Source organism: Gorilla gorilla, chromosome 1 (genome assembly GCF_029281585.2).
Source record: "Gorilla gorilla gorilla isolate KB3781 chromosome 1, NHGRI_mGorGor1-v2.1_pri, whole genome shotgun sequence".
Lineage (NCBI taxonomy): Eukaryota > Metazoa > Chordata > Mammalia > Primates > Hominidae > Gorilla > Gorilla gorilla.
The window spans coordinates 74895807-75928368 of NC_073224.2; the positions used below are offsets into that span (position 1 = coordinate 74895807).

Sequence of the window (1032562 nt, forward strand, 5' to 3'; positions counted from 1 at the left end):
GTTTATGGCCCACATGGTGGTATTGTAGAAAAAACTGGGTTCTTGTCACACGACCAGGAAAGATTAGGCACGCAGACACTTTAAAGGGTGAGGGGTTACAGGATTTATTGGGCAGAAAGGAAAAAGACTGTCGGCAAAGCCAGAGAGGTTCCTGTTAACAGGCCGCCATCTCACAGATTGAATTCCAGGTCACCATCCACGAACAGGAGAGGCCAGGCTCCTCCCCACTGCAAATGGCACGAACTTCCCAAGGCCTCACCCCATCCTCCCAGTGTGCCAGCTGGCCAGAGTTTCTCCAGGGGCCCCTTTTAATTACTTGGCTGTCTTGGTGGTGGTGGTGGTGGTGGTTTTCTGTTTTATTGTCGTTGATTTTTAAGAAACAGGGTCTCACTCTGTCACCTAGCCTGGAGTGCAGTGGTGCCATCTCAGCTCACTGTAGCCTCAACTCCTGGCTGGGCTCAAGAGATTTTCCCACCTCAGCCCACCCCACCCTGCCAATCCCACATGGTTGTTGAATTAATCTGTATAAGGTCTTAGCATCATGTCATCCACATAATAAGTACTCAATAAGTGTGAACTGTTGTTATGGTTGCTGGAATGTCAGAAACATATAATCATACTACAGTATAACTGTATTGGGAAACTATGATATGAACTTTACACATGATTACAAATTCTGGAAATTCTCCCACTATTAACATTTTAAAAATGTGCCACGTTCTAGTAGTTTCAATGCCAATGCTTTGTATTCAAGTGTCCTTAATTTTATTTTATTCTAAGAGAAACACCTTAAAGTCTTTACAAGAAAGGCTCTTTTCAGATTAATCAGTCTGTCAATCAACCAGAAGTCCATTGAGTCATACTCTCCAATTTGGCTTCTGTGTTCTATCTTATGAATAAATTTTCACAGGGAGAAAATGTATTATCCACTTTTTTGTAAATAATGTTGAGTGAGTGCATCTATATCTAAGTTTTCACAGAAAACTTTTGCATTAGACATGACAGATTTCTTGTCTCAAAATGTCTCATTAATGAGATCCATGATCTTTACTACCACTGTCACTACACCGACTCCTTATCTCCAGAGAATATCCAAGATCTGAAAAGTATCTGGTGAGAGATGAAATACCCAGATTAAATAATAAGAATACTTTTTTCACAGTCTGTGTTGGTTTCATTAGCAATATCTACACTTATTGAAAACTGGCCAATATTTAGAGCTATTTCTCAATAATGAATGAGTGTAGAGGCAAGACAGTTCTTTTACATTCACATCCAACTATTATCAAGCACCTACTCAATGCAGTATTCCACCACATCTGGTATCTCATTTAATTTACCCTGAGGGCAGAGACCATTCTGTGGGTGGACTGTTTCACACTCAGCACAGTAATAGGATTGAATATACCCCTTGGGCATGCAAATGTTGCAGCTTAGAGGTATTTGGGAAACTCCAGGAAGAAAAGAAAAAAGAAATAGGCCATAGGAGCTACTTTGAGCATCTTTACATAAGCTGGTTACAGCTATCAAGGATCATAAAGCTTGGAATCTCATACCTATTTAGAGAGGCTGGAAGGTAATTAAACACCTTTGCACCAAATCTACTTTCAAAAAAAAGTGGAGAAGCCAAATTGCTCAGCTTGGAGAATCTGGACTGCTCCACCATAAGATTCCAAGAAATTGACAAAATCTGTAAAATAAATATTTAATTATCTCCAAATTATGTGCCATTAATAGAACTAAGAAAGCCATTCAGCCTTTTAAGAAAGCAGACTAAGTCAATTGCTAAAGTCCTGGATCAATCAGCAAATATATTTGAGACCAGTTGCTTTCCATCACTCTCTTAGGCACCCTGTATCTTAGATTAAAAGATAAAAGTAGCACAACTGTAGACATGCAGCATTTATGTCTATACTGAGCCTTTAATAGCTCCTCACTTCACATGTGTAAGGAAGGAAAGACTTTTCCTCTACCCTCTTGGGGTAAACCAAGGGTATATGAGACAGGTCTCAATCAACTTAGAAAGTTTATTTTGCCAAGGTTAAGGACACACCCATGACACAGCCTCAGGAGGTCCTGACAACATGCGCCCAGGGTGGTTGGGACACAGCTTGGTTTCATACATTTTAGGGAGACATCAATATATGTAAGATATACACTGGTTTGGTCCAGAAAGGCAAGATAACTCAAAGCAGGGGCTCCCAGGTCATAGGCAGAAAAAAGACAAAAGGTTGCATTATTTTTAGTTTCTGATTAGCCTTTCTCTGAATACATGATTTATAGGAATAGTCACTTATGCTTTAGTCTGGCTTAGTGAAACAATAGAGCAAAGGAGACAATCAGATATGCATTTGTCTCACGTGAGCAGAGGGATGACTTTGAGTTCTGTTTGTCCTTTGTCCACAAGGAATTTCTTTGTGGGCAAATTGTGAGGGAGGTATGTAGCTTTTTATCTTTGTAGTTATCTTATTTAGGAATAAAATAGGAGGCAGGTTTGCCTGACATAGTTCCCAGCTTGACTTTTCCCTTGGCTTAGTGATTTGGGGGTGCCAAGATTTATTTTCCTTTCACATTAGTTTCTGTTCCTGGGCCTTTGAATTAAACAGACATAAGACACCTCAGCAGGAGAAAAAGCATACAAATTTTATTTGATGTTAATATTTTTATGTGGCATTGGGGATCCATAGAAATAATTTTAAAAACCCAAAGAAGAAGTTATACCTGTGGGCCTATATACATTTTAACAAAGAGTAATAGATTTTGCAGCCATGACAAGAAAAAGGAAAAAGGGACTTGGGCTGGAGGCAGTAAGTTGTAGGAAAGCAACTAGGAAATATATAAGGAAACTAATGGAAGATAAGTGTTATTTTAGTGAGGTTTATTTGTACAGACTCATCTCTGTGTCAACTCCCTGTTTCTAGAGATAGGAATGTTTTCTTCCTGGCACATGAAGGGCCCCTTTCCCAAAGGAAATTTTTGCCCTACCTTTTAAGTAGAAATGGGGAGAGTTGAGAGCCCTTTATCCACTCTTTCTCATTGTCTTCAGCTCAAAGTAATCAATATGGCAAAGCGGCATATCTTGGGGTAGTGTATTCTGATTCCCTTCTAATGGTTTGAAGTTGCAGCATCTTTCTAGTCAATTTCTTCTATCTCCAACTTATCTTTATTACACCCAAAGCCCAGTATCCAGAAGTGACCACAGTATTCCAGGTGTGTGATAACCAATATGGAGTATAGAAAAGCCACCACTTTCTTTTTTTCAAATACCATAGTTCAAGTCAATGCTATCAAAGTTGAATCAGTTCTTTGGCTGACACAGCTCAGAGTACTGACTCATCCTCAGCCTCTTGTCACACAATTCCCAAAGTCTCTGTCACATGTGCTGTTGCTAAGCTCCTTCTCCTCCACCCTTGCTGATGCAGATGCTTTTTTTGGAACAAAGAGCTAACTCTGGGACTTAAATGGGTATTCTTAGGTGTGGCCTCTGTATTGTTCATTCAGGTAAACAATTTGTATGAGTACATTTGCTGGAAGAGAAAACATAGGAAGAAAAGCAGGTGTTTTCTTGGTTTCTTGGGTGAGTTATAAGTTCTATTTTGCACATGATAAGCTTGGATTGGCAACAATGGAGACGTCAAATATACAGTTGAAAATGTTAATGCTAATTTGAAGGGCAGACCCAAGCTAGGATTAGAGATTTGGAAATTATCAGTAGATTGATGGGAAGTGAATAAAAGGGACAGGATGAGAGGTCCAGGGGTAAGAAGAGAAAAGGGTGTAAGAAACTCCACCACATAGGTCTTGGAAGAGAAAGAGGACTCCACAGAGGAAGAAGAAAGGGAGTACCCCAACTTACAGATAGAAAACCAGCAAGGAGGTCTCAAGGATGGAATTGTCAATTGTTTCAAATGCTGCTTAGAGGTCCAGTGTACTTCTTTCATTACAATTCTATTATGCAAACTTCAGGAAGTATGTCACAATATTCATTCAAACAAATTTATATCTACATGCTAGGCATTCTTCTAGGTCCTGGAGCTAAAGCAGGTAATAAAGCAGACTTGCTCTGTGTAAGGCAGATTAAAATAGTTCAATAAGACTGAGGTATGACAGAGTACTCTCTTTCTATAGTTGGAAAATCAGCTTCCTTTTGTTTCAGCTAATTTTGACCATCTTAATAAATAATATCAAGTTTGCATTTTGTTTTCTTCCCCAAAAGGTAACATGAGAGACTTGTCAAATGCTATATTGCAATCTGTGATGGTAATATTGTCAACCTGACTGGATTGAAGGATGCAAAGTGTTGTTTCTGGGTATGTCTGTGAGGGTGTTGCCAGAGGAGATTAACAGTTGAGTCAATGGACTGGGAGAGAGAGACCAACCCTCAATCTGAATGGGTACCATCCAATTGGTTGCTAGGATGGCTAGAAAAAGCAAGCAGAAGGTAGAATGATCTGACCTGCTGAGTCTTCCAGCCTTCATCTTTCTCCCCTACTGGATGCTTCCTGTGCTTGAACATCAGACTCCACGTTCTTCAGATTTTGGACTCTTAGAGTTATACCAGTGGTTTGCCAGGGGCTCTGGGGTCTTCAGCCACAGACTGAAGGCTACACTGTTGGCTTTCCTACTTTTGAGGTTTTGTGACTCAGACTGAGCCACTACTGGCTTCCTTGCTCCTCAACTTGCAGACGGCCTATGGTAGGACTACACCTTGTGATCGTGTGAGTCAATTCTCCTTAATAAACTCCCTTTCATATATACATATATCATATTAGTTTCATACCTCCAGAGAATTCTGACTAATACAAAATCTAAATGTAATAACTGTCTTGTATTTTCCTGATCTCCTGGGGTAGCAGTATCTATGGCTAATTTTTCTACTTTGTGGGGGATGGAATTGTCAGAAAATCAGTTTGAAATTTGTCAGATACTTGAATTTTAGTCAACTAATTCAGCCAACAAGTTATTAAATATTTACTGAATATCCACCTTTTGTCAGGCACTGTTCTAAATACTGGGATACTCTGGTGGACAAAACCAACAGGGACCCCAACTTTTCACAGAAGGTAGGGTAGTACTTAAGAGGATGGATTGGGTTTAAAGCTCTTCTCTGTCACTTACTAGTAAATTATTTCCTCTTTGACCCAATTCTATTATCAATTAGGGCTCAGTTTCATCAAATGTAAAATGGGGATAATGATAGTAAATCTATTACATGGTTATTAAAAGATAAATTTTAAAAAGGGTAAAATGATTCTCATACAAATGTAAAATGTAAAGTGAACATGTATTAAATATTTATATCATAAATGAGGAAACTAGTAAGATGTTACACATAAGTCAAAGAATATGTACACATGTATATATGCACACATACGCTATGCAATATATATATATACATAATCAGAAATGCTAACGTTAATGCTAATTTGAAGGGCAGACCCAAGCTAGGATTAGAGATTTGGAAATTATGAGTAGATTGATGGGAAGTGAATAAAAGATAAGAGGTCCAGGGTAAGAAGAGAAAAGGGTGTAAGAAACTCTCTTGTCTGTAAAAAGACACAGAGCTGCCCAATATCAGCAGGGTGATAATCAATTGCATTTTACTGAACATGAGAAGTGACATCTGAGGCAGGTAGGAATTAACCAGATGATAGTGGAGAGACAGTAGAAGGGGAAAGAGGACTGCTAAGTCTGGAGGTGAGTGTGAGTTTCAAAAATTTGGGGAATCGAAAGCAGCTTAGTCTGATGGAGTACAGAGTTCGGGGTGAAGGGAGAAAATGGTCAGAAATTAAAATAGAAGACCTTAAAGAGCCTTGAGCACCATGTCTAAAAATTTGGGTTTTAAGAGCAAGAAAGAGATATTGAAAGTTTGGTATACAGAATTGGTAGAAAGTGGTGTGCATTTTAACAAGGTCTTACGGTTGAGGTACAAAGAACTGTGTAGAAAGAAACCAGACTGAAGGGAGGAAGACAAATTCTTTTTTTCCCAGTAATCCATGCTAGAGATGGTGATAGCCTCAACCAGGGGCTAAAAGTAAGAATATATAAAAATAGAATCAAAATTATATATGAAGTAGCCCTGACTTAGTGATAGATTGTGATGGGTGAAATGAAGAGAGAAGGAGAAATTCAAACTGCAGCCCATGTTTCTAACTTGGGTACCTGAGGAGATCATGTTGTCATTCTCTAGGATAATAAAAAAAAAGAGGAGACAAGTTTTGGAGGGGAAAATAAACTGAGTTTTGGACATGTAGAGTTTGAACAGCCTATGGGGCATATAAATGGAAATGTTTAGTAAGTATTTCAGATATGAAGTTTAGGGCATTGAGGCAGTTTGGGGTCATTGCGATATAAGAAAGAATTGAAATAACGTTTGGGATAGCTCACCCAAGGAGACTGAGAAGAGAAGACCTAAGAAAAAACCCTGAGGAACATTAATATTCAGAGGATGGTAGAGAAATAGTACCTGCTAAGGAGATGAGAAGCAACACTGGACAGGTCTCTGGAAAGCTGGAGGAGTGCAGAATGGCTGAAAATAGTGTTTCAGGAATGAAGAAGGGAGTGGTCAATAATAATACTAACACTTAGAGAGTGCTTACCCTGTGCCAGGCACCCCTGTGCTAAGTGCTATACACAGAGCTCGTCACATCCTCCCAACAATCCTATAAGGTAAACACCATTACTAACACCCTCATATTCCAGGGAAGAAAACCAAAGCCAAGTGAAGTTAGAGAACTTACTCAAAGGTAATAAAAGGAATAATCAGAGACAGACCGTGGCACTGTGGCTGCAGAGTTCATGCTCTAACCACTATGCTATACTGCATTGTCACACACCACAGAGGCTGAGAAGGTAGGACATGAGATGTGTTCATTAGATTTAGCAAGAGAGTTCCTGTCAACTTTGGTAATAGGAACTTTAATGGCATGAATTGGAAAGACATATTTGAGTAGAAGAGTGAGTGGGAGATAGTTGTGTTATGTGTGTGTTTTAAGAAGTTTAATTGTAAAAGAAAGGTGAGAGGGTAATATCTGGATGGGAAGAAGGGATAAAAGGAGAAGGTGTTATGGCTTTATATGTTGTTTCTGTGTTACAATGGAAGAAAATTAACATCATTTAACAATAAATGGCAAGAAACCAGTAGGGAAGAGGTGGTTTAAGATACAGGGGGAGAAAAGGGTAACCTATAGGTGAAAACTTCTGAGAAAGAGGTCGCATAGGATCCAGAGACCTTTCCCTCTCTAGAAGGAGAAAAGTAGAAAAGAATGACTAAGGGTGCAGGTTCACTTATGGATCTAGGGGCCAGAATTGGAGTGAGGTTACATCTGATGGAAGAGAGAAGTCCAGATATTTTGAAGGGCCAGAAATTGAAAAGAGGTGGAGAAGGTTTGAAACAGCCTTGTGAAGATGGGGAAGTATAGAAGGAACCTACAGAAGAACAACTGGGAGGCGCTGAGAGTCCACTCATGGCTGGAGACTCAGATCAGAAAGTTCAGATCGCAATCGTTACAATAAGGGCTAGTCAGCAGCTTCTCAGACCTTACCTTATCCAAAGCCCTGACCACAGGTTCCTCAGGCCTTCAGCTTTTTGCCCAAGGCCGCCACAAACCCTGAATATGTATTCCTGGGTTTTTCCTGGTTAAATCATCCCTGCAGTTATCAATCACAGGAATGGGAGGCTTTTAGAGTTCGGTAGGTCTCTACAGGATCCTTATCACACCCAAACACACTTCTGGAAGACAGCACGTCCCTCCTACAATATTGTTCATGGAGAACGTTTTGGAGGGCAAATATTAGTCTTAGTATTTTGAAAGAAAAGAAAGACTAAATATCTACCTTGAGCTGGAAAACTTTGTCTTTTTCTGGTTTCCACTGAAAGAATAAACCATTTTCCATCCCTGAAAATTGCAAATCAAGTCTGAAGGGAGAGAATGTATGTATGCCTGTCTTACGGTTTTATAAAATATTTCCCACAAAAACCAAACATTTTGCAGTTTCACAATTCTAAATGTATTCTAGTCTGTTGCAGTAGGTATGTTTAGAGGATAGATGATAGCCAGATAGGTATCTAAGCAACTCTTCTATGACTGACTTAAATTGGGGAGCTGCAAGTGGGATTATAAAGAACACAGAAACATCCTAAAAAATTATCACAAGGTCAAACAGCATTGCCAGTGACTCCTGGCAAGGGACTGCAATTGAGCACCAGAGCTGCACTGGAGATAAGACACCTCAAGGCCTCCACGTGATGTTGTCAAAGTGATCTCAGTTAAACTCTTTAGAGGGGTCATTCTTTCTCCTCTCCTAACCCATCCCCAATTTAAATAAGTGGTATTTCATTGTATGGATGTATCACTTTAACCATTCATCTGTTGATGGACATTTGGGTTTCTTCAAGTTTGAGACTATTCCAAATTGTTTCTATGAAAATTCATATATAAGTCATTATATGGACGTATGCTTTAATTTATCTTGGATAAATGTGTAGGAGTGGAATAGACAAATCACAGTAGTTGTATTTTTTAACTTTTTAAGAAATTGTGAAACTGTTTTCCAAAGTGGTTGTACCATTTTACATTCCCAGCAGCAGTGTATAAAAATCACAGTTCCTCCCCATCCATCTTTCTCAGTAGTTAATATGGTCAGTCTTTTTAATTTGAGCTACACACACACACACACACACACACACACTCTTTAAATTCTGGGATACAAGTGCAGAAACTGCAGGTTTGTTATGTAGGTATACAGGTGCCATGGTGGTTTGTTGCACCCATCAACCCATCATCTTAGGTATTTCTCCTAATGCTATCCCTACCCTAGGCCCCCACCCCCTCAACAGGCCCCAGTGTGTGATGTTCCCCTCCATGTGTCCATGTGTTCTCATTGTTCAACTCCCACTTATGAGTGAGAACATGTGGTGTTTGGTTTTCTCTTCCTGTGTTAGTTTGCTGAGAATGATGGTTTCCAGCTTCATCCTTGTCCCTGCAAAGGACATGAACTCATTCTTTTTTATGGCTGCATAGTATTCCATGGTGTGTATGTGTCACATTTTCTTTATCCAGTCTATCATTGATGGGCATTTGGGTTGGTTCCAAGTTTTTGCTATTTTGAATAGTTCTGTAATAAACATATGTGTGCATGTCTTTATAATAGAATGATTTATAGTCTTTTGGGTATATACTCAGTAATGGGATTGCTGGGTGTCAAGTGGTATTTCTGGTTCTAGATCCTTGAGGAATTGCCACAGGCTTCCACAATGATTGAACTAATTTATACTCTCACCTACAGTGTAAAAGTGTTTCTATCCTCTGCAGCATCTGTTGTTTCCTGACTTTTTAATGATAGCCATTCTAACTGGCGTTAGCTGGTATCTCATTGTGGTTTTGATTTGCATTTCTCTAATGACCAGTGATGATGAGCTTTTTTTCATATGTTTGTTGGCCGCATAAATGTCTTCTTTTGAGAAGTGTCCGTTCATATCCTTCACTCACTTTTTGATGGGGTTATTTTTTTTTTCTTGTAAATTTAAGTTCCTTGTAGATTCTGGATATTAGCCCTTGGTTAGATGGATAGATTGCAAAAACTTTCTCCCATTCTGTAGGTTGCCTTTTCACTCTGATGATAGTCTCTTTTGCTGTGCAGAAGCTCTTTAGTTTAATTAGACCCCATTTGTCAACTTCAGCTTTTGTTGCCATTGTTTTTGGTGTTTTAGTTATGAAGTCTTTGCCCATGCCTATGTACTGAATGGTATTGCCTAGGTTTTCTTCTAGGGTTTTTATGGTTTTAGGTTTTACATTTAGTCTTTACTTCATCTTCAGTTAATTTTTGTATAAGGTGTAAGGGAGGGGTCCAGTTTCAGTTTTCTGCATAGGGCTAACCAGTTTTCCCAGCACCATTTATTAAATAGGGAATCCTTTCCCCATTTCTTGTTTTCATCAGGTTTGTCGAAGATCAGATGGTTGTAAATGTGTGGTGTTATTTCTGAGGTCTCTGTTTTGTTCCTTTGGTCTATATATCTGTTTTGGTACCAGTACCATGCTGTTTTGTCATTCAGGAGCAGGTTGTTCAATTTCCATGTAGTTGTGCAGTTTTGAGTGAGTTTCTTAATCCTGAGTTCTAATTTGATTGCACTGTGGTCTGAAAGACTGTTTGTTATAATTTCCATTCTTTTGCATTTGCAGAGGAGTGTTTTACTTCCAATTATGTGGTTGATTTTAGAATAAATGCTACGTGGTATTGAGAAGAATGTATATTCTGCTGATTTGGGGTGGAGAGTACTGTAGATTTCTATTAGTTCCACCTAGTCCAGAGCTGAGTTCAAGTTCTGAATATCCTTGTTAATTTTCTGTCTCATTGATCTGTCTAGTATTGACAGTGGGGTGTTAAAGTCTCCCACTATTATTGTGAGGGAATCTATGTCTCTTCATAGGTCTCTAAGAATTTTTTTATGATTTTGCATGCTCCTGTATTGGGTGCATATGTATTTAGGATAGTTAGCTCTTCTTGTTGCATTGATCCCTTTACCATTATGTAATGCTCTTGTCTTTTTTGATCTTTGTTGGTTTAAAGTCTGTTTTATCAGAGACTAGGATGGCAACCCCTGCTTCTTTTTGCTTTCCATTTGCTGGGTAAATATTCCTCCATCCCTTTATTTTGAGCCTGTGTGTGTCTTTGCATGTGAGATGGGTCTCCTGAATACAGCACACCAATGGGTCTTGACTCTTTATCAAATTTGCCAGTCTGTGTCTTTTAATTGGGGTATTTAGCTAATTTACATTTAAGATTTATATTGTTATGTGTGAATTTGATCCTATCATCATGATGCTAGATGGTTATTTTGCACATTAGTTGATGCAGTTTCTTCATAGGTCATTGGTCTTTATATTTTGGTGTGTTTTTGCCATGACTGGTACCGGTTTTCTCTTTCCATATTTAGTGCTTCCTTCAGGAGCTCTTATAAGGCAGGCCTGGTGGTGACAAAAATCCCTCAGCATTTGCTTGTCTGTAAAGGATTTTATTTCTCCTTCACTTATGAAGCTTAATTTGGCTGGATATGAAATTCTGTGTTGAAAATTCTTTTCTTTAAGAACGTTGAATATTGGCCTCCACTGTCTTCTGACTTCTAGGGTTTCTGCAGAGAGATCTGTTGTTAGTCCAATGGGCCTCCCTTTGTAGTTAACCTGACCTTTCTCTCTGACTGTCCTTAACATTTTTTTCTTCGTTTCAACCTTGGAAAATTTGACAATTACGTGTCTTGGGGTTGTTGTTCTTGAGGAGTATCTTAGTGGTGTTCTCTGTATTTTCTGAATTTGAATATTGGCCTGTCTTGCTAGGTTGGAGAAATTTTCCTGGATAATATGCTGAAGTGCATTTTCCAACTTGGTTCCATTCTCCCCATCACTTTCAGGTACACCAATCAAATGTAGGTTTGGTCTTTTTACATAGTCCCATATTTCTTGGAGTCTTTGTTTGTTCCTTTTCATTCTTTTTTCTCTAATCTTGTCTTCATGCCTTATTTCAGTGAACTGATCTTCAATCTCTGATATTCTTTCTTCTGCTTGATCAATTCAGCTATTGATACTTGTTTATGCTTCATGAAGTTATCATGCTGTGTTTTTCAACTCCATCAGGTCATTTATGTTCCTCTCTAAACTTGTTATTCTAGTGAGCAGTTCCTGTAACCTTATATCAAGGTTCTTAGCTTCCTTCCATTGGGTTAGAACATGCTTCTTTAGCTCAGAGGAGTTTGTTATTACCCACCTCCTGGAGCCTACTTCTGCGAATTCATCAGTCTCATTCTCTGTCCAGTTTTGTGCCCTTGCTGGAGAGGAGTTGTGACCATTTGGAGAAGAGGCATTCTGGTTTTTGGAATTTTCAGCATTTTTGCACCTTTTTTTTTTTTTCATTTTTGTGGATTTATCTACTTTTGATCTTTGAATCTGATGACCTTTGAATGGGGTTTCTATGTGGGGGTCCCTTTTGTTGATTTTGATGTTGTTGCATTCTGTTTTTTAGTTTTTCTTCTAACAGGCCTCTCTTCTGCAGGTCTGCTGCAGTTTGCTGGAGGTCCACTCCAGATGCCGTTCATCTGGGTATCACCAGCAGAGGCTGCAAAACAGCAAAGATTACTGTCTGCTCCTTCCTCTGGAACACTGACCTGATTCCAGCTGGAGCTCTCCTGTATGAGGTGTCTGTCAACCCCTATTTGGAGATCTCTCCCAGTCAGGAGGCATGGGGGTCAGGGACCCAGGGACCCACTTGAGGAAGCAGTCTGTCCCTTAGCAGAGCTGGTACGCTGTGCTGGGAGAATCCGTCTTGTCAGGATCAGCTGCTCTCTTCAGAGCAGGCAGGTGGGAGAGATTAAATCTGCTGCTGATGTGCCCACAGCCAACCCTTCCCCCACGTGCTCCATCCTAGGGAGACGGAAGTTAATCTATAAGCCCTTGACTGGGGGTGTTACCTTTTCTTCAGAGATGCCCTTCCCAGTGAGGAGGAATCTAGAGAAGCAGTCTGGCCACAGCTGCTTTGCCATGCTATGGTGAATTCTGCCCAGTCCACACCTCCCAGCCTCCTTAGCACTGTCAGGGGAAAACCGCCTACTAAAGCTTCAGTAACGTTGGGTGTCCCTCCCGCTTCCAAGCTGGTTCGTCCCATGTCAACTTCAGACTGCTGTGCTGGCAGTGAGAATTTCAAGGCAGTGGTTCTTAGCTTGCTGAGCTCCATGGGAGTGGGACCCACTGAGCAAGACCACTTGGCTCCCTGGCTTCATCCCCCTTTTCATGGGAGTGAACGGTTCTGTCGCTGGGGTTCCAGGCCCCACTGGGGTACAAAAGAAAAAAAAACTCCTGCAGCTATCTCAGTGTCTGCCCAAACAGCCACCCAGTTTTGTGCTTGAAACCTGGGGCCCTGATGGTGTAGGCACATGAGGAAATCTCCTGATCTACAGATTCCAAAAACCGTGCGAAAAGTATAGTATCTGGGCAGGGTAGCACAGTCCCACATGAATTCTCTTGGTTGGGGGAGGGAGGTCCCCCTGGCTCCTTGCACTTCACCAGGTGAAGTGACGCCCCACTCTGCTGTTGCTCACCCTCCATGGGTTACACCCACGGCCTAACCATTCCCAGTGAGATGAACTGGGTACCTCAGTTGGAAATGCAGAAATCACCTGCCTTCAGTGTTGGTCTCACTAGGAGCTGCAGACTGGAGCTGTTTCTTTTTGCCCATCTTGGACCCAATCCTTTTTTTTTTTTAACTCACTCTGTCTCCCAGACTGGAGTGCAGTGGTGCAATCTCGACTCACTGCAGCCTCTGCCTCCTGGGTTCAAACGATTCTCCTCTTGAGTGAGTTTTTGGTAGTTTGTGTATTTCAAGGAGCTTGTCTATTTCATCTAAGTTATGGAATTTATTGGCATAAAGTTGCTTGTAATATCTTTTTACTATCCTTTTAATATCTGAAGGATCTGTGGTGCTGTATTTTCTCCCATTTTTAATATTGGTGTTTTGAGTGTTTTTCTTTTTTCCTTATCAGTCTTGCTGAAAGCTTATCAATTTTATTAATATCCTCAAAGAGCCAGCTTTTGATTTTGATTTTTCCTTTTTTTGTTTTTGATTTTATTTCTTTATTTTTATTATACTTTAAGTTCTAGGGTACATGTGCACAACGTGCAGGTTTGTTACATAGGTATACGTGGGCCATGTTGGTTTGCTGCACCCATTAACTCATCATTTACATTAGGTATTTCTCCTAATGCTATCCCTCCCCAAGCCCCCCATCCCATGACAGGTCCTGAAGTGTAATGTTCTCCACCCTGTGTCCAAATGTTCTCATTGTTCAATTCCCAACTATGAGTCAGAACATGCAGTGTTTGGTTTTTTGTCCTTGCAATAGTTTGCTGAGAATGATGGTTTCCAGTTTCATCCATGTCCCTACAAAGGACATGAACTCATCATTTTTTATGGCTGCATAGTATTCCATGGTGTATATGTACCACCTTTTCTTAATCCAGTCTATCGTTGTTGGACATTTGGGTTGGTTCCAAGTCTTTGCTATTGTGAATAGTGCCACAATAAACATATGTGTGCATGTGTCTTTATAGCAGCATGATTTATAATCCTTTGGGTATATACCCAGTAATGGGATTGCTGGGTCAAATGGTATTTCTAGTTCTAGATTCCTGAGGAATCGCCACACTGACTTCCACAATGGTTGAACCTAGTTTATAGTCCCACCAACAGTGTAAAAGTGTTCCTATTTCTCCACATCCTCTCCAGCACCTGTTGTTTCCTGACTTTTTAATGATCGCCATTGTAACTGGTGTGAGATGGTATCTCATTGTGGTTTTGATTTGCATTTCTCTGATGGCCAGTGATGATGAGCATTTTTTCATGTGTTTTTTGGTTGCATAAATGTCTTCTTTTGAGAAGTCTCTGTTCATATCCTTCGCCCACTTTTTGATGGGGTTGTTTGTTTCTTGTAAATTTGTTTGAGTTCATTATAGATTCTGGATATTAGCCCTTTGTCAGATGAGTAGGTTGTGAAAATTTTCTCCCATTTTGTATGTTGCCTGTTCACTCTTAAGTCCAGGACCAGATGGATTCACAGCCCAATTCTACCAGAGGTACAAGGAGGAGCTGGTACCATTCCTTCTGAAACTATTCCAATCAATAGAAAAAGAGGGAATCCTCTCTAAATCATTTTATGAGGCCAGCATCATCCTGAAACCAAAGCCTGGCAGAGACACAACCAAAAAAGAGAATTTTAGACCAATATCCTTGATGAACATTGATGCAAAAATCCTCAATAAAATACTGGCAAACCGAATCCAGCAGCACATCAAAAAGCTTATCCACCATGATCAAGTGCCTTCATCCCTGGGATGCAAGGCTGGTTCAACATACACAAATCAATAAATGTAATCCAGCATATAAACAGAACCAAAGACAAAAACCACATGATTATCTCAATAGATGCAGAAAAGGCCTTTGACAAAATTCAACAACCCTTCATGCTAAACACTCTCAATAAATTAGGTATTGATGGGACATATCTCAAAATAATGAGAGCTATCTATGACAAACCCACAGCCAATATCATACTCAATAGGCAAAAACTGGAGGCATTCCCTTTGAAAACTGGCACAAGACAGGGATGCCCTCTCTCACCACTCCTATTCAATATAGTGTTGGAAGTTCTGGCCAGGGCAATTAGGCAGGAGAAGGAAATAAAGGGTATTCAATTAGGAAAAGAGGAAGTCAAATTGTCCCTGTTTGCAGATGACATGATTGTATATCTAGAAAACCCCATTGTCTCAGTCCAAAATCTCCTTAAGCTGATAAGCAACTTCAGCAAACTCTCAGGATACAAAATCAATGTACAAAAATCACAAGCATTCTTGTACGCCAATAACAGACAAACAGAGAGCCAAATCATGAGTGAACTCCCATTCACAATTGCTTCAAAGATAATAAAATACCTAGGAATCCAACTTACAAGGGATGTGAAGGACCTCTTCAAGGAGAACTACAAACCACTGCTCAAGGCAATAAAAGAGGATACAAACAAATGGAAGAACATTCCATGCTCATGGGTAGGAAGAATCAATATCGTGAAAATGGCCATACTGCCCAAGGTAATTTATAGATTCAATGCCATCCCCATCAAGTTACCAATGACTTTCTTCACAGAATTGGAAAAAACTACTTTAAAGTTCATATGGAACCAAAAAAGAGCCCGCATCGCCAAGTCAATCCTAAGCCAAAAGAAGAAAGCCGGAGGCATCACGCTACCTGACTTCAAACTATACTACAAGGCTACAGTAACCAAAACAGCATGGTACTGGTACTAAAACAGAGATATAGATCAATGGAACAGAACAGAGCCCTCAGAAATAATGCCACATATCTACAACCATCTGATCTTTGACAAACCTGACACAAACAAGAAATGGGGAAAGGATTCCCTATTTAATAAATGATGCTGGGAAAACTGGCTAGCCATATGTAGAAAGCTGAAACTGGATCCCTTCCTTACACCTTATACAAAAATTAATTCAAGATGGATTAAAGACTTAAATGTTAGACCTAAAACCATAAAAATCCTAGAAGAAAACCTAGGCAATACCATTCAGGACATAGGCATGGACAAGGACTTCATGTCTAAAACACCAAAAGCAATGGCAACAAAAGCCAAAATTGACAAATGGGATCTAATTAAACTAAAGAGCTTCTGCACAGCAAAAGAAACTACCATCAGAGTGATTTGCATATGTTAATCCAGCCTTGCATCCCAGGGATGAAGTCAACTTGATTGTGGTGGATAAGCTTTTTGATGTGCTGTTGGATTTGGTTTTTTGGTATTTTATTGAGGATTTTCACAATGATGTTCATGAGGGATATTGGTCTAAAATTCTCTTTTTTTGTTATGTCTCTGCCAGGCTTTGGTATCAGGATGATGCTGGCCTTATAAAATGAGTTAGAGAGGATTCCCTCTTTTTCTATTGATTGGAATAGTTTCAGAAGGAATGGTAACAGCTCCTCTTTGTACCTCTGGTAGAATTCAGCTGTGAGTCCATCTGGTCCTGGACTTTTTTTGGTTGATAGGTGATTAAGTATTGCTTCAATTTCAGAGCCTGTTATTGGTCTATTCAGAGATTCAACTTCTTCCTGGTTTAGTCTTGGGTGGGTGTATGTGTCCACGAATTTGTCCATTTCTTCTAGATTTTCTAGTTTATTTGCACAGATGTGTTTATAGTATTCTCTGATGGTAGTTTGTATTTCTGTGGGATCGATGGTGATATCCCCTTTATCATTTTTATTGCATCTATTTGAGTCTTCTCTCTTTTCTTCTTTATTAGTCTTGCTAGGAGTCTATCAATTTTGTTGATCTTTTCAAAAAACCAGCTCCTGGATTCTTTGATTTTTTTGGAGGGTTTTTTTTTTGTGTCTCTATATCCTTCAGTTCTGCTCTGATTTTAGTTATTTCTTGCCTTCTGCTGGCTTTTGAATGTGTTTGCTCTTGGTTCTCTAGTTCTTCTAATTGTGATGTTAGGGTGTCGATTTTAGATCTTTCCTGCTTTCTCTTGTGGGCATTTAGTAGCATAAATTTTCCTCTACACACTGCTTTAAATGTGTCCCAGAGATTCTGGTACATTGTGTCTTTGTTCTCATTGGTTTCAAAGAACATCCTTATTTCTGCCTTCATTTTGTTATTTACCCAGTAGTCATTCAGGAGCAGGTTGTTCAGTTTCCATGTTGTTGTGTGGTTTTGAATGAGTTTCTTAATCTTGAGTTCTAATTCGATTGCACTGTGGTCTGAGAGACAGTTTGTTCTGATTTCTGTTCTTTTACCTTTGCTGAGGAGTGCTTTACTTCCAATTATGTGGTCAGTTTTAGAATAAGTGTGATGTGGTGCTGAGAAGAATGTATATTCTGTTGATTTGGGGTGGAGAGTTCTGTAGATGTCTATTAGGTCTGCTTGTTGCAGAGCTGAGTTCAAGTCCTGAATATCCTTGTTAACCTTCTGTCTTGTTCATCTGTCTAATATTGACAGTGGCATGTTAAAGTCTCCCATTATTATTGTGTGGGAGTCTAAGTCTCTTTGTATGTCTCTAAGGACTTGCTTTATGAATCTGGATGCTCCTGTTTGGGGTGTGTATGTACTTAGGATAGTTAGCTTTTCTTGTTGAATTGATCCCTTTACTGTTATGTAATGGCCTTCTTTGTCTCTTTTGACCTTTGTTGGTTTAAAATCTGTTTTATCAGAGACTAGGATTGTAACCCCTGCTCTTTTTTGCTTTCCATTTGCTTGGTAGATCTTCCTCCATCCTTTATTTTGAGCCTATGTGCATCTTTGCACATGAGATGGATCTCCTGAATACAGCATACTGATGGGTCTTGACTCTTGATCCAATTTGCCAGTCTGTGTCTTTTAACGGGGGCATTTAGCCCATTTACATTTAAGGTTAATATTGTTATGTGTGAATTTGATCCTCTCATTATGATGTTAGCTGATTATTTTGCCCATTAGTTGATGCAGTTTCTTCCTAGCATCAATGGTCTTTACAATTTGGCATGTTTTTGCAGTGGCTGGTACGGGTTTTCCTTTCCATGTTTAGTGCTTCCTTCAGGAGCTCTTGTAAGGCAGGCCTGGTGGTGACAAAATCTCTCAGCATTTGCTTGTCTTTAAAGGATTTTATTTCTCCTTCACTTATGAAGCTTAGTTTGGCTGGATATGAAATTCTACATTGAAAATTCTTTAAGAAGGTTGAATATTGGCCCCCCACTCTCTTCTGGCTTATAGAGTTTCTGCTGAGAGATCAGCTGTTAGTCTGATGGGCTTCCCTTTGTGGGTAACCCGACCTTTCTGTCTGGCTGCCCTTAACATTTTTTCCTTCATTTCAACCTTGGTGAATCTGACAATTATCTGTCTTGGGGTTGCTCTTCTTGAGGAGTATCTTTGTGGTGTTCTCTGTATTTCCTGAATTTGAATGTTGGCCTGCCTTGCTAGGTTGGGGAACTTCTCCTGGATAATATCCTGAAGAGTGTTTTCCAACTTGGTTCCATTCTCCCTGTCACTTTCAGGTACACCAATCAAATGTAGGCTTGGTCTTTTCACATAGTCCCATATTTCTTGGAGGCTTTGCTCATTTCTTTTTACTCTTTTTTCTCTAAATTTCTCTTCTCACTTTATTTCATTAATTTGATCTTCAATCACTGATAACCTTTCTTCCACTTAATCAAATCGGATATTGAAGCTTGTGCACATGTCACAAAGTTCTTGTGCCATGGTTTTCAGCACCATCAAGTCATTTAAGGTCTTCTCTACACTGTTTATTCTAGTTAGCCATTCATCTAATCTTTTTTCAAGGTGTTTAGCTTCCTTGTGATGGGTTTGGGTTTTGAACATCCTTCTGTTTGTTATTACTGACCTTCTGAAACCTACTTCTGCAGCTTGTCAAAGTCATTCTCCATCCAGCTTTGTTCCACTGCTGGCGAGGAGCTGTGATCCTTTGGAGGAGAAGAGGCCCTTTGGTTTTTAGAATTTTCAGCTTTTCTGCTCTGGTTTCTCCCCATCTTTGTGGTTTTATCTACCTTTGGTCTTTGATGTTGGTGACCTATAAATGGGGTTTTGGTGTCGATGTCCTTTTTTTTTATTATTATTACTATACTTTAAGTTTAGGGTACATGTGCACATTGTGCAGGTTAGTTACATATGTATACATGTGCCATGGTGGTGCACTGCACCCACTAACTCGTCATCTAGCATTAGGTATATCTCCCGATGCTATCCCTCCCCCCTCCCCCCACCCCACAACAGTCCCCAGAGTGTGATATTCCCCTTCCTTTTTTTTGATGTTGATGCTATTCCTGTTTGTTAGTTTTCCTTCTAACAGTCAGGCCCCTCAGCTGCAGGTCTGTTGGAGTTTGCTGGAGGTCCACTCCAGACCATGTTTGCCTGGGTATCATCAGCAAAGTCTGCAAAACAGCAAATATTGCAGAACAGCAAATATTGCTGACTGATCCTTCCTCTGGAAGCTTCGTCCCAGAGGGGCACCTGCCTGTATAAGGTGTCAGCCGGCCCCTGCTAGGAAGTATCTCCCAGTTAGGCTACATGAGGGTCAGGGACCCACTTGAGGAGGCAGTCTGTCCGTTCTCCAAGCTCAAACACTGTGCTTGGAGAACCACTGCTCTCTTCAGAGCTGTCAGACAGAAATGTTTAAGTCTGCAGAATTTTCTGCTGCCTTTTGTTCAGCTATGCCCTGCCCCCAGAGGCAGCAGGCCTTGCTGAGCTGTGGTGGGCTCCTCACAGTTTGAGCTTCCCTGGCTGCTTTGTTTACCTATTCAAGCCTCAGCAATGGCAGATGCCCCTCCCCCTGCCAGGCTGCTGCCTCGCAGGTCAATCTCAGACTGCTGCACTAGCAGTGAGCAAGGCTCCATGGGTGTGGGACCCACTGAGCCAGGGACAGGATATAATCTCCTGGTGTGCCATTTGCTAAGACTGTTGGAAAATTGGAAAAGCACAGTATTTGGGTGGGAGTGTCCTGTTTTTCCAGGTACCGTCTGTCATGGCTTCCCTTGGCTAGGAAAGAGAAATTCCCTGACCCCTTGCACTTCCCAGGTGAGGCGATGCCTCACCCTGTTTTGGCTCGCCTTCTGTGGGCTGTATCCACTGTTCATCCAGTCCCAATGAGATGAACCAGGTACCTCAGTTGGAAATGCAGAAATCACCCATCTTCTGCATCAGTCATGCTGGGAGCTGTAGACTGGAGCTGTTACTATTTAGCCATCTTGGAATGGAATCCTGTTTTTTATTTTGTTAATAGCCACTGTAATATTTATTTTTATCTTATGCTTACTTTGGATTTAGTTTGTTCTTTTTCTAGCTTCTTAAGATAGAATCTCAAGTCATCGATGCGAGATAGATCTCAGGTCATTGATGCGAGATCAGCTCATTGATGTGAGGCTTTTCTAATATATGCATTTGATTTTCCCTATTTACTTCTTTAGTAGGATCTTAAATATTTTGATCTGTGATGTTATTTTCATTCAGTACAAAATAATTTCTAATTTCCCTTTAGACATCTTCTTTGTCCCATGGGTTATTTAGAAACTCATTTTTGTTTCCAAATATTTGGACATTTTCCAGGTATCTTTCTGTTCCTGATTTTGTATTTAATTGCAATGTGGTCAGAGAACATGAGAACATGCTTTGTATGATTTTTTTCATTTCAAGTATACTGAGACTTGCTCTATGAGCCAAGGTATAGTCTAGGTAAATATTCCTCATGTACTTGAAGGGAATATTTACTCTGATATTGTCAGCCAGAGTATTCTATACATACAAATTTGTTCGAGTTGGTTGATAGTCAAGTCTTCTATATTCTTACTGATTTTTATGGGTTTGTTTGTTTGTTTGAGATGGGATCTCACTGTGTCACCCAGGCTGCAATCTCAGGTTACTGCAACGTCTCCCTCCCGGGTTCAGGTGATTCTCCTGCCTTGGCCTCCCAGGTAGCTGGGAATACAGGCCCACACCACCACGCCTGGCTAATTTTTTTTGTATTTTTAGTAGAGACAGGATTTCACCATGTTGGCCAGGCTGTTCTTCAGCTCCTGACTTCAAGTGATCTGCCCGCCCTGTCCTCCCAATCTGCTGGGATTAGAGACACGAGCCACCATGCCTGGCCTATGTATTCATATTCTATCAAGTTTTGAGAGAAAGTATTGGAAGCTATTGCTACAATTATGGACTTGTCTTTCTCCTTGAAGTTCGGTCAGTTTTTGTTTTATGTATTTGAATTTGTTATAAGATTTATAAACATTTAGAATTGTTATGTTGAAATGACCCTTTTATTATGTTTAAATGATCTTTTTATTGTTGGCTGCATGTATGTCTTCCTTTTAAAAGTGTCTCTTCATGTTGTTTTTGCACTTTTCAATAGGTTTCTGGGAAAGAGGAGGTGTTTCTTTACATGAACAGGTTCTTTAGTGGTGATTTCTGAGATTTGGGTGCACCTGTAACCTGAGCAGTGTACACTGTACCCAATTTGTAGTCTTTTATCCCTCACCCCCATCCCACCCTTTCCCAAGCTCCCAAAGTCCACTGTATCATTCTTATGCCTTTGTGTCCTCATAGCTTAGCTCCCACTTATGAATGAGAAACAGGTGATCTCTGGTTTTCCGTTCCTGAGTAACTTCACTTAGAATAATGGTCTCAAATTTCACCCAGGTTGCTGTAAATGCCATTGTTTTGTTTCTTTTTATGCCTGACTAGTATTCCATGGTGTGTGTGTCTATATGTAAATATGTGTGTGTGTTTGCAAATATGTTTGTATATATATAGGTGTATATATATATATATATATATATAGACACACACACACATATATATACATACATATATATACACACAAAAACATATATATATACAAACACACACACTTGTTGCTTGATGGGCATTAGGGCTGCTTGCATATTTTTGCATTTGTGAGTTGTACTGCTATAAACATGCATGTGCAGGTATCTTTTTTGTATAATGACTGAGCTCAGACTCTCCTTGGGCAGCGGTTGCTACAGCTGCTATGGCAGATGGGGATGTGGTACCCAGGCCAATGGAGTTATGTTATGGGGAATTATGGTTGTGTCTGCTGTATCACACAGGTCACCAGGGAAGTGGGGAAAAGCCAGCAGCCACAGGCTTCACCTAGTTCCCATGCAGCCTGCCGTGCAAAAGGCCCATCTCACTCCCACCATGTCCCTGCAACAGCACCAAGTTTATTTCCAGGCAGCCAATGAGCAGGGCTGAGAACTTGCCCCAGGCTACAAGCCTCCCAGCTGAGAAACCAAGCAGATTCACAGTTCCTTGGCTGTTCCATGGAGACTGCAGCAGCAGCTCACCTCCTTCAAAGGGTCTGTGGATTTTCTCAGTTTTCCTAGTTATTGGAAAGTAGTTATTGGAGTAAAAGTTCACAATGTGAGTCTTCACATGCTGCTCTGTCCATCTGAGTGGGAGCTGCCCGTTAGTCCTGTCTCCTATCTGCCATTCTCTCCAACCCTTTCCCACTTTTTAATGTTTTTTTTTCTTGTAAATTTAAGTTCCTTATAGATGGTGGATATTAGACCTTTGTCAGATGCATAGTTTACAACATTTTTCTCCCATTCTGTAGGTTGTCTGTTTACTAGGTTGCTAGTTTCCTATGCTGTCCAGAAACTCTTTAGTTTAATTAGATCCTGTATGCCCATTTTTCCTTTTGTTGCGATTTCTTTGGTGTCTTTGTCATGAAATCTTTGCCCATTGTTATGTCTAGGTATTGCCTAGATTGTCTTTGAGGGCATTTATAGTTGTGGGTTTTACATTTAAGTCTTAATGCATCTTGAATTAATTTTTGTATATGGTATAGGGAAGGGGTCTAGTTTCAGTCTTCTACATAAAGCTAGCCAGTTATCCCAGCACTGTTTATTGAATAGGGAATTTTTTTTCCCATTTCTTGTTTTTGTCAGGTTTGTTGAAGGTCAGATAGTTGTAGGCGTGTGGCCTTATTTCTGGATTCTCTATTCTGTTCCTCTGGTCTATGGGTCTGTTTTTGTACCAGTACCATGCTGTTTTGTTTACTGTAGCACTGTAGTATAGTTTGAAGTTAGGAAACATGATGCCTCTAGCTTTGTTCTTTTTGCTTAGGATTTCCTTGGATATTCGGGCTCTTTTTGGTTCCATATACATTTTAAAATATATATATTTTTTAGTTCTGTGAAGAATGTCAATGGTAGTTTAATAGGAATAGCTAACAATCATGAAGAAAAGTTTTTCTTCATATGATTATAAGAATGGCTATTATTAAAAAGTCAAAAAATGACAGATGCCTGTGAGGTTGCAGAGAAAAAGGAATGGTGTACCCTGTTGGTGTGAGTGTAAATTCATTCAACCATTGTTGAAGACAGTGTGGTGATTCCTCAAATATTTAAAAACAGAAATTCCATTCTACCCAGTAATCCCATTACTGGTTATATACCCAAAGGAATATAAATTATTCTATTATAAAGACACATGCACGTGTATGTTCATTGCAGCACTGTTGACAATGGCAAAGACATGGAACCAACCTAAATACCCATCAATGGTAGATGGGATAAAGAAAATATGGTACATATACACCATGGAACACTATGCTGCCAGAAAGAACAAGATCACGTCCTTTTCAGCAACATGGATGGAGCTGAAGGCCATTATTCTAAGCATACTAATGCAGGAACAGAAAACCAAATACCACATGTTTTCACTTTAAGTGGAAGCTAAATGATGAGAATACATAGACACATAGAATGGAACAACAGACACATGGACACATAGAGTGGAACAACAGACACTGGGCCTGAGGGTGGAGTGTGGGAGAAGGGAGAGGATAGAAAACATAAGTAATGGGTGTTAGGCTTAATACTTGGGTGATGAAATAATATGTACAACAAACCCCCATGACACAAGTTTACCTATATAAGAAACTTGCATATATACCCCTGAACTTAAAATTTAAATTTAAAAAGTGATCTGCTTTATCTCTATTAATATTCTTGTTATGATATTGAAACAATCCCTCCAACCTTCTTGTATTTGTTTTTTTTTTCCATAGATTACTGGGGTACAGGTGGAGTTTGATTACATGAGTAAGTTATTTAGTGGTGGTTTGTGAGATTTTGGTGCATCCATCATCCGAGCAGTACACACTGCACCCTATTTGTAGTCTTATCCCTCACCCTCCTCCTACCATTTCCCCCAAGTCTCCAAAGTCCATTGTATGATTCTTATGCCTTTGCATCCCCATAGCTTAGCTCCCACATATCAGTGAGAACATACGATGTTTGGTTTTCCATTCCTGAGTTACTTCACTTAAAATAATAGTCTCCAATCTCATTCAAGTCACTGTGAATGCTGTTAATTCATTTCTTTTTATGGCAGAGTTAATATTCCATCATATATATACACTACAGTTTCTTCATCCACTCATTGATTGCTGGGCATTTGGGTTGGTTCCATGATTTTCAATTGCTAATTGTGCTGCTATAAACATGCATGTGCAAGTACCTTTTTTGTATAATGACTTATTTTCCTCTGAACAGATACCCAGTAGTGGGATTGCTGGATCAAATGGTAGTTCTACTTTTAGCTCTTTAAGGAATCTCCACACTGTTTTTCACAGTGTTTGCACTAGTTTACATTCACACTAGCAGTGTAGAAGTGTTCCTTGATCACTGCATTAACACTAACATCTACCATTTTTTTATTTTTTTATTTTGGCCATTCTTGCAGGAGTAAAGTGGTATCGCATTGTGGTTTTGATTTGCATTTCCCTGATTATTAGTGATGTTGAGCATTTTTTCATGTTTGTTGACAATTTGTATGTCTTCTTTTGAGACTTGTCTATTCTTGCCCTTAGCCCACTTTTCAGTGGGATTGTTTGTTTTTTGTTACTAATTTGAGTTTCTTGTAGATTCTGGATATTAGTCCTTTGTCAGATGTATAGATTGTGAAGATTTTCTCCCACTCTGTGCATTGTCTGTTTACTCTGCTGGCTGTTCCTTTTGCAGTGCAAAAGCTCTTTAGTTTAATTAAGTCCCAGCTATTTATCTTTGTTTTTATTGCATTTGCTTTTGGGTTCTTAATCATGAAATCCTTGCCTAAGCCAATGCCTAGAAGGGTTTTTCCAATGCTATATTCTAGAATTTTTATAGTTCCAGGTCTTAGATTTAAGTCTTTGATCCATCTTGAATTGATTTTTGTATAAGGTGAGAGATGAGGATTCAATTTCATTCTCCTACATGTGGCTAGCCAATTATCCCAGCACCATTTGTTAAAAATGTTGTCCTTTCCCCACTTTATGTTTTTGTTTGCTTTGTCGAAGACCAGTTGGCTGTAAGTATTTGCCTTTATTTCTGGGTTCTCTATTCTGTTCCATTGGTCTATGTGCCTATTTTTATACCAGGGTCATGCTGTTTTGGTGACTATGGCCTTATAGTATAGTTCGAAATCAGGTGGTGTTATGCCTTCAGATTTGTTCTTTTTGCTTAGTCTTGCTTTGGCTATGTGGGCTCCTTTTTGGTTCCATATGAATTTTAGAATTGTTTTTTCCAATTCTGTAAAGAATGGTAGTGGTATTTTGATGGGGATTGGGTTGAATTTGCACATTGCTTTTGGCAGTATGATCATTTTCACAATACTGATTCTACCCATCCATGAGCATGGGATGTATTTCCATTTGTTTCTGTCATCTATGATTTCCTTCAGCAGTGTTTTGTAGTTTTCCTTGTAGAGGTCTTTCACCTCCTTGGTTAGGTATATTCCTAGGTATTTTATTATTTTTGAAACTGTTGTGAAAGGGGTTGAGTTCTTGATTTGATTCTCTACTTGGCCACTGATGGCATATGGAAGAGCTACTGATTTTTGTACGTTAATCTTGTACCTGGAAACTTTGCTGAATTCACGTATCAGTTCTAGGAGCTTTCTTGAGGAGTCTTTAGGGTTTTTAAGGTAAACAATCATATCATCAGCAAACAGGGAGGGACAGTTTGACTTCCTCTTTACCAACTTGGAGGCCCTTTATTTCTTTCTCTTCTCTGATTGCTCTGACTAGGACTTCTAGTACTATGTTGAAGAGGAGTGGTGAGAGTGGGTATCCTTTTCTCGTTCCAGTTCTCAGAGGGAATGCTTTCAACTTTTCCCCATTCAGTATTATGTTGGCTGTGTGGTTTGTCATAGATGGCTTTTATTTCATTGAGGTATGTCCACTGTATGTTGATTTTGCTGAGAGTTTTAATAATAAAATGATGCTGGATTTTTTTGAATGCTTTTTCTACATTTATTGATATAATCATGTGTGTGTTTTTTTGTTTTTAATTCTGTTTATGTTGTATATCACATTTATTGATTTGCATATTTGAAAGCATTCCTGCATCCCTGGTATGAAACCCACTTGATCATGGTGGATTATCTTTTTGATATGCTGTTGGATTCAGTTAGCTAGTATTTTGTTAAGGATTTCAGCATCTATGTTCATCAGGGATATTGGTCTGCAGTTTTCTTTTTTGGTTATGTTCTTTCCTGGTTTGGGTATTAGGGTGATGCTGGCTTCATAGAATGAATTAGGGAGGGTTCCCTCTTTCTCTACCTTGTGGAATAGTGTCAAAAGATTGGTACCAATTATTATTTGAATGTCTGGGAGAATTCTGCTGTGAATCTATCTGGACCTGGACTTTTATTTGTTGGTAATTTTTAAATGACCATTTCAATCTCACTGCTTACTATTGGTCTGTTCAGAGTATCTATTTCTTCCTGATTTAAGCCAGGAGGGTTGTATATTTCCAGGAATTTATTCATCTCTAGGTTTTCTAGTTTATGCATGTAAAGGTGTTCATGGTAGCCTTGAATGATCTTTTGTAATTCTGTGGTATCAGTTGTGATATCTCCCATTTTGTTGCTAATTGAGCTTATTTGGATCTTCTGTCTTCTTTTCTTGGCTAATCTCACTAATGGTCTATCAATTTTTTTTATCTTTTCAAAGAACAAGCTTTTTGTTTCATTTATATTTTGTATTTTTTTGTCTCACGTTTGATTAGTTCCACTCTGATCTTTGTTATTTCCATTTTTCTGCTGGGTTTTGATTTGGTTTATCCTTGTTTCTCTAGTTCCTTGAGCTGTGACCTTAGAATGCCAATTTTTGCTCTTTCAGCCTTTTTGATGTAGGTGTTTATGGCTATGAACTTTCCTCTTAGCACCATCTTTGCTGTATCCCAGAGGTTTTGATAGGTTTTCTCATTATTGGCATTTAGTTTGAAGAATTGTTAAATTTCCACCTTGATTTCATTTTTGGCCCAATGATCATTCAGGAGCAGGTTATTTAATTTCCATGTATTTGCATGGTTTTGAGGGTTCCTTTTGGAGTTGATTTCCAGTTTTATTCCACTGTCATCTGAGAGCATGCTTGATATAATTTCAATTTTCTTAAATTTATTGAGGCTTGTTTTGTGGCCTATTCTATGTTCTGTCTTGGAGAAAGTTCCATGTGCTGTTGAATAGAATGTGTATTCTGTGGTTGTTGGATGAAATGTTCTGTAGGTATCTGTTAAGTCCATTTGTTCCAAGTATAGTTTAAATCCATTGTTTCTTTGTTGACTTTCTGTCTTGATGACCTGTCTAGTGCTGTCAGTGGAGTATTGAAATCCCCCACTATTATTGTGTTGCTGTCTATCTCATTTCTTAGGTCTACTAGTAATTGTTTTATAAATTTGAGAGCTCCAGTGTTAGGTGTATATATGTTTAAGATTGTGATATTTTCCTGTTGGACAAGGACTTTTATCACTGTATAATGTCCCTCTTTGTCTTTTTAAATTTCTGTTGCGTTAAAGTTTGTTTGTCTGATATAAGCATAGCCACCACTGCTTGCTTTTGGTGTCCATTTGCATGAAATGCCTTTTTCCACCCCATTAAATTTATGTGAGTCCTTATGTGTCAGGTGAGTCTCCTGAAGACAGCAGATAGTTGGTTGGTGAGTTCTTATCCATTCTGCTGTTCTGTATCTTTTAAGTGGAGCATTTAAGCCATTTACATTCAATATTAGTGTTGAGATGTGAGGTTCCATTCCAATCATCATGCTGTTTGTTGCCTGTTTACCTTGATATTTTTGTTTTTTGTTTTTGCTTTTTAAATTGTATTTTTGTTTAATAGGTCCTGTGTGCTTTATGCTTTAAAGATGTTCTGTTTTGATATCTTTCCAGGATTTGTTTCATGATTTAGAGCTCCTTTTAGCAATTTTTGTAGTGGTAGGTACAAGAATTCTCTCAGCATTTGTTTGTCTGAAAAAGACTGGATCTTTCCTTCATGTATGATGCTTAGTTTTGCTGGATACAAAATTCTTAGCTGATAATTGTTTTGTTTGAGTAGGCTGAAGATAGGGCCCCAAACCCTTCTATCTTGTAGGGTTTCTGCTGAGAAATCTGCTGTTAATCTGATAGGTTTTCCTTTATGGGTTACCTGGTACTTTTGTCTCACAGCTCTTAAGATTCTTTCCTTCATCTTAACTTTAGATAACCTGATGACTATGTGCCTAGGTGATGATCTTTTGTGATGAATTTCCCAGGTGATCTTCGTGTTTCTTGTATTTGGGTGTCTAGGTCTCTAGCAAGGCTGGGGAAGTTTTCCTCAATTATTCCCCCAAATACATTTTCTAAGCTTTTAGATATCACTTCTTCCTCAGGAACACTGATTATTCTTAGGTTTGGAGGTTTAACACAATCCCAGACTTGGAGGCTTTGTTCATATTTTCTTATTCTTTTTTCTTTGACTTCATTGGATTGGGTTAATTTGAAGACCTTGTCTTTGAGCTCTGAATTTCTTTCTTCTACTTGTTCAATTCTATTACTGAGACTTACAAGGGCATTTTGCATTTCTATAAGTGTGTTCAATGTTTCCTGAAGTTTTGATTGTTTTTTCTTTATGCTATCTATTTCCTTGAATATTTCTCCCTTCACTTCTTGTATTGTTTTTTGGATTTCCTTGCATTGGGCTTTGCTTTTCTCTGGTATCTCCCTGATTAGCTTAATAACCTCCTCAATTCTTTTTCAGGTAAATCAGGGATTTCTTTTGATTTGGATCCATTGCTGGTGAGCTAGTGTGATTGAGGAGGGGGAACGTTAAAGAGCCTTGTTTTGTCATATTACCAGAGTTTGTTTTCTAGTTCCTTCTCATTTGGATAGTCTCTGTCCAAGGGAAGGTCTATGGCTGAAGACTGTTCAGATTCTTTTGTCCCTTGGGGTGTTCCCTTGATATAGTACTCTCCCCCTTTTCCTATGGATGTGGCTTCTTGAGAGCCAAGCTGCAGTGATTGTTACCTCTCTTCTGTTATCTCTCTAGCCACCCACCAAGTCTACCAGGCTCTGAGCTTGTACTGGGGGTTGTCTGCACAAAATCCTGTGATGTGAACCATCTATGGATCTCTCAGCCATGGATATCAGCACCTGTTCCAGTGGAGGTGGCAGGGAGGTGAAATGGACTCTGTGAGCATTCTTAGCTTTGGTGGTTTAATGTTCTGTTTTTGTGCTGGTTGGCCTCCTGCCAAAAGGTGGCACTTTCCAGAGAGCATCAGCTATAATCGTATGGAGAGGAGCTGGTGGTGGGCAGGGCCCTAGAACTCCCAAGAGTATTGCCTTTTGTCTTCGGCTACCAGGGTGAGTAGGGAAGTGCTATCAGATGAGGGCAGGGATAGGTGCGTCTGAGCTCAGACTCTCCTTGGGTGGGACTTGCTGTGGCTGCTGTGGGGGGTGGGGGTGAGGTTCCCAGGCCAATGGAGTTGTGTACCTAGGAGGACTGTGACTGCCTCTGCTGAGTCATGCAGGTTGTTAGGGAAGTGGGGGAAAGCTGGCAATCACAGCCATCACCCAGCTCTCACGCAATCCAAAGGGCTGGTCCCACTCCCACTGTGCCCCCGCCCAACAGCATCAAGTATGTTTCTAGGCAGTGGGCAAGTAGGGCTTGAGAACTTGCCCCAGGCTACCTACCTCTCAGCTGCAAAAGAAAAGGGCTTTGGTTCTTCCCCCACCTATGGCATCTGCATGCTGGATTCATGCCCTTCCCTGAGTTCTGGCCAGGAGGATTCTTGCCCCATTCAAATTGTTACAAAGTTCAGCTGGAGACTTCTTCCTCCCTGTGTCATTTTCCCCATGCCTCTGGCCACCCTCCTGAAGGATCCTTGTGGTGCCAGGAAGGAATGGCCTGCCTGGGGACCCTGTGAGAGTTCCCAGGGCCTTTCCCACTGCTTCCTCTGCCACTGTATTTTTCTCAGCTCTCTAAGTTGACTCAGCTCCAGATAAGGTCAGAAACTTCTCCCACAAACTACACCTTCGGTTTCCCTAGTGGGGATGCACACTGGAGAGTGAAGGATCTCCCTTTCCCACTTTTGCAGTTTGGTCACTCACAGTATTTGGGGTGTCTCCCAGGTCATTCAGGAGCAATCCACTTCCTTCAGAGGGTCTTTGGGTCCTCTTGGGATTCCTGGTTTGTTCTTGCAGTTGTTCAGGAGCTAAAATTCACAATGTGAACCTCCACATGCTGCTCTGTCCATCTGAGTCAGAGCTGCAATCTAGTCCTACTTCCCATCTGCCATGATGATAGATGATTACCACACTCACACTAATCAAAAGAAGGTCAAGTCCCTCTGACCTTCTTTTGATTAGTGTGAGTGTGGTAATCTTTTTCCATCATTTTACTCTTAAGCTATTTGTGTCCTCATATTTGAAGTATATTCCTTGTAGTCAGCATACAGTTGGGTTGTACTTTTTATCCAATGTCATAATCTCTGCCTTCTAGTTAGGGCACTTTGACCACTTATATTTAATGTGATTATTAAGATGGTTAGGTTTGGGTCTATTATATTATTTGTTCTCTATTTGTTCCCTATGCATCCCCCTTCTCCCACCTTTTCCCCCTATATTTGCCACCTTTTGGAATATTTGAATAGATTTTATTATTTCATTTTATCTAATTTTTTGGATTATTAGCTACATCTCTTTTTTATTTTAGTATTTGTTTTAAGGTAAATAGTATACTTTAACTTATCAGAGTCTACTTTCACTTCATATATAATAGAAGAAATTTACGATAGTATATTACTTCCCTTCTGAACTTTATGCTATTTTAGTCATCTATTTTACTTTTACAGATGTTTAAAACTGTAATAAACTAAATATCACAATGTATCATTTGTGTCTAAGCAGCTAATTATTGTTAAAAGTGACTTAAATAATAATATATATATATTTACCTATGTAGTTACAATTTCCATTGTTCTTAATTCTTTTTTACAGATCTGTATTTCCATCTGGTATTACTTTCCTTCTGCCTGAAGGACTTCTTTTAACATTTATTATAGTGCAAATCTGCTGTAAAAAAAAAGCTGCCACATTCTTTTAGTGTGAAAAAATATTTAGCCTTAATTTTTGAAAGATATTTTCACTGATTATAAAATTCTAGGTTGATAGTTTTATTTTTTAGTATTTTGAAGTGTGACATCACTGTCTTCTCAACTTGCATTGTTTCCAATAAGATATCTGTTTTCTTTTTTTTTTTAAGATGGAGTCTTGCTCTGTCGCCTAGGCTGGAGTGCAGTGGTGCAATCTTGGCTCACTGTGAGTTCTGCCTCCCGGGTTCACGCCATTCTCCTGCCTCAGTCTCCAGAGTAGCTGGGACTACAGGCGCCCACCACCACGCCTGGCTAATTTTTTTGTATTTTTAGTAGAGATGGGGTTTCACCACATTAGCCAGGATAGTCTCGATCTCCTGACCTCATGATCCACCCGCCTCGGCCTCCCAAAGTGCTGGGATTACAGGCTTGAGCCACCACGCCTGGCTTGTTTTCTTTTTTATCTTTGTTCCTCAGCCGTTTTATTCCTCTGGTTGCCTTTACGATTCTCTATCATTGGTTTTGAGCAGGTTTATTATTCAATGTGGTGTAATTTTCTTTAATTTTTTGTGCTCGGGTTTGATTGACTTCCTTGGATCTGTGTCTTATTGTATTTCTCAAATTTGGGAACATTTCAGTCATTTTGTTCTGTAAATATTTATTATAACATTTTTTCTTACCACTCCTCCCTCTCTGTCTCTGTCTCTGTCTCTCTCTCTCTGGGTATTCTAGTTTTAAAAATATTAAGCTGCTTGAAGGTATCCCATAGCTCACTACTGTTTTATTTTTAATTCTTTTTTTCCTGTGTGTTTCATTTTGAATAGTTTTTGTTGCTCTGTCTTTATAGTTTACTGATCTTTTCTTTTGCCATCTCTAATCTGCTATTTCCAACTAGTGTGTTTTTATGTTAAACGTTGTCATTTTCTTCTCTAGAAGTTTTCTTTAAGCTTTTTTCATAGAAATATCTCTAGTTAGTTTTTGACTTATATAGAGTACAGCCATAATAACTGGTGGTTCCATGTCCTTGTCTGCTAACTCTAGCATCTGTGTCAATTCTGGGTCATTTTCAATTACTTGACTTATCTCCTCATTATGAGTTATATTTTCTTGCTTCCTTTTATGGCCAGTAATTTATTTTTGTTGTTGAATGCCAAACATTGAGAATTTTATCTTGTTGACTGCTGGGTATTTTTGTATTTCTATAAATACTCTTGGGCTTATATACTCTGGAATATAGTTAAGTTACTTGGAAACAGTTTAATTTTTTTCTGTCTGATTTTAAGTTTTGTTAGGCAGGATTGGAACAGTTATCAGTATAGGACTAATTATTCCATACCACTGAAGCAACAACCTGTTTGACCTACCCATTGACCTTTGAATCTTGAGGTCTTCCATTCTGGGTATTAAGAATAGGTGCTATTTTTGGCCCTATGTGGATGCTGGATGCTGTCACTTCTAGTCCTTTTAGACAGTTCCCCCAACCCAGTCTTAGGTAGTTTTCTTATACATATACATTTTCAATATTCAGTTGAATATTCAAGGGGTATATTTGCACATATCCAAAGTGCTCACACTTTCATTCTCTCTCTTTGTAGCTCTTTCTCTCTGGTATTCTGTCCTTAGAATTCTACCAGCTTAATCTTACCAGACTCTGCTTTCTCCTTCCAGCTCAAGCAGTCCACTAGGCTCCACTCTGCACCAGAGCCTAGAAGCTTTCTCAGGTTTCTCAGGTAGTAAGCTTGGGATAATCAATGCTTACCTAATGTTTTCCCCATGTCTCCAAGATTATTGTCCTTCCTTTTTTTTCTATGTGAAGTGCCCTGTAGAACATTGTTTTATATACTTTGTCCATTTTTGGCTATTTTAAATGGGAGAGTAACATGTTCTGTTATTCCATCTTAGCCAGAAGTGGAGGTCTCAGATATTCTCAGTAAGTGTGGGATTGGGGTCAATGAAATGACTCTGAGGAGCAACCAAACTTGAGAGCCACTGCTTCAGGTAAAGAAGCACCTTAGTAAAAATGATATTTTCATTTCCATAATCAAACAAGCAACACAATATAGGCAAGCTTTATTTTCCTTCCTCGATTATCCAATATTAGAAGCGATTTCCTTTCTCCTGCTATGGCCCTTTGTCTAGTCTAGAGAATAATCAGTCTTATATCCTTCCCCTTCAATGCTAAGATCCCAGGAAGTGCTTCTTTTCATTGCCCACTTTGTTCTCTAAGTTACTGCTTTTCTCCCTCACATATAGTTATGGTAAAAACTCACCATAACTCTTTGAGGAAGATAGGTGTTGGTTATATGTTGCTGTATTTTGCAGACTGAACAACTGATGCCACAGGGTTAGTAAATAGCACAGGTCCTGCTATAGTTTTGATATTTGACCCTCCAAACCTCATGTTGAAATTCAATACTCAATATTAGAAGTGAGCCTAATGGGAAGTGTTTGGGTAATAGGGGCAGATTCCTCATGAATGTCTTGGTGCCATCCTCACAGTAATGAATGAGTTATTGCTCCATTAGTTCTCATGAGAGAGAGTTGTTATAAAGATCCTGACACCCCCCTCCCATCTCTCTTGCCTCCTCTCTCACCATCTGCTCTCTGCACAAGCCAGCTCCCTTTTGTCTTCCACCAGAGTGGAAGCAGCCTGAGGCCCACACCAGAAGCAGATACTGACATTATGCTCCTTGTACAGCCTGCAGAACCATGATCCAAATAAGCCTCTTTTCTTTACAAATCACCCAGCCTCAGGTATTCCTTCATGGCAACAAATGGACTAAGAGGCTGAACCCCAATTAGAGGCAGATATAACAAGGAAATCTCTGGCTTCCCAGGGGAGTTCATAGATTTTATCAGAGGAAGGTATGCAGCCCTTGAGGGAAGACTCACTATAGCCAACTGCACCTTGAGACCTGGAAACTAATGTCCTTTGTAATTTTGCCCAGGTAAGTATTGCTGCAAAAGCTATTCTTATCCTCAGGCTCTAATTTGAGATGAAAGCCCAGTGGTTTTTCTGTCTAGTTCACCACTTTAGCTGTCACTTCCCCATCTGAAATTCCAGTTAGAGATTTTTTTCACCTTGACTGAATTTGTGGGTAAAAAGCATACCCCAAAAGAGCTTCATAATCTCCTCGTTGTCCCACATTCCAGATTCAGGGGATTCCATTGGAGAAGGTGTGACTCATTCAGGCTAATATTTAAATTAAATGTTTATGTAATATATATTAAATGTTTATTAGACCTTTTTTTAATAAATGAGGACACTTAGACCCTGATGAATTATATGGCTATGCCTGTTCAGAGAAAGCTCTATGTTATGCAGAATTAAGTGCTTGCTTAAGACCTTGAAGTTGCAAAACATTAATCTCTGGCTTCACATTAGACTGCAACACAAGGTAAAATAAAAAATACCCCTAAGTGGGTGTTTCAGACACTATTATATAAAACTGCTAGAGGGGTTACCAAACTCCACCCCCTTATGAAAGGAATTCATTAACTGCTGGTCAGATCAAGTGGAGCACAGTCAAGTTAAGCTATACTGAACTCAGCGGTGTATGGAATAATTTCTAATTCTACTAGTCAGAGTTGTTTGTTGTTGTTTTCAAGCTATCAGAACTTTGATAACTAAAATGAATCTAGTTATTTTTATGTATTAAGCACCATATATAATTTTTAAAAACTGAAGTATCTATAAGGTAAACTTAAATAAAAAACAAGCCTATGTTCATCATAAGTATGTCTATAAGTAGAAATGTGCAAAGGGCAGAAAACTTGAATCAAGTTATGCAAAAACACAAAGAAGGAGGCGGTCTTTAGAGGAATGTTTTGCCTCCTGTATGAGTTTTGTCTAGGACTTGACTACTTCAAGTTACCTCTAATATGTGACTAGAAAGTTCAGAACTAGAATTATCAGTTCTTGGTACTTAGTTGGGTGGCTGCCAAATACACACTGAATGAATTAATGAAAGAAGAAAGGAATGAGACTCTTCTGTCTGGTTTCTGCCTGAATCCCTGGACTCCTCACCTGTCTCCTCCACTGTTACCATCCTTTAGATTCCCTGTTCCTCTTGTTTTGTCTGAGTCATGACCACTCATTCTTGCTTTCAGGTCTTTACACAAGCTGTTAGCTTTGGCTAAGCAATTCTTCCCCAGATCTCAGATCAGCTGGAGCACAGTCAAATTTAGCTATACTGAACTCAGCAATATATGGAATAACTTCTAGTTATTCTTTCTTATTGACCTTTCCTAGCTTCCAAATCTAAAATGGTTCATTAGTCACCATATCACATAACTCTCCTGATTTTCACCTTAGTATTTTCACCACCTAGTATTTTTTCTATATATTTCTCTATCTCCTTTACTAAAACACAAGCTCTATAATAACTGATGTTTATATAGACCTTGTAAACTTGCACCATTCTAAGTACTTTACATATTATTTTTTTTCTCAGCTTTTATTTTAGGTTTGGGGGGGTACACGTGCAGGTTTGTTACATGGGTAAGTTGCATGTTGCTGGGGTTTGGTGTACAAATGATTTCATCACCCAGGTAGTGAGCATAGTATCCAATAGGTAGGTTTTTTTTTTTAAATCTTTACCCTCCCCTCACTCAAAGTAGGCCTCAGGGTCTGTTGTTCCCATTTTTATGTCCATATGCACTCAAGGTTTAGCTCCCACTTATAAGTGAGAACATGTGATATTTGGTTTTCTGTTCCTGTGTTAGTTTGCTTAAGATAATGGCCTTCAGCTGCATACATGTTGCTGCAAATAACATGATTTTATTTTTTATGGCTGTATAGTATTCCATGGTGTATACATACCACATTTTCTTTATCCAGTCCATTGTTGGTGGGCATTTAAGTTGATTCCATGTATTTGCTATTGTGGATAGTGTTGTGATGAACATACATGTGCATATGTCTTTTTGGTAGAACGGTTTATATTCCTTTGGATATATACCAAGTAATGGGATTGCTGGGTCAAATGAGAGTTATTTTTTAAATTATTTGAGAACTCTCCAAACTGCTTTCCACAGTTGCTGAACTAATTTACATTTCCAATAGCAGTATATAAACATTCCCTTTTCTCTGAAGCCTCATCAACATCTGTTGTTTTTTGAACTTTTAATAATAGCCAGTCTGACTGGTGTGAGATGGTATCTCATTATGGTTTTGATTTGAATTTATCTAGTGATTAGTGATGTTGAGCATTTTTTCACATGCTCATTGACCATGTGTATATCTTCTTTTGAGAAGGGTTTTTTTCATATCCTTTGTCTTTTTTTTTTTAACGGGGTTGTTTTTTGGTTGTTGGTTTAAGTTCTGTATAGATTCTAGATATTAGGCCTTTGTTGGATGCATAGTTTGTGGATAATTTCTCCCATTCTATAGGTTCTCTTTATTCTGTTTCTTTTGCTATGCAGAAGCTCTTTCATTTAATTATGACTCACTTGTCAATTTTTTGTTGTTGCAATTGCTTTTGGAGACTTCTTGAAATCTTTGCCAAGGCCTATGTCCAGAATGGTATTTCCTAAGTTTTCTTCTAATGTTTTTATAGTTTTAGGTCTTACATTTAAGTCTTTACTCCATTTTGGGTTGATTTTTTTATATGGTGAAAGGAAGGAGTCCAGTTTCAATCTTCTGCATATAGCTAGACAGTTATCCCAGCACCATTTATTGAATAGGGAGTCTTTTCCCTATTGCTTGCTATTGTTGAGTTTGTTGAAGATCAGATGGTTGGTTTTAGGTGTGTGGTTTTGTTTCTGGGGTTGCTAACCTATTCCATTGTTCTATGTATGTGTTTTTGTACCAGAACTATGCTGTTTTGGTTACTATAGACTTGTAGTATAGTTTGAAGTCAGGTAGTGTGATGCCTCCAGCTTTGTTCTTTTTGCTTAGGATTGCTTTGGCTATTCGGGCTCTTTTTTGGTTCCATGTGAATGTTAGAGTAGTTTTTTTAAAAATTCTGTGAAAAAATGACATTGTTATGCTTAATAGGAATAGCATTGAATCTGTAAATTGCTTTGGGCAGTATGACCATCTTAACAATATTGATTCTTCTTGTCTACAAGCATGGAATGTTTTTCCATTTGTTTGTGTTGTCTCTGATTTCTTTCAGCAGTGTTTTGTAAATCTCATGGTATTTAAATATAACAACATGTTTAATCCTAACTACAATGCTATGAGATTAATATACTATTATTATCCTCATTTTACAGATGATGAAACTGAGGCAAAGTTGCTGATGAAATGGAGGCAGGGAGAAATTAGACAGCCTGTTAGTAAATGGCAGGGCAGGGCTTCAAACCAGGCAGTCTGACTCCAGAGCCTGTGCTCTTAACCACTCTCTTTGCCACCTCCTGCACAGAGTTGGGGACTGCTAGTCAGGGCCCTCTAAGAAGCAGACATCAAGATGGGGTTAGAGATGTGATATAGTTTAGATGTCTGTTACCTCCAAATCTCATGTTGAAATGTAATCTCCAATGTTGGAGGTAGGGCCTGGTGGGAGATGTTTGGGTGTGGCTGTGGATCCCTCATGAATGTCTTGGTGCTGTCCTCATGATAGTGAGTGAGTTCTCATGAGACCTGGTTGTTTAAAAGTGTGTAGCACCTCCCCACTTCTCTTGCTCCTGCTCTCACCATGTGAGGTGCCTGCTCCCTTTTTACCTTCTCCCATGATTGTAAGCTTCTTGAGGCCCTCACTGAAGAAAAGATGCTAGAGCCATGCCTATAAAGCCTACAAAACCTTGAGCCAATTAAAAATCTTCTCTTTATAAATTACCCAGCCTCAGGTATTTCTTTATATCAACACAAAAATGGCCTAATACAAGACGCAATAGACATACTGGGGGAAACACCAGTAAGGGAATATGGGGAAGAAACCAGAGAAAGCTGGAAAACAGGTTAGACTATACTGGAGTTCTGACTCTTGTGAAGGAGGGAAAGTAAGAAAGACAGACCATGGATTGCAGTATAATTTTAAGAAAGTTTCTGGAAGGCCAAGGAGTCCCTAAGCCAAAGTCATTCATTATAGGAAGCCTACATCTTTCAGGACCTGGCCTATCCTAGTACCTAAGCCATGTTCAGTTAACAGCTGGAAGCAGATTATGGGAAGTATAGCCTTGGCAGGAATATTGTGACAGATTTCAGAACACAACAGCTGGGGGTGTCAGTGACATTCCCTGAAATAGGAGATCTGAGAGGTGCATTTTCATGGTGGCCACAGGGACATTGTCTTGTTCACTACCATATCTCCAGTGCATATACCAGCATTTTACACATGGCCAGCACTCAAATATTTGTCAACTAAACAAATTTACATATTCCTTGGATTATGCAAAAAGTACTCAATGGTTGACTCTCTGTGAACAAATAAATGAATAAATAAACACAAAAAATAAAAACAAGTCTCTTAACTCCTTCACAATTTTCCCACCACCATTGTTGCTCTGGTGGAAAGTGAGAGTGGGCAAACTAGGCTTAGGATCACAGGAGATAAAGTTTATCTGCTTCACTCTTTCTTCCTGGTGATGCCCCACTTAGGCAGTGATTTACGAAGACAAGTAGCTTCCCCCAAGGAAAAGAATGAGACTTGGCTGTTGTTTGGGCATGTACATTTACAGACACTTCAGACCTGCACATTTCAAGCACTTAATCCACGTGAAATAATGATACTTCACCCTCCTGAATCCATTCCAAGCTGGCTAGATATATCGCTTTGTGTAATGTTTCACAGAAGCTTCAGATTGGGGCTCTAAGGCTCATGAGTTCCTTTTTTTCTTGGCTTAAAACAACAAAAATTTATTTTCACAGTTCTGGAGGCTAGATGTCTGAAATCAAGCTGTCAGCGGGGCTGTGTTCCCCTAGGGCTCTAAAGGAGAATCCCTTCTTGCCTCTCCCCAGCTGCTGGTGGCTGTTAACAGTCCTTGCTTGGCATTCCTGGACTGCATCATTCTAGTCTCTGCCTCTGTTGTCACATGGTGTCTTCTCTGTGTCTTTCATCTCTGTATCCAAATTTCCTCCTTGTTTTCTCTTAAATTTTATTTTTAAATTGCGGACAAAATACTTAGTATAAAATTTACCATTTTAACTATTTTTTTAGTTGAATAGTTCAGTGGCGTTAAGTATATTTACCTTGTTGTACAGCCACCACCATCTATCTCCAGAACATTTTTTCATCTTCTCAAACCGAGACTCTATACGAATTAAACAGTAATTCCTCATTGTCTCCTCTCAGCCCCTAGAAACCACCATTCTACTCTCTGGCTCTATGAGTTTGACTACTTTAAGTATCTCATGTAAGTAGAGTCATTTGCCTGTCATAAGTGGTTGATTTTACTTAATGTAATGTCCTCAAAGTTTATATTTTAGCATGTTGTCAGAATTTCCTTCATTTTTAAGACTAAACAATATTCCATTGTATGTTGTATTAGTCTGCTAGGGCTGCCATAACAAAATGCCACAGACTGGGTGGCTTAAAAAACAGAAATTTATTTTCTCGAAGTTCTGGAGGCTGGAAGTCCTAGATCAAGGTGTTGGCAGGTTTGGTTTCATTTGATGCCTGTCTCGTTGGCTTGAAGATGGCTACTTTCTCACTGTGTCCTCACATGGTCACCCCTTAGTCTGTGTTTTCTGTACCCTAATATCTTCCTATAAGCATACCAATCACATGGCATAGGGGCCCACCCATAGAATCTCACTTTATCTTAATTACCTCTTTAAAGGCTCTATCTCCAAATAGTCACATTCTGAGGTACTGGGGGACTTTAACATATGAATTTTAGGAAGATGCAAATTCAGCCTATTCTATATGGTACAGTTATCAAAATCAGGAAATTAACATCGATACGATTTTATTATGTATTTACCAGACCTTGTTCAAATGTTGCCAATTATCCTATCTCATTTTCCTGATCCAGGATCCAATCTGAGATCACACATTGCATTTAGTGGTTGTCTTGTCTCTTTAGTCTTCTTTAACCAGTTCCTTGATCTTTCTTGTTTTACTTTAACATTTTTCAAGAATACTGTTCAAAATATTATGCAATATTCCTCAATTTATATGATGTTTCCTCATGACTGGATTCAGAAAAGGCATTTTTTTTCAAGAATTCAACAGAAGTGATATCATGTCCTCCTCAGTGTATCATATCAGGAGGCACATAATGTTGACTTGTCTCATTGCTGGTGACATTATCCTTGACAGTTGGTCAACATGGTGTCTGCCAAGCTCTTCCACTGTATTTCCCCTTTTAAATAAGTATCTTATGGTAAGATACTTTGAGACTATGTAAATACCTTTTTTTCTCATCATATTTTGTCTACTAATTATAGTTTTTATTGATGATTCTTGCCTAAATAGCTGTTACTGAGGTATTTGCTGAATGGTGAACTTCTCTTTTCAGCATTCCTTCTACATTTATTAATTGGAGTCTCATAAAAAAAGTGTTTTTCTTTCTTTACCATTTATTATTTATTTATATAAGCATGGACTCACAGATTCTTTTTATTCTATGAGTGATAATTCATCACCATTATTCATTTTGTTGCTCCAATTTTTCTGATCACCAGGAGCTCATTCAATTAGCTCCAGTGTCCTTTTGATATGGCCATATCATTCATTGAGCGCTTTTAGATCTCTGGCACCCCAAGATGGTGGAGGCTTATCTTATACTTTCCCTGTCCTAGCCCTGGAGTGTGCCTTTTCTTCAAGGAGTCCTGGTTTCTTTTACTGACAAATGATATTTTATTGAAAGCATTCCTTTTTTCTAGAGAATAAGTGTTAGGTTCATTCACTGATATGTAGGTATAATTGCTCCTAGTCCTCAGAAGACAGGCCTATGAAATACATGTATGAATATATACACACACACATATTCCTATAACTATTTCTCTATCTAGATGCATTTTCAAACCTTGAGCTAGTACTGATACCTCCCGACAAGGTTTTTTCTAGCCTTCCCCTTTTCTTATTCACAATGCCCTTCCCTAACAAAAACCAACTTATTATTATTATTAATATCATAGGCTGATTCATAGAATACATGCAAAGTAGTTTCAGGATACGTAAGCCTGTGGAAAACAAACCTAACTAAAGTACAATATTTGTGCACAGTTTTTCTTTTGTCTTTGACCTTAAAAATTTATAGTCAAACTGATGTTTTTTAAAGTTAATTGTTTAGTTAGCTACAGGCACCACCCCTTCAGTGTGGTTATATTACAGTCACACACCACAATATGATGTTTCAGTCAACAATGAACCACATACACATCAGTGATCCCATAAGGTTATAATACCATATTCTTACTGTGTCTTTCCTGTGTTTATATATGTTCGGTAGGCTATACCATCTGGGTGTGTGTAAGTACACTCTATGATGTTCATGCAAAGATAACATTACCATTTCTCAGAACATATCCCCATTGTTAAGTGACACGACTGTATTTGTAATGGAGTGTGGCTCATTCTTTTCCATTATATCCTATTTGAGGTCTCCTTCCCCACTTTGTTAATTATTATATTTACTCCAAGTCTGTGAGAAATTACCATAGTTCTAAAAGTCATATATATATATATATATGTATATATATATATATATATTTTTTTTTTTACTAGAGAAGTGTCACTCCCCCAGTCCCTTATACTCCATTCCCCTTCTTTTTCACCTGGTTTCTACCCACAGTATGTAGGTAAACACTCTTATTAGTTTCTGGTTTGCCTTTTCTGTTTCATTTTTTCACAAATGAACAAAGTCATGTGTATTTTCTTATTCCTCCTTTCTTATACTCAAAGTAGCTTACTACTGGCACTTTTGTGTAGGTTGCTTCTATTCAACTAACATTCTATGCTAACAATTACTCTTTATCAGTTCATAGATAACTCATTCTTTTTACAGCTGTATAGTATTGCACTGTGTGGATGTACCATAGTTTATTCATCACTTTGCTATATTTTATTCTTTATTTCAAATACTGAACAATTACAAACAATGCTGCCATAAGTAATATTGTACATGTGTATTTTCATATTGCTGAGGTTATATTTTTAGGGTAAATTCTTAAAACTACTTCTCACAATTGCTTCGACTATTTTGCTGGGCCAAGAGGTAACTGCATATATATATTTTAAATTATGTATTGCCAAATTCTCCTCCAAAAGAATTGTACTAATTTATATTCCCACCATCAATGTAAGAGGGAGCCATTTCCACATGGCATCACCAACAAAATGCCTTTTGTTGTAGTTTTCACCTTTCTGATAAATGAGAAATGTATGTCAGTGTAATATAATTAGTATTAAATTAATTTGCATAAAATCTAATGAGTGAACATTTTTTCATATGTTTGAGGGTCATTTTGTATGTTTTTGTGAGTTGCCTATTCATGCCTTGCCTATCTTTATATCAGGATTTTAGTCTCTCCTCTTAATTTTTATGAGACATTTACATATTAGGGATATTAGCTTTTATCTATGATATATGTTGCAAATATTTTCTCTTGGCTTTTCTCTTTTGACTTCAGTTATGGTGCTTTTTTTGTCATATAGTTTTTGGTTTATATACTAAATTTATCAGGAAGGTAGATTATTTGAAAACTGTACCCTACATGGTAGTTGAAAGAATTTCTAGGAAAGAGCTTGAGATAGAAAGTAATCCCTAATCTTCACTATTTAAATGACTGTCATGTTAAAGGAACAGACTTATTCTGTGTTTCTCCAAGGGAAAGCACTACGTTAAGTGACTTGAAGTTAAAGGAAACACCTTCTGCCATTATGCAAAAAAGGGCTTTCAAGTGACATGTGACCCTTGTATTCACAAATGGCTTGTTCTGTATCACTAGGAGAATTAAGAGTTTCTGTCATGATGTCTGTTATTTAAATGATTAAATATTAGCACTTGGTACAAAGTGAGATGCCGGTTAGCTGGAATAGTCAGCCTAAAATAAATTTTCAAGAGCTGGGGGTGGGGGGGTTATAGGAAATGTGACATTCAATAACAAAGCCAAACTAAGGTAGAAAAACCAAGGAAGTCCAGAGTTACACAAAGCAAGTCAGAATGCATAAATAGAAAGGAGGCTGGACCAGTTCTGGAAATGTGTGTTCATATCCTTTATGATTTACATGGGTTCCTGCTGCATGTCTGTCTAGGTGGGTTGAGTAAACCTAAACCATACCAATAGACACTTTGATTCATTTTCATATTCTATCAATATTTCTTGAGCATCTTTATGGCCCCAACACTGTCAGGGTGTTTGAAACATCGCAGAACAAGAAAACATTTTCTGTTTCACAAGGCATACAGTCTTAGCAACAGTTGCTTACCAGCTGTGAATCTGCCTACTGGAACTTTGTCCTGGGCCAAATTTTTGCACCTAGCACATAACAATATCAGGAAATGTCATTCCATGGAAATTCAGGTGACTTTCCTGGCTGGGCTGACCGGAATTAATTACCATACCTTTCATTCCAAATACTAAGAACATTTTGTATGATGTAATCATCATGACTATCCTAGGAAAAGTGTTTTCAGTATCTCCATGATAGTTTTGAAAGGAGGTGATAAGTTAGAGAGTAATAAACATCCCAGGTTTGGTGTGAGTCAGCAGAGGACCCAAAGCAGGACCAAAGACCTCGTACTCAGAATCTCCACTCAATGGCTATATCACACAGCAGGAAAATTTGGAATCCTTGTGCTTTGTTTCCATGACAACACACAGAGACATCCCTAAAATTCATCGAATAGCGAAAAATTGCTTGAAACATCAGGCTATACTTTATCCTAAACTATACCCTATAGTGTACCTCTAGCTACATTTCTCTCAACCCTCAAATTTAAATTGTGGCCTTCTGGAACATGGAATAATTGAATGTCATACATTCTTTCAACCTCAGAGTTGGAAGGGTTCTTACAGTTCACCCACTCCAGTATCCTGTACTATGATGGCCCAAGGAGGTCTTCCCAAGATCATAGCTGTTTGATGTTATCTCAGGGTCTTCCACATTCTGCTCCTGTGTACCTCCTCTTCTTTGTCTCAGGATATTTTCCTCCTGTTCTCTATGATCTAACTCATCTGAACTTCCTTTAATTCCTCATGTGTGATGTTCTCTTTTGCCGCTAAAACTTCACCACATGTGTTTCCTACTGTTTGGATTACTTTTCCTTTACCTTTCCCTGGATAACTGTCACTTAACTTTCTCATCTTCACTTAACTCTCAGTAAGTAAAAGTCCCTTCATCTATGCCCCCATAGTATCTTTCATATCCCTCTTGGAAATGCTTATATCTGCAATTACATGTTTAGTGCTTATCTCCCCCAATGAATTAGTAAGCTACTTTTGTCTTATTTGCCACTGTATCTCCAGAATCTAACCCAACATTTTTGCACATACTGGTTACTCAATAAATGTTAGATTGAATGGAAACCGGGGCTCAAATTTAGTTTTTCTGTTCCTAGTACGACTTTATTTCCACGCTACAGCCCTGCCTCCTGACTGAACATTCTTTTCTTATGGTTATGTTAAGGGATAATTGACAAGGACTAAGTATTTGCTCTGAGGATCATATGGTTACTTATGGTACTTACTTGACTAAAGAAAGATATTTGAAAGATTAAGATGACTCAAAGTTAGATGGATGTGGCCTCACACAGGATTATAGTGTAAACAGCCATTTTCCAATGTGTAGGGCAAAGATACACATTTAGTTTGGTCAAATCCTGGATTACAGCAAATGTCATCCTGGATTGTCTAGCTAACAAGATCAGTCCATCAGCTCTGTCATTCAATGGTGTAACAGTTTGCCCTTATACCCACGGGTTCTTGTGAATTCATGAATACTTGTAGCAATTCAAGAGTACTTGGGGGAAATTTGAACAAAGTTTCATTTGTTTACGGGCACTAATAAATCAAATATGCTTGTTTAAAACTAAATGTTTAAACAGGACAAAATCTTAGGTAGAATATTAATATATTTTTCTATTTTTTTTTCTTTATATAGAAGTTAAAAATAATGGAAGTTAATGAGATTGGATTGTAGACATTTAGTTCACTCATGCATTTTAGAGTACAGTTAAACAGTGTTCTGAAAAATTAAGTGACTTGCCTATGTCCACATGAATAGTAGTAAAACTGTGCTGTTTTTCTCCTCAATGTGCTACAGTTTGACCATGTTTTTGTGTATAGGAACATGTACAGATTTAGATATGCAAAAAAATCTTAAGGAAGTTGATATCACACTTAGATTTAGGCACATATTCATACATGAAAAATAAACAAATAGACAATACCCATGGCTCCAGACTAACATAGGACATTTGACCTCATCATAATCATCAGAGAGGAAGCTAATGTCACAAATGATGCTTGTTACCTGTGGGATTCTTCTGGAGCAATGTTTAAGAAACCTAATTCTGTTGGATTGGCGGTATGGAAACATTCTGTGAGTCCTATAGGGAAACTTTCAGCCACACAGGCAGCCATTGGCCCTGATCATGATTTAGATAATATTCAATATTTCTGAAAGCACTTTTGCAGGCATCCTGGGACTTTTCATTGATTAGAAATTTGTTTCAACAGGCCCTGAGGTTTACTTTTGATTTACAAACTCTTCCTTCATAGAGAGCAAAATTCAAGTGTGCTAATATGATTTTTGAGGGGATAATCAGTCCAGAAGTCAGGATAGCCCACTGACTTATTTTCATAGAACTTTGTACCTATAAAGCTAAATAAATAGCAAACATTTTTTCACTGTAGAGGAAGATAACATTGTTATTAAAGTAATGACTATTAGTCCCCTTGTCTCCAACTCTCTGCTACAGGCATAAATATGCTTGTTTCATCCACCAGTCACATATTTAATTAGAGGCATTTGTTATCTCTGATTGACACTTGAATATGTCCTAAATTTATCCTAATGAATAGTCACCAGTCTCCCCACTATTTGGGCCTTCCAAGCCTTCATCTCATTTAAGGAGATGCCAAGTTCACTCCCATAGGGCTAGACCAGCACTGTTGAATAGAACCTTCTGTGATGAAGGAAATGCTTTTTATCTGCACCATCCAGTATGAAAGTCACTAGATATGTGGCTGCTGAACACTCAGAATGTAGCTAGTGTCACTAAGAACAAAGTTTTGTTTGTTTATGGGCACCAATCTGTGAGTCAGCAGAAGACCCAAAGCCGGACCAAAGACCTCATACTCAGAATCTCCACTCAGTCTGCTTACCAGAACTTTGTCCTTGGCCATATTTTTGCACCTAGCACATAACAATATCAGGAAATGTCATTCCACTGAAATTCAAGTGACTTTTCTGGCTAGGTTGACCAGAACTAATTACCATACCTTTCATTCCAAATACTAAGAACAATTTTGTATGATGTAATCATCATGACTATCCTAGGAAAAGTATCTTTTAAATTTTTAGTATTTTTTATTTTTATAGAATTAGGGGGTACAAGTGCAATTTGGTTCCATAGATATATTGCATAGTGGTGAAGTCTGGACTTTTAGTGTAACCATCAACTAAATGGTGTACATTGTACCAAAGAGGTGACTTTTCTTTCTTTTTTTTTAATTTATTCTAAAAAAATGTGATACATGTGCAGAACATGCAGATTTGTTCCATAGGTATATGTGTGCCATGGTGGTTTGCTTCACCTATTGACCCATCTTCTAAGTTCCCTCCCCTCACCCCCCAGCCCCCAACAGGCCCTGGTGTGTGTTATTCCCCTCTCTGTATCCATGTGTTCTCAATGTTCAAATCCTACTTAAGAGTGAGAATATGTGGTGTTTGGTTTTCTGTTCCTGTGTTAGTTTGCTGAGGATGATGGCTTCCAGCTTCATCCATGTCCCTGCAAAGGACATGATCTCACTCCTTTTTATGGCTGCATAGTATTTCATGCTGTATATGTATCACATTTTGTTTATCCAGTCTATCATTGATGGGCATTTGGGTTTGCTCCATGTCTTTGCTATTGTAAATAGTGCTGCAATAAACATACATGTGCATGTGTCTTTATAGAAGAATGATTTATATTCCTTTGGATATATACCCAGTAATGGGATTGCTGGATCAAATGGTATTTCTAGTTCTAGATCCTTGAGGAATCCCCATACTGTCTTCCAAAATAGTTGAATGAATTCACATTCCTACCAATAATGTAAAAGCGTTCCTATTTCTCCACACCCTTGCCAGCATCTATTGTTTCCTGAGTTTTCAATAATCATCATTCTGACTGGCATGAGATGGTATCTGATTGTGGTTTTGATTTGCATTTCTCTAATGATCAGTGATGTTAAGCTTTTTTTAATATGTTTTTGGCCATGTAAATGTCTTCATTTGAGAATTGTCTGTTCATGTCTTTTGCCCATTTTTGATGGTTTTTTTTTTCTTGTAAATATGTTTAAGTTCCTTGTAAATTCTGGATATTAGACCTTTGTCAGATGGGTAGATTGCAAAATTTGTCTCCCATTCTTTAGATGGCCCATTCACTCTGATGATAGTTTGCTTTGCTGTGCAGAAGCTCTTTAGTTTAATTAGATCCCATTTGTTAATTTTGGCTTTTGTTGCAATTGCTTTTGGTGTTTTAGTCACGAAGTCTTTGCCTATGCCTATTCCCTGAATGGTATTGTCTAGGTTTTCTTCTAGGGTTTTTATCGTTTTGGTTTTTACACTTAAGTCTTTAATCCATCTTGAGTTAATTTTTGTGTAAGGTGTAAGGAAGGGGTCCGGTTTCAGTTTTCTGCATATGGTTTGCCAGTTTTCCCAGTACTATTTATTGAATAGGAGATCCTTTCCCCATTGCTTGTTTTTGTCAGGTTTGTCCAAGATCAGATGGTTGTAGATATGTGGTGTTATTTCTGAAGTCTCTGTTCTGCCGCATTTGTCTATGTGTCTGTTTTGGTACAAGTACCATGCTGTTTTGGTTACTGTAGCCTTGTAGTATAGTTTGAAGTCAGGTAGTATGATGCCTCCAGCTTTGTTCTTTTTGCTTATACTTCTCTTGGCTATACAGGGTTTTTCTTTGATTCCATATGAAATTTAACAGTGTTTTCTAATTCCATGAAGAATGTCAGTGGTAGTTCGATTGGAATAGCATTGAACCTATAAATTACTTTGAGCAGTATGGCCATTTTCATGATATTGATTCTTTTTATCAATGAGGATGGAATGTTTTTCTATTTGTTTGTGTCCTCTCTTATTTCCTTGAGCAGTGTTTTGTAGTTCTTGAAGAGGTCCTTCACACCCCTTGTTACCTGTATTCCTAGGTATTTTATTCTCTGTAGCAATTCTGAATAGGAGTTCGTTCATGATTTTGCTCTCTGCTTGCCTATTGTTGGTGTAAAGCAATGCTTTTGATTTTTGCACATTGGTTTTGTATCCTGAGACTTTGCTGAAGTTGCTTATCAGCTTAAGGAGTTTTGGGGCTGAGATGATGGGGATTTCTAAATATAGAATCATGTCATCTGCCAACAGAGACAATCTGACTTCCTCTCTTCCTATTCAAATGCCCTTTATTTCTTTCTCTTGCCTAATTGCCCTGGCAAGAACTTCGAATACTATGTTGAATAGGGGTGGTGAAAGAGGGCATCCTTGTCTTGCACTGGATTTCAAAGGGAATGCCTGCAGCTCTTGCCCATTCAATATTTTATTGGCTATGGGTTTGTTACAAATGGCTGTTATTATTTTGAGGTATGTTCCATCAATACCTAGATTATTGAGAGTTTTTAACATGAAGGGGTGTTGAATTTTATCAAAGGCCTTTTCCGCACCTATTGAGATAATCATGAGGAATTTGTCATTGGTTCTGTTTATGTGATGGATTACATTTATGATTTGTATATTTCGAATCAGCCTTGCATCCCAGGGATGAAGCCGACTTGATCATGGTGGATAAGTATTTTTGTGCTGCTGGGTTCGCTTTGCCAGTATTTTATTGAGGATTTTTGCATCGATGTTCATCAAGGATATTATCCTGAAGTTTTCTTTTTTTGTTGTGTCTCTGCCAGGTTTTGGTATCACAATGATGCTGGCTTCATGAAATGTGTTAGGGAGGAGTCCCTCCTTTTCAATTGTTTGGATTAGTTTCAGAAGGAATGGTACCAGCTCCTCTTTGTATTTCTGGTAGAATTCAGCTGTGAATCTGTCTGGTCCTGGGCTTTTTTTGATTTGTAGGCTATTAATTACTGCCTTAATTTCAGAGCTTGTTATTGGTATATTCAGGGATTCAACTTCTTCCTAGTTCAGTCTTAGAAGGGTGTATGTGTCCAGGAATTTATCCATTTCTTCTAGATTTTCCAGTTTATTTGCATAGAGGTGTTTATATTATTCTCTGATGGTAGTTCTTATTTCTCTGGGGTCAGTGGTGATATCCCTTGTATCATTTTTATTGTGTCTATTTGATTCTTCTCTCCCTTCTTTATTAGTCTATCAAGTGGTCTATTTTAATTTTTTCAAAAAAACACCGCCTGAATTCTTTGATTTTTTTGCAGGGTTTTTCATGTCTTTATCTCCTTCAATTCTTCTCTGATCTTAGTTATTTCTTCTCTTCCAGCTTTTGGATTCGTTTTCTCTTGCCTCTCTAGCTCTTTTAATTGTAATGTTAGGGTGTGAATTTGAGATCTTTCTAGCTTTCTGATGTGGGCCTTTAGTGCTATAAATTTCCCTCTAAACACTGCTTTAGCTGTGTCCCAGAGATTCTGATACGTTTTCTTTGTTCTCATTGGTTTCAAAGAACTTCTTCATTTCTGCCTTAATTTTATTATTTGCCCAGGAGTCATTCGGGAATAGGTTGTTCCATTTCTGTGAAATTGTGTGGTTTTGAGTGAATTTCTTAATCCTGAGTTCTAATTTGATTGTACTGTGGTCTGAGAGACTGTTTGTTATGATTTCAGTTCTCTCCCATTTGCTGAGAAGTGTTTTACTTCCAATTATGTGGTCAATTTTAGAATAAGTCCCATGTGGCACTGAGAAGGATGATTATTCTATTGATTTGGGGTAGAGAGTTCTGTAGACATCTACTAGGACCACTTGATCTAGAGCTGAGTTCAAGTCCTAATATCCTTGTTAATTTTCTGTCTCATTGATACTGACAGTGGGGGTTTAAAGCCTCCCACTATTATTGTGTGGGAGTCTAAGTCTCTTTGTCAGTCTCTAAGAACTCATTTTATGAATCTGGGTGCTCCTGTACTGGGTGTATATATATTCAAAATAATTAGCTCTTCTGGTTGAATTGTTTCCTTTACCATTTGGTAATGTGCTTTTTTGTCTTTTTGATCTTCATTGGTTTAAAGTCTGTTTTGTCAGAGACCAGGACTGCAACCCCTGATTTTTTTTTTTTTTTTTTTTTTTTGGTTTCCATCTGCTTGGTAAATTTTCCTCCATCTCTTATTTTGAGCCTATGTGTGTCTTTGCATGTAAGATGGGTCTCCTGAATACAGCACACCAATGGGTCTTGACTCCTTATCCAATTTGCCAATCTGTCCTTTAATTGGGGCATATATCCCATTTACATTTAAAGTTAGTATTGTGTGAATTTGATTCTGTCATTATGAGGCTATTTGGGTATTTTGCACACTAGTTGATGCAGTTTCTTTGTAGTGTCATTTTTCTTTATATTTTGGTGTGTTTCTGCAATGGCTGGTACTGGTTTTCCCTTTCCATAGTTAGTGCTTCTTTCAGGAGTTCTTGCAGGACAGGCCTGGTGGTAATGAAATCCCTTAGCATTTGCTTGTCTGGAAAGGATTTTATTCCTCCTTCACTTATGAAGCTTAGTTTGGCTTGATGTGAAATTCTGGGTTGAAAATTCTTCTCTTTAAGAATGTTCAATATTGGCCCCCAATCTCTTCTGGCTTGTAGAGTTTCTGCTGAGACATCTGGTCTTAGCCTGATGGGCTTTCCTTTGTAGGTGACCTGGCCTTTCTCTCTGGCTGCCCTTAACAGTTTTTCCTTCATTTAGACCTTGGAGAATCTGATAATCATGTGTCTCGGGGTTGATCTTCTTATGGAGTACCTTACTGGTGTTCTCTATATTTCCTGAATTTGCATGTTGGCCTGTCTTGCTAGGTTGGAGAAGTTCTCCTGGATAATATCCTGAAGTGTGTTTTCCAGCTTTTTTCCATTCTCCCTGTCTCCTTCTGGTACTCCAATCAATCATAGGTTTGGTCTTTTATGAAGTCCCATATTTCTTGGAGGCTTTGTTCATTCATTTTCATTCTTTTTTTTCCCTATTCTTGTCTGCATGTCTTATTTCAGTAATGTAGTCTTCAAACTCTGATATCCTTTCTTCTGTTTGGTCGATTTGGCTGTTGATACTTGTATATGCTTCATGAAGTTTTCATGCTGTGTTTTTCAGCTCCATTAGGTCATTTATATTCCTCTCTAAACTGGTTATTCTAGTTAGCAATTCCTCTAACCTTTTGTCAATGATCTTAGCTTCTTTACATTGGGTTAGAACATGTTCCTTTAGCTCATCATAGTTTTTTATTACCCATCTTCTGAAGCCTACTTCTGTCAATTTGTCCATCTCATCCCCCATCCAGTTCTGCACCCTTGATGGAGAGATGTTGTGATCATTTGGAGGAGAAGAAGCGTTCTGGCATTTTGGGTTTTCTGCATTTTTTCATTCATTCTTTCTCATCTTCATGAATTTGTCTACTTTTGGTCTTTGAGGCTGCTGACCCTCGGATGGGGTTTTTGTGGGGGCCCGTTTTGTTCTTGTTTTTGTTGATGGTGTCATTGTCACTTTCTGTTTTTCTGTCGATGGTCAGGTCCCTCTTCTGTAGGACTGCTGCAATTCGCTGGGCATTCACTTCCAGCCCTATTCATCTGATTCGCTCCCATGCCTGGAAATGTCACTCAGGGAGGCTGGAGAGTAGCAAAGATGGATGCCTCCTGCTTCTGGGACCTCTGACCTCAAGGAGCATCAACCTGATGTCAGTAGGATGCTCCTGTGTAGGTTGTCTGACAAACCCTGTTGGAGGGTCTCACCCAGTTTGGTGGCACCAGGATCAGAACCCATTTAACAAAGCACTTTGTTCCTTGGTGGAGATGATGTGTTTCGCTGAGGTGAAACCCACTCATCTGGGCTTCCTGAATTCCTCAGAACTACCAGGAGGAGAGGCTAAGTCTGCTGGTTCACAGAGACTGCGACCACCCCTCCCCTAGGCCTAGGGAGATCCTAATTCTGTCCCTGAGCCTCTGGCTGGAGTTATTGGAGATCCTGCAGGGAAGCCCCACTCACCGAGGAAGGATGGGTCAGGGTTAGAGCCAAAGAGGCACTCTGGCCGCAGACTGCCACAGCCGGTGTGTTAGTTTGTGGAGGCAAGTCTTTGGACCAAGCCATCCAGCCTCCCTGGTTCCAGCAGGGGAAAAGCACAGCCTGGAGCTATAGAAATGGGTGCCACCCTTCACCCACCCAGGGAGCTTAGCACGTTAAGTAGTTGTGCATCCCAGTGCTGGCTGCTGCCTCTCCCCCAAGGAGCTCAAACGACTTAGACAGCTGGTAGCCACAGCCGGTGCTTGTTGCCCCTACACCTGGGAGTTCAGTAGGCTCAAGCAAATTCCAGCTGAGAGGCTGTAAGTATCTGTGCATTCTAGGGTTGGTATGCTAGGCTCCAGTGGTGTGGGTTCACGAGTGGGGTCTTCCAATCCATGGGTTACACAGTAAAGCACAGTTTCCCTGGCTGGGTAGCAAGCTCACTCACTGCCTCCCTTGGCTTGGGGGAGAGGGTTCCCCTTTCCCATGTGGCTGTCACATGGGAAGCTGTATCACACTGCTCTTCCTTCTCTCTCTAAGTCATGCCAGCCTTCTAGTCAATTTTGATGAGAGAACATGGATACCTTGGTTGCCGGTGAAGGATTCACACGCTTATTATGGTTTTTTTTCGATGGGCGCCTTGGAACACCACTGCTTCTAGTGGGCCATCTTGGCCCCACTGACCAGTAGGTAATTTTTCATCCATCATCCCCTCCCACCTTTTGGAGTCTCCAATGTCTGTTATCCCACTCTATATCCATGTATACCCATTCTTTAGCTCCCACATATAAGTAAGAACATGTGGTATTTGATTTTTTTGAGTTGTTGCACTTAGGATAATGGCCTCCAGTTTCATCCATGTTACTGCAAAGGACATAATTTCATTCTTTTTTGTGGCTAAGTAGTATTCCATGGTATATATGTACCACATTTTCTTTATCTAGTCATCTATTGATGGACACTTAGGTTGATTTCATAACTTTGCTATTGTGAATAGTGTTGTGATAAACATACAACTGCAGGTGTCTTTTATATATTATATATGTATATATATAAAGTGATTTTATACATATATAAAATGTGTGTATATATAGACACATGCACACACAACACATATACATATACATATATATATACACACACACACACACATACACACACACACACATAAAATGATTTGTTGTCCTTGGGGTACTCAGCAGGGGGATTGCTGGATCAAATCATAGTTCTATTTTTAGTTCTTTGAGAAATCTCCATACTGTTTTCCTTAGAGGTTTCATTAATTTACATTCCCACCAACAGTGTATAAGTGTTCCCTTTTCTCTGAATCCTTACCAACATCTGTTGTTTTTTGACTTTTTAATAATAGCTATTCTGACTGGTGTAATATGGTATCTCATTGTGGTTTTAAGTTGCATTTTTCTGATAATTAGTGATGTTGAACATGTTTTCATGTTTTTTGGCCACGTGTATGTCTTCTTTTGAAAAAGTGTTCATGTCTTTTACCCACTTTTTAATGGTTTTCTTTTTTCTCGTTTAGCTGTTTGAGTTCTTCATAGATTCTAGATATTTTTCCTTTATCAGATGCATGGTTTGCAAATATTTTCTCTCACTCTCTAAGTTGTCTGTTTACCCTGGTTATTTCTTTTGCTGTGAGGAAGCATTTTAGTTTCAGTCCCATTTGTCTATTTTTGCTTTTTGTTAATTTGCTTTTAAATAGTTACCTGTGGCTAGGGGCCACTTTATTACTTATTGGTAACAGTGAGTATGGATGATCAGTTTTATCCACATCCCACTTGCCAGAATCCATTCTTATTGTTCCAACATAACTGCAAATTATACTGGAAAATGCAGGCTTCTGTGTGCTTAAGAAAAACAGGTTTGGTAGTGGACAGCTAGCAAGCCTCTTCATGAACTGCCCATCTGATCAGAGAAGTCTCTTTCATTCTTGCTTTTATACATAGGACATGATCTCCAAGGGCATCACCAAAACCCCCTCCCTCAAGTCCCTGCATCCGGCTTAAAGTTCAAGAATCCTGATAGTTGTACAGTCATCCTTTCCATCATATCTAAATGTCGCTTTTTTAAGCCTGGCAACTTATGAAATAAAAAAGTTATATTCCCTTCCCCCCAGTATACAATGATGGAACAGAGGTAGGATAACCACAATAAGTACCCTTCAGAAAGGGAAAAAGTAGAGACACTGTTCAGTTACTTGTTTGTAACACTTCTGGAATCCTGTTAGGCAGATGTCATAAGGGTTCCTTAGCTATGCCCTGACTATGGAAATAACTCTCTTGTTCATTATTCTCGATGGCTCCTGATTTCTCTCAGAGGCCTCCTATTATATGTAATTTTTCTTAACCACATATGAAAGTACAGGGAGTTTTGTGACCAAACCTAGAAGTGATGCATATCACTTCCAGACACATCCCATTGGTGAGAATCTGATGGCCTCAATGTAATTCCAGAGGAGGGTGGGAAATGTAGCATTTCTTTGTGCACAAGAAGAAGTTGGATTGATGAGCATCTAGCCTGTCTCTGACCACTGAAGATGTTCCAGGAACTTTATCATTGTTATTCTCACAACAATGCTATGCAGAAGGTGTTAGCCTCATTTTGTGGGTAGGAACTAGAAAGAGCTAACACTCTTAGTCATGCCACCTTTTGTTGCCCAAAATTAAGAGTCTCCATCACAAGGCAAGGTAGCTATCAGGGAAAGTTACCTGATTGCCCTTTAACCAGCTGACTTCACCTAAGTCCGGGTTTTAGCCATCAGTTTTGAACGCCTGAAACCTGTTTTGGTTTTCTGAGAGTGAGTCAGTCTTTCAGGGGTAGCATTACATTAATCTCCCAGGAGTTAATGTACATATTACTTAAATTATTTATGAACTTATGAAAAGAAATATAATTGTCACATGGGTTTTAATTTCATGTAGGTGTGATATACTCTTTTTCTGAAGGCTGGTAATATTCAGAAATGGGTGATGGCATGAATGCCAGGGTCACTGGAGAGGATTTCAGCAAACACATGGCCACTTGCCTTCATCGTGACACACTTGCACCTCCTGGAAAGTTTCCTAGGTGCGGACAACCTCTCTTTGTCATTCTCCAATTGACCACGTTCATTATAAATAGGCATGTTTTTCTGGACAGCTAAATGTTCCAGGATTAGGCAAATAGAACAGTGTATTTCTTTAGATGGGGTCCCACTCTAGCTAAGGTGGCTTGAAACTCTTCAGTGCATTATGAAGGGTCCTTTACCAGTGGGAACTCTCCAGTTTGCAGTCAGACTTTCTTCTGTCCCAGACAGTGCTCGAAGACTCTGCCAACACTGGCCTCTGGCTTTGTATTTTCTACCCCTTTTATGTAGTTGAAGTCATCCCTCTATTTATTTTTTTCTAAGTTTCTCTTGCTGGTCATCCCTATCCTGATTGCCATATGCTTTGTTGGACATCCAAGAAAGGTTATATATAACCTGAATGGACATCCATTCAGGTTATAGTCAAATCTAGCTGTCTTTTAAGATGACTTTACATATCTATGCTGTAACTTATTATGTCCTATAGGCTGGGCATGGTGGCTCATGCCTGTGATCCCAGCACTTTGGGAGGCTGAGGCAGGCAATATAGTGAAACCCCATCTCTACTAAAAATACAAAAATTAGCTGGACCTGGTGGCATCTGCCTGTAGTCCCAGCTACTCGGGAGGCTGAGGCAGGAGAACTGCTTCAACCTAGGATGCAGAGGCTGTGGTGAGCCAAGATTGCACTACTGCACTCCAGCCTGGGCAACACAGCGAAACTCCATCTCAATAATAGTAATAATAATAATAATAATAATAATTCTGCAAGGCAGCTTTACCTCCTCTCCAAATTCTGGATGGTGTCTTATTTTGTCTTCATGACCCCTGTGAACTATAACAGAGAAAGCATGGCATGAAAGAAGTAAACAACTTCCCTCTGCTTTGGGATTTCTTCTCATTTCCTCTAATGCTATGATGATCAATTTTCACACATGGGGAAACCTGAGAGGAATATATTCTTTTAAGTCAAAGATGACAGATTTGTGGTGTTAGCACAGTTACTTGCCTCCCCTGTGTCCATGGCAGGTGGCACTGATGGATCATGGCTGAGTAGTCATCTGTAGTTTGCAGTCAATATAAAACATCCCTCTTTAAGTTTTGTTCATATTTGGAAAAGACATAGATTCTCAGTATATTTTAGGATTATCTGAGTCATAATTTTCTTAAGACATTGGTTAATTAAAGGATAGAGAAACTGAGCTGAAGAGAAAGAAATCAGTGAACTCCAGGGGACATTCAGATTCTTCTCTGGGGGAGAACATGGTCCTGGGTGGGAGGTAAGTCCAGATTAATCCCAGGAACTCTTCTAACCCTGATATTCTAGCAGCTTTATGGTTCTTCTTAGGCTTCTCAGCCACTCTTCCTGAGGGTAAATCTATGTCCAGCAGCAACTCCAGGTTTGTGATTTATTTTTTTCCCCCACTGGACTCCCTGCCCTCTGCTGAGATTCCCTTCCCTCTGAGAGCTGACTCTCACTTGATCTCTGCATACACCATCTTCATAAATGTCCCAGATGAAGCAGCACCCCTGGATTTTAGAAACCATTTTTCATTTTATTTTTATTATTATCTTAGTGTTTCAGTAGAAGATGCTGTTTGTGAGTTGCCTGTGTAAAATGAGTAATGGCTCATGGAATAAAGAGATAATCACTTAAGGCAGCCTGTTGTGCACACTAACCATACCAGCATAGGCAGTTGTAAAGCATCAAGTAAGCCGGAATAGACTTGTTAAAGAACTCCTCACTATGCTCAACTCAGTCATTCCTAGGACTCAGTAGCATACTGGAGCTTGTTGGCATTGGCTTATGCAAGCCAATTGTTCATATCTCTTCCCAAACCCCACATTAAGTAATCATGCTGGTTGCTTGAAATTGAACATAGTGGGAGGATTTATGCTATGAGTAATGGATAATGCTATAAGTCCATGTGTGTTTGTTTCTTCCTTGAAGAGCCACTTGTTAGATATTTAGCAACACACCGTTGTCCAAGGTTATGGTCATGACATTGCTTCAGTTCAGTGATTTCAGAAGAGACTAAGGATAGAGTTCTAGTCACCTATATCTCACAGGGAACCACAAAAAAGATGCTTAATGAAGTCTTGTTGCATTATAAATGTATAATAACTATAGTGTGGATATAAACAATGTATAAATACAACATTGATATCTCATTTTTCTCTATATATTCCTATGATGTATTTTGAAGAATCTTTTTAAAAAATGTTTGAGATTGTATAAACTAACTTATAAAACTCCTCCTTTATTTTTCACAGTCAATTAATGAAATTCAAATTTCATTAGAATTAGTGGATGTTCCGGCTTCCCAATTTCCTAAAATGTGCTGCTATCTTATTTAAATAAAAAGTAATATAAAGGGACATAGCAGTTATTAATATACTGACACCCAGTTTTCATTAGAAAATTGGAAACCATATCTGCAGCAACTAAAATATAATTTTCAAAAGTTACAAAAATTAGTTTGGGAATTTTTTTTTTTTTTTTTTTTTTTTGACACAGTCATACTCTGTCGCCCAGGCTGGTGTGAAGTGGTGTGATCTTGACCCACTGCAACCTCTGCCTCCTGGGTTCAAGCAATTCTTCTGCCTCAGCCTCCCCAGTAGTTGGGATTACAGGCACTTGCCACCACACCCAGCTAATTTTTTGTATTAGTAGAGACAGTGTTTCACCATGTTGCCCAGGCTGATCTTGAACTCCTGAGATCAGGCAATCTGTCCGCCTCTGCTTCCCAAAGTGCTAGGATTACAGGCATGAGCCGCTGTGCCCAGCTAGTTTGGCAATTTCTCAAAGAATTTAGAACTAGCATTCAACCCAGCAATCCCATTATTGAGTGTATACCAAAAGGAATATAAATTATTTCACCATAATGACATATGTATATGTGTATTCATTACAGCACTATTCTCAATAGCAAAGACATGGAATCAACCTAAATGCCCACCAATGGTAGATTGGATACAATGTGGTACGTATATATCATGGGATACTACACAGCCACAAAAAGGAACAATATCGTGTTCTTTGCAGCAACATGAACAGAGCAGGAGGTCATTATTCTAAGTGAACTAACACAGGAACAGAAAATCAAACACCGCAGGACTTAAGAGACAAATTCTTTCTAGAGAAAAGGGGGCTACCACAAACAGACTGTCCTTTCCTTTGCCAGATATTGAAGTGGAATAAGGCAGGAGACTAAAAAGCTAAGCTTAAAACCTCTGAAAGGAATAATAGAAGCACATGCCATCTTTCAGGTGGAAGAAAATGCTCACTAGACTACAAAAAGCCTTGGAGGGCTAATCTTGGGGTATAGGGACATACCAGAGGTAAACTGAGTCACAGTAAATCTTCAAACCAGACACTATTCAGTAGAAAGCCTGACCAGATTGAGATTATTAACCATATACTCAATAAGCCTAACAGACAAAAAGGGAGAACAATAGCTATAGAACTTATCATCTGGTGTCTTTATGGTTTATTTATGAACAATAGGTATATTAAAATTAAAAGTTACTGAAAATGCAAACAGGTTAGAAAATAGCCAAAAACAAGGAAAGAAGAAGAACAAGAAGAGGGAAAGAGGAAGAGAAAGAAGAATAAGGAAAGAAGATCCACAAATGATCCAGATATTGGTGTTAACAGACGACAACTTTAAAGTAACAATGATTTATGGTAAACAACATAAAGACGACCAAATGGAAAAAACATGAAACATTTCATCAGAGAATTGAAAACCAATGAAAGTGTCAGGTGGATACTCCAGAACTAAAAAGTACAAATTAAAAATTCATTGATCTTAAAATGTCATTAGTTTCAACAGTAGACTTAGACACAGAATATAGAATTAGTAAACTGAAGATCAAGAGATAATACTCAAATTGAAATTGAAGCACAGCAGATTAAAAATTTTTAAAAACAAGAGAGTAACAGATGCGTGGAACTCAGTTTAAAAAAAAATTGTAGTTGGACGGGAATGGTGGCTCATGCCTATAATCCCAGGACCTTGAGAGGTCAAGACAGGTGGAGGGCTTGAGCCCAGGAGTTCAAGATCGGCCTGGGCAACCTGGTGTAATTTCACCTCTACAAAAAATACCAAAAAATAGACTGTGGTGACATGTACTTGTAGTCTCGGCTACTTGGGGGGCTGAGGTGGGAGGATCACCTGACCCTAGGGAGGTAGAAGCTGCAGTGAGCCATGATCACACCACTACACTCCAGCCTGGGTGACAGAATGAGACCCCATCTCAAAAAAAAAAAAAAAATTATAGGATTACATATAGGTCCCAGAAGAAGAAGAAAGACAGGTTGGGGCAAAAGTAATAACCAAAGAGGTAATGGATAAGAATTTTTCATTCATCTGTGAATGAAAGTCTTCAATTCTAAGATCAAAGCATTTAGCACATCCCAAACAAGCTAAGTCCAAAGAAAACCAACTATAGCACATACATTCAACCTGCTGAAAACCAAAGACAGAGATAACCTTAAGCATAGCTGGGGGCAGAGCAAAGTGGGAACTGCAGATATCACTTCCAATGTAACAACAAGATTAAGGGCTGACTCTTCAACTAAAGCTCTTTAAGCCAGAGGCACTGAAATGACATCTTTAAAAAAACTACGTCCAGAGAGAATATCCTTCAAAAAATAAAGGTGAAATTAAAAAAACCCCATAAATTCACATTGATACCAATTAATAAATGATTAAGAAGGAAAAGCTGTTTCTGATGCTAGATAGCCAATGAATTTAGAAAGAAGAATGTAATCAAAAAATTATCACGGGGTATGGTGGCTCAAGCCTGTAATCCCAGCACTTTGGGAGGCTGAGGCGGGCGGATTATGAGGTCAGGAGATTGAGACCATCCTGGCCAACATGGTGAAACCCCGTCTCTACTAAAAAAAAAAAAAAAAAAAAAAAAAAAGCAAAAAAACAAAGATTAGCTGGGTGTGGTGACATGCGCCTGTACTCCCAGCTACTCAGGAGGCTGAGGCAGGAGAATGGCTTGAACCAGGCAGTCGGAGGTTGCAGTGAGCCAAGACTGCACCACTGCACTCCAACCTGGCGACAGAGCGAGACTCTGTCTCAAAAAAAAAAACACAAAAAACAAAAAACAAAAACAAGAAGTGGGGTTGGGGGAGAAGACAGAGAGGGAATGATATGATAAATGCAAAGAAGTAATCATTTGAGGAATCTAGGTGAATATAGAAATTCTTTGTATTATGTCACTTTGTATTACTGCTTTGACTTTTTGAACTCTGAAATTCTGTCAAAATAAAAAGTTAAAAGAAAATTACGGTAAAGATTTTTAGACAAATAAAAACAGCATTCACCCCACTGCAAGCAAATAAGCACTAAAAAAACAATAGAGGAGGTTCTTAAGGCTGTATTAAAATAATCCTATTGGAATCAATGAATTATTTGAAAGAATGAAAACAACAGGAGATGGTAACTAAAAATGCTTTTTAAAATGATGATGATATAAAGTCCTATGAATTTTATTACATATGTAGCTAAACTATATATCACAATAGTACAAATGGCAAGAGATTGAAGTTAAATACAGTTAAGCTTTTGTTTGAGAGATTGCAGAAGTATTAACTTAAGATGGATGCTAAATACGTAAAATATGAACGTTGAAACTTGTAAGGTAACCACTACAAGATGTTAGCTATAGGTTTTTCATACATGCCGTTTATGAGATTAAGAAAGCGTCCGTATATTCTTGCTAACAGATTTTGTCAGGAATGGAGGTCAGATTTTGTCATGTGATTTTTCTGCATCAACTGAGCTGATCACAGGGTTTCTCTTTTATAGATTATTAATATGATTAATTACATCGCTTTATTCCAACTTTTTATTTTGGTAAAATACATATAACATAAATTTACCATCTTAACCATTTTGAAGTGTACAGTTCAGTGGTATTGACCATATTGATATTGTTGTGTGACCATAACAACCATCCATTTCCAGTACTCTTCTTATCTTGTAAAATGGAAACTCTATAACCATTAAACCATAATTCCTCATTCCCTCTTATCCCTAGCCCCTGGCAACCACCATTCTATTATCTGCTTCTATGAGTTTGACTATTCTAAATACCTTATATAAGTGGAATTGTGAAATATTTATATTTTTGTTACTGGCTTATTTCACTCAGAATAATGTCCCCAAGGTTCATCCTTGTTGTAGTATTTGTCAGGATTTTATTCCTTTTTAAGGCTGAATAATATTCCACTGTATGTATATACCACGTTTTGATTATTCATCTGTTGATGGACATTTGGGGTTGGTTCCACATTTTAACTATTGTGAATAATGCTGCTATGAGCATGAGTATAACAATAGCTCTTCTAGACCCTGCTTTTAAGTTTTTTGGGCATATGCCCAGAAGTGAAATTGATGGTTCATGTAGTGATTCTATTTTTAATACTTTCAGGAACTGCCCTTTGTTTTCCACAGAGGCTATCCTATTTTACATTCTCACCAATAGTGCAAAAGGATTCTAATTCTTCCACATCCTCACCAACACTTGTTTTTTCCTGTTTTTTTTTTTTTCGACTGTAGATATCCTAATGGGTAAGAGGTGAGATATAAGCACAACTTTTATTCACATTTCTCTGATTATTAGTGAATTTGATCATCTTTTTATGTGCTTGGATATGAGGGTGATCTGGCTGCCGCATCTGTCTCCCCTTTGATTGCCAGTGTTGATTTGGCTGATCTGGCTGGCTAGGCAGCTATGTCCTTCCTCTGTCACTGCTCCATGTGCGTCCCTCTCGAAGCTGCATGCTCAGTCATAGAGGATGACCATCCCCAATAGAGGAAGACAGGACAAGGGTATATGAGTAAGAGTAGCTGCGCTCCCCTGCTAGAACCTCCAAACAAGCTTTCGTGTGCTTATTGGCCATTCATATATCTTCTTTGGAGGAATGTCTGTTCAAGACTTTGACCATTTTTTATTCAGGTTGTTTGATTTTTGTTTATTAGTTGTAGGAATTCTCTATATGTTCTGCATATCAATTCCCTATCAGATATATTATTTGCAAATATTTTCTTCCATTCTGTGGGTTTCCTTTTTACTCTGATAGTGTTTTTTGATGCACATTCAAATTTTTTTATGAAGTCCAATTGTTTTTCTTTTATTGCTGGTTTTTGTGATGTCATATGTCAGAAATCATTGCCAAATCCAGTGGTATTAATATTTTGCCTTATGTTTTCTTCCAAGAGTTTTATAGTTTAGCTCTTATATTTAGGTCTTTGATTCATTTCACGTTAATTTTTGGGTATGGTGTTAGGTAACAGTTTACCTTCACTCTTTTGCATATGGATATTCAGCACCTTTGTTGGAAAGACTTTCCTTTTCCCATTGAATGGTCTTGGCACTATTCAATGTTTATTTCTGGACTCTCTATTCTATTCCATTGGTCTATATGTCTGTATACTAGTACCACACTTTTGATTACTGTAGATTTGTGGTAAGATTTGACATCAGGAAATGTGAGTCCTCCAGCTTTGTTGTTCTTTTTTGGGATTGTTTTGGCTATTCAGAGTCCTTTGGAAATCTATAAATTTTAGAATGAGTTTTTCTATTTCTTCAAAAAATGTCATTGGGACCTTGATAGTGACTGAATTAAATCTGTAAAGCACTTAGGGTAGTATTGACATCTTCATGCTATTGTCTTCCAATTCATGAACATGGGACATGGGATGTTTTTCCATTTATTTACATCTCCTTTAATTTCTTTCAGAAGTGTTTTGTAGTTTTAAAAAATTTTAATTGACAAATAACAATTGTATATATTTATTGGGTACAGTGTGATGTTTTGATACATGTATACATTATATAGTGATCAAATCAGGGTAATTAGTATATTCATCATTCAACCTTTTTTTTGTAATGAGAACATTCAAAATTCTCTCTTCTTGCTATTTTGAAATACACAATACATTATTGTTCACTGCATACTCTTTACTGTATAATAGAACACCAGAACTTCTTCTTCTTCTCTAACTGTAATGTAGCTGTTGACCAGTCTCTCCCCATTCCCACCTTTTCCCTGCATTCTCCCATCCTCTGGTAACCACTGTTCCAATCTCTACTCTTAAGAGGTCAAATATTTCAGATTCAATGTATGAGTGAGATCATGTGGTATGTGACTTTTGCGCCTGGCTTATTTCCCTTAACATAATGTCTTTCAGGTTTATTCATGTTTTTGCAAATGACAGGATTTCATTCTTTTTTATGGCTGAATAGTATTATGTTGTGTACATATATCACACTTTAAAAATCCATTCATCTGTTGACAGACACTTGATTTCATATCTTAGATGTTGTGAATTTTTGCTGCAATAAACATGGGAGTAGAGATATCTTTTTAACATATTGATTTTGTTTCCTGTAGATGTATACCCAGCAGTGGGATTTCTGAATTACATGGTAGTTCTATATTTAATTTTTTAAGGAACTTCCATACTATTGAATATAGTGGCTATACTGACTTATGTTCCCACTAACAGTGTATAAAAGTTCACCTTTCTCCACATCCTTGCTGGTATTTGTTATTTTTTGACTGTTTGATAATGGCTCATCTCTTTAACCAGAGTGAGATGATATCTCATTATGGCTTTGATTTGTGTTTCTCTGATGATTAGTGATGTTGAGCACTTTTTCATGTACTTGTTGGCCATTTATATAATTTATGTGTCTTTTTTTTTTTTTATTGAGGCAAAGTATCACTCTGTTGCCCAGGCTTGAGTGCAGTGGCTTGATCTCGGCTCGCTGCAGCCTCTGTCTCCCGGGTTCAAGTGATTCTCATGCCTCAGCCTCCCAACTAGCTGGGATTACAGGCACATGTCACCACGCCTGGCTAATGTTTTTGTATTTTTAATAGAGACAGGGTTTCATCATGTTGGCCAGGCTGGTCTCAAACTCCTGACCTCAGGTGATCCACCCACCTTGACCTCCCATATTTCTGGGATTATAGGGTGAACCATCATACCTGACCACGTCTTCTTTTCAAAAATGTCTATTCAGGTCTTTTATCCATTTTAAAATCAGATTTTTAAAATTAATTTATTTTTGCTACTGAGTTGTTTAAATTCCTTATATATTGTAGATATTAACCCCTTGTCAGACGTATAGTTTGCAAATATTTTCTCCCCTTCTATAAGATGGCTCTTCACTATGTTGATTGATTACTTTGCTGTGCAGAAACTTTTTAATTTGATATAATTCAATTTGTTTATTTTTGCTGTTGTCTGTGCTTTTGAAAGGTCTTATCCAAAAAATCCTTGCCTAGACCAATGTTATAAAGTGTTTCTCCCTAGGTTTTCTTCAGTAATCTCATAATTTTGGGTCTCCCTTTTAAGTCTTTGATCAATTTTGAGTTGATTTTGTATATGGTGAAAGATAGGAATCTAGTTTTATTCTTCTGCATATCCAGTTTTCCCAGCACCGTTTATTGAAGAGATCATTCTTTCCCCAATGTGCACTCTTGGTACCATTGTCAAGAATCAGTTCACTGATTCTTGCATGGATTTATTTCTGCATTCTCTATTGTGTTTTATTGGTCTATGAGTCTGTTTTATGCCAATACCATGCTATTCCAGTTACTACGGCTTTGTAGTATATTTTGCAGTCAGAAAGTCTGATGCCTCCAGCTTAATAATCAATCTTCTAAATTCTTTTTCTGGCAATCTGGAGATTTCTTCTTGGTTTGTATCCATTGCTTATGAGCTAGTGCGATCTTTAGGGGGAACTAAAAAACCTTGTTTTGTCATATTACCATGACTGTTTTTCTGGTTCCTTCTAATTTGTTGTACTATGTCAGAGGGAATATCTGGGGCTCAGGGGCTGCTGTTCAGATGCTTTTATCCCAAGGGGTGCTCCCTTGATGTAGTGCTCTCCCCCTTTCCTTAGGGATGTGGCTTTCTGAGAGTTAACTGCAGTGATTGTTATTTCTCTTCTGGATCTAGCCACCCAGCAGAGCTACCAGGCCTCGGGCTGGTACTGGGGGTGTCTGCACAGTGTCATGTGGTGTGAACTATCTTCAGGTCTCTTAGCTATGCATATCAGCACCTGCTCTGGTGGAGATGGCAGGGGAGTGAAATGGACTCTGTGAGAGTCTTTAGTTGTAGTTTTGTTGATTGCACTAGTTTTGTGTTGGATGGCCTCCTGCCAGGAGGTGAAGCTTTCAAGAGAGCATCCACTGCTGTAGTATAGGGAAGATCAGGCAGTGGGCGGGGCCCTAGAGTTCTCAAGAGATTATATCCTTTGTCTTCAGCTACCAGGGCAGGTAGAGAAAGACCATCAGTTTGGGGCAGGGTTAGGTGTGTCTGAGCTTAGACTCTCCTTGGGTGGGGCTTGCTGCAGCTACTGGTGGGGATAGCGGTATGGTTCTCAGGCCAATGGAGTTATGTTCCCAGGGGGTTTATGGCTGCCTCTGCTGTCTAATGCAGATCACCAGAGAAGTGAGGGAAAGCCGGCAGTTACAGGCCTTACCCAGCTCCCACACAGCCCAAAAGGCCAGTCTCACTCCCACCCACCCCCTACCTCCCAACAGCACTAAGTTTATTTCCAAGCAGTGAGTGAATAGGGCTGAGAACTTGCCCCAGACAACCAGCCTCCTAGCTGAGAAAACAAGCAGGGCTTCAGGTTTCACACCTCCCAGCCTACAGTGGCTTCTGTGCTGTGTCTGCACTCCCAATGCACCCCCTCCCCCAAGTTCTGTTCAGGAAACTTTGTGTTTGGGTGAAATTGTTACAAAGTTTAGCTGGAAGTTTCCTTCTTCCTCTGGTCTTTTCACAGATCCTTTGGCAGCCCTTCTCAAGGACCTCTGTGAGACAAAATCAGAAATGGCTTCCCTGGGGACCAAGAGAGCCCACAAGGCTCTTCCTGCTGCTTCTTCTACCCCTGTATTTTGTTTGACTCTCTAAATTTGTCTCAGCTCCAGGTAAGATCAAATCCTTCTCCAGTGACCTGGACCTTCGGGTTCCCCAGTGTGGGTATGTGTTCAGGGGTGAATGATTCCCCTGTCACATTTTTATGCTTTGGGCACTCACAGTTTTTTGGCTGTCTCTCATGGCCTGCAAGAGCAATCCACTTCCTTTAAAGGGTCTGTGGATTCTCTCAGCTTTTTTGTTATGTTCCTGCAATAGTTCTTGGACCCAGAGTTCATGATGTGAGTCTCCACACGCTGCTCTGTCCGTCCAAGTGGGAGTTGCAATTTAGTCCTGCCTCCTATCTGCCATTTTTCTTCCCTGCCTTTTTGTTTGTCTTCTTTTGATAAATGTCTATTCAGATCTTGTGCCCATTTTAAAATCAGATTATTAATTTTTTCATAGCTGTTTGATCTCTTTATATATTCTGGTTATTAATCTCTTTATTTCTTTCTCTTGCCTAATTGCTCTGGCTAGGACTTCCAATGCTGTGTTGAACAAAATTGGTGAAAGTGAACATCCTTATCTTTTTCTGAATCATAGAAGAAAAGCTTTCAACTTTTCTTAGTTTAGTATGATGTTAACTGCGGGTACATCATATTTGGACTTTAGTATGTTGAGATATATTTCTTTTATACCTAATCTGTTGAAAGTTTTTTTTTTATGATAAAAGGATGTTAAATTCTACCAAAGCCTTTTCTTCCTTTATTGAGATTGTTATATTATTTTTATCCTTCATTCTGTTAATGTGATGTATCACATTTATTTGTGTATGTTGAACCACGTTTGCATTCCTGGAATGAATCCCACTTGTTTATGGTGAATGAATTTTTTAATGTGCTGTTGAATTTGAATTGCTAGTATCTTGTGGAAGATTTCTGCATCTATGTTCCTCAGGTATATTGTCCTGTAATTTTGTTGTTGCTGAGGTGTCTTCGTCTGGTTTTTGTATCAGGGTAAGCTGGTCTCAAAGAATAAATTGGAAGAATGTCCTCCTCTTAAATTTTTTGTAATAGTTTTAGAAAAATTGGTATTAATTCTTCTTTAAATGTGAGGGAAGCCTTCAGGTCCTGGGCTATTCTTTGAGAAAAAGGTTTTCATTATCGCTTTAACATTAGTACTTTCTGTTGGTCTGATTATGTTTCTATTTCTTTCTGATTCAATGTTGGTAGGTTTTATGTGGTAAGAAATTTATTCATTTCTTCTAGGTTTTCCAATTTGTTGGCATATTTGTTCTTAATAGTCTGTTATGATCCTGTTTATGTGGTATTTGTTGTGGTGTTTCCTTTTTCATCTCTGATTTTGTTTGAGTTCTGTCCCCCCTTTTTTAGTCTAGCTAAAGGTTTATCAATTATATTTATGTTTTCAAAAAGCCAACTCATCATTTCATTAATTTTTTGTATTTTAAAAAATCTCTTCTGCTCTGATTTTTATTATTTCTTTTTTTTCCATTAATCTTCAGTTTAGTTTTTACTTTTCTAGTTCCTCTACATGCAACATTAGACATTTACTTATGGTCTTTGTGTGTCCGGGAATTGGTGGGTTCTTGATCTTACTGACTTTAAGAACCAAGCTGTGGACCCTCGCGGTGAGTGTTACAGTTCTTAAAGGTGGCGTGTCCGGAGTTTGTTCCTTCTGATGTTTGAATGTGTTCGGAGTTTCTTCCTTCTGGTGGGTCTCGCTGGCTTCAGGAGTGAAGCTGCAGACCTTTGCGGTGAGTGTTACAGCTCTTAAGGTGGCGCATCTGGAGTTGTTCATTCCTCCCGTCTGGAGTTGTTCATTCATCCTGGTGGTCTTGTGGTCTCGCTGGCCTCAGAAGTGAAGCTGCAGACCTTCACGGTGAATGTTACAGCTCATGAAGGTGGTGCGGACCCAAAGAGTGAGCAGCAGCAAGATTTGTTGCAAAGGGCGAAAGAACAAAGCTTCCGCAGTGTGGAAGGGGACCCAAGCGGGTTGCCGCTGCTGGCTCGGGCAGTCTGCTTTTATTCCCTTATCTGACCCCCACATCCTGCTGACTGGCATATTTTACAGAGAGCTGATTGGTCCATTTTACAGAGAGTTGATTGGTCTGTTTTGACAGGGTGCTGATTGGTGCATTTACAATCCCTGAGCTAGACACAGAGTGCTGATTGGTATATTTACAATCCTTTAGCTAGACATAAAAGTTCTCCAAGTCCCCACTAGATTAGCTAGACACAGAGCACTGACTGGTGCATTTACAAACCTTGAGCTAGATACAGGGTGCTGATCAGTGTGTTTACAATCCTTTAGCTAGACACAAAAGTTCTCCAAGTCCCCACTAGATTAGCTGGACACAAAGCACTGATTGGTGCATTTTCAAACCTTGAGCTAGACACAGGGTGCTGATTGGTATGTTTACAAACCTTGAGCTAGACACAGAGTGCTGACTGGTGTGTTTACAAACCTTGAGCTAGATACAGAGTGCTGATTGGTATATTTACAATCCTTTAGTTAGACATAAAAGTTCTCCAAGTCCCCACCAGATTAGCTAGATACAGAGTGCTGATTGGTGCATCCACGAACCCTGAGCTAGACACAGAGTGCTGATTGGTGTGTGCATATATAATCCTCCGGCTAGGCATAAAAGTTCTCCAAGTCCCCACCCAACTCAGGAGCCCAGCTGGCTTCACCTAGTGGATCCTGCACCAGGGCAGCAGGAGGAGCTGCCTGCCAGTCCCACACCACGTGCCTGCACTCCTCAGCCCTTGGGCGGTTGATGGGTCCAGGCGCTGCGAAGCAGGGGGCGGCACCCATCAGGGAGGCTCGGGCCATTTGGGAGCCCATCGCCGGGGGGCTCCGGCATGGTGGGCTGCAGGTCCTAAGCCCTGCCCTGCAGGGAGGCGGCTGAAGCCTGGCGAGAATTCAAGCATGGCGCCAGCAGGCTGGCAGTGCTGGGAGACCTGGCGCCCCCTCTGCAGCTGCTGGCCCGGGTGCTAAGCCCCTCACTGCCCGGGGCTGGTGGTGCTGGCCAGCCGCTCCGAATGTGGGGCCCACTGAGCCCATGCCCACCCAGAACTCGCGCTGTCCCGCAAGCGCTGCGCGCAGCCCTGGTTCCCGCCCATGCCTCTCCCTCCACACCTCCCCGCAAGCAGAGGGAGCTGGCTCCAGCCTCAGCCAGCCCAGAGAGGGGCTTCCGCAGTGTAGCAGCAGGCTGAAGGGCTCCTCAAGCATGGCCAGAGCAGACACCAAGGCCAAGGAGGTGCTGAGAGCAAGCGAGGGCTGCCAGCATGTTGTCACCTCTCAATCCCCCCTCTAAACAGGACACCCCAACTGCTGTTGTGAATTTGGCCGATGACTGCTCTAGCTACTTCCTGCTGGATAGGGGCAATGAAGGGGCCCTGCAGTTGTAGGGTCCTCCAGAGGGGAGCTCTCTAGGCCAGTGAAAGTGCCAGTGGGTCAGTCCAGGGGTCCTTGGTAGAAGTTGTTTGTTGAACTCATTTGGGATTCCATTTGTAAGACCATCTGTAGCTTGACGGCCTTGATTCTAGAGGAAACAAGTTTGAAAAGAAGGCTAAAAATACAGGGCCCAAAGGCGAGTAACAGCAAGATGGCTGCCATGGGACCTAGAAAGGGAAGAAGCCATGTTGCCCAACTCCAGAGGTTGGTATAAGAGTTTGAAAGGCATTGTCTGATTTCAGAAGTGTTTTCCTGTAAACACTGGGTGGCATCTCATACTATCCCTGACTGGTTAGTGTAAAAACAACACTCTTCCCCTAAAAAGGTGCAGAGTCCTCCTTTCTCAGCAGTGAGGAGGTCTAGGCCTTGGCGGTTTTGGAGAGTCACGGCTGCCAAAGAGTCTATTTGGGATTGTAAAGTAAGGATAGATTTTGTTATTTCTTGCAAACTGTCTGAGAAATCCTTTGAGAGTGTGTGGTAGTAGGAAAATGAAGTAGATAAACTGTCTATTCCGGTTTCTGTAGCAGTAGCTATTCCTAACTCTGTAAGTAGGGGTATTAGTTGTATGGCTCTGTGCTGACAGACTTGAGCTTTGAGGAGTACTGATAAGGTCTGATTTCCAGGGGCAATGTTAATGTTGGGACTTAGAAAGACTAAGGTGCAGGTGCCTGTCCAGTTAGTGGGGAGGCAGATATAGGTTGATGTTCCACGTAAGAAGAATATACCTTGGCTGGGTAGACAGAACTAGTTATGTATGTTAAACAGGTGTGTGAGTTTGTTGTTTTCATTTTCCCATACTCCTAGAGTACTTGCCAAGGTAGCTCCAGTGAGTGGCTGGAAAGGGGTGTTGGAAGCAAACTGAGTGGCTCCCTGTGTTCTATTTTCCCACTGGAGAAAAGAAGTTTTGTATCCACTAGGAACCATTTGAGAGAATGATTGAAAGAGGGGATAAGAAGGCATTCACTAGTGGTGGGGGCGCTGCTGGAGGGTGGGGTCCAGGGGTGAATGGTCATGCAGGGAGTATGTTTGCCATTAGAAAACCTGGACTGTTTGTTAAGCAGGGAGGAGGTGATTATTTTGGGGGGCTCTGAGAAGCAGACAAGCCATCTGAATGGAGCTGTTTGGGTGACTCAGAAGTTACTATGATCAGTTGGGGCTTGAAGTCGTAGGATGTAATTACACTCATGTGGTAGTAGGTGCCCCAGAGGCAGGCCTGATAACAGGTTGCATTGGATGCATAAAGGGGCTTGGAAAGTTAAGATAGTATTCATGGTTACAGGGCCTTGTATGGGTTTTCATTTCTTGTGTAATAGGTGAGGTTGGAAATGTAAGAACGTAAAATTTGGATTGCACGTCCTGTTAGGGTATTCTTGGTCCATCAGATATGGGGAAGTCAGCTAATGATTGCATATTTAGAAGTCAGAAAGGGTCTTTTTCCTTCATAATGGGGGTGATAGGTTAAGTTGGTAAAGACCCAGTTTTTTGCGGGAATGGGAGTGGCAATGTAGGCAGAGGTTGATAGAGAGATACAAAGCCAAAAGTCATTTGCCAGGGAAGGATTGGACTGGTTTAACAGAGAGCGAGTTAAGTTGAGAGCCTTGTAGAGGTAATTAGGAACTAGTGGAAGGGGAGGGGTGATTGTATGAGGTATCCAAGGAAGCAGGAGGGATACATAGGCAAAGAGCAAATAGGAAGGTAAAGAGGGTACTCTGGAAAATGAGATCATTTTATCTAGTCTGAGTTAGAGGTAGGAGTAAATTGCTGTCAAAAGGAAGGAAGATAGAAAGAAGGTTGATGTGATTAGGATTTTCATCCTGGCAGGAGCTACAGTATATAGTCCTATCACAAAGAGTATGGTTAGTATGCTGTTTTCACTTATCTTTTTTAAAGAGGAAGGGGTCTTTCCTCAGGATCAGTGGTAGGATTCTTTTTAGTCTGGAATGTTTCCTTCTGAAATAGGAGGTGCAAATCCTCTAACTGTTCATAGGTGTATCAAGGCTGGTCTGGCTGATCTTGGGATTCCTGAGCTGATGGTCCTGCAGGTTCCTCAGGGGATGTCCAAAGTTTAACTCGGGTGTGGTGAATCCAAGATTCCACTCCTGCCACCTTAACTGCAGTGGGAGTAGAGAGGATTACCAAGTATGGTCCTTCCCACAAAGAGTCCATAGATGGGGAGGTAGAGGGGAGAGATTTGACCAACACTAGATCTCCTGGTTGAAACAACTCTGTTTTCTTTTCTCTGTGACATCCTTCAGGTAGGTTTTTAAGGTTTTGTTGATATTATGCCAAATGAGTTTTATCTTTGACCAAGTTGGCCATTTCCTGATCAAGTAGGAGGTCATTTGTGAGAAAAGGTGGTCCATACAGCATTTCATATGGAGTGAGCCCTATTTTGTGAGAAGAATTTTGGATTCTCAACAGGGCCATGGGCAAAAGAGTAGGCCATGGGAGATGAGTTTCTTGTGTTAGTTTCCTTAAATGCCTCTTTGAGTGTTTCATTTGCCTTCTCGACCTTCTCTGAGGGAAGATTTCTTAGTTACTTATTTAACTCCTTACTAGTTATAGGTCTATCCAGATTTTCTATTTCTTTGAAGTTTCATCTTGGTAGGTTTTGCATTTCCTCAAATTTGTCTATTTTATGTAGGTTATCCAACTTGGTGGCATCCAGTTGCTCATAGTACTATCTTCTGATTCTTTTTCTTCGTGTGGAATTAACAGTAATGTCTTCACTTTCATTTCCAGTTTCAGTAATTTGAATCTTCTCTCTCTTTTTTCTTAGTTCATCTAGTTAAAGGATTGTCCATTTTACTGATCATTTTGAAGAACTCACTTTTGGTTTTGTTGATATTTTTTCTCTTATTTTTCTGTTCTCTCTCTCTCTTTTTTTCCACTCTATCTCTGCTCTAATGTTAACTATTTACTTTCTTCTGCTAGCTTTGGGTTTAGTTTGTTGTCCTTTCCCTAGGTGCTTACATTGTAAAGATAGATTATTGATTTGAGATATTTCTGGCTTTTTTAATGTAAGCATTTATAGCTATAAATTTTTCCCTTAGCACTGCTTTTGCTGCCTCCTGTAAGTATTGGTATGTTGCAGTCTTATTTTCGTTCATCACTAAGTATTTTCTAATTTCCGTCATGATTTCTTCTTTGATTCATTCATTTTCTAAGTGTGTGTTGTTTAATCTCCATAATGTCAATTTTTGCTTCACATATTTGATGGTCAGTTATTAGGTGCATAAATGTTTATAGTAGATATAATGTTATATCTATTATGAAATATATGTTATATTTTCTTGCTGGATTAAATATTATATACAATATCTTTCCTTATCCTGTCTTTTTTTGATTTAAAGTATATTTTGCCTGATATTAGTATAGCCATCCTTGCTTTCTTTTGGTTACTATTTGCATACAATATTCTTTTCTATTTTATCACTTTCAGCGATATGGATATCCTTATGTGGATAGCATATGGTTGGATTTTTTTTTATTCTGACAATCTCTGTCTTTTTGATTGTATAGTTTAATCTATTTACATTTAAAGTAATTACTGATATGAGGAACTTCTGTCATTTTGCTACTTTTTCTTTATGGCTTATAGCATTTTTGTCCCTAGCTTCCTGCATTACTAGCTTCTTTTGTGTTTAGTTGAATTTTTGTAGTGAAACATTTAAATTATTTCTTATTTTCTTTTTTGTATGTTGTTTAACCATTTTCTTTATGATTGCCATGAGGATTACACTTAAAATCCTAAGGTTGTAATACTTTAATTTTAATTTATACTGGTTTAACTTCAATAGCATATGAAAACTTTTCTTTTTTAACAGCTCTGTTCTCACCCCCAGTTGTTGATTTTATACGATTACATCTTTATACATTGTGTGTTCAGAAACATAAATTAGTCGAATTTTAAATGCATTAGTTTCATAAGTTAGATAATATAAAGTTATAAGCTTAATAATATTAGCTTTTAGACTATTTAAAAATATATATTAGTCTCTTAAATCATGTAGAAAACAAAGAGTAGAGTTACACACCATTGCTTCAATAATACTAGCTTTTATAATTGCCCATGATTTGCCTTTGCTGTGATAGTTATTTCTTTTCATCACTTCAAGTTATTGTGTTGTGTTCTTTCATTTCAGCCTGCAGGATTCCCTTTGGCATTTATCCCAAGGCAAGTCTTGTGATAATGAACTCTCAGCTTTTGTTCATCTGGGAATGTTTTAATTTCTCCTTCACTTTTGATATACAGTTCTGCTGGATATAGAATTCTTGGTTGACAGATTCTTTTTTCCTTTTAGATCTCTGAATATATCAGCCCACTGCCTTCTATCCTCCAAAATTTCTGATGAAAAATCTACTAATAATGTATTGAAGATCTGTTATATGTGATGAGTCACTTCTCTCTTTCTGCTTTCATGGTTCTTTGTCTTTCAGCAGTTTGATTATCATGTGTCTCACCGTAGGGCTTTTTATCTTCATTGTACTTAGAGTTGGTTGAGTTTCTTGGGTGTTTATATCTTTCATCAAGCTTGAAGTTTCACCTACCACTTCAACTATTCTGTATGCCCCTTTGGCTCTTTCTCTCTCTTCTTCCTGGAACTTATTATTAGTAAATTGGTCTGCTTAATGTTGGCCTACAGGTCCCTTAGCCTCTGTTTACTTTCCTTCTGTCTTTTTTGCTTTCCTGTTGCTCAGACTAAGTAATTTCTATTGTTCCAACTTTAGGTTTGCTGATCCTTTTCTCTGCCTGTTCAAATCTGCCTATGGACCTCTTCTAGTAAATTTTTCATTTCAGTTATTGTACTTTTTAGCTCCAGAATTTCCTTTTGGTTTCCTCTTACATTTTCTATCTCTAATATTTCCATTTTGTTCATACATAATTTTATTGATTTAGCTCCAGAATTTCCTTTTGTTTTCTTATGTTTTCTATGTCTAATATTTGCATTTTGTTCATACATAATTTTATTGACTTTCTCTACTTGTCCACATCTTCCTCTAGTTCTTTGAGCATTTTTAAGCTAGCTGTTTTTGCCTACAAAATCCGTCATCAGGTCTTTTGACAGGGACAGTTTCTGTTGATATTTTTTTCCTTTGAAAGGGCTATACTTTCCTATTTCTTTGTATGCCTTGTGATTTTCTGCTGTTGAACACTGAACATTTGAATCTAACAATGTGGTAACTCTGGAAATTTAATTATCTTTCTTTGCCAGTGTTTGCTGTTTTTGTTTTTAGTTATTGTAGGCAGTCTCTGGCCATAGTTCAGCCTGAGGTATAAACTTAAGGCTTTTTTGCTAATCCTTTGGGATATCTGTCTTTGGGAGGCATGGTGACTTTCTACTTATGCCTCATATGTATTGTTGCTTTTGAATGACCTAGTCTTCAATATCTGGGTCCCTGTCAGGGAAAAGAAAAAATAGAGAAGGGGGCACTGCAAATAAAGGATGTGGCAAAGCAAAGCACTAGATCATTAAATACTATGAAAGTCATTTCAGGCAGAGGAGGAGGGTCTTGAAACAATGTAGTGGGGAGGTGTAACAACATTGGCTGTCATCTCTTTGTCTATATCTCTAAGATGAGAACACAGATCTTCACTGTTGGAAGGATATTGTACTTTTGCCCACCTTGGCTCCCACAAACTCTGCAAGCTACTCCAGGAAAACATGCACAGCTGTCTCCTACAGGAATGAAGAGTGGAGAATTAGGAGTAGCTACTAATTTGCTAAGAGCTGAAACTAACTGAAATTAATTGTAATTTATTGTCTAAAGCTTCCTTTGGAAGTTACATGCCTTCAATAGACTTCAGTTTCAACATTTTTACATCAGACAGATTCTACCAGTGTAATTGTTGTCTAGGTGGGGAGACAGATTTCTGGTCATTCCTACTCTGCATCTTCCCATAATTCTATGTTAATTGATTTTTGCATGATGAACTAATCTCACATTCTTGAAAAAATTTCACTTGATCATGATGTATTATTATTTCTACATGCTGATGGATTTAATTTGCTAAACTTTTATTTATAACTTTTGCATTAATATTTATAAGGATAGTAATTGGTAGTTCACTTTTTGTAATGTTTTTACCTGATTTTAACATCAATTTAGTAATAACCTCATAGAATGACTTGGGAAGTAGTCCATCCTTTTCAATTTTCTGGAACAGTTTGTATAGTATTAGTATTACTTAACCAGTGAAGCCATGTGAGCTTGGGGTTTTCTTTATGGGAAGGTTTTTAACTACAAATTTAATCTAAGTTGTCAAATGTATTGAGATAAATTTATTTATAATATTCCCTTATTAGGTTTTTAATATTACTAGACTATGTAGTAATGTCTTCTATCTAATTATTGATACTACTACTTTGTATCTTTTCTCTTTCTTTTCCTAATCTGTCAAGCTTGAGATTTATCACTTCATCTCAAAGAAACAGCTTTTCATTTTATTGATTTTTTTCCTATTTTCTATTTCATTAATTTCTTATCTGAAATTTACTTTCTTCTACTTCCTTCAGATTTAATTTGTTCTTCTTTCTCTAGTTATCTAAGATGGAAGCCAAGGTCATTGATTTGAAGCTTTTCCCCTCTTCTAATGTTGGCATTAATGCTATAAAATTATGGCATCTCACAAATTATATGTAGTCTTTTCATTTTCATTAATCTCAAAATACATTTTAATTTCCCTTTTGATTTATTCTTTGACTTGTGTTATTTAGAAGCATATTATTTAGTTTCCAATTATTTGAGTGATTTTCCATAAATCTTTTTGTTACTGGCTTTTAGTTTCATTTCATTGTAATGAAAGAACATACTTTGTGTTAGCTGAATATTTTTTAATTTCTTGAGGCTTTTTAATGGCCCACAGTATTTTCTATTTTGATAAATATTGCTTGTTCATCTGAAAATATCTCTTCTATTATTGTTTAATCTTCTATGGTCTTCAACTACATCAAATAATGAGGGAGGTATTCAAGTCTGCGATATCCTTACTGACTTCCTGTCAGTTTTATCAACAAATGTGAGAGGAGTATAGAAATATCCAACAATAATTGTGAATACGCTTATTTATTCTTGCAGTTCTATCCATTTTTGTTTTATGTGTTTTGAAGTTCTGTCACATGGTGCATAAACCTCTATGATTATTTCTACTGGATGAAATGACCCCTTTAGCATTATAAATTAACTTCTTTCATTCCTAGTAATCTTTACTTTGCAATCTATTTTCTTTAATATTAGTATTACCACTTCAGCTTTTTAAAAACTATTATCAGCGTTGCGTATTTTTCCTCCTTTTATTTTAAATCTACTTCTGTCTTTATATTTGAAATGTGTTTCTTATAAGCAGCATAAAGTTGAGCCTTAAATTTTATTTTAATCTGACAGTCTCTCCTTTTAATTGGTGTATTTAGACCATTTAATATAATTCTTGAGATGTCTAGTTTTAATGTATCATGTTGCTAGTGTTTTCTGTTTCCCATCTGTTTTTCATTTTCTTCTTTTTTCCGCTGTCCTTTGGATTAAGTTAGTATTTCTACAATTCCATTTAGTTTTTTATTGGTTTATTCGCTATAACTCTTTGCTTTGTTATTGTAGTGGTTGCCTTAGGGTTTGTCATGTATGTCTTTAACTTATTATTTGTCTATTTTCAAGTGATTAACCACTTCTAACAGGATATAAGACACTTATAATACTACACTTTCATTTATCCCCTCATTTCAGGAGGGGAGACTTACAGTAGACTTACACTAGTAAGTCTATTTACTCACAATAGACTTACAGTAGTACACTTTTCATTTCTCCCCTCCTGAAATAAGAAAAGTGTACTACTGTAAGTCTCTTGTCATAAATTTTACTTTTACAGATGTTGTAAAAATACATTATTTCTTTGATTTAAAACTTTATCTTTAACAAATATTTAAATAATAAAAATATTATATATTTACACATGTAGTTATTTCCAGTGCTTTTCATTTTTGTGTGTGTGTAAATTCATATTTCTATCTGGGGTCATTTTCCTTTTGCCTGAAAGACCTCCTTAAACATTTATCTACTGTGTCTTTCAGCTTTTGTACATCTGAAAGAAACTTTACTTAACCATCGTTTAAAAAAAAAGTTTCACATTTTAAAAAATTTAGTACTTTAAAGATGTTAAGCCATCTTCTCTCTTGCAATGCTTCCAATAAGAAATCAGCTGTCATTCTTTTATTTGTTACTTTGTCTATTGACTTTTTATTTGCTGCGGTAACAAATTACAAGAAACTTAGTAGCTTAAAACAGTACAAATTTACTTCCTTTCAGTTCTGGAGGTCAGAAATCTGAAATGGACTCATGAGCTACATTCTTTTCTGGAAGCCCTAGGGGGAAACTTTTTTTTTTTTTTTTTTGCCTTTCCCAGATTGTAGAAACCTTTCACATTTTTGGCTCCTGGTCCCCTCTTTTGCCTTCAAAATCAGCAACATTAGGCCATGTCCTTCTCACACTGCCATCTCTGGTCCTCTCTTTTGCCTCCCTCTTCCACTTCTAAGAACTCTTGTGATTACATTGGGCTCGCTCAAATCAACCCAAATAACCTCTCTATCTTAAAGTTAGCTGATTAGCAAACTTAACTCTCTCTTCTCCCTTGATTCTTTCTTGCCATGAAACCTAACATTTACAGGTTCCAAGGGTTAGGACATGGATATCTTTAGGAATAAATTGTTGTGCACACCACACTCTGTATGTATTATGTCTTCTTTTCTCTAGACGCTTTTGAGATTTTCTTATATCACTGACTTTGAGCAATTATATGCTATGCCTTGGTGTATATTTACTTCTGTTTCTTGTGTTTGTGTGGTTCATTTTCTTGTGTTTGTGGTTCATTTAGCTTCCTGGGTGAGCTTGCAGTTTTTATCAACTTTGGAAACTTTTCAACCATTATTTTAAAAATATTTTTTCTGTCCCTCCACCTTAAAAAATTCAAGTTGCACTTTAGTTTGGCTTCATAAAGTTGGCCCAAAGATCACTGATGCTCTATTTATATTTTTTAATTTTGTTTTTTGCATGTTTTCTATCTACTATGTATGTTTTAAAATCACTAGTCTGTTCTTCTGCAAAATCTAATCTGCTATTAATCTCACCCAGTTTATTTTTCATCTCACACTTTGTAATTTTCATCTCTAGTAGCTCGATTTGGGTAATTTTAATGTTTTCTATGTCTCTTCTTAATGTTTTGAACATACATAACACAGTCATAATAATTGTTTCAGTGTCCTTGTCTGCTAATTCTAACATCTCTGTCAGTTCCAAGTCAGCTTCAATTTTACTAATTTATCTCATGAGATGTATTTCTTGCTTCTTTGCCTCATGAAAATTTTTGATTAGATGTGGGACACTTTACATTTTACTTTGTGGGGCACTGTATATTTTTGTATTTCAATTAATAGCCTTGAATTCTGTTCTGGATTGTTTTTATGTTACCTGGAAATAATTTGATCCTTTAAAGTTTTGTTGTTAAGATTTGTAAGGCAGAATTAGAAATGTTTTCCTAGGACTAATTGTTCCCTATTATGAGTTAAATACCTTCTGGGAAATATACCAAATAACCCATTAATCTGGTTTTTCATTCTAGTTTCTTGCATTGTCTTAGCACCAGACATTGTTACCTGTAATCATTTGAAATGGGTTTCTTCCCAGCTATGGTTAGTTTTTTCATATGCATGGGCTGATCAGTATTCAGTTCAATTCTCAAGGGGAAATCACTACAGAGCTCCAGGGTTCTCTTTGAAGCTCTTTCCTTTCTGGTACTCTATTCTGCCAGTGTGAACTTCCATGGTCTCCCACAACCTCTCCTCTCCTCTCCTCAGCTCAAGGACTTCACTGGGCTCCATATGGGTCCCCTTCTCCCAGCCCTTAAACCATGGCCTGCAAACTTTCTCAAGAAACTGTGCTGGGGCAATCATAGTACTCACTTCATTTGTTTCCTGTGTCTCAAGGATTACTCTTCTTCATTGCCAGATATGCAGTGTCTTACAAACCATTGTTACCTATAGATGGTCCTTTTTTTTTTGGTTGTTTGAAGTTAAACATAGACCCTATTATTCCATCTTGGATGGAAGCAGAAGTTTTTATAGCCTCACTTTTTGGAAGTAGAATTATTTTACATTTAGGGGTAGGGGAGAGGAATGAAATTCTAGAAGTCATATGGGCTGCCCTAGAGGAAAATACTGTTCTCTAGCATTTCTCAGCAGCAGACATTATTTGGCTTCTCTTTTACTAGCAGACTCTGTAGTATCCAGATTGGATCCTCCATCTGCTTTTGTGTAATGCTGCAACTTTCTGGGAATCATGCTTCCTGGTTGTATATTGTGGGTAGAGAGAGCCAGAGTGAGCCTAATATTGATAACTGATGAGATAGCAACACAGCATTTCATTATAAAATATCCTCCAGAAAGAATTTTAGAAAAATCATTCAGAAACATCTCTTTCTGATATATCTGGATTACACAGGCCTGTAGCATAGATGAAGAGCAAAATTATTCAAATAGTATTCTTATAGTCCCCAGTCTTTTCCCCCTGCTCAACAATAGTTTATTCAATAATTGTATTTAAGGGATATGACCAGAGATACTTATTCATCATCCATGTATCCACTAAATAAATATTTATTGAGAACTTACAATGTGGCAGGCAGTAGCTGGCACTTTCACCCTCTCAGGTTGTATATATGTGCCTCTTTCTAGCATTTTAAACCTTATTACTCTTTCCTATGTCCTTGAATTATGTATATGAATGTTAATGTTCTCATCTGATTTGTAAGCTTATTTCATTCAAAGTCCCTTCCTTATTTGACATCTGTGAATCCCTCATAGCCCTTAGCACAGTTCCTAGAATCTAGAAAGGTCTCAATAAATTATTGCCATTTGAAATGAACTTTTTTAAAAAACTTATTTCCATAGGTTTTTGGGGAACAGGTGGTATTTGGTTACATGAGTCAGTTCTTTAGTGGCAATTTGTGAGATTTTAGTGCACTCGTCACCTGAGCAGTATACACTGAACCTAATTTGTTGTCCTTTATTCCTTACCCCCTTTCCACCCTTTCTCCCCAAGTCCGCAAAGTCCATTTTATCATTCTTATGCCTTTGCATCCTCATAGCTTAGCTCTCACTTATGAGTGAGAACATACGATGTTTTGTTTTCCATTCCTGAGTTACTTCACTTAGAATAATGGTCTCCAATCCCATTCAGGTTGCTGTGAATGCCATTAATTCATTCTGTTTTATGGCTGAGTAGTAACGAACTTTTAAATACACATCTGCATTTGTGGTTTTAATGTGTAGATATATACCCTACTTGTATGTGCGTGCATTTCCTACTTACAGCCTTATAGCTTTCGCACAGGAAACAGTTTTAAGGAGATAGTATGGTTCTTTCTAAAAGTCATTCCTTCTAAACAGTAACAGTTGCTGCTCTGCAAGTTTGATCAAAACAAGGCAAGAGTGCCCTAGGAGGCCCTAGTTGGTGAGTTTAAAAGGAAGAGGGTTTTATTTCTTATAAATATGAATACTTGTAAAAAGGAAGTTTTTTTACAAGTATTCATATTTAATACTTGTGCTTGGAAATTATGATGCTAATCATTTACAGTGAAGGACACAGCCATTCCTATGGATACACTACAGCTTTAGGCTGAAAGGTAGCAAGAGGAGTGCAGACATATACAAATATTACCCATTTCCCCCAATACATTTCAGCTCAGACTGAATGATAACAAATGAGAAAACTTTTCAGCAGAGGTTATTTTTACCTTTATTTAGGCCCTATTGACTTCTCCATTTAGTTATTTTATAAATTTTACCAGGGCTGGGAATCAGTTTTTGGTCTCTACCTTTATCTTTTCTGTAATACTCCTCTGCGCACATTCAGGTCTATATCAGTGAATCTCAGGCTCACAGGGAGGGCTGATCATTGTGCAGGATAAAAGGACTTTGGGGAACACCAGGATGGGTTTATTGCTTGAAACTAATTCTAAATCTATAGAGTTAGAGGTGCACATCAAAACCTCTCTCAAGACATGAGGCTGTCATTATTCTTATCCCCAAAATATTACAAGAAAAAAAAACTATAGACCAATATTTCTCATAATCATAAATGTAAAAATCCTTGATAAAATATTAACAGATTTGAACTAAGCAATTTATAAAATTAACCCAACAATATTTGAAAGGATTTAATACAATCCAGATAATAATCATAACAAGCTACTGTTGAGGAAATTGACAAGGTGATTCTACAATTTATGTAAAAATACAAAGCACTAAGAATAGTCAAAACAATTTTGAAAAAGAAAATGTTGGGCTAACACTATTTGATTTCAAGATTTATTATAAAACTATCAAGACAGTATGGTTGGTATAAATATAAACTTATAGAATAATAGAACATTATAAATATTCCAGAAACAGACCCACATGTATATGGTCAGTTGATTTTTGTTTTAACAATCCAATATAATTGAATAAGTTTAGTCTTTTGCTTTTGTTTCTGTTTTAAGGGTGCTAGAACAACTTGATATCCATATGGGGTAAAAAGGAGCTGCAATTCTTAATACCATAAACAAAATATATAAAATGTTTGTCCTATAAGAAAATATAGGAGAAAGTTATCACGGTAGGCCAGCAAACTTTCATCTGTAGTCTCCTCGTGGTAGGCAGAATAATGGCCCTCTGAAGATGTTCACATCTAATTCCTCCAACCTGCATGTTACATTATTACATGGCAAAAAGGAATTAAGGGAGAGGGTGGAATTAGGTTTGCTTATTGGTTTACCTCAAAATAGGGAGATTATCCTGGATTATTTGAGTGGGCCAAATGTAAAACCAAGGGTATTTAAAAGCAGAAAAGGGAGGCAAAAGAGAGAACCAGACAGATAGCAGTATGAGAAGGAAATGGCCAGATGTTGCAGACTTTGAAGACAGAAGAGCAGGCCATGAGCAAAAGAATGTGGGAGGTCTCTAGAAGCTAAAAAAGGAAAGGAAATGCATTCTCCCCTAGAGTTTCTGGAAGGGAATACACCCTGCTTATTTGTTGACCTTTGCCAGGTAAGATCCATGTTGGCTTTCTGCTCTATGGAAGTGTAAGATAACAAAATTTGTGTCACTTTAAGCCACTAAATTTTTAGAAATTTGTTATGACAGCAATAGAAAACTAATATACTCCTGCTGAAGACAAACTATTGAGCAGATTCTAATACAGACATGGCCATGTTCTGCGCCATATGACTCCTAATCCCAATTTAGCTGCAGCTAATTTATGCATGAAAGACATCTCAAATAAAAGCTGCCCATCTATAGTTTGGCCAGTAGCCCATTAGATGTTGCTTGAATTGTGTTAATCAGGGTTTTTTTTTTTACCCCCCCTTGAGCTTTTGAACTCTGCGATATGAGAGAATCAGAATTACATTAAAAAAAGAAGAAAGAAGTGGAAAGACCAGGGGGAATCAGCCATGGGGAGAGTAGCTGAGTCATGCTGATGGTGTGGGCTGGGGACACAGGGTTGCCTTGAATGGATGCCTGCATCTAAGGGATCAGTTGTTAGCCTATCTGCCAGGTCACCAGAATTCTGCAGACTACAAACTTTTTCCAGTCTCAGTGGCATCTGGTCATATGGTCAAGATTACTGCTATTCTTATGTCCAGAGATAGCCATATGAAATTTCCTCCAGTACTAGTGCTAACCTGAGTGGATGTAGCTATTCTTTGCAAGCAATAGAGCTTAAGTAATGCTAGTTTCTAGAATTTCAAAGGCTCTGAATGGTGGGTGATTGTTTGGAATACTTATGCTTTTTTATTTTAGTTAAGGAATGGCCTAAGAAGCTATAACAAAGACCTCAAAGCATAGGAGTTCGAACAAGTTATAGGTTTATATATTTCCTCATTTAACAATCCAAAGTTAGGCAGCCAGTCGTCATAGGTCAGACAGTACTACCTTACCCTACACAATCATCCAAGAACTTTGTTTCCTTCTACCTGGCTGCTTCCCCATCCGTTGGGCATATTTTCCACCCTCACCTGCTCCCATTTGGCTTACCAGCACCATATCTGCCTTCTAGCCCAAATAAAGAAGGGAAGAGGAAAAAGTCGATTGTAAGCATTTCTTTTTAAGAAAGTTGTATGTATCACTTGCACTTTTGTTCCCAGACCAAAATGAGGGTCAGGCTGCTTATTCTCGTGGCCCAATAATGAGATGCAGATGAACTGGGAAAGAAGAGAGTTTATTTCTGTAACCAGGTACAGGGAGAAGGCCTGGAAAATACCGCCAGAAAAACTCAAAAATGACAAAGTTTTCCATAGCTTATATACCTTCTAAGCTATATGTCTATGTGCCAGTGTGCATTTATCTAAAGACATAGTGATTAATTTCTTTTAATCTATAACCAAGATCTGAGTCCTGAAGACCTCCTTCTGGATCGTTAGTAAATTTTCTTAACCTAAATGTGTCCAGGTGCTGGGGTGATTACCCTTATCTTGTCTTCTGCTAAATTATGGAGGTTTGGGGAGTTCCTTCAGACCCCCAGTAAACTTGTTCATGGAAGTCTGGAGAGTTTTTTCAAAACCCCAGTAAAACTCGTTTAATTCTAAATGGGCCCTGTTAAGAATTCCTTCACTGTCTTGTTATCTTAGTTATCCTGTTAAGGCCCAGGAAAGGTGTGGGCAAAACTCTTGGTGGGCTTTTGTTACATTCCAGCCTTTGTGTAAGGGCACTGGCTCTATCAGCTTTTAATATTTAACTTAACCACTCAGGCAGTGCTGAATCAGTTGTTATGGAGGCCTGCATTAGTAAGACCAGGCCTGCCACACTTTGATTCCACTGGTGAAAACTTAATCACTGTCTACATCTAGCTCCAAGGTGGGCTGGGCAATGCTGTCTCTGGTTTGGTAGTCATGTGACCTAAAATGCCAGTGAGAAAATTCTGTTCTTAGAAGAAGAAGGGAGAACAAATATTGGGAACAATAATCAGTTCCTTCCATGGTTTCTAATGTTCCTCTGAAAATATTATTACTGTATGCTAGGTCCGTGTTGTGTCAGAAATAAAAACTGTTGAAACATTAACACAGTCCTTGCCTTTGTGTAGCTTACATTCTAGTAGAATGGATTGACCAATTATAATTTGGTGTGATTCTATAATATGGCGATAACAGGGAAAGTACAAGGTACTATGGGAGTACATAGAAGAAGTGCTCCACCCAGACTTATTTGCCATTGGGGAAGATTTTTCGCCTCAGCTCCTCCTGAAGGTTGAGTAGGAAGCTGGCAAAAGATAGTTGGGAAAGATTTTCAAGGTAAATAAAAATGCATGCCTCAGTCCGGAGGTGAGAGAAAGCATGTTGCAATAAAGAAACTGAAAGGTCAGTTACTCTCTTATATCACTCTAGCATATTCTAAGTGAATCATCCATTTCCTTCAATTAAACATTTTAGTACCTATTATGTACTAAGTACCATTCTGGGCACTGGCAAACTTAAATGACAGAAAACCTTGTTTTTAAGCCAAGAACTGCCATTCGGTAGCTGTGTGAACTTGAGTGAATAAGTTACCTCTCTGAGCTTCTTTTTTGTTTCCTTTTCATTCATTAAATAAGATTAGACTATCTCTATTTTTTCTCCCAGGTAAAACATCCAATCATGAATAATTTCAAAGATATCTCATTCTAACCACATTCTTGATGCATACTGAACTGCTGGCAGAGTATATGTACAAATACAAAATCTCACAGCCTTCATAGTCATGAAGGATTATCCTAGTAGAAGGTCAGAATATATAGGATTACTTTATATACAATAAGATCAGCAAACACTGACTGAGAACCAGCTCTGTCCTAAATATTGTGCATATTAATCTATTTAATCCTTGTAAGAATCATATGAGGTAGGAACAGTGATTGTCTTCATGTTTCACATGGAACTGACTTTCCCAGGGTCAGGAGGTAGTGAAAGCAATATTTGAACCCAGCCAGTTTGGCCCCAGAGTCTTTGCTCTTAGTTGCTATACAAAATTGGCATAGTAATAAATAAATGGCATAAATAAATACATGGCATATTAATATTGTACACCAGGGTCATTTAGTCTCCAAGTAGTAAATCTCCCTCTTTATTCCTCATTCTTTCATATTGAGTTCTTATAATATTTAGTACTCACTGGACAGTCATTACTATACAAAGTAAATGTCCTATAAATGGGTGAAATTAGTAAATAGATTGATTAGGATAATGCTTAAAATTTGATTACGTTTTTGAGGTGATGAAAACATTCTAAGGTTGTCAGTGGTGATAGTTGCACAATTCTATATAATAAAAACCATTAAATTGTAATTATACATGGATGCACTGTGAGATATGTGAATTGTATCTCACTGAAGTTGTTAAAGGACAAAAATGTCAAGACAAAACTCTACAATTCATGAATAGAGAATGTTTTATTGAAAAAAAATGCTTTTCTTTGAAACATGTGCAACCCAGTCTGTAGGAACTGTGGCTCAAGAAGTTGGTTATCATACTCAGCTCCAGCTGTTATAACACATTACCACAGACTGGGTGGCTTAAACAACATTTATTTCTCACTGTTCTGGAAGCTAGGAAGTCCAAGATCAAGGTGCAGCAGATACGGTGTCTGGTGAGGGCCTACTTCCTGGTTTACAGGTGGCCATCTTCTTTTTTTTTTTTTTTTACATTTTTTCAAAGCAGCTTTATTAAGATATAATTTACATACCATAAAACTTACCTATTTTATTTTATTTATTTTTTCTTTTTTTATTATACTTTAAGTTTTAGGGTACATGTGCACAAAGTGCAGGATTGTTACATATATATATATGTGCAATGTTGGTATGCTGCACCCATTAACTCGTCATTTAACATTAGGTATATGTCCTAATGCTATCCCTCCCCCCTCCCCCCACCCCACAACAGGCCCCGGTGTGTGATGTTCCCCTTCCTGTGTCCATGTGTTCTCATTGTTCAGTTCCCACCTATGAGTGAGAACACGCGGTGTTTGGTTTTTTGTCCTTGCAATAGTTTGCTGAAAATGATGATTTCCAGCTTCATCCATGTCCCTACAAAGGACATGAACTCATCACTTTTTATGGCTGCATAGTATTCCATGGTGTATATGTGCCATCTTCTTGTTGTGTTGCTTATGTGGTGGAAAGAGTACTAGCTACCTTTCTGGCCTCTCCTTGTAAGGGTATTACAGTGGTTTGATTGATGGTGCCACTCCAAAATTCATGTTAAAACTTAATCTCCAATACAAAAGTATTAAGAGGCGTGGCCTTTGGCAGGTCACATCTGCCATGAAGTCATGAGGGTGGAGCACTGTTATAAAAGGACTGGAGGTTGAGGGGAGCACTCTCTTGCCCTCCTGCCTTCTGCCATGTGAAGACACAGCTATTAGATGCCATTCTGTAAGAGACAGCAGCCCTTACCAGGCACCAATGCTGGTGCCTTGATCTTGGACTTCACAGCCTCTGCAACTCCAAGAAATAAATCTCTGTTCTTTATAAATCACTCAGTCTATGGCATGTTGTTATAGCAGCACAAGTTGACTAAGATGGATACCCATCCCATTTATGAGGGCTCTACCCTCCAGATCTAATTAGCTCCCGCTGGCCTCACCTCTAAATACCATCACACTGGAGTTAGAGTTTTAACATATGAATTTTGGGGAGACACAAACATTCAGTCCATTGCATCAATCATACCAATGTTTTGAATGGATTGTCTCCACATCTCCACTTGGCTTCAATTTATTGTCACCATTGCTAAAACAATTCCCAGTCCACACCTGGAAGGTAAGAGGAATGGATGCTTTCTCCCTCCGTATTCTGGATGGGGCCCTTTTCACAGGGTGAAAGATTCCACAAAGATTGTGGAAATCTTTGTGCTTTTCTGTGGGTCTGTGGGTCTCCTCCATTCACCTCACCCAGTTCTAATGATAGATGCTGCATGGGAGGAGATGGGGTGGGGATGAGGATCTGGGTTCAGTTCTGGATGATGCACTTTAAAAAGACAGTAATGTTGTAAATCACACCTGGAGGAGAACTAGGAGTTTGGAAAGGGGGCTTGACACCTGAATAAATTACGGATATATAGCCTAGGTAGGTCTTGATAACTTTTTCCAAATATTTGAAGAATTGTCTTCTGGAATAGGAATTAGACTTAGGTAGCTCCAGAGGACAAGTCTATGAGCATTATTAGATAAAAGTCACATGGAGGAAGATTTCTGAAGACTAGCAGTATGCGTTCAGATATAAAAACAAAAAATAAAATGGGAGAAGACAGACACAGAATAAAACAACATGAAATGGGTCGCATCCCAAATTGCCAGCTTTTTAGTTAAAGCCAGCTTAAAATACCACATTAGAAAGCTTACCCTTTGCCCTGAAATTTAAGGACTGATTCTATATGCTATGGAAAAACCAGAGATGAGGCATACTGACATGAAATGCCTTGGGTCCAATTCTATAAACTGCAAATTTGGGAGCCTGAATTCTTTTATTATGTCTAATCTCAGGTACCTTTAAAATTAACATCCCCTGCCCTGGCTGAATCAGTGTGAGGTCTCGGAACCTTGTATACAAAAGCAGACTGGCTCAAAGCAGCTGGTGCTTCTAAGAAACTTCTCAAGAAGGAAAACAAGACATTACAGCTTCTGTTCCTTTGAAGCTGGCATCAGCTACTCACAGAAAAGAAATGCCAAACCCTATAAATATGGCTACATCTAGTGAAGTCTCTATTTTCTTTTTGTCAAATATTTTCTGAAATGATATTTTCGAGAAGGATAACATGATCAGACAGTCGCAAGGAAAAGGGACCATGTAATCCCGAAATGCTATAAATGAAAATAAATTTGAACCAGGAGTGGAGTGCATATTTGAGGTTTTATTTTAGACCAGGTTGCAGTTGTGTATTGTGTGGCTTCAGGCAACATAGACTTCTTGTCCATAAAATGAGCTGTAATTAAATCCCTGCTTTTCAAACATAGGTCCTTGGACCATGTATAATCAGAGTCATCTAGGGTGCTTATAAAATTGCAGAATTTGGGACCCTACCTAAGACATATGGATGGAATCAGATTTTTGGAATAGAACCCAGACATTTACATTTTCAATAAGCAGCCCAGGGGGTTCTGATACACACTGAAGTTTGAGAACTACTGGATCAGGTAGTTACTAATATCCCTTTCATCCTGCACATTTTCTCATTCAATGATTTTTCACCAACTGTGGAGAACCTGGAACATCATTCAAGCCAAAATTTGGCCTTGCATCTTACTCTTTGTGAGGAGAGCAAAGATGACCAATTGTTGGTTTGCAGTGAACTAAGGGGATTCCCAGGTTGTAGGATTTTCAGTTTTAAAACCAGGACAGTCTGGGTAGACTGAAAATGAATCAGTCACACCACGAGGACCCAGTTACGGTGGCTTCTTATTCCAGTGCAGAGACATACCAGTTTACAAAAGTACCAGTAATTCTCTGTCCAGCGTGCATTCAAAACAAGCTGAGGATTATTTTCCCGGACACTCTGTTTAGCAAAAGGTCAAGCTGCCTTTGTTTACCCCCTGGCCTGAAGATCAGGTCAGAAACCATGTTGCTCACTCTACAGTCCATTTGCTCCCAGTGAAGATGGAGGTGGGTGGTCTTCAGTCTCCGAGGAGTTGTCAAGGAGGTTTTAATCGGCCGCTCCCAGCCATCTGTACAGCTCTTAAGATCAGCAAATGTGAGTCATCTCTGCTGCATCCATGCAAACCACCCATGCAGAGTTCGACCTCTGCCTATTTCTAGAGAGGCATTTAACGAAGACTGACCTAATTCAAGCAAAAATAGGTCTTGATTAGTGTGTGACTAACCTGCTTATTTCTCTAATTAAAAAAGAGCCTTTCTTCTATGCTTAGTGACTAGATTGTGATGCTTGATAATGGTAAAGTTGCCAGTTACCATTTTTCTTCTTTTTCTTCTCCTTCCTCTTCCTCTCTTTTCCATATCTTGTTTTCTCTCTCCCTCTCTTAAAAAAAACAAAACAACAACTTATGCTGGTATCCAATTATGCTGCCTGAGAACCTCTGTTATTTCCTCAATCTTGCAGAGCAGCTGCCATTCAGAACTCTAGTTATTGCCCAAGGTTAAAGTCATCTCTTCCCAGTTCAGATCTGAGTGGCAGCTGCTTCTCCCCATAGACACGAATTCAGTGTGCAAAGACCCACCTGGCACCAGGAACTCCTTGTTAGCTCACCTACTCCACTGCTAGCCGAGGGAGCATTACCAATCTCCCCAAGAAGCACTCATGCCCATACAACATGGCTTATTTTAAATTGATTCTAAGAATCAGGGAGTTATTTAAAACTTCTTTGAAACTGTTCACAATTACAGTCTATCTATGGAGACCCTCTCCTTTATTTTTATGATGCACACCACACTGAACAAAAGAAAAGTGATTGAGAAAGATAGTTTCCAAATGCCTGGAAAATAAGAAAGGTGATCTGATAGGTCTGGGGCAGAAATATAACAGGGAAATAGAGTCCCAGGCAAAGGGACTTAATACAAGAGAGGACTTTAAGTAGAACTGGTTAACCAGTTTTACCACAGCCACTAGTTTGCTTCTCCTTAGACAAATATTTGAGGTGAGTTTCACTTTAAGATATGCTCCTGGAAATTGTTCATGCATCAATTTATTAACACAATCCTGTTTTTAAGGGACCATTATTGTGTTTTAATGAAGCAAAGACTGCTTTGATGACATATATCAAGCTTCTATAATTTATCTCAACCACTGGCCATGATTCTATCAGAGGATTTTCTTACTAGAAAATGAGACTGTGGTCTGATTTCTTTTGGTTCTTGGCTCATCCTGTGAGAAATGTTCTGAAGAAGCTGAAGATGTTCATAACAGAGCTGTATGTGCCCTTAAGGGAAACCTGAAAGGTATCATATGGACGGTCCCTTGGGTCTCTCAGGGCAGTGCAGAATCAGCAGGGAATGTCTGAAGGCTTCACTAGGGCTGGTCAAACTCACTGCCTTCCACTGGTGGGTATAGACATGTGGAGCTTATGTTGCTGAAAGAATTAAATGAGACCCTCTGTGGTAGGCTAAAAATGGGGGAGATAATCAGGTCTCCAGAGGGTCTGGTGTGACCCTTACTCATTCATGTTTTCACTGTTAGCTGTGTACCCTCTCATGAAGAATTCAGTGGCCAGAAGCTTGTATCTTGGTCTTGGATAATACAGTTATCTCTGTATTTTGAGTTTCTTCCTTATTCAGGTAAGTAAACCTGGTTTGGTTTTATTGATGTGTTGTCTGTTCCTAGTCTCCCCATGATTTAATATTTGCCATTGCTGTTTGCCAATACAGGGATGGTGTGAAGGCTAAACTCTGAGAAATGGCTTGTAAGCTCTCCCTTCACTCTCCAGCCTGTCCTTTAACAAGCTCTCTCAAAGATCTGCTCTTGAACTAGAGCAAGATACCTCCTCCTGCACCTCTACCTGACATCTTCGCCCCATCCTTATGGCCCAGCCAACCCTTGTTATTCTTTAGGCTTTGTCTCAAATAGCAGTTCTCCCTGGAAGCCATTTCTGACTCCCCAAGTTGCTTTTAGGGGCTTCCATAGTACCCTGAAAATTCCTCACCCTCACAAAGATTACACCATGGTGCAGTGGTTTGTTTTCTTATCTGTAGCTTCCATTAGGCTGTGAACAACTTAAGGACACTGCTTCATCTGGCTTGCTTATTGAAACCCTAGTGCTTGGCACCATAGTAAATGGTTAATAAATACATTCAATGAATGAGTGAACTAATAATAATAGCAGTCATGTTTTATTGCATACCAGCTATGTGATAGACACCATGCTGGGCGCGCGCTCTCTCTCTTTCTCTGTGTGTGTGTGTGTGTATGTGTGTAATCCCTAATCCTAAATACAACTATGCAAGGTTAGTCTTGTTATCCTAATTATACAGTTAAGGAAATCAGGGGTTACAAGCTAAGTAACCTGGCTGGGGTCACTGTTAAATGCATAGCTAGAATTTGTACCCAGGTCTACCTAATGCCTTATGCCAGTGTATTTACTGAGCTATATTTATATAAGTTGCCCTTTTGTCTTCCACCCCACCTCCCAGATAGCCACACTGTATTCCCATCATTGTCAAGCCATCTGATCTGGTCACAGAGGCAAGCAGTATTTCCAACATGCCAGGAAATCAGCCTGGATTCCGTCCTCTATTTCCAGGCCTGAATAGTTTGATCCAGCTGTCATAGCTCGCTCTTTGAATTACTTTGATGAAAATAGCTCATTTATGCCTGGTCTTTCCATGATACCACCTGCTATTGTTTCAGGGGTTATAAACAGGCTCGGGTTGGGACTGGAGGATGTAAACACTCAGATTTTTTGGTACCCTTTTCAAGGGAGAGGATACACAGCTTCCATTAGGTTCCCAAGGGAGTCTTCTGGACACATTAGCAAAAGAAGCCTCCTGGGGTGTGTTTCAGTTATTTTTTCCTTCTTTTTTGGACGGTTGTGCTAGGGTTGCTGAGGCTACCCTCAGGAGCCTAATATGGCAGTCCAGGTTCACAGGATACTTTCTTGGCCTCTGGAAAACCCATTTCAGAGTTTTTCCAAATGTCAGATCCCTCACATATGAAATAGACTCTGGCAGAATCAATACCTAGGCTCTCCCTTAAGCCAACATTCTGGGCTCTATGATTCCTGTGTGTTGTAGAATCATTTAGATCAGCAGATGAAGGCTATGGTTATTATTGTTGATTTTAAACACACACATGATTTTGCCTGCAGAAGCAGAGGATGGGGATCTGGAAGCAGTGCCCCGAGGCATGGGAGCCCTCTTTCTGGATGGATTTACAGTGCTTGGCTTCAGTCTCACATTGTTTTGCCTTCTGGTATCCTGAATATTCCCCTGGCGATCTCCTGGAAAGGGTTTCTCAATTTATTTATGTCCAGAGTTGATGTTTTATGAACTAATCATTCTTTATTGACCACTTAGGAATGGTCTTTAAACAGAATTATTATTATTTTTCCTTTTTTCTAATGGACTAACAGTTAGGCCACTGACCCTAAATGTATGGTTCACTTACATGTGCCGTCAATTTGTGAGTTACTTGATATTTCAAATTGCCTTGAATATTGCCGTGTTTATAGGTGTACAGTATTTTTTTTTTTTTTGAGACGGAGTCTTGCTTTGTCGCCCAGGCTGGAGTGCAGTGGCGCGATCTCGGCTCACTGCAAGCTCCACCTCCCGGGTTCACGCCATTCTCCTGCCTCAGCCTCCCGAGTAGCTGGGACTACAGGCGCCCACTACCACGCCCGGCTAATTTTTTGTATTTTTAGTAGAGACGGGGTTTCACCGTGTTAGCCAGGATGGTCTCGATCTCCTGACCTCGTGATCCGCCCGCCTCGGCCTCCCAAAGTGCTGGGATTACAGGCGTGAGCCACCGCGCCCGGCCTAGGTGTACAGTATTTTTAATGTTGCCATTAACTTTATTGCTACTTTTACAATTACTATCTCCCACTAATGTTTCTCCCATTTTGTTATTAAATGAATATGGAAATGAGAAATGAAGAATAAACAAAATTATGACTTGTTTCTGAGGCAAGAGTGGCGGCATTACTTTAAAATAGCTACATAGTAATGATTTGCTTTTTAAATGTATCCCCCTTTCCTTAGAAACTTGCCTAAGGATCAACTTGTCCTCTGTGTTTCATTAACAGAAGGGGAGCACCCACCAGTGTATTCTCAGCATGTGGCCCTGAAAGATTCAGTTTCTCAGATGTGGTGGGTTTGGGGAATGCACTTGTATGTGGTGCTAATGATGACAACGATGGTGAGACCTGACATTTATCAGATGCCTATTGTGGACAGACACGGGCTATTCTCTTCATACACAATAATTTGTTCACTCTGCCTAACCACCCTATGGGGTTGTTGCTATTATTGTTCCCATTTTAAAGGTGAAGAAAGTGAGTTTTAGGTTAAGTGGCCAACTCAGGGCCACACAGCCATTAACTGGTGGTGCACAGGTTGGACCTCAGTTGGTTCTATTCCAGCGCTTGCATTTGTAGCCTCTATTCTTTTCTTTTTGCTGCAGGTGTTTAAGGAGTTCCTGGGCTATGTGTGCCTGTGACTAGTCCCAATATTTTGTGATTAAATATTTTAAAAACTGAAATCTGGGTCTTTGGTTTGGGAATTTTCCCAGCTCATTAGCAAAGTAATGTGACACACAAGTAAAGACAAGTTTCTAATATCCCAGAGGCAGGATAGAAGATTTAGGAACGTAATGTGTAAAGGTAACCAATAGATGATCAGATCATAGCACAAAAACACTCAAGAGAAACTCAGAACAGTGTCTATTTTTCTTTATATCTGTTTCATAGTGCCATTAGCCTGTGGAAAACTGTGGACCTGAATTCTAGGTTAGAAGAAAACAAGAACAGAAATCATCAATCCACGTAAATGGCTTACAAACCAACCTTTGCCCAAGAAACCAACTTATTATCTCATAAAAGTGTGAAGTTAAAGGTTGTCAGATTCTAACTCCAATGGTGATAGAAGCCACAGGAGAGAAATTATGATTGAAAAATAACATAAAATTTAAAAGTTGTAGAGAATCTTAGAAATTTCTAAAATCCAGCCTGCAAGGACCTAGACCTCCCTGAGAGATGACCACATATCACATTTTTGGATGTTTTTAATCATAAGAAAAATCCTAGCTAATAAAGTCATATATCTTAGGGCTCAAGAAAATATTTTGGCTCAAACTACAAACTTAGGGGACTTATTTTGGAATGCTGGTTTCTATCTAATTGATAAAAGCGTTGCTCAGATTAAAATAATTAGCACTAGGATTAGGTGACGATATCTCCCCAAGCACAATGAAGCAGACAGTTCTCGGAGTGGCAAATGAAATGGAGGCCTGGGCCTGGGGCTTGCTGCTTTCCCTGTGGCAAGGGAGCGATTGCAGTTAAACGGGGAGTGATGTGGACAGGAGGAAGAATGGACAGTATCTCCTAAGAGTCTTGGGAATCAGCTGCTTCCTGAACTTGGCGGCTGAGCTGGTGCCCTATAATCCCCCCACCTTTTTTCAGAGGAGGCTGGTCATAGTTTTTCTGGTCACAGAGCCCTGTTATTCCATAAGGAAGTTCTCTGCCTACCTTGTTAAACTCCTCGCTTGCAGATCAGGACAATGTCCTGATTAGAAAATCTGTTTATCTCTTTCAGGGAATGAGTTTGTATGGAATCTTTAAAAAAAAAAAAATGTTATCCAAGGCAGAGAACATTTTTTTTCCTTTTTTTTTTTTTTTTTTTTTTTAAGAGATGAGGGTTTCACTCTGTCATCCAGGCCAGTCTCGAATTCCCAGCCTCAAGCAATCCTTCTGCCCTAGCTTCCTGAATAGCTGGGGTAACACATACGAGCTACCACACACAGCACAAAGTACATTTTTTAACAAAAGAAAACCTTTCACAGCCAGGATGTCCTTGGGACTTTGAAAGCCTCCTGAATTCCTCCTGACTGGTCTGAGCAGACCCCAACTAAGCGCAGCTGCAGAGCCTGCTGCCAGCTTACCCTGAGGGTCCTGGCAGGCTTCACTCCCATGATTTCCCTTTCTGGCAGCAGCAAAGAAACACATCAAGTGAGGGAAATCAGGCCGATGCATTCTTTACAACAAGGTTTTATTTATTCTTTTCTTTTATCCCCCCCAAAACATTAAAGTTTTTCATCTTTCTTTTATTTTTAATGGTTTTCCTTTTGGATCCAAACGAGCATCTATATTACAGGATATCCACCTGGTCAACATGCAGTGCTGAACTGTGGCTTTAGGAGAGATGCACCGATACTCTGGGTGGGCCAGCATCAGCTGCCATTCAAACACCGTGACTGCAGGGGTGTCAGGCTGGCACACCACAGTGGATGCTGCCCTACCACAGTGGATGCTGCCCTAAGGAGGTGTCTTGTGGGGCATGACTTACACGTTTTAGAATGCAGGTAGCAGCATTTTAACAGCCTGAGGCAGAGCACCCAATTTCCCTCCTGATCTCATCTTACATGCTCATCCTCTAGGAGCAAAACAAAGAGGGAATGGCCTGACCATGGGCCCCGAAGGACAGAGGGTGTGGACCCTGTAGTCCACCTCCTTGCAATGTTGTTATTTGAGGCTAGAACCGGTGCACCCTGCAGAGTCTGAAATCTGTTCCTGATGAAGCTCATTCCCATCCCACTCACTGGCCCTTCTCCCATCCCATGGTATTCTCACCACTAGGAAGTTAACATAATCTCTCCTTTATTGGTGCTACTATGTTGAAGAGTTGCTAAAGTCATAAAGATTGTCTTCGAGCCGCTTTAAAGCAAGAACCTCTTTCTCTCCATCTCCCAGGAGATGGAAGAAAATTTTGGGAATCTATTAATCCTCTGAGGCCTTCAAAGCCACTACCCTAGGTGAGTTTAACAGAAAGAACTTCTCTGAATCCAGTCTTGTGCTAAGAAGTTTACCCATATTCTAAGTGAAAAAGAGGATCCAAGGTTACACATCTCTAAGTCTGTCCTCTTCTGGGAACTTGTTACTTTCTACCTCACTTTGCTTTTGTTCTACAGCTTGTCTTCCTACCCTCTACTCCATTGTCCCAGCCATGAAATGCCAAACACATGTGGTGCATCAGGCTTTTCTCCTCCATTTGTTTTTCTGGATGAATTCAAATCTTGGACTCAGTTTGAGCGGAGTTGGACTGCCCTCTAATATCACGAAGAGGCAAGTTCCTCTGCAATTGCAGCACTTAGGATAGCTTTGTATAAATTTTGACTTGTTCACAAAACAACAGGATAGAAAAACACTGACTAAAGTTCAGCCTGCAGGCTAAGTATATATCCCAATGGGTAGCCATTAAAACTCAATACCTATGTTTTTACTAACTCCACTGGGATCTGCTTAATATTACACAACCCCATATCAAATGTAACTAAGACCATAACTACTGTCTACCTTAACTGGCAGTTATATTACATTGTTTAGCCCTCATTTCATATTACCTTTATTTTTAAAAATTGATTAATGGCACTTTAAAATTTTGGAGTGTGTTTTTCTTGCTCATCCCTTCTAAAAATGTTCAACAGATTTGCTTTAAGTGGTGGTTCTTGTGCCATATAGGCCATTGCCATAAAAAAAAATTAGAGTACTGGAAGGAAAACTATTGAGTCATCAAATAAAGTCAAATTCGGATTTGGTATATTTGACGGTTTCGTTTCCTTTTCCGTTTGGGGGCCATCCTCTGAGTGAAGTGAAGAGGAAGTGGCACAGCCTGGTATAAAGTCTAGGGTCTGGTTGTAGAATGTAGACAGCAATCCATTCTCATCTCTGACAAACTTGTAGGACAAAAAGAGAAAAGATTCGTTCAGATTTCCAATGCTGGGTTGGAGAATATGTCTGGGTGACAATCTATGACTGGTTTAAGTTTGCACAAAGAGAAGGTGACATAAGGAAGCTCAGATCATGAAAACCCAACTTTCTGGATTGAAAAAAAAGTCTAGGTTTTTTTTTTTTTTTAAATTAGAGAGATAACAAGAAGAATAAGGGAAAATGGGAAGAATAGAGTGAAATTAAAGCAAATCCTGGATTCAGATTCCATTAAACAGGAAGTTTCCTTAAAAAAAAAAATCAAATGCTTATAGCAATGCTGAGAATTTCAGAGGTATTTCATGGGATCTAACAAGTGAAGATTTTTCTAAATTGCTTTGTGGAGACTAAGTGCTTTAAATTATGTATTATTAACTTAACAGACACTTTACATCATGAGTTAGCCAAACATTCATGTTTCAATTGACAAGGGAAAGAAATTGAAGAGATGCTTGCTGAAGGCACAAGTTTGAATACAGAAAGCTGGAATATAAAAAACTATTGACTTCCAATAGTTTTCATTTATCAGATTACTACACTATTGTAAAAATTACCTTCTTAAGACATAAATTTTGTATTGGTTAAAGATGTCCTGAAAAAATTCTGTACCTCCTTGGCTTTCACTGAAGTTTTGGGGCAGTTTTTCATTAATTTGGGTTATATTTTAAGTCCTTAGGAAAAGACAGAGGCCAATTTAGACAGAAAGAGAAAGACGACAAAAAGGAGACCAGAGAGAAAAGACAGCTGGTACTAATAACCTCAGATTTTTGACTCAAATATCATATCACTAAATTTGATGGCAGTCACTTCCTAAAGAGAAACAGATTCAGAAACATTGCAGATCACCAAGGTATCCTTCTTTGCTATTCCAGAATAGGTCTGTTACAAGAAACCCAGCCACCAACCAAACAACCCCAAACAAATAAAAATAAACATAAATCCCCACACCTCTTTTGACTTGGTCTACTCAACTCTTTCATACCTCCAAAAATAAAAATGCAAACCTCAATAATGTATTTACAGGTAGCATGGCTTATTATAAAAATCTCCTTTTGCATTTAGAAGTTCAAGATACTAACTCCCCTAACTTACAGCATGGGAGAGAGGGTGGGTGGAAGAAAGCAAAACTACAAAAACAGAAGGGCAGTTTGGGGGTGTCCCAGCCTCAAAAGCCATCAATTGGACTTTGCTGTGAACCCCATTCATACTTCTCAGCGGTCTTGAGTTTTGTTTAGAGAGGATTTTCAGGCCCTTTGGGTAGGCTGGGACAATCTATGAATTTGTTCTCTTTGGCTTGGTGTGACCTCTCTGGGATGCATAAACCTCAGAGGTTTAAAGCAGAGAGGATTCAAGGAAAGAAAAAGATGGCCTCCGGAAAGCAAAGATAGTTCTGTTTGTCCTTTGTCCCTTAAAGCGCTATGTCTATGTACTCTGACTGGGTGGGCTGTAGCACCTAACAGCTGACAAAACACCATAGCTCTGCAGCCGAGCCCTCCCTCCACAGACAGCAGAGAAGCCATCAGCTGCTGCTCTATTTGGGGTAGACCTGGCTATGATGTACAGGGTGGTTCAGGAAAGAAACAACAAAAGACAAAAAGGCAAAGCTGGTGCTACAGGCAGTGCTTATTAATGTAGGATCTCTTTGATCACCTTCTTACAAAGGTTAGGTCACAAGCCCTGAGTTAATTTTGTTTGGATTTTGTTAAAATAAGAGTCTCAGTGTGGAGATATTTTAAAGAGAAGTTATCCAAACCTGAACCTGATTCCGTAGAGACTCTTTCTGGAGTCAAACCATCATTCCCTGTCTGGCCACTTGCAAGGGACCCACTTCTTCCTTCTTTCCTGCATCATAAAGTCCTCTCCTGTACCTCCTGGATGGTGCCCATTGCTCTGGGATCCATGAGGGAAGGACTTGTAGGCTGGGTGAGAGAGCTAGTGGGGAAGAATTCACCCCAAGGCATGCCAACACCTCTCACCAGGATTCTTGGCATACGCTAACCCTAGGCCTCTGAGGATCTCAAAACATAAAACAGACATGAAGCTGATGAACAAAAATAGCAGTAAAAATTCCTTAACCTTCAAGTCTCAAAATCCTTGAAAGGTAGCTATTTGCTCCCCTTCTGCTGTACGTTTGCCCTTTCTTTACATACAACCTCATAATATTTATAAGTGAGCCGAGAAATATCCCTCAACCTGTCCCTGGCCCCACCCACTAAAGAAACACTTCGTCCAAAAAAATGAAACATCCAGAGGGCTGAGAAGTAGGATGTAATGAAAAATTGAGAACTTTTTAAAAATCAAAATTATATGAGATTTTTGTTGCATTATGCCAGGAGACCTCATTTTCCTGCAGTGAGCTTTTATCCAGTAGGTGGGCATTGTGTCCACCCCCACACCCTACACCTTGTGTCAGTTGTCTTGTGAGGAGCACCAGGTGAGTTCCAAACCCTATTTCATTAGAATGCAATATTCCTCCATAGCGGAGAGAGTGGTGGAGTCAGTCAAGCAAGCAAATAAGCTTGGATTGGGTGGAATTAACCATCTCAGGAGCTGGATCAGCACTAACATGCAGCAAAACAGAGGCTGGGATGGGAGAACAGAGGGAAGACGACCCTCATGCTCCCCACATAGGCTCTATGGGGTTGGGAGGAATCTGTGCAAGGAAGGGAGATACTGGCTGGGAGGTGGATTATGGGGCCTTCTCTTTGTGGCCCCAGAGTCAAGAGAGGTCAAAATCTAGAACATTTGGACTTCAGCTTCTGGGTAATGTTCTTGGTGATCTCAGTGCCCTATGGAGACATTGAATAGGGACTACAAGTGAAGCCCAGAAGAAAAACATTCTTCAGCCAGAAGAGCAGCAGAGACCCCCACTGACAATTGTGTTCATGACTCATGTGGAGCCAAGGGGATGCTAGCTGGTGCCAGCCCTTCACGGGGCAGGAAATTCTATGCTGACCCTGGCTCAGGGGCACCTTGGCTGGAGCCCTGCCCCTGTCCAAAGGTCGCTGGCACTCTGTCCTCTAGGAGATGGGGAGACAGACACAGAGAAAGAGACAGCATGCATTCCCTACCTGGAGTCTGTCTGGAGCCTTAAGTGAAATGAGGGGTATCTAAATGCAAACCTACTTAGAACATCTCCCTGCCTTGGTTTCCTTTCCTCCTCCTTTTACCTTCCTCTATCTATCTTGGCTTTGCTCTTGTTTTGAGGAGATGGTGAAGACAAGTCATATATTAGCAAGAGAAACTGAATATATGACTCAAGAGTCTTCTGAGGTGGATCACCAGTGCCCAAATTTGATCTTGTGGTATATCTCAAACACTGGTTGTAGTCTTCTTTTGCATGGAATTTCTCAGATGCTGCTGTAATTAACCAGAGAAAAGAATAGGTGTTGGGATCTACAGGGGCCTCTTTTCAAGGGAGGCAGACTCTGACACCCAGCAAGGGAAGGCTGGCATTCACTTTTGTTCAGAGGCAGCAGAAAACCAAACAAGATGATGAGTTTGTGACTCAACGGAAAATTATTTTATTTTCTGGTCTTAATAGAAGAGTAAGTGCAGGCTGAGGGAAAAGAAACCCAATTTCTTGGTCAAGGGAAGGTGAATAAAAGAAATTCACTGGTAATAGAAAACCCAGGTGGTCAGTCAGGTGACCGCATCTGCAGTGCTTTCCAACACTTTATTCAGGACTCAAATACTTGTATGAGTTCAAGGAGTTCAGGAAGATTTCCTGGCACAGTAAATTTAGTGTTGTTTATACTATTTGCAGGCAAATTCCATTTCTGGGAATTGCTCTGCCAGCCTGCATTTCTCCTCTTGAAATGGCATAAGGTGTCACTAAAATTCCCTTTCTCAAAACACCATGCAATAGACTCGCTGGCTCAGAATGGTCGTCCTGTTGTAGGCCTCCCCCTAGGGAAAGCTGCATTTCCGAGGTGGAAAAAGCAATTTTGTGCACACAAAGCAGCCCATAGCAGCATTTTGGCATGAAATGATGCTGAGCAGAGGAAACTTTAAAAGCAATACAAGGCCGAGAATCAGCGTCTTATGTAATGATCACACCTGTTAGGATCAGGGTGCTGTATATCACATTCCCAGCCACCCTCAAGCACACACGTGCTAAGTGGGAGAGGAAAATGAAGACAAAAGAGGGTCTGAGAGTGGGAGAGCTCTGTCTCTGCCTCACTGGCCTCCTCTGTTGAGACAACTTTGGTTTGGGGGCTGACCATGGGTCATGAAGCTCCATCAGTATCAGAAGAGAAGGCAGGGCCATGACAAATGATTCTCCAGCCATGTGGTTGAATTTGGCTTTTCAGGGCTGATGCAGCTATTATATTTCAATTTAAAAAATAGAGGGAAAAGAGGCTCCTTCTAAGAAAAATAACAACTCTGGATTGCTCCTGCCCAAGAGGAGGAGTGTGTCTGGGCTGGAGGAGTGTTTATCCACTGAGTGCTCAGTGCAGGGCAGATCAGGATCCTGGGTGGCAGGCTCCATCTGTTCCTGGTGGGGGAAGGAGGGCCCCGTCGGGCACCCATTCACCTGCTGTGATGGCACTAAGGAGGAACTTAAGGGAAATGTACATTTCCACCAGATAAAGCCAGTGATGTGTCCCCTCCAACGGAGCTGTATGCCATATACCAAAAGAGCACTGGCTTGGCAAGAAAGGGCTCTCTTGCTCAGTGCTTCTGCGTTTGGGCCATTAGGAATGACAGGGTGGGACTGTCAGCCCCAGCTCTTACTCTGGGGAGGGGTGAAGCCCCATCTTGGCCCAGGGGCATATTCAAGGTGACCAGGGTGCCAGTCTTGTCATCCTGTATGATGAGGCCCCACTGGAGCCTGCTTTGCTAGAAGGAGCAGCCCAAGTCTAAGCTGAGGTATATTTACTAATCACCTTAAAGCATCCTGACAAACTGACCTGAACCCCACACCAGCTGCAGAAGCTGCGGTCCCAACGGTCCCTCCTCAGGGGAGGTCCTCAGTAAATCCAGACTTTCACAGAAGCTTATTTCAATCTATCAGCCTTTCCCATCTTTACAGAAGTCCCTACCCAGTGGTGGGTAGCCTACTTGGATATGTGTGTTCTGCCCTCTCAGAGGAGTGGCAGGGAAGGCTGGGCCTCTGGCACTTGGCCTTACCGGGCTTGGCACAGCACTGGCCTTGCTGCTTCATGGACCAGAGTGTGGGCTGACCTTCAGCCAGGAGGTGCTGGTGTGGCCGTAGCACTGTTACGCATACTTAATTGCTTCCACGCTGGTTGGAAAACAGACTCTGTTTTGAATCTCTTAGGTGGCCCCTGCTACTCTACCCACACCCTCAGGGTTCCCCCATGACTGGCATCTAAAGAGCCAATGCCTGGAATAGCATGGGCTCCGGCACTAGGACCAAACTCCACTTACATTGATGCCATAGCGGTTGTTAAATACTTTTATCTTCACCCTTACCAGAGCCTCAGGCACCTTTGTGGACCCTGGGGGACTTCCTGACCTGTCCTAACTCTCAGCACCTACTGTGTGGGTGACAGGCCTCAAGGATGGGGGGCTATACCCCCCAGCACCACCAGTTCTGTTTCTCTGTCTCCCTCATGGTAGGGGCTGCCGGGCTATGGCTTTTCTTGTTCAGACCAGCCCTTGCTGCTGTTGCCTCAGCACCCTGACCCCTTTCGCTTCGGCTTTCTCCTCCCTCCCTGGCATCCGATGTTCCTGACTTAGCCTGTGCTGCCCTGGGGGAAGCAAGCCACAGGGTTATGCATGAGATGCTGCTGCAGTTGCCCTGGTGGCAGTGGTGCTGGCTGAGGCGTAAGAGCTGGTGACGGAGGAGAGTCCTCTCCTATGGTCTCCACTACTCCCCAGTTAAGAGCCAGAAAGTCTTCCAGGCTTCTCAGGGCACTGAGTGTAGACATAGGCCAGCTAGATCCCTCCACAGCTTTTAGAAAAGTGGGAAGGGGCAAGGGGAAGCAAAGCCATCCTCGTGTCCCTTCTCCTGCAGTAATACCCTCCACGTTCCTGGTTTCTTTCCCCAGCAAAGAGGCAGAACTATGGCAGTGCCCATCTTGCAAAGGGGAGTAAAGCAATTTGGTGGGTTTGACTGGTGTTCTGATTGTCCTTTACTTCCTCTTCTCTGATAATGCATGGTGTCCTTCCATCTTCCTTTTCCCTCTTCCTCCCCCCCGGGCCGCACTGGCTTCCCAATTCTGTCTTGGTTTTCTCCATGTGAGAGAAGAGCATGCATCGGAGGGGGGAGCAGCCTCTAGCATTTGTCATCTTCTTCCGTGTCACTTAGCAGGTTGTTGACAGCCCCACACATCATGCCTGGCCCAGGCCCCCCGCGCCTCCGCCGCCGATAGTGCCCGTTGGGCATCTGCCAGCTATGCCGCAGGGGTGGGGCTGAGCCGATGGTGTTGGAACGGCCCAGGCTAGTAGCCACGGCTGCTTCGAAAGTGAGCGTCTCCTCCTCGCCACAGTCTGAGGCATGGGAGTCTTCGTGCAGGGCCAAGTAGGGCTCGGAGATGTAGCGCTGTGGGGAGGCATGTTGGCTCTGCTGGGGGTGCGGAGAGTTGGAAGACTCGGTCAGGCAAGCATTGTTGCTCTCCAGAGCTTGGGAGGTCAGCGGGGAGCCCTCCTCGCTTCCATCAGCAGGTGGAGAGATGCTACCCGCGTGTCGAATCAGGGAGCTGTAGGAAAGGAGGGGCCGGGGCTTTGGCGGGACGGGTGGGAGCTGCCGACGACTTCTTCTTGGGGTGCTGGTGTCAGAGACAGAGGGGATGGAGCTCTCACTTAGGGAACCTGTGCCCTGTATAGCAGGAGAGACATGGCATGTTAGATTGGGCTTGGCATGATCCCTACTTGCAACTCTGTTAAGAGAGTCCTTGGAATCTGAATTCTGTCAGGGAGAGGCCTGAGCTGGAGCTCCCTGTAGCATTCACATCCACTCAGGGAAAAAGGGATTGAAGAGATTAAGGAGTCAAGAACATTTAGACCAGGACATCTCAGACTTTGTGCATACAAACCTCTGGGGATCTGGTTAAACTGCAGATGCAGGCTCAGAAGATCTGGGGCAAGGCCTGAGATTCTGCATTTCTAACAAGCTTCCAGGTGATGCTAGGGGTGGCAGGTCCGTGGAACAAGCACTTGGACTACTAAGGAAGCTCTACATATGTAACAAGGGGCACACTAAAGGAGAGACTTTAAACTTGAGAAAGACAACTCTGTGGAAGGTGAACAAATGCTGGAGTTGCTTTGTCTGGGAAACCCTTATTCCTGCCCATGTCTTCTGTGGTTTGCTGAACTCAGCTTCTGTACCTGATACACTCAGTTGTTGGCTCAGGCCATACTTGCCCTCACCTATTCCCAAAGGAAACTGAGCCCCGGTTTTGGGAAGTAAACCTCCAGGAGAGCATTTCTTAAGGTATGTGTGACCTATGAACCTCCTGCTGAGACTCCTACAGAGGCATCTTTTCAAAGGCAGACTCCTGGGTCCTTCAGGCACCAGGAATGTGCAGTGCTAGTAACTTCATGGGTTAATGCTGTTCTGCACTAAAATTTGAAAACTATTGTTCTAGAAGGGAAACCTCTCGACTGCTGTGTCTCTAAAGGTTTGCATTAGCAGCCCTGCCTTTTCTCCGCTGATCATTTCTGTTGAGGGGGTCTCCTGTTATGGGTCAAAATGCCATGACTAGAGATAGGGCTGTAGTAAGGAGTAAAACAGTCTATGAATGTTTTCATACAGATCTGATAGTTATTCCTTAGGCACCAAGCTGGTGGTTCAGCAAAAGGCATGATCTTGTTGGGACAGCTGCAAGCTAGGTAAATGAGGATGAACTGCTCTGACTTGTGAATCCTGGGCTGAGAGATGAATCACAATTCTCACAAATACTGAGGATCACAAGATGGTCAAAGGAAACTTTCTGGCTAAAGGACCATCCTCTCCTCCAAAATCTGGCTATCTGTCAACCTATTTATATCTCTGGTTTCTGAAGGCTGGAATGGAATGACCTCTAGACACCATCTTTTTGGGGGAAATCTGGCTTTCTGTGAATTCAGATCATCTCTGAGTACACAAGCATTGAGCAGCTAACCTGTATGCACTATAGGTATAGCTTCCTGTGAAATTTCAGTCTTTGTGGGTACTTGAATGTGTTTGCGAAATGCTCACGACTTGCATCTAATGATACAGCCCACCCTCCCTGTCCTTCTGCTGTAGACTGGCTTCCTCTCTGCGCTCACCTGTCTGTTGGGCGTCTGTGACCTGCCCTCACTGGGTGACCTGGATTGACGGCGCTCTGGGGACTCCCAGTCAGCCTGGGTCCCTCGCTCTTCTGAATTGCAGCGGGAGACATCAGGAGAGAGAAGATGCTTTCGCTCTTTTGATCGTCCCCGCTCCCTGCCCCCTGAGCGGTGAGTGTCAGACTTGTGGCCTGTGAGAGGTGACAAAAGCACTTGGTTATAACTCTGTCCACTCTGACCAATGATGATGAAGGGACTTCTCTCCAAGTATCACATCACAGCCTGGGGTTGGGCCCTCAGAGGAACCATATGTTTGTGTCCCCCCCAAATTCAAATGTTGAGGCCTAACTTGTTCCTGATGGTATGGTATTAGGAGGCAGGGCATGAGGGTGGGGCCTCCGTGATGAGATTAGTGCCCTGATAAGAAGAGGCCTGAGAGTGCTTGCTTCCTGTTTCTCTGCTCTCCATCACGTGAGAATAGACAGAAGACAGGGATCTGCTGGCACCTTGGTCTTGGATTTCCCAGCCTACAGAACCATGACAAATACATGTTATTGAATCCACCCAGTCTGTGGTAATTTGTTGTAGCAGCCTGAACAAAGATAGGCCCCTAAAAGAATCCTGGCTTCTCCAGGTATGTCAAAAGATGATCTGAAAGGGAAGCAGGGGAGAAAGGCAGGCTAGCAAATTACCTATTTTGTAAGCAGGTAAGTTTGCAAGGTGCCACTAGAGACACATATGTCAAACAATGCAATCTATTCTGTTTCTATTTATGCTACACACAATATAGGATCTTGGTTAACAATATGGCTCAGGAACTCTATCATAAATATGGCTGCATAACTTTTTGGGGGGAAGGTGGCACCAGCAGAAGGGAATTAAGAAATTTCTATGAACTAAATAATAACACACCTAACATAATGCCATGGTGAGAAGTCCAGGATTAAAATGAAAGGATACCAATGCTAGTCCCAGTTCTGCCACTTAATGGCCCTATGACATGGGACAAGTCACTGCTTTTTCAACTTTGATTCCTTTATCCAATAAAACAAAATGGTTGAGCCCGACTAACATATATATATATTTTTTAAAGCAAAAAGCTTAAAAGAAATTCAGGCCAGGTGCGGTGGCTCACGCCTGTAATCCCAGCACTTTGGGAGGCCTAGGCAGGCGGATCACGAGGTCAGGAGATTGAGACCATCCTGGCTAACATGGTGAAACCCCGTCTCTACTAAAAATACAAAAAATTAGCCGGGCACGGTGGCGGGCGCCTGTAGTCCCAGCTATTCAGGAGGCTGAGGCAGGAGAATGGTGTGAACCCGGGAGGCGGAGCTTGCAGCAAGCCGAGATCACACCACTGCACTCTAGCCTGGGCCGCAGAGTGAAACTCTGTCTCAAAAAAAAAAAAAAAAAAAAAAAAAAATCAAACACAGGAAATAACTCCAGGTAGCACTGTTTAGGTTGAAGAGGAATTGGTGGTTAAAGTTCAGTCCTCACAGTGGGTCTCTAATACAATCCTAAAAAGCCCCAGTGGTTTTGTAGAAGGCTATTTGAAAAGCTCCCTCAATTCTAATGATTTGTATAGCCCTGCTCCAGAAGCAAGGGATTGCAACAGCCTTTCTGGTGAACACAGAGGAGGGCTTTGGCCTGTTTCAGGATGTAAGTCAGATACAGGAATTCCCTTTGGTAAGGAGCATCCTTCACTTTCTTCAGCCCTTGTCTCTGAATTATTTTCTGGTTATCTACAGTCCTTGGAGAGTAAGTCCATCAGGGCAGGAGCCCACTGCCTGATGAAAGAGCTGGACACTGAAGACCTCCTCACCTGAATCAGAGTTCAGGCGGTGGGCTGACAGCCGCAAGGAGGAGTGGTAACTCCGGCGACGGGACTTGTAGGTATTTTCACTGCTTCGCTCCATGGAGAATTCCTCCAACCACGAGGAATTTGAACGCTTATCCCGAATAGTGGAAAATGAACGTCTCATGGAGCTAGGGTCTGTCACCACCTGGAAATACAAGCCCCCAGAGAAACACAAGGTATGGATTAACGATTGAAAAGATCTAAAAGGACAGAAGCAGCAAGACTGAGACGTTGAGGAAGGCAAATTGTAACCCCTGGAAATGGTAACTTCCCTTGAATCTCTCTTGCTCAAACCTTAGCTGGTGGAAACTGTTCAAGAAAGCATCCTTACATTATGTTAATATAGTCACTGGAAATGGTCCAGGATCTTTTCTTCCTGTAGCTGAGTGTACCAAGGCAAAGCCATGCGGAATGCAGGCAGGAACTGTGCAAGCTCCCATAGAGCCCTCTACCATGGGGCGCAGCCAGGCTGCAGCAAATACTGTGCTGCTTTGAAACATGTGAGGGTAATTGTCTAAGAGGCCACCCCAACCATGAAAGAAGCATGGCTTTGCTTTTTTTTTTTTTTTTTTTTTTTAAACGCCCTTGCCAGAGAAGGCCCTGCCCTGCAGCACTAGAGCCTAGGAGAGCTTGCAATTTAACAAGTGCTAAGAATGTATCACTCTCCCTCTGCTGCCATCAATCCCACCTAGCCCCGTTTTAAATTCTGGCATTTTGATTTGCCACAGATATTAAAACAAATCTACAAAAACTTCTTGTCTCTGTCAAAACCTGATGTAAGACAGACAGACAGGAAAAAGAAGCCAGGAAAACAGACAAAGAAATGAGGTGTGGCCTGCACTGGTTAGGACAGACAGTCCTGACACAGACCTGTGTGTGTAAGTAACTGCATATGTGCTAGAGGAGTCAGGAAACAAAAAAAGGATGAAGTACACAGAGAAAATCCTGGAAAATATTTCTTGCATGGCTGGTTGAATCTTGAGAATGTTTAGCCCGTCCAGAGTGAAGTATGCAATTTTGTTCGCTGGGATGTTGTGGTTAGGGGGTCATTGAAAACACCGGAGAAGCAAGCTCTATTAGAGACGACCCATGAGCCAGGTTTTATTTATAGGGCAGGGGTGCGGGCAAGTCAACGGCTCACCTGCAAATATCAGATATTATTCCATAACCCAGCTAATACAGCCCGGATGCCACTGCATTAATGTAGGTGGTTGCTTTTTACCTGGGGATCCACAGTCAGACGTGGCATAGAAGATGCCCTCCCAGATCCCGCATGCTCCTGGGTGTCCGAAGGAAGGTAGATGCCATGGTTAGAGGGCTGCACGCTTTTTAATTCACTAACCTCTGGCTCCTGGAAATAAACACACAGCCAAGCTTGTGGGACTTGGTTCCATCTCATTGCTTCTCACGTCCAGTGGACAATTCAGCCTCCTCAAGAATGGCTTTCAAGAGAGAGACTTGCAGCTTTAAGGTCTCAGTTGTATGTATATGTGTGTGTGTGTTTATGTGCACCTATGTGCTATATGTTCCAGACAGGAAGCTCTAGCTGGGATTGAGTGCTGAAGGTCACGTATTTTTCTGGTGTAGATTCCTCTTTTTCATCACTAAGCAATGATTCAGATTTTATTGTTTTCTGCAACAAACACTGTTTGGTATAATACTTTTCAGATATGTGAAGTTCACTTTCTAAGAAGTGATAGCATTGGATTTATTCTTTTAATCTGAAGAAGCCTTTTATCAATTAAATAGAAACCAGTTTTCTAAGGGAAGTCAACAATTTCTGATGTCAAATACATCTTCTCAAGCCTTAAGACACGTGACTTTAAGAGTTTTCTTCTGATTGAAACCATCCAAAGATGTGGTGGGTGGCTGTCAGGGATGCCCTGAGTGACACAGTCCCATGGAAGGATGATGCAAGCCACTTGCAGAATTTTAAATGTCCAAGTAACTATGTTGTAAAAGGTGAAATTTAATAACATTTAATTTAGCTGAATATATCCAAATATTAGCATGTCAACATGTAATCAATATAAAAATTAGATAGTTTATATTTTATCTGGACTAGCCACATGTGGCTAAGAGCTATTATTTTGGACTGTGCCAGCCTACAGTGTTATCAGGTTGGACTGGAGATCTCTAAGGTTCTGTCATTCTTGTTTGGCAGTCGTGCATGCGCTATACAGATAGCTAGTATCATTGCATAAAGAGCTGTATGAGAGATGTTTACGTGGGCTACCTAACAAAAAGACCTAAGAACATCTTGGGCAGATGGAGATCGTACCAGAAAAAGCTATTTTATATTTAGGAAATGACACCCTAAAAACATGTAGGGCATTGCCCAAAGGAAAGAGTGTCTGGGACCCCCACCTTAGCCTATGTGACCATTTGGCTGAGTGGTTTCTGGTGTGTATGGCAGGGGTACTTTCCCAAGACATGTGCTATGGTGCACTTGAGGGAGTTATAGTGTTTGTAGTACATGCTTTGTATAGCACACAGTTCTGACTCCAGACAGACGTGGTAACAACACTGCAGTCTACAGGTATCAGAGGTGGTGTGAGACGCACACTCCATATGCACACACACAATCATGGCCACGCCTGGGGACATGGAGCAGCAGCCCCGACGGATGGGCAGAAGTACACAGTGTTGAGTGTGTAGCACAGGCCGACACCTAAATTGAATTACAGACACTGGTACTGACAATGAGATGAACACATATCCAAAAAGTCCTGGCACTACGGCTCAGCCCTGGGGAACCCGCAGAAATGATGTCATAAAGTCTCCCTGTGAAAGAAAGGACACATTATTGCGATTTTTTTCCCACTAGACACATCACCAGGCAGGCAAAATGCTGCGAGGTCTTTTTAAGAATCAAACTATCTATAGTTTATTATTCCACAGGTCTTGGTGCTAAGTTCCTCAGAGGGGAGGGCAGAGAATGACTCTACTAGTTCCTACCTGCCTCATCAAGAACACCCTCAGGCAGCAATTGCTCAGCCCTGGGGGCGTCTGGACTAACTGTCTCCCCCACACAACCATGCACGATTCTCTGTCTCAGCACTCGCAGGAGATAGAAGCACGCATTTGTTTGAGCTACTGAGTGTTTTTCGCCCTCTGTGGGGGTGCCCATTCCATCACACATCATTCAGGGTGGCTCTGAGGTACACAGTAGCAGCGGGGAGGGATCAGGAGAGAAATGAAGGGGAGAGAAGAGGCACAGATGAGCCACAGATGAATCAGAATTTAAATGATATGGAACTCACTTAGTACAAGCTGTCTGTACAGACTTTTGCAATGGTTGGGTTTTGTCTTTTTTTCTCTTCAGTCCAGTGACTGCTTGGGCTTCAATTCTAAGCTAAGGTTGGGGTAGGGGACCTTGAGCTCATGGCTCCTGAACTAGGAATAATGGTAAAGTCAATGATGTTTAGGAACCATATTTTAGCTTTGTATTAGCTAAGCCAAAACTTTAATCTCTCCTCTCTTCTTCAGGCTTTCACTTGACTCAATAGGTCTCTCAGGAATTGCTTTTTTGTTTGTTTTTGAGATGGAGTCTTGCTCTGTCACCCAGGCTGGAGTGCAGCAGCGCGATCTCGGCTCATTGCAAGCTCCGCCTCCCAGGTTCATGCCATTCTCCTGCCTCAGCCTCCTGAGTAGCTGGAACCACAGGTGCCTGCCACCAAGCCTGGATAATTTTTTTTTGTATTTTTAGTAGAGACGGGGTTTCACCATGTTATCCAGGATGGTCTCGATCTCCTGACCTCGTGATCTGCCCACCTTGGCCTCCCAAAGTGCTGGGATTACAGGCGTGAGCCACCGCGCCCAGCCAGGAATTTCACCATTTATGCTAATAAACTCATTTTGGGGTCAGGGAAGTGACTTTAGTGGCCTGTTAGAATGTCTTTGAATTGTGACCAAAAGGGACAATGTGCCTGAACCCACACAGAGCAGAGGTAAGACAGTCTTCTGTGCTTCCTGGCAGGCAGGTTGTCACTGTGGCACATGCTGCTGCTAGGTTCTAGAGGAGGTGGGCATCACTAAGGAATGGCATGGGGCATTTGTGTGTCCCGCAAGCAGTACCTAACTACACTAAGAGGCAGGGTTGGTGGCACTCATTCTCTGGTGATGCATCTTCAAGCTCCCCATCAAAGGCAAGATTTTATAAGTGACTTCCGGTCTTACACTTGATATTCGGGCATAAACTAAGAGGGCTTGGCCTAAAGCAATTTAAGTTCCTGCTGCAGGGAAGGGACCTCTGGGACTGTAAAACCTGAAGAGGGAACATTGTCAGAGCACATGAGAAACTGGGCTAGAAAAGGGCTAAGGCAGGACACCTCCAGGGCAACTGGCTAAACTACCAGAATGGATTTTCCTGACGGACCATGACTATGTATTAAAATTAGTGAGAGGGATCAGGAAACCAAGGAAGTATTTTTGAGGTCATATAACTCATGCATTCACCAGAGACTGCCGTTCTTGGAACTGTCCATCATCGGCGGGGTCCATACAAGCCAACTGGAATATATCCTGGGGAGAGAGTGGACTCATCGAAGGGTATCCACTCCGGCCACTCCTGAAAAGCAATGTCAAATCCAGAGGTAATGAGGGACAGTCATGCCACTAGCAATTCCCACCCCAGGAGGGCAACACCCTTTAGCCTTGACTGGCTTTTGTAAACCTAGTAACTTACATGTGGCTAGTCCTGAAATTAAAAAAAAAAAAAAAAGCACTAGAAGAGACAGAAACTGGTGTTTTCAACCTGCATCCTGCCTTTGGAACCATTCATTATTCTGCCGGGGGCTAGCATGTTTATGACAAATGACATCATTTGTCACATTCAGCCATATGGAAGAGCAACACTAGATTGTAAACCTATTTCTGCTCAGTTTCCCCATTTGGCGGAAAAACACCCTAGTTTATACAGTGAACAGTTTATTTAAATATTAAGCAGCCATGGACTTTTTAAAAATTTTTCCTACTCGCAGTAAGAATATGGTCTTATTTTGCCAACATCCCTGGCCAAACTAAACAATTCAGTCCAATTCCATTGCCATTTATTGAAGGACTACTTTGTACCATATATTAAGTCTGTTGGTTCATGAACTGAGAAGGATTTCAGAGGTGGTGGTGAGGAGTTGAAAACCTCTTGGTTGATGGCAATGTAGGAAGAGGTTTAAATGGTGGTGAGAAAAGAGGATGGAGACAAAGTCTGCCCAGTTTAAGTTGTTTAGAGGCCTCCAAGGGAAAAGAATGCAGAACTGGCACAGTAGGCTTGTTATTAAACCACTGTCTAGTACTTCCAGACACTCTTAACCTGACGGGATCCACTGGGCTTGTTAGGAGAGAAAGCAGCAGCCAAGCTTTCTGGAGAATGTGGTGCCTGTTGCCAAATTATTGGCTGACTGCCACCAGTATGGTAATAGCTACCATCTGACCTGCTCAAGAATGCAGAGTGAGCTTCCAGATTATGGGAGGAAGGACTGGGGTCAGTGGCTGGGCAGCAGCTCTCTTGGTGGCGGAGTTAGGAGGGAGAGATGGGACACCATCTCTTTTAAGTCTACTGCTGATGACTCTGCATCCAATGGAAAACTCAAGGCATGAGCAAGGATTGCCAATTACTTAAAAACAATCCATAGGAATGTTTTTTTAGATTACAGGAGAAGATATGAAGAGCGGAGAATCACCTAAAAACAATCCATAGGAATGTTTTTTTAGATTACAGGAGAAGATATGAAGAGCAGAGAATCACCTAATCTGTCCCCTTGCTTCCAATGAGAGCTTTTGCTGAGTTTTCACAGCTGCTACAGAGTTTTTACAGTATTTAAATGACCTGCCTAAATGTCAGTCATCTTCCCCACTTGTGGCATCTCCTGAGAACCACTGGGAACAAGATTGAGCACAGCTAGTATAAGAATGAGTTCTTGGCTTTGCACTGTGTTTCACACCTGTACTCAGCACTTTGGAAGGCCGAACCGGGAAGATAGCTTGAGCTCAGGAATCTGAGACCAACCTGGGCAACAAAGCAAGACCTGCCTCTACAAAAAAATTAGCCAGCAGTGATAGCACGTGCCTGGGGTGGTCCCAGCTGCACAGGAGGCTGAGGCAGGAGGTTCACTTGAGCCTAGAAAGTCGAGGCTAAAGTGAGCCAGTTGTGCCACTGTACTCCAGCCTGGGCAACAGAATGAGATCATGTCTCAGAAAAAAAGAAATGGGTTCCTTTTTGTCCTACAGAGAGTAAATAATTATAGAATCCTCACTAGAGGGAGAGGACCCTTGGAATCACTTAATAATCTCACAGACTTAAATAACTGGAACCCAGAGTGATCTCCTACTTTGAAAACCTTGTCAAGCTGGGGCATAAAGTCCAGAATTCTGAATACAGCCTCCCTCACAATCTGGTCCCTATGTCACTAGCCTCCTCTTGTACCACTTTCCCCTTTGCTCCCTGAACTCCAGACATGGCGGCCTTTTTTAGTTCATTGGATAGGCTAGGCTTGTTTCTGCCTCGAGATTTTAGTAGAGGCCACTCTAAGAGTGCAGAACACTTCTCTCCAACTCCCCTACCGCTCTGTAAACTCTTTCTAGCACTTATCCGAACTGTAATTAAATCACTGAAAATGCAACTTTTCTTCTTCCAATAATCCTCTGTTTAATGTCTGGTTTTCCATCATATTTGAGGGAGCGACCCTATCTGTTATGTCTACCACTATACCCCTAGATCAACCTCTACTGAACAATGCATGGCTCTAGAAACACAGATGGTTCTGAGGAACCAGCCTGGTGTTCCACCAGTGTCCCCATGTCAGGAAATGTACCAACATGCACCCAAAGGCTTCACCCAGAATCCTTTGCTTCCTCCTTCCCCTTTAGTCCAAGTAGCAAATCAATCACCAAATCCTATCCATTCTTATCTACCAAACATCTCATATCTGACCATCTGTCTCCATCTCTATCCTGCTAGTCCAAGCTACTATCATTGATAATTTACACAGCTGCAGTAACCTACGAAATGGTGTTCCTGCCTCTGGAAATGCTTCCCTCCAATCCATTTAGCCTACACTGAATTCAAGAAAGCACACACTGATCACATGATTCTGATGCATAAAATCCCATTATCCAAAGACAAAATCCAACTTCTTTATCCTGCTTATAATGCCCCCAAAGTACTAGCCCCTGTGTATCTCTCCAAATCCATAACTTAACAAATCCCCTGAGCTCTCCATGCTCCAACCATCATGACAGTTTTTAGGTTCCTTAAACTTACCATACTTTCTCTTACCACTCTTGAAGAGCTTGTCTTCAAGTCTCACTCAAATGTTACTTTCTCAGGAAGGCCTCTCTAAACCCTCAAACTGAGTGAGCTGTTTCCATGACATCACAACAGCCCACCCTTCAGCATTGTTTGCCTGTATTGCTCTTGTAATTTCTTCTTCCAGATTTGTCTCCATGGGGATGTGTTCTCTGCCGTAGCCCCAGTGCCTAAGTCAGCTCTGGGGACATATTGGCTCTTAATAAATATTGGTAAAAATCAATGAGTAAATGGATCAATAAATACATGGAGAAAAGCCAGAGTGATCCTATGGTGGTGGGTTAATTTGTAAAGCAAATTGTAGATAAACAGAGATTGCAATTTAGGGGGTGGTGTCCCCCATTTCTAAGCCAAGGACTGCCAAAACAAAAACAACTCAAGCCTGTAATCCCAGCACTTTGGGAGGCCAAGGCAGGTGGATCATGAGGTCAGGAGATCAAGACCATCTGGCTAACACGGTGAAACCCCGTCTCTATTAAAAATTAGCTGGGCATAGTGGCGGGTGCCGGTAGTCCCAGCTACTCGGGAGGCTGAGGCAGGAGAATGGCATGAACCCGGGAGGCGGAGTTTGCAGTCAGCTGAGATCGTGCCACTGCTCTCCAGCCTGGGCAACAGAGCGAGACTCCGTCTCAAAAAAACAAACAAACAAAAAACAGCGTAAACCCTTCCAGTGAAGAGGTCCCACTCTTCCAATCATACTTCTTTCCCTCTCTCCCTCCCACACAAGCAGAAGATAAACACTGACTTGTTTTCTGTGGACAGGAGAATTCACACCCTGTACTTCATAACATCAAATTATTAAAAAAAAAAAATGACCTTGGTCATGACTCTCATCCTTTTCTTCTCTTCCAAAGATGTTGGACTTTGATCTCTGAAAACAGTGCTTTTCAAAAACAGTCCAGCCCCACAGGCAGAAAGAACTCAATGATCTGAGCAATTCCAAATGACTCCGACAGAAGTCTCATTCCCAAGCCCTAAGTATCACTCTCTTAGTAATTAACATAAGCGATTTGGTGATTCCTGGTTTTGTAAGAACTGGGACTTTGTTAAACCCTATCACAAAAGCTCATTTACATTGAGTAGAAAGACTTGTGTTCTTTAGGTATGCACTAAATGCTTGCTGATGATCAAAATATAATGTTATGAGATACATATGCTATAGTAGATTAATTGGGGCAAAGGCTTATCACTCAGAAGGATGGGAAAATTCCTTAATTTGTGTTTTATTTTCACTCCTATTATAGAAAAAGTAAGTTCCCTTTCTGAATAAGGTCCCTTTTGTTCGTTAAAGAAAACATGGTATAGTGAAAACACTCTGGGGTCAGAAATAAGGAACTTAAATTCCAGTTCCACATTTTACTAGCCAGGACTTTAGGCAACGTAGTTAACCTCAGTTAGTCTCCAGTTTCTTCACGTGTAAAGTGGTGATATTAATATATACCTCCAGGGTATAGTAGGCTGCTAGAGTGGGAATCAAGTGAGATTCTGCAAATAGTGTCTCTAGAAGTGTCAACCTCAGGGAAAGCAGTAACTGCTGGTTCTATTCCCCTCTTACACTCAGCCAGCATGGCACCTGTGAGGGAGGCTCTATCTTCCAGCAGGACACTAGATCCACGGGGAAGCGATAATCAAGAATTAGTTGTAGTTCTGTTGTGAAGAAAAAGAATCTCTATAAGATCCAAGTATATTAAAAGACAAGTCAAACTCCCTTCTTCTATTGTTCATTCACAGTGATCGCCGACGTTGACCACAGTGCTAAGTATGCTTAGTCTGCTTTTCTCTTACTCCTGCTGAAAATCACTTTAAGATATTCAACTTCAGAAAAAGGATCACTCAAGCTCAGAGTATTTGTTCTTGGGCCCTTCTGAGCAGTGAGTTTTGGGGTCTGCACAACAGCATGGGTGATGGATTGCAAGCAGCCATGCCAGGGATGTTTTGGTGCTACTCACAGGCCTGAAACGGGGTCCTGCTGGAGGTAAGGCAGGGCTTTGGCATTAGCAATGATCTCCTGAGGCAGAGATGAAGGCTCCATGCGCTGGAACATGGGGGCATTTTTCTGGGTAAAAAGAGGGAAGAAGAAGAATTCCAATGACTACGGAGTTTGCTGTGGGGAAAATAAAATTAACATGGATAATACAGGCACATAACATCCCTTGTTTGACCATTTTAACCTTCGATCCACTGGGTTTCTAATTCCATGTCACTAGAAAGTTCTTGGGCCCCATACCCATTACTGCTGCTTCTAAGTCCTTGCCGGGCACTATGCCCCAGGGAGGCACAGGCCTATTCCCTCCTGCAACTCCTCATGGCCCACCCACTTAGCATGCTGGCATTGACTTTCACCTGTTCCTCCAGCTGCTGCCTCTGCTTCTTCACCTTACTCTGCTTATAGTAGTCCATGATCATCATTGCTGCATAGATTTTGCCCACAGTCAGGTCAGAGGCTAGAAACACAAATGTGGCAAGACGGTGAACAGGGAGAAGATAATGGAAGAGAGTGAGGAACCTCTAAGCTTTGTTACCCACTCTCTGGAACAGGTCTGCGCTATCAGTCACCCATTCATCCAATGTATATTGAGGGACCCCATGGTGCCAGGATCTGAGGATGCAGAGTGCATAGATCCCCTGATCTGTCCTCAGGGGGCTTGCATGCCCACCTAGTGATGGTGATGATACTGAGGATAAGCAGTACATGAGTAAGCATCACGCCTACCATTCTAAATCTCTATAGCTAAGTGACAACATCCTTTCTCCCATGAGGGTTTGCTGAGCAGTATTATATGGAGGGAGACAGCTATACACCCAGGAAGTCTCATCCACAACCACAGTGACCTATCTTAAAGAACATGTTTTATCCTTAAGTCCCTTTTGTCCTTATTAATTGAAAAGGGCAAACTTTCCTTATCTCTTTGATCACTCTGGGTTCCCCCCAAAGACATAGTCTTCACATGCTGGGCCCACAGTGACAAGGATACCCAGGAGAAGACCCAAACCTTTGGGCATGGGCACAAGCAGATCCAGCATCTTCTGGGATAGGTGAGGCCAGATGGCTAGGGTCTCCTTTTGTAGCTCTGAGTCTAGCTGCTGCCTGTCTGCACCACCTAGAATAAGATAAATTACTAATAAATAGAATAGACCCAGAAAAAACCAGGACTGAGGGAGGAGGTGAAGGTAGGAGCTGAATCAGCAGGGCACCTCATATTTTAAGAGGAAATCTTGGCACTGAGTGACAGTAGATCTTGCAATACCAGGCCTTTCTGCTGAAGAAGCAGAACACATTTTGGCTCCCTTTTTCAGTGACTCAGGGATATCCTGCCAAGAGATCTGAGGCCCTCAGACTAAGAGCAACTTCCTCATTCATTCTAAAAGCCTCCCAGGTGCTCAATACATCAGAGGAGAAAATAAAAATAGCCGCAAGTACGTTCCTCTGCCTTCTTATCCATACATCAATCCCTCCAGCAACCCTAACTCCATAGTCTGAGTGACCTGATTTTAAAAAGGATTTAGACTGCACAAGAGCAGAAAGGCTAAAGGTCCACCTGGAAGTAGTAGTAAGCCTGTTCTCTCCTAAATCAATCATTAGAAATCAAGAGGAATAAAACACTACCATGGCCTCTATGACAGCACCTTCTGCCACAGAAGCCTCTCAAGACTTCAGAGAAAATAAACCATATACAGAAAAAAAGGACAAAATTAACCTCTGGTCAATAAATATTTCTAGAATACCTATTGTGAGCCAGACACTGAAGATCATATACTTTTAAAGCTGAAAGAAGCCCTAGAGATTATCAAACCATTCACTGTACCAGAAGGAAAGGGCAATTATTAGTTATTGAGTCAGATACTTGATGTTCAGATGACTGCACTGTTGTGTCCTTAGCTGGATAGATAACAGTTCAAATATCTCCATCTTGTGCCACCTGCATGAGTTGTTCCAGAATTCCTCCTTCCCACCTCCCTTCCTAAGCTTACCTTTGGCAATTTTAATGTCCAGAGCTGTCCGGATCAGAGCCATAAGTGTGGAGGTGAAGTGGACCGTCATGTCCTCAGCTACTGGCATGTTCATTAGGACCAACCTCTGTGTGAAAGAGAAAAAAGAAACAGCAGGCAAAAAAAAAAAAAAAAAAAAAAAAAAAAAAATTGAAAGACATCTCAGTGAGAAAGGAAGAAAAGGGCAGAGGTCAAAAGCACAGACAAAAAAGAAGGGCAAGGATCCCCATCCCCTGCCCCAGTCCTTCTCTCCCTGCTTCTCACTTAAGGCTCATTTGCTGCTGTTTTGTTGTTGTTGTTGTTGTAGTTTGTTTGTTTTTTTTCTCCACCAAGGGAATGATGCCAAATTCCAAAGGGAAGGGGCTTCCCTAATCATTCAGTAAGGCCCCCCCATGGAGTCCTAAGAATGTCTTTGTTAGGGATGGGAAGTGATTTCTAAAAGAAGTGGCTCAAGGAAAGGAGTCAGCTCGGGGAGGTGGCTCCATTCCCTGTTCAAGGCTGCTCCATATTTCCACTTGTCCCATGAATACCCCCTGAAACTCATATGGAAATACAGTGAGAAATGAGATTTTGCTTTGCTTATCTAACTTGAAAGATGCATCCTGGTGCCCCCTTTTTGAGTCTTTAATAGATGAAATTTGCCCGCACATGATTGAACATGCATAAGTCCAACTTGTCTAAAGGATGAGGTGGAGCAGGATGGACAAGGGGGAGAGTGCAAACAGGCTCTGGGGTAGGAGGATGGGGAGAGCGGAGGAGACAGAACGAGGAAGGGTGGCCCAGGCAGGAGCAGAGTGGGCAGGCCTTGTTCCCCTCACCCAAAGAAAGGGATCACACTGAAATGGCCAAATCCACTTTCCAGAGAGTATTTTGCTTTTGGAGCTCTTTAACTTTTCCTCCAATCCCCGCTCCCCTTCTCCCACCAAGCTTCATCCCAGAAGTACAAATTCAAGGCCACATTCTACCACCTGGTACTTTTGGATGTGGCCATCGTGAGCAAAAAGGATGCCAGCCCCTAAGCTGTGCACGAGGAGCCATGTACTGGGGGGAATGAGGGTCCCTAATGGCCATGTTCCAGTGAGATGCTATCTGGGGCCATACAACGTGAGGTAGCAGCAGGAGAACGTCCTCTGGCAGAACCACCAGCCTGGCAGAGAGGGAAGTACCTCTTCCCAAAGAAGGGTCTCTAATGTTCCATTGCAGCATCCTGCCTAAAGCTGATGCCACATGGTGTCTTAGAGTGGAAAGCCAGTTTCTTGTTTGGATTTGAGTTCCATCTCTCTCCCACTTCTTTAAACATCTAGAGAAGTGGAAACATTCCTATGATGTGTTCCTAGGTGAATGAAAGAGCTCCAGAGTTCTGGGTCAGTCTAAATAGCAAAGGGGAACTAACAGTAACTATTACTAATGGGTGGCAAAACAACTCATGTCCAAAAGCTATGAGCACCCCAAGGGTAAGTGACTCCCAGTGTACAATAATCTCTAAACAGCAAGCCATGGGGGAATCCACCCATAACTCTGGGGCCAGGCCCCATAACTATGTTATGCCAGTAAGTCAAATTTAATGCTGAATACAACTTGTGCCCATTATTTCCCTTCCTTTTGAGTATTTCCAAAAGAATTGGGTAGCTGGGCTAGTGGAATAGAGCTGCATTCCTCAGTCTATCACAGGATGGAAGACAGGTTCCTCTTTTCTTCTTACACCTAGAAGGAACCTATGCCATTCTTCCTATGTCATGGGTGAAAACATTTGTTATGAGTTTTCCTCTCTCCTAAAAATTTCTTGTTTAAAGGAATTTTCCTTTCTCCTAACAATTCCATGTTTAAAGGAATTTCTGCATGATTTCCTTATCTGATTGAAGATATTTCTTTGCATATGAGCACTGATAGCTGTTTTGCTGTAGGCTTCCTTCTTGCCCATATATGCCATCCCACAGGCCACCACTCTGCCTCCTCTAAAAGGAAACACACCACTTAACACTGCTTGTCAGGTAACTCACTCACAAGAAGCCACACAGTTGTAGAAACACAAAATATCACATAAAAAACCATGTTGAACAGTATTAAAAACCATTCCTTGTATTGTCTCATGAGTTCGTCCTCCTGGGAACCTTCCTGACTCTTCAGTCTCATCGTGCCTTTCCTCCTTAGTTCCCTCCTCCGCCTCCCCAGCCTGGCTTCCTCCCCATGTTCTGGCCTCCCCACAACTAGATCCCATTTCCTGTTGGTCTCTAGCCCAGAACAAAGGAAGGGGTGGTCTACCTTATATGCCACTTTGGAGGGACATCTCTTGCCGAGGCCTAGCGGAGGTGACATGAGAGTCAGCATTTCATACATCTCAGTGTAATGGATGCGGCCACTGCTCATGGAGGGTGGTGAGTTGGGATGGGGTGGGTTAGCGGGGCAGTGGGGTGGCAGGGAAAGGAGAAGGAAGTGGGGAGAAGGATGCAGACAGGTAGGAGAGGAGAATAGGCATTCCCAGAGAGCAAAAACGAACAAAATACAGAAAACAGGAGAAGAAAAACAAAACAAAATGGACAAACGGGAAAAGAATAGGAAACCTGTTAATCAAGGCAAATCGTAGACATGACTCCATCCTGGTGCGGTTTATATCACGCCCCACACAGACCCGGGAAAACTGGTGGCAACCTTCAGTCCCTATTGACTCTCCATGGGAATAGTCACGGGGTCTCATTTTCTCCTCGATTAGCATTCCCCTGACTTCCCTGTTCACTTCATCCCTCCCCAATACAACACAGCTTATTTTCAATTCCCAGGGCTGTGTGTGAGCAGTATAAACCGGATAGACGGTGCTCCAGCCATGGGTTGGAGTTTCTGACCCCGGCTGGGGCGCTGGCCTGGAAGTCAGGCTGTTCTCCACTGAACCCACAGGCAGAACGTCGTGTATCCCCCCTCTGGTGTGTGTGTGCAGCAGGAGGCGGCGTCTTGCACTGAAGGTGGTGGGCTGTGCTTGCTGCTCAAAGAGTTGGCCCCGTTGCTTCCACCTGGCTCTGTGGACAAGACTGCTCTTTATTCCCCAGCATGTGCCAGGTCAATGGCATGCTGGGGACAGAAGAAACAAAAACAGGAGGAGGAAGAGCATCTTGCATGCCATGCTACCCTCCCCAGCTCTCCCACATGCGGCTGCGGGTTTCACCAGGGTGGAGTTTAAAGAGTCTCAGCAGAGGCAGCTGTCCAGCCTCCTGAGTATGGAATCACCGTGTCACCACCCCAGGCCAGCTCTATCCCATTGTCCAGGCTGGCATCCTTCCTGAGCCTAGGTCGTCTTCCAGCTGCCTGGGCAGTGCTATGCCCCAGGGAGCCCATGCTTCCCTCCACTTGCACCATGAGAGGGTTCCTTACCTAGCAGGCTTGGCCTTACATAGGGGCTTAGTAGAGCCATTGGGATATAGAGAATTCCCTGGGTATGTCAGATTTGAGCAGGGAGGTCCTACTCACCCCTGAACAATATCCTTGGTGTAACTGACAAGAAGTGACTTGGAAATTATGACAGCCCCCTCAGATCCCTCACAGCAACCCATGGCAGGACCCTAAGGTAGGGACTCTCTCAGTAGTGCTTCATTCACTGTGATCTTCCCAGACTCTCTGAGCTATTACTACCTTCTTCCACACAGCACCAAATCTATGCCTCTTTTACCTACTCTCACCTCTTGCCCTAATTCTTTGTTTCTCACCCCTTCTGTCCTATAGCTTTCATAGTCATTCTGACCAGACCATCCAGGAGCTTGGAGGGTGGGATCACTAGGATCATACTCCATACATTACATATGGGATGATGAGGCTCTTTTGCTAAAATGAGGCTTCTCCATCTCCAGTGAAAAGAAGCCAGAATTCTTTTGCTGGGTTAAAAATATTTCTGCAGTCTATAGAGAAAGGAGAGGTCCCTCTGATTAACTATACAGACTAAGGTGGACCTGTGTGTGTGTACATGTGCATATACACACACACATGAGTGTGTGCATGTGAAGAGAGCGATCACACTGGTCTTCATATGAAGTTCTTAACTCTTCTGCCTTTTCCCCAAAGTATGCCCTTATCTTCATATAACAGCTGCTGGTTCTGGAAGGGTTTGGACCTCTTTAAACTCAAAGGAAAGCAACATGAAGGTTCCCTCATGTGGCGCAGTGGTGGTGGAGCAGAGGACAGAGAGGAGGGGTTAGATGTTGCATCCCACGGCAGGTCATGGCTGGGGACTGGGAGGCAAACCTTGCAAGCCACCCTGTAGGGGCAGTTCTCTCCCAGGCCCAGAGGAGGCGAGATCACCCGCACTAATTTGTACATATCCTTATACGGGATCCTGCCGCTGTAAAGGAAGCACAGGTGGGTTAATAGGACACTCAGAGAAGGGTGGAAAAGAAATGACAGCTTAGCCATGAAGAGGATGGCTGAAAGAGGTCAGAGCAGCAGCTTTCCTTGGGCCTGGCAAAGCCAGACCAGGAGAGACTGAAAACAGTAAGCACCAGAGAACCATTACCTTGCCAAACTGCACTGCTGCAATTTTCTAAGGAAATCAGAGCCCGGTCAATGCCAAAGGGAACTGCCTAATGACCAAGAGCACCCCATTATACCTATCTGGCCCATACCTGGCCAGATGCAGACACAGCCCTGGCTCTAGCTAGGCTTCTAGGAACAAAGCCTGCCAATTCACGAATGACTCAGACCGCTGTCCACAGCAGATGTCAGGCTGCCTTGAAGTGGACTGCAGAACTGTTTGCTTTTCACAGACACTGATTACAGTCAGTTACTCAGACCCACTTTTCAGGGGCAGTGGGAAGTCAGCGGCTTTCTGCAGTCTGGAAGAGACAAATTTCCCATTAGGCTAATTAGCAAGGAGCACAGTTGGCATGAGGGAAATCACAAAGGGCTTTGCTTCTCTTTGTGACAGATTTTTCTGCGTTCAGCTTGGGCAAGTCTTCTTTACTCAGTAGGAGCCTGCTGAGGTCTGTGTTCAGAGAGCAGCCAGGGAGGAAGCCATGGACACTCTCCCCCCAGCCCTCTTTCTGCCACTCAGCCAACAGCAGCTTGGCTGGAGCCAGCCAGAATTCTAGCTATCTTACCAACCCTTTTCCCAGGAGCCCATTAGAGAGTACCAGCTTCCTATGGAAGGGATAGAATTAATGATTGATTAATTTTCAGTGGCTACAGCATCTTCTCTGTCAGCATCCAGAAAAAGAAGCAACACCCAGGGATCTGCAGGTCTGTATACACCCTGGAACAGACCAGGGTTTCCGCTGGAAATTATAAGCACAACATCTCCACCTCTGTGCATTCAGTCCTTGCTTGCAACTGTATGGAGACTATTGCTTCAGCCCAGCTTTACTCTTTCTAGGCTTTCTGAAATTTGAGGGTTGATTCCTCCTATTCTCCCAGATAGCAGCTCATCAGTACCTCCAAGTCTCTCAACTCTTGAGAGGAGGTAATTTAGCCAGTTGTCCTTTCATTTTGCCTTAGTGAGATTGGGAAGTAGGTGGGTTGGGAGTGGCTATAGACTGACATTTTTTGCAACTGGTTTCAGCCCTCCTTTTGAAGACATTGGCTCACATTACTTTTGTTAGTCTTCCTCACCCACCTTATAAAGAAAGCCAACCAAACTCTAACTAGAATGAATTACACTGTGAATTACAAAGCACACAGAAGAAATTCTTCTTTGTCTTTATGCTCTTCCCCAGTCCACACGTCTGAGTCTCATGATTCATCCTCATGGAATCATTTCTTCCCAGCAACTGGAATAAGTAGGGAGGAGCATGTTTTATACACACAGCATTTGGATCCCAAGATAAGTGAAACCACAAGAAGCTGGGGTTTCTGGAAGCCAAGGATACCTGAGTGAGCCCAGATGAACAATGGACTTTTTTGCTCACAGTTCGTTTCTCCTCTTGGGTGAGTGAAGAGGTCCCTTCTTAGGCTCCCAATCCCATAGATATCCATGGTAACAGAGGCTGATTTTCTAGACATTCCAATTAGCATTCCTGTGTGGTTATTGTTGATTATAATAACAGTTACACAGGATTTAATATCATCCTCACAACCACCTTGCAAGTTATGTAGGTATCACGATCACCATTTTACAGGTAAAGAAGCCCAGAGTGGTTACGTGACTTGTCCAAGGCCATGGAGCTGAAGACACGCAGGCCTGGCTGCCTTCTCCTCTAACACACTGCCCATTGCTTTCTAAGATCTATTTACTAGAAAGTAAGACCAGAAAGAAAAAGCTGTTGCTCAGCCATTGTAATAGGAATGGATTTAGATAACTCTGTACCCTAAGTCATTAATAATTAATGAAGGAAAGAATTCTGATTCACCCTTCTAGTCTCTAAAACAGTGACCCAAGTTCAACAGCCTCACCAGAGGATAGATTTTTGGGAAAAGTCTCTGATTATGAAGGGGGTTCCAGGTGGAAGCAACTTGGTCCATGCCTGTAAAGGATAACATTTCTTGTAGTATTTTTCAGAGGGGGACCAGAATGGATAGAGGATTGGTGAGTTAAGACCCAAAAGCTAAAATGACCTGGAACAGAACAGTTCCTTTGGAGTAAGCATTAATAGAACTCTCACCTTGTCCTCAGCCATGAGGGCCAAAATGCTGCCTTTATACTCCAAAGCAGGGATTAGCAAATGTTTCTGGCAGTAAATTTTTTGACAGTAAAATATATAGGTTGTTGCAAAAATGGCCCACAATTACTTTTGCTCCAACCTAATATTTCTGTAGTAAATACTTTCAAATTTGAGGACCATAACATCTCTGTCACAATCACTCACCTCTTCCTTGTAGTACGTAAGCAGCCAGAGACAATACGTAAACGAATGGTCGAGCTGTCTTTCAATAAAACTTTATTTGCAAAAACAGACAATGGGCTGAATTTTGCCCATGGGATGCAAAAACAGACAATGGGCTGAATTTTGCCCATGGGATGTAGTTTGCCAATCCCTGCTCTAGAGCCTAGAAGGCACGCTATCACTTCAGAACTACTAAACAGCAAAAGAGACAGTAAAGAGGTTATCTTCACCAATTCCTACCATTTAATTTAGTTCCATGTAATAAAAATCCACAAATGTTTAAGGGAACAGTTGGAAGAACAACTTGTTTGGTTTTTAAAAAATAATTTCAGAGTTGTATCCAACTGTATCTGTTGAGAGGAATGAGAAAGAGAAAACACTCACAGTCACTGATCATGGTGGCCAGATGTCCAGCTGGCCAAAAACCCTGGTCAAACCCCCTGATAACTCAAAGGAGTCCACTAACCATTGGCAGAAAAAGATTCTTGGAAAGTTCTCTTGGGATTGAGCCCAAATAATCTGAGGTGAGGACTGGATGATGAGACCAGCCCACAAAGGGAAAACCCTGTCACAGAAGGAAAGAGAGGGGAAAGGAGGATACAGAAGTCTTTGGTGACTGGCTTGATACCAGAGCCTCTTCTATGGGCCACAATCAAGAGGAATCTCCTTTCCTTCTGTAACAGGCAGGCATTTGGGTGGCTCCAATTCCAACCTCTTCCCTGGGAACTCCAGAGACCTTTGCTCTGGGCCCCGCTAGGGCGGCCGAGGGGCCTACGCACCATGCTGCTCGGTCATATTCTGCCCAGACGCGGACAAACTCGTCCAAGTGGTGAGGCCCCAGGATGGAGGAGTCCCGAGTCAGGTACTCAAAGTTGTCCATGATGACGGCCACGAACAGGTTGAGCATCTGAAGGGCAAGGGGAAGAAGAGGGGTTAGGGGAAACCTAAAGCAGAGCTCAGGAAGCAGAAGAACAGGCTTCAGGGCAAAGAAAAGAATTCAAAAGTTTGTAGGCCTGAAGTTCCTAGCTCAAGCACCACTGATCTTGCTGAATGCAACACGTTTTCATTATTTGTACCACAGTTTCATTGTGTGAGCATTCTTACTTTACATTTCTATGCCACTTCATATTTGTAGAGTACCCCACAGTCACTTTTATTATCTGTTGCATTTATTTAATTGTTACTGTGGCAGCAGAGGGAACAGCAGCAGCCATAACATTCTTGAGGGCTAGAGGAAGTCAAGGCCAGATGCTAACCTTCCCTCCCCAGCCTCTCCCTTCATTCTTGCTCCACAAAAGCAGCCAAAGAACAACTGGTAAGATGTTTTACAGCTGACGGCATGGCCTACTGTTGTGATGACTTTAAGCTGTTCTTGGGCTCTTAAGCAGTTTCTAAGTCCCTACTCTTCCACTTATTTGTTTAGCCAGCCTTTACTGTGCACCTACTATGTTCCAAACAGAGATTCAGGTGCCAGAGATGTGAGATAAGAAAGTTCTTGTCCAGAGGTATATTCCCACGCCCAGCACAGGGGCTTACAGCACAGCAGGGCTTCACTAGATGTGGTTACTTGAATGCTCTTCAAGACTTATTTGATACTGAGTAGAGACTGTGATGTAATGGAAACATACAAATGTGACAAATTTTAAGAGCCATGAAAGAAGCACATGCAGGTTCCAGTGGGGACAGAAAAGAGTATGAAGGCAACTTCTCCTGGCTGAAGAAAAAATGTATAAAAGGGTTGATGTTTGAGTACTGTTCACCATATAGACATGGGCATGGAGGAGGGTGTTTTAGCAAAGGAGCCAGAACAGAGGTATGCAGGGACAGGGAATAGTCAGGGATCTGCAAGGAGGGCAGAGCAGCTGGATCCAAGTGCCGGATCACAGAAGCATCTCATACACTGAGCTAAAGAGTGTAGACCAGGATCGGTGAACTGGTCAGATAGCAAATATTTTAGGCTCTGCAGGCTGTGTGGTCTCTGCTGTAACTATTCAGTTTTGCTGTTGTAGCACCAGACAGACCATTTGTATACAAATGAACACGATGGTTCTGGTAAAGCTTTGTTTATGGACACTGAAATTTGAATTCCATGTAATTCCACGTCATGAAACATCATTCATCTTTTGTTTTCTTTCCTCAACCATTTAAGAACGTAGAAGCCATTATTTCACGGGCTATACAAAAACAGGTGGTAAACCTGATTTGTCCCAAGGGCTATAGTTTGCCAACCACTGATCTAGATTGTTCTGTAAGCAACAGGAACTACTAAAGGGGTTTAGAGAGGAGAGAGATAAAGTGACATTTGCATTCAGAAAGAACTCTTGGTAGCAGCATGTAGGGTGGGTGGGAAACCAAGGGAGGATGTTGCAGTACTCCTGAATCTACCAGGGGCAGGACGACAGCACAGACCAGAGTAGAGAGTTAACAAAGGTGGAATCGACAGGACTTGATGTTCAACAGCACTGTTTCCTTGTTTCCTGGCTGCCCTGCTCACCCATTCACTGTATTTCTGGCCCAGGTTCTTGGCTGTTCCAAGTTAGTGAGATTCAGTGGGATACCCTCCTGTGACCCAGGCCTCAACTAGTCATTAAACCCCATTTCCCTGGGCACAGTGGTTGGTGATCCCATCAAAACCAATAAAATGGTATTGAATCTTCTGGGCAAAATAGTTCTTCCTGTTGCTCTTAAATGTGTGAAAATGTGCAGTCTAGAGCTGCCACTACAGCCATCTTGAGATGTTGGTATTTGCACTCACAAGGATGGAGCAAGGTGGAGGCAGAGATCTGTAAATAGAGAGAAACCTGGACCTGGTGATATCATCTGAGCCCCATATCAAGCCTGCTCTGCCCCAGGACTCCTCATTTACAGGAGCCTGTAAAATCCCACTTTACTGAAGCAGATTTAGCTGGGCTTTCTGTCTCTTGTAAGTGAAAGGGTCCTGCCTGATAGATAACAACTGGTGGGAAAACTGGAGTCTCTGTTGTGGACCCCCAGGCCAAGTGGCCAGGTGCACAGAGGTGCCAGATATGCAGACAGGGTGTACAGGATAAGGAGACAGTGTGGAGGAAGGACATGGTTGGAGTCTTTCTACAATACAGAGACTGCTGGTCATACCTAACAGCCAGACTCTTCTCTTCCTTCTTTTCTCCTGCTGCCTAGAGTAGAGATGGATGGCTGGAGGTCTAGGTGTCTTCTCTTCCATGAGGATGAGGGACACACCACAGAGGTGATGGAGCAGAAAGCAGGAGTAGGTCTGGGGCCCCAACACCCCTTTGGAGCCACCATAACCAGACTGCCTGCCTTCCTCCAGACTTCACTGATGTGGAAGGGAAATCAGCATCCCTCCTGGTTAAACCACTGTTATCTGGAGATTTCTGTCTCATGCAGGCGAACCTAATCCCAACATGGGCCTGTCTTTCTGCCTCTGAGGTTGGAGCCACAGTGAATTTGTTCAACTACTACCTGGGCTATAAAGGGTTTTCCATGTATCCAGACATTTCTTTTGTACACTTTTCAGGGTACCTATTATTAATGTCAATGAAAACTATTAGCACTGTTACTGCTTTTCATTTGAACAGTCATTAAGAGTGTAGCGTGTGCAGTCACACCTATTACTTGTTGTTACGCTTGCTCCAACTCTTTGTGAGGCAGGTTTAATTACCATCACCCTTCAAGGACAGAATTGCTTTGGATTCACATTTTTTGTTCTTAGCTTCCAGCACAAGGCCTCGGGCACATCGTAGGGGCATCAGTAAATCTCTGTAGAGTGGCTGGTTTGAGTTGAGAAGCTGTGTGACTTGTCCAAGGTCACAAAGTCAGTCTCATATAGATCTGAAAGCAGATCATCTCGTACTGAATATAGCCTCATTAAAAATAACAGTAATGTGAATTATGCAGGACCCTCTGTGTCAAAATTCCAAAAGTACCTTTAAGGTCTCTAATTAATTTCCAGTTATATCTTTGGTTTCTTTTAAATATTTATTATGAAACACTTAAACCATATAAGATAAAAGTAAGATGTCCACATGCGCTTCTATCTGCTCCATTTCACCCTAGCAGTGAGCACCGATTCCTGGAAGCTGTGAGCTGGTTTCACCCCTTGACTACTGGTGACTGAGGGATGGGCCTTGCTGAGAGTGAACCTCACAATGGCCACTCAATAAAAATGTGCTGAAGATGTGAATAAATGGAAAACTCCCATCAATAGCATTATTCTAAATTTCAGGGGTTTTTTTCTTTATACATTATACTTCCATATTTGTAAATAAGATACTGTTGTATATTCTTTTCTTTTTACTGAAAAACCTTTCACATACATAAGAAGGAAGTGTATTAAAACACATGGATCAGTTCATTGTGTATAAAATGTTCCTATTATTAAGTCATTTTTTTCTCCCATTTTATAGATGCTATAAAAGGGAAAGTGTCTTGGCCAAGGCTAGCAGAGGAACAAAGCCAAGACTACTGCGTGGGCTGCCCACATCTCCCATTAGCTCCCTCCCTGCCACACTGACCTACAGGCAACACTTAATGGTCTTTCTGTAGCCCACCCCCCTCACTGGAGAGCTGGACATGTGGGAAGTTTCAGTCCCCTTGGGATCACTTGCAAGGTAGCAATGCCTGGACATAAGACAATTAATTCACTTTTTGATGCATGGCCATGAAATTGACCACTTTTCAGTGGCATCACTGTCTTAGTTTTAGGTTTTTGTACAGCCAGTGGCATTAGCAGTGTAGTTGAGCTGAGGAATTTCAGAGTGACCAGAAACACTAAACTGGCCCTTTTATTATTCTATTTATCACTGCTTGTCTGATATGCAGGGTAGAAGTTTCTGGAAGTGGGTGTGCTGAGTCATGCTTTCTCCAAAAGAGACTTCAGAGGCACGTAGGGCTTCCCACCACTTTATAGGTGGGTATGCTCCACATATACTACTCAATATTTACTAACACCCAAAGCAATCAAGCAATCTCATTCTTTCTCATCTATCAGCTGGTCAATTATCATCAAATGTAATAACATTACAAGTCAAGAGAGAACCACATTTATTCCATTATCATCATTCTACTCTTATCAATGCCATAACCTTGCATTTTCAAGGTACCTTTTCTCAAGCAGTTCAAAAATCTCCCAAAGCGAAGATATCCATAGACGTACTTATAAGATAAAATACCTGAGGTATGACAAAGGATTACTCTGAGTGTCCATAGATTCGATATGAAGCTCAATGCACTTAAATATGCTCAACTTCCCTTTTCACAACAATCTTTCCCTAGAAGCAACAAAGACTTTTCTCAATCATTGAAAGTCACCCATCCAGGAGTCTGACAGGCACTCTAATCTCCAAGAGTTCTCCAGAGGAGGATCTAGTTCTTAACCTGGGTGTGGACGTGAGTGTGAGTGTGTGCATGGTGGGGGTGTGGAGAGAGGAGGGGAGGGAAGCACAAACATACACTGAAGCAAACATCTCCGGTCTATGTATCAGAGGGTTGGGGTAGGATGGGATGGGCCACATAGCAAGGCAAGAGCACAATGTTGCTCACCAAGAAGGAGCAGAAGAAGATGAAGGAGACAAAGTACACGTAGGCCAGATCTGTGCCGCAGCGTTCGTTCTCGTTCTGCCCTGATGGTGCGGTGGTGTCAGGCTCACAGCCCTTCTCCCCAAGGCATGACAGCATAATCTCCTGCCAGGCCTCACCTGTGGCACTCCTGAGCCCAAGAGACATTTTGGTTAGCAGGAGCATCTCTGCAGATCCTATCATATTCTTGGTCCTCTTTCCCAATTTCCCCATCCTCGCTCTTGTCTGGGCCCAACAGGCTCCCTTTTTACCCAGTTGACCCCTTCTAGTGCTTTCCATGCAGAGATAAAGAGTCCCACTGAGGTCTGTTTTGGGTTCTGCTACCCCATCCACTGCGTCTCCATCTTTTATGGGGTCTCTGCTACTAGTCATGGGATTCTCTAAGACCCAGCATAAACCTGGCTATCCAAGGTTTCAGCCCTTAAGTGGAATTTGGTCTGCAAACACTGTCCTGACATCCCCCCTCCCAAACCCTTGCAGCCATGTTGAAGTTAAAATTTGCAAATTAACTGCTGAGCCAAAGACATTGATGAAATTTTCTCCCACCCAAGTATTTAGCAGACCCAACCCTGCTTAGCTTCCAAGATCAGACAAGATCAGGCACATTCATCATGGTATGGCTGTAGACAAGACAAAACTTTCTAATGTTATAGGGGCAGTTTGGCAAAGACATTGCCTGTTCCCCTTTCTACTGACAGGAGCAAAGGAAGTGGAATAAAGATACAAAGGGAAATGGGAGGAAGAGGCAGACAAACTCTCTCTCCCTCCATCAGGAGAACCCCAGCTATGACAGTTACGCATCTAGGTACCTGAAGAGTAGCATTAGGGACCCAAAGAAACTCCGGAAGTTGTTGTGCCGGTTGATGTGACTCTCCTCGTCTAATTTTATGTTTCCAAATACCTTGAGGAGAGAAACAACAGAAAACAATGAGCATTACCAAGCTGTGTGATGTGTCCAGCACATGAGGGTTGGCAAAGCCACTTGCATGGCTCTTCCCGATGACCTACCCCTGAAGCAGACAACTCAGACCCAGAGAGCTGCTGGATACTGTGCTTTTGGGCTGATATGCAAGAATAATTATCCTCCACTGCTCTAGTGCAGCAAAGGGGACCCATGCAGCAAGGTCTGAGCATAGTGTAGAACGCAAGCTCTTTTGAAGTCATTCTGCCTGTACATAGTTCCTCCTACACCTAATCTGGTCTTTTATTTCCATGGTACCTGTCACCATGGTACTCAAGCGTCTGTCAAAGACATTATCTCACAGCAGGAGTGCACAGAAGGAGCTACCCCTCTCTTCCTGTCTCAGGTAGTCATGATGGGAGCATTCAGATTTGCAAGAAGACATCATTTATGGCTTGGGCAGATGCCACCCTGCAATTTACAAGCAGATCAGTTTAGAGAGTGGCATCTCTATCTTCCTTAGATATGTTTCTATCCATTGAGTCACATCTTAGAAGGTCTGTATGTCATTAATGTAGAATCTATGAGATTGAACACACATATATCCACATGCATATATTTATGTATGTCCACATGTATCATCCAACAGACCCAAATCCCATCCAAAAGGAAACATTTATGCAGAGCTAAAATGAAGTCCAGGCCAATAGGATGGAGAAAGTCGGGCCAACTGGGCACTTTGAAAAGGAAAACAGAAAATGGCTTTGGGCAGATTCTGGGTGACAGAATGAGATTTGCTGATCTGCTGCTGGCTACTGAGCTTAGAATGTAATCACTGTGAACATTCAAAAGAGGGAACACTCAGAGATCTTTATCCACAGAGACTGAGTAATGATGAACTCCCAGACACAGCACTGCCTGGAGCCAAGGTCAACCCCTCCACTCTTCAGATGAAAAGGAGGCTTTCACATGCACCCTCCTTCCCCAACCACATTTTGGGTATCAGGACCCATTCTCACAAGTCAATGTTGAGACAATCGAGGACTTACTGGGTTACTTTTCCAGTCATTTGAGACAATTTTCAGCCTGCATTGAACATGCTTCAGTTTATCCAATGTATGCTAAATGGAACACATTTTCCCCCTCACAGTTTTTAGAATGTGCAATTGAGGAACAATCTCTGCCCCCAGCTATTTTGCTCAAGTAACTCCCACTGACACCTGCTCTGGGAATTTGTTCTCAATGCTGTTTTTCAAAACCCAAATACTACTTGTCTCTCAGGGAGAATGGAGGTGGCAAGTGAGGCAGCAGCAGAGAAGAATGGAAAGAGAAGAAGAAGCTAGAGGGCCCCAAAGAGACAAACAGTAGCATTTAAAAAATCCCACCCAAGCAGTCAAATCTAATTAACTCTGGATACCCCAGGAGGGCACTGACATTTATCCTTGCCCTGTTCACATTTCCTGCCCTCTTCTTCCCTCTTGGTTTGGAATTCATGATTTATCCCTGATTCACCACAGACATACAACTTACAGTGTCTTTTTTCCCTATGACACTTCTGGAGGTATCATGAGTTGAATTCATTATGATTTTCTCAAACACCTCATCCAATCACAAACTAACTGCAGAGCACACTGCGATTTTGCACAAAGTATGTGTGTAATAGTCCAAGAAACCAAAACTATTTTGAATCTAAGATAATTTAAGTCAAGCCGGACATGGTGGCTCACACCTGTAATCCCAGCACTTTGTGGGGGCTGAGGTGGGAGGACTGCTTGAGCCCAGGAGTTCAAGACAAGCCTGGGCAACACAGTGAGACCTCATCTTTACAAAAAAAAAAAAAAAACAAAAAGCAGAACAAAACAAACATAATTTAAAAGTCAAAAACACATACTTATTGTGAAGATGTTCTTAAATTTTTTGTACTTTTTTTTTTTCAACTTTTCACTTACTCCTTGTCACTAACTTAAACCTCCATCAACAGGGTATGGAAGAGAAAGAAGGGATGCTGAGGCCTCATAGAAAAATCTCATGAGAGTATAGATTTAAATCCATTTCAGTTGGGATTACAGAACTTTAGAACTAGAAGAGACTTGTGAAGGTCTCTAACCAACACCTCCACTGTACTGGTGAAGGAGTTAAGGTGAAGAGAGATACAGTGACTTCACCAAGTTCACACAGTTGGTCAGTGAAGGAGCTGAGGCTGACAATCCCACTTCCTAACACCACATAGCCACAGGGCTCTTTCTCATCCCCAGCAAGTTACTCCTCCTTTCTAAATTCCGATTCTTCTGCAAAGGTCCCTTTTTCCAAGGCGCCTTTGAAAGTCCGGAATAATAATGGTTTTTCTCATAGACATACCTTGTTGCCATTAATATTTTTCCAAAAGCTTGTCTCTGCCCTTGCATTTATTTGTACAGATCCCTCAGTTTTGTTGTGACTATATTAGAAACAGTCTCTCTAGCAACAAGCTCAGGTGTCTGCTTTGTGCTTGGTGCTGTGTCTCTGTCATAGACCAGGATGGGGATGGCCAGCTCAAAGCAAGTCATAGCAGAAATGTCATTCATGTCTCTGTGGAATGGACATAGTGCTATTATCCTTTGGAAAGAAATCCGAGGGGAATAAGATGTTAGACCGTACAGTTATTGTGAAGACTACAATTTCATAATTGAACAACTTCTACCTCCAACTAGAGGGTAAAAATAAATACTTGTGTCTGCTTGTCTGGTGGGATGAGACACAGTACAGAGTTATGAACATGGGCTAGGGAGCAGACAGAGCTGATCTTACAACTCACCTCTTTCACTTACTGTCTGAGAACTTGAGCATGTTATAAGTTACTTAACTATGCTAAGCATCAATGGAGACAATGCAACTCACCTATAAACGTTTTCACATTACTCAGAAACATTAGTCATATGTCTTGCCTGGACATGCTCGCTCTCTCTTCCTTTCACTCCCTCCCTTTCTCCCCCCTCACTCTCTCTCTATGCATACATTTAGTACAGCGTCTTGTACACCAAGGAATTTAAATAATGATAAACAGCATTATCACCATTTTCAGAATCAACAATATTCATATCAGATCAGTACTGGAGATGGTGTTATTCTAGTTTATTTTGTTTGAAGATGAAGAGGGGTAAGAACTATTTTGAGCATAGGCAAAAGGAACTTAATGATAACCAGATGAGAAGAATTATAATGTTTCCAACATAAATAAGATATAAATGTTTGAGGTGATGGATAAACCAATTACCCTGATTTGATCATTACACATTGTATACGAGCATCAAAATATCACATGTACCCCAAAAATATCTACAATTATACATCAATAAAAAATAAATTTTGAAAAAATAATTTAAATCAAGCTTTCATTTGGCTCTTCAAGAATATTTTAATTCCAGAATCAAATATATTGGAGTTAGATAGGACTTCATGAACGTTACAAAGCCAATATGAAACTTCAGCAGGAATTCTATTTCCAACACTGCCAACATGATCATTAAATTCCTACTGAAATATCCTCAGTGAAGGAGAACCCACTACTTCTCAACCAAGTCTCACACATTTTGACACTTGACATTCTATTGTATTTTTAGAGAACAAAATTCTCCAGTAATAGAGTTAAAGAATGAAACCAAGAAGTACAGGCAAGAGAGAAGAGTGAAAGGAAGAGACATTTCAGAAAGGCTCTGGAAAAGGCTGCAGACACAGCAAGGCTGGGACACTCCAGCAGCAGCTCCAGGTGGCAACACAGTTGGGAAGGCAGCCGGCAGGCCCAAGGCAGCCAGACTGCCTGACTGCAGGAGGCTGTCACATAGCCGAAGTTCTATGCTGGGATCTAGTCACAATATCTCCAAGTCAGAAAGTTAGCCCTCTGGAGACAAGCAGAAAGCCTGTGTCTCCAACCAAATAGGTTCATGGGATGTGCTGCTGGTTATTTACAGTAGGAATTCACCCACCAAGAACAACCATCATCTTTGAAAGATCCTTTGGCTTCTTCTGCTTAGTAGGCCTCTGGCTACCTGCATAAATACCTGGGATGGGAAAACAAGGGAACTGTCCAGGAAGTTGCATGGCCTAATTAGCTGGAATGTGGCCCTTGAGTCTCCCTAGGAATGAACGGGTTGCCAGGAACTCCCTGAGTTGTTCACAGTGATGTATCTTAGGGCATAAATCTCAGCCAGTCAAGACTGTGTAAGTATAAGACTCTATAAGACAGCCATGACTATATGTGGTGATTTGGTGTCACCATATACAGGAAGAACTAACATCTGACCTTCTTTTAGGCCAAGTCAAAATACCAGAGATCCTGAGAAATAGATCCTTAGTCTCCTGGGGGATCTTTCTGGCTAAGAACAATGGTGTCATCTTTGCTTTAGTTCTATGGCTGTCACCACAGAAGCCCAGCTGCTTACGAATTAGCACCATGATCTGACAACCTGAGATGAAGCCCCTGATGAAGTACCAGACTACCCTGAATACTTAGGCAAGCTAAAATGGGGAGCCACTGCACATGTGAAATTCCCAAGGTCACACTGTGACAAGACCTCAGGGGAGCACCCTTAGGCAAGAAGGGGTTCGAAGCATCTTCAGGTCTTGCATGCTTAGGTTGCTAAGCCAGAGATTATCTGGGTAACAGCTGTCCCCCACCGGGCCCTTGATTTACCAGCTCACCTGCATCCCAATGATGGCATAAATGAAGAAAAGCATGGCAATTAAAAGGCAGACATAAGGGAGGGCCTGGAAGGAAAGCAGAGATAAGACGTTAATCAAAGAAAAGCAGCACTCGAGCTCAACAACCTGCAGTCACCGGCAGTACAGGATCTTGCCTGGAGGCTAATGCAAACACAGACTGGGACTCCCTCTTCCCTGGGGTTGTTCTGTTTTGAGGTGCAGTACTTTCTCAGGCATCCTTGTCCTCTGACAGATAGGTAAACAGTTGGCCAAAGGGAGGCTTAAAATTTACCTCTATCAGGGAGATTCACTCACCCATAAATATAGCCCATATCTAGAAGGAAAGCTGGGAAAACCTCCTGGGCTTGGGGTTCATCCCACTTGCCATGCAGAAAATTAATAACCTAGCAATTGTGATGCAAATTAAATATGAAGCACCTAGCTTTGGCTTCCAAATCCCTGTATTACCCCCTCCCACTCCCATACCCAAAGTGGCACCCATAATGAAGAATCTGGAATCAAAGTGAAATGACTGGGGTCTCACTTGTTTGTAAGTTCCTAGAAAGGTCATTCATTTTCTGATGAAATGTCATTTCCCAGTGTTTAAGCCTCCTGGCGTTTTATTATGTTTCATGCAAAAGCCTGGTAAGTTAGCCACCAAAAAACTCTGCCATGAAGCCATGTGGCACAAAATTCCATACTGTGCATGCTTATTGCCACTTTGGGATAACATTTCAGTTTTAGAGGTGAGGGTCAAGGCAAGGAGATGTGAGGCAGGGAACTGGCCTTGGTGCTGGAGGAGGATGCAGACATAGGACAGTTTGGATTTGGGGCCAGAGTGGGACACTGTAATTTTGCGTTGATCTCAGCGCTGCCAGAGAAGTCCCTCTTCTTTACCATCCACTAAGCTCCCTGGCAGACAGTGCTACGAGGAGTCTCCACCCTGTCTTGATTGTGCACATCATGAATCCCAGGAGATCAATTGAGGCTTTCAGACTGCATGAGCAGGGCAAAGCTTTTCAACAGCACTAACAAAATGAAGAGCCCTATGAGACTATTTACAACTTGAAGAGAGGCTAAAATTAAAATGCAACTGAAAGTGGGTGGGAGAATTCCCTCTCCAATGAAGTGTTGATTCCTAGGCTCTGTGATGGGGGTTGACTACACTTTGATGGGCAATGTGGACCTCCTCTACAGAAAGCCAGAAGGAAGGACAGGGTTTCTTGTGCCTGCAGTGCTGCTACCTTTCATCTTTACCTTCTGCCCTTATTCTACTGTCTCCACTCTAGTCCCTAGTTTATCTCTCCCTACTCCCAGTGTAGGGAGAAAAGCAAAGATTCATTCTGTTTTCCTTTCTTGTCATGTTTATACATTCTAACACAAAATAAGGGAAAAGAGGGAAGAACTCTAGAGTAGCGGTCAGAGGTAGAAAACTGGATGCTGTTTAGGGGAGGGTGGGGGAGGTATAGGCAATGGCGATGCTGTTTATATTGTGTGGCTCTCTGCTTTCTATTTGCAGAGGTAGCCTTTGTTAATCTGACTTTTAAAAATCAAACTTCTATACTGTGTCACAGAACTGTTCTGAAAAGGAAACATCTATCTATAACACAGTGTCACCTGGAGGCAAATTCACCTGTCTTCCCTGTTCTCTGTAGTATTTGCTGGAATAAGCCAACCATTTGGCCATCAATTTTTGACAATATTTTCTTTGCCCTCAATAGTATATGGTTTCTCAGAGACTTGGTGATTGTGATAATATGACAGGATGACACATATTTCTTAAAAGACTAACCACTGACGTTTGTTGGGCAATCCTCTCAAAAAAAAAGGTTTTAAAAGCATCTTGTGTTTCCAATTCTAAATCCAAAATCACCTGAGACTCAGAAAATTCTCACTAAGGTTTTAGATTTATCCTCCACATCTAACTTTAGAAAAATAGTTTTCATTGAAGTGAGGCCTCATGGGAGTCATTACACCAAACACTTTCTCTGGATATGATAAAAAATGTCAAGGTCGCTCCTAGGAGCCAGAACATCCTAAAATTGATCTCACATCTCAAAATCCCAGGTCCTCGATGAAGAAGTAAATCAGTAATGATGGATGTGGGGAGAAATCCTTTTCCAAGTGATGAGAAACCATGAATTCACTGGCTTGCCTTCTTTAGCTTAATTTTTAATTAAACTATAAATAATTAAAATAAGAAAGTCAATTTGGTGAATTCATAATTTCTCATCTTTGAATCACTTATTTTAGTAAGAACAGGCATTTGAACAACATTTAGGCCCCCCAAAGCTTAAAAACAACTAATTTATGATATTTGCTAGAGTCCAAAGATATTTCAGTATGTTTAAGAAACTTTTACTCAAAGTCTGGGTCTCAGCTGTCAAATTTTTTACTTATATTTATCATATGCACACCTCTGTACAGCTCCACGAGACTGTGCAGAGGAAACACATCATATTAACCTGCCCAGATGTCCCTATTTATTTGTAGGACACAGAGGTGGCCATTAGTATACCCTGTGTTCAGTGGCTCAGGAAATAAACACTGATGAAGACAAAGGTGGGGCTAAGTATGAATCATCTCTCTATGAAACACAACTCAATGAGTCCTTTGAAAAACTTTCATGTGAAATAAAAACACCCAAAGTCCCTGAAAATGCAGAGGACATCTGACTACAGATGGCTGGCTCTTTACATGGATGGGGTTACTCAGGACTGTCTGGAATCTCTATGGATGAAGCACATCTTATAAAATGTGTCCCCTGCCTCAGCAGACAGAGAGGATGCCTGAGTCACAAAGTCAAGGTGTTTTTCTAAAATAAGATTCTATCCAGTAGACATAAGCTGATCCCAGTCAAGCCAAGCTGTGCTGTAACTAAGAACTGCAGTATTTACTGAATGCTTCTAACAAACACCCGTTCTACTAGCTTCAGCTTCCCAGAGGTGAAGGGACTTGGGTAATGATGCCAGTGTTGCCTGGCTGTACTGTCTGATATGACAACCCTCAGAGAGGATTTGCTGGTACTTCTTACCTTAAAGGACTGCACAAAGGTCCACAGCAAAATGCGTATGGTATAGCCCTGACGCAGGAGCTTTATGAGGCGGGCAGCTCGGAAGAGCTTCAGAAAGCTCATATTGAAGCCACTGGTGTTCACCAGCTGGTGGACCAAAAGGAAACATATAATTAGGAACATTATGGTGATTTAGAAAAATCTGAGCACTAGTATTTGTGTATTTATCCCTCATTCTGATAAATGGGACACAGTCTCTGTCTTTGTTAACCCCAATTCCAGCTGATGGGCTGGCCAGTGAGGCCCATCTCCTAAGCCTTCCCGTGCCTGCTCTCTATCCCCAGGTAGAAGGGTAAAGGACGTACTGGAGAAGGGTACCCTGCACACAAAACCAGCCTCCCTAGTCTTCTACTGAGTGGCCTGAAGTCTGCACTTAGATGCCAAAAAGAGCAGATCTAGGAACCCCTCTAGCACACGCTGGCCCTCTAATATTCAAAGAGAGTTACCCTGAGCTCTCCAAGTCATCTTTAGAAGGAACAAGTTTATGGAAAAAATACAGGTCTGTGAACTTTGAGGGCAAAGATACTGTGCCTCCTTTGAGAATCTAGTGCAACGCTATGCATATTAGCTCTCTTCTGACACCGTCTATTCCACCTACCCCATTAGAGGTCTGCTGCCTGAGTCAGGCAAATCAACAAAGCCTTCCTGGAGATCCAGTGCCACTCCCAAGTTTGCATTCCCTGGCTGATGCCGAGCAGCAAGGGAGTAAATTCCCAACACTTAGAGGGGTACGCATTTGCTTTGGTGGGTTAAAAATGGACTGAATATACAGAGGAGTTTTAAAAATGCTACTCCAGGACCAAGCTTACAGACATGGATCTTATAAGCCATTCACCTTGCTGTCTGTCAGGATAATTTCTGTGATACTGCCAATCACGGTGATGAAGTCAAAGATATTCCAGGTGTCTCGGAAATAGTTCTGCCAAACGAATTCAGTCATAGGAACATCAGAAAAGGAAAGAAAAAAAAAGGAGAAAAGACATCTTTCATTATATAACTTTGTCCCTTGGAAATAAAACTTGTCAATTCATGCATAAGTTCACTCTTACTTTGGCTTCAGTTTCCCATTTCTAACCAGAGATGCCATTTCTCCTTTACTAATCTGGAAATTTCTCATTTGGAAAGCAGTTCTATCACTATTTGAAGACTTTATCTTTGAAAACTGTCACCAAAAGCTTATATGTAAAAAAAGTTTTTTTCAATTTTTATTTTTAACAAATATTTATGTATTTAAAAACCTCTATGGAGGCATGATTGACAAATAAAAAGCTATCCATATTTAATGGATATATCTTGATGGGTTTGGGGAAACGTTTGTACCTGTGAAACCATTGCCATGGTCATACAGCTATAACTTTTAAATTATCTCTATTGCATCAAGTGCCCTATAAAATACAGTCTGACTTTCAACTATCAACAAGAGTCACACAAGTCATAAGTGACTGAAGGTTACAGATGTGCCAAAAATCTCCTTCTAACTCCATTGAGCCTTTTCAAACCAACTACTGATTGGTAAGAGGATAAATAGACTTCATCTTTCCACTCTTTCTCTGCTGTTACGTCTTTTGAGGAGATGTAACTAAGTACAAGGAAGCAGTAATACAATGAGTGGGCTGAAGGAGATATAAAGAAATAAAGGAAAATCCACCAACCAGATAACACTCCATTTAACAGGAGAGGGTGGACTATGCATCCATCTCCTAGGCTCAGATGAACACAGACCTTAGACTATGTTCCTTTAAAAACAAACAAAAAGGACACTTGAATCTCAAAAACAATTCACTTGCCTGCCCCTGGGACATTTAAAGGGCAGTCTGTAACACAGAAAACAGAGATTTAAATCAACAGAATAAAGAAATTCAGAGGAGACAGAGAAAGTACAAGGAGGAGAAAATTTCAAACACCTGTAATTGATATCCTCAGCAAGATCACAGGACAATGGATTATTTTATTCTATCCTTGGAATAAAACACAAGAGACTCTCAGAGCACTGCAGAAGTATACTCCATCCCAGCCTCACAACTAGCATCATTGAATTCCTACATGAGCCAGACACTACGCCAGGCCTTTGGCATTCTTTCAACTCATTTATTCTTCTCATGGATCCTAGAGGCAGGGAGTGAAAAATATCCCATGTTCATAGAGTCCTGAATGGAAGAGTTGGCAAGAGGAGTTGGGGGAAAATACCCAATAAAGAAAGAAAAGGAATGTGGAGGGAGAGAAGTTACATTTAATGAACACCCACTCAGAAGGTTATGAACATCACTTAATTGGATACATACAACAAAGTAGCTAAGGCCATAAGGTAGCTCCCGTTATCCTCATTTTATGTATGAGAAAACGAGGCTGAAAGAGGCCTTATTACAAAGCCACATGTACCTATGGGGCATATGGACAGACTGAATCACACAGTTTCATAAATTCACTTTCCATTAGAATATTTAGTCTATCAGTGTTAGAGCTAAATTAAGTCTCCGAATTCCTCAATTCTCAGGGCTCTCCTATTGTCCAACCTGGGGTGAACTTCCTAATTCTTGGTTTTAATTCTTTCTAAACCTTGGTGCATGGATCTAGGTCTCAGAGGACCAGAAGCTCTGGATTCCAGTTAACGATGCTTTACAATACAGAATAGCATGCTGTGGTATAGACTAGAACACTGGTATATGGTATAGAATAGTACAGTGCAGTGTAGACTAGATTATTGTGAGCTTTGAAGTCAGATAGAACAGGGTCTGAATCCTGGCCCTACCTCTTACTAATCTTGGCCAAAGTATTCAACCTTTCTGAGCTCCAGCTCATCCATAAAAAGGAGAAAATAAGAATGCGTATTTAATATATTGTTATGGAGAGAAAAGCAATATGTAAAGCATTTGGTATTTAATAGCCAACCAATTTTTGTTACATCTTTCCCTCTTTTTCTTTTTCCCTTCCCTTTTTATTCCCATTTTGCCTTGCAATTCTATTGCCTTTCATTGTGTAATCTTTAAGAAGCTATACAATTTTTCTGAACTTCAATTTCCTCATTTAAAATAACAACAACAATAATGGCAATTATGATAGTGACATCTGCCATGCTATTTCAGAATCACTGAGAAGATCTAACGAAATAGTATATATTACAATATTCTGAAAGCTTAGAGTGCCTTAACAATGTAAAGACTTATGAGAATTAGTGGTACCTTTTACAGAGTGAAAATCCCTCTAGACCTTGAATGAAAACATGGGGGTAGGGTGGGAAGGAGGCAGGCTTCAAGGGCCGAATCTAATTAAGGCTGTGAGTATATATTCAGCACTCACCATAATTAGACACATAATGGGACTTAAGTCACAGACAATGTCAATACCACATACAAGTAATCAACATGCATAGAAAAAATTTCCCTGTTGTGGTGCTTGCGTCTCCCTCTCTCTCAGCTCCCCCTGCTCAGGGCTAGACTGTATTATAAAGGCATCTTTGTTGGTAGTAGTTTCTTTAACTTTTTTATTTCCCCAAGTCTCAAAACACTCAAAAGGGAGCCAGGCAAACACAATGCAGCCAACTGCAATTGGTTCCCTTAAACTCTCCACCCAAAATGATCAAATTACTGGTTTTTCAAAGAACCGCTGGGAGACCAAAAGCAGCCCCCGTAATCAACACTCACAATTATCAAACCCAGCCCAGAGTCTCCGTTAAAGCTGCTACCAGACAAACACTTATTCAGATAATGAGCAAAGTTCTCCTCCTTGCAGGGAAAGCCATACACACATGTAATTTGAAATGGTAGCTCACATCCTAAGTAAGTGTGAAACAGCTGTCACATGGGCTTGCATCCCACTGAACTCGCTGCACACACTGAAGCAAGTTGCAGGGAGGGTGGCCAAGGGGATTATCTTGTTTATAGGGCACTGAAGCAAAGGGCTAGCTTTTCTTAACACTCTTGAGGACAGATGCAAGAATTTGCCCAACAATTATAATTATTAATAGTAGTTGAGGAGAAGAAAAAAGAGGGCTCATGGCAGAAAAATTCATCATCCCCAAACCTCCTCAAACTTAATTCCAGAATCCTTCCCTTTGCACTCCATACACACACACACACAGACACACCCCTTAAAGGTCATTAGCCTTTATAGGCATAAGCAATAAACACCTATTTTCTTTGGCAGAAATTACTCTTCATGTTACTAATGGCAGAACGACTAATAGGTAAAATCTATTATTTGCTATGTTTGAGGCTAAGAGAGATAGGTATTTTCCCATTTGTGTTATAAAACTGTTATACCTTTTACCAGTAAATAAGCACTTGAAGTTTATTAGTCCAATCTTTGGCTTCCTCCTTCATCTACACATAAATTGCAGTTCTAGTGAAACTCAATGATGGCCGCCTCTGGACTGCTGACAGAATTTCACAGGACCAGGCTGATGGCTGTGGCTTCCTTTGCCCTTTCTCCCAGCTTCCTCACACATCATCTTGTCTCTACGGCAGTTTACTGAGCAGTCAAAACGAGCCCACATCTAGGTGGGTGATTTCTGGAATAGCAGTAACCACCTCCCCTTCAACAAAGACTGGGAAGGCACCCAACAGAAAGAGACAAGCCCAGTGCTGGGAAGGATTCAGCAACATACCAAAAAGCCAAAAGCGATGACCTTCAGGACGCATTCCAGGGAAAACACCATGGTGAAGGCGATATTCAGGTACTTCAGGGCCAGCTCATAGGTACAGGGAGCAGAGTAATACTGCCAGGAAGAAAAAAGAAGAGAGAAAGAATCACAGCCTTAAGGTAGGAGGGGGAACACATGTCACTGAGGTTGGCCATCTCTCATTCCTGGGGGACACTCTGGTGTGTGGTACAGGAGGAGAGATGGACTTCAAGTGCTGGAGAGGAGAACCACATATTCTACCCAACAAAACAAAGGAAAACACAGACCCACGCCCCACCAGACTCAATAGCAAAACAGCCAGTCTTCCTAGAGATGAGGGTGGGCAGGGAAGAAACATTTTCTAGAGTTAGTTACTGGAGTTAGTCATTTAGTATTAAATAGGATGAGCCTCTCTGAATACTCCAAGGCTCCTTTAGACCCCGTGATGATGGATCTCTGTCTCCTGATTTTTCCACCCTTGTGTGAAGCTGCCTCCCATTGCCATCTCAGGTCTTCGGAGCCCCTGGATGGCTACTATAGTCTGCACTGCATTTTGCTCAGTGGACCCCCAAAGCCCCAGAGGTTGGGTTATTGAACAAAATAAGATCACAAAAGGATTCAATGATGGAAAAGTAGGTAAAGCAGTGATGGGCTGGGATGTTGGGGTGTCTTCCCACTTGCCCTGGGAGGGAACCATCGCTGGGGCTCAGTCGGCTCTTGTGCCTCTCTCCTCTCACCTTCATCATCAGCACAACAGTATTCAAGGCGATCATGGCCATAATGGTGTACTCAAAGGACGGAGACACCACAAAGTGCCACACGCGGTACTGGAAGGTGTGTCTGTTCTGCGGCATGTAGCGGGTGAGAGGTTTGGCGCTGATGGCGAAGTCGATGCACGCCCTCTGCAAGAAAGTCATGGTTATTAGCACAAATTCAAATCCCCTAGATCTACCATGGCAGGCTCTGTTCCATGCTCAGAAGAGGAGGACGGTGAATGGGAAAAAGGGCAGGGCTGGGCAAGTAAAGATAGCAACTGGGGTCACTTGGACAAAACTACAGACAAGGCATCACCTTAAAGGAGTACACAAAACTGGAGGTGTTGTCACATGGAGTAGGGACTTCATGGTTATTAAAAAAGTCCTTTACACAGCATGTGGCTGAGCTATTTAGGCAGGAATCCTTCCTTGATGTCCTTAGTCAGAAGTAAAGATCTACCTACCTATGTATTTCTACAGCACTTTATGTCGCATTTCTCTTACAGTCCCTAACAGTTTCTAGTTCAGTTCCATCGAAAAAATAAAATAAAATAAAGAAATTTCAAAAACAGCTTTTGAAACCTTACAATGTGCCAGAACTATGCTTGTTGCTGGAAAAGCTGCGATAAGACATATTCCCTGCCCTTACAGCAAGTACATGGCATGGAAGGTCACAGTCAGATAAGCAGATATCTGAAGTTATCATTGTTTTCTAGACTACGTGCACACAAAGGTAAAGACTGCATGTTAAACATCTTACATATCTTCCAGATCTCCGTGCCTCATACGTGGGCCTTAAACAGTGCTTGGAACATGTTTATTTAATGGCTGAATAATTACTTTTCCCATCTTCTCTCTATAATTCTTAAACAAGTTAAGAAAATGCAGTCCTCCTTTCTTACATTGCTGGCCCAAGAATCCTTTCTGGAGCCCCTGCTGCTCCCCACTTTAGACCAATTGTCATTACCTCATTCTTCTCCAGGCTGCACTCCTCCATCATCTTATCCCCTTGCTCCTGGAAGGTGATGATGATGAGAGCCACAAAGATATTGACAAAGAAGAAGGGGAAGACCACAAAGTAGACCACATAAAAGATAGACATCTCCATGCGGTTGCTGCGGCTTGGGCCTCGGTCTTCCTCTGTCACATCCACAGAGTGCTGCAGAACTCTATGGGGACAGAACAAGAGGGCACAGATGGTGGATGACAGTCTCGGCTTCGTTAGGAAATGTGCCACCTATTATAATTTTTTATCTGACTTGACTTTGCAGATTCTCCATTAATTTTTTTTTAGTCCAAACCCAAGTTGTCATATCCTGCTATCAACAATCCACTTCTCTTTCTAGCCTCTGTTCCATCATGCACTCAACTCCTAAGCAACAGAGGGACACCATTTCATAGTTTAGGTTGTCATGTTCAATACAAAGAGACTCCCAGATTCCCATTTAACATTTTGCTGCCAAGTAGAACCTGCTGCCACCAGAGAGTGGTGTCTTAGTCATTGCTAAGTCTCTGAGAAATTAGCTTTCAACTATGGGCAGCATAAGACCTGCATTCCGTGGTCTTCCTCATGATCACAGGAAGTGCCTTTGGGTTTTGCCAACTCATTCTTAACCCTCAATCCTCAGGCTTTCAGGTGCTGGGCCCCCCTGGAGGGTAAGTCTGTCTATAACAGCTCTCAGGAACTCTTCTTGTGGGTACAGGGCTGTTCAAAACTCATTTGTTCCACAGAAGTCAGATGGCTCCACTTGACTCCTCAATAATTGGCTAAAACATTAAGAGTTTCAAATATTTTCCTGATTTGCTCACCCACTTCTCTATTTTTGCCTGAAGAATTTTCATTCTTCCTCTTTTCTGCCTGTGTCACCTTCTCAAAACCCCTTACTTTCCCTGATACATATAACAAAGCGTGAGCCTTGTTCATCTTGAGTCAGCTTCTCAAGGCAACCAGGGGTCCTATCACAGCCACAGACAAGCATGACAACTCAATCACTCACTGAGGCCATCCTTCCCCTGTGGAGACGGTGAAGAGGGTCAGCAGGGCCCAGATAATGTTGTCGTAGTGGAATTCATGGCGCTTCCATTCCCGGCCCTTCACCTCCATCTTGTTTTTCTCATGATCTACATAGTTGCCTCTAAAACCAGAGCAGAAATGAAAGAGAGCCTCCTCACTATAGCTCATTCTACAGAAGAGTCAGCACATTCTACAGGCCGCAATAATGTGGGGGTAATAATGATCACCATACATGTGTAAGGCAAAAGGAATTTTATTAAAGGAAGGTATTTTTACCATAGAGCAAAAATGGGATTTGGTGCCCAATAGATACAGGAGTAAATCCTAACCCTTTCACTACTGGCTGTGTAACCTTGAGCAACTCGCTTAAACTTTCTGAGTCTTAGCTTCCACTTGTATAATAAGCAAATAAAACTCATTTCAATAGCTGGTTATAGGGGTTTAAAATGAAAACTCGAGTGTAAAATGTCATGGTACGAGACATTTTACACTCAAGTTTTCATGTCTGACACAAAAGAGGCGCTCAATAAAAAGTTTATTGATTCCATTTTGTCTTTTTGCTGAATGAAGAGCAGAGATGGGTAAGATAGAAAGGAGGGAGGGTGGACCTGTGGTGGTGGAGTGGGCTCATCAGGACATGCTTCAGCAAAATCAAGTGGAATGCGCTGGTGGCACTTACATGCACTCCTTCTCTGTGTCCTTGGAACTGTCCGTGCAATAAAAGAACTTTCCCTTGAAGAGCTGAACTGCGATGACAGCAAAGATGAACATGAAGAGCTTGTAGACAATGAGTATGTTGAAGACATTCTTCAAGGAGGTCACTACGCAGTCGAAGACGGCCTGTGGACAGAGCAAACAGCCCTGCTGTGTGAACCCTGTGATGGTCCGCATACTTGCCTAGAGCCGAGCTGGGCCATACCACCACTACCCAGCCCCACCAAGAAGTTGTCCCAGGAGAGAATTTCCTGCTAAGAGGTGAGGTGGCGCTCATGAGATTAAGGGCTGGCTTCTAAGCTGGTTATGACTGCAAGGACCTACCACCTGGGATGGGAACTCATGTTCTGAAACTGAATGTAGACCCAATGCAGTAGAAATCAGATGATATCAAGCAAGGAATGCGGTCCTCTGTGTGATCCTGGTACGGGTACTCCACTTAGTGTGAAGCATAGAAGTGTATAGCTGGAAGGAATATTTGAGATCATTTAGCCCATTTTAGTCTTTAAATAGCTTGTGCTTTATTTGGTGACATTCTTAGATTCCATTTATATACTGATTATGTATTGTTTTCTCCTTACCTTTCTAAAAGGATCAGGTAATAATACACTATCATCTTTGTTCATTTCACTAATATTTCATAGCAAGTTCATACATTTATGATTATATTCAGCACTTCATGTAAATGTTCTCTAGTGAAGGTGGCTGCATTTGGGATGAAGACCAATAGAAGTAATGTGGGAAAGACCAATGCACACCTTCTCTTAGAGATGGCGAGGCTGGGTAGATAGAACTAGGGACTTACACTTCAGTTAAAAGGCGACAGACCTCCAGAGACCTCCACTCTAGGCCCTAAGCTGTGAGGAGTTACATGGGAATTCAACACATTGCAGGGCATTTTCAGGTTATTTTCTAGGTTTTCAGGTTTAGCTCACAGGACAATCTAGCCCCACGGTGGTGCTGCATTTGTGCAGTTGCTTCTTTGCAGCACTGGGTGAAGCACTGCTGGTTTAATTAGTTCAACACTGCAGGGAATGTAAGTGACAGGCAGCCTTGTGGAATCATCAGAGCCACCTACGTCTCTCTCAGGTTATGGAGCTGCAGAGCGAGGAACTAGCCCTTTCTAATTTAACAGAATTAAGCCAGGTTGCAGGGTGCTTTCTCTGGCCTATTAACTAATCTCATCAAGCTTGTCTGCACTCTCCTTGAGGCCCACTGAATCCTGCCCTGCAGGATCACTGACAATACTGATAAGGGTCAGGGTCCAAGGCAGCCTGGCCACGCTCTGTGTGTGAGGCAGAACCCAATGAGCATTTATGGGCAGGAAGGTGGTAAGAAACAGCTGACATTGTGAGAAGTGCTTCCTCCAGGGGGGAAGGCGGGGTAGCCAGGGAGGACAGCAGTCGGCCAGGCCACTTCCTTGGGAGCATGGGTGTCTCTCTCTGGGAACCCATGTGGTGGGCCAGGGCCCTGGGCTCTGAAAGGTAGCCAGGTTTCAGTCACATCGGGGCCTCTTAGAAGTGACTTTTCTTCTGTTTCATAAACCTAGTTAGTTTCGCCTCCTCTCTGCAGAGCTAAATGGCTGAAAGGGAAGCAGTGCTATGAGGCCTGAAGGAGGTCTGGGGTAGGGGTTGGCAAAGAGCATCAGAGGTGATGAGAATTCAATAGGAAGTGGGAATTGAGAAGGAAGGGAGAGCCAAGTGCACAAGAGCCCTCCCCAAGCTGTGTCCTCCGTGGCAGGCTTGGGAGAGCAGGCCCAGGCATTCCAGAGGAACTGCTGAGTTTTCTAACAGGGACCACTCACGTCAGTTCATCTTCTCCACACCACAGATGTATGAGTTACAATGTGTCCTCATTTCCCATGTGAAAGAAAGTCAAAGAATAAGTAATTTGCCCCGGGTCATATAGCTTCTAAGTCCTAGAGCTGAGCCTCGCACTCAAGTGGGTTCTTTTTAATGTTGACAGGGGTTCTCAAACTACACTATATTCTAAGAGTCACCCAGGAAGCCCGTTTAGGAGGCGCACTCCAAGCCCCTCCCACAGGGAGTCTGGCTCTGTTGTGTTGCGGTTGTCAGCAATCTGGATTTTAAGAAGTACCCAGGTGATCCTGATGCAGGTGGCCTATGACCCACACCTTGAGAAGCACTGCATGATTCCATGTGATGCTGAAGTTAGGGAATTGAGTCGGCTTGCTGGGAAGTATTCTGGTGTAGCCCCTGAAGATGGGGCTTGACTGGCTATGTGGCCTGAGCAGCAGAAAGACTTTGGGGCTGGAAACCAGGAGCTCTGGTCCTCTCCCTGGCAGTGGCTTGCTGTCATTCACAGGAATTCAGAGAGAAAGAACTTTCCTCCCATGGAGCCTCAGCTTCCATTAACAGCAAAGTATGCGGGGTGGGGCAGGTGGGTTCAACAGTCTAGCAGAATTGTGTGATAGAGTGCAGGAAGCTTTCCTGAGAGGCAGGGAGACGCGTGGAAGGCGGAGCCCCAGGGGAGTTGAGGAGGGAGCATATTAGACAAGGAGAAATCTGGGTAAGATACCTAGTAAAGGTCCTGGCAATAGGAAGAACTTAATTCATGTCAGCTCACTTGCCATTTCTTCTCTGCCTCTGCCAAAAATGGACTGCATGTCCTTGGACAAGCTACTGACCTATCTGTGCCTCAAAATTATGACGGGTAGGGCTAGAAGAGCCTCTTCTCTTGAGTTATAAGAAAACAAAAATGTCCCAGGATACTCGGCCTTAAAAAATATGCAGACCAGAACACACAGAGGGATCCCGTTGCTTCCATTCTGGTGTTCTGGGTCTGCACTGGGGACATAGAAGGCCCCAGGACAAAGCCACACAGGATTCCCTCTTGGATGACATATCACACCGGAGAGAAGATACCATCTGGGTCTGAACTTAAAAGGAAAAGCTTTCTTACAGATTTCTTGGGATGTTGGTTATTTTCCTTTGAAACTAAGACCTTTAGCTCAGGCAGATGAAAAGAACTTCGATATCCATGTGAGAAAAAGGAATATTCCCAGAACAAATTCTCCAAAGGCAGGCCAGCCATGGCTAAAGAGAGAAGATGGGAGAAGGGATTTGATGGGAACAAACTCTGTAAACACTACCTTGAGCTTGGGCAAGCGCTTGATGGTTTTCAGTGGCCTTAGAACTCGGAGCACCCGCAGAGACTTGATGGTCTTGATGTCCCGTCCTTTGTTGGTTCTGCAGGGGAAATGCCCCCAGGGAATCATATGGAATGGGGGAGAAATAAAAATGACATTCAAACTATGGCATTAGTAACAACAGGCTAAAAGGGGAGAGATGTATGGGAAAGTTGGAGGCAAGAAGCCAGAAACTGAGTCAGATTTGACTCCAGGGACATCCTACGAAAAATGCTTCAGGAATATTCTCAAATCACTTCCCAGTGTGCACGCATGAACACACATCCACATGCACGTACACACTCATATATACACACACACAGGAACATACAGGCACACAGAGGCATCCATGCACATATGTTAATAAACACTTCCTTCCCTAACTACCAGTCTAATGCTGCTGATTACCACACTGGCACAATGAAAACAGAAGACACATCAACTAGGGAACGTGAGCAGTAGCCCACTTCAGATCCCTACTGTGCCTAATCCAGTGCTTGTCAAATGATAGGTTCTCAAATGATATTCGCTGAATTGATGAACCCACAGTTGAGAGCAAGTCTCATCAGGGCACTAGCCTTAATCTGGGTTTGTCACCACTGCACAGTTCATTAGTGCAGGAGACAGCAAGGTGAGGCAGGGTGGCAGACATGACACTCTCACTGGGCCACGTGTTCCAGAGAAAGCATGTCATGCATGCTTCTAGCCAGGACCTTGGCTCACACCCCAGTACCTCTGTGTGGCTGGCTGTTCCCGCAGTCCCTTCCATTGCAGATGGTGTGCACCTAGCACAGGTTGCAGAGAGCCACTCAACTGGAGGAGGCCCAAACTGCAGGCCCAGCCTACCTTTATCCTGGCCCTACAGCTATTGATCCTCCCTATTCAGCCTCTTGGAAATGTTTACTAATAGTGACAGTATGTTTCTCTTTTTATTTTTAGGAATAAAATGAACAAATAAATTTGCATTTCTCTTTCTTCTCTGTTCATCCCCTGAGATATTTGCATTCAATTCAAATAGTTGTCATTTATAAAACACACAAATGGTGGAAAACAAGACTCCAAATAGTGGAGTCAGGCTCTGTCTCTTTCTTCATGTTGACCCAGATTACTCTTACACCAACAATCTGAGGAAATGGGGTCCAGAACATCAGGTGGGAACTGCAAGGCTTCCGGCTGCTTTCACCCCGACCTTCCTGCGATACCTACCCCCCACCCCACCCCCCTGACAGGGAGATAAAAGTCCATCTATTCTTTCACAGAAAACGAGGCCAAAAGATATTTAATCGAATTGAAGGAATGCTGACTTTGCCCAGAATGTTTACTTTAAGACTCTCTTAATGATTATAGGCCATGACCTACAAGTCACTTTTATTCAATCCCAGATCTGAATATAAATAATCCAAAAGCCTTGCACTGATATGGTCTTTAGCATCCAGAGACTTTGGCATGTTTTACAAATGATTTCACTGCATTAGGCTCATCTGTCTACATACCTAAAAGAGGCAACATATGAGCCGAATACATATCCAAACCAATAAGAATGACCATTTCCCAAGAAGGCTTGGTGACTCCTAATTTTGATCCCTTGGATATAAATAAAAACTGACCACTCTTTTCTCAGTGCGTGAGCCCCTCCCCTCCCAACAATACTTTCTCGCTCCTCCAACTTATTCCTTGTATCGTTTACTTCAAAGATAATCGAACATATTTACCCCAAAGCGTTCCTATGCAGGATCCAATCAGAGAGCAGTAGAAAATCAAAATAAAACAAAACAAAAAAATGGGGTTGGGGTAGAGAGAAGAAAGACAGTCAGAACACTTCAGGGAGAAAAGAGAACCTTACAATGATAGGGAATCAGAGCAGCACAGGCCCAGGGGTCCCCACCCACAGCCTTGGCACTTAGAGTGTCCACACCTTTGTGAAAGGAAGGGCCAGCACACCATTTGCTCCATGGCCACTGTCCCAGCCTGCAGGGGCGAAGGCCCTCTGCCAGCACAAGGGACAATTCTACATAGACTTCTGGGTATTGTGTGTTATTTCCATGGAGTCTGGTTTAACTGCAGTTTTCTAAGTGCAGGCGTTTACTTTCACTTCCTATGCAGTCTTCAGACAAACTCTGTTTCCAGTGAATTTATAAGAAACCAGGCTGCAGGAACTATGCCCACTCTGGGCCAGAAATTCTCTCACACACTGGCATAGTTATGCTTATAAAGGGTTTCATCTAGAGGGACACACAACCACTCAGAGAGAGACTCACTGATGTCTCCTAGAAGCTCATAGGAGCAACACCATTAAACCAACTTGAAATAAGGGAGGGAGGCATTTGTCTGTCAAGATCATGATGTCACACCAAAGTTTGCCTTTTGATAAATTAAATGACCGCCAGTCCATTGTGAGCATACTGTGCAGCTTGAAGGTGAAAAATCATCCCAGTTCTACTGGTGAGGCATTTAAAATAAGTCAGGGCATAAATATCTTCCAGATAGAAATAATGACAACTTCTAAATTTTTTGAATATTTATTTATTCTGGGCCAGACTCTGTGCTAAGCAATTTTAGTGCAAATCTTTATTTAAACCTCCTAACTTTAGCACATAGGAATCACTATCCCCATTTCACAGAAGAGATTCAGAGAGGTTGAGTGCCCGACATCAGCTGGCAGAGCTGGGACATGAACCCAAGCATGTATGATGATCAAAGCTCTTGCTCTTAACCACTAAGGCTCTGCACCAGCAGGTTTTAGTTCAAGCTTCTGTCAAACAGCACAGTGAATTTCTGAGCTGGAAGAGATCCCTGAAATCCACCCAACTGCACAGGAAACTGAGGCCCCAGGAGGAAGTGCCTTGCCTAAGATCATTCACTGAGTGAGTTTAGAAACATAGGTGAACCTGCATCTCATGATTCCCTATCCTGGCCTGCTGCTAAGAAGAAGTGCTCATAATTCAGGCTTTGGTTCTTAGTTGGACATTGTGATGAAGGTTACTTTTTTTCTTTCCTTTCTTATTTTTTGCCAACGTATGGCAAACCTATGTTCCACTACTGCATGTCACAAGCAAAGACTTCTAATGGTTATTTTACTCAACAAATGACCCCATATTCAAAATTAAATTAATTTTCACTATAAATGCCAAATGAATGATGACTTGGGAATTAGACCCAAGGCCTTATAAACCTTAAATCCTTAATGTGATAACCTCTAAATGTTCAGAGGACAGAAATATCTTCCCCAGCATCTTCTCACATATAAGACAGGGCATATGGTAGGTCAGCCAAACACATCTTTATTCATCCATATACCAAGCATCTGTGGAGTCCTTAATATATGTCAGGCACTGTTCTGCATACTGGATATACAGTTGTGAACAAATGAGGTTGCCAACCTTTTGAAACTTACCTAGTCTAGTAGGGAAGACAGACCTCAAGTAAACAAGCACATAAATAAAAGTATAACTGCAAGCTGCCATAGGAAAAATGAAATCAATTAAAAAATTTACCAAAATAACCACAAAGGTTTCCCTTTCCCCAGGCTACATTTGTCTTAAGGAAGAACTAAGGGATAATCTTTCATATCTCTAAGATGTAAGAATAGGGTGGGAGATCAATATATATGGGCAGGTGATCTAGGATCACACACCCCAAGCTTCTGCCTTCTGCTTAGCTCAAGTCCTTATCTCGGAGACCTTTCTATCCTGTAGCATCTGAAAAGGTTCTCAGAGGTCATGCTCATAGACATGCATCTTCTGCGGGAGGGCCCAATATTTCCTGCTCCTCCCACACACCTGGATAAAGGATATAATTTGCTCTCTTGAATTAATTTCCCCCAGAATCCTAGTAAAACATCATGGTATAATTCATTGTATTACCACATATACCATATAAGGCATGTTATAATGCAAACTCACCATTGTCCCTTGTTTTGGAAAACAGGGTTCCTTAATGGTACACTCTAATCTTAACAGCTGAACGTGGCTGCCAAACCACTGGGGGGGCTATTTGTCACATCCTAACTCCCACAGGTCTGAGCCAAGGATAGCAATCAGACACAGGCCAAAAGTAAAATAAAAAAAATAAAATTAGTCATTGCTCTACGCATCTTTCATCAGGTCTCTTACTGCAGAGGAGCCATTGAAAAGCTATGAATTGGAATAGCTGCAGAAAAATATGCTTTCATCCTCAGTTTTGTTAACAGGGGCAAGATTTAACTGATTTTAAAATTGCCATTTGAAATGAAAAGAGTACTGAATAACAAAGCCCTGGAGTCAAGAAAAGCCTCAACAATTTAGTCCCCATTAGTTAAAATATAATTTACACATGGACTAGGCCAAAGTACTGCTCCCAAATCCATACATACAAGAGTGATTTAAGCCATTATCAAAGCCAACAAGATTGCAAGGAAGACATTTCACCAAACTAAAAGGATGAGCTCTTCAAGTACCTTAATTGAGGCACACTGTTTAGGAAATAATTCACGTGCATTTTACAAATCATTTAAATGTAATTGTTCGATAACACTTTGCTAGTCTCTGATACTAAATTATAATCAGATGTTTTTACACTGCCTCATTAATAAAATTTCTATCAGGTTCAAAAATTGACTCTAATGTTAAAATCTAAGGACAATTCCACACACTAGGATGCACTGGTCTCACTTTAATTGGGACTCAATTGGGCCACCCATTTTACCATTTATTTTCTATTTATTTGGTAAGTTCCTGGCTGTTCTCCAGCAAAAAAAAAAATGACAGATTTTTCTTGTTTCATCAGTAAAAGACGAGAATTTTCCAGCTCAATTGTCAAGCTGCCCTCCAGATCTTTCATGTGTAATTACTCATCATTCAATGTAATCCTGCTCTTCACCTCCCAGCCCCCTCTTCTCAAAGGACATGCTCTCAAGTTGATTTCTGCCAGGAACTGATTCTCCTCCCATGACGGCAGAGCAGGGACATCAGGTTCTAAAGAACCCTTCTGTCCTTTAACTGCCATGGCCTTCTGCCCTACCCCATGAGCAGGGAATAGCTCAGGGATCTGAAGGAATCTCTTGCCTCAGGGAATGGCCAGGCTTGCAGGAGTGAAAGGTAGATGGGGGGGTCATGCTGTGAGGAGCCTCGAGTGTCTCACTAATGTGTCTGGACTATTATTTGGTAGGAAATAATAACTATCATTTATTATACAATTACTAAGTCCTTGGCACTATAGCAGACATTAAATACATTTTACCTTTTTTAATGCTTATAGGACCAAAATATTATTTTGAATCCCCATTTACAGATGAAGAAGCAGAGGTTCAAAGTTAAGGCAGTTAATAATAGTGCTGGGATTCAGGCCTAAATGTGCCTGACTCTGAAACCTATGCTCTTATTTGTGATGTTAGAGTGCCTTTCAAATGGGAACCACTGGAGCGTTTTAACCAAAGAAGGAAACAGTAAAAGGACCAAGTACTTCCTGATCTCAAATACTAAGCTATCACACTCCCTGTAATCAGTTTAGGGTCTATGAGGGTTCCTAGGAAAAAAAAAAGTTACAGATGAAACATCAAGATGGACAAGTTCAGGGATGACCTTCTCCATCTACCCATAGGTCTTGTCTGTCACCAGGTAGAGACAGAAGGATCTGTAGGTTGAGGAGAGATCTATACCAAGCCATTGCTCTTAGCTTACAGGGGTTAATTGCTTGGAGCTAACTAGAACATGATGTGTAGAAGGGCGCTTAACATAATGGAGACAACACTGAACTTCAAATCAGAACACCAAGGTTGCTCAGGAACTGGCTTTGCTATTTACTAGTCAAATGAGTCAGACTAGTCAAACCTCAGGCAATCCACTTCTCAACTGTAAAACAGGACTGTTCGGTGATAAATAAAATAAAGAGTGTGAAAGCACTTTAAAAATTCTAAAGACCCATGGGGAAGTTTCCCCTTTTGCACTGGCAGTGCCTGTCTCTCTAGGATCTGCAGATAAGGATATGTTCATCTGCTTCTGTGAAAATTTTAAATTTACCACTTTGACCTTGTCACTGCTTAGCGGCTGCCATTTGGGGTTTATTTTTCCTCGTGGTCCATGCCTCAGCATTTCTTGGGGTCACCCTCGAACCCTCAATCCATTGTTATTCTGCCATCTTTCTTTGTCATGTGACCAGAGCACTAGCTCTATGCTAAGTGGTGCATAATCCTTTCCCTCTTGCACATGGACCTCGATGAGCTCCTCATACACACTCCCGAGAGCCTTTTGCAAGCTTTCTCCTTTGCTATACACAGCACCATACTCCAACTGGCAGGTGTTTTTGTCCAAACACTGAGAAGCAGCAGGAGAGAGCAGAGCATCTAACTGTCTCCTAGCAGTTTTATTATTCAATCTGGTGAACAGTGGACTTAGTTGTCTCTTTTGTCTTATTCTAAACATACCCAAAGACACCTCATCTGCTGATCTTTCTAAGAAGGCCTTGGAGCTGGCGGAAGTCCACCCAATACACTTGTCCCACTGAAGACTAATTTGAAATGCTAGGCTGTGCCCCTGTGCATGTGGATTACGAAGGTGGCTGGCATGATCTGTGTTGATGGTCCCTAAGTCCCATTATGAAGTCTTCCGACTCAAGTTACTCTAAAATCTACTTTTAAATCTGGAGGGCACTATGAGGAGTTTCCACTAATCCAGCAGTACTGGGCTCTTCCCATGGTTGTGAAGGCTCACAGGGTGCATTTTATATCTGGGTCTAGTTGGTTGTTGGTTACCGTGTGGGTGGGGCAGTGTTCCCTGATTGGATCATTTCATTTTGCTTGGGTCTGTGGCCACGGGCTGAGATCCCATTTACAACCAACCATCTCCCAATTTCATGCTGTTAATTAAAAAAAAAAAAAATACTTGGGTGTTCACACCCATTGCCTCCATAAGATAAAGGTCTCAAAGTGAATATTCTACAGGCAGTTCCTCAGCAGTACCAATGTCACATGCAGCAGACAACACATTTTCCAGCGTTCACTAAAAAATATGCATGCTGAGACTTAATGCCAAGAGTAGGTAGACTGAGGACTTATCTCCTTTCAGACACTCACTCCCTCCATGTGGCTGCCACTCTGTCCCTCCTTACTCCCTCCCAAACTCCACTTTCAAGGCGGCTATGATATAGTAGTAGGCACCTCAAAAGTCCATGGGCATTGATCATCCTTAGTGTCCTTGTCTGGGCACAAAAATCAGATGTAGTCATTCCTGAGGTGACTTTTAAACTGGAGTCTCAGGAAACAACATCCTCCTATCTGCTTACAGTTGGAAATTTCCAATTCCTTTTCAGCTGGCCTCCTAAATCCACAGTTAATGGGCTACTTGACGGCTAAATTTAATTTTAATCCTTCGTTCTCTTCCACAGAACAGGGGAACTGGATGGCCTGTCTGGCTCAGTGGTAAATGGGTCTTCTTTGCATGAAGCAGGACTTCGTCCACTTTTTTTGCCTCCAAGATTAATGTGCAGTCACTGCTTCCTTTGGAAGACTCCCCTTTCAGTTTGAAAAGAGGGAAGTTCTGTCAAGAAAGAAGACCCATAGGCAACGCTGGAGGTTTGAGGGGACTGCCTCAGACACAGGCAGGTAGTGAAGAATAGGAGAAAGAAACGGCCAGGTTTAGGGTGAAATGTTTGTCTGTTGTTTCTATGCTGTGCTGAGCGTGAGTGTGTACGAGCATTTTGGTGCTGAATAGCCACCTCTTTCTTACATGTGCACATTCTCACCTTCTAAAACACAAAATCCCACAAGCAAATCCAGAACCAGAGGACCATATTCTCAAACTCCCAGCCTTAAACAATCCTCCCACCTCAGCCTCCCGACTCGTTGGGGTTACAGGCATGAGCCACCACGCCCAGCTCCCAGAGGAACATATTATGTGGCTCCTTAGGACCCTTCCAAATCAAAGTTGTCCATGCCTGTGTATATAACTCTGCTGCTACAGCTACTGCTGAATGCATTCAATGGACCTTATCCATCTCAGTGACTAGGGCAGAGTGTCAAGCGTCAGGAAAGTGACATACTTCAATGAAAAGAATGTAATAAAAGCTAATGTGGGAACTCCAGTTCCTTCTGGCATCAAGAGGCAGATTGACTCATGTTTTTCGTTTCTGGCTAAGGACTGAATAATGAAAGGCCAAGTGCGGCTGTGAACCAAATCTCCTGAGTGCCAGGGAGTCCTGACCTCACCCCATGCCCTGCTACAACAGCAAATGGCAACGGGAAGCTTTGGCGTCAGCCGCCGGAGAGCCTGTGTAACTGACTGATGCACAGGCCATGGTAAATTCCGAGGTGGGGGAGGAGATGGGAGCAGAATTGCTAGTTATTTTTCTATTAAACCATCTGTGCTGACGAGCAATTATAAGCTGTGAGATGACTACTTAGAATCCAATCCAGGAGAGCTCACCTGCTCATGTGAATCGAGCTAGTTAAGTAACGTGTTGTAGAGCAGTGGAAATGGAGAGGGTGAGGGTCCTGGGTTGGAGTGCAGGTGTCACACACAGAAAGACACACACGCACAGGTGTCCTGGTCCTCTCCTACATTTCTCCTGAGATGCTGTCCCTGCCCGTTTGCCCAAGTCACTTCACTAAACATGAAACACATGAAACATGAGGGTTCTGTGAGGTTCATGAATGTAATCTGTGTAGTGGTTACGTGACCTCCCTACAAGGCAGCTGACTTTGGTTGGGAAGCAGGGTCCCCCAAAGCAGGGGAATGTGTCTCATGTGCAGATCCCCAGAAATGCCAAGGCTGTAACCATCTTTGCCTTCCCTGCAGGAGGCTGGGAAGCAGCAGTGATGGCAACAGGGTGTGTGGAAACTAGCCAAAGCGGTTTCTGGTCCTTTCACATAAAATCACACAAAAGAATCCCTCTTCTTTGGAAAGAAAAAGATAAAAGAGGAAGGTTTCATAGATCCAGCCACTCACCAGACTTTTCTTGAAACCTCAAAGTACAGAAGGCACAGCTCTGGACATTTATAGTCAGCAAACACTCTGTCTCCATGTGGCCCAGAAAGTGGGTGTCGTGAGGGCAGCGGAATAACGAAGCCCTGAACCCAACCTTTGCCAAAACTCTGCCCACCTCCCTGCAGGGACGCTGGGCTTAAGGAAGGAGACCTGAGTGTTCTTATAAATGCCTTATAATGTAAAAGTGAATTGGAAAGAACAGAAAAGTTGCAATGTGGGTATCTTTCCATTTATTTTTTTTATCCACTGCTCTGCCCACACTTAAAATAAATCCAAGAAGAAAAATAAATAAATGAAAAAATCCCCTTCCCTTCCTCCTCAAAAGTCAATAAAGTTCCCCAATGGAATTTTCCAGGTTTACATTATAAACGTTCCCTTAACTTGATGTATGCAGCTGTGGAGAACAGTCTTCTCTTCAGCCGCTGCATAAACAACATATATGCTTGTAGAAAACATACATGGTGGCAGGCACACGCCTCGGCAGGAGGGCTCAGGGGACACCACAGCTTTGTTTGAGAATTCAGCTAGAGGTCATTCCCCCCACTTGGTGAGGGGCTTTGCTCCTGGGAGTTGGGCCAGGGTCTAAGAAGGCTCTGGCTGGGTGGTGGAAGGAATGCCATGTCAGCCCTGGTTTCTGAGGAGCCATAGAAAGATGCTACCATGGCAACCACCATAGCTCAAGTCTATTAAGCAATAGGCTTCACAGAAGCCTCCTCACTAAGTCATGGTTCAATTTCAAGAAGGACAGAAAGAGACTGGGACAGGAATAAGGTTATTTGAATTGTGGACATTATGGAGCAAATATATGGGATATGATAACGAAAGTTGTAAACACAAGGAGAGAGATACTTGACAAGCCTGCAGACAACCCCACATTTGGCTTTCTGCTGGCCTGAGCCCCTGACCATGAGGAATATAGGCTCAGTGACTTCTTTCACTCTCTGCCCCAGGCCAGGCCCTCTCTCTGCTGGCAGGTGGGACTCTGGCTAACTCCATCAAAGTGATGGGAGAGCTGAATTCTCTGGTACGATTAATGAGGAAAGGAACAGGGCAGAGTTAGAAAGCATGGGTGCATGAGTGAGAGAAAGCATTACCTGGACCTCCCTCAGCAAATGTGACGAAAGCCAAAGGAGGGGGAGTGGGAACCTGCTCCATGAGTGGAGAAAGGGGAGAGGGAATGGACATGGCAAGCTTGGGAAGTTGAAGGCAAAAGAGAAAATGGATGGAGAAGGGTGAGCAAGTATCATCTATGTTTCAGAGAAAATGAAGAGAGTTCAAGAAGTAACATGACTAAAAGCAAGTGATGGATCATAACTCTCAATCCATCACATAAGTGTGGACCCCAGAAAGAGGGGGTTCCTGGGGGCCCCTGCACTGTACCTGGTCTGAGGACCAACAGAGAGGCTTCAGCTCCGGGGCTGTTAAGGCTTCCCCTGCCACCAGCACCAAAGCCACCACCACCACGTTTCAAAGGGCACAAAGAAAGAACAAGACAGATGACAGCTCTACCGCACATCATCACTGCTCCGGGTCTCAGGAGAGATGTCTGGACTGTGGACAATGGGCAGGCATGCAGGAGCTTCCTCTAAAACACACCTCCTCCCACACTGGCACCAACACACCAGCCTGGTTACCAGGCACACGGGCATAGGCGAGGAGGGTGTGTCTGTATAAAACAACTAGGTCTTGGGCCAGCCTGCACACATCTATCTGTATACATTGTGCATCAATATGTACTTGCTCCTATATTTGGATTTCATGATGTGATAAGAGAATGGAAGGATGAGGAGGGGAATCAACATGTATTGACTGTTCACACTACATCAGGCCCCGTCCTAAGCACTTTACACACATTATTTTATCTGCATTTCAGAGATGAGAACTGAGGTTAGGAGAGTTAATATTTTGCCGTGTGGCTCAAGGACACAAAGCTGGAAAGTAGAGGGGCTGGGATTCAAACAAGAGCCCGTCTGGTTCCACAGCCCAACCTTTCCTGCCACTCTGTCCTGTTACGCCAGTGGGCTCTGTTCTTCCTAAAGATGGGGTGGGTTCTTTCCTATATGCTTCTATCTCTTTGTCCTTTATACTTCAAAGAGAGACACATGATTTTTAGAGATCAAAATAAGAAGAATGATACAGTGAATAATCTATGCAAATGAATTAGTAAAATGAAAAGGGAACTTGACCTTTTAAAAACCTAAGGATAATATTTATCTCTAACAAAAAAGGTGGGTCTCCTTAGGGCAAAGGCAGACTTTAATCCTTCTTTCCAAGAAGACGGAAGAGGAGCTGGAAGTCCCTCTTTTGGAGCCAGAGCTGCCTTTCCTTTCATTGCACCATGAGAATCCAGACAGGGCCCAGATGCTTGAGAAAATACCCCATGCTTCCGTAAAATTTCCTCAAGAACAGTCCAGCCACATGTGACAGAAAGCTTTCTTTTTGTGGGGGGCAAAGGTGACTGCACACAATGGAATTAACATGCACACAAGGGGACAAGGGACACTGGAATTACCTTGATCACCAGCCCATTTTAGAGTCACAAACTATGCTCAATGTGGTTTTCTTTTGAAGGGTCTCTCATGGCTGAGGAAGCAGTGGACACAGTCCACTTCCAGGGTCTGGGAGATCCTACACTCCTAGCACAGCGGGGAGTGTATCTTGTACCTCTCCTTAAGAGAGAGAGCCCTCCACTATCCCCACCCCCACCAGGCCACTTGAGAAACATCTGGTAATTTTTATCCCACCTGTTTTTCTGCCAGAAAGGATAAGAGACAGCAGCTGACAGTGCTTGAAGAGAAGCTTGGGGAGAAGCACTGTCAGCTTCCCTGTGTTTCTAAACATTTAGAAGCGCAAACCCTTCCAAGGGTGATCTCTTTCTAAACACTTGGAAGGGCAAACCCTTGGAGGGAAAACCACTCAGAAGGGTAAACGTATGAAGATACTGTGTTCCTTTTGCAGCTGCCATCAATGACAGCAGCTCCTGAAAGCTCTCCTGCCTCACTACACAGTGTAGCTAGCCTTGCTTAGACTAAAGATGAGGCTTCCACTTGTACTCAGAGAGACTTGAGGGATGGCTCTGAGAATTCTGTTGTGCCTCCTGGAAGAGGCTGAAGCTGCTCAGGGCGAACAAGGTACAGACAGAGCCCTGAGGCTGTCATTCATCCTACTGGGACACTCTATACACCGGGTTAGGAAAAAGGCCCTGAAAGCATCCCATTTCCTAGTTAAACCCAGGAGGGCTAGAAGAGCCCTTTCCTTGGCTAGATTCCACAGGAAATGTCAGAATGTGATTGAAAACTGGCTAGAGCTGGATCCATGTGCAGAGGAAAAAAAAAATCCCACAAATATTATGAACATGATTTTGTTGCCTGAACGGTTTAAGGCTGTTTTCCTAGGTATGTTATCAAGGAAAGTTTGGAAAGCCTTTCCTTTTGGAGATTAAACATATTATTAGGTTTGTGCAAAAGCATGGTTCTGGCATCCCTGGAAGAGCTCTCATTTACACCTGCTATGAACAGAAAACCTCACCATGCCTAGGATTCCGTGATCCTCAACTTTGCTCTACCCTCTGCATCTTTCTTTCAAGCTGCTTCCTTGATTGACACACTCAAGAAAGAAAGGGCTCATAAGCGGTTCCTGGGTCCATTGCTGAATGCATGGAAACACTGTCCACACTGTGAGTGCCTGCCCATGCTTACTCATCTCTAGGAAAGGAATTCCTAGGGCCTCTGACTTCTCCCTCCTGATGCTCCCTACTCCTGCTTCCCCCATTCTGCCACTCAGGTCACGTGAGCTGCAGCTGCAAGGCGCTCAGGAGCTCTGCTGGGGGCGACTGGGGAGCAGATTTCCAGCGGGGGCATTCTTTGGCATCACCCTGCATGTTGCATTTCTGGAAAGGGCTTCAAATCAACTGGAGTCTCCAGGAAGAGGGGAAAGAAGGGAATCAAATAAGAAAAGAGTCACTTACGCCAGAGCAAAGGCCACCAATGCGCCAACAACCACCACAAAGTCCAGGATGTTCCACAAGTCTCGGAAGTAGGACCCATCCTGCAGGATCAAGCCTTGGTCTATCATCTGCAGAAGGATATGAACAGCCACAGTGAGCCAAGAAAGTGTGGGCAACACTTGACCTGAGCTCTGTTCATCATGGCAGTGCCCCCACTGCCACTGTCTCCACAACCAACCCTATGCTAGGACCTGGAGAATGAGAGGTTAGGTCCAGCAGGCTTTCTCCACATAACTGAGTCCTGAGGCCCCCATCTCATAGTCACCCAGGGTTCACTAGACTCCTTGGTTGTCACAGAACCCTGCCACATTCCTCCTTTCATTTATGCCTCAGAGCACTGGGCATTGCCACATATGCACAGATGGGTAAAATCCTGGATGGATGAGGCTGGGAACAAGACAGACTATGGAGTGTTGTGGTGGCTGGGACTAGATGAAGCCCAGGAAGACTCATCTCTACCTAGCCCTTTGCCTTGGCACACACCCAGGCTCAGCCAAGACAAGCACTGGGGAGGGGAGTGCAGGCCCCAACCCTGTCTGCACATCTGTTGCCTGCCTCCTACTTGGGCCATGTCCACAGGCCTGCACCAGTACAAACACATCCACGCAGCCGTGTCTTGCTGAGACAGATTTCTTTAGGATTCTGAGGCCAGAGAAGGGGTGGCAGAAGCTCTACTGAGGGCTGCCATTGGCTGGTAGGTGGTAACACTGAGGAAGGGCTCTAGCCTAAGGAGCAGACAGGTGACCCATCTAAACCCAAGAGCCCAGGTTTTCTCTAGAAGTTTTTACCTTTATAACCATCTCAAAGGTGAACACGCCCGTGAACACATAGTCAAAATACCTCAGGACCTGAAAGACACATATGGCGGAAGGAAATGACCATGTGTGGCCAACAGGCTACTACATGAGCTCCCACCTGCCAGGACACATGCACTCGTGCACGCCCACCCTGGCCCTCACCCACTGCACCCTCAAAACAAAGGCTTGGAATTAGAGCCACTAGCTGGACTGAGAGAGAAATGCCAGAAGGAGGGGCATGGGCCCTGCTGGAGCCATGTGACCCAGTGGCCACTCCTTGGCTGCTCCCTCTCGTTGGCCAGAACTTAGCATTTTGGGTCTGAATTGCCCACATACCTGTCCCTTAGTTCAGGCTCGGGACCTGAAATCCTCGTCAGCTCCTGTCCTCCTCGCGTCCCTCATGTCTCCTGACACATACCCGTGGGACCCCAGGAGAGGCCTTGGCCCCCTGTGGTGGAGCTGCAGCTGCCAGCTTCACACACACCATCCATGACCCTATATTAGACCCACATCCAAGCCCATGGGTGGCTGCAGAGCCCTGCAGAGCCCTGGCCGGTTTGGGGCAGAGCCTTGTAGTATGTTGGGCTAAGAAGGCGCTTGTCTGGGAATGGTTCATACTTCGCCCTGAGGAACAGGAGTGGGCAATTTCCAACCCTTGCTCATTCCCCAGAAACCTTGCTACCATCTCGGTTCACCTCCAGTGCTGGGATGGGGTGAGCACCAGAGCACTACAGAGGCTGGCACATGGCCCCTGTGTACCCACTTTGTTGCGCTCCGAGTTGGTCAGGACGGGGTCCTCTGCCGCCAGGGCGATGCTGCTGGCTGCAATCACCAGGAGGATGCACATCTCAAAGTAGCGCAGGTTCACGATGTAGTGGCAGGCCCTCCGGATCCTGCGGGCAGTGGGCATGGCTGATCTGGCCCACTCCCCACCACGCCCATGCCCTTACTCCTCACTCCCACATACACATATTGGCCCCTTCCAGACAGCCAGGCCCTTGCCAAAGGAAGCCGCCAGGGAGAGCAATTTAATTTCTCAGCCACCACCGTTGATTTAAAGCCCCAGTGGAGGAAGGTAATCAGATTGGTTAGAGGCTGCAGCACGCAAGCCAAGATACATTATCCACAGACACGTCTGAGCCATGGGGAGCAGCCAGCATCAGCCTACCAACTCAGGGCAGCTGCATAGCACCCTCTGCTGTATCTCGATGTCTACTCTCCCACTGTAAGGAAACTGGGACATCCCAAGGAAATTACAAAGAACCAAGAAACATAAAAAGAGATCTTGATTCTAAAATTCCTGACGAAAGCAGTAATGAGTTTTCATGAGCCCCAGGTTATTCTGGTTAAAGTAACTGTATTCTATATTCTGCATTCTAGCCATGGATGGCTCACATGCCTTAACTCAGGTTGCTCCCTTCCCAGAGCCCTGCTGGAACGCTCTTCCCAAATTCCATCTTTCCTAAATCTAACCTTCCAGACTCCGCTCTGTCACCCCCACTTCATGTCCCTGCCTCTGCTCTGAGTAGCATGCTCAGAGCAGACCATTTCAAAACTCCACATGTAGAGCAGTGTGACCAAAACTCTCAACTCCAACAGGTGATCTGGTCATTCTAGGCTCCACATTCTTGGCTCTATCCACTTCTGGAATATTTGGTGGCAAAATCTCAAGTAGATTTCCTTCCTCCCTCCACGCTACCTACTGACCAAAGACTGGTAAAGAGTTCCTTTCCAGTGACATTTCTCACGCTCTCCTGTCAATGTTACTCTTTCAGCTATGGGCACAGAGTTCAGAGGCTGACTAACTTACCAACCCACCTCACTTAGGGGGCACCCCAGATGCTCAATGTCTGGCCACGCTCCACCAGGAAGGCTTAAGAAGATGGCTGGGCCCCCATCCTTCCTCTCCCCTTCACCCTGCCCTGCCTCACACCTGGCCGTTTACCCTAGCACTAAAGAGGGAGCAATGCGAGGGTGGCTTACGGGTTGGTGGTGCTGAAGATGAACATTGAGCTGTGGGGCACCATGGCTTTGCCTGTCTCACGCTTCTCCTTCTTCTTCATCTTCTCCACCTCCTCCTCATCCTCTCTGATCTCTGCCTCCTTCAAGGGACTGGCTTCCCCATCCGTCTTGTTGCTAACTGCAAGAGGAACACGTTGAAATCTTCAGAAACCATGAGGCATGTGAAAATGGCACCATTTGTGTTTAGTTGGGGATGAAAGGAGAGGAGGAGAAAGGGCTCCAGGGATGTCCCTAACAAGGTGCCCTGCAGGCACTGGGGGTATTTACTACCTGACCCTGAGTTAAACTCCTCTTCTCTTCTTATTTTTACCCTCCCAAATGTTATGAGAAATAACCTTTTATGTCATATAAATGACTATGATCATGTTTCCACTTTTAAGGTTGAACTTTTACAGTCTGATAAACAACATGATGTTTCTGTTATAAAATTCACAAGGTTTAGATTTTATATCTAAACTCTGGATTCTTTGTACATGCTCACTTACTGAATTTTCCCATCAGTATACCCTCAGTGGCATGTATTATTACTCCCATGATACAGATGGGAAAACTAAAGTTCTGGCAATTTAAGTACCTTTCCTAAGGTCATACAGCTAGTATGGGTTCCCAATTCAAAATCCTGTAGCCTTTCAGTGAATCACCCTGCAATGGAAGATTTCAAGAAATCATGACTCTGTTTGCAGCAGGCTTTCTGGCTGTGCTTTTTTCGGCCATGATTAATGTAGAAATGAGAATGCAATATTCCTGTGAGTATAGGTCCATGACTGCATCCAAGGATTGGGAGGACGAAGGAGCCAGAGGTCGAGGGGGGCTCTCAGCTGCTGCTCTGTTTCCATACTCAAGACACGGTGTAGGTTAAACTGGCAGGAGGCTGAAGCTGTCACAGTGGGGAAAGGGCCCCAGTCACCCTCGCCCACTGCTCCCTGCTCATTGAATGACTCCACCCTGGAACCCTGTGTCAGCAGTGGACCTCGGTGGTCCTGGCCCATGCCCAGGCCTCCTAAAGAGTAAGTCATAAGAAGTATCCAAAAGCCTTCCTATCACATGCTTTTACCTATGACCAAGACCAAAGACTAGCTCTGGAATTACAACAGAGGGAGAGTAAAGCTTTATGTTCTTTCTCATAAAAGAAGGCCCAAAACACTTCTTATGTATTAAAGCAAACAAACACCAAAAGAGCTGTGGGTCTGGGATCCTGAGACATGCCCAAGTCAACTGAAGCATGCACTGGACATGGGAGATTGCACTTTCTGAAGTAGTAGTGGCACGCTGACTACAGAGAAGATGCGGAAATGGAGAGGGAGCCATGGAAGAAAGAAAAACAGGGAGGGGAAAGATTGTCATGTGGAAGAGTAAATACAGAAAAAGTAGAGGAAAACAGCAAGGCTGGAACCCTGTGGTCACAATTCAGTGATCGCGGGGCAGCAGGTGGGATTAATGCATGGAGAGCATGAGGCCAGAGCAGGGATGGGGTATAGGGTCAGGGCAAGGATAGGATGTGGAATTCATAATGCAGGCATGAGGTGTGGGGTCAGGGCAGGGATGGGGTATGGGGTCAGGGCAAGGATAGGGTGTGGAATTCATAATGCAGGGATGAGGTGTGGGGTCAGGGCAGGGATGGGGTATGGGGTCAGAGCAAGGATAGGGTGTGGAATTCATAATGCAGGGATGAGGTGTGGGGTCAGGGCAGGGATGGGGTATGGGGTCAGGGCAAGGATAAGGGGTAGGATGAATACAGGGATGGGATGTAGGGTCAGGGCAGGGGTGGGGAAGTGCTTTTTTTTTTGGCTGTGTTTCCCTTTAGGACATCACTGATTAACATTTGTTGCCTGAGGGAACTGTGATGGGGAGAACTTGTGGCTAAAAGCTCCTAGGAGAAAAAGAGTTGATAAGAGCAATAGAATCATATAAAATATTAGTACAGGGAAAGGCCTCAGAGATCATCTAGTACAATGCTCTCACTTTACAGATGACAAACTGAGGCCTCAAGAGATGCAGAGATTTTTCCAAGATCACTCAGTGAGCAGAGCCATGGTCCACTCCATCAGAGGCTCCCTAACTTGCCGGGGCAGCAGAGCACCTGGGAGACCCCAGACAACACCATCAAATATTCATACACCAATGCAAACAGCTGAATATCTAACTGGGCACAAAGTCACAAGTGATCACTCTGAAAACTTGAGGGTGGTCACAGGAACAAGCCTGGGGAAATTTTATGGGAAAAATTTAAGATGAAGAGAACGCTAGCTTATTTTTGTTCTGCACACTGGGAGAAAACTGCCACTCATTTTTACTTCTTGAAGGATGATTTACTCCTCCTGGTGGTGCTTTCCATGTGGCTTCATTGTCATGGCCCCAGCCCCAGATGGGATAGGAGTTGGGGGTGGAGGGGAACAGGGACTGTGCTCTCACTGTGCACCACGGTTGAGTCCACCAAGGGGTCCACATCGGGGATGGCGACGGTGACGCTGGTGCTCTCGGTGGTGGCCTTGTCCGTGTTGGCCGTGATGCAGGAGAGGTCGGGCTCGCTCTGGCTGATGACCCGGCCCATGTCTAGCTGCACATTCCCCAGCAGGGCCTGCTCACTGCTGCCTTCTGGCTCCTGCTCCGTCAGCACCACGTGCTTCCCCACTTCCAGCTCAGGATGGGGCAGGACTAGAGGGGTGTCAGCCTCATCAAGGCCTCCTGCCAGCCCGGAGCCTCTGGACACCATCAGACTGTTGGTCCTGTGAAGAGAGAGGAAGAGAGAGCTGGTGCTCAGACGCTGTCCCCAAATGGCAGGTGTGCCTGGCACGAGGGGAAGGCGGGGAAGCTCAAGCAGCCTGGAAGATACAAGGCCACCACTGCCTTCCACCCCACCCAGACAGGCAGAGAGGTGCTAAGACCCACAAGCCATGGCCACTGCCTTATTCCCATCCTTCTATCCATGACCCACTTCCAACAGGCCCTCGTTTTTGGGGGGACAGAGCCCGCTGCCTGTTATATTTATTCATACCTCACAAAGTGTGTGTCAGCATCATTTCCATTTTATAATAGGAGAAGAAACTGGAGCTCAGAAAGGCTTATATTGAGGAACACCTAACAGCAGCCTGTGTGCCATCCATCTGGGAGCCCTGTGACTCACTCACCTCCTTAAATCCTGGGCTCTCTCTTCTTGGATCGTTGGCTCCTTGGCACCATGGTTGCCCCTGAGCTCATGGTCCTTCTCCCCTTCAGTGGGCATGGCTTCATCCAGACTGCGTTCCTGGCTGGCAGACCTGCTCCGGGAGGCTGAAGAGGACTCCTTGCCTTCTGTCCTGACGCGGCGATGCCGGCTGCGCCGTTGGCTCTGCCTGTGTCTGGCCCGGTCCTCAAAGGTCACCACAGCCTCTCCTCCCCCCGCCTCCTGCTGAGTCGGGTCACAGTTTCCATGACAGGGCCTGGCCAGCCACGGTGGCTCCCGCTGGCCCAGGGACAAAGGGGTCCTCTGGTTGTCCAGGGCACTGGATCGGTCCCCTCCATCCCCCTTGAGGGACCCCCCACGGCTGATGCGCTCCTCCTCAAACTTCTCCAGGGCCAGGCCCAGGGCCAGGCCCTCAATGGCCCTGGGTCGCCGATAAAGGCTGGGGTGGGCATTGAGTGGGTTGAGGGAGCTGAGCGGGTTGAGGGGGTTGAGCGGGTTCATGGTCGGCGCCTCCTCCCTGTTGAGGGCCTCCTGGCTGGACATCTGCATGTGCTTCCTCAGCTGGCTGGTACGCTGCTCCCACACGGACATGTGGTGCCGGCGCCTCCGCTCCCTCCTGCCAAGGGGAAAGGGCATGGCCGCGGTCAGAGCCCGGAAGCTGCAGGCAGGGAGGGTGGCCACAGGGGCCATGTGAGAGGGCAGGACACATGGTGGGGGCAAATGGGAGCGCCCAGGACCTGCAGACAGGAAGCACAGAAAGATGCAAGGAGCAGGCGGGCCACACGTGAGGAGCTCATCGGGCAGGTGCCTCCCAGCCCAGGTACTTTCCACTCCAATCCCTGCTTTGTAGTAGCTGAGGGCTGGGTAGGCATCAACCCTGGGAAGAGTTCCAAGTCCCCAGGGCCTGCTGGGGCAGCCGTCCACAGGCTTACCACGTCTTCACTCCCCTGCTCTCCTTGCTTTCGGGGCATCTGCTTGTACACACTCAATGGCCCTTGATTCAAGGTCAAAGGTCTTTCCTCCTCCTCTCCCCCTCATCTCCCTTCCCTCTCAGGTTACAGCCCGGGATAATGAGGGCTGAAATGGTCAGATACCATTGAAGGGTAAGAAGAGTGCCAGGCAGACTTATTACAAAAAGTCTTGATATCACCCTTGAAAGTAAGAGTGCTAGGAGTCTCTTCCACAATAGCTAATAAAAGCCAGAGAAGGCTAGGTGCAGAGACCACCAGCAGCTCATACTCAAAACCGCAATCGAGCATTTCAGCCCAGGGGCCTAGAGGAGCATTCACGGGGCAGCAGGAAATCATGAACATGACAAGTGCAGGAGAGCACACGGGAGAGGGCTCGCTGGGCGGAGGGGGAGTTACCTCCTCCCTGCGCCTGTGCCTGTGGGCGCACACCTACAAACTGTGAAGGGGACACGCGCATGTACCCACACGCATCCTCGCTGAGGCCCACACATAGCTGTACATAACTGCCTACGTGAGAGGTATACCCACCAACACTACCACAACATTAACCCACTCACAGGCCAGACTGAAGAGCGAAAAACACACAGTTCACAAAGGTAGACACACGCTGATATAAGCAAATGTTGAGAGGTGCAGAGGGCATATCCACAGATCATGTGAACGGAACACACACACACACACCAAGCCACACACTGACATGCACACCCAGTGCCACTTTGTCTATGGCAAGGACAATGACACATTGTCCCACGCCCACACGTAACCACTCACAAACACGCAAACTGGTACACACATACAGGTGGCTGCTGCGTGGCTCCCACATCGACATGTGGTGTCTTCTCCTTCTGTCTCTTCTGGGGAAGAAAAACGAACAGGTTCAGTTCACCCCAACCTCTAGGAACTTCAAGCCCCACAGCCACCAGCAGATTTCCAGAGGGAGACAGGGAGTCCTCTGTGTGGCCATCAGGTCTCCATGTGCCTGCTTGCCTTCTGTAGACTCCCCACATTCGATTCTCCAATGGAGTGACTTTAGATTCCTTGCTATGTGCAAATACATGGATCTAGTTTTTGAAGCACACATGCAGAGGCACACAGGTTATGCCATTTCACATGATCCACAGCTCCAGATGCTCAAACACCATGCCTCACAGGCACGCAAACTTCCACCTACACATCCTTCAGATTCCTATTTTGGAAATCCTGTAGATGTTGCTGAGTAGTTTTCTTCCCCTCCCCCGAGTCATTTCTAGGGCTAGCATAGCACATTCATTGGGTGTGGCTCCCCAGCTCATGACTCCCATAGCAGACCCTGACCCAGCTTCACAAAACATGCAGGGGAGCAAGTGCTCTGCCATGCACGATGTCAAGGCTACGAAGTGGTCCATGGTCAGAGGCAGCACCATCTTTCCGTAGGCCACCATCCATGTACTCCAGGATGTGAGCAGTGACCTCTGCCTTTGAGCAATGCAGAGGCCCTGGCCATAGACCCTGTTCTATGTTCAGCTGGGCAGAGCAGAGTATTGACCTTCTTAGCCTTGTACAGAGAAAACTCTCTTCCATATGCATGTTGTGTCCTTACAAACACAAGGTTAGAATGGCAACGTATGAACTGTGCCCGCAAAAACAGACAGGATTCCTGGTAAATAAGCTGTCAGCACAGGTTCAATGCACAGCTAGAGGACAACACATCTGGGCTATCCTTGCAGTGAGCCTGCCCCAGTTACTGGCCTGATGAACTCAGTCCAGCCCAGTGGGCCCTGCTTGGACCTGGGATGTTGGCAAATGCTGTTCCTTTCCTGATAAAGCTGATGCCCACCCACGGAGAACATGCTAGGCAAATTAATCCCCCTCAACTGCCATCTTTCACATGTCTGCAGAAGAGCCCCACACAAGGGTGGGACTGAGGGAGCAGAGGCAGTTGGTCTGAGGCCCACTCTGGGTGTCTGGAAGATGCACAGTGCACATGTGTGTGGCCACCCAGGAGCACCCACTGATGCAGACATCATTGTGGAGAAGCCTGTGAGCTCCTCAACTGAATACAATCCTCAGCATCAGTGACCTGCAATGCAACAAGGCACAGGTGGGGGCGGGAGAGCCAAGAAGCATGAGTAGATACAGAAGTAGAAGCGTACGCTTTAGACAGGCAGCATGCACACCTGCTAGGAAAAGCACATCACACCATCTATTTGCAAATTCTCAAATATTCAAATACCAGCTATCCAGAAGCATGTGTGTAAGAGTGTACATACGTGGAAGGATTCTCTCACACACACAAGCATGAGCATTCTCTCTACTCACATATGCACAGATTCAAACTTACATTCATACCTAAAATCATACAGAGAAGCATCCACATGTCTCCAACTCATATGAATGAGACCTTGTGTACGCCTCACAATAGCCTTGTGGGATAGGAAGGGCAGGTGGCATTCTTCTCATTTCAAAGATGAGGAAATAGAGGTTCTGAGATCGGAGTGGTTTTCTCTCTGAGGTCACAGGGTATATTAGTGAGACAAATATAACTAGCACTCAGGCACTTTGCTTTTTAACAGTGCTTCTTCTGTGTTTCTTCATGGATAGCCATGTTTGCACTTAAAGTGTAGTCCGAAATCAGCAGTTTCGCCTTAACACCCAAGCAGGGCATGAACACCTGAGCAAGGCATATACAACTGAGCAGAGCACACACACCTGAGCAATGTACGCACACTGGTGCAGGGCACACACACCTTAGCAGGGCACATACACCTGAGCAGTGTACACACATCTGTGCAGGGCACACACAGCTGAGCAGGGCACACACACCTGAGCAAAATGCACACACACCTGAGCAGTGTACACACACCTGAGCAGGGCACACACACCTGAGCAATGTTCACACATCTGTGCACGGCACACACAGCTGAGCAGGGCACACACACCCGAGCAAAATGCACACACACCTGAGCAGTGTACACACACCTGAGCAGGGCACACACACCTGAGCGATGTTCACACATCTGTGCAGGGCACACATAGCTGAGCAGGGCACACACACCCGAGCAAAATGCACACACACCTGAGCATTGTACACATACCTGTGCAGAGCACACACACCTGTGTAGGGCACACACACCTGGGCAGAGGACACACACCTATGTAGGACACACACACCTAAGCAATGTAGACACACCTGTGCAGGGCACATACACCTGGGCAGAGTACGCACACGAGCAGGGTGCACACGTCTTTGCAGGGCACACACATCTGTGCAGGGTACATACCTGAGCAGAGTGTACACAGCTGAGCGGGGCACACACACCCGGAGGTGGCTCACACCAGCAACGCCAACCTCACAGCACATGTACAGCACCAAAGCCCGGGTCTCTGCTGGTCTTGGATGTTTGCAGCACGTCCTTCCACCTCACTGTGCCCTGATGCACACTCTGCTCAATTCCCACAGCCCTGCCTGTGCCTACCCACATTTCATTCATTCTTTCATTCCAGAAATAGTGAGTTTCTACTCTGGGCCAAGCGTTGTCCCAACTCACATCTCTCTAAACCCACTTCTCCCCCAGGCTTCCTCATCTCAGTAAATAGAACCACCCACTCCTAAGTGACAGCCAGTCCTACCCATCCACATTTTTGGATACCTGTGTGTATGTGTTTTTAACCCAAACTCATGAGTTCAGGGAAGGTGGAGTAGAAATTACTCAAGGCCCAGAGAATATTCCAGAGAGGAATATTCCCTATCAATCTTTGGCATTTCCCTATCAACCTTTAACGATTTGGAAGGGAATTTTTCTCTTTCACTCACAGAAGAGGGATCCAGGGGCCAGGCATTTGTTACGAAAGGCAAAGGCAAGATGATGGCCGTGCAGGAGGGAGGTCCCCGCCCTCCAACACACAACCCTGGCACGCCCCACAAGGCAAGGAAGAAGCTGCCTGGGAGCCCTTCACTGGAGCTCTAGCCAACCAAGGGCTCCTCCCTTACTAGCTTCAAGTAACAATGACAGGGTCATTGCCAGGATAGACTTCCACCCCCTTGGGGGTCTCGGACCCTCCCACAGATGCCCCAGCACCACTCACCACTCACACAGTCCTCATGCAGGCCCCGATGCAACAACAGGAGTTATGTGGTTCTGTGGTCACTTCCCAGCCTCTTCTCCAACACCCCTCTGTGTCACCACGCAGAGACCAGGCCACGCAGGGCCCAGGCCGACTACCTGTAGCTCTACCACAGGTCCAGGCTAGATCCCTGAAGCAGTGGACTCACCACTCTCCTTTATCATATCCTGTTCTCTCCCTAGTCCACTTCAACTGGGTTCTGTTCCAACCTGGCCACGAAAATGGCTCTTGTAAGGTCACTAACAGCTTTCATTTTGCCATATGCAGTGGTCCCTTTTCTGTTCCTCATTGTATGTGATTTTTCTACAGTAGGTAGCACCGGCACCCACTCCTCCTTCCTGCAGTTTTCCTTCACAGGTTTCCAGCACACTATGCCTCCTGTTCTTTCTCTTGCCTCCCGGCTGCACTCCCTTGCTCTCCTTAGCTGGTTTCTCCTCTCAAGCAGGAGGAGCGCTGTCAGCCTCTGTCCTCAGCAGCTGGGTCTCTGGGTCATCTGACCCATACTAATGACTTAAATACCATCTAAATGCGAATAACCTTCCCCAATCATTGTTTTAATTCTGACTTTTCTGAGCTCCAGATGCAGGTAACCAATAGCCAGTTCAACACTTGGATGCCTTAGAAGTATCTCAAAATGAACTTTAGATTTCCAACAGTTTCCAGGGATACAGTAACTACCACCACTCCCCAACCCGTTGCTTAGTCCACAAAACCTTAAAACCTGGGATCAATTTTTGTTTCTTCCCTTATATTCATCCTCACCCCTGCCACATTTAATCCATGAGCTCATCCTATTGGCTCTCTCTCCAAACTACCGACTGAATGGGATTACTCATCTCCTTCATTTCCCCCACCCTAGTCTAAACCCCCATTACCTCTCACCTACTTTACTCTGAGAGCAGACTCTTTCCCTGCCTCCACTCTGGCCCCTACAGTCCATTATGCTCCATAGAACAGAGTGACCTTTTTAAAAGTGTAAATCATATCCTATTCATCCTTCCACTTGAAGTCCTCTTGTGATTTCAGCTAGAATAAAAGCTAAACTCTTCCACCTGGACTTTAAGGACCTCAGAGTTGGCCCCTGCCCCTTCCCTGGCCCTTTCTCTATTTCCCCTCATTAATTACACAGCAGTCACACTGAACCTTGCTGGGGAACACTCTTCCTTCAAAATGTCACATGACTGTCATCTACACACTTAGGTCTCGGCTTAAACAGCTCCCCTTCAGAGAATCCCTTCTGGCTTGGCATAAGCTGCTCCCACCCAGCTCCTGTACTTCTCCACCATAGGACCCTGTTTCATTTACTTATAGCACCTGTCACTATCTGAGATGATGTGCATGTTTATTATCTATCTCACTCACTGAAATAACAGTTCCATGAAAACAGACTCTGTCTTGCTCACTGCTGTATTCTCAGGAACAGTTCCCAGCATGGAGTAGGTACACTCCTATAACCAATAGTTCTGTGAGTTGATGAATTGGCTGTTAGCACAGGAGCTCAGGGATCAGTGAAGGGGGCAGCTGACTCACTCGATCGAAGGCATGTTGGGTGCAGACATCGGGCTGACCTCCTTGGCCTTCTGCAGTGCATGTTTCTGGTTGAAGGCCTCTTCTTCCTCCTGTTCATCCTAGACACAAAGCAGAGATGGTTTTGCCTGGGATCCCCAGGAAGGAGAGTAGCTTCCCTTGGCTGCTCTCCTAAGGAGGAGTTCTGAATACCAAGTGAAGTGAGGAAGACATAGGAAGAGGATAAACAAGGCAGCGAGATGTTAGGTTGGCTCAGAGACTTCTGATGGCCAGAGGCCAGGCCCCTTGGGAGTCAGCAGTCTCACAGCTCCAGCGTGGCCAGCAATCCTTGTCTCCATCCTGGAGCCATCCACAGGCTGCTCATGAGAACCAGGAGAAGTCTACCCCAACCCCTAGCCCTCAGTGGAGCTGGCTATGGCTGTGGAGGTCAGTGGCAGGAGCTGACACTTCTCAGATGTCCTACAGTGTCTGGAAGTGATGGAGCAGGGGCCTTCCAGGCAAGGACCCCGCCAAGTAAAAGTGCTGAGGCTGAGTGCCCCGTTGTAGTGTCTTCTCTGCACAGCTAAGTGGGTGCTTAGGCCAAGATCTCATCCCTTCAGCAGCATTCCTGCAAGTGTCCCCTCTATGTGATGAACCCAAGGAAAACCAGCTCAGGTAAAATGACTAGGGCTAATAAGAGCACATACATCTTCAGAGCATGCTATGGTTTTCACAGACGTTATTTTACTTGATCCTCACAGTAATCCTGTAAGGTACACAATGCAGATATGGCATTCCTGTCTCATGCATGAAGAAACCAATGCTAATAGAGATCAGGAGTCCAAGCAAAGCCAACACAGCCAATGGCAGGTGTGGGACTCAGGCCCAGTTTCTCAGCTACTAAAGCTGGTATTCTTCCTACCATATATGCAGATAAGAAGACCCTCAAGGATGTAGAAAGATCATCAGAGAATGCACGGAAGAAGCTCAGAAATGTCAGCAGGATGCTATGCACCTCTGCCCAAAACCAAATTGGCACCCTCTGTGAAGAGAAGGGTTTTTACTCATCTCTGTAGACCATCCCACTGCTGTTAATATTACCTCCCCACACTGGGGAAATTAATCAGAGAAAAGAAGGGAACAGTTCTGTGAGAAATTTAGTATCTGGCTTCATTGAAATTTCCCCAAAATGACCCTTGCCTACTGGAATATCCCAACAGCCATAGCCCAGGAACTGTGATGGCCCTGATCTTTCTCCCACCAAAACCCAAAAGGGTTAAGTCATGTGATTCAGGTCACACAGCCATAGGTTGCAGTAGCAGAGGTGGAACTTAAAACCAGGGCTTTAGAATTTTCTTGACTCTCCATGATGATCCTGGAAAAGACTCCTTTGAGGGCTCATAGAAATTAAGATGTTATTTTCTGTGTTCCTTGAAGCCCCCTGGGCTAGGTTGAGGCTCACCAAACTCAATAAAAGTGAACCAGCCTTCCGTCATGGGTGTGTGGCTCTCCAACTGTCCAGAAGTTTCCAGAAAGGGCCTTCCTGGCAGGCCTGTCAGACAATGTAGACTTTGGGAGAGAGTTCCAAACGCCAAAGGGTACCCAATGGCACTAGAGAAACATCAGATCCCCAGAAAACAATGCTTACCTTGGTCAGTTCCTGGGCATTGGCGAGATTATCCACAGCGATAGCCAAGAACACATTCAGTAGCGTGTCTGGGGTGATGAATTAAGGATGGGCAAATAAGAAAAGCAAAAGTCTTCAGCAAAGCTGAGAGGCCACCTGATAATCTTTCCTGCCTGGGACACTAACAGGAACAGAAGCTACCCTGAAGAGTCACTTAAGCAGGGGCTGTGAGAACAGAGAGGGAGATGTTGTACAACTCTGTTGAAAGGAGAAAGAGGATATTTCTTCCTTCCTTCTGCATATCATCTCTTTACCCAGGATAAAGAAATACTTGAATCAAACCATCTGGGGGCCAGATGGGGTGAGGAAAATTACGATACTGTGAAAAATTATTTGGTCTTTAACTGTGTTTCCTGGCATACAACTCTTTAAATCCTTAGAAACTCCAAAGTGTTATCTGGTAGCCCCTAGGTAGCTTCTGGATGGGGGCTGGTCACCAAACCAAGGCATGATTAGAGAGTTGGAACTTTCAGCCCTACCCCCACAACCCCTGGGGAGGGGTGAGGGGCTGAAGGTTAAGTTGATCACCAATGACCAATGGCTTAATCAATCATGCCTATGTAATGAAGACTCCATAACGATCCAAAAGGACAGGGTTCGGAGAGCTTCTGGATAGCTGAACATGCGGAGGTTCCTGGAGACTGGCACTCCCGGAGAGGATATGAAAGTTCTGTGCCCATCCCCCATGCCTTTCCCTCTGCCCCTCTTCAACTGCATCCTTTGTAATATCCTTTATAATAAACCAGTAAATGTGTTTTCCTGAGTTCCGTGAGCCATTCTAGCAAATTAACCAAACCCAGGAAGGGGGTTGTGGGAACCCCGAATTATAGCCTTCAAAACACAGGTAAAGTAACCTGAGGCATGCAATTGTCATCGTAAGGCAGGGGCAGTCTTGGGGATTGAGCCGTCGACCTGTGGGATCTGATGCTATCTCCAGGTAGATAGCGTCAGAATTGAATTAGAGGACACCAATTAGTATCCGCTGCCGGAGTGCTTGCTTGTTGGTGAGTAAAAAAACCCACGCATTTGGTTACAGAAGTCTTCTGCATTAATTGTTGATGAGTAAGGGAACAGAAAAAGCACTTTGAGTTTGTTCAGCCACATTCAAAAGGTCTTTAGACAGCTGTGGCCTCTACCCATAGCAATAACAACTAAGAGAATCACTGAACGAGATGTGTAGGGAGCTCAGTATGGGAGCTCATCTCCCCATTCTGGGAGGCTGGAATTGAATCCTACCTAGACCAATGGGCGTCACACCATTCTGTCCTTAACGACAAAAAGAATGAGATTCCAGAGCCCCTGTTACTGAGTATCTCCCAATAATGAGATGCTAACTTCTCCCATTCTTCTTGCGAGGGTCCTGAAGGGTTCCACATTTCATTTAACAAAATGTCACACAGCAGACATGATTCACTATGAAATCTATTCCTATGCCATACTCTAGTGCCTGAAGTCTCAATTTCCAACTCTCTTCAAAGCCTATGTGTTGTGGAACATAGAACTGTTCTAGCATCAAAGCCCAGCTCTGACTACCCCCAGAATATCAGGAAAATGATGGTGCCATTGGGACACATGGAGCTTCCATGTCTGTGACTTACTGCCTAGTGTTCTTTTCATGAGTTTCTCATATTGAGCTTCTAGTCTGTCCCAACCTCTAGATGTTTTCAGGGCAGAAAACGTAAAACAGCATGTCTTCTCTATGAAACTATGGAAAATGCAAAAATACACCTGCGTCCCATGGTTCTGCCTTTCTGTTCTACTAATCCCAATTCACGGCCAACCCAACTCCCCAAAAGCATCTAACAGTTGTATAGAAGTTTGTAATTATAAATCACATGCAAATAAATTATCTCATTTAGTATTCACCATGAACAAAGGAGATAAATATTATTATTCTCCTTTCAGTTGTAAAAAATAGAAGCTTGGAGTGATTAAGCAACTTTCCCAAGGCCACACAGCTGATACACAGAGTTGCTGGGATTAAAACCTAAATCTCCTGTTCTAGATCTTGTGATTGGATAGGGCACTGGAGTTAGATGGAACTGGACTTTAGTCTCCCTTTACAATTTAGTAGTTATTTTACTCGAGATATTTTTTTCTCTGTCTTGTAAGGATTAGATGAAATAGTGCCTATGAAGCACTTAGTTTAAGGTCTCACGTATAGCCCAAATACAATACATATTTGCCATAATTAGCAGTAATAGCATTAATCCTAACACTAATTTTTTGGGATCTTACTATGTGGCAGGCTCTGTTCTACATTAGCATGTAATTAATTCATTAGTGGTATAATGTGCCTCTTTCAGCCTACAGTGATCTCTGCTTTGTCTAATGTTCCCCAGCTCATAGTACCTCCAACCATTCAGTGTAACAGCCTCCTATGTTATTCTTTGCATACACGACAGATTTGGATAATACTCTATCTTGTTTATGTTTGTATTCTTTACCCAACTAGTACATAAAGTCCTTCAGATCAGGATCCTTATTTACTTTAGTACACCAAACAATGTCCACGCCCCTGTCCCACCAACCCAAGCTCTAGCACCACCACCACCAATGCCTCCTCAAATGCTGGTCCAGGAAGGCAGGCAGCTTGAGGAGGTGCATCTTAAAAAGGATACAGTTGCCAAACAAGGTGAGCACAATGAAGTAGATGGCAGACCACATGCCTGAGCTGACCCCGCCCTGGGAGCGGATCCCATTGTACATCACCTCATTCCAGTCCTCACCCGTCAGGATCTACACAAAGCAAATGACAGGCGTATCAGAAACCTGGGCTGGAGGAGAAAATAGGGCGAATGCCAAGGGCAAATTCTGGGCCTGGGTCTTTTGCATCTTGCCAGGGAGTTAAAAAAAAAAAAAAGTCATTTCCATAAATAATCCTAAACTTTCTTTTCGTATGGAAAAGAATTTTAGGCATTGAAAATGGAAGGAGAGCATCAAAGGGAAAGGTTCTGTTCCTCCAACTACAGAGTGTCTCCCACCTCCAGTTTTGCAAGGTCCTTGTGGAAATGACACAGATCAGGTGGTCTGGTCATTACCTAACTGTCCTCAGAGCTGCCCAGATACAGGGTCTGGAAGAGCAGCATGATTGGAAAGAGCCTTGTGGGCTGCAGTTCAGGAAACTTGGGTTGTGGTCCAACCTCAGATTCTGGCCAAACAGTATTTTCCTTTAGGCCTAAGACACTATTGATTTTGAGTTTTCCCCATGATTTAAACGGTTGAGTTTTGTGGGGAGTAGGGATAGAAAAGAGACCTTGTTAAATAAACACCATTTAATGGATACCTCATTAAATGGGTTAGAAGATGCCCCTAGATTTCAGAAAACCATAGATGTGATTCTTGGCTGAATGCCTCAGACTCAGTGTCTCCTGCAAACTCACAGGTGTGAGAGAAGGACAGTGAGATGGTCCCAACAGAGCTCTCTTACTATTGGTAAGAACAAAGCCACAGAAGTTCTAGGGATTATTGTAGTAATGACCGCTCAACTAGAAAGAGTGCCTCAATCCCCTGGGAGGAGCCTGGAAAGGAAAAGCAGAATTATCCTGAAACTCATCCTTGTCTTGCAGTGTGCAGTCCAAGGGACCCCATGCAGCACTTGTGAACCGTCAGCTGGCCTCATACCTGGAACACGGTCATGATGGCTGCAGGGAAGGTATCAAAATTTGCTGAAGGAGTCCCATCATTAAAGTTAAACCTGAAAAACAAAATTAGAGAAAATAATGAAATGAAAATCTCACATACCAAGTTTTCCATTCCCCAAGATCACACCTTTCATCACTTCTTTTCTCCTTTCTTCTACAACCCCCATCTTCCCTACTTTTTCCCCATTCCACATAACTTACAAAGACTGTAACAGTGACTACTACTGATAAACTATGCACTTTGAAGGATGTGCCCACGCTGCACATTTCAGGGACAGCACCAAAGAAATGGGTCCCCGGAACGAGAACCCTGTACAGCATGAAAGGAATAAAAGCAGAGACGTTTACTCCACATATGAACTCACTCAGTGGTTAATTCAGGCCATGGGCAAAGGCAGACAGGATAGTAACATGGTGATTGAGTTAATGACCCTAGCCCAACACAGGCTACGACTGGGTTTTGAGCCTCCTTTGGATGGAAAGTTTCTGGGCACTTACCTGCCTCCAAATAACTGCATTCCTAGGAGAGCAAAGACAACGATGAAGAGGAAGAGGAGGAAAAGCAAACTGATGATAGACTTCATTGAGCTCATCAAGGAGACCACCAAATTCCGTAGGGAAGCCCAATACCTACAAAACCCAGACAATGTGACAGCTGTGAACACTGCATACCAAGTCACCCACCAAGCCCAGCTCAGCATATGCCTGGTAGTCTATGAAATAAGCTGCATTTGTATATTTGTAGGAAGTAAAGCAGGCAGAAACCTATTGCTCCCCTTGGGAATGTGGCACCATAGATATTTTTGGTTTAATCTTTGGAGAAGAAGGAAGAGCTAAAGAATAGAAAAGGGGTCGGGCAGGGAAGGGATACTTTCCCCCTAAGGGGGAAAGAGAAGATGGAAGAAAATATAAGGCAGAAAAAAGATTCTACTCTCAAAGTCATTGGGAAAAGTCCAAATTCTGATCACTTACTTGGTTATTTTAAATATTCTTAGAAGCCGGAGGGCTCGCAAGACACTGATTCCAAACGACGTACCAGGTCTGAAGATTGCCCAGACCACTTCAAAGATACTGCCCACTGTGACCTAGAGAGGCAATGCCAGCCACAGTGAGAGGAGGAGGAGGAGGAGAAGAGGGGGCATTCTACCGCCCAGCACACCATCAACAGCTCTCAGTGGGGGGTGGGGAAATAAAAACTCTCCTCTCCCACCAGCCCTACCTTCAGTAGAACTACCTATGTGGGAAGCTGCCACCTCTCTCCCATTGCTCTCCAATCCCCTTCCTAACTTTAATCCTTCACACCGTAGATTGGCTTACTGACTCCTGTCCTTGGTGAAAACTACAACAGCCAGTTGCTGCTTCTGCTGCTCTGACAAAGGAGTGGTACTCAAACCAAGGAAACTGATTAGTACAAGTTGCTTCTCAATACAGAAATCTCAGAGAAGGTCTACATTCTCTCAACATCCTAAAATTTAGTGCTAACAAGAACGTTTCGGTCCTTGATATAATAAATATCTTTCAGTCATGGAGGTCTTGCATCCCGCAATGTGACAGTTCATGGTGATGTAGGATCTGATTGCTGCAAGATGCAGCAATTTCAGATTAACATTTCTATTTCCTTTATTTTAATTATATATTTATCGAATGTCCACTATGTTCTAGATATTGTGCTAGGAGAAACAACAACTATTAATCCTGACAGCAATGCCGAAAGGTACGGACACAAAGAAACTGAGGTTAAAGTGATCTCTCACTAGCTGTTATGCCTGAAAATTGCCCGTACTCAGAACCATATGTTCCAAGTTAAAATGTAGATTAGCAAGTGTTCAAAATCTTTAGCACCTAACTGAAGCTTTGGCAGAAAAAGTAGTGGGATTGGCAGAAAGAGAAGTGGTTCAGGAGCCCAAAGTTCTGCGACCCAGTTCTGCTGCTAACTGGGTGTATGAACTTGGGCACGGTAGCTTCTATTTATTCTTGTGTAAATGGGAAGGCTAACTCCTGAAATGTAATGTAGTTCATAGGACTCCTGTAAGCGGCAGGGGACAAAAATAAAAGATACGTGAAAGCACCTTGAAGTGTTAGCACAATGTATACATTTAGATATCCATACTATGTAGAAAGTAAACAGCTGACTGAGATATTCTCTGTGAGGACTTGCTAATATAAGGGGGTGTGTGTGTGTGTGTGTGTGTGTGTGTGTGTGTGTGTGTGTGTGTTTGAATGAGGGTCTATCTAGATAATTATCCCAATTTTAAACTGAAGTAGAAAAACAAATATATAAGCTTCTCTTTCCTATGGAACCACCTCTAAAAGCAAGTCCTCTGTCCTTTTCAGGCTTCCCCCAAGATAATAAGTGGTTCAAAACTCTGGCTATGGGTAGCTTTGTAAACTCTCATGGAGCTATACACTTAAGTGTACCCTCTATAATGTATGTGTTACATTTTAATAAAAATATTGAAAATCAAAGAGCTCAGAAAAACAAACAAACCCTGCATGGGAAGGATTCACTCGCTTCTGAATTCCCTTTAGCTAATCTTATCTATTCCGCTTTTACATATTCTGATTTCAGTGCCTCATGCTGAGTAAGGAGCAAGCTGCTTATCTAAAACCAGGGCATATCAACACGAAGCAGGAGCAGGGGCAGGCTTCCGAGGACTTACCCCAAAATCAAAGCAGTTGAATGAAGAGTGAAAATAAAGGCGAGGCCCCATGCCATACATCTTCAGGGACATCTCCAAGAGGAAGAGTCCCAGAAACAGAAATTCTGCATAGTCTGGAAGTATTAAAAGTAGAGCATTGGTTCCACATGTGGGGTGGGCTCATGCACTTCTCAGCTAACACACCCACCTACAGAGGATCTCACAACAACACACCTCAGGACATTCGGTGGCCACATCAGGCCAGGGCTGGACAGAGCCTAATGATGTCCGAGTACCCTCTGACCCAGGCCGAGTCCCAGGTGCACTCAAGAGATCAGCATTGCTCTCTTTCAATAGGTAGGCCTGTCACTGGTCTTTATATGGTAGAGGGCCCTCAGGGGGAAAGAGAGGACTTACTATGGCTTTGATCAAAGAGCTGGATTCCTCCCTACATGCCTGGCAGGGACAGGCCCCTGACCCTCACTCACACCCAGTGGCAGTCTAATCTGGAGCTGACCTATAAGCTCTTCTTCTGGTCTATTTGAGATCTCCATTGCCCTGAGAACTTCCTGCCCAGGATTTCAATGATCAAAACTCCTGATCATTGAGCCTCCTTAACAAAGGAAGTGAAGGCTTTATGGTACCCAAAGGTATAACATTATGCTATCTTGTTGATTCATCAACAATGATCTGTTTACCTAAAGAATGAAAGCTGGAAACAGTCATGAGATACTCCAGCCCCCTTGAGGACGATGTGGCCTCCCTCACAGCGTGAAGAGGTAGAACCTTTCCTAGTAGGGTGCTTTGCTGTCTTGCATTCACACACACATCAAGCTGCCCCACATGGGGACCAGCAGAGGAGGCTTTAGAGAGAAGCTTTACTTACAGAGGAGGTGGGTGAGCCACTGGGGCTGGTTGTGATGGACAATGGCCACACAGGCAGTGTTGAGTGCCACAAGGCTCAGCACAATCCAGTAAAACACCTGGGATTTAACCATGTGGCGAATGGAGATGCGCAGAAGCCTTTCCTTGTGCCGGAAATAAGAGACCCCATCTACCTTTGCACTTTTGATACTGGCTCGGGCCAGAGGTGTGCCTAAGGGGGAGAAGTAAGGAAGAATGAGACTGCAAAATATCCTGTGGTCCGGGCCAGGGAGCATTCGAAGGGCAAGATGGGCTGCTCTAGTCCCAGGGCAAGGTGACTGCCACATTGCAGGTGTGGGGAATCCCCATCTTACGGGCTCAGTAGTTTCTACAGGCAGTGACCCTGTTTTTCCTCTCTGGGCACTCTCAGTCCTAAGAAATGGAAAGATTCTCCAGGCAGGACACCAGTGTCTTGAATCTTAATAGGATCGTGTTTATGTTTTTAACAGATTGGGCTTCTTTCTGCCCTTTCCTTTCAAAATAGCTTCAAGCACTGGAATTCTTCTGCTACACTGGTGATATTTCTACCACTGGTGGCACAAAACAGCAATGAGCTTTGTAAGTCTCTTCTGCTTTTGAGGATGGAACAAGACCTTTCCCTTTTTCTGGGGAGGAAAAACCTGCCATCAGCCAGAATCTCTAGGAGCACCTGAGATGGAACACATAATGTTAAATAATTGCCAATCAGAATTAGTTTAAATTTCACATGATGGAAGTAGGTGGGGGCTACTGTTGTTAAGCAAATGGCTTCAAGATCTCACATCCGTGTCCCTGGAAGCAACAGGTCCTCAGGATCCTTTGAACAATGTCCCAAAGTGGGTTCTCATCATCACTCCCAGGAGAGGGTGGATACTTCTGCAAATGGAATACATCTGCCACACCTGAAAAACTTGGGTTGGATTCTTAGCCCTAAATCCCATGTTTCATGTGAATAGCATCCCCAGGTCCTTTTGTTTGTTTGTTTGTTTTTAAATAAATCATTGTAATCTAGATTCCTTAATTACATTCCTAAATTCTAGACCCTTTGGATTCTTTCCCTCCTTGTGGTGCTTCTCAAAAGACAGGATCTTCCTTTTCATGGGAGATTCAGAGCAGTAAAAGATCTAACTGGATCCACTCACCCACAGAGGAGATATCAACACAGTGCTCATCACTGGAGTCTCGAGTCATGGCCTCTGTCCGGCTCCTCTTGATGGTTGCCCTTCGAAGCACTGCACCAGGGAAAGGGGAGACCAGTGAGAGACCACAAGTACACCCAGACCATTCTGGACAAAATTTTGAGGAATGCAGGCAAGATGCCTTGTGTGAGGCCCCTGTAACACAGGCATCTATCTGCCTTTAATACATGAGCCAGGGTAACAGAAATCAAGGATGTCTACCGGACCGCAAATGCTGTGCTCACCAGCACCTTCCTGCAAAACAAGAGCTCTGGAAGCCATGCTAGAGCCTATCTAAATGCAGGAGGTAAACAGGCACTCCGTATCCATCTGTCCTGGCTCTTCATCTACAATGCCACTTCCTGGTAATGAAAGTGGTCTCAAGGTGATCCCCACACATTTTAAGAGAAGGTCCCTTTAGATAGCATTGGTTGTAGGATGGCCTTTTCCTTGCTCAGTATCAATCACATGCCCTGGAACAAAGCAACTCTTGGGTTTCATTTTCATCACTTTAAAAGGCATTTAAATCTGTGACTCAATTCCCTTCATTTTAAAGCATGAGGGATTTTATGACAGAAAGACTCTCATTTCAAATCCCAGAACACCGTCTTTCATTTCTTTCTCCCCTTTTGATCAAGAGAGATTGCCATCGCCTAAGAGGGGCAAATGCAACTGGAATAAGGCATCAGAACATTTCCTTACCTTCTAAGGCGGATGTTCCAGCATTTTTATTTTCTTCAGCGAGCATGACTTCCTCTATATGGAAACAAATGGTTTGGTAAATTATCTGTAAATGCCAAATTATTCTGCAAGATGAAAATCCCTCAGGGACAACTTCAGCTCAGGGCAACAGAGAGAGAGCAGAGTTCAGAGCCTGTCACAGGCACCAGCATCAGAAAGAAAGCAAGTGTCACAGAGGGTGCACAGAGAGCTCCTGAGAACAGAAAGGAAGCCTCGGGGAGGGGGTGCTTGGGGTAACAATCGGCTCTGTGTCTGATACTCCTGTTCAGGAGGATACCTGTGAGAAGAGAGGAAGAGGCTAAAATCCTTGATAGGAATGAAAAATTTCCATTTCTGTTTTTAATTCCACCCAGCTTCCTGTCTTTCCTAACTCCTTGAACTTCTAGCAGCAACAGCTTCCTTAGCTTCTCTTGCCAGTGGCCATGGGTTATAACATCTACACCCTCATTCAGGAGCTGAGCCCATGTTTTGGGCTTTATTCTATGTCTCTGAGGAGGAGTCAGAGGAAGATGCCCAAAGGTCCTTGGAGACAGGAGGGGTGCTTGTGGGTTTCCTCCTGTCCCCATCGCTTCCATCCTTTGTTGGTTGACCAGAGCCTGAGCCAAAGAGGCTTGGGCCAATCATGAATTTGTCCCTAAGATAAAATTTAAAAAGTATTTGGTTTTTGTCTCTGGTTCCTGGCAGTCTTTCATATGCTAATGAAATGACTCATGGAGGAGAGAGGGGCCCTGGATAGGTTAGAGGAGGTAGCCTGTAGCCAGAACAAACAGCCACAGGACTGGAGGCTAGAACTTTCAGCCTCCCCCTACTCCCACTTCTAGGGAGGAGGGGCACTAGAGATGAGCTTAATTGCCAATGGCCGATGGTTTAATCGAGCATGCCTATGTAATGATGGGCATGCTAAATGTTGGGGTTCAGCATGTTGGGGTTCAGGAGGCATCTGGGTTGGTAAACACATCAATGAGCTGGGAGGGTGGTGTTCCCAGAGAGGACATGAAGCTCTGCACTCCCCACCACCATACCCTGCCCTATATACCTCTTCCATTGGGCTGTTCCTGAGTTGTATCCTTTATAATACAGTATGGTTTTTCCAAAGTTCTGTGAGTCATTCTAACAAATTACTGAACCAGTGGGGAGTAGGGGGACGGTTGTAGGAACCGCAGATTTGTAGTCAGCCAGGCAGATATGTTGGTTGCCTGGAGATCCCACTTTTGGCTGCCATCTAAAGTGGGGGCAGTCCTGTGGAACCGAGCCTTTAACCTGTGGGGTCTATGCTAATTTGAGGTAGTATTTAGTGTTAGAATTTAACTGATTGTTGAACACCTAGTTGGTGTTAGAGAACTGAAGGACTGGTTGATGATGAAATAATATATTTGCTTGTTGGAGTTCTAAAATGACACCAGACAGTCCCCTGTACTCTTCCCACTTGGTGTCCCCAGGAGCAGTCCCATACTCTACTGAGGTGTCATCATCTGAAGGGGAATATTTTCTACTAAGACTTGTTAGACCAAACCTCACTAGCATCCCTCCAAGTGCATCAACAAAATAGCCCTTCTCTCCCAAGTCTGGTGGGATCCTGCATGCCCTATGAGGAGTGACGGGATGAGTCTGAGCTCAACCCATAGGCCAGGGAGCCAGAGGCCTCGTTAAACATTCCCTAAGATCCCAGCTGCTGGGGGAAAGCTAGCTTCAGACCCTACTAAACAATGGTTTAATTTAAACACTTTTAACAAGTAAAAGGACAGTAGGAGAGGTTAAAGTCATTACCGTAATCCAGCTACAGATAAAACTGAGAGTCCATAATGTATTTCCTAGGGAGGGGAACATTTTAAGGCTGGGATGTTACTCACCGGATGGCCATTATTACCAAGTCATAAATGTTTGCTTTCTTTTTTAAGTATAGCCTCTGGCAAAACGCTAAATTAACAGGTTAAGTGTTATTGGTGGGGCACTGCTTCCTGCAGACATAAAGGGTTTTTAAGTCATTTTATAGCATGTGTTTGGAGGGCATCATTTAAAAATTAGGAACTTGTTAAAATACCTCATAGCAACTTTAATTATCTTAGCCAGATTAATTATCTTAGCCAGACAGTCACTTTTGTTGTGCACAGTGTCTGGGCTTTGGGGTGAGCAGATCTGGGGACCCCCCAGGACAGATGGAAGGTGTGTGATGCTGCCGAGATCTCTGGGAAGCACTCAAGGGCTCTGGATTTGCTGAAGCCATCCCCCTTCCTCCTCACCCCATGCCTTTTGCCAAGTTCGCTTTAGAACTTGAGTGTCTTTCCAGGGAAATGTAACCCATCTGTCTCTGATTCACTGGCGCTCCATTTGTAAAGGGAAGGGCCAGGAAGCACACTTTGACGTCGCAGTGCGTCTTTTTTCTTAGAAGGAGGAGAGAGCTGGCTTTGCCAACTGGAAGAAAGGGAAGCCTTGGAATTCTGCAAGTATTTGAAAAGCAGAGCCCCAGCGAGCAGCATACCCTGCCACCTGACCTGTGTGGGGTGGCCAAGGCTGGGAGGGCTCCTTCCTGGGTCTGCTGCCAGCTCTCTTAGTGGTCTGTCAGATGGCTCCTCCGCCGAGAAAGCCAAGGACAGCTGGGACCATCAAGCTGCCTGCCTGGCCTAGAGGCAAATCTGCTTGACCTCCCATGGTAAGCCTGAGTTACCATTCTGGGAAGCGGTAGGGGATATTCATGTCCACTTCATCCCTACACAACAGCCTTGGAGGAGAAAGGGCGAAATGCAAGTATAGTCAACACACATTGCTCATGTTTCCAGAGGCTACAAGGGAGTGCAGATCGCAATCATACAGGTACCCTCTCAACCCTTGGAGGTCACCAAAAGTTGACTGCAGAGCTTAGAGAGGGTTTTTGTGTGTTGGCAGTCACAGTAAGTGTTATAGTGTCATTCCAAAGCTCCTACAGAAGAATAAGGCTCAAGCAACTAAGCACTAAATCATACTCCAAATTTTTCCTCTGTGACCTCACTTTTGTGCTATGTTTTCTATTAGGAATAGAGAAAAGATACTGTCATACGTGTAGTTTTTATTTAAGAAATCACTTGTTCCTCTGGAAGAAAATGAAGATATATAATACTAATGCAAACCAACCTTTAAAATAATAAAGAAAGCAAACCCGTCCCTTTTATTGACAAGTATGGGGGTGATTGATGCCCTTCATAAGCATCTGAGCCACAGCCAAACTTGAATCTGGTGGCTCTGTGGGTTAATGAAATCATGATAGGTTTGGACCTATTCTCACAGGCAGCTGAGAACTATTCCTAATGTTGAGTCACAGGGTAAGAACTGATGACAGCTCAAGGCTTAGGAAAACACCTGTTCTCACCATTATCTCCTCCCTGGACGGCGGCACTACTAGTCCCTCTGCTTCCAGCCTTATCCTTCTATGGTCTATTCTCAATGCGGCCAGCACGTGCTCCTTTATGGTCTAAAGTCAGAGCACGTCAGTCCTCTGCTCAAAACCCTCCCGTGGTTCTTGTGTCAATCAGAGTGAAGCCCATAGCCCTTACAAAGCCCCATAAGGTCAAACACGATTGCTGCCCACTTCCCCCATGACAGCCATCACTCTGTCTCCTGTTCCTCCTCCCTATTCCTTCCCCCTTCTGCTCCTTGGGCACCCCGGCTCACTCCCATGTTAGGTACTTGGCGCTGAAATACTCCTCTCCCAGAACTTCTTCTGGCTCACTCCTTCATCTCTTCAAGTCTACACACCAATGGGCCCACCCTGACCTCCTATTTAAAACTGTGGCACATTCTATACCCCATACCCCTAACTTGATCAGTTTTCCCATCATATTTACCACCTTATCATTGTCTTATAAGTTACTCATTTATTATTTTGTTTATTGTTGCCTTAGCCAACTAGAGAGCTTTACAAGAGAAGAGCTTTGGTGAGCTGGTTGACTGTTTGGCTCACTGCCATATCCCAAGTGCTTAGAACAGGGTCTGGCACAAAGTAGGCACTCAATAAATATTTGCTGAATGAATGGATTGCTGTGAGCACCAGGAACGGTATTATAAAACGCCATCAGCCCAGTCTCAGCTCCAGGATTGGGTTATGTTACTTTTACTCAGTTCACCTTGCTAAGATGCCTGCCTTAAGGTGTTGGGACAGTTTGATAGACAGGACAGTTAGACCCCAGAGGAAGAAAGTGGGATGAGCAGGGAACCTTAAGAGCCAACCAGGCATCCAGAGTGTCTCTCTTGTCTTGTCTAGGCTGCCCCTTGAATGGGAGCATTGGGAGTGAGGGGCCGGCCCTGATGTCTCTGCAGCCCACTCACCAGCCTCCTGCAGCCCCCCAGGCCTACCTGCTTTGTCTATCCAGGCACGGTAGCCATTCAGCTCACGCTCAATCTGCTGCTGGCGCCGCAGCTTCATGAAAGCCCTTCGGTTCTCCACTCTCTCTCTCTCTTTGGCAAATTCCCTGTGGACAAGAAGGATAAGATTCACTGGGTTTGGATAGGGCCATGACTAAGGGAAAGAGTGAATCAAGCAACAGAGAGAGAGCATCTGAGCAAGTACCTCTATTAAGCCCATGTACCCTTTCCCCTGACCCAGGCTGCAAATATGACCTCCTTACAATGTTACACAGAAACACACCTCATTCAGCCTCACAAAGGAAGCCTTCCCAGACTAGCTGCATTCCAGTCAGGACCAGCTGATTGCTTGCTCTGTTTTGAAAGGTATGTTCTTAGCCATGTGAGAAACTAGGTTTCAAAATGCCATGTTCCGCCTCTTCAGCTACAACAAAAACCCTTAACCCTCTGAAGGGCACAGCTACTCTTTCTCCTTTTGATAACAATAGTGATTAACGTAGATTGACCAATTATGATGTGTTGGCCCCGTATCAAGGTTTTTACACCCATTAACTCATTCCATCCTCACAACCATCCTATGAAGTACTAATACTATTAAAATTCCCATTTAACAGATGGGGAAGCCAAGGTTTATTGAGGTGAAATGCCTTGCTGGGATTTGAACCCTAACCACAATGCTGTGTTGCCTCTGCTGTCCTGTACTCTGGTGCTCAATAAAAGCTGCCACTGAAAATCAATGAGCCTGATGACTTCAAAGGCTAAAATGCTATTTGAAGGTGACTGATGTCAGTTAAATAAGAAAGGAAGGGACGTGAGAAGGACACCTGACTCCCATAAAGCCAGTGGGAAGGTGGCGGGGGTGGGGTGGAGGGGAGATCATGAGGCAGAGGGAACACTCAGGTGAGGGTCAGGGTCAGGAAGAAGATAGAGCCCACGATGGGCTCAGGGGGCCAATGCCACTCGGTGTGACAACAGGAATGAGAAGGCTACAGCTCCATGGGAGAAAGAGAAGAGAAGAGGACTAAGGGCTCCCTGGTAGAGAAGAGGAGGATCAAATGTATTGGGTGAAAGAATGGGGATAAATAAATCACAGTTTGCTAACAGGTTCCTCCAGAAGCCACCTCTAGCAATGCCTCTCTCATCACCAAACACCCTTCCAGGCTAGGATGCCCTTACCAGTGCAGTGCCTCCTAGCCATGGCTCAGGTGTTCTCCTACTACCTGGGAAGCTGTTCTACTTATTTAATGTGATCCCCATAAAGAGCTGCAGGCCAGGCACCGTGGCTCATGCCTGTAATCCCAGCACTTTGGGAAGCTGAGGTGGAAGGACTGTTTGAGCCCAGGAATTCGAGGTTACAGTGAGCTGTGATCGTGCCACTGCACCCCAGCCTGGGCAACAGAGCAAGACGTTTAAAAAAAAAAATAGAGCTGCAGACTGAATCTGAGGGAGTCCAGCACCCACTGTAAGTCCTGCCAGTTTCTCCGTCATGTCTAGGAAAGAAGAAATGAGTGAGGGGCTGGGGGATGGGCCCCAGCTACAGTGCAGGGAAAGGGAAGACGCCAGTCTACCATAATGCCAACAGACACCTGCTCGTGTCACACCTGGCCCTCCTGCCAAAATAGAGCTGGTGTCCTTGGGTACAGCCACCTGCTTACAATCAGGCAGAAGGTGTAGGGAAAGGCACATTGGAAGGAGAAATTCTCCTGTGCTTCGCTTCAGGTTCATTGGGTTCTACTAAAGGTGCTATGGGGGAAAGGAAGGAGAGAGTCAAAATGAAGAGCGACCAGGGCCAGTGAGGGCCAGGGTAACTGAATTCAAGCCCTGGGATGCCTCCTTTCTACTTTCTGAATTTCAGAAATTTGAAAGTAACAAGGGGCTGGCTTGGTTCATGACATCACCATCCACCAAAATTCTTACCTTTGGATTTTTGCTTCTTTCAGTCCCTCCTGTCCAGTTAGTACCATTGTCCTGTTGGTTCTACCTTCATAAAAGCACTTGAATTCACCCTGCCTCTCCATCCTCACTATCTTGGTCCATGATCTCATCCTTCCCTGCCTGGACCACTGCAATAGCACCCGGCTGGTCTCTCAACCTCCTGTCTCTTTCTCCTCCTTTCACCCATCTCACACTATCAACGTTATCTTTTTAAAAGGTCATTCACTGGATCTTACCACTTCCAAACCTCCAGTACTAACCATGGCAAGTAACATGTGTAGAGCACATCTTAATTTACCAAGCACCTTCATACATTTTGCTCATTTAATCTTTACAACCATTCTGAGAAGAAGGTAGAATAGGTATTTTCATCCTTAACTTAAAAGTTATGCAACTTGATGGAGTTTAAGTAAGAAACAGAGCCAAGATTAGAACCCAGGCCTTTCTCTTGTAAGAGCCCAAGTCCTTCATGCACCACATATTTGCCTAGCCCAATGGCATTTTTATATGTTACTTTACCTTTTCATAGGTCTGTGTCTTGATTTCTCAACCCTGGGGGAATCCAGGGAGGTTTAATAAGAAGGTGATATTTTGAGCAAGACCTTGAAAGAGGAGAATTGAAGCAGGCTATGACTGGAGGAACATAATCATCCTTGAGCATCTAGGATAAGCATTATGACCAACATATCCATTTTCCAGCTCAGAAAACTGAATCTAAAGGGACTTAAGTGGCCCTTTGAGAGGGCAAGTGTCCAAGGACACATAGCCCCTCAGAGGAACCACAACTCTCATATCTTCTAAATTTCATCTCTTTCTACTCTATTAGCCCCTCTTCTATGGCTTCCATCACCCTCTGCTCAATGAAGAGGATGAAGCCTTCAAGCGTGATGTTCAAAGTCTTACACAGTTGGAGCCAAACCTTTCTCTTCAAGCCTTGTCTCCTCCTGCCATCCCTATCCACCCCCTGCCTGCCTACAGCCCACCACAGCCACACTTCAACTACAGCACATTTCCCACTTACTGAAAAGGCAGGATGGGCGTTCAATGCTTATCTGCCTGGAATTCCTTCTTATCTGGCTGAGTCAAAACCCTTCTTCAAGGCCAGGCTGAAATGTTGCCTCTTCTGTTTGGGACCCACCATCACTGCACCCCAACCTTCTGGCCTCCAGTCTACCTCTTCCCCATCCCTTTAGAGTTCATCTTGCAGTCAGACCTTTACTATGGTCAGCTGTATGTCTCTCCTTCTATGTGAGCTTTTTGCAAAAACATTCTGTGCCTTATTCAACTTTCTATCTTCCTAGACTAGAATAGGCCTACCACATAGTATATGTTCAGTAGATTTTTTTTAATGACAAATATCCAGGCTAACTAGGAGAAGTCATAGTTCTTCCCTGACTCCCAGAGGCTTAAAAGAAGGAGTACTCCATCTCTGCACTGACTCAAAGGGAGCAGGTAAACTAGGAGCAACTCCTGCACACTGCCACCAGTTTCTCTTCATTTGACTCCACTATAATCAGTGTAAATTAGACTATGAAGAATGGGGTATGTCATCTCTATAAGGCCCCCAGAATGACTATGTAGCTTGATTTCTGGTAGGATAGGCCAACAAACCCCCGTCTAACCTCCCTTTATCTAACCTCTTCTGGTTCCAGGTTAAGCGCTGTTTCCACATGCCTCCTTGTGTTTGGAAGTTTCCTGGATCCAGGTCTCACTCGTTGGGTTCCCTGCTCTTCTTTGCCATTGTAGGCTCCCTTTCCTCCCACCCTCCCACCTGGCATCCTAGCTGGAACTCACAGTCCCAGAGCCCAACCAATTTGGCCAAGCCTCTTGGCTAAAAGAAGTAAAGCAACGAATGTGCACCACTGGGAGTACCTCCTAAGCAGCTCCAGCACCTTAATGGAGGACGTGGGGGACCTTCTTTATGATGCTTTATCAAGCAGCCTTTTCTGTTTTGTTCTTTCATTGGGAACCTGGGTAGCAAGTCCAGCACCTGTGTCTTTCCTAACTCTTACAGCCCCTCCGCCCTCGCTGCTGTAATTGTTAGTACCCATGGCCTGTCTCCCTGACTAGTCTGCAGGCTTCATGAGGTCAAGTAAAGCCTTCATGAGGTCAAGTATCACATTCCAACAAGGGTCAGCGAAGCTTAACCCAGTGTCTGGTACGATAGATTCCATAGATTATAGAAATAAAATATCAAGAACAGCTAATGTTCATGTAACACATTTAAACTTGTTAAATTTACAAATCATTTTCATGTAAATTATTTCATTTATAGTTTCAAAAGCCCTGCGAGATTCAAAAAGATTACTTGCCCAAGATAATCCAATTAGCAAGAGGCAGAGACAAAATTCAAACTAATGTCTTCTTCCAGGTTATGTGCTGTTTCCACAATGCCTTAGCTGTCTTCCCTGCTATCTAGAAGTCAACATTTAAAATCTACAAGAGGGATTTCATTTCAGCCCAAGGTTGAGGAAAATAAGGATATTAAAACAGACGGGTTTTGTTTTTCTTTAAGGGACTATCCTTTTCATTGAGACAGTAGCATAAAAATCCATTGCTCTGTGTTGGGTTATTAAAGACCTAGAATAAAATTCATAGCGTTAGTCAAGCTAGTGATATACTGCTTGATTTTGTGTCCATTTATTCATACACATATTGCATTCTGGAGAGAACAGGAGCAAATAAGATTCAGCTTCATAAACCTTAGATTTAACATGCCCATCAGGCTCATGGGTATATATGTGGCCAGACCTGCGAAACAAAGCATACTCGTTTAACTGGTCCCTCTCTCCTCTGAGGATCTGAGTACCCTGTCCTCTTCACAGAGGATCCTGGGGTTATTCAGATGATAATGCATATTACCGTTATTTAGTTTACCAGATGACTTCTGAATTCCCCCATTGAAAGGCAGCTCATAGCAGGGCACTATGAATATCTTAATTTATCCAGTTCCCTTGGAGCAAGGCATAGAACATGTAAAAGGGGGAATCTGGCCTATAGAAGAAGAGTGTTCATATTCCCTAAGGCCCCTTGGCAACAGCCTGTGGCCTAAGGTAAGAGGATAGGTAATTGGCTCCTTTTCATTTGTTCTATCCAGGGTTTCTACACCGAGAGATGCAACAGAAATCAAGAAGGGATGCATCTAGATTTCAGAATTCCAAACAAGGGGAACAAAAACAAATCCCCATATGATGCAGCAGAAACACCACCATTCTATTTTCAGAGCTGGGGATCTAGGTATCCTCTGCTGCTTACAAACTGGACAGTCACCTTGCTGTCTCAATTTCTTCATCAGTAAGAGTTGACATTAGGACCCACATAAACCCTAGGCTCATAACCAGAGGCAGGGATAGATCTGGTTGACTCTGAGAGTCCTGACTAGATTCCCATAAGAGATTGTACAGTGACACAAATCCAAGTCATGTTTCATTCCCGATACTTCTCCTTACCCAATTCTGTCATCCTTAATTTTAGGTTGCTCCTCCAGCCCCAAACCTGGCTCCTCTGAGGGAGGATAACCTGTAGGTCCCCTCACATACGGCTCTTGCATACAGGGAAGTAAGGTGAATTGGAGTTAAGCATGGATGAGCCTCTACTCTAGATGCTACATATGTATGCAAGGTTTGGGTTTCTAAATTTCAGTCATGGAAACTAAGAACAAGGTGGATCTCTTTGCCCTGCATGGTTGAGCACAGTTTTCTTCTTTTATCCTGGTTACTACATTTGTATTTGTGACTGCTTTTTTTCTGCAGCAGTTTACATGAGAAATATAAATTGTAAAACTCAACTATTCATACACAGCTAATTCTATATAATTAATCAATAAGATGAAGTGGAAGAATTACATAATCTCATACAAGGTAGAATGCCCAAAACATTTATCATGTGTGCCTGGAAGGATGAGGGGAGAGAAGACAGAGACTTCTTTGAAATCATTTTAGGTTATTATTAAAATTAGTATTTTATGAATGTATGAACCTATAAGGAGCCACTGCTACAGACAAATCACAAAGTGGCTAATTTCTGCGTAATGAAGTAACTGGTTTTAGCCCATAGGCTGATACTAGGAGGGTCTTCGGTCATTCACATTTCTAGACTTGATTATGCTGTTGCTAACTCTTGGGGATTAGAAGTGAGGTTGATGAAAGCCTAGCTCCAGCCTGAAATGTCTGCCCATGTTATGTGACCCCAGAGTCAGTCACAGGGCACCTGGACTGGTATCTCGATGCTTGTCTAGCGATGAAGATGTTCTGGTAGGTCGGCTGGAGTAAGAAAGCCTCGGTTGGAGGACTGCTTGACTCATGTTTTAGCCTCTCGCTCCAGACCTCTCCTCCCGGCTCCATGCAGGGAGCTCTGTTTACTGATGCACAGCCCCTCGCTGCTGTCATGACAACCAAAAGGAAGACAAAGTGCCAGGATGGGCTGGCCTGTGTGACTCAAAGATCTGTTTATCCACACTCCTGTACACACTTGCATGCTTCATCACACACATTGGCATGGATACACACACTCATCCTGGCACAAGCAGCATATGTACACACACTCTGCCAAGCACACAAATGGCCACATGGTCATATTCCTATTAATCTTCAGAGTCCATGTTTCAGAGAGCTTTGCTACCCATAGGGAAACCTTGCCAAGGTTCCTGTAAAGTCTTTGCTTTAGGAAGGAGGAATTTGGGTTAGACATCAAGAAAAACCTCTTCAACCCTAAATGTTCTGAAACTAACAGAGAAATTGGAAGCAAGATTGGCAATTCTGTGTTGGCAGTGGTTTCATTTCAGTGCCATTGGAAAATGGGTTGGGGTTAGGGTGAGCCTCTTCAATGTTTCTATATTTTCAGTGTTCTTACGAGCCTGGGGAACCATTTCTCCCATTTTTCAGAGAAGCAAACACAGCCCCAGAGAAGGTAAACACCTTACTGAAGGTCATAGAGTTCAGCAGTATTAAAGTTATTTATGCTTTATCCCTTGACTTGTTCCAGAAAGGATTTAAGGAGACTTAGGTTGTCAATAAAGGCCAAAACAGAAGCTAGCCCTCTAAATCCTATCCATTATTGACTCTAATAAGCAGGATGGGTGATGCAAATGCTCGACGACATCATATGGGGTCATTCTTCCTTAGAATCTGGAGCTTTCGGAAGGTTCCTCCTATGAGCAGAAATCCTTCCCTAAAGTGGTTAAGGCAAATAAATGGCATTACATGAAGTGCTATATCCCATTCCTACTCCACCACCTTATGTCCACGGCAATGGAAGACAGACCAGGAGTCTCACAGACCAGGATATCAGGCGAGGGGAACCTGACAGATCACCTGTCCAAGACCGGCTTTCCATAAGCAAGGAAACTAAGGCATAGAGAGAGGTCAGATGACTTGCCATTTCCAAGGATTAGGGCGGTGGCGGCAGACCTAGAGCATCACGTTCCAAAGCCAGTGCTATTCCACAGCTTCATGACATTTCAGTTATAAGAACTCAAAGAAGATTATTCTTTTAGGAGCTCAGGGAATGACTGGTCTTTTTTCTTTCTCTTCTCAATATTGAGATCTCATTTATTTGTTTGAGTAGACACAGGGGAAGAAAAGCATGACAATTAATGTAAGGGAGATAATGAAGGAACTGGAATACGTTTCCTCTTTCGGTTTTTAACCTTGAAGTTGGTGGAATCCAGAATGTTAAAGTATAATGATTAAAAGCTCTGAAGTTGTACAGACCTGGGTTTGAATCCTAGCTCCATGGTGGTGTGATCTGGGGCAAGTTCTTAAACTAAATCTTAGTTTCCTCATTCATAAAATTAGGAATAATGATCATACCTATCTCAAAAGGTTGTTGTGAGGATTAAATGATAGAATGTGCAAGGTATAGTAGGTGCTCCAAGTAGCTGTTATATTACTGACTTTTCCGAGAATGTATCATAATACAGATAACCTATTATCAATGCCTTTATTTTATATATTCATTGCACCTCCAAAATACAATTTATTGAGTGCCTACTACATGGTAGGTACTGTTTTAGAATATGAGGATATAGCAGCAAGTATAATTGGGCATGCTGGTATGCACCTGTAATCTCAGATACTTGAGGGGCAGAGGAAGGAGGATGGCTTGAGGTCAAGAGTTCAAGACCAGCCTGGGCCAGAGAATAAGACCCCCTTCTCAAAAAAAGAAGCAAATCTTTGTCCTCAACAGAGCTTACATTATACTGCAGGAGAAAAACAATAAACAAGATAAATAAGCATAATAAACAGAATGTTATAAACTGATAATTCCTCAGGGAAAAATAAAGCAGAGAAGTATAGTAAGTATTGGGTGTCGGGGAGCTGGAATGTTTGGTTGAGTGGCCAGGGAGGGCCTCACTGAGGTGGCTTGAGGAATGACATGAGAGATGTGAGGAAGTGAGCCATGCAGACATCCGGGGAGGAGGATTCCAGGCAGAGGTGATGACCAGGGCAAAGCTGTGGGGCAGAAGCATCTTGCAGGAGCTTTTGAAGAACAGAAAAGGGCCAATGTGACTAGAGTGGACTGAATACATGGAAAAAAGGTCAGAGTGGTAGCAGGCAGTGAGGAAGTGGAGGGCCATCATGTAGGGCCATAGATACCCTATAAAAATTTGAGTTTTACTTGGTGTGATTGGGAAACGATTGGTCAGTTGCAGCAGAGGAGTCCCACAACTTAAGTTTGCAAAGAATGTCTCTGGTTGTCCTGTTGAAAAGAGACTGAAGGGGATTAAGGGTGGAAGCAGGGAGATCTTCCAGGTTGTATCCAGATGATGGTGGCCTTGGCGAGAGTGGTAAAGTATAGCTCATGAGAAACAGTGGGGCTCTGGATAGACTGTGAAGACACAGCTAGGAGGACTTGCTGGCTGGTGGATGAGGAGTGTAAGAGAGACATGCATCCAAGATGACCCCAAAGTTTTAAGCTACAGCAACCAGAAGAATGGAGTTAAACAAACCGGGATGGAAAAGATAATGGAGCAGGTTTGGGAAGAGGGAGGATCAGGAATTCAGCTGTGTATATAAGTCAGTTGGATATCCTGACATGTTGATATTAAAGATCATTAAGCTCAATAGCACCAAATTCTCTGTCATCCACACAATATGTGCCAGCTGCTTCAAGGATTATCTGCTGTGAATGAAACAGAACCATCCTGGATGCTCTTTCTCTGCCACCCTCCTTCCCCTCTGCTGGCACTTGCTAGAAAAATGTTAACTGATTATTCAGTAAAACATCATCAATAAATTGTTGTTGATATTGCTGCAAATAAAGTTTAAAACAAAACCAAAAAACCTACAAATATTCTTGCATGCTACACTATTTCATTATAACTGCTTCACGAATCCCTCCCATAAGTGGGATGATCACAGAATAGCATGTACTATGAATATTGAAAAGTTATGAGTTCTCACATGGTGGTCCTTAAAACCTTTTAAGAAAAGGACTAGGGGACCACACTTTCATCTCTGTTTTGCAGTTTGGAAAAATAAAGGCTTTCAGGAGTGTTGAAAGACAAAGAGTTACACAGCAGAATTCAGATCTACTCTGTTTAATTCTCCGCCAGTCTGCGCCACCTCCTTGTAGCACACAGATACTATCAAGGCATGAACTCAGAGGTGTACATGCTGCTTTCTCTCTGTCTCTGCATATAACAGCGTATGTTTCAGTCACAATATCTCAGTGGGTTCAAAGCCCCGTGGTGCAGGAAGAATGAGCCACAGGGAAGTAAGAGCATTTCATATTCTTCTTTCTCCTCCATCTACACCCCCCACAGCACTCTAATTACAGTCTGAAAGAAGCATCCTAACAGAACAAATGGCTGTGTTCTTTTCAGAGACACATTTCGCACTCCTCTGAGAAGGCACAGCAACCAGCTCCCTCCCCAAAAGCTTTGGAGGTGTCTGAGGAGAGGTGCAGCTGTGTTCAAGGAAGAAACTGAGAGTTTATTACCAGGTTGAAGCTTTGTACACTTCACCCTGTGTGGGCATTTTTCCCCCGTGTAAAAAGTTTTGCATTTCCCACATTCCTTTGTTCAACATCCCCAGATAATTTAAACATCAAAGATTCCTCTCAGGAAGGCAAAATGTCATGGTTCATCACCAAAAGGTTCTTCCTTATGAAAACAAGTCCTTTTATATGCTTTGGGACGGTCAAGTGGAACCAAGGAGAAGGCCCAAAGCTCACAGAAATGGGATGGTGGAGATGGGAAAGAAGAGCCAAAATATGAGGGAAAATGGACCAGGGGGAGCTCCTGAGGAGAGACTCGAAGTGAGCGGAAGGAAGTTTAGAGGCTCGGTGTGGGCTAACGCACCAAACGTGACTCAATACACAGAAGGACTAGCCTGGCCTTTCTACTCGCTGTCCTTTCCAGGGATGCAATTAAAATGGGATGGGATGTATAGGAGTTTTGATTCACACAGTCATTAAGTCACATCTTCAGGGTATCTTAGAAAGTCTCTCAGACTTAGTTCTATTTTTCAGGCAGGAAAATCCAGGCTTAGAACAGCAACTTGACTTTCCCATATCACACAGTCTGTACTAGAAGCAGCTGTACCTCAACTATTTCCATTTCTTGGAATTGTCTGATTTCTCGTTGGTGACCCTATGATGCTGTAAGCTCTGCGAGGGCAGAAACTGTGTAGATTGCTCTTGTTCATGGTTATGCCTGAAGTCCCAGCACAGACAGGCTGTCTGGCAACTGTTTACATTATGAATAAGTGCACCACACACTACGGGCAGCCACCAGACAAGAAGCAGTTCAGATTTGGGAACAACAGGAGAGAATGGAGTGGAGGGGGCACACACCCTGTGCCTTGACCTAAAACAACTGAGGTTAGCTCAATTCCAGGTCAGTCCTGAAGTTGTGTGGGTCCAGGGTCTATGGACTCAACAGGGAATTGGGGCTCAGTGGATCTTTAGACTTCAGCTTATCCTTCCAGGAGAGGCCTCTTCTCTTGGGCTTCCATGACACCCACTCTTTTGTTTGATTCTTCTCAAACTCCTTCACTCCTCCTCTAGACATTGGAGTGCCCCACAGCCCAGGCATAGGTCCTCTCTTCTAAAACATTCTCCCTCCAGGTGACATTGCACAGGACCATGGAGACTTCCAACATCATCTCTATGCTGAAAGCTACCGAATTTTTGTCTCCAGCCCAAATTCACCACTGAGCTTGAAACCCAGTTATATAACTGTCAACTTGGCATCAGCTACTTGGATGTCAAATAGGCATCTCGGATGTAACATGGCCAAGTGATTTCTCCCCAGACTTCTCCTCCTCTAGTCTCTCCCACCTCAGTAAATAAAACCACCCAAGTTAGGGGTCATTTTCCATTCTTCCTTTCTCATCCCAACCTCAGCCCAATCCATAAGCAATTCCTGGCAGTCTTACCCCTTTTCTCCAAACCCACTGCTGTCACCCTAGTCCAGGCTACTGCTGTCTCCTGCCTGGATGCTTCTTGCCTTCAGCTGGCTGCAAGAGCGCAGTAGCCTCCCTTACTGACTTCACATTTCCATCTTTGTCCCAATCCCCCTATTTCCTTCATAGCAGGAAAACGGGGTGACTTGTGAATTCAAAATACATCACGCTATCCTTCTGTTTAAGACTTTCTGCTGGCTTCTCGTTGTTAAAATACAAACCCTTTATTGTGGCCTATGAGACCCTCCATAGATCTGCTCTGTCTCTCTTCCCGATGACAGGCGTGGGATGGGGGAACTTTCCTGATCACAAAATTAAAATTAATGGCCCCATTACCTGCTGCACTCTACCACATTAACCTGTTTATTTCATTAATAACATCTGTCCCTAAAAGCTACCTTGTTCAGCTATTTGGTTTTTTGTCTTTGCTCAAGAATATAAGCTACACAAGAAAAGGATCCCTTCTGCCATGTTCACCATCATATCCTCAGAACAATGCCTGGTGCCTAGAAGGAATTCAAGCAATATTTGTTGCATGAATGGATAAAGGCATCAGAACATTCAGAAGTACATATTCTTTCTTCTGGAGGTTACCTCTATGAGTCACAACCACTGCAGATCATATCTACTGGTAATGTAGTCAATCTAAGAATTCTCTACCAGGACCTTCTGAAAACAAGCTGTACACCTATTCTTTGACACTCTATATGAACTTTCAAGACTATTCCAAAGCTGTAAAGCAACATCATGGCAGGAAATTCTTCACTATATTCAGCTTAAATATTTTCTGCTGCAATTGAGACTTTGTCCCTCTGTAGTCTCAGTATCATTTAAGTTGACTGTTATCATCCCTTACTTAGAAGTCTTTCTTAAATATAGGATATTTAATAAATCACAACTTCTTTAAGCCTGTCTTACAGTTAACCTAAGTTCTTCATTAAAATGCAATTAATTGTTACCTTATTGAAAATATCCTGATCTATTAGAGATAAATGAAACAAAAGCTGGTGACATACAAGCAAATACATTTTCTTACTAGATGGCTGGCCTGTCATGGACACCAGTGCCTAGGGCTGTGGTAGGCTATGCACTTTTCCATGAGGATTCGTAACAATACATATACAATGACAGTGACAAAATGCCATGAAAGGTGATTAAACCTGTGGTATTGTAAAAATAAAAACTTTATTTGGACTCATTACACCTATCTTTGAATCAGACCACAGGCAAGTTATTGAAGCTTTCTGAAGTTCAATTTCCTAATAAATGGCATTGATAAAAACTGCAACTTCACTGAGCTGCTGCATCAGCAAGCCCATGTGAACCAAGGCACCAGTCATGGCGCCTAGTATGGTAGATCTTCAATAGATAAGAGTGGACTCTGAAATTCCTAAGGAGCTGCTCTCTTAAAGTACAAAGTACTGTCAGTTGACAACTCTTATTAGTTTGTGACCTTGAAATATTAACTCAAATCAGACATTTGCATCAAGGATAATACAAATCAACACTGGAAGGGAAGGAATACTGGTGAGGTTTAGAGAGGAGGAGAGTGCATCTTTTGATAAAGTCTATGTTACTGAACACGTGTAGACTGTTAGACAACTTCTGAAGTCTAGTTGTTCACCTCATAGATTCTAAATAACTCTACCACCTTCAGGAGAAGACATTTTTACATAGGACCTTTTATGTGAAGATTTCCTTCAAAGCAGACTCTCCAGAGTTTGGAGCCATCAGAGACATGCATGAGGGTGGAAGCTTCCAGCTTGGACCATAACCCCCACCCCAGCATAGACTTCTAAATACTCCTAAGTCCCTTGCCTTAGCAAAGTCCACCCTTATGTATTTATAGGCAACAGTAGATCTGCTCTTCACAGAGCAGTGTATGAAGTATCGGTCAAAGTGTGAACAATGGACCAATGCCTATCTGCAAACTACTTCCAGTCCATAAGATAAATTCAGAAATTAAAAGCACTAGTAACTTCTACAATAATTTTACAGATATTTGATGTCTACCAAATATAAGAATAAAAATTGATGGCTGTATTTTATATCTGTTTATATTTTTCATTTCAGTTTTCAGGTAATTCTTTTTATAAACAAATGCATTTTACAAAAGTATAAACACACAGTAGACTGGTAATGTTTAGAAGCAATTCTTCGACATGGATAGTTTGAAAAGCACTGTCTGGAGCAAAACCATTTCTTTGCAGCTGGAAGATGTGGTATTGAGATCATCATACTAATGACCACTTATTTTGTGTTTATGATGTACCAGATGCTCTGCTGAAGTTTGTAAGCACTATCTGCTTTAATTTTCACAAAACTACAAAATACCTGATACTAGCTCACTTTTTAAATGAAGCCAAAGGATGTTTAAGAATCTGTTCAAGGTCATACATCTAAGTACTGATAGAACAAGGTTCTTCTGACCACAAATAGGTCTAGAGAGGCAAATAGAAGCCAGGGGAGCTGTGCCACCTGAGGACCTTAGGATTACACCAGCAACATTTCACCACAGCTTTTCAGTGTATTTTCCTCTTCTTTCTTCCTGTGTGTTTCCTTTCCTGCTTTCGTTATTCTTTTTCATCCTATTTTTCCCCTTCTGTATTCTCTTCTGCCTCTTGTCTCTGAGGATGTACTCAGATGAAAGGATAGGACCCAAGGTCAGAAAAGCCCCTGAACTCCACTACAGAGTATCTCTTCCTCATCCTGCTCTATGGAGTGGAGAAACGAGGCTATAAAGAAGGCATTAGATTCACATTCTTATTATGTGCAGGAAGCAGGAAATTCACATTACCCTTATATTATCAAACAGTAATTACTAGAAATGGATTCCTATGAAAAATACTAGTTGTCACTAGCATAAATAAGTCAAATTCTTTTGCAAGTAATCACGCTCTACCAATAAACACTGATCTTTTTTTAGATATCTTATATCCAAACATTACAGTGAACCCAAGTTAAAATATTACTCCATTCTTATCTGAAAATACATCTTATCTGCAAACATTATCTGTGCATACACGTGTCTGCATCTGCAGTCATGAAAATGTACATGCATACACATGTGTATACATACACCTGGTCACAGCTCCACTTACAGGAAGGCTGATGCCTAAAAAGATACACCAGGCCAACATTTTTTCCCCACAGGTTTAATCTACTCCTTTGCAATAACGACTCCTCCCTGGGAAACTAGTAAGTATAGGCTTTACTTCTGAAGGGGTAACTATAGAGAATTTGGTTATATAATTCTGTTCGTGTGAAATAAGGTAATCACTATGATACTATAGTATATTTCTACCTAATGCTGCTCAGAAAAATGTTATATTTTGCAGAGAATCTGAAAAGTCAAAGAACTGACTTCTACTCTGGCAGAATAAAACACCAATGTTCTGAAATAACTTTTACACAAAACACCCAGGTGCTAGATTGACAAGCATGATAATTAATGCATTCCTAAGCTTACAAAAAAGTGATGGAAATCTCCAAGGTCAAAAAAAAAAAGATATATGTTATGTAAATATTGTCTCCTAGTCTGTGTCTTGTTTATATTCATTTTCTTAATGGCATCTTTTGATAAACAGAAATTGTTTATTTTGACAAAGCCCAACTTATTGTTTTGATTTCATTGTTTATGCTTTTTATATTGTATTCTGTCCAAGAAACATTTGTCTCGCCTGAATTTGCAAAGATATTCTCAAATTAATTTTAATCTACACAGAGAGATAAAGGTCTAGATTCTTATTTATTAATTTATTTATTAGAGACAGGGTCTTGCTCTGATGCCCAAGTTGGAGTGCAGTGGCACAATCTCAACTCACTGCAACCTCTGCCTCCTGGATTCAAGCAATTGTCATGTCTCAGCCTCCTGAGTAGCTGGGACTACAGGCACACACCACCACACCTGGGTTATTTTTGTATTTTTTTTAGAGATGGGGTTTCGCCATGTTGGCTGGTCTCGAACTCCTGACCTCAAGTGATTCGCCCACCTCAGCCTCCCAAAGTGGGATTATAGGCATGAGCCACCACACCCAGCTGTAGATTCACTTTTTTATATGAATATACAGTGGATATAGTAAAATTTATTAAAAGACTTTCCTTTCCCTCTCTAAATTGATCTTGCATTTTTGCCACAAATCAACCACCAGTATACATGAGGGGCTCTCTAATCTGTTCCAGTGGTCTATTTGTCTGTTGACAGCAATACCATATTGTCTTGATTACAGTAGCTTTACAGTGGATCTTAAAATCAAGTAGTGTAATAAGTCCTACAATTTTGTTCTCCTTTTAGAATTGTTCTGGGCTCTCTAAAGCCTTTGCCTTTCCATATCAAGTTTTGAATCATCTGTCTAGTTCTTCAAATTAACCTGCTAGAATTTTGATAGGGATTTTATTTAATCTCCATATTGATTTAGAGATAATGGATATCTTAATAATATTAAGTTTTTCAATCCATAAAGATACCATGTCTCTCCATTTTTCAAAAGACTAATTTACTTCAGCAATGTTCTGTAGTTTTCAGTAGAAAGGTCTTGACATCTTTTGTCAGATTTATTTCTAGATATTTGATTTTTTTGTTATTCCTTAAATATTTAACATCCATTTTTAGTTAATTTAAATTTAAATTTAACTTGGTCATTGCAAGCATATATAACCCAATTAATTTTTGTATGTTGACCTTGTATCCTGTGACCTGGCTGAATTCACTTAATTAGCTCTTGTAGTTTAGAGTCTACTGTTAGATTTTCAAAATACATAATCATGTTATCTGTGAAAAAATTGGTTTTTATTTTTTCCTTTCCAATTTGTCTACCCTTTATTTTCTTTCCTTTCCTTATTAATATGGCTCAGATTTACATAACAACATTAAAGACAAGTGGTAAAAGTGAAAGTCCTTGCCCATTTCCAGATTACAGGGAAGAGGGATTAATATTTCATTAAGTATGATGCTGGCTGTAGGTTTTTTATAGATGCCTGTCCCAAGCTATTTTGTGCCACTATAACAGAATACTTGAGACTGGGTAATTTACAATAAACCAAAATTTACATGGCTCATTGTTCTGGTGGCTGAGAAGTCCAAGATCAATGGGTTGTATCTTGCAAGGGCCTTCTGGCTGCATCATCTCATGGCAGAAGGGTGTGATGGCAAAGCCTATGCAACAGAGCATGGGAAAGTGGGATGAATTCATCCTTTTATCAAGAACCCACTCCCACAATAATGGCATTAATCCATTCACGAGGGCAGAGCTGTCATGACCTAATCACCTCTTAAGGGTCCCACCTCTCAACTCTGTTGCACTGGGGATTATAACACATAAACTTTGGAAAACACATTCAAACAATAGCAATGCCATTTTATCAGACTGAGAAAGTTCTTTTCTATTATTAATTTACTGCAAGTCTTTATTATAAAGGACTAGTAAGTTTTAAGTTATTTTTGCACATGTTAAGGTGCTGTATGCTTTCTCCCTCTTTTACTGCTAATGTAGTATATTAACTTGACTGATTTTCAAATGCTAAATCAACCTTGCATTCATGAATTAAACATCACGTGGTAATGACATATTATCCTTTATATTTTGCCAGATTTAATAATATTTTCAAGGAAATTTGCATTTGCATTCATAATGGACATTGTTATTTTCTCATTACATATTTGTCAGGTTTAAGTAATGGGGTTATGCTGATCACATCAAATGAGTTGAGAAGTGTTTTTCCCCCTGCCTCATATCCTAAAGCAGTTTGTGAAGGATCAGCATTATTTCTTCCTTAACGTTTGGTAGAATTGACTGGTAAAACAATGTGGCCTACAGTTTTCTTTGTGGGAAGTTTTAGAATATGAATTAAATTCCTTTAACAGATCTGTGTTTATTTAGATTTTAAATTTCTTCTCTTAGTTTTGGTAATTTTCTTTATTTCAACTTTTATTTTAGATTCAGAGGGTACATGTGCAGATTTGTTACATGAGTATATTGTGTGATGCTGAAGGTGGGATATGAATGATCCTGTTGCCCAGGTAGTGACTATAGTGCCCAACAGTTTTTCAACCCTCTACCACCTCCAGTAGTACCCAGTGTCTATTGTTGCCATCTTTATGTCCATGAGTGCCCAATTATTTAGCTCCCACTTATAAGTGAGAACATTTGATATTAGGTTTTCTGTTCCTGCATTAATTCACTTAAGTTAATGGCCTCCAGCTGCATTCATGTTGCTCCAAAGGAGATGATGTCATTCCTTTTTATGGATATATAGTATTCCATGGTGTATATGTACCACATTTTCTTTATCCAATCCACCATTGATGGGCATCTAGATTGACTCCATGTCTTTGCTGTTGTAAATAGTGCTGCAATGAACATATAAGTGCATGTGTCATTTGGGTAGAACAATTTATTTTCTTTGGAATTATATACCCAGTAATGGGATTGCTGGGTCGAATGCTAGTTTTGTTTTAAATTCTTTGAGAAATCTCCAAACTGCTTTCCACAGGGGCTGAACTAATTTACATTCCCACCAACAGAGTATAAGCATTCCCTTCTCTCTGCAGCCTTGCTAGCATCTGTTGTTTGTTTTTTTTTTTTTTTTTTTTTTTTTTGCTTTAGATAGCCATTCTGACTGGTGTGTGTGAGATGGTATCTCATTGCGGTTTTGATTTGTATTTCTCCAATAATTAGCAATGTTGAGCATTTTTTTCACATTTGTTGGTTGCTTGTGTATCTTTTAAAAAGTGCTTTTCATGTAGTTTGCCCATTTTTTAATGGGGTTGTTTGTTTTTTGCTTGTTGAATTGTTTATGTTCCTAGAGATTCTGGATATTAGACCTTTGTTGGATGCATAGTTTGCAAATATTTTGCATTCTCATTCTGTAGGTTGTCTGTTTACTCTGTTGATAACTTCTTTTGCCATACAGAGCTCTTTAGTTTAATTAGGTCCCACTTGTCAATTGTTTTTTATTGCAATTGCTTTTGAGGACTTAGTCATAAATCTTTCTCAAGGCTGATGTCCAAAATGGTGTTTCCTAGGTGTACTTCTTGGATTCTTATAGTTTGAGGTCTTATATTCAAATTTTTAATTCATCTTAATGTTTGTATATATTGAGAGGTAAAGGTCCAGTTTCATTTTTCTGCATCTAGCTAACCAGCTGTCCCAGCATTGTTTATTGAACAGGGATTCCTTTCCCCATTGCTTAATTCTGTCAACTTTGTTGAAGATCAGATGGTTGTAGGTTTGCAGCCTTATGCCTGGGTTCCCTATTCTGTTTCATTGGTCTATGTTTCTGTTTCTGTACCAAGACCATGCTGTTTGGGTTACTGTAGTCTTATAGTGTAGTTTGAAATCAGGTAGTGTGATGTCACTGGCTTTGTTCCTGCTACTTAGGATTGCTTTGGCTATTTGGGCCCTTTTTTAGCTCCATGTAAATTTTAGAATAGTTTTTTCTAATTCTGTGAAAAGTGACATTTGTAGTTTGATTGAAATAGTGTTGCTTTGGGCAGTATGGCCATTTTAACAATACCGACTCTTTCAATTCATGAGCATAAAATATTTTTCCAGTTTTTTGTGTCATCTATGATTTCTTTCAGCAGTGTTTTATAGTTTTTCTTGTTGGTAGAGATCTTTCATCTCCTTGGCAGATGTATTCCTAGGTATTTATTTTTTGTGGCCATTGTAAAGGGGATTGTGTTCTTGATTTGGCTCTCAGTTCGAACACTACTGATGTATAGAAATGCTACTGAATTTTATATTGATTTTGTATCCTGAAACTTCACTGAAGTTGTTCATCAGTTCCAGGAAACTTTTCATGAAATCTTTAGAGCTTTCTAGATGTAGAATTGTTATTGTTAGCAAAGAGAGATAGTTTGACTTCTTTTCCTATTTGAATACCTTTCATTTCTTTCTCTTACCTGATTACTCCAGGTAGGACTTCCAGTAGAATGTTCAGTAGAAGTGGTGAGAGTGGGCATCCTTGTCTTGTATCAGTTCTCAAGAGGAATGCTTCCAGCTTTTGCCCATTCAGTATGATGTTGGCTGTGAGTTTGTCACAGCTGGCTCTTATTATTTTGAGGTATGTTTCTTTGATGTCTAGTTTGTTGAGGGTTTTTATTATAAAGCAATGTTGGATTTTATCAAAGGCTTTTTCTGTGTCTATTAAGATGATCATATGGTTTTTTGGCAATGTTTTGGTATTTTGGTTTTCAAGAAACTTGCCATTTTATCCAAGTTATTGAATTTACTGGCACAACATTATTCATAATATAACCTTAATTATCTGATTTCTGTAGGATCTATAGTGATGCCCCCTTTTTCATTCCAGATTTTGATCATTTGTGTTGTTTTTTCTTTAAAATTTAAATTTTAAAGATAGGTTACAGGACAGAGCAGATAACAGAACAGAAAATGTATGTAAAATGTAGTACCTAAAAAAATTAAATAAGTAAAAATATGACCAAATATGTACAATATCTACATAAGGAAAATGACAAAACTCTGATAAATAAAATCAAAGAACTAAATAAATATATATATACACATATATATTTTTAATGCAGTGCATAGAAATAAAGAGATGAGAAAACTGAAAGTGAGGCTAATAGAAATGTTAGGTTGAAGATCTTAAATAAGTCAAGTCAGAGTTTCATAAAATGAGAAGAGACAAATGATGAGAGAAAATAATTGAAAAGATAATACTTGATTTTTCAAGAATGAAATATTCAGATACGTAGATGCAGTGAGCACAATGCATATAAAAGCAGGATAGCTAAAAGGAAACCCGTAACTAGCACCATTAGAGTAAACTCTATAACACCAAGATAAAGTCTTTAAAGAAGCCTAAGAAATTTGAAGAAGTTGTCTATGTAGAAAATCCAAAATACTTGATAAAAAAAAAACTAGAACAAAGTCTCAGGATACAAAATCAATGTGCAAAAATCACAAGCATTCCTATACACCAATAATAGACAGAGAGCCAAATCATGAGTGACCTCCCATTCACAATTACTACAAATATAATAAAATACCTAGGAATACAACTTACAAGGGATGTGAAGGACCTCTTCAAGGAGAACTACAAACTACTGCTCAAGGAAATAAGAGAGGACACAAACAAATGGAAAAATATTCCATGCTCTTGGATAGGAAGAATCAGTATCGTGAAAATGGCCATACTGCCCAAAATAATTTACAGATTCAATGCTATCCCCATCAAGCTACCATTGACTTTCTTCACAGAATTGGAAAAAACTACTTTAAATTTCATATGGAACCAAAAAAGAGCCCTTATAGCCAAGACAATTCTAAGCAAAAAGAACAAAGCTAGAGGCATCATGCTACCTGACTTCAAACTATACTATAAGGCTACAGTAACCAAAACAGCATGGTACTGGTACCAAAACAGATACATAGACCAATGGAACAGAACAGAGGCCTCAGAAATAATGCCACACATCTACAACCATCTGATCTTTGACAAATCTGACAAAAACAAGCAATAGGGGAAGGATTCCCTATTTAATAAATGGTGTTGGGAAAACTGGCTAGTCATATGCAGAAAACTGAAACTGGACCCCTTCCTTACACCTTATACAAAAATTAACTCAAGACGGATGAAAGACTTAAACGTAAGACCCCAAACCATAAAAACCCTACAAGAAAACCTAGGCAGTACCATTCAGGACACAGGCATGAGCAAAGACTTCATGACTAAAACACCAAAAGCAATGGCAACAAAAGCCAAAATTGACAAACATGATCTAATCAAACTAAAGAGCTCCTGCACAGCAAAAAAACTATCATCAGAGTGAACAGGAAACTTACAGAATAGGAGAAAACTTTGGCAATCTATCCATTTGACAAAGGGCTAATATCCAGAATCTACAAAGAACTTAAACAAATTTACAAGAAAAAAAAACAACCCCATAAAAAAATGACCAAAGGATATGAACAGACATTTCTCAAAAGAAGACATTTATGCCGCCAACAAACATATGAAAAAAAGCTCATCATCACTGGTCATTAGAGAAATGCAAATCAAAACCGCAATTAGATACCATCTCATGTCAGTTAGAATGGCAATCATTAAAATGTCAGGAAACAACAGATGCTGGAGAGGATGTGGAGAAATAGAAACACTTTTACATGGTTTGTGGGAGTGTAAATTAGTTCAACTGTTGTGGAAGATCGTGTGGCAATTCCTCAAGGATCCAGAATCAGAAATACCATTTTACCCAGCAATCCCATTACTGGGTATATACCCAAAGGATTATAAATCATTCTACTATAAAGACACATGCACATGTGTGTTTATTGTGGCACTGTTCACAATAGCAAAGACTTGGAACCAACCCAAATGTCCATCAATGATAGACTGGATAAAGAAAATGTGGCACATATACACCGTGGAATACTATGCAGCCATAAAAAAGGATGAGTTCATGCCCTTTGCAGGGACATGGATGAAGCTGGAAACCATAATTCTCAGCAAACTAACACAAGAACAGAAAGCTAAACACCGCATGTTCTCACTCATAAGTGGGAGTTGAACAATGAGAACATATGGACACAGGAAGGGGAACATCACACACTGGGCCTGTCGGGGGGTGGGCGGTTAGGGGAGGGATAGCATTAGGAGAAATACCTAATGTGGATGATGGGTTGATGGGTGCACAAACCACCATGTCAGGTGTATACCTACGTAACCTGCGCGTTCTGCACGTGTACCCCAGAACTTAAAGTACAACAAAAAATTATTTGCAGAAAAAGAAATTAAAAACACAGTGTCATTTTCATTTGTACCTAAACAATTAAATAAGTAAGAATCTAACCAAATATGTAGAAGATCTACATAAGGAAAACTACAAAACTCTGATAAATAAAATCAAGAATTAAATACATGGTGAGCCATTTCATGTTCATGAATAGGAAGACTTAATATGGTCAAGATGTCAGTTCTTCCCAACTTGATCTATAGATTCAATGCAATTCTAACCCAGATTCCAGCAAGTAACCTTATAGATACTGACAAACTGATTCTAAAGTTTATAAAGAGAGACAAAAGACTCAGAATAGTTAACACAACATTAAAGAAGAACACAGTTGAAGAACTGACACAACCTGACTTCAAGGCTTATTATAAGTCTATAGCAATCAAGATCATGTGGTATTGATGAAATAGACCAATGGAACAAATAGACCAATGAAAGAGAATAAAGATCCCAGAAAAAGATCCACATAAATGTAGGCAGCTGATCTTTGACAAAGGAGCAAAGGTAATATAATTGAATAGAGATACTTTCTTCTCTATGGTGCTGGAACAAATGGATATCCACATACAACAAAAATGAATCCAGACACAGACCTTACACCCTTCACAAAAATTAACTCACAATGTATTATAGATACTATGATTTGAATGTTTGTGCCCCCTCCAAACTTCATGCTGAAACTTAATCCCCAATGCAACAGTACTGAGGTGGAGCCTTTAGGAGGTGACTAAGCCATTAGGGAATCTACCCTCATGAATGGGATTAGCAACCTTAAAAAGAGCTAGAGGAAACTAGCTAAGTCCCTTTGTCCTTCCATACCTTCTGCCATGTAAGGATATAATATTCATCTCATTTTTTTCTTTTTGTCTTTGTACCATGTGATAACACAGTCTTAGCGCTCTCTGCCATGTGAGAATGCAGCAAAATAGCTCCATCCTGGGAAAAGAGATCCCTCAGCAGACATCAAATCTATAGGAGCCTTGATCTTGAAATTCCCAGCCTCTGGAACTGTGAGAAATACATTTCTATTATTTATTAATTACCAAATTTAAGAGCACATTGAAAGGACCATTCACCATGATCAAGTGGAAATTATTCTTGGAACATAAGGATGATTCAACATACACAAATCAGTAAGTGTGATACACCACATTAACAGGATGAAAGATAAAATCATATGATCATGTCAATAGATGCATAAACACTATTTGACAAAACTCAACATTCTTTCATAATAAACCCTCTAAAAAATTAGGTGTGGAAGAAATGTATCTCAGTATAATAAAGGCCATATGTGACAAGCCCACAGCTAACATCATACTCAATGGCAAAAAACTGAAAGCTTTTCCTTGAAGATCAGTAACAAGACAAGGATACCCATACTTTTGCCACTTATTTTCAATATATTACTGGAAGTCCCAGCCAGAGCAATTTGGGAAGAAAAAGAAACAAAAGGCATCCAAATTGGAAAGAAATAAGTAAAATTGTCTTCGTTTGCAGAAGACATGATGTTATATACAGAAAACCGCAAAGGCTCAACCAAAAAAACTATTAGAACTAATAAATTCAGTAAAGTAACAGGATACAAAATCAACATAAAAATGAGTAGCATATGTATACACTAACAACTATCTGAAAAAAAAAAATTTAAATCCCATTTACAATAGCATCAAAAAAATAAAATACTTAGGAATAAATTTAACCAAGGAAGCGAAAGCTCTGTATACAACATTGATGAAAGAAATGAAGAAGAATAAATGAAAAGATATCCCATGTTCATCAACTGGAATAATTAATACTGTTAAACTATTCATATTACCTAAAGTGATCTACACATTCAATGTAATTCCTACTAAAATTCCAATGACACGTTTCACAGAAATAGAAAAATTAATTTTTCCATGTCCCTACAAAGGACATGAACTCATCATTTTTTGTGGCTGCATAGTATTCCATGGTGTATATGTGCCACATTTTCTTAATCCAGTCTATCATTAATGGGTGCAGCACACCAACATGGCACATGTATATATATGTAACAAACCTGCACGTTGTGCACATGTACCCTAAAACTTAAAGTATAATAAAAAAAAGAAAAAAAAAGAAAAATTAATTTTTACCATAAATACCCAGAATAGCCAAAGCAACCTTGAGCAAAAAGAACAAAGCTGGAGGCATCGCATTACCTTATTTCAAGCTCTGAAATAAATTTGCATATTTACAGTCAAGTGATCTTCAACAAAGGTTCCAAGAACATGCAATAGGGAAAGGACAGCCTCTTCAATAAATGGCATTGGGAAAACTGGATAGATATCCACATGTGGAAGAATTAAACTGGACTCTTATATACACCATATGTAAAAATAAACTCAAAATGGATTAAAGACTTACACATAAGACCTGAAACTATAAAACTACTAGAAGAAAACATAGGGGAAAAGATATTTTGCATTGGTCTAGCAATGATTTTTTTGAATATGACCCCAAAAGCACCAGCAACCAAAGCAAAAATATACAAATAGGATTGCATCAAACTAAAAAGCTTCTGAAACATTCAACAGAGGAGACAACTTACGGAATGGGTGAAAATATCTGCAAAATGCACATCTGATATAGTTTGGATGTGTGTCCCTGCCCAAATCTCATATTGAAATGTCATTCCCTAATGTTGGAGGGGGGCCTGGTGGGAGGTGACTGTATCACGGAGATAGATTTCTCATGAATGGTTTACTACCATCCCTCTTGGTACTGTCCTCACCATAGTGAGTTAGTTGTTGTGAGATCTGGTCATTTAAAAGCATGTAAGACCCCCAACTTGCTCTTTTGTGCCTACTTTCACCATGTAACATGCAAGCTCCCACTTCACCTTCCACCATGATTGTAAGATTCCAGAGGCCTCTCCAGAAGCAGATGTTGGTGTTATACTTCCCACACAGCCTGCAGAACCGTAAGCCAATTAAACTTCTCTCTTTATATATTACCCAGTCTCAGGTATTTCTTTACAGCAATGTAACAATGGCCTAATAAAGGGGTTAATATCCAAAATATATGGGAAACTCAAGCAACTCAATAGTAAGAAAACAAATGACATGACTAAAAATTGGCCGAAAGATCTGAATAGACATTTCCCAAAAGAAGACATGCAAATGGACAATGGGTATATGAGAAAAGGTTCAATATAATTGACCATCAGGGAAACCCAAGTTAAAGCCACAATGAGATATCATCTCACAACTGTTAGAATGGCTATTATCAAAAAGCCAAAAGATAAATGTTGGCGAGGATATGGAGAAAAGAGAGCTATTGTACACTAATGATGGGAATATAAATTAGTACAGCTACTATGGAAAGAGTATTAATGTTCCTCAAAATATTAAAAATATAACTACCATATGAACCAGCAATCCCACTTCTGGGTGTATATCCAAAGGAAATGAAATTGGTATATCTGAGAGTCATCTACACTCACATGTTCATTGAAACATTATTCACAATAGCCACAATATGGAATCAATCTAAGTGCCCATAAATGGACAAAGAAAATCTGGTATACATTCAACAGAATACTATTCAGCCTTTAAAACAATAAAAATTCTTTTGCTGTGCAGAAGCTTTTTAGTTTAATTAGATCCCATTTGTCAATTTTGATTTTTGTTGCCATTGCATTTTGTATTTTATTCATGAAATCTTTGCTCATGCCTATGTCCTAAATGGTATTGCCTAGGTTTTCTTATAGGGTTTTTATGGTTTGGGGTCTTACGTTTAAGTCTTTCATCCTTCTTGAGTTAATTTTTGTATAAGGTGTAAGGAAGGGGTCCAGTTTCAGTTTTCTGCATATGGCTAGCCAGTTTTCCCAACACCATTTATTAAATAAGGATTCCTTTCCCCATTGCTTGTTTTTGTCAGGTTTGTCAAAGATCAGATGGTTGTAGATGTGTGGCATTATTTCTGAGGCCTCTGTTCTGTTCCATTGGTCTATATATCTGTTTTGGTACCAGTACCATGTTGTTTTGGTTACTGTAACCTTGTAGTATAGTTTGAAGTCAGGTAGCATGATGCCTCTAGCTTTGTTCTTTTTGCTTAGAATTGTCTTGGCTATAAGTGCTCTTTTTTGGTTCCATATGAAATTTAAAGTATTTTTTTCTAATTCTGTGAAGAAAGTCAATGGTAGCTTGATGGGGATAGCACTGAATCTATAAATTACCTTGGCAGTATGGCCATTTTCACAATATTGATTCTTCCTATCTATGAGCATGGAATATTTTTCCATTTGTTTGTTTCCTCTCTTATTTCCTTGAGCAGTGGTTTGTAGTTCTCCTTGAAGAGGTCCTTCACATCCCTTGTAAGTTGTATTCCTAGGTATTTTACTATTTTTGTAGTAATTGTGAATGGGAGGTCACTCATGTATTGGCTCTCTGTCCATTATTGATGTATAGGGATGCTTGTGATTTTTGCACATTGATTTTGTATCCTGAGACTTTGCTGAAGTTGCTTATCAGCCTAAGGAGATTTTGGGCTGAGACGATGGGGCTTTCTAAATATACAATCACATCATCTACAAACACAGATAATTTAACTTCTTCTCTCCTATTTGAATACCCTTTATTTATTTCTGTTGCCTGATTGCCCTGGACAGAATTTCCAATACTATGTTGAATGGGAATGGTGAGAGAAGGCATCCTTGTCTTGTGCTGGTTTCCAAAGGGAATGCTTCCAGTTTTTGCCCATTTACTATGATATTGGCTACAGGTTTGTCATAAATAGCCCTTATTATTTTGAGATACGCTGCATCAATAGCTAGTGAACAGGCAACCTGCAGAATGGGAGAAAATTTTGGCAATCTATCCATCAGACAAAGGGCTAATATCCAGAATCTACAAGGAACTTAAACACATTTACAAGAAAAGAGAAACAACACCATGAAAAAATGACCAAAGGATATGAGAAGACACTTCTCAAAAGAAGACATTTATATGACCAAGAAACATATGAAAAAAAGCTCATCATCACTAGTCATTAGATAAATACAAATCAAAACCACAATTAGATACCATCTCATGCCAGTTAGAATGGCAATCATTAAAAAGTCAGGAAACAACAGGTGCTGGAGAGGATGTGGAGAAACAGGAATGCTTTTACAGTGTTGGTGGAACTGTCAATTAGTTCAGCTCTTGTGGAAGACAGTGTGGCAATTCCTCAAGGATCTAGAACCAGAAATACCATTTGACCCAGCAATCCCATTACTGGGTATATACCCAAAGGATTATAAATCATTCTACTATAAAGACATATGCACACATGTTTACTGCAGCACTATTCACAATAGCAAAGACTTGGAGCCAATTCAAATGCCCATCAATGATAGACTGGATAAAGAAAATGTGGCACATATACATCATGGAATACTATGTGGCCACAAAAAAGCATGAGTTCATGTCCTTTGCAGGGACATGGATGAAGCTGGAAACCATCATTCTCAGCAAACTAACACAAGAACAGAAAACCAAACACTGCATGTTCTCACTCCTAAGTGGGAGCTGAGCAATGAGAACACGTGGACACAGGGAGGGGAACATCACACACAGGGGCCTGTCAAGGAGTCAGGGGGCGGTTAGGGGAGGGATAGCATTAGGAGAAATACCTAATGTAGATGATGGGTTGATGGGCGCAGCAAACCACCATGTCATGTGTATACCTATGTAACAAACCTACACATTCTGCATATGTATCTCAGAACTTAAAGTTAAAAAAATCAAAATTCTGTCATTCATGACAACATAAGTGAACCTCAAAGACATTATGCTAAATAGAATAAGCTAAGCACAAGAAGACAAATATTGCATTATCTCATTTATATGTGGAATCTAAAAAAGCAGAACTCATAGAAGCAAGGAGTAGACCGGCAGCGCCTGCTGGTTACCAGGTGCTGGAGTGGGAAGGGGAAATGGAGAGATGTTAGCCAAATGGTAAAAGTTGCAGTTAAACAGGATACATTCTGGAGGTCTATTATATAGCATGGTGACTAATTAATATCAATGTATTGTATATTTGACAATTACTGAGAGTAGATAGCAAATGTTCTTACCACAAATAAATGATAAGTATTTGAGGTGATAGACTAATTAGCTTGATTTAATAATTTCACAATATATACATATATCAAAACATCACTTTGTACCTTGTAAATATGTACAAATTTTGTCAATTATAAGTTAAAAAGGATAGGGGAAAAGAGCAATTGGGCATTATCTTGCAGAGTTAAGCATGCAAATGTCCTATAGCCCCAGAAAATTTCCAGAATCTTCATAGCAGTGTCACCTGCATTAGCAAAATTCTAGAAGTGGAGAGGGGATAAATAACTTGCAATACACTTACACTTCTGCTGTGTACAATTCTGCACAGCAGCGAAAGTGAAGTGAATGAACCAACCTCTATAAAAACATACACTGTATTTTACAATTCATATAACATTTAGTGATATATTGCATAGGGAAATATACACAAGTAGTAAAACTAAATGATAAGCAAAGGGATAATAAATACTACCCTTGAGTGGGAGGGCGAGAGATGCAGGAAAGGCAATTGGGTTTCCCTGGCATCAGTAATGTTCTATCACTTAAGCTTCATTGTTAGTGCCCAGATACTCATTTCATTTTCATTTGTCCCACATATATGGAACAAACCATATGTAATATATATATATTCTTTTGTGTATATGAAATATTTCAGACAAAATGATGTTTGTAAGTCAATGAACCATAAGTCACGAAAACACAATGCTTCATGGTTATGAGGGAATTGAGTTATATTGAATAATAAGAGAAAAAACACTGAACCAGAAGGAATAAAGCTGGTTTCAAGTTCTGACTCTGGCATATTCTATGTGATTCTAGGTAAATCATCAATAAGCCTTTGTTTATTAATTTAAATAATGGGGGAAATAATTTCTTTTAAAGTTATAGTAGGAAAAAAAATAAAATATATATATGGAAAATGCCCTGGAATCTGTAACAAACCATATACTACTGTAGATGAATACAAAGACCCTAAAAGCAAACAGGTTATAATTTTTCTTCCAGTCCAAAGAACTGCGTGTCCATTGGCTGTATCCTTTTATTTGTCCCAATGCCCCTTCTTTCAAAAGTCATAAAATCACTCAGAAGCCATCTTTATTTTTCCCTCACCATGTGCAGAGGTGAGCCTCTGGGGCTCTCAGACCCAGCTGCCTTGCATTCACTTAGTTAGAAACTTAGGCATGCCTTCTTCCTGAGCTGTGCGTGTAACACCTTCTCAGACTTAGCCAGCTGAGGGGTGAACTGGACAAGACAGAAGAAGTGTGGTGACAGCCCCCCAAGCTGTCTAAATCAGTAAATAATAATCCTAACTCCAAGTGAGGGTATGAAACTTGTCCTGAGTGACTCCCCAAAGCATAAAGAGTCATAGATCCTATTGTTCATTAAAAAACATTAAAAGGCAGGACAGAAAACATGAAAATCCCAATAGAAGACTTTTGGTGGGAAACTGCTGTTATTCCCCTTGCTCAGGCACCTGCTGCCCCAATGACTCCAGGGTCTCGGCTCCCATCTGCCACTGGAGGTTAGATGGTTCATTCCTCCCTTCAAATGAAGTCCTTCTGTGCTCCTCTCTTGAAATCTGTGAATTATGGGGAGCTTGAGAACCACCCCCACCCCACCAGTCTCATGTTCCCAATCACATCAATCACATTTCTCTTGCCAAGGACATAACAAAAGACAATATCTACAGAGCCAGTAGGAATACAATAAAAATTGGCACCACATGTCACCCAAGATCTCTGCCTGTCTTTGAGGTGAGCTACAGAAAAATCCAAAAGGTCAATGCAGTCTTTTTAGAACTCTCTTTGTCCTTCACCCACAAGCCTGTTTTCCAAACACCTCCATGCAGGGAAACTCTTCACATGAAGGTGCTGCAAGCATCCCCACCATGTCTTGACCTCTGAACACCATGTCCTCACTGGATTAGGAGGGCCTTGTAATTCCTACTATCAGTGATCCAAGCTGTATTATCTGGATATCTATGAAGATTAAAAGAGCCTCATCACCTTGCTTCGAGCCATAGCAAGCCAGTGTGAAAGGCCAAAACTCAGACATGAAGCCATCCCTTAAAAAACTTGGTTCTGGCCAGGCGCAGTGGCTCACACCTGTAATCCCAGCACTTTGGGAGGCTGCTGCAGGCAGATCACCTGAGGTCAGGAGTTCGAGACCAGCCTGACCAAACATGGAGAAACCCCATCTCTACTAAAAACACAAAATTAGCCAGGTGTGGTGGCGCATGCCTGTAATCCCAGCTACTCGGGAGTCTGAGGCAGGAGAATCGCTTGAACCCAGGAAGTGGAGGTTGCAGTGAGCCAAGATCGTGTCATTGCACTCCAGCCTGGGCAACAAGAGTGAAACTCCATCTCAAAAAAACAAAAAACAAAAACAAAAAAAACTTGGTTCTTACTGGCCTCCAAGCCTCTGTAATTGGATCTAATGAGGAATGACAACAATAGCTTAGCATCAAATAAAGAAAAAGGGATAACAAGGATGGAAATCAAATATCAAAAGGTTCACCGGACAAGGATAGGTAGACATAGGGTACTGACTAGGAGTCAGGGGCCTGGATTCTGGCCCTAATCTACCCCTCACTGTCTCTAGGTCTTGGTCAAGACTACCCTGGGGAGGCAGGGAGTGGGGGGGGGGGGGGGGGGGGGGGGGGGCGGGTGGCTTCATTTTAACTGCGAAGTGCTCCCTGAGAGCCTTTCTAGCCCAAGCACTCTACAGGTCTAACTCAAATGAAACCCAATGTTAGTTGCATTTGATTGCTTTCAGGAAGTAAAACTTAGAGAACTAGGATGCAGGAGATAAAAAATATAAAGGACAGGGTCTTTTATATACAACATAGGAAACAAGTGGGGTACAAATGAGTAAGTATTGAGAAACCAGAAATAATAAAACTATGAGATATAGGTGAAGTATTCCAAAAGGTCTTCCAGACAAAGTTTGAGAGTGTGCCTTAACAATAGGTCTGTTTGTGCTTTCCCCACCAAAATTAACAGAGCACTTAACTCATAGTAGAAACTTTATGTTTATTGAATAGGTGAGACCAGGACTGAGAACATCTTCTAGAAATGGGTTTAAGATTTGCACAACTGAAAACACCTGGCCAAAACATGGCAATATTTTGAAATATTATTGAGAAAGTTCTGAGAACCTTCCAAAAGTAAAAAGGAGATACTCCAACAGGAGCTCAGTCAGTGGGGTAAGGTGACTGACCTCCAGTAAGGAAGATGGTGCAATGAAACTGTTACTGGCAGAAGATAGACCACACTGGGTTAGTTATTCACATTCCAACTCGGTTCTCTCAACACTTCTACAAGGCATTCATAACATAATACTTGACTTGAGAGGTATAATATATATGGTTGCACAACAACTTGTTATGAGGACATGAAATAACACATATAAAAATCATTTAAAAACTTAATTCCGTCTCAAAAAAAAAAAAAAAAAACTTAAAGGTGGGCTATGTGCTACCTAGGCAAGGCAAAAAAAAAAAAAAAAAAAGTTTCCTTTGTAAGCATGCTCCTGGGAGGAAAAATTCTCCATTTGTTCATCAAATTCTCCTAATTAGTATATACTATGCAGCAGACATGATGCTGGATGTTACATATAATACTTTCAAATGTCAGCCACTTTACAGTTTGAAAAACAGAGAATCTCAAGAGTAACTCAGTCTTTACAATATATTAAGCCCCCAAAGCCATATGTACTCCTTTAATTCAAAGGCTGTCCAATCACAAATCAGAATTACCCTGTTTATTTTCTGTAGCATGTCACTAACAAGGCAAAAAAAAAAAAAAGGATTTAAAAAATCCTTTATTTAGGAAGAACATCCATCTTGAATGGGAATATGGCATTATCACCAAACATGAAACAAAGCAAATCAGCAAACCAAATGAAGACAAGAGAGAAAGTTGACAATAAGAAGCAATAGGGAAAGACTTCATATTCAATAAATGGTGCTGGGATAGCTGGTTAGCCATATGCAAAAGATTGAAACTGGACCCCTTCCTTTCACCATACACAAAAAACAACTCAAAATGGATTAAAGACTTAAATGAAAAACTTTAAAACTATGAAAACCCTAGGAGAAAACCTAGGAAATACCATTCTGGACATTGGCCTTGGCAAAGATTTCATGATGTAGACTCCAAAAGCAATTGCAACAAAAACAAAAATTGACAAGTAGGACCTAATTAAATGAAAGAGCTTCTGCACAGCAAAAGAAACTAACAAAAGAGTAAACAGACAATCTGCAGAGTGGGAGAAAATATTTGCAATCTATGCATCCAACAAAGATCTAATATCCAGAATCTATAAGAAACTTAAATCAACAGTGAAAACCAAACAAGCCCTTTAAAAATGGACAAAAGACATGAACAAGCACTCCTCAAAAGAAGACATACACATGGCCAACAAAGCATATGAAAAAATGTTCAACATCACTAATCATTAGAGAAACGCAAATCAAAACCACAATGAGATACCATCTCACACCAGTCATAATGGCCATTATTAAAGGTCAAAAAATAAAAGATTTGACAAAGTTGCAGAGAAAAGGGAACACGTATACACTGTTGATGAGAATGTAAATCAGTTCAGCCACTGTGGAAAGCAGTTTGGAGATTTCTCAAAGAATTTAAAACAGAACTACCATTTGACCTAGCAAACCTGAGCAAGTCATTGTCATACTTCCCCTAGAACCTGGCCGAAGGAGCCATCTGTATATATACCCAAAGGAATATAAATTGTTCTATGATAAAAACACAGGCATACATATGTTCATTGCAGCACTATTTACAACAGTAAAGACATGAAATCAACCTAGATGCCCATCAACAGTGGACTGCATAAAGAAATTGTGGTGCATATACACCATGGAATAGTATGCAGACACAAAAAAGAATGAAATCACGTCCTTTGCAGCAACATGTTGCAGTTGGAGGACATTATCTTAAGTGACTTCATGCAGAAACAGAAAACCAAATACTGCATGTTCTCATTTATAAGAGGGAACTAAACATTGAGTACACATGGACAGAAATAGGTTAACAATAGATATCAGGGCAAACTTGAGGATGAAGATCAGAGGAGAGTGAGGAATGATAAACTCCCTATTGGGTACTATGCTCACTATCTGGGTGATGAAATCATTTGTACACCAAACCTCAGTGACATGCAATTTACCTGTGTAACAAACTTGCACACATACCTCCTTGAACCTAAAATAAAAGAAGAAAGAAATAAAATCTGACCTTAAAAAAGTCTCTTAAACCCAAGCATAAGAGCATGGAACACAATGCTGCAGGAGACTGAAAAACTGCAAGCTAAATACAATTCAGTAGTAAGCGACTAAGAACAAAAATCAGAAGTTCCAACTCTTCCACTGCCTGTTGTTGAACCTGTGGGAACTGGTTTTTTTCCAATAATTCAGACAAGAATTCTATCCAGTGCCATTGCATAAAGTGCCACTTGCTAGACTGGAAAATGCAAAGATGCATAAGATGCATAAGATGCCCTTGCTGTACTCAAGTCAATCTTATCTACCAAGGAGCCAGACAAGTAAACCAATATAAAATGTCATATGCCATAAATGGGACATGGATAACATAGGGAGGGGAGGGGCTCCAATTCTATGGAAGGAACTGGGGAAGGTATTCAGGGAAGAGGACACTGCATGTTAAAGGATAAGTAGAGATCAATGGCAACACCAGTGATATGGTTTGGATCTGTGTTCCCGCCCAAATCTCATGTCAAGCTGTAATCCCCAACACTGGAGGTGGGGCCTGGTGGAAGGTGACCGGATCATGGAGGTATTTCTCATGAATGATTTAGCAGCATCCCCTTGGTGCTGCTCTTGTGATAGTAAGTTCTCATGAGATCTGGTTGTTTAAAAGTGTGTAGCACCTCCCCACTCGCTCACTCTCTTCCTACTGCTCCTGCCATGTAAGACGTGCCAGCTCCTGCTTTAACTTCTGCCACAATTGTAAGTTTCTTGAGGCCTCCCCAGAAGTTCAGCAGATACCAGAATCATGCTTACTGCACAGTCTGCAGAACCATATGCCAATTAAACCTCTTTTCTACATAAACTACCCAGTCTCGGGTATTTTTTTATAGCAATGTAAGAACAGACTAATACAACCAGCCATTGAGGAAATATAGGCTGGAGGGTGGGATTTGCTGGGAGGGACAATGAGAGTTCAGAGGTGGCCATACTGAGTCTGAGATGCCAGCAACCAGCTTGGCGGGAATGTCTCACCCTTCTTGGTCCTCCAGTTTCCTCACCTGTGATAAGCAAAACTGACAAGAAGATAGTCAGCATTCCTTCTAGTTAGAGCATCTTGGAGGATCAGTTTTTATCATCAAGTCCTAAATGTACTTAAAAGTATTGTGTATCTCATCCTCTTTGGAAGGAAGCTAACAAAAACCTGACAAAGTCAACTAACTATGGTCACACGGGGTCCCAGTGTCAGACCTTGACCAGGCAAGAGGCGCTCCAAAGGGCAAGGGTCTATACCCACTATGGGGTCATCATTAATCGGATAGTCATTAACGCTGCTCACATAATACTTTTGGCTCCCTGCCTTCTTGGCCCCCAACATTGGATGTGGCCACATGACCAGTTCTGGCAAATACATTTGAGGGCAAATATTGCATTGCCAGGGTAAGGACCTCCAGAGCTCTCTTTCCCCTTTCACAGTTATAGAAAGTGTGGCTGAAGAGAAGTAGGCAAGAGAGTAGGAAGTGCTGAGGTCAGAGAGAAGCTGCTTCCCCATCCCTGGTTCTAGAGGAAGAAAATGACTTGCCCAAAGCCCCCAGCCAACAAGATGATAGGCACAGAACACAGCAAAAAATAAAGCAACCCTGTGAGGTAGGTATCATTATCTTCCTTTTATAGATTGAAAAACAGAGTCAATGAAGTTAAATAACTTACTCACAGCTGGTAGGTGGTAGACCAGCATTCAGATCCTTGTCTGGTTCTGTTCAAATACAACCCCATTCCCCCAATGACTTGATGTGATTTACTTCATTCTGTGGGTTGTAGGAAATAGTCTAAGGTTTTTACATAAGGGAGTAACATGATTAGGTCTATTTTTAGGAAAATAGCTATGTTTTTGCCAAAAACTAAAGAGGAGGAAGGGACACCATTTGGTAGGCTATGGCAGAAACCTGGGTGTGACAGGATCAAGGATACTGGAAATAAACAGGAGGATGGGGAGAGCAACAGACATTTCACAGAATAAAAGGGAATTTGCAGACCAGATAAGGATGCTCCAGGAATTCCAAAGGCCCCCCAAGATGGCCAAGTGGGTTTTTGGTAGGGGAAATTAATTTGGTTTGTGGGATGCTAAGCTTGAAGTACTTCATTTGAATCTACCACACAGTTGAAAATACGGCTTTGCAGCACAGGAGAGGCAGAAGTTGGGGACATGGATCTGAGGGTCACAAGGACACAGAAGGCTTAGAGCAGTGGTAGGCAATCACACTCAGAACGGCTCCCTGTGGAGAACCACCCAGAACCCAGAGAAAAAGAACACATCCAGTTCTCCTCAACTGTTCTTCTTCACCCTTGAGGGGAGTCACGGCCACATTACTCATTCCCTAATGAAATGTGAGTAGAACTGTCACGCACCGCCCTAAAGCATTTAACTGACAGTGCCCCCTCTGCAGCCTTTCCCTTCTTCCAGGGCGACTGCACGGGTGCTTGTTGAAAAGGTGGCATTGGAAGACAATGGAGTGTTCCTCAGCCTGAGTCCCTGTGTGACACCTGGGAAGCAACTCTGACCTAGCACCTATGGCAACAGGGCTGAAGGTTTCTCCTACTGATGCTGGGAGGGAGTGGTCAGACACATAGGAAGTGAGAAATGAGAAATCTAGGGGAGAAGGAAGGTCTCAAGGAACTGGCCAACGTTTTCAAGCACCCCAAGGAGGTGAAAGAGCTTCAAGGCTGAGAGACCACTGACTGGGAACACAGAGGATAACTGAGGACAGGGATGGGGTGTGGCGAAGTGTGCTGCTGCGTGGACCGATGTCTGGCAAGATGTAAAAAGCACTCTCGGGAGGTTTTCCCTTTTTGGCTCTTCGTTTCCGGAGGCAGGGCGTGTGAGAAGCAGGGTGGGCTGGGCTGGTCGGCATGTGCATGAGAGAACATGTGCGGGCGGAACACACAGTTCTTGACTTTCCCGGCCCTGTGGGTTGGCAGCCTACACGCTGCTCACTGTGGCAGTTTTCACTCACTCAGGCCCATGTGGTTGTCACATCGTTGGCTTGTGCTCTCACCCCAGATCACATCCTTCACCCTAATGGTTGGAGGCTCATGCATCATAGCACGTCAGACCTGGCTCCTTGAAAGTGAAGAGCCACTGTCACAAGAAGGACATAGGAACCACACTAACAGCCCATTCTCTGCCCAGGGAATACCTCTAGTGACATCTCCCAAATGCCCATTTTGATTCCCCTCATTCACTGCTTCCCTTCCACCCACTGGTTTCTCCTGGGTCTTGACTCTTGCTCTCTAGCTGCTGAGACTGGGGACTCTTTTTTTTTTTTTTTTTTTTTTTTTGAGACAAGGTCTCACTCTGTCACGCAGGCTGGACTTCAGTGATGCAACCACTGCAGCCTTGAACTCCTGGGCTCAAGCAACCTGCCTGTCTCAGCCTCTCGAGTAGCTAGGACTATAGGTACATACCACCATACTCTGCTAATATTTTTTATTTTTAAAGTTTCTTGTCAAAATGAGGTTCCACAATGTTGCCCAGTCTACTCAAGTGATTCTCCCACCTCAGCCTCCCAAGGCACTGGAATTACAGGTGGACTTAACTTTAGAAGATCAGCCTCACCCAGACTTTGATGCCCTTCTGAACATGGATTTGTCAATTCTGCACACTTCTATGGCAAGTAACAGGTTGCCTGCCTGCCCTATGTTCCCAGGCCACTGTCCAGCCTGGCCTGCTGTTAGCCCAGCCACTGATAGGAGGAGGACAAAGATCTCAGAATCCCATCACTGCAGTGCCATCCTGATGGGTAATATGCCTTGTGAGTGTGGCCTCTCTGTCCTCCTGAGACCAAGCCAGCTCTAAGGACACTGGAAGTAACCGTTCATGAAAGGATACCTTGTGGCCCATTTCCCTCTTTCACGAGTTTACATGGAGCTCCCTGGCATTATGTCCTTATCTGCCCCCTGGCTGCCCAGGAGCCCTGGCCTGAGTTTGCCTTCTTCTAATAGGACTGTTGCTCTGTGCATTTTCCGAGGGGCAGCAGAGTGTAGGACAAAGCACGTGAGCTTTGGATTAAGAGAGACCCAAGTGAAAAATCCTAGTCCCCAACTTGCTAACTGGGGATCCTTGGGGAAGTATGCAAGGCTCCTGCAGTTCACATTCCACCATGGGTAATATGGAGAAACACAGCCTGTCTTACTGAATTGTTGTAAGGAGGAGATAATATACAAAACCTAGCACATTGTAGTTATCCAATACATTTTGTTAACTTTCCGGCTATTCTTTTCCAGATTTCTTCATCGTTTACAACTCTACTCCCTATCTATTAAAATGACTCTGTCCTGTCTGAGTACCTCTCTCCTGAGGCTCTGTCATCCTTAGGTGCCAGTAAGTGCATCATGCAAAGGTGTGAAAGACCATGAGGAAGAAAATGTGGAACTTTCACCAGATATCATATTTGTAGTTATCTAGAGGCCCTTAAAAGGCCTTAACCCAAAGATAAAAATGAATAATAGAAAATTCATGTTTCACAGGAGGCTAGTTTAAGAGGTTCTTAATAGTTATGTGTTATTGAACATCTCTTATGTGCCAGGCACTGTGCTAAGTTCTTTGTATTCATTACATCATTTAATCAACAAAAACTCCATGAAATATTATGATCCCCACTTTCCAGGTGGAGAAACTAAGTCTGAGAAAGGTTAGAAAATGTGCCCAAGGTGACACAGCTAATTAAATGAAGAATAAGGATTTGAGCCCTGTAATCCAAAACAATGCTAAATTGCCTCCCTCTTTTCCTAAGAGGTCCTTCCAAAACCTTCAAATCAGGGTTGCTTTTGTATGTCTGTATTTACCCCAGCCTTTTCAAATCCTAATACCAGTATTCAGTGTGTCCTTGTTAGTTCAGTATGTCCTTGTTAGATACATACATGTTAGACAGATGTGCAGCAATACAATAAGAAAAGTCCTAACAGGCGGTTAACACTTTATAAACAGTACCTGTTTTATTATCATTATTGTTATTATATATAGCCCATTGCTACTGCTCCCAGACAGTGGTGCCTTTTCAGGCGAATGGTGACTTTGTTTCTGATTTCTCATTTATCTAGAAGATAACAACAAAAAAGCTCTTTTAAAAAAATAACATGCATCCTGATATCCAATCTCAAAGCCATGGTCTGGGTAGAATAAACACTCTCTCAGTCCTCTTTTAGAGACAGCCTATCGTAACTTCTGTGCTGGGCAAGTCTGCCACAGTTCAGAGTGGCTGGCAGAGGGGCACCACTATAGCCCTCATGCTGGGGCCACTCAGAGTTCCTAGAAGATTAAAGTTGAAGAGGCAGCAGAGAACCCAGACAAGCAAGTGTCCTCATCCACAGAACAGGCCTGCAAGCTAATCTTCCCCAAATACTATGTCCCGCAGGGTCATCCTGTCCCCTCCATCCAGCACCCACAGTAACTCTCCTGCCTTTATTCCCTCTGCTGTGAGGCCCTCCATGATCTAACCAGACCTAACTAAACCAATGATGTTCCCACCACTGTCATATTCAATATCCTTTTTATCCCACAAATAAATTAGGGCCTGTCTCAAAGCTGGGGATCATCCTGTTATTCCTAAAACTTCTCCCCCAAAACCCACTCCATGACACCCCTGGGCTTATATAAGTTCCAGCTACCTTTCAAAGCCCTGTTCAAATCTCACCTCTTCTACAAAACTGCTCTTACATGATAGAAACCACAGTGGTATCTCCAGTCCAGAATGTCTATTTCAGGGATCACCCATATGAAAAGATGTGGCAGGTTTTAGCTTTCTGTGGGAGGAAATAAGCCCCCAAGACAAAGGACCAGGTTTCATACTTCTTTTGAATTCTCCTGTGTTTGGTGATCAGGAGATTACACACTAGCCAAGTGTACTATGAACATAATTTGTGTTTTGTGACTACTCTTTTCCAACTGACCTGCGATATAAATATCCAAGGTGCTAGAATTGCTGGATGTCTTGAAGGTGACAAAAATCACATCTGAGATTGTATTGTATCATTTAAAATTACATGTTTAAAGGGGGAAAAGACTTTCTAATCATGTATAGCAGTGCTGTGGGGATCAATATACAATTTTCCTTTTATTCCCCTCCTGATTATGAAACCAGCTGAGACATGGGATATACTGGAGTTAGATAAATAAAGACAAAAAATAATCAGTTTCATTTCTGATAAAGCAAGTTGGAGAACATGACTTTAGATCTATCATCTATCTTCTAGATCTATCCTTAGCGTATACCCCAGAATTTTGAACCATCCAGTCATAGGAACAACCACAGAAGCCCAGTCCTACCCTATTACAGGGCACTGTCCCAGAAGCTACAAGCAAAAGGGAGTAGAGAAGACATGTTCCCGGAGGGCCGGCCAGTTTTAAAGAGGAGGAAGAAGCTGAGAGGAGCACAGCCAGTTCTTCTAAATTCATCTATTACAATTCAGGAGGAATGAGCAAAGGATGAAGACAAAGGCCTAAAAAGTGTTTTCTGGAGGAAGTTCTTCCACCAAGAAACATAACAGAGAAAAGGAGGTTCCCCTCACTGACTAATGGTTCTAAACTATAGGAACCATTATGCAAATATTAACTACTTAAGTGGTTAACATCTGAAAGAAGCTAGAAACTTAATAGATTTAATCTTTGCTGATACACAGAACTCACACAATGATCTGCTTATTTTACTGAGAATTGCTGTCCTCCATAGGGGATATTAGTTCACTTATACATCATCCATTCAACTTGACATGTATTGCCAAACAGCTATTCGTTGGAGTCTAGCCGGAGCACATATATACTAAGGAGGGCTTCATGCTTCAGCTGGAACTAAGCACTCATTCATTCAACATATATTAATTACTGTGTGCCAGACACAGAGCTTGATGGTAGAGACATCATAATGTACACCCTAGATAGTCTCGTGGGCAACAATATCAAACAAGCACAAGGGGGCAGCAGGATCCCCACATTCAACCAGTTCTCAGAACATGTGCCTTAACTGATGGATTGGCTCAGATGCTGTTAAACACCGATTATATTATGGAAACATATGTAGTGCAATGTCCTGGCCATTATAATGAGGAAAACATGAACACGACTTGAACCAGGACAAGGGATACCAAGGGATATCTTCATTAAAATACATTTTTAATAATAAATAATTCTAAGATGCTCTGGGTGCATTTCCAATTTGAGTATGGTGGGCAAAAACATCATTACCTACAAATCCTTCTTGGCTTTCACATTCTGCACTTCTCAATGCTTCCTTCTTTTGTATAAGCCTCGCACAGTTCTGGGACACTTTGCTGGGGAGAAGAGCCTTATAGTTCTAATGAGTGCCCAATAATGGGGATTTTACATTCTATACTGTGGTGGTAAGAGTGACACAGCACACACTGTCACTTGGGCAACAGTGAAATTCATTGAAAAGAGTAAAGCTGAGCTATAAGAAAGGGCGGGTGGGAGGGAGGAAAGGGAGGAGAAACAGAGCAGGAAGACAGCCTGGCTTGCAATGGGTTCTCAAGCACAATGCACTTCACACACAATGCATGAGGTCTTTTTTGTCAAAATCCCTTAGCTGCGCATTGTCCAGAGCCCGGGAGGCTGCAAAGGCATTCCAACCCCTGACGGCAATCCCGCAGGCTCTGCCCAGGTCAGCCAGGAGCAAGCAGCTTTGACACTCCCAACACACAGAGGGTGACAAGAAGGGCTCACAGCCTCTTCAGATGTATCCTTTGCTTCATGATCACTGTTTTATTATTTTTATTATTTTAATTCTTTCCCTTTTGAGCTTCTCTGCCTTCCCATGCAAAACTGGTTCAGAGATGCCACTTTTGGAGCTCATTATGTTGTCATGGCAACTAGAATTTTCAAAGTTTATTTCTCCTCCTCTTCTCTCCTCCATGAACTCTCCTTTCCCATCCCCTTCTCTTAACACATATACGTTTTGCATAAGAAACAAAACATGGAAGAAAATAAGACCTATAGCACCATCAGGTAAGTTTTTCTCACACGCTATTTTCTCACACGCTCTTAGCACAGCATGTCCATACTGGGTACGTGAAATTAACCCTGTTCCCACTGTCTCCAATTAATATTCTTAGACTCCCAATCACCCGTGATGTTTCGGAGCAAGGCCTTGGGTAGCAGCCATCAGCTGTGCCTCCTCCTCTTTTCCTCCTCCTCTCTTCCTGCAGAGAGAAGCAGATATATTCCTTCCTGCTTATATAAACCACGAACATGCTGTGTCTTATTTGTCATTTGTTAGTCCCTGAAAACAACAACAACTGTGGATGAGGGAAAGTGAAAACACCTCAGATGCACTTCACAGGGGATCTCTCTGGAGACTGGAGGAATTACAGTTGGCAAAACAAAAGGAAAGGAAATCCCCAAAGAAAATTTGCTAAATTGATTGTTTAATTATAACACTAACCTTTGCTATCAAAGACCAGGTGAGATAGAGAGGGAAAAGGAATCGAAACAGGAATGAGAGAGCCTGAACTTCCACACTGAACACAAGCCACCTAAGAAAGGCAGTCACCCTGCCACCTGGGGGACACTCATGCCCTGGCACGCTGAGCTGGCACCTGCAGGTGAAATGCTTGTTTGGTCCACAGAGCTGCTAGAGGGGTGGCACTCTGCAGACCTCTGCTCTCTCTGTGCTGGGGTGTAGAGAGAGACTTGAGAGAGATGGTCAGGTCAAGCCTGTGGCAGAGTCCCTCTGTCCCCCTGAGAGCCCACACCCCTGCTGCACTGCCCTCGCAGGAAGAGGTCAGATAACTGGCCCAGAAAACATGGGAATTCACAGCTGAGGGGGCATGGAACATTCAGATGAGTCTTGGTCCGTATTAGGGGGACTGTGTCCAGGGGCTGTAAGACAGAATGACCCTCTGGCTACTGAGATCCAGTATTTTTAATTTATGGGTCTACTGAATTTAAGATTAAACTCTGTGACATCAGACATGATCAATGAGTATTTTAAGTGAGACTCTGCTTATTCTTTTTTTTTTTTTTTTGAGATGGAGTCTTGCTCTGTCACCCACACTGGAGTGCACAGTGGCGCGATCTCGGCTCTCTGCAAGCTCCGCCTCCCAGGTTCACGCCATTCTGCTGCCTCAGCCTCCCCAGCAGCTGGGACTACAGGTGCACGTCGCCATGCCTGGCTAATTTTTTTTTTTTTGTATTTTTAATAGAGACGGGGTTTTACCGTGTTAGCCAGGATGGTCTCGATCTCCTGACCTCGTGATCCGCCCGCCTTGGCCTCTCAAGGTGCTGGGATTACAGGCATGAGCCACTGCGCCCAGCCCTCTGCTTACTTATTCTATCATTCATCATTGGTAGCATAAGGAGAGCCCCAACTGCTTAGGTCATCAAAGCTCCAGACTCTTGTATTGCCTAAATTGGCCCTAACAGGATTAGCTGTGTGGCTGGGGAACTGAACAATAATAACGGGAACATGGTACTCTACACTGAGGAGCAGGGTGAAGGGCAGCAAGGCTGTGCAGGACAAACGCACGCTGGGAGCTGGGATAAAATAAAATGGTGGTTATATTGAGGAGAAACAGGCAACAAACGAGAGCTGGCAGAGCGGGTGTTGGGGTGTGCACTGCTGGGTGGGGTTGGGAGGAGGAAACTGTGTTTCAGGAGAGGGGTGGGGTCATGTCGACTGTAATTTCCAGGACTCTAGCTGCCATGTGGGTTGGGACAGGAATGTCCTGCCCAGCCCATGGCTTCCATCCCCTGGCCCTATAAGGGATGTCCTCTTTCTGGGCAGTGGACCATCTGCTCTCCGGCTCACTCTAGTCCTGAATTCTGTTGTCACTCTGCTTCTTCTAACTCACTAACCTTGGAAAAGCTGTTCCTGGCACATAGTAGGTGCTCCACAAATGTTGAATGAATGATCTACTCCTTGAATGCGGAGCAAGAGCATATGCTCTGGATGCCACCCCATATCCCCTCGGGCCACCTCTGGGTTCTGCAGCTGCAGTGGACAGGCCTTAAGCACTCACACAGGTATGTGACAGTGCCCACTTTGAGTGCTTACATCTTCCTGCTTCTCCACCTACGGAATTTCTCCAGGCACTGTTCAGTCCACAAACAGGGCAGCCCCAAACTGTCATCACTCAAGGATGGACAGGGATTGATGGATGGGGGAAAAATACACACACACACACACACATACTCATATACATACATAAACATACAGATACATGTATCTATGTCCCAGTTTCCCAGTTTCTTGGTGGAGCAGGGCTGAGGTACGTTCTACATGGTTCCTTCAAGGGTTCCCAGTGGATTAAGCCTCAGCAGTTCATACTGACACCCTCTCAATTAACACATAACTCTTTGGCTTTTTCCCCTTCTCTGCCTCAGTTTTCTCACTTGCTCCCTTTTGCAGCCAATTCTTTTCTTGGGGTCGTCTTTCAGGGAACCCAGGCCAAAACCCCATATGTGAGCTAGTTAAGTCCAACAAATAACTCCTCCCTGACCGAAGGACAGGGAAGAGAAAAGGGGAACATTAAACTAAGGGACAGCAAAGGTGCATGATCTCAAATACAAATGCCACCAACTTCTCAAATTTTGCCAGGAGAAAACCTTGACCAGGGTTGAAAGACTATATGGATAAGAAATGCCTAGAAAGCAGGGAAAATGTTTGCATTGTCTGTGAACATGACCAGCACAGCGCAACCTTGCAATAGGTATCTGCTACTGTTTCTGAGGGTAGTGCAGAGGAAAGGGGGCCAGAAATGAATGACTGAAGGAAGACCTTCCTCTCTGGAGCCAGACACTCTGGGATACAACTTGGCCTTGGCCTCGAGGTTCCCTCTGACCACTTTAGGTCCTTTCTTCCGTCCTATTCATAGGTGTTTACAGAGGGAATTTAGAAGGTGAAGATATCAATAAAAGCACAGTCTTGGTTTCCAGATCATTACCTTTGGAAGAAATATTAAGTTACTTAATCCACTAGGGCAACTTTCCCCACTAGTTAATGCAAAGACATCCTTTTTTTCAAAAGTTACTTTATTTTAGGTTTGGGGTACATGTACAGGTTTGTTAACTCATGTCACAGGCATTTGTTGTACAGATTATTTCATCACCCAGGTATTAAACTTAGTACCCAATAATTATGTTTTTTGCTCCTCTCCCTCCTTCCACCCTCCACACTCAAGTAGACCCCACTGTCTGTTGTTCTCCTCTTTGTGCTCATGAATTCTCATCATTTAGCTCCCACTTATAAGTGAGAACATGAGGTATTTGGTTTTCTGTTCCTGCGTTAGTTTGCTAAGGATAACGGCCTCCAGCTTCATCCATGTTATTGCAAATGACATAATCTTGTTCTTTTTTATGGCTGCATAGTATTCCATGAGTATATGTACCACATTTTCTTTATCCAATCTGTCACTGATGAACATTTAAGTTGATTCCATGTCTTTGCTATTGTAAGTAGTGCTGCGGTGAACATTCACATGCATGTGTCTTTACAGTAGAATGATTTATATTCCTCTAGGTATATACCCAGTAATGGGAATGCTGGGTCAAATGGTAGTTCTGCTTTTAGCTCACAAAGGCATCCTTTTTAACACCCCTGAGTGAAGAACGAAGTCTTCCACACAAGTTAATTATGCATTCAAGGTCCTATTGCTCCGGTTTTTGTTTGTTTGTTTGTTTAGCCCAGTTGGTTGGTAAATCACATCTTCAGAGTAACTGACACTGGCCACTAGAGAAACGCAAGCATCATTTCTCCTGTAGGGAAATAGTGTGGGAGCCGTTATGTCAGGTGAGGGAAGCGTATCCATAGAATCACACGGGGTCAGATCAATGCAGACTGTAGAAGTCTGGCAGCAATTCTCTCAAGTCTGATTGTTTTTTCTTTCTAAGACAGGAATCAAAGTTGCTATCCAAAGCCTGCTCATTTTCTTCATAACATTTCCCATTATTTGTGTTATTTGCTTGCTTGTTTTCTGTCTCAGCCATGAGAAAAATAAAGTTCATAAGAGCAAGGGACTGCATCTTCTTGTTCACTATCAAATTCAGAGTGCCTGACATATTGGTGCTTAACAAATGTTTGCTGGCTGGACGCAGTAGATCACGCCTTTAATCCCAGCACTTTGGGAGGCCAAGGCAGGAAGATTGCTTGAGCTGAGGAGTTTGAGACCAGCCTGGGCAACAAAGTGAGATCCCACCTCTACAAAAAATTAGCCAGGTGTGGTGATATGCATCTGTAGTCCCAGCTACTGGGAAGGTTGAGGTGGGAGGATCCCTTAAACCTGGGAGGTCGAGGCTACAGTGAGCTATGACTGTACCGCTGCACTCCAGCATGGGTGACAGAGCAAGACCGTGTCTCAGTAATAATAATAATAATAAATGAATAAATGTTTGTGATTAGATATTTTAGTAAGTGATCAAAGAAGTATTTCTCCCCCTTACCACCTTTTACTGTAAAAAATTAGTCTGTACCTTCCTCCTTCAGCTCTTGCTCACTAAGGTATTAATTGCTCATAATTAGATCATCCCTTCCTCATATTATATTTGGTCACTGGGTACCTTGATCTAAATAGAACATACAATGTGAAAACACAGGGACAAGAGGATGGAGGAGAAACTTCTCTGTGAACAGCACAAAAGGTAGTGGGGTGGGGGCATGGGGAAGGGAAGTCATGTCCTACTTTAATGCCATTTCAGTCAACTCTGCCGAGGGTGGGGAGGCCTCTTTTGGTCTGGTCAGCTTCAGCCTGAGGACATGTCAGCTGCTAAAAAGATTAGCTATCAAGTTGAGTCTAATATAGGTAAGAATATGTGGCCCCTTTAACAGGTTTTGGGGCTTCTCCAGTTGCCCCAAATGCCCTCAAATGCCATTCATTTCCTGGGTTCTCTGTGGAACACGGCATCTCAGTGCTCTCTTGCATAGTGGAGTTAGCTTCTTCAACAGGAAAGAGTAATTTCAATATTTTGCTAAATGAAGAATATTTTGGGACACAACGATAATTAAGTGTTGAGAATGTAGTGATACACTTGACACCAAGGGGAAAATAACTTTTAATTCAACTACAACTCTAACAGCTTCTCAACTTAACAGCTAGAAATGCCAAGCACCCAGTATATAACCAAATTGTAAAGACTCTGATTATCAGCCGGGGAAATTGGGAGGTATTATTTCAGCCACCTCAGTGTTATACGTGTCTGCAAGTGCACAGAAAACATGTCTAATTATAGGGGCTCGACTATGGACTATAACCTCAGAATGATGTGGGGCTCTAATGTTATTACAAATTTCCATGTGGCAAAGCCAATTATTATGAGGTTCTATAGACCAGAAAAAGAGACAAGTTTAAACAAAAACATATTTTTTTCTAATCTGGAAAAGCCCAAGATTTTGGTATCAAAGCTATAGTGAAGTGAATGTAGGAGATAAATTATCATGGGGAGGGGGAAAACCATTCAAAAGGCCTTCACAACAGCAACAATTACACTGGGATCATGTCCATCATGCTGATAACAAATATTCCCTCTTTCTCGATGTAATGGAGACGTTCTTGGAGTGGCACACTTCTTGGAGTCCTACTACAAGTGCCCTGTGCTCTGCTCTTCAGCTAATATTAAACTTGGGTTTCAGGGGAATTATACACACTGAAAACAATGCTCAAAATCTCAGGAAAATTTCTGATGAATACAGACATCACAAACAGGAAGTTGGCCTTTGATTTGTTCACTTGAGGCCATTTACTGGGCGCTTACTGTGTGCTTGTTAATTATGCTTGCTAAATGCTGGGGAAAAGAAAGTGAACTCACCATGATGCCCTTCTTCGTAATCCTGTGAAAGGGACAAAGCCTCCACAAATAACTATAAAATAACGTAACGAGTGCTCTAATAGAGGAGTATATATAGTGCAATGGGAACCCAGATGAAGAAACTTGACCTTGAAGGATGAGTCAGAGTTCCCCAGTCAAATACAGCAGTGGGTGGAAGTGGCTGTGGGGGTTGGTTATTTCTAGCCAAAGAAGTGATTACCTGGGAAATCCGGGAACAGTGAGCTGTGTGGCCAGGCTAAGGCAGAGGAATCTTTGAATTGAGGCTAGAAAAGTAGGTTGCAGCAAAGCTTTGAGAGGTCTTGCAAAACAAAGAACATTAATTTGGACCTTTTCTTTAATGAATTGATGGTGAGTGAAGCTAGCAGTTGAGTTTTTGTGATTAATCGATTTGTTTTGAAGTCTTTAACTGCTAAAATTAAAAGTTATTAACTCTGTATTCATCTTTTCTACCCAACCAATGTTGGTTTTGTTGTTTATTTTTTTCCTGAGAATTTACTGGTCCATAATTTTAAAAACATGATTTAATAATTATTGGTCTACCTTATTATAATTTTTTTTGAGACAGGGTCTCACTTTGTTGCCCAGACTGGAATGTAGTGGCACAAACACAGCTCACTGCAGCCTCGACCTCCTAGATTCAAGTGATCCTCCTGCTTCAGCCTCCTGAATAGCTGGGACTACAGGCACATGCCACCACACCCAGCTAATTTTTTTTTTTAAGAGACTGAGTCTCGCGTTGTTGCCCAGGCTAGTCTCAAACTCCTGGGCTCAAAGCAATCCTCCTGCCTCAACCTCTCAAAGTGCTGGGATTACAGGCATGAGCCACCATGCCCAGCCTGGGTCTACATTATTGTCTTATAACTTCAAGATAAATTTGTTAATTAATAAGATACTTATTAATGTTCATTGTATATTATTTAATTTTCTAAGCCCACAGGTAAGAATATGGAAAAACCAGAAGTCTCATGCATTGCTAGCAAGAATGTAAAATGGAACAGCCACTCTGGAAGACAGGTAGGCAGTTTCTTATAAAACTAAACATGCACTTACCATATGGCCCAGCGACTGCACTCTTGAGCATTTTTTCCCAGAGAAAGGAAAATTTATGTTCACACAAAAACCTGTACACAAATGTTCTTCATAGCAGCCTTACTTGTAGTAACCCAAACTGAAAAAAATTCACATGTCCTCCAAGGAGTGCATGGAAACAAACCGTGGTATATCCATACCATGGAATACTATTCAGAAATAAAAAGGAATGAACAACTGATATATGGAAAACCTGGATAGACTTCAGGGCAATTATGCTAAGTGAAGAAAGGTCAATTTCAAAAAGTTTTCTATCCTGTGATTCCATTTATTTAACATTCTTGAAATGACAAAATTAGAAGAATGTGTTGGCAAGGGTAGAGGATAGTAGGTGTGGCTATAAAGGGTAGCACAAGGGGTCTTATGGTGATAGGACAGTTCTGTATCTTGATTGTGGCAGTGGTTATGCAAATTTACACGTGATAAAATTACATGGAACTACACACACAAACGAGTGTATGTGAAACTGGTGAAATCTGAAGCTCTATGGATTGCACCAATGTCAATTTTCTGGTTTTGGTATTGTGCTACAGTTATGCAAGATGTTACCATTGGGGGAAACTGGGAGCAGAATACATAGGACCTCCCTGTAATTTTTTACAACTTCCTGTTGATTCTATAATTATTTCAAAAAAAAAGTTAAAAAAAAAAAAAAGACAGACACGTCCTCCACATTGCCAGCTTCAACAGCTATTTTTTAGTCAACTGTGTATTGGATCTCTATGACTCATTCAGCACTTGGGGTCTTCTCATTTCTTTTTGAAACCCTGTACTTCTTCATCCTCTATGATGTGATGTTTCTGGTATGTCCTTTTGAAAATCTTAATATTCTCTTAAATGGTGTTTCTAGAAACCTCTATCTGTGGCTGTTTTTTCTTCTCTACCTCCCCTCCATGGATAACCTTATGTATTTGTACCATTTTCTCTATTGTGTTCTGATAGTATATCATATCTTTCCTCCCTCTTTTCTTAAGACACAGATATTGGATGATCCTATCTACTTGTTCAGGCCTCTTGAATTTCAAACTTTCTAAGTCCAAAATTAAACAAACCTTTCTCTCAGAATAAGAGCTTTTTTCTTCTTCTATTATTCATGTCAGTAAATGGAACCAAAGTTCTCCAAAACATTTGCAACTGAATCTTGGGATCATATACTAGGTGATCTTCCCTACTGCTTACAGCTAGTCATTCATCATGTCCTGACTGTTTTACCACTTAAAATCTTCAGCTGGTTTTCACCTTACATTTCAGCCATCAGTGCTTGAAATCCTCATTTTCTGTCTGGAACTAGAGCTTTATTACAATCTTATTACTTATCAATCATCTTTTTATCACCTTCCTGAATCCTCTATATAATCAATCTAAAATTCAAAACTAACTCATTTGTTTTTGGAAGTTATTAATAAATTATAGTGGTCAGTGTATTTTTATTTATATAAATTCAAACATATCAATTATTTCCTTTATGGCTTATCGATTTGCATAATGCTTAGAAAGGTCTTCTCCCTTGAAGTTTTTAAATTGTCTGTGTTTTCTTTGAATCCTTTTATGATTTAATTTTTAAAATGCATGTACTAGCTCCACCTGCAATTTATTTTGATATAAGATATAAGATGGGGCTCCAACTCAATTTCTGTCCTGCCAAGTAACTAGCCAGTCACACAATTCACTGAATGATTCATCTTCAATGATTTGAAATGACATTTTACACTTATATATACTGTAAATTCATATATATACACACAAATACACAATATATGTCGTGTGTGTGTATGTATATATATATATATTTGGTTCCTGTATTCCTGTATTATATCACATCATTTCAATTATTGTAGCTTTAGAATATATTTTACTCCCTATATAAAAAGTTCCTATTCCTCATTGTTCTTTAAGGAAATGTCTTGGATACTCTTATACATTCACATTTTCAGATAAATTTTAATATAATTTAGTAAAAACATTGTTTACATTTATCAATATCACATTAAAGACTAAAGTGGAGAAAGCAGACATCTTTGTAATTTGAAGTATTCCTTTTCAAGAGCAGGGTTTGTCTTTTCATTTACCTAAATCAGAATATATGTCCTTAGACTCTCCCCATATTGGAAAGCAACTTTTATGAGGGCAGGGATTTTTGTTTTGTTCCCTGCTGTATTCCCAACATCTAGAATACTGCCTGGCACACAGAAGCTCAACATCTATTGAAAACTGGTTAAGTGAATACATAAGTGATTCTATCATTTAGGCAATGGGATCCCATTATAAATAACTAAGGTATACAAATTCTATAATTAAATGTCTGGTTTGTAAAGACTGTTTTCTCATGAATAGCAGGCTGCATTACAGCAGGGAGAACATTTAAAAAGACAATTGCTATAGTCCAGGACATAGTTTTATGAAACGTAATCAGTAGGTCTTGATGAGCAATTAGGCCCAGAGAATAAGTGAGGAGAAGATACCAGGATTAACTCAGGTTTCTATCTTGGATAACAAATGTGATAAAAGGATCACAGAAAGAGTAAAAGAAAACCAGAGAATATAGAAAGAATAAAGAGTGTGTTTAGTGATGAGGAAAAGAAGTTAAACAATGAATTCTGTTTGGGGCATCCTAAGCTTAAGACACCTAAGGGATATCTAAGTGAATATGTACACTTCGGAGCTTAGTAGCAGATTGGAACATTAAATCCAGGTCTGTCTCTTAGCAAAGCCATCTTTTTAAATTTTTTTCATTTGTTTTTATTTTTTAATTGGCACATTGTAATTGTACATATTTATGGGGTACAATCTGATGTTTCGATACATAAATATGTTGTTTAATGATTAAATCAGGGTATTTAGCATATCCATCACTTCATGCATGTATCATTTCTTTGTGGTGAGAACAATTAAAAGCCTCTCTTCAAGCTACTTTGTAATATATAATGCCTTACTGTTAACCATCATCACCTACTGTGCAATAGAACACCAGAACTTATTTCATCTATCTAAAAAGCCATCTTTTTAAACATTACTTCATGTTATATTTTACTAAGTAGAAGTTATCTCCTCCTCTGAAAAACAAATAAAACTAGATTTTAAAATGGAACATTCTTGAAATAAGTTTAAATGTAGTCACTGTGCAAGGCAAATTCAGAGAATGGCACAATCATCTACTGGGTTCCTTAAGTACTAAATGAAGGGACAAATCCTGGAGTATATGAATTGCAGTTTGCACATGAATAGAAAACATCATATACATGTGTGAAAATGTGTGTGTATGTATGCATATATGGGTGTATATATACACAGATATGTACATATGTATAGATGTATATGTGTGTGTGTGTGTGTGTGTATAGGTATATAGGTATACAGGTATCAGAGTGTTAGAAGATTTACCTATACTAAGTTAGAGCATGGCTGAGGAGCTACAAGGATGTTTCAGTTACCTAAGAACTTGGTCAACCAGAAATTTCATGTGTGAAACATTCAACAGAGAACGGAGGCATTTTTATATTTGGTTATTGTCTTCATATCCAAAAAGGCACCTAATGAAGTCCCAATCTAATTGTCAACGGTTCGCTTTAAAAAGGATAAATGCTTGTAAAACAGTACCTTGTTTTGATTATTTATGTTGATAGTTCTACTTACTGATTTCTCTATTCCTTTTCCCTCAACACCTTCACCCTGCCTCTCACATGCAACCTTTCTGGATAGGATTCTTGGCTTCTCCCAGCTATGACTTCACCTCTCCACCCCCGCCATACCTCTGCAGCCAAGGATGCTCTCACCTTGGCTGAGCCCCCAGAACCACCTATCCTGACACTGCCTCTGCTTCTCAAGGTAGATAACAGCAAGAGACACTAGAGATTAATTTTTGAAAGGAGACAGAATTTTAATTAATACAAGAAAATCAGAGCCTTTTTCCCCCCAAAAGCAGCTGCATTACATTTCACATTCACATTTCACAGCCCATAGCGTTATCAACACAGGGCAATTTCAGGGTGTTGGTGCTGATTGTACTTCTTCCTAATAACAAAGTCCTAAAATGGGGGTAATATTACATAAAATATAGATTACATGTGCAACAGAAAAATATAAGCTCCATGGAGGCAGGAATTTTTGAATCCCCAGCATCTAGAGAACAGTGTTTGGCACCAACTATCTGTTGAATTAAATCAACTCAAAAGAGCACTTTGTTGTTGTGCTGGGGCATGTGTGTAAATCACATCTCTGTTGTGAGTAGAAGCTGAGCAGCAAAGGTCCCATTGCAAATGCCCACTCCATAGGGGAAGCACTCCTTTGTGGAACAAGAGCACTGGACTGGGAGTCCTAAAATCACACTTACATTTGTCATTTAGGGCATGTCACTCGCCCACTTCGAGCTGCAATCTCCTTGTTTGTAAAATACTAATATACTTCTTAGGATTATTGTGAGAATCAAACACACGAAATGCTTTATAAATGCTCTAAAGTAAAAAAGAATAACTGTTTTGTCTTTTTCTGCTTCCAACAGCCTTATTTGCCCACAATTGCCTACAGGATAACAGCTTTAACAATCCTTTAGAAGTGATTATTCTGAAAACATGCACCACATATGATATAAAAGGTTAATATCCTTACTATGCAAATAATCTAAGTTCATATGAAAAAGATAAATATGCCAATTTATGGGAAAATGGGCAAATGGTATAAGGAATTAACTCGAAGAAAAAAATATTAGCAATGGCCAAGTGTAAAAATGTCCAACCTATCATAATTACTTGTCTGTAATGCTTGCAACCTGGGATCATCATTCCAGAAAGCAAACAGCTTCTCTGCAGGTTTTTTGAGGATCTCCAGTACCAGTGATTATGCTCCTGACTTTTAAGATGCCAGCCTCTTCCTCAGTTCTCTGCAATACTATCCTCCAGGAGGTCATAGGGGGGCATGGCATTCCCTAAGAGGGTCCTGATGTTACTCGGTTTCCCTTCAATTCATCAATCATTTCTTGAACACAAAAACAAGGCACTAAGATATCAGGAGCAATCCAACTACATGGAAAGACATCCTCAGCAGAAGAAACAAAACTTAATGGGTGACAGAGACATCTGTGACTCCAAAGCACAGGAAGATAGTGCATCCAGGAGAAGGGAGGAGAGCTCTGCCTCTCATTAGACTGTGCACCCTTAGGCAAGACTCTTAGCCACTCTCAGTCTCCATTTCCTCAATTATAAAATGGGGTTAACAACAGTACCTGCCTCATAAGGCTGTTACAAAAATTAATTGAAATAATGTATATAAAGCATTTACCATAGTATCGGGCAGATGACAAGGTTTCAACAAATATTACATCTTATCTTTAGTAGTATTAAATTATATAACAATTCTGTGATATTACTATGAGTGACAGATTCTATAACAAACAGGCATATAGTGCTATGGGAACATGTGGGAGAAAGATTTTAATACTAATTGTAAAATGAGAGTGGGGGGTATAGACCTGGAAAGATCTCATGAAAGAAGCCAAAGTTAAAACAAGCTGAGAGGGATGAGCAGGAATTTAACAAAGAAAATTAGAGGCTTACTCCAGACCACATGAGCAGAGAATAGAAAGGCCCAGGTACTCCAAGGAACTTCAAATGGTGGAGTGTCCAAGTTGATGGCCTCATGTGGGGCCCAAGGGCACAGTCTGTCTTTGCTGTTCCCTGTAGGGTGCCATGGATGGTCAGCTCTACCAGTGGTATCTGAAAACATCTGAGCTCATGCTAATTGACTCAATGGGAGTACTTGGTAGGTAACAATGGATCTTTCCCAGCCCCACCTACTGAGTGTAAACCAGGCTCTTGAGAAAGAAATCTGCTACTAACAGCTAACATTTATTAAGTAATTACTATCACCCAGGTATTAAACATTTAACATGTATTATCTGATTTCATTTCCCCGGTAATCTTATATGACAAACACCAATATCCTTATTCACAATTGGGTAACTGAAGGTATAGAAAAGCGAAATAATTTACCTAACATCATTGTCATAGCTGGCAAGTGATAGGAACAGAACTCAAACCCAGCTAGACTGTCTAGAGTCTGTATTTTACTACTAGGCTATACATAGGGCATGGAGGAAAAAGCACCCCAGACAGGGAGCCAGGGCAGCTAGCTTCTAGCCAAGGTCTAACACTAAATAGCTGTCTACAAACTGAGCAAGTCGTTTCACTCTCCAGCCGAGTTTCCTCCACTGTAACAAGGAGGCAGGCACAAACGACACTTAGAGTCTTGTCTTCCTCAAATAATTTTTATCTCACCCTAAGATACAATTTTCACAACTGATACACTAAGCAGTGTCTTGGGGAAATGCAGATTCTCTCAGAAAGTTCCCATAAGCTTTTTATGTGACCCCCATGGTCACACAACTCACCCAGGAAAAGTCCTTCTCGTCAGTGTAGGAATTATGAACACCCCACTCTGGTCATCATAGCAGGGTATCATACAGGAAATTTCTGTCCACAGGACTGGGAAGTTACATGTGCCATGGCCGTCATGGAGGACCTGTTCATTTTCATCAAGTTCTGCTGTACTAGATGACAGATAATTTCCTTCCATAAAGGACATTTAAACTATCTGGAGGATCTGCTTAAAAGCATAGGTGTTTGTGCCTAGTAGATCTCAGTCCAAATTCTGAATCTACTGCTCATGAGCTTTGTTTACTTTGGCAAATTACCAAGCATCCCACAGTATCTCTATTTATAAAAGGAAGTTAGTACTTCCTCATATGGTCACTGTGAGGATTAAATGAGACAATATGTGTCATGTGATTGGCACAATGCTTGATGGGTAGCACAGTCTCAAAAAATTACAGCTTACAAGAAAAACAACTTAAAACAAACCCTACTCTACTCCTGTGAACTGGCCAAAAGTCATGAAGCGTGTTATGCTTTCTCATACTCAACAGGTCCAAAACCTGCCCTCTTTCCCTTAAGACCTACCCTTTGGCCTGTGTTCTCCCCCAGCCACCTACAGTCTCAATTCAGAAACCTAAAAGCAATCCAGAAGACTTCCCTCTGATTTCCACACCAAACCCATTCAGACATACCCACACAGTCCCGAGTCCTGCAGATCCGACACCTGGCCCCCAACACCTCCTGGAGCTGTCCTGTCCTTTCCGTCCCCACCGCTGTACTTCAGCCTCGCTGCTTCTCTGCTTCTCCCCTAAACTGCTGCTGCTCTCTGTTTGCTTCCAGTCTTGCTTCTCTATGTACCTTCTCCAGGGTGATCATCTTCAAATGCAAATCTAGCCATCTCCTTATCTAACAATCTAAAACCTCCCACAAGCTTCTGGAATCAAGCTTAAACTTACCAGCTTAGCCCAAGAAGCCCTTCTCGATGAGCCTCTGCCTGTGCCTCTGTGCTAGAATGTGCTTCTCCCTTGTGCTCGCAAACTATCGCTGGCTCTTCAAAGGCACACACCACTGTCACCTGCTTCAGCTGGCCTTACCTGATCCTTGCCCCTTCTAATTTAAATGCTCCCCTGTTGCTATCTCTTCCTAGACTCAAACCCCTTGAGGGGTAGCAGCTCTCTGTCCTTGTTTGACCTGGTATCCCTAGCCCCTAGCAGTGAGTCACATACAACAAGTACTTAGTAACTCTTGCGTGAATCAGTCATTGACTTTCTACTGGTTGATTCCAGTGTTAGAATCCCAGCAGAATTACTCTCCCTTATGTTAGCCAGTCACCTTCAATGTCAGCCAGCCTTGGGAGGAGCAGATATACGTCAAACTAATACCCACCAACTCCCCTCAGAGATCTCATCTGGAACACTGAGCTGGGCATGAATAATTTCCTTCTTAAGACCAGCAGCCATTCCTGTCTCAGGTCAGGCATGGGAAACACTCAGGAACCACCTCCTAAGATGCAATGGCACATCCAACAGGAGATGCAACGTTTAACACTGAAGTTATAGTTGTTAATATGCCCATTGTGGCCAAGACCTAGGTCTCATTCATCTTTTTATCCTCAACAATGCCTTGCAAGATAGTAGGAACCCAAAATTAGTGACCTGCATATATGAATCTCAAAAAAAAAAATTAGCTTTGGGGAGGGACTAGCATTCTGGACTATTTGAACTTAGAGTCCCATTACATGTATTTTTGAAATATTTCCATAATTAGTCTACAATCTCCTTATTTTACCCATCTTTGTATTCTAAATGTCTAGCCAGGTATCTTTTGCATAGCAGACACTCAATAAACACTTGCTGAATCGCACAGAATCAGCTTGCACATGAGTTGCTAGCAAGGCAGACAGCTGTAGTTTTGCTTGTCGTGGGAGCCACTCTATGCATTCATGAGATGCAACCAGAAGAATTCCTCCTCTACTATGGACACTTCACCACTTCCCATTAGTCTTAGGGCAACAGGACCTTGACAGTGGGTCTTGGCATTTTCTGCCCTGTACACATACCGGGTCACATTGTATATGTGAACATCAGTGTGTGTGAATTAGTGTGTACATCAATGCACATACACATTAAAACTTGCACCAAATCTATATGGTCAAGATGATATTCCAGGCTTACCACTGGCAGCATATCTCTGGGTATGCCACCTCAGGTGTCAGTATCCCTGAATAGAGGCTACATAGTGTACCCTAAAATAAGCACTAATTAGAAGTTGAGAAATTGTAACCTCTGGCCCCACCTCTGCCAGTAACTAGTTGGAGATTAACTAAACCTCCCTCTTCTCATTTCCAAATAAAGACACTGTCCACGTACTGCATGGAGTCATTGCAAAGAACAAATATGATCACAAAAGCAAAGGTGCTTTGAAAACTATGGCATGCTTTACACAAGAGAGCTCACATTGCTCCCCACACATATATGGAAGCAGTCTCTGGTCTGACTGTCCCTGCTCTGGTTTTGAGACAGCTCAACTGCTTCCCCATATTTACCTTCCCCTGTCCAGAAGCCCAGGCAACAATGGATGGAGACAGTGGGATGGCTCATGGTCATTTTTGTTTGTGTTAGCCGCTGCCCTGTAGCCCCTGATGGCATTTCAGGATGTGCTTATGCAGCCCTGCTTTGTTTCCATGGAGACAGGAAGCTCTGCTTCTCTTCATGCCTAAGCTAATGGTTTTCATCAAATCCCATTTCCTTTGAGACAAGTAAAAATGCTACAATGCTTCCATCCATACTTCCTCTTTAAATCTGAGCCGACAAACATGCCTCACAGCCTTCCTCCCACCAATGCCTGTGCCCCAGAGGAAGGTGCCTCAGTCATTTCCACACTTGGCATCCAGGGGTCCCTGAGCACCAGTGGATGTGGCCTGCCCCCTCTCACGTGGACTCTCTCCCTCACTTGCCCAACCTAGGAGCCATGTGTGTTCCCCCTTTAATTTCTGTCTCTCTCTGCTCTGGGAACAGCCTTGGTACATAACATTCAGCTGCCTGCAGGTCACAAGAAACCTGCTCCCTAGGTTTCCAAGCTATTTCCCAGGCTGCTTCTGAATTAAATCCCAACTAAACCCCCACTCTAAGGAGAAAGCTCACAATCTTTCCAAAGGCATGTGAGAGACAACCAAGCAGAAGAGAGAACCCACGGCCCCTCCTGTACACAGGACTGGCTGCTGCTGAACCCCCTGCAGACTCCAATAAAGCCCACCCCAAACTGTGCTGAGCTTCAGAATGAGAAAAAGAAACCAGGTCAGAATGATTTCAGTCCCAGCCTATAAGGCCCCTATTGTGAACACTCCTTAAAATGTCAAAATTTATTCATATCAGCTGTTCCCAGCTGCCACTGTCACTTCCTAGGCTTCTCCAGAAGTGCTACGAAGGCATCTTCCATCCCAGTTCCATGACATCTAATCTGTGCAGGCCATCTCCCAGAGGAGCCCATGGCCCGACAGCTGGATCAGTCGAACATCCACAGGCCGTTAAGCAGGTGATGCCACCTGGACCTAAGAGGCTGAGAAAATGTATGTTAATATTATCGAAGGATATAGGCAGCTAATAAGAGCTAAGGGCTACTCCATGCCAGACCCTGGGCTGGGGTTTTGTATATGAGAGAGCTATTGCTATCCCATTTTACAGAGGAGGAAGCAGGCTCAGAGTAACTTATCCAAATTCACAATGCTAATAAGTGGTTTCTTACAGGGTTAGGTTTCTCACCCATGAATGTCAGATGCTAAAGCCCATGCCTCTTCCAATGTACAACTGCTTCCCACGCAGAGAAAGACGTAAGAGAATGAAAAGATGTGATTCCAAACCAGAGAGAGTCCATGTGGTCAGACACAAGGCACTGTCCAGTAGGGTAGTGTTCTGTTCCATTTCCAGCTCTGTTAAGACACAACTCGAACCTATACTGGAGCCTCATCCAGAACACCAGTGGCTTTTGTTGGCACCGCATCTACTTTTCTCCCCAAATATATAGTAAGAATCTGTCTTAAATTTTCCAAACTAAAATATATACACACTTAGGACAAAGAATATCAGATAAGATTACACAAACATGACATTATCCTCTCAGTAGAAATATAAGAGGAGAGCCTGTGGTCAGGCTTCTCTGGGGGCCAGAGTTATGGAAGGTGCACATTAGAGTTGTAGGTACTGGCTGGCTGGAGACAGTAACATCTAGCAGTGCTTGGGCATGAACAAAGAATGCCAACAAACACTCACTGAATGAGTAAATATAGAAGAAATCTCTTATGTCTTAAGACTCTCCACTCAAAATAAACATTATTAAAGTTCTTCTTTACGATGTCTTCAGTTTTTCACAAATTACCACCACAGGCTCTTAGTACCACGTCGTTGGATTACTATGGTTGTTTCCTGCTTAATCCTACTGAATCTGGTCTCTCTCCATGCCAATCCTTCCCCCACGGATGTTAGATGAATATTCTTATATACGCCTTTCGTCCTACACTTTTGTGTGTGTGCAATATTTTTACTTTAAAATTTAATTTCTATTTTTTCCAAGTAACACATGTAGAATTTAAAAAGTCAAATAATTTCAAAAGACTTCTAATGAAAAACTGGCAGCCCTCTGCTTTACCTCTCCTAACCCCTGAATCTCACTCCCCAGAGGCAACCACTTTCAACTCTTTTACCTGTTTCTTCTGGTATTCATTTCCAAATTTCTAAATATTATACTTAAAAACTGAAATGTCTTTATCTTTCCATTTTAGATATTGCCTAAATACTTCCTTACTGTGGAACCTAAGATTTCAGTCTTTGACTGAAATCTCCCCCTCCCCTTCCCCTCCCCATATTCAGCCTCCTCCATCCACTTAAGGTAATCACAGCACTGTAAGGGGCTATATCAAAATTCGGCATCAGCAACGTAAATTTGGTTGACAGCTGAGCTGAATAGAGGACCTACTTACTATGCTTATATTTCTTACTGGTAACAATTTCATATTTCATGGAATTAAATGCTTAGAGTGTTTTTTTGTGTATGTGTGTATATACAAATACATACATATATTCATACAGTCATGTGTGGCTTAACAAAAGGGGTACATTCTGAGAAATGCATTGCTAGGCAATGTTGTTGTTGTGTGAACACCAGAATGTGTACTTACACAGACCTAGATGGTATAGCCTACTACATACCTAGGCTATATGCTGTAACCTATTGCTCCTAGGCTGTAAACCTATACAGCATGTTACTATACTAAATACTGTGGGCAATTATAACACATCATTAAGTATTTGTACATCGAAATATATCTAAACATAGAAAAGGGATAGTAAAAATATGGTATAAAAGATTTTAAAAAATGGTACACCGTATAGGGCACTTACCATGAATGGAGCTTGCATTAAGTTGCTCTGGGTGAGTCAGAAAGTGAGTGGTGAGTGAATGTGAAGGCCTAGAACATTACTGTATGGCACTGTAGACTTTATCAACACTGGACACTTAAGCTACACTGAATTTATTAAAAACATTTTTATTTCAATAAATTAATCTTCACATACTGTAACTTTACCTTATAAACTTAGAAAAAATTTAACTTAGACTCTTTGGCAATAATGCTTAGCTTAAAACACACATTGTACAGCTGTACAAATATATTTTCTTTCCTTACATCCTTATTCTATAAGCTTTTTTTATTCTTATTTTTTACTTTTTTACTTTTTAAAATCTTTTGTTAAAAGCGAAGACACAAACACACACACTAGCCTAGGCCTGCACAGGGTCAGGACCATCAATATCACTGTCTTCCACCTCCATATCTTGCCCCACTGGAAGGTCTTCAGGAGCAATAACACACAGGGAGCTGTCATCTCCTATGATGACAATGCCTTCCTCTGGAATACCTCCGAGGAACCTGCCTCAGACTGTTTTACAGATAACTTTTTTAAAAATAAGTAGGAATAAATTGTAAAATAACAATTGAAAGTAAATACCAAATCAGTAACATAGTCATTTACTGTCGAATACTATATACTGTACATAATTGTATATGTTCTACTGTTATATGATTGACAATTCAGGGTTTTTTTACACCAGCGTCACCACAACCATGTGAGTAATGCATTGCACTATGATGTTAAGATGACTATGACATCACTAAGCCACAGGAATTTTTCAGCTCCACTAAATCCTGTGGGACCACTGTTGCATATACATCAGTCATTGACTGAAATGTCATTATGTGGCACATGACTGTATATAGTTTTGGCAAAACCATGAGCTCTTTTGAAAATAATAACACACATTGGGGAATACATTAGTTTTATTTTTTCTTACAGATAGCATTTTTAGAGGCCTCTGTCACCCTACTCAAATCTTGATACTGCTTGATACTCTCTAGGCTTCTGCCATCCTAGACTTCCGTTCATCACCCTGGGAATCAATTCCTCTTCTTTCTCTCCTCCATCAAATCCCTTGTTTCCATGAGTATCACGTTCTTCTCTTTCTTCAATTACTTCCTTATTTTTAGTGACTCACATTCACCAGTAACTTTTTCAAAATGGATATCTAAAAATATTGTGATTCCATCCTAAAAAACAATTGGTATTCGAGCTAGGTATAGAATTCTATCTTGAAAATTATTTTCCTTATGAAAGTTTTAAGAACTTATCTATTTGTTACTAACTTTCAGTGTTGCCATTGAGAAGCCCAAAGCTATCCTGATTCCTATTTCTTTGTAGATAAATTCTATCTCCTTCCTAATTACCAGGCACTTTCAGAATATTTTTAAATCTGATATTCTGAAATTTCATGATGATTCACCTTGGGGTGCTCACTTTCCATTAGTCGTGCTGAGTTTTCAGTGTGTATTTCATTATTAATTAAACTCATTTGTTCTCTTTTACCTCCATACCTACCTTATATCACCCTGCTATAAAAATTATCATTAAAGTAAAATAAAAATTTTAAAAAATTATAATATATTCAAAATGTGCCTTTGATTTGAATGTATTTTCACAAACTGTATATTTTGTGTGCATGTAGTTTTATGTAAATGGTATATCACAGTGATTCTTGTTTTCACTAAAATCTATGTTCTTAAGATATCTTATGTTTCTTTTTTTTTTTTTTTTTTGAGATGGAGTCTCGCTGTCGCCCAGGCTGGAGGGCAGTGGCGCAATCTCGGCTCACTGCAGGCTCCGCCCCCTGGGGTTCACGCCATTCTCCTGCCTCAGCCTCTCGCGTAGCTGGGACTACAGGCGCCCGCCACCTCGCCGGGCTAATTTTTTGTATTTTTAGTAGAGACAGGGTTTCACTGTGTTAGCCAGGATGGTCTCGATCTCCTGACCTCGTGATCTGCCCGCCTCGGCCTCCCAAAGTGCTGGGATTACAGGCGTGAGCCAGCGCGCCCCGCCCAAGATATCTTATGTTTCATGTGTACACAGTATTTGTTGCTCTGTGCTACATAGGATGCCACAGTACATACTGCTACATACTGTGCCATGGTATACATCCAATATTTTACCTATATAATCTCCCAGTTATGGACATCCAAGTTGCCTCCAACTCCCCACTACCATGAAATAATGCTGGAAAGAACATCCTTGCATCTGCCTCAACACATCTTTTAATCTGGCAATGTGAGTATTTTGGCTCTGGGAACATTTCTTAGATTTTTGTTAATTTATTCCTTTCCATGTCTCTGTTCTTTTTACAGAACTCCTATTATAGTTAAAAGCTGGATCAATCCTATTTTGCTGTTCTGTTTTGTAGGTAATTTCATCAATTTTATATTCCAAACATGTATTACATTTATATTTTTATTACATTCTTATATTTTTACGTTATTTCATTTTTATATTTAATGTAAATATACATAAGTATATATATATTACTTTGTAAAATGAATGTACATTTTACATTAATTTCCAAGAGCCCTTAACCTCTAAATGTTTTTTTTTATTTATTGGCCTGTTATTCTGTAAATGAAATGGTTTCTCTTCTATCTCTAATAGCAGATACAGCTTTTAAATGTCTTCTACTCCCTGCATTGTTCATATTCCCTCAATTACCTTTTTATAATTCATGATTTTGTTTTTTGTTCTTTTGCGTTGGGCATTTTCCTCAAATGCTGATGATCCCTAGCTGTGTGTTCATATTTAAAAGCACAGCACAAAAGCCTCATTGGCAACTCTGTATGCAAGCTTGAAGCTTGTAGAATGGTGAATGTAATGGGATGACTGGGAGCCCCCCAAAAGATTTGTTCACATTCCAAGTCCTGGAACATGTGAATGTTACTTTATTTGGAAAAATAATCTTTGCAGATTATTAAGTTAAGGATGTTCAAATAAGAGATCATCCTGGCTTATCAGAATGACCCTAAATCCAATGACAAGTGGCCTTATAAAATTGCACAGACATTGAAGAAGAGGCAATATGATCACAGAGGCAGAGATTACAGTGACGTGGCTATAAGCCAAGGAATGCCTGGGGCTGCCTTGGAAGCTGGAAGAGGAAGAAAATCAATTCTCCTTTAGAGCCCTTGGAGGGAGCACAGCTGTATTAGTCCATTTTCATGCTGCTAATAAAGACATAGGCAAGACTGAGACATTTACAAAAGAAAGACGTTTCATGGACTCACAGTTCCACGTGGCTGGGGAGGCCTCACAATCATGGCAGAAGGTGAAAGTCACATCTCACTTGGCAGCAGACAAGAGAAGAGAGCTTGTACAGGGAAACTCCCTTTTATAAAATCATCAGGTCTCGGGACAATCATGAGAACAGCACAGGAAAGACCCACCTCCATGATTCAATTACCTCCCACCAGGTCCCTCCCACAACACCTGGGAATTGTGGGAGCTACAATTCAAGATGAGATTTGGGTGGGGACACAGCCAAACTATATCAACGACCCTACCAGATTTTGGGCCTGTACCCTTCAGAACTATAAGAAAATGAAGTTTCTCTCACAGTTTTAAGCCGTGGAGCTATGGTAATTAGTTGAAAGCAGCCATAGGTAATTAATACAGTGAGTCTCACCAAAGGTGATGAGGTAGGAACCTGTTTCTCTGGTCTCTCCCAAATATCAGTATAAATTTGTCCCTTCTCTTCAGACAGTTCCCCAAAAGAGGAATCCTCTCAACTCCTACCAGACTGCTATGTTTTTAAGAGTCAAGCAGGAGAAGTGGGCTGGACTATGCACATTCAGTTTGTAGACTTTCATTTAGCCCTCCTGTTTTCAGTACAACATATCAACACTACCCTCAGGTGTATCTGATGGTACAATTCCAAGCTTCTCTGATTCCACATCTACAGAGATTAAGTCTCCTAACTTTTGCTAGGATGGGAGTTGGGTGAAGCAGATATCTGTCAGCATTGCCTGGAGGTTATAGTGGGGTGGGGCAGGAAGTCTAATGTTCCTTACAAGGACTTTGCATCAATCCTCTTGTTTTTAGCACCACGCCTACCCCAGCTCTCAGACCTACCTGGTGTCTCCAATTCCTGAGCCTTTCTAGGGCTCCGAAGAACAATCAGTTTGCTTTTTTACTGGTATTCCCTAAACAATTAAACTTCAGCTTTCCTATCACTGTCTGTTGCCAATTTTTTCTATGTTCAAAAATGTTGTTGACATCTTTCATCTCTTGTCATTCTTCTTGTTCTCTTTGTCCTAGTGCCCTTCTTAAAATTTATTTTCTGTGTTAGTGGAGTTTCAAGAAATGACCAACTTAGTTCAATCTGCCATGTTTAAACAGAAGTGCCACCTTATAAATTTTCATTTGAAGAACGTATGCCACTCTGACAAAAAATTAAGTTCAGTTTTGCTTAGAAAAATATAAGAATCTCTAAAATATATCCCCATCTCAGCTATCCTAAGATGTTACATTATAATTTCTTCACACTCCATGACAAGTCCCATTTTTTCATCTTTGCTTATGGTGTGATGTTCCCCTTCCTGAAATGTTCACTCCCATATAGTCTATGTAATCCTACTACATATTTCATAATCCAAGCAAAATCTCAATCCTTGATGAAACTATCCCTGATGACTTCAGATTACACAGATTTGTCCTTTCCCCAAAACAAATGATTATACCTTGTATAAGTCAGTAAAAGAACTCCTATTCTCTGTTTCATGTGTATCATCTTCTTGGCAAAACATGTTTCCTAAAGAGAGGAACCACACCTTATACTTTGTGTGCTCCTGGCAATGCTTACCATGGTATTGGACCCCAAATAGTTGCAGATTTGTATAAACTAATTCAAGCCACAAATATGAGACTTGATGCCCAAAACACTACAGAGTAAGAAACTTTTGAGGCACAGCCTGTGTCTAGTTCAATTTTATTTCCCTAACAACCAGCACCGTGTTTGGCATAGGTCTCTGACTGCTGAGTTACTAAATGAAAGCATGGATGAATAAATGAACTCTCACTACATACTGTGTTCAGTGTTGTGCCTGACGTCAAGACTTTTTAATTCCTGAGAATAATCAAGATTATTAGAATGACGGTTCACTACTTCATTCCCAGCATCTAGAAAGCATTTGGCACAGAGGAACTGCTCGGTAAGTGTCTTCTCAATGAAGGTTAAATGAATGAATCTGCCATGAGTCAGGAGGCATTAGTTTACAGTTAGCAGTCAGCAAATGAGTTAAGAAGAGAGAAACATCTGGCTCACCCGGAAAGCACTCCCAGGACTAGGTTGAGAACAAAGAAGGATCCAATGATGATGAGGGGGATGAAGTACAGCCAATTCCAGGTGGCTCCTAAGGCATCATTGGTCTGAAAGAAAGAAAAATGGTTCCTTAATACTTAAAGCCATCTTCCATAAGTAAAGCTTACATTCTTGCAGCTGCACAGAGGGTGATGTAAAAACCGCAATGCAATACAGTTAAATATTGCCTTACTCCATTCCCAATTTGGTATTACCATGAGTTAGCTCAAAATCTCCCATGTACATAATGACGAACACAGCATCAGCCTCACCATAATATACTGAGTTGGAATATTCTCACACTCTTGCTTAGCACATGAGAAGACAATACAGAAAGGGCAGATACTTTTCCAAGGTCACGCAAACAACCACTGGTTTTATAGCATTTGGTAATGTGGGTTCTAAGCCTCTGCACACAAAATTGGGCAAATTCTCAAAAAGACAAAGGCAGGCTGTGCCCAATCTATTCCATGGATGCTAGCAAAGGCCTTGACAGGGTTATTTGGAAGACATTTTAGGGTCCTCTGCATCTTGCTCAGCCCTTGACCCAGGCTCAGCTTGCTTTCTTCCATCATAGTACAATAGCACAGAGCTGGCCCAGGCCTGGCCCCAGCAGGGCTCTGGCCAGAACAAGGAATAAATCTAGATTTGAAGAGTGATCACGTGCACTCTAATGTTAACACTCAGTGAATTAAAAAGTGCCTGCAAATCCATATTCTGGATTCTCGAGTCATGAATCAGATGCAAGACCCTTGAATGGTCAGGGATTGAGGAAGAATTATGTCTCATGACTTAAACAAAGAAGCAATTCTTAGCAGGATATCTTATTAGAACCTTGAAACAGAGCTTGGGAGTCTCTCTAAAAGCTGTACCACTCAACTAAGGGTTCTCAGTCTTCCCTTTGACCCTTCCTCCCCTGACAGCACCTCGAAGTCTTTCCAAATAGTCTTTCTGAATTGCATTTCACATATGCAGGGCTTTGAAATCCCTTCGACCCCCACTCCACTCTCTCACACACAAACTCTAAGACCCATCTGAAACTTAACAACAGATATTTTATCTCTACTTCACTGGAAAAACAAGGCCAAAGTCAAATGCCATGCCTAAAACTCACAAGCTAAATTAGTAAAATTAAGACCAGAACTCAGAATTTCTATAGCAAAGTATTTCTTGTCCCTCCAATTTACCTTTTCCCCCTCTCACTACTAAATTCTGAAAACATATTTCGATTCATTGTCCCCATGCTTCCTGTGGACTTCTGTGACATTCTCTTGTTTTCTTCCAAATTATCTCATTTCTGTCTCCCATTCAAATATTCCAGTCCACAGAATATAGCCTCTTATCAGTCATGGAAGCTATCACTGTATAGTTGATTCATCCATTAACAACAGCTTAACTTTTATTTTAAGTTCAAGGGTACATGTGCAGGTTTGTTATATAGGTAAATTCATGTCAGAGGGGTTTGTTGTACAGATTATTTCATCACCCAGGTATTAAGCCTAGTACCCAATAGCTGCTTTTTTCTTGGTCCTCTTCCTTCCCCCACCATTCACCCTCCAAAAGACTCCAGTGTGTTGTTCCTCTCTATATGTCCATGTGTTTTCATCATTTAGCCCCCACCTATAAGTGAGAACATGCAGTATTTGGTTGTCTGTTCCTGTGTTGGTTTGCTAAGGATAATGGCCTCCAGCTCCATCCATGTTCCTGCAAAGAACATGTTCTCATTTTTTTTAAGGCTACATAGTATTCCATGGTGTATATGTATTGCATATTCTTTAACCATTGTGTCATTGATGGGCATTTAGGTTGATTCCATGTCTTTGCTATCATGAATAGTGCTGCAATGAGCATACGCATGCATGTGTTTTTATAACAGAATGATTTATATTCCTTTGGGTTGTAAGCAAACCCAGTAATGGGATTGCTGGGTTGAATGCTAGTTCTGTTTTGGGGTATTTGAGGAATCACCCCACTAAAACAGCTTCTAAGGCAATCTCCTTTCACCACACTTGTGTCTTTTTTTTTGCCCCTACACTATTCAGAGAGAGATAATTGCAATTGGAGCAGAATAAAAGTTAAAAGTAAACAAGAAAACACTTTCTGAATGGGAAGGGACAGATGCAGGGACCTGCCAATTTCAGTGTGTAAGATGGAGCTCTTTGATTCAATCAGGTCTGGTCAGTTAAATACAATCAGGGAAGATGTGGGCCAGACCTCAGAGAAAACTGTTCCTGAATATTAGTAGAAAGATCCAAAGGAACTAGATGCCAAGAGTTGTTGAGGGTTTTAAGGGAGGTAGGAAGCCGTTTTCTCTGAGATCGTTAAGACGTGCACCTTCCCTATGAGCTGAAAAATGAATTGCAATGATATTTGTATAGCTAGCTCTGTGTTTATTCGTGATTACAAATCAGTCCTTCTGTAAGGCTGGCTAGCTCTGATGGTTCACCAGTAAAGCTCCAGATTAACAGGGTTTATTCACTCTATGGCTTAGCCAGTGGCCAAACCCCCCAGCACCCCAACATTCCTTGGCAACAAAAACTGAGTCTACACCCAGCACCCAGATAGGACTTTGTTGCCAACAAACATTAGCAGGTATCAGCAATAGCAATGATGAAATTGTGACTTTTAAGATAATTTTGTTATTAAATAATTGAGCTACAGTTTGAGGGTGGCTCAGAGCAATTTCACTTGGGTGACTACTTGCCAGGGATGCTGTAAAGAGGATGTCCAAAATTACATTGTTCTCATTGCTAGAGATCTGTAAGAAGTTAGTGTATTTTGTGGAAAAGGGGCTTCTGTAACCAAAGAAATTTGGGAAACAGCAGATTATATTTTCTTCTGAGCCCGTGAGAAGATCCACAAAAAAAGAACATTATTTACCTTGTTTATTCCACCATTTCATAAACACTTTTGATCATAGTGAAACCCTCATTTTCAGAGAAAATCTAGTAACACATCGAAGAACATAGCCTATGAAGTGTAGGAACTACAGTGGGTCAGAATCTGGAATGTGTTTCTCAATTCTATAAAAAACCAATGACGAGCAGTGTCTTTTGATTCAGCATTTTGTGAGTATGTTTTGGTGTTGCTTCAACCTATATTCAGGCAGAAACCTTAACTGTCTGCTCATTTCTGTATCTGGCACCTAACAAAGGGTTTGGCATGCGTAGATGGTCGAATAATCAAAAAACGTCCACAATTCTAATATGAAGATTCTCCTATTAAAAATACACTGATACAATTCATTCTGATAGCCCCCTCTCAATCTGTGGAGATTTCTCTGAATTGCCGCAAACATTATCCACCACAGTGGGGCCTGCTGGATGAAAAAAGAGGAGGATGGGAACTAGAAGGAGAAAAGCATAGCTGGGAAGACACCAGCACCAGCAAGGCCCTGGGGGTTCTTGAAGATGACTGACAGCTTAAAAGGTTCTTCTGGAGAAAGCAGCTTGACAGCTCCTGTAGGTTATTCACACACCTTTTAATAGGCTTGCCCCACCCTCTCCACACCTTGCTCCTCTCCCTCCTGTTTCATTCTTCCTGGCCAACTGGCTTCCACTTCCCTTGCATGTTTGTCCACGGGTCAGTGACACACCCGGTAGGACAAAGGGACACACCTCGGCAGGAAGCAGGCTAGCAAAGGAATGCATGCTTCCCTTTTTCAAAATGGCATGGTTCTTTCTGATGCCAGTTGGGGCTTCAATCTCCTTCTGATTCATCATTATTAAAACAAAATTGTCCAGTGTAGGAGAGACAATGACTCAAGTGTCCTTTGAGATTAAAAAAGCAGCAGCAACCGACAACTCAAGGCAGCAAGTACCCAGAAAGCACGTGAAGTGGAAGTCGGGGTGAAGCTGCCAGTTCAACCACAGAGTTGTGACTGTTTTCTCTCTCGTGGTGTGCACGTGTCTGTCTCAGCAGGAGGTGCAAGAGAGGAGGGTTGCCTGTGAGAGGGAGAATCACTCATTCTCTCTCTACAGCATCCCCCCAGCTTCTGTGACACAGTGGCAGTTCTCGCAAGCTCCTTTCATGTAAGACTTGCACTCTATTTTCCCCAGCGACTCTTCCTTCAGGAACACGGGACAGCCATGCTAAGTACTCCAATCAAGATTCTGGCCCCAGGAGAACCTTCACAGCCCGGACCTCTACTGTGGAGCAGCTAAGGGAAACCAGGGCCCTCCCTGCAAAGAATGCTGCCCAGAAAACGCCAGCCCCTCCATCCCACACCACTCATGCAACACCTACTATCGGTCAGGCATCACAGGAGAGTGCTTCTCTTTGGTCAGTGTCCTCTTACATGGGGCACTGATGCTCCTCCCATCTCCCAACACCCTCCCCACCCAGCCCTTCCCTAGACTGGCACGCTGGCTGCTCTCCATCTTCCTCACCTGCCGATCCCCTGAGTGACACATACATGCACACGTGTGCACGACGAGGGTGATGACAGAGAAAGCAGTTCGGGGGCGGCAGCCCACCTGCACAGGAGTGCTCAGCGGGTACCAGTCCTGACATTGTGGGAATGTGTTCCTTTGGGAACCTGACTGATGGGGGTGGCGAGCTCACCCACTCCCTGCGTAAACAGGCACACATGGTAATTATCACATTAATCTCCAGGGGACTGGGGGAGATGCTGCAAGGTGGGGTGGGAGGAGGATTGGAGAGAAAGATGGGGATAGAGCAAGCAGGAGGAAAGGGGCCCCATGGGTCCCCTGAGCTGAGGCTATGCAGGCAGGGCCCAGACCCCAGCCCCAGAGACAGGTCTCTAACAGGGTTCCCCAGGGCTCCATGGAAAACATTCTCCCTGTCTGTGCACCCTCTTCACAGAGCAGCTGTAACCTGGGAGGCTGAATTGCCTATGATTGAGTGGGGAGGCTGAGTGTGTTGGGGCTGGGAGTAAGGCAGATGCTGATTCCATGGTCCTTTCAGAAGCAAAGGGTCTCTGGGGAACACCTGCTCCAGAGGCTGTCAGCAGCACCTGCTGGTTAGAGCAGGGCTGGCCTAGGCAGGGCTTCCTCCACTGCAGCACTGCCAGCACCTGTGGAGAGACAGTTCTGTTTGGTGGGGGCTCTCCTGTGTGTGCCTTAGCAGCATTCCTGGCCTCTACCCATTAGAGGCCACTAGTACTTCTCCAGATGCAACAATCAAAAATTGCCAAATGTTCTGGGGGACAAGATTACTTTTGATTAAGAACTGCTGGACTCAAGGCTCCATCTCGAGGAGAGATCTTCGGCTTCCTTAATTATTAACTGAGCTCAGGTCAGGAGATGGTTGGAGCAGCCAACATAGGCTAGCAAAAAAGCCAGGCCATTCATCTCTGCAGAAGCATCTGTCCAAAGCCTCTGCTGACCACTCCTAGGGAAAGGAAAATTCACAGACCAGCGAGTGGGGAAAGAAAGAGGCCAGGGACTGATTCAACTGCTTCACACCTTCCCTCACAGCCACACACACCTGGCCTCCTGCACCTCACAGGCCAACACACCCTCCCCTAGGCTCCCATTTCCTCCAGCACCAAGTATGACAGCTCCTATCCCACTCCGAGGGACTTGGATTCCATGTCTTGGAGCTGAAATGCCATATTTTTTATTCAACACATTCATGGGCCACCTACTATGTGACAGATACTTTTCTATGTGTTCAGGATGATGAGCAAGACAGTCTCAGTCCCAGCTCTTTGAAACTTGTGATCTAATGGGGGAAACACCCATGAAGCAAGTGAGCGCACAAATGTAACTTTAACTCTGGAGTGTGGTCAGTGCTATGAAGGGAGCACAGGGAACTGGGGCAGGTGGGCCTGCATGGGTCCAGGAGATCAGAAAAGGATGTGCTGAAGTTTTCAGGGAAAACAATAACACGGGAGTCTAAGAAACTACCTTGGCTGAGACAGCAGAAGCCAGAAAGGCAGTGAAAAGATTAATTATGGAGGTAGAAGAAAGATGGAGAAAAAGATTAAGATGAAGACATGCCAAGAAGTGGGGGACCTATAAGAAGAAAAAAGAGGGTGGGGAACGCCCTCTCAGAATGAACTGCTACTACCTTGCAGGAGCAGCCCCCTGGAGCTCTGTGTGGATGTTATGCTGAAATGCAAGTCATAAAGGTACCCAGGATTTTGTCAAAATATGTATCACTGGACAACCAGCCTCTAGATAACCTTAAGGTCTTCCTCACGTCCCTTCCTAGGCACTCTATCCCCCACCCCAAATGTAACATCATCCCAACTTTTAGAACAATCACTAGATTGACCTAATTGGAAATCCCATCTGAACACTTTCCTGCATGTGCTGAGCCATCCACAGGAATCAGCCACCCAGGACAGCCCTCTCCCACCCTACTCCTGCCTTCCTCCCTGCGCGGCTCTCACCAGTAAGGACGTGGCAGGCTCTGTGGCATTCTGGCCCATGTCTCATCCCCCAGCTGCTACGTAATTGTTGGCTGGTAATAACTCACACCTGCCTCGCTCCTGTACGCTTTTCAGATGCTTGCCCTTGCCTGACAGACCAGCTTCACCTGGAATGTTATTCCTGTCCCTGCTGGTGATGATGGGGGGCTATAACAGATAACTACCTAATGTAGGAGTTATCAATGGCCCAGCCCTTTTGCCACTGGGTAAGACAATTGCTGTGGTGGAATTCACACTTTGGGCTGCCCATGGAACCAGGCTGAGGCTTTGCCTAGTTTTTCCCTTGACCTATCCTGCTTCCCTCACATACCTTTAGGTAACTCCTAAGAGCAGTCCCTCATTAAAACACTGCCACAAGAAGCTCAGTTTCACAATCAGTTTCTAGGGAATTTGATTTAAGCCATTCTATCAGGGTTTTGACCCACCATACAAAGCTGGCAACACCCCTCCCGAGTCACACCAGTTGGATGGTGTTTCTACCTCAAAGCCACGGTATGATTCCTCTGACCACACCCACATTTTAGGAAAAGGATACAATGTACAGCATGCCCCACACATCACTGGGCAATTAAATGCCTATAACGGGTTTCCTGCAGACTAGGAAATCCAGTCATACTCTTGGAAGAGGATGATGAGACCAAGTCATCCAACTCATCATTCCATAGGAGAGGAAACTGAGCCCCAAGGAAGCAAAGCGACTTCCCTGAGGATCCAAGCAACTTATCAGCAGATCTGGGGCCACAATCTAGAACCAAAATGGGTCAACTTCTTGCAAACCCTTGACTCTTCATGTCTGCTTTAGTTCCAGAACTCTTAAAAGCAATCCTACCCATACTATTACTACCTTCTAGGGCAGAACAAAAGACAGATAGGACAGTCACCACTAGGATCTTACAGCCAGAAAAATGAAAGCTGTCTTCTCAGCCCCCAGGCAAGAGGCAAAGGTTGGGGAGCAGGGGAAAGTGAGGACCTAGAGCTCCAAGTGAAACATAGGCACCTGCTGCCACCCAGCCAGGAGGCTGAGCCTGTCAGGCCCAGGAGCAGGGTGTTTCACTGTAACTTGGAGCCCTGAGTATATTTAATAAACATACTAAGTCTCCCCACACAAACAATCTCCGGAGGCAGCATCTGGCTTAGCCAGGGGCCGTTATGAGTAAGCAAGGCTTCCCACACATTCTGGTCATTCAGAATCCTCTGGACTTGATGCAGCCACCATCTCCCCGCTGCCAAGAATGTCAGTGATTGTCACTGAGGATGAAGCAGTGCCTTAGTCCAGAACCACATTTCACCACCTATTCTTCCCCTTCTTTTGCCAGTGGGAAAATGCAGCAGAGTGTTTGGCAAAGAGGAGGAGCACAGAAAGAAACACTCCTCCACCCAACCTACAAGCAGCCACACGATGCTACCGAGACCAGGGTCAGGAGCTCCGGCCGGTCAGCTGCAAGGGCTGGCATGGCCCACCCCAGATGTGGGCAGTCCTCACCACTGGCACTGGGCAGGCAGGTACCCTTGTGTCAGTGAAAACCCATCCACGCTCCTGGGAGGACAATTCAACAGCAAAGAGCGGTGCCACATAGGACTACGAAGGCTGCCGTGGCAGGGTCTGCAAAAGTGGGCACCTCCAATATGGGCAGGGCTCAGGGTCCTGCTGTGCTTAAAATCCCTCTGGTTAAATCCTAGTAATTCCAACATTGATGTCATGTGATATTTATCCTGTCCCTCCCCTCTCCCTTTCTGAACTCTGACACAGAAGCCCAACAGGGAGATGCCGGATCCTCTAAAGACTTTAAGGTCTTCTTGTAACTGCTGGGGCTGATGTGGGTTACATAGGGTTTAATATTTTATTCTCTCTACTTTTGTGCATGACTGAAAATCTCTATAATAAAAGTTTTAGGGTTTTTCTCCAAAATAAAATTAGTTTATTTAAATAGTTCTGGGTCATGGGTGAATTTTAAAAGAAAACCTTTTTTAGTCAAAACAGTGAAAAATGTTATTAATAATAGTGATGATAACCTGTGGGGGGAGTGAGGGGGCAGAAATGAGTTATTCTTAAAAATTATTTTTATATTTTTGCAACTATCATGCAATAACAAAGTGTTGTTTTAGGGTTTGAAAAAACAATGATTATCAGAAAAAAATTAAAAAGAAGGCCCTCTGCAACTGCAGCCCAGGGTGCTGGGGAGGCAGATGCTCTGGGGGGCCAGGACGGAGGCAGCTGACCCTGTGCTGGGCCATCCAGGCTGGGATCCCACTTTGCTTTGGGAAAAGGCCAGTGTGTTGCTCTGACACCACTCCCACTGTATGCAGATCAGCCAAAGCAGGTGAATTTAAGAGAGGATTAAAGAGAACATGCCCAGTGGTGATGAGCTAAAGCGCATCACCCCTTTGCCCCTTCTACAGGGCTTGCTGATGAGAGATTTGTATTCTTTAAAGAGAGGCAAGCACCAGAAAGGGCTCTGAAAACAAGAGGGGAGGTGAGTATCAGAAACACAAAAGAGTACAGGAGGCTTCATATATCCTCTATTGTGAACGTTTAGTGCAGTGCCCATCCTATTCCAGAAAGAACATGCTGGATAATACCAAGGTAACTGCTCTTCAACCAATCCCTCTCTGATTCTCCACTTTGTCCTATGGTTGTCAGGAATCGGTCCTTCTGGTTGCCATCATTTATTGCTTTTCCTGATGTTCCCCTCTCCCCTCTTACTAACAAATCACTATTTCCCACTCAGTCTAATATGAGTACTCTAACCTTTATCATCTTACAGATTCTAGAGCTGGAAGGAATCACAGCATCTTGCACAAACCCCTCATTTTACAGAAGAACCAAGGTTCAAAAGCCAAGTGACTGCCAAAAGGTACTCCACTTATTGGTTACGGAAGTAGAACCAGAATGCAGGACTTCTGACCTCCAATCAACTCTGCACAGTTCTTCTGTTCTGTCTACTCTGTTTAGCACCTAATTATATACAGCCCTGCTCCCTCTTATTATTTTGTATATAATTAGTGTTGCCCCAGGCCAGGCGCGGTGGCTCACACCTGTAATCCCAGCACTTTGGGAAGCAGAGGCGAGTGGATCACAAGGTCAGGAGTTCAAGACCAGCCTGGCCAAGATGGTGAAACCCCGTCTCTACTAAAAATACAAAAATTAGCCGGATGTGGTGGCGGGCATCTGTAGTCCTAGCTACTCAGGAGGCCGAGGCAGAAGAATCGCTTGAACCCAGGAGATGGAGGTTGCAGTAAGCCGAGATCACACCACTACACTCCAGCCTGGGTGACAGAGCGAGACTCCGTCTCAAAAAAAAAAAAAAATTTAGTGTTGCCTCATGACCTCATTTGAAAGCTACCCGAGGTTGAAGACCATGATTGTCTCTCATTTCCTCTGAAGGTTAAGACCACTGAAATCAGACCTGCAAACACTGCCATTTAATGAAGACAGGAGCAAGGATACAGATGTCATGTAAGGCTTCCTGAGACTGTACTTTCACCCAGACATGAAGTGGAAGGTGGATTCAGATGGCCAATCAACAGAGGAAGACATTCCAAGGAGAGAGAAAGAGGTGGGAATGCTAAGGCCACAGTGGGCTGCCTTTGGTGGCAGCAAGCAAGGCAAGGTAAGACCTGAAGGATCAGATCATGGAGGACCCTGAATGGTGGCATAAATTGTTTGGATTTGCTCAGTCCCCGTGAACTCTTCCTTCTTTCTTCTCCCTCCTGTCCCCTTACTCCACCAATTACAAGTCCTCTCATACTTGAAAACACTGCTAAGCTGCTATAAGGTTTCCCCTAAACATGTCATTCTACTTCACTCCAGAATTCCCCCAGCAATTAGGCACACCTCACAGTAGCATACATATTCGTTCAACACTTTTGAGTGTGTACTCTGCACAAGATGAATGAGAAAGGAAAACAGTTCTCAAGGGCTTTGGTATCCATAAGAAGGCCAAGTCATGAGTACAAATACCTATAATAGAAAACAGAACATTAAGTGCTGCACTCAGGCATTCATTTGCACTTATTTATGGACCTTCTTTATATGTGTTCTGTCTCTTTTACATATTGTTCCTCCATTCCCATTAGGGCTGAATGTTTCTTAAAGACAGAACTGCATCTTTATTTCTGTGTTCACTCTACAAATGCCTAGAATATTACTCCACAAACAGGAGATTCTCGATAATGTTGTTTACTAATAGGAGATTAGAAACCTGCTGGCATTCTTCTGCTTCACAAGCCTATATAAGTTTCCTTCTCTGGAAATAAATATATCACCTGTAAAATGTCATCTCTGTTGACATACAGCAAGTACACTTAGCTCACTCAAATATTCAGCACAGCCTACAAGGGCAGATGCTCAAGAAAAAAGCTTCAGATAATCATTTTTCTTGGCTTCCATTCTTCCCTCCTCAATGAATTCTGAGCAGAAGGCGAATTAATTTATCATTGAACATCTCTGTTTTAATTAATGATTGTGTATCAAACACTATGTAAGTCTGGTTAGCCCCACTGGTTTCCTGAAGAAGCCCTAGGACAGTTAGTTTCGTTTATTCTGTGGCCACAGGAAACACTCCTATTCCTTAATAAAAACAGGTTGAAAGCAAGGAACCATGGCTTGTAAGTCTTTGTATCTCCAGAACCCAAGACAGCATCAATGGAAGACATCCTCAATAAGTCTACATCAGCATTGATGCAGTGATAATGAAATGTCAGTCCTACATGCCTATTAATTACCCGAAGGCCTGAGGGTACATGGGTGAGTCACTCCAAGATGGCCCTATGAGGTCAGTTTCTCATAGCACACTGAGCTACAGATGTGCACAAAATATCTTCCCATCACCTCTTTGACAGACCTTGGGGACAGTCAGTCCCCAGGCTGGTCAGCTCCATTTGTAAGTAGCCTCATCCACTTCCCGTAGTGCCATATAATTGTTATTTATAGAAATCACTGTGTCAGGCAACCATCTGTGAGGGACACTGATGCCGAATTCCTCCCTTGAGTAGGTGCCTGTATCAGACAACAGATGTGGGGTTCCTTCCCACTCAGACTCCATATTTCTCATTTTGCTTCTCCTCTTTCTCATGGACTCTAACTCTCAGGTTCCAATTCTGCCATTCCCAACCCCCTTCTCTTTTCTCATCTCTTGATTTGTGATGATTCATACTCTCTCATTCACTCTCCTGCTGCCCTCCTAGAAATTCATCTTGGTTTTCCTCTTTGCCCAAAGATACACAAAGCTCATTCCAAATGAGCATCCCCATTAGTTTGGGGCACAACAAGATTAAAATAAAACAGAGATAATAAAGTAATCATGTTCATTGTTTCTCCAATCTGGGAAACATCGGAAAGAATCCCTTTTTACTTTGACCACTTTGCATAGCTCTCTCTGCCGTTCATTAGGGTGGAATGTAGGAAGAGCACTGAAGATGCGAGAACAACACAAGAATGCACGTAAGCTGTCGGAAGGCAGAGCTGACCTAAACCCATGCAGACCTCTTTCTGGAAGTACTAAGAAGACATAATTAAAACATCTTTATCCGAACATTTTCCTGTCACTTAGACCCTAAGGCTCCATGTATCAAAGGGGAGAAAAATAATAATGGTTTCCACTTGTTAAGCATCTACTCGGCTGGGCGTGGTGGCTCACACCTGTAATCCCAGCACTTTGGTAGGCCGAGGCGGGCGGATCACGAGGTCAGGAGATCGAGACCATCCTGGCTAACACGGTGAAACCCCATCTCTACTAAAAATACAAAAAAATTAGCCGGGTGTGGTGGCAGGCACCTGTAGTCCCAGCTACTCGGGAGGCTGAGGCAGGAGAATGGTGTGAATCTGGTCAGCGGAGCTTGCAGTGAGCCAAGATCATGCCAATGCACTCCAGCCTGGGAGACATAGCGAGACTCCATCTCAAAAAAAAAAAAAGGCCTCTACTCTACTCTAAGCTGGACATTGGACCAGGTGCATAGCATACATTAATCTTCACAACCATATGCAAGAGAGGGGCTATTGCAAGTGTACATGTAACAAACTGTATTGGTTTGTTTTCACAGTGCTATAAAGAACTGCCCAAGGCTAGGCAATTTATAAGGAAAGAGGTTTAATTGACTCACAGTTCAGCATGGCTGGGGAAGCCTCAGGAAACTTACAATCATGGCAGAAGGGGAAGCAAGGCACCTTCTTCACAAGAAGGCAGGATGGAGAATGAATGTAGGAGGAACTACCAAACACTTATAAAACCACCAGATCTTCTGAGAACTCACTCACTATCATGAGAACAGCATGGGGGAAACTGCCCCCATGAGTCAATCACCTCCACCTGGTCTCTCCCTTGACACGTGGAGATTGTGAGGATTATAGGGATTACAACTCAAGATGAGATTTTGGGCGGGGACACAGCCAAATCATATCACAAACCAACAAGCAACAATAACAACACAACCCAGGCTCAGAAGGCACAGGGGATGTGCCCAAGCTCCCACAATAAGCATGTGAAGCTGGGTGAAGATTCAGAATCCACACCCAGCTTGGGCCTCTCCTCAAGAAGCTATATTGTATTGCCTGGGTTAGAGGGCAAGGGGGTTAGAGATAAAAATAGCAATGTTTTAACTTACAATATATTTGAGAAGGGAGCGATGGATGCTGGTATTTACAACAATGCCAGCAGAGAAAATAGTTTCTAATTTCATATTGTAATCCTATTCCAATGTTGTGTTGCTTCAATTCCTTTGATATCTACACCCTAACTTGGCAATTCCTTCTCTGCTCTGGATGTCAGATAAGGTTGGAAGACTGTCACAGCAAATTCCCTGGCTAGTTGTACAACAGCCATTCTGTTGCCAGGGAGATCTTGTAAAGTGGGGCAAGTGATTCCCAGGCACAGCTGGTTTCATTCTTCAGAGCAGGGAAGAGTTGTCATTTCTAACCAATACATCTTGCCCTGTCTCTCCCCTGCTTAATACCTTGAAATGGGAATTTGCCCATGCCAATCCCCTACCATGACTGACCCAACCTAGCCTCTCTAGCTCATCTGTCTCTCACAGCATCTGCCTACCTGTATACCAAGTCACACAGCCACATCCAGCTTCTTGCAATTCTATGCCACATTCTTTCCTATGTCTACACTATTGCTCATGTTGTCCCCACTGCCTATAATGCCTTTCCTACCTTTTCCACCTGAAAAGCCTCCACTCAATCCCTGACTGAATGTTACCTTCACTAAAAAACCTTCCCAGAGTCAGTCACTCCCTTATGCCCTGCACTGAATTCCACCATACCACTTAACTGCAACATAATCATTGTGGGCTGGTATGTTGTTCACTTCTACAATATTTGACACCCTCAAGAACAAGAAGCAGGTTTGCTTTGTCTGTTTCTGGCCCAGAACCCAACTTAGCTCTCAGTAGGTGCTCAGCAAGTGTTTTTTGAATGAATAAACAAGTAAGTGAATAAGCTGAATGTATGGCTCCGATTAAATCTGAGACAAGCAGAAACGATGAAAGACAGAAAGACACAAAGACACACAGAAAGGAAGGAAGGCAGGCAGGCAGGCAGGAAGGAAGGAAGGAAGGAAGGAAGGAAGGGAGGAAGGGAGGGAGGGAGGGAGGGAGGAAGGGATTAGAAAGATTTCCCCAAGAGTTAATTAAGTGCCTAGAGTTTTGTGGTTTTTTTTCCCACCACTAAAATGGCAAAACTAGTAGATGATTAGAGGGGCTTTATTAGGGATGATCACTTAATAACCCCTTCCCAGGTATATCTTGCCACAAAGAACTTCTAATCCTCTCTGTAAGAAGAAAGTCTCTATCACTCTTATCTCTGATGAGCTCAGGAAAGGATTAAAACAAAACTGGTAGATTCTGCTTTCTCATATAGCTACAGTCTCAGCTGTGAAGCTGGGTCTAAGAGTCAGAAAAGAGAGACTTGACTCAACATGAATGTGGACTGTGGTCCCTGTAGAGCCCCAGACAAAGATTGGGAAACTCTCTCCCTGATTTCCAAATAACAAGAGGAAACCACTTCTCTCAGGGATGGGGGTGCATATCGAAGAGGGGAGAGGGCAGCCTCTTTGGAGAAGGTTCAGAAAACACAGCCTCTTTGCTGATGGGCATTGCTAGGAAACGCTCTGATAATGCTGACAGCACCAGCCCCGTGGCATTTGGGCCTGAAAGTGACCCTGGTTCTCTAGATGGCAAGACTGGTCAAGGCTAAGCTTGAAACTCTCACTCCCCAGCCTGAGGATTCTGCCTTCCTCAGCTGTGTCAACCAGAGACTGTAAAGCCTCAGTCCTGACAATCCCCCTCCCTCCTCCAAAACAAGTTTCATGGTCCAAATCCTGGCCATCCATCAGGGCCTTTCTTATATTCCATTGGGGTGCACTGATTCTCCGACAGCCAAGTAAGGCTGCTTCCTCTGACTGGTGCTCCAAGGGATTTTCAGGCCTGCTTTGGAATTCTCTAATCCCCACATTGAGGTCCAGCCCCCATCCATTCTCTTGACAAAATCCTGGAGATTTATTTAGTCTGGAAGATATCAATTTCTCTAGGCCAATTCTGTGATATTCAGCATCAGGTCAAAATATGTTGGTAATAAGAGTCAACGTGTTTTGGAGTAATTACTATATATGTTTTGACTACATTATCACATTTCATCTTCTCAGTAATCTGCTGAAGCAGAAACTAGTACTACAACCTTTTCCTCTGATGAGGAAACTGAGGCAGAGAGTGGTTAAGTAACTTGCCTGAGGTTGCACAGATAATGACAAGTCAGGACTATATCCCTAGCAGTCTGACCCCAGCACTCTTAACCAATATGCCTTGTATGTGGTACAGTATCTGAAACATAGTAAATGCTCCACAAACATTAGATGTTAATATTATTATTTAAATAGGTTAAGCTCAGTTCCCTTCAGGCAATTCTTGGCAAAGAAAGAAAAATAAATGAATAGGTCATTATTATTTATATTCCTATCATCTAAATATTTTACTTGCCATAAGCAAAGAGTTGGTTGTATACTTTTAAATCTCTTATTATTTGCAGGTTATTACAATACTTATCACCCCATATAATAATTACTTATTTACTGTGTCTTTTGTTCAGATCTGTGAACTCTTAGAGGGCAAGGTTTTATGTTTCTCTAGGTAGCTAGTACCTAATACAGTGTTTCACACTGAATAGATGCTCAATAAACATCTGTTCTATGAATGGATGAATGAGCTAATCAAATACTTTAGAATCAAAATGCAGAGGAATATTCCAGCCACAACCAAATCAAACTGGGTAAACATAGTCTAGAGCAGTGGTTCTCAGAGTGTGGCCCGTGGACCCACAGTGTCAGCATCATTTGGGACCTTGTCAGAAATGCACTTTCTTGGTTCCTGGTGCAGAGTCCAGATCAGAACTCTAGGGGAAGCTCAGCAATCTGTGTTTTAATAAGCCCTTTAGGTGATGCTTGCTAAAGTATAATATAAATAAGAAGTCTACCATGAGTAGCTTTAGCTGCTACATTGATGTATCATAACTAGGAGTAAAAAAAGAGAGAGAGAGAGATCTGGGGAAGGAGAAAGCTTGAGGTTGAGTGGGGAGGAGGAAAGATGACAGAAGGCTGTGGGGAGAGATGGAGAGGGAGGAGAAGAGGAGTGGGTGACAAGGAGATTGATTCACCTTGCAATTGCCTCTGAATCAAATGGGTTCATGATCTCAACTGGTTGCTGCCATAGCAACAGGTACAGCCCCTCCCACAACCCCTTCTCTAGGATGACCAGGCATCAGACACACCTACACTGAGTCCTGAACCCTGCAGAAGGATGTAAGTTTCAGGAGTTGGAAAAACAGAGGGGAAAGCTTAAGGGAGGATCTTCCCACTTGGGTTCTGGCCCCAGTGGGGCTCCTGGAAAGGCTGCTTCATAGCATAAAGGTAGAAGAAAGCTGTTCTGTCTCAACAAGCGGTGAAGACATATCTGGCTGAAAGCCAGTGTAGAGGTGCTGGGGTGTGTCCTTTGAACGCCAGGTCATACCATAACCAAGTCTGACTAGGATGGCATGGCTGCCCTGTGGGACTTCTTGCAGGAAAAGAATGATCAGCTTATGAGGAAAAGGAGAGAGCCCATCGTAGAGGCAGGGTTAGAAGCAGAGGAAGGCACAGTGAAGTGGGGTTCAGAGAGCAGGGATGGGTTACTCCAGAAGCCAGGTGAGGGGACATACCTGGAGTAGGAGAACAGAAGCAGAACTCACACAAAAATTCAAGGTTGGAGGCTCTGATAGGCTCCTGCCTCTGTGGATAATGAGGAGCAGAAGGCTCACAACATTGTCACTGGCCTTTGCTGGAGTTTCCAGGGCACCCACAAGGCTAGCACACACATAATTGGCCTCCCAAATAAAGCCAAGATGGGGACTGCAAGAGGAGGACATCAAGATAAGCAAACTGCACAATGCTCTACATGTTCGATGGAAATAACTTAGTAAAAGCAAGTTTACAGCCAATTAGACATTAAAAGTAAGATATAATTGCTGTTGCTATGTTTGTTTCCAAGAAGAAATGTGTTATGATTAGACTAACAGGATAGTGTTAGAATTCTGAGCAAACTGCATGGAAGACAGTCTCGCTTTCTCTCTTGCCTCTTGAGAGAGGGAAGCAAATGAGAAAATGCTGAATCAATAAACTATGGCTATGTTCAGAGTATCTGCCCTTAGATAATCTTTGTGCAGCCTTGAACCCTTTTGCCAGGGAGGGGAGAATGTGCTGAGAGATTTCTCATACCTGATTTCTTTTAATCCTCATAATGACCCAATGAAGTCATCATCATCACCCCCATTTTAAAGAAGAGCAAAGTGAGCTTAGAGGTGTGAACTGACACGTAAGTCATAAAATGAGAGCTAGAATTCAAAGCCACATCTGCCTGACTTCAAAGACCACGCTCACTGACCCACAACAAAGGGCATGATCTGTCCACATTAATGGAAAGGGGTGCAAACTGGTGGGCCATGAATTACCCAAGGTCTGTGATGCCTTCTCCAGCCAAAACTGGGTATCTAACTGGACAGGTTATCTCTGTGAGACATCATAGGCTAATAGGAAAACCCTGGCCTTACCTCTTTCTTCTTTGTTCTGTGACATCGGGTAAATCCCTTAACCTCTCCATGCTTTAGTTTCTCAATTTGTACAATGGGAATGATAATTCCTATCATGGGATAGCGCTTTGAAAATCACATGTGAAGTACAGTTTGAGGCCAGGCACAATGACTCATGCCTGTAATCCCAACACTTTGGGAGGCCAAGGCAGGCAGATTACTTGAGGTCAGGATTTCAAAACCAGTATGGCCAACTTGGTGAAACCCTGTCTCTACTAAAAATACAAAACTGAGCCGGGCGTGGTGGCAGGCGCCTATATTCCCAGCTACTCAGGAGGCTAAAGCATGAGAATCGCTTCATCCTGGGAGGTGGAGGTTGCAGTGAGCTGAGATGGTGGCACTGCACTCCAGCCTGGGTGACAGAGCAAGATTCCATCTCAAAAAAATAAAAAAGTGTAGTCTGACAGTTATTAATAATTCCCCTCTCCACCTCTCTGCCTACCATGGTATTCATTGTGCAGTTCACTTCTCTGCCCCTTAACTGCCTCATCTCTACATTGCATGAATCAGAAACAGTGCAGCTAATACACTCCGCTCAAGCTATGGCAAGCAGAAAGCATTCGGTAAGTATTAGCTATGGTGATAAGAATGAATTTGAATGCCTGGAGTGGATACCATGATATTACACTCAGGTTCTGCTTTCAGGGCAGACACTCTTATTCCCCAGCTGCTGCACCCTTCCTTGGAAACTGCCCCTTGCCTCGATTAGAGACACCTCTGAAGGGACATCCAGTTCTGGTGGTGCGAGTCAGCCTTTCCTCTGTTCAACTTTGGCTTTTTTGCATCTTCAGGTGTATCTTCCCAAAGCACACTTTGATAGACGTTCTGCTTGCAATTCTCTTTTGCAGAGCTGACTTCCAGGGAAACCAACCTAAGATAGTACCCATATCATACAGGGTGCTAATAACAAGTAATTGACAACAGTAATAATATTCTCCAAACTCAAAAAGACTACGGTATTTTTTAGGAAACTACTGGAAGCTTTAAAACACTGTTGGCTGGACTGTGCATTCTTTGAATACATGGATTGTGTCTTGAATGTCTTTATGTTTCCTTCAAGTGCCCTGTAGATGGCAGATGCTCCAGAAACATTTGACTTGTACGGGTTCTATTTCCATTTAGCCCAGAATCAAATCAATCTGCATGGGTCCAGGGGGTACAAATTTCATTTCCACGGTGTTGACACATGTGACTCATAACTGGAACACACAGAGGCTCAGCAATAAGGAACTTTATAAATGAAATTCCTCTGACAGGATAACTTTGTAAAACAGGGCCAAACAAATCACATCAGGAAGTGGGTTACATATGGGCTATGACTGTCATTAATTCTTTTTAAATTAAATATTAAATATGTAACAAAGCCCACATCTGTAAATACAGGTGTTACTGACCTGATCCCCAGCATCCTAGCAAGAGGGGCATAAGCTCCTTGGGGGCCAGCCAATCCCCAGCAGCAGGCTCCTTTCAACACCTGCTCCCACCCCATGCCTTGACCAGGGTGACACGGAGAGCCAGTGGCAGCACTTGGAATAAAAGCCAGCTCCCTTACTCCCAAACCTGTATTCTTGGGTTACTCTATACCCTCTATAAACTGGCTCCTCTGGAAATGTACGGATAGAAGAAAAGAGGAAAGGCACAAGCATTGCTCATTCAGTGCAAAGAAACAGGTTAGCTCCCCACTCTTGCTATCCCTCAGGGATATCTCTGTGGAGACTACAGGGTGAAGAGAAGTTGAGAAAAGAGGTGTCATATGAAGAATGTGTAGCTGCCAATATTGCATCAGCTTATTCAATTCAAGGTGAATCTGGTTCAGTCTGAAGTCTTTGGGGCTACACTGGGATGAACTCTTTTAGAATATCAGACAGATTTGTTGCTGTTGATACCGTCTCCTGCACTTCGTGCCCTAATTCTGAAATCCCCTGAAAATCTGAGTTCCAGTGGGATCTTGAGATCTACTTGAAACCTGAGGTAAATCTGATCTCCCTGGGCTTATGGAGTCTTCAAAGGGATCTAGGAATGCCCATGTGGATCATGTGTCTCCCACAAAGGATCTGTCAATGCAAAAAAGTGGTCAAGCCCGGGGTTCCTCAGCTCTCTACTTTCAGCTTGCAATGAGGGAATAAAATGGGCATTTTGCCAGTTGAGCTTTCAGTCTAGTCCCTGGAAGCTGAAGATCTATCTCCTCCTCTTCCTCCCTCAGGTGGTCCAGGGTTTACTTCACACTGACAAGCACCGTCCCACTGAGGGGGCAGGCAGGAGGCCTATCTCACCACCCAGCCATACTGCAACAACGCCCTCTCCGTCTGGGAATACGGCCCAGGCACTCCTCTGGAATCCTGAACACACTGCAGGCACCTTTCTTCTTGCTGAACACCACCAATGCTCAGAGCACGATGCTGGGGGAGCACACTGTGAGAGGACACCTCTGGTATCAGGCAACTTAAGATATATTCAGAGAGACTGAAAACTGCAAGGATTCAAGGCATAGCAAATGATATACAGGCAAGAAAAAAAGACATTTAGAGAGGGGGATAGAGCCTGAAGGTTTGAATGGTCCTACAAGACTTTCTCAAAAGTCATCACCCTGGACCTGAAACATCAGAGCTCTTTCCAGAGTAAGTCTATTCTCAGAGGTCTCCAACAACAGCCCAGACTAATCAGCACACAGCCTGGGCTGCAGGACTACCTATAGTTACCTAAATTAACTGAGGATCATGCACCTGGCTGGCAGCTCGGCCACCCTGGGCACCAGGCCGAGAAAGCTCCCCTATTCTGCAGCTATGCAGCGTCAGGCCAGGTTTGTTTGTTCTTGGAGAGTAGGCCTTCAAAGAGTCCTGGGGCTGAGGGTGAAAAACCCAGGGCTCCTGCCAGCCAGGCCTTCCAGCTGCCTGAGAGCAATTTCAGAAGGTGCTGGCCAGCCTGGCCTGGGAGGAATTAGGTCAGGGTCAGAAATAAACAACACTTGGGAGGTAAGCAGAACTTGAAACCAGTACACATGGACAGCCTCTGTTGGAGACCTCTGGCTGAGAATAAACTTACTCTGGAAAGAGCTCTAATGTTTCAGGTCCCAGGGTGACGACTTTTGAGAAAGTCTTGTAGGACCATTCAAGCCTTCAGGCCCTATCCCCCACTCTAAATGTCTTTTTTTCTTGTCTGTGTATCATTTGTTATGCCTTGAATCCTTGCAGTTTTCAATCTCTCTGAATACATCTGAAGCTGCCTGATACCAGAGGTGTCCTCTCACATGGTGCTCCAAGCATAGGTGGTGTTCAGTAAGAAGAGAGGTGCCTGGAGTGTGTTCAGGATTCCAGAGGAGTGCCTGGGCCGTATTCCCAGATGGAGAGGGCGTTGTTGCAATATAGCTGGGTGGTGAGATGGACCTCCTGCCTGCCCCCTCAGTGGGATGGTGCTTGTCAGTGTGAAGTAATTGACAAATGTTTTCTTTTTAAATAATAACCAAAGTAAGAGATGAATGAATATTAGGTTTTAAGGTTGGGGGGGGGGCATGTTAATTACGCTGCTTTGTCCCATGCATGAAGACAAAGCCCTCAGGAAGAGGTGGAGAGTTCATCTCACCTGGCACCACAAAATTGTTTTCTAGCTGGTTTGAACAACACTATGGCAAGACAGTAGCAGAAAAAGTGTACTAATCTGTTCTTAATTTCTAGGTACTTATTTTGTCTTTGTACATTAAATTACAAAGGCAATATGTATACAACTGCATACAAAGATGTATATAGAAAAAGTTACTTGCCCCCACCCTCCCCCCATTCCCATCCTGCTATGGTAAGTGCTTATGGCCCGATGTGTTTTCTTCCCACCTATCTTCATGCACATTCAAACTTACACATAGCATTTTGCTATTTTTTTGAATGGGATCATACTATACACATTACTCTGTAACTTGCTTTTCTTATTTAAAAAACACACTGTGAATGTGCCTCCAGGACAAGCACCTAGATCTAAACTCATTAAAGTAGACCCACACAGACGCACAGAACCACAGGTAGGCAACATTCCACTAATCTTCCTACTAATGTTAGCCAATCTGATGGATAAAGAATTGGTCCGATTTATTGCTTTAATTTGCATTTTTCTGAGTTTTAGCATCATTTCAGGTGTTTATTGGCCATATGGATTGCCTTTCCTTTGAATCACTTACTCTCTTCCTTTGTCCATATTTCTATATGTTGTCTTTTTCTTATAAATTTATAGAGGCTCTTTATATATACTTATATTAGAATTTTTTTAGGTGTCATTTTTCTCAGTGTATTAATCATTTGTTGACATTACTTATGGTGTCCTTTACCATAAAAAATCTGTAATTTCTATATAATCATTTTTAATGTTGCTAAGTCAAAAATGAGAGTTCCCACTAAAACTGAAAATATTCATGTTTTTTCCCTCTCAATCTTATTTAGGGGTGCCCTCCTACTTCATGAATATAGATTGAACTTACAGATTGAAGTAAGACAATTCACACTACAGAAACTCCACAGTGTATTTGATAGAAAAGTTGAGAGAGAAATAATAGTGAAATAACCCCTCCCTGGCTATTAGGGAAATACATGTTGCAAACAACTTTTCCCCACAACTCACTCCATGTAGAAGGCTAAGCAAAGATCATCAGCTGCTTCACTGCTTGTCCTGAGACTGAAACTCCTCAACACCAAAGTCCTTCCAGTTAGTTCATCCCAAACCTGCCTTTGATCCTGGTCTTCCTTGGATGGGCATCACCCAAGCAAGCACCTCCTCACATCTTCAGATCCTTCAGTAACCCCTGCCCTGGGAAGCCCTCCCCAGACAGAGGGACTCCGTGCTACCACAGCTTCTCTGTACTCCTAGGATTTGCATTTACCATTTCCTATGGTAATTGTTTACCTGTCATTCTTACTTATATTCCCAGTCCCTATCACTGGGCCTGAGACATAGTATTTACTCCTTAAGTAGTTGCTGAAAGAAAGTGAGCAAAGAAAAAAAGGCAAGAAAATCAAGAAAGAAGCACTAAAATCCAAATCTGAATATTAGCAGTTAACTGCCAACTCAAGATCAATCAGTAATGAATGTTAAACACTGCTGAAATTACAGGGAAAGTTAATGAAGGAGAAAAAAGGATTCCATTTACAAAAAGCTGATTGACACACAAGATTTCAAGAACATGCCTGGTTCCTAAAGAAAGGCCCGCCTACACTTCGGGGTTGCAGGGCTGTCTTTCTCTCGCTACCATATTTCACTCTAGGACAAATGGGTTTTGGTCAAAGTCTAAATATTCACTTTTTAGACTCCTAATGAGTTTTGGAATGATCACTATCATTCAGCCCTAACTGCAGCCAATTTTCTCTGAGTTAATCTTGACATCAACACCCCACCTAAAAGCCTTTTCTATGATAAAAAGAAGATTCATGTGATAGCATTCACACTTCAAGCTCACATCTTCCAGAAGTGATATATTTTTGAATTGACTATAAGACTACAGAGAAGGCACTGGCAATGAGCTCCTGGGAGAAAGAATTTCAATTTTTTAATAGAAGAATGATAATCTAATTATACAGAGTCCTTCTTGAGAAACAGAGCCACTGTATCCACTCTGTAAACCCTGGACATTTACTCTGACTTGGTCTCATAAGGTCCCTGAGTGTGAGTTTGCTGACGAATCTAAGAAAATGGAAAGTTCTGAGGCACCCCCAGTGATCAGTCCTGAATCAGCAGCTGAACACGTGCATTTGCAGTAGGGCAATCGAGGTTCTCACTTAGGACAGGTTCCAAAGGTTACCGACATTGACTCAAGAGACACACAGTCCATCTCAACTTCTTCATCTCATCATCTCATCATCTTCAATAGCTTCTGGGTGACTTATTTCGCTTTTAAAAAATATGACTTAACTAATCCTATTTTTTAAAACTCTAGCTTACAGCATTAAAGAATATTTCCAATGATCTCAAATGCCAATTTCACAATACAGAAATAATTACTTCACTTTAATACTAAAATGAATATGAGCTAAATGCCAATAACATGGGGTGGGAGAAGGTTAGAAAGAGAAAGCAGAGGTGGGTGGAAAAGACATGACACTAAAACAATGAGATTATTGTATCACAATTCTAAAAAGTTTAGCAACCTGTAGCCTCACCCACTGAATAAGCATGTTAGTGACACAATTTAAACCTTAATCTTCCTAATTTGTAATAATTCAGAACACTTGGGAAGAAGCCTGGTGCTTATACAGCATTCCCTTACCCTGAACCACTGTGCTGCCCAGTGAATTCCCTCTGACCCTCCTGAAGCCAACATCAGTGTTCCCAACACACTGTTCTCATGGTGGCCTTCCTCTGCTTAGAACCCTGCAGTGGCTCTACTTTGCCCACTAGTTAGACACCATGACACAACAGTCTGGGCCTCATCCATTTACCGAGCCTTATCTCCCCCCACTCCTAAGGAGGATCCCTCTCAGAAACATTCACGGTCCTTTGATAATGCATTACATTTTCCAGATACAGGTACCATTTCCTCTCCCCAAGATGCCCCATTTTCACATTCTGTCAATTGATAACTCTTCCTATAAGACCTAGTTCAATAGCTTTCCCTTCTGTAAAACATCTTGCTCTGTGAACAGCTCTCCTTCTTGAATCAATAACTGGTAACCCCTGCAGTACCTGTAACATTGTAAGTGGTAAATAAACATTTATTGAATGAAATGGATAAATGTTCACTGAAATGAACTGAATTTTGAAATTCTTCCTTGTTCTTTCATCTTGCTAGAGTATCTATCATTCTTTTTTATAGGATTTGTTTCTTCTAATTATAAAAGTTATACATGAACATTTAGAAGTACAGAAAAGCATAAACGGGAAAACAAAAATTACCCACAATCATTACCTAGAGATAACCACTCTCATTACCCTTTTAATTGCACATTTTACACCAAGGCAATTAAGAAAATTTGTGTAGTATGGAAGTCCTACGCCCTGGGCATGTTTTCCTGAATTTAGATCAAGTAGCATACTCTACACTAACCCAGCATTTGGTTGACCAGAATCTCTGCTAATGAGCACTCCTACTTAACAGTACAATGAAAGCAAATGTTCTTGGTGATGACTACAGAGCCCCATAAGTTTCTGAAGTGCTTTCTCTTCATGAAAGAGAAAGTGAATCATAAATTCATAGAGCTTTACTGCTCGGAGGGACCTCAGAGAACGTCTATACTTACACTACCTATACTTCCTCCTCTGCATTTGCTGACATGACTAACAATTCCAGGTACTTTTCGTAGATGGGTTTGGACATGGTCTCAGAATCTTTCTCCAGTAAACCATGTCCATACACTGAAAACTGCATGCAAGGTAAATCTAGTTGTCATCTGAGAGTCCATGGCCTCACCTTGTAAATGGTGAAAGGCCCTGAGAGAGGCTGAGTAACTTCCCAAGGTTCAGAAGTCCATGAAAGGCACAGCAGAAAGCAGAACTCTCTAACCTGGCTTTAGTGTTCTTTTCTTTTTTTCACACATCTAAGACATGAGATTAGTTCTACAGGCATACCTCATTTTACTGTACTTTACTGCACTTCGTTTTATTGTACTTTACTGCACTTCACAAATGTTGCATTTTTTACAACCCTGAGTCCAATAAGACTATGGATGCTATTTTTCCAACAGCACATGCTCGCTTCGTGTTTCTGTGTCACATTTTGATAATTCTTCCAATATTTCAAAATTTTTCATTATTATTATATCTGCCATGGTGATTTGTGATCAGCAATCTTTGATGTTACTATTATAATTGTTGTGGGGTGCCATAAGTCATGTTTATGTAAGTTGGTATGCTTAATTGATAAATGTTGTGTGTTATGACTGCACCATTGACCTGCCATTCATTCCCCAATTTCTGTCCCTCTTTTTTGGCCTCCCTATCCCCTGAGACACAACAATATTGAAACTGGGCCAGTTAATAACCCTAAAATGGCCTCTAAGTGTTCAAGTGAAAGGAATAGTCACACTTCTCTGACTTTAAATCAAAAGCTAGAAATGATTAAGCTTAGTGAGAAAGTCATGGCGAAGGCTGAGATAGACTAAAAACTAGGCCTCTTACACCAAATAGCCAAATTGTGAGTGCAAGAGAAAGTTGTTGAAGGAAATTAAAAGTGCAACTCCAGTGAACACATGAATAAGAAAGTTAAATAACCTTTTGCTGATACAGAGAACGTCTGAGTGGTCTGGATGGAAGATCAAACCAGTCACAACATCCCTTTAAGCCAAAGCCTAATCCAGAGCAAGAACCTAAGTCTCTTCAATTCTGTGAAGGCTAATAGAGGTGAGAAAGCTGCAGAAGTTGGAAACTAGCAGAGCTTGGTCCACGAAGTTGAAGGAAAGAAGCCGTTTCCATACATGAAAGTGCAAGGTGAAGTAGCAAGTGCAGATACAGAAGTTACAGCAAGGTTTCCAGAAGATTAAGATAATTGATAAAGACGGGTACACTAAACAACAGATTTTCAATATAGATGAAACAGCTTCATATTGCAAGAAGCTGCCATCTAGGACTTTCATAACTAGAGACGAGAAAATTGTAAGTAGAGAAGACGATGTTTGGCTTCAAAGACTCAAAGAACAGGCTAACTCTCTTGTTAGGAGGTTAATGCAACTGGTGACTTTAAGTTAAAGCCAATGTTCATTGGCCATTCCAAAAATCCTAGGGCCCTTAGGAGTTACGCTAAATCTACTCTGCTTGTGCTCTATAAATGAAACAACAAAACCTGGATGACAGAACATCTGTTTACAGCATGGTTTCCTTAATATTTTAAGCCCACTGTTGAGATCTGCTTCTCAAAAAAAAAAAAAAAAGATTCCTTTCAAAATACTGATAATGCACTTGGTCATCCAAGAGCTCTCATGAACATGCACAAGGAAATTAATGTTGTTTTCATGCCTGATAACACAACATCCATTCTGTAGCCCATGGATTAAGGAGCAATTTCAACTTTCAAGTCTTATTACTTAAGAAATGTACTTCATAAGGCTATAGCTGCCATAGTGATTCCTCTAATGGATCTAGGCAAAGTAAACAGAAAACTTTCTGAATAGGATTCACCATTCTAGATGCCATTAAGAACATTCATGATTCATGGGAAGTGGTAAAAATATCAGTATTAACAGACATTTGAACAAAGTTGACTCCAACCCTCATGAATGACTTTGAGGGGGTTCAAGACTTCAGTGGAGGAAGTAACTGCAGATGGGGTGAAAACAGCAAGAGAACTAAAAATAGAAATAAAGCCTGAAGATGTGACTGAATTGTTGCAATCTCATGATAAAATTTTCATTGATCAGGAGTTGCTTTTTACTTTTTGAGATGAAATCTACTCCTGTAAAGATGCTGTGAACGTTGTTGAAATGACAACAAAAAATTTAGAAAATTACATAAACTTAGTTGATAGAAGAGCAGCAGGGTTTGAGAGGATTGACTTCAGTTTCAAAAAAAGTTCTACTGTTGGTAAAATGCTACCAAACAGCATTACATGCTATAGAGAAATCTTTCACGAAAGAGTCAATGGCTGCAGCAAGCATCATTCTTCTCTTATTGCTATAGTTTGGAAATTTGACCCTCCAAATCTCATGTTGAAATTGGATCTCTAGGGTTGAAGGTGGGGCCTAATGGGAGGCGTTTGGGTCATGGGAGTGGATCTCCCATGAATAGCTTGATGCCTGGTGCCATCCTAATGATGATGAGTTCTCCATTCTTGCTCTATTAGCTCTGTCTAGAATTTTTAAGAGCCTGGTACCTCCCTCCCCACTCTCTTGCTTCCTGCTCTCACCATGTGGCAGGCTCCCCTTCGCCTTCCACCATGAGTGGGAGCAGCTTGACGCCCTCACCAGATGCAGACGCCAATGCTATGCTTCTTGTATAGATTGCAGAACTGTATGGCAAATAAAAAGCTTTTCTTTATAAAATATCCAGCCTCAGGTATTCTTTTATAGCAAGAAAAACACACTAAGACGTTTTAAGACACTGCCACAGTCATCCCAACCTTCAGCAACCACTACTCAGATCAGTCAACAGCCATCAACATTGAGGCAAGACCCTCCACTAGCTAAAGATTAAGACTTTCTGAAGGCTCAGATGATTGTTAGCAATATATTTCTTATTTAAGGTATGTAGATATGTTTTTTCGACACAATATTATTGCACACTTAATAGACTACAACATAGTGTAAACATAACTTTTATATGCACTGGGAAACAAAAATTTGTGTGATTTACTTTATTGTCATTCACTTTATTGCAGTGGTCTGAAATCAAACCTGCAATATCTCCAAGGTATGCCCATATATTGTTTGAATTTAAAATGTATTTTATTGCTGTTCAATTTTTTCAAAATTTGTAATCTACAAAATCTATATAATGTTATTTTATTTAACAGTAATTTCTAAATTTATGGGCCCCAAAAATACCCATCCTCAAATTATTTAATCATTTAATCATTCAGCAAACATTTGAGAACTTTTTCTGTGCCTACTCTCTGTTAAATTCCAGCAAACAAAAATTATATAAAGTGTGGTCTTTTGTCCTTAAGGAACTTATTTTGTTATGTATATGTATACATTAAAGATTTTAAGGTACACTATAATACATACCAAATAAGTAATACAGATGTCAAATGTTACACAAATTTTGAAAAGGGGTTTACCATTGTGGGCCAAACTAGTTAGGGAGAGCCTTCTGGAGATGGATTTTAACTGAGGGGTTGCATAATTGGAAAGGTGGGAATGGGGTTGGGGAATGTTTGTTGAATGACCAAATGGACTTCAATTGCAGCTGATGATGATTAATAATCATTGTGTCCCAGTTATAGTATCTGATTTGAGAAAAAATGATTGTTTTTCTTTTCCTAATTAGCCTAATAAAAGAAATTAGAAAATTTCCTTCACCACAGGAAGTCCAACTGTGAGGGTGTGTTGCTGCTGAAAGGTGCCCAGAAAAAGCTCCTAAGCATAAGTGGGCTGTCGCGGTTTTTTTAAGCAACACTTCAGATCTCTCCCTTGCATCTTCTGGATCCAGGCTCAAATAGACTTCCAGAAAAGGTGAGGGAAGGGAAGTAGAATTAGGAGAGCAAGGACAACAGGACAATGAAATGTGGAGTGGGAAGAGCTTCCTCAGGATTATGATCGGGATTGTGTCTCCCACCAAAATTCACCCCAAGGCCATAACCCCCACTATATTTGGAGACAGGGCCTTTTAAATAGGTGATTTGGTTTAAAAATCAGGTCAATGGGGTGAGCCCTAATCCAACCTTACTGGTATTATTACAAGAAAAATAAACTTGTACACAAAAGATGCATGCACACAGAAAAAGAACATGGGAGGACACAGCAAGAAGGTGGCCATCTGCAAGCCAAGGAGAGAGGCTCAGGACAAAACAAACCTGCCAACACCTTGCTCTAGGACTCCCAGCCTCCAGAACTATGAGAAAGTAAATTTCTGTTTAAGCCAGTAGTCTGTGGTGTTTTGTTACGGCAGCCCTAGCAAATATACCCACCAACTACTCTAACATTACCTTCATAATCAGAAGAGGTTCCATCATGAAAGGGCCCTGACTCAGTGAAAGAACAGCCCTCTACTAAGCCAAAAGCTGGACTTCCCAGAGTTCCAAGCAATTACAGAAGACTCGCAGGGGAAGGAAATGAAAGATCTAGCCTTGGATATGCCAGTGCTTCCTACAGCATAACCTAGGCATGGAAATAGGCATGAGGCAGCTCTGATGGACCAGTGCCAAGGAGAGTTGGTGGAGTCCCTGTTGACCTAACTCATCCAGGAACAGGGAGTAGGGACTCTGCTATTCTTGCTACTCAAGGACAGTTATTATGGCCAGGAGCATTCTTGGCAGTGACAAAGACCCCATACTGGATGTCTTAGCTCGGCAGGGTCTTGTATGCCCCTTGAGGAAGGGATGCACTCATGGCTGCATCAGGTATGACCCTCGCCACAGCTGACAAAGCTGGCTCAGTAACTAGAGGTTCCCCTACCTATGTATTGTAGAGATACTGAGCTTGGCACAGTGCAAGGCTAGGTAGCACAATAGGTCACTCAGTCTCTCGGCATCTTGGTTTCCTCATTGAAATTGAAAGATGGCTGATAACACTAATTTCATAGGGTTGTAGTAAAAAAAACTCAAGTGTGATACAGTCATGCTTTAAGCCATTAAGGAGCTCCATAAATGCTAACTAGCTTGGCAGTTATTAAATTTATTCACCATATCTCATTCTGCTTATCTATGTTCTGTCCTCCCTTATTGACAGGCTGACTTGCAATGTGGATATGTGTTTTATATTCACAGATATACCTGGGATTATTACTGTTGAATTTTTTTCTGTCTCCCTTTTACATGTATTAGAGAACCACAGACACAGTAAGCATTTACCAAGCACCTAATTGGTGAATGTACAGTCGACTCTGTACGTTTGAAAATGACTCCATGTCTTTCTGTTAACCCATACTGAATTACCTTTAACACTCTCCACTCTTTTCCTGGTTTATGGTTTTCCTTCACTTCCCCACCACAAGTCACCCCATAACCCAAGCCATCTGGCGCATTGTTGCCAAGATATCCTTCTAGAACACTATTTTTAAAACATCAACCTCTCATCCAAAACCTTCTATACCTCCTGATTGCCCATGGGGCAAAGTCCTAAGTCCTTGGTTTGACATTCAAGGCCTCACATTGAATAGCAACAGCCCACACATTTTTGTCACTGCTTTCCTAAATGAATCTTCCACTCTGTTCAGTGTGATCTCAATGATGCCAGACGATAAATATTTCCTAAATAAGTAGATGGATATTTGACTAGCATCAGCCAAATAAACTTTCCATGTATTATGTAACTCTATCTCCTTGTTTTTTTCCATACTTTTTTTCCCTCCTGGAGTGTCTTTCCATCTTGGGGCCATACACATGGATTGTGACATTTATGGTGCTGTTTAGAGTTGTTTATGTACAACCTGCACAACCACACTAGGAAGCCCTCTTCCTCTTTACTTATTTAAGTCTTCCCACTCCTCAAAGGTCAGCTCAAGCCCAATCTCCTATGTGAATGAGCCTTTCCTGACTTTATGGCACCTAGGATTTCACTCAGAATTTCTCATGACTCATATGAACTATTTCATGCCTCTGTTGTCTGGCACCTTCCATCTTGCATTACTATTTGAATTTTCATGTAAGTCCATCAGATAAGTTCCTTAAGGGAACTCTCCAAGTCTTCTACTTCTTTGCACCTCCATTACCAACCATAATGCCATGAGTATAGCACAACCCATTTGGGGCTCCTTGGAAAGAAACACCTTATGACAAGTTGAGAGCAGCTGTGTTCTCAGGGTTTCCTAAGCACATGATCTCCAGCCCATTGGTCAACTCTACCTAAGTCTCACCTTGAGGTGAATGTATCACAAGAAAAACAAGAAATGAATTCAATTGCACGTGTATGCCCATGTCTCAACATGTGGATGAGGAGTGCCTACATGGTGAAATGACATTATCCAGGTGAGTTTATCTTCATATCTATAATAGCAATCAGGATGTCTTCCCCTTCACAGAAAGGATGATAGCAGAGCTGACTCAACACCCAAGGCTGCTTTCCTGGCAGTGAGGCTGGCTTAAGCTGATCCACCCCCTTCCCTCACCAGCTCACCTGTAAAGTTAACACATACTTGCTCTACATGGCTATCTTGGATTAGTAGCCCTGAAGCTAATCAATGACCCCCAGAATATAATAGAAAACCCTATCTGGGCCATATACTAATAAAACTCATGACATCAGCTTTATTCACACCTAATTCTCATGGTCTTAAAAACTATATACTACAATAATGCAGATATATATGTATTTTTTCACCACAAACTTCTCTGAATTCAAGTCATTTTTCTACCTGCCTACAAAGATCCTCTATGGATGTCTAGTAGCCACCTCCAACTTCACATTTAAACCTGAGTTCCTGATCCTTCCCCCTCCCCAATAAAACACAAACCTGCTCTTCTCACCATTCTCCACAGCTTAGTTAATTACAATGCCATCCTACCAGCTGCTCAGGCCAAAAGCCTTCAAATAATCATGACCCTCCCCCTTTGTCTCGCATATCCCATGTCAGGTTCATCAATAAATCCATCAGCCTTTCCTTCCTTCAAAACCTATCCAGAATTTCACTCCTCCTCACCAGTCATACTGCTACCCTCTGGGCTAAGCCACCATCATCTCTCACTCATATTATTGCAATTGCCTCCTAACTGGTCTCCTTACTTCCATCTTTGCCCCCTTTCAGTCCATTCCCAACAAAGCAGCTAGGGTGACCCTATTCAAATGTAAGCTGAATCATGTCACTGACCTCTTTGAAGCTCTCCAAAGGCTTCCTAACTCACCCCAAGTTAAAGTCAAAGTCTCATCATGACCTACAGGATTCTACCTGACCTGGCTCCCCTAGTTCATAAGCTCCATCCATATGGTTCTCCTAGCTCCTCCCTGACCTCTCTAGACACCCTCCTTCCTCAGGGCCTTCACACTTGCTGTTCTTTCTCAAAATGCTTGTTCCCCAGATGTCCATATGGCTTAATCCCTAGCTTTCTTCAGGTCTTTATTCAAAAGTCAACTTCTCTGTGAGGCCTTTCCTAACTACCCCATATAAAAGTACACCATCAGGCCCTCCTACCAAAACCGACCCCGTCCCCTTGTACTGTATCACCATCTAATGCACTATGTATATGATTTATCTGTTTTATTTTTACATTGTAAACAATGTAAGTTCCACGAGGGCAGGGATTTGGATTGTTTTGTTCCCTGATGTATCCCCAGTATTTAGACCAGTGCTTTGTATATAATATTGATACTCAACAAAAATTTGTTATATGAATGAACCCTCATCTAATAAACTGAAATCCATTTATTTTACTTGTTATCATGTATCTATGAATTAAAAAACTGATAATTTTTGTAGTACTTTAGGGCCAGATTAACCAGATGCTCTGGAGAACAACTTAAAGTGTAACATAAAGGAATTTTCAGCAGCTGTAGGTATATATTTGGTGTTTACTCAGCAAATATTTATTGAGCACCTACCCTGTACTACTCACTGAATCAGGTGCTGGGAATACAACAGTGATCAACGTAAATATAGTCTTTGACCTTTGAAATTCACAGGCTAGCAGAATCAGATTCCAACTTCTTCTTCAAATAATGAAACAACTCTGGATTTCAATTGTATTGTCTATAAAATATGGATGAGGACACTTCATCTACTGAAGGACAAAGGACTCAACCAGATGGTTTCTTTTTTCTTTTTTTTTGAGATGGAGTCTTGCTCTGTCACCCAGGCTGGAGTGCAGTGGCACGATCTTGGCTCACTGAAACCTCCACCTCCCAGGTTCAAGCGATTCTTCTGCCGCAGCCTCCCGAGTAACCAGGATTACAGGCACGCACCACCATGCCCAGCTAATTTTGTATTTTTTAGTAGAGACAAGCTTTCACCATGTTGGCCAGGCTGGTCTCGCACTCCTGACCTCAAGTGATCCACTTGCCTTGGCCTCCCAAAGTGCTGGGATTATAGGCATGAGTCACCACGCCCAGCCCAGATGATCTCTTGAAGTCCCCTCTACCACTGTGACTCTCATCTGCCATGCCCACCACCATCTCTTCCCTGGTGTCTTCTTATTCTTCCCAAGAATGCTTCTCTCTAGTTCATCTAGTCCCCTTGTCTCACATATTCATACAAATACAGACATACAGCCAATTCATAGTTGGTTCATCTGTAACATTCAAAACAGCACCGTAGGCGAATTAAATGTCATGCAGAGACTCATTGTCTACATCTTTGGGCCTCTGAAGCAAGGCAGGGGGAAACAGCCATATCAACTTTGGAGTCTTTGAAAAAAATAAAAGGAACCGACAGGCAAATCCAAAAAGCTTTTCTTCCTACACCGAAAATAAACTCCTTCAGCTCTGGGGCTCACCCAGCTAAATGTGGACAAAACAGCAGTCACCCAGATGACATGCAAAGCCCTAATGGCACATCCAACGGAGTCATTTTGCTAATACCACATCGCTCTGTCACTGTCATAACTTTGTGCCCCTTAAAATACCAGGAGTCATTTGGGCTCTTTTGTAATGAAGAGAGGTGTGGGAGGCAATCTTTCTGTGTGAGAACATTGAAAAGGAGGGGTTGTTGGGAATGTTGGCAAAGAACATGCTATATACTTAAGCTTGTGGCACCCCTCACTGCTATAATTGTGAGTGATGGAGGTGGGAAGAAGGAAAGCAGAAGTTCTTGATAGGGGGATTGGCATGAAACAGATAAGCATGAAGACTGGCTAAATCATCGTCAGATAGGGAATACACACAGAACAAAAGTCCTCAAGGGAGTTGCACCGATTCACTTGTTGCAGGACAAACTCAGATTCCTGATGATCTCTGTCCCACCTTCCGCCCTTGACAAAGACCTCAGTGCTCATTCTCTCGTTCATTCAATATTTTCTGGTGGAAGACTTAGGACGTTCCAGCTACTATTCCAGGTACAACATACCATGATGAGCAAAACAAACACTAACAACTCCCACTAGGGAAAAAAAAAAAAGCTGCTCATAAGAAATACACCTTAAATATAAAGATGCATGGAAAAGTTTGAAACAGAACAGCATATTAAACCCCTCAAATTTAGAAGAAAATAAAGAACATAAATAAAAACAAAAATAAATTTACAATCCAGAAAAATCAACAAAACCAAAAATTGGTTCTTTGAGAAGACTAATGAATTTGATAAACTTCTAGCAAGACTAATAGATATAAATAAATAAGAGGGAGAAAGCAGAGATTATCACCATCAGGAATGAAAAAAGGACATCACTACAGATCCTATGAATGTTTTAAAAGATAATAATGAGACATTATGAGCTTTATGCAACTAAATTTGAAAATAAGAATGCAATGGATAAATTACGTCAAAAAATAACTTACAGTAATTGACACAAGAAGTAGAAAAGCTTAATGGTTCTCTTTCAAAGAAATTAAATCTGTAACTTATAAGAGACATAAAAAAGACAAAACAAAGAAAGTTTGAACCTCATTAAATTTTTTTCTGCATTGATTCCATGATTCCCCCCACCTCCTTCTTTTTGTTTGTTTGTTTTGTTTTGTTTTTTTGAGATGGAGTCTTGCTCTGTCACCAGGCTGGAGAGCAGTGGTGCGATCTCAGCTCACTGCAACCTCCGCCTCCCCAGTTCAGGCAATTCTCCTGCCTCAGCCTCCTGAGTAGCTGGGACTATGGGTGTGCACCACCACACCCAGCTAATTTTTGTAATTTTTTTAGTAGAGATGGGGTTTCACCATGTTGGCCAGGATGGTCTCAATCTCTACCTCATGATCCACCCACCTTGGGCTCCCAAAGTGCTGGGATTATAGGAGTGAGCCACTGTCCCCAGCCTATTCTTTCAACATGGTAAATAACAGATTGATTCTCCACTGTGTTAAATTACAACTTGGTAGAAACCACAAAAAAAAAAAAAAAAAAAAAACCTCCAAGCCCAGATATCTCCATGGGTGAACTCTAAGGAAGAAAATACTTCAATCTTACAAAATCTTCCAAAGAGTAGAAAAAGACAGCATATCTAGCTTGTTTCATTAAGGAAACCTAACCTTAATATCAAAACTTCACAAGAGCATTGCAAGAAAAACAAATAATAGGCCAGTTTCTATTGTGAAAACAGATAATGCAATCTTAAAAAATCAAACCCAATGATATAGAAAAAACATATCACAACAAAGGTGATGTCACTCCAAGGTTGCAATGAAAAATCAATGTGATTCACTATATTAAAAGAATGTAGGAGGAAAATCATGATCAATGCAATAGCTGCAGAAAAAAATTTTAGTAAAGTTCAACTTGTGTTTATTAAAAACACCTAACAAATTAGGAATAGAAGGAAACTTTCTTAGTCCTAAAAAGGGTGTCTATAAAAAACCTACAGCAAAGATCATGTTTAATGAGAAAACAGTGAAACTTTTCCATTGAGACTGTGAATGAGATAAGAATTCCATTATTGCCACTTCTATTTAATTTATAATAAGGTCCTAGCCAGTATAATAAGATAAGAGAAATAAAAAGGGCATAAGAATTGGAAATGAAATATTAAACTACCATTATTCACAGATGACAGGATTATATATATAGAAAATCCAAAAGAATCTTCAGATACACTACTAAAATTGGTAAGTGAATCTATCAAGATAGCTGAATATGGCTAAATTAATGTGTATATTTATATACTGGCAACAAAAACTAGAAAATAGAACTTTAAAAATAATGCCAATTATGATAGCATCAAAATGAGTTTAATAAAAGATATATCAGCCAGGCATGGTGGCTCACACCTGTAATCCCAGCACTTTAGGAGGCCGAGGCGAGCAGATCATGAGCTCAGGAGTTCAAGACCAGCCTGGCCAAGATGGTGAAACCACATCTCGACTAAAAATACAAAAATTAGCCAGGCGTGGTGGCAGGTGCCTGTAATCCCAGCTACTCCAGAGGCTGAGGCAGAGAATTGCTCGAACCCGGGAGGCAGAGGTTGCAGTGAGCCGAGATCGCACCACTGCACTCCAGCCTAGGTGACAGAGTGAGACTCCATCTCAAAAAATAAAATAAAATAAAAGATATATCAGACCTCTACACAAAATAGTATAAACCTTTAATGAGAAAAAGTATATAACGAATGGATGACTATATTACCTGCATGAATGAGAAAACTCAATATTATTATAAAGATGTCAATTCTCCCCAATATTCTATAGATTCAATGCAGTCCCAATCAAAACCCTAGCAAGAGTTTTTTTAGTAAAAATTGACAGGATAATTCTAAAGTACATACAACTGATCCTTGAACAACACATGTTTGAACTGCATGGGTCCACTTATATGCAGATTATTTTCAATAAATATATTGGAAAAAAAATTTGGACATTTGCAACAATTTGAAAAAACTTACAGAACTGTGTAACCTAGAAATATCAAAGTTAGGTATGTCATGAATGCACAAAATATATGTAGATATTAATCTATATCATGTACTACCATAAAATATACAGATTATAAAAAGTTAAAATGTATCAAAACTTATCCACACATTTACAGACTGTAAATGATACCATTTAAGAGAAATGTAAACAAATGTAAAGATGCAGTATAAAGCATAACTGTATAAAATTAACTGCATGTGTAACTGTACTACTGCTATATTTTTGTAGCCACCTCCTGTTGCTATTGCAATGAGCTCAAGTGTTGCAAGTATCTGCTTCAAACACCATGTGACAATAATCATCTCTGAGTGAGCAATTGTCTCCAGTAAATTGCATGCTGTAGTAAAAAGCGATCTCTCATGGTTCTTGCATAGTTTTCACTGTGTTTAGAGCAATACTGTAAACCTTGAATAACATCATGGGGCCCATAAGAAATGTCACTACTAGTGATGCTGGAAGTGTTCCCAAGAAGTAGAGAAAAGTCATGACAGCATAAGAAAAAGTTAAATTGCTTGATATTTGCCATAAATTGAGGCCTACAGCTGTGGCTACCTGCTATTTCAAGACAAATGAATCCAACATGTGGATCATTGTAAAAAAGAAAAAAAGAAAAGAAAGTTGCGAAGTAGTTGTAGCAGCTACGTCAGCAGGTACAAAAACCTTATACTTTTTGTGAAATATCTTTTTATCTCATATTAAAAATGCAGCTTTTACATGGGTGCAGGATTGCTATAAGCAAGGCATACCTATAGACTAATTTGATTTGAAAAAAATTGAAGTCATTATATGACAAAGGAAAAGGAATGTGAATTATCTAAAGCTGGAGACTTTAATGCCAGCAAAGGATGGTTTGATAATTTTAGAAAGATATTTGGCTTAAAAAAATGTCAAGCTAACAGGAGAAGCAGCTGCTACCAACCAAGAGGCAGCAGAGGAGTTCCCAGGCACCAGTGAAAAACATCATCGAGGAGGAAAGATGTCTACCTTAAGTGGTTTTAATGCAGACAAAGTGCCCTATTTTGGGAAAAAAATATGCCACAAAGGACATTTATCAGTAAGGGAGAGAAGTGAGCACCAGGATTTAAGGCTGGAAGAAATAGGCTAACTCTACTGTTTTGTGCAAATGCAGTTAGGTTTATGATCAGGACCTTCCTGATAAAGTACCCATAAAGTTGCTAACCCCCAAGCCTTGAAGGGAAAAGATAAACACCAGCTGCCAGTCTTTTGGTTGTACAATAAGAAGGCCTGGACAACAAGAACCACTTTTCTGGATTGGTTCCATCAATGCTTTGTCCTTGAAGTCAGGAAGTATCTTGCCAATAAAGGACTGCCTTTTAAAGTTCTTTTGACATCACATAAAGCCCCTGGCCAAGCAGAAACTCACAAATTCAACACTGAAGGTGTTGAAGTGGTCTACTTGTCCTCAAACACAGTCTCTAATTCAGCCTCTAGATCAGGGGGTCACAAGGACCTTTAAGGCTCATTACACGTGGTACCCTAAGGAAAGAATTTTCAATGCTATGGAAGATAACTCCAATAGATAAAATATAGAAGCCTGAAAGGATTATACCATTGAAGATGCCATCATTGTTATAGTAAAAGCTATGAAAGTCATCATGTCCCAAACAATAAATATCCACTGGAGAAAACTGTGTCCACATGTTGTACATGACTTCATAGAATTTATGACAGAGCAAATCAAGGAAATCATGAAAGATATTGTGGATACGGCATAAAAGATTGGGGATGAAGGGTTTCAAGATATGAATCTTGGAGAAAATCAAGAGCTAACAGACACCACATCAGAGGATCTAACAGAAGATGACTTGGTGAAGATGAGTGCTTCTGAACCAGTGCCAGATCATGAGGAAGAAGATATAGAAGCAGCAGTCCCAGAAAACAGGTTGACATTAGACAATCTGGCAGAAGCGTTCTGATTATTCAAGACTGATTTTTGTCTTCTTTTATGACATGAGCCCTTCTATTACACAGGCACTGAAACTAAAGCAAATGGTGGAAAGAGGATTGGTACCATATAGAAACATTTTTGAAGAAATGAAAAACCAAAAAAAAAAATTATGAGGCTTTTCCATAAAGTTACACCATGTGTGCCTGCCATCCCTTCCACCTCCTCCACCTCTTTGACCCTTGAGACAGTAAGACCAACCCTTCCTTTTCTTCCTCCTCCTCCTCAGCCTACTCAATGTGAAAATGAAGAGACTGAAGACTTTTATGATGATCCACTTAGCCTTAATCATAGTAAATATGTTCTCTTCCTTATGATTTTCTTAATAAGATTTTCTTTTCTCTAGCTATCTTAAGAATACAGTATATAACACATATATTATATAAAATACGTATTAATGGACAGCTTACGTTATCAGTAACATTTCCAGCCCATAGTAGACTATTAGTAGTTAAGTTTGGGGGGTCTCAAAAGTTATATGTGGATTTTTGCCCAGGAGGTGGTCAGCACTCCTAGCCCTCATGTTTTTTAAAGGCTAAATGTATACATAAATGCTGAGAAGAAAAAAAAATAACCAAGACAAACCTGAAAATAGAGAACAAATTTAGAAAAATTACATCACCACATGACTTTTATTATAAAGCTACAGTTATTAAGAAACTGTGTGGTATTTGATACAAAGAGATACAATGGAATAGAGTCCGGAAGCAAACTCATACACACGTGGTCAGGTTATGGTTATGATAAAGGTGACAGACAGTAACAGAGAAAATAAAGACTTGTCAATAAATAGTGCTAGGTCAATTGGATGTCCACATAAAAAAATAAATCTTAACTCCTGCTCACAAAACACATAAAAATCAATTCCAGGTGGATTGGAAACTAAATGTGAAAAATAAACCAATAAAACTTCTAGAAAATAAAACAGGAGACTGTCTTTATGACCTCAGGATAGGCAAACTTATTCAGTCAACCTGACAGTTATATGTATACTCAAAAACTGAAGGAGGGGGTATCTTGTGTGGGATTGTAGATTGCAGTAGCTGTATAGCAAAGAGCCGTTATGAATATGATATCTCTGTGCATGAGTCTACCCTCCATGGAACTGTCCCAGCTGTCTTAAAGGAAACTCAGAGTCAAGTAGCACCAAACTGGAAAAGGAATGGCATCAAGGACTATTGCCTACAGGCCAGACAGCATTCTCCCAGGAAGCCTCTAGTGAGAGGCTTCCCTGAGTAAACTCTATCTACTCCAGAGTCCAGCCCTCAATGTCAGTTGCTCACAAACCTGATTCATCAGCCCTGACAGTTGATTGTTTCTCAGGTCGAACTCACTACACCTGAGCATTCCAATGAAAAATAAAACCTTGCGAAGACCAGGGCCCACATGAGCTCAGGTGAACCCATCACCCTCTCACAGGCAAGCCACCTGGGAAGTCAATTTGTGATTGGAAGATGGATCAGAGCAAGGAGAGTGCATCACATGACAGAGATAGTCAGTGGCATTAGGCTGCAGTAGCATGGTTCAGCCTGCTCCCCTCCAGAGAGACCTGAAAGTCCAGCCCTTGGACGGAGCTCCCTCTTCCCTACAGATGTTGGGATGGGTCCTACCTATTCTTTCCTCTGGTGCTCTTTCCCTTGCTTCCATAGGTGGCCAGGCCATGAGAGGGTCATGCTTTGTTTGGGTATGGTAATCTCAAGTGTCGTGTTTTCTCCTGGGACAGGAAGACTCTGTAGGGTGACTTGACAGTCTCTGCTCTTAGGTGCATTGGTGCATTGGCCTTCAGATGGAAATCTTCTCTCATGTGTTTTTTTAGAGAATATCTTTTTTGCCTTCTGTATGTATCAAGGGAAAAGTTTATTCTCAACTAGAATTTCATCAGAGATGATCACAGAGAGTTGGTTGCATACTAGAATGACCATACACAAGTGGTCTTTATCTAAGAACTGTAACATAAGCCTGTTGCCCAAGAAGAAATCTGCCAACCATAGGGTCTTTCAATATTGTAGCTTTAAATACACTATAGTAACTATGGCAGTAAACATAACTCAGCCACAGTGCAAGAATAGGGTCAGAGGCTGAGATCTGCTTTCTAAGTCAGGAAGCACCCTTCCCCTATTGAATCTACAAATTATCTAGTGGGATAGGGCCTCTGGAGGTAGATCCACATCATGCATGAACTCACTTCTGTGTACCTCAGGTCTATCTTATCCTTGAGGAAGAATGGCAACTGTCTTGACAGTAGAGGTGCACCTGCCCAAAACCCACCATCTGCCTGCTGATGTCTCACATTCTTTTGATAATTGACAAGGTTTTTCACTCTCTGATTAGAGGTAAGCACTCAGAATGAATTGCTTCTGAGAAAAAAAAAAAAAACACTGACTTAAAAATCAAGCAAAAATGGAAGTAACTGAAATTAGAATCTTTCCTTAGAGCAGTGCCCACCATGGTACCTAGCACATAGTCAGCATGCAATAAAGATCAGTTGACGAAATGAATGAAGGAATCAATGGGGAAAAGAATTTGCTAATGGAGACAGTGAGAGGTAGAAGTGTGTTGATGGTGGTGATGGGGGTGGAGAATTTTACAAAAGGTTCTAAGGGAAAGGACAAAAGGGCTGGCAGCTAGAAGGCATGCCTTACTATCTCACAATTTTGCCAAGGCCTTGCTTGTTCATAATCATGGAAATGGATTAGTATCAGAACCATGCCCTGTTGGAACTACTACACAGCAGGAGGCATGTCTTTCAGAACTGGTAGAGGCTAAGATCATGGACTGAGCTGTGACTTTGGTGAGTTATTAACTCTTCTGTTTCCCCATCTTAAGAAAAAAAAAATTGTAGTAATGTTACATTGCAAAGTTGTAAGAGTTGGAAATAATGAACTTAAGCCCTCTACATAGTGCCTAGCACATATTATAACAGTAAAAGTCCAATAAAAATAGCTACTTCCATTGTTTTTATTTATATTAGAGCAAAGCTGCATGCTGTTGTGCATGGGGCTGAGCTGGTCCTCAAAAGGCCTCATTGGAATCACCCAAGATGCTCCAATGTGGCTGAGGAGCTCACCACAATGCAAACAGGGATTTCTTGAGCCTCAGGACATCACTATTGACATTACTACCTGAGTAAGTATATGTCTCTGCAAATAAGACCTTAGATGATCAAATTCACAAGGCCTGATTTCAAATTTTTCAACAAACTTAAGCATAAGAAACAATGTTTGGATCAGAACTTTTTGCTGTATTGCAAGGAATAATTAATAATATTCAGCATGTCCAACTTCAAAGCCAAAGACAGACCACACTGTATTCTGTAGCTGTCTTTTATAGACCATGCAAAGTAGAAAGTGCTGCAGACAAAGACATAGCACTTGGGCATCACCCAACAAGTCCTCATATACGTTCTGTAGATCATCCAATTACCCAAAGATATTTGGGAGGAGTTTTCTCAACCTTAGTATGTTTAGGTTATTGGTTTATTATTGGGATGGGAATGAGGAAATGGCTGGAAAAATTATCTAATTGGTACTTATGTGCAGGGACTGTGAAAAGACTTGCCTTCAGGAAGTATGCCCAGTCTACAGACTCTCTCTGTAATACTGGAGGCAAAAGGCTTTTATCCTTTCTCTTGTACAACATAGCGAGCAAACTGTCATGGCTTTTACAGTAAGAGGTCAGGAAGACGCTTTGTGCACATCAAATGGACCAGGCTTTTCCCACCGTTCTTCACCATCCAATGAATACTGTGTTGGTGTCCAGGGGCCACAAAACTGGATAACAAGACATGGGATGGGGAGACAGAGGAAGGTGGAGATGTGCTCTGTCCTGGCAATACTTCTCTAACTCCAGCCAATATGCTGGGAGTTAATGCCTAGGAGCTATGACCAGAAGGAACACTCCCTTGACAATCCTGGTTTTGCCCACTTGAGTTTTAGATCCAGCGTACTGCTTGTCAGCTGTATGGGCAAGTTACTCATGTTCAGCCTTAGTTTAGTCATCTACAAATCTAGGCAAATCATAGAAAATAGAGTTCTAGCTCACACAACTGCTGTGAGAATAAGATAATGCACGAAGGAGCTAAACATAGTGCTTAATGACATGAATAAATGATGATTTGCATTGGTTTATTAGCAATTTTCTCACAACTTGCACACAAATAGCCAAGCAAAGCCCTCATCAACTCCCCACCCTGTGTTTGAGCTCCTTCTGCCACACTGAAACCGGTGTGCCTTTTCACTCTGTTCTTTTCCTTCTCTTTCTACTCTGCCACATTTAGGGCCATTATTCCCAATCCTTCCCCATACTTGGCTGTTCTTCTGTTTAACATCCTCCCTCAAAATTCATCCTTCCCAAACATCTTGACTTCCTTCTCACACTACCAACCCATACAAAACACACACAAGCCTCTCCCTCTCAAAGCAAGAGGCTTGAAAGGAAGGGAGCAAAGAGGAGGAACAAGCAAGCCCACTGCCATTCTTTGTCTAGGGCCCGCCTTCCCTGCAGTTTTGTTTTATTTCCTGTTCATCTTATTTCAGGCCTACGCCCAGGGGGCACCGCCAGCATTTCACTTTCTTTCCACGTGACCCTGATGGACCTTTTGTGTTTGGCAGACATTAAATAAGAATTGGCATTACAACAAAGGTAGAGACTGGCAGGAGGTAGCCCTGCTGGGCAAAGCATTCATTCAGGTGCTAAGGAAGAAAAATGTTCTCTCCCCATTTCTTCTTCCTAAGCTGAACTTTCCTTTGTGGATACTGGGGGCCCAGCTCTGGGTGTGGCCATCTCTTCTGATGCTAAAGCTGTCTGTGTGGTCCAGGCTGTGGCAGAAGATTGAAATGGTCAGGAGACACCCCTGCCCCAGCCCTGTAGGCTCAGAAACCTCTGACGGTCATTCATGAGTTGCAGTAATAATATACAATCAATAAGGAGAAATGTGGAAGAAACCTTCAGAAATAAGGGAAGAGGCAGCAGTGACAGTAGCAGAGATGTCCCAAGGAAAAGAACAGAAAAGCACGGGTCACAAAGCCCTGGCACATGACTAGAATAGAGGAGAGGAAGAAGGTGGCATCGAGCAAAGCAATCCTGCTCAGAAATGCCAGGCTTGGGGCTTCTCTGTGCCCTGGGGTCTCCTGTAGACATGCCCTTGCATTCAGTCTCATCCACTCCCAATGGTTCTTGTGTTCACCCAGTGCTCTCCATTCTCACTGGTGGTCACAATAGTGTTCTGGTCATTCCTTGCCTCCCTCTACTCACATACCTCTGCCCAAACCATTTCTCCAGACAGTTTTCATAATGGATCTCCTCTGTGGAAACAACTGCTGTAGCCCCCCTTGTCTGCAGGATAAAGCCCAGTCTCCCAAGCCTGACAATCATGGTTTGGTCATTCCTGCCAACTTCTTAAATCCTATTTCCCACTAATTTCTTCAACTGCTCCATAGATATTCTCCAGCCTTTCTGCTTTTTCTCCCATCATTATCCTTACCTAGATATCCTCATCGTTCCTTGCTCCTCCCTGTCTTCCCAAATCATACCCATCCACACTGGTTATTCTCCACTTACCTGCCCCTCCCTCACCTACTTTCCACCCTTCTCTGTGCCCTGAGATGTGAGGCCCTACAAACTGCATCACCCGGCTCCCTAGCCCTCTAGTTTCTAAGAGGTGGCACCAGAAGCATCAGTGTGGCAATTCAGGCAGGTTGAGGGCCCTCTGTAGTTACAGTCAGGCAGCCCCTCTTCCTTCCTCACCAGGCTCTATCAACCTCATTTCCTCACCTTGCTCCTTCAGGCCCAGGAGTAGAAATGACATCCCACAATAGCTAATCCCCAGGGTCTAAGTATGGCTTCTCAGTCCCATATTCCTGTCCACATCCCTGAAATGGTACCACTACTAAACCCTCTTCAAAACCCAGCTGAAGTTGCCTTCCGTTTCCTGCTAGGATGCTGCCTGAAACACCATCTTTCCAGCATCATTCCTAATCTCCACCTCCTGCAGGAAACTTTCTTCTCTGTAGTTAAGAGCAATTGCTCATCTCTCGTCACTCCCCAGCATCCTTACTTAATTCCAACACTCTCATGGAGCTTTGTAGTTTTCAAAGTATTTGACATAAATGAACTCATCTTTTCCTCACAACAACCCTGAAAGATAGACAAGGTATTATTACCATTAATAATCTCATTCGCATTTTGCAGAAAGGCTGAAGCTTCTAGAGAATAAGAGCCATGGCCAGGAACGCCCAGCTCTTAGGCTGTCATAACTCTAGCAGTTCAGGCTACCACACATGCTGGGATCGCAAGGATACAGACCAGTGGGAAGGGGAGGAAGGTGCATCCACCTAGACAGGGACTGAAAGGTACATACATGTCTATAAAACATCCAAGGAAATGAAACCTAGTGAGTGTGACAACAAAATTTAAGACATTATCCTCAAAAAGCAACAATCTTTATTTGGTGAAAGTTTATATACACATAGCTGATAATCATAACACAAAACAGAACAGGACTAGGTAGGAGGGGCCTTAAGGACAAGAATTCTTTATTCTGTCTTTTAGAACATCCCACCCTGCTCCACTCTCACCTTGTGCTTGAATCAAAGCCCTAGGCACAAAAGCGTTCAAGATAGATTCACTCATTTATTCAACCTCTACAATGGACCATCCGGGGTGCCATATCCTGGAGACACCACAGTGAACAGGACAGACACGGCCCTGCTCTCATGGAGCTTATGTTTAGTAGGTAGAATGGTATTAAACATTCCAAAAACAACTGGAGTGTTACAATGGTGGTAAGTATTCCAAAGAAAAATTGAAAGGGTCATGAATGTGATTTCTGAGAGGGACTGACTTTGTTTAGGGTCAATGATCAGAGTGGATTTTCCAGAGGATATGTCCTTTACACTGAGATGGAAACAATAAGTAGGAATTAGCCCAAATGGGAGGGGCCACTGAAGGAAGAAACCCTCATGCATGCAGGACAGCATGTCCAAAGGTTCTGAGGTTGATGGAGTCAGGTTGGGGGCTGATTCTGACACAAGCCAGCATGGGTAAAACAAGGGCAAGGCTGGAAAGGCTGGCAGAGGCCACTCATCTTATGGATCATGTTAGCTTTGGGTCTGTATTTCAAATGAATCCAGTAAAGGGTTTTATAAAAAGGGAAGTGACATAGGACATTTGCATTGTTTAAAAATCCTTCTGGCCATGGAGTAGAGAATGGATTGAAGAGAAATAAGGAAGAAAGCTGGAAAGACAGTCAAGAGGCTGCTGCAGTCATCAGGGGCAAAGAAGATGGTGGCCAGGTCAGGGTAGATGTAATGGGGAGGGAGGACTGGGCACAGCCAGGGATATATTTTGGAGGTAGCATCCATACGACCTGCTGTTTGACGGCAGACAGAAAACAAGAGGGTGAAGGAGTAGGGAAAAAGAAGGACAATGTGAGGTTTTTGGCTTGGGCAACTCCGTAGGTGGTAGAGCTGTTTTACTAGGACAGGTAGGTGGGAAAGAGAACAACAGAGGGATCAAGCCCTCAGTTGAAGGCTTGGTAGTCTCAGGTATTTAGAACGGTGCTAACAGTAGCTGATTAGATATGAGTCTGGAGCTCAGAAGAGAGTTCTAGGCTGGAAATAGAAATTCAACTCATTGGTGTATAGTCAAGAGACTTCAACAAGATCTCCTAGAAGGAGAGGGAGTGAGAATAAATAAGAGCCCCAAAAGAGAAGAAGCAACCAGAAAGATGGATGGAAACAGGACGGTGTAATGGCACCAAAGTCATGAATTTTAAAGAGAGAGAAAGCAACCGTGTTGAATGCCACTGAGAGATAAAGCAGAAGAGATTGATCCATATACTGTACTGAAGGTAACATGGCTGAGTTTTAAATTCCCGAATTACCCCCAAGTTTATATCCAGCACATTAGGATAAATGTCTATGCCAAAAATCTCCATCTTGACAAATACCTACCATGTAAAGCCGGAAATCTCTATATGCTGAGAAGCTTCTCAAGAAGATGACACACCCTGTACCCCATTCCCTTGACTGGCTCAGCAATTCTTCCCACCCAAAATAGCCCAGGACACTGGAACCCAGGAACTGCCTCCCAGACTCTGGGCAGTGGCAGAGGTTGCTCTGAGGGCTGCTGGGGGCTGTCAGAAATAGCTGCATAGATAATACGATTTGTGCTTGCTCCCGACCTGCTAAGAACACTGGGTGTTGATTAAATCTTCATGCCTCCTTGAATAGATTTTTTTCCCTTTCTATTTTTTTTCCCTGTGTTTCTCTTTTGGTAGTTTTTATTCCTGTTTCAAAAACACGAAGAAAAGAAAACACAATACAATACTCTTCTCGTGTGTGTTTGGCCTGAGCTTGAGCTGCCAGTGCTGCCTTGGGCATGGCTCAGGCTTACAAAAGCACCTGGAAGACAATGCACATAGGCAGAACTTCCCAGCCCCCACCTGCTTTCTCCCCCACCCCGCCCTCCCCTTTTTCTTCTGCTTCTGTCTCCCCACTTGCATGTGGTCCATTCACTGCTTCTTTAGGCAGGCTTTTGTCCATGTTATGCCCCTTTCTCCCCCATCTTGGAACTGTTCCTGCTTGTTCTAATTTCTTTCTCTCTGTTTCCTCCGAAATTGCCTCCTAAGTTAAGCACGTGAATGTATGAGCATGCATGCACACACTCAAAAGCACTTTCTTTTCTCTCCCTCTCCTCCCTCACTCAATCTCTGGACAGCTCTCCTTATTTCCATTCTCAGAGAAGAGCTATCAACTAGACAGCATGGCTTTCTGAGAGAAGACAAATAACTGCCCGTTCCTCCTCCTGACTCAGAGTGATAAATGAGGCCTCTCTCATGTCTCCCACATTGGGAATTTGGGGTCACTGTCTTCCCCATGTCCTACAAATTGGACTTAGAAAGGGATAAAAGATTCACTCTGACCTCTGTTAAGAAACTCCCCGCTAGGTTAAGCAAGGCATCCCTGGGCCAAGTTCCCACCCTATGAGGATCAGAGTGGCTCTGAGAGGCCCCCGCTCCTCCCTCATCTCCTCCTCCAGCTAAGATATGGGATCAGATCCAGTCAGAGGTTAAAATAGGGCAAAGTGTGTAGTAAGCACAGTTCTACCTCAGTCCCACAGGAATTGTGACAGGTGACCCAATTTCATCTCAAGTGACTTGGCAGCAGCTTGCCCTTGTCAATAGAAAATGGCATTAGAAGCCTAATTACATGCAGTGTGAGGCCTGGCACTGTGCAGAGGACCTCCTAGTCCAGAGGAAAATACTGCCTGCAAGGGCCAAACCCAACTGCTCCTTCTCCTCCCACTTTCCATGTCCCAGTCTCATCCTAAGGAAAGTGTAGCCAACCTGGGCTTCTCTGAAACGATCCCTCAGCTGGCCCTTTTCATGAAAAACACCATCTCAAGCTTGCCCAGAAGAAGAGGGGAAAGTTCTATGTGTTATATTGAACCCGGATATCTAAAAGTGGGGTCTGGGGGTCCTGGTTACTCCTCCAAAAGAAGGGCTGACAAGCAGGGAGGGTTCCCCAAAAGCTCACGCCCTGGTGGTGAGTGGGACCCCAGTCTGAGACAAGGTTGGGGTGGAATTAGTCATGAGCCACAGGCCAGAGAAAGAAATGGAACTTGAAGACTGGACCCCTGGGTGCCATTCATGGAGTCAACAAAGACCTTCCTTCCAAGTCAGGATGGGTGCAGCAAACACAAGAAGCCTGGCCTCTCCCTTAAAACCAGCGTTTCCAGGATGAGAATGGCTGTCTAGCTCTGCCACCCACAGGGAAGGGCAAGGTACAGAGGGCAGTGGGTCACAGGGCAGTTGCCAAGCCTCATTTTCACTTAGTGGCACACTTCTCCTACCAAGTGAGCAGCTTGGCGGCAGCTGCACACCCACCTCCCCATCCCCCAACACCTGACGGTGAGCCAGCACATATCACCAGAGACTCAGAGCCAGGGAGACAGGCAGGCGGAGGCGAGAACAGGAGGCAACAAGACAACTGGCCCCTCTGAGAACTATAGATTAGTCCTAGGCTATCAAGAATTCCTCAGAACAGAGGATCAAAGGTGAGAAATGCTCAATAGCATCTGACCACTCTTCATATGTCCCAAAGCCTCTAGGACTTTCATCTAAGAGATGGCCCTACTTTAACATTCTCTCCTATGGGGAAAAAAAATGTGTCATGAGCAAAGTCTCCGGGTAGGTGCAGTGTTGGGGTGTTGGCGGGGGCGGGGAGGGGGTTGCTTTTCTCTCTTGGAAATACTAATTACAGTGTTCACACATGCATGCCTCATGAAAAGTCCGTTTCCACACACAGCTAGCTACTCCCCACAACAATACCACACATCAAAATGTAACACATAAGTGTATTAAACATCAGTGTATCATCCTAAATGGCCCTAGAACAACACTTCTTTTGAGATGGTTGTAGCATAATCAACAAGAGCAAAGACCCTGCAGACAGGCAGCCTTGGTTTTCTCAACTGTAAAATGGGAATATAATCTTTCTACCTCAAAGGGCTATTGGGAAAATTAAGTGGGTTTATATCCACAGAGCGCTCTTAGAACAGCGCCTGGCATATCATATGTGCTCTGTGAATGTTTGCTATCATTCCTTACCCTCATCCTTTCACCACAGTAAATATCCCCAAGGATATAAGCAAGGGGCCTTCCAATTCTTAAGGCCAGTAGGTTTTAAGATTCATTTACCTCTGATTCATTTACAGATTCAAACCCTACCCAGAGGTGTTTAAGGCTTGCTATGGCACCTGAATGAGGTGTTTAAGGTTTGTTGAGGCTGGATGGAGGCCTCCTCATGAGGACACCCTTGGCAATTCCGATCCCCCACCTATCCCCCAGCAAGAGATCCTAGAGTAATTTTCATGCGTAAGTATGGATCTTGTGGACTCAATGAATGGTTGTTTTTATTAATACAACCTCAATGAGCTCTTTTGTGGATTCATCTAACCCTAAACCTTGGATGATCAGTTTGCCTAATAATACTAAGGACATCCCAGCAAATGGTTCAACTTGCTAAGGCCAACTGGCTTCTAGTGTGGCAATGCTATTCTGAGAACACAGCTTAGGTCCCTAATGGCATCCAACCATCTCACAAATGCAGCCCACTTGTCACCAAAGGGCCTAGTGCAAAGACTATGAGAGTAACAGTAACTAGAACAAATACAGTGCATTGACCATCCTCCCATCCCATGAACTCATGTTCTGTCATTTATTCATTCAGCAAATATTTATTAAATACAGGTTGAGCATCCCAGATCCAAAAATCTGAAATCTGAAATGTTTCAAAATCTAAAACTTTTTGAGAACCAACATGATGGCCCAAGAAATGCTCATTGGAGCATTTCAGATTTCACATTTTTGGATTTGGGATGCTCAACCAATATAATACAAATATTCCAAAATCTGAAAAAATCCTAAATCTGAAACACTTCTTGTCCCAAGCATTTCCAATGAGAAGTAACTCAATCTGTACTTACCTTCTGCCAGGTACTAACCTGAGCATCAACTGTTTGCAGCAGTGTGTGAGACAAAAGTCCTGCCCTCATGAAGCTTGTACTCTAGTGGGATCACTTAGCCAATAGACAAAATAAACGGGCAAAGTATATACTGTGGTCGCTAGTGATAAGCTCTCTGGAGAGAAATACATCTGAAAGGGAGTTAAGAGAGTACTGGGAAGGAGGAGGTTCGATTTTAAATAGGATGGTCAGGAAAGAACTCACCGAGTAAAGACCAGAGGACGGGAAAGAGTGAGCCCACCCTGATAACTGGGAAGAATGTTCCAGCAAGACCCATGTTAGCAAGGTTCCATCCAAGGCAGAAGCATGCCCAACATGTCATCTGCAGCAAGAGGGCTACTGTGCTGGAGCAGATTAAGGCAAGAAGCAGAAGGGAGTGGAAGAGCAGATCACGGAGGGCCCTGTAGACCCTTGCAAGGGCTCTGGCTTTTACTCAGCAAGGGAAGAGGAGCTACTGGAGGGTTCTGTGCAGAGCGGGGACATGGTCTGATTTACACTGCCAGGATCATAAGGATGGTCTGAAGTGGGGCAATGATGCAATCAGGGAGAGACTGCACTAACTCAGGCAAGAGATGGTGGTGGCTTAGACCAGGGTGCAGCGCTGGAGGTCAGGATTGGTAGGCAGATTCTGGATAAATATTGAATATAGAGCCAAAGGAGCTACTGATGAGTTAAATGTGGGGTGTGAGACAAAATGGGAAGACTGGTTCCAAGACTTGGTAGCTAGAACATCTAATAATGATATAAGAGGTATGAAAAATGATGGACAGGTAGATGATGTAATAGCCATCAATAAAATGAGGACCAGGTGGGAGAGAGCAGATGGCTTTGAGCAGGAAAAGAATCACGGGGAGGAGCCGTGTGTTTGGAAAGGGAACATCCCAGCACTTAGCAGTTCTGAGCAGTGTCTAGCACATGGCAGGCCCTCAATAAAGGTTTGTAGAATGAAAAGGAGTACAGTTACAGAAATAAAAATTAAGCTTTAAAAACATCAGCTTGAGGGAAAATAATTTTCACAGGAGAAGAACAGCAGACAAAAGGAAAATGAACCAAAACAGAACAGACTCAGACTGAAGAGCTCCCTCCACACCCGAATCTCTACCTGCCCTGCACCTTCAGCTAGCCCATGGGGTGGTAGTGGGAATTCCTATTTTCATCCCCTATGGCAAAGTAGCCCCTGTCATAATAACTTCCTAAAAGGAGCAACAACACTAAATTTGGGCTCAATTCCAGAAGAAATAGCCCCAAGAGAAGATGATCAAGTTCTCAGGGCCTTAGTAATAGACCTACTGCAGTGCTAATACACATTAAGTTGTAGTTTCTCAGAGCTAAGTCGTTGGTCCTCTTCTCTGTCTATGCCTTCTTCAAGACTAAGGGATATCAGTCCATCTCATGATTCAAAACACCATTAATAAATTAATGTTTCTCAAGTGTATATCTCTTGCTCTGACCCAGCTCCAGACTCAGATGTCCAGCTACTTACTTCTTATGACATCTCTAACTGGGCTATCTCATAGACATCAATTAGGCCACTCCAATTTAACATGCCCCCAGCTCAACTCTTGACCTTGCTCAACCATCCTGCCCCTTCTCTCGGCTCCCCTATCTTGGTAGATGGCACCGCTATTAACAGATTAATGTAGCTGAAGAACCCTCCTTGGTCTCTCCCATCTCTCCTACCCCACATTCAACCCATTAACAAGTCCTGCCAGCTCCACCTTCAAAACACATCCCAATCTAATCACTGCTCAGCCCCACCAGCACGGCCATTCCAGGCTGCACCACCACTGCCAGCTGCCCGCCTCCACTCTTACCCTGCCATGGCCAGTTCTCCATACAGCAGGTAGAGTGATCTTTCAGCATATATCAGATCTTCTACCTCATCTGTTCAAAGCACCTCAAAGACTTCCCATCACACTCGGAGTAAAATCCAAACTCCTAATCACAGTCAACGAGGCCCAACCTGATCTGGCCCTGACCCTCTCTCTGACCTCTTGCCCCTCAGAGTGCTCAAGCCTCCTTGGCCTGTTGGACACTCCCTGAACCTGCCAAGCAACCACTTTGGGTCCCTGCACTTGCTGGCTCTCCATCCAGAATGCTCTTCCACAGATATCCCAGGGCTTTCCCTCCCACTTCTGCAGATTTCTGCTCAGATATCACCTCCTTCCCAGACCACCTCATCTGAAGCATACTGCCTCCCTGCAACACTCTCTGCCCCTTCCTTTGCTTTGTCTTCATATGACTCATCACTACCTGACAGTATACACTTATTTTTTAAATTGTTTAATAGATACCATCACACTATAATATGAATTCCAGGTGGACTGATTTTGCTTGTTCTTCACTATATCCCTGACTCCTAACACAATGCCTAGCTATAATCGGTGCTCAACAAATATTTGTTGAATTAAAAAAATGCAATTGGAAATACCAACAAATTTGCCTCATTTAACATAGGCTTTGTGTTTTCACTGAGCATAAGAATATTCCCTGCTGATAGCTTGATCCTATATCATTCACTAATTTATTACTCCATCCATCCAGTAATTCACCAGATTTTTTACTAAGCACCTACTACATGCCACATGATATGCAAGGTTCTGGCAATAGTCACGAAATAATAGACATCCCTGCACCTACAGAGTTTACAGTGTAGTTAACAGAGCAGAAACTTAATAAATGGTCACACAAATACACACACAAGAGGTGATAAGCACTATGAAGGAAATAAGATTGTGATTTAAAAAATTATACCAAAAGCACTCAATTTAGATTAGGATTAGGAGAGTGCTCTCTAAGGAAGTAACAATTAAGATGAAGCTTGAAGGATCAGTAGGCATTGGCCAGATGAAGAATACAAAGACATGGAATCAACCTAAATGCCCGTCAATGATAGAATGGATAAAGCAAATGTGGTACATATACACCATGGAATACTCTGCAGCCATAAAAAGGAATGAGATCATGTCCTTTGCAGAGACATGGATGGAGCTGGAGGCTGTTATCCTTAGCAAACTAACACAAGAAGGGAAAACCAAATACCCCATGTTCTCACTTATAAGTGGGAGCTAAATGATGAGAACACATGGACACATGGGAGGGGGGAACAACACACACTGGGGCCTATCGGAGGGCAAGAGTGGGGATGGGGGAGAGGCTCAGGAAGAATAGCTAGTGGATGCTGGGCTTGGTATCTGGGTGATGGGATGAACTGTGTAGCAAATCACCATGGCATACGTTTACCTATGTAACAAACCTGCATGCACATCCTGCACATATACCCCTCAACTTAAAACAAAATTTAGAAATTTAAAAAAAGAAATGGCAGAAACAGTGTGGCCACAGCCAGGAAGCAGGAAAGAGCCTAGATGGCTAGCAGTCATGGTGGAGGGAACACAGTCAATGGAGGAGGCAAGGGCGTGAAATAAGACAGAAGAGCAGTCCGGGGACAGATTATCAGGGCTATGTGGGCCACAGTAAAAGACCAAAGGAGGCATGAAAGGGATGAACTCTAGTTCATCAGACTAATTCCCACATTTGAGCCCTGGGGGCACTAAACAAGGACAGTGTCAGACAAAAAGATGTACAGATAAGTCATTGATAATTTCAAGTAATGAGATGATTTCCCTGATAGAAGGAACTCTGTAGTCATTAATGGACACTCAGTCCTTTATCACTCACCCCCAATCTCTTCCCCAGTCTCATCTCCAGGCATTTTCCACCCCAACTCCTTTATTGTGGCCACTTCCTCAACACGGCACACAAATGTCATACCTCCACCACGCTTCTGCCCAGGTCCTGATCTCCTTCTCCCCCTGGTGAAATTCTATCTCTACAAGGTTTCTCTATGAAGCCTTTCTTGGCTACCTCAGACAGAACACCGCCACTGCCTTTATACCCCACAGCAATGGGTCCATAATGCTCAAAGGGACCATAACACTTCCTCAAGGCATCCACTGAACACAAGCATGTCTTGTCTCCCTGAGGGCAGGAGCAAAAGCTCTTCCACCATCCAATGCCTAACACAGGCCCTGGTAATCAGTCGGCACTCCAATGTTTGGTATGTCCGTTAAGTTGAAGTGAATTGCCAAAATCATTCATCCATCTCCTCTCACGTCCTCCTCTAACAGGGAGTAGTGGGGACAGCCTGGGCTTTTCTAGCTCACAAGACAAGGTTCCAGTTGGGCTTTCTACCTTAACAGCTGTATGACCTTGGGAGGATCCTTTAACCTCTGTAAGCCTTAAGCGCCTGATATAGTTTGGCTGTGTCCCCACCCAAATCTCACCTTGAATTGTAACTCCCACAATTCCCACGTGTCGTGGGAGGAAGCCGGTGGGAGGTGATTGAATTATGGGGGCAGGTCTTTCCTGGGCTGTTCTCGTGACAGTGAATGAGTCTCACAAGATCTGATTACTTAAAACATGGGAGTTTTTCTGTACAAGCTCTTATTTTGCCTGCTGCCATCTGCATAAAATGTGACTTGCTCCTCCATGCCTTCCGCCATGATTGTGAGGCCTCCCCAGCCATGTGGAACTGTAAGTCCAATTAAACCTCTTCCATTTGTAAATTGCCCATCGCAGGTATGTCTTTATAGCAGCATGAAAACGGACTAATACAGTGCCTCATTCATCAAATGAGGACCGATCCATCACCTTCGAGGCAGTCACACGTGTAGAGTGCCCAGCACTGTGCCTGGCACACAGTAGGTGTAAGAGGAATGCTGATGGTACATTTATCCACATTTCCTGTCTTTCATCTGTCTTTTCGGTATTATTTAACATTCAAAGAGATCCCAACAAAGTGTGTTTTGTCCTGGGAGAGGAGAGGTAACACAATGCGAAACACAAAAAATATACATGGATAGAAGAGGCTTTACTCCCTGGTGAAGAAGAGGAAGGGGCAGACTGAAGCCACTGTAAACAAGATGACTTTGACAATAATAAGGGAGCCCCTTTCTCCTCTCAAATCCACCTCTGCTCACTACAGAACTGACCATGATGGCAAAAGCTACAGAGGGTCCAAGTCCCGTGGAGGTGATAAACTCCTCTGAGTGCCAGGGTGGGTCTCATAAAAGAGATTGGTTGCCACAGCAGTCAAGAACATGCAAGCTCTTCCAAATTAGAACAGAAATTTAATTAAACCAGAAAAGGAATGAGAGATAAGGAGATGATTAAGGCCCCATGATATCTCTTTCCTTCAAAGGGAGGGGAGGAGGCAGGGCAGAGCTAGAATTCACCCCCACTTGCAATCTGCACCCATTATCCCTGCCCTCAGCCCCTTCTCCTCCACATCCCTATTTCTGCTCCTCCTGAGCGTCTCCTTCCTCCTTTTTTGGACACCTAGGCCCCTACCCCAAAACCAGCCCTGTGCAAAGCTCTCCCTAAGGACATATGTACTGCTGACTCACTCTCCCAGCTTCTAACAACGTTGGAAACTTTTAATTCCCCAGTTATTATCTTTTCTTGTTCTTTCTACTTTATCTTGCTTCATGTTATGAATTATGTACAGTACTACAGTACTTCTGGTACTCAAGAAACACCCTTTATCAAGTCTGTACAAAAGAGAATTCATGAGTGATCTGGATGGACCAAGAGTCTCTTGGCAAAGAGCTCCCTGGGCCTGCAGGGCATCTGAGCTTAAATATGTGTGTGTACACACACACACACACACACACACACACACACACACGTACATGGTGGGTGGAAGACTACTCTCTGGAGATGAGACTCCCTGAAACCTCATTTGGACAGGGTGACGATAAAATGCCCCAACGACGTTCTTCCTTGTACACCTGCCCTCTATTAGGCTGCACAAGGCCAAGGCAGGTGGAGGGGGCACGTGACCGTGACAAGCAGGCAAAGAAGTGGGGAGCTACCCTTCCAGGTGGGGTAGGTAACTGTAGGCTTTGTGCAATCTGCACTCCTAGGCTGTGCCTTAGTTTTTTATTTATAAATTGTAAAAGCAAGATACGTCCACAGGAGGCTGCTTCCCAAAAGCCTGAGACAGAAAGCTCTTCAACATCCCCCAGCAAAGGGGATCTCTGTCTGTGAGCCATAGCACACCATGCCTTCCACTACCAAGGGGAGGAAAATAAGCCACGTTGTGTTTCTTTTGGCCTCTTTCTCTCAGTCTCCCCAGCCCAATCTCCCATCTTTCTCCCTCCTCACCGCCCACTTCTCCACTTGCTAAAGGCACCCAAGATCCAGTTTAAATAACCTACTTTGCAGTTTATTTAGCTCTAAATGGAAGTCGTAAGACAAATGCAATAAATAACCTGGATATAAAAGAGAGGTCCATACCTTCCTTTTCGCTCTGTCACCCACGTGCACACACAGACTAAACACTGGCAATTACTCTCTGCGGTCACCTTCCCAGGCATGGTGTGCTGATAGGTACAGCTGCTTATAGTAGCGCCAAGTGGCAGGCAGGCAAATTTAGTGTTCCTGGGTGGACTGAGGTCCTACAGCATAGACCAAGGCTCCTGGCTCAATGAGGCAATGGAATCTGCAGTCCCAGGAGCCCTGGATACCCTCGCCTGTGGGGAGTGTTATCTTGGTGACCTGGCCAGCCACGGATGCCTCTCTGCTATTCCTCCCCAGCTTGGGCAGGTGGCATGATCCCTGAGGGACTGTCACACCATTCCAGTGCAATCTGCCAAGGAAAAAGAACCTGTCACAGAGAGAGGAGAGTGGGAGACCCGGGAAGGGGAGGATGGTGGAGAGATACAGGCCTGCTGAAAACACTAGGAGAAAGGGAAGCTTGTGACAGAGATGTGGCAGCCTTGCTGACTACGCCAGCCCCGCCTGTGCCTGGGGAACATGTGCTGCCAAGAGCTTAAATGTGTGCAGGGGACGAGGGAGGTGTGATCACCTGGGTGTACATGTGCCTGCTGCCCTTTGGGCCTGCCTTTCCTTCCAAATTGTTAAGGCAGCTGGTGGCAGCCATGAGAAGTACCTTCAGAGGCAGTGGGGGACACGCCTTGATCATTCATTCAAGGATGGCATCATAGAGACCCCTGGGGAAGGAATCAAGCTCCACACTCCCTTTCTTTTCTGCTTCACCTAGAAATCTGATGTTTTTATACAAACTACTCAGGCAGTGGCAGCTTTGTTTCATATCAAGAAAACACTTGAAAAGGTCATGATATTAGGATGCTTTGAGCACAAAGGAAAGAGAAATATCCTAACAATATTTTGAATATACATTCTACCTTTCTTCCGAGGTATACCATTGACTGTATCTGTCAAAACATGTTTAAAAATGATACGTGAAAAACCTGTATTGTAAATCTCAGTAATAGAAATCCTCCTAACATGAATGTTCATAACTTTAAAGGATTTTTATAATACCTTAAATTCGTAAGGCACATCTTGATGCACAAAGCACTCTCACACATACATTTTTCTTTAATTCTTACAGCCATTGTAGAACTAAGTACTGAATTGGTGTTCCTAATTAATAGAAGTGGAAAACGAGTCTCACTGAGGTCACGTGACTTGCCTAATACCATGGCAGAGTCAGGAAGAATGGATAAGAAACAAAACTTGCAGCCAGGTGCGGTGGCTCACGCCTGTAATCCCAGCACTTTGGGAGGCCATGGCAGGTGGATCACTTGCAGTCAGGAGTTCAAGACCAGTCCGGCCAACATGGTGAAACCCCATCTCTATTAAAATACAAAAATTAGTCTGGCATGGTAGCAGGGGCCTGTGATCCTAGCTACTCAGGAGGCTAAGGCACAAGAATCACTTGAACCTGGGAGGTGGAGGTTGCAGTAAGCCAAGATCACGCCACTGCACTCCAGCCTAGGTGAAACACTTGGCCCAAATACAGGTCTTCTGAATATAACCCAATGCCTGATACTACTTTATTCTTAGAAATGGCATTCACTATACCAGCCTATGTGGTTTTCTAAAATACTCATTCTTCAATGACAGGTTACATAAATGACTACCAGTTTCTCTTAAAATTAATATAAAAATCTCAGTATCACTAGAATGGAAAAGAAAACTCAACCTGCTAATAGCAATATTATGCATTTGCAAGTAAATTATATAATTATATTAATATATTTACCTATTATATCTATTACATAGATAAAATATATATCAGCACAGATTTTTAGCCTTCACAGATCACAAAATTTTCACAAAACAAAGACAAAAATATCTATGCTCGCAATGATGTTCTTAACTTTTTATTTTGCCAGGAAAGGACACTAACATTTTCAATGTTTAAATCCAGTTTCAAGTTGAACAAATTTAGTTTCATGAAAAACTACATTGCCATTATTTTTCCATTATGCTATTCTGGTATAGACTCTCTCATGGGCTCAGCCCCAGTCCATTCAGGAACACTGCCACAGATGAATGTCAGGTCTACCCTAACACTTGCAAAGGTTAAGATGTCCTTGGCCAGGCATGGTAGCTCACACCTGTAATCCCAGCACTTTGGGAGGCTGAGGCGGGGGGATCAGGAGGTCAGGAGTTCGAAATCAGCCTGGCCAATATGGTGAAACCCCGTCTCTACTAAAAATACAAAAATTAGCTGGGTGTGGTGGTGGGTGCCTGTAGTCCCAGCTACTCAGAAGGCTGAGGCAGAAGAATCGCTTGAACCCGAGCGGAGGAGGTTGCAGTGAACCGAGATCATGCCACTGCACTCCAGCCTGGGCGACAGAGCAAGACTCCACCTCAAAAAGAAAAAAAGTTCTGAAACATGTTTGAATTTGGAAGCAACTGCAACATAGGTTTCACCAGTTATTCACAGGTTATGCAAGTTAGCAAGAACTATTAAAGTGCCACTTTTGCACCAAATATAGGTATGTTTTTCAATATGTACAAAATATAAATACTGTATTTCTAACCAAGATCACAGGACCTGAGCACGCTCACAACACAGAACAAACACAGCAAACTGATGCTAAGAGACAGAAAATATGTTAGGATAATTTGTCTTACATGCTCCCGAAGCAACCAGACACCCACTCTGCATAAGCACAAAAAAACTGCTAACTTAGCAAAATTGAGTTTATAAGTCCACAGCTCATAGCAGCAAAAAGTCATAAAAATAGTACACTCATATAGTGAGGGCTGAATGTCTTTTTCAAACACTTTCATATACTTTTTTTCACGTAATTGCTATAAAACTTTCAAAGTAGAAACAGCAGGCAGTATTACCCCCATATTACTGATGAAAAGACTGATGCACATTTATTTATTCATCTATTCAATACTTACAAAGAGGAGAACAGTGTTTTGCCTGCAATCATGGGGCTTATGGCAGGAGGGGATCAAGTGACTGTTCCCCTATCCCCAGTGAAGATATCAAAGCCCAAGCTTTGATGTGAACAAAAGGTTAAAAAAAATGTACCTTGTAAAAGGTCTAAGTCGAAGGTGGATTCACTAACAGAATATGACTCAAGAAACAAAAGTGTGTTTGTGTGTGTGTGTGCACACATGGGAGAGTTGGGGAAAGAAGGAACAAGGGAGTCTTCACTTTAGTGGCTGTCCTTGGTCAAGCATCATCACCAAAGACAGGGCATGACATTTTTCTTCACTCTCTTCCCAAGTCCCCAGCACCCCTCAGATTGCCTAGGTATGGGTCTCTTTAAGAGCATTTCAAAGTCAGGTTCCAAGCTGAGGAGGCCAGCTGTGTCACAGAAATAAACTGCTAATGACACGCAAACCCTCTGTAAACACTGAAATAAATTACCTTTCCCCTACTTTTCATTGTTTCCCCCCCGCCACCCCCCACCGGTCACTGGAGGAGGGAGCTGAGCTGTAGTGAGGCAGGACAAGCAGAGGCTGCAGCAGCCATAGTCCCTGCGGACAGCAGCTCACTCTGAGAGCAGAACCTGTGCTGCATCTCCCGACAGCCTGGCAGTCTGGAAGCCATGGCATCTTTGGTGGGTTCCGACAGCCACTCTGTGAAATCAATCCATCAGTGGATATTTACCAAATACTTAGCCATGTCTAGGGGACTGTGGTTGATGCCAGGAGACAGAACATTTAATAAGGAAAAGGGACGTAAACACCTAGAAGACGATGAATGATACAGGAGAATCTGGGAAGGAATGCTAATAACATTTAGGTCTGGGGGAGAAGGCTCAGGGAAGCATCTCCTCTCTTTTGAATTTCTCAGGGATAGTCAGAGAAGGCTCTGTGGAGAAGGCGACATCAGAGTTTTGGAGGTAATTCCAAGAGTGTACACTCAAGGTTGGCAATGATGCAAATGGAAAGTGCAAAGTGGCTAGACTGAGAGACAGGAAGGACCAGTCTGAGAGGAGCAGGTTTATACAGTGGGCCAATGGAAGAAGACGCTTTGTCTATCCTAGATGGTTTTCAAAACTTTTTAACTAATAATTTCTCACAGGAGTGCTATGTGCCAGACATGTGTCAAAGGCTTTATCCATGTTACCTTACTTCTTACTACAACTCAGTGAGGTAGGTACCATAATTATCCTCACATTACTGATAGGAAAATAAAGGCACAGAGATTAAGTAAGTTGCCAAAGTCACATAGATAGTAAAGTAAGACCAGGCTTCCTAACCACTATGTTATAGTACCTTTGGCATCAGAAATCACTTTTTTCAAATAAAACTTTTATCAGAACATCCACGCATAAAACTTACAAAAATGAGACATCTTCTGGCATATATTGTATATATTTAATATAAATATATTCATAATAAAGAACATTTATTCAATATCACTCAAAACATGAGGTTGTTTTCTGGAAGACAAAAATTTGAAACCAGGGTTATAGATGACTATTGCAGTCTTGAATCAGCTTTGGCATCCAGCTTATTTTTGTATTTTATTTTAGTTTCACAGTATTGAGAAAATCTTGAATCATACAGAAAGGTAATAGTGTGATCACTTACATCACTTTATAAAAGCAAACAAGCTGGGGCCTGATTCTTTTAAAAAGACTAACACAGAACTAGAAGCTTTCTAATCAATACCGCATTTACACAAAGCTCAAATAAATGCAGAGATAGCAAAGGGAGCTTGACTCCAAGGTCTCCACAAAGAAAAGAATTAAGCCAGTGTGACTGAGGGTGGTCTTCAAGTGTGAAAATTTGTATAACACATGGATTACATGTGGCTTTTAAAATTAGTTTTATTCCTTCATTTTCTATTTCCTCAATTCTACAATATACCTTTCTTTACAGTGGAAGGTTTTGTAACTCAGAATATATGAATACATAATGCATAGAAAGCAGTGGCTTTTCCCCCAACAACATTTAATAATGCTTAAATTTAATAACAGAATTATTCAATTTTTGATAGAGTATATAATCAATGGCATCTTAGATTCAAGAAAATGTGGTAGTTAAAAGATATATTTTAAAAACAAAACTTGCAACAAATTTTATGGATGCCACCAAAGCCCATCCACAGATACCAGCTGACAAGTCCTGGGTTCGGAGTGAAGACCATGGCTTGGGGATGGTGAGTGGGGAGAGTGGGAGGGAGGGGTGGGAGCACCTGCAAGGCACCCTCAGGAGGACAGAAATTCAAGTGGTCCTCTCTGACTATCACAGGTGCTGCAACCCACCCACCAGCTCCTGGGGTGAGGAAGACTGCACACTGCAAGGAAGGGCCCCGCCTTGGGTCACTGCTTCTCAAGAAAAGGGGCACTAGGAGAAGCTGAGGGGACAAAAGTCAGAAGATATCCCAGGTCCTCTGGCATTGGTCCTGTCACTGTGGCTTCTTTATCTGATTTGAGTGTTGTGATTTCCCAAAACATCAAAGATATTCCAGTGCAGATGATAAACCAAAGCTGTACTCATCAGTCCAATACTATATATATATATATATTTGTAATTGACTCCACTACTCTGCTGCCCCATGAGTGCACAAAATCCTGTTTCCTCTTGTGGACAGACAATGGGGCTCAAGGTGGAAGGCAGTGAATAGTGGAGGTTCTCAGGAATCCCTTTTAAAAGAGCTCTCCAGAAGTGTAAATGGGGCCCCTAGTACCTGGCACCTTAAAGGAGAAAGGATCCTGTTCAATCCTTCCCTCTCTTTGGGAGGGAACTGAGGTGTAATTGAGGGCACACATGTCAATCAACAGGGAAAGCTGCAGCTGAAGCTTCACTGTGGCCAAACAGCTGACATCTAACTGCAACATAGGGAACTGGAGGCAGGCAAAGGTCTGTAAATCTACGCATATTGTTTTCAACAGGCATGGAATGAGGACCAGCTAAGGAGAGGATGGTTAAGGGAAAGTTAGTGCATCCAACCCTTCCCTCCCACCAAAAGGGTTGGGCAAACTAACTTTCAAGTCAGTTTCTGAGCCTTGTCCCTAAAGGAAGGAAAAAATATAAAGTAGCATCTAAGCACCCAGTGGGTAAATGATGCCTTTGATGTGCTGTCAAGAGCTCTGACATCTTTGTCCAACAGGCTACAATCCAGTATCATGGGCTCCCCTTGAGTTCACCAGCTTTCACATTTCTACATGAGCTGTCCAGAAGCTCACTTTATTTTATTTTCTTTTTAGAGATGGAGTCTCACTATGTTGCCCAGGCTGACCTATGATTCACAGGTCAATCATAGCACACTGCAGCCTTGAACTCCTGGACTCAAGAGATCCTCCTGCCTCAGCCTTCCAGGTAGCTGGGACTACAGGTGTGAGCCACCAAGCCAGGCTCAGCAGCTCACTTTAAATTATCCACTCTCTCCTCAATCCTCCCAGAGATCTCTGCTTGTATATCTCCCAATTATTCGCTATATTTAGTTTGCCCTATTGTTACAAGTATATGTATGTACCCATGCACCTGACTTATTGCCCCTTCTTGACCTAAGTCCATAAATTAACTACTTCCTGAGAGCCCACTGTGTGTCAATCACTTTATGTTAGGCAAACATTGAATAACGCATGACCCCATGGAAATTCACATAGTAGGCTTGCAGCCTGAAGGCAGAAGTGTGCCTTTTTCTTCAGTACTCTCCCATTTATGTGCCATGTCACCCTCTTACTGCCTAGCAATTACATTGATGTAGAACAGTGGTTCTCAAACTTCAGCGTGGCCTCAGAATCACATGGGAGCTTGCTGAAAATACAGATTCCTTCCTCCTACCTCTAGAGATGCTGGCCCACCAGATCTGGGGCAGGGCCCGGGAATCTGCAATTACAATAGTTACCCCTGGATGATTCCAAGATGGACCACACTCTGAAGGGCATGAAAAAAGTTGCTCGTAAGTCTTCGAGTGAATAATGAATTGAGGAACAGTGAATAAAGACTTCTTGGCTTTCCTAGTGTGCCATATACTGGCACTGTGCCATCCCCACCTGGCTGAGATTCTGTCAGCATTTGGATTCCAGAGTGAAAAGTACCTGAAACAGCCATTGAGTCACCAACACACCACCTCCAGCTAATTTCTGCCCCTCAGTCCTAAGGCCTGGTGTTGCCTGAGAACAGGAAGATCATAGCCCAAAGCTGCGTGACACATCAGGCACCTGAGGCCTTTGGCCATGGATTAGAAATTAAACCGCATATTAGAGTAAATGAAACAAAAAGGAAAGGAACCCTGAGCCAGCCTATGGCTATGCACAGACAAAAGACTAGGAGACTGGCCTGGTTCGTGGTGTGAAATTCAGGCACCAGATCAGGAGGCACAATTAGCACATTTGGAATAAATCCCAAACATGATGGCATCCTGGTTTGACAAACCAAGACAGAAATGCAATGAGTAGGAATAACTTCAGGGTGGAGACAGCTATGGATGGGAAAATAGTTAAGTGTGAGAAAGAAAGAAAACGCCGGTTTCTTCCCAGGGAGGGAGCGGTGGGGAGAAGGCTGTGGACCACAGGCTCCCAGCCCAGCAGACAGGGGCCAAGAAGAAGGCACTGTAGGGTTTAGAGAGGACAAGTATTAACAGAACAGGCTGCCAAAGTCAGCATCATAAGCTGCAACGTTAAGTGTGTTTAAAAAAAGAGACAGACACTCTGAGGAGGAAACCAAGATGACAGAGTACAATGCTAGTGAGGTAGGTGGGCGGGCCTGGTGGGTTTCAGTCCCCAAATGTTCCCCAAGTTCACATTCTGAATTGAGCTGAAACAGGACCAGACACCCTGGGAGTGGTGCCACAGAGGGCCCAGCGGTGCGCCGGCGCCCAGAGTCACAGCTTACTCTGCACATGTGCAGCACATGCACACACTCACTCTCCTTCCACTGGGGGCAGTGCGAGCATCAAATTAGAAATCAGAACATTTGGTTTCAAAACCCACTCCCTACTTCTATGCAGTGAGACAGGTTTCTCAACTTACTCCACAGACTGAATTTGTCCAGCAGATTCAAGAGTACATTTCTTTCTTTCTTTCTTTTTTTCTTGAGACGGAGTCTCGCTCTTTCACCCAGGCCGGACTGCAGTAGCGCTATCTCGGCTCACTGCAAGCTCCGCCTCCCGGGTTCACACCATTCTCCTGCCTCAGCCTCCTGAGTAGCTGGGACTACAGGCGCCCGCCACTACGCCCGGCTATTTTTTTATATTTTTAGTAGAGACGGGGTTTCACCGTGTTAGCCAGGATGGTCTCGATCTCCTGACCTAGTGATCCGCCCGCCTCGGCCTCCCAAAGTGCTGGGATTACAGGCGTGAGCCACCGCGCCCGGCCCTAAGAGTCACATTTCAAAAACGGTCTATAATCCACGTACTCTCCTCCCTTTTCACGGTTTCTCCCCCACCTCTTTGCTCTTTATCCAGCTCAAATTCCATGGCTATGTTATAGTCACTCTCTTGATCTTCTCTCATTTTATTGTGCTCAACTGGCAAAACTAGTCTCATAAAAGCCAAATCTCCACCTACTTCCCATATTCAGTGGCTGAATGTGACCAGAGGAAAACACACAGGCTCACTGGTCTCACTTGAACTTCATCACAACTAACTCCAAGTGAGTCCATAAAGCTGCCCAGCAACCCAATGCATTTCCTACTCCACTTACTCCCTCAGTCTTCTGGAAAACTATGTTATACCTTCTCCTCAAACTTTCAACATTTTCCTCCTCCCACCCTCTGCTGATGACCTTACTTCCTCTTTCATTGAGAAAATAGAGGCAATAGGAAGAGAATTTCTACAAGATTCCAACACCACATCTACCCACGTACCAGCCTTTGCAGCCACTTGTTCTTCCTCTACTCCTAGTACTATGAATGGATGATTAGAGCTCCTATCTAAGCCAATCTCTACATCTGTGGTCTAGACCTCCCCACACCACACACACACACCTGTTCAAGGAAATCACTCCACCAATTCTCCTCCCTCTCCTTCATCAACAATAATTTTTATCTCAAATGGATCATTCCCATCAGCATGTAAGTGGTATTTCTTCCACGCTGTTTCCATTGCTCTCTGAAATCCTTCCTACTCCACTCAAACTGCTCCTGGCATTCAGTGGTTCTTAGCCTTCACCTTCCTTGACCCATCTGAAGCATTTGATTCAAATGAGCAAAGCATATAGATAAGAGTTCTTGAAAGAGTAAATATGAATGTGAATTCAAGAGAATCTGTGGATGAATTTATACAAATGACCAAGAAATTATTTGCAAGATACTCTAGTAATAACCTTTTTTAACTGAATAATCATATGATAGGAAAAACACTTCTTCAGAGAACTGACTTGATCATCCTCTACTTTCTCCCTCTGCAGCGCGCTCTTCACTTGGCCCCAGGACACCAGGTTTCTAATTTTCCTCTCACCTCCCTACTGCTCCTTCTCAGTCTTCTTTGCTGATAACCATTTTCCTCTTCACCTTAACATCAGAACTCAGTCCTGGAATCTCCTCTCTTCCCTGTCTATATTCACTTCCCTGGTGGTTTCGGCCAGTCTCAATACTTTACCATCTATGCACTGAAAACTCCCAAATTTATTTCTCCAGCCAAGCCTTCTGCCATGAACTCATTTATTCACCCCCTTCCCTATACTACCGTATCAAATGAGCATGGCAAATTTAACACATCCAAACTCAATTCTCCTCTCCCTCCCAACATACTTTACCTGTGTTCTTCCCCAGCTTAGTTAATGGCAACTCCACTCTTCTTGCTGCTTTCTCCCAAACTCATATTCAATCCATCGAAGAATCCCATGAGCTCTACTTAAAAATATATGCAGAATCCAACCACTTTTCACCTCCTCCACTGCTACCTCCCTGGCCCAAGCCTCTATCATTTTTTTTATATCCTTGCTATAACCTTGATTTGAATCCCTGTTTCTACTTTTGCTCTACCAAAGGAGGTGGAGTGATCCTTTTTCAAACACAAGTCAGGTCATGTCACTCCTTTCCTCAAAACCCTCCATTGCTTTCCCATCTCACTCAGAGTAAAAACCAGAGTCTGTATAATGGCCTTCAGGGATCCACAGGATCTGACTGACTATTCCATCTCCTACTTTCCACCTCACTCACTGCAGTTCAACCCACTGTGCTCTTTGCTGTTCTTCAAATACACCCAGCCCGTCCCCATCTCAGGATCTCTGCAATTGCTGGCCCAGCTATCTGGGACTCAGGAGACTCTTCCCCCAGATAACCACATGGCCCACTCCCTCACCCACCCACTGCAAGTCTTTGTTCGAATGCCATCTTCTCAATGTGGTCCTCCTGACATCTCCATTTAAACTTGCAACCAAGTTCTCCCTTTCCCCACATTTTTTTCTCCACAGCATCTATCACTATCTGATATACCATATGTTTTCCTTATGTTCTATATGCATTTTCCCACTAGAATAAAAGTTCCATGAGGGCTGGGACTTTCCTGTGTTTTACTCTCTACTGTATCACCAACATCTAGAACAGTATTTGGCACATAATAGCCACTTAAAAATTATTTGGTGAATGAATGAGTTAGTGAATGAATGTATACTTATGTATGAATGTAAACAGAGGGGAAAAGCCTTTACTATGAGTTCAGGAAATAGTTTCCCTCTCCCTCTACTCTCTCCTCTCCATGAAAAGCCTGATAAGCAAGGTGTTCTGCCAATTAAAAAGAAGTTATCATAGCTCCTCACTAAGCACATACACCTCACCCCCAGCTGTCATGGGAAAAAGAAGGTAACTTCCAAGATCCACTTACCAATCCCTCTATGGATAAGTAACAGATGAACAGATACTAGTATCCAATTCCAAGTATCACCTATATTACAGGATCCCAGACTCATGCAAGGACATAAGAACAGGGCAGTCCAGATGGGGTTGTTTGGAGGGGGGGGGGCGACCAGTTTATTCCAGAGCATGAGTGATCCTGGATACCAATTACAATTACAGTAACACTTACAGTATCTACAATAGCAGTCACAATTACAGTGTCTACAAATTTTAGGAACTATACACCTGATCCTAGGTCAGTTGGTTCATCTTATCACTCTAGCACCATAAGATAATCATAGACTCCTGCCACCTATTTGTCAAATTAGTTTTGAGTAGTTCTACTACAATGTGGAGGAGGTGGTAGGAAAAGACTGAAACAAAGATGGAAGCCACATTCCCTAGTCTCATGGATCTCAGAACCCAAAGCATTCTCTGTAGATACCACAAAATGAGAGGAACTTCATAAAGAGAATGGTAGTTTTTCATCAACTGCGAGATGGATGTTATGCCTCACCATGCTCATAGATGAACATAAAGCAAAATCTCAATGAGACAGAAAGTGAATAGCTGTTAACTATTTAATAAATCCTGACTATAAGCAGCTGTGAAAAGGCAACTTAAAAGACAGCCACAGTCATTGTTGATAGACCAAAAGATTTCTGAGGAGTTGGGAAGACTCTCAGAAAGCATCCAGACTTTAAGTTGCCTCTTCTTGCCAAAAGCCAATGAAGTCCATAAAACCCCTTCCACCATAGCAGCTTGGAGCATCTTAAGTAGTCACAACAGATGCGGAAAGCATACCTGCAAAGCTGCAGAAACAGTACACCTCCAAGAAATTTCTGCCTCTACATGAGTTTATCAACAGTAAGTAAGAAGAGAAATAACTCCAACTACAGAAATACAAATGAAACATACTAGACTTCAAGAGCAAAGATGTGAGTAACTGCAGACAGGGACTGGGAACCTCTGCAATCTGGGAATTAGTCCTGATACAATAAAAGAGCTAACTGAATCAGCAGATAACATAAAACTATAATGACAAAGAGAAATAAGACTCAGATCAGAATCAGAAGAAAGTCACTTCTCTCAGCCACCTCCAGCCCAGGTGAAGAGGGTTAGCGAGCCACAGTAACATTTGTTGAATGAAGAGCATTGATCAGAAGGAGAACACATTGTACTGTGGAAGACATACTTATCAGGTTAGGAGAAATAAGTAAAGAAGAGAGTTTGCAAGTCGAGGAGACCTTTGGGAGAGACAGTGCAAACAGGTAGCAATAGCCAGAACTGTCGACAGTTTTGCATTCCTTCCACCAGAGGAGGGAGGGAAGCCAAGAATATAGTTGGAGTTTGACCAAGCAGTTGACATTTGGATAGAGACTAAATGAAGCACAGGTGACTCCAGGTTGCCCTGACAATGGGAACCCTCCCCCTTACAATTCATTATAATGAGAAAAGCCACAAGCAAATGAAATTAATAGTAATCATTGGCAGAGCAACACAAGGTCATAGGAAGGCATCTAGGAAGAGTCTGTGCTACAGAAAAGGGAGGCAAACATGAGGGAAGCATTTACATTGCATATAAAAAGGTTAAACTGAGCCCACATGCTTGAGAGCTTCTTCCTACTGGGTAAACCTGAAGATTCTCCTACTGGTTTGGATGTAACTAACAACAATAAATCTTACATGTTCGTTGCACCACTGAATAGAAGGTGCATAGGGCTGGGAAATAGGGGACCCCCCTCTCTTAGTGCTCTTCATGAACAAATCGAGAAGCTGGGTGAACTGGGCCTTCCCAGAATGAGGAGTGGTAGAAAGGAAAATCAATAAAGTTATATTTATATTTGCATCTTATTGGTGGTGGTTGTGGTGATGCTTAGTGAGTCATTTTTCTATATGCAGAAACACACACATATATATGTATACATGTATTTATAATACTAAGCTGACTAGTCATTCATAGTTAACTTTGTGGTATGCAACCAGTGTATATAAGAGTGTGTGTGTGTGTGTGTGTGTGTGTGTGTAGGAACAGTCCAAACAGGTAGCAGACAGTCCAAACAGGTAGACAGTCTTTGGGTGACAGTCCCCCTAACCCTAAATCCAGCCATCAGAATAGCAGGAGGCCTTCAGTAAACTCAAGTTCAATGACTGACAGGCTGGAAGTCAGAGTATGTGAGTCTGTGGGCCCTGGACACCCATGCAATAAAAGGTTTCAAAGTATCTGCAACTTGATCTCCTCCCCTCCCTCCTTCCCTCCTTAGTGAGCAAAACTAGAGAGAGGAGCAAGATCTCTGCCTGTGTGTAACTTCTAAACCTGTGGTTGACAGGTAACTGGAGAGAGAGAGGGATTTGAAGAGAGCACTATGATAGCAGGAATCATGGCACTTTTTTCTCCCTATTTCCCTAGTGCCTAGGACAGTGCTTGGCATGTAATAGATGCTCAGTTAATAAACACTGAAAGAATGAAGGAATGAACAAAGAAACTAATGAAGAAAAAATGAGTGGTTCTTCAGCTGTGCTCCTTCTCCTCTCAGTACCATCTGAATCTTGGCTAAAGAGGACCAACAATCACGCCTGTATCCTCAAATGCAACACTTCTCCTTTCAGGCTTTCAATGCATTTATCACATAACTTAGGTGAGTCTACACATATAATTGAAATGCATCACTCTCAAAGCCCTCCATGTGACACCAGCCACTGCAGGGCCAGTGCTGCAATTCCTAGAGGTGCCTGGCTAATTTGAGTGGCATGGCCTCAAGACAACCTTTACATCTCAAATGAGGAGTGACTGCACTCATCAACCTTGCCTCCCTCCCCTCCTTCCTGCTGCCTCCCACAGCCGGTGAGAACTGCAGAGTGTCCTCCAGGGCTTTCTGGGTCACACTTCATCCCTGGGCTTGCTGGGTGTAAGCTGGTCCTTGGGACTTCTTCACTGCCCTTTAGAGCTTTAGCATAATAGCCAGTGACTCTTTTCTGCAAAGCTTCAGTCCCGCCTTGCTCATCCTATGTGGGAATGGATCCAGGTTAGCAATGGACCTCTACTAAGTACTTCCTTGTACAGGCCTTACACAATCCTTGCTCTTTGGGCATTATAGTCTAGTCGAGTTTCTTCTGAGACACAGCATTTCCTTTCCCTCCAGTGTAAATTATATCCAAAACTCTTTCTAAAGGGTGCTTTGTATAAGCCACCTTATGTTCCACCTAATAAGTTTTATACAGATAGAATCAGGCTAAAAAGATCTAGAGAAGAACTGAAGGAAACAGAGGGCACCTTAAGGTAAAGGCAGACGGTGGGAGCGTACATAAGAGGCATGATCATTCCAAAGTTACTGTTTTGGGGTGGGCTGGCTGAACGCAGGTAAGGGTACAGTCCTTCAAAAGCACCTGCCCAAACTGCTTTACCCACCTAGGATCCATGTACATCAAACCACATACCTCAACTCACTCTCATTTTTGAGCATAGAGTCTGCACCAAGCCTTTGATAACTTATTAAAATTAGACTCTGGAAGATGGAAGAGACTTCATGATCACCCTACCTTCTGTCCCCATGCAGGAATCCCCAACATCCCTGACAGGGAGCTAGACCAACTCAGAACCTTCTCAACACGTCTGATCATGTGAATCACCAGGGCACTTGAAAAAAGCACAGCTCACTAGCTATACAAAGCTACACAAAATTAGAATCTCCAGAGAAGGGGTCTGTGAATCTGAATTTTCAACAAGCACCCCTGGTGAATCTCACAATTAAGCATGCTTTTTATGTGTGTGTAATGCAATAGTTCTTGACAGTGGCTACATACGAGAATCAGATAGGAAGCTTTTTAGAAAAGTCAATGACTTTTCTAAAATGACCTTCACCCCTAAATATTCCTACTTAATTGGTTTGGGATGGAGCCCAGTTGGTATAATTTTTTTTTCTTTTCTTTTTGTTCTTTTTTAGTAAATTCTCCCAGATCCTGAGGGGGTGATAAAATTTTTTAAGCTTCCAGCTAATTCTACTGGGCAGCCAGTATCATACATTAGTACCCTTCACTATACCCCACCACCACGTCCAACCAACATATTCTGTAACTATTAAGTTGATCTGACTTAACTAATTTGTTCACCTATCCAACATAGGATGTAATTTCCTAATCGTATTAAGAAGCTGTGTACTTGTACGTAGCAACAGGCCAGACAAAAGAGGGTTATGAACTGCTAAGGCTTATCCCAGTTGAGTCTTCACCTCCCATCCCAATACACCTATATCCATAGCCCTCCCTGTCCCCGGACTAGCCAGGCCAAACAACCACAGAAGCCTCCATCCAGGGTTCTTCCCTCCTCCTTCCAGGTCCCCACCAGCTCTACTCACATTGTACAGCACGGTGGTCCACCCTTCCATGGTGATGCACTGGAAGACAGTCAGCACAGCAAAAAGGATGTTATCAAACTGGGTGATCCCATCATTGGGGCCGATCCAGTCCTTGCATTCATAACCAGCTGGGCAGCCCTGCACACCACATGGGTGAGGGGGGTCAAATCCTTCTAGAATACCTGCAGACACATTTGGAGGGTAGGGGATAAATCACATGGTGTTTCGCATGAGCTGGAAATGACCCCAGGAAGCCACAGGCAAGCAATTCCATTCCCCCATGGAAAGAGGCCTGCCCTTTTTTGTCTCAGGCTCCCTCTCCTCCCTGGCCTCTCTGCACCTCCCAGCTCACATATCATGTGTTCAATCCAATGTTTCCCAGTCTCCTGAAAAATGGAGCCTCTCCTCCACATGGTCCCCTACTCTCTGCAAGCTTCATCCTCTACCCTCACCTGAAGTACCACAGGAATTAAGAGGACTGAATCACACGACACACTTTGAGGAAAAGGCAAAGTGAGGTTTTCTGGCTTCAGACTCCAGGATGAGCCCTGAGTTCTTCCTGGGTTTCTTGGGGACAGTTATAAACTATGGTCCTTTTAGGGGGGTTTAACTCCTTGTTTTTCCAGCATGGATTCCTGGTTTTTAATAAAAGATAAAAATAAAAAATAGAAATCCAAGGTGGAAGGTGTTCTTTTAAGGTTCTTTTCATAAAAGCATGGTACTTATTTGGAATTCTTCAGCCTGCCTCCCATCTCCTTTCCTCCTAGGATACTCAACTCAACTTGAAAAGAACAAATGAAATACAAAGATATGAGAATTTGGGGTTGTTTACCCTAACAATCTCCCAAGCACACTTGCAAACCAAGCTCAGAGCTCCCTCAGTTCTTCCACACCACGTGTGGGTCAAAACAGAGAGTGAGAAGATGGTGAGAAGGATCATGAAGGGAAAATGTCTCCACAGATCCGGAGGGACCCAACTCTGACTCTGGACTCCTAGATCTCACCAGCCTGTGGGCCAGAGAGGCCACTATACAAAAAGTACTTATTTATTCAGTCAGAGGCTGCTGTACAAAGAGTCAAGGGGTATTGATTCAGATATTCAGAGAGGTTGCACTTTTTTTTTTGTAGACAGAGAGATAGGGACAGAGAGACACTAGTTGTCCAGGCTGGCTTCAAACTCCTGGGCTTCAACAATCCTCTTGCCTAAGCCTCCAGGGAGTAGCTGGAACTACGGGTGGGTGCCACTATGCCTGGCTCAGACAGATGACTTTTCAAGTTCATTCCCATGGCCCTTGACCATGGGATAGGGGAGCCAAGACCATCTATTTGAAATCTTCCAACTACATATTTGCTTTGCAATATTAATGTCAAGTGAGGATATCTAGTCTCGGTTGACTGTGCCTCAAAAGGCTGCTGACTAGAAGCTTCTGATTCTAATTCCAGGGTCAGAATAGGACATACTTTTCCAATGAGCCTCCAAGTGCCCTGAAATTACCCCAGTTAACAGAGGGGAGAAGGGAAAAGGAGAAGACAGAAAAGAACGACCCTACCTGAATTGTTCATGAAGCATGCTCGATGTAACTTGCCACTGTAGAACTCCAAACCAATGATAGCAAACATCAGGATGGCAAAGAAGAGCAGAAGGCCAATCTGCAGAAGAGGTACCATGGCCTTCATGATGGACTTCAACACAATCTGCAGGCCTAGAAGGAAGGACAGAGAATGACCAATGCAGCCGTTCCTCAGCACCATCTGATAGGGGAGGATTAGTTTCATTCCCTCATTGGTTTCATCCATGCTGCCTTCTGCCTCTGATAGATTAAATTTATTAGAATGTGCTCCTTTCCTAAAGGAAATTAGGCCCAGCTCTGCTAGGCTGTAAATCCTTCAAGAGCTGGGACAAAGTTCATCTACCCATTCACTCTATCTCAGACCCAGTTCTCAGTCCCTGTTGGGGAAGCACAATTAGTACAAGCACTATTCAGAAAATGCCATATCCTTTGACCCACACATTGCATTTCTAGGATTCTAGCCAAGAAAACAGTCAGAGATTTGAATAAAGATTTAAGTAAAAAGGTGTTTGTTGCAGCACATTTATAGTTGGAGAAAAACTGGAAATAGCCTATTTTTATTTTTTATGCCATCCAGCAACATAAAACATAAAAATGGCTAAATAAATCATAACACATATAAGAATTTTTTTGTTTTGAGACAGAGTGTCGGTCTGTCGCCAAGGCTGGAGTGCAGTGGCGTGATCTTGGCTCACTGCAGCCTTGGCCTCCCAGGCCCAAGTGATCCTCCCACCTCAGCTTCCTGAGTAGCTGGGACCACAGGAGTGAGCTGCCATGCTCAGCTACATTTTTCTTACTTTTTTGTATTTTTTGTGGAGATGGGGTTTCACCATGTTGCCCAGGCTGGTCTCAAACTCCTCCTGAACTCAAGCGATCCACCTGCCTCAGCCTCCCAAAGTGTTGGGGTTACAGGTGTGAGCCACCATGCTCAGCTGATTTTTTACTATTTGTGGAGATGGGGTTTCACCATGTTGCCCAGACTGGTCTCGAACTCTTCCTGAACTCAAGCAATCCACCCACCTCAGCCTCCCAAGTGCTAGGATTACAGGTGTGAGCCACCGCACTCAGCCAAGAATTTTTAAGGTTAGGAAAATAAAATACTTATTTCAGGATATAAAACTATGATCTACATAATGATTTCAATTATATTAAAATGCACAGGGGAAAAATGGAAAATATTGAAATTTTAACAAAAGTGATTTCTGAGTGATAAGATAAAGAGCACTTTTCTTTTTTGTTGTTTCCTTTACTTTCCACATTTTCTGTAAAGATTTTCTATTATCTTTTATATTTGCAAAAAGTTAAATGTAAAGTAAAATGTTACACCAGATTGCTCCATCTCCACTATTTATTACCACTGAGGCTTCCTCCCAGGAGGAATATTGTTTGTTTATCCCAAATTCCCTTAGACCTGGATCCAGCTGAGGACACATGAAGAAAGTTCTTAGCAGAGCAGAAAGAATGGCAGATGCTCACTAGGTATCCCTGACACGAGCTTCAAGGGCCGCAGGACACGCACAGCCCGGAGGGTCCTCAGGTCCACATGAGTATTGAAGTGGGTTCCTGCAGTGGCCAGGATGCTGCAGACAGAGACACAGAAGGGTCAAGGTTACCAGTCTGGTTTTCCCCTCTTGTTCCATGCAGGAAGCGGGGCTGAGGCAAGCTCAGCCTGGAAAGCACACAGCGCTGATGCCAGCTGTATGTGGGTGCACCTGAGCTTGGGTGAATCACCAGTGGCTCCAAGTGGAATTAAATTTAGCCATCTGGGTTTTACTTTGCAAAGAAGGAAAACTTATCATCATACCAGAACCCTAGTTCCAAATCCCCAGCCAAACACAAGGTCCACAACATCTGTCCCATTCCTGTCCCCAAACCTTGTCCCCTTTCTCCTCTCTGCCCTGTTTCAACTCCTTCCCCTCTTTCCAACCCACCAGGCCCTTGTATTTTTTTATTTCAAAATTATCTTAGGTTCCCCTGTCTATCTCCTTCAGGAAATTTCTCTGGATTAACTGCAGTAAAAAAGTAACTCACTCATCTCTACCTTGACAGAATTTTTACCAAACAAATCAATTATGCTGATGCTTGCAACTGGAGAAGAATTTCAATGGTCTTCACATAGTATCAGTATTTTTATAATTGCACAAACCACTCTTTGACCATAATTGGATTTCTTCCTATTTTTCCATGTTCCACAGCCAAATCCAGAAATACACACATATACAAATCCATAATTCTATTAGATTGTGTACACCAAGGAGACAACTTATTTCCTAAAATCTCATGACATTGCAGGGACTTTGGAGAGACAAGGACATATATGTATTTATGAAAGACACAGCAGAAGATTAAGAGCAGAAGAACTGAGTTTAAGTCTGACTCACTCTGTTGAGAATCGGGTGACTCAACACAAGTCTCTCAACCTCTATGAACCCCACTTCTGTCATCTCTAAAATAAGGGGGTATCGTGGTCTAGTTATAAAAATAAAATGACATGGTATTTAATATTAAGAGTGTTCTATAAACTATAATGTACACACAGACATTGTGGCTAATGCAAAGCTTACTAATATTAATAAAATCTTAATTTAAAACTTGCTCATTTTATTCTTCTTTCTGTGAAGAATGAAAGGAAGTTTCTCCCCCATAATCCCTCCAGAACAATCTCAGCTACTCAGAACCATCAGGAAATGAGGCATTCAGAAAACTGGGTTCCTCTATAGTCAAAGGGTGGCAAGAATGGCTTGTTTTGTTTATTTCTGATGGAACCTCTCTGAAATAGTTCAAGTATTAAAGAAGGTACCTGAAGTTCCTTCAATATTTGACGTGTCTTCAATCTCAGAAAAAGAACTGTATGGAAAGTGCATGCCCTATGGCCCTCGGAAGCAGACGTACAATCATTAGGTACAAATCATACAGATAAGGACAACAGAATTGCAAGCGGTAACTGACACAATTAGTGCTGCCAACAGCCAAGAGGACGGCTTCATGTGCTGGCACCCTTCCCAAAACTCCAAGTATCCGGGAGCTACCTGTAGAGCATCATTAGGAAGTAAAGAGGGATCCTACATGGGGTAAAGGTTATTTAAACAACCAAGAGAGATTCCTGTCAACTTTAAGATTCTCTGAGTCTACGTTCATACTACCTAAAAATAAGAAGCAGAAAGAAATCCTACTCATAAAGAATCTCAAGAGCTAGACAAGGTTTCTGAATCTTCCCCATCTCTCCTGAGTCACACTTCCATGCCATCGTCAGAAACGGGGGGACTTGGGGCAGTGGAGTCTTCCACACTCCTTTTGACTCTATCTTCCAAGGCCAAGGAAAGACATTAAGGAGGGGGTCATATAATTTCTAATAAGTAGGGAAGGACTAAAGAGAAAAAAGAACGAGAAGCAACATAGAAAATAGAACTGAAAAATACGACAGAAATAGAAAAAGAGAAAGAGAGAGATAAAGAGAAACTTCAAGGATAGGTGTGGAGATAGAGAACCACAAAAAAGAAGGAATCATTGTTTGGCTGGTTCTTGTAATAAAGGTAAGGTGCACAGCACAGTCTCCTGTGCTGCCCAGGTGGGAGACTCTCCTTTCATGATGATGTCTTTCAAACACAGTATGCAGAATATGAGTTAGAAATTAGACTTCTGTTTCCTAGGATACTCAGATACACATGAGACACTCTTTTCATATCATAAAGAGCCCTGTTGGAAATGAAAATTTCCTCTCCAACCCTGAGTTTAACAGTTATGTTTCAGAACATGGTGATAGAGGCAGAAAGATAAAATTAAAAGGCAAAGAAGGCTCAAATGTAGAGGGGAAAAATGGTAGAGGGAAAGAAGAATAAGATGATAGAAGAGTGAGCAGTAAAAGAAAATGTAGGGATATAAACAAGAAAGGAAATAAATAAGAACTGGGGGGAGAAGCAAATGTCAGAGAAATGGGAAAGAGAACAAAAGCAAAGCTAACTTGAAAGACGGAAGGAAAAAGATGGCATTTGTTGCAGGGGTCTCACAGAGCCAGCCATGAGGTATGCGCATGTCACCAAGTTAGTCTTTGGCTGAAACTACCTGCTCCCCAAATTCTCCCAACCACACTGCAGCCAGGGCCACGCAGCCTGTGGCCTTGTGCTGTCCTGGGCCTCCAAGTGTTCTTTTCTGTCCTCCAGTGCAGGAGGGCTACCAACTGGATCTTTAATTGATGCACATTGGCCACTGGCAGCTTCCTAACTCCCACCGTTCCAATACTCCTTGAGGCAGGAATGACAGCCGGCTCCCCGTTCACCTGTTAGAAAGTAAGCAGGGACAATGGGATTCTTTTTTTTGTTTGTTTGTTTGTTTGAGACAGAGTCTTGCTCTGTCATCCAGGCTGGAGTGCAATGGCATGATCTCAGCTCACTGCAACCTCTGCTTCCTGAGTTCAAGCGATTCTCTTGCCTCAGCCTCCCGAGTAGCTGGGATTACAGGCATATGCCACCACACCTGGCTGATTTTTGTATTTTTAGTAGAGACGGGGTTTCACCTTGCTGTCCAGGCTGGTCTCGAACTCCTGACCTCATGATCCGCCTGCCTCGGCCTCCCAAAGTGCTGGGATTACAGGTGTGAGCCACCATACCTGGCCAACAATGGAATTCTTAGAGGAAAAAGACAATAAAGGAAAATAGTCCTATTCTGTGCTCCCATAACGTGTCCACCGCCATCACTGCCCTAACCACATCCTAGAGAAATTCTGTTTTCTCATCTGTCTCTCCCACTAAATCTGAAACACCTCTAATGGAGGCACCATTTTACTCATCTCTACCCCCAAAACCTAGCCCAGTGACTGGCAAGTAAGAGGCACTCAATAAAGGCTTGATGAATTGAACTTGAATTGCACTGATTAAATTAATAAATTTGTTGAAGCAGAGGTCAAAAGGAGAGGACATCAAGGAAATACTAGAACTTACTGAGAATAGGGTAGCAAGTTGGGATACTATTCAAACATACATGTGTTTGAGTACACAGGAGAATACTGGGAATCTATACTCAAGCATTTAGAGTCTAATGAGGATCTTCTAATATTCTTTTTTAAAAATTTTAAATTCTGAGGTACATGTGCAGAATGTGCAGGTTTGTTGCATAGGTAAATGTGTGCCATGGTGGTTTGCTACACCTATCAACCCGTGACCTAGGTATTAAGCCCTGCACGTATTAGTTATTTCTCCTGATGCTCTCCCTTCCCCTCTCCCCACACTTACCCCTGAGAGGCCCCAGCGTATGTTGTTCCCCTCCGTGTGTCCATGTGTTCTCATCATTCAGCTCCCACTTATGAGTTACAACATGCAGTGTTTGGTTTTCTGTTTCTGTGTTAGTTTGCTGAGGATAATGGCTTCCAGTTCCATCCATGTCCCTGCAAAGGACAGGATCTCATTCCTTTTTATGGTTGCATAGTATTCCATGGTGTATATGTACCACATCTTCTTTATCCAGTCTATCATTGATGGGCATTTGGGTTGATTCCACATCTTTGCTTTTGCAAATAGTGCTGCAATGAACATACATGTGTATGTATCTTGATAACAGAATGATTTATATTCCTTTGGGTATATGCCCAGTAATGGGATTGCTGGGTCAAATGGTATTTCTGGTTCTAGGTCCTTGAGGAATCACCACATTGTCTTCCACAGTGGTTGAACTAATTTACATTCCCACCAACAGTGTAAAAGCATTCCTATTTCTCTACCGTAATCTGTTTTTTCTTGACTTTTTAATAATCACCATTCTGACTGGTGTTGAGATGGTAATGTTCTTGAAAGACTCTTACTGAGGACTGGACAGATCCTGTCCCGTGGGATCTTCCCAGTTCTCAGTAAGAGAGCTAGAGAGACAGAGGGAAGATGGAAACTCAGAAGTTAAAGACTTGCCTCCTAGCAAAGCTTAAGTATTGAAGTACACACAGCTCAGCAAAACTATAGGCCTTGTAAGTACCAAGGCTTAATCAGGAGGCTACTGGAAAAGTAAAGAGTTGAAAATGGCCCTTGATTCTCAGTCTAGTGGAAGTAGACAGACACATAAAAGAAATAATTATAACACACCATGAAGCATTATAACAGAGTTAGTTACAAAGTGCTATGAGAATGGGAAACACCGCAGTGACAAATACAAGGTGCTTGCTGTCAGTTAGCATTTTCAAATAGTATGTCATTAAATCTTCAAAATTTTCCTCCTATTGCTATTGTCTCCATCTCATAAAAGAGCAAGCCAAAGCTCAGAAAAAATTAAATTGCTAATAAATGGTAAGATCAGGAGTTAAAGTCAGTTCTCTTCTGATGTCAAAGCCAGTCCTTTCCCCACCCTGCCATTACGCTGTGTAATGTTTGCCCAGTGCTGGGAGGGTCCACTGTTCCTTAGTCCAGTGTGTTGCTAAAAAATATCAAGGTTTTTTAGTTCTGGTCCCCAAACGGGCAAGTGAGCATTCTTCCCTTCATTCTAAGGCCACAAATTACCAAGCGCCACAGATCACTTGCCATGTCTCACTCTCAGGACCAGACTCCATGAACCTCTCCTAATTACTATGTACAAAAGTAGCTTAATGGCAGGTGATGATTGCTGCAATATTTCTATATACACACATGGAGAGACACACACACCACAAAATCAGAGTGGGGCCACTGAGAATAACTCCAATTTTGAGTTAATAAAAGCCTAAGCTCTCTGCTGTCCCAAGAGGCATGTATCTGTGCTCCTCAAGAACACAAGCGTGTTTTCCATTTGTTTTGTCACTATAGGCACACAGCCCGGTGGAAAGCTCTGTATACAGGGGGGTGCTTAATGCCCACTTTGCCCCCACAACAGAGGACAGTTGGAGAGTACACTCAGCCCTCTGACCACCACCAGCACAGGTATCATGTTCTGCACACAGTCAAGTTCAATAACTATTTCCTGTTAGAGATCATGGCTCAACCCTACCTTGAATGTTTTTACTTTTAGGTATCAGCAAATAGGAAGAGAATGGAGATTGATACAATGCTGATGATGCAGCACAAGTCTTTCTCATTGTGGCCATAGTGCAGTGGCACAGCAGAACAGAAGACAGAGGCAATGCTCTGGGCAATGAGAACCAAATCATCTCTCCCCAAGTTAGTCACCCAAAGAATTCTCCAACCTTGCATTCCCTTTGACCTTGGGGTTGTTTCCTAGCCTCCTTGTCAATCCAGGTCTATAATATCTTTTCACAGGCACATTCACTGTACAAGTCTATGCCTGAAAATACCCTGAAACAGTGGTCATAGGTTCAGGGTTGCCAGCTAAAATGCAGGACACCCAGTTAAGTTTGAATTTCAGATAAATAATTTTTAGTGCAATATTTGTACAATGCACGGAATATTCATTGTTTATCTGAAACCTAAAATTCAAATTTAACTGGATGTCTTATATTTTCATTTGCTAAATCTATCAATTACACTTAAGTAGTAACCAGAAAAGACCAGATAAAAAGCTCCCTTCTTAGTCATTGCCCCAGCCCTAGAAAAAAATTTCCAATTTCTCTTCTGAAAGGAGACACAAGCCAGAGATCTTTCACCATTAGGTCCAGGATGTCTCCCAAGCTCCAGAAATTACCCATATCGATACCAACAAAGAACCTTGTTAAGTTTTTGAAAGACAGGCTGTTCATCAGCATCTGTGAGAAAAGGCTAACACTAGCAAAGGATGTTAGATGTTTAACCAGCCCATGTGATGAGGAGGCCATGAGGAGGCAGCAAGGGACCTAATACAAGCTGAATTTCCAACACAAAGTTGAGTCAGAATATCATTCCCACGGGTAGTTGACATAAATGAGTTGCTGTGTCCATTCAAAAGCATTCCATATGTGGTTGGTTCCTTTATCTGTCATTCCACTTTACCTGTCGTGTCCCTTCCTTTAAATCTCTTGGATTCACTTCTTAGTCTCCAGCCTCCCTCCACCTGGAATGCTTCTCCTTTGCCTTCTCTCCCCTGCCTAAACAATTTGATTCAGACCTCAGGGCCCAGATGACATTCTACTTCCTCCTTGGAAAAGGTCTAAGACCAAAAGCTAGTTGAACTAGGATTCTGAGAAAGGGATACGGCACACGCTCTCCAGTCACACTGGCTAGTTTCAAATCCCAGTTCCATCACCTATACTAGCTGTCAGGCTTTTTGCAATTGCCAGTCTGAGCTACAGTTTTCTTACCTGGAAAAAGGGGATAGTGCCTTCCTAAGAAAGTTAAAACAAGGATTAAAAAAAAATAATGCTTGTAAAGTTCTGCACATAGCACTGATTTACCATGGAGGTTCCTGGTCATAAACAACAGAAACAGATTTCAACTGTCTTAAACTGCAGACCCATCAGCTCCCTCCCTCCAAAAAGGTATACTGAGAAGATACCAGGAACTCACATAATTAAGGGGATACTGGAAGACCAGGCTGGGAAAAGAGGAAAGCAGAAACCTTGTTGGGGCAGGGATATCCAGGTCCTAATCGAGAAATCTGTGAACATTACCTGTTATGGAAAAAGGGACTTTGCAGATGGGATTAAGGATCTGGTGGTGGAAAGAATAGCCTGGATTATCCAGGTGGACTCGAGGCACAATCACAGGTGCCCTTACAAGAAAAAGGCAGAAGATTGACTAGAGAGAGAGAAGGCAATGTAAGGACAGAAGCAAGTTATTCTGCATCTGGCTCTGAAGATAGAGGAAGGGCCCAAGGGCCAAAGAACACAAGAATGCAGCTCTAGAAGCTGGGAGAGGCAAAGAAACGAACTAAAGCCTCTGGGGAGGAGAGATGGGAAGCACAACCCTGGATTTTAGCCTAGTGAAAGTGATTTTAGACTTCTGACTTCCAGAACTGTAAGAAAATACACGTGTTGCTTTAAGCCACCAAATTTGTGGTCATTTGTTACAGCAGCTATAGGAAACTAATACACTTGGCAAAAGTCAGAGATTCTGGGAAATCTGATTCTTAGGCCACCATGGTTATTGGTATGATTATAAACATCAACTGTCTTGCTGTTGTTGCATCATCAGCTTAAGAGTAAAGTCAGAAGAAGCATGTGGTCAAGGTTAAGTCCCCCTGCACCCAAATCCCCTACCACTTCCAAGGTGAGCAAGACTCTCCCCCAGGAACACACAATAAGATCCTCCCAAAAGAGAAAACTGGTGCCACTGGGAAAGCTGAATGAGGAAGAACTTTAAAAAAAAAAAAAAAAGGCTACTACAGTTTGGCTCATAGAAAATAATTAGGTGTTGGATCCCTTCCTTACGCCTTATACAAAAATCAATTCAAGATGGATTAAAGACTTAAACATTAGACCTAAAACCATAAAAACCCTAGAAGAAAACCTAGGCATTACCATTCAGGACATAGGCATGGGCAAGGACTTCATGTCCAAAACACCAAAAGCAATGGCAACAAAAGACAAAATTGACAAATGGGATCTAATTAAACTAAAGAGTTTCTGCACAGCAAAAGAAACTACCATCAGAGTGAACGGGCAACCTACAAAATGGGAGAAAATTTTCACAACCTACTCATCTGACAAAGGGCTAATATCCAGAATCTACAATGAACTCAAACAAATTTACAAGAAAAAAACAAACAACCCCATCAAAAAGTGGGCGAAGGACATGAACAGACACTTCTCAAAAGAAGACATTTATGCAGCCAAAAAACACATGAAAAAATGCTCATCATCACTGGCCATCAGAGAAATGCAAATCAAAACCACAATGAGATACCATCTCACACCAGTTAGAATGGCAATCATTAAAAAGTCAGGAAACAACAGGTGCTGGAGAGGATGTGGAGAAATAGGAACACTTTTACACTGTTGGTGGGACTGTAAACTAGTTCAACCATTGTGGAAGTCAGTGTGGCGATTCCTCAGGGATCTAGAACTAGAAATACCATTTGACCCAGCCATCCCATTACTGGGTATATACCCAAATGACTATAAATCATGCTGCTATAAAGACACATGCACATGTATGTTTATCGCGGCATTATTCACAATAGCAAAGACTTGGAACCAACCCAAATGTCCAACAATGATCGACTGGATTAAGAAAATGTGGCACATATACACCATGGAATACTATGCAGCCATAAAAAATGATGAGTTCATGTCCTTCGTAGGGACATGGATGAAATTGGAAATCATCATTCTCAGTAAACTATCACAAGAACAAAAAACCAAACACCGCATATTCTCACTCATAGGTGGGAATTGAACAATGAGATCACATGGACACAGGAAGGGGAATATCACACTCTGGGGACTGTGGTGGGGTGGGGGATGGGGGAGGGATAGCATTGGGAGATATACCTAATGCTAGATGACGAGTTAGTGGGTGCAGCGCACCAGTATGGCACATGTATACATACGTAACTAACCTGCACAATATGCACATGTACCCTAAAACTTAAAGTACAATAAAAAAAAAATTAGGTGTTACAGAGGAAGAAGAGAAATAATATATCAGTTTTCTTATCTATGAAATGAAATGATCAGATAAACGGATCTCTCAGACCCCTCCTGGCTCTAACTCTGTGAGCCAACACCTGCCCTGATGGTGCTATGCTTCTGTAGCTCACACCAATCTCCCTTCCTCTCAACATCCAGAGAGCTGCTCTATGTTTAACTCCCAATTACATACAGTTCTTATATCTTAGAACATGGGTCTGATCATTAATGAGTTAGATCCTCGTAACTCAGTTCAAAACCAGCTCCCTGATGGCAGAAACCATCTTTCCCATTTCCACACACTATGGCTCCTTCTGGAACAATATGCAACAGTAATGCTCTAGAAATGCCCTTCGCTCAAGGAGAAGTGGGTGTTAATACATTTCCAATTGCAGATTAGTTGGACTCATCCACAGACGCATCCACGGAGCTGTGACTGGGCCCATTACACTTAATAATTGGATATCCAAATTAAAGGGGGTGTAGTCACATGTGTAAGTAATTATGACCTATCAAAAATCTACTGAATAACACATGATGTTTTTCTCTCCATTTCTTTTAAATTACTGAAGTGTGATTTGATTTGGGAATTAATTTCTGGAGACTTTATTTCATTTTATTTTTTAAAAAGTCCCTGTGTATTAAACTGTTCACATAGAGATAAGCCAAAGAAAATCAACTTGACCAAAATATATCTGAGGGAAGAGGACGAGGCTGGGAAAGGTGTAAAAGATGTCAAGCCCAGCCCAGATGGCTGCAAGCTGCCTCTTCCTCCCCACCTACTCTGCCGGGGCCCCTTGATGCCATCAGGCTTAGCTTCATCCCAGAGCCCAAGACTTACTCTACAGTCGAGATACTTCTGACCATATGCCATGCAACAGGCCCTGGCATTACAGTAGAGAACAAGATGGTGATCATGGCTGTCCTTGTGATACTTAATGAAAGAGACATACATTAAATAGGTCTCAATTATGATAAGTGAAAGGTCAGGGAAGGAAGCTTCACTGTGGAAGTGGCAGATGAGCTAAAAAGTGAAGCTGGAGTAGGTCAGAGGAAACAATGTGGGAAGAGCATCCCAGATGCAGAAAAAGGCCTGCACAGAAAGTCTTGAGGCACAAAAGAAACCAGCATATCTGAAAAACTGAAACAAGGCTGGTGTGGCTGAAGCCTAATAATGAATCAGGGGAGAGTAGACAGTAAGGAGTCCGAAGAGGGCCAGGCACAGTGGCTCATGCCTGTAATCCCAGCACTTAATGGAGGCCAAGTTGGAGGAAGTGTTTGAGCCCAGGACTTCAAGGCCAGCGTGGACAACATGACAAGAACCTATCTCTACAAATCTATGAAAATAAATAAAAATAAGCTGGGCATGGTGGCATGTGTCTGTAGTCCCTGCTACTTGGGAGGCTGAGGTGGGAGAATCACAACCCCAGGAGATAGAGGCTGCAGTGAATCACGATCACGCCACTGCACTCCAGTCTGGGCAGCAGAGAAAGACTCTGTCTCAAAAATAAATGAATGAATGAATGAATGAACAGATCTGGAGAGACTGGGAAATGTCACAGAAGGAACATTTTATAGGCTGTATTAAGGTTTTGGACCAAGCCTGGCAGTGTTCAAAGAACTCCAGGCTTAAATTTGGCAATGGAACACCAGGTTAACCACACTGCTACTCTAAGCTCAAAAGAATTTTCCTGATTAACTATTGGTCTTTTACCTTCTCCCCAAGCCCCAGCCCCAGTTGCCATAACTGGGTGTTTACCTTGGTCTCTGTACCTAAACTAATGCCACTTTCTCTATCCCCACAGGCCATTCCTGGGGCGGCTGTGCTGGCTGCCTTCTCTGCAGCAGCCTTCCCTGATAACATGCATGCTGGGGAGGCCAGGCAGCTCTCCAGACTCCCCTGTGCGTGAATGTAGATTTGTATAAGCAAATCATCCACTGTCCTGGGTAGTGACTGGTTTAGGAAGGAGCAGGTAAGCAGGTAATGAAACTCAGGCCCCTGAGTTAGAACAGAAAATACACTTTGGGCTTCAATTGACCTATGTTCTAGAACAAAGGTAAAAGCATATAAAGTGGTGATTTTCAAGCCTTTTTGATCATAGCCTACATTAAGCAATGTATTTTACATCACAAGCCAGATGTGTGTGTGTGTGTGTGTGTGTGTGTGTGTGTGTGTATATATACACACACATACATAAAATTACATGTTTCATAAAATAGTACTCTTTATTTGTGTGATGTACTCATGTTTTCTCTTCAATTCTTCCTTACTTAAGGTTTTAATCAATTAAATGCATTTCATGACCCTCCAAAGGAGCTGATCCACAGTTTTAAAAACCCAGCTCTACAGAAGACAAGGCAGACCAACATGAATGGCTGCTTTAATAGCACCATGCAGCTTCTTGGTGTTATCCCAGAATGATGAAACAGTTTGCCTTGAAAGGTTTTGCTGTGCTTTTCCAAGAACCACAAACACAGCATTCTAGAAGAGAATCTGTTCCCTCTTATGCTACCTGAAGCAACAACATCTTGCTGCCCTCCAGAATGGACAGTCTTAAAGCTCTTTCTCTCTCCTCTTTCACACACACTTCAAAACTGTCATGGGGCAGTGACCTGTTTCTGATTGGTTGGTTGGTTTGGAGTTTCTTTTGTTGTTTTCCATTTGTTCATTTGTTTTACAGCTTGGTGGTGTAGATTGCCCAATACTTATGGCTCTGAGTTAATTTATGGCCAAACTGGAGCACAGACTTTCTTCTAAGACCACAGACAATATATAACAGATAAGATGCCATGATATTTCTTAAGAGGATGAGAAGGGGAGTAGAGTCACCTTGCCCTCTCCAAGAGAGATCTGTGCCATTTCTAGGAGGGAATAAAGAGTACTGTATTTAACAAAAGTAAGGCAACCCCTTCTGGAATTTAAAATGGCATTCATAATTAAATTTCAGAAAAATCCTAGTGGGTATGAAGTGGTCTCAATATATGCCTTTTGATGAGAATAAAAATCATGGCCTAAAAATCCTTTCTCCTTCCCCACCAAAAGAAAGCTCAACAATCAAAGCCACCACACTAAGAAGAAGATGTTGTATTGATGTTTGGGGACAGACAATTGGTGGTGGGGAGCTGCCTTATGCATGGTAGTAGTATATTTAGCAGCATCCCTGGCCTCTAACCACTAGACACCTGTGGCAACCCCTCCTGCCAACCCCCTCCCACCTCACCCAGCAATGACAACCAACAACGTCTCCAGACATTGTCAAATGTCCTCTGGGAAGCAAAAATCACCCCTAGTTGAGAACCACTGCTATAGGTGAACCTCTCAGATAGAGGTTCCTTCAAAACTGAGAAATGCTTAATAGCCTGATTAAAGGCAATGGCATATGTTTCACATTAGTCCCTATTCACACTGGGAGAACATACACATAGCTCCTCTCTCTTTCTTCCTGAAACAACTCCTCAGAGCATGAAGCTTGGCCTGACCATGTATCCAAAGGAAGCCTTCATCTCACCTTAACCTCAAGAAGAGGTTCCCCAAAGGATGCCAGACGAAGAATACAGAAATAAAGAGTTTTGTTTGCTTAACCTCAGTATGATAGAAACAAAGGTCAAGTTCCTACCAATGGTCCTGCATTTCCTTCTCTTTTCTGAGAAAGTCCCTGATTATTCACTCAGACACAGCTAGGAGAAATGCCAAGAGATGGAGAAAAACTCTGTCATTCAGGCCCAGGTGATAACAAAAAGAAAAAGAAACATTCCTTATTGTTGTTTCACAGTTTATATAGTCCTGTTCCATACAGGTACCACTATCCCAATTTTATAAGTTTGAGAATTAAGGTTCAGAGAGAGAAACTAGCTAGCTCCAGGTCACTGAGATAATACATGATCAAGCTGAGACTCAAACCCAGAAATTTAGATTCCAAATTTGGAGTGCTTTCAAAAGCTACGAAAGATAATGGCTAATAGCTAGTAATATATCCCAAAGGCACATATATTTGACAAATGCATTCTCTAGGACAACCAGAGTTGCCTCTCTGCAGAGCTTTATGGTATCCTATGATTGCAGCATCATATGAATGTTACCAAAACTGTGCTTCAGAGAGTTGGCAAAGGAAAATTGCTGGAGAGGGAAATCCCACATTATAAGAAATCATCTACATAAATACATGTTCTTTGAGTTGTTTTTCTAGTAGTGGTGAGGGATTTCTGTTGATCTACCACCCACACACTTTCTCTCTGCAGGTACCCCCCAGGACCAGGAACAAGCAGTTGTGAGATGGCTAGTCAGGGATAGAGCAGGACACAGCTGAAGACCAGGATCCAGCTAATTATCCATGTGGGAGCCACACCCCCAAAAATGGCCTTGTTACAAGATGCACTAATGAACTCCAGTATCCAAGTCCCATGATTAGCTATATAATCCAGCACTGCCCACAAAGAATGTACACCTATTGTTTTTACTACCAGTCCCTCCTCTTCCTCTGACAACAATACTTCATCCCTAAGGTCTTTCCAAAAATTTCAGTGCTCTTACATGGCACTACTGGCCACAGTTAACAGGATCAGGGGCAGGAAGTTCCTTCCCTGGATGTTTGGAGTTAGGACCAATAGAGTTTGGTTGATCTCTTCTGAAGCAGCTGAAGCCATAAGCTAAAAGGCTCAAGAGCTGTCACTATCCATGTTTTCTCTTCCAGAAGAAAACTGGCTACAGTGAGAGAGAAAAATAAAGCCAATCTTACAGGGCCAAGAGGGAATGAAAAGAGGAAATAATTCTGGTGGACCTGGAGCCCTATTTCTGCAATTCCCAAGGCCTATTTTCTAATTCTGCCTGCAGCGTGGCAGTTTTGTGAAACATCATTTCCCTGGAAAGTACCTCCTTGCTCAAACTAGTCCAAGTTAGGTTTCTGTCACTCACAATAACCCACTTGCCTATTCCATATAGATAATACCATCTAGATAAGAAACCAAAGTGAAAGATGCTATAACTGGTGTGGCCAGACTTATAAGAGCCTCAAAAGACAGGCTGACTCTCTTGTTATGGGTAAATGCAGTTAGTGACTTAAGGTGATGCCAATGCTCACTGACCATTCCAAAAATCCTAGGGCCCTTAAAAATTATGCTAAATCTACTCTGCCTGTGCTCTATAAATGGAACAGCAAAGCCTATGTGACAGCACTTCTCTTTACAGCATGGTTTCCCGAATATTTTAAGCCCACTGTTGAGATCTGCTCAGAAAAAAAAAAAAAGATTCCTTTCAAAATGTTACAGCTCATTGACAGTGTACCAAGAGCACTGATGGAAACAAAGATTAACGTGGTTTTTCATACCTGCTAACACAACATCCACTCTGCAGTCCATGGATCAAGAAGTAATTTCGAGTTTCAAGTCATACTATTTAAGAAATAACATCTCAGAAGACTACAGCTGCCATAGATCATGATTCCTCTGATGGATCTGGTCACAGTCAATTGGAACCTTCTGGAAAGGACTCACCATTCTACATGCCGTTAAGAACATTCATGATTCATAGGAAGAGGTCAAAAGACCAACATAAACAAGAATTTGGAAGAAGTTGATTCCAACTCTTATGTATGACTTTGAGGAGTTGAAAACTTCAGTGGAGGAAGTAACTGAAGATGTGGTAAGAATAGCAAGAGAACTAGAATCAGAAATGGAGCCTGAAGATGTGACTGAATTGCTGCAATCTCATAAAACTTTCACAGTAGGAACTGCTTCTTATGAATAAGCAAAGAAAGTAGTTTCTTGAGGTAAAATCTACTCCTGATGAAGATGCTGTGAACATTGTTAAAATGACAACAAAGGATTTATAATATTACATGAAATTAGTTGATAAAGCAGCAGCAGAGTTTGAGAGAATTGATTCCAATTTTGAAAGAAATTCTACTGTGAGACAAATGCTATAAACCAGTATCACAAGCAACAGAAAAATATTTCACGAAAGGAAGAGTCAACGGATACAGCAAAGTTTGTTCTTGTCTTATTTTAAGAAATTTCCACAGCCACTCCACCCTTTAGCAACCAGCACCCTAATCAGTCAGCAGCTATTAACATCCAGGTAAGATCTACCAGGAGCAAAAAGATTACAACTCACTGAATGCTTAGATGATCATGAGCATTTCTTAGCAATAAAGTATTTTTAAGAGATGTACATTGTTTTTCACATAATGCTACTGCACACTTAATAGACTACACTATATGTATAAGTTACACTATAGTGTAAACATAACTCTTATATGCACTGGAAAACCAAAGAATTTATGTGACTTTCTTGAGATATTTTGTTTCATTGCAGTGCTCTGGAGCCAAACAACCATTCTCTGAGGTATCCTTGTACATGAAAAACAAGGAAAAACCCAAAACTATGTAACTGGCATGGAGCCAGTATACCAATTGGAGAGTGTGCAAGCTTTTTTCTTGATATCATGTTAGCAAGTGTCTTAATCCCTAAGATACCAAAATGATGCTTCCTTTTCCCCTTCTGGAAGACTGAAAAATTTACCCACTCATGATCCTTGAGCAAGCCAGAGTCCTCTTCTCATGACATCAAACACTGACGAGTGTGGGTTAACACTGAATGGAAAGCTGGCCAAAGAGATCTTTCAAAGTATGAGGAAAAGAAAAACCCAAGCAATAAAACTCTACTTTCTCATAGTGTTGTGTCGTATTGGGGGACAGGGGCCCTTTTTTGGGCAGTCTGGGAAATATCTAGTTTAAAGGATCTGTTTGAGTTTATAAAAACCTTCTCAAATAACTCTTTCAGACAAGTCATAGATCTATAAATTTTAGACAAAAATACATATTTTTCCATTGTTCTACTTTCCTAGTTCTTCCTATGATGCCTGAAAAATTGATTTGCATGACAGGCATAGGCAATCCGCCTCCTAGGATGACAAGTATTTAAAAGAAAATACCCAGTTCCCCATACTTGCATAGAAGACAAACCTACAATTACAGTGCTTGATGAAGAGGCAATCATAAAGTTTTATAAAATATCAGCTGTCTGTCGAGCATCAAAATGAACGAGAGCTATTTGTCAGAGAAAACAAAATGCTTTTTATTTTTAGAGTTATTAAGTCAAAATTCATTCTAGTACTTCTGAGTCATATCACATCCCATACCATCTATTTGGAATAAAATAAAATATAAGCAATTTTAATAATTAAAAAAGAATTGTGCCTATATACAGGAACTGTTTGCTGCCCAAATCTATTTGATAGAGATATGCAAGCATGAAGTAAGTGCTTTTAATTGTACTTTCATTGTGAACACATAAAATGCTGAGCTGTTAGAAGAATCAAGAGGTTACTCTCACAACAGGGAAACTAAGTGGCATGGCCATTTTCTCAGAGAGGAATTTAAAAGAACACCTTTTTCTATTTATTAGGAACAACAGAGAGATGTCTGCCTCTCACAGAAGTGCTGACACCCAGTGTCCAAGTTTAACTTGAGGGCAAAAATCTTTCTCTTCAACTCTTATTTTTACCTTGCCAGCTATGCAGATTAACTCGTGACCTCTGAAAAGGAAAGAAACGAGGCTAAGACCAAGTTAAGATTTTATGAAAATACTGTAAACTGCTGATCCTGGCATGGAGCATCACATACTCTAGAACTAATCCTGTAGAGATACAGCCATGGCAAATTTCTATGTCAATCCAGTATCAAAAAAGGCAAGGGATGATGACCCACAAAAGAAGAAACACAGACTGTTTAATAATTATATGAAAAAAGTTCCATAGCATTATAATCAAACAAATTCCAATTAAGACAACACGATGGCCTGTCATGCCTATTAAACTGCCACCAGTAGGACAGTGAATTGGTGCAATGGTTTTGAAGAGCTGTTGGACTATGGGCATATAAGGATGGTGAAGATGTTCACTCTCTTTGATTTAGTAGCTTTAGGAAATTATTATAAGTATAGACCCAAAGTGAGGGCAATATTTTCACATACAATGTTGTTCATTGAAGCATTATCTATAATAGCAAAAAATTTAAAAATCATCTACAACTAAATAATAAAACAAGCAACCTAACTAAAAAATGGCCAAAAGAAGTGAACAGGTCGCTTCAGCAATGAGAGATAAGGAGGATAAATAAGCACATGAAAAGATGGGACATTATTAATCATTAGAGAAATGCAAATTAAAACCACAATAGTTATTACTACACACTTATTAGAAGGCTAAAAACAAACCAAACCAAAACAATAAAAAGCCTGATAATATTAAATGCTGCTTAGAACGTGGAGCAACTGTAACTCTCATATATTGCTGACGGGAATGCAAAATAATACACCCATTTTGGAAAACAGTTTGGCAGCTCCTTACAGAGTTATATATATACTTACCATTTGACCCAGCAATGAATAGTTATTTATCACAGCTACATTCATAATTGCCCCAAACTGAAAACAACTGAAATGTCCCTCGATTGGTGAATAAACAAATTGTGATCATCCATACAACTGAATACTAGGCAGAAATAAAGAGAAATGAACTAAAGATATATGCAGCAACATGGATGAATCTCAAAAGCATTATGCAAAGTGCAAGAAGCCAAAAAGGCTGTAGACTCCTCATCCCATTTATGACATTCTAGAAAAGGCAAAACTATAAGAACAAAAAATCAGCAGTTACTAGAGGCTGGGGATGAAGAGAAAAGATTAACTAGAAAGAGGCTGGAAGGAATTTGGGGGGTGATAGAAATATTCTATATCTTGATTAGGGTAGTAGTTAGCCAAGTATATACATTTGTCAAAACACAGAGTAGTATATCTAAGAAGAATGGATTTTGCTAAATGCAAATTATACCCCAATAAACCCAACTTCAAAAAAATGTCAGTATTAAGATTTTTAATTGTGGTAAACTATACATAACATGAAATTTGCCATTTTAAACCATTTTTAGTGTACAGTTCTGTGGCATTAAATACATTCATATCGTTGTACAACCATCACTACCACTCATCTCCAGAACTTTTTCATCTGCCCTAACTAAAACTCTGTACCATTAAACAATAACTCTCCCCTCCTGCTAGCCCCCTGGCAACCATCTTCTGCTTTCTGCCTGTGAATCTGACCACTCTAAGTACCTAATATGAGTGGAATCACATAATATTTGTCCTTTTGTGCCTGGCTTATTTCACTTGGCATCATGTTTCCAAGGTTCATCCATGCTGTAGCATGTGTCAGGCCTACCTTCATTTCTAAGGCTGAATACTGTTCCATTGTGTGTTCAGACCACATTTTGTTTATCCATTCCTCCATCAGTGAACACTTCGGTTGCTTCTGAAACCTTTTGGTTATTGTGAATAATGCTGCTGTGGACATGGGTGTACAAATCTGTTCAAGTCCCTGCTTTCAATTCCTTTGGGTACATACCCAGAAGTGGAATTGCTGAATCATATGGTTTAATTTTTATGGTTCAATTTGGTTTATATGGTTAATCATATTATGTTTAATTTTTTGAGGAACTGCCATACTGGTTTTCCACAGAAAGTCTTTAGTGTTTTAACAATAGGGGAATGGTTGAGCAAAGTATGGTGCACTCAATGGAATATTACACAGCCTTTTAAATGCTATTAAATGTTATTTCTACAGAACTTTAATACAATGGAAAAGGCATCATATAGTCTTAAGAGGAAAAGCGGTATAACTTGAAAGGGAAAATATTTTATCTAAAATATTAATTCAACAGTGTAAAATACATTCAAAAGGAAAAAAGACTAGAAGGAAATATACCAAAATGGTAACAGGGATTGTCTTTAGGTAGTGGAATTACAAGTTATCTGTATTATCTTTATGCTTATCTGCATTTTCTTGATTTTTTTCCAATGGAAATATATTCCTTATAATCACACACACACAAAAAAAACTTAAAAAAAAAAAAGCAAGGTTGTTTGCAGTATCTTCCTAACCTTCTGAAGTTGGCAAAAACATTGAGAGCTCTTCAAAAAAGCAACTCTTTGTGACCCTGTCTAGGTGGGCGTGGATGGTGAGTTTATATTCATATTAAGAGCTGTAGTACATGTTCTGATTGCTAAACTTCAAATATGACTAAAGGTCAACAAATACAGAAAAAAAAATAGCTCTTCCATAATCATTAGAGATCCTTATTTTAAACAATCAAAACTTTCTAATACCAATGTGGACTGAAGTCTCCTAAAAGCTGGTGACCTTTTTTCTCACATCGCAGAAGAATGTCGATGCTCTGCATCCCACGCCTTCAGCAGCTCTGTGATGACCCCCTCTCCTGTTTCCTCAACTTTTTGTGTGCTCTCTTCTGACACAGCTCTTCCCTGCATCTCTGTGGCCCCTCCTTAGCCTCCTCACTTCCCTGTCCAGCTTCTGAAGCTGGTACATATTTGTACCCTCTACCTACCCAGCCTGCTGCCCCTGGCTGCTGTCCTCCTCACTCTGTGAAAATGACTCATTACAGGGCATCAGCAGCCCGCAGGTCTCCAAATTCAAGATGTACTTGTCGGTATTGTATTGCAGCACTTTATAATAATTCTGTAGTGTTTAGTACCCTCTCCTTGAAATTCCTCCCTTTCCTTCTGAGTTATCCTTTTCTCTTTTGGCTACTCCTCTTCCTCCACTTCCCTTTAAAAGCCACATTTCCTAAAGTTTCATACTTGCCTTTCCACACTTTTATTTTCAATCCACACTCACTCCCTAAAAGGCCTCACTGAAACGAAGTGCCCAACTATCACTTGGATGCAAATGACTCCCAGTCTTTATCTCCAGGACAGACCTCTCTCCTTGCATACCTGGTACCCTGCTGGGCATTTCCACTCTCCAACAGCTCCCTACAAGGCCTCCAGCCTGCACATATTCTGTGCAATCCATTCTTTACACAGTGGAGTGAAATTTCTAGGGTGTAAGTCAGACCAATTTGCTTATAGCTTCCTAGCTTCTCATTACACTTGCAGTAACAGCCCAAACCTTTCCCAGGAACAAACCTCTCCCAGGCCCTGCAAGATTCAGGCTGTCTCCACTGATCTCTGTGATCTGGGCACAACAGCCTTCTCTGTTTCTTGAATGCTCCAGGCTTAATTCTGTTTCAAGGGCTTCGCTAGTCCTTCAATTTGGAGCTCTCTTGGTCTCACATCTACACGTGACTGTTTTATTCTCATCTTCCAGGTCTCAACTTAAATGTCACCTCTTCTGTCTTTCCCAAAAGACCGTCTTGTAAGCACTCCATAGCTTTTTCTCTATTAACAGCTTCATTTCTCTATCCCTACTGCCAACGTCCTCATAATTTTTCACAAGAATACCTACTGGTTTCTCTCTGCCTCCCTGCCCCTTCCTCCCGTATTCTTCTCTCCAGACCATTACTAGAGTGATCTTTCTAAAATCCAAGTCTGGCTTGTAGCTTCTCATTTAAAATCCTCCAATCCTTCCATGTTGACTTTAGAATAATGTCATGATCTGTCTTCCACCTTGTCTTCCAGTCTCTTGCCACGCCTCCGCCTGCCACCCTCCAGTCACCTGAACTAATTTTGGTTTCCTGCAGGTGCCCAGCTTTCACATTTCAGGGTTCTCGCATGCACCTCGCCCTGGCTAGGTTTAAACTGCTCCTCCTCAACACTGTTCAGCATGCACTTGCTTCAGGAAGGTTTCTCCCAAACCACCCTTTCCCTCAATCTTCTATCTTATAATTCAGTTTTCTTATCTGTTTTTCCCTACTAGACTGAGTTCTCTGAGGGCAAAGCCTGTGCTGCCTTTCCAGTATAATACAAACTAAGGTGCTTGGCATGTAGTAGGTACTCGATAAATGTATGTGGCAGGAAAGGGTGAACTGACAAACCTCAAGTTGGATATGATCTTAGAAAATCAAGCCCAAACTCCAGGAACACAGTGTTCCTGGGCGAAGCTCATCCCAGCATCTATATGAACTCTTGCAATGAGGGCAGCACAGCCCATCCCTGAACTTGGAGCTACACAAAGTAACCCTCTCTTAGTGTAGCTTCAAGACTGTCCTTCAAGTGTTCTAAGACAAATGTCATTTGCTTCTGGAATTATTCTCTTCTCCAGGCCTATGTCCTCACTCCTTCTCTCATTTCCCTGTAACTCACTCTTTAGATCAAACCCTAGTTATTCTGGACAATTGTATCTGAGACTACTCCTTTTTGCTCTTCTAAGGTAGCACCCATTTCAAAAACACTGCAGAGGCAGTCTAGCCAGAGCTGAACTTAAAAATGGGACGGTCTGAATCTTATTCAAGGCCTGGAATCCCGGTCACAGCAGGCCCAGAGGGTGGGATCCCTTTTGGCAGCAATCTCACTTTCTTAACATAACCCGAGTCCTTTCCCCACAGAGTGCCGCTAAGCCAGCTCTGCCCCCTCCTCTCATGAGCACTGAGACCCATGGATGGTTTCTGCCCAGCGGATAACGTGAGCAAAACTATGCTTTAGGAAGGTCTCCCAGCAGTGGTTGAGAAAGTAGACAGGAAGGGGAGAGATGCTGGGCCAAGGGAGCAAAGCAAGTTGGAGGCTCAGCCACAGCCTGATGCAAGGGCACAGAGTTCTGAACTCGGAGGCAATCACTGGGGTGAAAAGGAAGTTCATTATCTCTGTCTTCCCAGAGTCTGAGTACTTGGCATGCGAACAGGACACTCCTGCTCCACACAGCTGTCAGCAAGAGGACTGTTCAAATATCTAAAGCTGTCAGAAGGAATGGAGGCAGGCACTGAATGGCAAAGGGTGATCACAGTAAGGTTAGAGCTCCTGGTGGCATTTTCCAGAGGGCAAAACAAAGGCTGTACAGAAAACTCAGTAGGTGCTCCTGAGTAATACGCAGAGGCTCCACAGCAACCCTTTCTATGGATCCCACCACATCTGTCACTGGCTCCTCCCCATGCCCTTCCAAGCAATCTCATCGTCAGGTACTTTGTACGGCACAGCCAGGAAAGTCCTGCTATGGACCTGCAGGGCTGAGCCTTCCAGAAGCCAGCACCCAGGTGACAGGGAGGAAGGTGGTGGGAATGTTCATCCCACACACTCCCCAACATGCTCCCCAAGATGACACCCAAACACTCCCCCAGCTCCCACCAAAATCCCTTCTCCCAGGGCCAAGGAGACAGAGACCCATGCCTCAGCTCCCCTTTCCCACACTGCACGATGTTCACAGCCTGCTGATCTCACACCTTCTCTGAAACAGTTACAAAAAAGGGAGGGAGAGAAAGTACTAAAAATTCTGTGTGAACTCTAGGAAAGGCTATAAACTAGCAAATTACCCTCGGTTCTCTTTCCAAACCCACATTTCACACCTCTTTGTAGCAGCAGCAGCAGCCACGCTGAACACACTTTCATCTTCCCTCTGTTGAGAAACCTGAGCCCCTCAGAACTGGAAGCTTTAGCAGTCCATGACCTCATTATGACCACAGTGCCCTCCTGCCCCAACTTCTTCCCATCAGCCCCAAAATGTGGTCTGAGGCCATGCACCCTCTAAGCAAATGCAATATAAGAAGGAGATCCTCAATACAAAGTGACCCCTCTTTAGGGGAGAAGGTCCTGCTGGGTATCACGGAAGGGGCACAATCAAAGATCAATGCTCAGAGGATTCTTTGGGGATGTGCTACCCAGGGAGGCAGGCTGGCCTGCTCCACCCTCTGCCTCCCCCTCCCACAGGGGCCCCTCTCTGAGTCCCTTTCAGCAGTTAACAGCTACTGTGATTGTAAAGAGAGCCTGAAATTTTGCTTTCTTATTTATATCCTTGCTCTAGAGGGGGTTGTTGTGGAAACATGAGGAAGCAAAAATACCTTTCAGGAATACTTTGGAATAAAAATGTATGAGAAATTGCTGTACTGGGGTCAGCAGTATTTAGTGTAAACCCCTCACCAAGGTGTGCTGCACCCCATCCACCCCAGAGGGACCAGGGGTGTCGCTGCCATGCTGCAAGACATCTAGTAAGAAGATGCCCTGGGCTACTCTAGTCTATAATGAATTTGAAGCCAGAAAACCCATCCTGCATCCTTACACTGCAGCATCCTTCACTTTGGCTGTATCCTCCAGTGAAGGAGGACACATGGTAACCATCACTGGCACAACAAAGGAGGTGACAATAGCTAGAGAACTAGGCACATCTTTGTTATCCCAAAATCATTTGCTGGTCTAGGCCCATGTTTTCATCAGTCTCAGAACATTTCATGCCTTTATATAGAGTTTAAAGAATAAAGATGGGAGAAGATTTTCTGAACTTCTTTCTAGCCTTCCTCTTCATAAAGCTTAAGAAAGGCTGCATGCCTTTCAGACTAGCAGGAGCCACAGTTCAGGTAGAAAAGAATTCTCCCTTCACTTATTAAGTCATTCATTCCTGCATGCACATATGATTACAACATAGTACATTATATTTACATAAATACATCATCTTGTATTTCCTGCCCCTTAGAGCTTACAACATAGTGGATCACATCTTCCAAATGCCAAGACCAGGGATGGAAGAATGACTGCTGGCTCTGAGTTTATGCACCATTAAGTCCTAACCTATTCCTTCATACCTTAGTTTTCCCAATGAGAAAATGGGGCTGCAGGTGCCACAGGAGGAAACCTGGTTATTCTCTGTATGTAACCCTCCCTTCCACAGTAACATCAGAAGAAATCGCAGGTGGCACTGGATTAGCCTTCTGAGGCTGGGGGAGGGTGGAAAGAAAAAGAAGAAAATAGAACTCTATGTATATGGTGCCCTCTGACCAGGATCGATATGTCTTGTTCCTGTAATGATTTCTGCTGATTAGGAGAAGGTGGGAAAGATTCGCTCTAGATGAAAGACCTCTAGAAGCATACCTTTTCCTCCTGGAGTCTGCAATTCTGTTTCTTCCACCTCAAACACAACTCAGTGGGCAAGAGCTGGTAGGTATACCCCTTTCTGGGTCTAGTGACCAACATTCAGTCATACCTCTGAGTGTCTTATGAATATTTTTTAAAAATCTAAAAGGGGGAGGATAAATTCTGTTAAAAGTGAAACTTGGATAGGAGATAATACTAGTAGGAACACTTAACCATTTTAAATAACAAAAATGGCTCAAGTGTGTCTGCAACTGAAGTCTGAGAAGCACTTTTACATAAACATTCTCCTGTATGAGCATCTCAGCATCTGTGGAAATACTCTGCATAGGGATTATAATCTCCATTTGGAAGAGGAGAAGACCAAAGCTCAAGGTTGAGTGATTTGCTGTTGGTCTCACTGATAAAAGCTGTCATAGAGCCAGACTTGAACCCAGCCTGCAGCTCCAAATTAAATGCTCACTTAGATCCAGCACTGATAAGACATTCAAACAAGCAGCTTGTGAGAAACTGGGGATGAAAACAGAGGCCTTAGAAACCTGAGCAAATGTCTTGATTCCAAACAGAAGACTCTACAGTGATAACCAGTAAGCTCATTGTCAATCCCAGGAGAATTCAGCCGTATGTCAGTACACAGTGTGTGAGCAACGAGAAAGCAGGATGATCAAACAGTGCATGGGACAAGCTTAGCTCAGTGCCTGGCACAGGCTGGGGCTCAGCAAATGTGAGGACCATTAGTATCACTATTGGCATTGTTTCTTATTATTAGGAATTAGCATGAGATTTCTTGGAATAAACCGATCCAAGCTAATCTTGTTTCTTTTTTTAAACAGGGTTATTGGACAAACAGACTAGGAAAATGCTAAAGATATGGTACCCTGGATTTCAGCAAGCCCCTTGACAAAAATCTCATCTGCTACACTGACACAATGGTAGATTGAACCCCTGTGAGAGTCTGTGCCATTTGAACAATCATTCCCAAATTATATGGATTACTGAATAAAAACTAAATTCAGGCTGGGCGCAGTGGCTCACATCTTTAATCCCAAGCACTTTGGGAGGTGGAGGTGAGAGGATCACTTGAGCTCAGGAGTTCGAGACCAGCCTGGTCAACATGGCAAAACCTCATCTATACAAAAAATAAAACTAAAAAAATTAGCTGGGCATGGTGGAATGTGCCTGTATTCCCAGCTACTAGGGAGGCTGGGGTGGATCCCTGGAGTCCAGGAGGTCAAGGCTGCAGTGGGCTGTGATCTCACCACTGCACTCCAGCCTGCATGACAGAGTGAAACCCTAGCTCAATAAAAAACACTAAATTCAAATACTGACTTTGCTATTTAGAGCCTGTGTGACCTTGAGCAACTTATTTTACCTCTCTGTGGCTCTGCTTTCTTATTAGTAAGATCATGATAATGATAGCAATCATCTCAAAATACCAGTGACTATATCAAAAAACTTATCCACCACGATCAAGTCGGCTTTATCCCTGGGATGCCAGGCTGGTTCAACATACGCAAATGAATAAACATAATCCATCACAAAAACAGAACCAATGACAAAAACCACATGATTATCTCAATAGATGCAGAAAAGGCCTTTGATAAATTCTACATCCCTTCATGCTAAAAACTCTCAATAAACTAGGTATTGATGGAACGCATCTCAAAATAATAAGAGCTATTTATGTCAAACCCATAGCCAATATCACACTGAATGGGCAAAAACTGGAAGCATTCCCTTTGAAAACTGGCACGAGACAAGGATGCTCTCACTACTCCTATTCAACATAGTATTGGAAGTTCTGGCCAGGGCAATCAGGCAAGAGAAAGAAATAAAGGGTATTCACATAGGAAGAGAGGAAGCCAAGTTGTCTCTGTTTGCAGATGACATAATTGTATATTTAGAAAACCCCATCATCGCAGCCCAAAAACTCCTTAAACTGATAAACAACTTCAGTAAAGTCTCAGGATACAAAATCAGTGTGCAAAAATCACAAGCATTCCTATACACCAATAATAGACAAGCAGAGAGCCGAATTATGAATGAACTCCCATTCACAATCGCTACAAAAAGAATAAGATACCTAGGAATACAGCTAACAAGGGATGTGAAGGACCTCTTCAAGGAGAACTACAAACCACTGCTCAAAGAAATAAGAAAGTACACAAACAAATGGAAAAAACATTCCATCTTCATGGATAGGAAGAATCAATATCGTAAAAATGGCCATACTGCCCAAAGTAATTTCTAGATTCAATGCTATTCCCAATGCTATACCATTGACATTCTTCACAGAATTAGAAAAAAACTACTTTAAATTTCATATGGAATTAAAGAAGACCCTGTATAGCCAAGACAATCCTAAGCAAAAAGAACAAAGCTGGAGGCATCATGCTACCTGATTTCAAACTATACTACAAGGCTACAGTAACCAAAACACCATGGTACTGGGTATCGAAACAGATATACAGACCAATGGAACAGAACAGAGACCTCAGAAATAACACCAAAACATCCATGTCCCTGCAAAGGGGCCTGTTAGGGGGTGGGGGTGAGGGGAGGGAATTTAGAGGATGGGTCAATAGGTGCAGCAAGCCACCATGGCACACGTATACCTATGTAACAAACCTGCACGTTCTGCACATGTATCCCAGAACTTAAAGTAAAATAATAAATATATAACGATTTTAAAAAATGTTTAGAGCAGCTTTATTCATAATCACCCCAAACTGGAAAACAACAAATGTCCTTCCATTGCTGAATAAATAAACAAACTGTAGCACATCCATACAATGGAATGGAATACTCTAAGGAAAAAAAAAAAAAGATCAGTGACTAATTGGTTAGACAAGTAGATAATCGGATATAAAAACAGGAAAAAAAACTATGAATACTATTATAATTTCCACCTGCAGGGAGGCCTCTAGAGTTTTGCCACGGCATTCCATCACCATTTCTGTCCATTTCAACGTGTTTCTCAACAGCTTAGATGACAAAATCAAAAAAGTACAAATGTAGAGCCCAGCATCAGCTGCTCATATGTAAAAGATCTGGGAACAACAGAGAATCACAGCCTTCGTATCAGCCAAGGGTGTGAGGAGGGGGCTACAAAATCATCTCAGACTATTCACAAACATGGGTGTCACCCTAAAGTCCTCTGCATTGGTCAGACCAGTCGAGTACTGTGGTTCATTCTGGGTGTTATATTTTAAGGGCAATATGGAGAAATTTAGGGGATGGGGAAATAACAAAGGGTCTTGAAATAATGTCAGAAGTAGCTGAGAAAAATATGAATGTTTTGTTGGGTGGCAAGTGGTTGTCACTTTGATGAAAGCTTACACTGCTTTCCTTCTTGGCATAACTTGAGTCAGTGAATCAAATTAGAAGGGGCCAGAATTTTGCCAAAAAAATGAAAGGATGCAAGGAAAGGAGGGGGGAAGGAAAGACGGAGAGAATGAGGGAGGAACGAAAGAAGTGAGGGAGAGAGGAGAAAATGTAAAACCTATTCAACAATGGAGTGGTGTGCCTTGACCGGTAGTGAGCTCCCCATCACAAGGAGAGTCCAAGCAGAAGCTTGGTGACCAGCTGTCAGGGATGTTGTTGAAGGTGTTGATGAACTGGACGATCTGAAGGGCCTCTGGCCTTCTGTTGTCCTCAGAGTCTATTATCCCAGCCCCTCTCCCCTGCACAGAACTTTTTCGCACATCCCTTCCCCCATCAAGGTTGCTGTGGAGCTCCTAATCCCATGAGCGCCTGCCAAAATTTGGCCTGTGAGATGCATATTCAACAATGAAGGTTTCAGCTGGCTGAGCTGGCGGGTCTGTCTGAAGATTTCAACACCGCAGCAAGTGACCCTCTGGAATCCTAAACAAACTGTCAAAAGCTTCAGCAGCCTGGGCTCCAAGCAGCCTGCATTGAGGACCTCAGCTGCACAGGCCAAACGCTGCATCACCACCCCACCAACCACCCACCATCACCATGGCAACCACTGAGGCTGACTGCCTAGGCGAGGCTCTTCAATCCAAGCAGGGGGAGGCCCAGTTTTTCCTGCAATTTCCCAAAGTAGTGGGCCCTAAGGGGATGTAGGTGGGAGGACCAGAGAGGGAGAGTTTACCTTATCCTTCCCCAACAGGATGCCCTGACACCACCTGGAGACACAGCCTGTCATCTATAACTTGACCTTGGCATCCTCTAACTCTAAGCAAAACACAGGAGAACGAGCCACTGGGGAATCTCATTATTTTTAGAAGCAAGCACAATCACTTAGCAACCTAAATGTCCCGTTTCTTCCCCACCCCTCCAAAAGCCCAGAGAAATAAATACAGTATTGAGGACTCCAGTGTTTGGTGCTGATACAGCGTAAGGATGTAATAATAATAATACTTTCTATCTATGTAGAAATAAAGCTTGCCTTCCAAGGAGCTCAGAGCCTTGCTAAAATTAAGGCACCGATCCTTCACACTCGGCCTCCCCTCCCTCTCAGTACAAACTGCCCAAAGATGACTGTTTCCCTGCTATCTGACAAGGGACTTTACATATGGATTCTGAGACACGGAACAATCATGATTCCATTCCAGTGCATTACTGTCTGCTACCAAAAAAAAAAAAAAAAAAAAAAGCATTTATTTCTAGCAAGGGAACAGAAAAAGGTCAGGGCTTCTCAAACAAATGCCAGCAGTGAATTCCTCCCTCTCATTTGAACCTGGTAACCATGCCCTTCTGGAAACTCTTTCTCCCTCATTTCCCTGCTAATGGTCTCAACCAATCTGCCCCCACCCCTCCTGCCAGCTCCCTCTCAGCCTCCATCCCAGGCCCTCCATATTTTCCATACCCATTTGACTCAGGGCCTCTTGGAGTCTGTCCTTGCCCTCTTCTCTGCCATTTCACTGGGACAATCTGACCCATGTCTATGGTTTCAACTACCAACCATGCAGTGATGAATCGAGGTGTCCACACAGACCTGTCCCAAGCTCCAGCCTTTCTATAGGGCACCACATCCAGTCCAAAAGACACACCCAACCCCCAAAGCCAGAGCCACCCTCATCCCCTCTCTACCAGACTCTCCTCCTCATCCAGGGTGAAAAAAGCCACCCTCCCCTACACTTGGGATTCATCTTGGATTCTTCTCTCTCATCCCCCAAGTTTAAAGACCCCTAAGTATTTTTTGTATCTGTCCCCTCCTCTGGTCCCACTGACACAGCCCAGGTCACAGCCCTCAGTATATTCTAGACAGTAAAGATGGTGTCCTAACTAGTCATCCTAGCTCAGCCTCACCCCTTCCTCCCTAATTACCCCCAACACACACATATACCACCATGGCAAGATTCCAAGGCTCTGAGTGCTGGGAGGTCTATGTAGCCAGGATTCTACCACCCCCTCACTTGCCCTCTATTGTCTTCACAGTAGAATCCAGAAGTGTCACCGCAGTACACAGGACTAGAGCTCCTGCCTGCCTGTTCACCCCCGCTCTCCTCCATGCTCCACTCCACGCTCACTCCAGTGGTTGCCATGACATGCATGCCGTTCTCCACGGACACTGTGCTTGCTCTGGTCTCCATGCCTGCACCTGTTGCCTCACTGTGGCTTTCCTCCCAGCCCCACCCCACTGCTGACAAACTCCTTCTGAAGAAATCTGCCAACACCCATTGCTCCAGCAAGCACGATGGGAACCCATGGGCAACTCCCTCTCTCCCATCATCCCCCTTTAGACAGTCACTTCTCAGAAGTTTCCAGAAACTTCTAAAAACTGGAGGCAGCATCATCATTATAAGGGAAAGAGATGAATGAATGTGAAAGCAGCCTGAAGGTGAGCTGTTGTGTCTACACCCAACCACCCCTGCCAGTCTGCGGCATGATTTTAGCCTTCTCCTATTCTCTTACTTCTCTTTCCAAAAAGGGAAAGTATTCAGAAACAGAAGCAAATTAGACTGATCCCTCTCTCTTCCGCCCTTCTTCCTCATTCTCACTCTGGCCCCTTGGTACCCTACATGCCCATTCTAATCCATCCACTTCTGTTCCTTTCCTAATGCCCTCAAAGCCCTTTTGACAACCTGGTTGTGTGACATTTTTCCTAAGAACCTGATGGAGCTGTGGTGTTAAGAAAACCCACACCAGGTGGTTGCAGCAGCAGCCCAAGAGTCCAGAGCTCTTTCTGCCCATCCTGACGCCGCTCCTTCACCATCCCTGTGGCTTTAGGCTACTTTCCTTTATGGGGCTTTGACTTTTTTATTTGTAAAATGCAGTCAGACCTTCCAGCTCTCAGAGGCTTGGGATCGATTAAGAATGATTCCCCTTTCCTGCTGGCTTTTCCTTTCTGTTTCTCCTAGACGTGCCTGTTCTTCCCAGACCATCTCAGTTTCGGGGCTTGAAAAATGCTGCTGTGCCTTGTTACCTGGGAACTTGCTTTATTCTCTGTGCCACAGAGAAAACAATAAAAATGCCATCTCTTCATTATCTGGGCTGATAGAGGAAGAGGCTTAGCCAACTAAACATGATGGATAAGACGAAAGTCATTTATCATATTTGGTTTTGAGATGTGGTTAGAGACACATTCTGAGACACAAAACTATCTTTGCCCATCTGGAAACCATCCCAAACCCTCCTAGCCTGGCCTTAGTCCCAGTCTGGGGTTTGGCCACACTGTGGAAGAAAGCCCTGGGTTGTGCAGATAAACCACATGAGGGTAAGCTACTGTTAACTCTGTCATTATTCATAATATTCAATTCAACAACCATGTATGAGCACAACCATGTGCAAGACATTGTGTGGACAAAGCAGCCTACGGGCCATACAAAGAAAGACTTCTTATTGTCCCCAGAAACACAGGAGGAGGCAGCAGTCTGTTCATAATTATCCCTATGACATGAGCAACAATAAAGATACTAATAAAGTGTTATGGAGGCTGGGCACGGTGGCTCACATCTGTAATCCCAGCACTTTGGGAGGCCAAGGCAGGTGGATCATTTGAGGTCAGGAGTTCAAGACTAGCCTAGCCAACCTGGTGAAACCCCGTATCTACTAAAAACACAAAAATTAGCTGGGTGGTAGTGGCACGCACCTGTAATCCCAGCTACTCAAGAGGTTGAGGCAGGAGAATCGCTTGAGCCCGGGAGGCAGAGGTTGCGGTGAGCTGAGATCGCACCACTGCACTCCAGCCTGGGTGACAGAATGAGACCCTGACTCAAAAAAAAAAAGAAAAAAAAGAAAAAAAAAAGTGTTATGGGAACAGAGGGGAAAGTATACCTACCTCTAACCAGGAGGCTCTAGGAAGCCTCAGATAGAAAATTAAGGCAAAGCTGACAATGCTGTTAGTGGACAGGTCTTCATCACAACTAATGGCTCAAATGTGAGCCTTGCCTGGAATTGTCCTTGAAACCCAGTGAATTAAGAAGTAGATAGTAAGTTCTCCTCTATGCCTAGAACTTCAGGAGATGCTGTGGGCTACAAAAGATATTTAAGACAGTTTTTACTTCTATGTATGAGGTAATTAGCAAACGAGGCAGTGTTATATTTTGATAAAATAAAGGGCTCAATGTGTGGGACTGACAATAAGAATGAGAACAAACTATAATAAAGTGCTAATTGCATCGCAAATGCAATGAATAAGAAGGCCTCCACAAACATTGTTATTTACTCCCGCTGCATCTCCGCGGCTGTTGATGACAACATCCCAGTCAGCTGTGGGCGAGAATGCTTCCTCTACATCTTTGGGCAGCATGGTGTGATGGAAGGAGCGCTGGACTAGGAGTGAGAGGTCTGGTCCTGGAATAACCTGGTGTGTAGTCTGTGGCAAGTTACTGCCCCTTGCAGGGACTCTGGAAAGAAGCTGGACTCAAGGACCTCCAAGGTCCCTTCCAGTTCTAGTGAACAGAGGATCTGAATGCAAATGCACCAGCCCGTGTCATCGTGAAAGGCTTGGAAAGATGCACAGGAAAGAGGGGAGGATAGAGGATTCCAGAGGAGGGCAGATCATGAACAGGGGTGAGAAATCCAAAGCGACAGGCATGAGCACCACTGGAGTTAGGGTGGCATCGGTGGCCAGAGTCAGGGGCAAGCATCAGCACTGCTGGAGTTAAGGTGGCATCGGTGGCCAGAGTCGGGGGCAGGCATGAGCACTGCTGGAGTTCAAGTGGCATCAGTGCTGAGGAAGGCTTCAAAAGCCACAGAGAACAGGGCAGAGGGGGCAATGGGAAAGAGGGAGATGTTTTGGGTTCCCATTTAGGCATGTGCCTTGCTGTAGAAGGGCTTTAGTGAGATTCTCATGGCCGTTAACAGACTGAAGCTGGGGAGAAAATGACGGCAAGAAGCCAACCAGTGAGGCTTTAAATCATCTAAGTTATCAGGTAATGAGGATGTAGGCTGGTGGCCGGGAGGACGACATCGAAGGGAAGAACAGATCGCTTGATTTAAAAGGACAGGCACGACTTGAGAAACTGTCAGGCATAAAGAATGCAGGAAAGGGGTGAGCCCAGTGCCTGGGTCACTACTTCTTACCCCAGGCTAACACCAGACACCAAATCCCCTGGGTTTGAAATGGCCCGACACTGATATTCAGAGCACATCATGTCCTGAGAGGTGGACAGTTGTCATGAAGAGGCAGAACAGGAGCTGATGAATGTGCACTGTCTGCACGGCTTTTTTGTGTAGAGAAGAGGGTGTGTTTATCACCGCAGCAGCTGGCCCCATGCTTGGCACAGAATGGGTGAGTGGTGGTGTCTACTAAGAGCCCCCTTCCACCCTAGCCCCAAACAGTCCCTCACATAACTTTAGAAACTTTCAACATAGAGGACAACAGGTCTGGGAAGGGAAAGGGGACAATTTGAGATGGAAAACAGAAGGCAGGGCCCCAGCAGGGACTTTTATGAAGAGCTCAAGGGCAGCAGGAAAATTGAGGGGGTGAGAAGAAAGTCAAGGGGGCTGAGGCCTGGTGGCAACTAAAGGATTAGAAATCAGCATCTTCCAAGTGCCCTAATTCCTTCTCATCACTCCATAAGGCAGAGGAAGGGCACTACCTGCTCTCACACAGCAGGGCAGAGGTTCGAGGAAGGAAGAAGCCAGCAAGAGCCCAGGGCTCCTAACTTTCAGACCACAGTCCTCTCTTCCAGCCTCCTTCTTGCTCAGGGATGGCACACGCTGCCAGGCTTCCCAACTGGCCTGAGACTGCTGTGAAACTTGACGACCTGGCACACATCCCCTTCCAAACCATGCCTTACATCTGCTAGAGGTGAACACTCCATTTACAAGACTGTCGGGGCAGCTGCTGCTTCCCCAGGGCGTCCCTGTCAACACAGGCCAGTCATCCCGCTCTCCTGCAGCACCCCAACCCTCTCCCCACATCTCAGGATGGCTCTCTAGGTTCCTTAGGCTCCTCCCCAACCCCCTAGAGGCACACGTGATGCTCCATCTGCATATATTTCAATATAATGGGATCACAGAAAGAACACTCCTGAAGGAACAGCAAAGAAAGTGTTTGGACTTGGGGCCCCTGGGGGAGCCTTGGGCCAAGAAAAAAATAAATCATCTTTCCTGGAGACGGGGGGACATGAAAGGGGTCTTGAAAGCTATGAGGGAAAAGAAAGGCAGGCGACAACTATTGTGATCCAAATGTGGAATTCACCCAAACTCCCTGAACAGAAGTCCATCAGGGTAAAGCAGGCAGGCTGCGGTTTCCTCGTGCCTCCTCTCTTTCCTGTTCTCAGGGGAGAAATTCTATCCTCCAGCTTCTTGAGCTCCTGCCCCCTGCCCTAAGGGACAGCCTGTGTGGAGCCAGGAGTAGTCAAGACCACACCCTCACGTGGGAGGAGGAAATCTCCCACCTCAGTGTGGGGGGATTCCAAGCTGGGAGCACTGCCATCCCCCCACAGCCCTGCAGGACACAGGGAGCCCACCAACTGGACCACTGTCTTCCCTGCCTCAGTGCGCTGAGTCCCTGGAATGGACGAACATCTAAAATGCCAAATATGACAAAATACTTTGAGATACTGCATTTCAAATAGTCAAAAAATAAGGCAAAAGATACAACAAACATGGTATTATATGTAACAGGGGTTAATATTTTCTGTTATTTCTTTCAAATCATGTTTTAAAAAACCTAGACATTTCAGACACAGGCAAGGCTCCACCCAACCTGTTTTCATCCCCTCCTTCTGGGAGTAACTACTGTCCTGGGGTTGGTTAGATCAGCCCCATGCTTATTTATGTACACCCCCAACATAGCAAGACTTTTTTTTTTGGAGCTGAAATGTTTTTACCGTGGTCCATGAGCCACCTGCATCAGAATGATCTCAGTGCTTGCTAAACAGGCAGATTCCTTACCCTCTGGGGGTAGGGCCAAATTTTTCATTTTAAACAAGAACCTCAGAAGATTTTGATGCATGCTGAAGCTTGGAGAGCCACTGTGCTAGCTTAAGGCTCCAAATATTCTTAAAATGCAAAACAACAAACCACAATGACCAAAACAAACAGCCATACCCAAGGTGACCCTTTAAATTGCTATCTGTCATTTGCTGCCCCATGTAAATGACAGATTCTGAAACAGGTTTTACACTCTCTCTGATTAGCAAACTGTCCGGGGTCAGCCTGCTGCTTCCCCACCATGTCCACAGCTCACTTGGGGCCACAATAAAACAATAAACATTTATTATCTGCATGGGAATGAAGGAGGGGGAGAAGGGTGCTAAAACGTCAGCTACATCTAAATTTTCAGTTTGCACCAACCCACCACTGCCACCATTTGTAGTATGCCTCTGGCACCTTATAGGTTGCAATAAAGTTAAAACGTATACTGCAATTGGATATTTGTACTTTTGTTGCCATCCTAATTTAGAAGCTATATGCATTTTTATAGCAGCTTTATTGAGTTATAATTTACAACCACATAATTTACCCTTCTAAAGCATACAATTCAGTGGGGGTTTTTTTTTTTAGTATATTCAGGATTGTGCAACCATCACCACTATCTAATTTTAGGACATTTTCAACACTCCAAAAAAACTCCAAACCCATTACCAGTCAACTCCCCACCTCACTTCTACCAGCCTTTCGTAACAACTATCATACGCCCTTTCTTTATGGATTTGCTCATTCTGAACTTTTTAATATAAATGGAGTCAAAACACGTAGCCTGTTGTGAGGAACTTCTTTATGTTTTCCAGGTCCACCCACGTTATAGCAAGTGTCAGTACTTTGTTGCTTTTCATTGTCGAGTAGTATTCCATCGTCTGACATGCCACATTTTGTTTACCCATTCATCAGCTGATGGACACTTGGGACACTTTTTGTCTATTGTGAATGATGCTATGGACATTAATGCACAACTTTTTGTATGGGTATACGTTATGCCTCTTAAAATTTCTAGGGGTGAAATAGCTGGGTCATATGGTCTATGTTTAACATTTTAAAGAGCTTAAAAGAGGCTGTGCCATTTCACATTCTCAACAGCAATGTGTGAGGATCCAAATTTCTCCATATTCCTGCTCAATATTTGTTATTGTCTGTCTTTTTTATTGTAACCACCCTAATGGGTGTGAGGTGGTATCTTATCGTGGTTTTTATTTGCATTTCCCTAATGGCTAATGATGTTGCCTTGCTCAGTTCCAGCTGCTTTAAAAAATACCATACACTGGATGGCCTCAACAACAGAAATTTATTTCTCAAAGTTTTGGAGGCTGGGATGTCCAAGATCAAGGTGCTGGCCAGTTAGATTCCTGGCGAGGACCCTCTTCTCAGTCTGCAGAGAACCATCTTCTTACTGTGTTCTCACATGACAGAGAGAGATGAAGCAAGCTCTCTTATGGCTGTTCTGAAAGCACTATTCCCATCATAAAGGCTGTACCCTTATGAACTAATTAGCTCCCCAAAACCCTACCTCCAAATATCATTACATTGGGGACTGGGGTTTCAACATATGAATTTGTGGACAGGAACATTCAGTCCATAGCAGATGAACATCAGTTCCTGTGCTTATTGGCCATTTGCATGTTCATTCTTTAAGCTCTTACTCAGGAACCTGAAACCCTAGTGAACAGCGGTTCCCAAAGTGTGGTCCCCTCCCGACACACGCACCCATCAGCAGCATCAGCATCAGCAGGGATCTTATTAGAAATGCAAATTTTCAAGCCCTACCCCAGGTTATCTGAATTAGAAACACAGGGAGTGGGGCCCAACAATCTCGTTTTAAGCTTTCCAGATGATTCTGATGTAGGCATAAGTCTGAGAATCAGTGCTATAAGACAACATTTCTTACAGAGTATTCTCTAATATTTTAATATGTGACATTTGACTTTAAAAATTCCTTGGTTATATGAGTTTAGGAAACAATGGACTACACAAACAAACAAACAAAAAATCCTTAAGACTTGTTTATATTCTTTAATATGCTTATGAGCAACGTGTATGTCCAAGAAGGAGATCTAGTATGCAGCATTTCCCAAACTAATAAACACATCAAACGCCTTATATATGGAGCATCTTGCAGGACTATTGTTCCACAAAAGTTACTTTAGGTAACATTACTTTAAAGGTATTCCATAAATCAAGAAATTAAAAGGCATGCCACTGTATTAGTCCGATTTCATACTGCTATAAAGAACTGCTCGGGACTGGGTAATTTATAAGGGAAAGAGTTTTAACTGACTCACAGTTCAGCATGGCTGGGGAGGCCTCAGGAAACTTAGAATCATGGCAAAGGGGAAGTAAGACACTTTCTCCACAAGGCAGCAGGAAGGAGAAGTGCTGAGCCAATGGGGAAGAGCCCCTTATAAAACCATCAGATCTCGTGAGAACTCACTCACTATCATGAGAACAGCATGGGGGAAACCACCCCCATGATTCAATTACCTCCACCTGATCTCCCCCTTGACATGTGGGGACTGTGGAGATTACAATTCAAGATGAGATTTGGGTGGAGACACAAAGCCAAACAATATCAGCCACTATTTCTTCATCAAGTCAAGTCTGTTGTTAAGAACATCCTTTAAAGTTTTTTGCTTTAATTATCTATTAACACTTCTGAAAAGCAAGCTTCGTGGCTTAAAACAGTAATTAGCATGTGGGGAATCTGAGAGTGTTTTTGTGGGGATCTTTTGCTCAAGATCTCTCATGAGGTTGCAGTCAAGAAACCAACCACAGTTGGAGTCAAGCTGTCAGCTGGGGTTTGCAGTTATCTGAACACTTGACTAATCTGGGTTTCCAGGACGGCTTACTCATGGCTTTGGCAGGAGTCTCCAGTTACTGATCATGTGACTTTCCACAGGGCTCCTTGAGTGTCCTCATGATATGGTAACCTGCTTCCCCACCAAGCAAGTGATCCAAGAGAGCAAGGAAGATATGGCAATGTCTGCTAGGACCTAGCCTCAAAAGCCACACCCTCACTTCTGCCATGTTCTCTTGGTCACCCAGACCAAACCTGATACAATGGTCAGAAGCAAGGGCCTACATGAGGATGTAGAGACCAAGCAGCAGTGATCACTGTGTTAGTAAGTGACAAAGCTGAGATTTGAACCCAGGCAGTCTGGCTCCAGAGTTCATGCCACTGTGACTGCTACTTCTCTATTATATGAAGAAACAAGATCTCTAATACTCCTTGAAGAATGTGTGACTCAAAAAGACGAGTCTTTGCAGGTCAAAACATAACATGTGCTCCTCTGCTTGGTGTTAGCATGTCCACATGCTTTAGCAGCTGCTGCTAAGCATTGCGGCTTGCCCAGAAACAGAGCCTTTCAGAACACAGGACTGGAACTGTTCATTAGCTAATTAGGCTGTTCTCAACTAATCTGGGAGATGAGCATCAATTTACTTCTGTTTTGCTGCTCTCAACGATCCTGTTACCATCAAACTGCAAATCATCCCCTTCCCCCCTTTTTTTTTTTTCATTGTCTACCTATCTAACTGGGAGATTCATAACTCCTAGTACCTCTAGCTCCTGAAATCCTATTCCTTAGAAATTCTCTCCATCTTTTTTTAAGTGTATCTTTAACTGTTATTATGTTAAACATATATAATGTTGGATATAAAGCTTCAACTTCTTTCTAAATGAAAAGTACAACATTTCTGCCTAAAAACCTGTTAAATCTTGAGATTTTTTAGGACCTTAAGAACATTCTTGCAATATTTTGCCCATGTAGTGGAGGAAAAAACCTTTTCCTTTTACCCTTCCAGGTTCTCAGCTGTGGTTCTATAACAAAAGACAAATTAACAAAAGAAAAACATACAGATTTATTTAATTCAGGTTAAATATCCTTTATCCAAAATGCATGGGAGCAGAGGTGTTTTGGATTTCTTTGATTTGGCAATATTCATGTTATACTCACCAGTTGAGCATCTCTAATCCAAAACTCCAAAATCTGAAATGCTCCAACGAGCATTTGAATACCACGTTACAAGAAGTTACAGATTTTGGAGCATTTCCTGATTTTGGATTTTTGGATTAGGGATGCTTAACCTGTATAACTTTTATATGACACAGGAGCCTTCATAAGGAAATGAGGACTCCAAGAAATGATTATACCTGACTGTTTTAATACCAGGTTTGATGAAGAGTGGAAAATTATGGAAAAATACAATAAGACAAAATGGTGTGGGCTAAGTACAGTAAACTAGGGGAGACTTTGCGAGGTCCATTTGTTCCTATCCCTGTCAGTGTCCCTCTGTCTTCAGGGATCACGATGCTCCTTTCCTCCAGGGATGGGAGGACACCTCTCACATGAGCGTTCTATGAGCTCTTTCAGGGGAAGGCCAGAGAGTCTTTCCTGCACACGTTGTTTTTCAAATTCCTTTAGCTTAAAACATTGAGTACGCCAAGGTGACATATTTTGGGGAGCATATTCTGAACCCCATCATCTGCCTTCCTAATTCTCTCCCTTTCATATGTGTCATTCATTTGTTAATTTGTTCAATATTCATCAAATATTGCTGAATAACTACTAAGTGCCAGGCACACAAGGAATACACACTACCATATAAAAGCCATATAAAACACCATGTTGCCATAGAGCACAGAGATTAGGGTAGTAAACACAGGGGAATCAGCCCTGCGCTACGGTTTGGGAGATGAGGATACAGGGCATTCCTGATGATGAGGCACCTACTCGAAGCCCTCTGATGTTTATTGTGTGCATGTATAGAATTACAATAAATTCCACAAGGGATCTAGGAAATGCGTTTACATCAGGGGGATTTTGTGAATGTTCTCCATCTCCCTTATTATAAACAATCTGAAGGGTCTAACTGTGCATCACAAGCACACAACAGGATGTCACACCCAAATAGGAGGTGTTCATTGAGCATCTGCTGATGGTGATGATAAGGAGGATAGAGACCAAACAGGACCTAAATATGAAACATGTTTATTTGTTGTAAGACTGGGGACCTGAAATCTGGCATCCTGGTTTCTAATTTTACCTTTGTCCTATTTTAACACAAGACCTATAATAAGTAATACAGCTCCACTGTACACCACTTTTACATGTGGCCACTAAAAGCAAAGGCTAAACTCTGGGTCTATCTTCTGTGGAGAAAAGGTGAATTTTAACATGAGTCTTATCCATTAAGTAATGTAATGGTTTTATACACAATATTCAGAGGTTACTGCTCAGAGGAAGGATTTCTACTAAGAAAAATGCTTATCGTTTTTTCAGGTTACTTTTACTCAACTTAAGAAAAGCTTCAGTGGGACTCAGACCTTGCGGGACACCTGGATTGAGAGGCTCATACAGAGCATTAGTAGTGGTAAAAGGACCATTAGAGAAGGGGTAAGCAGACCGGGAATAATATATTCTTCCTCCCATGAAGGTGATCATGTGGCAAGGATTGGCTGGATCAACCTGCCGTTTCTTCATTTGGCCTTCAAGGCATCCTTGAAATATTTTGCCTGTCTTCCTGAATTCTTCCCCCTTTCATATCTGCCATTCATTCAGTAATTCATTAATTAGCTTGTTCAGTCATTATCTGTTCATTTGGTAATATTTGCTGAATGACTACTAAGTGCTAGGCACACAAGGAGTTCAAGTAGAATACAATACAACCCCTGCCTTCAAGCCCTTGGTAAGCAGCTATGTAGTGGAGGAGATACTAATGTCAACCGGGTGAGTGAAGTTTAGGGTGAGCCTAGTCAACGAGTAAGGGAAAATAGAAGCAAAAGGGGAGGAAGCACAGTCAGGGAATAGTCACTTAGCTGAATAGATACCAGCCAGAGGGATGGCAGGGATGGTGTTACAGCATGCAAAAGAGCACATTCAAAAGGAAGGAGGCATGAAATAGCACACAATTCAAGGAACCACAAGTAGTCCAGTATAGCTGGAGGGCAGGCTGCATGTGGTCAGGTCAAGAGGGATCTTGTATTCTGCTGCAGAAAACAGCAAACCACTGAAAGCCTTTAGGCAAAGAATTGCAGAATTATATTACATTTTGTGAAACCATGCTTATCATCTTCTGCATGATCTTTTTCAAAATTCAACAGAAGCCTTTTCAGATTATATCACCGAACAGATTTTCACTTTGTAGATTCTCAGGACTTTGCTAGTCAGTTTGCTTTCCTCCACTTTCCCTGACTGAATGCCCTTTCCCATGTTCTCCTTGGCAATCCCCTACCCACCTTCAACATCCAGCTTAAATAAATATCACCTCTCTGTGATTTTTTTTTCCCAAACACAGTCACCTTCTCCTTCTTCCATACTCCCAGAATACATTCAACAGAGCATTAGTGCGGTGATGTATTGCAATTGCTTCTTAACAGTCACTCTCTTCCACTAGACTATGGGTCCCAGGAAGGCACAGATTCGCATTCCAATTTACATATACATGCACATTTACGTATAACACATGAAAAAGATTCCATTGAATCAGCAGTACTTTATTGAACACCTGCTCTGTGCCAGACAATGTGCTGGATGCTGGTATTCAATACAGAACCACCATATAAAGGACATCTTTCTCATGCAGCATGTATAAAAATGCATGTAATATATATGTGTATGGAAATTAGAATGTAAGTTCCCTTAAAGCAGATATATTTTTCAGTTCTCTGAACCTGAAAGATTAACCACAACTGATTTTTTAAAACTCACTACCTAATTTATTTGCAATCATATTATATGAGAAAGCAGAAAGATTTAAAATGGTTTCAAGCACCAATAACTCAATATGTAAAAATTTTAAATATTGAGCTGGTAGGGTAAGAATCAAATGGCCAGAAACACACAGCTTTTATATTACATAAAAACACTAAGACAGAAAACACTAGAACAGGACACCCTGTCCAACTAACTTCTACAAGATCTTCTGCAAACTGCATGGAATATAAATATTTGGTGATTTTTCATTCACTCAGTATATATTGATTAGTGCCATTTTTGTTGTTCCAATATATTTCAGGTACTATGCTAAGTGCTTTACATGTGTTAGCTTAATAATTCTCAAACTAATCCTATATAGTAGGTAGCCCCTTATCTGGGTAAATTATTTAATCTCACTGTACCTCTGTTTCTTCATCTATAAAATGGCAATAGTAATAGAATAGACATCACAGGATTGTTGAGGCATTAGATGTGTTTGCACAGGTAAAGTACTTAGAACAGTGCCTGACATACACTCCAATTTCAGATATTAACTGCGAATCACCACTACCACCCTCATGCTTCATCATCATCACCACCTCATTCTGAATGTGAAGTAACTGAGACTCAGAGAGGTTAGAAGAAAATATTGCCTCAACTTCTCTCTCAGACAGGTAGACTGAACACACACTGTGACCTCTCCCCCCTTCCACCAAATTCCTAGAAATCATTTTCTATATACATACAGTAACCACACTGGACAGCAAAAAGAGAAACAAACCCTCACTAGGCTAGATGTTGTGATGAATCCCCTCTGGACAGAAAGTAGCTGCAATCTGATTTTTAAAAAGAAACCACAGGCCAGGTGTGGTGGCTCACACCTGTAATCCCAGCACTTTGGGAGGCCAAGGCGGGTGGATCACCTGAGGTTAGGAGTTCAAGACCAGCCTGGCCAACAAGGTGAAACCCTGTCTCTACTAAAAACACAAAATTAGCCAGGTGTGGTGGTTCATGCCTGTAATCCCAGCTACTTGGGAAGCTGAGGCAGAAGAATCACTTGAATCTTGGAGGTGGAGGGTGCAGTGAGCCGAGATCGTGCCACTGCACTCCAGCCTGGGCAACAAGAGCGAAACTCCATCTCAAAAAAAAAAGAAAAAAGAAAAGAAAAAGAAACCACAGCCCCCAGCCCTCAGAAGAGAATATGACCACTCTAAATGTGGGCATGTCACCACAAGTGCTCCCATCTACAGAGGGTGGCCACTGGGATCTGATGGAATCCAGGTGACCAACAGGGTGATGGTTTGAATACAGTAGCAGGAAGATCAAGCACTCACTTTAACCCTCCTCCTTAACCCACCTTATCCCTCAGACCGGGCAGCAAAAAGGAAAATCTGCCAACAAGCAGGGGCAATGGGCATGAAAGTTGGGTGAGAAAGATGGGGAAGTGCTCTCACGCCTTTCCATGCCTGAGAGGAACAGGAAGTGCTCACTCCCAGGGGACTGGTCATCAAAGTGACCCATCCAGCAGCAGGTCTCACCACTTCTATACCTTTGCCAGACTATTAGCTTCATAGGTATTCTCCTTCCAAGAAGTTTGCACAAACAGACATGGTAGAAAGAAGATAATATTACAATCAAGAATCACCAAAAACTTAAGGAATTTCAATACCACGGAGAGAGAGAGAACAAACTCAACAATCAAAGAACTTATACTCAATGAGAATGAAGACATATAATTATCAGCTTAGAGAAAAGTGTGAGAATATTGCAAGCATTTTACAAAATTACCTAGAGATGGTGCAATTGAACATTTCGATAACTGAAAACTTTTAAAATGATTAAGTAGATTGAGTGGCAAAATAGACAGGTGAATTTGAGATGTGAAAAACTGAACTGAGCAGTGTTCCCAGAAATCAACACAAGAGTAAGAAAAAGATGACAAATATAAAGAAAAGATTAAAAATAGAGGGAAGAAATTCCATCATTTAAAACAGGTGCTACAAATAAAGAACAGATAAAATGGAGAGAAGCAAAATTAAGAAGTGGAGAAGCAGAGAATTTGAAAGTAAAAGAATCAATTCAAAAGTACTTCCCAGCATTGAATAAAAATAGAAATCTTAAAATGCCATAAAAATAAAAATAAATAGAAACCATCATATAAGACACATATTAGTGAAATTTTACAGCACCAAAAGTAAGGAAAAAATGCTAATGTTTCCAATGAAAGAGGAAACAAAAGTTATCTGTAAAGAAATAATCATGTTGGCCAGGCATGGTGGCTCATGCCTGTAATCCCAGCACTTTGGGAGGCCAAGGTTGGTGGACCACCTGAGGTCAGGAGTTTAAGACCAGCCTGGCCAACATGGTGAAACCCCATCTCTACTAAAAATACAAAAATTAGCCAGGGTGATAGTGCATGCCTGTAATCCCAGCTACTTGGGAGGCTGAGGCAGGAAAATCGCTGGAACCCGGGAGGCAGAGGTTGCAGTGAACTGAGATTGCACTGTTGCACTCCAGCCTGGGCGACAGAGAGAGAATCTGTCTCAAAAAAAAAAAAAAAAGAAATAATCATGTTGATATTAGAAGTACTATCAGCCACAAAGGATAAAAGACAACAATAGAGTGGTTAAAAATTTAAAGGTAATCATGTATATGTGCATGGGTATGGGTGTATTACATACGTATGTATGTGTGTGTATATATGGCAGAAATGTATTTTACATTTATACATATACACATAAAAATATATTTATATACACACATTATAGTTTTATCAAAAATTTCAAATACACAGAGTAACTGAACTACAAAAGTTTTGTGATGATGTTGGTGGTGAATTTTTATAAAGTCAGAATTGCAGCATACATTTTTTCTCTTTGCTGCCCATTACCTTGTTCAAAACTTAGTTCAGGACCTCTAATGCCTAAGATTAGCCAATTTTAAAGACAAATGGGGGAGGGGAAACATTTTATAAATGTTTAAGCCTCTGAGGACCTGCTTTGTAAATCAACCTAAGTGCCCAAAATGATACTGAACTTTTTTATGAAGACCCCTAAATTTTTGTTGCATTTTGTTCAAAACCAGTTGGAAATCTCTTTACCTAATAGTTACCTTTACATTTTTAACAGACATTTATTCTGACGGTGCATAAGTTTTAAATGTCCTTCAATTATTTTCTTTTTATCACAGTGAAATAGTCACTATTGTTTCCTTTGATATTTTCACCTTGAATTTTTTAACGTTATATTCACTTACTTTTGGTTGGCATTTGTCTAGAACACCTTTTGCCACCTCCTCTATTTTCAATTTTCTAGTGTCATTTTACTTAGCTTAGTCATTTAAACATAAGATCAAAAAATTAAATAAAGTCACAGGGCCTCTGACTTTTAAAAAATAAGTTTAATTTGTTACATTTGTTTCAATTGCTATTAAGTCAGGACTTACTTCTACTTTCACACATTCTGCTTGCCTCACTTTAAAATTGCTTCCTTTCTCTGCTTTCTTGCTTTTTGATGAACTTGCTAAATTTTCTTGTTACTTTTTCTCTTTTACTCATTCTATTTGCCTACTACTTCTTTTCTTATTTTTTATTTTTATTTCAATAGTTTTGGGGGTACAGGTAGTTTTGGTTACATGGATAAATTCTTTAGTGGGGATTTCTGAGATTTTAGTGTAGCCGTCACCCAAGCAGTGTATACTGTACCCAATACATAGTCTTTATTTCAAAATGCGGAATACCATACTTTGTGTGGCTGTGATAATGAATTCTTTGTCCATACAATTCATCCTATATGTTTCTGTTCCATAGGTTTCTTAATTTAGTAAAAACTTTGTTTATACAATAACATCATGTTTCATCAAAATTGTATGTATATTATCACTCCAAAAATAAGCTTATTGCTAATACTAAACTTTTAACTCAACTTTCAATAGCACCCACAATAATGTCAATGTTTAATCTTCTACAGAATGAACTTCCAAAACCTTTGAGTTTATGAATTAGATGAAAATATTGAGCTATTATTGACATTAGTTTAACAATCATTCTTTACTTCCTTTATAAAGAGTATTCACCATAACACTATTAGGAACATCTGTCTTCATTGTTAAACTTTAAATAAGGAACAAAATAAGACAGCCTTCTATTACTGTCATTACACAACATTTTCCTGGAAGTTCTGTTTAGGGCAATAAGATAAGAAAAAGAAACATATACTAGATGAATTAGAAAGAAACAAATACAATAACACTTGTTTGTAGTTAATACAGTTTTCTACCTATATAATCTAAAAAATATCTACCAACATGATTTTAACTAATAAACTTTTACATGATTGCTGGATATAACATCAACGAATAAAAACTAACATTCCTATACATTAGCAACATTCTATTAGAAATAAAAAAATTAAATCATTCACAAGAGTAATAAAATTACAAGATACAGAAGAAAAATTATAACAAAGATGTGCAAGTCATAAGTGGAAAAAATCTCCAAAACTATAATAGGGTATAAAATATATCCCAAATAAGTGGAGAAATATTGGTAAGATTCAACATTGTGAAAATGTTAATTTTCCCCAAAAGTAGTCAATAAATCCACTGCATTTCCAAACAAAACCTGAAGATTTTGACAAGTTAGTTCTAATTAATATGAAACTATAATGGCTAAGATTAGCCAGTTTTAAAGACAAATGGAGGGGAAGATTGGCACTACCAGTTATCAAAAAGTTTTATAAAAATATAGTCATTAATCATTGCCAGTGGGATAGAAAAGACAGCCTAAAAACAGACCACATATATATGGGAATTTGGTATACAAACAGAAGTGACATTACAAATCAGTGGGTAAAAGTTGTAATATTCGTATTCACTCAGTGGAGTTGGGAAGTGATGGAAAAACATATAGGTATAGTCATACCTCACAAACTAGATGCAAAAAAACACCATATGGATTAGGGACCTAAACATGATAATCATAACGTATGCTAGAAAATACATTTTTATGTAATATTTTTATGATCTTACTAAAAAAATAACCCAAATGATCAATCACCAAACTGCCACATCTTCATCAGAGTCTTGGATTTTATTCATATCCTGTCTCTGTCTCGATTTCCTATTTAAAAATGTGGGATCTGACTGCTTAAGAGACAAAAAACTTGGTTCAGGACTTAATGTAACCGTCTTATTTTTCCTAAGTCAGCTTCTAAAGACCAGGACACATTAAGAAGTCTCAAATACTGAGAGGTTTTGTAGATAGGGAATGCCACTCTTCCACAGGCTAGGCAACAGTCCCATTGCCTCATGCAAGCAAGTATGTAATAATAGTCTTCAAAGACAAGGGAGACCTATAAAGCGAATGGTAACCAGGTGTTCTCCATCTCCAGTGAAGGAGATAGACAAGGAAATAAAATTAGTGTAGTAGCAGGGAGTGTTTAGGCGAAGATCCAAAGAAAAAAGTGTCCCCTGCTTGGGAAGGTTTGAAGTACTGTAATGTAAAGGAAGACAGGCAAGAGATCTCCTTTCCTCAAATGCTTTGAAAATCAAATCAGCTATTCAGCTTGGGGAGAGTGAAGTGTTGGCTTAAAGGGGAAAGCTTCAGTTCACTGACAAATCCAACCCAAACCAGAATCACTGGTCTGGAAGTCATACACCCATAGAGAACCTTGCTTTTCTGGAAGAAGCTCCAACACTCTCTCTTTGAGAGAACATGAGAGAAAGACAACGTACAACCTGCTCTGCCCCTGGAGGTGGCCTGCACAGCCCCTGCACCAAGCTCGGGAGAAGCTTGACCTTTGTAATGAGGTGCTGCTGCCACACACCCATACACCACGTCATGCTGCCCCAGCATATGGGCCATGAATCATTCACAAAGCTTCTGAATCAATTATTCATCCAAACCAAAGACCAAACACTTTGCTAATTGTCCAGGAAGAGTGGGGAGAGGGGAAAAGAGACTGATTGAAAAGAAATCTGTGTCATGCAAACAACTGGCTGTATTAACACATCATTTATTTTAAACAAAAAACAACAAACACTCAAACAGAAAATAGAGTCCTCCAACTTAATTGGCTAAGTGATGTGGGCTGCCTCTGAAACAGGAAGGGAGAAACACACCAGCCTCCTCAGAGTCCTGATCAAAGGACCCCACTCCATGTCACCCAGTTTTCTTTTCTTTTCTTTTCTCTTTTTTTGAGATGAAGTTTCACTCTGTTGCCCAGGCTGGAGTGCAACGGTGCAATGGCGGCTCACTGCAACCTCTGTCTCACAGGTTCAAGTGATTCTACTGCCTCAGCCTCCTGAGTAGCTGGGATTACAGGTACGTGCCATCACACCGGGGTAATTTTTTGTATTTTTGGTAGAGACGGGGTTTCACCATGTTGGCCAGGCTGGTCTCAAACTCCTGACCTCAGGTGATTGACCCACCTTGGCCTCCCAAAGTGCTGGGATTGCAGGCGTGAGCCACCATGCCCGGCAATTTTTCTACCTTCAGCCTCAGTCCCACAGCTGGACTATGAGCTTAGAACCCACACTCTTACTGCTCCTGGGCCTAAGGTTTGCTTATAGCTTAGATTCTTACGCCTGCTACCTGGGCTCAGGAGCAGTAAACACACCCTGGGCAAAGTATGAGTGAACATGGACGATAAGGCGTAAGCTGGGCTCATGGTTTCCGTACCTCCCGCCCTGCCCAGCTCCATGGACAGGTTTGCACAGAACCCTGCTTTTCACCTGTCACTCATCTTGCATTTGTTGGGCATCTATTGTGGGTCTAAGAATATATACACATGTCACCCTAGAGAACAGGGAAAGGAGAACATGACCCCCGCCCTCAATCTCAGTGAAGAAACAAGAGGGCCACGAGAATAACACAGAGGGGACACAAATGCCTGCTGATGGAGGAAAAATGCAGATAAGTGCTAAGTGGGCACAGAGGAAGGGGGCTAGCCCCCTAGGAAGCCAGGTCTTAGACTGGTTCCCACACAACAGAACATCATGGCATGGATTGGTAAAAGGCAGAAAAGATACAAACAGAAAAGACAGGGGAATCCCATTCTGGAGCAGTTTATCCAAATAAGTTATGGTTTCTCCAAAGGAAGGAAAAGGCTTTTAAATTCTTTCAACAAAATCATTCATAAAGCAAGCAAGCTGCAAAGGAAACACCACTGCCACACAGTTCACATTCAAGAGTTCTCCTTAGGAGAATATATGGTATAGAGGATGAATATGAAATATAGATGTAGATGTACTTTGATGTAATCTCAGGCAGGAATAAATACAACCCATAGGCAGGCATGCATACAAACAGATCATAAACCATAAGCCTGTGCCTTCTTTCTTCAAAAGCTGCAAAATTTCTGACTATTCTTATTTCTTATTCTTTCTCTTCTCTTCCATTTTACCTCTCCAGCCCAGCAGCTCCTGGGAACACCATCAAATTTTAATGGGCTCTCTTCTCTGCAGCACCCATAGCCTGAATATAGATAACTGCATATGGTGCCCCTCATGACTCATGCTACTGGCCAGCAGAAGGGATGGGAGGAAGGTAGACAGGTAAAGGTACCAGCAACAATAAAGTTACCAGACATTTTCACATATGCCATTCCATTTAGTCTCTTCAATGGTTCTGTAAGCTAGTATTGCTATCTCATTTTAAATTAAGATTCAAGAAGATAAAACAACTAGTGCTGCAGTCATACCACCAATAAGGACCACTACCAGGATTCTACTAATTTGGGTCTAGGTGGGCTTTCCACTACAACACACCATTTTTCACTGGAATCAACTGAGTTTCACAGTCAAACTGTCAGCTACACATAAGTATTAAAAATCTACTACATTCTCAGCATCAAATTTAGTGCTGTATGTATATGGATGCTTATGAGCCTGCAAAAAAGTTATATTAGTTCATTTTCATGCTGCTGATAAAGACATACCTGAAACTGGGAACAAAAAGAGGTTTAATTAGACTTACAGTTCCACATGGCTGGGGAGGCCTCAGAATCATGATGGGAGGTGAAAGGCACTTCTTAACATGGCGGCGGCCAGAGAAAAATAAGGAAGAAGCAAAAGTGTAAACCCTGATAAACCCATCAGATCTTGTGAGATTTATTCACTATCATGAGAATACCACAGCAAAGACTAGCCCTCATGATTCAATTACCTCCCCCTGGGTCCCTCCCACAACATGTGGGAATTATGGGAGATACAACTCAAGTTGAGATTTGGGTGGGGACACAGCCAAACCATATCATTCCACCCCTGGCCCCTCCAAATCTCATGTCCTCACATTTCAAAACTAATGATGCCTTCCCAACAGTCCCCTAAAGTCTTAGTTCATTTCAGCATTAACCCAAAAGTCCACAGTCCAAAGTCTTATCTGAGGCAAGGCAAGTCCCTTCCACCTATGAGCCCGTAAAATCAAAAGCAAGCTAGTTACTTCCCAGATACAATGGAGGTACAGGTATTGGGGGAATACAGCCATTCCAAATGGGAAAAATTGGCCAAAACAAAGGTGTTGCAGGGCCCATGCAAATCCGAAATCCAGTGGGGCAGTCAAATTTTAAAGCTCCAAAATGATCTCCTTTGACTCCAGATCTCACATCCAGGACATGCCAATGCAAAAGGTAGGTTCCCATGGTCTTGGGCAGCTCCACCCCTGTGGCTTTGTGAAGTACAGCCTTCCTCCTGGCTGCTTTCATGGGCTGGTGTTGAGTGTCTGCGGCTTTTCCAGGTACACAGTGCAAGCTGCCAATGGATCTACCATTCTGGGGTCTGGAGGACGGTGGCCCTCTTCTCAAAATTCCACTAGGCAGTGCCCCCGTAGGGACTCCATGTGGGGGCTCCAACCCCACATTTCCCTTCCACACTGCCCTAGCAGAGGTTCTCCATGAGGGCCCTGCCCCTGCAGCAAACTTCTGCCTGGGAATCCAGGCATTTCCATACAACTTCTGAAATCTAGGTGGAGGTTCCCAAACCTCAATTCTTGACTTCTGTGCACCCTCAGACTCAACACCATGTGGAAGCTACCAAGGCTTGGGGCTTCCACCCTCTGAAGCCACAGCCTGAGCTGTACATTGGCTCCTTTCAGCCACAGCTGGAACAGCTGGGACACACGGCACCAAGTCCCTAAACTGCACACAGCACAGGGACCCTGGGCCCAGCCCACAAAACCACTTTTTCCTCCTGGGCCTCTGGGCCTGTGATGGGAGGGGCTGCCATGAAGGTCTCTGACATGGCCTGGAGATATTTTCCCTATGGTCTTGGGCATTAACATTAGGCTCCTTGCTACTTATGCAAATTTCTGCAGCCAGCATGAATTTCTCCTCAAAAAATGGGTTTTTCTTCTCTACTGCATTGTCACGTTGCCAATTTTCTGAACTTTTATGCTCTGTTTCCCTTTTAAAATAGAATGCTTTTAACAGCACCCAACTCACCTTTTGAATGCTTTGCTGCTAAGAAATTTCCTCCACCAGACACCCTAAATCATCTCTCTCAAGTTCAAAGTTCCACAAATCTCTAGGGCAGGGTCAATAGGCCACCAGTCTCTTTGCTAAAACATAACAAGAGCTACCTCTGCTCCAGTTCCCAACAAGTTCTTCATCTCCACCTGAGACAACCACAGCCTGGACCTTATTGTTCCTATCACTATCAGCATTTTTGTCAAAGCCATTCAACAAGTCTCTAAGAGATTCCAAACTTTCTCACATTTTCCTTTCTTCTTCTGAGCCCTCCAAACTGTTCCAACCTCTGCCTGTTATCCAGTTCCAAAGTCACTTCCACATTTTCAGGTATCTTTTCAGCAACACCCCTCTCCTGGTACCAATTTACTGCATTAGTTTGTTTTCATGCTGCTGATAAAAACATACCTGAAACTGGGAACAAAAAGAGGTTTAATGAGACTTCCAGTTCCACTTGGCTGGGGAGGCCTCAGAATAATGGCAGGAGGTGAAATGTACTTCTTACATGGCAGCAGGAAGAGAAAAATGAGAAAGAAGCAAAAGTGGAAACTCATGATAAACCCAGCAGATCTCATGAGACTTATTCACTATCATGAGAATAGCATGGGAAAGTCCAGCCCCCATGATTCAATTACTGCCCCCGCCACCCCGGGTCCCTCCCACAACATGTGGAAATTGTGGGAGATACAATTCAAGTTGAGATTTGGGTAGGGACACAACCAAACCATATCAGAAGTGGAAAGATGGGGAGTAAAATGAAACAGATAAAAAATGGTCTTCACCACAAGAGTTTGATAATCCAGTAGATAATTATAAAAAACTGATTTAAAAGATGCTGATCAATACAGAAAGAAGTAAGAAGAAAAACGAAGAAACAGTAATAAAGTCTAATAAATAGCAAACAAAATAAAGGAAAAGAATAAAAACAAACCATTTATTACAATAAATATTAATGTGTTATACTCTCTCAAAAGAGGAAGACTCAGATAAGTAATTGGAAAGCAGCACAAACAACATAGAACTATCATGAGATTTTGATTATATAAGTAGGAAGGCATGGGAAGTAAGTAATGAACTAGAAGGGAAATAAAGAGGATCTATTTACTGAAGCTACATTTAAAACCAGAACTGGAATGAGAATTCAAAAAAGAATACAGAGAGAAAAAGAAGACCATATATATCAGCCAGCATTTTGTTCACAGCCAGCTGATACTGTGCCTTAAAGATATAGCCCTACTTTAATATTATCAAGTGAGTGTAGCTATTCAATTACATTTTGAAACCTGTATCAAGATAAATTAAGCTATAAATACAGATCAAAGATGAAGTGATTCCAGGACTCTAAAGCCCACTGTAATAGACTGAATGTTTGTGTATCCCCAAAATCCATATGTTGAAACCTAATCCCCAATGTGATATTTGGAGGTTCAGCCTTTAGAAGGTATTAGGTCATGAGGACTCTGCTTTTATATGGGATTAGTGTCCTTATAAAAGAGACACCAGAGAGCTCCCTCACCCCTTCTACCATGTGAGGACACAGACAGCTGTCCAGCAGCCAGGAAAGGGGCCTTTGCCAGGCACTGAATCTGCTTTGATCATGGACTTCCCAGTCTCCAGAATGTTGAGAAATAAATTTCTGTTGTTTATAAGCCACCTGGTCTATGATACTTTTGATATAGCTGTCCAAATGGACTAAGAAATTAACTCAAGATTTAGTATGTTCTAGAAGCTAGCATAATCCAGCACAAGTAGCAACAGATTGAAAATACAAGGACAACAACTTCATCCCAGCTAGGGTAAGTTTTTTGTGGGGGCTAGAGTAACCCAGAGAATATATTTGTTCATTATATGCTTCCCTTTCCTCATCAATAAACTATAAAATAGTAGCAGGTACTATTGTTGAAAATCTACTATGTGCAGAGCACTGTTTCAAATGCTCAACATATATCATACCAGTTTAGTCTCATAAGATACTCAGAAATAACCTAAATCCTTCATTTCCCAATAAGGAAATTGAGGATGAGAGGTTAAATAACTTGCTCAGTGTCACAAAGCCAGAAGCAGACTTCAAATACAGAACTATGTGATGCCAGAGCCTTTGTTCCTTGCATCTTGCCAGGCTCTCCTGTGTTATAACTCTAACCTATTGTTAACAGGCTAAATGGACAATATTTCTAAAATGATTTCAAGATCAAAATGATATAGAAAAACCAATAATCTATTGTTCTCTTAATCCACTTCAATAGAAGCCATTTTTCCAGTAACTAAAACCAAGTAGTGAGTTTTATATTCCCTTGGATGGATTTTGACATCCAGACCAACAGATACATCCTTTCACTTTTGTTAATTAAGATGCATCAGGAGTAAAAAAAAAAAAAAAAAAATTCAGACCATGCAGCCACTAGATACATAAATTAGGAAGGCAGTGTAGCATCACGGTCAGAAACCTAAGCTCTGGAGTCAGCCTTCCTCATTGGAATCCTGACCCCACCAACTATTAGCAGCATGATATGGGGGAATTACCGAACCACCTAAGCCCTGGTTTCCTCATCTAGTAGTGATTATAATAGTACCTACCTCACAGGGATGTTGCCAAAAATTTTTTTTTAAATCCTTTGAAATGTTTAATGCAGTGATTAGCACTGAACACCAGCTATTAATTAGGTCCACAGTCCTGAATAACTAGGTAATCTCAGCTCTCTTTTCCATTCTTCCCCTCCCTGCCTCCTGACCTAGCATCCCTGCAACAAAGGCCAATTTCTGAATTAAGGAGCCCTTTTCCAGAATTCTGCACTGGAAATATCAAGGAGGCTGAAAAATTTGGGCAACTGCTTTCTGAAACTCCTTTCCTTAGGGCTATAAACCTGAGACCAAACTGGCCCTTTTCCATGGAAAAGGATAGCTCCCCTAGATCCAATTACCCCACATAGAAGCCATGTCATAAACTGCAACAAGGAGCAACATAATTAACATCCTCAAGGACCATTCCAATCTATGGCCACAATAATAAATCCTTCTCCAAAGACTCGTGACAACCATTTATTTACTACTGACTCTATTTGTTGTAGTTGTACACACTTCATAACTAAACTTCTGACTTCTCAACCTTCTTTGCGCAGGCCAAGGATAGAAAAGAAATTAGTAAATGGAAAGGTTGGTTTTCCCTCTGAAACTGGCTCCTGATCCTCTGTTTTACTAGACTACAGAGTTTAGAGTTTGACAAATGTTAACCAGTAGTGATATCCAGGCCAACATGGACATTTTAAAAATAGCCTCGGCTGGCTGACTACCCCTAGGCTTTGCTATCTTGAAGAGGACAAAAATAAGCATGACAACAAAAATAAAAAAATATGAAATACACTAATTGTTTCTCATTCTTATCTTCAAAGCTTGATCAAGAGAGGTGGCAAAAACAGTTCAATGGCTAGTTACACCAGCATGTAGTGTGTCAACAGCTGCTGCATTAGGGCAAAGTGAAACCACATTCCCAGTGATCTTCCATCTCTTCCCTATTTAACTCTACTGCTGTCCCTCCTACTGCTCACCGCTAGGCCTTACACGTGGGACCCATTCAATGAAAGGAGGATAGATGGACAGATAGAAAGCTGATTGCACAGAGTAGAGCACATTTATTCCCCGTTTTTTCTTCTGATCAAATGATGTCAAGCTCAAATGAAAATCATCTACCTATATATACTATCTACACATCAGACTTAAAGTTCCTTGGGGGCAGGTATCTTATTATTTATCTTTCTAGCCTCAATACTTAGCAAAATGTTTTGTACACACATAGCAAATATTTATTGACTCAATGGATGTTACTAATAATTAGAAGAAAACATTTATTATATATCTCCTATGCATCTGACAATTTATACTCACATAGACAATGAAGAGATCATTACTGTCCTCCAAAATTGATGCTCTCCTTCCCACAGGGCAAGGTTGTTGCTAGAAGGCAGCTGCCCAATTAGGGATTAGATCTCCCAGTCTCACCTGCAACTAGGCTGAGCCACATGGCTGCTCCTTGTCAATGGGATGTGACTAGAAGTAATGTGTATCAGTTCTATACCAATACATTTAAGGAGTATGCCTTATTCTTACTCTCTCTTTCCACTTCTCTTGAAGGGACATAAACCATGAGATCATAGAGGACAGCAGAGCTACCAGATAGAAGGAGCCTGGGTCTCTACTCACCAAGTGGAGGGAAGCCAGGAGCACTGTTCAGGACACACTGGCCTGTTCAAGGAGCAAGAGAGAACCTACTATGTTAACCCATTGAAATCTGGGGGGTTATTTGTTAGAGCATCTAGCCCTGCTTAATCTAGTACATAAATCTTGCAAGAGAGGTATTTTCGATTTTAAAAATGAGACTCCTATAGCCTGGACCAGCCAACCTGGAACAAGCTCTGTACGGGTCACATTGTTCCCAGCTGCCTTAGGACCACACATACATTCTATTCCAATTAGATTGCTCTTTTTTAAAAAAGGAAACATACCATTTATTTATAATTATTTCACTTTATCCACAATTTCCCATACAAACATAAAACATAAAAAAATAAAACCACCACTTGGGAATGTGAGTGTCTCTTTCATAGTCTGGTTGAGGGATAAGCATAAGCCCTCTCACTTTATGAAAAGGAAAAGAGTTAGGAATAATGCCTGAGAAACGGCTCTGCATGAGCAACCTAACTCATACCAGTGTGGGGTGGTGGGGCCTCACTGGCAAAGAGACTTGGGGTGTCACCTGCTGGGGACAGCATGGCTTCCCAAAAGGATGACAGCTGCTTGCTCCCAACTCCCTGACCTCCACTACCAAATACCAAAAATCAAACACGGGCCATATATCTCGTGAACTCCAATTAGACTGTTCTGTTCACGAGTGAAGCATTGTATCTAACTTCTACTTCTACTTTCCCCATCACCTCTACACAAGACTGAAGACCAGCTTGACTAAAATCAGGCTTTAGCCACAGGCAAAATGGGGCATACATCGCAGTTCTGGGCCTCACCTCCTTCTTTCACATCAATGGGTTAGTTACACTGAACTAGCAATTATTCTTTCAAGTGTGAGTCTCTCTTTTTAATGTCAAAAATTCAAGACCAACCCATCCCTTGGAGGAGTTATTTCAATTACTATAGCCCCTTAACAACATGGTTAAATAATTGTTATTACCCAGAGCCATTCCTTTTTCTATGTAGATGGAGACAGTGAGACTTAACAGAAGCTGGGTCACTTGCCCACAACCACAGTACTAGTAAACAGTAGAGCAAAGATATGAATTCAGGTTTGCTTGTCTATGAAGCCCAAATTCTTAATCACTATGCTATATTGAATAAATTAAAAAAGAAAACAATACTACTCATTCAACAATACTTTTAGATGTATTTATATTTTATAAATCACAACAGCATCCACACACTACAAAATATACTATGTTACATATTTGAGGGAAACTTTATTCAGGAAACAGCCAGTGCTTGTAGGTGATTTCTTGTTGCTTAGAGTTCAGACCAGTCACAGCTGGGGGGAGTGGAAATCATTGGAAGTTCCTCCTCCTTTATTTGCAGTACTAGCTAGTCAAACTTTGACCTGATCAGATTCCCAGTAGGGAGATCCCACCCCAAACTTGAATTTGCTTATTGGAGAAGAAGGACTGGAGGTCAGAGTCTAATAGACAAAGTTCTAAGAAGGTCTTGGTCAGAATGAGTCTCTCATACACACCACAACCACAACACCACATACTACCCTCTATGGCATCTACCTCAAACTCCCCAAGTCTTGTATTTCAGAACAGAATGTAAAATGAAAACAGGGAAGGATTAGGGAGACTAAGAAAAGGACAACAGAAGAGCAGGGAGGAAGAAGCTAACACGTTAAAGAGCTGGCTGCACTCATCTGAAGAGGGGATGTGGGATGGAAGTGGGCAGGATAAAAGACCGGGGTGAGCATTTACTCCCTTCCCGTCTCTATCACCAGAGTCCATATGTGAAGGATCCATCTGGGTGACCTGTCTCCAGAACAGAGAATATGACACTTACTTGGAAAGGGAACTGGGATTCTCTATTTCCCTCTTCCAAATGAGTGGGTAGAATGTAACTCACAGAGCACTTTGAGCTCCCCACTGGAAGGATGTAAAGGCCCCTAAATCACAAAATGTTATATTTACAGTGGTTATTAACCAGAGTTCAGTTAGGATCCAGATTCAGCATCATGATGTGTCATGGGCTTTGGGAACAGGGAAAAGAGAAACATCCCATAAACAAGCATGTGGGTTGGCTTGATCTTTTGACTATTTTTCTATCAGAAAAATAAAAATCATAATAATCATATAGCAATGTTCTCAGCAAAGCATTTTTAAAATAATTTCTCTGCTGAATATAAAAAATAAAAGCCCACACACTCATCAATTCTTACCCATTATTTGAATCAGTAGGAGATGCTCAGAGTATAATCTCAGAGGGCCAGGGACTATGTCTCTACTCTGGGCAGGTTAACAAATCTTTAACATGTGCTCGGCTAGATTATAAGGTCTGTAGACTGGGTTTTGGTACAGCTCCAATAGGTTAAACAAAATTACAGTTGAGGGCTGATGTTGGAAGGAGGAGGCAAGAAGGAAGAAAGGGACACTGAGGACTTTAATCCTATTTCCCTAATTCTGAGGAGACATGGAGTCATTTGGGCAACTTGTTCTATCTTCTTCTCTGCAAACATCGTGCCTCTCCTGCAAATCTGTTCACTTTCCTGTTTCAAACCATTCAATGGCCTCCCACTGAACATGCCTGGACATGCCAACGAGGCCCTGAATGATGTGAATGATGTGGTCCCTGCCTACTTTCCAACCCCTCTTAGATTACAATCACTGTGGGCCCCTCCAGCCTTCTTTTTGTTTCTCAGACCTGCCATGGCCTCCCCCACCTCTAACCCTGCACAGCTGTCCTACCCTCTGCCTGGAACTCTCCTCATCCTCTCCCCTTCCCTCTTCTCGTCTCATCCTAGCTAAGTATAACTCAGTCTTCAGGTCTCAAGTTAGGTTAGGGTCCCAGTGAAAAGTTATCCTAGCACCCTAACTCTTCTCCTATGCAGCATGTTATACACTATTAAATTAAAGTAAATATCTGTCTTCTCTGCTGGACAGCAAGCTATGAATAGAGGCTATATCTCCATCCAGTGCTGCGTCCCTAGCAGTCAGCACAATGTTTGAACACAGGATGTGCTCAACTAATACCGGCTGCCTCTATACTTCCTTCCCTCCTGTCTTCTCCTGACTCTGTCCATTTTCCCCCACACCATAGTTCAGAGCTCATATATGGGTATTAGGGATGCTTAGCCCTGAGTGGGCTTCTTTCTGGTTTTCTCTCCCTCACCCAGAGTTTTGACTAAGATTCAACAGCAAAGATACCCTAAACCAGGTCAGTTTCAGTTCCATTTCAGATTGAGCTCTCCCATGGCTAGTCATGCCAACCTGGACTAGGTAAGGACTCTCCAAGGCCAGCTGGGCCCCAGAGGGCTGGTGGAGAGGAGGTGAGATGCAGGGACCCCCACAGTGATGTAAATTGTTTCCAATGCATCTGACATGTGAAGCAGCCACACTTGTCACTCTGCCTCCTAGTCACTGTTCCAGTGCTGGAGGCCAGGGAGAAAAGCCATGGCCCTGAGCCCCCTTCCTAAATGTTCTGTCACCAAGGTCCAGGCAACTGACAGAAGAGTGGCAGCCAAGAAGGAAGGAAATGAAAGACAAGAGGGAAGAAGTCAGACCTCAGGCTTCTTTTCAGCCCCTCCTTTGTGCAAGGGCTCTGCCTGGACATTCTTCCTGGAGGAGAGAGGGCATTGTCAGCCTTCCTGGGTCACATCCAGATGTGGGCGGACAGGGGCTGACCCCTCTGGGCCTGTGTATGTTTTGTGAGAAGTGGGGAGGATAGAAGACAAAGAAAGGGAAGACCAAAAAAATGGAAATCTAGAAAATGTAACATTTTCCTTGTTAGAAAAATTTAAAATAAAGGCCTTTGTTTCAACTTTTACTCTTGGAACTTCTTTGTTGTTCTTATGGGTAATGACTGTAGCAGGATTTGACTAATTTTGATAAAATTAGATATGCTGCTGATAGGAAATAAGATATATCCTATGTGCGATACGTAGTAAACTTCTCTCTTGAGGCAACATTATAACTAATGGAAAATTTTAAATTTACCATAGTTTTAAAATTTGCAATAGGTTTCAGTGAAATTTGTTTCTGTGGTTGCAAGTTTTATAGACATAAATGACCATTCTTAATGAGGTCTACAGAACCATAGTATTTTGAGTACTTTCAATTTTTATATGCTGGTTTTTTTCAAGGCACTCAGGGTGCTTTATGTGTATTTTAACATTTATCTTTATAATATCACTGTCCTGGAGGGAAGGTATTATTGTTCACTGATTTGGTATTTTGCTTTATTGTTTTGCAAAACACTTTGGCAGTGGAGGCTGTGCTGTACACTAGATATAGCAAGGGCTTTAGAATTGTTGATAATAGAATTAAAGGGCCAATCTCTCCCCTTAGTAACTGTTTGACCTTGAGCAAGTGACTTTGCCTCTTTAAGTTTTGGTTTCCTCATCTGTAAAATGGAGATAATATCACTATTGCCTTACATTTCTATATTTAAAATAATATGTGCAAGTGCCAATATAGAATATGAAGCCTTCTGCATTTAAAATAAGACATGAGCTCCTGGTTAAATGGGAGCTGTCATTATCAACATCATCACTATCCTATTTGCTTGTCATGAAACCTGGTGGAGGTAGCTATAGCAGGTTTTACCTTCACTTCATAAATGAAGTTTCATAAAGGAAAGCCAAGCTGAGATGGGTTACATCATCACCAGTATGACAGAGAGAATGTATGTCAGGATCAGGACCAGAACCCAGAGCCCCCAAGTCATTCAGTCCATGAGATTAAACTCTGTTTCCATGTAAGTTGCACATATATATTCCAGCCAAATAACAGAAAATCTTATTTCTTAATACCTCCAGCTTCATGGCCTAAATACAACCAAGAAGCAGCAGATTCTCATCGCCAGGGGTAGTAAGGCATCGCTGCAACAGAGTCCTAGATTTGGAATTACACAGGATCCAAGCCCCAGCTCACCACACCCCATCTAAAAGACCCTGGACAAGTTACTTAGCAACATGCACTTTAGTCTTCTCTTCTGTGAAAAAAATAATAAGTAAGGGAAAGTTAGGCAAATTTATTATTCTCCTAGATCTAAAATTCAGTGACTGAGCTTTAGTAACCTTAGCCTTACCTTGTCTTCATATGTTCTTTCTTAAACCAGCACGCCCTCATTTTCCTCTCAACATCGGCTCTGCCCCCCCTTGCCCCTTCCCTTTGGTAACCACTCTGCACTCATTATATCTGCTATTTCCTGACTTCAGTGACACATACATTAAATAGTGCTGCTGCATTTTCACATTTCACACCAACACAGTTATACTTAACTGTGGACTATATTTACAACATAGACACAAGTGCACAAATCTCTACCCAAAGGAGGAGACATATTTCAACCACAGAATGGAAATGTAAACAGTTCCTTTAATTCTCAATTCTGGTAAATCTATAGAGTTCGCATTTATGCCATATCCACCTCTGCTTTGAAAACATACCTGGGAATTTTCACCCCACCTCCCTCTTCCACATACACTCATGCACAAGCACAAGAATGCACGCATTTAACTGCCTTCAAATGAGAGCTCCAGGCCCAGGAGAACGGTCTGACTTAGAAAGCACCTTGCCATAATTTCTTTCCCTGTATCACCCTGAGTGAATGCAATGCCAGGAGACAAATAAAGTCCCAAACCAAACCACCCAGGGATTTTGAAGCTTTCTTCACTCCCTCTGGCTTTTCCTCCTCTTTGGTGATATCAAAGCCAATTCAGGCCCCACTCAGTTCTGTCCATATGGAGCTTCTGTCAATGGGTGGGGGTGGCAAGAAGAAGCCTTTCAGGAAACAGAAACCATCCCAACACCAATGTCTTACATCTGGAACACAGTGTATATTCAATATATATCTGTTGAGTGAACCAATGGTGCATCTCAATATAGAAAAAAGACAGAGTGCATACATGAGAAAAAATTCCCTCCCACCCAAGGCACAATCCCAACTCAGCTGCCCATCAACTACTAACTGGCACTCTCACTCGGAGTCTCCCTGAAGTAACCGGATTTATCAGCAGCACAGAGCTAAGAAGAGACCTTTAAGCTTCACATTTTGTCTTTTGCCCACCTCTCCCTGGAATCAAAATCCTATATTCTAACCTTATCTTTTCCATCATTTGCCCATCTGGGGGAAAATGCAATTGGAACAGAAATAATGTTCTGATAAAAGGAGATGCTGCAAGTGGCAGCTGTGCTCCCCAGTGTGGAGCTAGAAATGCACAAAAAGCCAGGGAGGAGGTGGAGATCTGTCAGAGGAGCAGCCAGCAACGATGCTGAGAGGAAGAACTGAAAAGTGGTAAGGCTTACAGGCTTGCAGACCTCCCCAACATCAGCATTAATAATGCTGATGCCAGGTTTAGTGCCTAGCATTAAGCCACTAAATAAATATCTGGTCATCTAGCAGCTCAGCTAAGTATCTCTGAGTCCCTTGCCTTGCTCCACTCAGCCTCGGTTTCCCATCTCCTAAATAACAAGTTCTCATGTCTCCTCCCTCTACCCATTCTGCCCTTGCTCCCCATCTGCATCCTTCACCTGCCCAGAACAGTAAGGACAAGTAAAAGACAGGTCTCTGAGGTCCCGCCAGGCTCACTGGCCTGGTGATGCTATATAAATACCCAGTGATATCATACTATTACCACAGGGATTCAAATTGGGCTGGGGGCCCGAGGACTGCATTCACAACTCTTCCCCCACATTCTCAGCCTCAGAGAGACAGTGCTGAGGAAAACTCTGCTTTCCTCGATCTTTAGCTGCTCAGGAAACTCTTGTATTAGGGCAGCCTCCTTACAGAAAACCCTCTAAAAATACCTATCAATATATATTTAGCTCTAGATAGCATCCTCCTACCAACAGGCTTCAGGCTAAATCGTTCTGCATGTGCCACTGGCGAGAAGCTGGGGATGAGGACGGCAGCTCCCAGCTTTACTGCAGCACTCCCTGGCTCTCCTCTCCCCTGCTCCCTTTTCCTCTGCCTCCCCTCTTTCTGCTTGGCTCTGCACATTCTCCCAAACTGCAGCTAAGGATGTGGAGATGGCTCCAACTCCTTTCCATAGCTTTCCTCAGAGTTGATTCCAGAGTAAAAAAGAAAAAAGAGTTGTGCCACATCCAGAGCAGACTCAGAGTGAAACAGTGAACCCCCTGCTCAAAGCCTTCCGTGGCTCCCCACTGCCCTCTGGTTAAAGTACAGACTACTCAGAATGGCCTAGACTGGCCCCTGCTGACCTCTGCAGGTCTCTCCCTATGCCACCTGCCAGGCTTCCAGAAGTGTCCTGTGGTCTGTCTGTGTGCCTCTCTCCATGCGCCACCCCCACAGGGCATTTGTACATAGCATTCTTTCTCCCAGAAGGGCTCTTCTCCTTCCCTGCCCAGCTGAGTTCCATCTGTCCATCCTTTACACTTATTTAAATGTGACTTCTTTCAAGAAGCTTTCCCCAGTGCCCCAGGGCCAGGCTGGACACCCTTTCACGTTCTCATGTTGCGTGGCTCCAGCCCCCACCACCATGGAAGACACTAGGCCCCATTCCACCCACACCAAACACAGTGCCCGGCACACAGTGGGTATTCAGCAATAGCTCTTGAGGGGCCTCCTAGGCCCTGGGGTGATGACCTTGGCAGAGGAAGGAGGAAGAGCCAGGCACAGACACACCTGCCCCTCCCCAGAGTCTACACCATGTGCTCCGCAGTAAAGGGAAGAGCCAACGCAGGTCACCTCCCACGCAAGGCTGACAAAACTCAGGAAAGAGCATATTTTGAGCTGATTTGGGGGTTTTCTTAGGAAAATAGACAATATTACCAACACTCAAGACTAGCTCTGTAATGTCACCAATACTTTAACATACAATGGAAAACAAAGACTTCCAGATGGAAAGGGATAACACACTTTTCTCCATTTGGCCTGAACCCAAAGAGACACAAGGGAAATAGGGAAAGGAGACTAAATTGCTCCAGCAGCACAGGAACAGCTGGTGCTGACGCTGAGTCTGAGGCAGTGACATCACTTGGCCTAGGGAAGGTGCCCAGGTGCTAAAGGCAAACCGGCCTGGGTTCAAATTCTGACTTTACCTTATACCAACCATTTGGATTTGGACAAGTTAAATTGTCTGTGCCTTGGCTTCTTCATCTGTAAAATGGGACTGGGTAATAGTCAAGCCGAATGATTCTCAACTCCTGGTACATTTTTAGGATTAGAAATTGTGTGTGTGTGTGTGTGTGTGGTCTTTGGCACATGGTTCAATAAATGACCATTTGTATTATATGGTAAACGCTAGGTGATGTAATACCCCTGCTTTCTCCTTATCCACCCCTCCAACCCCCACCCCATCCACAGCCACTTCAATGAGGTTAGGTCTTCAATATGCAGTGCTGACTCTGCCTTCATCACCCAGGAAGCAATTCTCAGGAGATAACACTGACAACCTGGTAAATAACCACAGATGACTGGAAGCCCAATATTGCTTAATGGCCTAGAAATTGAGCTCCCAGCTTTCATTTTCCTAATAGAATGACCAGAATATGAGCAGCCTGGCAGAGGTAGATAGAGATGAGAGAGACATAGACACTGCCTGGCTCAGCCAGGCCAAGGGGGAAGGCTGGGAACAGACAATCCCTCTTTACCCCAGCCCCAGCCTTCCCCCAGCACTCATTTTTGTATTCTATAGACAAGAGAATCTGGGGATAGGCAAGCAATTCAATTCAATCAGCATTTACTGAGTACCAACTATATGCCAGGCACTGGGCATATAGAGATGAGCGGGCATCTAAGACACAGTCCTCGCCTTCATTTCCCTGTTGTTACCCATGGTTTAGGAGTACCCTTGACTCTCATCCTCCCACCTCATCTGCCCATCTGTTCCAGGTACTATATTTTTATAACTCACTCTTGACTAATGTGTAATAGTGACTTCAACTAATTTGGAATTCTCCAGGTGGCCTGACAAGTGTTTAAAAATTGCCTGAGTTGTTCCCAATGCAAGAGAGATCCCAAGTTCTGTAAGATAAGAATGTGTTAAAAGAATGGCAAATTCCATTGTCTTTTAGCAGGTGGGAAAATATAATAACGTCCACATTTCTCGGTCCCAGCATTGCCTTCTGCCTTCACCAACACAATACTAGTTGCACTGAATTAATGAATTGGTGAGTGAATGAGTGAACAAACAAGCCAATTAATGAAGAAATCAGCTGGAACTCTGATCCACTCTCTACACATCAAACCATGCTATGCTGACAGTTAAAGTGACATGCCTTCTTTACCACAGAGCAGGGAGTCTCATCCCAAGCCCACAGAGAGAAGACTCAGGATGGACACATTGGGCCCCTGTCCCCTTCAACTCACATGTGAAGCCCCACCTTTGAGAGTGAACATTTGCCTGATTATACCTCCCTGAGCTCATCCCACACTGCCTCACGGGGACTAAAGGAACCTGCAACCACAGAGCCTTAGAACCATGGGGCCCTTGGGGTTGTGAAGTAACTGACAGTATGGGGAAAAGTCAGTGAAAGAAGGAACTTGGAGCCAGGAGATGTGGGCTCAAGTCCTGGATCTAGTGCCTGCTAGCAATTCATGTGCCCTCTCTGATCCTCGGTTTCTTCATCTGTAAAATGAGGCTAGCAAGGTCTTTTCTATGGCATTATGAGGACAAGATGAAGCAATGTACATAAATGCGCTTTCTAAACCATGCACACCCTCAACTTATAGGCCAAAGAACACTAAAGTTTAGGAGGTCAGAGGTCACAGGCAGAATGTGGTAGCCCAGGCCCCCCAACTAGTCATCTCTTAGCAAAGATCAATAAGAGCAGGTCTTACACTGAGCCAGCTGACTGACACCTCAGCACCCACTTCCCTCCTGTCAGCACCGAGAGCTGAGAAGTTGTGCAGCCTCAGCCCTGAGGCACTGTGTCATGCTCCAGCACCTGTCATTCCTCCTGAGCAGAGGGGAAAATGGGAGGTGACACCTGGAGATGAGGTGGGAAGGAAGAGCTGTCAGCAGGGACTGCTGTGGGTGCAGGTGTCAGGAAGACAAAGGGGGATACCAGGTGGCCTGGTAAGGAGGCTGCACAAGGCAGGGGTCAAAACACCAGCCCTGGATCAAAGGGCACAATTCTGACTCCTGCATCTGCCATTAAGAGGCAGGTGTGATCTTGGGCGAATAACTTACCCTCTTTGAGTACCAGATGACTCATCTCTAAAGTCCACTTTGCCTGCCTCCCTGGTTGGTATCACATGTCATTGAATCTACAACCCCAACAATTGTAAGATGCCCCGTAATTTTATGTAGCACTAAGAAAGAAAAACATGCTGTCAATTAAACTATATCATGCCATTATTGTAAGACACAGGCTGATTTCAGCAATGTTCCAGCATGAAAAATGTGCATCTTAGAGCCACACAATGTGGTAGATGAGAGCATCATGTGACTGTAAGACTAAATATGATCATGCATTCCTGTGGGATAGAACCGCAACCCTCAGCCCCTCAGCGGGGATCTCAAGAGGACCAAGCTCTTTGCCTGGAGCACATTCACCCATGAATTGAGGAGAAAGGGAACGGTCCATGCTGAGAAGAGGGCTAAGCAGCAGGTCTGGAGGAGGAGCAGGAGCAAAGTCCTGTGAGTTCAGATGGAAATCAGGGGCCTGTGAAGGCAATTCACAAAGCCAGGGACATCTGAAGAGCCACTAAGAAGGGAAGATGTGAGGGATGGGAAAGAGAGCACAGAGAGGACAACTGACTCAGCCAAGCTCAGCACCTGCACTGACTCTTGAGCACCCCCTGGACGTGCAGGCAAGGACCCAGGGGCCCTTCTTGGCTGTGCTGACAAAAGAACCCTACGGGTCCCTATGAATCTGCTTCTTCAACAACCATGTAGCAACCCTTATTTGCAGAGAGATTAACATCTACTGGAAGTCTTCTCTCATGCAGTCAAACAGTCCAGTTTCTCCACCTCCTCTCAGCCATTAGTTCCCAGACCCCACACCAGAACAGCCGTATACTCCTCCAGAAGTACTTCTTCAACCTTGTAAAATGTCTCATAAAATGTGATATCCAAAAGATGTACGTTGGAGCATCTTTAATAATTATCAGAGCAAAAAAACAAAAAGAATCCAAGTGTCAAGTAACTGCAAAAATGAGAAGCAAGATGTGTACATCTACTTAACAAACTGCTGATCAGTCATTACAGATTTTTACCAAAATATGCAATAACATGTAATATGCTCATACTATATTGGGAAGAAAGCAGCAAAATTACAAGCATTTAAAAGACAGCTTGCTTAGCATCGAAGGCCTGGAAGGAAATACCACAAAACAATCAGGAATTTTTCTGAATCAGTGAATTTTTTTTTTTCTTCTTTTGACTTTTCCGTATTTTCCATATTTCTTTAATGAACATATAATCATTTAAAACAAAAATAAATGGACTAGACAAGAAATTTCAAATGGATTCTGCCACATATAGAGCTGAGCAGGACCAAGAATTTACATAAACTTATTATATACACATTACAATACTTTTCTTCTTTTGTTGTTCTTCTGTAGTGACTTATACAACACTTTTCTTCTAGATAGAATCATAACATTTCTAAATGATTCAGATTCTCATACAGGCCTTTTCTAATACAGCACATATTATTTATTTTAGGGACATTTGCAACATTACCTAATATACTTCTGTAATACTATGTAAAAACTATATCTTCATATACTAATTCATATTTAAAATGTAGTAGAATTTTCTTTTAGAAAACTAACCTCCAGAAAATCCTTTTGTAAGGCAACAGATATTTTTAAACATGAATAGTCATCCCAGTCTATTTATCCATTTCCCATATTGAGGGGCTGGCTGCTTACGTGCTTCCATTTACATATTCCAGTCCATTACATCTTCAGTGTTTTCTCTTTCACGTAATCCCAATGGTGTAAAGATTAAAAAATAAGAGTATTTTGTCTATTCCACAAGACAACAAATAGATGCAACCATTCCCAAGCCCTTACCCTTCCTTCTAAGACTTTATCTACCTTCACCCCTCCTCTGACTCCTCCCTGGAAAACAATTCCTCTTTTCTCCCCTTTCCTTTTGGTCAATCACAGTAGTAGCTAATATTTTGCCTTCCCTGCCATTCTAAGTCACTCTCTTCTTTTCTTCATGGGTTTGAACCCTGTCTGCCAAGCAGTTGGGTAAGGGAATTTCCAGACCACATCACTTGCTGCCACATCCACACAGGACCACTCCTCAGTGCCCAGCTTTGCAGGTACCAAGAGCCACCTGACACAAAGACCAACAGGAAGCCACAAAAGTCCAGGAAGGCCTGCCCGTCACACCATTCCCAAGGCCAACATATTTGCTGCCAACGGCACTGGGTCAACCCAGCTTCCTCATACTATATTCATTTCCAAAAGAATGATTTATCAAATATTTAACTACATGTACTGCCATCATATATGCTGCTGTGACACTGGGTCAGCCCCAATGTCGTATGGCTATATTAATTTCCACAGAATGATTTATCCAACATTTTAATATGATTCGATTTTATACTATTAACAAATCTGCAAATGATAAAAACTTCTGTTGTCAGAACACAAGTCTCAATTATCAGTTCAGAAAATATGGCTGGGGTCTTCTCCAATGCCCAAAAGAAGCTGCATTTGACTACATCTTTTGGCCCGTCTCGGAGGTGCCTCCCAGGCGGGGGTAAGCTGCTTGCTTTGGTGAAAAGGCTCATTGGGAAATGTCACCCTCCCCAGAGAAGTGGGTGTTTAGCCACTGAGCCAAGCACAGAATGGAAAACCAGAAGTGGCAGCTTCCAGACCTGGCTGAGAGTCCCATGGCCTCTGCCTAACACCACACGCATCTCCACACAGTACTCATCCTCCTCTTGAGGTGGCTGACCTATGGTCCAGCACCCTGGGGAATCTTAGCCTTGAACTTTTTCTTCTGCCCCTACTCTACAGATTGCTGTCTTCCCACCCCAGATTCCCTGCCCCCAGCCACCTCAAGATACCAACCCCCTTCATACACACACACAGACAGAGAGAGAAAGTGGACTTACCCACTGAGGACCACGATGAAGTCCATGACATTCCAGCCATTGCGGAGGTATGAGCCCTTATGGAAGATGAATCCCAGGGCCACAATTTTGATCCCAGCTTCAAAGCAAAAGATCCCAATGAAATAAGGTTCTGTCTTCTCCTGTGGGGATGAGGAGCAGAAGCACCAGTGAGAAGAGGACTGTGCTTTATGAGACACAGGAAAAGGCACAGCCTGGCCCTTCGTGGATGTCTGTGCTGGGCCTGCCCATGTGTAGGTGGGAAGCAAGGGTGCTAAGGGACCTTTGCAGGTTGTCTGTGACTCAGGAGTGCACAGGGCAAGGGAGACCCAGGGGAGCCAGCTGTAGAAATGGACAATGTGAGGGTCACATCCATGGGCTAGACTTCCTTCCCAGGAAGGTCCCTGATGGCCCTGGCTTTGCCCTGAAGGAGTTTGCTGCTCTTCACATAAGTTAGAAGCTTGAAGGTCATCATCTCAAGTACACACGTGAATTTTAGGCAATTTGTCTGCTCTTTTTAGGGGGAATACGTTAGATGTGTGACTCATTTCTTTAAGGAAAATAAGGACGTAAGCATTGGGAAGTTCATAACCACAAATACACACAAGCACTGAGCATCCTTCATCCTCTCCCCTCTACTGCCCACCTCTTCCTCTCGTGTCAGAAGTCCCTTAGGAAAGAGGAGGGAAGAAAATGGGCCTGTGCCTGCCCTTTCTTCTTCCCTGGCTGCCACGCAGCACAGACACAGTGTTTGTAATCTCTTCTTTTCCGTGTGAATCCCCATGGGGTCTGTCATTAGCTTGTCCCCCAGCAAAGAGCAAACTCCTCCCAGAACTCACAGGCAGGAAGGGAATGGGAGAGTGATAAAGCAGAGGAGAAGAAACCAAGAAAGACAAAAGGGGCAAAGGGGAGAAGGAGGGGAATCACATACCAGTCTTCGGGACATGGGGGTCTTGTCATCCTCAGGAAGATGCTGCTCCAGGGCCAGGACGATGCAGTTGGCAATGATGGTGGCCAGGATCATGTACTCAAATGGCGTGGGAAAGCGGAGTTAAGGAACAAATTCACCAGAGAGGGACACAGCCTCCAAGATGGCTGTGCCCATAAACACACAACTCTATCAACCCGCATTGTGTCTGTGCAGTTTGCATGATTTTTATTTGTAAACAGGCAGGCAGGCAAGACAGTGGATGGTCCTTAGCACGTGAAACCAAAAACATTTGTGCCTGGTCTCTGAACACAAAGCATCTTCTCCAAAAAAAGAACGTATATAGCCAATACATAATATAGTTGGGCATATGGCAGACACTCCAGCTACTGAGTGAATTCAGTAACAAATCCAATAACCAAGGCTGAAAATGGAAGGGGGAAGAAAGGAGGAAGAAACATAATTAATGCCATCGCAGACCCCTTGTTCTCCCCAGTCTTCAAACCACTGAACTGGGTAACGATGCTTGTGCACAGATCTAGCTGCTGCAATCCATTGCTCTCCTGGGCTCACAACTGGAGTCCTCTCTTCTAGAATCTCTGCACCACTGAGTAACAGAAGAACATCTGGAAAATAAACAATTCTCTCCATGTGAGCTTCCTTCTATTTTAAAATTCCACTCAGCAATGTACTTCTGGGGGAAGGAGAGGCTTGCTTTGTCCCACCTTATTTTCTTCTAAGTGTCTGCATCTATATGAAACAGAGACTGATCACGAGTCTGGAATCCTGGACAGCAAAGTCCAGTCCTGTAAGAACCACACTATAATGAATGAATGCAGACTTTTTTCTGTTAGATGTTTTTGAAAACAGGTGAGGTGCTCCCTGTGCCTTTTCAAAAACAGGACTATGACCCCTGCAGGAAGGTTTTGCCACATGCTCCGAGGGACGTGGGAAGGACTCTCAGAAGAGAAAGAGGGAATCACCAGCTCCCAGCGCTGTCATTCTGCATGTTGGGATTTCATTCTGTGATTACTGTTACGACAAACACAAGTTAGCTACTGCAGCTGGTCTTGCTGAGCAATCTGTGCTCTAGAAGATTCTGGAATCCAGGCAGAAGAGAGGAGCAGTAGATCTGGCAAAGTGGAGGGAAGGAAAGGGACTGTTCTTATCTCCCCACATATCCAGACAGGCTGTGTAGGGTGCAGGGCCTGGAACCCTGTCGTGGAGCTCAGGAGGGCAAATCACAGCTATCCCTGCAACGCCCCCCATCCTGCCAGGCTACCTGTGGCAATAACACAATGTTAAGTTAGCACCCAGGGCATCTCTGGGGAGGGCAAGGCAGTGTGTGCAATGAGATGTGAGCTGCTCACCAGTTGCTCTGGTCTTGGTGCTGGCATCGGGGGCTGCAGGGCTGAGATGCTGGCTGTGTGTGAGCCCCTAGTCCTTCTCTTAATCCTCATTTGGCAGTGCCTTCTCCTCCCCCACCACCATGCATCCCTGAGTCACACTGGAGAGTCACACTCACTTGCCAGCAGCTGACCGCCATCGTTCCTTCCCACGCACCTCTAGCACTCACACAGCACACAGACCCCAGAGACCATTCCACGGGCCTCTGCTGCCCTGAGGTTCAGCCACCGGAACTAAAAACAGACCTGGCCTCAGGGGACTTCGGAGCCTGTCCATTGCCTCCACACCCCACTGTGCCTGCTTAAACCCTCCCACTCAGAGGGGCGCCTCCCCTCATGGAAAGTCCCTCAGCACCCATGGGCATTCCTCTTCCTTCAAACACTCCGGGTGCCAAGCCCCTGAGAGCCAAACATGCCAGCAGACACACACCACAGATGCCCACCCAGCTAGCATGCCCACCTTCTAAGGACTGGCCCCCAACATACAGCCTGCCAAGGGCCACCCATGCCCACTGATCACAGGGGGAGTGCTCCTCCCCTCCCATTATGGCTGTAACCCAGACCTCTGAAAAAATGCAGAGCAACCAGGGACCACACAAGGACCCAGTGTCCCATAAGCCTTCTGAACAGCCTAGGTTGCCCTGGGCCTGGCATAGGCACCCGGAATCCCAGACTCATCCCTGCAAATTAAAGATGGGAACCCAGCAGCAATGGTGGCCAAGGAATCCATACCCTTTCCTGAAAACATGCTCGGGCGATGGGTCCAGAAAGGGAACTGACAACACGCATACAAGTCACTGACAAAAGACAACAGAAGTTGAGAGCGTTGAGAGTGGTATTCCTAAAATGCAGGCCATGAAATACTGGTGCTATAGGAACTTGCAATCAACCAATGAGAGAAAGCCTGGGTTGGGTAAAGTTAAGCAGGTTTCTCCCCAGCAGGACTTCTTGGGGCCTTTAATACTTTTGCATACAGTGGGCACACACCCCATCACACACACACACACACACACACACACACACACACACACAAGGTGTTTGGGACAGCACACAACATTTCCCAAACTTGCTTCACCTTGTAACTCTTTTTTTCAGAGCATCTCTTTTGAACGGTGTTCCCAGGAACATACCTGGGCAGCCTGACACAAAGTGGGGGTCTGTCTGCCAGTCCCCAAGAGCTGGGGGAGGAGGGCTGATGGATCTGACTGGAGTGAAACCAGGGCCTCTTCCATGTCATCCCCTGTCCTGGTTCCTAACAAAAGTGTTCACAACAGTGTGGGGCTCACCTGGTCACTCCTCACAGCTGGAAACGTCTCATGCAATTTCAGACACCTGCTCAGCAGATCCAAGAAGCCCAGTGCCTGCCCTGGGAGGTAGGACTGGGCACGAGTACTTTCTCGTTCAAGCTGCAGACCTCTCGCATTCTCATGGGTCTATGCGGGGTCTATGATTGTTTTGGGGGGTTGAATCTTCTTCCCCTGAAAACCTGAAAGTGATAAGCACAGGCTTCAAAGTAGATGGGTTCTCGGTGCTGAGCCTGCAGGCAAGACAGGTCCTGGCAGCCATGTGCCTCCGAGGCCTCCCCACTCACAATACCCACTTGGACCATGGCAGCTCCTCCACTGCCCCTGACTCCCCACTCACAATATCCCCTTGGACCATGGCAGTTCCTCCACTGCCCCAGCTCCCTGCTTCCACACCCATACCTGCATTTTCCTAGCCAGATAACCCAAGTATATTGCTCCCTATAAGGACCTTTAAGCTCAACTAGCCCAGAATGTCCAAGGGCAGATATGTGAGGTTTGTGGGGACACAGGCTAGCTCAGGAATGTGTAGCCAACACCACTGGAAGATGCTCCAGGCAGGGGAATGGCTCTTGGCCCAGGTGCTGATGAGTCAAACTCCCAGTGACTGGCCAGGTATCTGGGTGGCTGAGAATTCATGAGGTCTTGATGGCTGGTGCTACCCAAGGCCCTAAAGTCTAGAATCTAAAGGTGGGAGTTTGGTAATTCACAGGTTCTAAGAAGACCCTATTCTCACTTCCTCTCCAGCCAAATCCTCTTCCCACTATCTGATGTGAGGCCCATTCAGAGCAGCAATCTTCTGGCTTAAAAATATTTTTTTTTGCTTTACATTTTTAAAATTGTTCAGATATATATGCCCTTGAGAGGGATGTCCCTTTCGGCCTTATAGGGCATCTAGACCTCAGGATGAATTCATGGCTGCGGTAATGAAGAACCTGCAGTGAGAATGTGGAGATTCTGTGTAACTGTGGACTAGGTGAAAGAATGGATAGTGGCAGGGAAATCTCAGGGGAGGTGAGCAGAAGAGACCATCCAAGTCTGCCTAGGCCCCAGCCACTCTCCCTTACAGCCCTGTTCTTTAAAGCCTTTTCCACTTCCCTTTCTGAAGAAAGCACAAAGAAGAGGCATTTACATCTAGGTGCTTCTGCCACCACATGCAACGGTGTTTCTTCTCCTTTCCGGTCATACATCAAGACCAAGCTGAAATGCCACCTTGTCAGTGAAAGTTTCTCCCCGTGCCCCACAGCTCTTTGAATTGTGTGACTGTATTATTTCTTCTCCTATTTAAATCAAGAAACTGTATCTTGAAAGCAGGAGTTTTGCTCATGTCTCTACTGGCAGTGCTTAGCAGAGCCCATGGTATACAGTAGGAGCTTAGTCAATGTCCAATGCAGGTAGGAATGAACATGAGGCATTCACTGAGGAGCCATTATAAAGACAGGGCTTTGCTCACCCACTCTGGCCTGAGCCATGGCTCCTGCTCACTCCCACCCTTGCAGGCTGCCTCCGAGGCACCACTCCCATTTCTTCCCGACAGCAAAACTTCACACCCCAAAGCAATGGCTCTGCTACATCCCCAAAGTGAAGAGCCTAGACGGCAAATAACACCCACCCACCAGTTAAGCTAGTGCACCTCAACCTGGCAGACTGGACAAAGACATGACTTAGAAAGGTCAAAGGGAGCTCCGAGTCGCCACGGCCTCAAAGACCGTCACCCTTCATGGCAACCACAATCAGGGACAAGATGGAAGTCTGTCCAGGACTCTGACTCTCTGTTCTAGAATTCAGTGACACTCATTACACTCTGTGCCTGACACTGTGCATATTTTAGAGAAGAATATCTATCCCTGGTATCCAGATTGCTTGTGTTCTGAAATCTTGAACAAATGGAGATGATGGGGCAGTAAGGACTGGGAGCCCCAGGGCAGGACGTTGCCTGCATCACTCACCACTGTGCTTGGCACACAGTGGGGCCCCGGTAACTGTTATTTTATTAATAAATTAATACTCAATTGATAAATGAATCATACAGGGAAACTAGAGCCAGAGGTATCCTTACAAAAGGTACCCACACTCTCCACACTGTATACCCATTTGAACTTTTTATACTGTCCACTGTAGACACACATGACCTATTTAAAAAAGAAAATAAACCAGCATACATGGAAGATCCCTTTCATGTTTAAAAAAAAAAAGAGAAGGCCAGGTGCAGTGGCTCACGCCTGTAATCCCAGCACTTTCAGAAGCCAAGGTGGGCAGATCACGAGGTCAGGAGATCAAGATCATCCTGGCTAACACGGTGAAACCCCATCTCTACTAAAAAAAATACAAAATGTTAGCCAGGCGTGGTGGCACGCACCTGTAGTCCCAGCTACTCGGGAGGCTGAGGCAGGAGAATGGCGTGAACCTGGGAGGCGGAGCTTGCAGTGAGCTGAGATCGTGCCACTGCATTCCAGCCTGGGCAACACAGCAAGACTCCGTCTCAAAAAAAACAAAAACAAAAAAAAAAGAGAAGGGAGAGAACGAGAAAAAATTCTGTCTTGCTGGAAGGATGATGAGTCTTCTCTCGGTAGCAGGGTTATTTTCACTTTTTTCTTTACTCCTCTAACCATTTTCTGAGTGTTCAAATGAGCATGTGTTCATTTATCACTACAAAATCAATTAAAGCTGTATGTATCCTGAAAAGAACAAATCAACACAAAAACCCATCCCAACCTGAGAGTGAGGAGGAATGCGATGGCCAGAGAAATCAGAAAAAGACTTCGGAGGGGATTAAATGCAAGAGAATGAAGGGACCTGGCCAAAATGAGGAAATGACCACGAAAGCATTTTGAAACCTGCAAAAGACATCTTCCTTCCTGCCTTCCCTCCCGTACCAGCTCACTGCTCACTAGAGGCCTCATTTCATAAACTTTACTGGCAATCTCCTCAAACACCCCTTCACTCCTTGCTCCCTCTGAGCCCATTAATGAGGACCTGTGTCGCTCCAACTCTCTTTCTAGTCTAGCAGTTTCAAGACAATCATTAGGGAAATGATAAAAATAGGTTCACTTATTGATTTATCTCCTTTACTCAATGCTCCTTCCTTTGAATGGTTGACTTGTTTCCTTAGCAACATGGCTAATTTGAGCAGCACGACGCGGCCTGCACACCTGCCATTTGTTCATTTCCTTCTTGAAGCACAGAAAGCTGGGGCAAGGGTGTTGATGCTGGTTCTGCTGTCACCGGAGCCCTGGGGGCCTGGCCTGGAGCTGAGCTCTTCATCTGCCTGAGCCTAAAGAGCCTCCTCATCATCACCTCTCAGGTACAGATCTGCAGGTACATGCTTGGGAAGGACTTAGACCTCAAGCAGTAAATATTGGGTGTCCCCAGGCAAACATGCATCTCTATCACCACCAGGGGGCTCATCCTGAAGACCTCTGTACTCAGCTGTCTCCTCCCAGAGCCTATGACATCCGAACACTAAGAAGGCCATGCTCTGAGGGGTAAGGGGCCACCAGGGACAGGCAGGCAGATAGAATGCTGTGCACTCTCCCAACTTCAGCCTAATGAGGAATATGCTTTTGTGGGGAGCAGTCGGTGGGCACTCAGGCACTTCCTGGAAACTCCTTGGGGGGTATAGAAGAGTCCACAGTCTGAGGGGAGGCATTCCTCAGCCTCCTTTACCCATTTCCAGCCCTCACCCCAGACCCTACAGGAAGACCTGTCTCCTTTTCTCCCTTCAGTCTCATGTTTTTGGACGTCTAAATCCAAGAGATGTAACAGCCTCAGAGGATGGCATGGACGCCTTCATGCATGTCTTTCCACCTCTTCCTCATGTGCACATAAATATCATCCTAATAAGTGGACTTTTACTCAAAGACAGTAACAGAGAAAGAGCCTTAACTAGTCTGTGATTCCGTATTAGCATGACACCAAATAGACATTTTACATATCAACAGGAATGAAATACAGCTATACAAGCCTTCTGTGTAACTTCAGAATCTTCTTCAAGACCTGGAATGCAATGGAGAAAATGTAGCTTGGTAAAGGAAACCAGAGCCAGGCCTCCGACTGCAAAAGCTGTCCCAACACAGTACTCAAGAGTCAATGAAGGGTTATGACCATCCATTCCCACAGAACCAAACAAGAAATACAAAAGGACTGAAGCCTAAAATGATACCGGAATCTGAACTCCCTCTGAAAACTGTAAAGTGTTGCACAAATACAGTTACTTTCAGTATCCTACTAACTCAATCTTTCAGCATTTACTGTGGCTCAATACTTTGGGGAAAGCATCTGTTGGTGGTCACAGCCTCCAGCCCTCAGGAGTGGGCTGGCTGGCTGTAGCCATGGACTGACACAGAGGAGACCAACTCCAATAAAGGATTTAAAAGAAAATTATGGTAATGGGCCTCCGGGAAAAGAGCAAAGACATTTGGCCCAGAACCTCCTGAGAATATGGAAAGCGCATCCAAACACCAGTCCCCAGAGGAGGATTTATGAAGCTGATGGCTCTGATGCAATCTCTCCCAGTGATTAGAAGGGATATTAATCACACCCCAGGCCAGGGCTAAGAACAGGAGGGGTTGAACCATCACAGAAGTCTGGCTCCAGTTCCCACAGACCCTGATGGAAATGCAGTGAGATCATGCTGGTGAGATCATATGACCCTCGTCTGAGCCGACTGAGAAAGATACATCTGTCCTGGAGGGACGAGTAATGCCGAAGACATAAGACCTTGTGCCTAAAACCCAGACATAGCAATAGTTACGACCATCACTTCAACAGTGTGTCTGCATCCCTCATGGTCTTCCTCACCTTCCTAGAAGCAGACATTCTTACAGAAATCTCTGCTTCCTAACCTGTCTACACAAAAGGAAAATTCAAACCAGCCCTGTTCAAACAGGCCTGGCCTGGCCAGGCACAGTGGCTCACGCCTGCAATCCCAGCACTTTGGGAGGCCGAGGTGAGTGAATCACTTGAGGTCAAGAGTTCAAGACCAGCCTGGCCAACATGGTGAAACCCTGTCTCTGCAATTAATACAAAAATTAGCCAGACATGGTGGTGTGCACCTGTAATCCCAGCTACTTAGGAGGCTGAGGCAGGAGAATAGCTTGAACCCAGGAGATGGAGGTTGTGGTGAGCCGAGATCATACCACTGCACTCCAGCCTGGGGGACAGGGTGAGACTCTGTCTCAAAAAACAAAACAAAAAACAAAAAAAAAAGAACAAACAAGCAAAAACAGCCCTGACCAGTCCAGCTCCCTTCCTGGAGGGATGTTTCACATTTTCTCCAGATCATGGCATAAAGTAGAAGTGAGTATGAGGTAAAAAGATGGAGAGCCAAGAGGGCTTTCTAATGCCTCTCAGCAAGCCGCTCCACCCTGCCCAGGTGAGAGGGCCCAGGTTAAGAGATAAGCTATGGTGCAAGGAGTCTTGGCCCAGGGCTCCTTCTGGACTTCTTTGCACTCACTCCTATGGCTGCCCTGGCAGGACATGGCAGCCCAAAAGAGACCAGCCCAGAAAAGGGAATAAACAGACAGAACTATTCCTGGAGATTCTGAGGAGCTATAGATGAACTTTTCAATTCTCTGAAAATAAATGTTAACCTTCCAAATTTATCAATATATGGACTATCTTCCTATTTGGGTAGTCCATACTTTTAGGTTTGCTGGGTCTGTTCTGGGCTGATCAACAGAAGGTGAACCACACATCACCTCCAAAGGGCAAGAGGGCTAAAACCCTGTGTTTCTCCATGTGACAGTTAGCAGTGCACAACTGTGGCTGCAAACCTGGAAGTCCACCCTGCATATCCCTCCCCTCCCCTCTCTAACCACGGCAGGAGACATGCACTGTCAACAAGCAGAAAAACATGAAAGAAGGCTCTGCCTACTCCATACTGTCCCATGTCATCATCTCATTGCTTTCCTTGTGCAATTTTTCTCACCACCCAACCTCATCTTAAAAAAAAAGACTAAAAAACCAAACCCCTTTTCTTTTTTTAAAACAAAACAAAACAAAAATGCATCATGTGACTTCCAGCCTTAACATCAGTTTTTTAACTTTGGTTTCCATGGTGGTGGGATGCAACCTGCCATCGCCATGACAACAGCTGCCTCTGTTCAAATTCACCATCTGACAGGCAGTCCTGAACAGACACACACCTCTCTCCTTCTTAATCCTCTCTCTCTCTCTCTCTCTCTCTTCCCCACTCCTGCTGTCAAGAAGATGGAAATGCCATCACACCTACTCCTAAAAACCTAATGAATGAAAGACAAATAAAGCAATATTGAGAACATAACAAAGAGGCAGAGAACTCCCCAAAAGGCCTTTTGTTTGCCAATACAATCCTGCCGCTCTCTCGTGGAGGTCAGTGGACTCAGTTACTCAAAGCAAAAGATCCTAAGCATTACCCATTTAATGCTGGCTGTGAAGGCAAGTCCAAATTCTCATTACTTTAGACCAAAGAACTCCCATCTGACTCCCAGGACCCTGCCCTCTGGATAAAATGGCTGAAAGGAAGTGCACATGATTGCTACTTTGGTGAACCAACACTGAGGTCAGTTCCAGACTCATCTGGGCCCTGATTCCCAAAGGATGGGGAGTGCCAGTTCTGAGAAAATAAGACAGTACTGTCTCCCTCCCTCCTCCCACTGCCGTGCCCCTTGCAGTTATAGACAGCTGGATAAGTCTTAACAAATTCATTTGTTTTGCGTGTGACTGGATCCTGGACTCAAAACGCTGTCATTCAACACACAGTTTTGGTGAACAGCAGACAAATGATTGAACGCTACAGAAAAGGGAAAAAAGAAAAGGGGAGCATTAAAAGCCTCTGGAAGAAAACAAAACAGCAGTGGGAAAATTACCTGTTTCAGAAACGAGAATTTGTGTTTTGATGACACTCTGATGAATTGGAGCCCATCAAGAGTTCTGGCAGCAACGTGCATTTCAGGGAAGATGACTATGAGGTGCAATCAGCAACCCCACCCAAGACTACACCCCACTTCATATCAACACCAGCATCATGGAACTGAGGCAGCATAAGAAAAATGAAAAGCCTTTTGTGAAAGAGTCCATAGATCACCTGTGGGAGAATGTTTGTTTTCCTCTGAAAATTCTGCAACTGTGCCCTGGCATTCAAAGACACCTACTGAGCCTGCAAACCACGTGAGATAATGTTGAAAGAACTAGGGATACTCAGCTTGGAAAGGGAAGACTTGAGAAATACATCACAGCTGCTTTCAAATATCTAAAGGGCTAGCTTGTAATAAGGGGCTCAGATGTTTTCTAAGTTATTATGGAGGCAAAGACTAAGACCCAATGTGCAGAGTACTCATCCGAAGACAGATCTGGAGCAATAAAGAGAAGAACTTCCACTGTTCCACAAGTGAATGGACTATTTTGTTAAGTAGAAAACTAAGTGTTGTGCTAATAGATGTTTAACATCGGGGGAAAAGCCCCAATGTGTAGCATTTGCAAATTTCTGGGGTATAAATACTCTCTCCATGGCCAATTTCAAGCTACCATCTTGATATCACTGAACATGGAGTCTAGAAGAGACACACAGAGAGGACACTCAAGAGCTGGGACAAGCCAGTTTCAGCACAGCACTTATTGTGAGTTCCACATCCCCAGGGGAGTGTCAAGGATGTTAAGGAGGTGACTCCTGTATTCAATGGTAGTCACGCTGGATCAACCTTCATATGCACAAGGGGTGAACCAACCAGGTAGGAAGCAAGGTCAACAACTCTTAGTCACTTGCTCAAGGGCCTCCTGGGTGAGCCTTACTCTGTCCTTCAGCCTCAAATGGCCTCCTCAGCCAGAACTGCATTCAGGATGTCTGGTCCATCCCCCTCATCACAGAAGGCTGTTACCTGTGCAGCTGGAGGTGTGTCGGAAGCAGCCACAGGTGAATGGCTTTGTCAGTGCAGTGAAACATAAGAATTAATCACCCCATTCTCTCAGGCTAAATTTCAAGACACCCAGGCGGCTCCTGCTATTTCACCATAGACTGCAAGAAAACTGAGAGGGAGCAGCCAAGACGTAATCAAAGCACACTCAAAAGAAACCGAAGGAAGTCAGGTAATTGGCTCCCCTCAGTCTAGAAGATCAGTGGATCTCAGCCATGGCTGGACCATAGAATCACCTGGAAAGCTTTTCAAATTTAAGAATACAGGGGTCCTATCTCCAGAAATTTGGATTTAATTTGTCTTCACTGCAGTCTAGGTATCAGCATTTCTAGAAGTTCCCAGGCTTATTCTAATGTGCAGCCAGGCTTCGAATGCTGGAGACCAAGAAAGTTAATCGTGTCCTCCAATCAGCTGAAATAACAATGATGGAAACTAGAATCCCAGAGTCTCTACAGTGGGAACTGAAAGGCACCTTAGAGTCTTAGTAACTATTCCAACACACTCATTTTACAGATGTAGATGCTGAGACCAGGAAAGGAATGAGATTTTTCTAGAACCAGGGCTAGAAACCTCTCTGTACTCTCAGCCCTATACCCTGAAAAGCTTGGAAAACTATTATCAGAATAATCAAATAAAATTCCCTGATCTCTTAGCTCCAATTGAGAATTCTAAAAGAAAGGGATCTAAAGATCTTTTTATTTGAGCTGCTTCCTCCTTCCCAGGAGTACTCAATTGTTCTCAAAGAGCTACCTCTTAAGGCAGAGTCTGGATAGTTTGCCTTTCTTAGGGCTACTGAAGAGCCCAGCAACCATTCTGAGATGAGTGCTTGCCTAAGCATCCGTCTATTCTCCCATCTGCTGAGATCTGCTCTTGGTTTTACACTGGGTAGAAGTCCATTGCCTACTGAGTTTTATATTATCATTTCACAAAGTTCTCCAGCAACATATTTGGAAAAGAAGAATATTAACCATTTTTCTGAGTCACTGTTTCCAATTCTCACTGGATCTCTGCTGGTTGGCTTCACCTCTATGAATATCTTTCTCTTATCCATTCCTATTTTTTTCTTACGTAAGTCCTTTCTTATTAGTCATGATCCTTATATCCAGCCTCCTATGCCCCAAACACCAAAAACATATACTTGCTAAGGATGAGGAAGCCCCAGAAGAGAAAGAAGGGACTAGAGGGAAGATGGTTGAGCACAGAAAGGGTACAGAGGAAAGAAGAGAAAATGTGACAAAAGGATGCTGGCACTTGGTCGGGGCCCTGGGTTCTAGGCTCTGCTCTGCCACTTATTGAAGCAAATCATTTAACCTCTATGGCCTTCAGTTTTCTTATGGATAAGTGTGAGTTTGATTCAAGTTTCTTTTTATTCTCTATAAATCTAATATTCTAGTATTCTGTTATGCTAATGAGGAACATGATGAGAAGGGAAACGGAGGAGAAAGAAAGAGCATACATGATTACAACTGAGAGAAGCCATTTTTGGTGAAATTACTAATGAGGACATCCCACAATAGCATTCAAAAATGGAAATCCTGGCACACCCAGGGACATCTTGAAAGGGCCTAGAGTCCATGGAAATACTTCTAAATTGTCAAGCATAGGAGCTCCATGACCAGTTGGATTCACTAGCAGCTTCTCTAACAGAGTTAAAGAAAAGCTAGAATCCTCACAATGGTGGCCTGGGAGTGAACCATTGTGGAAAAGCTTCCCTTTTCCACAAACCTACTATAAGCCTCTTCTATAGTCTTTATCAGGATATAAGAGTCTTTCTGCAGTCTCTCTATAACCCAACCCTCATTTCCTTAACAAGCTGCATTCAGTATGTAAAATTTCAAGAGAAGGTCATGAAAGCTGCCACCTCCACACTATGACTCACACTATGGGTACCCCAGAACAGAAAGGACTGAGGGTAGACTTCTCTGAGAACCGGAAAAAAGAAAATGGACTTTCCATGCTAATATTGAAAGGGGAACTGGCATTTCCAAACCAAACGCGCTCTGCAGAGAGATAAAGGAACTGCGGCAGTGTAGTTTTGGGGGGGAAAAGACAAAATAGCAAAGATCTCAGATTCTGACTCAAGCTCGCATTCCAGTGACCCAGGCCAGGAAGTCTCAGGTCCATTTCATGATGACCATAATGATGGGAAAGAGATAGTTGCTCTTCTTCCATCTACTGATCCTTCACTCCTTCATGAGTTAGCCTCATACCCAGTGATGCTGCAGATGCATGCAAGTAGTTCACAGTGTCATCCTAAAAAGATACTCTGTTTAGGGAAGAGTACCTGCTGGTCTTCTGGTCTAACCCAAGGCAGCACGAAACAATGAAAAGAGAGCAGCCAGTGGCACCAGTCAGACCACATCTATCTGTGACCTTAAGCTAATCATCTATAAAATGAGAACAATATCCACTTCACCCGGGGTTGGATTAAATGATATACTCCTCTAGAGCACAGTGTAGAGTGCCTGTCATACAATAGGCATTCATTAAAGGTTAGTTTCCTCCATCCATTCTCAGGGCTGCATATTGAGGAACAGAAAGCTCTCCAGGCCTGGAGGGAGGTCCCTATAGAATGGTGGTAAAATTATATGATAAAAAGACACGAAGGTAAGACAAAAAAAGAAATGGTAAGGCATATGATTATGCAGGTTGTTCTGCACCAGCCTTTTTCACAGTGGAAGTATAGAAAGCTGTTAGAAGTTCTAATTTCCTAGAATCTATTCCTTTGCTTTGCTCTCCTGAGCCTGTCTACTGATGTTTGTGACAGAAATGAGCTCAGTCTTTCTCAGCCTGTACAGTCTTTCTGAGTGGGCATTTGTTACTCTTTAATCATCGCCAGGGAAAGAGGTTACCCAGAGATGTAACATCCTTATCCATAGAACTTCAGGTGGGGGGAGGTGGTGGGGCAGATGGTGATCTCAAAAATAAATAAATACCTCTCTATGAGAAGGGAGGGTGCTCTTGCCAAAATGCCCAGATCCTCGGATTGACATAGGCCCATATTCCTCAGACCTGCTCCCTCCTCATGTTACCACATCCACCTACTCACCCCACCTCCAGACAAGCCCACACCCTTCAACTGCTCCTCATATCAACAGACTAGAAGAACACATGCATCCTTGTGCATCCATATGGCTCAGTTATTTCACAAATACAAATTTCCATGCAAAAACAATCCAAAGTTAGCAGAAAGGAGAGGCAGTTCCTTTAACTTTTTAGGCCCACTCCTTAATTTCTTTTGAGTGCTCTGTTTGGTTTCCGGAAGCCAAGTGGTGCATCCTAATTCTCCATTCTCGTCCACACCAGTAAACATTTCCCACAGGTAAAATGCCCCTAATATCCCTAGCAGAGGACCTTCACCAAGCTCATTAGGCAAATTTCCAAGAGTCCCAAGCAATGGAGGTTTCCCCTTCCCCCCACAGCACCCTAACCCTTTCAGAAGCTTCCTCCACAGTTAATGAATTCCAATCTTTTCTCTCTTATCTGATAGAACAAACATAGAGGCCCTAAATACCCAAGAAGCCTAAGCAGATAGGAAGTAGTTCGCCAGGAGGCTGGCAACCCCCAGGAAGAAAATCTGCCCAGATGCCAAGGATCTAAAGGGGATCCTCCTACATGCCATCCATCAAGCCATCCGAAATTTTTTACTACCATTTTTGTTCAAACAAAGACAAAATCAAGTGAGTCTGTTAAGGTTATAGATCATTTTAAGTATCCTATCTGTTTTTATCAAAAGCTTGCTGGGAAAATTCTGCATGATTATTGCTCCTGAAGATATTTTTTCTGATTGTAAATCCAAATGTGTCCTTAGGTACAATACTGGTATAAAATCAGCATTAGAAACATATAAAGGAAACAGGTTTTGATGTAGATATTTTAAATTTTATTTTTAAAAATGTAAACCCAATAACTTTGAGAAGGAAGAAAAAAAAGTCTTGTGGAAAGACTATTTAGCTTCAGTGATTAAGAGCACGAGTTCTGATCCAGGCCTCCAGCTCTTACTGTGCAATCTCAGGGAAATGAGTTAACCTCTCCACACCTTAATCCTTCTAACTACGAAAGACAGAAAACAAGAATGCCTATCTCTGTAGGATTGTCATGAAGAATCAATGCAATAACTCATGGGCAGCACTTAGCACAGTAATCTGACACATAGTAAATGTTCAATAAGTGTTATATATTTATAAATTCTATCAACATTAACACTAATACTAATACCTAATATGTTTGCAAAGGGCTTTCATACACATTAGCCAATGCTAACCTCACAACAGTCTTATAAGGTAGGCAAAGCAGGTAAAGTGACCTCCACCTCACATCTGAAGACACTGAGGCTCAGGGAGGTGATGAAACCAATGCAAGGTCACGTAAACATTATCTGGCAGCACTCAGGTTAGAAACTTGGTAAGAGCCAGGAGGAAGTAGGACAGCATTGTTGGAAAGAGAAAACATAGCTGCAGAAGTTTAATGTTTATGTATCTGAAATTAACCATATACTAATAACCAAGATTTATTCACAGCTTACTATTTGCCAAACATTGTTCCAAGCACTTTGCATGTATTATCTCATCTGACCTTCACAAAAATCCTATGATACACCCCAGAAGCAAATTACTGTCTCTGTTTTACATTTGAAAAATCCAAGGCACTGCAAGGGTAAGCAGGTTGCCTGAGGCACACAGCTATAAAGTGACAGAGGTGATACTGAGATTTGAATCCAGAGGTCATTTTTAACAATGACACCCTAATACCCTAATGCTTCCAAGCAGAGACTGGTAAATCCTGAACTCTAAGGTGAAGCTTTCATCAACTGGGCATTGGACTAGATGACATCTAATATCCCTTCAACTCCTGAGATCTAGGACGCAACACTCTTATTGTCTAAGAAAGAAATAAAATATTGTCTGAGTCTCTGAAAATGATACCTAAAGTGGACTTTGGAGAAACCAAGATGCTACATCCTGCTTAAAATAGACATGAAGTAGTCATGAAAGTGTGTACTGATTTCAGTAAAGCATGTGACAAGAATATCGCGTACAATATTTTTACAGACAAAATACAGAAATGTCAGTAGGCTAAAGCACAGTTCAGAATACTTGAGAAAAGCTGAACAGTCAGCGCACACTGACTAATACACTGATGATAAGCAGAAAGAGGGTCCCTGATTCTAAATATATTTTTATCAGTTACTCAGATGAAAGCATTAAGTATTTGCTTATAAATCTGCAGATGACATAGCACTTAGGGTGGGGAGCTCACTCATGAAACAGCAAAGTCCATAGACAGTGCAGTGTAGAAATCACTTAAACTTTGGATTCGGACCACTTGTTCAAGCTCACCAGTGGTGACCTTGGGCAAGTGATTTAATCTGCTTTAGCCTCAGCTTCCCCATATTTAAAATCTGGATAATACACTTGTTTGAAGTAGAGCCTGAAATTTGGTAGATGCTCAATGAATGTTAGTTCTTTGTGCTCAATGAATGTTAGTTCTTTGTTCTCAATTGAAAAGGATCTCTACAGGATAAACCATTGGAGCAAAAGCAACGAGATAAAATGTACTTGATATAAACACAGAGTCCTGAATCTAGATTCAAAAATTAAACTGAATGAGAACAGAGTGAGAGAAAACTAACTCTGTCATCAATTCACATAAAAAAAAAAAAGATTCAGAGATTTTAGCTGACTATCTCAAGTCAGAAACGGAATGCCACTTCTTTAAAAAAAAAAAAACACCACTTTAAAAAGTATTTTAATTCAAACTAATGTGTTAAATGCTGATGTTAATAAGCATTACCTTATTATCTGGTAATTAGATAACGTCCCCCCTCCCTTGCAGGGATTTTAAACCAATACTAAAATTATGTGGTATGTGTTACAACAAAGTAATAAATAAAGCGCCCTATGAGAGCCCAAAGGAGGAAGCTGGTCTTATTCGGCCAAGAGAAATCAAGGAAGGCTTCACAGAGGAAGTGACCTCTGAGTACAATCTTAAAGCCAGACTCATTCCAGGTGGAAAAGCAGCAAGTGCAAAGGCACGGAGGCCTGGAAGAGGATGGTGCCTTCAGGGATCAGCAGCCACTGAAGCAGCTGGAGAGACAGTGATTACAGTGGTCAAGGAAAGCTGGGGCAATGTGCAGAGTGGCTCATGAGAAGCCCTGCATACCAAGCCAAGGAGACCCTGCCCAGTTACAAGGCTAACAAATGACAGAACCAAAGGGGAGCTTAAGCTTTCTGACTCATCATGTATTCCCTCTGCCTGTGCCATCCTGTACAGTAGCCACTAGCCATATGTGGCTATTTAAACTAAAATTAAGTCAGTAAAATTTAAAATTTAGTTCTCAGTTGCATTAGCCACATGTCAAGTCCTTAAGGGCCACATGTGCCAAGAGCCATGTCTATCATCACCAAAAATCCACCAACAGTGCTGTTCAATGCCATAGTATTGTCAAGTGAAAGGAAGTAGACTGAGTCTATATTGTTTTACAAAACAGAAAACAGGAAGGGAAAGAACAAATGGAAGCTATAAGGAGGAATATTTCCACTTCCTATATCTTAAGTTTTTTAACAACAGAAGAGCACCCTGTCACTGGAGGTATTCCAGCTTGACAGTCGTCTTTCACAGTGATGTAGAAAGAGTTTCTGTATTGAATTCATGCCCTTTGGTTAGAATGTTTGTGTTCTTTCATAGCAGCCTGGCTGACAGCCCAGTGCAACCGTATCTCTCTAGCTCCTTCATATAAAGTTCCTGTCATACTTGCTCATAAAGGCTTTGATATTTGGTTGAGAATCACTACTCCTGATAGCCCAGCATCCCAACATCCCAAATTGTGGGAATTTTTTTAACATGATAGATGTTTTTAAATTGTGATTCATAGACCTCTAAAATTGAATGTAAAATTGTATGTGTATTTTTCAGGAGAGACAGGTCTATAGCATCAACCAGATGTCAGTAGGATTTGCGATCCCAGTATAGAAAGCAAATGAACAAACACTGTACTAGAGGGACTTAATGGTCCCAACACTCCAAAAAGAGTCATCTAGATGCCATCTAGACACTTACTGAGGTCATCTAGACACTTACTCAGGTCACTACTCAGACATTTATTCAGGTCATACTCTGAAGTTCCATAGAGTTTCAAACTGACCCTGAAGAACCTAAAGACCATCACCCTACAACCGAATCATTTTAGAGCTCAACATCTCCTGACCTTCAGGAAGGAGGGAAGTGGGAGCAAAAAGGAGCAGGAAAATAAGCCCAAGGCATAAAAGTTGGATAACTCAGAGTCAAGTTGGGGAAGGTATCATCTGACAACCTCTTGCTGAGATGCTTATTGAAAGCTCTCTTGGAAATCTTGGTGGTTCATTTTCAGTGTTAGCCTACAGAAACAAACACACCCAGTTAGATGTAATACCAGCTTACCAGCTGGGGAACTTGCCCAGTAAATCTAAAGCCTGCTGAGCTATTAGTCCATTTTTGAAACAATAACTTTGTTCTAAATATCACCTGATACATGACAATTGCACCAGGATTCACCTCCAGCTCCTATAATATTTCTAGAACTAAAAGGTCTGATTTCTAGAACAACATACCAATTCCTCTGTCATCTGGTACAGCTGGAGAAGAACACTTTGGTTAATTGAACAAAAAAAGTGGTAATGAGCTACTTATATAATCAATATGAATTATAAATCTCACAAAGCTCAGAATACAATGAAGTGCACACACCATTGGAACTGTGTTGAATATGATGCAATGAATGCTCTTCAGAAAGCACTCCAACATTCTGTGGTACCTAGGGGGTCACCATTACAAATCTCAATTGTCATTATACTATATGCCAATTAATAAAGAGTTCCATGTAACAAAATGCCAGATAACAAATACCCTGGTTTTTGTTTTGTTTTGTTCTGTTTTGTTTTGTTTTCCGTGAGAAAGCCTGCATCAAGTAATACAGAAACTGAAAGAATCCTGAGGAAAATTATGAAGTAGCTAAATCTTGTCTTTTACAGCCTCCCAATTCCCACGTGATGATCCTTCACTCCCCTCCCAGCCATTCACTGCCCTCACACCACCTCCTGGCAACCTCCTGTCCCCTCCCTGGGGCTACACCTGGTCTTACAGGTCCTGGTCAGGGCAATACAAGGCACTTTGTTGATGCTTGTTAACTCAGTAGTAGCCAATTTGGGTATAAATCATCCAACAAAAGTTTACTGAATGCTCACCATGTGCCAGCACTAGGTGCTGGAATTAAATGGGTGCATGTCCCTTCTCAGAAGAGCCTGCTCTCAGTGATAAGTCCTGAAAGAACAAGATAAACTAACTCAAAAGTTAGTTTATTTTGCTTAATATGTCCCTGGTCTCAAGGTCATCAGCATTTTGTTAGAGAAGTCTCAAAGCCTCCTCACTATCCAAACCCAAAGCATAAGCTTTTGTTAGCAGCAGGGCTTTAGCTGGTAAATGAGAGAGATTTGGGATGAGGAAATGCATCAGCAATTTGTAAGACTGGCCTTCTAGAAAGGCATTGCCAGACAGATAACAAAACCATGTACAGCAATGGTTCTCAAAGCATGATGTCCACGACCAGCAGCATGAATATCACCTGGGAAATTGTGACCAACAAAAATTCTCCAGCCCTACTTCAGACCTACTGAACCAGAAACTCTGGAAGTGGGGGGTAGTAATCTGTATTTTAACAAGCCCTCCAGGTGATTCTGAGACACAGGCTGACAGCCAGTAGTGTAGATGAAATGGGCAGACCGCCTATGTCTGACATCAACACAAAGGAACTAAATGAGGAATTAGCCTTGATGTTGATGGAAATCACCTGCTGAAAGGAATGGTCGCTGATAGAAAAGCAACAAAACAGTTCCCAGGAGAACACAGCTGGAAATTGCCAGGACGTTAGTGAGTGACTGTTGAAAATCCATTTCATGCTTTTTGGCTCTGACCAGTCCTATGAGACAATGGTGTGGAAATTGAGAAAGAGGCACAGGAAGTTTGAAAAACTTCCAACCTACAGCAAAGCTGAAGGCTGAGAAAGACTCGAGAGTATTAATTTTCCTCCTAGTGCTGGTTTTCAGAGCCTCCGCTCTGGATCCAGAAGGCCACGCATGATGTCCTGCATCTCAGCAATGATGCCATAATAGACTGAGTATCATCAAGGCTCCACCCATGATCTACACCAGAGCATTTCTTCCTTTCCCCTCTAGCCTGCTACCTACCATCCAGCTACATCCTTTTTAATCCCTCCCCCAAAGGGAAGAAAGATGACACCCCCCTTTAATGACACAAGTCTTTGGAAAGCTCAGGCATATATCTGAAAGAGGCTTTCCAAATTCTCCAGAGATGAAGAGAACCGATGCAGCCCAAATGCAGCAAAAATGCAGCAAAAGACAAAATGCAGCACACACAAAAAAATATAGCCTCAAGATTATGCAGAGTTGCAACAGTGATTCAAATCAACCACCCACAGGCAAAAAAAAAAAAACATGCTTGGCACAGGTGCCAGGCAGGGCCTCTCTCTGAAGCCTCACGTGGCTGGAGTGTGGCTGGAGCCTAGCTGGGCATAGCATTCCCAAGCCCCACCCACCTGCTTCTGGGATTAACTACTGCTTTACAAATGGGTCTATTTGAGGCTCCTTTTTTTTTTTTAAATAAGTAAGAGGATTAAGGGTGGAACTATCTAGTCCTACAAATCTGGAGCTCAAAATACAATAAAGGAAGCTCCTAAGAAGTACCCACTGCTCTGGGAGGTGGCAGGGAGGATCTCTTGGATAACTGACACATTTTAAAGTCATTCATTGCTGTTCCCCTTAATCTGGCCCATCTTCACCTTATAAGAACACATCTTCTAGCTGCTCCCTGCTTTCCAGAGATGAGGACACTGGGGCTTGTCAAGCTTTATAAGGAAACATATTTGGTGTGCTCAGTGAGCAAAGATACACCATAAACATCTCTCTGCAATAACCTTAACACTAAGAAACCACGAGGTTGGGGGAGTCTAAAAACTTTGTGCTATACCTTCTGTCCTTAATTAAGATTGATGCTGGAAACATGACTGATGGGTGAACCCACACGTGCATCCTCTCTGTGCATGTTTAGAAGGCTTGGGAAAAGTAACATTGATCCAAGCCCCTCATGTTTCTATCCCTCTGTGGAAGGGACTGCTTTAGAAGCCACATCGTGGTGGTGGTAGTGGTGGCGGAGTGTTAGACACTAATTTCCACGCCTGGTCCCCATAACTACCCCCGCTCCCTGTAATTCCTATAAAAATTCACACTGGAATTTGAAAAGAAATGGTTACAGAGGACTGTTCCTTAGCCTAGTCGTTCAGCATTTATCAGTGTGAAAACCCAAGATGATGAGAGGATTCAGAGTGACACGTACCTTCCACTTAACCACAGTCTCTGAGTAGAAAAGGCTAGTAGTTGCATATTTTGGGGGCACTCAAATGTAACAGGGCTGGGTAGGAGGCAGTCATCATAAAAATGACAAGAAAAAGCAGGTTACAAGATTTCTCCCCAGCTTTCTTTCTGTTGTGTGACAGTCCCACTGCAGAAAACAAAGGTCTTAGAGAAAAAGTAGATTCCTGAAGTTGGTCCTCTGTGAGAGACCTTAATAATCCTACCCAAGAGGAAGACAAATAACCTTCCTTTTCTGAAAATCCTAGGAAAAACCCACACATATAATGAATTATTCACAAAGGCTGAACCTAAAAATGAGAGAGGGAGAAATATAGAAAGATGAAAAGATGGGCAGAAAGAGAAAGTAAAGACCTGGTCTCTCTCTCTCTCTCTCTCTGAATAAAAGGATATTAATTAGAGTTGCATTTAGGTTTCCTCTTTTATGTCTTTGTGGTCAGTGATAAGCAAAATAAGATCAGCAGAGTCACCATTGATGGACTGGATTGCACATCTGGGCTTTGGTGTCTGGTGAGCTGTAGCTTTCCAGGCAGCCCTGTGCATGACATAAGGGAGGTGGCTGACCTGCTCATCAAACACATGGAGTCAAGGGTTTGCAAGAGTTCTGAGAGCTTAGCAAAGCTTCACTCAGTTTTATTTTCACTAAGAATATGAAGATTGAAAGAAACCAGATGTTCCTATAAAGAAGGGGGAAAGCAGCAGAATTTGAGGGGGAAAAACACCTACATTTTGTACAGCAGTGCTATAAAGAGATAAGTAATTTTGGATGGAGCTAATAATTTCAGAGTCTGGATGTTTCAGAAGAAAAAAAAAAGCAGGCCTGTTCTCATTACTTTCCTCTTCCTCCTTTAATTCATAGCATGCACTGCGCCTATTGCAGAAAAAGCAAGTGGAGGGAAGTGGAGAAATAATGACATGCAAACCAACAGACAAAACTATCACATTGAGGATATTTTTGTCTCTATCCTCAAGTCATTTCATTTCTGTCAAATTCCTTCACTCCAACTCATTTTCCAGGCTGCATCCCAATTACAAATGGTCCCCACAACAAGTCATGGCCTGGTTTCCACATGAAACATTACCCACACTTCATATCAAAAGCAAAGCCAACAGGCAATTCAGAGATTGTCCTGGGATGCTCAGAAAATGAAGAACTTTCTCCTACAGCTCCAGTACCAGCTGCAGTCACTATCTGTTTCACCATCTGCATCCACGCACAGGTACACAGAAGATATGAACCCCTCTGCATTATCTGATCATAGGATATAATTACAGACTTCATCCTTGTTAGCTGCCATCATCTTCCCTAATCAAGGCATCCTGACTCATGATTCACTAGTTACATCAAACCTGAAATTCTTACCGGGACCTCAGTCTACTATCCTGCAATGTGCTATACATTTATGGGCAACAAAAGCAGAAGAAAAGAAGACACCAAAATGGGAGATTTAAGAACTAAAACTTTTGGTAATCCTCACCAAAATCCTCCAAAATAAACGGACATTTTACAATGGGAGATTCACAGTAATAAAGCATACAACCTCTGATCCATAGCCAGAGTGCTTTGGGGATACAGTGAAATTCTCTACAATAAGAAATCATGGATTAATGTCCACAGGTTCATTGTGATGAGCTTCATTATCTCAGGGCTGCAAACATATTTGACCTTCCTACTGTAAGCCATATTCATTTCCACACGAAACATGTGCTCCCCTGCTGAGACAACCAAGGCGATGGAGGTGTGGGGGGAATATCCTATTGCCCAACTCTGGCATAGAGTCTCCAAGCCAGACACACTACTTCTTGCCTTCACACCCGTGACCTGGAAAAGTTCAAACAAGTGTGGGGCATCCTGCAAACCACATGAGAGATGCTGTATGCCCACAGGGTAACGGGCCCTGGGCATGAAACAGTGAGAGCTGGTAAGCGTGAGGCACGGTGAACATGGGAGGGCCCTCAGAACAGCCAACTGCCAGAGAAGATCTATTAGATGAGCAAAAAAGAAAACGAAAACGAGGAATTGTATAGAATGTAACATCACATTTTAAATCGCATTAGCATTTTTAAAAAGAGTATGGTATCCACTGCAGAGGAAAGTGCCATAAGAAAATAAAATTATCTCCCTATGCAGATGTAGCTTCCAAGAAAAATGAAACACATTCAGAGTAGGCTGTTGACTTGCCACCATCTTTCATGCCAAATCTGGGTTATCTTGAGCATTTCTTCCCATAAGAACTAGACCTCCCCTATTAATAACTGGATAAGATTACCCTCCCCCTCCAAGTCGGGGTGATCCTAGAAGCATAAATTAAATCATTCCTTTTACTTAACCAATCTTTTCAGACAAACAGGATTAAAGGCCAGTAATGCACAGCATGATGAGACCACTAATGCGGCACATAGAAGTGTACATTATCCCCCTCGTCCCACAGTGACTTTCTGCAGCCAATGAAAGTGTAAGTCTCAAAACGTGTTGTAACACAAACAAAATCCTCAAGCATGCTAAATGTGCATATGTCAATATTAAAGCAGGTCTTGACATGTTTTCTGAACAACTGAACAACCTTCCTTTCTTAAAAAAAAAAATCTGGCACTTACAAAGTGCAAAGAAGTACTTCCTAAACTTTAATGAGCATATTAATCACATAGGGATCTTATTACAATGCAGATTCTGATTCAGCAGGATTGAAGTGGGGCCCAGGATTCTGAATTTTTAGCAAGCTCCCAGGTGATGTGGATGCAGCTCCTTGCTCTCTTTGAGAGGCAAGAATCTAGAGGACTTCACCTGACCTAAGACCCCTCCCCACTTCAGGCATGCTGAAATTTCTGGAAGATGCCATTAATAATAACAACTAGTGATTACTGGGTAATTAGATAATGTTTTAGGCATGTGATATATATTAAGTCATTTAATTCTCCCAGTATTATTATTATTATCCTCATTTAACAGGTAAGAAGACTGAGTCACAGAGTAATGAAGTAATTTTCAAGGTCAGAAAGCTGGTGAAGGAACTAGGATTTCAACCCAGGCAGCCTAGCTCCAAAGCTTTATGGGCAACCACTAGCCAGACTGACTCCCAATAAGACAAAGCAAGATACTTGGGAAGCTGTTTGTTTAGAAAGGAAAGGAAGGTGAGACTAGGAATTTAGGTGCGTTTCCCACGGAAGCCCAAGGTTTCCATGTGGTCACCACCAGAGGGAATATATTAGTCAATTACATTGTACATGGTGTATTTTATATTTTCCAACAGGGCTCCACTAAACACCTTAGCAGATGTTCCCTGAACACTGTTACCACAGCCTACATGCTGTAGAACCACTGTGAAATTTCCAACTATGCAGACAGAAGAGACCATTGGGACAGGGCTCGGGGCCAAGGCACTGAGCATGATGCTGAAATCAACTCCCTCGAGAGTCTCCCGTTGGACTCTCTTTGGTCCATTTTTGGCCAAAGACAAGGAAAGGGAGGAGTAAGACTCACAGCCGCACCTTGCGCGCTCGCAACGCCTGGTGGAAAGGCGGTGTCTTTGCAGCGGAAGAGAAAACGTGAAAAAAGGTGACCGCGTGGTGTAGGAAACGTGCCTGGTTTCTCAGCTCCAAGGCTGGGCCCGGCCAGAAGTACCCGAGGTGCTGAACCCGGGTAACTGGGGAGCCCCGGGCCGCCGGGAGTTTCAGCGGCGCTGTCCGAGGTGCCAACGATGGCTGCTGGCACACTTTGCCACCCGCGGGGCGGTTGGGCGGCTTTGTCTACCGCAAAGAAACGGGAGGGCGCCTGTCTGAATAAACACGCCCCTAAGAGAGGCGCACAGCAAGGCAGCACCTGGTGGATGGGAAGATTTAGAGAACCGTAGAAGCCGAGTGAGAAAGGAGGGCCCAGCTGGGAAATCCGTAGACTGCCTAGAGGAATATTTGCAGCCGCAGCACACAACACAATGAGATCTGTCCGCTTTGTGCAGCGCACCGGCAGGCGTGACTGCAGGGACCCGACCCCTCCCCCGCCCGAAACCTCCACCCTAGCTAGATACGTTCAACTCAGGCAATGGATGGCCTGGGATCACTCTGTGAGAGTGGAGCAGGGGAGCGGGATGCAGAGAGGAGAGAGGGAGAAGCCCAGCCGGGGTTGCTGTGGGAGGATGCGAACAGCAGCAGGAAGAATATCTGCTTAGAGATGCTCCTTCGTTTCTAATGAGGGGTGCTGCCTAGAAGCACCACGCGCCAGCCAATCACCGAGCTGCTGAGGCAGGGAACTAGAGAAGAAGGGGAAGGCCAGAGACTGGGGTTGGGGGAGTAGGGAGATGCCCAGGCCCTGGGGGAAATGAGCCGCGTGTCTGGCTAATACTAGAGACCCAAGGCAGCTCCAGCTGCCTCACTGCTGCACACCTGGACGGTGGGGATGGGAAAGAGGGAGAATAGGGGAGAAAAGAAGGGGCCTCCATTGCAGATGCATCCCTCCCAAATCTCCCTCCCAAAGTCCCATGTCTCCAACCCCATCCCCATATTTAACGCCAGACCACTAGCTTGCCTCCTACTAATCCCCTTCACTGCCTCACCACCCCCAATTCCCAATGGCCTTGCCAGGCGTCCAATCCTTAGTGAAGAACAAGGCAGTGAGCTGCCTAATCAGCAGCCTGCATTTGGTGCACTTGATTAAACCTGCAAAGAAGCTCCTTCCATGCCTGTTCACCCTGACACCACCACCATCAGAGATGGCCCCCACCAGTGCTTTGGGGAGAGCAGTTCCTTTGGAACTAGGGAGAGAGAGACTGCATGCACACCTCTGGCCTCAGCGGATGAATTCAGGCCCAGCTGATCCACCTGGATCCTGGATACTGGGAGAGCAATCAGCTGGGTCAAGCACTAAGAAGCAAGAGTACCCAACCAAGGACCAAGGACAGGACGGGCCTGATGAGCTGCTCTTTCTTGGCTGAGAGGAGAACTCCAAGTTTGAGCTCCTTGGGCTGTGGCAACAGAGATCACCTCCCCTGACAGACACTCACTCATGCCACTTTCAGTGGAACTTAAACTTAAGTCCCTAGAGTTAGCTGAGTCCCCACCCAAAAGCCTGTTTTATTTATTCATTTGTCTATCTGTACACAGGGTTTTGGCCCTGGGAACTTCTGAACTGATAAATCCCCTCATGGAGCCTTGACTTCCCTACAGGAAGACAGTGCGGTGTCTCCTGGCTGGTGGGGATACAGGCAGAGTGGCTGGCTTAAAGAAAGGAAAATGAGAATTGATTATGAAAGGAAGCATTGGGGCAACCCAATCTATGTAGAGGGCGGCATGTGAAGGGAGTAGGGGTGGGGAGGGGGCTGGGAATCAGACAAAGCCCAGCCCAGAAAGGGATGCACCCAGGGACACTAAAGATTTCCACATAGGAAAAATAAAAAACCAAAAGTCTTACCTTGAAAAACACTAGTGCCCAAACGGGTCCCCACGGCACCAAGCTTGCCCCTTAGATGCACCGAAGAGTGTGCTTCAGCAAAGGGGCAAATTGGCACCAAGAAGGGGTGGGGGATACATTCCATGCTAGGTACCCCCCTTCACCCGAAGAAATGCAAAGGGGGAGAGGGAGTTATGGTGGGCAAGAAAGGATATGGCCAATCGATGAGCTTCTTGGCATATTTCCTGACAATGTTATCTTCTCCGAAGATGAACAGGGATCTGTTGACGGTGAAACAGTTCTGCCGGACGGGAATGGGGTTGTACAAAGCCATAGTCCGCGCCCTCTGCGCTTTCGTCTGCTTGTAGGCGGCCGCCTGCCCCGAGGCCGGCACTGGGGTTCCTTGCCGGTTCCTGCTCTGGTCCGAGTCTCCATCGCCGGACCCTGGCCTGGCGACCACCGCCTCCCCGAAGCGAGCCATCCTGAGGTTTAAACAGACAGAAGACACACAAAGGTGATCGCGGCCGAACACCCGCACACAGCAACAAGCAGAAAGACACACGGAGACTCAGAGCCGCATCCAGACAAGCACGGGGACCACCGCCTCTGGGGAGCTCCGCGAGCTCTTCGGAGAGGCAGCAGCAGCAGCCCGCCGCTGTGAACTGTTGAATCTAAATGCAACCTCTGCGAAGCTCCATTCCTCAAGAAGGAAAAAAAAAGAAAAAAAAAGCGGGTGGTAGGGCTTGGGGGTGCTCAGTTTCTGGAGGAAAATATTTTTTTCAAAATGCCAGTGTGTGGTGGTGTTCAGGGACCAGAGAGGAGAGGGGTGGAGTAGGCTGCTCTTCAAACATAGCTCCTCTTCTGGCAGACGCACCACCTAGTTCAGGGAGAGAGGCAGGCACCGGCCCGCTAGGTAACAGTTTGGTGATTTATTGGTTGGGGGAAGGGGTGGGAAGGAGGGGAAAATGAAAACAAAAGAACTTAAAAAAATAATAAACAAAGACGAGGACGGGGTTACGATGACATGCTTTATAACGCCAGCCCCTGCAAGTCCATCTAAGAAATTCCACCGCGAAGACTTGGGTCTTTATATCTGCCAGCAGAGACGCATCCAAAGGTTGGAGAAAGAGGGAGGGAGGTGGGGAGAGCGATATTGAGGTTCCTGCGTAAACCGCAATGCCCCAAACCTCAAAATAAGAAGTCGATCCAAGCGAAAAGGGACAAATGACTTCAAAGCTCCTGCGCTTGGGCTAGAAGTTGAGCAGCATCCAGAGAGCAGCGAAGCCTGAGTGCCAGCATCCGCCCGGAGCGCTCGCCACCGCCGCCTCCCCGGATCAGCATGCAACAGCGATCCGCGGCTGCGCCGCCGAGAGGGCGGGAGCGCGAGCGAGCGGGCGGGCGGCGAGCACCGGCGGGCGAGGAACAGGTTGCAGCCGAGACTCGCGGCGGCCTGGCACCACACTTGTCCACAGACCGAACTTCCTCACTAACGGCTCGGTCTCCCTCTTCCCCGCAGGCAGCGCCCTCGGCGGAGCACTGGAGAAGATGCGGAAGGAGAAGGGGGAGGCGAGGCAGGGGACAGCGAGCGGCGCGCAGAGGCGCAGCGAGGCGCGCAAGAGCGCTGGGAGAAGCGGGGGAGGAGCTGGCCAGGCGGGAGGGGCGGGGACGCAGCCGGAAGGCTGGAGGTTCCTGGGAGGTGAGGCTGGCTTGCCTTCTTGATTCATGTGGCCAAAGGGTAGCAGCCACCTCTGCAAAGGTCCAGTGAAGAGTCCCCTTTCCCCCAAGTAATGCCGAGAAGAGAGAGGCAGGTGCAGCCAGCGATGCGGCGGAGTCTCCGCAAGAGAGCGAGGGCCTGGCGTGGGGCGCACACGCACGCGCGTCTTGGGTCCCTGCAGAGAGGTGTCCCCAGTGCTGTGCCCTGTTCGGTGCCGGGAGCGGTGCCACGGGCCCGCCGCCGCCCTAGTGAGGTGTCGGGGCCTTTGCGCGCCTAGCGCCGTGGCCGCGTCGCCGCTCCTCCGCACCTCCCAGGCTCCACGAACACGGCCAGGGATTTCCAAGTAGAGGGCAGAACCCTCTCCCCATCTCCCCACTTAGCACCTGGGAGGCCCTGTGGAGGAGGCTAGGACCTCTGGGGGTTCCACACTCTGCTGGTGGTGCTGGCTCCTGGCGGGAGCTTCTGCCCTCACGGGGCGGCCTCCCGGTTCCGCTGTAGGAAAGCCCTGCCCGACCTCTCCTGGAAGGGCCCTCCATGGTGAGTTATGGGCTAAAACTACCCTTCTCGAAATGCGAACAATTAGAAGGATCCTCCCGCCCCCCATCCTTTACTCCCAAATAAGCTCCACGGACTTTCTCAAACCCAACCCATTAATGTAGAAAAAAAAAATAGAATTGGTATCTGAGCTGCAGAGGTGGGAAAGGTGGACTCCAAGCCCCAGGGAAAGAGCTCCTGTTTAGCCGCCAAGCCCTTCCCCACAGGTGACTGGTGGTTTGAACTGAGGGCAGGGACCAGCTGTCCCCTCCCATGTCCACACTAGCTGGGGCACACCGTCCTCTGCGTTTTCCTGCCTTGGCTCAACACATAGGCCTCTCCAAATCCTCCCAACCAGAACAATGGAAGGGAAGAAGGAAAGGAGGGGCTGAGGAAGGAAACAGACACTGACCAAAGCCCAGAGGTTGGAAACCATGGGTGAGTATGGCTTCACGCCTATGAAGTGAGATTAACTGTTGAGAAGTGAGGTGATGTCTGAGTGCATGGCATGTGTGTTTCTATGGGTATGTGTCTGTCTGTGGGCAAGGCCCTGTGAGCACTGACATGTGTCTGTTGTGTGAGAATGTATGTGAGTGTGTGTGTGTGTGTGTGTGAAGGAAAATTCTCTACTAGAAATCCAAAGGAATGGTCTCAACATGTCCAGCCTGCTGCCCTTGGGGAAGGCATTTGACCTTTGGATTCAGGGGAGCCCATTTCAGGTGAAATTACTATTCAAGGTGAGTCAGCTGTAATTGTTACTTCGATTTCACTTTACTGCCTTACTCTGTCCTTCCTCCTGCTTTAATCAGAGGGTCCTCTTCTGTCTGAATACCTAGTCAGTCGTGAAACGGAGGGAGGGTGGTGCTGTGAACCATGAAGTCCCATCAGCCAGTCACTTAGAACTAGTCCCAAGTGGCTATCTCAGTATCCCTGTAAACTACATAGGGTTAGAAAAAGGGCTTTCAGAAATTATTAAGTGTATGTTGCTGCTTTCAGACAGTACCATAATCCATAGCACAAAATTCATTCAAATCATTAGAGAAGTATCTTTGAGTCCCTTCCAGGTGCCAGGCACTGTTTTAGGCACTGAGGATACTATAATGAACAAGATGGATGATGACATAAATCATGTACCTTTTTACACTAGATTATACTAGATTGTATAACCTCGCAGGCCAGAAAGCTTCATGAACTTCACTCTCATGCTGTCACCTCACCCCTTTCCTTTGTGGTTCTGCCTCAGCAGGCTGGCGGCATACCTTCTTAATGCCCAGAATAAGCAGGGCTCACTAGCCTTTTACTTCCCAGACGTAGTTCTTGGAACATCCGAGATCCCCGACTTGTCTCTTCAATGTTATCAGATGTCAGCAGAGATCCAGTATTCCACGTCCTGTGTTCTCTTTGGCTGTTGTAATTCTTCAGAGACCTAGAATACTCAAGATGGGATACTACATGTGCAAATGCGACGACACACTGGAGTTGATATCTGCCTTCTTGCCTTCCAAGGAGACAGGAATCATAAATGCATAGGTTGGGAATTAATGTGGAATACCTTAGGGAGTTTCAGCACCTATGTGAGTTAAAAGGGATAATTCTTGGAGGGTGCAGCCAAAAAGGAAAGGGGCAAACATAATGGCATAAATGGCTTTGTGAAGAGACTTGGCCTAAGGGCAGCAGTGCTAGCAGGAAGACAGACTCTCATCTTCCACCCCCACCTGGCTGTCATAGCTCTTGAGAGCTTTGAGATCTATGAATTTCTATACTGGTTTCATACTCTCTAATCCCCCATTCTACCAGCCCCCAAGGCAGCTACAGTTGTTGTTTTTATTTTTTTTATAGAGACGACGGTCTCACTATGTTGTCCTAGCTGGCAACTCCTAGGCTCAAGCAATCCACCTGCCTCAGCCTCCCAAAGTGCTAGCATGAGCCATTGCGCCCCGCCAGTGGCTACAATTTTAATGGTTGAATAATATATGTGTTTAATAGTTTTCAGTTTACATAAGCCCCACAGCTGAGCCTGACTCCAAACTTCTGAGGTGAGCCTGGTAACACATGTATCACGACCCTTGACAGACAAAGCAGCAGAGTTTCAGCAACGTTAAGCCGTTTGCCCACATCTGATAAGCGGCAGAGTGTGGACTTCTAACACATCTGACTTCCAATCTGCGGCTCTTTCTAAAACCCATGCTGCCCTTCAGGACAGCAATAGGGTAATTCTAAATTGTTTATCAAGAGAAGAAACTATACAATGACACTAAGCCTATGGAAATGCTATGCTTACCATCCTCAAATTGAATTTGATCAGAGGCCAAGTGTTCCTGGCACCATGCCCTCAAGATCCAGGAGGATCCTCAGAAAAAGTTCATGACCAGAATACTGTAGTCATGCAGTATTGCATGACTTCATATGGGAATTTCTTCATATGGGAATTTGGTGGGCATTCTCCTTCCAGTGCCCCAAGTTCCACTGTCCTATTAAGGATCCACAAATGGAAATGTGGAAAATCAGCAATTAGTCATAACTCTGATTGGAAACCAGTTTGAAGACCATCTGAAAAATCCCTTTCCAGTCTCAGAGGGACAGTAACTGTATTTTCCTGTTGTCAGAGCACCATCTACTGGTCACTGAGCACGAGTGCTTGGCAGCCCAGCACCCCATGCACCATGCCTCAGAGCTTAGATATTCCTAGGCTCTGACCTCTTGTCAACAGCCCTCTACTCCCCTATGGGACTTTGTTGAGGTACTAAATTTCACCACAATGCAGCCAGCCCATCTCACAGTAGTTGGAAAGTGCAGCCCCACACACACCCTCCCAAGTTAAGATGGGGTTACCAAATGCTCCACATGTTTTTCTGAAAGCAATGACCTGCAAAGTGGAAACCCGACAGGAGCTAAGGAGGCAAGTGGAAAACTTTCCTACTTTATAAAGCCCATGAAGACTATTACATTTCAAAGCATTTATCCTGCAGCCCCTCTACTGCAGTGTATCATCGAGCTGCAATCAGGTGTGAAGGGGACTGGTAGGTAGTCCCTCCAGCCTCTTCTGGAAAAGGCAGAAAACAAGGTGTCCACACTGCCCCAGATCAGGCAGCCTGTGGTAGTTTGTACTAAGACAGATGGACATGAGTGGCAAAGTTGGAGAAGCAGTTGGCCTATTACCCTCATTCTTAAGCTCTTCCCAGATCTGTCAGGCCTTGGGCCATCTTCATAAGAGATTTTTCACCCATCACTGAGAAGTCTGTGAATGTGGGCTTCATCCAAATGGCCTGTGCCCCTCCCACCAGGCCTGCTCCTTCATCTTCCCTCACCCTGCCAGTTACACTCAGATAGCTTATGCTTAAGTTATCAGAGCCCCTTTTGTTCTATTTTTCCTCCGTTGAGCTTTTCCAAGAAATAGACTCTTATGCAAAGCAGTGCTCTAAGGAACATAATGCAGAGAGGATTTGGGAGTGGGTTCTTAAGAAAAAAGTTGGCAGGAGACCATGTGCAAATGCATAGTGGAGCAGAGGAGCATTATGGCAATGCAGACATCTTGGGAGTCTGGTGGCTTTCACAATACCTCACAGCCCTTACTAGGGTGAAAACATAACTTCACATCCTTATGTAATGTCCGTCCCTAGAATCAGCATCTCTCAAACCTAAGCCTGAGAAGCCCCACACTCCAACATGCTATCAGCTAACCACAGGTCAGCAAAGTTGGTTTTAAAATGTTTTAAAAACCATTCATTTATGACAACCCATCACTTCCTGGGTGCCAACCGTAATGTTTTCTCATTGCATCTTTGCAGAAGGACTGTGAGGCACATCCTGTTATCTGAACACCCAGAGGGTCAGGGACTTGTCCAAGTGCACAGAGCTAGGCAATAGCAGAGCTGGATCTCCTAATAATAAGAACAGGATTCTTCACAATATGTGACCATTATTAACATACTGCATGTCAAAATAATATTTTCCTTGCTTAAGAGTCAAGTTATAGGCAGGATCTTGAGCTTTAGAGAGGTAAGGCATGACCTTGAACCAGCGAGTCTCCCAGAGGGTTTAATTGTTAAGAATAATACCATTCTGCTCCACTGGGCTGTTGTGAAAATTAAGTTAGTTTATATGCATAAAGCTCTTAGATCAGTACCTTGCACACAATAAGTAAGTGCTACATAAGTACTTGTTATGTACATTTCACCTTCAGTAGCTGTGACCACGGTAACACACTGGAAACACTGCATGTCTACAGACTTTGTTTCTGAAAGCCAACTTCAGAAGTGCAGCCAGGGATGAACACACTCTGTTGTGCGGGGGATGGACAGAGGAGCAGAGACATGTAAGTGCCTGAGATCAGGTCAGAAAGAGGAATGGAAGAAAAAAGGAAAAAAAAATAGTAGAGACCAGTGTCTGGAGACCCAAAGGCCATGATACCTGAGAGAGCTGTGTGTTTGTTTACTTATTCATGAATTCATAAACCCATTTAACAAATACTCATTAATCCCCTTTGATGTGCCACACATTGTTCTCAGGGATTCTGGGGCTCAGAGATAAATTAGACACAGTCATAGCCTCTAAAAACTTACAGTTCAAAAGAGGAGAAGGGAAAACATACCCACAAAGGGCTCGAATACAAGGCGGGATGTGGAGTGCACCACAGGAGAGTACTGGGAGAGAACAGAGCAGGGAGCCATCCCCTCCCACTGGAGGCAGCTGGAAAAGGGAAGAATACAAAAGAGATCTCTTTGAAGAGCTAGTTTATTGGAGGCATGGAGCAGCAGCCTGGAGCATGAATGTTTAGGATGTTTTGGGGGGTGGGGAGGGGGGCAGTACACAAGATGCATGGAGTTAATTAGTCAATCAGCATTTTTATTTTCTTTCAATATATCTAGGATCACGAAGATTATAGCATTACCACTTCAAGCCTTTCTTTTCCATAAGATGAGGTCACTTTTCAGCCCAGAGAAAAGCCAAAAATATGCTTACCCTAATAGATATTAAGCTTTATTGGGAAAGTTGATTTGGAGGTTCGGAGTTTAGCCCCAGACAGCAAAGGATCCCATGCCCATCACTGTCTACCTCCCTTCCCACCCTCAGGGCCCAACCTTGCTGCTCAGCCAAGGCAAAGTGCAGCAGGAGGACTCAGCAGCGCCCCAGCTCCCACTGATGGGGGTGAGCAGAGGGTGAGAACAACCGGCAGGAGCACATCCATCCATCCACCCCCACGGCCTCTTGACTCAGAAAACACAACACAGCCCACACCTTGCAAAGCTCGTTCAGCCCGGGTGGGCTCAGGCCGATTCGTTCATTTAGCAGACATGCAGTGAGCACCTTCCACGTGTCAGGTATCATGTCAGGGGCTAGCCCAAAGGAGGCAGTGCCTAGGAGAAGGTGCCCAGGTTGAATTCGTGTCTTGCCTGGTCTTGATCCACTCCCTACATTTCACTCTTGAAGATAATGCCGCAGTAACAGAAAATGCAGCTCACAGCTGCAGTCAAGCCTAAAGGGGCCCTGAAGGCCCAGAGAAAGAGAATAAGATTCCACTGCACCCACAAATCTTGCCTCTCCAAGAACCCTTTGTGTTGGAATCATCAGCAGATTAAGCCACCACCTGTCCATCACCACACCCTCTCTCTCCCACTCTCTCCTACACTGAGCAGCTGGTTACACCCACCTAGTATAAAATAATCAAAGTGAAGAAGGCATTCCCATATGATATGGACTTAAGGCCAGTTTTGAAATATACACCTGGGCAGGCCATTTACTAGCTCTGCCCCTTCCACTCCACAGAAATTGCTCTAAGACTCCCACTGAACCCCTGATGGTCCCTTTTTTTACCCTCTTACTTGACCACTCTGCAGCATTTGACACCACTGGCCTCCCCCTCTCCTCAGAGGTCATCCTTCTTGGCATCCCAGCCACCACATCTCCCAGTTTCTCACCGTTTCCTTCTCTTCCTCTTACTGCTCTCATCTGTAGGGCACCCATGGGTCTGTCCCCAACCCCTTTCCTCTGTCTGACTTCTCTCCCTTCAAGATTATATCCTTACCTGCCATTTCAACTACCCCCTCCACACCACATCTAGCTCCTAGACCTCACCTTTCGCCTCATTTCCAGACCCAGGTGTCCAGTGAAGTTAGGGGTAGCTGCATATGGATTGTCCCTCATCCCCAGACTCAATATGTGTAAAAGTGACGTCATTGTAAATCCTTCAAAGCAAGCTCCTCCTCCCAAAATGCCAGTTGCTATGCATGTTACATTGTCATCACTTCGGTGGCTCCCCACTGCCTATAAAATGGCCAGACACTTTAGCCTGACAATTCAAGGCAATCAGAATTCAACTTATTTTTCCAACACTATCTCCTCATGTACCATAGTATGAGGTACATAAACAAACGTGTCATGCCCACTCCTGCCTCAAAGCCCTGCTCACAGCGCCTGCTTCACACTGCCCCAAAAACATTCTTCCTCTTTTCTGCTTCTCCCACTCCTAGGCATCCTTCTATGCATGGTTCAGTTCAAATCTGCTCTCCCACAAAGCCTTTCATAATCGCTCCAACACTGACCTGTACCTCCTATAAACTCACAGAATTTCTGTATCGTTCATAGTACTGTTTTATCACTGATATTGTCATAACTGTAACTTTGCCATTATATTCATATTTAGTTTTTCAATTATGTATGCCTTGTCTCCTCAACTATGGTGTAAGCTTCTCAGGAGTAGAGGACATATCTTTCTCTTTGTTCTTTTACCTAGAGTGCCTGCATTATGTTATCCTCATAGCAAGCCTTTGCAAAATAAATTGTCAGTGAATGCATGGATCTCCTGCAACTGTTATTGGCGAAAAACAGCTTGGGCATCAATCAGGTATCTGGGCCCTGTCTGAGGAGCTACCCTTCCCCTAACACATTCTAGCTCTGACTAGAAGCCTCTCTCTGCTGCCAGGTGTTCCCAGCTGTTTCTTGTGAGTTGAGTGGACATCAACCCAGATCATATAAACAGGAATAAATATATATCAAAAAGGGGTACTTACTTCCCTTGTAGGAAATTAAGTGCCTCTAACTCAGGGGTAACTTCTCCAGCACACTAACTGCCCAAGCACCATCTTATCAATCATTAAACAATAGGGTTCATTGTCTTATGAGGAATATTTCTTGCTCTTAGAAACGGATTTGAAATAAGATCTGGGGAATCAGTTATTAAAAGGAAACAGCTCCCCACCTAAAGAATATTTTGAGATCCCTTTCCGCAGAAAATTAAACATAAGATAATAAAGTCCTGCTTCAAAAAAAACCCATATCAACTACAGTATTAATTCGTTCTATCTCTTCTTTACAAAAAGGCAAATGTCATCATGCCTATTTCTCTTATGAAGAATTACATATGAAAATGACACACACATGTTTGCAAAGACATGCACTAGATTCTGATGTGATCTCACGTTCTGCCAGCCAAGTGTACAAACATGCAGGTTATCTTCCCATGCTACGGGAAGTTTTCAGACAGGCTTAATACAGTACATTCAAATGTGAAGAATTACAGGCTCTTTTGCAGGTTTCTGAATATTCCTAATGTGCCGTTTACAAATTGGAAAGGTGGAAATGTAATTCTCAATCAAGAGAGAATTTCTGAAATCCTCCTAACACCACTGACAAGCCAACTCCTTGGACACACACATATACATGCACTCAAGATTTAGCTTTTTCCTTTAAAGACTTGTATTTTTTCACAAAACCACCCCATCACTGGATCATATTTTTCAATAATATTCTTCCATATGTAGTCAAGTATTAATAGAATAATTCAAAGTTTCCAGTTATGCTACTTTCCTTTTGTTTAAATAATCTCTATTTTCATATTGCAAATTCTGGAGCTATAAAAAAAAGAAAAATGGACATGGATCAAACAAATAAAGAATAATTACAAAGAAAAGTATAGGTGATGCTGTTTATAATATTATTTGTCCTAGGTATTAAGTACTTACAATGTGCAAGGCTCCATGCTAACCAGATTCACTTTCCTTATTTCTCAAAATAAGCCCATGTGGTAAGTGCTATTATAAACCCCATTTTACAGGAAGAGAAGCAAGACTGAAAGGGACTAAGTAACTTCCCTGGTGGTCACATAGGTGGTGGGTGACATAGCAAAAGATCAATCCTAGGTCACCCTGACTTCAAAACCCATTATCTTAGCCACTTTAATTCATCTCGCTGATATCATTAATAGAAATTTGAGCTAGAGAATAGAGATTTCATGATGATTCTACAGTTCCAAGAGGCAAGAATATATCCAGACTCTACAGATGGTGCCGAAGGGCCTCAGAATAAATGAGTTATCAGGGTGGAAACAACACCAGGAGACTTGCACCTCAGTCCTGGTTGGGTTTATATCCTTACATGCAAAAATGGCAAAAGTAGTACCTGCCCTCTGAATCGCATGGGGCTACTAATAAACCAAATGTGATGATACATTCGTAGCCCAACCTGCTCCTCCTACTGCTGCTGTCATTTTGCATTGCAATATCCCAGAGCAACAGGAGTCAGATCAAGAACTGAGTGCTAATTCAAAAATTATTTCAACCCTTCAAAACTCTCAAAATTCAAAGGGTATGCTATTGCCCGTAATTTATGCATAATGAGCATGGTTTTACACCATTTACTTGTTTTTCAATGAATGGCTAAGTCTATCCAAAATGTCCCAACCCTGAGCTCCCTGGTAGGTCAGCCTCAGTTAGCTATCTGCAGAAGGTATCAGCCAAACTCTGGAGAGGTCAGTAAGGGAGGGAAGGGAGCAAGGGGGAAAGGATAGTTGTTCAGTCATAGAAAACAAGGGTCTGCTGCACCGTCGATACAAATATTATGCAGTGTTCAGCAAATCAAAGGGTAGCACTGTTCCTACCATTCAGGAACATCGATCCTGATCATTAGTTCTGGCTTTAATTTTTTTTCACAAATACTTCTGCTGCCAGCCCATGCCACTAAAGGACTCAGCAAATTTAAATCCTCCTGCATCTCAACTTGTTTTCCTGCCTGCACTCCAGCAGGTAAAACACCCACAGACTCACAGTGCTCTGGGCTGTAGAATTCACAGGAGTCTATAATGTTCAGGTTATTTTTAAACTTTCAGGCCACTCTCCCTCCCCACGAACAGCAGGCCTGCCATTTAGAACGGTGTTTAACCCACACCCCACCTGCTTTGAAACTTCAGCTTTTTGTGTTAAAAGAAGCAATACCTCAAGTGCGCACGCACACACACACGCACGCGTGCATCTAAAACCTGAAGACAGTCACCAGCTCACTGGGGCTGAAAGACCCAGCTCACAGAATGATGTTGAGATGGTAGAGATGATGTGTATTAAAATGCTTTGTAAACTCAGTGTCATGCCACTGTAGGTGGTATTACTATTATATTTACAGGTACAGATACCAGGCATTATAGGTGATGTCAAAAGACAACTTCCTTTTTTAAAAAATAAATTTTATTATGTACATTTGAGATTTACAATAGGATGTTATCGGATACATACAGATAGTAAAATGGTTACTACAGTGAAGATTAACATCCATTATCTCACATAGTTACTTTTTTGTAACAAGAGCAGCTGATATCTATTTATTTAACACAAGTCTCTAATACAATACGATTTTATTAATTTTATTCCACATGCCCCACATTAGATCTCTATACTCATTCATCCTACATACCTACTTTGTATCCTTTGACCTACATATCCCTACTTCCTCCTCCAGTCCCCACCCCCCACCCACTGGTGCTAACCACTGTTTCATTCCCTTTTTCATTCTACATATGTGAGATCATGCTGTGTCTATTTCACTTAGCATAATGTCCTCCAGGTCCATCCATGTTGGGGCAAATGGCAGGATCTACTTCTTTCTTACAGCAGAATAACAATCCATTGTGTGTGTGTGTGTCTACATACGCCACATTTTGTTTATCCATTCATCCATCGATGAACATTTTGTTTTTTCCATATCCTAGTTATTGTAAATAATGCTGCAATGAACATGAGGATGCAGATACCTTTACGAGGTGGTGATATCAGAAAAGGGATTACTTTCACTGAGGGTGAAAGACCCAGTTTACAGAATGATACTGAGATTGTTGAGATTATATGTATGAAAATTCTTCGTAAACACAGAGTGTCACACCACTGTGGGTGGTATTATTGTTATATTTGCAGGGACAGACACCAGGCATTATAGATGATGTAAAAAAACAAACTTATTTCCAAAAGGGAATTATATCACTATAATCAAAGCATTCAAGGCCCTTTATTTGCCCAAAGAGCCGCACAGAAGTTGGCTAAGAGGTGTTAGGTTATAATTTTCTTCAAATTAATTACATTTTTTTCTTAATTGAAAAACATTGGGAGAAAAGGGAAAGAAATTCTGAAAGCAACTCAACCAAAAGAGTATTAAGTTAAAAAAAAAATCAAAGAAACTCTTCAAAGCAGCAACAGTAACCAACATCTGTGGAAGGCTGAAGCACTATATACGTGTTGCCTCGTTGATCTGCGCAAGAATCCTACAACGTAGGTATGGTTAGCTTCAACCATTTCCCAAATAAGGCAAATAAAGATCAGAGAAACTAAGTTCCTACACTAAGATCACACAGAACTACACTTGGAGCCTGGGCCTGCCAAATGCCAGAGACTACATCTTACTACTGCCCTTTGCTATGGTTTGAATGTTTGCATCACCTTCAAATTTCATGTTAAAACTTAATCCCCAATGCAGAAGTATTAAGAGGTAAAGTCTTTAGGACATGATTAAGCCATCAGGGCTAGTCTTATGGATGGGATTAGTGTTTTATAAAAGGGCTGGAGAGAAGTAGCTAGGCCCTTTTTGTCCATCAGCTGTCTGCCATGTGAGGATACTGCCATCAGCTACTCTGGAGGAAGCAGCATTCAAGGAAGCAGAGACCGTGTCCTCGACAGACATTTAACCTGCCAGCACTTTGATCTTTGACTTCCCAGGCTCCGTAACTGTGAGAAATAAGTTTATGCTGTTTATAAATTACCCGTTCTAGAGTATTTTGTTATAGGAGCAAAAACAGACCAAGACAACCTTACTGCAAGAGACAAGCTGAAGGAGAAATTGTAGCCTGGAACTTAAGACTAGATGAGGAGAGTTTCAAGGGCCTAGCATAGAAGAGCAGGGGGTCACTCAGGACTTGATAAGAGCCAAGCAGTAGGCCCAAAGCCTCCTCCAAGCCATGGCCAAAGGTGAAAAGATAAAAAGTCCCTTTACCTGGGAACTGTAGGCTTTGTGTGAACTACAGATCCCCACATAGCCACTTGGCCATCAAGGCTATGGGGAATAGGATGGTACAGACAAAAATCAATCATAGAAGGTCCCCAAATGTCCTCTCCTTGGTTGTATACCTCTCAGGGGAAAAGGCATTGTTGCCACAGTGCCCTAGGAACCTATTAGAAAATAAATCAAGGCCAGATGTGGCAGTTCACGCCTGTAATCCCAGCACTTTGGGAAGCCAAGATGGGAGGATCACCCAAAGCCAGGAGTTTGAGATCAGCCTGGGCAACATAGAGAGAATAGAGAACATAGAGAATCTGCCTCTACAAGAAATAAAAATAAAAATAAATTAGCCAAGTGTTTTGGCATATGCCTATAATCCCAGCTACTCAAGAGGCTGAGATGGGAGGAATGCTTGAACCCAGGAGTTCAAGGCTGCAGTGAGCTGTGATCACAGCACTACACTCCAACCTGGGTGACAGAGATCCCATCTATAAAAAAAAAATATTTTAGAGACTCCATCTCTAAAAAAAATTAAAATGAATCGCGAGCAGCTCGCTCACGCTCACTTGTGCGCTCTCGTGCTCTCTCTCTCTTGCTCTCTTGCTCTCTTTCTTTCTCTCTCTCACGCTCTCTCTCTCTCACTCTCTCTCTCTGTAAATCTTTTAACCAAAACTCCTAACATGCAGGAGGGATGACTCACTGGAAACCTCCTCCACTCCCCCTCCCTCCTCACCCTCTGGCTGAAGCACTAAGAAGTGATAACATGATAAGGTGGCTCAACACTTTTACAGCTAAATATGTTCCAGGGAATTTTTTCACCCCAAAGTCTGTTTCCCTGGAGGCTATTAGGGTCTGCACACATTCTTATATATTGGGACTCAGCATGAATTGGCTTTCCTCTTCCTGCCTCCCTCAGGAGCATTTCCAAACTCCTCCTTCTACCTCCCTAACTGCCCCTTCATCTTCTTCACCTTTCCTTCTCCTGCCTCCTAAATGTGAACATTCCTCAGATCCCGGTTTCTGCCTTCTTTACTATGTATGCACTCTCTCGGTGATCTCATCCATATGGATGGCTTCAAATAAAGCTAATATCCAGAAGACTTCCAAACCTTTATCTTTGGCTCTGTTTTTTGTTGGTTTTTGTTTTTGTTTTTGTCTGGTACTATATTCACCATGGCTCAAATGGGCACCTCCACCTGGACGGCCTGACAGCACCATGAATCAGTTTGTTTAAAAGCAAACTCATCCTCTTTCTCTACAAACCAGCTCCCTCCTAGGTCTCTAATGCTGTTTGCAGCATTGCAGTCTCCCCCTAACTCAGGCACAAAACTTTGGCTGCATCCTTGACTCCAACTCCCACAACAAGCATTCCCCAAGCCCTGTCATTTTTCTCTCTGTGCCACTGTCACAGTCTTCCTGTCCTTTCCATTTGCACCACCACCCCTCAAGTCAGTATTACCTTCCATTCAGGAGATGGGCAGAGTCTCCTCATCCATCTTCCTCTTCCAGGTTCTACCACAAAAATTCATTGCACAGCTCAACTCTGACCCTATCTCACCTTTCAGTGCAATAAAATTGAAGCGCTTGTACAATGTTGTATCCCCAATGCCTAGAACAGTATCTGGTTAAAAAAAAAAATTTTAATAATTTTTTTGTTGTTGTTGAATGAATGAATGAGTTTTCTAGTGCCTATCAAATATAACTATCCAATCATAAGATCTTATCATCTTAGGGTTGAAAGAAAACTTAAATGTCATCCAGTCTAAGTCCTTATTACCTGCCATTATGCTCCTAGCAATATCTCCTACTACTGCTCCAATGAAGCAGGACTGTTAACCCTTCCCTGAGAACACCTTGTAATTGTCCTCCTCCATATCATTTCTCATTTTCTTTCTCCCTTCCTTACCCCTTCTTCCATAGCCACCTGCCAAAAAATTATTTAGACTTAAAAGCCCAGCCCATATGCTACCTCCCTTATGAAGCAATTTGTGGTCATATGACAAAAGTGATCTCTCTCTCCTCTGAGTACTGCTGGCACTTTATGTCACCCTGCCTCAGATACTGTGGTGTACACATCTTGGCTCCCCACTATACTACAAGGGGCTTGGCTCATTCATCTTTGCACTCTCCATAGTAACTAATGCACTGCCTTATGTCTAGTGGACTCTGAATACATGTTTATTAAATGAATGAATAAATGCATAAATAAATGAATGGAAACTATAAACAAAGCCAAATGGACACAAGCAGGACATGGACTCCTTAGGATCTGCACCATGTTGGGAAGGTGCTACAGCTGATAAAACCGTTCTGGAGACAATCAGTTCAGCTCAAGGAAGCCTGTCCTCAACCCTCCCCTCACAGGTGCAAGTGCAACTCGCAAACCTAACATGACAAGACCAATGACCCAATGCGTGGAGGCAGACACAGTGGTCACCGTGAACCTGCAAAGCTCACATCTCGAGTACAATATTTTGTTCTTTGGTAGAAAATTGGGGAACGTTTTCAACTAATTTCATTTCCTCCATGTATCTAGAGATGTGATGTGGGTTGAAGTGCTCTCTGTTAGACAGATGGGTAATAACCTAATCTAGCCACACACATCAACCTCTTCTTCTAACCCCTCCATGTTGCAGATAAGAAAAGACATGTAGAGAAGGGTGTCTTAAGCTCAGCATTATTGGCATTTCTGAGTCAGATAATTCTTTGTCATAGGGGATGCCCTTGCACTGCAGGATATTCAGCAGCATCCCTGGCCTGTAGCCACTAGACACCAGATATACTTCCCCCACTCAGCTGTGACAATCAAAAATGTTTCCAAACATTGCTAAATGACCCTTGGGGCTCAAATCACCTCCCAGTTGAGACTCCTGGTGTAGAATAATTAAATAGATTGCTCTAGCTCATAGGACTCATCAACATCATGACCAGGAATGCAGGAACCCCAGTGGAATGCATTTGCCTCACTATGTACACTTTCATTTTCTCCCTCATATCTAGTAAGTCACAGCCTTTGAGAGTTGGAGTGAACTCAGAGCTGCACCTCTGTTTTTCTGATGGTCTCATAGGCCTGCACAGGGCTCCATGCCTTAAGATAAAAGAAACTGAAGGGACAGCAGAGTCTGAAGGGACAACCCAAGCTGAAAAGAAAAAGTGACCTCAACCTGACATAATCAGCTTAAGGCTTATCAACTAGATTTCAAATAAATAGGATTTCTCCTGACACTTTGGATCCTAAGAAATTTGGTCACAAGCCCTGCAAAACAATGTTTCCCCCTCAAATCAGCTATGTCTGCAGTGAAAACTCCTACACTCATGCTTTCAACTCAACCCTGTGTACCCTCATCCCCTGCTTTTCCTTCTGTTTTCTTTCCCTTCTTATTTTTAAAGCTACAAGAAAGCTTGAATCCTTCAGCTTCTCTGGTCAACAACACCCTTTGAAAGCTTTTCTTCTAGAATTTGTCTTCACTAGAATTTGAGAACCATCTCCTTGCTTTCTGAATCTGATCTTTCATTTCCTAAAAAGGCTCGATCACTTCAGGCAAGATATTTTTGGGAGCTGCTGGTAAGGACTTACCAACGATCACTTTTCTAAGTGAACTGCCATTAGCTAAGCACTCACGTACCATCTGAGGGGGCAAAAAGTAATTGCCCATTAATGCACTGCTGTTTCTCACCCACTTCCTTCCTCAAATCTTCCCCTGTGCTGTGTCCGGCACTCTTACTAACCTCTCCATTAGGAACATCTAGTTTCAAGTCTTAGAGGACTGTGTGTATTTCCCAGGGACTATTTTATGCTTTCCTATTTTATTCTCTTTGTAAAAGTCATTCAAGGATTCAGTACTAGAAAGATGGCAGAATAAGAAAATCTCTTGCTACACATTTCTAGAAAAACTGATAAAGTACAGAAATATATTTTCAAATATATTTGAAAAGATATATTGCTGAACTTGAAAGATATAAAAGGAAATCCCTAGGAGGAATTGAAATACAAAGGAGGAAGCGTGTGAATTGAAACTGCAGCTGTCCCATAGGCAGTAACTAGTCCTGGTAACAAAGATTTAATGGGTTGGGTTTTTCATGTGTTTTGTTTTGTTTTGCTTTGCTTTGCTTTGTTTTATTTTTTGTTTTGTTTTGTTTTGTTTTGTTTTAAGACAGAGTCTCGCTCTTTCACCCAAGCTGGAGTACAGTGGCCCCATCTCAGCTCACTGCAACCTCCACCTCCCAAGCTCAAGCGATTCTCATGTCTCAGCCTCCTGAGTAGCTGGGACCACAGGCACACGCCACCCACACAAGGCTTAATTTTTTTTTTTTTTTTTTAGTAGAAATATGGTTTTGCCATGTTGGCCAGGCTGTTCTCAAACTTCTGGCTTCAAGTGATCCACCAGCCTTGGCCTCCCAAAGTGCTGGGATTATAGGCATGAGCCACCATGCCCAGCCTAATGGGTAAGTTTTAATGTCCACTCAAGAGAAGTGATAAGGTCTTTAGACCTTATGTGGACAGAAGTTGGAACTAAGATTCTGTGCTAAGCTATAACCCTTAAAGAACTGTACCTTCAGTTAAATAAACTGCATGAAAATCAACTCTACAGCAAAAATAGATAACAAGGAAGCTTCTGTCTCTGAGTGAATGAGAAAAAGCAAAACCCTGAGAAATCAAAACTCAAGACTGTGTGTGACATGGATTTATGGGCTGAATTTACACTACATGTTCAGCGGGATTCAGGAACACTTAGGCCAAGAAAATAACACCCCTGGGTCAAGTAAGAAAACCAAACAAAACTACTCTATTAGGCTACTCTCACAATCCCGAGTACACTGCATTTCCATGGGGAAAACAAGCACTACTAAACATGACTTGTAATCAAAATTTTTGAAGCACACAAGGAAATAATCAGCATAAGGATAAGTTAGCTAATACAAAGAACAAGAAGATTAAAGCTCCAGTACTTGAAATAATAGAAAAGATATGTAAAGAAATAAAATAATAGAATGCAATGAAATGAAAAAAAGATAATTTGAAAAAGTGGCAAATACAAAATTTCTTGTAATAAAATATATAATCATTGAAATTAAAGGCAATAGATAGGTTAACTATTAGATTATATATAACTAAGGAGAGTGTCAGTAAACAGGAAAACACATATGAGGAAACTCCACAGTATACAGCCCAGGGAGATAAAAATAGAGAAAACATGATTAAAGTTAACAGACATGGAAGACAGAATGAAGAGACCCAAAATATATCTAATGGGACTTCTATAAAGAGATCATAGAGACTGCAGAAAGACAATATTTGAAGATCTGTAGGATAAATTTTCTAGTATTGATAAAAGATATAAATCCTCCAAGTCAAGAATTTCAATGAATTCTAAGGAGGATAAATAAAAATAAATTCAACCTATACACACATATTCTAGTGAAATATCAAAAGATCCAAAAATATGAAGGAAAAAATCTTAAAAGCACCCTGAGAGGAAAGACAGATTACCTACAAGAAGCAGCAATTAGATTATTAATTATAATAATAGAGGCCAGGCCAGAAAGTGATGGAATAATATCATCAAGTGTTGAAAATAGCTAAATTATGACTCGAAATAAAGACTTTTCCAGGAAAATAGAGAGTTTACTATACAAGTTCAGGGGAAATAAGTACTATAAGACATTTCTTGGGGAGGAAATTTAAATGGAAGAAAAGAATGGTCTGCAAGAAAATGGTGTGAGGAGCAAAAGATATTAGTGGATATAATGACAATTTCATTTATATATATAATGTCTAATTTATGAATACATACACAAAAAAGGAACTAAATTACTAATCAACAATGCCATGTAAAGCGGGCAGGATGGTCAGAAGTAAGGTGGTGTTCACAGGGAACACGGACTAAGTCAAGACATAACTGTAAAGTGAAGTATCAGTCTAGGACACCCACTAAAACTCTTTCTATTCAGTATTGGACTTGAAGTACCGGTTAATGTAATAAGTAAAGAAAAAGAAAGAAAAGGCATATGGATTATAAAGGAAAAAACAAAGTTATCATTATTCACAGGTGATGCTGCCTGCATCCAAAATATAAGAGTTGCCTACAAAAAAAAAAAAAAAGCCACTCACAATAGTAAGAGAATTCTACAAAGATGGTGGACATGAAATCAGTGTACAAAAGTACAAGTTCTGGTACACCTAAAACAAAGAATCAGAAAACGTAATGATAAGAAGACACCATGCAAAAGCAACATAAACCATAAGGTACCTAAAAACAAACCCAATCAAAGATGTAAAGAAAAATTTTCAACTCTCTTGAGGGACTTTAAGAAAGCTCTAAACATAAGAAGAAATAAGTCATGCCAAGGGACTAAAAAAAAACAAAAAACAAAGTAGCTTAAATATGGCAAGGCTCCCTTAGGTTAATCTATCCATTTATTCCATTTCAATTAAAATCTAATCTTTTTAGTGAAATGTGACAAGGTGATCCTAAAAATCATATGATGAATAAAGAGCCAATAGCCAAGACAATTTGGGGAGAATTAATATACCAAAACTACAAAGTTATAAAAACTAAATTAGTGAGACATGGGTGAGAGGGATATACAAATAGACCAGTGGAATAAAATAAAGTGCCCAGAAACAGCAGATAAGAATTGCCTACTCACTAAATGGTGTTGAGTCAAAGGACTAATCATAGCAGAGAAAAAATAGATAAAATTAGAGCCCACCTCACACTATACACAAAAATTAATTCCAGATAGATTAAAAGAGCCAAATGTGATATGCAAAACTGTAAAAAATGTTATTTAAAAAATATAAATGACTTCTTTTTTATCTCAGTATGTGGAAGGAATTTTTAAATGAGAGAAGATGAACAAAAATCATCAAAAAAATGCAGATACATTTTACCACACTAAAATTAATAACTGTATGACAAAAAGCACCATAAACAAAGTGAAAAAGACAAGTCATGTGGGGGAGAAGATACTGACAACTCACGAATTGTATCTAGAACATATACAAGGATTCTCAGAAATCATAAGAAAAACACATACTACCTGATAGAAATATGGGCAGAGGATAGGAATCTACAATTCACACAAGAGGAAATCCAAATGGCCAACAAACATATGTTCAGTGCTCAATTTCATTAGTAATCAGGGAAAGTGCAATTAATGCAATAATTGGATTCCATTTCACACCCATCAGATTGGCACACTTTAATAATTCTGAACATCTCAAGTGACGTTGAAGATACATAGAAATGGGAGTTCTGCATATGATATGCAGAGTGGAAATGACACATTCACTCTGAAAAGCAATGTGTTAGATAATACAGTAGTCCTCACCTTATCCACAGTTTCACTTTCCATTACCCTCAGTCAACCAGAGTCTAAAAATATTAAGATAATTTTAGAGAGGGAGAGAGAGCCCATATAAGTTATGTGAATAGCTTTCATTACAGTATATCACATAATTGTTCTATTTTATTAATAGTTATTATTCATCTCTTCCTGTGTCTAATTTATAAATTAAACTTTATCATAGGTATGTATGTGTAGGAAAAATATAGCATTTATAAGATTTGGTACTATCCACAGTTTGAGACATCCACTGGGGGTCTTATCCCCTGCAGATAAGGGGGAACTACTGTACCTAATAAAAGTTGGAAATGTGTATTCCTAAACTCAGCAATTCCACTTTTAGGTATCTTTCCCAGAGAAAATCTCACACATGCACCCAAGAGACATGGACAAGGACGATCATTTTATCTGTAATAACAAAAAATTATAGCACCCTAGCCTCCCCTCAGAAGGGAAGCGAATTAAGAACCTGTGATTTATTTATACAATGGAGTTCTATGCAGAAAGTGAAATAATGAACTCAGTATGCATGTAATAATACTGGTAAATCTTAAAAACAAATGTTCATTTTGCTGCAAAAGGACACATTCTATGGATCACGTAAATAAAACCTTAAAACTCAAAAAATTCATATACATGCTTTTTCATAAATGCACATGTAGTAAAATTACAAAAATGCACATGGTAATGAAATATCAATTTCAGAGGAGTGATGACTTCTGGAGCAAGGAACAAAGAATGAGCATACAAAATGCATCTGTAACATTGTATTTATTTGAAAATGGGAGAGGGATTAAGCAAATATGGCAAATATTATTATGTATTTAATCTTGGTAGTGGGTACGTGGGTGTCTCTTGTTTTCTATACAAATGTTCGAAATATATCATAATTAAACTGTGTTTAGGAGAAGTTCAAGAGACATTCTTACTAACTGAAATACCCAGAGTTGGCAAAGATGAGTGCAATCTCATTCACTGTGGGTGAGGTTGGAATTAGCACAACCTTTCCTGAAGGAGGTAGGGCAATACTTCTCAAGAGTCAAATATGTGCACAGCCTATGCCCCAATAATTCTAATCCTAGGAATTTCTCCTTATCAGATCATGAGACTTGCACATGAAGATGCATTTATAAAACTGGTCATTGGATTGTTCATTTGAATATTAAAAACTACAATCTTTTTGTATTGTAGTAAGTGAAAAACAATAAGGAACTTGTTATCAAATCATAAGAATCACATAAGAGAATTCTTGCAATTATTCAAAATCACATGGTAAAACTATATTTAATGACACAGTACACTGTTCATAATATATTATTAATCAGTAAAGCTGGTTACAAAAGCAAGATGTGCACACTATAATCCCCATTAGTATAATAAGCTGTATGTGGGTATATGTATGTATGTGAATATACATACAGGTATGTGTGTAGGGAAAAAAAAGCCTAGAAGGATATTTATCCATTATTAACAGTCAGTTGTACATGTTGGCATTACGGATAATTTTCATTTTCTTCCGTATGCTTTTCCATATTTTCTATAACAAATGTAAAATACTTTTGTAATTTCCCAAAAAAAAAAAATCTAAGATGGGCCTGAGATTCATATGAGTTGTTCACATCAGCCACCCTCAGAAATTGATGATTTATTCTGCAAGAGCTGGTATTTTTGGTTGAGCAAGTGAAGAAGACAGCATCAAGGGGAAAAATGCCCCAGAGTTTGATTGCAGAGGGAAGGCACAACTGCCTGAAGTATTAGAAACTATCATCTATAAAATGGATTGAACAACACTTTTTTTTTTTTTTTTTTTTTTTTTGAGACGGAGTCTTGCTCTGTCGCCCAGGCTGGAGTGAAGTGGTGCAATCTCGGCTCACTGCAAGCTCTGCCTCCCAAGTTGACGCCATTCTCCTGCCTCAGCCTCCCGAGTAGCTGGGACTACAGGCGCCTGCCACCACGCCCGGCTAATTTTTTGTATTTTTAGTAGAGACGGGGTTTCACCGTGTTAGCCAGGATGGTCTCGATCTCCTGAACTCGTGATCCGCCCGCCTCGGCCTCCCAAAGTGCTGGGATTACAGGCGTGAGCCACCGCGCCCGGCCCAACACTTTAAACTTTCTCACTTTAACTTTAAACTTTAACTATCTCTTTAACTATCACTTTAAACTATCTCACAGGGGTACTATCATAGTCATTCATAAACCGATACTGTTTTGACCCTCTCAAAAGAAAGGGCTCAGTTCTAGTCTCCTGAATAACTCCAGAGGAATGTTTTGTAATGATCTGTTACCTCCCTTAATGGCAAAAACTCCAGTATCTCCAGGTTAAACTCTAGAAGGAAGTCTACCAGGTGAGGGCTAAGGTTGCACCCACCTCAATTCAATCCCCACCGTACTTCAGCTTCCCACAGGATTTATTTACTATGAGTGGAGTAAAGAGGGTATAAAGAGCATGTATCAGATATTTTATACACCCAAATCATTTAACTCTCACAACTCCAGGAAGTTAGTGTTAATTCCCATATTGCAGATGAGAAACTTAAAGGCCACATACCTAGAAACGGGTCAAACTAGAATTCAAACTCAGGGCTGGCAGAATCCAAGATTCAGACTCATCTTATTAAGCTAAATTAATTTTCATTAATGGAACCAGTAGTACATTTTTAGCCATGCATCCCTTTCTGCAAAAGAAATACTACTCTAAGTGTAAATGAATTAAACAGATGAAGGCAGAGAGTTACTCTGATTCAACTAGGAGCTGAACCCAAGCTCCTTCCTCCTGAGGGAACTCCATGGATCGGTTTGAATAACAATGTCCTGAGGTTTCTGTAAAGGTCTTCAGTTCTCCCCAGCTGAAGTCTCTCTATGTTCAACAGGTGATGAAGGTCCTTGGTAGGTTGTAATTTGTTGTCTTGCTGAACCACATATTTGAATTTCAACCATAACAGCTGCTGTGCAAAGGTGTGGGTCCTGTTCCTGGCCCACTACCCAGTATGCTTCTCAATACAGCCTTGTCTTATGGTTGCCCTTCACAAACACACAGGCTCATGACCACCACTGCTCCCACTCTGGTTCATGCCATCATCCATCTCTCCCCTGAACTGTGATAGTAGCCTGCCCACTGCTCATCCTGCCTTCCTTCAATCTATTCTCCAAACTGCAACCAGAGTCAGCTTTTTTAAAAGTCTAACAGACCATATCATTCTCCAGTTCAGTATTCTCTAATAACCTCCCCTAATTCTCAAAATGAAATGTAAATTCCTTATCATGTCCTACCAGGCCCTATATCAGCTGGTGCCTGCCTCTCCGTCTAAGTGTGGTTTCCCCCAGAAAGCAGAGCCTGAGGCAAGGGTTCAGGTGCCTTTATTAAGGTATGCAAACGCAAGGAAGCAGGAGTGAGGGAAAAGGGAAGTAAGGCAGGCAAGGAGGGAGAGCCAATATGATGGTGCATTACCTAGCTGGCCATTGATAAAAGACAACTGTGCCTCAGGACAGTCCATCAGAAGACAGAGAAGAATTCATCTGCTCACTCTCTCACTGATCAAATGTTCATCACTCAGGGAGTTAATTTCCTCTCCACCTTCCAGTTGCCCAGGGGAGTCCTGTGCATCTCGTGAGTTGGTGTCAATAGGGAAGCTCCAGGGTAAGAGGTGGGAGGTACACCTTCATGAGGTGAAGTGCTGTCGGGTTTTACATGCATGGAGTTGGTCAGTCACTGCAGTGACAACTGGAACCTGAACAAGCAGCCAAAAGTCCCAGAAACAGGTGAGGCCACAAGGCTGTGACGTGGTGCAGGTAAGGTGTCTGGCACACTAACCTTCTGACTGTATCTTCCATGTCCTTCCCCATCACTCCAGTCACAGGTGGAGTAGCTCCAGTGTTGGGGACAAGAGGGCATGGATGATGGAGTGTGAGGCATTACTATGACTGGTTTACTTGGCACTGGCCAGCGTGGGCAGCTTCTACAGAGGAAGCCTCACAGAGTTCATGTGCTAGACACAACAACAAGCAAGGCTGGGAGCCATAGCTTCTCCCTACCTGAACGTGTGTAAAGGGCAAGTTCCCTCAGAGCCTGCTGCCTGGTGCTGACTCAGCCCGAGTGCTCACCGGCTCACCTATCTCAACTGCCCTCCTTGAGGTTTCTCAAACATACCAATCTTGCTTCTGCCTTAGGGCATTAAGCTAGTTGTTCCCTGTATGGGGAATGTTCTTCCCCATCCTCCCATAGCGGTTGCTTCCTGGCTCTCAGATCTTAGCTCACATGCTACCTTTGCAGAGCCTTCGTGGACCATCCACCCAGTCACAGTCTGTGACATCACCCCAGGTTAATCTTCCACTCTTTACTATCCTGTATTTTCTTGTCTATTTGTTATTGATCTATCTCAGATGAATGTAAGCTCCTTGAGAGCAGAGACTGTCAATATTGTTCACTGCTATCTCCCCATAGTTGGAACAGTATATAATATATAGTAGGTAATCAATGGTTATTTCTTGAATATTTGTTGAATAAATGGATGGGTGGATGGATGGATGGATGGATGGATGGGTAAATAAATGATTTAAAATGTATCATGTGAAAAGTGGCCATCAAATGTGATAGAAACCAAAGTGAAAGATAGAAAGGCAAACAATAATGCAGTGTGCCCAAATCACAGGAAACTTCACAAAAGTGAAGTCAAGGGCCCATACAAAAGTTTCTATATTCATAGGCATGGAGAGTCCCAGCTGCCAGATGCTTAGCTCATAGGTGTCAAGGGCATTCAGTATATCTTCGTGTTTCTTGGAAGTGGCTTTTCACAGCTAAATCCTGCCTTGCTGTCTGCTGCCTTCTTTTCTCTTCCTAAGTGTTGATGGGACAAGTGTTCCCTTGCGGTTCTTGCCCAGACAAGGGTCCCATCTTAGTTCTGCCATAGCTCAATCTTGAAAGGGGCAGTCTATGCCTTGCCAGGCTTTTTCTGAAATGGCCGTAACAAAGGCAAATATTACACTTGTTTCCTCCTCTGTTTTTGCCTTCTGGTGGGCATAGGAAACTGTGGGAAATGCAGAGGGGTGGGAATGGGGAGCCAGGAGGTGGTCTGTAACACCAGGAGTCCCCGAAGCACCAGCCTGAAGTCACCCATATCTTCTGCCTCCGTGGCCTGCCAGCAAGATATTCCCACCCAACTGGAGACGACCCCTAGCCAGCTACCATGGCAACAACAGGACAAACTGGGGCATGAGAAATCATGACACACAGCATAAAAGAGCAGTTTGAAGAACAGGAATAGACTTTCTGGAAAACTGCTAGAAAGGCAGGAAAAGGCACTGGAGAAGTGAGTGGAGGAGCCTCTAGCCGCTATGGGCGCTGGCTTACACACACAGATGGACTTAGACCTTGTGTGGAATCCATGCAGGCCAACATCCCCACCCACTCCTGGCCTCAAGGGTCTCCTTTTCATCCCTGCCCCATCTCCCACCTGTCCCTTCCCCCAGCATCCTGGAGAGGGACGATCCTGTCCCATAGTGGGAATGTACCAAGGTCTTAGAAATATCACCAGTTACTCTTTTTGTCATACGCAAACCACATTGAGCTGAGACATTTTTCCTATTCCTGGCCTCAGACATTCGTTCAACTTCATCTATATGTTCAACTCCTGACTGGTGAGCAGGTAAGCACTTGGGCTGAGTCAGCACCAGGCAGTGGGCTCAGAGGGAACTTGCCCCTATGCACATTCCCTGCAGGTAGGGAGAAGCTATGGCTGCCAGCCCTGCTTGTTGTGCCTAGCACATGAAATCTGCTAGGCTCCCCCTGCAGAAGTTGTCCAAGCTGACCAGCACCAAGTAAGACCAGTCACAGTAATGTCTCAGACTCTGTCATCCATGCCCTCTTGTCACCAACGCAGGAGTCACTCCACTTGTAAGGAACAGTATGACAGTATTCCTTGGCTGACATTTTCTCCCTTCTCAACAGCATGTCCTAAAAGCCCACCAATCTCATCTTCCTCCTTGTTTTGATGGACTGAATGTTTATGTTCACCCAAATTCATATGTTGAAACCCTAACCCCCCATGGGGATGGTATTAGGAGGTGGGGCCTTTGGGAAGTGATTAGGTCATAAGGGTGGAGCCCCCATGAATGAGATTAGTGCCCTTTTAAAAGAGGCCCCAAAGAGATCCTTTGCCTCTTACACCATGTAAGGTTACAGTGGAAAGAAAGGTATCCATCAGGCAGAGGGCCCTTGCCAGACACCAAATCTACCAGTGCCTTGATCTTGGACTTCCCAGCCTCCAGAACTATAAAAAATAAATTTCTGTTGTTACAAGCCACTTGCTTTGTGGTACTTTATTATAGAGGCTCACAGACTAAGACACTTATCTTTCAGTAGAAAAGTGAGCACAAGACCCCTTGACTTTTCTCAACAACATCTGAAATCTCAAACAGGCAGTCTTAAAGATTAAAATTACAATTTTTCCCTTTTCAAATCTCTAGGGAAAGACAGGTGGAGGAGGAAGGGAGAAAAAAGTCTTCTCCACCTCCAGCTGCCACATCCCACGGCCCCACAGCTAACACTGCAGGTAAATATTAGCTCCCGTTGGAGTTGAAGAATACCAAAGACAGAGTGAGAGAGAGAGGGAGACGGAGGAGAGGGTGAACATGAATTTCTGCTGCTTAGTGCCTTCCTGGCAGTGTGGGAAGCTGGTTGAATAAGCAAAATATGAGCTCTCAATTCCAGGCACATAAATAAGCTCAAACAGATCTACTGCTCTTAGCAGCCCCAGAGGGAGGCATAAAAAAAGATGGCTCCCTTGGCCCCAACCCTCTCCATGACTTGCAGCCAGTCAGTTACTTGAAGCAAGGACTTCTTCCCCCTGAGGAGGAGGTATGGAAAGATTGAAGACACCAAGCAAAGGAGGTGGGTGTCTGAGTATGTGCCAAGGGAATACCTCAGATCACATGGAGGGTCGCAGAACAGGCACAGCCTCTCCTTACCCTCAGGCTCTTCACCCATAGTGAAACACAACTCCTCCTAGTCCAGAACACAGAAGTACCCCCTACAGACACAAATGGTATGCTCTCTAGGTTAATGGACTCTCTCATCTTGTCCTCTGTGACCTCCCCAGCCTCCTACTCACCTGCCCATCCCTCCTGCACTAATTTCCAGCCTTCCTGTGAGGCTGAACTCTTTTCAGTTTCCTCCTCACTCACTGGTACCTGCAGCAATGATGCAGTCTCTCTCCAGAAGACCTTGACCGTGACTCCAAATGGACCTGGTCCTTCTCCTCATCCTCCCTTCACCTCCCTCCAATTTCTTACCAGTTCTCCCTTCCCATTCCTGGGCTCAACATCCCTGAAACCAAATTCTTCTCCTCCAAACAGGCTCTCTTCCCATTTTAGTCAATGGTAACCATCCGAACCTCAGTCCCACAGGCATAGGCCACCAGTTCCTCCCTCTCCATCCAGTAAATGCATCCTGTTGAGCTTTCTTCCATTCCCTAAGTCCCCTCTGTGATGCATCTGGCACACTACTGCTCATGGGTCCTCCTCACAGAGCTAGGGACACATTCAAGGGCATGGCCTAGGGTGTAGGGCCCAGAAATGAGGCCAGAATGAGCAAAGACCATCTAACCCATTAATGAGTCTAAATTATGGTCAAGGATGAAAAAAAGAAGTCAGAACTGGAGCTGAGTTACTGAGCATCAGATGCTCTTGCATGCCTGTTTTTGACCTTGCCTTGAGCAGATGAAAGACTAGTTCTGGAATACAAGGTGAACTGGGGCATTGATTCAGTGACTGGGGCAAGTAGTTCAGGACAGTGACCTGGTTAATTGAAAGGAGCCAAAGATCAGTTTTTATTGTGGTAACAACTGGGTGAATTTTTTACGAGCACAGCAGGTAAAAAGACAAGGAAGGCATCCAAACTTTTCTCCCTATTGCCCTGAACAGACCCTCCACACTTGCTCCCAAGGCTCTTCTCACATTATCCTCTCAAGAGGAAGCCTCCCCAAACCTCTCCACATTATTGAATCCTCTCATCCTTCAATTCCTTATCAATGTTTGTCCTTGTCCTTGGAGCTCTCCCTGAGCACTCCACTCCTCAAAAATTGCTCCTCCCCTTCACTCTGGACTTTTGTGCCCACCAGTGGTTGTCTTAGCTTTAGATTTCAAAGATGAGCCAACTTTCAAAAGAAACCAATATAATGTGGCCAACTTTCTATTTTTTTAAGTATGGGCTTTCAACCACCACTATTTATGCTCCAACATTTCATAAAAGAAAGGGCATTTTAGCACTAAAATGTTGGAAGGATATAATCTCAGAAAATTCTATTAAATAAATTTAGCCTTATGAAATAATCACACCTTGCCCTATTTTTCTCATTTCACAGAAAACTGATGAAAATGTTATCATCAACAAGTACAAATCCATAAATTAGCATTTGGGAACCACAGGCATAGATTTCTCATTTGACATTTAATCATATAGTGCTTTGCATTTTTGTTCACTTTTGTTTTTTCCTGTATTGTTTATCCAACTTTTCAACTTTGCATGTCTTGGCTATGAAGTCCCTGTAGTATGCAAAGCCTAGTACATGTGGAATAAATACCAAGTGAATGAATGTCAGGTCAGAGCAGGAAAATACTTAGAGGAACCAAGGGGCAGGAGGGAGTTAAGAAATTAAAACTGGTTTAGGGGGAAGACAGCATATTTTCACTACCATTTCTTGCTGCCTTTATGCTATGAACCTTGAATGATGCTAATAAAAATGGATTTGTCTATGATATAAGTGGTCCAGCCAAAAGCACCTCAGATGCAATAGTTCATGAATGCTCCCAAACTCTCAAGCCACCACCTACTTGGGTAGCAACTATGTGAAGGGGAGCATTATATTGGGAGTCAAGACAGGGTCACCCCCTGATTTGCCTTTGGAGCTTCATTTCACCTTGTCTAAGCCTCAACTGTCTCTTCTACTAAATACGCCTATTGTAGATTATATTGGAAGGTCCCTTTCAATTCAGAAGGTTGTGATTTTTCACTTCCATTTTATCAGTGTTTGAATAGGAATAATGTACACAGAAGGTTAAGAGTCTTGTCCAAGGTCTCCTGGAGGCTCTGGGGAGTGGGGTGGGGATGGGGGCCTGATCTCTAGACCCTCACTCCACCATACAGCATGGCTTTCCTGACCACTCACAAGAGTAAAATGCAACATCTGTGCTAGGCCACCACAGCTATGGTCCTTGATCCCACCATGAAGCCCTTGGATTCATAACAAAAGTAATGAGGTACTATCTAATGAGTGTCTACTGTACGCCAAGCTCTTCCCCTGCACGCTCTCCCACCCTTTCAACCACCCATCAAGGTAGGTATCATTTCCCCTCTGCACTGTGAGAACCCTGAGGCAAGAGAAGTTAAGCAACCAACACAGTAAAGTGAGAAAGAGAGCAGTAACCTATGCCCAGTCTCTGTCTGCAGAGCCTGTGTTCTCCCTGCTGTGGATCTGGTGGGTGACCAGCCTATCAGGGGCTAAGGGCTCAAGAGCTACTGGCAATCAAACAGATTTTGCAAAGCATACAACTGAAATACCTGAGTTTGTCTCAGCACCAGAATTCCTCTGGAGCCCACAGCTCTCTATCATCAACCACACCAGCAGCTGGGACTAGATTTATCAGGGTCAGCTCTCCTTGCTAGACCTTCTGTCCAGTTGGCTTCTGGGCCTCTGTCCACTGTGGGATTCTGCCACCAACCCCTACACTTCTGGAGCAGGATATAAAAGAGAAGTTACTTAGCATAATACTAATGTTCTCATTTGGAACCCTGAAATAAACTGATTACTTCCATTTTCAGGCCACCCTCAGCACTTACTCCATCCACCCCTCCCTGCCTCCTCCTTGTATTACTTAGGCACATGCTGGGACCATTAACTCCCTTGAAGGCAGAAACTGTTTGTTAAAATCTGTATCCTTTACAGAGCCTAGAGCTAAGCTTTGCACCTATACTGTAGGTGCTCAATAAATATTTAAGAAAAGGAGAAAGGCTTAGGCCTAGGTTTCACAATTTGTGAGTCAGGAAGTTATCACTAAATTCTAGGCAGTTCTCAGCAAGGGAAACTACAGAAACGCTAACTTGTAATGTCACTGTATGATTAGGAAATAAAATTATTTCCTTTGCCCCTGGGCCCTTTGTCTTTAATCTCTAACTCATGCCTAATGGATACATCCAGGCAAACTGTAGCCTTTAAAAAAAGTAACTTAATGGACAAAGGATTGTTTTAATGAACGTACAATTTCTGAGAACAAAGGAATTATTAGATCCAACTACTTGAGATGCACTGGTTTCAGAAAAACACTGCCACAAAGTGTCCAAATACAAGTCCATCAAGATTTGAAGACACTAAAACTGTCCAGCTGATGGTCACAGGGTCAGCAACAATGCATGTCTGGGAAAGGATCCAAGCTGGTAAATGTTTATACTCGTTCTTCCAGTGTCTGGAGTGCCAGGAATCTAGAAAAAGGTGGTAGGGTGTTGGGGCAGAAATGAAACAGACATTGTACTGAGAAGAACCACCAGACAACCTAGAACAAGATCCAGAGGGAAGAGGCTGGAGCTGGAGCTGAAGAGTTAGGGTTAGAAAAGAAGAAGTGTTTTGTTAGATCTTGTATGCGGTTAAGCACAGGAATTCACACCAACTTTGGAGGAGGGTTTAGGGACAGGCCTACCTAGAGATAGCCTTGAAGACAGGATAGAGTAGATTTTTCCACATTGGGAAATGCTTCCTTGGGGGAAACCTTCCAAAACAGGCTGACATAGAAAACTGGAAAATTCCTGAGAGCCCTGGCTGAGGTAGGGCTCTGGGAGCAGAAGCCCTGCTCCTGAATGCTTCCCATCCCCTCCCCATCACCTGCAAGTCCAAGGCATCCCTGAAGGGCTCCAAGGAACACAGTTTGCAAACCACTGGAGAAGTGTGAAAGAATCAAACTTTGGATCTAAAGACCCAGACATGAAGACTGGCTCCATAACTTATTAATTAACTTCTAACGTCTCTGGGCCTCAGTTACTTATCTCTGCAATGTCCTCTAACTTACTTGTTAAAAGAATGAAATGAGGTAGCAGACATCAAAGGGCTTTGTAAACTGCAAAGTCCCATAAAAGGCATTCACTTTTACTAAGAACCCTTCCTAGTTATCCAAGTGTCTAGCCTTTAAAGGGAACTCAAAAGTCTATTTGTCTTCTCACCCAAGGAGCAGCCTCTTCTATTCAGGATTACCACAAAGGCAAATTGATTGACTAAGCCCTCATCTGGCCCTAACCATAGGGGCTCCAAGTGATTTTGTGGGAAACAATTAGCCCCCTTACTCTCTGTGCTACACACCTGCTACTTAATCATCACACCTGGCATGACCACTACTTTCCAAGAGACATTTATCTCGCCTACCCCAATTAGTTCATTGAGGGCAGCAACCTTGTCAGACATCTCTGGCACTCCCTTTAGTCCTGCAGGCTTCACCAGTTGCCTCATGCCCCTGCTTAAAATACATTACTGGCTCCCCACTTCTCGTAGGGTAAAGTCAAAATTCCTTAGCCCTGGGCCCTGTCTTCCTTCTTGCTACACTCTTCCTGAAGACTTTCATCCACTCAAAGCCTTTACCCTTTAGGTGGTGACTCTCAAATAAAACATTGCTAGCTATGACTTTATTTTGTTTTGTTTTGTTTTGTTTTTTGAGACTGAGTTTCGCTCTTGTTGTCCAGACTGGAGTGCAGTGGCATGATCTCAGCTCACTGCAACCTCTGCCTCCCAGATTCAAGTGAATTCTCCTGCCTCAGCCAAGTAGCTGGGACTACAGGCATGCGCCACCATGCCCGGCTAATTTTGTATTTTTAGTAGAGACAGGGTTTCACCATGTTGGCCAGGCTGGTCTCGAACTACTGACCTTAGGTGATCCACCCACCTCGGCCTCCCAAAATGCTGTGATTACAGGTGTGAGTCACCGTGCCTGGTTGGCTATAACCTCTTTCTCCTCACCTCTTGTCTTTTTACAACCAACTGCCACAGGAACCCTACCACAGGAACTGTCTCCACAGAAGGGATGTTAAAAATATTGATCTGGTATGGCAAGGGCACTAACCAGTCAGAACAGGAGACCTCCTGCTATGTCACACAGTAACTGTTCCATTTCTAGATCTTGAGAATGCCCTAGGGACTGGGTTAGTTAGGGTGAGCGAGGCACTGGAAGAAAATATATGAGTGCCTGCTAAGGGCCGACTATTCGTCAACAGCACAGAAGTATTTTTATACCTCCACATGCCCATACAGCTCTCATCTTTCCACCCCATGCCTCCACACTTGTGCTGCCTTCTCTGTCTCTGTAGCCATCAATGGCTCCACTATCACCATCCAGTTGCCTAAGCCAGAAATAGGGGTATTCTTATTGCCACCTCCTCTCCCTCAATCCTATTCTTCAATCACAAAGTCCTACTCTTTGCAATTCCTAAATGTCTTTCAGATTCACCTGCTTTCTCCATTCTAGTCGTTAGGTCAGGCTACTGCTCTTATCACCTAAGACCACTGCAGTGGGTCTCCCTGATGCTGGTCCTGCCTCCTCCAAGCCGTTCTCTGTATCACAGCTAAAATCATCTCCTTTAAAGCCAAATTTGATCATGAAACTATTCTACAATTGTTCAGTAGCTCTGCATTTCCCTAAGGTTAAAGCACAAATTCCTGCACCTGGCCTATATATTATTATCTCATTTTTTAGTTCCTGCTAATCTAATCTCTCCCCATACCTCCATCCATGATATTACTGCGCTCTAAAAACCACCCATAATCTTGGTTTCTAATTCTCTCAATTGCCAAATTATCTTTGGCCTCTGGGTGTTTTCCCATGCCATCTATTCTGCCTAGAACTTGTCTTTCCTTCTTCTTGAACCCCCTCTACACACAAACACACACACACACACACACACACACACACACACACAATCCCCCTTCACCTGAAAATCTCCACTTTGTTTTTAGGTTTAGCTTGTATGTCAGTTCTTAAAGGAAGCTTTTCCTGACCATCCACTACCAAGATGGGGTTGGGCACTCACTGATATGGTTTGGCTCTGTGTCCCCACCCAAATCTCATATTGAATTGTAATCCCCAATGTTGGGGGAGGGCACCTGGTGGGAGAAGGTTGGACCATGGGGGCAGACTTCGCCCTTGCTATTCTTGTGATAGTGAATTCTCATGAAATCTGGTTGTTTGAAAGTGTGTAGCCCTTCCCCCTTTGCTCTCTCTCTTCCTCCTGTTGCAGCCACATAAGACACGCTGGCTTCTCCTTCGCTTTCCACCATGATTGTAAGTTTCCTGAGACCTCCCCAGCCATGCTTCCTGTATAGCCTGCAGAACTGTGAGTCAATTAAACCTCTTTTCTTCATAAATTACCCATTCTCAGGTATGTCTTTATAGCAGTGTGAAAACAGACTAATATAGGCACCCTCCTATGTGCCCCTGTGCCCCTATAATACCTTATATTTCCCACCCACTCCCCATGCCAATGATAACACTATATTGCATTTGCCATTTTAATTGAGAAATAAGTTGGTCATTTTTTGTCTTTGAATATCCAAAATAGATGTTTAATCAATGTTTCCTGAAATAAAACAAAGGAACTCACAGCCTAGCACCTTCACATAAGGTCGTCTGTGGATAGGCATTGGCTGTGCAACAGAAAGAAGCCCCAGATGTCTGCTCTCCTGGGGCCTCCCACCCTCCTGGATACAAACAGAAAGAAGCCAACACCACTTCATGCACACTTCTGACTCTCAATGCAGAAGCTAAGGGGGAGAAGAGATCCCAATAGACATTATAAATTCCTCAGGAGCCATGGCCTAAAAGCAAGTTAGTAATTTGCAATCCTGATATGTCAGAGTCAGGTCAATCAATGTGCAAAGACAGAATTGTGGTGTGCTGCCAGCCTGTCAGAGCAGTACCCAAATTGGAAGAAAAGAGCAAGAATACTGAAGCAGGACATAAGCCGATCACATTATTTAAAAGTGTGTACGTGAGCACACATATATGTGTATATGAGACTGAAGTAACTGCAGCCTCCATGAGTTGGTACTGTGGCAGGCATCTCAGGGATGGAACGGCATGTATCTTGAGATTTTTCTCATTCAGACACAAATGAAGTATCTCTGGCTTGGAAATGTGAGCTTCCAAAGTGCCACAGCATCAATAGTCTACCTACATCCAAACAAACTGCACTCAAAATAAATCAATTAACACACTGCTGGGGTGTTTCACAGAATGGGAGGCCTCCAGATGTGGCCCTGCCAATGGCCCCACCAAACTTGCCACTCATATCTGCCCCATCCTATCTCCTTGCACCCTCAATTCCTGGAAGGTCTTTCTCTGCACAGCTCCTCCCGTTATGACTGAGTTGGCACAGCCACTCCAGGCCGTTCTGTGCCAGTCAACCGTGCTGGCCGGGGCAGCTTGAATTGACCAAAGGCAGCCTCTCTGCAGAGTCCCAGGCAGCCTCTCTGCAGAGTCCCAGGCAGCTGAGATAAGCAGGACAGAGGAGGCTTGGACCAGCTTTCCGACTGGTATGCCCTCCACCTGTCACACCCAGGGGAGGCCCTGCAGGGATAAGATGCCTGGTTCCACTTTAAGCCACTTAGTTGACTTAGAGCTCAGCCCCACCAAAGGCATTGAGACAAAGTCTCTTCACTTTACCAGTTGTCTCTCTTTTCCCAGGTTGTGGTAATATACAATTGGTCTGCTGCTTATCAGAGGCTGGAGTAGGGGAAATGAGTAATCTATCTACGTCAAACTCAGACTTCAAAGAGACTATAACGAACCTGGAGGAAACACATACATTTAAATAAGTGATTACTTCTGAGGCTTTTAGTTGAGATCCCAGGAGAAACAATATGATGTGGTGGAAAGAGAAACATTCAGATTTGGAATCTTAGCCACCTGAGCTTGAGTCCTGACTCCTACGTTTACTAGCTTTTGGACTTCATGAAAGTTAGTTAATTTCTCTAAACCTCAGTTAACTCATCATCAAACAAGGATAGTATTTATCTCATCTGGTTGTTGAGATGTTAGAATGAGGGGATGCATGTGCAGATCTAGCATGAGGTTTGGCATACAGTAGGTGCTCAAAAAAAGCTAATTTACCTCCTCCCCATTGTAACCTCTAGAATTTAAATTACATGTATTGTGTTTAATGAAGAAATCATATGTGGTACACAGAATAATGTCCCCCTCAAAGATGTCTACATCATAATCCCCAGAACCTGTAAATTACGGGAACTAAGACTGCAGATGGCATTGAGGTTGCTAATCAGCTGACCTTAAAATGAGGAGATTTATCATGGATTATCATGGTCTGACTAATTACATAATCTCTTATCTAATCACACCAGCTCTTAAAAGCAGAGATGAAGAGAAAAGAGTGAGTTCAAAAGATAGAGCATGAGAAAGACCCCACCCGCTATTACTGGCTTTGAAGATGGAGAGAAGAGGCCACAGGCCAAGGAATGCAGCAGCTTCCAGAAGCATGAAAGAGCCCTTAGGTTACAGCCAGCAAGGGAAGGAGACTGTGACCCTACAGCCACAAGACTTGACTTCTGCCAACAGCCAGAAGGAGCAGGAAACACGTTCTCCCTGAGAGCCTCCAGAAAGGAACACAGTCTGCCCACACCTTAATTTTAGCCTGGGGAGGCCCATACCAGGTCTCTGCTTTACAGAATTGTAAGATAATAAATTTGGAGTTTTTTTAAACTACTAAATTTGTGGTCATTTGTAAAGGCAATAACAGAAAAACTAAAACACTTTACTATCTATACGTAGATTTAACTGCTTTTTTTCTTTTTCTTTTTAAGAGATGGTCTCACTCTGTTGCCCAAGTTGGAGTACAGAGGTGCAATCATATCTCACTGCAGCCTTGAACTCCTGGGCTCAAGCCATCCTCCCACCTCAGGCTCCTGGATAACTGGGACTACAGGCACACCACCATGCCTGGCTAATTTTTTTTTTTTTTTTTTTTAGAGATGAGGTCTTGCTATGTTGCCCAGCTGGTCTCAAATTCCTAGCTTCAAGTGATCCTCCCACCTTGGCCTCCCAAAGCTCTGGGAATGAAGGCATGAGCCACCATGCCCAGTCTAGATTTAACTTTTAAATACAGTTCTATTTTTATAGGGGGTGGAAATCCCAAAATAGAATAACAAGCAGGTTTTCTTTTACTCAGTTAACTATTCCTAAGAGAAACCTTGATATTCTGGATATTTGAACCCTGAGACTAATCCAGGCACCCTTTTCTCCTGGTAGCAGCTTGTGCAATGAGGTACATTTGGGAAGAATGTAAGAACCTTGGAAGTGCAACCTTACCAAATCACCCTACAGTGAAGGATAATATTACAAGCTTAAAAAACAATGGCCCAGATTCTTCGGGAATTAAGAAGAGTCCAACAGGTGCAGTTCAAAAGAACAGCACTCCTAAGAATACTGTAATTTAAAGATAGGAAACAAACCAGGTACCATTTACACCAAACATAGGATCTGGAAATAACACAGTGATCTAGTAGGTGCCACAGCCCCACCAGCCACCAGAAGAGCTTTCTCAGTGAAACAAATGGCACATTTCATGATGTCTCCCAGCATGTGAAAATCTGCTCTACAACCAGACAACAAGATACGAGAGTGTCCGAGGGCACGTGCTGGAAGGCAATAATGGGACTGAGCAGACAGCATTTGAACCAAGACAAATTCTTCGCTTTCAGTCCCAAAGACTTCCAGATTTCAAGAGCCCAAGCCAAGAAGCTGTAAACATGAATTCAGCATGGCACTTGATCATCTTTTTAAATGCCTCTGAATCTTCATATAGTACATTAGCCACCCCAACACCAGGAACAAGAAACTGATGGCAGTACCTCTACGCATTGTGCACTGACAGAGTCCACAGCCCCTGTAATGAAACAGCAGTCTGCTGTATTAATTAGATAATCTATAATAGCTTTATCCATTAGGCCGACTGTATGCTGACGTGCTCAGAATGAAACCCTTGGCACCAAGCAAGCCTGGGACCTTTGGCAGAGATTCACTTCATCCTTTATTACAGGCCAAGGCAAAATCTAAGCTGTGCTGCAAGGGCAGGATGGCACCCCTGTGATGACCTCACAGATATTGGGAGACTCCAGAACAATGGCCCCTGCCACATCCTCTCCCAGTCCTGGAAGTCCCCCCAAAGAACACCACAGTCTGGTAAGGTACCTAAGACTGCCCCAGACATCTGAGGTCAGCCCTGCTAGTGAGCATAGAAGAAGCCAGCCTAGAAAAATGATGCTATTTTACCTGGAAAGCAAGTTGTTAGGTGGGCTCCAAAATAAATGAGTGACAGTCATTTGCAGAAAAAAAAACATGCATTCACCCTTACATTCCTCTGCTGTCCATAAGTGCTGGGGTGCCCAGTGTGGTGCGCTGTTAAGAGCAATTATCTCCTGAGACTGGGGTTGCTGGGGATTCTTTTGAACCAGTGGAAATTCTGGAGCCATGTGCAAAGGTGCAAAGATGCTCTCCCCATACTGATGCCTCCCTTTTTGGAATCTGAATGATCTTACTGCATGAATCACTAATTTAGCAAGTGAGGTGAGCTTGAGACCAGATCTGTCAAGAGCTACAATTTTTAACTCTTAACTTAGAATGCTCCCCAACTGTTGCCTCTGTGTTAGGCTGATCCACCCAGTTCATTGAGGGCAAGGCCCTTGTGTGCTACATCACCTGTTGTACCTCATACTCCTGGTGTAATACCAATTACAGGACAAGTATGCAGCAAAGACATGAAGTTGGGGAGGACTGACAGAAGCTCACCTACCAATCAGCCAGCTACACAAGGCACTTCCTCTAGGCCAGAGAATCACTTCCATCCTTCATCCTCACTTCCTATCCTTCATCCTCTCCAGCCCTGAAACCCAGAAGCATGGGGAATAGCAGGGTCATCTGATGTGTTCATGTTTTCCACTTTTCCACATATTTGCTTAAATTCATGCTAAACACAGAAGAGGCACTCAGGAATAGTGTTGACTTGGAAATATATGAAAAAACAAATCTTGAATTGGAAGATTATGTATTGTCTTTTAATCTTAGTTTTCAATTACAAAAGAAGTAGCCACAGAATTTCCTAAATACTAAGTTCCCTAGTGCATGGAAAAGGAGAATTGGTTAGTGCTCAGAAACAAAGGGATTCCTGCCCTTAAGAAATTCAAAGTCATGAAGGGGAATGAGACATGAAAACAAATAAGTATAGAAGTGTTGATCAAGAAAGTAGACTCAGTACATATCTCTCTTTCTTTTCCTCCATTTTGTTGTGTTTTGTTTAGGAACATATCTAAAACTAGTACTGGAAAACAAGAATGCCATCAGTGAACCACAGATGTGAGAAATTTCTGAAAGATCAGAAGTCAAAAAATTTACAGAGAGAGAAGACAGAGGAACCACAGCTGGGAAAAATGGAAGAGGAGACCCCAGAGGTGGGAGCAACCCCAGGGGACTCCAAGCAGAGTAAGTTGTCTACGGAACACTCATCATGGCGGTGAGCTGGGGAATCACATTCTGAGCTCCTGAGCTTGCTGGCTGCTCCCATCTCCCCAGCTGGTGCTGGCCTGAATCAGCAGATGAATCAGCAGATGACCTAAAACTAAAGCAAAAAGTGCATCTGCTGGGGTCAGACAGGAGGGGCAGGGTCCCAAGTAGATAGCAAGGAAGCCCTACATTCAGAAACTAAATTATCTTCCCCAAACTATTCTTCTTCTCACCCATCTCAAATCCATTTTTCTTCCAGAATTCTCCATCTTACTCTACCCTGCTGCTGTAGTCAAGTACCTGGGAGTCCTCCCTTCTCTTTCCTTTCTCTGCTTCTCCAGATAATCACCAAGTCCTGTAATTCAACTTTTAATGTCCCCTATCAATTCCCTCCTCCCTTTCCCCCCATAGCAGTTCCAGTACCTTACACCCTCTCTTTTACCTCTCCTTCTCCATTCTCTCCCACATGACACAATATAAAGGAAAATCTTATTTTTTTTTTAATAGCACAGTCCACCTTAGCCTTGGAGGACACCTGCTCTGTTGAGTGAATGCTTTGGTCAGCCCCACCCGGGGACATGCCGGAATAACCCAGATGCTCACTGGATTGCTATCAAAGGAAGGCAGCTCAACTAACTGCAGGGCTTTTTCTCGGCCACCCTGCCTATGCTGAGGGAGGGAAATGAATTACTTGGAACAATGGAGGAGATACCAAGGGATCAAAGCAAAAGAGTGAGAAAAAATAGATGAACCAATCCTGGAAGTAGAGCTGAGAAAGAAGCATTAGAAAGAAGAACAGAGATGTTAAGAATGAATTCAAGGAATTAAAGGAAGTTTGTTTAGATGATGTTTAATGCAAAATGTCTTCCTCATCTGGCCCCAGAAAATCTTCAGTAAAAGCTCCATTTCCCATCAGTGTACTATGAAACTAAATTATTTTGAGGATTCATCAAAGCACTAAGTCCTGCTGTGAGGCAGATACAGGATGAGAGCTGTCACATGTACATTCTATGCATAATCAAATTTATTGTGCTGCAGGGGGAAGAGAATGGATCCTGGAGTTTGACAGACCTGGGATCAAATCCTGGCCTCACCACTGGGGAGACCTCTGTCTGCTCACAAAGCCTCAGTATTACCTTATCTGTAAAACAGGGATAAGAAGCCCTGCCTTACACAGTTGCTGCAGGACATGCCACCTCAGAACCTGTGTGTCTTTATAGCTGTGTAGTGGGGTGATAAGACTGTGGTCCTGCCTGCAGCAGGCTATCTGCCTCCTTTTAAATCTGCACCACCCTTTGTAGTTTTCCTCAGCAGCAGGCTTTGTTTTAGAATACCAGGCCTCAAAATACATTTAAGATATTTTCTTAGTCATCTCCAACATCTCAGACACAAAGAGAGAGCACATTTTCTGACCTCTTATCACCATGGGGAAAACCCAGGGAAGAGACAAAGAAACCATGAAGTATGAGGTTGAAATTGAGACTATGGAGTTCGTGTCAAACATCTACCGGAGGCAGACAGCAGAATGGACCTGGATCTTTGGTTGAGAAGCCTGAGGCTGTACAGTTCTGTCCACCACCTTACTTTCATCTGGTATTTCATATTTTGCATAGAGCTTTCACACATTTTTATATTAGTTCTGTAAAGTAGAGAAAGTGGAGATTTTTTCCCATAGTTTGCAAAGAAAGAAATTGAGTATAAAAAAGTAAAGTGGTGTGTGTAAACATATACACTTTGCAAAGCCAGAGCCAGGACTCGAACTCTAGCCTAGTGCTTCCTACTAAGTTATGCTGCCCCTCTGCACTGGGCCAGCTTATCTCCATTTGGGCTTTTCTTCTCCTTGGTTTAGAATTCTGCCCCTCCTGCACAATAAGCCAGAGAGGCCGGGTGACCAGGGCGCTCCTGACAGCAAGGCTGGTCTGCAGAGATAGACTTCCTGCAGAGGGAGCAGCCCACGTATGGGACAGTGGGCACAGCTGCACTAAGATGCTTTCTCTCCCATGGGGTGGAACATCACCTGTGGAGCCCATTGACCCACCAATCACTGTCTTCTGGGGAATGGAAGGAAGAAAGGGACAGGATGTGGAAGGGCTTGGAATTGAGGGCCTTTGAGTTTATCTGAACACAAAGAACCAGGACATGGTCATGTCCTCCAACTCCTTCTAGGATATTATAGAACCAGGTCACTGGGAGGCTGTTTTGAGACCCTGCCATCTGGGCAATAGGCTGTGCTGGCCTGCCCCCAACAGAGGAAGTGGGGAGGTGGCCCACTGGAAGGCACTTTGTAACAGCTGGAAAGAGAAGGCGCAAGAACAAAATGAGGAGCAAAGATGAAGCTCTGTGTCCTTCACATCTGTGCCCTTCACACCTGTGTCCCCCACATCCATTCCCTTCATACCTGTACCCTTCACACATGTTCCCCCACACCTGTGCCCCTTACACCTGTGCCCTTCACACCTGTGTCCCTCACACCTGTCCCTCATACCTGTGCCCATCACACCTGTGCCCCTCACACCTGTCTCCCTCATACCTTTGACCCTCATACCTGTGTCCCTCATACCTGTCTCCCTCATACCTGTGTCCTTCATACCTGTCTCCCTCATACCTGTGCCCTTCACACCTGTGCCCCTCACACCTGTGTCCCTCATACCTGTGCTCTTCATACCTATGCCCCCACACCTGTGCCCTTCACATCTGTGTCCCTCACACCTGTGCCCCTCACACCTGTGCCCTTCACACCTGTGTCCCTCATACTTATGCCCCTCATACCTGTTCCTTTCACACCCGTGTCCCTCATACCTGTGCCCCTCACACCTGTGTCCCTCATACCTGTGCCCCTCACACCTGTGTCCCTCATACCTGTGCCCTTCACACCTGTGCCCCTCACACCTGTGCCCTTCACACCTGTGTCCCTCATTCTTATGTCCCTTATATCTGTGCCCTTCACACCTGTGTCCCTCATACTTATGCCCCCATACCTGTGCCCCCCACACTTGAGTCTCTCATACCTATGCACCTCATACCTGTGCCCTTCACACCTGTACCCTTCCTCCCTAAACCCAATCCTCCTCTCCCCATGTCCCCAGTGAGATGGGAAGCAGAGCTGCTACTTTTTGCAGCCTATTACATGGCATGCCAGAGTCCAAGGTCCATGTGGGCTATAAAATGCTGTGATTGTGTTGACAACACAACCTGCAAATGAGTAGACCTGGCAACTTCTGGCTCTGAGCTGTCAGATGAAATGAATTAAGGCTTTTCTAACTCTCGGCTCCCCTCCTTTCTTCCCTCACTCTCTCCCAGGCTGCTTCACATTCTCAAAACAGAGGCTCTCTTACTGCCAGCCACTTTATCTGGCCCCTTTCCTACTATGCTATGTAGAATCAGGCTAAAAAGACACAAGAGTTTGCCTCCAGCCCAAACACACTTACAGCTGCCCGCAAATCCCAGCTCCCATGCAAACCCAGCAAAGCAGGAAGAGAAAAGCAGAGGCGGCGCTTGATAAATTCCTCTGAGGCCCAGTTGTCAGTGAGTCTCCCATATCCGATATGATGGCTTTTAAGTTCTGAGTACCAGAACACACAGTGATTCGAGTGTCTGCATTAACCAGATGCGATGACAGAGCAAACTTGGAATTTCCAATCTGGGTAGGAAAGAAAAAGAATGACCAATCATTGTGTTCTTAAACCTATAGCAGCCTTCCAGTAGCACTTTCTTGGCATCAACAAATGTTAAAAGCAGTGAATTGGGCCAGGTGCGCTGGCTCACGCCTGTAATCCCAGCACTTTGGGAAGCTGAGGGAGGCAGATCACGAGGTCAGGAAATCAAGACCATCCTGACCAACATGGGGAAACCCCGTCTCTACTAACAATACAAAAATTAGCTGGGTGTGGTGATGGGCGCTTGTAGTCCCAGGTACTCTGGACTTCTGCTGAGGCAGAAGAATTGCTTGAACCCAGGAACTGGAGGTTGCAGTGAGCCGAGATTGCGCCACTGCCCTCCAGCCTGGGTGACAGAGTGGGACTTTGTCTCAAAAAAAAGCAATGAATTGTTAACTTAGCCGATTAAAGATGATAAGGATAAAATGAAGCCTTGCCATCCACTGTGGAACACAGATTTGACATAGCCCCTAGGGGCCAGGAAGCCTGCTTTCCCAGACTTCGGGAAGAGCTGGGCGCTTTTTTTTTTTTTTTTTTTTTTTTTTTTGAAACAAGGTCGTCTCGCTCTCTCACCCAGGCTGGAGTGCAATGGCATGACCATGGCTCACTGCAGCCTCGCCCTCCCAGGCTCAAGCGATCCTTCCACCTCAGCTTCCTGAGTAGGATCATAGGCATGAGCCACCACACCCAGCTAATTTTTTAAAATTTTTTGTGGAGACAGGGCTCTCACAAGGTTGCCCAGGCTGGTGTCGAACTCCTGGGCTCAGGCAATCCAAGGCCTACCCCAGCCTGGATCCACCGCAGCCTCCCAAAGTGCTGAGTTTACAGGAGTGAGCCATGGTGTCCAGCCAAGCTGGGCATCTTAATAGCAGTGGCCCCAGGCAGGGCATCCTCTGTTGAGAGCATGATGTCATTCTGGTCACCCACAAAGCTATTTCAACTTTTTCAGTAATCAACATCAACCCTTTCTGCCTCTGCCTACCCTGCAGGTGCAAACACAGACCAATCACTCCCCCAAATTTGGGGGAGTTTCAGCTTGCTATTGTTCTTTGGTGGATTGACAGCTTCTTTGACACACACAACTTCCAGTCCACCTCCCCTGGGCCACCCCTGCCCAGAAGCATTGTGCTATGCAGCATATCTGTGGATTTTAAAAATTGAAGTGAATTACAATTAATTTCCTTTGAAGAATTTCAAGACACCCCTGGGGCATCAATAAGCAGGATTGGGTATCACTGATGTAAGGTTTTACTCCCAGGGATGGGAAAGTTTCCATTCTTCGCTCCTTCATCTCCTTCTATGGAAGCATACGACAATTGCCTCTTTCCCCCGCACACTCATGCAACCTAAAAAATATGTAGCCCAATGCTGGAGATCATTTTCCAAAGAAAACATCTACCTGATCACAGGTGCTGCCTGAGATTTGGTCACCAAACCATACTGAGATAATTGACACGAAAGTACTTTTGAAAGGTCTAAAGCGTTCTATAAATGTAGGTCTTTATTATTTCCTATTACGACTATTATTGCCGAAAGGATTGTACTCCACATACCACGCTCTGTTTACCACTTGATCTAGAGCCTTCTGGCCATCTTGATGGAAATGCCCCCTAGACTTCTGTCCCCTGGCACTTAGTAGGATTCAATGTTTTTGTGATTGGATTAACTTGAAAAGCACTTCCGAAAGGTACTTCTTAGGTAGAAAAGATGCTGCCTCCCTGTGGGGATAAATTTGGCCATCACTCGGGAAAATCCATTTTATGTTTTTATACCTGTGACCATATGACATGTTATGTTCTTGGAAGTTAGTATTATACTGTATCTGTGGGAGAGGCTTGCCCTTTTGTGGGGAAATGCCTTAGATGAGCCTCTTGCCAGGGCAAGCACATACACCAAAAAGACTACAAACACCATGATGCAATTAAAGGTGACAAATAAGTACAGATCACTGCTGGTCACTGTGCTGGGTGATGGGGACACCAGGATGACTGAGTTGCAGCCCTGTCCTTAAGGGGTTCATCGTCTAGAAAGTAAGGCAACTGATTATGTATACCGGTTTCATACCACAAGCAACTCGGAGCAGTTTGGGAGCAGAAAAGAGGTAGAGTCTAGCTCTAACTGCCATAGACAAAGTCATGGCCTACTCAAGCAGGGCATGAACCTTGGTTTAAAGGCAGTTCTTTAAAAAAAAAAAAAAAAAAAAAAAACTAAATTTGGGAAACTCTAACCTTCCAAAATTTACAGGGAAAATATCTCAAATTTGAAATTTCTGTCTTTAATTTTAGACATATTATTATTCTCTATGTCTGAATTGACTCCAGAGGCTACAGGGCTTTTTTCCCCTTCAACCCCCTGCCCTAGCATGGGTACCATCTCTGACATATTTAACATACACACTTAAATATTCAAATATCCAAATCAAATAGGAAAAGTTTGGTAGGTATGTTTTTAACTTAACATATAAGTCATAATATGTTATAAATCTCATCCAGTTCCTATTGTTTTTTACTCAACACTGTTGTGAAAATCTAACCATGTTGCTATATGTGTTTAGGCTGTCGCTTCTCCACTGCATATCCCTCCCATAGATGCTCCACCACACGTTAACTATCTATTCCCTTGGAATGGGAACCTAGGTTGCCTCTAAGTCCCTGCTATCATAAGTAAAATACTACAATGAAATCTTTGTACACATCTTTTCAGAATTTATCTAGGACATATATACCCAAGAGTGGGATTGCTGGGTTATAGGTCAGGCACACATTTCACTTCACTAGATTCTTCCAAAATAAGCGTACCAGTTATGCTCCCACCAGTGTACGCGTGCAAATTTCCATCTCCCTCATCAGTGACAAGAGTGGTATGATCCACCTTTCTGAATTTTGCCATTCTCATGGGTAAAAATAAATTTCTCCTAATTGTTTATATTTGTATTTCTATATTGGGGATTTCTAGCCTAAAATACCATCTGAATGACAGTCTTTGATTTAGACTTTCCCACTCCCCACCTGATGATTTAAAAAAATAAAAAGGCAAAAGCAAATGGTATTTTTAAAAATGAGAATGGAATTGGAACAAAACAAACCTACTGCCCTGAAAGAATTTCCATAAATGCACCATTCCCCATCCACAATTCCAGCTCCACATCATATGGACCCAGGGATTGTACTACCCAGAAAACCAGGAAGTCAACTTCTCTTGCATGAATATAATTTTGGAAGTAGAGAGAATACTTTTGCCCACTCTAGCCTTCAGTTCCTCTGCTTCTAGAGCCATTATGAGACCAAAACTCCTAAGAAAAGGGGCCGGAAGTGAAAGCGGTGGGTGGAACTGGCCGTGCTTATCATGTTCTGAGACATATGCTACTAAACAAGGAGGGCTGAACTGGGCTCAAGACTGGTCCTGGTGACAGCACCCCAAGGGAGTATGGCCACCATTCGCACCGCACGCCTCCCTTAACTCTTTAGTATAATCTGGAATTGGAGCCACACCATAGATGGTAGTGTCATTTGTGGGGAAAGGAAGACATGAGGAGGAACAGACTGGAGGATGGCATAAGTCAAAAGTTCCTTGGACCTGTTCAGTTGAAGACTCTCATTAGACACCTGAGTTAAGATGTCAAGGGAACAGCTGGATTTCAGCCTCAGGAGCTCAGAGGAGAGATGAAGGCTGAATCTATAAATGTGGGAGTCATTTACATGTGGATTTATGTAAACCTACAAAAATGGGTGAGATCCTGGGAGTGAGCATAGACAGAGAAGAGAAGAGGGCCCAGAACCCAGCCCTGGGGCACAACTACATCAGGGGTATAGCAGAGGAGCAAGAACCAGCAACAGAGACTGGAATGGGACAGCCAGTGAAATAGGAAAACTACAACAGCATGCTACCACAAAAGCCAGAGAAGCAAATGCTTCAAGAATGAGAGTATAAGTACTCTGAGAAGTCAAATCAAATAAAGACAGAGAAAGAACCATGGGACTTAGGAATGTGGGCATCGCTAATGACCTGAACAAGAGCAGTTTTTGTGAGCAGACACCTGTTAGAGTGGTTAGGAGGGGCAGGAGATGAGAAAGTGGGGACAACATTCGCCATTTTTCTGAGAAGTTTTGCTATACAGGAGAGCAGAGAAATGGGACCGAGGATAAAGAGGCGTATGAGGTAGCAAGGATTCTTGTGTTTTGTTCTTATATGTGACATTCTATTGCATGTTTTTACACTGGTGGCATGATCTAGTAGAGCTGGAGAAATTTATAGCACAGAAAAAAGAAAGAATGAGATCAAGAGCAAATGTGGAAAATTTTAAAAGAGAATATAAAACTGTCAGAAGTTAGTCTACACATATTGGCCATGCAGTGAGCACAGAAGCCTGTGGCAATAAGAGGGTGTTGCATGGGCTCCAGGGTGACCACATGTCAGAGAAGCCTCTGGCAAGTGCACAGAGAAATTGCTGTAGTCTCACTAGAAACATGCAGTTATTGACGGCTCTTGGTTTTTCGTGTTTTAATGCATAACATGCTTTTTTGGGGGTTTTCTATTATTTTAACTCATTTCAATTGACATAATAATTGTATATATTTATGGGTTTAATGTGATGTTTTCATATATATTTACATTGTAGATTTTACATGATAAAATCAAGCTAATTAACATATCCATCACCTCATATATTTATTTGTGGTGAGAACATTTAAAATCTACTGTTTTCACAATTTTGAAATACGCAATCTGCTATTATTAACTATAGCAAACATGCTGTGCAACAGATCTCTAAAACACATTCCTCCTGTCTAACTAAAATGTTGTACCCTTTGAACAACCTCACCCCTTTCTCATCCACTCCCCTCTTCCCCAGCCTCTGTAACCACCACTGTACTCTGTATGTCTGAGTTCAACTTCCTTGGGTTCCACATTTAAGTGAGCTCATATGATATTGGCATTTCGGTGCCTGTTTATTTCACTTAGCATAATATGCTCCAGGTTCACCCATGTTGTCACAAATGACAGTTTTCTTCTTTCTAAGGCTGAAAGTATTTCATTGTGTATACACACCATATTTTCTTAATCCATTAACCCATTTATAGACACTTAGCTTGCTTGCATATCTTAGCTACTGTGAATAATGAGACAATGAACATGGGAGTGTGGAGATCTCTTCAAAATATTGATTCATCTACTTTGGATATATACCCAGAAGTGGGACTACTGGATCATATGGTAGTTCTGTTTTTAGCTTTTGAGGAACCGCCATACTGTTTTCCATAATGGCTGTATCAATTTACATTCTACCAACAATACATAAGAATTTCCTTCTCTCTACATTTTCACCAACATTCATTGTTTGTCTCTTTTATTATAGCCATTCTAACAGGTGTGAACTGATATCTCACTGTGGTTAAATTTGCATTTCCCTCATGATTAGTGATGCTGAGCATCTTTTCATGGATCTGTTGGCCATCTGTATGTCTTCTTTTGAGAAATGTCTGTTCAGGTCCCCTGCCCATTTTTTAATAGGGTTATTTGTTTTCTTGCTCTTAAGTCGTTTGAGTTCCTTATATATTTTTAATATTAACTCCTTATCAGATGTATGGTTTGGAAATATTTTCTCTGAATCTGTGAGTCATCACTTCACTTGGATAACATGTTTTAAAGCTGCATTTTATTGCAAAATACCTTGTTATAATGTTAGGTTATTGCACAGTATTTTGTTATCAATTATTGAACTCTTTGGACTTAATATACCTCAACTCCAGAAATATCATTAAGCTGAAAAAAGTCAATCCTAGACATTCCAAGGAAAGGAACTCCTTTGACTGTATTAGTATCAATTTGAGAATTCAGAAAGGTAGGCAGATGCATTCATTCATTCAATAATATATATTGGGAGCCTACTATGTGGCAGACCCTGTCCTAGACATAAATAAATGGCCATGGTTCTGGCAAATAAGTAATTACAATGAAATAGAGTGGTCAGGAAAGTCCTCTGAGAAGAGAGATGTGAGACCAGACCTGAAGGATTAAAAAATAAATAAATAAATAATCAGCTACACATAGAGAACAGAATGCAAAGTTCTAGATAGAAGGAACATTCTATGGGGGTGGCTAAAGCTAAGTGTGAGCAAGAGTACAAGGAAACGGTACCTTGCGGCTAGTGGAGGTATAAATGATGAACATTTTCAGTAGGGGGAGCAATTAGATAATTTTCTGTAGTAATTTCACTTCCAGTAATTTATCCTAAGGAAATTCTCAAAACTACAGTCAAAACTGCATATTGCCTCCCTGTAATTCATTCTTCACAGAGCATAGGCAAAGAGAATTTTTTAAAACCTAGATTAGTTTGTTCCAGTGGTGTGCTGGTAAACATTTAACAACTGGCTCTCTAGGGGAAGAGTAGCATCTGCTATAAACTCCTGTGTTACAAATATAGACAGTCCTGGGCTTATGATGGTTTGACTTATGATATTTTGACTTTAGGATGGGTTTAGATGGTGTTAAATGCAGTTTTGACTGATGATATTTTTCACTTACAATGGGTTGATCAGATTGTGTCCTGATAAATTGAGGAGAATCTGTAACTGTCTGCAACCCAGATCAAGCCACTTATCAACATGATTTCACTGAATAAGGAGCTGGGAAGAGATGTGCCAAGAGGCTCTCAGAAGCTCCCATGAGCCCGCTCCAGCACACCACTGAGTTGGCATCCCTCCACTGCACGGAAGCCTCCAGTGCATGTCTCATACCTTGCAATGAAGTCCACAGTCCTCACCCTGAGCTCCGAAGTGTTCCCTGACCAGGTGGCTCCTGCCCACCTCCCATAGCTCCTCCCACCACACCAAACCCCCTGCACTCCCTGCTTCTGAATTTTGATTGAACTCCTCAAGTTCACTTCCACTTCAAGGTCTTTAACTTGCTCTTCCCCAGATCTCCCCCTTGTCATTCAGATGTCTGCTCACACATCACCTAACTCAGAAAGCTCCTCGCTGCCCACCCTACCTGAAGCTCAGGGCATCATCTTGTTGTATGTGATTGATAGCCTTTTCCATATCCAAACTTACCCTGCTTATTGATCATGTCTCCCCATTAAAATTTAAATTCCATGAGATCAGACACCTGTCTGGTCTTGGTTACCCTTGTAATTTCTAGTATTTAAAAAAAAAATTGGCCAGTAGTAAGTACTCAATAAATATTTGTTACTGATAAATTGATTAATTTATAATAGTAAAAAAAATTAAGCCACTTAAATGTCCAAAAATAGGGAAATGGTAAAACTAACATTTATGGATCATTTACTATCTGCCAGGAACTATGATAAGCACTTTATATGTCTCTCTCATTTAATTTGCACAACAGACCTATGAGGTGAGCACTATTATAATCATCACTTTACAGATAAGGACATACCCAGAGCAGTTAAGCAATTTGCAAAAGCCAGTCTGAGCCAAGTAGGAAAGTCAAGCCCAAGGTTGCTCCACAAGCCCAGCTCATCTTAGATTCCAGGGATGGGGACCAGGAAGCCTCACCTAGACCAATGAGCGTGGAAATGCAAACATGCTGGTCTCCAGTGCTTGCTGAGCTGTTAATAAGGTAGTTCTTTATTTCACATTTGGCTATTGCTTTTTACATTGGTCAAGAGCTCTTCAACAAGGAGGAATGAGAAGCAGGGCAGATACTAAGTTTATCTAAGTCCCTAGCTTAATGGTGACATAATAGCATCAAAATCTCTCCCTGAACCTCAGCCATTAGCAATTACAAATCATGTTTTCAAACGATACTTAATGATATTGTTATAACGCTCACAGTATAATGAAAAGTGAAAGAAATAGAATAGAAAACTATATATTCTGTAAAATCTCCAGAAAAAGAAATTTAAAACACATTTACATGTATATGTAATGCTTAGAAAAAGACCAAAGATAAGCACATCAAAACATTAGCAGTGGTTGGGTTGGAGTGAGTGGATTATGAGTGATTTTTATATTATTCTTTATAAGCTCCTATATTTCCCAATTGTTTCACAATGAGCACGTCTTTTGTAATGCAAGAAAAAAATGTATATTATTACATTTTTAAGTGGTTGAAGATTTTAAAGGCAATGGAATGCAAAATTAAGAGAACATGAAATGGCCTAGACAAAGCAGGAATGGGAGGCTGCAAATGGGTTACCTCAGGGACCAGGCAGAGATAAGGCAAGCTGGGAGGGATCTCAGCCTGAGAAAAAGCGAGGGAAGTGATTCCAAATCAGGAAAGCACAGGACAGAGAGCAGACAGTGCAGAAAGAAATCATGGAGTGGGGGTGGCCCTCAGGGTTTTGATCCCTTCACCCCATGCCTGAAGAGAAGTAAGCCCCAGGTTGGAAAAAGAGGCCAAGACACTCAAAGCTGAGTCAAGAAAAAAAGTTGACAATCCTCAAGGGTCAGGACTGGAAGAAACCTTGGAGCTCTGGAGGGCAGCACCATTCAAAACAGTAGCCAGGAGAGGTGTGCAGCTGCTGAGTGCCTGACACTGTGCCAGTCCAAACTGAGATGTGCTGGAAGGGTAAATTATACACAGCATTCAAAGACTTAGTGCAAAAAAATGTAAAATACTTTCTCAATAATTTTATTTGTTTTGTGTTGAAATGATAATATTTTTGGTGCATTGGATTAAATAAAATATATTGATTTTACTTGTTTCCTTTTGCTTTTTTAACATGGCTACTAAAAATCTTAAAATTATACAGGCGGCTCAAATAATATTTTTATTGGACAGCACTGATCGAGACCAATCCTTTCATTTTACAGATGATAAAACTGAGCTAGTGAGGTTAAGGGGCTGGAGTTGTTTAGTGAAAGCCACACAGCTAGTTAGTGAGAGAGGGGAGACCAAAACTCAGACTTCCCACCACCCTATCCAATCCTGTTGCCTCCTCACCCAACATACACATCAAATGTTTAATTCTGGAAGCATTTAAATGACATATTTGGTTTCTCTGTGGAAAATTGACGTTATTGTTATCTGATGTTCTGTACACTTGGAACAACCAAAGGATTTTTTTTCCCAATGTCCTTTGTTACTTTGAAAACTGTCTTTGTGAAAACTTTTTTTTTGTTATTTTATTTTATTTATTTATTTTTATTATACTTTAAGTTTTAGGGTACATGTGATTCAGTTGAAACGATACATGAATGAAAACATTAAAAAATTTTTTTATTAACAGACATGCCAGTGGACCTGGGTGCTTGATGTTACTTAACACAGGTATCATTTCCACTTTTTCCCTCTGCTCCAAGCCACAGGGAAACTCAGCCATTTCCAGGGCCCTTGGCTCCAGGAAGGTCTCTTGATAAAAATTAAACTAGATCCCACCATTTCATTTAGGGGCATATTCTTTGTTTGTATTGGTTTTGTGTTGAAATGATAATATTTTTGGTGCATTAAATTAAATCAGGCCAAGGAGGTATCATCAGAAGTTACTAGGTGGGCTGTAGGGAAAGTTCTTCCAAAGGGGGCTGACTCCTTCCTTTTGCCCTCAGATCTGCCACTTGGTCGATCGGTGAGGCAGGAAGCCACACTAAAGATGGCAGGATGGGCAGACCCTGTTGACATCAGAGAAGTGCCCCACCAGGCCCAGGCTGCCTCCTCCTGACTTGCTGTAATGAGAAAAATAAAACTGCAATTTGTTCTTCAGGTCACTCTACTCCAAAAGTCAAATAAAATTTCTGATACAGGAGCCCTGTATCTCTTATCTGTCCATCACATAGAATGAAAGGGTTTTAGGAGAAGACTATTTTAAAATGCAGGAATTTGCCCAAATCTCTGATTTGACCCAGTCAAAATCCTTGTACTAAAGAATCCTGCAGAATGCCAGGCAAAGCAGGCTCCATGCAACTGCAGAGACCTTCCTGAAGCCAAGGGCCCTGGAAATGGCTGAGTTTCCCTGTGGTTTGGAGCAGAGGGAAAAAGTGGAAATGATACCTGTGTTAAGTAACATCAAGCACCCAGGTCCACTGGCATGTCTGTTAATATCCTGGACCAGGTCATGAAGGAAGTAGAAGCTACCCCACTTTTCTTTAACTTTTAACTGTCTGCAACCCAGATCAAGCCACCCAGCCAATCTCTGGCATCCACCACCTTAGAATATACCAATGCCATCTCAAAAGAACTCCTATTTTGGGAACCACCTTTTGAAAATGTCAAGAGCTGTGGGTGTCTTCAAAATGGTGAAATTACTTACCTCTGAGTTTCATGGTCAGTATATGTTACCATCAAAACCGAGTCAAAACAGCTGGATAACCAAGACAGCGTACACACTGCCACATCAAAACTCACTCCGCAATTTCAGCTTCTTACTTAAAGAAAACAACAACAATCTTCTATTGAAATTTACTTTAAAGCAGAGCTCCAATTTACCTTTTGTTTTACTTGCACAATTTGAATTCTTTTATTTTTTTATTTTTTAAACATTTTTCCTAAAAAAAATTGAGAGGTATAATTCTTTGGAATATCATTTTTCTATTTCATATATGTAAAAGAAATCAATAAAATAAGTTATAGGAAAATTTGTTCCTGGTGTTATGCATGTGTGTGTGTTTCTAGAAATCTAATGTTATTATTGCAAAGCACATATTGTCCTATAGATGGTGAAAGTGAGGTTCAGGAAGGCTAAGTAACTTATGTAATATCAGACAGCTAAGAATTACTGGGTTCAAATCCAGATAATGCCCCCTCTACATCCAACTATCCCAGGACTCAGCCTCAGAGTCATAAGTTATGATCCAGTTGAGGGAGGAGAAGAGGAAAAACTAGTTGGGCAGACAGCTAAAGCTTGTCTTTGGTAAAATTCTTTCAAAATGAAAGACAGCCTGAAAAATCAAGCTACAGGCACAAATAGAGCAGCCTGGGGAAAACTCAGGCTGCAGCTGCACAGATAAGCAAGTAAGGCCCAACATAGCAGCCTTTGTTCTTGGTGTAATCGTGGGCTCCCACAGAAAGGTTTCCTCCTCTTTTCGTGCATGTACACAGTGGGCTCCATGGGAACTTGCACACGGAGGTGGGGGGCTTACCCAAAACATAACCACAGTAACACGAACAAGAGAAGCTGTGCTTTGTGCTTGCCTAAGGACATGCCCGCAGCTGCACAGATAAGGGGAATTACACAAACAGCTACAGAGATGAGGGGAGTTTCTTACAAAAGCTTTTGAATTTAACTGTAAAAAGGCAACCCTCTTTCGCGTCCCCTCTGTGGCAGAGGACTTTCTTCTTTTGCTTATTAAACTTTCGTTCTAACCTCACCCTTTGTCCACACTCCTTAATTTTTTTGGTCATGAAACGAAGAACTCCGGGTGATGCCTTACAACGAGAGACTGCTACATTGTGGTGCATTGGTAAGACTGTCACAGAATGAGCTCTGTCCCCTTACTGTACGTGTACAGAGATCCAGAACCTTTCAGAGATGTTCCAGTTGCCTTCTAACTGATCCAGAAAGGCAGCTTAGCCCCAGAAAAGAGTACGTAGAGGTTATCAGATGATCTCAGACAGTCTGCTGTGTCCCAAAAGGGAGATAGGGGGATTTGCTCCTGAAAAAGGCTGTGTCTGGCTGGGCAGGCCCCATGAGCACAAGGTACCTGCCCGCCCAGTTGCCAAGGGTCTCAATCAATGGTTCTTAAACTAATCAATCACCTGAAGAGCTTGTAAAATATATACATCTATATACATCTTCCTGTTAAAACTTCACCTAAGATGAACTGATCTGAATCTTTGAGGGTTGGGGTCTAGACACCCATATTTTTTAAAAGCAGACTGGGAATGGGAAAGGCAGGGTCACTGGGCAGCTTACTGTGTAAATGGCTGTTGTGTCTTCCCAGCCACAGCCTGGGGGAAGCAGGACAGAGCCTAATAACAAACATGAGTAATAATCACACTAAGCACCTCACACACAACCCTGAATGCTGGTGTCCTCAGCCCCAGAAAGGTTAAGAGATGTGCCCAGGCTCCTGAGCAATAGACCCAGGCAAACTAATTCAAATGACTTTTCAGCTTCCACCAACTCTGCTGCCTGAAACTTCTTGAGAGGCGCCTGAGACGGCAGAGCTATGCATAGATGCTGGTGGAGATGAGGGCTCAAAGTAGGAAAGACTCAGAGCCTCCACTGTGTGGAGAGAGATTGGGCAGAGAGGCAGGCACCGCAACAGAGGAGCACCCTTGGGGAGCAAGTCCTGGCTGGTGTTCTAGATGGTTCTGGCTGCCCAGTATGGAGCAAACCAAAATAAGGACCACCTCTAATCCACATTAAAAAGGGCCCAGAGAGGTGAAGAGGCTTGGCCAAGGTCACGCAGCTTCCTATAGGTAGTTTCCTTTACAGAAACAATTCTTTTTTGTTTTTTTTAAGATGGAATCTCACTCTGTTGCCCAGGTTGGAGTGCAGTGTTGTGATCTCGGTTCACTGTAACCTCTGCTTCCCAGGTTCAAGCGATTCTCTTGCCTCAGCCTCCCAAACAGCTGGGATTACAGGCGTGTGCCACCATGCCCAGCTAATTTTTGTATTTTTAGTAGAGATGGGGTTTCACCATATTGGCCAGGCTGGTCTTGAACTCCTGACCTCAAATGATCCAACCACTTCAACCTCCCAAAGTGCTGGGATTACAGGCATGAGCCACCGCACCCGGCCTCCTTTACAGAAACATTTCTTGGGCAACCCTATGTGAGCCTGGCCATGCACCAATGCCAGATTTAATGATATCCTTTCCAGGAGTGTGCATGTTATGAAAGAGGGCCATGGGTTAGAGTAATATTGATATGCAAGCAGTCTTCCTGGGGTCAGTCCTCCCCATCAAAGGAACTTTGGTTTCAAAGCAGGCACCTCCCTGAGACAACTACACCCAACACAGCTTGGTGAGTGTCACTGTCCTGCAGCAGAACCAGAATCACAAACCCACCACTGGGGCCCAAGAGCAGCACACACCAACCATCACCACCACCTGGACACTAAAACTCCCATTCCTGCCCCCACTCCCAGCCTGTTTCTCTCCCCTACCCCACAGCAGGCACAAAGGGATTCCTGAAGGAACTTCTGAATTCACAAGCCTCTTGCAAGCGCCCCTCCACCCCACCCAGAAAGGCACCAGGGCTCTCCACTCTGTGCCGGATGCCCCTAGCTGAGCCACAGTGTCCCCAGAGCCTTGCCCTGGCTCTGGATAAAACCGAAGCTGTCAGCATGCTAATTAGGACCTTGAGAGGGTGGGCTCATGGACTGACAATTAATAACTCCATCTCTCTGTTTCCTGCAGGCATATTATTAATTCATCGGGCCTCTCCAGTGGGGCCAGAGAGATAACACAGACTGTGAAAGTTCACATTTCAATTTGAGGCTGAGATGCTGAGGAGGGGTGTTGAGAGAAGTGCCAGTCCTCCGGAGAGTGAGGGCATAGCGTGGGAAAGACTTGTCCACAGTCCCACTTCTAGGACTTGACCCTACAGAAATGAAAGTGCACGTCCTAAAGGCATGTAGGGGAGGCTTACTACAGCACAGCTGGTAACTGCAAAGCAACTGGGAACACCCATTGATAGGGCTGCTGGAATAAACTGTGGTTCAGCCATGCTGAGGAATACTCTGCAGCATGAAAGAGATGTTATGGACATCTTTCCAGAAATGGCCAAAGAAAGATGCACACCATATCCTGTAATTTTTTAAAACTAAAAGAATAAGAGCAAAACAAAGACCTATATGTGTAATATAATTTCATGTTCATCACAGAAAGAGGGAGGGAGGGAGGGGGAATTTTTCCTAGCTTAAGTACAAACACAGGGGAAAGAAGCAACCATAACAGACGGCAGCTGGGGGAGGGGCTGAGATGAGAGAGGAGTTGAGATGGGGAGAGGTTGAGGTGGGGGAGGGGTTGAGATGGGGGAGGAGTTGAGGTGGGGGAGGGGTTGAAGTTGGAGAGGAGTTGAGGTGGGGGAGGGGTTGAAGTTGGGGAGGGGTTGAGATGGAGGAGGAGTTGAGGTAGAGAGCAGTTGAGATGGGGAAGTCTTGAGATGGGGAAGGGTTGAGGTGGGAGGGGTTAGGATGAGGAAGAGGCTGAGATGAGGGAGAAGTTGAGGTGGAGGGGGTTGAGATGGAGAGGGATTGAGGTGAGGAGGGGTTAAGATGGGGGAGGAGTTGAGATGGCGGTGGAATTGAGATGGGAGGGGTTGGGATGGGCAGGGGTAGAGATAGGGAAGGAGTTGAGATGAGTGAGGTTGAGATGGGGCAGAGGTTGAGATGGGTGAGGGTTGAAATGGGTGTGGTGAGATGGGTAGAGTTCAGATGAGGTAGGTTTGAGATGGGGAGAGGGTGAAATAGGGAGGCGTTGAGATGAGTGTGGTTGAGATGTTGAAGGGTCAAGTTGGGGAGACACTGAGATGGAGAGGGGTTGAGTTGTGAAGGGGTTGAGATAGGAAGGGATTGAGTAAGGAAAGGGTTGAGTTGTGAAGGGGTTGAGATGGGAAGGGGTAGAGATGTGAAGAAGCTGAGGTGGGAAGGGGCTGAGATGGGAAAGGGTTGAGATGGGAAGGGGTTGAGTTGTGAAGGGGTTGAGTTGTGAAGTGGTTGAGATGTGAAGGGGTTGAGTTGTGAAGGGGTTGAGCTGTGAAGGGGTTGAGATGAAAAGGGGTTGAGTTGTGAAGGGGTTGAGTTGTGAAGGGGCTGAGTTGTGAAGGGGTTGAGATGGGAAGAGGTTGAGTTGTGAAGGGGTTGAGATGGGCAGCGGTTGAGCTGTGAAGGGTTGAGATGGGAAGGGGTTGAGTTGTGAAGGGGTTGAGATGTGAAGGGGTTGAGTTGTGAAGGGGTTGACATGTGAAGGGGTTTAGATGGGAAGGGGTTGAGATGGGAGGAGGTTGAAATAGGAAGGGGTTGAGTTGTGAAGGGGTTGAGATTGACAGGGGTTGAGATGGGAACGGGCTGAGCTGTGAAGGGGTTGAGATGGGAAGGGGTTGAGTTGTGAAGGGGTTGAGATGGACAGGGATTGAGATGGGAAGGGGCTGAGTTGTGAAGGGGTTGAGATGGGAAGGGGTTGAGTTGTGAAGGGGTTGAATTGTAAAGGGGTAGAGATGGGAAGGGGTTGAGATGGGAAGGGGTTGAGTTGGGAAGGGGTTGAGATGGGAAGGGATTGAGTTGTGAAGGGGTTAAGTTGTGAAGTGGTTGAGATGGGAAGGGGTTCTGTTGTTAAGGGGTTGAGTTGTGAAGGGGTTGAGATGGGAAGGGGTTGAGTTGTGAAGGGAATGAGATGGGAAGGGGTTGAATTGTGATGGGGCCATGATGGGAATGGGGTTGAGTTGTGAAGTGGCTGAGATGGGAAGCGGTTGAGATGCGAAGGGGTTGAGATGAGCTGGGTTGAGTTAGGGAAGGGTTCAGATGAGGAGGAGTTTAATTGATAAGGGTTGACATAGGAAGGGCTTGAGATGGATAGTGGCTGAAATGGGGAGGACTTGAGATGGAGAGAGGTTGGGTTGGGGAAGGGTTGAGATGGGGTAGGACTGGGTTGGGGAGTTGTTGAGACGGAGTGACAGGAGGGGGATGGAGTTAGACCTGACCACCTGACCCCAGTGCACCCAAGCTGGGTGTGTCCAGCCAACACTGTCTCCACACCAGGAGCACTGTCCCCAGAACTGACCGCTGGTCTGTCCTACTCCAAGAGCAGAAAGAGAATTTACTGAATTCCTCTGTGTTTTCTTTATAAATTTGGGAAGGGTTGCAGGTTCCTCATCACCTGATCAGCAGGCAGTGATGCTGCCTTTTTAGAACAGCAGTGAGGCTGAGTAGTGGGATGTGAGCACAGCTGCAGAGGGTCTGCAAGGAGGTCCCCAGGAGAGGCGGGGGCAGGGACAGAGGGGAAAGGAGGACGAGCCCTCTTCCTCACTCACACGCCAACCCTGCATGCCTTCATTCCCTCCCTGCTATGGGCTTCGAGAGAAAAAGAGGAAGAGAAAGATGGTTAAAGGAGCTAAAAGCAGAAGAGAAGAGAAGGAGGACAGTGTGGCTGGGGTATGAGCGGCTGAGGGGGGGTCCTCAGAAGGGTGCCCCACGCCCACCTCCTTCTCTGCGCCTCAGCCTTCTCACCTGCACCTTCAATGAGAAGTTATGTGCGATTAATTTTAAAGGTCTTTTCATCGGTGCCTGGAATTCTATAGGTATCTAACTCTGCTTGGGGTGGGGGGGGAGCGGGGGTGTACAGCAATTTCATAAATATTTTTTTCAGCCAAAAAGGCCAAAGCAAATTTCTCCAATTATGTTCACCTCCTCCACAATGAGCACTTCCTTTTCTGCACGTGTCTTCACCCATCCCCTGACATCCAAGAGGAAAACGCCTTTGGCTCATTTGCAGCCATGGGTCCAGGCAAGCCCTTAAAGATGGCAAGAGGTTGCCAGTGGTCAGGGAGGGGGAAGGCCCTGGACTGCGGTGGGAGTCTCGGGGCGCTCATCATGCCCTGCCAAGGCCCTTCTCCTCCTGGCTTCGCTTTCCTTTCTTGTGATGTGAGTGCTGACCACCAGGCTGCCCCAGCCCCTCCAGCTACACAGCGGAAAGCATCCCAGTGAGACTGCGGCTGCAATACACAGAAACAACCACTTGGGGGCACCATAAAAGAAGAAAAAATATCTCTTCTGAAAAAGAGGGAAAACAAATTGAGCAGCTGGCGCTAGAGGGCGCCGCTTTTCCCATTTTCTTCAAAAAGATGGCTGGGGGCAGAATTTCCGAATCTTGACATGTTCAGAAGACTGAAGAGCCTCCTTCTACAGATATGGCCATGGGAGCAGAGTGGAGGCAGCCCAGCGCAAGGGCAGGGTGCGAGAGAGGGGACTGATTCACCTGAGCCTCCAAACAGGGAGGAGACTCTGATGGTGCCACAAAAGGAAGCACAGAACGGGCCGATCCGGCTTGAGCACCAGGCTGCAGAGTCTTGGGGGAGAGTCCTCCCCCAAGGCCTGCCTTAGAAGGGAAGAACTGGGACAACAGATCTCCCCCAGCCCTTGCTCCCAGCACTGTGCTCTGGAAAAGATGGAAACCCTCTGCTTTCTCTCAGGGCATCCAATGGCTTCAGAAAGAGAAAGGGAGTGGCAGAGAGGTTATGCATTCGTTCTCTGCAAGAGATGAGAGTCGCCAGGCACTTAGCAGGGGGCCAGTCCCCCTCCTTCCCAGTACAGGACCCTCCTTGTCACAGGCGGTCTCCACTGCAAGCACAGAAAACCGCGCTGCTCGCGCACCACCTTGTTTATTCTCAAACCCAGTTCTCTAGGGAAGCATTTCTAGAACTGCGGAAGGTTGAAGGGAAAGGCGAGTCACCAGAGACCAGATCTAGAAACAGCCTCTTTTTTCTAATCCCGGGAGGACAGGTAAGGAAAATTCAAGGGTGTGTGCTGAAGTTCCCCAAACGATCATCTTAAAGCAAATCTCTAGAAATCACCCAAATTGTGTCAGTTCCTAAGGGAAGCCCAATTCTCTGGATTCTCTGCACCTTCCTGCTCTGCTCAGAATTCCAAGAAAGTAGGGCATGTGCTCCAGGTCTCTTCTTGGCTGGTGGTTTTCAAACTTGCTGTTGGTTAGTGATAACCCAGTGTGTTGAAGGCTCATGATTTCTGTGTTCCACTGGCACATGTTTTGGTTTCTGCAACCCTGTTATACTACAGCCCTAGGATCCTGAAATGCCTCATCTCTGAGTGAGAAGGCTGGATTTTGCAGACCTGCAAACTCAGGTGCCTTCAGGACCAAGTCAGTCCTCTAATAGCCCTAAGGCAGTAAGGAATGGTGGGGAATACAGTGACCTGGAGACTTCCTGCCCCCTCTAAAAACATACACATTTAAATAAAATTAAAATATCTGATAATACAACAAAGCACTCATATATAAGAACAAATTCTGCCATGCACCCTTTTGGCAATAGTGGTTCCACAGATACCTGTATTCTAACAACCCGAGTGATGTCTGATGCCGGCAGCAGGTGGCAGCATGTGGACTGAGGTCTCCACTTAGTCTCACTAGATCTGCAGGAGGCTGGCCGCCTTTCAAAAGGCCAGCAAAAAAAAAAAAAAAAAAAAAAAAAATTGGCCCAATGGCCCTTAAATTCACCCATAAAGCTTCAAGGTTGAGACAGGTGTTGCCTTACAGAATATGCTGCTGATGCTGAATGCGGTGTGAATGCCGGTGAGACTGTTGTTTGAATGTGATCACCCCTACTAAGTCAGCATAGCTGCAGGGCACATGAGACAGAAGTGGGTGGGACTTCCAGGACTGGTTCCTCCTACCTTGTCACTCACCACAGTCCACTGACCTTCACATAAAGCACCAGCAGTCACCCAGGCTCTCAGGACCCCAGCTTCCTCACCTGTAAATGAAGCAGCTAGACCAGATGAATAATAATAATGATCATAATAATGGCTGATATGCACTGACTGTTGACCTTGTGCCAGGCACTGTGCATTCCCTCCTGTAGTCTCCCACATGCTGCTGTGGTCCGTTGATGTATACAGCTGATCCCAAGCCTAACTACAACCTCTGCACTGTGGGCTTCGGCAAACCTCTGATGCCTGTCAGTTTGAGATAATGACTTCTTGATCTGTACATATAAACATTGTTGTAGGGATGAGGCTGATGATGAAGGCACATGCGATAGATGTTTTTACGTAATTTGGATATGAACCTTTTTTATAGGGGTTGGCTAAGGTAGTAATGATGGGTAAGATTAAGGGGATTAGGGTTATTATGGTAGTGGAAAAATACATGTTTGCTACTTTTATTTGGAGTTGCATCAATGTTTTTGGTTCCTAAGACCAACGGATGACTCTAATCCTTTCAAAGTTGAGAAAGCCATGTTGCTAGGCATGGGGGCATGAGTTAGCAGTTCTTGCACACTTTCTTGGTAGATAAGAAGTTGCAGGCTTCTATTGTTAGATTGACAGTCTAATGTTTTGGTTAAACTATAAGTGATATCAAGTGACAGGCTCCTGAAGGTGAGGAACCAGACATCAAGGAGAAAAACAACCAAGCATCGGACTAAGTACTTTACATGCTGTTTTTCCTTCATAACAATTCAAAAAGGTTGCTGTACTCATCCACAATCTAGCAAAAGAGCAAAATGAGGCCCACAAAGGTTGGATATCTTACCCAAAGTCAAATAAGACATGGCTCTGTGGTGATCAAACAATAGCTTGAAGGAGGACAGTTCTCATACAACCTGTAAGTTAACCAACCTGTGTTTTATAGCTCATGAATCTCCACACCCCAGGGGCTGACCCTGGTCTAGACCTAGAGCCAGTGGTGTCCTGAGCTTCCTGGACTAGACCGTTTGGTATGGCTAGGGCTATCAGAGGCCAGGTGAACACACAGATCGTAACTATAACCATAGCCACTGTTACGGAACATTCATAAATATTCATTCACAAATAATTACTGAGGGCCCATATGTCAGCATTGCCCTCAGCACTGGGGATATGGAGTGAATGAGGCAGTCAAATCACTGATCTCACGGCACCAACATTCTTGTGGGGGTTGGTGGTCAACTGCATAGGTGATATGGCAGTGACCAGGTGTCTATTTTAGACTGTGTGATGAAGGACAGCCTCTCTGAGGAAGTATCATTTGAGCTAAGGTCCAAATGGCAAGAATGAACCAACCCTGTTGAGATCTGGAGAAATATTCCAGGCAACGGCAGGAGCCAGGGTAGAGACATAAACAGGCATAGCCTAAATAAAAGGCGAGTGGGCAGGAGCACAGAGAACAAGGGAGAGAGTAGATGAGGCCAGGAGTTAAGCAAAGCTCAGGTCGGGTAGGGCCTTATGAGCCAGCAAAAAGAGTTCATATTGTCCCTGCCTGTTGTGTCAATAGATCACATTCTCTTATTCTAGGGAAACAAAGATGCAAAGACAAGTTAGGAGGCCATTGCAATGGTCCAAAGGATAGTGGCTTGGAAGAGATTGGTAGCAGTGGGGATGGAGAAGTGTTTGGACTTGGGATATGTTTGGGAGATGTTGTTGACAGGGCTTACCACTGATCAGAAGTGAGGAAAAATGGAGACAAATAAAAGATAATGAGAATATTTGGCTCGGACAACTGGAGAAATAGTGGTGCCATTTACTGAGATAAGGAAAAATGAGGGGCCAGACAGGATCAGAAGAGGATCAGGAGTTTTGTTCCAGCCACATTATGTTTTAGAAGCTGATTAGATAGACAACAGTGCAGAGATGCCAGACAAGCATTTGGCTTCAAGAGTCAAGGGTTCTTTGGAAATTTACATTTGAGAGTCATCTGCAGGTATGTGGACCTGGTGAGGTCACCCAGGGAGGCTGTAGGCAGAGAAGAGGCCCAGAATAACCCTGGTGCTCATCAACATTTTGAGGACCCCCCACCAGACTATATGATCTAATAAATGTGGTCAAAATTTGCAACACGCTTGCAAGGTTGGTATTATTTCTCTCCTCTACTCAAAAAATGCAGAGGTTACAAAGTGCCCAAGCCCACAATTTACAAGTAGCATTGCAAGAATTCAAGCATGAACTGAGTTCCCGTCATTTACCCAGTGCTGTGCCAGTTACTGTAGGGACACCAGTGAGTAGGATGGCTCAGTAGAACAAACATGGGCTTCGGAATTAGAGGACCTGGAGTGAATCCTCACTGGCTCTGTGATACTGGGCAGGTAACTTAACCTTATCAAGCCTCAGTTTCCCAATATGAAAAATCACGTTGTTGCTGTTGTTGTTGTTGTTTTTCATCTGCAAATGTCTACTGAGTGCCTATTATGTGCCCAACACAGTACTAAGTAAAGGAGACACAATGGGGAGCAGACAGACTTCTCTGCTTACAATCTAGTGGGGGACACAGACATGTAAACAGGCAATTACAATGTAGTGTGCTAAGTACTATGATTATGGAAATACCCCCTCCCTCTTTATAGAGTAAGTCATACCAACCTACGCAGACTTTAAAGTTACACATAATTTCCTTTCTTCCAGATCCATATGCAATAATAGTGCCATACAAAATGTTTCTGTTCTTCATCATGGTACCTATTATTTCCATTAGAATAAATAATGCAAATCACCTACCATATAGCCAGTGCTCAATAAATGGTGGCAGTCATTATCAAGACATAGGTTTTTGACCTAGTACCACCTCTAACTTCGGAGCTCATTTTTCTCTCCTGTAAATTATAAATAATAACAGCTAATTCATGAGGTCATTGTGAGGCTCAGATGAGATCATGTGTATGAAAAATGTTTTAAGCTGGAGAGAACTATATTAAAGTATTAGTAAAACATTGTGACATGCCCACTTGCTAAAGTTATAAAACTTAGTACACAATAAACACTTGGTGCTAACCAAGAGGTCCTCATCACCTGAAAAGTGGGCCTGAGGAAACCTTTAAATAGGTTCTTAGGAAAACAACATTCTGTACAAGAAAATCTGCTTCATCTGAAATCACCTAAAGTACTCCTTCTCCCATCAGTATTTGGCTTACCCAGCCAAAGACAAAAAAAAAATACAGGAGACCTCCCAGGTTGATTTCTAGTCTGTTTCACTATCACCAGGGTCCTGACTCAGTGTCTAGGAGACAGGATTTGTAAAGCTGGTGGTATGTGTCCCAGGCTTTCACCTGTATAAGCAGTGGACAGGGTCTTGGGAGGAGCAAGATGCTGTCAGGGCTGCCCACAGAGAACCCTGCCTGATTTCCCACTGCAGTAAATCCAAGCCCTGGGAAAGGACCAGGCTGCCCCTGTCCTAGAGCCAAGGGGATCCTGTCTAAAGAACGTAAGTCAAGAGAAGCTGAAAGGCAGGAGACAGAAGGGAGGAAAAATTTCCATCTCTACAAAGTGCATGCAGATCCTGGGCAGCCCTGAAGTGGGGCAGAGAACAGACTCCCCACTTCTATTGCTGACTGTTCAACTGGAGGACTCTGCAGTCAGCAACCTGTACAACCACACAGTTGACACAGGGAACTCAGCTGCCTCCTTCCCTGGAACTTAGCTGATTAGAATGGATATCAATTCCCCTCAATATGTTTATTTCATCATTCTTTCAGCAAACACTTATTGTGAGTCAACTGCACACTAGGCACTGTTCTGGACCCTGAAGGTAAGACAAAGGCCCTGCTTTCAAGAAGCTTGCACTCCAGTGCAAAATATCTGTGCTTGTATGTATGTGTGTGTGTTTGTGTGTCCGTTGGGGAAACAATAAGGGCTATGATGAAAAATAAAGCAAAATAAAGACGGAAAGAGAGTGACAATGGGGGAATGCTATTTAAATAGGGTGATCAGGAAGTTCTCTCTGAGCAGAAACCTAAATGAAATGAGAGAGGAGCCATCCTGATAAATGGGAAAAGCATTCTAGGCAAAGGGACCAGCAAAAGGCAGAGGCCTGATGTGGGAGGTCTGAGTACATTCAAGGCATAACAAGGGACCAGTGTAGCCAGTGCAGAATGAGTTAAGGGGAAAGATGAAGAAATCAAACCAAAGACATCCATGCATCTTTAGGAGGCTGGCTGGGCAGGGGGAAGAGGGAGAAGATGGAAATCATGTACTGAGCTAAGGACTGATATGAAATATTTCTTAAGACTCTTGGACAGAAACTACTTGTTCTACCTTTCTAAATCCTTTGTAAATCAAAAAAGAAAAAGTAAGGATCTTTAGCTGCAGTTGGGGAAACAGAGTCTAGCAGGGAGGGGCAAAGGCAGGGAGGCTCATTAAGAGGTGGTTGACATTATGATCTTGGGCAAGTGACTTAAACTCTCTATCCCCCAAGTGCAAAAATGGGGACAATAATGGTAATAATGGTACCAGCTTCAATCAATTATTACATGGATAAATTAATTAATATTTATAAAGTACCTAGAATAGTGCTGGGCATCTAGTATCATACACATGTGTGTGGAATAAAAATAATAAAAGGTGCTTGGACCAGGGAGACAGCAGCAGAGGTGGTGAATGGTGATCTGATACATTTTTAAGGGGGAGACACTGGGGATTGGCAAGAATTGAGTGTCAATGTGAGAATCAAAATGACTTCAACATTTCTGGCCCCAGCAACAGAAAAAATGTAGGTTTAATGAAAGAGAAAACTACAAGAGAGGCAGGTTTGGAGAGAAATCAATATTTTGATGTTAGACATGTTCAGCTTGAGATGTCGATGGATGTACAAGTAAAGATGGTGAATAAGTGGGTGGTATATAAAATTCAGGGAAGAGGTCCTGAGTACAGACACCAATTTAGAGGTCAGCCGTATATGATGCTAACCAAAGGTCTGGGACTGGGCAAGAGCACTAGGAAGTAAGCACTGGTGAGAAGAGAACAGGCTGAGGACCAAGCCCTGGGACATCCAGTGTTTAGTAAGGATTGGGAAAAGGAAGTGGAAACTAGCAAGAGATTGAGAAGCAACCCGCAACATAGGAGGAGAACCAAGAGTGGGTATCGTAAAAGCCATGTGACAAAACACTTTCACCTGTACTCCTAGCTCAGGAGGCTGATGCAGGAGGATTACTTGAGGCCAAGAGTTTGAGATCAGTCTGGGCAACACGGCAAAATCCTGTCTCTAAAAAAATATAAAATATAAAAAATAAGGACAAAAGAGTTTCAAGAAAGAGGAAGTGATCAAATGTTGCTGCTAGGTCAAGGAAGATGGACACGAAGGAACACCCATTGGATTCTGCCTTGGGAAGGCCAATGTCACCATGTCAACAGCTGTTTGTTTGCTTGGGACAAAGACCTGATTGGAATGGGTTCCAGAGAAAATTGTAAGAAAAAAAAATGGAGACAGAATAAACAAAGGGGCTCATTTTTCTCTACATGGGCAACAGACTCCACATGGAACTTGAGGGGTGGTCAGTCCACAGTAACAGAAGGTAAAGGCCTGGTACCAGGACCCAGACGCAGCAGGCGGTCAGTGCAGTGGATGGAGCCTGTACATGCCTCTCCTGATTGCTGCTATTTTCCCAGTGAAGTAGGAAGGCAATTGTAGTCATGAGCTAGGAGCGAGCTGGAAGGAAATGATGGGATTTGAGAGTTAAGGGAAAAGCATGTGAAATAATCTCTAGAGGAGTGTGAGAGTGAATAGAAAAGGGAAAAGTAGTAAGATTTCTGGGCAGGACTAAGGGCCAACTGGAGGTGGCAGTCATCAATTCACAGTGAGGTCAATCGGCGTGGTTGTGACTTTTTCTATAGCTATGGTCACCTGCCCATATGTACATGAAGAATAGGGGCAAGTGGGATTTAGCAGGGCTGAAGTTTTGCCAGACAAGGTATAACAAAGCAGCAGAGGGACAACAAAGTTGATGGTGAAAATAAGGAGATTATAATGATGGTGAAGCATGAAGTACACTAGAAACCAACTTGAGCTCCAGCATTCTTGCCCTTTGTGGATGATTCATTCTATCTTAGAAGTTGGTAGAAGAAAGAGCTTGAGAGGGTAGGAGGAGACTTCAAGTGAAAGGTCACTATTTTATCTGGAAAATATGTTTGGTGCTTATGATGGAATTCAGTTTGATAAGATGGGAAATGGTGACATGACTGGGGAAGGGGATAGTGAAAAGGTAATAGGATCAATGTCTTGTGGATGCAGTAAGATTAAAGAATCTTGGGAACTGAGCACTAGAGGGAGTGCAGTGGAGAGAAAAGAGGGGGTGATCACACAGTGGGATGCTTGAAACCGAGATTATGGAGTAATGGAGTTATGATAAGGTCCAGGCAGACCATGGAGGTGAGCTGTCAGCAGGAAGCAAGAAGGCAAAGTCACCAAACAGAAGGGGCTAAGGAACCAAGAGGTCAGGGTGCAGGAAGGGTCATCTACGTGGATACTGAAATCACTAAGAACTGCCAGCAGCTGAAGATGTGGGGAAGAGAGGCAGTAAACCCAGGGCTAACCCATTCTTCTGGAATGAAGCAAGTGACTTGGGAGTTTGTAGATGGTGGCAACGAGGGGTAGTAGGTGGTATTATCTGATGACATGCACTCCACAGCTGGCATTTTTAGGACAGGAGAGGGGAGTAATGGTCTGGAAGCAACAGTGAGGAGCAAATTGCTTCTCTAGACTCCAGAGTCCAAGGCAGCGTGGAAGGGAAAGCAGCTGTCACATGAGGCAGCTGCAGAGCAAGCCGCATTCCTGGGGGGAGGCTCCAGCAGAAATAAGAGAGTGAAGGGGACTTCCAGAGAAGACAAGGAGGATGAACAGGATTTTGCTGATGATGGAACATGAGTGCCAGACAGTGTATTAGTGAAACCGTGCCCCAAAGAGTTAAAGAGGCCAATGACTACATTCTTTGGCTTACAGGATAGCAGATAAGAAAAGAAACAACCTGCTGAAAAGCTGAAGCTGAAACTGTGCCCCAAAGAGTAAGAAACCAATGACTAACAGATATTCTTGAGCTTGCAGAATGGCAGATAAGAAAAGAAACAACTTGCAGAAATGCTGAAATTCCCCACAACGTGAGATCAAGAAAAAACTGGCTGACATCAGTTGGAACCAAGATGGCCTGGCCTACTGGCGTCTGTGCAGAACAAGCTTGCTGACCCCACAGCCTGAATTTCCACGACATGTTTCATACTAAGTCCTCAAGAATTTTCACATGCGACCTGTGAGGTAGCACGAAGAGATAACTGAGCATGTCCAAGGACTTCCCAGACCTCCCCTTTCCCTCCACCAATCACTTACTAATCCCTTGAACCTTTTCTAATGAAAATACTGCCTTGCAGCGAGGACAGAGAGACAGATTTGGGCTTGACATCCCGTCTCTTTGTGAATCGACATGCAGTAAAAAGCTTCTCTTCTCAAAAACCCAGTGCTGTAGTATTGGCTTCTAGTGCCCCGAGCAGCAAGCCCTCTTTGCTCAGTAACATTAGGGTTCGTAGAACTGGGGAGGGGTGTGGAGAAGTTCAAATTAAGGCACGTACAGAGCCATGAGGCTAAGGAATTTGGGTGGTGAGGGGAAAAGCCATGATGAGGCTGTGAGTGTTGGGGAGCAGAGAAGGATGGGGCAACATCACTGTCTCTATCACTTCCCATTTTCTTTTCAACCCACTCCAACTGGGCTACTGACCCCATCGCCCTGTGGAAACTACTCCCATTCAGGTCATCTCTGTGTTGCCAAAGCCAGTGTTTCCTTCTCTATCTTCATTTTATTTGACCTCTCAGCAACATTCTATGGAGATGATGACCTTCCTTCTGAACACACCATTTTCCTTACTTCTTTGTCCCTATACCCTCTGGTTACCCTCCCACCTCCTTCCACTGCTTCTCACCTCCTTCATGTGCTCTTCCTCCACTGCCACACCCCTAAAGGCTGACATTCCCCAAGGCCATTGATGTGTGTTCCCTGGTTCACCTCTTCATGGACCTGCCCAAGTGAAAACAGTCTCCCAATCATCCCCACCGGCACCCCAGGTAGGTGGCTGGTACTAGATCTTGACATCCTCCAATCAGTAAAAGTTTAACTTAGTGAAAGACATAAAAGTTATTTCCACATTGCTAGTCATGGTAAAGCTAGTTTTTCATTGAGTATTGTGGGATTTTTTGGGTTAGGCCAGATGATAGGCATTGAGTGACATGAACAATGTGCATGACAGTCTCAGCCCTCAAGTTGTTCAGGGTCCTCTTAGAAAGATAAGATGGAGGTGCATTAAAAAATAGTACTTCTAAATATGAAGAAAGGCCAGCTATCAGAGCTGCATTGTATTTAAAGGAAGTCTACTCCCTCCTACTTGTTTTTCAAAGTCATGATGAGGTGACTTATTCAAGGTCACACCACGAATTAGGTCACCCTGGGAATTAGACCCAAGTCTCCAAACCCCCACACCAGTGCTCTTACCATGGCATCTCAATAGGTTGTCGAGATAAGTACTTTGAGAGTTAGAATGAAAGGCACTGTGCCATCATGGTTAAAGGCATGGATTCCACAACCAGACTGCCAGGGTTCAAATTACTAATTAATATCAAATCACAGTAACAATGCGGTTGTTATCCACGTGACCTTGAGAAAGTCACTTAACTTCTCTGTGCCTCATTGGTTACATGTGGCTAATAACTGTACCTACCTCATAGTTATGGTGAAGATTAACATGAGTGGATATATGTAAGGTGCTTGGAATGTTGTCTGGCACTTAAAGACAGGTATGCAAGGCTCTAAATACTAATAGCGCTGAGAGATGAACAACCAAGAGATTTGCTGAATGCTGGCTGTGCCCAACTCCTCTCTGAATCCCAGGAGCCCGGCATACATTCGGACTCACTGAATGAATGAATGAGCGAACTAACAAACATTAACATCCTTATGAAACAGAGATCAGCTCATTTACCCCTACTTGTATCATCCAGAACATTCACTGAAACCAAGTAGGTAAATCCCACCACGACCACCACCATCAAAATACATCTGTGACTAATCTCTTTGTACTTGATGACATCTAGCAAGTCAACAATCTAAAGCAAGAAGAGATAAAGACATACAGACCACAGGGCATGCCAGCATGCCGAGTAAACTCCGGCATCCACAGGACAAAGCAAAGTCCTTCTATGGAGCATAAACCTGGGGCAACCGAGAGAATTAAGTGAAATCCCATCTTCTTTTAATTTAGGACTCCTAAGAAGAAAAAGCCAAAATTCTCAACAGGTGTGAATTAAAGTTGGCCTTTTGCCCTACACAAACAGAGCAGAAATAAAGCCAGGAGTGGCCACACAGATCTTGGACATTTTCCTCCATCCACTGGAGATGTGCCCAAAATGTAATCATTCATCCAAGGAGGATATTAAAAAGGCAGGGTTAGCTGCAGTTCCTGAAGTAAAGATGAAATAGATGATCCACGTTGTGAAGGGTTCTCCCTGGCTTTCAGGAAAGCTCAGAGAATGAAACAGACCCCAGTTCTTTCTCCACAGGCTCTTAGTAAAACAAGTGAGCCTTGGGGGCAAGCCTGATTCACCCACATCTGACAGCTGAACGCCTCAGTGAGGCTGGACGAGGCCTACAGCCGGGTGGTGAGATCAGGGACTGACCACGAGGACCTCATCCAGAGGGTCCAGCCTCTCGTTAGTCGCAGCACAGTGAAAGCATCTCCCGACCCTCCAGGGCGGCCTCACGGGGCCCATCCGCTCCAGGAACCCACCCCGACCTCAGGCCCAGCCAGCCACGCCCGCCCCCGCGTCCCCGCCATACTCACTCCCATTCCTTGCGCCGGGCCTGCGGGGTGCTCTGCATCTTGTGCGCCTCGTGGGCCTTGATGATGTCGCGCTGCTCGATGAGGCCCCCGCGCCGCCGCTTCATGACCTCGGGGCTCACCGGCAGGAAAGGGCTGGAGCCCGCCTCCAGTGCCATGGCGCCCTCCCAGCCCTGGCCCTCGCCCTCCTGCACCTGGAAGAAGCTGTCGAAGCCAGAGGCGGCGCGCGGGGAAGCCGGCAGCATGCCCACCTCGTCCGAGGCGTCGGCCTCGAGCAGAGCGCACTGCTGGGGCCGCCATGCCTCTTCTTCCGGCAGGGCCAGGACGTGGCGTTGGCGGCGGCCGGCGGACCTGGGCTCAGGGCTCCCCGCAGCCGGGCAGGGGGCGGGCTCGGGCAGCCTGCGGTCTGGGCTCAGTCCACGCATCTCGGGCACCATCACAGAACATTGCTCTGTGGGAGGGAGAGGGCAGAGACAAGGAGTGGGGAAGGGAGGGAGGGAGGAAGAATGGGGCCAAGGTCACAGGGAAATAGAGAAGAGAAAGAAAGAGGTTAATGGCATTGCCTTCCAGGCCAAGGCTTCTGGCTTGCTCAGTGCTACATCCCGGGCCTGACCCACAAACTGGCACACAGTGGAGCTCAACAAATGATGTTGAAATTAGGAGCATCCGCGGTGGACCAGGCTGGGCCCCCAGGTGTCCAGAATTTAACAAAGTGGACTGGATTCTTGCCCTCATAAACTTACAGTCTACTGCAGAAGACACAGATTAAAGAAATAATGATATGCCGCGTTGGTAAGGTTTCGAGGTGCTGCAATAAGGAGAGAACTCCGAGGGCCGCACATCTCAGCCCCACCTCGGACAGCTAGCTGGCTGTTCCCTCCCATTTTTGGTGGAAGAATCCCTCTAACCCCTTCCCCAGGGCCCACTCTGGGGGGATTGCCACCACCACCTGCTGCCCTGCCTCCCAAGCGCGTGCCTGGGGGCACCAAGCCACAAGGTGGTCTCTCCTTTTTTTTTTTTTTTTTTTTTGAGATAGGATCTGTCACCCAGGCTGGAGTGCAATGGTGCAATCACGGCTCACTGCAGCATCAACCTCCCAGGGTCAGGTGATCCTCCCGTCTCAGCCTCCTGAGTAACTGGAACCACAGGCACACACCACCACATCCAGCAAATTTTTTATTTTTTGTAGAGATGACGTTTCCCCGTGTTGCCTAGACTAGTCTCAACTCCTGGGCTCAAGCGACCCTCCTCACTCAGCCTCCCAAAGTGCTAGGATTACAGGCATGAGCCTCTGAGCCCAGCCCAAGTAGAACTCTTCTTGAGAACTGGGTCCTGTATGCAGGTTCCTTCCTCCTTTTTTAATGCCTGTGCCTGCCTCAGGACCTGGGGCCATGTGTGACTCAGATGCCCCTGCTGCTCCCCTTGGCATCATTCTCCTTTTCCGCGCCAAGGAGGACATAGCCAGATTGGCCTCTGAAAGACGTACGTATTCAATCAGCGTTGACTGAGAACTTACCATGTGCAAGGCACTGTGCCAGGCACTAGGCACAACAACACGAGCTGGACTTAGTCCACATCATCCTCATGGAAGAGACAGGAAGAACATCGATTGTGACCACATAACAGAATGTGCTATGATTGGCGTAGGCCTGATTGCTAGAGGAGCACATGAGAGGCACACCTGGCTGGGCGCAGTGGCTCACGCCTATAATCCCAGCACTTTGGGAGACCAAGGTGAGCAGATCACTTGAGGTCAGGAGTTTGAGACCAGCCTGGCCAACATAGTCTCTACTAAAAATACAAAAATTAGCCAGGTGTGGTGGCGTGTGCCTGTAATCCCAGCTACTTGGGAGGCTGAGACAGGCGAATTGCTTGAACCCGGTGGGCAGAGGTTGCAGTGAGCTGAAACCGCACCATTGCACTCCAGTCTCGGTGACAGAACAAGACTCCATCCCAAAAAAAGTAAAAAAAGAGGGGCACCTAGCCCAGCTGGGGGTGGTCAGGAGGGCTTTGTGAAGGAAAGGACCCTGGAGCCGGGTTAAACAGAGTTTGCCAGTTGAGGAACAGGAGAGGAAAACAGGCAAAAGGAAGAGCATGTGCATGAGGGAGGATTTAGGGAAACCAAAGGATTCTTCCTGCCTCCCTGGTCACTCCTCTCTCCTCCTTTGTGCACTGCTCCTCCACTACTACACCCCTAAAGGTTGAGTCCGAAGCCATTGAGGTGTTTTCCCTGTTTTACGCCTCATGGACCTGCCCAAGTGAAAGCAGTACTCCAGGTGGGTGGCTGGTACTAGATCTTGACATGCTCCAGTTAGCAAAGGTTTAACTTAATGAGAGATGTAAAAGTTACTCACACATTGCTAGTCCCCACAGCAGGTCTAAGTACTGGGGGGAGTCCTTGTGGCTTGAGAAGGCCTGAACTTACCACCTTTTCAAGATACCTGCTTATTGCCTCCCTCCTAGCCAGGAGCCCAAAACCAGAATTCCTCCCAACCACATGTCTCAGTGACCACAAGTGGCATCTAAGAAGTGTCCCGTGCTCTACATGCTCAGAGGAACCCTGGCCTCCAGATCATTCAACCAGTGTTGGATGGTTGAGCACCCACTACGTGTTGGGAGCTGTACTGGGCCCCCAGGGTGGCATCCTCCCAGAACATTGCCCTCCGGACACCATCTCCCACCCCGCCTTCCCTGGGTTGGACGGCAAGTCAAATTGCAAGTCATGAAAACAAAGACTATTTCAATGATTAGGAATCTTAATGATCTAACCATATCGTTTTATGGATGCTGAGGTCCACAAAGGTAGAGAGCCCCGCCCAGGATCACACTGCCAATAAAAAGCAGAGCTGGGAGAGAACTCAGATTTCAGGTCCTAGCTTATGGTTATCTCCACTATATTGATCACAGTGTCTCTACCACATGAAGCAGAATCCATAAATGCCTCTCCCAGCCCCCCTCCTCATTATGCTAAGATAATAAATAGAAACAAAAAGTCTGGATGAGAGGATGATCTTAGCGCATACATGATAAAGCCTGATGGGAGCATTCAATAGACTCGGACGCCCCTGGAGCCCTAAGATACCTTCTCTATTTGTCCCCTTCTCCATCTCCAGCATCTGGACTGGTCTTCCTTGCCCTACCAGCACCACACCCTAAGGCCTCAATGCTTTTGAGCTTGAAGCTCCCAGGACATGGTAGCCAGCACTAGGTACTTGGCCACCAAGGCCAGGTCAAGGGATCAGCGAGAAGGAAGATAAAGAGTCCAGAATGAGCTTGGTAAGGAGAAGAAAATGTATTCCAAATCATGCCAACAGCTGGGTGGGTCCCTAGAAAGAGTGATTCATGTTCCTCACGTTGTCATTCTGTGTCAACTCCCCTTGAGGGATTTTAAATTTATCCTTCATTCCTACGATGTTTAAATGTCTCTCCCTCACCACATGCACGCGCACACCCCTCCCCTGCTGCTCCCACTCCCTCCCCAGGCCTTAGCATCTCCAGCAACTCCAAGAATTCTCAGGCTCTGCTGGCTGCAGCCTCCTTTCCCTCATGTCTGTCTGTGACAAAGGCTCCTGGGCCACCCTCCCAGCTCTCACCAGGCCACCAGTACCTGGCTCCCCACCTCTGTTTCCTGACCCATCCCACCCTCTCTCCTTACATGATTTCCTCTTCCCAGACACTTTGCCAATTTGAATCACATCTTTGCCAAAATTACAACAGCAATAATATGCACTGCGGAGCTCCAGCTTTATGTTACGAATATCAAAATATGAAATTATCTCATCTTTCCTTTAAGAATTTCTGTTAAACAACCCTTCTATTATTGATACAAATGTTCACCAGGAGGGTCTGTTGCCCCCACTGCTTGCCAAGCCGGCCAGTCCCCAGTTCTGGCTAGCACCAAGCCGAGATCTCAAGCAATTCAGACAAGCCAGTCTATATCTTCTAGGAAAGGACACTCGAATCTATACTTAGCCTTCCCCCTCCAATCCCCAAATTCTGGCATTCATTAAATTCCTTGAGATCAACAATTTTGTCTTGTTCTTCTTTCTATACCCAGCACCTAGTACTGAGTTCAATTCATAGTAGGTGCTTATGGTGACCATTAGTGCCGTTTGCCAAATATTCTGATTATCCCCTTCTTGGGCACATGGTAGGACGTACTTCCTGGCCCTCTATGGTTGAGTGGGGCCATGTGACCATTTTGGCCAGTGAGTTGTGAGTGGAAGTGATATATGTTACTTAAGGGTAGCATTTAAATGCCCATACAAAACTCTCTAGAGCAAGGATTGGCAAACACTGCAAAGGGCCAGAAAATAAATACTTCAAGCTTTGCACGCCATATAATCTCTGTTGCAAAGGACCAGAAAATAAATATTTTGAGCTTTGCGTGCCACACAATCTCTGTTGCAACTATTTAAACGCTGCTGTTGTAGCATGAAAGCAGCCAGAGAATATGTAAATGAGTGGGCATGACTGTGTTCTGATAAAACTTTGTTTATAAAGTCCTGTAAACTTTGGTCTTTCATCTGCATCTCTTGGACTCCATTATTGTCATTCAGCCCACGCCCATGGAAGCAGGTTCTACAGAGAACCTGGCAAAAATAGGAAATGGAGATCTACAAAAGAGAATGAGGGGTGGACCCAGGTGAGCAGCTTCCTGAGAGCAAAGTTGCTGTCCTGTAGCTCACACTCAACACTCCTGAAGGGAGGGAGAAGAGGGCCTGCTTAGAAATTAAAAGTTATAAGATGAGCTCTGCAAAACTTGCCCAAGAACGAGTTAATGAAAGCTTCGAGAGCACCAGTCTGACTCTAACCCTTGCTTCCTACCTACTTCTCTTCTTATTCTTCATTGCTAAGTTTGGTTAATGAGCAGAGGGTGTGATTTTAAATTATGGGGATCCTGGGGTGGAAGAGGGTTTAGTGTAATCCAGCAGCCCCAGAAAAACCCTTCCCTTCCCTGTCAGGGCACAGTGGAATGGCAGAATAAGGGCTCTCTTCCTCCACCCCCACACAAGCACCCTGCACTGCCAAAAACACTTGAGCTCATAGCCTACTTCTGAAATTGTCTTCCCTGTCACCCTTCCAGAGTCAAAGTCAAGATCTTTGTCCATGAAGAAATATTATGTCCTTTGCACCATCTTTCCCTTTATACCCTATCAAGAGTTTTACTTCTTAATTCATCTATTTTTGACTGCTTTAGAAATAATGGTCCACGCACCCCTTTGGCTTATCTGTGCCTCTCAGACCCTTAAAGATGAGTCTGTCACATTGAGGACATTCATCTTCCTCTCCTTGGGTGCATGCCCATCCTATTCCCACCCCTCCACCACTCTCTTTCTGATTCCTCCAGAACATGTGCATCCTCCAACTTACCTTGTGAGAAGTGGATACACCAGCAAGTCAATGAAACTCATGCTTTTCTAAGTCTACTATCTTTATACCCTGAAAGTTCTGAGTTCAGCAAAGAAATCTCCACTGCATATACCACCAAGCACATTGGCTACGAGATAGTGGACAGAAATGGAACTGATGAGCACTACGAGGTGAGTGGTAGGCATACAAGTGTCCCCAAGCTGGCCCTGAGCTATCTTGGCTCTGTACCCTCTGTCTGCCACAGGCTGGATGAGGGTAAAGATGTCCTAATTCCCACCTGTTAGAAATTAAAAGTTATAAGATGGAAACAAATTTTGAGATATGATACTCTACAACTTATATATCATGTTGAGTTAATTCTAAAAATGATTCTCTTGAGAGAGAACTGATACAGTAAAATGGGTTTCCTGCCCAGCAATAGGAATGGCAGGGAATGACCTACTCAGCATACTCACCCGCCTACTCTGAGAGGAAACATTCCCTGTGCAGAAATAAATATTCATCTAGGGATTTTTCTTAGCTGAGCCAGCCTGCTACCTGACTGCAAAAGGAGGAGTAAAAGCTGGGCATGATTTTCATTTGCCATGACTTCCTAAGACCGCACTTCTCAATCTCTAATGTACATCAGAACCATCTACATTGCTGGTTAAAAATGCAGATTCCTGGATGTCTCTTCAGAGATTCTCATGCAGTAGATCTTGGGTGGGTTCAGGAACCTACATTGTTAATAGACACCCTTTCCCCCTAGGAATCATGTCTTCAAACACTGTCCTAAAAGCAGTGTGTCAGCCTGAGAGGTTGTGCTAAGTTGGTAAGAGGTATTGTCCTGGATGAGTCAGGTTGCTAAAAGCCACTAGAACAGTGTCCTTCGCAATCATTTCCAGTCTATATCATGAAAAGAACATAGCAAAACACACCCAGAAAGTGTTCCCTGACCCACCCCCACTCCCTGCAAAGCTCTATTCTCCCCTGGACTGGCATCAGTTTTTGCCTACCCCACATTCCTCTCCATGTGCCTTTGTTGTTATGGTGACTGTTCAAGGATGGGCTAATGTCCAACAGCAATTTAACAGGCTGGTGCATTCTGAATGTAAACCAAGACTCAAGGAAAACACGGCTTCAAATATGGAGTGTGCACTAAGTCAGTCTGAGTCTCTGCGGAGGAGTTGAAAGAGTCTGTATTCTGGTATCAGAAGCTCTGGGTTCAGGTTACATTTCTGCCACTTGCTAGTCAAGCAACCTTTAGCTTGACTTCTCTAGGTCAGTTTTCTCACATAAACAATGAGGATAATAATATAACCTGCCCTACAGAAGCCTGTGATAAGAATCAACATAGTATCTGGGGAGGAACTTGGAACTATAAGTTAGGTAAATATGGGGCAAAAAAATAGAAGTTAGGAGCCTACACTCTGGAGCTGGGTATGAATCCCAACTCCACTCTCACCAACTGAATCCCTCGGCAAATTACATAGCCTTGCATATCTTAATCTGTAAAATGATCATACATCATTTTACAGATTAAGTAGATACATGTAAAGTAGATACATCCACTTTGGGAGGCTGAGGCGGGTGGATCAAAAAGTCAGGAGTTTGAGACCAGCCTGGCCAAGATGGTGAAACTCTGTCTCTACTAAAAATACAAAAAAATTAACCGGGCATGCTGGCAGGTGCCTGTAATCCCGGCTACTCAGGAGGCTGAGGCAGAGAATTTCTTGAACCCAGGAGGTAGAAGTTATAGCGAGCCGAGATTGCGCCACTGCACTCCAGCCTGGGAGACAGAACGAGACTCCATCTCAAAAAAAGAAAAAAAAAAGGTAGATACATCATAAAGTTGTGAGAATTAAATACAGAAGCTCATAGAACAGCATCTGGCCATAAAAAATGCCCAATAAATATTAGCTACCATTTTTATTATGTAAAATAACTTATGTTTGTATTAAACAACCTCAAAATATCTATAGCTTAATAAAATAAAAACTTATTTCTCTCCAATATCACTGTCTAATGATGCAAGTTGGCCTGGAAGATGGGAAAGAGAGACTCTGCTCTACATAGTCATTCAGGGAACCAGGTTCCTTTCATTCAGTGGCTCTGCCATCCCCTGGGGAAGGGTTAAGCAAATTTTTTTCTTAAAGGGTTAGATAGTAACTATTTTAGCCATTGCAGGCCATAAGATCTTAGTTGCAACTACACAACTCTGCCTTTTCAGTGTGAAAGCAGCATAGACAATATATAAACAAATGGATATGGCTGTATTTCAATAAAATTTTTTATTTACAAAAACAGGCACCTGGTCCTGCTAACACCCAAGCCCTGGGCCTCAGAGTCTTCCTAAACTCTTTTTCTCTCCAGCTGGGAGACAAAGAAAAAGACTAAGCACTTGAAAGATTTTGCATGAGGCTTACAGGCAAGGCCTAGAAGTGGTGTATATCAACTCTCCACATTCCATTAGCCAGAATTCAGTCACCTGGCCCTGCTTAACCACCAGAGAGCAGAAATGTAGTAATTGTAAGCATTCAGTAAGTGCTTATAAAAGGAAGGAGTGAGGGGAGGAGAGAGGGAGAAAGGTAAACAGGTACGGAGGAAAGAAGATATTTTGCAGTTTCCCATACTTTTCTAAGGAACTTAAGGGAGGTAGAAAACTAAGGACAGAAAACTACTCCTTGGATAGTCTCTGGAAGGAAAAGTCACTAGGAGTCAGTAATAGTTAACTGGAAAGAAAACAAAATGCTACAACCCCTTGGACTTGGAGAAACAAATTGAAATGCCAGTTATCTAGACTGGGATAGAGAAGGGCTAGGGGCTAACTTCCAGAAGCCTCTATATAGTCGCTGAAGGGTGTTTATCCAAACCACTGCAGCATCAGGCTCAGACAATGGCATCTACAATGCTGCAAAGTCTTCTCCAATAGCCTCTTTTCTATCAAAACATTTCTCAAGTATCAATCCCAGTAGCACTGGGGATCTCCAATTAGAGCCTCGTAATATCCCTCCCACCCACTCAGACCAAGATTACTTGAAGTGATTTTCTTGGAGGTGATTGTCTTTTAAAGGGAGTACGTTGGTACTGCAGTAAAGTTATGGACAGCACTGTTTGTGCTGGCAGATTAAATCTCCTCTCTGAGTAGGGTCATAACAGCAGCACAGGCTTTCAAAGGTACTAGCCCAGGGGCAACCCCTCATGCTGCAGCTCTAAGTAGGGAACACGGTTTGGACTGGGAGAGCCAGTCTGAGTTGCCACCTAGGGAAACAAGAACAAAGCCTAAAGCTGGGCATATGGGGCCTACAATGTGGTCTTCATGGAGGACACCTCACAGCCCTCGAGTGCCTCACATGTTGGCCAGTTGTGAACCTCTGTGCTGGTGGCCTGAGCTCTTCCCCATCTGGCTGCCAGGCCTGGCCCCTTCTGGTCAGATTCTATCTGACCTATCTCAGAACCCAGCCTTTTTGCACACCTCAGCTGTGATCAAACACGTGGGAAGTTCAAAGAAGCTTGACAATGAGTGGGAAGATCTTGGGTTAGGATCTGGATACTCAGGAGCTGATGGAAATGGAAGAAGGGCATACCTGTGCCTCCAAAGCATGTCTGATCTCTGAAAGCTTTTAGGATCTTTTCTTCATTCCACTCTCTTCTCTGTGCCCTCTGACTTCTGTTTTATGCTTTTTCTTTCTGGTCATTTATTACATATTTTACGACATGATTACCAACAATTATGTTATAATTAACCTGTTTTTTAAGCCAAAGAATTCATTGAGAACAAAATTCACATTTCTACAGATAATGTGGCCTGAAGGATTTTTAGCTCAATAAATGCATACTGAGCACGATGTTGGCAATTCCAGGTGCACAACTCAGACAGGTGTTCCCTGATGTTCTGCAATAAGACACAAGGCACTTGTAAGATTAGACCAACAATTACAATCCAATTGAAAGTGCCCACATCTCTCCAATGATCTAAAAAGGAAAACTGTAGTAGGCATTATGTTTACCTCCTCAAGATCGTTCCATCCCCCAACCTTGTGCACCGTCCGTACAGTTTGGGGGATGAGCTCCAGCTCCATGGCAGGTTCTAATTAGACTAATCCAGTCAAGGTAACCACATCCCTTTGCCAGTGATTAGTTAAGGAAAGGGCATGTGACTCATTTAAAGCCAATGAAGTATAAGGTAACATTTACTAGGGTTTTGGAGGGAAAATCTCCCAGCTTTTAAGGGAAGGCTAGAAAAAGAAGTGGCCCCTCTCTGCCTCTGGACAGTGTGCTGCACAGATGCAAACTGTGAAACCGCTGCCACCACATCACTGCCAGCTGAGGATAAGCCTGCCACATGGAGGAGAGCAGGGCCAAGAAAATCACAGGAAATGGAGAGGGAGCCCCAGATTCAATCAACCCGGAAGCCACCCCACCTTAGACCACCAGCAATATGAGCCAATACAGCTCCTACTGGCCAAAGCCCATTTGAGTCAGGTTTTCTGTTACTTACACCCCAAAGCACATTAGTTGAGGGAGTTCCCATATTCACCTGCAAAATTATAAGATTTTAAATACTCCACAGTCTACAAAGCCATTTAATTGTTCTGATCACAGCAGGAGGGAGTCTTCTTATCCCTCTCTATGTTTTTTGGTTGTAGTTCATCCTCTATAAACGGACACTGAGACTTCATTTTTGCATAAAATTCTTGGTCAGTGTTCTAACAATCCTCAGAATAATGGAAAAATGACTCAATCTAAACTGAATAAAGTTAAGTTCAATTGGGCAAGCAGTAAGTTTGAGGTGGGGAAGTGAACAGTGCAATTGGGTTATATGTAAAAGGCCTTTCTGCAATTCAGTAGGGTAGAATGAGGATGAGGGGTCATACTAGACACCACCTCCACCACCATCATCAGTAAAAATAATGGTTAATATTTATTGGGTTCTTAATTTTATACTAGATACTATAAGGGGCTTTTATGCAACAAATCCTTTAAATTTTTACTTAATTCTCGAAAAAAATCTTATCAAATAACTATTACTGTTAACTCAATTTTACAAATGAGGAAACTGAGACTTAAAAGGATTAAATAATTTTCCCAAGGTTAGGATCACACAGTCATTAAATGGAAGAGCCTCTTATCCAGATCTGACTGACTCCAAATGCCATGCCACCATCTACTGCACCATGCTGGCTCTAATAATGGTATTAGTTCTATTTCTTGAACTCAAGACCTGAAATTCATGTTTATTAACCAACCTATTGGGTAAGTACTTTTATCTTTCCCATTAAATAAATAAGAAAACAGGGCACAGAAAGTTACCCAAGGTCACATAGCTAGTAACACTGTACCTAGAATTCAAAATCTGATTCCTTACCTAATGTCTCTCTGGAAGTTGAAGTAAGGATAGTATAGGCTGTACTTTGAAAGTAGGTGGGCCCTCAAATAGTCCTGTCCCTTGGGTATAAGACTGTGTGTTTCAGTGATGGCATGTACATATGTACATGTATGTGCAGGGGGGTAATAAGTTCATACATGTTTGTGCCAGGTTCCACCTGACCCCTCCCCCAGGCCTGGCTCCTTGTCTTTATGCAGGTCCATGTAGAGGAAGCAGAGCTGTTGTCAGCAGCACTTTCTAACTAAGGACAGTACTGCATGGGGACGGAGTACGCTCTGGCTTGGCACAGCACTCCTGGGCCTCTCCAAGCAGCATCATCACAGAGCAAGCTCTCAGATTGCCCCAAGAGGTAATGGAAAGAAGAGGTGGATCATCCTTTGTGATCTTGTGATTGCCTGATGGGAATGAAGTGATGGCTCTGTTCTGGGAGGAAACTAGGAGGAATGGGAAAAATGAGTCTTGGGACCCTTCCCACCTCTTTCCCTGGCCCCTGGGCTCTCTCTCACCAGCTATACCTCTGTCCCCCAGCTGCCAGGGTCTTCACACCACCCTCTAGCTGTTGCCAAATTCCTGTCTTCACCATAATATTCTACAAAATCCCCCATGATTATGGCAACACTACTCTTCAATCCAAAAAGGAAGATAACTGGTCTGAAAAGAATATTTTTTCTGATTCGCAAATTTATATATAAGAAATGTCTCATCTGGTTATAAAAATTAGTATACCTTTAGTTGTGTTAGCAGATCACCTTCTTTGAAAATATGTAATGATACAAAATGGGAGTGAGAGAATGTCTGGGCCATCAATCATCACACACAAGCTCCAAAGTGGCCCATCCTACCTTTCTTCTGCTTCTTCTCAGACCAAACACAAGTGCCCCAGGGCCAGGCTCTTCACTGGAGATGAAAATCGCTGACATAAATAGGTCCCCTCTAAGGTGTCGGTATTCTAGGGAGCTGGGCCACTTAACAGCCAGGCAGTAATTCCAAGAGGAGTCAAGAAGAGGGGCCTCTGCTAGCAGGCATAAGAAAGACCCAGTGCTTCAAAGTGCAGGGCTGCCACTTCCTCCTGCCACACATCTTTCAAGCATTTTAGCCTGATGTTTCCTACATAAAAATCAGTGCAATTTTCACTGAAACTAGTTGAATCACAGACAATACAGAAGCTCTGTGACAAGAAGCCCTCCTTTATCATATGAATTATAAATATAAACTTCCTTTTTTTGAGCCAAGCACCATACTGGAGGTTTTACAAGCCTTACTAGCCAATCTCCTCAACAATCTTCAAGCTTTTTTTAAACTGAACTGAGTCATTCACTCGTTCATTCAACCATTTACTTATTCAATACACTGACAATAAGCACCTATTACTTGCCCAACATTGTGCCAGGCACCAGAGCTTAAAACAGAAAAGTAAACAGATTCTAACATGAACCTTGATTTGTGCTCAAGTGGAAAAAACAAATAAGGTTCTCTGGGAGGCTATAGAGGGTCTTGGGGAGTTGGGGAGGCTGCCTGGAGGACAGGGTGTTTAAGCTAAGAACTGTGCATCATGTCAGGGTCAGCAAGGCAGGAAGGATGGGAGTTAGGGTGGACTGCAACTGAAACAGTGTGGTCAGAGTAGGCCTCACCAAGAAGGTGACATTTCAGCATATTCGAAATAAGTGAGGAAGTGGCAATTCTGATATAGGGAAGACAGAAAAAGCTGCACAAAGGCCTAATGAGGGAGCATGCCTAGAATGTTCCTTGCTAGGAGCAGCAAGGAGGCCAGTGTGGCTAGAACAGGAGTAGCAGCAGATGATATCAGCGATGTAATGTTGGGGCACGGATCACAGAGGGCCTTTGCCTTTTGCTCTGAGGTAAGTGGGAAGCCTTTGGAGGGTTTTAAGCAGGCATGACACTCCTGTGTAGCTGCTGGTGAGGACAGACTGTGGGAGAGTAGGCGAAGAGGCAGGGAGACCAGTTGGAAGCCATTGCAGCCATAATACAGCAAAGCGTGACCCTCTCAAACCCTGGACAGAGACAGCTTTGCAAAGTGCCTGATCAATAGGAGCTCAATGTACCCCAAGGGAAAACACAGGCCGTCAGGACTGGGGAGAGGCAGAGAGAGAGAGCCCGTGATGGCAACTCCCTATCCCTAAAGCTCCTGTGTCTCCTGAGTGGTGCAGGAGGCCCTCTGAAGATTTCCTGTCTTCAGCACACAACCTTGAGCCAAAGAGGGGCACGGGGATCTTGCCAATGGTCCTAAAGGGGTCTCAAGGCTTGGGCAAGGAGGAGACAGGGTTCACGTATCAGGAGACAAGAGGCTTGGTAGGGCATGGGGATGCTTCAGCCGCTGATGTGGTGGGGGAGAGGTGTCAATGCCCACAGACAAGGAGGGCCCTCTTCCCTGCAGCCACGGCCAGTCTGCAGCCTCCCCAGAGGGTCTGCAGCCCAGATGCCCCACCCCAACGTCAGGCCACATAAGCTTCAGGAAAGGAGGGGTAGCAGGCAGCTGACTGTATATACATCAAAGGAATGATGTATATAATCAAAAGAATGATAAACCATCAGTTAACTAGAAAATCTCTGGCTAGAAATAAGGTAAAACATAAATTTTAAAAGATCAAGTTGTTTTCCACTAAAGTGGCTTGAAACTCAGAAATCTAGCAAGGTTCTGGAAATAATGAATGCTAGATTTTTATAACCTGAGTTTTGTGAAGCAAATTCAAATCTGCTTCACAATGTACCCCTGGTGGGGGGGACCACTGAGATATAGCATAGAACTACAGTAGATCAGATTCCCTATTATTTATCTGGGTCACCTCTACTATTCATCTTTCAAAACACTTAAGGCTAAAATTCAGCAATTAAGGTCTTAAATGTTCAAGGTTACCACTTAGGGCCTCACCTGTAATTTTTACAGTCTAAATGTCCATTACTATGGCATGGGTTTTGTTAGCTTCATCCCAGGCAACGATATCCATGAAATTGTGATTTGTTGTACTAATTATATTTTTACTATTTTAACAGTAAATTCCTTACCAAAGAAAATCATCAAGCATACCACCCTGTGGGAAACATCTAACAAGTCACACTTTGGGAAACACTGTCCTCACTGGCACGTAGTATCTACATAATATTAAACAGTCATCTCAGGTGTTAATGCTGAACATGAGGTGAGAACATTAAAGATCCCCTGAGCTATCTTCCCAGTCCTGCTGGAGTCAGCTCGATCACATTCCCTCCACAGTCATTCAGTCTTTGAACACCTCCATTGACAGGGATTTCACTATTTCATTACCACCCTCCTTCCCCCACCACCCAAGCAACTATTCCAACTTTAGATAGCTCTATTAGGATGATCTTTCTTACTCTGAGCTGAAATCAATGTGTGTCAACACAGAAATCAGTGGTCTGTAAGGAAGCACAATTCATTCACCTGTGGCCACCTGGGACAATCTAGAAAAAGAGGATGTAATCAGCAATAAAAACAACGAAGAGAGGCCAAAAATCAATGTATCTCCTGTCAGAATAGTTCTACGGAAATAACTCAGTGTTTTCTAAATTGACTTAGAAGACCACAAGATTTTTCATTTGCTTTTTTTCCCTTCTACCTCTTTTCCTTTAAAAAAAAAAAAAAAAAAAAAACTCTCTAAGCTTTCTTCCCTGTGAAAAGCTAATTGTAACTTTCCTGCAAGCCAATACTCAGGTTATTTTGGGAAGAATCAACTCCTACAACTTCAGAGGAAGGACAGAGAGGTCACAATACGGGGAAGAATCAAACGATTGAGGGGATGTGGTGGGGGCACTCACTGAAGGACCCAGGTTCATGTGAGGCAGAGGAGATTCTCCCTAACATTTACATCCTCATAGTGTAGACAGAATTTCTGAAGTGAACTTCTACACAGCAGCATTGCCTGGAAGGGAGGAAGGGAGCTCTGTTTCCAGTTGGATCTCCATTGCCTTTTGCCTTTTGGTTCAAGCTGAAAGGCTGATTTTTAGGGGTGGGGCTACAGATTTCAAAGGGGTGTTGGTTTTCGCTTGATGAAGTCAAAGCCAGTGGAAACTATGACTATAGTAGGTCCAGCTGCACTGCTCAGACCTCATTCCTGAAAGTGAGACAGGATGGAAAGTGGTCATAGTGAAAGGTGACCAGGTTGGGTGGGGGTGACAGAGCAATGCTGGTGCTTCATGGAAGCCAGTCCTCCTTTAGCTCATGGAGGGAGGGCACTCCGCACACCCTGCTCCAGCTGCCAGGAGGTGCCTCCAGAGTTCCTGCGCTTTGAATCAGCTTTTCTGGCCCTTCTTGCCCTTCTTCCAGCCCTGGCTTTGCGATTTACTGGCTTAATATCCTTGAGCAAGTCAGCCAACCTCTCCGGGCCTCAGTTTTCTCATCTGCAATATGGAGATAATTGTCCTTTCCTCCAGTAGATTTATTATGAGGGTTAAATAAAATAAACTGTGAGCATGCACTTCCTAAGCTACAAAGCTTATGGAAGAAATTGATGTGATCTTAATCTAATTTAAGGTTTTGGCACCAAAAATAGGTGCAAAGTTTTGTTTTTATTTTGTTTTGCCTTGTTTCTGTTTTTCTGGAAATGGTGATAAAGGGAGAGCTGGTCCTTGCACGTCAAGACTCTTGAGAGAAGGAAGGGAAATTAAACTGCCCATCCTCTCAGCCAAGGCATCTGGGTAGAGCCTGCGGCTTTCATAGATGTTCAGATGGCAGCAGTTTCATTTTACAATTGACCTCAGAAGAGACAGAGGTTGAAGCAACAGCAAAGGGCTGAGCTTCAGAGTGGGGAGAGGAGAAAGAGGCGGCTTCCCCAGGCAGACACTAGCTTAATAAGGTGACATTTGCACATTAGCAGCAGGCTGGCTAATTGATTTGTTCCTGTTACAGGAGCATCTGTCTCTGCAAAAAGGCGATGGCCACCAGCTCTGGCACAGTTGCTAGGAGAGTGTCCAGGATCTCTCAGGTCATTTTTTGCCCTAGCCAATAGGGTAAAAGCATTTTGAGAACCAGGAGAATGCCAATGAGAACTGACTAGAGTACAAGAAGGGTAAGGGCTACATGTGGAAGCCCCAGGGCTGTGGAGCTCAGCAGGGAGAGGGAAGGACAAGACGGGATGAGGGGGAGGGACACCAGGTCCTGGAGCTGGATTCTAAGCATCACCGATGTAGCCCATTCAAAAGTTTTTCTCACTTTCCTCCTTTTTCCTGGAGTCTTCCTAGTGACTTGATGAGAGGCTGAAACACCCGACCCTGGCCAGGCGCAGTGGCTCATACCTGTAATCCCAGCACTTTGGGAGGCCGAGGCAGGCGGATCACTCGAAGTCAGTTCGAGACCAGCCTGGCCAACACGGTGAAACCCCGTCTCTACTAAAAATACAAAAATTAGCCTGGTGTGGTGATGCATGCCTGTAATCCCAGCTACTTGGAAGGCTGAGGCAGGAGAATCACTTGAACCCGGTAGGTGGAGGTTGCAGTGAGCTAAGATCGTGCCACTGCACTCCGGCCTGGAAATAAACAAAAAACTCACCCAGGCAGGGGCCTGGGTTTTGTAAGGGTTCAGGACAGAGTTCCCATCCACCATTATTGTGGTGAGACATAGTAATAGAAGAGAATTCTATAATGTGAGGCCTGCTGGGAGCATGGGAGGCATCAGTGAGGACTGATGCTCTTGACCCTCCCAGAGACATTCTGAGAGCTCCTGTAGACCTCTGCCCTTTTTTACTGTGAAGGTCTGTTTGGTTGCCTCTAGAATTCCCTCATCTGGTGGCAGAAAACCCACCTATCTTCAGGGCTTGGAACTACACTACAAAGCAGGTCTGCAGCTTGCAAGGGAGTCCCAGCTGTTCCATTGGCCAGGTTCGCTGCAGAGGTGTTCAAACCAGGCATCTTCTGCAGGCTGGACAGATGTGTTCCACTCTTAAAATAAAGTAGCTCCAGTCTTTACCCAAGTCCCAGAAGAAGAAGTAGTTAATGGAAATAATTTTCCCAATTTTAAGATTTCTCTCCTGTGATTTCTTTTCCTTAAACTCTTGAGATCTGATACCTCTTGTCTCTATAAGAATGTAGTGGGTAATTTTATCTGTTTTAGCATAAACTATTTATTCTGGGTTGAGGGAATCTCTGTTTCTATGTTATTCCACATTGTTCTACTCAGGACCAGGCTCCAGCAATTACCTTTCTCTTCTGCGTCATCAATTTTTCACTCGTTGGATTACTCCCATCAATGTGCAAACATACTGTTGTTTCTCTCATCTTAGAAAAACCACTTCCTTCATCAGCTATTTCCTGATTTCTTTGTTCTCCTTTGTGACAAACTCTTCAAAAGAGGCATCTCTATTCACTGTCTCAGTTCTCCTCCTCCCATCCCTTCTTACACCAACTTTGATCAAACTTTTCTCCCCACTGCTTTTGTTAAGGTTATCAATGCCCTCCACATTGCTAAACCTAATGACCAATTGTTCTTGTCATGCTTGATGTGGTAGCCAGCTTCCAAGATGACCCCACCTCCTGGGATGTTCACCTTTGTGTGGTCCCCTCCCACACTGTACCAGGGTTGGTCTGTGTAACCAAGAACATTCAGAGGTGATGGCATGACACTACCACAGTTAGGTACAAAAGACTGTGGCTTCCGTCTGGGGTGCTCTCCTGCAGTCTGTCTTCCTCTTGGGCCACTTGCTGTGGGGGAAGCCAGATGCTATGTCATGAGGCCACTCAGATGGCCTACATGGCCAGGAAATAAGGTGCCAAGAACTGCAAGAGTGAGTTTGGAATGGGATTCTCCAGCCCCAGTTGACCCTAGAGATGACTGAGGCCACAGCTAACAACTTAATTTCAACCTGCAAGAGATCTTGAGTCAGGACTAGCCACCTTAGCAACTCCTAGATTCCTAAGTCTTGGAAACTTTGTGAGATAATACATTTTTGTTGTTTTAAGCTGCTAAGTTTTTGAGCGAGTTGTTACACAATGATAGATAGCTAATACACTTGACTCATCACATTATTTGACATAATTGATCACTCTTGCCCCCTTGAAACACTTTCTTCATCTGGCTTCCATGACATCACACTCTCCTGGTTTTCCTTCGACCTCATGGATCACTTCTCAACTTCCTTTGCTGGCTTTTCTTCTTCTGCCTCGATTCTTTAAGCTGGAGGCCCTCATGCCGCTCTTAACCCCAGCTGCTCTTCAAACGCACAAACCCAGGAAGAGGTTCTTGGTACCTGCTTGTTGAAAGTTGCAAACATTTTTTCCAAATACTTGAAATGTAATGGTTTTTAAGGTCTTGAGTCCAAATGAGTACTCACTGCCCCCATCAGAAAAGATGGTGACCTCATCCAGTCATGTGATTTGAATTACCATATATGTTGTCAACTCCGAAATTTATAACTCAGCTCAGACCTTTCTCCCAAATTTCTGACTCATTTAACCAGGTGCCTCCATGACTTCTCTACTTGGATATATAACATACAACTCAAATTCAACATGCCCAAGTGTGAACTCCTAACTTTTCCCATCCAAGCCTGCTTCACAATCTCCTTCTGAATTGATGGCAGCTCTATCCTTCTGGTTGCTCAAGCTGTCCTTGACTCCTATACTTCTCATTCCCCATATCCAATCATCAGTGAATGCTATTAAATCTACCTACAAGATACATAAAAGGATCAAGTCACTTCTCACCATCCACTGCTACCATCCTGGTACAAGCCACCATCATCTCTCATCTGGACACAGCAACAACCTTCTAACTGGTCTCCCTATTTCCACCCTTACCCCTCTACAGTCTATTCTGAACACAGTAACCAATGTGCAGTGTGAGCCTCTTAAATAGGCAGAGCACGTCATTCCTCTCTGCATAGCATCCTGCAATGTACCCTCCCTTCACTTAGAGTGACAGCCACAGCTGACCTCCCAGTGGTCAGCAAGGCCCTGCACCATCTGGCTTCCTGTTACTTCCCAGACTCTACCTCCTTCTAGTCTCTCTTTCCTCTGCTCCAGCCACACTGGCCTCCATGTTGTTCTCGGAACATGCCAGGCTCACTCCCACAGCATTTGCACTGACTGTTTCTTCTGTCTGGAATGCTCTTCCCCTAAATATCATTCTGGCTAAGTCCGTCATCTTCTTCACATATTTGCTCAAATATCACCTTAACAATGATGGCCTATCTTAGCCATCCTGTAGAATCCTGCACACTACCCCACCCTCAGCACTCCCAATCCCCCTTATCCTATTTTCCCCTTTTCCCCCATAGCACTTATCATCTTTCAACACATTAGAAGCTGTATTTGTTTATGATAGTGTATTGTCTATCTTTCCCTGCTAAAATCTAAACTAGAAAAGGGCCGGTATCTATGTCTGTTTTATTTGATGAGATACCCCAAACCCTTAAGGATTTTTGGCATGTAGTCAACACTAAAAATATTTTAGTGAATGAATAAATTATCTGAAATTGTTACAAAAGCCTCACAAAATGTTCTGTATTATCCACATTTTACAGATGAAGAAACTGAGAAAAGGGAATTCACATGTATCAGTCTTACTGTGTGCCAGACACTTTAAATATGCTATCTTATTTAAACCTCCCATTTTACAAGGCTCAGAGAAGTTAAGTGGTTTCCAAAAGTCACATAAGTGGTGAGAAGGCAAACTATGATTTGAACCCAGGTCTGGCTGGAGATAAAGTAAACTCCCCCACCACTCTTCCCATTCTTGTATCAAGCACCTTCCACACACCTGGACTGAGTCAGCAACCAACCGTCCCCTGAGAAGCCACCTTTGGCCAACTGAAGTCACCACATCACACTATTGCAGGGTATCTTACAGGCCCTGTCTAGAGACTAGGAGCCAATCCCTACTTTTCTTCCTATCCCCAGGTTCAGGCACTCAGTCCCACTCAGTCCCACGGTGGCTGACAGTCACACAACATAACCCGAGCTGCTCTTCAAAAGCACAAACCCAGGAAAAGGTTCTTGGTACCTGCTTGTTGAAAGTTGCAAACATTTTTTCCAAGTACTTGAAATGTAATGGTTTTTAAGGTCTTGAGTTCAAATGAGTACTCACTGCCCCCATCAGAAAAGATCACCAGTCCTTCTTGGCCAGGCACGGTGGCACACGCCAGTAATCCCAGCACTTTGGGAGGCTGAGGCAGGTAGATCACCTGAGCTCAGGAGTTCGAGACCAGCCTAGGCAACATTGCAAAACTCTGTCTCTACCAAAAATACAAAAAATTAGCTGGACCTGGTGGCATCTGCCTGTGGTCCCAGCTACTCAGGAAGTGAGGTGGGAGGATCGCTTGAGCCTGGAAGGCAGAGGTTGCAGTGAGCCAAGATCACGCTACTGCACTCCAGCCTGGGTGACAGAGGGAGACCCTGTTTCAGAAAAAAAGGAAAAGAAAAGATCACTTACCCCTCCAACAGTTCCATCCTCAAAGCCTTGAAGACAACATAAAAGACAAATAATGGTAATAATAACTAATGTCCTGTCAGCTTTTACAATAAGCTAGACATTCTTGAATCCTTTACATCTTGTTTAATCCTATGATAATGCTGTAAGGAAGGTACTATTATTAACCCCATCTTACAGATGAGGAAAACTGAGGCACAGATTTATCAACTTTCCTAAAATCCCATAACTGGTAATTGGTAGAGCCAGGCAGCCTTCCCCCACAGCATGCATTTAGCTAATAAGCACATTTCAGCATGAAAGCATGTGGAACATGTAAACAACACCTGCAGCTGTTTATGCCTCCAGCACTCCACAAAGAAAATCCATTCATACTCATGGCAATGCCTGCATTGGCAAACTGACATTATAACTTCCAACACAGATATCTGCAATTAACTCCTTATCATTTCACAGATCTCATTCTTACCTCCCTGAAGAACCAGCCCTACATTTTCCACTAGATCAGTTATGTATTACTCATTGCTAAACATAACATTTCAAAATTGCCAACATCACACAATACCTCCATGCTAAGCTTCCTCAGCCTGCTCCCCATCTCAGCCTCTCTCTTGCCACTGTCTTTTTTTCCAGCTTCCTGTTAATTAGGGGCAGCCTCCCGTCTCTTCATGAGTCACAGTCTCACATTTGGTTCCAATGACTGTATTGCTCTGTCTTATTTCTAAAGCACCTTTTTGGGGTTCTGAGATCACTGATCACACATTTCTACCTGCTCAGCTTCTTCTCCTTTGTTTTATTGAACACTGACTACTTGATCTTTAGGACTGAATACATTTCCATTCCACAGATGTTGGTCAGGCATCCACTGTGTTCCTGCACACAGTGATGACATCTCTGGTGAATACAAAGACTTAATGACTCCCTGTCCCGGCCATGGAAGAGCCTGAAATATTTTTGGAGAGGTAAACTATCCTTCTTTGGCAAAACTATGATCTTACCAAGTAGTAAAAGCAACCTTAACCCTTTCAGGAGCTCTGAGAAGGAAAGCAAGATCCTTGAGTCCTGGAGGAAACCAGGAAGGCTTCCTGGAAGAGGTGAGGTTTGAACCATTCTTGAAGAATGATAGGAATTGAATGAAAGAAATCTTACATGCAAAGGCATGGAGGGTGAAATTAGTAAGTCTTGAGTTGAGCGTCAGGAAAAATATTCCAGTTAGAGAAACATGGAAGGTAAGATTGGATGAGAACCTAAAAGGCTTTAATGCCAGATTAAAAGACACTGGGATTGTATTCTGGAGGTACCAAACTGCCTATTCCTTACCCTTTCTGTGCTGATCTACCACAGACCTCTCTTAAGAATATTCTGTGCTTATCCTCCCGGGCTCAACAGGAGGCCAAGAGAGGCTCTTCCTCATTCACCAATCCCTGGCCCAAAAGAGGTCTGTCCTTCCACTAAACACACACACACACAGACAGAGAGAGAGACAGAGAGAGAGAAAGACAGAGAGAGAGACAGAGACAGAGAGAAGATCTGGAGTGGCAGACCAGATTCCTGTGCTATGGTACTTTCTGACAGACAAATCCAACAGCCTTCTATTCCACCTACGAGCCAAACCCAGTCTGCATAAATAGTTCAGCCAGTGCCTGAAATTTACTGCACCACACTCCTGTCACATCTGTTTCCACCCTTCAGCATTCCCCAGACTCCCTAGAGAACTGGCTCTAGCAAGGTTTGACCACTGGGAGGCCCCAGGGGGAGACTAGAAGAAAGAAAGAAAAGAGGAGCCCGAATATTTCCCCTCTCCCTCTTGGCTCTAGCTGGCATTCGTTGGCCATGGTGGTGTCTCCTTTGCCACTGGAGCTTCCCCCCCAGACAGCCCCTCCCACTGAATTCCCAGCTACCCCCAGGCAGGACTCACCATGGTTGAGTAGGTTCCGGCTTCCAGGGCTTGGGTGCCTCCAGTGTAAACATGGTAACGGCTGCCTGCCCTGGGTTGCCTTCCGTCTCTATTTGTACCTATGCAACCAAATCTTTGTATTAATATTCCCTGCTTGAAATACCCAAAGTTGTTTCACAGCTGGATCCTGACTAATACAGAAATCTACAAAGGGTTTTAAGCAGGGGAGTGGCAGGATCTTAGATTATTTTTTGAAAGATTACTCTGGCTGCTGCAAAAACTGCTGATAAAAGAGGAAAATGAGTAGAATTTTAAACCACCCTTAGGTGAGGCTTTTTCAGTAGTCTCAGCCACAAGTGATGTGCCCAGGGCTCCAGTGGTGGCAATGAATAAAGAGTAAAATTGAGAGTGTTGAGCTCTCTTTTTAAGACAGAAGCTAAGCAATTTGGTGATAGATTGGATGTGGGGAAGATTAAGAAAAGGAGAGAATTGGTGATAACTCCTCCAGATTTTTGGCTTAAGTAACTGGATGGAAATTACAGAGATGGAAAGGTAAGGGCAGGGGCAGTTTGGCGGCCAATCAGCACATCAATCATCTCCTCCTTCATGAAGCCTCGGGCAACTTTCCAACAGGAAGCAATTTCTCCCTCCTTTGTAATCACACAACACTGGAGACACACTATAATTACATAGTTACATGTCCATCTGACTTTTTCCCCTGCTAGAATGCCATGTGTTACAGCTCACTGTATCTCCAACTCTCTGACCTCCACAGCACTTATGGTTCTAGGATGTTGAGCCACAGGGCAAAAGCACCGAGCTGGCAGCCTAACAGAACAGAATCATCTCTAGGCAACAGATTTCAGGCTCAAGCCTCGTACTACACAAAAGCATATGGCTTTCAGCAACCACTCTGAGCCCTCGCTACCAGTCCTTGATGTGCTTCCCTGACTCATGGATTAAATCCACTCTCCTACTTACGGGCAGCTGTCACTGACCTCCATGCCTAGAATTCTTCTCTGTCCAGCCCATGATTCCATCCTTTGTGGCAGGAAGGACACGCAGAAGCTCAACAAATGTCTATTGAACTGAATCAAGCTGTCATGACCAAGCAACAAAAACAACACCTCTCCTTTTACAGGTTCTCTCGACTTCTTTCACTTTCCTAACTTCTCATAAAAAATCAATCAATCAATAAATAAATAAATAAATAAATAAATAAAGTGTCTCCTCTCCTCTCCTGGGTGATCACTGCATTCAGCAGAAGCCCCTCTTAAGGCGGTCAGGTTAGCAACAGTGGGAACCCTGGCGCCATCACTGATCCTGTTCCCTTGGGAAGGTGGCTTAAGCACCCTCCCACTTTGCTCTTCTGAACAGTGGACACACAGCCCTGCCTAGGCTCTGGGGCACTGTCACGAAGAACAGCAATCAATCACACGGCAGCGAAGTCCTCATGCTCTCAGGAAGGAAAGTCTTTCCTGGGAAAAGGAAAACAAGCTTCTCACCAGTCCCATGCCAAAGCACAGTCAGCCTCCTCTAAAATCATCTGTATTGTGGCTGCAGCCACGTCAGTCTCCTCCTTCACTTTCTTCCACTGTCTCTTCATTGATTTTCTGAATTAACCTAAATCTCTGTGTCTTCACTTGAAGTATCTCTTAGGACCTATGCACATCTCTTGTCACATTTCATTCTCTCTTTCAGCTCCTTCTGCTCTAAATCAGCACTGATCTCCTCAGCAGCCCCAGTAACAAAGATTTGCAAGTGCCACTCTGGGTGAAACACTGTGCCAGACATGGCTGATGGAAATGAGAGGCTTGTCCAGCTGGAGCTGAGAGTCCATCTGAGGACATGGGACCAAAAGTAAAACACACACAGACACAAGCCACTACTTGGGACCTCCCTGCGACACACGCATGCAAGAAATTTCTGCTGTGGCACTATTCTCCACATCCTGCATGAAGCCAACCACTATTTTTCTACTTCCTTAGGGTCATGGTACAGTCCATCCTCATTAATTGCAGATTCCTTACTTGTGAATTAGTCTAGTCAGTAACATTGATTTGTAACCCCAAGACCAACACTCACAGCTCATCTGTGGACCTATGCAGGGTGTGAAAAAATTAGTCACCCAACACACTCTTTCTCAGTTGAATTCAGACAGGTAACACGAAGTCTCCTTGTTTCAGCTCTCATGCTGTACACAAGGGTCCCTTTTTTGGTCTATTTAGTGCCATGATTTTTGCATTTTTGCACTTTCTGTTGATGATGGTGCTGCTAAAATGGCCCCAAACATAGTACTGAGTGCTGTCTAGTGTTCCTAAGTGCAAGAAAGCTGCAACGTGCCTCATGGAGAAAATATACGTGTTACGTAAGCTTGGTTCAGGCATGAGCTACAGGGCTATTGGCTGAGAGTTCAATGCTAATGAATCAAAAATGTATATTAAAGAAGATGTCTTTAAACAAAAACATACATGAAACAAGCTTATGGATTGATCATTTGATGAAAATGTTGTAAGCAGAAGCTCAGAGAAACCTAACCCTATACAGTCATGCACCACAAAACAATGTTTCCATCAATGTCAGACAGCATATACAATGATGCTCCCATAAGATCATAATACCTTTTTTTTTTTTTTTTGAGATGGAGTTTCACTCTTGTTGCCCAGGCTGGAGTGCAATGGCGCCATCTTGGCTTACTGCAACCTCCACACCCCAAGTTCAAGCGATTCTCCTGCCTCAGCCTCCTGAGTAGCTGGGATTACAGGCATGCACCACCACATCCAGCTAATTTTGTATTTTTTTGGTAAAGACAGGGTTTCTCCATGTTGGTCAGGCTGGTCTCAAACTCCCGACCTCAGGTGATCCGCCCGCCTCGGCCTCCCAAAGTTCTGGGATTACAAGCGTGAGTCACCGTGCCCGGCCTATAATACCATATTTTTATTGTACCTTTTCTATGCTTATATATGTTTATTAGATACACAAATACTTACCATTGTGTTACAAGGGCCTACAGTATGCAGTGCAGTAACATGCCATACAGATTTGTAGCCTAGGAGCGATAGGCTATACCATATAGCCTGGGTGTGTAATAGGCTATATCATTTATGTTTGTGTATCTGTGATGTTCACAAAATGACAAAATCACCTAGCGATGCCTTTCTCAGAATGTATCCCTGTCATTAACTGACACATGACTGTATTTCCTCTTTGTCTAGAAGCAATGGCTCAGCATTGGCTAATTGAGGGCTCACGGCGACCTTCTAGAACGTTACCGCAGATAAGGAGCACTGACTAACTGGAGCTCTGTAGTCTCCCACGGTTCTCTTAGGCTGTGTCAAAGGAGTGGAACATCTAGAATGATGTTCCAGCGATGGCCATGCTCTGGCTGCTCTGCTAAGACCACTGCTGGGTGCTCCACTCTCCGGGGAGAAACAAATGTCTATCGGCCAAGGTGACCACAGGAATTGAGACCTTATCCTCAGGGCAAATGTTGAAGGAACTCTTAGCTATCATCAAATACCAGTTCACATGAAGGCGGGATGATCAGGCTTGCTTTATAGGGTCCCAAGGGGGAAGGTTGGGACCCAGGAGTGAACACTACAAAGGGCAGATTTTAGCTCAACCTGGGGAAATGTGTTGCAATAGTTAGAGGTCCTGAGGTCAGGAGGGCAGCCTCATATGGTAATGTAGTCCACATCACTGCAAGTGACAACCACCAGAAAGGGACACAAAAAATGCAAGCACTGACTAAATTACATTTGAAAGTCTGTTATTCTATGAAAATACGTTCCCCAAGTAGGAACCAAGACTCTGCCAGGGCAGGATCCCTGTTCCAACACTAAAATTACCACGTCTCCAGTCTCTGTGTACTCTGAAAATGGGGCAACACCATCTGCACTTCCAGTTAGAGAGAACTAGCCCTGGGCACCGTGTCGTGGGCCTTCTGCTGCCACACAAAAGAATGCACTGAGGAGCAGCTCTCCCTCGGGGCAGGAGCTTCATACACCTTTGGCTCCTGTGGCTGAGGGGAGCTGGGGAAGAGGCAGATCATCTATTACCCCCAAATCCATTCAGAGCAATTACTATGAGGACATTTCCTTTTATGCCTCAAGCTGAGCCTAAAACATAAGCATGGAAATAGGCCCTTTTTTAAATCATTTTAAAACTAGAAGCCTCAGTGGGAAAGTGATTTGACTGTCCAGAGAAAATACAGGAATGGAAAGCAAGCTCCCTGTCACTGTAAAGCACTCAAAGGAGCAGCCCAAGTGTTCAGGGTGGTGACAGGTGCCTGCCTTCTGCAGGAAAGCTGAGAACTCCCTCCACCTCACCCCACTCACAGCACAGAAATACCTGAGGGCTGGGCAAATGAGACTCTGGAAGGGCTCCCAGAGGTCACACGGCTTGGCTTCTCATGGACAGACATCCCCTGTGTACTCTCGGAGGGCTGGGGCACACAGACCTCACAGGCAGCCCATCTGCAACACTGGTATCTGCATCCTTGTACTTTCTACCCATCAGCCCAAGGAAATCAGGAGTCAATCAATCAAACAAAAGTTATTCAATGAACTCAGGCCATGTGGCCTGCGATGAGGCAAAAACAAAAGCCCAAGAGCGGTCCCTACTCAAAGCGTGTGCAGACTCATTGAGGAGAAATGGGAACACACATAGTTACCCAATTAACCAAGAGATTCAGTCAGTACAAGAGGCTTCAGTGTTTGGGGAAGGCTTAAGAGTTGCAGAAGGGCCTACATGGGGGTGCAGGAGGAATTTGATTGTATTCTGGATATGATGAGCAGACAATACTGATTTGTACTGTCCATTATGCTAGCTACTAGCCACGTGGAGCTATTTACATTTCAATAAAATACAATTTAAAACTCAGTTCCTCAGTTATACTAGTCACAATTCAAGTGTGCAATAAATAGTTTCCATGGCTAGCTGCTGCCATGTTGGCCAGAGACCAATTTCCATCACTGCAGAAAGTTTTATTGGATGGCTCTGATCCTGATTGTCCTCACCCCCTTCGGTGTCCTTCAGATGACCTAGAATAAACCTCAAACTGCCTACCGTGGCTCAGACAGCCCCTGCCTTGCTCTCAGGACTCATTTTTGCCATTCTGACCTTACACGTGATGTGTGCCAGCCACACTGATTGAGCTTCTTCCTGACCTTCCACAAGCTGCTCCCTTCAGCAGGTAGCTGGAACACCTCCCCTGCCCCATTTGTTGCCAGGCTAACTTCTCACCGTCAAAGTATCCCTTCCCTGGGGTCCCTCCTGACCCCTTGGATAAGAAGAGGTCTCTTGCTTTGCATTGTCAGAGAAGTCTGTACTTAGACCATCAGAGCCCCACTATCAGTTGTTCACTGATTTATACCAAGTGCCTAGAACACTGCCTGGCTCATAGTAAGCTCTCTTTAATGATTTACGAATGAAAGAATGAATGAACAAATAACACTTTGTTAGAATTCCTTGTGTTGTTGATTGTCAACCATCATAGTTTGCAAATTACATGAGAACAAAAATCTTATTTACCTCATTTGCTACTTTATCTCTACTCTCTTCAGTATACATATGGTAGATGATCCAAATTATGAGGAATAAGAGTAAAATAAATGAAGGAAGGGAGGAAGAGAGGGAGGGAGAGAGGAAAGAAAGGAAGGTAAAGAGAGGAGGAAAGGAACAAAGGAAGGAAAGAAGGGAGAAACAGAGGGAGGGAGGGAAGTAAGAGAGGAGAAGAGGAAAGAGGAAGGAAAGGAAGGAAGTGGAGTAGGGAAGGAAATAAAGGTAAGGAAAACAAAAGGAAGGAAGGGGTAGGTGCAGAAATGACGGATTCAAAGTCCCTGCCTTAGGAAACAGGAAAAACAATAGTAATTAAGTAACAGAATAGCTGGAGAGTTCATGGCAGCAAGCCGTCTAGCTTTGGCTATTTACAATGCTAGAACAATCATCTCCCCATCACCAATTCAAGGATGCGCTTATAAAGCTTCCTTGAATATCCCCATCTCTGTCACCTCCACTCCCCAACCCAGTGAAATGAAAAATAGATAGAAGTGCAAATTAAGCTCTTTATTACCATTAGCAGCTGAACACAGGCATCACCTGTCTTGCTGTAATGTGATATTCCATCGGAGATGTTCATAATCATAACCCAATGAGGGAGACTGTGAACCAATTCACTGCCTGTTTTTCAACAGCTTTATATGAAATGATTTTTATTACTTGCACTCGCTAGCTATCTCCAAGGAACTCAAGGCAATTTACAAACTTTTAATTCTCATGACACCCTGGCAGTGTAGGAGGTAAGAGTCTAGAATTTATAGATGAAGGGAGAAGAGCCATGCAACAGGATTAAGTGTCTTCCTCTGCTGAGACAGGAGAGACTCACCCTGTCCCCAGAGCCCGCCCTTTGTAAGCTGAAGGGAGGGTATTTACGGTGATATTCCCAAAATCCATCTCAGCAGAGACATCAGGGCAAAATCTAGGCTGGAAAGAGTGAAGGTAAGTGAAATGGGAGGCAGTAGTGATAGCAGGTATGGGCTTAATCATTGGTAAAGAGGAAAGAGGCAGGAAAGCAGGAAAGATTTCTTTTTTTTATTTTATTATTATTATACTTTAAGTTTTAGGGTACATGTGCACAATGTGCAGGTTAGTTACATATGTATACATGTGCCATGCTGGTGTGCTGCACCCATTAACTCGTCATTTAGCATTAGGTATATCTCCTAATGCTATCAGAGGGCAGAATGGAACATGGCAGGGTCTGGGAGTGGCTTGTACCGGGAACACCAGGAGTGAGGATCGTCCCTTCCAAGATAGGAGGAGAAGCACAAAGGGTGCAGAGAGAGAGCAGATATTTGAAAGGAGCATTTTAGAAAAAGAACCAAAACCAGAAATCGCAACTTTAAAGATGAGGAAGCCAATAACCAGAGAAGAAATGTAACTTGCCTGAGTCACACAGCGAGCTATGATGGAGAGGAAACGAGAACCCTGAGTTCACTCTGCTACCCTACATGGAAAAAGGAAGTAGTGCTTGCTTGGAGGGCCTCCATTTTTTCCCCAATAAAATAGGGTGAAGAAAGATTGGGAGCTCAAGAGAGGCAAAAGAAGATTAGATTTTCCTTCTAAGAATGACACTGGATAATTGGATTTGACATTAGATACTGGGTTTGTCCAGCCACGTTGGTATCCAGCTGAGATGTATACTATATGAATTTTTAGTATAGGTGAATCAGCAGGTATCCCTCACTTTATGGCATAGATACTGCATCTCTGTGTCTTAACACCATACTGATTTCTCATGTACTTCACTGTGCAGTGCAGGTAAACAGGAGATTCTGCTCCATCCAGTCACCCAGGAACCAGACTCCTTGCATCAAAAGCTGTGGTGCCCAATGTGGCAGCCATACCCACGTAGGGCAGTTTAAATGAATTAAAATTAAATAAAGTAAAAAATTCAGTTTTTCAGTCACATTCGCTCCATTTCCAGCGCTCAGTGAGCAGACGATTATCATAGTGGACAGCAGAGGCATGGAAAGTTGCATCGCCGTGGAAAGTTCTGTTGGGCAGTGCTGCCCTCTGCCAGATCTCTGGCATGCAGCCAGCAGGAAATAAGAGAAAAGGCTTGGATGATGATGTAGGAGGTTTTGTGGGTCAGGTCTGGAGGTGCCACACATCCCTTTTGCCTACGCTCCATAGCCAGAGTTTGGTCACATGTTCATACCCCATAAGGGAGGCAGGGAAATGTAGTTGAGCTGTGTGCCCAGGAAGAAAAGGAAATGGGTTTAGTGAGCATTTGCCAGTTTCTGCCACAGTATATTCTAGCAAATTCCTAAAATAAAAACCTAATTTCCCAACTGAGTTCTGGAACAAAATCAGATTGATGATCCTAAAAGGAGAGTATCTCCCCACAGACCATTTTAAATTTTAAATGAGGAAGAGTTAAGATGGTGGTCAGGCTCCTGCTCAGTCAGAGTTTTCTAAAGGCATTTGCCACACACATACTTTCTTAGTTCTAAGCACTCCCAACTGCTCCGTTTACTACTTCTGCTTCCTTTCTGCCCCCGCTTGTCTCATCATCATACCTGTGTAGAGATAAATGAATCAGCATTCACCAGGGAATCTTAGTTCCCTTCTAATTTTTCTGTGCACCTACCATGTCCAAAGGATGTATTTGACCTTGAATGAGTTCAATTAAACAACCTTCACTGGACTGTGCTATATGCATGAGCTACATGCAAGTGGGGCTGTGGGGAATAAAGAAGTGAAAGACACTGTAACTCAAGGAAAGTTGGAAGTAAGTATAGCAATTGGGCTGAGATAAATGCCTGAAAAGAGATACCAATGGGGAAGTTCAAAGGAATGAGAGATGCGGTCACAGGAGGAAAGCAGAGAAAGATCCCATTAAGGAGAACACATTACAATATGGACTGTGAACACAGCCTGATTTGAACAGGCTGGAATGTGGGGAGGAGGTCCCCAGAAGAGGAGGCAGCTGTCCTGGCCTTGTCTTAAGACAAGATGGCTGGCTGTGTACTCAGAGCCAGTCTCTGGAGAGGAGTCACTTCTCCAGCTTCATCCCACCACCTAAGCCTCCGCCCCTTCTGCATGAGTCCCACTTTACAACACAGGAACCACCATTCCCTGCATCTGACTAGCAAGATAAGACCAGATCACCTGGAGCAGAGCACCTGAGCAATGGGCTGAGCTAAAGGTTGGGTCAAGCCATGCCCTTAAAGGAAACATTGATTATGAAGCACACGGGAAGTTTTAAAGGACCACACACATTTGAGAGAAGATTGTTATTGCTATTTGCTAAGGTATTTGTACACAGCAGAGTGGAAAATAAGGTGGTTGGTCAAGGAGTAATATTAGGCCATCCCTAACTCACTTCCAACTCTAAAATTTCAAGGCCCAAATGATTTGGTCATCAACAAGATTCCTAGACACACTGGGTTTTATCAAATCCTGCTCTTTCTACCTTAAATTCTTCCTCTCCACTGCCATTAACCTAGCCCAAGTCACTGGATGCACCTGAACCATTCAAAGAACATCTTAGCTGATTTTGGCTTCCACTCCTCCCCACTCCACAAGCACTTGTTCGCTTGCAGCCAGAGTGACCTTTCTAAAAACCCATTGATAACTTTCTATTGTCCTGAAAATAAAATCTAAACTCACCACAGCCTACCAGCCAAACCCAGTCTCACACTACCTTCCTCTCTCTTACCAACTCTAGCCACACTGCCCTCCTGAACTGTTCCAAGAACAGTTTGGGTCTTTCTCATCTCAAGGCCTCTGCAATCACTGTTCCTCAGCCTGGAACACTTTTCCCCCTCATCTTCATATGGCTGGCTCAGCTCAAAGGGCACCATTTTGGATGACCTCAATTGCCCTATCCCAAATAGCCCCTTCCCTAGTTACTGTTCCAGCCTAGGGGCTGTTCCCAGGCTTCTCTTCCCTTGCTCCATGCTTTCTGGCCAGAGATCTCATCTACTCTCCTGCCTTCTGCTCTCACCTCCATGCTCATGTGCACATTTTCGTGGTAGCATTCATCTCTCTGCAGCTGTAGTTCCACATTCTCAACTAGCTCCTGGGTTTTCTCAGCTATATGTTCCCAACTATATGTTCCCTACATAGATTTGGGAAAATAGAATTCACAATCTTTTACAAACCAGCTCCTATTCCTTTCTTATTTCTGCTGATCTGACCACCACACTTCTAGTTTCACAAGCTTACAACCTCACAGTTATATGTGATTAATTCCTTGTATAGAATTAATAACTATTCTATAGTATTGTACAGCATATAAAGGGCTTTCATGTATCATCTCACTAATCACTGAAGTTTTCATTACTATGTTAACAGCTTTATTGGAGTAGAATTGAGTACAATATGAAACATTACCAAAATCAAGATAATGAACATAGCTATTTTCCCAAAAAACTTCTTTGTATGTATCCCTTGGCAATCTTCCCCTTACCCCTCCCCACTTCCTCATCTTCTCCACGCAATCATTGATATGCTTTCTGTCACTATATATTAATGTGAATTTCCTAGAATTTTATGTAAGTGGAATCATATATTACATACTCATTTTTGCCTGGCTTCTTTCAGTCAGCATACTTATTTTGAGATCCATCCCATGTTGTAGCTCATATCAATAGTTCATCCCTTTTTATTGCCACGTAGTATTCCATTGTGTTGATATATGGGTTTGTTTATCCATGCATCTGTTAATGGATATTTCAGTTGTTTCATTTTTTGCTATTATAAATACTTCTATGAACACTCGTGTACAGGTCTTTATATGGACATTTTTTTTTTGAGATGGAGTCTCACTCTTGGTGCCCAGGCTGGAGTGCAAGTGGCACGATCTCAGCTCACTGCAACCTCCACCTCCTGGGTTCAAGCGATTCTCCTGCCTCAGCCTCCTGAGTAGCTGGGATTACAGATGCCCATCACCACGCCTGACTAATTTTTGTATTTTTAGTAGAGATGGGGTTTCATCATGTTGGCCAGGCTGGTCTCGAACTCCCGACCTCGTGATCCACCCGCCTTGGCCTCTCAAAGTGCTGCTGGGACAGGCATGGGCCACCGTGCCCAGCCTATATGGACATATACTTTCATTATCCTTGGGTAAATTATTTTGGGTAAAATGGTTATATCATTTTGTAGGTATATGTTTAATTTTTTTAAAAACTGCTAAACTGTTTTCCAACATAATTCTATCATTTTGTATTCCCATTATTAGTGTTTCAGAGTTCCATTTCTTCCACATCCTCACTAACACTTCATACCATCAGTATTTTTAATTTTAGCTTTCCTAATAGACATGTAGTGGTGCCTTGTTAAGGTTTTAATTTACATTTCTTAACAACCAACAATAGTGAGTGTATTTTAATGTGCTTATTTGCCACTTGTTTGAATTCAGTTTGCTGAAATTTTGTTTCAGCAAACAGACTATTTTTGCAATTATGTCCATGGGGGATGTTGATTTGCAGTTTTCTTTTCTTATTATATCTTTTGTCTGGTTTTGCTATCAGACTTTTCTGTTTTCTATGTAATTGATTTTAGCTTTGATCTTTATTATTTTCTTGTACTTACTTTGGGTTTACTTTGCTCTTCTTTCTATTATTTCTTAAGATGGAAGCTGAAGTCACCACTTTGAGATGTTTCTTCTTTTCCAAAATAAGCATTTAGTATTATAAAGTTTGTGTCTTTATTATTTGCAGTATGTTTCTTGTAGGCAGGATGTAGTTGGGTCTTGTTTTATCCAATCTGACAATGTCTCTTTCAACTGCAGTATTTATTGATAAGTTTTTTCCTCTTTTTCTGCCTTCTTTTGGATAAACTGAATATTTCATATTGTTCTATTTTATTTCCATTATTGGCTTATTACCTACAACTCTCTGCTATTTTAATGGTTGATTTAGGATTTATAATATATATATCAAATACATATTATATTTAAATATATATTAAATATATTTACCTTATGATATATATAAATATATATATATATCTTATGACAGTCTACCTTCCCACTACTTTAAAGATGTTGCCACTGCCTTCCCATTTGCATTGTTTCCAAAAGAAATCTGCTGTCATCCTTACCTCTGTTCCTCTATCCATAATGTGGCTTTTTCTCTGGCGGCTTTTAAGATTTTCTCTTTATCATGTGCTATGATCTAAATGTTTCTGTCCCCCTCAAATTCATATGTTGACACCTAATCATGAATCTGATATTAGAAGGTGAGGCCTTTAGGAGGTGATTATATCATAAGGGTAGAGACCTTATGATTGGGATTAGCCCTCTTATAAAAGAGATCCCAGAGAGCTAGCTAGCCCTTTCCATCAAGTGAGGACACAATGAAAAGGGCACTGTCTATAAGCCAGAAAGTGGGAACTCACCAGACACCAAATCTGCCTTGATCTCACGTTTACCAGCCTACCAAATTGCAATAAATAAATGTTGTTTATAAGCTACCCAGTTTGCGGTATCTTGTTAAGGCAGCTCAAACCGACTAAAACATAGTGGTTTTGATTTGATATGCCTTGATTATGCAATTTGATTATAATGTGCCTTGGTATAGTTTTCTTCATGTTTCTTTTGCTTGTGGTTTGTAAGCTTCTTGAATTTGTAGATTAATAGTTTTCATTAAATTTGGAAATTTTCAGCCATTGTTTCTTCAAATATTTTTTCTCTCCTTTCTGTCTCTTCCTTTGTGGATTCCAGTTGCATATATACCAGGCTGCCCAAAGTTGTTCCACAGCTTACTAATGCTCTGTTCTTTTTTTAAACACTTTTCCTTTGTCTTACTTTGCATATTTTTATTGCTATGGACTTGGCCTCTGTTTATTTCCCATGTCTCTACTTAACTTTTTGAACGTATTTAATACAGTTATAATAATGATTTTAATGTCCTTGTCTACTAATTCTTACATTTACCTCAATTCTGATTGACTTATGTCCTCATTATGGGTGTATTTTCCTGCTTCTTTGCATGCCTGGTAATTTTTGACTAGAAGGTAGACATTGTGAATTTTACTTTATTGGATGCTGGAAATTATTTCCCCATAAATATTTGTGAGCCTTGTTCTGAGATCTAATTACTTGGAAACACTTCAGTCCTTTTGTATCTTGCTTTTAAATTTTGTTTTGCAGAATCAGAGTGATGTTTACTCTAGACATAGTTTTTCCCCACTACTGAAGAAGACCTTTCTGTGTACTCTACCAACTGTCCTTGAATCTTGAGGTTTCCAGTCAGCCTACTGAGAATAGGCACTATTTATGTCTCTGTGTGAATTCTGTGCACTGTTACCTCTAATCCTATCCAGCAGTTATTTCCCCAGCCTTGGGTAGTTTCCTCACATACATGCACTTACAAGTACTCAGCTGAATACTTAAAAGGAATCCTTTCCAAATCTCTAGAGTTCTCTCTGTGTACAAGTCTCTCCTGTCTGTCACTTTGTCCTGTAAACTCTAATCTCTTTGGTCTCCCTGGGCTCTCAGCTTTGTCTCCTCAATTCAGGGAGTCTGCTGGAATCTACCTGGGTTCCTATTCCCTGAAATGCAGCCTGGAATCTCTCTCAAGACAGTAAAGTAAGGCAATCATGGAGTTCACCTCATGTGCTTGCCATCACTCAAAGATTACTGTCCTTTTTTGCCTGACGTTCAAGATCTTGCAAACTCTTATCTTATATACCATGTGTGATTTTTGGTTATTTCAGGTGGGAAGTTCAATATGGTCCTTTTTGCTCCATCTTGGCCAGAAGCCAGATCTCTGTCATTATTATTACACCTATATCACAAATAAGTAAATTGAAGGAAGGATCAGTCCAAGCTTCCAAATTGTAAGTCGTCTCAAATCCCACAACAAGTCTAGCACTAAATTCTATCAATTACTCCCTTTTTACCCATTTCTATTACCATCACTATAGTTAAAATCTTAATGGTCATCTGAATTACCAAAATAATTTCCGATTAACTAAATGATGAAGGACAAAACTATGTGCATTTTATTTATGTTTATAGTTGCTAGCAGCTCCTGCACGTTGTTAGGGTTCAATAAATACAAAGAGAATGGATAGTGTATTATTAAGAGTATGGAATGCTGGAGCCAGACTGCCTGAGTACAAATACTAGCTCATTGTATTTGTTTATTGGCTATATGATCTTGGGCAAGTCATTTAACCTCATTATGCATTCATTTTTTACTGTAGCACAGGAATTATTATAGTATCAATATCAGAAGTTATTGTGAAGATTAAATGATTTAACATAGGTGAAGTGCATAGAACAGTACCTGATACACAGTAAACATTATTTAAGTGTTAGCTAATATTATGGGCTTGAATTGAACTGGTCTCCTTGCTTTCAATTTCTCCTCCCTTTAATTTATCCTCCAGAAGATAATTATTTTAGAAGATGCTTCCTGAATTTTAAGTTTTATCCTATTTCATCCCTGCTGTAAAACCCTTGATGGCTCCCCACATAACCTCCAAAGTGATCCTGCTCTTTAACCCCAGCATTCATCTCTAAACACATCTCTCTACCACCACAAATACCATATGAACTCTTTGCTACAATAATATCGATTCATTTGCCAGACCCCAAACAGGTCTTTATTCTGGCCTTTGTTCACACAATCACCTCCACTTAGAATTCCAGAATTCTAGCATCTCCCCTTCCACCCAACTCTACCCCTGATCAAATTCCTATCCATGTTTAGAAGTCCAACTAAAACTCCACCTCTCTTATAAAGTCTATTCTGATTACTCAAAAAATATTTAATCTCTATGTCCTCTCAACTCCTTTGGTAACAACTGTCCATGATTTTCATGTAACCCCTTTTTAAGTTCTTTATAAGTGCTTGTTGTCATAGACCTAGGTACCTAGAAGGCACTCAGTAAACATCTACTCAATGAACAAATACATGAATTTGACTCATAAAACTAGTGGGGGCATTCAAGGTAAGGGACCATACAGTAAACTCTTTCCTTAACCAGTTCTTCTTCCTGGGAGAAGCTAAGCTCCTCATCATGCAAATGGTAGGAGAGCTGAGCTGAAAACAGCCACATTATCCCTGACAGCCTCAGGGGTACAGAAGTAGCAAAGGCCACAAAATTCCAGTTGCCAGTTTCCAGGCTCTTTAATGTGTCTAATTAACTCACCTTCACTGATTCGAATGTGACAAAGAGAAGCAGAAAATCCCATCAAATATAGACTCAGCCACCATCCTCCCCTGGAAATAGAAAACTAGGAGACAGCAGCTTAGGATACAGAGGAAGAGTGACATGATGTCAAAAAACTAAAACCAGTTCCCATCCCCGCCAACCCTGCAGCAAGACAGACAGTGGGAGCCACCCCTCACCCTCTCCTGCCCCAAGCTGTGAGAGGCCTTCCAAAAATGGGAAACAGGGAACAAAGGAAAATGTAACACAAGCTGCCTCCCAGCATGAGGTCCTCTATGCCTCTATCTCTTAGAGACTCAGGGAGGAAAAGAAAATTAAGACATAAAAATGTGTCCCGGCATATTCTGCACTGCTATACTGGTTCAGGAAACATGCAATAGGCCAATGCAATCATAGAAGGAAAAGCGGCTCTTCCAACTCTCCTTCCTTCTTTCTTGCCTCTGCGCCAGAAAGGCAAACAGCTTACCTTCCTGGGTGGGTAATTCTGGTCAGAGTTTATTTTAAGGCAAACAACAACAAAAAAGGAGGAATCCACATAGATGGTATGATTTGTGGAAGGTTTGTCCTAAAATGTCTCCAAACCCCATGCCCACTCTCGTTCCCAACCTCCTTAGGTTTCTACCATGAATTCTTCCTATAGCTCAAGCCCTATCCTGGCTCCATTCACTTAAAAAATATTTATTGAGTGCCTTATGTGTGTCAAACTCTTGCACTAGAGATCAAATAATGAGAAAATGCATGCACAGTTTCTGCCCTAATGGAGATTACAGTCTACAGGGAGAAACAGATGTTAAATAACTTTTATTTATATGTTATAAATAACAATATGTAATAATTAATTATCTAGTAAGTTATAAATAATTTAACAGATTGAATGAATAATGTACATAGATAAATTTGTAATCATATAATGTGGTAAGTTCTAAGCAGGGCAAGTACAGCATGCTGTTAGAACACGCAACCAGAAAACTCAGCCTCATCAAGGGAATCAGGAAAGGTCTCCCAGAGAAGACTGGAAGGATGAGTAGAAGTAAATCCCTCACAGAGGAGGGGAAGGGGGGCTCCATTTCTTGCCATTGCTTACCAGCTAGGCAATCCACAGCATGATGCCTGACTTACCTGTGTCTCAGTTTCCTCATCTGTAGAATGCGGACTATAATAGTACTACCTGCTTCACAGAGCTGTTGTGAATATTAAAATAAGCTAACCAACACATTCAATGGAAAATTGTTCAGAATAGTTCCTAGAATAGACAAAGTAAGCACCAAACAAAAGTTTGCTTTTGTTATCATGGTTGTCCCTGATCCTCCAGGAACCAGCTCAAGTTTCTCCTCTTGGCAGACTCTATCAGATATCCCCAGAGGTCTTGGCTCAAACCTTGCAGCTGGGGGTTAGATTTCAACATATGAATCTGTTGGGGGGACATAAACATCAGTCCATTGCACATCCCCAGTACCTGCATGATAAGCATAATGTGCACATTCTATAAATATTTCTTGAAAAAATTAACAAATTCCCATCAAGTTGTTTCCCACAGATGTTATTTGTCTACTGCATCACTAAGCACCTCATGGTCTCCCCAACTTCAGTGTCTAGAAATCTTCTTCAGAGCAACTATTTTTCTTTCACCTTATAAAAATGTGATACCTGTGACTAATTGTGTTCTCTTCTTATTCTAGCTGCAAAGAAGTTCAGAGCCAAAACTGAAGCCCACTTCATAACTGAGAAGACATTTATGGCATATAGTGTACCCACTTTTTGATTCATCTTAACTATGTTGTATTATTTTGTTTTCACCCTACTAATCCTAATCCTTTTGTATCTTTTATATTTATTATTTGATATATGTAGAAATACAAAAATTATACATATGGCTCAGATGTGTAAAAAAAGGTTTTACGTATACCTTTTTTAAAGCCAAATTTAGTTTTATTATTGAGCCCTAAATCTCTCTAGGCAGTAAGAGAAGGGGCGTTTAAACATGCCGTTTAAAGTTGCTTAAGACCCTGCTGACTTAAAACAGTTTTTCAGCCATGCTCAGTTGCTCACACTTGTAATACCAGCATTTTGGGAGGCTGAGGTAGGAGGATCACTTGAGCTCAGGCGTTCAAGACCAGCCTGGGCAACATAGCAAGACCCCATCTCTAAAAAACAAATTTTTTTTAATTAGCCAGGCATGATGGTACATACCTATAGTCCCAGCTGTTCAGGAGGCTGAGGTGGGAGGATCACCTGAGCCCAGGAATCCACGGCTGCAGTTAGGCATGATCGTATCACTGCACTCCAGCCTGGGAGACAGAGCAATAACCTGTCTCAAAAAAATTTTTTTTTTCTTTTGGGATATCTCAGCTTTTTAAGAGAAAAAAACTGAATCAATTCAAAGATGAATTTCCTCCAAAAAAAAAAACATAAAATAATGCCAAGTACTGTCTTGGACAACAGTGCAACAAAAATAGAAATCAGTATTAAGGACATCTCTCAAAACCATACAATTACATGGAAATTAAACAACCTGCTCATCAATGACCGTTGGGTAAAGAAATAAATTAAGGCAGAAATCAAAAAATTATTTGAAACTAATGAAAACAAAGATAAAACATACCAGACTTTCTGGGACACATCTAAAGCAGTGTTAAGAAGAAAGTTCATAATGCTAAATGCCTACATCAAGAAATTAGAAAGATCTCAAATTAACAACCTGACATCATACCTAGATGAACTAGAAAAGCAAGAGCAAACCAACCCCAAAGACAGCAGAAGAAAATAAATAACCAAAATCAGAGCTGAACTGAATGAAATTGAGATGCAAAAATCTATACAAATGATAAACAAAACCAAAAGTTTGTTTTGTAAAAGAATAAACAATGTTTATAGACTGCTAGCTACATTAATAAAGAAAAAGAGAGGACTTCTGGGTCCCAGACAAGAGCATTTTCTCCTCCTCTATGTCTGCCTCTAAAATCTACCTTGGGCCAGGCACCGTGGTCCATGCCTGTAATCCCAGCACTTTGGGAGGCCAAGGTGGGTGGATCACATGAGGTCAGGAGTTTGACGCCAGCTTGGCCAACATGGTGAAACCCCGTCTCTACTAAAAATACAAAAAATTAGCCGGGCATGGTGGCAGGTGCGTGTAATCCCAGCTACTCAGGAGGCTGAGGCAGGAGAATTACTTGAACCTGGGAGGCAGAGGTTGCACTGAGCCGAAATCATGCCATTGCACTCCAGCCTGGGAGACAGAGTGAGACTCCATCTCAAAAAGAAAAAAAGAAAAAGAAAAAGAGAGAACATCCAAATAAACACAATCAGAAACGACAAAGGTGACTTACCATCAACCCCACAGCAATACAAAAAAACCATCGGAGACTATTGTGAATAATTCTACTTATAAAAACTAGAAAACCTAAAAGAAATGGGTGAATTCCTGGAAACATACAACCTTCCAAGATTGAACCAGGAAGAAACTGAAGTCCTGAACAGACCATAATGAGTTCCAAGATTAAATCAGTAATAAAAACCTACCAACCAGAAAAACCCCTGGACCAGATAGATTCACAGCCAAATTCTACCACAAATACAAGGAAGGAGCTGGTACCAATCCTACTGACGTTATTCCAAAAAACTGAGAAGAAACTCCTCCCTAACTCATTCTATGAGGCCAGCATCATTCTGATACCAAAATCTGTCAGAGAAACAATGAAAAAAGAAAACTTCAGGCCAATATCCCTGATGAACATAGGCACAAAAATCCTCAACAAAATGCTGCCAAACTGAATCCAGCAGCACATCAAAAAGATAATTCACCATGATCAAGTAGGATTTATTCCTGGGATTCAAGGTTGGTTCAACATATGCAAATCAATAAGTGTGATTCATTACATAAACAGAACTAAAAACAAAACCCACATGATCATCTCAATAGACACAGAGATGGCTTTTGATAATATTCAATATCCCTTCATGTTAAAAATATATATATACATATATATATATATATTCAACATCCCTTCATGAGCTAGTAGCTCAACAAACTAGGTATCAAAGGAACATACTTCAAAATAATGAGAGCCCCATATGACAAACCAGCATCTTACTGAATGAGCAAAAGCTGGACGCATTCCCTGTGAGAATTGGAACAAGATAAGGATGCCCACTCTTGCCACTCCTGTTCAATTTAGTACTGGAAATCCCAGCCATAGCAATCGGGCAAGAAAAAGAAATAAAAGGCATCCAAATAGGAAGAGAGGAAGTCAAACTCTCTCTCTTTGCAGACGATATGATTCTATACCTAGAAAGCCCCCTAGTCTCTGCCTAAAAGGTCCTAAAACTGATAAACAATTTCAGTAAAGTTTCAGGATATGAAATCAATGTACAAAAATCAGTATTATTTCTATACACCAATAACATCCAAGCTGAGAGCCAAATCAAGAATGTAATCCCACTCACAATAGCCACAAAAAGAATAAAATATCTAGTAATACAGCTAACCAGGGAGGTGAAAGATCACTACAATGAGAACTACACAACACTGCTGAAAGAAATCAGAGACAACATAAACAAATGGAAAAAATATTTTATGCTCATGTACAGGAAGAATCAATATCATTATAATGGCCATACTGCTCAAAGCAATTTACAAATTCAGTGCTATTCCTACCGAACTACCAATGTCATTTTTCACAGATTTACAAGAAACTATCCTAAAATTCATATGGAACCAAAAAGAAGCCCAAATACCCAAAGTAATCCTAAGCAAAAAGAACAAAGGCATCACATTACCTGAGGTATCACGTTACCCAACTTCAAACTACACTACAAGGCTACAGTAACCAAAACAGCATGGTACTGGTACAAAAACAGATACATAGAGTAATGGAACAGGTTAACGAACCCAGAAATAAAGTCACATGCCTACAACCATCTGATTTTCCACAAAGTTGACAATAACAAGCAATGGGGAAGGACTCCCTATTCAATAAGTGGTGCTGGGATAAATGGCCAGCCATATGCAGAAGATTGAATCTAGATCCCTTCCTTTCACTACATAGAAAAATCAACTCAAAATAAATTAAAGACTTAAATGTAAAACCTAAAACTATAAAAACCCTAACAGAAAACCTAGGAAATACCATTCTGAACATAAGCCTTGGCAAAGATTTCATAATGAAGTCTCCAAAAGCAATTGCAACAAAAACAAAAATAGATAAGTAGGACCTAATTAAACTAAAGAGCTTCTGGCCAGATGCAGTGGTTCATGCCTGTAATCCCAGCACTTTGGGAGGCCAAGGCAGGATTGCTTGAGCTCAGGAGTTTGAGAACAGCCTAGGAAACATGGTGAGACCTTGTCTCTACTAAGAAGAAAAATAAATAAATAAATAAATAAATAAATAAATAAATAAATAAATAGTCAGCTGGGTGTAGTGGCACATTCCTGTAGTCCCAGCTATTCCATAGGCTGAGGTGGGAGGATTTCTTGATGCTGGAAGATTGAGGCTGCAGTGACCTATGATCACACTATTGCACTCCAGCTTGGGCAATGGCAAAAAATAAAAATAAACTAAATTTAAAAATAAAATAAAGAGCTTCTGCACAGCAAAAGAAGACATCAATAAACAGACAGCCTACAAAATGAGAAAATATTCATAAACTATGCATTCAGCAAAGGTCTAATATTCAGAATCTATAAGGAATTTAAACAAATCAATAGGTGAAAAACAACCCCATTTAAAAATGGGCAAAGGACATGAACAGACACTGCTCAAAAGAAGACATACGTGCAGCCAACAAGCATATGAAAAAATGCTCTACATCACTAGTCATTAGAGAAATGCAAATCAAAACCACAATGAGATACCATCTCACACCAATCAGAATGGTTATTATTAAAAAGTCAAAAAATAACATGTTGGTGAGGCTGTGGAGAAAAGGGAATACTTACATGCTGATGGTAGAAATGTAAATTAGTTCAGCCACAGTGGAAAGCAATTTGGAAATTTCTCAAAGAACTTAGAGCAGAATTATTTGACACAGCAATCCCACTACTGGGCATATACCCAAAGGAAGATAAATCATTCTACCAAAAAAATGCACTCATATGTTTATCACAGTGTTAGTCACAATAGTGAAGACATGGAATCAACCTAGATGCCCACCAATGACGGACTGGATAAAGAAAATGTGGTATGTATACACCATGGAATACTACACAGCCATAAAAAAAAAACACAAAATCATGTCCTTTTCAGCAACATAGATGCAGCTGCAGTCCATTATCCTAAGCTAATTAATGTAGGAACAGAAAACCAAATACCACATGTTCTCACTTATAAGTGGGAGCTAAACATTGAGTACACATGGACGTAAAGAGGAGAACAACAAACACCAGGGCCTATTTGACGAAGGAGAGTGGGAGGAGGGTAAGGGTTGAAAAACTACTAATCAGGTACTATGCTCACTACCTGGGCATGAAGAAATCATTTGTACACCAAACCCCAGTGACATACAATTTGCCCATGTAACAAACCTCCACATGTACTCTCTGAACCTCAAATAAAAGTTGAAAGAAAAAAAAAAACTATGAAACAATACAAGTGTGAATAGTTAGAGTATCCTGGAACATGAGATGATTTTCTGAAATAAAGAGGAAGGCAACACTAACACAGTGTCCAAGTTGGAATGCAGCTTTTCAGGGTTCATTATATTTTAATTTTGTTTTTTTTAACCACACCCCTGAATGTCCTAGTCTTTCAATTTTGCAAATTGATTGACATCAATTAATAATTTTGAAAAATTAAAATTCTCAACTGTGAAAAAAAATAAACAAAGTTGAGTACATATGGACACAAAGAAGGGAACAACAGACACCAGGGCCTACTTGAGAGTGGAGCATGGGAGGAGGGTGAGGACTGAAAAACTACCTATTTGGTTCTGTGCTTATTTACTTGGATGACAAAATAATCTGTACCTCAAACCCCCATGACACACAATTTGCCTATATGACAAACCTGAACAGGTACCCTTGAGCCTAAAATAAAAGATTTTTTAAAAAGACGAAGCCGAATTTCCTGCCAAGGGTGTTTCTCCCCTCTTCTCCTACTAATCAAATGGTGTTTGAGTTTCAGGAGGCCCATAGGGCATCTTGACGGCATACAGAAGGGACTCATTGGTCTTCCTGTATCTCCAGGGCAGTGTGGTTAGTCTGGCCTGGGCCTGAGCAGCTGGAGCCCCTTGGTTCTTTGGTGTGTCACGCTTCAGGCTGGCACCAGCTGCTAAAAAAATGTCTCCTGGTATGCGGTCCCCACCTTTGAGGCCTATGTATTAAAACTACAGGATGGCTTTCATTCCACAAATTCACTCGAGAGAAAGCTCTGTGATGTGGCCTTCTGAGCTTCACAAGTCCCTTAGTTAATGTCTAGAAAATTAGCTTCCCTCCCAGGGGACTCTGACAGCCAGAGCAAGGCTCATGACACCACAGACATTTGTTTTCTCCTGTGGCCAAGTCAGACCAAGAAACAGAGCCCAAAGATGCGGCCATTAAAAAGACTTGGTAGCAAGCCAGGTAATTTCTCCAGTTTCCAATCTCCACACTGCATTTTGTACAAAGCAAAACCTTCAATTAGTGGAAATTTCCAAGCTAGAAATACCTTGGAGCCAACTAGCTTTGAAATGTTGACACACAACTATTCACTGGTGTACTTGCAGTCCTGCATCATGAAGTGACGAATGTCCTAACCTGAACTAGTGGAGTCGCTTAGACAAAAGTCTACTCTCTTCGACAGCATGCGCTTCAACCCTCTGGACTGTGCTTCTTCTAGCATAGTCATCCTCCTGATAGAACATCATTCATACAAATCCTAGCAGTAGTTTTAAAAGAATCTACCGTGGGCCCAGTGCTTTGCATATATCATCTTTACTTACTGAAGAATATGTAGGGAGAGTATTCTGAGATCCATTCTAGGGAAGTGGAACTGAGTAATCTGACTCCATAACCCATGCTCATTTACCCTGCTGCCTCCAAGATACTTCATTTGTCTCCTTTCTTGGAAAGTTAGAAACAAACTCAGTATAAATAAACACCAAACAAAATCTTTTTGTGGAGTGCGAGGGGCTTTCTTTATACAACTTTTTCAAAATCAGTTCCATGGCCACTTATACTGAAGCCGCTCATGTTAACTATGGGCACAGCACTGCCCCCTCCTCCCTGGTCCTGCCCCCCAATCCCATCTCCTTTTCTCCATCCTCACAGACAGAAGAGGGAAAATGTCAGATGGAAATTTTGAAAAGCAGTTGTTACTACAGCTCCATAGAGATGTCTGAATTACTTGTTACACAACTCAACCTTCTCTCACATAAATTGATATTCTTATTTCAAGCTAATTGTGATTTTCAGCTTGGATCATTTCTAATTCAATTGTCTTTAATAACTTTTTAGAAATCTTTTCAACAATAAGATTTGTACATAGGTTCTCTGCGAAAATAGTTTTCATTTGTCACCCTGTTATAAATACCTTCTTTCTGGGTATTCTGGTAGATTTGTGATTTTTTTTTTTTTTAGACAGAGTCTCTTTCTCTGTCTAAATGATACATTTTCTTTTTATTTTATTTTTTTTAGACAGAGTCTCTCTCTGTCACCCAGGCTGGAGTGCAGTGGCATGATCTCCGCTCACCGCAACCTCCGCCTCCCAGGCTCAAGCGATTTTCATGCCTTAGCCTCACCAATAGCTGGGATTACAGATGCGCACCACCACACCCAGCTTATTTTTGTATTTTTAGTAGTGATAGGGTTTCACCATGTTGGCCAGGCTGGTCTCGAACTCCTGGCCTCAAGTGATCTGCCTGCCTTGGCCTCCCAAAGTGCTGGGATTACAGGGGCAAGCTACTATGCCTGGCCAATTTTCTTTTTGTCAACTACTTCACAAGACAATCTATCAAAAGCATTGTTAAAGTTATTCTGAAGACTATATGAGAAATAAAGCATTATTTTCAAAGAAAGCAAAGTAAATTATAAATAAATTGGCATATTTCTATGACTCTGGAATAGAATTATATTCATTGCATTTGAAAATGATTAAAATATAAAAGCTACTTTACCATATCTTACCCATCTCTTATGAAACAGTTTTAAGTAGTCAACTACTCTCTGCTATTTTAATATCTAATTAAAGTTACAATTAGAAGTTATTTATTAGTAATAATTTGTTATATTTGATTAATTATATATTATATAATTATATTATAGTTATATATTATATATTATAGTATTATATATTATATTATAGTTATATAAATGTAAATAATTAATTATTAATTCAAATCAAGTTCATCTGGAAAGTTTCAAGCTTTACTTTTATCAATTTCTTCTACAACTCCAATGTCTATACCCCTTTGAGATGACAAGCTAGAGATCCCTAAATGTTTTGCAAGGTTATAGTGCACAGCAAAAATAAATATCCAGGAGGTCCTGGGAAAAGCTGAGAGAAAAATTCCTGGAACCCAAACAGGAAAAAAAAAAAATTAGTTTGAAAGGAGAGATGAGACGGTGCCAATTCAACTCAAAAAAGAGCTTCTTAAACAGCACTTTGGGTGGGGCACCAGGCCAAAGATCTTTGACAAATTCTAAATTTTGCTAAGAACCTGACTTGATCCTGATGAGTGACAGGGCACCCAAATGCAGAAGGCGCAACCACAACACTCTTTTGCGTAGCAACCTCCAGGGATGGGAGAGGTAGGAGACGCAGAGGTGTCCCAGGAAGCCAGGTGTCCAGGGCCCGCTCTGGGCCCACCCGTTGGTAGCTCCCAAAGTAGCTAATAGGACATGTTAGGCAGGGAAGGCCTCCTTCACCACAGACACAGAATCACAAAATGGAAAGAGGAACAAGTTTTAAGGGATGCAAACCTCCGTGCCATTGCCCCTTTACTTATGAAATGGAAATAAAAGTACCCCTAGATGGCTGCTTATGAGAATTATAGATCATACAGGTTAAGTGCCAAGCACCACAGGGGTCTTCAAAGGATGATAGCTACCACTATTATCAGTATTAATCTCTCACTCTTCAGTTACCCAACATAAAGGCATATATGCTTCCTCTTCATTTTTGTAAGGCAGGTCTCAGGTTCAGAGAAGTGAAGCAAGTTGTCTGGGGTCACACAGCAAAGAGGTAGCAGGATCAGGGCTCACACTGCTAATCCTTGCAATTGCAGTCTGCCACGTAGCCCACTAAAGTGCCAGGATGCTCTCCCCTCCTACAGCAGCCCTTATGAAGCCTTGGCTCAAATGTTATCCCTGCAAGTGTGGCCTCACCTTGGTAGGCTGCTATTTTACTTCTCAAGTTGCAAAAAAAGAGGGATAAATGAGAAAAGCAGAGGAAAGTGGCAAGATTACAACAGGACCCCTCAAAGTGCCTGAGGTCAAATCAGTTAATAAGATGTAGTTATTGACTCTTACCTTGAGACAACTAGGTCTCATGCAACCTGCAAAGCAAGTAAATCCAATCAGATTCTAGCACAGTGCATTACCTTGAGCCAGGGTCTGATACCATGGACCAAAGGCCATCACAGACCCATGTAGCAAGAATAGGAGAGATGGAAGGAAGGATGCAACACCACAGAGGTCAAGTGTGAGAGGTGCTTCAGTACTCTCCTCCAACCCTAAAATGGAAGGTGTCAGATAGGAATAGCCATTCAGAGAGGATAGTCAAATGAGAACCAGGTCCCCAAGGGGAGTCCTGTTCTCTGGAGGCCCCAGGCCCAGGTTCCATTCATCAGCCTTTCTCCACCTCTCCCCAGCACTTCCATCATCTGCCTTAAAAGACTACCAACTGTGCCTAGGTGCCATTTCCTGCTAAACGTCAGGACACCAGAGCAGGTCCGTGGCCCCAGCCACAGAGAAGAAGGCCTGTGCCCAACAAAGCAAATACAGCTCCTTGAACTTCTTGCTGAGATGCCCCTCCCTGTCCAGACCCTGGCTTCAGGTTAGAAAGGGAGAACAGTGTCTAAGGCAGCCACTGAACTGACCACCCCGGCCCAGGCCTCCCCTTGCTACTTTTTCAGTAGAACAACAACAAATCAAGCCAATAGGCTGCAGCTGCCCTGACCCCATCATCAGATTTACCCAACTGTCTCCGAATGCCAGGTAACCCTCAAAGGCTAGGATCGGCCAGGTGCAGTGACTCATGCCTGTAATCCCAGCAATTTGGGAGGTCAAGGCGGGAATATTGCTTGAGGCCTGCAGTTCAAGACCAGCCTGGGCAACGTAGCAGGACCCTGTCTTTACAAAATAAAAATTTTTAAATTAGCGAGGTGTGGTTGTACATGCCCATAGTCCCACCTACTTGGGAGGCTGAGGCAGAAGGATCACTTGAGCCTGGGAGGTTGAGGCAGCAGAGAGCCATGATCGCGTCACTGCACTCCCACCTGGGTGACAGAGTGAGACGTTGATTCATAAAAATAAAAAATAAAAAAAAGCTAGGATTGCCATCCTCATAGCAGGCTGTCCTCACCTTCATTCACAGTCATGCACACTCACTGGGAGTGTTAACCAGCACTACCTCCCAAAGCACGTGCTCAGTGCTGCTACCTAGACATGTCCAGGGTGAATGAGACCTCCCAGGCCCCTCAATGGGACAGGGGAGGCTTGGCTAACGAACGCTTCCAAAGGCCTGTACAGAGGAAAGGCCAGGAAACCACTCATTCTCCCAGCAGCCCTGCTGGCAGGAAGGGAGCCATGGGCAGGGGAGCAGGAAAAGCCTCCTGCCCGCTCCTATCGAAGCACCTGGCTTTCCCTGCAGAGGTGGAAGACTGGAGCCCAAGAGGATCCAAAGCAGCTACTTTCTCCTCCCACACCCCACGGCACCCTCAAGGGAAAATTTGCTCCCCAGAACCTGACTGTATTGTATATCCCCTGAACATGCTGCTCCACTCGGAATTCTGTCCCCTCCATGCCACTACACCAACTACCTGGGCACAGCTACTCACCAAGGACACAGCATCATTCTACCTTCCTTTGTCCAGATCTTTGTAATCTTTCTTGTACCTTCCTGCAATTCAACCCCTGTGTTGAACCATCCATCCCTGTTATTTCTTCTGTATAAGATCTCTGAGGTCTGGCCTTCCAATCTGGCTCCTTCTGGGATAGCCTCCATCCCACCTCTGATCACAGTGATTCATTGTACAGAATGTTTACTGCGTGCCTGCCATTAGCCAGGCACTCCTGACCCACTCACGATGAATCGGTGAGGAAAACAGAGATCCTGCCCACACAGAGCTCACATTCTAAGGACAAGAGACAATTAACAATGGGCATCATAAACAAGTGTGGTGTAAAATACAATGGCAGCTGACCAGCACTATGGAAAAAGCTGGACAAAGGAGCTTAGGATGGTGAATAAAGAAAACACACAATGTAGAGTTCAATGGAAGAGTCAGGGAAGGCTTTGATGCAAAAGTGAAATCTGAGCAAAAACCTGAAGGAGGTAAGGGCGGGAGCCAATCAGAGTCATGGGGAATAAACATTCCAGGCAATCTGGAACAGCCAGTACAAAGGCCCTAATGGGAAGGGCATGCCTAGCCTGACTTGCCTCCAGGCTCCGCCACCTCCAGTCCCCGTGAATATCACTGTTGGTTTCATCTTTCTCTTTTCCATGTGCCAGTCACCTCCTCAGGAATTCATAAGGGCTTATGGTGAACAGAGGACCAAGTTCAGACTTCTAACTCTGGTGATGAAGACATCCCATACTCTGGCCCCACCTCTCCTATCCGTAGTGAAGTCTGTTGCTGCCCTTCCCAGAGCTCTCTCACCACTTCCATGCACCAAACCACAGCTTCTGCATGCCTTGTTTCTGATGGCTGGCACCTGCAACCTTATTGGGCTTGGCAACTTCCCACATCATCATGCAGAGAGCCAGAGACCAGGGGAGTCTCTTTCTACCCTGCAGCAACCTATATAGCCAATGACTGATGGACAGGGACCATGTCAACCACCCTTGCCTAGTGGTTGACAAACTGTTTTGTGCAATTTATGCTCCAGAGCTCCCTGAGGGGTCAGGCTGAGGCTGGGATGTCACCTGAAATTGCACCCCTACTTGTTGTTCTTCTCACCTTGTCCTGCCCCTCTAGTCCCTTACCTCTGTCTCCTCGAAGCACTTCCTTGGTAAGTCATTTGCATATCAATCTTTATTTCGAGGTCTGCATTTAGGGATATGACCTAAAACACCACCCAAATTTAGTTTCCACTATTTTCAAACACGGATTCTCTACTTCCTTCCTTAGCCATGCTGGCTAGGACTATTTCTCTCCTCTGAGGTATTATAGTAATAGACATCCCACACGCGCATTTTGGCAGGTATTCACAAGCGGGTTTGTTACTGGTTTTTGGTTTGTGTAATAGTTTTCCCATATCTACTTCTCATCTTCCTAATGAGATTGTGAGTACCCTTGAGAGCAGGGATGAGATTTTAGGCTTCTTTATAACCTTCAGCACCAGACTAGGCACAAAAATCTGCCCTCAAGACTTAGGGGATGGAATCAGAAATGATACAGGTCTATTTGTCCCCTGTAGATGGTCCCCCAGGGGGAGCTATGTCCACAGAGCCCTTGAGGGCCTATATGGGGCATGATGTCAGACCTATGATGGGACATTTATGTCCTTTCACAGATACCTCCACCCTCTCCCCACGCCTCTTGTCTTCAGTAAACTTATAAGGAGATCCTAAGGAGGACTCCCAGAGGGAGGGTTACAGCCTAGGGGTCAGGTCAGCCCAAGGCAAAACTGCAAACAAGTCTGTAAAACAGGAAAAGAGTCTGGTTTTCGTTTCTCCCATCTCCTCTTTCACATTTGCTCCGGCTCCCCCGTTTCCCTTCCTTGATGTTTGTTTCTAAGTCTTATTCCCATCATATTTCACTCTAATTCCCACTGACACGAGGTCCCCAGTAAGCTGCCTCTGGGAGACATTTGTGTTTCCAAAGCATTGGCAAACTTTAGATAGTCAGGTATCCCAGGAGAATAATCCCTTACAGCATTTTACAGAGCTCACAGTATTTTCACATTCATCATTCCATTAGTTTCAAGCAACAAGCCTGTAAGATGTGTGAGGCAAACAGTATCATCATCTCTATTCTACAGACAAGGAAACTGAGGTCTGGAGAAGCTGAGTTCCTCACTGGAGACTACACACCTATGGACCGACAAAGCCAAGGCCAGATGAAGCCTGTATCCACGTGGGAAACAGCAACAAAGGCAAGAACTCATTCCCATAATGAGGAGGTCTTGCTGCCATCCACAGCAGAAAGGACTCACACATACCAGTCCATTCTTCCATTTCTGCACCTTCTAGGAAAACACAAGAGACTTTGGGCCTCCAGGGAGAAAGAGTCAGGAGTTTGACAGACACAGAGCTGTGTGCTCATGATTGGGACAAAGCACCTCTCCTTTTGGGCTCTGATGAGGAAGGATTGGAAGTTGCTGGAGAAAACAGCTGGATCAGAAGTTGCTGGAAAAAGGTCCATTAAGGTTCATTTAATACCTACTGGATGCCAGATGCTTCAAAATAGTCCTATGAAGGAGGTAATATTAGCCCCATTTTACAGATGAGGAAACAAGCTCGCAGAAGGCAAATGACTAGCTCAAGACTGCAACCTAGTAATTATAATCAATGTGATAGCCATTTAATGAGCTCCTGCTATGTGCCACATACTATGCTGAGTAGTATGTACACTTAACAAATCTAATAATCATTAATGTCTAGACTGGAGAGGCTGTATAAGCTAAGGAATCATACCACCATTTATAGATGTGGAAACTGAGTCTTGTTAAGTAATTTGCCCAAAGCTATTCAGCTTGTAGATATCAGAACCATCCAGGGGACTTAAAGATCAAGTCTAATCCCCTTCCCCCTTACATCCTCAGATACAAACAGAGCAGTGACAGTCACAGGCAGAACTTGGGGCACCAAGGCAGACACCTGTAGGAGGGGAACAGGTTGAGGAAGAAAGGCTTGCAGGAGAGGTGGGAAGAGAATAAACAGCTGCCTCAATGGGGTGATTATGGGGGCATGAAAAGGCCCCTTTTCATGTTGCCTCTGCCCAGGGCCAGCCCTCTAGCAACCACTCCATCTTCTTCTAACAATAATCTGGGAGTTTTCCCAGTGAGTCATGGGAAAAGGAGTCTAGCAGCCACATCTCCTGCCTTGTGAAACCTGAGACCTTCCCTGCTACATCCGGGAAAGGGGTCCCTGCCCAAAGTAGAAGACTGAGCCACATATGGTAGTAGAACAATATTTTTAAATATTAACCATTTTAAATACTTCCAAGCCCACCTCCATATTTCCCTATGCTCCTCTGTCCTTCCCTCATTGAGTCTGCTTACGACAGTACATTGCCTCAGGGAAGGAAGACACAGAGGAGTTACAAAGGAAGAGAAAGAGTTAGATTTGGCTTTTGGGTTTTCAAAGCCCAGCCCTCAGAAAGGAGCAGAGAGGATTCAGCGTCTAGGCCACAGACTGAGGAGACCACATGAAGAAGGCTCTCAGAGTGGTGAGTGGTGAGGGTGACTGGGAGTGGTGAGATGCCACCTGTGAAGCAAGGAGTGGAAAGAGGTACTAGGTCCCTAAGAAAGAGGAACCCTGTGCCCTGCCTCCCACCCTTCAAAGGTACTAGAGTCACTCTCCCCACAGGTTTAGGGGATCTGAGAGCATTGTGGGTCCTTGCCCCCTTTCCCAGGTAGAACCCTAGGGGGCAACAAGATCTTGGAGAAGATATAGTTGTAAAGGGTGTCCAGAAAGATTGTGAGGGTTTTTTTTTCAGTCCTCAAAATTGAAATATAATTCACTTAACATAAAATTCACCACCTTAAAGTGTACAATTCAGTGGTTTTTAGTATATTCACAATGTTTTACAACCATCACCACTATCTAATTCCAGAACATTTCCATTCCTCACCCTCTAAAAGAAAGCCCACACCTGTTGTACCCATGAGTAGTCACTCCCAATTCTCCCCCACCCCTAGTCTCTGGTCTACAGATTTGCCTCTTCTGGACATTCCAAACAAACAGGATCATGCAGTATATGGCCATTATGTCTGGTTCCTTTCACCTAATATAATGTCTTCAAGGTTCATATCTATGATACAGTATGTATCTGTACTCCCTTCCTTTTTATGGCTAAATTCTTTGCATGGATATGACACATTTTGTTTATCCATTCATCAGCTAATGGGCATTGTGTTGTTTTCATTTTGGGGCTATTAGAAATCATGCTTCTATGAACAGGCATGTACCAGTTTTTGTGTGGTTATATGTTATTGGTTCTTTGGGGTATATGCCTAGGAGTGGAAGTGCTGGGTCATATGGTAACCCTATGTTTAACTTTTTGGGTAAACCCTATGTTTAACTCTTTTCTGCTAAAGGCTGTACCAGAAATAGGGTTTAGATAGCCCTGTGGTGCTGCCCCTATGGCCCGAGGTGTCATGGAAGCAGCAAAACCCTTATGATTCCCGTGCACCAGAAGAGAGGGAGCCAGACCTAGGGCAGCCTTGCACCGAGAGAGGGAGAGTCAAAACTGCTCCACAGTGAAATGTAAGGCTGGGCAGCAATGTAGACATTTCAGCAACTGCCAGTGTGAGTTCATGACCGATGCTCCCCCATGCACCCCAAGTTAGCTACAATCGTAAGGAAAGGAGGTGATCCCAAATTCAGTGAGGTTAAGTTTCTTCTCTAGCAGAATAGGAATGTATTATAGAAATAAGTTGAATTATAGAAAAATAAATAAAATTACATTTCTTACACACCTAAATTTGTGACTAGAGATAAGTACCCACTACACAGTTTAATCTTAGAAACGTCTCAGAGAAAAGACCAGGGAAGCTCGGGAGGAATTTTAAAACCCCCCATCACCCACACTTCTGGGTGGATATCCAAACTAGCAGAGTAAGCCCAGAGCCATAGAGTATCGGAACTACTTCTAGCTTCTTAGTGGGAGCAGAAGCCCACCCGCTTGCAATGGCCTAGTGAACTCATTTAGCTGGTTTCAGCTTCCTCCCCAGCATCACCTCTCCCTTCAGCCACACTGGACCGCTTGCTAAGCCCCACATCCATGCCATGTTCAAACTTCTGTGGTTTTGCCCACGCTGTTTTTTTCTGCCTTCTCACCTTGTACACTAAAAAGATCATATGTTAAGGCCAAGTGCAAACGTCACTTTCTTCAGTGTGTCATTTCCGAACCCTCTCAGGCATAATTACTCCATCTCTCCCCTCTGTTCCCTTAGCATGCTGTACACTTTGCCTTGTACTTATTTGTTTATATGTCTCTGTCTTCTGTCCAAACTCCATGCCCCTCCCCCAGCTAAAGGACAGCGTCTTATATCAATATGATTATACATGCTATGCATTTAGCACATACCCAGTGTTCCATAAATACCTGTTCAGTGAATGATCAGGCCAAGCTTCTATTTTACAAACAGGGCACTAAACCCGAGAAAGGTAAAGGATTTATCAAGGACTCCAGCAGTTAGTGAGTGGCTAAGCCACGGATCAAACATAGCATATCCAAGGCACTTTCCAAGGAATGGCCAGAAGCTGCACCAAATAAACATTCTGGTGTCATCCAAAATTCCTGTTAGTCCCACAACCACTCTCTGAGTTGCTGATAAAATGATAAAAGTAAGGAAATGTCATAAGTGAGGAACATGGCTGGCATATGCATTAGACTGGTATTTGAGGAAAAACATATGGGGGAAAATGTTACGGGAACATTATGTAGCATGCTGGGTGTACTTCTGAGGGAGGACAGTTTATAGAAGCCTGCTTTACATTGATGGGGAATGATAGTTCATTATGAATAAATCAGAACTAACACACAGCTCTGTGATGGCCAGATTCCACACTCACTAACACTCCTCCTGCAAAATCGAATATTCACATTCAACCCATTCCAAAACAGCAGCTGTCTAGGCTTCTCCAAGAAATCTCCGTGCCTAGTTCCTCAGTTCATCAGAACACCAGCCACAATAAAGAAGCTCTTTATAATATCCAAAATATAAAATCTCTCCTGCAACCTAGTAAATTTTCATAAGATTATACATTGAATAAGATTTCACCAAATACTCTTTAAAATGTCTCTTTATACAGTAGAATAGAAATCAATACAAATCTCATTGTTGCATCTTCCAGCAAAACAAAACTGAGTGTGTGATCTTAAGCATGATTTCACATACTTCCAGGTTCCCAGCTAAGTCTCCAGAAAAAGTTCGTGACCAAGGAATAGGAGTAGTAGGTATAATTCACCTGCTCCAAACAAGAGAAAGACTACTGCTAGCCTGGTCCCCCTGAAATTAGAGGAGTGAAGACTGCTTAGGCCATTGTAGTGAGGAAGACCTGGCCCCTTCCACATGGAGAGCTAGCTGTGGACACGGCCTGGTGTGTTTGGGTAGGCAGCACTCCCCATTCTCCTGCAGGAGATGTCAAACCCCTCTACTCTCCTCAGTCTCCATCCTACTGCCTCCCCTGACACTAGAAGAGGACAAAACCTCCCACTTTCTGACAGACAGAACGCTCCACCAGCAAATCTCTCACCTCCTTTTCATGGCAAATGTCATGAAAGGCTCCATCCTCCCTTTCCTCCACTCACCACAAATGAGCAGCAGAGAAACACCCCTCACTGGAGTAGAAGTGACCTCCTTGCCATCCTCATTTATGATGCTAAGAGGCAGAGATTCTAGGCATGGTGTCCAACCAGGGTAGGCACCAAGGGTACCTCAGGGGGCTGGGTGTTCATGGCATCTAGACGTCAAATGTCATTCAGCTGTTTGGAGTTAATCTATATAGCTTTGAAACCCAAGAAAAACCAAATACCCTTTAGTTTGTCTAAATTGAACAGTGATGGTTTAGGCAGGGCTAAATTTCACCAAAGAGCAAGGAGGAGGTTTTCTTTTGGTCACATACAGGCAATCCTATCTAGGACTTTTCATCAACAACTAACCCTGAACTCACAGAGGCTGCCTGGCAGCATCCTTTCTCTCAAAACAAGAAACAAATAAAAATAGGGAAACAAGAACAGGAGTCTGTGCTCACTACAAAGGGTGGTAGCCCAGAACAGGGGACAGAGGGTCCAGCCCTGTTCACTAGGTGACCTGAGAAGAGTCAGACTAACGCATCCATCTCCATTTTCTCATATGGAGATGGGAATAAATCATAGTTTGAACATTGAAAAATTCCCAAAATGCCCCCCTGAGGACTTCTAAACATGGCAATGGTGAGGCAACACCCATTCTGGGGGGTCTGAGCTGAGAACAGGAGTGGGAGCCACCTCCGCTGGAGGGGAGGAAGCTGACAACCCAGCCTTCCAGAGACCTGCCCCAGACCAGTGAGCCTCTGGGGCTGATCCAAGAGCAAGAACAAGAGCAAGAGAAAAGGCTCCTTTCCAGCAGTGGGTGGGGGGAGGAAGCAGCAGGCAGGAGGGAGGAAGGGAGCGAATTCAATGGAAGCAATCACATTCGCTGCTAAAAAGGAGAAGAGGAAGCCCGAGAGAAGGCAGCTCCAATTAGTGGTAAAATAATCAGAAATGAACCGTCGTTTACCCAAGCACAACTTCTCCGTACCCTCTAGCTGAGCCTCTTTGCTGCTGTGGTTATATTTAGAATCCATTCGAGCAACCAGGTTATTTTGTCCACTGGAGCCAAAGAATACTCTAAAAGCTCCTACCAGGGCTCAGGAGAGTGGGGAGGAAGGGACTAGAGTGTAGAGAAGCTAACCTCCCTGCACCTCACATCCCAGGACAAGGAAACTCCCAGGATACAACAGGAGCCCGCCCTGGTAGGAAGAGATGCACAGCAGTAGAGCCTGGAACAGCCTCCACCGCCGCAGCTTCCTCCAAGGTGGCAGAGAAGTTTCAACAAGGCTGAGGCCTGCAGAGCCTAAGTGCCCTTCAGAGCAGACCTGGCTCTCTTCTCCCTGAAGGTCTGCTGGCAGGCTGTGCAAAGGCAAGAGCATGTATGTCTTCTGGGAACAGCAGAGCCACGAGTGGGTCCAGCTGCTAAGGGACCAAGTCAAACCAAGAGTCTTTCTTGCATCTTTGTGTCCCAAGTGTGAGGCATAAAATCTTATATTAAACTAGGGGAAGGGGAAATAGTATGGGTTAGATGCAGAGCAAACAGTTGATATAGGGACTACCTTCTAGGATCTCACAATCAACTTGAACACACACACACACACACACACACACACACACACACACACACGAATAGAAGGCAACAGCCAGGGAATACAGTGGCTGGAGAGAGTCCTGCTACTTTTCTTCTCCCCTGAGTCCTCGTGCTCCACTTCCTAAAAATTCAGAGAAAAATACCTCTGCTCCAAGTACCTCTAAGTCATCTAGAATATTCCTAATAAATCTGTCTTCAGGAGCACTTGTTGGCCAGTGAGCCTAGTCTAATGGAGCAGTTTTCATGTCTGCTACCGCAGGGCACCAGGCACTGTGATGGCCCTGAGTCCGGCTGTGAACCCTGGGAGGGGGTGCCTTCATGGTGTTGATGAAAATGTTTTAAAAAATGAGTATTTTTTGAGCCAAAAAAAAAATGAGCAAAAAAGGAAAACAGGAAATGAAACACTTAAAACAACTTTAATATTATATGAACTTTTGGATCACAAAGTAGTATGCAAATTAATTGCCTTACAAATTGGGTCTTCATTCCCCATTGGTTTGCTGCACAGTCCCTGAGATGCTTCACTTTCCTGTCTGATGCCTCCACTCTCAGTATCGCCTCCTATCAATTCAGCTTTAACATCCCCTGTCCTCCAGTGACTGTCACACAGCTGCTGCTCCGTAAACAAGCATTGCAGCGCAAAGCTCTCTTTAAAGGGGGCCTTTGCATATTTTTAAAAAATTATCAATAAAATGAGCACTTAATCATGGGCCCTAGGCTAAGTACTTTGTACTCATTGTCTGGTTTGGTTTGTTTTGTTTTGTTTTGTTTTGTTTTGTTTTGTTTTGTTTGAGATGGAGTCTCACTCTGTCACCCAGACTGGGGTGTGTTGGCATGATTTCGGCTCACTGCAAACTCCCCATCCCGGGTTCAAGTGATTCTCCTGCCTTAGCCTCCCGAGTACCTGGGATTACAGGCACGTGCCATCATGCGCTGCTATTTTTTGTATTTTTAGTAGAGACAGGGTTTCACCATGTTGGTCAAGCTGGTCTCAAACTCCTGACCTCAAGTGATCCACCTGCCTGGGCCTCCCAAAGTGCTGAGATTACAGACATGAGCCACCATGCCCGGCCTGTACTCATTGTCTAATGCAACCCTCATTGCCACCGTATGAGGGAGGTCTCATTATTTTTCCACATTTTTCTGATGAGGAAACTGATGCTTAAAAGGATGAAGAGTTTGCTTTGGGTCTCCCAGTTAGTTCACAGTGGGACCAGGATCCAAGGATCCAAACCCAGGCAAGCAGACGGGCCCCGCCTGGCTTAGGCAGCCCACTGGGCTCTTTCCCCAGGGACTATTTTATGTATATTGAGAAATTTGCACCTTTCTCTGGGTTTTCTGGCAGTGGGGCTCAGCTTTCCTTGTGGGGCAGGCACCAGCAGGCTCTGCCTGTGTGCTGGCCCTCTTTGCTCTCATTGCACAATTGAACACAGCCTGAGTTCCTGCAAGTATTGCTAAGGTCCTTAACCTCGCTGGTTCATGTTACTCACTAGGCTTGGGGTGGGCCATTTTAATTTTCTGGTTTGGTTTCTTCATAGGCAAAATCCTCCTTTTTTGCCTCCCTCTTTTTTCCCTTTCCACAGTGGAACTTGGCACCCCTGCCCTCACCCATTATCCCCCCAAACCCTCTCCTCCCTAAAATCTTCCCGGAACCAAGGCTCTACTGCCCTTTTCCCTGTCTCCCTCCATGAAAACTACTCTGCGGGTGGGAACTATAGCAAGACCTGCAGCTCAGTGTCCCTCTGAAGGGATGGAGCCATGTGCACTGTGGGAAGGTGCAGACAACCTGAACCATAGAGAAGAATCTCTAATTAAGACCCTTCTAACCACAGGAAACTGGCACAGAAGGTATTGATTCTAACAAGGTGGACTCCACAGTGCCCCCCACACCGATCAACTGTGTAAGCCCATTCACTCATTTCTTCAGGTGTTCACTCAAGTCACCTTCTCAGCAGGCCATCCCTGAGCACCCTATTTAAAAGAGCAAGTCCTTCCTGCCACTCCTTGTCCTTGGCCCCAGATTTTCTCCATAGCAGGAGTCCACATCTAACATGCTGTAGATTTTACTTATTTATTTTGCTTATGATCTCTCTTGCTGTAGGCCCAGAATGTGCCTGGCTCATGATGGGTACCCGATACATATTGGTTTCATTCATTTATTCAAATGCTGATTGAGTGCCTACGATGTGGCAAGCACTGTTACAATAGACTGTTTAAAAAAAAAAAAAAAAAGTCCTCTGCCCTTATTCAGCTGCCAGTCTGATATAGAGATAGATATTCAATGTAAATACTATATAAATAAAGTAAGATTCCAATTTGTGTGTCCCAGGGGAGGAACCGAGTCAGGCAGAAGGGCAATTAGACCACACTCAGGGGCTCAGAGAAGTGGCTGTTCACTAAAATGTGTGGAAACCTTTCTATTTTTAGCAACCCAGTATGGCAATACAGGTACATAGCAAATAATTATTAACTCTAACAGACAGGGAATCTCTTCAAATTCCTTGCCTGTGAGTAAGAATAGTCTTGCCTTTTACAACCTTCCATTACCTTCCTTCCTCAGTGTGGTAGCCACAGATTTGTTAGCACTCCCTCTTTCAGGAGGTAGAATCTATCTATGTTCCCACTCATCCCTTGAATCTAGGTGGGTGGATCTGTGACTGCTTTGGCCAATGGGATGCATTGGAAAGAATGGTTTATTTACACTGTTAAACTCTCTCAGAACCCATTTCCTTAATGCCCCATCCAAAGTGTCTAGCATGCATGGTTCACTGACATCTCTTCCCACCCCCATCCATCACCCAACAGCATATTCATGCCAGACTACTAATGGTTCCCCAAACACATCATGCTCTCTCTCTCTCAAGAGCTTGTCAATGTTTTTTCCTACTATCTGGAATGCTCCCCTTTCATTTGGCTAATCCCAAGTTATCTTTCAGACTTCAGAGCAGATGTGACTTCCTCCAGAAAGCCACCTTTGACTCTCAGCACTGGGTTTTGTGTTCTCAGATCCCCCTGCACTCAGGACTGAAGCACTCTGTAGCGATTGCCTATCACTTGTCTGTTTCTCCGACTGGACAAACTTGGGGACCAAGCCTGAACCATGTTTGTGGTATCCCCAGAGCCTGACCCACAGTAGGCCCCCATTAAATGCTGTGGGATATATAAATGGGCCTCTCAAAGGATCTCAGGGAGATGATGTCCTGCAGGCCCATCAGGGTTAGTGGAGGAGGTCATTGGTTCATCAGAAGCCAGGTAACCAGTCATCCCATTAATTCCCAATATGTGTGGGCAACGATCTGTGTTAAATACAGCAAATAGCAGCACAGTCAATAACCAGCAGCTGTCCAGAAGCCGGGGCAGCATGACTGAAGCCCACAGAGGCCACACTGAGTGGGCACTGAGGGTCAATCCAAATCCCTGACCTGCCCTCCCTCAGGTCAGAACTAGTTCACTAGTTCTTCCTGGAGCCGGCCCATCTGCTCCTCTCTTGCAGCCCACACTAAGCCCTACTCCCCAGCCCAATCAGGGAGTCGATCTTATTTGAAAGGTCTCATCAACCTGAGTCCTGCACTGAGACAGATCAAAGAGACACTGGCACAGTCCCCCAGGCACTTACAGTCAAGAGCCCGCACCCTCCAATCACAACCACCACCTCCACCCACAAACCAGGCAAGCAATTTAGTTGATGTCTCCAAATTGCCTTGCCACTTCTCTGATCTATTTCTTTCCTCTCAGCACCTTAAGATGATCTAGACACTAACAAGTGGCAGAGGAGGCGGTGAAGAGAGAGACCAATGCATTAATTATTCAAATTTATTCTTGTTTAACTTCAGAAATAATAAAGAGAGATTCAATATTTCTAGAAAGACTGTCTAGGTAGGAGACCTTATGGTTTCTTTGACAGATCTAAGAAAAACAATATTCTTTGCTTATTTACTTGATCTTGTCTCATAATTATTTAACTCCATCAATTCTTAAAACCTACCAACAAGTAACTCAGAACTAAAGCCAGCCAAGGACCCTGTTATGCCAACGGAAGTACTCACCCCTCCCCACCCACTCTCACCCCCATTCACTTGGATGTCGTCATTTCCCACTGCTCTCCGCCCTTTTACTCCTTGTCAAAAGGCTTTTTATAAGAGTCAATGCTACTGAAAGGCCCAGGGCTTCTGCCACCCCAAACTTCTCATCCCTCTTTCCTGCTGATCAAATTCTCTCCTGGGAATGACAGGATTAAGATGTTATGAAAAATTAAAATCTCACAGCTGGTGACATAATCAAGTATAGGCCTGTCACCTCCAGCTGATGGCAGGATTCTCTGATAGCATTTTACCAGAGCATATTGAATGTCCAGCACTATCTACTCCAGATGCTGCAAGTGCATGGACTATGCCCTCACCGCCCCCACTCACCTCCTCCTCCTCTTCCTTTTATCATCTCATCTGTGGCAGTCTGAATAACAGCCAACTATGCTCGCATTCCAGTCTCCAGAATCCATAAATGACCCTAATATAGCAAAAGAGACATTGCAGGCATCATTGAGTTGAGGATCTTGAGATGGAGAGATTATCCTGGATTTATCTGGATAGGCCTAAATGCAATCACAAATATCCTTACGAGAGAGGCAGAGGGAGATATGACAACAGAGGAGGAGACAGCCATGTGACTGTGGAGGCAGACATGGGAGTGATGTGGTCACAGTCCAAGGAATGCCAGCAGCCACCAGAACCTGGGAGAGCCAAGGAACACATTCTCCTCTACAGCCCCCAGACGGAGCTTGGCCCAGCTGACACCTTGACTTCAGCCCAGTGATACTGATTGAGGACATCTGGCCACCAGAACGGTGAGAGAACAAATTTCTGTTGCTGTCAGCCATGAAGTTTGTAGTAATTTGTTAGAGCAGACACAGGAAATGAATACGACATCCAAATCACTTTATCTCCATACCGGAAAACCAAAGTTCTGCCACTCTGGGGAACTTGTGGCCATCTTCCTCCACCTCAGAGAGTCCAGGGTAGGACCATTCTTCTCCCCACCATATTCCGTGATACACTCATGGACTCTGAGCACTTCTTGAGCCGTGGGGCTACAGCCCTAGATGCTGAGGTGGCTGAGACTCAGCACATCCACTCCCCACTTTGTGAGCCACCTATCCTGGCTGGATCCCCCCACGACTCAGGTGTAAGGAGCTCCGACCTACCTGTCCTCCTCAAGGTATTCCCAGCCCCAGCCACTGGCTCTATCTGCAATCCTGCTCCTACAGCTCTTCACATGGCTGGCTCCTTCTTTGGTCTAAACCTAAATGTCACCTCTGAAAGGGTCTTTTCCTAACCCAGTCTCCAAAAGAGTCCCCTCCTGTTTTTCTCTGCCTCTGTGTGTTTTCTTCATAGGACTTACCACCATTTATCATGGTTTTACTGATTTGCTCATTTACTTGTTTGGCTTTTTTCAGTTGCCTCCTCCCACCCAAAGCACAGGGACTGCATTTGTCTTGTTCACCCCTGCGCCCTCAGCACCAGCACAGTGCCTAGTAAATGGTGGGCACCCAACAAATACTTGCTCAATTAACTAATTAATCCCTTAACTACATAAGGTTGTAGGTGGGAAAAAATTGGGAGAATATGAGGCAAAGCAGGGTGGGCATTTCTGATGATTTCCAAGTTTGAGTCATGGGGCCACGACTCTGTTGAAACAGAGCCCCAGTCTGGGTGGAAATGCCTCCTGTAGGAGTGCTGACTAGAGTTACTTTGACCCCCAGGGGTCAAGGTTAGTGCAAGCACATGACCAATGCTGCCAAGGGACTCATTCCGTCTAACGTTGTCTCAGTCCTGGGCAAGATGAGCTCTGCGAGTCCTTGTGAGGTTCCATTGGAGACGTGGAGCCAGCTGACGCTCCCAAGTCTCCCACCCTTGGTTATAAAAGGAGAGAGGAGAGGAGAGGAAGCAGAAAAAGAGCAGGAGAAAAGAGGAGGGGTGCTTAAAGCCCCAGAGGAGCAGGGCTCCACTTGATCTCCTTTTTGCCCTGTTCTTGGGGAGCAGCTGCGGGAACCACCCAGCTCTGGATGACGGAGGGCTCTCAGTGCCAGGACACACATCCTCCGCCAAGGCTCCATGGGAGTGATTTCAGCCTGACTGATGACAGATCAAGAGAAGAAGAATATCACTTGCGTGAGTTTCCCAAAATTAAAATGGAGAACGGGGCCTTAGGGAAGCCTGCCTGCATAATTAAAGCATTAATTCAGGCTCTGGTTGGCTGAGAGCATCAGGCTCCTAAGAGCCCACTAAATTTCCCCCAATAAACACAAGCAGCTCCAAGGCAGCTTCCTGGCCAGGGTGCAGGGGTCACAGGGTGCAACACCCTTCCTCTCCACACTCAGGGACAGCAAAGTTGAGGAGGCGAGGTTCTTTACCCAGAATATCTCAGAAGTTGAGGCTGGATCAGGTCTGAAAGGCCAACTACACCCCAGGATACTGAGTGCAGAGAAGACAGTGACTTGCCTGGGGTCACACAGCTGTTGGTAAGAGTGGAGGCCAGAATTCAAATTTCCCAACTTTGCTCCATTTCACATTTCTTGGAGGCTTGTCCATGATACCCCTATACACACACACAGCCCTGATTCCTCCCTACACAACCCTGAGTCCTCTCTACACAGCCCTGAGTCCTCCCTATGCAGCCTGGAGTCCTCCCTATATGGGCCTGAGTCCTCCCTACACAGCCCAGAGTCCTCCCTACACAGGCCTGAGTCCTCCCTACACAGCGTGGAGTACTTCCTACACAGGCCTGTCTCAGTAACTCAGGCCCAGCCCCGCCTCTTGCTTTGCTGCAGGCACTCCCACCCTGGCAGCCCTCACCCCCTCACTGTCTCTCTCATTTCACCTTCCTTCGGGCTTCAGTTCAAGGCCTCCCTTCTCTATTGTCTTCCCTTTCAATGTCACTGCTTCATTCCCCTCTTTGAACTCCTCCAGCACTTGGGAGTTTTCATAGAACACAATTTAGCCCTGAAATGTACCCTGTCTCCCTTGGGGCAGGGCTGTTCTTCCCAACAAGACTGGGGCTCCCCAAGGCTTCCTCTCAAGTCTCCCCAGCCCAGTACACAGTGAGAGCAATCGCTGCCTGCTCCTTGGCAAGCCAAGATTTGAGTCCAGGTTTAGTTGACCTTTGTGGCCTTGGACAAGCCCCACAGGGGACCTGTGTTTCTGTCCCCACCCAAACAGACAACAGGCATCAACTCCACCAAGGGCCAATTTTATTCCACATTGTGATGCTTCTCTGCACCTTCTCTCTGTCCCATAACAGCAGCCCACCCAAGCCCGCCCCCTCCCTGCTCTTCCCGTGGGTCCCCAAGAGCTCCCCAAGGATGCTGCTGTCTGAGGAGCCCCCTGACTGCCTATTAATCAACCATTCTGCTGTCTCTGCCCAGGAGAACGGCATGGCTGGTGGGACAAGCACTGGATAGGGAGTTTCACGCTGGGTCCTGGGTTCCAGTCCTGCCCCTACCACTGTCTGGCTGTAGGACCTGGCCACATCCCATTGTGCCTTCACTGAAGGCTCTTCCTCTGTGAAATGAGGATATGAGAACTCACTGCTGCTCCCCACAGGCTCTACTGCCCAGCGCTCTCCTAAGTTGTAAGTAGACATCGATGTCTCCAGGCACAGATGCCCAGTAGAGCAGCTGAAAGCAGAATATGGCTTTCAAGTCTGGAGCATGTAAGAGGAGAAAGGAGAACTCACCCTTTTCCTGGACATCTGGCTTGGATCTCCTAGAAGAGAGTGTGCAGTAAATACTAGAAGGCACAAAAACCACTGAGGCAACAATACACCCACCCAACACATACACAGTTGATCACCAACTCACACAGCTTCCCAGGAGCACGGCAATGGTTAATGAGATCTGGAGACTCAGTGGCTTGTATCAAGGCTCATCACCAAGATGATAACAGCAGAACTGCCATTAGCAAACCATACTGACCCTCTAAGTCAGCTCCTCAGATCACTCACGCTTTCTTTGACTGTGAAATGGGGAATGCACTAGATGTGGGGAAGGGGAGGGAAAGGTGAGATGCAGACTCACAGAGACCTCAGGCTTGGAAGCTCTAAGTTTAGATGCGACCTGGTTTGATACCCTCCCCCATGCTGACCTTGGGCATGCTGACCAGCCCTGCTGACCCCCATGACAAAGCGTGCCCACATCTGGAATGAAATGACCCCCCATCTCAACTGCAAGTCCATCTGTCCACCGAGACCCCATCGAAGCTCCCAGGATAGCTCAGTGCTGAGCTGCAACTGGCATCAATACCACCCTCCATGAGACGCACGGCTTCAAGGAATGGGACTGAGTCTGTTGTCAGGATGTTCAGCTCCAACTGCTCACTTCAGGAACCAAGCCTGGGTGGAAGGTCTGGCCCTGGCTGCACTCCCAGAGAGGATCCTTTGTGTTCCTGGCTGTGAGCCGCCTCTGGATGGTGCCCCAAGGAGAGCTGCTGTGCAGCCTCAATAATTAACGCCTATGCAAATTGCCTTTTACACCTTCAACTGGGATATTGTTATTTCTTGATAAAAAGGGGGAATATTTACTGTCTTAGAGCACTTCTCACCAGAAGCCTGATAGGGCACAACACTCAGAAAAACTCCTCGTGGTGAAGGGGCTATCCCCCATCCCACCCAGCAGGCTGAGGCCCACTTGCTGTCACCAGTTCCATCACCCACAATGGCTGACACAGTCATTGAGTTTAGACTGTCACAAGCCCCACAAATGACTGAAACACGCAACGTGAATAAAGGCCTGAGTCACAACAAACCTCGAGTCACTGGTGGAGGAGGAGTGGGTGCAGAGGCAGGCATGGGCCTTTCGAATGGGTGATCCCAGAGCCTGCAGGGTCTGGAGTTCAGGGTGGAGATGGAGGGATGGGGCCCTGATGCTCTTTGGGCAAGAGCTTCTCTAGTAGGAATTCTATCTGCCTTGCTGTGCAGAAACAAGCTGCACATTGATTCATAGACAAAAACACCAAACCACCATCTGGGGATGGGAAGAAAAAAGAAAGACAGGGAAGGAAGAATATGCAGACAGATTTTGATTCTTCCATTGCCTGCTTTGTATCTCTTCAGCTTGGGAAGGTTCCTGGGACTTTCTGGCTCCATGAACAGTCATACTTTATAGAAAATTAGACAAACCCTAAGAGAAATCAGGTTAGAAGCGAAACAAACCGTCTGTGGGACAAGCCTGTGGGAGGCTGCATTTCTGTGATCCTGGTGCGCATACAGTAACGTGGTGGCCATTCTTCGAAGTGATGGGGGATGGCACGGGATCTGAATGCAGGAAGCGTGGTGAGTGAAGATTTCCTTGGTGCTAACAGGAAGGCAGTGCTGAGATGAGATGTTTTCATGAAAAGGCATGGTCCTCCGTGATTAGCCCAAGACTGTCAGTCAGTGACTGAGCACCTACTAGGTGCCTGGCTCTGCTCTCAGGAAGTTTTTAGAGGACTCTGCACCTCAGATGCAGGGCATGCTCTCCTCAAAACACACCACCCGGGGTTTGCTTCCATAGAGAGACTTCCTTATGGTCCAAGCAGTGGCCCCAAGGCAGGAGTCAGCAGCTACTTCATCCCAGTATCTAAGAGGCGACCCAGGGAGGCTTGATGCCAGGTGCCTCCCTGTCCCTGCCCATGGTGCCTCCAATTCCCGTCATTAAAGATCCAGCCCTTTGCATGAAGGGAATGTGATCCCAAGAGCCTCTGGTTAAAAGGTAATAAAGGTAAAGACATTGACACACCTGAGATTGGCCGACTCCCCTTAGAGAAGGGTCCTAAGGGAATGGAACCCTGCCCCAGAGAATTGCCAGGAGGGACTGAGAAAAGGTAAAGTAACCTGAATTGATTAGGAAGAACAGGGACCTATAATGTAGCCTACAAGTGATGGGGAAGTGACAAGGTCTCAAAATAAATTCAGGCTGCGTCCATTGATGGCCTTCTCCCTTCCACTGGGGGCTGCCCACTGTACTGGCAACAAATCAGACAAAATCCCTATCCTTCTGTAGCCTACATTCTCATGGAGATACAGACAATATGGGAAATGTTTTTAAAGTACAACAAATGGCACTTTACATGGTGATAAGGACTAAGGAGAAAAACTACAGCAGAGAAATGTATTGGAGAAAGAATGACCCAGGAAAATCTTCCAGAGAAAATGACTTTTGAGAAAAGATCTGAAAGGAGTTGGGGACAGAACTATGGAGACATCTAAGGAAGCACACAGAGAGAAGTTCTGGTGTGGGTGCCCTCCAGAGGGAACCCTCGGCCCTCGCTGACCTTCAGTGCCCCCCAGCACTCCTGCCGTCCTGCTGCGCCCCTTCAGCTGTGCAGTGGTCTCCATTCCACATCCTGCCAGAGCGTGACAGCCTTCAATCTTGCACGTCCAGTTGGCCATCTATGGCCTGCCCCTCAGGAACACCTGGTCCTGCCTGAGACAGAGCTGTGAGGAGACTACCCTGGACACGTTGTGGGGAGCTGAAGCTCACCCTCGGTGCCTGCAGCCCCTCCTTCCTGTGGCCACTCTCTCCCCTCCTCCCACAGTACTCAGTGATCCTGGAGCCCCGACTTCTGCCTCTGTCAGACGGTCCTTGGCCAGAAGGTAGAGCTAGGCACAAGCCTGGCTCAGCCACTCAAGAAGCGGTGAAATGAGCAAGTCATCTGCCCTTCCTGGGCCGCAGTTTGTGCATCTGTAAAATGAAGGTTGTTGGATAGCTCATCTCGAACACCTCTTCCAGTCCTCGATGAGCCCTGCTCTCCGCTGAGAAGCCCAAACTTGCCAGCGTGTTCATCTATGTCTCCTCTCCGCCAGTAGACTGACCTGACATTCTAACAGCAGCCCTGCAGTCACACAGCCACATGCCCAAGAAAGACCCAAAGCCAGCAGACCCTGGGGAGTTATTTTAGGCCTAGAGCCTTCTCGGTAGCCACTCATGCCCCAGTCGCAGCCCCCTGGCCCCCCAACTCAGCAACTCGGCATGTGGCCACATTGAACCATAAGAAGAAATGCAGCAATTCCATGTGCAGCCAGCCCTTCATCCGCCAGTGTTTCCTGTCACTCAAGTTCACACTGACTGTGAGATCATCTCACCCCAGGGTCTGTGGCACTCTTATTAGGAGGCTTTACAAGCAAATAGCTACCAGCACTCCAATGCAATCAGCATCAATCAGCATAGCCGATGACAGCTCACCCTGCAAAGCTGCTTCTCCCTGGCTTTGCCTTCCAAGGAGCAGAGCCCAGCTAGGTGTGCAGACCCTGCTGAAGGAGGCACCCAGGCTGCAGCTGAGGCAGGGGGCTTCTGGCGCTGGCACCTCCGTTGAGGTGGGTAACAGGGAGCTGGCTAAGACTGCAGGAGTCCTGCCTGCCCCACTCACTGTCTTTACCTCCAGGGTCTGACCTGGATCACCTTTTTCTGACAGGCATGAAATTCAATGTATCATACCTTGGCCACCTAGGAATGGCGGGGCAGGGGAAGGGATGTGGCATAATTACAAGAATGGCCTCAGAGCTGGTTAGCTCCCTGGACTAACCCAGCCAGTGTAAACCAGAGGCAACTGGGGCTTTGCCAGCAGGTAATTAAAAGAAAGACTTCAGGTTCCCAGGCCGATGGCCAGCCCGGGGGCCTCAGTGCTATCAGCCAAGAAAGGGCCCTCTATCTTGCACTCTGGGTGGTTCCTTTTCCACTAAGAACTCCTCCAACATTCATGTTAAGTGGAGGTGGGCTGTTAGGCAGGGATGATGCCACAGTGTAATTCCACTGTCTTGCCAAGTGTGTCCCTAGGGCAAAGAGCATTTCCAGCTGCTCAGACCCCTGGTTTTCCCCTGAGGCAATTATTCAGTCATTTTTGTCTCTGAGGGTGGCAGAAAGGCTGAGTGTTGTTTCTCTTTCCTTGCCTCCTCCTTGGTGACCTTTCAAGACCCTGAGGCAGGAAAGCATCTGCCATCTCAGGAGACTTTAGAGACAGCACCAAACTTTCCATGTCCTCTCCCTGCCGAGGGTTTGCCTTAGCCTTTCAGCCCAAGACAGAATCCTTGTAGAAGTAGCAAGACCAAGCATGTTTTGGGTGGAGAGAAAGAGCAGTGCCTGGAATGCGTACGGAGGTATGTTTGATGTACTGATTTAGCAAGCAGTGTTAGTGGAAAGAGAGTTTGCCTGGACAGGTACATGCGGCTGCTTGGAATCCAGCTGTGAACAGGACCCAACTGTTGCCCTCAAGTAGCTTACAGTTGCACAGAGAAGATGGAAGTGAAGAGATTCTTCCAGAGCAGTGGGGTGACTGCTAGCTAACAGGAGAGCTAACTAAAAGGAAGTTTGAGAGAACACAGGAGGGTACCTGACTCTGCTTGTGGGGCTGAGAAAGGCTTCTTGGCAGGAACAACTTCCTGTGGAAACAGGTATGCAAGCTGATTTGAAGGGTGAGCAAGAGTAGCCAGGTGAGGGGGGTAGGGACAAGGGAAGGGCCTGTTGTCCTTTTATATAGCCAGGGAGGGGAGAGGAGAAGCCGGGGAGGCAGACCACCCAGGCACAGGCTTGGGGCCACAGTGAGGAATTTGTTTTCTATCCTTTGGGTGATAGGGACGATTCTGAGAGGAGACAGGGCATCACCAGGTTTCCTCTCTAGAGAGGTTATGGGAACCATGGGGCCAAGGATGCAAGGATGCAATGCAAGGGGCCAGGCTAGAGGCCAACTAGCCAGTCAGAAAGCTGTCGCCTCCTTGATTTCTCCACTTAAATGCATAATACACATCTGGGTTAGTCCATTTTTTGCATTGCTATAAAGAAACAGCTGAGGGTAATTTAAAAAGGAAAGAAGTTTATTTGGCTCATGATTCTGCACTCTGTACCTGAGGTATAGCACCAGCATCTGCTTCTGGTGAGGGCTTCAGGAAGCTTACAGTCACGGTAGCAGGGAAAGGGGCAGCCAGTGCCTCATATGGCAAGAGAGGGAGCAAGGAGGGGAGAGGTGCCACAGTCACTTGGACAACCAGATCTCACGTGAACTAGCAGAGCAAGAACTCACTCATTATCATGAGGACAACACTAAGCTGCTCATGAGGAATCGATCCTTATGACCCAAACATCTTCCCCTACGCCCACCTCCAGCACCGGAGGTCACATGGCAACATGAGATTTGGAGGGGATACCATCCAGCCCATATCAGCCTCTCAAACTTGACAGAACGAAAGCAGCATTCTTTCTCTCTCCCTCCAGCCTCCTCCACCCCAGTCTTCTCCTTGTCAGTGAATGGACCCCCATCTACCCAGTTGCTCAAGCCAAGTTCCAGGAGGCATCCTAATTGATGCCTCCCTCATCACCACCACCAACCACAGCCAATCTGTGGGCACGTCCTGTGGCTGTCACCACCAAAATACTTCCCAATATACCACCCCCTGTCCTGTGATTTTGGCAGCCCACTAAGGGATAGTCCTCTCCCCTGGCTCTTGATGCCTTGCCACCCATTTGTCACACAGCAGCCAAAGTGAGGTTTCTATACCTTTTTGTTGTGAATATATAAGCAGGAAAGTGTACAAAACAAAACCATACAAAGTGAGCACATGTGGAAGCACCCACAAGGTCAAGAAATAGAACATTACCAGTTCTACTCCGAAGCCCACTTTGTGTTCTCTATCAGTGGTCCTCTTTCTCTGCCAAAGACAACCACTATCCACGCTTTCGAGGTAAGCACTTCTTTGACTATTCTTATATTTTATCACCCAACCGTTCATCCCTAAAAGCACCCAAACATGCATCCCTAAAAGCTCTAGTCTGGGTTTTGGCTGGAACTTGAAGTCTCCACAAATGGAATCAGACGGCAAGGATTCTGTTCTGTTGGGCTTCTTTCCCTCAGCATGATATTTAGGAAATTCATCCGTGTGTGTAGCCATAGTTTGTTCATTCTTATTGTCATACGACAATCTATTATTTATCCATTCTACTGTTGATGGGCATTTGAGTAATTCCCAGGGTATTTTTTTTTTACTGTTATCAATAATGTTGCTACAAGCAGTTTGATATGTCTCTTGGTGCCAAAATAATCTTAAACATAGATCAGAGCCTGTCACTCCTCTGCTTAAAATTCTCCAAAAATCATCTTATCATACTGAGAATCCAAATGCTTTATAAGGCTATGCTTCCTCCTCTGACCTCCTCTTCTTCCCCTTGCCCCCTTGCCCAGAGCACTAATGCCTCACCAGCCTCTGGAACATGCCACGCCTGCATCAACCTCTGGGCCTTTGTACCTGCCCTTCCCTTTGCCTAGAATGCTCTTCTGCCAGGTCTTGACATAGTTGGCCCCTTCTTACCATTCAAGTCTAGAGTCATATATCACTTCCTCAGACAACTCCCTTGACCACTTCATTTGGAAGACACTCCCAAATCTCCCTCTTCCACACACCCTTGTCCTGTTTCCTTCCAGGAACTTGTCACTGTGGGAAGCGTCTTATTTACTTGTCTAGTTACTTGCTTGTTGTTTATCTCCTCCCACCTTTATCTTGTTCACTGCTGTATTCTCAGCACCTGGAATCTTGTCAGCATTCAATCAAACCTTTTTGAATGAATGGATGGATGGATGAATAAATGAATTCCCAGGAAAAATAGCCATGTAAGTAGTCCAGTGGCAGTTGGGAGAAGGGAGTAGAGTAGAGAGCAGTGAACATTTTTGAGAACAACAGAGAAAGAATAAAGGAAAGAAGAGAGGCAGGAGATTAACACTGATTGAAACTCTGTGCCCTGTGCCCTAGGCCAAGGGTTTCATGTTGGGCCCATGCAGGGCTGGTCTCTGGTGTGCTAGAGGGCTGTGTGCCCCTTGCAGGCTGGTTGAGCTGAAGCCCAGGAGAAGGTTCCCTGGGAGGCAGAGAACACTGAGCCCTCTTCAGAGCACAGCCAACCCTTGCTAAAGTGGGAGAATAAGGGAGGCTGCCTTTAATCCTCGTCTAGACAAGGGAGGAGGAAGGTGGGGGTGTTTCATTATTCTCTAAGAAATCAAGGCAGCAGCATGAGACAATCTGGGTGTCAACCTGACAATGCAACCTCTAGGAATGACAAACTCTCCTCACTGCTGCTGCAGTAAACATCCAGAGAGCAGCAGAAGCCAGCACCAGACCTCAATATCTTCCAGCCAGGCTGTGGGGTGTGCTCCAAGCATTTTGAAGCACTTCCCTGCACAGACCCAGAGCAGCAAGGCCAAGGCTTTGGGGAGGGAAGACTGGAATAGGAGCAATCATAAAAGGCAAGGCAGGAAGGTGCTCCTCTCGGAGGTGGAATAGGAGGGCAGGACCACCATCAGGACACGGGAGTAACTTTAAGAACCTGGACTGGAAGGTAAGAGGCCTGAGTTCTTCCTGGTCCCTCCTTACCTGTGTGATCTCAGGCAGGCTTCTTAATCTGCCAAGGGTCAATTACTTCCACTTCAAAATGGACACAAATAGACAGCCTCTTTGTCAACATCTCAAGGTAATTGTAAGGATCAAATGGAATCACATATATAAAACAGTTTGTAGACAAATGTAAGATGATATTGATGGGCCTGAAACACACTCACTACTCAGAAAGTAAAAGCAGATAGTAAATCATCAGCCAAATTTGGAGTAAGTGGCAGGATTTGGGGGAATTTTTCCTTGAGGGACACTCATAACATCCTAGGCCAGGAGGGTAGAAACTAAGTTTCTATCAGCACAATAAGATCTCTACTAGTTAACAATGTGGAACCCTGTAATAAAAAATAAAAACAAAACCCTAGGAATGAATTTAATAAAAAATATGCAAGATGGATGAAGAAGCTTTTAATTTAAATACTATTTAAAGACACAAAAGAAGAACTTGAACAAGTGGAAAATCATACCACATTCATGAATAAAGAAATTTTATATCATAAAGATGTAAATTTATTCTCAAAAAAATTACCAATAAATTTTGTGGAGGAGCTAGGTAAGTTTAATTTAAAGATCATGTGGAAGAATAAATAAGTAATATTATCCCAAAAAATTCAAAAAAGAAATGTATCAAAAATGACTAGCCATACAACATATTAAGGCATATTATAAAATCGCATTAATTAAAACCTGTATTCTGGCATACGAATAAACAAATTAATCAACAGAATAAAATAGAAAATGCTGAAACAGACCCATACACCTATAAGAAATATTAAATTTGAGATCACTGAGGAAGAGATGAATAATTCAATAAATAGTATTGGGACAAGTGAGTAGACATGTAAAAAAAAATTATGTAGGATCCTTCCCCCAAGTCTTCTACCAAAATTAATTATCAATGAATCAAAGATTTAAATGTAAGAAATAAAGCCATGAAAAGTGCTAGAAGTAAAAAAAAAAAAAAGTATAATTTTTGTGTTTGTGAAGGCCTTTGTGAGAATAATATAAAACCAAGACACAATAATAAAAAGACTGATACATTCAACTGTATAAAAGTGTAAAAACTGTCATAAAAACATAAACACCTTCAAAAAGCAAACTACAAACTAGGAAAACATTTTCTGAATTTATACTACAAAAGTCTAATTTGCTTAATATACAAAATAGTCTACAAATTAATAGGAAACTGTGCAAAGGATATAAACAATCATTCACAGAAATGGAAATATAAATGGTTTTTAATAATTTTAAAGATGTTGAATCTCACAATAAGAGAAATGCATATTGAAACCAGGAGATACCATTTTTTATCTCTCAGATAGTCAAGAACCAAAAATGTTTGGTAACACAGTATATTAGTAGGGAGGCAAGGAAATAGGTACTATGTCGGTAGATGAATAAACTCTACAATTTCCTTGGAAGGTTATTTGGGACTATATTGCAAAATTTTAAACTCATACCACAAAATGTAGTATATACATACAATAGAATATTATTTAGCCTTAAAAAGGAAGGAAGTTCTGACACATGATATAACATGAATGAAGCCTGAAGACACTATGTTAAGTGAACAACAGTATCAAAAACAATAAAATTCTCAGGAATAAATTTAACCAAGGAAGTGAAAGATCTGTGCACTAAAAACTATATAACATTGATTAAAGAAATTGAGAAAAAGGCATAAATAAATGGAAAGATTTCCCATGTTTCTGGGTTAGAAGAATTAATATTGTTAAAATGGTCACACTACCCAACGTGATACACAGATTCAGCACAATCCCTATCAAAATTCCAATGGTACTTTTCACACAAATAAAAAAACAATTCTAAAATTTGTATGGAATCATATAAGATCCTGAATAGCCAAAGCAATCTTGAAAAAGAAAAATAAAGTTGGAAGCATCATACTTCCTGATTTCAAATTATATTACAAAATTATAATAATCAAAACAGACACATAGGCATAAAAACAGACACATAAACCAATGGAACAGAATAGAGAGCCTAGAAATAATTCGAAGCATAGACAGTCAACTAATGTTTGACAAGGCCACCAAGAATACACAATGGAGAGAGGACAGTCTCTTCAATTAATTGTGCTAGAAAAACTGTATATCCACAGGCAAAAAAAAAAATGAAACTGGACCCTTAATTTACACGATACACAAAAATCATCTCAAAATGTATTAAAGACCAAAACATAAGACCTGAAATCATAAAAGTGCTGGGAAAAAAAATATAAGGGAAAAGCTCTTTGATAGTGGCCTTGGCAATAATTTTTTGAATATCACACCAAAAGCTTAGGTAACAAAAGCAAAAATAAACAAGTGGTACTGCATCAAACTAAAAAGCTTCTGAACAGCAAAGGAAAATCCAACAAAATTAAAAGACAGCCTACTGATTGGTAGAAAATATTTTCAAACTACATATCTGACAAAGAGTTAATATTTAAAATATATAAAGAACTCACACAACTTAGCCACAAAAAAAAAAGGGTAAATGACCTGAATAGACATTTTTCCAAAGAAGACACATAGATGGCCAAGAAGTGCATAAAAAGGTGCTCAACATCACTAATCATCAGGGAAATGCATATCAAAACCACAAAGGGGACCAGGTGCTGTGGCTCACGCCTGTAATCCCAGCATTTTGGGAGGCTGAGACGGGCAGATCACTTGAGGCAGGAGTTCAAGACCAGCCTGGCCAACATGGTAAAACTCCATCTCTACTAAAAATATATAAATTAGCCAGGTATGGTGGCACACACCTGTAATCCCAGCTACTTGGTAGCCTGAGGCAGGAGAATTGCTTGAACCTGGGAGGCAGAGGTTGCAGTGAGCCAAGATCACGCCACCACACTCCAGCCTGGGTGACAGTGCGAGACTCCATCTCACAAAAACAAACAAAAAAAGCCCACAATGGGGTATAACATTATACCTGTTAGTATGGCTATTAACAAAAAGACAAGAGACATGTGTTGGCAAGGGTGTAGAGAAAAGGAATGTCTTGTACATTGTTGGTAGGAATGTAAATTGGTACAATCATTATGGAAAACAGCATGGATGTTCCTCAAAAAAATTAAAAATAGAACTACCATATGATCCAGAAACCCTTCTGCTGGTTATATAGCCAAAAGAAATGAAATCAGTACCTTGTAGAGATATCTGCACTTTCATGTTCACTGTAGCATTATGCACAATAGTTAAGATAATGGAAACAACTTAAGTGTCTACCGATGGATGAGTGGATAAAGAAATTGTGATATATGTACAGAATGGAATACTACTCAGCCTTAAAAAAGGAGATACTCTCATTTTAGACAACATGAATGAAACTGGAGGATGTTATAGTAGACAGAACCTAAACACAGAAAGAAAAGTACTGCATGATCTCACTTACATGTGGAATCTTTAAAAAGTCAAATACGTAGAAACAAAGAGTAAAATGGCGGTTAGGGGCAGGAAGGAGGAAGAAAAGTGGAGAAGTAGGTCAAAGGGTAAAAACTTGCAGCTATATAGGATGAATACATCTACAGATCTTAAATGTACAGGGTTAGGGCTATAGTTAACAATATTGTATAGTACACTGAAATTTTGTTAAAAGGGTAGATTCTACCATCCTGGCTAACACAGTGAAACCCTGCCTCTACTAAAAAAAAATACAAAAAATTAGCCAGGCGTGGTGGCGGGCGCCTGTAGGCCCAGCTACTCGGGAGGCTGAGGCAGGAGAATGGCGTGAACCTGGGAGGAGGAGCTTGCAGTGAGCCGAGATCATGCCACTGCACTCCAGCCTGGGCGACAGAGCGAGACTCCGTCTCAAAAAAAAAAAAAAGAGTAGATTCTAAGTGCTCCTACCACACAAAAAAGGAACTATGTATGGTGAAGAATATGTTAATTTGCTTGGCTGTAGTAATCATTTTACTATGTATGTGTATATCAGAACATGTTGTAACACCTTAAATATATAAAATATAAAGAAAATTAAAATATATAATATAGATATTTATATATCTATATTTATTTTAATTTTCTTTGCATTATATCTATGTAACAGATATAAGACATTATATAGATGTAATATAAAGAAAACTAAATTCCAAAATCACTTCCTACTTTAAGAAAAAAAGACATTATGCTAGATGAAATAAGCTAATCACAAAAGTACAAATACCGTATGATGTTACTTATATGAGATATCCAGAGTAGTCAAATTCAGAGAGACAGAAAGTAGATTGGTGGTTGCCAAGGGCTGGGGGAGGGAGGAATGGGAAGTTAGTCTTTGATGGGTAAGCAGTCTAGTTTGGGAAGATGAAAAAGTTCTAGAAATGGAAAGCAGTTGCAGTTGCACAACAATGTGAATTACTTAATCCCACTAAACTGTACACTTAAAAATGGCTAACACGATAAATTTTATGTCATATATATTTTACCACAATAAAATAAATACAGAGAAAAAAGGAACCATAAACAATACACAAAGAGTACGAATTCTAAAGTCAGCTGTGCTAGGCCTAAATCCTTGCTCCTTCCTTTAACAGCTATGTCACCTGAGACAAGGTACTTAACATTTCTAAGCCTCAGTTTCATCATCCACAAAACAGTAATAATATACTGCATTGAGTTGTTTTGAGGCACGTATAGGGCTTAGAGTAGTGCCTACCACATTATAAGAGCTTGATAAGTAGTACTTTCTTATTTATCATTATTATTAACAGTTATTGAACACCTCTAACATCTGGGCATTTTGCCAAGTAGTAGGAATACAGAGATGAACAGGATGGGTTCCTGCCTTTAAGAACCGCACCACTTAGTAAATGGTCCGTTAACTGATTCTATCTTCACTCAAGCCCTCACTGTACGAGCAAATGTTGAAAAGTCAAAATAGAAGTACCCATCAAGAGGAAAAACAGGAGACTCAACTAGATTGAAGGTCTAAAGTAAGTTCTATTGATTAGACCTGTCTGAAATAGAAGGGACTATCCTGAAAAGTAGTGAGGTCGTCTGGATAACTACTTATCAGGCATACTGCAGAGAAACTCAGAAGTTGGACTATGAGATCTCTATGGCCCCATATGGCTCAGACAGTCTGTGGTGCTCTAGGGTGGGGGCAAAGGACTGGACTATGAGCAGCTTGGCTGGGGAAAGGCTCCAGGGTGTCAGCCTCACAGATATCTCTGCTTCATGACATCATCCAAATTCCCCCCAGCAGGAACCTGAAGTGTTCATATGTCAGGTGTGAATTCAAGTTCAAAATTACAGACATGATTTCCACATAGACGAATGGAGATGAATCAAGGCACAATGGTCCCTGGATGGCAGACAGAAGGGTAAAAAGGCCCAAAGAGAGGGCCACTACTGCCTTTTTCTGGGCCAGTGCATGCTCCAGGATGCAGGCCTTGGATTAAAACTACAGCAGCATGCACAGCTGAAAACCTGAAGAAAATACCCCAAGGCCACCTGTGAATCCAAAGAGGGTATCCCACTCCCCAGATTCAGGACAGCACAGCTAGGCCAGCAACCAGAGAAGTCTGAAAGCTTAGCATATAAGGAAAAGAAAAACAGGTCTCTTTCTTGGAGGTTTGACAGTGTCCTGCACAGAGACAGAAGGAAAGACAAGACTCCTGTTTCAGTCTTGGGACATTATGTGCAGTCAAGACTTCAACTGCAGCATCCACTTAGGGCTAAGGATAAGGAAGGGCAGGGCGATATTCCCTACATGGTCTGCAACCAGGCAGCTTTCCTGAGGGTCTCAGAGGAAAGACAGTGTGGATCCTGTTTGCTAGAGATCCTGACTTCCTTTCTTGGAGTGCAGGGTTGGTAGGAATAGCAATGTGATCAGGGAAGGCCTCACTGATACAGTGACATTTGAGCAAAGACCTGAAGGTGGTGAGGGGCAAGCCATACAGAAACCTGGAGAAGAGCATGCCAGAGGGAAGAGCAAGTCTACAGGGCCAGAGGCGAAGTGTGCCCAGCACATGTGAGGCACAGCAAGGAACCTGTGCAACTGGAATAGAGAGAGATGGGGAGAGCTGTGGACAGTCCAGGGAGATAAGCGGTGGGGCAGCTCTCAGACCCTGCAGGGCTCCATAGGCCATTTTAAGGCTCTAACTTCTACTCTCAGTAAGATGGGAAGACACTGGAGGGTTTCAGGCAGAGGAGTGAGACCCCCTGACTCAGCTTCTAAAGGATCCTTTGAGCTGCTGGGTTGAGAACACACTCCAGGTAGGGCAGCATGACCACCTGTGTCAGTTATGGGAGGCTGTGACAGTAGCTTGAACCAGGCTGGTAGCAGTGGAGGTGGTGAGAAGCAGATATATTTTGAAGACAGAGCCAACAGGATTTGCTGACAGATTGGATGTGGGGAGTGAAAGAGAGGTGTCAAGAATGATGCTGAGATTTTTTGGCCAGAGCTATTAGAAAGATGGTGTTGTCATTAACTGACATAGGGAAGATTGAAGAAGGAGCAAGAAGATCAAGAATTCATATTTAAATATGCACAGTTTGATGTGCCTGTCAGACATCCATGTGGATACCTCTCATAACAATTGGATGGACACGCGTAGCATTCAGGAAGAAGGCCAGCTATATCTTTAGAAGTCATCTATATTGGGTGGTATTTTAAATCTGGACCTTGGATAAGTGATTATAGACAAAGAAGAGGACTTAGGACTGCACCCTGGGGTATCCAAGGCTCACAGCTGGTTGATGACAGAAAATTAACAAAGCCCTGGAAGGAGTTAGCAATGAACACAAGGAGAGGGCGTGTCCTGAAAGCCAGATGAAGAAGTGCCTGTCCATGTCAAGGACTCATTAGTTCAAGTATCTCAAGATGAAAACTGAGAGTTGACCGCTGGATTTAGCAATGGGAAGGCCATTTATGATCTTGGAAAGAAGAATTTTGATGAAGTGAGGGGAGAGGAGAGCCTCATTAAAGAGAGTTCAAAAGGAATGGAAGTAGCCAAATAGTGCAAGGAAAGTTTCTCTTTATAAATGTATTCAAACTAAGAAATAAAGAAGGATTGGCTGGGCGTAGTGGCTCACGCCTGTAAATCCCAGCACTTTGGGAGGCCAAGGTGGGTGGGTCAACTAAGGTCAGGAATTCGAGACCAGCCTGACCAACATGATGAAACCCCATATCTACTAAATACAAAAAATTAGCCAGGTGTGGTGGTACATGCCTGAAATCCCAGCTACTTAGGAGGCTGAGGCAAGAGAATCCCTTGAGCCTGGGAGGCAGAGGTTGCAGCAAGCCGAGATTGTGCCATTGAACTCCAACCTGGGTGACAGAGCGAGACTTCGTCTCAAAAAAAAAAAGAAAGAAAAAGAAATGAAGAAGGAATTACAGGATTAGAAAGCATCATTTTGTAAGCCCCTAATGAAACAAATGATCTCAGCAGGAGCTAGCAAACTATGGCCCTTGGGCTATATCTGGCTCACTTGCTTTTATAAATAAAGTTTTATTGGAACTCATCCATGCCCACTGAGTTATGTATTGGCTGTGGCTGCTTCTGAGCTACATTGGCAGGACTGAGTAGTTGAGACAGAGACCACATGGCCCACAGACTAAAATATTTACTGTCTGGCCCTTTGCAGAAAATGTTGCCAACCCTGATGTATGTAATGTGTGTGGGCTTGGAGGAAGTGAGACCCCAGAAGATGGGCACAGAGGAGAGGGCAGGGCAAGTCAGGAGGAGAAATAAAGTTAGTAAAGGCTGAGGCTTGTGAGGGGAAGCCTCTTCCACAGACTTCTAGTGTGTTCATGCCAGAAGGGACTGGGGACTGATGTAGTCCACCCTCCACTGCCTCACTGTGAATTGCTTCCTGTGGGCCTGCTCAGTGGCGTCTGGGCCCACAGCTGATGAAGGGAGCCCCTCTCCTTCAAGGTGTAGGTAGCATCCTCAGAGAGATCCAGTTAGCACACAGAGGATGGAAACACCCCTACCTGCATGACTCCCATACCACCAGATGTTTCCATGAGGGCAAGCCCTAGGCCTGCCTTTCCACCTAGTAGTATCTCTGTCCTCTGCGTTCTGCACGGACCTCTTCTGGTTGACTCACGATGGATAGCCTTGATCGAGGGTGATCCACCCAGGCTCCAAGTAGAATGACTTTTAGGAGACTTTGGGGTCCCCGATGTAATATCAGCATTTGGAGTGTGCATTTTATCAGTTTGAGTCCATAGCTTTCATCAGATTTTCAAAGGGTTCTATGACTACAAAGGTTAATAATCACCACACTCAAAGTTTAATAATTGTTTGATGTACTGGATTTAGGAGCAAGTCTAGGATATAATTACATCTGTCAAGTCTCCTTCAAAAGTCAATATATGCTCCCCACCCACCAAACTAGAAGACTTTTTCTGGATCAATGAAAATGAGAATTAAAATTATTCAATGGCAAGCTGATAACAGTGCAAATCTCAAGAATCCTCTATGTTTACAGGCCAAACAAAAGAGCAAACTTATCAGGAGCTAGTTCCCATGTAATAGCTGACATTGTACACACTTAACAAGCCATGAATACTTAGAAAATAAAAATGGGGTACAATTTGTATCTTTTAATTGAATTATGTTTCATTATCTCTTTTTTTTTCCAACTTTTATTTTAAGCTCAGGGTAACATGTGCAGGATGTGCAGGTTTGTTACATAGGTAAATGTGTGCCATGGTGGTTTGCTGCACAGATTGTCCCATCACCTAGGTATTAAGCCCAACATCCATTAGCTATTCTTCCTGATGCTCTCCCTTCTCCCACTCCCCAGTCTTCGACAGGCCCCAGTGTGTGTTGCTCCCCTCAATGTGTCCATGTGTTCTCATCGTTCAGCTCCCACTTATAAGTGAGAACACATAGTATTTGGTTTTCTGTTCCTACATTAGTTTGCTGAGGATAATGGCTTCTAGCTCCATTCATGTCCTTGCAAAGGACATGCTCTTGGTCCTTTTTATGGCTGCATAGTATTCCATAGTGTATATGCACCACATTTTCTTTATCTAGTCTATAATTGATGGGCATTTATGGTATTGATATAAGAACAGACACATAGACCAATGGAACAGAATAGAGAACCCAGAAACAAGACTGCACACCTACAATTATCTGATCTTCAACAAACCTGACAAAAACTAGCAATTGGGAAAGGATTCCCTATTTAATAAATAGTGCTAGGAGAACTGGCTAGCCACATGCAGAAAACTGAAACTGTTTCATTATCTTAATGGTTTGAATGACCTCTACAAATTAGCATCACCCGAGCCCTTACAACTTTACATGCTGTGATGGTTAATATTAGGTGTCAACTTGACTGGATTTAGGAATACCTAGAGAACTGGTAAAGCATTATTTTGGGGTGTGTCTTAACGGTGTTTCCAAAGGAGACTGGCGTGTGAGTCTGAGTGGAATAGGTGGGGAAAGCATACCTTTAATGAGGTCAGGCACCATCCAATTACCTGAAGGCTTGTATAGAACAAAAACAGAGGAAAGACCCTCTCCTGGAGCTGGGATACACTCTTCCTCCCCTCTCCTTGGACATCAGAACTCAGGGCTCTCCACTCTTTGGATTCCAAGACTTATACCAGCCACCGTCCTTCCAGGTTCTTAGGCCTTTGGACTGAGCCATGTTACTGGCATCTCAGGGTTCCCAGCTTACAAATGGCCTGTGATGGGACTTCTCAGCCTCCGTAATCACATAAGCCAGTTCCCCTAATAAATCCCCTAAAATAGATAGATAGAAAGATATTGTCTGTCTATCTATCTATCTATCTATCTATCTATCTATCTATCTATCTATCTCCTATTGATTCTCTCTCTGGGGAACCCTAACTAATACACTTCCCCACCATAGCCATGCCTGAAAGGATATGAAATCCAAGGCAATCTGCACCGTCTGCCTCCCACAAATATTTTATATTCTTGTTTAATCTACTTTTATTGGGCTTGAAGCTCTGAGATGCCATAAGACAGCAGATTAAGAGGGCCAGCCACAGGTACTATGGTGGTGCCCAGCTAGAGCTCTGCTTGCCACCCTGCCCTCTTCCCTTCCCACAAGAGCTCAGTACAATCCCTTGCTCTCAAACAAGCCCAGATCATCTCTAGCTAATATTTGTTGATTGTTTCTACTGATTCAATCTTTACACAAATCCTGTGAGGTTAGGTACTATTCCTACATACATCAAGGAAACTGAGACTCAAAGAAAATAAGTCACTGTATGGAGCCACTTAGCTAATAATTGGGAGAGCTAGGACCCAGTCTGAAATTTGTTGCCGTGAGCCCTGCCCTGCAGCACTGACTCCCTGGCTGCTTAGCTCTTGCTCTTCTGATGCTACGTTGGACTCACCTGCCAATAGGAAATTCTGTCACAGGGACTTGGGCAGCTTTATGTTTCAGCAACAGAATTTCAGCAATGATTTCTCAGGTGCCAGCAGGCCTTGCCCCACCCAAGGGGGACAGAACATGACAGAATCTGGGGTTGGAGTTGTGGCAGCCATACACGGAACTCGGGCTGTGTTTGCCCCGTTCCCCAGGCACCTTCCCCAGGCTGATCCTCTGGCACTCTCCTCCACTTATGCGCAGCACAGCCAGCATCACCAAGACCCCTGTTTTGACATTTCTGAGGTGCTTCAGCCTATGGTTTCAGCCATAAGAAACTGGAGGCAGGCAGAGAAGAAGGGGAGAGGGGGCTGGGGGGAGGTGGCCATGGCAGGGAGGGGTGGTGGTGAAAGCCAGAGGAAGCAGGAATCAGAACGAAATCAGGGAGCTGGGATGCCTTCATAGGTCAGGGGTGAGCTCAGGAAGGGGCCTCAGCTTCTCTGTCCAATCCAGGAACAGCTGATCAGCCCAATTCCTTTGAGACACTGGGTCTTCAGTATGACAATATCCCCAAAATGAGGGCACGGAGAGCATGAGGCTGGTAAGGCAGCAAGGAATGTGCAGGGAGAAACAATGCTACGTCTCGGCTCACACGCTCAGAACCAGAGCAGCTTCAGTTCCTCCTGAGTCAGGGACCGGGAGGGGCAAATCCCTGCAAGACCCATTCTCCCCTACTCCCCTCCACTCCCTTGGACCTGTATCCATTCAACCAACAGTGATTGATATGCTGCTATATACCAAGCACTGTGCTGGGCTCCGAGACACAGCCATGAACAATGCAAACACAGTCCCAATCCTTAGGGAACTTTCTGCCTGAGAGACACAGATGCTAAATTAACAAGTAACTAAGTATACACACATGAACTGGGATGGGAGCTATAAAACTGTAGGATGCTATAAGAGAGTGTCATAGGGGAACATAAATTAGATGGGCTAGGGTGAGGGGTGGCAGTTGTCTGTGAGACAGAAGATCTCACTGAAGAAATGACAGTTAAATCAAGAACTGAACAATGAATAGGCACTAACCAGGTGAATGGGGAGTGAGAGAATGGGAGATTATGGGGAGAGGGAACAGCATGTGCAAAGGCCTGCAGTGAGAAAGAGTGTGGTGTGTTTTAAAAGAGGCCAGAGTAGCTGGAAGGTGGTGGGTGATAGAGAGCAATGTAGGCATTGAAGCTGTGGTGGGGTAGGGGCTGGAGCATGCGGGGCACAGAGACCATGGCTAAGATCTTGGAGTTCAAGGTGAAAAGTGGTATAATCATGTTTATGCTTCAAGATCATGCAGGCTTCCTTGTGGAGCTTGGAGCTCCACAAGGGGACCAGAGGGGAAGTGGAGAGATTGGTTAGGAGGCTGTTGTGGTTGTCCAAGGGAGAGATGAAGATGGTTTGGTCTTGGTAATGGCAGCAGAGCTGGAGAGAAGAAGACAAGGTCGAGACATATTGAGGGATAAGGTGGACAGGCTTTCATAATGGATCACCTACAGGAATACAGAGATGCAAGTATCAACAATGACTCCTGGACTTGCGGGTGGATGAAGACGCCACTCACCAAGACAAAGAAAGCTGGAGGAAAAACAGATTTGGAGGCAGAGATTAAGAGTTCACTGTGAGATGCCTCTGAGACCACCCAGTGGAAAGATCAAGAAAGCCATTGACTATAGAGGTCTAGAGCTTAGGAGAGAGGTCTGAGCTGGAAGTATAAATTTGGGAGTTGTGATAAATTCTTTGAGTAATGACACTATGGTGGCTGTGAGAATGCGCCTAGCAGACCTCTAGGAGACACAGGACTCCCTTGATAGCCAACTTTGGCGTGAGGGCCTCCCAAAAGCCTTGCAATCCTCAGATTGCACAGCAGGCAGGGACCCTTGAACTCAATTTACCTTCCCTCAATCTGTCACTCAGGGTTAGACTTGCATGGTGGTCTGATGGCTTTTCTAGCCTTTCCCAACTCCTTCCCCATTACTCTCATCAGTTTTTCTCCTAATAAAAATCCATGTACATTTCACCCCATCTTGGTGGCTACTTCTCAGAGGACCCAGGCTAACACAAATCCCAATTTGTTCACATTTTCCTATATCCACGCCTTGGGTAGTCACTTCCTATACTGAATCTAGCTTGGCCATGTGACTTGCTTTAGGCAATGGAACAGTAGGAAATGTGACACAAGCAGAGAACTGAAAAAGGCTTGCTCATTGGGGCTTGCCCTCTCTCCTTGCTATTGTCTGAATGTTTGTATCCTCCCCAAATTCATATGTGGAAAGCTATTCACCATTGTAATGGTATTAGAAGGTGGGGCCTTTAGGAGGTGATTAGGTCATGAGGGTGGAGACCTCATGAATGGGATTAGTGCCCTTACAAAAGAGGCCCCAGAGAGCTCCTTACCTTTCCACCATGTGAGGACACAGTGAGAAGGCATCACCTATGAACCAGGAAACAGGCCCTCACCACGACTAAATCTGCCAGCACCTTGATATCAGACTTCCCAGCCTCCAGAACTGTGAACATTAAATTTCTGCTATTTATGAGCCACCCAGCCTATGGTGTTGTGTTACAGCAGCTCAAACAAAGACACTTGCTTCTGAAACCTTCTGCAACTATGTGAAGACACCTGGGCTGGCCTCTCTGAGGACGTGAAATCGTGAAGAGAGAGGCTCCAGCATCCCAGCTGTCCCCCTGCCCCTGCCTCAGCTGATGACCCATAGATGTCAGTGAGGCCAAACCAGACCATCCAACTCCAGCCAGGCCAGCCTAGGACAAAGGAACCACCAGCCAACCCACAGAATTGTGAGAAATGCTAACTGTTGTTTTAGGCCTCTGAGATCGGAGGTGATTTATTATGCAGCAAAAGCTAACTGCTACAGGAGTGTGGGGCATAAAGATGATATTCAAAGCCATGGGACTCAGCTGGTCTGATCATGGATTTGTAGGTCCTGCCCTCATTCTCCCAACCCAGAACCTTTCCTAGAGTTCTTGCCATTAGCCAAAGCTCTTTCTGAACATTTATTTAGCACTTAACTGTGTTCTAGACAACATATTGAGGAGCTGTGGGTATACAGTGATAACTGAAATACAGTCTTCACCCTGGGGGGAAAGACGGGGGTTGGGGAGATCAGAGAAAACTCTTCTTTGATTTTCTATAAATTACAAATTGTTGGATATAAAGTTGGCAGGAATATGAAATCTGCCTGGATTCTTCCACTTCAGCTTCATGGCAACACTTTCTACACAGATATATATACCACATACACACTCCGTAGTATTACTGCCTTCAGTCAACTCCCTGCTTTCTCTGAGAGGAGTTGGTGGGTACTCACTGTCACTTCAAAGTCAAGTGTTAAGGATCTTGTCAAAGTCATAGTTGGTGAGCACAATGACCCCATCATAGGGGAGATTGTACTGCAACAAAGGGAAGGAGAATCAGGATTTGCCAAAGGTTCCAGAGTAGCTTCTTTACTTGTTTATATATTCAGTAAACTTATCAGTCACCTAAGGGCAAAGCATTGGAGACACATAGATAAAAGACACAATCCTCGCCATCAAGGATCTCAGCCTAGGAGAGGCTGACGGTTACAACACTACCTAAGGAGCACAGTGTCAGAGGTAAGCACGGGATGCCAAGGGAGCGCAAAGGAGAAGAACCCAGGACAGCCCAAAGGGATCGAGGAATCAGGATGAGCAACTGAGAGCCAGGCCCACATGGAGTGGGTGAGGGCAGGTCAGGTGATGAACGTCAGGGCAAAAGGGAGGAACAAGAGTCACAAATGACTCCCAGATTTCTGTCTCGGGCAACAGGACAGAGGGCGGTACCATTTGCTGAAAGAGGCCATGTGAGAGGAGGACAAGATTTGGGAAATGAAGATGGGTTAGGTTTTAGACAAGGTGAGTTTGAGACACTATGAGGTGCTGAAGTATAAACATCTAGTATTCAGTTGGAGAGAAATCTCAAACTCAAAAGAGAATCCTAGGTTAGAACAGAAATTTGGAAGTCACCAGCATACGAGTGATGGCCAAGGCAAAGGGAGGGATGTGTGGACCACAAATAGCTGAAAGGGCCAGGGTGGACTGGGAAGCACCTGTGTTTAAGGATCAGTCACTCAGTCCCATCTGGAGGAGGAACTCAGCCAGAGCTAACCACAGGAGAAACTGCCAAGCCGTGGGGGCACCCATGAGACACCATAAGGTATCCAGGCCTGCTTCTCAGGGCTGTTCCGCTCTCCTCTCAGCAGTCTATTGTGAATGGCCAGGACAGGAATTAGCACTAAGAGCACAAAGATGTTACTGATTAGTAACAGATGTCGTCAGAAATATTTACATTTTAATTAGAGGTCCAAACCTCACAATAATTCTGGTTTCGAAGTCAAGACTGGATTCAAACTCAGGATCTACCACCTACTATGATCTCGGGTTCTGCAGGCCTTTCTGCTCATCTATAAAACAAGAATGACAATTCCTGTACCTCAAAAAGGTGTACATACAATATAACTAGTTTCTGGGGAGTTGTTAAACGACTTAGCATATGAAAAAATCGGAAATGAGGCGCTGGGGAAGGAGCTGGGATTGGCAGCGGCCTGGGTGTGGACAAATCCTCCAAGATTTAACTTCCAAGGAAACCGGCGGCGGAGCGGGTGGAGGAGGCGAGGATGTGTGGCCAGTGCACGCGGAGTGCAAGGCCGTCTAGTTGGGAGCCGCAAGAGCCTGCCTGGTGTGGCAGGCACACGGAACCCAATCCCTGCCTGTCCACTGCGGCCTGGGAGGGGAGCGCCGGCCTCACCAGAGGAAGGAGCACGAAGGGAGGAGTTCCGAGAGGAAATAATTAGTGAAATATTTGCAGAAGATGCTGGGATGTGGATTTAATTCTGGATGGACAGTGGTGCTTCTGATTCCCTCAGTCTGTTTCCCCACCCACGATCTCCTCTTTCCTTGGCCTAGATACACCAAAAATAATTCAAAAAAATAAAAATAAAAATTTAAAAATAAATAAATAAATAAATAAAAATTAAAAACTAGTTTCTGGCACATGCTGGATGCTCCACACTCAGTTATCCTTCTAACAGGGGTTCCCAAACTAACGTGCATGAGACTCCCCTGGAGGGCTTGGCCCCGCCCCTAGAGTTTCTGATTCAGGATGTCTGGGACCGGGCATGAGAATTTGAATGCCTAAGAAGTTCTCGAGGGTGCTATGTGGCTGGTCCGGGAACCACACCTTGGGACAGGATGTTCTTCCTAAGGACCCCTCCCGTGTCAGTGAATAAACACTCCATGTACCCCCAGACTGGTCTTGTGGCCCTGGGGAAGGGCCGTGAGGTCTGAGCTCTAGGGTCTAAGGGCAGGAAGCATGATAAACCCAAAGGGAAGTGAGGGGCAGGGACACACACACAGCCTTCTCCCTCAGCTGTCACCCAAGATGTCTCAAAGGCTAGAAGTTGAGTGATTCACACCTCCGTGTTTGAACAACTGTGACTCACAGCTCTGGGTGCAGGAGGTGGGCTGTGTTGACTCAACTCTTCCGGCAGGCAGGTAGCAGGGAGAAGGGGAGCAGGTCTGCAAAGTCTCAGTCAGCAGTCCGTGGAGTGGACTGAGAGCCCCTCTGAGCACGATGGGCTCCACCCTGGGCTGGAGAGAAGAGAGAGCTGTGGCAGCACTGGAGGAAGGCAAAGGCTATGAAGTCTGCATCCTGTGCAGCGTGGGAAAAACAGCCACCCTCCCAGATGCAGGAGATGGAAGGAGGCCTGGACATCTCTTCCCAATTCCTGCTAAGCTAACCTCTGTCCGCTCTGGGTTAAGAAGACCCTGAAAAGCAAGAAGAGCAACCTGGAACTTACTCAAGAACACTACTCCCTCAGTATTGCCTGTCCCTCTCCATCCCTCTGTACCCTGTAAACCCAGGGAACCTCCACTCTCCCGGGGCTTCATGGATGCAAACCTCCAGGAAAGTCCAGTAGTGGCAACAGTGGAAGGAACAGAATCTTCCTTCCACAAAGGCCTGTCCTAGGCATCATCTAATTTATTTCTTAAACATTTCCTTTGAACTCCCGATTTACATTTATAATTTAATTCATCCTACATTCACTACTATGCTAGGTACTGAAACTGCAAACATTAATTAATCACAATGCTCAACCTCAGAGAATTTTGCTCAATGAGATATAAAATGTGCTGCATTCATTCCATAGTCTCAAACACGTCTGCATACAATTTAACTTATTCCTCATAATAGCCATAGAGAATCTGTGATATAGATCCTATTTCATTTTTATCATTCTGATCTTTGGCTTAAAATCATCTCCTCAGAAGCCTTCCCTGATGTTGCTATCTAAAGTGTGACCCTGTCACTGCCACATCACCCTCTATTAATTCTCCAAATGCCATTCATTACGGTCTGATTTTTTTTTTAATCTACTTATCTATGTATGGTTTCTCTCTTCCTACAATATAATATAAATTCCACAACAGTATGATATCTGGCTGTCTTGTTCATTGCTCTATTCCCAGTATCCTAGTCAGTGCCTGGCCCAGAACAGGACCTCAGGACACATTTTCAGAAAGAGGGAAGAGGGGAAAGGAGAGTAGAAGAAAGGAAAGGGAAAGCAGGGAGAACTTAAGTGATTTTTCACCCAGTGACAGAACTGAGCTCACATAAGGGGCTTTGACCCCCAAGCCCAGGCTCCTTCCTCTCCAGTCATCATGGGAGCTGCTCTGGACCAGGGCTCAGGTTCTGAGGTTGGAAGGCTGGCTTTCCTTGCCTGGATGAACCTAGGACTCTCAGACTTCAGCACCGAATAGCTCATTAACCCAGAGTCTGAGATCCAACAAAAAAAGAAGGCGGAAGTTGGATGTGTGTTTACCTGTCATTATGAATCCCTTACTAAGGAAAAGGTAGAACTTTTTTGTATTTAGGATCATTACTTTCAAGAAAACATCAATCAAGGACTAAATAAGTCAAGAGTAACTCAATTTACCTTCTTTTCAGAAGCAGAAATGTAAAATGCTCCTCACAGCTTTTTAAATTAAGAACAAAGAATAAAATTCCTATTCAGTAAATACAGCAAACAAAAAAAATCCTATTGTATGACTAGTAAAGGGTAAGAGGGGGAGATAGATAATAGAAGAAGAGAGAGAAGGGAAGGGAGACGGAATCATATGACAGTCAATGATCCTAACATGGGAAGGGGCCTCAAGTGGCCATTGGCTCCAGTTCCCCTTCTCTGAAAGACAGTTCTGTGCCTGTGTATTAATAAGTGGAGACCCAGCAGGTTTAAGTGCTTTTCTTGTGGTCATATAGCTAGTATGGATTGGAACAAGACCAGATCCACTATGCCAGCGTCAGAGAATATATAATTTGATAAAAGAAATACTTTATTAAAGTACTGGACTTAGAGCTAGAAACCAATCACTTAAGAGAAAGAACCATGCATGTCATTTCCATCTTTATTTTCTCATTCCTTCTGGAAAAAGCACATGTACACATTTGGTTCATGAGAAAGGGGAAGGAACCCCAAAAGGCACTTAAGAGAGGCATACACACAGATACTCTCTGCAAGACAGCAAGGCACACAAAACTACTTTGATACCAAGTTGCATTTTTGCAACTACAGTGATACTTTCATCAATAAGAGGTGTGGCCATCGGTGCAGCCCTAGATTTTTTTTACCCAGGTTAGAAATTATATGAAAACTCACAGGGACGGATGCACTCCCGTGCCATATGCAGTTGTGCCCAAGACAGCATCACACCTTCATCCTGGTGCTCCCAGGGGCTGTGCCCTCCCTCAGCCCCATTCAGCTGCTGCTGTCACTACCAATCCTGTACTGAGAATCTAGAGCACTCTCTCTTCACCCCAAGCCCAGACTAGTGTTTATGGAGGAAATTTTATTTTTCAACTGTCATCCACATAGTTACAAAGGCCCTGTGATTCAGAGACTGAATCTTCCACAGCAATAACACATGAACATAAATGGGAAGGCCTTTCCTTGGAGGAGCCCCATTCTATAACCTCATTCAGTGCAGTTACCCCCAAGTCCATGCATGTATTGCAGACAATAGAACCTTCTTGAATCCTCATGTCAGGGATGAGGATGACATTCCTAACACCAGTTTTCCAGGTTACAATGAGAAAGGTACCACACATCTTTGCTTCTGCCAGGAAGGTACTTTATTTGCACATAAACAACTCTAACTTTAATTTGTTACAACTGTTTGTAAAAATGGTTTTGCAAGAGGCTTTTTGGTTCTGAATGGCTTTATAGTTTGTAACATGTATACTTGGTCCAATGGCCTAGTTCTAGGCTCTCCCCACACTGTCAGCACCAGGAGGACAAAGACCATGTCTCTCCTTCTCCCTTTGTCCTATCTCTCACCCCCACCCTCTTCCCCCACTGCTCAGATAATCATTCAGGGCATATTGTAGATGGTTGTTAGTATAGTATTGTATTTCCTGCTTTTCCCAATTCTCCCTCACTTGTTGGGAATGCAAAGTAATATATGCCAGCATCTCATCTACTCATCCCTGACCAGCTGAGCTACCCAATTTTTCCAGACCAGAACCGGGCTGAGGCCTGCCTACAGGAGACCAAGGGCAGTCGCTGCTCCACCAAGAAGGTTTCTTCCTTGGCCCTCCATCTAACTCCTGTCCATAAGCCCCATCTGCCCCGCCTACCCTCCCCCAGTAGAAGGGAAGAGAAAAGGCGTGGTTCTGCCTCAGATTTACAGAGCACAGAGCAGAAAGCCACCCTGAATTGTGGGACTGCTGAAGCTAGAAAATATCCCAACCTTCATTTTCAGACAAGTTAAATGAGGCCCAACTAGGTTAGTGATTTGCACAAGGTCACATGGCTTCTTAGAGAGGCTGAGTTGGGTAGAAATGAAGTCTCCCACGCAGTACTCTTTAACTACCCTACCCTGACCCAATCTCCGTCCTGCCTCCTTTCCCCCCAGCCATGCTGTTCTTGGTCTGGTAAATTATTGTGCTGCAGGGTAAGTGGGAATGACAATGCCTAGAATTATCTACATGAGCCTCTATTTTTTCCTTTATGATAGAGAGGATCTGAGGGCCCCAACCAACACACTATCAACTAGTGATTGTCTGGTTCCCCTACTAGTCTACAGAACTATTTCTGGGGAAGCCAAGGAGTGAGAAGGCCTTTTCCAATCTAGGCCATGGTCAGCCTCTGAGACAACTGGATTCACCTGACTATGATCCTGAGAGAAGCAGGCATCAATAACTAAGGTGCAGACAAACCCTGAAAATCAGATGGTGACATGTGCTCTGCCTTTCCATTAGACAATTCCACCACCCCAGGTAGGATTCATGAGCTCACTGGACTGGGATCCCGAGGTGAGATCCCTGTGGTGAGATCTAGGTTGCCAGGCAAAAAGTGGAAGACACACAAAGTTTGGTTGTTCATCCCTTCCAAATCTCATGCTGAAATGTGACCCCCAGTGTTGGAGTTGGGGACCTAGTAAGAGGTGTTTGGGTCATGGGGGCTGATCCCTCATGAATGGCTTGGCACCATCCTCGAGGTAATGAATGCATTCTCTTTCTATTAATTGCCACAAGATCTGGTTGTTAGAAACAGCCTCCCTCCTCTCTCTCTTGCTTCTCTCTCGCTTCTCTCTCATCATGTGATCTGCACACACCAGCTCCCCTTCCCTTTCCACAAAGAGTGAAAGCTTCCTGAAGCCTTCACCAGAAATGGATGTTGGCACCATGCTTCTTGTACAGCCTGCAGAGCCATAACCCAAATAAACCTCTTTTTTAAAAATAAATTATCCAGCCTCAGGTATTCCTTTATGGCAAAGCAAAATGGACTAAGACGGACACCAAGCAAGGACACTGCTGACAGAAAAAACAGGGGTAACATGAGTTAAGGACCAGTCAGGATGGCTGAGCAGACTGGCCAATCTACCCCACTCTGGAACCAGCCATCACCCCCCAGGCTGAGCAGCTGGGACTAACTCTGTGAGTCAGACGCCATCAACTTCAGCACAAAGGGTCAACCTCGTGTGCAGGGAGTCAGCTAGCCTGGGTTCAAATCCCAGCTCTGCCTCCTACTAGCTGGGTGAACTTGAGAAAGTTAGTTAACTTTTCTGAGCATCAGTTTCCTCATCTATAAAATGGGGATACCTACTTAATAGGATTGGTTAACAATTAATTATGAAAATGCCTGGAAGCTGCTTGGTATAATATTTGGAAAATATAGCAATAAGCAATCAATCAATGGTAACTACACTTTTTGAGGCCCTGCAGGAACTTAGCTGTCTGGCAGATTTATGGGCTGCAAGGGGGATGGAGGTGTGACTGACACATCCATAAGAGTCCTCATCACTCCCTCACACAAGCAAGGAAGTAAAAAACAGATATTTCTCCACAATAGGATGTTTCTTGAACATGAGTTTCTCAGTTTGAAATCCAGACATGTAGGATTTTTTTTCCTCTTCCTTCTCTCTCACACTCAACACACACATCCTAGCCTTCCAGGAGTGGAGGCGCTGTGACAGCGATGATCCAATAGCTCAACCATGTGATTCTGTGGGTCACTGTATATCATGCTACCATCACCACAACACTCACAATTCCTGGCAGAAGGACAGCCTCCTGGGAGTCCCAGACTCATAAATACAACCAAGAAGACAGAGGAATAGATGTAAATCACTCTCAGTTTGTCATCCCTGCAGAGTTAGAGCATGAAGCTCCACTCCAGGAATGGGCATTTCAGAGGGACTCATGTAATTAGAGAAAAAGGTGTTCATCAAAGGAAAGAGATTTGTATTTGAGAGCTGGATTTTCAGAGGGAACTGAAATAAAGTCCATTAGAAATCTGAGTCAGGAAAAACGATGCAAGATCCAAATGACATGAAACCAAAGCACGTTGCCTCTTGAATTATCCCTACCTCTAACCTAGCATAAATACAGTTACTCTTACGGCAATCATTTATCTCTATCTGCATGGGAGTCTTCATTGGCCATGTGTAATTATTACCAACATCTCTGTCCACTCTCAGAAATGTCCCAGCTTGGACAATCAGTCAATCATAAATGATATGATTACACTATACTACAAAGTGGTAAAAAACTTCTTAGCTGGTCAGAAACTTAGCATGTGAGAGAACAGTAGAATGGAATCAAACAACAAGAAATGGTCATCTTAGTTTAGATGGTAGAAATCGCTGCACCATCCTACAAGACCCACGTATTTACAGTGGAAGTTCTATATTTTCCCATTAGCAATTTATCTTGGAATTGCAAATGGGAAGTTTTTTCCTGGTGTCTAGCCCAAATCCCAACCCCAGGAGAGAAAGCCCGTTTTCCTCTGGTTCTGACCTCAGTGGAGATAAAGTAATGCCCTTATTTAAGCATCAGAAACATCCTTTCCTTGCAGGAAAACACTTCTCTGAGTTCAGTCTGCTCTGTGGATTAAGCTTATCCTGACTCCCAGCCTTTCCTCTGAGGATGATGTTTCTATGACACAGTGTGATTCTCAGCCAAGAGTAAGTACGAATCAATGTTCCAACACGGTGAACCATTACGACAAGCCCCCAGATCTCTGCACGCACCCACAGCCTGAATCATCTGCTCAGAGCAGCCAGACTCACAGACACGATTGCAGCAAGTGACCTCAGTCCCCTGCGCAAGGAGGAAGCCGCGATCTGAAGGGAGACGTCGGTGGGTTAGTGTCTCCCATTATTCTCTCCAAGACATGGGCACAAAGCAAAAAAGCACAGAAAACTGGATGTTCCATCCCTGGGAAAGGACGCACAACCACTCTCGCACAAGGAGACTCAAGCCGGATCAAAAAGCAAGTCACACTATGCAGCCTGGCTTCCTCTGTGCTCTTTCCTCCCCTACTTCGAGCCCCAATTCCCAGTCCTGTCCCAGGAAAGGACCCACCCTACTCGCTCTGACCCGCAACTCCATAGACACCCAGTCCACCCTACAGCAGCAGTCCCGAGTCGCCTCCAAAGGCACATGCAGCTTCCTTCACGGAAACTTCGCTGCAAGCTCAGCCACTGGCCCGCGCGCCCTCCCCACCAGCGATCCGCGCACAAAACTTCCCGAAGCCGGGGACCTGCTGAGCCGCCCGCGCCCGGAGGCATGGAAGGGCGGCCGGAGGCCCCAAGGCTTGCGAAAACCCAGCGGCTCGAGCCTGTTCCCTTCTCGGAGCCTGGCTCCGCTCCCCGGCGGCGCGTGAGCCCCCTTCACTGCTTGGTGAGAACCCTGCATCCTCGAGCGGGATGCTGCCCTGAGCGCTGCGGCAAGGGGCGCAACACGCACACCCTAAGCGCCAAAGAGCGCGGGGGCTTTCCCATGCCAGGACAATTCCCACGGAAGTTGCAAAGGAACGGACAGAGCGTGCAGAGGAGGAACAGGCAGCGCGTGCAGAGGAGATTCCGAGAAGGTTAGGGCCAACTACGGATCTCCAAGGTCCATGCATCCCCCCAACGCGTAGAAGCGCGGGGGCCAGACCGGTGGCGCCGCCGGGGAGTGCAGCGCAGCCCCGCCGGCAGTGGATGCGGGGCGCAAGACAGACACATCTCTGGCAGTAAAACCCCGGGGCTTACCTTGAATTAATGCAGAGTCCCGCGCTCAGCTGAATGAAGAGGGTGTGCTAGTATTCCCGAGACATCACTGAATTATTTTAAAAGGGGAAAGGGGTGGGGAGGGGAGGGCGAAGACGGGGGAGGAGAAATGGTGAAATTGAAGGGGGAAGAAGGAGGAATCCACAGAAAGAATGGGGAAGGAAGGCAGGCGGAGGTGAGGGCCACAAACGGAGAACAAAATAAATAAAAGAGAAGAGAGACAATTTAAAAAAATCTGTCTCTTGCTCACACAGTGGAAAAGAAATTTCTGGCAATCAGAAAGAGAACTCGCATATATGCCCCCGCCCCGAGAGGGCAGACCAGGGACTAACAAAGGAGGAGGGAAGAGAGCTATATCCAGACAGAAGATATCGCTGTCCAGACACGGGCGGCACGCGCGAGGCGGCGAGGGAGCGGCGGGAGGGTGGGAGCTGAACGCCGGCGTGAGCGCGCATACACCCGGGGCTGGGGGCGGCGGGCGGGGGGAGGGGGGCGCCACGAGGCTTCATTTAGGCCGGGATTTGTGTTGTAAACCGCCTGAGGTCAAGAATTTAGGTCAGGGTTTCTGTGGAAAAGTTCAATAACCTCAAACTTCCGCGGGCGATTTCCACTGGAGTACCCGATTCTCGTTTGCGGGCGGGATGGCCCCTTCCTGGGCTCCAGCTCTGGACCTCACCAGGGTCCTGGCCGCTGGCCTTACTGGGCAGGGAGAGGAAAAGCATGATTACATCTGAAAAGAAACAAGAGAACTGGGGGCTTCAAGGATCAAGTTAAGGGGGAAGGAGAGGTGTGGGGGACCAGCCCCTGAGCCAGACGCTTCCCAAGGGAAGCCCCAGCCCGATGCAGAGCCTGTTCGCTGCCTGTGGACTGATCCAGAGCCTCTCTGAAGGTCTCCAGGAGCTAGCTGGGGGCTGTAAGGGAGACCCTGTTTCCTGTGGGCAGTTAAGGAGCACAAAAAATCAACAGCCCCAAAACTGAGTCAAACTGGCGTTTCCAAGGCTTCCTAGACCTGAATCCCTCTAGGGTATCCTCTCCCCCATTTCTCTGGCTCTCTGCATACCTTTCCCTCAAAAATAATAGAAATGTCTCCCAGAACCCTGCAGGTAATGACTTTCCGTCCCACCCACCCATCTTTACAAGGCCCAGCAGGGTCCCTAGGGAGGCTTTGGCAGGTGGCTTATGAACAACTGCCTCCTGTCCTCCAGGAGCTCAGAGTCAGAGAAGAGAGGGGCTCCAGAAAAAGAGAGAAGAGGAGGCAGTGGGATTGGAAGGGACAAGAAGAGAAGGGAGTCACAGGGAAGGAGGAGGGAGAGAAAGAGAAGCGTTCTCTCCCTCTCCACTCATTGCTTTGGCTTAGCCTTGGCCCAGGTGGGTCAAGTCCTCAGAAGGCCTCGCTTGAGGGTGGCCAGGGCTGAATGACGACAGCTGGCCCTCCTACTTGGCCATGAGTTTCCATGTCTGAGGGCAGAGCCTGGCACACAGTGGAAACGTGCACTTAAGGGAACTAAATAGCCACCATGCCAACAGCTCCTCTCACCTTTCCTCAGCTGTGGCAGGAAAAGGGTGGCTATGTACCCTCCTTGGCTAGTTCCCAATTTACCCCCAGAAGGTCTGCTTGAGAGGTTCATGCTGTGAGGAGCCAGGATGTTGGCCCCGGGGCCAGGTAAGTCCTGAAAATTCTCACCAAGCCTGAAAAGAATTGAGTCAATGAATCAGACTTTCAAAAGCTGGGCTTTAGCCTGACATTAAAAAGAAAAAAAATTGTTCTGGCAGGGCATTAGGAAAAAAATCAGGGCTACACCTCAGTTTTTCAGAGGCTGACAGATTTTTAGAACAGTCTTGGAGGTCTGGTTTCCCATATCAAAAGGTTGTTTGGTTGGTTGGTTTTTCTGTTCAAGCATAAGAGTGCAGTGGGGGCCTCTCCTGAGCCCTTGAGAAGAGCCTGGCCGTAGGATTCAAACCCCCAGGTCAGAAGCACAACATGGGGAAGGAGAGGAGGAGATTTTCCCCACTTTAAGAAATTACCTCAGAATCTGCTGGAGCTCGGGGGAAGGAGAATAACTCCATGAACCCCAAAATATACTCTTCATGCCCCCACCACTACCCCAACATACACACACACACACACACACACACACACACACACACACACACACACACAGCATAGTTACCAGCCACCCAGGCCTTCTCCCCTCAGCCCGTAGCAGGAGCATTCACTCTACTATGTGTTGGTTTTGTGTTTTTTTTTTTTTAATGAAAAAGTTTAAAGAGCTAGGATACCAGACGGCTGATGGTTTTCCTGGCTTGGAATCTCCTAAAGAGCAGAGTGTCCATACCCACTCCTCTCCACCATCAAAACAAACAGCAATTGTACCCACAAACAAGACTCTCTCTGACAACCCATTCATACAATTGGGAGCATGGGATGCTCACCAACAAGATGATCCCACAACCCATTCCCTTTACCTATCCCTGCAGGGGGCTCAATGCCAGATGCCCAAGTATGATCCCCCGGACATACCTGCCATTTTATTTCTTCCTTCCCTGGCCACAAGTAACAACTACTTAGAACGATATGGTGTCCTTTCAGACATAACAAAAAGATTGGTTTTGGTTCTTGTCCCATTTGAATGAGTTGTGGCTGCTGCTCTAGACAGAGGGGGTAGGGGAACCAGGCTGGGATGCAGGAATTCTTCTCAGCAGCACACAGGGCCTGTCTCCCTCCATCCCTCCACCCGCGCTGGTGCACCTCCCCCCACCCCCAGACCTCTATACATCTAGCAAGGAAAAGAGCCCAGTGCCCAAGATGCCCTCCCTGTCCTCTCGGTTTTCAGCCAGACCTGCAAGAAAGCACCCTGGCTCAGACCTATGCCCCACATGACGCCCCCTAACGGGACTTCATACTGGGACCAGGGCTTCAAAGAAAAGACCCTGGTTTAATAATTCAGCTTGCACGAATGCTATTTAGTAGCCATGGCAACCAGTTCCCTGACATCTAGTTGTAGGCAAGATGTGGTTGGAAAGGGAAAGAGAAAGTGAGAAAGAGGAAAAGGTAGAGGGGAAAGGAAAAGAAAGAAACCCAGCTGAGTTGTCATCTAAACTTTCCCTGCTTTCACTCCGCACCATAATCCTGACAGTGAGACGCCAGTGAATCTCAGCCAGCCGTGCTTTTACCTAGCTTTCTTCCCTCCATCTCTGACTTTGCTCTCGCCCTACGTGTCTCCCTCTGTCTCCTCTTTCTCCAACCCACTGGAAGCTGGAGATCTGGTTTCCTCACTCAGCATTCCAACTAAACACCTTTGGGACTCTGGCAAATTATTTAGCCTTTCTTTGCCTCCATTTTCTTATCTTTAAAATGAGGGGCTTGTGGATGTCTGCTCTGGTTCCCTCTGGCCCTAACAATGCATGATTCTGTGGTCCTCTCTCTGTCTCGCCATCTCCCGACCATCCAGCTTTTCCTCTCTGCCCATCTGTCTCTGTCTCTCCCTCTCTCTGCGTGTTTGTTTGCTTCCTGTACTTCTCCATCTCTCTCTCTCACCCCGAACCCCTCGTTTTTTATCTCTCATGAATACCATTTGCTATGAGGTTTCACCTGTGAAGCAGTTATGTTTCTAACAAATACTTCATTCCCCCTTGCTGGAAAGCATCCCATTACCTCCCTTTACCCAGATAATTCCCCTTCACCCTTTAGATTACTGATCAGACATCAGCTCTTCTAATAAACCTCCCTGCTCCCCAAAACAGGGCTAGTGCCCCTCTTAGAAGCTCCCATAGTGTCCTGGGTTAACCCCTATTGGATCTTATCTCACTGTATAGTACTATAACTGCCTTTTTATTTGTTGGCACCTTGACTAGCGTGTGAGCTCACTAAGGGCAAAAAGAGTGCCTTCTTCATTGTCGTATCTCCAGAATCTACCATTTGGAATGAACTTAAAAAGTAGATGAATGAAAGTGTAAATAAACTAAAGCCACAGGTTTCTGAATCATTGCTTGTTAAACACTCAAGACATGCCCTGGAAGGAGCACAGGGTAGGAAGCCCGGGCAGGAGCCTCCCCCTGTACTACAGCAGAGAGAGGGAAGGAGACCTCCTCCTCCCTGGACTGTTTTGAGGAGGTGGGGGGCCAAGAGCAAGGGTATCTTTCAGACATTCTGGGTGGACAACCCAGCTCCTGAAGGAAATGAGGATGGGCAACAGCAGGAATGGGGAAAGTGATCAATGCCAAGTGGGTGGTTCTCTTCAGCCCATCTCTGGGGTTGCCGTGGTGCCATTTGGGCAAATCTAAAAGGTAACTTTACACATCCAGTGCTAGGAGTTCCTTTCATGGTGTCAGAGCTACAAGCAACTGCCTAACATCCAATGTCTCCCAGCCTTTTAGCCTAGCCCTTTCTTCCTGGGAACAGACGGAGGCTGGGATAGTGCTACCAGAGGCACATGGGCCATGTGGGCACTGTTTCAAGCCGCTGCTGGGAGATGCCAATGTGGATTTCAGTCATCCAGGAAGCAGCTTGCTTTAAAAACAGAAAATAAAATATTCTTTTGGTAATCATCTTTTTATGGACAAATAAGACCTCTATACTTTAAAAACCCTCAGCTATAAATGTGAATGAAAGGCAAGAATTCAAAAGACAGGGTTTCTTCCCAATGCCTCCTAATGAATTCTCTTTCATTCATACATCACACAAAGCGGGAGGGACAGAGCTGGTAAACACACATACACATAAGCCCTTATACTTGTGTGCACAGAGCTACCATTAAGTTGAGACAACCTCTAACACAGGGCCAGGTTTTGCATGGTGTGTGCCCCCCCGCCCCATTCATCACTCAGAAACCTAGGAATGCCTATCTGAAGTCCCAGTCTTCATATAGCTACCCCCCCACACACACAAATAATTCTTAATCCAGACGGAGCTGCCTTACACTCAAAGATCTGCCAAGTGACACACAGTCTTCTTGATATTGTGCACATACTGAGTGACATATTTCATTAGCAGATGTTCATGAGTTGTCCCTACCACCCCCTCCCCAAGTGCAACATTCACATATCCCTCATGCAATACGCAGCTAGCCCCAACCTTAAGAAAAAAGGATGAGGTTGAAAGCAGGAAGCTAGAAAAGAGAAAAAAATACAAAAAGACCAGCACATACCCTGAAAAAAGACACTGCTTTGTAAAAATTATACCCCCAAACCCGGATTTACATCCGCATCAGATTGTTTGAGAAGTTCGATATGGATCCACACTGAGTTTCCCCATTCCACAGGAATATACCTCCCAGCTGGTAAAAAATTCAATCCTGTACCCTTTTGCGCAATAGAAACCTGACATGGGAAAAAAATAAGTTAAAAGCCTTCCTACATGCTCAAACCCTGCCACCACATCACCCTCCACTAAACTGAAGTTGCACGTCCTCTCCCACGTTCTAACCATCTTTGAGTGCAGCACCCAAACATTGGGACAAATCTGCACTCTTTCACCACCTCTGAGAACAGAACCGGAAAGCATGGCAGCAAATGCCCATACTAATTCCATGTGATATACACACAACGCAAACTGTCAAGTATCACACAAACACACCCCTCATACACAATAACTGAAACATAGGCACATGCACACATACGCATACATACATACTGCCCTCTTGAGGCATGCGTGTGTGTGTGTGTGTGCGTGTGTGTGTGTGTATTTTGCTCGGAGACTGGTGATGCTTTGGATTATGAGGTTTCCATGGTTACCTTCTGCAGCGAGAACTGGGGTAATTGAACTCTTGGGGTTCACCATTCAACAGATGCTGCTTGCTCACTCCTGCATGCTCTCTCGCTCACTTGCTTGCTCTGTCTGCAATTCATCACCGTCATTTTTAGTTACAGTTTCAAGTCGAGTATATTGTAATAGAGTCGTACCCTTCCTAGGGCTCTGGCTGTACCTTGGAAAGAGATAAAATTCTGAAATGGAAAACTCTGACTTCAACAGATGGGTTACCCTGGAAAAGTCTCAGGCTAATTAAGGTCTAGGAGCAGCCAAGATCATATACACCCATCCCCTCTCCTCTATGCAAGAAAGACAACCACCCTATAATGGGAAAGAAAAACCATATTTACTAATTCATAAGAATCTCCGAGAGAATAAAATCTAAGGGCCCAGACCAGCATAAGCCCACAGGAATGGGGACAGGGCTCCAACACTGGTATCTCCTCTCCACTCCATGTCCCTTCCCAGGGGACCTTTAAATGGTTATTGCCTTAGTCAGTTCAGGCTGCTATAACAAAGTACCATGGACTGGGTGGCTTATAAACAACAGAAATTTATTTCTTACAGCCATGGAGGCTGGAAGTCTAAGAACAGCATGCCAGCAAAGTCAGGCAACCAAGCTTGTCAGCACCTTGATCTGAGACATCTAGCCTCCAGAAGTGTGAGAAAATAAATTTCAGTTGTCTAAGCCACCCAATCTGTGGCACTTTGTTATGGTGTCCTGAGACAAAACTGCAGAAGGTACACCAAAGCGAGACCCTGAGGAATGGCTCCCAAGCAGTGCTCCAGGCTCAGGCTCTGGAGTCAGATGCCAGGCTCACTGCCAGAGCAGCCACTAAGTAAACAACACGTGGGTTTGGGCAAGTGATTTAACCTCTCTGGGCCTCGGTTTTCTTGTCTGTATAATGTGGATAATAGCAATACCTTTCTCATAGGGTGATTGCAAGGATTAAAGGAGATGATGCCTGTCAAGAACATAGTACATAGAAAATATTCAATAAACATTATTATAAAAACAAGCCAAGCAATTTTTTAAATGGAGATTTTTTTAAATGGGCTGGAATTGAGTCAGGTGCCTTGATTGGTCTTGCCTGAAGACAATGAAATAGGGAAGATAACTTCCCATGCACCCTCCTAACACTGCAATTACACAGAAGTCTGAGTACCACCTCCCTACCTTTCAGGGAAGGTTGCAAATTTTAATCCTGAAAATCCACACATATTGACTATTTTAGAAAAAGTAACCATAGTTTTCCAAAACCATCACAGTCTGTGAACTGTTTTGCCACAGGTGCCCCCATGCCTCCCTAACAGCCCACCTGAGGCTTTTCTAGTTGTCATTTTCCCATCCCTGTTTACACATCATTCCTGACAGATCTCTGACAGGTCTCCACTCTGAGGACAATTGATCTGAATCATTATTTATTCTGTCCCTGTGGGATGTTTAGAGTAAAAGGAGGGGAAAGTGGGAGAGTTCATCTTTGGCACCAGACTAGAACAAGCAGGAATGCATTTCCATTGATCAGGAAGGGATGGTCCTGGACTACAGCAGGCAGTGCTCCCAGCAGCCTCTGCCCGAGCCCCATGGATGCTCTGGTGATGACTCACCAAATGTCCCTTCGCTTTCCATTACCTAGGACCACAGGCAGCCTTGTCGGTTGCCCTCCTTGGGCCTTTGATCTGTTTGCTGCTGGGTCTGTTCTGCAATATTTCTGTTGCTCTGCCCTCAGGAACCATGGCTGGACACCCAGGCCTATGGTTCTTGGGACTCTGGTCATACCCAGAATTTCATGAGGCTGTATTTGCTTGAGGGAAAGGCCAAGACCAAGGAAATAACATTTAGTTCCAAATCTCCAGGGAACGCAGACAATGGTGGTCTGTCTATTCAGAGAGCCTAATGGCACCCAACTTGCCAAGGCCCAGAATTCTCAAGCAAAGACCACATGAGTCATCAGAGAAAGAAAGTAGCTCATGTCTGTAATCCCAGTACTTTGGGAGGCCAAGGCGGGTGAATCACAAAGTCAGGAGTTCAAGACCAGCCTGGCCAACATGGTGAAACCCCTTCTCTACTAAAAATACAAAAAATTAGCTGGGCGTAGTGGTGGGCACCTGTAATCCCAGCTACTCAGAAGGCTGAGGCAGGAAAATCACTTGAATCCGGGAGGCAGATATCGCAGTGAGCCAAGATCGCACCACTGCACTCCAGCCCAGGCAACAGAGTGACACACCATCTTAAAAAAAAAAAAAAAAAAAAAAAAAAAAGGGAAAGAAAAGATATTCTCATCCCAAGCCCATGCTGTATCCTAGAGGTAGGTCTAATAGCAGGTACAACTAATTAGACAATGTACTGCTTCCTCAGCATGTGCCAACCCTGTCCTCCCAGGTGGATACCCTAAAAATGTTGTCACATAGAAAGGTGGCCATTTAGAATCTCTCTCTTTCCAAGTCCAGGGAGATAAGGGACAGAAGAGACAGGGAGAAAACAGAAAACAATAAAGGCACAGAACCTTTGCACAAAGGAAGTCCTCTTCAGTTGTCAAGGTTAAAGACAAGCGCCTCCTTCCTCCTTCACCACACTGAGATATCAATGTCATTGGCATATTTCTGAAGAGCATATTTGGGAAGGAAAAAAGGAAAAGCACATATATTTAGACAGGTGAACCTACCTCCTTCTACACCAGAAGCTGGTAGTTTTTGAGGCACCCATTAGCTTTCTCTTCTCAGAAAACATACTAACAGTCCAACCGTCATAAGAGGAAGGTTTGGGCATCTCTCCCATCAAAACCTTGCGTAGTCCCAGACAAGCTCTGCAGGTGTCATTAAGCACTCATATTGGCTTCATTGTTACTTTGCTGGCTTTATTGGGTCCACCATCCTTCCCCATGCATCTGTTGTGTTACCCATTTAACAAAAGGTGAGAAAAGAAACCACAGTCTTATTAGCCCCCAGATTGCCCTCATTTTACCTCCTCAGGTGCTGAATCCTCCCATTTCCCAGGACTTTTCGTATACAAGCTTGAGTCAGTTTCTACAAAGTGAGCAAACTTCTAGCCTGGCCAAATGGATTTAATTCTGCAAATAAAAATTTCATAAGCATATTTAATCCAAATATTTCAGACCTGAGCTTCCTTCTCTCCTCATCTTTGAGACACACAGGCCTTCATACTAGAATGGATGGCAGGATCTTCACACCCTCTCTGCATATCTGACGCCCCAGGTCTCTCTGAAGATCTGATGACCAAGCCAACATAAAATATACATAACATAAAACTCACCCTTTTAATCATTTTAAAGTATACAATTCGTGGCATTAAGTACATTCACATTGTTCAACCATCACCACCCTCCATCTACAGAACTTCCATCTTCCCCAACAGAAACTCTGCACCTATTAAACCATTACTCCATTCCCCCTGCCCCCAGCCCCCTAACCACCATTCCACTTTCTGTCTCTATGGATTTGACTACTCTACGTACCTCATGTTAAGTGGATTCATACAGTATTTGTCATCCCACACATATCCCTTGTGTCTGATTTATTTCACTTACCATAATGTTTTCAAGGTTCGTTCATGTTGTAGCATGTGTCAGAATTTCCCTCCTTTTTAAGACTGAATACTAATCCATTGGATGTATATACCACATTTTGCTCATCCAATCATCTTTCAATGAACATTTGGATTGTTTCCACCTTTTGGCCATTGTGAATAATGCTGTAGTGAACATTGAGGTCCTAGTGTCTATATAAGTCCCTGCTTTCCATTCTTTTGGGGATATACCCAGAAGTGGAATTGCTGGATCATATGGTAATTCCACATTTAACTTTTTGAGGAACTGCCAAACTGTTACCACATTCTCTTTAAAAGGACCTCATCATGTAGATAAACCTTTCCCAGGGACTATGAATAACAAAAACCTGTCACCAAGAATTCCAAATAGCAGCTGGCCCTGGGGATTGCTTGTCTTAATGTCTTCAGTCCTCCAGCCCTCCCTGTGTCCACACTCTTTGCTGTGTAAACTGGCAGCTCCTCCCACAAGAAGGCAGGGAACCATCCCCGGCCTTTGAAGCTGGGCTCAGCCATGTAACTTGCTTTGGCCCAAGGGATGCAGCAGACACAAGAAAGCAGGGGCTTGAGGTGTGCTTGCACATTAGGGCTGTCCCACCTGCCCCTGTGACTCCAACATGGAAAGAACATGCCCAGCTTGGCCCACCAGTCCCAGGAGGAGCAGGAGGGATGCATGAAGAAGAGCTACGCCACCACTGTAGCCTGAAGGAGAGCTGCCCCAGCTCACCTGCTGGTCCCTGAGAATAAATGATTGTTGTTTTAAGCCTCTGAGTTTTGGGGTGGTTTGAGCTGATGGCACAGTAACAGGCCCACTTACTGTTTGTCCTAAATATAGGTGAGAATGAGATTTCTGGAGAATGAGATTGTTTGATAAATGGTAGCAAATTCTCATTGGCTTCAGGATTTTTTTCTGACTGGAATCTGCCCTCACCTGAATTAAAAGCCAGCATCCCCTTTGTCTCACAGCTGTCTAGGATTGCCTCGGGGGTCCTCTTGGGCTGTTTTTGGGCTGATATTGTAATCAAGCTTTGTGAGTACCAAACCCAGCCTGTGAAAGTGCCTTAGCTCTGCATAAAATGGGGCATACCAAACGGAACCAGAAATCAAGTAGCTCATCGTAAAACTGTGATTAGCTGGCCCACTTGCAGTTCCTAAGACAAGCCCTACAACACAGTCATGGCCCGGCAGAGCCATCATCAGTGAAGATCTGATCTCGGCTGAGCAGCTTCTAAAACGCAGTTCTGTCTGTCCCCTCCAAATTAACCAGTCTCAGGGGATAGTTCACATAAGCCAAAGTTTCCAGAGACTGAGAAACTAGAATGCCGGTTTATTAATTTACTCAGGGAGTTATTCTTTCCGAGGCCTGAAGTAATGTACTCAAATTCTCCAGGCAGCTTACCTCCTTCCTATCAGTGTATCTGCAAGACCACATGAGTCCTCGGAAGGCTGCTTGGTAAGCACAGAGGCATAACAAGGGAAGGAGGACAGAGTCGGTACAGTCTCTCCGGGCCATGGAAAATCCTAATAAGTGCTCCCACCCAAAAACAGAGCTTACAATTGAACCTTTCCATAATGTAGACATATTTCAAAACATCACGTTGTGCATCACAAATACAATTTGTTAGTTTTTTTAAAAAGACTTTTTTGTAAATAGAGCTCAATTCTAGGGACCAAATATTGTAAGAACTGGCCCTCTAACCAAATCAGTACTGTCTTGATAGAAGTAAAAAATAATAATAATATAATATATGAGGCACAAAGCATTATACAAACATACCACATTATTATTTTATTATTATTTCTATTATTATATGTTTATAATAGTAAATGTGAGCAGTGCCATGGAGGTGGAAGCATACCAAACTGTGAAGACTCAGATTCTAATCACAATTTTGCTATCAAATTACTGCATGACCTTAGGAAACTGACTACGGCACTCTGGGCCTCGGTTTTCTCATGTGTAAGGTGAGTGAGTTGAACCAGGTGGGCATCAAAGACAAGACATTATGACTTGATGAGTCCGTGGGCAGCATGGACAATAAGTGCTAGGACTTCAGTGGAGGGAGAAATCAGTGAGGACTATTCACAAGATGGATCAGGAGAAAAGGCCTATGGAACATAACAAGGCCGATAGCACTCCCAGCAAGACAATGTAAACAGTATATCCTGTTAGGTCAGGAAACAAACCGATGGACACAGAATATCTAAAAACCATTTGTGACTAGAATAACAATAATGTAACACTCGTTGCTGATCTGGAGACACCCTGCTCAGAAAATTCCTTGGTCTCACAGAACCTTCCGGGAGAAAAAGTCAGACTGACATTTTGTGTACAGGATGAGACTAAAGTGCCACTCTTATTCAGTGCTGTGTTCTTACTTCATTGATGTTAAATTTTAATTTCAATTAAAATGCCAGGATCATGCCCCAGGATTTAACTTGGTTAAATCCTGTTGAAATAGCCATGTTTGCTTTCTTGATAATCCTCATCTTGGCTTTAAGCCCCTCTACTTAAATTGAAATCTTCAGATACCCAGATCCATCATTTACTTATTTCTTTTAAAGATTTACTCCTAATATTCTGCACTGCAAACTTGGAGCCCTCGACTCTTAAAATTGCTCTGTGACCACCTACAGTGAAATTTACAGACATAAATTCACAGACATTATTTTCTACTGCAAACCCAGAGCTCTGAGCTGTCAAAATGTGTTCCTGGTTTCAAGTTCAAACCAATTCTACTCTAATAACATGTCCTATGTTAGGCACTGATAGGTAGATAAATTGTTCAAGAAATGGGATCCAGCCCTGAAAATTATTACAGACTGATAGAGAAGACAGGACATGTACATATGAAATTTTTTTTTTTTTTTTTTTTTTTTTTTTGAGACGGAGTCTCGCTCTGTCGCCCAGGCTGGAGTGCAGTGGCGTGATCTCGGCTCACTGCAAGCTCCGCCTCCTGGGTTCACGCCATTCTCCTGCCTCAGCCTCCCGAGTAGCTGGGACTACAGGCGCCCGCCACCACGCCCGGCTAATTTTTAGTATTTTTAGTAGAGACGGGGTTTCACTGTGTTAGCCAGGATGGTCTCGATCTCCTGACCTCGTGATCCACCCGCCTCGGCCTCCCAAAGTACTGGGATTACAGGCGTGAGCCACCGCGCCCGGCCCATATGAAATTATTAGAGGACAAAACAGGGGATAACATAGTCCACAAATACTCAGTTCTTGGAGAGATTTTTTAAGAGAGATTAGTGACAATCTCAAAAGGCTTTATGAAAGAAATGGTATTTGAAAGAGACTACAACTTAGTGTGAAAGTTACACGAAAGGCAGAAAATATGGCAGGATCCAGTGATTGCATTTCCCAGGATTCAGGGAACAGACCTCCATTTTTGATCCCTTTTCCCTGTGCTTTTGTAGACACAATATTCCCCCGCTGGAGGTAAGGTGGTCCTCTTGCTGTGAGACTGAAGGGCAATCTCATATATGGGAGATTTAAGAAGATGTTGCCATCTCAACTCTACACCTGCTCTGCAGACTGGGATGCTTGCTCAGCACAGTCCTGCGGGCTCATAGATGGGAGATGTGACACCTGACACTGCCCTGATTCCATCTAGCTCCAGGTGGCTAGCAGTGGCCATAGTGAGGCTCAGAACCTAAGAGGCAGAAAATTCTCCTATGGAGAAGTACTCATCATTAAAACGTGAGCTTCACCATCAGCCTCAACCCAGAAAAGGCAGGCTTTGCTATAGGGGAGCAGAGAAATCACTGTTGAAGGATTATTAGGATCAAAACTAATCCCATCTGGGCCTGCTCCAGAGGCTGGACTTCCTCCTGAACTTGACACTTTCAACATTTTTTAAAGTACAGGTTGAGGATTCTTAATCCAAAAATGCAAAATCTAAAATACTCCAAAATCTGAAACTTTTTGAACACTGACATGATACCACAAGTGGAAAATTCCACACCTGACACCTTTGCTTTCCAGCAGTTCAAGGTACAGGAATTTTGTTTCATGGACAAAATTATTAAAGTATATTGTATAAAATTACCTTCAGGCTAGGTGTATATGAAACATAAATAAATTTCATATTTAGACTTAGGTCCCATCCCCAAGATATCTCATTATGTATATGCAAATATTCCAAAATCTGAAAATATCCAAAATCCGAAACACTTCTGGTCCCATGGATTTCAGATAAGGGATACTCAACCTGTACTAAGAGAAGTTCCACTTCTGGTATAAAAGAGTGAACTCTTGCCAAGTCAAACAGCATCTATAAACTCTTAGGAAATAAATACAACAAAAAGTTACCTGAGAACTCTGAGGACTGAAACAAAGGCAGGCATATTTTGGAGGGGAGTGAAATTTGAAGCAAGTGGCCAGGCTGGAGCGAGTTCCTTGCTTATTGTGGCTTTATCCTGAGGGAGACCACATTTGCAGCAACACTGGTGCAGAATGGCTTAAATTCCGGTAGAAAGTCCATCATCTTTCTAACCAGAGGAACCAGGACAACCAAAGCTTCTGGAAAATAAGGGTAAACCCCAGAAAGAAGAGAACAAGAACAAGAGAATCTCAAATTGTATGTACAGACCTAGCCCAAGTCTCTGACTGACTTCTGAATCACACATACATGGAACAAACTGAAAGCAGCTGACTGACTGCTGTGACTTCAAGAACTGATCAGAGATCTGAGCCACTACCTAACACAGGCACAATAGTTGGCATTCTGAGTCTAAATCAAGTTAATTGTTTGCTAAAACAAAATGTCAACACTCCTTGGAGAAATATAACAGAATGCAGAGTCTTTACAACATAATATTCACAGTGTCCCAGCTACGATCCAAAATTATTCAACAAATAAGACTCAGGAAGATGTGAGCCATTCTCAAGGGAAAAAAATAATCAACATGATGCCAACCCTGAGATGACCCAGATGTTAGGATTCTCAGGTGAGGAATTTAAAGCAATTTTATACAGTATAACTATGCTCAGTGAGGTAAAGGAAAATATGCTTGTAATGAATAAGAGGTAGGGAATATCTGCAATGAAATAGACGTGATAGTTTACGTAGAAAGTTTTATAGGAAACTATAAAACAGTTGTTAGAACTTATTAACAAATTTAGCAAGGTTGTAAGATACAAGGTCTATATACAAAAAGTAATTCCACTTTTATACTTAGTAGCAAACAATTAGAAAATTATTTAATATTAAATGTGGATTTATTAGTAAGACTCTGACTAAATTATAGTTACAAGGGAGAACACATAAGAATATGAAAAGTAGTGTGTTAAAGCTATGTGACAATTTCCATGTGATACAACAATTAAAAAACAGAAGGATGTTGGAAAGAATATGTGAAGAATAAAATAAGCTCACTGATTGCCTTATAGGAATTTATTGGGAGTAAATGACTATTACTTCAAAATAAATTCAGTGAAAGAAAAGAGAGAGAAAAGAGGGGATTATAGACAAACAAAAGAAACCAACAGACAAAAACCCAAATCCAGCATCTTACCAAATGGAAACAACCAAAGGTGTTTCTACAAACGTCGGGAACAAGACAAGACAAGCACTATCTCTTCCTCTATTTAACATTGTGTTTAAACTAATCCAGCTGGATAAGAGAAAGAATCTTGAGGAATAAGAATTGAAATGACAGAGGTAAAGTCTATTTACATATAATACAATCTCAAAAATTGCAAAGAATCAATAGAAAAACTACCAAAATTATAAGAAAACTTAGTAAGGTAGCAAGAATTAAAATTATTATATGCAAAGAAACCCAATTCAAAGTCTAATGAAAGAGAAAATCTCATTTTACTATAGCAAAAATAAAATACCTAGGCCAAAACTTATATGAGGAAAACTACAAAACAACCTGGAAGAAACAAAAGTAGACTTGAATAAATGAAATGAGATATCATGTTTTTCAATCGGAAGACTTACCATCCTAAAAATTCCATTTTTTATGTCTTCTAAGTGTAATGCAATCTCAATAAAAAATATCATCAAATAATTTTTTATCTTGAGTGAGACAAGTATAACATAAAGTTCATTTGTGGCCAGGAGCTGTGGCTCACACCTGTAATCCCAGAACTTTGGAAGGCTGAGGCGGGTGGATCACTTGAGCTCAGGAGTTTGAGATCAGCCTGGGCAACATGAAGAAACCCCGTCTCTACTAAAAATACAAAAAAAAAAAAAAATTGTCCTGGCATGGTGGCAGGCGCCTGTAATCCCACCTACTCAGGAGGCTGAGGCAAGAGAATTGCTTGAACCCAGGAGACGGAGGTTGCAGTAAGCTGAGATCGCACCATTGCACACCAGCCTGGGCAACATGAGCAAAACTCTCAAAAAAAAAAAAATGTAAAAACAAGCAAGAATCACCAGGAAAAATCTAAAAACTAAGAACAATGGCTTGAGGTGAGTGAGAGGGGAAGAGTAGTCCTGTTAGAATTCAACCCTACCATAAGCCTCCATAATTAAAATTCACTGGTATTGTCACATGAACAGAAAATAAAATCTGGAAAATGACCCCATTGTGTACGAACATTTAATGTATGCTAAAGACAGCATCTCAAAGTACCAGAGGAAATGTAGGCTTTCTACTAAGTAGTACAACTGTATAACCACATGGAAAAAGATAAGATCAGGTCCATTACTATGCCAGAGGTTGCAATTTTTTGAATTTTTGCATGAGTGAAAAAGCAGACCTTGGCAAAGACCTTGAGCAGTAGGATATAAATAACTCCCCCATGCTTAGCGTTCCAATAATGGAACACTAGGCGTAAATGGGTTAACCTTTATTCCAGAATGAATTCCAAACAGATCTGAGATTTAAATATTAAAAAATGAAACCAACAAATATTTGAAGAAAACATGGGTGAATTCCTCTATAATCTTGCAGTAGGAAAAACCTTCCTATGACTCAAACCCAGAAGCAATTTTAAAAATTGATAAATTTTATTACATAAATTTTTTTAACTTTTGCATGGCAAAAAAAAAATAAAGAAAAAAGACAAATGGCAAAATAGGAAAAACTGTTCATAATTTATTCATAAACAAAAGGTTACTGTTCTTAATATATGAAGACCTTCTAAAAATAAAGAGGCCAAAACATTTTTATTTAATATACAATATATAATAAAATGTAATGTATAATAAAGATATGAACTGATAGTTCATAGGAAAAAATGCAAATAGCTCCTAATATGAAAAGATGTTCATCCTCAGTCATAATAAGAGAAAAGCAAGTTAAAACTACACTGAGATATCATCTCTCACCAATTAAATTAGTAAAAATCTAATTTCAAAATCACATTCTGCTGGCAAACCTTGTGGGAAGGCAAAATGATATAACCTCCTGGGGATAAGAATTTAACAATATCTAGCAAACTTCTCAGAAAGTAAGACTTCTATATTCATGTCAAAGGAACTCAGGAGCCAACTTGAATAGTTTCCTGCTAGCCAAGGAAGGGGCAATTTGAGAACCATTAAGGAAAGTAACTACAGTTGATTGAAACATATTAAATTAGTTTAAATCTATGAATTCACTATAATACTTGTTTTAAAAAAATTTCATTGATTGCCCTAGGAAATCAACTCATTCTTTTAAAAACTGTTAATAAAAAGAAAGAGTCAAGCATTTATTCTACTTTTCCTACACAAACTGATGAGGGAAAGTTGATGAACAAAAGTTTCCCTTTCAGTAGTATTTCAGCTAACAAACAAAAACAGACATGAGAAAACTAGGTTATGCTCATTTTGGATTTTTTAATGAATTAAATATAAAGAATGACCATTAAGGGCTACTCACATCACAAGACAACTAGACGTCACATCCCCTCTGATGGAAGGACATGGTTCTACCTATAATGTAGTCTGGCCTCCCCTACATTGAACCTAAATCTGGTCAAACCTCCAGATCTAACTTCTAATTTACAGAGGAGACAGAGGAACATGTCAGGCACCATCACAAGGATGCAATCAACAAAACAGTTGTTAGAAACAAATAGACAAATGACTGAGTTTCTTTAAGAATAAAAAACTGCCAAAGACAAAAAGGAATAGAATGGGAACCTATAGGCTAAAAGAGATTTAAGAAATATGTTAACCAGTTGTAATGTATTGGGCCTCCTTTTGTTCCTGATGCAAAGTTTTCAAAAGGAAGAGTTTTTATCTTTTAGAAATACATACTGAAATATTTATAGATTAAACTATATTACATCTGGGATTTGCTTTAAAAATCTGGAGAAGAGTAGGAAAACAATATACAGGAAAAAGAAATTAGCCATGAGTTGATAATTGTTGCAGCTGAGTGATAGGTACATAGAGATGCATCAGGCCTTCCTTTTTTGTAAATGTTTTAAATTCGGCATAATTTTATCAAATGCCATATATAGAAAATGCACTATTCCTCACAGACACATGCATACTCAAGGCCACAGATTGAGCACTCCAGTGCTGGTTAGAGAGATAGGAATAAGGACCTGAATAATAAAGAAAAAATAAAATAATAATACAAGAAAATGACTGCAAAGAATGATGATAATTATACTCCAGGAACAGAGGAGGATGATTAATGCTACTCTCTAAACCCAAAGGCCCCCCCAAATTAAAGAAATAAAATACATGACTGAAATTAAAAATCATGACTATGCATTCAAAAAGCAATTTGATAATCGGGAGGTTAATGCAGGAGGATCCCTTGAGCCCTGGAGTTGGAAGTTACAGTTGGCTATGATCGCACTATTGCACTCCAGCCCTGATTACAAAGGGAGACCCCCATCTCTTTTTTTTCTTAAAGGTAACTTGGGGAGTTATATGTAACCTACTCATTAACAGCATAACTGTAATTATTTATCTGAGAGCCTCATGAGTACCATCATCATCTATCAGAGAGTAGAATCGGTAAAGGTTCTTCTGCCCCATCAAAACTCCATCCCTGCACTGTTCCCTTAGGATGCTGAGGTCATAGAAACGTGGATTAATCAATCCCTGCTAATGTGCTGAATCTTTCTGAATCTATCCCTTCTCCCCTTTTTTTGTTTTTTTTTTTTGTTTTTTGTTGTTGTTGTTGTTTTGTTTTGTTTTGTTTGTTTTTCTTTTTTGAGACAGAGTCTCACTGCATTGCCCAGGCTAGAGTGCAGTGGCACGATCTCGGTTCACTGCAACCTCCACCTCCTGGGTTCAAGCGATTCTCCTGCCTCAGCAACCCGAGCAGCTGGGATTACAGACGCACACCACTACACCTGGCTAATTTTTGTATTTTTAGTAGAGATGGGGTTTTGCCATGTTGGTCAGGCTGGTCTCGAACTCCTGACCTCAGTTGATCCGCCCACCTTGGCCTCCCAAAATGCTGGGATTACAGGCATGAGCCACCATGCCAGGCCCATACCCTCTTAACAAACCTGCTCCACAAGTCAAATTTCCAGAAGGTGAAACCCATAATTCAATCAACAGTCTAGGATCTGAGGATGTTCTTTGAATTTTACAAAGATCCAGGAAATTAGAAAGGGAAATCCAGTTTCTCCTAATGGAGGGAATCCCTTTTTTTCATAGAATGTAAAATTGAAGCTCAGGGAGCCACAGCTGAAGGTCAAGCATTAGGGGGAGAAAGGTGAACAGAAAGAAAAGGGAAGGGAAAAGCAAAAGCTAAAAGCTAGCACAGATAAGGAAAGGGGGGAAACCTCAAAAAAGGGAAGATGCTCCTCATGACAGAGCACAAAAATCCCATTCTTTTCATGGAAATCTTTCTTGATCTGGGAAACCAGCTTACAGATAATTTTCTTATTAAATTTCACAGGTGATTGCTCAGTCATCAGAAGGAGAAGTGGGTTTGGTGGCTTTGTTTGAGATACATGTATTGGGCTCTTTCATGATACTTTGATTCAGAACAGCCTTCTGTTTCCCTGTTCTCATCAGCAGACCTTTTAGGAGCAGAGAAAGCCTCAGTGATGTCTGGGTCTGGCCCTATTGGGTCATGCACAGTACCTGGAGAAGCACAACTGTCACTTCTCCATGTCATATGTATGGGAGTCATTCTCACAGCGCTAATAGATGGCTTTGCATACTCAGAGCTAGGAGTGTTGGGAGAGGCTGAAGCCATTCTTGGGTTTATCATGACTCTCTGTAAACAGCTATTTGAGGGCATGACAAGAAGCACCAATTAAACAGATCAATGTGTCAGAAAACAAAAGTTGGCTGGGGTCTGATTGCAGCCCTCACTGTGCAACATGCAACATCAGCATGCTTTCTCCCATTCCCAGGCCCCTCTTGGAAACTAGTCAAGTTCTCATCATTATTAGCTCCTATGTGCCTTGAGCTTTCTTCCCCTCTTAAGGTCTCTACATTCATCTCCTTCTCAACTTCATTTTGGTGTCTTCACCCCATCGAGGCAAATCTGTATGACAAATAAAATTGTGCAACCATAGACTGCACAAAAAGCACAATATTTTTGTTGTCTATAACAGAACTTAGCTCATGAGCCCTCATTTCCTTCTCTGTAGCAGAAATCATAATCTTTCCAATTCAAGGTTACTCAGTCTCTTTTGAACTTATTGATAAATACAGTTAATGTGACATGTACACTCTCCATCTCTTTTCCTTCCCTTCCTGCTGAGGATGCTCTAAATTCCTACGTTAGGGAAAGGTGGGTGTTGTCCTGGTTTGTAAGAGAGACATCTGATTGTTGACTTGTCCTCTGTCCTGGCTAACTCCACAGAGGGACATCTCATCTTCTCTGGTCCTCACCATTCATCATCCTGCCATAGCTTCTCACCAGGAGGTATGCATATTCTGCAGCCTCCTTGTAGAGACCAACTTGAGGCTCTTAGGGCCTCCCAGCTTGTTACCAGCCCCTTCTGCAGCCATTGCAGGTGCCGTGGGAATTCTTTGCATGCTCTCTGCCTCCACCCTGGAGAGTACAGAACACTCTATGGGACTCCATAAGGCTGTCCTCAGACCTGCCAACCTCGACTTTCCCCGGTTGTTGCTACTCTGCAGCCCAAGTGCCATGCTGGAGAAAGACTATACTTATTTGGTCTTTGGCCACAGACCAGGAAGAGAGGCACAAGTGTCTGCTGTTCTTGGAACTCTTTTCAATCCATTTATTGTTTCAATCACCCAGTCCCACCCCATGTCCCCTAATTCATCCCAGGGGAATGGAGATTCTGAGCTCCTTTATGGAAACTCAGGCAACACCTAAGTTCTAGCAATATCCACTTTGGTTCTCCTCTTTACCCCAGTTTGTCACATTTTTCTCTCCTTTCAGTGGGAAATAAATTATATCATTCTGCTGTCTAAAATCTCAGCTATCTAGACTTTGGCTCTTGATATTTAAAGCCAAGCTTTTTAGAATTAAAAAATATATATTTAAAATCCTCAACTTATTATTTATGTTAGGCAAGAAAGAATATTCCATCAAAAATCCAATGGGCTTGTTTGTTCCAGCTCCATCCACCCACCCCCTGAGTGCTGTGTAATAAAAAGCTACAGGTGTATTTGGAATGTGAGGGAGAAGTAAAGAGAAAAGGAAGCATGATGATAGGAGCAGGGGCTCAAGTTCTAAATATCTATCACCATCCCCAGAACACTTGTTTGCCCCCTCCCTTCTGATGCTTCAGTCTTGCTCAATCCTGCTTTCTTCCAGGTCTCTCTCTACCCTCTGCCCCCCAAGTAAAGATACTCACCACTGGCAGAACATTGCTGACAGCACATCTCCTCCAGTGTCTTCCCTTGACAACACTGTGGTCCTGGGTGATGGGTCCCTCTTTGTGTTAGTAGCCCTCCCCACAGGCAACCTGCCCTCAGCCGTTGACATCCACACTGGGTGTCTAGACAGGGCTTCTCTGCAAAACCCTCTTGGGGCGTCTGGACTGTGTAGGCAGGCTGCAGGGTGACCTGTTTGCAAAAGGGCCCCTAGGCCAGGTGAGAAAAATAGGAAAGAAGGCTTTGGGATTGACAGGCTCTAGGGACAGAACAGTTTTAAGAAGACTTAAGAAACAAGCAAGGAGAAAGCTAGGCTACTCCAACCTGTGGTGAAGATGGAAAGGTAGAAAAGACCCAAGACATGAAAGGCCATCCCTGGCCTGCTGTTCAAACCCTGCTACTCCTGTCTAACCTCTCATGTGCTCATAATTTTTCTGTTTTTATTTTCTATCTTGACATAAAAATACGATTTTTTAACAAACACTGCTGTGTAGCAGATAGAACAATGTTGACATGTCCCAGTTTTTAAAGCTCCTTTCATATATTTTTGATACTTCTATCGTTAACTCTAACAATTCTAATTCTTTGTTCTTTGGGGAAATGGAAATCAAGTATGTTTTAAAGTCAAGGAGCACGTGCCTGTGTTCCTTTGTATCTCCTTATACATTCTCCACAGAGGCAGTGCTCAGGAAGTGTTATCTACTTGCTAAGTGTTAGAAGAGATATTTGGGTCTTACAAAATAACTTTAGAAGCTGGCTAGGAATGACCACAAAATACAGACTTATCCCTTAGAGAGCTTTGAAACGGAGAGTGTATTCTCCTCACAAGAGGAGCATCCTCCCCTCCACTGTCCGCTCCCTTCCTCCAGCCTAAGATTGCCATGAGCATGAGCTGTTGCTGCTAACTTTCCCTCAGAGTCCAAGGAAAGAGGTCCTGCTGCTTGATGCTCAGTTTGCCATTTCCAGTAATCCCATAATAGCAACACTACAAGAAGCCAGCTGTACACCTGGGGAAGCATTCAGCTGCTCCCTGGGGCCCCACAAATTAGACCCTGAATTAGCCACATAGAGCCCAGATTCCCAGTCCCACCCACTGATCCGTCCCAGGCAATCCCCACCATGGCTAGGAATAGACCACTCTCAGCCCATGCAGAATGAGGAGAGGGGCCCTGGAATTCGCTGCCAGAAGTTAACATTCTGTGCAAGGAGTACTAGGAAGCGCTTAAAGAGGAGAATGGCATGGTCTGACCAATGGTTTAAAAAGATTTGGCAGGATCTGGCAGCAAGTTTTGTTTGTTGTAGTTTGGAAACTGTGTGTATCTGTGTGTATGTGTGTGTGTGCATATGCATAATCTTTGGAACTTTGTGAAAATTCTGTGAAGTCCGGGTTTCCTCTGAGAGGATTTGCATCTCCTTCCAAGTAGCTCTTAGAGACACAACCAACCCAGGACCATTTTAACCTACACGTTTGGATTATAATTTTGGAGGTTAGAAAGAGGATGTGAATTCCAGACCTCAACCTGCAGGAGGGTGGGCATGTAGATACTCCCAGAGGGACTTTTTTTCTTTTTTCCGTTCCACTCAGAACCAAGACTGGGAGAGGAACTTATTCTTCCCTCCACCTCGCTTGGCAGGGTGGGTTTTATTTTTTCACTAGGAACCAAGCCTCTGAGGGTTCTGGTGGTTTCATGTGGGGGCCTCCAATCCCAGCAAGGGTCTCCAACCTCCAATCTCATTCACTCAACTTTGATCTAAGATGGTTTTGACTGAGTCATTTCACATAGATTTCACGTGAAACCCAAGTTCTAGACCATCGAGGATCTGCAGTGGCCCCCAATCTCACACCAGATTTAGCACGAAGTTAGCTTTCCCTAGTCATATTTCTTGTCATTTGAGGCCCCCAGGAATTTCTACTACTTCCCTGCTAGTTTATTCGTGTGTTGACAAGACATATCTTTTTTACTACATCAGCATTTTTTAGGTATTCTCTACCAAGAGACATTTAGTCTATCATATTGCTAGAAACAAATAGTAACTTTAGCCTTTTCAGTTAAGATAATTTATTGCAAGTATAAAAAAAACTTACCTTTAACATATACTCACATTAACAAATTCATAAAACATAAAGGAGTATGCTTTTACTATGTCTGATAATTCAGAAAAAATAGACACACATGTGCACGTGTGTGCGTGCACACACACACACACACACAGTGACAGATTGTATTTTCCAAAGATGACCACAGCAATATCTTCCATTCCACATGCTTCTTACAATGTAGCTTTGGCCCTCCTCCCAACAAAAGGTGGGCTCTTTGTCCCCTCCCCTTGGAACTGGGCATGGCTTGTGATTATTTCAAATGATAGAATAGAGTGGAAGTGATGCTATGTGACTGCCAAGGCTAAATCAAAAAAAATGCCATATGCTTCTGCTTTGCTCCCTTGGGACATTTGCTTTTGATATCTAGCTGCCATATTGTGAAAAAGCCCAAACTAGCCTATATGGAGAGCTGAGTTCTCAGTTGATGGCCAACATCAACCACCAGACAAATGGGTAAAGATTCCTCTAGATGATTCCAACTCCCAGTCATCAAGTCACCCTCCACCTTTGCATCTTCCCAGCTGAGGCCCCACACATCATGGAGTGGAGATAAGGCATCTCCACTGTGCCTTACTGTGTGAGTTCATTATCCACAGAGTTTGTGAGCAGAATAAAAAATGGCTGTTTTATGCCAATAAGTTTTGAGTGGTTTGTTACACGAAAATGAAAACTAGAGGGGCAGGGCATGTGTGTGTGTTTGCATGCACGCACGTATGTGTGTATTTAATGAAAGGCATAGAATATGGAGTTAGACTGACCCACTTCACAGCTTCATGATTTTGAATAAATCATTTAATATGTACCTCTGTGCTCACATCTGATTGAAAACGATGGTGTTGGTGGTAATAACGATGGTGATATTAACAATAATACCAGCTCTAACTACCTCATAGTGCCATTAAATTAGCCATGGAAAGCAGTTTTGTAACTGTAAAACACTATAAAGATATAAAATATTATTATTATTCCAATTTCTGACACAGTCTTGGAATACTTTATTGAAACCAAACTAAAATCTATCTGTCTGTAACTTTCACCAATAACATTCTCTGAAAGCTAACACAAGCCTAATTCTTCTTCCACATGACAGTCCTTTAAGTATTGGGAAATAGTCCCAATAACATTCCCAAGGCTTCTTTCCAGGTTAATGATGGTTAGTATTCTTTGTTCTCCCAACCACATGCCATATGTCATAACCTGCCATGTCTTGTGGCCTTACTGGGCTCCTGTGAAGGCTCCTTTGGCTTCCTCAGGTTTCTAGTTGCTGAGATGGAGGCTGAAGAGTGCTGCCATCTCAGACAACTCTGCACTTCAGTGAGGGAGGTGGGTTCCAGCTGCAGCCTGTGCCCAATGCCAGGTCACTGTCCCACCCTTGAATCCATACTCCCCACCCCTAAACCAGCTGGCTCTCCTGCTCTTTCTTGTTATAGACCAATTAAAATGGGCCTTGAACAGCAGACACACACACACAAAAGGAATTTATACCCCCAAACATGAACACCAGTAAGATCTCATTTTAGCCAATGGAAAGTATATGAATTAGAATGTAAGAGGAATCATTTACATTCCATTTATATAGTTTGTTTCCTCTAAAATGCTCAGGGCACTGTACTGGGAAATGTTAATCAATTAACATACAGGGCTCAGCTTCTCAGGGCTTTGCAAATGTCATTTCACTCTCTTGACTCAACTCTCCCTCTGTTTCAGTGCAACCGTTTCTTGTCTGCTGTGCACCCATGGTGCCCTATGGTATGGAGCATGAGTGAAGAATGCTAAGCTGGAGCAGAATCACAGATGGTAGGGCCAAAGGAAAATTTCAAGACAATCCAATTCATGCCTTCATTTTAAAGACAAGAAATCTTTGACTCTGAGAAACAACTTTCTCAAGGTCACAGCTAATGAGGAACAGCACTAGGCAGTTTTTTTACCTCTCTCATCTGGAAAGCAGAAGAAAAATTATGCAAGTCTGTTCAACACTCCTGAGAGAGATAGAACTTGAAGCAACATGACATTTCTGCACAGTTATCTTAGCCTTGGCCATAAAAAATCTCCAAGTTTCCCAGAGAAGAGCAACTATAATGATTAGGTAATACAAGAACCAACTGAAGATGATCAAATAACCCATCCAGCTAGGTTAGTTCCATCAGTAATTATTTAAAAGGCTGTGACAAAACAATGATTTCATGTTTTACAATTAAGTGTTGGGGGTGCAAAATAACTTGAGTGGCATAGGAGAAGATAATGGGCAGCAGGGATGAACATGAAATTAAGAAAGATAAAATTAAGGTTGAGTATCATGAGAACATTGCCCAGCACAGATTCCCATAAGGAACCCCAGTTACTTTTTCATAGATATAATAATAATCTTTGTTTTGGCAGTAAAATGAGCCTTTAATATTTCTTTTTCTTCTTTAGCTTTTGTGATTATTTATAATCATATATACATGTATATATGTATATACACATATATATGATTATAAATGATTATAAATTATATATGTATATATGTATATTTGCATGTATGTATACATATATGTATGTACACATATATATGTGTATATATGTATATACATATATGTATGTACACATATATATGTATATACATATATACATATATACATATATGTATGTACACATATATATGTATATATGTATATACATATATATACACACACACATACACACACAGAGAGAGGGGAGAGAGAGAGAGAGATAATGTTCAAACACTCCTACAGTCATAAAAATCCCTCCCTGAAAGCCTGTTCTATCCTTTTTAATTAATGCCAAAAGCAATTAAATCACGGTGTGCTTCCATTACCTGCCAAGTTTTGTTATTTTTAAAATACAGGAATACAGTTTCAGATTCTATTATTTCGTACACACGCAGCCTTTCAAAGGTGGTTTCCTTGGTTCCCCCACGTATGAACTTTTAGCCAGGCAGCTGAAAAAAAACACCCCTGCTTTGAGATTTCTTGCTTTTGTTTGAAAAGACTCTCCTTTAAGGGGTACCAACCTGTCTGCCCTTTACCCAAGGCCCTCTCCAGAGGCAGTGAGAAAAAGGCCAAAGAGATGTTGTGTGCAGGGTCACCATCCCCACTGCCATGTGCACATAAGCCAGCCTTGATCATGGCTCCAGCTGCCCTCCAATAGATTTCTCTTCCTTTTGAACATTTAGGAATTAAATAGGCATGTGTGGCTTCCTGAAAAAAATATTCTTTTTGTTCTGCTAGGAGAAGTAGCTACCCAAATCATGGGGTGAGGGGAGTGTATTGTTGACTTTGGGTAGACTCATGTCATCATTAGCAGAATCCCAAAAACTTGCTCTAACAAACAGAGCTAAACAGACCTTTAGGGTGATCTTCAAATGCTGGGCCAGGAGAGACCTCAAGGTGTTCAACACCTTCCCCGCCTGCAAGAATTTTCAAATGACATAAGCCAGTATACCTAAAGGGTTTTTTAAAAAGGGAAATATCTGGCATTCAGTGATTAATATTCATAACGAAGAGTGTACAACTTTCCTAGATTAAAACTAGCTAACATCATCTCCTTCAAGCAAAAAGATCTACTTTGACAAGTTGACATTCATTATTAATACTTCAGTAAGCACCTGCATTATACAAGAGCACTGGGCTAGGTGCTATGGCGGACACAGAAAAGTATGAGCCAATCCTCGCCTTGAGAATTTTATAATTTATTGGAGATACAAGACAAATACATGTGAAAAGAAAAACGCCAAAGGCAGTGAATGAAGAATGTGTTAATGTCAAGTGAGGGCATTAGCAATAAACTCTAAAATACTCACCTTTGCTAGTGAGGAGGCCCATCTGTCCTAGAGACCAAGAAAACACCCAAAGCCAAATGGAGAAAAAGCAACTGAGACTTTATCTTAGTGTCAGGAAAGACCAACTACAGCTTTGGGGTTGGTATACACTGTATCTCCTGTTACTGACAACAGACCTACCCTCACTTCACCCACTCCCCAGAACCAAATTACCTCCCAGAGGTAGCTCAGAGGTTGCCTATGATCAGCCACTTGCCTTGGGAAGTACAGACAGGTAGAGAAGCCAGTGCACCAGGGAACATCCTTCCCCTTGTAGGGCTGCATTAAGTGCTGTGTTTCAATGTTTGCCAAGGGCAACGGAAGATGTTTTCCCTCTTGGAATTTATTTCTCTTCCTCCCTCTGTTCTGTCTCTAAGAGTGGCTCAAATATGACTCAGAAGTGGGGCCTCTGGAAGTCACTCTCTTTACCCACTCAGCCAAGGTTCCTGCTTCCCATTAGCTCTGCCTCTCCACTCAGAGGGCATTGGGGTGTGATGGGATTTGTTACAGAGTACAGAATTGTATAATCAAACAACCCAAGCATCTTTCAGATACTGAAATCCTTCCACAACGTTTTCCCCAAATGTTCATCAAATTTACCCAGTGATGGAGAACTCACTGCCCCAACAGACAAGCTATTGCATCTTGAAACTGTTCTCATTGTTGAAAACTGTTCCTTCACTTGTATTTCCCTGATACTTCCTTGAGTTGCTCTTAATTATAACTCTTGGGTCTGCCCAGATCCAATCTAATAAATACAGTTCTCAAGTCCTTTTTGAGTCCTCACTTCTGTGACAGCAACACACAGACTTCCTTCGGCCATTTCAGATATCGCTTGGTTTCAAATCTTTCATTTTCCCATTTTATCTCTTAGTGCTTTAAGATATCAATTTGTCTACATCTCTCTTAAAACCTGATCTCTATAGATGAATAAAAGATGAATAAAAGACTCTAGACATAAACTGACCAATGTAAAGTAAAACAGAAATTCTTCATTTCTGATACTTAGACACTATACTTTTATTAACACAGTCTAAGGCTGCATTCAACTCTATGTGTGGTCACATGGCATGGCATGTGCTTACTGTAGACTAAAAACCTTTCACTGAAAGGGCTTCCCACCTACTGATGAAATAATTGATTTTCATTTATTATACCTGCCTCACACAGCTGGGCATTATCCCAGAAACTATGTAAGAAAGTGACATCTTTCACGATCTTTTCATCCTTTCTACTTGAGCCCCAATTATAGATTCAAATGACTGTCTCAAAAATCTAAGAAAAGAAACACTGTTTCTGACCAAGAAATCTCCATGGAAAGATGTTGAGAATGTCAACGTGGAATTCTGTGATATGAGAATAAAGGCTGCAGCAGCCCCAGAGGACCCCAACACTGTTCCTGATTTCCATCCTGCATTCTCCCTTCTTGTACCGCTAAGCCAATCAGAATGCCCTGGGGAGAGGCCCTGCAGGACGAGTGAACTTCTCTGGTAACAAAAGGACAGGAGAGGAAATCTGCATTCAATCAGTCATTTATTTTAGTCCTGTGTGGTCACTAGACTTTAAGACACGGAAGGCATGGACCGTGTCCTATTAAGCATCATAAGATATTGACTGAATGAGTGAATGAACAAATGCTAAAACTTTGTATCTCTCTCAGTGTCTCAAATTATGTCTGGGAGAGAAAAGATGTTCAATTACTAGTTTAACATGTTAACTTAGTGGTTATAGTCCTAAAATATTATTACAGGTTTTTGTGGAGAGGATCAACTATATAGCTTGTTAGAAAAATAAAATGTAAGCATAAAACTGATTTAAAAATTGTATCACTATCAAAAACAAATTTTAAAATAAGCTCACATGAAAGTGGAGGAAAGGAATAGAAAACAGGGCAAAAATTTCTGTCACTTTGCTGCAGAAGAAACTCCTACAGCTCCCTCTTCAATTGCAGCAACAAATCCACATGCCCCCACCCAGGCTTAAAGACATTTATTATTGGGGGTCCTCCCTTTATCCCATAATAGCTCCCAAAGTCGAACTTCCACCCTGTTTGGGTTAGCCTGAACACCTATGATATTGCCCGAGAGGTTTCTGTAGTCCAAAAGATCTTACACCTCTTCTTGAGCAGGCTCCACTCAGCCTATCTTTCAAGACAACACTCAAAAAACCTCTTCTGTAAAGTCTTCTCTACCTAATACCATCCCACATTGACTATCCTTTTTTTCCAGATAACATATAAACAATCTTCGAGAGAGTATGTTGCTTATCTTTTTTACTGAAGGTCACTTTTCAGTGGTGAAAAATTACCAAAATAGTGAATTATTATGATTATTTTTCAACTTATATTTGTCTTGCCTTCCCAAGGGCTGGAGCAGTAGTCTTTACTTATTTTGTATTTCTTTAAAATGCAAGATAAAACAGTTAAATAAGTGCTGATAAAAAAAAATGAATGAATACATTTCAGCATGCGAGTCAGCCTCACTGTTGGAGCTGTCCAGGGTTCTGGTGAAGAGATTGATGATAAGGTTAGGCACGACCAGCTAAGCAAGTGACTTAGGACAAATTTTGCTGACCCTTAACCCTGAAAGAGTTCATCAACTGGTTATCATAATGACCATGAAATAGCTTGCTGTCCCTGTCACCCTCCCATACATAGTCCTCTCTACCTCAAACACCTAAATCGCCATTTCATCATGTCAACTCCCTGCTCAAAAACCTGTATGTCAGGGCTCCCTATTGCCACAGTAATATTCAAACTGAGCAGCCCTAACAGAGTAGAAAGTGAGAGTTTTGTCGTTTAGATACTAAAGCACATCTTAGAAGAGTGGCTAACACCAGTTGAAAAAGTAAGTAATGAGATATTTCTGATGAATGTATGCTATGGGCTGAATTGTGTCCCCCCAAAATTTATGTATTGAAGCCCTAATGCCCAATGTGATGATTTTTAAAGATGTGATCTTTGGGAGATAATCAGGTTCAGATAAGGTCATGATGGTGGAGTCCTCATGACAGGATTGGTGCCCTTTTAAGAAAAGACAACAGAGATCTCCTGCTCACTCGCTGTTTCTCATTCTCTCTCTCTCTCCCCAACCTCCTTCCCTCCCTCTCTCCCTCTCTTTTGCAGCCATGTGAGGACATAGTGAGAAGGCAGCCATCTGCAAGCCAAAAAAGGAGACCTCACTAGAACCTAACCATCCTGGTAGCCTGATCTTTAACTTCTAGTCTCCAGAACCATTAGAAAATAAATTTCTGTTCCTTAGGCACTCAGCCTATGGTATTTTGTTATGACAACTCAAGCAGACTAAGAAAAGTGACCCTCAATAACTATATGAAGGCACAAACATAAATATACCTGATCACATAAGCTCAAGCACACACATTGATAAATATTGCTCTAGACTGTTGCTTCTACCTATGAATAAATAACTGCTGTAGAAATTGCCCTGCCAACTTATACAAATAAAAATCTAGACAAAACAACTATCTTCAGAGATTGAACTACAAGCAATGCAGGAGTATGAACCCTGAGAAAACTGAAATAAATGGGATAAGTTCTATGTTCACTTTGACTAGCTGCCTAGATGCAATTTCCAGATTGCAGCACAGGAATGAGGAATCCAAACAAATCCTGGTAGTCTTGCCAAGTTTAGGAGACAGAGATTGAGGTTTGAGAAGGTCAAGGCAGTCAAAACTTTCAGGGTGCAGTCAAAACTTTCGGGATAGAATACTGAAAATGAATGAGCTACATGAAGAAAGGGCTCCAGATAGCTGCATAAGGATCCCCTTAAATCTTTGCCTGAACACTAATCTGTACATGCATAGGGTGAAACCTCATAATACTGAGAAAGAACAATTAGCAAAGAGCTGTAAGCCAAGAGATTTCAGAGCACAAACAAATCTGAAAATCATTTGAGTTTCCATCAGCCAAAGTGGACAGACCCCAAAGCATTTACGAATCATTCTTTAGAGATGCCAGAAGTATCATAGTGTGGTAATGTGGCAAACAAGCCCTAGAATAAGGTATACTCCATACCTACCTTAAAAAAAAAAAAAGAACTTTAAAACAAGCCTCAAGATCAATCTTCAAGTAATTTAACTACCTGCCAAAACAAAGCCAATCACTCTTTAAAGGAATACAACAAAATCAAGCAGTCAATGAACTAAATTTATAACATTCACCTTCTAATGCAAATAGTTATTAGATATGCAAAAGCACAGAAAATTGTGATCCAAAACCTCAAGGAAAATCAGTCAATGAACACACACTAAAAATGACAGATTAAATGAGGAATTTGCAGACAAGATGTAAAACAAAAAATTAAAATGTTGCAACTATGTATAAGCATTTAAAAGTAAACAAGAACATTTGAGGAGAGATATAAGTAAAAACAACATGAATCACCCAGAGATTTCAAACACATTATTTGAAATGAACAGTTCATTGGATAAGATTAAGAGAAGATTAAACATTGCAGAAGAAAAGATCAATTAACTTGAAGACATGAGAGTAGAAATGATCCTAATTAAGTACAGAAAGAGAAATTTTTTCAAAGACTAAAACAAAATACCAGCACCTTAGTAACCAGTAGGAAAATATCAAGGTGTCTAACATAACAAGAAGTTTGGGGAAGGGCAAAAACAAATTTGAAGATATAATAGATGAAAATTATCCAGATTTTATAAAAATTGTAAATCCATGGATCAGACACTGAACAAACAGTCTAAGCACATAGTCTAAGAAGTCTAAACACACAGAAACCTCACCGGGACAACTCATAATCAATTTTTGAAAACCAGTGACAAGGAGAATATCTTTAAGAAGAACCAGAGAGAAAAAAGACACACAATACAGACAAACAAAGGTAAGATTTTTTTTTTAATTTTTAAGGGAACATAGTAGGCATATATATTTTACAGGGTACATGAGATGTCTTGATACAGGCATGCAATTTGAAATAAGCACAGCATGGAGAATGGCATACCCATCTGCTCAAGCATCTATCCTTTGAGTTACAAACAATCCAATTACACTCTAAGTTATTTTAAAATGTACAATTAAGATATTACTGACTACAGTCCCCCTGTTGTGCTATCAAATACTAGGTATTATTCATTCTTCTATTTTTTGTGCCCATTAACCATCCTTACCTCCCTTCTACAGCCCCCACTACCCTTCCCAGCCTCTGGTAACCATCGTTCTATTCTCTATGTCCATGAGTTCAATTGTTTTGATTTTTAGATCCCACAAGTAAGTGAGAACATGTGATGTTTGTCTTTCTGTGCCTAGCTTATTTCACTTAACATAATGATCTCCAGTTCCATCCATGTCGCTGCAAATTGACAGGATCTCATTCTTTTTTATGGCTGAATAGTACTCCATTGTGTATATGTACCACATTTTCTTCATCCATTCATCTACCAATGGACACTTAGGTTGCTTCCAAATCTTAGCTATCGTAAACAGTGCTGCAACAAACACAGGAGTGCAGATGCCTCTTTGATATACCAATTTCCTTTCTTTGGGGTATATACCCAGCCATGGGATTGATAGATCATATGGTAGCTCAATTTTTAGTTTTTTGAGGAACCTCCAAACTGTTCTCCATAATGGTTGTACTAATTTATATCCCCACCAATAGTGTACAAGAGTTTCCTTTTCTCCACATCCTCTCCAGCATTTGCTGCTGCCTGACTTTTGAATAAAAGCCATTTTAATTGGTGTGCAATAATATCTTGTAGTTTTGATTTGCATTACTCTGACAATCAATGATGTTGAGCACCTTTTCATATGCCTGTTTGCCATTTTATGTCTTCTTTTGAGAAATGTTTATTTAAATTTTTTGCTCAACATTTTGATTGGATTATTAGATTTTTCCCTATAGAGTTGTTTGAGCTCCTTGTGTATTCTTGAAACTAATCCCTTGTCAGACGGATAGTTTGCAAATATTTTCTCCCATTCTGCAGGTTGTGTCTTCACTTTTTTAATTGTACCCTTTGCTGTGTAGAAGCTTTTTAACTTAATGTGATCCCATTTTTCCATTTTTGCTTTGATTTCCTGTGCTTGTGGGATATTGCTCAAGAGATGTTTGCCCAGACCAATGTCCAATGTCCTAGAGATTTTCCCCAATGTTTTCTTATAGTACTTTCATATTTTGAGGTCTTAGATTTCAGTCTTTAATCCATTTTTATTTAATTTTTGTATATGGGTGAGAGACAGTAGTCTAATTTCCTTCCTCTACATATGAATAGCCAGTTTTCCAAGTGCCATTTATTGAAGAGGCTGTCTTTTCTCCAGTGTATATTCTTGGCAACAAAGGTAAGATTTACACAGACTTCTTACCAGAAACAATGCAAGCCAGATGACAATGGAATGCCATCTTTTTTTGGCTCAACACTTATTTTATTTTATTTTTTGTTTTTTTAATCAACAAATTAAAAATTATATATATTTATGGTGTACAGCATATCTTTATTTATGTATACCTTGTGGAATACCTAAATCAAGCTAATTAACATATCCATTACCTCACATGTTTATCATTTGTTTGTAGTGAGAACATTTAAAATCTACTCTCTTAGCAACTTTCAAATATACAATAGATTGTTAGTAACCATAATCACCATGTTGTACAATAGTTCTCATGAACTTGTTCCTCCTAACTGAAATTGTATAAGCTTTTATTCATACGGACTTATCAGAAACAATGCAAGTCAGAGAACACTTAAATGAACCCTTTAAAGTGATGAAAGGAGAATAAATTTGTGAATCTAGAATTTAAAATCCAGTGTAAATATCAAAATGAAATAAAAAATGAAGTCAGGATAAGCATTTTTCAAAGATTGAGAAAATTTGTTGCCAGAAGACCTTCATTACAAGAAATGTAAACTTATTCAGGAAGAAAGAAAATAATACCATATGGAAACTTGAAACTACCCCAAGGATGAAGAAAGTTGGAAAAAGTAAATGTGATGATATATGTAAAAGTCATTTTTTCTCATATTTTAACTTTTTTAAAGCTGGCTGACTATTTTTAAAAACTAACAACAACAACTTATTGTGGGGTTAATAACATATGTAGAAGTACAATTCATGACAACAATAACACACTGAGATGCCATCTTAAAAAAAAAAAAAAACCTAAAAATTAGCCAGGCATGGTGGTGTATATCTGAAGTCCTAGTTACTCAAGAGGCTGAGGTGGGAGGATTGCTCAAGCGCAGGAGCCAAGATTACAGTGAACTATGATTGTGCCACTTCACTCCAGCCTAGGCAACAGAGTAAGACTCTGTCTCTAAAACTAAATAAATAAAAATAGAAACAACGCAAAGGATAGGAGAAAGAAATACAGAAGTATATTAAAGTTTTGATATTACATATGAAGCAGTATAATAGTATTCAAAGATAGACTGTCTTTAGTTAAACATGCATATTGTAAACCCTAGAACAAATATCACTCTCTCTCTCTCTCTCTCTCTCACACACACACACACACGCACACTATTAAGCTAATGGTGGGGAGCAAATAGAATATTACAAAATAACCAAGAAAAGGTAGGAAAAAGAGGAAAACATGAACAAAGAACAGATAAAAACAATTTTGAAGAGAAAACATATAGAAAAATAATAGATTTAGACCCAACTATATCAATAATTACATTAAATGCAAGTGGTCTAAACAGTCCCATTAAAAGGCAGAGGTTGTCAGTCAAAAAAAAAATTGGAACACAAAAGCATGTGCTGTCTATAAGAAATCAACACTAAATATAAAGTCAAAGATAAGTTAAAATGAAAAAGATGTAAAAAGTTATATATGGGGGGAGGAGCCAAGATGGCCGAATAGGAACAGCTCCGGTCTACGGCTCCCAGCGTGAGCGACGCAGAAGACGGGTGATTTCTGCATTTCCATCTGAGGTACCGGGTTCATCTCACTAGGGAGTGCCAGACAGTGGGCGCAGGCCAGTGGGTGCGCGCACCGTGCGCGAGCTGAAGCAGGGCGAGGCATTGCCTCACCTGGGAAGTGCAAGGGGTCAGGGAGTTCCCTTTCCGAGTCAAAGAAAGGGGTGACGGACGCACCTGGAAAATCGGGTCACTGCCACCCGAATATTGCGCTTTTCAGACCTGCTTAAAAAACGGCGCACCATGAGACTATATCCCACACCTGGCTCGGAGGGTCCTACGCCCACGGAATCTCGCTGATTGCTAGCACAGCAGTCTGAGATCAAACTGCAAGGCGGCAGCGAGGCTGGGGGAGGGGCGCCCGCCATTGCCCAGGCTTGCTTAGGTAAACAAAGCAGCTGGGAAGCTCGAACTGGGTGGAGCCCACCACAGCTCAAGGAGGCCTGCCTGCCTCTGTAGGCTCCACCTCTGGGGGCAGGGCACAGACAAACAAAAAGACAGCAGTAACCTCTGCAGACTTAAATGTCCCTGTCTGACAGCTTTGAAGAGAGCAGTGGTTCTCCCAGCACGCAGCTGGAGATCTGAGAACCGGCAGACTGCCTCCTCAAGTGGGTCCCTGACCCCTGACCCCCGAGCAGCCTAACTGGGAGGCAACCCCCAGCAGGGGCACACTGACACTTCACACGGCAGGGTATTCCAACAGACCTGCAGCTGAGGGTCCTGTCTGTTAGAAGGAAAACTAACAAACACAAAGGACATCCACACTGAAAACCCATCTATACATCACCATCATCAAAGACCAAAAGTAGATAAAACCACAAAGATGGGGAAAAAACAGAACAGAAAAACTGGAAACTCTAAAACGCAGAGCGCCTCTCCTCCTCCAAAGGAACGCAGTTCCTCACCAGCAACGGAACAAAGCTGGATGGAGAATGACTTTGACGAGCTGAGAGAAGAAGGCTTCAGATGATCAAATTACTGTGAGCTACGGGAGGACATTCAAACCAAAGGCAAAGAAGTTGAAAACTTTGAAAAAAATTTAGAAGAATGTATAACTAGAATAACCAATACAGAGAAGTGCTTAAAGGAGCTGATGGAGCTGAAAACCAAGGCTCGAGAACTATGTGAAGAATGCAGAAGCCTCAGGAGCTGATGCGCTCAACTGGAAGAAAGGGTATCAGCAATAGAAGATGAAATGAATGAAATGAAGCGAGAAGGGAAGTTTAGAGAAAAAAGAATAAAAAGAAATGAGCAAAGCCTCCAAGAAATATGGGACTATGTGAAAAGACCAAATCTACGTCTGATTGGTGTACCTGAAAGTGATGGGGAGAATGGAACCAAGTTGGAAGACACTCTGCAGGATATTATCCAGGAGAACTTCCCCAATCTAGCAAGGCAGGCCAACGTTCAGATTCAGGAAATACAGAGAACGCCACAAAGATACTCCTCAAGAAGAGCAACTCCAAGACACATAATTGTCAGATTCACCAAAGTTGAAATGAAGGAAAAAATGTTAAGGGCAGCCAGAGAGAAAGGTCGGGTTACCCTCAAAGGGAAGCCCATCAGACTAACAGCGGATCTCTCGGCAGAAACCCTACAAGCCAGAAGAGAGTGGGGGCCAATTTTCAACATTCTTAAAGAAAAGAATTTTCAACCCAGATTTTCATATCCAGCCAAACTAAGCTTCATAAGTGAAGGAGAAATAAAATACTTTACAGACAAGCAAATGCTGAGAGATTTTGTCACCACCAGGCCTGCCCTAAAAGAGCTCCTGAAGGAAGCACTAAACATGGAAAGGAACAACCGGTACCAGCCACTGCAAAATCATGCCAAAATGTAAAGACCATCAAGACTAGGAAGAAACTGCATCAACTAACGAGCAAAATCACCAGCTAACATCATAATGACAGGATCAAATTCACACATAACAATATTAACTTTAAAAGTAAATGGACTAAATTCTCCAATTAAAAGACACAGACTTGCAAATTGGATAAAGAGTCAAGACCCATCAGTGTGCTGTATTCAGGAAATCCATCTCACATGCAGAGACACACATAGGCTCAAAATAAAAGGATGCAGGAAGATCTACCAAGCAAATGGAAAACAAAAAAAGGCAGGGGTTGCAATCCTAGTCTCTGATAAAACAGACTTTAAACCAACAAAGATCAAAAGAGACAAAGAAGGCCATTACATAATGGTAAAGGGATCAATTCAACAAGAAGAGCTAACTATCCTAAATATATATGCACCCAATACAGGAGCACCCAGATTCATAAAGCAAGTCCTGAGTGACCTACAAAGAGACTTAGACTCCCACACATTAATAATGGGAGACTTTAACACCACACTGTCAACATTAGACAGATCAACAAGACAGAAAGTCAACAAGGACACTCAGGAATTGAACTCAGCTCTGCACCAAGCAGACCTAATAGACATCTACAGAACTCTCCACCCCAAATCAACAGAATATACATTTTTTTCAGCACCACACCACACCTATTCCCAAATTGACCACATAGTTGGAAGTAAAGCTCTCCTCAGCAAATGTAGAAGAACAGAAATTATAACAAACTATCTCTCAGACCACAGTGCAATCAAACTAGAACTCAGGATTAAGAATCTCACTCAAAGCCGCTCAACTACATGGAAACTGAACAACCTGCTCCTGAATGACTACTGGGTACATAACGAAATGAAGGCAGAAATAAAGATGTTCTTTGAAACCAATGAGAACAAAGACACAACATACCAGAATCTCTGGGATACATTCAAAGCAGTGTGTAGAGGGAAATTTATAGCACTAAATGCCCACAAGAGAAAGCAGGAAAGATCCAAAATTGACACCCTAACATCACAATTAAAAGAACTAGAAAAGCAAGAGCAAACACATTGAAAAGCTAGCAGAAGGCAAGAAATAACTAAAATCAGAGCAGAACTGAAGGAAATAGAGACACAAAAAACCCTTCAAAAAAATCAATGAATCCAGGAGCTGGTTTTTTGAAAGGATCAACAAAATTAATAGACCGCTAGCAAGACTAATAGAGAAAAAAAGAGAGAAGAATCAAATAGACACAATAAAAAATGATAAAGGGGATATCACCACCGATCCCACAGAAATACAAACTACCATCAGAGAATACTACAAACACCTCTACGAAAATAAACTAGAAAACCTAGAAGAAATGGATACATTTCTCGACACATACACTCTCCCAAGACTAAACCAGGAAGAAGTTGAATCTCTGAATAGACCAATAACAGGTTCTGAAATTGTGGCAATAATCAATAGTTTACCAACCAAAAAGAGTCCAGGACCAGATGGATTCACAGCCGAATTCTACCAGAGGTACAAGGAGGAACTGGTACCATTCCTTCTGAAACTATTCCAATCAACAGAAAAAGAGAGAATCCTCCCTAACTCATTTTATGAGGCCAACATCATTCTGATACCAAAGCCGGGCAGAGACACAACCAAAAAAGAGAATTTTAGACCAATATCCTTGATGAACATTGATGCAAAAATCCTCAATAAAATACTGGCAAACCGAATCCAGCAGCACATCAAAAAGCTTATCCACCATGATCAAGTGGGCTTCATCCCTGGGATGCAAGGCTGGTTCAACCTACGAAAGTCAATAAATGTAATCCAGCATATAAACAGAACCAAAGACAAAAACCACATGATTATCTCAATAGATGCAGAAAAAGCCTTTGACAAAATTCAACAACGCTTCATGCTAAAAACTCTCAATAAATTAGGTATTGATGGGATGTATTTCAAAATAATAAGAGCTATCTATGACAAACCCACAGCCAATATCATACTGAATGGGCAAAAACTGGAAGGATTCCCTTTGAAAACTGGCACAAGACAGGGATGCCCTCTCTCACCACTCCTATTCAACATAGTGTTGGAAGTTCTGGCCAGGGCAATCAGGCAGGAGAAGGAAATAAAGGCTATTCAATTAGGAAAAGAGGAAGTCAAATTGTCCCTGTTTGCAGATGACATGATTGTATATCTAGAAAACCCCATTGTCTCAGCCTGAAATCTCCTTAAGCTGATAAGCAACTTCAGCAAAGTCTCAGGATACAAAATCAATGTACAAAAATCACAAGCATTCTTATACACCAATAACAGACAAACAGAGAGCCAAATCATGAGTGAACTCCCATTCACAATTGCTTCAAAGAGAATAAAATACCTAGGAATCCAACTTACAAGGGATGTGAAGGACCTCTTCAAGGAGAACTACAAACCACTGCTCAAGGAAATAAAAGAGGATACAAACAAATGGAAGAAAATTCCATGCTCATAGGTAGGAAGAATCAATATCGTGAAAATGGCCATACTGCCCAAGGTAATTTACAGATTCAATGCCATCCCCATCAAGCTACCAATGAATTTCTTCACAGAATTGGAAAAAACTACTTTAAGTTCATATGGAACCAAAAAAGAGCCCGCATCGCCAAGTCAATCCTAAGCCAAAAGAACAAAGCTGGAGGCATCACACTACCTGACTTCAAACTATACTACAAGGCTACAGTAACCAAAACAGCATAGTACTGGTACCAAAACAGAGATATAGATCAATGGAACAGAACAGAGCCCTCAGAAATAATGCCGCATACCTACAACTATCTAATCTTTGACAAACCTGAGAAAAACAAGCAATGGGGAAAGGATTCCTTATTTAAATGGTGCTGGGAAAACCTGCTAGCCATATGTAGAAAGCTGAACCTGGATCCCTTCCTTACACCTTATACAAAAATCAATTCAAGATGGATTAAAGATTTAAACGTTAGACCTAAAACCATAAAAACCCTAGAAGAAAACCTAGGCATTACCATTCAGGACATAGGCATGGGCAAGGACTTCATGTCCAAAACACCAAAAGCAATGGCAACAAAAGACAAAATTGACAAATGGGATCTAATTAAACTCAAGAGCTTCTGCACAGCAAAAGAAACTACCATCAGAGTGAACAGGCAACCTACAACATGGGAGAAAATTTTCACAACCTACTCATCTGACAAAGGGCTAATATCCAGAATCTACAATGAACTCAAACAAATTTACAAGAAAAAAACAAACAACCCCATCAAAAAGTGGGCGAAGGACATGAACAGACACTTCTCAAAAGAAGATATTTATGCAGCCAAAAAACACATGAAAAAATGCTCATCATCACTAGCCATCAGAGAAATGCAATTCAAAACCACTATGAGATACCGTCTCACACCAGTTAGAATGGCAATCATTAAAAAGTCAGGAAACAACAGGTGCTGGAGAGGATGTGGAGAAATAGGAACACTTTTACACTGTTGGTGGGACTGTAAACTAGTTCAACCATTGTGGAAGTCAGTGTGGCGATTCCTCAGGGATCTAGAACTAGAAATACCATTTGACCCAGCCATCCCATTACTGGGTATATACCCAAATGACTATAAATCATGCTGCTATAAAGACACATGCACACGTATGTTTATTGTGGCACTATTCACAATAGCAAAGACTTGGAACCAACCCAAATGTCCAACAATGATAGACTGGATTAAGAAAATGTGGCACATATACACCATGGAATACTATGCAGCCATAAAAAATGATGAGTTCATGTCCTTTGTAGGGACATGGATGAAATTGGAAATCATCATTCTCAGTAAACTATCGCAAGAAAAAAAACCAAACACCGCATATTCTCACTCATAGGTGGGAATTGAACAATGAGAACACATGGACACAGGAAGGGGAATATCACACTCTGGGGATTGTGGTGGTGGGGGGAAGGGGGAGGGATAGCATTGGGAGATATACCTAATGCTAGATGACAAGTTAGTGGGTGCAGCGCACCAGCATGGCACATGTATACATACGTAACTAACCTGCACAATGTGCACATGTACCCTAAAAGTTAAAGTATAATAATAAAAAAAAGTTATATATGATGAAAATACTAATCAAAAGAAACCTGGAGTATCTATGTTAATATCAGAACAAGGAATAAAACCCAGGATAAAGAGGCACATTTCATAATAAAAAGATCACTTCCTCAAAAAGATATAATAGCTTTCAATGTGTGTCACATAACAGTTTTAAAGTACAGGAAGCAAAAACATACAGAAGCGAAAGGAGATATAGATAAATCCATAATTAGAGGTTTCAACACCCCTCTCTTAGTAATTGATAGAAGTAGACTAAAAATTCAACAAAAATACAGAAGACTTGAACAACACTATCAATCATCTTGAGCTCATTGATATTTATAGAACATATCACCCCACTCAGTATCTTCTACTCAGAGAACTTACAGTGTACTCTGACTATAACAGAATGAAATTAGAAGTCAACAACATAAAGTTATCTGAATCAAAATATGTTGAAATTAAATTCTTCTAAATAATTAAGGGGTCAAATAAAAATAAGATAAACTTTGAAATATATTGAACAGAATGACAAGGAAAACACACATATCAGAATATATAGCATGCAACTAAAGCAGTTCTTATTGGGAAATCAATAGCTTTAAATGCTGGTATTAGAGGAGAATAAAAGTCCACAATAAATTATCTAAATTTCCACCTTACAAAAACTAGAAAAAAGAGCAAATTAAAACCAAATGAAGCAGAAAAATGAAATCATAAAAAAGCAGAAATCAATGACATATAGATGGATAAAAGTAGAGAAAGTCAATGAAAAAAGTTGCAGTAACATTAAAAAATGAACTATTTAGGGAGAATTTAAATAAAATATGTGAAAAACCTCTACACTGAAAATACAAAATATTACTGTGTAAATAAAAGTAGGCCTAAATAATTAGACAGATATACCATGTTTATGGATTGGAAAACTCAATACTGTTAAAATGTTATTTCTCCCCCAACTTGATCTGTAGATTCAATGGGACGCTTATGGAAATATCAACAGACTTTTTTATAGAACTTGAGAAGTTGATTTAAAAATGTATATGGAATTTCAAGGAACTTAGACAAAACAATTTTAAAAAGAATAAGATTGGAAAACTTACACTACTTGATTTTGAGAGTTACTATAAAGCTACAGTAATCAAGAGAGTACAGTATCAAGAGAGGATACACATGTACACCAATGGAATTGAAGTGAGGGTCCAGAAATAGATTAAGGCATATATGGTCAATTGTCACTTTTGACAAAAGTGCCAAGGGAATCTAATAGGGAAAAGATTGTTGTTTCAATAAATGCTGCTGAAACAGCTAGCTATCCATATAGAAAAGAATGAATTTCAACCCTTTTTTCACATCATACAAAAAAACACCAATTTGATACAGACCATAGACTTAAATGTAAAAGCCAAAACTATAAAAGTTCTAGAAGAAAACATAGGAGACAAATCTTTGTGACCTTGGAGTAAGTAAAGATTTCTTAGAACGAATACAAAATTCATGAACTATAAAAGGAAAAATTGGTAAATTGACCTTCATAGAAAATTAAAACTTCTGCTCTTCAAAAGACAACTGTATCTCTCTGAAGAAAATTATAGGACTATATAGAAAAGGGTAAAAGAAAATTCAAAAGTGTGAAAGTATAAATTAATACATTTAGGGTATATCTGATCAATATATTTTTTTATTTAATTATTATACTTTAAGTTTTAGGGTACATGTGCACAATGTGCAGGTTAGTTACATATGTATACATGTTCCATGTTGGTGTGCTGCACCCATTAACTCGTCATTTAGCATTAGGTATATCTCCTAATGCTATCCCTCCCCCCTCCCCCCACCCCACAACAGTCCCCAGAGTGTGATGTTCCCCTTCCTGTGTCCATGTGTTCTCATTGTTCAATTCCCACCTATGAGTGAGAACATGCGGTGTTTGGTTTTTTGTCCTTGCGATAGTTTGCTGAGAATGATGGTTTACAGCTTCATCCATGTCCCTACAAAGGACATGAACTCATCATTATTTATGGCTGCATAGTATTCCATGGTGTATATGTGCCACATTTTCTTAATCCAGTCGATCATTGATGGACATTTGGGTTGGTTCCAAGTCTTTGCTATTGTGAATAGTGCCACAATAAACATGCGTGTGCATGTGTCTTTATAGCAGCATCATTTATAATCCTTTGGGTATATACCCAGTAATGGGATGGCTGGGTCAAATGGTATTTCTAGTTCTAGATCCCTGAGGAATTGCCACACTGACTTCCACAATGGTTGAACTAGTTTACAGTCCCACCAACAGTGTAAAAGTGTTCCTATTTCTCCACATCCTCTCCAGCACCTGTTGTTTCCTGACATTTTAATGATTGCCATTCTAACTGGTGTGAGACGGTATCTCATTGTGGTTTTGATTTGCATTTCTATGATGGCCAGTAATGATGAGCATTTTTTCATGTGTTTTTTGGCTGCATAAATATCTTCTTTTGAGAAGTGTCTGTTCATATCCTTTGCCCACTTTTTGATGGGGTTGTTTGTTTTTTTCTTGTAAATTTGTTTGAGTTCATTATAGATTCTGGATATTAGCCCTTTGTCAGATGAGTAGGTTGTGAAAATTTTCTCCCATTCTGTAGGTTGCCTGTTCACTCTGATGGTAGTTTCTTTTGCTGTGCAGAAGCTCTTGAGTTTAATTAGATCCCATTTGTCAATTTTGTCTTTTGTTGCCATTGCTTTTGGTGTTTTGGACATGAAGTCCTTGCCCATGCCTATGTCCTGAATGGTAATGCCTAGGTTTTCTTCTAGGGTTTTTATGGTTTTAGGTCTTACATTTAAGTCTTTAATCCATCTTGAATTAATTTTTGTATAAGGTGTAAGGAAGGGATCCAGGTTCAGCTTTCTACATATGGCTAGCAGGTTTTCTCAGCACCATTTATTAAATAAGGAATCCTTTCCCCATTGCTTGTTTTTGTCAGGTTTGTCAAAGATCAGATACTTGTAGATATGCAGCATTATTTCTGAGGGCTCTGTTCTGTTCCATTGGTCTATCTCTCTGTTTTGGTACCAGTACTATGCTGTTTTGGTTACTGTAGCCTTGTAGTATAGTTTGAAGTCAGGTAGCGTGATGCCTCCAGCTTTGTTCTCTTGGCTAAGGATTGACTTGGCAATGTGGGTTCTTTTTTGGTTCCATATGAACTTAAAGTAGTTTTTTCCAATTCTGTGAAGAAATTCATTGGTAGCTTGATGGGGATGGCATTGAATCTATAAATTACCTTGGGCAGTATGGCCATTTTCACGATATTGATTCTTCCTACCTATGAACATGGAATGTTCTTCCATTTGTTTGTATCCTCTTTTATTTCCTTGAGCAGTGGTTTGTAGTTCTCCTTGAAGAGGTCCTTCACATCCCTTGTAAGTTGGATTCCTAGGTATTTTATTCCCTTTGAAGCAATTGTGAATGAGAGTTCACTCATGATTTGGCTCTCTGTTTGTCTGTTATTGGTGTATAGGAATGCTTGTGATTTTTGCACATTGATTTTGTATCCTGAGACTTTGCTGAAGTTGCTTATCAGCTTAAGGAGATTTCAGGCTGAGACAATGGGGTTTTCTAGATATACAATCATGTCATCTGCAAACAGGGACAATTTGACTTCCTATTTTCCTAATTGAATGCCCTTTATTTCCTTCTCCTGCCTCATTGCCCTGGCCAGAACTTCCAACACTATGTTGAATAGGAGTGGTGAGAGAGGGCATCCCTGTCTTGTGCCAGTTTTCAAAGGGAATGCTTCCAATTTTTGCCCATTCAGTATGATATTGGCTGTGGGTTTGTCATAGATAGCTCTTATTATTTTGAGATACGTCCCATCAATACCTAATTTATTGAGAGTTTTTAGCATGAAGGGTTGCTGAATTTTGTCAAAGGTCTTTTCTGCATCTATTGAGATAATCATGTGGTTTTTGTCTTTGGTTCTGTTTATATGCTGGATTACATTTATTGACTTTCGTAGGTTGAACCAGCCTTGCATCCCAGGGATGAAGCCCACTTGATCATGGTGGATAAGCTTTTTGATGTGCTGCTGGATTCGGTGTGCCAGTATTTTATTGAGGATTTTTGCATCAATGTTCATCAAGGATATTGGTCTAAAATTCTTTTTCGGTTGTGTCTCTGCCAGGCTTTGGTATCCCAATGATGCTGGCCTCATAAAATGAGTTAGGGAGGATTCCCTCTTTTTCTGTTGATTGGAATAGTTTCAGAAGGAATGGTACCAGCTCCTCCTTGTACCTCTGGTAGAATTCGGCTGTGAATCCATCTGGTCCTGGACTTTTTTTGGTTGGTAAGCTATTAATTATTGCCTCAATTTCAAAGCCCATTATTGGTCTATTCAGAGATTCAACTTCTTGCTGGTTTAGTCTTGGGTGAGTGTATGTGTTGTGGAGTTTATCCATTTCTTCTAGATTTTCTAGTTTATTTGTGTAGAGGTGTTTATAGTATTCTCTGATGGTAGTTTGTATTTCTGTGGGATTGGTGGTGATATCCCCTTTATCATTTTTTATTGTGTCTATTTGATTCTTCTCTCTTTTTTTCTTTATTAGTCTTGTTAGCAGTCTATTAATTTTGTTGATCCTTTCAAAAAACCAGATCCTGGATTCATTGATTTTTGAAGGGTTTTTTGTGTCTCTATTTCCTTCAGTTCTGCTCTGATCTTAGTTATTTCTTGCCTTCTGCTAACTTTTGAATGTGTTTGCTCTTGCTTCTCTAGTTCTTTTAATTGTGATGTTAGGGTGTCAATTTTAGATCTTTCCTGCTTTCTCTTGTGGGCATTCAGTGCTACAAATTTTCCTCTACACACTGCTTTGAATGGGTCCCAGAGATTCTGGTATGTTGTGTCTTTGCTCTCATTGATTTCAAAGAACATCTTTATTTCTGCCTTCATTTCGTTATGTACCCAGTAGTCATTCAGGAGCAGGTTGTTCAGTTTCCATGTAGTTGAGCGGTTTTGAGTGAGTTTCTTAATCCTGAGTTCTAGTTTTATTGCACTGTGGTCTGAGAGACAGTTTGTTATAATTTCTGTTCTTTTACATTGGCTGAGGAGGGCTTTACTTCCAACTATGTGGTCAATTTGGGAATAGGTGTGGTGTGGTGCTGAGAAGAATGTATATTCTGTTGATTTGGGGTGGAGAGTTCTGTAGATGTCTATTAGGTCTGCTTGGTGCAGAGCTGAGTTCAATTCCTGGATATCCTTGTTGACTTTCTGTCTCGTTGATCTGTCTAATGTTGACAGTGGGGTGTTAAAGTCTCCCATTATTATTGTGTGGGAGTCTAAGTCTCTTTATAGGTCACTCAGGACTTGCTTTATGAATCTGGGTGCTCCTGTATTGGGTGCATATATATTTAGGATAGTTAGCTCTTCTTGTTGAATTGATCCCTTTACCATTATGTGATGGCCTTCTTTGTCTCTTTTGATCTTTGTTGGTTTAAAGTCTGTTTTATCTGAGACTAGGATTGCAACCCCTGCCTTTTTTTGTTTTCCATTTACTTGGTAGATCTTCCTCCATCCCTCTATTTTGAGCCCATATGTGTCTGCACGTGAGATGGGTTTCCTAAATACAGCACACTGATTGGTCTTGACTCTTTATCCAATTTGCGAGTCTGTGTCTTTTAATTGGAGCATTTAGCCCATTTACATTTAAGGTTAATATTGTTATGTGTGAATTTGATCCTGTCATTATGATGTTAGCTGGTTATTTTACTCATTAGTTGATGTAGTTTCTTCCTAGCCTTGATGGGCTTTACAATTTGGCATGTTTTTGCAGTGGCTGGTACCGGTTGTTCCTTTCCATGTTTAGTGCTTCCTTCAGGAGCTCTTTTAGGACAGGCCTGTCAGCACTTGCTTGTCTGTAAAGTATTTTATTTCTCCTTCACTTATGAAGCTTAGTTTGGCTGGATATGAAATTCTGGGTTGAAAATTCTTTTCTTTAAGAATGTTGAATATTGGCCCCCATTCTCTTCTGGCTTGTAGAGTTTCTGCCAAGAGATCAGCTCTTAGTCTGATGGGCTTCCCTTTGTGGGTAACCCGACCTTTCTCTCTGGCTGCCCTTAACATTTTTTCCTTCATTTCAACTTTGGTGAAACTGACAATTATGTGTCTTGGAGTTGCTCTTCTCGAGGAGTATCTTTGTGGCATTCTCTGTATTTCCTGAATTTGAATGTTGGCCTGCCTTGCTAGATTGGGGAAGATCTCCTGGATAATACCCTGCAGAGTGTCTTCCAACTTGGTTCCATTCTCCCCATCACTTTCAGGTACACCAATCAGACGTAGATTTGGTCTTTTCACATAGTCCCATATTTCTTGGAGGCTTTGTTCATTTCTTTTTATTCTTTTTTCTCTAAACTTCTCTTCCCACTTCATTTCATTCATTTCATCTTCCATCGCTGATACCCTTTCTTCCAGTTGATCGCATCAGCTACTGAGGCTTGTGCATTCATCACGTAGTTCTCATGCTGTGGTTTTCAGCTCCATCAGGTCCTTTAAGGACTTCTCTGCATTGGTTATTCTAGTTAGCCATTCGTCTAATTTTTTTTTCAAGGTTTTTAACTTCTTTGCTATTGGTTCAAACTTCCTCCTTTAGCTCGGAGTAGTTTCATCTTCTGAAGCCTTCTTCTCTCAACTCGTCAAAGTCATTCTCTGTCCAGCTTTGTTCCATTGCTGGTGAGAAGCTGCGTTCCTTTGGAGGAGGAGAGGCGCTCTGATTTTTAGAGTTTCTGGGTTTTCTACTCTGTTTTTTCCCCATCTTTTTGGTTTTATCTACCTTTGGTCTTTGATGATGGTGATGTACAGATGGGTTTTTGGTGTGGATGTCCTTTCTGTTTGTTAGTTTTCCTTCTAACAGTCAGGACCCTCAGCTGCAGATCTGTTGGAGTTTGCTGGAGGTCCACTCCAGACCCTGTTTTCCTGGGTATCAGCAGCAGTGGCTGCAGAACAGCAGATATTGGTGAACTGCAAATGCTGCTGCCTGATCGTTCCTCTGGAAGCTTTGTCTCAGAGGAGTACCCGGCCGTGTGAGGTGTCAGTCCACCCCTACTGGGGGGTGCCTCCCAGTTAGGCTACTCGTGGGTCAGGGACCCACTTGAGGTGGCAGTCTGCCCATTCTCAGATCCCAAGCTGCATGCTGGGAGAACCACTACTCTCTTCAAAGCTGTCAGATGGGACATTTAAGTCTGCAGAGGTTACTGCTGCCTTTTGTTTGTCTGTGCCCTGCCCCCAGAGGTGGAGCCTACAGAGGCAGGCAGGTCTCCTTGAACTGTGGTGGGCTCCACCCAGTTTGAGCTTCCTGGCAGCTTTGTTTACCTACTCAAGCCTCAGCAATGGCGGGCGACCCTCCCCCAGTGTCACTGCTGACTTGCAGTTTGATCTCAGACTGCTGTGCTAGCAAAGAGTGAGGCTCCATGGGCATAGGACCCTCCAAGCCATGTGCGGGATATAATCTCCTGGTGTGCCGTTTGTTAAGCCCGTTGGAAAAGCACAGTATTAGGGTGGGAATGACCCAATTTTCCAGGTGCCGTCTGTCACCCCTTTCTTTGACTACGAAAGGGAATTCCCTGACTCCTTGCGCCTCCCAGGTGAGGCGATGCCTCGCCCTGCTTCAGCTCACACATGGTGCACTGCACCCACTGTCCTGCACCCACTGTCCAGCACTCCCCAGTGAGATGAACCCGGTACCTCAGTTGGAAATGCAGAAATCACCTCTTCTGCATCACTCAAGCTGGGAGCTGTAGACTGGAGCTGTTCCTATTTGGCCATCTTGGCTCCACTCAACGTGATCAATATCTTAATGAAGCATTTATTAACATGTTATATTTGTTAAAGTTTACATAGAAATAAAAATGCAAGGGCCAGGCACAGTGGCTCATGCCTGTAATACCAGCACTTTGGGAGGCCAAGGTGGGTGGATCACCTGAGGTCAGGAGTTCGAGACCAGCATGGCCAGCATGGTGAAACCCCGTCTCTACTAAAAATAAACAATTAGCCGGGCATAGTGGCAGGTGCCTGTAATCCCAGCTACTCAGGAGGCTGAGGCAGGAGAATTGCTTGAAGCCAGGAGGCTGAGGGTGCAGTGAGCTGAGATCGCACCATTGCACTGCAGCCTGGGGGACAAGAGCAAGACTTCATCTCAAAAAAATAAAATAAAAATAAAATGCAAGAGAATAGCTTTAAAACTGTTCAAAAAGGAAGTATTATGAGGAAGACATATTTTAGCAGACATCAAAAACATTCTAACAATAAATATAGTAATAAATGTCAGCACAGGTCACTCAACAGCATGAGAGAGTCTACAGTCAGGCCAGTGAATCTCTGTCTAGACCTCTTATGTTTAGAAGTGATCCTATCCCTAACCCCAGATTTACAACTTTACATGCCTAAGGATTATATGCTGCATTGTTTGTAATAACAAGAATAAAAAAAACCTTAGTGTCCATCAAATAAAATTGAACATATGGATCTATTAAAAAGAATGAAGTAGATTGTACATATTCTGCCCTGGAAAAACCTGCACAGTATATTGTTAGATTTTTTTAAAAATCAAGTTGCAGAACAATATATATATTATGTTGCCATTTAAAAAATAAACAATAAAGGAAAAATTCAAAAAAAGACACCATCATGAAAATGAAAAGGCAAGATGTACAAGAAAATATTAATAGTACATATGTGTGACAAAAGACTGATATCCAGAATATTTAAAGCATTTCTCCAGCGCAGTATAAGACAAACAACCAACCCTAAAAATGGCAACATATTTGAACAGAGACTTCACAAAATAAGATATACAAATCTCAAGTACAGGAAAAGCTGATTATCATTAGTCATAAAGAATATGTAAATTAAAACCACAAGGAGATACCACTTCATACCCACTAGAATGGCAAAAACTTTAAAAACTGTATTGGCTGTAAGGATGTGCAGCAACTGGAATTTTTATACATGACTGAGGTTATATAAAATGTTGGAACCTCTTTGGAAATAGTTTGGCAGTTTCTTAAAAAGTTAAACATGCTCTTACCATATGACCCACAATTCCACTCTTAGGTATTTATCCAAGAATAAGGAAAACATATTTCCACAGAAAGAGTTATATACGAATGGCTATAGCAGTTTTATTTATAGTAGTACAAAACTGGAAACAACCTAAATGTTCAACAACAAATGAATGAATAGCAAATTTTGGTATAGCCGTGCAATGGGATATTATTCAGTAATTAATTAAAGCTACATTCTACATATAAAAATAAATAAATCTCAAAAGCACTATGCTGAGCAGAAAACAACAAGTCTCATAAGAACACTTAACTATCTGATTCCATTTGTATGAAATTCTCTAAGAGGCTATTCTATGCTATATTTTTTGGTCTAGGATCATGGGTGGCAGGGGTATTGAGTGCTAAGAAATATGACATTTTAGGGTCATAAAAATGTTTTATATCTTGACTGTGCTGGTGTTTACTCAGGTTTATAAATTTGTCAAAATATATCAAACTACATTTATAATGGATGCAATTTATTTTATGCAAATTACACCTCAATAAAGTTGTATTTTTAAAAAAATACTAGTCTGAAGAACAAACCAAGACCCTCTCAGACTTGCATTCAGGATTCTTCATAACTTATCCCTACATTTTTTCCATCCTTATTTCTCATATGCCCGAGATTAAATAACCCTCAGATTCAAACAAATTGAAGTACGACATATCCTCCCCAAATAAGATCATTCACCCACTCCTACTCTCAGTTTCCTGGGCCTACATAAACCCTCTTCATTCTGCAGAGCCCAGGTTTATCACCACTCATTCCACAAAGCCTTCCTCTAGTGTGTCCTGATTTTTCTAGTCTTTGTTATTTGTACCACTTTTAATATTTAGGTCATTCTTTATGTGTTTTCTGTGTGTTCCTCTCATCTCTCAAGGTTGGCTATCACCCTTTGATATACAGCTAACTCCCATTATTCCCAGTAGTTATGTTCTATAAAGTTGCTGGGAACACTGAATTAATGAATACTGAACCATTGCTCCTAGGGGAAACATAGGGTTAGATTCCTGAGAGCCTCTGGTCACAACATTTTCAGTGATCAATCAATCCATTACCTTGTTTTACATATGTTTCTGTTTTAAAGACTTCTTATTAGATATACATTGTTGATTCATTGAACTCTTGGCCAACAACACTCTAACTCATGCCTGAAACAAACCTCACCTAACATACGTGTTTTTTCCACAATGCATATCACAGTCTCCATGTGCTTAGGAACATTAGAGCACACTTCAGCAGTATGCTTGGGAGCTATTTCAAACAATGAAATCACCAACAAAAAGCAAAAAAAAAGGCAAAAAAAAGGCACCAAAGGGACACGCCACAAAAGGGGCACATTTAGAGTATGAGAGATGAAACAGAAAGGCACAGGATTGCCTTGTGCAACCTCAGCTGGGAACTGAGCTGGTCACATTGGGCAACCCACATTTTTCACCATTCTGTGCATGCCCATGGATAGCCAGGAAAGCAGCATGAGTATTGATTTGAGGGTCACAAATAAATTTTAGCAGGTAGGCAAATTCATAAATACTGGATCTGTGGAAAATGAAGATCATCTGTACTTGACAACGTCTAGTGTAATGCAAGACTCTTAGCAGGCATTCAATAAGTATTACTCTAGATAATTGGAAAGACAAATAAAAGAAGAAACTAACTCATGGTTTCACTTAAATCTCTATCAAGAATGCATGTTTAAAATTCATTTTACAATGCATGTGCAGGCTGGGAGACAAGCTCCCCAGAAGTAAGTTTTTGATATGCTTGCACAGACAAATGGGAAGCCATTACTAGGAAAAAGTCGCCTGGAACCATCTGCTATTTGCAGCATCCATTAAAGAAAAGGGGTTTCTTGTTCTTTATTAGTAATCTGAAATTTCCTTACTTCTGACTGGACAGAGGGTGTAAAAAGAAATTGATTGTTATGTTTTGAAAAGCAAAGAGATATTTGCCATTTTACTTCTTGAAAAGAAAACAGAGAGATATTCATGAGATTTAATTCACTCCATTAGAAAACTCTAGGAATAAGCCAGAAAAGGAGCAATCAAGGAAAAAATAATAAGAGCACCAATAAGTATTTTAAGTTATAATGCCCAGTGTTGGCAGACATGTGGGGAAATGAGCTTGCTTGTACACTGCTAATGGGAGTATAAATTGATACAAGTTTTCTACGGGTGGATTAGTCATGTATATTAAGAGACTTAAAAACATCCATATCCTTTAATCCAGTGATTCCACCCCTAGGAATTTATCCTAAGGTAATAATTCAAGATGCAGGCTAGGATTTATATGCAATAATGTGCACAACATTGCAGTGTTATAGAAAATAGAAAGATCCTGAAACAAACCAAATGTCTACAGAGAAATTGTTAAATAAATAAATTATGATGCACCTCACAGCTCAGGTGTCATGCTGTCCTTCCCCACCCGATCCCCACCCTTTATTTTCAAGGTCACCTTCCTCTACTATATGAGAAACGAGAATGTTTCACCTTAAAAATACTCAAGGTGCTTATCTTGCCATTTCCAGCTGCACTGTAGACCATCATTCACTTCATAGGTGGGCTCCATGTAGAACTCCTAGATACAGCCATCTCCAGTGACACCATGGAGGCTGGTTTTGGGGTCAGCCACACTTCCTTTTACTGACATTTTACTTTATTCTTCATATATCTAGCCATAGGCTGTGAATGTAGCAGGTTTTGTTTGTTTGTTTGTTTATGAAAAGCTTAGATTAATTAAAGGAAGTTATAAGTAGGAATAGAGAGTCTAAAGCTATATGCTGTATGAAGTTTCTCCAGCCTATGGGATGAGCAAGCTAAAGTTTGAGTTCTTCATGGAACTCCCATGGATGGGAAGAAGGTTTCTTTCATTGATACATCTCATTTCCTAGCTCTGCTCCCCAATCCCCATGTCTGTCCTCTTTTCTAACCAACTTCTTTGAATCTCCACACTAGTTTTGAAAAGTCCTCTTCCAATCTATAACAGAGGGTCTCCCTCTCTGAGTAGCACATGACCCTCAATTTGAAGTAACCATTCCAGAATAAGATCCTGTTTTTCAAGGGCGGGAGGGCAGAAGGGGAAGGAGGAGAAGAGACTTCAGCAGAATAGTCAACAATGGCTTTGACAATGCAATCTGGAGGAAATGGGCAAAGGTCAGCGGTTGGCAATCTAAGACCCATAGAGCAGAACAGGGTAAATATGGACATTACATATCTGATCTGTCTCTCTGTTTTTGTTTGTTTGGTTGGTTGGTTTTGTTTTGTTTTGAGACAGAGTCTTGCTCTGTGGCCCAGGCTGAAATGCAATGGTGCAATCACAGCTCACTGCAGCCTCTATCTCCCAGGCGTTAACAATTCCTCCTGCCTCCTGCCTCAGCCTCCCAAGTAGCTGAGACTACAGGTGCACGCCACCACACCTGGATAATATTTTAAATTTTGCTATATTGCCCAAGCTGGTCTTGAACCCCTAGGCTCAAGCAATCCTCCCTCCTTGGCCTCCCAAAGTGCTGGGATTACAGGCATGAGCCACAATGCCCGGGCAATGATTGTCTGGGCCCTTTTGTGATTCCCACTTCAGTAAGCAGTCTCTTTTGTAATTCCTACTTCAGTAATAGTCGACAAATTTGCCTGTTTGTTCTCCTAACTTTCCAGCAAGAAACTGTTGAGCTAAGTGCACAGCCTCCCAAGAACAAACAGCCATTCTCTGAAATAATAGTCTAAGTCCTTGGCTCTCAACCTGATTGCACGTTAAAACTACCTGAACTGAGGAGCATGTTCTAACCCAACTCAAGGAAGCTAAGAACCTTGAAAAGAGGTTACATGAATTGCTAACTAGAATAACCAGTGTAGAGAAGAACATAAATGACCTGATGGAGCTGAAAAACACAGCATGAGAACTTCGTGAAGCATACACAACCTTCAATAGCCAAATTGATCATGCAGAAGAAAGGATATCAGTGACTAAAGATCAACTTAATGAAATAAAGCAAGAAAACAAGATTAGAGAAAAAAGAGTGAAAAGAAATGAACAAAGCCTCCAAGAAATATGGGACTATGTGAAAAGACCAAATCCATGTTTGATTGGTGTACCTGAAAGTGACGGGGAGAATGGAACCAAGTTGGAAAACACTCTTCAGGATATTATCCAGGAGAACTTCCCCAACCCAGCAAGGCAGGCCAACATTCAAATTCAGGAAATACAGAGAACACCACAAAGATATTCCTTGAGACGAGCAACCCCAAGACACATAATCGTCAGATTCACCAAGGTTGAAATGAAGGGAAAAATGTTAAGGGCAGCCAGAGAGAAAGGCCGGGTTACCCACAACGGGAAGCCCATCAGACTAACAGTGGATCCCTCAGCAGAAACCCTACAAGCCAGAAGAGAATGGGGGTCAATATTCAACATTCTTAAAGAATTTTCAACCCAAAATTCTTTCATATCCAGTTTCATATCCAGCCAAACTAAGTTTCACAAATGAAGGAGAAATAAAAGCCTTTACAGACAAGCAAATGCTGAGAGATTTTGTCACCACCAGGCCTGCCTTACAAGAGCTCCTGAAGGAAGCATTAAACATGGGAAGAATCAACCAGTACCAGCCACTGCAAAAACATGCCAAATTGTAAAGACCATCAACGCTATGAAGAAACTGCATCAACTAACGGGCAAAATAACCAGCTAGCATCATAATGACAGGATCAAATTCACACATAACAATATTAACCTTAAATGTAAGTGGGCTAAATGCCCCAATTAAAAGACACAGACTGGCAAATTGGATAAAGAGTCAAGACCCATCAGTTGTGTGTATTCAGGAGATGCATCTCAAGTACAGAGACACATATAGGCTTAAAATAAATGGAAGGAGGAAGTTCTACCAAGCAAATGGAAAGCAAAAAAAAAAAGCAGGGGTTACAATCCTAGTCTCTGATGAAACAGACTTTAAACCAACAAAGATCAAAAGAGACAAAGAAGGCCATCACATAATGGTAAAGGGATCAATGCAACAAGAAGAGCTAACTATCCTAAATATATATGCACCCAATACAGGAGCACCCAGATTCATAAAGCAAGTTCTTAGAGACCTACAAAGAGACTTAGACTCCCACACAACAATAGTGTGAGACTTTAACACCCCACTGCCAATATTAGACAGATCAATGAGACAGAAAATTATCAAGGATATCCAGGACTTGAACTCAGCTCTGGACCAAGCAGACCTAATAGACATCTACAGAACTCTCCACCCCAAATCAACAGAATATACATTCTTCTCAGCACCGCATTGCACTTATTCTAAAATTGGCCACATAATTGGAAGTAAAAAACTCCTCAGCAAATGTAAAAGAACAGAAATCACAACAAACTGTGTCTCAGGCCACAGTGCAATCAAATTAGAACTCAGAATTAAGAAACTCACTCAAAACTGCACAACTACATGGAAACTGCCGCTCCTGAATGACTACTGGGTAAATAAGGAAATAAAGGCAGAAAAAAAGATGTTCTTTGAAACCAATGAGAACAATGACACAACATACCAGAATCTCTGGGACACATTTAAAGCAGTGTGTAGAGGGAAATTTGTAGCACTAAAGGCCCACAAGAGAAAGCAGGAAAGATCTAAAATTGATACCCTAACATCAAAATTAAAAGAACTAGAGAAGCAAGAGCAAGCACATTCAAAAGCTAGCAGAAGACAACAAATAACTAACAGCAGAGCAGAACTGAAGGAGATAGAGACACGAAAAACCCTTCAAAGTATCAGTGAATCCAGGATCTGGTTTTTTGAAATGATCAACAAAATAGATAGACCACTAGCCAGGCTAATAAAGAAGAAAAGAGAGAAGAATCAAATAGATGCAATAAAAAATGATGAAGGGGATATCACCACCAATCCCACAGAAATACAAACTACCATCAGAGAATACTATAAACACCTCTATGCAAATAAACTAGAAAATCTAGAAAAAATTGATAAATTCCTGGACACATACACCCTCCCAAGACTAAACCAGGAAGAAGTTGAATCTCTGAATAGACCAATAACAGGTTCTGAAATTGAGGCAATAATTAATAGCCTACCAACAAAAAAAAAAGTCGAGGACCAGACAGATTCACAGCCAAATTCTACCAGAGGTACAAAGAGGAGCTGGTACCATTTCTTCTGAAGCTATTCCAATCAATAGAAAAAGAGGGAATCCTCCTTACTCATTTTATGAGGCCAGCAACATCCTAATACCAAAACCTGGCAGAGACACAACAACAAAAAAAGAAAACTTTAGGCCAATATACCTGATAAACATCGATGTGAAAATCCTCAATAAAATACTGGCAAACCAAATCCAGCAGCACATCAAAAAGCTTATCCACCATGATCAAGTTGGCGTCATCCCTGGGATGCAAGGCTGGTTCAACATACACAAATCAATAAATGTAATCCACCACATAAACAGAACCAATGACAAAAACCACATGATTATCTCAATAGATGCAGAAAAGGCTTTTGACAAAATTCAACAGCCTTCATGCTAAAAACTCTCAATAAACTAGGTATTGATGGAACGTATCTCAAAACAATAAGATGGAATGTATCTCAAATAATTTATGACAAATCCACTACCAATATCATACTGAATGGGCAAAAACTGGAAGCATTCCATTTGAAAACCAGCACAAGACAAGGATGCTCTCTCTCACCACTCCTATTCAACATAGTATTGCAAGTTCTGGCCATGGCAATCAGGCAACAGAAAGAAATAAAGAGTATTCAAATAGGAAGAGAGGAAGTCAAATTGCCTCTGTTTGCAGATGACATGATTGTATATTTTGAAAACCCCATCGTCTAAGCCCAAAATCTCCTTAACCTGATAAGCAACTTCAGCAAAGTCTCAGGATACAAAATCAATGTGCAAAAATCACAGGCATTTCTACACAGACAAACAGAGAGCCAAATCATGAGTGAACTCCCATTCACAATTGCTACAAAGAGAATAAAATACCTAGGAATAAAACTTACAAGGGATGTGAAGCACCTCTTCAAGGAGAACTACAAATCACTGCTCAAGGAAATAAAAGAGGACACAAACAAATGGAAGAACACTCCACGCTCATGGATAGGAAGAATCATTATTGTGAAAATTGCCATACTGCCCAAAGTAATTTATAGATTGAATGCTATCTCCATCAATACCACTGACTTTCTTCACAGAATTGGAAAAAAACTACTTTAAAGTTCATATGGAACCAAAAAAGAGTCCACATAGCCAAGACAATCCTAAGCAAAAAGAACAAAGCTGGAGGCATCATGCTACCTGACTTCAAACTATACTACAAGGCTACAGTAACCAAAACAGCATGGTACTGTTACCAAAACAGATATATAGACCAATGGAACAGAACAGAGACCTCAGAAATAACACCACACATCTACAACCATCTGATCTTCGACAAACCTGACCAAAACAAGAAACGGGGAAAGGATTCCCTATTTAATAAATGGTATTGGGAAAACTGGCTAGCCATATGCAGAAAACTGAAACTGGATCCCATCCTTACACCTCATACAAAAATTAACTCAAGATGAATTAAAGACTTAAATGTAAGACCTAAAACCATAAAAACCCTAGAAGAAAACCTAGGCAATACCACTCAGGACATAGGCAAGGGCGAAGACTTCATGACTGAAACATCAAAAGCAATGGCAACAAAAGCCAAAATAGACAAATGAGATCTAATTAAACTAAAGAGCTTCTGCACAGCAAAAGAAACTATCAGCAGAGTGAACAGGCAGCCTACAGATTGGGAGAAAATTTTTGGAATCTATCCATCTGACAAAGGGCTAATATCCAGAATCTACAAATAACTTAAACAAATTTACAAGAAAAAAACAAACAACCCCATCAAAAAATGGCCAAAGGATATGAACAGACACTTCTCAAAAGAAGACATTTATGCAGTCAACAAACTTATGAAAAAATGCTCATCATCACTTGTCATCAGAGAAATGCAAATCAAAACCACAATGAGATACCATCTCATGCCAATTAGAATGGCAATCATTAAAAAGTCGGGAAACAACAGATGCTGGAGAGGATATGGAGAAATAGGAATGCTTTTACACTGTTGGTGACAGTGCAAATTAGTTCAACCATTGTGGAAGACAGTGGGGATTCCTCAAGGATCTAGAACTAGAAATACCATTTGACCCAGCAATCCCATTACTGGGTATATACCTGAAGGATTATAAATCATTCTACTATAAAGACGCATGCACACGTATGTTTATTGCAGTACTGTTCACAATAGCAAAGGCTTGGAACCAACCCAAATGCCCATCAATGATAGACTGGATAAAGAAAATGTGGTACATATATACCATGGAATACTATGCAGCCATAAAAAGGGTGAGTTCATGTCCTTTGCAGGGACATGGATGAAACTGGCAACCATCATTCTCAGCAAAGTAACACAAGAAGCGAAAACCAAACACCACATGTTCTCACTCATAAGTGGGAGCTGAACAATGAGAACACATGGACTCAGGGCGGGGAACACCACACACTGGGGCCTGTTGAGGGGTGGGGGGGTGGGGGAGGGATAGCATTAGAAGAAATAATATAAATGACAAGTTGATGGGTGCAGCAAACCAACATGGCACATGTATACCTATGTAACAAATCTGCATGTTGTACACATGTACCCCAGAACTTAAAGTATATTTTAAAAAAGAACTACCTGAAGTGCTTTTCAAAAATTCCAATGCTCAGGCCCCACCTCATAGATTATGATTGTATTGGTCTGGCGCAAATGTTCAAGTCAAGCTCTGAAAATTATGTGCAATGATTGAAAACGTTCTTGAATAATACTTTGGGATCTGTTCTGGAAAAGTTTGCTCTGGAATCTAGAGCCTAGATAACGTTTCTTAACAAGAGCTCAAGGGACATTAGTTCAGCAAGATTTTTAACAGTTATTACAGCCCAAAAAGAAAAATTTTAAGTTTCTTTGCTCAAATAAGCTTTAGAAAAATCTAAACTCTGACAGAAGATAAATATTTATTTGCTGCAGGATTCTCAGAGGCCTTGATGTGTCAATACGCATTATGACTTTCCAAGAGGGGGTTATATGTATAGAATGCAGCATTTTCTGAACTTATTTGACCACAGAAACTTTGTTTGTTTTCTTTTTGTTTTATAGGATGACTCTAGGAATAGCTAAGAAATATAACTTGAGAAATATTACCTATATCATTTATAGTATATTATTTTTGTCAAGCAATTTTTTAAAAAATACTTTTAAAGGAAATAGTGACAAAAGCAAATTATCCACATTTTATTAACCATGTATTTGGCTTAATCTTTGAGTTTCATTTCTCTATATAGTGAACAAACCTCCTAAATCTTCGATAATCAGATACATCCTTTGATACTCTTCCCATTAGCATCTATATCTCTTCCCTTTGGATATGAATGGAATTGTGACTCCTCCAACCTAGAGTATTCTGAAGGCTGGGTCATCAGGCCATGCAGCTTTTCCTTGGTTGCTGGAACATTTGCACTTGGAGCTCTGAGCTACCATGTACGTAAGAAATCTGACTACCCTGGGGACCCAGGCCCAGGGAGAGGTAGGTATATGGAGGCATTCCAATCTACAATCCCAGCTGAGCTCAGTCTTCCGGCTATCCAGACATGCATGTGAATAGCCACCAAATGTTTCCAGAACCCCACCTTTCAAGTCACTCGCATTTGTTATATCTTCTCAGCTGAGGCACCAGACATCCTGAAACAGAAACAAGCCATCCCCACTGTGCACTGTTGAATTGCTGATTCACAGAGTCTGCGAGGATAATAAATTTGAGAGCAGTATATTAGGCAGCAGTAGATAACCAGAGCATACTCTAAAATAGGTTTTAAAAACATATCGAGCCTCGATCACAATTTTAATGAAGCACATTGAGTTCCATTTCTAAAAAGAGGAGAAAAGATTGAATTTCATGAGCCTGACAATAGTTCCATCAGACAGTAATATCCACAACACTAATAGCCAACATATGCTGAGCACTCAGTGTGGCCAGGTGCAGGCTAAGTGCTTTATGTGTATTTTCTCATGAGAATTATAGAAAAAGAAGCTATCGGATTGAGTGTCACTTTTAGAGCCAGTACCTTATGGCTCACACTGCTCCTGCACATGTCACTCTATGTGCCTTAGTTTACTCATCTGTAAAGTGGGATAATATTAGTTCCTTCCTTAGGAAATTATTGCAAGGATTAAGTGAATTAATGTGTGTAAAGCACTTAGAACAGTGCCCAGCAAGGAGTGAGTGCAAAGCAAGTGTTTGCTTTTGCTATATGGGTTCCAAGGAAGAAAGGAAATGGAGCACAGGATGGGTATGAGAAGAAAATTTCTGTCCTTTCGGTAGCAGTGGTTCCCCTGGCCTCAGCAGGCCTGTATCTATCCACCTTCACATCCCAGTTTCCAGCACAGTGCCTGGATCACAGCAGGCTCTCCATAAGTGGCTGCTGGATGCTGAGTTTCTGCCCATGGTTTCATTCCTCACCCCTATCTAATCCTAGTTAATACCTCCATCTGTGGAAACTGGGTCTTTGAAAGAAAAAATGACCCATGGAATGTCCACTGGTAGGAACCTCCAGCTCCCCACTGCCTGTTTTGCCCTGCACTGTCCTGCCCTGTCCTGTCCCATGCCCTGCTTTCTCTAGCTAGCCTGGCCCCTTTGTTCAGACTGGCATGATGATCACTCTCACCAACCCCTGCCGGGCACTGACCCTTTTCACCTGCCCCTCCAGGGAACTGCGCTGGTGCAGGAAACAAACTCCTGCTGGTAAGCACATCTCTAGCTCAGGCTCAGGGGTACCGAGGCCCCCTGGAAGAAGACCAAGTTGCTAAAACAAGTTGTGGGATATGGTTTTCCCACTTTCAGATGAGGAAACTGAGGCTCAGGTGATTGGGTGGTCCAGTGTTACTCAGGTGGTAAGCAATGATGCCAAGACTTGCACCCAGGTCTGTCTGATCACAAACTAGAATTCTTCCCATTGCGAAATCATTCCCCTCTTCTGCACCTCACCTACCTCATTCCTCATCACTCAACTTTCCATGTGGCAATCTGGCCCATTCCTTCTAGGAATTCATCTTCCTGCCTTGGTTGTAAGGAGCAGCCTTACATCCAAGAACTTGGAATCTATGAACATCTACACACCTCACAAATGTCCTCATCCTCTTTTGTCCTCTGAAAGCCTGCTAAACACACACACACACACACATTGCTTCTGTTTGTTGGGGTTTTTTCCAGTTGTCACAATTTTTTTTAATCCTACCAAATGGACTGGGGGTGGGGAAGTCAAATAGTTACTATATTTACATGGTGAATGGATTTAGGTGATAATAAAGGCAGATGTTGCTATAGCAACTAACATTCTAGGATCCCGTATACATCTTTTTGCCTTTGTGCAAAGTGCACTGAGTTGTAGCTAACATATTCCCGAATGGCTGGTGCAGAGCAGGACACACTGACCACTGTGGTCAGGTCAGAGTCTGCTCACACCTGTGGGGCTCCTTAGCCACCAAAGTGTCCACTGCAGCTCCCGGCTCCAGGTAGACCTGGACAACCACTCAGCCTCAGGGAAAACCATCCAGAGGCTGCCCTGTCTGTCTCCTGGGCAAACTCTCTCTTGCTCACCTTTTCTTTCTCTCTTTTTCATGCTGGTTCTAAATTATGCTAACTGGTTAAAGACAGCCTGGGTTGTTTTCTGAAAACCACCTCGAGGTACAAGGGTAGGGTGTTCACTCTGACAATAACCAGGTGAGAGGGAGGTGCTCCCTGTGTGCTGTAGTGGGAACAGCCCGGGCCCCTTCCCCTAAGACTCCTTCCCTGCTTGTGGAGGGTTCCTGCCCGAGGATCTCCCACACCTCCTCCTCATCCCAGGTACCCAGAACTGCACATGTGCTCCCTTACTCACCCTACCAAAGCCAGTCCTTGGGGTATCACACGAAGGGGAAAAGATAACTGGAATGTAAAGGGTGTGGTTCCAGACCCAGCTCTGCCGCCTACGAGCTGCATGACCTCCCAGAATCTCAGTCCCTTCCACTGTGAGACAGGGCTGCACCAGTGGAAAAAGTGCTAACCTAGTCAATGCATTCACAAGTCGGTGAAAATGACCACATGTGGCAAATTTGCTTCCCATGGTTATTTTGCCTTTTTCACAAAATAGGAGCCTTAAACCAGAAGAATAAATTTCAGGTGCTCAATCTGCCAGACATTATGCTAAGTTAAATTAGCCAGATACAGAAAGACAAATACCATATTATCTTACTTATATGTGGAATCTAAAAAAGTTGAACTCATAGAAGCAGAGGATAGAACAGTGGTTGCCACGGGCTGGGGGTGGGGAAAATAGGGCAGTGTTGATGAAAGGGTACAAAACTGCAAGTTCTAAGATGACTAAATCCTGAGGATCTAATGTACAGTGTGGGTGGTGATGGGTGTGTTCATTCATTTGGTTGTGATAATCACTATATATGTATATCAAATCATTACTTGTACACCTTGAATATACACAATCTTTGTCAATTAGTCTAAAATTTGTTTTAAATTAATAAAAATTTAAAAAGAAAATTACTTCCAGAAAAAGAATAAATTCCAAATTGTAGAAACCCAGGCATCAGTTAACAGTGGAAGATATTCTCTCATAGCAATGGGCTCCTGCGATGACCATCTACACACAGGGGCATCACCCACCCACCCCGAAGCAACTGCATGCTCATGGGCTCAGAGTTTGGTAGGGGAGGCAGGCAGGTAAGAGACTGTAGACACACATTGTGATGGACACCACTGGAGGTGTGCTCTGAGGAGGGATGAAACCAGAGGGAAATAACAGGTGTGTAAACTTAGGCAAGCTACTCAATCTCTGAGCCTCAGTTTCCACATCTGTGAATTGGACACGTCTGTCTGTCTCAGGGGGTTGTTTCTATATGATCTTAACTACTCCACACTTTGGATCATCACTATTTCTAATGGCTCCCAAACATCTTATATCCCAATACGCAGCCCACAACTTTTCCTTGAGCCCTACGTCCACATGTCAAGGTGCCAGCTGGGAGCTATGTGTCCCTCAGACACTTCAAACTCAATGTATCCCCAGCTGAGCTCATCATGGCCCCCTATAGTCTCTGCCTTCCCCATTTTCTCTATCTGGGTCACTGGTGCCATCTTTTATTCTTGCCTCTCCTTACACACCCATGGGGCCAACCAACCATTCAGTTCTGTGGACTTCACCTCCCAAATAGTCCTGGGTGCCTTCTCTCCAATCCTTAAATAGTTGCTCTGGCCTGACTCTGTGTCTTTAGACTTTAATGGGCCTTCTGCTCCCAAGTCTTGTCCCATAATCTCATCCTCCCCTCGCACTCTAGAGAGGACCTTTTTTTCTTTTTCTTTCTTTCTGTTTTTTTTTTTTTATTTTATTTTGAGACAGGGTCTCACTGAGTGTCCCAGTGTCCCAGCTAGAGTGCAGTGGTGCCATCATAGCTACTGCAGTATTGACTTCCTGGGCTCAAATGATCCACCTGCTTCAGCCTCCCAAGTAACTGGGATCACAGGAGCATGCCACCATGCCCGGCTGTTTTTTATATTTTTTGTAAAGACAGGGTCTCCCTATGTTGCTCAGGCTGGTCTCAAATCCTGGGCTCCAGTGATCCTCTCACCCTAGCCTTCCAAAGTGCTGCGATTACAGGCATGAGCCCCTTACCCAGTCAAGAGGCCCTTTTAAATGCAGAGGGCCTCTGCATTTGCTCCCCATCATCTACTGATAAGTCCAAACCCCTCTATGAGGCTTTTCAGGATGCAGCACCACCTTCCCAGCCTCACTAGCCTCCACCACCCACAGTCCTCACTCCAGGCTCACAGACCTGCTTACAATCCCCTGCAAATCTGTGGCATTCCTCACCTTTTGTGCCTTTGTGGAGTTGTGTGTCCACTCTGCCTGAAATGCCCAATTTCCCAACATCTCCTTCCTAACTGCTCCCCCTAGTTTCCCTATCCATTCATAACCAGGCATTGCCTCCTCCTGGAAGCCTCCTCTGACTTCCCAGGGCTGGGCTCTTGAAAGCCATGTGCGTAGCACTCTTGTGGCACTCGCCACATTGTCATCTGTGTATGTGCTCATTTCACTCACCAGACTTCGAGCTCCCCTGCAGCACAGACTAACCACAGCTTACTCACACATATACCTCTAGTTCCTAGTGCAGTGCCTGGCCCCTAGCAAGTGCTCCAAATATGTCTGATGAAAATGTAAATGAATGAAATGTTTGGAAGAAAATATTCCTCTTAAAATTGAACTGAACCCCATGGACTTTCTAGCACCAACTGAGCCAAGCACAGGCAATAGTGCTAAATGGGATGGCTGTCTCTAGATTGGAGCCATGATGGTTAGTTTTGTGTGTCAACTTAACCAGGCTATAGTACCCAGTTATGCAAATAGCACTAAGGTATGTGTTCTTGTGAGGGTATTTTGTAGATGTGGTTAACATCTACAGTCAGTTGACTTTAAGAGAAGAATATTATCCTCAATAATCTTGGTGTACATAATCCAATCCATTGCAAGCTAAAGAACTGAGCAGAACTGAGGCTTCCCTGAGGAGAAAGAAATTGTGCCTGTGGGTGGCAGCTTCAGCTCCTATGTGAGAGTTTCCAGCCTGCCCTTCCTGACAGCTTGCCCTGTGGCTTTCACTTGCCTAGCCAACCCCATAATTGTGTAAGTAAATCCCTTGCAATAAATTCTACTGGTTCTATTTCTCTGGCAGAACCCTGATGGATACACCAGCCTTCAAATCCCTGCTAGACCCCTGAACTGAACACTTATCTTTGGACCAAAGCTCTTCCAGAGAGGAGCACACTTAGGGCCCTTTGGATTTTGCCACTTTATGGAAGCTCTGCAGCATCCTGGAGAAATGGGTGGGTGGTGACGATCATGCCCCTGTACTCCAGGAGAGGCTCAGCACAGGGTTTAATGTCTTGTACAATATGGCACAGTAGGGCTGATCATCAGTATCCTGCCTCCCAGTCTGGGCTCCCCAGAAAACCAAGTCCGAGGCATCAGTAATTTGTATTGACGAGAAGAAAGGGCTACTAAAATTATTAAACTTGGACAATTAACAAGTAAACAAACATGTAATTGCAAGCCAGAGCCCTGGCTAACCCAATGTTCTCTGCTCATTTAATTTGACATGAGTCGTTTAGTTTTAATGAGGACAATGCGTCACAGTATATTAGTAGGAGTCCTGTAGTATATGTTGTGGAAATAATGAAGGCTTAGCAATGAGACCTGTTTCAGTGCTGTGCTATTAAACCTTCACTGAGAAAGGAAGTGAGGCTGCCAGGCTCTTTGTGGAAGTGACTGGGTTTGGAAATTAACACTGTTAGAAAGAGCTAAGTGAGACAGAACCTGGCAAAGCCCCCAGACTTGAGCAAACCCAGGAATGCTCAGCTCACAGACCTGAGCACCAAGCCCACTGCTGAACTTCATGACCACCCAGCTCCAAAGATCCCAGTAAGGCCTGGAATATGCCCCACCTCCCACCCCCACCACCAGTGGCCAAACAGGCAAGACAAATGCTGCCCAGGCAGTCCCCAGAAGAATGGCCCCACTCGGATCCTATGTGGTCACCCTCGGACTGCACTAACCTGAGCCTTTCTAGGCAGATCATTTGGCCCCTTATAAGAGCAGAACTGAGATTCAGGCCTCACTCTCTCATTGGTGGGATGAAAACTGAGCCACTGTGGCTTTCTTCTGCCTTCTCAAGGGTGCGCAGTCAGGTCGATTCATCATGAAATCGATCCCTTCATGCTCAGAAAGCAAATAGCAAATTTGTGCTTCTCACTCAATTTCAGTTTGAATTCCACAACTCTAGCCTTCCCTTTCCTAACTCCTGATTCCCTACCCCTCTCCTAAGGAATCGCTGTCAATTAATCCTTAGCAGAGAAGCAGCTCCACCTTTGTTCTGTCTCCGTCATTTGCAGTTTTAGCCTTTCTCATTTGTGGACAAGAAGGCTGTCTTTTAAAGCAGTTCTGGGTATTACTGAATAAGTAGAAGATATTCACCTAAGAGGGATACAACTATTCCTTTCCCCAAAGTCACCACCAAGTTATAAAGAGGACACTGAACTGGGAGACACAAGGGATGCATTCTAGGCCAGCCCTGCCACACAGCCACCTCTAAAATCATAAGTCACTCACTTCCCTGAGCCTCAATTTTCCTTTTGTAAAATGAAAGTGTTAAGCCAAACCATTTTTCTGCCCCAAGTTTCTGAGATGCCAGAGGAAAAAAAGCTAATTTTCCTAAGGTCGCCTCTTTTATGCTGAGCCACTACCCCTGTCTTGGGTCTCTTTCCCTCTTCCTCTCCCGATCTGCTCTCCTTTCTCTCTTCTTTCTCCCTCTCATCTCCTCTCCTCTCCTGTCCTGTCCTCTCCCCTCCCTTCCTCTCCCCTCCCCTCCCCTTTCCTTCTCTCCCTCTCTCTCCCCGTCCTCTCTCCTACCCCCTCAGAATTCAACAGGTCACCATCAAGGCAGACAATGTATAAATGTATCTCCACAATTCTGAAGCCCTATTTCCTGGTACCTAGGTAGCTTGGCCAGAAGAAATAGTCCCAGAGTGTTCAGCATGATAAGGGAGAGGATTGTTGGTGGGGGCATTGGCTACTATAAAAGGAAGGCTTAAAAGAGTCTTCAGGCCCCTGGAAGGTGAAAAAAAAATAGAGAACCTCAGCTAGTTGAAACAAATCTGGAGGTTTGGGCAGTACATGGGGTTGGTGCAGGGGGGAGGTGCACATCCCCTTGGTTGAGTCCTGTGTTTTGTGAATTTTGTTAACTTAATACCACTGTATGCATGTCATGAGCTCAGTGTCATTAACAAGACACAATCTTCAAGGAACTTGGGGTACAGAGGGGGAGATGGATGTGACAGAAGATAACTACAATATAGAGAATCAGCAGTGGATGTGCAGGAGTGCAGGAAAAAGCCAAGGGTCCACTTTGAGGGGCTAGAGCAGACTTCTTGGAGGAGCAGCCTCTCGGTCTCCTAGCAGCATCACAGCAGGTGACTACTCCCTCCTCCTTGAAACACTTTCTTCACTTAATTCTCCTCCTTCATCCACCCTTCCTTACCTCCCTTGCTGGTGCCTCATCCTCCACACCTTCGCATGTGGGAATGCCCCAGTCCTCAGTCCTCACACCTCTTCTGTCGCTCTTACTCCCTCGAGGAGTTCACACATGTCTTGGCTTTAAACACCACTTGCAACCAGAAACCACCAAATTTGTATTTCTAGCTCTGACCTGTTCCTCCAACCACAGCTCAACATATCCCCTTCAAGTTCTAATGGGAATCTTTAACTAAATCTAAACTCGACATCTCCCCTTTAAGGTCTAATGGGAATCTTTAACTAAATATGAGCAAAACTGAACACTTGAGTTCCACCCTAATCTCTCAGAAAAACTGCATCTCCCTCAGTCTTCCCATTTCAGGCCAAATCTCTGGAGTTCTTGAGTTCTCTTTTCCTCTCATGCCAACATCCAACCAGTCAGCAAAGTTTGTGTTATCTCCACCTTAAAACTAAGACCCTAATTTATCACCTCTCACCAACTCCATTGCTCTCACCTTGGTCTAAGCCACCAACTTCTCCCTCTGAGACTTTTGCATCAGCCTCTTAATCAATCTCCTTGCTCCATCTTGCCCTTAAAATCAGAACTATCCTTTAAAATTGTAAGCCAGATGATGTTCCTCATGGCTCAAAACCTCCCAGTGCTTTCCTGTGTCACTCAGAATAAAATCTAAAGTTTCTCTCATCACCTAGAAAAACACTGGTGTAATCCGGGCCTCTGCCTCTCTGGCCCTGATTCCTATCATTTCTCCACCAGCTCAGTCAGCTTTGGCCATGGCTGCCTTGTTGCTGTTCCTTGAATGTGCCAAGAAACACTTTCCCACTGCTAAGGTCTCCTTTCTATCTGAACCATCTTCCTTCCCCACTGCAATACCTGCCTGATTTTTTTTTTTTTTTGACAGGGTCTCATTCTGTTGCCCAGACTGGAGTGCCACAGTGTGATCTTGGCTCACTGAAACCTGGGTTCAAGCAATTCTCTGTGGATGGCAGCTTCAGCTCCTATGTGACAGGAGCAATTCTCCCACCTCAGTCTCTCCAGTAGCTGGGACTATAGGCACATGACACCACACCCCGCCAATTTTTGTATTTTTTGGTAGCAAGTAGGGATGGAGTTTCACCATGTTGGCCAGGATGGTCTCGAACTCCTGACCTCAGGTGATCCACCTGCCTTGGCCTCCCAAAGTGCTGGGATTACAGGCATGACCCACCACACCCAGCACCTGCTTGACTTTCTCCCTCGCTTCAAATGTCATGTCCTCAGAGGGGGCCTCTGTGACACAATCCTTTGACCTATTATATTTGAGGGTCCCAGCAAGAAGTGGATAGAACATTCAGCAATGATCTTTGGAGAGATCTTTCCATGAATATTCTACTCAAGGAGGAAACCAAGAAGAGATTTTAAGGCCCCTCAAAACTAGCCACACTAGGAAGCCAATACCACAGTTAGTCCTGCAAGAGGAGAAACTGGTGTTATCAGAGCCCCTCTGAGAGCCAGAGCCATGGAAGTGAGAGTGCTTGATGGCACTGTGGCCTGAGGAAAACAATCATTGCAAAACTGTGGCCAAGCAGAGAGCAACAGAGCAAGCTCTCTTCCCACCCTCGAGTCTCCTGATGATGCCTCCTTTTGGCCAAATACAACTGGAAATCAGAGGGCAGAGAGCCCTGATGATGCAATCCATGGAGTTCAGGCTCAAGAGCACAGAGTGGAGCAGAGCAGAGCTATAAGAACAGATCTGGAGCAAGCAGAGATTACTCAGCACATCAATATCCCTGGTTTCCCCTCTTCCAACATGAGTCATCACATTCCTCCTTCTGCCTGCTGTAATGACTGGTGATAGTCCAGAGGATGAGGACTCAGTGAACCTGGATCACAGAGTGAGAGAGATGCGGAATAGAGCTCACCTGCCCACCCCACAATTAACATGGAGCATGAACAAAAAAAATCAGCCCCTGAGATTTGGGGGTTGTTTGTTACTGCAGTTTCATCTAGCTTCTCCTGACTGATGCACTTCCTCTATCATCTTAACATGCCTTGTTTTCTTCATCAGACTTATCACCACCTGATAAACTTTCAGACTTGCTAATTATCTGTCTCCTTCCTCTAAAATGTAAACTACAGGGACAGGACTTTGTTTGTTTCACTACTAATTCTCTGCATCTAGAACACGACCTGGAAAATAGTGGATGCGGTTCTTTGTTTATCAGGGGGACCCGCCCCCAATATTTCAACGTAGGTTCTATTTTCCATAAGTGTCAGCCGGCTGAGAAATAAAGAGAGACAGTATAAAGAGAGGAATTTTACAGCTGGGCCGCCAGGGGTGACATCACATATCGGTAGGACCATGCTGCCTGCCTGAGCCTCAAACCAGCAAGTTTTTATTAAGGGTTTAAAAAAGGGAGGGGGTGTAAGTACAGGGAGTAGGTACAAAGATCACATGCTTCAAAGGGCAAAAAGCGAACTACTAGTAAGGTTCTAACAAAGATCACAAGACAAAGGGCAAAAGCAGAACTACTGATAAGGGTCTATGTTCAGTGGTACGTATTGTCTTGATAAACATCTTAAACAACAGAAAACAGGGTTTGAGAGCAGAGAACTGGTCCAACCACAAATTTACCAGGGCGGAGTTTTTCCCCACCCTAGTAAGCCTGAGGGTTCTGCAGGAGACCAGGGCGCATCTCAGTACTTATCTCAACTGCACAAGACAGACATTACCAGAGCGGCCGTTCATAGACCTCTCCCCAGGAATGCATTCCTTTCCCAGGGTATTAATATTAATATTCATTGCTAGGAAAAGAATTTAGCAATATCTTCCCTACTTGCACGTCCATTTGTAGGCTCTCTGCAAGAAGAAAAATATGGCTCTTTTTGCCCGACCCCATAGGCAGTCAGACCTTATGGTTGTCTTCCCTTGTTTCCTAAAAATTGCTGTTATTCTGTTCTTTTTCAAGGTGCACTGATTTTATATTGTTCAAACACACATGTTTTACAATTTGTACAATTAACACAATTAGCACAGTGGTCCTGAGGTGATGTACATCCTCAGCTTATGAAGATAACAGGATTAAGAGATTAAAGACAGGCATAAGAAATTATAAAAGTATTATTTGGGAACTGATAAATGTCCATGAAATCTTCACAACTTATGTTTGTCTACTGCAGCTCCAGCCGGTCCCTCCATTCGGGGTCCCTGACTTCCCATGACACCTCTCCCTTTATTTTTATATAAATGTGCCATGGCGATGAAGACTTCTTCGTTCTCTCGGTTTTGATGCAAGATTCTTTGACTGGTCTGGCACACTAAAAACAAGCTGATTAAACAGAGAAACATGATTCCAAAATGTACTACAGTGGAGCCCCCAACAGACTTAATCCAAGTCGTGGGGTTTAGTCCAGGAAGACTTTCTGCTACCTGATCTAACGTCTCAGCTCCAGGCACAATGGGTAAATGAGCTTGAGAGGCTTCAAACTTTTGTTTCTTTAATTTAGTTATGTCCAAGGATAAATTATCTTCCCTACACAGAAGGTGTCCTTTGACCATTTCCCATGAATGATCAGTCTTGTTGTAGGAATATGGTGTGACACAGAAATCAGAAGTATTCCAGTCACACTGCATTTGCATGCGATGTTCAAGACTCATTAGCCGATCTCCAAGCCAAATAACAGAATGTCTTAAATCATTAATTTGATTAGCTAATTTTTGATCACTGCCCTGTTGAGAATTCCACATTTGGGTGGAATTGGCTTGCCAATCATTAACAAAATGAGCCATTTGAATAGATTGGTGTAATGCCACTCCAGCAGTGGTGGCCAGTGCAGTGACTGTAATTAGGCCCATGATCACAGTCATTAAAGTGAAAACAAATCTCTTAGATCTTCTGAGAATTCATTGTAATACTTCATTAATTAAACATACTGAGGGGAAAGATTCCCAAGGTCTGGGTAAAGTTACCAGTATCCAGATTCCTTCTCGAGCTCGAATCAACATTACACTTTTCCTGAAGTCAAAACGGGAATTAACACAAGTGTGTAAATGACAATTAATGCATTGGACAGTTTGATTGTTCGTCCAAATTTTGATATTTCCCACTAACAGCATGTAAGGAGGCTTAACACAACTCTGTATAGGAATATTCAGGCTGGAGGTAAACAAAGCAGAATGTTTGAATCTACATTGATACTGAGGGAGAGGAGCGGTGGTGGCAACGCCTGATGTTCTCCACTGTAAAGAAGCAATCCGAGGTGCCCGGGGATGCCGAAGAGGTAGAGTTAAGTCAAAAAGAATTATCATAGAGAATTATCAGAATTATCAGTCAAGAAGAATTATCATAATGCCAATTGGAGTCCCATAAAGGAGGATCAGCATCAAAAAGAGGAAAAGCGTTCAAAGGAGATTTATCACGGGGTTCAGAATCACGGATGCAAGGGGTGGTAGTGGGGACAACAGACAGAAAAGTTTCCCCATCCCATACTCGCAGTCCAGACATGGCAATAGCCAGTTTCCAAAGTTCTGGGTGTTCTGGGCTCAGAACGGGAAATATAATATGAGGCCTCAGGGGAGTAATGCCCTTATCTTCCCATTTTAAGGGAAAGAACCAGCTGAACCTCCTATGCAAAGTAGGATGATGATCCTTGTCCTCCCAATAAGAAATAAAATAAGTAGCCTCCAGGCATTCCCTCCCACCAGAGGAGCAATTGTTTTTTAAATAGCCCTTTGGTGCCCAGTCTATTACTAAACCATATGAGTCATTTTTTAATAGTACTGCATGTGAGTTAACACAAGCTTCCCAAATTTAAGTTTTAGATGGGCCCTCAAAATTTTTAGGACATGGTTTTCCTACAGGTTTATATTGAAAGTATGGGGTATCTCCTATTACTCCCCTTTTCATTTGTCTTAAAGGAGAAAGGGAGAGGCCAGAGACCAAATGTCCCTGTTCCCCTGTAGCTAATCTCTCCAGAAGATAAGCAGCTCAGACTTGAGTTTCTAGATGGATCCAACCAGGTGCATGTCCAAGGCACAGAGGAGGGTATTTATAACCCATAGTAACATTGAATGCAGTGTTTTCTTCTGGTTGAGTGGGGCAACGGTCATCTGTAGCTCCAGGTATCCACACACTATCGTTAGTATAGATTTCTGCAGGAGCATCCATCCAGGGGGAAGTCGAATAAGTGGAGGAAAAGGCACATAAGCCCAATAAGAATAATTTTGTTTAGCAGGTAAATCAGTATGAGGGGAAACTGGTGAGACAGAAAGTATAAGGAGGAGAATTATTAAATAAAACCTATCATAAGTGAGATCCAGTGCTGAAGGAGGAAGAGAAGAACAAGGGGATGTTATTTTTAAGCTAATAGAAATGGTAAGATTTTTAGGTTCGTAGGGAGAAAAAGAAAGGTAATTTGGAGAAGTGGGATTAGTTAGAGGGGTCTCCGTTGCCATTAGGGAGGATTGAATCAGACTCTCTTGATTTGGCTTGCCAGTTTCTGAGGAGTCGGCACAGATCTCACCAGGTATGAGAGCGGTCTCTGATGCGGACGTCTCTTCCCTGTGGTTTTCATTGTTAGTATTCACATGAAGTTTCAGTCTCTTAGTGGGCACCCAGACAGGGGATTGATGATCTCCTGGTGAAACATAAACATAACCTCTTCCCCATGTTATAATTGTTCCAGGTTCCCAGGTATTGGTTTGGGAGTTTTTCCATAACACTGGCTTGCCTTCATTTAGGGAGAATTTTTTGCCTGTGTAATGGCGTTCAGCTGCGGTCAGAGTATTGTCTTTAGGAACATTTAGAAAGTTTAAAGTAACAATACTAAATGTAATTGGGATTGGGGAGTGGTTAAATTATGCTTTTGTTGCTCAGACTGTTTGGACAATTGAGTTTTTAAAGTGCGATTGGCCCATTCCACCACAGCCTGTCCCTTAGGATTGTAAGGGATTCTGATAATATGGGAAATTCCCCATTGTTGCATAAATAAAAAGCCTTACTAACATATCCAGGGGTGTTGTCTGTCTTTATCTGATATGGAAGCCCCATAACTGCAAAGCAAGAATACAGATGTCTTTTAACATGGGGTGTGCCTTCCCCTGTTTGGCAAGGAGCCCAAATAAAACCTGAAAAGGTATCCACAGAAACATGTACATATGAAAGTCTGCCAAAGGAGCTAACATGAGTCACATCCATCTGCCATAAATCATTAGGAGTTAGACCTCTGGGATTAATGCCAGGTTCCTGATTTGGAAGTACAAAAACTTGGCACTGAAGACAGCAGTGGACAATAAGCTTAGTCTCCTTCCAGGTGAGAGCAAATTTATCTTTTAATCCAGCAGCATTGACATGAGTGAGATTATGGAACTCGTGAGCCTCTTGGATTGCAAAAGAGACCAAACAGTCAGCCTTATGGTTACTAGCAGACAGAGGTCCCGGTAAAGTGGTATGAGATCTAATACGTGTAATATAGAAACGGTGTCTACATTGGTGAACCACCTGTTGTAACCTTGAAAATAAAGAAGCCAATTCAGAATTATTAACATGTTTGATAGTAGCAGTTTCTATATTTTTAGTGGCATGTACAACATAAGCAGAATCAGAGACAATATTTAAAGGTTTGGGGAAATCCTGTAAGGCAGTAATTACAGCAATTAACCCTGCCTTCTGAGCAGAGGTATAAGGGTTAGAAATAAGCTTGTCTGTAGGACCCACATAACCAGCATTTCCATTACTGGAGCTATCCATGAACACTGTAACGGCCTCAGGAATGGGCTGATCTTTGGTCAATCAAGGGACCACCCAAGAAGGCATTTTTATAAAATCAAACAATTTGTTTTTTGGATAACGATTGTCAATAACACTGATAAAATCAGCCAAGTGAATTTGCCACAGTGTGGAATGTTGAAAAGCAGCCTGAACTTTGAGCCGATTTAAAGGAACCACAATTAAATTCGGATCAAATCCAGAAATTTTAAGTATTCTACACCGAGCTTGTCCAATTAGGGTGGCCATTTGGTCCAGACAAACAGATAAAGTTTTTGACACAGAATGAGGAAAAAAACACCGTTCCACTAAATCATTATGTTGAACTATTAGCCCAGTAGGGGAGTGCAATGAAGCGAAAACCAGAAGCTGAAAAGGCTGAGATGGCTGTACCCTAGACAACTGGGCAGTGTGGATTCTTTCCTCCATGAATTCCAGTTCCAGTGAAGCCTCAGGGGTCAAAGTCCTGGGACTGTGGAGATTGGAATTTCCACACAGTGTAGAAAACAAGTTAGACAGTGCATATGTTGGAATGCCTAAAGTACATCTTAAATAATTAATGTTACCAAAAAGTTTTTGGAAATCATTTAAGGTTTTTAAAGAATCTCTCCTAATCTGAACCTTTTGAGGTTGAATACATTCTTTATTGACCACCATTCCTAAATATTGAACAGGAGTGGTCTGTTGAATTTTATCCTGAGTGATGTGTAAACCAGCCTCTGTAACACGGTGACTCAAAAATTGATAACAGTCAATTAATTCTTTATCAGTGGGGGCAGCAATTAATATATCATCAATATAATGAAGCATATAGGCCTGGGGAAATTGAGCTCGAACTGGTGAAAGCACCTGTCCAACATAAAGCTGGCAGATGGTAGGGAGTCTTTAAGATCAATAACTATGAGAGGCCAATTCTTAGGTATTAAAGCAGGGGCAGGCACGCCAGGTTGGATGGCGCCCATAGGTTTAATTACAGCATTAATGGCCCTTAAATCAGTTACCATCCTCCACTTGCCTGATTTCTTTTTTACTAGAAACACAGGAGAATTCCAGGGGGAAAGAGAAGATTCCACATTTCCAAGTTGTAACTGTTCAGAAACCAATTGAGTTAAAGCCTCCAGTTTTTCTTTAGAGAGTGGCCACTGCTCAATCCAAACAGGTGTTTCAGATTTCCATTGTAGAGGAACAGGATTAGGAGGCAAGCAGTGGCCGTCATTGAAAAGGATAACCTAAACCAGCCCTGTCTTCTTTTACAGTAACTTGAAGAGCTTTAGTAATTCCTTCATGTCTTGGACTGAGACCAAGTCTGGGAACAAACCCCATGTTTTCCATTATATGCTGACTGGGAGCACCGTAAGAGTGATGTGGAATATTAATTTCAGCCCACCATTGTGCCAGCAAATCTCTACCCCAAAGATTAATGGGGATTGGTGTGATATAAGGCTGAATTGTACCCTTTTGACCATCAGGGCCAGTGCAAGGCAAGATAAATGTGCTCTGATGAACTTCATCAGCTTTTCCAACACCTACTAGTCCCATGTTAGTGGGATGTTTAAGCCAGGAGGAAGGCCATAAATTAGAGGAAATAATAGAAACATCAGCCCCAGTATCTACTAGGCCCTCAAACTTTTTTCCTTGAATGTGTATGGTGCAGGTGGGCCATTGTTTAGAAATTACATTAATCCAATAAGCAGCTTTTTCACTGCCTGAGCCCATCCCAGGGCCCTGTGTCTCATCTCCTTTGTTTAAAACAATATTAGGTAGTAAAAGTAATTGAGCAATTGACTCACCAGCCAGAATGGAAACAGGAACCTTGCAGATACCATAAGTTTAATCTCATCAGAGGAATCAGAATTAATGAGACCAGTATGAACTGTGATCTTAAAAGCTAACATACGAAGGAGAATACCTTGAGTGCACTCATCAGAGACAGATTTTTCAACAGCATCTTGTAATTTACCCAAAAAATCAAGATATAATTCATTGTGACCCTGTTTAACAGTAGTAAAAAAAACAGGAGCTTGGCCCAGGGCACTTAATTTATCCCAAGCTCTCATACACACCTTTGTTACTTGTTCCATGGTGAGAGCATCAAAGCCTAATTGGGCAGTAGTGTGAGAGTAATTATCAGAGCCTGTGATCTGAGGCTGAGTAATTGGAATGCCATCAGCCCAATTTAGCTGAGCCTGCAGATGGGCCTCCTCTGATCACCAGATACAGAATTGTAAATGCTGAGATGGAGTTAGGACAGCTTTTGCCAAAAGGTCCCAGTCCCAAGGAAGCAAAATGAACTCAGTACAAAGAGTCTGTAATACCATTTTAACATATGGAGAAGTAGGACCATACTGAGTACAAGCATCCTTGAATTCTTTTAAAAAGGCAAGATTGAGCAGCGCATATCGATGCACTTATACCCCTTGAGCATTGGGAAGTTCCAGCACAACTGGATAAGCCCATGCCTCTAATCCACTTGTTTATTTGTTCTAGTATAATAAGCGTTACATGGAAGTTTCAAGAACAGGCACATGAGATGGAATCAGCATAGAAGTGACAGAAAAATTATGTGTAGATAAGGGAAACTGAGGTTGAGGAGGTCAGACCGGTATGAGAGCACGAGAAAGGGGCACTGGAGGAGCAGAAGAGGCAGAAGCATACTGGTGATTATTGTCCCAATCCTGTGCTACCAGAATGGCAGGGATGTCCCTGCATGAGGAAGGGTACAGAGAAGCAGGTTGAGTGGATGGCAAAGTGACCAGTTGAGGGACCGAAATGACAGGAGGGTGAGGGGCTGTGGTGGACGGGGGAGGGCCTGCAGAATTACAGGTAAATTGTAGTCTGGTCCCGGAGCCATCAGATGGCTCCAGAGGCAAAGGCTGCAAAGGTTTGGAGAGGGAAGATTTAGCATAGATATGGTCCCAGGCTGTCCATGTCAGGGCCATGGGAGCTACAAGTACTGGCTTCTCGTGAAAAGAAATAAGATCATCAGGGGGTGATGTTAAGCCAAAGTCACCGGAGTTAGATATTGAATCTTCAATATCTTCAGGTGGGTGAGGAGTAGGCAAAGGGAGAGGCTGAGCAGATAACGAAGGCCGAGTGGGAGAGGGAAACTGAGGAAGAGGTAGAGGGTTGCCAGATTCAGAAAACTGTGGTAACTGCAGGGGGTCACAGGATTGGTATGTCATTAGAATGGCATGTACCAAGGCCCAATCACCCAAACAGTGACGGGAACATAATTTTCTGTGAGGACCAGTTCCCGGAATTTTCCACCAACATGATCCCATAGTTCCACATTTAACATTCCCTTTTCAGGAAACCAAGGACAGTGTTCTTCCACTGCCCTGAATAGGGTGACAATATTTTCCATGGGTACCCGAACTCCTCCCTGTTTTAACAGGAGTTTAATATAGCAGAGATAAGCATAATGTTTAGACTCCACATGACCCATAGTTACCCTGGACAATACACAGACAACTCACCAATCGTCAGGGAGCTGAACAAACGTTTCTGTGGACTGGACCGATGAAAGTTTCTCCGCACCTACCAAAGGGAATCAGGTTCCCACATGCTCTTAGGAAAAAGAAAACCACGTTGGCGTGCCAGATACTGGGGGAACCTGCCCCCAATATTTCAACGTAGGTTCTTTCTATTTTCCATAAGTGTCAGCCAGCTGAGAAATAAAGAGAGACAGTATAAAGAGAGGAATTTTACAGCTGGGCCACCAGGGGTGACATCACATATCGGTAGGACCATGATGCCCACCTGAGTCTCAGACCAGCAAGTTTTTATTAAGGGTTTCAAAAAGAGAGGGGGTGTAAGAACAGGTAGTAGGTACAAAGATCACACACTTCAAAGGGCAAAAAGCAGAAATACTAGTAAGGGTCTAACAAAGATCACATGCTTCTGAGGGAACAGGACAAAGGGCAAAAGCAGAACTACTGGTAAGGGTCCAACAAAGATCACAAGGCAAAGGGCAAAAAGCAAAACTAATAATAAGGGTCTATGTTCAGCAGTACGTATTGTCTTGATAAACATCTTAAACAACAGAAAACAGGGTTCAAGAGCAGAGAACCGGTCTGACCACAAATTTACCAAGGCGGAGTTTTTTCCCCACCCTAGTAAGCCTGAGGGTTCTGCAGGAGACCAGGGGGTATCTCAGCCCTTATCTCAATTGCACAAGATAGACATTCCCAGAGCGGCCATTTATAGACCTCCCCCCAGGGGCGCATTCCTTTCCCAGGGTATTAATATTAATATTCCTTGCTAGGAAAAGAATTTAGCGATGTCCCTCCTACTTGCACGTCCATTTATAGGCTCTCTGCAAGAAGAAAAATATGGCTCTTTTTGCCCAACCTCACAGGCAGTCAGACCTTACGGTTGTCTTCCCTTGTTCCCTAAAAATCGCTATTATTCTGTTCTTTTTCAAGGTGCACTGATTTCATATTGTTCAAACACACATGTTTTACAATCAATTTGTACAGTTAACACAATTATCACAGTGGTCCCGAGGTGACATACATCCTCAGCTTAGGAAGATAACAGGATTAACAGAGTAAAGACAAGACAGGCATAAGAAACTATAAAAGTATTATTTGGGAACTGATAAATGTCCATGAAATCTTCACAATTTATGTTCCTCTGCCACAGCTCCAGCCGGTCCCTCCGTTCGGTGTCCCTGACTTCCCGCAACATTTGTTGAACAAATGAATGAATAAAGGAGCTAATAACATATATTATTAATTATGTCCAAGGCACATTCTCAAGCTGAAGCAGTGGAAAATTAAGCAACTCACTTAAGCTCACCCAGCTTAAACAATGGAGTTAAGTTGTGAAGGCATTTTGACCCCAGAGCCCAAGCACTTGACCTCTGTGCCATGCCTCTTCCAAGTATCAACAGGGCTTGATGGAGAACTTCAAGAGAGACCATTCCAGGCACAGGCCAGAGGCTGGAGAGGGCCAGAGCCTTCTACATGCTGCAAAGTGTTAGTTATGGCTGGAACCGAGAGAGATAACCAATAAACTGTACAGGGTAACAGTGAAAATTAAAAACTTTGATCACGTAAAAATAATGCTAATTAGTCATTTATGTGGACTGCTTACCATTGCTGCCTAATTACTAGGCAGCACAATAATTAGGTAGATCTTTAACTAATCTCAACCAAACTTTGTGGTAGGTTTTATTTGATTATAACTGTCCAAGTTCAAAACAAGAGCTTAGAGCAACAATGAGTTGGTTGCTCATGGAGAATGGTTCTCTCCCCAGAATTTAAAATTAGAAAAGAATTACCTGGTCCTCACCAGATACTGCCTGTATTATTAGTGATCCTCCAGGTATAAGAATTTCATCTGGATTAGGAGCTCCTTGAAGCAGGGACTATCTAGTTTTTCCTGATACCATTATTCCCTCCTCACCCAGAGTCCAGCTCAGCCCTAACTACAGTGGAGGCCCCTTCACCAGGGTTTATCTGTTGGTGCTCACTCTGTACAAAGATGGTCCTGGTTCACGTGTTTCTGAGTCTCTTCTCGCTGCCTGGAGGCGGGGGATGTGGGAAGCCCATGAGTGTTTTGAAAGCATTGGCTGGAGGGTGCCACATCTACACCAGCTTGGACAATTCCAAGAGCCTTCCTGGAGACATGCAACAGGCCTCCAGAAGAGTTGGGATGAGGGAGTAGGGGACTGCTTGGTGGCCTAGAAGCTGAGTAGAACCCTTGAAATGTTAGAGAGGGCCAGCTGTCCCCTAATATCCATTCTTTCCTTCTAGAGTTAGAAATGTTTTAGCTGGGCACATTGCAGCCCTGATGAAGACTATATTCCCAGGCTGCTTTGCAGCTAAATGTAGCCATTAAGGTAAGAGAGCAAAAGCAATGTATGCAAGGTCAAGACCATGCATTTAAAAGAAAAGAAGGGACCCTCCCTCTCCTCTTTCCCCTTTTTCCTTGGTCTAGGGTGCAGGCAGGAGTTAGAGCTTAGACGAGCCTCCTTGGATGCAGGATGGAATAAGGTGTTGAGATGCCAGAGCAGCAGGATCAAAGGAGACTGGATGGTCAGAACCCAGAGCTGCAGCCTCACCCCATTACAGAGCATTGCCCCATGCAGACCTGATATGTGCGAATCACTGCAATAGCATCGAGAAGAGTAGAATGTAGTCAAGGAATTAGGAAGGGGGGAGTTTTGAGTATTCATTACATTGACTTTTAACATATTCACTTTTAAGTTTATAAGATTTAATTGTTAATGATAGCTCTGTGTAACAATCAGATCCCAAGACTTCTGAAAATGTTGGCAGCTCCAGCTTTGGGTCTTTGTCAGAGTAGCAGAACCTGCATCCTTACTAACACAAAGCTGTTGTAGGACATGGGAGCACACTGGGAGCATGTTCTTGGGGGTGCGTGATAGACCACTCAGCCCGAGGATGAGCTGGCGTCCCCTGAAAAACCATGGTGCCCCCAGGGATAACTGTGAGCAAAAAATTCTCAAGCTTCTATTATGTTTTTAAACAGCAAAATACTTCTTGCGGCCTAACTCCCACATGAACAGCCCCCTCTCTGTGGAGAACTGCTGTTCTAGATGATTGTGAGGGTTCCTGCTCCAATGCCCAGGGGTCCTTCATGACCCAACTCAGCATTTCTGCCTCTTTCCCATGCTGCCTCTCTTGAGACCTTCTCTTACCATTTTAAGGGCAAAAAGACATCTCTCTGGTGTGAGGCATAGCCCCTACCCTAACTCTCACTTTCACAAAACACAGGATGAAAGGCAGGTAAGCCATTCATTCAATAAATCTGCATAGATTAACTGGGAAAATACGAGTCTCTGAGTAATGTGTCTAGTAGACTTCCACTTTGTTAAGAATCACAAAGAAGAAGAGAGAAGAGAAAAGAAAAAGAGAGGAATGAGGAAAGGAAGGAGGAGAGAGAATGAGGGAAGGAAGGAAGAGAGAGAGGAGGGAAGGAGGAAGGAAAGAATCTGTATAGGCTCCTTTCTCTCTATTTATATTTATATATTTATACACATACACACACACACAATATAAGAATTTGCATGGGGGCTGGGTGTGTAAGTGTGAGCCTATAGTCCCAGATACATGGGAGGCTGAGGCAGAAGGATCACTTGAGCCCAGGAGGTAGAGCTGCAGTGAGCCATGATCACACCACTGCCCTCCAGCCTGGGCAGTAGAGCAAGACACTGTCTCTTTAAGAAAATGCATGGGGATAATAAATCTAAATTTATATTAAGGGCTACTTCTAGACAGGGAGGACAATGAGATCCAAAGGAACATCCAGGTTCTTTCAGCTGATCTGCAACGCACGTGTGTGTGTGTGTGTGTGTTTTCATTTAAAGTAAGTTTGGCCAAATTTACAAGAAAAAAACAAACAACCCCATCAAAAAGTGGGCAAAGGATATGAACAGACACTTCTCAAAAGAAGACATTTATGCAGCCAACAGACACGTAAAAAAAAGCTCATCATCACTGGCCATCAGAGAAATGCAAATCAAAACCACAGTGAGATACCATCTCACACCAGTTAGAATGGCGATCATTAAAAAGTCAGGAAACAACAGGTGCTGGAGAGGATGTGGAGAAATAGGAACACTTTTACACTGTTGGTGGGACTGTAAACTAGTTCAACCATTGTGGAAGACAGTGTGGCAATTCCTCAAGGATCTATAACTAGAAACACCATTTGACCCAGCCATCCCATTACTGGGTATATACCCGAAGGATTATAAATGATGCTGCTATAAAGACACATGCACACATATGTTTACTGTGGCACTATTCACAATAGCAAAGACTTGGAACCAACCCAAATGTCCATCAATGATAGACTGGATTAAGAAAATGTGGCACATATACACCATGGAATACTACGTAGCCATAAAAAAGGATGAGTTCATGTCCTTTGTAGGGACATGGATGAAGCTGGAAACCATCATTCTCAGCAAACTATCGCAAGGACAAAAAACCAAACACCGCATGTTCTCACTCATAGTGGGGAATTGAACAATGAGAACACTTGGACACAGAAAGGGGAACATCACACACTGGGACCTGTCATGGGGTGAGGGGACGGGGGAGGGATAGCATTAGGAGATATACCTAATGTAAATGACAAGTTAATGGGTGCAGCATACCAACATGGCACATGTATACATATGTAACTAACCTGCACATTGTGCACATGTACCCTAGAACTTAAAGTATAAAAATAAAAATAAAGTAAGTTTGGCGAATGTTTGGCAAGATCTAATAAGTTTGGTGATAGACATTCATTATAAAATTATTTGTATTTGTCTATATGCTATAAAATAAAATAAAAATGACTTTAATTTTTTTATTTCAAAAAGTGTATTCACTAAAATGAATTCAACCCTAAAAAAAGAAAAATGTTCACATTATACATACCTTTATTAAAGTAAGTGTCTCATTGCATTGTCATTATATAGTTGTATGCCCATATCCCCTTTAGACTATGAGTACTTGAGGGCTAGACCTAAATCCTTTAATCTATGAATCCCCAGTGCCTGTCCTAATGCCTGGTTCAACATCTCCTGAGCCCCTGTTATGTACCAGATGTTCTACTGGACTCCAGAGATACAAAAAGGTAATTTGTATTCAGCCCCTGTTTTTTAAGAATCTTACACATAGCAGGAGAGACAGATAAATAAATAACTCATTATAATTAACTAGGTTTGCTCTGTGATAGACTTGTGGCCCTGGCAGTGCCTCTTCCGCTGACGGAAACAGTAGCAAACAGGTGTGGAGATTCATCATATCAGGGTCAGGGGAGGGAACAGACTTCTGCTCACCTCCCAGCTGCACCACTCAGAGACATGGGACATTGAAGAAACCCACAACTTCACTAATACTACTCCTCATCCGTAAATTCTTTGCAGGATTGTCAGTGTTCAATGAGATAATCTAATTGAAAGTGCCTGGTACCTTGCTGGGATGGTGAGTGCTCAATAACTATTAGAAGACATGGAAAAACTAAGGGTCAAGAAAGCTGAGTGATTCATTCAAGATCAAATTATCATAGATAACCAATCCAAGACTCCCAACCATGTGTAGGCTCCCCAGGGCACCTTGAACACAGTAAAAGTCTTGAGTTTTCTGGGTCCTCAATAAATGTCTGTTGACTTGAGACTTAATTTTGAATTTGAAACCCCATCTCTACTAAAAAATATAAAAATTAGCCGGGCACGGTAGCGGGCACCTGTAATCTTAGCTACCCAGGAGGCTGAGGCAGGAGAATCACTTGAACCCAGGAGGCGGAGACTGCAGTGAGCCGAGATTGTGCCACTGCACTCCAGCCTGGGTGACAGAATGAGACTCCACCTCAAAAAAATAAAATAAAATAAAAAAGTAAATCCTTTAATCATAGAATCATATCGCTTTAAAGCTAAAAGAAATTTGAAAGAATAAATCATTGAATCACCCCCTCTGGTCCCCATAATTGTAAGGAAGGCCAAGACAGAGATGTCAGCCGTCATCTCCAAGACCCCACAGCAGGGCATGGTGGACTTCAGGTCTCCCACCTGCCATCACACTGCATCTCCCAGGTTGAGAGGCACCCTCTGCTCTCCCCTCACAGCACATCTCCCCTCTCTCTAGCCTGTGACACCAGCAGTCACCCCTCACTCATGAGAATCTTTTCTCTCTGTCTTTCAAGGAAACACTCGCCCTTGGTTTTCCTCCTGCTTCTTTGTCAGCTCCCGCCAGTCTCCTGCCTGGGCAACTCCTCCTCTCCCCGTGTGGTATTGTGTGTCTTTGGGGATGTCTAGGACTTCTCTGTGCCTCTGGAAAGGTAAGGCAGGCCAGGGTTAGGGCCTGTAGAGAGCACCTGGAAGGTAAACACCAGCTTAGGCCACCAGAATAGGAAAGGTTCCAATGAGGATGCTATGATACTTACTGTGTGCCAACAGTGTTCTTTGCTCACATCATTTCACTGAAACCTCAGAATCATCCTGAGATAAACCCAATTACAATTTCAGCTTCACAGAGAAGGAAACTACAGCTAAGAAAAGTTAGAGGAATTGTCCAAAGTCACATAGAGAGTAAGTGGTACAGCCAGGACTTGAATGCCTAAGGCCAAGACTTCACCACTGTGTAACTCTACCTCGTTGGAAGAGGATGTGAGGCACATCCACAGGGTTCTATCCTCCCAGCAATGGTAGCAGTCAGTCCTCAGCTCGACATAAACCTACAAGGAGGGGAAATGAATCTGCACATGTATTTACTTTCTTGCACTAAAATTCAATTTCACAGCCTGGCCAACATAGTGAAACCCTGTCTCTACTAAAAATACAAAAATTAGCCAGGCGCGGTGGTGGGCACCTGTAGTCCCAGCAACTCGGGAGGCTGAGGCAGGAGAATCACTTGAACTTGAAAGGCAGAGGTTGCAGTGAGCTGAGATCGTGCCATTGCACTACAGCCTGGGTGACAAGAGTCAGACTCTGTCTCAAAAAAAAAAAAAATTCAAGTTTAAGTTGTTTCAGGCCCGTACTCTGTGCAGTTGGGTCTGAAGTCTACAACCATGTCCCCAACCCTCTCCTTCTCATTTTCACCTGAAAAGTAACCACTGCCTCCATATGGCTCCACCTACTAAGGATGGTATTGAGCTTTATACTTCCTCAGGGCATTTTTCTCTACAGTCTCAAATGACCCTTTAAAGTCCATCCTACGGAGCTGGAGGCCATAATCCTTAGCAAACGAATGCACGAACAGAAAATCAAATGCCTCACATTCTCACTTACAAGTGGGAGCTAAATGATGAGAACACATGGACACACAGAGGGGAACAACACACCTGGGGCATATCAGAGGGTGGAGCATGGGAGGAGAGAGAGGGAGAGGATCAGGAAAAATAACTAATGGGTACCAGGCTTAATACCTGGGTGACGAAATAATCTGTACAACAAACCCCCGTGACAAAAGTTTACCATATGACAAACCTGCACATGTACCTCTGAACTTAATAAAAGTTAAATTAAAAATAATACATAAATAAAGTCCATCCTGAGGATGGGTTTGGCAAAAGCATTCAGGCCAAAACCCCACCCTTCCTGGGTTGCCACTCCATTCCTGCAAGCAACCCGTCATCCTGGTGTGTCACCTCCACCAACCTTATACTTCTAAAACCCTCCCCAGAGCCAGCTGCTCATAGCTCACAGCCCCCTCTCTCTTGCAAAGTCTCAACCTTTAACAGGAAGGAGAGACGAAAACTCATGAGTCCTCAAGTCCTTCTATTTCCTACTCAAAATCTCAAAGTCTGTAGAGACACATTCAAGGTTTGGTTTTTTCACCTTGACTAGATGATTTTTCCTGTGTGAATCAGCAGAAGTGGTCAGTCATGGGAGATTTGAACAAGCAAGCTGAGCCCTATCCATGTCAAATTAGGAGATGAAGGAAATGAGAGTTTTATAGGTGGCAGAGCACTAGCCAGATGTTAGATGGTGGCAGTTATTTGAGATGAGCCATCCAAGAGCAGCCTGTCTCCTTCTTAGTCCTGTCTAATCAGACACATCTGACCTCACACCCCAAGACAAAGGGTCACCAACCCCCTGCCTGCAGGCAGCCCACCAGGATACCTTCTAACTTCCAGATAGTACCTGTGGATATAGTTCTCCTGGGGGGAGCATCTGTTCAGCCAGGCAGACAAAACTGCTCTTAAATGCACTGATTTGCCACTCTGAGGACCTTGGGCACCTACCATGTCACCAAAGTCCTCCCCACACCCCATAACTGGTTAAATGGCCAAGACTTTCCCTTGAGAGAGAGTCTTGCTTCTTGCCCAATGACTCCACTCCATGTGTTTGCAAAATAAAAACATGCAGCTAACATTATTAAACAATTTATACATCTTACCCCATTCCATCCTTTCAACTATGTTTTGATATTTCTAACACATTACATTTTGGCAACTCGAGACTAAGAGAGGTAACTAACTTTATAAAAGCCCCAAGCTAATCAATGGTAATGCTGGGATTTGAATCCATGGCTACATAATGCAAAAGCCTACTCTCTCAATCCTTTGGATAGCGACCCTCATCCTCATAACCTAAAAATAAAGAATATAAGTGTTTACAACTGACTAAAAACTGAGGCCTTGTCTTTTATTATTGGAAGACTAGGTAAAGGGGCAAGCTGCCCTGCTCATAAACACTTTCTTCAAAAATCCCCCAAATTGGAAAGACATTGAAGCAACAAACCCCTCTTAGGTAACTCACAACATCTGGTGCTTCTCAGATTTTCCAGTGCCAAGTGACAAAGGGGGTAAACTTTGTTGATTGTTCTCCATGTGTCCCCCCAAGTCCCTTCTCCACCTTCTGTCCTGCTTTGACCTCAGAAGGTTGACCCCATAAGCTGCTACACTGAGGGGCTCTTGCCCTCCAGTTTCTGATTTAGCCAATGCAAGGCACCAGCCAGTCAAAGGGTCAAAGGGACAGGTGCTGGGTGTTGATTCCCCCTGCTCCTGCCATGCCTTGCCACAGTCTGGGCAGTGGTTGCATCTCTCTATGACTATAGCTTCTGAGGTGACCCCTCTTGCCCTCTTCCAAGCTCCCACTCCCCAGGGCTCCAGAAGCATAGTCCCTTCTGTTGGCCCTGAGGTCTCAAGGTGGCCACAGCTTCCCACTCTTGCTCATCCCTGGGGCATCACTACCGCACATGGGCATCCCAAACCCTGACCACAGATAAATAGACCCCTCATTAGATTTTCTTTGGCTAAACCACCTGTCTTCCACTGGGAACTGAACTGATAGAGATGGCATGGTAGAAAGACAGTGAGATGAAGGAGACGGAGGTGAAGACGGCCCAAGGCTTGCTGACCATCAGCTGAGATAGAATGCTGGAGAGCATGTGTGTCTGCCATGTGTTTTCACACACATACCATTGGCTATTGGCTTCTCATCCTCCCTCAGATCTTTTTCTTCTGAAGTCACTAAAGCAGATCTGGGTTTTGCCTGGAAAATCTTCTTACAGGAGGTAGGAAGCTTCTAAAAGAAAGAAACAACGCAGTAAAATGGAAGTACACAGGATCATGTTTATCTGCCCCGTGGAGATTATCACCAAGGGCTGCTGTGCTGGTCACAGGAGGTACCAGTGTGGGCAAACACTGCATCCCCTTCCCCTCCCAAATAGCTGAGAGTGTCCACTGGCCAGTCCAGCTCCTGGTCCACCCATGCCTCAGCCCTAGGGACAATGGCAATAATTCACATTGGAGACAATTTATTCAAAGACATTCACTCTACACAGGCCATGCCCCCGTTTGCTCTTTCATCCATTCCCTGCCCTTTCCCTGCTCTGTTCTGTTCCACTGTAGACTCATTTCCCAAGCTCCTTTGCCATCCTGTAGGTTCAACCAAAGGGGGATCAGCGTAAGATTGGAGGAGAGAGTAAGGGAGATGCCAGGGTATTTCTCTTCATTTCTTTCTACCCCAAATGACATCTCTCAGATCTGTCTTCCCCGTGATTCCAGCTCCTCCCCTGGCTCCAGAGCCCTGGCTCACACTGGGCAGCCCCTCCCACTGGAGGGCCCTTGGCTTCCCACCTCCTGCAGAATCCCTCTATTCTGGGCCTGTGCTCTCGGTCCCCGTTTGGCCCCCGTTTGGCCACTGTTTGTCTCCTCAGCTCTTCCATTGCCTGTATAATTAAACACCCTCTGTGGAAAGACCTGGGCCTGTTTCTGTTTTCCTGACTGGCAGAGTGATTTGTGCAAGATCACATGGGTGGTAAGTGGCAGAGCAGAATCAAACCAGTTCTCCTGACCCTGGAGCGCCCACTATCCCCAGTCATACCACGCTAACCACCTCGGAGGACTCCAGGTCTTGGGATCTCACCAGGCCTTCTGCTTCCCACTGGACACTGTGCCTGGGAGTCAGGGTTTTCATATGTGGATTCGAGGCCATGACACTGGTTACCTGATTTGCCTGGATCAGAGCTCACTCAGGACCTAAAAGACAGCAGGCCTAGAAAGAAGGCCTCTCTTTGCTTTTGTTTGCTTGCTTCTTTGTTTATTTGTGTGCAAGAAAATCGTAAGTCAATTTAGGAACTCTCTCTACCCCATATACAAATGCCCCTCAAAATCTTCTGGGCTGGAAAGAGAACTTACTTACCCAAGACTTCCAAGCAAGGAAAGCACACTGTCTTGGCAGCACACCTCTGGGACGCTGAGGTCTGCTTCACTCCACTGTCTCCTGGAAAATTATATAACAGCCCAGAGGGCCTGACCATAATTGGTTTGGGTGTAGCTCTCTCTCCAGTTCTCTTGCTGGGTGAAAATGATGAGAAACAGCACGTTCCCAGCTCCTCTCAGGTAGCTCAATGTGAAACAGACCTGATGTGCACAGCACAGTAAAATAATGAGATTTCATCTAACAGAGAGGAGGTTACATAACTGGAAATCAGCCCATCAGCAATAACAAAACAATCAGGGGGGTCAGAAAGACAGACAGCTCCATTCTCAGCTATCGGTCTGGGTTCTGATGGGGGCTGGGCTGGAGATTAACAGCAGGGCCCAGTAGAGATGCAATTCTAAGTAACTCAACTGGACAGTTTCCCTAGTAGTGCCGGGAGGCTGGAGGGCTCTCAGGACTGGCTTCTCTTCCTCCAGAAACCAAGCCAGCCTTGCCTTTCCGCTTCCTTTCTGATCTCCTAGAACAGCTATTGTCAGTCCCACTGGCCCTCAAATATTTCTACCTGACTCAGAAAGAGATGTGGGAAATGGTCAGAAAGGGCATGTCATTGCCATAACTACATTCCCGCATACCTACTGCATACAGAGTGATGCAGGGAGAGAATGGGAAAGCTCTCTACTTGACAGTGACATACAGGAACAAATAATGATCTTTATTCACCCACCTGACAATGGAAAGAGCTTTGATACAAAAGTATCACATCCAAACCAATCATTACAATAGCTCTGCCAGAGCAAGTGGATTACAAAGGATTATCCCCCACACAAACACACTCACTCTCCACAGACTAAAACAAAATAAAACAGGCAGAAAAGGCAAATCAACACTATAGTGAGTTCCATAGCTAGTTATATATCAAAATCTCCTGAAGACCTTTTTTTATTATTTGAGATGAGGTCTCACTATGCTGCCCAGGCTGGTGTGCAGTGGCTATTCATAGATATGATCATAGCGCACTGCAGCCTTGACCTCCTGGGTTCCAGTGATCCTCCCTCCCCAGCCTCCTGAGTAGCAGGGACTACAGGCATGTGGCACCACCCCTGGCTCACTGAGGACCTTTTAAAAACTCATTCACTGTTCCCATCCCCAGAAACCAGGACCCTGTGGTCTGAGGTGGATTTTGGAGGTCACATGCTGGCCAGCCTAGCAACCTGGCTCAGAGACGAGCCTGGGTAACCACTGATGAACCCCCACAGAAGGCTTGCCTAGACTTCCTCTCTCCTTCACTCATACAAAAGGCATGACCTTCAGTCCTCAACTGCTCAGCTTTGCTTCACCCAATCCAGAGTAGCTGCAAGAATCGAGAAAGAACTTCATAAGATGAGGAGACATCATCTAAGATTTCAAGCTCCATGTTTTTATAGGTCTCAAACACCTATACAGTGCACCTGCATGTTCAGCACTGTTCTAAAAACTTTACAAATAGCAATTCATGTCATTAATGCAACACTTCTACCAATTCCCTGGGGTGGGTTTTGTGGTTATCACCCCATTTACAAAGAGGAAACAGAGGCACCCTGAGAGGTGAGGTGGGGAGCCATGCAGATCTTTGGGGGAAGGACATGTGGGCAGAGGGGACAGCAAGTGCAAAGGCCCTGAGGTAAGTCCACTTCTGGCCCATGCAGCTGGCTCAGAGTGAATGAGGGCAGGAGCAGTGGGAGGTGTCTATGTCAACTCAAACTCTATGTCCACCTGCCACAAACTATTTCAGTATTCTTTTTTCCCCAGAATATAATTACCAGAATAAACGGTTGTAGGAGCCTTTGAAGGAAGGAATGGTAGAATCATTAACATGTATACCTGCAGAGATGTCCTTCTTCCTGGGGACTTTGCCTCTCCTTCAGTGAGTCCGGGAAACTATCTCACGTCCAGAAACCAGAGAAGGAACTATGACTTTTTATTGGGTGACTGCACTTACAGTCCTGATCATCTATTCTTTTTTGTTTCTTTTTCTTTACAGAAATCCTTCCTTCTAATAATAATATTCTTTTATGATTACTTTGAGACATTGTAATTGCACATATTTATGGGATACAATTTGATGTTTTGATACATATATACATTGTAAAATGACCAAATCAGTGTAGTTAGCCTGACGGTCACCTCACACATTTATCATTTCTTTGTGATGAGGACGTTCAAAAGCCTCTCTTCTAGCTATTTTCTAATATACCATATCTTACTGTTAACCATGATCACACTACTATGCAATAGAACACCAGAACTTATTCCTCTATCTAATTGTAACTTTGTATCCATTGACCAACCTCTCCTCATCCTCCCCTCTTTTCTCTCCTCCCCAGTCTCTAGTAACCACTTTTCTACTTGCTTCTAGGATGTCAGCTTTTTATTTTTTTAGATTCCACATATGAATGAAATCATATGGTATTTCTCTTTCTGTCACTGGCTTATAGACTGTCCTCCAGGGCCATCTATGTTATCACAAATGACAGGATTTTGTTCTTTTTATGGCTGAATAGTATTTCATTGTGTATATATATGATTTTTTCTTTATTCTTTCATCCATTGTTGGGCACTTGGGTTGATGCCATATGTTGGCTATTATGAATACTGAACCAATAAACATGGGAGTGCAGATATATCTTCAATATACTGATGCCCTTTTTTTTTTTCAAATACATACCCAGAAGTGGGATTGCTGGGTCATATGGTAGTTTCATTTTTACTTTTTGAGGAACCTCAGCACAGTTTTCCATTGTTGCTATTCTAATTTATAATCCCAATAGTGCCTAAGTGTTCCCTTTTCTCCACATCCTCACCAACACTTATTTATTTTGTCTTTTTGATAAAAGCCATTCTAACTGGAGTGAGGTGGTATCTCACTGTTGTTTTGATTTGCATTTTGATGTTGAGCATTTTTTCATGTGCCTGTTGGCCATTCAAATGTCTTCTTCTGAGAAATCTCTATTAAGATCTCTGCTCACTTTTTAATTGGGTTCTTTGATTTTTTGCTGTTGAGTAGTTTAAGTTCCCTATATATTTGATATTAACTGCTTGTCAGACATAAAGTTAGCAAATATTTTCTTCCATTCTGTAGGTTGTCTCTTCACTCTGTTAATTGTTTCCTTTGCTGTGCAAAAGCTTTTTAGTTTGATATAGTCCCATTTGTCTATTAATGTTTTCATTGACTGTGCTTTTGAGGTCTTCTTTAAAAAATCCTTGCCCAGCCCCAGGTTGTAAAATGTTTCACCTATATTTTTTTCTACTAGTTTCATGGTTTTGGGTTCTACATTTAAGTATTTGATTTTTGTATATGGTGAGGGGTAGGAGTTTAGTTTCGTTCTTCTGCATGTGAATATCCAATTTTCCCAGCACCATTTCTTGAAGAGACTGTCTTTTCTCCAATGTGTGTTCTTGGCTCTTTGTCAAGAATCTGTTTGTTCTAGGTGTGTGAACTTATTTCTGGACTCTCTATTCTGTTTCTGACAATCTATTCTTGATTTCTTCTGCTGGTACAAGTTAAGTAGTACCCTTGTTTGCTACCCATATATTTTGCCCCTAAGGACACTGTCTTCCATTAATCATTTCCACAACTATCTGTGAGTCAGGCCCCCTTTGGCTATCACTCTGAACTTGCAGCTCACTATAATAATTGCCTCCATGATAATGGATTCTGCCATGCATTACAATTATTGCATCCATAAATGGCTTCTGGACGCTAAATACTGCCACCTGGCTTCTATTGTATTGGGGTCCTATTCCTTCTGCTACTAGTCACCCTAGTTTTATCTCGAACTCCTTATCTCTGGTGATCCACGTGCCTCGGCCTCCCAAAGTGCTGGGATTACAGGCAAGACCCACCGCGCCCAGCCTAGTGAGCCTAGTTTTATAATGGTTCCTCCTACCATTAGCTCTGGTCCACAGAGGAGAGCCACAACCAAACTTTGTGATGTTGGTGACTCTCTCAACAGTGCATTCCTTAACTTGTGTAAGCTCATCTAGTGAATTTCCTGGACTCATGTGGTATATGCATCGAGCATACCTATGACCCTGAGTCTTTTAATTCTTTCTCTGCCATTTGTTTTGGCCACTATGGCATTTTGACCTAACTTAGGTGGGCACGGTTCTAGGAGCCACTCTAGTTTTGGGTTCACACCATCTGATTAAATCATGTGTCTTGTGAACATATCCAAATCAATACACTTTCCATTATTTGATCTTAAGCTCTGGCATTCATGATCAAGCACTCTCAGAATCCAGTCTAAAGAACTCCTCCAGTTCCTGCCAGTAAATGCTGGCTAGATTTGGGGAGATAGATAGTTCCCTTCCTCCTTTATCAAGCTCAGCATATCCCTGGCTGGACTGTGCTGTGACTTAACCCTAGTTACATATCTAGTGGCCAAAAGGAGGCGGGACAAATACTGAGGGAGGAGAAACGCAGTTTATCCTGCAGGGAGAAGCCTCTGCATTGTCTTCAAGCAAGAGGGTGGAGGTAATCCTAGTTTTTGTTTTGTTTTGTTTCAGACGGAGTCTCACTCTGTCCCCAGGCTGGCGTGCAGTGGCACGATCTCAGCTCACTGCAACCTCTGCCTCCTGGGTTCAAGCGATTCTCCTGCCTCAGCCTCCCGAGTAGCTGGGACTACAGGTGCGCACCACCACACCCAGCTAATTTTTAGTAGAGATGGGGTTTCACCATCAAAACCAGGATGACTTTGATCTCTTGACCTCACGATCTGCCCACCTCAGCCTCCCAAAGTGCTGGAATTACAGGCATGAGCCACCACGCCCAGCCGTAATCCTAGTTTTTAATAGGGGGGATGACCAACTTCTGCAGGCTCAAAGAGTTCAGGGAAATCTGAGAAGTCAAGATTTTGGAGATTTGGCCCAGATATACATGTGTCAGGATTGTATCCTCTTCCAGCCAGGGCCCTGACCTTGGCGTAGAAGACCTGCCTTGTTTGGGAGTTTAGACTTCTTTGGACATCAACCGCTCTGACCACTAAGGCCTGGACCTGGCCTTCTTTTCCTGTCCTCCCTCTGTAAGACAAGACAAACGTGTTTACATGCTGCCAAGGAGGATTTAACTCTTGCTTTAAATTGGCTGATAACCACTCTCAGCCTCTTGTTATCTTTCTCTATCTCTTCATAAAACTCAGCAATATCCATCTATGAATGGAAAATAAGGGTCCTCAAAGATAGCCATGCTCTGATCCTCAGAGCCCATGGAATATGTGACCTTACATGTCAAAAAGGACTTTGCAGATGCAATTAAGGTTAAGGACCTTAAGGAGGGGAGATTATCCTGGATTGTGTGGGTGGGCCCAATCTAATCACATGAGTCCTTAAAGGCAGATAACTTTTCCTGACTGCAGAGAACTAGAGAGATAGCAGCATGAGAAGGACTCCACCCATTACTGCTGACTTTGAAGATGGTGGAAAGGGCCATAAGCCAAGGAATGTGGACAGCCACTAGAAGCTGGGAAAGGTAAAGAAGAACACTATCCCCTGGAGCCTTCAGAAAGAATCACAGTCCGGCTGACATCTTGGCTTTTGAGACCTGTGTCAGACTTCTGACCTACATATCTATAGGATAATAAATTTGAGTTGTATAAGGCACTACATTTGTGGTAATTTATTATAGCAGCAATGGAAGACAGACATCACCCAGTCCTATTGTGTCTATAGCAGTATTTTTCTCATTTTTTCTAACACCTGATGGATAGCACCAGCTAATGTGTTTTCTTCTACTGGTACACCATTCAAACCCACAACTGATGAAAGGTTGAACCACTAGACTAGTACCAGGGACTGTCTGTGCCCCACCCAGCAGCAATGATGGGGTCATTATTCTTGGGAAGGCAGGTGAATGATCCAGCTCCAAAGCCCCATCTTATCATCTGCTTTTATGGAATGCTCCTCAAGAAACTGCTGCAAACTGGGTTGCCTAGAAAGTGGACTACGAGACAGAGTTTACCACACAGGAAGTCTATTAGGGAGTACTGTTGGGATCAGCACTTGAATAGAGCTGCAACTCAAGTCTGACAGCTTTAGCCAACCCTATGGAGTCTCTAGAACTGAAATGGGCCCACGTTGGGCCAATAGAACTGGCCCACATTGGGCCAAAAATGCCAGGCATTTATATCTCCACCTTAATCAACCATTGGATGTGGGCCAACACTGGAAGGACCTTGGGCAAGGTGGCTTCCTGCAGCTCGGATATCCATAAAGGATGACACCTGAGGGCCCGTCACTAACAGCAATCCCAGAAGCTGGCCCAACATGTCCTTTTTCGAAGGTGGAGATCCATCTCCACTACAGACACTTTCCCCTTCTGAGCAGCCACTGCTATACTCCAAAGCAAGAGAATGAAGGATTTCTCTGTTGGGGACTGGGCCATAAAAAAAATACATAGGGATACTGACCTTTGGGAGCCTGCAATGTATTGGCTTTAGGGAGGCTCACCAGTCAACAAACCTCTCAGAAGTTCCCAGGAGACTTAATACCTCTCTCTTAAATATAAACAGCCAAGAATTGCCAGATATTTGGAAGAAATTCTCAAACATGACAATGAAGGGCCAAAACAGAAAAAGAAAGAAACTCAGAGGTAAAAGAAATAATGCAATAAACAGAAGAAAACATTTCTTTAAACTGTAATTTTATCCTCATGGAGATAAAAGAAGATACCATATTCATGAACCAAGGATACAACACTGGGGGAAAAAAGTAAGATTGATCGATTGATTCAAAGAAGAAAAAGGACTTTTGAGGCCAGGCACAGTGGCTCATGACTTTATTCCCAGCACTTTGGGATGCTGAGGTGGGAGGATTGCTTAAGCCAGGAGATTGAGACCAGCCTGGACAATACAGTGAGATCTCGTCTCTACAAAAAAACAATTAAGGCCGGGCACAGTGGCTCATGCCTGTAATCTTAGCACTTTGGGAGGCCAAGGCGGGTGGATCACTTGAGGTCAGGAGTTCGAGACCAGCCTGACCAACATGGTGAAACCCCGTCTCTACTAAAAATACAAAAGTTAGCCAGGTGTGGTGGCACACACCTGTAATCCCAGCTACTCGGGAGGCTGAGGTAGGAGAATTGCTTGAACCTGGGAGGTGGAGGTTGCAGTGAGCCGAGATTGTACCACCGCACTCCAGCCTAGGTGATAGAGTAAGACTCTGCCTCAGAAAAAAAAAAAAAAAAGAGTATATATTAGATGGAAAACAAGAATATGAATTGTACAAGAATATAAACCAGACATACAAAATTTCTTCAACTTTACCTCTCATGTACTCTTTCTTAGAAACTGCTGGAAGATCTTTTTTGTTACAACAAAACAAAGGAATAAAGAAGGAAAAATTAGGACGTAGAATCCAGAAAACAGGCTGCAACACAGGAGAGTAGCAAAAGGAATTCCCTAAGATGACAGTAAGCGTTAACAGCTATACAACAGACATAGCAAGAAAACAGATTAGAGGAGTTGAGCAATCCCTAGAGGGATTTCCCAAAGAAATCACTGGGACTGATACATTAGCAAGCAGGTTTAACTGTGCTGCAATGAGATTTAGAGTTCTGTAAGGTGGGGATCAATTAGTGACAGGCACTGTATTAGGTAGAGTAAGCTGATCTGTAGAGACAAATATACCCCTCCAAAGTCTGCAGCTTACAGTCAACATGTTTATTTCTTTTTGGTGTAATGGCCTTGAACAGACATTCATACTGGCAAGTGACTCCCCCATCACATTCATCAGGGATCCTGGTTGACAAATGCTCCCCCATCTTTAGCACCTGTCTTCCAAGCTGCTTGTTGTCACCCTCCCAAGCACACAGAATGGGGCAACGCACAGAGAAGCCTGGGGGAGGCTTTTATGAGCCAGTCCTGGAGGCAGCATACACCATTGCCACTCACAGGGTCACACTTAACTGGAAGATAGGCTGGGACACACAGTTTAACTAAGGTCCAAAGGAGAGGAGAGTGGATGCTGGTGGAAAACTAGTAGTCTTTACCTTAGATACTGGGAGGGATGGGATCCAATTTTGGGGCCCTGAAGCTTATATAACTAGAGGGCTTCCTTAATAAAAAGAATACAGAACTACAAACACAAAATGACTAGGGCTCCTTCCAGGGCCCTGAAAGGGGCCTGGGCAAGTGAGAGATCCTGAAGCTTGAGCTTCATTCACCTCATGGAAAATCTGCCCACAGGTACTATCATGGCTATTAATACTAGGCCCCACACAGACCCAACAGTATAGGAGCTCAAACAAGATAGCAGACATCTTTCTTTCTCATGGTAACACAGGCACCTTGTATTATGTTGTCCTTCCTTCAACATGCAACTTCTACCCTATGGTCTAAGTTGGCTGATCACACTCCTGCCACCACATCTGCACTTCAGTCCGCAAGAATGAAGAAGAAGTGGGATGGTACATGCCTAGCCCGTTATGGCAAGATCCAGATGTGGCCACATTACATTTGCCCACCTCCTGTTAGCCAAACCTCATCACAATGACTGTAGCCAGCTATCAGGGAGGAGGATAGGAACTGTAGCTTTAGCTGGGCACCAATAGATGCCCCTAAAAATTCTCTTACTACAGAGAAGAGAAGGAAGGATGCTGGGACACAGCTAGCTGTCTCCATCGCAGGTACATAGAAAACAAAGCCAATAAAAAATAAGCAATTACTATTCTAAGACACACCTAAGTTATATCGTAAAAGATATGTAATCATAATACACTAAATGGCTTAGCTGTGAATAATTTTACCTAGAAAACTAAACACTGATTTTTATTTAACCAAAAATTATGAAAAGCTTTGCAGGGAAGATGGAGGGAAAGAACTGGGTCTGTTGAGAGGGACAGGGATGAATGGAAAAATTAATCATCAACCTGAGGGGAAAGTTGGGAGATAACACCAAAAATTGAAACATCAGGAAACAGTAGTACACATGTGTCATTTAAAAATATGGAGGCTAAAACCCAGAATAAATATTAGCTAAAAGAATTGAAAGAGGTTGCCTCTGGGAATATGAAAGAGGAAGATAGGAACTGATGATTTTTATTATAATTGTTATAGTAGTTTTAGAATTCTTAAATTTATATTTTTTAAGAAAAATAAAAATTTAAGGTATGGTGTAGGTATAAAAAAAATGCTGAGGATGGGCGCGGTGGCTCACACCTGTAATCCCAGCACTTTGGGAGGCCAAGGTGGCGGATCACAAGGTCAGGAGTTCGAGACCAGCCTTGCCAATATGGTGAAACCCCATCTCTACAAAAAATGCAAAAATTAATCAGGCATGGTGGCTCATGCCTGTAACCCCAGCTACTCAGGAGGCTGAGGCAGGAGAATTGCTTGAACCCAGGAGGCAGAGGTTGCAGTGAGCTGAGATCACACCATTGCACTCCAGCCTGGGTGACAGAGCAAGGCTCTGTCTCAAAAAAAGAAAGAAAGAAAGAAAGAAGAAATGCTGAGTAGTAAAGCAAATAATATTTTAAATTTTGCTAATTTGAGAGAGTAAAGTTAGTGTGACTGCAATCCACTCCTTCAACTTTCTATCTCAATAGTCCCCAAACTCAGTGTTTCTCAAAATGCGATCAGTGAATCACCTAAATGAGAAGAACCTAGGGAGCTTGTATTACACACAGATTTCTTGTCACCACTCCTCTGGCATTCAACACACTGAAGTTTAAGAACAATCTCCCTTCATAAAATCTCAGCTCCAGACAAGCTTGTTCATGCTCTTGTTTCCCAAAAATTTTGGACACGTTTCTAGCTCCAAACTTTCACCTGTTCTCTCCAGGGAATCCATCCCCTTTCCATTACCCACTTCTCCCTGCTTCTATAATCCCTACCAGCTCCAGTTCTTCTTGACCATCATGTGACCAGCAAGGAGAAAACCAAAAAGGTTGCCAACCCCAGTCCTGACCACGCACCACATCACTGCCCATCCTGCTTGGTAGTTGCCATCGTATCCAGCATCGGGCTGGTCCCCTGGTTAATAGTAGTTGACCAGTTGGCTGAAGGACTGAATTCAGTAGGTTATATGCTGGGCTAGGGAATGCAGGTAATTAGCCCATAAAGGGTAACCCTGACCTAACATTTCACATGGCCTCTCATGAAGTGCAGTGTATGAGTCTCCTGTGGCTGCTGTAACAAATTACCATAAACCACATGGCTTAAAACCAATACACATTCATCTCACAGTTCCAGAACCAGAAACCAGAGTTTGTTTCACTGGACCAAAAGCAAGGTGTCAAGAGGGCCACACTCCCTCTGGAGGCTCTAAGGGAAAGTCCATTCTTTGCCTCCTCCAGCTTCCAGTGATTTCTAGAATCCCTTGTCTTGGGATCCCTAACGAGCACTCCGATCTGCAAGGCCAGCCTCTTCACATTTCTCTCTGCTCCATTTTCACATCGCCTCATCCATGGGTGTGAATAGCACCCTCTGCCTTCTCTTATAATAGTTCATGTGATAGCACTTAAGACCCACCTGGATAATCCAGGATAATGTCCCCTTATTAAGATTCTTAATGTAATCACATCTTCAAAGACCCTTTTTCCAAATAAGGTAGTATTTCATAAAGTAGTAAGTTCCATGGGTTCGGACATGATATCTTTGGGGGCCATTGTTCAGCCTACTACAGGCAATGTCTTAACTCACAGGGCTGCCTCACCAGCAGGTGCCCCCATCACCATCTGGTCAAAGAGCTCAAGGGTGGTGCTTACAGATTCACCTCTGGAAGCAGTGCTTCCAATGCTGGCTGCATATGAGAATCACCTGGGAGTTATAAAAACATCTTGCTCACCCCCAAAGCTTCTGATTCTATTGTCTGAGGCATGGGTATTTTTTAACCTCCCAGTTGATTCTCATATGTACAGCTGGGCTGGAGAACCACAGCACAAAATGCCTTGGGGAACCAGGAGGAGCTGCAAAGCTCCCTTCAGCTGCTTGTAGCTCGGCCTCTCTTTCCTGACTAGTCAACCAACCCAGGAATCCCAGAGGCCTTCTTCTGACACCTGGAAATAAGATGAAAAGTCCAGGCTGACAGGCAGGGGCTGAGTAGAAGGGTTCAGGTAGAGCTTGCTCTCTTCCAGTCTGGCTGCCTGGGGCTCCACACTCGCTCCCTCTTCCCCTAACTGGGCTGCAATCGTGATTCTCCCAGCACAGATCTAATTCCTGCACTTCCAGTAAGAAAGGATTGAAAAGGCAATGAGACGAGCAGCGGCCCTGGGCAGAAAAATTATTGAAGAGTACAATCATAATCCAGTAAACCCATTATGTTCTCTCCAGGAATAAAGAGAGCTTCACAGACTATAAACACACATACACACACACACACACACACACACACACACACACACGGAATTGTCCCGCCCCAGTCTCACTCCCCACATACACATACACACACACACATGCACACTTATACCGTCAAACACATGCGCATACACACAAATGCATAGTAAACTCACTCTAGCTGCCTGTCAGGAGTTGGCACCCTAGCCCACCTCTGGGAAAACAGATGTGCAAGAAATGAAGCTGGAGCAAAGGAAGGCACAAGCCAGTTGTTCTCTCCTGTGCCCAGTATACAAAGATGTTTCTCAGGCTCCAAGGGCAGGGCAATGCCAGTGCTTGGAGTATAATCTAACTGCCTAAATAGGCTCAAGGCCACGTCACAGTTTTCTGGGAGCAGGACCAATTTGGCATTGCAGAGCTCAAAAGTGACCTCTGGGGTTTGGCAGCAACTGGCTGCCATTTGGAGCCAGGAGACCCTTACTGAAAGGTGGAAGGGCCACTCTGAGGTCTGCCTCTTGCTGTAAGGCCTCGGACACAGCCTCAGACCCTGGAGCGATGTGTGGAGAAAGGCCAAGAGGCAGCAGACTATGGAGGTTACAAGCATGGCTATGGAGCACACCTGGCTTTGACCTTCACCCACATTCTCGGGGTCCCCATCAGCTCAGTGCACCCGTCTTCCTGAGCTAATCCCTTCCTGAGCTAAGGTTTGGTCAACCAGCTTTCTTACTCTTTTTTTCCTGTTTCTGCATAATATATTTAGCTAGTTCTTCAGATTTCTAGTACTTTCCTAACCCTTAAAGTGCCTCTGTATCTATTAGCTATTATCAGTAGACTGCTGCTTAACAGCCACAAAACCCCAGTAGCATACAAAATTAAATAATGACAGCTCACACGCCTGCATGGAGCAGCTGATGTGGGCTAAGCTCACTGCAGCATCTGTAGACCTGCAGGGGCTCTCTCTGGGATGCTCAGCTGGGGTGGCTCTGCCCTATGTCTCTCATCCTCCCCATCTCTGAGGCCAGCAGACCAGCCCAGGCACATTCCTTTCAGGGAGACAGCAAGACAGCAAGCAGAAACACACAAGGCCTCTCAAGGTCCAGGCTGGAAGCCTCAGACTCCCTTCCACCTTATTCTATTGACCAAAGTGGGTCACAAGACTAATCCCAGATTCAAAAAATAAGGAAATCAAATCCACAAAGTCACATGGCAAAGGGCATGGATACAGAGTGGGGGAAGAATAGAGGCCTTTAGTGCAATCTACCACAGCCTCTCTGAGACAAGGAGAAGCACCACCCAAGTCAGACCAATGATCCATCCTCCTGGGCCTGAAGGAGGTTTCGTTGGAATCAGGTACTTCCTACAAATGTGCAGGCTCCTCTTCCCCGATGATGCAGCCTGAAGAGAACTCTGGGCTCCAGAGACTGCTGCCTTGCTCCACCCCAAATGCCACAGCCTCTGGGCTTCCTAGGGTCCTGGGTCCAGGGTGAAAAGTGTCACCTCATGGGGTGATGGAGCAAAGCAGCAGAACCTGCCAGGCTTGGGCCTCAAAGGCTCTTGGTACCTGGATCTGACTGGAACTGAGGAGGAGGAGGCTCCTGAGAGACGGGTAGGAGAACCGGGAGGTAAGGGGTAGGCACAGCCTCCAGGGACCTGCAATGCTGACCAAACACCTCACCAGGGTTTGATCTCAGCATCAGAAAACCTGATTCAAGTCCTGGTTCTGCCCTAACTAGCCAGGGGCCTCAGACAACTCATTCAACCTCTCAGGGCTTGTCTCCATATCTAGGAAATGGAGATGGTGTTATGTTCCTTACAGGTAGGGATTAGGCTATTTACATGAAATGGACTTTACTAAGTGCCACTAAATGTCCTTTGAAGCCCTGGCATCTTTGACCATCCTGCTCTGGGAGGGTAGGGGAGTGACATTTTCCATCTCCCTCCACCTCCCCCAGACACTGCCGCATCTCCGAGCACTGCCAGTTCTCAGGGTGGGTTGTGGTACCCTCTACCCACTTCCCTGGGCACTGCCTGGCTGGCTTTCCCACTGTGGCACCCACTGTTTGCAGGCCTCCACAAAAGCCCTCTCCATTCACTGGGCTTCTTCCTAACGTTCGATAGCTGGCTTCTGGAGTTCTTTTAATTTCCCGTTCTCTGGCTGCCCTTTCTACAGGCTATGCCCCTGGCCACTCCGCCCTTGACTGGTTTAAATTTGCCATCAGCATCTCTTGGCTTGATTCCTTTGGTCTGTCCCAGCACACTGGCCTCACACGCCCACATTAAAGGTCACCTCTTGGATGGTATTATAGCTGAGCAGCTGGAAAAAGTCTCAGAAGCTGATTTCCCTTTTTCTAGCTACGAGATCATTCTTTTATCCACCAACTCCCAGGTGAGCCCCTGGGCCTCAAAATGGGCTGTTCCCTGTTGCCTCAAACAATGGCTTATTTTAAAACCTCATCTGGACTCATCTCCCTGAGTGATCTCCACCTCCCTTGAGAACACAAACTGACAAATCTATTCCTTGAGCCTTGCTCAGTGGCAAATGCTCACCATTGGAGGCCTCAGGAAAAGACGGAGCCATGAGGGACAGGAGGGGGTCTCCTCGACCTCATTTTCCCAGCCTTTCAGGCAGTACCAGGTGCTCACCAGCTCCCTGCTGGCCTTCTCAAAGCTGGTAGGCAGGGGCCAGAGGGAAGGACAAAGGAAATGCTTCCTGACTTCATGAGTATATGCACAGGGCCCAGAGCAGAGGGAGAGAAGGCCCTGTCCTGCCAGCCAAGCCAGCTGATGGACTTGATCCAGAAATGGGCACCTATCTTCAGGGCGCCTCCTGCCCAGGCCTCTCAGACTTGGGTGAACCTCTTACCACCAAACTCTGAGGGGTATGTCCCGATCTCTCCTCTACCCCAAGATTAACAGATTAGATATTTCTGTCCTCCAGTTGGCAAATACATATTAAAACCCTGCCATGTGTCAAGTAGGGGTGGGGCTGGGGTAACACCACGCTCAATAAAACAGACAGGGTCCCTGCCCTCATAGAACCTACATCTAGTGGGGTCCCAGAGATCATAAACAGCTAGAGCAACTGATGACTAAAATTATTTCAGACTATGAAACATTCTGTCTAGAAAATAAATATAGTGCTGTGACAGAGTCCAGCAGAGCAGGAGCCTACTCATGATGGGTCATCCAAAAGGCCTATCAGAGGAGGTTAGTGATATTTAAGCAGAGACTCCCAGGATAAGGAGCTGGAGGAATAGCAGGCAGAGGCACTGGCTGCACGCACAAAAGTCCTGAGGCAGAGAGCACTTGGTGTGTCCTAGGAAGTGTAAGAGGAGCCCTGTGTCTAGAACAGAGTGAGAGAAGTGGAGGGCAGAGATTGCTGGGGAGGCAGGCAGGACCTGCTCACCAGGGTGGTGAGTCACAGAAGATTCTGGGTTTCTTTCAACTCAACGGGGAAGCACTCACTGAAGGGTTTTAAGCAAGAGCACCGACGTGGTTAGGGTTTTGAAAAGATCTCTCCAGTTGTGTAGAGAAAAGACAAATAAACCTTAAATCAGAACAGAGGAGCCAGGGTAGCCAGAAGAGAAGTCTTCCTGATAAACAAGACCAGCTAGTAAGGAACTTGCTAGAAATTTCTACTTTCTTGAAAGAACTTAAATAAGATGGAAACATTTATGTAAAATGGTCTCTAATTGTCTCACCTTGGAACAATGGTCTAATTCTGGTTCCTACATGAGCTGTGTCTCAGCTGAAATTTTTGATTCTATTAAGCAGAGAAAATATCTACCTGTTCTGCCTTTTTAAATTGAATAGATAGCAAATTTTTAAAACTTTAAAAACATTACAGGAATTATGTTCAAATAAGCCAACAGATAGGTGTTGAGGCATTTCCTGTGAACCACACTTTGTGGAAAACCAGTCACTGTCTTCAAGGAGCTTACACTCTGATTTGGGGAGGGATGACAAAATATGTATACAAGACGTTTAATCACAATCTGGTATTGAAGTTCAGTTCAAGACAAACAACAGAAGAAATATCATAAAGTTGTGCCTGAGAACTTCTAAGTGGATTTTAAAGAAAATGCCCAGGACTGTCGGAAGGAGGAAAAAGTCGTGCCAGGCCAAGCATAGCTGACTTTGAGCCAGGCTCTGGCCCCACCATGAGGATTGGGAAGGACACGCCAGTGGGTGAATGATCCAGACAAAAGCACCAACAGCGTGAAGTACAGGGTGTGTTTGAGGGACTGCTGGACATAGCCCTGTCTGGTCCCTGTTTCTACAGTCTTTGTGCTCTCTAAGCACAAAGAAAGAAAGAAAAGAACGCAGAATTACTAAGATAAAATTAGGTGTGAAAGAACATTTATTTAGAATAAGATAAATGATGACAAATTATTACTGGAGCCTTGGAAATTCAGGACCTTTTCTACTAAGATCTCTTTAGGCAACTTGCCAGAAATGCTTACATAGAAATTCTCCTTTCACTTAGAACACTCTGTCACCCCCACCATCCCCCATCGGCCACAGTGCCTCCTAGAGCCTGGAGATAAAGCCTCATGAATTCCAAGCAAATCTTTCCCTGAGCATAAGAAAACGAGAAATTGATTTGGATTAAATTTCCAGAAAACAGAAGGAGTGAGTCAGTCTATGGGACAGATCCTGGGGATGACCCTCATACCCCGTTGAGGACGTGGAAAACACAGAGGACAGTGACCAATGTGACCTGGCCCATAAAAACCACCTCTGATTCATGTATGCACTTGGGTTCCTGCCATCATGGGCATTTCCCTCATGTGAACCCCCATGCTGGGCCCCCCCAGTGGGGCCGGTGGCTCTTCTGTTTTGGCTGGGGCAGTGCCTTTGAAGAATACTGACAAAGCTGGAGAGTTTTGTGGCCCAACAGGTCAAACGTGAATTCCGTAAATTTGCCGGAGTGCTTCCAGTTATCAGTAGATCAGCGCTGGTTTGAGCAGGGTGGGACCCAGAGTCTCCAACCATGCCTCCCAGAGTCTCACGTGTGCTCCGTGAACTACATCCACATTGGTAGTCCACATTTTACTCCCCAGCCATGGCTGAAACTATACCATTTTCACAGGTGTGCCCCCTGGTGCACAGCAGTTCTGGGGAGGGGAGATGCAAGAGGAAGTCCCCTAGTTTGAGACATTACCACCCTCAAGCCACCATTAAAGCTCCCATGTCATCAAGTATCTATTCCAGAAAGAACCTTAGAGGTCAGTCAGTACAGTGGGTTGCAAACATGTAGTCATCTTTCCTCCAAAAGAACTCTTATCTAAAGGCCAAACAAACAGAGGATTCCCTCACATCATTCACATTCTTTATTCTTCTAAAGTGCCTTAAATCTGGCCCCAGTCTCTACCCATCATGGTAGCCAAGAGGTCCAATATCAACCATGTCCAGTCTGTAAAGCTACCTCTTTCCCAGCTCACACCTCAGTCACCAGGGAGGGGGCTCTGCTTTTAATGCCATCTGCTGCTGCTCCTCATACAGGGAGGACCACCCTCCTCAACCCTCACCCATCTCTTAGACCCTGCTACTCAGGAAGACACAGAAATGCCTCTTTTGGTGATTCCTTACACCAGCACATGCTTGATGACATTCCCACCCGTGACTATTCTCAAGGCCACAGCATTGACCTTCAAAATCACAGCAGCCAACCACCCACCAAACACCACCACCTTGGCAGGAAAGGCATGGACCTCTAGCCCTCATGGCCCCTGCCAGCCCCTCTCTTCCAGGAAGGAACACTCTTAGCCCCAGACTCCTTCTCCTCTCCTCCAGAACTCCCCACCTCCAAACAAAACCCAGCTTGGTCCCTGTGCATCGGTTTTTCATCCTAAAACTCAAAAGTTGTTCATAAACCCCTAAAGCAAGAAGGTCAGAATTCCAAATGGGAAGGTTTGGCTACTTTCTTAAGATGGAGGGAGAAAAAAGCTCACTTTGATCTTTGGAGTCTCTCATGGCAGTCAGAACAGAGCATGAATTAATGGATGAGCTAAAACCTCAATGGATTACCCCACCACGCAAATGAAATAATGAATGCAAGACTTTTCAGGCAAAGGAGGCCAGGACCCTCTGACCCCATCACTCACCTTTATGATCCCTGAAGGCCAGTGGTTTGAAAAGTATTGAGTGCTCCATCCTCCCACCTGGACCCCCGACTCACAAACTTTGTTTTGTTTGTCTGTTTTGAGATGGAATTTTGCTCTTCTTGCCCAGGCTGGAGTGCAATGGCATGATCTCAGCTCACTGCAACCTCCGCCTCCCGGGTTCAAGCGATTCTCCTGCCTCTGCCTCCCGAGTAGCTGGGATTACAGGCATATGCCACCATGCCCGGCTAATTTTTGTATTTTTAGTAGAGGCAGGGTTTCTCCGTGTTGGTCAGGCTGGTCTCGAACTCCTGACCCCAGGTGATCCGCCCGCCTCTGCCTCCCAAAGTGCTGGGATTACAGGAGTGAGCCACTGTGCCTGGCCTCACACACTTTGTTTTACAGATGAGGAAATTCCAGGGGCTGGCCCAAGGTCAATCAGACCCTGAGACAAGCCAGAGGCCCCTTCAGCTCTAACAGAATCTGACATTTGACACCAGCTCTGGTACGTGAGCAGAAGCCCCTTAGTCCTTGGCAGGTACCCTGACACCTCCCCAGGAGCTCTCCAAGGACAAAGAGAAAGAAGTAGCAGGACTTCCTCCTCTACCACTAGGATAGAGAGGAGCTCCTTTACCTATACGTGACTATTTGTCTGTGTGGGTGGGGGTTGTCTGCTTTAGGTCTGATCCTCTCGATTCGGAGCCTGCTGAATAATTGGAAGAGCTCAGGGCGTGAGAGGGACATGCTCTCTGCCCTGAGATCACCTAGGAGAAGTCAGAAGGGTATGTGAGACATTCCAGGAATCTGCCAAGCAGAACTCCTCTTCTAGAAGCTGTCAGAAATGTCACCAGGGGCAGGAAGACATTTACTTAACATGAAACATTGCTCCTGGAGGAGGGGAAGGAAACTGTATCAAGAGACCAATGCAACCAAATGTTGGCAGAAGAGGTGGTGTCTGAAAATCACTGGTGGGATGCCTGGAATGCTTAATACAAATCCCAGAATGCCTGAAGCCATCTGGCTAGCAGGTATGAATTTAAAAGGAAATAAATATTTTGGTTGGGAGAATACTGAATTGTGAGGAAGGTCTAACATGGTGAAAGAGTATTAGTCAGGACAATCCATAACATGCTGCAGTAACAAATCTTGAAATCTTAATCAGATTAATTTTAAATCTGAAGGCTTAATATAACAAAGATTTCTTTCTCATTCACAAAGAGGCTGGTGCATGTCAACAGAGCCTCCTCCATCTTGCAACTATGCCCTGTGGAAAAACATGGCCATCAAGGTAAGGAAAGAGATTTAAAAAGTACACTGAGGCCAGGCGCAATTGCTCATGCCTGTAATCCCAGCACTCTGGAAGGTTGAGGCATGAGAATCATTTGAGCCCAGGAGTTTGAGACCAGCCTGGACAACATGGTAAAACCCTGTCTCTACAAAAAATTTGCTGGGCATGGTGGTACGCACCTGTAGTTCCAGCTACTCAGGAGGCTTAGGTGGGAGGATCGCTTGAGCCAAGGAGGCAGAGGTTGCAGGGACCGGTGATCGTGCACTACACTCCAGCCTGGGTGACAAAGCAAGACTCAGACTGAAAAATGAAAGATAAAAATAAAAAGGCATACTCCATCTTAACTGTGTCTGCCTGGAAATGGCTCCATTACTTCCATTCACAGCCCACTGGAGACAGCCAGGCATGGCCCCGGTGTAATGCCCAGGGAAGCCAGCGTATGCGAGGAACATGTGGATATTTGATGAGCACCATCTCAGGCACATTAGATTTAAACTCCCAACTGTTTGCCAAAATATCTCATCTTTTAACTGGGGTACTGAGCTCCTGGCCTCCAAAGAGTCCATTCATTTCCCTTTTGTCCAGAGCTGTTGTCAAACATGACTAAAGCATATTGTCCCATGGGTTTGACTCAGCCCAGGTCTCACAAAAGCACTGCCCAGAGAGCTACCAAAAGAAAATATGACTTTTCCTCATTTGAGGCCCCTAGTGGCAAATGAGACACCCAGAAAGGCTAGGCAGTGGTGATGGGTGACAGCTTCTCATCCAACACATTTGTGGAGCCCTCACTATGTGCCAGGCACTGTGCTCTGTGCTCAAGGAAAAACAGAGGCCAGGCACGTTGGTTCATGCCTGTAATCCCAGCACTTTGAGAGGCCAAGGTGAGCGGATAACCTGAGGTCAGGAATTCAAGACCAGCCTGGCCAACATGGTGAAACCCCATCTCTACGAAAAATACAAAAATTAGCCAGGCATGGTGGTGCATGCCTGTAATCCCAGCTACTTAGGAGGCTGAGGCACAAGAATTGCTTGAACCCAGGAGGCGGAGGTTGCGGTGAGCCGAGATCACTCCACTGCACTCCAGCCTGGGCACGGAGTGAGACTTCATCTCAAAAAAAGAAAAAGAAAAAGAATGAAAGAAACAACAGGGACTCAAACAGACATGGCTCCTGCTCTCAAGGGACTTAGAGTCTAATCAGGAAGCAGCCACTAATCAAATCACTCCCCAAATATATAACTACTAGCAAAGGTGAGTGCTATGAAGGAAGAGAATAGGGAGTGATGGCCGAATGCTAAAGTGGACCCAACCTTGCCTGGGTCAGTGAAGACTCCTCTGAAGAAGGGAGGTGGAGCCGGGTAGGAAGGGTGAGTAAGGGGAAGCCAGGCAGAGCATGAGGCAAAGGGAAGAGGGCTCCAAGGAGCAGCCCCAGCAGGTGCCAAGGCCCTGAGGAGGGAAGCACATGGAGAGTTTGAGGAGCTGCAAGGTGGCCAATATGGCCAAGTTCAGAGGGTGAGAGTGCCCCTGGGTGCCACAGCCTTGGGGTATACAATGCATATGGAAAACCATGTGTTTTATTTTTTGTTTTATTTATTTATATTTTTTTGAGATAGAGTCTCTGTCACCCAGACTGGAGTGCAGTGGTGCAGTCTTGGCTCACTTGTAGCCTCTATCTCCTGGGTTCCAGCAATTCTCCTGCCTTAGTCTCCCAGGTAGCTGGGATTACAGGTGTGTGCCATCATGCCCGGCTAATTTTTGTATTTTTAGTAGAGACGGGGTTTCACCATGTTGGTCAGGCTGGTCTCAAACTCCTGACCTCAGGTGATCTGTCCACCTGGGCCTCCCAAAGTGCTAGGATTACAGGCGTGAGCCACCATGCCTGGCCGTGTTTTATTTTTAAATGAGAGGAGGTTCCTTCCAAGATTGCTGAGGTGCACAGTGGTTACAGTTTGACACTGGTTCTCTAGTCAGTGTGGGACATGTGTGTGGGTCCTTCCTGGTGCTGGCACGAAATGGTTCATGATCAGTCCCCTGACCCAGCTCCCATGTGCCCTTCCCCTACAAAAGCAAGGGCTCCAGACAAACCCTCAGCCACATTTCCAAGGAAAACATGCAGAAAAAAAAAAAAAAAAAAAGACACAGGCTTACTAGAAAAAGAAGACTATAAAGTTCCAAAAGGCTTTTGTGCTGTCAAACACCCTTGATGCCTCAAACCCCACTGACATGGGAAAAAATTGTTTAAAAAAAATAGAAATTAGGGAAAAGAGTTTAGCATGGAAGGCCAAATGCAAAAGGTATCCCAGCAGCCCAGAAGGCACTGAAAGCCTGAGTGAGAACTGAGGGGAACTGAACTGGCTGAACGAGGCTCTGAACTTGTGACTCTTCTGTGGGGGGGATCATGCTCCCTCCCGCTCTTCCTCACCCTTCTCTCAGTTCAGCCTTCTCCTCTCAGGGAGATGCTCCCTGACCCTCTCCGACTGCACTATGACAAGGATCCCTTACTGTTAGTCCTTCTTCCCTCTCAGACCACAGGCTTCCTAGAATCTAGCACAGCCCACTTCTACATGGGCCACCACTGTCTCTCCAGTGCCCAGCACAGTGCCTGACACATAGGAGGGGCTCAACCACTGTTTCCTGAATGAATGAACAATCCAACTGCAGAACGAGGGCTTACATTTCTCAAAGCCGGGAGTTAGTGTCTGATTTATTCAGGGCTACATCCCCAGCCCCTAGAACAGATACTTGTTCTATGAATGTATGAACTTCTAAGCCAGGATGGGCAACTCAGAGGTTAGTCTAATGCACTGTTTTTCCATGTGAGGAAACTGAGGCCCAGAGAAACCAAAGACCTGCCCATGGTTTCACAGTTCAGACAGCTGGACTGGGCTCCCAGAGCCAATGAATAAAGTCATCTGTAACAAACCGCCTGTCCTCCTCCCTCCATTCTCTGCCCCCACCCACATTCACCAACCAGATTTATTTGGAGGAAAACACATTCAGGTACTGATCCCTCCTGGAAGCATCTGCCTAAAGTATTTATGTATATGTGAAGGTATTTATTTGCTTATTCCCTGCCCTGCTCTAAAAAGAACTGGAGGCAGTTTGCCCACTGCAGCTGATGTCAATGCTGTATTTTCCAAACTCAAGAACAAAACACAAAGTTAAAAAAAACCTGTTCAGAAGGAGGGCTGATAGCACCTCAAACAGAATCAGCTTCCTTGTTCAGAACAGAAAAGCTCCAACAGAGAGGGTTTTCTCTGTAATCAAATTACCAAAATTAGTGACTAAGAGGAACACAGCAGATGTGGCAGATTTCAATTTTGCTGAAGGGTTTGGCACAATGTCTCAAGGAACTGAGTTTGCAAAATTCTTGTGTAAGGACAGTGTCACATGTAATAAAAATCTGCCTGCAGGACTACAGATGCGGGCAATACCAACAGCCAAACCCACAAAGTGATGTGATCATTGGCATGAGCCTCAGTTTCCTCAGTTGTAAAAAGAGGGCATTCTCAGTTGTAAAAAGTTGCCCATTCTGGCTTAGAAGTTCATACTTCATTTAACAAGTATCTCTTCTTGGTGCTGGGGATATAGCCATGAGTAAATCAGACACAAGCTCCAGGCTTTGAGAAACGTAAGCCCTAGTTCTGCAGTTGGATTGTTCATTCATTCAGGAAACAGTGGCTGAGTCCCTCATATGTGTCAGGCACTGTGCTAGGCACTGGGGAGAGAGTAGTTGCCCCTTATCTGAAAGGGGCAGCAGGCAGCTCCTTGGAGGACCTGCAGCCACAGTGACAACAATCAACACCTTATATTTTTACATCACAGTCAACTTTCTAAAGCCTTTTCAGCCACACAGTCTTAGCCAATCCTTGCCATCAAAAGTAGAGATGCAAAAGTGATCCCCTAAGTCCCTGGGGCACCTGGGTGACTGAAGTACCTGCTCTGAGGTCCACTGTTTCCCGTCCACTCGTGAAAACATCAGTTATCCCACTTGAGGGAGTGACTCATTGTGGGAAGGACATTTAACTCTCTCAGGACAGAAGGGCATCATATTTTTTAATGACTGCAAGTTACCATTACACTAACAGATAAATTAGTCTCCCAAATAAGTATTTTTAAGTGATCATTTCTCATGGAGGTGTGAATGGACACACTCAGGGAGGGGAAAAGAGACAGAGAAACATCTCTGTCCGTGATTTGTCTCTGAATCTAATCTCTGAATCCAGAGATGCTTGGGGAAAAAATGAATGAATAAAATATGGACATAGCCAGATGGGGAAACTGAGTCATCACTGGGCTGAAGGGCTTTGATGAAGGATGTAAAGTGTAGCTAGAATTAGGCAGACCATGGACACCATCCAACATCCAGAGATCTGGTGAATATGCCCTCCCTAAGTTAGAAAATGCTACTCTTCAGCAGGTTCGAAATTTGGGAGAAGGAAACTGCAAAACACAAACAACATCAGACCTAGCAGTAAGAAGGGCTGGCAAGGGAGGCTCCAGCTCTCCATCTCTTCCCCATTATCCACCCAATTAAGGCTGGATAGCCCATGGAAGAGTCAGAAGCTGGAGCATTCAAGAAAGCAAAGAGTAACTTCAAGCCTATGATGTTATGAAGGGGTGTGGAGGTGTAGGGGATTGATCCCACCCTGATTATAGAGTTGGTAGACTCCCTGAAGCATCATCCACTCATTAAACAATTATTAAGAGCCTAACATGTTCCCACCTGAAAGACTGGTGGAAAAACACAGTCTTTGACCTCATGAAGCTCAAGACTAGAGAGAAAACAGGTCTGTGAATAGATCATTGCCATCTAGCAGGTAAGTGCTAGAATAAAGGTATGTCCAAGGTGCTGTGGGGGTCCAGAGGAAAAACAACTGACCTCCAGAGTGAGATGGGGAAAGGGCTGCTCAGAGACAGTGCCACCGACGGCTGAATCTCACCAGGCAAAAAAAATACATCCTGTTCTCAGCTTGCTGCCACCAAAGGTTAGGAAAGCTTCCATTGTCCTGCAGTGACACAGGGAAACAAAATACCCAGAAGAGTGATGACTGTCACCAAGGTGGCCCTTCAAGTGGCCAAACCAAGACCAGAAGATCATAGTGCCTCCTCTTCATATCCAGAGAGGTGAAGAAGTAAAAATGCCATTCAGAGAAAGAAAACTAAAGGCAGAAGTCAGCAGGACAGCGAATCAGGGTACTTAAGAGTCAGAGGGACATCAGAACTCAGCCGGAGCTGGGTGCAGTGGTGCACGCCTCTATTCCCAGCTTCTCAGGAGGCTGAGACAGGAAGATTGCTTGAGCCCAAGAGTTCAAGCCTGCAGTGAGCTATGATTATGCCATTGCACTCCAACCTAGGCAACACAACAAGACCTATCTTAAAAAAAAAAAAAAAAAAAAAAACTACAACAACAATGGAAGAAATCAGCTTGGTCCCAAGGTTTTAGCCCACATGCTACATTGTGTTGACTAATGATCCTCTAAAATCCATGTCCACCAGGAACCTCAGAATACAACCTTATTTGCAAATGGGGTCTTTGCAGATGTAATCAGGTTAAGATGAAGTCATACTGGCTTGGAGTGGGCCCCAATCCAATGATTAGCACCCTTAGAAAGGGACATGGTCACACAGGGAGAATATGGCCCTGTGAATGATGGAGGTAGAGTTGGAGTGATGCATCCACAAGCCAAGGAGCAGCAAGCATGCCCCCGATCACACAAAGCTAGAAAGAAGCAAGGAAGAGGTCGTCTTCCCCCGAGCCCTCAGGAGTGGGTATGGCCCTGCTAACACCTTGATCTCAGACTTCTGGCCTCCAGAACTGTGAGAGAATAAACGTCTATTGCTCTCAGCCACTCAGTTTGTGGGAATTTGTTATGGCAACCCCAGGAAACTAATATACATGCCTAGAGAACCAAATAGGTAAAATTACTGAGTAACCTGGCATGGTAACAGAAGTGGGCCTGATAGCACATCCCACAGCCAGGGGCAGCAGTTACTCAGGTCCAGCCAATGGCCTCCAAGAGGCCCTGATGATGCCAGATATGCCAATCTTCCTAGAGAAGGAAGAAATCTATACTTATTCTAATTCTTATTCTTGTAGAGCCTATACCTTGCTATGGTGCCCAGGCTGATCCTGAATTCCTGGCCTGAAATGATCCTTCCACTTCGGCCTCCTAAAGTAACGGAATTAGAGGAAATGAGCCTGGCCAAAATCCATACTTTTATATGAAACTTTTCAATGTTAGTACAAATGGGGCTTTTTGTTGGTTTTGTTGCTGTTTATTGTTTTTTGGAATCAGGGTGGGCCAGATAAAGCCAAATCAAGCTTCTCATTTACAGATGAAGAAACTGAGGCCAGGCATGGTGGCTCATGCCTGTAATCCCAGTACTTTGGGAGCCTTAGGTGGGAGGTTTGCTTGAGTCCAGGAGTTGGAGACCAGCCTGGACAACATAGTGAGACCCTGTCTCTACAAAACATTTAAACATTAGCTGGGTGTGGTGGAGCATGCCTATGGTCCCAGCTACTCAGGAGGCTGAGGTGGGAGGATCACTTGAGCCTGGGAGGTCAAGGCTTGATTCTGCCAATGCACTCCAGCCTAGGCGACAGAGTAAGGCCCTGTCTCAAAAAGAAAGGAAAAGAAACAGAGACCCATGAGGCAAGGTGATTTATGTCTCACAACTGTTAAGTGACAGCCAGGACTGAAACCCCCGCCGCCTTCTACCATGCTGCACCCCTGCCATCCACTGTCCATTCGGTGTTTCCTGCCAGGCTGGTTTCCCAGGAAGAATCTACACTGGTTCACAGCAGAGAAGTCCTCAGCTACAGAGAGAGAAAAGGATAGGCTGAGGCTTAGAGAAGCATGGGGTATGGGGATGGGAAGGCCGTGTTAGTAACAGGTCTGGCATCTCCAGAAAGTGGCAGAAGGCCTCACTGGGCAGCATCTGTGATTCCACAGCAGGTGTTTCACAGCAGGCTATGGGGCAGCCTGGCCAGATGGGGAGAGCCTGTTCTCAGCAGTGTCCATGGAGACATCCTGAGCAGCTCCACTGGTTATTATAGGAGAAAGGACGTGGAGGCAAAGCAGCACGAATAAGATGCCAGGACAGGCAGACCCAGAAGCCCTTCAGAAGCATGTTGCTAGCTCTACCCAGCACACATTTTCAGATAGGTTTTTGCTTTCCTGTGCAGGTTCTAAAAGTTCCTGGACATGAGGAGAGGGGCCTATTCAGTTCTGTCTCAACAGTGCCTATTGTGGCACCAAAGGCCAACAGCCCTGCAAGATACTCCTCTTAAATAACGAAGATGCTGACACCAATGCTGGAACCACACACTCAGGGACCTTATACCATCAAAGTCCGAGCACCAACTTCTCTTGTTGTGATGGGGGAAGCTTCTTGGGAAAACCAGCGAGAAATGAAGAGAGTGGTTTTAATATTTTGGCAAGATGCAACAGAACCTCTGCTAAAAGTTTTTCATGGAGACCAGAAATGAAACTTACAGCACTGTTTGGATCTAGCAAGCACATTACACTGTACAGTTCAACAGCTTCTGCCCCCACCTTTACCAGTCCTCACAGAGCTCAGTGAGGCCAGACACAAGACAGAGGTGGGCAGAACCAGCAGAGTACGGGCTGGCCTATGACTCCCACCAGGACCTCTGGCTGGTGGAGATGCCCTCATGCCAGTGTAGCTTGGCAAGACCCCCAAACATGCATATACAGACACACAGCCCGCACAGTGGCTGTTAAAGATGAATAAGAGGGCAGGCTCCAAGGACAGCAGCTCTCATGTTAAAACATGAGCCATATGCAGAGGCACGCCTCTCTGCTAAGCCCTCATCCCCCTGGCATCTGTGCCCTGCTATTTGCATAAGTAAATGGCAGCTCATTAAGAAAACATTAGTGGTTCTGCAACCATGTAAGGAAGCCAAGCTAGCGAACCCTAAGCCACTGGAGATTTCTCTGATTCCGTTTTACACCCTTGGAGGCATGAAGCAGACGCTGTCATCTGCCGTCTGTCTGTCCACCTAGAAGAGAAAGAATAGACCCTTATGAAAACACAGAAGAGAATTAATAAAATTTGTTGAAGCATGAATGATGGTAGGCCAGGGTTGCAAAGGGCAAATCTTGCTAAAAATAGGGAAGTGTTTGGACTGGCCTGGGGAGACATTTCTCCCGGTGTCTAGCCATCCACTAAAGGCTTGAGGATAGTGGTTGCAAATCAAAGTCATGCATCAAATCACCTGTTAGCTGTTTGGACACATCATGTAATGACTCTGATTCAGGAAGTCTCAGACAGTGCCCAGGAATCTGGAACTTTCAAATGCTTCCCAAGGATTCGTATTTACTTCCCTGTTTGAGAACCATTGCTCTCAAGCTTTCCTTCTCATGGTGTTGCTCCACAGAAACGCAACATGAGCATCACCTGGGGGCTCCTTAGGAATGCGGAATCTCAGGTCCCACCAGGCCTGCGCAATCAGAAACCGCACTGCAACAGGAGCCTGCGGTGACTTTAAAGGTGGGAGGAGCACCCACCTAAAGGCAGTTAGGGTCGCCTCTGTGTGTTAGGGTCGCCTGGTGGGTCGTCTGACAGCCAGGCAGTCCCCTGCTTGAGCACTGCAGGGAGGCGGCCTGTCACCAGGTGTGTGGCCCTTTAGTCACAGTCTGAGTCTCCACATTACCGTCCTACAGGGCTCTGAGGTTGTAGCAGTGGCCTCAGAGGTCCTTGTCACAGAGAGTTTCCTAGATATCAGAATCCCAAGACACCTTCAAACCCACAGCACTATGGGGTCAGTACCACAGTGAGGACCTAAGCTTTTGCCACACGTAAACTCAGAATGAGGGCTGCCTTCTGAAGCATGGACTGGCAGCCTGGGAGCAGCAGAAGCTTGCCTTCTCGGCTTCAGTGCACTTCCCTGCAGCATGTAACAAAAGGAGCAGGAGCTGCAGGCTGGCAAAGCTCAGAATGGCCCAGGCCCAGGCTCTGCAATGACCCAGGAGGGCCTCCTCAGCTCTCTATGGCCACGAGGGAGGGAGGGCGGGCGGGTGGGCAGGAGACCCTTCTGTCTCCTGTGTCTCCAGTGCCCCCAGGAGCTGCCAATGGTTTTACGGGTTTAAGCAGGCTGCCCAGGAGTTACCAAGCTAATGACTTCCAGCGAGGTAAAACAAGCCAGGCCCTGTGTCTGCCAGGGAAGTAGCCGTCCTTCTCTTCACACCGCCCTAACTTGGGCCTCTGCACCTGCAGCCAGTAAGGTCATCGTCAGTTCTCCAATGTGCCTGCCCTCCTCACCCTCAAGCAGTGCCAAGCCCTGCTCAGGGGAATCAGAACACAGCCAGGGCACAGTTTCTGACACACTGAGATGCAAGGCAGAGGCCTCCGAAACCATGCGGGTGTCAATTGTGGGGTATTTTTAGCCTGGATCCCTACAGAAAAACAGCCCTGAGATCCTACTGTCAGCACGCCCTTCCTCCTGTGTCCTGGGCGGAGCAAGGTTGCCTTGGTAACCCGGCAGCATGGATCCACCGCTTTGGGAGACACCTGTAACCCACCCACAGGTATCAGGCAGAGGCATCCAGGGGTGTTCTCGCCCTCAGGCACTGACCTCCTTTTCGGGACAGAGTCCCTGGGGAATACAGCCCCGAGAGCTCAGGGGTCCAGGAAGCCCCCACAGATGTCACAGTAGCCTCCATGGGAGACCTTGAGGCTTTGGGTTTTCAAAGATATTTAAGCCACCATGAAAACAACATGCAGAGCCTGCTTCAACTCAGGTCTTTAAATTTTCATGAAATCTCTGCTTGCTGAAAGTCAGTTCTTCAGCCTGCGGGGGGTTAATTATTCACAGGATGTGATTCTGCAGGAAAGCGAGGTGGGACTATGGAGACAGGCCTTGCCAGCCTCCTCCTCCACCACACTTTGCTCTGCAAAGCCCTTTCTACTCTTTCCTCGAAAGGGGTTGGTGCAAGGGGCCACGGTTGCTCTGCGGCCCAGGATTTCTAGGTGGTGGCGCCGCTCCTTCCTTTTTCACTTCTTCACGCCCATCAGGTGCGGGGTAAAGTTCAGCCCTAAATCTGCAGTTCGCCTCCTCACAGCGTCCACCTCTTGACAGTGATGAGCTTGGAGTGAGGCAGATAGGCTGCTTGTGAACTTGCAGCACGGAGGGGAAATGCTCTGAATGGAGCAAACAGGCGTGAACCACACAGAAGCTAAACCACCACAGCTTCCAATCAAATTTAGCTCTTTGACCCACTGGAGAAGAAGAAATCACCCCCATCCCCATCCAACTAGTTCCATCCTGTTTTTGAGTTGGTTACTTCAGTTGGTTTAAAAATAAGTAAACAATACAGACTGTATTTTTAAAATGTATTACCTGGTATCATAGATATAAGGCAATAAATGTAGGAAAATTCAACTTCTTTTGAACTGTAATCTAGTTCTACATTTTAACCGGTGAGAAGGTTAAATGTATCAGCAGAACAAAACACAAATCCAGTAATCCCCCTGAATCTTTCATTCTTCCACGAGGAAAGTGGCTCTGCTGGCTGGGCATGGTGGCTCACGCCTGTAATCCCAGCACTTTGGGAGGCCTATTGAGAGGATCACCTGAGGTCGGGAGTTTGAGACCAGCCTGACCAACATGGTGAAACCCTATCTCTACTAAAAATACAAAAATTAGCCAAGTGCAGTGGCGCACGCCTGTAGTCCCAGCTACTCAGGAGGCTGAGAGAGGAGAATCGCTTGAACCTGGGAGGCAGAGGTTGCAGTGAGCCGCGCCATTGCACTCCAGCCTGGGAGACAGTGAGACGCCATCTCAGAAAAAAAAAAAAAAAGTGGCTCTACTGAATTTTTTTCTGGCTATATAAATAATACCTGCTTCTTGTAAGAATTTAAAAATAAGTAATCAATACAGAAATATATTTGGAAAAAAAGGATCAACTGAAACCTGCCACCCAGAAATAACCACTGCCTGTTTTTAATGAACAGTTTTCACACACCTCGAGTACTTCTTACATACATACATGTCTAATTTTACATAAATGGAATTGTACCGTACACACTGCAGTTTTCATAGCCACTTTTCTCTCTCTTTTTGTCAAGAGTGCTTTCAAGTTTATTTCAAAGCCTCCCCCTCCAACCTCTCTCCCTAGGTACCCGATGATTCCATCCATGTTTCTCCATGCTCAGGCCCAAATTGAAGGTATCCTCACCTGCGCCTTCCCTCAAGGAACCATCTCACCATGCCCCCAGAGCTAGAGGCCAAACACTGTTTCAGTCTCTCTTCAGCATCCTGCAAAAGCCGTCCTGTAAAACCTGAAGTCACTCCTCTGCTAGCAACTGTCCAGCAAAGGCTTTGAGGCAGCCCACACAGTGCTGCATGACTCACCCCTCTTCCTATACCATCTCCTACCTGCCTCCCTTTTGTACTCTCTGCTCTGGCCTCACTGGCCTCCCCTACCACAGGGCATTTGCACCTGCCATTCCTCCTCCCTGTTCTACTCTTTCTCTAGATAACCACAAGGCTCATTCCCTCACCTCCCTCAGGTCGTCGTGTAAACGACTTCTTCTCAGTGAGGCCTTTATTAGCCACCCCATTTAAAGTTGTACAACCTTCCCCCAACACTGCTTTCCTATCCCTTGTTTTTCTCCAGATGCTTCTCTCCAGCTAGTATGCAGTGTATTTCACTTGTCCATTGTCTAGCACCACTAGAAGGCAAGCTCGATGACAATAGGGTTACTGATTCTGTCCTGCCTGCTACTCTGACTCCAGCACCCAGAGCAGTGCCTGTCACAGGTAAGTGCTCACCAAATGATTGCTGAGGGAGTGAACCTTGGGATCTTCAGGGCTCAGCAGGGTGCCAGAATAACCAACCAATGTGTGTTCAGTAATTGCAAGTTCCTTCTAGAGTCACACCTTGAAGGTCAAACAGTGTCATAAGCCTTGCTGTTCACCAGAGCAGCCACCTGACTTTTCACCCATAGGGAAAACTCTCTGCTCCCTGAACTCCAGCAGCAATGGCTCACTCCTCCCCAGCTGCATTAAAAGTCCAGATAGATGCTCCAACACGTTCTCCACATGGGATCTGGGGGCATTCCTGCCTCTGAGTTCTTGGGAGGAGGACGCTTCCATGGGGACAAGCTAGTCAAGCTTTCAGCTCAGCTTTCAGCCTCAGCTGGGGGCTGCTGGCAGCCTGGACTCTTGAGCAACACTGCAGCTCACCATGTGCCCTCCTGTTCCCAGACTGCAGAGAGAGATCCAGAAATGTCAGCCTCCTTCCTGAGGCACTAGGGAAGGGACTGCAGCAGATAGCATGAGCCTTTGATTTGTTTATTTGTCTTATGTGTTGCCTATTTCTTCTTTTTGCCATTGATGATTATTATGTAATAGGGACTGTATTTTTAAAATGTATTACCTGGTATCACAGATATAAGGCAATAAATGTATGAAAATTCATCTTCTTTTGAATTGTAATCTAGTTCTACATTTTAACTGGTGGAAGAAGGCATGCTTGGGGGTGTGGTTGGGGAGACAGTTGATCAAAAACTCCCCTGCACCTGGTTTGAGACCTTCTGACATCTGGCTGGAGAGTCTGCCTATGAACATACACACACACAGGGACACACACATACACACACAGCACTCACAACCCAGATGGCAGGAGCCTGAGTGCCAAGCTGTCTCTGGCTAAAGGCTGTCTGCCTCCCCTCACTACCCCATGTCCAGGATCAGAAGCACAGGGAACTAGAAATTTCTAAATACTGCCCTTGGCCTTGCTGTTGGAACATTCCCTAGAAGTCGATACATATTGCAGCTGCCTCCAGGGCCAGTCCAACCTGGCTTCTCCCGAAGCTCTCCCCACTACTGCCTCCCTGGAAAAGGAAGGGACAGCCACATCTGAAGCCTCCTATCCCTTTCTTCCAGGAAGAAGCAGCCCGGCATTGTCCACCGCAAGTTCAGGAAGGTAAGGACACTAAGCCAGTCCATGGTGACCGAATCCCTGCCATCCGAAAGGCAGATGGCTCCCTTGATCACAGGAAGACAGTGATGGCCAAGGTGGACATCAGCTCCTTAGTCAGTTCAACACTTGGAGGATTCGCTTGTCCCAGGGTACAGTGAGATGAAGGTTTTCAAAAATGAAAACATGACTGATTTGGAATAAATGTGAATGTGGGAACACTAGTGAAATCTTTAATTCTACCACTAGTAGAATTTTTTAAATATAATTATGTCTCTTTTAACTACACAGAGTAATATGAATTCAAGGCTAGACATTATACATAAAACAGCTCATTTAATACTTGCAGGCAGTCTGTAAGGCAAATATTAGAGATGCTATCTTATACGGGTGAGTGAATTGATGTTCAGAGAGGAGAGTAGCTAACAGCTGGTAAGTGGCGTCCCTGTAGCTGTTTACATTGTATTGATCTTGTCCACGGATAGAGGGGCAGGTAAATGGATGGACAGATGAAGAGGAGAAGAAAAGGCAACTAACCCTCATAGCCCCTCAGTTAGCTAAAGAAGGAGTGGAGCTATTTAAAAGAATAAATGAGAGTGAATGGTAATTTCCTTTTCCTGGTAACTGCTTTTAAGCAGTTACCAGGAAAAGGAAGAAGGAAGAGAAGGAACTACTATCATTAGAACTTGTGCTCTGAAGCCCAGCTGCCTAGGTTCAAAGCTCAGATCCACATTTACCAGCTGGATAAGCTTGGTCTAATTATTCAACTTCTTTGTGCCACAGTTACCTCATCTGCAAAATGAGAATATTATAACCTGTAAGGTTGTTGTGAAAATTAAATGAGCTACATAAAATAATGTCAAGGATTTAGAACTTTGTCTAGTGCCCAGCAAGTGCTCAGTGAGAGTTGCTATTGTTATTCCCATTTTGTATGAGAACACCAAGGCCCAGAGAGGTAAATAATTGTTTATTCTGTACCTCTCTCTCTTTTTTTTTTTTTTGAGACAGAGTCTCATTCTGTCACCCAGGCTGGAGTGCAGTGGGAACCTCCGCCTCCTGGGTTCAAGTGATTCTCCTGCCTCAGCCACCTGAGTAGCTGGAATTACAGGCATGCGCCACCATGTCTGGCAAATTTTTGTATTTTTAGTAGAGACAGGGTTTCACCATGTTGGCCAGGCTGGTGTCAAACTCCTGACCTCTAGTGATTCACCCGCCTCGGCCTCCCAAAGTGCTGAGATTACAGGAGCGAGCTACCGCACCCAGCCTCTGTACCTATTTCAATAATGCCATTTTGGTACTGATAGTTGGCAACCCTTTTATTCAGCCATGGTGATACCATAAGATTTGACCCAACTGTTGCCAAATGATTTTCAGTTACAGTGAGGATCTAGATTTGAAGTGAGATTTTTCTTTTTCTTTTTTTCTCATGAACTTTTTTTTATTATTATACTTTAAGTTCTAGGGTACATGTATACAACGTACAGGTTTGATACATAGGTATACATGTGCCATATTGGTGAGCTGCACCCATCAACTCGCCATTTATATTAGGTATTTCTCCTAATGCTATCCCTCCCCCAACCCCCCACCCCCTGACAGGCCCCGGTGTGTGATGTTACCTGCCCTGTATCCATGTGTTCTCATTGTTCAGCTCCCACTTATGAGTGAGAACATGTGGTATTTGGTTTTCTCTTCTTGTGTTACTTTGCTGAGAATGATGGTTGCCAATTTCATCCATGTCCCTGCAAAGGACATGAACTCATTTTTTATGGCTGCATAGTATTCCATGGTGTGTATACGCCACATTTTCTTTATCCAGTCTATCATTGATGGGCATTTGGGTTGGTTCCAAGCCTTTGCTATTGTGAACAGTGCTGCAATAAACATACATGTGCATGTGTCTTTATAGTAGAATGATTTATAATCCTTCAGGTATATACCCAGTAATGGGATTGCTGGGTCAAATGGTATTTCTAGTTCTAGATCCTTGAGGAATTGCCACACTGTCTTCTACAATGGTTGAACTAATTTACACGCCCATCAACAGTGTAAAAGTGTTCCTGTTTCTCCACATCCTCTCCAGCATCTGTTGTTTCCTGACTTTAATGATCACCATTCTAACTGGCATGAGATGGTATCTCATTGTGGTTTTGATTTGCATTTCTCTGATGGCCAGTAATGATGAACATTTTTTCATGCCTCTGTTGGCTGCATAGATGTCTTCTTTTGAGAAGTGTCTGTTCATATCCTTTGCCCACTTTTTGATGGGGTTGTTTTTTTCTTGTAAATTTGTTTGAGTTCTTTGTAGATTCTGGATATTAGCCCTTTGTCAGATGGGTAGATTGCAAAAATTTTCTCCCATTCTGTAGTTTGCCTATTCACTCTGATGGTAATTTCTTTTGCTGTGCAGAAGCTCTTTAGTTTAGTTAGATCCCATTTGTCTCTTTTGGCTTGTGTTGCTATTGCTTTTGGTGTTTTAGTCATGAAGTCCTTGCCCATGCCTATGTCCTGAATGGTATTGCCTAGGTTTTCTTCTAGGGTTTTTATGGTTTTAGGTCTAACATTTAAGTCTTTAATCCATCTTGAATTAATTTTTGTATAAGGTGTAAGGAAGGGATCCAGGTTCAGCTTTCTACATATGGCTAGCAGGTTTTCCCAGCACCCTTTGTTAAATAGGGAATCATTTCCCCATTTCTTGTTTTTAATCAGGTTTGTCAAAGATCAGATGATTGTAGATGTGTGGTGTTATTTCTAAGGGCTCTGTTCTGTTCCATTGGTCTATATATCTGTTTTCATACCAGTACCATGCTGTTTTGGTTACTGTAGCCTTGTAGTATAGTTTGAAGTCAGGTAGCGTGATGCCTCCAGCTTTGTTCTTTTTGCTTAGCATTGTCTTGGCAATTCAGGCTGTTTTTTGGTTCCATATGAACTTTAAAGTAATTTTTTCCAATTCGGTGAAGAAAGTCAGTAGTAGCTTTATGGGGATAGCATTGAATCTATAAATTATTTTGGGCAGTATGGCCATTTTCATGATATTGATTCTTCCTATCCATAAGCATGGAATTTTCTTCCATTTGTTTGTATCCTCTTTTATTTTGTTGAGCAGTGGCTTGTAGTTCTCCTGAAGAGGTCCTTCACATCCCTTCTAAGTTGGATTCCTAGGTATTTTATTCTCTTTGTAGCAATTGTGAATGGGAGTTCACTCATGATTTGACTGTTTGTTATTGGTGTATAGGAATGCTTGTGATTTTTGCACATTGATTTTGTATCCTGTGACTTTGCTGAAGTTGCTTATCAGCTTAAGGAGATTTTGGGCTGAGACAATGGGGTTTTCTAAACATACAATCATGTCATCTGCAAACAGGGACAATTTGACTTTCTCTTTTCCTAACTGAATACCCTTTATTTCTTTCTCTTGTCTGATTGCCCTGGCCAGAACTTCCAACACTATGTTGAATAGGAGTGGTGAGAGAGGAAATCCTTGTCTTGTGCCAGTTTTCAAAGGGAATGCTTCCAGTTTTTGCCCATTCAGTATGATATTGGCTGTGGGTTTGTCATAAATAGCTCTTATTATTTTGAGATAGGTTCCATCAATACCTAGTTTACTGAGAGTTTTTAGCATGAAGCGCTGTTGAATTTTGTCAAAGGCCTTTTCTGCATCTATTGAGATAATCATGTGGTTTTTGTCATTGGTTCTGTTTATGTGATGGATTACATTTATTGATTTGCGTATGTTGAACCAGCTTTGCATCCCACAGATGAAGCCAACTTGATCATGGTGGATAAGCTTTTTGATGTGCTGCTGGATTCAGTTTGCCAGTATTTTATTGAGGATTTTCGCATCGATGTTCATCAGTGATATTGGTCTAAAATTCTCTTTTTTCTTCTTGTGTCTCTGCCAGGCTTTGGTATCAGTATGATGCTGGCCTCATAAAATGAGTTAGGGAGGATTCCCTCTTTTTCTATTGATTGGAATAGTTTCAGAAGGAATGGTACCAGCTCCTTTTTGTACCTCTGGTAGAATTCGGCTGTGAATCCATCAGGTCCTGGACTTTTTTTGGTTGATAGGCTATTAATTATTGCCTCAATTTCAGAACCTGTTATTGGTCTATTCAGATATTCAACTTCTTTCTGGTTTAGTCTTGGGAGGGTGTATCTGTCCAGTGTCCAGGAATTTATGCATTTCTTCTAGATTTTCTAATTTATTTGCATAGAGGTGTAGTATTCTCTGATGGTAGTTTGTATTTCTGTGGGATCGGTGGTGATATCCCCTTTATCATTTTTTATTGCATCTATTTGATTCTTCTCTCTTTTCTTCTTTATTAGTCTTGCTAGCAGTCTATCTATTTTGTTGATCTTTTCAAAACACCAGCTCCTGGATTCATTGATTTTTTGAAGGACTTTTTGTGTCTCTATCTCTTTCAGTTCTGCTCTGATCTTAGTTATTTCTTGCCTTCTGCTAGCTTTTGAATGTGTTTGCTCTTGCTTCTCTAGTTCTTTTAATTGTGATGTTAGGGTGTCGATTTTAGATCTTTCCTGCTTTCTTTTTTGGGCATTTAGTGCTATAAATTTCCCTCTAGACACTGCTTTAAATGTGTCCAGATATTCTGGTACATTGTGTCTTTGTTCTCATTGGTTTCAGAGAACATCTCTGTTTCTGCCTTCATTTCGTTATTTACCCAGTAGTCATTCAGGAGCAGGTTGCTCAGTATCCATGTAATTGTGCAGTTTTGAGTGAGTTTCTTAATCCTGCGTTCTAATTTGATTGCACTGTGGTCTGAGAGACAGCTTGTTGTGATTTCTGCTCTTTTACATTTGCTGAGGAGTGCTTTACTTCCAATTATGTGGTCAATTTTAGAGTAAGTGTGATGTGGTGCTGAGGAGAATATATATTCTGTTGATTTGGGGAGGAGAGTTCTGTAGATGCCTATTAGGTCTGCTTGGTCCAGGGCTGAGTTCAAGTCCTGGATATCCTTGTTAACCTTCTGTCTCATTGATCTGTCTAATATTGACAGTGGGGTGTTAAAGTCTCCCATTATTATTGTGTGGGAGTCTAAGTCTCTTTTTAGGTCTCTAAGAACTTGCTTTATGAATCTGGGTGCTCCTGTATTGGGTGCGTATATATTTAGGATAGTTAGCTCTTCTTGTTGCATTGATCCCTTTACCATTATGTGATGGCCTTCTTTGTCTCTTTCGATCTTTGTTGGTTTCCAGTCTATTTTATCAGAGACTAGGATTGCAACCCCTGCTTTTTTTTTTTTTTTTTTTTTTTTTTTTGCTTTCCATTTGCTTGGTAGATCTTCCTCCATCCATGTATTTTGAGCCTATGTGTGTCTCTGCACGTGAGATGGGTTTCCTGAATATAGGACAGTGATAGGTCTTGACTCTTTATCCAATTTGCCAGTCTGTGTCTTTTAATTGGGGCATTTAGCCCATTTACATTTAAGGTTAATATTGTTATCGGTGAATTTGATCCTGTCATTATGATGTTAGCTGGTTATTTTGCCTGTTAATTGATGCAGTTTCTTCCTAGCATCAATGGTCTTTACAATTTGGCATGTTTTTGCAGTGGCTGGTACTGGTTGATTCTTTCCTTGTTTAGTGCTTCCTTCAGGAGCTCTTGTAAGGCAGACCTGGTGATGAAAAAATTTCTCAGCATTTGCTTGTCTGTAAAGGATTTTATTTCTCCTTCACTTATGAAGCTTGGATATGAAATTCTGGGTTGAAAATTCTTTTCTTTTTTTGTATTATTATTATACTTTAAGTTTTAGGGTACATGTGCTCGATGTGCAGGTTAGTTACATATGTATATATGTGCCATGCTGGTGTGCTGCACCCATTAACTTGTCATTTAGCATTAGGTATATCTCCTAATGCTATCTCTCCCCCCTCCCCCCACCCCACAACAGTCCCCAGAGTATGATGTTCCCCTTCCTGTGTCCATGTGTTCTCATTGTTCAATTCCCATCTATGAGTGAGAACATGCAGTGTTTGGTTTTTTGTCTTTGTGATAGTTTACTGAGAATGATGATTTCCAGTTTCATCCATGTCCCTACAAAGGACATGAACTCATCATTTTTTATGGCTGCATAGTATTCCATGGTGTATATGTGCCACATTTTCTTAATCCAGTCTATCATTGTTGGACATTTGGGTTGGTTCCAAGTCTTTGCTATTGTGAATAGTGCCGCAATAAACTTACGTGTGCATGTGTCTTTATAGCAGCATGATTTATAGTCCTTTGGGTATATACCCAGTAATGGGATGACCGGACAAACTTCCCAAAACAGGTCTAAAATCCCATATCAGAAACCCTTGGAGCCAGATGCATTTCAGAACTTAGAATTTTCCAATCTTAGAGAGAACTGGAGTGCATATACTTTATACTCTGTAATCCCCAATAGGGGTCTGAGCTAGCATCTCATAATTAAACAGCCTAGTAGTTCTGCAGAGAACTGCATGAATATTCACACCAAGTATGATAAAGACTATAAACAGGCCAGCATCAGCTCAGGTCAGGTTTTGCAACCAAAAAAGTTTCTTGCAAACAAAAAAGTTTCTTGCAAACAAACAGAAAACTTCAGAATCTGGAGATTTTTGGACTTCATAATGGCAGATAGGGGACTGTGACCTATGATGAATGAAGGTGTGTCCCCTCCTCCAGGCTGCTATGGGGTGTTTGGATTTGTGTCTCACTAATATTTTCTGAGCACTCACCATATGGGCACTGTTCTAAGCTTGTTTACATGAGTTGTCTCCTTTAGTTCTCAGAAGTAGATCAAAATAAGGCCTAGAGAGGAAAAGTAAGTAACCTAAAAAATTGAGCTGGAATTTAGCCTTCAGTGTCTGTGATTGGCTGATAAAAGTTTCCCAGCCAGTGGGGCATTCCCAGTGTTTTTTTCCCTTCTTCCTCGACTTTTTATTTTTTGGTTACTCTTTTTTTTGTTTTTTGTTTTTTTTTTTAAGAGACAGGGTCTTTGTCACCCAGGCTGGAGAGCAGTGGTACAATCATAGCTCACTGCAGCCTTGAACTTCTGGGCTCAAGTGATCCTCCCACCTCAGCTTCCCAAGTAGCTAGGACCACAGGCTTGCACCACCATTCCCAGCTAATTTTTGGTAAAGATGGGGTCTCACTATATTGTGCAGGCTGGGGTCTCAAACTTAAGCAATCTTCCTGCCTTGGCCTCCCAAAGTGCTGGGATTATAGGCATGAGCCACCATGCCCAGCCACAATCATACTTTCATGACAAGGTGTATTAGTCTATTTTCACGCTGCTGATAAAGACATACCCAAGGCTGGGCAATGTACAAAAGGAAGAGGTTTTTTGGACTTACAGTTCCACATGGCTGGGGAAGCCTCACAATCATGGTAGAAGGCAAGGATGAGCAAGTCACATCTTATGTGAATAGCAGCAGGCAAAAAGAGGGCTTGTGCAGAGAAACTCCTGTTTTTAAAACCATCAGATCTCATGAGACCCATTCACTATCACAAGAACAGCACAGGAAAGACCCACCCCTATGATTCGATCATCTCCCACTGGGTCCCTCCCACAACATATGGGAATTATGGGAGGTACAAGATAAGATTTGGGTGGGAACACAGAGCCAAATCATATCATTCGGCCCCAGACCCTCCCAAATCTCATATCTTCACATTTCAAAATCATTCATGCCTTCACAACAGTCCCCCAAAGTCTCATTTCAGCATTAACTCAAAAGTCCGCAGTCCAAAGTCTCATCTTAGACAAGGCAAGTCCCTTCCACCCATAAGCCTGTACAATCAAAAGCAAGTTGGTTACTTCCTAGATACAGTGGGGTTACAGTCATTGGGTAAATACAGCCATTCCAAATGGGAGAAACTGGCCAAAACAAAGGGGCTACAGGCCCCATGCAAGTCCGAAATCCAGCAGGGCAGTCAAATTTTAAAGCTCCAAAATGATCTCCTTTGACTCCATGTCATGCTGGTGTAAGAGGTGGGTTTCTATGGTCTTGGACAGCTCCGCCCCTATGGCTTTGCAGTGTACAGCCTCCCTCCTGGCTGCCTTCATGGGCAGGTGGTGAGTGTCTGTGGCTTTTCCAGGTGCATGGTAGAAGCTGTCAGTGGATCTACCATTCTGGGGTCTGGAAGATGGTGGCCCTCTTCTCACAGCTCCACTAGGCGGTGCTCCAGTAGGGACTGTGTCGGGGCTCCCAACCCACATTTCCCTTCTGGACTGCTCTAGCAGAAGTTCTCCATAAGGGCACTGCTCCTGCAGCAAACTTCTGCCTGGACATCCAGGTGTTTCCATACATCCTCTGAAATCTAGGCAGAAGTTCCCAAACCCCAGTTCTTGACTTGTGTGCTCTTGTGGGCTCAATACCTCATGGAAGCCACCAAGGCTTGGGGCTTGCACCCTCTGAAGCCATGGCCCAAGCTCTATGTAGGCCCCTTTCAGCCATGGCTGGAGCAGCTGGGATGCGAGGCACCAAGTCCCTAGGCTGCACACAGCATGGGAACCCTGGACCCAGCCCACGAAACCACTTTTTTCTCCTAGGCCTCGAGGCCTGTGATGGGAGAGGCTGCTGTGAAGACCTCTGACATGTCCTGGAGACATTTTCCCCATTGTCTTGGGGATTAACACTCAGCTCCTTTTTACTTACACAAATTTCTACAGCCAGCTTGAATATCTCCTCAGAAAATGGGATTTTCTTTTCTATCACATTGTTGGGCTGCAAATTTTCCTAACTTTTATGCTCTGCTTCCCTTATAAAACTGAATGCCTTTAACAGCACCCAAGTCACCTCTTGAATGCTTTGCTGCTTAGAAATTTCTTCTTCCAGATACCCTAAATCATCTCTCTCAAGTTCAAAGTTCCACAAACCTCTAGGGCAGGGGCAAAATGCCACCAGTCTTTTTGCTAAAACATAACAAGAGTCACCTTAGCTCCAGTTCCCAACAAGTTCCTCATCTCCATCTGAGACCACCTCAGCCTGGACCTTATTGTTCATATCACTATCAGCATTTTTGTCCAAGCCATTCAACAAGTCTCTGGGGAGTTCCAAACTTTCTCATATTTTACTGTCTTCTACTGAGCCCTCCAAACTGTTCCAACCTCTGCTGTTGCCCAATTCCAAAGTCATTTCCACATTTTTGGATATCTTTTCAGCAGCACCCCACTCTACTGGTACCAACTTACTCTATTAGTCTGTTTTCACACTGCTGATAAAGACATACCCAAGACTGAGCAATTTACAAGGGAAAGAGGTTCAATGGAGAACTCACAGTTCCACGTGAGTGGGGAAGCCTCACAATCATGGCAGAAACCAAGGAGGAGCAAGTCACATCTTACGTGAATGGCAGCAGGCAAAAAGAGAGCTTGTGCAGAGAAACTCCTGTGTTTAAAACCATCAGATCTCATGAGACCCATTCCCTATCACAAGAACAGCACGGGAAAGACCTATCCTGTGATTCGATCACCTCCCACCCAGTACCTCCCACAACACATGGGAATTATGGGAGCTACAAGATGAGATTTGGGTGGGGACACAGAGCCAAACCATATCACAAGGACGTTAAGTTCTTCAAGAAGTTTTAAGGATATAGCAGAGTCAGCTTCTAGCAACAGTAACAGCAAACACTTATATAGGACATACCAACACAATTTCTAGGGAGGTAAACAGAATCCTACTTTGATTAAAGCTTGGACAAAGACAATGAAGAGGCAACTCCCAGGACCTCAGGTGGTTAGATCAGGAGACTCTTAGCTCAGTTTTGCAAACAGAGGGCCTCCTTTGGTTTTCCCAGTCCATCAATCCCATTTGAGTCAATGCTTGTTAGGGAGCACCAGCCATGTGCGAGGCACTGTGCAGGATGCATTGGAGCTGGAGACCAGGGAGTGGATGGAAAGGTAAAGAAGGGCACTCCAGACCTAAGACATTGCATCGTGTGTTTAGAGAAGGCAGAGTGGTCAGCAAGGCCAGAGCTGAGCTCACAGGCAGGTGGTGGAAAACAAGGGGCTACAAAAAGAATCCAGGACTGATACTGACATGCTCCAAATGCCAACCGAGGGATGTGTGCCTTAGCCCCATGGTTCTGGAAACCCCCAGAACGCTATAGACAGAGGTTGCCCCATGGACACTGGAGATCCTGTCTTGCTCACAGCCATCTCCCCCGTGCCTGGAACAGTACCTGGCACGTTTATTGATGGAAGTAAAGAATAAACGAATGATTTACATTGGAGAACATACTTAAATGTAGAGCCTGGGGAAGGACTAAAGACAGGAGGACCCCATCAAGAACTCACAGCGATATGGAACCCAGGAGGCAGAGGTTCCAGTGAAACGAGATCGCCCCACTGCACTCTAGCCTGTGTGACAGAGCGAGACTCCATCTCAAAAAAAAAAAAAAAAAAAGAATTCACAGCAATCATCCAGGTGAGAATTGACCAGGGAAATCAGTGGTGATGGGTACAGAGAGAAGAGCACACAATCAATCAACAGTGAGGGTGGGCACAATAGGACTTATAGACTAATGGGATACAGTGTACAGAGGGCAAGAGGTGTTAAAGACACCTGGCCAGTATCCTGATGAATGAGGGAGAGGGGAATGGGCTGCTTGGGAGAAGAAACCTGTAGGGCTTGGAGATGTGAGATGCTCTAGGCCCACCCTGGAGAACAGCATTTGCATCCTCCACTGAGCAGATATTGTGGGGAGGAGCTAGCGCGGGTGGTGAGAAGCAAATAGCGTGGAAAGTAAGAAAGAGCATGGTTACTGCAGCCTCCTGCAGAGAGCTGACAGCCTCCCTGTAGCTCTTTTCTCTGCTCACCAGGCCATGTAGCCCCTTACTCAGGGACACAGCCCTAGAGACAGAGGAGTGGCTGGATAACAGGAAGGGAAGCAGGGGTGCAAGGGTGTGCAACTCGTGGTGGCAGGGTGTAGTGCCAAGCTGGGGCCTGTGGCAGCAGCTGAGGTGTCAGGGAACACAGAAGATGTGAGGACAGCCCATCTCACCAGTGGAAGCTCACAGGGAGGTTTTCAAGCCGCATCCGAGCTAGGGCTGGCAGGACTGAGGATGGATTCTATGTTTCATGGAGAGAGGACCAGGGTGGCTCCTTTCCCATGTATAGGCATATGTTTTAGGTTTGGGTGGTGACATCATTACCTTGGTGTTCCCTACACCCGGTTCCAGAAACTTTGAGAAGCTGGGAGGAGCCAGGGACCTGCTCATGTCTGTGATACAGACCCCACCCCTAAACTGTCCTCTACAGATATACAGCCAGGGCAGGGGGCTCCAGGTGCCCAGGGGATGTGCTCAGGGTGATCCTCCAACAGCCAGCCCTCAGACGGCACATGGTTCCCAGGAAGGACTTTGAAAAGCTGAAATCTCAACCAGCCATGCAGGCTCCTTGGGAAGGATCCGTGCAAGGGTCCACAGGTCCACCCTCCCCAGGCTCACAGAGAAGGCCCAGGCTGAGGGGTGGACCACATGTTTCACTCGCACAGGACTAGAGCTTTGGGTTTGAAAGGGACACATTTATTGAGTACCTACTATGTGCCAAGCTCTGTACTAGACACTGGGGATAGAAAGATAAATGTGACATAGTCCCTGCCTTCAAGGAGTTCGCAGTTCATTGGAAAAAACTGACATAAAACCAAATAATTAGAATGCGTAAGGCCATTCTAAGGATTAAATGTAATTAATTGTAATTAAGTGGGAGACAACACTAAGTCATTTAATCCTCACACGAACAGCCTGGGAGAGGTGGTGTTGGCCCATTTTACAGGTGAAGAAAGTGAGGTTACATTGGTGAAATCACTTGCCTCAGGTCATACAACTAGGGAGAGACACTGCCGGCAGAGTGCGGGAGCACCACACAGCCTGGTAAGAGTCACTTCTGGGCCTCTCTTCCCAACTGTGCTCTGTGGTATCTCACTGGTGGCTTGAAACCTACCAACAGATGGGTCACAGAAATCAGCAAACACTACAAAGCAGGTGACAGCCTGGATTCAGATTCCAATTTGAAACTAAAGACTCCCTTCCAGTCTCCCCTAGAACATTCTCTGATTTGAACCGCCCACTCCTTCTAAAAAGTCTGCCTCCCCAAGAGACTCACAGCAGCTTGCCCTGGACAAGACCAAAAAAGACAATGGATGTGGTCCGCCTTGGGAGTTCCCAAGGGCTGTGCAACAAAGTCAAGTCACCGTCCACCCTTCAGCTCTGAGCTAGAATCTCAGCAGACACATCTGGGCCAGGTAAGTCAGTGGGCCTGGGATGGGAGGGACAGAGTGGACCAAGAGGAAGAGGCGGCTGCGAGGGAGAGCGCGTTCCTTTCTCTAGAACGCTCATCTGGAGAACGTGGTTAGTGTGATTAGTTGAGTAATCTCTGTCTCCCCCACCAGGTCCACAAGGACAAGGACTGTGGCTGGCTTCACTAACCACTGTAGTGCAAGCACCACACCTGGGCAGCAGGAAGCCCCACACCAAGATTTGCTGAGTGAATGAATGAGGTAGTGAATGAAGCAGGAGGCCATAAACGCTGAAGGTGTACACCTGCCTCCCTCCCGCATCTTCTACCCACCCTATGAGGAGGGAGGGGAGGCTGCAGGAGAGCTGGGCTACCTGGGGTAGAGTCCGGGTTCTGCTACTTACTAGGTAACCTGTGCCTCTGCGTCCTCCGCTGTAAAACGGGGTCTGTGGGGTTGTCCTGAGAATTAAATGAGTTAACATTTGTAAAGTACCTGGCACGCAGTAAGCGCTATGTGTGTTAAACAGATAAGGAAGACACCCCCGCCCCCCACCCTCCACTCCCCAGATCACTCTGTGGGCAGAGACCGTTTTCTCCTCTGCTCTTCCAAGGTAACGGTTCAGCCCGTTCCACCCCGAGAGGGTTTCCCTGGGGAAAAGAACCACCGCCTTGTCAGAGCTCCGAGCGTCCTCCCCTTCCCCACACCCCGTCCCACCTCCAGCGTCCCCACCCACCCACCTCTGTCTCTCTGTAAGTGACCCTGAGCCTCGTCCAGCTCCGCCAGGCCCCCAGGCTCGCGGAAGGGGCCCCAGCAGCCCCGCTGCGGGCTGGGGGTCCGGGAAGCTGCAGGCTGGACGCACCGCCCCAGTCAGCGCCAAGGCCCGGCCCGCACGCCGCGGGCGCCACCCAGTGGCCATCTGCGGAATCGGCGGCGGAGGCGGCCTGCAAGAGCCTGGAGGCCCAGAGGGTACCCGGGGTGACAAAAGGCAGAGAAGGTGGAAGGAAGGGCGTATCACCGAAGGGACTGCTAGTCTGTAGGTCATAGAGCAATTCATTCAGTCCAGGAACAGTGATCCGTGGGCAGGGCTGCACGGGCGCCGGTGCGCAGAGCCTGCAGGGGCCCTTTTCTCCCTGTGGGTTAGATATCCCCGGCCCCAGGTGACCCCTCCCGTAGGACAATCTCTGGCATGAGTCTGAGGTTCCTGCTCCTGGAATCCCTGGCTTCCCTGTGCCAAGCGCATTACACCCACAGCGCCACAGCTCTGGGCTGATGAGAAGACAAAGATGGGACTCTACACCCTGACGTTGGAGAAGCGCCTCGCTCCCTGGCTGAGGTCTCTGGGGAATAGCATTTGGCGGAGACTCCAGGTTCTAATCCCAGCTATGCCCTGACTCTACGTGTGCCCCAGCCCATCTGTGCCTCGATGTTCCCATCTGTGGAAAAATGATGATAAAAATAAAAATCTACCCAACCTCCTTTCCGGAGGTGGGGGAGGTGAGGCTTGCACGAAATAATGCTGACGAAAGCATTTTGAAGACCAAAAACCATGGTATTCCAAGTTTCTGATCTGTGATAGCTTTAGTAACCAGGTGAATACAAGAAATTACAAATACACTTACTTAAAGAGTAAGCCCCTCAAGTTCTGACATTAAAAATTCCTCAAACAGGAGACTTTTGTTTGGAGGGGAAAGAAAGGAGCATGCAGTTGAGATCCAAAAATACAAAGTTCCATATGGGAAATTTAAATGATCTTAAGGATTTTACTATATAAAATTTAGAAGGCAGCTCACTCTTCAGGAAACTAGTAGAACAGACATTACCATCCCCAAAGACATTTGGAGGACAAAGGAAAAGCCAAAAGTTAACTAGGATCCACCTGATCTACTTCAAAAGCACAATCACAGAACCTCACAGTGACCTAGGACATCCCAACAGCCACCAGCATCTATTCAGAGTGCGCATGAACACCTCCACCTGCCCACTTGTATGGGGCTATTCCTTGTACAAGAACAAATCCACCTGCAGACCCCATTCTGATAGCCACAGCAGTGGAACCCAGGCCCCTGACTATTGGCCCAGTATCATAAGAATGAAGCTGTCCCCCATTTCAGAGTTCAGACCTGGAATCTCAAGGCAGGATGAGAATTGACCCTAGAGTGAGGGAGAGAGGCACCCCTGACCCAACCTTTACCCCCGAAACAGAGCAGCGAGCCAAACAGCATTCCCTCACTGACTGGGTACCATGGGTAGCAGCTGCGGGGAAAGCGAGACCACCTGCTTCAGGAGAGAGGATTGGGGCAAGCTGAGCAGGGGCCCAGCACCTGGCAGGGCAGACCTGAATGAGGGATTTCAGCTCCTTTGATTAACACATCTCCTCAAAGTCCTTTTTATTTTATTTTATTTATTTTATTTATTTATTTATTTATTTTGAGATGGAGTCTCACTCTGTAGCCAGGCTGGAGTGCAGTGGCGCGATCTCAGCTCACTGCAACCTCCGCCTCCCGGGTTCACGCCATTCTCCTGCCTCAGCCTCTCAAGTAGCTGGGACTACAGGTGCATGCCACCACGCCAGGCAAATTTTTTATTTTTTGTAGAAACGGGGTTTCGCCATGTTGGCCAGGATGGTCTCGATCTCTTGACCTCGTGATCTGCCCACCTCGGCCTTCCAAAGTGCTGGGATTACAGGCGTGAGCCACCTCACCCAGCCCCAAAAGTCCTTTTTGACATGCAGGGTCCTATGCAGATCCTAGCAGCCTCCTCCTCCTCCCTTCCCCCTCTCTTACTGTCTTCCTTCCGAAGTAGAGAGGGTCACATACACCATCACAGCCTGTGTATTTCTGCTTCACAGTGTTTTTTCCCCAGTTTGTTCTGTTTCTCAGGCTTTTCTTCCCCCTTGCATCACATGGTGCCACGCAATATCTGTTTCCTCTGTGGTCCTCCAGAGTGCCAGAATCTCTGGGAGTGAGCTTTGACAGACATCTCCTCTGAGTTCTCCAAGCCTGGTGGGTTGTTGGATTTTACTGAGCTCCACTGTCTAAGTGCACTCGCACAGAGGCAGGCAGAGGGATTAGATGCCTAGCAGCCAAGTGGACAGCACTCTGATGTCAATTCTCACCCTGTTTAGAAGTTCCACATCCTGGATTCTGAGGTGAGGGGCAGACCCAGTCTCATGGTAGCAGTATTGGTTTCAAATTAATTCAACAATTCCCTGTTGCTCTTACTCTGGCTTCAGCACTGTGCTGGGTATTGGGGGATTTCAAAGGCAGGATGAGAAGATCTCAAGACTCCCTCACCTCGCCTTTCATTCTGACCCAAGGAAGAAGAGCACTCATCTGGTTGGTCAGATTTCAGGACATTGACATATTTGCAAGTGGGTGTAGTCACTATGCATAAAAGATAAGCTGAGGATGTAGCTGCAGAGGTTCTCTGTTCACCCGGCAGATGCACTTCACTGGCCCAGGCTGAGGCACTGTCCTTGTCCTTCCATGTGGCTGGCCAGAGAACAAGAAGAGCAGAGATTTGGGGAGAAGAAGGCCCCCATACTCAGCCCAGCTAAGCCCAGTTCACTGCATGGGGTTTATGGTCCAAGCCCAGCTACGAGCAAAGGTGATTCTGCTTCCTCCTCTGTTCTTCCTCTAGGGCTCCCTTTGGGACTTTGCAGGCAGTGGTTGCTAGAGTCTAGGTCTGCCTGGATGCCCTAGCCCTTACACATGGCTTAGCACCTCAGTACTGCCAATAGCTTTGATAAGGAGCCATCACCCTCCAGCTCAACAGGGAGGCTAGCGCAGTGCTGAGGGAGGAGGGAAGAGCTAGAATATGATTTCATCAGGGAGTTGGGAAAGGCTTCACAGAGACAGCAGAGTTTAACACTGGCCTTGAAAGACACATAGGATTCCATAGAAATTTGGAGGCAAAATTGACAAATGGGATCTAATTAAACTAAAGAGCTTCTGCACAGCAAAAGTAACTATCATCAGAGTGAACAGGCAGCCTACAGAATGGGAGAAAACTTTTGCAATCTATCCATCTGACAAAGGGCTAATATCCAGAATCTACAAGGAACTTAAACAAATTTTCAAGGAAAAAACAATCAACCCCATCAAAAAGTGGGCAAAGGACATGAACAGACACTTCTCAAAAGAAGACATTTATGCAGCCAACAAACATGAAAAAAAGCTCATCATCACTGGTCATTAGAGAAATGCAAATCAAAACCACAATGAGACACCATCTCACACCAGTTAGAATGGCAATCATTAAAAAGTCAGGAAACAACAGATGCTGGAGAGGATGTGGAGAAATAGGAACACTTTTACACTGTTGGTGGGAGTGTAAATTAGTTCAACGATTGTGGAAGACAGTGTGGCGATTCCTCAAGGATCTAGAGTCAGAAATACCATTTGAACCAGCAATCCCATTACTAGGTATATTCCCAAAGGATTATAAATCATTCTACTATATAAAGACACATGCACACGTATGTTTACTGCAGCACTATTCACAATAGCAAAGACTTGGAACCAACCCAAATGCCCATCAATGATAGACTGGGTAAAGAAAATGTGGCATATATATACCATGAAATACTATGCAGCCATAAAAAAGAATGAGTTCATGTCCTTTGCAGGGACATGGATGAAGCTGGAAACCATCATTCTCAACAAACTAACAGAGGAACAGGAAACCAAACACCGCATGTTCTCACTCATACGTGGGAGTTGAACAATGAGAACACATGGACACAGGGAGGGGAACGTTACACACCAGGGCCTGTGGGGGGGTAGGGGGCAAGGGGAGAGATAGATTAGGAGAAATACCTAATGTAGATGATGGGTTGATGGGTGCAGCAAACCACCATGACACATGTATATCTATGTAACAAACCCAGGAGTTCAAGGTTACAGTGAGCTGTGATTGTGACACTGCACTTCAGGCTGGGTGACAATGAGACCCCATCTCTTAAAAAAAAAAAAGAAGTTTTCACCTAATTTAGTAGATACCTGGGAGCCGCTGAAATCTATTGAGCGGGGGAAGGATCTGAGCGCTAAAAGGATGACTCTGGCAGAAGTGTGCAGGATGAATTGGAGCCAAACAAGGGGTGGGAGGACCAGTTAGGAGACAGAGACAGCAACCCAGGCAAGCAGAACGTGAGGGTGGAGTGGTGGTGCTAGACCAGAGGCCCCAGCTGGAGCGAGCATGGAACCTGGAGGGCTTCATCCCAAGGAAGAGACAAGCTGGACTGTGGAGGATTGCTCTAATGGCTCCAGGACAATGAGGGTGCCCACCAGAGAACCTGGGAAGATGGGGAAGGTGGGGCTGGTTTGCAGAAAGATAAGCCTGGCCACCTGCCCTGGACCTCTCCACCTCACCTACTACCACTGCTCCCAGAATACACCTGCAGTGGTGTCCCTGGGCTGCTATTGTCAAGAGCTGGAATATCCTTCCCCCAACTCCCATCCCCGTCCTCACCAGGCTGTCTCTCACTTATTCTTCAATTCTCAGCTCCAGCATTGCCTCCTCCTGGAAGCAGCCCCTGAGTCCCACAGTCAGACTTAGTCAAATGCCCTTCTTCTTCCCCAGTACAGCTTCTTACTCACCTCCATCCTAACACTTGTGCTGGGTGAACTGCAGTTACTGGTTCACTTCTGTTTCCCTAATCTTCCCAAAGCCTTTTGAAGACAGGTGTTTAGTTTATCCAACATGTATGCAACAATATTTATGAGCACCTACTATGTTCTAACTCCCGGGTGCTGAGAACTCGCTGTGGAGCAAGGAATGCTTGGTCCGGTGGAGGAAGGAGGTGGCCATTTGAACTGATGCAGGGCTAGCTCTTCTTTGACTCTTTATTCTTCACCACTAGCAAGGCCTGGCACAGAGAAGACTCTAAATAAATGGTGGTGGAGTAAAAGGAGGACATAATGATTGGGATGTGTTGCAGGACATCCAGAAAGCAACTAGGAACAGAGGGCTGGAGTTCAGGAGAGGTGACTGCAGAGGGATATTTTTGGAATTCTGCCCTGCTCATCTGTAAGTTCATGTGAGTTGCATTAAACCTGATGTGGAGAGTGCGTAGGGGTCTCGGAGCTTAAAGGAAATATGAAGAAAATGAGCAAGCTCCCATCCGCATTGCCTCTGCACTCCCAGCACTGCTTTTGCATGAATAGGGGACAGACACATCCCTGGCACAGGGAGGCTGTTCCCACTTAGAGCACATCTGTTGAAGGAATGAGGACACCAAGGCTGCCTGCACCCTAAGGCCAAACATCAGCTGGGCACCCAACACTTACACTACCAAAAGCTGCTGTCCAAGGAAGCAAGAGAGACTGGGGAAAAGCGCAGCTGCCTGCATGCAGTGTCCCAGCAGCAAATCATGTCTGCAGGCTCTAGACCCACCAATGATTTTTCTTCTCTTCCTAATTCAATGCAAGGTTTCAGCTCCATCTGAGTGCCTGTGGCACTGAGAAAATTAAAGGTAGACTTAATTAATCCCAAATGATCTTGGCTCACTGCAACCTCTGCCTCCCGGGTTCAAGTGATTCTCCTGTCTCAGCCTCTCAAGTAGCTCTTCATGCAAAGCGACATTGAAAACGGAAAGACCCTATTCTGGGCATCATTTCTGCTGGTCCTAAAAAGGAGTTATCCAAATCCCCACTCAAGAGCTCCCCTTCTGGCTCCCTGGTGGAAGCCAGCCCAGGTGAAGGCTCCTTCACTCTCCCACAACTCTAAAATGCACTGTATAAGTTCTTGTGGACAAATTGCCATTAGGAACAGCTTCCAGCTGTCAGAAAACACTTGCAAGTAAACAACCCCATCCCAGTCAAACTGTATGACTTAGCTTTGGAGGTTTCTGAACTTCTGAGCCCTTTTGCCATCCCAGCCCCACCCCTATAGTGCCTATGACCTTCAGCTCCTCCTCTGATGAAGATTCTAGACTGAAAGCTCCATGAGGAAGGGGCCGTGCCATGCTTCACTATCACAGCATCTAGTACATCTCCTGGAACATAGTAGGCCCTTGCTAAGGATTTGCTTTGCGGATTCAACACCTCTCTTGTATAAGATACAAAGATGTATAGGAGGCCAGGTGTGGTGGCTTACACCTGTAATCCCGGCACTTTGGGAGGCCAAGGTGGATGGATCACCTGAGGTCAGGAGTTTGAGACCAGCCTGGCCAACATGGTGAAATCTCATCTCTACTAAAAATACAAAAACTAGCTGGGTGTGCTGGTGCACACCTGCAATCCCAGCTACTTGAGAGGCCAAGGCAGGAGAATCGCTTGAACCCGGGAAGCGGAGGTTGCAGTGAGCCAAGATCATGCCATTGCACTCCATCGTGGGCAAGAAGAGCGAAACTCCATCTCAAAAAAAAAGATGTATAGGATACGTTTCCCACCTTCGGACCCATCCTCCTTCTTAGGACACAGTCTGGAGAGGGTTGCTGAGGTCTCTTCCCACCAACAGTCCTTTCGCCAGATGTGCCAGGGCTGGCCAGCCCCAGCAGTGAGACACACTGCTGGGTGGCACCAGGGTCAGAAGAGCACTGGTCTAGCCATAGTGGCTCCTTTAGTCCTCCACTCAGGACCCTTCCTCTGAGCCTACAAATAATGCAGGCTGGCCTCTCCCATTCTCGACCCTCATTTTCCCCCATCAGCCCAGCGCTCCCTGTACCCTCTAGGATGCTTCCAGGAATATACAGCACCGTTTCAGAGAGGATTGAATTGCATGGCTTCTTGAGCAACCTGGAACACTTGAGCCAGCCAAATTTCTGCTTTATTTCAGACCACCAGGTATAACAGCAGAATTCTTCATCCTCATTAGAAAGGTGTTAGTGTGCAGTCCATAGAGAGAGAGACATCATGGTTAAGAGGCAGGTTCAAGAGCCTGGATACCTCAACTCCATCCTGGCTGTGCCACTTACTTTCTGGTGGTGGTGGGGAAAGTTCTTCATCTCTGTTTTCTCACCTCTAAAATGAGGCTGATATTAATAGTTCCTACCTCACTGGGATGTTATGAGGGTTAAATGACATCATCCATCTGAAGCACTTAGAAAAAGTGAGTATGCAATACAAACCTTCATTATTATCCGTATTTACAGTTTACAGAGGGCCCCACCAGAAGTGTTAACTGTAATTTACAAATATAAGACGGTGCACACTCACTGGCTCCCTTTTCTCAATTTAGGATAGCACTTTCCACTTCACCTTTCTATCTCCAAGAGGCTCTTCTCTGCCCCCTCATGGAAACACTTCCACCAAATCCCACTGCCTCCCCCCAGCCCACAAAACTGATCATTTCCCATGCCCTCCTGGCTGCTCCATATTAATCAGCACAGCCTGTTTCAGATGTCCCCCAAAACTTAGTGGCTCAACACAACAAAGGTGAGTTTTGCCTTCAGAGTCCAATACGAGTTGAGTGTAGCAGACATTCTGCTCCACTAAGGCATTCGGGGACCTGGGCTCCTCCCAAGTAGCTCCACTGTCTTTCAGGGCCTTGGAGTACCACCCTGGGTCCCCTGAATCCAACAAGCAGACGGGAAGAAAACAGGGGGAGGATGGTATGGCAGGTTTTAGGACCGAGCCAGGCAGGGCTGCTCATCCCTTTAGCCCACCTTCCACAGGCCAGAAAGCCAGCCCCATTGTTAGCAGCAGTGAATCTGCAGGGGTGTGCAGCAACTTGATTCTTGCCCTCTCAGAGGAAAGAATTCGGCTGAGGGGGCAGAAGTAGTTTTAAGGCAGAGGGAGAGACCGACGCAAGTTTTAGAGCAGGAGTGAAAGTTTATTAAAAAGTTTTAGAGCAGGAACAAATGGAAGTAAAGTACACTTGGAAGGGGGCCAAGCAGGTGACTTGAGAGATCCAAGTGTGCCATTCAGCGCTTGACTTGGGGTTTTATATACTAGCACAGTTCCAGGGCTTCTGTTTCTCCTCCCTTGATTCTTCCCTAGGGGCTGGCTGTCCAGGGCTGTCCACTTGCGTGGTGGCCTGCGGGCACTTGGGAGGGGCCACATGCACAGCATGTTTACTGAAGTTGTGCACATGCTCATTTGAGGCATTTCTCCCCTTACCAGTCGAGTGTTCCTAGAGGAAGGTCATATACAGGTTAAACTCTGTCATTTTGCCTCTTAGTGCCCAGGCTAAAGCCCACTCGCCCAGCTCCTGAGATCTTACCAGGAAGCGGCTGCTCACCAGCTTCAGGTGTTTTCTATTAGGAGTCTTCCTTTCCTTGGTGCCACCTATGCCCTATTATTATTTTAGACTGACAGTTAACAACTGCCTGACCATCACCTGATGGTTGCCTGACATTCCTGTGGGCGGGGGGGTGGGGAGTCCTCTCCTGTCCTGCTCATGTCTGCTTAGCTACCTACTCTAACACTATGACTCCACCTTACAGTAGTGGAAGCTCAGAAAGATAGCCTGTCCAGCCGGGTGCAGTGGCTCACGCCTGTAATCCTAGCACTTTGGGAGGCCAAGGTGGGCAGAGTTCAGGAGTTTAAGACAAGCCTGGCCAACATGGTGAAACCCTGTCTCTACTAAAATACAAAAATTAGCCAGGCGTGATAGCAGGTGCCTATAATCCCAGCTACCTGGGAGGCTGAGATGGGAGAATCGCTTGAACCCAGGAGACAGTGGGTGGAGTGAGCTGAGATCATGCCACTGCACTCCAGCCTGAGTGGCTGAGCGAGCCTCCGTCTCAAAAAAAAAAAAAAAAAAAAAAAGATAGCCTTTCCATGTGTCCAGGAGGGGAATCAAACCTGTTTGATGAACATATTGTATTTTTTCTGCTACCTGCTCCTGAAGCAGAGGCTTTTCTGGGAGAAAACTTGAATCTATTCTCTTCAGGCCATTCTCTTAGAAAATAGGCCCAAAGTGATACTCCATGTTTCCCTGCAAATCCTGTAGCAGACGATGTCTCATCATCAAATCCAGCAGGCAGACATGGGAGAAAGAAGGTGGTCTTCAGGAGAGACGGAGCTGGTGCTGCTCTCAGCTCTGCCACTCCTTGGCAGCTCAGCTTCCTCCTTTGCAGGATGGAAGTGGGGGCATGGAGGACTTTGAGCACTGGTGACTACATATATGAAGAGTGGCCAGGGATATTAATGTCCTTGGCCCTGCTTCCCTGTTCTCCCATCCCCCAACCACCTCACACCACCCCACACCACCTGTCCAGAGTCAGGGCTGCCGGGACAGGCACAGTTCTTCTGGCTGCCCGGGTGGTCTGTTTTCAGCCAGTCAACCCCGCTGACAGGGCAGAAACAATGGGGAAGGGGAATGAGGATCAGGACAGCCTGCGAATGTAATTAAGCGAAAGAAAATCTGAAAACCCAAATCCCTCTCCCACCCCAACCGATGCCAGCTTGATCTTTTTTGTTTCTGGACCCCACCCCCAATGCACGCCCCCACACTTCATGCTCAGCTGATCCAGATGGTCTGTGGATGCTGAGAGCCAAACAGTGTGGGGAATTGGTTGTTTCATAAGCTCCTACAGACTCTGTCACTAATTGTAAACCCATTTGGGACACATTCTGAAACAAGAGGCTTTTCACTAACCTCTAGTTCCTAAACAAACAAAGACAAATCAGGGTTCATGCTTTCTCTCTCATTCTACCCCTCCCCAGGCTCCTCCTCACCTTGCTTTAAAACAATTACTTGGGAAACAAAGGGCAACACCCACTTTGTGCGCCCCTGGTAATACCGCAGTCACCTACCAGCTCTGGAAGCAAGAGAGTCATTGTTCTCCTAGCAACACGCACTGCCCCAGCTGCACGTGTTTGGTACTTGGATTACACCAGCCAGCAGCGGGGGTGTGCATGTTGCTAGGAGAACTTGAACTCGATTCTAAATTTGCAACCTCTCCTCACTGCCACAGCTTTCTTTCAGCTGCAAACAGACACACACTCAACTGCAGAATCCACAATGCTGGGCCCAACAGGGAAATCCCCAGCCTCAGATAAGACCAGTGTGCTTTCTTTCATCCTTTTCTTTTCTCATGTCCTTCTTTCTTGAATTTCAGACAGATAACAACCACACAAATAAGCAAGAATTATGAAGATCCATTGTACAATATCGACTGAGCACATCCTATTGCTGGCTGCTGTCCTGGTCACTTCAGACACAGCATGAAGGAAACAGACAAAAGATCTTCCCCTTAGAGAGCCTGCGTCTGGGGTAGGGAGGATGATAAGCAAATAAACACATCAGTATCAGTCGGGGTTCTCCAGACAAACAGAGCCAGGAGGAGCTAGATTAGCTCTAAATCTAGATGACATAGATGTGTGTATGTGTACATATTACATATATGTATAAAGGAATTTATTTCAGGAATTGGCTCATACAGTTGTGGAGGCTGGCAAGTCTGAGATCTGTGGAGCAGGCTAGCAGGCTGGAAACTCATGCAGGAACTGATGCTGCAGTCTTGGGGCAGAATTTCTTCTTCCATAGGGAAACGTCAGTTTTCCTCTTCAAACATCTCCACTGATTAGATGAGGCCCACCAAGCTATCAAGGGTAATCTCCTTTACTTAAAGACAACTGATCATGTTTACCATATCTATAAAATACCTTCACAGCAACACTAGGTTAGCGTTTGCTTCAATAACTGGGTCTTGCCTGGGCGCGGTGGCTCACACCTGTAATTCCAGCACTTTGGGAGGCAAAGGCGGGCAGATCACAAGGTCAGGAGATTGAGACCATCCTGGCTAACATGGTGAAACCCCATCTCTACTAAAAAATAAAAAATAAAAAAATTAGCCAAGCATGGTGGCAGGTGCCTGTAGTCCCAGCTACTCAGGAGGCTGAGGCAGGAGAATGGCGTGAACCCAGGAGGCAGAGCTTGCAGTGAGCCAATATCGCGCCACTGCACACTAGCCTGGGCCACAAAGCGAGACTCCATCTCAAAAATAAAAATGAAAAAATAAAAAAAAATAACTGGGTCTTATAGCTTAGCCAAGTTTGACACATAAAACCAAGCATGCCAAATGCATGTCCAATGTGTTGGGTAGTGATAAGTAAGTGCAATGGGGAAAAAGAAAGCAAGTGGAGAGGGACAGGGAGCCCCAGGCAGTGGGGCACAGGAGACCTACCATGTGAGATATAATACGTCGTTCAATACAAACTTGAAAGAAAAATAAATGAACATACCTAGGCACTGCATTCAAAAAGCACAACAAAATCCTCACTTAGCGACAGATCTGCTTAATCATGACTCTGCAGCACTGGAATTGAGGACAGGAGAGAGGCCGTTTGCAGAGCTCTAATTAATAGCAGCACAGCCAAAGCAAGAAGCAAGCATTTAGTCTCCGGTCTTGACGGATCTTCAGAAACAGATCCCTGTCTGCAACTGCCTCCTGGCTGAATTCCTGCTTCCACGCTCGCCCCTCCCTCCACTACTCTGCTCCCACCCCTGACAGTGGTTGCAGGTGCTTGGCCTCTTCTCCCCGCCGCCCCCCAACCCCATCCCTTCACCACCGCCTCCCACTGCAGCTGCAGTCCCGGTAGCCTCTTGCTGGTTCCCCAGCACTCCTTCTGGCTTCTGCCCCAGGCCTTTGCTCCTCCTCCTCCACATCCTGGAAGGGTCTCCTCCCAGCCATGTGCCTGGCTCTCCCCACACATCCTCCTCAGAAAGGCCAGCCTTGACCACCACATAAAATAGCACGCTCGTCATCACTCTCTGCCTCCTTAGCCCATCTTCTTGGTCTTCATAGCGCATATGTTAAATATCTATTTCTCTGCTGATTGTCTTCTCTCACTCTGTTGTTTTTTTAAAATTGTAGTAAAATTACATAAAATTTACCACTTTCAACTGCACAATTCAGTGACATTTAGCACATTCCCAGTGTTAGACAACCATCACCACTACCTAGTTCCAGAACACTTTCACCACCCTAAAGGAAACCCATACCCATTAAGCAGCCACTCCCCATTTCTCCCTCCTCCAAGCCCTGACAATCACCACTCTGCCTTCTGTCTCTGTGGCTTTGCCTATTCTGGGTATATTACATGAAAGGAATCATACAGTATATGGCCTTTTCTGGCTGACTTTCACGCAGCATGATGTCTTTGAGGTTGGTCCATGCTGTAGCGTGGGGCAGTACTTCATTCCATCTATGGTTGAAGAGCATTCCATTGTGTGGATGTGCCATGTTTTGTTTCTCCATTCATCCACTGAGGGACATTTGGGTTGTCTGCACCTTCTGCTATTGTGAATGATGCCACAGTGAACATACATGTGTGGTGTTTGTTTGAAGGGGACTCTGTCTTGATCATTTTGTGTCCCTGGCCTGTGAACGGACCTGCAGATTAACCTGTGGACAGCTTAATCTTCAGGCAAATGAATCAAAGGCAAAGTTCAGCATCTAATATAATTTTCCCCAGGCCCCTTTATCAACCTTCTCTGCCACAGCAAGGACCAAGCCTTTGTATCCACACCTACCCAATACCCACACCCTGAGCCAAAGCCATCCAGCAGAGGGGCAGGGGTCCAGCTAGGCTCCTCCCAGCTCCCTGCTTCCCAAAGGTAAGACATCCAGGCCATTGAGCCAAATGTGCCCTTCGGAATTCCCATACAGCCCCAGGACTCCCCCAAAACAAAGCACTTTTGTCCTCAGGTAAAGGCTGACTAGTAGGCTAATAAGACTTCGGATATTTCTTTGAATGGGATAAAATCTCAAATTTTATGATTAGAAATCAGACCCTAAGAAACATCCCTGGGACTCGTTTCCAAGGCTGCCATAACAAAGTACCACAAACCAGGTGGCTTAAAGCAACAGAAATTCATTTTCTCATTATTCTGGAGGCCGGAAGCCTGAAATCCAGGAGTCAGCAGGGCCACGCTCCCTCGGGAGGCTCTGGGGAAGAGTCCTTCCCTGCCTCTTCCAGCTCACAGTGGTTTCCAGCAATCCTTGGCCTTGTTCTTGGCATGCAGCTGCCTAATCCCACCTCCACCTCCATCTTCACATGGCCTTCCTCCCTTGTATCTCACATCAGCTTCTTTTTTTTTTTTTTTTTGAGACAGAGTTTCACTCTGTCACCCAGACTGGAGTGCAGTGGCGCCATCTCAGCTCACTGCAACCTCTGCCTCCTGGGTTCAAGTGATTCTCTTGCCTCAGCCTCTTGAGTAGCTGGGATTACAGGTGCCCATCACCACGCTCAGATAATTTTTGTATTTTTAGTAGAGATGGGGTTTCATCATGTTGGCCAGGCTGGTCTCGAACTCCTGACCTCAGGTGATCCACCCGCCTCCCAAAGTGCTGGGATTACAGGCATGAGCCACCACACCCGGCCCACATTATCTTCTTAAAAGGACATCATTCATATGGGATTAAGGGCCCATCCTACTCCAGCGTGATTTCATCTTAACTAATTCATCTACAATGACCGTATTTCCAAATAAGGTCATATTCTGCAGTAATTGGGGGTTAGGACTTCAACATATCTTTTCTGGAGACATAATTCATCACTTTGGAGAAGGGGTCATGGAATGCATAGCCTTGATTTTACTAAAGTGTAAATCATTGGTAAGGTATTGGGGAGGGCAGGGAGCTGTGTGCAAATAAAGAAGACCATGCACAGGCAGGGTTCCACTGATGAGGAGAAATGAGCAAGAAACAGGAGAATGGAACCTTCCTCTCTCTTCCTCTGTCTTCCTTGCAATTTAGCTGAGGGCCAAATCTGTACCTTGCAGCCAGCGCAGCTGCAGAACAGGGCAAGGAGGTATCTCAGGTCTCCTAGAGGGACCCTTGGAATGCACAGAGCAGCTCACTTCTCTGCTCAGAACCCTCCAAGAGCTCCCCTGTGAGCCCGGCTAATGCCCACAGGACCCCAGGCCATCTTCCCTCCACATTCCCGCTCCTATCCCTTCCCCACCTCTCACTCCATGCCAGCCACATTGGGTTCCATCCTGTTCTTGAAAATGCCCAGTATGCTCCTGTCCTGGCACCTGTGTCCTCCTGGTCCCTATCCCTGGAATGTTCTTCCTTCCTTCAGAGATCTACGTGGCTCAAACTGCATTCTATCTGGCCCTCCCTGCCCACCCTATCTCCCTTCCATCCTACCACTTTCTCTGCCCCTCTCTTGCTCATTTTTTCCATAGCCCTTGCCACCACCTGATGTACATATATTTACCTACTTACTGTCAGTCTTCCTCGACTAGAATATGCACACGTGATAGAGGGAACATCGTGCTGTGCTCCTCATGGCCATATTCCTGGCCTCCCAGCAGGCTTGGCCTGTATTAGCTGGTCAGTGACCTATCATCAGATAAAGGAAGCTGCTGTGCCACACCAGGTGCTAGAGGAGCTCTGCAGCTGCTAGAGGGCCCCTGCACTGGGGCTAGTGTCCTGAGGGTCAGGGGAGGGGCGGCTGGGCTTTAGATCCCTTCCTGCCTTCGGCACAGGGAAGACCCCAACCCTACCTGGAAGGGCTGCTGTCCTCAGCAGGCCCCACACCGCCTCAGCAGGCCCCACACGGCCCCACCTCCCAGAATTGCTTACCTCAGGCTGGGGAGGGAGTGGCCTTGGGTTCACCTGTTTTCTGGCTCTTCCTGGCAGCCTCTGCCGCTCCAGCCTGGGTGGTGGGGAGTCAGAGGGTCCATCTAGGCAGTGCATTTTCTGTTTCCTGCAGCTGCCGCAAAAAATCACCACAAACTCAGAGGTTTAAAATAACACAGTATTATTCTTACAGTCCTGGAGGTCAGAAGTCCAAAATAAGGCTAATGGGGCTAAAATCAAGGTATCAGCGGGGCTGGTTCCTTCCAAAGTGTGGGGAAGACAATCCATGGCCTACCTTGGCCCCTCCTCTGTCTCCAAAGCACAGCCCTCCAGTCTCTGCAAGCGCATCACTTCAGTCTGTGCTTCCCGGATCTTCCTGCCTTCTCCTCTGACTCTTGACTCCTGGGTCCCTCTGATGAGAACCTTTGTGATTACCTGGGGCCCACTTAGATAAGCCAGGCTAATCACCTCAAGATCCTTAACCGCATGGACAAAGTCCCTCTTGATATATGTTAACATTCCTAGTGCCAGGGATTAGGGCATAAACATATTTGGGGGCTGTTATTTAGCCTCCCTCAAGCAGGAATGGGGCAGCCCTGCTCCCCAACCACTGTCAGGATGTTACTGGAAAGAAGTCCTGATCCAGACCCTAAGACAGGGCTCTTGGAGCTCACACAAGAAAGAATTTGGGGCAAGTTCACAGAGTAAAGTGAAAGCAAGTTTATTTAAAAAGTAAAGGAATAGGCCAGGTGCAGTAGCTCACGCCTGATCCCAGCACTTTGGGAGGCCGAGGTGGATCACTAGAGGTCAGGAGTTTGAGACCAGCCTGGCCAACATGGTGAAAACCCATCTCTACTAAAAATACAAAAATTAGCCAGGCATGGTGGCTCATACCTGTAGTCCCAGTTACTCGGGAGGCTGAGGCAGGAGAATCGCTTAAACCCAGGAGGCAGAGGTCACAGTGAGCCAAGATCACACCACTGCACTCCAACCTAGGCAATAGAGTGAGACTGTCTCAAAAAAGAAAAAAAAGTGAAGGAATAAAAGGGTGGCTACTCCATAGGCAGAACCGCCCCGAGGGCTGCTACTGGCTATTTTTATTTCTTGATCATATGCTAAACAAGAGGTGGATTATTCACGAGTTTTCTGGGAAATGGGGTAGAGATTTCCCTAGGAACTGAGAGCTCCTCCCCATTTTAGACATACATGGTAACTTCTGGGCATTTGTAAACTGTCATGCACCGATGGGAGTGTCTTCAGCATGCTAACGCATTCTAATCAGCATATAATCAGCAGTGAGGGTAACCAGAGGTCACTTTTGTCACCATCTTAGTTCTGGCAAGTTTGGGCCAGCTTCTTTACCACATCCTGTTTTATCAGTGGGATCTTTGTGACCTGCATCTTGTGACCTCCTGTCTCATCTTGTGACTGAGAATTCCTAACCTCCTGGGGATGCTGCCCCAGCAGCTCTCAGCCTCATTTCACCCAGCCCCTATTCAAGATGGAGTCACTCTGGTTCCAACGCCTTTGACAATGACGTGTCAGGCACCTGCCCCACCCTGCTGAGGTGGGACCTTGCCTCCCAGAGTCCTTCTATCAGCTCCTCCTCAACCTCAGCTTCAGATCCCCCAACACCCAACCCCAGGCTTTCCCACAGTTCCAGGACAGCTGCAGCCCCTGGTTACACCTTTTTGCTAAGGCTGAACCAGGGCTGGGCAGTCTCAGGAACTGGCGTCTCTGAGGCCGGGATGGTGGCACCTCCTTCAACTTTGCGGGGAGGGGTACAGAGACAAGGCAGGGATGAGAGCGGGATAGGTTAATGTCCCAAGGTCAGTTTCAAACTTTTTTCTTCTGTTCTTTTGCCTCCTGCTTCCTCTCTTCCCCAGAAAACACCCTGGCTTTTCTCCCTCTAGTTCTCCATCCTCCCCTACCTTAGCTAGTGACACTCAGTGCATCCAGCACTTTCCATAGTCAGTGCATGGAGAAGGGCATTCACGGAGTCTATGCTGGGGCTCTCGCTCCCCCCACCCCACCCCACACATGGGAATCACATTCTGAATGATGTTCAATGGGAAAAGAGGCCAAGCACATGGACACTGCCCCACCTCAGCCCAGTGTGACCACAAGAGCTGCAGAGCCAGAAGGGCCACTCCCAGTGCCACCATCATCCCTGATGGCTGTGAGACTCACCCCCACAGAGACTCAGTTTTCTCTTCTATAAAATGGAGATCATCCCTTTCAGGATGACCGTCCCTACCTGTGGTCCCCAAACTCCTGTCATAACTCACAAAATATCCATGGTGTGGAAGAATCGTTGTAACAGCAGAACAAGGAAGAAACAGAGATCATGGCTGCAAGAACCTTAGACTGCATGGGCACCTGGGGCCAGAGGTCAGGGGAACCTACATCATCCAAGACCAAGCCTTAACCAGGGAAAGCACCAACTTTCACAATGGTTTTATACGCTGGAACAGCCCCCAGGCCCCTTCCATTGTCCCCCCTCAGGCCCCAGCACACCCCACAGGGCCAAAGAAGAGGTCCTGTAACCGCTCAAGGGGTTCACCTCGCCTCCTGCCTAAACAGAGCCAATTTATCAAGACGGGAATTGCAACAGAGAAAGAGTAATTCACGCAGAACCAGCTGTGCGGGAGATCAGAGTTTTATTATTACTCAAATCAGTCTTCTGGAAAACTCAGGGATCAGAGTTTTTAAGGATAATTTGGTGAGTCAGGGGCCAGTGAATCAGGAGTACTGATTGGTTGGTCAGGGGATGAAATCATAGGGAGTCAAAGCTGTTCTCTTCTGCTGAGTCAGTTCCTGTGTGGGGGTCCCAGAACTGGTTGGCAGGTCCAGGTGGGGCCATCCAGTTGTTAGAAATGTAAAAACCTGAAAAGACATCTCAAAAGGCAGATCTTGGGTTCACAATAGTGATGTTACCTTCAAGAGTAACTGGGGAAGTTGCAAATCTTACGACCTCTGGAATAATGGCTGGTAATATTTAGAATTCTAGCCACTGTCGTCTTGACTTCATAGCTGGTGGTCTTTCATTTGTTTTACAAGAACAGTTTAGCCTTTTGGGAAGGGCTATTATATAAACTATACACTAAATTCCTTCTCAAAGCTAGTTCAGCCTATACCCAGGAATGAATAAGGACAGTTTAGAGGTTAGAAGCAAGATGAGGTCAGTTATGTCTGGTATCTTTCACTGTCATAATTTTCTCAGTTATGATTTTTGCAAAGGCGGTTTCAGTCTCTAGAGCAATCCTGTCTCTTATTGCCACACACTGGTGAGGCCAGCATTGTCCTTGGAAGAAACAACTTCCCTAGACGTTCCACATCCCGTGCAGGCTGGTTCCAACAGTGACAGTCCTTCAGGTGGCTGAGTAGCCCGCAGAGACAGGGAAGTGAGGCAGGAGAGAAAGCACACTTTTTCCAGTCATAACTGCCTGATTCTTCCTATAATTCCTCAGCTGGCTGTGGGGGCTGCGAAGTGATGTGAGGGAAGCACAGAAGGGGCCCTCGGGAATTGCTGGTTCTCTCCCCACTGCTGCCCTACAAGGGGCCCCTGCACAAGGCCCTCAAAGACTCTGAGCCTCCGTCACCTGTTAAACGAGTTGACAACTGGCCCTGCTGAAACTGCCTTTGCAAAAATTATAACAGAAAATTATGACAGCAAAAGAGATCTGATCTAACCAACCCCCATTTTGTCTTTAACCTCCAAACTTTCCTCCATCATTCCTGGGCATGGGCCAACCTACCTTTGGGAGACATTTAGTTTACAGTTTACATGGTAATAGCCCTTCCCCAAAACTAAACTGCCTTTGAAATGAAAGGTGGTTTACTAATGAAAATCTATGAATGAAAGGCCACCAGGTTAAGAGGATGAGAAGAGACTAGATGCTGCTGAGGTGTAGACATAAACGATTACTGGCCATTATTCCAGAGGTCAGAAAATTTGCAACCTCCCCATTTAATTCTGCAGATCACAGCACTATCACAGAACCTAAGACCGGTCTTTTGAGATCTTACCCACCTGGACAAGTGGCTCAAGACTCACCCAGCCTGTGGCTCCCCGACCAAGAGGTGGACTCAACACACAAAGACTGTTTTCCGCAGCCCTAGGATTACATCCCCAACCAATCAGCAACACCCATTCCCCCTGCCTTGCCAAAATAACCTTGAAAAACTCTAGCCTCCAAAATCTGGGGGAGGCTGATTTGAGTTATAATATAGCTCTGGTCTCCTGTTTAGCCATCTCTACGTGAATTAAACTCTTTCTCTATTGCAATTCCCCAGTCTTGATCTTCAGCTCTTTCTGGGCAACAGGCAAAATGAACACACTGGGTGGTGACACCATTACCTCATGTATGAGGGCCACCTTGAAGTGACCTGGCACAACATACAAATGTGTTACATAAAAGAACAACAAGGAATAAAGAAAAGAATTGGTTAGGCAGTGCACTCATTTCCTAGGGCTGCCATAACAAAGTGCCACATACCAGGTGACTTAAAACAACAGAAATCTATTGTCTCACAGCTCTGGAGGCCTAAAGTCTAAGACCACGTTGCCCTCAGAAAGGAGCTGTTCCAGGCCTCCCTACAGGCTTCTGGTAGCCTCAGGCATAGATGCCTCACTCTTCACAGGGTGTTGCCTCTTCACAGGGTGTTGTCTTCACAACATCTTCCCTGTGTGTGCGTTTGTCTCTGTGTCTAAATTTCCCCTTTTCATAAGGACACTACTCATATTGATTAAGGCCCACCCTAATGACCTTATTTTAACTTGATTATCTTTGTGAAGACCCTATTTCCAAATAAGGTCACGTTCTGAGGTACTGGAGGTTAGGACTTCAACATATCTTTCTGTGGGGACACAGTTCAAGGGTTGGTAAACGTTTCAAGGGTTGGACACAGGCAAGGGTTGGTAAACATTTTCTGGAAAAAGCCAGATAGTAATATTTTAGACTTGTGAGCCACTGTCTCTGTCACAGCTACGCACTTCTGCTGTGGCAGCCTGAAAGCAGCCATAGACAATACATAAATGAATAAGCCTGGCTTGTTCCAATAAAACTTTATTTATAACAATAACTTGTGGGCTAGATGTGGTTGGCAGGCCATAGTCTGCCAATCCCTAGGTTAGAACACCAATTTTAAAACAAGGAAAAAGAGTTTCTGCAGCCTTTCTGAAAGAGGGGACTCAGTCAGGGAACCAGAGATTCGGAGCAAAATCTGAGTCCCCAGAAGTGCTAAGAGGGGAGTCAAGGAAACTCCTGGGGTTTAAGAACGTGGACTCAAAATGTGGGAGGAAGACAGGGCGCCCTGGAGGAGTTCCACACAAGGCCCTTGGCTTGCCCACAGGCACTAAAGGCTGATCTTACAGCTGAGGAAACTGAGGCACCAAACGATCAAGTGACTTGCCAAAAGACACAGCTAGTAGAGGAAGGATTCCATCCCAAGCAATGTGATTCCAGGGGCTGAGCTTGTAACCACTAGCAATTACTCCAGAGGACAAAGAAACAACAGAGGACCAGGCACTGGGAGCTGAGTGTCTCAGGCTGAGTTCTTCAGGGGTTGGAGTCACAAGGGTGGAACACAAGAGGGCCAGGGAGTTAGAAAGGGCCAGTGGAAAGCAGCAGCGTGTCAGTCATTAGAATGTGCGGGCATCAGCCTTGCTGTCTAAACATCATCAGGAGGGGCTTTACCAACACCCCCCATGAAACAAAGCTATAATACCTCTCCCGCAGAAGCAGTGGGGATGGGCGCTCTTACTCTGAGTTAACAAAGGTCTTATGAGTTGTGTTCAACATAAACTAATAAATAAATACGCAGGGAATCAGTTCACCAGGATTGTAAAGAAATAAAAATAGAAACAAGGTCAGGTACTAATGGGAAGATGCTAATTGTGCTTTGTCATGGAACCTCACCCTTGTTGGCCTGTCATCTTCACACTTCATTGAAAATCCATTAAAACAATTGTGAGGCCATTAACCCTAACTTTCAGGCAGAAGCTTCCCTTGGGCACAGTTGTGTGACTAGGGTTCTTTCATTAATATTTAGTGTAATTGCTTGAGAGCTGGATAATTGTGATTACAGACCGCCACTTAAATATGGAAGGGGAGCACGAAGATGGGATCTTTTCTTTGCATCTTTTTTATTTTTAATATGTGTGGAATCATCTCCCTCAGGCAAGATAATATATTAAAACTTGAATTTTTAAAACAAAGAGAGGGCTGATTACTCGGTCTACAAAAGAATTCACCACAGGATTCCTTAAATTGTGAGCTCCCAGAGCAATCAAAATTATTTGATTTACAAAATTTCAATCTGCTGGCATCTTTTCCATATTATGACTCTACCATAAAGGTTATATTTGAAAAAAGAAACACAGCTACTAATGAGTGCCGTAGAGGCTGCTGAGTGGAGAATTAAGGCCTGCATTTATAAACAGGATAACCAGAAGACATACCTTAAGGACACCTTGAAATTCAGCCTTGATGCCTGGGATAGGACTGTGACTTGCTAGGACATGCAGTCAGACAGATGAACCAAGGGGGACACCAATTAGAGATGAGAGGACCCTGAGACCAGTCTGCAACTTGGAGAAACTGCAAGAAGATGCTCCTTCCAGAGTACAGAGGGGAAAACTGCTGCTCCCAAAAAAGATTCTTCCCCCTCTGTCCCTCAGCCCCATGAAATGGGACAAACTGATCCAGTACCACCTCAGATTTAGGCCTGTTAAAAGCCTGGGAGGATATTAACGACCTTCCCCATAAAACAATGGCTTTCTCTTCTTATATTTTATCAGCTTCCATTTCTCTGCATTTAAAAGAAGGCACACAAAATTGCAATGCCATCCTCCAAGGTGTGTAGCAACAGCCAAGGTGAGTGGAACAAACATGAACAATGTTTCTTCTGCCCTCACACCACCAACAACATCAATACAGAAGACTTTTGGCCAGGCTCAGTGGCTCAAGCTTATAATCCCAGCACTTTGGGAGGCCAAGCCAAGCAGATAGCTTGAGGCCAGGAGTTCGAGACCAACCTGGCCAACATGGTAAGACCCCCTTCTCTACTAAAAATACAAAAATGAGCCAGGTGTGGTGGTGCACACCTGTAATCCCAGTAACTTGGGTGACTGAGGCATGAGAATTGCTTGAATCCAGGAGGCGGAGGTTGCACCACTGCATTCCAGCCTGGGTGACAGAGCAAGACTCTGTCTCAAAAAACAACATACTTCTGTGACCAAATACTCGGTGGTTTTACCCCACCAACATGCAAGCAATCAATTCAGTAGCAGACGTGAGCTGCAGGGGTATCTTCCAATTCAATTCAGACACTGTCTACCTGAAGATAGCATCAGATCCCACAGGTCGAGGGCTCAGTCCCACAAGACTGCCTCCCTCTTCCTCCAGACACCAGTCACAGATCCTCAAGCTGGGCTTTCCACAACATTTCTTTAGGTTTGATTAATTTGCCAGAGTGGCTTACAGAACTCAGGGAAACATGTTTACCAGATTATGAAGGATATTACAAAGAATATAAACTAAGAGAGGCATAGGGCGAGGTATGGGAGAAGAGGCGTGGAGCTTCCATACCTTCCCTGAGCACGCCACCCTCCAAGAACCTCCACGTGTTCGGCTATCCGGAAGTTCTCCGAACACTGTCTCTTTGGGTTTTTATGGAAGCTTCATTATGAGGCATGATTGATAAAGCCACTGGCCATTGGTGATCAACTTAAACTTCAACTCCTCTCCCCTATCCGGAGGTTGCAAGAGCAAGGACGGAGTTTGGAAACCACTGCCCTTGACCTTTGCTGTCTAAAGCAGTAGCCACTAGTCCCATGTGGCTACCCGCAATTGCAGTGAGGCTGGTCTGAACTGAGATGTGCTATAAGTGCAAAATTCATACCAGATTTCAAAAACTTATCAAGAAAAGAATATACAATATCTGGTGAGTAATTTTTACATTGATTACATGTTGAAATGATAATATTTTAGATATATTCGGTTAAATAAATTATATCATTAAAATGAATTTAACATGTTTTTTATTTTTTAATGCAGCTACTAGAAAATTTTAAGTTACTATGTGGCTCATGTTATATTTCTGGGTTTTTTTTGTTTTTTTTGTTTTTTTTGGAGATGGAGTCTCATCACCCAGACTGGAGTACAGTGGCACAATCACGGCTCACTGCAGCCTCAACCTCCCAGGCTCAAGTGATCCTCCTGCCTCAGCCTCCTGAGTAGCTGGAACTACAGATGTGCACCACTACCGCTGGCTAATTTTTTTATTTTTTGTAGAGACAGGGTCTCGCTATGTTGCCCAGGCTGGTCTTAAACTCCTGGGCTCAAGCAATTCTCCTTCCTTACCCTCCCAAAGTGCTGGGATTACAGGCATGAGCCACCATGCCTGGCCTCAGCCCTATGTGATATTTCTATGGGACAGTGGTGCTTAAATGATCAACTTCAATGCGAGAATGTGTGTACCTCTACATACAGAGGTAGATATATAGTTTCTGATTATATAAATATAATATATTTGGCTTTGAAAGACCAAATAAACAGGACTTGAACTATTTTTTCCATGAATGGTAGGAAAGTTATGACTATGAGAACCTTAATGTTTGCTATGAACGGCTTGGGGTGGCTTTACTCACTGTTCCAGACTACAGAGTTGATGCCTGGGTTGACCACTAGAGAGCAGTGGCGTATATAAAATGTGAGCGTTCACACAGCCATTAACTGTGAAGACACCCCGCCCAGCCCACATGCAGAGCCACTACAGGGTCGGCACTAAGTAATGATTAAAACCCATGCTCTTTCCCTCCCTTTTAAGTGCCATATGCCTGGGGAAGAAGAAAAGACTACAGAAAACTGGGTAGAACTAGAGCTGACCCTTAAACTGTGAGGCTCAGACAGCAGCAAAGTGGGAAGGCCATTCTGCGTGAAAAACATCAGATGTTCAAAGGCAAGTGTTCAAAGACCCAGGCGCGGAGTCACGTTTACCTTCCTGGCTCTGAGGCTAACAAAATGCGGGGCCTGAAGCAAGCCACTGGGCCTTGCTTCTGTAAGATGAGGTGGAGCTAGGTGAGCTTTAACATGTACTCCAACGTCAGCATTGCAGCCATTCCAGAGTGAACCCCGCGGGCCTGCTGTTCCAGTAGGTTTAATGGGGGACACAAACACCTTCCAGGCACAATGGTACTGTAAATCCATGCTTTAAGAGCCCCCCACTACTCCAAACACCTAGCAATAATACATAAGATACAAAAATTTTAAAAATGAAAGTCCAAGCCTTGCTCCGGAAGATCAGCATCTTGGCCGGGCGCAGTGGCTCACGCATGTAATCCCATCACTTTGGGAGGCTGCTGCAGGTGGATCACCTGAGGTCAGGAGTTCGAGACCAGCCTAGGCAATATGGTGAAACCCTGTCTCTACTAAAAATATAAAAATTAGCTGGGCGTGGTGGCAAGTTTATGTACTGCCAGCTGCTCAGGAGGCTGAGGCATGAGAATCGCTTGAGCCCAGGAGGTTGCAGTGAGCCGAGATCACGCCATTGCATTCCAGGAAATAAAAAAAAAAAAAAGATCAGCATCTCCAAGGATCAGAGAAACACAGAAATACAATTCTACAGCAGAAATGGTGCTATAGGTTCTCCAGGTCACCACTCAGGCAGAGGTGGCCAGGAGCTTTTCTCTTCTCTTGTGGTAAAAGGGGAACTATACATGGCCAGGGGTTCCCAGTCCAGAAACTGGGTGGGGCTTTCACACCCAAGAACCAGGAATATAAAATGCTGGGGCTGAGACTTATACAAAGCTTCTTATCCCAGTTGAAGAGGAACCTTGCCAAAGAGGTCCCCTGGCTCAGTGTTGGGATCAGCAATGTCCCCAAATCATGGCAGTATGGATACCTGAGCTGACAATTGAAAATCTGGTTCTGAATTGGGGGCTGTGAGGACCAAAAAGAAGCTACTGCAAAACCACTAGGTTGAAAGGGAATGAGCATAGAGAGAGACTAAAATTACTAATAATAACTCCCACAAGAGAAAGACTAAAAAGGCAGTCAAAAAATGTAATTTAAAAATGTAATGGTAGGAACTGAATTCATTTCAGAAGAAGTGAAAATGGTAGGGCAATGTGACACTGACTTTTTAAGGAATTGATTATTTATTTAGCAAATATTCTAAGCACCTACCATGTCCTAGACACTGTTTTAGGTGCTGAAGATACAATAATCAACAAAACAAGACTGCTGATACGGTTTGGTTCTGTGTCCCCACCCAAATCTCATCTTGAATTATAATCCTTTATAATCCCCACGTGTCAAGGGAGGGACCAGATGAGACGTGCTTGGATCATGGGGGTGATTTTCCCATGCTGTTCTTATGATCATGAGTGAGTTCTCACAAGATCTGATGGTTTTATAAGGCAGCTTTTCCTGCTCTTGCATGCTCTCTCTTTCCTGCCACCATGTAAGATGTGCCTCCTCCCCTTCCACCATGATTGTAAGTTTCCTGAGCCCTCCCCATCCACGCAGAACTGTGAGTCAATTGAACCTCTTTTCATTATAAATCACCCAGTCTCAGGCAGTTCTTTATACCAGTGTGAAAACAGACTAATACAACTACCTTCTTGAAACTTACATTCTATGGAAGAGACAGAAAATTTTTTAAATTATGTAATATGTCAACTATTAACAAGTGCTTGAAGAAATGTTTAGGATCCTCAAAGATATAAAGGAATGACTAACAACCATTTATAAAAACATAAACTATGAAACAATAAATAGGCAAACTAAAACAAAAGCAAGTTATAAAAGAGAACCAATTGAAATGAAAAATATAGGTATTAAAATACATAAACTCAGGCCAGCCACAGTGGCTCACTCCTATAATTCTAACATTTTGGGAAGCTGAGACAGGAGGATAGCTTGAGCCCAGGAGTTTGAGACCAGCCTAGGCAACATAGCAAGACCCCATCTCTACAAATCATTTCAAAATTAGCCAGGCATAGTGGCATGCACCTGTGGTCCCAGCTATTTGGGAGGCTGAGGTGGGAGAATTGCTTGAGCCTGGCAATCAAGGCTGCAGTGAGCCATGATCACACCATTGCACTCCAGTCTGGGCAACAGAGTGATACTCAGTCTCAAAAAAAAAATACATAAACTCATAAGTATTGGATAAACTCTATGTTGTCATGGTAGAAGAGAGATCCACTAATTAGGAGGCAGTACTGTAGAAATCACCCGTAATGCAACACAAAGAGGGAAACTGTATTTTTTTAAATATGAAAGGGCAGCTAAGAGATATAGAAGATACACTGACGGGCATCAACATACAGCTAATAGGAATTCCAGAAGAAAAGAATAAAAGGAATGAGAGAGAAGTGATGTTCAAAGAGATAATATCTGAAGTTTTCCAGTATTAAAGTTAGAATTCACTAGATATGGATACATAGAAACTTTTATTTTCACTGTGATATATCTAAGTGTCTATATATTACAGTGAAACTGTGAGACATCTCAGGATAAAGAAAAAAATCTCATTGGAGAGAAAAAGATTATCTACAAAAAAAAAGAAAACTGATGGGAGGAACATCATCAGAAACAGATGCCAGAAAACATGGGAGGAACTCACAAAGTGCCAAGAGAAAGTTACTAGCAATATAGAATTTTATACCTAGCTAAACTGTTACTCATTCAAGAGTGAGAGGAAAATATATATACTTTTTTATAATAATTAAAAGAAATTATAGCCCATGTTCCAGGTAAAAAATTTATGTGGAATGACATCACGGTGAAAATTACAAAAGTTTAGAACTAAACCACAAAAGCACTAAATATCTAAGCAATAATGACTATTGCTACGATGTGTTGCTTCCAGCTATGAGCCAGGCATTATATCATATTAGACGTTTCCCAACTAGCATATCTCTTAGCCCTCAAAGTCATGTTATTAACTAGATAGTGTTAACTCCTTTGTAAGAATTAAAAAAGCTTTTGGGAGAACAAGGTAACTATACTCTTGTGAACTAAATGTTTGTGTCACTCAAAATTCATATGTTAAAACGCTAACTCCCAATGTGATGGTATTAGGAGGTAAAGCCTTTGGGAGGTAATTAGGCTCAAATGAAGTCATGAATGTTGGTCTTTCATAATAGGGTTAGTACCCTTATAAGAAGAGGAAGAGACTGTAGAGTTTCCTCTCTCTCTCTCTCTGTCATTTGAGGATACAGCAAGAAGGTGGCTGTCTGCAAGCCAGGAAGAGAGCCCTTACCAGACCTGAACATGTTGGTATCCTGATCTCAGACTTCCATCCTGAAAAACTGTGAGAAACAAGTAAATGTCTGTTGCTTTAGCTGCCCAGTTTAGTATTCTCTTATAGCAATCTGAGCTAAGATGCATGCACAAAAATCTGGGTCTATATGAAGATAAGGAGCCAGTGAAGGTACAGGTGGAATTTCATTGACACTTCAGAACAATAATAGGGGGCCTGAGCCAGGTACACACAGCTGTTTGACAGGAAGGAGGTGGACAGCATTCTAATTCAGAGGTATTTCATGCTAATGATTACTTTTCTTCTGCTTACCTTTCTCTAAGTCTAGCCCAAGCTTTCCTCATTTGAAATACAGTTGACCCTTAAACAACATGGGGTTGAACTGCTTGGGCCTACTTATATGCAGATTTTCTTCTGCCTCTGCCACTCCAAGACAAGACCAACCCCTTCTCTCCCACCTCCTCAGCCTACTTAATGTAAAGGCAATGAGGGTAAAGACTTTTATGATGATCTACGTCTACCTAATGAATAGTAAATGTATTCTCTCACTTACAACTTTCATAATAACATTTTCCTTTCTCTAGCTTACTTTATTATATGAATACAGTTATAATACATATACAAATTATGGCCAGGTGTGGTGGCTCATGCCCATAATCCCAGCACTTTGGGAGACCAAGGTAAGTAGATTGCTTGAGCTCTGGAGTTCAAGACCAGCCTCGGCAACATAGTGAAACCCCATGTCCACAAAAAAATTAGCCAGGCATGGTGGCTCACACCTGTGATCCCAGCTACTCAGGAGACTGAGACAGGAGGATCACTTGAGCCCAGGAAGTTGAGGTTTCAGTGAGCTGAGATCATGCCACTGTACTCCAGCCTGGGCAACAGAGCAAGATCCCATCTCTAAATAAATAAATAAAACAAATTATGTGTTAATTGACTGTGTTACTAGGGCCTCTGAACAGCCAGGCAAATACTTTAGCAAACCTCAGAGGTGCTGTTCTGATAGGTCCCAGAACTGGCTCCCCCTTCCTTGGAGGAAAAGGTACCCCTTCTCTGAAATCAAAAAAGAGCACAGGGTGCTTTTCAGCATAACTAACAACCCCCAGGACTGGAAGAGGGGAGTCTTCCTGCTTCCTAACATTGACAGAATTAAGGGTAATGAGGAGACACTTCATTTCTCACTTGCACAGCCTCATGTGGAAATGAACTGAACAAAGTAAGTTTGCTGTTAAATCTTATTCTCTTGGATCTAGAATGCATTTCTCCTTATCCCCTCTCCTTCTCCCCCTGTCCCTTGCCCCCACTTCTCCATCCCCCATGTCCTCTAAATCCTGGGCACACCTTCCCCACTCCCAGCCTGCAACCCCAGGCATCTGGCTGGTGATGCACCACACAGCCTCATCCTTCCCAGCCCAGCTCGTCTGGTGTCCCAGCTGCTCATTTTCTCAGCCACTACCCAGGCTAGCACCCGAGTTTGCAGCAGACCTTGTGTAGACCATCCTGCCCGGGTGACAGCTCTCCCCAGGCCTCCTCACAGAAGATGCAGCTGTCTTCCTGAGTGGCCACGTGTGGACTGCATCATCTTCCGGTGCTCATGACTCCCAGTTGCTTATTACATAAAACCCAGCCTCCTTAGCAGAAGCTTGCGTCTTCTTTCAGCCTCACCTCACCCCTTCCTTCCCCCATCACTGTTTTTCCTGGGCTGTGCTCTCCACCCCACACATGATGCAAGGCCACCAGCGCCCTCCCTCCTCTGATAGCTGGCTTCAAACTCTGACCCCAACCCGCTCCCCACCTCTCCTTTGCGACCCCCTCGTGGCTCCTCTGACATCCCCTCCAGCGCCCCCTACACCCAACATCTAGGTCCTCGGAGCTCTCCAGAAGCATGGACCATCTGCCTCACTCTTCTCCATACCCCTTAATTCCACTGTCAGTCCCTAATAGGAAACAGAAACTGAAAGAACCACGACTGTGCCCAGCTTGCCACAGGCCTCAGCCCACTGTGCCCAGTACCTCACTGGTACCCAGGAGAGAAAGCTAGCAGATTCTGGCTAGCAGAAACTGCCTGTCCAATGCGGCCCAGAGCCCAGGCCCTGCTTCCCAATGACAGTCTGCTGCTCAAATATCCACCTGGAAATACTCATGACAGTGAGCCACAAAGATCTGGGGACCCCTACAACCTTCTAGGGAAGTTCTTTCCTTCATTGCCAGACCACTTGCTAAATGCCAGGCCCTGCACAGAGCACAGAGGTGCAACGCTAGAAAGACAGAGCCGGCCTTCACGGGACCCCCAAGGCAGCAGGGTGGACCAGCAGGTATACAGCTGTGACTGCATGGTGGGAGGAAAGTGGTCTCTGGGAAATTGGCTTTCAGAAGGCCAGAGGCCTGCTCCCCAGTGGGAGGTTGTGGGGGTCTGTCCCACAGACCCTGACCCAACGATGGATGAATAACGTACAGTGACACAGATATTCTGCTTGTCAGTCCAGTTAAGGGTCTGGGCCCCTCACAAACACCAAGGAAGGTGCTGTAAAGAGTAGCAGCCATGGCCTCAACTAGCTGGTCCTGCCAGCATTTATCCAGCACACATTAAATGACAAAGGCTTTGAGTCAACACACCTATGGGTAATTAATCTGGTCGCCCTCCCCCAAAGACAGCCATCCTGCCCACGAATGGTCAAAGGTTAGTCTTAGGACCACATGTGTAAACACGCTATTTAGATAAACTCCCTTATATGCCTTTGTATCTGCGCCCTAAGCTCTTAGGCTCCTGAAAAGAGAATCTGGCTGCCTTCAGCCAAACTATCTGAAGCTATGCAAAACTCCCCAGCCTTCCAAGAAGATTTGTGTCTATATCCTGTAACTCCATCTAAAATGTTTTCCACCAGCCTGACTGAACTCCCACATGAGGTGCCACAGAAAATGAGAACTGGGATGAGAGGAAAACAAGCCTGTTGCTCCCAACCCCTTTACACAGGGAGGCCCACTTATTCTCACAGTTGGGAGCCAAGCATCTCAGGGCACCCACTGGAAAAGGAAACTAGAAAGAGCTTCCATCCTCGAGGGCTTACAGCCAAATTGACATGGAAGTCCTCAAAGGACCACACCTTCCCTCCAAGGAGCAAGCTCTCTGAGCCAAAGACCAGCCCCACCCATTCCTGCCTGACACTCTTCGGAAGTCACCCAACCTCCTCAGCCTCCACTGATCTACAGCAGGAGGCTGCGGGACTGCATCTCAGGGTCTTAAGTGAGAGCAAAGTACGCATTTGGTAAACAGCAGCTGATGGCCACTGTGGATGTGTGGTTGTGCGGGTGTTGTGGTTGCTGCTGTTGTGGCTTGTGTGGTTGCTGCAGTTCTGGTAGTTACTGCAGTTGTGGTGTGTGGTCAAATGGCTGTGGTTGTTGCAGCCATGGTTGTTGTGTGGTTTGTGGCAGTTGTGGTTGCGAGGTTGCATGGTTGTTGCAGGTATTCTGGGTCCTTCATCACAGATGGAGGAGGAGGCCAGCCACTGGGGAGGGGTAGCCTCTGAACACCTGGCACCAACTCATCACACAGCAGCGCCAGGCTGTGCCCAGACAAGCAAAGAAAGGGGAGGGCAGAGAAAGGAAATTCTCTTCAGATGAGTGTATGTCAGAAAGGAAGCCCCACAGCCCTCTCTGTGGCCATGGGTGACTCCCTCGCACTGCTGTGTAGGCCTCTTATCTGGAGCTGAAGCTAAGCCCAAGTGCTTGAAAACCTGAAGGTGCTCCTGCTTGCAGTACCTCTGTTCCCAGGAACATGCTCCTGTGCAGGAACCCATTATGGACACCACCAAAAATAGACCCTGCCCCATCCCATCCCACTGCCCTGAGACGCCCAAGCAAGCCCAGCAGGTAAACTGATAGCCCCGCGGTGTGGGGACAATGGCCTCGAATCACACCAAAGGCCCAAGTGCAGGGTCCAGCCTGCTGACCACCTCCTTGACCCTGGACCCCAGAATCAGAATAAGACAAGGTGGGCTGGCACAGCCCTCCAGTAGGCAGGACCTGGGCATCTCCTGGCTCACCTTCACCCACCATTCATGCAAGAGCCCTGTGAGTGGATCAGAGCCATGGTGAGGCCACACAGTGTAGCCAGCGCAGCGGGCGGAGACCTTCTGCCCCTGGTACCCAGGCTGGAATTTTACAACTGCCTTAGGGAACTCAGGTCCTAAGCAACATATCCCCCTCCCCTGCACCCTGCTCCTAATCATATGTTTATTGAATTTTTAAAAAATATATAGATAATATTTCATGTGACCCAGTAGTCATATGCACAGAAGGAAATAAATATCCCCTTCCCATAGTTTCTCTTAATCACCCAGAGATAGTTTATGAAAATACAAACAAATATGCCCAGGTATACATACAAAGGAACATGATGTAGTAATGAGAGTATAAATTCTGAAGCCAGACTGCCTGAGTTCAAGATGTAGCACTGCCCCTCACCAGTTAGTATGTGACCTTGGACAGCTTCTCTGTGCCCCAGTTACCCTCATCCACAGAACAGGACATAATTGTGGTACCTACCTCGCAAGGGAGGTTCAACACTATATATCAGCTGTCACTGTCACATATGTTCTTTCCCATTCTACAGAAATGATAGCACACTTTTGCACACACTGTTCTGCACCTTATTTTTTCACTGTGAAGTGTATCTGGGAGGTTATTCCCGTATCAGTACATAAAGAACTTCCTTCGAGGGCCGGGCAAGGTGGCTCACGCCTGTAATCCCAATGCTTTGGGAGGCCGAGGTGGGTGGATCATGAGGTCAGGAGTTCGAGACCAGCCTGGCCAACATGGTGAAACCCCATCTCTACTAAAAAAAAAAAAAAACAAAAATTAGCTACTCGGGAGGCTGAGGCAGGAGAATAGCTTGAATCCAGGAGGCGGAGGTTGCAGTGAGCTAAGATCATGCCATTGCACTCCAGCCTTGGACAGAATGAGACTCCATCTCAAAACAAAACAAAACAAAACTTCCTTTTTTTTTTTTTACTTGCATTAAAGATGAACTAATCTTAATTTTTTTAGAGCTGCATAGTATTACATTGCCTCAACATACAAGAACTGATTTAGTTGCTGCTTTTTTGATAGACATTTAAAAGGTATCCAGTCTTTTACTCTTTCAAACAATGTTGCAGTGAATAACTTGGTACATACTTCATTTTGTCCAAAAGTGACTAGGATAAATTGCTAGGAGTAGAAAGCTAAACAACAGGTGTGTACATTTGTCATTTTTGTCACCTATATAGGCTGTATAGATTTAGTGTCCCATCAGCAACGTATAAGAGTTTCTGTTCTTCATACCTTCACCAACAGTATATAAACAAATTTTTAATCTTTTGTCAATTTGTTAAGTAAAAAATGATAAATGCTATCTCTGTTGTTTTATTTTACTATTTCTCTTACTATGAGTAACGTGAAGCAGCTTTGTATATGTTCATAAAACACTTGTGTTCCTTTTTCTACGAACTCTCTGTTCATACCTTTTGCAAATGTTCTTACTGTATAGTATGTCATTTTTCTTGTTGATGAAGAGAAGGTCATTACGCATTAGGAATATTAGCATAATTTTTCTGGTTTGACATTACTCTTCTGAACTGACTTTTGTTCTTTTTCCCATGCACAATTTTAATGCAATAGAAGTTATTGTTTTTTTCTCTATGGCTTCTGTTTTTAGTGTCATACTTTGGAAGTTCTTCCCTGTTCCAACATGGTCATTAGATCCTTTTTTAGTCTCCCAAACTTGTTTCTATCATTTTGAAACATTTAAATCACTGACTTCTCCTGGTATGTATCCTGATATAAGAAGTGAGATCTGAATCCAACTTAATTTTTTTCCAGATGGCTACCCAGTTGTCTCAACACCATTTATTGAATAATTCATTTCTTTTCCTGAATGATTTGAAATGCCATCGTTATCAGAAGCTAAACTCCCAATAAGTTTTGGTCTATTTCTGGACTTCTTATCTCATTCCAACTCCAAGATGTCCTACACTATTTTATTTATTGTAGGTTTATAATATGCATTACAGTATATCTTGTAGGGCTCATTTCCCATTGATTTTTATTGCTTCTTTTTTCATATGAACTGTTAGGTTTCTTGGGATTTCTTTTAATTTATAGGTTAACTAAGGCAAAAACTGATATTGACTATGATGTTGAGGCAGTTTTTGGCAAATTATATTTTCCCAGAAAAGTATCCAATATGTCAGGCTTTACAAAGTTGAAACTGACCACCCTCAGTTTCAATAATTTGCCAGGACTCACATAACTCACTAAAAGCTGTTACATTGTGGTTAATGGTTTATTATAGACAAAGGATACAGATTAAAATCAGGCAAGAGAAGAGGCACATAGGGCAGACTCCAGGAAAGTTCCAAGCACAATGCTTCCAGTTGCCCTCTCCCTGCGAAGCCATGGAAAATGCTGCTTTCCCTGGCAGCAGTGTGTGACAATACACACAGAGTATTGCCAAACAGAGAAGCTCACCTGAGCCTTTGTGTCCGGAGTTTTTATTGGGGCTCAAGAACACAGACATAATTGACTGTCCATGGGGCTGACCTTTCCTCTCTGGACCCACAGGAGGTAGAACAGATACCATGTGCCCCAGCTCCCATCATAAATCACATGGGATTTGACTATCCAGGTTGGCCTAAGGCTCCCAGGTAGACAAAGACACTCTTATCAGGCAGGACATTCCAACGGTCCAGAGCTTACCTTCCAGGAGCCAGGACAAAAGCCAAACCTCTCTTTGGGTAAGGTTAATTCTTAACTACATAAGTTTTTAAATTTTCTTACATGTAGTTGAGCAAAATAGTCCCTAAGGATTCTTTTAATTTCCTTTATCTGTAGTTATTGTCCCGTTGGTATTTCTTTTTTTCTTTTATTTTTTAAGAGCAGTGTCTTGCTCTGTCAACCAGGCAATACCATGATCATAACTCACTGCAGCCTTGAACTCCTGGGCTCAAGTGATCCTTCTTCCTCTGCCTCCCAAGTAGCTGGAGCCACAGTCACACACCACCACACCTGGCTATTTTTTTTTTTAATTTTTTTAGAGACAGCATCTCGCTGTGTTGCTCAGACTGATCTTGAACTCCTGAGCTCAAGTGATTCTCCCACCTCAGCCTCTTGAGTACCCCTTAGCATTTCTTATTTGTGCTTCCTCTTTTCTTTTCTCTTGAGAGGGTTAGCTGACAATTTAGAAATCTTACTGTTTTTTCAAAGAATTTTATTTGGAATATATTTATTATGTATCAGTTTATCAATTATAAAATATTTTTGTTTTTTAATTAATTGATTTCTGTTTTAACATTTATTAATTCCTTTCTGCTTTCTTGACATTTATTGCCTTTTTTCTAACTACTTCCATTGGATGCTTATTTCATTTTCTCATTCCTGTTTAATTTTTTATTAATTCATTATAAGACAATGCATATTAATCAGAGTTATCCAGAGAAACATAACTAATCGGATATCTATGTAGATATGTATTAAATTGTTATGAGGAATTGGCTCACACAATTATGGAGGATGAGAATTTGTAAGATCTGCAGTCAGCAACCTGGAGACCCAGGAGAACTGATGATGTCATTCCAGTCCAAGTCTGAGGGCCTGAGAACCACGATTGCTTATGATATAAGTTCCAGTCCAAGTCTGAGTCTGAAGACAGGAGAAGATTGATGTTGCAGCTCAAAGATAGGCAGACAGAGAGAAAGAAGATTCTCTTATTCTGCCTTTTTGATCCATTCAGGCCTTCAATGAATTGGAAGAGGCTCACCCACATCAGGAAGGGCAGTCTGCTTTACAATCTACCAATTCAAACACTAATCTCACATAGAAACACCCTCAGCCAGCATGGGGGCTCACACCTGTCATCCCAGCACTTTGGGAGGCTGAGGCAGGTGGATCGCTTGAGCCCAAGAGTTCAAGACCAGCCTGGCCAATGTGGCAAAAACCTCGTCTCTACTAAAAATAGAAAGATTAGCTGGATGTGGTGATGCACACCTGTAATCCCAGCTACTCGGGAGGCTGAGGCATAAGAATTGCTCAAACCTGGGAGGCAGAGGTTGCAGTGAGCCAAGATCATGCCACTGCACTCCAGCCTGGCTGACAGAGCAATACTCCATCTCAAAAAATAATAATAATACAAAAATTAGCCAGGTATGCTGGCATGCCTGTGATCTCAGCTACTCAGGATGCTGAGGTGGGAGGATCACTTGAGCCCAAGAGGCGGAGGTTGCAGTAAGCCAAGATCATGCCACTGCACTCCAGCCTAGGTGACAGAGCAAGACCTTGTCTCAAAAAAATAATAATAATAATTTTAAAAAAGAAACACCCTCACAGACACACCCAGAATAATGTTTGACCAAATATCTGGGCACCCTGTGTCCCAGTCAAGTTGACACACAGAATGATCCATCACACTATGCATTTTCCTCTGGACACTGCTTTAACTGTACCTCCTAAATTCTGGTAAGTGATGTTTTCATTATTGCTGTTTTACAGATAAACATTCCATCTTGAAAATGTCTTGTGGCTTACAGCAGGAATATTTTGCTACTAAATTTTGACCAACCAGTAGGTACAACGACTTGCCTTTTCATATGAGGTTGACCTGATTCTTATGAGGCCAATATGAAGGTGAACCAGAACCTTCTCAGGGCCCAGAAGTTGCTTTGAAAAAATTCTCTCAAAACTTGAAAAACTCATTTAAATATCAATGGAAACACACACCTACCTGCCTAGATGGGTTTCTTAACAACCAAGGTCAAAAGTTTCCCTATTGGATCTTGAATCTAAGAGGAAAAAAAGAAACCACCAACTCTTTCTCATTCAAATGTTCATAAATAATAATATTATTAACAATAATTATAACAGCTACCATAAGGCTGGGCACGGTGGCTCACACCTGTAATTCTAGCACGCCTGTAATCCCAGCATTTTGGGAGGCCGAGGCAGGTAGATCACCTGAGGTCAGGAGTTCGAGACCAGCCTGGCCAACATGGTGAAATCCCGTCTCTACTAAAACTACAAAAATCAGCTGGGGGTGGTAGTCGGTGCCTTTAATCCCATCTACTTGAGAGGTAGAGGCAGGAGAATTGCTTGAACCCAGGAGGCAGAGGTTGCAGTGAGCCGAGATTGTGCCACTGTACTCCAGCCCGGGCAACAGAGTGAGACTCCATCTCAAAAACAAAACAAAACAAAACAAAAAAATAGCTACCATAATGCCATCTGATGTATGTTTTCAGTGCTTTATATATGTCATCTTATTTACATTTTACAACAGTTCTAAGATGGAAATATCACTCTACGTTTTAAAGATGAGAAAACCAGGCTTCGAAGGGGTTACATAACTTACTTAGGATCACACTTCTTTCTAAGTGGAAAAGCTAGGATGTCACACCAGCTCCGATTTAAAACCTGTGTATTTTTTCAGGATAATACCTTGCCTCTTTTGCACACTCCTCTGCCCTGACTTACAGCAATAAGATGGTTCTGCCTCCCATGACAAAACTTATTTTCTAGGCAGAGCAAGTACGTCTGCTGTGGTCCACTCTCAATTAGGTAGAAGTCCAGCCTGGAATTGTGGAACTGCAATGCAGCAGGCCACCTGGCCACAGAAGGCCTTTGCCTGTAGAAGCCATATGGATGAAGAAGACTCTGAGCCAAGCACTAATGCAGAGAAAGGCGATGGAACAGGGGTGGGGGCTGGGGAAGGAGGGAGCTGGCACAGCTGCTTCCGAAGGGGACGTCATGATGGGCCGTCAGTACTGACCACTGAGCCTGCATGTGCTGGACACACCAGTCACCCATGCCAAGCCCATTAAGTTCATCTCAGCTGTCTGGCAACTGCCCTCTAATGAAACAAGCCAACAACTTCCTATATTTGAGGTTTCAGTTAGTGTTGTTGGCCAAGTTTCAGCGGGAACCAGAGAAGACGACTACACAGGGGCTGTAGGCCCTGAGAGCAGCAGCCCAAGCCGACCTCAGAGCGCCTGCCAGCTGGGCAGATTATCAGCGTCCTGCTGCAGAGAGATAAGGAACGTTCTGATCCAGCCCCGAGAAGTGCAGGGCTTTATATAGCAGCTTGAGTAGGCTGCAAGGGAATGTCCTGGCCGAAGGCTTCTCTGTAGCCAAGAGAGAGGGGAGTGGGTGGAGAGGAAGGCGGGAGCTTTATAAATAACCCGACGTGTGCTGATCTGCTCAGCGGCCTTGTCTTAGCAAAGCCTGAGGCCTGGGGGAGGAGAGGGACATTTACAGATGACTTTTATTTTCTTTATCACTTCTCTATATTTTCCAAGTTTTCTACGATGAACTTGAACTCCTTTTGTAATCAGCAAGTATGAGTACAATTTTAAGAAAGCAAAAAAGAGAGGCATAAAAAGAATTCCTTTGGTTGGAGATTTTAGTGACCATCTTTACCCACTCAGAGGTTCCCAAACAAGCCCCAGTGCTCTCCTCCCTTCTCTGGTCTCTCCCATTGGACCCCCTGGGGTGCCTGTACTCACCTATGATGCAGGATCTGACCAGTTTTCTTAGCTCCTCCCGGGTTCCCGCATTCCCCATACTCTCCCCCTGCTCCCACTAATCCAAATGTGGCTGTCCTTGGCCTTATGGTTTTTAAAAAAGGTGTCCAGGTCCCTCATCTCTGCTAGGGTACATAAGGGTTACTTGGGTATGTCCCCTGTGCCTGCTACACTAGCTTAATAATGGGTAAAAAGCCATGGAGTCCCTGTACAGAGTGTGGTTTATACTCTCTGTGCCTCAGGGTCCCTTTTCTATAAAATGGTGATAATAAGACCACCTACTTCATAGAGGTCACATTAAGATTAAAATAAGACAGTGGATGTAAACTGGCTGACACATTGGAAATGGCCAATTAAATATTAACTAATTACCACTCCACTGAGCATCCCTCCTCACACTCAGGCCCTGAATGACCACACCTACCAAATGTGACCAGACAGATTTTCACTGTTTCCAAAAATAACTCCTCCCAGGAGGTGTGAAGATTCACCACTGCAACTCTGGCACTGATTCAAAGCAGGAGTTCCAAAAATGTTTTGCGAGGTGACAGGCTCCCAGAATCACAGTCAGCCTTCACAGTGCCCCTTATATGGCTGCAATCCTCATTTGGATGTGTGAGTCATGGTAGGGCTACCACATAAACAGATAAATGAATAAACATGTTGTGACTTTGTAGTAACGACCTCATGTAAGCTAAGTTCAGCTCATGACTCTGGGGCAATTTTTAGGACACAAAAGTAGATAAAATATCAACCGATCCCTATTTTTTGAGCAAGCGCTATGTACAAAAAGGCACGGCGCTAAAATGCAAAAATGGAAAATTTTAAAAAGATGAAAGCTTCTACTTGGAAAGAGATTACACCCTAATCGAGGAAATAAAATGCAGATACAAGAATAGAAAGCACACTCAGCAAAGCAAGATATGATCCATGGAGATGATAAGGTGGAGAGTTCAGAAGAGCATGCCTGCTGGGTTCTGGAGGTTAAAGCAGCCTCGTGGAGGAAATTAACACCCTTGATAAGTGGATGCCAGGCCTTGTAGAATTCTGATGCAATCAGGATCGAGTCTGAGAGAAAGGGTCTCACATGTCAATGTCAACAAAGCATGGTGCTAGGTACTCATATAAGTACATCATCTTTTTTGATCTTGACAAGAATCTAGTGCGATGTTACCATTCCCATTTCACAGATAAGAAGACAGTGGCTCAGAGAAGCTCAGAGAGGTTAAGTTATATGCGCAAGGTCATTCACAGCAGAGGCAGGATTCAAACCAGGTTCTACCTGGCTCCACAGTCCGTATTCTGGCTTCTACCATCTGGCACTGCTATGGCCTCCCTTAAATCTGACTCCCAGAACAGACTTGGGCTGTCTGTGACCAGGAGCAGGGCTTTCATTCCATGGCTGTGGCCATTTAGTAGAGAGGACACTGCCCAGTGTGGCTGACAAATTCTTTGGCAATATATTGACCTTACATTGCCTGCCAGTAACATGGGATAAGGTGTAACAACTTCTAAGCCTAGATCAAAGTCATAATTTTGATCACAGGTTACAATTTTGTATATTTAATCCCCTGCTTCTACTTTGTAGTATTTTTGTCAGTTCAGCAATTCACCTCTTTTATCACCACTACAATCTATAATAAGCACATGGACTTTTCAGGAATGACATAGGAATAAGATAGAAATAAGCTTTCAGAGGTGACCTTTGCCCCCAATTTTCAGTCACGTGGACTTGGAGGATTTTTGTGATATAACAAATAGCACCTGTTGGTTAGCATTGGAAAAGTCCCCAGATGCATCTGGGAGCAGCCAACATCAGCACCAAGATATTGCCCATATCCACTGGTGTCTTGCCGAAAGCCCACCCAACACCAATATCACACAAGCCTAAGCTTCACATTCCCCAGGCTATCAACTAGTATTTATTGAGTACCAGGTTCATGGTTCTTAAAACCAGCTGGAAATCACAATCCAGTAACCCTAACTCAATCCCAACTCAGACTGTATAACCATATTCTAATCATGAAGGGAATCTGGGAGGCTCTCTAAAAGAACAGAATTTGTCCGCTCTGAAACTCATGTTGAAACTTAATCCCCAATGTAACAGTATTAACAGGAGGGGCCTTTAAGAGGTGATGGGTCAGGAGGGCTCTGATTAATAATTAATAGTTAACGTGATTAATGGATTGATGGGCTAATGGATTAATGGGAAATCAGGGGAGTGGGTTTGTTATCACAAGAGCGAGTCTGTTATTAAAAGCCAGTTCAGGTCTCTCATGAGCCCTCCACCATGTGATACCCTGCACCACCTTGAGCCTCTATGGAGAGTTCCCACCAGCAAGGCTCTTGCTCAATGTGGTTTCTTGACCTTGAACTTTCCAGCCTGCAGAACTACAATAATTCCATAAATTTCTTTTCTTTATAAATTACCTAGTCTGAGATATTCAGTTATAGCAACAGAAAATGGACTAAGACAAATGGGAACTCAAGCTGGGAGGGAGCCATAAAACCACTCCCCAGGGAACCAGGGCAGGGTCATTTCAGCCATGAAAAGCCCATTGCAGACATCTTTCCTTCAGCTGGGAGCCCAGTGTTGGGGAGAGATTGAAATAGATACCATCCCTCTTTCATGAACATATGAATAACAAAACCGATTCAGGAAATGTGACTTAGGGACACAGTAACCGTGTGCTTTCTAACACTGCATCCCAGGATCAGGCAGACTTGCCCTTCCACGCACTAGCACAGCTGCATCCCCGAGGCCTCCCACTGTGAGGCCTGCCTCACTAAGCACCTGGCTGAAAGCAATGATCATACTCTCTACAAGCAGGCAGATCCTAAGAGAGGGCCCGGAAGGGGCTGAGCCACATACCCGCAATTTCTTTTACAGGCTGACTAAGCAGTTCAACTACTAAAGAAAATAGAGTAAGAGACAGAGAGAAGCTAGGAATGTCACCCTAATCAAACTCCCTCATACGGAAATGTGAAAAGAGGAGAAAGTAAGTTCCTCCTCAACACTCATCCCAATTCCATTCTAAGTACACATAAGCCCCTTTTCAAGCCTCCCCAAAATAGTATTATGAGTCGGGCTTTCAAATGATCAATAAAATTCACAACTTGCATAGAGCCACCGCTCATTACACACATACACGTACACATAAACATACACATACGCATACACATACACATACACATACACACACACACCTACTTAAGCAGGCCTGGGAAGCCTCCTACATGGAAGGTGAAAATGTCCAGTTGCTGAAGATACATGAGCTCCTCTGTGGCCCCGTCTCAGAAGTGGACAATAAACATTTCTGAGCCTGGTCTGCTCTCTTGCAGCAGTCTAGGTCCAGTCACTGTCTCTTTTGCTTAAAGATGAGTCCATTCATTCGTTCATTCTTTATTCAATAGATATTTATGGAATGCTCACTATGTGCCAAGCACTCTGCGAGGCTGATTGTTCAGGAAACTGAAAAGCCAAAGGTGTTGGCAAACAGCAGCCCCAAACCAACCATTTGCCCAGGCCAGATACCTACTCATCATCCTTGACTCCTCCCCATCCTTCAAACCCCTTATCCAGTAGTCAGCCACCAAGTCCTGACATTCTAGGATTCAAGCATTTGAAAACCTTCCACTTCTTTCCATTCCTTCTGCTGTTCTTTGGTCCAGACCACCATGTTCTCTTCCTTGGATTGCTGCAGCAACTAGCCATTGATTTCCCTGCTTCTAAACTTGCTTTCATCCAGTCTAATTGCCACACCACAGTGTGTAGTAAGGAATCTGGCCTCACCTAAGGAGAGATCTGGCATTCGTCCCAGCTCCTGGGAGGTAACTTCTAAATCCTTGCAATTTCCCAAGTGATAGGAGTATCTGTGTTATTCGTGGCGGGCCCCTTATTTAGTATGAGAGGACTCAGTGTATGGGTTGACCATGCCAGAAGGACCAACCATGTGGTTAGGGGGTTGGGGCTTTGGGCCTCATGATATCAGCCTGACCTCTGGGAAGGGGAGGAGGCCTGGAGATCGAGTCCACCCACAAGAGCAAAAATTCGATCAATCACAACTAGCTAATGAAGGCTCTGGACTTCATTATAGTCCAGTAAAAACTGTATGCCAAAGCTTGAGTGGACTTCCTTCATGCATGTTGTCACATACAATGCTGGCAGGGCACTATATCCTGAGGACACAGAAGCTTCATGTTTGAAACCCTCTCAGATTCTGCTGTATGTGTCCCTTTCTTTGACAGGTTCCAATTTGTATCTTTTTATTATAATAAAACTGTAATCATAAGTATAGCTCTTCCCGGATTTCCATGAGTTATTCTAGTGAATCATCAAACCTGAAGGTAGTGTGGGAACCCCTGAATTTCTAGGCAACTTGTCAGAAGAGAAGGTGACCCTGAGGACCTCCAAACTTGGGGCTGATGTCTGAAGTGAGGGCAGTCTTGTGGAGACTGTGCCCTTAACCAGGAGTATGGCTAACCTGTTGTACACAGTCAGGGAGCTTTTCTAAAATGGGATCATGATCATATCACACGTCTACGGATCACACTTGAGGGATGTCTCGCTCTCCCTAGGACGAAGTCCAAATGCCTAAATACGGCTTCCAAGACCTCTGATGATCCAGGCCTGCTTAGCTCTCCATCTCACCCCCACCCCATTCCCCCTCAAACTTGACATTCCCACTTGCCACTGGCCAGGCGCTCCGTGCTCTCTCACTTTTCCAGACCTTGGGACATGTGGCCACTCATCCCGTAACATTCCCTCCACTCCCTTCTCTTGGCTGATTCCCATGAGTCCTTCAGGTGTCCACTTAGCGGTCACCTCCCTGGCACACCTTTCCACATACCTCCACCCAGTCAGAGCTAGATGCTCACGCCTCTCAATGCACATAGCTCACATGCTGAAGTGCCCTGGTCACTGTCTCCCACTCCAGACCATGAACTTTCTGACTATGAGGAATGTGTTTTCTTCTGTTATATCTTCCAGTGCTCAGCCGACTGACATACAATTCCAAAGACATAAATAGCATTGTTACAAGGGAAAACACAGCAGACATCAAGGTGAATAATGTTGAATGAATGAACTACTGCAGAGGAAGATTTTGGAAGGCTCTTCATTCTCCTTCATGGAGATGTGAAAGATGCCTGGAGTCAATTATAAGTCATCTTCCAAGACAGTTCCACCCACAGGTAGTTAATCTCATTTATTTGGGGCTGCTTTTTGTTGGCTTCAACCTCAGAGGATAAACAAGTTTGTTTTTGTTTTTGTTGCTGTTGTTGTTTTTGAGAAAGGGTCTCACTTTCTTGCCCAGGCTGGAGTGCAGTAGCGCAATCTCGGCTCACTGCAACCTCTGCTTCCTGAGCTCAAGAGGTTCTCCAGTCTTAGCCTCCTGAGTATCTGGGACTACAGGCATGAACCACTAATGCCCGGCTAATTTTTTTGTATTTTTGTAGAGATGGGGTTTTGCCGTGTTGGCCAGGCTGGTCTTGAACTCCTGAGCTCTAAGTGATCTGCCCACCTCAGCTTCCCAAAGTGCTGGGATTACAGGCATAAGCCACTGTGCCCACCAGGATAAGCTATTTTTAACTTTGTCTCCCAAATTTTGAGAAGTGTCCTGTTCTGAGGCCTGAATGCAACTCTGAATTGCCCTTTGGGCATTTCTTTGACTCCTGATCACATTTCTGATAATTTATATTTCCCACTCCACCCCATCTACAAGGTTTTAGGGTATTTGTGAAGAAAGGGGTATCAACAATGTGCTACTTTTAAACATAAATAACTAGATTATGTATTAAAGTCATATTCATCACTGATTCATACATGCATGAGCATATACTTTCTTATTGATATCTGTACTTTCTTATTGATCAATACTTGACAAAGCACTTGCTGGCATAGGCAAAATGGCATCTCCTTCTTCCTTTTGGCATTCAGTTAAAACAATCCACACAGGCTTCATCTTCCTTTCTTCTCTTTTTCCTTCCCCTCCCTTCCTGGCCTGGAAGAGTCACATAGGGCCCCTATGGGGTACTGACAGAGAGGGGGCTGCTGTGTGGAGTTCACTGATGATATGCCTGCTGGCACCTAAGGATACAGGGCACTAGAGGTGGGGACAGGGAGTAGAGGTGAAAGACACAGCTGCTGTCATTGGGAGATTGATTACGTTACAAAAATAAGTAAACTTATTGAGCAAATAAGTACATATCTTGAGGATAATGACAGTCAGGTTTCTTACTGTTGGAGAAGAGAATTACAAATATAGAAAAGAAGGAAACTATAAAGAACACTGAGGTGGATTGGAACTGGAGGTGTGAGTATCATCGACTTACTGTTTTCTGATATATAAACACAGGTAGATATGGAAATAGTTCTAGATGTGTGTATACACCTGTGAGTGTACATATGCACACATATATTTCCTAGATCTGTCCACTCAACAGGCCTAGAAGCAATGACACCTCAGTAACAAGAAGCACACTAAGGGCTCAGATTTTGGTTCCTAAACACCATCCTCCACTACAAGAAGGCAGGGCTCCTTGGAGAAAGAGCTAATTCCAGGCTGGAGAAGGAAAAGTACCATGATGAGCCTTGGTCATTTTGTAGTGCCAGAAAGTAAGACAGTGCTGAGAATGGTGGAGATGTGTCAGAAGGAGGCAGGAGCCAAGCTGAAGGGACTCCACTGGCCATATCTGGAGCAATGTGAACATCAAAATAAACAAGGACGGCAATGGAATACAATCCATTGAATAAAACAAGATTCCCTACTGAAATAAATATGCAAACGAACATAGAAAATGGGAAAGCTTTGTATTACAGTAGCCCACCAACTAATAAAATGAAAAGGAATGATGGAAATAGAAAACCATAATTTGGAAACTGTCATAGTTGTGGTTGATTCTGGCAGGAGACATCAATGGAGGCTAAGATTGGGAGATGCAAGTTTGATAAAGAACAGGATTATCTCCCCACAAAATGCCATCAATTTAAAGGGGGTAAATGGGGTCTTTATAGGAGAGAAACCTGGCAGACAAACGTTGGTACGTGACTGGTGATCAAAATAAACAGTTCCAGTTGTGGAATGGATTGACATCCTATGTCTCCTCCTTCCACCCCATGCAATTCGCTGAAATGAGAATAGCATCATTTCTGTGGTGTTCTTATCAAGGGAGCATGACCCAAGTCTGGACACCAGGACATTAGACAGACCCAGAGACGTCCTGCAGAATGAAAGGTTTGTACTCTTTAAAACAGTCGATGACATGAAAGACAGGGAAAGACTAAGAAACTGTTTCAAATTGGAGAAAACTAAAGAGGCACAAGAACCATGCAACTTGTATTCCTGGATATGATCTTGGACTAGAAAGGAAAAAGAGACATTGTTGGGACAGCTTGAAAATTTTGAATGGGGTCTGTGGATTGGATGGCAGATGTGTCCAAGTGCAAGCCCTGACTTGAAAAGTTCTATGGTGGCTATGTAGGAGATTATATAGTCCTAGTTCTGTAATAAATGATTTAACATGGCCAGGCGTGGTGGCTCATGCCTGTAATCCCAGCACTTTGGGAGGCCAAAGCAGGCAGATCACCTGAGGTCAGGAGTTCAAGACCAGCTTGGCCAACATGGTGAAATCCCCATCTCTACTAAAAATACAAAAATGGCCCTGGCATCGTGGCGGGTGCCTGTAATCCCAGCCACTCAGGAGGCTGAGACAGGAGAATCGCTTGAACCCAGAAGGCAGAGGTTGCAGTGAGCCAAAACTGCGCCACTGCACTCCAGCCTGGGCAACAGAGTGAGACTCTATCTCAAATAAATAAATAAATAAATAAATGATTTAACAGTTTGCCAAGGACCAAGAGAACAGCTTCCTCACTTCACGCAACAGAACATATAAAGATACATTTGAAACATCTTCATCCTTTGTTTATTTTCTAATATAATATGCTGAACTCTATCTAACATCATAGCATGGCCCCAACATCCTCTTTGGCCATTTGTCTTTCAGTCTATCGCTAAGAATTTATCTTCTTCCTGGCCTGCTATTTCCTGGTTTTCTAACTTCAGGAGCTTTTTGTGCATTGAGGGTGCAAGCTTTTATTCTGCCTTGAAGCACTCTCCCCATTAGCTAGGAGATTTTTTGACAAGAAAGGTGTATCTAAGCCCATTTTCTGTAAAATCTGTCATTGCCTAAGTGGTACCCTGCTGCTTGAGTCCTCATTCGTCTCCATGGCAATGTTCTGAAACTAGTCTGCTTGTGTTAAGTTCAAGGCCCATCAAATTATTTACCCTAACAGAGTCTTTGTATCCCACCAATGCACACACAGACACATTTGGTGCATCATAGCAGCAACCTTCAAAAACGTAGCCACAGTTTGGTTTATATTCATTTCAGAAACAACCTCATCTTTTGAACTGGATAGTCCACTCATCAGCTGAGCTTCGTTTACTCATCCATTCATTCATGTGTGTGGGCTTAGTGAGGGGTGACATAAAAACTTACCTCTTCCTTGGGGACTGGAGTAGGAATCAGGGATGGCTTCATGGAGGAGTAGTTAGCTGACCACTGAAGGAGAAGGGCTTTCCTGACAAAAACAAAGCACAAAAGCATGGAGCTATGAATGAGATGACCAGGCTGGGGAATGGGGTGAAGGAGGGTGGTAATGAGAGGTACAGAGGAGAGGCAAGAGAGAAGGATGGGAACACTCTCCTAAGTATAAAATACTGATGAATTGGCACTTTTCTTTAAGGCACTGAGGAAGATTTTAGGAGGAAATGCAGCATCCTCCGATTCAGGTTTTCGAAAGCTCTCATTTGCTGCTGCACTGAGGTTTGATTAAAGGGTAAAGTCTCAGGGGCAGAAACACACTGACGAGGGCCTGAGCACACCACAGAGTGAGGGTGCACGGTGGAGATTCAGGCACCACTTCAGAGGCAGGCTGGGGAGGACCCAGTGACCATCAGATGGAGGAGAGAGGGACACTGCAGGGATTTCTGAGCCTGTTTAATGTCCAAGAAGGGAGAGTGTGGGAGAGAAGATAAAGAGTTTCATTTGGTACAGTTTGAGGAGTCTCTGAGACATTTAGTAATAAAATTAGATTTTGGCACACCCCCTGTCCTCCAATTCCCCCACAACCTTCATTCTCTATCACAGGGATGAAGCAACCTGATGAGCTAATCTCCACTGAGGTTGAATTAAGATTTAAAGGTTTAACCTGTGACTCCCCCACAGGAATTGCATTTTCATTTAACAGGAGTACCACTTAGCCAATCTTAATCAAAGGAAGGACTCTCTTATAGCGAAATTCCAGGCAATGTGATGAGCAAGTTGGGGAGATGTTTTCAGGCAGGGAGATCTGCCAAACACCCCTCATATCACATGACAGAGGCTACAGCTACAAACTGTCTTAGTGAAGAGAATTCCCTGTTGAAGTTTCCCCTTCATTCCAAAAAACCCAGTTCATCCCATAGACAAAGGGATCTTCCTCCAGGTAGGACGATGATCTCTTATGGTGGGGTGGTGGGACAGCAGATGTCACAGAGGCCTGGGGTCACTGAGTTCAAGTCCTGGGTCTGCCATGTATTGCTGTATAATCTTGGGCAGTTATTTAATTTTTCTCTAAGACTCGAGTTCACCATCCATTAAACAGGAGTTCAAAGCATTTGCCTCTGAGGCTGTTGTGAGCCCAGATTTAAATCACATGGTCACTGTAAACACTAGTTCCTTCTTCTCCCACCCTCACCTCCCCAACTTATTACTTCAGACTTGAAACACCATCAGTCATTCTCACTGCCTCCACCATTTATCTCAGTGTCTTTCAACACCCAATTCACTTAGAGAAGCCTAATTTTCTTCCTGTTCATGCGCTATTAGCTGCTCTGACAACTCTAGGTGATGAAAACCCACTTGTGTGGCACAGGCTGAGCCTCCACACCCAGCGGAGCAGGCTGTGTCTGCGAGCCGCCTGCAGGGGGCAGCATCGGGCAGCGTAAGGCAACGCCAGGGCTCCCTTGTAAAACGCTGGGGTCGGTCTGGGGAGGGCCGCAGAGAAGGCGTTTGAATTCAGACTCCAGCTGACAAAGGATCCATTTTACTCCATGCGGGTCTGACGCAGTCTGTCAGAGAGTCAGGTCTTTGGTAAACAAGAGTGCAGGGAGTGGCTATCCAAAAGCAACCCCGACCCGCGCAAGTCCAGCAGCGTTTTTCCCAAACCCACACTGGGACTAGGTTACCTTTTAATAAGCACGGGTGAGAGAAGCAGAAGACATCTCCTTATGGACTCACGGGGCCCTTGTTGCGGATGCGCCTTTCACCCCCAGTGAAGTAGTGGGAGAGAGCCCTTGACAAGGACAAGAAGGGGAGCTTAACCTCCCCCTCCCCATAAGCATTTTTAGATTTTCCCACACACTCAGCCCCTTCGAGGAGTCCTGGAGAAAACAAAAGAAACAGACACAGATGCTGATTCTAAAGAAGCTATTAATATTGTTGAAAAGAGATGCAGATGTGAAGCTGGGACGCAAGGGTACACATGATCATGCTCTGTTTCTGAGAAAGCCTGGTGGCTCCGTGTCCCCAAAGCCCCAGGATGCACAGGCCAACCTGGGATGAATTTCTATGATTTGTGAATTTGTTGACGTGGAAAAACAAAGGGGCAGAATGTTTAAAATCAATCAAGCCTGCCCTGGAAGTCCAGAATATGGGATCGCCGAAGGGACAGATGATCAGAGCTGTAGGAATTTGAGGAAGGGAGCTATTGATTAATGTGGTGTTAAGTGGCCTGGACAAGCCAGTGGACTTGGTCATTCCTGAGAGCCTCGGGCCTCTGTGCCAATGAGAGACACTCATCACCCACTCTCCTGTTGACTTTGGCTGGGGAGGGGAACTGCTATGTCACCATGACATCATCACCTTCCAGGAATCATCGAGTCAGCCTCAGCCCTGGAGGCCCCCGAAGTGGAGGCCCCAAGGCAGGACCCACTCACTTCCTCCTAGCCAAAGGCCAGGGGAGAAGGGGCTGCTCCCCGCAGAGCTTTGGGCCTGTTTTTCACCACCCTCTCCCAGTACTCAAGGCAGCCAGGACCTGACCCAGGGTAGGTCAGCTTTGCAAAGAGACAGACATCAGCATGGTGCCAGCTGCACCACGCCCACCCACACTCTCACACTGTGGGAGAGAGGCCCCCAGTGGAGAACGGCAGTGGCTGAGAGTTGAAATGCAAGCATCCCTGGGAGAGGTCGGGCTTGTAGCTTTGCCAGTCCTTCATACCTCCTTATGTACATGAGCTTCTAAGGGAAAAAATGTGATGGAGGAAGGAATTAGGAATGAAGTAAGAGGGAGTGGGGGCTGGCAGGAACAAGTGCAGAAAGCCGAGGTGGGGAGGGCTAAAAGGAAACCTGTGCCCACTTCATAGCTGAAGGTCACTGCAGATCTGGTGTCACCTGCAGATAGTCATGGGGGGAGGCAGATCGGTCCAGGCCCATTCCTTTCCCGAAAGACAGTGGGCACCACACAGCTCAACTCATCCCATGGCCAGAAGCCCAGGTACAGCACCAGAGGGTGTCCACCTGTGGCCCTCAGGGGGTGACTTCCTCTTGCCCTTTCCTCCAGCATAGTCACAGGTGCCTCCCCCATCTTACCCATATCAGAACTTTCCCTTCTCTGCTAAGAGGATTCAAACCAGTATCTGTCCACACCACATCAGCATCTGTTTCATCTTTTCATTAAACTCAGTGTTCCGTTGCTCTGTAAGCTAGTCTTAGGAAAAAGAAAATTAACCAGTAGGCAATAATACGATTTTCTAGCATGGCAAACATCCTATACGCCTCCTACCCCCACTAACACACACACACATACACACACACACACACGTGTGCACACACACAATCGGCCATGTTTACTACATTGATTCACTTAATGCCAACAACACCCTGCCAGGTAAATATCTCCATCTTCCAACTGAGAACACTGCAATTCAGAAAGGGAAAGGAAGTTCTCCAGGGCACACAACTAGTGAGTGACAAAGCCAGTCTCAGAAGCCAGGTCCGTCTGTCTCCAAGGAGCTGGGATCTTTGCATTTGGGTACTCTGACTCAAAATAGGAGCCTCCTCTGCCTCTGAGTCAGAAACTTTAAAATTAGAATTTCATTCAGCGATTCACAAAATCTTAAGGTTGGAAGAAATGTTGAAGGTTGTCCAGGTCCATGACCCAGCAGACATCTGCCTCTCCTGCATAGCAGTGTTCTGGCTTCTGTTTGGATGCTCCATATCCAGGAAGTGTCCTGGTTCAGCCCATGCCGGTTTAGAATTATTAGATGGTTCTAGTGGTTTTGGAGCTGAACTCTCTCCCTATAACATCCATGCATTGGGTCTCCTCTTGGGAACATACAGAACCTAAGCAGTGTCACCCCTAAATTCTCCTTCACCAGACTGTGTGTTCTCGAGTCCTTGCAAGCTGCTCTTATGTGGAGGTTTCTCCCCACTCTCCTGTGTATGGGGGTCTGGTTTGTCTGTTCAGTCTCGAAGGGAGATCCAGCATGACTGTAATTCTCCAGAAGGGAGCTGACCAGCCCTGAGAAGAATGGGACCAGGTTCCACTGAGGAGACTGTAACTTGTTCATTTATTTACAGATCTTAATACACTGGGGACTCATTTTGACCTTATTATGAATGCAAACCCTTAAATGCCTTTCCCATATGCTGTCCCTAAGCCACACCCTTTCCTGCCTCTGTGCAGCTGGGTTTGAGATGCTTATAATCTGTTCTCTCGGGTTAGGCAATGGCCTGAACATGCTCTTGTATGGTCTGACCAGCCCCCTGCTGCCCGGGCCTCTCCTCAGTGCTCCCTGGCACTGCTGACCCTCTAGGGCCCAGCCACATCCTCCCTCTGGCCCTGCTCTGGTTGTCCACTCTGAGGCTCAGCCATGGGGCCTCCTAGACCCACCTCTGCAGCACGCTGGCTCTTAATTCCCAGCCTCCTTATGCCCCACAGGGGATACCTGGGAAGTCGCGGATACACCTTCATGCAGGTCGTGGAGAAGCAAGGGCCACTGTCTCAGCCCTTCCTCTGACAGGACACAATTTGCCAGCATTTCCACCATGCCGGGGCTGCCCTGCAGACACCTGCAAGGGACTCTCTTCCCAGATATCCAAATGGGAAGTAGGCGGCAGGCCCCTCTACTTTCTACCTCCTATCTACCTATGTAGGCTGTTTCTACCACCTTGCCCCCCTACCCTTAGTTCATGGGTGGTGGGTGGGGCACACAGCATGGTACCCTGCTCCCTCATTGCATCAATCTCCCTCCAAGCCTCTCCCAGCACCAGCTGGGTGTTTCTTCCTTCCTGTGGGGCAGGCACTTCCTTGTGTGGAATCCTCTGTTCTCTCCACTGTGGCTTCACACATCAAGCCATGTGTGATCCCCCCAGCTCTGCTCTGGATTTACAGAAGGGATCTTCTTGGAAAGTAGAAAAAATATATCCCTCTTATTAACCAGGCTCTCAAAATTATTGACTATTAGCTTGCTATGGACTTTTTAAAATCTAGTTTGAAACACAAAACTGAGGAAGGATTCTCTGTTCTAGGATGTTTGGGGCTTCCCTAAAGCCACTAAACCCATTGATTCAGTGAATAGGAGCACTTGATTACTGAGAGTGAAAATCCATTGTTTTAATATCTCAGAGATAATACTTGATTTCTTTCTCACGGCCCTAGACAAACATCTAAAAGAACTTGCTCTTTTTGCCTCTTATATTCATACATTCTTCTCCCCTTACCACCAAGTCTTTCATGTGTCCTGAATCTGTTTCTCCCAGGACTCTACTTGACTCTTCATAAACATACCCCTAACTTATTTTAGGGGATTCTCTTTCACTCATTAGTCATCCCGCCATGTGGCACAAAGGTCACACCTCCAAAGGTGTGCCGGCATCTGCTCACATCACTGTGTTTTCAACACAGGCGTTAGCATATTTAAAACCAATTCAACTGTGATTATTTTCACCCCAGCCACATTACTCTCAATCCACTTAAGATGGGTGGGAAAGTGGGGTTTGTTTGTGTTTAAACCACATAGCCCAATTTATTACAAGCATAGATGCAGCCCTGGCAACATAGTGAGACCCCATCTCTACAAAAAAATTAAAAGTTAGCTGGGCATGGTTGTGCATGTACCTGTAGTCCTAGCTACTGAGGAGGCTGAAGAAGGAGGATCGCTTGAGCACAGGAGTTTGAGGCTGCAGTGAGCTGTGATCGTACCACTGTACTCCAGCCTGGGCAACAAAGTGAGACCCTGTCTCAAAAAAATAACAATAAATGAAAAATAAAATAAGCGTAGATGCAGGAAGGTCTCCACCAATGGCTATACCTCCCCTGTGATCCTCCTGGAAGCATCATCCCCAATGGCATGTCCATCCTGGACACTGACTCCAGGGATTGGGCTTCTAAAGCTCATCCTCACCAAACCCAGCAGGGCCGTCTAACCACTAAGGCCCTTACACAACTCTGCTTGTCCTCCACTTTGAGTCAGTCACCAACCAGTACGACTTGGCAAGTTCTATAGCATCCACCTCCCAAAATCCCTTCACGCCATAACGCTTCCCGACCATGGGAGCATTTCTTCATCAATCTCTTTAATGTGCTTTATTCAACAAACATTTATGAACAGCCTCACAGTCAAGCACTGTTCTGGACTCTGCAACTAGAACTATTAACAGGCTTCCAAAATTACATTCTGGTGGAGGAGACACACGATGTAAAAGGACACGCATGAAAAAACAGAGCACTGTGGATTGTTTTTTTGTTCTCTGAAGGAACAAATGGGATCAGCCAAGAGAGTAGAGGGAGGCCACTTTAGGAAGGGACATCAAGGAAGATGTCTCTGAGGTGGGGGCCAAGATTTAAACTACACCTGACAGGTGCATCCTACAGTCTCGGGACAGCCACAGAAGGAGCCCAGAGCCAGGAAGGAGCTGGGTGTCTTCAGGCAGCCCAGGGCAATGTGGTGGCAGAGAAAAGAGAAAGGAGGCGAGAAGCAGGAGGAGCAGAGGGACAGGGACAGGCTCAAAGCTGGGGGTTTCACTCTCAAGGCTGGGAAGCAGCATGGCCTGACAGACAGTTCAGCGCTCACTCCAGCTACCAAGAGGGGAATGGAACCTGGGGTCGGCGCAGGGGTGCCAGTGGGGAATCAAGAGTCCCATAGGCGGGTGGGGTGTGGTGGCTCACGCCTGTAATCCCAGCACTGTGGGAGGCCGAGGCGGTCAAGGGGTTCATGACCAGCCTGGCCAACATGGTGAAACCCTGACTCTACTAAAAATGCAAAAATGCAAAAATTAGCCAGGCGTGGTGCTGTGTGCCTGTAATCCCAGCTACTCAGGAGGCTGAGGCAGAGAACTGCTTGAACCCGGGAGGCAGAGTTTGCAGGGAGTCGAGATCACACCACTGCACTCCAGCCTGGGTGACAGAACAAGACTTCATCTCAAAAACAAAGAGTCCCATAGGTGATCACCTTGTGTGGATGAGAAGCAATGACTCGGGGTTGGCGAAGAAGACGGAAGGCCCTGGAAGGATGGAGATACAATCTGAAGGGAGGTATATTTTGGAGGCAGGACTAACCATTGGCATATTGTTGTTGTCAGACTTTAGGACAGGGCGTGAAGGAGCATCTCACCCTGGGAGTCAGAGACACTGGGGTGAGGGAAGTGGTCACGCATCCACAGAGGTGAGGAGCTGCTCAAGGCAGGCCCCGCTCTCTGTGTGCGTGCTCTGTGTCCCTGTGTGTGTGTGCTGTGTCTGTGTGTGTGCTGTGTCTGTGTGTGTGCTGTGTCTCTGTGTGGTATGTCTGTGTGTGGTGCATGTCTGTGTGTGGTGTGTCTGTGTGTGGTGTGTGTCTGTGTGTGTGGTGTGTCTGTGTGTGGTGTGTCTGTATGTGGTGTGTGTCTGTGTGTGTGGTGTGTCTGTGTGTGGTGTGTCTGTGTGTGGTGTGTCTGTATGTGTGGTGTGTCTGTGTGTGGTGTGTGTCTGTGTGTGGTGTGTCTGTGTGTGTGGTGTGTCTGTGGTGTGTTTGTGTGTGTGGTGTCTTTTTGTGTGTGTGGTATGTCCATCTGTGTGGTGTGTCTATGTGTGTGGTGTGTCTGTCTGTGGTGTGTCTGTGTGTGTGGTGTCTTTTTGTGTGTGTGGTATGTCCATCTGTGTGGTGTGTCTATGTGTGTGGTGTGTCTGTCTGTGGTGTGTCTGTGTGTGTGGTGTGTCTCTGTGTGTGTGGTATGTCTGGGTGTGTGGTGTTTCTGTGTGTGTGGTGTGTCTGTGTGTGTGTGGTATGTCTCTGTGTGTGGTGTGTCTATGTGTCTGTGGTGTGTCTGTGCGTGATGTGTGTCTGTGTGTGTGGCGTATGTCTGTGTGTGTGGTGTGTCTGTGTGTCTGTGGTGTGTCTGTGTGTGGAGTGTCTGTGTGTCTGTGGTGTCTCTTTGTGTGTGTGGTATGTCCATGTGTGTGGTGTGTCTATGTGTGTGGTGTGTCTGTCTGTGGTGTGTCTGTGTGGTGTGTCTATCCGTGTGGTATGTGTGTGGTGTGTGTGTGGTGTGTCTGTGTGTGGAGTGTCTGTGTGTCTGTGGTGTGTCTTTGTGTGTGTGGTGTGTCTACGTGTGTAGTGTGTCTGTGTGTGTGTCTCTGTGTATATGATATGTTTGTGTCTGTCTGTGGGGGGTATGTCCGTGTGTGTGTCTCTCTGTGTGTGTGTGCACACACGTGCGCACAATTGAGGGAAGAGCTAAAAGCCTTCCAGAAAAATCCAGTAGGGGTTGGGGGTGGAAAGAGGCAGGCTTTGCCAAATGCTAACAACCTGAAAATTAAAAGAAGCTGTGCCTCTGGCCACGACATCATCGCTCCCTTCACAAAGTGTCCAATGGGGCATTTCCTGGTCATAGCAAAGGAATGGTGAAAATCAGCTGCACATCACAGCTGAATTGCTTTCTCCTATTGTTTTCTCATAAATATGAGGTTCTGAGCTATAGGTGGGCATTTCCAAGCTAGCTTCAGAACTGTGCCTCCATTCCTACAGTAATTCTGCAAGGCAAGGGGTTCTGCGTTCCTAACAAGTGGCCTAGAAATAAAGCCTTGGGAACAACTCAGAGTAAGTCACTCGGCCTTACACAAATTGCAGGGGGAGGACAGGGGAGGACAGTTCCCTCTTTTGCAGATCACACTGTCACAAATCAGCTTTTTCTTACAAATCAGCATCTCTGCTGCTTACTCATGTTCAGCTTGCGGCCATCTATGACGCTCCAGGAATTGTTTTCTTCTGTAGTTTGACCCAGGAGGGTTTGAGCTGTTAGTTTTTATGCCAGTTCGTAGTAGTATGGCCCAGAGGAGCCATCACAGGCAGCATTCTGAAGGAGTCTTTTAGAGAAAGCTGCACCTCCTTATGAACAAAGGCTAAAGAAAGTTTATTATCTTGGAATCCAGGGTGAAAACAATTCAGTTTTTTAAAGATCTATAAAAGTTACCCAAGGCTTCTTAGACCCTGCCAGTCTGAGACACAAAAACAATAGAAATCCATATTTGCCTGGCTCTGAACCACACCACTGCAGCTCCCCCACCCCTAGAACCCCACCCCAGCAGTTCCAGATGTCCCCACAAGGGCTCTCGAGGTCTCCAGAGAGGACAGTAGTCAGAGGCTCAGACAGGCAGGGACTCCAATGATGACTGGTGACCTGAGCCTCAGTTTCCTTATCTGTAAACTGCAAAATGTAAAATCTGAAAAGCGGAGATAAATCTCACTTCATGGTGTTGTTCTAAGGACTAAATGACCCAATATATGTAAAAGACCTAAGCCCAGTGCCAGGCATCTGGTAAGTAGTCAATAAATGCTACCCACCACTACTACCAGCCACCCCCATTACAGCCTCCTCATCAATACCCATCCTTGCTCCGCCTCGCCTCGCCTCCCTCCCCTGACTCGGGCGTTCTCTCCATGCCTCAGATCCAGTCACCTCTCCCAAGGATCTCCTTGGTCTTCTCAGGAACCTGGCCAGCCTGCCCCAGCAGACATGCCCGGGCATGCCTCCCTCACCCTCAGCCTCACGCTGGGCTGCTGCCACGCAGATGCAGACACCCAGGGACACACAGGCAGAAACACCCCACTACAGTCTCGCTGCTCTCTGTCCTTGCCTGCCCCTCCCATGGGGCACACCCATCCCCAGGATCCCAAGCTGGGGGACCAAGGCTCTGAAGAAACTAGCGCCTGGCAGGGATGGCACTGTGAAACCACAAGGCTGTTTAAGAGTCACAGTCACTGTCAGGGGGCCCACAGGAGAATTCAGTAGTGAAAGCCAAACACAAAACACCCAGGATGAAATCAGGCAAATTGGAGAAAGTAGCTGGGGGCACAAGGACACTTGGGTGGAAGACAGAGGAAAGATGCGGGTCACATAGCAGCTTCCCCTAATTCCTACGCTCCTCCACCCCGCCTTGAAAATCTGGCATTGTCAACACAAAGCCGGAAAAACCCTGGAGGCAACAATCTCAAACCTGAGACTTAATAAATGCCAACTCTGTCATTTACAGAATGACCTTTGACAAGTCTCTCTTCTTCTGAGGGAACCACAATTTCCTCTTTTTTTTTTTTTTTTTGAGACGGAGTTTCACTCTTGTCACCCAGGCTGGAGTGCAATGACACGATCTCAGCTCACTGCAACCTCTGCCTCCTGGGTTCAAGCGATTCTCCTGCCTCAGCCTCCCAAGTAGCTGGGATTACAGGCATGCGCCACCATGCCATCTAATTTTGTATTTTTAGTGGAGACGGGGTTTCTCCATGTTGGTCAGGCTGTTCTCGAACTCCCGACCTCAGGTGATCTGCCTGCCTTGGCCTCCCAAAGTGCTGAGATTACAGGCGTGAGCCACCACGCCCGGCCCACAATTTCCTCATTTGCAAACAGGAGAGTAGCCCAAATGGCATGAATATCTGCAGCCAGGCCCTGGCCGCTGCCCTTACCTCAACTGCACTCATTAATTCACCTTCCCTGAGCGCCTGCTCTGTGCTGGGGGCCACTAGGCCTGGGAAGCAAAGGCTGAAGGCTGCTGGAGAAATCTGGTCTTAACCATTCCCACGCAGGCATGTGGGCAGGCAGTGCGGGCTGGGTGTGCAGAGAATGCACTGAATTCACCTACAGGGGCTGTCACCTGAGCCTCTTGAAGGAACACAGGGAATTCAGGTAGAGAAGGCAGAGAGGACATTCCAGGAAGGGAAATGAAGGTGGGGAGGGAATGACAAGTGTGGGGTTTCTCAGGGTAGAAGAAGTTGTGAAGCGAGGGGTAGTAGGTGTGAGGCTGGAGGATTACGGCCATGTGCTCTCTCAGGAGCCTGTGGGAGGTGGGCGTATCCCATCCAGGCCAGGAGCCGCAGGAACCTGTCTGTGCCTTGGGTCAAGGTCATGCTGACTGCCTGAGCAGCAGGGGCCTGGTTGGGCAATCCCTGGAGAGGCAAGGGGCCAGCACAAGGTGGTGGCAGTGGGATCAAAGAGATGGAGAGGAGGGGAAATGGGGAGAAGCTGGCTCTCTGTAGAGAGTGCCACTGGCTCAGTCAGTTCAGGGATGCAAAGCAGACTCATTTTAAAGACCTGCTGTTCCCTTCTTCCCACTATACTCAGCAGCTTCAACCCCTCACTCCCTTGAATAAGACCAGCCTGTAATTAGCAAACCTCAGTAAACAAACCAGTGGTAGCGTCCTCAGCCCAGGCTGCAGGTTAGACTTATATGGGGAGCTTGGGAACTTTTTAAATGCCAGTGTCCATGACCTTCCCCAGACCCAGGGAATCAGAACCTCTAGGGATGGGGGACTAGACCGCTGCATTTTTTTCAAGCTTCCAGGTAATTCTAATGTGCAGCCAGGGTTGAGACCTACTGGGCAGGCGTCTTTAGAATCGCTGGTTTCCTTAAGCTGATGATCTTCTAGTGCCTTAGTGAGGTGGGGATGCTGTCTCATCCAGGCCTTTGCTCCTGCTGTTCTCATTGCAGAGATCACTGTTGTCCCTTTCCCCCTGCCTGGGTCAGTTTCCTACCTACCTCAGGTCTCAGCTGAGGCAACATTTTCTCTGCAGAGGCACCCCCAGGCTCCCCAAATCTGGGTCATGGGCTGCTCCTATACTGTTCTTGCCTGTTTACGTGTCTGTACCTCCCAACTCTTACCTCTTCTGGGGTGGGGGGGATTTTAGCTTAGCTATCATTTATCTGACATGGAGTAGACACAATATACACACTTCTTGGGTGAGAAAATGAATGAATGAATCTTATTTACACTCTAATTTGCTTCTTCCTAGAATTGGAATTAATTCAAGTCCAAAATTTGAGTTCAAAAAGTTTTTCCCCTGTACCAGTAGAGTGTTTGAAAAGAGGAGGGAAGACCGGGCATGGTGGCTCACACCTGTAATCCCAGCACTTTGGGAGGCCAAGGTTGGGTGGATCACCTGAGGTCAGGAGTTTGAGACCAGCCTGGCCAAACATGGTGAAACCCTGTCTCTACTAAAAATACAAAAATTAGCGGGGCGTGGAGGCGTGTGCCTGTAGTCCCAGCTGCCGGGGAGGCTGAGGCAGGAGAATGGCGTGAACCCGGGAGGCGCAGCTTGCAGTGAGCCAAGCCACTGCACTCCAGCCTGGGCAACAGAGCAAGACTCTGTCTCAAAAAAAAAAAATACAAAAATTACCCAGGCGTGGTGGCAGGCGGCTGTAATCCCAGCTATTCGGGAGGCTGAGGCAGGAGAATGGTGTGAACCTAGGAGGCAGAGCTTGCAGTGAGTCGAGATTACGCCACTGCACTCCAGCCTGGGCAACAGAGTGAGACTCCATCTCAGAAAAAAAAAAAAAAAAGGAGGGGAACAGGTGGGTGGAGGGGACAGGATACTCACAGCCAGGACAGCCACTCCAGCAGCAGGAAGCTCCCTCCTCCATCTGCCAGGCAGTGCCTTTGCCATGGCCCCTTGAACCAAAATGTCTCCCCCTTCCCCTGCTGCCACTGGATCCAGGCACGGCTATCACACCCACAACAAGGCCTGGAGCTTTGGAAGGATGGAAGAGGTTTTTCTGGGGAAACATAGAGAAGGCCTTGCTGGGTCTGGGAGGGGGACTTACCCCCTCTAAGGAAATTCTTTATCAGCAGCTTCCCTGAAGGTCTGAGGGACACCCCCGCCCCTGGAGGCCTTGCACAGGGGAGCACCTGCAGACATGGCCTGCACAGTTGCAGTCTCTGACCCTCAGCACCAGCTGGTGACTGGGGCCCTGCAGCTCCCGGGGCATCCAAGGTTCCAGTGCCACTGGGAGGTGCAGAATGTAAGGCCAAGAATCACAAATGGTGAGCTCAGCACCTGGCGGGGTGGGAGGAGGGTGGGCAAGGAAGAAGCTGAACATGTTCCAGACAAGGTTTTAGGGTTATCAGGGAGCCCCTGCTGTTCACTGTTGGCCCCCCCGAAGGTCCAGCAAACCACTGACAACCACCAGGTTCAAAATAAAAATCCACTCCCTCCTTCTTCTTCCCATCCCCTCCCCGACTCAAAGGCACCTTCTCTCTGTGACTTCCCCATTTCTATAAATAACCCCTCCATCATCATTTCAGTCACTTTTGAATCCTCTCAGGCCCCGACTCTCACCCACTCATCCCCTGTCCCCACCCAGTGTCCCTGTAGATGCGGCCTCCTCACCACCCCTCCATCTTTGTGCCCCCACAGTGCTCTTCTGCCTCAGCACTGCTGCTCTTTGTTCCCCTGCATTCCAACCCCTCAGGCCACCGCCAGGACAGGCCCACCCATGGGACTCCCCTCATCAAAACCGTCATCAGACCCCACCCCTGTAAAGAAAATACAGCCTCCCCGAGTGGCATTAAGACTTCATACAATGAACCAGGTGATGTGGCACAGGTCTGTAATCCCCGCTACTAGCAAGACTGAGGTGGGAGGATCACCGCATCCCAGGAGTTCAAGGCCAGCCTGGGCAACATAGTGAGACCTCATCTCAAATAGATAAATAAATAAATAAATAAATAAATAAATAAATAAATAAAAGGAGAATGGAAAAAAAAAAAAAAGACTCCACAAATGGACAATATGCCTCCCTGGCCTGACTCTTCCAAAAGCACAACACAATCTGCCCTTTTCTCAGATCCCAAAATAGGCCCTGTGCTTTGGTGCCTGCTATTTTCTCCATTTGGAAGAAATGTCACCCTTCCAAGAGGCAATGTCCTGCTCATTCTTCAAGGCCTCCTCCATGCAACCCTCCCTGACACCCCCATCAGCTGTGCCCCTCCTCCACTGCACTCCTTCAGGCCCAGCCTTTGTTGACCCCTGGCCACAGTTTGGAGAGCAGTTTCACCCCTTATTGGCTGTGTGATGGTGGGCGAGTCCCTTAGCCTCTCTGGGCCACGGCTTCTTCATCCTTCTCAAGGGTGCTGCAAGGACTGATTGGGACCACCTGCCGTGCAAAGCCCTGCACGTCGTAAGTGCTCGATACACAGCAGTTGCTGCAAGTCATCTCTAGCCCTTCTTCAGGTGGCTCAGCTGTGAGCCTGTCTGCAGATGCACACAAACAGACATCTCCCGAGATCTCTGCTTGCTGTCAGCTGTCCGCTGGCTGCATCTGGTGACCTTGCTCAGGGATCTTCTGAGCCACAGCCTGCCCTTCCTCAAGGTGAGCATGCCCCGCTGGCAGCAATTGCTTCCCCTGTGGCCTGCACTGCTCCCTGTGGCTCCTCAGGGAGCATGTCTAAGGCACATTCTCCTCCAGAGCCCAGCAGGGCTGAACCACTGCAGGGACATTTTGAGGCAGGATGGAGCACCCCCACACCAGCACTGGAGCTGCAAAGTGCTTCCTAGAGCTGCCAGCCTGTGATCTTCAAGTGAACTTAATGGTGGAAGAAAAAAATCTTGGCACTTGGTTGATGTTAAATGGACCTACATGCACTAAATCAGTCACACTCAACTTTCTCATGCCTAGTGTGCTCTCCCAGTGCCTCAGTCGTGCGTTCATTTGCAAAGATTTCCCACTTCAAGGACAGTACTTTCCAGATGGGACCGGAAGACAGACCCTGATAAGGCCTTATGCAGATGACTTGGCAGATTTTGGGCTAACCACACCTCAGGGCCAGAGTGTAGAGGGAGGGGGCCACTGCCTGGAAGAACTCAGCAGGGAGAGGAGCTCAACTCTGAGCGGGCTCCAGGAACAGAGCCAGGGAAAGGCAGGCATTCAACCCAAGGCCAGTCTGTATTGTCCTCAGCAGAGAAAATAGCCCATTCTCTGTGTCCTCTGTGACTACACCAAATGCAGACCGTGAGCCCAAATGAACATGGCACCAGAGAAGCACAAAGCCACACGCTTTTATTGTTATTCCTGTGTCTGCATCATTCATGCCACGCCATTGGGACCTGATGGAGGACACGGGATGTTCTGCCATCCGGCAGGGGACGGGTGCTTCAAAGCCTGTAAAATCCCAAACGTGACATTCTTTAAAGTCATGCCTCTAATGCCCTCAGGAATGCATTTTTACTCCCCAGGTGAACCCCATCAAAGGGGTATTTGTCAGTAGGAGACGTTTTCTTCCCACCCCTAGGGAGTCCGCAGTTGGTGCCTGCCATGACTGGGAACCAACCTGCATGGCCAATGGGCAGGGCCAGGCTGGGCCCCAGGCTGCTCTGCAGAAATTCACGCTGCAGGTCTCAGCCGCCCCTCCCTTTCACCCTCAGCCTGACCAGGGAAGGGCATCCGACCCACACACTCTCACTTCCTCTTTCCAAGAACAGAAATAAGGCACCAACTTAACACATTGTACTTGGAGAGAGTCTTGTACCCCTTTCAACTCCTGGACATCATTCTTTCCTGAGTGCTTTTCTTCCCTCTTCTGCAGCACTCCCTTTCCTCTCCACACAGCATTCTGGTTCTGGCTTGCTCTCTCTGCTCTCTTCTCCCTTTGAGCTCTCGTACCCAGGATCCTAGAGCGTCCGTTCCTTCTGGGCTTTCTTTCTCCCCCCATCTCTCATGTCTCCCTCCTCCTTTCCTCCTAAGTCCCAAGCCTAGAGTCCCCTCCACCTCTTTCCCAGGCCCTGCTCCCCTCTGTCTCAAACTCCTCCTTCTCCTCAATTCAGAAGAAAGCTGGCCAGAGAGATCTCCTGTCTCCTCCCCCTTCACTTCCCCTCCTCTCCCCGAAGGCACACAAAAGGGGACAGAGGCACCAGATGGCCCGGTGCTAAAAGAGGGGCTCAGGGAGGCTGCCGCCCACAGAGGCCCCTGCTGGGCCTTCAAGCTAGTCCAAGCTGCTGCCGGGCCCAGCCGCCCAGCTGGCAGAGGAGCAGGGCAGAGGGCCAGCATCCCCAGTACGAGGCCAGCTCCCCCTGCCTGGCCTGCCCTGGGGCCAGCCTGGAGAGGGGGCACGCTTGCCAGCTGAAAAGCAGAGGGAGTCACCATGTGTCCAAGCCTCAAGCGCCAGGGGCAAGGGTCCGATGGCCTGTGGGGACACTGGGCTTCCTCAGGAAGAAGGAGAGGAGTGGCTGGCAGTCTGCTCTTTCTATGGAATAGGCTGTGCCAAGGAGGGGGCCTCAGCACTGGGTGAGCAGACCACAGGGGAGCCAACAATCCCCCAGTCCCCTCACAAAAAAGAAGATTTAATGACGCATTGGTTAATGTTAACAGCTACCATTCATTCAGTGGTTAGCTGGGCCAGGCATTATGCTAAGTCATCTCCTATAACATCCCTAATCCTTCAAGAGTTCTGCAGCGTAAACATTTTGATCCCTATTGTACAGACAAGAAAACTGAGGCTAAGAGAGGTTAAATGACTTCCCCAGGCATCATAGCTGGAAAGTCAGTTAACACAGTTTATTCCAGGGTTCAAGTGATCCTCCCACCTCAGCCCCACAAGTGATTAGGTCTATAGGCACGCACCACCCTGCCCATAGTGAGACAGGATCTTACTGCGTTGCCCAGGCTGAGCTTAAATGACCCCCCTCCCCCCACCACAACCACCACCTTGGCCTCTCAAAATGCTGGGATTACAGATATGAGTCATGGTGCCCGGCCTAGTTAACACTGTTTAAAGTTTCTTTTCCAGTTAAGATTCTGTAAGTCCTGCTAAGGTGGTGTTGCAAAAGCAGGCAGCTAACAATGCCCCCACTAAGGCCTTCAATAAAGCCACAGGCAGGCCAGGCGGGGTGGCTCATGCCTGTAATCCCAGCACTTTGGGTGGCCAAGGCAGGCAAATCACGTAAGTTCAGGAGTTTGAGACCAGCCTGGCCAACATGGTAAAACCCCGTCTCTACTAAAAATACAAAAAAATTAGCTGAGTGTGGTGGCACATGCCTGTAATCCCAGCTACACGGGAGGCTAAGGAAGGAGAATTGCTTGATCCTGGGAGGCAGAGGTTGCAGTAAGCCAAGATTCCACCACTGCACTCCAGCCTAGGCGACAGAACGAGACTCCATCTCAAAAAAAAAAAAAAGCCACAGGCAGAAGCTTCCAATTCAGTTCTCCATTGCACATGCCTGTGTTGCTTTTTTAAACATCAAGCTCCCAAGTCCCCTCCTCTGGAGGTTCTGATGTACCCCAGCCTCTCCGGAGACACTTGTGCAGGAACAAGAGCTGTGAAGCAGGGCAGACTCGAGTTCCCAGTACCAGTCACATGACATGGGAAAAGCTACTTCCAACCCTTGGAGCCTCAGTTTCCTACTATTAAAAAAAAAATGGAGATAATAATGTTTGCTTTACCCATGTGTCATGAGGAGTCTAGGCTGCTTGGCACAGTGCCAGGCACTCCACAGGTGCTCTGCTGACGTCAGCTCCCCTTTCCCGCCCTTCAGAAACCGGATGCTGTAGCATCCACACTTCAGAGAGCTAAAAAGAAAGGGGCATAGCCCATGGATACTACTCCAGTTAAGCTGACCTTTGGTTCTGGCCTTAATCGAAGTCCGTGCACCCTGCCCCAGGGTCAGGCAGCTCCCACAGGGCTGCAGGACAACAAGCCGGCGTAGGCTGGGGGATTTCCAGGGGCGGGACCTCTGCTTTCAGAACTTCCATGGAAAGGCCTCAAAACTGACCAGCTCCACCTGCAAAAGGTCACTATCCAGGCTGGCTGAGAGTCTCTGGAAACCTATCAGTCCATCAAACTGTTCCCCAGTCTTCCTTCCAACATCTGCCAGAGCCCGTATTTCCAGAGCCACCTCTACCAGCTGCCCCTCTGGACCCAACAGGCCTGCCCCCAGGTTCAAGCCCTCCTGCCTGGCCCAGCCGCCATGAGCCCCTCAGGCCATTCTCTCCTGCCAGCCCTAGGCATTTCCCAACCCTCACCTAAAACCCATGTCCCAATTTAAAAGGCAATGAGTGGCTTCCAAATACACCCTTACCTGTTTACTCAGAGTTGACTTTGAGTTACCTGGAAGATGCGCCCACTCCCAACAGCCTGGGTGACAATCTTTCCTTTCCACCTTTTTAACAGAGGACAAGTGAGTTCCAGGAAATGCCTGGAGTGCCTAGCTACCTCTCTGGAGTACACTCAAACCCACACTCATTCTCGCTAAGCAACTTGGCGGAGGCCCTGTTTCACAGGCACCATGCTGGGCACATCTGCCTTCTTCAGCTCCCCTTCTTGAGAAACTGGGAGGTAGGTGCCGTTATCTTTATTTTATACATGAGGGGACTGAAGCATTAGGCCATCTGTATAAGCTCCCACATCTGATGAGTGTTGAACTCAGGATTTAATCCCAGGACTTCTGGGTCCCAGACAAGAGCATTTTCTACTCCACTGTGTCTGCCTCTAAAATCTACCTCAGGCCAGGCGTGGTGGCTCATGCCTGTAATCCCAGCACTTTGGGAAGCCAAGGCAGGTGGATTACCAGCGATCAGGAGTTCAAGACCAACCTGACCAACATGGCAAAACCCTGTCTTTACTAAAAATACAAAAATTAGGCCAGGCGTGGTGGCTCATGCCTGTAATCCCAGCACTTTGGGAAGCCAAGGCAGGTGGATTACCAGCGATCAGGAGTTCAAGACCAGCCTGACCAACATGGCAAAACCCTGTCTTTACTAAAAATACAAAAATTAGGCCAGGCACAGTGGCTCACGCCTGTAATCCCAGCACTTTGGGAGGCCAAGGCAGGCAGATCACAAGGTCATGAGATCGAGACCATCCTGGCTAACATGGTGAAACCCCATCTTTACTAAAAAAAAAAAAAAAAATACAAAAAATTAGCCGGGCATGGTGGCAGGTGCCTGTAGTCCCAGCTACTCAGGAGGCTGAGGCAGGATAATGGCATGAACCTAGGAGGCGGAGCTTGCAGTGAGCTGAGATCGCGCCACTGCACTCCAGCCTGGGTGACAGAGTGAGACTCCATCTCAAAAAAAAAAAAAATACAAAAATTAGCCAGTGTGGTGGCGCTGCCTATAATCCCAGCTACTCAGGAGGCTGAGAAAGGAGAATGGCTTGAACCCAGGAGGCAGAGGTTGCAGTGAGCAGAGATCGCGCCACTGTACTCCAGCTTGAGCAACAGAGTGAGACTCCATCTCAAAAAAATAAAATAAAATAAATCTACCTCAAATCTATTTCTCACCCTCTTTGTTGCCCCCATCCAAGGGGGCACCTTCCAAGCCACCATAGCCGAGGACTGGGTGACTACAATGGCCTCCCAACTGGTCTCCCTGTTCTCACTCTTGGTCACAACCATCCATTTTCCACAACAGCCAGGATGGTCCTTCTCATGAAGTGATCATGTTGCTCCCCTGCTGCACAAAAAATAAAATCAAACTCCTCCCCATGGCATATAAGGCCTGTGTGATCTGTCCCTTCCCCCTCCCCGCTGTCCCTGATACCCCTTCCATTCTTGAAGTCTTTTCCTACTCTGGGATCTTGGCACTTGATGTTTCTTCTCCTTTCCTCTTGTTGCTCCGTATATTACTTTATTTTATTTTCTTCATAGCATTTATAACTATCTGAACCTTTTAAATTTATTTACATCTTGGGTGTTTGTCTGTCTCCATTGACCAATGTAAGCTTCACAAGACAATTTTATCATGCTTTCCATGGCACCCTTGTGCCTGGAACAGCACCAGGCCAATAGTAAGTGCTCAATAATTATCCACTGGATGAATGAATGAGGAGGTCTCTCTAAGGAGACCTCAGAGATGATGGGGCTGAAAGACATCAGAGGAGAAGAAAGCTGGGGCAGTTTCACCTGCAATATGTTCAACAGAAATGGCCCCACTGAGCCTCACAGTCAGCCATGCGACAGTGCACCTCATGTCTGGGGCAGAAGAAAGATGGTCAATGTGTGCCCCAAAAGAGGGAACTATTTGGAAACTGGGAGGGTAAAGAAATAATAAAAATGTTGGGTTTTGTAGTGGTGGCTGTTATTTTTTAAGCCCACTCAAGGGGGGTTTTCTGCAGTGGCTCAACATGAGCAAACACTAGAACTAAAAAAAAAAAAAAAAAAAGAGGAATTAGAAAACTGGAAAGAACTAAATGCTGCAGCTAAAATGGAATAGGTTCCCCAGAGTCTGATCTCATGTGTGTGGGCTAACATGACTCTTAGGGAGGCCTCCTCCAGAAGAAAAGAAAGCAGAAGGAGGAGGAGGAGGAGGGAGGAAGAGGAAGAAGAAGGAGGAGGAGGAACGAGGAAGGAGGAGGAGGAACAAGGAAGGAGGAGGGGGAGGAAGAGGGTAGCAGGAGGGGGGACAAGTAAGGAGGGGGGAGGAGAAGGGGAGGAGGAGGAGGGACAAAGAAGGAGGAGGAGGAGGGGGAGGAGGAGGAGGGGGAGGAAGAGGAGGGGAGGAAGAGATGGGGGAGGAAGGAAAGGGGAAGCAGGGAAGGGGAGGAGGAGAAACAGCAGCCACCAACAAGGCAGCCCAGTGACCATAACATGGGAGTAGTCCATTGACAGAAGTCCTTCACACTGATGGTCACATGGGGAAGTCTCTGTCCATGTTCCTAGCATGCACTCTGACTTCAGAGAGACACTAGTATAAATAGGGTGAGAGGATGTAGGGTGGAAAGCAATCTAGCACCCATGTGAAAACTCAAGTCCCTTCTTCCCACCTCCTGCAGCCTGGTCTGAGCCCCTCCAGTTCTGAAAGCTGTGCTTGGCTGGGGTCTCCCTGCTGCAGACTGTCTCTGAGGATACTCAGTGCCTCAGAAGACATGGGCCACATCTCTCTGAAGCACCGATTCTACTTGATTATTTGGTGGAAGTTATTTTTATTAAACAGGGATTTTGTTTTGCCATAGATGCAAAACATACATGACTTTTTTTTTTTTTTTTTTTTTTTTTTTTTTTGAGACAGGGCCTCACTCTGTGGCCCAGGCTGGAGTGCAGTGGCACCATCACAGCTCACTGCAGCCTCAACTTCTGGGCTCAGGTGATCCTCCCACCTCAGCCTCCCAAGTAGCTGGGATTACAGGCATGCACCATCACGCCCAAATTTTTATATTTTTTTGTAGAGATGGGGTTTTTCCATGTTGCCCAGGCTGGTCTCGAATTCCTGGGCTCAAGCGATCCTCCTGCCTCAGCCTCCCAAAGTGCTGGGAATTACAGGTGTGAGCCACTGTGCCCGGTCACAATGAACATGAGTTTTTAAGATAAGATGTGAGTTTTTCATACATTTTACACCTGTAGTACTTACTACAAATTGCCCAAAGGGCATTTACTCTCTCCTGTTTTTCAGCAGTATTAGGAAAAGCAGTATAGTGGTTAGGTGCATGGGCTCTGGGACTGCACTGCCTGAATTTGAATCCAGGCTCTGCTTGTATGACCTTGGACAAGTTACTCCACCATTCTGTGCCTCAGTGTCTGCATCTGTAAAGTTGGGATGATAGTAATAGCACCATCCTCATAGAACTAGGTGAGTTCATGCATGTAAAGTGCTTGTTCAGAACAGTGCCTGACTCACGGTGAGCACTAAGTGTCAGTTATTTTATTACTCTGGTAGACAGGCTGAGAAGCTGTCAGAGCCCACAACAGCCAGTCCCTTGACACCTTGAGCTACCTTCTCTCCCCAAAAAGAGTACTGGTAACACGGTGGGTGGGGACAATAGTCTGGCTCTTGAGTGTGACTGATGAGGTACAGGCACTAACTAGCAGCTGTCCCAGACACACGGCGCCCCCTCCAGAGGGGTGGACATGAAGGAACCATGGGGCTCACTTCAGGCCTCTGCCACAAGCTGCTTCCCTTACCTGGAAGGCACTTCCCAGCTGTTCACCATCACTGTCTTCCCCTTTCCCACCAACCCCAACCCATCCTCAGGACCAGAGCTGGGACTAAGGACACAAAGTGTAAGGGGGCACTCACTCCCAGGGTCATGCAAGTGCTCAGGCCTCGGCTCAGCTCTCACCTTCTCCAGGATGCCTTCCCTGAGTCCCATCCATCCAAGTCTTCCCGGTGTCCCTCACTGCACTCACCTCCAGTCAAATGCCATTGTAACCCATCGCCTTGTCTGGCTGCCCCCTGTGCATGAGCTCCTGGGGGTCAGGCGCATTTCCTCATTCTTTTTCTACCTATAGAGCCTCACACTTGGCAAGCACAGAGAAGGCACCTGATAAGTGTTTGGTGAATAAGTGTTGAATGGATCATTCTCTAGGGGATCCCAAAGCCAGCAAAAGTAAAATAATATGTTCATCTCCCAGGTAAGAGACTAGAAAAGGGGCCAAGGAAGGGAGAAGAGAAGGAGGGGAGCATGGAGAGAGCGCTAGGAATTGGATGATGGTAGAAATTCTCCTGACCTTAGGAAAGACACCCAAGAACAAGGGAGAGCACTCCCTTTTCCTCCTTCCTGAGAAGCATGGCATTCTGGAATGCACCCAATCATTCCTTCATTCATGCAATAGTCCTGTGCTGGGCACCAGCTGGCACCAGGCACACTGCTGAGCAAGGAGACAGGGAGGGGAGGGCCCTGCTCCAGGCTCCTGGGAAAACCCCGGGGCCCAGCTCTGTTTCTGCTTCCCTCCATGCTGAAATGGGCCATGGGGACATAGGCCCAATGTGCCTGGTCGTGGAGTCACAATGTTGTCAGCCTTCAGGCCACTTTGTGACAATCCTACCGTAGGAATTGTGCCTCTGGAGAGACACAGTAAGGTGTGATGAAAACGCACCACAAGACCAGGCACAGTAGCTCCTGTCTGTAATCCCAGCACTTTGGGAGGCCAAGGTGAGAGGATCATTTGAGGCCAGGAGTTCAAGACCAGCCTGGCCAACATGGTGAAACCCTGTCTCTACTAAAAATACAAATATTAGCTGGGCATGGTAGCACATGCCTGAGGTCCCAGCTACTCAGGAGGCTGAGGCAGGAAAATCGCTTGAACCCAGGAAGCAGAGGTTGCAGTGAACCGAGATCACACCACCGCACTCCAGCCTGGGAAACAGAGCGAAATTCTGTCTCAAAAAGAAAAAAGAAAAAGAAAAAAGAAAACACATCGAGTTGTGGGGACTTGGGCATCACTGATCCTCTTGTCCTGGTCCCCTATCCCTTGTCTACTCCCTTGTCACAGTCCTGATAGGCCTCCAGATAGCTAAGAAAAGAATCCCCACACTGGATAGCCTGCCTGTAAATAGGAGAGGCCAGAGGAGGCAGGGAAGGAGCAGATAATTCACCTGGACTTGATCCCTAGGTGTGGCCCATAACCGCGGAGTGACTGTGGGTCTGCCATCTAGGCTTTCTGTGCCTCAGTCCTGGCATTGTGGGTTAAGTGACATAACACATGTAAAGGGCCAGCATAGAGTGTAGTAGGCTTCAACAAATGCTAACTCTCTTCCTTTGAATAATGAACTACACAAGATATACACAGTTTTCTAAAATTTATTTTATGTTGCAGTGTCTCCTCGACTTAAAACACTATTTTCTAAGGCTGTTCATTTGTCAAACAATGACTACAGTTGCCAAGCATCCAAAACTCCAATTCTGGTCAGCAGAGCCCCACGGTCTGTTCTGGGGACAGGTAGCAGAAGCGAGGGGCAATACCTCCACCTGGGGCATCTGGAAATGCTAACACAAAGGGGTGAAACTGGGGCTAGGTTGGAAGACACAAACAGAAGTTGGGGGGATGAGCAGAGATGGGTGAGAACAAGGGAGGCCAGAGAGAAAGAACAGTTTGAGCAAAGCATGTGGCAGACAAGAGGTGTGGCACACTCGGGAAACCACACACAGGTCACCTGCCTGGGGGACAGTAATGTGCAGGAAGATTGGATAGGAGATGTGGCACTGCAAACAATCAGGGTCCAGTCCAGAAGGGCCCTTCAACGAACATAATGGGTTTGCATTTATCTTGACAGAGAGGTACCTGCAGCAGCAATGTGGATGGGAGAGGGTGGGGAGGCTCCAGGCAGGGAGCCCAGGCTAGAGGCCATTCTGATAACCAGGCTGATACATGATTCAAGCCTGGATTAGGACAGTGGCCCAGGAGGGGAAAAGAGATGTTTAGGTGGTAAGAGAAACAGACCTAGAGAATAGGAGCAAGAGAAAGGGAAGTATCTAGGAAATCATCCACATTCTAGGCAGCTGCACTGAGACTATTTACTGAGACAAGGGAACCCTGGAGGAGTCAAGAGCAGTGAACTTGGTTTTAGATAAAATGAATTTGAAATACTTAAAGGAGGCCGGGCGTGGTGGTTCACACCTGTAATCCCAGCACTTTGGAAGGCCGAGGCGGGTGGATCACCTGAGGCTCACCCCGTCTCCACAAAAATACACACACACAAAAATTAGCCGAGCATGATTGCGGGTGCCTGTAATCCCAGCTACTCAGGAGGTGAGGCGGGAGAATCGCTTGAACCCGGGAGGCAGATATTGTAGTGAGCCAAGATCACACTACTGCACCCCAGCCTGGGTGACAGAGCAAGACTCCATCTCAATAAATAAATAAATAAATAAATAAATACTTAAAGGACATCTAGGTGGTGTCCCATAGAACCTGCCAGCAGGATGAGTTCAAACCCAAATCTGGTGAGTATTCACTTTGTACTCTTAGGCCTCCACAGTTCTGTTTTCTTATCTGTAAAATGAGGCTGCTACCTACTTCATAGAATTATTATTTTTGAGCCAGAGTCTCACTCTGTCATCCAGGCTAGAGTGCAATGGCACAATCTCGGTTCACTGCAACCTCTGCCTCCCAGGTTCAAGCGATTCTTGTGCCTCTGCCTCCTGAGTAGCTGGAATTACAGTCATGTGCCACCACACCTGACTAATTTTTGTAATTTTGGTACAGATGGATGGGGTTTCACCACATTGGCCAAGCTGGTCTCGAACTCCTGACTTCAAGTGATCTGCCTGCCTCGCCCTCCCAAAGTGCTGGGATTACAGGAGTGAGCCACCTACTTCACAGAATTATTGAGAGAATGTGGGCTAAAGAAGATAGCTGTGGAAAAGCACCAAGACTCTTAGCTGGCACATGGTGGGAACTCCATGAATATTGGTTGAATCTGAAGATGACTGTGATCATGGATATTTCTGTGTTAAAGTGCTGTCACCACGAGCGTGTGGGCAGCTTGGTTCTTTTCATCACAGGCCGTTCCAGCTAGGTGGAGAGGACTGTGGTCAGGGTTGCTGGGTGGCCAGCTGCTCCTACTCTCTCGTTCTGTTTTTCTTACCACCCAAACATCTCTTTTCCCCTCCTGGGCCACTGTCCTAATCCAGGGAGTTCTTCATGTCCACCTCCTCAGCCCCCACCCCTGGGACAGGCCTTACCTCTTCCAGATCCCCTGCAGCCACCCTGCCCAACAGGATTCCAAAGACTAGAAGAACCTCCCCAGCCTGACTCAGGCAAACTGAATGCCCTGTCTCGAACAAGCAGGGGCCCTGAGGCAAGTCTTGCTCTGGGAAGACAAACAGGTTTTTATTACCTCCACCTTAAGACAAAGCCTCAACCTCTGGCTGCTGTGAGACACTCATTCCCAGGAAGAAAAATGACCTCTAATTGCAGTAGTACATGTGACACGTCCCTGGTAGACTGTGAGATCCCTGAGGGCAGGAACTGGGTCCTACAGGTCCTGATTTTCCTCCTAGCCCCTAGCACCTGCCAATCTGAGTACATGGTCAAGGAAGATTTGTTGGGTTTTCATGCCTGTGTGTTTGGTTTCTGCTTCTGAGCTAGAGTCTCTTGCCAGGTAAGCAGAGTAGATGCACTCCTCAAAACTCAATAGGAAAACGTCGTGCTGGGTCATGGTGAACGGGATCCAGGACCAAAGTCCCTGCTGCTTCCTTCTCCTCCTTCCCAACTCCACACCTGCCCGAACTTATGACAAAGAGACCGAGTGTCTTGGGAGTAGATTCCCAAGTCATGCCTAAAACAATGCATTAGGTCCTTGAATAGATACGATTTGGGTTACTAACCTCCAAGTCACATCCCCTTCATCAACAAATCAAGGCAGCTCCAAGAACTTTCTCCTCCCCTGTGGTCTCACACACTGGTCCATGGAGCTCTGGAGTGGAGCAGAAGACACTAGGGCCTGTTCCCTAACACACTCACGGCACTTTCCACTAAAAACAAGCCAGCTTGGCTGGGCACGGTGGCTCACGCCTGTAATCCCAGCACTTTGGGAGGCCAAGGTGGGCGGATCACCTGAGGTCAGGAGTTCAAGACCAGCCTGACCAAGACGGTGAAACCCCGTCTCTACTAAAAATAAAAAACAGGGTGTGGTGGTGCATGCCTGTAATCCCAGCCAGCAACTTGGGAGGCTGAGACAGGAGAATTGCTTGAGCCTGGGAGGCAGAGGTTGCAGTGAGCCGAGATTGCGCCATTGCATTCCAGCCTGGGCAACAAGAACAAAACTCCATCTCAAAAAAAAGAAAAAAAAAAAAAAAACCAAGCCAAATAGCACAAGTTCACCTTCCCGCCCTCTGAGTCTTCTCTTCTTCTGGGTCACCTCTTAGGCTTCTCTGGTCAGTACAATGTGGACACCTGTAAGCTGCTTCTCATCCCAGCCAGCTAAGCCACAGTACACAGGAACCAGCCCCGTTCCCTAAACAAGTCATAGGATTCAGCAAAAGGCTTTCTCCCAGACCAGCCTCTCCTCCCCATGTGCCCTGGGCTGGCTGAGTCCCTCATTCGGTTACCAGACGGACTGCCTTTGCATCTGGACGGGCCTCTGACCTTCCCAGGTGAGTGGTCAGTCATTCAAGGCCTCCACTTCGAGAACAATCAATTTCGAGTTCAGAGATTTGGGGAACCTAGGGAGATTTTCCTAAATGAGATCCCCTGCTTCCAGCACAGACTCCCAGTTGCCTAGCAACTGTAGAAAGAGATCTGGGAAATCTGGAGCTTACTCCACAGCCCCCTGTGCTGTGATGAGCTCGTGTGGCCCACCTAGGGAGGAAGGCACTGCAGCTGATAATTATCAGGAGTAACAGCCATAATCCCAGACCTGCTATTACTGTGTTTACAGAGGAGCAATTACTGCAGAAGCTCACACCACTGGCCTTTCCCAGGCCCTCACCCTTCCCGTCCTGTGCTGACTAAGGGAGTAGAAATAGCCTCCAGCCTTTCCCAGGAGTAGAAGCTACAGCCTCACAGAGCCCCGGGGTGCTCTGATACCGGTTCTGCCACTTAAGCTGCTCTCCAAAGCTGTGAGTGGCCCTTAAGGAGGAAGGATGTGAGTGAGGCTCAGGGCACACACCCTTGGCCTGGCTAAGGGTAGAGGTGTCCAGTGGCAGGAGAGCCAGAGATAGTGCTTGGGGAGGCAGGAATGCTGGTCTTCTACGAGCATGCTGGGCTTTTTCTCTTTCCTTCCTAAAGCCAGTGGCCTGCTCACCGCCCTTCTTTCTGAACAGCTCTCTCAAGGCCAGGCTAAGGACAAGGCATAGATGTGGAGCTGAAAGGTTAAGCTCCCTACCCTCCACCCCTGCTGGTCTCCAGAAAGGGAAAATTGGAATTCAAATATCCAGTGTCATGAAGCCAAGGAGAGAGGTGGCATAGGAGTCTATGAAGCCAGCCCACTAGCTTCTCTCTCCTGGGAACTCCCTGGTTTATGAGCTGCCAACCCGAGCTTCATGGGTGAAAAAAGCACCCAGACTTCCAGAAAATTGTCTGAGAATGACAGCCTTCCAGCTCTGCCTTCAGTCTCCATCCCCCATGTCCTGCATCCTGGATCTAGCAACAATATTCTGATGCACACCATCTCTTTTCTTTGGCTTCTCTCCCTCCATGACACAATGGCCAGAGTATGATAGCCTGCTTAGAAATCAAGACCATGATAACTAATTAAAGTCATAGACTTCCAGACTGTTAAATCTTAGTGTGACATTAGACATGATCTAATCTAACATCCCCATTTTATAGATGGGCAAACTAAGGCCCAGAGAGAAAGGCAGTTGATGTACAATCACACTGCTGGTTAGTGGCAAAACTGAAATCAGAGCTCAGACATCCTGTCCTTGCTCAACTGTTATTTCCAACATATGAACCTGCCCTTTGACTCTGCTTGCCCTTTGGGTTCAGGCCACAGAGAAGATTATTTTTAAAAAATCGGTGGGGCATGTTGGCTCCACAGTTTGGGAGGCTGAGGTGGGCATATCCCTTGAGCACAGGAGTTCAGGACCAGCCTAGCCAACATGTCGACACCCCATCTCTACAAAAAATACCAAAAAAATTAGCTGGGCATGGTGGCATGACCTGTAGTCCCAGCTATAGGGGGCTGAGGTGGGAGGATCACTTGAGCTCAGGAGGTTAAGCCCAGTGCAGTGAGCTGTGAGCATACCACTGCATTCTAGCCTGGGTGACAGATCAAGACCCTGTCAAAAAAAAAAAAAAAAAAAAACGCCTGGGTGCAGTGGCTCATGCCTGTAATCCCAGCGCTTGGGAGGCTGAGACAGGTGGATAGCTTGAGCCCAGGAGTTCAAGACCAGCCTGAGCAACATAATGAGACACTGTCTCTATAAAAAGATTTTGGTTTTTTTGTTTTTTGGGATGAAGTCTCACTCTATTGCCCAGGCTGGAGTGCAGTGGTGTGATCTCAATTCACTGCATCCTCCTTCCACCTCCCGGGTTCAAGCAATTTTTGTGCCTCAGCCTCCTGAGTAGCTGGGATTACAGGCACCAGCCACCACGCCCAGCTAACTTTTGTATATTCAGTAGACACAGGCTCTTGCTATTGTCCAGGCTGGTCTCAAATTCCTGACCTCAAGCGAACTGCCCATCTCAGCCTCCCCAAGTGCTGGTATTACAGGCGTGAGCCACCATGGCCAGCCTCTATGAAAAGTTTTAAAGTTAGCCAGGCATATTGGCGTGTGCCTGTAGTCCCAGCTACTTGGGAGGCTGAGGTGGGAGGATTGCTTGAGTCTGGGAGATCGAGTCTGCAGTGAGCTATGGTCACGTCACTGCACTCTGGCGTGGGAAACAGATGGAGACCCTGTCTCAAAAAAAGAAACAACAACAACAAAAACTAGTATTGTAGGACTAGATACTAAACACTTTTAACTTTCCCAAAAGTTTTCACAACAGGGTTCTTATCCTATCCTCAAAGCATTGTTTTCAGGTAAATGGAGTTAATAATATTACTCTAGCTGCACAGGTTGGGAAACTGGCCAGAAAGAGTCCCATTAAGTTGAGAAAGATATGTTAAAAGTGGGTAGAAGAGTTCATGTTTCCTGACTCCTTATCCAATGCTCCTTCTACTATACTCCTTGCCTCCAAAAATTCAGCCTTGCTACTCAGAAAAACCTAGCTAACCAAATAATACTGTCACAGAGGCCCCTTCAGAGAAAAGACGTGGACACCAAGTCAGAACCAACACTGCATTTTAATGCTGAGCTAACATGTTTCCTCTTGCAAGTCACTGGTTCCTTGCTGGTCTTGAACTCCTGACCTCAAGTGATCAGCCTGCCTTGGCCTCCCAAAGTGCTGCAATTACAGGCGTGAGCCACCATGCCCAGCTTTTCCCGTATTCTTTCCTTATTTCTCTTTCTCTTTTCACTGCCCCTTTCTCCCCCAGCTTCACCACATTCTTGGGGAAGAGCGTTTCTACCTCTGTTGAATCCCACTCCCAGTTAGGAGAGATGTCAGTGAGAACTGTCCACTCAGCATTTCTGGATGCCTCTGTTGTAGTTGTTAGTGGGTGGGACCCTCTAGCACCTGTTGCAAGCTGTAGGGTGTTCACCAGGAAGTCTGGCTTGTTAGAGCAATTACCCACTGCTGGCCTTGGCCTCTCTGCCCTGGACAAAGTATTCTTTGCTCAGATTCTTGCAAACATCATGAGAAAGAGTGGTTCTCACACCTTAGAGAGCATCAGAATCACTTGGAGGGCTTGATGAGCAGATTGCTGAGCCCTATTCTGAAAGTTTCGGACTCAGCAGGTCTAGGATGGGCCGGTAATTTGCATTTCAAGTCCTCAAGAGATACTGATGCTGCTGGTCCAGGAACCACACTTTGAAAACCACTGTGATAAACGACACAATTCATACACTCGGTGGACCGTGGGCCTGGAGTATGGGAGGATCAGATAGCTGGAAAGGAGGGTTGGGGCTGAGGATGAGTGTGACCAAATTTGGCCAGCCAGCTACAGCAGCTCCTCCTGGCTTTCTCCGTGTACTCTGGTGTCCTCCCACATCCCAAAGATGCACGTGTTGGGTGAATTGGCATGTCTCCATGATCTGAGTCTGAGCGAGTGGGGATGTGAGTGTGCCCTGCAATGGAATGGCGGCCTCTCCAGGGTCAGTTCCTACTTTGTGCCCTGAGCTGCTGGGATAGGCTTCAACCCTAAACTGGAAAGCAGGTTAATAATTATCTTATTTTTATTAATCTTTCTTAAATGTATGCATAGCTCACATTTATTTCAGTGTTTAATATTAGAAATGTTTTGAGTCTTTATTAAGAAGTTTAGTGATGGCCAGGCACAGTGGCTTATGCCTGTAATCCCAGCACTTTGGGAGGCCAAGGCAGGTGGATCCCTTGAGCCCAGGAGTTCGAGACCAGCCTGGGCAACATGGTGAAACTCATCTCTATAAAACATACCAAAAAAATTAGCTGGTCAGGGTGGCATGCCCCTGTGGTCCCAGCTACTTGGGAGGCTGAGGTGGGAGGATCACCTGAGCCCAGGAGACAGAGGCTGCAGTGAGCAATGATCATGCCACTGCACTCCAGCCTGGAAGACAGAGTGAGACCCTGTCTCAAAAAAAGAAAAAAGAAAAAGTTTGGTGATATTTTTGTGACCAGAAATATTCCATAGGAACTTAACTCTTGTTTATATCAATTAGTCTGTGGTAAAATTGATTTCAATATGTCATTTCGCTTAAAGTCACAGTTTCCAAGAACCCATCGATCACGTTAGCTGAGGACTTACTGCACACTGAATGTCTGCATATGCAAGCAATATATACGTGTGACTATTTCAATGCTCATCCCCAGATGAATGTAACAAATTGGGAATTGGGCGCCTAGAGATGATTGGTCCTGGCAATTTAGGCCACAATTCTCTCACTGCCCGTCTCCCTTTCAGTTTTCACTCTCTCTCCCCACCCCTCTCAGCCACTTCCCTCCAGAGAAAGTTCCCAGCTCTTCAGATTGCTCTGCTTGTGCCTGCACAGCCAGTAGCTGGCTAGGGGGCAGGGAAGGGAGGTCCGTGGGGGGCTGCAGTGAGAGGAGCCTCAGGTCTCTAAATGCAACTGACCACAAGGCGCAGAGACCTGACGGTGGGCATGTAAGGAGTTCAGGGACTTGCTAGCCAGGTGGGAGCAGGCCTTGGGCTGCCACCAAAAGGAAGGAGCAGGGCAGGGACAGGGAGGTGGAGGGGCTGTGGATACAAAGGCACAGCACCAGCTGTGGCTATCATCTGCCGACAATTGCCTCTTTCCCCTCCCGGGCTCCTTCAGAAGGCCCAGTCAAAGCCAGATGTCTGCCAGATTTCCAACAGGGCAGGAATCTAGTCCATCGGGAGGTGCAGGAGGGTGGTTCTGGGAGACGGACCACCTCTGTGGAGGGGGAGGCACCCAACCATTCACCCTGGCACCAACCTCCCCTTCCCATGCTCATCTTAGGGTGGTGGAGGCTGCAGAGAGAAAGAGAATCCCTCTGCAAATCAGCGAGCATGACTGTCCCCAGCTGGCTGCCAAGGCTGCCAGGGAGGGTGGGAAACAGAGGTCTCACTGCTCAAAGATAAAACACCATGAAAGCTGACCCAGCCCTTCTGAGTCATTTCCCAAGGATCTTCCCAGGAGCCAATGGGCTTAATGTGCCTAGAACCAGCCTTACCTGTGGGCTGAGGAGGTATATCATATATAAATAAAGGGGGAGCCAGGCAGCTCCCCTTCCCCCAAATCCCTCTCTCATCTCCCATAGGAAGGCCAGAAATTGTACTCTCACTTTTCATGGCTATGGGCTGTAAGCTACTTTGGACATGGGGTGCATGAAGATTTTTTCTCTGCAGCAAAAAGACGTCACCCAGGAAAGGCCATGGGGTTGACAGGAAAGAAGCAGGGGACAGAAATAGAACTTGAGAAGTCACCACCCCATCCTCTCCCCCATTGAAAACATTTCCTACCAGCATGCTGCAGGAGCATCTTAAACATGCTGCCCTCGGCCCCTGTGAGCAACATGTTTGGCCTCCTCCCTGCCTCCACATCCTCCACACCCTTGCTCCTGCCCGCCTCCCACCTGTCAGGCATGTTGCAAGATTCCATTGACCAATGTTTACAGAATGCTCTGAAGAGAATAATCCAGTTGCCAAACCCCTGAGTCATCTGGCCTAGTCACCCTTTGCTCCTCTGGCTTGGCTTTCCCACCAGAACAGATATCATGTTCAGCAGCATTTGTTCACAAGGCCTCACCAGCCAGGAGGCCAAGCAGGCTTCCCAGACCTGCCTTTTTATAGCAATGGGAGGGAAGAAAAGAAAGAAATCTTTAGTGAATGCCTGCTATATGCAGGGACTGAATCGGACACTCTCACATATATTGAATTATCAAATATTACAAAAAACCTTGTGTGGTAGGCAATGATATTCATTTTTCAGCTGAAGAAACAGAAGCAGACAGGTGAAATGGTTTTACCCAAAAATAGAACTAGTTAGTAGCAGAGCCAGGAGTGGAACCTGATTGTCTTCACCTGAGTTCCCCCGAAAAGCAGAACCTGAGACAAAGGCTTATGTGCAAGTAGTGCGTTTGGGAATATAATCCCAGGAGGCAGAAACAGGGGACAGAGAGTCAATAGGATTCATTATGAAGCTGTCTATGGCTAAGGATCAACTGGTAACCAACCCTGCAACCCTGCAAGACCGTCTGAGGAAACTGAAACTCATCTTAAGATGATCCACCAGGAGAAGAATGGGGGGAAGCATTCATCCACAAGGTACGAACTCTTCCATACTTTTGAGTTGTACATGCACAAAGCTGGGAATCCTGCACAGAACTGGCCACAGGAGCAGAGGCTGGAAGATTTCAGACAGAGAAGACTTGAAGTGGTCCATAAGGGCTGTGCACTAAACACAGGTCCCACCACAACTCCCCACACACACACACACCATCCTAAGTATACTGAGGAACTTACACGAGGTCACTGGGGCACTCAGGGGAGGAGCCAAATGTGAATCACAGCTCATGACTTCCATGCATTCATTCAACAAATATTTATTGCAGGCCCACTATGTGCTAGACATTGGGGTTTAGCAGTGAATGAAGAAGACAAGATCTTTGCTCTCATGGAGCTTAAATTCTAGCGGGGGTGGGGAGGACACGGACAACTGGCAACTAAACAAATAAACAAGTGATGATTCTGTATCAGGCACAGTGCTAAGCACTGAGAAACCCCAGAAGAAATTATTTGTTTCTTAGGAAGACAAAGGAGCTTGGCCAGGCACAGTGGCTCACACCTGTAATACTGACACTTTGGGAGGCTGAGGCGGGTGGATCACCTGAGGCCAGGAGTTCAAGACCAGCTTGACCAACATGGCAAAACCCCGTCTCTACTAAAAATACAAAAATTAACTAGGCATGATAGCACATGCCTGTAATCCCAGCTACTTGGGAGGCTGAGGCAGGAGAATCGCTTGAACCTGGGAGGCAGAGCTTGCAGTGAGCCAAGATCGCACCACTGCACTCCAATCTCGGCAACAAGAGTGAAATTCCATCCCCCCAACCCCCGAAAAAAAGGAAGACAAAGGAGCAAATGATCACAATCCAATATGATAACTGCTGTGACTGGGTTGACTGGGAGAACAGAGAAGGGACCTCTTACCCCAGAATGGGGAGACATGGGGCATCGGGAAAGTAACTCTGGAAGACGAGCCACAAGTTCTTTCAAAGGCCTCACAGGAAGAGCCAGGCATCTCTGGATTGGGAGAAGGGAAGGATATGCTCCAGGGAGAGTGAACAGCATGGGCAAAGACACAGCAGAATGACAGTAGACCATCCTCTGGAAAACTACAAACACCTCCATGTGTTTGGACTAGAAGGTGCCATGCATGTGGGATGGTGTCAAAAGATGAGGCAGTAAAAGTAGGCAGGGAATGGACCACAAAGGCTTGAATATCTAGTACTGGAGAATTTGAATTTAATCCTGAAAGTGAAGGTGAGCCTCTTTTCACCCTCTAAGCTCAATTAGCTCTTGAACGTGTCAGCTAAGGATGAAGATAAAACCAAACAGTCCAACACAGAGGTTGACAGGTGGAGATGGGAAATGCAGGGAGCCTCAGGAGGAAGGCTCAGTGGCCTTGGAGTAACCAAAAATGGCCAGATCTGAGTTGCCAGAGTTACACGTTGATCACTCAGCTCTCAGAACTTGATCATGCACGCGGGCATGGGGGCTCCTTCTTGGTCACTCTGACTAGTGCAACAGGCTTAAGACCGGTTCCTCTGGGGCTGAAGAGTCCATCCTCTGCCCCATCTCTTTCAGCTTCCAGCTCAGCCCCTCCCCTCCACTGCCTTACCCTTTGCAGGGGAACTCCCAGGTGTCTGGCATTGAGGACCCTGGGTTCAGGCCAGGTGCCTCTGGCCCTCGTTTGGTTTGCGTATGATACCTGCCAGGGCTTTCTAGCTGAATCCCACCAGTGAGAGCTAACACCAGAAAAGCAACCGGCATCTGGCTGCCTCTCTTGCAGAGGGTTGTCACATCCATCATCTGGGCAGGAGAAGGGCTCCCTGCAGCTCACAACCACATCCCACAATTCCCCCGCAGAGCCCTTGTCAAATGGAGCCCCTGGCTTCTGTTCATTCTTCAAAGCAAAGAAAGCTGAGGTGATCTGAATGCAGACAGGAGCAAAACTCCCAGAAGCAGCCTTCCTATTCTCATATTCAAGGTAGAATAAAATCTCACTCCAGCCCCCATCTACCTCACGGAGGTTCCCAGATATCCCAGGCCACAGAGTCAGGTCCACAGGCCCTATGGTTCAGAGATGGCTGAGCACCTCTATCCTGCAGCCAGGACCCGGGGGCAGCTCCAGAGTCCTTCAGCTCACCAGAGATGAAGCGCAGACAGCAAAGAAGGCTTCTAACCCTAACCCCCGTGTTTATTTGTTTTTTTCCTCCCTGGACCTGTCCCTATCCCCATCATTCCCTGGTCCCAGATCCCATTCCTTCAGGCTCTTGGTCTGTGCCGGGTGGCCCTTTTCTGTGCCTGCTGCTCTGCTCCTTACAGCACACAGTCATCAGGAGTGCAGAGGCAGCATTTGCATTTCAATGGGTACCCAAAATCATGCCTCAAAACTAGACCAACATCCCCAAAGAAGCTACAGGCTAGTAGGAGACATGGTTAGGGGCATGTGAGTGCCTGCCCCTCCTCCTGAGACCCTTCAAATCACACCCAGGTCCTTCCCAAGCTACAAGAAATGATCCCCTGAAGGACATTCTGGGCATAAGATTCTGAGAGTGTCCACAGCTGTGGTAGAGGGAGGTTATTCCAGGACACACACAGACATAAACCAACAAAGCAGAGGTTTGCATCCCTGAAGATGCTAAGGAGTCTAATGAAACTGATTCCTGAGTTGCTCCCCTGAACAACTGAGCCAATCAGAATCCTTGAAAGGGACACATTCATTTCCCCAGACATTCACCATTCTGCAGTGGTCACCTCCACCCCCTCCCCACAGCTCTCTCTGGCTTACAAATACTGAGAGTCCCTACAGATACCTGGACTCTTCCCAGGGGGCTGCTGATGGGGATGGGGGCACTGAGCACTGGCCAGGGAAGGAGTTCTTGGGGTTCAGCAGGACTCCTTTTGCCAAAGATGGTAAACGAGAGATGGGCCCCAGGGCCAATTCCAGGCTGCCCAAGTATGGGGATCTTACCATTTTGCACAGCAGCTACAGCAAGCTCCCACCCGCTCCATCCCTGGCGCCTGGTAGATCTGTCTTCATGAGTCCGGGTTCTCAAATTGACACATCTCATCTTTGAAAGGACCAAGAGAGAGTAAACCTCCCAGTCGCTTCCTGGATCTCAGTGACAGATTTTTCTGATTCACCTCATTACCTCCTCCTACAGGGGCCCATTCATTTCCACCTCATTTTCTTCCCGGTTCTCATGCCTGCCCCATCCTGGCACATCCTGACAGGAGGGACTCTATCCTCACTCAGCGTTCACCCTTGCAGACACAACCCCACACGCTCTGCCTTTCTCTCTGTATTAACACGGTTTCTCTCTTCTGCCCCCGTCCTACAGATCAAAGTCCCTGGAAATCTTTGAAACCAGCATCTCAGGAAGAAACAAATCACAGGGCACTGGTGTTAAGAGAATGCTGACTGTCTGGTTTTGATGGGGTGGTAATGTGGGGCAGGACCACTCATTCTGGCCTGGAACCCCCTTCCTGCCTCACTGTATTCCAAGTGTTAGCGGCCTCTGCAAAGATCTTAAACCCCATTGTTCATACCTCTGAATCTCCTACAGCGTCTAGCAGAGCTGCAGTACAAAGTACACACTCAATAAATATTTGATGAATGGAATCCCTAGTAAAGCTCAAGCTATTCATCACATGCTGCCTAGGATCATTAGTATATTTCAAAATTGCAGAATCTTGAAGTCAGACGGGACTATGTGGGCCATCAGTTCACCCCTACCCAGCACAGAAACACAACGCTGCAGAATTTCTGACAGGCTAACTTCCAGCCCAGGCTCCTCGACCATCTCCATAACTAGGAATGCCTAAGGAAGCCCAGCTCCCCCTCATAGTTGAGACCTCTGTTTATGAGAAAATCCTGTCTTCTATTTACGGGGAATCTGCCCTACCTACCTCTGCATCCCACACCTGCTCCACACAATGACCAGAGAACTGTTTGCAGGGCTTGTGTTTTCTGGGAGAGTATAAGCTCCCTGAGGTGCCCCAAACTCAGTGCCCTAAGTGCCCAGGCAAACTGGTTTGCAGGTCCGTTTGCTGATTGAAAGGGATAGCAAATTCCCTCTAGACCACTATTTTCCCCTCCCCGGGGAAATGAGCCAGTAGGAAAGGAAGCCAAGCCCCACAGCTCTGCTCATACTTGTCCCAACTCCAACAGCCAGGTGTCCACCCTTTCATATCTTCCCATCACCAAGACAGCAACTTAAAACAGAAAACAAAAGAAAGCCTCCTAAAGTTGTTGGGCCCCCTTCCTGACCCCCACCCCATCCCACACCATGGAAGTGTTGATAACACTCTCTCCCCAGAGCACACACTCGCAGAGCACAAGGATGAGCTTCCCCAGGCTGAGAAAAACAAAACCCCACTCCCTCTGGCCTCTGCTCAGTGTTCAGGACACAGTTAACTAATCCAGAAGGTTGGATGACCTTGTCTGAAACCTACACTAGGTTTCAGACAAAGTCTTCCAAAGCACAGCTAATTTTTTTTTTGTCCTTCTAGGGCTTTCAAGGAACAAGACAGTGACAATGAACCAAAGCCTGGCTGGCAGTTTTCTAGGTATTCGGGTATTAAGTGAATGGAGATGCAAAGATACACTATGCAAAAGAATAGTCATACCACAAACTTCTCTTCGTTCATAACTAAGCATCTTTGGTACTGGATCACACGCCTAGAATGGACAAAAGCACTTCCTTGCCTGTGTTCTTGGGGCTTGCATTTGGCCCTAAGCCTAGGCTACAAAAAAGGTGGGGAAATATTGGACAGCAGTATTGATGAGTATTTAGTTTTAAAGAGCTCCCATTTCCACTACTTCATCTCAACCCTTATCGCAACCCTACTTGGTTCCTTTTACCCACTAACTTTAAAACTCAGCCTTTCCCTTTAAAACTCAGGGAAAAAAGCCCTATGTAAATGTAAAGTATTACAGAACATAAGAGCAGATTCACATGTAGAAGGTCCTCAGGAAATGGTAGATACATTTTCCTTACCTGAGACATAATTCTACCCTGGAGTTTTTGGGGGTTTTTTTTCCCCCTGGAGAAAAGGGAAGATAAAAGCTGACTTTGTTGGACAGAAAAGAAACAGAAGATGGATACATTAAAAATGTAAGTGCTTACAATTTGCAGCATACATGAAACTCTGCCCACTTCCCTTAAATATGTCCACCAAAACCTCAGCCCCCTCCAGCCTCTGGCAAGGGAGTCCTAGCTGGGGTTCTGGGAGATGGCAGCAGAACCTTGGTGAGATGGCCTTGGGCTTGACTTTGCAGAGCTAAAAAGGAAAGACGTTCAAACAATGAAAAGCCCTCCCACCGGATTCCACCTTCTGTTGGCCACTTCCTTCCTTCCCTCCTTTTTCCTTCCCTTCCTGCGGGAGCTACTCTGCCCCACCTTCCTTCCTGGAGAGGAGGACCTACCCTTTCCTCTCTAGGGCTGGTGCCAAAGGGATGAACAATGTGATTGCTGGGGGGGCGGGTAGGGGTGCAGGGAGTCAAGAAGTGGGAAGAAGCAGCCGGTGTTTGAAACAAACCAGAATAACCAAGCAGAGATGGAGGGAGAGAGATGTTTAGTCCTCAAGGTGCATTTCAGGAGTCGTTGACCAGTTCCCAGAAATTTCCTTCATTTAAGCTTCCAAGCAAAGAGACTGCTAATGGCAGCAACGGCAGTAGAATCCCCAAGGCCTCATCAAGGTGCCCAAATAATGTGACCTCAAGGTGACAAAAAAAAGGATGGCGTCAGTGAGGTAAAAGGGGCACTCAATCTAGGTAGCCATTTGCAATCTCCCTTCTGCTGTCCCACAGCCCAGAGAGAAAAGAAAAAGTGGAAAGGAAACCGTGAAAAGAGGCAGAGACATCAAGAGAGTTTCTGGAAGAGTCTTGAAAAGGGTAAGGACAGAAAGAAGATGCCAATAGGAAGGGGAGAGGACAATACAAAAGATAATGTGGAGCTGAAAATAGGAGAGGGGAGAGTCGCCCTTCCATCAAATGTATGATAAAGCTACCAAAGGAGACCAGAGAGTGGCGGAGGGGGAAGGTCAAATGGAGGCGTTCGTGAAGGCAGAGCTTTGGAGAGAGGGCCAAACGTGAGATGGCGAGCACACCAAAAAGGCGCTCCAGGAGGCAGTTGAGGGGGCTGGAACGAAGTGAGAGAAGAGGGAAGAAATCAAAGGGTTCATCGAGGGAAGGGGGCGCCTAGGAAACACGCCCGGGAGGGCCCCGCTTTGTCTGGCGTGGGCGGCGGCGGGGGCAGCACGTGCAGCCGGGAGCGCCCTGGGCCGCCAGGCTCCGAGCCGAGGAGCGCCGAGAAGAGGCACGACGCGCGGGGGCGGCCCCAGCCCCTCAGACCAGCGAGACCTCTCGCCGGCGGGCCCAGCGCTGCAGAAGGGGCGCATTGTTATGTCCCAGGCCGCAGCAGATTGCCGCTGTCCTGCAATACCCTCGCACCCTGGCACCGCGCCACTGGCACGGCCCGGGGGCTGGAAATAACTGCGCCGTTGCCATGACGACGAGGCAGCTCCTCCCGCCCCCGGCCCGGCCCGGCCCGCCCCGCCCCGCCCCGCCCGTAGCTCCGCCCGCCGGTACCCGCCGCGGCCGCGTCCCCCCAACGGAGCTCCCCCGGTCACCCTGGCAACGGCGGCCGCGGTGCGCGGGAGGTGACTCTAAAAGCGGCGGGCCCCGCCCCCGCCCCCGCCCCCGCCCTCCAGCCCGCAGCGCCGCGCCGCGCGCCCAGCCCCCGCCTGGGCCTGCTCTCGGGCGGGACCTCACTGGGGCAGCCGCGGGCGCCGGCGCAGGAAGCCTCCCTTCCCCCTCGGCCCGCCGGGCCCGGAAAGGCGGGAGCTGGGAGGAAGCTTCGCGGCGGCCGTAGCTGCGGGAGAGGACGAGCGCGCCCCATTTTCTCCGCGGAGCCGCCCCCAGTCCTCCTGACCTCCGCGCCCCTTTAAATCCTCCGCGGGTCTCCCCGCCCTTCCTGCTGGGATGGGAGGAGACCTTAGCGGACGGTGCTCTGCCTGTGCGGCCAGATGAAAGGGGGACTGGGAAAATGAAGCCAGCTCTTGCCGGTGGGCTGGGGGCGGGAGGAATCCGGAGCTCTGGGAGCTGGCGGCACTGGGCTTGAGGGAAGCGGCGGCACGGGAGGCGTCCTCGGGAGCCGGGGTCTCACGGTCCAGGGAACGCCCCCCCCCGCCGGCTTGCTAGCGAGGCATCCCGTGAACAAAGAGGCCTGCTTCACCCTACTGGGGCGATCGCCCCCCGGAGGGAAGGGTTTCCACCTTGCACGGCACTCGCGCGTTTTGTCTGTTGGTTGTGGTGAGGAGGGTGTATTGAAGATCCAAAAGGAGCCTCTCGGCCTCCCAGGGTGTCTGGGTCAGAATTGAGACGTTCTGGGCGAGGAGGTGTTGGGAGGGGAGTAGGAGGTCGGAAGGAGAGAGGCCGACCCAGTTAGCTCTGTTCACACCGTCCCTCTCTAGGAGCGGAGCCTACACCTGACTTGTTTGGAATGTGAGCTTCTGCAGGGGGCAGAGGCCCTGGCACGTAGAAAGTTCTAAACTGTCTGGTGAATTGCTGCAATTAAAACCAGAGTGGCTCCTTCAGTTGTCCTGGGTGGGCAGGGCATCCCAAAGAAACACAGTAAGAAAGTATGCAGGGTCCTTTGAAAATGGTGCCCATATCAAACAAAATATTAATACTTCGCATTTGTAAAGTCCTTTCCTCTAAGAATGTTGTCTCGTTCCATATATATTTTCCACTCCGTAAAATTCTAGAGCACAAAGAAAGGATTCATATGGGAGCGAATAGAACAAGTAAAGACGGTCAGCTGTGGTCACAGTGGAGGAACTAGAGAGTTTGGACTTCACCAGCTCTTAGAGCCCTGTTTTCTTTGAAGTGGTTACAGCCGAGTACTTTGGTGTGGCCTAAAGAGTTTGAAGGTATACAGTTAAAGGACCTGGAAATAAGACTTGGGCTGGCCACTGGGGCCTTGCTTTTCTCATCTGTGAGATAGTTGTGAAAATGAGATTAGACTATGTATGAAATATTCTTCGTAAGCCATAGGATATGTCATACAAATGCTTTAGTTATTGAAACATCTATAAATTGGTATACAAGTCATGATTAGTGTAGTTGCAATACGGAGTTGGTGGGGTGCTCCAGATCTGCAAGCTGTAGGAGGTGGGAACAGGACTGAAGGGCTATGTGCTGATGAATCTCCTTCAGCATTGCTGTGGAATGGATATGCTTCCCCAAAATTCGTATGTGTTGAAGCTCTAACCCCTAATGTGACTATATCTGGAAATAGGGTCTTTAGGAGCTCTCTCTCTCCTCTGCCATGTGAGGGTACAGCAAGAAGGTGGCCATCTGCAAGCCAGAAACAAAGCCCTCAACATAACCTGACCATGCTGGCACCCTGATCTCAGATTTCCAGGCTCCAGAACTATGAGAAATACATTTTTTTGCTTAAACCACTCTGTGGTATTTTGTTATGGCAGCCAGAGCAGACTAAGACAAATATGTCTTCGCTTGGAGCTAAGCGCCCCTCCTACCACCTCCACCACCTGGCGTTTTGTTCAGCACTTCCACAGTTGTCTCATTTTTAATTTGTAACCGTGTAAGTTGGAATTGGCAAGATTTATTTTAAAATGAAGAAGCTAAGAAACAAAAAGATTAAAAGGCCTGCTGAAAGTCACACAGATTGTGAATGACTGAACCAGAACTAGAGTCTCCCCAGACAACATCTAGTCCCTAGCACCTGCCAGGTTCTGGGCTAGATTCGAGGGATAAGGAGATGAATGTGATTTAGAGGTGGAGAGGGTACAGTCTGGTCAAGCAAAGAAACGTGAACAAATCATTACATCAAGTAGAAAAGTCTGCAAGGATTCATTGGCCCAGCAGGTAAATGGGAAGGGTGGCCCAGGCAGGGGAAGACTGGGAAAACATGGCTTTGGGGGAGCCACAAGTGCTGCTGAGGATAGGGTACAGTACAGAGAAGGAAGGGGCAGAGATGTCCCAGATGCCATTGGAGATTCAGCTTTGCTTTCACTTCCCCAAGGACTCATGGCCTCCCTAGGGCCCTGGCCAAAGGGGAGACCTGAACTTAGAGATCAAGGCTAAGAGTCCTTAAGGACCTAATGTGTCTAAGGAAAAGCAATAGTAAACTCTTCCATTAGTTTTATGTTGACCCTTCTATAGAAAATTATCTTTGTTTTTTGACCTAGGGTCTCCTAAGGGGTTAGTTTATTAAAGCCCTAACCATTTGTAAGTAAGTGATAATGTGCTTTAATTAGAAGATATGAATTGCACACCTATGACTTTTTCTAGCAAGGTCCTACCCCTAATCAATGTTTTCGCAGAATCTCTGTCTCCAGAGGCACAGAGTCATACTTAAATGAATACATGACCATCCCTCACCATAGAAATGCAGATAAGGACCTTAACTAATGAAGGGGCTAATATCTGTCTCCTTTGGGAACATTTGTACAAGCTTTTACCAGTTATAGTCAGATAGGACGATTTATTTGTCTACTGTTTTCTTTATGGGTACAATATGCATATTTGTGTTTATCATATATCCTTACTCTGACGTTTATTATTTATTAAATCACAGCACTCAGATGCTCTCTTGGGGAGGGACTGTAGGTTAGGGACAAAATAGGCCCAAGTAGGGCCCTTGCACTTAGAGCCCCTCTCCCAGAAACCAGGTTCCAGAAGCTTGCCCACCTCCCAGGGGTACTCATTCTGAGCACCAGGCCAACAGCCAATTTAAGGGCTGGTTCTGGGATTTCAGCATCTCTCTGCCTGGTACCGACCGAATGAAGACTATCATCTCTGCCTCACTGGAGACCTCATTAGGACTTGAACTCTGGTCTTTGTTCCTTCCCAGTAGGTTCTATACAGTGGAGAAGGTGTGGGGAGGAGGGGGGTCAGGTAAGCCCACAACTCCCGGAACAGCAGGAGTCCAACAGCCTCTGAGAACCAGGAAGTGAGTAAACAAGCAATTACCAGAAAGACAGGGAAGAGCCCGGTAACCCGAGAAGTGGTTCAAATTATTTGATTCCACTCCCTGCCTTCCCTCAAGCCCTCCTCCCCACACCTCCCACCCAGCTTCTCAAGGCTAATTTCACCCCCCTCTGCCTACTCTCCAAGCGAAATCCCACCCCAGTGGAAGCCGGGTCCCAGGGGTGAGAGGTGGACGTTACATTCTGGGTAGGGTCTTCAGGGCTTGGCCATTGTCAGTATCGCTGCCGTTTGTCTGTATGGCAAGAAGGGGAAAGAATCAGATGGTGCTGCCTGCTGTCCTTCCTACTCAGTACCCCTCCAGCCTTCCAATCCCTTTGGGGAAGAGGGGAGTTTAGGAAGAAAGAGGTGACTCAGACCTTGCTTCTCAGAAACGAAAGCGGGAACCCAGCTGGGCTGCAGGAAGTGTGGGGTCGGAGTGAAAAGAAACCTCACATTCCTTTCTCTCTTTTGGCTTGGGAGCTCCCTCTTGCCTACTGCTTCTAGGCTAGTCCCCATTTTTTCACTGTCTGGTTCTGCTGATACCAGAGCAGATCCTGGCAGAAAAGGTTTTGACATAGAAAAGATTAAGGTCCAGCACTTATCTTCAAAGAGTTTACAACTTGGTGAGAATAAGAGAGGTAAGACATTTCAGGAAATTTTAAAATATGTACACAGATAACAAGGCAATGTATGATAGATGCCTCAGGAGAAGTGCCACTGTTGCTATTGGCCCCAATCATTTCTCACCTGCATTATTGAACAGCCCTCTAACTGGACCATGCTCTCCTGCCCCACTTAAAAGCCTTCCTTGGCTCCCTCACATCTTTTAAGGTGAAACCAAACCCCCTTCCATGGCATGCCCAGTCTTTTGCAATCTGACCCCTCTTAATCCTCAGGGCCATTCTTCACACCCGTGCTCCAAACAGAAGGAAGGAAGCATTTGTGATGTTCAGCTCCTACCAGCTCTCAAGGCCTCAGGGCCTTTGCACATGCAGCTCTATGTGCCTGGAATGATTTCCCCCTTATTCCCTACTTGGCTAAGTCCAATTTGCCATTTGCGACTCAGCGCAGAAATAACCTCCTCTTGGCAGGAACCCTTCCCTGACACTCTGTCTGGGTTAAGTATTCCTCATCAATATTCCTATATTACAGTAGTATTAGCCCTGGATTGTAATGATCCATTTTTCATCCCTCTTCCCTCTAGATATCAACTTCCTTACTCATCTTTGTACCCAGTGCCTGACACAAAGTAGACAATAAATGATGGCTAAATGAAAGGCTGACTGGCAGGCAGAGGAGTTCATAGAGAATATGGGAAGTTATTAGAGGCTTTTGAGTCACAGACTGATAACATCACCAAAACTGTACTGTCAGATGAGTAATCCATTAGTTATAAGGTAGGGCTGGGGTGGGGGTGAGGGGTGCTTTGACGCGAAATGGAGAACAGACTGAAGTAAGAAGTGTTTGAAGAACGAAGATGGTACCAGTGGGAACTAGAAAGCAGGAATAGAAATGAACTACATTGTGAAGATAATGCTGTGAGCTTAACGAGTGTTTAGATGTGTTGGTAAGAGGTATGGGGGATGGGGGGTGGAGGTAGGGGTAAGGCCAAGATTTGCAACCCTGGTACCTGAGAAGAAATGCGAGTGGAAGAATCAGACAAGTCAGGAGAAGGCACTAAATGCAGATAGCAGTGGGGCCAGGGAATCTGTGAGACGAGATATCTGTTTGTTTTTAGAAATAGCTTCATCTAATTAGGACAGAGAGCAAACAGACTGGAGGAATTTTGAGCCCTGGGTTGAGTTTTGTCTCTGGGTGGTCTAGGCATGCAAAGACTAACAAGTTAGAGCCTCACCTTATCTTTTCAGCAAACTGTGACAAAGGTCCAGTAATGATGCCGGTTTGTAAATCACTTTCACACCTTTAGCATGAAAGGATCCCACTACCAAGTGGAGCTATTAATTCTTTTGCATTCCCCCCGCCCCCACGTTCCAGAGGAGTTTGCTGGGGGATGATGCTGTTTTTCCATCTGAGCGGGGCTATGTTTTATCAAATACACTGCAGTTCTCAGTCCATTACCTTTTTCTCCTCACATTCTTCCTGTTTTCTGACTCTGAATTTATTTTAATCTCGTGTTTCTCATTAAATCATCACAGACATCTGTCTCTCTTGCCTTCCCTATCCGTCCACTCCGCTCTCCTCTCTTACTCTTAACTTTCTTCTCCTGATCCTCGTCAGTTGCCTTAAGAGACCTCAAACTGCTTGGCTTCTCTCCCTCCTCTCTCGGTATCCGGAGCCTCTTTTTTGGACATGTCTCAACCTGTTTTCAGTCTCAGACTAATCCTCCATAACACTGAAAATGACAGATGAGGTCAGACTTGGTGGGGAGGGAAGGAAGAGAAAATTTTTACCCAGGAAACCATGCTCATTCATAACTAGCTTTCCAAATGAGAACAGACTACAAGTGTGCGTGTGCACGTGTGTGCATGTGTGTTTTCTGCTGGCAAGAATGACAAATCCTGCTTTCCTCATAGCACATGTTTGCATTCCAATATGTTTTAAACTCCTAATCTATAAAGGGGATGAAGCATCAGAAATCTCTATCTTTAGATTAGTAGCTGGCAGCACTAGGGTTTCAGGAGTGATCCTTTTATTCTCCAGGATCCCTTAGCAGTTTGTTACCTTGCCAACTGGTATGCTGGAGTTTCAGCTGCAAGGTTCTTCGTGAGCTGGGATTGAGGAGGGGAATGCAGACTGCTGATACTAACAAGGTCCCTGGAGTGATTTATTAGTGTCTCTTGTCTCCTTTTATTTGACAGGAGAAGAAAAAGAAAGTGTTTATTCCTCCTGATAAGAGACTCATATTTAGGAGTTTATGTATTCAAATCCCATTCACCATCACTCTAGCTGTTTCTGCACCCAGTGGTTCTGCCTTAAGACATGTGCAGGCCCTTTCAATTGACCCCAGATCCTTTCTAGCTGCCACCTGGTTCTTTTTTGCCTTTATGCCAGATTTCTTGGGGAAGGAGCTACAGCCAGGGCCCCCACATCTTTCCACTCACTTATAATCTAGTTTTCTCTCCCATCTTCTACAGAACCTCTGTCAAAATTCACCAATTAAAACTTAGCTGAGCATAGAGGCGTGTACATGTAGTGCCAGCTACTCGGGAGGCTGAGGCAGGAGGATCACTTTGTCCAAGGAGTTCAAGGCTGCAGTAAGCTATGATTGCACCACTGCACTCCAGCCTGGGCAACAAAGACCCTGTCTCTAAAAGAAAAAAAAAAAAATGTGGCTGGGCACAGTGGCTCACACCTGTAATCCCAGTAGTTTGAAAGTCTGAGGGCAGGAAGATCCTTTGAGGTCAGAAGTTCGAGACCAACCTGGGCAACATGGCGACACTTCATCTCTACAAAAAATATAAACATTAGTTGGCATGGTGGTGCGCTCCTGTAGTCCCAACTACTTTGGGAGGCTGAGGCTGCAGTGAGCTGTGATCGTTCCACTGCACTGCAGCCTGGAAGACACAGCAAGACCCTGTCTCAAATAATAATAATAATAATTCACTAATGGCAGTCTTAGTTCAAGGACATTTTCTTTGCCCCATCTCCCTTCACAGCAGCCAGACTCTACTCCTACCTCTCTGCAAACTGTTCCTTTTAACAGAGCCCTCTTCCGATTCTAGCCCCTACCTCTAGGCTTCCTCATCACTAGGTCTTAGCTTTCTGCTCTTTTTCCTTCCCTGTAGTTTCTTTATTCTCACAGTTAAGCTGTAAACTTGACCATGCCTCTCTAGGAAGCAGCACGTGAAGAGGCCCAGAAGCCTGCAAATAAGTTACCTAAACTGCAGATAGTTCGTATGGCTGGAGGCAGCATGTGAGAGAAGAAATAACAAGACACAGCTAGACCTTGAGTGACCTAAAGCTGAGAAATCCATGCTTGATTCTGAGATCAGTGGAAATATCTGCTCTTTAAACTTTAATGTGCGTATTGGTCACCTGGGGATCTTGTTAAACTGCAGATTCAGTAGGTCTGAAGTGGGGCCTGAGATACTCTCCATTTTTCATAAGCTCCCAGATGATACCCATGGTCCCTGGACCATACTTTGAGAAGCAAGCAACTAGCCGACACTTAACATACTATCAAGTTTTGTGGGGGTTCTATGTTGTTTTGCGTCTTAACTGGAATGTAATGGTCGTGAGGGCCAGGGTCCTGTTGTCTGCATCTTTGTATTCCCTATTCATGAGTTTCTTCTGGGTGTTCCTGTCAATTCTTAATTGATGGGATCCAGGAGTGAGTTGTTTATATCTTTTAGCTTTGCTTTACAAACACTAATTTATCTTCTAATCACAATTGTGAGGCAAGTGGATACTTTATTTTAAAACTGTAAATAGAAACCAACAAAGATGAATGACTTTCCAAATCGTGAGTCACATGTTCAGAGTCAAGACCACAGCCCTTTGCCCAGAGAGGTCTCAAGGAATCAGTCCAGGGCTGATTCTAACACTGCCTCTGCTTGGGTCCTCACTTGACCATTCATGATGACCTGCTGCTCACTCTCTGGACCTCATTTTGTCTTTTCTGCCTGGTAAAGTAAGAGACTCCCCGCTTCATCTCCTGAGGGCATTCAGGAGCCTTAGCAAGCTGCTAGCTCCATGTTAGGCGGCCAGATGCCTGATGCTGAGGTGACTGAAAGGTTGGGAAGCAGACAGCTGGGCCAGCCCACGCACCAGAATCGCCCCCACACCGCATCTTTACAGCTGCTCTCTGCAGTGCAGGCTAGGAGCGCCTTTCAAAATGCATTCTGAAGAGGCAGGGGGGTGCGGGGAGAAACCGGCAGGAGCTGTAGAACATAATCACCCAAGCAGAGCATCCCATATACCTCAACTTCAGTTTCTGACACTGAATCTTTGCTTTTAGGGATTTCTCCCATGGCCCTAAAAAGAAAAGTCACTACAGTCTCTTAAGTAGGTCACACAGAGTGCTAGCTGATAAATGCAGATGCCAAGGCACTTTCACCCTTTTCCAAACCAAAAATAAAACTTGGAAATTGTCTGAAGAAAACAGGAGGTTGTGATGCAGTTTAAGAAAAGCCAAGGAGAAAAAAGTGGGTGGGGTGCTCCTGCCCTAAATTCACTCGGCCCATAGCAGACCTTCTTGAGCAGAACTTGACTGAGTGGCAGTTCCTCCTCCACCTCCCCACATCACTTCACAATCCTGTAGCTCACTTCCCGCTGGTCACCTCTGCTGCACGACTCCAGGGGGTTATGAGGACTCCCCACTCCCACTTTAGTGACTCTGTAAAAAGTCTCTATTAATCAATCAAAGCCTAGAAGGGGGAGATAAGGCAAAGAGGCACTTTTGGATTTCTCCATCTGAGCAGCTCTGTGATTCATTATCTGTTCTAGAAAGCAGCACACGCAGTTCCAGCAACAAAAAAAAAAAAAAAAAAAAGTTGGGGTGGGGAGCGGAAATGCCGTGTAGCCCACGTTCGGGCTCCCCTGGCTTTGCCTCTCCTTTCCTGCATCTGGCCACAAGCCAAGTTGAGTTTCAGCTGCTGCTCCTGTTTCTAGGATGTATACTCCCCTACCCACCCCCTGCTATTATGATGGAATTGGCGGTCTGGTGAGACACAGTGAGAGGATGATTTCCAGCTAACACAGCTGTGGCTTGATCTCCAGGGCCCAGAGTCTCTGGAGATTCTTTGCAAGTCTCGTGGTCAGGAAATCCAAATCTCTGCTCCTTCTTAGCAGGCTGTAGCATTCCCACTCACAGTTCTCTCCTTAGCAGTCAGATTCTTCCCGAGGAAAATAATGAACATGAGCGTCCTCAAGAGAGGGTGGAGGGAGGGGAGACAGAGAAAGACCCAGAGAGACAGAAATGGAAAGACAAAACAGCTACAGCGCTGAAGGAAGTATCTGTGCCACAGAAGACAGGCAGATCCTGTGACTGGCTAGAAAGAACGAACCAGATGTGAATCAACATAGAGAAAAACTCATGGATGGTATCTTGGATTCTGGAAGAGGATCAAGTGTAGAAAGTACCAAAGGAAATCCTACACTTCAGAGACAACATCAGTGTTTGCACAGAGGGAACAAAATGGTTTTTCTTTTACCTCACAGCATGCAAGTTTCCAACAGCTGCTCTGCCCCAAGACTTGAGAGGCGGAATGGGTTGAAGAACAAGCAGGTGGGAACACATGGCTTTCCCCACATCCCTGAATTCTAGAAAAACTGAAAGGAGCCTTGTCTTGGCATCTGGTGGAATGATTGGGCTGGGGCAACCTTGCAGAGGCCCCATTCATAGGGAAAAAGCAGAGGGCTGGGACCAGGACTGCCTTGGTGCTAAATGGATGGAAAAGGGGCAGCTGTCTCACCATCCTGTAAGTTAGGGATATGGCTTACCACACAGGCCTAGAGGCTTCTTGTGACCAGGTCCCAGAAAATTTTATTACATAAAAAGTAGATTTACTGCAAATATCCCAGATGATAACTGTTTGTTTGCCTCTATGTCCCCACCCAAATCTCAAATTGTAATCCCCACATGTCAGGGGAGAGAAGTGATTGGATTATGGGGTGGTTCCCCCATGCTGTTCCCATGATACTTTTATAAATGGTAGTTTTTCCTGCACTCACACGTGCCCTCACCTGCTGCCATGTAAGACGTGCCCGCTTCCCCTTCCGCCATGATTGTAAGTTTCCTGAGGCTTCCCCAGACATGCGAACTGTGAGCCGATTAAATCTCTTTTCTTTGTCAGTTACCCAGTCTTGGGTATTTCTTTATAGTGGTGTGAAAACGGACTAATATAATACACCAGGCCAGCTCTATGCCAGTCCCCTAAAAGAATCACCTGCTAGAGATGCTCAGTGGCAGTGCTGGGTACCAGCCCTTCTTCCTGCAGCTTCCAAAAGCTGATAGCCAATACTCTATTTCACCTGCCCATAAGTGGGCAGCATCCGGTGATAGAGGCTGCTGCTGGTCTGGAGAGGAAAGAGGAGAGGCCCTTTCAGGAATGCAGTCCCTGGAGGTTTCTCCTTCCCTGCCTGAAGGATTCCAGAGGTCTGAGATAAACCCCAGGCTGTAGTCCAGCAAAGAGCTTTGGGCCGTATTCCTCTGGGAGACAGCAATTGCTAGAGAGAGATTTTATTTTAAAACCCCCATTCCCACTGGGGGAGGGAGCAGTGGTAGCAGGCATTGGGAAAAACTGTGTTTGAATCAGGAAGGAGGCATTCAGCTAGATGTGCATATCCTTTCACACTTTCTGCTCTTCCACATTTGTTCCCTATCGTACCCTTAAGAATTATTACTGAAAAACTCCAAGGGCATGCGTTAAGACCACAGTGATTCCTAACGTCAACTCTCCTTCTATGTTTTTCCTCCCAAGGCTTTCCACTGGGTTGAATTTTAAATTTGAACAATGGTTCAAAGGCTGAGAGACAAACTGCTCATTACTGCAAAGAGTGCCAGGAGTCCTGGGAAGCAGGCCTCCCTCCCCACCGGAGCACTGCACCTCATAGTAATGGCCTCTTTCATAGTCACGGAAAGGTTGGATCAGCGTTTCTTTTCATTCCTGTCTTTTTTCAGGGACTGCTGGGATAAAAGGAAGTCTAGAAGAATAAAAAATTCACAAACAGGAGAAGAATAAAATATTTAGGGCAAGAGATCAGAAATCCTTTGGTTATTCAGTGAACTGAACTAACTCTACTTTTTTTTAAAAAAAAGTACAAGGAAATAAATGTCCATCAAATGCCATATCACAGTGGGATTAGCCTGTCGACCCCATCACACAGGATCTGAGGCTAGGTTATCATGCCTAGTAAGTTGCAGTAAGAGAGACTCAGACTAACCCAGTGATAAGATGGAACAGTTTTATAATTATTAATTTCATTCCCAATATTTCTGACATCTTTATTCTGAGAAGCTTTCCACCAAAGTTGTCAAATGACCCATTTCCTCTCACTTCACACTCCCAAATCCAATCAGTGATGAGTAGAAGGAATGGAAAGGTTATTTGGTGCCATAAAGAAAACCCAGTCACCTTGGAGGAGCAATTCAGGCTTTCCATCATTAGTTCCCATCGCCAAGAACAAATGATGGTTTCTAAAAGGGAAGACAGGGTTAAAACAACATGGTCGAGAAGTACATACTGGGCCGGGGGCAGTGGCTCACGCCTGTAATCCCAGCACTTTGGGAGGCCAAGGCAGGTGGATCACCGGAGGTCAGGAGTTTGAGACCAGCCTGGTCAACATGGTGAAACCCCGTCTCTACTAAAAATACAAAAGTTAGCCAGACGTGGTGGTGCATGCCTGTAATCCCAGCACTTTGGGAGGCTGAAGCAGGAGAATCGCTTGAACTAGGGAGGCAGAGGTTACAGTGAGCTGAGATCACACCACTGTACTCTAGCCTGGGTGACAGAGCAAGACTCTGTCTCAAAAAAAAAATACATTACTAACATTTATCCCTTTATCCTCTTTTTTCCCACCACCACACCCAGCTAATTTTTATATTTTTAGTAGAGACAGGGTTTCACCATGTTGGCCAGGCTGGTCTTGAACTCCTGACCTCAGGTGATCCACCTGCCTCGGCCTCCCAAAGTGCTGGGATTACAGGTGTGAGCCACCGCGCCCAGACTTTATTCCCTATTAATGTGATCTTCTTGGAGTACTTGTTGGAAAGCACTTTAAACATCTGGCTTTTACGCAGCAGTCAGGAGGTTTTTTTACACCCCAGAGCTAAGGTTAATTTGATCAAGAGACTAGGTCCCTCCCAGAGTGTTCAAGAAGTGGTTAGGTACTAAAACCATGGCATCGTTTCTAGTCACACTGCATCTGATTTGGTTGTGTGATAGCCCTAGGTTGGCATTGGGAAGGCTCTTGTCCAGGACCTAACAATAAGCATGTTTTAAACATTCCATGCACAAGTAATTCAAGCAAAAATAACTTTATGGGCTACTTTTTTCTTTACTCATCCACAGAAAGCATTTGTATGTCAACAAGAACTTTGCTCCTTGCCTGTTTTCACTTCAGCTTACTCCTCCCTGAAAATAGAGTTGTTTGATACAATTGGAAAAATCATCCGGTTGGTGTGAGACATTCACAGCAACAAAACTATGTTGGTAGAACAAAGCTTCCTGACTGCCAAGTGTCCAGAGAAAAAGAGGAATAAAAGAACCCAGCATTCACACATAGGACCACTTAAAAATAGATTCTCCATTCTCCTCTTTTCTTACAAATACACACAAATCTTTGACCACACTGTATCTGATTTATACACAGAATTAACTTCTACATTAACAATAATTAACAGTTGCGTGCTTATTACATATGAAGTACTCTTCTAAGAGCATTAACTCATTAATTTTCACAACCCTATGAGACAGATCCAATTATCCCAATTTTACATTTGAAAAACCTGAGGCACAGAGAGATGAAGTAACTTGTCCAAGGTCCCACAGCTAGGTGGCAGAGCCAAGATAGAAAAACCCAAGCAGGCCAGGTTGTGGTGGCTCATGCCTGTAATCCCAGCACTTTGGGAGGCTGAGGCAGGAGGATTGCTTGAGGCCAGGAGTTCAAGATGAACCTGGTCAACATAGCTCACTTTATATTTACTTTTTATAATAAAATAAATAAATAAATAAAGGAAGACACCAAGCAGCCTGGCTCCAGGGCCCATGCTCTAACTACTACACTATACTGCTTCTGCAACAAAAAAGGGAATGATCTTTTCTAATTCCTACAAAGCTTTATCCTCCTATCAAGTATGCCAATTTACATTCTTTAAGCAGACACATGGACCCAGGTTCATCTTAATGTAAAACCGAGGATCAACTTTAGTCTCATCCAAAACACATCAGCTCTCTTAAACACACCAAATGTTACCCGCTTTAAAACATAAAATACACTGAGATCGCTATTCAAGCATCATACTTTCTAACGTTAAACAGGAAATGTTTGCAGAATTAAGGCCCTGGACACCTTCTTCAGTTTAAGCAGTCAGCACTTGACGGATCTTTTGTAGCTGTAACAGAATTTAAGTAGCTACTTTCTGAAAGAAAAAGTCAGTTTAACAAGACCCTAATTTGAGAATGTTTAATTCTATAAATACATTATTATGGCGACAGAGCATAAAGTAGAAAGTTCCCTATGCTTAAGGAACCACTAATAGATTTGCCGAAATATCAAGGCACGAGGCACTGGCCTATTCAGCTAAAACAGAAGTTCATATAATTGGGAGTTAAGGCCAAGACACCATTCATATGCCTCTTATGCTCGAAGGCTATGACCTTTAAACCTTTGTCTTTCTTCAATCTCTCCCATCTTTTAAACACCCTATATACTCACAAGTTGTTAGAAACCAGTACCATCTTTTAAAGTCCTGGGTATTTTAATAAACACCATTCCCTAATTGATTTGCTTCTGAAATAGATTATTGAATACCTTTCAAACATTGAACACGAAGAGACAAAAAACTCTTAATGCAGTGATTTTAGTAAAATCGATGGATGTTTTGGCTATCATCACCTAAGTGTCTACCATGACCAAACACTGATGTCACCATTTAAGTAACAAATCAGGAAGTTTTGCTAAATGAGAATTAAATTTGCCTAGCCCTCCTTCCTTATCTGGTTTGATGCAAGCAATTTCCCTCTCAGCAATACATTTACTTTCTAGATGTAAGAGAAAAACTGAAAATTTACATCCTGACATCCACTGTGATGCAGAGGTGGACCTGACAATTTGGACAAGTCAGTCTCTTTCATCTTCCTATGTCAGTTCGAATGGGCTTTTAAGGTAAACTACTATCTAAACTTTTTTTTTCAATTACAAAGTTAAAGATGACCCGTATTAATAGCTTAACAGGAAACAAAGTTTTGCTGAAAAACATTTTTGTGGATAAGCGGGGCTTCAAAAGTTGGTTAAATTACTTAGTATTAGACACCCACATATTGGGTGACAAATTGGTCTAAACTGACCTTAGAAAAGACAGTTGTAGTGGCAGGTTTCTAGAACCTGACAGGTCGCTGATATTAGTATCTAATAGCAGTCCTCTGATCTAGGAGGAAAAATTAAACGTGTCTCTCTTGATACTTAGTGGAGTCAGTAAACAATGTCCTCAGTCTGCGAATGACTGATACTAAGAACCACACCTTCAATTTTCTAGCTCAGGCCCTGGTTTCCCTCCTCCCACTTCCCTCCCAACCCAGGCAGGTTATTACAGACAAGCAGCCAGTTACGTTGCTTCAAAATATTTAATACGTGTTAGACACGTAGAAGTTACATTTTTATACAAAAACCAATACAACGAAGGAGAAAATACTGTACAAAAACCTTATCAGCTCCCCCAACCTTTATACAACAAAGACTGGAGTCACCATATCTACAAAACCATAAGGTCTTTCCACTTCGGGCTTCTGTCTGTAAACTCTCATTAAACACTTTTTAAAAGCACTGTGTAGTACTTCTGACCTAGAGCTTTTAAAAATATATCTTTTCTCTATAAACTCCATTATTTCCAAGCTTTTTCTCCCCTGCGGGGAAGCAAAGGACCGTTAATACGCCCCTTTCCTAGAGTAATCACAGGATATAAACGTTTCTTCATTGGGAGAGAAAGGTGGGGAGGGACAGAAGGAATCCAAGTCTGTGCTCTTGGCTAAATCCCTCTCATCTTAGGAAATCCTGTGCGGAAACGCCACTCCTGGCCCTGAAGCGGGTCTAGCTTTCCGGTGAGGGGTGGGTGTAAAGTCCCTCCCTCCCCGGAGAACGAATGGGGAACTCCCCGGCCCAAACCTTTTAGCCGCTTCCTTCTCCACGCAGCCGGCAGAGGAAAGTCCCTGTCTGCCCCCAATCTCTTAAACCCTGGGGAAGGAGTGGTGCATTCCAGAAGAGCAAAATAGTCTTAATGCCACAAGACAAACTTACATACACAGACATACACAAACACAAAAGTTAACGATCGTCCTCTTCCAATGAGCCTCAAGCTCCCAGGTCTCCAGATAAGCCAGATGCGCCCGGGGGCAGTTTGCGATGCCCAGAGGCAACCAGTCCGCCCAACGCGCTCAGCGCCCGCGGTCTCTGGGCGTCCTCGCAGCCGGGAAGGGCCTGGCCCTCACTTCGGGGACGCCCGCTGCTCCACCTCCTCCCCGCAGGGGGGCCAAGGGCTCAGAAGGCCACGATGGCTGTGCTCCAGGGGTTCATGTCTCTCAGCACCGGCTTATCGCAGCAGATCTGCCCGGGCTCGGCGGCTTCCGGACCGCTCTCCTCTCCCTCCTCTTCCTCCCTGCCGCCCCCGGGGCTTTTCCGTAGGAGTCCCGAGAAACTGGAACCGAAGATGCTGATGAGGTTAGCCACGTTCCCGGTCTCCATCTCCTCCGCGTCGTCGTCCTCTCCTCCACTCGGCGGGTGCTCTAAGTTCCGGCGGGGCTTCTTGAGCGGGGTCGAGCCGGGCGCCGGGCAGCCCGCTGGGCCGCCGCCCACCCCCGCCGCGCAGCGCTTCCTGGGGCACACCGCGGGCGGCGCGGGGGACTCGTCCTCGGCTGGTCGCGGCGCGCAGCAGCAGGCAGCGCAGGGGGTCGCGGCCGGTGTACCCGGCGGGTCCTCCCCGCCTAGAGGGCAGCCGCAGGGGCGGCGCGCGGCACGAGATACCTCAGGGAAGACGCCCCAGCCCCCGGCGGTACCCTCGGCTTCTCTGGCCGCCGCCTGGCGCGGCCCCTCCACGCGGCTCCAGGCAGCTTCCGTCGCGTCCGCCTCTCCGCCCTGAAAAACGTCCCCGACTCCAGTCACCGTGGCCACCGGCACCTCGTCCCCTACCCGCGGCGCGTCTGAGACGGAGGAGCGCTCCGGCTGCGGCTCGGTCTCCGGCCAAGAGGCACGAGCGGCGGGCGGGGGCGGCTCTCCCCAGCCGGCGGGTGGCCCGGCCGCCGGCTCCCCGGGCTGCTGCTGCGGTGGCGGCGCCGGGGTCCCAGCGGGACCGGCCAGGTAGAGGCCGGGGCACGGGTCGCTCAGGTAGACTTGGCGGGCGCTGCGCAACACCAGCGAGACCAGGAGGTTCTTATGCAGCTTGATGCCGCCGCGCTGGACCCGCGAGTTGTAGATCTTGCCCAGAGAGATGCTGACGATGCGGTGAGCCTCCAGCTTGAACTCCATCCTGCTTCCCCTGCACAGGGCCGTCGGCGCCGGGGTGACACGTTTGGAAATTGGGAGGGAACGGGAGGCGCAAACAAGTCCGTCCCCTGGGCACACCCTCGATCACCTAAGACTCCGAAGAGAAACGACTCTGCTGACGCGCGCGCTGCTCTACTAACCTCTCCACACAAGACAACTTCCCCGTTTCGGGTCCGGTCGCTAAACAGGGCAGCCCGGCAGCCCCGCGCCTTATATAGGCTCCTCGACCGCCAATCACGAAGGGCCGCCAACCGTTCCGGGGCTGGCCGGCGCGCCCTGGTGCGCCGCGCACGGCCAATCGGAGCCCGAGGAGGGGCGCCAGGGCCCGTTCGAACGTTAGTCCCGCGGAGCAGGCTCTTAAAGGGGGCGACGGCTTGCGGCCGCAGACCAGGCCCGTGGGGAGTGAATGTTGGGGACGGTGCTCGAGAGCGCTACTGTTTGGAGTTACAGATTCTGGCTTGTGCGATGGCTTGCCGGAACCAAAGCGAACAAAATATTCGAACTTTCTTCCGAGCACGGTGGTGGACTCTGTTCTGCCATAAAGTCCTGATCCTTCCCTGATCGACTCCGCCCTCACCAGCCACGCCACCGTTTCCAGGCCGGCCACACCTGTAAGCGACCCCCCTCAACCCTGGCAAAAATAGAGATGGTGGCCATACGCGGCGGAGGACACCCCTGGATAACAAATAGTATTACTGCAAAGTATTTGGCAATCATTATTTTTGGATGAGCCGCTTTCCCCGCTAGAGTCACGTACACTCTTGGCAGCTGTCAGTTCTAACCCCAAAGAAAAGGGGATTCTAAAAGTTTTTGGCCAGGTTTTTGGCTTCTTATCAAGGAATCGTGTCTAGATACAAAGTTATTGGTTGTCCTCTAAAGCTGGCATCTTTCACTTTGTTCTCTAGATTCTAGAACAAACCCAGTTATCAAATAGGTTAAATGGAAGATGTTACAGGTTCTCCACAATGATTTTTTTTCCTTTTTTTTTTCCATTTCCATTTTTCCATTAGAAGGACTGACCAGTCCACCCTTGGAAAAATCGAGCAAGTTCTGAAAATAAAAAGAAAGAAGTCCTGTGTTCCCATGATGATGTCATAATTTCATTTCGTGTCAAGGTAAAAATATAGTGCTAGGGAATTCCAGAATTTTCTGGTCAGTCAACAACTTAGTCCATCTACTGGTCCTTATAAGTATATCAGGACACAATTACCACGGGGTTGCCCAGGGTCCTGGACTGGAAACATGGAGTCACTTCCAGTTAGTTCCACCGAAGCTCCACCACAGACCTGCCTGAGGACTCTGGGTAAATAACCTCAGGCCGCTTCAGTGTCTCCACTGCTGAAAAGGGGGAAGTCACATACACATCTGCTTTATTGTACAGACGATAAATGACAACTTCTCAGCCACAATCTGAATGAGAAAACTAAGCACTGCTTTCTTGGAGTCCATGTGGAACCTTGGGCCCGATCCTGCCCCGGGGTTGGTCAAGCAATGAATTTATTTAGGAAAAATACCAGTGAAGAGTGGGCTTGATGATGACCAATTCACAATCTCCAGAGGATGTGATGGCTCAATAGCATTACCTGTGCCCACAACTGATGGTAGCTGAGACAGCAGGCTCTGAGACCCAGAGTTCCTCCCCTCTAGGAATTTTCAGCCCACGTAGAGGAAGAGATAAAATAATGACACAAATAATTACAAAACCAAATAGCATATATTGAGTAATGACACAAGAATTTTTCTCTTCTCTTTTTCTTTGCAAGTTATTAGTCACTATAAAGCAATGGCTAAGAGCACAGGCTGAGGAGGCCGGCTTCCTAGGTTGGAATCCCAGTTTCACCTTTCACTTGCTGCATGGCCTCTGGAAAATTATTTCACTTCTCTGTGCTGCTGTCTTTTTTATTACAAAATAATCAGCCGGGTGTGGTGGCTCACGCCTGTAATCCTGTCACTTTGGAAGGACCAGGTGGGCGGATCACTTGAGATCAGGAGTTCAAGACTAGCCTGGCTAATATGGTGAAACCCTGTCTCTACTAAAAAAAAAAAATACAGTAATTAGCCTGGCATGGCGGCAGGTGCCTGTAATCCCAGCTACTCGGAAGGCTGAGGCAGGAGAATTGCTTGAACACAGGAGGCAGAGGTTGCAGTGAGCCGAGATCACACCATTGTACTCCAGCCTGGGCAACAGAGTGAGACTCTGTCTCAAAAAATACAATAAAATAAATATAAATATAATAATAATAATTCCTACCTCTTAGAGTTTTTGTGAGGGTAGAACAAGGTAGCACATGCAAAGCTCATAGAACAGCACCTGGCATATAATAAGCTATCAATGTAGGCTAGTTCTCAGAACACACTACCCCACATAGTACTCTGGGGTGGGAGAAGAGGCTGGGAGAAGAAAGGAACATAGATGGGAGAAAGTTTCACCAAAGAAGTTGTATCTGAAGAGGGTGCTGAAAACCTCTGAGGTAGGATCCACAAGTTCCAAGCAGCAGGAGCAACAGAGTCCAGTGTAGGGAACATCTTACTTTGCAGTTGTGCTGGGTACATGCCCAAAAGCAAGTGGGAAAGGCTAGAAACAGAGGCCGAGGCTGCATGATAGTGGGTTGTGGGTGCCTTGATGAGGAGATAGGACCACAGGGACCTTACTAAAGGTTGTTCAGTAAGGGAAGCACAGAATAGATTCTAGAACAGTTGGTGCATAGAAGAGCACATATAAAGCTCTTGTGGAAATTTAGGCAAAGGATTGTGAAGACCTGAACTAGGTGGAGGCAACAAGAATGAAGAAACTGGCAGGGCGTGGTTGCTCACGCCTGTAATCCCAGCACTTTGGGAGGCCGAGGTGGGCGGATCACGAGGTTAGGAGTTCAAGACCAGCCCGGCCAGCATGGTGAAACCCCGTCTTTACTAAAAATACAAAAAATTAGCCGGGCATGGTGGCACGTGCCTGTAATCCCAGCTACTTGGGAGGCTGAGGCAGGGGAATTGCTGAAACTCAGCAGGCAGAGGTTACAGTGAGCGGAGGTCGCACCACTGCACTCCAGCCTGGGTGACAGAGCGAGACTCCATCTCAAAAAAAAAAAAAAAAAAAAAAAGAATGAAGAAACTGAGAGACAAAAGAACTTTAGTGATGATCTGGGATGCCCCCACTCACCCATCCAGGCAGGTTATTGCTAGCGTCAGCCTCTTGCCTTCCATGAAGGCTTTCTGACCCGCCTGAGCTGAGCTTTTCCATCATCCACCACTGTACTCAGCACACTCCTTCATCATTGCCCTCATCACTTTCTCCTGTCATGCCCAGTGTCCCTCCCAGACTATGCCCTCATTGAAGGCAGGAGCCCAGCTCATATTTGTAGCCAGGATATCGTGAAAATACATAACAACTGGTGCAGTACAGGCACTAACCATCAGAACAGGGTCCTGGAGGCCCTTACAATGCTAGGGGTTTGGAGGGCTCCTGCAAGAGGGGCTGCATGGCCAGTAAGGGGGTACTCACGGGCTTAGGGCAGAGGTTCTATCAACTGACATGGAAACATTTCAATACTTTAACAACTGGGTTGGCTGTACCAGTGCATACTGAGTGATTATGCACTTGGATTAATGAATTCCTAATAATAATAATGTTTACCAAGCACTGTGCTAGACATAGTACATGCATTATTTAGCACATTTATAAAGTTCTAAAAGTAGATATCATTATCTTCATTTACATTTAACCTACTTAAAGCTCCAGTGTGGGGTCATGGGGCTAGATTGCCTGGCTCCTCTTCTCACTGCTGTGTGACCTTTGGAAAGTCATCTCCCCTCTAGGTGAAATGGGAAATCCATATTTTAGTTTGCTTATATAGGCAAGTTATTTAACCTCTTTGTGCCTCAGTCTCCTGTGAAAAATGGGAATAATAAAAATAACTAAATTGCTTAGTACAGTTCCTAGCACCATATAAACACTTATAATTCTTAGTTATTGTTGTTATTATGGTTATTGTTATCACACCAGTGCCTAGCACAGTTCTGAACACATAGTAGGTACACTCTTTGTACTTGTTGAATTTTTAATGCTTTTTCTGCTGTACCACATAATAGGTGCTTAATAAATGTCTGATGACTTGCAAGTTGCACATTATCACTGTCATTATCAGGATTTTCTTTGATCCTGAGCCAACGAAATGGAACCTTTAGAACTCATGTCTGGAGGGCCCGAGTTCTTATGATCAGGAAACTTCACCTCCACCTACCAAAAAAAGCAGGACGATAGCATATTCTTTTAAGATTTAGCAAGCAGGAACTGAGTTAGAATTTGCCATCATCCATCTCTGAGATTTTGTCAGTTGAAAAGAGAAGTTCGCAGCATGATCAGAAACAGTAGGGTTGTCAGAAGAACAGAGGAACCAACTGCTCTGGAAGAAAAGGCCAGAGCACCTCCCACAGGTCTGTTCTGTCTTTTCACCCCTCTGCTGGGCACAGGCAGATTAGTACAAGGAGCTTTGGGCTCTGCTGTTTCCACAGCTGTCTGAGGTCACTCAGGCGCTATCTGGGCTCAAGCCTGTGGATTCCTGTCAGCACAGGCTGCTCTGCCCACTGCTGTTGACACTATTTACGCCCTTGTTTACACAACTAATTGAAGGCTAAGTATTATTATCAGATGATTAAAGATCTTAACTTGCTTTAAATTACGTCTAGTCTGTGCAAACCCACTGTAGATTATGCACACGGTAGCTATGTGAGAAGTAACAATTAGTAAGAAGGGAGTTGGTGAAAGAAAAATAAGTTATTTGCACTGTCCCTACCTTTCAATATTAGGACATTTTCAATTGGTGGGGGGGGTGAGGGGCAGTGGTAAAGTTGCTTATGCAATCAAATAGTCATTTGTATGACATACTAAATATTTAGGGGGAAAAGATCTATAAAAGTTCATTATTAGCACTTTATGTAAGTGATACTCCTTTTTTTCTTCTGAGAACAGACAAATCCACTTTTTTTTTTTTTGAGACAGAATCTCACTCTGTTGCCCAGGCTGGAGTGCAGTGGTGTGATCATGGCTCACTGAAACTTCTGCCTCTCAGTCTTCCAAGTAGCTGGGACAACAGGCGCATGCCACCACAACGGCTAATTTTTGTATTTTTAGTAGAGACGGGGTTTCACCATGTTTGCTACGCTGGTCTCAAACTCCTGACCTCAATTGATCCACCTGCCTCGGCCTTCCAAAGTGCTGGGATTACAGGTATGAGCCACTGCACCTGGCCCAAATCCACTTTTTAATTTGTTCCTTTTTTCTCTCACTATTCTGGATATTGTGCATCTTTTTTTTTTTTTTTCTCTTGGCTGCTTGATTTTCTTTTTCATTTTTCTTTTTTTTCATTTTTATTTTTATTTTTATTATTTTTTTGAGACAGAGCCCTGCTCCGTCGCCCAGGCTGGAGTGCAGAGGCACAATCTCGGCTCACTGCAGCCTCCACCTCCCGGGTTCAAGCAATTCTCCTGCCTCAGCCTCCCGAGTAGCTGGGACTACAGGCGTGCGCCACCATGCCTGGCTAATTTTTGTATTTTTAGTAGAGACAGGGTTTCACCATGTTGGCCAGGATGGTCTTGATCTCTTGACCTTGTGATCCACCCGCCTCAACCTCCCAAAGTGCTGGGATTACAGGCGTGAGCCACCTTGCCTGGCCCTGGCTGCTTGATTTTCTATATAATTTTTAAATTTTCAAATGGCATTTGACTAGGAATGCACATCAAAACCTGTCTTTTTCCCTCCTCTCCATTTTCATTCCTAAACTGCTTACAACCCTGCCCACCTTCTTGTACTAAATTTTGAATCTTTGTTCAGATAACCTTAAATTGTTTTTTGTTTTTTCTGTTTTTTGGTTTTTGTTTTGTTTTTGTTTTTGTTTTTTAGACAGAGTCTTGCTCTTTCACCCAGGCTGGAGTACAGTGGTGGGATCTCAGCTTACTGCAACCTCTGCATCCTGGGTTCAAGAGATTCTTGTGTCTTAGCCTCCCTGGGATTACAGGCGTGCGCCACCACACCTGGTTAATTTTTTTGTATTTTTAGTAGAGATAGGGTTTCACCATGTTGGCCAAGCTGGTCTTGAATTCCCGACCTCAAGTGATCTGCCTGCCTTAGCCTCCCAAAATGCTAGGATTACAGGCGTGAGCCATTGCACCGGCCACTAGAGAACCTTAAATTGTTTTTATGATCAACTTTTTCAGATTCTGTCTCCTTTAAGACTCCTAAGGAAAACAGATTCTTCAATAAGGATAGAGCAATCAAACTCATTAAAATGAGCCTAGGATCCTATCAAGCTGCAGAATGAGAAAACACCACCATACAAAACCCTAGACCTGTGCTGTTCACTACATTGGCTACTAGCCACATGTGGCTAGTGAGCACATGAAATGTGTTAAGTACAACTGAGGAACTGCATTTTACGTTTTATGTAATTTTAATCCATTTAAATTTAAAAATTGAAGCAGAATACGTGTTTCCTGAAACCCAATCTTATTGTGTCATGTTTTTGAATTTTGAAAATCTAGCATCTCAGTTGATATGTGCTGTAACCATAAAATACACAGCAGGTTTCAAAGACATAGGATGAAAAAGAGAATGTAAAATATCTCATTTGTATTTTTATAATGGCTATATGTTGAAATTATATAATTTAGATATATTGGGTTAAATAAAATAGATTATTAATATTAATTTAATCTGTTTCTAAAATTTTACGTATGTGGCTCAAATTATATTTCTATTGGACAATACTGCCCTGGGGACAATAAGGGGAGAGGGAGGTGTAGACATATAAATATGCATGAGCATATTGTGGGCAATTAACAAATGTCCTTGATTGGGGAAGAGGGAAAGGACAGAAAAGATAAATTTTAAAAGAAATGAAACATAAAACACTTAGATAGTTGTAGAGTTAAGAAGAAAATCAAAGAAAAATGTAAACAACAGAACTAATTGGCCAGAAGAAAGTTCTTTCTAAACAGACAACCACAAGTTCCAGGAGCACAGCTCTCCTTATTTGAATGCCATGACATAGAAATTATCACAATCAATATTAGTTTTTAATTCAAAATATAAACATGAAAACTTAAATTTCAGAGGAGTATTTACATGGATAACATCAATCCCCTGGGTTGTTAGGGTGCATTTATTCCTTTCAATTCTGATGTCTTTCTAGAAGTTGCAGGACCATTTGTTTTTAATGTGCCATTTTCCTGCACAAAAACCCTCAGTGGCTTCCCATGACCTTTTATGGCAAAAATCCAATTCTCTGGCGTGGTCTCCAGAGTACTACACAATACATTGTCAAAGACAAACAACCGAGAGCGGTGCATAGAGCTGGGGCTCATTGGGTGTCCTGGCAGCTCTTACCAGCTGTGTGTCAGCAAATTTGAAGGTGGTCCTTTTCTCATAAAACTGGGGGGTTGGACTAAATCAGTAGACCTCAAACTAAGGCTGTACGTTAGAATCACCTGGGGAACTTTTAAACCTCCAGACACCCAGGCCTCACCCAGATCAGTTAAATCAGTCTCTGGGGTGAAACCCAGCACTGAAATTTTTAAAAGCTCCGTGAGTAATTACAACGTGCATCCACATTTGAGAACTGGTGTCCTAGCTGATTGTTTTAGAATCATTTTAGGTCCAAAATTCTATAATTCTATGAACCTAGGCTAATCTTTCCAACCTTTCTACTATCCTGAACAACATAAATGCCCTCTTTCTCAGCTAGACAGATCTAATCAAAAGTATATATCTCGGCTGAGTGCGGTGGCTCAGACCTGTAATCCCAGCACTTTGGGAGGCTGAGGCGGGTGGATCACCTGAGCTCAGGAGTTCGAGACCAGCCTGACCAACATGGTGAAACCCTGTCTCTACTAAAAATACAAAAATTAGCTAGGCATGGTGGTGCTTGCCTGTAATCCCAGCTACTCAAGAAGCAAATCGCTTGAACCCAGGAGGCAGAAGTTGCAGTAAGCCCAGATCACGCCATTGCACTCCAGCTTGGGCAACAAGAGCGACACTCTGTCTCAAAAAAAGAAAAAAAAAGTATATATCTCATCTAGTTTCTTAAGAAGAAATCATCTTCCCTCCCGCCCAAATTCTGCACATCACTTCCTCCAGGAAGTCTTCTGTGCCCATTGATGCTTATTGTGTGCTCACACACACTCTCTCTCTCATAATCCAACAGTTGTTTGTTACTTAAAACCACAGTAGCACTCACTATCTTGTGGTATCCCTTATATTTCTGTTTTGTATTATATTTTGTTTACTCATATTACTTAACTTTTATGTGGATATAGTTCTCATTTCCAAATAGCATTAAGTGCTCGGAGACAGCACTTTGGGAGGCCAAGGCGGGCAGATCACCTGAGGTCAGGAGTTCAAGGCCAGCCTGGCCAACATGGTGAAACCCCGTCTCTACTAAAATTACAAAAATTAGCCAGGTGTGGTGACGCACGCCAGTAATCCCAGCTACTTGGGAGGCTGAGGGACAAGAATCGCTTGAACTGGAGAGGTGGGGTCAAGATCACACCACTGCACTCCAGCCTGGGCTACAGAGCAAGTCTCTGTCTCGAAAAATAAATAAACAAAGTGCTGGGAGATGCTCCATTACACTTTTTTTGCATCCTGCGCTCCCTGTAACCAGCACCCTGAATATTGCTATGTTTGTATCAGGGGATGAATGACTATTGAATAAATGGATTAATTAATGGGTTCCTAAAATTTGAGGCCAGAATATTTAAACGCAGCCAACTAGAGGATAAAAAAGAGTACTTGACATAAATTATTCTAGTGGTAGATTAACCAAATATTACTGCAAATACATTTTATCTTACCCTAGCTCATAATTTTTCATGACTCTACATTATACTATTTCCCTATAAAAGCTATTTTTCACAAAAAATAAGTTGATTTTAAACAGTTTCCTTTTCCTGCCATGGTGTTTACAAATGTGTGATTTTTATCACTGAGCTAATTGCTTGCCCACTCTGTTCTGATTAAACGTTTATTGTGGATTACTGATGCACTGAAAACCTTGCAGGGTATCAGCAGCTCATTTAGGGACCACCTATATATTTCTTTCAGCCAATAAGAAAATCTTGCCCCCTTCCCCCTCCTCCTATTCTAATTGTAGTAGCTAATAGAACATATTCTAATTCATTAGTCAAGTTCACTTTAGATCAACACAGCTGATCTAAATTCTAACATGAATGTTCGCTCAATTCAAAAACCCTAAATCACTAACCCATCGTATGCTCATTTTGACTAAGCAAATTCTGAGTAAGTATTTATGCAAACACATCCTCCAGTGCAAAAGGAAGTTTCAGATCTGCTGGCTAACCAGGAGCTAGTGTGTGGCGGATTAGTAGATTTGTGTTTATAAGGCAGTCTGAGCTCTTCTGAGGAAAAATGTAAAATAGGCATTCTCTCATATCCTTCCCTTTATCATTATCACTTACATAGTTCTCTGAGCCCAACTCCTCTATTAATAAGAGATCATTCCATTTGGAGTTTCCTGAAAATGCTGAAAGATCATTGTATTAAAAAAAAATGTAGCTGGGCACAGTGGCTCATACCTGTAATCCCAGCTATTTGGGAAGCTGAGGCAGGAGAATTGCTTGAACCTGGAAGGCAGAGGTTGCAGTGAGCCGAGATCGCACCACTGTACTCCAGCCTGGGCAACAAGGGTGAAATTCTGTGTCAAAAAAAAAAAAATGTCAAGTAGGATTAGCCATGCTTCCATATGAGCATTGGTCTAGGAAGAAAACCAAGTAGTTATAAAGTGATTGATGGTGTTGCCCTATTAAGAAGCATAAGATTTTGGCCTGTGCGGTGGCTTACACCTATAATCCCAGCACTTTGGGAGGCCAAGGCAGGCACATCACTTGAGCCCAGGAGTTTGAGATCAGCCTGGCCAACATGGTGAAACCCCGTCTCTACTAAAAATACAAAACTTAGCCAGGTGTGGTGGCGCATGCCTGTAATCCCAGTTACTCTGGAGGCTGAGTCACAAGAATTGCTTGAACCTGGGAGGCAGAGGTTTCAGTGAGCCCAGATCACATCACTACACTCCAGCCTGGGCAATAGAGCGAGACCCTGTCTCAAAAAAAAAGAAGAAGCATAAGATTTGGGTTCCCAGTCTTTGCCCCTTCCCACCCATTTCCTTCAGGGGCTGACCTAACTCTTGGAAAGTCTTAGAATCACATGGGGGCCTCTGAGGTCACAGTCCTGAGTAGCTTTTTCTTAGTCTGGGACTTTTTCTGTTTGATTTTGAACTTGTCTGTGCTGTGATGGGGTGAGTGTGTGTCATGGTAAATTCTCCCATCAGTGTGCCTGGCTAGAATTGTTTTCATGTGTGTCAGTGGGGTGTTGGCGGGGCTTGGGGATCTGCTTAGTCAGTTTGGCTGCGGTGGTTTGGTCAGAATGGACAGCAAAACCCCTGGTGTTTCGTTTCTGTTATGAAGGGTTTTTGCTTGGCTGTTTTTGTTTTGTTTTTGAGGTTATAAATGATTTTTAAACTATTTTGATTGGTTTCTTGGACAATGTTATGTTTGTTTATGTCTTTCCATTGGGTAGAAGAATGAGTTTTTTTTTTTAAATTAGTTTGGGTGCCTGTGCCTGAAAAGGACAAGGAGTCCTCTTTTCCCCTCCCTTCTCACAGATGCAACAGTGAAATAGAGTGAAGGCAAGGGCACTGCTCTGCTCTTTTCCTTGCCCCGCCATGGAAGCGTTTGACAAACAATTAACAACCCTCCCAACTCTGCTGCTGTTTCCCAAAATAGCAGCTCCTTTGCTGCCATGGTAGATGGAGGCCTTCAGGGGAGGAAGACACAAAGGTGCCCTCTTTATGAAGCCTGAATGTCTGTGAGATCTTGAAGGCAGAGGGGGAAGCCCAGGGGATTAAATTAGCAGGCAGCCCAGCCTCCACCTGGAAGGGAAATAGATAATAGGCTTTAAAGACAGGAAACAGCTTGTGCTCCAAAATAATAATTTCCAAAAGCAACACATGATGGATCCTGAGAGAGTTTTCTTTCCCCCCACTTCATAATTTTGAAGCGAAATAGTCCTTTAAGATGTCGCTCAGCAAGTGAGTCAGGTCTTCGGTATTCCTGCAATTCTGCTTCACCTTGCCCCCATATTTGGAAGGACTGTTGCAGCCAGCCCTTCTATAAGCCTGATTCTCAGTTACAGAAATTGCTCAGCATCAGGTCTTGAAGAGATCTGATTAGAACCAAGGCTGCTGCTGCAGCCGCCTCTCCTTCATTGTTGGCCTTGTCCTTCCTCCCTGTTTCCTTCTCTCCTTTTTCTGCTCTCCCCGCCTGCCACTTTTACTTCTTCCTCTTCATTGTCTATGAAAGACTCCCTCTCACACTCCTCCATGTCAACTGGTACTGCCAGCCCAGGCTCTGTGGGTCCTGAAATGTCTCCTATCATGACTGGGGATGTGGATGGGAAGGGAAAGCACACGATGAGCTGAACGAGGGGAACAGACCCACAGCACACCTTTGAGAAGGTCCAGAGCTGCAGGTGAAGGAAGACCATGGAGAAATGGAAGGACCAAACCATGCCCCCAAAGTATCAACAGATTATACATATCAAATTGGAATCTGGATTTTGCTGTTTCTAAATTTCCTTGCAATATACCTAAAGGGAATCAAAGCAGCCATCAACAACAACAACAAAAAGAAATCTGTTTTATGAATGAATCCACAATCAGCCTCAGCTGCTCAAAACTACGATCTTGATTCCTGAGCATTGTGTGCATACCTCTATTCTAGCAATGACATTCTAGTTCCTACGTGAATCATACAACTGTGTCTTGATCATACAACTGTGTCCCTCTGGACTGGGACTTCCCTGGGGGCAGAGGGCAGGTCTTGCCCTGTGTGTATCCTCAGTGCCTAGCATAGTACCTGGTCCAAAGGAAGCACTGAAGTTGGAAGGGCCCTTTAAAGTGTTGGGGTGAGTGGATGGATGAACGGATGGAGAAATTAGATAGTGGAGGAAGACATTTGGAATACTCATAAATCATCTCCTTTTCACCCGATAGCCAGAAAAGGAAGTATAAAATTGGCAAGCTTTCTTCTGACAGGTAGGCAAAATGGAGAAATCCTGTTAACTTTGATGTTCCAACAAGACTTGCTCCTCGTATCTCCTCTTCAGCACCTAGCGCAATAGATGACATGCACAGGGTTACTCTCGGTGCACATTTGTTGAATTAATGACTTAGAGAGAAAACCAGCTATTGTCTCTTCAGAAGGAGGTTTCCAGAAAAGGGAATGGAGGAGCTCTGTATAGTGATGCAAATATAAAACGTTTTACGACATTGTCTTTCCCAGTCTTGACTCTGAAACATCTTAAAGAAGAAAAAAACCTCATGAAGAGAAGAGATATTTTTGGAGACCTTGGAAGGGCTCTTAAAATAAGGAGAGAGGAATAGAAATATATATGTGGTGTGATATTTCCAAAAGATCCTCCTTTAAAAGTGTCTGTGGCTGACTCAACTGTTAGATGTTTGGATCCAGAGATGCTTACCTTCTTTTTACTTTGGCAAGGACTCTGCATGATACATGGATATTAATTAGGGAGGAAGGTCAGCAACGAACAGTTGGCAAAATAGAAGCCCAGCGAGCATGGCTTCTGCTCTGACCCAGACCAGGGTCAGGGAAAGGCTGTGTGAATCCACGAAGGAATGGGGTGATGCTAAGGAAATACATGATTGTGCAGGTATATAACCAACATTTAGTGTAATGACACAAGAACTCAATCTGGGATGTGCCACTCAGCTAGCTTTAAGATTATTCATTTACCCAACCTGCCCCCTACACAAGTCAAGCCCAGAAAAAAAAAAAAAAAGTGTATGGGAGCTGAGATTTACATAGGCCAGGAGCTGTACCAAGTTTTGAACACAGAAATTTGCCTGGGAGGTATTAGAAAGGACAGTTAATTGGTTGGCTCCTGAATGTGTTAATCCTGAGCAAAGCTGTGTTAGTACCTCATTAGCACAGTAATTCTACAGACTATTCTTTGTAGTTCTGTGTCACTTAATATCCTGAACATTTCTGGAGGTTTTTGTTTTTTGTTTTTTGTTTACAAAATCAGGTTGTATTGCAAACCGAGAGTCTTGGTTCAAAAGTCCTTGTTCAAGAACATTTTAGATTAAGAAAAGATAAGGTTGTAAATATATGTCTGAAATACTGAGCTTGGTTCTTTCTTTTCTGTTCAGAAAACCTGTGGCTGGTCTGGGTATTGTCATGGTTCCTCATCTCTTCTGGAAGCACACAATGAGAGGTGAGCAGCATTCCAACCCTGCCAGCTGTGCCAGAAATGGCATCCAGGGACGCTGAAGGATGCCATGTCCTCATCTCCACACACCCATACCCTCTCTCTCCAAGGAGAAGGGGGTGCTCACAGTTCTCTTTTCTTTTCTTTTTTGAGACAGTGTCTCACTCTGTTGCCCTGTTGGAGTGCAGTGGCACGATCATAGCTCACTGCAGCCTCGATCTCTCTGGCTCAAGTGATCCTCTGCCTCAGCCTCCTGGGTAGCTGAGACACAGGCATGTGCTACCATGCCTGGTTAATTAAAAAAAAAAAATTCTGGAGGCAGGAGTCTGTGTTCCCTATGCTGGTCTTGAAATCCTGGGCTCAAGGGATCCTCCTGCTTCAGCCTCCCAATGTGCTGGGATTACAGGTGTGAGCAACTGGGCTGGTCTGCTCACTGTTAAGATACCACCTTCACTCCAAAGTGATCTGCCAGTTCTTCAGTTGGAGCTCATTACCTCCATGGATTTTTCCGTGTACCTTATTGTATTAGTCCATTCTCACATTGCTATAAAGAACTACCTGAGACTTGGTAATTTATAAAGAAAAGAGGTTTAATTGACTCAGTTTCACAGGCTGTACAGGAAGCATGGCTGGGGAGTCCTCAGGAAACTTACAATCATGGCGGAAGGTGAAGGGGAAGCAGGCATGTCTTACATGGCTAGAGAAGGAGGAAGAAAGAGCAGAGGGAGGAGCTACAAACTTTTAAACAACCAGATCTTTTTTTCTTTTGAGACAGAGTCTGGCTCTGTTGCCCAGGCTGGAGTGCAGTGACACCATTTCGGCTCACTGCAACCTCTGCCTCCTGGGTTCAAGTGATTCTCATGCCTCAGCCTCCTGAGTAGCTGGGACTACAGGCATGTGCCACCATGGCCGGCTAATTTTTATATTTTTGGTAGAGATGGGGTTTCACCATGTTGGCCAGGCTGGTCTTGAACTCCTGGCCTTAAGCGATCCGCCTGCCTCAACTTCCCAAAGTGCTAGGATTACAGGCATTAGCCACCGTGCTTGTCCTAAACAACCAGATCTTGTGAGTTGAGAACTCACTATCATGAGAACAGTAAGGGGGAAATCATCCGCCATGAGCCAGTCACCTCCCACCAGGCCCCTCCTCCAACAATGGGGATTATAATTCGACATAAGGTTTGGGCGGGGATACAAATCCAAGCCGTATCAGTTGTTTTTTACATATGCGATATTTTCTACCATTTTCTGCCTGCATGTCTTTCTTGATCATTAGATTAAAACTGATTCAAGGTAGGAATCTTCTCTCTTTTTTTTTTTTTTTTTTTTTTTTGAGATGGAGTCTCACTCTGTCGCCCAAGCTGGAATGCAGTGGTGTGATCTCGGCTCACTGCAACTTCCACCTCCCGGGTTCAAGCGATTCTCCTGCCTCAGCCTCCCGAGTAGCTGGGGTTACAGGCACCCTCCACTACGTTCGGCTAATTTTTGTGTTTTCAGTAGAGATGGGGTTTCGCCATGTTCGTCAGGCTGGTCTTGAACTCCTGACCTCAGGTGATCCGCTTGCCTCGGCCTCCCAAAGTGCTGGGAGTACAGGCGTGAGCCGTGGCGCCCGGCTGGGAATCTTTTTCTCAACCCGTATCTCTCCAGTAGAATCCAGCCTACTGTCTTGTATCTAATAGGCACCCCATAAATATTTGCGGCTTTGAATGTTTGCCAGATGGCAGAGGATAGCTGAAAAAGCATTGAATGAACAATGAGATTCGCATGTGGAATTCTACCACTCGTTAGGCATGTGACCCTGTGCAAACCATAGCACTACACAGTCATCGGCTTCCTAATCTGATAAAAGAAAGGGGTTATCTAAGGTTCTTTCCACTGCTAACATGCTAGAAAAAGGGGAATGAAAGAGACTTTGAGTAGCCCAACTTTATTTGCCAAATTACTGGCAGTAGAAGAATATCTAAAGGAAAAAGGAGACCAGGCACAGCGGCTCATGCTTATAATCCCAGTGCTTTCGGAGGCCAAGGTGAGACGATTGCTTGAGCCTAGGAGTTTGAGGTTACAGTGAGCCATTGCACTCCAGCCAGGGTGACAGCGTGAGACCCTGTCTCTAAAAAAATAAAAATAAAAAGTAAAGGAAAAAGAAATTAAGATGTTTCCTGTATGTTTCCATTGCCTATTAAAATCCCTGCAGTTCAAGTTCTAAACCAACACAATATAAGAGAACAGAAAGAACCATCATAATATTCCAGATGGTTAACTTAAAAAAAAATTAATTCTCAACTTCAACCACCCAGTAAAGATTCACTGATTGTCTACCATGTGCCAAGCACTATACCAGGACCTAGGAATACTAAGACAAGTAAGGCCCCATCCACTGGTGCCTTCATGAAGCTCATCTCCTTGTAGGGGAAATGGACAGGTGAGAATATAATAGAAATACATTGTAATCAGTCCTACAATATGACTATGTACAAGGACAAGGGTGAGATCAAAGAAGGCAAAGGTAACTCTTCTATGATGCAGGGCATGGGGACAAGGGGAGAGCTGGGGGCCAAGGCTTATGGTATCTAAGAAGGCAGCTTGAGCTGTTTTTTCTTCTATTAGTTGCAGAAGAGAATAATGTATCGAAAGATGAGAGTGGGTAGAGAGAGTGCCAGTCACCATTCAATCCTTAATGAAGTAGCATCTACCCCCAAAATATGCTCAGGGCACCACATTTGTTATGTTGCTCACTGTGGTACCTCTGGCACCTATGACAGTAGCTGGCACATAGCAGGAGTAAAAAAATATTTGTTGAATGTATGAATAAAAATAGTACATTAAGGTATGGCATGGTGGCTCACGCCTGTAATCCCAGCACTTTGGGAGGGTGAGGTGAGTGGATCACTGGAGGTCAGACATTCAAGACCAGCCTGGCCAACATGGTGAAACCCCGTCTCTACTAAAAATACAAAAATTAGCCAGGCGTGGTGGTGCATGTCTCTAATCCAAGCTACTCGGGAGGCTGAGGCTGGAAAATCGCTTGAACCTGAGGCAGAGGTTGCAGTAAGCTGAGATCATGCCATTGCACTCCAGCTTGGGTGACAGAATGAGACTACGTCTCAAAAAAAAAAAAAAATGGTTGCACCACAGTGTGAATGTACTTTACTGAACTGTACACTTAAAAATGGTTAAGACCTTAACAGTGAATTTTATATTATATGTATTTTACCACAGTGTAAAATAACTTGCTTAAGATCACACAGCTAAGTAGGCTGGGTGTGGTGGCTCACGCCTGTAATCCCAGCACTTTGGGAGGCTGAGGAGGGCAGATCACCTGAGGTCAGGAGTTCGAGACCAGCCTGGCCAACGTGGTGAAACCCTGTCTCTACTAAAAATACACACACACACAAAAATTAGCCAGGAGTGGTTGTGCGTGCCTGTAGTCCCAGCTACTTGGGAGGCTGGGGCAGGAGAATTGCTCGAACCCAGGAAGTGGAGGTTGCCGTGAGCTGAGATTGCAGCATTGCACTCCAGCCTGCATGACAGAGCAAGACTCTGTCTAAAAAAAAAAAAAAAAATCACACAGCTAGTAAATAGAGGGGGAATCCTTGGCTGGCTGACTGTGAAATCTCTGCTCCTCTCTTTTGGTATTGTTTTTCGTTCTGTTTTGTTTTTTGACCTTAGGATAATGAAATGTTATTTCAAGGATACATGGAAATGTGAAGAGATACAGTGTGTCAATTGTATTATAAAGGATATCCCTGGCTGCAAGTAATAAATAATAGTGACTTGGGCAGTAACAAAGACATTTATTAGGCTGGGCGCGGTGGCTCATGCCTGTAATCCCAGCACTTTGGGAGGCCAAGGCAAGCAGATCACGAGGTCAAGAGATCGAGACCATCCTGGCCAACATGGTGAAACCCTGTCTCTACTGAAAACACAAAAATTAGCCGGGAGTGGTGGCTCGTGCCTGTAGTCCCAGCTGCTTGGGAGGCTGAGGCAGGAGAATCGCTTGAACCCGGGAGGTGGAGGTTGCAGTGAGCCGAGATCGCACCACTGCACTCCAGCCTGGCAACAGAGCAAGACTCTATTTCAAAAAACAAAACAAAACAAAACAAAAAAATAAAGACATTTATGTGGCTGGTCACGGTGGCTCATGCCTGTGGTCCCAGCACTTTGGGAGGCCAAAGTGGGCAGATCACCTGAGGTCCTGAGGTCAGGAGTCTGAGACCAGTCCAGCCAACATGGTGAAACCCTGTCTCTACTAAAAACACAAAAATTAGCCGGGCGTGGTGCTGTGCGCCTGTAATCCCAGCTACTGGGGAGGCTGAGGCAGGAGAATTGCTTGAACCTGGGAGGAGGAGGTTGCAGTGAGCCAAGTTCACGCCACTGCACTCCAGCCTGGGCAACAGAGTGAGACTCCGTCTCCAAAAAAAAAAAAAAAAAAAGACATTTATTCATCTTTTATAATAAGGAGTCTGAAGGTAACTACAATGATGTAATCAAAGACAAAAATCCTGTAATCTTTCAACTCTGCCATCCTCAGAGTATCTTCACTAATGGTTACAAGATGGCTATTGCAACTCTGAACATCACATCTTCACATGAAAATGTGAAAACATAGGAAGGGAAGGTGGAGGTACAAGGAATTCTCTCCTCACACAGTTCTTCCTCATCATGGAAGAAAATGTTTCCCAGAAACCCCTAAAAGATTTTCCTTTATGCCTCATTGGCTAGAACTTGGTCACATGTCTATCCCTAGACCAATCACTGGCAAAGGGGAATGGGAAGATACCAACATTTGGCTTTGACCAGTGATGATCCATCTCCTGTGGCTGGGCACCTTGCCACTCAAAGGAACTATCTGTTGTTGAAGGTAATCTGCTATGGCAGCCCTAAGACACTGCTACTAGTGTCATTCAAACTGGCTGTGATCTCTACTTTTTTCTGTTCATACCTATGGTAGTCTATGAGGCTGAACTACAGCAGAGAGAGAGGAATAATTGGGAAAGATCTTGGGAGAGTCAGTAAAAAATGGGACCTAGAGTTTTAGGTGGAGGCTAAGGCCCCAGCCCAGGACAAAAATAGAACACCTCTACTGAGATTGTGACTGAATGGAAGAAGATAAAGGGAAATGGGATACAGGTCCATTTGTGGATGGAGGAGCTAAGGGACTTCTGAGAGCCTCAATTATCTTTGTAAAGTTGGAGGTAAGTGGGGTACTTTGTAAAGTAAGCAGGGAGCTTGAAGGGAGTGAAGAAACTTTGGAATAGCTGTTGTGGACAAAACTGACCAGGGTTAGACCTATTAAAATGCATGCCAAGAAAATTGAGATTCTGGCCATCATGTCTAATCAATATATGAATAAATCCCATGGGGAACTTCCCCTAAGGAAATATGCAGTGACTGAAGTTTGTTCATTAGGTTGACTGGTACAGTCACAATGGGAAAGAAACGTTAGTTACACATCTTAGATAACATAAGCCCCCCAAAACGGGAGATTTACCTGTAGATTCAAGGTGCAGCCATGAAAAGCTAGACAAGAGCTGCTGCAAAGAAATCATCTTAAAACCCAACAATCAGAGTAATTGAAGTATAATCAGTCTTAAGTGGTAGCCCTCCTGCCTGTGCAAAAAGAGCTTAAAGTTCAAATCATCTCATTGAGCTGCTCACCACCAAGTGATGAGAATTTTCAGTCACGTAAGTAGATGATGGTCACCTTAGGTGGTGACATCTTCAAATTATGGAAGATAGTAGCAAGATCCAGGAACCGAATACCTTGGGCTTTTTCTTCTATAGAATCTTTTTTTTTTTTTTTCTTTGAGACAGAGTTTTGCTCTGGGCTCACTGTAACCTCCACCTCCCGGGTTCAAGCAATTCTCCTGCCTCAGCCTCCCAAGTAGCTGGGATTACAGGAACCCACAACCACCCATGGCTAATTTTTGTATTTTTAGTAGAGACAGGGTTTCACCACGTTGGCCAGGTGGGTCTCAAACTCCTGACCTCCAGTGATCTGCCCACCTTGACCTCTCAAAGTGCTGGAATTACAGGTGTGAGCCACTATGCCCCGCCTAGAATCTTAAACCAGTGGAAACATCCCCAAAAATCCCCAAACAAATGATATTTAATATTATGAAAGTGCCAAATTTTAATAGGACAACTTTTTCAGATTATTCCACTGTTAATGGATCCACTGAAGTATTTTTAATTTACAACTTACTGATTGCAAACTAAGTGCAATTTTTTAAAAAGAGGTTTTAGGTAGCTATAATAGACACAGGTCACTTTAACTGGTCAATTTTATTATTTGGCTAGTCTTTACAGAACACTCTATAGCAATTAGTTTAATGTATTTAGTTAAACCAGATAATTACAAATATCCTAACAGAAATGAGTAGGTGCATTGTCCTTTAATTAAAAAAAATTTACTAGCCAGGTGCGGTAACTCACGCCTGTAATCCCAGCACTGTGGGAAGCCGAGGCAGGCAGATCACCTGAGGTCGGGAGTTCGAGAGCAGCCTGACCAGCATGGAGAAACCCTGTCTAAACTAAAAATACAAAATTATCTGGGCATAGTGGTGTATGCAAGTAGTCCCAGAGGCTGAGGCAGGAGAATCGCTTGAACCCGGGAGGCAGAGGTTGCGGTGAGCCGAGATTGCACCATTGCACTCCAGCCTGGGCAACAACAGCAAAACTACATCTCAAAAAAAAATAATAATAATAAAATAAAATAAATTTACTTTGAAATAATTATAGATTTGCAGGAAAGTGCAAAGACAACACAGAGAGGTTCCATGTACTGTTCACCAAGTTTCCTCCATGGTTATATCTTACATAATTATGGTACAATATCAAAACCAAGAAATTGATATGGTTCAATACATGTGTATAGTTCTGTGTCATTTTATCACACATGTAGATCTGTATGACCACCACTGCAATCAGGATGCAGGACCATCCCATCACCACAAAGCTCTTTCTCATGCTACCCCTTCACAGTCTACTCATGCCCTCCCCTGAGCCATTCCTAACCCTGGCAACCACTAATCTGTTTTCCATCTCTATAATTTTGTCATTTTGAGAATGTTATATAAATGGAATTATATGGTAGGTGACCCTTTTGAGACTGGCATTTTTTACTCTGCACAATACCCTTGAGATTCATCCAAATTGTTGCATGCATCAGTAGTTCATTCCTTCCTATTGCTGAGTAATATTCCATGGCATGGATGTACCATCATTTAACAGTTCACTTATCAAGGGACATTTTGATTGTTTCTGGTTTGAGTCTATTACAAATAAAGCTGCTATGAGTATTCATATACAGATTTTTATGAGTACATAATTTTTCATTTCTCTGGGGTAAATGCCCAGGCATAAAATCGCTGGGTAAGTGTATATCAACTTTTTAAAGAAATGGCCAAACTAATGGGTACAAAAAAACAAAGAATGAATAAGACTTACTACTTGATAGCACAATATGGTGACTACGTCAACAATAATGTAATTGTATATTTTTAAATAATCTTTCTTTTTTTTGTTTTTGTTTTTGTTTTTGAGATGGAGTCTCATTCTGTCACCCAGGCTGGAGTGCAGTGGCGTGATCCCGGCTCACTGCAAGCTCAGCCTCCCAGGTTCACGCCATTCTCCTGCCTCAGCCTCCCGAGTAGATGGGACTACAGGTGCCCACCATCACGCCCGGCTGATTTTTTGTATTTTGTTTAGTAGAGACGGGGTTTCACCGTGTTAGCCAGGATGGTCTCGATCTCCTGACCTTGTGATCCGCCCGCCACGGCCTCCCAGAGTGCTGGGATTACAGGCATGAGCCACCGCGCCCAGCCATATTTTTAAATTATCTAAAGAATGTAATTAGATTGTTTGTAATTTAAAGGGTGAATGTTTGAGGAGATGAATACCCCATTCTCCATGATGTGCTTATTTCACAGTGCATGCCTGTATCAAAACATCTCATGTACCCCATAAATATATGCACAAAACCTTTATAAAAAGAAATGGCCAAACTGTTGTGAGTTTTTCCACATCCTCACTAGCATTTGGTATTATCACTTTTTTTTGTTAAGAGACAAAGGTCTCTCTCTCCCTCTCGCTCCCTTACCCTCCATACCCCAAGCTAGAGTGCCGCTCCCCCGACAGCACAGGCTAGAGTGCTGTGGCACAAACACAGCTCACTGTATCCTTGACTTCCTGGGCTCAAGTGATCCTCCAGCCTCAGCCTCCTGAGCAGCTGGGACTACAGGCAGGTTTCACCACGCCTAGCTAATTTTTTTTTTTTAATTTTTTATAGAATCAGAGTCTCACCATGTTCCTTAGGCTGATTCTGAACTCCTGGACTCAAGTGATACTCCCACCTGAGCCTACCAAAGTGCAGGGATTGTAGGTGTGAGCCACCGCACCCAGCCTTCTTTTATTTTAGCTGTTCTTAGAGATATGCAGTGATATCTCATTGTGCTCTTAATTTGCATTTCCCTAATGACTAGTGTTGTTGAACATTTATGTCAAGACATGAGGTTTATCATTGGTTTCAGGGTTTCTTTTGGCAAATCACTTTACTCACTCTAGCCTCAATTTTCTCATATGTTAAATGAGAAAATTGCCGGGCGCCGTGGCTCACGCCTGTAATCCCAGCACTTTGGGAGGCTGAGATGGGTAGATCACAAGGTCAGGGGTTTGAGACCAGCCTGACCAACATGGCAAAACCCCGTCTCTTCTAAAAATACAAAAATTAGCTGGGCGTGGTAGCAGGCGCCTGTAATCCCAGCTACTCAGGAGGCTGAGACAGAATTGCTTGAACCCGGGAGGCGGAGGTTGCAGTGAACCGAGATTGTGCCACTGCACTCCAGCCTGAGCGACAGAGCAAGACTCCGTCTCAAAAAAAAAAAAAATGAGAAAATTGAACTATATGACACTCAATGGGCCCTCCAGCTCTACAATTCTGTGTGCCCATAGATCTACCCTGGGTGAGTTGTTTTTGCAAGGTGAGGGAGCTTATACTTTTTCCTTTATGCACCAGGATCTCCATATACCCAGAATCGACAAGTAGTGAATGTTATCCACGGGTTTCACTGACATGTCCATGAAATGTGTGGTAACTTGCTTCATTTGGCCCTTTAGGCCTTGTTCAGCCTTTAAGTCACATCATCAAAGTCACAGGAAAAAGATTCAAACTTTCCTAAATTTATCAGGGCCTTTATTAATTTTTGATTCATTGCACAGATGTTTGAACTCCTTTGTTCCCAAGATTAAATACAGAACATAGTGTCGGCGAAAAGAATCGAACTCTGTAAAATATTTGAAGAGATTTATTCTGAGCCAAATGTGAGTGAGTGACCATGGCCCGGGAGGTCTTGAGAACATGTGCCCAAGGTGGTCAGGGAGCAGCTTGGTTTTATATATTTGAGGGGGGCATGAGACATCAATCGCATGCATTTAAAAAATACATTGGTTTGGTCCAGAAAGACTGAACAACTCAAAGTGGGGGCTTCCAGGCTATAGGTGAATTTAAACAATTTCTGGTTGACAATTGGTTGAGTTTGCCTAAAGACCTGGGATAGATAGAAAGGGAATGTTCAGGTTAAGATAAAGATTGTGGAGACCAAAGTTCTTTTTAAGTCTTACAGTGGCTTAAAGACAATAGGTGACAAATGTTTCCTATTCAGATCTTAATCTTTTTAGGATTGGGAGGGTCTGGAAGAAAAAGATCTAGCTATGTTAATAGAGATTCTTTACAGATGCAAATTTCCCCCGACAAAGAACAGCTTTGCAGGGCCATTTCAAAATAAGGCAAAGAAACATTTTTTGAGGTTTAAAACATATATATATTTAAATTACATTAAAATTGATATATTTAAATTAATATTAAATATATTACATATCATATATATATCTGTTTTTTTGAGATGGAGTCTCACTCTGTCACCCAGGCTGGAGTGCAGTGGCATGATCTCGGCTCATTGCAACCTCTGCCTCCGCTGGGTTCTAGTGATTCTCCTGCCTCAGCCTCCCGAGTAGCTGGGATTACAGGTGACTGCCACTGCGCCCATCTAATTTTTGTGGGTTTTTTTTTTTTGAGACGGAGTCTTCCTCTGTAGCCCAGGCTGGAGTGCAGTGATGCGATCTCAGCTTACTGCAACCTCTGCCTCCTGGGTCCCGGTTCAAGCAATTCTCCTGCCTCAGCCTCTTGAGTAGCTGAGATTACAGGCACAAACCACTATGCTCAGCTAATTTTTGTATTTTTAGTAGAGACGGGGTTTCACCATGTTGGCCAGGGTGGTCTTGAACTCCTGACCTTGTGATCCGCCTGCCTCGGCCTCCCAAAGTGCTGGGATTCAGGCGTGAGCCACTACGCCTGGCCAGGTTAAAATATTTTGATTTTCTTCTTTGTCTGGTAATGTTATGTCAGAGTCAAGTTGGAAAATAAATCATGATATGTAGGGTTAAATAAAACCCATCTGATGAGAATTTATGATTTGTAGAGCATGACTCCCCAGTCCCCTTAGATAAGAATTTGGGCAAGATAAAAAAAATCAGAGTTTAGTCCTCAATAGCTTTAAGTGGATGACACCTCACAGTTTTGGTCAGGCATTGATGGAGTGGGCCTACTGTGTGCAGATAGGACAGTGCCCTGTGTGCAGATAGGACAGTGCCCAGACTCAAGACAGTGTCTTGAGTCTGAATCATGCCTCTGCCACTTATTAACTATATAACCTTGTCAAGAAATACAATTTATCTGAACTTCAACAAAATAATAATAATAATACCTGCTGCCAACGTTGTTATGAGGAATAGAAGTAATATATGTGAAGTACCCAGTGCATAGTAAGCACTTATAAATGGTGGCTGTGGTTATATGGGACATGGGGAGCAGTCCCTGGAGATCACGTAGAGGAAGACACATCCCAGATGCCATTTCTTTGCAATATGCTTGCACACACACATCTCCTTTAATCCCCACGTTGACACTGGAAGACAGGTATTGACTAGCCCCGGGTTTTATAAAAATGAGGCTCAGAGAAGTTAAACAACTTAAGATCACCCTGATACTAAGTGAAGGACACAGAATTCACATTGTGCCCTTAAGGGGTTTATAGTCCAGCCAGGGAGATAAGCCGTGCAGAAACAGATAAATACCAACACAGAATAGCTAAGTGTCAGTTGAGTGGCAGAGCTGAAAAGCACTTAGGCGTTTAGTAAGGGAATTATTTCTCTGAGGATAGGCTATCAGGAAGACAAAAGGAAACTAGAGGATTAGAAGTTCCTCTGTCTCACTGAACATCTCTGAGTTCCTTGCTGTCACCATCGCCACTGCCTATGGGTCCTCTTAGCCCAGCCCAGCGGCTGCAGGGAAGGAGGCAGTGCTGAGCCCTTCATCCTCCCCATGTCCTTTGTTTCATGGCATATTTATGCGCAGGCCCTCCCATCTCACATGAAAGTTTTATTCAACCTGTGTCTTCAGTATTACTATGAAAGCTCACTGTCAGAGTTGTATTTCTTTCTTTCTTTTCTTTTCTTTTTTTTTTTTTTTTTTTTTTTGAGACAGAGTTTCGCTCTTGTCGCCCAGGCTGGAGTGCAATGGTGCAATCTTGGCTCACTGCAACCTCTGCCTCCCAGGTTCAAGCGATTCTCCTGCCTCACCCTCCCAAGTAGCTGGGATTATAGGCACCAGCAACCACACCCAGCTAATTTTTTTGTATTTTTAATAGAGACGGGGTTTCACCATGTTGCCCAGCCTGGTCTCGAACTCCTGACCTCAAGTGATCTGCCCGCCTCAGCCTCCCAAAGTGCTGGGATTACAGGTATAAGCTACCGTGCCCCCAGCCAGAGTTGTATTTCTTCTGTTAGCAGAAAACCCAGGGACTGTGTTATAGAAATGCATTCTAGATTACAATCTCTAAAATTATTTTCTGTGATGTGAGCTTGATTTTTCCATAAGCATATGTCTGGGCCATTTTTGTACTTGCTAATTTTCAGAACATCATTGTGCTGTGTTGCCTACAGAGTCTGGCTTGTAGGAGCAGCAGTTCATTTTGTCAATATGCATATGTACTGAGTGCCTACTATGTTCCAGGCACTGAAGTGTCAGGCCTTATGGCGCATACATTTCATGAATGGTTGATTAACTAATGAAGGCCATAAGAATTTGATTTAAATATCAATATTTGTGGCAGATTATTAATAAGAAACTGGGGTAAAAAAACTCTGTGGCTCGAATGAAAATATGGTATATACCATGCCACACAGAAAAAACGAATAATTCCTTGTGGCTGGGGGCAGTCTCTAAAAATGTCATCATTAGGCCCAGAAACATGTCATCTTGTAGACTAATTTCAAGTCTGTGAAGCTGCACTAGTTTACAGACCTTTGAAATTTGATCTCAATTTCAGTTGCAAAGACCTAAATTGGATTAAAACAGCTTGCCTGTCTTCTTCAGGGATCCTCAGGGACCAAAGACCATTCAGTCTTTTAACAGTAAGGTGAAGGGCAGCCCATGTGCTCAGCCTTGGTGGGTTACATCTGGTTTGGCAACTTCCTGTTGTGTGTAACACAGGGACTGTGCATTCGTAGCTGTTTCGTGAGTAATATGCAGAGTGCATGTGTTGGGTATTTTAAAGTACGTGAGAGGGTTGTGTTTCAGCAGCTGATGGGATGCCAAATGTTTGACTTTTTATTATTCCAGCCCTTCAGATTTCCCCAGAATTGTCACCTTCTAGAGCGTGTGTCTTGCCAGTGTGTTCCAGGAATTCTCTATTTATGCCACTGTGATGTTGCTCAGAAAACAACAGAGCTTTCAGTTAGTTCAAGTAAACTTAGAATCTGCCCTGATGCCTCAGAAAGGAAGAAAGGCCAGGACGGCTTCGGCTTGGGTGGCAGTCTTATTTCTCCCTTGGTTTCACTTCCTTATTTTCGTGGCTTCCCATTTCATCCTGTAGCCTCCTCTCAGAGGCTGTTTCCCCCCTTCCTACTCCCTTCCCACCCCGGGGTTGTTTCCCTGGTTGTTCCCACACTCTAGCCCATTTGTGTCCTCAGAGGTCTGGCCGCTGCCACTGCACCTGCCTCAGACCCAGTGTCACCTCGCCAGGGCTTCAGCCAGCCTGACCTTCCAGCTGCCACCCAGCAGCTCAGCTTAGCGACTCAGAACCTTCTGGCCCAGACCTTCATACCCAACTCCCGCCCAGGGGCAAATGCAGAAGCCTCTGCTGGTGCAGCCAACACGGAGTGGGGGCAAGGGGGAGAGGAAAAGCAACAGCTCAGGGTGTGGTAAGAGTGCTCAGGGTGCTTCCCAGCTCAGGGCATTGGTAAGAGTGGGTGGAATTTGCATGTTAAGAACTTTCATTAACCAAATACCCAAATGGTGACAGAAAAGCAAATTCAGACTAGTTACATTTCTGGAAGGTTTCAGATATGTGGGCCCCCAAGATGGCTGAGAACTCACTTCTCAGCACCTCTTCTCATAGCCTTCAAGAAAAACAGTACCTCCCGTAAGAACCTCCGAATTCTATCTTTGTCTTTAATATGTATGTGTTGGGTGGGGTGGGGGTATTGATGGAATGTTTCAGATCACTTATCTCACAGACAATGCAATGACAAGACAAAGTTTATTAGATGGAGAATGTTAATACAGCTGAAACCTTTGAAGAATTCAGACCAGTCCTCAAACCATTCATCCTGAGTACCTGGAATGTTATATGATCTTGAGTGGGATATTTCCCCTCTATGACTTCAGCTGTAAGATGACACTGTTCTTTTGTACCAGTACATGAAGACTAGCTAATTAAAATACTGTACTAGTTCATTCAAAAAGTATTTACTGACTTGCTACTACGTACAAGGCATCATGCAAACAGACTGTGAAGTATTACATAAAATTTTAAAAATAGATTTCCATAAATAAACACCATGATAGGATTATGTAACAACTTCCAGGGAATTTTAACCGTTTGGATGTACTACACAGTGGTTCTGGTTCTACCAGTCTAAATGAATTGACTTGTTTTTTTTTCCACCATCACTCCTCCCTTTCAATTCAATTCATTCATCCTGGTGTGCAGCCCATTTCTGTCTATTTTCTAATGAAATGACCAGAGCCACCATGTAAGCTTGTGCCCTGCACAAGGATAGATACCCCACTGGGGAACAAACGGGACCAAAATCCACTCTGTGTTCTGCTGGCCAAGCCGGGTGACCTGGCCTGGGCTGGCGTCCTCCCAGAAGAAGGGTTCATTTTTCCAGTTTGCACACATGTGCTATTTGTGGGTTAGCTGAGGCCCTGCTCATGTCTTTGGTTGGTTCACAAACCAGAAACAGAACAAATGGCCATCATTTGATTACAAATGTAATCAAACTAGATTTACAACCAAGGCTTGCTGAGTGGCATTATGGGTTTTATCCTGTTGCATGGCAAGCCGCTCATGCACGGGCTGTGCTCAGTGTCCTTTTTCCTCAGCCATGCCAGCCATGGGGAAGCAGGAGGGGAGCTTGTTGGAGAAGGCGGCCTCAGTGAGAGCCTTGGTGCATTCCCCTGAAGCCACAGTTTGGGGGTTCTCCCTCAGCAGGGGTCTCCACAGTCTGAGTGTTTTCAGAAATCTTACATCCAGGGGACCCCAAATCTTATGTCCAGGCCCCAGGGTCTGAACTCATATTTAAGTACTGAAACGCATCAGCATCTCCTCTCTGGTTGAACTTGACCTTCTTACTGAGAACCAGCCAGGCAGGCATCAGAAGCATCAGGCTCCAGAGGAGAAGCTGGTGGGCAAATAGATCAGGAGCAAGTGCTTTCACCATCAGGGATGAAAGTTGAAGGCCAAGAACACTTCCTTGTCCTGTGGTGCAGGGGTTGGGATGGAGGGGTGAGTCTTATAAATGGAAGAGAACTAAGTGTTGTGATTTCAAGGAAGAACATCTGTCCCCTGCCCCCAAATGCTCCCAAACCCTCTAAAATTCCACAGATTCCCTTGGCTTAACTCCTCTCACAGAGGTAAGCTAAGGTAGTCAGTCTCACTGTACTTGCGGTGAATTCATTTAATGATCTTGGTTTCCTAACTGCTAGATAATCCAATGGAGCCAAAAAATTTTGGTGGATTGAGGGAACCTACAGAGGTTGGGTAGAGATGTGTTAGGAGTTGAATTGTTTCCCCCCAGAAAAATTCATGTTGAAGTTATAACCCCCAGTACCTCAGAATGTGGCCTTCTTTGGAAATAGGGTTGTTGCAGATGTAATTTGGGAAGGTGAGGTCATCCTGCAGTAGTAGGGTGGGTCCCTAATCCAGTATGACTGATGGCCTCATGAAAAAAGGAAATTTGGACACAAAGCCATGCATGCAGGGAGAATACCAAATGAAGACTAGAGTTACGCAGCCAGAAGGCAAGGAACAACCAGAAGATAGGAGGGAAGCCTGGAACAGATCCTTTCCCAGTCCCTTTAGAGGGAGCATGGTTCTGCCAACACTTCATTTTGAACTTCTGGCCTCCAGAACTGTGAGACAATAAATTTCTGTTGTTCCAAGCCACCCAGTTTTTGTGGTACTTTTAAACGACTACCCTTGGAAACCAGTACAAGGTGGAACGGGGAGACGATGGAGAGTATGACATTGTGACATGTTGCATCTTTCCCATAATGGCCACAACGATATCTCCCAACTACATGCTCTTCTTACAATGTAACTCTGACAATCTTCCTATTGAGTGTTGGGTTCTATACACCCTCTTTTTGAACCTGAGCAGGACTTTATGACTTCCTTCACCAATGAGAGTATCACAAGAATGACACTTTGTGACTTCCAAGATTAGATTATATAAATGCTATGCACTTTGACTGTGATCTCTTGGGATACTCACTCTGAGGGAAGCTAGCTGCCATGTAAGCAGTGACTGCCCTGAGGCCACCATGTTGTGAGGAAGCCCAACCCACACAGAGAGATTACATGGAGAGTTCCTGAGACTACATGGAGGAGATGTAGGAGATGCCTGGCCACCACCCCTGGCTGCCCCATTTCTGTTCCAGCCACCACTTGCCTCCAACTCCATGAGAAGCCAGAACTGCTTACCCAAGCCATACCCAAATTCCTGACCCATAGAAACTATGAAAGAAAATAAAATGGGTATTGTTTTAAACCAATAGGTTTTGGGTTTTGTTACACAGTCTGTGGGGTTTGGGGTGACCAGAAGCTAGAAGGACATTGGAGAAAGGGAGGCCAGAGTGAAAAGGAGATGCAGAGATGTTACAGAGACATAAAATGCTCAAAGATGGCAATTTCCAAAGAAAGAGAGGTGAAGGCAGCTCAGGCAGTGGAATCATCGACCTCTAAAAAGCACAATGTACTGAATGTCCTGAAGCTATTGGGAAAAAAAAAAAAAAGATGAAAAGGGCAATGCAGTTAAGTGGGAAACACCTGGGCTGGGAGATGCCTGTGCTTCTTCCTAGCTCTGCTGCCCGCAGCACATGGCTATGGACAAAGCCCCCTGTCCTCCTTGGAGAACATTCTGTGAACTAATACACTGTGTGTGAGAAAATAGCAAACTCCAGAAAGCAGGTGCTAACAAGCAAGAATGTGTCCCCTTGCACCAATTCTGGGGACATCAAGCACTCTACAGACTGTGATTTAGTTGTTCTTATGTAGATTGTCCTGCTGGAAGGTGTACTGACCAGCTGAGACAGATATCTGACCCACTTAGCAATTGTGTTTCTCACAGTAAATTAATACATTGGCACTCCACTTTATATATCCATCTGATCACTTTGTGGGGACACTAGACCTGCATATGTGAGGACAAAGACCCCAGACAGTGGTTTTCAAAATAAGGTGTGACTGCTCTGTGCGACTCTGGCAGAAAATGATCAGCTGGCCTCCCTAGTGGACAACTGTTCCTCATAGCTACAAGTGCAGAAACATCTTCTCTCAGGCCAAAAAAAGAAGAGGAGAAACCAAGTCATTCCTCAGAAATAAGGAAAGGATCACAACTTGGAAATCATGGGAGTAAGAGGAGAGAGGAAAGGACGACTGGCCCCTGATGGGAGAGCTCAGAAACTCTCGACGGAGTCTTGTTGGATTTTTCACCCTCCTCTTTAAACTGCTTTCTCTCCCTTAAATGTACCACATCAAAAACATCTGCCATTTAAATGTACCACATCTTGGTCTATATGCACATCAAAAACAAACAAACAAACAAAAAACAAAAACAGGTAATAAATATAGTGGAGTTAAAAAAAAAAAAAGAGTTGAACAGGTTTCTCATCTAGTGTTCTTGATCCAAAATATTCAGTAAAGAAAATTCAAAGCCAAAACATAACTGTGGCAATAGCACAGTTATTTGTTTTTAATGTTTAGATCATGGTATCAAATATTTCATAGGTTATGATTACTGAGCATCTGTACTCAACAACCATGAAGTAATGAAGCAATAACAAGGCTAAAACAATTAAGAAGTAATATAATCTTCAACCATCTATAGTAAAATGAAGGTTGCAGAATTTTACGTATTACTTACTTATTTTATTTTTATTTTTTTGAGATGGAGTTTCGCTCTTGTTGCCCAGGCTAGAGTGCGATGGCGCAATCTCAGCTCACCGCAACCTCTGCCTCCTGGGTTCAAGCGGTTCTTCTGCCTCAGACTCCCGAGTAGCTGGGATTATAGGCATGCGCCACCATCCCCGGCTAATTTTGTATTTTTAGTAGAGACAGGGTTTCTCCATGTTGGTCAGGCTGGTCTCGAACTCCCGACCTCAGGTGATCTGCCCACCTCGGCCTCCCAAAATGCTGGGATTACAGGCATGAGCCACCGTGCCCGGCAGTATTTTTTTTTAATCATCTGTTTATATTATGATTCTTTTAATATTATAAAATCCCCCAGGAAGAAACATAAATGCTGCAAGTGCATAACAGAATGTTTTGTCATCACATCCTTGTCCTTGCCTCCTCTTCTTCATCCATTTGGACATATTATGTGTTAGGTGTAGGGCAAGGCCTTGGAAACACAGAGGCTTTTTATCCGTGTCTTTGATGAGAGTATCCTGCAGTTGCAGAATCAAAAGGCATTTACATAGATACATTATCACCTGTGTCTATGTAAATATGTACCTTTTCACTTTAAATGCCCACCCAAAAATATATTACATCCTAACTATTCTGATTGTAAGAAGAAACCATTCCAGAAATAAACTTGCCTACATTCTCTTCACAGTGCAACACTGCTTAAAAGTGGCATGGAAATTGCCCATGGCAACCCTAAAAACAAAATAAACACAACTGTGCTTCTATGCAACTCAACAGGCACCGGAAAAGAGAGATGTACAGTGGTAGCTTCATATATGGAATTACTTGGGACAGTGGAGCAAGGAGGAAGCCTGGCAGGTGAGCTCTTAGAGGCCTGGCACACTGAGGGTATCTTTCTTTTTTTTTTGGAGACAGAGTCTTGCTCTGTTGCCCAGGCTGGAGTGCAGTGGTGTGATCTCGGCTCACTGCCACCTCTGCCTTCTAGATTCAAGTGGTTCTCCTGCCTTAGCCTCCCAAGTAGCTGGGACTATAGGCACATGCCACCATGCCCAGCTAATTTTTTGTATTTTAGTAGAGACAGGGTTTCACCGTGTTGCCCAGGCTGGTCTTGAACTCCTGAGCTCAGGGAATCCGCCTGCCTCAGCCTCCCAAAGTGCTAGGATTAGAGGCGTGAGCCACTGTGCCCGGGCTGAAGGTACCTTTATCTGAGGCTGTAATGATTAAAGCCAAAGGTCAAATGTCACAGTCAAGGTCAAGGGAGAGCAGAGGTCAAACCTGAGGTGCAGGACAAAAGCCACTTGTCAAAGTTCAGGTCACTGAAGTAAGCATCAGGGCTCAGGTGCAGAGTCAAACGGGGTCAGAGAAGTAGGACCCAGGAATGTGTGACTGGCAGCCCCAGGGCAAGTAGCTCCACGTGGCAGGGCAGTAGGTGAGGCCTCAGGGGTTGGGGATAGTAAGGAACATTAAGGGGATGTTCATCCTCACCATGGGCTTCTATTGATTCCCAGTGCATATGTATGAAGACAACCTATGTAGGAAGGCAAGTCATGCCCAGCTACCATGAGCCAGCACAGGAAAGGCAGAAATGAGAATTTAGCCCTCTCCTGACACCAAATATACTGTTATTATTATTATTATTATTTTGAGATGGAGTCTCACTCTGTCGCCAGGCTGGAGTGCAGTGGCGTGATCTCAGCTCACTGCAATCTCTGCCTCCCGGGTTCAAGCAATTCCCCTGTCTCAGCCTCCCAAGTAGCTGGGACTACAGGCACGCAACACCATGCCCAGCTAATTTTTTGTATTTTAGTAGAGACGGGGTTTCACCATGTTGGCCAGGATGGTCTCAATCTCCTGACCTTGTGATCTGCCCGCCTTGGCTGCTCAAAGTGATGGGATTACAGGCGTGAGCCACTGCACCTGGCCATACTGTTATTTTTACATTAAAATAGTGCAGCTGGGTCCAGGTCTCTGTAGTTCCACTGGAAGTGATGATATGTCTGCTAATTATTTCTCTTTATTTCCCACAAAAGACAAAAAGGGTGAGACTACCTCCATAGATCCAACCGGGCAGATTACCAAGATTCCAAGCTCCCAGGCAGGGTTGCTGCGAACAGCAGGGGACTTTGGCTTTCTCTCAGGCCAGAAAATGTATGAAAATAATCAGTCCATTCCCAGGCCATTGTAGAAACCTGCCGGCTACTCTCATGGAGTGATCCAATCCTACCTGTAGGGTCATAGTCATGGCACCCATGATATTCAAAGCACTTGTACAATAAATGTTCCCATGAAAGATGAATGAGAAAGGCCATTTTATGAAGTATTGAGGTTCCCTTCACATGGTGTTCAAGTGGAGGCTGGAGGCTCAAGTCCAAGGCATTGCAGAAGACAGTTCCTGCTCTGGATGAAAAGATTCCTTCCTGCTCTGAGAATCTCCAATTAGTCACAAATCATCATTGACAAATAGAATGTAGGGAAGCGTTGTGTCATGAGACAAGCTGTATTTAAAGTCAACTGTGATAAACAGTCCATCAAAAGAGACTGAAAGCTGACAGTCTTTTTGGAGCCAAAGAACAAAGAACATTTTGTGGCTCCTCTGTTGCTGCCATAAATGCTCAACCCCATTACGCTCATGTATGCTGTGGGTGTGGTCAGGACCTTCAAGCACTAGGCTTGAGTCTATGGGGGACAGAGGAGAACATGGCTCCTAGAGGAAGGAGAACTGGAAAAGAGGGATCTGCAATCATCGATCTGGTGTTGGAAGGTAGATGGCTCCATTTTGCTCTGAAAGGAAAGGGGTTTTTAGTCAGATTACAAGAATGTTTCCTCACAGCTCAAAAATAAAGTATGCAGTGTTCAGCAAAATCTGAGAAACAGGCATCGACAGTTTTAGCTTGCTTTGTCAAGATTCTCTTAGTACTTGACAAACTTCAGTTCAAATTTGTAAACTCTATAAGATAAAAAGCAGGAACTCACAGTCTGTATAATTAGAGAGAGGGATGTCATTGTAAAAAAATTTTTTGTTTGTTTCACTATCATTTATTGGATTAGGATTAGTGCTGTACTTTATCTATAAAGAAAACATTAACGACCCATTAACTCTCTGAGCTGATTTTCTTTTCTTTTCTTTTCTTTTCTTTTTTTTTTTGAGACAGAGTCTCGCTCTTGCTGCCCAGGCTGGAGTGCAATGGAGCAATCTTTGCTCACGGCAACCTCCGCCTCCCAGGTTCAAGCGATTCTCCTGGCTCAGCCTCCTGAGTAGCTGAGATTACAGGCATGTGCCACCACGCCCAGCTAATTTTTTTTTTTTTTTAATATTTTCAGTAAAGGCAGGGTTTCACCATGTTGGCCAGGCTGATCTCGAACTCCTGACCTCAAGTGATCCGCCTGCCTCGGCCTCTCAAAGTGCTGGGATTACAAGTTGTAAGCCACCACGCCCGGCCTCTGAGCTGATTTTCTAGTAAAGGGGTTGGTTTTACTTTGATCTAACAACATGCTTTTGTACAGTTATCACCTGAATTGGAGTTGAGGTCTATGTCTATGAAGGAAAACCAAACTTCTGGTCCACTTTGGGTTCAAAGCATGGTCTCATCGGTACTATCCTGTGATCAATTTGAGCAATTAGTGAAGCCAGAGGCAGGAGATAACCTTACCAGGCTCTATTGTAAGCTCTATGAAAACAGGGATCATATCTGTCTTGTTCATTGTTATATCCCAGCAACCAGTACAGTGCCTGGAGCACAGTAGGTCATTAATGTATACTTACTGAATGAATTTATGTTATTCCACATTATCAAGAGCCTATATATCTCCTACTTCTCCTCCCCTTTTCCTTACTCTAAGTCCCATTCCCTGAAGGTATCTACTCTTACATATTTAATGTTTTGAATAATGAATTTACAAGGAAAAGGACTTTCACATGCTTGGGATGAAAGAATGGTGGTCAAAATGGGAAAATTGACTGAAGTCTTGAAACAAAGGACACTGCCCCAGAAGTCAATAGTAATTAATAATAAAAAGATGGTTTGGAAAAAGACAAATCAAGATCCCCATCCAACTTCTAGGGGGACAGTTCCCCTGGACAGATGTTGTATTAGTTTGTTGATGTCAGGCATCACCTATGAAAAGAGACCACTCTCCCTGCAAGCTTTATCCATGCTTTGTGTCCCCTACATGGTGGGAGGGTTGTCCCTGGTCCTCCTGTGATCCCAGCCTGAGAGCCAAGCCATTTCTGAATGGAGGATGGAGCAGCAGGTGCAGAAAATAAAACTGGAGAGATGCAGGAGAGTCTGCAGCCCCCTGGATCCCTTCCATGTGCCTCTCACCTCGGGGCCTTCTTCTCCAGACTAGAACACCAACTCCAGCCAGCACAATGACAAGGACAATGGACCCAGAGACAGCTTTCATCACAAGAGGGATAGTTTCTGATTCTGAAAGCAAGCAAATGAGAAAAAAATCCACAAGTCCCCTTTCCCTTCTGTGTTAACTTTCTGGGACTTTTGTCCCTGTGATCATCAGGAAACCCAACACCATTTTCCTTACTGTTGCTTCTCACTCATCAATCTGACCACTAATGGAATATCTGCTTGTGTTTTCTTGTGTTTAATTTTTTTTTTTTTTTTGAGACAGCGTCTCACTCTGTCGTCCAGGTGGAAGTGCAGTGGTGCCATTATAGCTCACTGCAGCCTCAACCTCCTGGGCTCAAGCGATCCTCCCACCTTAGCCTCCTCAGTAGCTGGGACTACAGGCGCATGCCATCATGCCCATCTAATTGTTGTGTTTTTTGTAGAGATGAGATCTCAGTATGTTGCCCAGGCTGGTCTTGAACTCCTGGGCTCAAGCAGTTCACTCGCGTCAGCCTCCCAAAGTACTGGCATTACAGGAGTGAGCCACTGTGCCTGGGTTGTGTTTTTTTGTTTTTTGTTTTTTGTTTTTTTGAGAGGGAGTCTCACTCCCTTTGCACAGGCTGGAGTGTAGTGGTGCGATCTCGGCTCACTGCAACCTCCACCTCCCAGGTTCAAGCGATTTTCCTGCCTCAGCCTCCTGAGGAGCTGGGATTACAGGCATGCGCCACCATGCCTGGCTACTTTTTGTATTTTTAGTGGAGATGGGGTTTCACCATGTTGGCCAGGCTGGTCTCGAACTCCTGACCTCAAGTGATCCACCTGCCTCAGCCTCCCAAAGTGCTGGGATTACAGGCATGAGCCACTGCACCCGTTCGTGTTTAATTTTTAAATTTTTAATTTGTAATGTAGTAAATAGCAATAGATATAACCCACATCAACAAAAGCTCTCTGGGGTCCTCAATAATTTTTATAGTATGAAGGCGTCCTGGTTCCAAAAAGTGTGAGAACCACTTATTTAAAAGACCCATTCTAAGGCACACTGAGTGAGGCAGTGATCTATCCTCCCCTCCCTGGCAGGGAGCATGGTTTCCTGCTCACCCCTTTCTCCAGGCTCTCTCCCTAGACAGCCACGATCCCCGTCCTTACCCTGGGGGACCTGAAGAACCATGTGGACACCGCAGTGCTCCACATGACAGGAGTAAAGGTTGCTGCTCTGAGGATCAAGCTCAACTGATGCCCACGTCTGATAGGTTCCATCCCCACTGGGAAGAATGTCTCCATAATCAATTTCTTGGACAATTTCTTCCCCGTTTTTCATCCATGTCATGTAAATTTCTGGGGGGTAAAAGCCATGAGCTTTGCAGAAGAGAGCTGTAACTCCTGGAAAAGTTTCTTTGCGATTTACTCTGACCACTGGGGGCTCTAGGAAGAAGAAGCTAAAGTTAAATCAAAGTGCCTTATGTACTGAGCGTATAATATTAGAACTTGGCAACTGGCTTTCCTAATTTTTCTTTATTGCAGAAAACTTCTAAAGCTAAGAATGACCCAGAACTCAGGTTCATCAACAACAAACGTATTTATGTGTACCTTCCATGATGGCAAGGTGCTAGGTAGTGAAGAATGTGGAGTTGGCCCATGCTGCATCCTCAAAGGGGGGAAAGTCATACAGCTTTGACTGTTTGGAAAGTGTGCTGGGGTTGTTTACTAGTAACCTTTGAAATACCCTTATGTGTCAAGGAAAACTGACCCACAAAATGTGTAAGTGACTGTTCCCTATAAGTAAGTCAGCAATGGATTGGAGATTAGAACTCCTTGTTCTCATTTCTGTGTTTAGTGCACGTAAATAACACAGCCATCCCTACTCAGTTTTGGCTCCGAATTGCCTTGTGTACTTGCGCTGGCATTTTGATGACTGCCATCAGGTACAAACATATGTAGTAGATCATGCCATGGTTGTGCCTTCAAAGAAACTGATATCATAGAAGGGCTCCAGCAGTGACACCAAAGAAGTATCCACATGTGACCTTGCTTCCTCATGACTACTCTTAATTTTCCCTACAGTCCTGTCCTTAATGTTTCTTGCTGAAATTGGGTCAAACAGCCATACCGAGACCAAAGGCACTGTCTGGGGGGACTGCTTCCTGCTCATCTCTGACTTGCCTCCTGACCCCCACCTTATCATCAGCCAACCCAATACGGAGAAGAGCCTTCACTCCAACAATGCTTTCCTTGTCTCTTTACCGAGGCATGATATTTGGTAGTAGAAAAAGGCTTTCCAACATTAAAAGTAAAATAAATGCTACTAGGAGGGACTGTGCTTTTTGATAGGGCCTGTAAGAAATTAATCCAAGATCCTTTTCTAGGAATGTGTTTTTTCTTTTGTTTTTTTTTTTGTTTGTTTGTTTTTTTAGGAGTGTGTTTTGACCAAAAGGTTGAAAATCCATTAGGACACTGAATGTAGACAGAGGCCTGGAGAGGGGAGCTTCCCATACTCTTCCCACACACATTGTATCTAAGAGTTTCCTGTAGCATCATACAGGTGTGATTAATTTTGAATAACAAGATCACACATGAAAAGTTCTGTATGAACTAAAAGTTGACCAACTGTATCATATCTTTAAGGTATAAGAGGAGCTCTTTGCTGAAAGGAATCTTATCATTAATACTTTTTTTTTTTTTTAAATAGGGTCTTGCTCTGTGACCCAGGCTGATCATGATCATGGCTCACTGCAGCCTTGACCTTCCAGGCTCAAGAGATCCTCCCACCTCAGCCTCCTGAGTATCTGGGACTACAGTCATGTGCCACCATGCTCAGCTAATTTTTTTTTTTTAATAGAGACAGGGTCTCACAATGTTACCCAGGCCAGTCTTAAACTCCTGGCCTCAAGCAATCCTCCTGCCTCAGCCTCCCAAAGTGCTAGGATTATAGGCATGAACCACCATGCCCAACCTCATTAATCCTTTAGTAAAGCAGAGACCTTCTGTTTGTCTTGGTAAATCCAGATTTTTACTCCTACTGGTGGTGTGTGAGCCCTTTGTTAACTAAACAGTTTGTAAGAATTGCTATATCTCCCAAAGAATTTCCCAGCTTATCATTGACGGAATGGAAGAATTTGCCTCAATAGATCCCAAAAAACAAGGTGCCCTTGGAGGTACTCCACTCTGTCAAGACAAGGGTAACTGTCAAATCTTGTCAAGATGCCGCTCAAAAGTAACCAGGGAAAGTTCTCGTGGGGGCTCTAGCCATGAGATCACAATAGGCCAACTAAAGAGATGGCTTTCAGGATATAGTGGATATAACCTAGATTAAAAGAGTTACGTATAAAAACAGTTGTTCAGGCGATGTGGGAATGAGGCCTTCTCTTTCTCTTTACCTGTTCTTTGTAGGGTGTCTTTCCCATACTCCAGGAATCTCTTTAGCCAGGCAATACATTCTTCTTCCAGCCAATTCTTTTGATACAGCAACTCATGCTGATTGGCTTCCCATGCCTGCTTGATGGTGTGAGCCACATTATCTACAGCCAGCCAGGAGAGGGTGTCTTTACTGAAGATCAGGAAATCCTGCCCGTCATATGCATACTGCAGAAATCCTGTTGTGCTTCCATCCTCCAGCAGCTCACAGCCAATCATTCTCTGGTAAGTGTGAGACCCTGGAACACACACACAAGCCCAGAGGGGTCCACACAGAGACAGAGGTGGGCTCTCAAGTGCTGGGAGCAGGGGCATGGCTGGAAGCATCCTTTGGTCTACATTATGTCACCCCCCAGGCCTGCCGTGGCATCGCTGAGTCCCCAGGAGGTCCCCCTTATGGAAGCCCACCTGTCTGCAGGTATCTGTGAAGTACCTACTGCCTGTCAAAGGAGTGTGCTAATTCCCGCCTTGGGGAGTTATCCTGTAATGGGAATGACTGATAAACTTTGTGGCTATTCTGACTGCAGTGGAGGAGGGAGAGAGATGCAGGAGCCAGAAATACCCCTGGGAAAGTTACTGTCGATACGCATAAGCAAGTCACTAGGCCTGGCTACCAGGAAGTGAGACACAGAATGGGCAAATTTAGAATGGAAAAGGAGATGCATATCAGAAGCCGGAGTGGAAATGGGATGCGGATATGGATACAGAGATGGGGAAGAGTGGGTGGGGCAAATGACAGAGTGCTCCTGGGGGAGAGAGGGACAGTCCAGAAGATGCACAGGCAGATGGGAGGCCCTGAACTCCACCAACCTGATTTCTCAGGCTTTGCCAAAGCTACAGCAGGTGCAATTCAGCATCCACTTATTGGAGGCCAGCCCAGGGGTCTCTGCGGGTTGGGGTGGGATGGGGGAAGCGTCTGTCTCTGCCGTATGCACACCTGAGTGATTGTAGTGCCTCTGCAGGCGCTTCAGTTCCACCTTGAACATCTGCTGCCAGCCCCTCAGCAGCTGAGTGTACCTCTCCCAGTGATCAGGCGCGAGGTTCTCTGCCATCCATGGGGCCCGTGGCTCCTTCTGCCGAGTGACACTGTCATATGTGGTGATAGGGTGCGAGTCCACGTACCCAACCGAAATAAATTCAGGGACCCCATGGATGGGATCCGAAATGCCCAGGCGAAAATATCTCAGAGAGTGCGTCCCTGGAAAGGAGGCAAAGAAGGAAGACAGGTAGGGTCCCACATGATCCAGGTCCTTCAACTGCATTCATTTAGCCACACACAAGTGCTCCCTGCTCAGCTGTACCCAGGCCTCCAGGCCCCAGCTGCCATTTCCTCTTACAGAACCACAGAACCCAGGAACCAGGGCCTGGACAGGACTTTAGAGCTCCAGACCAGTGACTTGGAGCCTTTCTCGTTCAGGTTTGCAAATGCAGGATGGAATTTTATAGGTAATCTCAACTTGTAGACAAAATATAGAGTGCTGCTATGGTTGTAGGGGGAAGGGAGAAGACCACTCATTAGGGATACAGGGGGAGCTGTCCCTGCGGGAGCCCTCGGGAATTCTGAAGGCTTGAAAACCCTGATAACGCAGCCTTCTTCTTTTACCAAAGAAGCCTCTGGTGAATAAATGAGGACCCCCACTCCACCTCTGTGTATGCACGTGTGGGCATATACACACAGGCACACAAACACATGCACTGAGCATTTTTTCTTTTTTTGAGACGGAGTCTTGCTCTGTTGCCCAGGCTGGAGTGCAATGGCACGATCTCTGTTCACTGCAACCTCCGCCTCCTGGGTTCAAGTGATTATCCTGCTTCAGCCTCCCAGGTAGCTGAGATTACAGGCACACACCACCACGCCTGGCTAATTTTTTGTAGTTTTAGTAGAGTCAGTGTTTCATCATGTTGGCCAGGCTGGTCTCAAACTCCTGACCTCATGATCTGCACACCTCGGCCTCCCAAAGTGCTGGGATTATAGGCATGAGCCACTGCGCCTGGCCGAAATTTATTTATTTATTTTATTTTATTTATTTTTTTGAGACGGAGTCTTGCTCTGTTGCCCAGGCTGGAGTGCAGTGGCACAAACTCGGCTCACTGCAACCTCCGCCTACCGGGTTCAAGCAATTCTCTGCCCCAGCCTCCGGAATAGCTGGGATAACAGGCACTCGTCACCACGCCCGGCTAATTTTTTTGTATTTTTAGTAGAGACAGGGTTTCACCATCTTGGCCAGGCTGGTCTTGTACTCCTGACCTCGTGATCCACCCACCTCGGCCTCCCAAAGTGCTGGGATTACAGGCGTGAGCCACCGCGCCTGGCCTATTTATTTTATTTATTTTTTATTTTTTATTTTTTAGAGACAGAGTCTCACTCTGTCGCCCAGGCTGGAGTGCAGTGGCATGATCTTGGCTTACTACAACCTCTGCCTCCTGGGTTCAAGTGATTCTCCTGCCTCAGCCTCCTGAGTAGCTGGGACTACAGGTGCGTGCCACCATGCCCAGCTAATTTTTGTATATTTTTAAAGTAGAGATGGGGTTTCACCATATTGACCAGGCTGGTCTCAAACTCCTGACCTCGTGATCCGCCTGCCTTGGCCTCCCAAAGTGCTGGGATTACGGGAATGAAGCACCGTGCCCAGCCTATTTATTTATTTATTTTTTTGAGACAGAGTCTCACTCTGTTGCCCAGGCTGGAGTACAGTGGCGTGACCTTGGCTCACTGCAACCTCTGCCTCCTGGGTTCAAGTGATTCTCCTGCCTCAGCCTACTGAGTAGCTGAGATTACAGGTATGTGCCAGCATGCCTGGCTAATTTTTGTATTTTTAGTAAAAACAGGGTTTTGCCATGTTAGTCAGGCTGGTCTCGAACTCCTGACCTCATGATCTGCCCACCTCGGCCTCCCAAATTGCTGGGATTACAGGTGTGAGCCACCATGGCCGGCCGAAATTTTTTTTTTTTTAAAGCACAGTGCTTTTCCTATTATGTCAAACCGCCGCTGTTAACCATTTTCTTATTCTTTTTCTACTTACTAGTTATAAGGATTGTAATAAGGGTTAAAAGTAAACCAAAGTGAGACAAAACTGTTTGGCCCTCCCTGCTGTTCCCACATTGAACTTCTCTCAGCTTGTCCAAGAAGCTTAGGGCCTGACGGAGACAAAGTGGTTTCAAGGTGGCATTATGGGTGGTGTTGTGTCCGGAATTGGTGGGTTCTTGGTGTCACTGACTTCAAGAATGAAGCCGCGGACCCTCGCGGTGAGTGTTACAGCTCTTAAGGTGGCACGTCTAGAGTTTGTTCCTTCTCATGTTCGGATGTGTTCGGAGTTTCTTCTTTCTGTTGGGTTGGTGGTCTCGCTGGCTCAGGAGTGAAGCTGCAGACCTTCGCAGTGAGTGTTACAGCTCTAAAGGCGGTGCGTCTGGAGTTGTTCGTTCCTCCCGGTGGGCTCGTGGTCTCGCTGGCTTCAGGAGTGAAGCTGCAGACCTTCACCATGAGTGTCACAGCTCATAAAGGCAGTGTGGACCCAAAGAGTGAGCAGCAGCAGGATTTATTGCAAAGAGCGAAAGAACAAAGCTTCCACAGTGTGGAAGCAGACCCGAGAGGGTTGCCACTGCTGGCTCGGGCAGCCTGCTTTTATTCTCTTATCTGGCCCCACCCACATCCTGCTGATTGGTAGAGCCCAGTGGTCTGTTTTGACAGGGCACTGATTGGTGCGTTTACCATCCCTGAGCTAGACACAAAGGTTCTCCACGTCCCCACCAGATTAGCTAGATACAGAGTGTCCACACAAAGGTTCTCCAAGTCCCCACCAGAGTAGCTAGATACAGAGTGTCCATTGGTGCAGTCACAAACCCTGAGCTAGACACAGGGTGCTGATTGGTGTTTACAAACCTTGAGCTAGATACAGAGTGCCGATTGGTGTATTTACAGTCCCTTAGCTAGACATAAAGGTTCTCCACATCCCCACCAGACTCAGGAGCCCAGCTGGCTTCACCCAGTGGATCCCCCACCGGGGCTGCAGGTGGAGCTGCCTGCCATTCCTGCCCCATGCGCCCGCACTCCTCAGCCCTTGGGTGGTCATGGGACTGGCGCCGTGGAGCAGGGGCGGCATTCATCGGGGAGGCTTGGGCCGCACAGAGGCCCATGGAGGGGGTGGGAGGCTCAGGCATGGCGGGCTGCAGGTCCCCAAGCCCTGCCCCGCGGGAAGGCAGCTAAGGCCCGGCGAGAAATCGAGCTGCAGCGCTGGTGGGCTGGCACTGCTGGGGGACCCAGTACACCCTCCGCAGCCGCTGGCCCGGGTGCTAAGCCCCTCGTTGCCCGGGCCGGCAGGGCCGGCTGCCCCCAGTGCAGGGCCCGCCAAGCCCACGCCCACCTGGAACTCCAGCTGGCCCGCAAGCGCCGCCCGCAGCCCCGGTTCCCGCTCGCGCCTCTCCCTCCACACCTCCCTGCAAGCTGCGGGAGCGGGCTCCGGCTTTGGCCAGCCCAGAAAGGGGCTCCCACAGTGCAGCGGTGGGCTGAAGGGCTCCTCAAGTGCCGCCAAAGTGGGAGCCCAGGCAGCGGGGGCGCCAAGAGCGACCGAGGGCGGTGAGGACTGCCAGCACGCTGTCACCTCTCAGTGTTATGGGATCCAAGCTGGTGTGGGCCCTCAGGAGAGACTTCCAGAGAAGGTGATATCTTAGGGAGGTCTCAGGGACAGGTAGGAGGTGAGTAGGCAGAGGGGCTGGGAGGGGATGCAGGAGGGAGGGCAGGGGGAGCAGGGCAGAGACCACATGTGCAAGCAGGAGTTGCGAGAAGGCGGGGCGTGCGTGGGAAGCAAATGGCCTGGGACGTCTGCAGCACAGCGACAGGCGTCACGGGCAGAGGCGATGCCTGGGAGGTGGAGCCCAGGCTGAGAAGGCTACGTACCCCATACCATCCCCAAAAGCTGGCAAATAGAAGGTATGCAGCCACAATGGCTTTCTTCCCCTACTCTGCCTGCCGGTGTCTGCAGATGCCCATGTCCAAGCCTTTTGTCCTGTTATCTCCTGCCATTCTGATCCATCTAAATCCTTCCCAGTCCTCAAAACCCACCTCCAAAAACATTTCATCCCTAAAACAGGATCATCCCTAAAATTTCATGGCTAAATTGAGGTGACAGATGGAGGCTCACATACCAGAGATCCAGATATTTAAAAGGAATAAATCAGTCTAACAAATTGTGAAATATGTTCTATCCCCCCACCTTGAGAGATTGCCCTTTGTATGGCTTCGAAGACCAAGTTCAAATTAAAAAATCTCACACTGTGTGAAGTTCTGGGCCTGAATGGGGCGGCACAGAGAAAGCTGGTGTCCCCCTCCAGTCCCCGGCCCTCAGCCTGAGACTCACCTCTTTTTCTTCCTGTTTCTTGCTCCTTCCAGCACTGCCAAGGGCCTCCCACAATTAAACACCTCTACTTTTTTATTCAGGCTCAGCCACAAACTGCCTCTTGTCTGAGCTTGTCCTGGGCTTAAGTGATCCTCCCACCTCTTGGCCACCCCTCAGGCCTAGCAAGGCCCTCATGGGCAGCCAGTCCACCTTTAGGAGGATGGGCCAAAGTGAGAGTTTGTTGTGTAAACCTCAGCAGCTCTGAGTCAGCTGAGTGGGTAACTCCAGGTTCCTGGGTGCCTGGAGTCTGGTCTAGAGTGGAGGGGCCCAGACACAGGATTACCACCTCCCCTCAGCCTCACGCACTCCTTGCTCTGTGGGAAGGGATGTGGGTAGCAGAGGGCCAGAGTGGGGCTCTCTGAATGTGGGGCCATATCTGGGGGCTTCTCTTGCCTGTGTCTAAGAGCTGTACTACACAACACTTCCCCAGTCTTTCCAGATTGCCCACCCTGCTGCTGCCATCACCTTTAGGACCTCCCCTACATTCAGATCTTCTAACCCGGCCCTTGCCACTATAGAGAATCTTGCAAGGGTGAATACCACTTAATGATATTCATTCCTTCCTCCTCATTTATAAGCATATAGTGAAGAAAAAAGATCAGGCCGGGCGCAGTGGCTCACGCCTGTAATCCCAGCACTTTGGGAGGCCGACGCGGGCGGATCATGAGGTCAGGAGATCGAGACCATCCTGGCTAACATGGTGAAACCCCGTCTCTACTAAAAATACAAAAAATTAGCCGGGCGTTGTGGCAGGCACCTGTAGTCCCAGCTACTTGGGAGGCTGAGGCAGGAGAATGGTGTGAACCCGGGAGGCGGAGTTTGCAGTGAGCCGAGATCACGCCACTGCACTCCAGCCTGGGCGACAGAGTGAGACTCTGTCTCAAAAAAAAAAAAAAAAAAGATCAGACAAAAAAAAAATCAGCTCACAAAATAGTTGGATTAGCTTCTGTGCTACAAGTTTGTTTATATTTTTCTTTTCTCTAAAACTGCTTATGAAATAACTCATAATGTGCAGGTTATCTTTTAGAATTGACCACCCCAAGGCCAGGGTACCCTTACCTTGCGTACTAGGAAAAACAAGAGGCCCTGAGAGGTATCTCCCAGAGCAACTGATTGTACTAGTTAGTGTGTGTATGTGTGTGCATATGTGTGTGTGTGTATGACAGGGTTTTGCTCTGTTGCCCAAGCTGGAGTGCAGCGGCATGATCACAGCTCACTGTAGCCTTGAATTCCTGGGCTTAAGTGGTCCTCTCACCTCAGCCTCCTGAGTAGCTGGGATTACAAGCACATGTCACCACTTCATTTTAATAGGGACAGGGTCTATGTTGCCCAGGCTGGTCTCAAATTCCTGGCCTTAAGTGATCCTCCCACTTTGGCCTCCCAAAGTGCTGGGATTAGAGATGTGAGCCACCACGCCCAGCAATTAAAATCATTGTTAGCACTTCTTTCTCCTTGATCCTGGAGCTGGGGTGTAGCAGTTTGGCAGGGTTCAGAGTAGGTATCCCCGCCCCATGGGCTCCTCCCTCGCAGGTGTTATCCTGCATGTCAGCTGCAATACTGAACAGGATGGAGGCTGGCCTCCCACAGGCTGGGGCAGCATAAGGTCCCAATGTCCCTTGTATTGCTTTGACCTTTTACTTCCCCTTTCCCTTCCTGTGGTGGGTGAGGGCTTGGCTTGGGAGGGAAGACAGTGGAAGCCTCTGGGGTAGTCATGAGAGCCTCTTCATAAAAGTGTTGGTTCTTATGCAAACAAGAGCCAGAGATTGCATCAGAGCATGAGTTCTGTCGTAAAACCAATAGCTACCAGATTCTGCCTTCTGTTTCCCTCTGCTTACTACCTTCTACCTGCTTCTCAATCTTAAAGCACTTAAGAACAGGGACTTTGCTTTTTTCCTTTGTATTTCCTGCAAAGCTTAGCACAGGGAGCTTGGCACATGGTAGTAGCTTGGTAAATATTGGGTGAATTAAATTGTTGGTGAAACACTTTATTTCTGTGGTTTGGAATAATGAAATATGCTGAAATGAATATGAATCTATTTAACCTGGATCTTTTTTGAGACAGAGTCTCATTCTGTTGCCCAGGTTGGAGTGCAGTGGCGTGATCTCAGCTCACTGCGGCCTCTGCCTCCCTGCTTCAGGCAATTCTCCCTGCCCCAGCCTCCCAAGTAGCTGGGATTACAGGTGCCCACCATCACGCCCGGCTAATTTTTGTATTTTTTTTTAGTATAGACGGGTTTTTGCCATGTTGGCCAGGCTGGTCTTGAACTCCCAACCTCAGGTGATCTGCCTGCCTTGGTCTCCCAAAGTGCTGGGATTACAGGCGTGAACCACCGCACCTGGCCTAAAAAATATTTTTGATTTGGCCGGGTGCGGTGGCTCACGCCTCTAATCCCAGCACTTTTGGAGGCCGAGGTGGGCGGATCACCTAAGGTCAGGAGTTCAAGACCAGCCTGACCAACATGGAGAAACCCCGTCTCTACTAAAAATACAAAATTAGCCAGGCATGGTGGCGCATGCCTGTAATCCCAGCTACTCGGGAGGTGAGGCAGGAGAATCGCTTGAACCTGGGAGGTGGAGGTTGTGGTGAGCCGAGATCGCGCCACTGCATTCCAGCCTGGGCAACAAGAGCGAGACTCCATCTCAAAAAAAAAAAAAATCATCTTTGATTCAAGGGAAGGCTGGTGAATGGACAGTTGAACTGCAATCTGGGATCTGCAAAAGGTACTATATATATTCTGCAATTGATTTTGAAATAGTTCTATTTTTTCACATCTGGAAAGTTTTGTGGCTACACTGGAGGTACACAACTGTCTAAAGAAGGAGGCCCCAAAAGGAGGAACAAGTTGTGAATATTAGTTCTCACACTTCCTTAATATTCATTTGTATATCCAATGCTTCTTCTGTGCCAGCCACTCTTCTAGGCCCTAAGCTTGTACCAGACCAAACAGATAAAAATGTCTGCCCTCATGGAGTCTACACCCTAGTCGGGGGAAGGGGAGAAGACAGACTAGAAAATAAAATATATAATTTTTTTAAAGTACAGTGAAGAAAAATAAAACTGCAAAGAGGAATGGGCAACACTATTTAAAAAAGGAAGGCGTATTAAGGAAGATCTCCCACAAAGCTGAATTCTGAGCAATTGCCTGCAAGGAGTTGGGGAGACAGGCAGGTGTCTGGGGACAGCAGTCTGGACAAGAAGGGCCATGCAAAGGCCCCTGGAAAGAACATGCCTGGCACATTCCAGGAGCAGTACAAAGGCCTGTGGCTGGAGTTGAGGGAGTGAGGGGAAAAGAAAGAGGGAGGAATCACTTCCATAGTTATTCATGGGAAAAAAACCCCACGGAGAGCAGACTCCAGACAGAGAATGTGGAAAGGAGAAAAAAGAAGGAAGAAAAAAAGACGCTGTGTTGCTGAGCTAAGCTGGGTTGGTGTAGAACATCCCTTGGAATCTGGGTTTTCTATTTTTATGATCTCTGAGGTCTACATTCCTGATAGATGCCAACAAGCAAAAAAACCTCCAGTATTAACAACTTGGGGCATTAGTGCCCAATAGCAGGATTTATTCCAGTTAAGTATCACCAGCATCATCTCCAAACATAATATTTACAATTCATGTAACTTTGCTTTCTTATAAAAATGTAATTTTCACAAGAATTTGCATTATCTGAAGTTAAAAGAGGTAGAGAGAAATATGGTCTGTTGACAATACTGTCCAAGTAAGTATTGTGTCTTTATTTATTTATTTATTTATGTTTTGAGACAGAGTCTCACTCTGTCACCCGGGCTGGAGTGCAGTGGCACAATCTCTGCTCACTGCAACCTCTGCCTCCCAGGTTCAAGCAATTCTCCTGCCTCAGCCTCCCAAGTAGCTGGGATTACAGGCGCCTGCCACTACACCCAGCTAATTTTTTGTATTTTTAGTAGAGATGGGGTTTCACCATGTTGGCCAGGCTGGTCTTGAACTCCTCCCTCATGATTCCCCCTGCCTTGGCCTCCCAAAGTGCTGGGATTACAGACATGAGCCACCGTGCCTGGCTGTGTCTTTCTTTCTTTCTGGGTTTTTGTTTTTTTTTTTTTTTAACTTCAATCTAATTCTGATTCCTGGTTTTGAAACAGTTGTTCTCCACCAGCCAGCCTTGACTTCAAAGTCCAGGCACCCAAAGGCTGGACTTGCTTTTTCAGTCACACCCATCCACCACTGGTTCAGCCCAGCGTGGTTCTGCTCCAGGACATCACAGTCCCCTCCTTTTCATTTGCCATGGGCCCAGTTACCCATCTGGTGCCTCCACAGGAACAAGTCATGCTTGCTCCTTAGCTGGGCCTTTAAAATGTTACCTCTGCTGTGGTGGGAAGTTGATTGACACATGTTCAGTCAGTAACTCACAACAGAAAAGATGAGGAAAAGTCCAGGTACCCTCTCTCTCCTAGTACATTAAAACTTGTGATAATTTATATCCCACCAGGATTTGTTGCAGACATAATCAGATTTCGAATCATTTGGAAAGGCCAATATTTGACCATTTTTGACCTATAAAAATGGCAGTTTCATATCATTTGATCTAATCTTCCATTTCTCTTTTCTCGCCCTAATAATTTTGAAATTAAGTCTCTCTCTCCCTTTCCATGAACAGATAGATCATCAGCATCAACTCAATTATTAAGCTGAAATATACAATTTAGAATTTGGTATTCTGTCTAAACCAGTCAAGCTACTTCTCAAAGGGCATCTCCTGCCCAGTCTCATCAGCTTCTGACAGATACTGCTGGAGAACCTGAAAGACACAACCAAAAACTCTTAGGCTAGGTGCAATGGCTACTTGATAGTTCTAAATCATGTTCCCTTTAACCTGTCCATTAACCAGTTGGGCCATTCTTACAAAAGGCTGTGAAAATCACTGGATTGTAAAATAAGTGATGAAGTGTTTTCACACATTCATCCATGAGGGCAATTTTTCTTTTCTTTTTTCTTTTTTTTTTTTTTTTTTGAGATGGAGTCTCGCTCTGACACCCAGGCTGGAGTGCAGTGGCATGATCTTTGCTCACTGCAATCTCTGCCTCCTGGGTTCAAGCGATTCTCCTGCCTCAGCCTCCGGAGTAGTTGGGATTATAGGCGCCCACCACCACACTCAGCTAATTTTTGTATTTTTAGTAGAGACAGGGTTTCACCATGTTGGTCAGGCTGGTCTCGAACTCATGACCTCAGGTGATCCACCCACCTCAGCCTCCCAAAATGTTGGGATTACAGGCGTGAGCCACCGCGCCCGGCCTCATGGGGGCAATTCTTATTTATTTAGTGTCTACTATGTACAAGGAATTGGAGGCAATGTTAGGAAGAGAAGAACAAATCAAATACCAGCTCTTTCCTCCAGGAACTTACAGTATTATTGGGGAGCTAAAGCACATAACAAATAAATGCAATTCCACCACACACAGCAACAAGCAGCAAGCGCCAGAAAAGAGTACCAATGGAGTGCTCCACCCACTAGGAGAAGAGAGACCGTGGTCCCATGAGAAGGGATCCACTGGGAAATGTTCCAAGGAGGTGGCAGATCAGATGGGCCTTCAATGAGGCATAAAGGGCAGCAGCATCTTAATCATAGTCATCACAACTGTATTTGTTTATTGAGCACATACCTTGTGTTAGGTACCATTCTAAGCCCTTGATAAGCATGGGTTTCACTTATTCTTCTAACAAACTTTTGAGGTAGGTCTTATAATTCCAACCCACAGATAGAAAATAGGTGCAGAGAGGCCGGGTGTGGTGGCTCATGCCTGTAATCCCAGCACTTTGGGGGGCCAAGGCGGGCAGATCACCTGAGGTCAGGAGTTCAAGACCAGCCTTGCCAACACGGAGAAACTCTGTCCCTACTAAAAATGCAAAAAATTAGCTGGGTGTGGTGGTGCATGCCTGTAATCCCAGCTACTTGGGAGGCTGAGGCAGGAGAATCGCTTGAACCCAGGAGGCGGAGGTTGTAGTGAGCCGAGATCACGCCATTGCACTCCAGCCTGGGCAATAAGAGCAAAACTCCATCTCAAAAAAAAAGAAAAGAAAATAGGTGCAGAGAGATTAATTGCCCAAGATCATCCTCAGAATCCATAAGTGAAGGAACCAGGAATCACACTGTGATCTCTCCATGGGAAGTCCCTCTACCTTGAGACTACCCAACCCTCCCTAGTGTAGGGGAAGCTTCCCAGGCCCGGCTTGTAGCCCCTGGATTATCACTGCTCTCTCCCGCCCCCTTGTGTCAAGGATGACTCACTGCCTCTGATTTCCCAGTCCCTAGGGCCACAGGCTCCAGACCTTCCTACACACAGGTGGCCGTGAGTCCTGACTGGATAACCAGGTCAAGACAGTCTGATTATTTATTGGCTCTCTCAAAGTAGTCCAATGCCTTAATAAGGTCAAAATGATTATGATTCCTGGGAATGACTCTTTGGAATTTCGAGCATCGTGGGAATGAGGGGAGAAGTAGGTGGCAATATTTTTAGTTAAGGGGACCTTTGGACACATCTCAGGCCATGTTCATGGATGGTTCTATGTGCAGCAAGAACCATTAGTCCCCTCTCCTAATGACATGTCTAACTAACTACAGGAACTTAGAGCATAAAAGTGGCGACTGTGACAAGTTTGGCTTGTGAGCTACTCTTCTGAGGCTACCCTTTTGAAGGTTGCCAATGTCTCACTTCATATAGGTATGTTCTTTTCTGAATGTCCAGTAAGCACAGTCCTAGCTGCTGGAAACACAGCAATGAACACATGAAAGTCCCAGCCCTCTGAGATAATTTCTAGACAGGAGATTGGCAATAAATACATATATAATACAAGGTCAGGTGGAGATAAAGATTATGAAGAAAAGTAAAGCAGAGAAAAGAGAGTGTGGAGAGGAGAAGGCCTGATCTTTTAGATAGAGGGACCACAGCAGGTGGCATTTGAGCAGAGATGTGAATGGAGTAAGAAAGTGAGCCCTGTAGGACTATGTGGAGTTTTGGAAAATGAATGAATGAGCTCTGGTGTCTTTTTTCCCTCAGTACTCTCTGTACACAATGATGACTACATGTCTCATGTTTCCCAGAAAATCCCGATTTTATAAATTTTATTCTTCTAAAATGATCCTTTGAAGTTATAACAAAATGTGACTTAATATGTATACTCTTGAAAGATTTTCCCCGATAAATATAAATTCAGACATCAGAAAAAACATCCTTTGTCATCTTTCTCAATTTGAGTTCCCTAAAATAAGTGTTCAAAGAGTCATGTGTTTGATCTTTAACTTAGGCTCCTTTCTTCCAGCTCTTAGCAATAAATACTGTGGGGTAAGAGGATTGAGGTCAAGTGAGAATAGACAGATATTTCAACTAGTCAAAAGAAAAATCTACAAATTAGTTGAATTTCTCAAGTTTAGATAGATTCAACGCCAATTAAGAAGAGGGCCTTAGGGGAGTGAAACATTGTCTTGGAGAAATTTCTATGGCATGTACCTTGGCAACAGCTCCATGGAAACAGACTGAAGTCTATCTAATAAAGTCTACAGAAAAAGCCCATATTTTCTCATGCTAACTCTTTGAACTCAAGGTCACTTCTAAGCAGATAATATGCAAGTCTGTTTTTTAACACTAACCCAGTTGGCAGCTTAGGGAGCTTATCCATCATCAGACCTCGCCTGTGAAGGACTCCACCATTCATGAAGTAGATTGATATAGCAGATTTATACAGCCATAAAATTATGAGCAATATCAAGAGACTGACCTTGGTTATGTCGAGATGAAACACACAAATCACATATGGCAATGCATGAGAAATCTCATGCCAGCCCCCAGTCTGATTACACCCACCCATATCGCCAATTCACAGTTTCACACAGGCTGAAATGAAGAACAGGATGAGTTGTAAAAGCATGAAACACCTTTTTAATACAAATCCTGCAACTACAGTAAGCCACAGTTTTGAATTTGCAGTCGTTATTACTGCCCGAGCTCTCTATGGCTCCCAGTCAAATAACTGTGATTTTTTAGGGACATTACCTCCGAACATAAATTCACCCAGCAAACATTTACTAAGTGCCTGTTGGGCACTAGGTAGTACCAGAGAAATAAGAAAAAAATGAAGATATCTCTTTCTGTCTTTAAGGAGAGCCTCAAACGGAAGATTTTTGTAAATGGAAAATTATAGAACTGTGAACAGGAGCTATGGGAGCACAAAGGAAGGAGGAGTCAACTGCAGGCTGTGGAGTTGATGAAAGCAACACACTGGAAGTGATATTGGAGTTATGTTGACATTTCCTGGAGTAATGACCCACAACCCTGCAGTATCTCTTCCCTGTGTTTCCCCATTTATTACTGGTATATAGCTCCCATTCAGGGCTAGCACTAGGCATAAATATCAAGTAGACTGAGTCTTTTTTCATAATCTCATATCCTTTTCCAGCCAATATCCCTCAAAGCCCAGGAATGTTCAGTTAGGGTCCTAGCAGGAAACAGCCTTCAAGCCAGATGGGTCACGTGAGGAGACCTTAATGAAGGGACTCCTTGCAGAGATATGGTCAAGGTTAACGGAACAAACAAGGATGATGGGCATCTGCAGGCTAACAACTATGGGAAGCCATTATCACCCCTAGGGCTTAAGAGATAAGAATAGGAAATACCGTTACTGAAGCCCAATGGGAGCTGGAACCATGAAGAAGGGGTTATTCAGGGAAGACAGCATTACAGAAGAACACAGCTACTGCCAAAGACATCACAGAAAGTGGGGAAGGAGCAAGAAAGATGTATCCCAGCCTCTCTTTCCTCCCTGCTCTCTGACCTCTCTCCTTTCAGTGTCTCCCATTGTATGAACCCAAGCAGAAATCAGCTTGCAAGAGAGTCTAGGTGATGCAGTCTAGCAGTCAGCCTCAAGGACACAGAACAGAACAGAGAAGGATGCACTCTAAGGAGTCAGAAGGAGAACAGCCAGCACCAAGTGACCTTCCCTTGCCTTTATAACTTACTTGTTTTATTTCCTGTCCCCCTAATTATCAAAGTGACAAGTCTTCACACCCAAAGGAGCAATGACATTGTGGAACAGCCCTGGACCGAGGGCCAGAAGATCTGCAGTCTCCTTCAGGTTGCTCCTTATGTGAGTGTGGTCACTCTCTAGGCCTAGAGAAAAATCTAGGCGTTATCTTTAAATGGGGATATTTTCTTCACCTACCACAAATAGTCAGTGAGATTGTCATAGGAGATAATATGTTTAAGGAATATTATTCCATATTATTGGAGAGTTATTTGAGAATCACATGCAGGTAATATATAAGCTTTATTATTTCCAAAAATATCACCCTTTACCTTTCTCCTCCTTTCCTCTTTCATCTTCTGCCTCTTACCCTCACCCCCAATCTTTCCCATAAATGATGACACTTTCTGGGTTAAATTTTCATGGAAGCAGAGACTATGTTTGTCTTGTTCGCTGCCATATCCCCCAGGGTGCCTGGCACATAGTAGGCCATGAATCAATATTTGAACAATTAATACATGGATTTTTTTTTTTTTTGAGATGGAGTCTCACCCTGTCACCCAGGCTAGAGTGCAGTGGCATGATCTCGGCTCACTGCAACCTCCGCCTCCTGGGTTCAAGTGATTCTCCTGCCTCAGTCTCCCGAGTAGCTGGGATCACAGGTGCGCACTGTGCACAGCTAATTTTTTGTATTTTTAGTAGAGATGGGTGTGCTGAGCTAATTTTTTGTATTTTTAGTGAGATGGGGTTTCACTATGATGGCCAAGCTGGTTTCAAACTCCTGACCTCAAGTGATCCGCCTGCCTCAGCCTCTCAACGTGCTAGGATTACAGGTGTGAGCCACCACTCCCAGCCGTATGATTTAAATTTTTTTTATTTGTATAAATTTATGATGTACACATGCAATTTTGTTATAGCATAGATTGTGTAGTGGTCAAGTTGGGGCTTTAAGGTATCCATCACCCAAGTAACACACATTGTACCCATTAAGTAATTTCTCATCATCCACCCCCCTCGCCCTTCCAAATCTCCATGGTCAGTCATTCCACTCTCTATATGCATGGGTGATTTGAAAGAACTCCTTCCTCTCATGTTCATCAGTCACACCTATGGTGGTGGCCAAGTCTAAGTTCTGGACACTGCCCACCAGTACCAGTCCTCAGCCCAGAGAGCAAGTGCCTAGGGCAGAGAAGCCTGGTGGTTCTAGCCCATGGGCCCTTTCCCCTGTTTGAGGCAACAGAAGGCATTTGCTTCCCCAGTGACTTGAGCTCCCCGAATAATGAAAAACTCTCCCTTCTACTTGATTAATATTTCTCACAGTCAGTAAACAAACCCAGAGCCATGGTTTTATCTTTCTTGGATCTTTTGTTACAGGTAGGGCTTGTGTTGAGGAGGAAAAACATAAATAAACCTGAACAATGGATCTACTCCACTGTTAATGCCCCTGAAACTCTGACTACATCCTCATGAGACTCTGGAAGTTAGAAAAGAGGAGAAACAAAAGTAAAAGAAAAAATATGAGCAGAAAAGAAAGGAGGCCATGCTCAGAGGGAAAGTGAGGAAGTTCCAGAGTCTTTCTAGAACGGCTCCCCCTCCCTCAGAAGGTGGTGACATCAAAATCCTACAAATATGAACTGGGAAACTGTTCAGGTAATCCATTGCTCCTGGAGTCCTGAGTGTAATACATACACGTTTCTGCCCCTGGCTTCTATATTTTTCACCACAAGTTTTAGGAAGAAAAGCTGTACCTTCTAGGCTGTCTCGCCTCGACTTTGGAGTTAGGAGAGAAGAGGACGTGGGATACTCACGGGAATCGCTGTGCTTCACCATTAACACAATGATGAGAGGTAACAGGAACGCCATCAGTTCCCCCATAGTCCTTCTCTTTCCGGGTTCTTTTAACCAAAAACTGACAGGTCCCTTCTGAGAACCTCTTGGTGACACACAAGGCCTTCTCCCAATAAGAACAGGGGAAAATATGCAGTGTCATCAGTTGCTAGGTTAAAAAAAAAAGATAAAATGAAAGCATGAACATCTTCTTCGGTAACTTTTAAGTCTTTGCTGGTTTCAGACACTGCTTGCTCCTTTTGGTGTATCTATCTTCACCCTATTCCCAATTTTTAAATATTTATGGAGCATAGTCATGTTCAAAGCACAGAGAAACAAAGATTAATCATATCTGGTCAATCAGGGAGCTCAAGCTGCTGCCTCTGCTTCCCTGGAGCTTAGAATTTTGCTTAAGGGTCAGTAAGCAAGAGTCACAGTTCCCAGGGCTTGGAACTCCCTGCTCTGGCTCCCTGTGATGCTGTAGTCTCTGTCTGAGATAGCAGGTGTCACTTAGATTGTCCCGTAATCTTCAACTTAGGTCTGTCCTCCCTGCTACTCTAGCACCCAGCACAATAAGCTCAAAACACTTACTGAATAAAAGAAGGCAAGAGAAAGGCCTAACAGAAGATTCTGAGGGGCAGCCACTCAGCTTGCTCAATCAGCAATCCCCAAGATCAAGCTGTGGCTACACTGTCATAAGGAGCACATGACAAGCTGGAAAACAGCAGCTTAAGCTTGTCCAGGGAGCTAGGGAACAGGCCCAGACAGGAAAGAGGAAGTAGACATGAAGGGGAGAGGTGAATGGAGGCATGGCCATGAGGCAGGCAGGCTTGAGTTGGGTTCAGGGACCTGGGTTTGCCTCCCCACTATATGATCATGGGCAGAATCCCAAATTGCACCAAGGCTTGATTTCTTCAACTTTAAAAGCAAATCCTGTCATATATTTCACAGAGTTGTTGAAGGATCAGAAGTTCTGTTTATGATGCATTTAGTAGGTAGTAGAACCTTACGTACTGGTTTTCTTGTATGGTAGGTTGAGAACTGTCTGCCCCAAAGATGTCCACAACCTAATCGCCAGAACCTGTGGATATATTACCTTAAATGGCAAAAACAAAATAAAACAAAACAAAACCCTTGGCAGATATGATTAAATTAAGGATCTTGAGACAGAGAGCTATCCTGGATTATCTGGTGGACCCAGTGTAATCAGAGGGGCCTTATTAGAGGGAGGCAAAAGGGTCAGAGTCAAGGAGATGTGACAATGGAAGCAAAGGTCAGAGTGATGCCATTGCTGAAAGAAGGACATGAGCCAAGGAACGCAGATGGCCTCTAGAACTAGAAAAGAGAAGGAACAGATTCTCCTTAGAGCCTCCAGAAGGAACACAACACTTTGATTTCAGCTGATAGGACACATTTTTGGACTTCTGTCCTCCAGAACTTTGAAAGAATAAATTTGCATTGTTCGAGCCACTAAGTTGGTGGTAATTTGTTATAGCAGCAACAGGAAACTAATAGGTCTACCTTTACCCAGAATAAAATAAGAAGCCAAATAATGAAATTAACATTTGGCAGTCTCTCAGTGGCCCCTGGCACCTTCTCTTCTCAGATCTTTGTATTTCTCTCTTCCTTTCCTTTCTGTTTCTTTACATTGTTTTTCCTTTTGCTTTTCATTTAACAAATACAGTCACCTGGATTTCTCTTTTGGAAAACTCCCCCAATATTCCCAAATGTCTCTCAGCACTGGAATTCCATGGCCATGTATTTGTTCCTTTGAATTTTTGTTAATATCTTGTTCCAAAATGCATTCCATACCATAACCTGCTGTACTGACATTAAAAAGTAGGTATGAGGCCAGGCGCGGTGGCTCACGCCTGTAATCCCAGCACTTTGGGAGGCCGAGGCAGGCAGATCACGAGGTCAGGAGATCGAGACCATCCTGGAACATGGTGAAACTCTGTCTCTACTAAAAATACAAAAAATTAACCAGGCATGGTGGTGAGCGCCTGTAGTCCCTGCTACTCGGGAGGCTGAGGCAGGAGAATGGTGTGAACCCAGGAGGTAGAGGTTGCAGTGAGCTGAGATTGTGCCACTGCACTCCAGCCTGGGCGACAGAGCAAGGCTCCATCTCAAAAAAAAAAAAAAAAATGTAGGTATGTCAACGATGTCTTTCTTTTTTTTGAGACAGAGTCTCACTCTGTCGCCTAGGCTGAAGTGCAGTGGTGCCATCTCGGCTCACTGCAACCTCCGCCTCCCAGGTTCAAGCAATTCTCCTGACTCAGCCTCCTGAGTAGCTGGGATTACACACCCAGCTAATTTTTGTCTTTTTAGTATAGATGGGGTTTTCCCATGTTGGCCAGGCTGGTCTTGAACTCCTGACCTCAGGATCCACCCACCTTGGCCTCCCAAAGTGCTGGGATTACAGGCGTGAGCCACCACACCTGACCGATGTCTTTCATTTTTAAGTCATTGTATTCTAATTGCAAATTAGTAAATTTAATCCAGAGTACAGGGCAAATACATATAAAAAACCCAGAGAGTGATAAGATAAAAATCACCCATCAGAAAAAATTGCTGTTGGCCGGGCATGGTGGCTCACACCTGGAATCCCAACACTTTGGGAGGCTGACGTGGGCAAATTGCTTGAGGCCAGGAGTTCGAGACCAGCCTGGGCAACATGGTGAAACCCCTATCTGTACTAAAAATACAAAAAATTAGCCAGGTGTGGTGCATGTGCCTGTAGTCTCAGCTACTTAGGTGGCTGAGGTGGGAGGATTGCTTGAGCCTGGGAGGTCAAGGCTGCAGTGAGCTGAGACGCCACTGTACTACAACCATGGCAACAGAAAGAAAGAAGGAAAGAAAGAAAGGAAGGAAGGAAGGAAGTAGAGAGAGAAGGAGGGAGGAAGAAAGGAAAAAATTTGCTGTTAACATATTTTAGTGTATTTCTTTTCAGTGGTTTTGCTGACTACATATGTCTGCATATAAGCATACCTTTATTTGTTCATTTTACCAAAAAAGGGTTTTACGTCCTAATAGTATTTTGTAAATTCTTTTCAAATTGATATTTTCCAATATTAATATGCAGTTTTTAATAGCATAGCTTTAATAGTCCTTAAAATTTTTAATAGATTCAATTATGCCAAGATCTTCAAGGACAGGTAAGACTGTCCCACTAAGCTGGGAGGCACTGAGGTAGGGAGAATCCGTCGCATTCTCTTTGTGGAAAAACAAGCCTCACCTCTGAGCAATAGTCTAAACTTAAATCTCAGGCCACACTTTTCAGAGTGGGTTGTGCTTCTCCTGTTCATTATAAATCCCTTTATGTGTTTGGCTTTTTAATACCTGATTTATTATATGTATTTTAAGGCCCCTCTGAGGAATCTGACTCATTTGCAGTTAGTGCAATTCATCCTCAAAAACCAAATGATGAATTATCAAGTTAGCAAAAGGGTCTTGTTTGTTAAATAATGTTGTTTTCAACATAATATATTTTATTATATTTAATCAGTAGTTTCCCCTTGGCTATTTCTTTTTTAATTCAGTAGAAGAGAGTGTGTGTGTGTGTGTGTGTGTGTGTGTGTGTGTGTGTGTGTGTGTCTGTGTCGAGTTTGATTTGAGCTATTTTCTGTGGGTAGGTAAAATCCATTTGCCAATTTTTGGCCAAGGCTAGTCCTTGTACAAATGGGAGTAGAATACTGTAGCAAAGAACATGGGTTCAGGAGTCAAACTTATTTTCAAATGAGGTTCTGACATTTCCTACCTATGCGACCTTTGACCAAATTATTAACTTCTCTAAGTCTGGGATTTCTCATAGAAAATGGAGGTAATAACCAATTCTGCTTTACAGGATTATTGTGAGGATTCAATGAAATCAGCAGTGGTGGAACCAAGAAGTGACTTGTCACTTGTTGGGGCATTAGAGTACTTTTACTACACACGCATAATCGCCATCAGCTGTCTTAAGCAATCCCAAATAAACCTATAATTTAAGAAAAGAGGCCGGGCGCAGTGGCTCACGCCTGTAATCCCAGCACTTTGGGAGGCCAAGGCGGGCAGATCATGAGGTCAGGAGATCGAGACCAACCTGGCTAACATGGTGAAACCCCGTCTCTACTAAAAATACAAAAAATTAGCCGGGCGTGGTGGTGGTTGCCTGTAGTCCCAGCTACTCGGGAGGCTGAGGCAGGAGAATGGTGTGAACCCGGGAGGCGGAGCTTGCAGTGAGCAGAGATCACGCCACTGCACTCCAGCATGGGCGACAGAGTGAGACTCCATCTCAAAAAAAAAAAAAAAGAAAAGACAGTGGTCTCCCATGCCACATCAAGTCCCCTAGCCCTGCTGTCCAACCAAATTACATTCTAAAACCTGGCCCATATGGGGATTCTGGAGCTTCTGAAGATAATGCATGTGTGTCACTGTATTTGTCTGTTTTCACACTGCTGACAAATACATACCCAAGACTGGGCAATTTACAAAAGAAAGAGGTTTATTGGACTTACAGTTCCACATGGCTGGGGAGGCCTCACAATCATGGCTGAAGGCAAGGAAGAGTAAGTCACATCTTACGTGGATGGCAGCAGGCAGACAGGAGCTTGTGTAGGGAAACTCCACCTTATAATACTGCCAGATTTCATGAGACTTATTCACTATCACGAGAACAGCATGGGAAAGACCTACCTCCATTATTCAATTACCTCCCACCAGGTCCCTCCCACCACAACACATGAGAATTCAAGATGAGATTTGGTTGGGGACACAGCTCAACCATATCAGTCACTTAGCACAATGCCTGGTACATAGTATGTAAATATTAGCAATCACTAGTACTATTATTGCAATGAGCCAGTTTACCAACACAGATTGATTTTTCTTTCCTTATACATAGTCACATTCATAAAGGATGGTAAAGAACATACCTCCCCTTCCTACAGTGGTTCAAATCCACCGTCTTGTCAAGAAATTCACTGAATTCCAATAACGTATTTCAGCTTTTTAGTACTCACCAATTTCCATTCATTCAGACCCTCCTAACTTGCCTTATTCTAAACAGGATTTAAAACTGTTATTTATTTATTTATTTATTTATATTTTTGAGACAGGGTCTCACTGTTGCCTAGGCTGGAGTGCAGTGGCGTGAATATGGCTCACTACAACTTCTGCCTCATGGCTCAAGTGATCCTCCCACCTCACCCTCACGAGTAGCTGGGACCATAGGCATGAGCCACTACACTTAGCTAATTTTTGTATTTTTTTTGTAGAGATGGGGTTTTGCCATGTTGCTCAGGCTGAAAACTGCTAACTTTTGATGTACTTTTTCATATGTGGTCACTTGGCTTTTCACTTCTCTTTTATTACTTTTTCTCTTCTTTTTAAAAAACTTTTTGGATTTCTGACCATCCAAGTAAATATTTCACTGTAGTAGTTGACAAACTTTAAATAGATTTCTTTTTTCCTACGTGTAAAAATTTTCTATGTACCAAAACATTTTAATGTATAAGAAAGAACAGGGCTGAAATTGTATATGTATAGTTTTGTGTCTTGCTATTTTTACTCAAGCCATTCCTATGTCATTACATACTTTTAAACAACATTTCTAATGACCACCAAATGGATGTTCCACAAATTCTCCATCATTCCTTAGTGCTGAATATGTAAATTGACTGGAATTCCTCCTTGTTTATTTTAAATCAGTGTGTAGAGGGTGACAGTGGTGGAGGTGTTGGTAACAAAGAAGAAGAGGAAATAAATCATGGCCAGTGTGTTTTGGATATGTGTATGGATATTTTCTGTGGTTGGAGGTAGGAAACATAGACAGTCATAGCCAGATCAATGGAACTTAACATAAGTGGAATGTTCTGGAACATGTACATGTATATCAGGGTTTCTAAAAGGTTGGATAATGATGAAGAGTATGATATCCTATATCTATGTTAACACTTTTCTCCCTTTCTTTACCTTGTTTCAAGAAGGATTTAGGGTGAACTCAACAAAAACAAAACAACTCAATCAAAAATGGGCAAAGGACTTGAATAGACATTTCTCCCCACCCTCCAAAAAAGATATACAAATGGCCAATAAGCACATGAATAGGTGCTTAACATCACTAATTATTAAAGAAATGTGAATCAAAACCATAATGAGATACCACCTCACACCTATTAGTACAACTACTATAAGGGAAAAGAAAACCCAGAAAATAACAAGTGTTGATGAAGATATGAAGAAATTGGAATGTGTGTGTCTTTTAGCAGGAATGTAAAATGGAAAACAATATGACTGTTATTCAAAAAAATTTAAAATAGAATTACCATATCCAGCAGTTCCACTTCTGGGTATATATCCAAAATAATGGAAAGCAGGGTCTCAAAGAGATATTTGTACACCAGTGTTCATAGCAGCATTATTCATTATAGCCAAAAGATGAAAGAAAGCCAAGTGTCGTCCACTGATGGATGAATGGACAAGCACAATGTGGTATATATACAATGGAATATTAGGCTTACAAAGGAAGGAAATTCACAATATGTAGAATGAATGAATGAACCTTGAAGATATCATGCTAACTGAAAGAAGCAAATCATAAAAAGACAGATCCTGTATGATTCCACTTATGTGAGGTACCCAGAGTAGTCAAATTCATAGAGACACACAGTAGAATGGTGGTTGCCAGAGATCGCTGGGGGAGAATGGGGAGTTGTTTAATGGGTATAGAGTTTCAGTTCTGCAAGATGAAAAGAGTTCTGGACATTGGTTGCACAACAAGGCAAATATATTTAACACTACTGAATTGTACACTTAAATATGGTTAAGATGGTAAATTTTATGTTATGTGTATTTTACCACAATTAAATTTTTTTTTTTTGAGATGGAGTCTCACTCTGTCACCAGGCTGGAGGGCAGTGGCGTGATCTTGGCTCACTGCAACCCCTGCCTCCTGGGTTCAAGTGATTCTCCTGCCTCGGCCTCCCAAGTAGCTGGGACTACAGGCACGCACCACCAAGCCCAGCTAATTTTTGTATTTTTAGTAGAGACGGGGTTTCACCATGTTGGCCAGGATGGTCTCGATCTCTTGACCTTGTGATCTGCCCGCCTTGGCCTCCCAAAGTGCTGGGATTACAGGTGTGAGCCACCATGTCCGGCCTCATAAATTTAAAAAATAAAAAATTTAAAAAATAAAAAATTATTTCCATATATGATCCAGTTGTTCCTTACAACAGGCTAGTGAAGGAGCAGGCTGAATGTCATTATTTCAGAGTAGGGGAGATCCCCTTGTAGGGGTATCATGGCATTCCCGCAGCTTCTAGGGGCAGGGGGTGGCTACCCACTGCAATCCCTCTCAGGTCTATCCTGGCATCCCCAGTGATATGGTTGGCTCCTTTCTGATCCTCAGCTCATTTGGCTGCCTGTGCCTTATTCTCTGTGTTGCCATCTCCTTATTTCTGCAGAAGATGCATTGCAGGACCCAGTGTGCTCCCTTCCTCATTCACTCTCCTAACTTTGGAGACTCACTCAGGAACCAGAGGTTCTCCTGGCTGCCCACTCAGAACTCTACAGAAAGCTCAGAGTTGGCATGTCAACCTCTCCCAGAAAAATGAACAGAAGTTAAGTCCAATTAAGAGTTTCGGTTTGAGGAATTCTGAGAAATGATACTCTCATGTAACACACACTCCGTCAAGATACAGAGCATTTCTAGTACCCAAGAAAGTTTCCCTTCCCAGTCAAACTCTCTCCCCCAAGACAACCACTGTTTTGATTTTTTATTCCCTGAGAAATTTAAATTATTCTTTTGGGTTGGGGGTGGGGTAGGGGTGGGGGTGTGGGAAGAGATGGGTTTTTGCTGAGTATTCTTCCCAACCTATTGTTTATGCCAGGACGTGGGTCCTATTAAATGAAAAAAAAAAAAAAAGAAAAGAAAGAAATAACTTCCTTTGTTTCTCCTTGCATTTTAGCCATAGCTTCCCTTTCCTTGTGGGCAGTGGAGGCCAAGGTCTAGTTTGAGAGAGGGTAAAGGAGGGTGACGCATTAAAGAAAGGAACACCTACACACACACACACACACACACACACATTTTATATCTTGACACTCCACTATCTCCATTGTTGGTGCTTTTTCTAATCCCCTAATTATGGGAACCCAAGCCTCTGTCCTCTATCTTCTATTACTACTTATAAAACTCTGACCTGTCATATGTGGTCCAATTAAGAAATTCATGGAAAAGCTAATAAGAGGCCGTGTCAGGCACTTAGGTGATAATAACATTAACATAGTATCCTGTCCCTCCAGGAGTTTACTGTTTGGTGGGGACAACTGATATGCTAACAGCTAATTTACATTCACCCTAAATCAAATCCTCCTCTTGTGTTCTCTTTCTTGATGGTTGGAACCAACACTACCCATTTACAACCCCAGAAGCCTTCCTCCCTCTTCTTTCATCAATTCCCGCATACCCTGAACCAATCAGTCACCAAGTCTACTAACTTTGCCTCTAAAGTATGTCTCAAATGCATCACTCTTCTCCACCTTAGTTGTCACAAGCGCAGCTCAGGATACCCTCATCCCTCCTCTGGACCATAACCTCCTAGCCACTGAAGCATCTGTCTCAAATGCCAATCTGACCCTGTCAATTCCCTCAGTCCCCATGGGGAACTGTCCATAGGAAGCGTCCACTATTCTGAACATTACAAACAAGGGCCTGATAATCTGACCCTGTCCACCTCCAGGCTTAGCTCCTGCTGCCCCCATCCTTTTCCTTCTACTCCAGCAACATGGCCGCCTTCTCCTGGCTGCTTCTAGTCACTGCTTAGGAACCCCCTGCCCCAGCCCCGAAAACACACAAATATACTGGTATCTTGTCGCTGTGTTTCTATGGCAACCTGTGCCCTTCTCTCACTGTGCGTCTCTCCCACTAGTCTGTCTCTCCCACCAGTCTGAGTTCCTTGAAGGCAAGAACCAAGCCTTGTTCATGCCTGTGTCTCAGTGCTTAGCACACAGTAGGAGCACAACATGTGTCAGGCACTGTTTTAAGCACTTTTCACACATCACCTCATGACACTCTATAAGGAAGCTGTTATTACGGTGTCTATTTCACAGCTGAGGATAGTGAGAGATGAAGCGGCTTGCCTGAGATGCAACAGTCAGGAAGCAGCAGAACTCAAGCAATCAGGCTCCAAGGATGGTCTTCAACACCATGCTCACCTGCCCCTCAATTTACATGTGCTTGTTGAATGAATGAACGATGACACGTTTTCACCTCCCCAGCTAAGTAAATTAAACAGTTCTCTCCCAATAAACATTAGCAATCACTAGTATTGGACACTGCTTCCTTTCCCCACATCTGCCTTCCATCATTCGCTCCTCCAGGGATTTTGGCTTTCACCCCTCTCTTCTCTCCCCTCCTGAAACCCATTCAGCCCCTCATCATGTCTAGGTGTTTAGTCTTGTAGTCTTGTTTTCCTTTTGAAACATCTGTCAGATTCACTCCTTCTCTGTTCTCAATCGCTGTCATCCTGGTCTGGACCTCATCCCTTCAGGCCACATGACTTTGGCAGCGTCCTTACTGGTTTTCCTGACTTCAGTAACTTAGTCCTTTGGGATCTTGAGGTTTACACACATTTTTATTTAACCATCACAACAACCCATGAACTAGCTATTATTATTTATGTTTTATAGATGAGGAACTGAATGATAGAGCCAAGGTTTAAACGGGGTTTGTGTTGCTCCAAGGACTGTGCCATCTCCAGACTGGTGACCTTGGGCAAGTCACTTAACCTCCGAGTCTCAGATTTCTCATTTATAAAATGGGCATGATAGCAGTAATTATCACATTGTAAGAGCAACTGAGATAACACTTAACACCCTGCCTGACACACACACAGTAAGTGCTCAATGATTTTCAGCAATCAAAGTCCACAATCCCCATCCACAAATTTCATAGCATATCTAGCATATGAGTTGGTTAATGGTTCTGGGCAAAATGTTTTCTGGAATAGTTCTTGAACCACAGTGAGAGGAAGTTGTCATACCTGGCCCCTTCTCTATTCCTCGAAGGTGCGCTCCCCTGGGAAGCACCATATGCTGTATGAAAAATTACTTTACATGGTTATTTGCAGAATGTACAGCAACAGAAAGTACACCCCATCTGGTGGAAAGTGCACAGAATCTGCAGTTCTGCCCTGTCCAGGCTGTGTGACTACAGGAAGTCTTCAAGCCTCTCTGAACTTATTTTCTCATCTACAAAATGAAAAAAGTGGATGGTGTGGTGGCTCACGCCCATAATCCCACCACTTTGGGAGGCAGAGGCAGGAGGATCATGTGAGCTCAGGTGTTCAAGGCCAGCCTAGGCAATATACTGAGAGCCCCATCTCTATAAAAAATTTAAAAATTAGCCGGGCGTGGTGAGGCTCACCTGTAGTCCCAGCTACTCGGGAGGCTGAGGCCGGAGGATCGCTTGAGCCCAGGAGGTCAAGGGTGCAGTGAGCTGTGATTGTGCCACTACACTCCAGCCAGGGTGACAGAGAGAGACCCTGCCCCCCAAAAAGGGGGAGGGGGGAATGATACTTTCCCCCAAAAGATACTGAGATGATGCATACACAACCTTTAGCACACTGTCCAACACAAAGTAAGACCTACTTAAAGGATCTGTGTAACATTATAATCATATACTATGCTTCATTTTAAGTCGAGGACCAGATAGATTTATAAATTACATACTGTCAAAATTAAGTATTAAAAGTAGAGGAAAGGTAAGAGGATTTTGCAAATCAGATACAACTACAGCTTATCCTGAAAAGCCGACTGCCTACCTCTGAGGGAACAAGCCACTTCTCACCCTCAAGCTTGAGAGGGCTGTAGAAGCCCGCCCACCTCCACCGCCCCGAGGGCTCCGCCTCCAGGGCCGAGGGACGCAGGCCCAAGCCCCGCCCACTGGGGGGTGGGGGAGAGAGGCCCCGGTCACGTGAGCGGGGTGCGGAAGTCGTGTTTCAGGCGGCGTTCGTGATTGGCCGCGGCCGAGGGTCCCGGGGGTGGGGTCAGGCCCTCCGACGCTTCGGGAGGAGCCGGGACTGGAGGCTGCCGAGGGGGCCGGCGCCTGAGTCCGGGATTCGGACAGTGGTGCTGAGCGAGTGCTGGACCAGCGGCAGTCCTGTGCACCTGGCCTGCGCGCGTGCCCGCTGCTCGGCTTCCTCCAGACTAAGGCGCGGGCAGCTGCGGGAACAGGCGGGGTGGGCGGAGGGAGGCCGGGAGGCACGGGCGCCCTGTGCGCGGAGGAGGTGGAGGCGGCCGGGACCGGGACGCCATGTCCATGGAGGACCCCTTCTTTGTGGTGAAAGGGTGAGTGTCGGCCGAGGGCTCCACCGGAGGACGCGGTGGCGGTGCTGCCTGCCCGCACCTCCTAGGTCTTCTCGCAGTAGGGGGAGGGGAGGCAAGTTGGAGCTGGGGAGGGGGGACAGTGGAGACGGCTTAGTCTTGAGGGCCATGACCAAGCGTCCAGAGACGTTCCCTCCATCCCTACGTGGACCATGAAGCCACTGTCCCCAGCCAAGCCCCTGGTGGTGGGGGGCCCTTTTTGGCTTGTGCGCTGCGGTACAATTTGTTTGGGGGCCGAGGGGCTCAGCAGCTCTGCAGGTGGGGAAGGAGACACGCGGGTCCTGGCTCACACTGGCCGTCTAGTCGAGCATGGGACCTTGCTTCGAAGGAGCGAAAACAGCATCTGGGCAGGAAAAGGGAAATGGCCCTCCTGAGCTTTGTAGTTCGCATTGACCGGGGTGAGCTCCATTGTCCATTGAGTTTGGAGCGCTCGTCCGCAGACTGGCGAGACCACAACAAGCCCAGAGGCGTCTGAGCACGTTTGCTGGGAGGGAGGCGGGGGCGGGGGCCGTTCTGGGAGGCTGGGGAGCAGGGCACCGGAAGACAATTCAATGGGGGAGTTTTTACTGAGTAATGTGAGGAGAGGAAAGCAGTCGTTCATACTCAGTGATGATTTGGAAGGAAAACAAAATGAAACAAGCCAAACCAAACTTTCCTCAGCTTTTTATTAGCAACCGGAATTTTCTCACAGTGCTAAAGGAAATGAGTGTTGCTTGTTAACTCCTTGATTTCATCCAGGCTGTTTGACAGGTTTCTCCCATTTCTTCTGCCTTTCAGAATAGAAAGGACTGCCTTCTGTTCCCTTATAAGCTATCCTAACTCATCTTTGATTGCTCGATTGTTTCTTTGGAGATAGAATCTTCAACTGCACTTTGTAATATCCACTTCGTAGCCATTAAACACATGCAAGAAGATCAATTCTGATGTAACTTTTAGTTTCTTATTAGAAACTTGTCAGTTTTCTGTTTTAAATGTCAAACATGAAAAATCTGAAAACTGCAAAGTTCCCAGGTCGGTACTGATCACCACAGAATGTCCCTTGCTTTTTACTAGTTGCTGCTAGCTTCCTATTTCTGTAGTGGTGCAAGCTGGCCGTTGTATAGTCAAGTGTTGTAGAAAATTTAAATGGTATTTTGGGTGAAATACTTTATCGATTATGCAGTAAAATACATTTATACTACTTCTTAATATTTCCCTGGAAAGGTTTTTTTCTTCACCTTACTCTAATTTAGATGGGAAAATGCTGAGTTGTAAATTTACTGGTAATATGTGGCTCCTTACCTAGAAAATGTGATATTTATTAGAAGGATTGATTTAGGGGTTAATTTTTAAAATAGATGTTTTTTCCTTGATTGAAAGTTCTTAATGCTTAGGTTGGCAAAGGTTATCTCTGGCGGTAGAGATCAGAGATGATCAGAAATTTTTTGTTTGACTTTTTATGGAATTTGTCAAAAGCCTAAATTCTTCTGTCTTGGCATTTTTTTTTCTTGATGGTATCCAATACAGTCTACTAATGCTTGCTCACTGATTAAATATCACTACTTTATCGGAACATTGGCTTGGAGTTTTGATTGACTTTTACATCATTTTAGCTCCTGTCTTTAAGGTTCTTGAAGGAAAAGAGATTCTCAGTACCTTCTGCTGTGGAAAGGTAAAGTCACCCATGAAGGTGTATCCAGATTTTTGGGGAGTCATGTACCTGTGTTTATTAAAAGTATCAAAAATGCATTACACAGCATGCAAAAATTAAAGGTGCCTAAATTATGGCCCTTAGCCTAGGAGCTTCTGGTCTAATCTGAGAAACAAATTACCCCAAAATTAAATAGAAATGACAGGTGGCAAATGAATGAGTGTTGAAGTGAATGCTACAGATAAGTGCCCCAGGAGTTCAGAGAAAGGTAACTCCTTGGGAATTGTTAGAATTAGGAGAGTTTTTGGAGGCAGTAGTGTATCTTGAATTAGGTTTTGAAGATGGGCAGAATTTAGATAATCAGGCCTGTCTGTCTTACCTGGATGCTTATCAGAGTCTTTTTGATTGTTCTTCCTGCTTCTGGTCTCATCTCCTCTTTCAGCTGTCCTGGGATCTATTGGATCATTGCTGTCCAATAGAAGTATAATGCCAGCCATGTACGTCATTTTACATTTTCTAGTAGCCACAGTAAAATAAAAAGGAACAGGTGAAATTAATTCTAATGTAATCTCTAATACATTCAAAATATTCAACATGTGATTAATATAAAGATTATTGATGAGATATTTTACTTTTGTCTAAGTCTTCTAAATCTGATACATATTTTACACTTACTGCACATTTAAATTTGGACATTAAATTTTCATCGGAAATAATTGATCTGTATTTAAACTTCATTAAATACTCTTTTTTTTTTTTTTTTTTTTTTGAGACAGACTCTTGTTCTGTTGCCCAGACTGGAGTGCAGTGGTGCAATCACGGCTCACTGCAACCTCTGCCTCCCAGGTTCAAGCGATTCTTGCGCCTCAGCCTCCTGAGTAGCTGGGACTACAGGTGTGTGCCACCTCACCTGGCTAATTTTTGTATTTTTAGGACTACGGGCAGGGCACCCACCACCATGCCCGGCTAATTTTTTGTATTTTTTACTAGAGACGGGGTTTCACCATGTTAGCCAGGATGGTCTCGATCTCCTGACCTTGTGATCCACCTGTCTCGGCCTCCCAAAGTGCTGGGATTACAGGCGTGAGCCACCGCGCCCGGCCTACATACTCTTTAATTGTTCCAAACATACATGAAAGGTTTTTGATAACTGAATTGCATATCAGTTACCAAGTTTACATTAATTAAAATTTAATTTCTGTCACACTAGCCACATTTCCAGTCAGTAGTTGTATGTGGCTTCCGTGTTGGACAGCACAGTGTAAGCTTTTCTAGATTCCTAGGCAGGTGTACCCTACTTAATATTATTCAGTGGCTGCTGCTGGCCTGCAGAATAAAGTGCCAACACTTCCTGACCTCACTGATCTAGCCTCTGCTCTCCCTTAGCCTTAGTACTCCAGCAGTGCCAGACTCAATACAGTGACTGTGATTGCTGTACTGGATGCTCTTACTCTACATGCACCCACACTGCCTGATTCACCCACGCAGCTTTCTGGAGTCAGTGTAAGCATCTCCCTTGCCTCCAGGAAGTGCTTCCTTTGTCACCCCTAATTATTGGACCTCTTCCTCTGTCTCTCTTTCATTATTAGACTATGAGCTCTGAGGTTTGGGACTGTTTTTTTTTTTTTTTTTCTCTGTATTTCCAGCCTACACCTTGAATATATAGTGTAAATGTTGAACACATACTCTTTGTTGGTGGTGGTGATTGTGATGGAATGGTGCCTCATGGGTGAGAACACCACCAGCCAAAGGCCTAAGTTGGGCAATGTGTGTTAGAAATGATCTAGAAGGACAGCCCAGGTGGAGTAGACAGTTTAGGGAAGTAGTAGTAACAGCTCACATTTAAAGGATGCATCTCCAGTGCCAGGCATACATGTAAAGTGCTAAGTAAGCACTTTATATGAATTTTCACTCTGTAAAAACACCCATATGATGAATACTAGCCACATTTTAGAGATGAGAAGCTGAGGAAGTGTTAGAGGGGTTAACTTACTTGCCCAGGGTCACACAGCTAATAAGTGGTGTACTCAGGCTTCAAATTAGAACAACCTGATTTCACACTACTGTCAATACTTCCCAGTGCAGGTAAAATAGGGTCAAGTTATGTTGGCCTAAGGAGAATCTCATCTTGAGGCCATTACAGATTTTTAAAGCAAGGAAATGACATGAAATTAGGATTTTAGGAATATTGATTTGGTGGTAGTGTTGGATGCATCAATGTGAGGAAAGATGAAAAAGGAGACCAGTTAGAAAGCTGTTGTAACTTATACATGCAGTGGTTAGTGCTTGGAAGTTTGAAGCTCCTTTTGGGAGATTTTGACATTGTCAATGTCCTGTTCAGAACAGAATCCCACAGGGATTGCTCTTTTATCCTTATGAAGTAGGTATTATTTTTGTCATCATTTCACAAAAAGGAAAATGAAACTTAGTAAAAAACTTCAACTTTATAAGCTTGTACGTAGAAGGGCCAGGATTTATATATTTATTATAAATATATATTATATATATAATATGGTCATTTTAAAAATTGGGATTATACGTTATATATGGTTTTATCACTTTTTCTTTTCTTTTTTTTGGGACAGAGTCTTACTCTGTCGCCCAGGCTGGAGTGCAATGGCAATGGCGTGATCTCAGCTCACTGCAACCTCTACCTCCTGGGTTCAAGCGATTCTCCTGCCACACCCTCCCAAGTAGCTGGGACTACCAGTGTACACCACTATGCCTGGCTAATTTTGTATTTTTAGTAGAGATGGGGTTTCACCCTGTTAGCCAGGCTGGTCTTGAACTTTTGACCTCAGGTGATCCACACACCTTGGCCTCCCAAAGTGTTGGGATTATAGGCATGAGCCACCGCGCCTGGCCTGTTTTATGACGTTTTCATCTGTATTTCTTTATATCCTTCAGACTTCTGGGTGGCAGCTTTTAATGACTGCATTGTATTTTGTCATATAAATGTTCATCCTGGAAGATACATTATATTTATGATCACACTACAATTAATGTGGTGATAAGCCTACTTGTCATAGGTCTGTATTGCTGCTTCTGATTTTCATAGCCTGTATTCCTGGAGCATAATTGCTAATTCAGAGGGCAGGCACAGCAAAGCGTTTGATGCATACTACCACGTTGTCCTCCAGAATATTCCCCCCTGCCCCTCAAAGTGTTTGAGGGACCCAATTCCCTTGATTCCAGTACTGGGATTTTCATTTAAAAAAATCTTTACTAATCTACCGGGTGAAAATATCATATTTAAATCTTGTAGTCTTCATCTTTGTATTCAGTAAGGATGTACTCAGTGTTTGTTGAGTGAACCCATTTTGATTGTTGAGTTCTGTAGCTTTTTTCCTCCCTTGTTGGCAAGTTTTTAGAATTAGCCTCCTTTTAGAATTTGCAACTTCTAATCAGACAAACCCTGAAGAAAACCATGTAACTGAGCATGTGGAGACAGAGTATAAGTGAGCCACTCCTATGGATAAAAGGCACGAATACCATGGCTCTTTGCTATTTTATTGCTGTGGAGGTTTTGTGTGTCTGATGAGGATAGTTTTGTTTTGTTTTTTTTTTTTTTTTTTTGAGACGGAGTATCACTCTGTTGCCCAGGCTGGAGTGCAGTGGCGCGATCTCGGCTCACTGCAAGCTCCGCCTCCCGGGTTCACGCCATTCTTCTGCCTCAGCCTCCTGAGTAGCTGGGACTACAGGTGCCCACCACCACACCCGGCTAATTTTTTTTTTTTTTTCTATTTTCAGTAGATACGGGGTTTCACTGTGTTAGCCAGGATGGTCTTGATCTCCTGACCTCGTGATCCGCCCACCTCGGCCTCCCAAAGTGCTGGGATTACAGGCATGAGCCACCGCGCCCAGCCGAGGATGGTTTTTTTGTTTGTTTGTTTGTTTTTGAGACAGAGTCTCTGTCACCCAGGCTGGAGTGCAGTGGCCTCGTCTTGGCTCACTGCAACCTCCGCCTCCCGGGTTCAAGCACTTCTCCCTGCCTCTGCCTCCCGAGTAGCCCGCCACCACGCCCGGCTAGTTTTTGTATTTTTAGTAGAGACAGGGTTTCACCGTGTTGACCAGGCTGGTCTTGAACTCCTGACCTCAGGTGATCTGCCCGCCTCAGCCTCCCAAAGTGCTTGGATTACAGGCATGAGCCACCGCACCCAGCATGATAACAATTTTATTTCCAGGTTTTTGGCTGTGGATTGATGTTGAAATAATGACACAAGTAAGCTGATGAGTAAGATGGTATATGTTATGTTGTGTTCTTTAACCTTCTCTGTCTGCATATCTAGCTTTATTAACACTAGATTATGAGCTCCTTGAGGGCATCACGCATTCTATTCACTGTTGAAAAACTGTATTGGTATAGTCACTGTGAAAAAAATAACCCTTGTTTGTTAATTTTGGCCCAGTAAAATTGAATGTAAATCAAATTTAATACTTTCTAAAAAGCAGAATCCAGTGTTTCGTTGTAAGAACAAATTTGCAAGCCTTTATTATAAATTTGAGTGTTTAATATTATTTAGCTCCTTAGTTTGGAGAACACTATGCAGATAAGTGAAAGATATATTGTGTAAGATTTTGCAGTAGAGTTGAGATGCTGTGGAGATTGAAAAAAAAAGAAAGACCCATGCTGGGAATGCTGGTCAATCTGGGCCTTAAAGGAAGTGTCTGCTGAGGTGTAAGGCTCTTCTAGGCTGGGGAAACAACTGAGTGGAAGTCAAGAACCAGGAATGAGAAAGATAAAGATGGGAAGAAGACCTGCCAACTGAAACAGAATTTGTTTAGTGAGAAACCATGCTTGATACTAAAGTCAGCCAGTTTGGGTTAGGAGGAGGAGTGGGAGGGTGTTTGAATACCTGCCTGAGGAGTTTAAATTTAATCTGACTTCTATCATAAATTCTAAATCAGGAGGCAGTTTTTAAACTAGCAGTTGCTATTCACTTGCTTATAGTCAGCTTTTAAGGGTTTAAACCCAGATCTTCTGATTCTACAAAGAAAACAGATTTGTGGGCCAGGTGCGATGGCTCATGCCTGTAATCCAGCACTTTGGGAGGCCAAGGCAGGCGAATCATGAGGTCAGGAATTCGAGACCAGCCTGGCCAACATGGTGAAACCCCATCTCTACTAAAGATACAAAAAATTAGCTGGGTGTGGTGGTGGGCACCTGTAGTCCCAGCTACTTGGGAGGCTGAGGCAGGAGAATTGCTTGAACCCTCTTTTGCAGTGAGCTGAGATCACGCCACTGCACTCCAGCCCTGGTGACAGTGCAAAACTCCCTCTCAAAAAAAAAAAAGATTTGTGTGGAAGCTTTGCAAAAATGCAATTAAATAAGTCTTGGTAATAGAAAGTGTCTTATAATCAGGGTTGGAAGAACTTGAGGCAAGCAGCCTATATGTCTGAGCCCCAAGGTCTCTTATTTATGTTTAATGAGCACAAACTAGATTATCTTGAAAGTTCTTTCCAGATCTGAAAATTCAGTGATTGGATTTAAGTAGAGGTTGTGCAAGGTAAGGAGGAGGAGGAGTCAAAAATGACTCTTGTCTAGACAAGTGTTGAAACTTGGAAAATGGTGGCACTATTGGCTAAAATGAGGAAGCTAGAAAGGGAAGCAGATTTTTCTATTTTGTTTGTTTTGAATACATTATGTTCTGTAGGGAGGATATGATTAATTTGGTTTTAGGCAAATGGAATGATCCTATAGGCAGCTAAAAATATAGGAATTAAGCCTGGCTGAGTGGTTAGGGTTGGAAGTATAGTGGGGGAGTCATCAGCTTAAGAGGGGTGCTTTGAACTTGTGAATGCTGATGAGCACATAGAGGCCACAAAAAGAGTACTGAGAAACATTGGGATCCAGTGGAGGAAGAGGAAGGAGAAAACTGGTAGAAAACTAGAACAGCACAATGTCACAGAGACAGAGAAAGTGAGAGTTTCAAGCAAATAGATATAATGGGCCATAGTGTCAAGTGCACCAAAAATGAGGACAAGTTAAATTCACTCGTGACTTTGACCTGCAGTGTCATTGGTGGAGTTGTGGAAGCAGCAGTAAGTTAGGGTCAAAAATTGTATATAATTGCAGGTAACTGAGTAAAAATGATGTTTCATTTTCACAAGAGTAATTACAAAATATGTCACAGTGTGGTTGAATTTGGAAATGGCAATAAAGTCAAGTAAAGGGTGTGCATGTGTTTCCTTTCAAATACAAACGATGTGAATGTAGAAGTCAAGCAATAAAAAGAGCTCCTCTCTTTCTGGAGAGATGAGTGGTGAAACCAGGTTTGTGGGGTATGGGGCAGGAACCAGTTGGAGAAGAGTGAGGAGTGGGAGTCTGATGTGGTTGCAGAGGCTCACTCAACCTGAATTTTTCATGTTTCATTACTAGAATGGAAACTTTCAGCCTTGACTAGCCTCTTTTACTATATTGATGAAATGGGGATCCCTCTGTAAAGACTTGCAGAGTAGGTGCTGTCCCAGATAAAGGAGTTGTGGCAGATTGTATTTTTTCCATTGATGGCTGCACCAATAAATGTTCTGTCCTGTGTTGCTTTTCTTTCTTTTTTTTTTCTTTTTTTTTGAGATGGAGTCTTGCTCTGTCGCCCAAGCTGGAGTGCAGTGGCACAATCTTGGCTTACTGCAACCTTCGCCTCCTGGGTTCAAGCGATTCTTCTGCCTCAGCCTTCTGAGTAGCTGGGTTTACAGGTGCGTGCCACCACACCTGGCTAACTTTTGTATTTTTAGTAGAGACAGTTTGACTGTATTGGCCAGGCTGGTCTCGAACTCCTGACCTGGTGATCCACCCGCCTCGGCTTCCCAAAGTGCTGGGATTACAGGCGTGAGCCACCACACCCGGCTGTTTGTTTTTATTAAATTGTGAAGCTGGCATTCTTTTATCAAACTGGAGTTTGTATTCCCTTCCTTTGAACCTGGGCAGACCTTTATAAACTGCTTTGACTAGCAGATTGAAGCAGAAGTGACGCTGCTTGACTCCTGAAGCTTAAGTCATAAAAGACAACCACTATACCTTCCGTCTGCATCTTTCATCTTGGGACATAAGTATAGGCTACCCTGAGCTAACGTGTAACAAGTCCAGTTACATTGAAGCCACTCTGTGGCACGCATGAAGCATGCGTGCAGACTGTGGAGAGATAGAGAGATGTGATGCCTTTACAGCCCCAGCCTGTTTAATATTTTCAGCTGAGGTCCCAGACATTGTGGAACAGGGACAAGTCAGCTCTGCTGTGTCTGATTCCTGATCTACAGACTCCATGACATGATAAATGGTTGTTTTACACCACTAAATTTTGGGGTCATTGTTAAACAACCACGATAACTAGAACAGATGCCACTTCAGAGTCTGCCAGCATGGGCAAAGAAGAAAGGATAAATCAAAACGATGAAGCGGGAGGCCAAGGCAGGAGGATCACTTGAGGCCAGGAGTTTGAGATCAGCCTGGGCAACAGCGAGACCCTGTTTCTACAATAAATAAAAAAAATTAGCTTGGCATGGTAGTGTGCACCTGTAGTCCTAGCAACTTGGGAGGCTGAGACGGGAGAATCCTTTGAACCCAGGAATTCGAGATTACAGTGAGCTGTGATTGCACCACTCCACTCCAACCGGGGTGACAGTGAGACCCTGTCTCAACCACAACAGGAAAAAGGATGATGGGGGTTGTGGCTACACTTACGCAATTTGTTGGTACAACTGAATGACAAATACTGGGGAACAAAGCTCCCTAATGGCTGAGATACTCTTTCTTCTCATTTTACTTGGCAAACTTGGTTAGATACAAGTAAGAAAACTTTGTTATTTTTTTTTTTTAGACATCTGAATGTATTACTTGTGGCCCCAGAGGCTAGTTTGGTGGTGTACTAGATTGGGAGGTTGTATGGAAGAGGCTCAACTATCAATGACGAGGGATCAATGTTGGGCTAACTTCAAAAATAAATGAGGTTGGTTTGCCAGAATCAACTTTTTATTTATGAAGAATGGAAGAATTGGCTGGGCGCGGTGGCTCATGCCTGTAATACCAATACTTTGGGAGGTCAAGGTGGGTGGATCACCTGAAGTCAGGAGTTTGAGACCAGCCTGACCAACATGGAGAAACCCCGTCTCTACTAAAAATACAAAATTAGCCGGGCGTGGTGGTGCATGCCTGTAATCCCAGCTACTCGGGAGGCTGAAGCGGGGTAATCGCTTGAACCTGGGAGGCGGAGGTTGCGGTGAGCTGAGATTGTGCCATTGTACTCCAGCCAGGGCAACAAGAGTGAAATTCCATCTCAAAAAAAAAAAAGAATGGAAGAATCTGGATGCTTGGATGACTTATTTTGTTTTTCCCAAAAGATGCATTCTTCAAAGATGTGGGCAGTGTTTTTTCCATTTTTGACAGCTACTTACTGGGAAAGCTCTGCATTGCAAGTGGTCCTGTGGGCATTGTGGTGAATTGCCATGAAGAGCCTTCATTCTGGTGTCTGTAGGGAGTTTAATCCATGAGAAGATGACAGGTTCCATGATTTTGATGGGCTGTTTTGTAGACAGCAGGGAGGAAAAGCCACATCCCTAGAATTGCCAACACTGGCTCTTGGTATCTACGAAATGCTACCTGTATCAGATGAGACTGATTTGGGCAGCATGTGTGACGGATAGCACAAGATTTGCTTGATGTGTGGAGATAGCCGTCTTTCTCTTTCAAGGATTTGAAAAAGGCTTCCCTGGGTCAGCAGCTAAAACTATAATTCCTAGGAAAGTCATCAGCAAGTTTTCAGTGAAATGCTGCCAGATGTGATTCTCCAAGCTGTGGGTGAGCAGATTGTTATTTACCAAGAAGTTTGCTAAGCTGAAGAACTCTGACAATTCAAGGTATACCTGCTTCAAGGTATATACTGCTTCATGGTATATACTCTCTCATGGAAAGTTCTGGGTATCAAACTTTAATTTTTCTGATTACATAGTTGAGGAAAAAAATAGCTAAATCAGACATAAAGATAAGGGATGAAGAAGCACTATCTGTGATTGTCACCTTTCTGGAGACAGACAAAAATGGATCTCTGTCGCCTAAGCAGTCAGTAGTTGTATCTGCTCACTCAGCGGGAAGTGCTCCTCAAAGTGAAGTGCTCCTCCTCCCAAAGTGAAGTGCTCACACGGGCTAGTTGTGTAGAACAGACAACAGTGGTGGGTGGACATTTGTGGGTCATGCCTCACTAGCCAACTGATACTGAAACAACTCCCTTGCCTTTCCTGAGAAAGAAATGTGAAATCAAGTAGATGGGCACTTCTCTTATAAAAACCCTCACAAATCTCAAATAGGTGACATGATTATATGTTACTGTTTTATGAATTGACTTACTTGGAATGCCAAGTAATCTTCAGTTTTTAGTTGCAAGTACTTACAAGTGGTTCTGAATTGAGAGGGTTGTCTCCCTGGTTAGATTTGTACATTATTAGGTGTGTCTTGTGGCTCTTGAAGCTGTTAGAAATCCCACATGCTTTAGAAAATTCTGGTTACCATTAATAGTTGGCTTCCAAATAAGACTTGTGACCAACATTGTTTTCTGCTTCCAGTTCATGCCTTCTTTTTCAGGCTAACACTGAAATGATATTGGAAGAACAGTTGGGAGGTTTTCCACTTAGAGAGACCTCTTTGCTTGCTATTGAGATGGGATTCCCTGATACACTGCAGATTCTGGCTGTCTTTCAAGATCTGAGCCATTGCTGGCAGTTTCCACCTTTGTGATCCCTTAAAACATCCATCTTAAAAATGTAAAATAACGACTAGTTTACCTTTCTTATGTCTGTGTTACTAAATGAAAACTAAACATGAATCCTCTTTTTAAAAATAAGAGCTTTAGAGTGGAATAAGCCAAGTTGCTGGTCAGGCCTGTAGGGTGCTGAGCTTTATTCTGCAATTGCTTTGTAACATTTTTCTAATTCCTGCCATTTCTTTCATTTTTTCCTCAGGACATGCTTTGCTTCTTGCATACTTAAGGATTCCTTGGCTTCACACTCAGTGCTACTAGAATCCACCCATGCACACTCCTCAACTCCAGTCTAACAGTGTCTTAAGACATTGTAGTTCTGAAAGCATGGCCTGTAAATCACAAGGGATCCCCAAGATCCTTTCACAGAAAGATCCACCAGCTCAAAACTCTTTTCATGATAATATTCAGATATTATCTGCCTTTTTCACCATGTTGACATTTGCACTGATGGTGCCAAAAAAAGCTGTGGTGGCTAAAACTCCTGGTGCCTTACCAAAAATCAAGGCAGTGGTGTCGTGCCATGCTTTCTGTGGTATTCCTCATCAGCTTGTACTAACAGTAAAAAAAAAAGAAAAAAAAGAGTCATATTCCCCTAAGAATATTCTTCATGAGGCTGGGCGCGGAGGCTCACACCTGTAATCCTAGCACATTAGGAGGCTGAGCCGGTTGGATCACTTGAGGTCAGGAGTTTGCGACCAGCCTGGCCAACATAGTGAAACTCCGTTTCTACTAAAAATATGAAAATTAGCTGAGTGTGGTGGCGTGTACCTATAATATCAGCTACTCGGGAGGCTGAGGCAGGAGAATCGATTGAACCTGGGAGGTGGAGGTTGCAGTGAGCTGAAATGGCACCACTGCACTCCAGTCTGGTTGACAGAGTGAGATTCTGTCTCAAAAAAAAAAATATTCTTCATGAAACAGTAAAAATTAATAATTTTATAAAATCTTGACCCTCAAGTATAATTTTTCTCATTTTTTAAAGTTATAATTTACCTACAATAAAAAGCAACCTTTTTGGTGTACACTTCTGTGAAAATGACAAATTCATATAGTTGTGTAATCATCACTTCCACAAGCAGGATATAGCACAGATCCATCACCCCAAAACGTTTCTCTGTATGCCTTCTGGTCCTTCCCCCATGTCGAGCACCTGGCAAACACTGAACTGTTTTCTGTTCTTATAATTTTGCCTTTTCTGGAATGTTATGTCAGTGAAATCGTATAGTACATGGCCTTCTGAATCTAGCTTTTTTCACTTAGCCTAATGCATTTGAGATTCATCTATGTTGTTATATGTAGCTGTAGTTTGTTCCTTTTTATTGCTGAATAGTATTCTGTTATACATATATACTGCACATTATCCACTCATTAGTTGAAGGACATGTGGGTTGTTTACAATTTTTGGCTGTTATTAATAAAGCTACTGTAAAAAGGTGCAGGCTGTGTGAACATAAGTTTTCATTTCACTTAGGAGTGGGACTTTGGGGTATGGTAAACATATGTTCAAGAAACAACCAAACTCTCTTCCAAATGGCTGTACTATTGTGCTTTCCACCAGTAAGGTATGAGAATTCCAGTTACCCAACACCTTTCCAGCATGTTGCATTGTCATTTTGTTTTCATTTTAATCCATTCTAAATATGTAGTAGTATCTAATTGAAGATTTAATTTGCATGTCATTAATGATATTGGGCATCTTTTCCTGTGCTATTTGTCATATGTATGTCTTTGGTGAAGTGACGGGTCAAATCTTTTGCTTTTTTTTTTTTTTTTTTTTGGAAACAACAGTCTTGCTCTGTCACCCAGATTGGAGTGCAATGGCACGATCTCGGTTCACTGCAACCTCTGCCTCCCAGGTTCAAGTGATTCTGCTGCCTCAGCCTCCTGAGTAGCTGGGATTACAGGCACCCACCACCATGCCCGGCTAATTTTTTTGTATTTTTAGTAGAGATGGGGTTTTACCATGTTGGTCAGGCTGGTCTTGAACTCCTGACCTCAAGTGATCCACCTGCCTTGGCCTCCCAATGTGCTGTGATTACAGGCATGAGCCACTGCACCTGGCTTTGTTTAATTGGGTTTTTCTTATTAAGTTTTGAGAGTTTTAAAAATATATATTCTGGATATGTCATTAATCAGATATATAATTTGTAAATATCTTCTCCCTTAGTATATATTTTAATATTCCACTGGCAAAATGGAAGTGTGCGTGAAGCATTTTTGTGATGTATTGTTAAATAAAATGGTTGTCTCTAGGAAAAGCACTTATGTGATTGAGTTGTGAGTTGAAATAGCTGTTTTCCCCCCCGCAGCAAAATCTCATTTTTACTGGAGAGAATGACAAACTGGTTTCTCAGACTTGCAGGCTTTCTCAAATCTCAAATTTATCTAAAAAATTCTCGAGATATTTTCTCACAAATGAATGAGGTGAACCTGTCACTTCATGGAAAATAAATGACAGTATTTTTACCAGTGATAAAATTAGAGCCTTTTGTTTAAAAAAAAAAAAAAACAGAATTTTGGAAAGCCTATATCAACTACTGTGCTCTTACAGATTTCCAATACTTAAGTTTTTCTGATGAAACTGGTGGTGATAATAACAAATATGATTTTGGATACTGTGTATTGAAATGAGCTGGCATTTGGAGGTTCTGCAATACTCAGTAGACTAATACTTTCCTAATGACCAGTATGTGATGTTATAAAATCATCCAAAAGTAAAAGATCCAAATTACAGATTGAGCATCTCAAATATGAAATGTTCCAAAATCCAAAACTTTTTAAGCACCAACAAGATGCTCAAAAGAAATACTCATTGGGGCATTTTGAATTTTGGATTTTCAGATTGGGGTGCTCAACTGGTAAGTACAATGCTAATATTCTAAATCTGGAAAAATCCCAAACATTTCTGGTCCCAAGCATTTTGGATAACGGAATCTCAGCCTGTACAAGATTGACCAATGGATCATAGTATAAGGGAAACAAAGCGCCCTAATGACTGAGATACTCCTTCCCATTTTACTTGGTAAGCTAAGAAAAACAAGAAAATTATTACCGTAAAATAAGAAAATCTAAAAAGTTCTTTAATAGAGTTTTAGGATCCACATTGCAGCTAACCTTTAACAGCCAGTTGTCAAGTTTTGGTATACTGTCAAAAAAGTATACTATCGAAAAAGTACATCCACAATTGTCCGAAAAGACTATTAAAATTCTCCTCCCTTTTCCAGGTATGTATCTGTATGAGGCTGGATTCTCATCATATGCTTCTACCAAAATGTATGTCCACAGACTGATGGTAGAAGTGGATATGAGAATCCACATTTATTGAAGAGATTTGCACAAATGCAAAACAATGCCATTCTCACTACATTTTTTTTGTTTTAGAATTTTTAAAATAAAAACATCGTTAACATATAAGCTCACATTTTAAAGTTGACAAATATTTTTAAAATGTCTGTTTGAATTCCTAATATAGTAAATAGATTAGATACATAGTACACATAACTCTGAGCTCTTCGGGGTCTTCAGTAGTTTTGAAGAGTTCAAAGGAGTCTCCTGAGACCAAAGAAGTTCATAGATTGCTACTTAGAATTTAATTCCAGCATCATCATTGTGTACTGGTGGTGGAGAACAAACCTAAGCCCTAGCCCAAGGCTTCTTGGTTTGAGGCTTCTAGTTCTCAAGAAGGAATTCATATTTACTTTACAGAATTGATATATTTTATATTTTTTAAAAGATGTGTTTACAGATAACCTCTTTAACTCTGTCTTCCATTATCATAAATGATACTCAGTACTTACAAATAAACCAATGCAATCAGCCATCCATCTCTGTGGGTTCCAAATCTGTGGATTCAGCCAACTCAGGATTGAATGTATTCAGTAAAAAAAGAATGGTTGCATCCCTACTGAACATGTACAGACTTTTTTTTTCTTGTTCCCTAAACAATACAGTATAACAGCAATTTACATAGCATTTAAATTACATTAGGTATTATAAATAATCTAGAGATGATTTGAAGTATGTAGGAGGATGTGCGTAGGTTATATGCAAATACTATGCCACTTTATGTAAGGACTTCAGCATCTGCAGATTTGGTATCCTGTGGAGGTCCTGGAACCAATCCCCTAAGGATGCCAAAGGATGACTTACTTTGCATTAAGGAATGATACATAGCTCTTTCTCCACCAAATCACCCAGATCCCATAAAGAGTAAAGAAAGTAGATTTTCACCTCACTTAATTCTTCCCCATTTTATCTTAAATAGGGTTTCTCATTAGCACTGAAAGTCTAAAGGCTGACATGAAAGGAACAATGAGGTGACTTGCCTAAGCCTTAAACTAGATGAATAGACCTTGGTAGATTTGTTGTCCATATAGTTTGCTTATTTACTCAGCCTGCACCTAGAAGCTGTATTCTCTGTTTAACGTTCAGCGTCTTAGCTCTCATCAGTATGCCACAGACCTAAATATTGTAAGGTGCTTTTTTTTTTTTTTTTTTTTTTTTATTGATCATTCTTGGGTGTTTCTCGCAGAGGGGGATTTGGCAGGGTTACAGGACAATAGTGGAGGGAAGGTCGGCAGATAAGCAAGTGAACAAAGTTCTCTGGTTTTCCTAGGCAGAGGACCCTGCGGCCTTCCGCAGTGTTTGTGTCCCTGGGTACTTGAGATTAGGGAGTGGTGATGGCTCTTAACGAGCATGCTGCCTTCAAGCATCTGTTTAACAAAGCACATCTTGCACCGCCCTTAATCCATTCAACCCTGAGTGGATACAGCACATGTTTCAGAGAGCACAGGGTTGGGGGTAGGGTCACAGATCAACAGGATCCCAAGGCAGAAGAATTTTTTCTTAGTACAGAACAAAATGAAAAGTCTCCCCTGTCTACCTCTCTCCACACAGACACGGCAACCATCCAATTTCTCAATCTTTTCCCCACCTTTCCCCCCCTTCCATTCCACAAAACCGCCATTGTCATCATGACCCGTTCTCAATGAGCTGTTGGGTACACCTCCAAGACGGGGTGGTGGCTGGGCAGAGGGGCTCCTCACTTCCCAGTAGGGGCGGCCGGGCAGAGGTGCCCCTCACCTCCCGGACGGGGCGGCTGGCCGGGCAGGGGGCTGACCACCCCCACCTCCCTCCTGGACGGGGCGGCTGGCTGGGCAGAGGGGCTCCTCACTTCCCAGTAGGGGCGGCCGGGCAGAGGCGCCCCTCACCTCCCGGATGGGGCGGCTGGCCAGGCGGGGGGCCGAACCCCCACCTCCCTCCCGGACAGGGCGGCAGGCTGGGCGGTGGGCTGACCCTCCCACCTCCCTCCCGGACGGGGCGGCTGGCCAGGCGGGGGGCTGACCCCCCACCTCCCTCCCGGACAGGGCGGCAAGCTGGGCGGTGGGCTGACCCCCCCACCTCCCTCCCGGACGGGGCGGCTGGCCGGGCTGAGGGGCTCCTCACTTCCCAGTAGGGGCGGCCGGGCAGAGGCGCCCCTCATCTCCCGGACGGGGCGGCTGGCCGGGCGGGGGGCTGACCCCCCCACCTCCCTCCCGGACGGGGCGGCTGGCCGGGCGGGGGGCTGACCCCCCCCAACCTCCCTCCCGGACAGGGCGGCTGGCCGGGCGGGGGGCTGACCCCCCCACCTCCCTCCCGGACGGAGCGGCTGGCCGGGCAGAGGGGCTCCTCACTTCCCAGTAGGGGCGGCCGGGCAGAGGCGCCCCTCACCTCCCGGACGGGGCGGCTGGCCAGGCGGGGGGCTAACCCCCCACCTCCCTCCCGGACGGGGCGGCTGGCCGGGCGGGGGGCTGACCCCCCCACCTCCCTCCCGGACGGGGCAGCTGGCCGGGCGGGGGGCTCCTCACTTCCCAGTAGGGGCGGCCGGGCAGAGGTGCCCCTCACCTCCCGGACGGGGCGGCTGGCCAGGTGGGGTGCTAACCCCCACCTCCCTCCTGGACAGGGCGGCAGGCTGGGCGGTGGGCTAACCCCCCCACCTCCCTCCTGGACGGGGCGGCTGGCCGGACGGGGTGGCTGGCCGGGCGGGGGGCTGACCCCCCCACCTCCCTCCCGGACGGGGCGGCTGGCCGGGCGGGGGGCTGACCCCCCCACCTCCCTCCCGGACGGAGCGGCTGGCCGGGCAGAGGGGCTCCTCACTTCCCAGTAGGGGCTGCCGGGCAGAGGCGCCCCTCACCTCCCGGACGGGGCGGCTGGCCAGGTGGGGGGCTAACCCCCCACCTCCCTCCCGGACGGGGCGGCTGGCCGGGCGAGGGGGCTCCTCACTTCCCAGTAGGGGCGGCCGGGCAGAGGTGCCCCTCACCTCCCGGATGGGGCGGCTGGCCAGGTGGGGGGCTAACCCCCCCACCTCCCTCCCGGACGGGGCGGCTGGCGGGGTGGGGGGTTGACCCCCCCACCTCCCTTCCGGACGGGGTGGCTGGCCGGGCGGGGGGCTGACCCCCCCACCTCCCTCCCGGACGGAGCGGCTGGCCGATCAGAGGGGCTCCTCACTTCCCAGTAGGGGCGGCCGGGCAGAGGCGCCCCTCATCTCTCGGACCGGGTGGCCGGCCAGGCGGGGGTCCGAACCCCCACCTCCCTCCTGGACAGGGCGGCAGGCTGGGCGGTGGGCTAACCCCCCCACCTCCCTCCCGGAAGGGGCGGCTGGCCGGACGGGGCGGCTTGCCGGGCGGGGGGCTGGCCCCCCCACCTCCCTCCCGGACGGGGCGGCTGGCCGGGCGGCGGGCTGGCCCCCCCACCTCCCTCCCGGACGGGGTGGCTGGCCGGGCGGGGGGCTGACCCCCCCACCTCCCTCCCGGACGAGGTGGCTGCCGGGCGGAGATGCTCCTCACTTCCCAGACGGGGTGGCTGCCGGGCGGAGGGGCTCCTCACTTCTCGGGCGGGGCGGCTGCCGGGCGGAGGGGCTCCTCACTTCTCAGACGGGGCGGCCGGGCAGAGACGCTCCTCACATCCTGGACGGGGCGGCAGGGCAGAGGTGCTCCCCACATCTCAGATGATGGGCGGCCGGGCAGAGCCGCTCCTCACTTCCCAGATGTGATGGCGGCCGGGAAGAGACGCTCCTTGTTTCCTAGATGGGATGGCGGCCGGGCAGAGAGGCTCCTCACTTTCCAGACTGGGCAGCCAGGCAGAGGGGCTCCTCACTTTCCAGACTGGGCAGCCAGGCAGAGGGGCTCCTCACATCCCGGACGATGGGCGGCCAGGCGGAGACGCTCCTCACTTCCCAGACGGGGCGGCAGCCGGGCAGAGGCTGCAATCTCGGCACTTTGGGAGGCCAAGGCAGGCGGCTGGGAGGTGGTTGTAGCGGGCCGAGATCACGCCACTGCACTCCAGCCTGGGCACCATTTGAGCACTGAGTTAACCAGACTCTGTCTGCAATCCCGGCACCTCGGGAGGCCGAGGCTGGCAGATCACTCGCGGTTAGGAGCTGGAGACCAGCCCGGCCAACGCAGCGAAACCCCGTCTCCACCAAAAAAATACGAAAACCAGTCAGGTGGGGCGGCGCGCGCCTGCAATGGCAGGCACTCGGCAGGCTGAGGCAGGAGAATCAGGCAGGGAGGTTGCAGTGAGCTGAGATGGCAGCAGTACCGTCCAGCTTCGGCTCGGCATCAGAGGGAGACCGTGGAAAGAGGGGAGAGGGGAGAGGGGAGAGGGGAGAGGGGAGAGGGGAGAGGGAGAGGGAGAGTGTAAGGTGCTTTTTTTCATTTTTGTTAGTGCTTTCTTTTTTCCAGTACTTGAAACATCAGAGGGTATAGGATGCGTGTGAATTCTGTTTTAAAGCCATAGACAACAAACACCCTAATCAGCTAGAACACGTTTTTGTGGTCTTTGTTCCAGAAGAAATCATAGAAGGATCAAAACAGTTCTTATAGTTCAGGAGCAGTGGGATTATCATCTTTGAACATGAGAGACCATATGATTATAAAATGACTCCTTTTTGGCTTTTATATGTGGTAGTATTAGATTATAACATTTAAATAGTGGATATTGGCCCAATGGTGGGGGTAAAAGTTCTTAAAATCTTGTGACTATATCTAATCTAAAAGCATGCTAGATCATAGCACTTAATGGCCTAGTCTCATTCTCTAAACAAGAAAAACACTAATCTGGCTGGGCATGGTGGCTCATGCCTGTAATCCTAGCACTTTGGGAGGCTGAGGCAGGTGGATCACCTGAGATCAGGAGTTCGAGACCAGCCTGGCCAATCTGGTGAAACCCCGTCTCTACTAAAAATACAAAAATTAGCCAGGCATGGTGGCGGGCGCCTGTAATCCCAGCTACTCGGGAGGCTAAGGCAGAAGAGTCACTTGAACCCGGGAGGTGGAGGTTGCAGTGAGCCGAGATCGCACCATTTCGCTCCAGCCTGGGCAAAAGAGTAAGACTCCCTCTCAAAAACAAAACAAAAACAAACACTAATCTGGTATATGGTATTGCTTAATTAAGGAAAGTAGGTATATTTAAAGCTAATAATGTTTGGAAATTGAATGAGATTTTGGGTTTAAGAATTTCTCGGATTAAAATACTTAACTTATAATAAAATGGTAGCTATGTAAGAGTAGCCTTCCCTCCAGCATTCTCATTCCTCCCACACCAAGAAAAGAAAGACCATATTAGGAATTATCATCTGAGTATAAATTATTAATACTATCACACCAAGTGGAAGCATGTGGGAATGCTCATTGCCCTTTAGTTAATTTGTAGGATTGCTTCATTATACTTTTACGTATAGTCTGTTCAGAGAAAAATATTAAATTTGTCCTTCCCCAACAAACTTGATATTGTAGCTGCTTAAATAATGGCTATTGTATTCCAAGCATCAGCTGAGAACATAATACTCAGACTGTGTATCAAAGTTTTGAACTTTGATATTTGTCTGTGAAGAGCCTTCTGTGGGAATGATGGTTGCTGAGTATGGTGTATGATCATAAATGTTAACCTAAATCATGCAGTAACTTGACCATGGAATGTTGTCTGTGATTTCTCTCCTTTGCCTCATCTTGATTACAGAGAGGTACAGAAAGCAGTCAACACTGCCCAGGGATTGTTTCAGAGATGGACAGAGCTCCTCCAGGACCCCTCCACAGCAACAAGGGAAGAAATCGACTGGACCACCAATGAGCTGAGAAACAACCTCCGGAGCATAGAGTGGGATCTAGAGGACCTTGATGAAACCATTAATATCCTTTTCTGTGGTGTGTGTGCCATTCGGGATAAATAGACAAATGGACAAGTTTTTCTCCAGTTGTTTCCAGTATGTAGATGAAACATTTTATAATCGATTAATGTTTGTTGCTCTTACTTTTGTACCATGACATGTTTAAAGTATTTGCCCAGTAAGTTAAGGTACAGTAGCCAAATTCTTATACAGTGTGTGACAAATCCTGTACTATAAATGTATATATATATAAAGGCAGCATAGTGTAATGATTATGACTCTGGACCCTGGAGTCAGATTTCTGGTGTTCAAGTCCTGGCTCCACCAATGTAAAGGGAAAAAAAAAACCCTTTTTTTCTTTTTTTTTTAAGTCGCTACCCTCACACTCAAGTCGGTATGATATTTCTGACACTGTCTACTTGGAGATAGCATCAGGTCCACAGGTTAAGAGCTCAGTCCCACAAGACTGCCCCCACTTCAGATGCCAGTTGCAAGCCCTAGGTTGTGACCAGTGCTTCCAACTGACCACGTATAGATTGGAGTTCCCACGACCCCCTCCATAGATCGAATTAATTTAATTTGCAAGAGCAGCTCACAGAACTCTGGGAAACAGTTTCCTTAGGTTTATCCATTTGTTGTAAAGGATATTACAAAGGATACAGATGAATGACCGGATGGAAGAGATGCATGCAAGGTATGGGAGAAAAGGTGCAGCACTTCCAGGCCCTCTTCAGGTGCCTCCAGGAACCTCCACATGTTCACCTATCTGGAAGCTTCCTGAACTCTGTCCTTTTGGTGTTTGTGGAGGATTCGTTTCGTAGGCATGATTGATCACATCAGTTGGCCATTGGTGATCAACTCAGCCTTCAGCCCCTTTCCCCTGGGGTGGGGTTAAGCAGGGGGCTGAAAGCTTCAACTGTCTAATCACATGGTTGGTTTCTCTGGGGACCAGCCCCTCATCCTGAGGCTATCTAGAAACCCCCAGCCATCAATTATTCCATTAACATACAAAAGATACTCATCTGGAGATTCCAAGGGATCAAGGAGCTGTGTGCCAGAAATGAGGGGCAGAGACCGAATTTGCATTTATTACAGTATCACAACCAGTTACCATGTGACTTGGGCTCATCACTTAACCTCCTGTGCTTCAGTTTCCTCTTTAGTGGAAAGTTAGGATAACAAGAGTACCTAGCTCATAGGATTATTGGGATTATACAGGTAAAGAGTTTAGAATGGCATCTGGCACACAGCTTATGTAATAGTGTTAGCAGTCATTATCATATAGAGGTCCATACAGGCCAGTGTTACACTTCGGTAATTAGAGATCAAAAAATCTTTTTGTAGACTGTCTTCATGTTTAAGAAGTGATGTTACAATGCTACCGTCCATTGAAGAGACGTCTTGTTCCATGAAACTGCATTTAGTAAAAGCAGATCTGTTCTGCTAATTCATGGTATTGATGTGAAGTAAGTCCACTGATCTGACTCATGCACTGGAGAACTGTAAAAACTTCATTATATAGCCTTTTTTTTCAACTGGAAATCCCACTTAACCAAAACTTTAGGTGGAAGATATGCCACTTGCATGTTCTGAGTTCTGTTTTGTTTTTTCCCTAAGTGAGATAAAACATCAAGGAAACCAGCTTCTGTCAGGATCACCTTATAGTTAGCACAGGTTCGTATGCAGTTGATACATGGAGTAAATAATTTTTGTTATTCATGATGACCCTGGTACCTTTTACATTATTAAAAGGCAAGTATGTTCTCTAAAATTAGTGGCAAATATGTGAGGGGGCAGGATCAAAAGCACAGTTACAGGGAGATAATTCTTCCCTTGAGAAAGGAGGGAAGGAAAAAAAGTTAGGGGAGATAGAGAAAATGTGAGATTAAAAAAACAAAAGTTTTAATAGATACTCATCATTCAACCAGCAAATGTTTATTGAGTATACTATGTGCCAGGCATTTTGTTGGTTACAGAGATTAGATTAATAAACACTATACTAGCCCTCACAGAACTTTGAGTGGATAGGGATGGGGGACAGATGGTAATCAAGTAATAACACAAATAGATACCTGCAGACTATGAAAGAGAAGTATAGAGAGCTATGCGAGTGTCTGACATGGTGCGTTGGACCAGGCTAGAGGGTAAGGGAATGAGGGCAGCTTCTCTGAGGAAGGCCTGATCTCTCTAGATTAAGAAGTAGGGTTAGCATCTTGGCATAATGGGAAGTGATTTGGAATGGCAGGAGAAAAGGGCTTGCAAAAGCTGTCTTAGTAAAGGTGATCAGGAGTCAAAAAAGGATAGACACAAGTGTTGGCAAACAGGAAGAGCCCAGCTCAACTGTGGTCAGATAGCCCTAAGTGTTTGCAGTGAAGCTCATCAGCAGGGGCTATGCTTCCTAACCAGACAGATCATTTCTGTCTTGGAGCAAAGGGATCCTCCCTCCTGTGGCTGTGGGCAGAGGAAGTCTGAGAATGATTGGTGTCCAGCTGACTATGTTTTCAGAAAGTTTGAGCCAGATTTTATTTGTTTGCATGTGAGAGATTCAGTGAGTTAACAGGACGTTGTCAGGCTTTGATGATGAAATTGTTTTACCTTGACTTTTTGACCTACGCATAGTTGAAGCAAATCCTAGAAAATTTAACCTTGATGCAACTGAATTGAGTATAAGAAAAGCCTTCATTACAAGTACTCGGCAAGTTGTCAGGGTAAGGAATATGATCTTATTGTGTTATCTGTATAAGAAATAGCCAGACTTCTTAGAGCTCTTTCCCTTAATTGTAAAGTAATAGGTCACCTCTGAAACCACTTTTTAAATATGAATTAAATGTGAGCTTCCCCATATATAATTTCTCTGATTGGCTACGCATGTTGGCTCATGCCTGTAATCTCAGCACTTTGGGAGGTGGAGGTGGGTGAATCACTTGAGCCCAGGGGTTTGAAACCAGTCCAGGCAACATGATGAAACCCTGTCTCTAAAAAATATATATATATATAAATTAGCTGGGCATGGTGGTGCACACCTGTTGTCTCAACTACATGGAAGACCAAGATGGTAGGCTGAGGTGGGAGGATCAGGTTGAGGCTGAGAGCTATGATCATGTCACTGTACCTTCAAAAAAAAAAAAAATTTCCATTGATTGAAGAAAAAGAAATCTGTTTTTAATCTTTCTTTTTTTGACACGAAGTCTCACTGTGTTGACCAGGCTGAAATGCAGTGGCACGATCTTGGCTGACTGCAGCCTCCGCCTCCCAAATAGCTGGGACTACAGGCGTGCACCACCACACCAGGCTAATTTTTTGTAGAGACAGGGTTCACCATGTTGCTCAGGCTGGTCTTGAACTCCTGAACTCAAGTAGTTTGCCTGCCTCAGCCTCTCAAAGTGCTGGGATTACTGGCATGAGCCGCCATGCCCGGCCTGTCAGGCTTATTTCCGAGAGCAAAAATGAGACAGTAATCTGCTGGCTTTGGGCAGGGTACATTCAAATGGTGTCATCCTGAATGATTAGACCCTTGTCCATACCTCTGGTTTCTTCAAGCTAGTTATCTTTCTCACTTTTTATTTCTTAGTGTACTCTATTTCTTGACGAACAAAACAATTACTATTGTAGAAACCATTTGGTTTTTTGATTGATTGGTAATCACTTTGCATTGTTGAAGAGTGACTCTTAGTGGGTTTGGATAGTGGCCTCTTCCGCCATCTGAATTGCTTCTGGAACTCTTGCAACCCAAGATACTGACATTTCCATATGTAACTACTTGACAGCCCTTCCAGAGTTATCCAGAGCAAACAAGCATCTATCAGTGTAAAAAATTGATCCAAGTGAACAAATCTTTAGTTCTAAGTTATTTAGAATAATACCCATTATTAAAGAATCTAAGAAAAATATTAAGTACAATCTTGGGTCATTAAAATGTTTCATATTTTGAAACTATATGGCTAAGCCATTTGATTAGCATAACTAGATGTAAGAGAACCAGCTGTCTTTAACATATGTACTAGAAAGCAGCTTCCTTGAATAAAAAGACTTGGGATCATACCAGTGCTAACATACGGCTTTTTAAGAGTCATCTTAGGCAGGAACCTTAGTTTGTGTTTGCCAAAGTCTTTATATCATGTGATTTCCTTTTGAAATTATTTCAAATGGTAGATTATCACTGAACTTTATATATTCTTGTTACTTGTTTTATTCATTAGTTGCCTTTCTATATACATATACGTAAGTTGTTTATAGATAAACCCACATTTTAATGAGGGAGAAACCTTTCTGGACCTCAGATGCCCCATCCACAGTGAGTGTTTGGATTAGACATTCTTAATTTCTAGCCAGTTCAAAATACTGTTCTGATGAGGAAGCCTTGTTGTTAGGTGACATATTTTTTGTAAGATAAGTAAATCCCCAATTATTTTGTATAAGCTTTTTTTTTTTTTTTGTAGTAGGTTTTTTGAAGGACACTCCTATAGACGTTAATATTTAAGTGGGGCCTTGCAGTGAAGCGTATGTCCTTAACCTTAATCATTGTATTTATTCTTTCTGCAAGGTAGACTTAGGAGGTTTGCAAATTGAAATTTAGAGGTTCATATATTGAAAATTAAGTTCATTGGTATAATGGAAAGAAGAATCCAAAGTTCATTTTCTAATATCTGAAAAGCTTTTTAAAGTACATTCTTAGAAAGAGGTTGATATGATTTAGCTGTTTCCCCACCCAAAATCTCATCCTGAATTGTAATCCCCATAATCCCTATGTGTCAAAGGAGAGACCAGGTGGAGGTAATTGAATCATGGGGGCAGTTTCCCACATGCTGTTCTCATGATAGTGAGTGAGTCTCATGATAGCTGATGGTTTTATAAGGGGCTCTTCCCACTTTGCTGTCACTCTTCCCTGCTGCCTTGTGAAGAAGTTGCCTTGCTTCCCCTTCTGCCATGATTGTAAGTTTCCTGAGGTTTCCCCAGCCATGCTGAACTGTGAGTCAATTAAACCTCTTTCTCTTATAAATTACCCAGTCTCGGGCAGTTCTTTATAGCAATGTGAGAACAGAGTAATGAGAGGTATTCTAAATCAAGTCAGTACTTCAAAATCTTACTGTCCTTTTAGAGTTGAGATCTAAACCATACTCAACTATGTGATCCACCTGAATATTTTAGGGTTTTAAATCATTCTTGTTTAAATTTATGACCCCTTTGGGGGAAGCTGTTAGTATTTACCAGTGGTAGGCTAACAGTACCTAACTGAGCTTTTGCTGATCTGATTGTAATAAATTCTAGTTGAAAGTCCTATAGAAGAGAAGGAAATAGCAATGGTGCTAACTCGATTAAAAATAAAATACACCTTGTATAATTCCATATTACCACATTTAGCTAAACAGTGTTTGTGTGTAGAGATTTCTGGGTTCTGGGTGGAGGAGCTCGATAGAGAGGGAGCAGAGGGTTAGCAGATTTGGAAAATGAGACGAAATGAAGTTCAAATTAGGAATTTGTACAAATTTATGTTCTTCTGTTAGTATTACTAGTGGGCTTTCATTTAATATTGCTCCAAAATTTTGATTGACTTTATCTTTCAAACAGTGTATTCTACTTATGCTTTCTCTTTTGTAGGCAGGGGAGTCAGTGATACTCTATGCATTTTGTGGTTTTTTTTTCTTTTTTTGCTTTAGCCTGAAGAAGTAAATCGCCTGTTTCTTCTTGATTAATGTCCATTGGTTATGCCTTTAGTAAGCTTTCCTTGTTTAGAGTCTTGTGTATGTTTTTCCAAGCATCTTTTAAGTCTGTACAAATTCAGTTTTGCTGGCAGTTTTTAGTGAAGAACCAAAATATTCACATTTTTGTGTAAATAGCTTTCATATTTTTGAGGTAATCATTTTTACTCTTGTGAAGTCACCTATACATCAAAGATTCCACATGTGAAATCTTTGTGTTTTAGAAATATATCCTAGAAGTGACTTTGGTTTTACTTTAGGATCAAGAGGTTTTGCAGTATATGGCAGAACAACAGTGAATATAAGGGGTAAGGGAACCTGAGTTCTAGGCTAAGCTGTGACCTTAATAAATCTTAACCATGGTAAGTCATTCAACCTCCCTGGATCTCAGTTTTATCTATGAAATAATCCTCACTAACATTCTCTGACTTTAAAAGTTAGAATCAGAACTATTACCCACTCCATGAAAAAACCGAACCTGCTCCAATGTAAGAATTGTTTACAGTCAATTTTAAGTCAAGATGGAAATGGCTTTGGTTAATCAAAAAGGGTGAAGTATCCAGTGTGTGCACAGATGACCTTGAAATGTAAGAGTTATGAGTGGGAAGCACTGGGGTTTGTGATGTCTCATTCATTCAGCTTGGAAGACAGTGTGAAATGGGAACAGAAGCATAAATAACCAGGACATTTGTTGTTCCTTTGGCAGATGAACCATATTTTATTGGGACTTGTTGCTTGACTGCTGGTTCTAAACGTCATGTGTTAGAAAGAAGATGAGTAATTATGTTTTTGGCATGATAGATTGTTCTAAAATGTTTAAAACTATTTAGTAACATAGTTTAAGATCCCGAATTCCAATATGAAGGTGTTGTATGGTATCTGCTAACTTTTGACCTACATGGATAAAGTGCCATCTTAGAAGTGAAAGCTGGCGGGGTGTGGTGGCTCATGCCTGTAATCCCAGCACTTTGGGAGGCTGAGGCGGGCAGATCACTTGAGGGCAGGAGTTTGAGACCACCCTGGCCAACATGGTGAAACTCTGTCTCTACTAAAAATACAAAAATTAGCTGGGTGTGGTGGCAACTGCCTATAGTCCCAGCTACTTGGGAGACAGAGGTGGGAGAATTGTTTGAACCGGAGACAGAGGTTGCAGTGAACTGAGATTGTGCCACTGCACTCCAGCCTGTGAGACAGAGTGAGACTCCTCAAAAAAAAAAAAGAGGTGGAAGCCATAGATCCTTAGATCCTTACCTGCGGTGGTGGTGGTCACATACAGGATGCCTACCCACAGGGCTATTGGAGGAATCTGCCTCATCAGGGCTAACACCCATGCAGGCACACACATAACCCCACATGGTTTTTATTAAGCATAAAACTTTAAAAACTGCATCTTTAAAATACACATTTAATTATGATAATGCAAGCTCAAAGAAAATTAGAGAAAATTTTCAAGAAGTAAAAGTAGAAAAAGGAACCTAAACTCAGAATAATACATAGCACAAGACTTTGCGTTTTCTTCATAATTTTCCTCCCAATGCAGGGCAGTTGTATTTTTACGTAGTTGTGATCATACTGTTATGCAATCATAGCATTTTATTTTCCTAGGTTAAAAATAATCTGTACTTGGTATTTATAAAATGCAAATAATTTTGATGAAAAAACTTTGAAGAAAAGAGAAAATGCCTCTTCGTTCTCTAATTTCACTCCCTAGAAATAATTAGTGTCAACAATTTTATTTTTCACAGCCATTTTATGGACATTGAAATATGCAAACTTTTAAAAAGCAGTGGCATGATAATCTGTAACTTTTTTTCTATGAAAAATTACATTGTGGACATAGTCTTACAATGACGCAGATAAACCTAGAGAAGTGCTGTTCAGTAGTAATAAAATGTGAACCTCTTGGTCATTTTTAATTTTCTAGTTGCCACATTAAAAGAGTAAAAATAGGTGAGCTTAATATGTTTTATTTAACCTGATATATCCAAAACATGATCATTTAAACATGTAGTCAATATAAGAGATATTAATGAGAGATTTAAAATTTTTAAACTGTTTTTGTAATAAATCTGGCATGTATTTTACACTCAAGCATGTCTCAATTCAGATGTGAAATTTTCATTGGAAATACTTGATCTGTATTTAGAGTTTACAGAACTTACAGTTGAAAAAGTAGAGTCACAAACCCAATTTTTTCCAGACATACTTCAAAGTTTTCTAATAACTGAGTATCAGTTAATTAAAGTAAAATTCAGTTCATCAGTTGCACTGACCACATTTTAAGTGCTCAGTAGCTAGTGGGTCCTGTATTACCCAGGAGCAGACTATCCTTTTTAATAGTTGCATACATTTATTTGCTGATAATGTTTGTTGAGTGCTTACTATATTGTTGGCTACTGTTAATCAGGCTTCATGTGTTACCTCTATTAATCCCTACAATAATTCTAAAGGATATTATTCTAAATGTACAGAAGAAATAGAAACTTAGTGCAGCTATTAAAAAGCATAACTAAGTCTTAAACCTAGGTCTTTGACATGAAAGATCATGCTGTTTCCCTCTCCTTTAATGTGGCTCTGTTATGATTTATTTAATCACTGACCTACCAGTGGATATTTTGGTTATTGTTTATTATTGGCAATTGCAAACCATACTTCAGTGAGCATCTTTGTGAGCATAACTTACATAATTGTTTCGTAAAAAATTCAATGAGAATACACATTTTAAATATTCATCGCCAGTCATGATGGCTCATGCCTGTAATCCTAGGACTTTGGGAGGCCAAGGCAGGAAGATCAGTTGAATTCAGGAGTTCAAGACCAGCTTGGGCAACATAGTGAGACCTCATCTCTACCAAAAATTTAAAAAATAAATAGGCATGGTGGCACGTGCCTGTAGTCCCAGCTACTTGGGAGGCTGAGGTGGGAGGATTGTTTGAGCCTGAGAGGTTGAGGCTGCAGTGAGCTGTGATGGCACCACCATACTGATGATGCCTGGGCATCAGAGTGAAATCCTGTCTCAAAAAAAAAAAAAAAATTGTTTTCAAAGTATCCTACAAAAAGACCTTATCAGTCATATTTCTGATAAGAGTATCAGAATATACCTTCACTAAGTATTATCAATCTTTTTCATCTTTCTTGGTCTAATTGGAGAAAATGTCTCTTAGCTACACTTCTTTGATTACCAGTGGGTTATTGCATCTATTCATGTTTGATCATTTGTGGGGTTTTTGTGAATTGTCTGTTCACTGAACTCTCTTCATAAGCACAATGCCTAGTACATAATGCCTAGTATATAATACTGCATTGTGTGGATTGTGATGCTGTTCCCTTATTTGGGCTTGCTGCTTATTTCTACTTTTTTTCGTATTATAAATAATACTGCAGTACACATCTCTGCATGTCTTTTTTTTAATCTATTTTATGTTATTTCCTTAAAATAAATTCCTGTTAGTGGAATTACTGGGTCAAGGCAGTGAATATTTTGAGACTCATGGTATAGAATGACAAATTTATTTTCAAAGTGCTGTTCTAGTTTACCATCCAGCCATTGTTTGGGACCAGTAGTATTAAAAATACATATATTTACTGAAATATAACGGTACAGAAAAGTGTAATTAACCTAAACATATAGCTTAATAAATTTATAAACTGAACACAGCCATGTCAACAGCACCCAGAAGCATTGCAGGGTGTTACCAGCACCCCCAGAAGTGTGCCTGTGCTCCTTTTTAGCCAATGTCTCTACCCCCCACTGCACTGACTTCTAACAGCAAAAGTATGTTGTACATGTAATGTTCAAAGGCTAACATGTCACTTTCCCATACTTGCATGTTGATATTTTTATTATGCAAGTAATGTGTTCATTGTTTTAAAAAAACACTATTATAAAATGCACTGACTATATTTTTATTTTATTTATTTTGTAGAGATGGGGTTTTGCTATGTTGTCCAGGCTGGTCTGCAACTCCTGGCCTCAAGCATTCCGACTGCCTTGGCTTCCCAAAGTGCTGGGACTATAGGCGCAAGCCACAGTGCCCAGCTGAGTATATTTTTAAAAGCATGTATTATCCCCCTAGTGAATGTTGCTCTGCATAGTTTTTAATAATATTAAATAAATCGGGCTGTTGGATTGACTATCAGAATGTCATCTTAAACTCGATAATTGATAATCAGAAAATGAATCCTGCAGTCCAGGAGATACTAGCATAGTGATCAGTTTCTCTTTAAGGCTTCTAGATTTCCATTGTAAGACAAGGAATGGGGATGGGGAGGGGGCTTGTTAAAAATGTGCCGTCAAGAGTCTGACTTCATAGGTCTCATAGGGGCCTAGGGAACTACATTTAAAAAATATTTTTAGGCCGGGCGCGGTGGCTCGTGCCTGTAATCCCAGCACTTTGGGCGGCCGAGGTGGGCAGATCACAAGATCAAGAGATTGAGACCATCCTGGCCAACATACTGAAACCCTGTCTCTACTAAAAATAGGAAAATGAGCTGGGTGTGGTGGTGCGTGCCTGTAGTCCCAGCTACTCAGGAGGCTGAGGCAGGAGAATCACTTGAACCCAGGAGGTGGAGGTTGCAGTGAGCCGAGATTACGTCACTGCCTTCCAGCCTGGTGACAGAGTGAGACTGTCTCAAAAAAAAAAAAAAAAAAAAAATTTTTTTTAAATTTCTTGATACATAATGGTTGTGCAATGAAGGTAATTGGAATATCCATCATTTTAAACATTTATGCTGCAAACATTTGAATTATTCTCTTCGTGCTATTTTGAAATATACGATAGATTATTGTTGAACTATAGTCACCCTACTGATCTATTGATCACTAAGTCTTATTTCTTCTAACTGTGTTTTTTACCTATTAATCAACCTCTCTTCATCCTCCTCTCCCCCTGCACTCTTCTGGCCTCAGGTAACCACCTATCTATTCTTTGTCTTCATGAAATCCACCGTGGGTGAAATCTCATCCACTTATGAGTGAGAACATGCAGTATTTGTCTTTCTGTGCCTGGCTTATTTCACTGAGCATAGTGACATCCAGGGGAACTGCATCTTTAACAACACTCACGTGACTGACTCAGGCACGTCATCATGATGTGAACTCCATGTGGGCAGGGGCCTGGCTAGTATCATTCACTGCTGTATGCCTGGTCACATAGTAGACATCAGTGAGTGTTTGCTAAATGGATAGATGAGTGGTTTGAAAGTTGAATCAGGTGGTTCTCACTCACATTTACCACAGTTCTGGGATTGTAAAAGCGGTGGCACTGTGTCTTCTGTTTACTTGTCATGGGTCTTTAAAGAAGTTTCTAAAAGTCTTATACTTTGATGTTTGCATAAATTATATTTTGACGACCTTTTAAAAACTGTTGTTGCAGTCATGTATTCAGTTCAAATCATTCTATAGTAGATTGGATTGTAGCTAAATAAGCAGAATGACTCATATTTAATAAAGTGTTTTGCTTCAGATAAAGTAATGGATCTATTCACTTTTCATTCCATACAAAATTATTTTTGACACCACTCTGGAAATTCACTCTGATGTTAGGAATAGTCTATACCTTTCATGAATCCAACTCAGAAATAAAATAAGTGACCTGTTGTACCACTATTTGGAAGTATTCTTTGGTGTTTAATGGTAAATATACTTTATACTAAAAGCACATGGTTTTTTTACATATATTGTAAAAAAGATGCAAGCCCTTGAACACGTGCTTTTGTGTTTGTACCCCAGGGATGTTCTTTATTAGTGATGTGACTTTGAGAAAGTATCATCGTCTTTTTGGACCTAGGTCTCCTCAACCTTAAAATGGAAATAGTACCAGCTTCACAGCATCCTTGTGAAAATTCAGTGATAATGTGTGTATGTGTTTAGCACTGTTTCTGACCTGTGGTAGGTAGCTGGTAAATGTTAATTCCCTTTCTCTTTCCTCCTATTCAAATTAGTATCCAGGTTACTTCTTTTTAAGGGACCATCTTTCTTTTTATTTTATTTTCTTTATTTTTGAGACTGAAGATAAAGCCAAGAAATGCGGTCTTCTTTTTAAAAAGTAATAATAAATTGTGTGTTTTGCTAATGTATGAAATGTTAACTGTGATTTTGTTTAAGGATATTTTTCATTTGTTTTCGTATCTTCTTTCTCATTAGGACATGAAAGATCAGATGTCAACTTCATCTGTGCAGGCATTAGCTGAAAGAAAAAATAGACAGGTGAGAAAACATCAGAATATAATTATCAATGAGAGAAAGCATACAGTTAGATATTTGGAATTTAAAAATGCTGACCATCCATGGATCATGTAATCAAGAGGAAGACTTCTGCTTGCAGGCCCTGGTGTGACCATGGGAGGTTTTGTGACAGTCCAGGCAGCCTGTCCCAGCACCCTGTCAGCATTTCCCTCCCCTCCTCTTACCCTCTGGTCTTCTCCTCTGGGCTCCATAGCACCTTTTGCCTACTCTTACTATAGCACTTATCACAGAGTACTTTTACTTTTTTAATGTGTTTATTCTGTACCTATTGAACACATTTTGTGTGCCAGGCTCTTTGAAGGGCTATAATTACTGTCTTTCTCTCTGCTGGGCTCCAGGCCCTTTGACAGTGAGGAGAGATGTGTGTCATGGTTTTTTGTTTCTTGTTTGTTTGTTTGTTTTGAGCTCTCTAGCAGTTACTACATTGCCTACCCATGGAACACATTAGACATCTAAGGATTGACATTTGATGTAAAGACATTAGAGGAACCTTAAACTTGTGTGTTAAATTAAGTTTCTCTTTGTTTTAAGTAGTTTTAAAAGAATTACATACTTTGGCATATTGATAGAAGCTCCTTTCTAATTGTTAAAATACAGTCCTTTTAAAAAATGTAGAATGATCATCTAGAATTTGGACTTTCATTTAGATTGAGATTTGATTTAGACTTTTTTTGGTGGGATAGAATGTTTTTGCCTGTTGCTAAACTGTTAGGTAATTTTTTTGACAGAAGTAGTATTTTAAATTCTGTGGATATCCATTTTCCTTAGAAGTAAAAAAGACTTCATGAAAAATGATACTATTTGCTTTAAATGACTTATCTTAGTCTCATTTTATTAAGATTCCAGAAAGTTATGAATTGTCCATTTAGTAGGCTCTTGAGAAATTTCACTATTTTTACTAACTAGCAATCAGTACTTCATACCTGTGGGTATTTGTCAAGACACTTAATTTTGAAAACAAATATTATGGAAGCTTGAAGAAGGGGCAGGGTTCTATAAATATCACCTAACTTAATTTTCCTGTTTCCTTTTCTTGCATTCCATTTTTCAAGTCATTGTTTTGTTTTTGGCTTTTTAATCTTATTTGCCTCCTTTGCTTTCTTTTTGAGCAATATAGCTAGGAAAAGCCACTAGGCTGGTCCATTCCATCTGGCTCCCTCTCTTGAAAGAAGCTAGTGAATGCCCTCAAGTTGGCTAGTTTTGGAGTTCTCTTCTCATTTGCACTTGAGCTTATAGGAAGTGGAAGTACCTGAAGTAGTTGTGACAGTGAGGTCGGTAACACCTATGCTGTTACTCTTAATTTGAATGTTTTATTCTCTAGATAGTACAGTTGGGCTAATGTAAATACAATTTATATTTATATATTTATAAATATATATAAACATAAATTTAAATATATATTTATATAAAGTATATATACATATATGTATTTATATATTGCCTGTCTAGTTATGGCTTGGAATTTTGTTTTAGGCTATGAGTGAAATGTCCAGTTGCAAATTTTCAAGGAATAGCAGGATCAGGGCTCTCTAAGCACTCCAGCAGGCATGAGTCTTGCCACGTTGTGCCAGGTGCCAGGCTCTGTGCTGCTCCTTGCCTCACCAGCACCCCTGCTCTGGCACCCACACACAGGTGCATCTTCCAGTCCTTGGGCCCTCTCTCAATCTCTATCCTATTATCACAAACATTTGGGATCAGACTGATGAACTTTAAGCTGTTTTACAATAAAACGTGGATGATTTGCCCTATACTTAGCTCTACCTAAGTGTACACCATGGAAAACGTAGGAAAAATAGCCCTGTGACCTCAGGAGCACACAAGGCCCTGGTGGTGTCCCAGTTCTCTGTCCTTAGGCCAGTGATGCATTATAGCCTTTTTCTGACCCTAAAAAAATTGTCACTATTTCCTCATGTCTTCCATAGAGGTCCTTAGAGTGTGGATCATAATGAGCAGGATCTTTTCAGTCTTGATAGCCCTAAGACCAGGTCAGGGCAGAGCCACCCACAAAAAGCTTTGGATCTGCTTTACACCAGAGACAGTCACCATCCAGCTGGACTGAAGCTCTGGGCCCCTGGAAGCTCTTGTAAGAAAAGCTTCTAATAACTGAGCTTCCCTGATCCTAGCCCCTGAAGTCTGGCCATTTGATGGAGTTCACCCCTCGCAGTCTGAGAAGAGGTCAGTGTCAGTATGGAGGAAGGTCATGGGGCTGTTGGAAGGGTTTTCAGACAGAACCAAGTAACCAGGCAGGCTTTTAATAGTGCCTGAGATTTTTTTTTAATTACCCGATAGGAAAATTTGGCAACTCTACAAGGAAAAAGAGTCTTAGTTACTAGCATCTTCTGGCTCTTGCCGCGGGGCTGGTGTGAGCAGTTACTTTGACCAGTCAGGAAGGCTTGTGGGGATCTGGTCAGAACCAACTGCCGAGATGGAACTCTCACATTCCTGCCTGTCTTCTTCATGTGAGGAAGACATACCCATTTATGGCTGTAAACTTCCTTGAATTCATACTTGGGAAACCCAACCCTTGTGTCTGGGAGCCCTGGTGGAGAACTCTGACTTTAGGGCAGCCCTTGCCTAGGTTGCCAGGGTCAGGCATTCCTTGTGGTCATACCTGCCTGTAAAGTAACCCCCAGTTGTCATCTGGAAAGCCTGAAGGACCCTGGATTCTATTCATGGGTTAAACTTAACAGACATTGATGGTTCTTGTGCCTTTGTGTGTGAAGGGCTATGGCTTACCTTCTTGTCATTCCAGGGAACTCTCCCTTTCCCCCCACCAAAAAAACCCACAACTTCCACTGGGTCACACTTTTCTTAATAAAGTACTCTAGATCTTTGGAATCAGGTTGACTGGAACCTATGGGTTGCTGAAGTTCCACAGGTACCAGGAAGAGCTGTTTTACAAGAGATTGAATGCTTTTCAATTATAACACAGTATATAGACGGGTGTTTGTTGATTTAGCAGGCATTTATTTGCACTTTAAGGGGACAAAGCCCATTGTGAGGCCTGTTGGGAGAGCTTAAAGACATAGAGGGCCCTTCCTGGAATTCCTTAAATAGTACCACCCAGGCACCAACCTACACCACTACATAAAAGCCTTGCCCAGGGGAAAATAGACAAGAAATGTGAAAACTCTTTATATCACTCTTGATGCATCACTTGTTCAGAGATAGTAATTGTTTGTTTCTCCTGACTCCTCCGGTTGTTCTTCTCACACAGGCACTGCTGGGAGACAGTGGCAGCCAGAACTGGAGCACTGGAACAACAGATAAATATGGGCGTCTGGACCTGGACCGAGAGCTCCAGAGAGCCAATTCTCATTTCATTGAGGAGCAGCAGGCACAGCAGCAGGTACCCCAAGGACCCCAGACTTAGGACGGGCCAGTGGGAAACAAGACACCCCCTTAGTTCCTTTGCCAGCCATGGGGTCTTGTGGCTTAGTGACAAGCAGGGTAAGCCAGAGCTTGTCCTGTGTTGATTGTGTTTAATAATTGCATATATAAAGGGTTTCAAAATCTTCACAGCATGACTGCTTCAAGAGAACCAAGCTCAGCCAGGCATGGTGGCTCGCACCTTTAGTCCTAGCTACAGAGGAGGCTGAGGCTGGAGGATCCTTGAGCCCAGGAGTTCAAGGCTACAGTGAGCTTCGATCATGCCATTGCATTCTAGCCTGGGTGACAGAGCAAGACCCTTTCTCTAAAAAAACAAAGAACCAAGCTCAGTTAGTTCTCTTAGAAAAAACAGACCTTTGTCCATCTCAGCAAAGACACTTTCAGAAAGATCTCTCATTTTTTTCTTTGAAAATTATTGGTTGGTTTCTTTTTTTTTTTTTTTTTTTTTTTGTGAGACGGAGTCTCGCTCTGTCACCCAGGCTGGAGTGCAGTGGCACCATCTTGGCTCACGGCAACCTCCGCCTCCTGAGTTCAAGCAGTTCTCCTGCCTCAGCCTCCTGAGTAGCTGGGACTACAGGTGCACGCCACCACGCCCAGCTAATTTTTATTTTGTATTTTAGTAGAGGCGGGGTTTCACCTTGTTGCCCAGGCTGGTGTCGAACTCTTGAGCTCAGGCAATCCGCCTGACTCGGCCTCCCAAAGTACTAGGATTACAGGCATGAGCCCTGCGCCCAGCCTATTGGTTGGTTTTGTTATATGTAAAGTTGACTGCTTTTGTGTAGGTTAAGGGGTAGGAGGAAAATAAGGGGTAGGAGGAAAATGAAATTGATTATGTCTGTTGATGCCTTTGATGTGTAGCTGTATTAATAAAAGCAAGCTAATGATAATGTGTCTGGGGATTTGAGGAGCATGTACCCATTGAAACTATTGATTCTTAAATATTGTATTTTATGTATACATGTAGTTTATATGTTCTTTTGTTCTTTACATTAGTATGTCTGCTTAACCAGTTGTCTACTTAAATTGCTATTAAACCCAGGAAATTTTTTTTCTATAGAAAGTGAGAAGAATGCAACACAACTAAAAGTAAATATTTGTCAGTCAGTAGTTGTCCTTGAGGTAACTTATTGCCACAGGGCATCCTTTCGTTTGTCCTTGAAGAGAGAGGAAAGACTGCATAGTTTCCCCACATCCAGAGGTTTGCCAGACTCTCTTGTATTAAAGCTGTGGCAGTCTGTTGTGGATTGAGACCTTGATCTTGGCAATGGGCTTCCTCCTCCCAAACATCCCCATGTCTCAGTGGTCATCTGCACGTGTGCTTTCAGCCATTGTCTGCTCCATTATTGGACGTCAGCCAACCAGAGTAAATCTCTCTTGGTGATTTCAAGCCCCGCTGACTGTTCACAAGTTGGATCAGCAGGAGATATCAGTAGCTTGACAATCCAGCCTTTTGAGCAGTGTGTTCTCAGAGGCAACGGTCTGGTCCTTTGATTTCTGGGCTTTGCTTCTGAATGTGAATTGTCCCAAGCTGGCAAAGAAACTAGCAGCTGCTAGAGTGCTGGGCTTGGAACCAGGTAAGATGGATTTTAATTGCTTATTTCCCATTTCTCTGGCACCAGTTGATCGTGGAACAGCAGGATGAGCAGTTGGAGCTGGTCTCTGGCAGCATCGGGGTGCTGAAGAACATGTCCCAGCGCATCGGAGGGGAGCTGGAGGAACAGGCAGTGTGAGTATTGAGACACCCCTCTCGCTGCAGTGAAATTGAGGGGCAGAGCCATCCTATGACACCCCTAAAAAGCCTGGCAGCTACGTGGCTGGTAAAATCAAAAGCTATTTTATTCATAGCTGCATTTTTATTCTGTTTTACAGATTAGCCTCCCCAAAAGAAGCAATTCTACTTCGTAAATTTTACTACAGGCTTTAGGCGAAGTTGTTATTATTTTTAAACACCTCCAAAAACAGACACAGATTTCTCTGAGCAGATACTCGAAGTATAGTTATGAATGGGAATATGAAACAGAGAAGCCTCTGTAACCTGTGGGAATTTTTGTTCCAGAGAGGATAGGACATGAGCTGACTTTATCATCCCATGACTCTCCCGCTATATTGAACAGACACTTTTTGCTTTGAATCTTAAATTATTGTAACTTTGTTGTTTTTTTTTTTTAAAAACTTACAAATTTAACGCCAGTTAACAAAAACTCTTTCCTCTCAGAAAAATAAATAAAAACAAAACATAACCTCAGTTTGTTTTTCCTTATGAACAATCCCTTTTGCACCCAGAAGTTCGATGGCAAAAACTGCATTCTTAAATGCTGCCACATCATTTTGTAAATCTTTTGAAAGAGAAAAATAAAAAAACAGTCCACCAGGATATTTCAGAAACTTTCCTGTCTCGATATTACGTTTATCATGACACATTGATTCATTATGAATTCTTAGTGGGCCCCTGTTCTACACCGGGCCTTCTAGAAGCCAAGGGATATAGAAGGGAACAGAGCAGACAAGACAACCCATCTCTGCCAAAGAGTTTGCCGCTTGCAGGGTAGAACGGATATTGGGTAAGTGGCGAGGGGTCATAAGGTGATGGCAGTGAAGTGGGAGGGCCCCTGTGATGGGGCCAGTGCATGCTGCCTGGAGAGCCCTGACTTAGCCCAAGGTCCCTGAGGAAGAGGGGTTTAACTGAAATCTGAAGGATGTGTGGATGCTAGCCAGGTGAGGTGAGAGTTGGTGTGGAGGCAGGTGGTGTGGGGTGTGTAGACCAGGAGGAAGAAAGTGCACCTGTGAAGATGGAGAGGTGCATACGTGCATGGAGCAGAGAGGTTCCATGTGTCTGGAGGCAGAGAACAAACCAGGGAAGGCCTTGTCAGCATGGTAAGGAGGTACGACTACTTATTCTCAGCATGATGAGAGACCAGTGGAGGTAAGGTTAGGAGTGATGGTGTGATCAGGTGTGATTTAGATGATGTGCTGCAGTGGAGTCAGGTAGGGAGACCAGGTAGGAAGCTGGAGTAGCCAGAATCTGTTTCATGTCTATCTAAAATGGGTCCTGACCCTAAAGTTCTGTTTGAGGAGGGGAAAGGACTGATGGCCTGAGCTTCTCTGTTGATGAGGCAGCCTGGCTGGGCAGTGGGTAATAGAGTCTGAGGGACTTCCAGTTAAAGATGGTGCATTGACACACCCCTACCTCCACTCCCTGTCCACAGCTCACTAGAACAATAGTAAAGGGGTTTGTTTTTAAGGGCATGAAACCGCTGGGCATGGTGGTTCACACCTGTAGTCCCAAGTACTAGGAAAGGAGGCTGAGGTGGGAGGATTGTTTGAGCCCAGGTGTTTGAGGCTGCAGTGAGCTATGATGGCACCACTGTACTCCAGCCTGGGTGACAGAGGAGACCCTGTCTCTAAAAAAATAGAAATAACAGATAAATGGGAAAAAGCATGGGATTTGGACTTAGACCTGTGCCATCCAGTATAATAGCTACTAGCCACATGTGGCTGTTGAGTAAGTGTTATGTGGCCAGTCTGAATTGAGATGTGCTCCAGAGGTAAAATGCTTACTGGATTTTGAAGACTTCATATAGAAAAATATAAAATAGCTTATTAATAATTTTTATATTACATGTTGAAATTATAGTATTTTGGCTATATTAAACTAAATACAACAGAATTAATTTCACCTGTTTCTTTTGAAATTTTTACAAACATGGCTACTAGAAAATGTAAAATGGCATATGTGACTCATATTTTTGTTGGGTGGTACTGAGATAGATTTGGGCTAGCAACTTGGTTGGTGAGTGTCCATGGACTGAAGGTCGGATGATGTGCCTGATGATGTGCCTGTTTTGTCTTCAGTATGAAAAGTCATACCTAGCGCAGAAAGGTAGCTCTTGCTTTTCAGAGTTTGGCCCTGCCTGGATAGGCCTGCCAGCTGCAGCGCCAAGATGCTGCCAGGATCTAAAATGAGCTAAATATTTTTTAATTTGAAAATTTAGGTAAGGGACAAAGACTTGTTTTAGTTGTCAACATGTATGTAACAGTTGATTTAATGAAGAGTTGGTTGCCCTGAATCCTGCAAGGCTGTCAGGTGTCTATTGTGGGCACAGATCAAGACCAGGAGTTTCTAACTGCCATTGATGCTGTCAGAGTTAATACAGCCTTTTTAGTAAGACTGTTAGTACTAATTGGCATATTACATTCTAGCCTCAGAATAATCATTTGCTAATCAAAAGTTGAAAAGTCTGGAATATTTAGTGACTTATGAAATAGGCACTGCTGAAATAGTATTTTGGGGTTTTCTTTCCCAGCTGCACATTGGACAGCAAATAGTGTAAGCCTGCTGGAGTCAGTTTTCCTAGTGGGAAATACTGGTTTATCTGTGAGGACAGATGGGGAAATGCACGTGTGCATGCACACACACACTGTCACACACCCCATCAGGGATGTTAGTCCTGAGGCCTTCTGGGTTTATAACAAAGCACATAGTGCCTTATAGGAGGTTATTTTATTAAAGTACATTCCTTAACTCATATTGACATAAAGTGCTTTTGTTTATTACCTGGTTGTCACAAGAGCCCTGTGAGGGAAGTTGAGCTGATAGGATTGCCCTATTTTACAGGTGAGGAAACAGTCCCAAAGAGTTATAGAGTATGTTGTCGAAGGTAGCAATGTAAACAAGTGGCAAAGCCTGGTTGTCTGCCTCAGATAGCATCGTTTCTACCACATTGCACTGCCACTGAGTTTGTGTTATTGTATAGACAGGTCCACACTGCCTTGTCTGCAGTTCTGAAATCTAGGAAGCTCTAAAGAAATCTCGTTTTTTTGTTTGTTTTTCTTTAAATTTGCAGCAAGCTCATGTTACAGAAAAACCTTACCTGAACTGACTCCAACTGTGATTCCTCATAGTTTTCTCTGCAGAAATATTAAGTATCTGATTACAGGGACTGCCCCAGACCCTCCTGGTGGTGTCCTCCTGGTGGTGTCGACTAATACAAAGCATATGTAATTTAGGCTTTTTTTAATCCCGAGAATTCCAAAATCAAAATCCTATCTTGTCCCAAGGATTTTGGATAACAGAGTGAGGTCCTGAAACCCAATGTTGCCTATTTTGTTTGCTAAAATGGAGGCCTGGTCCTGTTAACCCAGTGCAAGTGCACTGCCAAGGCTTTGTGCTTACCAGCGACCTTCTGTGTCTGCTTCTCTCTAGTATGTTGGAAGATTTCTCTCATGAATTGGAGAGCACTCAGTCCCGGCTGGACAATGTGATGAAGAAACTTGCAAAAGTATCTCATATGACCAGTGGTATGTATGGCGTTTAAAGCTTAAGCATTTGTACTTAATTCTAGAACTCTGTCTTGGGGGTGTTGTCTCATAGTTATGCCCATCCAGATCTCTTTCTTATTTTTTACAGATCCCTTTCTCTTTTTTTTGAGACAGAGTCTCACTCTTTCACCCAGGCTGGAGTGCAGTGGTGCCATCTCAGCTAACTGCAACCTCCACTGCCTCCTGGGTTCAAGCGATTCTCATGCCTTGACCTCTCGAGTAGCTGGGATTACAGGTGCGTGCCACCACACCCAGCTAATTTTTGTATTTTTAGTAGAGACAGGGTTTCACCATGTTGGCTAGGCTAGTCTCGAACTCCTGACCTCAGGTGATCCGCCCGCGTCAGCTTCCCAAAATGCTGAGATTACAGGTGTGAGCCACCGTGCCTAGCTGATCCCTTTCTTATGGCACAATTTTTTTTTTTTTTTTTGTGATGCCTTACAATCAGAGAATGGAAGACTTGTATGTGCAGTCTTTATCTTCTCCTTGTAGCTTTAACTTGAGAAAAGTTAAGGCTTTGTGATCCCCCACCGTGTTTGGTTTTTTTCCCAGTAGAGTCACTTTCTTTGTTTTTTTTTTTTTTTTTTTTTTTTGAGATGGAGCCTCACTCTGTTGCCCAGGCTGGAGTGCAGTGGCATAATCTCGGCTCACTGCAAGCTCTACCTCCCAGGTTCACGCCATTCTCCTGCCTCAGTCTCCCGAGTAGCTGGGACTACAGGCGCCCGCCACCACGCCCAGCTAATTTTTTGTATTTTTAGTAGAGATGGGGTTTCACCGTGTTAGCCAGGATGGTCTCGATCTCCTGACCTCGTGATCCGCCCGCCTCGGCCTCCCAAAGTGCTGGGATTACAGGCGTGAGCCACCGCGCCCAGCCCAGTAGAATAACTTTCTTTGCAGTTACAAAATCCTTCTTTATTTTACTGGTTTTTTAAGATTTCCTTGCCAAAATAGGGAACTTATGTAAAACAACAGTTAAGCCAGTTACTGTTTCTCCTGAACATTCTTTCATTGATAGAAAAATACCTACTACTTCAGAATAAGATGGCATGTGTGGATCTATTTTAAATTGTTATGTTTGAATCAATACTGAAATATTTCAGCAAATTTGCACCAGGATGAGGATGAAGAAACAATTTTCATAATAGTTACTGTATAAGATATGTTCCAGTGACTCTTCACATGGGAAATAATATATTTTAAATTTTAAAAAATCCAGTATCTCTTCTTTATCTGGTGGGGGTTGCTTGGTGGAAGGAGAAACTGAGATGCTCCTTGAGGTAATCTGAATGTTCCCTGACTGTAGAGCACCTCCCTTGTGTTAGAACATGTCCTGTTTCTTGACACCTTTTCTTCTATTGGTTTCCTACTGTCAGGTACATGTTATAAGGTCTAATAGGTTAGCTTTTTGAGGCAATATTTAAATACATATGCAGGTTTACTTTTCAGAAGTTTAACTCATAGGTTACGTAACAGTTCTCTGGGGCTCAGTTTCTTATCTGTAAAAATACGTTGAGTCCTACCTCTCCAGGTAATTGTGAGGATTAAATGAAATACCAGTAAAGTAGAAGTGCTTAACTGCGTTTACCATTTATTTATTGGTACTTAGTAAATGTTTTTAAGAAATTGTAAGGCAACAGAAATTGTAATGGCCCCAAGGCGCAATGGACCTATTGCATCCAAAACAAAGAGAAGCTCCTATCTAGAGTCATTTTCTTCTTTCTTTTTAGGGACAAGTATCTTTGTTTCTAGCGGGCTCTTCATTGCCTGAAACTGTGCATATATGGGAAGCAGGCACCAGCTTAGTTCATCTGTCACACATTTAGAGAAAGGTTTGCAAAGTCTTTTCTGATTCCCTCTGTTCTCTCTTCTACCTTCTCCTCTCTACTTCAAAACAAAACAAAACAAAACAAAAGGTGTTTTAATGAAGAATTGTATAACCAGTTTAAACTCCAGGCCTCTCACTCATGTATGTAGTAGTCGCAAAGTCAAGTAGCTACTTCAGCACCAGTTCTGTTTGGGGAAGAGCAAGTGAACAAAGATGCACTGTCTTTGTTTCCCAGCATTCTGGGTATGAATAATTTAGAAAAGTACTTGCATTGTGAGAAGTGACCCAGTGTGTATAAATAGCACTGAAGTTTGCTTATGCTTTATTCTACTTTTTCCCAAAAGAAAAATTGGGGAAGCAATGTAATAACTTTGGTTATATTTGTATAGGAAAAAGAGCCAGGAAACAGAGCATTTATCCTGAACGGTGCTTCACTTTTGACAGGTTGCTTGTGTTTTCATTTTAATCTTTGCTTGCTACCCAAAGAAATACTCCCTAAGGACCTCTTCCTGCTTGGTGCTTCCTGCTTCAATTTGACAAACAAGCAATTTGTATTCGTCTCTGCTCTCCTCCATAATTTTTGCAGAAGTTCACTGCTTTAGTAATCAAACCTGTACATAAAGGAAGCCTATGGAGGCACAGCGAAGTGTGATTAAGTAGTTACAGGCACACAGGCGGACCATCTCTGCTCCCCGTGGCTGTCTGCTTCATGGGGAGAAACCAACCAAGACTCCACATTGACTTTTTTGAATGACCCAAGAGAGACACTAATTGTATTCTCCTACCCACAGAAGTATTTTATTTTGAGTAGATACTGAGATTTTTTTCCCTCTTACTTTCCAACATTCCATTCATCTTTTCTCTTTAGGGGAGAAAAATATTTTGAGAGAGAGAAAAAACTACCATTGGAATTCTTTTGTTCCCCTCTGACTTTTTGAGGCAGGTCCTGAGCTTGCAATGCTGCTTAAAACTTTCCACTTGAGGTCACAAAAGCCCCTGTGGTTAGTACCCGTTCCTTCTATGCATGAAGCCTCTGCGGGAAGTGCTGAGAAGTCTGCTAGGGTAACAGCTCCCTGGGGTTACCTAGTTCATGCTTCATAGAGGCAGCTTAGCCGCTTCAGAGGAAAACGGCTTTAAAAGAACATCCTCGGGTTGTGCTGGCTTGTGTGGTATATGCTTCTCCGTGGTGAAAATTCCTACTTAATACAGTTGTGGAAGAGAAGGTGATTGGAGGGTGGTAGGAGACATGAGTAGAGGCTGATGGAAAGCCAAAAAATGGAAATCTGGTTCAGTGTTGGAAATCTGGTGCTGAGAATAGCGAGATGCCTGAGGGAAGGGGGTAAACTTAGGAGTGTGTGAGGTTGAGGGCGGGGTTGGAGAAGGAATACTTTCTCCGTTTTTGTCCTGAAAGAATCGCAACTAATCATTTTAGCAAAGTGGTTTTAAATTATTGTAAGCATTTTAATCTTTTTAAAAAATTAATAAACTATTTTTAGAACAGTTTTAGGTTCCTAGCAAAATTGAGCAGGAAGTACAGAGAGTTCCCATATAGCCCCCTTCCCCCATGCATAACTTCCCTGACTATTGACATCAAGCATCACGGTGGTACGTTTGTTACAATCAGCCTATGCTAACACATCCTTAATCATCCGCAAAGACCATTGTTTACCTTAGGATTCACTCTTGGTATTGTACATTCTCTGGGTTTGAACAAATGTATAAATGACGTGTATCCATCATTGTAGCATCACACAGAGCTGTTTCACTGCCCTAAAAAATCCTGTGTTCCACCTGTTTATCCCTCCCTTCTCCCAACCCCCGAACTACTGATCCTTTGACTGTCTCCATAGTTTTGCTTTTCCAGCTTGCATATGGTTGGAATCATATATCACAGATCCTTTTCAGATTGGCTTCTCTCACTTAGCAATGTGCATCTAAGTTTCCACTGTGCTTTTTCATGGCTTGATAGCTTATTTCTGTTTTAACACTGAATAATATTCTATTGTTTGGATATACCACAATTTATCCATTTACCTACTGAAGGACGTCTTGGTTGCTTCCAAGTTTTGGCAATGATGAATAAAGCTGTTATAAACACCCATGTGCAAATTAGCCAGGCGTGGTGGCATGCGCCTATAACCCCAGCTACTTGGGAGGCTGAGGCAGGAGAATTGCTTGAACCCAGGAGGCAGAGGTTGCAGTGAGCCGAGATTGCACCACTGCACTCTAGCCTGGGTGACAGAGGGAGACTCTGTCTCAAAAAAAAAAAAAAAAAAAAAAGTGCAGGTTTTTATATGGACATAAGTTTTTAAGTTCATTTGGATAAGTAACAAGGTATGTGGTTGCTGAATGGTTATGGTAAGAGTATGTTTGGGTTTTGTAAGAAACTGCCAACCTGTCTCCCAAAGTGGCTGTACCAGTTTGAATTCCCACCAGGAGTTAATATTGCTCCACATCCTTGCTAGCATGTGGTGTTGTCACTGTTTGGGGTTTTGACCATTCTAATAGGTGTGTATTGTTTCTTGTTTTAATTTGCCTTTCCCCAGTGACATCTAATGTTGAACATCTTTTCGTATGCTTCCCTGGCAGCTCTTTCATGGTTTTTTTTTTTTTTTTTTTGAGACAGAGTCTGACTCTGTCACCTATGCTAGAGTGCAGAGGTGCAATCTCAGCTCACTGCAACTTTTGCCTTCCAGGCTCAAGTGATTCTTGTGCTTCAGCCTCTCAAGTAGCTGGGATTACAGGCCTGCACCACCACGCCCAGCTAATTTTTGTATTTTTAGTAGAGACAGGGTTTCACCATGTTGGCCAGGCTGGTCTTGAACTCCTAGCCTCAAGTGATCTGCCTGCCATGGCTTCTCAAAGTGCTGAGATTACAGGTGTGAGCCACCTTGCCCAGCCCCATCTCTTTTTTGATGAGGTGTCTGTTCAGATCTTTTGCCCATTTTTAAAATCAAGCTGTTAGTTTTCATACTGGTGAGTTTTAAAAATTCTTTGTATAATACATTCTGGACAACAGTCCTTTATCAGATGAATCTTTTGCAAATATTCTACCCCAATCTGTGGCTTGTCTTCTCATTCTTTTGACAGTGACTTCACAGAGCATAAGTTTTTAATTTTAATGACATCCCAATTTCAATTATTTATTTCATGGATATATAGTGTCTTTGGTGTTGCATCTAAAAAGTCATTGCCATACCCAAGGTCATCTAGGTTTTCTCCTGTGTTTTCTTCCAGGAGTTTGATAGTTTTGCATTTTACATTTAGGTCTGTGGATACATTTTGAGTTAATTTTTGTTAAGGTGTAAAGTCTGCCTCCAACTTCATTTTTTTGGCATGGATGTCCAGTTGTTTCAGCACCATTTGTTGAAAAGACTCTCTTTGCTCTGTTGTATTGCATTTGCTCCTTTGTGAAAGATCAGTTGACTGTATTTATGTCAGCCTATTTCTGGACTATCTGTTCCATTGATCTGTTTGTCTATTTTCCTAATACTACATTATCTTGATTGATGTTATGGTAAGTCTTATAGTTGTTCCACATTTCTGGAATATTCTGTGCCAGGTTTTTTTTCAGTCTTTTTTTCTTTTTTCAGGTTTCTGTTGACAAATTGTGAAGCTCAGAGATCCTTTCCTTAGCTGTGTTTAGCCTACTGATGAGCCCATCAGGGGCATTCTTCATTTGTGTTAGTCTTTTTGATCTCTATTTTTTTCATTCTAGAATTTCCATGTCTCTGACTACATTATCCATGTGTTCTTGCATGTTGTTTACTTTTTCCATTAAAGCCTGTAGCATATTAATCATAGTTTTAAAAATTCCTCTTCTGATAATTCCAACATTCCTGCTGTATCTGACTCTGGTTCCGATGCATATGCAGTTTCCTCCTGCTGTTGCTTTTTCCTTTTAGTGTGCCTTATAACTTTTTGTTGAAAAGTGGACATGATATACTGGGTAAAAGGAACTGTGGTAAATAGACCTTTACCATAGATGGGGTGGTGAGGCCAGGGGGTGGCATTTTCTAGTCCTGTGATTAGGTCTTAGCCTCTGGTGAGCCTGTGCCCCTGGCCTGTGAACTTCACTAGTGCTTCCCAGTTTTTCTACTGTTAGGTGGAACTGGATGGCTAGAGAAGACTGGAGTTGGGTATTTTCCTTCCCCCAGGTTAGTCACACTCTGGTTAGTTTCTTTTGAGGGCAGACTTTGTTTAGAACAGAGTGCTCTGGAGTATTTCGTAGTGATTCTTTTTCCCCTCCGCCTGCTGGAAGCATGAGGGGATTTTTCCCAATATTCGCTGAGAACCTGGTCAAGCTCCTGGAGGTAAAACCCACAGAAGTGTGGGGGTCCCCTTCGCCTGGGTCCCCCTGGAGTGTTTTTGTTTGTTTGTTTTTCATCTCAGACTTGTCCACACTGAGCCTTCAGCGACTCATCAATTAAAGCTAAGGTTTTCCTACCGGAACACTGGTTCCTGTGGAGTTTGTTGCTTCATGGGTTTCTGCTCTGATAAGCTGTGATTCTCTGTATGCATCTGTAGGTTTCTGCAGTTTTAGGGGCAGCCGTTTACCATGTGACCTCACTTCTCTGATGGATCTAAGAAGAGTTTTGCTTTTTCAGTTTGTTCAGCTTTTTACTTGTTACAACAGAGTGATGACTTCTAAGCTTCTTACATACTTGGCTGGAAATTAAAAATTTAACATTTTTAATCAGATGAGAGAATGCCAGTTATAAAAGTTTTCTTGACCATTGAAGTAATAGTTAAACAGGTCAAAGTGTGACCTGCAGTAGGCCATCTCTGCCTTCCCTAGACCTTTGGAACAGTCCTACCTGAGAACAACGAGTGATGGACCTGGGGTCTTTGTCCTGCTCAGAGTTAACTAAATGAGTTTCTAGTATGTCTGAGGTAGACCAAGGTGATCACCACTTAGAAGGTACTTGCTTTACTTATAATTTGGTGGCAGTTCTCTTGTCCAGTTCTAAGACTTTGATATCCATAATATTTAAAATGATTTTAAGTACATGTTTTGCCTTGTGGAGAGTTTAGCAGTTTAATTTCATAGATTGAGATCTTTTTGCAACGTGATTCTCAATAACTATAGTGTGCTAAAATCAGTGGGTTTTCAAAGAAACTTTAGTGAATCAATATGTCTTTATATTTCTATTTAAATGGAACTCTTATTCCTAGTGGTTGTACTGCATTTTCATACGCTAGTGAATTCTGTTATCAGTCGGGCCCTTTGTGGAAGATGCCAAAACTCATCAGTGGAAAGACTGCTCGTTTTTTCTACATGTCTCCAAATTAAGGAAGCATCCTGATGTTGACAGCATCCTCTGTGCCCTAGGTTTGGATACTGCACAGTGTGTGTATGACAGGGTTGTGTTGTTTAATTCGCACAACAGCCCTGCGGGGCAGCTGTTGTAGAGTTGGGACCACAGGATTGTGAGCTGCAGCAGGGCTCCCCCAGGGCCTGTATGGGACCTTCTGTCTCACAGGGCCTCCCTGCTCTCAGCCATTTGGAAGGACTCTAGTCACGTTGTTTCCTGTGCCTGCTGTTCCAAGTTGTTGGTAGGGCAGAAAGTTTCAGAAAAAACATTCCACTTTCATTTACAGAGGAGCTGTACAAAGTACTTTAACACAGTTACTAGTTAAGTAATCTTACTTGACTAGGTGTGGTGTGAAATTAATCATGCTGTCTCACTGGAGCTTGCTTTTTCAGCTGTATATTTCCTGAAGTGACCAGCAGTAGCTTTCATCTCCTTTCCCTCCTCCCGTTGTGCTCATTGAGAAAAGAATGTGATTATTGTTTAATTAAATGACTTGACTTTTATGGGAGATTAAAGCAGGCAGGCTTTGATCTGTAACACCATTGCCAACACCTTTTTTGAGGATATGCTAACTACCAGCAGAAAGCTAAGATCCGCAGATTTTAATTAAAGACTTGAGACACAAAGCATGTAATTATTACGAGACATTTTCAGGGGACTGGCAAAGTTGTGACTGCATGCGAAGTGCAGGCCAAGAACAGAGCAGCATTAGAGCATCAGGCACCTAGGCAGGTGTAAGATCATGGCCCCGTCATTTGCACGTTCTGCCCCTTTTCTGCTTCAAAGGGTGCCATAAATTCCATGTAACTGTATCTTGGGGAATGTGGAGTCCCTGTGAGAGCTAATCCCCATGTCCTGCCTTCCAGATCGGCGCCAATGGTGTGCCATAGCCATCCTCTTTGCAGTCCTGTTGGTTGTGCTCATCCTCTTCTTAGTGCTGTGACGGCGGGGCCTCTGGGTGCGAGTTCCTCCTGCATATGAACCGAGGGGAGGAGGAGAAGCTGAGCACGTGTGACATTGCCGTCTACTCACATTCCTATCCTGGAAACATACTGCTGCACTGACTTTTCTCCGTGTGACCCCACAATTGACATGGCTCCTCCATCCCAGCGCTGGAAGGGCCAGTGGGAAGAGGAAATAGATGTCTGCACTCCTGGCTGCAGCTGGACAACAGAAGCCCCATGCCGCCTGTCCAGTTCGGAGGAGAACTAGCTGCTGCCTTGCCTTCTGGGACCTCGTTTGCTGAGGAGGGACTCACATACTCCACTGGTGTTTTGCTGTTGCTCATTCCATGCATCTTTGGCAGCTCTTTTCTTCTGCTCAGACCCTTCCCCGTGCTCAGACAGTGCACCGCTGTCCCATCTAAAGAAACCTGTCAGGAATACGAGCTTCTGGGTATGTTTCGTTTCCCATTGCTGTAGCATTTCTTAGCCCCTGAGAGCTGATGATTATTGAGGACAGAAGGCTCAGAAACAGTTTGTGACAGAAAATGCAGTGTTTCATTTTTCAGGGATAAATGCTAAGATAAAATTGCTTTTCCAGGTCATTTTTTTTTTGTGGTAAGAATAACTAATGGAAAATAATGAAACACCCTGGGGTTTGGGGGTGCTAACAACTTGTGGCTTTAACTGACAGGAGCAATTAAAAAGAGCAAGAGGGCTCTGCATTGGCATAGCTTAGGGAAGGGTTAATGCTGTCACCAGAGGTCAGCTCCTGATCCTTGCCGACTTGATGTTGCTGTACCAGGGCTTCCTCCCCAGAGGTGCAGCTTGCGTTTTGAGGGTGATTGCTACATATGTTGTTGCTAAACAGCTCAGTAACACACTTGAATGAATTTGGATACCAGATTGTCCTCATTACAGTTCTTTTACTCCTAGGGCACTCTACACTGGGGGTTGGGGTTGGGAGTGGTTAATACATTTATTACATTTATTCAGAAACGTAATGACATAAAAGGTTAGCTCTGGGCCAGACTTCTCTTACTCTGTGGGTAATGGCAAGGATGTGTAGGTAAACTTGGTTCTTTTTTTTCCCTAAGATGACAACTTGATTTTATCATCTGCAGTCAAATAACTGAGCCAATCCAAATTTAAATGATAGATGCTTTAATTGAGTTTAAGTAGCTGAAACTGCTGAGACACTAAACTTTAACCTTCTGATGACTTTTTAAAATGCCTCAAATGTGCACATGTATATAGGATATTTTTATAACTTCCCTGATGAATAATCTGATATTAAAGTAGTATTTGGACCCAGAGCCAGAACTCGGTGGTGGAGGCTGCTGGTCTCTCCTCACCACCTTCTTTTGCACTTGGAAAGAACAGCAACATCTGGATAGAGTTCTAGCTTTGACTTCTCATTTCCTTGTCTTTTTGGGTGCATTCCTCAGCACACTTTTTTTTTTAACCTTTTTGTTTTGTTTTGTTTGTATTTCATGTGGTTTTATTTGGGGGTTTTGGTTTTTTCACCCTTTTTTGTGATTTGCAGTGATGTGCTTGCCCCGCTAACTTTTGAATTGCACTTTTTAATAAATATTCTTAACAATTTTTGAAGAAGGATATTTTATCTCATTTGAGATCATGGTAGGTTAAGAAAATATGCCTGTTGATGAAAGCTAAAAGCAAATTTATGAAACTAAAAGGGTGATTGACATCCATGTTTACACTCCGCTCTAATGTTTGATATATAAATAAGTTATTTTCAAATTAGGAAAAAACAGTGAGTATTACAAAGGGCTTCAGATGTTTAGAGTACTAGGTTATTTATGTTTTACAAAGTTTGAATCTTCTATAAACTAAGAAAGGGGATGCTCCTTAGATTTGCATTAAAATATAGAAGTCTTTTAAAGTAAATGTGAACCTTGTCTAAGTACTGTAATCCACACAACACTTTATAAGAAGCAAACCAGCATCTTAAGGAATTATAAAATTACCCTATTTAAAAGCCATGCTATTGTTCTGCTATTACCAGATTTATTGTGCCACACAAAAGGATCATGTGTGTCAGCAGGGGCCGTTTGGAACAAACCTAGTCATTAATGAGTAAGATACTCCTGTTAGTTCAGGGACCAAGTTTTATGACCCAGAGGCTTAATGATGTTTGGATATATTTCAAATCGGCGTGCTTACCTCACTGATTTAAATTATTTTCTAAATAGTGGCCATTGTAGACCTGACTCAGACTGAAGCTAAATAGAGAACAATTTAGAAAGTTAACTAAAAATACAGTGCATTCTCCCCGTAGGGCCACCATGCCCTTCTGCCCCTGGCTGACTTGATCCTGTGTCTGATCCCATTGCACCCTGACTGGGCAGTCCCTACAGAACCAGTGTTAATTTGAAGGGCCTCCACTCAGGCTCCAAATGTGGCAGCCAAAGAGAACAATCCAGGGAACCTACATTTATTTTTAAGGACAAATATTTCCTCCTCAGTGGTCCTAATGTTCAGGGCTTTAGAGGGAACCCAGGTGGTCTCTTCACCCTGTGTCCTAGAATGAGAGAGTAAGTAGACAGTGGTGATAACCCCACACTACTTACAAGTGCATCTTTATAGTATTTGGGGCTTTCTTTGCCCTTTAGCCTTCTGTACCTAGTACCATATTCCAGTTTTAAAGAACTGGCAGAATGTGATGGATAACAGAGAAAGAGCTCAATTTATGTTTATTGGAAGAACATTTTACTTAAATGATTTGAGGGGTGGGAGGGAGTAAACTACTGAGTTTGCCAGAGTGAAAATCCATCTGAAAAACTCAACTACCTTTAGTTTTTAGTCCTAATTTTTGGTCTTGTCTCTGCGGACTGTGAAGAATCACAATGCTCTATATGCCCTGGACTGTGTGGCAAATGCAGGTTGCAGCGTGTGTGTTACATGAGGATCTTCCACAATTTCAGAATGCACGCCAGAGCTGAAGGGGGAAACTTGGTAACTTGCCCATTATTCTCTGCTTTTAGCCAGAGTTAAACAGACTGATGGGTCTGGTAGCCAACAACTTGGCAACTTCCACTCCTTCTCACCTCGTGAGATTAAGGGCTGTGAAAAGAAATCTAGTCTAACTCCAACAGAAATCTGTCTCTGTTAAGTGTTTTACCTTCTGTAAGTAGAGATGGTAGAGCCAAGATTTTTCTTTTGGTAATTTCCCTGTCTATAAAGTGAGACCAAAGGGATATCTGTTCCCTGTTACCTTTTTGGAGAATTCATAACATTTGAAGATCAAAAAATTGAATGATAAATATGAATGGCTTTTCAATTCTGTGGACTTTGTACCATTTGGCTTCACCTTGTACTGCAAGATGAATTTGTAAACAAAACAAAATTGGACTGTCTGGAAAGCTAAAGTTCTGAAATATGGAATGTACTGCCTCTAATTTTTCTTTGTCTTCCTCTCACTGGCATTTTTTTCTCTCCCAGGTTTCTTAAGAATAATGTTTTTTAAAGGAGGCTTTTTGCCCATCAAGAATAAAAAGAAATAAAACCAAAGGGTTACCGGACTTAAGCCCCCGCAGTCACTGTGCGCCATCACTGAGCAAAGTCCGCCCCTGAGGACAGTGCCCCTGCCCCAGTGACAGGCCTTGCTCCTCCCAGGGCCTTTGCTTCTAATAGGGGGTGGTCTTTCTTTTCTTTCTCTCCTTTTTTTTTTTTTGATTAAAAAGTAAAACCAAACCAGAATTTATTGAAAGCAGGTACCTTTCAGTAGCTCCGATTAGAGTAGCTCAGCTTAGAGATACTGTTACTCAGGACAACAGTATGTACAAAAGTCTCCGGAAAAGGAAAATAAAACAACCTGAAAAGAATTCAACTTGAAAAGGACTGAATTACTAGAATGATCATATTGCAGAATAACACAAAATGCAACAAAGAGCCACCCAAGCCTGAGGGTAAGAACTCTACTTCCCAGATTCTTGGATCGTAGCCCATGACTTCTTGGGGCACAGAGGCTGGCTTCACTGGCTTCAGCATAAGGATCTCACCACTAACTGCATGTAACTCATCCATGCCTTGGGCAGAGGCTAAACCCACGGAACGAGGCCACCAGACAGGGTACACATGAACCCATGAGCGGTGCTCTCTGTAGAGTCTATAGACCTGGCAGGGACCATGGATAGCTTAGAGGTACTTACTCTGCAGCTGGTCACATAAGACCCTAGACTGGCCAGGCGCGGTGTCTCACGCCTGTAATCCCAGCACTTTGGGAGGCCGAGGCGGGCAGATCACGAGGTCAGGAGATCGAGACCATCCTGGCTAACACGGTGAACCCCATCTCTACTAAAAATACAAAAAATTAGCTGAGCGTGGTGGCGGGTGCCTGTAGTCCCACCTACGCGGGAGGCTGAGGCAGGAGAATGGCGTGAACCTGGGAGGCGGAGCTTGCAGTGAGCCAAGATCGCGCCACTGCACTCCAGCCTGGGCGACAGAGCCAGACTCCGTCTCAAAAAAAAAAAGACCCTAGACTGACCTAAGCCCTACAGTTCCGTTATCCAAATTCCCACTAACCAGTGAGAGAGAGGGACAAGACTTGGAAGCTGCCTCCAAACCAATTTTTGGTCTACAGTAAACAAGGATAAACATAAAACAACATTCCACAGGCCAGCTTCAAAAGAACTAGTGTGCAAAGAAGGTGAGAGATCCCAAAGCCCCATTTAGTAACCCCCACCGAAGGAGGGGGATGGGTGTGGGTGGTGAGATGGCCTGTTCTGCTGCTGTGGGCACCCCTGTGACCTGTCCTGCTCTGCCATCCGGCCTTAATTCGTACAGTTACCCCCGCTTCCTAGATGTGCACTCTCATGGCCCAGAGCTCTCACCTTTCTGAGCCTGAGCCTCCCGGCCTCCAGCATACACAGAGTGGAAATGCCAGATCCTAAGGGTTCTCTGAGGAGGGTGAGGTGGCAGTTTTTCTGAGAACCTGGGGTCCTTCCATGCCACATCAGTTGTAGGTGGGGCAGGCCAAAGAGGATGCTGAGTTACTGGAGGCAGAGAGCAGTCGGTCAAAGAGCAGGGAGGAGAATGCAGCTGGGAAAATGATGAGAAGTTTCCATTGCATGGACTCAGCAGGCAATTTCTGGGGTCACCTTGGTTATGAGGCGTGAACAGCAAAGCTTTAAAACTGATGTGAGAACAGTGTGTCTCCCTTTTTCCAAATTCCCCAGAGGAACACTACTCCCTGCTCTGGAACTTCACATCAAAGAAACAATACACCTGATGGGAAGAAGTCTTTTCAGGACCCCAGAAGTGCCCATTGGAGGCCCATCAGAAAAGTCTGGCTGCTTCTCGTTTTTGGGTCCTCAGATTTTGGGCAAGATGGCTAGAGGGCTGGAGGTTTCCCAAGGCCTCTAGATGCAGTTGTGCAAAATCAATCCTCCACAAATCACTGGCCCTTGGTAGTATGCTCATTCCACCACCCACTGGCAGTGAGGAAGATCTTTTTGCTGTCAGAGAGGGCTGCCCTTCACTAACACCATAAATCTGCTCCCTGGCTGCTGGAGTGCACAGGCCAAGGGGGTCTTGAAGATCCTCGTGTCAAACTTGAGTGTCAGGCTTGCAGTTGGTTTCACCATAGATAACCCTTGTTGCCCTACAGCTTGGGTAACTGTTATTGTGTCTTGACCTTTTGCTCTTCCTCTTCCTTGTCTGAACTGCGTTCCCTTCTTGGATAAAGGACAACTTTTATGTTTATTTTCTTCGTCCACTGTCATGTCGCCCACTTGCACAGGAGTCCCACCTTATCTGCGGTTTCACTTTCTGAGGTTTCAGAAATGGGTTGCACTGGAAAGCACTGTGCCTATACAAAGATTTCAGCAAGGGAGTCCCTGTGTATATAAGGGAAGAAACAGTTTATCTAGTCAGTACAATCTGTGGTTTCAAGCATCCACTGTGGGTCTTGGAATGTATCCCTGCAAAAAGGTGGTGGGGCAGGGGGCACTTCTGTATGCTTCAAAACATGTGCACGATGAAAACAGTGTTATCTGTCAATCTGAAAACAAAATCGCCATGACTTCTGTGCACTGTAGTCCTACCTGTGGACTGGCTGCCTGACTGTGGAGCGTCCTTGTATTGGACACTGAGGGACTGTCTAAGATGGCGACTTCTCATTTGGCAGCCTGTGGCAGCTGAGTTTGAATTTGGTGGTGGCCGTCGCATGTTAGGGTAGCCATAGAGCTGCTCGCTGTCAGCCGGAGCAGCAAGCAGTTTCACTTGACCCATTTTACACTTGTTGTCTCCACCCAAGCACCATGGCTCCAGTTAGGAAGGGCAACCGTTGGGTGGCCAAGAACAACTCGTTACGGAGCCAGAAGCTGACCTCCTTTCTTAAGGATTTCAGCTGTGAAGTGCAAATACTATGGAAGCCAATTCAGTCAGGCAGAACCTCTCCCAGAAGATTGATAAGACGCATGACCAGGCCACTCAGCGGCTTCCTGAGGCACAGTGTGACATGAACTGGTAATGCACAGACTGTGCATTCGTAGCTGTTTCGTGAGTAATATGCAGAGTGTGTGTCTTGGGTATTTTAAAGTACGTGAGAGGGTTGTTTCAGCAGCTGATGGGATGCCAAATGTTTGACTTTTTATTATTCCAGCCCTTCAGATTTCCCCAGAATTGTCACCTTCTAGAGCGTGTGTCTTCCCAGTGTGTTCCGGGAATTCTCTATACCACTGTCGTGTTGCTCAGAAAACAATAGAGCTTTCAGTCAGTTCAGGTAACCTTAGAATCTGCGCTGATGCCTCAGAAAGGAAGAAAGGCTAGGACGGCCTCGGCTTGGGTGGCACTCTTATTTCTCCCTTGGTTTCACTTCCTTTTCCATTTTTTGTGGCTTCCCACTTCATCCCGCAGCCTCCTCTCATAGGCTGTCCCCCCCTCCCCCCACTCTATTCTTCCCACTCTCTCGCCCATTTGTGTCCTCAGAGGTCTGGTTGCTGCCACTGCACCTGCCTCAGACCTAGTGTCACCTCGCCAGGGCTTCAGCCAGCCTGGCCTTCCAGCTGCCACCCAGCAGCTCAGCAACTCAGAACCTTCTGGCCTAGACCTTCACACCCAACTCTCACCCAGGGCAAATACAGAAGCCTCTGCTGGTGCAGCCAACACGGAGTGGGGAAAAAGGGGAGAGGAAAAGCAGCAGCTTCCTGTGCTTCCCAGCTCAGGGCATTGGTAAGAGTGGATGGAATTTGGCATTCTGCTTCTACCATTTTGAATGAATTGGCCTATTCTTTTATACCATCACTCCTCCCTTCCAAATCATTCATTCTGGTGTGCAGCCCATTTCTGTCTATTTTCTAATGAAATGAACAGAGCCACCATGTAAGCTTGTGCCCTGCACAAGGATAGATACCCCACTGGGGAACAAACGGGACCAAAATCCACTCTGTGTTCTGCTGGCCAAGCCGGGTGACCTGGCCTGGGCTGGCGTCCTCCCAGAAGAAGGGTTCATTTTTCCAGTTTGCACACATGTGCTATTTGTGGGTTAGCTGAGGCCCTGCTCATGTCTTCGGTTGGTTCACAAACCAGAAGCAGAACAAATGCCCAGAGATTAGTGTTGTAATCAAACTAGATTTACAACCAAGGCACGCTGAGTGGCATTATGGGTTTTATCCTGTTGCATGGCAAGCCGCTCATGCACGGGCTGTGCTCAGTGTCCTTTTTCCTCAGCCATGCCAGCCATGGGGAAGCAGGAGGGGAGCTTGTTGGAGAAGGCGGCCTCAGTGAGAGCCTTGGTGCATTCCCCTGAAGCCACAGTTGAGGGCTTCTCCTTCAGCAGGGGTCCCCATAGTCTGAATGTTTTCAGAAATCTTAGGTCCAAGGGACCCCCAATTTTTTTTTGTTTGTTTTTTTGTTTTTGAGGTTGAGTCTCACTCTGTCGCCCAGGCTGGAGTGCAATGGTGCGATCTCGGCTCACTGCAACCTCTGCCTCCCGGGCTCAAGTGATACTTGTGCTTCAGCCTTCTCCCTAGTAGCTGGGACTACAGGTGCATGCCACCAAGCCCGGCTAATTTTTGTATTTTTAGTAGAGACGAGGTTTTACCATGTTGGCCAGGCTGTTCTCAAACTCCTGACCTCAAGTGATCCACCCACCTCAGCCTCCCAAAGTGCTAGGATTACAGGTGTGAGCCACCGTGCCCAGCTGATGGGACCCCAAATCTTATGTCCAGACCCCAGGGTCTGAATTCATATTTAACTACTGAAAGGCATCAGCATCTCCTCTCTGGTTGAACTTGACCTTCTTACTGAGAACCAGCTAGGCAGGCATCAGAAGCATCAGGCTCTCCAGAGGAGAAGCTGGTGGGCAAATAGATCAGGAGCAAGTGCTTTCACCATCAGGGATGAAAGTTGAAGGCCAAGAACACTTCCTTGTCCTGTGGTGCAGGGGTTGGGATGGAGGGGTGAGTCTTATAAATGGAAGAGAACTAAGTATTGTGATTTCAAGGAAGAACATCTGTCCCCTGCCCCCAAATACCCCCAAACCCGCCAAAATTCTACAGATTCATTTGGCTTAACTCCTCTCACAGAGGTAAGCTAAGGTAGTCAGTCTCACTGTAGTTGTGGTGAATTCATTTAATGATCTTGGTTTCCTAACTGCTAGATAATCCACTGGAGCCAAAGGAGTTTTGGTGGATTGAGGGAACCTACAGAGGTTGGGTAGGGGTGTGTTAGGAGTTGAATTGTTTCCCCAAAAAATTCATGTTGAAGTTGTAACCCCCAGTACCTCAGAATGTGGCATTCTTTGGAAATAGGGTTGTTGATTTAATTTGGGAAGGTGAGGTCATCCTGCAGTAGTAGGGTGGGCCCCTAATCCAGTATGACTGATGGCCTCATGAAAAGGGAACAGAGCCCTACAGTTTACACAGTGCTTTTATGCACATTTTTCCTATCCATTTCTGTGGGGTAGGCATTATCATACCTGTTGATTTTACTCTAGTTTATTGCTTTTTTGGCCTACCATCTGTTAGCCTCACTTTTTCTAACAACAGGAACCCCTTCTGCCAAACACACAACATATTTTGGAAAGTTACCCTACCCCATTCCAACATGTGCTTGTGTTGAGAGGTACCAATCTTAATCCTCCTGCCCAGCCCTAGCCTAAAGAAGTGTGTGTGTGCTGGTTAGGCTCTCCCCGTCAGTCCCCAGCTAATCTCATCCCTTCCGTGCCCCAGGAGGCTATACGCATCAGATTGCACTTCCAGAGCCCCCGGCCTCTGGTTGGGCTTGGCCACTGCGATGAGCATCCTCAAAAAAGACCAGAGAGCTGGAGGAGAGAGAGGTTGGGGCTTCATTCCCCAATCCACCTCACTGCAGTCCCGCCAGGGGCCACGGTCACAGCTCTCACAAGGGGCATCCTCTGCCAGGGTAGCAGCTCTTGCCAGACTATGATAACAATATTCTCTTTTACCCTTCAGCTCTGGTGGAGGTAATAGCTTCCCTCTGTCACACGTCTCTGGACACTTCACCATCCTGTACTGGTTTCCTCAGTTCTGATTATTCCCTTACAGATGCTGTCTGTTGAATTCATTTAAACCATATTGAGTTGTACCATTTAGTTCTTGCCAGGACTGTTAGCTATGGCTTGTCTTAGAGGCTTATCCTGATGGTCACGGTGATTAGGCCCAGAGGTGCCACATGATCCAGCGCACGTCAGAGTCCTCCTGTGAGTTCCTTTTCCTTTTAGTAACCAGAGCTGAGAGAGAGACACCCATTCTTATGGAGTGGTGAAGCGATGGAGGATATGAGCTTTGCGCTGGCAGCCACATCCCTACCTCTTGGATAAAATCATTCACATCTTGGTTTTGATCTCTCGGGTCCCCACACTGCCCTGATTCCCACCTTTAAAATAGCATCCCACTTTGTGCTTGAGCCGGTTTACATAGGTTTCTGTTACCTGCAACCATTAAGAGAGAGTTTTTCAGCTAGTGAACAGGAGAGTCGAAGCTCAGACTCCAGGCATCTGCCTCCAAAGCCTGTACTTTTCGCAGATGCTCCATATTCGTAACTGTGGCCAGACACCTCCCCTGCTGTTGGCCACAGCTGAGAAAATCCCTCCTACTCCTGTGAGGAAAGGCACGTGTGTCTGGGTATTTCCCATAGCATGATACAGGGGTAATTCATTTTGAATAATAAGATCATACACGAAAAGTTCTGTATTAACTGAAAGTTGACCAGTTGAATCATATCTTTAAGGTATAAGAAGAGCTCTTTGCTGGAAGGAATCTTGTCATTAGTCCTTTAGTAAAGCAGAGACCCTCTGTTTGTCCTGTTAAATCCAGATTTTCACTCCTACTGGTGGTGTGTGAGCCCTTTGTTAACTAAACAATTTGTAAGAATTGCTCCACCTCCCAAAGAATTTCCCAGCTTATTGACGGAATGGAAGAATTTGCCTCAATGGATCCCCAAAAACAAGGTGCCCTTGGAGGTACTCCACTCTGTCAAGACAAGGGGAACCGCCAAATCTTGTCAAGATGCTGCTCAGAAGTAACCAGAGGGCTCGAAAGTTCGCAGGGGGCTCTAGCCATGAGATCACTACAGGCCAACTAAAGAGATGGCTTCAGGATAGGGTGAATGTAACCTAGATTAGAGGAGTTATGAAACAATTGTTCAGGCAATGCAGGAACAAGGCCTCCTCTCTTTACCTGTTCTTTGTAGGGTGTCTTTCCCATATTCCAGGAATCTCTTTAGCCAGGCAATACATTCTTCTTCCAGCCAATTCTTTTGATATTGCAACTCATGCTGATTGGCCTCTCATGCCCTCTTGATGGTGTGAGCCACATTATCTACAGCCAGCCAGGAGAGGGTGTCTTTATTGAAGATCAGGAAATTCTGCCCATCATATGCATACTGCAGAAATCCTGTAGTGCTTCCATCCTCCAGCAGCTCACAGCCAATCATTCTCTGGTAAGTGTGAGACCCTGGAACACACACGCAAGCCCAGAGGGGTCCACACAGAGACAGAGGTGGGCTCTCAAGTGCTGGGAGCAGGGGCATGGCTGGAAGCATCCTTTGGTCTACGTCACCCCACAGGCCTGCTGTGGCATCGCTAAGTCCCCAGGAGGTCCCTCTTTGGAAGCCCACCTGACAGCAGGGTTGTTTTTTAAATTTTTTTTGGTTCATATAGCTTTAGGGATACAAGTAGTTTTTGATTGCATGGATGAATCGTGTAGTGGTGAACTCTGGGCTTTTGGTGTATCTGTCACCCGAATCGTGTATGTTGTACTCAGTAGCTGGTTTTTTTTCACCTCACCCACCTTCCACCTTTCCCCTTCCTGAGTCGCCAGTGTCCATTATACCACTCTGACAACAAGTATTTGTGAAGTACCTACTGCATGCCAAAGGAGTGTGATAATTCCCTTCTTGGGGAGTTATCCTGTAATGGGAATGATTGATTGATAAACTGTGGCTATTTGAGTGCAGTGGAGGAGGGAGAGAGATGCAGGAGCTAGAAATATCCCTGGGAAAGTTAATGTCATTGTGCATAAGCAAGCAGGTCACTAGGCCTGGCTACCAAGAAGTGAGACACAGAATGGGCAAATTTAGAATGGGAAAGGAGATGGGGATATGGGGAAGGGGGATGCGGCAGAGGATAAAGGGCTCCTGCGGGGAGAGGGACAGTCCAGAAGATGCACAGGCAGATGGGACGCTCTGAACTCCATCAACCAGATTTCCCAGGTTTTGCCAAAAGCCACAGCAGGTGCAAGTCAGCATTGCTCATTGGAGGTCAGCCCAAGGGCCTCTGTGGCGTGGGGGAAGTGTCTGTCTCTGCTGCATGCACACCTGAGTGATTGTAGTGCCTCTGCAGGCGCTTCAGTTCCACCTTGAACATCTGCTGCCAGCCCGTCAGCAGCTGAGTGTACCTCTCCCAGTGATCAGGCGCGAGGTTCTCTGCCATCCATGGGGCCCGTGGCTCCTTCTGCCGAGTGACACTGTCATATGTGGTGATAGGGTGCAAGTCCACATACCCAACCGAAATAAATTCAGGGACCCCATGGATGGGATCCGAAACACCCAGGCGAAAATAGAGAGTGCGTCCCTGGAAAGGAGGCAAAGAAGGAAGACATGTAGGGTCCCAGATGATCCAGATCCTTCAACTGCATTCATTTAGCCCCACACGAGTGCTCCCTGCTCAGCTGTACCCAGGCCTCCAGGCCCCAGCTGCCATTTCCTCTTACAGAACCACAGAACCCAGGAACCAGGGCCTGGACAGGACTTTAGAGCTCCAGACCAGTGACTTGGAGCCTTTCTCATTCAGGTTTGCAAATGCAGGATGGAATTTTATAGGTAATCTCAACTCATAAGCAAAGTACAGAGCAAGCTTGTCCAACCCACCGCCCAGGACGTCTTTGAATGCGGCCAACGCAAAATTTGTAAACGTTCTTAAAACATGAGGGGTTTTTTTTTTGTGATTTTTTTTTTAAGCTCATCAGCTATTGTTAGTGTATTTTATGTGTGGCCCATGACAGTTCTTCCAATGTGGCCCAGGAAAGCCAAAAGATTGGACACCCCTGGTATAGAGTGCTGCTCTGGTTGTAGGGGGAAGGGAGAAGACACAGGGGGAGCTGTCCCTACGGGAGCCCTCGGGAACTCTGAGGTCTTGAAAACCCTGATAATCCAGCCCTCTTGTTTTACCAAAGAAGTCTGTGGGTGGATAAATGAGGACCCCCCACTCCACTTCTGTGTGCACGTGTGAGCACGCACACATAAGCACATGCGCATATACACCAGGTCGGTCAGAGCGAGATCCCTGTTAGGATTCAGGCCTAAGTGGGCAGGTAGCGTCTATAGTGTGGAGATGTTGGACAAAGGATGATTCATGTTCTGAGTGGGACCATGTGAGATTTCTTCATGCTACCAAGAACAGTGTGCAATTTAAAACTTATGAATTGTGTATTTCTGGAATTTTCCATTTACATTTTTGGAACCAGTAGCTGAAACCGTGGAAAGTGACAGCAAGGATAAGGGGCTGCCACTGTCCATAAATTGTGGAATGGTTAGATCTAGCTTCCTAACAACTGCATAACCTCACATCATTCGCGTAGAGATGATTTTTTTTTTTTTTTTTTTTTTTGAGATGGAGTCTCTCTCTGTCACCCAGACTGGAGTGCAGTGGTACGATCTCGACTCACTGCAACCTCCACCTCCTGGGTTCAAGCAATTCTCATGCCTCAACCTTCCAAGTAGCTGGAACTACAGGCTTGCCCCCCAACACCTGGCTAATTTTTGTATTTTTAGTAGAGACGGGGTTTCACCATGTTGGCCAGGCTGGTCTGGAACTCCTGGCCTCAAGTGATCCACCCATCTCAGCCCCCCAGAGTGCTGGGATTACAGGCGTGAACCACAGTGACCATCCAAGATGGTCTTCCTTTAATGTCCAACTGCCTGCACCCAACTCCCAGCCTTAAAAAAAAATATGCTTATACTTAAAATAGTGAGGTCTTATTCTTGTGGGGCTCACATTGGTCTGCTGTATGTAAACAGGATGCCATTCTCACCTGTTTATTTGGCAATTAATTAATGCTCACTGGGAAACTGTGCTCTCTGGTGTTGAATCCAGAACAGTAAGAGAGTTTTGAGTAGAGGAGAATGATCCCTCAGCCCTGAACAGCATTGCTGTGAATCTCATGACGGAAGCCCATGCTTGGTAACCCAGGGTGGAGGTGAAACTCCAAAACAGCTGACTTCTGTAATTATCATCTTTAAGGACAGACTCAGAGGGACTTGGGATCATTTAGCTCAGACCCTTATTAGCCATGAAAACAATTACAGCTCACCCCAACATACATGGTAGCCATTTGGTGCAATGCATTTTGGACTTGGCCATTAGGAACTGCACCTTCTCTGGGACGACCCTAAGGTACTTACCTGGGGGCAGACTGATGCTAACTTGCCATGCGTCCTCCTCACCACTGGCGACTTGAAGTGTTTTGCCTTTTGCAAACACTGAAGCTCTGAAAGTTATAGTGGCACCTTGGTCAGGTTGCTGCAATCTAGATAAATTTGGGAGTTCTTTATTATATTAAAGTCTCTTTATTAATACAGATTGAGGGGAAGAGGAAGAAAGAAGCAGCTTGGTTTTTCTCTGCCATAAACAAACATGTTGGTGCTGTTTTCCTTCAGACATGCCCTTTGTGCAGAGCTGCCCTTCCCTGGGGCTGTGTGGGCGTTAACTGTGCTTAGACAGCGATTGTTCCAGCTGCCTGCCCTACTGCTTGGGTTTCACATGAACATTTCATGCAGTGCACCTGGTTTGCCAACTGCAGCCAGACTTTGTGCGAAATTGTATTTTACCACTTTTTAAAAGGTTATGAGCTGTCAAACCTGGAGGCCACTTGGTTATTCAGGGGTATGTTTGGAATAAGACCACCCGGATTTGTTCTTTGCTGACCAAGGCCCTGTTCCCTGGCGTTCGTGGCAACCCAGCACTCCGCTCCAGCCAAGCTTTCCGTCAGCCCTGGGATGGGACCAAGTTCAGGGTTTTTTCCTGCTCTGCAGAAAGCAGATTTTAGCTGAGATTGTCCTACTGAAAGACAACTGTGACCCTGCAGTTAAAGATGTCTTCATCTTTAGGAAAGTAGAGTATCTTTGCCCTGTCATCTGTGTGGGGCGAGGAGAGGACAGCCAGGTGTCCTGCTAATACGTTTTTGGAATTGCTTTTAGACTCCATGTGATTGCTTCCTAACTGACACAGGCTGGGCTCAGCTCTCAACAAACAGACTTCAGAGAATGCTGGGGGTGAGGGGTGACCTAGAAGCCATCTAGGAAAGGGCCAGAGAAAACAAGCTGAAACCGATTATGGGTTCTGTTTCTCTAGCTGGAACTATCCTCTCATGGGCTCATTCGTAATCAGAAATTAGTGTAATTCAAAGACAGAATGTGTAATATGTGACAAAAGTCAGCAGGAATAAACCATTATGTTTTTTTCAAGGATAAATAACCTTATGGTGTTTTCATGTTAAATAACTAGAAGATACAAACCAAAGAAGTGGGATCAAGAATTAGAATTACAAATCCCTGGGTGGTTTCCAGATGGTGCCTGACTCCTCTACATAAAGAGAGGAGGGCCAGAACCCTAGTGCCATGGTTTACACTCCTCAGAAACAGGTAAATTTTTGTTTCCTCTGTATGGTGGGTCTCCAGGTGTGGTGTGGGACCAGCAGTCACATCTCTGCATGGAGAACTTGCTGGAAATGCAAGGCAAGGCCAGCAGTGTATTTCACCATGCCCTCCCGGGGGTTCTGTTTCATGCTCTAGTTTGAGAACCACTGCTACGTGGACTTTAGGTTACAGTAAAACAACAACCCCTACAAAATGAAACATTATCCATGGCTTTGATTGTCATCATAATGTGAAATAAAATCTGATGACACTATAAACTTAGAACCCTAATCCCCCCAAAATACTGTGTAAAACAAAAAACTAGCCATCCTTAAAAGTAATATTTTTACACCATGAAGTCTCAGTTACTCTTGAGATATTACAACTATATAAAGAATATTGTTCAGCGTTAGAGAAGTGCAGATGCCATGAGCCTTGGCCTGGGTGTTTTTTTGTTTGTTAGGTTGTTTCTTAGTTTTGTTTTTAGTTCTTTTCATACCTAAGCACAGCTCCGTTCTTCTCCTGTCACCCCCTCTGATAAAAGACATGTGCATCTGCCTGGGGTAGGAAAAGTTTGTAACTGCTGGAAGATCTGAATTATAAATTGTGCTTTCTCTGGCAGAGCAAGTTATATGAATTCTTAAACCCCCGAGTAGCCTGATATGGTTTGGCTGTGTCCACATTCAAATCTCAACTTGAATTGTATCTCCTAGAATTTGCACATGTTGTGGGAGGGTCCCAGGGGGAGGTAATTGAATCATGGGGGCTGGTCTTTCCCATGTTATTCTTGTGGTAGTGAATAAATCTCATGAGATCTGATGGGTTTTATCAGATTTCCACTTTTGCTTCCTCCTCATTTCTCTCTTGCTGCTGCCATGTAAGAAGTGCCTTTCACCCTCCGCCATGATTCTCCCCAGCCATGTGGAACTGTAAGTCCAACTAAACCTCTTTTTCTTCCCAGTCTCAGGTATGTCTTTGTCAGCAGTGTAAAAACGGACTAATATAGTAAATTGGTACCAGTAGAGTGGGGCATTGCTGAAAAGAAACCCGAAAATGTGGCAGCGACTTTGGAACTGGGTAACAGGCAGAGGTTGGAACAGTTAAGAGGGCTCAAGAAAACAGGAAAATGTGGGAAAGTTTGGAACTTCCTAGAGACTTGTGGAATGGCTTTGACCAAAAGCCTGATAGCGATATGGACAATAAGGTCCAGGCTGAGGTGGTCTCAGATGGAGATGAAGAACTTGTTGGGAACTGGTGCAAAGGTGACTCTTCTTATGTTCTAGCAGAGATTGGCTGCATTTTCCCTTGTCCTAGAGATTTGTGGAGCTTTGAACTTGTGAGAGATGATTTCAGGTATCTGGCAGAAGAAATTTCTAAGCAGCAAAGCATTCAAAATGTGACTTAGGTTCTGTTAAAAGCATTCCATTTAAAAAGGGAAACAGAGCATAAAAGTTCAGAAAATTTGCAGCTTAATGATACAGTAGAAAAGAAAACCCCATTTTCTGGGGAGAAATTCAAGCCGGCTGCAGAAATTTGCCTAAGTAGCAAAGAGCCTAATGTTAATCTCCAAGACCATGGGGAAAGTGTCTCCAGGCCATGTCAGAGACCTTCACAGCAGCCCCTCCCATCACAGGCCCGGAGGCCCAGGAGGAAAAAGTGGTTTCGTGGGCCAGGCCTGGGGTCCCCGTGCTGTGTGCAGCCTAGGGACTTGGGGCCCTGTGTCCCAGCCACTCTAGCCATGACTGAAAGGGGCCAATGTACAGCTTGGGCTGTGGCTTCAGAGGGTGGAAGCCCCAAGCCTTGGCAGCATCCATGTGGTGTTGAGCCTGCAGGTGCACAGAAGTCAAGAATTGAGGTTTGGGAACCTCCACCTAGATTTCAGAAGATGTATGGAAACACCTGGATGCCCAGGCAGAAGATTGTTGCAGGGGCAGGGCCCTCATGGAGAACATCTGCTACAGTAGTGCAGAAGGGAAATATGGGGTTGGATCCCCCACACAGAGTCCCTACTGGGGCACTGCCTAGTGGAGTTGTGAGAAGAGGGCCACCATCCTCCAGACCCCAGAATGGTAGATCCACTTACAGTTTGCACCATGCACCTGGAAAAGCCACAGACACTCAATGCCAGCCCGTGAAAGTGACACGGGTGGCTGTACCCTGCAAAGCCACAGGGGCAGAGCTGCCCAAGACCATGAGAACCCACCTCTTGCTGTCAGCGTGAATTGGATGTGAGACATGGAGTCAAAGGAGACTATTTTGGAGCTTTAAAGTGTGACTGGACCGCTAGATTTCAGACTTGCATGGGGCCTTGTAGCCCCTTTGTTTTGGCCAATTTCTCCCATTTGGAACGGCTGTATTTACCCAATACCTGTATCCCCATTGTATCTAGGAAATAACTAGCTTGGTTTTGATTTTACAGGCTCGATTGATGGAAGGGACTTTTCCTTGTCTCAGATGAGACTTTGAACTGTGGACTTTTGGATTAATGCTGAAATGAGTTAAGACTCTGGGGGGACTGTTGGGAAGGCATGATTGGTTTTGAAATGTGAGGACATGAGATTTGGAAGGCACAGGAGTGGAATTATATGGTTTGGCTGTGTCCCCATTCAACTCTTAACTTGAATTGTATCTCCCAGAATTCCTATGTGTTGTGAGGGACCCAGGGGGAGGTAAATGAATCATGGAGGCCAGTCTTTCCAGTGCTATTCTTGTGATAGTGAAAAAGTCTCATGACATCTGATGGGTTTATCAGGGGTTTCCACTTTTGCTTCCTCCTCATTTCTCTCTTGCTGCTGCCATGTAAGAAGTGCCTTTCGCACTCCACCATGATCCTCCCCATCTATGTGGAACTATAAGTCAAGTTAAAGCTCCTTTTCTTCCCAGTCTCAAGTATATCTTTATTGGCAGCATAAAAATGGACCAATACATAACCATACTGTGTATGCAAAATATTACACAGCACAGAGTTTCAACTGAGACAATGAGCTTGGGAGAACAGACAGACCAGAACAGAAAGGAATTGAGTCCTTCATTCTCCTGCTCACTGAAGTGCTGGCAAACAAGACTATTGTCCAAGCAAATTGGTAGTTGAGAGAGCCTGCCCTAAATTCTATGTGGGATGAGGTGATGAGGCTACATAAGGCCCTTAAGGGCAGAGAGATCTTGATCATTCCATTTGCCATCATCATCCTCACTGATATTAATTTCTATGTGCCAGGCACTGTTCTAAGTACTTTGTCTGTACTAACACATAGAATTCTAAAAATGAGAAGTTTCCTCATCTGTTACCTCAAATCTGCAGGTAAGGAAATTGGGACACAGAAAAGTCATTTTCCAAAGGTCACACAGGTGGTGAGAGGCAGAGCTGCTTACTGTGACCCTCATGCCTAGCATGGAATGTGCCATATCAGAGCTTGCTAAGTCCTTAGCTTGATTTCTTCCAGACATAATAGCTAGGGAGAAAAGGTGATGGCAAATAAACATACTGACCAGCCTCGCCAGAAAAACGAGTGCTTAGAGAGTTAGGGTTATATGTATCCTCTAATAAAAGTAGATCATCTCCCCTACCCGAGGGAGAAACATGGACTGTGTCGCTTTGGCAGAGGGACACAGTTTGCAAGGCTGAGGGGTCCAGTTCCACAGGTGGACAGTGACTCGATTCTACTCATGGCTTTGCTGTGCAGCAAAACTCATTTGCCATCATTCCAAAGGTCCCAAAATGTTAAAAGGCAAGACCTGAGGCAAAAATGAAACTCACAGGAAGGGAAGGCCTGTCCATGCCACCATAATAGGTCACTGTCCTAGAGGACAAATTTCAAATCAGTAAATGATCCTTGGCACCTCCAGGTGTCAGCTGTATGCCCACCTGCCCAGGTGCTGCTACACGGAGCGTTAGCAGCAGCTGTTTGTGCAGGGGCAGGCTGAGCCTGAGCAAGCATCACCACAGATGCACCTCAGAGAGGGGGCAACGGGCTCCAGAAGCCAGTGTGGGCACGCACTTCCGATTCCAGCCTTTTTGGATGGTGTTTTCTCCCCACCTCCCTTCCCAGCCCACTTGCTCACATACCATCAGATGCTTTCTCCGGGCACAGTAAGATTGGCTGGCCTTCGAAGAGGTCAGTAACTCTAAACTTCCTGAAAGTTTTATCTAAACAGTAGCCAATAGTTCTGGCCAATATTTGATGCAAATCTGATGTGTGGGGTAGGTCTTTGACCAAGGCTGTAGGGACGCTGTGAGGAGCAAAACATTTTCATTCAGTTCTCAACCCGACGAGGGAAATACTGTTGAGGCCAATTTTACACCTGAAAACTGGGGCATGCAGCAATAAAGAAATTTGTCTAAGGCTACAACTAGTAAGTGGTAGAGACAGAATTGGAGCCCAGGTTGGCCTGGACCATACAAGGCCTCCATGAAGAGAAAACACACTGGCCTGACTTCAGTGGTGGCAAGCAGATGTCTCACTAAGCCATCCCTCTAACATGAGAAGTGGTAACATAAGGCTGAGGAGTGGGGAGAGGGGTCACAAAAGCGGTGCCAGTTAGTGGCAGATTAAAGCACTGAACTAGAAGTACCTGGGATAAAGCATGGATATCAGTTGCCTTGGACTTGACCGCATTTCAAGTCCACTGTAGGGTTCAAGAGATTTACTGGCTCAGGGTTTCACACAGGTCCGCCTTGCTGATAAATGTTTTGGAGCTTTTGTGTATTTGGCTGGAAATAAGCAAAAAGTAAATGAGCCAAACCCCTTACTGTATAAACCCAGAAAAGCCTGGAGACTTAGTCTGGGGAGCTCAGGATGAGAATGAAAATTGTGGCCTCTGAATGCCACTCCCATGGCTGCCAGCACCCCTTGTTCCTGAGTTAACACCAGAGCTGGATGGAGGCTGGTGGTCTTGGGGTCTTGGGGGGCATGGGGTCCTAGAGCTGGCTCTCCTGGGAGCCTTTCTGCTCCTTAGGTAGAGTGGGGCCTCCTGCCTTGAGGCTTCCATTGTAGCCCTGCACGCTGGCCTTTTTTCACAACCGAAGCTGTATCCATCCTGGGGATGAGGGTATCCTAAGGGCAGGACAGGCCCCTCCCCAGTGCCTGGCACTGGGCCAGAACCCTAAGGGCAGCTCCACACTGTGAGTAGGGGCCTGAGCCCAGACTGCAGAAGGACAAGACAAAGGCAGGCCCGGCAGGCAGCCTGGCAGCCACAGGAGAGCTCCGGATACCCTCCAGGACTGGCAGGGCAGCTGTTAAGCCCTGGCTCCATGGGCACATATCAGCGCCAGTCCCTGCAGCCCCCTTCCTCAGGGTCCAGCACTCCGACCTGGCCAACCCACAGCCAGAGAGCGCTGGGCAGAGCTTCTTGCCAAGGAAGGCTCTTGCCATTTCTAAGCAGGTGCTCTGGCTCTGTAGGAAAGAGGGAAACTTCTCTGCGGATATGTGGGGGAGGGAGGGAGAAAGGGGAAGGCCTGTTCATGCAGGTGCAGCAGGGCCTTTTGAGTCGCTCCAGAACTAGTCTGGGGACTTGGGGTGGGAAATGGGTTGGGTAGATGAACTAGGGAAGTCCACTTGTTGCCAGGTAAGTTTAGTGGAGGATAAACAAGCAATTCTACCTAAAGAGTCACAATAAAGAGCCCTTGGTACAAGATCCTATGGGATTTAAGGCGAGGAGCCGAAGTCAGCATGCAGTATCGGGAATGCTTCCAGAGACAGACACCTCTAATATTTTTGAAGGCTGCCACGGGGTTTGTGTGTGGACAGGGAAAGGGCATTCCAGCCAAGGCACATGCATAAGCATGAGAGAGTAGGTGGGTGCATGGATGGGTGAAGTTGGGGCTGGTGGGATCCAGGAGCCAACAAACAAAGCTCCTGCCAATAATACCCACACAAGAATCCTGTGCCCAGAGGCAGTTTGGAAGACTAAGAAGTCCACAGTCGCATCATTGCCCTCCTCTCCTGGGTCATAGGCCTCTTCTTGGCACACCCGGAAAAGAGGTGAAAACAAACAGCTGCCCAGGACACCTATCTAGGATGGAGGCCTCTTCCCCACTACCCCAGGGGCCAGGCCATGGCCCTGAGGGTTTCTTCTGCCTCCCCGCAGAACAGAGCCATAACCCACTTTAAATTACAACTCGGTACACACTTGCAGAAGAAGCATTTCTCAAAACCTAACCTACCCTTGGCTTGTATAAAGCACTCTAATTTTTATTTTAATTTAATGCTGGTCTCAACCCACAAAATTGCTTTTATAACCCATGAGTGAATTGTGCCTGCAGTTTGGAAACACTGCCCTGGAAAGGGATCTGCCTGCTCTTCTCCAGCCCCACTTCCCAGAAGAAAAACCGAAATGAGGGCCCCCGCGTCCTGGTGAAGGTCAGTGGCAGGCAGGCCAAGCAGGGCCTCCAGAGCTGCTCGAGGGCCTCCAAGGGAGGTGAGCTGCAGAGGGACCCAGGAGGGTGGAAGGATGCCGGCTGGAAGTCACAGAGGGCCAGGTTCAAATCCTGCCTCCGCTTTTGATTGGCTCCCAGACTTTGGATCTATCTGTGAATTAACCTTTGAGCCTCGGACTCCTCGTGCGTTAGCCTGGTATAATAGTCTCTCCCTCGCAGTGTTGCCGCAGTGTTGCCGTATGGATTCAGGGTGATTTAATGACCTCAACAGAGCTCTGGTACATTCGCGTAGCTGGCAGGGCAAGGCGAGGGACAGCCCAACGAAGGCAGGTCCTTGAAGTCCTGGTTAACACTGGTTTCCAAAATTCGAGCCGGCCTGCGGTTTTTCCAGCACGCCTGAAAGCTGGGGACACTCATGTACCAGGTACTCATTCCTGCACACCCTGCCCCACGGACGTGAGGGTCCCTAGGTCGCCCCACTTCCTCCCCATCCCTCCGGCCAGCTCCAGCTCCAGCTCATCCTCCCAGTCTGGCTCGGCGCGCCGCCTCCACAGCACTTTTCACCAAGGCCCGGGACCGTGCGGTGCACCAGTAGGCCCCGTCCGCCTCCCCAGCCGTGCGTTTCTCAAGGGCAGGGTGAGCCCAGCAGTGTGTGTGCGTGTACGCGTGCGCGCGTGTGCTGGGGGCGGGGTTTGCAAAACCCCCGCGAGCCCGCCCGCCCTCCACCCTCAGGCTGCAGGCCCCCGCGGCTCTAACAGCTGGTGCCCTGCTGCACACACCCCGCCTCGCGGAAGCGGCCTTGGCACGAAGGCCCTGGCGACCCCCAGGCAGGGCAACGGGCCGCTCCCCTCTCACCCCCGCCCGCGCGAGGCCCCGCGGGAGGACGCGGACAGAGGCTGTTGGCCGTGCTGCCTGGCCCCACGCCTCCTGTCTGCGCGGCGGGAACACTCCGCGGGCGGCCGCGTGGCCGGGAAGGCGCGGCTGGCGCGGAGCCTGCGGGTGCAGAACAAGCGGCCGCCCGCTGCCTGCCCTGGCCGGTAGGGACCGCCCGCCCCGCCAGCGAGACTTGGGGGGGCACCAGAGTCGCTGCGAGGTTGCCTCTAGTGGCCTGAGGGCGGGGCGGGCGTGGGGCAGCTGCCGAGGGCACAGTCGCCTCCTGGTCGCAGGGCCCGCGACAGACCCCGATTCTCCCTCCCGGGACACTGGGTGCCAGCTGCGGATATCTCTCTGCCGCTGCACCCCGCAGCGACAGAGGGGGCCCCCGGGAAAGAGGGGAAAACCAGCCGCCGCCCGGGACGCTGGTTCTGCGGGTGGCTTCTGAAAATGCCCCCAAGCCCCGAGGAGACTGAGGTGCCTGAGGCAAAGGGGTGCCACTTTGTGCTCCGTGTAGTCCCAGTGTCAGGGGCCTTCTGTGAACCGCGGGAGGGACATAAGTTAGACACCGGGAAAACCCACACCTTTGCACGTGGCTGTTTCGTTTCTGTGCCTGAGCCACTTGGCCCTTGCTGTAGCTTCCTACTCGTTTTACAAAGCCCTGCTTGTGCTCACCTGCCCGGTTGGCGCCCTTGCCAACTACCCGGCCAACCACGAATCACGGCCCCAGGCTGTCCACAGGCTACCCACAGGCTACACCGGCTGCACCTCCTCTTGCAGCATACCCTGCATCCGGCGCTGTAATGTGTGTGTGCCTCCCCCTGGGGTGGGGCCCCTTGAGGCTGCGGGTCTTTCTTAAGTCCGGGGGCTCTTGCCTGGCCTAGTCCTGGTTCCTGGTTAATAAGCTCTCAGTAAGAAGGTTCTGATGGCCCAGGCACTATGGCTCAGGCCAGCACTTTGGGAGGCTGAGTCGGGCGGATCACATGAGGTCAGGAGTTCGAGACCAGCCTGGCCAACATAGTGAAACCCTGTCTCTACCAAAAATACAAAAATTAGCTAGACGTAGTGGCAGGCGCCTGTAGTCCCAGCTACTCGGGAGGCTGGGGAAGGAGAATCACTTGAGCCCAGGAAGCGGAGGTTACAGTGAGCTGATACCGTGCCATTGCACTCCAAGCCTGGGCAACAGAGTGAGACACTGTCTCAAAAAAAAAAAAAAAAAAAAAAAAGGTTCTGATGTTCCAGTGTGTGAGGTAGGGCTGCCCCAGGCCTTCGAGGTCAGCAGCTCCCCAGGCAGGCAGATGCAGGCAGTTGGGGAAGGTCAAACTGGAGGCTGGAGGAACCAAAGCCCCCTCCCATTTCCACACAAGGCAGGGCCTGCACATCAGGCTGCCCCAGGGAGGAGCTGGGATGCCAGCGCCTTTGCCTCCTTGGAATTAGGTCACCGTCCAGAGGCCTGGGAGCCTCCAGTGTCCTGCGTGCCTTGTGCCCCTCCCCTAGCACCAAGCCTTTTCTGGCATGGGGAGGCAGCTGCAGTGGGAAAAGTGGGCCCCAAGTCAGAGGGGCAGGATTGCATGCCCTGTCACTGCTGCTGAACTTGGTTCCCCATCTATGCAAAATGAAGACAATGAGCAGGACATACCTGGCAGGACTATTTAAGGACTAAGTATGTCACCAGCCTGGGAGGTGATACGCCTGAGGCTTTTTCCCATCCTCCCAGCCCCAGCCACCCCCTTCCACCTCCTCCCACCTGGGAAGGCAAGTTGTCCTTTTCAGAGAAAAATGGAGCTGTCTTTGGCCCCCAGGAGCTTTTCTCAACATGAAATTTCTCCAGTTTCGTGACCTTAAGCCAAGAATTGCAGTATAGGAGGAGCCAGCGTTTCCCCACACTTGAAGTTTCTTGCTGTGGGCTCATTTCTACACTTTGAAGAGTGCCAGTGCCCTCTTCACAGCCTGAAGCCCCAAGCACTTGTTCCTCTGGCCCCTCTGCTCACCTGCCAGATCCCCCTAATTCCTCCTTCACCCCCCCACCCCATTCTGTGAGCCATGGGGCTCAGCCCCTCCCTCTCCTCCCATGGGCATCATGAAGACAGGGTTCTACTTGGCTCCTGCTGCAAAGGCCCTGGGTGGGGGAACACACTCCCAACACTGCACAGGACTGCCTCCCCACCCCCACGACCTTGTCCCTGGGCCACAGGCCTGCTTCAGTGTTCTTGCCCAATGAAAGCTGCCCTGACACTCTTTTAAACCCAATTCTGCTGAAGGTTGGGTTTCTTGGTTCCAGGATTTTTTTTTTTTTAACCACAGCTGGCACCCTGGCCAGTTCTAAAACAGCCCTGAACTTCCTATTCCACTCCTCAGTTGTGCCTGGCTAGAGCCCCTTGGCTTCTTCTCTCCTGGTCATAAACCTTGTCCAGGGCTTTTCTTTTGCCAAAGGACGGTCTGGAGGCTTCTGCATCTACCCTGGCTGTCACCCTAACCCGTGGCCTCCCCAGCCTTTCCTCTGGCATGCCCACCACCAGCACCCGTGCCTTCCCCCACTCCCTGGTCCTGCCCATGGCTAGTGAGGATCAAGTGAGTGTCCAGCCGAGAATTTAGCAACTCAGAGTGAGAGAAGCTTTAGTTTGCTTTTTAATAAGTTAAGACTGACACATGGCCATCCACTCCCAAAGAGTCCCAGCCCTCCAGGCAGCACTGAGGCCCAGGCAGATGGCCCAGCCCCGCTCTCTGCAGCTTCCCTGCTGCCCACCCACCCACCTGCCCACCGACAGCACTGCCAGGAGGTCTGGGCAGAAAGCATGCAGCTGTGATGGCCAGGCACCTGCTGCAGCCCTGTGTCCAAGCTGGACAGAACTAAGATGGAGGCTGCCACAGGTCAGGTTGCAGCAACTCTTGCCTCCACCTGGGCAGAGGCAGCAGCCGGGGTGGCATGGGGCTGGTCTGGCTAGTCCCACTAGCTGGATCCTGGCTACCACAGTAGCACGTCCTGAAATTGGTCTTTGTTGTTGTTGTTGTTGTTTTCAACTTTATGTATAAAAAAAATTTCCTAGAAATTTTTAATATTCTGGCTACCAGATAACATCTCCCAGAATTCACACACCCCAAAGGGGCATAAAACTCCTGCCAGACCACACGTTCTGATTTTGGTTTGGCATATATGGTCAATGGCTGTAAGGCTGGTACTCCGGGACACTTTGCCCATTTCTGGATAAAGGGCAAGGGCAGTGAATGGAGTAGGGAGGAACGTGGCTGAAATAGGGAAGGGTCAAGGCCAATATGGACATGTGTTTTCTTTGGCTCCACAGTGTTGGAGGCTGTAGCCTTTGACCAGGAGTGGGACCAGGAGGTGAGGCCGGCTCTCAGGCATCAACCAAAGGATCCACTGAATCTCCCTTCTCCCCCTGCCAGCAAAGGTACAAGTAGATATTGACACCCCCTCAGACATGGAAGGAGACCCGTTTTTTTCTTTTTCTAGTTCTGGATAAATGGCCTTAAACAAAATATGCAAACAGGCTCCTTGCGTCTCCCAAAGGCAGCCCACCACAGAAGCCCTGCCACAGCCCAAGGGGTTAGATGCTGCCAGGATCTGTTTCCGCCACAGAGCAGCTCTGTGCAGCACGTTCCTGCCAACCACCCCGAGTGCTTCAGGGCTTCCGAGGCGGTGACAGTGAGGGCAGCGGCACTTCTGGGTCACCGTGGGACAGGTCTCTGCCTCAGGACACGGATTGACAAGCTCTCTGAGTGGGCCAGGAGCTCCTTAATGTGAGCCAAGCCCAGCCCTGCCACCTTGGCCCCGTTCACCTCGAGGATCTCATCGCCCACCCCCAGCAGCCCTGAGTACAGCTTGGCCGTGCTCACGTCAGCCATCTCCTGCACGTAGATCCCTGCAGAGGAAAACAGGAGAATTTCACAATGACACCCAAATCGAAGAAGTGCATCTCTGGAATGCTGACCATGTTAATGAGGTGCTGTTTGTGTGGCACAGGGAGGAGGTGCTCATACCAGGCACTTCTCTGTGCGCATGCACACATACACACACCCCTCATTATTCCACCTCACAACCACAACTGGCTTTAGACATAGATACAGTGCGCCTCCTCCATGGTCTAACTCCATTCCACTGTCTCTGCTTTTAAAGTGGAAATGCTCCTAGTGCAAATAACGTGTTAAACTGTTGTCATTTATTTATACCTGACAGTGAGTGAGCTAATCTTTTTCTGAGATGAGCTTTTCTTGTAGAATTGGGAGGAAAATAGTTTTTAAAAATTAGGAACCATACCTACTCAGTGCCTGGCACTATGATCTAGTTGCTGCCTCAGGTCACCCAGGCCCAGCGTAAAGGCCAGGGTCGTGGGAAGGTATCATCGGAAGAGCAAAAGTGGCTGAGCCACATCCTAGCCTGGTTTGCTGCACTCTATTGCCAAAGACTGACACTGGCCTCAGTCTTACTCAGATATGGTTCCTCAATTGGGATGGGGAAGCATCTGAGCAAAAAACCCCAGGAAAAATAAAAATTCTAGCCACATATTTCAAAGCTGCGGTGGCTCCCTCTCCTCTTCTGCACATGCCCCCTCCTCCCCACCCCAAAGAGGCCCTGCCTGGGTCTAGAAGGTGCCAAGAGCCAGCCTGCAGGAACCAGCTTCTCTGCTTCTTTCCCAGGCTCCGGCTCTCAGGGAACCCCCCCATCAGTGCGCCAGGCCCTGTGGGGCTTGGGCTGGCTGGGCTGGGAAGCATCCAGCTGAGGAGGCCCCCTGCCCGCAACCCCCCCCGCCAGCCTCAACCGCGGCTGGAAACCTTTCAAATTCCCCTCCAGCTGCTCCCACCTGGGAGAGTAAGTGAGGTGCTGGCTCTCCCAGGGCAGGCTGGACCCCCTGATGCCCATGCTTCATGCTGGGTGGACACAGGGGCTGAGACACAAGCTGAGTTTGCTGGAGGGACTGCGGGGCACACCCCTGGTGTGGGCGTCAGCACTGGCGGAATTCAGTCTGCTCAGCGCAGCCTTTGGCACCCTCGCTGTTCCCAGCCCAGCTCGGCTCACTCTGCATTTCAGACATGAGGCCACTGCCCACGCGTTACTGTCTTCACTTCCTTTTCCTTGAATCAGGTTCTTAGCAGGGGCCCGAAAGGGCATCAGGTCTGCTCCTCAATCTCTGGCTTGAAACTAGTCACCACATCTTGGACTAGTGGGAAGTCCTCTCTCGGGTCCCCCAGCCCCGTAGGAGCTTTGGGCCGCCCAGCCTCTGGCCCTGACAGAAGTCAGGCATTGTAAAGCCTGCCTCTGAAGTGTGGGTTTGAAAGAGCGCTGATCTTCACCGAAGTACCTGAAAGTCTGTGGCTCTGAATTTAGTAAATCCAATCTTTGTACACATTCCCCCTCCCTGGTCTGAGGTGTAGAATCCCTTTTGTTGCTTCTTGGCCAAGCCGAGCCTTTTCTGTGGGGCTGTCTTCCCTGACAGAGTACATCTGCCATCCTGATTGTACAAGGCGTTTTCCCTCAGCCCTGTCTTTTACCTCCTCTAGATGGACATTTCACTGCTTGCCCTCCCTGTCTACGGGTTGGTGGCACGGGGAGGGGGCAGGTAAGAAGGGGCCCCTGGGGCAAACCCAGAGAGGTGTCTGATGTGCTGTGGGAGTTGCAGGTGGGGACTAATGATAAACCCTGAAAGAATGCTGCCAGAGCTAGGCCAGACACTGACGTCACACCTGCCATTTTGGGGAGACTCAGGTAGGTTTCGCAACTGAAATTCGTGACACAAATATGACAGCCTGCTGTCATAGGCATTTATTGTCTGCTGGAAATGGCCTTTGTTGAGGATGTGTGATCTCTATGTTGTATCCAATTAGAAGCAGAAGGCAAAGCCTGCTGTTCTCACAGGCTCATATAGAGTCGGATGTGAAAGCCAGCAAGTTAATACCAGCATCCTGCCGGTTCAGCGCGGGGCGCAAGCCAGCCCTCCTCACAGCCCCTTGGAGCCTGGAAGAAGCGACCCTCTGCTGTTGGAGGATGGCCTGGGGGCACAGAGGCCCCAGCACTCGCCAGGCTTCATGTGCGTGGGGACCCCTGTGTGCCATCCAGCACCCACGACGGCAGCAGGACCAGGGAGTGCCTGGGCACAACGGGGAGCTGGCACCAACTCAGGCGAGGGTGCCGGGGGCCCTGGGTCACTAGAGACCCCTGCCCATCAGAGCTCCCTGACGGGTGACGGGGAGGGGCTCCCACTGCCTACAAGGGAGCCAAAAGGGACTCTGGGGGAGGGTGGGCGGCAGAGTACAATGACCTGTTGTGTGTGCACTCACATCGACAGGTGAATGCGGATCACGCTGGTCCCTGTCTGGGGTTCTCTTCCCCAGACTTTCTCTTTCTGAAGGGGAGGGAAGAAAAATGCTAGGCCCTTTCCTGTGTGCCTTACCAAATGCTCCTTATGACTCTTCTAGGTAGGTTTTGTCATCCTCGTTTCACAGATTAGGGAACTGAGTGAGGCTCAGTGGGGATGTCGCCTGCTCTAGATCACATAGCCAGCAGAGGTGCCGGAGCACAAACATGCTGCGTTGTCTGCCTCTGCCTTCACACCACCTGTCCGGGGGGCCTGTCCTGCTCCCCTAACGGGAGAGGAAGCTACGGGAAGGCCTGTGAGGAAGGACTTTTTATCCTCCTGAGGTCCAGAGTAGGCAGAGACCTGTCCTCTCTTCCTCTTACATGTCCAGCTCATCAGCAAATAGTCAAATCAACCAGAATCCAACCCCTGTCCCCTCTCCCCTCTCCCCATCCCCACAGCCGTTCCCAGTCCAGGCACCACTGTCTCTGTCCTGGACTGCTGAAATAGCTTCAACACAGGGCTCCCTTGCTCCACCCGTGTCCCACTGGGGTCTATTCTCATAGACATTAGAGAGTCTCAGTGCTCGCTCCGAGCCCTCTAGTGGCTCCCATCTCATTCGGCATGAAAGCCAAAGCCCCTTACAGTGGCACAACCCCATCTTTCCAAACTCTGCTCCTCCCAACCCCTTGCCTGCTCTGCAGTGTCCAGCCTGACCCTCACAGTTCTCACAGGCCAGGCTCGCCCCTCCACCAGGGCTCCGCACTTGCTCTTCCCCAGACACCCATGGGGCCCCTCCCTCGCCCCATCCACGGCCGTGCTCAAGTGTCATCTTCTCAGAAAAGCCTCCCCACACTCCTCTCTATACCAGCACCTGCCACACCTGCTTTATCTGTATGTTTCTCAGAACTTTCTTTTCACCATCTGACATACGTAGCACATTATACATAACAAGAGTACACATTTTATAGATATAATCTAACTGCTCACTGGGTAATATATTCATGAGGATAGGGATTTGGTCTGTTCCATTTACTGCTGTATCCCCCGTATCTATAACACATAGTAGGTGCTTAGTGTATATTTGCTGAAACAGTGATGGAACAGACATGAGAACTCATGCTGTGGTCTGCAAATGTGGCAGCAGGCAGACTTTTTTCCAGGCTAAACAGCACTGAGCTAGGAGATCAAAGCACAGGACTCAACCCCCCATTGACAGAGCCCGGCCACAGTAGGCTTCTGTGCTCGTCTTTCTGTATCTGTCTCTCCCTTTCTCTCTCCTTCCTTCCCCTCCCCTCCTTCCCCACCCTCACATACGTGTCTTCCTTCCCTGATCCTCTGGGGAATGTCTTTTATGGGCCCTTGAGATGCATTCTGGACCACAGACCTTGGGCGTGGGCTTTGGCAAGTCACGTTGCCCTGAAAGACTCATGGATGGGGTGGAACTGAGAACTGGTCAGAGTGCAGAATGCTGTCCAGGACTTCTCCCTGCCCTTGCCTGGGTTGAATTGAGACCCAGAGCACACCCCAGTCAGAGGCCTGCAGCCAGGATTCATCTGAACATAATCATCGGGCACAGGCCTGAGGGAGGGACGGGATGCAGAGACAGACAGGCATGCTCCACGTGCCCAGACATACTCCACAGCCGGAGGAAAGGAACTGTTTCAACGCAGCCACATCAAAGGGACTACTGAGAACCAGCAGGCACAGACAGTTTCCCTCTGGCTCTCCTCTGCAAAGATGGCCTTCAAAATTCTAATTTATTTATTTCTTTTTTTTTTCCCTTTGAGATGAAGTTTTGCTGTTGTTGCCCAGGCTGGAGTGCAATGGCGCAATCTCGGCTCACTGCAACCTCTACCTCCCGGGTTCAAGCAATTCTCCTGCCTCAGCCTCCCAAGTAGCTGGGATTATAGGCATGCGCCACCACGCCCAGCTAATTTTGTATTTTTAGTAGACATGGGTTTCACCATGTGGGCCAGACTGGTCTCGAACTCCTGACCTCAGGTGATCCAGGCGCCTCGGCCTCCCAAAGTGCTGGGATTACAGGCATGAGCCACCGTGCCCGGCCTAAGATTCTAATTTCAAGATGTCATCAGACAGCAGGGGGACAGTGGAGTCAAACCTGCCAACTCTACCCCCTCCCGCACACTCCCCACCAACGCACTCTCAGCTGCAGTTGCCCAGGGCAAAGGCTCTGCAGGTGCAGACTCCTAGAGAGCCCTGGACAATTCAGAAAGAGCCCCTGAGGGGAGAAGCCTAGTCCTGTAGTCAGAGGCTTTCTGAATTCCCAGAGCTGCACGGCTCAGCCAAAGACCAGAAAAGCCTCTGACCACAGCCAGAAGGCCCTGCCTTGTTTGCTAAGGCCACCCCAGCCATGGGGCTGAGGAAGAGGAGAGGGCATACCTGAGTCTGGGCGCCCATTCCCAGAGGCCACGCAGAAGCCGAACGTGCCCCCCGGGGAGCGCTGCAGCTGCAGCTGGCTGGTGCCGTCTGGGAACACCTCCACCAGGCGGCCCACGGTGCGAGCCAGGCTGGGAGCACCCACGTCCTCCACACTGAGGGCACGCCGTGGTGAAGTCTTGGCCGGCCTGCGAGGGAACCAGACACACAGTGAGGGCAAAAAGCGTCAGGCACTGGGCACAGCTCTTCCCTGGCTTACAGATGACCGATGCCTCACAGACTTAAGAGCCTGGCATTGGAGGCTGGGGTTCTGCTGACTTCAACCAGCAAAAAGAGCCTGCTAGGGCCAAAACTGGTGGGTTTCCACCGCTGTGCAAGCCCCCCCAAAGCCTGCTGTGGAACTAGAAACCCCACCCTCCCAAAGCAGTGGTTTCAAATTTTGGGGGGTACAGAGACCTTTGTAAGAATCTGACAAAAGGTATAACTTTATGTCACATTTCCAGGAGCTAACATACACCCTGAAGTACATCCACGCCCCAGGAAAGAGCAGCCAGCCTACAGGGCCTCATCGGACAGGGTGGGATTTTCCAAGCAGGTCATGGGTCACGGGCCTCTTTGGGGGCCTCTGTCTCTATGTGTTTATTCGGATCTTTAGCTGGGCTAAGAAAACTCTCTAAACTTTCTGATTTCAAGATGTCATTGCACAGCAGAGGGACAGTGGAATCAAACCGGCCAACTCTACCCCCTCCAGCAACCCCAGGCCTTCTCAGAGCCCAATGCACCGAGGGTCCATGCAGGGCACTGAGGTGCTGAGACTCCCGTGGCAGCCTCGTCTCCACACATCAGATGTCCTGTTGCTTTCCCTTCAAAGGACCCTGCTCAGAGCCATGATGCTGAGGCAGGAAGGAGTTAAGCTTTTGGCTCCACTGGTCACTCTCTGAGTTTATCCTCCAAACCATGTGTGCCCCTCATACCTGCCAGCTGCACTGTGGTCCCCTGGCCCTGCTACCAGGTAGAGGCTGGACCGGTCCCCCTTGCTGCTCAGCAGAGAATGGAGGTTCTGAAAAGAGGCAGCTTTCCGATGCTGGTGAGAGGGTGACACCTGATGAGAAAGGGACAATATTGCGGGTGAGAAAAGCCACCTGGGAGGTGCTGACAGAGGACTTGGCCCCACCATGAACCTGAGGGCCCCGTAAGAAAGTGACAGCACAAGCTTTTATCATTGCTTCCAAGAATTCAACAGGAACCACCATGACTTACTCAAGGAGATGGGTCTACATAGGCCATCTGAGGGTCAAGGGAGTTTTTGTTTTGCTTTTTAGCTGAAATAACAACTTTAGTGCTACACTAATTACCTCATTGATTAAGGAAATCTAATGTACTCATTAAGGAAGAAATGAAAGTAAGTTTATTATACAGTAATAAATACCACTTTAGAGTTAAAATTCAAAATATTTTGTGATTCTTTAGTATGTCTTTTATGATTGCTTTCGTTCAAAAATTTAAATTGAATATTGCACCTTCAAACATTGTGGATAAAAAGACAAGAAATCATTCAAGGAGCTCACAGAATGATGGGGGCAGGGCTGAGCACAGGTAAGTTAAAAGGTTTCAGTGCACATTAAAAAGAGATGGTGTGTGCCGGGTGCAGTGGCTCACGCCTGTAATCCTAGCACTTTAGGAGGCTGAGGCGGGCAGATCACCTGAGGTCAGGAGTTCAAGACCAGCCTGGCCAACATGGTGAAACCCTGTCTCTACTAAAATTACAAAAATTAGCCGGGCATGGTGGCGGGTGCCTGTAATCCCAGCTACTCAGGAGGCTGAAGCAGGAGACTCACTTGAACCCGGAGGCGAAGGTTGCAGTGAGCTGAAATCATGCCATTGCACTCCAACCTGAGTGACAGAATGAGACCCTGTCTCAAAAAAAAAAAAAAAAAATCTACTACCATTCAATCCTACAATCCCACTACTGGGTATCTACCAAAGGAAAGAAGTCATTGTAAGAAAAGTTTGGTTCCATATATTTGCAATTGCAAATTGTGCTGCTGTGTACATGGTGTGCACATGTATATAACAGCACAATTTGCAATTGCAAAGATATGGAACCAAGCTAAGTGCCCATCAACCAACAAATGGATAAAGAAAATGTGGTATATATACAGCCGGGCGCAGTGGCTCATGCCTGTAATCCCAGCACTTTGGGAGGCCAAGGCAGGTGGATTACATGAAGTCAGGAGTTTGAGACCAGCCTGGCCAACATGGTGAAACCCCATCTCTACTAAAAATATAAAAATTAGCCGGCTGTGGTGGCCTATGCCTGTACTCTCAACTACTCAGGAGGCTGAGGCAGGAAAATTGGTTGAACCTGGGAGGTCGAGGTTGCAGTGAGCAGACATTGCGCCACTGCACTCCAGCCTGGGTGACAGAGCAAGACTCCATCTTAAAAAAAAAAAAAAAAAAAAACTAAACCTCCCAGCAAACACACTCTTGGTAGAACCACACACCAACAGCAAGTATTGGAATGTCACAAATACTGCAGGGGAGACAGATTCTTCCTTTATCTTCTTTTTTATTTTCTTGAAAATTTCTGTCTTTTTTCAGTTCTTGAAAATTTATCTCTGCTGCTCATCCTCCCTGCTCTGCCTCCCTTTCTTGCCCAGTCGACTTCCTATCTCTGTCCATTCAGCTCAGATTGCCTATGAACCTCTCCATGACACCGACGGGGGTGGTGTTTGCCTTGGAGGGCTTACAGAGATGGAAGTCCTGATGACAATAAATCTGGGTGCCACGGCTCAGACACGCTTTGGATAAATCTAACTTCATAAGAACAGTGAGTTTCTGGAGCACAAGTCACCGCTGCTGATTCCCCCCAGCTTCAATATCTGCGGTGGTTTCTCTGCCTTCCATTCACTCAACCAGCAAATATTTGTTGAGCACTGGCCACACGCCTTGGACAGTCTTTGGTGGAAGACAGTCAATGGGACCTTCATTCAGTCCGCATCCTCTTCTCGCCTGCAGCCTGGGAAATGAAAGGCGCCAGCGACGCAAACCGCTCTCACCTGCTTCACTCTGCCTAGGAGAGCGGGGAGGGAATTAGGAGAAACAGACCACCTGAACTCCCTGGAACAGAAGGGGTGTCCGAGGGTTGCTGCTCCTGGTTGCAGAGCGTGGGGCGCTTGGTGAGGGAGAGCCTGAGCGAGCTGCCCTGCGCTTCCCACCCACTCACTACTCGGTATGTATTGTGCGTACTGTATTAGCTTCCCTAGCAAGTACCGGAATACAAAGATCAAGCGGTGTTCCCTCAAATAACTCACACTCCAGTGAGGGCTGAGAGACAAAACCCAACTAAACCTGATGCCTCGAGTTCCACAAAGGAGGGAGGCACAGGAGAAATGGGAGGGGGGTGGGTGGAGCCCCAGTTTGGCCTGAGGCAGGATTGGGAGCAGCTCCCTGAGGGGCGTATGCCTGCAGTAGATGGATGAGCGGGCGTTTGCAGGTGGGGAAGGTGGGAGAAAGAGCCCTGAAGGTTCAAAGTCAGACTGTGTGTGATCTGCCGACAGAACTGCAAGGGGGTCAGCTGCAACCGGGGTCAAGCGTGTTAAAAGAAGAATGAGGAGGGATGAAAGCAGACAGATCCCAGAAACTCTCTGGCCATGCCAAGTGGTCTGAACTTTGTCTTGAAGGCGATAAGGGACCAATGACAGATGTTCGGCGAGGGGGTGGCGTGGTCGGATTTGCATATCAGAAGGACCACTCTGGAAGCCACATGCAGGACCATGGCAGGGAGGCCGGTCAAGGGGCTGCTGAGGGAATCCACGTGGAAAGTGATCTGTGCCTGGGCTCAGAGTCACTACGGCCATGGAGAAGTTTCCAGAACCATCAGGCTGTCAACTCTCGGAGACTTGGCTGAGGTGGCAAAGCTGAGGAAGAGAGAGTAGCCTAGAGTGACCCCAGGCCTGGGCAGCTGGCGGGGAACAGCAGTGTGAGGAGCTGCTGACTTGGTTCTAGGGGAACCCAAGTCTCATGGGTCAACCATGGGGATGCCAGCAGCTTCCGTCTCCCTACTGTGGGCTCCTTGGGAGGCATCCTCAGGATGCCTCCTCCCTCCTTTCACCTTTGATTCTGATGGTGGTTGCACCGCTGCTGGCTTCACTCCCTGGGCTGGGGCCCCTGGACTCACCGGGTGCAGGGATTGTAACGATGGGGCCCTGGAGTGTGACGTCAGGCCAGGCGGGGCGGGCTGCAACTGCTCCACGCTGTAGCTGCGGGACTTGCCCAGCTTGGGCCGGGAACTCTGGCCCAGGGCTGAGAAGAGCTTTTTCAGCCCCAGGGTGGAGGCTACGCTGCTGCTCCTTTTCTTGTTCTGGTCCAAAGGGGCAGCCGAGGGGGAGCCGGGTCCTGTGCCAGCTCCTGCTGATGCTCTGAAACACAAGGGTGGAGGTGAGGGGGCGGGGGAGGGCCGGGAGGGTGGCCAGGGCAGACTGTACCCTGGGGCCATCTCGAGGGCGGCAGATGGGCCAGCACCAATGCCTCTGGCACATTTGGGGCCAGGAACTAACAACCAGGCTGTAGAAAGAAAGGCCAAGTGGAAGCCGGGTGTGGTGGCTCCTGTCTGTGGTCCCAGCTACTCGGGAGATGGAGGCGGGAGGATCACTTGAGCCTGGAGGTCAAGGCTGCAGTGAGCTGTGATCACGCCACTGCACTCAACCTGGGTGACATAGTGAGACCCCAAAAAAAGAAAAGAAAGAAAAAAGGAAGAGAAGAAAGAAGGAAAGAAGGAAGGAAGGAGAGAGAGAGTAAAGGAAAAGAAAGAAAGAAAAGAAAGAAAAAAAAGACTGCCAGATACTCTGCTTGGGTTGCTTTTGGGGAGAATAGCTCAGGCAAGCCCCCCGCCATAACACTCAGCTCAGGGCCCACCCAATCATTCATTCAGTATATATTTTTTTTCTTTTTTGAGATGGAGTCTCACTCTGCTGCCCAGACTGGAGTGCAATGGCATGATCTTGGCTCACTGCAACCTCTGCCACCCAGGTTCAAGCTGTTCTCCCACCTCAGCCTCCCGAGTAGCTGGGATTGCAGGCACACACCACCACGCCCGGCTACTTTTTGTATTTTTAGTACAGACAGGGCTTCACCATGTTGGCCAGGCTGGTCTCGAACTCCTGACCTCAAGTGATCCACCTGCCTCATCCTCCCAATGTGCTGGGATTATAGGCATGAGCCACTGCCTGGCCCATTCATTCAATACTTCTTAACGACCTACTATGTGTCAGCCTCTTCTAGGTCCTGGGGTGTGTGTATGCAAGACAAACAAGGTGCCTACTCTCAGGAGCTTATGAACAACAGACCATGAAAACCAAGGAGACCCATCCCATGTGGGTGAAGCAGACTGTGACCAGGCACTTCTTTGAAATGGAGTGGTGGGGAAGGTCTCTCTGAGAAGAGGAGCTTTAAACTGAGAGTTGAAGAAGGAGCCAGGGCTGCCACGCCTGGAGTTGAGTAGTCCAGGTGCGGGGAACAGCTGGTGCCGCAGCCTTGGGGCAGGAAGAGCTCTGGGTGTTTAAGAACAGAAAGGGGCTAGGCCATGAGGCTTGGGTGTAGGTGATGAGAAAGGGGGAAGAGGCAGGACAAGATGAGGTCAGACAGGCAGGCAAGGCGGATTCCACAAAGCAGGACCAGCCACAGCCGGGGTGTGAAGTCTACTCCAAGTGCAGGGAAAAACCATTGCAGGCAGGGTTTTCAGTAGGAGAATGACACCATTTAATCCAAGTTTTAAAAAGCGACCCTTGACTATTGTGTGGAGAAGGAAATGTAGGGGCAAGAGTGAAGGCAGAGAGCAGGTAGGGGCAACTAGAGTTGTATAGCAAAGAAGCCATGAGTTCAGGCCAGGAGAAGTGGTGGGAGGCAGGGAGTTCCGGAGCTGGCAAGGACTTGCAGAGGGTTACAGTGGGAGAGAAGGAAGAGGAAGCAGCCCAGGACTCCTGGATTCGGGCTTGTGTGCTGTGCAGACAGACAGTGATGTGTTTGCCGGGAAGGGGACATGGGGGAAGCAGTTGTTGAGCTTTTTGTTTGAGAGGCCCATCAGACCCCCTGATGGAGATGTCCAGGAGAAACCGGGCATGCAGCTCTGAAGTTCTGGAGAGCAGATGGTGCTAGAGATGGAGAGCTGGCTCTGGTGCCTCTTCAGGCTTAGAGCTGCCTGCAGCCACCAGGCATAGTGTGTCACAGGGAAGAGAAGGCCCCGGCCAGAACTCCGGGCTCACCAAGGCTTTGAGGCAAGCCAAGGAGGTCCCGAGGGCCAGGACTCGGCCCCCACCCTTCCCCCACTCCACCCCCTCTCCCCCCAGCTCCGCCTGAGCTGAAGGAGAGAAGGGAAATGTGATTGCATCTGGTTACTTTCGAGCATCCAAGCACAGAGCAGAAGGAAGCCTCTCAGACAGGTAACCCCATTCTGGGCCCCTCCCCAGGGCTAGGGCTCTGCTAGCTTTGCCCCAGGCACTGGCACAGTGTCTGCAGCCAGAGGCCGTTCAATGGATGCTCCATGAATGAATGATCAGGTACATCAGACTAAACAGCACTGGGAGAGGAGTGGGAGGGCTGCCAGGCTTGTTCACAGTCTAGGGATCCTCTGAAGACTAGGAGCAGGGAGGTGGGTCATGCCACCACTCCAGGGGGTCTCTGTCCCCTCCCAGAGCCCCCATTCCCACCTCCTTCTGCAATCTGGCTCTTTCTCCTGTCACTCACCTTGACAGCACATGTCCTCCAGATCCTGACCCTGTCCTCTGCAGGCTTCCCTCTGATTCCTTGCTGGACTCTGACTCCTCTGAGGACAGGGAGAGGGTGATGCCCATGGAGTTGATGGTGGCAACATCTGCTGAGCCAAGAAAGCCCTGGGGTCCTCCTGAAACAAGTACAGCATCCCACCTGAGTCAGACCGGTTCATCCCACAGGTCCTGTGGGGGAAAGGGACATTCCCAACAACAGGGGGAGGGTGAGAAGAAGCTGGAGAGGTGGAGCTCAAGGAGAGCAGTGGAGAGACCTGGGAAGCAGCAAGGGAAGCTGGGGTGGCCTCTTAGATGACCAGGGCTGAGGACCCCTCATGAGTGTCCTCTAAGCTGGAAACTATTTGAGGACAGGGACTGAGTCTTGTTGACTGCTGTAACCTCGTCACCCAGCACAGCATCTGGTCCACAGTAGATGATCACTGTTTGTTAAATGAAAAGGTTGACTGTGATAAGCCATGTCCCTTCTATATCAAGGGACACAGTGGGAGCAGGGGAAAATTTTGTATTCCTGGGACAAAACCCACAATCTTGTCAGTTGTGATTTCTAAGAGCTTTAAAATAGCCATCATTTCTGGAGATCTATTATGTGCTAGGCAGCAAGTGGAATCCTCTCCAGAGATGAGTTCACGGAGTCCTAGGAGATGGTGCCATCATCATCCTCACTTTATGGAGGAGGATGCTGGCAGGCTAAGGGATTGAGGGACTCGCCCAGGGCCTCACTCGCTCTGCTTCAAGCTCCAAGGTAAAGGCTCAGGTTGCCCAGAGAGGTCAGCAGGTCTCAGAAGGGAAGCCCTGCAGGAAGTGGTTAGGGGCAAGCCCACAGCCTGCCTAGAGCCCACCAGAGAAGGAAATCGCCACTCAGCACAGGGTGGGAGGGACCCCAGGGGGAGGCGGTTGCCTCAAGGTTTGTGTAAGCAAGGGAGGAAGAGGGACCAAGTCTGTGTGTCCCTGTGCAGTGGAGAGGACTTTGCATCCACATCCTCAATAAGGTCTGTCATCTCTCTGCCCTCTCTCCCTCCACTCTGTTGCCAAGCCCTGGGTCCCTCTTGAGCCATCCCAGCCCCAAGACTGTCAGAGCCGTGGTCACATTAGAGCAAAAATGTGTGGAGTGAGCCTGTTATCTCTGCCTAAAAGTGAGCGGCAGAGTTGGTCACCTGGGATCACAACACTAGGGATCAGGGCCTGAGCCTGCCAACCCCCAGGATTCTCCCACAATATGAGGACCCCTTCCAAAGGCAAAGTGGTGAGACCCACACCCTTCAGCAGCCTTGCCTGCTGAAACCTACTGGTCCACCAACAGGCCCAGGGGCCAGGGAGGGTCTGGTACCAGAAAGCACACCACCTAGGAGCCCTGTTCCCTTGGTCACAGGGTCCTCCGGACAGTGTGTCTGCCTGGCCACAGAATGCCTCAAGGGCAGGACTCCTGCTCAAGTATTCACATGTGCATTCCCCACAGTGCCTAGTATAGTGCCTGGCACATAACAGGTGCTCAGCCAGTGCTGAAGGAATGAATGAGTGAATGAAATGAAATAATGATGCTGGAGGGGCAGGGCCTCAGCCATGTGATTAGTGGACATCTACTGTTCTAAACAAATAGTAAATCCTGGAGCTGTTGCCTCTTCCTGCGCTGTTGGGAGTAAATCCCTTAAAGTCCAGGCCTCCAGCAGCCATGGAGCTTGGAGCTTGGAACCTCAGAGTTCCCAACAGGAAGAGGACGTCTCCACCACCTTCCCCATGGTTCTGCCTCCCCCGGGAGGGAGTTGCTTAGTCTGCCTCCAGGCCAGCGGTCAATCTTGCATCCAGCCTCCACCAGCACCCCTGACACCTCAGAGCAGCTCCAAGGAGCTGCCGAGGTGGTGTGTGACGCTGCCATCTGACTATTGAGATAAAAGGGAATGACTCTGAAGGCCTGGGTGTCATGGATCGGGTCTGGGCATCTGCTGTAGAACCACACCAGTCCTGGGCTGGGCAGGAACCAGCGGGAGCCCCTTACCATCTCTGCTGTTCTCCAGGGGCGGCTCCGGTTCCCGGCTGCAGGGGCCGCTCTCCACCCTACCCTCGTGGACGGCTCCCCCGTAGGGCTCCTGCAGCCCCCGAGGTGTGCTGTTGTTGCAGTTGTTGGTGGACAGGGCCAGCAGTGGGTGCCTGACCTGAGGGCAGCTGGGCTGGGTCTGTGATGGGGGCAGCTCACAGGTCCTGAGAACCGCGCTTCTTGAAGGAGGCCGAGGGATACCCACAGGCTCTCTCTGGTCACCCGGCCTGAGCAGCCCAGCAAGGGCTGCCTTTCTGTGAGACACTGGCGAGGTGGTTTTCCTCGAAGGGGGAGGAGTTGGCGCCCAGCCTTCAGGACAAAAGGAAGCTGTTGGCTGCCAGGCTTGGTGTGGGGCAGAAGGCTCTGCATGGCTCTGTTGCAGGGAGGAAGGAGAGACAATTTCCAGGGACTCGTGGCTTTCTGTAACCTGGGCCTGGCCTCCTGGCCCCGATGATTCAGGTGTCATGGGGGAGGTGGTGGCATAGGCTGTCCTGCATGGAGTCTGGGAATCCAAAGGGTGAGCCTGGTGACTTCCCAGCCCTGGTCCAGGCTGCCACTGGGGTCCCAGGAACACCCGCTTCAACTCCAGGTCAGGAGACTTGGAATCTTCTCTCAAAAATAGAGTTCCCTCAGGCGTGTGTCCTCTGCCCTCCTTTACCTCATTTTCCACCTCCACATCATCAGCCCTAGGCAGGTGTTGCTGGGCCTGAAGGCCCCAAGGGAGCTCCGCCTCAGCCTTCTTGGACCAACTGTGGCCTCCAGGCCTGGAGCCCCGCAGTCGCAGTCGCGGGCTGCTGCCTTGGGTCCGCCCACACGCCCAGCCAGCCTGAGAGGTCCCCGCCTCCTCACTGTCGGTCCTGCAGTTGTCAGAGTTGTCTGTGCTGTCCAGGGCAGAGTCCACCTCCGCAGGGCACACGGTGTCTCCGATGTGTGTTTCCCGGATCCATTCCATGTGGAGCCGGGGCTCAGCAGGAAGGAGCCGGAGTGGGGAGCTCAGGCCACCCAGCACCCTTTCCATCCCACAGGCAGCCTGGAGCTCCTGGAGGGTCCTGGGGTCGGGGGGCGCCTTCCCCTGGGCGGGGCGCGGGTCTTCGATGCAGCTGCCGCAGGCCTGGCACCTCCTCTCGCTGCCCGGTGCCGGCGGTGCCGGGTGTCCCCTGCGGTCCAGGCTGCCCACAAGCCGGTGGAATGTCCCCTGCCCCGCGTCCCGGAGCCGGGGGGCCCCGTTGATGTAGTCGGCGAGGTCGGGCTTGGAGCGCAGGGGGCCCTGGTCCGCGGCCGGCAACACGGTGCTCAGCACCTGGCGCTGGCGCTGCTGCAGCCGCTCCAGGTGACGGAACTCCGCTTCGCGGGCGGACTCATCCTCAAAGCGCACGTGCGACGGCGAGGGGCCCCGCCTCGGCCTCTGCCCGCCGCTGGACTCTCCGCTGGAGGAATCGCTCGTGTGCCCGTTCTGGAGGCTGTCTCTGCAGGCAGGGGTCGTCCTGGGGTCCCGGGCTGGGCTTCTGTGGCCATCTCTGATGAAGAGACAGGAGGAGAGAGGTCAAGGGCAGAAACCTGGGGAGGTATGGACACGCATCGTCCCTACCCTCTTCACCCTGGGCTACAGTCTCCCACCGTGCTCTGTGGCAACCGCAACCCACAAGGTTACTCCAGAGAGGATTTCTGGGGGCGTCTCGGCAAACCAGAGTGGCTTGCAAGCCCATTCTGATCCTGAGACAGCGCTAAACAAAACCAAGGCCACCTTCCGTGCTTTTGGCTTTCCCTCTCTTGCATGGCTCAGCCTGAGTTAAGATGAAACACTGTTGAATGGGAAGATGCTGAAGTCCTCACATGTGTGTGTTGCTGGGGTGAGGGTGGGGCGGCGTCTGTGTGTGTGTGTCTGTTAGGGAGAGGAAGTGAGCCTGACCACCATGTATTTTTGGTAGTGATTGTGGAAATATGTATTTGCTGTAATGCTGTCACGGGAACAGGATATTTTAAGTCTCCACTTAAAGGAGAGGCTGTGTGAGAACTGAAGTCAGAGATTCTTTTTTTGTTTGTTTTAGTGGCAGGCTCTCTCTATGATGCCCAGGCTGGAGTGCAGTGACATGATCTCGGTTCACTACAGCCTCGATCTCTGGGGCTCAAGTGATCCTCCCACCTGAGCTTCCCAAGTAGCTGGGACCACAGGTGTGCTTCACCTTATCTGGCTTATTTTGGTTATTTTTTGTACAGATGAGGTCTCACTATGTTGGCCAGGCTGGTCTCAAACTCCTGGGCGCAAGTGATCCTCCCACCTCGGCCTCCCAAAGTTCTGGTATTACAGGTGTGCACCACTGTGCCCAGCCTGAAGTCAGGGTTTCTTTTTCTTTTCTTTTCTTTTCTTTTTTTTTTTTTTTTTGAGACGGAGTTTCACTCTTGTTGTCCAGGCTGGAGTGCAATGGCGTGATCTCAGGACCGCAACCTCCGCCTCCCAGGTTCAAGCGATTCTCCTGCCTCAGCCTCCCGAGTAGGTGGGATTATAGGCATGTGCCACCACGCCCAACTAATTTTGTATTTTTAGTAGAGACGGGGTTTCTCCATGTTGGTCAGGCTGGTCTTGAACTCCCGACCTCAGGTGATCCGCCTGCCTCGACCTCCCAAAGTGCTGGGATTACAGGCGTGAGCCACCGCACCCGGCCTTAAAGTCAGGGTTTCTAAGCAATTGCTCCCGAAGTTTCCACACAGGGTTCCACATCACCTTGCTTATGCAAAATTCAGACAAGGCAACAGTGATGTTTCTCCTTGGCCCCTGAGTCTTGACTGTTCCAACCCCCACTCCAGGCACTGTCCCTCCCCAGCCCTCACACACACTCTCGTCCTGCTTTTGCTGGGGATGGCACTGCTGTGCTGGGGAGTCTGTCCATCTGTCATCCACTTCGGCTCTGGGAGACACTGTGGCGAATAGTCAAGTCCTGCTCAGTTCCGGAAGACACCTGTACACATCTCACACCAGGGCCACTTGGAGCCAGGTAACCCGAGTTTCAGGCCACTATGCAAATGGACCCAGGCCCACAGGCCATTTTCTATCAGAAGGCATCCAAGAAAGGACCATAGTTCTCCCTTCCTTTTCCTGGCAGTGGCCTCCCCACCAATGCACTGCTAAGTGTTGGGATTCCATTTCTTGTTTCTTTCACTTATCACTTCTTTATCACTCACACTGGACCCCTGCAGTGGCCTCTTATCCAGCCTCTCCACTGCCTCCTGTCTGTAGGTCCAACTGGAGCACAGCCTTTATCACACCAACCCAGAAGAGAGCACAGGGTCAAGTGCATACACTTTGGAGGGAAAATGCAGGCTCCCCACATTCCTTCCTGCTTCCTCTTACACTCCCAGGCCTCCTTCCCTGACCTCATGCAACCCTCCTGCCTCATTTCCTGGATCTTTCTTCTTAGCCTACTAGCATTTGACTTCTATTTATTAGATGCTGAATGCTCACTGGAATGCAAAAGTCAATGGACAATGGGGGCTCCACACCTGCTCCTACCCCTGACTCCAGTCATTTCCCCCCATAAGCACTGCTCCAGAACGAAATTTTTTTTAAAAAGAACTCCTGCTGGCCAGGCACAGTGGCTCATGCCTGTGATCCTAGCACTTTGAAGGCCAAGGTGGTTGGATTGCCTGAGCTCAGGAGTTGAAGACCAGCCTGGGCAACACGATGAAACCCTGTCTCTACTAAAAATAGAAAAAATTAGCCAGGAGTGGTGATGCGTGCCTGTAGTCCCAGCTACTTGGGAGGCTGAGGCATGAGAATTGCTTGAACCCAGGAGGCAGAGGTTGCGGTGAGCCAAGATCGTGCTGCTACACTCCATACTGGGCAACAGAGCAAGACCCTGTCTCGAAAAAAACAAACAAACAAAAACAAAACAAAACAAAAAAAACATACACAAACTCCTCCTAAGCAAGTAGATCTGCCTGCTTTGAGATTTCAGCAGATCCTGTGCTTAAAAAGGCCGCTCTGGGGAACACTGAAGAGGTGTCGGTCAGCCTGTTTTCTGGAACTCACATTCAGCCAGGGCTACTCATTCATCACGCACAACAGCCGCTATGCCAAGGACACACAATATGGACAGGGGCCCAGGAAAATGTTGTAATTTCTTTTAAAATCAGAAGAAAATAAACTTTTGGGTCAAAGAAAACATTTTAATGTAGAATGACATATTTATCTTTCAACCAGCATGGTCATGAAATATATATTTTTTAATTTTTTTTTATGGAGCAAGAGGCCCACGAAGGCAAAAGTGCCTAGGGCCCCCGAAAGTCATATTGCAGCCCTGCTTTCAGAGAGGGATTTGTAGCCGAGAGATGTAGGCTACTGAGCAGGACACCCCGCTGCTGAAGACGGTGCAGGATCTCACTACTCATCTCAATATGGTCGTGGGGAGGCCCCTCTGATATTAATAACTGTGGTGGTGATGATTTTCTTTTGGGGATTGTAAAGCACTGGGACTCGGAGCCCCAGAGAACCCACACGAGGATTCTGGGCCCTACCTGTACTTGTATCTAGGTCAGCTGTGGGGTCCCTGTTCCTGTGGAGCTCATGGTGAGCTCTTCAGAAGCACACTTCCCTCCCCATAGCCCCCAAAAGGAAGACTCCATCCAGAGAAACAGCCTAGCCCACTGCACAGAAAGGACGCCCTCCCAGCCCAGCCAACCCAATGCAGGCAAAGGCCCACAGGGAGATTCTGCACACAGCTTCACACAACGACCCCTCCACAGGCCCCAAAAGCTAGTGCCCTGTCCGCTGGCAGGATGTGGGCTGTAATTTCTAGGGAGGAAAAGAGCCTAGCTTTAAAGGCGGTGCGGTCCTAATCTAACAAGGGAGCCCAGGTCCCATGAGCCACATCAGTGATCTTAACTTTCACACACAGGATGGTGAATTAAGCAATCCTGGAATTCACTGCAGAGGCAGACATTTTTGTTCTAAAAAGAGAAATTGAGGAGCGCTTAATCACATAAGGTTCTTTCAGCCCAATTATTCAAACCCAGAAAGCCCCACTAGCAGTGTCAGCAACTGTGCATAAAGGCAGGATGAAGATTTTGGAGACGAGTGCAGGACGAATGAGGCAGCTAAGCGTTGAGCAAATCCCACGCCTGCCAAGTTCTCAAGGTGATGCTCCACAGAAGCTCCAGTAGTCACTCCTCTAGGGGAGGATCCCGCTGCAGTCCTGGAGACATATGGCTTCACAGGGACCCCTTTCCAGAGTCCCACTTTCCATAGCATTGCTGCCCTAACCACACAATCAATGTGATGTACACAAGCTCTGCAGTCTCAACACAGCCACTCTCTCTGACCCAGGACAGTACCACTTACAGTGTCACCCTCCCAGCCCTGCCTCTTGCTGACATGTCCTGTCCTCCTGCCATCAGTAACACCAATCTAGGCATGTCTATCCCCAAAATGGCAAAATCTTGTGCTTCCAGGAGCTGCTCCATTTCTGTATTAATTTGTTTCCAGAAAAATGCAGCTGCTGCTACCTCTTCACCTCCTGGAGTCCCTGTCTGTTCAGGCTTGCCCCAGCTGCCTCTAGCCAGACCTAGGATAAAGAAGGCCCTCTGAGACTGCTCTGCCTGCCCCTCCTCTTCCATCACCTTTCACCAAGCTGCTCTTTAGAAGTGATGCATCTGGGCTGGGGATGGGGCCTCCTGCGTCTAACTGAGGCCTGGGGCCTGTGTGCCATTGCCATGTTAACTCAGCATGGCCCTCCAGGGTGATTTGACGGAGCGTAACCTTTAGAAGCATCTGCAGCAAGCCATCTGGCGTTGATTTTTCAGCTATACCCTCTGAGGATTCGCCAGCGCTGCCAAGTCATAGTAATTCTTTTCTGGACACAGCAGCTGCTAAAGTGGGTCACCTTGCAATTCTATAGCATTTCTATGGCCTGGAGACAGCCTGCAAAAGGGAGCCTACTTTAAAGTTAGTGATTGGGGTTGTTGTGAGCTGCTAGAGTGACGTGAGGAAGAAGTGTCCAAGAGGACCTTTACACAATGCAATATGTTTTGCAGATAGTCTTGACTATTTTGAGGCTATTCGACCTAACCTAAATGCCTCTACAAAGTAGAACAGGAGAGTTGCTTGGAAGTCTAAGATTTCTCACCATATATTTATATATGTGAAGAAGAATAGTTAGGATGCCCTGAAGAAGTCATGCCCATTCCTTTTTTTTTTTTGAGATGGAGTTTTGCTCTGTAGCCCAGGCTGGAGTGCAGTGGTGTGATCTCGGCTCACTGCAACCTCCGCCTCCTGGGTTCAAGTGATTCTCCTACCTCAGCCTCCCAAGTAGCTGGGACTACAGGTGCCTGCCACCACGCCCAGCTAATTTTTTGTATCTTTAGTAGAGACGGGGTTTCACCATGTTAGCCAGGATGGTCTCGATCTCCTGACCTCATTATCCGCCCGCCTCAGCCTCCCAAAGTGGTGGGATTACAGGTGTAAGCCACGGTGCCTGGCCAACCATGCCCATTCCTAACAAGTGCCCTCCATCTAGAGAGAGAGGCAAGACCCAAAATGTGGAAATACAAGGGTAGTCTGTTTGGCACCCCTTGCCAGGATTTAGGGTCTTCTGAGCCCCTCTCCTAAGGGTCACAATGACCTCTGCTCATGAAGGAGTCATCTCAGTGGTTCCATGAAGGTCCTTAGCCTTTAATGAGCAGTTCGGCACCCTCCATCAAAGAGCATGCGGTCCAGTTCCACCAAGATCCCTGTTCCCTAAGAACCCCTGCTCCCTCCACTGCCACGTGGTGATTCAAATAGGCTGATGCAGCATGTCCACCATGCCAGTGAAGCCACAGGCTTTGCTAGCTGCAGAAGTGGTCTTGCTTGGGCCTGGTGAGACCTGGCATAGCCTGGTGGCCTCATCTCAGGCCCAGGTGCATGACTGGAAGACAGCTCTGTGTGGTGGTGAAGTCCACGTGTAAGTGACTCTTCAAAGTGCACCATCAGCGGAACAGGCGGGAAGATGGGGATGCAGTGTGTTGCTCAGGGGGCAGTCATGTGTGTGATGTGCTGGTCTGAATGTCCTTGACCTTGTTGTTTTCCTACCTTACCATGGCTGTAGCATTATGAAATCAGGGATGACATCCAAATCTTCAGTTCTGATCTCTCCTCCTCTAAAGATCCTGTATCCAACTGCCTGGTGGGCATTTCCAGTGGATGTTCTGGGACCACCTCCCCCTCCAATGCCTGACCCTGCACTGAGGCCTCACCCCTCGGCTGAGGCCCCACCAAACACACAGACACCGAGTCAGAACCCTGGGCTCATTCTAGATGCCTCCCTTCTCACACCTCCCACACCCCTGCAACTAAATGAGGAGTCATTAGAGCTTACAGTCCTGCAGCACTCACTGCATGGCGGGCGCTGTTCTAAACTTTACACGTATTAGCTCACATAGCTCCACAGCAACCCTGTAAGACAGGCACTATTACAGTTCCCATTTTGTGGGTGAGGAAACTGAGGCACACAGACTTCCGCAGAGGCACCCAGCTAAGTGCCAGAACCAGAAGTCAAGCCCGCATGGTCTGGCTGTAGGTGTTGCGCTCCTCTGTCGCCTCACTAAGCCTGCTTGCCAGTGCATATCTTGCACTGCTTGCCAGTGCATATCTTGCACTGCTTGCCAGTGCATATCTATACTTCCGTCAAGCCTCAGCTAAGAAGTCACCTTCTCTCAAGAGCCTCACCTGTCCTTTCCAGGTGGAGTTAACAGTTTCCAGTTCAGCACACACACTTTTCCTCTCTCACACCACAGTCCACATAACTGAATATCTGTTTGCCTCTCTCCCTGGAGACTGTGACCTCCATCCCCCCAGGGATCCAGATCATGTTTCATTCATCTTTGTATCTCAGTGCCTGACTGTAGGCCCTCAGGAAAGGTTTGTTGACAGACTAAATAATCAAAGCAAGAGCCTTATATGGAAAACACACAGACACACACACACAAGGAGCGAGCAGCAGCATTTGGCTAGATCCCACTTCTTCCCACTGCTGACTCTTCCCTGCTATGGCCCTCCCAGGCTAGCCTGGCCCAGGTCCCACTCACCGGCTGCCCTGGGTAATGGTGGGCACGATGTCATGGCTGGCACGGAGCGGCCGGGTCCTGGCCTTCATGCGGGCACGCTGCAGCAGATGCGTGGCTTCCTCATGCCTGGGGCTCAGCACAGGCTCCGGGTTGGGACCAACGGTCCTGCAGCGTGGCACACAGGCCAGGGTGGTGGGGGAGGGATTAGAAGAAAATAACGCAGATTAGGAGGGCTTTAGCAGTGTCAAGCACTGGCTGTGCCAGAAAAAGCCCTGCATGTGCAGCCTTCCTCCTCTAGCACCCACGCACAGGGAACCCAGCCTGGGGGCCTGGGGCTGGGAAATGGCCCTGCATGGCTCTGGATGGGGGCTGGGGAGCTGGCCCGGCCTTGGACACCTGCTCAGGCACTGGAGGCAGAGACCTCAAGAGGATCTAGAAAGGGTAGGAGAGTCTCCAGATTATTCTATTGTTCCTTCCCCAGGCAGACAGCAGGAGCTATCTGGGAGGAGGAGGGAGAAAGGGCCCGGGGTTGTTGGGCTGGGCCTGTGCCCAGACAGATGGTCTCTCCACGCATCACCTCTCTCTCCTTCTGTCTCTCTGCACCCACACACAGCACCACACTAGTACCCACTGCAGATGCAAAGAATCAGGGCTCTGTCCAGCATAGATTGGGCCCTTTGGGGGAATGGCATTTTTATAAATCCTGGTGTTTTCTTGCCCTCGTCCCAATCCAAAACCATCAGGCACCAGCTCAGGGCTCACAGGCTCAGGGCTGAGAGAAATTAAGCTGGACCCAAACCAAGCCAGCAAGTGGCTCGATTTTCATAATAATAAGGGTCCTCCACCAGCCGCCACCCCCTACCAGATGTGCTGCCTCCCTGGCCAGTCCAGAGTGGCAGAAAATGACAGCAGTCCGTTTTCAAAGCTGTCTCTCAGCCAATGACATACAGCCCGCGCTGGGTTACAGCTATAACAGCAACCCACAATCTCCCACTGACAAGACGTTGTTCTCCACGGAGCTTGCTCTCCCCAGCCAGGCTGGCCAAGGGCAGGTGTTCTCTCCACTTGACAGATGAGGGTGTCCAGAGCAGAGAAGAACGCTGGCACATTGTTCAAGGTCGAACGTCAATTGCAAGCCGAGCAGAGCACACGACAGCCAGCCCACTGTCTCCAGCATCGTTCCGCACCCTCTGTCCTCTCCTGCCTTGGGTCTCAGGGCAGGCAGAGGATGTTTGTGGCTGGGGGCAGACACGCTCTTTGGGGTAACTTCATCATCCCCACTGGCTGCCCCTGTCCTCGCCATCACATATGCTGGGCTGTCCTCAACAGTGAGGGTCCACAGGGCTCTAGCAGGTCCTGATCTCAGACCTGCAGCCCCTCACCGTGGTCCTGACTGGGGGAAGGGACCAGGCAGTTTCCTGGGTGACAGAGATGTGAATGGAAATGGCACAGCTCTGAGGCCTCCAAGGAAGGCTTCCTTGGACATCCTTGGACAAACTCTGGGCAGACTATGATTTCTTTTCTTGTTTCCTTTTCTTTTTCTTCTCACTATTTGCATCAAACCCTGTTTTGGGGCTGCTGGGGAGCAGGAGGAGACTGCTAGAAGAAAGGCACCATCTGTGCCTGTGAACCCTGGCAAGGCCCAGGCATGGCTTTGGAACAAGGAGGGCTTTACTGGAGTGATGTGAAAGCGAATCTCCAGGCCCGCTGCCCCGTGAAGCCTCCTTTGGCAGGAGAGGCCTCCCTCTGCATAGCTTCCCGAGCAGACAGCTCCTCCAAGGCGGCTGAGAGCAGCTGTGCTCCCTGGGGCTCCTGCTCTGACAGCAGAGATAATGAGGTTACCAGCCCGGAGAGGCGCCCCTGCAGCCGTGGGCCTCTGGCTGCCAGCCCGCACACTCGGAGCCTTCCGGTGACAGCTGTGGTTCCACGGCTGTCAGAGGGCATTTGTCACAAGACCTGGTGGGCAGGCAGGAGGGCCCCCAGGCAACTGGCCAGATGCTGCCAGGATCAGCCTTGCCCCCAGGTTTTAAAGCCATTTTCCAGCTTTGCTATTTCCTTTCTGCTCCCTCCTCTTGGAGCTGTTACTTTTTTTTTTTCTCATCAGCTGTCTTGCTTCAGTTCCTGGCAGACAAAGCTGGTTCTCCACTGATTAGAAAAGTAGGGCTTTTTAGGCGCCTAGAGGCATCCATGCAGTACCACACTGAGCATGGAGGAGTGGCAGTCACCTTCACAGACTGCAGCCAAGGTCAACGTGCATCCTGGTGAAGCGAGGGCCTGACCAGCCCTGTGGAGGGAAGGTGGTCTTTCTCTGAGACAGGGAACAAGCAGGCAAAATGGGGTGGGTGCTGAGTCTGTCCCCTCTCCGTCTGTCCCCTCTCACTGCCCACCTCCCAGCTCCCAGAGTTGCTCTGGAAAATTCCTAGAAGGGTTGGGGTGGTCAGTGCCATGGCCAGGCAGAGGCAATTCCTGCCTAAGAAGAGACGGCTTTTTGCCACTGTCTTGAAAGTCTGCACTTCTGGAGCTCATTAGCTCAGAGGGTGGAGCATAGGAATAAAGTGGCTGAGTGCTTTTCCTCCCTGGGCCTCAGTTTCCCCATCTGCAAGCAGTGGGGGCTGGAGAGGGGAGAGGACTCACAGTGCTACCCTGTGAGCCCAGATCTTTGGCCACATAGTCTGATATGCCATAAGGTGGGGTGTGGGATTTCGAGGTCCCCCCTTGGGGGAGTTCCCACCACAGATGTTTGGCCTTGACCGAGTGGCAGAGCCTATAAAGAGCTCATTGTTGGAGAAAACTAGAGTTCCACTAGAGTATGCTGGCCCTTCCCCCACCCCTCCAGCCACCTGTGTCCTTGACTGGTTCACAAGGACAAAGGGCAGCGTGTGGTCCCCTCCTGCTCTGGGCACTCCCATCTCGGCCAGTTTCCTGGTGGAGGGACAGGCTTAGCTAAGGCTTTGCTTTCCCTCCAGCCAGCTGGGGCAGGAGAACCACCATTGCTCTCCTAGCCAAGGAGGTCAAGGGGACAGAGTGGCCTTCTTCTGCAGCCATCATAATCCTGGATTAAAATAATAAGCTCAGTGAGTCTGTGTTTAACCCTTTCAACTCAGGTACATGGATGGGGAAATAACTGGGAATGTAGAGGGATCTGCCGCTTCCCAGATTCCAGGATGCACCCAGTAGAGGGAGAATATGGAGTGTACAGAACATTGAGAAACTTTTCTGCTTAGCATTTCTTCCATGTTTGCGTATTTGAAAGCTTTCTGATGACCACGGATAGAGCTCTCCTACTGTGATTCTGTGTGCAATTTTCTGAATGAGGGGAAGTGGAAAAGGTGCACCTGGAACTGATTCTGGGTCATGTGCTCCATGAGGGCAGGGACCTAGTCTCAGACTGTCATGCTTGCTTGCACAGGTCCCTTCTTCCCAGGTCTGCAGGACATGGACAGGACACAGCCTAGAGTGGCGGGGAAGTGTGGGGCTTGGGGGCAGCCTGCCTGGGATTCTAATCCCTGGACAGCCACTTCCTAGCTGTGTCACCCTGGCAGGTTACTTAGGAGTTGAGCCTCAGTTTCCCTATCTGCTAAATAAGGGCTCAGTTGTTAAGATAAGTGAGAGCGACTCCTTTAAAAGAGATTAGCACAGAGCTGGGCACTTGGTAAGAGTCCATAAATGTTAGCATTTATTATTATTATTATTATTTTATCATTATTACCATTGTTTTGTTAAATTACTCTCACCCCCTTACTAAGCAAAGGATGGAATCCCCGAATATGTACTAAAGTCACCTGTGACGAGATCACCTTGTCGTCAGCAAGGGGAAGGCATGTTTGAAATGACAAACACCATCTTGTAGCTGGAGGGGACCTGGTGGCTTTGCTCTGGACTTTGAAAAGCTCTTGACAGGGCTCCATAGAAAAGGTGGCTTCCATAGGATAGAAAACAGGAGGTGGCCAATTGGTCGTGGAGGAAAGCTGACTCCCAGACAGTCAATAGGCCCTCCTGTCAATGGAGAAGGAGGAGTGGGAGTCCTTAGGAATGGCAGCTGGGAGAACCCACCTCCTTCAACAGCTTCAAAAGGATCTGTGTGGAGGCCTGCAGTGCACATCTGAGATGCTGACTTCTGAGAAGAGCAGAGCCACCCTGCCCCTGCCTTCCTGAAGATGAACAGATTCCCTGCTGAGCCCCAGAAGGAGGCTTTGGGCTGCCCCTTTGGTGAGAACCTCTTGGCCTCAGGTGTGGGACCTGGGTGGCCACAGAGGAGGCAGGTGTCTGAGATGCCCTCCGATGGGGGACCAGTGGCCTGTTCAACTCTGGCAGGCAGAGGAGAGGGCTTCCTTTCCTAGAATTTCAGACTAGCTCCCACCAGATGAATTGCCTTGGGTAAATTGACTTTCTCAAGCTCCTTGATTGGTAAAGATTGGGACCATCATGAGATTTTCATGTGTGGTGTGTATGTGGGCGTGGCAATGATGCAGCATGGGACAGGGTATCTGGAGGATCCAGGTGGCACTGGGTTTGTGGTAGGGCTTCCTTCTCCACCCAGGGTGAGACACTGGGAGTGTGTTAAGTTTCCTAAAACACTGTTGAGTGGTTACATTTAATTTTTTCTTTTGCTTTAGTCTTGGTGGGGCAGGGAGTGGTAAGGGGGCTTACCTTTGTGCGTGTATATCAGTGGGGCAGGATGGGAGCTGGGGGTTGGTAAGGACAGGCAGGGGCTCAGCCGTTCTTCCGTTCTTGGTTACACCCGTGCCCTGGGGTGTTCTCAGGCACCTCTACAGCCCTGGGTATGCTGGGGTGGTGCCGGAGTGTCTCTTCTCCCGCACTCAGCCGGGACTCCCCATGCCTCCTTGCTGAGCCCTTACTCACACTCTTTACTACGTGCCTCTGCCAGACATTTCTGAGAGCCTTTCCCTGTACACACTTGTAGGCACTGGGGCCCAGAGACAAGAACAGCACAGTTCTTGCCCCAGGAGCTCAGGGAGGAGATACACCAGTGCCAGCTATGGCTGCAGCCGGTGCAGGGCACGGTAAGAGCAAAAGTGGCCAGTTCCATGTGAAATTGCACTGGATCACACCCAGTGGCTGGCTCGCAGGGGAACTCTGTGCTTCTGTGATCTAATAAATACGGATTTGGTCCCCACTCCTGGCACCTGGCACACAGCTCCTAAACCCTTGGAATCTCAGGAATGAGCAGAGTGTCTTTTGTATGGTAATGAGACGGCTGGTGGCTGAGAGTCCCTAGATAGCTTCAGGATGTGGGCTGGTCACCAGAAACACCAATCATTTTGAGGGTTGGAACGTTAAGCCCCACCTCCTAACCTCTGTTACGGGAGAGGGGCTGAAGTTTGAGCTGACTCGCAGTGGCCAATGATGTAATCAATCATGCCTACATAATGAGGCCTCCACAAACACCCAAAGGACTGGCAGGACAGCTTCGGGACAGCTGGGCTTGTGAAGGTTTCTGGGGGGTGGTGCCCCATCTCCCATAACTTGCCCCATGCCTCTCCTCACATGGCTGTTCATGTCTTTTATAACATTCTTCATAAGAAATGGGTAAATGCAAGTAAAGTGTTTCCTTGCGTTCTGTGAGCCGTCCTATAAAATTAAACCCAAGGAAGGAACAGTGGGAACCCTGATTTATAGCTGGTTGGTCCGAAGTGCAGGTCACAACCTGGGACTTGCGATTGGCATCTGAAGTGGGCGCAGTCTTGTGGAACTGAGCCCTCAACCTGTGGGGCCCGATCCTATCTGCAGGTAGACAGCGTCAGAACTGAGTGGAATCACAGGGCAGCCAGCGGGGGTCTGCCGGAGAATTGCTTGGCGGGTGGGAAATATCTGCACACGCTCTGGTGGCTCGAGGTGAAGTGCTCTGTGCTGTGTTGAGTGTGTGAAAGTAGGAAAAACATTTTGGTTTTTTCCTATCTCAGTTTCCAAAAATGCTAATTAACATATTAAGCTTTAAAAGCCTGAGATTTTTCTCACAGCTGAGGGCCTGACCACTTGAACCACAGGCCAAGCCCCTGAAATTCTTTAGGGCTGCCTGTCTTTAACTTAGAGTCTAGAAACTGCTTGAGGGGAGGGAGTTTTTACCCCCCAGGAATCCCAGCAGGGGCCTGAAGATTGGGACCCGCCCTCCCCTTCCCCTCGCCTGTGTGAAGTGTTTTGGTCTGCGATCACTCACAGGGGTTTCCTGAAGGGTGTGTACACCAGGGACTGGGCTTGTGGATCCCCACAGGGGCACAACTCCATCACAGGGATGAGGGGAAAATAAACAACCTAGGATGTTCCCTGCGCTTCCCTCATCACTACAGCACACATAAAACAAAACCGAGACCTTCTCTGCTCCATTCTCCCTGCAGCGACCAGTAACTAAAGCCCCTGCAGACACACTCAGGACCTGGGGCCTCCCAAATCACACACACAGAGAAGGTCCTGATTTGCACCAGGGTGTGCCTGGTCCACACAGAAGCACCGCCTCCATGGAGACGGCCGAGGAGGCCGAGGGCCTCGGGCTGGCCACCCTGGCGTGGGCTCCTGAGCCTCCAAAGTGGATTTGGTGCGGGGTCTGAAGCCAGCGTTGCCCTGATTGCTGTGCTCCTCACTGTCACACCCTTTCACTTGCGCTAGGTTACCGGGATCCTAAGGCAATCTGCGTTCCCAGTATGTCTCTCAGAGGCTCAAGGAAGGGAAGGGGCCAGAGCTGGTAGCGACAGCCTGAGCGCAGCCCCCTATTTCAATGTCCTCCCACTTCTCTCTTATGAGTCCTTCCAGGCCCAGACCCCTTTTGCCCTCTGTGAGGCCCAACGTCTCATCTCATCCTCTCCCCCAAAATCTAAACCCCATTTCCTGAATCATCCTAATAGTGACCTAGGAGAAAAATAAGCGTATCCCATGGAGTCCATCACCTGCCCTTCTTTGCCCACACCTGAGAACAGAGCAGGCTGGGAGAGGAAGGAGACCCCCAGATCCCTAGCCCAAGGGGTGGCCTGTGGGGGCAGGGACAGGGCGGCTTGTGGCAGTGCTGCACGATGGCGAGAGCGCAGCCCTTGGGGCCGGCAGCCCTGAGTGCAAAACCTGGCTCCAATACTTGGCAGCTAGAGGACCCGGGCAAGTCCCTTAACTCCCCCCCCCCCACCCCACAGAGGTCTCTCTGTCAGTGAAACAGGAACAATAAATACTGTCAGGCCTCTGAGCCCAAGCTAAGCCATCGATCGTATCCCCTGTGACCTGCACCTTTCTGTCCAGATGGCCTGAAGCAAGTGAAGAATCACAGAAGAAGTGAAAATGGCCGGTTCCTGTCTTACCTGATGACATTACCTTGTGAAATTCCTTCTTCTGGCTCAAAATCTCCTCCACTGAGCACCTTGTGACCCCCACCCCTGCCCGTAAGAGACAAACCCCCTTCGATTGTAATTTTCCTCTACCCACCCAAATCCTATAAAACGGCCCCACCCCTATCTCCCTTCACTGACTCTCTTTTCGGACTCAGCCCTTCTGCACCCAGGTGAAATAAACAGCCTTGTTGCTCACACAAAGCCTGTTTGGTGGTCTTTTCACATGGACGTGCGTGAAAAATACAATTTGTTATTAGGATAAAATGGGAAAGAAGGAACAGCACTTAGCATAGCTCTTGCCACATAATAAGAGCTCAAAAATGGCAGCTGCTGGCATGGGCTTTTGACTGCCACTAGGAGGCTCCAGTCCTCTGCAACTGAGCCTTCTCTTGGCCCTCATTAGATGGGGGACAACCCTGGGGTTGGGGGCCGGGGGTCTCCTCCACATCTGACCCTTAGCCTTTAAGGTCCTGGGTCGTTGCCTCCCAGGCTGACTCCTGGTGACTGCCCCACACAAGCCAGGCTAGCCCCAGCCTGTCCCCAGCCCGCCCCCAGCCTGCCCCCAGCCTGCCTGCTGTGTTGAGCTCTGCTGTCACCATCATGTCATGAGCTACTCGTCCCATTGCCTGCAGAGCAGTAACCATTACGGACACCATCAGATGCATGCTAGGTTAACTTGGTTGTAATGGTTATTTGATTGCAACACTTGACTGAATGTGAAGCAGCACCTTAAACCCTCAGAAGATCCAAGGGGCTCATGACTTCATGAGTGAGGTCCCGCGCTTTCCTCCTGCCAGAGCACGTCCTGACTAATGTCCTGGGGCCCCCTTTGGGGTGGCCATCAAATGGTCTGCCACAGCCTCAGCATTCTCTCCCCAAAGTCCTAAGCCCCTTAGAACAGACAGTAAGCCCCAGGACCATGGCTTCGAGTGGCACTCCCGGGGCATAGAGCCGAGGGAAGCATGCCTTACTCCAGAGGTCTCTTGGGAAGTTCATTGATACAGAAGTAACATCAATCACTCCATCCTGCTCCGGGGAGAGAGGGAGCCCTGCAGGGTCTTGGGGACCACCTTTAATGTCTGCCCAGGAGACTCGGGGATAGAGCCAGACAGGGAACCCTATCTGAGGGGCTTCAAGACATGGCCCTATAGCCTGGGCGTCTACTCAGCAGGGACCTCACTGCAAAGCGCCAAGCGAGGCCAGCAGGGTACTTGGAATGACTCCCAAACAATGCGTGTTTCCCCACAACACTCTTTGCCCTGATCGCCAGGCACTCTAAGGGGACATTTTGTTAACAGTCTTTGAACAGGGTCCTAAAACTCATTAAGAGACCTTCTCTCTCTCTCCACACATACAGGCACACACCATACAGTACACAGGTATGCACACCCTGCCTGAACTCTGAAATGCAGCCCATGGATGCTGGGGGCCTGGCAGGTTAAACAATGGCCCAGAAACCCCAGTCCTGAGGATTCTACACAAATACCATCTCCTCACAGCACTAAGGGAAAGTCCCTCCTTCCCCCATGGTTGAGGTCTCCTTGAAAATGAGGGGGCCTTATTCCTTAGTATCCAACGGGCTGTCAGGAGCTTTGGCTTCTTTCAGCAGTGACCACTGAGCAGAATCCCCAGTGGCTGCATCTCCCCACTGGGCCCTTCCCTCATCGAGGGAGGAAGTGTGCAAGGGGGTGGGGGCAGCTGCAGGCAGAGGCGGCACCACCTCTGCAGCAGAGGGCATCTGCCCCAGCCCTCTCCTCCAGGGCTCCGCACAGAAAGAGGGAAAAAGACAGAAGGCAACTTGAACAGCGGGCAGACAGGGGAGCAGAGCCGGCTGAGGTCCACGGGCCTTTCTGTAGTCACACTCCTCAACACTGTGGCAGGGCCAGCTGGGGACCACAGGAGGGTCTGGAAACAGCGGCCAGGGAGGTAGGGGAAGAGATTCCTGGCAGAAGGGGAGGCAACTGTGATTCCAAATCATAAATAGCAAAGGACGAAGGAGCCAGACATCCCCCTCTCCATCAGGCCCTTAGGCAAGCAGAAGCTCAATCACATGAACCCGGGCTGCCCTCGCTTGGTTAAGGCAGGTGCGGGGGTGGGGGACTACGGTGGACTCAGTGTTTGTGTCTCCCCAAGATTCCTAGATTGAAACCATATCCCCAGTGTGAGGGTGTCAGGAGGTGGAGCTTTGGGAGGTAAGTAGGTCATGGGGCATGGCCCTCATGAATGCGATTAGTGCCCTTCTAAGAGGCCCCAGAGGGCTGCCTTGCCCTTTCCTCCACCTGAGGGCACAGCAAGAAGGCACCATCTATGAATCAACCAAGAGCAGCCCTCACCAGACGCTGAATCTGCTTGTGCCTTGATCCTGGACCTCACAGCCCCCAGAACTGTGAGCAATAAATTTCTGTTAGTAAGCCACCCAGCCTCTATAGGCTTTTTCTTATAGCAGCCCAAATAGACTAAGACAGGTCTGTCCACGTTTTCTGGAGGTGGTTCTGAGTGGGATTTGTGCAGGAGCCGCCTTACACCGGAGCAGCAACCGTGTCGACCTCTGCCCTCCGCAGAAACCACAAGGCCTCGCAGAGGCTGACATCACCAGACAGCTGGGGAAACGAGAGCTCCAGGACCTCTCAGCCTTGTGAGGAGCCTCGCAAAGACTGAGGCTGGGTTCAACCTCTGTGCAGGTGCCAGCTGCAGTCAGGCCTGCAGATGGCCCCACTCCCACCTTGAGTGTACTTTTCTCACCCTGCCTGGCTCAGGACACTGACCATGAAGGACAGGCAGCCCCAATTCCCCCGCTACACCTTGGTGGGTCCAGCTTCCCCAAAATATTTGGTGGAGGGGCTGGAGCGAAGGCCGTGGGACAGCATGGTAAGGTTGGAGGTGAAATCTTGGACATGATCCCAGCACAACCTCTTGACTGGGAACGGAATTGGGGTAAGGCTTTGTACATTTTCCCCAATGATTTTCACAACCATGATCTCACTTCGGCCTCACAATGGTCCTGTGAAGTGAACCAGACAGATGCTATTTCCCCAACTTTAAAGATAAAGAGGCCTGGGCAAGGGAAATGGCTCCATGGACATGGAGCAGGTAGTTAGCAATGCGCTTTGTTCCCTGGTGGTTTTGCTCAAGTAGCGGGGAGGCACCAGCCTGGGGGATGTGGCGGTGGGGGTTACTGGCAATTTCTGCAGGGTCTCAGGGATGATGACGTCCACTGGTCTGCTGGTGCAGGAGTCTGCCTGCCCTCTCACTTTGGGAGGCCTCTTACTGTCCTGATGCTGAGTAAATAGAGGGACCATGGTGAGGAGGGAGGGAGAGAAAATATGGGCTCTGAGCTCTTACCTGTTCTGGCCGGAGTCCTGCAAGGAGGTGCCCGAGGCCCAGTCCACATCCCCCACTGGTGGCTCTAGGATCCAGAACAGAAGCAGAGATCAGGACAGAGCCAGAAACAGGGCTCTCAGCTGCCACTTAGTGAACACTGAGGAGAAGAGTTTCTCCAGAAGCAACTTACTCCCCAGATAAATCCAACACCTTGCCTGAAAATTGGAGGCCGAGCCTGTCACGATGACTGCTGTGGGCACAGCCATATGCTGAGAGGACCATATGCCTGGGCTCAGGCATGCGGTGATGAATGAGCTTGTGAGATTTTGGAATGAGAAGGCAGGAGGGGAAAGAGGCTGTCCTCTAGGGTCTGGACACTTGTACATCCCATTGGTGCTACCGTCTGAGCTCAGCCCAGCTGCTAGAACGCCCAGCCACCTTTTAGGAAGGGGTTCCTGTCTGCTTGCCCCACCAGAGGGCCCTCACTAAGGGGTGAGGGCATGTCACTAGAGGGAGAGGCAAAAAGCCACTCCGGAAAGGAATCCAAGCCGCAAAGAAGACATCATAGTGGCCTCTAATCCCAAGCACACAGGGTGGCCTCCCATTGGTCTGCAGGGTCATGGGGGGCTTCAGCAGACAGGCTGCCCGTGAGGCTGCAAAGAATCTATGTCACAGCCAAGAACAAGAGGCCATCCTGATGATTTTGGTGACAGGCAACTGTCAGGCTCTCCCTCCTTTCCTGCCCCACTCCCTCTGTGGGACCCCCTCGTCCCCTTTTCCTCCCTCTGGATTCCCTCCTGTTCCCCCCGCCACCTGGACCTACACAGTGAGCTTCACCTGGTGCAGCTGTGTCCCAGGATGGAGTCCAGGCGGGGGTTCCCACCTTGCGGGGGCTCTGCCCAGAAACGTTGAGCATCTCCTGCAGCAACAGGCGGTTTCTCTCCACCCGATCAGACAGGGACAAGACACTGCTCCCAGCGCCCAGAGCCTCCAGGTCTCCAGCTCTCCAGCGCTCACCCAGCAGGGCTGTCCTGGGGACAAAGTCCTCCTCGGAGGTCAGGGATGTGCTATCCAGATCTGCCTCTGTGACCATGCCATCTGGAAAAGGGTAGGACCTTCCTGTCCTTGGGCTGGGAATGTGGATGATTTTGTTACAATGACCAGGACCCCCAGGCCGTCCGGGAGTAACTCCATGGATGGGGCTCTGTTGCAAAGAGCTGGGCCCCAGCAGCGGACCTCTCTCATGGTCAGGAAGTGTCCATTCGGCTTCTGGAGGCCACGGGCTCCCCCTGTTGCAGTACTCACGTCCAGGGGCAGGCGGCCTGGGAAGCCTGGGGCCTCCATCCCTGGCGGGTTGCTCCTCATTGATGCTGCCGTCCAGCTGCCCATCAGGCAGGTTTTGGGTATGAGGAGCCACCACAGCACCTGGCAGGAAAGACCCCTCTGATGGAGTCCCGGCTCTCCCTGCCTTGCCTCGTCTGCATTGGGGTTTCTTGGGGGATGACCACTCTTGGGAAGCAGAGCAGGGACTCACTCTCTGTTTGGCCACTGTCATCTTCTCCTTCAAAGCCCTCACCTTGGATTCCAGCACAGAGGGGCCTTGGAGCTGTACTCCCCATACCCTGGGAGGCTGGGGGGCCATCGGGCTGGATGTTCTGTTTTCCTGAGGGCAAGGCCAGGGTCTTGGGGGGTGTCCGTTATCCAGTTGTGGCTCAGGACCACTCCACTCCACAGCTGAGGTCCCCTCCATGGGGCTGGCTGTTCCACTCCCTGTCTTGAGCCCTCTGGAGGAGAAAACAGACAGAGCTCCTAAGACCCAGCACAGGACTAACCCCCACAACCTCCCGGGGCCCCAAAGTGTCTTGGTATTGAGTCCTGTCCAGATGAAAGTAACCTGGAGACAGCAGGGGATGCTCTCTTGATCAGTGGTCTCCAACCTTTTTGGCACCAGAGGGACTGGTTTCATGAAAGACAGTTTTTCCATGGATCGGGGGCGGGGTGGGGTGGAATGGTTTTGGGATGAAACTGTTCCATTTCACATCATGAGGCATTAGATTCTCATAAGGAGCTTGCACCCTAGCTCCCTCACATGCGCAGTTCACAATAAAATTTGTGCTCCTATGAAAATCTAATGCCACTGCTGGTCTGACAGGAGGCAGAGCTCAGGTGGTAATGCTCACTTGCTCGCTGCCACTCACCAACTGCTGTGCGGCCTGGTTCCTAACAGGCCACAGACTGCTATGGGCTGTGGACCGCTATTGGTTTGTGGCCCCAGGGGTTGGGGAGCCCTGCTATAGATAACGTGAAAGCACTTTTAAAAAAATGCAAGTCATTGAAGAGTGCAAATAAGTTATTGTTGAATTTTTTCTTCCAAGTCTCAGTAGTGTTCTAGTTTTTCTATCCCCATTTTATAGACAGGCAAAATGAAGCTTCAGAGGACAACTAATCCTATGCCAAATGTGGACCAGAGTGAAAACCAGGGTGATTTCCCAATCCCTGGCCTCTTACTTTGCTGAAGGGTAGTTTCAGTGGAGGATGCCCGCATCTGCTAACAGGCAACATGCTCTTCCCTCTCCAAGGGGAGCCAATGAGGATGATAGACATCAGGAAGACACCAAGCAGGATCTGACCTCCAGTAAAAGGTGCTGCATCCAACCTCACCCCTGACCCCTGATGCACAAGCCACAGGACCACAGCATGGGGTTGAGCTCAAAGGGAGACCTTGACCAGTCAGGAACGCTGATCAGGCATCTGCTCTATGCCAGGCGGGACTGCAAGTGCTTTCAAACACACTCCCCCCAATAATCCTGTCCCTAACAGAATGGCATTATTGACCAGGAGTGGTGGCTCACACCTGTAATCCCAGCACTTTGGGAGGCTGAGGCGGGTGGATCACTTGAGGTCAGGAGTTTGAGACCAGCCTGGCCAACATGGTGAAACCCCTCCTCTATTAAAAATACAAAAAATTGGTTACGCGCGGTGGCTCAAACCTGTAATCCCAGCACTTCGGGAGGCCAAGGCAGGTGGATCCTGAGGTCAGGAGTGCTGCTCACCTGTAGTCCCAGCTACTCAGGAGGCTGAGGCAAGGTAATTGCTTGAACTCAGGAGGCAGAGGTTGCAGTGAGCCAAGATTGCACCACTGCACTCCAGCCTGGGCAACAAAGCAAGACTGTCTCAAAAATAAAAAAATAAATCAAAATAAAAAATACAAAAAATTAGCTGGGTGTGGTGGCAGGCGCCTGTAGTCCCAGCTACTTGGGAGGCAGAGGCAGGAGAATCACTTGAACCCAGAAGGCGGAGGTTACCGTGAGCCAAGATCCCGCCACTGCACTCCAGCCTGGGCAATAGAGCGAGACTCTGTCTCAAAAAAAAAAAAAAAAGAAAAGAAAGAATGGCTTTATTATATACTTCTACAGATGGAGAAACTGAGGCACAGATTACAATACACAGGTGCTAAGAGGAGGCCCAGTTTGGAATCCAAAGCTCATTCCAAGCCCAGGCCTTTTCCAAAACATGTAGTGATCACTTAACCCTACTCCCCTTATTCTGTAAATGATAATGTTCCATCCCCAGAGGCTAGGTGGCTTGCCAGCCCTGCACAGATCCTTAGCAGCATGGCTGATGTTTACCCCTTCACAAGGAATGAAGGTGAGCAGGGGTTTGACTCAGTGTGTTGCATGCATATCTACGTGCTACAGCGTTTTAATATTGATTCTACCTTCTGAGAAAAATACAACTTTAATATCATACATCTAGATGTGCCCCACTTGAAGTAAACTTTGTGCATAAAAATCCTTATGTGTATACACTACAAATTAGGAGTTATCCACTTCATAACACGGACCAAGTATTCACCATAAAATTCTCTTAAATGGCAAGTCTCTCTGTAGTCGTTTATTACAATTCAATTTATACACAAGCTTTCAGGAATGCACATATTTTATAAAGCAAAATACACATATAATGCGAAATGTCACACCAGTTTTAAGCCAGTAAAGTTTAAGGATTATCTTTAGGAGGACAGAAATAATTTGTTCTATGAGTTAATCTAGAATGCAGCAAGTTTCTCTTTGCATCTCCTTCTTCTCCTCTAAAGCCCAATCCAGAAAACAGGGGATTAGAATGTAATATGAGCAATTTCTGTTAAGTTAAAATAACTTTTTGTTTTTGGGGAGGCTGAAGCCAGAGGAGGCCGGGCTTGAGCCCGGAAGGTCGAGGTTGCAGTGAGCTATGATCGCACCACTGCACTCCAGCCTGGGCGACAGAGCGAGACCCTGGCTCCAAAAAATTAAAGTAAGAATTGTTGATGGGTAAACTCTGGAACAGCACGCCAGAGACCTTAAAGAATGAGATCCTCCCACTGGAGTCCCCTGGGCACGGGCTTTCGGGAAGATCGGTCAGCTCGGAGCTGCCTGGTTCTATGGCCCAAGCACTGTGATGTATTTCCCCTAACTCAGAGGGGCCAAACGAAGATGGACGTGAAGGGCGGGCCTCCCCACGACCCTTCCAGCTCCGAGCCCGTGGGAGGCCTGCTTCCCAGTGGCCGGGGCGACCTGGGCTCCCCGCTCCGCCGCCCCGCCGGTCCGCCACCCCCGCCCGGCCAGCCCGGCGCTGCCTCCTCTATACTCACTGGGGGCTGCCGCCCGCGGGTTTGGCCGCCGCCGCCTCTGTCCCCTCCATCCCTCGGAGAGGCCAGGCCCTCTCCAGCCCCTTCTCCCTCCCAGGCCAGCTGCTGGGTTCGGGGAGGGACTTCCAGCCCCGAATCCGGGGCCGGAGGGAGTGCGGCCCGCAGGCCTCGCCCCTCGGGGCGCGGCCGACCGGGGGTCCGGGATGGCGCCGAGGCCGGGCCAGCTCCCGGCTCTGCGGGCAGCCCCCGGGCCCCGGGTGGGTCTGGCCGGCGCAGCGCCCCACGGGCCGCACTCCCTCCCGGGGAGAGGACGGGAAGCGGGGTCGGGCAGGGAGGGCGCTGGCAGGGAAGGAAGTGGCATCAGCTGTCCGTTCACGGCTTTGCCGTGGAGGGGAAGAGCGGCCAAGCCCGCGCCTTCCCGGCCCGCGCTGGGCAGAGGGAGCGGAGCGCGGAGAGGTGGGGCCGCGGGAGGGGCTGGAGGAGCCGGGCCTCGGCCTCCCACCCCGCCCGGAGCCCCGCGGGGCCGCCTCTCCTGAGCCGCAGCCCAGGGAGCGAGTGTCCCCGGCCGTCAGAGGCGCGGGATGGAAGTCCAGGGCGGCCCCGAGCTTGGGGACGACGGGGCGGCCGCCAGCCTCGCAGGGCGGTGGCCCCTTCCCCGCGGGAAAGCGGGCGCAAGAGCGGAGGCGCGCGGGGCGCACCGAGGCCGGGGAGCGCGGGCAGGAGCTGGGGGCGCACCACGTTCTCGCCGGGCTCTGCGCGCCGCTGGTAACCCTACACCCAGGGCTCGCCTTTCGGGGTGGAAGCTGAGGAATGCCTTTTGTGTGGACAAGTTTTCCAGAGGAGCCGGCCGCCCTCTCTGTGGGGCCGTCCATCGCTCCGTAGAGCCGTTTCCTCCGAGGTCAAGGTCGTTGGTTCCCGCTCTCCAGAGGCGTGAGGGAAACCCGGAGGGAACGCGGTCCGCGCATCCCGTCTGCCGCGGTGCCGGAATTGCCCGCCGCCGCCTTGGGTGGGGACCGGTTGTCAGGGTCCTGGGGACTCTCGAGCAGATCACTTTCCCCAGCGCGGGGCGGGGGTCGCAACCAGGGGCATTCCCTGCAGCCGCGGCCCAAACCGACGGAGCTTGCTTTCTCCTTGCACCCAGAGGGGGTGACCGAGCCTCACCTATTTCCAAGCCTATTTTTTCACAAAGACGGGAAGCAATAAAAGTGGCCTCAGGAGATTCCGGAAATCTCTACAAAGAGAAAGTGCCCGTTCATCTTTCCTTCAGCCGACTGGCTTCACTGTGAAGCATGGGGTAGTTGTGCACCTCCAGATGACAGGACAGACACAGCAACAGTAAGGGCCGCGCAATATGTACCCGGGCAGGGGAGGAGGGGAAGGAAGTTTTCTAGAGGGGCTGCCTCTTGAGTCAGGAGGGGGTTACTCTGCACAAGGTGGGGGAAGGGGCGTCTGGCAGGGCAACAGGAGAGAGGAGCCTGGGGAGCTGTGAGTGGACTGCCGTCTTGGCAATCTAGGAGCTTGAGAGATTATCCAGTGCAAACCCTCTGTGTCACAGTACAGGCCCAAGGTTACGTCAGAGGCTTCGAACCAGAGCGACTCCATCTTGTGTGAGGGCGAGGAAAATGAGGCTGGGACTTGCTGGGCCACATTCCCAGTGAGTTAGCTATACCCAGCTTCTAGATATTTACGGTTAAGAGAACAAATTAATAACGTTTACTAAACAGACCCAGACTTAGGAGTGTCCTGATATCTTGAGAACAGACTCATTTCTAATTATGCTTTAAAGTTAATAATATCGATTATTGCAAAATATAGTAATTAAGAAAATCAATCCTTTATCACAAACCCTTGTAGCACAGCACATCTCCCCATGATCTTTTTTTATCCTGTGTAAGCGAGTATTGTACCCAGGGTGGATGCGTTCCTCCTCGTACTTTCCAGAACTCCCTCCTCTGTCTATGGAGTAGCTGTACTTTCACCACTTTACTTTCTTACTAAACTTGCTTTTGATTTGCACTGTGAACGCACCTTGCTTTTTTTTTTTTTTTTTTTTTTTTGAGACAGAGTCTTGCTCTGTTGCCCAGGCTGGAGGGCAGTGGGGCGATGGATTCTCCCACCTCAGCCTCCTGAGTAGCTGGGGCTATAGACATGCACCACCACGCCTGGCTACTTTTTGTATTTTTAGTAGAGATGGGGTTTCACCATGTTGGCCAGGATGGTCTCGAACTCCTGGCCTCAAGTGATCCACCTGCCTCGGCCTCCCAAAGTTCTGGGATTACAGGCATGAGCCACCACGCCCAGCCTTGCCCTGAATTCTTTCTTGCGAGAGATGCAAGAACCCTTTCTTGTGGTCTGGATTGGGACCCCTCTCCTGTAGCAGTTACACAGCTCTGGTGACAGGTGGTCTCCAGGGTCCTGGGTGGCCTCTTCCCTCCCCGAAACTCACCATGTTCCCAGAACAAGAAGTTCCTTTAACAAAGCATTGACTGCTTTTGCTTTTTAGTATTGATCGCTTCACAGAGTGGTGCCTGCACTATTTGCAGTGGGCATACTGGCACCAGGCATTGGCTAAGCAGTTTAAATTCATAATCTCGTTATTTCAGCCTTAAGAAGTAGGCAGTGGCTATTGTCTCCTTTCTTTTTTTTTTTTTTTTTTGAGACGGAGTCTCTTTCTTTCGCCCAGGCTGGAGTGCTGTGGCGCTATCTCGGCTCACTGCAAGCTCCGCCTCCCAGGTTCACACCATTCTCCTGCCTCAGCCTCCCAAGTGGCTGGGACTACAGGTGCCCACCACCGTGCCTGGCTAATTTTTTGTATTTTTAGTATCGACGGGGTTTCACCGTGTTAGCCAGGATGGCATCGATCTCCTGACCTCATGATCTGCCCGCCTGGGCCTCCCAAAGTGCTGGGATTACAAGCGTGAGCCACCACGCCTGGCCTATTGTCTCCTTTCTATAGACACTGAGTGTAAGTGAACGCCCCAGGATCCACAGCTGGGTAAGCTGCAGTCCAGTCTCCTAGAGTCCAGGCCCTCATGCCAGTACACTGCACAGTGCTGTCGCCAGCGTCTGCCTGTTCAACATGGAAAGATTTAGTTTAAAAAAAAATCAAAAGATTTGTGAAAAAAATCATGAAGTGCTGTGATACTGAAAATGTGCTGGCACAGTGGCTTGGCCCTTCCTGGCTTTCTTATTCCTGCCGTCTAAGTTAAAAGCCCCTCAAGACTCCTTCTTCTCCTGCATGCCCAGTGTTAAGCCTGACAGCAGCAACACTGTTACTGTTATTGGGGGCATCCTATGAGCTAAGGTACCCCACATAGGATCTTTTACATCTTTACAACAACCATGCAAAATAGGTATAGTGTATCTCCACTTTAGTGATAAAGAAATCGAGCTGCAGAGAGGTTAAGTAGCTTGCCCAAGGCCACACAGCTAGTATAGCTAGAATCTGAACCCAGCTCTGTCTGGTTCCAAGATTTTCTGCCTTGCTTCCTCTTTTATAGAGGCACCTCTGAATTCAGACTCCACGGCTTCTGCTCCCACCCTCCCCCAGAAGTTAATGATCTATAAGGCAAGTTTCTGAAAGTTCCAGCAAAGGTTTAATGTTTAAAGAAAACCTGCCTCCCCCCAATCTTTTGAGATGCAAATAATCACTTTCAGTTTATTTGGGTTAAAGTTTTTTTGTTTTTTTTTTTTGTGCGAGGGGAGTAGGGTGTTACATCTATACCGAGGCCTTAAAAGCCACCTGTCCTAAAGATACCCGTGAGCATGAGCAAACCCTTAGAATGCTGTTGAATTGTGACATCTACATGTCGAGGGCATTCTTGTTCATCTGGATTCTGTTTGGTTTAGCAGATATATGTTGAGCTCCTATGATATGTCAGAGACTGCAGAGACAAAATTTAGCACCACAGACCCTACTTTTGAGGAATTTCTGGTCGAGTTGGGGAGGGGCAGGCACACAAACTTTCTATATACGTGCTCCCAACCAGGTCAGCATAAGGTGGTGTAGGTTGCTCAGAGAAAAGGCTAGATTGAGGGGTGTGTGTTGGGTGAGAAGGGGTACCACGGAGAACTGGGTCTTGGAGAATGAGCAGGAATTAGCCAGAGGGGGAGGGGTGAGAGAAGACGTTTCAGGTAAAGAGATGAGCACAGATGTAGGCTCGGAGGTGTGAAACTGCCTGGTTTCAGTGTTTCTAAGTGTAAAATTTAACCCAGGAAAGACAGGGGAAGGATGAGGTTGCAGAGCAGGGGAGGTTGGGTCTGGGTGAGGAGCTTGGACCCCACCCTGTGACTGGCAGCCCCTCGGGTGTGGTCTTGACCAACACCTTAGCCCTTGAGCTGGGCACATAACAATCTTATTTATTTCCTTATGCATCAGACACTTTCATTATCATCTTCTGGAGGGAGTTCTAGGAGGAAAATAAATACAGTGTAAATAGTGATCACAAAGCCCCTTCCTCTGCTGAACAACTAGGGAAATGGACCATCCCAAGAAGCCCCTTTGACTTACTCTGAGTGAAAATACAAGCCTCATCCTTCCTCCCAACTTTCCAATGTGCTCTGAACGTTGGAAATACGGCGCCATGTGAGCTGTGGAAACCAGGTTTCACTCAGGATGAAGGGAAAAGTGAGGGAGATGGTCCTTCCAGCTCACACCATTAGGGCAAAGTGGGGCAGGAATGGGGTGGGGGCACACTTCTACCATCCCTCGACTGTCCAGCCTAAAGGAGCTTGTCCAAATGGAAACCTGCATTTCCTGGTGGCTCCTGTCTTGCTCATGGGAACATGGCCCAAGGAGGCAACTGATCTGAGCAGCAACTGCTGAGGATCCCATTGCCAGCCCCAGGCCTGCCCTCATCACTTCCTCCAGCAGAGGAGTGAGGGCGCATGCAAGGTCTACCATGTAGCTGCTTCCCCCCTCCCAAAACCCTCCCGCGGCTCCCCTGTACTCCCCACCGCGCTGCTGGGAAGGCTGATTCTGAGGCCTCACCTATGCAGATTTGGATTCCTTAGGTTGGAGCAAGGCCCAGGAACCTGTTTCCTTCCAAGATTCCCAGGTGATGTTGAGGCCCGGTCACTCTGGGGAAGCACAGGGCCTCGAGTTAAAACTCAAAAGCCTTTGCATGGCACATGGGTCACTCCAGCCTCATCTCTCATCCCAGCCCCGAGAGCCTGCCCTGCTCTTCAACATATTGAGTTGCTTCTAGTTCCCTGACTGGTGGCACTGAGTCCTGTCTCCTTGCCTTTGCCCAGGCATTCCTTCAGCCTGAAATACCTGCTTCACTCCACACGCACACATCCTGCTGTGGACTGAACTGTGGCCCCCCTCCAAATTCTTATGTTGATGCCCTAATCCCTCCGTGGGATAGTATTAGGAGGCGGGGCCTTTGGGAGGTGATTAGGGTTGGAGGAGGTCATGACGGTGAGGCCCCCATGATGGGATTAGCATCCTGACAAAGAGACCCCAGAGAGCTCTCTCCCTGCGCACCCTCCCCACCATGTGAGGATATAATGAGAAGGCAGCTGTCTGCAGGCCAGGAGGGGAGCCCTCACCAGCACTCCACCGAGCTGGCATGTGACCTCAGACATTTGCCTCCAGAACCGTGGAAATAATTTCCTGTGTTTTAAGCCACCCAGTCTATGGCGTTTTGTTATGGCAGCCCGAGCAGACTGACATCCCCATCCCAACTTGGCTGTCTCCTCCTAGACCTTCCACACTCAGCTCACATGTCACCTCCTCAGGGAAGCCTTCCCCCACTCCCTCCACAGCCCTCACCTGTCAGAGCACCTGCTTCTATCAGAGCACTTGTCCACAGTTGTGCACATCTAAGCCCGTGTGTCTCCCACTTCACAGAGACTTCTTTCGAGCAGCACCATGTCTGATCCTTCCTGTGACCCTGGCCCCTAAGAGGTGCCCACCACACAAAAGGTGTGGACCAAATGCCAGGTGATTAAATAAAAGAAAAAATTCCTATCAGATAGCGATGCCTAAGAGAGAGAGGGGCCACAGCTTGCTAAGAGAATCAAGGTCCTCTCCAAAGGATTTGGTTCGTCCACTCAGTATGGCCAGTCCTGCCCCAGGCCCTGCGAGAAAGTCAGCCTTTGGCAGGGCCGGGAGCTGTGCCCAGGCTTCCTGACTGAGCCCTGCTTACGTCCAATGCCCAGGTCTCCTTGCCCGTGGCCCCCTTCCCTCTTTTCTCTTCCCCAAAATGCCATCCATCACTGACAGAAGCGTTGGCCTTACACTTCAATTCTGAGTGAGCCTGGAAATTTGGAAATAAAATGCCTATCAGAAGAAGAAATGGATGGGGGTGGGGGAGAAGAGAAGGTAATGAGAGAAAAGTGCAAAAACAGGCTGGGAGAGAACACTAGGAGAGATGCTGTCAGAGGACAGTTGGGCACCTCCAGACTGCAGCCGCCGGTCTTCCTGTCACGCCTCTCTGCATGCTGCAGCACACACGGGCACACACACTCTCACACATCAGCTCTGGGCGCTGCACCACCCTGAATCTACAGACGCCCAAAGGAGAACAGACGTGTGGCTCTTACCTGGTCGGGGTCAGCCCACGCCACTCCCCCAGGCTGGCAGGCAGGAAGCCCACTGGGATGGGACCAGGACCCTGGCCAGGGATTTTAACTGCAGACTTCACTATCTCTGCCCGCTCACCCTGCATCAACTCTTGACTCTGCCAGGCATCTGTTTTCATGCCCGACTCCAGTTGCAGCTTTTCATTTCATAATCCTAATCACAGGGAAATGACTGGGATTAGGGATTTAGTTTTTTTTTTTTCTGAGACAGTCTTGCTCTGTAGCCCAGAGCTGGAGTACAATGGCGTGATCTCGGCTCACTGCAACCTCCGCCTCCTGGGTCCAAGCAATTCTCCTGCCTCAGCTTCCTGAGTACCTAGGATGACAGGTGCGTACCACCACGCATGGCTAATTTTTGTATTTTTAGTAGAGACAGGGTTTCACCATGTTGGCCAGGCTGGTCTCGAACTCCTGAGCTCATGATCGGCCCACCTTGGCCTCCCAAAGTGCTGGAATTACAGGCGTGAGCCACTGCGTCCAGCCGGGAAATACTTTAATACTCTCCCTCCTAGTCTACCATGCTTGCTCTGCAGGGGGCCATCATCAGTATGAGGGAGGTCACCCGGCTTTAACCTGTCTGTCAACAGTCACTGTCAGCTTGGCCAAGTCAATTTTCTCAGCTACAAATGAAAAGAGACTCAGGGAGAAAGATCTTGGAGGATGACTAAGACCTGAAGTCATATTTGTGACCATTTTCAATCTTGAGAAAAACAGAAAATGTCTATATCATATTAATGATTGGCTTGAGAGACTGTGAAAACATATATTAGCATGATTCTCACCTCAATAGTTCAATAAAAAATTATGATCATTTCAATGGAAGCTAAAAAAAGTATTTGACAAAATTCAACACTGTACCTAGAACTAGAAGCTTTCCTTAATATAATAAAAATATTATATCTCAAAGCCAACATTTAACAGCCAACATAGTTACAGCCTAGTGAAACTTCAGCACAGTCCCACCAAAGTTAGGAACAAAACTGGAATGCTTCGCATCACCATATTAATTTAACAATGGGATTCTGAAATGTATAATTATTAAAAGGGAGTTGCCAAAATCATTATACTTTGTGGATGATATTATTGTTTACGATGAAAAACCCAAGTAAATTGTACTCAAATTGGACACAAGATAAATGTTCAAATCTAGTTTACCAGGCCAGGTGTGGTGGCTCATACTTGTAATCCTGGCACTTTGGGAGGCCGAGGTGGGAGGATCACTTGAGGCCAGTAGTTTAAGACTAGCCTGGTCAATATAGTGAGACCCTGTTTCTACAAAAAAATAAAAAATGAAAAAAGTTCTAGTTTTCCTAAATACCAGCATTAATCAAATAGAAGACAGAACTGAAAGAACAAAAAACCTCAGCCAGAAAAATAATAGCCCATTTAGAAAAAACCTTCACACTAAAGACATTTACAAGCATGTTAATAGCAACATTGTTTATAATACAAAATAATGGAAAACAAATCAAATAGCCATTGATGGTAGAAAGGATAATTGTGGCATATTTGTAAAATGGAATATTACATAGCAATGAAAATATAGCTACAGGCCAGGCGTGGTGGCTCACACCTATAATCCCAGCACTTTGGAAGGCCGAGGTGGGTGGATCATGAGGTCAGGAGTTCGAGACCAGCCTGGCCAACATGGTGAAACCCCGTCTCTACTAAAAATACAAAAATTAGCTGGGCATGGTGGTGGGTGCCTGTAATCCCAGCTACTCGGGAGGCTGAGGCAGAATTGCTTGAGCCTGGAAGGCAGAGGTTGCCGTGAGCCGAGATCGCGCCACTGCCTGTCAGCCTGGGTGAAAGAGCAAGACTCTATCTCAAAAAAAAAAAAAATTAAATAAATAAAATAAAATATAGCTACAGGGAAAATATCAGTGATTATCACTAACATGTTGAACAAGCAAAGCGAGTCAAAAAGAAACACAAAATTAAAAGATGCATTATTTTGGGACACATACATTTGGAGTGAAACTGTAATAAAAAGCAACAGAATTATTAACACAGACAGTAGTGCCCTACTGAAGGCAGGAAGATAAAAGGGGGATAGAAATTGGGTAGAAGGACATGAAGGGGTCCAAAGGCAAAGGCAATGCCTTCCTATGTTGGGTGATGACTGTGTGGGTGTTCATGTTATTCTTCTTAACATTGTGAGAGATATATATTGATAAATATATGTACAGGATAAATATCTTATATGTATACATAACATATCATAATTTTTTAGACTGTGGAAATCACATGAAAAATCTTTACCATGTATGTTAGTCCATTCTCACACTGCTAATAAAGACATACCTGAGACTGGGTCATTTATAAAGAAAAGAGGCTTAATTGACTCACGGTTTCACATGGCTGGGGAGGCCTCAGGAAACTTATAATCATGGCAGAAGGGGAAGCAAACACATCCTTCTTCACATGGCAGCAGGAGAGAGAATGAGAACCCCTTATAAAACCATCAGATCACGTGAGAACTCATTCACTATCATGAGAACAGCATGGGGGAAACCACCCGCATGATTCAATTATCTCCATTTGTCCCATCTTTGACACATGGGGATTATTACAATTCAAGGTGAGACTTGGGTGGGGACACAGCCAAACCATATCACCATGTATATGAAAGAAAATCTGGGTAAATGGAGAAATATTTATTCAGTGCTCCTGGATACTTATTAGATATTACAAAGGTGAAATTTTCCCCCAAATTAATTAAAAAATTTAGTGTAATTTCAGTCAAGATCCCATAAATAGGCCAGGCCATGGTGGCTTATGCTTGTAATCCCAGCACTTTGGGAGGCCAAAGCAAGCAGATCACCTGAGGTCAGGAGTTTGACATCAGTCTGACCAACATGGCAAAACTCCATCTCTACTAAAAATACAAAAATTAGCCGGGTGTGCTGATGTGCACCTGTAATCCCAGCTACTCAGGAGGCTGAGGCAGGAGAATCGCTTGAACCCAGGGGGGCGGAGGTTGCAGCAAGCTGACATCACTCCACTGCACTCCAACCTGGGCAACAGAGTGAGACTCCATCTCAAAAAAAAAATCCCATAAATCAGCAAAAATATTTCATAACAGTTTTGCAAAAGAAGAAATATGGAAGGGGACTTATTCTATAAAATATAAAATTGTATCATAAGGTTATAGTAATTAAAATAGAAACTAATACAAAAATAAACAACCAGAGTAATGTCACATAATACAGAGTATAAAAACAGACCCTAACTTTTCTTCATCTGATAAAGGGGTAGCTATTAAAAAGCCTATAGCTAACATGATATTCAGTGGTGAAATATTGGACACTGATATGGTTTGGCTGTGTCCCCGCCCAAATCTCATCTTGAATTGTAGCTCTCATAATTCCCACGTGTCTTGGGAGGGACCTGGTGGGAGGTAATTGAATCACTGGGGTGGGTCTTTTCTCATGACAGCGAATGTCTCATGAGATCTGATGGTTTTATAAAGAGGAGTTCCCCTGCACACATTCTCTCTTATCTGCCAGTACGTAAGACATAGCTTTTGCCTTCCACCACGATTGTGAGGCCTCCCCAGTCACGTGGAACTGTGAGTCCATTAAACCTCTTTTTCTTTATAAATTACCCAGTCTCGGGTATGTCTTTATCAGCAGCATGAAAACTGACTAATAGAGACACTTTCCCCAAGTTCAGGAACAGGGAAAGGATGTTCAGTGTGCCACTTCTACTCAGGGTTGTCACAAAAGTTCTAACCAGTGCAATAAAGCTAGAAAAAGTGGGGGAAAGTATAAAAAATGGAAGAAAAAAGTGTTATTATTTGCAGATTGCATGATTTTGGATGTAGGAAAATCCAAAAACATCTCCACACTCTCAAAATTAAGAACTAAATTGAGCAGGGATCTGGATACAAAGTCAGTATATAAAAAGAAGCCCAAAAATCAAGATGCTGGCAGGGCCATGCTTCCTCTGAAGGCCCCAGGGAAGGATCTGTTCCAGGGCTCCGTGCTAAGAGCTGGCTTTGCTTGGTTTGTGGAAGTGTGACTCCAGCCTTCACATGGCATTCTCTCTGTAGTGTCTGTGTTCAATTGCCCTCATTTTATAAGGACACCAGTAGTATTGGACTAGGGGCCCACCCCACTATATTCATCTTAATTTATTGCATCTCTAATGATCCTATTTCCAAATAATGTCATTTTGAGACACTGAGGACTTCAACATGAATTTTGGAGGGACACAATTCAACCCATAACAGGATTAAATGCATTCCGATAAAAAATTACAACAGATTTGTTTTTGTTTTTGTTTTTGTTTTGAGACAGGTCTCACTTGGTCACCCAGGCTGGAGTGCCCTGGTGCAGTCATGGCTCACTATAGCCTCAACCGCGTGGCCTCAGTCTATCCTCCCACCTCAGCCACTCGAGTAGCTGGGACTACAGGCGCATGCCACCACACCCAGATAATTTTTTTGTATTTTTTGTAGACGTAGGGTTTATTCCATGTTGCCCAAGACTGGTCTCAAACTCCTGGGCTCAAGCAATCCTCCCACCTCGGCCTCCTAAAGTGCTGGGATTACAGGTGTGAGCCACTGCACCTGGCCGAGGAGCGTCTTCTGAACCCAAGAGCTCCACGCTGTCCATCCTCGTGTGTGAAGACTCGTACTTTGTCACCTTGGGCTGCCATCCCTGCTGAGCTGCAGCCTAGACCCCAACCATATTCATTCAACAGGTATTTATAAAGTTCCTACTATGTGCTGTGTAACTGAGTATCTCTATTTCTTTGGGCACTTCAATTTTGACATGTTGGGAACTGAACGGGTCACCTTTCCCTTCTCTGAACCCTCTCCCAGTGAATGGTACCATCAATCACCCATGCCAGCAACTTGAGTGATTCCCTCTCCCTCAGCCTCCACAGTGACACCTCCCAAGTCCCAGCTCTTGGAGCCACCTCTCCACTGCCTCTACCTCAGTTCCGAGCCCAGGATCCTCCACCACAGAACAGAACCACCTCCTACCTGGCCTCCCTGCCTTCAGGGTGCCCTGCCTCCTTCTCTTACAGCTGGCGAAATAACCTTTCTAAAACCCAAAGGTGATCGTGCCTTCCCAGCTTGTAGCCCTTGTGATCACTGAAATGTGGTTCACAGCTTTGGCTCAGGGCATTGAGCCCTTCTCAATCCACCTCCTCCCACATTCTGTATATACCTCATGCTTCCGTTTCATCCCCCACCCTGCTTGCAGTTCCATGAACTCATGTGCAGCCCATACCTGGATGGTTCCCTCCTTCCCCACCTGGGGGGCGCTTCGGATCACCCCCAGCCAGAGTGAAGTACCCATTTCTGATGTTCCAACAGCACTCACTGCCTGCAACTCCTGACGGGTGGGTTTCTTTGTCTCTTCCATGAGTCCATAAGCTCTTTTCATTGGTTACAGCCTTGAGCTTTTGGAATTGGGCCAACACTGCCTACACCACTTAGCCTGATTCACAAGGCAACGCTAAGAGTTGATTTTATCATCCCTATTTTATAGATGGGTAAACTGAGGCTTAGAGAGGCCAACTATTTTGCCCAAGGTCCCCCAGTTGTAAGTGGCGGTCCCAGGATTCAAAGGCTGGTCATGTGTCTCGGAAGGCTATCTCTAGCTAGACAGGGATCTTGTCAATGGGGTGATGTGACCAACTAGCTTCTATTTGAAGAGAGCCTGTTTGTTCATGTGGCCCATGTATTTTTTTTTTTTTTTTTTTGAGACAGGGTCTAGCTCTGTCTCAAAAGTGCAGTGGTGCAATTCTCATGCCTCAGCCTCCTGAGTAGCTGGGATTACAGGTGCATGTCACTACCGCCCGGCTAATTTTTGTATTTTTAGTAGAGACGGGGTTTCACCACGTTGGCCAGGCTGGTCTTGAACTCCTGACCTCAAGTGATCCGCCCACCTTGGCCTCCCAAAATGCTGGGATTACAGGTGTGAGCCACTGTGCCTGGCCTCATGTATTCTTATTTCACCTGTCCCTTCTTTGTTGGTGAGACCTGAAATAGGCCCTCCATCAGCCCAAGTGTTTCCCTCCTTACCTTCAGGAACCAAAGGAATCCTAAGCTCAAGTAAGCTATGTCCCTCACCCCTTTTCCTTACCCTATAGTCTCCAAGAGGTCCCAGATTGGCTGGGGACTAATTTGGTTGAGGGTCTAGCTCAGGTCTGGGTATGAACATGATCAAGTGGGATGAGGGTGATCAGCACAGTAGAAATGCACTTTGCTTGCTGAAGAAACTGTCAGAGGAGGTTTTCCACTCAGGACTAATGTGCTGAGATCTTGGGTTGTGGCACTTCTCCCCACACAGCGCCCTCCATGTCCACAGGGACAGCAGTGAAAACACTGCCATCCGCCTCTGTCCCCGCGTTGTGAAGGGCAGATACCAGAACATGTTAGAACAGCACTAAATCACCTCCCAACAACCCCCAAGTCAGAGTTCACAGAGGAAGAAGCCCAGACCCAGGAGGTCCAGGAATTCACCTCCAGTCACCAGGCTGGAGGGCGACCCTCCCCCACCATCCGACTCAGGCCTGGAAATCACATTTCCAGCTCTGCTATAACGGGTGAGCCTTCCAGAGAGTCCCGCATGCTGCTCCACCAGACCACTGCTCTCAGCTGGGCACCCCCAAAGAATGCTTCACTCTCAAATCAGAGCCCACCTGCTAATTAATGTTCAAAGGGAAACAGAGCCAGTGCTGGAGGTGGTGACCACCAGCAGGGAGGACAGCTACTTGCTGTGCCCTCCCACACTCTAGGGGCAGGCGGAAAGGAGGAAGGTCTGGCTTAGTCAACAGAGTTCCTAAGCTGGCCAACTCGTGCCATTCAGTGTTTGGGGAGAGGGGGGTCTCCTAAGTGGCAGAAGCTGCTTTAGGTGGGAGGAGAGGCAGGGCATCTTAGCTGAATGGAGGCAGCGCAATGGCACCAGAGAGCCCCAACTCTGCTTTTTTCAGTCTTTTCTTTGTCCTTCCTCTGTGCTGGCTCAGGGAGGCCTCTTTGGAGATGGAGCCCAGTCCCATCTCTCTTGCTGTGGACAGCCCCTTGAACACTGCCTCAAACAACTGGGAGGTCAGCTTCTGGCTGGGGGTGCTGTGTGTCAAGCTCTGAAGAGCAGTCAGGTCCTCTCTTCCTCTTGGGGACTTTGTCCCTGCCACAGTGGGGACAGACACCATGGAGCCTCACCAGCATCTGCAGGCCAGATGGCCTCCAACCAGCCCAGGCTGTGGGACATGAGCTTGGGGGAGCGCCTTCCGGAGGAGGCCCTGTCTGCAGTGTCGGGGGTGGGGGCTGTGCTTGTGTGTGTGCGGAAGCTGCCCTCTGGGCTTTTCTGCTGCAGACTGGCTCCCTCTTGGAAGCCCTGTGGCCCCAGGCTGTGCAGCCATGTCCGTGGGGACTCCTGCCTCCTCGCTCCCTCCTGCCTCCACCAGCCTGGGGGATTCTGCTGAAGACACAGATGAACCTCAGAAGCAGTCTCTATCCGAGCAGAATCTGCTCCATTTCTGTGGCCCACTGGAAAGTTTTTTCCTGGGTTAAATCAAGGTGTGTGGTGGGTGAAGGATGGAGGGAAAGACCCAAGTCTGAACAGTCCAGGCTGAGACTCCACCGTCTGGCTTCAGCCCTGGCTGGGCCACATCCAGCTGTGGGACCAAGTGCTGGTCATTCCACTTCCATGGAATTCTGTTTCCTCATCTGGACATGGTGGCTGGGACAAACATTTCCAAACCACGTTCCTCTTGTTCATAGCTTTCCTATGAAAAAGAGCATTCAGGTCCAATAAGTGTGGAGATAATGGACGCCACCTCACCCTCCTGTCAAGAGACTTGGGACCAAAGGCATTTTAAAGGCTCTGGGAAGGCCTGAAGTAAAAACAAAACAAAAACTAAACTCAACCAGTTTACCTTTGTCTAACTCTGTCTTTCTCATAAGCAAATGACCACAGAAGCCTTTTCCCTCAAAATAGCAATTAGCATCCCAGGAAACACCCTTGGGACAGCCTAGACCAGATAACCTCTCAGGCTCTGTCTGCCACGTTACTCCACACTCTAGCTGCAGGGAGCTGAGGCAGCTGCTGGCCAGCAATTCCCAAGATCCCGGGGGAAGGGCCAGGCGGCGCCCAGAGAAGGCTCCCTCAGGGAATGGTGGCAGCTGATTGCAGCTTTCTTATTTTTATTTTTTGGAAACAATAGTGCTCTGAGGAGTTAGGGATCAAAAAGGGGGAGATTTAAAAAATCTGTTTCCACTCTGATTCTTTGTCAATTTAAGCTAACTCATGTCAAAACAGCTTGGTTTGCCCATCTGTGAAAAGGGAGAACCACAGAGATTTGGTGGGCACTCAAAGGTAACCCTCAGAAAGAAATTCCCACCCCAGGGTCCCTGGATGCCTAATGGGAAGAAGGGCAGAAGCGATTTCCAATATTTAAAGAAGAAGTCTAATGGAAATTATATGTTTGCCATGAGAAATGTCTTTGCTTCTGACTGGCGTTGTATCAACTCAGTTTGATAACATTGGTTGTCATGGGGACAAGAATTATTATGCAATAAATATGGCTGGCTAATTAGACAAAATCTTTAAAAACATAGGGTTCAGGGAAGTGATAAAAGGGTCAGTTGGCAATGAAATGGTAAGGAGCTGTTGACTCAGGAAATCAGCTGCAAAACCAGTTTAAAAGTGGCATGGTCCCGGGCGCGGTGGCTCATGCCTGTAATCCCAGCACTTTGGGAGGCTGAGGCAGGCAGATCACCAGGTCGGAAGATCAAGACCATCCTGGCTAACATGGTGAAACCCCATCTCTACTAAAAAAATACAAAAAAAATTAGCCAGGCGTGGTGGTGGGCGTGTGTAGTCCCAGCTACTTGGGAGGCTGAGGCAGAATGGCATGAACTCGGGAGGCAGAGCTTGCAGTGAGCCTAGATCGCACCACTGCACTCCAGCCTGGGCAACAGAGCAAGACTCCGTCTCAAAAAAAAAAAAAAAAAAAAAAAGTGGTATGGAGGGGTGAAGGGGCCGTAAGGAGGTGAGGGTCTGCTGAGGCAGCTGCTCTCCCTAGGGGCCCCTGGGGACGATGGGGGTTGCGTGCAGAGTGGGTGTTTAATGTGTTAAGTGGCTGCAACATAGTGGTTCTTGTCACAGCATATTAGGGAAGGCTGTCCACGAGCTGAGACAGGGTGCTGGGTGCCACCTTTACTGTGCCGAGCAGAGCAGAGCCCTGGGGGGCCAGTGGGCTCAGGGATCCCCAATGTGTCTTCCACAAATTGCTTAGAAGCCTTCCCGAGAGACACACACTGAGGGTTTTTCAAGCTCTTCAGAGCTCTGGTTTTACATTGTATGTGTAACGCCCTGCCCCACTGGGCCCACAACCCTCATTCAGCAGCTGCATCTGAAAGGTTCATGGGTGTTCACTTTTCTCTCCAATACGCTGTTCACACAGAATCACCTCTCCAGTCCCTTTCTGTCCCTTAGACCTCTCCACCAATGCCCCATTCCACTGTGGTAGCAGCCATGGGAGCTGGGCCCAGGAGACTTGTCTCTGTCTCCTAGGAGAGCAGCGGTGACAATTATGGCTGCTAGATCCTTACAAACCACCAAAAAGGTAGCCTCTTTTCCTTTTCATTTCTTTCCCTCCCTCCCTCCTTCCTTCCCTTTCCTTCCTTTCCTTTCTTTCTCCCTCCCTCCCTCCTTCCTTCCTTCCTTCCTTTCCTTTCCTTTCCTTCCTTTCCTTTCTCCCTCCCTCCCTCTCTTCCTTCATTCCTTCTTCCCATGTGTCCTTCCTTAGGAGACAGTAGCATGTATGAGTCTTTGATCCAATGCATTACTGAATCCTGGAGGATGTCACCCATGCTCACGGAGTATTGCCTTTGATCTGGCACTTTAGCTATGTCTTCAGCATACCATTCCAATGCTCATTCAGGCTGGCAGCTTCTAGGTGATGCATTATGCGCTACCATTAATGAATCCCATGGTCTTGGGTTCTCTCCCACTCCTTTGCTGTGAAGTTGGTCCTCTGGTCTAAGGTGATATATGGAATCTCACGCTAGCGGATCAAACACTCTCTGAGCCTTTGGATGGTGGTGCTGGTTGAGACTCTATGGTTAGGAAAGGGAAACCCATACCCTCCATATGTGCCTATTCCTGTAAGAACAAACTACTGGGCCTTCCGGGATGGAAAAGCCCCATTTTGCCAACTTGCCATCAAGTAGCTGGTTTTCTTGAGGAATGGGTGCCATATTGGGGACTCAGTGTTGGTCTCTGTTGCAGGTAGTTTGGGCCTTGAAGCAGCAGGAGACAAATTATCTTGATTGAGACTCCATGCTGTTGGCCCGTACAAGAAGAGCCTCCATCTCTGCCACTTTGTTCATGTTGCCATCGTGCCAACACTGGCGAGCCTGGCTGGCTGAAGTTGGTGGGCTGAGTCACCCGACTACCTGGCTGTTTAGTTGTCAATGGTGGATGCTCTTTGGTGGTTGTTAACATGTGATACAAAGATTTGCCCGCTTCCTTAGGTCCATTCATGTGCCTCTGCCCCAGCCTCCTTATCCCTGATCTGTTTTTTCTGACCATCTGGGCCAGGCCATTTTCCACTATATACTCTAACCTTAGATCACTTCTCTTTCCCACACTAAGTGGGTGACCAGGTGCACTACTCAAAGCTCTGATCATTAGGAAGCTTTTCCTTCACTATTGTCTTTCAAGACTACCCTTGTGAGGCTGCAGTGTAGCTACCATCTGATTTCAGCTCGCATCCATATGTGGAGCTGACCCATCCATGAAACAAGCTCAGGCTTTCCCCTCCTCTTTCAACTGGTCTTATAGGATCCCCCGTACAGCCACAGGTGTGCTCTGAAAGGGGAGCTGTGGTACAATGTAGTAGATGACAGGGGGTCTGGGTTTTCTGCTCATGCAGCCTGCTTGTGTCCTCTGACCCCACTTGTGCTCATTTCTGGAGGTACCACATCCATCTTACAATGGATTGTTGCTGGGGCCATCTGACTTATTAGGCTTGATAGGACACAGTACCTTTTGGACAGTTCTAGCCACATTGTCCATGGTGACCATGGTCAGACACTCTTTCTCCTCTACCAGGGCTCGCTAGCAGGGTAGGAGTTGTTTTTCAAAGGTATGCAATTCTTCACTGAAGATGGCGGGGTCTTTCTCTAGAGCCTCAGTGGCTTGCATTCTGATACCCACAGGGGCTTGCCACAAACTCTGCAAAATATCTTTTCCCACCACTGATACTGCCATAGAGTCTGTCAGATCATACAGCCTAAGCCACAGGATTGCTTGCTTGATAGCCTGGGCTGGTTGCAGAGCCCTTTCCTGCTCTGGGACCCACTCAAAGATGGCAGTCTGTCATGTCACCTGATATGAGTTGTAGTAGTATCCCCAGGTGCAGAATATGCTGACTTAAGAAACTGAGGCTTCCAGGCACTCTGCTTTCTTCTTCCTTAGGAGGTACAAGATGCGATAATTTTGTCTTTTACTTTGGAGAAGATGTCTACGGCTACTGGACTTGATTACTGAACTCCTGAAAATATTAGAGATGTAGCAGGCTCCTGAATCTACTCAGGATAATCTCCAACCCTCGGGGGAACCCATATCTTACCAAGGTCTGCAGTGTGCTAGCCACTTCTTGCTCATCCAGCCCAATCAACATGGTGGCATTGTTGTAATGGATCAATGTGATGTTCTGTGGATGTCCAGCTGGTCCACACTTCTTTGGACTTAGCATGGCCTTGGAGCAAAACTGTTAATGTGTATTATCATTTCCATGAAAATGTGAACTGTTTCTGATTCTGACCGGAAGAGAAAAGAATGCCTGCACTAAATCAACAGCTGTATACCATGTACTTAAGGCAGTATAGATCTGGTCTAATGAAGATACATCTGGCAGCATGCAATTGGGATTATACTTGATTGAGCTTGTGATGGTCTACAATGACCCTCCCTAACCCATCCAGTTTCTTCAGGGACCCAAGTGGTCAATTAAACAAGAGTGGAGAGAAGAGGCATAGGATGTGGCAATAGTCTGTATTCCTCTGTCTCCCCACAATATGGTCTCCCTCCCTCCTTCCCTCTCCTTTCCTTCCCTTCCTCCATTGTCTCCCATAGAAATTCTGGAATTTTAACTTTGTTCAACATGGGCCATCACTTTTTCCAGCTCTCTAGAAGCCATGCTAGCAGCAAGTTTACACCAACACCTGGGATACTTATGCTAGGGAGTTAAATTCTGTATCTTAGAAAAACCCTGTCAAGTCAAAAATTGTCCTCTCTTCTACCTTATGTTCTGGTCCCCCTCTTCAAGTGCTCTCAGAATCTCCTTCAGCTCCTGTCAGTCCATGCTGACTACATCTTACAGTTCAGTATAGTCCCTATTCTCCCTTAGCAAGCCCAGCATGTCCCCAGCTGAGTCATGGAGGACTCTGAAAGGTGCACACATTGTCTTGCACAAGAAGGGCCAGTGTAATATTGGGAATGGAGAGTGCTAGCAAGGAATGGGGCAGGCATATGTATAGGTTCAGAATGTTCTGAGGGGTTCAGGAAGTAAAAGTCTTTGGGGGGGATCCAAGCAGATATTGCCATCTCATGTGTTAGGTTTTCCCAATCGGGTCCTTGACCTTACATATCAGACCTGCCTTGGTTGGGTGTTTTGTCTGTCTGAAATTCTGCCACTCTATTAAGTCCTGGGCTTAGTCCTCACTTTCTCTTCCCTTCCACTGCAGATGAGAGATTCTCTGTATGCAACTAGTGGTCCTCGGGCTTCCACATCTGGCTTCCAGTTGCCTGGTACTTGCTCTCTGATGTTCATTATCCTTCTTGAGGCATCAGTAGCACTTAGCAATAGCCATCCACCCTCATTGCCCCATAGTTACTGTTTCCTCCCTATATCTCAGATGCCTGACACACTGCAAGCGCTTGCCTTACTGCAGTACACCATCCTCTCACTGGTGGAAGTTTTAACAACCGGAAGGAAGGGGAGGGGAGGGGAGGGAAAATAAGCGCTTAGGGAAAGAGGGTGGCTGCTTCAAGGGAGAGGAATTCTGTGAAAAGCAGCCAATAGGGAGTTGTTTGTTGTTACTGTTTAATTTTTTACAAAATGCTACATTTGTTTTCCACGGAGGGACAGAGGACAAATTTCCAAAAAGCCATAGTCAGTGCGACCCAGGCTTTTAGAGAAACCTGTATTTATGCATTTGTGGGAGGGAGGGGGATGTTCTTTGATTTTCTTTAAAATGGTTATATTCAGACTCAAGCAGGCATAACTTTAGAAGGAAGCAGTAATTCGGCCGGGCGCAGTGGCTCACACCTGTAATCTCAGCACTTTGGGAGGCCGAGGTGGGCGGATCATGAGGTCAGGAGATTGAGACCATCGTGGCTAACACCGTGAAACCCCGTCTCTACTAAAAATACAAAAAAATTAGCCGGGTGTGGTGGCGGGCACCTGTAGTCCCAGCTACTTGGGAGGCTGAGGCAGGAGAATCGTGTGAACCTGGGAGGCAGAGCTTGCAGTGAGCCGAGACTCCGTTTCAAAACAAAAAAAAAAAAAAAAAAAAAGGGGAGTAATTCACAAGGCACTTCCTAGTCTTGTCTGCCAAGCAGGAAAAAAAAAAAAAAAAAAATTCCCCCTTCCTTCTTTTTTCAAGGGAGAGAGTATGTGGGCTACGGAGCTAGTTAGATTTCGGTCCTCCTCCAGGTTCAGTAATTGTTGGTGTCCAGAGCCAGTTACTTTTCTCCTCTATACACGGGATGGGCACCACACGACAGGCACTAATGTGAGACGTGTCTCCCCTGCAGCAGCCAGGGTGGGTCAGCTGTGATTACACTGACCCTGGGATAAAACAAAGTCCACAGAATGAAGAAGCACCTGCTATTGCAGTACTGGTGAGGGCAGCATTGGAATCAAGTTTTCACACAACCTGACTTCACACAAGGATCAAAGTGAGGAGCCTGGCAAGTCCACCAGTGATGAAGCACCAGTTAGAGGCAGCAGTTGATCAAAAAAGCTGATTATCTCCTAAATTTACTTAGCAGCTCATCTACTGATAGACTCCTGAAGTTACCTTTCAGTTTAACAAATATTCCTTAGGCCCCAACTATTTGCCAGGCATTAAAACATTTAGTCAATATGATTTTGTGTGACCTCCTGCTGACAGTGGAGCACCTTTGGAAAAAGGATGTCTCCTTTCCTCTGAACTGTGTTCCAATTAGGGTTGCAGGCTGGTTAAGACTAGGGCATTGCCACAGAAGGAAACCAGGCTATGTCCTTATGGACGGTCAATAGCTAGCAGCAGGCACACATCCAGCCCGGCAAGTCTTTTGACCACGGCTGCCTAGGGAGGGGCTAAAATTTCCTACAGTATCTATGAAAGTGTAGAAAAAAAGTTTAAATTCAACAGTCGACAGGAATAATATTTGAAGAACTGATGTTTCTAAATTATCTTGTGTATTTCCTTGCCAAAGGGATACAAGAGCCCTGATTAACTGAACTTTAAAAACTGTATTGGCCCATCTAGTCAGAAGACTGGCTTTGAGTAACCACAAATAAGCAAATTTGTTTACTTCAACCACACAACATAAAATATTGTGATATTTAGAATACATGATAATTTGAAATTTAGTAAAAGGGGAGAGGGTTTGGGAATTAGTATTAATATGCTTCTCCTTGGTTCTCTTCTGTTACCTGCCTGTTCTCTTGAGTTACTTGGTTTTCTCCTTAACCTAGAAACTGACCATAAGGAAGCAGAGTAGCATAGTACATCTATCGCCAAATATCATACCTTGACTTTGATTATTCACATAGGTAGAATGGAAGCCATAGGTGTGCTCTAGGTAGAGCAAGGCAGAATACTATTACTATCATTCCCATTCAGCTAAGCAGTTAATATAAAATTTATTTAAATAAGGGGAAATTTTCATTTTATAAAGGTAAGCATTGGTTGAACTTTGGTGCTAATATGTTACTCAGTGACAAAGTGAGTGAATGATAAAATAGATTATAAGGACAATTTTTGGCAATAGAAGATTCTGAAGAAACAACTCTTGACAGATCTGATACTTTTTAAAGGAAAAAAACAGAATAAGAGACTTTAATATCTGCTTCGGAAGGGGTGAAGAGTAATCTCTAACTTGAGATAGAAAATTCAGATTACCCTGAGGCAGTGATACCTAGTTAAGAGGACGGTCTAGCTTTGCTGGCAGTGGTTTCAGATAAATCTGTAGTTTAGAAATAATTTTATCACCTTTCCCTTCTTGTCTCCATAAAACTAACGATAATAAAACCAACTTCAACTAAAAGTATTAAAGTAATGCCTAGCATACGATAGGATTAACACATACTCAATAAACACATATTAATTTTTAAGAATACAGGAACTCCACAATTCTTCTAAGGGAAAAGGTGGGACACTAGAAAAAGAAGTCAATCAAAAACTATAAGCCAGGCATGGTGGTGCATGCCTGTACTCCCAGCTATTTGGGGATCACTTGTGCCCAGGAGTTTGAGGCCAGCCTGGGCAACATAGAAAAAGACCCCATCTCTTAAGAAATAAAGTGTAAAATAGGTCATTATTCCCATAACCTTAAAAAATATCTACTAAAAGTTATCCATATAAAGATGCAGGTCACTAAAACTCTAAGGATTCTTCTGGATATGTCTAGGATGGATACAAGACAGAGTGGCTTCCTAGAACCACCTGGGATTGTGGACTGCTGCTCTAGTAAGGTCTTTGTCTCTTCATCAACAAACTGAGATGACTCATTAATCTACATATTTCTGAGATGCTACATATTTGGAAAAATATAAAATACTATAGGCATACAAATGTTGAGTATGTATTATCAAATTGTAAAAGTGGTGTTGAGTATCTAGTGATTCTTATATATTCATATCCTATCTTTGACTTTGGCCTGGAAACTCCATATTATCATATTCTGATTTAGCCTACACAGAAATATAGTAATAACAGAGTTTGTGGCACTAAAGTAAGATGAAAAGGCTTTGATGCTTTAGTCAATAAATTATGTTTCTCTTTGCATTGTGGGTATATTCATCTTAGGGTCAGTTAATTTTGTAATCTTTCCTAGATATATATAAGGAATAATAATTAGTCCAGGAATTCTGCAGAAAAGTCCTATGTTCCCTCACAGGGCATGGGTATGCAGTGATAGCAGTGTCCACCTCTCCAAAATGTAATTGGACACATCATTTCACCTCATATTTGTAATATTTGAGATTCTTTGTGCGAGTAAAAGAAAGATTTGTTACAACAATCCCATTGCTTTAGAGTCACACCTCATATATTACCTGAAGATAAAAGGCCATTTAAACTTTTTTTAACCTAGTAGGATAGTTTAAAAATTTCACCACTGTAGTCTGCTTGCCCTAACCCCATATGAAAATTAGTCCTAAGGGGAACTATGTTCAGGAATTCAAGAAACCAAGAGAGAAAAACACAGTCACACAAACCATTCACCAGTGACAAAGGAGTCAGCAAACTGTTGGAAAACAGAGATAACTTGTAATAATGAAAAAAGGACAGAGTTTAGTAACCAATCACTTATTTTCTTTAAAAACACATAACCACATTAACTTTTTGCTTTATACAACCATCTAGAAACTATAAAACAGTACCACATTGTGCATTTAACCTACTTATCAAGAAGGGAACTTCATAAGTCATAAGAATTCTACCCATATAGGAAGGAAAAAGGAGACAGCTAATAGCATAGTCACAGATACAACATGAGTCCAAGCAAGCATCAATTCTTTGACATCACCTTTCCCATTTACCAGAGTGGAGACTGAGAAAGAGAGTGAGGGAGAAAAAAGAGGGAAAGAAGCACCCACAGAGGACTAATCACAATCCATAGTTACTTTTGACAACTATAGCTCAGGGTTTCATAGAATAGTATCATTTGACCAACACAGTGTGGTGGAGGGAGAGGGGTGAAGGAAACACAAATAGAAGGAGAGAGTTTGAACAGAAAAATACAATTTTCACCCTATTCCCCTCCTAAATACTCTTCATTGATACAAGCTTCTGTGCTAATCCAGAAAATGGCAAGAAATTAATCTTCACAACGTGATTAAGAGTTCTGTTCTTTTTGTAATTGAAATGTGAGTGGCTCACAATTTTACAATTCAAAATAACGTGATGAACAATGACCTTTTAGGGATTTTCCACAATCTTTCCCCCCAATTCCCACCATGCTGGTGTTGCTACAGGGCAATCAGGGAAGTGCAGGTAGGGACTTCAGAGATAATGATCAAGGGATAGTGAGATGGAAGCCTGGCTCTTTCTTAGAAGTCCACAACTTTCTAGAAGTACTGCAGTCTTTCCCTCTGATTTGTGGTGGCACAGAGGAAAGGGCATAGGAAGAACTAAGGTAATATGGTGGAAGTTTAGTCAAGTAACTGGTTTGAAGGTATACGAGACTGTGTACTTAGCAGATATACTGAATCCAAGGCAAACAATAGGTTATTTGATTGTCCTCCTTAGGTTGACGACACCATACAAAAAACTGAGGGTGGCTTTGATTTGACGATAAAATAAACCAAAGGTTTGCTACAAGGAAACATACTTCAGTTGCAAAGTTGTATAATGATTCTCCTCACTTTAAGGGAAACTCTCATCTTGTTCTCACTTCCTCTTCCACCATAAATAAGCAAACATATTCTGGAAGGCTGTTTTCTAGGGGCAACTCAGTATCAGTTTTGATAATTCATACAAGAAAGGCATCATAAGCCATGCCAATCAACAGGCTCCTCTCTGTTCTCAGGCAAACTTCCTGTATGGACTACCTTAGGCTCTTCCAAACCTAATGAGATGTTTTTACTTTTTCATATTTGGTGAGTATGCTGGTTAGATCATTGGTTTGTAACACCAACCAGTGTAAATTTCTCATGCTATCATATAATCAACTCTGTCCCACATTACCATGGGCTCTAACACTGTATACACTTAAAATACAATGCAGAAAGTTGAGAGTTTGTAGGATTTACTATCAAGACTGATTTCTGAAATGCAGAAACATATGTGTGTTTGCATTTAGAAAACCTTTAACACTCCTTGTCTTAGCTAATGATCACAAGCAAGAAAAATTTAGATCACTCAGAAAAAGAATATGAACAAAGCTGATAAATTGGATTTATTCTTCTTTACCTAACTTTTGCAAAAGTTCTACCAAAGCTTCAATTGTCTTCACCTGGTCACTAGAGACCGTATCTGTAATGACACTGAATTCCTATTAGATTTGAGAAAAGTGTGGTGATTCTGTAGGTGAGAGAGCTACAAATTCAACTTTCTTTTCTCTCAGAAGCTATCTCAATTTTAAAAATTCAAATGTTATACAGTAAGAGGTACTTGTTTTTTGAGAGGAAAATATCATGTAAACCATTAAAAGAAAACAATAATAACCTGAAATCTGCTTACCAGATAAGTACAATTGTTTCCCACATTTTAAAACAATGCCACAGATAGGGTTATTTTCTTAATTATTTTCCTTAGAATAAGAAATTTTTGTGGTCACTGCTTAGAAAATTGCATTTGGGAATAAAGAATTATTTCCTGAATAATGCAAAGTAATGGGGAAAAGATGATAGAAAAATAAAGGGCAGGTCTTTCCCAGCAATTTAATAACCACTAAGCGGACAGATGGAGGCATCACCTTCGCGTCATCAGGCTCACGTACTTTCCTAACTGCCTTGCTGCGGCTTACTGCCAACGTCCAACATCTTCTTGCTCTTCTCTGCTATCTCCAAAGTTATTTTACTTATCTTCAATGAATGTCTGTTAATCTGATACCTGAATGACTCAATACTACTTTACTTTTTTCTGTTCTTACCTTGCCGTAGTTCACCTATCCAGAAATGGATGATCTGCTTTCTCTAGTTACTGTGAATGTACTTTGGTCAAAGCACGGTGGAAAGATAATATACATCAACACGTTACTTCTGGTAAAGAGCTCAGTTAAAGTCACAGAACTCTCATGTTTAGAATATCAGGAAGTCAGGGATCCTAGGGGCTGGGGCCCATTTTCCTTCTTTAAACAGTTTTTATAAGTTACTACTGAGGTGAATGGTGTTCTCCCACACCTTTGCTTCTGACGGAAGTTAAGCAGCTTGCCTAAGGAGCCTAATGGTAGAGTGCTGAAAAAAAGTTGCACATGGGTTTTTGACTACTTTCCAATCTTACAAATGACCATCATAACCTAATGATTTAATCTTTGATTTCACTGTTTCTCTGTATGCTATGAAATCACCAATTATGCCACTGTAACGGTATAGGCAGCCTTAAATATAGGCACTCATTTGTGCATAGACAGTAAACCACTTTTGTCTTTTAATTTCTCTACACACATCAATGCTTTCTATACTACCATAAAATGAAAAATGAGTTTTATTCATTTATTTAGACTTCCTCTTCATTCCTTTGAGGACTATTTTAATTGATATTAAAAACTGAGTGATTCTCCAAAATAAAACTAGAATTTCTAAACCTAAAATCAAATGAAGTTCGTATTTGGTTAGGTTGCTGCTCCTTTATAATGAGTCTGTGATTTTTTTTTTTTTTTTTTGAGATGGAGTCTTGCTCTGTTGCCCAGGCTGGAGTGCAGTGGCATGATCTTGTCTCACTGCGACCTCTGCTTCCCAGGTTTAAGCAATTCTCCTGCCTCAGTCTCCTGAGTAGCTGGGATTACAGGCATGAGCCACCACGCCCAGCTAATTTTTGTATTTTTAGTAGAGATGGGGTTTCACCATGTTGGTCAGGCTGGTCTTGAACTCCTGAGCTCGTGATCTGCCCACCTCGGCCTCCCAAAGTGCTGGGATTACAGACATGAGCCACTGCGC

General features: G+C 44.2%; 8 protein-coding genes and 4 long non-coding RNA genes across 19 annotated transcripts; 6 read left to right on the plus strand and 6 right to left on the minus strand.

The window, feature by feature from the left end:
* Positions 1 to 95826: 95826 nt before the first annotated feature.
* On the minus strand, positions 95827 to 593456 carry CACNA1E (calcium voltage-gated channel subunit alpha1 E). Its single transcript, XM_063710329.1, has 49 exons — positions 593083 to 593456; positions 497851 to 498298; positions 426881 to 427147; positions 400263 to 400368; positions 399335 to 399474; positions 331800 to 331903; positions 330303 to 330455; positions 328753 to 328934; positions 257238 to 257341; positions 191853 to 191968; positions 187488 to 187541; positions 186750 to 186839; positions 185591 to 185800; positions 184726 to 184838; positions 183038 to 183150; positions 182564 to 182695; positions 182046 to 182118; positions 181043 to 181160; positions 178383 to 178450; positions 176759 to 176856; positions 171922 to 171978; positions 170119 to 170769; positions 169403 to 169716; positions 166952 to 167108; positions 165732 to 165861; positions 164960 to 165019; positions 164133 to 164239; positions 151173 to 151269; positions 148026 to 148186; positions 147330 to 147467; positions 146300 to 146501; positions 145315 to 145479; positions 144563 to 144673; positions 140795 to 140878; positions 139921 to 140046; positions 136887 to 136952; positions 132118 to 132209; positions 131273 to 131438; positions 126511 to 126638; positions 123162 to 123258; positions 118917 to 119022; positions 117938 to 118045; positions 117288 to 117388; positions 116894 to 117000; positions 112097 to 112208; positions 108861 to 108989; positions 107603 to 107783; positions 105781 to 105971; positions 95827 to 104347 (listed from the first exon to the last, which is right to left on the minus strand). Exons 2-49 carry the CDS (start codon positions 498282 to 498284, stop codon positions 103805 to 103807), a joined length of 7362 nt encoding a protein of 2453 aa, XP_063566399.1. The 5' UTR covers positions 498285 to 498298; positions 593083 to 593456; the 3' UTR covers positions 95827 to 103804.
* On the plus strand, positions 429270 to 463238 carry LOC129527983 (uncharacterized). Its single transcript, XR_008673101.1, has 3 exons — positions 429270 to 429351; positions 460781 to 461367; positions 462900 to 463238. It is a non-coding gene; the product is annotated as an uncharacterized lncRNA (long non-coding RNA).
* LOC129527984 (uncharacterized) lies at positions 508800 to 518918 on the plus strand. Its single transcript, XR_008673104.1, has 3 exons — positions 508800 to 508937; positions 511601 to 511746; positions 518833 to 518918. It is a non-coding gene; the product is annotated as an uncharacterized lncRNA (long non-coding RNA).
* A 140155-nt stretch (positions 593457 to 733611) lies between the features above and the next one.
* LOC129527973 (uncharacterized) lies at positions 733612 to 734270 on the minus strand. The gene is made up of 2 exons (XR_008673086.2): positions 734023 to 734270; positions 733612 to 733932 (listed from the first exon to the last, which is right to left on the minus strand). It is a non-coding gene; the product is annotated as an uncharacterized lncRNA (long non-coding RNA).
* Positions 734271 to 825612: 91342 nt separating this feature from the next.
* IER5 (immediate early response 5) lies at positions 825613 to 827741 on the minus strand. The gene has a single exon (XM_004028003.5). It carries the CDS (start codon positions 827523 to 827525, stop codon positions 826542 to 826544), a length of 984 nt encoding a protein of 327 aa, XP_004028052.1. The 5' UTR covers positions 827526 to 827741; the 3' UTR covers positions 825613 to 826541.
* A 13032-nt stretch (positions 827742 to 840773) lies between these two features.
* LOC129527968 (uncharacterized) lies at positions 840774 to 860630 on the plus strand. The gene is made up of 3 exons (XR_010135277.1): positions 840774 to 840843; positions 859018 to 859187; positions 860360 to 860630. It is a non-coding gene; the product is annotated as an uncharacterized lncRNA (long non-coding RNA).
* Positions 860631 to 860807: 177 nt separating this feature from the next.
* On the minus strand, positions 860808 to 893288 carry LOC101150279 (major histocompatibility complex class I-related gene protein). Of its 5 annotated transcripts, none has more exons than XM_055367016.2 (7): positions 893092 to 893288; positions 882274 to 882461; positions 867021 to 867281; positions 866047 to 866322; positions 863819 to 864094; positions 862652 to 862756; positions 860808 to 861110 (listed from the first exon to the last, which is right to left on the minus strand). In XM_055367016.2, exons 2-7 carry the CDS (start codon positions 882338 to 882340, stop codon positions 861070 to 861072), a joined length of 1026 nt encoding a protein of 341 aa, XP_055222991.1. In that variant the 5' UTR covers positions 882341 to 882461; positions 893092 to 893288; the 3' UTR covers positions 860808 to 861069. The 5 variants fall into 5 exon arrangements, with proteins under 5 accessions (XP_055222991.1, XP_004028051.1, XP_018883025.1 ...); XM_004028002.5 differs by lacking the exon at positions 893092 to 893288 and adding an exon at positions 882884 to 883028; XM_019027480.4 differs by lacking the exons at positions 863819 to 864094; positions 893092 to 893288 and adding an exon at positions 882884 to 882963.
* A 23-nt stretch (positions 893289 to 893311) lies between these two features.
* On the plus strand, positions 893312 to 946461 carry STX6 (syntaxin 6). Of its 4 annotated transcripts, XM_004028001.4 has the most exons (8): positions 893312 to 893617; positions 914033 to 914202; positions 916794 to 916888; positions 926025 to 926087; positions 929344 to 929475; positions 931136 to 931242; positions 934720 to 934814; positions 942842 to 946461. In XM_004028001.4, exons 1-8 carry the CDS (start codon positions 893583 to 893585, stop codon positions 942916 to 942918), a joined length of 774 nt encoding a protein of 257 aa, XP_004028050.3. In that variant the 5' UTR covers positions 893312 to 893582; the 3' UTR covers positions 942919 to 946461. The 4 variants fall into 4 exon arrangements, with proteins under 4 accessions (XP_004028050.3, XP_063566426.1, XP_063566425.1 ...); XM_063710356.1 differs by lacking the exons at positions 893312 to 893617; positions 916794 to 916888 and adding an exon at positions 915798 to 915854 and having other exon boundaries at positions 914083 to 914217; XM_063710354.1 differs by lacking the exons at positions 893312 to 893617; positions 914033 to 914202; positions 916794 to 916888 and adding exons at positions 914216 to 914276; positions 915798 to 915854.
* On the plus strand, positions 943157 to 956009 carry LOC129527965 (putative uncharacterized protein encoded by LINC00269). Its single transcript, XM_055367026.2, has 3 exons — positions 943157 to 943370; positions 949903 to 949909; positions 950810 to 956009. The coding sequence occupies exons 1-3, from the start codon at positions 943157 to 943159 to the stop codon at positions 951123 to 951125; spliced, it is 537 nt and encodes a 178-aa protein (XP_055223001.1). The 3' UTR covers positions 951126 to 956009.
* Positions 953693 to 956727, minus strand: LOC115935031 (major histocompatibility complex class I-related gene protein-like). Its single transcript, XM_063705839.1, has 3 exons — positions 956716 to 956727; positions 954722 to 954977; positions 953693 to 953859 (listed from the first exon to the last, which is right to left on the minus strand). Exons 1-3 carry the CDS (start codon positions 956725 to 956727, stop codon positions 953693 to 953695), a joined length of 435 nt encoding a protein of 144 aa, XP_063561909.1.
* Positions 956728 to 963510: 6783 nt separating this feature from the next.
* Positions 963511 to 969819, plus strand: LOC134759234 (atrophin-1-like). The gene is made up of 2 exons (XM_063710350.1): positions 963511 to 965452; positions 968591 to 969819. Exons 1-2 carry the CDS (start codon positions 964674 to 964676, stop codon positions 968610 to 968612), a joined length of 801 nt encoding a protein of 266 aa, XP_063566420.1. The 5' UTR covers positions 963511 to 964673; the 3' UTR covers positions 968613 to 969819.
* Positions 967904 to 1012820, minus strand: KIAA1614 (KIAA1614 ortholog). Its single transcript, XM_019027407.4, has 13 exons — positions 1012682 to 1012820; positions 1011123 to 1011211; positions 1010643 to 1010722; positions 1006136 to 1010541; positions 1002343 to 1003289; positions 1001527 to 1001590; positions 990875 to 991018; positions 982778 to 984333; positions 980744 to 980900; positions 978180 to 978420; positions 974974 to 975101; positions 974003 to 974187; positions 967904 to 969169 (listed from the first exon to the last, which is right to left on the minus strand). Exons 4-13 carry the CDS (start codon positions 1007002 to 1007004, stop codon positions 968976 to 968978), a joined length of 4485 nt encoding a protein of 1494 aa, XP_018882952.4. The 5' UTR covers positions 1007005 to 1010541; positions 1010643 to 1010722; positions 1011123 to 1011211; positions 1012682 to 1012820; the 3' UTR covers positions 967904 to 968975.
* Positions 1012821 to 1032562: the final 19742 nt, after the last annotated feature.

Excerpts from the sequence above, each read along its gene's own strand:
- CACNA1E (XM_063710329.1), bottom strand. The coding sequence starts at position 498,284 with ATGGTGCCCGAGATGCGTGGACTGAGCCCAGACCGCAGGCTGCCCGAG. Across the intron at positions 399,475-400,262 it reads CCCCCATGTCCCGAAGACTG|GAGAAGACAGAACCTTATTT; the intron begins GTATGTGATTCC and ends TCATCCCCACAG. Across the intron at positions 170,770-171,921 it reads GAGCCACGCAGCAGCCACCT|GAGGGAGCGGAGGCGCCGGC; the intron begins GTATGTGTGTAC and ends TCCCCTTGGCAG.
- IER5 (XM_004028003.5), bottom strand. The coding sequence starts at position 827,525 with ATGGAGTTCAAGCTGGAGGCTCACCGCATCGTCAGCATCTCTCTGGGC.
- LOC101150279 (XM_063710340.1), bottom strand. The coding sequence starts at position 882,340 with ATGGGGGAACTGATGGCGTTCCTGTTACCTCTCATCATTGTGTTAATG. Across the intron at positions 867,282-882,273 it reads GGTGAAGCACAGCGATTCCC|GGACGCACTCTCTGAGATAT; the intron begins GTGAGTATCCCA and ends CCTCCTTTCCAG. Across the intron at positions 862,757-863,818 it reads GGTTCTTCAGGTCCCCCAGG|AATCAGAAACTATCCCTCTT; the intron begins GTAAGGACGGGG and ends GCTTGCTTTCAG.
- STX6 (XM_004028001.4), top strand. The coding sequence starts at position 893,583 with ATGTCCATGGAGGACCCCTTCTTTGTGGTGAAAGG. Across the intron at positions 914,203-916,793 it reads GGACCTTGATGAAACCATTA|GCATAGTTGAAGCAAATCCT; the intron begins ATATCCTTTTCT and ends TTTTTGACCTAC. Across the intron at positions 926,088-929,343 it reads CTGAAAGAAAAAATAGACAG|GCACTGCTGGGAGACAGTGG; the intron begins GTGAGAAAACAT and ends CTTCTCACACAG.
- LOC129527965 (XM_055367026.2), top strand. The coding sequence starts at position 943,157 with ATGCCGCCTGTCCAGTTCGGAGGAGAACTAGCTGCTGCCTTGCCTTCT.
- LOC115935031 (XM_063705839.1), bottom strand. Across the intron at positions 953,860-954,721 it reads GAGGCACTACAATCACTCAG|GGTCTCACACTTACCAGAGA; the intron begins GTGTGCATGCAG and ends TGTGTGTTCCAG.
- LOC134759234 (XM_063710350.1), top strand. The coding sequence starts at position 964,674 with ATGACCTCAACAGAGCTCTGGTACATTCGCGTAGCTGGCAGGGCAAGG. Across the intron at positions 965,453-968,590 it reads CCCGCTGCCTGCCCTGGCCG|TGTTGGAGGCTGTAGCCTTT; the intron begins GTAGGGACCGCC and ends TTGGCTCCACAG.
- KIAA1614 (XM_019027407.4), bottom strand. The coding sequence starts at position 1,007,004 with ATGGACGGCCCCACAGAGAGGGCGGCCGGCTCCTCTGGAAAACTTGTC. Across the intron at positions 974,188-974,973 it reads GACCACAGTGCAGCTGGCAG|GCCGGCCAAGACTTCACCAC; the intron begins GTATGAGGGGCA and ends GTTCCCTCGCAG. Across the intron at positions 969,170-974,002 it reads GAATGGGCGCCCAGACTCAG|GGATCTACGTGCAGGAGATG; the intron begins GTATGCCCTCTC and ends TTTCCTCTGCAG.